Source organism: Eptesicus fuscus, chromosome 18 (assembly GCF_027574615.1).
Source record: "Eptesicus fuscus isolate TK198812 chromosome 18, DD_ASM_mEF_20220401, whole genome shotgun sequence".
Taxonomy (NCBI): Eukaryota; Metazoa; Chordata; class Mammalia; order Chiroptera; family Vespertilionidae; genus Eptesicus; species Eptesicus fuscus.
This window is the reverse complement of record NC_072490.1, coordinates 52,295,762-53,449,194: the sequence shown is the minus strand read 5'-3', so window position 1 is coordinate 53,449,194 and position 1,153,433 is coordinate 52,295,762. Positions and strand designations below refer to the sequence as shown.

The window sequence follows — 1,153,433 nt, the reverse complement described above, 5'->3', positions numbered from 1 at the left end:
CACAATGAAGAGATTTTCCATCAGATTTCATTTGACCTTGAACACTGTGTTAGCAATGAATAATTAATAGTTCCTAGTACAGTAATGCCCATTTAACTGACATTATCAGGGAATTAGATGCCCTAAATAAGTGAATTTGCCAGATACTGAAACTTGCTTCCTTTACACACAAAAAAAAATTTATTATAACCATTTCTGATGCTTATTTTTCTAAAATGTGTGGCAATATTTTGTGACTTATTGGCATTTATAAAACATAAACATTTTATTCATTGAATAAATACTTACTGAAGCCTATTATGTACCAGGCACGATGGCTGCTGTGGGCAATATAGCAATGAATGAAAGAGAGGCAGAGACCGATCCTTAATAAACCTTGTTTTGGTGGAGAAGAGAGATAAGCAACGGGTCATACTGAAGTGCTAAGAGAAGCATAGACGGTTGTGAGCTACACTGAACTGAGTTAGCAAACAGTTGAATTCAAACTTGCTGAGTTCTCCAGACTGCTTGCCTCTCCACTAAATGTCCTCTGCTCACCATGTCTTGAGTTCTTGTGATTGATCTTGGTCACTTATCTTCTCCTTTAAAGTCAGCCATTTTCTTGCTCCTTCCTGAGTGTGTGGTGCTGCTCCCACTATTTATTTATTTTTTTGTTACACAATAATGTGCATAAAGTGATTAAACTAAGGATGGCGAATACCTGGTGTATTAGTTATCTATTGCTGCATAACCAATTACTCCAAAGCTTGCCAGCTTAAAAGAACACACATCTATTATTGTACAGTTTCTGTGGGTCAGGAATCTAGCTTGTTTCGCTGGGTCCTCTAGCTCAGGGTCTCTCACAGAGCTGCATGCAATCAAGGGGTCAGCCAGGATGGGGTCACATCTGAAGGCAGGACCTCGTTCCTCAAGGACTATGGACTGACAGCCTCCATTTTTTGCAGGTTGTTGTCTGAAGGCCACCTCAGTTCCTTGTTATATGAGCCTCTCCAACAAAACCGGCAAGAGAGCACCTGCTAGCAAGATGGAAGCCACAGTCTCCTGTAGCTTACTCACAGAAGTGACCTTCTGTCACCTTTGCTGTATTCTAGTGATTCCAATCAAGTCATTGGGTCCTACCCACACTCAAGGGGAAGAATACCAGGAGGGGGATCATTGGAGCCACCATAGAGGCTGCTTACCCCACATACCAAGCATATCATCATTTTCCATGGCAAGCATCACTAATCACTCCTAGTGCTTTCTCCCACTGAATCCAGAAAGAACTTCAAAATCCCACCTAGTGGAGGGCTTCAGGAGGCCTATTACCAATCAGTTGGTGGGATAAAGGTAATTTGGTTTCTCTTATTTAAACAGTAACTATTCCAAACAATTGCTAAGGGGGAAATATTTAGTCTAGAATATGGACAGAAACAGGTGACTCTAGCTGGTAACAGAACCACAACATGGCCATCATGTACCAAGTCAATGGAAGGAAGCTCAGCCTATAGCAGATATCAATTGATAAAGCCTCAAAGACAACTATCTCCTTGTAAGGACCAAGAACCTAGAAGTGCACGTTACAGCATGCAAGAGCCCATATGAGATCAGACACACGCTAGAAGAATCCAGTCCTAGTGAGTCATTAATTCATGCTGTGTGTGAAGACACTCTGAGGCTCCAGAACTGTCCTGTTCCTCATCAGACTTTCCCCAACCAGGTCCAGCCTCCGCTAACGATTCCTGCCTACATCTGTTGTTATTCTGGGAGTTGCCACAAAGATTTTCAAGGGCAACTTTGGCATGAATGGTTTTAAAGGAGTAATTTCCAGATTGTCAACTCCTCACTAGATGCTTCTAAAACTGTTCTCAGAGCATGCTGGCTCTCCCTCCAAGATCTGCAGGGGACACCCCCTGCAGGATACCCCAAAGTGAAGGATGCCCCTGGGGTTGTACCATGGACCACAGCTGGTCCCTCTCCACGGCCCCTTTCATGGCTGCCTTGTCCCCCTTTACCAAAGAAAGACCCACCTCGCACCCATCTGAGTTTTACTGTGGCGCGTTCTGCCAGGTGAAAAAGCCAGGACTCTGAACAAAGGAGGGATTCAGAACGGAGCAGTTAGTGTTGAGAAAGTGAATTGTCCTAATGATTGGGTTACAAATCCTTTTCAATTCTCTGCTTTCAACAAAACTGAAGAATGATCTGATGGAGTTGGTAGATCATTAAAAATAATTTTTGATGATAGATCACCATATGATTTTTGGTAAATAACTTGAAAAAGTATAAAGACTTGAGTGATGTTGCTATAACAAAATTCTTTTCATTCCCATCAACTTATGTGAACAAAGTTTTTCAGTTCTTAAACACGACTGAAAGAAAAAGAGGGGGAATAGCATTTGGACAACAAGAAATGTTCAGGAGTAAGTGGGGGAAGGTCTCATCCATCTCATCCAATACAATTTTACTTCTCATGTCTCATAATTATTTACAAAAATTGATAATGTATTTGTTGTTTAGAGCAATTAAGTACAGATAAAAATAATTGATAACAACATATAAAAATTGTTTAACATTTAACATCAAATTCACAGAAAATATGAAAGATTTTAGAGTTTAACTTTGTGTAGAATCTTGATCCAAAAAAGGGTAACAGAGGGATCAATAAAAAGCCTTTCAAACATTAAACTATATCCCATTGTGGTAAAGTCTGTGCAGAGAGTGTCATGGAAACAGAACGAGGAGCAATATTTAGCTTCCCTGGGATGAATTTAAAAGAGTGCTGGCTGTTCGCCTGCAACGCTCCAGGAGCTGTGGAAGCACCGAGCTCCCTGCTGCCGGCCCGCTGCCCACAGCCATGCCCTTCTCCAACCCACAACGTGCCATGCCCTTCTCCCACCCACAATGCGTCATGCCCTTCTCCAGCAGCCACAATAACCACATGGCCAAGGTGCTGACCCCCAAGCTATACGCCTGCCGATTGGCTTCACGTTGGATGATGTCATCCAGACCAGAGTGGACAACCTGGGCCACCCCTTCATCATGACCGTGAGCTCCATGGTGGGCGATGAGGAGTCCTGCGAAGTGTTCAAGGAGCTCTTAGACCCCATCATCAAGGACCGGCGTAGCGTTTACAAGCTGGGGGATGAGCACAAGACCGACCTCAACCCTGACAACCTGCAGGGCAGTGACGATCTGGACCCCAAGTATGTGCTGAGCTCTCGGGTGTGCACGGGCCACAGCCACAGCATCCACGGCTTCTGCCTCCCCGCACCCAGTCCCCACATACTCCCCCCTTCCCTGCAGCCACAGGGAGCACCGCACCAGTGAGAAGCTCACGGTGGAAGCACTGTCAAGCCTGGATGGCGACCTGGCAGGCAAGTATGACTCGCTCAAGAGCGTGATGGACCAGAGCAGCAGCAGCTCCTTGATGACCACTTCCTCTTCAACAAGCCTGTGACGCCGCTGCTGCTGGCCTCAGGCATGGCCCAAGAGTAGCCCGACGCCCATGGCATCTGTCACAATGTCAATAAGACCTTCCTGGTGTGGATCAACACCTGCGGGTCATCTCCATGCAGAAGGGGGCAACATGAAGGAGGTGTTCACCCAGTTCTGCAATGGCCTCACCCAGATTGAAGCACTCTTCAAGTCTAAGAACTACGAGTTCCTGTGGAACCCTCACCTGGGCTACATCCTCACCTGCCCATCCAACCTGGGCACAGGGCTGCGGGCAGGTGTGCACATCAAGCTGCCCCACTGGGCAAGCACGAGAAGTTCACGGAGGTGCTCAAGCGTCTGCGGCTTCAGAAGTGAGGCACAGGTGGTATGGACACAGCCGCGGTGGGGGTTCTTTGACATCTCCAATGCAGACCACCTGGGCTTCTTGGAGGTGGAGCTGGTGCAGATGGTGGTGGACAGCGTGAAGCTGCTCATTGAGATGGAGCAGGGGCTGGGGCAGGGCCAGGCCATGGATGACCTCATTCCCGCCCAGAAGTGAAGCTGTCCAGCACCTGCCACTGCTACCAGCCCTGCTGCTTCCTAATGTATCGCCTGGGCAGTGCCCACCACGCATCCTAAGCTCACCAACATGGCCGAGCCTTAGCCTCACTATAAAGACTCCAGTTGCCCCAGGTAGAGTTTGCTTTTGTGATGGCTAAGATGTTGCTGATGCTGAAATAAACTAGGGTTTTGGCCTGCCCTGAGCCTGCCCCCCAAAAAATAAAAATAATAATCCTATCTAATAAAGAGGGAATATGCAAATTTACTGTCACTCCATCACAAAGATGGCGGCACCCATAGCCACAAGATGGTGACACCCAGTCCCCTCAGCCCCCCGGAGTCCCCCAGTCCTTTTAGCCCTTGCCGCAGTGAGGGGCAAGCAGGACCCTACAGAGAGCAGACAGCAGGGCCTATGGCGGCGTTAAGCAGGCAGGTCCGCAGAGAGTAGAGAACCATGGGGAGTGGGCCTAAGCCATCAGTAGGGCATCCCCTGAAGGCTCCCAGATTGGAGAGGGTGCAGGTCAGGCTGAGGGACCCACCCCCCACCCGCACCCCCCATGCACCAATTTCGTGCACCGGGACTCTAGTAATAATAACAATAATAAAAGAGTGATATTTTGCAGCATCAACTTTTTCACATATGCTAGGAATTGCACAACTATTTAACCTTATGATGAAATATTTTAGCCCTCACTTTTAAAATGTGAGGGATAAGTGATTTTTCAAAATGCTTTAGGGGCCACAGGAACAACAGTATTTGAAGAGCATTGCAAACAAGGGCACTTACCCTCTGAATGTATTACTCACAGTATTTCTCTGTGGCTTCACCTGTTTTCATTGCACGCCTTTTTCTTGTCTGTCTCCACCTTGCTTTATGAGCACCCACACCCATCAAACCCCACTCCTACCCCAACCCCCAGCGAGGCTGCACCCCCAAGTCAAAGACCAGCCTGTCCATTGGCAGCAAAGGCATCCAGTTCATCTTTATAGATTCTCAAATTAAAGATCAGCCTCCAGGTATTGTATTTATTATACCCATATTCCTAGGACATAGGACTTCTCTCTGAGTCAAGATCTCATATCCAAAGAGGAAAACCTTGCCCTTGTGACAAGTTCCCCTCGTTACGATTCTGATTGGATAAGGGCCATCTTGTGGGGACATGCACACCATGTCAGGCCCACTAGACTGTGGCTAAAGCACAGAGTCAGCAGGAAGAAGAAAGTCAATAGCGATGCCCACATTGCAGGATCCCAGTCAAAATGCAGATTCCCAGGCCTCACCAAAAAGATAACCTAATTGTGTGTGTGGGATAAGACCCAATACCCTAAGCACAACACCACCCAGGTGTCTCTGTTGGGTTTTGTCCTTGGACTATCCCTGGAGGATCCCTGTCTTAGGGTGTGGTCTTTGATCCTAATTTAGGCTTCTCAAATCCATTCTTTTGAATCTCACTAGGTACTCAATATTCCAAAGAGTTAGAATGGATTAGTAAATCAGCCAAGAGAAAGTGAGCTGTTAATGTACAACATTTTTTTGTCATTTATTCCAGCCTGATTATTTACATCAAATGTCCCTGTATGTTATATTTAAAATATTATTTTTAATTGGAAGTACAATCAAGCTCATCACATAGATTATATCAATAATTACATAAGTTTAATTGAACTTTAGAATATTCAAGCTCCATAAGTAGTACATGGATTAGGAAAAACAAATTTCTAGTGAAAGAAATATCTGATAAACATATTTTAATTGATCCTTTTTAATTAAATATAAAAGTATTATGTGATATTGGTGAAAGCCCTGATGAGGGTGTGGAAAAATAGGTACAAATAGGGTTAGGAACATGGATCTATACTTCTACACAGTTAATATAGCCACACCTATAAACAATATCTTAAAATTCTATACTCTTTTAGCCAATAATGCCACCTTAATGAATCTACTTAAAGGAAATTCAGTTACCTAATTTCTTCATTGTAGAATTGTATATTAGTTGTAGAATGATAGTAGCTATGAAGAGAAACAAACTAATAAAAGGAATTGGGGTAAACGCATTGGAACAGTATAGTACAGTTCTTTACAATCTTGTCAAAACACATTTAATGTTAAGAGATAATGTTTAGGATAAAATGCTAAATGGGTCCCAAATGTGTTAAAGAGGAAGAAATAAAAGGAAGAAAGAAAGGGAGGGAGAGAGAGAATCTAAAAAACATACAGAGGAGAAAGAAATAACCATGATGGTTATTTCTTATTTACATTTTCTAGTTTTTAAATTCTTTGCAATGCATGCACTGATTACATAATCCAAAAGAGTATTGCTTTAAAAATCATATTCAATAAGTATTCCAACTTCTGAACTGCTGGCTTTGAGGAAACACAGATTTTACAGTCCACTGGCAGCAGATTTTCACGAACTAGTTCAACCCCTGTTCACCTACTCTGTGGACAGCACCTTGATTTAGAGTTAGGCCTAGACTGATGTCTCTCTCTCTCTCTCTCTCTCTCTCTCTCTCTCTCTCTCTCCCTCTCTCTCTCTCTCTCTCTTTCTCGCTCTCTCTTTCACACACACACACACACACACACACACACACACAATCAGAGAAGGATATTCTAGCATGTCCCTCGAGAGCCTACTTCCTTTCCCTTATCCTGAATAATTTAAATGCAGCTGAAGGAAGCTATTCTTTTCCATGAGCTGATATTAATGGGTGGGGAGAACCATGCCATTTCATTTATCAGTATTATCATGATTAAATGTCTTCTCTTACATTATTAATTCAACAAATAGTTTGAAGTGCCTGTTAGACACTCAGGTAGTCACTCTGATGAAGACAAAGATGTGTTCATTCATTCATCAGATTAGCCAGTCGGTCGTGTTTCCTACGGTATGTACCTGTGAGAGACTTTAAGACGCTGCACACACAGTGGGAAACTAGACAGCTCCCTGCCCTCAAGGAGCTCCTGGCCTACTAGGAGAGAGAGCCAGTTCCACAATAAATAAGAATGATCTCAGTGTGCAGTGTGTGCCATGCAGGACTATCCGAGCTGCCTCTTGGGATTACAGTAAGCAGCCAGACACCTCCTCTCTAAGCCAGACTTGGGGTGTGAGGAGGAGAAGACACCAGCCAGGGAAGAGCTGAGCTCCAGACAGAGAGGGACAGCAACTCCAGCCTGAGACAGGGCAGGGGCGCGGGAATAGGAAGGGGTGCATGGACGACACTCAGCACGCCCTGAAGATGGGGAGGCAGCCTTTTTGCAGGGTAAAGAGTTTGGCTGGATCCAACACAGAGTTTGTGTCCTAATGAGCAGAATAGTCGTAGTTATAATTTTGACATAAATCAGAGGTCAAGAGCTTTTTCTCCAAGGGCAGGAAGTAAATATGTTGGCCTTGCGGGGCCGTTAAGGTCTCTGTTGGGACTGACTACTCAACTCTGCCTTTTTCGAGGGAGAACTGCCCCAAGTGCTACTAGTATGTAAACGAGCGGGCATCTTCACGTACAGAACAGGCATGGGTCTGCTGTAAAGGGAACAGAACTAAAAGCCCTGGGGATTGCTGTACATAGCAGAGGAGAAGATGGCCTCCTGAGATGAGAGCTGAGCTGGAGACAAGGAGACCCAAACCTGAGATAATGGGGGGAGAGGAAATGCAGGAGGAAACAGTGGGGCCAAGGCCAGAGGCAGGGAGGGCCAGAGTGCCGGGAGGCAGTCACTAGGGCGGTCCGGCTGGGGAGTGATGAGGACCTTGGGGTTTTATCCTCATTTGGGGGGCCTTTGAAGTAGCGGGCATTGTGCTAGACAGTGGGGGACAGGGATGCGGGGTGAATAAGGGGGAACCCTGTTTTCCAGTACTTCATGGAGGAGAGGGGTTGACAGATACACACAGGGACACAAACAATGCAGCCTGCGAGCCAGGGGCTCAATAGCTTTAGAAAACACTACATCCCTTGCTATACAAAATCAATATTTTCAATCTCATAACTGATTAATTAAGCTTTGGCTTAAGTAGGGAAACTTTTTGTTGTTACTGTTTCTTCTCAAAACTGAGAAGAGAGTCTTTTTCTATCCCCATCTTTCAGACGAGGATTCTGAGTGTAACTTGCCCAATTCCAGGTGCCTCTCAAATATGGAATTCACCACAAATGTGAAACGCCCATCGGTGCATCTACCATGGGTTGTAGATACAGATCCCTAAGTCGAGTCACACTTGAGTCAATAATGCCCATTTTACAGCACAGGCAGTGGTGCTGCTCTTTAAAATCCTGTTAAAAGATGCTCTTACAGCGCAATTCCTCTATCATCGCAGTGGTTCCGACTGGTCACAGAACAGCAAGCACCTGGGAATGTGCTCGAATGCAGCTCCCCGGCCGCCCCTGACAGACAGCCGGGAACAGCAGAGGCCGCCAGCCTGAGTTTGACCACTCCTCCAGGTGATTCCATGTGCCCTCCACACTGAAAAACTGCCGAATTGATGACAAGGCCATCGGCCTCTCCAGTGAGTCTTCAGTAAGAACCAGAACATATGGGTGCCAAAATACTGGTGTCTGACTGCCATAAGCTCTGCCTAATGCTCTTCTTGTCCTTCATTCATTCACTCATTCATTCATTCATCTAACAAATACGTGCTGAGCCCCTCCCTGGGCCAGGGACTAAGCCAGGCACTGGGGACATGTAGGGAAAAAGACAAATACAGCCTCGTCCCCTTCGGGTTTACAAGCCATTGTGGGTGACAGAACAGCACAGTACAGCCCGTCAAAGCCATGGGAGGTCAACATGGGCTGCTGGAGGCGGGCTGCCCTCGCGTAGCCCTTCGAGTCGGGCAGGACTTCCAGGACTGGCAGCTGCAGGGGGAAGGGCTGGCCGAGGAGCAGGGGGTGGGGTGGGGAGGCGGCTTTGTCTCCCCTTGAGACCGAATAAGGAGGGAAACACTCAACCTGCTGCCCCCAACTTGTTGGCACACTTCTCTCCGACGGCACTGGAAGCACATGGCAGGCCAGCGGGCCTGTGCTCCTTGGTCGGGGAGCAGAGCACTGGGAGAGCAAGCACGCAGGCCTCCGGGCCCACTGCTGGACTCTTGTTGCCATTCACGTGATTTCCTGTGCTTATTCCAGATCGCCGCGGGGGCAGGAGACACTGCGGACGCCATAAGGAGGCCACTGGGGCCGGCAGCTGCTGCCACGGCCCCCTCTTTCTTGATTAAAAAAACTCCAGGCAGAGCTCAGTGGCTGACCTCAGGAGGTCACGGTTTGATTCCCCGTCAGGGCACATGCCCAGTTGCAGGCTCCATCCCCAGAGGGGGATTGAGGGGGGAAGTGCAGGAGGCAGCTGATTGATTTTTCTCTCTCATCGATGTTTCTAACTCTTTATTCCTCTCCCTTCCTCTCTGTAAAAATCAATAAAAATATATTATATATATTAAAAAAAAAAAAAACTCCTGGGGAATTTGAGGGGAAAGCATCTTTGGGGAAAGAATAGTCGCTTCTCAACAGCAATCAGTTTAGAGTCGACAAGCTCCCTGAGAAACAAAGTCCACCTGCTCCCAGCAGACATGCCTGTGTACCTACTGTGTGCTGACACGGAGCCAGGTGCTAGCCAGGCGACAAGTGCAAGTCGGTACCTGACTTCAAGGACATTAGAGGACAGACATTGAACTCACGTCAGCCGCTGAGGGGTTCACCGGGCCACCTGGGGGCCTGGCGCCCACCGGGATGCTCCACTGGAAGGGCAGGTAGCGCCCCTCCTGAAACAAGCTACCGGGGCCTCGAGACTGTCAATTTCATGGGGAAGTTGTTGGAAAATGTTGATACCGTTTCCTGTGTCAAAGCATGACCCAGAAGGACACATGTAGCCTGTGGCACCAACTATTTTTAAAATTAAGGTTACATATTGTGCGGTTTAAATACAGGTCACGTACTATATGATTCCACTGACACTGCACTTTCAAAATGACATTACTAAGATGGGGACAAAATAGTGCTCACAAGGGTGGGAACGGCCAGGAGGTGGACGAGTCTCACTGTAAAGGGAGGCACAGGGACCTTGTGGTGACAAACAGTCCTATGCGTGACCGTGGTGGTTACACGGATCTACACATGTGATATAATTGTGATACAATTGTAGAGCTACACACACACACCATATACACCACACCACCCACATATACACACACTCATATATACCACACTCACATATACAACACATACCATATACACCACATGTACACATAGCACACACACATATATACCACACACACATATATACTACACGCCATATACACCATACACACACATATACCACAGACATACATCACACACACATACACACACCACACTCACCTATACACACCACACTCACATATATACACACCACACACACACATACACCACACACATATACACACACCACACTCACATATACACTATACCACACACACACACATACACCACAAACATATACACAACACACCATGTACACACACCACACACACACTGCAAACATGTACAACACACATATACAACACACACATATACAACACACACATATATACACACCACACACACACATATACCATACACACACACACACACACACACACACACCACCACCACCACCACCACATACAAATGTAAAGTACATGTGAAATCCAAATAAGATCCGTGGGTTCTATCAATACCAAGGTCCTGGTTTTGCTATTGTCTGTGGTTACATAAAATGTTACTATTGGAAGAAACTTAGTGAAGGGGACATGGGGATTCTCTGCATTACTTTTGCAACTTTCCATGAGTCTATAATTATTTCACAATAAATAGGTTTTGTAAAGTCATTTGGAAATTATTATTCTGATTTGATGGACAATTTACACTGCAATATACCACTCATTGAGCAGATTTATTGAACATTAACTTATGTAGAGAATTAAAGGGATCTAGGGTCTGACCTATGACCCCCTCAAAATTCACATGTTGAACCCCCAACCCCCGATGTGAGGGTATTTGGAGGTGGGGCCTTCAGGAGGAAACCAGGTTTAGATGAGGCCAGGGTGGAGCCCTGGTCATGGGATTAGTGCCCTTGTGAGAAGAGACCAGAGAGCTTGCTCCCACTTTCTCCACCGCCTGAGGGCACAGCGAGAAGGCAGCCGTCTGCAAGCCAGGAAGAGGGTCCTCACAAGAGCCCAGCCACGTGGCACCTGAGCTCAGACGTCCAGCCTCCGGAGCTGGGAAAATACATGTGTGGCCTACGTCACCCCGGGTGCTATTTTGTTCTGGCAGCACCCACTGACTAAGACAAGGGAGAGGATTATTCATTCATTCGTCCACTTGTTCGTTCATTCAGAGTCCACAGCAGTGATTGCATGTGTTGGCTCTCTCCCCTGGTCCTGGGGACCCTGAGACAAGGCGGCCCAGCATGGCGGTGGGAGCCAGGAGAGCTTCCCTGGGCAGAGCGGCCTCCAGGGAGACAGTCACTGGCCAGGCGCGACGGACCAGGAAGAGCGCGTTGGCAGGATGGACCAGGCCCTGAGGTGGGCCAGGGCACAGCAGCAGTGTGGATGGAGAGGGCAGCGGGCAGCGGGCACCGGGAGACGGGGAGAGGCTGCAGTGCCGCTGCTGGGTGAGTGACGGGCAGATCTGCACACATCCATTGCTTGCGCCTTCCCTTGCAGAGACGCCTTCTCTGGGTGGTAACTGACAGCCCGCCATGTGCGCCATGCTGAGGACTGCACCTTACCAAGGACGGTGGGCAGTCCTTGGCAGCATCTGAGCGAATGTTAGGTTCTCGTTTTTTACTTTACAAGCACCTCGCTAGCTTTAGGGATTAGAACTCTTGCTGGAAGGGGAAGGCCGGCCTGAAGGGAGTGGGTTTCAGGAGAGCCCCGCCAAGGACTTCAAAACCTGCCGGCATCGGCATCGTTGTGCACAATTCCAGGCCATCACACTAAGCTTTCGGGGTAGCGTGGCTGCACCAGCCACCTCAGTCCTTTGTTACTTCACACCCCGCCCCTCCAGCCCTTCTCCTCACCTCTCCGGGCCTCCCCACCTCCCACACTCACCCCTCCTTAAAAGCCCAGCGAACAAAGGAGGGCCACGGGAGGGCGGGCAGCTCACAGCGGGCAGGGCAGGCCGGATCCTTTGCCCTCGGAAGCTGGCTCAGTGCTCAGACCTGGAACCGGTGACCCACAGTCTGCAGCGCACAGACACCCCCTGCATCCAGGCAGCTCTGGGCACCGAGCCGGAATCTCCCTGCGTGGGACATAGGCATTTTGAGCAGAGATTTCCTACAGGGTCCGCAGACCAGACCTCCTCGCAGTTTGTCCTGGGCGCTCAACCCACCTGCTGCCTCAGAGACTAGCTGCTCTGTTTGCTTCAGAACTTTCCAAAGATCAGCGAGCTTTCCCTAAGACAGTCTCCCGTCTCTTCTTTATCTTCTGACCTCCACCCCGCCCCCGTTATCCTTTGTACTTGACAACCATACGATGTGTTATCTATTGGTGATTTTTTAACTTTCCCCCAAATTGCTCTCTGTAACCATAGCCACAAATTCTTCAGCATTTGTTACAGTGCAATCAATTTCATTGTTAATTCAAGCACTGTTAGGAAGGAAACAATACTCATTTTCTCTCTTTAATTTAATTTTAAAATTAAATCTTTTTTTTTTTTAAGTGTAAAACCAAAGTGGTATCTGTCCCTTTAAGTCAGATCATCCCAAATGTGAACCGGAGTTTGTATTGGCGTGATCTTGAAAAGAGTATTATTCCCCGACCTCGCTGGAGACAAAAACGTCCTGGCTATTCGTTAGAGAAGGCAGTTTTGATGTAAACTGACATTTCTCAGACGCCCTTCTTGGGAATATTCAATTGAAACCCAAAATTTCTGGCAGCTGAAGCCCCAGCCCCACTGCCAGGCCCTGGGCACAGATAAAAGAATGTGGATGAGCAGCAGGCAGATGGGGTTACAACAAGAAGCCTTTTCTCTGCGCCCAGCGAGATGAGCTGGGGAAGGGGCTGGAGAGGAAGGGGGCGCAGCCCTTCGCAGTGAGGGGACCAACAAAAAGGCACTTTCCCGCTTTCACTGAGGGCGCCTGCCCCCTGTGCTCCAGTCCATGTGGAGCACCACTCATGGAGGGGCCTTTCTTCTCAAGCCTTTCATCCGGGTGCTGAAGGCGGGTGGGGGCGGGGGAGGGCCTCCCCAGCCAGCCCAGCAGCTGCCACCCAGCCTTTCACCTCCGCTTCCTATCGCTCCGAAAGCACTTCTGCCTTGGTTTCCCCTTCTCCCATCCCCAAGACGAGGAATTTAAAAGTTTGAAAAGATCATCTCAAAAAGTAGGGACAAGTAAAGAGCTGTTCCCCTTCTCTTTCTTCCTTCTTTTGCTCTTTGGGAGAGGATATGTTTTAAATCGCTCTTGATTTGTTTGCTCTTCTTATGTCATCCAAAGAATCTAAGAATTATACGTATCTATTTTTTAATACGAAAACTCAGAAAGAACGCCATAACTTTCCCTTGCTATTAGGTTTGCAGAATTTCAAATACTGAGATATGGATTTCTTTACATTTGGGCTTGACTAACAAGCCCAGGGCCAGTGATGGCAACATAGAGGAGTGCTCAGACTCCTCCCCTGAAGCCAGTCCTCTAGGTCCAAATCCTAGTTCTGCTGCCTCCTAGCTGTGCGACCTGGGGCAAGTTACTTAACCTCTCTGTACATCAGTTTTCTCCCTCAATAAAGTTAGGATAAGAATCACACATATTTCATAGAATTGTCATGAAAATTAATAGGGTGTGGTGCTTCTAGATACTCAAGTAATATAAGTAAACTTGCCTTTAATATGTAACTATACATTTACTATATCTATATACACTGAGTGGCCAGATTATTATGATCTCTGAATGCATAATAATCTGGCCACTCAGTGTATATCCTACCTAATAATAGACAAATATGCAAATTTACCATACCTCTGACACACCCACAAGCCACGCCCACCATCTAATCAGAGTGAGTATGCAAATTAACCCAACCAAGATGGCTACAGCCACAGAGAGCAAGGTTTCCTAGGTAACAGAGGAAGCCAAGCTTTCCGCCTGCCCTTGCCAGGCCTAAGCCTCCACTCAAGCTACAAAGTTTCAATTATAGAAGGTAAACAAATTCAAACAGAAATGGCAGCAGAATGGAGCTTGAGAGAGCAGGCCAGCGTTGCCCCCGGCAACAGGAGAGGCAAAGCTTTCCGCACACCCTGGCGGGGCTCACCCGCTTAAGGCTACAAAGTTTCAATTATAACCCCAATAGAAATGGCTGCTGGCCACGGAGGGAGCCCCAGGCTTGGCTCCGCTCCAGGCTACAAAGTTTCAATTGTAGAAGGAAAATAAATTCCAGATTCCAGGGCCTCTGCTTGGGTTGCCAGGGAGCGTGGCCGGCCTGCAAACCACCACAGGCCCCTCTCTCAGGCTGCCCCACGCTCTGAGGAAACCCCACCCTGATCAGGGACACCCTTCAGGGCAAACCAGCTGGCTCCCACCCCTGTACCAGGCCTCTATCCTATCTAATAAAAGACTAATATGCAGATTGATCATCACTGCAACACACAATATAGCTGCCCCCATGTGGTCAAAGATCCTGCCCCCATGTGGATACAAGATGGTCAGCAGGAGAGGGCAGTTGGGAGGCACCCAGCCTGCAAGGGAGGCAATTGAGAAGGACCAGGCCTGCAAGGGAGGGCAGTTAGAGGTGATCAACCCTGCAGGAGAGGGAAGTTAGGGGTGACCAGGCTGGCAGAGGAGGGAAGTTGGAGTCAAACAGGCTGGCAGCAGAGTGGTTAGGGGGTGATCAGGCTGGCAGGCAGAAGCTGTTAGGGGCAATCAGGAAGGCAGGCAGGCAAACAGTTGGGAGCCAGCAGTCCTGGATTATGAGAGGGATGTCCCAGATTGGAGAGGGTACAGGCTGGGCTGAGGGACAACCCCCCTCCGTGCACGAATTTCATGCACCGGACCTCTAGTCCTATATAATAAAAGGCTAATATGCAAATTGTCCCCTCAACCAGGAGTTTGACCAGCAGGCAGGCCGGCCAACCGCCCATGTCCCCTCCCCCTGGTCAGGCTGGCCAGACCCCACCCATGCATGAATTCATGCACCGGGCCTCTAATACACACACACACACACACACACACACACACACACACACACTGAGTGGCCATATTATTATGCATTCAGAGATCATAATAATCTGGCCACTCAGTGTATATAAAAGCCTAAGTGACCTTTACGACCAGACGACTGGACAACTGGACGACCGGATGGTAGCTATGACACACACTGACTACCAATGGGCAGACACTCAATGCAGGATCTGCCCCCTGGGGTCAGTGCACTCCCACAGCCAACTTCCCACTACTGGCCAACCTCCCATGGTCCCTCCCCCTAGCCCCAATTGGGACTGTGCAAGAAGGCCCTAATTGGCCGGGAGGGACCCCACCTGTGCATGAATCGTGCACCATGCCTCTATAATCTATGTGTATTGACTGACGTATTTCCTTCTGGGCAAAGCCTGATCACCCCTCATTTTCCTAACAAACAGAAAGCTGGATGGCCTTGCTTTCAAGGACAGTTCACATCTTTATTTAATTGTCTGCCCCACCTTAGACCCTTTGACAAGAATAGGCCCAGACTGCATGGCTCAGGGACCAAATCCCAAGGCAATGGGTTTTGGGAATTGGTCACTTAAATAAATTTGAGTCTCTGGATTATTTTTATTTTTCTTCCAAAGAAATTTCCAGAGTGAAAACAGGACATCTTGGCTGAAAGGAAAGTCCCAAAGTCCTTGCCTACACTTCCGTCATTGCACTGAAGAGTGGTTGGGTGGGAGGTCCCAGCCATCGCGCCCCTTCCCTCAGGATCCCAAAGTCATTCAAGGTTAGGTGGGCCCCCAAGAAGCTCATGGTCCTCCCACTTGTCCTGAGGGAGAATGGATTTTCCAAAGCCCTGCCCCTGAGTTTGCCAATGTCCCACGTGTATGCTTGTTGTTCTGAGTTTTGAAAGCTTGCTGGGTTTGTTTTGAAAACCAGGGAAAAAATAACATTATGCTATTTTAAATGCCTGAAAATATTTCAAGTATGATCCAAGGCAGTAAAAATGCCATATTTCCCAAACCACAAACCCACTCCTTGTTAAAATCCAATTGGCACCTGAGTGTGGGATGGAATCCTGAGGCCCAGTCTTGAGAGTCTTCTTTGGGTGACCATGAAACTTCCTCCGCTACTCAAATCTGTGGATAAAACTGTTGAAAAACCATAGTTCATAAAACTGTTGAAAAACCATACTCCCAATGGACAGTTTCCAGCTGCCATTACAGCTTGATTTGGAGGAACAGAGCTTGGTTAGAGAATGAAAAGGAATGCAAACTATTTCGGATATCTCTTTTTTGAGATGTTAGAGATGGAAAAGCATGGATCAGTGTAAAAGTGGCTCCCACCTTTTCCTACTGCTTCCCTATGATGCCCAGAGCACAAGAACTGTTTCTGGTTCCTTTTAGGGTATACCATGCCAAGCACGGGGTCTGACACTGAGCACTCAACAGACATTTGTTGAATGAATGATCTATTTAAAGAATGAGGCCTTCAAGAGAAACAAAATTGGCATACCTAGCTTGATTTTTACTATATTTAAGTAAGTGGACTGGTTTATGTTAACTGTATAGTTTAAAATTTAAACACAATATTTGTGCTGACATAAATAGTTGGAAAAGGTAAAATGTCATAACATTGGGTGTTTGTTATTAAAGTTGGAGCTTGCTTTAGGATTATGACAACTTGATTTAAAACAAGGAATGAATTGTTCCTTTCTCCGCTTACTCTAAGTTTCAGTGTTTTGCAACATCAAATCTATCTTTGAGATATAAACAGATGGTGACAAAGGGTGGGTGCCTTGTTGAATCATTGCATCTGACCATTGACGGGTCTGGGTGATTGAAGGTAGGGCAGAGAAAGCTGACCCAGACCTAGGAGAGTGGAACTCTGCTAGCAAACCCTCCCAACCTACAGTGTCCCAGAGAAAAACCAGCCACTCCTCTCAAAGTTCCAGTGGTACGAGACTTGAACTTAGCTAGGCAGTTACAGGGAGAGAGGGGTGACTGTTCCGCCCTGACTTTTTAATTAAACACTCAAGAAGATGTGTACAGGAGTTGTGTGACCTTTACCCAAACATGAGAGAATATTTTTCTCTTCCAGCCTCAGCACCCTACCAACACACACACACACACACACACACACACACACACACACACACACACTCATGTGACCTGATCTGTCTAGTATCAGCCTCTGTAACATCATTGAGCAATAAGGTTTGGGTGTGACGAAAGTTGTACTCCACTCCAGAGGTCTTGGGAGACAAAGGTAGACCACACTGTGCTTATGGTCACATTCTACCTCATCTTGGGCCTCTAGTTCACATGCTGTTTCTGTCTGTGTTACTGCCTATTGGCCAATGTCTCTGAGATATGCTGAAAAATTAAGAAAGTTCTATTGAAGGAATAGAATAGAGAGCCCAGAAATAAACCCACACTTATATGGTCAATTAACCTATGATAAAGGAGGCAAGAATATACAATGGAAAAAAGACAGTCTCTTCAATAAATGGTGTTGGGGAAACTGGACAGATAGCATGCAAAAGAAAATGCAACTGGATCACTTTCTTACACCATATACAAGAATAAACTCAAAATGGACTAAAGACTTAAATGTAAAACCTGAAACCATAAAACTTCTTGAAGAAAACTAAGCAGTAAACTTTTTGACATCAGTCTAAGAAATATATTTTTTTATTTTTTTTAAATTCTTTATTGTTTAAAGTATTACATACATCTCCTTTTCCCTCCATTGACCTCTCCCTGGCAACCCCCAAAGAAATATATTTTTATATATCTTTCCAGGCAAAGAAAACAAAAGCAAAAATAAACAAATGGGATGATATCAAACTAAAAACTTTTGCATAGTGAAGGAAATCAACAAAATGAAAAGGCAACCACTGAATGGGAAAAGATATTCGCAAATGATATAGCCGATAAAGGGTTGATATTCAATGATATATCCAATAAAGGGCTGATATATAAAGAACTCATACTACTCAACATCAAAAAATAAACTATTTAATTTAAAAATGGACAGAATATGCATATATGCATAACCCATGGACATAGACAATAGGGTGGTGAAGGCCTGGGGTGGAGGGCAGAGGCAGGATAGAAGAGGTCAATGGAGGAGGAAGGGGACATATGTAATACTTTCAACAATACATACTTAAAAAAAAATGGACAGAAGACCATTATAGACATTTTTCCAAAGAAAACATACAGGTGGCCAAGAGACACATGAAAAGATGATAACATCATTAATCACCAGGGAACACCACAATGAGGTATCACCTCATACCTGTCAGATTAGCTATTATCAAAAAGACAACAAATAACAAGTGTTAGGAAGGATATAGAGAAAAAAGAACCCTTGTGCACTATTGGTGGGAATGCAAACTGATGCAGCCACTATGGAAAGCAGTATGGAGGTTCCTCAAAAAACTAAAAATAGAGCTAGCTTGTGACACAGCAATTCCACTTCTGGGTATCTATCTGAAAAAAAAAAAAAAAAACACACACACAAACAAACAAACAATAATTCAAAAAGATACATGCATCCCTATATACACTGCTGCATTATTCACAATAGCCAAGATATGGAAGCAACTACGTGTTCATCAGTAGATGAGTGGATAAAGAAGATGTTTGTGAGATATATATAATGGAATACTACTCCACCATAAAAAATAAAGTCTTGATCCTTGTGGCAGCATGGATGGACCTAGAGAGTATTGGCTAAATAAAATAAGTCAAAAGAAGGACAAATACCATATGGATTTGCTTAATGTGGAATCTAAGAAACAAAACAAATGAACAAACAAAACAGAAATAGACTCAGATTTAGAAAACAAGTTAATGGTTGCCAGAGGGGAGGGGACGGAAGTGAGAGGATGGATGAAAAAGGTGAAGGGAAATAAGAGATACAAACTTCCAATTATAAAACACATAATAAGTCTCAGGGATGTAATGTATAGCCTAGGATATATAGTTAATAGAATTGTCATGACTCTGTATGGCAACAGATAATTACTAGATTTATTGCATTAATCACTTTGTAAGGTATGTAAATTTTGACTACCTATGTCATACTAGAGTCCCAGTACAAGAATTCGTGCACCAGTGGGGTCCCTTGGCCTGGCCTGTGGAATCAGGCCGAAACTGGCTCCCCGACATCCCCTGAGGGGTCCGATTGCAAGAGGGCACAGGCCAGGCTGAGGGACCCCACGGGTGCACGATTGGGCCAGGGAGAGAGGTGGGAGCTTGGCCAGCGGGGGGTGGGGGACCAAGGGAGTGCTCCAGGGTGTGTCCAGCCCATCTCACTCTGTCCCAATCAGCTGGACCCCAGCAGCAAGCTAACCTACTAGTCAGAGCATCTGCCCCCTGGTGGTCAGTGCACATCTTAGTGAGCGGTTGAGCGGCCTTAGCATATCATTAGCATATTGCGCTTTGATTAGTTGAACGGCCAACCAGACACTTAGCATATTAGGCTTTTATAATATAGGATGCCTGAAGCTCACATAATATTGTACATCAACTATAATCAAGAAAAAGGAAGATTGGAAAAATAAAATAAAATATTAGTGGTCAACATGCCTAACTCTAGAAGGGATCCTAGTTTTTTTCTCAGTGGGCAGTGTTCTTCCTGGTTATTTGCCTGAGAAAATTCTTCCTTCTAAGGAAAGATAAGCTGATAAAATATCATTGACTAGAGGCCCAGTACATGATTGAATCATGCACGTGTAGGGTCCCCTACACGCTTTCGCTTTTCACGGTGGAGCTGGGTGCCTGTCCGCTGGTGCACAGGGCTTTCAGAAGCCTCCGGCTCGGTGGAGGCTTCTGCAAGGCCTGGTGCCGGAGCAGACAGGCACCCAGCTCCCACGCTTTTGATGGTCCGCGGCCACTGAGGGGGGCTACCCTGCTGTTGAGAGGCGCAGGGGGCGGGAGTCGCACCTCTCAACGGCCACTGAGGGGGGCTGCCGCGGACACCTGGCTACCCTGCCATTGAGAGGTGCAGCTGGGTGTCCGCGGCAGGCCCCCTCAGTGGCCGGCCACGGATATGACCGTTGAGAGGCGCAGGGGGCGGAAGTCCCGCCCCCTGCGCCTCTCAACAGCAGAGTAGCCCCCCTCAGTGGCAGCGGATCCGTGCCTCTCAATGGCCAGATAGGCCACCCCAAGTCCTGCCCCCCAGCCTCCCACCGCCCAATCGTGGGCGTAGCGGAGTGATGGTAATTTACATGTTACTCTATTATTAGATAGGATGTTCTTTGAGCTGAAACAGCAAGTCATACATACAGGATAACTCCTTCAGGGCACAAAGGAATAGGAAACAAACACATGAAATGATCTGTATCACTTTAAACCTTGCCCTTTGTTTCGGGAAACCACGCATGGTCATGCTTCTGTAACACCAACTGAGGGGGAGAAAGCCCAACTCTCAGAGCCACAATTTAGAATGGAAAGTTTAAGCTAGATTTCATCTTTACCGATCATTTCATTGGCTAAGGAGCGGGCCAGGCCCTCTTGACCCTGGAGCAGCAGGAACCACAAGGCAGGGTGCTACAGGTCTACTAGTAAGCATCCCTCCTGAGGAGACAGGTTTTCCAGGGACAGAGACCTCACCAGCAGAGAGCTGAGAAACCAGTATGGCCACTATCTGGTTTTTATTTAATATTATATTACATAGAAAATAAAGTGGCTTACTAACAAAACAAAAAAAAATTCTATTGAATAAAAACAATTACCCAAAAGTTTAAAGAGAAGAGACTTTCTGAGGAGTCTGACCAAGTTCAGGTCCCAGCCCATCACTGGCTGCCTGTATGGATTTAAGGAGGGTACTTGCTCTTTTGAGCCTCTCTCTGTTGCCTCAGACCTAAAAACAGATATGATGAGTACCTTCCCTGTGGAGTTCTTGTGAGGCTCGAATGAGATGATGTATGTAGAGCGCTTAGCAAACTGCATGGCTCACAAGAAGTGCTCAAGGAAGGTTTAAAACAAGCAAGAAATGAGACACATTGAACTAAGTCAGGGTGTCCTCCAGGGCCACAGCGTGGAATTTTCTGCAGAAGAAGCTTGGCAAAGGGAGGCACTCAGTCTGCTTGCAGCCAGGAGGAAGGGTTAATGATGATCTGTCAACAGCCAAACCACAGGAAAAACGCCCAGTGCAACCTGCCTGGGCTTCCTCTCCAGCTCAGCTGGCTCCCAATTAACACCTCATTAGGCTGCACACCTGGGGTGTGACGTCACCTCTGCCAGTCCCTCTTTAACCCTGTCCTGGACTTCTCTCAGGTGGGCACGCTGAGCAGGAGGGTCCTCACGGCGTGGAGGGCTGGAGCTAAGGACAGGACCGGATTCGTGAACCCAACACGTGCAGCGCAGCGTGCTTCGCCTTTGTGTCGACGTGGACCCTTTGTGCTGACGCCTGAGAACCACTCCTCAGAAGGCGGCTTTGAAATGCATAAAACAAAATACGTAAGATTATAAAAGAAAGAGCGTATACTAAAACTATTCAAAATTTAAATTTGTGATGTAACAGGTAAGCTTATTTAGTAACACATTAAGTAGCATGGTCTAGTGGCTGGTCTAATAACCACCACAGTTTTGAAGAAGTGATGCGGGGAGATGCTATTTCAAGACGTTTGTCAGAAATATAATGTAACCTCAAAACACCTGTGATTTCTACTGCTGTCAACGGAGCTGGCGCTGCCGGCGGGGTGGTGTGCTGCCCAGTCGTAATGGAAGGACATGCTGAGCTGCCGATGGAGGCTGTTGGAATTAAGGCACGTTTTTTCCCATCCCAGTGGATCCAGGTGAGGAAACCCTGGCCTCTTCTCCCCGCGCCTGCCAAGCCCTGCAACCAGGGCCACTTGCCCGTTAGGCACAGTGGGCACAAGGCCTCGGACCAATGGATACTTGTAAGGGCTCATAAAAATGTTTTAATTTCTTTTAAAATCAATAGAAAAAAGAATGTAATAATAATGAATGGATAATAACTGCAGGTACATCATATTTGTACAAACGCAGTCTTAAATATAATTTTAGGGTTTTTTGGGTTTTTTTGGAGGAAGGGGCCCACAAAGGCAAAGGTGCCTAAAGCCCGTGGAGGCCATGCCGCAGCCCTGCCTGGGACTGCCGGTCCTCCTGGCGCCTGTCTCTGAAACAAAGCATGAAACAAGCAGTGTGGGGAGATAGATGCCTGTCCGGAGATCCGCATGCCCTGGGTCTGGCAGCCCGCCTCCGCCTGAAGAGTGGCCTGCTGGGACTGTCTCTTCCTCCCCTCCCCTCGCTCCCCCCCCCCCGCCCCCAGCTATGTGGGTCTCCAAAGAGGGCTCTTGCAGGGAGGGTTTAACCGACTCGGTTTGCCCAGGACTTTCCCCACCAGCAGTGAAAGTCCATGTCCCAGGAAAGCCCCAGTCCTGGGCAGACGGGCACAGTGTGTCCCCCCACCCCCAGGTCCCAGTCCAGGAACCTGCTGTGCAACCCACTGTGGCCTCACGCACAAAGTGGCCTTTCTTCATCCTAAAATAATTTGGTGCCTTTAATACAGAAGTTTTGGGTTTTTTTTGTTTTTATTTTTTTAATTAAAAAGACCACAACCCAACAGCAAGATAAGCCCTGTTTTTTTCCTTAACTAAAAACTATGCATGTACTGCCCTAGCCAGTTTGGCTCAGTGGATAGAGTGTCGGCCTGGGACTGAAGGGTCCTGGGTTCGATTCTGATCAAGGGCACATGCCAGGGTTGCAGGCTCAATCCCCAATAGGGGGCTTGCAGGAGGCAGCCAATCAAGGATTCTCTTCATCATTGATGTTTCTATCTCTCTCTCCCTCTCCCTTCCTCTCTGAAATCAATAAGAATATATATATATTTTTAACTATGCGTGTACTGGTAAATTTTTTTATATGATACAGATATAAATACAGAAAGAGGGACAAAGCTCCTCTGCCCAACCTCAGCCCCAGGCCTTCTTTGCAGAAGAGCCAACATTACGCTTTCTTGTAGTTCCCTTCCCAGAGTGATGCGGTCTCACATTAAGTAGCCTAATCCCTAAGCCTACATTTCCAACCACTTAGGTGGACGGGTTGGGTGGCTTTGGTAACTTCTCAGACCCCCAGTTTCTGCCTGGGTAAGCCAGGGATGATGCCTAGACCTCGCCAGCGAGCGATGGTCCATGTGAAATGCTTAGGGCAGTACTGGGCGTACCCTGAGGGCCCGTTAATGTTGCTAATTACCAGAACCGTCATCCCTGTTGTTTTTGCCTCTGTCTCTCTCCCCTCACGCCAGGCTCCTGTGGCCGAGGATGAAACGGGCCACAGAGGGCCGTGTGCCGCCGGCCTGGCAGGTGGATACAGGCGGGGTCATAGCCGCGTACGCGCCTCCCCTCCCCATTGCGCGTAGGGAGCCCGCATCGCCCAGCGAGTCCTTGGAGAGGCTCCTGCGCCCTCCAACCGGTGGGCACTGGCCACAAGTGGCTATTCAATTTCATTTGCATTTTATTTCCTCGGCCACACGAGCCATGATTCAAGTTCTCTGGAGCGACATGTGACTAGGGACCGCCACATTGGACATGGGGGTCGGAAGCGTTCCCATCACCGCAAAGCTCAGGCGGGCGGTGCTCCAGGCCCCCTGCCCTGCCCTCCGAGGGGGCGCTACTGGGCCGCGCCAGGCCTGGTCCCCTCCCTGGGTGGTCCGGCCCCGACCTGCGGGGCTCTAGCCCAGCCCATGAATGAACTCCGGGAGTCCTGTGAATGGAGGAGGAAATAATACGCTGGTGGCCACACTTCAGTGCTTCCCGAGGAGCTTGGCGTCTTCCTCTGGCTAGAAGGGGTCCTCAACCTTTTTAAACAGGGGCCAGTTCACTGTCCCTCAGACCGTTGGAGGGCCGGACTACAGTTTTAAAAAAAACTATGAACAAATTCCTATGCACACTGCACATATCTTATTTTGAAGTAAAAAAACAAAACGGCAAAAACACCCGCATGTGGCCCGCGAGCCGTAGTTTGAGGACGCCTGGGCTACAGCCTCGCTGCTCAGCAGAGGGCCCGCCTGCCGCCGCCCTGAGAGGTTTGGGCAGACAAGGCTCTGCGGCCCACTGTGAAGTTTGGGTTAAATCCCTTTCCACATGGCCGGTGGCCGCGTGGAATCTCTCCCGTGCCCTCTTCCACCCGAGGCTCTGGTGGGAAACTGAGGGCTCCAGCCCCCACTCCCGGCTGCCCAGGGCGGCTCTTCATCCTCCTCACCTCCTCCTTCACCTGGAAGTTCCCCTCCGAGCGCATCTTTCCTTCTTCCCCACCTTCCTCCTTCCTTCCTGAATTCAGGCTCTGTCAGCTGCTGGGCTAAACATCGTGAATGCAACGTAAGGAGGCCTGGACTCTGCACTCAAAGAGTTTACAGTCTCGGAGGAAAAAAGGAAAAACCCAGAGTGCTGCTGATGGTAATAACCGCTTCCGGTGATTGGGAGATTGCTATGCACCAGAGCATGCTAAATACTTACATACATGCAGACAGCAACTTACTTCATCTTCACGATAACTCCACCAGGTAGGTGCTAGCATTATCTCCACTGTACAGAAGAGGAAACTGAGGCCCGGAGAGGTTAGACAATGCGCCTGAAGTTGCAAAGCATGTCAACCGTGGAGCCAGAATCCAGAATCCGGACACAGCCCGCTGGCTGGCCGCCTGTGCTTCCCGCAGCACCTCCCGCTGCCCCTTCTCACAGCTGGGGGCGCTTCTGCGGCTGTTTCACCGCAGGGACACGGCACTGTCTGGGCGTAGTGCTGGTTGTCACATCTGGGAGGAGAAAGGAGCTACTGGCATCTGGCAGTAGAGGCCAGGACGCTGCTAACATCCCTCCAAGGGCAGGACAGAACCCGCACAGGTTCGGCAGCCCCGCGCCGTGTGCTGAGCCCAGCGACCCTGACGTGGACAGATCATCGAATATAAAAATCTGACGAAAGGTTGTACGTGTACACCCTTCAACAAAGAATTCAGAAATGGACACTCTATTCTTACTATTTTCATGAGTCCCATTTTTACTAAACAAGAGAAGGATAAAATTCTCAAGCATTTCGCTCAAATTTATGTAACCTGAACCCCCAAACCCCAGAACCCAAGTGCTGTTGCTTAAAGGCCAGCCTTTGAGAGGAAAGTGGCTCGGCTGCTGGTCACCCCGGCCCTCCCACCAGCCTGCCCCTCTGGGAGCTGCCAAGCCAGGCTCCGGCTGCCTCTCCCACCCTCCTGACCCGCGATCCTGGGCCTGCTGAGTGCCCTTCCGGGCCACACGATAGGAAATAATTAGCCCCTCTGGACTCGTGCCAATCACATTCTCCCAGGGCCGCCTGCTAGTGCGGGAGGCGGCTGGTTGGCATGCATTTCCTGCCCATCGCGCCCAGGCTCCTGCGTCACCACAGAGCTTTCTCAGGGCGGCCACAGCTGTATTCCCAGCCGGTCAGCCCAACGCTCCTGCCCCAGCAGGCTGGCGGCCGTTCATAAGGAACCGGGGGGGGGGGGGGGGGGGGGGCAGGATGGCTTCCGGGGGCCTTGCCCGGCGCTGAGAGAGCCCTCTGTGCGGCTGCTGGCTCCCTGCCAGGGAGTGGCAGCTGAGGCCACTGGATCCACCTGTCAGCACAGCGAGGAGAACTGGGGGGCGGGGGGGGGAGAGTAAGGGGCCTGGAGACTAACAGACCAGCATTTCTCAGAGCATCGTCCACAGACACTGGTCCTGGGGAAGCTTAAACGATCTGAAGCGTAAAACCTGCCGTGGGCCATGAGTTTGGGAGGCTTGGGGTTGAAGGGGGGGGGGGGGGGTTCCCCTGCGGCAGGGCTTCCCAGAGCTTTGAGTAGGTGACGTGTATCCCGGATGTCTGAGAGGAGAAACACAGCGTGTGGTGTTTTCTCAAGTTATGTGGCCATATGTCTTGGTTCGGATTTTCCCAAAAGCAGAGACAAAGACTTGGGTTCAGGTGAGGTGCCTGTGGGAGCTGACCCAGGGGTCAGGACGGAGTGGGCAGGGAGACCAGGAGGAAGGAGACACCAAAGAGCATGAATGAGCTGCATTGCAAATGCGAGCAATTGGAGCTCAACATCGTGGAGGAGCTGAGTCACCCTCCCACGTGCGCCTCAAAGCTGTCCCAGGAGAGACGGGAGCTGCGGGGGCTCCCTCCCCAGGGGCTGAGGGCGGCCCCGGATGGGGTGGGGGAAGGGGGAGGGGGTGGCAGGTGCCTGCACTTCCCAGTCGGTCACGCCCCCGCCCCCTCCCCCCCCCCCCCCCAGCTTTGGAGGAAGCTCTGAGGCAGCAAAGCAGGAGACGTGAGGGAAGCACGTGACAAGGACTCTGCAGGGCGGGCGGCGTCCCCGGCCCCCGGAGCTGAGTGCTGAGTGGGCCGCAGGGTGTGGCCGGCAGAGGGTCTGCTCCCCACCGCCGTATTTTCCTCTAGAACATCTCGGAACTCTGAGGAGGAAAGCCTTCTCTGAGCTGACCCCTTGGTTTTACGAATGAGGGACAGGGGTTCAGAGGGAGTGCGAGCTGCCCAGAGTCCCAAGGAGGCTCCTGTATTTCCGATGTCTCGTCTGTGCAATGGGACTCCTCCCCGTGCCCCCCTGCACAGTGAGGGGGCGCCGCGTGTGCTCAGGGCAGGGCCCGGCACATGCGATGGCTCAATAAAGCACACCTGTTACTATTGGCCCCCAAATGTGAGGGCGTGCACGCAGGTGAAGTTCACACCACACCGTGCAAAGAGCTAGCCCTGCCGTTCAAGAAGCTTACGCTCTTAAAATGACCAAGGTCAGGGTCCACTCCCTTGCCAAAACCTCGCCAAAGTGATGTGAGCACCCCCTGGGGTGGGTGGCGAGGGTAAGTGGTGAGTAGAGTAGAGGCGCACCTGCCTCCGTGGACCGCACAGCCTAGTGGAGCAGAGAGAAATGAAACCGACACTCCAGCAGCTAGCCACTGACTTCGCGTGGGATGAGAGGTTTCCAAGAAAGTGGCCTGTGACCTAAATCTACCTCTGGACTCCGGGCAGCAAGCCTCTCTCTTTGCTCCCCCTGCAGACCTCCATGCCAGTCCAGCTGCACCCCCAAGGCTGCGAGGGTGGCACAGAGCTAACAAATGAAGAGCCTGGGGCTGTGTCTCCGAAGCACCACAATCCCAAGTCAGTTTGGTAAGAAAAGGAATTAGTTAGGCTTGTACCTGATGTTATTGCCAGCCCTCTGCCCCCATAACATGCCCAGAGGAAAGTTACTGTCTTTTTCTCCTTTTGTGGACAATACTGGCAGGAAAAATAACAGAAGAGCTGAGGGGGAAAATCTTGACTCTGGCATAAAAATATTTAACATTATCATTATACTAGCTACCATTAGTTAAACTTCATAGGGTTCTTTATAGGTTAGCCTTTTAACACTCAACAAGTATTTATCAAACATTTACCATCTGCCTGACTCTGTTCTAGACACAGGACATCACTCTGAACAAAACAGATAAAGATCCCTACCCTTTTGGGACTCCTGTCTAGATGGGGGAGAGATAGCACACCCAGCAAGTAAGTAAACGAATGGATGTCAGGGCATCGGTAGCTTTTGCTGCATCACCACCCACTCCGGATCTCAGCTGCGTGGAACGAGGACAGTTTCTTAGATCCTGGTCTGCAGGTCAGCGTGGACGCGGGTGGTTCCTCTGGTCTCAGCTGGGCTTACTCACAGCTTTGGTTGCCGCGGAGTCAGTCACCCAGGGTCACCTGCAGCAGCAGGCCATCTGGCCCGGGGGGGACTGACTAGCAGTCACGCAGAAGACGAGTCTAGGCACGCTCTCAGGCTGGGCAGACACAGATGTGAGCAGTCCACTCCTGCCAAGCGGCAGATGAAAATGCATATACTGCTCGCATCATAGTGACCAATATCTCATGGACCAAAGGAAGTCCGTGATGGAGCCCAGACTCAGTGAACTCCACACACTATAAATGACTGCTCCAGAGGGAGAAATCGAAGCTCAGAGTGGTTCAGTGACCCCAAGATCTCATAACCAGTAACAGGACTCTTTCTAGTACAAGACATAGAAAACCCAACCCAAACCAACATAGAAAAATAGAAAAGAAAAGGCTCACAAAATTAAAAAGCTCATCAATAGAAAGACGCGTTGACAGAAAGCGTGGCTTTCATAGACTCTTGGACTCAGGCCCCGACCCTGTCACCAGGCCCTCTTTCCTCTCTCTGTTCCGGAGCCAGCTTCCTCTGCCTGGGCTCCACTCCGGGCAGCCTCCCCTGCGTGGCAGGATGGCCACCTGCAGCTGCTTCCGATGCTAAGTCCAGGAGGACACAGTGAGCTCTTTCTGGCAGCTTCCGCCGAAGTTTAGAGATTCTCTCCAGTTGGACCAGTTTTGATCCTACGCATCTCCGACCATTCACAGGGGCCAGAAAGCGAATGCGAAACCTGCCTGCGCCCACCAGGGGCAAACCATCTTACTGCTAAGTAGGAGCTTAGGAGATGCTTGAGCATGTAAAATAAATGAGTCCACGAGCAGAGCCCAGTGAGGGCTTAGAAACTTGACCTGCAAGAGTAGCACAGTCTACCCAAGCCTGACTTCTTACCAAGTAACGTCTCAGACCCCTCACGTCTTTATGACGAATGATAGTCACTTTAACAGTGCCTCCCCCACCCCAGCACATGCCTACCGCCTTTATGGGTATCGAGCAACTTTACAAGCATTGTTGACTTAACTCTGGCTGATGGAGCACTCGTGGCACAGAGAGAGCAATCACTTTATCTGGAGTCACACCGCAGGCCAGTCCTAGAATAAGGAACCAGACAAGTCTGCTTTCCAAAGGCCACCAGGCCATGGCAAAAGCTCAATTTGTTCTTCTGTGGAGGAAAACGCAGTGAGCTGTCCAGGAGCTCTTTCAGAAGAGCAGGGTGCATCCTGGAAAGTACATAGTGCCTGTGGAGGTTTTACGTGACCGCCTGATGAAAGGCCTCCGGCTGGGGGAATGGACGTCCTCACCTGCTTTTCCGTGTGTCGTTGCTAACGGTTTGGTAGGATGTAGCCTTTGAACAATTGCTTTGCATTGCATTTCAAGATATGCAATAAAATTTGAGATCACAGAGGGAAATACATTACTGGGATTCACTCAGTCCAATGAGCATGCGCTGGACTCCATTGGGGGGCGCTGTGCTGGTCCATGGTGACACAGCGCTATCTCAGGGCAGGTGATTCCTGAGCCAGACCCGCAAGGACCTAACCAGTGGCAGCAGCATCCTCACAGCTCCTCCAGGCACGGTGCTAAGCACCTGACAGCCTCTATCTCAGGTAACTCCCAGAGCAGCGCGCAGGTGGGCATTGCAATCCCTGTGGTCCAGGCTGGGGCACTGAAGCACAGCGGGTTAGATAGCTTCCAGGGCCCCTCAGATGGGACGGGGCAGAGCAGTGACTCAAACCCGGGCAGTCTGACTCCAGAGCCCGTCCTCCCTCCCACCTACAGAGCACCGCTTCCTCCTCATTCGGACCTGGAGATGGCAGTCACCCAGTGCTCTCTGCACCCCTACTCCAACGGGGGCCCCTCCTCCGGGCCAGCACTGCCATGCTATCCGGGTAGTTCTGTACACCAGCCCACTTCCTCCGAGAAGCAACTCTGAACTTAGTATTATTAGCCCCATTTTTCCGTTAAAGAAACGGAGGTTCAGACCAGTTACATAATGACTGAGTGACTAAACCTTGACTAGGTGATCAGAGGAAGGGAAATTGGAGCAGGGCCTCTCCCCATGACCCCCCCCCAAAAAAAAGAGACACGCTGCCCTTTTGGGTGCCCTTCTCACTTGCCAGCCCTTGTGCTAAATGCTTTATATAAAATTCCTCTCCCACCGCCGCTAAGGAAAGAGTCACAGCATTTCACTGAGTGGCCCAAAGGCCACCCGGCAGGAAGGGTCAGGCCTGGAATTCAATCTGGTGTCCAGCTGACCCCAGAGCCTCTACCCAGCCACTGAGAGAGCAGCTTTTCCACACCAGGAGAGATGAGCACATCCGGAGTCCCGAGCAGGGGGTGGATAAACCCACGGGTGCGGCCACACGTGGAGCACAACTCAGCAACCAACCGGGAGGAACGAATGAATGATAGAGCACCACGCGCCGCCAGGGCATTGTGCTGAGTGAGCAAGGACCAGGGTCAAAGGCTCTGCTACTACAGGGCACAGTCAGATCAGTGGCTGCCAGAGGCAGGGGGAGGGGTGGGGTAGGTGGGGGTGGGGCCGGGTAGGGTTAACTACTAAGCAGCAAGCAAGGGGATTTTGGGGGGTGATAAAGCCGTTCCACATATAGACTATGTCAAGTGGTTACATGACTATAGGCATTTGTCAAAACTTGCACACTTGTACCTTAAGAAAGATACATTTTACTGTTTGTAATTTATACCTTAATTTTTTTAAAGGAAAAGAAGAAAGAAGAGGTGAGGGGTGGAACATCATTCAAAAAGCTCAGCTGGTGTGGAGCCTTCAGGGAGCCCTGACTTCCCTCCTAGAACGTGTGTCAGATAGAAACGTGTCGATTTATTCAGCAAATGTTTACTGAGCACCTGCTATGTGTCAGATGCTATATTCAGCATAGAGAATACTACATGGAGCAGAACAGAGGCCCTCATGAACCTCTCAGCGGATGTTCTGGTTTAAGTAAAAAAAAAAAATTTTTTTTTCATTAAATAAGGTAAGTTCAGCTAGTAGTAATAAAATAAAATAAGAAGTAAAACAGGCCGAAACCGGTTTGGCTCAATGGATAGAGCGTCGGCCTGCGGACTGAAAGGTACCAGGTTCGATTCCGGTCAAGGGCATGTACATTGGCTGCGGGCACATCCCTGGTAGGGGGTGTGCAGGAGGCAGCTGGTCGATGATTCTCTCTCATCGATGTTTCTAGCTCTCTATCCCTCTCCCTTCCTCTCTGTAAAAAAAAAATCAATAAAATGTTTAAAAAATAAAATAAGAAGTAAAACAGGTGACAAGAGATCGGGAATGTACTCTAGATCAGAGAGTGCACCTGTGAGCACCTGCAGGATGCAGGGCATGGAATCTCCACACCAAAATATCGATGGACAATAGTGGATCCAAGGGTTTTTAACTCAAAAAAAGTCCCGACGAGAACATCCTGTCACCTCTCACGGATGCTGGGTGAATTATCTGCAGGAGAGTTCTGACCCCGGGGAGGTGTTCTACCTGCTGCCCAACATACAGGTCTCCATACGTCACAGGACAGTTCGGGGCAGGACACCACCTTACTCATTCCAGGACTCGGAGCAGTGCTTCCTGGACTTTCCAGGCTGCTCCTGTTCCCATCCATAACCTGCACAGAATTAAAACACGACAATTCCTTGCCGACCTGCCTGTTGGCTTAGCTTTATCATTTATGAACAAAGCACTGTGCCCCTCCCTGGACTGTTTCCTGCGCCTGTGCCCGGGAAACCAGGCGACCTTAAATGCTTTGGGTTGGTGGCTTCTTCCTGCATCTCAGCACCTTATGTCCTGGGAGCATGATCCCAGAGTCCCTCCCACATTTATAAGGCATGTTCCTTGTCTGACCAGAACACGTCCTCACTTCCGTGTCCTCACCTGGAGAATGCTGTAAGTTCAAAGTGACAACACAGAGTCAAGCAGCTGTCAGAGTGGGACTGATTTGGGTATCTTTACAAATATACCATGTTATTTCCAACACCTTCATTCCCACCCTGGCTTTCTCCCCACCAGCCCCCCGATTCTAACCTGGCGTGGGTTGACTCCATGGCCATCTGTGGCTTTCAGGCCAAAGAACCTGGTCATTGGTTCTGAGACTGTCCGGGAGTAAAATGTTGTGATACCCAAACTCACGTGAAGGTTGCAAAATCTGACATAAGCTGTTCCCGAACATTCAGCGCTCAGAAGAGAAAAGCCTCCTCCTTTGTCTCTGTGCGCTGTTTACTTAGGGCTCTGCCCTGCCCCCGCCCCCTTTCACACACGGGAAGGACGACTTCCCGCCCGTTGGCGTTTGCTGTTTGAATTTGTCTGCAAGCACGTCTTTTTCTTCTTTAAGATGCTTATGTCAAGTGCCCCGCGGGGAACCCAGGGAGCAGTGGAGAACTGCTGGAAGCCTCCGGCTGAAGTCACTCACTGCCAAAGGCTGGCCTGCCCCAGCAGGTTCAGACACTGGAGCACCAGGTCTTCCTCAGGAACCGGCTGCCCTGCCTCCTTCCCTTACCCCCAGGCTCTCCCACCGGGTTAGGAGGAGAGAGCCAACACTTGAAATGTGTGTAGGTTTGCTGTTGGTCATGTGATCTCACTTCAAGTCAGTGACACAAGGTGATTTCCAAGGGAGTGAGGGCCCAACTGATTCTGAAGAAATCATCAGGGACGTGTGTAAAGACTAGGTCCCAAATATGTTCAGGATGGTGTTGTTTATGATAGCAAAGAGAAAAGGAAAAGGGGGATAAGGAGCCATCTAAATGTCCAAAAATAGAGTCTTGGTTGGATAAATTACGGCACAGCCATTTGATGTTAACGATGTGCAGTCATTAAAACACAATGCTGTGGAAAGATATGTGAGGGCATGAAATTATTTTGCCTCTCCTGTGTGTACCTGAACACTGGAAGGAAACAAGTAATGTGAGGTAGAAGAATAAATAAACCCTGAGAGATGATTTTTAATTTACAAAAGCTATATGTATAATGTGATCTCATTTTTACTTTAAAAACACAGGGTGTCCCAAAGAAATATATATGCACTTTGAATGATTATAAAGTTGGTACTTCTTATTTATTTATGTATTTATGTATTTATTTATTTATTTAATACTAGAGGCCCAGTGCATGAAATTCGTGCATGGGGAGGGGGGGATGTCCCTCAGCCCAGCCTGCACCCTCTCAATCTGGGATCCCTCTCACAATCCAGGACTGCTGGCACCCAACCGCTCACCTGCCTGCCTGCCTGATTGCCCCTAACCACTACTGCCTGCCAGCCTGATCAACGCCTAACTGCTCTCCTGCCAGCCCAATTGCCCCTAACTTCCCTCCCCTGCTGGCCTGGTCACCCCTAACTGCCCTCCCCTGCCGGCCTGGTTGCCCCTAACTATCCTGCCCTGTAGGCCCAATCACCCCCAAATGCCCTCCCCTGCTGGCCTGGTCACCCCTAATTGCCCTCCCTTGCCAGTCTGGTTGCCCCTAACTGTCCTCCCCTGCCAGCCTGGTTGCCCCCAACTGCCCTCCCCTGCAGGTCTGGTCCCCCCTGACTGCCCTCCCCTGCAGGCCTGGTCGCTCCTAACTGCCCTCCCCTGCCAGCCTAGTCACCCCCCAATTACCTCCCCTGCTGGCCTGGTCGCCCCCAACTGCCCTCCCTTGCAGGCCTGGTCCCTTCCAACTTCCCTCCCCTGCCGGCCATCTTGTGGCAGCCATCTTGTGTCCACATGGGGGTGGCCATCTTTGACCACATGGGGGCGGCCATCTTATGTGTTGGAGTGATGGTCAATTTGCATATTACCTCTTTATTATATAGAATATTTTTAATAAGAAATTATCCATTCATATATATATATATATATATATATATATATATATATATATATATATTATTGATTTTTTTACAGAGAGGAAGGGAGAGGGATAGAGAGTTAGGAACATCAATGAGAGAGAAACATCAATCAGCTGCCTCCTGCACACTCCCTACTGGGTATGTGCCCACAACCAAGGTACATGCCCTTGACCGAAATCGAACCTGGGACCCTTGAGTCCGCAGGCCGACGCTCTATCCACTGAGCCAAACCGGTTAGGGCTAGAATTTTTTTTATTGTTGATAATACTGCAGATATCTGAGTAGCATGGTGAAATCTTGTGCTGTCCCACTGTGTCGTACCCAGGACATGAATCACCCCTTCGTCCAGAGTATCCACAGTGTATACATACCTGCCCTTCAGTCACTTAGTAGTCGTCTCAGGAATCAAATGGAATATCAGAGAGAGAGAGACCACATCACAGAACTTTTATTACCATCCATTGCTATAATTGTTCTATTTTATTAGTTATTGTTGTTCATCTCTCACTGTGTCTAATTTATAAATTAGACTTTATCATAGGAATGTACAGGAAAAAACATAGAGTATATAGGATTCAGTAGTACTTCAGGTTCCAGACATCCATTGCGGGGAGGAAGGGTCTTGGAATGTATCCCCCCGCTGGTAAGGGAGACTATTGTATACACAGGGGACTCTTGGGGGCCATCTCAGAGTTCTGCCTGCCACACCTTAGTCCTGTTGTTAAACAGTGGCTGCTGAGGCTGTGTTTCCAGATCTAACACCGCTCTCTGAAAGGCCTCGCCTTTGACAGGCCTCCTTCCCCGCGGAGCTCAGGGCCCGTGCAGGCCTGAGGGAGTTCTCCGGCTTCCCTGGTGCCCAGGTTTGTGCTGCTCCGCGGCTGCAGTCTCCATCAACAGTGTGAGCTTCCCTCTGGTTCTTTCCTCCTTGTTCTCTGTCAGAGAACCAGGTAATTCCCACTGTGAAGAGGGGGAGTCTGTGCTCTTGGGGAAGGAAGCAGGGCGCCATTGCCAAGGGTGACCAGGACTGATTCCACTTCAGCTGGGCACTGCCATTTTGTGGGATCCAAGACTTTTCTCTGACTTCGCGGCCACAGCTTGCACTACCTCACCTAGTCCCCTCCCGACTGTGTTCTCTGGTTCCCTGAAAACCCCTGTGTTCTCACAAGCTGCCAAGAAACTGCACTCAAACGAGTAATCCCAGCATGGAAATTATCTTGGTGCTTGGACTTCCCAAACAAAAAAGATTTTGGTTTGAGTCATTCACAGACACACACCCTAAAACAGCCTTATTCTTCCTAGGAGGGAAATGACATCTTCAGGGAAAGGCAGCATCCGGCCTGGAAACTTCCACCTTGCCATAGATTTCTCTGCATCTCATCTCTGCAAAATATTCCACTGAGTTTTCAAAAGTAACAAGAAGAATGTGAAGGGCGGGATGGGAGATTTGTGGTATCAAGAATGATTATTAGTTTAAAAGTTCACAGATAAAGTCCTTCAGAAATAGTCAAATGAAGTAATAGTTTTGTTCCAACCAGACTCTTTGGCATGTGTTATTTGGCTCTTGATGGTTTCATGAATGTTGGTAGTGGTGCAGTTCGGAGAACCTCAGAAGAGTATAACTCGACCATTTCTACAAGTAGCAGTTCGTTGGTCATCTTGATAGAAAGTGGAAACCAATACAATTTTTAAATGAGTGTCTGTGATTATATTTAGTTAGATTAAAGATCAAAGAAATATTAGCTGTGTTCTTTTTTTTAATATATTTTATTGATTTTTTTACACAGAGGAAGGGCGAGGGATAGAAACATCAATGAGAGAGAAACATCCATCAGCTGCCTCCTGCACACCCCCTACTGAGGATGTGCCCACAACCAAGGTACATGCCCTTGACCAGAATCGAACCTGGAACCCTTCAGTCTACAGACCGACCAACGCTCTATCCACTGAGCAAAAATGGTTAGGGCTTAGTGTTCTTGAAAAGAAAATGTGACAATCAGTACTTGCTCCTCTGATGAGACCTGGCCTTGGAGGTCGAAAGATCATAATCAAGTCCAAATTCATCAAAGCCAACTCTCCCAAGTTCCCACTGAGGAAAAGGAGGATGGCCTGGAAGAGCCAAAGTGGACCAGCTGGGGTATGAATGTCTCAACTCTCACCAGTCGTTGGTTGAGGGTGCTCTCCAGGGACATCAACTCTTTGGGGCATCCATCTGCCTGCCTCCCTGGGCAAAGAGGACCCCGGCCTCCAGAGAAAGCTCTCAGGCAAAGGAAGGCAAGCCCTGGCCCGGAAAGGTCAGGCCAGTGTGCTCTGAGGGGGGAAGGACATGTTGATGTGAGCATCTGATGTGTTGTGAGATTTCCTGAGATACTTCATTTCTCCTGGGAAGAGTTATAACAAGTTCTGCCTCGATGTCCTCTTAGAACTCGTGAAAAAAAAATTTGCAGAGACAGCCCGACTGGTGTGACTCAGTGGTTGAGCCAGCAGGTCACGGTTCAATTCCCGATCAGGGCACTTGTCTAGGTTGCAGGCTCGATCCCCAGTGGGGATGCGCAGGAGGCAGCCAATCAATGATTCTCTCTCATCGTTGATGTTTTTATCTCTTTCTCCCTCTCCCTTCTTCTCTGAAATCAATAAAAAATATATTTTAAAAATTTTGCAGATACAGAAAGAAAAAAACGTGTACCTTGACATACAGAAGATGATCAGAATGCAAGTTATGATGTTAAATAACGGCTAAAGATCAATGTCCTGAACACTTGGCCCCCTCTGGTATCCCCTCATCCCACCTCAGGCCAGCCCTATGTGCTCTCTGTGACCTGCCCCCCTTCCTGGCCTTCTTCCAAGACACTTGGAACCGCCATGCTCCCTCCCTGCCCAGATCCCTCCACAATCCACACCACCCACCCAGAGCACGTGCACCTGGCCTTCAATTAGGCCCACCAGTCAGTAAGCTCCATGTGGGCAAGGACCAGCTCTGCCTTTTGTTCCTTACCCTAACTCCGGGTCTGGCACAGTGCCTGGCATACAGAGATTAGTGAACATAGGATGATTAAGTGGATGTTAAAAAAATAAATCCCAAGTGTCAGCCATGCAAAAGAAATCTGTTGTAGATATTTGAGAGGACTCAGACATATATCCTTGTTCTTGTTTTTTTATTTTGTAATCCATTCACACATACAAAATTCAACGGTATGCAATGATTTACCTTATGATTTAAAATATGCCTCATACCTGCCTTTCCTCTATGGCTCACGAGCCACATGCAGCTCTTTTGCCCCTTGAGTGTGGCTCTTCCACAAAATACCACGTGCGGGCGTGCACATACAGTGCGATTGAAACTTCGTGGCCCATGCGCAGAAGTCGGTTTTCGGCTCTCAAAAGAAATTTCAATCGTTGTACTGTTGATATTTGGCTCTGTTGACTAATGAGTTTGCCAACCACTGCTCTAAGGTAATTGTTTCTCGAGTTATTACCTGTATGGAATCCACTTCTAGGGCCTCCCTCCAGAGTGCAATATGCACAGTAACAAATACTCACATGCATTCGTTCTTTATCCGACAACTGGTAGCATACCATGAATACTCTTCCTTTTCACTTAACAATAAAACTGGAGATAAGTCCATATCAGGACATGAAAATCTTCCTCATTCTTTTCCCCCCAGCACTTTATGAGCATTTTAAAATAAAGCAAAGTTTAAATAGTTTTAATATGAACACTTACCAGCAAGGCCTCACCACTGACATTGTACTGTGTTGGCTTTATTAAAGATACCCACCCTTCTATCCATCCATCAAACTTATTACTTTTGGCGCATTTCAAGGTAAATTGAAGACATCAATACACATTTATCTGAACACTTCAGCAAGTGTGTCATTAGCTGGACTTCAATATTGTTTACAGTTTTTCTTTTTATGTAACATCTATATATATAAAACCCTAATATGCAAATAGACTGAATGGCGGAACAACCAAACAACCGGTCGCTATGACATGCACTGACCACCAAGGGGCATGTGAGGAACATGGCAGGCATTGGCCACAGTGGGATGGTGGAGCAGATGAGCGGGGGCACCAGACCAAGGTGGGGCGCCAGTCACTGTCATTGGGGCAAGCCTCTGGTGGTTACTGAAAATTCTTTGCTTCCATGCACCACGGTCCTGCCAGGTGCTCGCACCCACTGCTGATGCCAGCCCCCCTTGCACCCACAGCCAGCACCGGAGCAGCCGCTCACACCTGCTGCTGGCGCCCGGCACCAGTTTCAATCGCTCACCACCATCAGCGGGTGCAAGTGGTGGCTGCCGACCCCAATCACCCCTGAGGGCTTCTCCACCTCCCCCTGCTCCTGAGGGGCTATCAGGGCAGCAGCCACCACTCACATCCACTGACAGCGCCGGCACTGCTCACACCTGCTGCTGGTGCTGGCCCCAATTGCTCTGTGCCATCAGCAGGTGTGAGCAGGGCTGGCACCGTCAGTGCATGGGAGCAGCGGTGACAGGGATGGGGCTGCCGGCAGACAGGGGACTGGGGGCCGCAGCAGGAGGGGCCAGGCGGAGGCACGGAGGATGGGCTGAGACCAGGCCCTGTGCCCACCACAGCCTCATGGCCCACAGTTCCTTTCAAGGTGCACAAATTCTTGCACTGGGCCCCTAGTCTATTTACATAAAAGCCCAGAGATCCTTATGACAAAACAACCAGAACGACTGGTTGCTATGACACACACTAACCATGAGGGGGCAGATGCTCAATGCAGGAGCTGTCCCCTGGTGTTCAGTGTGCTCCTGCAGCAGGAGCACTGCTCAGCCAGAAGCCAGGCTCACAGCTGGCGAGTGCAGCAGCAATGGTGGGAGCCTCTTCCGCCTCCACAGCAGTGCTAAGGAGCTGTGAGCCAAGCGGTAAGGAGCAAGCAGGCAGGCGGTAAGGAGCGAGGGGTCCCAGATTGTGAGAGTGTACAGGCGTGGCTGAGGGACCCCTACCCCTGTACAAATTTCATGCATCAGGCCTCTATAACATGTAAGAAAATACATACATCTTAAGTATATATTCTGAGTTTCAACAAATGCACAAATTGTAGGTATACATTCATGAGTTTTGACAAATGAATACATTTGTGTAACCCAAACTTCTGTCAAGATACGGAATATTAACATCACCCTAAGAACTCCCCTCTGCCCTTTGCCAGTCAGTCTGACTCTTGCACCCTCAGAGACAACTACTGGTCTTTTCCTGCCATAGAGTAGCTTTGCCTGTTCTAAAGTTTCCTGTAAATGGGATCATATAGCGTGTGCTGTTCGTTTTGAGATCCACTCATTTCGGTGCAAATACCAGTGTAGTGTGGGTTTTTTTTCCCTTTTGATGCTGAGTATTCCCACAATGTGGCATATATCCCATGGTATTCCCACAGTTCGTGTACCCTCCTCATTCTTCTTAATAACTACGTATTGTGCCATCATCGTTGTACATTTAGACTGCTTCCCCCTTCTCCTGTCACAAAGAGCTTCCGTCCTCCTCGTGGCATTTCCCATGCTTATAAATACATAGCCTGAACTCCTTGAAGTGAAATCACTGCTTTTTGGTCCTCAGATCTTTCAGCAAAACTTGGTGCATCACTGAGACCCTCATCAGCGTGTTTAAATGGCAGGCGATATGCATAGCCCATGGACATGGGTAATAGGGTGGTGAAGACCTGGCGGGGTAGGTAGGGGAGGGGAAGACGGGAGTACAGGGGGAGTAAATGGGAGACATCTGTAATGCTATCGACAATAAAAAAAAAAATACATGAAAGAAAGGAAGGAAGAAAGAAAGAAAGAAAGAAGAAAGAAAGAAAGAAAGAAAGAAAGAAAAAGAAAGAAAGAAAGAATAAAAAATAATGCAGTCAAAAATAATAAATGAATAAATAAATAGCAGATGAAACAATATAAAGATAATAACAGTAAAAAATACATACATACATACATACATACATACATAAATGGCAGGCGACTTCAAGGCCTCTCATGAACGTGGACTGTGAATTGCCAGCCCGTGGTTTCCAGGCTACCAGCAAGGGCGCGGGGTCAAATGTTTGCTTCCCTCCCGCAAGGCGGTCCTGCACAGCTGAGAGCTCGGGACTGGCCCAGAGAAGGCGTCGCTGCCACACTTGCAGGCGTTACACTCCTCTCCTCTGGTGCGGCCGCATTCTGTGCACATTCCTGCACTTCCCCACGCCCCTGTGTGCCTGCGGGCTCTGTCCCGCCTTTCTTGCAGACCGTGCTGGCCTTGCCCTCAGGTTTACCCGTGATCCTTTGTCGGGAACTCTGTCCTAGGCGGGCTCTGGGTTTCATTAGATAAGCTCACCCTCCACCCTTTTTTCACACCCATTATCCCAGCCTGGAACGCGCTGATGTGTTTTCCTTACTTTCCCCCTTTCTCTTTTATTTCCCACTGATAAATGGCAAAAGCAGCTGTGGGCTTTGCTTTGAAGGCTCTGCCGGAAGGGCATGAGGAATCGGTGATGGATTAGAGCAAATGAATCACACCACGCGGAGGGGACCGGGAGGGCGCGAAGCCGCTCCCAGCCTCGCGTTTTTCAAACTCGCCTTAAAAGCCAGCACTTCTTTTCATCTGGTTCCAGTTTCTGCGGTGATTCTGCATATGTTTAAAAGAAGGAGAGGAGAGAAGTCTGGTGGATGTAAACAAGGAATTCCATTCTTCAGGGGGCTCTAAGGGCGCATTGTCATTCAGGGGGAGTGTAAATAGTTAAGAAACCACTTCAAGGCCCCTGAGAAACAACTGGGCAGCTCGGGAAGAGGAACAGTTGGCCAACCAAGTGACAGAATTCAGACTGTAAATCTTTAACATGAGGACTGACGAGCAGAATACAGCTGCTGCCGCTGGTAGCCATACCCTGTTTGGAAGGAAAGTGCATGCTGGAGCTGATGATCATAAAGTGCTCGCTTACTGTGACATGGCGAGCAATAGCAGGTTGGAATCTGGTCCTCTTTTGAACCCAAGAAAAATCAGAGCAGTTATTTCATCGCCTGTAGTGTGTTCTGGTCTTAAAGGGACAAAAGAAATCAGCCGCGGCTCTGGAGCTGCGGTTAAGACTGGGACAGAAATTCCAAGTCTGCCTTTGAAATTCAAGAGATACTTCGCGGGGAAGAAAGGTCTTAGGGGATGGATGGTTCCTTTGTATTAGGACAAGAGGGGCCCTCGTCCTCCCCAGATGGAAAGTCATTCACAGGAAGCCATTAAAGGACATCCCTTTTTGCACAGCTGAGACTCTGGGAAGCGTAGAATTGATGCAATTACTCCAACCAGGAGGGCTGGGATGGGAAGGAGGGGAAATCTAGGCTTAGCTAGTTAGCTAATTGCTAGGGTCTGACAATTCACCCAACTCTCTTTGACATAGTCGTCATTAAATAATTACGTATTACTTTCTAAGTTCATTTTTTCAAGAAAAGTAGAGGAAATATTAAGAGATACAAAAGACTGTTGGATAATAGAGAGGGGGGTTAGATTTGATTTACCAAAAACTGGCCACCAGCATTCTAAGCTGATCAGTACAGTTTCCAACACTAGGTACTGGAAAGTGCTCTGGGGGCCTCCCTGATGCTAAGAATGCTTGCCTACAGGCTGAGCACTTGCTGTACGTGACGCGCACTTGCTAAGTCCTTTCCATGATTATCTGGTTTAATCTTCACCTCATCAGCATTTCTTTTGGAGAGCGATGAGAATGAAGTGGGTCATTTTTTAGAGCAGTTCTGGCTGCCTGGCTCAAGGTGGGACTAAGAGCATGAAGCAACGGTTAGAAGGACCATCAGCCTCTGTCTGTGCTGCTGGCTTGGGTTGACTTACGTGAGAGCCAGGCTCTGGTGGGAGTTTGCAGGGATTCATGTCACTCGTTGCTTATGTCCTCACTGCATTCCCACACCTCCTGTTGCCCAATACTGCGCTGATTCCTGGTCACGATGAGTTGAAGGAGAATAAAAGCAGGAAAAGGGGGAAATGACGGAACTGCTTTGTTGCATTTTGACTGCAAATTTTATAAATCTATTTACAAGGCTGGCATGGTTCCCCATCTGTTCGGAAAAGTCATATTAAATACAAATGAAGGTTAAATGATTAATCCAATTTCCCCTCATTGTCATGATTTTAGAATTTAATGAGGTGTCTGGATACTAATAAAACTAGCTCAGAATCCTAAAAAATGCACATGGTTTTTTTAATGAGATGGCTCCACCTACATCTTCTTTTAAAATATATATTTTTATTGATTTCAGAAAGGATGGGGGAGAGAGAGATAGAAACATCAATGATGAGAGAGAATCCTTGATCGGCTGCCTCCTGCACAACCCCTACTGGGGATCAAGCCCATAACCCGGGCATGTGCCCTGACTGGGAATTGAACCGTGACCTCCTGGTTCATAGGTTGATGCTCAACCACTGAGCAACACCGCCAGGCTGTCGCTATATCTTCAACAGAGACCACAGGCAGTGACAAACACACTCACAGCAGCTTTAGTCACAATAGCTAAAAGATGGAAACAACTATTAGCACTTATATAGTTTTTTATGGGAAGGATTTCCTAAATTATACTGATTAGCTGTTCTCATTACTTTTTATCTCTACAGTGATGATGATTGGCAGACAGTAGCTTTCTCACTGTTGACACAGCACTGAGAAGTCATAAACTGAATCAAAGGTTAGCACATTGCTCCTTCTGTTGAATTATTGAAGAAGACTGTACAAGTACCCCATGTAAGAGGGTAGAGACCCTGTGAGTTCATTTATCTTCCATGTAGTAGAGAGTACTTACTAGAATTCACCATAGCTTTATTATCCCTTCCAGTACTCTCACCAGGACATAATTTTTATCCTGCTCGAGTGGGATCCTTCCCTTTGTGAACCAGAGGCCACTCCTTCATTCCAGAGGCATGAAGCTTGTCTTCTGAACATCATGGTTCATGATGGATTTGGTCGTCATGCACAGTAAATTCTGTTGCGTGATCCAAATTAATTACATGGTGTCCATATCTGGTTACATACGTTGAACTGAGCTCTTAAAAACTTGACTCATCCTCTATAGGATTGAACATTATTTTATGTAACGTTTGTCTTTGTTCAAATCAACTTGTGGCTATAACCTACAAGTGGCTCTTTCAGTTGAGTTGTCAAGGGCTCATCATTTTGGAGGTCAAGGTTGCCTGTTCTGTTTCTAATAACATATGCCTGGGTTGAGCCAATAACTGGGGTGCCTATATTTATAATGAGCCATTATAATACCCACCAAAGTCACAGCAACACTGAGGTAACCACCCAGTACAAGAATTAGAGGGAACATAGACATTTGATGGATTTCAGTGATGTGTCTCTGAAGTTACCCCAGCTGAGTGTATGCACACATTGAAATAGATAATGATGAAGACAATTATCTGGATAAAATGCCAAGAGCTGAGATGAGAATCAGAATCAAATCCAAAGTCCCTTTGCCTCACTATCTCTTCTCATTTGGCTGGTGATCTCCCTTTTCCTTTTTTTTTTTTTTAATGTGGTAAAGTATCCATAATATAAAGTTTAGCCATTTTTAAGTGTACACTTTAATGTGCAGTGATATTGAGTATATTCACAACATGAGCCACCATCACCACTGTCTATATTTCCAGAACTCTTCATCATCCCATACAGAAAGTCTACACCTTTTAACAATAATTTCCCATTATCCTCATCCCCTGCCCAAGCTCCTTTTTGCCTCCCTGAATTTGCCTATTCTAAATACCTCGTGTAAGTGGGATCATACAATATTAGTCCTTTTGTGCCTGATTATTTAACTTAGCATGTTTTCAAAGTTTATTCATGTTTTGCATGTGTCAGCACTTCCTTTTTCATTTTGTGACGGAATAATATTTCATTGTTTAGGTATGCCACCTTTAGTTTATCTATTCATCCATTGATGGACATTTGAGTTGTGTCCGCCTATTAGCTATCCTATATAATAAAAGCCTAGTATGCAAATCTACCGAACAGCAGAACTGGTGGGACGACCGGTCGCTATGATGCACACTGGCCACCAGGGAGCAGATGCTCAACGCAGGAGCTGCCTGCAGGCTTCAGGCCAGCCAAGGAGGGAGGCGACTGGCGGTGGCCCAGGCGATCAGGGGGCAGGGCCAGAGAGCAGGCGGTGCCAGGCCGGCCAAGGTGGGTGCCAGCGGGCCCACCCCCCCTCCCCCCCTCCCCCCCTCCTCCCCTCCCCCCCCACCCAATCACCCCACCGGTTGCCCCTCAGATTGGCCCAGATTGCCAGCCAGGCCTAGGGACCCTACCTGTGCATGAATTTCAGGCACTGGGCCTCTAGTTGTGAATAAAGCGGCTGTGACTGTGCTTGTCACTGCTTTTGGTTCTTTTGTATGTAGACCTGCAGCAGGATTGCTGGATCACAAGGCAATTCTACGTTTAACTTCCTGAGGAACTGCCACGCTGTTTTCCATGGCGGCCACACCATTTTACATTCCCACCAGCAACGCACCAGGGTTCCAGTTTCTCCACATCCTCACCAACACTGATTATTGCCATCCTGTGGGGTATGTTCATTTATGTTTAAGTGGCCCTAGACCTATATGCCCGGCCATCTTGGTAACCAACTGAATGCTCTATTCAACAAGGCTGAAGTAGTCGCACAGACAAATACAAATTTCCATTCACATAAAAAGTAGAAAACTATTATCCAGATTTAGATGTTGATCTTCCGCACACTAGTGTTTGACAACCCCTCCTCTAACCCACAGCCAGTGGGTATCACCTTTGGGCTTCATCTGACCTTCAAAAAGACCAAGTCACTAGAAGAAATCTCATTTATGTCTAAAGTTGCAAGACTACAACCAGGATGTTAAGTTATTAGAACCAATAGACTATAAAGATTATAAGATTGTTCCATGAAGAAAACTTGTTTTAAAATGTTTCACCCTGTTAATCTGGTTATAGCACTTTCTGCTTTCCAGAGCAAAAAGATAGATTTCTTTTTTCTCCAACTAAAATGACAATTCTGGTACAAGCCATTTAAAAAATTTAAGAAGTTGCCCTTTATTTTTATGAAACAATTCAAACACTCCAGAAAAAGCCAGAGCACTCATGGGAACGTCACCTGGCCAATCCCAAGTATCCAGATGTATGGCATTTGATAGACAAAACACAGTAATTGAAGACACAATTTCTATTTTGGCCTAAAAGGACCAAAGAAATGTTCCATTTCCCAAAAGCTTTTTAAATAGCCAGGGATAAGAGCTCTTGTGAAATGCTTTGCACGTTTCGCATTGCAGACGTTGTTTCAGCAACCTGGGACTTTCAGATTTCACATGTGCAGCCCACACTTTCACCAAGTCCCCACGGGAACGCCATCAGAATGCCCAGCCACGGCCTAAGGCAGTGGGGCTGAAAAGCCTGTGAAGATTTGCCTCGAGGAAAGCTGGGGTTACTCAACTGCATGTAGGAGAAAAGAAACAAGAACCTTCCAAAGACAGAGCCCAGAACCATTCGGAAAGGAGCCTCGCTCAGAATAATTGCAAAGAGTGGAAATATTTTTCACTAAAAACAAGGACAGACACATCACATCAACAGTTGACCAAGACTTCTCCAGGCCCCATAATTTTAGGGGATGGCTGTTCTGAGATACAGAGGTTAATGGAGAAATGGTGGCTCTACCTGCCAGAGCATTGACAAAGCCCCTAAGTGCTCCCCATCCTCACACCAGCATCACCAAGACCTGGGTTATGCCCCTAGAATAGGAAAATTAGCAGTCACCACGTTTGAGCTTATCAGAGGCCATACTCTTGGCAAGCCCTTCCCACATGTTACCATCATGAACCCTCATAACTCAAAAAGTAGACCCATTTTACATATTAGGATAACTTATGGCTCATTCATTTGTTCACTACCTAAATACTTACTGGGCACTTCTTATGTCAGGGACTCTGGAATTCAGTGGTTAAAAATCAGGTGGGGGAAGAATTGCTAAGTGGAAGAAGCCAGCCTGAAAAGGCTGCGTACTTTATGATTCCACCAAATGACCTTCTGAAAAAGGCAAACCCATGGAGACAGTAAGAAGACCAGTAGTTGCCAGGTGTTCAAGGGATGGAGGGATGAAGAGGTGGAGCCACAGGTGATTTTTAGGGCAGTGAAATTACTCTGTATGACACTGTAATGGAATGTGCAGCTCCAAGAGTGAACCCTCATGTAACTATAAACTTGAGTTTAAAATGTATCAACATTGGTCCATCCTATCTAATAAAAGAGTAATATGCAAATTAACCATCACTCCGTCACAAAGATGGTGGTGCCCATAGCCACAAGATGGTGGTGCCCAGTCCTCTCAGCCCCGCTGGAGTCCCCCAGTCCCAGGGGGGCAGCCACTGAGAGTGGGCAATGTGAGCGGCCTGGCGGAATGCTTGTTTTGTTGCCATGGTGATGAGGCAAGTGTTCCGCACCCGGCCACAGATGGGCCTCTGGGTCTCGGAGAGCCTCTGGGCAGCAGGCGCAGAGCGGCCAGGCTCCACAGAGAGCTATTGGCACACGGAATCGTGCGCAGGGCTATTAGTCAATTATAACAAACTAGGGGCCCAGTGAACAAATTTGTGCACCTAGAAAGGAACTGTGGGCCACGAGGCTGCGGTGGGCACAGGGGCGGGTCTCAGCCCATCCTCCATGCCCCCAGCCCCCTCTCTGCTGGCAACCCCACTCCCACCACCACCACTTCCACATGTTAACGGTGCCAGCCCCGCTCGCACCTGCTGACAGCACGGAGCCATTGGGGCTGGCCCCAACAGCAGGTGTGAGCAGAGCCAGCACCGTCAGCGGGTGCAAGCAGTGGTTGTTGCCCAGATTGCCCCTCAGGGGGAGGTGGAGAAGCCCTGAGGGGCTATCAGGGCTGACAGCACTGGCGCCAGGTGCTAGCATTGGGTGCTGGCAGTGGGTGCAAGCACCGGGCAGGACCATGGCGTGCGGGAGCAAAGAATTTTCAGTAACCACCAGAGGCTCACCCTGATGACAGTGACCAGCACCCTGCCTCGGTTTGGCGCCCCCGCTCATCTGCTCCACCATCCCACCGCTGCCGACACCCGCCATGTTCCACATGTCCTCCCTCCCCCGCCTGGTGGGTGGTCAGCGCATGTCATAGCAACCAGTTGTTCGGCCGTTCGGTCTATTTGCATATTAGGGTTTTATCTATATAGATGTACCACTTTAGTGCAAGATGTTAATACTAGGGGAATTGGGGAGGAGTCGGCCTAATGGTGTATATGGCAGGTGGAAAGTGCCACTCAATTTTTCTGTAAACTTAAAGCTGCTACAAAATATAGTCCACTAATTAAAAAATGAGTAAATAAATGGGAGAGGAGGACCACAGCCATCATGAAAACTTACAGAGGGCAAAACAGATAGAAAACAGGAGAAAAAGACAGAACAAGAGCTGGTGCTCCGTGCACTGAGGGAACAAACAAGGCACATGGCCTCTCTGAGGAGGTTGCCATCAAAGCAGAGACCTGGAGGAACCACCATGCAAAATGGAGGAAGAGTGTTGCACGGGAAGGGAACAGCATGTGCAAAGGCTCTGGGAAGGAAGGGAAATCTGGGGACAAAAAGATTGCAAAGCTGACAAAGTGGACTCAGGATTCGGCTCTCCTTCTGATCCCAGCCTCTCATTTAATCAGACACTGTCTTGAGTATTGAATCCAGTCTTTCTCCGATTTCCCCTGTACTCTGTTCCCTGCGGTGTGGCTGGACGGTGTATACATTACTTAAAATGGGAATAAATTCCTCCATCGCTGATGGCAACGTGTTCCACCCCACCCTGCAGTCAGCAGAGAGAATCCCGGGCTTTGCTTTCTCGGCAGCTTTAAAATCCGGGGCGGGGGTGGGGGGCCTTTTATAAAAGCTCATCCATTCTTCATTTTCCAAAAACATTCAACCCATACTGCTCAGCTCTTATTAGGCACATCTCTGCATTGTGCGAGAGGTTCCTTCGGCCTTTATAAATATTTAGGACACATGACTGGCCGTGTAATATATACTGCGCTTTGCTAATATTAGTCACAGCTTAAAGTCTTCCCGTGCACAGAGCACAGCGATTGTGGATATGCGGATGGCATGCCGGCCGGGAGCGAAGACACTCTTGCGATTGTTCTGTGGGTCTGCGAACAGGACCCGCACGTACTCAAACCAACTGCAGAGCCTTCTTTTCTGAAGAAGAAGGGGGACAAACCAATCCGTTTCAGTCCATATGAAAAAGCATTTCCAAACCGAAAACAAGTCATGTAAAGAAGAAAGAGGTAAGTGTGTTACTTTAAATGGAAAAAACAGCTGCTTGGGTCGGATAGAAACCAGATGGGAGAGACAGAATCAGAAGAGCGGAGCTGAACCGCATTCAGGAAAGACATCAGAGGCTCGCGAGTCGGGGCATGGCGACTCCCAGACTCCCCTTCCTGCGCTGCTGGGCCATGTGGCGCGCAGGAGCGTGGACGGAAAGAGGTGGGCGCACCAAGTCATCCAAGGAACGGGTCCAAAGACGAGCCGTCCGGCCCACGTGGCCGTGTCTTCATTGGGGAGGGGCAGGGCGCGGCATGCTCTCTGAGGGGATGGACAGCAGACACTCCAGAAGGACAAGTCTGTGTCCTTGTCCAGCCCCGACGCTGGGGAGGCAAACCAGAAGGGAGTCAGGCCTCTCAGCCTGTTTGCAGGAGCTCCTCTGCACAGCCACCTGCCTTTCCAGCTTCCCGGGCACGCGCAGTGGGACCACAGCGTTGCCCAGTTCCCAGCCGCAGGGCTTCCCCACGCTGGGCTGTGGCTTTCACACACTGGCCAGCGTATTGTTGGGGTTGCCACATGCTGACCGCACAGGAGAGCGGCTCTGGGCTGTGCTGCCCGCGGGCTTGCCAGGCTGGAGGGGCAGCTGGCCAGGGAGCACCCCACGGAGCTGGAGGCCACCTGCCTCTGCTGAGTGTGCAGACCACGGAGATCAGCAGTTCAAATAGTTCAAATAACCCACATGTGGCCGTAGCCAAGTGTGGCTGTCTCACCCACTAGCGTAATCTTAGCCGCTAAGGAGTGGACACGCCGGCTTAGGCTTAGGAAGAACAGTCTGCAAGGAGGACGCAGCCCCTCACCGGCCACAGAAGGAAACGCTGGTGTCCAGGCCTCTCAGCCCAAATCCTTGAACAGCAAGGGTGTCACAGGTGAAAAAGAAAGGGTCTGCCCTAGCCAGTCGGGCTCAGTGGGTAGAGCGTCAACCTGCAGACCAAAGGGTCCCAGGTTTGATTCCGGTCAACGGCACGTACCTTGGTTGCAGGCTCCTCCTTGGCCTGGGCCCTGGTCTGAACATGTGCAGGAGGCAACCAATCGATGTGTTTCTCTCACATAGATGTTTCTCTCTGTTTTTCCCTCTCTCTTCCACTCTCTCTAAAAATCAATGGAAAAATATCCTCAGGCGAGGATTAACAAAAGAAAAAGAAAAAGAAAAAGAAAGGGTCTTATAACGAGTAGCACAGGCTGCTTTCTTAAAGCTCTATAACCTTGAGCCAATCACTAAACATCCCTGAGCCTCAGTTTCCACATCCGTAAAATGGTGATCTTAATAATATCTCTCTCACAGTGTACTTGAGAAAATCAAGTGGGGTAATTTATATAAAAAGCTTATTATAAACAGGATCTTTACAGCTAAAAGTAGTAGAACCTCAACCTAAACTAGTTTAAACAGAAAAAAAAAAATGTACTTACCAGCTTCCATAAACTGAGAAGTCTTGGAGTGCATCTGGCTTCAGGCACGGCTGGATCCAGTTACTCAAATTATTTCTTCCAGATGTTTGCTTGCTCTTGTATTCTCTGCCTCAATCTCTTAATCTCTTTTTCAATCTGCTTCTCCCTCCTCCTTCTCTCCCTACGCACGTTCTTCCCATTCTTGCTGTTCTGTCTTGTTTTGGGTTGGGCTTTATGCTCGGGTAAGCCCTCTAATGTCAGGAGAAAGATGGCCGCTTGCAGTTAGTTCTAGGCCAAATAGTCTTTACAGATGGAGTGAGACTTCCATAGATCCAATTTCATGGAGGGACTCTGACTGGAAATGGAACCCGCCCCTGGCTTGTACCAATACCTACAAAATAGGCTCGGAGAACCGTAACTGACCAGGCGTGGCCACGCAGGCTGGGAGGACGGGGAGACCAAGGCTCGGTGACTGATGGTTCCACCCAGAATCATGCCGGGTGGATAAAGGATAATTCTCCACAGACACAACATACCTTCACAAAAACGGTACAGATCTCCATAGCCAATTCCACATTCTATTGGTCTCTCCTCTCTTTTCGTATCAAAACCTGCTCACTCTGGATCTCAAGTTTTCTTTCATGTGGCAGTTACCTTAGAAAGGATTTGGATGTAAACTGACCTCTAAACACGGGATATGGAAAGAGCTTCTACTGGGGGCCAGACACCTACCTGCCTTCGAATCCAGGTGACTTGGATCTGATTAGGTTAACCTCCCTGCGGTTAAGGTCCCCAGATATCACACACATGCGGGTTGCCCTCAATTGTCTCCAAGATCCCTTTCAACTCAGAAGCCCAGGTTTCTGTGATCTCCCCCCTGTTGTGTGACGGACGCATGGGGACTCCCATTTTGGCAGAGACTTCCTGAAATGGCAATGACTTGATACAGTGAATGAACCACCAACGCTGGAAACGTAATAAAAATATTTGCACAAGAGAAAGGGGGAATCTCTTTCCAAGCCTTTTTAACATCAGTCCAGGTGGGCAAGCACCCACGTGTGCTATTTTGAGATTGTTATTCACGTCAGTTAAAAGTGGAGCTTGGTTGTCCTGCCTCAGCACAATGGCAGAAACAGGCTGAACAGCACACTCAAGCCCACTCTCCCCGGACCAGACTTCTGGCTTGCCACTTCTCCTGCCGATGACGCTCGTCCTCCTGCAGGGTGACCTGGCCAGTCCTTCCGTGGCCTCCCACTAAGGCTTGTCCTGGGGCCACTTCACAAAGCTCTAGCCTCCAAAGTACGCCTAGCCTCCAAGTCGCCACCCAAACCTCCCTGTTCGATTTCCCATCCCTCCCAAGTTCTACACTCTGCTGAGTGGCAGACATTATACTCAATAAACTAATTGCTTCTGACTTAGGAGTAAGTGCAGAGAGTTACCCTCTAAAGCAGTATATGCATGCCTTTCAAGGGTTTTGTGAAGATGGTGCCCTAACATAAAAGAGTGGGTCCATTGGGGGAATTTTAGGACCTGTAACAGGTGAGGAAAGAGTTGGTTTAGAAGCTACACCCTGTGACCTCATTCTCAAATGAACAATTTGTATTTAATATCTTTTTTTTTTTATTGATTTCAGAGAGGAAGGGAGAGGGAGAGAGATAGAAGCATCAATGATGGGAGAGAATCATTGATCTGCTGCCTCCTGCACGCCCCAATGGGGGATCGAGCCCTGACCAGGAATCAAACTGTGACCTCCACGTTCATAGGTCGATGCTCAACCACTGAGACACACCGGCCAGGCTGTATTTATTATCTTTATACACCACTTCTTCCTAATAGTATTGGAGGCCACTTATGACTCTAAGAAAGACATGTGTATAAAATGATAGAAATTACATTTTAAAAGGGGAAAACGTATAGCTCAAGTCCCCAGGCTAATATATTTATTATGAGTATAAAAATTCACCCTGAACTTCTCAATATCCTAGGAAAAAGTAAAACATGGTGGATAAAATCACTTTCAAACACCAGTTAAAAGGAAAAACAGTAAATCCTGGTTATAAATTGGCAGAGGAATTCATACGAGGGACATTAAAAACAGAATAAAGAACAATGCCAAAGTCTATGACACAGATGTAGCTATGTTCTTCAGACCAACGTTGGTTGGGCCTTTGGGGAAAGAGAGCCTCACAGGGCCGAGGGTTCCCTAGTGCTTGCATGTGTAACCCTGTCCACACAGCTATCACAGGCAGCCACGGTTATTAGGTCTCCTGCCTGATTTGAAGAATGGAGACCTGAATTATCACCCAGTCTTGTAATTTCTCCATCCTCAATGCTATCAAACCAACACACTGGTCTTTTTCACCATTGCCCCCAGCCTCAAGTGAGACACCATCACCCCTCCCTTGGACCTGATTCATCTCTGCCTCCAGCGCTCCAGTCCGGTCTGTGCGCAGAGCAGTTAGACATGACATTTCCAAGGCATGATCTGGCACTGCTACTTCAGGGCCCTCCCATTACCAGCAGGACACACAGGTCCAGCCTGGCCTCCCAGACCTTCACGATCTGGCCTCCTGGTCACCCTGCCAGACTCACCTCCCATTCCTCTCTTTCCCATTCCTCCCTCATCTGAGATGCTAGTATTTTTAGTGCTTCCTAATGCCTCATAATCTTTGCCTGGCAATTTTTTCTCACCCTTCAGATCTCAGCTTAGACATCTCTCCTAACACAAATCCTTCCTCAGCCTGTCCAGCCAGCCCTATCTCTGCTTCTGTTTTCTCACTTCTCAAACCACTTTAATGACCTACTTGCTCTACTAGACTCTAAACTCCATTGCTCAAGAGCTCAGCCTCGGGAGCCATCCCTGCTGCTGCACTGTCCAATCATGTGGTCCTGAACAACTCATTTCATTCCCTTGTGCCTCAGTTTTCCCTTCTCTAAAATTGGACTCATGCCCTAGCTGTTTTGGCTCAGTGGATTGGCCTGCGGACTGAAGGGTCCTGGGTTCAATTCTGGTCAAGGTCACATGCCCGGGTTGTGGGCTTGAACCCCAGTAGGGGGCATGCAGGAGGCAGCTGATCAATGATTCTCTCTCATCATTGATGTTTCTATCTTTCTCTCCCTCTCCCTTTCTCTCTGAAATCAATAAAAAAAATTTTAAAAAATAAAATAAAATTGAACTCATAATAGTGCCTGCTTCATAAAGGTATTATAAGGACTACTAGTATATGAGAAAATTCATTAAAAGCACTTATATTATGTCAAGCACATGGTAAGTATGAATAACAATTATTACAGTCAAACCTCAGTTCCCAAACATCTCCCATTTTGAACAATTTGATTCCTGGCTCAAGTTGTTCACAGAAAAAAATGTCTTGGTTGTTAAACAAAACTTCGGTTCTCAACCTGCCAGACCTTTCATGCTGATACCTGTATGATCAGTCACTCATCTCTCAGGCAACAAACAGAGGAGAGAATGCGGGAGTATGAGTCAGTTTACCACTAACCATCAAATTGTTAACATCTCAGGAAACTGTGCCGTGAATATTTTAAGGTTTGTTTTTCTTTTGCTTTTATTGCTGCTTATTGTTATTAAATATGTATAGCAAGTCACCATGGGTCCTAAGAAGGTTAGTGATAGCAGCAGAGTAAAGGGAAAGCTGTGAGAACAATGATAGAGCTTTAAAAAGAAATAATTGCAAAGAATGATAGAGGCGCTCATGTGTCTAATCTGGCTACCGAGTATGGCATGGTGAAATCTGATGATTAGCACAATTTTAAAACAAAGAGGCCATTACGAGTGCTGATGTTGCTAAGGGTGTGAAATGGCTCACAAAACAATGATCACAGGCAATTGAGAAAGGTTAACACAGGGAACCATTTGGGGGTCTGGAATGGATTAATTCAATTTACATTATTTCTAATGGGGAAAAATTCTGTTTCCAAATAAATCGCTTCTCAAACAGCCTTCTGAAATGAATTAAGTTTGAGAACCGGAGTTCCACTGTGTGTACTATTATCATGAATAGTAAGTACTATTTTATTAGGATAGGAATTTTACATGTCTTATTCACTATTTTATTCCCATGCCCAGCCCAAAGTCTGGCACAGAATAGGTGATCAATAAACATGTGTTGGTGAAAGAATGAATGCATATTGAATTGTCTGGTTTTATCACGTCTATCGTTCAGTCTTCACTTTCTTTGGGTCTGCCTGGACCAAAAGGTCCAATTGGGCTAGCGCCTCCTTCCGTTGGTTTGCTCTGGTGTTTTTCCTATTTACTCTGTTAGGAGAAGGATCCCCTTTTACAAGGAGGAGAGGAGGGGGAGCCTGGTTCCAAAGGCCTGTTTGTTCTCATTATTAATTTTCATCTCCTCTTCCAAGTCGAGTTTGAATGATTCTGAATGTGCACTCAGCTGGAACGGCACCCTCACGCTCTCGTTTCATGCCTGGCTGCAATTAAAGTCAAAAGCAAAATTTAAAAATACAGCTTCATTACAGAGTGGAAGAATTGTTGATTCAGGAACGGGCCTGTAATCTCAAAACATTACCGAAAGAAAAAGAAAGAAAGAAAAAAAGAAGACCAAGCTGCAGCCTTGGTCGGCAGCAGAGACTCGAAACTCCAGAATCAATACCTCAGCTAACGTTGCCGGTTTCTGGGACAATTACAAGAATTGGAAAATTGCCCAAAAGCTCAAAAAGGGAATTCAGGTTCTACTAGAACATTCCCACCCCCTTTTCTAAAGAAGTATTCCCGTGATAAAGGCAGAATAACTGAATGGGGTGGGGCTGGGCAGTCTCCAATGTCAGATCAGAAAGCTGTGGAATGTCAGGGCCCAAAGGAAGCTCACAGGTCATCTGGAGGCCATTTCACAGATGAGATCACTGAGACCCAGAGAGGGAAGGAATTCACCCAGGCTCACCCGGGGGCATGAATCTTGAAGGATCTCCATCTTAATTTGTTCGTTTGTGCAAGAAATATTTACTGAGAGTCTGTGTGGAACGAGGCACTGTGCTAAGCATGGGCGAGGGGTTCGCAAACAAGCCAAACAGACATTGTCTCTGCCTTATAGAGCCTCCCTCTCCTGGGGAGACAGGCAGGCAGCAAGCACACCCACGAATGATGAGTGGTAACTGGCCAGGACTCAGCAGACGCAGTGGCGGAAGCTGCTTCTCTGGAGGGTCAGGAAAGGCGACTTCTTTTGTTTTCCAGAGAGGAAGGGAGAGGGAGAGAGAGATAGAAACATCAATGATGAGAGAGAATCATTGATCGGCTGCCTCCTGCACCTCCCCTGCTGGGGATCGAGCCCAAAACCCAGGCATGTGCCCTTGACCGGAATCGAAACCGGGACCTTCAGTCCTCAGGCCGACACTCTATCCACTGAGCCAAACCAGCTGGGGCAGGAAAGGCGACTTTGAGGACGGGACAGGCAGAGAGAGGCAGCCCCAAGGGCCTGAGGCAGGGAAGAACTTGGCAAGTTGGAGAACTCAGAGGGAGGAGAGTGTGAGCACCGTGAGGTCCACTTCCTGAGAACGGAAGGGGGTGGCCCTTGCTGCCCACTCCAACCAGATGCCCTGGCCTTGGGCAGTGAGGACGGCTGGAGCCCACCCCACCTCCCCCTCCTCCCTGAGAGCCGCGGCCTGGACGGCACCGCACCGAGGCCTGCTGGTGTCACTGGTGAGAGTCGCCTCCCTTCACAAAGGAGAAGAGCTGGACCAGACGTAGCAGGCAGGCGTAGCCGTCAGCCTCCCAGGCAGGAGAAAGCCGCGCCGAGGAGAGCCAGGGGAGGACGGGCCAGGACAGCAAGGGCAGAGGCCAGGCTCTGCCACCGCAGCGCTGGGCAAGCGGTGTAACTTCTCTGACCCTCAGCTTGCAGCTCTGTAGAGGGAAACCTGGGGGCGCTGGCAGGGACGGAGAGATCCTGCTGTAAGTGCCGGCACCTCTCAGCCCGACCTCCAGCTGCGCTCGCAGTATGTCCCGGGTGCATAGTCACAGGCACGCCTGATTTCTCTGCCCAGCCCCAAGCCACACCCCACCGCCAGCAGTGGCCCCGGGGACCCACCTGAACAAGAAGCCAAAACTTTGACCCCTGACCTTGCAGGCACATGACCCTGTAGGCTGCCTGCCCATCCCCACCCTCTGAACCCCACAGCAGATGACCTGGCAGAATTAATACGATGAATGGCTGTTTGAAAACCAAGGAGGGGATGTCTGGGCTTTACTAAATATCGTAAGTAAATTATAAATTCACACCAGAAAGAAAGTATAGAACACAAAAGAAAAAGTGAAGAGGTCTTTTTGTTTCTTTCTTTCACTCTGGTTTTTAAAAGAACAAGTCCAACATGACCTTATTATAAACACGGGTACTGCCACGGCCTGCGCTTCTCGCAAGGGTCCCGATGGCCACGCTCTCTGACCTTCAGCTGCGCAGCAGGAGGCCCTGCGGCAGGGACATCCCAGCAGGGGCGCCCGGAAGGCAGGGAAGAGATGCCCACCTCTCCACACAGCCACCGCCTGCAGGAGGTCCTGGTGCCCTGACTCAACGCTGAACAACAATGGTGATGATGACGATGACAGCCATTCTTACAACGCACGGCTTATGGGCAGGCCCACCTGGCCACTAGGACAGCCCCTAGCCAGGTGTGGCGATTCAATCCCTAAAATGCAGCTAACCAAACGTGAGATGTGTTATATTGGAGTGACCACTTCATCAGTTATATAAATGTCTAATCACTATGCTGCACACCTGAAACTTATATAATATGGTTCTCTGTCAACTGTAATTGAAAATTTTTTTAATTTTTTAAAATAAATTTTTGAGATGTGCTGTAAGTATAACTATATACACTAGATTCTAAATAAATAATATGAAAAAATAATGTAAAGTAGCCCATTAATAATTTTCATATGCATTACATGTTGAAATATTATTTTAGATATATTAGGTCAGATAAATATATTAAAAAATTAATTTTTTAAATGTGGTTACTAGAAATGTTAAATTACTTATGTGGTTCTCAGGGTAACTATTTGGACCTCAGCTGCCCAGTCCCGCCATTGGGAGAGGCCATCCAGAGCAGCCCAGATCTCTCTAAGAGGCTGGGCTCCCCACACGGGGCAGGTCTTCCCAGGCACTAGCTTTACCTGACAAAGGGTGAGGGGCTTTTGGTAAGCCGCTCAAAAGGACAAAAAGGTGTTCTTTATTCCCTTTTCCAAGACAATCAAAGCCCATTTAGGCTTTCATTTGCTTTTTAAGAGCCTTTTTCTGACCCTGTGGATCTGCTCCAGAGGCTTGGAGCTTGAGCCAACCTCCACCTTTCACTTCTGCTTTGTGGACAGTAAACCGCCTTCAGTCTGCACCTGTAAAGGGCAACATGCACTAGAGAGTTCCCCTAGACACGCCCAGAGAGTTCCCCACTGAAAAGCCCACCTAGTTCTTTAAAGCCTCTGACGCCCCATCCCTGGGGGGCTGGTACCATGTGGGGGCTCAGTCCATCTTTTTAATGAATTTAAGTGTGGTTCAAAGTCAAAAGCTTGGAATCCCCTGCTCTCTGCAAAAGGTCTTTTTGTTACTGAGACAGCCCTCCTTTTTGGTGTTCTCTGCTTTATTTATTTATTTATTTGTTTGTTTGTTTGTTTATTTTACAAGGAAAAGGTCATCTAGAAAGTGGCAGAGGTAGAAGTGAGTCATGGAAGAAATGGGCTCAGGAAACAAGTTGCAGAGGCAAAGGAAGGGCCCTTGGAGTTTAGGAGAAAGGGGCAAGGAAAATGCACCTGGAGGAAGGGGGTGGGAAAAGGTGTGGCTGTGCTCCAAACAGAGCACATTCTCGGCATTCTTTAGGCTAAACTCCTAGAAGTCTACTTGAAGAGCCTGGCTGCCAAGCTTCCAGAAGGTTCTGTGGGTTGTTAGGTCTGATCGAATAATTGCATCGATACCCCTTCCCCTGGGAACTGATCTTTAGACCACTTCATAACCAACATTCCACTTGCTAAGACAACATTCCACTTGCTAAGACCATTATCTTTTCCCTCCTGATTTTCCCAGGATCTAGACATGCCCAGAGAGTTCCCCACCGAAAAAGCCCACCTAGAGTTCTTTAAAACCTCTGACTCCCCATCCCTGGGGGCTGGTGCCATTTTGAGGCTCAACCCATCTGGGTTTCCAGATGACCTAATAAATGTATAATCCCTTACCACTTCTGGCCTCATGCGTTCCTTCTTCAGTGACCCTAACATTTGGTGCCAAAACCCGGGAGGGTTCCACCAGGAATGGAAGCCATCACCCCGGATGCGGTCACCCTGAGTTTGCTACTCGGAGAGCAGTAGGCAGTGGCAGCTTGTCCTGAACTTACCTCCGAATCCTACTTGGGGGACTCAATCGCTGGCTTCAATTGGGCTTCCCTCCTTTGTGGGCCCTCCTGAACCAGCCAAGGAGGACACCGGATCAGGGACCTCTCCTTCTCCATTGCTGACCCTCTATCCCACTCCCCCATCTTCTCTAGGTGAGTGATGGTCCACAGTTTCCCTTGTCTCAAGTCTTCTGCCCACTCACTCTCACTGACTCCGCAAAAGTCCTCTCGTCGAGAAAGTCCTACGTCAGGTCAGGAGACTCCTCGGCCATTCGGCCTCGGGTCCTTCTGGACTGGGAATGTCCGGTCCGGAGGGTCACCCCTCGTTTCTCATGGTAATTTGTTTAGCAGTGGGGACGCCTGCCCTAAACAGTCACCTTTGGATTGTGGTCTGTCACTCACCCTTTCTCTCATGTGGGCCACACTACACTCCCTCTGCACACTCATGGGGGAGTTCAGGCACAAGTGCCTCCACAATATAAACTAGATAATACGTCTCAATGGTCTGAAAACAGCACTTTTGATTTTAACACATTGTGCGATTTAAACAGTTGCTGTCACTGCAATGAAAAATGGTTTGAGATTCCCTACATCCAGGCCTTTTTCACCCTTCAGTCTCACCCTTCTCTCTGTCAGTCCTGTTCTACCCATCAGATCCTTCTCCTTCACACAAAACATCATACCCCTAACACTTCTGGTTCTGAATCTACGTATGACCCAGTAGGCCACCAACCTTCATCCCCTTATGCGCCCCCTCCCTCACCTGCAAAACCCAACAACCACCTTCTCCCAGGCCCCTGAGAGCCCAAATCTGGAGAATGTGAGCTCCAATACCGCCTTTTCCCCACTCGCTCTCGGGCCACCAAAGACCACCCTCCTCAACAGCTGCTTCTATTCCCATGCCCATTGGAGGGAGGTAGCAGGAACCGAGGGCATAGTCTGAGTCCACACCCCATTCTCTATGTCTGACCTTTCCCAGATTGAAAAAAGACTAGGTTCTTTTTCCACTGACCCAGCCACCTTTAAGTGTGGTTCAAAGTCAAGGAATTTCAGTACCTGACCCAGTCCTATGACCTGACCTGGCACAACATCTATGTCATCCTGTTTTCCTCTCTCACCCCAAAGGAGAAGGAGCACTAGCAGCTTAGGACCATGCCGATGCCCTCCATAGACAGAACGCGGTGGCCAACCCAATGGGCCCTAACATGATCCCCCAAAACTGACCTGAGAAGGGACTACCAGGTTAATTCTCCAGGGCACCGGCTCCATAGCCATATAATCACCTGTCTCATTGCCAGGCTCAAAAAGGCTGCCCATATGGTAGTCAACTATGACAAACTTAATAAAATCACCCATGGCCCTGATGAAAACCCAGCTCTCTTCCTCTCCCGCCTCACAGAGGCCTTACAGAAATTTGCCACCTTAGACCCCACCTCCCCAGAGGGAACCCTTCTCCTGAACAGCCTTTTTATATCCAAATCAGCCCCCAACATATGCCATAAACTCCGAAAATAGACACAGGTTCACAAACCCCTCAAAAAGACCTCGTTAACCTAGCCTTTAAGGTCTTAAATAGAGACGAGGAGACCCAAATGCAAAAACAAAAGTGAGATCAGGCCAAGGCTGAGGCCCAAACGAAGGACTGGCCCTCCAACCAAGGGTAAGTCAGGGGCTAAGCCTCCTCCGGGCCCATGCTTCACATGCAACAAGGAAGGACATGGGCCAAGTCCTGCCCAAACCCGAGACCCCCACCTGGGCCTCGCCCAAGGTGCGGAAGGGAAGGCCACTGGAAATCAGACTGTAGTCTGGCCCCTCCAGGTCGGACCTCAGCAAGGCCACCCTCTGGATCTGGTCTGGAGCTTCCAGACCTCCTGGGACTGGCCACCAAAGACTGAAGCTGCCCAGGCCCTGACAGGGCCCCACAGACTTACATCACCAGGACAGAGCTTCAGGTAACGATTTTGGTGGCAGGTAAGCTGATCCCCCTTTTAATTGACACTAGGGCCAGTTATTCTGCCCTCCTCGAATTCACTGGGACTCTTGTCCCCTTCTCAGCCTCTATTATGGAGGTTGACGGATTAGTCTCACAGCCATTAGCCGCCTCACCTCTACACTGCATCTTACTAGACACCTCCTCTATCCACTCTTTTGTCATTCTACCTCGGTGCCAGACGAGGGCTACTGCACATCCCCTCATAACGCCCAGTTTTCCCAAACCACAGTCACCTACCTCGGTTTCACTCTCACCTCACAAAGTCAAGCCACTACCTTAGATCGTAGATGCCTTATCTCCTCCATGACTGTCCCCTCTTCTAGACAAGAAATTCTCTCCTTTCTCAGGCTCAATGGGTACTTTCACTTCTGGGTTCCCAAGTTTCGTCTTCTCGCAAAGCCCCTCTCTGACTCTGCCAAGGAACCCCTCACTGAGCTCTTAGATCCCAAGGCCAGCGTTCTCACCCCCTTTTACGTTCTGAAAACTGCTCTCACCTCAGCGCTTTCTCACCGCCGCCCTCCCAAAGAACAACTTTCTTTACTGCAGAACTGCAAACAATTACTTAACTGTCCTGCTACTATCAGAGCTGAACTCATCACCCAAACCTTAGCAGTTTTAAATCCAAGCGGCTGGAGGCCTGGGACTGCAGTCCTAGAACAGGCTGCGGGGCCTGCTCCCCGGCCCCCCATCCACCTTTTCTCGAGCCTCGTATGCCCATGTATAATTTTCAAAGTCTTTGGTAACTTAAAAGCTTTGGATCATTGCTGGGTTAAATGACAAACATCTAAATATTTTAAAATAACATAAAATACTGAAGCATTGATTGCTAGACAAGTTTTAAATTCACTTGCTCTTAGCTTTTATTACAGAATATCTTTTGTACTTCGTTAAAGGTTTATTTTCTTGAAAGAAAAATGTGTTTAAAGTGTGCTTATAAATGTCAATCTAAGAAATGCTGGTTGTTTACTTTTTGGTTATCATTGGAAATTAAGGTTTCTGAATGAGTATGAAGGTTTGTGAAAGTTGTAGAAAAGTCTGTCCAGTGAGTCAGGACCTGATCACCCTGGTGTCCAAAGGGACCCCTTCTCTCCTAGCAAGCTAAAACAACCCCGTCCAGACTCTCTCCTATTTCTTACGTGTTTAGATTGGAGCCTTTCCTTATTTCCACTGCTCATCCCCAGTCCTTGACACTGCCATTGAAAGCCTCACAGGTCTACCTGCTTGGTGTTTAAGAACTTCTCTCCCCTTTTCTAGCCTTCTTAAAAGTCATACACTGCAAAGGACACCAAGTCGGGAATGATCCCGTCACACAGGGAGATAACAAAGCAGACCAGGAGGCCAGGGCAGCGGCTCAGAGGAAGCCGCCCCCCCCCCTGCCCCCCTGTCTCCCCAGCTCTTAGCTATACCCCATATAACACCCTAATACACTCCAGAGGAATTCAGTCCCTATTAGCTCTTGGGGCCACTCAGGAAGATCCATGGTTAAAATTTCAGGGAAAATATATCCTTCCCCAGGGACAGGCCCGCGATATCTTACAGCTATTCACAATTCCTACATATAAGATACAAACGGCTTCTACAACTCCTAAAACCCCTCACCGCATGTCCTAGTGTAGACTCCCCACTGCAAGATATCCCCAAAACCTGTTCTCCTTGTTACTCAGTATCTCCCCAAGGACCTCCTTCTTTCCCCACTCATCAGGCAAGGGGCCAAACCCCTGACAAGACTGGCAAATTGCCACGATCAGGGATTCTTCTTCCTCTGTGGGGAAAACGCATACATCTGCCTCTCAACCAGCTGGACAGGAACCTGTTCTCTCATCTATCTCTCACCCAATGTAGGTGTAGCCCCCAATAATCAGCCTTTACCTGTCCCTGTAACCCATCAGATCCGACACAAAAGGGCAGTCCAGATAATCCTCTCCTCATAACCCTCGGCATCACAGCAGGGGTTGGAACTAGCGTAGGAGGCTTAACCACTGCTCTGTCATATTTTAAAATCCTGTCTCAGGACCTACAAGAAAGCCCAGATGCATTGCCAAAAGTTTAGTTCAAATTCAGGATCAGATAGACTCACTAGCCGCAGTCAGCCTCCAAAATCGGAGAGGACTAGACCTTGCAACTGCAGAGAAAGGGGGTCTATGCCTCTTTCCAGAGGAAGAAGGCTGTTTTTATGTCAATCAGTCTGGCCTTTCATGGGACTACTGGCTAAAGAATATAAATTGGTATACCTGGCTGCTTCATAGGGCCATTAACATTCCTAGTCCCCATCCTTGTTTTTGGCCCATGTATTCTGTGTCATGTTTCATCTTTCCTTCAGGACTGCTTTTGAGCCTTCACCAACCAGTCTCTCGGGAAATCATGCAGCTGTGACCCCTCGATCCAACCAGGAGGAATCTATACAGTGTTCCAGCCGACTGCAATCAAAGTCCATCCTTCTGTGATCTCAACGTCCCTCCCCTCAGCAGGAAGTAACTACAGAAGATATGACCTCCATCCCTGGTCCATAAAACAAAAAGGCTGGAATGTTAGGTCTGATCAAATAATTGAATTGATATCCCTCCCCTGTGAACTGACCTTTAGACCACTTCACAACTGACTTTCATCTTGCTAAGACCATTATCTTTCCCCTCTAGACTTTCCCAAGATCTGGACACCTCCAGAGAGTCCCTGCCAAAAAAAAAGCCCATCTAGAGTCCTTAAAAACTTCTGACTCACAATCCCTGGAGCTGGTGCCATTTGGGGGCTCAGCCCTTCTGGGTTTCCAGATGACCTCATAAATGTATAATCCCTTACCACTTTTGGCCTCATGCATTCCTCCTTCGGCGACCCTAACATGGGTGTCTCCAAGTACAAGTTGTTTTTGCAGTGATTTGTCAGAGACCCTACCCCTTGAGCCTTTCACCCGATAGACCTGGAGCTCAGGCAAAGTCTGTGTCTTAATCTCCATTGTATCCCCAATGATGGTACATGGCACTTGGCACAGTAAATATTTGTTCAATGTCCCAACCTGCCTTCTTGAGGTGTTGCCTTTGGCACCCTTCAGCTATCACCTTGCATTTGGTAAATGTGTACACATTTTTATAGCTTATCTGTTGCTGTTGGTAGAAGTGAAACTCCCTGAGGGCAGAGAACATCTGTTCTTTGCATCTGGAGCCGGCAGAGGGAAGGAAAGGAAATGTGGCGCCCTGCTGACCCGGGTTGCCAGGGAAAGCTATGCTGAGCCGAGGACAAAGGTTAGGCTGATCTGACTTGCTCTCTGTAATTATATCTCACCGTGTTCCAGAAAGTAGGAGTGCTCAACAGGATACATTAAATAAAGCAGGTAACACTGAGAAGCCGATGAGAACTTATACGAATTTTAACTGAAAGAAAGATCAATACATGCATAAAGATTCAGCTACAAGACTTTATCAAGACATGTCTTTTTATAAAAGGGAACATTTAGAAGTAGCCTAAAATTCAACTTTCCTGCATTTGTCAGATAAATTATGGGACATCTATAAGACTGAAGATGTGCTTAATGTAATAAGTAGGGGTAAGGGGAAGGACTGTTATAAAACACTACAGCAGGCCCTCAAATAACATCATTTCATTCAAGGCAGTTTTGTTATAATGTCGATTCCCAGTGGGGCCATTGTCTGCACATTCCTCCCAGGTCTGCAGGGGTTTTCTTTGGACTTCAGTTCCCTCCGCATCCTGAAGCTGTGCACCTGAGGTGCATGGGTGTGTCTGAACCATCCCATCAGAGTGCATGAGTGTGAGTGGCCCTGTGTGGAAGGGCGTCGGTCCGTCCTGTCCAGGGCTGGTTCTATTGTAGGCGACAGGAATGGTACCAGATGTCTAACCGGTGGGGTCAGACCAAACCTGAGTTCAGCAGCCTTGGTATTTGGGTTCTGGCTAGGAAAGAATTCAAAGTCCAGACCCAAACTGTAAGAGAACATTTCTTTGGTAAATAAATTACAGAGGTAGAAAAAGTAGTTCCTAGAAGAAACGGGCTTAGCAAGCATGTTCTAGACCAGTGGTCGGCAAACTGCGGCTCGCGAACCACATGTGGCTCTTTGGCCCCTTGAGTTTTTAGCAAAGGCCAGCTTAGGAGTACCCTAATTAAGTTAATAACAATGTACCTACCTATATAGTTTAAGTTTAAAAAATGTGGCTCTCAAAAGAAATTTTAATCGTCGTACTGTTGATATTTGGCTCTGTTGACTAATGAGTTTGCCGACCACTGCTCTAGACTCTAAAATCTAGAATCTAGAGGTAAAGGAGCTTGGGAGTAAGGAAATTAATGGTAACATGCCTGGTGCTGGGAGCGGGAGAGCGAGGTAGAGAGGGAGGGGAAAGGGAAGGGGGAAAGCACTGGCGTGCTCGGAGGGAGAGCGCACTGGGTCCTCCTTCCTAAGGGTTTTAAAGGTGGGGATTTTAGGGCAGATCCCAGAGAAAGATCCTTATAGAATATTCAGCAGCTTCTCAGGTGTGTCTATTCAGAGTTGTCGTCTCCATTGATTGATTGATCGGCACCGGGGCAGGGGGTCATTATTCAATGCAGCTGGTCCTGACGTCATTTTGTTGTTTATCTGGGCCTGGAGCTGAAACACAACTGGGGCCTAGATGTTATGCCTAGGGAGGAAAGGTCAGGGGGTCCAAGCCGCATGACCAGCGATACGCTAGGGGAGGAAGAGTCAGCCTGGGGCGCGGTCCCATTGCCAGGCACCTGGGGCTTCCCACCTGGTGACCTTCTGTACCTGGCCCATTGCCCTTGCTCTGCGTGTGTCTGTCTAACTGCCTACAACAGCTCCCGAGACCATGAACTGGAATAAGGGGTAGGAAAATAATTACCTTACTTGGTTTCATTCATCTTTCTTAAATGTATGTACAGCTCACATTTGTTTCAATGTTTAATACTGGAAGTGTTTAGGGTCTTTATTTGAAAGTTTGTAGTGTTTTTGTGAGCAGAAATACACCATAGAAACTTACTCTTGTTTATATCAATTAGCCTATGGTAAAATTGGTTCTGCTATACATCATTTCACTTAAAGTCAGTTTCCAAGAACCTATCAACATTAAATCACCATTTTGTAGAATAGATGTGCATACCATGGGTGGGAGGAGGGGGAAGCAGAAGATAATACACCAAAACTTAAATGATAGTTCTAATGATGGTTCTTTCCAGGTTTGACTGTGAGTGATTTTTACTAATTTCATGTCTCTTTTTTTTTACGTTTCCAACATTTTCTAAAAATGAATTTATATTACTTTTGTAAAAGGGCAGGGTAGGAACGTTTTGTGTGTGTTTTTTTATAAGTAGGTAGACCAAAAGACTGGAAAATAAGAGTAAGGAGCTAAGAATGAAGCTTATTCAAAAAAAATCAGGATTATAAGGATGAAAACAGGCAAGTTACAAAGTCAACTCTGAGCTCTCCAGCAATTCACACAAAAAGGGAAGTGGGATTCGCCTCATGACACACATTGTCCGGGAAAAACACCATCTCCTGGTCCACAGAAACCTAGCCGTGGAGCCTGGAAGGACTTTGTAAAAAAGACCGTGGGCCGCCAGTCCTGTCCGGTGAGTTTCTGGAGTTGGCCTGCATTAGGCAGTCTCTGAGTGAGTCTACCCCGCTCCCTGTCTCTGTGCACAGGATGGCCTTAAGGGAGGTATTAATTCCACACTAAGTACCTCTACTTATTAGTGGAGATTAATTACTTCCTCTCTAAAATAACTGCAATGGGCATTTATAGTTACTAACCCATCCGAGCCTCGGGCTGGCATCTCTGAATTGGTTCCCTCCCCAAACTGCCTGGGGCACCTTCCCTGGGCCCTGGTCTTCTCATCCTTGTGGTGAGGTAGGCCAAGAGGTGAGGCCGTGACTCACCTACATTCCCACCTCCACATCATCCAGGTGTGCAAAGGTAAAAAGCCAGAGAGAGTTGATGTTAAAGATGATCTCCTCCGTGAAGCCAAACTCGTGATATTTATCTGGACAGCCAGGGCTTCTTGGGATGGACCCGCAGAGAAAATGAGAACAAGGCTCTAGAAGGGGTTTAAACTCCAGGAGCCCCCCAGGCTGAGATTCCCAGGCCTTCTCCATTGGAGGCATTTCGGCTCAGGGTCTTCAATGGATGTCTATGACACCGTCCTTCAGGGTGCCTGGCCCTGCACTAGGTTAAGGTATGCAAAAGTGAATATGATAAGGGAGCCTCCACCCTGGGGAGGCAGCTGGACAAGCAAATCATCTCAGCATCAGAGGTTAGAAGGAGCACAAACTAGAGGAACGTAAAGAGATCCTTATCCAACCTCAAGCAGGGAGGGCCTCCTGGAGGAGATGGCATCTGAACTGGGACTCGAAGGATGAATGTGGCTTTGCAGGAAAGGGTGAAGGGCATTCCCAGGAAGCAGTGGCATGCTGCATTCTGGGAAATTTCAATCATCTCATTGCCAGAGTATGAAGTTCAGAATAGGAAAGAGGCAGAAGTGAGTTGATCCTTTAGGCCCAAGTTTGTGTACATAAATGCCAAGACCAGGCAGTGATGTGAACTATTGCAGTGGCCCAGGGACAAGAGAGAGTGATGGGGACTGTGGCAAATAGGAGTGCGCTTGAGTCGCTGAAAAAGGCCAATCACCACTCCAGCCAGTTGTTACCATGGGACAACACAGGGCTAACACTGCCAGATCTTCCCACGCACAAGAGGAACCAAGTCCAGATTCCACTGTACTCCTCGCCCTATTTGTAAATGTTGGTGACTGATTCAAACGAAGGACCACCACCGGGGAGGGCCCCCAGACTGTGGCAGTGAGCGTGATGTCACCTGAGGGCTGGATTTGGCCTGTTGCCACTTAGAGAGGAGGAAGCCATTGGCAGCTCAGAGGTAATACAGGTCTGCACTTTTTTGACCCCATGTGCAGTTGTATGAAATATTGGTTAAAAAGGAGTAAGGCAGGTAGCCTGAAACATCTGACGGAAAGGATTCTAAGAATGGGTTATTATGAAATGTCCAATAGGCAATTCCTTCTTATCGCCCTGGTGTTCTCACCATTAGCATGCACTATCAGACCCGTCTGGCAGAACCCAGCAACCACTCGTGAAGGCAAAGAATCAGGGTTGGGTTGTGGAAGAACACAGGGCCCTGCGGGTCTGTAACACCCTACCCTGTGTTTTCGTGTGTGCAGAGCCACTGGGGTGAAGTACGCGAGGGCAAGGACTGTCTTCCTCACCTTGCACCCTCAGCCTTCACTATGATAGAAGCACACGGAACCATTTTAAATCATACTTTAGAGAGCAATCATTTTGCAAGAATTTACTAATTTACTGAGCATTTTAATGAACTGAACAGTTTGTAATGATTTGGTGACTAGAGGCTAAGCTCAAGTCCTGGCTTGGCCACCCATTAACTGGGTGACTCTGATCAGGAAGCTTGATGTTTCGGATCCTCAGTTCCCTGCTTTGTAAAGTGGGGATATGCTGCCCACTGTGTCTACTGTGTAGGCTCAAAACCAAAATGCAGAAATGTTTGTGAGATAGAACTCTATAGACCCACAAATGCTCTATTGGTTGGGCTGGGATGCTTCCATTACTCTGCCAAACCTGAGTATCTTTATGGGCAATAGGTTTAGGTGCACAGAAAAACATACAGCATCCGATCCTTGCAGGCAGGCCTTCCAGACCTTGGCGGTACCTCACCTCCTTGTAAGAGTCCTGAAGATCAGTCTCCAGGCTCCCCCTGTGCCAATGGGAGACTGAGGCAGGCACCTCCCCCACACACACACACATTCCAGGCTGTGCTCTCCCCATGTGCAGAGAACTGTCCGTTGTCACACAAAACCCCTTTCAGTCAGACCTCCATCCACACAGCACCCCTCACCCCACACACTCCTTTCTTAGCGTTAGCAGCCCCTTGGCATTGCTATAAAAAGACTTTTGGACTCACAAACCACTTGAAAGATCTCAGGGACCCCAGAGGTTTCAGATCTCTACTGATTTAGCGACTGCATCTTTCTTATGAGAGTCTCTCTCTCTCTCTCTCTCTCTCTCTCTCTCTCTCTCTCTCTCTCTCGTTCACTCTAAGTAATAACAACTATGGAGCATAATTGAGCAAAACTCCCTTTTTAGCTCCAAAAGTACTTTAGAGAGCAATCATTTTGAAAGAATTTACTACTAATTTTAGTCAAACAACTAATTTTCAGTTTTTACCAGTCCTCTCTTTTTTTTCTTTTTCTTTCTGTAAAACTTTAAAACAAATCCCCGGTGACATGTCACTCACCCTTTAACACGTCTTCTATAGGCGTCTCTAAAACATAAGGACGTTTTCCTACAGAACTGCAATACCATGACCACACGTCATAAAGCCACAGCAATTACTTACTACCACTGACTAGCCAGTTGGTATTCACATGTCCCCAGTTGTCTCAAAAGGGTCTTTTTGCAGTTGGTTCCTCTGCCTGTTGCCCTGGACTGCTGCGTCCTCCCGTGTCCTATTCTAGAGCAGGCAGGCCCCTTCCCTTCCCTTTTCCACGCCCTGGACTCACTGTAGAGAAAGTCGCTGTCCTGCTTCCTGGCTTTGGGCCTGGAGCTGTGAGACGCGTTCCTCTCCCGCCCCTGGTTGGCTCAGGGCCTTCACCAGCCTTCACCTTTTTTGGCGATAATATGTTCCCCGCGGGCTGTCTGTCTCACGTGCTGCAGCGCATCAGGAGTCCGCGCGTGTCTGCTTGTCCCAGGAAAGATTTGTGCTTCTGAATCATCACATGGGTTGTCGCACTTAATCCTCACCGCCACTCAGAGGTGTGCTGCCCAGGAGTCCCGTCCCAGGGCCCAGCAGCCTGAGCCAGGCAGCGGCGCTCGCACCTAGAGGTGGCGCTCCTATGGGAAGCCCCGAGGTTCCTTGAAAATGGACAAGATGGCAGTTCTCCTGGCCACTCTCCAAGAACCCTGGTCCTTCCTGGCCTCCCTGCTTCTTTACCTTTTACAGCCTTGCTTTCAACCAGAGAGCATGCATGCATGCATTTCACCCATCAAACACAATGTGTGTGTGTGTGTGTGTGTGTGTGTGTGTGTGTGTGTGTGTGTGTGTGTAGGTGTGTGTGCGCATCTACACACGTGCGCACACAGGGCCAGCCCTGGTTAACACATCCGTGTGTCCCCTCACTCGCTAACGTGCACCTGCGCCCACACAGCCCCTCGCAGCCCTCTGACGGTCCCTCGCAGACGGAGCAGAGCGGCGAAGGCATGGGGTCGCCACCTTGCACAGGCCCCTCCGAGGTCCAGGGCGACTCTGCCTTCTCCTCCGGCTCTTGCGTTCCAAACCAGGGTCCTTTTCGCAGTCTCTGCAGCACCCCTTTCCCACATGTCGAGCTCTCACTGGTGATTTTGCTGTTCGTGGTGGCCCCGCCAGGCTGAAGAGCCATCGCTGTTCCTCCGCACACAGAGGGAGCCGGGAGGTGCCCAGGGGAAGTGTGCGCTACACCAGCTTCCTGCGGACTTGCTCATGTTACGGGAACCCCGGTTGCGCTCGGGCTGCCTGTCGCTGTGTCCAATAACGAAGGCAGGGTTGGATCATGTGAGGCGTCTATTGAGAAGGCCAGCCAACCAAGAAGACAGGGCGCTTACAAGCATCAAATCCTGTCTTCCAGCGAGGCGCAGGGGACAGGACTATAAAGGGGAAGGGGCTGGGGTGAGGAATGCAGCTACGTGCAGGCCTGGGGGTCTGCAGACGGCAGCTATTGTAATTAGTCATCAGGCGATGAGATGATGTTGACGAGATGATGTTTTGACTCCTGGTGGGACGGCCTGACCATGCTTATCAGTCCTGCTTGCTGGATTCCCAGCTGAGTCACCTCCCCGATCGCTTTGTACAAGCCTTGAAAAGGAAACTTCAATAAAAACGTAACTCCCTATCTAATCTAATAATAGACGAATATGCAAATTGACCGCACCTTCGCTACACCTAAGCCACGCCCACCAGCCAAGCCACACCCACCAACCAATCAGGACGAGTATGCAAATTACCCCAACAAAGATGGTGGCTAATTTGCATATCAAGACAGCGTCCAAAGAAGCCAAGAGCTGCAGAAGGGAGTAAAGCTTCAAAGAAGCAAGCAAGCCTGGGGGGGGGGGTGGAGGAGAAGGGCGGGGCGGAGGCGGGGCCGGGGGCAAAGGGAAACGCGGGCGGGCTGGAGGAGAAGGCAGGGCGGGGGACAAGGGCGGGGTGGAGGCGGGGCCGGGGGCGAAGGGAAACGCGGGCGGGCTGGAGGAGAAGGTGAGGCAGGGGACAAGGGAGGAACGGAGGCGGGGTAGAGTGCAGCAGGAAATCCTATTGCAGGATTTTTCCTGCAACGGGAAAGCTAGTTCATACATAAGAAACTTAACCCTCTATGCACATGAGTATATGTGTTCTAAGATTTAAAATAATATGATTACTTTTCAGATTAATACTCTCTATCAGATTATTAGTCCCCCTATCACTCACAGCGCTGCTGGCCATAAGTTCAATGTAATGAACAACACAATATTTGAAACTAGATGTCTTTAAACAGGGACACACATTAAACAGGTTGTATTGATCAGTTAACCAAACGCTATGGCCGAAGGCTCGCAGGAACCCAGGCCTGTGTGTGCCCTGGGGGTTCACTGACTGAGTTTGCTGTCGCTGTGCAGAACAGAACTCCCGCCAAGACGTGAGAACAGGCTGCATGTGCGTCCACACTCACAGCAGAGATCCTCTTGATTTAGTCCTACAAAACCTGATTAACCTTGTTTTCCATTTAAATATTTTGAATCCGATATTTGCAAGATTGCAATGAGGTTCGAGATGCTCTGAGCACATGATGAGGAATAGGAGCTTTCAAATATGTGGATCAGGTCTTGTTGTATCTGCTCCAATCAATTCAGGATAAACTTTCCCACTGAAGCGTGTCCTGACACGGCCGACTCCCGAGGCGCCGGCTGTGGGGCGGAGGTAGGTTCAAATCTGCTCCCAATTTCACGTTACTCAGGGCTGAAGTATTTATAACCTTGTTTTGCTGAATCATTATAAAGTATCTGAGTAAAAGAAAATTAATCAATTCCTGAAGCGTTTCTGCCTCCAGGGTTTTGGGAGGATTAACTAACAGATTTTTCTTTTATTACAATTAATTTTCAGCCTTCCTTTGAGGGTATAGCCCTTAATGTAAGTAGTGCATATTGATTCTGGGTTTCCCCTTCTATAGTGAAATTTGGGTTCCGTTGAGACTTCCCAATATTGTTTCATTCTTTCTGCTAAAGAATAATGAAAAAAAAAATTTTTAAGCAATAAAGAAAAGTCTCCCTTGCCTAAGATACACAGTGTAGACTTTTTAATTAGTGTTTTCATAAGCGAGAGCCTTTAAAGCATAACATTCATCCCAGTGTTTCCATATTTAGAACAATCCTTCATATTGTTTTTGCTATTTGAATTTTTTCTTATTAAACATGTTTACAAAAATGTAGAAAATGACTTTGATGAAAACCATGATCTGAAGAGCTGCTCTTTGAAACCTAGAGAAGTCTGCCTGTGGCCCTTTAAATCCAGGCAGTGTCTTCCAGCTGCAAGTTCTAAATTCTACCTTCCACATGAGACTGATTAAAAGTTCAGAAATAGGCAGTGAAAAATGGAAATGACCTTGGGCACCCAACCTGACAGAATTTACCAATGGTTTTCAAACAAACAATTTGAAAAGTGTGGCCCTAACTGGTTTGGCTCAGTGGATAGAGCGTCAGCCTGCAGACTGAAGGGTCCCAGGTTCGATTCCGGTCAAGGGCATGTACCTTGGTTGTGGGCACATTTGCAGTGGGGGGTGTGCAGGAGGCAGCTGATCAATGTTTCTCTCTCATTGATGTTTCTAAAACTATATCCCTCTCCCTTCCTCTCTGTAAAAAATTAATAAAAATATATTTTTTAAAAAAGAAAGAAAAGTGTGAAGTGGTTTTTGCTTGGGGTATGTGTGTGTGTTCGTATAATCCTATCTAATAAAAGAGTAATATGCAAATTAACCATCACTCCGCTACACCCACAAGCCACGCCCACCCGCCAATCAGGAGCAAATATGCAAATTAACCCAACCAAGATGGCTGCTGGCCACGGAGTGAGCAGGAGGCTTGGGTTTCCCCGGCAATGGAGGAAGCCAAGCTTTCAGCACACCCTGGCCAGCCCAGGCCTCTGCTCAAGGCTACAAAATTTCAATTATAGAAGATAAATAAATCCCAGATACCAGGGCCTCCACTTGGGTCGCCAGGGGGCGTGACCGGCCTGCAAACCACCACAGGCCCCTCAACCAGGCCGCTCCACACCCCAAGGGAACCCCCATCCTGATCCGGGACACCCTTCAGGGCAAACCAGCTGGCCCCCACCCGTGCACCAGGCCTCTATCCTCCTATCTAATAAAAGAGTAATATGAAAATTGACCATCACTCCAACACACAAGATGGCTGCCCCCATGTGGACACAAGATGGCTGCCACAAGATGGTCAGCAGGGGAGGGCAGTTACGGGTGACAAGGCCGGCAGAGGAGGGAAGTTGGGGGTGACCAGGCCTACAGGGAAGGGCAGTTGGGGGGGACCAGGCCTGCAGGGGAGGGCAGTTAGGAGTGACCAGGCCTGCAGGGGAGGGCAGTTAGGGGCAAACAGGCTGGCAGGGGAGCAGTTAGGCATCAATCATGCTGGCAGGGGAGCGGTTAGGGGGTGATCAGGCTGGCAGGCAGAAGTGGTTAGGGGCAATCAGGAAGGCAAGCAGGTGAGAAGTTGGGAGCCAGCAGTCCTGGATCAGGCCTAAATGGGCAGTCAGACATCCCTCAAGGGGTCCCAGATTGGAGAGGGTGCAGGCTGGACTGAGGGACGCACACACCCCATGCACGAATTTCATGCACCGGGCCTCTAGTCATAAAATAATAAACTAGATTTTTTTGGCATTGACCTGATAAAATCATAATCTTTATTTTGAACGTGGCTTTGAAACAACAAAGGGTGTGATAGAAGCTCTCTGAGTCCAGAGCTCAGCCCCTTTTTTTACCGGCTGTGCCGCTTGGGCAAGTCCCTGAACTTCCAAGTCTCCTCCTCTGTGACGTGGAGCCCTGCCACCTACTTCACAGCTTTAGTCTATGTCCTGAAGGTTATCTGAGCTCAACGCAAGTTGGCTGTTCTAAAAACTTATACCCTCCAATAATCATATTACAATGACATTAGGAATGAAATCACCAATTATACTTTAACCAGCAGGTATTTTAAAATGCCCAATGCATGTAATTGAGAAGCAGATACAGGAATTTCCACTCAAAGTCCTTGTTTCCAAAATATCCCTGGAAATACAGGTTTGTCCTTTTTTTAAGGGGGATAGGGCAAGAAGAAAAGAAAGGATTGCCTCCAAAGAAAAGCAGCTGGGTATAGATTTTCTAAATTAAGAAGGTTGCTTACCCTCACTCCTCATTGTTTTCCTGTGGCCACCAAAGCTGCAGATGGGAAGTCATTTTTTCTGAGCAGGGTTCTTCCTGAATCATGCCTCATGAATGCTTGGATGTGAGAAGAGAGAAAGCCCCCTTCTCAACTTCCAACAAGAGCTTTTTCTTTAACAACAAAAAAGCAGCATGGGGAATGATTGCGAAATGCACAACCATCACACCTTCTCCTTTAAACAGAACCCTTTCCGGGCAGCAGTGTGCATAGCCTCAGGGGATGGACCAGGATTTGTCTAAGCCAATGTTGATGATCCCATTACTCTTCACCAGTCATTGGTCCAGGGCCAGGATTCTCAACCCAGGCAATTTTACATGCACACATGCACACACACAAATGCACACATGCACAGGCCATTAGCAATTTTGGGTTGTGGGTTGAGCTCAGGGATGCACTAAGCATCCTGCAATGTCCAGGACAGCCCCCACAATAGAAAATTATCTGGCCTGCAGTTTCAACAAGACTGAGGTTTAGAAACGCTGGTTTAGGAATTGATACACCACACAGTTCTAGACAATGAAATGTCACAGGAAAGAGGTAGGGAAAATTCTGGAAAATAATTTTCCTCCTTAAAAAGTAGAAATATTTTCTGCCCCTGCCTCCTTTCTATCTTTTTGGAATGCTGGGGTGTGACGGTGTGATGCTTGGAACTATTGCAACCATCTTGGGATTGTGAGGGGGCGATGGCACCAACACGCCAAGGACCTTGGAGCCATTGTACCAACCAAGAACTACTTGTCTCCAGACTTCGTGATATAGAAAATTTTTAATTGCCTTTACTTCTAAAGCTACTGTTAGTTGGTATATTTGTTACTTGTAGTCCAAAAGCATCATAATGATCATATCTACTGTGGCATATAATTTTCCCATAAAAGGTTAGCAATAGGTTAACTAGAAACCAGCAAAACTTTTCTGGGATTTGGATGTTGCTCAATGAGCTGGGTTCAGTCACTAGCTAAGCGCCTTGCTTCTTGCACAAAGCCCCTCGTGGCAAGTGACGTGAACTCATGCATCACCCCTGAAGAATGACAAATGATGCTGAACGATGAATCTTCAGAGTGACTCATGAAGGCTGAAAACTGGGAAGGCTAGTTTAAATTCAAGCTCTGTCGCCTAGCAGACGTGTGATCCCGGACATGGTTACTTCTCTGCTTCTTCATCTGTAAAATGGGGATGATCACGGTCTCCTCAGAGGTTAAATGAGTTATCACATGATAAAATGCTTAGAATAGTGTCTGGCACATGCTAAGCACTATGTTCATATCATTGTCATTATTATCAAACTAGTGGCCCGGTGCACAAAATTCGTGCACATTAAAAGGGGATTAATTAGAGGAAATAATTTAATATTGCTATTTGCCCTTTCTCTATAATAGAAGTGTCAGAGATGAAAGAAAATTAGTAAAATGTATATGAAAATCTTCCTCCTGTCAGAATCTGGGGCTCACCACGGGACCCAGAGTCAAGTCCCCACCCACCCACATGTGCCTCAAAATCACATGAGACCCAGACCTGGCTGGCACCCCCCCCCCCCAATTGGGCTAGATCCAGACCCAGCCAGTCCCACCCTTGTCAAGCCCCACCAGGCAGGGTACGTAGCCTCAGGTCCCCTGGCCTGGCCTCAGGTTGGGGGGGTGTGGCCTGAGGTCCCCAGCCCAGACCGGGACGGGGGGCATGCCTTGAGGTCCTCTGTCAAGCCCCGCCAGGTGGGGGACATGGCCTGAGGTCCCCTGTCAAACCCCGCTAGGTGGGGGGCATGGCCTGAGGTCCCCCGGCCTGGGACCAAGGCGGGAGGCATGGCTTGAGATCCCCTGTCAAGCCCTGCCAGGTGGGGGGTGCAGTCTGAGGCCCCCCGGCCTGGTGCCTGGGTGGGGGGTATGGCCTGAAGTCCCCTGTCAAGCTCCACCTGGTGGGGGGTGCAGCCTGAGGTCCCCTAGCCCAGCACCAGGACGGGAAGTGCACCTTGAGGTCCCCTGTTAAGCCCTGCCAGGTGGGGGGTGCAGCCTGAGAACCCCTGTCAAGCTCTGCCAGGTGGGGGACATGGCCTGAGGTCCCCTGTCAAGCCCCACGGGGGCGGGGGAGGGCGTAGCCTCAGGTCCCTGCTGATTGCTCCTTAAGGCTTCTTATGGGAACGTGGCCTCAGCTGTGGGTGCAGCCATCTTTGTGATGGAGTGATGGTCAATTAGCATATTCCCTCTTTATTAGATAGGATGTCCCATCTGAGCATGCCAAGGGGCTGCTGAATGATTTTCATATCTGAATCTTACCTGATCACATGACCACACTTCAAAGCTGAAATTGACATCCAAGTGGGCATTTTGTGTGAGCTACTGATAAGAAAATGGATTCACAATACTCTATCCAGTCTTACCAAATTCCACCTGTGTGCAGGGGCACAGCCAGGTGGCTTGGCAAACTCTTCCCAAGACAACAGTGGCATGATGCTAGCAGGTATGTCACTGGCTGGCAGAGGAGCTCATTCCAAGAGACTTGCCTCCTTGTCTTCCAGTATTAACGGCTCTGCAGAGTGTGGACCCAGATGGATGGTTGAGTATTGTGCACAGTTCTTCTGTTTTACCAATACCAGGACAGCTACCGTTAAATTCCCAGTTTCTACATATTCCATGAGTAGAGTAGCCTTCCTTAGAGCCTGGCTGTCTGCCTCTCTGTCCTTAAAACCCTGTCTGTCATCAGAACATCTACAGGATGGGGCTTTGGCATGAGGCATGCTGGGATTTGAATACAGCTCTGCGGCTAAGTTGCCATATGACTTCAGGCAAGTCACATCACCTCATTAAATGGGCTGAATGAGACCCCTGTTATAGAGTCGCTGTGTATAAACTAACAGGAAAAAGTCTCCAGCAAGACTCATGGCATAAGGCAGGTGCTTGATGAGTGGTTGGGGCTGGGAGTAATTCTGTTTGGTTCTCTCCAACCCCTGTTTACTCATTGAATAACAAAATCAGTATCCCAGCGTATTGAGGGCTTGGGGCAGGTTGACCACACTGAACTATGCAGGACCTCAGCCAAATTTTATGTTTCTTTTTCATAAATATTTGAGTGCTGCTTTAACCCAAGAAGGCAGACAAAAAGCAAGGAGACCCAGGAGGAGTCAGCCAAGAGTTCCTGTGAGTTGTGTATTCGGAGTGGCGCTCCTATAGTCCGAGAGCATAAATCTGAACCTCTGCAGGCCTGCTCTTTTTTGTGGACTGCAAGTCCCACAGCTTGACAACCACTTTAATTGGTTGCCAGGCCTCCCTGGGCAAAAGTAGTCCTATGCACCGTGAAGTTTCCTGTCTTGTGTAAACGTTCCAGAGCTTGGCACCAACATGTCTGCTCTCAGCCTCCCTGGAAGGAATCCGCCCCTTTCTCCATCTGCCCCCGGCAACAGGTTAAGGACTGGCCCCAGCCTTGAGACAAAAGCACCAGCAAGGGACACGATCCTAATATTACTCCTTGTCATCCCTGCTGCATTCCTCCTTCTAGTGAATCTGCAGGATGACTTTGGAGGTTACCTAGATAATAATTTCTATATGAAGTTCCTTTTCACCTAAATGTTGATTTTTTAAGTGAAAAAAATAATCAAAGTAATGCAAATGAATTTTATTATTTGTGGTGAGTTAATTTTAAGTACAAACAATGCAATTTTAAGAACCTTTTTCTGTAGTTAACATGATGGGTGTTTAGTGCATTCCAGGTGGGGCTGAGCAGGCATCATCCCACTACCCTCAGTGGTAGATGATATTATTATTCTCACCTTACAGATGAGAAAACTGAGGCTTGGAGAGGTTAAGTAACTTACTCAGTTATTGTATTGGAACCACCTTAACCTCTATGCTGTTCTGTTCTGTTGATACATTCATTTAGGTTGTTAATCTTTGAAATTAGGCTCCTTTGAAACAGAATTTGGGTTTCAGTAGGTTTGGCATTGTCCCAGGAATCCATATATTTACCCCAACATGTGTTTATGCAGCTCTCCAAAGACTATCTCTGAAATCCTCAGAGCTGGATGATCTCTACAGCCCCTTACTGGTGGAAAAGGTAGCAATAAAGTTATTTATTGATTACAATGTGTGCTGGACACTAAACTAGGCATTTCTATTCTTTCTTTTTTTCCAATCCTTTCTCCCAGTAGCGTTATTTTCTCCTTTGCAGAGACAGGGAAACCAAGTTTGACTCTTGCACAAAGTCCTGGTTCTCATGTGGCTGAGTCAGGATTCGAACCCAGATCTGGTTTTCTCCAAAGACTATGCTGTCATTTTCTATGATGTAACCCTTTGAAAATGTGGCCAATAACACCTGCTTCTTTTACCTCTTACGGTGGTTATAAAGATCAATGGTAAACATGTACGTTAAAGTAATTTATAGTGTGTATGGTGCCATATTTAATCATTCATTCAATATTTAGTCTGATCATATCATTCCCCTACCTACATAAAACTTTTCACTAGCTCCTCTCTCACTCAGAATTAAAGCCAAAGTCCTCACAATGAGAGACCCATAGCCCACCACCTGTTGGATCTCATGTGTTACTACCCTTCTCTCACTCTCTTCTTACCAACTACTCCAGGCTCCTCGACATTCTCAAAAGCACAAGGCATGCTCTTGCCTCATGGCCTTTGCACTTGCTGATCCCTCTGCCTAGAAGGCTTTCCCCTCACATACCCACATGGTTTACTTCTTCATCATCTTGGGTCTTTTCTCAAATTTTCAGCAAGGCCTTCCTTAACCTCCTCAGGTAAAACTGCAGGCCTTATCAACCCTCCAACCGGTTATTCTTTCTCTTTGGTTTATTTTTCTCCAAAGTACTTACCACTATTAAACATAATCTATATATGTGATTGATTGGTTGATCTCCCTCCACTTAGAACATGAGCTTCTTGAGGTGAGGGACTTCTGTCTGTTTTGTCTCAACTACTTAGAGTGGTAGATACTCAATAAATAGATGCAGAGTAGATATTCAATAAATAGATGCAGAGTAGATATTCAATAAATAGATGTTGAATGCATGAATGAATTTATTGAGTATTCTTATAAGTCAGGCAGGTGCCAGGTGCTAGGAGTCAATGATGAAGCTCATAGATACAGTCTTGGCCTTCCTGTAGCTTATTAAAGGATTCATTCCTGGTTTTTCTTTGACATTTGATTTCTGGATTGTTAAATGCAAGAGCACAATATGTAAATAAATGTAACCTGAATAAAACTCTTAGCTTCAGCTTTCTCACAATGACAAACACAAAGCTTGGACCTGCGGCTCCCAAAATGTCTACAGCACCGGTCTTTCCCTGTCCTCCTCAGTCACAGAATCCCCCCTTTTTCCTTCCAGGAAAGGCCCGGACTCTTTCAGCCTTACCCAGCGCTCCTTCCCCAGGGTAATCAGAATTCAGCTGAGAGTCAGCAGCGGTGAACACTTGACTTTTCCCCTGGGGACATGGTGTCTTGGTCACCCCATAAACATTTAATTTTATGTAGCCATATTTTATAAGCTGGCACATTATCAGAGCTGTCTCATTCTGTTGCCTCAAGTGCCACTGTTTGAACGGACCCATAATGCTTTTTAATTGTATATCACCCTTTGCTTCTAGTAAAATGTGGGAATATACAGGAGAATCTAGGAAAGGCAGATGCTGGCTAGGTTAGCCAAGAGCACTTGCAGAATCCCTTGGAGGAGGAAATGTGTGCTTATTCAAGTGCAGTGTCTTTCTCAAAAGGGGATTCCTCCAAGACTTGCATCGGTAATCCTAGGGACCTCATCCACAACCATCGCCCAACCCAGTCCCATGCCAGAGAGTGACTCTGTTCATCTAGATTGGGGCCTGGAGTAAGCATTTTCATTCTTCTTTGAGATATCTATACTAATAAAAGGCTAGTATGCTAATTAGACCAGACATCTTCCGGACGTCCTTCCGGACAAAGCTGCAGCGGCTGCCTGCGGCTCAGGCAAGCCGCGATGGCAGCTGCCATTGCCCAGGGCTGGCCTGAGGTTTAGGCAACGAGGGCTGGCTGAGGTTTGCGTGGCTGGCAGTGGCAGCAGCAGAGGCGTGATGGGGGCATTGCCTTCCCCTGATCGCCAGGTTGCCTCCCACAGAGAAAGGCCAGAGGCAGCAGCAGTGAGTGGGTGATAGGGGTGGTGCCTTTCCCTGATAGGCCCGTCGCCTCCCGCAGAGGGAGGCCAGACTGCGGCTTAGGCCTGCTCCACCGGGGCGGGGGTGGGGGGGGGATGAACCTAAACCATCAGTAGTCCATCCCCAGAGGGCTCCTGGACTGTGAGAGGGGGAAGGCCAGGCTGAGGGACCCCCTCCCCCCAGTGCATGAATTTTCGTGCACCGGGCCTCTAGTTAATGTATAAAAAAGTACAAATAAGTGTCCCACTTAATGAATTTCATACACCCATGCAACTGTCAATATTGGTAGCACCCGGAAGTACCTTGTGTTCCCTTTTGTCACTACCCATCTCTAATAGTAACTGTTATCCTGACTTATAGCCCCTGGGTTAAGTTTTGCCAGTTTCTGTGTTTATATAAATGGAAACATGTGCTATATACTCTTTGGTGTCTGGCTTCTTTTGCTCAACATAATTATTTGTGAGATTTATCCAAGTTGTTACACATAGTTGGAATTTATTCACTTTCATTGTTGTATAAGTTTTTATTATGAATATATGACAATTAAAGATTTTTATTTTGAGACTGATAATGGACATTTGATAGATTTTAGTTTTCAGCCATTATGAATAGTGCTGCTATGAACATTTTAGTGCATGTCTAGTACATGTACCCACAATTCTGTTGGGTATATATCTAGGAAAGGAACTGCTGGGCAAGCCAGCATTTTTAACAAGAAACTCAGATGATGCTGAAGTTTAAGAACCATATGGCAAGCAAGTACCATTTACCAAGATGATTGATCAGGCTTGAATTGTACTTCAATACAAAGATGTGCCCTCAAAAACCTTACAGTCTTATTGAGAAAACAAAACAGACTCACAAACACTGTAGAGACAATAACTCAGCAGCCCAATCCAGATGCCTGCTCTGGTCTGGAACAATATACACATACATGGAGGAGAGTTGTAAGTTGGCTTCTTATTGGAAAGACTCTGGGTTTTGTTGGGGATAAACTGTGTTTCAAAAATCAAGAAATATCATAAGAAGTCTGTATTTCTGACTTCTGTTTGAAAATTCAGCTCCAGAAACACTAGGTGCTCATTCCCACATGGCAACATTTAGCTGGAGCTGAGCCATAGCTGTCCCCTTTAGGTGGGACAGGTGGTCTCCAGGCACCACGGTCCTCACTACTTCCTGTGGCCTCACTCTGGCCTCATATACATTAGCAGCCTGACCCCAGGCATTTGGCTTCCCAGTAACGAATATAGAAAATTACAATAAACATTTTCTATACAAGATTTGAATTAATCTTCACAAGAACCCATATGATCATGCCCCTTTGGAGGCAGAGGAAATCGAGGCTCCAAGAGTGGTTGAAAAAACATTAAATTAATTAGAAGGAGAAAAGAAGAGTGAACAAAGCTGCACTACCAGCAAGTGATGGTCCCTGTTTCCTAGCAGCCAGGGGGCTATCTTGAAATTTAAAAATTGAGTGTATGCTTTTTAAAAAATGTTCAGTGGCAACTTAAATAAATCGAGATACTGTGTAGGTAATTGTATGTTTATAATAAAGTTCAGAGAATTTTTTAAAGGTATCAGCGGAGGGGGAAAGTGCTTTAGAATAAGTAGCCGCAGACATGTTTATCCCAAGGATGTGGGGTCTCAGCTGAGCCTCAACCAATGACGGTGAAGAGGAGCAATGGCATTCTGAGCAGGGGTGCGGGCCGAGTGAAGAGGAGGGCTAGGTTGATGGGGCTGAGGGAGAGATGGACAAGAGAGAGGCCCTAATGGATCCCTTCTCAGGACAATGTCTGAATTGCATACAACGGGATGTCGGTACAGGTACTTGTTCCAGGATGCTGAGGGCTTAGGAAGGAGGGGTGGTTGAGAGCCTCTCAGGGGAATTTCTGCTCCATATGAGTTCGGACTTTTAAAGCCCCTCCAGTGGGTTTCTTTTTTTTTTTTTTAAATTTTATTTATTGGTTTTTAGAGAGAAAGAGGAAGGCAGAGAGAGGGAGAGACATCGATTTGTTGTTCCACTTACTTATACATTCACTGGCTGCTTCTTGTCTGGGCCCTGATGAGGGCTTGAACCAACAACCTTGGGGTATTGGGATGATGTTCTAACCAACTGAGCTAGCTGGCCAGGGTTGATTTCTTTTAATTTTTATTTTTCTGGTTATAAAACTAATATACACTGATTGAAATGTTCAATTTCAGTTAGAATCAGTGAGCGTAAAGAGGCAGTCTTTTTCCACCCTAGTAAAATGTGAGAATATACAAGAGAATCTAGGAAAGGCAGGTGAGGCCTATGTGCCCGGAGACCATCTGCCCCCTCTAATGGGGACAGTTGTGGCTCAGCTCCAATCAGATGCTGCCATGCAGGAATGAGGACCTAGTGTTGCTAGAGTTTAATTTTCAAACAGAAATCAGAAATGCAGACTTCTTATGATATTTCTTGATTTTTGAAACACAGTTTATGCCAAACAAAACCCAGAGTCTTTCCAAAAGAATGAGAGAATATAAAAAAGTATAAAAAAAAAAATACTGTTCCCATTCCCATCACCCAGAAATAATCACTGTTGACATTTTAGTAGGTCCTTCACACTTGTGTCTTTATATACATACACATATATGAACAGAGACATACAAAGAGAAACATTTACCATCAAAAGGGAACTCTGCATAATTATTTATAATCTGCTTTTTTTTTTTTTTTTTTTCATTTAGCAACTCAGGAGCACTTTTCTTTGTAAGAAAATAGTATTTTATTTATTAAATAAATACAAAATTATTAACCACAAATTATGGTCCACAAGCTAAATCAGATCCTTTGCCTGTTTGAGTAAATAAAGTTTTATTGGAGCACAACCACACCCATTTGTTTCCATGTTGTCTGTGGCTACTTTCTCACCACAATGGAAGAACTGAGTAGTTTTGACAGAGAAAATATGGCCCATGAGCCTAAAATATTTATGGCCTGGCCCTTTACAGAAAAATTTGGGTGACCATTGGTTTTAAACCTGAGGGTTTATAAATTTGGGTTGAGAAAGAGATTGCATCTTTATTTTCACTGATTCTAACTGAAATTTAACATCTCTCCCAGTTATAGGCAACAAATCACAGTCATGTTAGTTGTGTCTATAAATTTGTCTCAATCTCTAACAGGTGTTTTATTTTATTTTATTTTATTTCATGTTATTTTATTTTATTTTAGAGGATGTTTATTAAAGCTGGGGGCAGTGAAACAAGGAAGAGCTGGGGAAAGGAGCCTGGGCTGTGCTGCTTTGGCTCACGATGAAGTCAGAGAAAAGGGGGCCTAGGGGACAGGCTCAAGGCTTTGCCCGGGATGAGCTGCCACTGCCCATTGCTGCCCTGGTTGCAAGCCTTGTGGGGTCCCTTAGAGCTTAGGAGATGCACGCCTTTGGGAAAGAAGGGGGGACGCAAGGGCGTGCTCCTGGAGAGGTGGAGGGAGGGAGAGGGAGAGAGAGCCTGGAACAGATGTCTTGATGTATTTATGTTTACCACTACATCAAAATTACAACTATTAGACCTTCTACTAGATCTCTTTATTTTAAGACTTTAAAAAGAAAAATTACATTTACTAATACATTATATTTTAAACTTATTTTGGTAACTTTATTTCCATGCAGTCTGTTTCCTTTGTAACCCTATGTATTCTGTTTCATAACCCAGTGCATTCTGTGAATAATGTTAAAAACACTATTCTGAGAAGGGATCAGTTAGGTTCCTGCTGCTAAAGGAGTCCATGAAACAAGAAAATGTTAAGAATTTCTAAGCTAGGTCATTTTTAATGGCTGTATACTATTCCACTATTATTGCTACTTGATCAGCATGTAAGCTATTTCAAATTTTTCACTCTTACTAAAAATAATTTTTAATCCCATGATATCCACAAATCCTTCTGTGTGTGTCCAGTAAACATACTTAGAATAAAGTTCCTTGATACCTGTTGCTGAATATCTATGTACTAGAGGCCCGGTGAATGGGATTCGTGCACTGGTGGGGGGCGTGGCCTACAGGGATTGGCCCACTGTGGGAGCGCCACTCATCCCAGTCAGCCCTCTGAGCAGCTGCTCCTTGGTCGGGCATCTTCTGTGGAGCCAGAGCACTCGCCTCTGCAGGGGATCCAGTCAGGGCCGGGCCCAGGGACAATAGCACTGAGAAGCAGCAGAATAAGCCTCAGTCCCGCGGCAGCCACGAACCCACCTCCCAGCCTCCAGGGTCAGCTCTGTGAGCCTGGTGGCGGCACTGCACACCTGTGGGCATCGGAGGAGGTGGCAGGGAGTGAGGAGGTGAGCCTGGCAAGGAGGCAACGATCGCAGCCTGGGTTCCTGCCCATGGGCCCGGGGTTCGCAGTGGGAGCAGCTGCTCATCCTGGTCAGCGGAGTGGCACTCCCACTGTGGTAGCACACTGACCACCAGGGGGCAGCTCCTGCATTGAGTGTCTGCCCCCTGGGGGTCAGTGCACATCATAGCGACTGGTTGACTGGTCGTTCTGGTCGTTCCGCTGTTTGGTCACTGGGCTTTTATTATATAGGATATAAAAGCCTAAGCTAGCCCTAACCAGTTTGGCTCAGTAAGTAGAGCATTGGCCTGCAGACTGAAAGGTCCCGGGTTCAATTCCAGTCAAGGGTATGTACCTTGGTTGCAGGCACATCCCCAGTAGGAGGTATGCAGGAAGCAGCTGATCAATGTTTTTCTCTCATCAATGTTTCTATCTATCCCTCTCCCTTCCTCTCTGTAAAAAATCAATAAAATATATTTAAAATTAAAAAAAGCCTAAGTGACCAAATGACCGAATGCCTTGTTGACTGGTTGCTATGACGTGCACTGACCACCAGGGGGGCAGACACTCAATGCAGAAGCTACTCCCTGGTGGTGAGTGTGCTCCCACAGCCAACCTTCCTTGGTCCCTCTCCCTGGCCACTGCCCGCCCCCCCCCCCCCCCCCCCATCGGTCCCAATCACTGGCCAGGCCAAGGGACCCCACCCATGCACGAATTCATGCACCAGGCCTCTAGTTTAATAATAATGATGATAGTGGTGGTGGTGATAATGATGATATGAACATAGTGCTTACTATGTGCCAGACATTGTTCTAAGCATTTTTCACATAATAACTCAATCCTCTGAGGACAGAGGATTGTTCCCTTTTATAGAACAACCTAAAAGAAAGCTGTAAACTCTCCCAGAGTCACGCACTGCCTGGTGACAGAGCTTGGACTGAAACTCAGGCAGGATGGCTTCATAGTTTTTGTCTTCATGAGACACTCAGAAAACCCGCTGCCAAGGAAGCTGAGATATGGATGACAAGAAGGAGCCAGCCCAAGACCAGGCCAGGAGAGTGTCCCAGGAAGAAGGGCACAAGTAGGAAAGACGGTGAGTCAGGGCCGAGGGAGTGAAGGCGAGAGGAAAGGGGAGGAGAGGAGAGGCAAAAGCCTAGAAGCCATTGATGTAGCTGAGCAGGAAGTGATGTACTCTGGTTAGCTTCGGAAACACCACTCTGATTGGTGGCAAGCATGTCAAACTCGCTGCTGGTGGGTTTGTAGGACTATTTTCTGGGGGAGACTGATTGCAAGGCCGTTGTGTTGGTCCAGGCTGGGTAGGTATTGGCAGGTGATGCCTAGTTGTCAGAGTTGTGATTCCTTTGAACATGAAGCCAAACACTACATCTGTGATGTATCCTCAGTTTTTTCCTGTCATGGATCTTCCTCTACTGCCTTTAAAATATTTTTCTTCTTGACGGATTGTAATATATTGGCCACAAAATACAAAATGAAGTACACACTTTAAACTCATCAGATATGCAAGAACATATGTAATTTTAAATGTTCTAGCAGCCAATTTAAACAAAGAGACACGGTGACATTAATTTTAATAAGTTTATCCTTAAATCTTACTTAGATATATAACCCAATATAGTATCATTTCAATATGTAATCAATATTAAAACTACCAATGGGTTATTTTACATCCATTTTCCATTTTTGTATTAACCTTTCAATATATGGTGTGTATTTTACCTGTAAAGCACATCTCAGTTCTCTCTGAGAGGTTTAATATTCTTCACTACAAAACACAAAGTGGAAAACATACTTTAAACTCTTCTGATAAATTTTTCCTGTCTAGAACATCATTGTTCAGTAGAAACAGAGTAAGAATCATATGTGTCATTTTAAATTTTCTAGTAGCCACTTTAAACAAAATTAAAAGAAACAGGATAGCCACGTGTCAAGTCCTCACAAGCCACACGTGATGATCGGCTACTACAGTGGACAGAGCTGCTCTTGCAAAATAAATTCCACTTGAAATAACAGCAAAAACAAACTATCTAGAAGTAATTTCAACAAGTAATTTTAGAACTTACATATTTTTAAAAAACAGTAATTGGAAAATCTACTAGGACTTCAAGCAGATTAGTAATTGCCTGGGACTGACTGGCAGGAGGCAGGAATGGAGATGTATCACCTAAGCAGGGTGGGGAACGCCCCACCCAGGGGCCGGGTGAGGCCCGAGAAACCATTTGGCCTGGCCCTGCCAAGGCATCAGGGGTGAGTTAATTAAATGTTTGACCAAATATAGCAGGCTAATTTTTAAGATGATAATTTTGTATGGCCCACAAATGATGTTATAAATATCCAAATGGCCCTGGGCAGAATAAAGTTTCCCCACCCCTGACCTAAAGGATATGGAGTTTCTTTTCAGGGCGATAAAACTATTCTAAAATTGATTGTGGTGATGATTGCTCAACTCTGAATGTACTAAAAGCCATTGAATTCCACACTTTAAGCCATTTCCTTCCTCCAAACATATTTTTCTAATCCGAGACAAGAACCTGAGTCATAAAGAGTGTGATTTCTGACACTGGAGAGAGTGTGAGATGAGAAATCGGAAGCCCTTTTCTATGGCCGTGTAAGTTACTGACCCCTCATCTATTAATATGGGTTAATTGAGATGATCACATGATAACTCACACTTTCATGTAATAATTTATTGATCACCTACTATGCACCAGGTATTACTCTATGCAGGGATACAACAGTGCACCAAACATTTGAGGTCTCTACTCGCAGAAATGCTTTCCTAGCGCCCTGGCCAGTGTTGCTCAGTGATTAGAAGTGTTGGCCTGCACACCAAAGAGTCGTGGGTTCAATTCCTGGTCAAGGGCATATACCTGGGTTTCAGGTTCAATCCCTGGCCTGATCGGGGTGCATGCAGGAGGCAAGCAATCAATGTGTCTCTCTATCTCGCATCAATATTTCTCTCTCTCTCTCGCTCTCTCCCTTTTACCTCCTCCTCCTCTTCCCTCCCTCCCACTATCTCTAAAATACAATGGAAAGAATATCCTCAGGTGAGGATTAACAAGAAAGAAATGCTTTCCTAGATAACTACCTAAATAAATACATGTAGTGGGTGATTATAACTGAAAGACATAGGTTCAGCTGCTTACTGTAAGGAAAGCCAAACTCGTGAGACAGGTACTGGGGCAAAAAGAAAGAGGTTTATTCAGGTGTCACGTGACCTGAAAGATTGGTGAACTCCCATCTCAAAGACGATCTCCCCTTCCAACTTAAACCCTCAGTTCTTATAGGAATAGGGAGGGGAGGGCTTTTTCTATCCAATTATCTTGCTAGCTTTCAGTATGCTTAGGCCCTGTCCATTCATACGTCTAGCTTTTGGCACGCTCAGTGTAAGAACCTCCCTGGCACCATAGTGGCCGATGGGGGAAACTCATCAGCACTCTGACTGTCTGCAGTGACAATTCCCCCCTTCAAAACTCTGGACCCTGGTAACCTGATTTCAGAGAGGAAAGGAGAGTGAGAGAGGGATAGAAAAGCATCAATGATGAGAGAGAATCCTTGATTGGCTGCCTCCTACACGCCTTCGACTGGGGACCAAGCCCACAACCCAGGCATGTGCCCTGACTGGGAATCGAACCATGACCTCCTGGTTCATAGGTCGACACTCATCCACTGAGCCACACCAACCAGGCTGGACTCTTGTCATCTTACAAGGGTAAATCGATGGAGGTGTCATCTTCTGTGGCTTATTCCTGCTGTCAAGGGCCATAGTCTTTCCTATCCCTGGGTCAGAGATTCTTGCTGTCCACTAAAGGAAGAAGGGGGTCAAGAATGAAGGGAAGCCCTTACGTGGGGGAGAAGGATTGCTGTCTTCAGAAGGCAGCAGATGTGGTGTCTAGAGGACGGCACTGCTGCACACGCGAAGCTGGTAGACTGCTTCATCTTCAGGAGGTGGTGCTGCAGAGGGCGTCCATAGTGAGGACTGTGATGTGTTTAGTGAGGGCTGTGCCAGGCAGTGAAGGGGGAATTGTGACTGGATCAGAGGCCGGAGAGACTGAGGGGTCCCCATGATCTAATCCTGAGCAGGGCTCTGGGTGGCACACCCAACAGTGTGAGAACTTCGCCGAGGAAGCCACCGCCTGGGAAACGCGAACAAAGGCATTATCAATCCCGGCCTGGGCATGAAGCATGGCGATTGTCTGAAAGTAACACTGTCACTGAGCTTCAGGCGGTGCTGCGCTTTTCCAAAGGAGAAACTCTAAGTCTCTTTCAGGAGTGCAGGTCCAGTTTTCCCTTGCCGTTTCACCAGCAGCAGCAAGATCTGCGTTCTCCGCAGGTGGCGCCCACCTGATCAGTGTGTGCTGTGGATCCAAGGCTTGATTCCTGGGAGCTTTAGGGGAGATGTGCTGTCAGCAGGACATCACAGGGCCTGGCCCATTGCTCCGCTAACTGCTGGTCAGGACCTGAGCCTTCCAAGTCTGAGGAAGACGCACTCTCCTGGCTGGAACGGGTGTGCGGGCTCATCAGACAGGCAGATAGACCGGCGATGAGCAAACTTGTGCAAAATTGTTAGAGCCCAAGTTGAGTGGCTGCACAGGGAAGCTTTTGTGTTGGCCCTTTAAGAGGATGCCTGCATTTCCAGCCATCTCTCGCTGGCACACGGCAGCCCCGATGCTTTTCACAACCAGATGTTCTGTGGGCACCTCTCAGTTCTGGTGCTCTGGGCTGGGGATCTCAGCTTGGAGATTAGACCCCAGAGTTCTCAGTGGGAACCCTCACAGCTGAGATATCCCTCTGGGACTTCAGCTGCTGTCTGTGGGAGCCGGCCAGCCCTTTGGCACCTCTGCCCCTCCTACCAGTCTCTATGCAGTCTCTGCTTTCCATCCTCGGGTATCAGGGTTCTCTCCAGTGAGTCCTCAGTTGATTACTCAGGGTGGTTCTTCTGTAGGTTAGTTGTATTTCCAGTTTGTTCCTGGGAGCGTGTCAGTGTAAGATCCATTTTGGAATCTTCTCTCTCTTATTTATTTCTAATTTTATTTCACTATGTTCAAGATATTTGACCTGTAGATTTTCAGTTGGGGAAGTTACTTAATGTGCTAACACATAGTTGATCTTCATAAACATTAATAGATACCCAAGGGAAGAATATAATGTGTATATACAAATATACATGTTAAATCTTATTAACTTTGTAGTTCCAATTATCTCCTCTAGCTACTTATATTTTTCAACTGTCAGATTTGTAAAAGCTTATGAAGAATGTTTTGCAATATCCCACAATTCCTCCTATGCATTTCTCCTTTTTTCCTGAGCTGAGATAAATGAAGCGCTAGAGTTACTGCCTCTTCTGTCTTTGCTGCGGATTCTAACTTCTATCAAATAAAATTATCTCTCTTGGCCTGTTAGGCTTTTTGCCTCAGATTCTAAATTGTCAGAAAATAATTGTGACACCTCTGTATTCCTTTGTTTGCATTTATCAGAAAAATCTAACTCATCCTTTTATGTCTAGCCTTCATTCTTTAATTTCTTTTAGGTGTATATTTCATTTTTGTTTTTTAAGCCTTTGTTAATTAATTGTGAAGAAAGTGTAGTTTACTTTTTTTTTTTTTTGGAAGCGAGCTGCACTGTTTCGTGTGAACTGGGAATGGTCTTTGTCATGCTGCACTATGTCACTCAGAGTTGGGGATATTCCTCTGAGAAGCTGCACTTGCTCACCTAGCAGGGCTGGTTTCTATCTTTTCCTTAGTTTTCATAAGGATTTGAATGAGAGTTGGCAGATACAGTGCCAGGGCCTGCAGGCAGATGCCACTTTAAATTAGAGTCCACATGGCTAAATGTTCATGTTTTGTGAGATAACAATATAATAACTTCACTCAAAAATAACTTACCACTTCACATAAGAATCAAGTCACTGCTGGGACTGAATTCATACCATGCACTCACCTTTATGTTGCTCACTCATAAGCCAGACACAGAACTAACACTAATTCAGTCCAGCCTAACAAATGTTTATTGGCCTACCAAGCACTGGACTAGTTTTCACTTACTTACTCACTTAACAAAAGAGTATTGAGCGCTTGCTTAGGCTGGGCACTGTTCTAGACCCTGGAGATAAAGTGGGGGAAAGAAGGAATGTTTGTATCCTCGTGGAAAATACATTTTAGTGGAGAAAAAAAAGACAATTTAAAAATAAACATAGACTTCTAGGTAGTGATGTGTGCCACATAGAAAAATGCAAGTATAAACAAATAGACGAGGTAGCTATTTTACAAGTGACGTTTGAACGGAGACCTACAGGAGGTAAAGGAGCGGCGGAGAGAGCCGGAGCAAACGAGCAGGAAGGGGGCAGCGCCAGTACCATGGCCCTAAGAAGTGAACAGCCGCCGCCACGACGGAACACTAACATTCCTCGTGTGGCGCTCAATCAAGATTCACAGCCATGGGCAGAAGTAGCTGAGTGGCTGCTCCTGGCTCCCAGGCTCCCAGGGCATCCACAGGAAACAAAGGGGACATCGGTCATCTTCCTCTGGCTTCTGTAGTAGGAGGTGCAGCACACGTAGCTGGCAATCCCCCCAAGTTAGAAAGGGAGTGAGCTGCTAAACATGTAACAGTGTCTACTACAGTTTGCCTTTCCATACTTACATTTAATACATATAGACACATGTACGTATTTCCAGCTAAGATTATGCAACCACAGAGCTATGAACATATTCACCCACTTCCCAGAGGAAGGCAGCACAAAGTTTCTTCAGTTCCTGCATCCAAAGCTCCAAGTCCAGGATTTGTACACAATCCCCATTCTCCTCACTCTTTAGATCCCATCTCAATGTTATGAAACTTTGGAGTCAATTGCAAAGCTAACCACCATAATACATCCTACATATAAGTGGTATGGGAAAGAAAGAGAAGGAAATTAACAAACACATGAAAGTAAGCATACATTCAATTTAGAAAGGACATTAAAAGACACCATTTTTAAAAGTAATTGAACTATTTTACATTCCCACAGGCAACGTATGGGAGTTTCTCCACATCCTTGTCAACACTTATTATTATCTATTTTACTACAGCCACTCTCGTGAGTGTGAGGTGGTATCTCATTGGGGTTTTACTCATGTCTAATGACATGAAGGTCTTATCCTGTGTTCTCAGTACTCTTCTTTGGCTAAATGTCTATTCATATCTTTTATCCATTATTTAATTGAGTTATTTTTTTAGTTGTAAGGACACAACTTCTTTATCAGATGATTTGCTAATATTTCATTTTAGTATGTGGCTCATCTGTTCACTTTTTTTCACTTTCTTTTTAAAAACATATTTTTATTGATCTTTAGAGAGAGAGGAAGGGTGAAGGACAGAGAGAGAGAAACATGGATGAGAGGGCAGATCTTCGATCGGCTGCTTCCTGCATGCCCCCTAACAGGAAACTGATCCCGCATCCCGGGCATGTGCTCTGACCAGGAATCAAACCTTCCAGTGCACAGGACAACACCCAGCCAGCTGAGCCACACCGGCCAGGGCTGTTCACTTTCTTAATAGAGCCATTTGAAGTGTATGAAGTTTTTAATTTTGTTCAAGTCCAACTTATCAATTATTTTTCTTTTATAAATGTGCTTTTTTTTTCCTTACATCCTCACCAATTTTGAATAAGCCTCTTATGGTGATAACATGCTTCTAAACTAGTATCTGCTGTGCAGGTTAAAAAATAAGTCACTAGCGGAAACACATGCTAACAGGTCATTATCGGTTGAGTTTTGCCTGTGTATCCCTCACTGTCTGTCCTTTCCCTCCATCTGATTTCATGAATAACTTTACACCATGGGCTTAGTTTGTAGCACAAGGAACATGCTCCTTGTTGAAAGCATGCTTGGTCCTACTAACCCTAAAATCACACAATGGAAAATGAGGCAGTAAGGTTTAAGAGCCCACCTATGGAGCCAGATAGTGCTGGAGTTACTGCTCTGACACTTACCAGCAGTAAGACCTTGGGCAAGTTCTGTAGTGTCTCTAAACCACAGGTTCTTTTATAAGATGACAACTGTCATAGTTAGGCCAGGCTTGCCCTGCACATTCTAAGCCTTCCATAAATGTCAGTCACCACTGTTATTATAATTATTACTAGAGGCCCGGAGCACGAAATTTGTCCCTCGGCCCAGCCTGCACCCTCTCCCAGTCTGGGAACCCTCGGGGGATATCTGACATCCCCTGCGGGGAGTGGGCCTAAGCCGTCAGTCAGACATCCTTAGTGCTGCCGCGGAGGTGGGAAAGGCTCCCGCCACCGCCACTGCACTCACCAGCCGTGAGCCCAGCTTCTGGCTGAGTGGTGTTCCCATTGTGGGAGCGCACTTACCACCAGGGGGCAGCTCCTGCATTGAGCATCTGCCCCCTGGTGGTCAGGGTGCATCATAGCAACCGGTTGTTCCTCCGTTTGGTCAATTTGCATATTAGCCTTTTATTTTATAGGATTGCTATCATTAATATTTAACTAGGACCCCAAAGTGTTAACTTTTAGAAACTTTTTTTGAATCTAGGTTTTTAAGATCCTTGGGATATCAGAGATATTCCTGGACCAGAAGTATCACCATCACCTGAATGCTTGTTAGAAATGCAGAGTTCCAGGCTCCACTCAGATCTGCTGAAATGGAATCTGCATTTTAACAAGGTGTCCAGGTGATCTGTGTGTACTTATAGTTGGAAAAGCCCCAGAATCTTCCTGGCTTGTCGGGGACAGTGGACCCCCTAGCCTACTCCTTCACCTCCTTCACCTCCACCACCATTTGACTACTAACAATTTAGCAGGGGCTCTTCCAGGAGACCATGGTTTGCCTGTGGCTTTCTTTCCTGAATAAAGGAGGCTGGCAAGAGTCCTGTCTTATCTTAAAAGGACCATTACAGCCAGTCAGTGTTTCCAGGAGGCTCAGTCGTGAGGGGGGCTTGCTGTACCCTTTCAAGAAAAAAGATAACGAGCAATTAGCACAGACAAGATATGGACAGATAAATAGAAGTAGGAGAGCTGGTTCTCCCCTCCCCAGGGAACCAATTAACAGGCGAGGGGAACCAGCTATCAAAGCTCTCAGTTAATCTCTTCAAGAGTCAACATCTGCTTAAACCGCTGAAACATGCAGCATGGCCTTTCAGATGGGTGTTTGTGGATTGGGCTCTTTCCAAAGCCAGGGGCCCTTCATGAGAAAAAGTGGTCCTTCCAGTACAAATTAATAGGAAAGAGAAAACTTGGACCTCGCTCTGCTGCCAAACTCATCTGTCCCCAAATCTCTGAAAAGCGGTGCCTCTGACTAGAAAACAAAGAGTTCCTTCTCTCATTTTTTGATGTGGAAGCCCCAGGGAAACTGTGGGAAAAGTCACCCCAGAGAATCACACATTCCGGACTCTGTTTTGCTGAAGTCAAACCAGGACTTGCCCAGGGACTTCTCAGATCAAGGGGGACAGGGGAGGCAGGGAAGGGTGTTCAAGGGCAAGTTCTACAAGCAGTAGAACAGGGTCTCCCAAAGGGTTTCTTTTTGTAACCCCCCTTCCCCCCATAAAACAAGTATCTGATATGCAGCGGGGAGACCTAGAGCAACAGGCAGTGCACACGAAGGCTGTATGGGAGGAGGAGGCATCTGAACTGAATCCTGCAGGACAAATATGAGGGAACTATGAAAGAGAGAAAAAGTGGTCAAGAGGGCAATTTTTAAGATTGAGCTATAGGTTACATACCATAAAAGTAACCCTTTGAAAATGTACAGTCCAGCGGTTGTCAGTATATTTATAAAGTTGTGCAACCATCACCACTATCTAATTCCACAACATTCATCACCCCAGAAAGAATCCCAGTACCCATTAGCAGTCACTCCCATTCCCCTCCCCCAGCCCCTGGCAACCCACCGACTTTCTGGAACAGGGCAATTTTTTTAAGACACAGAAAGAGCCAGACTTCAGGGTGATGAGGTAAAAGTTCTTCAGCAGTAGTCAGAGTAGACCAAAGGAATCCTTTCATCATGTTTTAAAATGTACTGGGATGTTGTCTTTACTCAGGTATGGTGATGTTACTGTCCAAAGTCTGTGTGCCTGACGTTTTGAAAGGTCCAAACTCAAAACATCAGTTTGGAGTAAGGAAAGATTTATTGACGGAGAAGGCACCAACCCAAAATATGGGAGAGCTGATTCTCAAATCCATCTTAAGAAAGTACAGAATTCAGGCTTCTTTTATGTCAAGGGAAGGGAAAATGGGAGGGGATGCTTTTGTAAAACTCAAGCCACAAGCAGAAATCCTCTAATGATTAGCGTGCCAATATGCAAGACAAAGCAGGAGCTAACGGGCCCAGGGAGGGGGGGGGGGGACATGGGGGAAGGGCACGGGGTCAACACAGGCTTGAAGAGATGGGGGGCCAAGCATTTCACTTTGTTATGGTGAGGTCAACAGGTCAGGAGACAACTGCCATTAAAAATAAAGTTTGTTGCTGACAGTTCCCAAGAGGTGGGGCATGCCATGCCATGCAGGATCACATGGGGACCCCAAGGTGGGTCCGGAGGGAAGATGGGCCAGAGCCTTTATTGTTTTTCTCCAGAAGAAATGGGAAGTCGGGGTAGGAAGCTGCACAGGTGTAGGGCTGAATAGTCTGAAAGATTCCAGTGGGTTCTGGGCTTTAGTGATGGTCCCTAGTCGTCCAGGACCTGGCCCTGGGTAATTTAGGTCAGGGGAGGTAAACTTGCCCAAAGTCAGAGCCACAGTAAATGGTGGAACTGGGGTCTGACCCCACGACCTTAACCATGCTATTTCACTGCCCCTGTGCAAGGACTTCCCCCACCCAATAGGGAAGTTCTAGGAACTCATGTGCTTTGTGTCAGGACTCCAACTCAAATTAAACTGCCTTGAAAATATTGAAATATTCCGATTTAGTGCTATTCCTGGCACAGCTGTTCAACAGGAAACAGCTCCCGGATCATTAGACTGCAACTCAGGTGGGCCTCTTGTCGATATTGATCTGTTTCCTTGTTACCCTTTTCTGCTCTTTCTGGCTCAATAGCAAGCTCATTAAGAGTTATTAGGAGACCCTTGGCCCTTACTCCCACCACAAAGTTGGGATTAAATGTTGTGTGTCATTTCCTAATGAAAAAAATTACAAGTATTATAATCTATTATCATATTAAGGGTTTGTTCAGCTTGTTTGTTCAGGGGGTGGGGGTGGAGAGGTGTCTTAGGAGAGACCGTTTTGTTTTTTTTAAGGTTTAGAAAACATTTTCCCCCTTCACCTTCTTTCCACCTTCCCAGCTGCAAGCGACTCACCCTTAACTAACTCAGACTATTCTTCAATTCCTAAACTGTTCAAATCCAGTACTAGGAAGAAGGTTGCCAATATCTAGTTTAGCATTTTCACTACGAGTGTTGCTACACTAATACTAATAATTCATTGTGGATATTTACAATATATGCTATATTTCTTGTTATGAATTATGTTAATGAAATTCCTTGTCACTTTTTAAAATATTAGGACATATATACATACATTTTCAAACCCTGCATCTACGCTCAATAAATTGGAGTAAAGATAAGGTTAACTCTATCAAAACATTACTTACATCCTGAAATTATTTCTTGATGAGGAGAGAAAAGAATGCTATTGCTAGAACCTTGGCAATTTCTCCAAACCTAGATGATGCCCATCAATGCCTGGCACATGGGAACATTCTCCATCAAGCATGTCATGATGAAAAAACAATAAAGCTTACAGCCACCGTTCTTGCTCAATTCCCTTAGGTAACAGATGAAGAAACTAAAGCTCAGAGAGGTTAAGCAACTTGACCAAGGTCACCCAGCTGGGTAGAGACCATACCAGGACAAAAAGCCAACATTTCCATGTAGCATGAAAATAGAAGCACGGTCCCAGGGGGAGGAGGCTCAGGAGCGACCGTCCAGCCCTGGCTTCCAGGGCACCGAGAGCGCTGCCCAGTCAATCCCAGGCCCCATGGACACCTGTGCTCACCTTCTATTGCTGCCATAACCAATCGCCACACGTGTGGCAGCTCAAATAACAAGTGTATTCCCTACGGTTCTGGAGAGCAGCAGTCTGACGGGGAGGCTCACTGGGCTGCACCCTGGTGTGGGCAGGGCTGCGTTCCTTCCTGCAGGTTCTAGGGGAAGATCTGTTTCCTTGATGGTTCGGGTTGTTGGCAAAATTCAGTTCCTCCGTCTTAGGACTGAGATTCCAGGTTTTTCACTGACGGTACACGGGGTGTCCTCTCCAGCTTCGCTCACACCCCGTCCTCTGTCTGCAAAGCAATAGCCAGCCAAGTCCGTGTCCTGTCGCATCGCTCAGACCCTTTTCCACGGACACATCTCTCTCCACCACACCTGGGAACGGGTCTGCATTCCAAGGGATCATGCGATTACGTTGGGACCATCTGGATAATCCAGGATAACCTTCCATCTCACGGTCCTTGCGGTTCATTGAATCCGCGAAGTCTCTTTTGCCCCGTAAAGCAGCGTGCTCACAGGCTCAGGGGCTGGGACATGGACGGGCAGGGCGGTGACCCTGCCTGCTGGCCCAGTGCCCCTCCTGCCCGGAGGTGACAGCGTGAACGCCAGCTCTCCAGCTGCTCGGCCCTCGGCACGGCTTCTTCCTCACATCCACTCCCACTTTCAGCCCCGCTGCCCACTTCCTTCGAGCCCAGGGTTAGCCACATCGTTTCTCTGGTCAAAATAATGAACGGCGCCTCGCTGTCCACTCACTGGCACCCAGCTCCTGGCCCGGCGCTCCTGGCCTTCTGCGCCATGAATGTGGGGCCTGGCTTTCTTTCGTTCATGTCGCCACAGTTCTCCCTCACAAACCATTTCCTCTGCCAAATGGGCTCTCGGTCTTCCGTGTGCATGCCATACTTTCTCACCTCTGTCCCTGCACCCACGTGTTTCTCCTGCCTGCGCCCACGTGTTCCTTATCTTCTCATCTCGAATCTCCCAGCTCTAAAGTTTTCCAAACTCAGTGTCACCACTTCCTTAACACTGTGCGTTTCCTGCACCATCCTTGAGGCTAGCAATCCGTTTTCTTCTGATTTCTCGTGGCTCTCACACCTCCCTTCCCGTTAACACTAAGCGTGCGCTAGTCATCTGTTGCTACAGAACAAACTCCACTAAGACTTAGTGGCTTGAAGCTACAACCTATTATTCTATTTCATGATTCTCTGGGCCAAAACTTTGGTCAGGGCCCAGCAGGGATGGCGCATCTTTGTTCCGTGACCCCGGGAGCCTCGGCGAATTTGGCCGGAGCATTTTTCTCGCTGTCTCCACAGAGCTTTCCCCGTGCCTGGCCTAGGCTTCCTGCAGCATGGGGGCCTCCGGGTAGCGGATGTTTCCATGGCAGCTCAGGGCCACAAAACACCAACAGGGGAGCTGCCGGTCCCTTCAAAGGCAGGCCCGGACCGTGCATAGCACCACTTCAGCCCTGCTTCATTGCCCAGAGCAGTCTTACACCGGGGTCAAGGGAAGAAGCAGACCCCCTAATTCTATGGGAAGAGTATCCAAGAATTTGACAGCATCTTAAAAAATAATTTTTATTGATTTGAGAAAGAGGGGGGAGAGAGAGAGATTTGTTGTTCTACTTATTGATGCATTCATTAGTTGATACTTTTTAAAATATATTTTTATTGATTTCAGAGAGGGAGAGGAAGAGAGAGATAGAAACATCAATGATGAGAGAGAATCATTGATTGGCTGCCTCTTGGATGCCCCCTACTGGGGATCATGCCCACAACCCGGGCATGTGCCCTTGACCAGAATCAAACCCGGGACCCTTAAGTCCCCAGGCCAACAGTCTATCCACTGAGCCAAACCAGCTAGGGCCATTGGTTGATTCTTATATGTACTCTGATTGAACCTGCAACCCTGTTGTACGGGGATGATCCTCTAACCAACTGAGCTACCTGCCCAGGGCAATGTCTTTTAAATAACACTAATCATTTTCTAGGTACTTCGATATGTGCCTGTTAATTTCTCCAAGACCGTGAGCTCTGGTATATAATTAATTTAGTAGCTCCCATAGTAGTTCCATAACTGGAACTCAATGATGTTTTAAAAACTTTTTATTGCTTGATTTGAGAGAGGCGGCGGGGGGGGGGCGGGGGGGGGAGATACATCAATTTGTTGAGCCACTTATTTTTGCACTCATGGGTTTCTTCTTGTCTGTGCCCTGACCGGGGATCGAACACACAGCCTCGGCATAGCAGGACAACGCTCTAACCAGCTATCAGGCCAAGGCGATTTTTGTTGTATTCATGAATAAGCATGTTTAGCAGGTTCTACTTGCCAAAGATAACCACATCGGATTTTAATTCTCTAGAAAACAAGTGGCAGGGGAGGGGCTAGAATTTTTTTTTTTTTTTAGGCCATCTATGATGTTTTCAAGATGTACATGTGTACAATAGATGACCATGTTCTATAGAGGGCAGACTGTGGGCATGACTCTATAGCGTTTATAATGGGAATTATGGCTAATCAATTTGGGGTTGTATTGAACCAATCTTTCTAATTGGATTCCAATAAGACATCTGCTTTGTGTCAAACTCCAGCTCATGAGCAGCAAATCACACAAAAACCCATTTCACATCGATTTTCAATGCTGCCTAATAGTTTGTTTTGCTGATTCAATCAAAATTTAAATCTGTAATAACCAAATAGTTCAAGTCCTTGCCATTAAATTGGTCTTTATCAACTCTCTGCTCTGAGGTTACATAGTATCAGCTTTAGAAATGAAAACCTCTTCTTTAAGTATCCAATCTTCCTCCCAAAATGCATTTAACAGCATCTCGTCCCATTTTAACTATTTGTATCATGAAGACAACCTTTCTTTTTTGTAAGAAGAGCATTGAAAGATATTTTCAGAAAAAAATATATTTAGTAATAGTAAAAAGATAATCACAATAAGGCAAGTATCCTATATAATAAAAGCCTAATATGCTAAAGGTCCGGTCATCCAGCCGTTCAACCAATCAAAGCGTAATATGCTAATGATATGCTAAGGCCACTCAACCAGTCGCTATGACGTGCACTGACCACCAGGATGAAGATGCTCCAACTGGTAGGTCAGCTGGCTGCTGGGATCCGGCCAATCGGGACTGAGTGAGATGGGCCGGACATGCCTTGGAGCCCTCCCATGGTCCCTCCCTGGCTGGCCAACCTCCTGTGTCTCTCCTCAGCCCTGATCATGCACCAGTAGGGTCTCTCGGCCTGGCCTGCACCCTCTCGCAATTGGGGACCCCTCAGTGGATGTTGGAGAGCCGGTTTCGGCCTGATCCCACAGGCCAGGCCAAGGGACCTCACTGGTGCACGAATTCGTGCACTGGGCCTCTAGTAGTTTTATAAAGAGGAAATGACTGATGGCAGTGTGAAGAATAAGAGAGCAGGGTGGAAAGAGTGCACTCCTAGGTACAGATCCTGGCTCTTCCACTTTCTAGCAAATTGCCTAATTGCTCTGAGTTTTTTCTCTTTATCTGCAAACCAGCTCCATGCCCTGTGGGACTTACATCCTAGCAGAGGGAGACCCTCAACCTGCAGACAAACTCGTGTATGAACAAGAACATTTCAAATAGGGACCGCGTTGTTGAGGGAGCTTAGAAGGCGATGCAGGAGGAGGCAGGGACCCCCAAGAAGCAGAGCCCAGCCCGAGGCTCAGGAAAGTGTGCCCCAGAGGATGAAGGGGGTAGCATCCCGGTCCTCGCCATCCCACCCGACGTCAGTTTGCGTGCGACGTCAGCTAAGAATGGGTCTTCCGTTTTTAAATGGCTGAAAGCAAATCTAGGTGGAACATATTTTGTGGCACAAAAAAAGCAGTGTGAAACTCTAATGTCAGGGTCCGTCAGGGCTCCTGGGACAGAAGCCAGGTGCGCCCACCTCCACACTGTCTGCAGTGCTTTCTGGCTGCAGCCACAGAGCAGAAGGTGCAACAGAGACCTTGTGGCGCCCACGGCCTGGACTATTTCCCACCCAGCCAGTTAGGAGGAAGTGCGCGGACCCTGGTCTAGGAGAAGGGCATTCAGACAGAGGGACATGTTATGTCTCAGTATGAAGACCCGTAGGACAGAAGGGAGCTGAAATAAGGGGACAAAGATGACATTGGGAAGCTAAGCAGAGGCCAGATCCTATGGACGCAGGATATTTTTGTCATCTACTCACATGCTACCATATGGGTATGCTTTTGTCTATTCTCTACCCCAAACAGTTCAAGTTACTAAAACCAAGGCCAGTGTTTTCTCATTGTAATGGACAAAATTCTACCTCACCCTCCTTGACCTGCTTGGCCTGGGAGCTCATGAGTCTTCCTTTTGCTCAGAGCAGTGATTTGCCAACTAGAACAGATGATCAGAATCCCAGCTCTGCTACTTACTGTGTGACCTAGAGCAATTTACTTAACTTCTCTGTGCTGCTGTTTCCTCATTTGTAAAGTAGGGCTACTGCTACCCAACTTAGGGATTTCAGTGAAGATTAAATGAGATGATACATATAAACCCCAGTAAGTGCTGCAACTACCTGCGGCTGTTATTATTACTGAGTACAAACGTTACTTGGCAAATGTGCACACCTGGCCCCACCCCCAGAGGGCCAGATTCGGAGTCTAGGGTGGCGCTCAGGAGTCTGCAACAAGGTGTATGAGACACATTGAGAAACACTGCTCCAGGAAGGCAGGTGTGGGGCCATCTGGCCTGGCAACTGTGACCTGGCCTAGCATCAATAACCGGTAACTATGTAACTATGTATTTTCAAATAGCTACAGAGTCTGGGGGTGGGACTTTTTGTTTTCTTAATGCAAGCCACGGCGGAGGGTGAACAAAGAAATGGAGGTGAAGCCCTGGCTAGGTGATTGTCCTGTGCACCAAAAGGTTTCGGGTTTGATTCCCTGTCAGGGCACATACCTTTTCGGGTTTGGTCCCCAGTTGGGGTGCATGCAAGAGGCAACCAATCATGTTTCTCTCCCCTCTCTCTCTCTCTCTCTCTCTCTCTCTCTTTCTCTCTCCCCTTTCCTCTCTCTCTAAAATCAATAAAAACATATCATTGGGGGAGGATAAAAAACAAACAAGCAAACAAAAGAAATTGAGGTCAAGGTAAGGATGGGGATGGGGTAGGACTCAAACTTACGCCACTCCTCTAGAATAATTTTCAGCACTCTCCCATCGTAGGCAGGGTCCTCTGCAGATGAAGCTGTGTATAGAAAAAAATTATCTTCTTGCTTCTCTGTGAATCCAGGAATCTGTGTGTTCATTTCCACCCTTATCCAGTGGATTACTGCTAGAGTCCTTGTATTGCACTTCATTGGGGAGATATTACGGAGGGAGGCAGGACTTCTCCCCCTTTCCTCACCCCTCCCCCTTTAGTCAGAGCCACAGGGACCAGGAAGGTGAGTGAGTGAGGCAATAGAGAGTGGTGGGGACTGCGGTGAACCAGAGAGCACATGCTGCACCTGAGGGCTAGCTGCTCCTCCTCTCCAGCCCATGGTGGCGCACAGGAATGCAGATGGAGAATGACCAGGTGTTCCTATTTTTCAAAAGAAGCCAGATATTCAAATTTTTATGTAATATAATCCCATTAATATATGTTGGCAAGTAATTCCATTTTTTTAAACCCTATTTGAGCCAAACAAAACACATCTGCTGGCTGGATCCAGTCTGTGGGTGGGCCTCCAGTTTGCAAACTCTGATTGAGGCTGAATATTTCAAGCTTTGGGACCTGTGCCCCCTACTCCCACCTGGCCCTGTGGCCTGGTGGATGGACAGGATCTACCCTAAGGCAGTAGTTCTCAACTTTAGCTGCACATTAAAATCATGCCCTGGGGAGAGAGAGTATAAATGGACGCACAGCTCTGTATCGGAGCTTCTGAATTAACTGGTCCAGGTGAGCTCCCAGGGGATAAGCAGGCCAAGTTGAGCTCCATTGTGCAAGGTCAAGACCAGACAGGCGTGTTTGGAGCCGGGAACGGGTCTGGGGAAGAGGCTGCCCTGGTGTCTGACAGACAGGGCCCGAGGAGAACTGCTCTCCAGGTGTTACCTTTCTGTGCTTTCTCCTGTTCCGCAGGGAACAGCCAGGTAAACAGAGTTTGCCATTATTGACAGTTTTGTTTTCCAGTTTCCATCAGACACCTCCAGCCTATCCCTAAGCTTTCACAGCCAAGTGCAGCTTTATGCAGTGGTGGTGATGGTTTGGTGGGGGAATGAGGGACAAGGTCACGGCTCCTCCTGTCCCCCTCAAAGCTCAAGCAGAGAAACTGTTGCCCCTGACAGGGCTGGAGTCTGGACCCTGGGACCCACAGCAGCCCGGCCGGAAGGGTCTGCACAGAAGCTGGCAGGCAGCCTCAGCGGCAGCTACTGTTCCAGAGGAGCGGGGCGGGGGCTTGATGCTGGGTGATGAATTCTTTTATAATCTTTAATACTTACCCCAGTGCTTGGCCTATGGTGAGCTATAGATTCGTGATGATGGAACTGAGAGAGAGAGTGAGAGAGAGAGAGAGAACGAGAACCAATGGTTGTCATTACGGCCCTTCTGCCTTTTGAGACCAATTCTTACTCTTCTGGCTCCTTCCAGTGAGCAAATGGTGAGGTCTGTATTGGAACTAGAACTGGGTCGATAACCTTTCTTTTCCATCAGGTGCTGGGCTTTCCAGCAAGTTCTGGCATTCCCAGGTGCCTTTGTCCAAGGCTTCACGCACACATGTTAACTGGCCCTTCACACACAGGAGGGCAGTGAGTTTCCATAGTGTGTGGAGGGTTTTGAGCCTGGAACCAGATTCCTACTTTTTCTGCACCATGATCCTCCCTTTGAAGTCAACAGGAGCCCACTCGGGGTGGCTAGAGAAACCACCACCTGGTCTAAGGAGCTGCTAGCAAAACATAGTCAAGTGCTGAAGTGACAGTAAGTCGCCCGAGAAAATACACCTTGGCCGGAAGAAACTGCTGCCGGGCCCATCGGAAGGGGGTCCCGTAGTCAAAGAAAAGAAGAAAACATATCTGAAAAATGCAAGTAATGTATTCAGTGGCCTCGGAGGAATAAAGAACCCACTGTCTTTCACATGTTTAAAATGTGAATTGCCAATTAATGATGTGATTGGCAAATTGCTCTACAATTAAAAACATAGAAATGTTGTCTGAGGCAATTAGAATAACTGTCATATGTTAATTAAGGGTTGATGGATTTTGCAGGCTGCCAGCAATTACCTTTTGAGTCTGAGCTTTTCTGAACCGAATCCAAACCCATAAAGACATTGATATAATAAGAATGTCTTCCCTGTTGGTGCGCCTGGCATACTTTTAGTGTCTTTTAAGGCATGTAATTATTTTTAATTAGGTCTTCAGGAGACATTTTCTTTATACATGTTTTACTAGGTCATCATTAAAGAACCTTAGAACCAATCTGAGAGGAGAGGGGAGTGGAAGGAGCACAGACTTGGGAGTCAGGCAAATGGGTTCCCTTAGCAATGGGCTGGAGGTGTTGAAGGAAACTTGGGAGTTAGGTATTACCAGCTGGGTGCTTTGGGAAAATTGCTTAGCCTTTCGGGACCTTGCTAGGAAGATTATATAAGACTAGAGGCCCGGTGCACAAAATTCGTGCACAGGGGGTGTGTCCCTCAGTCCAGCCTGCACCCTCTCCAATCTGGGACCCCTTGAAGGATGTCCAACTACAGGGATCGGGCCTAAACCGGCAGTCGGACATCCCTCTCACAATCTAGGACTGCTGGCGCCTGATTGCCCCTAACCGCTTCTGCCTGCCAGCCTGATCACCCCCTAATCACTCCCCTGCCAGCCTGATTGATGCCTATCTGCTCCCCTGCCAGCCTGATTGCCCCTAACTGCCCTTCCCTGCAGGCCTGGTCACCCCTAACTGCCCTCCCCTGCAGGCCTGGTCCCCCCAACTGCTCTCCCCTGCAGGCCTGGGTCCTCCCCCCCCCCCCAACTGCCCTTCCCTGCAGGTCCGATCCCTCCCAATTTCCCTTCTCTGCCAGCCTTGTCACCCCTAACTGCCCTCCCCTGCAGGCTTGATCACCTCCAACTTCCCTCCCTTGCAGGCCTGGTCCCTCCCAACTGCCCTCCCCTGCTGGCCATCTTATGACAGCCATCTTGTGTCCACATGGGGACAGGATCTTTGACCACATGGGGGCAGCCATCTTGTGAGTTGGAGTGACAGTCAATTTGCATATTACTCTTTTATTAGATAGGATAATACTTATATATGGCTAGATATTGTGTATGATGCATAGCAGATGCTCAGTAAAAGTAGTTATGACTTTTCTAGAAATAGCAGGGACGTTCTCTCAAGCTGGGATATCCTCTCAACAATATCCTTTCATTATAGCCACATGGGTAGTAATGGATATTAAATCCTTGTACCCAGGACTGTCACAGGTGGCCACCCAGCTTATGCTCTAGGTCCGTGGTCGGCAAACTGCGCTCGCGAGCCACATGCGGCTCTTTGGCCCCCTTGAGTGTGGCTCTTCCACAAAATACCACAGCCTGGGCAAGTCTATTTTAAAGAAGTGGCATTAGAAGAAGTTTAAGTTTAAAAAATTTGACTCTCAAAAGAAATTTCAATCGTTGTACTGTTGATATTTGGCTCTGTTGACTAATGAGTTTGCCGACCACTGCTCTAAGCAGCTTCTAGGTTACCTATTGGCATTGAGGTCAGTGTGAATGGTGCCCCCTGGGGTTGTGCAGTGTACAACCTTCATAACCACAGGGCTGCTCTGCTTGCAACCAGGATCCTAAATGTCAGTCCTTTTTCATCTTTGTCCTCAGATGAGCATGTCCTAGTTTTGTTCATTTTACCTTCTCCTAGCTGGGCTTTTTCATCAGTATCGATCAGGGCTTAGCAGATTTCTACCTGCAGATCGAATCTGGCCTGTAGCCTGTTTTTACAAATCAAGTTTTATTGGAATGCAGTCATACCCGTTCACTTGCTATCGTCTACGGCTCCTCTTGCAGCTACTGCGACAGAGCAGAGTGGTTGCAACAAAGACTGTACGGCCCCAGAAGCTGAAAATATTTACTACCTGGTCCTTTACCAAGAAAGTTTGTTGAACCCTGGTATTGACGACTGTCTAGCCAAATATCTGTTTTTCTTAATTCCAGAGAAGGTTAATGGCTGATGCCTGTTTTTTGTTTTGTCTTTCCCTCGCCCCTCTCATATCACTGGGCCAGGAGGTGGGGGAGATGTTTTTTCTGATTCTCATCACCAATTCCAGACTATTCTCCCTCCTTGCTCTGCCAAATCCTGTTTCCCAATTTACAAGCTTGTGACCTTGGCCAGGTTACCTATACTTTCCAAGCCTCAGTGTTGTGTGTGTGTGTGTGTGTGTGTTTTAATTTAAGTATAAATAGGAATGCCTACCACATGCGCTTGTGATAAAGGACAAAATGAATTAATGTTAGAGAAATCCTGAAATCATAGTTGCAAACTCAATGCGTGCCAGGGTGGGGAGGCAGGAAATAGAAATTAAGACAGGTAACAGATGCCTACTTCCTAAAAGTAGGTCAAGTTCAATTTTTGAAAATAAACACACCAGGCCAAATGAATCCCACCTGAAGGCCAAGTTTGACCCACCTTTTTACCTAGAGGGTGGCTGAAACATGGTAGGCATTTGGTTAATATTAGATTTCTTTGGAAGCCCACCACACTCAGTCCGTCAGTCAGTGACTCCTGCTGTCATGCCTATGGCATTCACTCAGCACGTCTGTCCTGAGCCCTCCATCCAGGCGCTGTGTGAGACGGGATGGACCCTGCGCCCAGGCTGTTTTACAAAACAGGCAGACAAACGATGGGATTAACTGCAAACTGGGAAATGTGGTATGAAGACAAAGAAAGGAATGAGATTTTTTCTTAGTGGACAAGGAGCTGGGAATTCACTCTAGTAAAGAGGAGGTATATGAGAGTGATGGTTAAGAGCTGGTTCTGGAGCCTAATTTCCTGGCTGTGTGACCTGAAGACAGTATTGCTCCTACCCCACAGGGCTACTGAGAGGGTTAACGGAGTTAATGCATTGAAAGCACTGGGGTCATTCCCCAGCACGGGGTCTGTGCTCCGGAGGGGAGCAGTGTGGCAGGCCAGGGCTCTACATGTGAATTTGGTATCTAATGTTCCAATGGAGGTGACCAACTTTTCCCAGTCTGCCCAGAACTTCCCCTAGATTGGTTGCTGGAAGTCCTGGGACCTGGGAAATGTGCCCGCTCTGGGCAAATCTGTAGTCACCCCAGTGCTACTTCCAGCTGTTAAGTAGCTGTGTGACTTCGAGGCCACCTTATTCCTTCTCGGGATCTGTAAACTGAGGGCGGCTCTGAAACAGGCGCTGTGGACACGTGCTGGGCCTCGCCCCAGGGTTTCTGGCCCAGCAGGCCTGGGGTGGGGCTGACCACTGCACTAGAGGAGCACGAAGGTCCATTTGTCTTCTAAGTGTCTGTGATTTTAGTCTGCTTCCTGTGAGCTGCTTTGGTCCTTATAGAAAAATGGGATATATATAGGTATATATCCACATATTCATTCAATCATGGGTTCATTTGATACTATTTATTGAACACCTGCTATTTGCCAGGTACTCTTCTAGATGCCTGGTAGCTAGCAGTCAACAAAAGCACGAGATTGCAAACTCCCTGATGGCTGGGACACAGCTGACTGGGCTCTGAACCCTACCACACCCCTCCCCATTGTCATGCATATTGGAGGCACTTAACAAATTGGAGCTGGAAAAGAGTGGGAGCTAAGGCCTAGGGAAGCAGGGAGCTGTGCCCGCAGCCCTGACACCCAGAGGGCTCCTGGGTAGGTAGGTGAGTCAGTCTGTGCCCAAGAGATACAATGCCTACCACCCTCACCCCCTTCCAAAGGCACGCACCCAAACTCCATATCCCAATGCCAGTTTTATGGCTGGGATTCCACTTTCTGAGATTCATCCACTTGTCTCTTGTGAAAAATAATGTGAACAATCTGAGCCCCGCCTGACCATTTCAGGAAGAAAGCAATAGGACTTCAATTGTGTTGTTCTTCCAGCTATTCCTTTCCTGCCAGCTACGTGGGAGAACCTGCCTGGTATAACTAAGCAGATGCTGTGCACATCTCAGACCTGTGCCCTCGGGAGGAGAGAGGCAGCTCATTTTCTGGTCTGCAGAAGAACCAGGATGTTTGTAACACAGGAGGTTCTGTTCAGAACACCACACCGCCAGTTGGCATGTTGCATTCAATCAAGGGTCCTGACGAGCATGTCAGGAAGGTCAACTGATAACATTATTTTTTGACATCCCTAACGACAGGCGTATTTGATTAGACTTCATTCCCCCTCCCATATCTACTCATGCTTTCCTGCATGTCCGCGGAACCACACTTGTCTCAGTTATCCATGGCTGCATAACAAATCACCCCAAAACTGAGTGGCTTGAAACGAAGTTCATTTTTGCTGGTCACCGTTTTGTGGGTTAAGGAATTTGGGCAAGGCTCGGTGGGGATGGCTTATCTCTGCCCGTGTGGCACTGGCGAGGCTCACCCAGGCAGTTGCAGTTAGCTGGTGGCTGAGCTGGGCTGACAGGCCACAATGGCTTCAGGCTGGTGCTTGGGGTTAAGGTGCTGGCTGCTGGCCGAGCTGCCCAGCTTTCTTCCACACAGCCTCTCTCTCCTCGTGGTCTCCTCCTCCGGGGCCTGCATGTCTGAGAGACCCTGGACTTCTTTACATGCAGCTCGGGAAGGAAGAGAGTGAGAGTTGAAGCTGCCAGGCTCAGAACTGGCACAGTGTCACTTCCACCACTTTCTATTGATCCAAGCAAGTCACAGGCCATCCCTGATTCAAGGAGGGAGGGGACATACAGGGAGAAATTAGTGGTGGCCTCCTCTGCAGGCAATTCACCTACACACTTGCCTCCTCTGGATGTTTGCCAACGCACTTCCCATAAGAAAGAATCGTGTTGTTTTAGGGGGGATCTGCAGGCAAGGCAAAGATTTTTCTTTGATTTAGAGCACCTAAGTCCAAGAAGAGTGTCCGAACTCACAGGGAAATATGGCCAGCCAAATGATTATCTAAAGCTCATGGGTAAGAATGACAGTGGACAGCACGTAGTGTATCTCTATATGTTTATGATAAATTTGAAATGTGTCAAAAACCCAACTGTTCTTTTGGAAACAAATACGACAGGCAATAAATTCCCAAATGCTTTTCTTACTAGTCTGAATGCCTCTCAAAGAAAAAGCTCAACAGCAAGAGAGGATTTTACCAAAATCTCATGGGCAGTAGATGTTTTGGATGCTCTTCAGTTAAGGGGCAATAATGCCAACCACATGTTTGCTTATATTTTTGAAATTATTATACTAAGGGCTTGTGAGAATATGGACAATGTACATAAAAATACACAGAGCGCAGAGTATGGGCTCTCTTGGCAGTGACGGGGGGGGGGTAGTCACAGGAGGGGTGTTCACGGGGCACATAGGGTGGCACATAGGGTGACACGGTGCTTCTTAACATCTCACTCTACAAGCAAATCACCCATGGGCCTTACCAAGGGCCAGATCCCAGTCCAGTGGGGTGGGGGGTGTGTGGGGGGGGAGCGGAGGCTGAGATTCACATTCTAACAACCTTCAGGTGACGTTGATGCTGCAGGTGCACAGATTTGAAGAGCCAGCTTGTAAAAGATGGGGGAGGGGTGCTTGAGCAGCAAATGTTGCCTCTGTGCCTACCACGTGCCTCAGACTGTGCTCGACAACAGGGATATCGAGATAGGCTGAGACTCAGACTCTGAACGAGTTTAGAAGGAGAGAGCAACACAAACATCATTCAGTTAGAGTGATGAGAGAGGTTCGGGTTATGGTGCCTGTGGTGGCTTCCCTGTTAGCACAGCTTTGGGTTCCTGACTCAATCCCTAACGAGGACTGAGTTGGGTAAGTGGACTGACCAGGTCTCAGGAACTCCACCTAGAAGGTGAGCTAGGTGCCTGTCTCATAGAATTCTTATGCGACTTCAGTGAAATTAAGCCATCCTGTGAAACAGTGCCTCGCACCTAGTAAGTGCTCAGTAATCATGAACCGTTATTATTACATAAATGCTGCTGTGCGTGGTGGAGGGAAAGGCTAATATATGTACCTTAAATCCAGAAGGGAATTCTGGAAAGCTATTAGCAAATATGGAAAAGGAAATAAATTATGTCCATTCTCACGTTATCCTTGAGAAACAAGCATCATGACACATCTCGTAAGACGTGTACTGGACATCAAGGGTGTGACAGGGGTTGAGATGGAACTTTGATTTAAGGTTGCATTTATTCTTGACCCTGTAATCTTGACACATCACTTACCCTCAGCTTTTCCATCTATAAAGTGGGGATAATCACAATGATCATTGTGCTGCTCCAAGTGACAGTGGCAAAGGCAGCAGGTTGGGGGTGAGAGCTGCAGTCACTGGAGCGAAGTGGCTGCCTCCACCACGGACAATCACTCCAGAATCTCAGAAACTTTAAATGCTGAAAGAACAAAGAGAAATTTTAAACCCTTCTTGATTCTTTTAGCGAACCAGTTAAAACTGCAGATTCACAAGGCAAGGGCTGGCGTGCAGGTCCTCGGCTGTGTTAGAAGGTGGGCTCTGGTGAGTGTTGGCCTCTGGTTGGTGATGCTGAGAAGCAGAGGCCAGGGCCGCAGCTGGGCTGCAGGCACCAGCCCGTCTTGCTGCAGAAATGCAGCAGCTGCACTTGGCATTGTTGGGCATTAACCATATTCCCAGTAGCCAGAGATTGCACAACAAGACACACCTCTTCCCACATCCACCAAAAAAAAAAAAAAAAAAAAAATCTTGGAATGGGGAACAGAGAAATCTCGAAATGATCTCTTATGTTCCATCCACGGCCTCATTAGCTCCCCCTTACCTCCCTCACCAATCCATCTCTTTGACAAGATTGTGCAAGGAAGGAGTTAATGAGTACACAGCTTTATTTTCCTTGGACAAGAGATACAAAACAGGCTTAGGGCAGGGCTGTCATCACCCAGCCAGTCTCCAGGGGTTTTACAGGTAATTATTAACTCTTTGTGGCATTCCTTGGGGGGCGGGGGGCTCCATGCTGCAAGCACCTACCAAGATTTTCCATCTGTAGTGTGTATGTGGGCGCTAACATTTTCAGTGTTCACATTCACGAATACCTTAAAAGGACCCTGAGAAGTGTGTCCCCCGAAGAGTTTGTAAAGCCCCTTGCATCTGAGGTCACAGTGGATCCTCCCTTAACCGTCTTAGCACTCGGGTCAGAAGCACCCCTCTCTTTGCTTCCCTGTGAGGAAACGGGGGCTTAGAGAACGGAGATGAGTGGGCCGAGGTTTCCCGAGGAAGAAGACCTGGCTAGACCTGGGCCTTCTGAGCCTTCCGAGCGCTGCCTGGTGCTCTTCTTGTGCCCCGAGCACAATGTAGACCTCTACCCGCGGGCAAGCCCCCTCAGGCCCGCATTCTGTGACGCCACCAGCAGTCGCCACCATTCAGTCCCCTGGAATTGGTGTTTTCTAAAAAATACCTGTGATCAACCTGCTTCCTTGATATTTTGTCATTGGGTTCTCTCCCCACTTGATCATTTGCGGCCATTTAAATGCTGGGTTCCTCTCTTATAATGGGTTTAAGATGGTTAACTGCTAGGGCTTCTGCATTTCAGACAGACCTGCAGTCACTTTCATCAGGGGTTTAATTTGATGCTGGCCCTGGAGTTTGGTCTCTGGTAGGTTAAAACACACCAGAAAACTGAGAGTGCCTGGATAACCCCTTTAAGGAATAAGTATTCAAAATTACGAAAAGGTCAGTGGAGGAAAGCGAGGCCCTGGAGTGCCCAGATCGAAAAGGTCAGTGGAGGAAAGCGAGGCCCTGGAGTGCCCAGATCGACGAGACCAGGCCCCTTCCCGTAAGCAGGGCCACAGCCGTCCTAGGAACTGGCCGTTGTTCAGGTGCCTCTGATCCTAGGCGGTTGCGACAAGTGAATTCTCCCCTGAGCTTGACATCGCTGCGCGAAGCCCGCACTCCTCTCCGTCACAAGCAGGTTGCTAGCGTGCGGGCAAACTTCCATACGTGGTGTGGGGAGCAGACATGACGTCATGGACAGAGGAACTGCCAAGGCTCAGGCGCCCGGGGCCCCCCAGAGTTCCTGGGTTTTGGAATCCTCTTCTCCGGCTACGTGGTAACCAGACCACAGGGGATGCCTGAGACTGTGGGCACAGCCTGACCTCGCAGGCTCTCAGTCCTGTCCTCCAGCACCCTCGCGTCCCTAAAGAGCATCATACGGGCACACCCACAGCAGCTGGAACACATTTGACAAGAAATATCCATTTTACAATACTAAGAGTGGAACAAACCTGAAAGGTGATTGTAAGTCAGCAGCTCAAGTTCAATGAGTTAAATTTCTTTTTTGCTGCATATGCTGTTTCATTGGGGGGGAGGGGCGAAGAGAATGACAGTTTTGTTTAGGGAGAAGTTTCTGGCTATTTGGCATTAAATAAATTACTGTTTGTTGTTCTTTGGCCTGGGAAAATTTAAGAACCACTGATATAGAGGACTTCATAAATTTGGAGTCCTTTAAACTGCATTCCTCTGCTTATTATTATTTTACCAAAAGGCATTACAACAAAGAGATATACTTCTTGTCCAGTTGGAAGGTTTATGTTTATGTGGATTACAAATGAAACACCAAAGCTGGTTAAAGCCCTAGGTAGTCTGGGTCAGGTGCAGTATTTTTCAGATAATGCTTCTTGGGAATCATGTTTGGATTTATTTACACACATATTTGAGCATTGCTTTGGGCATGAATGCTGAGATGATGTGAGAGAGAGAGAGAGAGAGAGAGAGAGAAGAGAGAGAGAGAGAGAGGAAGGAGGAGGAGAAAGGAGGGAGAGAGGGGAGGGAAGGGAAAAGAGAGGGGGGGAGGGAGAGAGAGAGAGGGAGAGGGAGATGATGCACCATTATCTGATAGCATAATGAATCAGAAGAAAGGAAAGGAGTAAAAAGAAAGGGAGGAAGAATAAAAAGAAAACAGCAACCTCTTGACTATCAAGCCCAAACCCGAGTTTGGTTAAAGAAAAGAGGGAAAGTTTGACATCTCAATTAAAGCACCCCCGCTCCTTGGAATGTGTCAAAAATGGAACAAAACCCTTTAAACACTTTGTGCTTTCTCTTCCTGAGAAACGTCTCCTCCCCCTTTGTTTTCATAAAACAGAAGTCAGATTTTATTTGCTGGAGCAAATGTTTTTCAACAGACTCAACTTGCTTAATTTTCCTGACAGTGTGTGCAGTTATGTTAGAAATTTGCATTCTCCTGGGAAGGGACGTGAGACACCAGTAAACCAAAACGGCCAGAGGGGCAGTTATATATATTTCTGTGCTAATCCCCCCCAACCCCCTTTCACTGTGTATGCCTGCCCCTCAGCAGGTGCCTGCCTTGCTGTTTCAATGCACTGTCATAACACTTGGTTACTATGTTCCAACCTTACTGTAAACCTCAAAGTTAGAAGCTTTGTAACAATTATTATTTCTCTTTTTACTCTCTTATGAGTACTCCATCTATAGCTTCTTGAAAACTGGCTTTAAAGAAAGCTTTGATTTAAACAAACAAGTAACCCCAGAACTGCCCTACAACTAACTGGGGCGGCGTGGTGGGGTGAGGTGGAGGCGAGGGTGGGAGCGCAGTACACATTCATTTTGGAAATCAAGGACATGGTGCTGGATTTAAGAGGTCAAGTACAAGTCAGGAGCGGAAAGGAGGAAGGCTGTCGCTCCTAATGAAATAATGAAAGATGCTCCAGTCAGCAGGACATTTGTCAAGTTTTAAATCTGTGCCTTTGCTCTTAGAAGACACCAGGAACACTGGTGCGGATTTGCTCTAAATCTAAATCTTTGGCCTTGTTTCCAGCCCGGGGAGGAGGAAAGGAACCTTGGGATCTGTAGGCTCCAAAGGGTGGTGGGGTGGGGGGTGGGGAGCCCGTTACGCTCTTAACCCATTTTCTTTTCTCCCCTAGACCCAGAGGGCAGGCAAACCTTTACCACTCTGCCCGCTTTCTCCTGCTCCACCACGGCCCGCACGTCCCCTTTAAGAGCCGGAGGGCGGCTCTCCCTTTCCCCGCCCCGTCCCCCCGCCCTTCACACCTAGGGTGGGAAAAGACAGTGGGGCGGGCGGCCCGAGAGGCGGGAGGGGCGGGATCACGGCGAGCGCTCCAACGGTCGCCCAGGCTGGCCGCCGAGGGCTCGGGCAGCCAATGGGCAGGAGGCGGGGCGTGGCGGGGCGCCGCGGCCAAGCATCCAACGTGGGCCGGCCGGGGGCCGCGGGGCGCCCAGCCCGGGTGTGAGGAGGCGAGCGGCGGGGGCGGGGCCTCGGGGCCCGCGGGGCTGGGTCGGCGGGAGGCGAGCGGCGAGCGGCTGATTGTTCGGCGCGAGGGCGGCCAGGCTCTCGCAGCGCAGCGCGGAGGAGCCGTGCGCGGTCCGGGACTGCGCGCTCTGCCCCGAGCCCGGGACAGCGGGGCGCACCGGCGCCCGGAGGAGAGCAGGGGCTGCTGCGCGTCCGGACCGAGTTGCTGCGGGAGTCGGAGCCTCGAGGAAGATGCCCACGGGCGCAGAGCCCGGGCTGCGCGGCTGAGCGCCGTCCTCGCAGCGGCGGCGGCACCTGGCGTGCGCGGGAGCCGGGAGCCGGGAGCCGGGAGCCGGCAGCGCGGCGAGAGGACCGGAGCGTCTGCCGAGCGCCCCTGGCCCGGACCCGTGGGGTTCGCAGCGAGCGCGGGCGCGTCGGCCCGTATGGGCGCGGGGTTCGCGGCCCCCTCCGGGCGCTGCCGGGCAGCCCGGGCGCCGGGGGCCCGCTGAGCGCGGAGTCGCCGCTGAGAGAACTTGCGCCGGCGGCCATGCCCCGGCGCGGAGCCTAGTGCCGAGCGGAGCCCGCGGGCCGCCTGCGCCGCGGCCGTCCCGACCTCGCAGCCCCGCGCCGGAGTCCGCGCTCCAGACAAGATGGCGCAGCCGGTCCGGGGAGCGCTCGGAGCCCCGCGCCGCTCGCCTCGCCTGCTCCCCTGGCTGCTGCTGCTGCTGCTGCTCCGGCCGGAGCCCGCCAGGGCCGCGGGCCGGGCGCCCTGCCCCGCCGCCTGCACTTGCGCCGGGGACTCGCTGGACTGCGGCGGGCGCGGGCTGGCGGCGCTGCCCGGGGACCTGCCCGCCTGGACGCAGAGCCTGTGAGTGCCGCGCACCGCGCTGCCCGCGTCCCGGGCGCTGTCACTCGGGGCTGGGGCGGCGGGAGGCTTCTCCGGGGAGGCTGTGCGGGGTCTGTTGGGTGCGTGTGAAGTCGGATGGCCTGGAAAACTTAGCGTGGGTTGCAGTGGGGAGATGGTGCTCAGGGGTTCGGAGGAGAGGCGGGCGGGCGGGCGTGAGAAGCCTGCAGGAGAAGAGTGTGAGCGAGGGTCTGGAGGAGAGAAGAGGGTGCTTGCGGGGTCTGGAGGAGAGCGAGCGTGGGTCGGGAGGGCGATCTGGGAGTGAGCGAGCGTGTCTGGTGTCTGGGGGTGAGAGTGTGAATGAGAGTCCGGAGGTGGGTGTTGCTCGTGTGTGTGTGTGTGTGTGTGTGTGTGTGTGTGTGTGTGTGTGTGGAGAGTGGGAAACATCTGGAGGGGCGCGTGTGAGGAAGTCTGTCTGTGGGTCGCTGGGTCTGTTTCTTTTTCCCACTCCTGTAACCCAACTCTTTGGTGTCTGAGCTCCTTGGCCTTCCAGTGGGTAATGAATGAAGGTGACTCCTGGCTCCAGTCTTGCATTTACATTATTTATTAGTGACTTGGCTCACTCCAGGGCAGAAAGCAGCCTTCTCTGGGGGACCCCCCAAGTAAGAGGACCTTGAGAGTTCCTGGAAATCTGTGACTGCTGGGAGTTTGTCTTTTTCTGCTTGGTTGGCATTTTAGGGAACTGTGTTCCAGACCCTTCCTGCCTGTTCCCTGGGGCCCCCTTGGGCTTGGTGATCCAGTGGGGGAGGCCCACCCTAGCATTTCTGCTTTATAAATGGTGCCAGCTACTTCAGGAGAGGGTGTCAGGGATTTGGTTGATTTAAGCAGCTTGTTTCACCCGAAAGCTTTTTCTTCTGTGTTGTCAGGATTTTGGCCTGTAGGACTGAGTGGGACACTTCTTAAAGGAGATTTGACAGGGGGAAAAACAGACATTTGTAAACATGGTAGAGTATAACTTTTTAAACGTTTAAGCAGTCTGGTCCATGAGTCAAAATCCTGTTCGGTTATCAGTAACTCGCATCTCTGTAGAACTGAGTGCCTTCCAGAAAAGCTGGGCTTGAGCAATCTGCTTTTCAGTTGAGTAATTGGAAATCTTTCCTAGAGCATGGAAGAGGCACAGTGGTAACCTCCGGCATGGCATTCGCCGTGTAAAAAAGAGAAACTGGTGACACAAGTTTTAACCAACACCCGTGGCCTGACCTAAGAAGATGTGGCTGGATATCGGCTGCTGTGATGGGGAGCAAGAGGGGTTAATTCCTTCTCTGTGTGAAGATCTTGTAGCTCTGAAGATGGGCCCAGGTTTACCATGGACCACACTCCACACTTGTTGGGCGAGCAAGTACTACAGAGTTCTGAAGCTGGGCCCTGCAGTTAGGATTAGATTTCCTCTTCCATATTCTGCAGCTGCTGTGGAGTTCAGTGGCTTAGTGAAAACCAGTGGTCACCGTGTGGGTTTTCACTCAGGCAGTGGCCCTGTCAAGTACTGTGAGTACATTGCACTTAGGGAGCCTTTTATTTAGTCGGGCCGTCTGGGGTATTGTGGCTTTTTTCTGTACATGCTCTTCAGGTGGTTTTTTGAAAAGGTCATGAGGGCAGAATGAGAAGAACTCTTCAGTGTCCACCTGTTGGAAGAGTGATTCCCAGTGCCATGTGCCAGTGGCATTGTGGGAAGGCGCTTCGTTCACCAGTGGTGACTTCCCTGAGAGAGGACAGGGTGTCCTCTCATTTGCACTTTTCCTGTGGTCACAAGGTCCACTTTACCTTGCCTTTTAACTTTTTGAGTACATCTACTGGTTGTTTTTTTAAGCATCCTGCTGCCTAGGATGTTTTTACATGGCATAAATACCTCTAAAACTGCAGTCTTTTCTCTTTTTTATAAAAAAATGTTTATTGATTTCAGAGAGGGAGGGAGAGATCAAAACATCATTGATGAGAGAGAATCATTGATTGGCTGCCTCCTACATGCCCACAACTGGAGATCAAGCCGGCACCCATGCATGTGCCCTTGACGGGACTCGAACCTGGGACCCTTCAGTCCACAGGCTGATGCTCTGTCTACTGAGCCAAACTAGCTAGGGCTGCAGTCTTTTCTCTTTTATTCACACGTGATGATCCGTGAATACCAAACGGGGTGTTTGGAGCTTCAGTAGACTTGATTGCACTGATGATAGTGTTAACTGATGAGATTTTAAGATGAGTGTGACTTCTGGCTATACAATTTCAGTACCAAAATGGGGATCCTTTGAAAATTTGGGAAGTTAATATTATTTTTTCTGATTAAAATAATCAGGCTAATATTTTTGTTTCTTTTTTTCTATATACTTCTGATTTCCCATTTAAATCATTAGTCTTACTCTGAATTTTCCATCAGATATATATATGGTTTATATTACTGGCTGTGATTCAGCAAGACTTCAGGGAGAAAGTTTCTGTATATATTATAATAAAATATGTTGTAGTTCACCAAGTTTATATCCTTTGAGTCTATATTGTATCTAGAAAATGCTTTGACCTAATTTATAACCCCATGAACAAGATTTACTGCAGCTAGTTCAATCAGTTTCAGGCTGTGGGTTTGAGACAGAAGGGACCTGTGGCTTTATAGGACTTTTTTGAGGGGGGAGGGTTGGAGCTTTTATAAACAGTGCACCTACTTTGGAGTTGTTCTTAGGCCTAGCATAAGGAAAGTAAAACTTTTTAATAGTGAAGGTAAGTGCAGTTTGAATAGAAGGAATGGAGTTGTCCTGAGCCTGAGGACAACTTACTCAGCACAATAACTTATAGTTATAGCAGTCGAGCTGTAACTGAGTCTGCCATCCCATTACGTAGGTGAGATTGGCATAGTCCAACCAGCACATTCATAAATGGCACCAAGCACTGCCAAGCCTTATTCTAACTTCCCAGAAACTTAGAAGTTTAACTTCTTAGAATTCAGATATTTGCTTTCTTTGAAATTATTTTTGAGAGCATGGCTTCAGAAACTGTTGAAGAAGTATTAAATACAACATGCCTTAGACTCTTATCTGTGGCACCCCACAGCACAGGGTTGCGAGCTTAACTGCTCTCGGAGCTACACGATGGCCCGGGAGGAGGTGACAGAAGGGAAGGGGGCTCTGGAGAAGCACAATTCCCGATTCTCAGTGTGGCAGGAAGACAACCTGGCGTTCAGAAGCCAGGACATTCAGTACGGACACCAGATTGATTATCCTCTGCCACATGAAGAGGAATGTGTTGGTTTGCCTTTATATTATGTCTCCTTATGTGTTTGTGGTACCAAACCCGGGTGCCTTAAATCGTGGGTTTGGGTATGTAAGTGGCGATTACTTTAGAAAAAACACACAAGCCATGGTCGCCTTTGTAGTTGTGAAGCAAAGAGGGCCTTTGTCTTTCAAATTGTACAGCTGTGCTCCAAGGCCCAGGTGTGCAGGGTGCTGTGAATTAAAACTTTGGAAAATACTTCCCATCCTGTTTATGCAAATTAGATTGAAAATGCAGATGACCAAGTTGTTCAGGGACCCAAACTGAGGTTCCTGTGTGTGTGCTTTTTAAGAAGTAGATCATTGTCCTGAGGTCTTCATTTCCTCCGGCTTGTTTCGGTTTTATGTCTCTGTATCATTTAACAAGGACTCAGGAGACAATGAACATCTGCCTCCCTGTCGGATGGGCAAAGGGTGGTTTGGAGCAGCTCATGGGGAAGTGGCAGAGGACCTCTGAAAGGTGAGAGGGCTCGCACTGTTCTGCTTTAGCTGGAGCTCCGAGGCCTGTGGCGCCAATGTCAGAAGCATGGCCTTGCTTCTCCGGGAACACCTGTGGGTAGCTAGTTCCCCGACACCTTTTTTCTGAGGAAGGGGAAGCCTCTGGCAAACGAAATTGGTTGCCTTGAGAGAAAGTCCCCCTGACATGAAATCACAGCCATAAAATCTAATCTTTGAGTGCTCCGAGACCCCCCCCCCCCCCCCCCCGCTGTGCTGGCAGTGTCCCTCTTGCCTTTAGGGTGTCGGAGCTGTTCTTGCCTCCTTTTCAAGCGACGGTTTTAAACAGAAGTGTGTTCATCTCTTTCCATAATTACATTTGGTTTTTTAATGTATTGTTGGCAGTAATCTTCACCTTGAGAAAGATGAAGACAGCTGGTTCCTAGGGGCCGTCCCAGTGTGGGGCGTCCCAGCTCTTCTCCCCAGGCGGGAGGGTCCCCCTGCAGTGTTAATGCCTTTGCCTGGTTCCCCACGCAGCCTTCCCTGAGCAGTGGAATGGCCTCTGGCTGACCTTTCTCTCCCTCAGACACATGCTCACAATGAAAGCCCCCCCACCCCATTCTGCAGAGGTGTCTCCTTGGTGCAAAGTCTTTTCAGCACCCTCTCTCTCAGGGTGGACAGGAATGCGAGAGAGCCAGGAGGGTTTTGTGTGACTTAACATTGCACCTGGACCAATTTTGTGCACCTGCTAAAGCCCTGCAGATCTGTTAGCAGGAAGGCGGAAGGAGGTTGTTTAAAATAGCCTCTGGTTATTTTAAAAGTGATATTCACAGGCAAAGGCATCTAGAAAAGGGACTCGTTGAATTGAAAGTCACTATAAGCAATAAGGAATATTGGTTGTCCCAGGACTTTTTAATTCTTTTTGTTTGTTTGTTTGTTTAAAACTCAGAGATTCCTCTGACATACCCCATAAGTTGAACTGCTTTAAGCTTCACGAGCAAGCCTGATTTTCAATTCTTTGAATGAGCTTGGTGACATTTACTCACTGGGGACTTCCCCCTCCTCAATTTGAAACCCTGCAATTTGAAACCCTGGGGGTCTTTTAAAAGCAACAGGACTCTGGGCTGTGTTAATATTCAGAGCTGTTTACAATGGATGCAGTTTCAAAGGCAGAAGGCGGTGCCTTGAGACAAGAGGGAGGAGGGGTGGAGGAAACATTCCCAGCCAGAGGAGGAGAAGTATCTAAAAATCCCCAATGTTCCCTGTCCTGTGGGAAATTCAGGAACTGTTAGTGGGTTTTTTTATGACTTAAGCATGACATTGAGGCAGTGGGGTCCAGTCAGTCTACCTCCTGGCTTCTGTCCCTGTTGCGTGTCAGTAATGTGCTGGTCTCCTACTTTTATTTCGGGGGGGGCGGGGGGGGGGGGGAGTGTGGGAGTTGGTAAGCAGCTCAGATCTGCTGTCATCTCTCCATGCAGAGAAGTAGGACTTGGATTACCAGAGGTTAAAATTTCCACAATAGTTGACTTGCTTGGAACCTGCACTTATTTCTTGTATAACTGCAGAGTGTAGCATAGCTGTCCAGGCTTACCAATTAATTGGCCAATTCTATGACAGGCTGAGAAATGTTCTAGTGAAGAACTTAGTACATCTATTCCTTGTCATTAAGCAAAATGCATGGATAAAGACTGTATAAAAAATGGAAATTGTGGTTTGTATAAGGTCCATTTGGGATTGCCAATTTATATCTTGTTTTTTGTTTGTTTGTTTCTTTGGAGGGCTATGCTTATTTATTTTTCTTATCCAAAAGCTTTATGGTTTATATGTTGATATACTGTTAATTTTTTTTATAATTTAATACTTTATATGTGGTTTCTATCCAAATACCTTATACATTGTCTTCTGAAACACAAGCCATAAACCTAGTCTGTTTATAAAAGTCACCATATTTTCTAAAACACCTGTTACCCATTTCCCTGTGTCCTTCCTCCTGTTCTTGTCAGTGTCCTCTACATGGGCATTTGCTGCCCACCTGTACCCACGTCTTGCTTTGGGTTACTGATGGGCAAAGAATGGGTGAGGGTGAGGTTTTCTTCACCTTTATTCTGTTAAATCGGGGATGTTCTCATCCAGTGATCACACGGAGTGCACACCCTTCACTAGCAGTAGTGATGAAGAATTGAAAATTATTTCTAGGGCCCATTCCTGGCCCCACCACCCTGCAGCGATGTGTGTGATTTGGGGCAGAACCCTTTCCTTTGTTTCTTAAAAGGGAATCATAATATTCTGTCTTAACAGCTGCTGGGAGGACAAAGTTAGAATGACACATGTTTAGCCCAGTTCCACAGTGTGGGTTGGTCACTTTGCTGATGACTCCAGAGCACAGTTTGAAAGTTAAGGCCTCAGTAGATCAAATTATGCATCCTCTCTCATGGCCAGTCTCTCCGAGACTTCCTGGTGACAAAGGCTTTCCTGGGGAAAGTTTACTTTCCTGATATGAAGGCTTCTTTTGGGTTGGGCAGGGTGGCAGGGCTTACACCCACAAGCAGCCTTCTTGAACCATATGGCTTTTGGTGATATGTATAGAGAGAAACAGTAAGACTTCCTGTGCCCTTGGGAGGCTCAGATGGACATGTGGGAAGCTATCAACAGTTGCAACCAATTACACAATTAGCAAAAATTATGGAGGTGGTTTATAAATGTATTCCAGTTGCACAAATACTTTTATTAGCATTATCCTTTTGGGAGGTGGGTGTAGGAAGGAGGCAGGGAAGTGAGAGGCCCTTAAACTAATAATTTTATCCTATTATTTCCCAGGGGTTCATTGAAACTGAGCCTGACCGAGATGCAAGTAACTCCTCTCTGTCAATAGCTCCGAAAAATGCAGGTGTGCTCCTCCAAACCTGGGTTAGGTTACAGGCTGTGGCCGGCTAAACCCTGCGCTGTGCCCACTTCTCTTTGGAAATATTTGAGGGAGGAGGAGGTGCGAGCCGAGGCCACTGTTGGCTTGTATGCAGAGAGCTGGAGAGCTCTGACATTTTTCTTTTGTTTTGGTTTTCTTGCAGTCCCAAGGTAACTTTTAGGGGACCACGGCAGTGAGCACAGAGTCATTTGAGGAATTGGGCCAGGGTGCCACCTGAAGAGCCATGTGCCCTGGCTCCTCTGAGTCCCTTCCTCAGAGCATGGCCACAGCTCACAGCCCTGCCCACATGAACAGCTCCGATTGTTAGCGTCTTTCCTGTTTAATTGAGCACAACCGGTAAAGCTCATTGTGTGAACAACCAACCCGTTCATCCCTGAAAGTCTAGTACATCTTGGTTTCCTTATGAACCAGGATGCAGGTTCCAATCACTGCCTGTTCAGTTTGTTTTGGCAAAAGGTGCCAGTCAGAGAGTTTAAAGAAAGCATGGCCTGTCTCTTTTTAAGCACTCTGCATTGATTAGTCTACATTTTTATCGTGAACAGATCTCTAATCTTTCAAGATGTGCAAGTATTTTTTTTCTCAAGGTTTCACATTATTAGTAAGAAATGAATGAAATGAGGGTCTAACCTGCAAGCAGAATTAGCTGGTTATTGAGAAACAAAGTGGAGATAATAGGTTTTTTTATCTGATTAAAAAAAAGAATCTCGCAACTTCATCTTCTAAGGCTCCATCGTGTAGCATTTAGCAAGTGTCCCCTCATCCCCTTCCTTTCCATTGCTTCTTCCACCAAATTACAATTTGCCCTTCAAATAATTTGCCCCTAACTCGGACAGAATATACATTGCACTGACAATTCCTTCTCACTGGGTTACCTACTTGATGGTAGCCTGTTAGACACCTGAGAAGGATTGAGCCTTTGAACTGGGGGACAGATAACCTCGCTTTAGTTCCAGATCTTGTATTTGCAGTGCTCTGCATGTGGAAGCATTCGCACTTCGAGTCTTAGCACTTTGGGGGGAATGAAAAGAAAACCGCGGGCTGGGCTCTGCCTGGGCTGTGACAGCTGCCGCTGCTGGGAGGCCAGCTGTTGGGGATAGAGCATCTTTCTCTGGTGAGAAGATATGGAAAATCTGATTTAAAACAAAATTCTAAATTAAGGACCATTAATTAGATGTGCAGCCAGCTACTTGAGTAAACTCACTCTGTTAATATGGGACGTTGCTTCGTTTCTTATCTTTTACTATGGGGATAACAGACATCTACACAAGTGGACAGAATAATGAACTCTGTACCATCCCCCAGCTTTTAGGAATCAACCCTCGGCTCCTCTTGTTTGATCTACACCCCAATACACCTACACCTCCATTTTTCTGGACTTCCAAGCATATAGTTTTATTTGTAAATGTATATGGTTTTTAAAAAATAAATTAACAGCTTTATGAGTTATAAATCATTTATCATACAGTTCACTAAAGGATGTTTTAAGAAATGTGAATTTGAACTTTTTGAAAAAAAATCAGCTTCTAAATGTTTTTTGCAAAGGGAATTTTGGTAAGCAATACACTTACAGAATGTTTCTTGAGCACCTATGGCGTGCACTCTTGATTTATGTTCTCAGAGTACAGTTTTTTTCACTTTGGGAGGGGCTGAGAGAGTTCTTTTGTTCTGGAGCCTTTGCACAGACCCTGTGGTTCTGATGGACTCTCTCCCCACAGCTCTTAATTGGGAGACTTCTGCTATGCTATTAATCTTTGATTGGAATCCATTAGTGAACACACATAATTACGAAGGGGTCATTTAAAAGCTGATTTTTCAGATATTGTTACTTACTAGAGGGATAATTAGCCATTGGTTGTAGTTAAGTCCTGAGTCTGAATTGAGTTAACTATTGTTTACTTTGCAAGGCCGAGCCTCCAGCTGTGGCTCCTTGAGGCAGCTTTAAATAGAGTCTGAGGCGCTCTGTAAGAAAGTCCTCAAAGAGCAAAGAACTGGGTTCCTGGAACCCTCTGTGCTTGAGTTAAACTTCACACAGATTTGAAAATGCTTTTCTTCAAGTAGCTGCAGGATGGTTTTGTCTGTTTTGTTTAATTTCTCCACAGCCTGTTACTTTGTTGGTTAGGACCCCTTTTAGAATAGATTTCATGATGGCTCCAGCTTAATGAGGAATGAGTCACGTGTCATCCAAGTTCCATTCACTTGAGCCTAGTTTATAGAATGATTTCCATATTCTATTTGTGAAAATCTAATTTCACATAGATTATTGAGTGTCCAGTGGTTTTAAAAGCTGCCCAACATGGTCAAGTTCAACTTATGGCTATATTAAGCTTAATTATGTTTATGTGATATTTAATTAGATACCATCTTACAGTAGATTCTATGTTTAGAAAAGTGGAAGCACATGCCAAAGGGCTTAAAAAAATTTATGGGGGGGAAAACTTCCAATTGAGAAATTCCAGCTAGGAATTTAAGTTCTGTTTTGCAAATTGGGAGAACTTCATTCTTCATTTCATTTCAGCAGTGAGGTCAGTCAGCTCCATGCATCTTACCTACATTTTAGTTTTCATTAAAACATTTTTTTGTGTCGATTTTCTCCCTCCACCTGGGCTGGCGCGTTCCTGGCACACGAGCCCCCAGTGCTGGCAGAGCCCGCAAGCAGCAGAGGAGCTCGTGGCTCCCTGGGAGGGGGTTGTCGATGCAAGAAATGATGGATGCTGCCGCTGCAGCCAGAGTGGGACGGGGTTTCCTTCCCAGCTGAGTTTGGAGGAGAGGAGATCCAGAAAGCAAACTAAAATGTTTTGCAGCTATTAAGGTTTGCCCCATCCCAGATTCCTCTGGATGTTTTCTCAGATTTGGTGTCTGTGTAGGACTCGGCCACGGTGGTTTGGCATCATCTAGGGTTGTGCTTTGCCCAAGAGAAAAATCAGGAACTCTTCTATGGAGATTTTTGGATTCTTTCACAAGTTCACTTGAAACAGTACTTAGAAATGATTAAATTATATTGAATTCCAGACTGTCTTAAAATAAAGACTGGTAAATATTATTTATTTTTGGGGGGGTGTCGAGGGAACTTGATTATATGTGAGGTCTTAGAGCTCAGTTCATCCTTCTGGGCAGAAAGGAGCCCACATTTTCATTACATTTTTAAAGAGTTCTTGACCAAACAGGAATAAAACTACTGGCTTAAAAAGGAAAAAGTATTTTCTTTAAGCTACGAAGGGGAGAATGTGGTAGGATGGGAAAATAGCCCATGGCTAGGTCAGGAGACCTTGGGGTTTTGTTTGGCAATGTGACTTTGGGTTAAGCAGTTAATTTCCTTTCTGTAAAGGGCTGTGTGACTTCCAAGACTCCTCGTGTTCAGGTTTTATGGTTTTATCCCAATTGAAGCAAAGAAGGAATACACTTACTACTCATTGGATGGTAGGAATTAGTAAATGGGTCTGTGTGTGTAGAATACTTACTTAAAAATAACTTGAGTGGTCAGTGCTTCTGAGTGGAATCCTCAGGTGAATGCCCTGGGCAGCACAGGGGCAGAGGGGGTGTGGGGGACTCTCAGGGAGGGGTCGTCGGGGAGAAGCACTCCATGGATTTCTTTCTTTGATGGTGCCTCCTTTCCCCTCTGGCCCAAAGAGCACTGTGAAAACTGCTGCAAACCTACTTTAGAGCCTTGACTTCCTTTGTAAGGATTGACAAAGGGCACATTTTCCCAAAGAGTCGCCTATCTCTGCCTTTCTCAGGGCCACTGCCGGCAGCATCCCTCCAGCAGGCCTGAGTGCATGGTCGGGATGAGGGCAGTTGTAGGTGATGCCGATAAACTGCCTTGAGTGACTGGGTGGGCCCCATAACAGATTCAGTAGTGATCCCCGAAGGAAGGGCAGCTGCACACCTTGCTGTGTGTCCTCCCTGAGCTGGCTCTCGCCATTGACTGTGTGCAGGAACATGGCAGATTTCAGAGTAGCTTGCAGCCCTTTACCCCGGAGATCTTTCGTGTCTACCTTTCATGGTGGCAACTCTACAGCTTAATGTGTGCAGTCCAGTGGCTTGATTGATCCAATTTTGGTCTTTTTGGGGTGTCAAATTTTTACCACATCTGTCCTTCTGCCTGGGTTTTCATTGGTTTCCTCTTGGTCAAACACTGTTTTAGTGAAAATCATGCTCCCTATCATAACTGGACTCCTTAAAAGACTTGATCTATCCTGCTGACTAGAAGCCATTATTTTGTGTTCTGAATAGCCACCTTTCTCTTTCTCCCACGTGGAGTTTGTTCACGCCTTCTGTGGGATTTATTGGGCTTTTCTCTTCCTTCCACATTCTTTGTCATGTAAATTTCCATAAGGTGGAACCTTTGGATTTTTTCTCTCTTTTTTTTTTTTAGAACAAATTCTTGGAATTTGGAGCCTGGTTTGGGGATACAGCTAGAATGCAGTAAAATAAGAGGCACACTTAGTGGTTTGGAATTTCTTGACAGGAAGTTTAACAGGAATTAGAAACTAATTTAGGACTAAAGCAAATAGTCCAAAGAACTAGACTTTTTTTCTTTTTTAAAATTCTCCCTTCAAGACCTAAAGATGGCCTTTTCCCATGTGCTTTCCCAGATCAAAATAGGCCCAACAGCCCTCCGCCCTCCTAGAGCCTCTGTCAGTGTCAGGCACTCTCTCTGTTACGCACTTGCCCCATTCTGTGGATTGTTTTTTTAATCTAATCCTCTCCTGGAGGATTGTCAGTCTGTCTGGTTAGGTAACTTTTCACAGATCTGTCTTTTCTCTCCACTTAGACTTGAAAGCAGCAGGATTGTTCAGTTTCATGTACCTGAGAATCCCTTGCTAATGATTTGTTTATTGCCTGTGACTTTGCTTCCTGGTACTTTTTTTCTGTGTTAGAAACGATCCCACACTTTTCTTCCTTTCCCTAAGGGGTTCTGAGGTTTGCTCCTCAAGTGTGATTCCCTCTATGGACCCGTGTGGAGGACTTAAACGTGTTTTGGAACTTACATATCAGGAGTAAAGGGGCATTTTCTTTGTGCTGAGGACCTGTGTTGCCGTGACGAGCCAGGGATGGTGAAGGGATGCCTTCAGAGGCTTTCTTCAGTCCCCGGTGCTCCGTGCAGGGCTGGCCTTCCTGAGAGGGTTAGCTGCTGGATTGTCTGAGGTTATATGTCAAAGAGAACTTCTGCAGAGAATATTTTACCCAGAACAGAAATTATGGATGGTCTTCCCTTCCTTTCCCTTTTCTCTCCTTATTTTCTACTTTCTGCTTGAGAACCACTTCAAAGAGTCAGATGTGTTGGTGCCAGACGCCAGGCAGTTATTGTTAAAAGAACTTGGAAATATAATTGAAAACAAACTTTGTTGAGAAAAGCCGATCGAGGCGAGCTCTTACTTTGAGGGAGTGGAGGGTTCCAAGTCTTCCCTCTATTTGGAGCTGATGTCTCTGAACACTTGTTCTGTGAGATGAATCATCTGTGAATTCTGCATCTGGGAGTTATAGATTGGGAAATGACATTCTTTTAAATGTAGCAGAAACACAAAAGCTTAAAGTTACAGTGTAGTTGGAAAATTCTAGTCAGACTTTTAAAATATGAGCAGTAAGGTAAAATTGGCCGAATAATTGGATTGAGATTATGATACTGAAAATAGACATGTCTGTGTATGGGAAGCAGTGTGACGGCCACTCTTACCTGGTGAGGCCCCTCCCCTTTGTTCTGGGACAGATTACATTTAAACACTTCATACGTATTAAATAATCAGAAGCATTAGAACTTGGTTAAAGCAAGTCGGACTTGCGAGTCTGAATTTATTTTAGAGTTTGTCTTGAACTCTTCAACTAAGTTCAAGTTGTTAACAGGGAAGAGCCCAGAAGAGTGCAGTGTGCAAGGGTCTCCTGGGAAGGGAAGCCGTGTCCCTGACCTCGGCCGAGCCCCACTTCCTTCTGCGGCGTGGTGACGGGGTCGCGGTGGGCATGAAGCAGTCATACTTGAGGTGGCACAGTGGCTCTGGAGCCTGGTTTCCTGGGTGACCTTGGGCAATTGAATCAGCTTCCCCCCGACTCAGTTTCCTCTTATGTTCAAAGGATAATTGAAGTGTCCACCTCGCTAAACTTGTTATGAGGACAACATTGAAATACTTTTTAATATTTAGAAGAGGGCCCAATACCCAGAGAAGCCTGAGGAAGGTTAGTTATTATGATAAGTTTAGCGGTAATGGCAGTTCCTCTTTTTGCAGCAGGGCCCATGTACATTAACTAATTTAATGATCATCTTAACTCTATGAACTATATCACTTCCATATTGCACATGAGGCCAGAGGGGTGACTAGCTTGCACAGGCTCTAGCACGTGTCAGCGTTAACCCTCCAACCTGACTCGGCAGGATGTGTTCGGAAAGAACGCTGCAGACTAGTACTGTCTGCCTTCTGTGTCTGACTTGCCTCCTGCAAGTTTGTGAGCTCTCCGGTGGGCGCAGTACCTGCTCGTGGGGCAGCTCCCAACGGCGTCCTCGTGGCAGGCTGGTGTGTCAGAACCCATTTTTGGTGTGCCCCTTTGGCGAAGGGGGTGATGGCATATGTCTCTCCATCTGTTGTTTATTGTTTCTGTTAGGTTGTGGTTTGTGTTCCTGCTCCATGTTTCTTTGGTTTCTGGAGCAACTGCGAATATTATATGCTTGGGGATCAGGAAAAGTAAACTATTTATAAACAGTAAAGTATCCTTGGGTTTGGAAAGTGTTTTTCTCAAATGCCTGTGTATTTGGTGGCTTTATTATAATCTTATCCATGTAGCCTTAGTTTGAGGATTGAGGCACATTTAAAAGATGGGCGAGTCCTAGGCTGGCCTTGTGTAACCCGCTTACAGACAGCCTTGGCGATAAGGCCTGGTGTTAACGCTGACCTGACTTGGTGTATTTTTAACTCCAGAACATATAAACAGTTTAGCCTGCTGATGGAGTTTATGCTGCCTGAAATCCTGGACATGCCTTGGGCTGTGTGGCCCTGTGAGGTGGATGTGGTCCTGGGAGACTGCTATGGCAAGTGACCCATTGCCCCCACCTTTCATTTAAAAAAGGACCACAGCAGAGATAGATGAAAGGAAGAACAGTGAAATTCATCAGTGATTCTGCATGGTAAATTGATGTTCAGTTTTTCTTCCACACTATTTCTGTTTGTTCTGTAGACTTTAAGGGGAATGCAGAGCTTTTTACTCACATCTGTTCTGCTTCCCTTTTAGCCTCAGGGGTCTTTGCAGAGTCACTAGTTGAACACATGACTCCCATTGCCCAAAGTTCTGGCTGCCCAGCCACCTCTCCACCTTCATCATTCCTTCCTGGCTGGCTCCGTGTGCCCTGGCCACAATGCGGGACCTTTTTCTAGGTGCTCATAACACTGTGCAGGTCACATGTCCCTTACATCCTGTCCCCTCTGCCTGAAGCAATGCTCTTCCTCTGTGCCTTGCAGACTCCTACTCATCCCCCTTCAAGGTCTCTTCCCCTGGAACCTGTGCTGACCTTCCTGGGTTAGATTCTTGCCTGAGGACTGCAGTCCTTTATACAAGTTTCATATGATATTTGGTTATTGTCTGTTGCCTGGTTAGTCCGTAAGCTCCCTGAAGGCAGGGACTGGCTATGTTTCTGATCCACCATTGTATTCCCAGAATCTAGCACAAAGCCTTCGTTGCCAGTATAGATACCGAAGTAGATAGAGCTATTGGTATTCATTCTGTGTGTTCCTATAAATCCTATAGAAATACCTTTCCATGACATTTTGGATAATTTGGGCCTCCCAGGGGCTCACCTGTTTGTAAATTTCCTAAATGTGCCTCCTCTGTTTGATAGTTTCCTCCACTCCCCACCAAATACTCGTGTTGAGAAAGGTAGAAGAAGGGAAAGGCAGGAAGAAGCAGCAAATAGAATGGGTGGTCTTTTTAGTCCCTCTGTTGTGGGAAGGTGGCTTTTAAATCCCGCATCCAAGTATTGTGTTGTAACTGACTCTCCTTTCCAGCTGAAGCACGTGACCTGTATCCCACAGGGTCCCGGCATCGCTTCCCTCCTGGACCTCGGAGGCCGTCCCTGGCAGGTGGGCGGCCGGACAGCTCTCCTCTGTGTTGTGTTGGGTGGGGGGAGCCCACCGTGCGTTTCCCAACTGTGACATGGCTCTCATCTGCTCTTTGCTGGAGCCGGTGTTTGGAGTCTGCTTTTCCAGAGTTGACACTGCAGGGGAGAGTTGCTTCTTGCACAGACTGAGGCTGTCTAGACACCCTTCCCTTGTGGTTATTCTGCTCAGTTTATGCTGAGCTCTGGCCAGGCAGCTGGTTTGGGTTGCTTGGCTCTTGGTTATTTTGCTTAGTCCTCTACTGTGACAAGGAGGGTGACCAGGCACGGTTGTTTTTCTCCCTCGATGCTGGCAGAGCACGCTGTGAGAACACCACGGGCAGGTTACCATGCCCGCGGTGGTGCAGTCCCAACCAGCAGCTCAGATTCACAGAAACTTCCACAGCAGGAGACTTTGGGCAGCTGGATTTCTGAACCTGGCTCCTTTTGGCGTGGACTTTAGGCATAGACCTCACGTGTGGGCAGTCTCCTGGAGATGCTATGCTAGCGAGAGGCAGTGGGAAGGCCGCCTTCTGCCCAGGGAGCTCTGCCTCCTGGTATTTTAATGGTGTTGAGGTCTTGGGCTGTGTTCTGTAGGGAGGCCCTCCCTTGTGTACCCAGTAAGCTGTGATGGTTGAGGAGGTTGACTTTATGTTAAAGGGGTTTTGCGTTGTTGACCTGTTTGCCTAGTAACCATGCCTTTATTTTAATTACTTTTAATTTTCTGGTAGACATGTTTATTGAATAAAGAGGAAACCACAAAAGAAGAAAGAATAATTGATCTCATTATTCAGTGATAAACATTATTACTTTGTTGTGTAAATTTCCAGTAATGTCTGTCGTTGAATACCTGTTTCGAGTTAATATTGTTTAAACAAAATTAAGGTTGCTATTCATTTGTAATTTTGCTTGTAAAAGTTCTTAATTGAGGCATAATTAATATACAACATTATATTAGTTTCAGGTATACAATATAATATCTGCTTTTTTATAAACTGTTAAAGCATGAGTATTTTCTTCAACTTTAAACATTTTTAAAAAATACAGTGTAAGTCATAATTAAACTTCCTCTGATACTGGGCATTTAAGTTTTTATAAACTGAGGTAAAGATCCTTATACATACATGTTTATACATTTGTTTCCTTAGGATGAGTTACTGAATCCACATTGCTTTGGGTGTGCAAGTTCTTAAGATTTGACCCCACTGCTCCTAAGGGGCACTAATTTCTGTTGAAATTGTGCCCGTTTCCTCCACACCCTCACAAACATTAGATCCTTTTTTTTTTTTTTTCTGTAACGGTACACCAATTTAATACATGAAAATTGCATTGAATTATTGTAATCTGCATTTCATTTTTTAATTTATTTTTCTGATGCTTAGTTAGGCACATAAATTATCTTAGTGCCCTCAACTGTGAACTGCGGGCTTGAACACAAGTATGTATCCCTAATACAAGAGAGGGTGTATTTCTGAGAGGAGGGGTCGGAGCCGGCCTGTGTACCCCAGCGCCCCTGCCTACAGCTGGTAGGCATCAGAGCCGATGAGCGTGGTGGAACCCCTCAGGAACAGCTTCCAGCAAATGGAAATTATTTTAATACAAATTGATGTGGTTTTTCTGTCAAACCTTCTTGGAGCATAAACAGAGTTGGACTGGAAGCTGCTTCCCTTCTAAGAAGGAGTGTGTTTGGAATGTGGCTTTCAGCAAAGTAAACATGGTCTTGAAAGTAAGTTGTCACTGTGGGTCTGATCTGGAAAGTAAGAGGAGTGAACTCTCCAGGCTCAGACCCCCTGGCTCAGGCCTTCCTTCATTTGTCTCCCTGCCTGCTGCCAGGACACTCCTTCCTGTAAAGGTTTTAAAGTTGACGATGAACTTGGGGTGGAAAGAGTTAAAGGGAAAGAAGTGCCCAGTCAATTTCTGTGGTAAGATAAACATTTTAATCTTAACCTCTTTGCCACGGAGGAATATCAAAAACATCTTGTGAAATACTTAACTCTGTGTGTGTGGACTTGTACAGACTGTCTGATCTCTGCATCTTGGAATTCTTTGTCAGTTGCAAGGTGGTTCCCCACCCTAGGGACAATGTCAGCTTTATTAAATTGGTCGCAGCCCCCCCCCCCCCCCAGGCAAAACAATGCTTTTAATGTTCTGATTATATATTAACGAACAACCAGGCCAAGGAACACTTGCCAAGAAAGCTACAAAGTGAGAAAGCCACCAATATCAGAGTGAACTTTGCACTCTGAAAGTGTGAATGATGTTGGGTAAAAGAAGTTTATTGCATAAGGGGAGCAGCTGGAATCCCTTTGATGTTGGTTAGCATCCTGGCCCCATTAGACTTTCGGACTTCCCAGTTAACTGCGTCTTTGCTGGTGAAGGTAGCACCTGGTACCTGGGTGGGGGGTGGAGGGTGGGGGGGGGAAGCACCTGCTCTGGTGCAGGAAGGACCCACATACCTGTGGGGGAGGGTGGGGTGCATTGGCCAGTTATACCTGCTTTTGATCCACCTCAACCAACTTTAATCTAAAAGGGAAACCACTCTCCCAGTTTTTCCTCAGGAGGGACTTTTCCAGAAATAGCTTGCTATTCTAAAATCTGCCTGCCCCAACCACAGAAAGGGGTTAGATCTTAATCAGTTGACCTTACTCTTAATGTAACTAATTTATTCTCTCGCCATTGTGGTGACATTGCCGCCTGCCTTTTGGCTTGTTCTTAATTTTTGAATGGCTAGCCATTGGGAAGCCTGCTTTCCACAGCCTTATTAAATAATCACTCAAAAGAAGAAAAAAACTACTCTTTCGAAATCCTGAGAATTTTGTTTTCTGCAAGAGGATCAACCCCAGCTGAGGTTTTCCCCTGCGGATGGGTTGGTGGGCAGAGCGAGTGGAGGAGTTAGGAAGCCGGAGGAGTGGATTGCCAGCGCGGCATTTTTGAAGGTGGGATCATGGCTTTAGCATCCGAAATGTGGGTATTTTGTCTGCTCCCCACTTCATTTATCTACTAGCAGAGAAAAAAGGTTATTTTTGCATTTTTATGATACAGAAATAGCTAGGTGGCCCTTTTAAAGCAGCAGGTTTTTGTTTTTGTTTGTTTTTACATAGTAAAAGCTTTATTGAAGTGTAACTTAAATACCATAAAAGTTATCTCTTTAAACTGTATGATTCAGGGTTTTTAGCACATTCAGAGTTGTACAAACATTATTTTCATCACCCATTAGCAGTCCCTCCCCACTCTCCCTTCCTCCCACCCCCTGGCAACGTCTATTTGCTGGCTCTCTGGATTTGCCTATTCTGGAAATTTTATGTAAAGGGAATCATAGAGATGGGCTTTTTGTGTCTGGTTTCTTTCACTTAGCATAACGTTTTTAGGGAGCTTGCATAGTATAGCTGGAATGAGCAATTCTTTCCTTTGGTGACTGAATAGTATTTCATTGTATGGCTAGATCGCATTTTGTTTATCCATTTATTAGTCGATGGACTTTTTGGGTTGTTTCCACTTTTTGGCAATTATGAATAATGCTGCTGTGAACATTGGTGAACACCTTTTTGTATACGTGTGTGTCTTTCTTTCTCTGGGGCAGATACCCAGGAGTGGGAGTGCTGGGTCATGTATAACTCCACGGGTAGCTTTCTGAAGAACCGCCAGGTGGTTTTCCACGAGGTTGCATGCACCCTTTTGATTTCCATCAGAAGGTTCTCACCAATACTTACTGTCTGACTGTGGTTTTTTGTTGTTGTTAATCCTCACCTGAGGATATTTTTCCCAGTGATTTTTTTTTAGAGAGAGTGAAAAGAAGAGAGGGATTGGGGGAAGGGAGGTAGAGAAACATATAGAGAAAACATTGATTGGTTGCCTCCTGCAGTCACCCCAACTGGGGCTGGGGATCCAACCTGCAACCCAGGTATGTGCCCTTGACTGGGAACTGAACCCACAACCCGCAGTGCTCCGGCCGACACTGAGCAACACCGGCCAGGGCTGGTCTGTCTTTTTATTATATCCATCCTCGTGAGTGTGGAGTGGTATCTCATTATGGCTTTCTATTTGAATTCCCTTAAGGACTTGTGATGCTTTTGTGTGTTTGTTGGCCATTTATATGTCTTTAGGGAAATGTCTATTCCGTTTCTTTGCTCATTTTTTAATCGGGTCCTTTGTCCTTTTATTGAGTTATCTGCAGAGCATGTTTTGAAAAGAGAGAGGTAGTACAGTTTTCAGTGGTTTGGGGTTTTGCCCAGGTAGAGACACTTTTCTCTGCCTTACCTTGTTAGGTACACAGAATTGTATGTTTAAGATTCCTAGGACTTTGAAGATCCTCAGGTAGAAATATAACGGGCAGTGCTTGCCTGGTTTCTTTGTTGGTTGTCGCCCTGTTTGTAACCCCACGCGAAGGAGGAAATGTTGCGGAAGAGAACATGGTTGTTCTCGCGGTGAGTCCAGCTCCAGACCCTTGGGGGGCTCATCGCAGTGTTCTCTGCTGGGATAGGAGGGTTTGCCCTCTTGTACCTTAAGGACGGTTGCTGGGCACAGACATTCACAGCCAGGCCTGCCTTTGCCGCTGAGCTGCCGCTATAAGTGAGGCAGAAATGCAGTACTGAGGCCGCCCGCCCAGGCCTGGTGATTGCTCTGGACAGGTTTACAATAGGAGGTGTGAAGAGTTTGGTGGAGACCGGAAGCGGAGTGGGGAGATGGGGGAGGGGAGGCACATTGAACTTGGCTGCTTCAGGGTGTGGGCTGACACAGCTAATCGAAAAGTATCGCCCTGGTGGCTTTTAATGGGCAAGGAAGCCGAGGCTTTGCAGTGGTTTTCTTTACAGCAAGAAACCAGAGGGAGAGAGGCCCGTTGAGCATCTAGAACCCCGGACCTGGTGTGGAGGGACAGGCCTGCTGCTTCTGTTTTTACTTCTTGCTCTGTAGTCCCATTCTAGATGAGCTAAGTGCATGGAGGCAGGGATTCTGGGTGGTGGGTGCTTGGGAGAGGCCTGCAGGTGCACTCTTGCCGATTTAGTTAGAGTGGGCGCAGGCAGATCTCTCGGCACATGAAGTAGCAACTAGCAGGTGGCTGTGGAGCTGCGTTTGTGGGGCCAGAGCCTGGGAGTCTGCATGCTCATCAGCTCCGGGGGGCACTGCTTTGGAGGCATAAGTGTGAGACCCACAGCCCCGGACAGGGGACTCCTGTACGCTCAGCTCTAAGTTCTGTGGCTCCAAGTCCCTGTTCTCCTGCCTCCCACCGTCCTGTGGCCGCCTGATAGCTGGGCTTCCGGAACTGGGATGACGCCGGACGGGGTCTCCCTTTGCCAGCCGCGCCTTTCCCTCCCGCAGGGCCTTTGCCTGTGCTCTTGCCCTGGGCCTCTTCTTGGTGACTTGATCCTTCCGGCCTCGGGTTAAACATTCCTCGAGGGCTTTTCCCAGAGCACCAAGGCAGTGGTTGGTCGCTGCCTTCTTCCAGGCGAGGCTTGGGGACACGCTGTGGTTCCTTGCTCCGCGTCTTCTCCCCTTCCTGCTGTAAAGTCGGTGAGAGTAGAGATACCTTATTGCAGTGTGGTCCTGGATGGAGTCCCACGCCATTCCTGGCACATATGAGGTGTTCAGTAAGCATTTTGTGTTCATTAATTTCCTAACGAAACGTGAGTGGCTGCTGGCTTTTCTGTTGTGTTGTGTTATCCCAGGCACTGTTCCTGTGTCCCCGATACATCTGTCCACACACCTGTAGAAACAGCCATAGGTTGGCCTCCAAATGTCTGCCTTCTGGGACTGCTTATTTTCCGCTCCATGGGGGTTAATTAGATGCCTTTTTAAAATCCTCACCCGAGAATATTTTCTCCATTGATTTTCAGAGAGAGTGGAAAGGAGAGGGAGGGGGAAGAGAATGTGGGAGGGCTGAGAGAGATCCATGGATTGGGGCAAACCTGCAACCCAGGTATGTGACCTTGACCGGAGTCGAACCTGAGACCCTTTGGTGAGCAGGCTAACGCTCTAACCACTGAACACACCAGCCAGGGCTAGATGCCCTTTAAGGGCCAGTTGCATACACTGAAATTAGTTGTTTATTAAAAACAAAAACTAAAAAATGGACCCATTTGCATTTATTTTAAATAGCAACTTCCAGAAAGCCCTGCCAATGGCGGGATGTAGAAGGTGCGGCGATGGTGGAGGTGACAGCGTCTTCCTTGAGATGTGTGGTGGTTAATGTGTAACCTCTTTAATGAGGCTTCTATCTCGGGTTCATAAACCGTGCTGTGGAGCATGTGTTTGTAGTAAGTCCGTGGCGTTTCAGATAACTCATACCCCAAGGTTTAATTTCCTTTGGTTGAAAACAAGTACCACCACCAACTGGCAATCCTTCTATCTTGGAACAGGTTGGACACACCCAAATAGTGGCTGGAGAAGACTTCCTTAGATTCCCTCTTCCTTAGCCCACTCTCAGCACGTAGACAGTTTTAGAGAGTGAACTCAAGTGAGATAAAGAGAGGTGGGGCCCTGGCCAGTGTGGCTCGGCTGTGGAGCGTCAGCCCATGTACCGAAAGGTTGTGGATTCAATTCCAGGTCAGAGCACATACCTAGGTTGTGGGTTCAATGTCTCTCTCTCTCACCCACCCACCCTCCTTCCCTCCTTCCCTCCCTCCCTCCTCTCTCTCTCCCTCCCTCCCTCCCTCCCTCCCTCTCTCCCTCCTTCCCTCCCTCCCTCCCTCTCTCTCTCCCTTCTTCCCTCTTTCTTAAAAATAATAAGCATATCCTCTATTGAGGAAGGAAGGAAGGAAGGGAGGGAGGGAGGGAGGGAGGGAGGGAGGGAGAGGTGGAGAGTGGAAGGTCGGCGTGGAGAGAAGGAGAGGCCTGTCTCCCTCACGTGGACAGGACGGTCAGGACTGGGGTCCGACCGCCGGCCTCTTGGGTGAGCGCTGCCTCAGTGGTACCTATTGCTCCTCTGTGCGTTGGTGTCTGGGGATTGTCCCCTTGGAGGGGCCGGGTTAGAGACGAGAGCACATGGCTGCAATAAAAGCTTAGCAGCAAATGAGGGTGAGTTTGCCACCCTAGAATTGCCTACCTGTTCCATAGGAGAGGAAAATAATTGCTGGAATTCGGATAACATAAAACCCAGAGGCTAGGTGACTCGGTAGTGGTGTATCTGCCTTCACGAATAACATTTTGAAGTGCTATCTGCCCCTAATGGCAACAGAAGCCATCAGTTAAATAAACCAGCTGTTAAGAGCAAGAACAGGAGTGTTTGCACAAACCACCTTTAAATTTTCTGATCCTCGTTGAATGTCAGTTGGTTTGTGAATTATTAACTTAAGTGTGCGTGAGGAAATACTGGTGCTTAAGTGTCGTGTATATTTTTATGTAAGAAAAAATAAAACCGACCACACCCTCAGCTGCTGCCATTTCACTCAGCAGGCATATTTAAAGCAGAGGTCGGAATGCTGGCCCCTCAGCCACACGTGCACCATCTATCACCGCTCATCCCGTGCCGCTGCGTTCTGCCCAGGAAGGCAGGCAAGTGATTTGCACTCAGCCTGTTGGCAGATACAAGTGTGATGGTCCTTACTGAGCTGATGGAGTGTCCAGGTCTGCGTGAGGGTTTGGTAGGGCTGCCTGTCTCGTTGGGAAGAACGACGGGTCAGCATCGTGGGGTTAGTGAGCACAGGAGGCTGGCTTAGGAAGTCTGTCTAATGTCACTTCCCTTCAGCTTCGCCAGAGGGCTTTGAGGTGGGTCCTTGAATTTGTCACTGGAGAGAGGCCCATCTTTTTTCTGTCTTGATTTCCTTGGCATGAAAACCTGAAGTTGGCATTTCAGCACCCACAGCACCCACGGCAGGAGGGACTGGGGACTTGAGTGATGGCGAGCGTCTCGGAGAAATCCACTGGGGCCCCTGCTTTACTCTGACCTCTCTTCAGAGGTCCCAAGGGCTTCCTAAGGGTTATAGTAATGGACTGGTTACCTCTCAGGACTTACCTGGGGAGCGGGGTTGAGCAGCAGCCTTTATTTGGAGGGAGGGACGGGCTGAGGGAGGAAGACTCCCTAAAGGATGAGGGAGGAGGGAGGGAGTTTAGACGTGGAATAGCAGGTCTTCCTCTGAGCTGGGTTCACGCTGGGAGAATAAGTCGCACTTGGAAATGCCTGGGCGAGGTGCTCGGGGCTCCGTTACTCGAGCTTTGCTCATTTCCAGGGCAGGCAGCATTTGTGCCACGGGAAGGGCGAGGGCAGCCGCCTCGTTTCCTTCCCCATCTTGTCGTCCTCGGGTGCAGCGCCACCTGATCCTGGCAGTTCTGCATTTCATGGGCGCCTTCTTCTCAAGCTGCCGGGATTATTGCTGATGTAGACCAGGGGCCCCACAGCCAGCCTCCTGCAGGGGAATGGGAGAAAAGAAGTCCAGGCTGTAAATAATTCTGTTTTGGGACTTTGTAGTGGCAAATTATGTGAATGAGTGGATTCAAAGTGCCTGGTTTAGAGCATTGTGATGCCCAGGCCTTAGATAAATATTGACACCAGCAGGGTGACAGGCTACCATTTGTGGCATTCCCCTGGGAATAGAAGAGCTTTTCTGAGGTGCTTGTGACCTTACAAACCGCCTGGCGAGTTGGTGCAGGTGCCTCCCCAGTAGCTGTTTGGGTTTGAGAGTGGGCGGTGTTCTCTGTGCTTGTGCAAGCTCAGCCTACCTGAGCCGAACCTGCGTTGGCATATCGATCTGGTTCAGTGTGCTGCGAGTGAACGTAGTTGCCAGCACGGTTTTGCAGAGTCATGCTTGTGTGGTCATGCAGACCAGCGCTGGGATTGGAGCGGCTTTGCTTGTTTGCTCCAACAGCCATTCAGGGCCAAGTGTGGGGAGTGGGAGACAGGAAAGCCGGCCCCACTGAACCATACTTTGATCCCCTATAGCTCTGGGCTCAGAATTCGTCTGCCCTCTAATTGAGGAGGGTTTAAGATGCAAGTTTTGTTAGTGCGAAGTATGAGGAGCAAGACCCCAAGGTAGTGTGCTATTAGGAGGAAGTCCTGATGCAGTAACTTGATTCGGGCAAACTGAAAGGAGACTTTAACCAACTTGGGTTTGATTACATCATCTTTCAAAAAGGAATTCTGGGGGGAGCTGGGGAGGGGTGTGTGTTCATCAGATAACAAGTGTTAGGCAAAGAAGTGCTAGCTCCTTATAGGGAAGCTGCCTTGATGTAGCTGAGCTCATCTGATGTCTAAGGTTTGGTGTGACCCAGGGGCCTTGATTTCCTGCTGAGGCGGGAACTGAGTGCCTCTCGTCTCTCCCAGCACACGGAGAGGATGTGGCGTATCCAGAAGCCACATGGTGTTTCTGCAGCCTGTAACGAGGACTCCAGTCACTTACGTTGAGTTTTGTAGAGATTTTATTAAACTTTTGCTGGTGATTTACTTTAAAACCAGACTGACATCCCATAGGTACCTGTACTCATTATTTGGTTAAGGCATAGTTTAGAAAGTGGGATTACTGCTGGGATCCACCCTTTAAGACATATCTTTGGGAGTAAATGACCTGGAACTTCAAACTCAAGAGATGGCTGTGTGTGTGTGTATGTATGAGAGAGAGAGAGAGAGAGAGAGAGAGAGAGAGAGAGAGAGGGGGGGGGGGAGGTGAATGAGCTCTTGGCTTTGGGGTGCCCTGGGCCTGGATGAAGGCAGTGGACTATGTGGTATATTGTTGCTCAGTCATTTTCACGGCCAGTTATCCGTTTGACATAGTGACCTTTCATCATGTTCAAGAATAGAGGACACATGTTGGTGCTTACAGTCTCCGTGAGAGGAAGTCCCATATGGTAACAGCGGAAAGCTGCCTGTGTAAGATGACGCCTGCAGAGACTGTGCTTGTGCCGTGACTGAGTATCTTCGCGGTCACTTCCACGACCAGAGAGTGACTGTGGCCCCGAGAAAACAGTGGGACCAGCTTTTAAGTTGACAGCGTTTCATGACGTCTTAGTCGCTTGGCTTCAGGGATGTTTCATGGCACATAAACGTTAAAAACCTGATGGAAAAGTTGACAGAACGAGATCCCACATCGATAAGCTAGTGAATAAAGCCAGCGAATTAACTGTTAACCAGAAGGCTGACCATCTAAAACTGCACATTTTCTCTTTCTTGTCCTCCACCTGAGGATATGTTTATTGATTTGAGAGAGAGAGAGAAACATCGACTGGCTGCCTTCTGTACGTGCCATGACTGGAGATCAAACCCACAACCTGGGTGTGTGTCCTGACCTGGAATCGAACTCACAACCTTTTGGTGCATAAGAAGATGCTCAACCTACCGAGTCACCCCGCCGGGCAGAGGACTAGTAAATCTTCATTTTCAAGTGTTGAGGTAGCTGGGAAAGGAAGAGAGGGTAAACCTAGGAGATAATATTTAATGTTTGAAAGAAGATGGTATTGAAAACCTAGAAGAGAAGATAGTGTTGAGAATGTCTGATAATGTTTGAAGCAGTCTTGCACTTAATCCGTTTGTAATGCAGAGGATCGTGGCAAATGCAAGGATACCTGGACTTGTGTGTGATCATAGGTTTCTGATGCCTGGGCTGTGCACAGGCACAAGGTGTCAGAGAGAAGTGAGTAGTGGGTGTGACTTCAGCCGGAGAAATGAAAGATGCCCGAGAGTGCCTGGAAGCTGACGGGGCCTCCAGCCACACCCCGAGGACCCTGGGCTCCCCAGAAAGGATCTTCCTTCGAGTAGCTCTCTCCTGGGCAGGGAGTTAAACCATGTGTGTCAGTTGTCCCTTAAACTCTTTCCATGTGGGTGGGGGAGGAAAGAGATGCTGATAACACTAAGGTAAGCTGTTGTTTGTACAGATGTATTTGCTTAAAAAAAAAGCACTTTCATTTCCTTCTTCCTATGTATTGCTCTTTCGTAACCCAAAGTGTTGCCTAAAATTGCCCTCTAAACACGTGCTTTAACACAACAAACCAGGATGACCAAGCCTTGAGCTAACATTTAAAAAAATCTTTTGGTACACATTTCTGTAAGTTGAGGTTTGCGTACTATTATTTTCATTAATTGGATTATATTAGAGTCTGAACGGTCAGATATGAGGGTTAAAAGAGCCACAAAATGTCTTGATCCTTCCCTGCTTCTGGGGAACAACTAGACAGGTGTTTAGAATGGCGTGTAATGACGTGGGGTGTGTGTTTGTTCTTAACCCTTTGCACTCGCTTGCTTTTTTCTCGATTCCTTTATTCTACTCGGGATTTAATTTTTTAAACACCCCAGATTTTACAAAGCGCGGCAGTAGAAAAAACTGGAGTTTCTTTTCATACAAACTTATTTATTTGGACTTTTTTATATTTCAAATTATTGATACATTCAAAGAGTAATTTTAATCTCGACATCCGAGTGCAAAAGGTTAATATTTTAATGTGTGTCTTTTGTGGTCAGGGGAGTGATATGCTATTGGAGGTTTCCTTTCTGAGGAATCCAGCATCAGTGATATAGTTTCCTTACTTATCCTTTTATCCCAGTGAAATTCCTGGCTTTACCTTCTGCCAGAAAGACAGACTTGGGATGTGGCCATCAGTACATTTTATGGGGCTGTGTTAAAGTATGTATTTTCTTTTTTAAAAAATATTTTTATTTCAGAGAGGAAGGGAGAAGGAGAGAGAGATAAAAACATCAAAGATGAGAGAGAATCATTGATTGGCTGCCTCCTGCACGCCCAAGACTGGGGATCAAGCCTGCAACCCAGGCATGTGCCCCTGACCAGAATCGAACCCGGGACCCTTCAGTCTGCAGGCCGACGCTCTATCCACTGAGCCAAACCAGCTAGAGCAAAATATGTATTTTCTTCTCTGATGGCGACGTTCCCCTCAGGGCTTTAGGTGGGGGCACGCGTGTGTGAAATCAGTGTGCAGTGCAAAAGCATTTCGGTGGCGGGTAGGGAATTGACCACCGCGTTCCTGCTGGTTGGCGATTGTGCCAGTTTCGAAACACATTCTGGTGGGTGACACATTCGGTCAAGAGGTGTTCATAAGACATTGCTAGTTTGCAGCTTTAATATGTAACCCCAAAGTTAATGAATTTTAAAGCTGCATCGTGCTTTTAATAAACACCTTTTATTTACAGGGGTGGTTTTACAGGAAGCTCATTCCACGGTGACATTTGTGGGGCAGAGGGTGCAGGTGGAGGTGTTAGGAAATCGAACATTATTCTGTGACCAGAGGGGCACTGGTGGACCTTACAAAGCACCTGGTGAACCCAGGATTCAAAATTTATCCACTCGATTAATGTGTCCTTACTTCCTGTCCCTTTGCCCGGCTGTTTTACCTGCTACAGAAGCAAGCGTCTCAGTTCCTGCTTCAGTAGAGCAAGGTTCCAGTTAGGAGACTCCTCCTCCATCCTGTCCCTGAGGAAACTCCAGCCTCGGAGTGTCCCCAGAGGTGAGCACAGGGGCACTGTCTGCCCCTGGAGGTCAGGACTGATAAGCCCTCTGCTCTCAAGCTCCTTGTGCCTCAGGATGTTGATTGATTGACAGGGAGGGAGGCCTGGCTCCCAGCACCGCCTGCACTCTGTTCCACAGATGCCGGCTCTGGGTCAAGTGGGAGCTGTGTGCTGGCTGGTGTCTGCCATGGTGAAGGGGCCGGTGTGGAGGTGATGAGTTGGAAAGTCCTGTAGAGTTTGAGGACTGAAAGGGCAGGTTTGTGACCTCTTCAGAGGCGATAAGTAGAGAATAGGGGACCAGACTGCTGACCCCTCTCTTCTCCTCCCCTGCTCCTTCCCTGTGGCCAGACCACCTGGTGGCTGTAGGCGTCTTCCCTGCTGGGCGGTCCTGGTGGTGGCCCCCCTGTGGCAGCCGTGGGAGGGTCAGCCTGTGGCCAGCCGCTATTCCCCTGCAGACCCCCTTTGTGGAGTACCTGCCCCCTGCAGAGCTGGTGGGGCTCCAGTGCCGCCTCCTAATTTAATTAATTCATCTTCAGGGGTTAACGGTGCACGTACCACCTTTAACAAGAGACTGTATGGGAGATCTGTGGGCTCCCCCTAGGACCCCCCACAACTAAGCATGAAAGTGCTTAAATAACGAAATCACATCACACCCAATTACTTTTCTTTCTTTAGCCAAAATCTTAGTTTGGTAGGAAAAACAGATCCTAGAATCTCCTGTTTTAGGGGATGTTCCAGAAAGCAAATGTTGGTTGCTTTCAGTGGTGGTGGGCCTCTGACTGTTACAAACTCGCAGTAGCTGAACCAGGGCATATTCTGCTTCTGTGGAAATCAGCCTTCAGGGCCTGAAGATGGAGGCTCACGAGGGACCTGGCACCGAGGCTCGCGAAGGTTTATATGCCCCTTGACGTCCCGGCTGGCAGGCACGCGACTGGCTGCGCTTCTCCGTGTTGCCCTGAAACTGCTTGTGTCTTTGTGTCTTGCCCTCTCCTTTCCAGGAGGTCCTGCCTTCTTGTTTTGTTTTTTTTTGTTGTTTTTTTTTAAGGTTCATACCCTCTGCGCCCTATTTAACATTTCTGGTACTCTTTCTCAAAATTGTGTTCTTCTTCCAGGTTTTAGCTAAGGTTTTGTGTTTTTCTGATAAACCTTTCTTATCACAACTGACTTTCCCTGCTCTGAACGCCATCTGGACTCAGTGGTGTCCATAGCAGGGGTGGTACCCTCAGATGCTCCCAGGGACAGGCAGGTGCTGAGCTGAGGGAAGGGGGCCGTGTGGGTCAGTACAGCGGAGGGGCCCTGGGCCCCTGGAGGACTTGCTAACCAAAGGGTTGCTACTGTCAGGAGTGTTCGCCCAGTGGTTGTTTCAAGGGAAACAAACTATTACTTTGTGTGTGAAAACCTTAGGTTTCTCCCAACACTGTTCAGCCACAAACAAACCATTTTCCCTGACGCCCAGCTTTGGTGAAGAGCCACCAGTAGGCAGCTGCTGCCTGCCATCCCCAGAGGCCTGCCACGCCAGGGCCTTTGGCTGTCCTTGTTCGGTCCAGAGTCTCACCTGACCAGTAGGTTGTAAACTCCTTAAGGTTATGGGCTAGATCTTATCCTAATTTGTATCAGATCTTAGCACAGAAGACATTGTAGAAAAACACTCAATTACTGTTTGTTAAATTTGTCATCTGTCGGGTGCTAAGGGACAAAACTTAGACCTGCATTCAAACTAGCCATGGGCCGGGGTGAGGTGTGTGACTGGCCACGGTGGAGGGGTGCATCCCAGGGGACTCCTCTCAGTTGTCTGCAGCAGCAGAATTCAGAGGCCGCACTGATTTCCATCGCGGTTTTAGCTGATTTTAAGGAGTCAAAGTCGTTGGTGCCTCTGGGGTCCTTACATGGCTGGTGTGTAGTATTTAGACTCGTTTGCATACCTCGTTTACGTAGAGAACTATCTATGTAACATTTTCAAATAATGAAGTAACTGTGATTTATTACCGACTTTCTTAAATATAATTGACCCAAAGCTTACAGGATGAGCTGTATGTATCGTATCGAGTTAATATCTCAGTGACTTTTGCCTTTAATCGTTTGCAGAAAGTGTTTCTTTCTCCGAGTCTCAGTCTAGGGTGTCTTGCTGAGCTTACTGAAGAGCGATGGCCGCACATTCCGGGCCTTCTCCTGGTGGGGATTTTGGAGCGAGGAGGCCAGAGGGGTGATTCTAGTTTAAGATGCAATTTCATTCTAAATGTAAGCCTTCAACCGTTTGTACGCCATAAGCGTCTATAGACGCAAGCGGCGGACTTTTTAAAATTAAACTCAAAATATCGTGGCAGTTAACTGGTTAATGTGGATTATCAGGCTGTTTAGTAGTGGCACTTGGTTAATGAGGGGAAACATCACAGTAGAAAAGATAAGGACATCTGATATTCTAGATTTTAAATAAATCTCTTTTCTCATACAACCTTATACTGTGGGTCTGGGGAACATAATGTGGTGATTTCAGTGGGCCTAGATGTGTACTGTGCATAATTCCTCAGAGGGTAAAAATGCAGCAGAAATAGCCTTCGGAGCATAAGGGATTGAATAACTTACAAAGTTGCATGCTCTCCTCGCTCACTCGCAGCCTTGACATTTGAAAGCACTGCTCTCTGTCCTAGGAACGCAGGCGACTCCTTTTAAAATGGCGGCAAAGATGCATTTCCTGAGGGTAAGGAGCAATGTCCACCGGAGTCCACAGTTTCCGAGAAACACGAGGCTCGCGGCAAGGCCTGGGCCCTCAGTAGCGCTCCATAGTTGGGTCATTGGATTGCATCTGAAAGCTTAAAATATGCAAAGTGCGGTGCCGCTCAGGAGTCCAGGCAAGGTTGAGTAATGGGAAATAGCCTGGCCTGGCCACCCAAATGAGTATGAAAACCTCCTCCTTCCTCAGGGAGTGCTGGCCACAAAGTGAGGACCAGTTCCTTCCACAGTGAATTATGATTCCTATTAACGTTGAAATACAACCAGAGCCGTGCTGTGCTTCCCGAGAGAGGTTTGTCTGCATCGGGGGCCTGTGAGCAGTGCCTGCTGTGAGGACAGTGCGAATTATGTTGTCCAGGGATGCGGGCCCCTTCCTCACTGGACCCACTCCACGCAGACGGAACCTTCCATCCCTCGGCTTCCCAGGAGCCAATTCATAATTCTCACCGCCAGTTTCTTTCGTGGTTCTGGGTGTAGGAAGGTGCTGGCCAGATTCTGTAAATACTGATGAAGCCTCCAGAGTTACACTCAGGGGGCCTTTGTTTCAGGAGTGTCTTCCTGGTGAACTGAGTTTCCCAAGCCGTTCCTCTGTGGGATGGTTAGAACTTTGTGCGCCTAAAAGACGTGGGCTAATATCCGTGTCCATCGCCCACCACGTTTTTTAACAAAGGTCTTGAGTTATTGGGAAATGCAAATTTATTGTTAAAATCCACGTTTCTCATCCAGGTGCCATTTCACTTTAAGTATTTGTTGATTTCATGGTTTAGAAGTATTGGTGCCCTCTCCGTGACTTAGATTCGGCACAGCGGGGCGGGCATTTCGGTGATGGTGGAAGCCTCTGTCCACAGGGTGTGGTGTGGCCCACGTGCGGCTGAGGAATCCTCGCACGAGTGCGACTGAGGAACTGAATCCTTAATTCGTCCAAATAGTAACAGTGTTGGCCGCGTGGCTAGTGGCCACTGACTTGGACAGCACAGGGCTGCGTCATGGGGGGCGGGTGTGTGTGTTTCTCAGCGGCTCGAAGCCTTCACTCTTCTGGTTCGGTGGTTCCGGTAGGGGGTTTGTTAGGAAAAATGCTCAGCAGGCCGATTGTGTCACGCACTGTTAAACAGTTTGCTTTTCAGACAGATAAAACCCGGATAAAACTTGAACTGTTCTCGCCAGAGGTGCCTCTTGCGTGAGCTGCAAAGGGTGGGCCAACGGTCATCTTTCAGCAGATTAGCGGGAAGAAGATCCTTGGCCGGGCTCAATTGTTCAAAGATTTGTGCACCCTTTTTACAAGAACAGGGACAATTTGTGTTATGACAGTGGCTGACAAAATGTTTAATGAAAGCTGCAATTGGCAGTAACTAAATTCCCTGAGGTTTCTTTCCGCTCCTCTTGCTACTGGAAGGTGCAGAAATGCTTTTGACAGCATCTGTCCTGCTGACAGATGACTTGTTTTGACAGGAGAATCTGAAACCTTCAACTTCAGGCACATTCAGATGTCCAGCTGGGTGAGGGCTGCTCATGTTTGTAGAAATAAGTGAGGGCTTTAGATTTGTGTGCATGGCAGCTGCCACCTAAAGGAAAGTCCTCATTAAAGGGTTTTCACTGATTAACTCTTTGTTCTTGAGAACTAAGATGAGAATTCACATCCCTCTTGTACAGTTCTTGGGCTGAATAAATGTAGTTCATTAATCACTGAAAAATGAGTGTCAGTCAGCATAGTAGTCAAAGGGTTAAGAAAACTTTATTTAAAAATTGTTCTGAAAAAAGTAAGCCATTGTTGATAACATTATTTACAATAGCCAAAAGATGGAAACAGTTCAAATGCTCATCCACTATTAAAATGATAAAATGTGTTACACACACACACACACACACACACACACGAGTATTATTCAGCCCTGAAAAGGAAAGAAATTCTCACATATGCTACAACGTGGGTACACCTTAAGGATATCATGTGAAGTGAAATAAGCCAGAAACAAGGACAGATACTGTATGGTTTCACTTTCAGGAAGTACCTAGAGTTGTCACATTTCATAGAGTCAGTCCAATGGAGATTGCCAGGCCCAGGTGGGGCATAGGGGAGGGTGGGGAGTTAGTGTTTAAGAGGTACTAAATTTCAGGGACAAGATGAAGAAGTTCTAGGGATGGCTGATGCTGATGGTTACACAACAGTGTGGATGTGCATTGGACTGTACACTTAAAAATGGTTAAGATGGTGCATTTTATGTTATCTGTATTTTACCACAATAAAACAACATCATGCTAGCAGTTTGTCTCCCTGGAATGAGTAAACAAGAAAATGCCTCTGAGGATTTTATTTCAGATTATAGTCCTCAGGGAGCATCTATAATAATAAAAGCGTATATGCTAATTAGACTGGACGTCCTTCCGGGCGAAGCTGGGGCTGCAAGGGAAGCCTGGGTCCTGGGTGCCGGAGGGAAGCCGGTGCTGGCAGCTGGGGGAAGGAAGGCCTACTCTTGCATGAATTTTGTGCATCGGCCTCCAGTACAGTAAATATTCCCCCATGTCCTTGTTGACCAACAGTTTGTCCAAGTGGCAGGACTAGTCCCTCCTCAGACTGAAAGCTCAGGCTCACAAGTGGGAGCCGCCCCGGGGTCTGCGCTGCATTAGCTGTCGCCTCTGCAGTCGCTGCGGGCCTCCCAGAGGATGCCCGTTAGCCAGTCTGCTCCACTCCCATTGGCTGGTGCACAGCTTCCCTACTGCATCGGAAGGCGAAGGCCTCACCTCCAGGCTGACCAGTGAGAGCTTAAGCTCCACGGACAAATCCGTTCATCTTCCTCACTGCTCACTGGCTCTCAGGGCTCGGGCCCGATGCTGTTTGGCTTTGTGATAGACCAGCTTATGGAAGACCCTTTTCACGTCGCCTTAGTGACTTCAGTCCAGATAGTGTAAAGTGAGGCTGCCAGTGGATTGCCCAAGACCCAGCTCCTGTGACCCAGCTCCACCCCTGGCTACACACACAAGCCAGGAACAGCCACTCGTTTTGAACCCGATAGCCCCAAGAGCTGTGGGTAGGTGAGAGCTTGGAAACTGGTGGCCTCAAGCCAGATGTCGTTTGCAGATATATTTGTTTGGCTCATCTAGGGTTACTTTCTTTATTTTTTTGAGAATTGAAAAGACTTCATGTGAGAATTCAGAGTTTGAGCTTCTCTTAACCATGGAGGAGCCTAGTCTGCACTGGCTTTGGGCAGGCAGGTGGGCACTGCCGTGTCCCTCAGTCCACGCCTCGGGGTGGCCGTCCACATGGCTTGTCTGCACCCCCCGGCTCTTGCCTTTGTGGTTTCTGAGTCTCTCTCTGATGTCTCCTCCAGCTCAACACCTTCCATCACCTGTGCTAATGTCAACTCATTCCAGTCACTGTAAACTCACGGATCTCTAGACACAGACACGATATTTTACGTGCCCCCACCTCCCCTTTATGATAACGTGCTGAAAGCAGAAGACAGTTTCAGTCCGTCTGGTCCTTTTTCTGATGTGGGCGAAGTCTCTCCATTTGTGGATTTTCTTTTCCGAGTCTAACCAAGTGCAGACAAGCTCACACTTGACTTTGGTATGTGGTTTTAAAAATTACCACCTTCAATTTTTTTATAGTAACATAATATCTAGACAAATTGCTTTTCATTCAGGCCATGCCCCAAACACAGATGTGCCATTATTGCACGTGTGGTTTGACTTTCATTTAGATGAATGTCTTGGGTTGGCAGTGAAATGGCTATCAGCTCTAGGCTAGTATTGATAGGGATGTCGCTGGCGTAAGTTTAAAAGGTAGTTGCCCCTTTTGTGACATTGTGCCCCTTAAGAGCTAGACTTTAAACCCGTGATTAGTAGCACTGTTAGTTGGCAGCAATGCCAGTGAACTGATGGCTGAGATGAAAACGTTGGCCTCGCTGGCTTCCGCAGGACGGCATGTGCTGTGGCCGGAGCAGGGTGCGCTGTGCAGGAAGGACCCGACGGGACCACATCTCTGTGGCTTCTGTTCCCGTGGATTAATTAACCTCCTCTGGGGGAGGGTGTGCTCTGAGGAGCTCACCTGACCACACACTTCCCAGCTTGTTGCGTGTCTGCCTCTGTGGGTACAGCTGGGAGTGCGGGGGAGAGCGATGTGACTCTGAATGATTGTGACGGTGCCATCATTTCGAGAAGGCCGGACACGTGTGGCTTTCCTGCCTTTGGTTAGCACCAGCCACACATTTCTGTGCCCGTGGCTCCTCTCTCCTGTGTGACTTGGTCACTCCGGTATGTATTCATTGGTAGGAGGAGCGCCGCTTTGTGATTACGATCTTACAGTGTTCACTTTCTCGGGTGCCTTCAGCTCTGACTAGACACGTGAGCGATTTCCACTCTGAAGTTGTGCAGACAGAATTTCTCAGCCTCTGAATATAACTGTTGACTTAGGGCTGGATAGTTGATTGTTGTTAAGGGCTGTTCTGCTCATTGTGGGATGTTAGCACCCTTGCCTTCCATCCTCAGTGCCATAGCCGCCTTCCCTTCCTTGCAGTTGTGACAACTCAAACTTACTCCAGACATTGCTTATGTCCTCCCTGAGTGAGAACCAGCGCTTTTAGACAACAAAGGGTCAGCCCTCCACCCCATCTTTTTCTTTGCTATTGCTTGATGGTGTTTGATGCATTAGAAAGACATTGATTAAAATGCGCCCTTTAATTTTTTTATGTTTTTTTTTAGGTAGGTATGTTTTAAAATTTTTTTCTTTATTGATTAAGGTTATTACATATGTGTCCTTATCCTCCCATTGCTCCCCTATCCCCCCACTCATGCCCTCACCCCCCTGGTGTCTGGGTCCATTGGTTAGACTTATATGCATGCATACAAGTCCTTTGGTTGATCTCTCCCCCTTTAAAACAGCCCTGGCCTTGATAGGGTACAAAGCATGTAGACCAGCACACTTGAATGTAGGCAGCAGGCTGGCTTACTTTAGAATTTCTTTCATGTTGCTAAGTGACTAAATGGTATTGATTAAAATTCATTTTAGTTTAGCCAAGCTCAGATGATTTGAGATTTTCACAGGGACTTGTTTATGGATGCAAGTGGCAGGAGGTACAGCTATAAAGATCGGTGTCAGTAAGGTTATTTAAAATAATGTGTGCGATAAGGCAATCATTATTTTGTTTGGGGGTGGAGTAGAAGATTCCTGAATTTTGGGTGTGTTGAAATTTTGATTCAGCTGTTTTGTTTTTTTTCTTTCTTTCTTTTCCTCTCCCTTTACCAGAAACCTGAGTTACAACAAACTTTCCGAGATTGATCCTGCAGGTTTTGAGGACTTGCCAAATCTACAGGAAGTGTGAGTGTTTTCCCCAAACCTCTCGGGGGTTGGAGGGATGGAGAGCTCCTCGGGAAAACCCTCTCCTGCACGGGTCTGAGCTTCTGAGAAGGAGCGTCGTGGTAAGGTTGTGGGAGGCAGGTGTACTGCTCCCCCAGTGCTCCCTCGCTGCAGCCATCTCTTCCTCCTAGGCTGTCAGTGATGGTGTCAGAGGCCCGTAGGTACGGTTTCCTGGAAATCACAGAACATGTGGGTCTAGGGGAGGCCCCTCCCTTGTGGGAAGCCCTGGGGCCAGCTGGGTTAGCACACCTGGCTGGTACTTCCCCACAGTTCCCAGGAAACAAAGGACAGAAGAGTGGACAGTAGAGGCTTACCTTTTCTGTCTCCTCCAGACAGAGCTGGGCATGCTGCCCGCGGGGCTCAGGCCGCTACCTCTTGCAGTGTCCTTTAAAGCAAGCCACAGTATTTTTTCTTCTTTATAATGTAAAGAATTCTGCTTTAAAAATGGGTGTTAGGATTATTAGGAATTTTAGTTCCACAGGGACTTTAGGACACTTTCACATAAATCATGCATGCCCACTGCAGAAAATTGGAAGCTGTAGAAATATGTGAAGACTGATGAATTAAAGTCACCAGTATTCTTACCCAGACATAACCATGGTGAGCACTTAGTGAAAACATGCACCCCTGCACATGGAAGTTTGGAATCAGGCTGTAGACACAGCAGTCATGGCAGCACCCAGCTATACCTTTGGTGATGCTATCCTCACACGGACACTATGATGATATAAATAATTTCTTTACAACAATTTCCCCCACTTTACAGAAGAGCTAAGTACACTGGGAGAAGCTAAGTACACTTGTGCAGTGTTACATGGTTGGTATACCTGAGAGCTGAACTCAAATCCATTTGATTCCAAATGTTCTGCATTTAACCCTACAGTGGCACCACCTACCGTAAATTCCCATGTCCCTCACTAACCCGCAGCATTCAACTGAAGGTTTTCCAGACAGAAAATCCAGTGTTTGACAGCTTGCATCATTGCATCTTTCTACACCATCTTCTCATTCTAGGCCCAAGCATTTCCTCCTCCTCCTCCAGACCCACGCTGGCCTCCAAGTTCAGCCTCTCTCCTCCCCTGCAGGTGGCTCTTCCCTCCCCTGAGGTCCCAGTGCATTTGTAGGCATTTGTAAGCAGGACGGCAGGTGAGACCGCCCCTCCTGTGCTCCCTCGGGGCTGTGCCTCCTCCCCTGCCTCTGCTGACACTCGGGAAGGTGGGCCGTGCTGGTCACTGTGCTGAGCACTACACTCCTCACGGTCACTCATACTTTCTCCAGACACCTCTGGGCAGCACCACCTTCCCGCGTGTGGGAGTCGTAAAGGCAGGGTTGCATCATATGGATGCAATACGGTAGAGCGGGAGAAACACCCTTCGTGGGAGCAGACAGACCTGGGTTGAGGCCTGGTCCTGTCCCTCAGCGGACTGTGCCCTGGACAAGACACAGTGCCTCAGCGCCTCCTTTTGCCCTTCCGCAGTGTGGACATAGCTGCGCATTATTGCAGTTGTTACTGCTAATTGGACATGACATCCACGGCCTTGCACGTGGGAAGGACTCACTGAAAGTTATTTCTCTTCTGCTTCCTTCTAATCCCATAGCCACTCAAGCTGGGTGCATTGTTACAAACAAACCCTTGAGGGCCCATAGGTTGAACTGGGACCACCTCCGTCCCTGGTGTCACCCTGGGGTGGGTGAGACAAATTCCCCAGTGCCCAGAGCGGTGTAACTTCCCACGGAGGGCTAATGCCTGGTGGGGGCAGAAAGAGGCTGTCGGGAGTGAGGCGGGGGGAAGGATATTGAAGAAAAAAATCGGCTGCTTCTAAGTGGACTGGCTCAGGGTTTCCCAGGAGCTGTCAGCTCTTCCAGCCCTGCGAGCCCTCGAGTGGAAACCTCGGGGAGGGGACGCTGGCTGGCGCTGCAGGCGGTGGTGTCTTAGCGGTGGTTTTATTTTGGAGGCCGGGACCACAGAACACCGCGGCCGGGTTGAGAGAAGCGAGCCTGCTGGAGGCCCCTGGGGGCCATGAGGACATTTGTGCAGCTGCTGCGGGCCCCACGGCTTCCCCGCCCACAGCTCAGAGGAAAGCCCACCAGGAGGGCCTCCGCCAGGGTCGCGGTGGCCCGGCTCCTCTGTTAATAAGGGGCTATTTATACCGTCCCCTAAAACTGCGCTGGGATCACATTACTGCCACCTCCCGAGAAGGCTGCATGCGGGTGCTGCCTGGCTTTCCCGGCCCTTGACCTGCTAGTAAAATGTTCCCGTGGGCCCCGCCTGCAGGTGTTTGCTCCCCAGTGTGTGGGCGCTGAAGGGAGGGCTGGAATAATGAGGGTGTCATTTTGAGGCACTGCTTTTTGGCTGTGAACCACCGCCACCTAGTAAGCATTTACTCTGTGTCTGGCTCTGTCCTAAGGTGTTAGGTGTAATTATTTCGGCTGGATCCTGCCCAAAACCTATGCAGTTGGTAAAACCCCCTCCTAATAATCCTGCTGCTCTCACAGTGGCTGGGCCCCTGCCTGAAGGCAGGGTGATCCTGCAGCTCCTGCCTCGGTGGCGGGACTTTCATGGGCCCAGCAGGTGACGTGCCGGCCCAGAGCCCGCACAGGGAGCGCCCGCCTGACGGGAGCTTCACAGTGAGGTTTCACGGTGCTGACGCGTCTTTCTGGCCCTGTGGTGCACAAACTGCATGCCATACAGTCTTGCCAGTTATAGTAAGTATGCGTATTCTCAAGGGCCTAAAAGCACTAATAATGATGGCTATTGATTAAGTGACCCTGATCCCCAAACCTATGCTCCTACCTATTATTTATGACTTTGAAGAAATAAGACTAACCCAAGTCCCAACTCCCTGCCCAATTTTGACTATTATTAATTGCAGCTCTCTTTGTGTTTGGAAACAACTGAAGTGTCTGAATAGCGGAATGGCTAAATAAATTATGGGTCATCCATGCTGCTCCTGCCAGCAGAGGAGTGCTCTGCAGCATGTTAAAGGAGTGATGGAGGTTTTAAGATCCATGACTGAGGGAGAAACTGGGTCAGAACCGCCTCTGTGAGACACGAGCATCTGTGCACAAGAAAAGCATGTGCTCCTGGTGGTGGGCAGCGGAGCTTCCGAGAGGCACACCAGAGGACCAACGTGCAAGGGAGCTTTATTTTTAACTGTGTATTCCTGGCATTCCCTTTTGAAAGGGGTGGAAAATTTTATTGTGTGCTTCTGTCAGCTATTCAGTAAATAAATAAATTAATTAATTAAACAGAAAACAAGAAAAGCTCCCAAGCTCTAGAACCCAAACTGTTCCTTGGGTGTTTTTTATTGTTGGTTGCAGTCTAGTTTGATTGGGTGATAAGGTGCTCTAGGTGGCTCTTCCCCAAGCACTGGACTAGTAAGAACTCCTTTAACCACGTCAAGCAAAGGGCCGTTCTGGACACAGCTGAGGAGCTGAAGGCTGGAACTAGGAAAGGCCCACGTGTTGGTGCTGCCCGGGGCCGGGCGGCCCCTGCTACCCATTTGCCTAGTCACACTCTCCCAGCTCAGGGTGGGCCACGGTGCTGAGTCATGGTCCGGGATCATTAGGAAAAGATTCCGTTATAGAAGCCAGACATTGTAGGGGATTGTTAGGGCCTGGATGGCAGCGGATTGGAGGGTGGGGGTAAAGGGCAGAAGACCACAGTTCTAGAGTTCAGAAGATTTTGTTAAACAGTCTTCAATCTCTGCAGTCTCCTTCCTGGCAGAGACCGTGCGGGCCTCCCCAGGGCCCTTTCCCGGCGGGCCTGACGGGGCTATTTTTGACCAGTCTCTATTTCAGTCTGGCAAGCGGGTCGTGTCACAGAGCCAGTTTGGCCTCCACTGCCTTCTGCGGATAGTATTCTTGTTTCAACAGGGAACAGGGCGGACAAAGAAAGCCCCACTGGGGAGCTGACAGACGTACATTTAGCTAGAGGTTCTTTTTCAGAGACGTGATCGAGAGGGAAGCTGGCCACCACCTGTCCTTCTAAATCAGGCAGCCTTGTAGATGAGAGCTGGGAGTCCTGCTCCGCCTGTTGGCTCTGGGCTGCCCCCCCCCCCCCGCCCCACCCAGATGCCCTGTTTATCTTTAGTACTGCACCTGTGCACTCCGCTTCCAGCAGTTTTGTCAAGACTCGAACTTTTATCATGATGTCCCTTTTCCTTGTTCACTTATGTCTATGAACTTGGGTGGAGCAGCTGATTGTGTGCAGGAGGCTGCCCGAGACCAGGCTCGGTCAGCAGAAGTTCCTCTGCAGGGAAGTCCACCCTGTTTGGTTCAGGTTTAAAGTCAAGTCAGACCCTGAGCTGAAACAACTACCATGTCCGCTAAGGGAGTAGGAGCTCTCAGCTCGCTGGCCTTTTCGCTGTTGGTCTCCTCCGATTTGAAACTGCACTTGGGTTCAGCTCCTGTCTATGACCCTGGGGTAGTGACTTGAACTGAAACCCGAGCTGGAGAACTTACCTATGAGGCAGGACTAGTAATAGAACCTGGTACCTCACTCAGGGTTGTGATGATGAAGTTACCTGATGCATGTGGAGTGGTTGCTCTAGTTATAAAGAAATAGAGGGTGATGCTTAGGAATCTAGAGTTTGGGGTTAGATTCTCAGGGCCACTGGCACTTACTGCTCATGCCCATCCTCAAATTATTTATTATCTCAGTGTTTCAGTGTCCTCATTGGAACAATAAAAATGTCCCTGGGAACTACCCTCTAGGGGTCTAAAGATGAGTTAATGCATTGGCGAGCTCTCAGAGCTATGTCTGGCACATAGTAAGCCCTCAATAAGTTGGCTGCTGCTATTAAATTGCTATTATCACCATCATCTGTGTCTTAGAATAAATTCTAAGAGAAGTGAAGAGTTCTTAAGCAGGCTTGCTCTGACAAGATCTGAGGGTCTCCTTTAGTAATAAGTGCATTGATGGTACTATAACATTTATTAGTAGATTCAGATGATGGAGACTGTTCAGTATCCCTATACCAAGATGTGAAATGGAGGAGAGAAAGGGGAAGCAGAAACCATTTGATTTAGAGGAGTCAGATAAGAAACTGTTAAAGTGATGGGTTGTCCACTTCAGCACACAGACAAGGGCCCTTTAATTGGAGAAAGGATTTTCCACATGATACGGATCTGCTTTCTCTCTCCCACCCAGATGCTTCAGTCGTGAAGCTATTGAAACAGACATGCTGTGTCCCATGGCCCAGTAACTGCCAGGCTTCCTCTCTAACTGGCTTTGGCACCGAAGAAAGCCAATAGGACAGTTCAAGGCCTTTTTCTTCCTTTTTTTTTCTTCTATTCATTTCTATACAAGATGGCACACAGTCAGATTATTCCATTCAAGCAAATGCTAGCTGTATACTTGTCTAACTACAGCTGGATTTTAGTGCCCTCGTCTTCAAACAGTGACAAGATGGACTATAATATAGGACAAACTCCCTTAAAAAAATGAGACTAAGATAACCCAGCTTTACCCCCCTTGATTCTGCATCTCAGATACAATTTCTTTTCAGCCTGTCACTGGCAGGAAGCCTGACCACTGGGCTTTGGCTTTCTCAAGGATTTTGGGCTCACTTCACAAGTGTGATTTTGGATGCTCTTCCCAGATTTGGAAATACATGTCCATGTAAGGAGGCCAGATTGCAGCCTCTGGGGGCAGCCTGGGTGAGCTGTGTTTTGGTTTGCAGGCTTCCCCTTCCATTGAAAGATGTGAACTCTGGAAATACAGATTTAGATGTTCCAGCAGAAAAGGGAGGTTGGGAAGAGAGCAGCTCTGGTCTGTGGAGAATTTTCAAAATGTCCGCATGTACATATGTGTCTATGCATGTACTCCTGGGAAATGTCCGTGTGCACAGATGTGTGTTTGTACTCCTGGGAAATGTCCGTGTGCACAGATGTGTGTTTGTGTATGTACTCCTGGGAAATGTGTCTGTATGTATGTACTGGGAAATGTCTATGTGCACAGATATGTCAGTGTGTACATACTCCTGGGAAATGTGTCTGTATATATGTACTCCTGGGAAATGTCCGCATGCACAGATGTGTCAGTGTGTACATACTCCTGGGAAATGTGTCTGTGTGTAAGTACTCCTGGGAAATGTCCGCATGCACAGATGTGTCAGTGTGTACATACTCCTGGGAAATGTGTCTGTGTGTATGTACTCCTGGGAAATGTCCGCATGCACAGATATGTCAGTGTGTACGTACTCCTGGGAAATGTGTCTGTGTGTAAGTACTCCTGGGAAATGTCCGCATGCACAGATGTGTCAGTGTGTACATACTCCTGGGAAATGTGTCTGTGTGTAAGTACTCCTGGGAAATGTCCGCATGCACAGATGTGTCAGTGTGTACATACTCCTGGGAAATGTGTATGTATGTATGTACTCCTGGGAAATGTCCGCATGCACAGATATGTCAGTGTGTACATACTCCTGGGAAATGTGTCTGTGTGTAAGTACTCCTGGGAAATGTCCGCATGCACAGATGTGTCAGTGTGTACATACCCCTGGGAAATGTGTCTGTGTGTATGTACTCCTGGGAAATGTCCGCATGCACAGATGTGTCAGTGTGTACATACTCCCGGGAAATGTGTCTGTGTGTAAGTACTCCTGGGAAATGTCCGCATGCACAGATGTGTCAGTGTGTACATACTCCTGGGAAATGTGTCTGTGTGTATGTACTCCTGGGAAATGTCCGCATGCACAGATGTGTCAGTGTGTACATACCCCTGGGAAATGTGTATGTATGTAAGTACTCCTGGGAATGTGCTTGGAGGCTTCATCAGAGTTCAGAGAAGCTGGGATCGTAACTAGATGAGAGTCTCCAAGCCCAGCACCCTCATTATTGCACAGATGAGGCATCAGAATCATGCCCATGTCCAAGCCGCTGCGAACTTCACACGCGTGTGTCTCTGGCTCTGGGTCTCAGTGTGTTGCCCTCGCCAGAGGGCAAAGCAGCAGTTCGCAGACAACCGTGTCCCAGATCTGTGAAAGCACCCAAGAGGGGGTGCTCTTTCCTCCTCAGACCCTCCCTGACTGTCCCGGTCCACAAGGATCATGGTCCCTGGTGGTCGTGGGCACCTCTCTCTGTAGCATGCATCTGGCCCGAGTCACTATTTCTTTCTGCTGGTCTTGATTTCTGAGTTAGATTGGCAGCTCCTAGAATAAAAGAGACACCCCTGAGTGTTACTTCTAAACCGTGGACGTGATAGGTAGTATTTGTGACCTCACGGACTTCTCTCCCTCTAAGAACTCGCTTTAAAATTTTTCATCTAATATTCAGAATTTCCATGGCTAACTGAGCACTGTTTTCTGATTTCCCTTGTTAGTACATGATTTGAAACTACTAATTTGAACAATATAAGTGATTATTTTTGTGTGTGTTGTTACAGGTATCTCAATAACAACGAGTTGACAGCCATACCGTCTCTAGGTGCTGCTTCATCGCACATCGTGTCTCTCTTTCTGTAAGTGGTGCATTGGGGCTGGCTGGGTGGTAAGGCTGTGGTGTTAGCCAGCTGACACTTGGTGGTGGGACAGTGCACTTGCTGGTAAAGAACAGCTTTTCTTCTTGGAGCCCTGATGATCATGACAAATGCCTTGCTTGCTGTTTGGGGATTTATAAGAATTAAAACCCGAGTTTTACCTCATCTCTAATTTGGGGAGAAATTAGTCTCTTTAATGCCCAGAGGGACATGGCATTAAACTTTTTGGTCCTAGAGGTGAAGCCCCTGTTGGGTGAGTACACTGGTTAGAGGAAGCTCTGTGGATCACATACTGCAGCTCATCTTGGTGCAGTGCACTGGGAACGTGGCTCAGCTCACCTTTATGGCTTCAGAAAAGAAAGTACCCAGACCCCGAATCAACAGAAAAGTAAGGAATTAGCTGTTGTCAGTGTGGGAGAGCAGGCAGCCTGCCGATTATTGTAGACAGCACACTGGGAATGAACCGCTCCAAAGGGACCTGAAGGAGGAGGGAAGGAAGGAGGCCCTGGGGCTGCTGTTGGAGCAGCTGAGACCTCTGCTCCCCTTCAGCAGTCAGGGGGTGGGGCTGGTTTTGAACACACCCAGAAATCTTTCCAGATAAACCCCACATGACCCAACAACCTTCTTCACCAGATCACGGGCAGGTTCTGCAGCAGCACCTCGCTCTGCAGGATGCGTTTCCTGTTTCCTTCTAGCCCTGCATGTTTTTATTTGATTTTGATTTTGCTGGCGTTGTAATTCATTTGCTCACCTGTATGTGTCTTCACACCGAGGCGCGGCAGATTGAGCAGGGACTTGGCAGGAAGGCACCCTCGCGCGATGCGGGTGTAGCGTGCACATCTCTGGCTTCTGCTGGCAGCCGGCCCTGTGTTCAGGAGGTGCCCCATCCTTGCGTAACACTGCGTTGGGCTTAACTCTTTCAAGACCCTGGGGTTGTGGAACAGGGTTAGAGTTTTGCCCCAGCTCTGTGTCCCGGACAACGTCATCTCTTTGAACCTCGTTTACGGAATGTGTCCTTGATCTGTTTTACACACCGGGCACATGAGGCCAGGTCTGAGGAGAACACCTGGCATTGTGAACAACACATAGTAGGTCTGACAGATGGCGGCTGCTGCTTCTGGCTGGTGGCTAGTTGTCACATGGCCCCGTGTCTGGCAGGAACTCACCTTTGGGCCACAGGATGTGTGGGCCAGTCCTGTTCCTGGAAAGGGCTGGAGTGAAGGCTGTGGCCCTTTGCCCCTGACAAAGGTCTGACTTTTCTTTTTGTCCCATTTAGCCTGTGTGCCCAGCGTCTGGAAGGCATTTCATTGCTGGCTGAAATGAAATGAGTTTCTCCTACCTGTGGCTCTTCTGTTCATAGAGCAGAGAGTGGAAGATGCTGCTTACAGTATGGTTTCTCTCCCTGGCTGATATGGCACAGCTGGTTGAGCATCATTCCATGTACTAAAAGGTCACTGGTTTGATTTCGGTTAGAGCACATGCTGGGGTTGTGGGCTTGATCCCCAGTAGGGGGTGTGCAAGAGGCAGCTGATGAATGTTTCTAACATCAGTGTTTCTCTCTCTCCCTGTCCTTGTCTCTCTTAAAAAAAATGTATGGTTTCTGGACCAACAGTGTCATCAGTGCCAAGCTCCTTAGAAACCCAGAGCCTCAGGCCTCATCCCAGCCCTACTGGGTCAGAAGCCACTTTGACAAGGTCCCCTGGTCTTTTGCCCACTCATTCAAGGTCAGAAGCACTGCCTCCACTCCCCTGCTCCTGACTTGGTGGGAAGCCAGGGCCACAGGGAACACCTTTGTGCTACCAACAGGAAACAGGCTCCCTGAGTTCCCAAAAGTTGCAAAACTGAGCGGTGGAACTGAGACTGCCCTCCAGTGCCTGTTCTGCCCCCATGCACTGGGCGCAGGAGTGTGGTGGCAGGTGACTCTGAACCACCTCGGGCCAGAGACGGGCAGGACCCTCCCACTCCCAGCCGGGCCTGTGCATCACGCCTTGCTCGGCCGACTGAAAGTACATTTCTGTTTCTTGGCCCAAGTGCCCGGAGCAGTGGGGCTGGTTGGCCTTGTTCCTGCTATTCCATTAGACGGCGTTAAAATATGTAAAGGGGGGTGCGTGAGGAGAGTCTCTGGTTTTGATTGAGTTTGGAAAATGCAGGTTAGCGTTGGCAGCCACCTCCCTGGCCCGAAGCTGTTGTCCATCGGACTGGACCAGTGATTTCTCCGAAACTGCAGAATTGGAGGGTCTCTACCCGCTTTTCTCTTGAGGGTCTTGTGTCCCCTGCTCTTGGACCGGGTGCCTGGATGTTGTCCTGCAAAGTTAGGTTAGCCGCATGGCGCCTGGGGAGCAGGATCATCCGTAGTTTTGCTGGTGGGCGTTCCTTTCGCCCTGACGCGGGAAGGCGAAGCGCTGGGCATCTCCGGCCACATGGTGACTCCAGCCGTAGGCTTCGAAGACCATGTTTTACTGACGTGTCTGGTTTTTCAGAACCGTAGAAGCAAAAGGTGTTACGTGTTCAACAGTCATTTAGTCTGCACTTCTGTGCCTCTGCATGGGGCCCAGGGGCCGTCAAAGGGTGACTTGGAGGGGATTCAGCGCCATCCCATTTGGGCAGCCCCGGTACATCTGAAAATGTGTGGGTCAGTGAGCTCAGTCAGCGTTCGCACTGACAGTCCTTAATCTCCAGATTCTCATTCCTGTCTCCTCTCCCCGTGGTGGGCAGGCAGAAGGTGAGAATAGTAATAACCTTGTACAAAGGGACTAGATGGTCGAGGCCATCACAGTCAGAGGGACCAGGACAACGTATTAGGACAGGTGTACAGCTGACCCTTAAACTGCAGGCCCACTCATATGTAGATTCTTTTCAGTGAGCAGTCAGCCCTCCATATCTGCGCGTTTTCCATCTATGGGTTCAACCAACTGCAGATCAAAGACAATACTTCTGGTCTGCAGTTGGGGAGAATGTGGAAGGCTGACTCAGCATTGATCTCTGATTTCATATCAGGGACTTGAGCACCTTTGGGTTTTGGTGTCTGTGGGGAGTCCTGGAACCAGTTCTCGTGGATCCCTAGGGGACTGTAGCTCTACGTGGATTTTCAGCTGCACGGTGGCGGGGTTTGGCGCTCCCTAACCCCTGCGTTGTTCAAGGGTCGACAGGCAGGTGCATTGGGGAAAAGGGTGGACTGGGCACATACCCAGCTCTGCTTCCGATGATGTGACCTGGGACAAACAGCTTTTGTCTCGTTTGCTGAATGAAGGATGAAACACAGTTTTCAAATTTCTTCTGTGACTTGGAAACAGAGTCAGGCAGTAATGTCACAAAAGCAATACTCCGGAGCTGCTGATTGTAGCCGCCTTCGCTGCTTCCTGTGTTTGGCTCCAACACCTGTCAGGACCTTAGCCTGTGGGAGTCTGCTCTTCACTCTGTGCTCAGTGTCCTGTCCCCGAGTCTGAGTGCTCTGCTCCCTGCTCCTGCTCTGCTCCTGGCACCAGGGTCCTCTTCGCCGGGTCAGAGTCGGGAGGGCCTCGTGGGAATAGGGTGTGTTTTGCCTCTGGCTTTACTCTCAGGGCTTCAAGTCATTTTTACACTCTCTGGGGGAAATGGAGTCCTTCAGTAAAATTTCAGGTGGTTACTACGTTCTGATTAAAGGAATCTAATGCAGTTAAAGTGTTTGTCACAGAGCAGATTTATTTCCTGTGTTCTGAGGACAATCCGAAGCTATTTGTCCTTAAGGACAGAAAAGCACTGAACTCAAGGACAGCTTTTCATAGGATTGGGTTGGAGTAGGGAGATAGTTCTCAGAAAAAGCAACAGGCTTTTGTTAAATGGGGGCAGAATCTGCCATTAAATTTTCACATTTGAGAGTTGTTTTTTAATTTGAAGTCCAGGAAACTCAAGTTACGATTCCCAAGGCAACAGACATTTTGTGTGATGCATGACTGACATTTCCGGGGAAGGAAAGTGTCCGCTTTTCCTGTGGCGTTGCTGCGCGTGCATCGTTGAGAAGATGGTCACAGTGGAGAGGGTTGGTTTTCAGTCCTGGGAGTCAGAAGCTGCTGAGACGGGACTTCAGCCTGCACGCAGCAGCTCTTGGTCCCCACATGGCGCTGGAGCGTTTTTCCATGCGGCACTTGGCCGCGTCCGTGAACTTGCAGGTGCTGGTGTGTTTCAGGCCTGTCTTCACCGTGGCCTGTTCACTGTCTCAGACCAACTAGGGATCTAGCCAGAGACTCTTTGCACACAAATACTTGTAACTTTGCAATAGTACTATTAAAATTCCGCAGGTTTATGTTGTATATGAAAGCACATCAAAATACCTCTTCTAATCTTGAGCGGGAAAATTGAAAACCATTTTTTATTGAGATAAAACATAACATAAAACACCATTTTAAACATTTTAAAGTGCATAGTTCAATGACTTTTAGTAATTCTCCAGGTTGTGCAACCATCACTGCTATCTAATTCCAGAATGTTGTCATCGCCCCAAAACCAAGCCCATGCGCTGTGAGCAATCACTCCCCCCCCCCCCCCCAGTCCCCTGGAAACCACTAACCAGAAACTATTTTTTTTAAAGGGAAGTATTTTTCTCTTGTGTTAGCAAATAGACCTGGAAGACTTAGAATATGCATAATTTAAATAAAAGTATCAGAGGTAGATTTGACCACACAGTTATATGTTTTCTTGTGACCTCTTAGCTGAAGAAAAACTGATTAAATAAAAGTGATGGAATATCTAACATCTCGTTATTGTAACTTCTGGAGAGTAGAGTCTAGAAGGAATGAAACCTGGTGTCCTGTCTGTGACCCCACTCGGAGCTGCGGGTGGGGTTGACGGGGCTGGAGGCCGTGAAGGATGGAGGCTCTTCCTGGCTGGCTCTGCTGGGAAGTAAAATCAATACAACCCTTAACTCCCCTTGGGCCTCGCAAGACTCTGAAAAAGTGCGGCCAAATCAGTCTTCTTTACAGCTCATTAATACGAAGATCAATTCACATCAAAGCGTAATTAAAGAGCGGGCACCGAGGACTCGCCGCCACTGCTCACCGGCCCTCCCCCCAAGTACGAGAGCGAGGGGGGACCCAGAATCAAATGCCAAAAACTAGGATTGGCTCAGGACCCGGCTGAGGCCTTTAGTAATCAGGAGTAAGCGCAGGTGGAATTACACAGAGCAATAAAGAGTTGCTGGGCATCCCTGAAACTGCATGAGTGTGTGTGCGTGTGTGTGTGTGTGGGGGGGGGGGGGGGCGTGTAGGGCAGATGCAGTCTCCCCGAGGAGCTGGGGTGAGGCCTCTTGTCTGTCTCTTCACTAAGCTCCCCTTACAACTTGCTCTGTGTTATCTCTCCTGGAGGAATGTCATCATTTGCAGACAAAATAGAGAATTGAAATGTTTTTTACACACAATGTTTATTCCCAGAAGTATGAAATAATGTGTCCAAAAATGGTGAGTGTGATCTTGGATGGTGAAGCTCTTTGCAAATGGAAACATAGCTGCACCCATGGGGCCTGTAGGTGTGTGTACACGGTGAGCTGGACAGAGCAGCTCTCCCCCAGGGGACAGGGGACTCGTTTTTCCTGGGGGCAGTTTGCTGGACCAGCCACTAATCATCAGTGCAGTTGTGGACAGAGTCATTTTGGTGGTAGACAGTGTGGAAATGGGCAGCCCTCACCCCATTCTGCTTTAGAGGCGTCTTCAGCTCAGAAGCCAGGTTAGCCTGTGTTTGAGTGTGGCTCTCAGAGCCCTCGCTGGGCCCTTGGTGCCTTATCGTCTCTGGGACATTGAACGCACGCGCGTCAGGAGTGTGGCGCTCACAGTGACTGGCACATTCAGGAAGAAGTTGAACAAAGTTGTGTTTCAGAAGCCCAAGTCACGTTCACGGAATGCCCTTGTTCCTTGAGCGCCCGTACCCTGTCCGCCCCCAGACACCGACGGGCAGCGTGGCCGTGTGAGCCGGCAGCACATCAGCGAGCAGATGGGAGTGGGATGCGGCTGCTCTCCCGGTCTTCACTGCTGTGCTTGCTTTGGCCTCGTTTGCCCAGATTTTTGTTGGTTTGAACAGATTCTTTCCTCTGGATAAAACATGCCACCCATTCTCTTGCGAGACCGTGGCTTCGTCACCTGTGTGGTTCTCACACTGAGCCACCCATCAAAAGCAACTGGAAGTCTTGCTGGGACACAGATGGTTGGGCCCAACCCCAGTTTCAAAACTGGGGTGCAACTGGAGAATTTTCTTTGTCCACAAGTTCCCAGGCGATGCTGCTGCTGCTGATTTGGGCACCCCCCCTCCCCCTCGCCTTGAGAACCAGTGTCTGGGCTCATGTCGGGCTGGGGCCAAGGCTCATGTGTCAAGTTCTTACCAAGCCGGTGAGTGTTGGGGGACAGTAAATTATGTGGCCAGATTTGCAGTGTCACTGGTGTGGCAATAGGCATTTGTTTGGGCCGGTGGGGCTCACGGGTGGGTGGTGGGCAGTGAGTGTGTGAAGGAACAGATGTGGCTGTGGCTGTGAGGCTCAGGGTTGTTATAAACTTGTCTCTGCTTAATTTGCTCTTTATTGGTGATCATGACATCTCCCCCACAGTCCCTCACCAGCTCTTATGGAGGAGGGAGCCGTGGGGAGCAGCCTCCCGGCAGGAGGCCTGCTGTTATCTGGGGGTATTAGTGGCTCTCCCCTTACCTTCCTCCTGCAGATCAGTCCCTTTATCAGATACATCTTGGTCTCGCCTAAGACTTGAATGGTCCCACTCTGTTCCGGGTGGGAGTTCAAAGGAGTGGCCGAAAGGTGCGCAGCTCTCGCGTCCTGTGCCGGAGTTAAAATTCAGGGCCACACCTGCCCCAACCTTCACTATTTAAGACACCCCCCCCTCGACCCCCTGCACCCCCCCAGCCTTCTGCCCCTGGGATGCTGACGTCCTGCTCTTAGAGGGTGAAGGGATGAAGGGAAAGGGGCTGAAGCCCAGGTGTTCATGGTGGGGACCGGGCTCTGCAGCACTGAGGCTGTGGGAGGTTTTCCAGCTTGTCCTGTGAAGCCACGTGAACAGACATGCCTGGGACTGGAGTCCCTGCCCTCAAGGAACTCGTCTAGAGAAAAGCCAGTAGGCGGCCTCGGTAGGCAGGCACCAGAGGAAGAGGGGCAGGCGGCCTCGGTAGGCAGGCACCAGAGGAAGAGGGGCAGGCGGCCTCGGTAGGCAGGCACCAGAGGAAGAGGGGCAGGCGGCCTCGGTAGGCAGGCACCAGAGGAAGAGGGGCAGGCGGGCCTTGGTAGGCAGGCACCAGAGGAAGAGGGGCAGGCGGCCTCGGTAGGCAGGCACCAGAGGAAGAGGGGCAGGCGGCCTTGGTAGGCAGGCACCAGAGAAAGGAGCAGGCGGCCTCGGTAGGCAGGCACCAGAGGAAGAGGGGCAGGCGGCCTCGGTAGGCAGGCACCAGAGGAAGGGGCAGGCGGCCTCGGTAGGCAGGCACCAGAGAAAGGGGCAGGCGGCCTCGGTAGGCAGGCACCAGAGGAAGGGGCAGGCGGCCTCGGTAGGCAGGCACGGGTGGGGAGTGGTGTCCGAGGGGCGCTCACCACTGTCAGGGGGAGTGAGGCGGGAGGTTCTCAGCTGCAGTGCCTTTCAGCTGAGTCTCCTTCCCAGACCTCTTTTCAAGACCCGCTTGGCCGCAAGCTGGGTGCTGGAGGGCTCCTGTGCGGGTGCTGAGGGAACACGCTGCTTCACCTTCAGCTCAGCACCCTCCACCCGGTCTCTCCCTTCTCAGGGAGCAGCACCCCTGGCTCCTCGCACTGCAGCCTCACCCAATGCTGGGCACCACCATGCGCCTCAAAGTAGAACATGGGACACGCAGTTTACCAAGTGAGCGGCTCTCTCAGGCCCTCCGCAGGGTTCAGGGTGCAGCCTGCCTCTGCCGTTTGGTGAGGTGCTCGCCTCTGGGCCGCTGCTGCGAGCGGGCCAAGGTACACAGTCCTGACTTGTCATTTCCTCCCCTTTTCTTTCCCGTCTCCCTTCTTGGAGAGTGGGGGTGGTGAGTCGGCCGAGGAGCAGCACATCTGCAAGTCATTGCTGCGAAAGTGAGGCGCACACCAGCTGAGGGCCAGGGAGCCGAGGGGGAGGGCGGGGGAAGAGGAGGTTGGCGTGGAGGTCAGGGCCTCTTTTGGAACTTGTAGTTCAGGTTCTGTTGCTGAGAGTTGGTTTTTGTCGTGTGTTTGGTTCCCCCACCTAATTTTTTTGGTGACCGTGTAAACTTTAAATAGAATCCAGATCCAGTGGGAATAGGATGCTGGTGAACCCCGCGTGGTCTGGTCTGGGAGGGCGGTGCCTCCGTGCAGCAGGATGGGGGCAGGCAGAGCTGCTGCTCAGTGCACAGTCCCTGTGAAAGGAGCTGGCCCTGCCCCATCAGCAGTCTCCTTCCCACTGGGACCACTTCCTCCCTCCCCGCCTACTTCCTGCAGGTGGCTTCTCTAATCCACTTACCTCTGGGGAAGCCTCCTGAGCGTGTGCACCTAATCCGAAAATGGCTGGCTTGACTTTGACCCGCACGGTGACCTTGGAAGAAGGCAGGGCCTGTTAAGTCTGCTCACACCTGGGAGCCATTTTCAGCTTTTATAGCCCAAGTGGAAGAAATGTGTTTGCGTTTATGCTGGGCCTTCCTCCTGTCATTGTTGGCCATCGGAGGGAGTATTAGATTCACCCTGCTTGTTCAAAGGCAAGGGTTTTCAAGGATAGAATAGTCTACTCTGTGTACTAAGTCAAGTCATAGAAAATTGCCCCTTTTTTTGTAGTTCAAAAAGGGTCAAAACATTGGTAGTCTCATATGGTTCGGTCTTTTGCTCTGAAAAATTGCGGTGGTCAGCTTGTGTGATAGATACACTGACGTGACAGGCATTGGTCCACGTGCCTCCCCGGGCCTCACTGTATCACCTCTGCAATCCCAGGAGAGACAGGTCTGTCGTTGAACACCTTTTACACAAGAGGCACCTGAGGCACAGAGAGGGCAAGAAACTTGCTGGCGGTCACACAGGAAGTGGCAGAGGTGAGTCTGGATCTCATTTCTCTGAATACTTGGAAGAATATGGTCTGGGAGTCTAGGAGGGTCTTGTTATTTCAAGTGATGAATATCAAATTGTGTTGTGGGGGTGGGAGCCTCAGGATTGTGGCCAAAAGGCTGCAGGTTGCCCTGGGCAGGGCTGAGAGGCCTAAAGGCAGCACGTGTCTCTTAAAGTTGTATGCAGCTCTGTAGGGTTGGCCTCTCGGGAACCTGCTGTGGGCGGCCTCGGTAGGGTTTCCATGAACTGATGCAGAGTGGCAGGAGGTCCTGGAGCCCCTGAGCCCTGAGCTGAGGGTTGACTGGCTGCTCCCCTCGCTCCGAATCTCACCCCCTAAGTTATTCTGAGCCGATCGTGACTGTCTCTCCAGGCACAGTGAGGAAGGTTGTCTTGCTGCGGTCTCTGCAGAGCCCAGACGGTTCGACGGTGCCCTCAGCTTTCACATGGCTACGTGCCCTGGAGACCCCGCTTCACGGGGAATTTCTCCACGTTTCCTCACTTCCTGATGTCACCCAAAGAGCTGGGGTGAAGGTGCCAATTTGTGGGCTCTTTTTTCTTCCCAACTTCTTTAACCAGTAGGGTGGCAGGGGTGTGGGACACTCTGCTCCCACTGTCTCCGTTCACCTGGCTCCTTGGAGAGTCTCTGGGGCTAAGGAATGTCCTGTGATTGGCGGGCTGCTGTGAAATTAGTTTGTGAAGAACAAGGAGCTGTAGGAAAAAGTAAGTACAAAGGAGTCTTCGCCTTACTCATTTCTACGTCATTGGTTGTATAGGGAGGGGGCGGTTCTGCAGAGTGGCTAAGAGAAGGTTCTGGATCAGACGGATCTGGGGTTGGGCTCTGCCTTCATCGCCCTTGCTGAACGCTCTTACTTGCCGATGACAGCAGACTGAGGGTTCGCTAAGTACTCTGCGCCCTCACTACAGTGTTGGTGTCTAATTAACGTGCTCCAAGCGCTAGACACTTTATTTTATCCCTGACGACTCCCGTCCCAGCACCTTCGGGGGTGGCGGGCTGGCCCTGCCGTGGCTGCTGTGTCCTGAGGGGTTTGGTGTCTCCACATGGAAGCAAGAGGCTATTGACCTCCCCTGGACATGGCCCTTCCCTGCAGACACCCCTATGGCTGGTGTGTGAGCCAGGGGAAGTTGCTAGGTGATCCCGGGGGTATGTGCACAACTCATGTTGTGGGAGCTTTGCCCAGAGCAGCGGGGTTCATTTCTCCCCTCTTTTCTCATCACCTCTACCTGGGGTAGGTGCAGCAGCAGCAAAACACCGAGCAAGTGGCTCTCATCCTTGGCTGCATCATAGAGTGACCTGGGGGTTTAAAAAACCTAGATGCCCAGGCAAATCCCATGCCAATTAGATCAAATCGGGGGGCAGGGGGGCTTTTGCAGGAGGGGCACTGGGCACCGGTCATTTCAGTGTGTAGCCAACAGTTGTATTGAGCCACAGTTGGGTGATTGCAGGTGCGAAGTGTTGTCCTCCAGTTCTTCCCTTTCCTTTCATACCTGTCACTCAGCGACCTGGCTCACCCCCTCTTCTCTCCACTGGAGGGAAGTAAACACTGAAGCTGGTCTTCTCAGCCCTGATGGGTCTGAGGGCCGCTGTAGAGGTGGTAGCTGCCTCATTCACCACTGATTTAATTGGAAGACCCCGTGAAGTTAGCCACTTAAAATGCTAGGACATCTGTAATACTATCAGCAATAAAAAGTATATATATTAAAATTTTTTTAAATCTCAAGGAGTACTGTAAAAAAATACAAGGAAACTGCTTTTGCCTTCATGGTGTTTGGTCTGATAGGACACAACCACCTCATTGGGCGATCATAGACGTGACTGTGGGTTTGTCGTCCAATCCGGGTCTTTTCTTCCCCCTGAAAGTCAGGCCCAGCTCCCCCACGCACAGTCAGTCTCCTGGGAACCAGAGAAGTCCCATCACAGTGAAACGACACAGTGAAATGACAGGCAAAACTAACTTCAGGCTCTTTAAAAAGCTTTTAAAAAAACAACTCCAAACGTGAGGTTTAGCTCTTTGAAAAAAAGAGAGTATATGTAAATATATGCTGTGGAGAGTGAAAGTCCCCTCTAATCTCACCCAAAAGTTGCATTGTAATATAGCAAAAGTCTAGTGCTAACATCGATTTAGGTAATATTGTGAGGTTTATGTTTGGAATTAGACCTTAGATGAGTCACAAAGAGTAACTAGCATTTTGGAAATGAGTAATAAAAATGCCTTTGGAAAAAAAATGCCTTTGAATGTTTTAGAATGTGACTTCTCGAAATTCAATGTGTTCTTTTTATAAGTGGAAGCACAGTGCTTACCAGCATCCATGCTGACGTTCTGCCTGGTAACTGTTGCTTGGTTCTGGCATCAGTGAGGCCGCCCTTGCCGACAGCAGGTGATAAGCCCTTTCACCACGTGGGGCTCCTTGTGGGTCAGGCTGGCCGTCCCCTGCTCCATCCTCTAGTGTTAACAAGAGCCCTGACTTGGTGATTCTCCGGCAATTACGAGGTTCCGAGGAAGAGTCTGATGCCTGTCTTCACTTCCCCTGGTCCATGAAATAAAGCTCTAGCTCCTGAGAGGTCCGGTCTGTTGTCCAGGGAAACAGATCCAGGAAACAGGGCTGCTGTACACCGGACATCATCGGGTCCATTTCCCAGATGAGGTCACGGCTCCTGCCTCGTGGCCTCGTGGGTCCCCGCTGGGAAGGCGGGAGCCTGCCTGCCTCTCACATGGCCGCTCCCTGGTGGGGTTTTAGCAGAGAATCGTGCTCCATCCTTTGCCCATGTCAAGCTGGCTGTTGGTGTGTGTAGGGGTGACTCACCGTTCTCCTCTCAGGACATCGCCCCACAAGTGCATCTACTTGTTGATCCCAGAATGTGGGTGGCTCTGAAGGGAGGAGGTGGTGCCGGGAGTGGGAGGAACCCCTGCTCCCCAGTGCGCGTGGCCTCCCCTCTCCGCACAGCAGTGTCCAGAGCGGAGCCAGGTCCGCCTCTCAGCTTCCGCCTGACACACACCCAGCGTCGGACTCTCTCCATCGCCTCTCCTGTCGCTTCTGTCTCAGCGGGAAGGACAGGGCTGGTGCCCTTCGGCCACACTTAACCAGGGTCGAGAATACCCCGGGCCCTGCCCCTCCTGTGGACCGGCAGGGCCGGGTGTTCCTTGTAACAAATTGTCCATCTCTGGCGGAGAACGCTGTTGTGGGGGACCCACTGGCTGTGAGCCCTGGGTTCCTGGTAGAGGCTTAGATGCTTGTGAGTTCTGTCTCGTGGGCCCGCTGCCCTGTGTGCACAGAGGTGAGAAGTTGGCTTACGTGACCTAAGAGTTAGCATCCTGGCAGCTCTTCTGGTTCATGACAGCCTGGGGCATGCACCCCCTCGCTAAAGGGTCCTCATGGCCTCCGCTCCGATGACGCCCCGGCTTGGCCCTGCTCTTCCTCCCCTGTGTCTCCTGGAAAACTCTGACGTCATTCCTCCACATCCAGCCCCCAGGGAAGTCCTGCCTCGTGTGGCCCCCAGCCAGTGCTTGGTGAGGAGGTGAGTGGAGGACTCCTCGGTGGCTTCCCAGCACCTGTGAGAGGAAGTCTCGGCCCTTTCAGAGGTGACTTCCATTTCCTCTTGGCCTCTCTCACCTCCTGCTTGAACTTGACATCAAACACCCAGAATGAAAGCCCATGCCTACTTGTCTCTCCATCCCAGTGCCGCTGCCTTGGTGTGGTATGGCTGTCCTAACCTGCTTCCCCACAGCATTGCCCCATCTGTCCATGTGCCCATCACATCTGTCTTTTCCTGTCTCCTTGACTCGAGCGTGCGTTTTGGGGCGTGGGGGATGAGGTGAGGGGAACGAGCGCACTGCAGAAAGTTTACTTTTCCTTACAGCAGCTGCACGTGACAGACATCCCATCCATGTTTGAATGAATAAACAAAAGCACTAAAGGAATGAATGGGTCAACCCAAGAATACGTGATAGTGGAGGAGAGGGCAGGTATTGGATAGTTTTGGACATTAATTGTCAAGGTCAGTGGACAGACTTGGGACAAGTAATAGCAGAAATGGTCTGTGGGGGGCTCCTAGAGGGCATGGCTCTTCAGACAAGAGACGGGACTTGCTTTCCTTGATTTGTTGAAAAGCTGGGCAGGTGTTTCTAGGAGAGAAAGCAGTAGAAGCTGCCCCATGTGGCTTGGGGAGGAGTGTGAGCCCTGGGGCCCCATTATCCGGGTTTGAATCCTATCCTGCTGCTTCCTCCTAGCTGCTTCCTAAGCCCTCCCCCTGGCAGAGAGGGGGAGTCGGGGAGGGGGTCCTCTGCTCGCCTGTGAGGGGCCAGCAGGTGGTTTGCAGAAGGTTTTCTTTGAAGTGAAGATGAGTAGTCATTGCAGCTCCCTCACTGAGCCCAGCTTGTTCTGACTCCTTCTCAAATGTGGTCAGACAGTTGAGAAAGCCCGGAGTTAGAGATGAGCAACCTTCTTGGTTACAGGACGTACCAGCGCCTTTAGTCATCAGGGTGAAGTCTGGTGTCCCCACGTAAAGTGAGCCTCCTGGAGCGCTCGTCTGTGCGACGTTAACCGTCTCTTCATGGAAAGGGGGCCTTGTGGTCGCGTGAGCGTGGCCAGTGCAGAGCCGAGCAGGAGGAAAGGCATTGTTACGAGTCCTCACGTTCTTTGGCTGACCTGCTTGGGCGTCCTCACGGCCCACGGGGAGGATATAGCTCTGTTGCAGAGCCTTCCCATGAACTCTGCCCGCGGCTCGTGTTCCAGGGACGGCGCTTCGGGAACCTCGTGCCCGGCAGTGCAAGCTGACCTGTGTCTGCACCATCTGTGCTTGGATGCCCCCTGCTTGGCCAGCTGCTGCTGGGCTCGGCTCCTGACCCACCAGGCGGGGCCACACCCGTCTAATAAGCTTTATCTGCAACACCGTTCTCACTTCCTGAAGGGGAGGGAAGTAGTTAAACGAGGCATGCACACCCCTAGATGGAGAACCCTCACAGAGCCCAGGGTGTTTGGTGCTCGGCCCCAACGCGGAGTCACACTGTGGCGGTGGCGGGGGCGGGGGGCGTCTGCACGTTTGAAGGAAAAGCTGGAAACCAAATGAGGCAGCAGGTTGGCTGTCCGAGTCCACGTGAATTCCACCAGGTCCTTTATTTGAGTCCACTGTGATTTCTTTGTTGTTTTAATTAAACTTTTCATTTTGAGATAATCGTAGATTCACATGCAATTATAAAAAATAATGCAGAGACCCCTGTACACTCTTAACCCAGTTTCCACAGGGAAGCATCTTGCAGAACTTTTCGTAACCAGGATATTGACGTTGATACACTCAAGATGCAGACCATTCTCTCCCCCCCCCCCCACAGAGCCCTCCTGTGGCCTTTTCCTAGCCACACCCACTTCCCCTGCCTGCACCCTTGGCAATCTCTAACGTGCTCTCCATTTATTCTTCATTTAAAGAATCTATAATAATAAAAGCCTAAGCAACCATCACAACTGAACGGACAACAAAACAGGCTGCGTGGGGCTACTAGGCTGGCAGGGGGTTAGTGAGGGATGACCAAAAGACTGAACAGCAGGCTGTGTGGGGCGATCAGGCCAGCAGGGGGGTTAGTGATGGGCGACCAAAAGACTGAACAGCAGCAGGCTGCGTGGGGCAACCAGGCCCGCAGGGGGGTTAATGATGGGCGACCAAAAGACTGAACAGCAGGCTACGTGGGGCGACCAGGCCCGTAGGGGCGGGCAATTGGGGGCAACCAGGCCAGCAGGGGGGGCAGTAAGGGGCGACCAGGCCGGCGGGGGGCAGTTAGGGGCGACCAGGCTGGCAGGGGGGCAGTAAGGGGTGACCAGGCCGGTGGGGGGGTCAGTTGGGGGTGACTAGGTCGGCAGGGGGGGCAGTTGGGGGTGACCAGGCCAGCAGGGGGGACAGTTAGGGGCGATCAGGCAGGCAGGCAGGTGAGCAATTAGGAGCCAGTGGGCCTGGATTGTGAGAGGGTGCAGGCTGGGCTGAGGGGACCAGCCCTCCCCCCACCCCTGGTGCACGAATTTCGTGCACTGGGCCTCTACTGTTATATAAATGGAGTCATATAGCATGTAACCTTTGGGGACTGGTTTTTAGGGTTGGCTTTTGGGATTGTGGTATGTATACCATTGGTTTAATCATTTGCCTGTTGACATCTGGGGTGTTTCTAGATTTTGGCTGTTACGAATAAAGCTGCTGTGAGCGATCATGTATGGGTTTTTGTGTGAATGTAAATTTTCATTTCTCTGGGATTAATGCTCTAGAGCAGTGGTCGGCAAACTCATTAGTCAACAGAGCCAAATATCAACAGTACAACGATTGAAATTTCTTTTGAGAGACAAATTTTTTAAACTTAAACTTCTCCTAAGGCCACTTCTTCAAAATAGACTCGCCCAGGCCGTGGCATTTTGTGGAAGAGCCACACTCAAGGGGCCAAAGAGCCGCATGTGGCTCGCGAGCCGCAGTTTGCCGACCATGGCTCTAGAGTGTCGTTGCTGCATTGTTGGCAGTTGTGTGTTTAGTTCTTTAAGAAACGGCCACACGTTTCCATGTGCTGTGCAGCCTCAGGTTCCCGGCGGCACTGGGTGTGTGCCTGGCTCTGGCGTCCGCAGCGCGGGTGTGGTCGGGGTTTTGCTCTTGGCCTCCCGGGAGGTGTGCATTGATGTTGCTGTGGTTTAGTCGGCCTTCCCTCGTGGCTGGTGATGCAGAGCATCTTTTTATGCCCTTTCTTGCCATTTGCATATTCTTTTTGATGAAATGTCTGTTTATGTCTTTTGCCCATTTTCTAATTGGATTGTTCCGTTTTGTAAGTCTTGAGAGTTCTCTCTTTGTATATTCTAGATACGGTTCAGTGTGGGGCATGCCATTTGAAAGTGCTGTCTTCCTGTCGGCAGCTGCTTTTTATCTTCACAGCATCTCCCACAGAGGAGGTGTTTTGAATTCATGAAGTCTGTCAAGTCTGGGACCTGGGCCTCACTTTAGAGCCCCTAAGTTTCTCCTTTGTTTTTTCTGAAAGTATGTAGTTTACATTTTATGCTTAGGCTCATGATAATATGTTTTTAAAAATCCAAAATCAAGAAAGAAGTGGAAGCTTGTTAGTTTTGAGAAACAAAGCAAGTGTTGGGTCCTTAGGAACCCAGAAAGGGCAAGCTGAGGGGAGGGTGTGGCTCTGGTGTGGGCTGGGTGCGGAGAGGGGCCCCTGGGATGTGCTAGCAGGTCTTACCCTCTTCAGGACGGATAAGAAGGACCCACTAAAGGGCCGACTCCTTAATCCCAATCATACACGTCCTCAGCTCCCAAAGTGCAGGCCGAGCGTGTGCTGCAGGCTTGGGAAGTTGCGTGGTTAAGAGATATCCTAAATCATGTGATCAGATCAAAAGTCTTCCAGATGGGACAGGAAGCAGGCCGGTTTTATTTTTAAAGGCACATCAGTGTATCTCTCCCCAGAGGGGGAGGATCTTGTCTGGGAGGCTGCAGCCAAATGCGAGCAGCTTTGTCCTCTGCTGGCATCGGAGCTGCCGGGAAACTGACCTGGGAGGTGCAGGGAGTGTGCCAGGCCCCTCCTCCCCCGGGAATATCAGGGGCACCCTGCACCCACTGTCTCGTCTCTGTCTTCGTAGCCAGTGGCCATCGGATACAGCCTCTTATGTCTCTGTCCTTCCAGAGAGGCACAGCCTAGAGTCAGGGTACCTGGGCTTGCATCCAGGTTAGCTGGGTGACCCCAGATCGGGCCTTACCCTCTGATTGTGGGTTGGCAGTGCCTTCTCTGGCTGGTAGGCAGTGAGGGGTGAACAGAGTCTTTGCTCCCTGGAGAAAGCCCAGTTCTGTTCTGTCGTACTCACGCTCTCATTCCCCTATTTGGAGACCACGCCAGTCATCTTAAATATGCGTAGGGGCGGGCAGTCTGGCTGAGCTCTGCAGCCACTGTCCGACTCCAAGAGCGTTGCTGGGCGGGGGGGGGGGGGGGGAGGGGGGCGGGGGGGGGCGGGGAGGTGCTGTCCAGAGAAGCCCTCTTTCCCAGGGGTTCTTCCTGCACTTCCGTGATGAGGCATTCCACGTCCCAAGTAGGTGTGGGGTAAGGGTTCACAGCTGGGTTCCAGCCCCAGCTGCTGCTTGCTGCTGCGTTAGCCTGCCTGGCCTCGGCGTCCCCCTCTGTGAAATGGGATGATAAGGATGCCCTCCTTGCTGGCTGTCATGAGGACCAATGAGCTGAGCCAGAGCCTGGTTGCTGGTGCACAGTGACATGTTAGATGTGAGACCACTGTTCCTGCTGTTATGGCTCCTGCTACTCCAGCTACCGTTTCTGCTAAGAGGGAAGGGGTGTGTCTCCTTGGTGGCCGAGTGGCAAGTAGAGCTTCTTGGGAGGGTCCACAGCCCATGCCACCGACTCTGGCGTGAAACTGTTCAGGCTGCGCCAGAGGCCCGGCCTCCCTTCTAGGCTCCAGCCGCGCAGGCCTCTATGTGCTCACACCTGGAGCTGGCTGTGCGGGTGCCGGGGCCCAGGAGCTTCTGGAAGCCAGCTGTCCCTGCTGTGAAGGAGTGCAGGGACTGTGGTGGCCCCGGGCCCACCTTGCGGGCAGCCCTGGAAGAAAGGCCCCTTCAGCCTTGCGACTGAACACAAGGATCCGGGCCCACAGTTCAGTATCCAAGGTTGTGCTAACTGCTTTGTAAAATAACTATTCAACGTATTTACCTAATTAACAAGCACATTAAAATAATATGCCAGACAAGGGGGGGGAAATTCCCTCTCATCGCACTGTGTCGGAGAGCTATGTTCTTGTTGTGAGCTAAGCCAGCTGGCTGCTGGTGGGCAGTGACAGCTTAGACTTGAGACCTCAGCATACCTACCTTTTCCCGCCGACGTCTGAGAGGGGCAGTCAGGTGGGCCGACCAGCCCCGCCTCCTGCCTGCGGGGGACACTCCGAGCACCCGAGTCCGAGGCTGGCCGGGGAGGAGGTTATGCTGCACAGGGAAATTTTGAGTAAGGTGGTTCCATTTATTCAAGTCCTGGTGGTTGGTCAATGAGGGGCAGGCTCCACTGGCCCTGGCGAGCCTGTTGGCCTTGGATTCCTGGGTGACCCTGCCCCACCCCGCCCTGCTCAGCTTGCCAAGAGCGTGTGGACTGGGGGAGAGAGGGTGCCTGCTGTCCTCTCTCGGTGGGGTGGGGCTCTCCCACCTGACCTGCCTGTGCAGAGTGAGGAGAACCACCCATTGCAGCTCCCTCACGCCCGCCGGAGGGCTGTGCGCACACCTGCTGACAGTGTCTGGGGGTGGAGCCAGGCCATAGGGGCTCTCCTACCCCCTGTTCCTATGGCCGCCTTCCCTCCACCTGGCCTTCCGTTCTCTGCTTGCCAGGAACAGCAGTTCAGCTCCGAGTCTGGGGCGATCTTTGCGCTAGATTGGGGTTAGGTGGGTGGGCTCTCCTTCTTGCCTCGCCTCAGAGCGGAGCGAGCAGACACAGGGCCTTGCAGACGGTCACTGAGGAGGAATCGGGAGAGTCCAGGTCAGCTGTGGGGCACCCACGGGCTGCACTGGGGCTGGGGCTCTGCTCCCCGTGATGGCCTCACAGCCTGGTGCTCTGACTCTCGGGGCCCTGAAGCGTCCGGTCTGGGTGTGCAGCCACAGGGTGCTGGGCGGCGAGGGAGGGAGGCGACAGGGATGTGCTGACGCTTCCAGGAGGAGGTCAGGGCAGGCAGCCTGCACAGGCTCTTCTGACCCCGGGCGCCCGTGGTGGGTGGAAGTTCAGGGGCAGGGGCCCCTTGCTCTGGCTTCCTATCTTCTGGTCAGACGTGGTAGCCCTCTGTCCTGCCCAGATAGATGCCAGGACAAGTTACCTCTGCCCGGTCACAGAACTGCCCCCCCCCCGACGTCCCTGCCAGTGTTACAGGGACAGCCTTCTCCCTGGAGTGTGGTCAGGCCGCCTCTGGTCCACGGTGGGGGATGGGAATGCTCCCAGCTGAGTCCTTGCGACCCTTCTCTGCCGGCCCAGCAGGAGTTGGGAGGTATCTGTGCAGATGGAGACTGGCCGAGTGCCCCGAGCTGTCGGAGGCGGGCGGGATGGAGGGACTGGGCCCACTGCCTGACCTGAGAGCTGTCGCCTTTGCCAGCCCTGGCTGATCAATGGCTGTCTGTGTTTGGGGTTAAATTGAACTTGGGAAATGTACAATTAACTTGAAAATCCATTTTATTTGACATTTTCTTTTAAACATGCAGCACTTTTTCTACCTAAAAAGTGAATTACATTACGCCTTTAGAAAAGTTAATGGGAGGTTGGTCTTGTGTCCGTGTTCCCCTGCATATCATTCTGTTTGGGTTGGTGGTAGTGAAGGTAGGAGACTGAGCTAAAGTTGTAATTCATTTGTTTAATCGGCAAATATTTATTGAGTGCCTTTTTAAGTTCTAAGCGTAATCCTAGGTGCTAAGAATATAGCAGAAAAGAAGATTGACTAAAAATCCCAGCCCTTGTGCCGTTTACATTCTGATGGTGTAATGACCTCAGGAGGTTTTGTTTTGTTCTGTTTATACTTAATAGACTTTGAGAGCAGTTTGGGGTTTACAGAAAGATGGAGTGGGAAGTACAGAGACTTCCCATACCCTTCCTAAGGCTCCACTCTCACTGACATTTTGCATAAGGGGGGTGCATTTGTCACAATTGGTGGGCCAATAGCACATTATTATTAACTAAGCCCACAGTTTACATTAGGGTTCACTGTTTGTGTTGTGCATTCTGTGGGCTTCCGCAGTGTTTACTGCCATGTGCCCTCGCTCAGGGTGTCACCCAGAGTAATGTCACTGTTCGCAGTCCCTGTGCTCTCCATCCTCTCTGTCCCCAAACCGCGGGCAGTCACTGGTCTTATGCCCCATAGTTCCGCCGCTTCCAGAATGTCACTGGTTTGGGGTCAGACAGTAGCAGCCTTTGCTGATTGCTTTCTTCACTCAGCAGTGTGCACTCTGTAAGAGGTTTGGCTGTGTTTGTTGTTTGTGCATCTGAAAACGGAATGCAGACACCGCTGGTTTGGATTGGACGCTGAGGACTTGTAGCCATTCCCAGGTTGGGTCACTCTAGACCAGGGGTCCTCAAACGTTTTAAACTGGGGGCCAGTTCACTGTCCCTCAGACTGTTGGAGGGCCGGACTATAGTTTAAAAAAAACTATGAACAAATTCCTATGCACACTGCACATATCTTATTTTGAAGTAAAAAAACAAAACGGCAAAAACACCCGCATGTGGCCGGCGGGCCGTAGTTTGAGGACGCCGGTCTAGGCTTCCAGAGCCCTGGGGCTGACCTTCCGCACACAGGTGTCCTCACTCAGGGCCTTGGGCCCAGTGGACGTGCATAAGCCGACGGTGGGAGGGCCAAGCGGGGTCTGCTGCCTGGGCTTGTGACGTCACGTTTCCCCTGCAAGGAGTTAATCAGGGCGGTTCATTGAAGACCCTCAGGGGAGGGGAGGCTAAAGGAAGGAATGGCTGGGAGGCTGGTTGACACAGCTCAGTCCTGACTTTGGAGGGGTTGACCCCGCCTGGCGCAGGCTGTTTATCCCGCCACTGGCCACTGTTGTTTTTTATCGGATCTCCACCTGAATAAACAGATCCCGACCGACCATCATCTGCAGCCAGGCTGAGAATCTGCCAGGATTCCTCAGGGAGCCAGTGATTCACCAGCAGAGTGTGTGTGTATGTGTGTGTGTGTGTGTGTGTGTGTGTGTGTGTATTGGGGGGGGGGGTTGGGAGGGCGGCGGCGCAGCAGAGTCAGAGAGAGAGAAAGAGAGAGAGACCTGCTCATTCCAATTCCCACTTCCTGTCCAGCAAATAACCCAGGCTGGGCCGGTCCTGCGAGGCACTGGTTTCTTGGAGCAAATGATGGATTTGTGCAGTAGAACAGATGGTTTTGCTTTCCTTTTTTTAAGAAGATGAATGTAAAGCAAGCTAGTGAGAGGATGATACTCTCACCTGTCATTTGGAGGAGAAACTTTTCTTGAGGTTGGCCGAGGAAAGCTCTTCTTTTTAAAACCTCCTTCCCTTCATCTTCAAGGTGCATGCGGGCACTGGTCTTCACGCCGGTACATGCACCTTATTTTTTGCCAATTTGGGACTTAGAATTCTTAATTATATATATTTCCCCCTTTTTGTCGCTCTTTAGGTCCCCAGTTATATAAAATGATTCCATTTGACAATGAACAAGATTAGGTTGAGCTTGGCCTTGCTCAGTGGCCCAGGCTTGTTCCTCATGCTCTTTGTGGGGAGGAGTGAAGGAAGAGAATGCGGTTGAATGAAGTAGCATGAGACATGGCACTTGGGTCAGATGGCTTTCGGACTCCTTTCAACTGCGGGGAATTGGCTTAAAGGAAAACAGCCAGTGTGTGCTCGGGCCGCACAGCTGCTCAGCGGCTGGGGAGCAAGGCCACGCAGCACGTTCACGCCACCAGAGTGCGTGCACATGTGCACCAAGGGCAGTGCGAGCATGTCTGTGTGCATAGCTCTGGCTTCTCCAGAAACCCGGCCTGGCACCAGCTCAGCGTCCATCCAGAGTAAAATGAAAACGAATTGCGGTGTATTCCCTCCATAAATATCACAGAACAGTGAAAAAGAAGTAACTACTGCGAATGCAGCCTCGTGGATGGATCTCACACACATCCTGTTCAATGACAGCAGGCTGGTGCAGAAGTTTATATGAACGATGCCACACGTGTAAAGTACAAAGTAGGCAGAATTAATCATTGGTGGTTAAATTAGAGGGCCCCTTAGGAATAACAATAGGGAAATGACAGGTGGGCTGCCGGGCTGCTGTACATTTTCTGTGTCTTGATCTGAGACCGTGGTCGGCAAACTGCGGCTCGCGAGCCACATTTGGCTCTTTGGACCCTTGAGTGTGGCTCTTGCACCAAATACCACGGCCTGGGTGAGTCTATTTTGAAGAAGTGGCATTAGAAGAAGTTTAAGTTTAAAAAATTTGTCTCTCAAAAGAAATTTCAATCATTGTTGATATTTGGCTCTGTTGACTAATGAGTTTGCCGACCACTGATCTGAAAGGTGGTTACATGGGGGCAAACATAGTGTAAAAATGCATGGTCTCTACTTACGATTTACACACTTCTCAGTTTGCCTGTGATACTTCAGTAGAAACGTACAGACAGAACCGCTGCCCCACTGACCATGTGGCCTGCTTGGTAGGACTTTCTTTTTTAAGGAAGGAGAAGTCATGTCTTCATGTGCTTTTGAAACGATGAACAGCTTTCGGCACTGGCAGTCGCACAGAAACGCTAGGTGGGCACCAGGGCCATTCTGCCCTGCACCGAGTTTCACACAAAATCACTCATTTCAGGGTCACAAATGGTCTTGCATTATGTGGACTCCACGCACGGGGTGTAAGTTACACTGTAGCCCCACGTGGCCTCAGGAGGCGTGTGTCCCCATTCGCTCAGGTCAGACTGTGGGCAGCCTGCTTGGCAGCGCGTGAGACCCTGTGCCACCGTAGTGAGAGCCAGGCGGCTCCAGGAGGGCGTGGGAATCGGAGCGGGAGGGGAGGGGGTGGTGGCAGGGGTGTGACCACATTGCTCAGTTCAGGGCTAGATTGAGTGACACCATTTCTTAGCCAGGGTTCCCGCAGGGGAAGAGCTGTAAGCTGAATTGTGTGGCTTTGTTAAGGAAGACGTCTTACACGTGTGATGTTGCGGTAACGTTATGGGAGATGGGTTGTTCCTGGTAAGAGTCCGTGGTTGGGGCTGACCGGACTGCGGGGCCTGCAGGCTGCGACGTTGGGTTGTGCACAGGCTCCGTGTCTGCCGGGGGGAGAGCCTGAGCGAGCAGGGCCAGCAGCCAGTGTCTCCCTGCAGGAGGCCGCTGCCGGCCATGTGGGGGCTGTGCGGAGCCTGGGTCCTCTTACGAGGAGGCTGATGGACATAAAAACAACCTTCTTCTTCCAGGAAGAGGCATGGACCCCAGGAGGACTACACTCATACCCATTTCACTGCCCGAGGGGGGAGGGACGCCAGGGGGGAGTGTGGATTGGGTGTCGGACGCGGGAACTGCAGGGAGGACGAGGGGCGGTGCGCTCTGCGATAGGAGGCGTTAAACCAGAGGCGGAAAGTGGTTCCCACACGAGTCCAAAGCTGCATCGGCCCTGGAATTGGAATCCAGGTCCCTGCCCCAGAAGTCCAAACGGGTCGCTACAGTGTGGTCCAGGGGCCAAATCTACTAGTAGCTTTTGTCAATGAAGTTTTACTGGAGCACAGCCACGCTCATTTAGGTGTTGTCTGTGGCGCTTTTTTCCTCCAACGTCAGGGGAGTAGTTGGGGTGGATACTGCAGTGACCCACAAAGCCTGGCCCACTGGAGGCTACACCTGCCGATTTCAGGAGCCAAGTACAAGCCACGTGACCCTGACCCTGCCTGCTTTGGCCCCCTCACTCTTGCTTCCTGGCTGTTGTCTGTGACCTGAGATCTCTTCCACGCTAAGGGAATATCTTGAAAAGTGGGGAACAATCACTCATGATAAAAAGTTTTAAAAGTTGGTTTTAAATGCCTCTGCCTGTCTTGCCGTCTAATTTAACGTCGGCCCAGAAAATGTAGCCAAGTGGCCAGAGCTTCCGTCTTTGAAGACTGATTTTATTTTTGAAGCCATGAGCAGGTGTTGGCTTAATAGCTTCTGCTCTATTCAGTTCTCCTCGCCCAGAGGGCAGCCCGAGGGTAAGCCTACACGAGGCAGCGTGAAGGCCATGTGCTCTGGCCACACGCTCCCCTGCCCATCACTACAGAGCCCTCGTGGTGTTGGGTGGGGGAGGCTTCTGCTCCCCGCTCCTCCCCTCCCCTCCCCCTCTTTTTTGTAAGCCTAGGCCCTCACTCTGTCCCCCTTCAGGTACAGGCGTGTGAGGACACGGTCTCGGTGGGACTGTGCTCCGTTCCCACCAGAGTGTCCGTGAAGGAGAACTGGAGCCTCACCTGCCTACGGCTGCGCAGAGCTCTGCGGACTGGCCGCTCACAGGCCTGGCGCGGGCACAGAGGCGAGGCCTGGCGGAGGCCAGTTGTGCGGACCAGTCTGGGTTGACCGGGAAGCAGTCAGCTGGCGTCCAGATCTAGGCAAGCTTTTTGGAAGGTTTAGGGGCTGGGAGCCTCTCGGATGGGCTGTGGGTGGGCCTGCTGCCCTGGCCTTGCGTGCTGGCTCCTTCACTTCCCAGCTGTGACTCCGGAAAATTCCAGCAGCCCTTGAGCCTGTTTCTCCAACGGCGAGGCTAGGGATGAGACTAGGACCCACCTCACGCGTGCGTTCGCTGGGGTTGGCCCGGGCCCGCTGCCTGCAGGGGTTCAGTTATTGGCCAGCTTTGCTGAAAGAACATGGACAAGGATTCAGAGGTTTGAAAGATGAGTGTGCACCTTCTTTGGAGCTGAGCTGTTTAGTTACAGGCGTGATGGCCTGACCCCTGTGTTGCACATGCCCAGTTTTGGAAAGTGAGTGTGGGATGAACAGGGCAGCAAACACGTCTTCACAGCCATCTACTCTGGAGCGGGGGGAGGGGAGGGGGTGGCGGAGAGGGGGTGGTCCCCTGAATACTGGCTGTTGGCTCTAACCCAGGTGGAGGGATATGGGGCCTGCCTCTCTGGGGGCAGGGTGGGGTTGGGTGGGTGGTCCGGGCGGGGCTGAGTCCTGCTGCAGGCGTGGGAAGGAAGGAGTCGGCCACCCTGAGTCCTGCAGAAGTTTTGGTCTGGGATCTGCTTTGCAGCCCTTTGTCCCGTGGCTGGTTTGACACGTGCCTTGCTTCGTGCATGAAGCTAAGAGTGAGAACTGCGCCTGCCCTTCGTTCCTCAGAGAGGCGCCAGGCCTGCCTGCTTGCATAGACGTGGCAGAGGGATAGACAGGGACCAGGCATTCATTAATTTTCTTCATTCTTTTCCCAAAGCACCTCCAACAAACTAGGTCCTGAGCCTGGCTCTGAAGCTGATACAAACGAGAGCACGTTTAATTGAGCAGCTGCTACATGCCGGTCACCTCAGCCCCGGGGGCGTAGGAGCTTCCACCCCACTTTACAGATGGGCTCTCCCGAGGTTCCCACCTGGAGGTGGTGAGCCTGGGATTTGAACGTAGGCAGGTATTGCCTGTGGCGTGTTCTTCAGCTGTGCCACGTTACAGCCCGGGAAGAACACGGGACCATGGGTCCACAGTGTGGTTCCTGCTCTGGGAGAGAAGGGAGGCAGAGTTCTGCAGGAGCACAGGGCTGTGTGCTCGGCTTTCCTCAGCCCGAGGAGTTCAGGAAGAGTTTGATCCGGGCTCTAGTCTAGAGTGTAGAGAGACCGGCTGTGAGGGAGAAGATGGCACATGTGTCCTCGGCAGCGGGAGCAGCAGTGCTCGAGCCCGAGGAACTCGGGAGCCGCGTGGGCTGGGTGGTTGGCCTCTGGGCAGCGCTGCCCCAGACCGTTGGCAGCTCCCTTCATCCTTCATGCTCCTTGATGGAATTCATCTGCTCGCGTCATTCTCTTCGGCTTAAGTGCTAGTGAGCCCTGAGCTTGTACCCAGCCTTAGTCTCTGAGTTCACTCGTCTTCTTTCTTTGTGGTTCATTCAACAAATATTCATTGAGCATCTGTTGTGTGCCTCACACTGTTCCCGTGGTTAGAGAGAGAGCAGTGGACAAAACAGACTAACACATCTGCCTTCATGGAGGCACATCTGTGGGAGATGTGTTAAACTAGAAATAAGCAAAATCCCAGGTGTCTTAGAGGGTAATTAGAGTCATAAAGTAGGTAAAGAAGTGGAGAGAGAGAGAGAGAGGAGTGTGTGTGTGAGAGAGAGGGGAGGGGGGAAGCTTGCATGTGCTGTGGTTTTAGACTGTGTGGCCAGGGAAGCCCATTGAGAAGGGGACTTGAATAAAAAGGATATGCAGGAAGTAAGGGCTGAGACCTGGGGGTCTTCGGGGGAAGAGCTGTCACGCAGTGGGACAGGTAAGTGCACAGGCCTGAGGCAGGACGGCCTGCAGTGTCTGAGGCCGTGTGGTGCGTGCAGGGGTGGAGGACTGAGGCAGCAGGGTGGGTGTGTGGCCGTCCCATGGGCCTTGGAGAACATGGTAAGGACTTGGTCCAAAATGAGACACGTGAGCCATTGTTGGAGTTCTAGGCATGGATTAACTTGTTTTTTGCTTTGTTTTGTTTTTAAATTGTGGTAAAATATACATAATATAAAATTTGCCATCTTATTCATTTTAAGTGTACGGTTCAGTACACACGTGTGTGCAAAACTCGAGCTCTTCCCATCTTGCAGACGAGCACTACACCTTTGACCAGCTCCCCATTCCTGCCCCTGGGCCTGGAGCCACAGTGGGCTTGCTGCTTCTCGACCTAATGCAAGTGGAGCCATACAGGTGTCTTTCTGTGACTGCTTATGTCACTTCGCATAGTGTCCTGAAGATCCATCTACGTCATAGCAGGGGTCAGAATTTGCCTCCCAAGGCGGAATAACGGTCCCTTGTATGTACACACCACGTTGTGCGTCTCCACCGTCCACCCACCATCCGTCCATGCACACTTGGGTTGCTTCACTGTTGACTGTTGTGAATACTGCTAGGAATACGAGTGTCAGATATCTTTCAGGTCTGCTTCCAGGTTTTTGGATATATTCCCAGAAGTAGGACTGTTGGGTCAGATGGTAATTTTGTTTGTGATTTTGAGGCCCCACCATACCACTTTCTGCAGCAGTCGCACCGGGTTTCAGTTTCTCCACGGCCCTAACGATCGTGGTGTTGATCATCTTTTCATGTGCTATTGGCCATGCTTTTCTGGGGGAAAGCATCGATTCAAGTTCTCTGCTCATTTTTTAATCAGGCTGCCTGGGTGGTGGTGAGGGCGGGGCTGTCTGTATATTCTAGCTGCAGCCACTCCGGGATAGATCGCAAGTGGGCGAAGACCCACGGGTAGCCTTCTGGCCTGCTCACCGGGTTATCTTGACGTCTGCAGACAAGCACACGGCGTCCCATTCAGTGCCCCTCTGCTGCCATCGTCTGTGGGCCCTCCCCTCCTCTCGTCTCATGTCTGCGTCTGTGTTGCCACCACCCTCACCTGGCCCTGTGACACACACGACTCCTGCTCATCAGCCTGGCCCGGGAGGCATTGCCCCGCCTGCCCTGCCAGCTCCAGGACCCCATCTGCTCTGCGCTGCTGCGTCCCTGTCTCCCCGGCGTCTGCATCCTGCCCTCACGTAGGGCTCCAGCACCCCGGTCCCCAAGCTCATCCTCCCTGCCTCTATCTCCCAGGCTCCTCTGCCCTCTCATCTCCATGGCGCCTCGCTGTTCCATGGTCAGGAGCTCTCCCAGCTCCCAGCTAGTCCACCCCAGAGCCCCTCCCGCAGCAGGCCTGGCGCGGCAGGGACGTTGGTTCGGTTCAGTGACCGGACGGGAGCTGTGTGTAAGATGAAAGGCAGAGGCAGGGACAAGTGGGGGTTCCAGCAGCTGCCCGTGGCCCCTCCACTGTGTGCGGCCCCTCTGTTCCCCTTCAGGCCCTGGCGCCCCTTCCCGTCCTTTCAGACGCGTCCTGGCTCCCACAGCTCCTAGTAAGGCTGGCTCTGCTGCCGTTTTTCCCTGCTCTTTTTTCCCATACTTTACATAATAAAGGTTCCCTTTTGTTTTATTTTACCCTTTCTTTTTCTTTTTGAGTCAGAAAACTGAAGAGACTATCTTCACTAAGACCTTAATAAAGAGCTCAAAGAGCTGGGCGGGGGCGGGCGGGGGCGGAGGGAGGGGAAGAAGCGTCTTTCATTCTAGAGGCTCCCTGTGTGTGGAGCTGTGCCTAAGCGGGCCCTGGGTTCAGAGCCTGGGAGAGCTGCGAGAAGACAAAGGAGGGGTGAGAGGCCCCGCGCTTCTGGGAAGAGGGCCTTGTTCACGCTGCTGGAGCGGACTTGGTCCAGGGTTTGTTTAAAGGAGATGCCACTTGGTAAGCAGCGCCTGGCTCGTGTGTGTTGGAGAATGTCTGATGGCTGCGCCCCGGACACTGCTGACTCCGAGCCTGGTGGGGGGCGCCGGGACTCAGAGCGGGGCTGCCCCGCCACACGGGTGTCTGAACCTCGATGAGGCTGCGGTGGTGACTGCCAGGCCGGGCCGGGCCAGGCCACGCACGGGCCGCTCCCTCCAGCCTTGCTTACCACGGGCTGTCTTTCTGCTGATTAGTAACACTGGCTCGTTGATTAGACTGTAGCTTTGTCAGAAACAGGATTAAAGGTAGTTTAAACCACTGCGGTAAGACGCCTTTCTCAGAGGGGGTGCAACACGGAATCCTTACGCTAACATCTGCGCATGCTTCCTGTGGGTCAGGGTGGATCACCGTGTCCCCAGAATGAGTAGGGGATTGGGTCACGGGCCAGGTGAGTGGTGGCGGCAACAGAGAGGCAGACAGGAGGAGAACAGGGAAGGCCCGGGTGCGAGGTGGCAGCTGCAGGGGCATCACAGGGCCCAGTGCTCTGGGCTGAGGTGCGGAGCTCACATTTCCGCATGGAAGCAGGAGCAGAGTGACCAGGGCTGGAGGCAGAGGGCGGGGAGTCAATCTCTTAGATCCAGCGCTGAGTTCCTGATCTCCCTGGGGAGATTCTGTCTTTTTTAAAAATCCCTTGTGCCTATCTCCACGCCGGGCACATGGTAGGTGTTGGTAAAACGTGAGGAGTGTAACGACGTGTTTGGGATGGATTACACTGGCTGTGGGCTGTGGTGCCTGCAGCCCTGTAAGTGGGGGACGGGGGGGAGGGTTGGACGAGGGCCTGAAGGTTCGAGGTGAGAAGCACTGGGACACTGGGAACTGGCTGGTCGCAGGGGCACTCGCTGATGGGAGGGCATGGGCGAGCCCCGGGTTCTGGTCATGCCGTGCGTTCCGCGCGTGTCTGAAGTGCCCCCGTGTTCTTGCCCTGGGGGGAGCAGCCTGGGCTCGGAACTCGGACAGACCTGCCCAGACAGACGTGGTGCTCTGTCTAGCACCCACCCAGCCGGTGACAGCTCCAGGGAAGGGAGAAGAGGGGATCGCACTTGGAGTGTCACTGCATTTGTAATTTTCTGAAAGCAAAACAGGAAAAAATGTGTCTAAACGAAGTGGTGGGGAAAGTAATTGTTTCTGTGCAAAAAGACACGCTCGAGTCACCTCCCTCTGTGTGTTTCAGGCAGCACAACCAGATCCGCAGTGTGGAGGGGCGCCAGCTGAGGGCCTACCTGGCGCTGGAGGTGCTGGACCTGAGCTGGAACAACCTCACGGAGGTGCACAGCGCCTGCTTCCTGCAGGGACCGCCCTTAAAGGAGCTGTAAGTGCCTCCGCGCTGCGGGCGCCAGGGCTGGTGGCAGGGAGGGCGCTTCCTCTTCTCAGCCGAGGCCGTGCCGAGGCCATGGGCCTGGGCACACAGCTCCTTGTGCGGCCTCTGCAGGGCCCAGGGCCGGGCGCCCAGGGCTGTGTCCTCTATGGCAGAGTGTTAAAGACGGACAGGCAGCTGAGGCCGGGGAGTGTACGGGTGAGCTCAGTAGACTCACCACTAAGAGGAGATTTGAGCCTCAAATACAGGCCCGTCCTGGCTACAAAGCCTGCTCTCTTTCCCGCTTACGGGGCTGCCTCCCAGGAAGGCGGAGAGGAAAGATGCCAGCACTCGAGGAAGGACGGTGGACCTCTGCGCGGCGGGCCTGTCCTGTCCTGCGTGTCTGTCTAGCATCACGCACTATTGAAATGCGCACTTGGTGCACTTGAGAGAGCTGTGGGGTCTCAGAACCGTCTGGATTTTGCTGTCGGTCTGTTTTGCTTTTACCCACCTTGGCGTGCTCTCATACCCATCGGACGGCAGATGGGAGCAAAGTTAAAACCTGTTTAACCCACTGCCTGTTGGTGGGAAAAGGCTGCTTTGGGGAAGAAACTGAAGGCCCTGTCGGAGGAGACACGTTCTGATGACGTGTGAGTGTACTCCCGCCTGACGCCGTCCTGACGCACTGGAGACCGTCTGCCCGCGAGGCTGGATGGGGCCACGGCGGCCCAGGCTCGGCACGAGCCTTTTCCAGGGCCCGCAGGGAGATGAGAGGCTTCTCAGGCTGCACCGAGGCCCAGCAGAGCCCAGGCCCGGGCGGGCTCTGCAGAGCTGCCCCCACCTGGCACCTCCTTGCGTGGAACCAGGACACCACCCCCTGCTGAGCGGAGTGGCAGCGCCCTTCTCTCTGCGCCTGAGCGCAGGGGCGCTTCCCCGTGCACACAGCGGCAGTGTCTATCCCGGACCTCCTTTAACCCGGAGTGCTGGGAAGAGCGGTCCAGCCCCGTTGGCACAGGATCCTCCTGTGCCCTGTCCTGGCTGCTGCCTGGTGGAGCGACGAAGATGCCTGTCCCCTCCCTCCCTGTAGAAAGTTCTAAGCTTTCTCCTTTTGGCTTAAGCCACCCCAACCCGCATTTGTTTGGGGAATAGGAGAGGTATTGGTAGCGTCTCATGGGAATGTCAGTGTTACCCCTTTTCTGTCCTTTCTCCTCTCTTACTGCTCTGTCAGTGCGCACAGTGGGACCACAGAGGCGGGCTGTGGGCTGCCGTGCGCTGGGAGGGGAGGTGTCCTTACTGCGGAATCCTGGCCGTGGGTCCCATCGCTGTGCGGCTTGTGTTCTGAAGGGATTCTGGGCCAGTCTCTCTAACTGGAGTGTGTCTTTGATAGATTTAAAATGGCGACCATGAATGGGTTTGTGCACATTTATTACAGAAGCCATCCAACGAGACCCACTTCAAAATGAAAGGCTGTTTCCCCAAATGGTGACATCCACTTGGGCCTTGCCTCACAGTGACTTTCTGCTTCCTAGGGCTTCTCTCCCCTGAACCCTCACCTTGGGTTGTGGGTGCTGTGAAGGAATCCTGCAGGTGGCTCTGGAGGTGGCAGCACCCAGCAGGGCTGGAGTGTGGGGGTGTCAGGGGTGGTTGTGCTTATTTCCACTGTCACCTCGTCGGGTCACCCACTGGCCGCAGTGCTTGGGCTCCAGGCAGACACAGCTCCGTCCTGCGAGGGTGGTGCTGTCACCTCCGCACCTGGCTGTCCCGTGGGGAGTGCTGTCACCTCCTCCCCTGGCTGTCCTGTGGGGAGTGCTGTCACCTCCTCCCCTGGCTGTCCCGTGGGGAGTGCTGTCTCCTCCTCCCCTGGCTGTCCCGTGGGCGGTGCTGCCTCCTCCTCCCCTGGCTGTCCCGTGGGCAGTGCTGTCACCTCCTCACCTGGCTGTCCCGTGGGGAGTGCTGTCACCTCCTCCCCTGGCTGTCCCGTGGGCGGTGCTGTCACCTCCTCCCCTGGCTGTCCCGTGGGCGGTGCTGTCACCTCCTCCCCTGGCTGTCCCATGGGCGGTGCTGTCACCTCCTCACCTGGCTGTCCCGTGGGGAGTGCTGTCACCTCCTCCCCTGGCTGTCCCGTGGGCGGTGCTGTCACCTCCTCCCCTGGCTGTCCCGTGGGCGGTGCTGTCACCTCCTCCCCTGGCTGTCCCATGGGCGGTGCTGTCACCTCCTCACCTGCTGTCCCGTGGGCGGTGCTGTCACCTCCTCACCTGGCTGTCCTGTGGGGAGTGCTGTCACCTACTCCCCTGGCTTCCTGTGGGGAGTGCATGGGTGACAGTGTCTCAGGACACCTGTGTCTCTGGGGTGGTGGCTTCTTTTCCCAAGTTGGCAGGTCTGGTGTCCGTAACAGAAGGAGGAAGGCCTCCTGCTGACCGCTGTGTTTTCTCTCCCGGATCATTCCAGCAACCTGGCAAGCAACCGGATCGGCACCCTGGAGTCCGGAGCTTTTGATGGTCTGTCACGGTCGCTGCTGACGCTTCGCCTGAGCAAGAACAGGATCACCCAGCTTCCTGTGAAAGCATTCAAGCTGCCTAGGTTGACACAACTGTGAGTGTAGAAACCTGCATGTTAATTCAGGTCACCAAACCTGAAGGAGGCCAAACCTCCCCAAGGACCCCTCACCAAATGCAGCTCCTTCCTCGCTCCGGGCCAAGCCCTGCGTGAACGATCCGCAGTGACCCAGTGGCGACACCCATCAGCAGACTAGACGCTGGTCTGGTGCCTTCGGCCTTCAGGCTGCCGAGACCCACTGAGGATGGCGGGTGCGACCTGTGGCCACGCTCCAGAGCGCAAGGAGGACTCCTGCTCGCTAGCCACGGGCGGAGCTCAGGCCGCGTGGGCTCCTTATTGGTCGTGGAGGTTGTCTTTTTAAAGGGACTGTACAGTCTGTGCCGCGGCGTCATGGTGCCCAGCGTGTGCGCAGTGAGAGGAAGTGTAGCTGGGGGGAGTCCTGAGGAAGAGGGGCCATCGTCTTCATCTCCTAGTTTGTGGATTGATTTATCTTTTCTGAAGAAAGGATTTCTTTGTTAGTTTTTGATGACCAAGGCCCGTACCCTCTGGGAATGGTCCAGAGTTTGGAGTCCAGAAAACCTCTATTTTCAGAACCCGATGGAGTATTTGTTCCGGGTTTATTTCCTGTATCTTCTTTGCAGCAAAAGAATATATCTCAGGAAAAGAAGCCGCTATTGGGATTTGGTTTAAACAGAACAAGACGGGTGTTCAGAGCTAGGTGTGACAGTAAGATGGGGTGTACCCAGCGCTGCTTCTGCCTGGCTTCACACACGCACCCCGCCAGTGCCCGGCTTCTGCTCCCTGCATCCCAGGTCCTGTCGCTCGGCAGGTCTGTGTGAGGCAGGCCATGAGGTTCTGCCCAAGTATTTGGGGAAAACCAAGGGCTTTCTGATGAGCCTGTGTTCCCCGTCCCTCCCCCCGGTGCTGCTGATGGACCCAGCCCCCCAGATTCCTGAAATCTTCTGGTTAACTGAGGTTTATCACACGGGCCAGAAGCCAAACGCGTGCTCCGTGGCGTGTCCAGTCCCCTCGCTCCCCGTGGGCAGTGACTGCTCTCCGTGACTGGAGATGCTGCGAGAGCCTCCAGTGGGAAGTGTCCCTTCCGTTTGGTCTCGGTGGTTAGATTTTTCCTGGGTGAGGCGTCTGGTGTGGGTTTCTGTTGCCGAGCCGAGGCATCTCACCTGGGGCGTTTGCATCCTGAGTCCTGCCCCCTCCTCGCTGCAGACGGCCATCCCGGAGGAATGGGCGCCCTCGCTCAGGAGCTCGCCCCTCCTCTTTGTTCCTTAGCTGGGGCCGGGCAGTGCCCGGGGCTGCCTGGTGGGCGCCCTGCAAACCAGCTCCACCGGGACCCCCACCCGGATTTTCCCTGCTGCCTGGAAACCCAGCAGGGACTGTGTGGGAATGGCTGCAGGTGAGGGGTGCATGCCAGACGCTCTGAACCCACCGGCTTTGTCTCTTTAGGGACCTCAATCGGAATCGGATCCGGCTGATCGAGGGCCTGACGTTCCAGGGGCTGGACAGCTTGGAGGTGCTGAAGCTGCAGCGGAACAACATCAGCCGGCTGACGGACGGGGCCTTCTGGGGGCTGTCCAGGATGCACGCGCTGTGAGTGCGCGGGCCGCGCCAGGGGCCTGTGTGGTGTTTGCATCGCCCTCTGCCCAAGGGCCGCTAGGACTTCGCCGGGGCCTCACTCCGTGTTTTTGGGGACTCCAGATAAGGGTGTTTCCCTGGAAGGTTAGGACAATCTCGGGGCAGTTTAGTGGATTTGGTGAGAACATTAGGTAGTGAAGACAGGGGCCATCCTTCTGGGGCTCCCCCTACTTCGCGGCTCCCCTCCCCCACCCCACCCCACCCCCTACAGAACGTTCCTTCCCCGTTTGGGCTCTGACATCTGATGTGCGTGTGGGCCAACGTGTCCAGCTCATCCTGGGAGAGGGCTCGTTGGTGAGCTCGTCGGGCTTTGGTGCAGCTGCCCCTTTGTCCAGGGAACAGACGTGCACATCGCTGCCCGTGCCGCCGCCGCCGAGTCACGCAAAACCGCAGGAACACGCAGAGAGGGCAGAGAAGGCAGCTGCCCGCTTCTGTTTTCAGACATTTACGTTTGTGTACTGTTCGTCAGAAGGAACCTGCCTCGCAGTTGCACACGTGCTCAGACTGGGAGGAAAGCGTGGTGTCCACCTCCTGCCCGTGTCCCCTCCCCGACTTGTGCTCCCAGAGGCGGTCACGTCTCATTTCTCTGCTTGCGTTTCCCTGGCTGTCGTCCTGTGGTGGCTGTGCCACGTTAGACACTTGACCGCTGTCCGTTTGTCAGTCTGAGATGTCTTGCTTTATGGTCAGTGGTTTCACTTGTTCAAGACACTGTCCCGCTCCCTCCAGTCTCCACACACGATGTTACTGTGTTTTTTTATTAGTTTTCTTTGCAACTAAAACAACAACAATTCTAGTTCCTATTCCATCGTGCTGTCTCTCGACCATGCCTTTTACATTCATACACACATAGTCTTACACACATTCGCTTACACACACACACACACATACATACTGACACATTCACACATACACATACACTCATACATACACATACACATATACTCACACGTTCATATACACACATATACTCACATTCACATACACAGGCTGACACACTCACATACACTCAGATATACACATTCTAACATTCACACACACATAACAATTACTCTTACACACATTCCCATACATACACTAACACACATACATACTGACATACGCTCACATACATACACATACACTCATACATATACATACACATATACACATACACTCACACACATACTGACACACATATACACACACACTTATGCTCACACATTCACATACATGTGCTGACATACACTCAGATACACACACAAATACATACACATAACACACACACACATAGAAACATACACTCAGTCACATACACACATATGCCCACACACATGTTGCCTCACGCTCAATATTATAAGAACTTTGGGCAACCACATACACACACATACACTTACCCACATACATATACTTACACATACACATACACTCACACATACATGCTCACACATACACATCCACACACATACATGCACTCACACACATACATGCTCTCACATACACAGATGCACATTCACACACATACATAAACACACACATACATGCACTCACACACACTGAGGAGTGATGGCGTTAGCACTGTGGTTTTGCTTCTCCCTCTCTACCCGCCCTGGACCGGGTGTACCTGTTCTTACATATTTAAGTGCACTTTCACTTGACATCTTAAAACTGTCATTTTAGACTTTGACATGCAGGTGGTTGTGTGCTGGGTGGGCTGAGCTGAAAAGAGGATTTGACGCACACGTGGTTTTCATGTTGAACAAATCCACACACGTTGGGCGATCAGCTGCCTGAGTTAGTTGTAAGCGTCGTGCTTCCTTTTGTGCAGCAGCAGAAAGTGGGTGGTAACAGCGGAAGGTGGCTGCCCAGAGTCCTGGTAACACGAGGTGGGGCAACCTGTGGGTGACGGGCTTCTGTTCTGGGGTCAGGCCGCGCGTGGCCAGGCTGCAGGGCCAGGAAGCCGGGGCAGTGTCCTGGCTTCCTCTTGGCAGAAGCGCGAGCCCCCAGCGCCATGCTGAATTCTGACGTGTTTTCTCGTGTCCCTCTCGGCAGCCCTGTCGAGTAGGACTCTTGGGTACCTCCGTTTTCCAGACGTCCAGGTCATGCAGCTCACAGAGGAGCAAAACGGGGATTTAAATCCAAGGGGTCTGACGCCAGAGCTAAAGCTGTGTCTCTGGCGGTTTCCTCCTCTGTAAGGTTTTTCTTTCATGGGCTCTGCCCTCCGTGTGCAACTCATCTGCCCCTTTGTGTGCTTGCTTCTGAACGTGGCCTGGACACTCACCATCATCTGTTTGGGTTTGCCTGTCTTGTCCAACACGCGTGCGTACACACGCGCGCCCTCGTGTACTGTTATTGGGTCCTTGGTGCCGACCAGGGGCTCTGCGGTGTCGGGTCCTGGGCGCCACCCCTGCTCTGGCCGTGGGGCGTGGCCGGGGCCGCCGCCTCCATCACTCATGTGGCTGTCGTTGCAGGCACCTGGAGCACAACAGCCTGGTGGAGGTGAACAGCGGCTCGCTCTATGGCCTCACGGCCCTGCACCAGCTCCACCTCGGCAACAACTCCATCTCCCGCATCAACCGCGATGGCTGGAGCTTCTGCCAGAAGCTGCACGAGCTGTGAGTGTCGCCCGCTGTGCGCTGTGCCGATGAGACACTGCCTGCCTGGCGTGGCTGGAGGCCTGGCGCGTCCGCAGCTCAGTGGGCGGGGTGGGCTCAGGCGGGCAGGGCTCAGAGGAGGCACTGGCCTGTCAGCAGGGAGGCCAGGGCCCAGCACCAGGCCCGGAGCAGGACCCCGAGGCTGCAGACCTCAGAGGTTTGAGCTGGACCCTTCCTGCTCCCCTCCCTCTGTTCCCCAGGGGTAGCCTCGGCCGCCTGGGCTTGGACAGGGTCCGGGCAGCTGTTCACAGAGCTGCTGCACATTAATGGCTACAAGGAACACGGACTTCTTTCGGGAAGGGGTTACTTGGGCTCAAACATGGAAAGGATTGTGGGCCTGAGAGATGGCGACGATTTACATGCCCTCGCGGTCTCTGCTTTCCTGCGTGTAGCCAGGTCGCCGCACCGGCTCCTCCCCTTCCCCCCAGGTCCCCTGCCCCGGCCTGGCGGCGAGGCGCCTGTGCCTGTGACTGCGTTTTACTGAGACAGACGGCCCCGCGTCCCTTTGGGAGACGCCCCGACAGGCCCTGCTGGGCCCGGGAGCCCACGCTGGCGTCCAAGGTCCCTGAGACGGCGCGAGGCTTCTCTGGGCGGGCGGCTGCGGCCAAGGCGGGCGGCCGGGTGGACATGCCCCTGCCCTGCTCCTGCCCCAGCTCTGAAAGATGGTTGTCCTGGAGGAAGAAAGTGGATCCTCATTGCGTCTGTTACTTCAGCTTAATAAGTGCAAGGTTTCTCAGTTCCAGTCTTGGTTGAGGCCCCTTTCACCGGCTGCCATGGCTGATGCCCAGGAGGGGAGAGGGAACCTGGGCAACCTCAGTGACATTGCTACCGCCCCCCCCCCCCCCCCCCCCGGTCTCTCCCTCCACAGGACTCTGTCCTTCAACAACCTCACCCGGCTGGACGAGGGGAGCCTGGCCGACCTCAGTAGCTTGAGCATCCTGCGCCTCAACCACAATTCCATCAGCCACATTGCGGAAGGCGCCTTCAAGGGACTCAGAAACCTGCGTGTCTTGTACGTCTCACTGCACTGTGGGGGGTGGGTGGAGGGGCCCCCACTGGGAGGCAGGTGGGCAGCCAGCTGCTTCGTTGAGGCCCCTTTCACCAGCTGCCAGTCAGAATTGGACCCAGAACGGACCTGTTCAGTGCGCAGTCTCACACCTTTATATAATCAGCTGGAAAAGAACTGGTGGGAGTGTCGACCCATGTACTGAAAGGTTGTGGGTTCGATTCCCGGTCAGGGCAAGTACAGAAGGCAGCCAGTCGATGCTCTCTCACATAGGTGGTGCTTCTCTCTCTCAACCTTCCCCTCTCTCTAAAAGTCAATTAGCATGTCTTGGTGAGGACTAAAGAGAAAGGAAAAAGAAAAGTGTCTCTGGTTGGTGAGAGAGCAGATGGAAACCTGACTCAGTACCGGGCCAGGTGTCCGCTCTCTGGGGTGGACACAAACCAGGCTTGTCTGCAACCCTCCTTCCCGGCCCCGGCCCCGGCCCACGGGGAGATGAGGTGGGGGAGCTGCTTGCTTAACACGAGTCAGGCCTGCGGGAAGCTGGGAAAGCTGGGCCTCACCGCACGGCTCAGCGGCCGCTTCTCCCTCGAGTGTCGCAGCTGGGCGCCCAGCATACACTTCGATGTTTCAGCCTCACGGTGGCAGCTGGGGTGTCAGTCTGTCCTCCACTTCATGTGAAGACCGAGTTGAGAACTGGGTGGTGAGCTGTCTGTCTGTCTTCCCCAGGGACCTGGGCCATAACGAGATCTCGGGCACAATAGAGGACACGAGTGGCGCGTTCACGGGGCTCGACAGCCTCAGCAAGCTGTGAGTATCGCGTCCGCCGTCTCCTGGGTCCCGGCGCAGCCAGGGCGAGCTGGCCGGCGTTGGTTTGGGAAGAGAAATCTGAGGAGAGAGGGAGAAGTACTCCGTTTCTCTGGCCAGCGCTCTCCTGTGGCCCTGGGCGTGGTTTCTTTAGGGCCTGTCAGAGCGTCTCCCCCACCCCATTTAGAACTGATGTGAAAACAGCCAAGTTTTCCATTGTTCTCTGCACAAAGGAGTCTTAACCTCTTCCTCAGTTTCTAGAAATTGTGTGAAATGTGTAAAGCGAGTCTTGAATCAGTATTTTTGTTGTCGATCATAATTTTTAACAGAGCCATTTACAAGGGTAATGTAGTAGCTGTTTTTCATTCGAGGTGTCTGCTGTTTTGCTTTGTTCTTCTGAGTTCCTAGACTTGGCCAGTCATTCTGTAAGGCCGTGCGTGTTGCATCTAACAGTCCACGAGGGCAGGCAGGCTGTCGTGCGGCCTTTCTGTAGTTGAGGAAACAACTGGAGGGATTTGCCCAAGACCACGCGGCTGGTGGGTGGCAGGGTGGCACTCACCCACGTGTCTCCCCAGCACTCTCTGCAGGAGTGGGGACCGGAGCAGTTACCACTGTTCACCTGCCTCTCCGAGGGGTGTTTGGAGGAGGACAGACCGGGAGACACGCCTGCGGCCCCGAGCCTGCCCCTGACCGCAGGCGGGGGGTGGGAAGTAACATCTGGGAGCCGCGGTGCGGGCCCGGGAGCCGGGGCGGGGAGAGTGTGCAGTGAATGTTGTTTCTGATGTGTTTTGAGAAGCGGTTGTCTTACCTTCTGTCCTCAGAAGCTGTGTGGGCTGAGGACTGTGTCTCTCCTTGTATTCTGACAGCTCTTCACAAATGCCAGTCAGTCCTTTCCCCTGAAAACGCTCCCCCCACCCACAGCACAGTGGGGGGTCTGCCACATGGGCGCAGGAGCGTCCTCCTCCACAGCAGCCTTGCCTAGGGCTGTCCTCGGCCAGCCGAGCCCCGCCCCCGCCCCAGATGTCTGCGGGGAGAATGTGGGCCTTGTTTCCATCCACCAGCTGGGTGATCAGCCCTGCGTAATTGAGAACTTGAGAATTTGTTTTATTGCTATTGTCACCATTAGAAACAACAGCCTGCCCTCGCTGTAAAAGAGGTCAGTGTGCCTGGTAGTTAGTGGATGAAATAAGCACAGATTTCACCAGTCAGAACATTTGCTGGGACCTGGAGCTGAGTAATGCGAGGTGGGCGGTGCTTCGGGGCGCGGGGTTTATGCCCAGGGTGCTGTTACTGCTCCGCTGCGGGGAGGGGTGGGGTGGGGAGGGAGGCCACTGGTTAGCGTGGCCACCTGCATCTGTGTGCGTGGTTATTTGGTGTAAATTATAAGCTGCAGACTGAGAGGTGGTGGACATCGGATGAGACTTCACATCCACACAGACTGCCTCCGGGAGAAAGGAGGGCAGCGGGGTCTTGGCCTCCGTGCCCCATCACCTCGGAGGCGGCCAGCAGCTGGCTTTGTCTGAAGGCCACACTCAGTTGCTGGGGGGGAGGGGTTCTTAAGCAGAGGCCCCAGAGGAGCGTGTGTTCCTGGCAGGGCCTCGGGAAGCCCCGACAGACGCGGCTCGTGGTGGCCAGGCAGCAGGCGGAGGCAGTGCCGCCTCCGGGCTGGCGGCTGCATCTATCTCGTCTTTCTGAAGGAGCACCCTGGGGCTTGCCACGTCCCCAGGGCCCTTGCAGTTCAGCTGGAGCTGGGCCCATCAGGCTGCCCACGTCCTTGGATTTCTTCAAGGCTGTGTTTTCTGCCTTTTGTCCTTTCAGGGAGGTCTGGGCTGCGTTTTTCTTGTGGGTCCCAGTCTTCACGTAGGTTGGCAGGAGGCGCTGGCCTGAGTTGAGATCTGGCTCCTGATTCTCAGTGGACCCTGGATGAGGAACCTCCCCTTTCCCCCTGCACGAGCCAGGCCGGCTTTTGCCTTCCCCGCCCGCCCGCCCAGGCGTCGTCCCCCAGGTCGAAACTCAGATCTCTAGGGGTCGACTCCCAGCGGTCCCTCTGTAACGGGCCTGGGGCTCCCAGGTGCTCAGCAGGACCCCGTGTTCGGCAGCCAGCTCCCTGTGCGACAGGCTCTCATCAGAGCGCCTGGTGATGAGGAGGGAACCCTGAGATTGGTTCTTTTTGTCCCCTGTCCAGCATCTTCCAGGTGCTGGCCCCCCGCCCCCACCCCAGAAACAAGCTTTCCTGTGCATTGCACAGCCTTCCTGTGTCACATCGTGATTCCTAAGAAAACTCAGCCGTCACTGCTGAGTTTGGGAGGGAATTGGCTGGAAGCAGGAGCCCCCCAGCGGGTGGGCGGCCCAGGTCCGGGCAGGAGACAGGAGGCTGACCTTCGAGAACACCTCTGCTGGGACGTGGTGAGCCTGGTCCATGGGCGCCATTGACAATCTGGGTTCTTGCTCAAGAGGCCAAGGCGCTGCACCTGCAGGCCCCGAGGGCTCCGAGGCAGGTCCCAGCTCCCTGGGGCCCAGGTGCGCACTAGGGCGCCATCTCCGTGACCCTCCCCTGCCTCCTTGGGGAACCTCCATCCAGAATGCGGTTTTCGGAAGTCGGTGGCATTTGGTTCTGAGTTCATTTCCGTCTCTGACGGCTTCCTCGCTCCTCTGTGGCCACGGCTAACCTTCAGCCCCACCCTCGGGTGGTCCGTGGAGAGAGGCAGGCAGGACCAGGTGATTTCCACTTAATGTTGCGAGGGGCCTTTCTGGCAATTCCAGCCTGTCATCACCGCTGAGTTCTAATGAAGATAAAGTCTTTCCTTTCACAAAGGGGAAGCCCCGTGAGCTCAGCGCAGGTCAGGTTTCCACCTGCCTCTCCCGGACACACTTATCAGGCAGCACTGCCCTAATTGTGTTCTCTTTCTCCCGCCCCTCCTTTGTCTCCCCCCCCCCCCCCTCCCCCGTTTTGGATGTTTGGAAACTGCAGATCTCTGTCTGGAAACAAGATCAAGTCGGTGGCTAAGAGAGCATTCTCCGGGCTGGACAACCTGGAACACCTGTGAGTACCTGGACAGACCTTCCCTACCCGGCCACCAAGTGCGGCTCAGGAGCCGCTGGCCACTTAACCACAGTTATAAGCCGAGACGCAGGCGATCAGAAACGCCAGCTGCTTCCTTCTCGTTAAAAGTCAGCTTCAGCTCTGGCCTTTATTTGCCTGTGCCAGGAGCAGTTGCACTGCACACGGCCCGGGGTGAGCTCCCAGTTAATACAGTCGGCGATGGATAAGTCCCCTCCATCTCCTGCCCTGCCCCAGCCCGGCCCGGCCCCTCCACACTCCAGGGCCGGGCCCGGCCCAGCCTGGCATCTCCGCTGCAGTGGCTTCAGAGAGCTTCGCGGGAGGTTTTCTCCTCGTGGTTCCGAGGAGGGTGGCTCCAGGGCTGGATTCTCAGTGCGTCTTGCCTGTGGTCCAGGCTGACCTGTTGGAGAGGTCTGCCTGTTGGGTGGTGAGCAGGCCTCTCCTGGCTCTCGCTCCCCTGAAGGCTGGCTTGGTTCCAGAGTTAGTCCCCGTGCTCCTGCCCATCTCTGTGAAAAGAGCACGGACAGTGGAATCGGGGCCGGACACGGGTCTGCTCCCACCGAGGCTCCCTGCACAGCCAGGCTGTCCTGAAACCCCGAGCCCCTGGCTCAGATGCCTAGAAGGTGCCCGGCGCTCTCTGCCTCACTAAAGAGTGTTCTTTTGCAGGAACCTTGGCGAGAATGCGATCAGGTCTGTCCAGTTTGATGCCTTTGTGAAGATGAAGAACCTCAAAGAGCTGTGAGTACCTGGGGTTCTGGGCCCCCGTTAGCACCAGCAGTTTCAGAGCAAGAAATGCCTTATTTGGATTGTGCCTCATCTTATGTAATAGTTGTTATCACTTACCGTTGTGTTTAAGTTAAATTTCCTTTTACAAAGATTCCCTGTGGGGTTACTCTGGACCAGGGGTAAGCACACCACATTCCAGCGGTTTCCGTCTCTGGGTGCCATGGGGTCTGTCTGGGCGGTGCAGACTGGCTGTAGCGGGCGGCGGCCGTAAATAGTGTGTGAGATGGGCGGGGCCGGGTGCCAGGCAGCTGGGTTTAGAAGAGATGGCCCGGCTGTGCGTGACCAGCGCTGCTCTAAGTCACGGGACACGAGCTCTCTAGACCATGCAGTCAGCCCTTAATTAGGACAGGGACATGATTTCAACTTCTGGGTTTGCTTAAAACGAAGGGTCTGTGTCGAGCGGCTGCTTAAAGGATGTGGGCTGTGAGCAGGGCAGAGGTTACTGTGGGACGTCCGGGTCCAAGGCCCCTGGAGTTCACGGTGTGGTGCTGCGCTGTGGGCTGTCGTCGTAGGCCCATGGGTGACGGCGAGAGCTCACCTGTGTCCTGTCTGTGGCAAAGGAGCTGGTCTCGGGATCTGGGCGGCGGTTCCCACGTTCGTTCCTTCTTCCTGCGCAGAAATCTGGTGCTGTGGCCAGTAAGTCCTGGCCGCCACGTTGGTTCCCTGAGGTGTGGCTGTGGTTCTCACAGGAGGACCGCTGGGGGCCTAGATTGCAGGCGGGCAGGCAGGGGCGTAGGGAACAGAGCGGGAGCAGGCCCTGGCGACACCCTCGTGGTGTGACTTGACTGTGAGGTTCCAGTCCGTCCAGTAGGCGCTTTTCAGAGTGTCCTATGTTCGAGCGGGAGTGCGTGGGAGGATGGGCACACGGACAGAGGTGTGACGTGGCACATAGAGCCGGGCGTTGATTGTAAAGTCTAAGCCAGTGATGGCGAACCTATGACACGCGTGTCAGCACTGACACGCGTAGCCATTTCTGATGACACGCGGCCGCATGCCGAGGATGAAACATTTGCTGCTCCTGAGGATGAAACACTTGCGACTAGAGTCTTGGAGTTAGTTTTTTTCCTCAAAGTGACACACTACCCGAGTTATGCTCAGTTTTTTGGCAAAGTTTGACACACCAAGCTCAAAAGGTTGCCCATCACTGGTCTAAGCGGTGAGTACGTGAGTGTTTATGTTACATTTCTTCTAACCTTTCTGTTTTTGAAACTTTTCAACTATAATATTAAAAATATCTAAGTAAGTGGGAAGAGGATATTTGAGAGAAAGGGAAGGACAGGGAGATAAGATGTCCCTTTTGGCCTTCTAAACATCCCGGTTTCCTGAGACAGTGTTCTCGTTGGAAGCAGCTAGACCCTTCCAGGTGCGGGACGCGGCCTTCCCACCCCCGCATCTGCGGGCCGGAGGCACAGCTTGGCCCTCTGCCTGCGTTCCCATCAGTCGCTGTGTGGACCAGCTGTGCCTGGCCCTGGGCCCAGCCTTCTGCTGGGGAAACGAATTCCACTTGGTCATTTTCTTCCCCATCAGATGAAGGCAGGTTGTACTGTGCGCTTAGTCATCCTCTGGGTAAATTTCCACAGTGATGATGAGAAACACACTGAGCTGGAGTCAGGAAATGCACGAGGGAGCCGCGGAACAGAGCGTTGGGCCGGCTGGCGGCGGCCGCCGAGGACGCTGGCGAGGCTGCGCTTGGAGTTGGGGCGGTAGGCGTTCAGTGTGCAGGGCCTCGGGTCGCTGGCAGGGTCCTTGTCCAGTCTCAGCCCAGCCTTTCTTTGCAGCAACTCGTGTGTGTGGACGGAGGCCAGGGCCCAGCGCCCCGCCCCCGTCCTGTCGGTCCTTCGGAAAGCTCTCTCTCCGCCGAGCGCGGTGGTTTTTGCGGCCTGGGCTCCCGAGGGGGCTTCATTGTGGAGGATGGGGAAATCCTCGGGATGGGATGCAGGGCCAGCAAAGATGCTGAGTGTGTGGTGTGAGGCTTGACCCTTTCCACACACGTCTCTCACCCAGGACGATGTCCCAGTTCGTTCCTGTGGCTCAGATGGAATCTGTCCCGTCCCCCACGGGTGCCGAGCGCCGCACAGGGAAGGCCCAGAGTCTGGCTGGACGTTCGTGTCCGAGCACCAGGCTTTCCTGCTGCTTGAGAGGAAGGGGCGGCACCCAGATTCCCGCCCTGGGGTGACCCCTGAGCTTCTGTCAGGGAGCGCTTCCCTCTGCTCAATGCCAGGCCGTTGACTCTTCAGCAGAACAGCCCCCCGAGGTCTAAGCACAGAGCCACCTGCCCACCAAGTAAAGATCAAAGCTAATGCTGATTTGAAGGTTTGACCCGGGCAAGCGTCGCACTTATAATGGCTTTGAGGCAATTGTTCTGTCTTTAAAAAGATACTTCCCCATGTCAGCTTAGTCAGCGAAGATGCCCAGCTAACCGGGGGAGGCAGGAGCGGGCGGGAAGCGAAGGTGTAACGTGGCTTACCGGCTTCAGCGTCGCTCCCTGGCTGTGACCAGGCCCCGACTCCTCGCAGCCAGAGGGAAACAAGGGAGCACCGGCGCTGGCCTGGCTGCTTCGTGTGGCATCTGAGGAAGATGGTGGGTGAGACGGAGGCTGATGGCATGATGTTGGCCCATGTGACGCTTGGAGTTTCCAGGCACGCGTGTCCTGGGGACGGTGTGTGACCAGGAGCCCCGGCGTCTCCTGGGCCCCTGAGACCCTGGGTTGGCTTATCTTCGAGTGACTCCTCAGGAAGGAATGTCCAGAGATGGCGATTCCGATTTCTGTTTAAAAGCGGATCCTCAATTGCTGAGAAATGAAAATGAAAATATTCTCTGTTTTGGTTGGAGCCTCACAAAACCAAAGTGGCGCATTCCCATGCCCCGGCAGCGCGGTGAGCTCAGCCCTTTGGGCGCGGGGCCGGGGGCCTCCCTGGTGCTGGTGCAGAGGCGCAGGCGGACGGGAGCGTGGGCCAGGCCGCCCTCCGAGGAAACACGCAGCCCTGCCACCGACAAGGAACAGGCGTGTAGGGGTGGCGCCTCCGCAGAGTCGGTGCAGCACCGAGACCGCGGTCCCAGGCCCCCTGGCGGCTCCCTCGTTCACCAGGAGCCCTGCTCTCTGAGGCCGGAGCGTGAGCGTGGCTGTCGGGGGACGTGTCTGAACGCGGCTGGTGCTGTGCACGTGGCCCTCGGGCCCGCGTGTCAGCGTCACCCCGAGCGTGTTAGGTGCCGGGTCATGGGTCCACCCAGCCTCCGCAGCCGGAAGCTGCGTTTTATCGGCATCTCCAGGTAGATGGCCTGTGGCTGCAGAGGGACCGGGAGGGAACGGCAGAAGCTGACCAGGCGACGGGTCGCGGTTGCGCTGAGAGCATTTCTGTTTCTCTTGCAGCCGCATCAGCAGCGAGAGCTTCCTGTGTGACTGCCAGCTGCGGTGGTTGCCCCCATGGCTGCTGGGCCGGACGCTGCAGGCCTCCGTGGCCGCCACCTGCGCCCACCCGGAGGCGCTGCGGGGCCGGAGCATCTTCTCGGTGCCCCCGGAGAGTTTCGTGTGCGGTAAGCGCGGCTGCGGTCGTCTCCCGTGCCGGGCGCGGAGCCAGGAGCTCGTCAGGGCTGGTTCCTGTGACCAGAGCGAAGCCCAGCGTGGTTCCCATCGCCGCCGGGTGCTGCTTGCCTCCCACTGAAACCACACGTGGTATTTACGGCCAGGCCGCCTCCTGATGTGGTTCTTGGAGTCCACGCTTGAGGCGGAAGGGAGTGGGGTGGTTCAGTTACAAACCAGAGGAATCAGTTACAGGAAGATGGGCTGTTATTTCAGGAGGGCTCTGGTGCCCGGTGTGCTGTGGATTTGCTGTGTCTGGGGCTGGGTTTTAATGTGTTTCTTTCCAACCCCAAGAATGAAAGGTTAAATGCAGGAAGAACGAGTCCCAGGAGAACACGCGCTGTAGTAAAAATAATTCCTTAATGTTGACTTGCCCTCTTGCTGTTTCTCAAACCACTGAATCTGCACTTGTAGCTTGAAATTCTTTTTCCTTCTGATTGTTGGAACGCAGCTCTTGCCTTTGGCCCAGGGGTGGTTGGGCTCCAGCGCAGATAGGAATAATGCAGTGGCCAGGGAGACGTGGTCCGAGAATGACCACTTGTGAGCTGTTCCTGGTCTGTGCTCTGAGCAGGAGCGAGGCGAGGGGGAGGGGGGGCATCTTGGGGGGTCCCCCAGGCCTGCTTGGATCAGCTGGGCCAGCATGAGTCCAGCTGCCTCCATCGGTCCTCCCCGTCTGCCTGAGCTCTGGTCTCTGCTCTGGTGATCATAACCAGGAGCACCCCTAGTGATATGGGGGCCCCTGTGGGCTACTTCTTGGTCCTACTTTGTGCGCACAGCCATAGCCGTGTGCCTCCCCCCACCTTTCTCCCCATCAGTCCAGTACAGCCTTAAAGACCCTGCCAGCTTGGTAGCAGCTTCTCTTCCTCAGTCTTCCGAGAGCTCCCTGCAGAAGGTGGGGTGCACGTCGCTCCCTCCCCGGGGGCAGGTGGCTGTGTGCCTAGTGCTCCTCAGGGTCTGGTCCTTAGGACACCAGAATGGTCAGAGCTCTCTGCCCTCTCCCTTTCCTTTCCCTTTGTATGTCACATGTTCTGGGTTGTAGCACCTCTTACCCCTTGGGCTCCCACCCAGGCGTCATCAGGTGTGGGTGGGAGCCATGGAAACACTGGCAGGGAGCAAAGGTGCAAGCTCTGTGCTAGTCTCCCATTCCTTTTTTATACAATTGAGATGTGAGCATCACACCCACTAGAGGCATCGCAGGAATCAGTTCAGATAACAAGTGAGGGTGCGGGTGAGGAGAGGGAGCCCCCTGCATGCAGGTGGGAGGGAAGTGGTGCAGCCGCTTGGAGACGGTCTGTCGGTTCCTCAAACAACCGAACAGCAATTCTACTCTTAGCTCCCTGCTCGGGAGAGATGGAAACGGACGTCCGCACGAACACCTGTGCACGCAGGTTCACAGCAACAGTACTCGGAACAGCCGAAAAGCGGAACCAACCAGTGCCCGCCCGGGGATGGGTGGGTAGATACAATGCAGCGTAGCCACGCAGGGGAATGGCATTGGGCCATGAAAGGGAGCCACTCATACAACACAGATGAACCTCACAAAAGACCATGTGTAGGACTGTAGGATTGCAGTCACATAAATAGGAAAACCAGTACAGGTGGCAAGCAGATTAGTGGTTGCGAAGACTGGGAGGGACGGTGGGAGAAGGGATGGTAGCCAACAGGTGTGGGGTTTCTTTTGGAGGTGGTGAAAATGTGTTTAAAATGGACTGTGATGACGGTTGTACATATTTGTGAATGTACTGAAAACCATGGAATTATATACTTTAAACAGGTGAATTCCATTTCAATAAAGCTGTTTTTTAAAAGATAAATAGAATTTTTATACCATAAAGTTCACCCCTGTAAAGTGTACAATTCAGTGGTTTTTAGAATATTGAGAAGTTGTGTAACCCTCACTATTCATTCTAAAAGGTGTTCATCACCCCTAACTGTGCTCCATGTCCCCGGCCCCGCAGCCGCCGCTCTGCTTCCAGCTCTGAGTTTTATGTGTTCTTGATGTTTCATGTCAATGGAGCCTTACAACATGTGGTCTTTTGTGCCTGGCTTTTTTCATAGCATAATTTTTTAGCATGTATCAGTTCTTCATTCTTACAAATGGCTGAATAATCCATTGTATGGATATACATGTCATTTACCCATTATCAATGATGGACATTTAGGATGTTCCTCTTTTTGGTTATTGTAAATAATGCTGCTATGAATGTTTGTGTCCAAGTTTTGTGTGAATTCTTTTGGGCACGTAAGTAGGAGTGGGATTTCTGGGGCATATGGCAACTCTGTTTACTTTTTGAGGAACTGCCAGCTGTTTTCCAAAGTGGCTGCATCATTTCATAGCCACCAACAATGTGTGAGGGTTTCGATTTTTCCACATCCTTGTCAGCATTTGTTACATCTTAATTTATCTATAACTAGAGGCCCAGTGCATGATTGAATCGTGCACGTGTAGGGTCCCCTACACGCTTTCGCTTTCGATCACGGGGGAGCTGGGTGCCTATCCGCTGGTGCACCAGGCCTTTCAGAAGCCTCCGGCATGGCGAAGGCTTCTGAAAGTCCTGGTGCCTGAGCGGACAGGCACCCAGCTCCCCCGCTTTTGATGGTCCGCGGTGGGACGTGAGCTTGCTGCCCCAGAGGCCCCTTCTGTGCCGCAGCACAGCCATGGCGCAGACGCTGAGCTCGAGCCGCCGCTGGCGACGCGAGCTCAGCGTCCCACCGGCCCAATTGGCCACCCCGAGTACCGCCCCTCCCCCCCCCCGTGCCTCCTGGCCAAACATGGGCATAGCGAAGGTACGGTCAATTTGCATATTTGTCTATTATTAGGTAGGATAGTTGATGTGAAGTGAATTCTCAGTGTGGGTTTTCTTTTTTTTTTTTTTTTTGCACTATATATTTTTTTAATTCTCACTCGAGGATATGTTTTTCATTGATTTTAGAGAGGTGGGGGGTGGGGAGAAAGAAACACCGATGAGTTGCCTCCTGCACATGCCTCAACGGGGGATTGAACCCACAACCTGAGTATGTGCCCTGACCAGGAATCGAACCCACCCCCTTTCAGTGTACAGGACGATACTCCAACCAACAACCACACTGGCCAGAGCTCATTGTGGTTTTGATTTGCATTTCCCTAATGACTGATGTTGATCATGTTTTCATATGCTTATTGAACACACACATATAATCTGCTTTGGAATAATGGCTATTCAGATCCTAGGCTTATGTTTTAATTGGGCCATTTGTCTTTTTATTGAAAAGTTCTTTATATATCAAGATACTAGACCCTCATCAGATATATGATTTGCCAATATTTTATCCCAACCTGTGCATTATTTTTCATTTTTTGATGGGTGAGGCACAAAAGTTTTAAATTTTGATAAAGTCCAGTTTCTCTATTTTTTCTTCTGTCATTTCTACTTTTGATGTCATATCTAAGAAACTATTGCCTAAGACAAGGTCACAAAGACCTAAAGACTTTTATGATTTTAGTTGCCACACAGACCTCCACTTTGGTTTTTTTGAAGACTATTTTGACTATTGTGGTTCTCTTGCATTTCCCTATAAAGTTTTGGATCAGCTTGTCAATCTGCAATCGACACAACTGGCAGTTTGAAATAGGGATTCCATTGAACCTGTACATTAATTTGGGGAGTATTGCTGTCTTAATATTAATTCATGAAGATGGGATGGCTTTTCGTGTGTGGTTTTGTTGTTGTTTTGTAGCTCTTCTGTAATTTCTTCCAGTGGTGTTTTGTGGTTTTCATTGTACACTTTATAAAAATTCTTTCTGGAGCTATTTTAAATGGTATTCTTGATTTCATTTTTAAAGTTTCATTGTTAGAGCATAGAAATGCAATTGAATTTGATATGTTGATCTTGTATCCTGCAACTGTGTTGAAATAATTTATTAGTTCCAATAGTTTTTCAGTAAATTCCTTAGGTTTTCTTTATATGTGATCATCATGCCATTTGGAAAAATATAGTTTTATTTCTTTTCCAATCTGGAAGAGAAGTATTTTATTTATTTATTTTTGCCTAATTGCTCTGGCTAGAACCTCCAGTACATTACTGAGTAGAAGTGGTGAGGGTAGACATCCTTGTCTTTTTTTCTGCTCTTAGGGGAAAACATTCAGTCTTTCATCATTAAGTCTGATGTTAGCTGTGGATTTTTCTTAGATGACCTTTATCAAGTTGTGGACATTCCCTTCTAATTATAATTTGTTCATAAAAACATTTCAGCTTTTCTCATGAGAGGGTGTTGGGTTTTGCAAGATGCTTTTTTTTTTTTTTGCACCTGTTGATGCGATCAGGTGGGTTTGACCTTTATTTTTTTTGAAATGGTGTAATACCTTGATTTGTGGATGTTAAACCAACCTTGTATTTCTGGGATAAATCCAGCTTGTTCATGCTGTATGATTCTTTTTACATGTTGTGGGATTTGTTTTGCTAGTATATTTGTTGAGGATTTTGTTGTTTTCACTTGTAAAGGTCTATAGTTTTTTGTTTTTAGTGATGTTTTTGTCTGGTTTGTTAACAGATAAAATACTTGCCTCGGAGAATGGCGTTGGGAAGTGTTCCCTCCTAATACATTTCTGGGGAAGAGTTTATAAAGATCGGTGCTAATTCGCCTTTAAATGTTTGGTAAAGCTCAATAGCAGTGCCTTTTAGGCCTGGGCTTTTCTTTGTGGGAAGTTTGTAAATTATTAATCCAGTCTGTTTACTTGTTAGAACGATTCAAATTATACATTTCTTCTCCAGTCACTTTTGGTAGCTTGTGTCTTTCTCAGAATTTGTGCATTTCAAACTGGTTGTCTAATTTGTGAGCAGTTATTCATAGTAGCCCCCTGTATTCTTGTTCATTGCTGTGAAGGTGGTAGTAATGTCCCTTCTTTAATTCCAAATTCTGAGTCTTCTCTTTTCTGCTCCTACCCTTTCATCTCAGCCTGAATGATTTCCTTTTGTATTTCTTGTAAAGTAGGTCTGGTAGCAATGAATTGTCTCAGGTTTTTTGTTTTTTTCTAAACCTGAGAATGCTTTACTTTCGCCTTCATTTTTGAAAGGATGGTTTTGCCGGATGTAGGATTCTTATTTGGCATTCTCTCTTTCAGTACTTTGGCTATTCTTTCCGCTGCCTTTGACCTCCGTGGTTCTGGTGAGAGATTAGCTGTCACTGTTACTGAGGTCCCTTGTGTGTGATGAGTTGCTGTTCTTGCTGCTTTCAAGATTCTCTGTTGGCAGCTTGACTGTGATGCACCTGGGTGTGGTCTCTGAATTTATTCTATTTGGAATTTGCTGAGCTTCTTGGATGTGTAGATGCATGTTTTTCACCAACTATGGAAAGTTTGGGGCCATTATTTCTTCAAATACTCTTTCCGTTCCTTTTCTTTCTTCTTCATAAACTCCCATCATTTGCATGTTATTATGCTTCATGCTATCCCACAGGCCTCTGTGGCTCTCTTCATTCTTCCTTTGTTTACATTTCTCAGACTGGATTATCTCAATTGACCTGTTTCAAGTTTACTGACTCTTCTGCCCACTTAGCTTGGCTCTTGAGCCCTTCTAGTGAGTTTTCCATTTCAGTTATTGTACTTTTAAACTCCACACTTAGATTTGGTTCATGTTTGCAATCTATATGTCTTTATTGGTATTCTTTATTTGGTGGGAAAGTATTTGCATACTTTCCTTTAATTTTCTTAGACCTGGTTTCCTTTAGTTCTTTGAACATATTTACAAAGCCCATTTAACCCTTTGCACTCGCTTGCTTTTTTCTCGATTCCTTTATTCTACTCGGGATTTAATTTTTTAAATACCTCAAATTTTACAAAGCGCGGCAGTAGAATAAAAAACGAGTTTCTTTTCATACAAACTTATTTATTTGGATTTTTTTTATATTTCAAATTATTGATACATTCAAAGAGTAATTTTAATCTCTATACTTTTTCATGGTGTGATATTTTTTGAAACATTCACCCACATGAAGACCTGGTTTACATTCACATGTTTCGCAAATATAAATCGTCTCTCTTCTTCCTCCTTTGATTTTTCTGTTAGAACAAACAACACAATCTTTGTGTTTTTTGTTAGGGTGAGGTGTGATTATATGGAGCTTTCCATCTAAACGTTGCTCTAAGTTAGTGGATAATAATCTACCCCTGGAAGTTAGTGTACTGGTCTAACCTTTTCCACGTGACTGATGTGTCTTAGAAACAAATAGCCTTTGAAGATGCCACTGGTGAAGCTTAGGTGGTGGCATCAGTTGAGACGGCATTTACATTTTACTTGTCCTTTCATGCTAATGAAAACAAGAAAAGATACTGGAAAAATAGACAAAAACCCCCTCCCCCCCCCCCCCCCCGCGGTGAAGCTATGTGTCGAGTGTGGCTCGACATACGAGCTGTTACCGATGCTAACCGTGTCGAGTCACACTCGACATCCGAGTGCAAAAGGTTAAGGTCTTTCTTTACTAAAGCCAAGAGCTTCCTTGAGGACATTGTCTGTTGACTTTTTTCTCCTGTTTCTTTGTGTGTTTTGTAGTTTTTTGTTGAAAACCGAACATTTAAAATAATGTGAATCCGTGTTCCTCTCTCCCCCCAGGGTTTACTGTTGTCCTGTTAATTAGTTTCTTTGTTCAGTGACTTTCTGGACGGACGTTATAAAGCCTGTTCCGCAGCCACTGGAGTCTCTCCCTGGTTACATCCTTGTCACGTCAGCCAGGAAGTCTCCGCCCTTTGCGCAGCATCACTCCCTGTTTGCACGGATCCTGTTAGGGCCGGCTGCAGGCGAGGAACTGGGCCTCCAGGCACATGCGTTCTCGGTCCTCAGGAACATGGCGGGCCTCTGCAAAGCCCTGCAGCACTGCAGTCACCTGGTTTTCCATTTCCATTTCTGGCCAGCCTCTTGTTGCCCCAATGGTGTCACTGCCAGCCGGGCTGCTGCTTTCATCAGATGCCCTCAGGGTGGGGCTCCCCCTGCTGAGCACAGGGCCTCCGCCAGATAAACACACCCTGAGGGTGGGCCTAGGGGAGGCTGCAAACCATCCTGCCTCAGTGATTGCTAAGAGGCTGGGCTTCCAAGATGCCACAGGGCTGGAGAGCGGGAGAAAATGCCACAAAGCTCACTTTTCTTCTAGAGATTCATGCATTTCCTGGATCCACACCCCGTGGGTTGTTGTAGCCTCTGGTGGAGTCTTTGGGGATAAAATAACTTTTTCCCAGAATTCTGAAGCAGTTGACCTGTTGGCTAGTGCTGTCCTTGCTTTGACGCAGGTGCACATCTTCACAGGTCTGGGTTCTGACACTAACAGTGCTTTAGAGGAGAGCTTGTGGGTGAGGTCTGTGCAGTCTCACCCAGTAGTTCCTGACTCTGGTAAGTGTGTTAAATAAGGAGCCCGCTGGTTGCTTTGCGAGTGGAGCACCAGTGGACTGAGCTGTGACCAAGGCGTGCGTGATCTTGGAGGCGATCGCTGCTCGTGGATATAAAACTGGACGCGGCAGGCTCTCCAGGTGGGAGTCCCTCCGTGTCGGTGGAGCTGAGGACTTGCTGTCCCTGCTGGAAAGGCAGCTGGTGCCTCTGGGTCCTAAGTGCCTGGTGACTTACAGTGGCTCTTCTCTCCCCAGAGGACTTGCCAAAGCCACAGATCATCACCCAGCCGGAGACGACGGTGGCTGTGGTGGGCAGGGACGTCCGGCTCACATGCTCAGCAGCCAGCAGCAGCAGCTCCCCCATGACCTTTGCCTGGAAGAAGGACAGCGAGGTTCTGGCCGACGCCGACATGGAGAACTTTGCCCACGTGCGGGCACAGGACGGGGAAGTGATGGAGTACACCACCATCCTGCACCTCCGCCGAGTCACCTTCGGGCACGAGGGCCGCTACCAGTGTATCATCACCAACCACTTCGGCTCCACCTACTCACACAAGGCCAGGCTCACTGTGAACGGTACGCAGGCACCCTCTGGCCGCCCTGGTGCTCGGCTCCTGCACATCCACACGCGGCGGTTCTGTTACCGTGCGGAGGGACTGAGACGGCCTGCACGGTGTCACTGTTGCCTGGGTGGGCCTCAGGGCAAGCTTTGAAGATTCTCAGTGGAGTCTTTGTTTTGGGGATAAAATAACTTTTATCCACTCATGTTAAGTGAAATTGTGGGCCCAAGCCTTGTATTTTTATCCATTTATTATCCTCCATAAAGCAAGATGTCTGGTATCCAGATCCAAGATACCTGATTCTGGGGAAGTGGCCGCCCTCTGAGTAGATGGCACAGCCTTGGAGCCAGAGGCCAGCCCGGGACAGGTCAGCCAGCGGTGGGGCAGCCGCGCCCGCCTCCGAGGCTGTGGAGTGCAAGGCTGGTGTGAGTGCGGCCTGAGGGCAAGCGGTCCTGGGGTGTTTGACAGGGGTTTTTCACTTGGGACACAGTCTCAGAGCCTGTCAGGTTGGCTTCTTCACCACTGTTTGTTGTCGTGAGTTTAGGGCAGAGGAGGAGTTAGCCACCCAACCCCCCTTAGCCTAACGAGATGTTCCTGATGATTAAACTTCCAATTAAAAAGTGCTGGAACCAATGTGTTCTCAGGCCCTTGCAGACCACAGGAAAACATACCGTCACCACACTGGCTGCTTCTCTTGGCTCTTCTGGGGACTCTTCATTGTTTCTCAAAAACTCAGTGACCTGTTAGCCTCTCCAGCAAATAACCTTGACAGGCCCGTGGCTGGATGCTGACCGTGGGGGGGGTATTAGGGTCAACATGTGGGACAAGTGCTTTCAGCTTTGTGTGCAGGGCCTTGGCCCACACCCTCCAGACAGGACTTCAGGAGGGAGCTCTCCCCCTTCTCCAGGGGCAGGCACCTCCCCTCCCCGCATCAGCGCCTCCTGCTGGAGTAGCAGTTTGGTTTCCCAGGCTCTCCTGCCGGTACTTAAGGTGGGCAGGCACCAGGCCTGCGTTCACGGGGTGTCCTGGGACGGACTGATTACCATGCGAGCCTCGGGGTACCAGAGAGACTGATGGAAGTGCTCTGCTGTGGCCACGAGCAGCTGGCAGCCTGGGGGACCTGCGGCTGCTCATTCTGAAGCGGCCGTCCTGGGGGTGGGCAAACGTTGGCACACAGGGTGGTAAGGGGGCGAGTGACACGCAGACGGGAGGGCTGTTGCCAGAGGGTTATCCTGGCCGTGGTTCTGGCTTTGCCGTGACCTGACCTGACCTGACTGTGTTACAGTGTTGCCATCGTTCACCAAAATGCCGCACGACATCGCCATCCGGACTGGCACCACGGCCCGCCTCGAGTGCGCTGCCACCGGCCACCCGAACCCCCAGATCGCCTGGCAGAAGGACGGAGGCACCGACTTCCCCGCCGCTCGTGAGCGACGCATGCATGTCATGCCTGACGATGACGTGTTCTTCATCACGGACGTGAAGCTCGATGACATGGGGGTTTACAGCTGCACCGCCCAGAACTTGGCCGGCTCCATCTCGGCCAACGCCACCCTGACTGTCCTAGGTTCGTTTGCGGCTACGCTTGGTTGTATACGTGTGGGTGTGGGTGTGGGTGACACGTTTTCTTAAACTTCACAGATACCTAGCATCGACGTTCTTCAACCATCTGTGGAGCCTGGTGTGGGGCAGTGTGGTGGCTGTTTGTACTTTAATATTTTAGGCTGCTTTCTAAGATTTCTTTTTGAATAAGTGGTTCCATCTCTTTAAAAAAATAGGGCTTTGGTATAAAACAGTATAAAACACTCTAGGTGAGAACTGCTCTGGAAGGGACAGGGAGACACGGGCCGTCACGGGACAGCGGGGGACAGTAGATGGAGACACGGGCTGTCACAGGAGAGCTGCGGACAGTAGATGGAGACATGGGCCGTCACGGGACAGCGGGGGACAGTAGATGGAGACACGGGCTGTCACAGGAGCTGCGGACAGTAGATGGAGACACGGGCCGTCACGGGACAGCTGGGGACAGTAGATGGAGACACGGGCTGTCACGGGACAGCGGGGGACAGTAGATGGAGACACGGGCTGTCACAGGAGCTGCGGACAGTAGATGGAGACATGGGCCGTCACGGGACAGCGGGAGACAGTAGATGGAGACATGGGCCGTCACGGGACAGCGGGGGACAGTAGATGGAGACACGGGCTGTCACGGGACAGCTGGGGACAGTAGATGGAGACACGGGCTGTCACAGGAGCTGCGGACAGTAGATGGAGACACGGGCCGTCACGGGACAGCTGGGGCCAGTAGATGGAGACACGGGCCGTCACGGGACAGCGGGGGACAGTAGATGGAGACACGGGCTGTCACGGGACAGCGGGGGACAGTAGATGGAGGCATGGGCTGTCACGGGACAGCGGGGGACAGTAGATGGAGACACGGGCTGTCACGGGACAGCGGGGGACAGTAGGTGGGAGCTCGTTCTTGCTGCAGCAACCCCACCTGGGAAAGACTTGGCCACGTCAGCAGGGCCTGGAAAGTTCGCCCTGTGATGAAAGATCTGGTGCGGCCTTTGCTGATGTGTTGGATTGTCTGTCCAGGAGACCAAGACCCTCAGAGTAATGGTCCTGTCTCTGCCTTGCAGAGACCCCGTCCCTGGCGGTGCCCTTGGAAGACCGCGTGGTGTCCGCGGGGGAGACGGTGGCGCTCCAATGCAAGGCGGCGGGAAGCCCTCCGCCCCGCATCACCTGGTTCAAAGGGGACCGCCTTCTGAGCCTCACTGAGCGTCACCACTTCACCCCCGGCAACCAGCTGCTCGTTGTGCAGAACGTTGGGGCTGAGGATGCAGGCCGGTACACCTGCGAGATGTCCAATGCCCTGGGCACCGAGCGGGCGCACAGCCAGCTGAGTGTGTTGCCCAGCCCTGGCTGCAGGAAGGACGGGACTACCGTGGGCATCTTCACCATCGCTGTGGTGTGCAGCGTGGTCCTGACGTCCTTAGTCTGGGTGTGCATCATCTACCAAACCAGGCGGAAGAGGGAGGAGTACAGCGTCACCAACACAGGTACTGCTGGCGGCTGGCTTCCGGGGAGGAAAGCAGTGGCCCTGGGGAGGCCAGTGCAGGGCTTTCTGTACATGTAAACTCTAGGACCTTGGGGAACCTGGAGCCATTCTGGACAGTGAGCTTTAGTGCGCCTGGCACTGTCTTAACTCCCAGGAATGGGACGTTAGATGGGAAGACTGTCAAATGCAGCACCGTGAGCTCTGCAGGTGGCTACCTGGGGTGGCAGAGGCGTCCTGGGCGTGTGCCTCGTTGCCGTGGGGGGCCGTTACTGCGCAACTCGGTGTCTGTCAGCTCTCCCATCACTGCTTTCTCTGTGCACTCGGATATGATGGCCACACCTTTCACACCTGGGTGAGAAGTGCACTGGGGAGGCCTCCTGAGCAGGACTCCAGGTTCTGCATGGCCGGGACTGCTGCCATGGGGGGTCCTGTGTCTGTGTCCTTGTCACCACAAGGACTGGGACCTGGGGGTGACTGTCCTGTCTCCTTGCAGATGAGACCGTTGTGCCGCCGGATGTTCCGAGCTACCTGTCTTCTCAGGGGACCCTTTCTGACAGACAGGACACTGTGCTCAGGACTGAGAGTGGCCATCAGGCCAACGGGCACGTCGAGAGCAATGGTAAAGCCACAAAGTCTGATGCAACTGTTCCCATGGCGTTACCTTGAGCATGTTTGACCTGGAAGGCAGGTGACTCGAGCCTGTTGGGTTTTTGGACCTCCCTGTGCAAGTTCTGCAAAGTTTAAAACCCCGCCGCCCAGGAAGTCCCTCTGTTGGGCTCAGTGTCTCTTGCTAAGAGCCTTAGCTCCTCTCAGCAGCTCTCCCGGGTGACCGCAAGCCGCTCGTGGGGGACAGCGTGTGCTCGGCACGCTTGGCCCCCAGGGCCTCCTGTGCGGCTGTGGCAGGCCTGCTGCTGGGAAGGAGTCTCAGGATCGGGCCTGGGCCACCCCTCGAGGGGCGTTTCAGAAACACCTGTCTTCTAGCAGCAACGCCCACTCTTTTCCTCAGTGTGCCTGTGAAGTGCTGAGCCCGGCGCTTCCAACAGTGTGGGACTCTGTTGCAGGTGTCTGTCCCAGAGACGCAGGCCTCTTCCCGGAGGCCGATGGTCCCGGCATCACGTGCAGGCAGCCCCGGCTCTGTGTTGGGTACAGCAAGGAGCCATGGAGAGCGACAGAGAAAGCCGGTGGCACACCTGGTCCACAGAAGATGGGTGAGATGCTTTCTCAGGAAAAGTGTTGTGTTCTTCAGATCCCAATCAGGGTTGACCTCAGAGTGCGGCATTATGGGTCTAAGGCCATCCCAGGATTGGGTTTTCATATCTAAACAGGAAGTGGTGTGGGGCCTGGCTCTCTGAGTGTGAGTAGGATGTCTCTAAAATACTCCTGTGGCACGGACTTTCCAGATTTGTCAGCAACATCAGTAGAGCGCCAGGCCCGACCTTTCAGCAGGGCCCTGTGGAGGCTCCTTGCTGATGGGTCAGAAGCTCCTGATGCTGCGAGGAGCCATTCAGATAGGATTTCTTCCTGTGATCCCAGTTGTCTGATGAAATTAAATCTGAAATAAACACGGAAGACCCCATCCTTAGCCCCAGGGGGTTGTAGTGATCTCAGTGGGCGCTGGTGCTGAGTGTGTCCACTGTGTCTTGCAGAGCCCGGTGGCCCAGCTGTATGCAGTGACAGCCACACTGATGTGGACAGTTACTCCAAGGACCACGCCTTCTGTCCTCAGCCGATGTCCAGGGACAGTGCACAGTCAGATACACCGAGCAGCCAGGAGCCTCACAGGAGTGACCGAGAACATTCTCCACGTCCGAACAGTCTCCACAGTGGGACTGGTGATGGGTCTCGCCCCGACTGCAGGGAGTCCCTCTACCCCAGTAACCACGACAGAATGCTGCCGCCCTGGAAGAGAAAGCCAGGGGCGCCTCCAGAGGGCAAAGGTAAGCCTTCACTGCCTTCCCGTCCCCAGCAGGGGACAGCACGGAAACGCCAGGCCAGGTCTGATGGGCCCTCTCCTTTCTTGCAGGGGCCCCTCCATGGATGTTCGCAGGGGTGTGTGAGCCGGACTCCATAGACCCTCAGCCCTCAACACTGACCCCGGGCAGTTCTGAGCTCACACGAGCCGCCCTGGACTCTCCCGATGCCCCCAGTGAAGGTCGGCACTTGCTCCTGCTGAATGGACACATCCCCAAAGCAGGTGACTCTGGTCCCGAGTCCACGCCGCGGACAGGACAGCTGCCCGGGAGGCGGAGCGGGCCGCTGCTGTTTGCCCCGCGGGCCTAGGCGCTGTCTGTCTCCTGGGAGGGAGGGAGGCGTGCTGTGAGGAAGCTTGGGTTCAAGCGTCACTCTGTACAGTTTTAACTTCCATGGGGAGTGTCTGTAGTTTAAAGGACTTGCAGCTGAAGCACAGAATGCAAGAGGCTATTGTGTACATAAGAGTTTTCAGAGATTTCATATATATTATATATCTTTTACAAAGGATATTTTAATCTTCATTGCATGGTTAACAGAAAAAATCGTACAGTTTTGACAATATTATTTTTCATATCAGGTTGCTGTTTCATTTTGGAATGTGGGGATAGTTCTGGTGCCTTAATGCATGGATGGAATTTATAGACGCTAAAAACCACATTTGCTTCTGGGGTGGTGTTGGGGAGGAGGAAGCCCTCGGACTCCGTCACACATGGCAGGGCAGACCCGGATGCTTCACAGGCAGAGCTGGGTTTGCATCGGAAGTAACTTCACGTCAGTTACAGGAGCTCAGTGGGTGCTCCTCGCAGTCCTCCTCCCTGCACCCAGACCTGCGCACGTCACACACTCTGCACTGAGGGACTTTTCCTCATAGGTTCGAGCTCTTTCTTAACAAGCACGGTGGGGGCTGTTAATCACCACAGCCTTTGGTCTGAACAATGAGCCTGCCTGCCTTCTGTGATAAAAGCGAGTGTCAGGATCACTTGATTGTCATTTGAGGCTTTCTAATAAGATAGAGGTTGCTGCTGTTGGTACCTGTGGATTTTTCAATAGTGATGCTTTAGTTCTGCCAATGTAATTAGTATTATGTTGGTGTTAGGGGAGAATGAGGATCAAGTCCTTACTTTCAGGGCGAGCGGGCTTATCTCCACGGAGGATCCGGGCGCCCTGTGCGTGTCCCTCCCTTGCACAGACGAGCCCGTGCCTTGGGTTCTGGGGGATTTGCACTTGTGAGGCCTGGAGCTAACCACCTGGGAGTGCCAATGGGCATTTGAGGGAAAACTGCAAACTAACAAGGTCCTTCAGCCGGTGCGCTGAAGCACTAGTGGGTATTGACAAATGGTTACTATGTTAATTTACTGTCAGATAATCACTGTTCCAAAGGTAAGCACATTTAGAATTTTGTTCTCAACAGTTAACTGATGTTACTTCCACAACATGTGAATTTGCTGCTTCTGAGAGGCAATGTGAAAGAGGAAGTATTACTTTTATGTACAAAGTTATTTATTTATAGAAATTTTGGTACAATGTACATTGAAAAACGTGTAAAATACTGAAGTGTCTAACAAGCAGCAGTGAAGTGTCTTTAATAAAGTTCACTTATAAAGTTAAGTGTGCGGCTCGGGTCATGTGTACATTAACCAGCACTGCCTCGCCCACTGAATCCGAGAAGCGCCCTGACAAGTGCAGTCCTTGTGCCTTGACTACCTTTGGAATCAGTGCATGACGTAGCAAAGCAGGTCGCACACCGTGGCCCCCGGCAGGCGGCGCGAGGTTCCTGGGACTCCGATTTTCTGGAGCTTATCAGTCACGCTCTAAAACGGGGACTTTCCCCATCCATCCCTCTCTCCCGTGGTGAGCTCAAAACTCCAGGCAAAGCTGACTGATTGGGAACTAAGAAATGACACTGCAAAGCCAGCCCAGCTGCCTCCAGGCCCCAGCATGCCCTCCACCTTCCAGCCCTGGGGCCCACCAGTCACTGAGCTGCTACTGCTCGCTCGCTCGCTCACTTTCATAGGTCACCTGGGCCACTGGACACTTCTGTCAAATTCAACTGTATTTTCATGGGTTAAATCTGCGGGTCATCGAGAACAGCCGGGTTACCAGCTCTTAGGCACCTGTAGTCACTCTTTCTAAACAAAGCTGTGAGTCACTACCTCACATGACAGGCTCCTCCTGTCCTTGTCTAGCCATTCCTCCGAAGGTACACCCTCTGCCTGCCTGCCTTCAGTCTGCTGCCAGGTGGCAGGGAAGGAGGGGCAGACACAGTCAAATGAAAGCTCGGAGGGGCCGGCCTCAGATCACCAAACTTATTTATTAAGGGGTTCTGAGAAAATCGTTCAAAGTACTGCTCTAGGCATCGTTTTTCTCTCTTAACTTTCTGGCAAATACGTAGATGACATCATCCCAGCCGCCTGTAGCCTGGAAGTCGTGCTCCGTGTGGACCTGCGGGGACTGGGCTTCACTGCCTGCATGTTCAGAGGGCCCAGCGGCTGTGGGAGGGGGAGCTCTCACCTTGGCCCCCTGAAGGCGTGGCTGCAGGAGAGGGAGCGCTCACAGTGACCCCCTGTAGGCATGGCTGCGGGCGTGTGGTTCACGGGCTCTCTCTGCCAAGCTCCAACAGCAAGCTATGCGTTTGGTCATAAGCACCAAGAAAGATGAAACCTCCCAGGCTGATGGCTGCCATTCGTGGGAAGACCCCTGCAAATAATCTGGGGGAAAAGCAAAGGAGAGATTTTTTCTTGATTGTGTGTGTGTAAAGAAGGTGAAATTCCAATACCCACAGCTTGTTCAACTCAACACACTATGCTCATTAAACCCCACACAGTACTTAGAATGTGTGTTTTTCCTTTTAGAATAGCACCAAGTACATTCCCAAGTAGACTTGTTGATGTCTGAGCCCAGCTGTTTGTTGGTGAAAGTGGCTACATACCAAACAGCTTACTTGTGAGTGCTCACAATTAAGTCAAATAATTAGTCAAGAAATAGTAGCCCTGTCCCCACAAGAGTCCTGTTTAAACCTCCAGACCATTTTTGCCTTTTAGAGATGATGAAATTGACTTTGATAAAGGAGTCAAAGGACACACTACCCTGGAAGGCCAGGTGGTCTTGAGGGTTAGAGGAGGTTTCGGACGACTCTGTTGCTCCTCCCAGTGACTCAGGCACATTGGGTCCTGAGAGACCACAAGGAGGATGCACAGCAGGAGGCAGGAGACGCCTGCCTTTGGTGAAGGAGAAGAAAGGAAGGGGCTGGGAAGGGAGTAGAAGGTCAGCCCCCAAGCACCTCAGAAAGAGTCACTGGGACAGTTGCAACTTTGGAATAATTAAGGAAATGCAAGGTAAAAAAAACAATGTTATTAGGGATGTACACTGGGAGTAAGGGGAAGCTAACAGACATGCTCCCAAGATCAAACTGGAATTACAACTAAAATACAGAAGAACCACCCTGAAAAATCAACTGAGGACTAGGCTTGAGAGAACCCTGATAACTGAGGATGGAAAGCGGAGACTGCATAGAGACTGGTAGGAGGGGTAGAGGCGCCAAAGGGCTGGAGGGTTCCCACAGACAGCAGCTGAAGTCCCAGAGGGATATGTCAGCTGTAGGGGGTTCCCACTGAGAACTCTGGGGTCTAATCCCCAACTTGGGCTTCCCAGCAGAAGAGCACCAGAACTGAGAAGGGTACCCACATAACATCTGGCTGTGAAAAGCAGGAGGGTTGCTGCCTGCCAGGGAGAGAGGGCAGGAAATACAGGCACCCTGTATTTAGTAAAGGGCCAATGCACAAAATTCCATGTGCAGCCACTCACCTTGTGCTCCAGCAGAGGGAGAGCAGAGTGGACTGAAGCTGTATAAACATAAGCAAGGGTTGGGGGATCCTGGTATAGAGCTCTGAAGGCAGACACCTCAGTTTCCTGTGCTGAGTCATTCCCTCACACTGTGGAGGTTATACCTTTCTCAGGCAAACTTTTGTTATCCTGCTGTTGTTGCCTGGGGGGAAGACAGTTGACCCACCCTATTGGAAAGTCCCTTGTCCCACATTGTGGAGTTTCTGAGGCCTATTAAGAGACTGAGACGTCTTCCAAGGGGCTGCCTAACCGGGCAGTCCTAGACAGCGGAGCCCCGCGCACAAAGCGGACACATCTCCGCGGCTGTTGCGGACGCGGAGACCACGCCATCTTGAGAAACAGAGCTGCCTGAGACTCGGATCCTGGCTTCTGACACAAACCAGGACCCTGCAGCCACTGGGGACAGAGAACTGCTACCACAGCTTCAGACCAACAAACAACAAGAATCCAGACGTCCCGGCAGAATTCCGTGAGTCAAAGAACCTACCCCCTCCCCGCAGGCGCGCAGACAGCGCCATTTTAACTGATAGATCCGCCTCTCGCCCAAGCCGCAGAGCTTTGCGCAGGGACTCGCTCCCCCTCAGGGAATTTGGCGCGCACACAAGCGCACAGGAGAGAATCAGCTCCCTGTTGGGGAAATCTGTCAGTGCGCACAGAGGGCTCCCCTTCGGAGAATTTGGGGGAATTTGGCTTGCGGGTCACAGCTCTCCCTTCAGGGAATCTTAGTGCTTGCACAGAGGGGCTTTCCCTTTGGGGAATTTGGCGCGCAGGACAGACTCCGCCCCCCTTCCGGGACTCCGGTAGAGTGCACGGAGCCAGCTCACCTTCAGGAAATCAAGAGTGTGCGCCCTAGCCGGTTTGGCTCAGTAGAGAGAGCACACACAGGTCGCAGCTCCACTTCAGGGAATTTGGCACGCCGGACACAGCTGCCTGGGATCCCTGACTCACAGCGCATTCACACTAAGAGCCAGCGACCCCAATTGTTGGTGCATGCACACACAGGGACCCTGAGTCTCAACGAGAAACCGCACAAGGCAACAGAGACTCTGACACTCTAGTCTTGGTGCAGACACAGGGAAACTCTGACTCCTGGCACATGCTAAGGATCTCATTTTCGGCACATACCAACAGTGTGGTGCAGACAGGGCCCCTGAATCTAAGTGTGCACACGAGACCACACGGAACACTGGGGACACTGACCCTGGGCAAGTCTGGTTCCAACCAACCAAAGGCAGCCACACGTCCTAGTGTCAGAGCACTTCAGTGAAACTCGGGTGGAGCGAAGTCCCCACAGCACACGGCCCAGGTCCACGCAAACGGAAGCTTGAGCTTTCTGGTGATAGCCAGAATGGGGAAACGAAATAACTCACAGAGGAAAGAAAATGTGGAGTCGCCAAGAAAGGAAATCAGTGAAACTGAAGCTTGCAACATGACCGAAAAGGAGTTTAGAGTAATGGTCGTGGAATTTATACATCGGATGGATGAGAAAATAAACAACTTATGCAAGAATCAGGAAGAAATGAAAAGTGATATAGCTACAATCAAAAACACCATGGAAAGTTTCAACAGTAGACTACAAGAAGCAGAAGACCGAATTAGTGAGTTAGAAGATCAGGTACAGAAACAAGCTCAATCTCAACAGCAATTGGAGAAAAAAATTAAAAAGCAGGAGGAAAGCCTAAGGGAGCTTCGGGACAACATGAAACGAAGTAACATGCGTATAATAGGGCTGCCAGAAGGACAAGAAGAGCAGCAGGGATTAGAAAATCTATTTGAAGAAATAATGACAGAAAACTTCCCAGATATGGGAAAGATAAAAGTTACGCAAGTACAGAGAGTCCCAAGCAGGATCAACCCCAAAAGACCCACACCAAGACATGTCATAATTTCAATGGCAAATATAAATGATAAAGAGAGAATCTTAAAGGCGGCAAGAGAGAGACAGAGAGTTACCTACAAAGGAACACCCATCAGATTGTCAAATGATTACTCAACAGAAACACAACAAGCTAGAAGTGAATGGACGGAGGTATACAAAGTGTTGCAAAGCAAAGGACTGAATCCAAGAATACTATATCCAGCAAGACTATCAATCAAAATTGAAGGGGAAATCAGGAGCTTTGCAGATAAAAAAAGGCTTAAGGAGTTTATCACCACCAAACCAGCAATGCAAGAATTGCTAAAGGGAATACTGTAAAAGGAAGAAATAAACAGGTAAGAAGGAATATAGACACAAAAATAGATATGACCACAAACAAATACCTTTCAGTAATATCTTTAAATGTAAATGGACTAAATGCTCCAATCAAAAGATATCGAGTAGCTGAATGGATAAAAAAACACGACCCATATATATGCTGTCTACAAGAGACCCACCTCAGAATAAGAGACTCACACAGATTGAAAGTGAAGGGATGGAAAAATATCTTTCAGGCAAATGGAAATGAAAAAAAAGCTGGGGTAGCAATACTTATATCTGACAAAATAGACCTCAAAGTAAATGCCATAACAAGAGATAAAGAAGGCCACTTCATAGTACTAAAGGGAGAAATCCAACAAGAAGAAATAATTCTGGTAAACATATACGCTCCCAATATAGGAGCACCCAAATACATAAAAAAACTCCTGGAAGATTTCAAGGGAGAGATTAATAGCAATACAATCATAGTAGGAGACTTTAATACCCCACTATCACCACTGGACAAATCCTCCAAACAAAAAATCAGCAAAGAAACAGCAATCCTAAATGAATCACTAGACCAGATGGAATTAATTGACATCTTTAGAACATTTCACCCCAAAGCCACAGAATATACATTCTTCTCAAGTGCACATGGGTCATTTTCAAAGATAGACCATATGCTGGGTCACAGGCAAAGTCTCTTCAAATTCAAGAAGATAGAAATTATATCAAGCGTCTTCTCAGATCACAGTGGCATAAAACTGGAAATCAACTACAATAAATACAATCCAAAGAAATCAAACACTTGGAGACTAAACAGCATGCTATTAAACCATGACTGGGTCACCAGAGAGATCAAGGAAGAAATAAAAAACATCATGGCAACAAATGACAATGAAAACACAACAATCCAAAATCTATGGGACACAGTGAAAGCAGTCTTGAGAGGGAAGTTCATAGCTCTACAAGCCTATTGCAAAAAACAAGAATCAATGGTAATAAATTACTTAACCCTACAACTCAAAGAGCTAGAAAAAGAGCAGCAAGAAAAGCCCAGTGTAACCAGAAGGAAGGAAATAACAAAGATCAGAGCGGAGATAAATGACATAGAGACCAAAGAAACAATACAAAAGATCAACAAAACCAAGAGCTGGTTCTTTGAAAGGATAAACAAGATTGATGGACCTCTAGCCAGGCTCACCAAGAAGCAAAGAGAGAGGACCCAAATAAACAAAATCAGAAATGAAAGAGGTGAAATAACAACAGACCCCGCTGAGATACAAAGGATTGTTACAAAATACTACGAACAACTCTATTCCAACAAACTGGACAACCTGGAGGAAATGGACATATTCCTAGAAAAATATAACCTTCCAAAAATCAATCAAGAAGAATCTAAAGAGCTCAATAGGCCAATAACTATGGACGAAATTGAAGCAGTCATCAAGAAGCTTCCGGCAAACAAAAGCCCGGGGCCTGATGGCTTCACAGGAGAGTTTTACCAAACATTCAAGGAAGAACTAAAACCTATCCTCCTCAGACTATTACAAAAAATTCAAGAGGAAGGAACACTTCCAAGCTCCTTCTATGAAGCCAGCATCACCCTAATACCAAAACCAGATAAAGACAACACAATGAAAGAGAATTACAGACCAATATCCCTCATGAACATAGATGCCAAAATCCTCAACAAAATTCTAGCAAATCGGCTCCAGCAGTACATCAGAAAGATCATACACCATGACCAAGTAGGATTTATCCCAGGAATGCAAGGATGGTATAATATCCGCAAATCAATAAACGTGATACATCACATAAACAAATTGAGAGATAAAAATCACATAGTCATATCAATTGATGCAGAAAAAGCATTTGACAAAATCCAACACCCTTTCTTGATAAAAACTCTCAACAAGGTGGGAATAGAAGGCTCATACCTCAACATAATAAAAGCTATATATGATAAACCCACAGCAAACATCATACTCAATGGACAAAAACTAAAAACATTTCACCTAAGAACAGGAACAAGACAGGGATGCCCACTCTCACCACTCCTGTTTGACATAGTACTGGAAGTATTAGCCATTGCAATTAGACAAGAAGAAGAAATAAAAGGCATCCAAATTGGAAAAGAACAAGTAAAGCTGTCTTTATTTGCAGACGACATGATATTGTACATAAAAAATCCGAAAGACTCCGTCAAAAAACTAATAGACTTAATAAATGAATTTGGCAATGTAGCAGGATACAAAATTAACGCCAAGAAATCTATGGCCTTTCTATACACCAATAGTGAACTTACAGACAGAGAGACTAAAAAGGCAATTCCATTTACCATCGCACCAAAAAAATTAAGATACCTAGGAATAAACTTAACTAAGGAGGTAAAAGACCTATACACGGAAAACTACAGGACACTGAAAAAAGAGATAGAGGAAGACGTAAACAGATGGAAGAACATACCATGTTCATGGATTGGTAGAATCAACATCATTAAAATGTCCATACTACCCAAAGCAATCTATAGATTCAATGCACTCCCCATTAAAATACCAATGGCATATTTCACCGACCTTGAAAGAACTCTCCAAAAATTCATCTGAAATAAAAAAAGACCCCGAATAGCCACAGCAATCCTGCGAAAGAAGAATAAAGTAGGAGGGATCTCAATACCAGATTTCAAGCTGTATTACAAAGCCACTGTTCTCAAAACAGCCTGGTACTGGCACAAGAACAGACATATAGATCAGTGGAACAGAACAGAGAATCCAGATATTGACCCAAACCACTATGCTCAATTAATATTTGACAAAGGAGGCATGAACATACAATGGAGTCAAGACAGTCTCTTCAATAAATGGTGTTGGGAAAATTGGACAGATACATGCAAAAAAATGAAGCTTGATCACCAACTTACGCCATACACAAAAATAAACTCAAAATGGATACAGGACTTAAACATAAGACGGGAAACCATAAAAATACTAGAGCAATCCACAGGCAGCAAAATCTCAGACATATGCCAAAAGAAATTCTTCACTGACACTGCCCCTAGGGCAATGGAAGCTAAAGAGAAAATTAACAAATGGGACTACATCAAAATAAAAAGCTTTTTCACAGCAAAAGAAACCATTAACAAAACAACAAGAAGGCCTACTGCATGGGAGAACATATTTGCAAATGGCATCACCGATAAAGGTTTGATCTCCAACATCTACATGCAGCTTATACAACTTAATAAAAGGAAGATAAATGATCCAATAAAGAAATGGGCAACAGACCTAAATAGAAGCTTTTCAAAAGAAGACAGAAGGAAGGCCAAGAGACACATGAAAACATGCTCAACGTCACTAATTATCCGAGAGATGCAAATCAAAACAACAATGCGGTACCATCTCACACCTGTCAGAATGGCTATCATCAACAAATCAACAAACGACAAGTGTTGGCGAGGATGCGGAGAAAAAGGAACCCTCGTGCACTGCTTGTGGGAATGCAGACTGGTGCAGCCACTGTGGAGAACAGTATGGAGCTTCCTCAAAAAACTGAAAATGGAACTCCCATTTGACCCAGTAATCCCACTCCTGGGAATATATCCGAAGAAACTAGAAACACCAATCAGAAAGGATATATGCACCCCTATGTTCATAGCAGCACAATTCACCATAGCTAAGATTTGGAAACAGCCTAGGTGCCCGTCAGCAGATGACTGGATCAGAAAACTGTGGTACATCTACACAATGGAATACTATGCTGCCATAAAAAAGAAGGAATTCTCATCATTTGCAGCAACCTGGATGGAATTGGAGAACATTATGTTAAGTGAAATAAGTCAGTCAATGAAAGAAAAATACCACATGATCTCACTCATTTATGGGTAATAAAGAACATTATAAACTTGAACAAAAAGACAGATACAGAGACAGTAAAGCATCAAACAGACTGTCAAATTACAGGGGGAAAGTTAGGGAGAGGTGGGGGAGATACGAGATCAATCAAAGGACTTGTATGCATGCATATAAGCATAACCAATGGATGTAAAACTCTGGGGGGTGAGGGCATATATGGGTGTGGGGTGAGGGGTGGCAATGGTAATATATGTACACATATAATACCTTAATAAAAAAAATTGGAAAAAAAAAGAGACTGAGAATAACAACTAGCCTCCAGGCAGAAGCAATTGCCCCACCCTGTTGGAAAACCTCTCACCCCACCTGTGGACAATTGCATGAGGATACTCAAGACTTACTCCAATCTGTCTCCAGGCAGAGGCGAGTCTCTGGAGGCTTTGAGTCTTTGCCTGATCTAATTAGTAACAGCTATTGGGTCCCCACTGCAGACACCATCCCAGACTGTTCAGGCAGACAAAAGCCAGCAGGACCCTAAGCACCTGCAGCTGACACCTGTTGAACCAGCTCTTTGGAGGAAAGAAGCACAGAACAGGGTCAATCAAGGTGTGAGACTCAAGGCAGACCCAGGCTATGGACTAAGGAGTCCCCGAACACTGGACAGCTGGCATAACGACATTGGGGTTGAACCTCTGGCGGCAAGTTGGAGGGGAGATCCCTCCCACAAATGGGACATCAATAATCAAGTCCCAATTACAACAAGAGAACACAACACACACAAGAGGCATTCCTAGAGCATCCAGCTCAGGAGAACAAAGAAACTATACTTCTGAACCCCTCAAGACACTTTCTACATATGACCATCCCACAAAGACTTGGAGGCATAGCAGTTCTATGTAATAAATAGGAGCAAATACAAAGAGAGCTAATATAGGGAGACAGAAATCCCCAAATGAGAGAAAAGAGAGAATCTCCAGAAAAAGAACTAAATGAGATGGAGACAACCTATCAGACATAAAGTTCAAAGCCATGGTTATAAAGAACTTAAAGAACTTAGCACAAATTACAACAGCATGAAAAAGGAAATAGAGGCCATGAACAAGAACAAGACAGAAATGAGGAGTGATCCATCTGATGTGAAGAACACACTGGGATTAAAAGTAGATTGGAGGAAGCAGAGGGCCGAGTCAGCAATTTGGAAGACAAGGCAGAAATACCCAATTAGAGAAGCCAATAGAAAAAAAATATTAAATTTATATTATAGGGAAGATAGCTTAAGGGAGCTCTGGGACAACATGAAATGTAACATCCACATGACACAAATACCAGAAGGGAAAGAGGATGAGCAAGGAACAGAGAACCTGTATAAAGAAATAATGATAGAAAACTACCCCAAACAGTGAAGGAAAATGTCACACAAGTTCAGGAGGCACAGAGTCCCAATGAAGATGAAACCAAAGAGATCCACACCTAGACACATTGTAATTAAAATGGCAAATGTTGAAGACAAGGATCTTAAAGGCAGCAAGAGAGAGAAAAAATTACATAAAAAGGAGTCCCCATTAGAATGTCAACTGACTTCTCAAGAGAAACACTTGAGACCAGAGGGAGTGGCATGAAGTACTCAAAGTAATGACAAGCAAGGGCCTAAATCCAAGACCACTGTTTCCAGCGAGGCCATCATGTAAAATCTAAGGTGAAATAAAAAGCATTCCCTGCCTCTATTTCTGGGATAATTTAACTTTTTTAACCAAGAGTATTACTTTTGTAAGCAGAAAAACAAAATTACAAAATCAGCAGAAGTAAAATTACTAGTGAAAAGATCAGGTCTAGGGAAGAAAATGGACAATAGCAAAGTTATGCCAACAGCAGTTTCTCTTTCCAGAGACGGGGAAGCCACCGTGGAAAGCTAGGCGGTAGCCCCCCACACAACAGCAGAACGAGCCCTCCTGCCCGGCCACGGCTGCCCAGCTGTTTCCTGTGTGCACTGTGTTGCAGGAGGGCAACTTGCCTCCCCTTGTATGCAGAAAGTGGACTTCAGGGTAGTGTGAGCAGGTCCTTATTTTATTTCATTTATTATTTTGTTAATCCTCACCAGAGGATTCTTTTCCATTGATTTTTAGAGAGAGTGAAAGAGAGGGGGAGAGCCAGAGAGAGACATCTATGTGAGAGAGACACATCGAATGGTTACCTCCCACATGTGTCCTGACCAGGGCCAGGGATCGAGCCTGCAACCCAGGTACGTGTCCTTGACTGGAACTGAATCCAGGTCCTTAACTTTTGCACTCGGATGTCAAGATTAAAATTACTCTTTGAATGTATCAATAATTTGAAATATAAAAAAATCCAAATAAATAAGTTTGTATGAAAAGAAACTCAGTTTTTTATTCTACTGCCGCGCTTTGTAAAATCTGGGGTATTTAAAAAATTAAATCCCGAGTAGAATAAAGGAATCGAGAAAAAAGCAAGCGAGTGCAAAGGGTTAATAAGTTCTCAGGTCAATGCGCTATCCACTGAGCCAAACTGGCTAGGGCAATGGTTCCTTATTTTAATTATCTAAGTTAGGATTTAAATCATAAATTAAAATACTACAGATAAAATTAGACCTCTTTTTCTTACTTAGAAATAACCATGAAAACTCTATATGAGACCAAAATACACTTGTAAGAAAAAAGTTGTTCATCTCAGCATCATGCAAATTGTTTTTTACATGAGGTGATTGGCGAGGACAGAAACTCATAAATTACCACTTTGAGGCCACTGTGTCCCTGTGGCCTGAGCAGAGTCCCTCCCTGCCCTGCCTGCAGACACAGGTTTGAGGCCACTGTGTTCCTCTGGCCCGAGCAGAGCTACTGCCTGCAGAGGCACAGGTGGGGCAGGAAGACTGGCCGCGAGGTCTCCTCTGCTCCATTATACCTGACTCCCCTCTAACGCCAGTGTCTGGGTTCAGCTGTTGCTGCTAGTGAGCTCAGCAGCCCCTGGCCAGAGGCAGATGGAAGCAGTTCATGGTTTCTTCAGATGACATTCGAATCGTTGAACATAATTACTGCCTTAAGAGTAATTTGTCCAGTGAGTGCCCCAACCAGATTCGGAGGCAAAGACTTCAACAGGCAGGGCTGTTGGAGTGAGCAGTCGAAGGAGAGAGCAGACCTACGCTGTTCAGCAGGGAGCCGGCGGGCGAAGAAGCAGGTGATGGACAGAGGGAAGCCAGGAAGGCGCGGCGGGCTGAGCAGCTCCCAGCGCTTTCCACTGCTGGGCCAGATGAGCACGCAGTGCGGCACTTTTATTTTGGAGAAAGCACATGTGAGCCAGGACTTGGAATGAACTAACACGAGAGACCAAAGTGTCACCCTTCCCGCTTCCTGAGGTCAGCACCACGCCAGCTCGACACCAAGTCCACAGAGCTCAGGGCAAGAGGAGAGGTCTGACCGCGACTTGCATAGAATCCGATAGGAACTATATTGAAATGAATGAGTGGGATTCGGCAGCTTGACTTGATCTAGCACTGCTGCATGCCACGCCTCGGGCCCACGACCACCTGGGCCAGTGAGAATCTTACCTGCTACTAACCAAGCTGCTTCACACCTCACTTTCTCACACCAGCTGTTCAGTGTGGAACTGGTGTCCAAATGAGCCTCAGCGCTGAGCACCCAGGCCCTAATTCCCTCCCAGGGTGGTGGCCGTCGGTGGCTGAGCATGGCACAGGGCCACCGCTCTGCCCTTCCCCCTTCTGAGGGGTCCTTTCTGCTAAGCCCAGTTCTTGTCTGAAAGTCCTTGCATCCTCAGAGCTGCCACTCCACACCCATCCATCCATCCATCCATCCATCCATCCATCCATCCATCCCTGCCAGCTTGCCAGACTCCCAGCTGGGAATTCTGAGCAGAGGATGGGCCATTCTGCTGCAACCGTCTTACCTGGGACCTGGCCAGCAGGCAAATGGTCCCCGAACTACCCACTGGCTGAAACACACACCTGCCGAGTGCTCATGAACCGCAATCCAGTGGACAGTCAACACGGCCCCACCACCCTCTGCGTCTGTCCTCACCAGCCGGCCCTGTCACTAGGCTCAGTCCCGACCCTGCTCCAGACGGGACTGCTGCTTTGCTCTCAGGAAAATTCCTGCTGATGATTCCAGAGAGAAATGGCAACTTTGTATCTGTGCAGACCCCAGCGCTTGGTAACCTTGTGTGGTATGAGCAATGCTGAAACAGCACTCTGGAGAGAGAGCGCCTAAGGCTGTGATGCTGAAGGTCTGGGGTGCTCAGCTGATAGCAGCCCGGTGTGTCTCCAACGAGGGGTCAGCACGGCGGGATGCTGAAGGTACCTTGTGCAGGATCAGTTAAAGTGCCCAGACCACAGAGGCTCCCTCTGAGTGCTATGCTCGCCCCCTGGGGTCCCTGCATCACGTAGCTGGGCGCCTGTCTCCCCAGGGCACCCAGAGCGGGCAGGGCGCACGTGGCCCGCATCTCAAGTCAGGGTGGACAGGGCTGGGCCTCACCTGGCTGGGACACCGCATCCCTGGATTGAGCAACATTGTCTGACACAAGCCAAAGCAAACGCCATGTTTTGTCCAATATAAATAAAGAGACCCTGACCAGGGCATAAGCAGAAGACGGACAGGTGTGTGTCCGACGTCAGGCTGCAGGGGGACCAGCTGGTGGAGAGGAAGCCGCCGCGCACCCCTCGTGCTTACCCTGGCAGCCCCTGGGTGCGCCAGACCCCGTGCAGGGCAGAGAGGACGTTCCCGCCAGCCGCGCTGGACCCGGCCTGCATGGAAGCACAGAGAGGAGGCCGTTATCTTGTGCAAGTCCCCACCTGACGGACTTGCCTCAGAGGCAGGCACCCTGCTACCCTCATCTAGGGCGGTTCCAAACTGAGGGAGGGCTCGGGGGAGTCAGGACCCCGAGTCTCGCTCACCAGAAGGGCTCACATTAAGCCCATGGGCAGCGCTGGTGGTCCCGCTGCTCTGCTGGCGTCTCATGGCCACAGGAGGGGCAGAGCACACCAGGCAGTTCCCGTGCCACCCGAGCAGGAAGGTCTCCGAGAGCCGCGTCAGGTCTGAGAAGAATGGTCTGCTTAGGAAACGTACCTGAGGAGCTATCAGACACACTTACTACAGAGCCCACGCCCAGCGTGAAGCCTGGTACGTTCCTGAGTAGCTAACAGACACACTTACTACAGAGCGCCACGCCCAGCGTGAAGCCTGGTACGCTCCTGAGTAGCTAACAGACACACTTACTACAGAGCGCCACGCCCAGCGTGAAGCCTGGCACGTACCTGAGTAGCTAACAGACACACTTACTACAGAGCGCCACGCCCAGCGTGAAACCTGGTACGTACCTGAGTAGCTAACAGACACACTTACTACAGAGCGCCACGCCCAGCGTGAAACCTGGTACGTTCCTGAGTAGCTAACAGACACACTTACTACAGAGCGCCACGCCCAGCGTGAAGCCTGGTACGTTCCTGAGTAGCTAACAGACACACTTACTACAGAGCGCCACGCCCAGCGTGAAGCCTGGTACGCTCCTGAGTAGCTAACAGACACACACACTACAGAGCGCCACGCCCAGCGTGAAGCCTGGTACGCTCCTGAGTAGCTAACAGACACACTTACTACAGAGCGCCACGCCCAGCGTGAAGCCTGGCACGTTCCTGAGTAGCTAACAGACACACTTACTACAGAGCGCCACGCCCAGCGTGAAGCCTGGCACGTTCCTGAGTAGCTAACAGACACACTTACTACAGAGCGCCACGCCCAGCGTGAAGCCTGGTACGCTCCTGAGTAGCTAACAGACACACACACTACAGAGCGCCACGCCCAGCGTGAAGCCTGGTACGCTCCTGAGTAGCTAACAGACACACTTACTACAGAGCGCCACGCCCAGCGTGAAGCCTGGCACGTTCCTGAGTAGCTAACAGACACACTTACTACAGAGCGCCACGCCCAGCGTGAAGCCTGGCACGTACCTGAGTAGCTAACAGACACACTTACTACAGAGCGCCACGCCCAGCGTGAAACTTGGCACGTTCTTGAGTAGCTAACAGACACACACACTACAGAGCGCCACGCCCAGCGTGAAGCCTGGTACGCTCCTGAGTAGCTAACAGACACACTTACTACAGAGCGCCACGCCCAGCGTGAAGCCTGGTACGCTCCTGAGTAGCTAACAGACACACTTACTACAGAGCGCCACGCCCAGCGTGAAGCCTGGTACGCTCCTGAGTAGCTAACAGACACACACACTACAGAGCGCCACGCCCAGCGTGAAGCCTGGTACGCTCCTGAGTAGCTAACAGGCACACTTACTACAGAGCGCCACGCCCAGCGTGAAGCCTGGTACGCTCCTGAGTAGCTAACAGACACACACACTACAGAGCGCCACGCCCAGCGTGAAGCCTGGTACGCTCCTGAGTAGCTAACAGGCACACTTACTACAGAGCCCACGCCCAGCGTGAAGCCTGGTACGTTCCTGAGTAGCTAACAGGCACACTTACTACAGAGCGCCACGCCCAGCGTGAAACCTGGTACGTACCTGAGTAGCTAACAGACACACTTACTACAGAGCGCCACGCCCAGCGTGAAGCCTGGTACGCTCCTGAGTAGCTAACAGACACACTTACTACAGAGCGCCACGCCCAGCGTGAAGCCTGGTACGCTCCTGAGTAGCTAACAGACACACTTACTACAGAGCGCCACGCCCAGCGTGAAGCCTGGTATGTTCCTGAGTAGCTAACAGACACACTTACTACAGAGCGCCACGCCCAGCGTGAAGCCTGGTACGCTCTTGAGTAGCTAACAGACACACACACTACAGAGCGCCACGCCCAGTGTGAAGCCTGGTACGCTCCTGAGTAGCTAACAGACACACTTACTACAGAGCGCCACGCCCAGCGTGAAGCCTGGCACGTTCCTGAGTAGCTAACAGACACACTTACTACAGAGCGCCACGCCCAGCGTGAAACCTGGTACGCTCCTGAGTAGCTAACAGACACACTTACTACAGAGCGCCACGCCCAGCGTGAAGCCTGGTACGCTCCTGAGTAGCTAACAGACACACTTACTACAGAGCGCCACGCCCAGCGTGAAGCCTGGCACGTACCTGAGTAGCTAACAGACACACTTACTACAGAGCGCCACGCCCAGTGTGAAGCCTGGTACGCTCCTGAGTAGCTAACAGACACACACACTACAGAGCGCCACGCCCAGCGTGAAGCCTGGTACGTTCCTGAGTAGCTAACAGACACACTTACTACAGAGCGCCACGCCCAGCGTGAAGCCTGGTACGCTCCTGAGTAGCTAACAGACACACTTACTACAGAGCGCCACGCCCAGCGTGAAGCCTGGTACGTTCCTGAGTAGCTAACAGACACACTTACTACAGAGCGCCACGCCCAGTGTGAAGCCTGGTACGTTCCTGAGTAGCTAACAGACACACTTACTACAGAGTGCCACGCCCCGTGTGAAACCTGGTACGTTCCTGAGTAGCTAACAGACACACACACTACAGAGCGCCACGCCCAGCGTGAAGCCTGGTACGCGCCTGAGTAGCTAACAGACACACACACTACAGAGCGCCACGCCCAGCGTGAAGCCTGGTACACTCCTGAGTAGCTAACAGACACACTTACTACAGAGCGCCACGCCCAGCGTGAAGCCTGGTACGTTCCTGAGTAGCTAACAGACACACTTACTACAGAGCGCCACGCCCAGCGTGAAACCTGGTACGTTCCTGAGTAGCTAACAGACACACTTACTACAGAGCGCCACGCCCAGCGTGAAACCTGGTACGCTCTTGAGTAGCTAACAGACACACACACTACAGAGCGCCACGCCCAGCGTGAAGCCTGGTACGCTCCTGAGTAGCTAACAGACACACACACTACAGAGCGCCACGCCCAGCGTGAAGCCTGGTACGCTCCTGAGTAGCTAACAGACACACTTACTACAGAGCGCCACGCCCAGCGTGAAGCCTGGTACGCTCCTGAGTAGCTAACAGACACACTTACTACAGAGCGCCACGCCCAGCGTGAAGCCTGGTACGCTCCTGAGTAGCTAACAGACACACTTACTACAGAGCGCCACGCCCAGCGTGAAGCCTGGTACGCTCCTGAGTAGCTAACAGACACACTTACTACAGAGCGCCACGCCCAGCGTGAAGCCTGGCACGCTCCTGAGTAGCTAACAGACACACTTACTACAGAGCGCCACGCCCAGCGTGAAACCTGGTACGCTCCTGAGTAGCTAACAGACACACTTACTACAGAGCGCCACGCCCAGCGTGAAACCTGGTACGTTCCTGAGTAGCTAACAGACACACTTACTACAGAGCGCCACGCCCAGCGTGAAGCCTGGTACGTTCCTGAGTAGCTAACAGACACACTTACTACAGAGCGCCACGCCCAGCGTGAAGCCTGGTACGCTCCTGAGTAGCTAACAGACACACACACTACAGAGCGCCACGCCCAGCGTGAAGCCTGGCACGTACCTGAGTAGCTAACAGACACACACACTACAGAGCGCCACGCCCTGCGTGAAGCCTGGCACGTTCCTGAGTAGCTAACAGACACACTTACTACAGAGCGCCACGCCCAGCGTGATGCCTGGCACGTTCCTGAGTAGCTAACAGACACACTTACTACAGAGCGCCACGCCCAGCGTGAAGCCTGGTATGTTCCTGAGTAGCTAACAGACACACTTACTACAGAGCGCCACGCCCAGCGTGAAGCCTGGCACGTTCCTGAGTAGCTAACAGACACACTTACTACAGAGCGCCACGCCCAGCGTGATACCTGGCACGTTCCTGAGTAGCTAACAGACACACTTACTACAGAGCGCCACGCCCAGCGTGAAGCCTGGCACGTTCCTGAGTAGCTAACAGACACACTTACTACAGAGCGCCACGCCCAGCGTGAAGCCTGGTACGCTCCTGAGTAGCTAACAGACACACTTACTACAGAGCGCCACGCCCAGCGTGAAGCCTGGTACGCTCCTGAGTAGCTAACAGACACACTTACTACAGAGCCCACGCCCAGCGTGAAGCCTGGCTGCGCTCTCAGGTTGGCCGTCGGCCCACATGCTAGAATTCTGCTCTTGTTCATTTTTCCACAAGGGAATGACTTTATTTTTTATTGTTTTGGTCCAGATATGTTATATGTGTGGCATCCCCTGAAGTCTGTAGCTTTCTTTTTCCTGAAAAAATTTTAAGTTCTGACAACAGTCCTAATTCGCCCAGTGAAGGCCGAGCCTGGCTGCGCGCAGCCACTCACCTGCCGACGGCACGAGCAGGTCCAGGCGCTGGGCTCAGAGACCTGAGTGCGCTCACAGCAGAGGCCCGCCAGCCCTGCCTGCTCACGGGACATGGTCGGAAATGACCAGAAAGGTGGAAGGCTGTGGGCAGTGGCCGTGTGACAATGATGGACACTGTTTTGCCGGCGGCTCCCCAGGCAGCACAGCTGCTGGTACAGGGCAGTGTTCCACTTCGGTCACTCTGTGTCCATACGAGCCCTAGCGCCAGCAGGAGCAGCGGTTGTGCCTTCATTACCTCCTTCCTACCTCCTCTCCCATGCCACCCGGGACTGTCTAAAACCCACACATTTTAAATGGGGTCCAATCTTTGGACAGTTAAAAAACAACAAACAGAACCCACAGTATACGGTGCCAATATTCTATTTTACCACTTACCTTCGCCAACATGATTCTTGTCTTTGCCACGTCCAGGGGCGTGGTGACCACAGCTGCAAATCCACCTGTGCACATAAAACCCGAGCACAGGGCTGTTTATTACATGGTGCTGTATAGATTTTATTTTATATTCCCCATAACTCTGGCCAAATCAGTCCTTTATCACTACGTCCACTTGATTGGTTCAAGAACAGGACGCCACATGAAAACATGTACCCACACGCCACTGCTTCTGTGGTGAACCCGCATTGCATGGCCAGGTGACCAGGTCATGCTTTCCCTGCTCAGGCCCACGAGGCCCCAGCACAGCCTGGCTCTTCTGCGGAGCAGGAAACAGCCGTGTCCACATGGTCGCGTCTGCAGCAGACACCTGCTCGCAGTGAGACGGCCTCTCCCAGGGACCCGAGGCCAGGCCTCCTGCGGCCACTGTTCTTTATCTGACTCCAAAACGCTCCCATCGCTTCTGCTCTCAGGCAAGGTGGGCAAACATGTCTATCGCGGTGGGGATTTCTGGTATAAACTGGCTGGATGCTTTGAGGTAAAAACGTTTAAAGAGTAAAGCTTTCCGTGCGTCAGGCTTCTGGTGGCAGGCAGTGGGGGATCGATGCTGCTCAGCCCACTCTGCATCTGGGCAGAGCCAGTGTTGCCCTAATAGCCGCTACCTCGTGGCTCCTTCCTACCTCCTCTCCCATGCCACCCGGGACTGTCTAAAACCCACACATTTTAAATGGGTCCAATCTTTGGACAGTTAAAAAACAACAACAAACAGAACCCACAGTACATGGTGCCAATATTCTAATTAAGCTGATACAAAGATAGGTTTGAAACCCCGGGAGGCCCTCAGGAGGTAGGAATAATAAACTCGAAGGACTTTTACAGACGCAGCACCCATGAACTCGAGTGAAGTGGGCAGTTTTGTAAGAGGCTGCACAGAGCACACGTGTGGAGGATGCTCCAGAAATAGCACCTCTCCCTCCAGCTCTGTGGCATGTGGGCAAGAAGGGCATGTGATCTCTGCCCAATATCTTTCTAAATAAGCTGCTGAAGAGCAATCATTACATGAACCTCCTCCATCTGGTAACTTGGAGATGACAACTTTTTAAAGACGTACCCACTTATGCTTCTATGTTCCACTTTTGGTTACCCACAAATGACACACATTTAGGGCTAACGAGGACCAATAACATGAATATGAGTCTCCCTTTTTAAGCCACTTTTGTATGAGTATGTGAAACATTTTTCTGCAGATTCAAAAGTTGCCTGATAACTGAAAGTCTTGGCTACATTTCAAGTATTTTAAAATTTTGTGGACCCAGTCCTGAAATCCTACAATTTTAATATTTTAAACCACATATTCTTTACTATAATTTTAATATTTTAAACCACATATTCTTTAATATTTTAAACCACATATTCTTTAATATTTTAAACCACATATTCTTCACTAAAGAGTATATATACTTTAAGTACAGGAAAGGGTCCGGGAAGGCTTCACATCCATTTAGACAAAAATCTTAAGGAAGGAGGCGGCACTGACGCTGGGCCCCACCCCTGACTGTCTTGTTTCCCACACTGGCTGCAGGGCCTGGCTGAGAACCCTCCTTCAGGCCAGAAAGAGCCTGGCTCCCCCGCTCTCCGGGGGGCTCCCCTGCTCTCCGGGTGGCTCTCTGCTCTCCGGGTGGCTCCCTGCTCTCCGGGGGGCTCCCCTGCTCTCCGGGCTCCCCGCTCTCCGGGCTCCCCGCTCTCAGGGGGGCTCCCCTGCTCTCCGGGCTCCCTGCTCTCCGGGGGGCTCCCCTGCTCTCCGGGGGGCTCCCCTGCTCTCCGGGCTCCCTGCTCTCCGGGGGGCTCCCCTGCTCTCCGGGGGGCTCCCCTGCTCTCCGGGGGGCTCCCCTGCTCTCCGGGCTCCCCGCTCTCCGGGGGGCTCCCCTGCTCTCCGGGCTCCCTGCTCTCCGGGCTCCCCGCTCTCCGGGGGGCTCCCCTGCTCTCCGGGCGGCTCCCTGCTCTCCGGGCGGCTCCCTGCTCTCAGGGCTCCCCTGCTCTCCGGGCTCCCCGCTCTCCGGGCTCCCCGCTCTCCAGGCTCCCCGCTCTCTGGGCGGACTGGCCATGGGAAGGAGCCCTGTGGGCAGACAGGCATCTGGCTGCCCCAGACACAGGAGGGAAGCGAAGCGCGGAGAGCGTAAGTCACCGAGTTTTCCTCCTCGCAGAGCTGAGACACGGGCTTTTCTGTCTGACTCCAGATCTCAGCTCTGGCCACTGGGACTTCCAGTAGCGCCATTTTTCATCCGGGACATGCAGACAGCAAGGTGACACATGTTAAATGAGTCCACGCATGTGTCTAGAGTGGTACCTGTCGCACACTGGTGCTCAACGTAATGAGCTCTTGTCTGGGTGGGCAGAGGTTCTTCATGTCTCAGCCAGCACACATAGTAGGGCCTCAAAATGCTTCCTGGGTGCCCTGGACAAGTGTCTGTAGTTTTCACAACTGAAGATTTCAACGTGTCCTCTGAAAAGGAGGTACGGGGGAGCTCCAAGCTGCTAGCTGTGCCGGCTCTGTGCCTGGAACGCGGCCTGGCGAGGCGCTGCCGTGGAGGGTTTGAGCTTGCGGACAGCTGGCCCCGGGACCACAGATAATGGAGAGTGGGGCCTCACAGCCACGTGTGCCTCAGCTTTCTCACTACATAGACTTTGATACTGGACATTAAAATTGATCCACTTGTTAAAACTCAGAAGAGCATACACCGTTTTTTCTTGTTTGAAAATGTTCACAATCTGTCCTCAACCAACCAAGATGACTTAAAGGTTGGCAAGGACACTCCAGCTGACCGCTCAGCTTGATGAGTGGCCTGCAGTGAAGTGTCTGCTTCTAATGAAGTTGGATACTGCAAGTCAAACGGGCTTTGGCCATGAGCAAAGTTCCCGTGCCTTTACTGTGGATGCCTGCGGATTTTCTTAGAGATTTCTGTCTCATCAAGTAATGTGAAGAGATGTTAAAGACAAACGCACATATGCTTAAATAGGTCTTACTTTACTACCATGAGGAAAGCTATTTTATGGAAGTTGCTAATCAATTTGAATATCTTCAAATATCAAAGATTCTCCAAGTCACAGGCCTCGCCATTTTTTATGAGGTGGCAGGAAGGACGTGTGAAGGTCACGTACTAAAGTAACTGGTCATATGGGGGGTGGGGGGAGGACTGGCACTTTAGTTAAAACGTCCTGCTCTCCAAAGGTGAAGTGCTGGTAACAACTGAGGACACGCTAGCACGCTGGCCAGGACAGCCGTCCGCTATGGCAACCGTGGCTGCTTCAGTGCTCAGACCCCAAGGAAACCGTGTTCTCTGGGCCGCTCTGCATCGGGCTCTTTGGAAGGTCAGAACTGCTTCCAGGGGCAGATGCAGGGAACCAGATGTCGTGCGTGTGACTGCTGAGCTCTCCAGACCAAGGGGCCAGGTCCCAGGGCAGGTCTGCAGCTGCCCCTCGAGCAGCAGCTGCCAGCATGGTCCCTGCCGGCCCCTCCCTCCAAACAGGCCCAGGGCAGGGCTAGGGCTTCACCATCCAATGTGTTTGTTTTAAAGATTGTGCTGGGCCTTCCATTCACCCAGGTAAACCTTCACCCTATTCTAGAATTTCAAACCATGGGAAGACCTGTCTGTCTGTCTATATCTACATCTCTGTCACTCTCCTCTCTTAGAGAATGTAAATCGGTGTTAATTATAAGAAACTGATCAGAATACTAGAATAACAACTACCACTCTAATAGCAAATGTCACCATTACTTACGCTGAATTACGAATTTATGTTTAGATGTTAACTTGAAGCGTGGAAGTTGGCAAAGTCCTTTTTCTTCCTAGTTTAACCCCAAGGGACCTGCTGAGCATGACAAGCCATCAACACCTCCAATCTCAGGGGCCACTTCTGGATATTTATGCCAAGCAGTGCACGGGCACAGAGTGCCAGGGAGGCCCAGATGGACCAGGCACACAGGAACGAGAAACCTGGCTTCTGATTTGAGGGCCAGCTTGCCCGCTGCTTTATGGCCACGTACCACTGCAGAGTCCGAAAGTGCGCCGGCCAGCCTGTGCGATCTCAGAGGGCGGCCCGGACAGCGAGCCCTCTGCGGCTGGGAGGCAGTGCTGCAGTAACCCTTACGGAAGGTCAGCCTCACCATCGGGAGTGTTTCCTAATGCCGGTGATCTTTCAGAAAGGTCTAAAGTAGTAACTAATTCCTCAGGGTCAACACTGTACCAAGGAAACTTTCAGAACAAAAGGGGTATAAACAAGAAATGTATTTTATCTTTTGCTAAGGTGTCCTGACAATGGATTTTTGCAGACCTTGGATAAACTCCTTCACTTATCAGAACCTCAGCTGAAAAAGTAAGATGACTGTATTAGAGGAGATGACTGTGTACAGTAACTTTGTTAATACTCTTCTTTCAACGCAAGTGAAATTATTGTGACAGTTTTCATTTCCTGGGTGCTGGTTGTTCTTATTGAAATAGGAACAATTCCTTAGGTCTGTTCAGTTTTACCAATTACAAAGTATTAACACATGCTAGAGTACTGGAATCCCTGAGGGAGGGAGGGAGGGAGGAGGGAGGGAGGGAGGGCTGCTTCTACGTCACAGGTAAGAGAGCTGGAGCCCAGGACGGCCCCAAAGCCTCAATCCTTAGTCAGAGGCAGAATGGAGACTTGACAAAATTTTGTTAAGTCCTACCAGCTGGCCTGCAGGGCTGTGTGGTTCTGAGCAAGCCCTTCCTGCTCAGGTGGCGGCTTCTCTGCTGTCACTGGACACAGTGAGCCACCTTCCTCCAAGGGCCTCGCCCCCAGGATCCAAGATCAGTGGGCATCTCGTAGGTTCTTCCCCTTTCTGACTAATCTAAGTGCTTAGTGCCTGTTAGAGAGCATTATTCCGAAAAAAGGAATGGTAATGAATGCCATTTCCTTAACAGAAACAAGGCATTGTAAGCAAATACCTGAATCAGTTACTTAAGGAATGGGGCCGGAGAATAGATACTTCCTATTGGACATGAGGAGGGTTTATAGTATTGTTAACTAAAAAGTGGCCTTTCCTTATCCAGGCAACCACATTCTCAACTGCTCCCTGTGTCCCCAGGCCCAGAGGGAGTCACGCTGCCCACCCAGGGAGGGGAATGACACCTGCCTGCCCTCCAGAAAGCCAGTCCAGACCACTGACCCACTTGGCATAGCTGATGACTGTGTCACATGGAAACAAACCCCCTTCATCTCAATGTGAGCTGGCTTCATGTCTACAGGCAACATTCTTATTTTTGATGACCAATTCTACAAGTCAAGTGGGCCCAATTATTAATAAAGAATCCTATAAAATGTATGTTCCCTATTTTCCTAATCACTACAACAAAAAACCCAATCCAACAACCATTAAACAAATTGAAAAAATAATTCTTTTCTAATAAAGTTGACATCTAAACTTCATATCTATCAACGTACTACTGGCTTCACATCTACACTAGCAATTCACAGCTTTCTGGCAAACCTCCACTTTGATTTATATCAACTACAATTCTAATTTCTCTCTTAGAATGTTAAAGCTGTCACTTACTAAATTCCATACAGCCTCTGAGTTCTCATTAGAACCTCACTGGAAAAGGCCTATGACGTAGTGATGGATGACACAGGATTGCATATTGTCACTTTGCTCTTTGGTTAATGTCTAGAAAATGCCCAGATGTTTCGATGTCCCTATTTTCTACACAGCAGTTTAGCCTTCAGTACACCGGGGAACAGCCCCCCTCCTGATACCAGTTAATCTGCGGTGCTGTCAAACATGTCACGGCCGTGAGTCACTGCCTGCTGCAGGGTTCGCTTAACCCCCAGCACTGCTCAGGGCAGGCAGCTGCACAGGCAGCCCTGCCCCACAGCCAGCCTCGTCCCACACAGGACTTTATAAATCATCTTCAAGATGATCCCAGGGCCTGAGTGAAGGCTTTAATAAAGATAAAAGAAAACGAAAAATTTGTCAAAAACAAATTGGTTGTCTTTCAAGGAGACACCTTTTTAGGTTTTTCATTTTCCTAAGACACTTTCTTTTCTCAAACAACTAGTGGAACTCTCTTCATCTGAACAATCTGGAATTTCTAAAGAATGTTGTTTTTGCATAGTTAATATTTTCACATTTCCCCCCTCTTTGGTCTTTCCCAGTATAATATAATCCTTTGCACCTGCAAAAGCTCCACAGACTGCTGACTGCCAAGATTCCACCACATGATCCTGCCTCCAGGACCAGAGGGCCTGTGTTAAAGAGAAAGAAAAAGACAAGTTATTAAATATTTGAATTTATCGCAACCTCCTGTGGGTGAGCCCTAGGGATGGGAACTTAAGTGAGAAGCTATTTTGGTGGCATTCCTCACTGATGACATAAGTGATTTTCCCAAGGACTTAACTGCATTCTAAAATAAGACAAAGAAACAGGGGTGGTAGCTACATTAGAGAGCTCAAAGGAAACACTTTTGGGGGAGTATGTATGATATACAACACATATACTCACACACTGTGCACATGTGTATAAATAAAAATATATATTTTAAAAAATTTTTTTCTAAAATACATTTTTATTTATTTCAGAGAGGAAGGAAGAGGGAGAGAGATAGAAACATCGATGATGAGAGAGAGTCATTGATAAGCTGCCTCCTGCACGTCCCACATTGGGGATCAAGCCCACAACCCGAGCATGTGCCCTGACCGGGAATTGAACCATGACCTCCATGAACCACAGGTCGACGCTAAACCACTAAGCCATGCTGGCCAGGCCAAGACAATATAACATTGTAAATATTTCCCATATAATTCTGAACATATAAATGTCATAATTCACAAATTAGTCCAGAGCAGCGTATGCCAAAATTCTTCAGTTGTTTTTTTCAATCTTTATCCATGTTGCATGTTTAAGGCTGCTAATTCTGTTAATTAAGTATTAAAGTTTGTCAAAAAATTGTTTGTATTGTTCATGAAGTTGAGGATTATACAATTAAAAACCATGCCAAGTTTGAAATTAGGCGAAGTGGTGGCCGAGGCACGGTGCCTGGCTCACCAAGCATTTACAGTGTGATAGCTGAGGCAGCCTGGCCCAATCTCTGAGCGCTGACAACACCCGCGTCCTGGAAGCACAGTCAGGGAGGAGATGGGGGCAGAATAGGCAGACCTTTCTGGCACCTCCTTCCAGGGCCAGACTGGAAACAAAGCTAAAATGGGGAACATTCACCCAGAATCACCAACTGAGGAGGAGGCTTGTATCCAGGAAGGACAGAAAACACCTGGCGCCCAGTAGGCAGGGCGAGGTGGAAAGGGGCTGGCCCAGCTTCCGCGGCAGCAGGCCAAGAGTGAAGAGAGATCGCTCGGCTATGGGAGGGCTTCTTCCCTGAGAAGACTCAGGCCTGGAACCCAGGCCGGCCACCACGGCCCGGAGCACCAGCGCAGAGAACAGCAGCCCAGTAACATCCCGGTGAAGCAGCAGGGCTTCCGGCTGCTGGGGAAAGCAGAGCAGGTCTGAGATAAAGCCTCCGGCTTTTTGTTGTTGTTGATTTTTTAGCCCAGAGCACAGGATTTTCACTTGCAGCTCCTCACCCGAGGGAGGGAGGGCAGTGCGGACTCAGGGTGCCTAAGGAGAGGCTGGGGTGGGAAGCATTGGGGGGAGACATGGAATAGCAGCAGCTGGGAGTCCTGCATTCGGAAGTACGCCCCCAAAACGAAATACACATTTTTCCTGAGAGGTGCAGGCCCCTCCCAGAAGCCATAGCTCAGGAAAAGGAAGTAACTCCACCCTAGTGATACAGCCCGGCCTGCCACACCCTGCACCTCGACCTTCGCAGAGGAGACAGCAGCGGAGGCCAGGTCTACCGGTTTGAACAGTCTCCGGGAGCATCAGTGACTGGCTTGGGGGTGGTGCCATCCACCCCACTATCCCGGGAACCAGACTGGTACTTTCCCCTCACAGGAGAGCTGATAGAAACTCCCGGTAGCCAGCTGATCCCACTGGACTGAATACGAGGATCTCCACCCCGAGGGCAGGGAAATATTCTGGGTCACTCTCATAGGATTAGCTCTGGGACTCGAAACACACCCACCACTTTCCCTGAAATCTGAATGGCACCTCCCCCTCACGGGAAACCCAGAGGTCTATAATCCTCATTCTGCCTAAAGCCCTTTGCGGAAACAGACTTTTGAGTGATTAAGATGGACAGCTGGCTGCTATGCAAAAGCAGGTGTAGGCAGAGACCAGGAAGCCAGGAGAAATGTGCTGACCCATCCCTGGCCCCATGCTGCTAACAAACCGGCCTTAGAGTGCAGCTTGGGCCCTCCTGCTGCTGCCACATCCTATGGAGACAGACACAAACTGTGGAGCCCTTAAAGCTTCAAAGAGGTTGCTGAGAGTCAAGGGAAGACAGTCTCTGACAGTGGCTAGCACCTAAGGACCTCCCAGGGAAGCCCAGACTGGCAGACACAACAGTCAGCTCCAGACACCAGAGAGCAGGATCCAAGGGAGCTCCCATGAGACACTGAACTCTAAGATGACCACTTCACCGTTCTTTTCCTTAATCTTCTTTATCTTTCTTCTTTATTGATTTTCTATTCTTTTAGTCTTTATTTTTCTTTCATATATCTAATTTTTCTCTTCCCTTTTTCTTACTCTATTTTTCCTTCTGTCTCATGTTTTCCCCCCATTTCTTATTTATTCTTCCTCTATTTGTACACTGTTTTCCTTCCCCTATTCTTTATTCTTATTTTCTTTATTTCGTTTCTGCCATTTCAAATTGCTTTTTCTTTCCCCTTTTTTTCTTATACTTTTTTTCTTTCTTTTCTTCTATCATTCTTGTTCTCTTTTCTCTTTCCTAATTCTTCTTTTATGGTTGCTTTTGTTGTCATTGTAGGGTGTTTTTTGTTTGTTTGTTTGTTTTGGTGTTTTTGTTTTGTTTCTTTTGCTTCTTATTTTGATTTGTTCTGTCAGCACCTGCACAACTGCTTGCATTATATGGTCGGTGGTGAGCCTCAGTCAAGCCAGACTAAGAGGCGATTCCATCCACAAATGGGGCAACAACATTCAAAACCCAATTACAACAGAGAGCACAAATAGTTCACAATAGGGACACTCCTAGTGCACCCAGCTTGGGAGATCTAAGAGACTGCACCACTGGGTCCCACAAAACACATACTACATAAGGCCACCCCACGAAGACTGGGAGGCATAGCAGTTTGATCTAATATGTAGTAACAAATACAAAGGGACAGCAAAAATGGGGAGACAAAGAAACTCCCAAATGAAAGAAAAAGGGATCACCAGAAAATGGACTAAAAATGGAAACAAGCAATTTGTCAGATAAAGAATTCACAGTAATGGTTATAAGGTTATTCAAACAACTTAGTGAGAAATCTAAGCAACTTAATTAGAACTATGTGGGACTGAGTAAGAACTACACCAGTATGAAAAAGGGATAGTATGAATAAGAATCCACCAGAAATGAAGAATGACATAGCTGAAATAAAGAATACCCTAGAAGGAATCAACACTAGACTAGAAGAAATGGAGGACCCAATCAGCGAGTTAGAAGACAAGGTAGAAAAAACAAAAACAAAAACCCACCCATTCAGAGCAATTCAGAAAAAAAATTAAAAAGGAGGAGGAGAGTTTAAAAAAGCTTTGGGAGAATATAAAACATAACAACATCTGCATCATAGGGGTACCAGAAAAGAAGAATCTGAGCAAGGAATAGAGAATCTGTTTGAAGAAATAATGACAGAAAATTTCCCTGACTGGGTGAAGAAAAAGTCAAACAAGTCCAGGAAACAGAGAGTCCCAATCAAAAGCAACCCAAAAAGACTCCCTCACACTCACACACACACACACACACACACAAATCATAATTAAAATGTCAAATGTTAAAGACAAAGAAAGAATCTTAAAGGCTGCAAGAGACAGAGTTCCTCACAAGGGGCGCTCCCACTAGATTTCTCAACAGAAACCCATAAATACTCAAACACAAGGAGGCTAAATAGCATGTTATTAAACAATGAATGGGTTACCTATAAGATCTAAGGGAGATTAAAAAACTTTCAGGAAACAAATGAAAATGAACATACAACAATTCCAAAACTGTGGTACACAATGAAAGCAGTCCTAAGAGGGAAGTTCATAGCACTACAGGCCTACATAAAAAAACAAAAACAAAAAACAAACAAACCACAAAAAATAACAAGAAAAATTTCTAGTAAACTATATAACCCTACAACTTAAAAAAATATATAGGTGGGAGGGGGGTAAGGGGGACACAAGAAAAGCCCAGAGTAAATAAAAGGAAGGAAATAATAAAGATCAGAGTGGAAATAAATTACACAGAGACTCAAAAAGCAACACAAAAGATCAATGAAACCGTTGATAAGATAAACAGGATTTATAAAAAGATAAACAAGACTGATGAACATTTAGCTAGACTCATCAAGAAACAAAGAGAGAGGATCCAACTAAATAAGATCAGAAACAAAAGAGGTGAAGTAACAACAGACACCACAGAAATACAAAGGGTGGTAAGAAAATACTATGAACAATTATATGCCAACAAGCTGGACAATGTGGATGAAATGGACAAATTCCTAGAAAAATACAATCTCCCGAAACTGAATCAGGAAGAATCAGAAAACCAGAATAGGCCAATAACAACATATGAAATAGGAGCAGTAATCGAAAAACTCCCAGCAACCAAAAACCCTGGTCCAGATGGCTTCATAGGGGAGTTTTACCAAACACTCACAGAAGAACGAACACTTATACTCTTCAAACTATTCCAAACAATCCAAGAGGAAGGAACAATTTCAAACCCTTTATGAGGCCAGCATTATCCTAATTCCAAAACCAGATAAAGGCACTACAAAGAAAGAGAAGTATAGGCCAATACCCCTGATGATCATAGATGCTAAAATCCTCAACAAAGTATTAGCAAATCAGATCCAGCAATATATTAAAAAGATCATACACCATGACCAAGTGAAATTTATTCTGGAGATGCAAGGTTGGTACAATATTCACAAATTAATAAACATAAACAGATTGAAACAAAAATTCACATAAACAGATTGAAACAAAAATCACAATATCATATCAATAGATGCATAAAAAGCATTTGACAAAACCCAACACCCATTTTTGATAAAAATTTTCAGCAAAGTGGGAATAGAGGAATCATGCTTCAACATAATCAAGGCCATATATGACAAACCTACAGCCAACATCATACTCAATGAGCAAAAACTAAAACCATTTCCCCCAAGAACAGGAACAAGACAGGGCTGTCTGCTTTCAACACTCTCATTCAACATTAGAGGCCCGGTGCACAAAATTCGTGCACTAGGGTGGGGAGCTCCCTCAGCCCGGCCTGTGCTGTCTCACAGTCCAGGACCCCTTGGGGGATGTCCGCCTGCTGGCTTAGGCTCACTCCCCCGGGGATCAGGCCTAAGCCGGCAGTCAGACATCCTTCTCACAGTCCGGGACCACTCGCTCCTTACCGCCCGCCTACAGTGGAGGCGTGAGAGGCTCCCGCCACTGCCGTTGTGCTCGCCAGCCATGAGCCCAGCTACTGGCTGAGAGGCATTTCTCCTGTGGGAGCGCACTGACCACCAGGGGGCAGCTCCTGCTTGAGTGTGCATCATAGCGACTGGTTGTTCCTCTGTATGGTCGATTTGCATATTAGTCTTTTATTATATAGGAGAGTACTAGAAGTGCTAGCCACAGTGATCAGACAAGAAGAAATAAAAGGCATCCAAATTGGAAAGGAGGACTTAATACTGTCATTATTCACAGCTGACATGATATTGAACATAGAAAAACCTAAAGCCTTTGGCAAAAAACTACTAGATTTTGTAAATGAATTCAGCAATATAGCTGGATACAAAATTAACACTCAGAAATAGATGGCATTTTTATACACCAATAATGAAATATCAGAAAGAGAAACTAAAAAAGCAATCTCATTTATCACTGCAACAAAAAAAAATTAAGATACTTAAGAATAAACTTAACCAATGTAGTAAAAGACCTGTACTTGGCAAACTACAGAATGTTGAAAAAAGGGATAGAAGAAGATATAAACAAGTTGAAGAATATACCATGTTCATGGATCAGTAGAATTCATATCATTAAAATGGCCCCATACCGCTCAAAGCAGTCTACAAATTTAATGCAATCCCTATTAAAATACCAACAGCATATTTCACAGATTTAGAACAAATACTCCAAAAATTTATATGGAACCAAAAAAGACCCTGGATAGCCACAGCGATCTTGAGAAAGAAAAACAAAGTTGGAGGGATCACAATACTGGATATAAAACTATACTACAAAGCCACTGTAATAAAAACACTCTGGTACTGGCACAAAAACAGGCATTCAGAGCAAAGGAAGAGAACAGAGAACCCAGAAATCAACGCAAGGCATATGCTCAATTAACATTTGATAAAAGATGCAAGAGCATACAGTGGAGTAAAGACAATCTCTTCAATAAATTGTATTGAGATATTTGGACAGGTACATGGAAAAAAATGATAGAACTTACACCATACACAAAAATAAACTCAAAATGGGTAAAAGACTTAAATGTAAGCCTTGAATTCAGGAAGAAAACGTAGGCAGCAAAATATTAGACATCTCACATAGCATAATTTTCACTGATACAATGCCTAGGTCAAGAGAAACCAAGGAAAAAATAAACAAATGGGACGACATCAAACTAAAAAGTTTCTTCACAGCAAAAGAAACCATCACAAAATGAAAAAGGAACCTGCTGTATGGGAGAACATAGTTGTCAATGATATATCTGATAAGGGGTTAATTTACAAAATATATAAAGTACTCATACAACTCAACAAAAGGAAGACAATTCAATTTAAAAATGGGCAGAGGACCTAAACAGACACTTCTCTAAAGAGGACATACCAATCGCCAAGAGACATGAAAAAATGCTCAACATAGCTAATCATCAGAGAGATACAAATTAAAATTACAATGAGGTACCACTTCACACCTGCCAGAATGGCTACCACCAATAAATCAACAAATAGCAAGTGCTGACGAGGATCCACCTAATGGAGAAAAAGGAACCCTAATACACTGCTGGTGGGAATGCAGATCGGTACAATCACTATGGAAAACAGGGTGGCATTTCCTAAAAAAATTAAAAGTGGAACTGCCTATGCCCAGTAGGAGGGCGTGCAGGAGGCAGCCTATCGATGATTCTCTCTCATCATTGATGTTTCTATCTCTCTCTCCCTCTTCCTTCCTCTCTGAAATCAATAAAAATATATTTTAAAAAATGGAACTGCCATTTTACCCAATGATCCCACTTTTTGGAATATACCCTAAGAAGCCTGAAACACCAATCAGAAAGAAAATATGTACCCCAATGTTCATAGGAGCATTGTTTACAACTAGAGGCCTGGTGCACGGATTCATGCACATTGAAGTTAATTAGAAGGTGGCCGGTGGGGCGGGATTGGGCGAGACAGGCTCGACATGCCCTGGAGCCAACCTCCCGCAGTCCCTCCCTGGCTGGCCACACCTGGGCCGGCACCGGAGCTCGAAGGGCGTCTGCGGAGTGAGTGAGATCCCTCTGGCAGGTGGGGGTTCCTCGGCCTGGCCTGCGGGGATCAGGCCGAAACTGGCAGTCTGACATCCCCCAAGGAGTCCCGGAGTGCAAGAGGGCACTCTGCAAAGTTGCTGTGGATCGGCAGCTCCTGCGTTGAACATCTGCCCCCTGGTGGTCAGTGTGCATCATACCTACTGGCCAGTTGCTTAGCCTTTTATATACATAGACTAGAGGCCAGGTGCACAAAATTCGTGCATGGGGGGCCGGGGGGGTATCCCTCAGCCCAGCCTGCACCCTCTCCAATCTGGGACCCCTCAAGGTATGTCCGATTGCCCGTTTAGGCCCAATCCCACTGGGACATCCCTCTCACAATCCAGCACTGCTGGCTCCCAACTGCTTGCCTGCCTGCCTTCCTGATTGCCCCTAACCGCTTCTGCCTGCCAGCCTGATCACACCCTAACCACTCCCCTGCCAGCCTGATTGATGCCTAACTGCTCCCCTGCCAGCCTGTTTGCCCCTAACTTCCCTTCCCTGCAGGCCTGGTCACCCCTAACTGCCCTCTCCTGCAGGCCTGGTCCCCCCCAACTGCTCTCCCCTGCAGGCCTGGGTCCCCCTCAACTGCCCTTCCCTGCAGGCCCAGTTGCCCCCAACTTCCCTCCTCTGCCGGCCTGGTCACCCCTAACTGCCCTCCCCTGCAGGCTTGATCGCCCCCAACTTCCCTCCCTTACAAATCTGGTCCCTCCCAACTACCCTCCCCTGCTGGCCTGATCGCCCACAACTGCCCTCCCTTGCAGGCCTGGTTCCTCCCAACTGCCCTCCCCTGCTGGCCATCTTGTAGTGGCCATCTTGTGTCCACATGGGGGCAGTCATCTTTGACCACATGGGGGCAGTCATCTTGTGTGTTGGAGTGATGGTCAATTTGCATATTATTCTTTTATTAGACAGGATTAGATAGGATAGAGGTCTGGTGCATGTGTGGGAGCCAGCTGGTTTGCCCTGAAGGGTGTCCCAGATCAGGGTGGGGGTTCCCTTGGGGCATGGGGTGGCCTGGGCGAGGAGCCTGTAGTGGTTTGCAGGCCGGCCACGCCCCCCGGCGACCCAAGCAGAGGCCCTGGTATCTGGGGTTTATTTATCTTCTATAATTGAAACTTTGTAGCCTTGAGTGGAGCCAAGCCTCCTGCTTGCTCTGTGGCTGCAGCCATTTTTTGTTGGGATTTATTTATCTTCTATAATTGAAACTTTGTAGCCTGGAGTGGAGGCCTGGGCGGGCCAGGGCAGGCGGAAACCTTGGCTTCCTCCATCTCCAGGGGCAACTCAAGCCTCCTGCTCTCTCTAGCTCTGTGGCTGCCACCATTTTTGTTGGGATTTATTTATCTCCTACCATTGAAACTTTGTAGCATTGAGTGGAGGCCTGGGCCAGCAAGGGCAGGCGGAAAGCTTGGCTTCCTCCATTGCCGGGAAAACCCAAGCCTCCCTCTTGCTCTCTGTGGCCTCAGCCATCTTGGTTGGGTTTATTTGCATATTCGCTCCTGATTGGCTTGTGGGCATGGCTTGTGGGTGTAGCGGAGTTACGGTCTTTTTCATATTACTCTTTTATTAGATAGGATAGTTAAGATCTGGAAACAGCCCTAGTGCCCATCAGTCGATGAGTGGATAAAAAAGAATGTTACGCAGATGTAAAAAAGAAGGATCTCTTATCCTTTGAGACAACATTGAAGGTCTGGAGAGTATTATGCTAAGTGAAATAAACCAGTCAGAGAAAGACAAATATTACATGTTCTCATTTATATGTGGAATCTAATGAACAAAATTAACTGACAAACAAAATAGATCTGGAGACTTGGAAGCATACAACAGACTGATGATTCTCAGAAGAAAGGTGTGGGCGGGGGTGGTGGAGGGTGGGAAGAGATTATCTAAAGATATTATATGCATAACTCATTGACAAAGACAATAATGTGGTGAAGGCCATGGGAGGGGGAGGGAGCCGGGTGGAAGGAGTCAAAGGGGGAGAAAAAAAGGACAGATCTGTAATACTTTCAATAATAAAGATAATTTTTTTAAAATCCCACACTCCTCACAATGACCCTAAGAGTTGGGTCCTGATATTATCTATCTTTCACCTGGTCTTTCTAACAGCAGAGACTGTTCTCACTCTTCCTTTTTAGTTTTACTGAGATATAAGTGATGTCCAATAAACTACACATATTTAAAGTGTGCCACCTGACAAGTTCTGACAAATCCATACATGTGAAGTCATTGCCACAATCAAGAAAGTGAACCTATTCATCACCCCAGAGTTTTCTGTGACCCTGTCATTCCTTGCCAGCCCCTAAACAATCAGATCTGTCACTCTTGATTAGTTTGCTTTATCTAGAATTTTATATGAATGATTCATACATTCATTTTTGAAAAACTGGATTCTTTCCTTCAGAATTGTTGTATGAATTGTCTACATTATTGTGGATATCAATAGTTCATTCCCTTTTAGTTAGTAATGTTCCATGGTGTAGATGTATCATTTGTTTATGTATTCATCTGTTGATGGGCATTTAGATTTTTCCAGTTTTTTGCTATTACAAATAAAGCTGCTATGAACATTTAGACACATGTCTTTATATGGACACATTCCTTCATTTCCCTGTGGAAAAGGTAAGTGGGAAATAGCTGGATCACATGGTATGCATATGTTTAACTTGAGAAACTACCAAACTGTTTTTCAAAGCGGTTGTACCGGTTTACATTCTAACCAGATCCAGTTACTCCACATCCTTACAAACACTTGGCATTGTCAGTATTTTTTAATTTTTATCATTCTAATTGGTGTGTAGTAGTATTTCATTGAGCTTTTAATTTGTATTTACCTACTGACTAAGGATGTTGAGGTTTTCTTCCATATACTTTTTTCTATCCATGTATTTTCTTAAATCTCTATTCAAATGTTTTGCACATTTTTATTGGGTTCTCTGTTTTCTTAATTATTGAGTTTTGAGAGTTTTTATATATTCTAGATAAAAATCACTTGCAAATATTGCTTCCTATTTGTGGCTGGCCTTTTCATTCTCTTAACAACATCTATCAAAAAACAAAATTATTTAATTTTGGTGAAGACCAAATTATCCTTTTACATATTTTGCTTTTGGTAACATATCCAAGAATCTTTGCCTAACTCAGGCCACAAAGATTTTTTCACCGGTTTTTTTCTAGAAATGTTCTGTCTTTAGGTTTTACATTTAGATCTATCACCTATTTTGAGTTATTTTTTCTGTATGCTGCAACATATGGACTGAAGTTCTTTTGTTTTACATATGGGTATTTACTTGTTCCAGTAAATGGAAAAGACTCCTTTCTCCAATGAACTGCCTTCTCACTTTTATAAAAAAATCAATTGTTTGGGTCTATTTCTGGACACTCTATTTTGCTGTAATCCACATATCCATCTTGATACCAATGTGATACTTTCTTGACTACTACAGCTCTATAATAAATCTTAAGATCAGTTGTGTTAGTTCTCCAACTCCATTCTTTTTCAAAGTTGCTCTGACTATTCTAGGTTCTTTGTACATTCGTATGAATTTTAGAATCAGGTTTATCAGTTTCTACAAAACATCCTGCTGATATTTTCATCTGACTTGCACTGGACCTGTAAATCATTTTGGAGAATATGGAGGTGTTAACAATATTAAACTTTCTGACCCAAAAACATGGTAGTTTTCTCCACTTACTTAAGCCTCCATCATTTTCTCTCAACAGGATTTTATAGTTTTCAGTATATAGGTCTTGGGTTGGTTTTGTCAGATTTATCTTTTAAGTATTTCATGTTTTGATGAGACTGCAGTAGTTTTTTAATTTTAGTTTCTGTTTGTTGCTAATACCTTGTATCCAGCAACACTGCTAAAATTACCAGCTCTCATAGCTCTTTATAGATTCCATCAAATTTTCTGTATCAATGATCATATTGTCTATGAATAAAGATAGCTTTTCTTTCCAATTGGATTATTGCCTTTTATTTCTTTTTCTTACCTTTCTGCACTGGGTGGTATGAATTGCAATAATTAAGCCAATTATCATAAAAAGACTCTTAAATATATTAATTATAATGGATAGAATAGTGTAATGACCTACTGATGATGGCATAATATTTTTATGAATGATCAAATATACCACAACTGAAAGAAGAAAAGCAAAGTTGGTACTAATTTCCTACTCTCAATAATTCCCTACTGAAAATATACCTGTAAAGTTGAGAGGGTTGCTACAGAAATGGACATGTTTATTTTGTCAACTTGAACAACTTTTTTTTTGCGTGTAATTTACTGGTTCTATTTTATTTATTTTCTTTTTACTCTTGGACCCCTTTCACCAATTACTCCCATCCCCCATCCCATGCCTCTGGCAACCACCAATCTCTTCTCTGTATTTATGAGCTTCAGTTTTGTTTTGTTTTTAAGATTTACACATATAAGAGAGATCATACAGTATTTGTCTGACTTACTTCACTTAGCATAATGCCCTCAAGGTCCATCCATGTTATCACAAAAGCCAAGATTTCATTCTATTTAATGGCTGAATAATATTCAATCATCATACACACACACCACAACTTCTTTATCCATTCATCCACAGATGGACACTTAGGTTGTTTCCATATCTTAGATATTGTAAATAAAGCTGCAATGAACACAGGTGCAGATATCCTTTTGAGTTAGGTTTTTTCGTTTATTTGTTTTTCTTTTGTATAAATACCCAGAAAGGGAATTGCTGGATCGCATGGTAGTTCTATTTTGAATTTTTGAACTTCCAGACCATTTTCCACAGTGGCTACACCAATTTATACTCTCACCAACAGTGCACAAGGGCACCCTTTTCTCCATATACTTGCCAGCACAAGTTATTTCTTGTCTTTTTATATTTCTTGTATCTATACTTATAATAGGGTGATATGCAAATTAGTCAGGATGCCGTCACATAAAAACCAATCAGCAGGAGGGCGGGGCATGGAGCTATAGTGGCAAAGAGCTACAGGAGGGCGGGACATCGAGTTACCTGTGGCAGAGAGCTACAGGAGGGCGGGGCAGGGGCGGAGAGCTACAGGAGGGCGGGGCATCGAGTTACCTGTGGCAGAGAGCTACAGGAGGGTGGGGCAGGGGCGGAGAGCTACAGGAGGGCGGGGCAGGGGCGGAGAGCTACAGGAGGGCGGGGCAGGGGCGGAGAGCTACAGGAGGGCGGGGCAGGGGCGGAGAGCTACAGGAGGGTGGGGCAGGGGTGGAGAGCTACAGGAGGGCGGGGCAGGGGTGGAGAGCTACAGGAGGGCGGGGCAAGGGAGGAGAGCTACAGGAGGGCGGGGCAGGGGTGGAGAGCTACAGGAGGGCGGGGCAGGGGTGGAGAGCTACAGGAGGGCGGGGCAGGGGTGGAGAGCTACAGGAGGGTGGGGCAGGGGCGGAGAGCTACAGGAGGGCGGGGCAGGGGTGGAGAGCTACAGGAAGGTGGGGCAGTGAGCTACCTGCAGTGGAGAGCTACGAGTGGCGGTGGGCCAGGCGGCCAGCTGAGGCAAGCAGCAGCGAGCTACTCGCACACAGATTCGTGCGCAGGGCCACTAGTTGTTTATAATAGTTGTTCTAACCAGTGTGAGGTGACATCTCATTGTGGGTTTGATTTGCATTCCCCTGGTTAATGATGTTGAGCATCTTTTCATGTAAATGTTGGCCATCTGTGTGTCTTTGGAAAAATGTCTCTAAAGATCTTTTGCCCAATATTAAATTGGATTGTTGGGGGTTTTTTGCTATTGAGATGTGTGAGTTATGTATTTTGGATATTAGTCCCTTATCAGATATATGACTTGCAAACACTTTCCCCATTCAGGACGCTGTCTTTCCATTTTGTTGGTTCCCTTTGCTGTGCAGAATCTTAGTGTGATGCAGTCTCACTTATTTACTATTGCTTTTGCTTCTGGTGTGAGAGTCAATATATCATTACCAAGACCAATGCCAAGGAGATGACTGCCTATTTTCTTCTGGGAGTTTTATGGTTTTCGATCTTACTTCAAGTCTTTTAATCCATTTTAGTTCCTTTTTGTGTATTGTGTAAGACAGTGGTCAAGTTTCAGTCTTCTGCATGTGGCTGTCCAGTTATCTCAGCACCATTTATAGAAAAGCCTGTCCTTTCCCAATTGCAATGTCTCAGCTCCTTTGTCATAATAACTGACTACATATGTGTGGGTTTATTTATGGGCTGTCCGTTCTGTTCCACTGACCTATGTGTCTGTTTTTACACCAATACCAGGAACCACTTTTCTGAAGTACTAGACACCTAGCTATATACTACCTAACAAATCAGGTATACAACAATGTGTGGTGTCAGCCTCGAGCATTTTCTTCCACCTAACTAATGAGAATGGTTGCTTGAAAAGCGTATTTATTAAATTGACTGAACGAAGAGTGCAGCTATAAAATAGATATTTTTTAAATTAAAAACAGCTTTCTAAAGATAGTCTTGCCATTAAGTGTAATACTTGGTATTTCTTTAGTAAATGCGTATATTGGTGCTTCCATAGCAAACATTTTCTCCAGAGGTCTATAAGCATTGGAGACAGCACGAGAAACGAGACATGGAGCAGCCTCCGTCTACGTTTAAGGTGGCAGAATATACACTTTACCGGGAAAATTAATGCCAGTTATAACAACATTACTTACTTTGCAAGCTTTTCAGAAAAGAAATACAAAACACAAACTGGATCTTTGATGATGACTAACAGTCATCTTCAGTTCACCTAGTGGTATCTTTCAGGGTTCCAAAGAGCAGAACTTTCCTCCAAACAGACTTAACCTACCACTACTAATGCTGAGTTTATAAGCAATGATAAAGACTGAAAAATAAGATGTGAATTACATGTCATACAAGAGGAAACAATCCAAGATACTATGTAATTCACAAACTCAATACTTACTGAGTACCTACTAGGTGTCAGACACTATAGAGTCCAGGGAAAAACCACAGTCCCTACATCTACTATCTGATGGGGCACAGAGGGAGCAGAGGAGGGTTACAGCAGAGAGAAGGGAGATGACGGAGAAGGCTTCACAGAGGTGCCTACTATAATCGAGGAGAAAAACAAATTGGTTGCCAGGGGGGAAAAGTACTTCATTGAAACAGACTCAGATGGCCGAAGACAAAGTTCAAAAACAGAATCTCTATAGGTAAGCTTAATTTTCCACTATCACCTGCCAGAATAACTTAGTCTAAGAACATTAAAAAAAATCATTTTATATTTGAAAAGGTTACTAATAAATATCTTAAAAACAAAACCCAAAAAACTCTCTACAACAATATGGTTTAGAATCAAGTGAGAAACTTCAGTGGCAAACACAGAACTTGATAAAAATAACGACTATAACAGTAACCACAATAAGAACTTACATAGAACTAAACACTTTATATACATTGACTCATGCATTCCTAACCACAATCTTCTGAGGTCTGTGCCATTTTATCCTTATTTTACAGACAGGAAAGTTGAGGCTTAGAGAAGTTAAACCATAGTGAATAGCAGAACTGGGGTCTGAATGAGATAGCTTATAAAAACATTTAGACTTGAATCTGTAAGTTATAGTTGTCTTGATTGCAAATAAAATAGCATTTATGAGACACTTTACTTACACACACAGACCATAATTTTCACATGAATATTACTAAAATATTCGAGTGGGTGAACCAATTATGTAAATGCCCAAAACAACTTGCTTTAAATAGTATGAGTTTACTTGTGTTGCTGTTTTTCTCTTGTAATTCACAAACTCAAGTACAGAAACTCTGGAAAATACATTGAGACCAAGCTAAAAAGATGAATGTTATGTACAAATTATTCATTTGGGAACAACTTTAAATTCACTGAACACCACCACCAATAACAACAAGATAAAAAGTACTATATACGAATTCTGTATTTTGAAGTCACACATTTGCCCACATATGTGGAGGGTCCAGAGGATTGTGATCAACAAAAAATGGCTTGGAAGACAAGAAAGGTTACTCACTGGAACTGTAAATATTGTTTATGACTTCAAATAATTTAAGACTAGATTGGAAAATGGAATAAAAAATATAGTGTAGGCAACGGTATTAGTGATTACTATTGACAATATTAGTTACCACTTGCCGAGTAACGAGCACATGCCAGGCACTATGCTAAAGAATTTACATTTCTCATTTAATTGTTGAAAGTGTGTACCATTACCCACAAACACAGGTGTGGGCAGGTGCTAAGAGGTGTTAAGAAGCTGCCTGAGGTCACAGAGAGTAAGTAGGGGAGCTGGAGCTGGTGTTCGGTTCCCCCCAAAGCCATGGGCCTTGTAGACAGAATGGTATACATGCCACATTCTAAGATTCCTCGCGACCATACCCAGCTCCCCCGCAGTGCAGCTCCATTATAATGCAGGTTAGTAAACAGAATATTTTGATGTCAATAAAAGTTGTTTAAATAAGGTGGGTTTGTATTGGAGGATTTTTAAAGGCCTATCTGAACACCAGAGATTTTTAAATTGCCATAATTTCTCAACCTAAGTATTTCCATTGCCAAAGAGGTCTAGTGACCATCCGTGTAGAGGCAGATAAATGACCAGGGGACTTGGAGGTGAGGCATGGAGAGTGTGTCCATCTGTGAAGAATCATATGATGGAAGTTAGCACCAAAAAAAGTAAGAATAAAAAAAACAGGTGGCCATATTTGCTTATTTATCCCAATTCAATGCCCTGTTCCCTTTCTCTTTTCAACTAAAAAATAAAGTTTTGGGTGAGCCCATGAGCGTGTGCTTATATCTCATGTTAATGAGAAATGTCAAGTGCAGTAATGAGGCCGGCAGTTGGTTCTTAATTTTGCTTCTGGGTTGTTTTTTGTTTATTTGATTTTTTCTCTCTTGCCTGGGAATGTCAACTACTAAGTGACAACAGTCAAGGATGACGCTGGCTGAGCTGCAAGCCCCATCCCTGAGACCCCGCTCCGTGCTCACCTGTCCAGTGCTGCCTGGTGTCTGGTTCATAGCTTAATTCCTACGGTTTTTCTTAAGTTTCCTTAGCATAGGTTGACTGGAAAATATTCCTAAGAGCTCATAAATACAGAAAATTTCATTTCAAAATAAGTTTAAACTTGTGCAAAAATACTACAGTCCCATGGACCTTTCACACAGCTGCCCCTAATGTTGACATCTTATATAACCACTAGAGGCCCGATGCACGCAATTCGTGCAAGAAGCTCAGCCCTCACAGCCCTGGCTTCGTCCGGAAGGTCGTTCGGCTGTCCAGACTAATTAGCATATTATGCTTTTGTTATTATAGACAGTACTGTACAGTTATCAAAATAGGAGATTAAAGTGGGTACTGTTCTAAGCTACAGACCTCAGGTGAATTTCACCACACCACTGTTTTAAGCCTTTAAGGTATGGGATTTTGAAACACCAGCCTGTTTTTTTCAATTAAGGATATTCCTATTATCCATGAGGATACTGTGAGACCAACTCCTGACGACTCCGTGGTCTCACCACAAAAACAACCAGGGCATTCTAATTTCTGCACTCACTGCTCAGGCCTATCAGAGGGAGAACGGCAGGATGCAATTAGGCTGCCCTGACTCCCAGGTAACAGCTGTTAGCCCAGCATTCACTCAGAGGACGGAGAGCATACCCCAGGCACAATGCCATGAAACAGCCAGGAGCCCAAGGCTGGGTTGGGTGTTTTCTATTAAAGTACAGCATAAAGAAAAGGCTCCGTCTTCATTTTAAAAGACCCACTCAAATGTGGATTATTATCTTATCTGCAAATAACTTGTTTGGGCGGAAATACATGTTTGCAGGAAAACTTAAATTTAGGACTTCTTCACCTGCTGTATTCAGAAGTAGTTATGTATTCCCGTCTTCAAGACGATGAAGCTTACCAATGCTTTTCATGGGACAAGGAGAGGTGCAGGTACAGAATCATCTACTCAATTCCAAATGCATGACATCAGATGATACTTTAGTTAAGACAACAGAAGAGAATGTCCTGTGGAGGTCTCCCTGCTGTCGCCTACCACAGAAACTCATAGCACGCTGCAGACAGCAGGCAATGCCATGCGCACACACCCCACACACCGGGGCCCTGTCCTGTGGCTGCTGCACAGACTTTGAAAGGCAAAGCAACATCTGCCTAAGCTTTATCTTCAATTCAGTGGACGCTCTCTCTGTGAAGTGCTCATATACTAATATATTTTAAAAAGAGATTTCTGAAGCAAAGTTTTAAGCTGAAAAGAATATAAAATATAATTGGGAACCACAATTAAACTGTCATTTGTGCCATACAGTGGCTCTAGCAATATAATCAAGTGCTGAAAGGCTAAAATCGATTCTACTATTGAAATCATTTCCGTAATTAAAATCGGATATACTTAACTGATAACTACAGATCATTTAAAATACACAGGCTTATTTTGGTTATAATGGCAACTGGATCGAAACTATTCTGAGATATAAATATAGAAAATTTCATTTCAACTGCAAGTTACATAACAGCACTTGTGTGGGTTGATTTGTACCTCTTTTTTTGTTGTTGTTAAACTGCATGTTGGTTTAATACTTGCCTTCTAAGTAAGTAAGGTAGAAACGATAATGAGAATTTATAAGAAAGTCTTAATGAATGACTGCTGGTAATTAAAGGAAATTTCATTTATTATTCTTGAGAAAAAGCAAGATGAGCTCAAATGCTGAGTCTGCTCAGTAATATTTAGGTTTTATAGTTAGAAAGCAGTATTTGGGGGGACGTGTGGCCAGGTTTTACAGGAGGGGTATTTATTCTGATTAGGGGTTCTCTGAGTTTCCTGGATCTATGGTTTGATGTCTTACTAGTTTGGGTTAGGGACAAAAGGTCCCATTCATGTTAACAATATAAATATTTCACAGAGTAACAGTTACAATGAAATAGATTATCGTAATTGATATTCATGATGTTGGTTGTGAATCAACAACAAAAAGGTGTGATTACATTTAATACTTCTGCCTGCAAAGGCATACCTAGCTTGCTAAGTTTAAGTACGAAACAATCTTCTTAAGAGTTTTAATAAAAAATGGTTAAAATGAAAGAACTGAGGGACTTACACTGACAACCCCCATTTATCTAGAAACACTGACAAGCCTCTATCCTCAACGGCACTGAAACGTAAACAGTGAGCCCCTTGTTCTCGCTGACCTTCACAAGCTCTCTCCTCCTGACTCCAGGACAGACCCTCCTCCCCCAGGCCTTGCAGCGTCTCCTACACGAAGAGGGCAGCCCAGCCTCGGTGCCCACCTGAACCCTGCAATGCACGGGTGCTGATAATTTCACCCCGTGTGAACAAGGAGGGAAGACAGGCCTGGCCAAACGTCATGATCCCAGCGTTCGCTCTTGGCTCCACAGAGTGGCAAATGGGCTCCCTCCAGGACTCCGCTCAGGGGACAGCAGGGCCCTGGTGAGCTGTGCCGAGATGCCAGGTTGCATTCGGCTGGGCTGCAGCGAGTGAGGGCTGCGATCACGGTGCTGTCTGCCAAGACAGTGAGCCAGAGCCGCACCAACGCTGTCACGCCGCATACTTAAACAAAACATGTTAAACAAACACCAAAATGCTCATGAATAACCAGGAAGCAAGTCTAAAGGACAAGTAAAAATAAAGCTAAATCCTCTTCCCCATTTTTCAAAGGAGGTTACATAATATGAATAAAAAAATGAGTCCCTTGAAATAAAATACCAGCAGGATTTTAAATCAACAAAGGAACTGGGAATCAATATAGGCTTTCAAGGTGCCTTTCAATATACACTTAAGCTTCATAATCGAATTAAACTTAGGTGCCCAGCTCCCTCTTCTGTCACACTTTGTTTCACCAAAAAGTCAGTATGACTCATCTCGGGAATCCTCTGATTGATCACATTTATCTCATTTAGACACAAACTTGCATAAGTGGGAAAGAAATGCTTAAAAGAAAGAAGACAAAAACAAAAACGTGCTTTTCAGTGCTTTGTGACAGGGACCCTAACCCACTGCCCTCCAAGCGGCGGCATCCTTCAGCTGAAAGTAACAGAACCTGCAAGGAAAGGATGGGCGTCCTGGCTGGCTGCACCCCGAGGCTCCACGCAGGTGCCCTGGCGGGCTCACAGGTGTGAATGCGGAGCTGGAGAGGAAGCAGCAGAAGCCACCCGCTCTCCATGCGTCCCCTCAGGCCTTGGCTCTCATGATGCTCCCCCTTCGTTTTCACCACCTGTCTTTTCCTTTTTTAATCAGCAAAACTATCAAATGCAAGCATACTCTCAACATTTTGCTTACTGATTGAGTCTGACCTAAAAGGAGGAATTTCATATCCTTCCAGTTCTCACATTTCTTATATGGATCTCTCTCTTTCAACAGCCTTGGAAACAGGAAAATTTTACCTATTACTTTTATAAATTGAATGAAAGGACACTGTGGGACTCTAATTCCTTTTCCTTTTGCATGAAGTGTCCCATATTTTCCAGAATGCAAATTAAGAAGTCAAATGTTCTTGCAGTTTTTGAATTGTTAAAAGATGCTGGCTTCATTATGTGATTTTGCTAAAACCTTAAGCGGCATCTGAGACTCTCACTGGCGATCTGGACACATAATAAATACTTTTCTCCTATTTTCAATTGTTTTCAACAAGTTATATTTCATTTAGGGCACAGCTTAGTGAGGTGGAAATCACACACACATTTTTGCTCATTTCCTTCTCAATCTTCCATACACCTTTACAGGGACCTGTGCCCTGACCGAACTTGTCCGTGCAGACACCAGATTCTCTCAGCCTCCTGATGTGTGTGTGTCTCCGGAGGCTGAGCACCCAGCAACTTCTAAGCTGGCACTATATTATCTTGTTCATATTAGTAAAGGTTGGGAGAATTTTGTTGTGGATGGGATGGTGAGTGACATTTTAACAATTAATAAAATAGGAATCAACAATAAACAAGCTATTTACTCTTCAACTTGAAAACATAGCTTTTATAAGGTATTGGCCTTTAAAAATATTTGTAAAATGTAAATGAAAAATCTAATTATTTTATGCACTGTACTATAATTGAAATGATAACCCACCAGTCCCTGGTTTCTGTTACAAAACTATGATTTTTATCTTAGGAAATCATCAGCACAGTATTAGGCTTACATGACCAAACTGGTTTTATTTTCATTTTGCTTCAAAGTTGCATCTGAGCTTGAAGCCTGCATTTCTACTAGTCTCTGCTTTGCAAACTTGTAACACCTCGTGGCTAGAAGAAAAACTATTTAGACCTATCAGCATCCTTATCAACCCTTTCCACTGTACTGTCCACTGATTTTGAATACCTAGCCTAGACAATAGAAAAAAATGACATTCTACAAGAAATTTTATATCCATTCAAAATATGCTTATTGTTTATGTAAAGCTCAGTAAGAGTAAACCTCTATATTATAGTTTTAAATATACTTCTAAAAGAAACTAATTAGAAATAAAACAGTGTCTACACTTACCCAACTTTGCATTGAACTTGAAAAAGAATGTAACCTTCAAACAATGAGTAAGTAGTTATAAACCCTGCTGTGTAGAAGAAAGACGTAAGGAATGTAATCATAAATATAAACATTCAGAAGACAAAGCTCCTTCCTCCAATAAGCAAAGACCCCTGAGGAATTAAACAAAACACGTGGAAGAATGTGGTCTGGCTCCACTCAGGCCATAAACTCTCCGCTGCCCGTGGCAGGTCAGGAGAGCCGGCTCGCGCAGCGAACACTCCAGTCCCTGCCCACGTGCCGCAGGACCAGGCGGTTTGGGAGAGCCCATCTGAGAAATTGTGGCACGGTTTTTAAGCTTTAAATCATCAAGTTAAGAAATCAACACAATTTGCAGAAACACCTTAAATAAGCTAACGTGATATAATATGAGCTCAACTTTTTAGCAAAATTTCGGCACATGAAACAGCAAAAACATTATTAAAGACATCATGCGTGCCCTAACCGGTTTGGCTCAGTGGATAGAGCATCGGCCTGCGGACTGAAAGGTCCCAGGTTCGATTCCGGTCAAGGGCATGTACCTTGGTTGTGGGCACATCCCCAGTAGGAGGCGTGCAAGAGGCAGCTGATCGATGTTTCTCTCTCATTGATGTTTCTAGCTCTCTATCCCTCTCCCTTCCTCTCTCTAAAAAATCAAAAAAATATATTAAAAAAAAAGACATTATACCCTGTGTGCAGAATTAGGAGTAAATGATTAAGAACATCAACTCTGGAGTCAGACTGCCTGGGTTCAAATCTTGGCTGTACCCCTTAATATTTAATATCCTTCAGCCTTGGGCAAGGCACTCAGATTCTTCCTCCGTTTCAGCTACAACATGAAGACCCAATAGCACCTGCCTCACAGAGCTGCCGTGAGGATGAATAGGAGCTGACCCATGGAAAGTGCTTATCACAGTATGGCACACGGCAACGCTGAGAAACGTTAGATATTCTAGCTGTTTTCATGACTACGGTTATCACTGACGACGTATGCCTAGTAAAAGGGTGCTGGACAGGAAACCGAGGACTTCGGCTACTGGATGAAAGACAAGCTCTCTGGACCCGGTTTCCTTGTTTAGTGGGGATAACAGCAAGGCTGCGCTCCCTGGGTTGTGTGTGATGTGAATGAGGTGCTAATGAATGTACAATTGATCCTTGAACAACATGGGTTTGGACTGTGCAGGACCACTGATACGGGGATTTTTGTTAAAAGAAATATATTTTTATTGATTTCAGAGAGGAAGGGAGAGGGAGAGAGAGGTAGAAACATCAATGATGAGAGAAAATCATTGATCAACTGCCTCCTGCAAGCCCCCTACTGAGGACAAAGCCCGCAATCCAGGCATGTGCCCTGACTGGGAATCGAACCGTGACCTCCTGGTTCACAGGTCAATGTTCAACCACTGAGCCACACCAGCCGGGCTACGTGGATTGTTATAATATACAGTTGACCCTCTGTACCCCTGGATTTCCTATTCATGGATTCAACCAACCATAGATCAAAAACAGTATTTGCAATCGATGTACACGAAGGGTCAACTTAAGTTATATGCAGATATTCAACTCTCCGGGGCCGGGGCCTCTGACCCCATGCTGTTCACGGGTTAGCTGTACAGTGCTTCGCCCAGTGCCTGGCATATACTAGTAACATCTACTCAAGACACGGCTGATTTCTTAAAGTAAGTATTCAGGTGATGATACATGCATAACTAAGCTTTTATTAAAATGCTAGGCATTGTGATTATTGAGGAGGGAAGGTCCTACTCTGAAGAGGGGTGGACAAAAAATGCCTTCTGAGGTGATCTGATCTAAGGTCTGGGTAACAACAAAGAGCAGGACATGAGAAAATCTGGGGAAAGAGCTGGAATGAAAGCTCATTGAGGGGAGGGAGTTTTGTAAGTCCTCTTCATCACTGTATCTCTGGACCCTAGAACACGCCTGGCCCATAGAAGGCACTCCGTGATGAAATGCAGCAGGAATGAATAAAGTGTATTTCTGGCAGAGGGCACAACAAGTGCAAAGGCCCTGGGGTAAGTACCAGTCTGGCGTGCTCGAAAAGAAGAGAGAGGAGAGGCCCACAGGGCGTAGTGCAGTAAGTGGACACACATGGCTAGAGTGTGGCAGGTGCGTGGCCTGGGACAGTCAGTGAGGCAGGAGGGGCCAGAGGACAGAGGACCCTGTCAGTCATAGTTTAAATTCGATTTTACTCGTCTTTCACAGAGATGGCACTGAAGGGTTTTAGCAGAGAGTGGCAGACCTGGCTTATTTCCTTTAAAGATCACTGCGGCTGCTGTGAAGAGATGTTTCAGGGAAGCAGGAACGGAATCAGGCGGCCATCCGAGAGGCGATGTATAGACGCGTGGATCCGAGCGGGGGACGTCCTGAGGGCTGGGTGGTGAGGGAGAGGAGAACTGAGCAGCACTGCTCGGTTTCTACGTGGGCACGCACAGCTGTCTGTGCCGTTCACTGACAGGGGCACTGGGAGGAGCAGGGTGCGGAGGAGAACCAGCGCCAGGAGCTCTGGTTGCCTAGGCATCTGGGGGAGGATGGCTGCTAGGAAGCTGGTCAAGGCGGGCTGTAACTCCGAGGAGGGGTCCACACTAGTCCCCCGCAGGAGGTGGCGTCCAAAGTCCCGGGACGAGATCAAATAAGAAGCGACGTATGGGTCTTTATCTGCTTGTTGGGCTCCCAGAAAGGTACAAACTCAACATAAATCGAAGCAGACATTATCTTCTCGGAAGTTCTGGATACGATTATCTCCTGACGGCCCCTCCTCTTTATGGCATCTAGCATTCTGTCACCTGCAATATTTCTGAAAGTATACGTGCTATAAAAATGTCTGAGAAATGAGGAGCCTGGCGATGGCGTGTCTGTGGGTGCGAGCCCCTGGCAGACAAGAAGCTCCCAGGGCATCGCTGTGCCGTGGATGGAACAGCGTCTGGCTCAGAGCAGGCAGCACGTGGGTATGGACGGCGTGTGTCGCTCATCTGTAAATGGAAGGAGTGGAAGCCCTGTTCGAATACGCTAAGACTTCATTCTAAGATGTTTTAAACAAATTTAGTGCCTGGTTAAATACCAATCAGCAGTACAGACCAATGCTGGTTAGTAAGGGTAAGTCTTCAGATCCTGGATTCAAGGACTTCAAGCGGCAGGAAAAAGAACTGCAGAGGCTTTAAAGATGCATGATGTTTGGGCCCGCGGAAGCGATTCAGAAAGGAGGTGGCAGTGAGGCCCAGGAAAATGACTGCAGAACAATGCACAGGGGAGGGAGTTGGGGGGTGGGGGGAGGCAGGGAGAAGTGTGGACATCCTTGAAGGCAGCATCTTCACGGCTTAGAGTTCTAGAAAGTTACACATTTCAGAGAACTTCAAAGATGTTCAAGAAAGTGACCCAAATTCAATGTGTAGAATGGATGAGAAGGCAGAGCAACTGCTAACTTAGTCCAGGCACAAGGTAATAAGAATCTGATAAAAAGGAGGCCACAGGTTCCAAAAAGTCTGAGTCGACCTAACTTGGTGAGTGATACGTGGAGAAAGGTACAGATGAGACTCAGATTTTAAGTTGGGGCCTGAGACCAAGCATTCAGTATGACTGGAGGCCGTCTGGGAGAGCAGCAGAAAGGACTGGAGAGGAAAGATGGGGCCTTGGATTCCATGCCGAGTAGTCTAAGCTGAAGGTGGCCTTCCACCTCCCGACGCTACTCCTTATCGCACACCGTGCATGCAGCCGCTCAAGTCCTGGCCCAGAACAACGTGTCTGGGCGCTATTTCACATAAACATAACAGAGAAACCCTTCATATAATACAACCTCTCCATGGCTGCAAAGGCAAACTGAAATGGCTAAAATCATAAACAAAAATAAAACAAGTGCCAAAAGTTGTCTACTTCTAAAAAGCACTATGATTTCACATTTGGATGTTTTGTAAAAAAAATTACTATATGAAAAGATGCTCAACATTCTTTAGCTATGAAAGAACTGCAAATTAAACCACAATGAGATACCGGTACACAACTACTAGGATGGCTAAACGTTTTAAAGACTCTAATAAGAAGCGGTGGCATGGGCGCAGAGCAACTGGAATGCTCATGCATTGTTGCAGAATGGCACAGCCACTGCCAAACAGTTCACAGTTTCCTACAAAACAAAACTTACACTTTCCCTATGACCCAACATCCCTACTCTTGGCACTTACCCAAGAGAAACGAAAACATATGTCCATACAGATACCTACATGCAAATATTTATTGCAGCTTTATTCATAATCATCAAAAACAGGAAAACTCAAGTGTGCATAAACTAGTGAACAGATAAACAAACTACTACATCCACACCACAGAGCACTACTTAGGAACAGACTGCTGGTCCAGGCAAAACATGAATGAATTTCAACAGCTTCATTACATGGAAGAAGCCAGGCACAAAATGCAAAGTAGTGTGTAGTTCTCTTTATATGGTACTCTGGAAAAGGGAAAACTACAAATATTCTATACATATTTTGGTTATGGTGGCAGTAATAAACATTTATCAAAACTCAGAAAAATGTGGCTCAGTGGTTGAGTGCCGACCCATGATCCAGGAGGTTACAGTTCAATTCCCAATTCGTCAGGGCACATGCCCAGGTTGAGAGCTTGATCCCCAGTAAGGGACGTGCAGGAGGCAGCCCATCAATGTTTCTCTCTCATCGATGTTTTCATCTCTCTATTACTCTCCCTTCCTCTCTCTCTCAAAAAAAATAAATAAAAAATCAATAAAAACATATTGAAAAAAATGTACATTTATAAAGGTTGAATCTTGCTATCTGAAAATTATTCTTCAATAAACTCAACTTAAAAAACAACTACAGCATCTTAACATTTGCTCAAAGAAAACTGTTAAAGCTCAACATTGTTATCTATGATTACTCTGAAAAATTCTAGATATTTCTTAACTAACAAGAATACTACAAATGTCCTTAATACTGAAAAGAAATAAATCCCATGCTTCCCCTCTTTGGGCATCAAAGCATTCCTATGCAGAGACAGGGAATAGGAAGTTAGAGTGCAGCGAGGGGTGAATGCCAGTTATTGAGACACTAATGAAGCGAGTCTTGTTTCTGGACAGCTGCTGGCTCCATTGTTCCTTTGTCACACGCAAAAAGGGGAGCTGTATGCTCACGGAATGCGGCCTTCTCCTGGGAGCGCTGCTACATCGTGCCCGGAAACCCCGCCTGTACTACTCCTTAAAATCAGAACTACTTCTAAATACATAATATTCCAGGGTTTATTTCTCATGATTAATGCTTTGTCTCATTTTATTGTCCTCACATTCTGAACTCCACAGAATATTTTTAAAGTCCAGATAAGTCTGCTGTTCTTCAGGGGAAGCGGCAGGAGCACGCCATGGTGACTGGCTCCCTCAGCCATAGAATAATGCCTTTACTTTCTGTGTTACCAAAGGCCTGCCTAGACACTTTGCCACTTTACAGCTTGGTCATTTATCAACCATTTTCACTTGAACAAGGGCTTTTAAAGTCTTTTCATCATTATCCACAGTGAGAAATACATGGTATCGTGCAGCCAGGACAGAGATGTGTGTGCATGCATGCACCACACCGAAGTCTTACAAAGCAGGACTCACCCTTACCCCATTGGGCGTTCTCTGTTAATAACGTCCCTCTTATCACAGTCTTCAAAAGGCTGGCAGACACCCACACAGTTCATAGCATGACCCACAATTTTTAAAATCACCGCATCAGAAGATGAAAAACACGTCTCTGCATATTTGAAAACAGGTTTTTAAAAATTTCTGTTTTTAAACAAATGAGTGACCTTCCCTGAGGCTAACTCACAACTCAGCAGACTGCTCCTTCTCAGGGGGTTCTTAGGCCTATTGGGTGACAGCAGAGGGAAGGTGATGGTCAGAGCGGCACGCCCCCTGCTGCCCACCCTCAGATGTGGGGGTGAGGGGGCTGGCCTAACAGTCAGGGCCTTGCTTCTTTCCCTTTGTTTTCCCTCATCGTCATTCCTTAACTTCTATACACACACACACAGGGAAGTGAAATAAAAGTCTATGGGTAGAGAAGACATACAAAAGAAAGTAAAGCACAGTTTCCCTTAACACCTGAGGATTCAGTTACGCCGTTATGATGATCTCTCAGTACCACAGACACTGAACAAGTTTAAAAGACTGAATTGGCATGTAAACCACATGTAAAAAATATTTTCAACTCTTTTTCTTAAAAAATATATTTTATTGATTTTTCACAGAGAGGAAGAGAGAGGGACAGAGAGTTAGAAACATTGATGAGAGAGAAACATCGATCAGCTGCCTCCTGCACACCCCCCACTGGGGACGTGCCCGCAACAAAGGTACATGCCCTTGACCGGAATCGAACCTGGGACCTTTCAGTCCGCAGGCCGACGCTCTATCCACTGAGCCAAACCGGTTTTGGCTATTTTCAACTCTTAAAAATGTTGAGCCCTAGCCAGTTTGGCTCAGTGGATAGAGTGTTGGCCTGCAGACTAAAGGGTCCTGGGATCAATTCCAGTCAGGGCACATGCCCAGGTTGTGGGCTTGATCCCCAGTGGGGGGTGTGCACAAGGCAGCCAATCAATAATTCTCTCTCATGATTGATGTTTCCATTTCTCTCTCCCTCTCCCTTCCTCTCTGAAATCAATAAAAATATATTTAAAATTTTTTTTTTGAGTTTTTAAATTACTAGTCAATATTGTATTCTACTATTACAAACTGAAACAATTGGGTATTTATGATAATTAGAAAGCAATTTTATATGAAGATTGGAAAACTTACTTTTAAGGATTCCCACAAGGGAAACTGGACCAATGAGAAGGGAATCTGAAAAGAGAAAAAAAGAATCAAATAAATTAGGCAGGAAGCTTAGACTTTGCCTAGCATGACTATACAACCCCATAATTATTACTGAGAACATTATTTCATCTTAACTATGTATATAATAAAGCTAACATTAAACAAATGCATATATTACTACATACAATATATAGGTTTAGAAAACAAGTTAACTGTAACTGCCTTTAGCGTTCCACTAACTTTCTGAGCCCATGTGAGTCAGATGATGCTGTGGTGCCCTTTGCAAGAGGAAGGGAAGCACAATATGAAGAAGCCCTGGCTACTAAAATGGCAAAATGAATATTTCTCATCACAAGTAATAAAGGCTTTAAAGACTTGGCACACTTCTGCTTAAGAGCTAGAGCTGTCTGCTCCTTAGCAGACCAAGTGTTAGAATTAAAAGAGAGGAAGGGATGGGGGGCAGTGGGAAGAGAGCTAGAGGGGGAGAAAGAGCTGGGCGTGGGGAGGCAGCAGAGAGGGAAAGTCCAAAAAATGTGGAAGAAAAGAAGGGGAAGGGGAGAAGAAAGGGGAGAGGGGCAGAGAGAGGAGAAAGGGAAAAGGAAGAGGAGGAAAGAGGAGAGAAGTTGGAGAGAGAGAAGAGTGGGGGAGGACAGAGGGTGGAGAGAGGAGGGGAGAGAGAAGGAAAGGAGAGGGAGACCAGAGGGAGATGAGTGAGGAAAGGCAGAGAGGGCAAGGCAGGTGGAGGGGAGGGAAGAGGGAAGAGGAGACAGAGCCACTGGAGGAGTAAGCTGAGGCAAGGGACCAGAGGAGCGGAGCGTGGACTGGGAGGCTGCACCCCTCAAGGAAGGAGCAGCCTATCGATGTTGGAGGAGTGGAGGGCTCCTGGATGCCCGATGTGCACACAAGAGCAGCAGGAGAAGAGTGATCTGCAGAATGACGCATGAGCGGTGGGCATAACCACCACACGTACCTAACAGGTACTGACAATTGGTTGTGTAACAAGAATTACCAGGCACTTTTCATGTGTCAGGCACTGTGCTAATAAGCACTTCATAGGTTTTATTTCACTGAATCCTCACAACCCTGTAAGACAGGTATAATTACCAACCTCGTCTTATAGATGAGGAAACGGAAGTCCAGAGAAGCTGTGTAACTCGCCTAAATCCAGGCTAGAATGAAGAAGCCAGACAATCTGACTCCAGAGCCCTGTCTACTACTCTACCTAAAAACATCTAAGTGCATTTATCTGTACAGAGTACATTCACCCTCAGTATAATCTATTTGCTTTAAATTAAACGTTCCAAAATTCTAAAAATAGAACCCACCTCCATATATCCTAAAATAAAAGTACCAGAATTCCAGTGACCCACCCACCAACCTCTTCAGATCCACTCGCAGACCCATGGGCCTGTGCCAGGGATGCTCAAGCAGACCAGGGCCCGTGTCATTATTCTGTATTCAGCTCGCCGGCAAGTGAAGAGTAAATGTGGACTTTGAACATTAACAATATGAGTGTATGTGTGTGAGTATGTGTGTGTATGTGAGTGTGTGAGACCACAGTTTTGAAGGAATTAACGGCCCATGAATTAAGGGCATTAAGTCACTTCTAAAATACTTATTCAGAAATTAAGAGTCTGACATAAGCTCTCTTATTCTGCTGGAACAAATGATGGCCTTGGGCTTGACAGTGGCCACAGAAAGAAAAATCTGTCTTCCATTCAGACAGAAAATGGCAGTGAGAAAAAAAAAAATCAATGTCAATAGATTAGTTTAAGCTGATAAACTAGAATCTCAGAGAAGTTTGTCATCTTCACCCCACCCCATACAGAGAAGTGCTACAAATAGGAGTCCAATTTAGTTTAGTTTTGTCATGAAAGCATCTGACACTGTCCATTCTGAAACTAAAGTACTCCCAATTAAATTAATTATCAAAATCCTAATTTTTTTAAGTACACAATATGTAATAAAATACCAAGAGGACAGCAGGCAGAGGGATTACAGATGATTTTAATGTTCTTTTTTGTACTCTTTCCTCCCACATGTAAATGTATCACATTTTAACAAGAATGTAAATAGTTCACATTTATAAGATGAAAAAGGTCTTATAACTTATCGTTACTGGTCATGCTAACATTCTTCCCTTGATAAAAATAACCCATTAAGTTGGTACTTAATACATAATAGAGGGTAGAGCAAACATAGGTTTACAGTTGTGAGTACACAAAATGCAGTTTAATCTTGTATTATTATTAATCATTGTATATTTTCCATATAACCAACTTTAAACCTACATTTGCCTCACCCCGTATTAGATTTTGAATTCTGAAGATGAACATTTTGCCCATTTTCCTCTGTTCAACACTATTCGTTAAACTGTTCCTTTATTTTAAAGAAGTTATTTAAAAATCACACATTTGAAACAGCCCAACTATTTCTTTGGGCATGTATTTGTAAAAGTGGGCAGATAATACACCCCAACTTTATTCTCTAAAACAAGATTAATTGACAGCCTAAAGTAATTAAATGTCCTATATGTTTAAATAATTACATTTATTTCTGGTTTCTGGTAGTGAAATAATTTCAGGTAACTTATTTAAACAATTACCTATCACCAAGTATTGGACTAGAATCATCCTTGAAGCCATTAAATCCCTTATAGGATAAACTCCCGATGAGTGAAAATTTTTCAAATATTCTTCAAGCCAGAATCTCACTGAATGCATCTTGTGGTTTAGCATGTGAAGAAACAGCAGTGAAGCGTGCTCCCACCTGGGGAAGGACGCCAGCAAACTTGGCTGCAGCGAAAACAAACACTTGTCCAGCTTCCACGGTCCCCGCACGCACGGCCTGTCAGAAAGCCAGCGAGCTCCCCAGGTCTGATGTGGAGTTACCTAACAGTGATGTTTCTTCAAAACATAAAATTTAAAACCCCAAACAGAAGTAAGCTGTTATTCTAGAGTGTGTTATAGATGAAGAAAATGCATAGCTGCACTCAGAGATCTTACATTCCAAATACAACATAACCATTTTATTGCACCAAAAGTTACAAAATGGCTCACTGTTGTGACCCTTTTAATGCCTCCATTTAAGGTGTTTTGTTTGAATATGGTTGTCAAGACCCAGGGCACTAATAGGTGAGCAGCGGTAAATCCGGCTCCATCGAAGAGGCAGATATAGAAGGGAAAAACCTGCTAAAATTGATCCTGGATTCCACTAGTAATAAACAGAGCAACAATTCTATGCAAAAGCGCATGGGCGGATAAAATGAGATCTGTGTGTGGTAAACAGAAAAGTAAGTGCTGGGTGCTGCTGAAGAAATAAGGAATGTACAGACTTGCATTATGCGCACACTTTACCTATCACCAAGTATTGGACTAGAATCATCCGTGAAGCCATTAAATCCTTATAAAGCTGTGATCTTAAAATAAATGCTGTCACCTTATAAGTTTTTTAACAAATAATGATGTGGTTGATAATATAACCAGGGGGATATGAAGATAAGACTTCTAAGGTATCATTTAGCCCTAAAATTCTGTTTGTCACTGGAAAGGTCAAGTTAAAACACCAATACACTTAAAAAAAAAAGGTTTGCCCTGGCCAGGTGGCTCAGTTTGTTGGAGCACCATCCCATACACCAAAGGGTTGTGGGTTTGATTTCCGGTCAAGGAGCATGTGGGAGGTGGATGGTCAGTTTCTCTCCCTCTCGCTGCCACCCTCCCCTTCCTCTCTCTCTCAAATCAATGAACATGCCCTTGGGTGAGGACTGAAAAGATAATAAACAAATAAACAGGACTTAATTGGAAGCTGCAACGAACACACTATGAGTGATCAAGGAAGCCTGAGGAACAAGAGAGGACATTTTAAAAGCTGTGAAAGCTACCACACTTTCAGAAATAACCCCCAAAGTTCACATTAACTGCTAAGACCTCAAATCAGAAGGGGGTGGAGGAACAGCATGGATACTGGGGTGGGCCCATGGACTGGCCCATTCCAAATTTTAAGAGGTCCCACAGGGAGTTTCCTTTTTGTTGGAGGACAGTGTCCAAATTTCTGTGCTTGGCTGAGGATTTCCCCTTCAACCCAGTGGCAACCAAGGACAAATGAAGTGGAAGAATTAAAAATCTTTTATCCCAACGTGACTTGTTATTAAATTTTTTTTAAATGAGAACCGTTCAAATCTGGTCTGCTAACATATGACATACCAAGAAAACAATAACTTTTAATATACATCATTTCAAAATGTAACACTATAATCCACTTATCTAATCTAATAATAGACAAATATGCAAATGGACCGCACCTTTGCTACACCTAAGCCACGCCCACCAGCCAAGCCACACCTACCAACCAATCAGGACGAGTATGCAAATTACCCCAACAAAGATGGCGGCTAATTTGCATATCAAGACAGCGTCGAAAGAAGCCAAGAGCTGCAGAAGGGAGTAAAGCTTCGAAGAAGCAAGCAAGCCGGGGGATGGGGGAGGGAGGGAGGAGAAGGGAGGAGCGAAGTCAGGGCCGGGGGCGAAGGGAAAAGCAGGCGGGCTGGTGGAGAAGGCGGGACGGGTGACAAAGGCGGAGTGGAGGCGGGGCGGGGGGGGGGGGGGGACGAGGGCGGGAGAGAGGCTTGAGAGAACAAAGGCTTTATAGGGGATCCAAAGCAATGGGCAGGGGGAACGTTCGTGGCCTCCATGGATTGGTCAGGGGGCAGGATCAGGGGTCTGGTTACGCAGGGGTACTGTGCAGTTTGCCTAATTTGGACTGAGTCCACTTCTCTGCATTCCTATTGGCAGATTTGTGCAACTGTTACATTCTCGCGATTTACAGGGAAGGGTAGCAGGAAGAGTTGCAGAACGGCGGGTACAGAACAAAAGAAACATTATAAAAGTAACAAAAAGAACTTCATGGAGTCAACCTAGTTTAGCTCTATCACAAACAACCTAAATTTTTAAATGGGCAAAGAATCTGAATAGACATTTCTCCTAAAAAGATATACAAGTAGCCAGCAAGCATATGAGAAGATACCCAAAATTACTAATCATTAGGGAAATACAACTCAAACCACAATGAGATATCACCCATTAGGAAACTACCATAAACCCAAACCAAAACAAAACGAAACAGAAAATAACAAGTATGGGTGGGGATGTGAAGAAATTGGTGGGAATATAAAAGGGTGCGGCCACTTGGAAAACAGCATGGAAGTTCTCAAAAAATTAAAAACAGAATTACCATATGATTCAACAGAGAGATACTTGGACATTCATGTGCATAGTACCATTATTTACAATTGCCCGAAGGTGGAAGTAACCCAAGTATCCACTGATGGATGAATGGATACACAAAATGTGGTATATGTACAATGGAAGATTATTCAGCCTTAAAAAGAAGGAAATTTTGACACGCTGCAGAATGGATGAACCTTGAATACCTTATGGTAAGCGAAACAGGTTAGTCACAAAAAGACAAATACTGTATGATTATACTTATGTGAGGTATCTAGAGTAATCAAATTCATAGAAACAAAGTAGAATGGGGACTGGGAGAAGAGGGAAATGTGGAGTTACTGTTTAATGGATAGTTTCAGTTTTGCAAAATGGAAGAGAGCTTGGGAAACTGGTTGCACAATAATGTAAAAACGCTTAATGCAACTGAATTGTACACTTAAAAATGGTTAAGTGTATTTTAGCACCATTTAAAATATTTTTTAATTTTTAAAAATATACTCTTAGTAAAAAAGCAAGCTACAGACTGGAAGTAAATATTTACAAAACTCATCTGACAAAGAATTTCTATTCAAAATATATAAAGAATGTTAGAAACTTAATAAAAAGAAAGAAAAACTAATAACTCGCTTTTTAAATGCATAAAAGACTGAACAAACATTTCATCAAAAAAGATAGACAAATCACTAATATAAACACATGAAAAAATATTCAACCTCACTAGCCATGAGGGAAATGTTAGTTAAAACACACTGAGAAAACAGTGTGGTTCTTCAAAAAGTTAAACTTGGAATAACCATATGACCTAGCTATTCCACTCCTTGTTATACAGCCAAAATAATTAAACACAGGGACTCAAAGATATACTGTACACAAATCTTCATTGCATCATTATCCACAATAACCAAACAACCCCTGTGTTCATCAGTAAGTTAATGGATAAACAAAAATGTGGTATATCCATACAATGGAATATGATTCAGCCATAAAAAGCAATGAAACTCTGATGTATGCTACAATATGGATGAACCCTGAACACATTAAACCAGAGAGAAAAGGACAAACGTTGTATGATTCCACTTATATGAAATAGCTCATTGGGGAAGAGAAACCAGCCTGAAGGCTCCTTGGGGCTCAGGGAGAGGGGAGGAAGGAGTATCGCTGAATGAGTGCAGACTTTCCGCTTGGGGTGATGAAATCGTTTCAGGAGTAGTGATGGTTGCCTTACATTGTCACTGATACTGATTACACGTAAAGTGATTAAAATGGCAAACTTTATGTTATATCTATTTTACCACTATTTCAAAATATATTTTTTTAAAAGCACACATTGAGGTGCCATTATACCAGAAGGCTGAAATGAACAAGTCTGACAAAACCAAATAACGATAAGCATGTGGAGCAACCACAACTCTCATATTTTGCTGACAGGAATTTAAAACAGAACAATTACTTTCAAAGTGGGTTTGCGAAGGCTTTATTTGATCCAGAAATTCCACCCCAGGTATGCATTCAAAAGCAATGACAATATATGTCAACGATAAGACTTGTGCATGAATGCCACAGCAGCTTTAATCACAATAGTTAGTGTCCATCAACACAAGAAGGCTATACAAGCGGTGGCATATTCACACAGTGGAATAATAGGAACAAACGGAAAAGAACTACTGATACTTGCTATACCACTGACGATTCGCACACACATTATGTAGAGCAAAAAAGTCAGACACAAAAAGAGTCTATACTGTATGGATTCCATTTCTATAGTTCTAAGAGTGGGCAGGCAGATTGGGATAAGACACCATATAGCACGTCCTAGGGATATGGAAATATTCAATATCATAATGGGGTATGGATTACATGACCATATTCATTCTTCAAAAGGGGACATCTATGACTTGTGATTCAGTGTATACAGATTTTATCTACAAATATAATTATGAAAAATACAATAGTACTCAAGGTGAAGAGTGAGTGGAGATACAGATGATAAAATGGCAGAATATTGGTAACAGCTGAAGCTCAGTGGTGGGTACTCTGGGGTGCGTTATACTATTGCTTACCTTGTTTATATTCTTATTTTTTTAATAAAAAATAAGTGTACAAGTAAAGCATGACTACATTCGCATTAAAATTCATATATAGAAGCCTGGAACTAAAGGTCAAAGTGAGCTCCCTAACTCCAGTTAACCAAAATTAATTGACGTTAATAGTTTGGGATATATCTTCTCATTTATCTCAACATATTTAGTTTTTGTAAAAATTAGGCATGAGTTAGTATACATATAGTTCCAAAATTTAATTTCCCCCCTAAATAATGTCTTGGAGATATTTCCATGTTGATTAATATAGATCTGTCTTTCTGACCACTGCATAGCATTTCATAATATTTAACTACCCCTTGAAGGTTTATTTCCAATTTTTCCTCATAAAATATTTCTTTGTTTAATTGATCATTTATAATAAATAGGAGATTCTAGATATAGCATAACGATTATAAATACATAATTCCTGAACATACCTAATAACATGGAAGGCTAAGGCCCAATATTAACCCTTCATTAGCATAATTGTCCTTAGAAATGCCCAGTGCTAACATTTAGCAATATCAGAGCATTCAATAAAATTGAAGATCAGAAAGTCACACTGGCTTTCATCTGTCAAGTGAGTGATCCTAAAACACCATTCAATGTTACCTGACTCCTAGCAAATGTTTGCATTAGTCCTATTTACACAGATCTGTAAACATTACTTATGCAGTGGAATTATGTTATCAAGAATTATCAACCTAGGCCTGACTTAGCAGAATGTAAAAATGAGCTACAAGTACATACAATTGGGGCCCTACCAAAACAACAACAACAATAACAAAAAACTATTTTTGGTAGTTGAGATTCTTAAGAAATAAAATTAGAAATATATATTTTTTAATTTTTTTATTTATTGATTTTAGAGAGAGAGAGGAAAGGAGGGAGAGAGATGTGGATTTGGTATTCCACTTATTTATGCATTCATTGGTTGATTCTTATAAGTGCCCTGACCGGGGGGTGAGGGGGCGGATAGGGGGAGCTCAAACCTGCAACCACGGTGTATCAGGGTGACACTTTAACCACCTGAGCTACCTGGCCAGGGCCAAAATTTGAAATACTTTTAAAAGTTTTCCATTTACTTTAGGAAAGGTGGGGAGGGGGGGGGGGGGAGAGACAAAAAAAACCCTATATATTTTTTTTTCCAATTACAGTTGACATACAGTATTAGTTTCAGGTGTACAACCCAGCAATTAGACATTATATAACTTACTAAATGATCACCCTGATAAATCTACTACCGATCTGACACCATGCATACTTATGACAATATTCTTGACTATATTCCCTATGCTGTACTTTACAGCCCCATGACTGTTCTGTAACAACCAATTTGTACTTCTTAATTCCTTCACCATTTTCACCCAGTCTCACCAACCATCGAGCCATCTGGCAACAGTCAAAATGTTCTCTGTAGCTATGAGTCTGAAAAAAAAAAAACACAAACCCTATCTTTATATAAATACTAGAGGCCTAGTGCACAGATTCGTGCACCTGTGGGGTCCCTCGACCTGGCCTGTGGGGATTGGGCCAAAACCAGCAGTCCTACATCCCCCAAGGCGTCCCAGATTGCAAGAGGATGCAGGCCAGGCCAAGGGACCCCACTGGTGCATGAATCTGAGCACTGGGCCTCTAGTATGCATATAAGATCTTTGGTTAATCTCTTCCCACCCTTCCCCCTAACCCCTACCCTTTGAGATTCATCAGTCTGTGCCATGTTTCCATGCCTGTGGGTTGTGCATCACAAAGCTACCAGTCGAACAGTCACTTAGGCTTTTAGATAGATAGATAGATAGATAGATAGATAGATAGATAGATAGATAGATAGATAGATACGCTCATATACATACATACACATATACATTGGCCCCTTCAGTGATCCATTTATTTTCATTGGATTCTTTTTAAATTTTTATCTTTCAATTCCAGTTTACTAAAAGAACAAAATAAACAAATAAAACAGAAACAGATTCATAGACACAGAGAACGAATGATGGTTCGTTCCTTGGCTTCTTTAATGAACTGTGGGTCGCCCCACAATTCTTACAATAACTACTCACACAATTGGGATGATTCTTGCTAATGAAATCTGAAATTTTCCTTTTGTGTATAAGAAGAAAATGAAGAAGTTCATTTTCAATCCTTCAGAGTCATTTCCAAAATGTTAAGCAGTGTTGCCTTAAGCCGTCTAAGCAAACAGCCACAGAGTAAGAGGGAGGTGCCTGAAACTCAGAAACATCAAAACCAGAATTCCTGCAAGATGTTAGAACTCTGGCACCGGGTCAGGAAACAGATGTTTTCAGTTGGAATCTGCATGCAAACTTTAATCCCTTATAAAATACAATCAGGTTGTTCTTAAGATTTTCGTCTGTAGCTGAGGAAGACATTAGCATGTATAGTTCAGTTGTCTTTCCATCTACAACACCTTCCTTCCCTTCCAGCCAGCACTTTAGCTCTTTACTCAGAAAGCAAAAAAGGGGGGCGAGGAAAAATGAGTGACCAACCTCTCAAGGAGTCCTACAATAGAAAGTAGATTATGTAACTTATTTTTTGTCCCAATTGCTCTTGTAAACTAAGGCACATGCTTATTTCCAGGTTTTTCCCATTTCTGAAGCAACTGGTTTTTTAGTAACAAAGATATTCTAATTGATGGCTTCCCAAACTCTAAAACATAAAATAAATTCATTAAATTTGGAAGACTAGCCAGGAGCAATAAACATATCACCTAATATTCAAATCATTTGTATAGATACGTCCTTTGAGAATATTTGCAAAATTACAACTTGAAAAGAATCATGAAAAATAAAAATAGGTTTGTATAGTGGTTAGGCCACCTGGGTAGCTCACCTGTTTTCTCTCTCCCTCACACCTACTTACCTTTCTCTCAGTATCACCCCCAACCTCCCCACAATAATCCTGTGGAAGACAAATAAGGAGGAGGCTGAGCAGTGATGGCAGCAGCCGATTAGAGCATGGTCAGAAGGAAGAGGGCCCGGTCAGAAGAGAAGACAGTGAGCTGATGAGGGCAGGAAGGCAGCGGTGTTTGGCTTGCATATCACTACATCCCAGTGTGTGGCACAGGAGAGTGCTCAGCAGCTATTTAGTACATGAATGAATGAACGAAAGGAATAAAAAAAGAGAAGCTCAGGAAGAAGAGAAGGCTGGCAGAAGAATTAGGGAAGAACCCAGGTCTTTTGGCTTACAGTCCAATGAATCCTCTTTCCATTCATCAACTATTGACTTATAAATACTTGTCAGAACAATGTCCTGAGAGTTTAATAAGAAAAGAAAAAGTGAATATCAACTATATAGAAAAGAGATAAAACACAAATATAGATCTCATTTCTTATGTTTGCTAGTCAGTCAAGTCAACAAGTCAGACAAGTGTGTGTGTGTGTGTGTGTGTGTGTGTGTGTGTGTATGTGTGTGTGTGTGTGTTTTCCAGGAAATAGAAGCTTTGGAAAGCTACTTGGTAAATGCTTCTCCAATGAACTCTTTTTCATTTATGATCATAAAAAATAGCATTAAAGCCCAGGTGTTGAGAACTGTAAGTAATTTACTTTGTACAATTAAATAGAAGTCATGCTTTCAGAAGAATAATTTTGGGTACAGTTTAGGGCATTAGATAATGAGTGTAATAAATTGTCACCTTTCCCTCATTTCTGTTACATAGGTTTGGTCTTGTTATATAATTTGTGAACACTCTACCACAGCTAATTAGTGTTTGACTATAACAACAATAGTAGTTTGTGCCTATCAGTCAGTTAGAAGAGAAAGGAAATAAACTTCAGGGTCTGATACAGATTTTAAAAGGCAATGCAATGGGAAAAACGTTCACTGATAAAAGAAGGAACAAGAAATCAAGCCAGATTTCATCAGTCAACCCAGCTGCACTACCCTGGCAACCCTGAGCCCAGTGGTGGGAACAAACTTGTTTTCCCACTCACAGGACATCAGCCACAGGTCGGCATGGTGCCCTCGGGCTGTGGCTGGTGCTCCAGTGCCTTCTCTTTCCCAGACCCAATCAGAAGGAACAGACCTTATCTGAGACATGCCATTCCCAGCACAAAAGGCAGAGGCAAGAGGACTGATGGAAACTTGTCTCAGCTCCTAAAGCTGCATACACCCAACTTGCCAAAACAAGTCATGAGGCCAAGCCTGACCATGGGACAGGGAGGAACTGCAAATCAGTTAACAGCAGGCAGGGAAGTACAGTCAGCCTCTGGCAGGGAAAGAAGCAAGGAGTTGAAAACTATATCATTTATCCCGCAGATCATCCAACTTCCATACCCAGTGCTTTTCTCCCCACTGTTGGTAAGTCTAGGCAACATCCCTAACCACGAGGGAATAAAAAAGAGACAGATCCAGGCCTAAAAATGATCCTGGGAAGATGATGCCATAAACTCATCCCCCTTTACCTCCACCATGATTTTCAATCTGTCTACTGTAGCAGACACAGGCCTGGAGCCTGCAGACAGCTACAAGGAATTGAAGGCTTGGGCTGTGGGATATAGAGGAGGGAACTGGGGTGTGTGTGGGTTTCATTTTTCTCGGAGCTGGTCAAGTGCCTCAAGACCAGCTTCTTGGAACCCTGAAATAAAGGACTTGAAATTATTGGTTCTAGAAAAAACCTGGTGTGTGGAGATCAGATGACCCTTGGGTGAGGGGCTTGTCTCCCTGAATCACTAGATACCAAGACCAGAACTAATAAGCTAACAAGGAAACTATGACAACATATAAGGATGCTGCGCATCCAAAATGACAGTGACCAGTCAGGACAAAGGGAGCAAACCCACAACCAAACAGAGATGCTTGAAGACAGAGAGGTCAACATGGGACAGGAAAGTAACAAGGGAACTTAGGGAGATTTAACTACAGCAGAGAGAAGTTTTCATGGATCAAAAACACAATTTTCCAAATAAACCACGCAGTAGATTAACTGAAGGAAAGAATGGGTCATGGCAAAGGTCCAAATTTGTGGTAAGATCAAATGGAAAAAATGGCGCAAAGCAGCAAAACAGAAATAATGACAGAAAAGATAAGAGACTTGGAGGATGTGATAGCAGATAACAGACTACTGAGAGAAAGCCAATAGTCATACATTATACCTGGCACCTGGCAGGGAAAGAAATGATACATGGATACTCACAAAATGCACCACTCACATACCTCACACGGCAAAATACCTGTGAAAGAATTCTGACTAAAGTACAAAAGAATTAAGAATAGAGACCCTCTGGCGAAGAATGGGAGAGAGAATAGTAGTAAGAAATAAACTTTGTATTTGCATTTGCTTACCCTCCACATATAGTTTCATCTATTATATCAATTCCACTGACCCTACTAAATATTAAAAAAAAAAAAGCTACCAATTCAACTGTAAATGTAATTCTAAGAAACAATTATAAGGCACTTCTTAATTTCAGAAGTGTTAACATGTTAAAAAGTACTTTTTAGAATCATGAAATATGATAGTTTTATAAAGCACATAATAAATTCTAAATCAGAAGTCCTGAAACAAAACAGATGTAAAGCAAAGCAATATCTAGTAAGAGTTGAACTAACAGCATCCAACTGCCTCAGGACAATCTAGAAGTTGAGAGAAGGCTAAAGATAGTAGGAGTGCCCTTGCTGGTTTGATCAGTGGATCAAGTGTCGGCATGCGGACTGAAAGGGGTTTAATTCTGGTCAAGGGCACATGTCCGGGTTGTGGGCTCGATCCCCAGCAGGGGGCATGCGGGAGGCAGCTGACCAATGATTATCTCTCATCATTGATGTTTCTGTCTCTCTCCCTCTCCCTCTCTGAATTAAATTCAGTCCTGATACTAACTGGAGTTAGTGCGGACCCCACAGGTTAAGGGCTCAGTCCCACAAGACTGCCAACTACCAGAAGTAGGTCCCCAGGTTACCTTCAACTTTGGTTCCAACTTGGCTACAAATTGGAGGGTTCCCAGGACCTCCCTCCTTGAATTTGATCATTTGCTAGAACAGCTCACAGGGCTCAGGAAAACACTTTTGTTTATAGAGATGACAGCCAATGAAGAAATACATAAGGCCAGGGCTGGAAGAGTCTCTAGCTTTGGTTCCCCTGGTGTTGGGGTGCAGCACCCTCCTGGTACGTGGATATGTTCACCAACCTGAAAGCACCCCAAACCCTGCACTTGGAATTTTTATGGAGGCTTCATCAGTAGGAATGACTGACATTAACTCAGTCTCCAGTCCCTCTCCACTCCCCAGAGGGCGGAGGGTTAGGGGGAAAGTTCCAAGCTGTAATTATGGCTTGGTCTTTCTAGTGACCCGCTCGCATCCTCAAGCTATCCAGGGCCACCAAGAGTGGCCCCATTAGAACAAAAGACATTCTTTTTACCCAGGAAATTCCAAGGGATTTAGGAGCTCTGTGTCAGGAACTAGAGTCAATGACAAAACATTAGAACAAGAGATGTTCTTAGTGCTCTTACTACTTAGGAATTCATGCAAGTGTTAGGAGTTTTGTGCCAGGAACCAGAGACAGAGACCAACATACACATTCTCTATTATTTCAGACCTGCCTGCTCAATATTTCCATTTAGATGTCTGATAGACATCTTAAACTGATCTTGTCCCAAGTTAACTCCTGATCTTCAAACCTACTCTATATACAATTTCTCCCATCTTAGTTAGAGGCAACCATGTAAGTCCAATAGTATAGGCCAACTGGACCCTGGCGTCATCTTAGCTCTATTCCTTTCACAAACCACATCCTATCTATCAGGCCAACTCATTGGAAGCTCCTGAATCAGGAGTGCAGTAGAAGATTAGGAGGAAGTAGGGAAGTTAAGACGGTGTGGGGGTGTTCTGTCTTAATGAATCAAAGTCCCTAGAAGAGCATCTGTATATAAGAAGATTCTTAATATTTCTTAAATGAATGGATCTCAGAAAAAAACAAACACTATAAGAATAAAATGCCATAACTATTAATTGTAAAAGCTGACATACTCTCCATCTAAATCAATAGTAAAATAGAGGAGGAAAAAGAATAGAACAATCTGCCACAAAATATAAAACTAATTGTCTTTTACTGGTTTTCTTCTTTCAATTTACTTATATTTTAAAATGTAATAAATATCCAATTCCTTTATAATAAAACATTCCTTTAAAAACCCTAATGGACTGACATGTACACATAAGGAACTGTTGGACATTGAAATTGGGTCTCAAAAGAACTGTTGGCCCAGAAAGAAACTCACTACAGACCGATTCATTTGCCTGTCAGCATAACCATTATTGCTTGTCTCATTTTCGGTTCTTATAAGTGTATTTCTAATAGCACATGATCTCACTCATCTAGGGGAAATAATGAACAACATAGACTGATGAACAAGAACAGACCCAGAAACAAGGAGGCATGGATCAGACTGTCGGGCCTCGGGGGGAGGGTAGGGAAGGGTGGGGATAAAGGGGGAGATCAACCAAAGGATTTGTGTGCAGACATATGAGCCGAACCGGCGGTTAAAGACAACAGGGGGGTGGGAGCATGTGTGGGGAGGGGGGTGGGATGGGAATGGGGGGACGAGGACAAATATGTGATACCTTAATCAATAAAGAAATAAAAAAATAAATAAAAATAAAAAAATAAAAAACCCTAATGGAAACTCATCTCAATTTTGTCTAACACTATTCACTCCTGAGAGGGGGAAATGGGATAAAAAGAGGGAAAGTTTTAAAAGCAAATTTACTGCAATGTTCTTCACTGTTAAATAGACAACTACAGCTTGCTCCTGGAGAAAATAATCCTTTGCTTTTTAAATTGAGTGCCATTTAGATGTATAAAATTTAAGTGCTTTCTAAATTATTTGATTAATGGAAGGATACAGAATTTTAAAGAAATGAAGAGATCCTTAAGTATGACATGTTTAAAAAAATCTACAGAGAAATCCCAAACGGAGGAAATGTGGAAAAACAAAATACGGCATACATGCAAATTAAATGTAAAGATAGAAAATCTTCTGTAGAGAGCTTTAGAGTAAACTATAATTTTTTAATGACCACTGACAATATGGAATTTCAATGTAAAATTAAGAATCATTTTATTTCCATTTTTCCATGTTGAACATCAAGATAGTAATAATGGCAAACCCTTAGTGCGCACCTATGTGCCCAGCCCTGTCTGAGCACTTCACACACCTCACAAATAGCTTATAACAGATAACTAATTCTAATTCAACTTACAAAAAGAGTAACTACATGTATTTTGGATTTTAACAGAGGTTAGCCAAGAGAAAACACACTACTGTAAATCACCTGCTCATAGGGTAACTCTTCCTTAAAGATACTGTTTTCTCAAAATCCAACAGGAAATGTCAATGTTTTCACAAAAACATTTTAAATGGTGTCATTTAGAAAACAAATGCAAAACTAAGGATTCAAATCTAAATGCAAATAATTATAAAAGAAGAAGAAACATAATGGTGTTTTATTGACACCAATTTATTGTAAAGAGAAACATAATGGTGTTTTATTGATATAATTTTTATTGAGTAAAGAACGCATAATCCTATATAATAAAAGGCCAGCGACCTTTATAAGCGGAACGACCAGAATGACCACTCGTCCAGTAGCTATGAGGTGGGGGCCGGTGAGGGGAACTGGCTGGCTGGCAGCGGCGGCGGGGTTGGATGAGGGCCAGCAAGGGGAACCGGGTGGCTGGCAGCAGCGACAAGGTGGGACAAGGGCTGGCGAGGGGAACTGGCTGGCTGGTGGTGGGGGGGGACCCAGGGCCGGCAAGGGGAACCGGGTGGCTGGCAGCAGCGACAGGGTGGGACAAGGGCTGGCGAGGGGAACTGGGTGGCTGGCAGGGGCGGCGGGGTGGGACTGGTGAGCAGGCGGAAGATGGGCCTGATCGCAGGCTAGGCCTAGGGACCCTACCTGTGCACTATTTCGTGCACTGGGCCTCTAGTACTCTTATAATACTGAAGCCACTCCTTGAACACTGCGTTTTCTCTAAGGCAAAAATATTGTAATATAGATTACTTGAGCATGAGCAGATGAATGGAGGGCTTGTTAAATAGGAAACAGAAGTATGTCTGATGACAAAATCATTTAGTCTCATTGTTAAAGAAAACAAAATAACAATGAACCATCTGAAAGTGTTAATAAGAGACAAGTAGACCAAATACTACAAAGAATAAAATATACTTTCATAAAATATTTACTAAGTGTTTCAATCAAATTCCTAATAAAACACATACACACACACACACACACACACACACACACACACACACACACACACCACAGCTGATCTGCTACTTATTAGTAGGTAAGAGGTAGACCACATGCACAAAGTTTGAGACCATGAAGGTTTCACACTTATTCTCATGAGGAGTGCCTCCTACAAGTAGTTTTTCATATTAAATTAAACTTCAGAGAAAGAAGGACTGAAGTCTAACTATAAAGAAAAACCTATGAGCCTGGCCAGTGTTGCCAAGTGGTTAGAGCGTCAGCCCACGCACTGAAGGGTTACAGGTTTGATTCCTGGTCAAGGGCACATACCTCCTGGTCGGGCTTTGTACAGGAGGCAACAGGTTGATGTGTCTCTCTCACATCAATGTTTCTCTCTCTCTCTCTCTGTTCCCCTCCCTCCCTTTCTTCCCCTCTCTCTGAAAAGCAATGGAAAAAAAATATCCTTGGGTGAAGATTAACCAAAAAAAAAAAAAAGAAAAAGAAAAACCTTTGCTATGAAGCAACTCATTCTTTGAATTTGCATGTTAACAGGACTTTTATTCTTTTCATATCCTTATGGAAAGACTGCGACATCATTACAATACAGTACTAAGAAAGATCAATATAATTAAAAAATATGTGAAGGCCTTCTCTTCCTAATTAGAATTGATAATAAGAGACAAGGAGTGACCAAATATCACAAAGAATAAAATATACTTTTATAAAATATTACTGAGTGTTTCAATCAAATTCTTAATAAAACACAGTGTATTTACTAATTTTCATCCAAGGCATATTACTTTTACTATATATTTTTTCAAAAGATTTTATTACATGTTAATACCTTTACTTTCTTGGTGACTAAGTCATTACTTGCCTTTCCATCATTAAGTTAGATGAGAAAGAAATTAATGGAAAGAACTATCATGACAGAATGAAAAAAAAACAAACCCTGAAGACCTTTAAAAAGTACAAGTTTTTATGGAAAAAAATTTTAAGTAAAACTCAATATGAAAATTCAAAAAGTCTTAGTTTAATTCAATCTCCATTAACAGTATGAACATTTACTGAAGGCCATTAAGTGACCAGCACTAAGGTGAACCCTGGGGTAAAGGATGATTAAAGCAAGGGCTTGGCCTCAAGGGGCCTATAATCAATGGCATTTAAAACTTTTGTAAGAACTAACTCTAAAACTAGCTCTAACAGATGCTACTCCACTAAATAAATAAAAACTAGCTCTAACAGATGTTACTCCACTAAACAAATGAGCTACTGGCTCCATAACCATGACAATCAGAGGGCCTGGCCCTGTGGGCTCGTCCTGAATGATCACCAAAGCCGCTGAAGGGCATGAGAGCACAACGGGAGTTCACCTGCACAAGAGAGAGGCTAACTGATGTCCGGCCGTAAGAGTTCATCCTTCTCCCCTTCCCACGTGAGGAAACAGGAAGCTGGGTGCTGAAGTTTTGTGCACCCGCTTCACCCCCCACCTCCACATAGCTGCATAAGCAACTCCTCATCTCAACGAGGCTAAGCGCCGGATTCTGGACCATGGGAAGAACTAGTCTAACCAGCCTAGTCCAGCCACCAGTGTAACAACAAAGATGAGAACTGGTCTTCCTTCATGTTTGCAATTGTTAACCTGTAACGAGGAAAATAAGTTGGGCAGATGGTGCTGTAGGTTTGCTAAGTAAGTCTACTTCAATTGTGGAAAAAAACAGAAAAAAAAATTGCTAACAAGTAACTTTACAAAAAATTTACAGAAACAGAGAGGGGGTAAATGTATGTAGGGGGATACATATAGATTGGGGTATGTGTGCATATATACACAAACATATACAAACATATATGCCAAAGACATATAATTCTTTAAGTAAGAATAATAGTTTTAACTGCTGCAAGTTCAAAACTTTCACACACGTTGCTGTAATGCAGGCAGAATGACATACCCTTTTTCTACTTCTACAAGCTACAAAGCTGTGCTTAATGTGCAGACTAACCATGAATTTGCTTGTTTTATTTTCTAAATTAAAAAAAAAACATTCAGTGGAACCCTTTTGTAATTGATCTTTTCAGTTTAAAGAAATATATATATATATTTTCCTGATTGTTTAAGAAACACACAGGGACATAAACCCAAGGGTCCACATAACATCAGCAGGAACTCTGGTACCTACAAGAAGAAGTGGTAAAAATAAGCCGGAGAGAAGTGAGAAGCTCCACACCTTACGTATTCTAGAATGTTAGGCCGTCTGACCCACCCGGGCCATCACAACTCGGGTGGCGGTGGGAGAGAAAGGGAGAGAGGTTTACTAGTACTATTGGGCCTTTAACAGTTGTCGATCTACTCTTGTGTTCTAACCAAAACTCTGACTAGATGTGTTTGTTCGTTTTTCCAACACTGGCAGGACAACACCCTCCTTCTCTGGGGATGTTCACAGTGAAAAGATGCCCGATGGGATGTGCACACACATTTACAGCGGTCTCTGACAGAGAGAGGGGGAGGAAGCCTGACTAAGCTCAGTAAAGCCTCCGCTCACCGTTTCAGGCGGGCTGCTGTGCTCAGTCCAACAGTGTGCAATGGAGACCGCCGGGCAACAGAGCCAGGAAAGGTTCCTATTTAATTAATGGGCTCTCTAGTATAGGTTAGATAGTAATATTTTAAGTCCTTGCCATAGCTACGTCTGTAACGTAGACTCGATCGGGGTCCTTCAAATGCAAACTATTATTTTCAGGTATTTCAAAAGTCAACCATCCTCCAGTGTGATGACAGTTAACTCGTACATACATGCATATATTTTCCTGTATTTAGAAGTACTTTACAATAAATTACACATAATGTTACTCTACGTAGTGGGACATCTCATCAGAACCAAGGCAAGTGAACGCAGAAGGGGACGGGCAACGCTGGATCAGGGACAAGGGCACACACAGCACCTGCTACGGGCCAGTGCCGTGAGGACACCATGAAGCTGTGATGGAGGGCTTGCCCCTTGCTATTCTTGCACTTCACCTGGTAGGCAGTCAAGGCCAACATGCCAAGGGCAGGAAAGGGGAAAATGAGAAATTCCCCCACAAAATGTCTTTATGAATACAGGGGGAAAGGCACAGAAGCCATGAGTAAAATGAGGAACCAGGGGCTGGCCCCCTGTTGAGTAAATTACTTAAGAGTGTAAGCCAGGCTGAAAACACCCCCAGGTTAGTAAGTAACAGAGACAGTGACCCCATCTTTGTGATACTTGACTTTGAAGATGCCCTAAGCACTTCAACTATTCTACAAATGATAACGTCCAAACCCCTTTGCCTGGGGCAGCACCATTTGCCTGACTATTCTCTGCAATCATACCATTTCACTTATCAAGCTAGGCATAAATGATGTGAGCACTCTTCCGAGGGGTCAGAAGACTCAAGTACAAAAAAAAAATTTTGAGGGTCTCAAATACATTAAGGATGTGGTTTCTGGATTTCCATGTTAAACTTAGAGACTATAGACCACTGTTCTCGCATATCCCTTAAAGAAAGGGTAAACCTTTTTTTGTTTTTTCACTTAAATATAACTAAATTAAGATACACAAAGAAGTCTCCTCTATGCCAGGACACTAATAAAGTCACAACAAAAATTTAACCTGACAATACCCTCTACTCACCTAAAGAGTTTACATGAGCTGAAATGAAGTTGTTTAAGAAATGTACTGACCTGGAAATAGAATAACTGCTTTACCTAAATAATAATATTTTTTAAATACTGGGATATGCTAGGGATAGTAGGCCTTGACCCACTGTCATATTCCACAGAGCTGTGTTTTGTCACACAATTATACAAAATAATATTTCTCACACTGGATGTTATAGTTTGCAAATGAACTACAATAGAATTTTTGCTAAAAGTATATAAAACAAAAAGGATCTCTCTAACAAGGGAAGACTAATGAATGCATGTCTTTGGTGGGAGTTTTAAGTTGGTTCAACCTTAAGCTATACTGACCAAGAAGAAAAAAAGAGAAGATATAAATCGCCAAAACTGGAAATGAAAGGGGGACATCACATTTAAAGGATAAGACCGAGAAACAACTTTGATGAAATGGACAGAATTCCTTACAAAGTACAACTTGCAAAACTCACACAAGATAAAGAGACTACCTCAATAGTTCTATATCTGTCAAATGTATTGAATATAATCATCACAAGCCTTCTCACAAGAAAACCCAGGCCCAGGTGAGTTCCCTGGTGAACTCTACCAAATAAGAAGGAAGAATTATTCCCAATCTTACACAAACTCCTTTAGAAAATAAGAGAATATTTCCTAACACAGTTTATGAGGATGGTATTACCCTGATACCAAAGCAAAACAAAGCTACTCCAAGAAAAATCTACAGATCAATATTCCTCATAAACATAAACATAAAAAACCTTAAGAAATTTTGAGTAAGTTGAATCCAGAAAAATATAAAAATGATAGTATAGTATGAGAAAGCGAGGTTTGCCACAGAAATACAAGGTTGTTTCATCATTCTAAAATCAATATAAATTAAACAGATTAAATACCACATAATTATTTCAATAAATGCTAGAAAAGCATTTGAAAAAAATTAAACACCCAGTATAATAAGCAAACTAGGAAGAGTAGGGAACTGTCCCAAACTCATAAAGAATTCTCACTAGTACAAGAAGCATACAGGGGACACCAAATTTAATGGCAAAAGATCGCAAGCTTTCCCCACGGCTGGGAAAATGACAAGGATGTCCACTGTTGCCACCTCTACTAGTATGTAACCAGTAACAGCAAGGCAAGAAAAAGAAGAAAAAAGAATAAATTTTGGAACAGAAAAGTAAGAAGACAGACAATACTGAGTATTGGCAAAGATATGAAGCAACTAGAACTCACTCATAGCTCATTGGTAGAAAAGTATGAATCGTACTTTGGAAAAAGTTTGGCAGTTTCTCAAAAAGATACAGAGAGGCCATAAGGCTCATCACTCCACTTCTAGGTATGGCCCACAAAGTCTAGAATATTTATTATCTGGCCCTTTATGTAAAGTTTGTTGACACCTGTTCTTTATCTCTGTCTTACTTGGGATGATGCAGTTACAAGGTTGCACGAATATCTCAAAGCTTATTGACTGATATCTTTTAAAATGATAAATTGTAGGTAAACTATACCTCAATAAAACTGATCTAAAAGAAACAAATACTTTGAAGAGGATAAATCATGATGCAAAAAACAAAATATGAGTCCAATTAGTTAAAAGAGAAAAAGCTAAGACACAAAATATAGAGCAAAATAAATAAAATTGGGCTTTAAATGACCTTTAACAATTGAAACCATCTTCATTAGATATAAAGCATTATTTCTTATTTTTAGTTTCTAGAATATTATTTTTATTGTTGTAAAGTTGGTTGGAAAATACGGTTTTAGATTAGGAAATGCCCATGAAAGGCAAGACAACTCCATGTGGCCTCTATTAACTCTCTTTTTCTCATCATCCCTCTCAAACCCTCTCAACACCCTCCCAAGACCCATCTGAGGGACAGACACATTTACACAGCCTCATGCTGCTCCACAGAGAGAGGGAAGAGAAGGAATCTCCACTTGCGCCTAATCCTAATGCCGAAGCAGCCAGTAAATTCCTGCTTCAAGAGACTTATTTGCAATAGAAACTTTGCAAAGAAGTGAGTTTTATAATATGAAATAATTTGTCATTTTTATATAATACTAGAGGCTTGGTGCACGAATTTGTGCACCAGTGGGGTCCCTTGGCCTGGCCTGTGGGATCGGGCTGAAACTGGCTCTCTGACATCCCTTGAGGGGTCCCGGATTGCGAGAGGGTACAGGCCAGGCCGAGGGACCCCACCAATGCATGATCGGGGGTGGGGAGGGACACTGGAGGTTGGCCAGCCGGGGAGGGACCATGGGAGAGCTCCAGGGCATGTCTGGCCCATGTCGCTCAATCCCGGTCAGCTGGAACCCAGCAGCAAGCTAACTTAATGGTCGGAGCGTCTGCCCTCCCTGGTGGTCAGTGGACATCATAACAACTGGTCGACTGGTCGACTGTCTGCCCCTTGGTGGTCAGTGCAAGTTATAACAACTGGTCAACTGGTCAATTGTCTGCCCCCTGGTGGTCAGTGCATGTCATAGCGAGCGGTTGAGTGACAGTAGCATATGATTAGCATATTACATTTTGATTGGTGGAACGGCTGACTTGACGACTGGACACTTAGCATATTAGGCTTTTATTATATAGGATAAACCATAATATTTAAAAACCAGTAAGGTAAAAAAGAGTTCTGGGGGAAAGTTGTTCCTACTTAATCATAAAGCCTGACTAGAAATGTACTATAAAAACTTGCCGAAAATGGTTTATCAATAAATGTTTGATTTTCAATCATTAATAGACACCCCAAATAATTGATGCACAGAATGAAAACTTTAGGATAGTAACTGATAAATTACTTAACACTGACTGAGTGCTAAGCTATCAACTGACTTATAAGCTAAAGTCACGCAGTATGTATAAAACTTCAGGTTCTAATTCAACATTCATTTGCGCATGCTTATTTCTTATTAAAACCACATGTCGGCACTGAATCATTTTATGGTTCATTTGAGACAAACATGCAGAAAATTGTGGGAAATAAACAGAGCACCAGAAGTCTGTTAAAGGCAGGATAACTCCAGTGCAGCCTCAGTTATGAGGCTTCATAAAGCCTACATTAAAAAGTGTATCTGTGGTTGAGAAGAGGTTTGTCTTAAGAAAACTCCACTGCAGCTCTATTGAGATTAAAACTGTAGCAACCACTAAGCAAGTTTTAATTTTTATCCCAGAAATTGGAAAACATGGATCTGTCCCCAAATGTGCCACTCTGGCAAGTAGACAGGTTTTGAGCTAAAGACAATCGTGGCCCAAAAGGACGCAGAAGAGCTTACTGCCTCCCCTTTAAGTGCCTACAGAATTAGACGAGGGCCTGGCCCAGAAGAAGACTATCACCAGAGAGAACTACAAAGACTATGGGCCAGGTGTGGGGGCTGGGAGGACCCAGCAGGGCCTGGAGAGCCGAGTCCCTGTGTCCTCTGTCTCTGCAGGGCATGGCAAAACGAACATTGGTCACCAAACGCTTGCTCCCCTCAACTTCCTGTGAATTGCCTTCCTTCCCTTTGAGGTCCCTCCCACCTTTTCCTTACCAAGGATGGCACAGAAGCCTTTCTTGGCCTGAATATCGGTGGGTCTTATATTCTTACTAGAGGCCCGGTGCACGAAATTCGTGCATGGAGGGGGGTTGTCCCTCAGCCCAGCCTGTACCCTCTCCAATATGGGACCCCTCGAGGGATGTCCGACTGCCCGTTTAGGCCCGATCCCGGTGGGCAGTCGGACATCCCTCTCACAATCCAGGACTGCTGGCTCCCAACTGCTTGCCTGCCTTCCTTCCTGATTGCCCCTAACCGCTTCTGCCTGCCAGCCTGATCACCCCCTAACCACTCTGCTGCCAGCCTGTTTGCCCCCAACTTCCCTCCTCTGCCGGCCTGGTCACCCCTAACTGCCCTCTCCTGCAGGGTTGATCACCTCCAACTGCCCTCCCTTGCAGGCTTGGTCCCTCTCAATTGCCCTCCCTTGCAGGCTGGGTGCCTCCCAATTGCCCTCTCCTGCTGGCCATCTTGTGGTGGCCATCTTGTGTCCACATGGGGACAGGATCTTTGACCACATGGGGGCAGCTATATTGTGTGTTGCAGTGATGGTCAATCTGCATATTACTCTTTTATTAGATAGGATAGAGGCCTGGTACAGGGGTGGGGGCCAGCTGGTTTGCCCTGAAGGGCGTCCCGGATCAGGTGGGGGTTCCCTTGGGGTGTGGGGCGGCCTGAGCGAGGGGCCTGTGGTGGTTTGCAGGCCGGCCACGCCCCCTGGCAACCCAAGCAGAGGCCCTGGTATCTGGAATTTATTTTCCTTCTACAATTGAAACTTTGTAGCCTGGAGCGGAGCCAAGCCTGGGCTCCCCTCCGAGGCCAGCAGCCATTTGTGTTGGGGTTATAATTGAAACTTTGTTGCCTTAAGCAGGTGGGCCCGGCCAGGGTGTGCGGAAAGCTTTGCTTCCCCTGTTGCCGGCGGCAACCCTGGCCTGCTCTCTCAAGCTCCATTCTGCCGCCATTTGTTTGAATTTGTTTACTTTCTATAATTGTAGCTTGAGTGGACGCTTAGGCCTGGCAAGGGCAGGCAGAAAGCTTGGCTTCCTCTGTTACCTAGGAAACCTTGCTCTCTGTGGCTGTAGCCATCTTGGTTTGGGTTAATTTGCATACTCGCTCTGATTGGATGGTGGGCGTGGTTTGTGGGTGTGTCGGAGGTATGGTCAATTTGCATATTTGTCTATTATTAGATAGGATGGGGCCCTGTATGTATGTATTTAAATTTGTTTTATTTTTTCTCCTGTTAATCTGTGAGGTACAAATGTGATTTTTAGACCAGCCAAAGAACCTAGAGCAGTGGTTCTCAACCTGTGGGCTAGCGGGGTCACCTAAGACCATCGGAAAACACAGATATTTACATTACGATTTCTAATAGTATCAAAATTACAGTTATGAAGTAGCAACGAAAATAATTTTATGGTTGGGGGTCACCACAACATGAGGAACTGTATTAAAGGGTCACGGCATTAGAAAGGTTGAGAACCACTGACCTAGAGGGTAGAAGTAAAATTTTTCCTCCCCAACAGACCCCATTACTTGTTTAACAACTGAATGTGTGCCAAAACTTAGATGGTATCTTCAACTATGGTATATTTAAATTTTGTGGGTTAAAAGTGTCCAATTAAAAAAATATCTAAAGCGTGTATGGAACTAGGGAATCCTATATAGTAAAAGGGTAATATGCAAATCAGCCTAATGACGGAACAACCGGTCGCTATGACGTGCACTGACCACCAGGGGGCAGATGCTTAACACAGGAGCTGCCCCCTGGTGGTCAGTGTGCTCCCACAGGGGGAGCGAGCCACAAGCAGAGCTGACAGCTGGCGAGCACAGCGGTGGTGGCGGGAGCCTCTCCTGCCTCCGTGGCAGTGCTAAGGATGTCAGACACTGCCCAAGGGCTCCCGAACTGCTAAAGGGCGCAGGCCGGACTGAGGGACCCACCCCTCAACCCGCCCGCCGAGTGCACAAATGTCGTGCACTGGGCCTCTAGTAGTGAAATAATACAAAAGATTCCTTCCACGAAAGACCTCTGTTGTACCCTAAATGGAATAATTTCAGATTCTGCCTCCCATACAACTATCTTCAAAAAGTTCAATTCAGACAACCTTGTATTTTAAAGCAAGTTCCTCTGATAGTTCTGAATCTTAATAGCATATCACTGTTCAAATACGGCAAAAGCAATGAAGTAGACAGAAAGCTAACAAGAAAGTGTACAGAATATCCCATAATAAAAACAATTTTTTAAAAAAAATTTAAAACCACCTTTGCCATGGTTTCTCCTACCCCACAGGTTAAATAACAGCTGGCTTCCTCTCCTTCCCTGTGATTACTCATGTACCCTGTCCCTACCCACTGGGAACCCAGCTCAAATTAGCAAGCCTTAAAGGAATCTCTATAATGTGGTAAGCACTATGGCAGATGAAGAAGTGGGAGATGGAAATCACACACAGAGGCTTCGAACTGGAGGGGATACACAACCAAGTATCAGCACTCCACAGCACAGCTCTCGGGGAGCCTGGCAGGAAGTGGCTTTCGGGGAGCCCAGCAGGAGGTGGCTGGGGTAGGGGAGGGAAGCCATCCTGGAAGTGGCAGCAGGACTGCCGGGCCACAACACGCTCTCCCACCATGCTGTCAAGGACAGGGAATGCGCGAATAGAGAGAATGGCATGAACTTGGGTACGCGTCATCCGAGGGCTTTTTAAAACATAGACTCTGGGGGAGAAACCAAGATGGCGGCATAGGTAAGCACCTAAACTGCTGCCTCGCACAACAATTTCAAAACTACAACTAAAAGACAGAACAGACAGCATCCAGAACCACAGGAAAGCTGGCTGAGTGGAAATTCTACAACTAGAAGGTAAGAGAAAAGCTCACGGAGAATCAGAGGAGCTGCAAAGGGCTGAGGTACGGAGACACGTGTGCAGAGAGGAAGGGCGGCTGAGTGCCTGGCTGGCTTTCTCTGGCGGGAAGAGGAAGGAAGCCCCCAACTGCACTGAACCCCAGTTCCGACTGCACTGAACCCCAGTTCCAGGTGAAACCCCGTGGACCCAGGCTCATATGGGGGAGTCTGAACTGTCAGGTAGAGAGAAAGGCACACAGAGACTCGGAGACTCGGGGGAGCCACGGCAGGTAGGGGTCTGGATGCGCAAGTGACCACAGTCAAGACTGTGGAGATTCCCGCTGGCTTTCCCTAGTGGAAGGGAGTTGGAAGCTCCCGAATGCACTGAACCCCAGTTCCGACTGCACTGAACCCCAGTTCTGGGCGAACCCCTGGGGACCCGCGCTTTTACGGGGGGAATCTAGACTGTCAGGCAGAAACTCAGGGGAGCCGCGGAAGGCAGAGGTCTGGAGGCACGCATGCAAGGGCAGGGCTGACGGAAAGCCAAGACTGTCTGCTCAGCCCTGAGACTCCGCCCCATCCAAGCTGAGCAAAGAGGCTTTTGCAATTTTGCAAGTCTGGTCCTATAAGGCTGTCTCCAGCACAGAAGGTCTCCTGGCGTAGACACAGCTGATACTCACAGCCAATTGGCCTGGAGGTCAATTCCTCCCAGTGATACCAACAACAATCAAGACTTAACTACTACAAGGCTGTACACACAGTCCACAAAGGGGTGTACCAAGAGTGTCCACCTCAGGTAATTGGGGAGGCCGAGCCACTGGGCCATATAGGACACCTAGCACACAAAGCTACCCTACCTTTCAGGGAAGCAGTGAAAATGCGGAGACAAAGAAACAGATCATAAATGAAAGAAATGGAGGAAAACAAACGACTGGATATAGAATTCAAAACCACGGTTATAAGGTTTTTCAAGAATTTCCTAGAAAAGGCCGATAAATTTAGCAAGACCCTCGAGGATATGAAAAAGGACCAACTAGAAATTAACCCTTTGCACTCGCTTGCTTTTTTCTCGATTCCTTTATTCTAATGCTAACCGTGTCGAGTCATACTCGACATCCGAGTGCAAAAGGTTAAACATACACTGACTGAAATAAAAAATATTATACAGAGACCCAATAGCAGACTAGAGGAACGCAAGGATCAAGTCAAAGATTTGAAATACAAAGAAGCAAAAAACACTCAACCAGAAAAGCAAAAAGATAAAAGAATCCTCTGACTTTGGTAGGGTCTGAGAATTTGCATTTGTATCCAATCCCAGGGAATGCTGAAGCTGATGTACTTTGACAGTGATGTACATGACCTGTTTGGAGAATCCAAATTAGTTTCCCATGATTGGAATACAGGTTGGCGTTAATTTGTAAGAAGTTCGTTCTTTTTTCCCAAAAAAAAGTGTTTACCTTTTTTTTATTTTTTAAAAATATATTTTGTTCATTTTTTACAGAGAGGAAGGAAGAAGGGTAAAGAGTCAGGATCATCAATCAGCTGCTTCCTGCACCCACCCCCTCACCCCCCGCCACTGGGGATGTGCCCACAACCAAGGTACATGCCCTTGACTGGAATCGAACCTGGGACCCTTCAGTCCACAGGCCGACGCTCTATCCACTGAGCAAACCAGCCAGGGTTTTTTTTTAAGATAGGCTACACACACTTTAAAGATCATTACAATTGGGATAAAAATAGCCAATTCTATCTAATAAAGAGGGAATATGCTAATTGACTGCCCCACCCTCCAAGATGGCAGCGCCCACAGCCAATAAGGAGGCAATATGCTAATTGACTGTCACGCCCTCAAAGATGGCGGTGCCCACAGCCACAAGATGATGGCGCCCAGTCCGCTCAGCCCTGCCGCGTGCCTGCCTCTGGAGTCCCCCAGTCCCCTCAGCCCCCAAGCCGCCCAGGGCCGGCCCGAGGCACAGGCAAGCCTCAGATGGCGGCTGCCCAGCCGCCCAAAGCCGCCCAAGGCTCAGGTAACCACGGCCAGCCGAGGCTTGCGCTGCCGGCAGTGGCGGCAACAACAGAGGTGTGATGGGGCGTCGCCTTCCCCTGATCGCCGGGTTGCCTCCCGCCCCTGAGGATTCCCGGACTGTGAGAGGGGGCAGGCTGGGCTGAAGGACCCCCCCCCCCTCCAGTGCATGAATTTTCATGCACCGGGCCTCTAGTGTTAACATATAAAAGAATTAGAGGGTCTAATAATATTTTATGTAAAGTATTTTAATATACAACAATTTTTTTAAATCATTGAACTTGGGCATTTTAAAACAAAGTTAAAGTTTCATAAACTATCTTTAATTTAATTTTAAACATTCAAGCAGTTTATAGCATTTCACACCTACTAGGATGGCTATAATCAAAAATGGAAAATAAGCATTAGAGAGAAATCAGAACCCACATACGGTTTTGGTGGGAATGCAAAATGATGCGGCCACTGTGGCCGTCTGTTAGTTCTTCAAAAAGCTAAACACAGAATTACTGTATGACCGGGCAATCTCTCTTCTAGGTATATACCCCAAAGAATGGAAAGCAGAGTCTCACACAGACTTCAACCAACGTTCAGTGCGTGCTATAGGCAGAATGCTTGTGTCCCTCAAAATTCTAATGCCCACTGTGATGGTGTGAGAAGGTGGGGCCTTTGGAAGGTCATTAGGTAATGAGTGGAGCCCTTATGAATGGGATTAGTGCTTTTTTTCTTTTCTTTTTTAATATTTGTATTGATTACAGAGGAGGAAGGGGGAGAAAGAATGAGAGACGGAAACATCAATGAGAGAGAATCATTGATTGGCTGCCTCCTGCACGCCTCCCACTGGGGATCAAGCCTGCAACCTGAGCATGTGCCCTGACCAGGAATCGAACCAATGACCTCCTGGTTCATAGGCCAATGCTCAACCACTGAGCAATACCAGCCGAGCGGGATCAGTGCTCTCTATAAAAGACCCTACAGAGCTCCCTAGCTGCTTCTGCCAGGTGAAGATACAATGAGACATCTGCAGCCCAGCAGAGGGCCCTCGCCTGACCGTGCTGGCCCCCTGATCTTGGATTTCCAGACCCCACAACTGTCAGCAATAAATCTCTGCTGTCTGTAATCCACCCATCTGTGGTGTTTTGCTATGGAGCCCAAATGGACTTCGACATTGCAGCATTATTCATAACAGCAAGAGGTGGAAACAACCCAAGTGTTCATCAACAGATGCGTAGATAAACAAAATGTGGCATATACATACAATAGAATGTTATTCAGCCATAAAAATAAATGAAGCTCTGATACAAGTTGCAACATAGATAAACCTTGGAAAAAAACATTGTATTAAGTGAAATAAGCAAAGCACAGAAGGACAGATATTGTATAATTCTCTTCTAGAATAAGCAAACTCATAGAGACAGAAGGAAATAGATTAGAGGTTATGAGGGCTTGGAGTGAGGGGGATGGAGAGTTATTGCTTAATGGTTACAGAGTTTATATTTGGTGTGACAAAAGAGTTTTTGAAACAGTTTTTGTTGTGAGGGTTGCACAACACTATGAATGTAATTAATGCTACTGAATTATTCTTAAAAATGGTTAAAATGGCAAACTGTATATTACATACATTTTACCACCCAAAAAAAGTTCAAATGGTTTAATCTCAATTATTTGTTCTAAAAGTCCACTAGAGATTAAACTGCTGATATTAGTACTTTGATTTCAGTTTAACTAAGCCCTTATATTATAAAGACATGTCATATTGGTCCTGATTTTATCTACATTATTTATTTTTTTGTTTTTTTTTATTTATCTTTATAGTTGAAAGTACTACATATGTCCCCTTTTATTCCCCACTGACACCTTCTACCCCGCCCCGGCCACCACCCCAGGCCTTTACTACAGTATTTATTTGCTCACAAAGAAAACCCACTTATGAAAGACTAGTAGCCCTGTGCACGAATCCGTGCGCCAGTAGCTTGCTGCCACCCACCAGTAGCTCTCTGCCCGCTGCCCTGCCCTCTTGTAGCTCTCCCCCCTCCCGCCGCCCCCCTCATAGCTTGCTGCCCTGCCCCCTCCTGTAGCTCTCCGCACCCGCTTGTAGCTAGCTGCCCCACCCTCCTGCTGATCTGTGACCCAGTCATTACGCTTCATGGCATAACGACCATTTGCATATTACATCTTTATTATATAGGATTAGGCAACAGTTTTAACCCAATTTAGTCAGCTGTGAAAGTTAGCACTGTGACACTTAGCACTGACACTTAGCACTGTGACACTTAGCACTGTGACCCTTAGCACTGTGACACTTAGCACTGGGATACTTAGCACTGTGACCCTTAGCACTGTGACAATTAGCACTGTGACAATTAGCACTGTGACCCTTAGCACTGTGACCCTTAGCACTGTGACACTTAGCACTGTGACCCTTAGCACTGTGACCCTTAGCACTGTGACACTTAGCACTGTGACACTTAGCACTGTGACACTTAGCACTGGGATACTTAGCACTGACACTTAGCACTGTGACACTTAGCACTGTGACACTTAGCACTGTGACACTTAGCACTGGGACACTTAGCACTGACACTTAGCACTGGGACACTTAGCACTGTGACCCTTAGCACTGTGACCCTTAGCACTGGGACACTTAGCACTGGGACACTTAGCACTGTGACACTTAGCACTGGGACACTTAGCACTGGGACACTTAGCACTGTGACACTTAGCACTGTGACACTTAGCACTGTGACCCTTAGCACTGGGACACTTAGCACTGGGACACTTAGCACTGGGACACTTAGCACTGTGACCCTTAGCACTGGGACACTTAGCACTGGGATACTTAGCACTGGGACACTTAGCACTGTGACCCTTAGCACTGGGACACTTAGCACTGTGACACTTAGCACTGTGACACTTAGCACTGTGACACTTAGCACTGGGACACTTAGCACTGGGACACTTAGCACTGTGACCCTTAGCACTGTGACACTTAGCATTGTGACACTTAGCACTGTGACCCTTAGCACTGTGACACTTAGCATTGTGACACTTAGCACTGTGACCCTTAGCACTGTGACACTTAGCACTGGGATACTTAGCACTGACACTTAGCACTGTGACACTTAGCACTGTGACACTTAGCACTGACACTTAGCACTGGGATACTTAGCACTGTGACACTTAGCACTGGGACACTTAGCACTGACACTTAGCACTGACACTTAGCACTGTGACACTTAGCACTGTGACACTTAGCACTGACACTTAGCACTGGGACACTTAGCACTGTGACACTTAGCACTGTGACACTTAGCACTGTGACACTTAGCACTGTGACACTTAGCACTGACACTTAGCACTGGGACACTTAGCACTGTGACACTTAGCACTGACACTTAGCACTGGGACACTTAGCACTGACACTTGGCACTGTGACACTTGGCACTGTGATACCTGGTACTGTGATTTGCACCAACTGTGGTCTCTTACACACTCAGAAGGCAAAGCTCTCCCATATCCCACTTTTCTTTGACTTGAGCTTTAAACAAGGCTAAAATTTTCACCATTTATTTTCAGCAAATTGCATCCTGGTCAGACAGCACAGACCCATCTGCACAGCTCACTGTTTCTTCTGATAGACAAAAGCAAAACACTACTGTGTATACTAGATTTTAACAAATGTATGTTTTATACACAGCTCAAAATAGGCCTACAGGGAAGGACTAGTGGAATAGCACACAGCTGAGAACCACTGCTTAGTCTAAACTGCTGCCCCAAACACCCGATACAAACAGCTGGCCTGCGGAAGGTGTCAAAACAACGCAGGAGCAGAGTCTCTGTGGTTTAGAGTACAGCCTCTGACTAAACTGTGCAGGCAGGAATGTGCACTCACTACTGCCTGATTTCCCAAGAAAACTTGAATATCTGGACCTATGTTCAGAACCACTCAATCTTAACATGTTTACTTAAAGTTTTAAAAAACTTTATGGGCCCAACATTCTACACCACCGCTTTGAAATTTATGGTCTGGAAATTATAAAGGTAATGAAGAGGCTCCATCCAAAGACGGAATTCAGGGTGTGCCCAGCACATCAGATGGAGTATTAGGGACAGAGAATGAAGCTAAATGATAAGGCTCTTGGGTGAGGCCAGCAAGTTCCAGGGCAGCTCTCCTACTGATGATGACTTCGTGACAACAATCAACCCTAACGAGCAGCCTCTAGGACAGTGGTCGGCAAACTCATTAGTCAACAGAGCCAAATATCAACAGTACAACGATTGAAATTTCTTTTGAGCCAAATTTTTTAAACTTAAACTTCTTCTAACGCCACTTCTTCAAAATAGACTCGCCCAGGCGTGGTATTTTGTGGAAGAGCCACACTCAAGGGGCCAAAGAGCTGCATGTGGCTCGCGAGCCGCAGTTTGCTCTAGGACTTCAGTTGCGGACTATCAGGGCACTTTGTACACAGGGGCGGGCAGAAGTAGGTTCACAACCTTCCCAACAACCTATGAAACCCTCATCACAGATGAAGAAATGAGATCAGCGAGATTAAATACCTTGCCTAAGGACACAGGACTAGTAAGCACTGGCACGAAGATCTGAAACCAGAGGGCGAGGCTCCCTTCAGAGGCCACGCTGCTCACCTCGCACCAGCGCTCAGGTCATGTCTGCAGGTGTTAAGTTCCTAGCTCCCACCATCTGTAACCACAGATAAAGTATGTCCCATCAATCTCAGTTCTTAATGGCAACACTTGGATAAGAAAAGGCTAATACTCAGTGTAGTCTGTCTAAACATGTATGGAATTGAAAGCATTTTGTTCTAAATGAAAATGTTAACCCTCTGTTCTCTAAAATTATCCTGGCCTAGAAGGCTTCAGTCCTTCTTGTTAGCTGAAGTTTTACTTTCCTAATGATAGTTTGGGCATCGGCTTATGTAAGAATACTGACACCCAGGTATATGTGTCACACTCCCTTACATTTAAATCAAAACACAAACAAGAATTGGCCGAGCCTTCTGACCATAGTGGGAAGAACTATGGCAAAAATTCTAAGACCCACCATCGATTTTTAGTGTGAAGCTGTCCTACACGTGGCAGCTGCAGAGACATTCCACATGGCAGCATCCTTACCAACACTCTTTAAATGTATGTATTCAAAGTCCATAGCGTTAGCAAACAAAATTATACTTCAGATTCCACTTCATTTTAAAACAAGAGCCCCTGCTGTAATAAATACAGGGAAACTGGCAGTTTTGACTTAAATTTAAAAAAGAAAATACACTTTTTTCCTTTAATAGGAGCTCTATTTGCTGTTCTTCATGAACCCTTTTTCCATTTCAGAATCAAAGGCTCTGAGGAAAGATGGACTTCTGTATGCCATTCTTACAGAAAAGAATTGGTCCAATATTATAAAAATATATAGGCTTTAGAGACGAAAAGAAGCTTCAAGTATTTTAAATGTCATTATTCCCAAATCTTCTTAGAAAACCAAACAAAATCTCATTTTAAAAATAGAAACATACTGTTTGGGAAAAGAACTGTGCACACACAGAAGGTTAACAAGTGAGTTTAACAATATGCTAACATACGTATGTTAGCAATCGTTTTGAAGAAAGTGCTAAAAATATCAGTACTAGTCCACCTTCCTTTAACACATGCTGCAGTCTAAAAGGTTTATATTTCCCATATTTTCTACTTTCTCTCCACTGTTCAAATATGGTTTTTGTGTACGCGTGCGCATGCGTGCGTGCATGCGTGTGTGTTTAATGAAGCAAAAGGAAAAGAACACTCTCAGAACACCAGGCAAACAGGCATCAACCACCATGGTGATGCCCCCAGGAGGGCATACTGAAATGCCCGCTAAGTCTTGGATCTTCAAAACAAACAAAAACAAGAATCAGCAACAACAAAACTCAAGGATTCTTTAAGAAAGTAGTATGTGGAATTTAATTGTTCAAACTGTTAAAGATGAGCCCTAGCTGGTATGGCTCCATGGATAGAGCATCAGTCCGCAGACTGAAGGGTCCTGGGTTTGGTCAAGGGCATGTATGTACCTCGGTTGCAGGCTCGGTCCCCGGCCCTGGTCAGGGCTCATGCGGGAGGCAATCAATCAATGTGTCTCTCTTACATCGATGTTTCTATCTCTCTGTCTCTCCCCGTCCCTTCTACTCTCTCTAAAAATCAATGGAAAAATATCCTCAGGTGAGGATTAACAAAACAAAAAAAACAACACACCACAAAACAGTTAAAGATGAATCAGAAAACATTACTTGAAATATATGCGAATAAAGAGAAATTTTATTTAAGACTAATTCAGTATTTCCTTTGGAAAAGAATAAAGTTCAAATCATATTTACCAATGTCCACATAAGAAAAATTTGAGCATTACAAAAGATCTCCCCAACTGCAGTCAATGGCCCACTCACGCCAAGTACTATTGGTAATGGCTGAACTCCAGTATAACAACAACAAAAAAAACAGCCTAGAAGTCTACCGGAGTTCACAGTAACAGGATTTGAGCTATAATTAAATTTGATTAGTTTGGTTCAAACCTCAAGTTCAAAAGAATTATCAGCATGAATGGATGAAAAGCCCTTTTACACGGGCATTTTGAAAATATGAAAAGGGCTGACACAGCAAGCATCAAAGACTTAAAAGCAATTGACCCTCCCCAGAGCAAAGGAGAAAAGCTAACAGCTGAAACTCAGATGCTGCGTGCAAAGAAAATAAAATTCCAGATGGTTCAAGAAGCCTGGTCACTTATTAAATATTAAATACTATTACTTTTAACTGGTTTTTGCCCAGGGATAGCCAAATATGTCATCTGTAAAATGTAAAAACTGAAGCAACTACATATTCCCTTTATGAAAAATTGCTAGCATGAGGAAGATGGTCATCAAGGAGTTATAAGACATTCAAACAAGCCTGATGTTTAATAAAAAACAAAAACAAAAACCACCTATAATCTAAAAAGCCAAAACTGTTTATCTGAAGAAAAGGAGACCTCACAAAATGTATCATACTATTATTTGGAGATATTTAACTATTTATTATAAAGGGTGACTTCTTACACATACTTGTGTGCACACACACATTTTTGTTCCCTTTGAATTACATTATATTTTGGGTGCATTTAAAAAAAGAAAATGCAAAAAATATTTTTAAAAATTAGAAAAGAAAAAAAGTAAAAGTAACCAGCACAATATATTCGGCCTATAGAACTCTGTGGCTGAGAGTTAACACAGATTTCAGAAGCAGTTTAAAATATAGTACTACAGGATTTTATACATATTAAAGTTTACTGTATGCATTTTAAAATATAAAATATCAAAAACGTGCCTATACATATTCACACACATATCAAATGAACTGTTTATATAAATGTATACGTGTATATATAACAATGTACATGTGTACATGTGTATACACACACACACACACACAACCAAGAGTCCCTTTTCAACAAAATGAAGTTAGTTAATTCCGTTTATATACACTGCGTTTTTACATTAAAAACTGAGTTTTTATGTTAAAACTTCCATTCCTACGCTGCATCTATACTTTGGGTCAGGGGAAGGGCAAAGACTCTTCTCCAAGCGATGGGAACTGTGTGCCAAATGAAGCAGGTGTGAGATCTCTCAAGGATGAAAGCAATTCTCCAAATAGCCTGCCCTCCTCCCGCACTGCTTTCCTGACAGGTACAGCTCTCTCGTCCTCTCTGAGATTTACTACAAAGCACTCCGCTTGTGATCTCCCCTAACAGATGAGTAGTCTCACTGGTGCTTCATTCTAGGGGTTTTCAGCATGGAAAACAGTCAAGTCAACACAGACCTCACTTCAATGGGTAAGAAAGGCAGCCACAGCAGACAAGCTACTGTGCCCCCTAAATGCTCTTTTCTTAAAGTATTCATTTTATAAGCAAAATAATTGTTGATGGGATTCTTTTATTCTGAAAACTATTTCAAATTATTAGTTTTAAAATAACTCAAAGTAATCCTCCACCAAGAAAATCACATGAAAAAAATCAATCGTATTACTTTTCTTTTTTGTCCATTAATAAACACTATGCTGAAAGTGACATAAATGTATCTTTCAAGAATTTCTCATTATATTAAAAAATTATACAATTTATAAAAGGTTTTACTGGCGAAGAAAAAATATTAATTTCTCTGTTTTTTGTAATAATATCAAACATTTTTCTCCAGTTGTAGAATTTAAGTTTGTTCTTCATTTCAAATTAAAATAGAAAAAAGATCTTTTAATTGAACTTGATAGCATCTAGTCCCATGGTCCTCACACTTCGGGAGCATCAGAATCACTGGGGTGCTCTGAAGCACAGTGCTGGGTACCACGCCCCCCCCCTTTCCGATTCAGAGGTCTGGGGTGGGGCCTGTGAGTCTGCATTTTTAAATGGTTCCCAGGTAATGCTGCTGCTGCTGGTCCAGGGACCACTCTTAGAGAACCATGATCTGGTCAATGTTGTCTTTCTCTTTATAATTAGCAAAGCTGGCACTGGGGGAAATGAACACTGCAACATGTATATGGTATATGGTAATAAAGACTTTTGATCCTTAGAATCAGAGCAAGTCAAGTATCACATGATCTCACTCACAGGTGGAATCTAATGAACAAAATAAACTGATGAACAAAATAGATTCAAAGACATAGAAGCATAGAACAGACTTTCGAGTCTCAGAGGGAAGGTGGGGGAGGATGGGTGGGTGGGAAGAGGTCAACCAAGGAACTTGTATGCATTTATGCATAACCCAGGAACACAGACAATAGGGTGGGGAAGGCCTGGGGCAAGGGGCTGGGACTGGCTAGAAGAAGTCAAAGGGAGGAGGGGCGGGGAAGGGACATGCCTAATCATTCAACAATAAAGATTTAAAATAATAAAATAATAATAATAATGATAAATAAATAGATGTGCACATAAAGAAGACCTAGGGCAGGCAAAGCAGGGCCTTCGATTGATTTAGTCCAAGAGTCAGCAGACTTTCTGTGAAGAGGCTTTGCAGGCCACAGCGTCTGTCAGGGCCACAGTCAGCGAGCAGTCGGAGAGGAGGCGGACAGAAGTGAGAGTGGCTGTGCGCCAATACTAGTAAAACGTTATTGTAAATCAGGCTGTGGTTTAGCAAGGCCACAAGTCTACCAACCCTTTTAAAAATAAGAGAACCGAAGCCCAGGGAGATTCAACAACTCTCACAGGCGAAAGATACGAAGTGACATAATTACAACCAGAACTTGGGTATCCTAACGCGTGATTGAGTGAAGAAGCTTCCGTTATGGTAGTACAGTATTTTCATAAAGGAAAGCCACAAAATGAAATGTGTTGTAAAACCTCATGTAGTTTAATGCCACCCCCCAAAAGAGTTTACTAAAAGAGTATATTAAGTATTCTCTAATTAATGCAAGACATTATGACTTAACAGTTCTAATTCTAAACAGGAGGCCTGCACAGTGCAGGACTCTGGCTGGACTCCTGTCCCACGGTGTCCCTGCATCTTGCACTTGGTTGAAGCAGGGCCTGCGATGGAGCCCGCTGATCAGGGAATGTGGAGAGCAGGATTCAAGGGTTTCTCAGTCCCTACTCTCCTGGTCCTTCACCTCTCTCACCCAGTCCACCATCCATCCGAGGCCTCTCCTCACCAAAAGATTCCCAATGATACTCAAGTTTTCCTACACGAAAACCAGAAGAGGTAGTAAACTGGGAAACTAGTGCACACTACTAGGTTTGCTCTTAAATCTAGTTATTAGATAATTATTAAAGTTAACAGAATATCCAGTTAATTAAAAAAAAAAAGCAAATATATTATCTCTACCAAACATATGGTTAAAAATGTGATTATATGTATATACATATATACACATAAGCAATTATACGTGTGTGTATGCATGCATACATATGTAAACACATAATTTTTATGCTTTCATAGTTGCCTAAGCTTTTACTCTTAAAACTGACATTTAAATAAGTGAATCTATTTTAGCAGCTAATAAAGTAAAACTGGTTTGCCTTATAACTAACTATGCCAGTTTATAAAAAGTAATAAACCTATGGATACATATTATGGAAAATAAAATATCCTAGCTTTAACTATCAACCACAAAAACGTTTTCTCTAAAATTACTACACAGTTACAAGTATGTATATCCAATTCAGGTTAAGAGTGATGGGCCCTAAGTCTGAGACCAAGTTTTAGACATGTTTGAAGTATCCTGAGCCATGCATGAAAAGCATCTGTTATTTACAGATCAAAGTAACCCTGAGCATCCTAAAACAAGCAGAGTGAAAAATGCCCAAATCTAATTTCATCCCTGTCCACACTCTCCTTTGAACTAATAATTCAGAGAATTGGTCAGTATGTTGAACTAATTAGCATGCTTAACGCTTGCCAACTTTGATGGCTCTGATTCTTTAAGAAACAATTTTAAAAGTTTTAAACACACACACAAGCAAATCTGAGAAAATACAAAAACTTGTCCAAGTTGACAAAGTCACATATGTTGAATAACACCTTAAAAAGCCCTAAGTATGAATGATACCTACTTGATGCTCTCTAAGCTATAAAATGGGTCATAAATGATTTGGGGTTTTGCTTTGTATAAAATGAATTCAACAATACTTATCTTCTCCATCCAGTCATTTTTTCATGAGATTTAGCATACATCTAACTTTACTTCAGCTTGAGGAATCACTGTTCCTGATAACAGATTAACACTTTGGTTTTTAGTTGCAATGAAAGTAAGTTCATTCAGACCTTTTAAGTGAAATCCCACGCGTAGGAACAAGAGCAAAGTGTGTGCCTTTACTATTGCCGCAGTAGAGCCTTGTGGGCACATTTGCTATAAAGGTTTTCCTAACATTTACTTGCAGTAATCAATGAAAACCCATCATAAATAGGTTATTAAGTACTCAATGGAGAATGTTAATTAGCTAACGTCTCCATAATCTTTTTTGGCCTACTACCAGATGGATTTTTAAAAAGCTCTTCTATTTAATGTTGATATTCTAAGAAGACCCATTCCAATAATTTACATAAGAACATTACACAGAACCTTCCAAGAAAATTTCACCTTGGCTTGCAATTTTATTTTCCCTTCTAATTTGAGGCAAGAGTTGGGCACTTAAAAAAAGGCTAATAAAAGTCCCAACCCCAAAGGGGGTTCGGTGCAGGGATTACAGGCAGGAAGTCCAAGCTCAGTGTTCCAGTACCACTGGAAGTACAAGGTAAAAATATTCCTTAAAAAGCAGTTAGCATGGTGGGGTTTTTTTTAGAACACTTCCCAAGATTGACACACCAATTCCATTAATCGTCACTGCCTTTTTCTATTTTGTAAAAGGATTACCGAAAACTCAACTCATCCAGCGACAAGGAGTTACCCCAGACTCACTAATTATTCCGATACTTGCCAGCACTTTAGCACTTTCCCTATTATTTCGGCTACTGATGACCTGCCTCACAAATGCAATAGGTGCCCTTCCAACCACAAATTACAGAAGCTCTCTGAGGATGGAGCTTTGGTCTCTGCTCATCCACACACTAACTCCGTAGCTCTGTACTACACTCCATGCGGGTTTGGGGTGTGCTAAAAATAACTGGGCTATCACCTCACGTACAGTATTTTTCTCACAAGCACAGTGAACTTCTTTTGGGCTGTAGGATGTAAAGAAAATTTCCTTAACCTGTCTTTTGCATTAAAAGATTCACATTAATTCTGTGGTTTGCAGACTTTCCGTTCTAGGAAGGCAGTGTTAGATTAAAGAGTCAAACAATCTGAGTTCTTGGTTTACCTGCTCCACAAATTAGCAGAGTGAGCTTGGTAATCATTTCAGATCTTGTGTTTTAAAGAATACTTGTGGCCCGGTGCACGGATTCATGCACAATGAAAGAAAATTAATTAGAAAAAATATTTTAATATCACTATTTGCCCTTTGTCTATATTAGAAGTGTCAGAGATGAAAGAAAATTAGTAAAATGTATATGAAAATAATATATAAATTGATTAACAAATAAACAATAACATGATATAACAACAAAGACATGACATAAAAACAAAAACATGATATAAAAACAACATTGATAAAAACAATGACTGACAAATGGATTAAACTTATTCTAATATCTCCCTGTATACCACATTAAGAGTAAAAATACCTTCAGAGTGCTTGACTAATTTCCCTTGTGATGAAGTATTTACAATTTTAACTTTAACGTCACACACTCTTCGAACTCAAGAGAAAGCAACATATAGCTGACCATGTCCGAAAACGGGTTCAGGTAGGAATATTCCTACTCTGTCTAGAGTTTGTCCTCGTGATTTATTAATAGTCATCGCAAATGCTGGCATCACGGGAAACTCTCTTTGAATTAATTTAAATAGGAGGCCAGTGTCAGATGGGGACAAATCAATTCTTGGAATCAGAACAACCTCTCCTTCCGCAGATCCTGTTAATACTTCAGCTTCGATTATGTTAGGTCACACTCTTTTGATAATAAATCTAGTACCATTACAAAGATCGCATTTACTATTAAGATTTCTCAGTAGCATGATGATTGCACCTACTTTCAATTTTAATTTATGACACAGCATTCCTGAAGGAGTAATACTATTAAGAAATCCGATGGGGACAACCCAAGATGGCGGCATAGGTAAACACACTTAAACTCCGGCCGTGCACAACAATTTCAAAACTACAACTAGAAGACAAAACGTCTATCACCCAGAGCCACGAGAGGGCTGGCTGAGTGGAAGTTCTACAACTAGACGGAAAGAGAAAAGCACTCAGTGCACAAACGCTGAAAAGCTGAGGTACGGGGGCACGTGCGCGCGATATGGGCTAGCAGCGGATCCTGGCTGGCGACAGGCGTTGCTTTCTTCAACCTGAAGGGGAGACACGCGAGACCCAAACTCCTACGGGGAGAAGCTGGACTGTCTGCCATCGGGTCAGAAAGTGAGGGTGGCTTGTGTGCAGAGCTGCGCGGAGGAATAACTGTTTGCTGCACTGGGGCACGAGACACGGGGACACGGTCGGAGGCGCGGGACGGCTGGTGGCCAGCCATTGCTGTTTGCCATGCCCTAGCCTAGTGATGCCCTGAGACCCCGCCCTGCACAACCTACAAACTCACCCAAGCTCCAAGCAGCGGCTTTTGCATATGAATGGCCCTCACTATCGCTGCTAACTTGCAAACCGGTTCAGACAGCTCCATAATCTACAAATCCCAAGCAGGGAGGAGAGGACTGTAGTTCTTGCTGTAGCTCCTGCAGGGTGACCTCAGACAGTAGCTGACCTGCACCCCATTAGAGATCCAGAAGCCAGTGTACCTAGTGGTCAGTGTGAGACACAGATTTCAACTCCTCACATCCATAAGTGACACATTCAAGAGGCAGACTCAGTGAGCACCAAAGCCCCACTGAAACAAGTCCTGCACCATAAGCGTGTCTCCAGCACAGCAGTTCTTCCATTATAAACACAGCGGGTCCCCACAGCCAATTGGCCTGGAAGACAATTCCTCCCAGGGTACCAACAGCAATCAAGGCTTAACTACCCCAAGACTTTGCACTCAGCCCACAAAGGGGTGTACAAAGACCGTCCACCTCAGGTGATTGGGGAGGCTGAGCTACTGGCCCCTGTGGATCACCTACCACACAAAGCCACTCCATCAACACAGGGAAGCAGCCAAAATGCAGAGACACAGAGGCATATCGCGAAAGGGGGCAATGGAGGAAAGCAAAGTACGGGACGACATGGAGTTCAGGACCACATTTATAAGGTTACTCAAGAATCTTCTAAAAACTGCTGAAAAACTTGATGAGACCTTCAAGGACCTTAATGAGAATGCCAAAAAAAATGGAAAAGGACCAGTCAGAAATTAAGCATACACTGTCTGAAATAAAGAATATACAGAAACTCAACTGTAGATCAACATACCTCAAGAATCAAACCAAAGATCTGAAATATGAGGAAACAAAAAACACCCAACTAGAAAAACAAAAAGAAAAAAAGGATCCAAAAATATGAAGATAATGTAAGGAGCCTCTGGGACAACCTTAAGCGTACCAACATCCGAATTTTTGGGGTGCCAGAAGAAGAGAGAGAGCAAAATACTGAAAACCTATTAGAAGAAATAATGACTGAAAACTTCCCCCACCTGGTGAAAGAAATAGGCTTACAAGTTCAGGAAGCGCACAGAACCCCAAACAAGAGTAATTCAAAGAGGACCACACCAAGACACATCATAATTAAAATGCCAAGGGCAAAAGACAAAGAGAGAATCTTGAAAGCAGCAAGAGAAAAACAGTTAGTTACCTACAAGGGAGTACCCATACGAATGTCAGCAGATTTCTCAACAGAAACTATGCAGGCCAGAAGGAAGTGGCAAGAAATATTCAAAGTGATGAACAGCAAGAATCTACAACCAAGATTACTCTACCCAACAAAGCTATCATTCAGAATTGAAGGTCAGACAAAGAGCTTCACAGACAAGAAAAAGCTAAAGGAGTTCATCACCACCAAACCAGGATTACATGAAATGCTGAAGGGTATTCTTTAAGAAGAGGAAGAAGAAGAAAAAGGTAAAGATAAAAATTATGATCAACAAAAAGACATCAAATACATACCTACCAACAAGTGAATCTAAAAATCAAGTGAATAAAAAGTCTGAAGAACAGAAGGGAATGGTGAATATAATGGAATCAGGGACATAGAAAGGGAGTGGACTGACAATTCTCAGGGGGAAAGGGGTCTGAGGGATGTGGGAAGAGATTGGACAAAAGTCTTACACCTATGGATGAAGACAGTAGTGGGGGGTAAGGGCATGGGGTGGGGTGGGGAATCAGGTGGAGGGGAGCTATGGGGGAAAAAAAAAGAGGAACACCTGTAATAATCTGAACAATAAAGATTTATTAAAAAAAAAAAAAAAGAAATCCAATGGGAAATTTTTCCTTTTCAGCACTATCCATTGAATCGATGGAATCATCACTCAAATAGGTGTGAAAATCTCCATCGAGTATATCCAAAATTTCTTCATTTAATTTATGAACATGCTCATTTTTTGGAAAAAGAATCACACATTTAGATATATTTTTAATATTATCTATAGATATACTATTTCCAAAGGTAGCTTTAATAATAGATATGTTACAAACCATTTCAACAAAAACAACCAAATTCATGATCGACAATGACAGATGGAAACACACACGTGCAATTGGTGCCAGTGAGAGCTTTATATGTATTGCACATGCACGAGTCAATGTTTATTTTTAAATTGCCAATGCATATCATATGTACTGGCCTGACGGTTGGATGGATGTATGGTCAGTCACTTAGCCTTTTATATATACAGTATAGATAGATTGTGACGAGGATAACTCTCAAAGCAAACATGCTTCATGCTTGGGTAAAATAAAAGACTAATAATAGCACCTTTTCCTTTTTCAAATGAGTGAATGTCAAAATTACTTTACTATATTGCAATGAAACAGCAATAACAAAATATCAAGTGGCACAATCTAGCTAAGAAAATAATATTAACTATATACTGAATCAAAGTTAGATGAAGAACTAAGCTTTTAACATTGGATTCATTGATGTATACTTACTAAAGGTAGATTAGTTCAAGAGAAAATAGGTCATTCTTACAAAAACAGAAGGAAAAAAGTACAAGAGACATTAGTTTTGAGATGTTTTCAGTCAGTCCTTCCTATCAGCTCTTTTTTTTTTTTTTTTAAGAGATGATTTAGGAAAAAAAAGATGAAGACATAAACTTGGGGGTCTTATTAAACAGCCTTCCTATCAATTAAAAATGAAAACCAAAAGGAAATGTCTTAGAAAATCAAAACACCATCTCTCAAGACTGGGATGTTCAAAAATATGAACACAAATACCTGAGTAGGAAAAGAAAACCAAACACGCTGCTTGGCACATAACCATACAAATTTCTTCCAGATACAAAACCACACAAATATGGCCAATGATTTATACCAAAGGGATAAAGCACTTTAACGGAAAAAGACAATCTTTTTTTAAAATATATTTTTACTAGAGGCCCAGTGCATGAAAATTCATGCACTGGAGGGGGGGGGCGTCCCTCAGCCCGGCTTGCCCCCTCTCACAGTCCGGGAGCCCTCAGGGGCGGGAGGCGACCCGGAGATCAGGGGAAGGCGATGCCCCATCACACCTCTGCTGCTGCCACTGCCGGCAGCACAAGCCTCGGCCGGCCCTGTTTACTTGAGCCTCTGGAGGCCCTGGGTGGCTGGGCAGCTGCCATCCGAGGCTTGCCTGCACCTCAGACCGGCCCTGGGCAGCTGGGGGGCTGAGGCGACAGGGGGACTCCTGAGGCAGGTGCACGGGGCGGGCCCGGCCTTGCCACGCGCCTGCTGCCCCAGTGGGTCTGAGGGGACTGGGCGCCACCATCTTGTGGCTGTGGGCACCACCATCTTTTGTGACGGCATGAGGGTCAATTAGCATATTCCCTCTTTATTAGATAGGATTAATTTCAGAGAGGAAGGGAGAGGGAGAGAGAGATAGAAACATCAATCATGAGAGAGAATCATTGATTGGCTGCCTCCTACACACACCACACTGGGGATCGAGCTCACAATCCGGCATGTGCCCTGACCAGAATCGAGCCAGGGACCCTTCAGTCTGCAGGCCGATGCTCTATCCACTGAGCCAAACTGGCTAGGGCGAAAAGACAATCTTGGAACAACTAGCCATTCATATGCAAAACAAACCTAAACCTAAACCTTACACTTTAAATAAAAATAAACTCAAATGAATCATAGATGTAATTGTCAAACATAAAATGATAAAAGTATCAGGAAAATGCCTTAATGACTTGGAGTTAAGTGGAGTTCTTAAACATGACACTCAAAGTACAATTCATAAAAGAAAAAGTTGATAAATTGGGCTTTGCCAAAGTTAAAACTTTTATTGTACAATTAATACTATTCAGAGAATGAAAATGCAAGCTATAGATTTTCAGAAATTATCTGCAAATCAAAAACATGCCAAAGGACTAGCATTCTAAACATATAAAGAACTTTCAAAAACACTAGCGCAGTGGTCGGCAAACTCATTAGTCAACAGAGCCAAATATCAACAGTACAACGATTGAAATTTCTTTTGAGAGCCAAATTTTTTAAACTTAAACTTCTTCTAACGCCACTTCTTCAAAATAGACTCACCCAGGCCGTGGTATTTTGTGGAAGAGACACACTCAAGGGGCCAAAGAGCCGCATGTGGCTCGCAAGCCGCAGTTTGCTGACCACTGCACTAGAGTAAGGAACAAACAACCCAACTGAAAATGGGCAAAAAGCCCTGGTTGTGTAGCTCAGTTGGTTAGAGCATCAGCCTGATAAGCCAGGGGTGGGGAACCTTTCTCTGCCCAGGGCCATTTGGATATTTGTAACATCACTCGCAAGCTATACAAAGTTATCAACTTAAAAACTAGCCTGCTATATTTGGTCAAACATTTAATTAACTCACCCCTAATGCCTTGGCAGGGCCAGACCAAATGATTTTGCTGTTCAGATGTTCCCCAGCCCTGCCATAAGCCAAGGCTGCAGGGCACATACAAGAAGCAACCAATGAATGCATTAATAACTTAAACAACAAATCGATGTTTCATTCTCTCTCTCTCTCTCTCTCTCTCTCTCTCTCTCTCTCAAATAATTTTTTTAAGTGGGCAAAGACACTTCATCAAAGAATACCTAAGGAAGGCGAATAAACACACAAAAAGACGTTCATCTTATTAACCATTAGGGAAATGAAAATGAAAACCACTATAGGATATCATTACACACCTATTAGAATGACTAAAATAAAAAATTCTGCCAAATCCAAGTGCTGCTGAGGATTCAGTACCTACATTGCTACTGGAAATACAAAATTGTACAGCCACTATAGAAAAGAGTTTGACAGTTTTTTTATAAAGTTAACATACACTTGCCATATGACCTAGCAATCACATTCCTTAATATCTACTTTAGAGAAATGAAAATATATGTTCAAACAAAAACCTGTACATGAATATTGATACCAATTCTCTTCACAATGGCTCCAAACTGGAAAGAATCAAGCATCCTTCAATCAGTAAAAGTGTAAAGGAACAATGGTATGGCAAAACAGTGACGACTCTCAAAGGCATTATAACAGAAACAAGTCTCAGTAGGTGGCACTGGGTATGATCCCATTTAAATAGCATTCTCAAAAAGAAAAAACTATAGTGATGGAGACATGTAGGTCATTGCCTGCGGTTAGAAATAGGGAAATGGATATGACTACAAAGGGAGAGCATAGGGAGTTTGGGGATGATGGAAATGTTTTGTACCAATTGTGCTGCAGGTTAACAAATTTGCATGAGTTAAAATTTATAGCTCTGTAAAAGAAGTCAATTTTACAGTATGACACCTTAAAAATAAATAAACAGTATTTCTTATTCTTGCCTGAGATAAATATGGCAATAGGAAAATGGAAAGGAGAGATAAAAACAATCACTTATTTTAAAAACCTTTTCTACCCAATAAAAGAGCCTAGAAGCAAGAATACACTGAGACTTCAGAGCCAGGCTTCTAGCCACCACTCCCCAAAAGGAATCCGGGGCTCGGTGGACAGGTGGCTGATGACAGGACTGGTGCAGGGAGAGCACAAAGTCGGACTGGGGCACCTTGTCACACCAGCAGGGAAGCTCTCAAAGACCAATGAAGAAATGTAAGAACAGAGGAATAGGCTTGGAAAGGCTCCCACTGGCCAAATTTGGGGCAGTTTGAACGTCAAAAAGAATAACAACAGTGACAGTCTTCGCGGAGAGTGGCCGTGGTTTCCTGCTTCAAGTGCTTAGAGGGATCCTGGTGTTTGCACCGCAGCTGCCGCCAGGCCAGCCTCCTGCCTCCTCACAGCGCCTCAGACCCCCCACCCCCAACCCAAAGCCCCCGCTTCCGCTCCCCAGCCGAGCAGCACCTCTCCTCAGCCGCCTGCCATGACATCCACCCCCCAGGACTCACAGGCCGCCATCAACCGCCAGATCAACCTGGAGCTACGCTTCCTGCGTCTTCCTGCCCATGTCTTATTACTTTGACTGTGATAATGTGGCTTTGGAGAACTTTGCCAAATATTTTCTTCACCAATCTCGTGAGGAAAAGGGAATATGCCGAGAAACTGATGAAGCTGCAGAACCAGCAAAGTGGCTGAATCTTCCTTCAGGTTATCAAGAAACCAGACCGTGACGACTGGGAGAATGGGCTGAATGCAATGGAGTGTGCATTGCACTTGGAAATAAAGTGTGAATCAGTCACTACTGGACTTGCACAAACTGGCCACTGACAAAAATGACCCTGATCTGTGTGACTTCATTGAGACTCACTACCTGAATGAGCAGGTGAAATCCATCAAAGAACTGGGTGACCACATAACCAGCTTGCACAGGTTGGGGGCCCCTGAAACTGACATGGCCGAGTATCTCTTTGACAAGCACACCCTGGGACACAGCATGAGAGATAAGCCTTAGGCTGCTTCCCGTAGCCTCGGGGGTGACTTCCTGATCACCAAAGCAGTATGCATGTTGGAGTTACCTTTACCTTTTCTATAACTTCTACCAATTCATCCACTCATGTCTTTCATTTGTACCATTCCTTCAAATAAGGTAATTTGGTACCAAATAATAATAATAATAATAATAATAATAATAATGGTAATGAATTATAATCCTATATAATAAAAGCCTAATATGCAAATCAACAGAATGGCAGAAGGACCAGACACTATGACGCACACTGACCACCAGGGGGCAGACACTCAATGCAGGAGCTGCCCCCAGCCCGCAGACCCCAGGCCAGCCAAGGCGGGTGCCAGCGGGGGCCTCCCCGATTGCTCCGCCAGTCGCCCTGCAGAGGGAGGCGACAGTGGCGACAGGGGGCAGAGCCGGGCGAGCGGGCGGTGCCAGGCCGGCCAAGATGGGTGCCAGTGGGGGGGCGCCCCCCATCGCCCTGCCGGTCGCTCAGCAGATCAGCCCTGATCACCGGCCAGGCCTAAGGACCCTACCCATGCACGAATTTCGTGCATCAGGCCTCTAGTTATTGAATAAAAAAGTCCACAACTGTGGTGATAGTTGCACATATCTGTGAACATACTAAAACCCATTGAACTGTCATTTTAAATGAGTAAATTGTATGGCATACAAATTATATCTCAATGCAGCTCTTAAAAAAGGAACCATGAATCCATAGGGATACTAAAAAAAAGGAGTTGGGTGGATGGAAGAGGAGAAAACCTCTTCTTTACCAAAGAATTCCAGCTAATAAATTCAGAGAAAAATAACAGTATTAGGAAAAATCAACATTTTGCAATCACCAATGTAATAAATGCTTCAGGCACAAAGCATCCACAGATGTTAAAACTATTGGGTGAAAGATTATTGGGGAATAGGATAATCACATGGTCTCAGAATATTACCCCATAGATTACTTCTCTATAATAAAGGAGAACTGAACCGTTGGAGTATAGAAAACCAGAGAACACCAGCTTAATCAAATGATGAAACTGAACTTCACCAAGAATGGGACATATGTGCCTTCTAGTAAAATACAAGAAAAGCACCCAACATCATCCATGTAATAATCATGCACATACAAACACACAAATTTAATGTGAATATAATCATAAAGAGATCAGACGATCTAGATTATGGAACTGTTTTCAGAACAACTAGCTTGGACTACAAAAATGTCAATGTCATGGGGAAAAAGGTTGGGGAAAACCAAACTAAATGCCATGGCTGATCCTTTACTGAATCCTGCAGAGAGAAAAAAAGTTAAAAAGCTTTTATTGGGACAATAGGAAGATGATAAAAGATGACCACATATTAGATAATATTAATGTGTCAATTTCTTGGGCATGATAATGGTATTGTTATGAGAAGCATGACTCTAGTCTTAGGAGACATATGCTGAATATTTAATGATGAAATGTCAGGATGTCTGCTACCTACCTAGAAAGTTTCAGGAAACACACACACACACACACACACACACACACACACACACACACACACTCTCACATGGAGAAAGCAAATAAAGCAAAATATTAAGCACTGAATCTTCGGAAAAGAATGTATGTTTTAACTTTTCAAAATAAAAAGTTGGAGAGGAGAAGAAAGAAAAAGAAGGTGCTTACTATTCATTTTAAAATCTATTCACACCCCCAACAAATAAAGGAAATATAGACATTGTTTTGAAAAGAGCTTAAGAGTTCAAAGAATTCAGAGCCCAACTCTGCCCTCCATTAACTGTTACTCTGTTACCAAGTTGCAGCACTGTCAGTCTTCTCATTGGAAGACAGATAAACATTATAGGTTGACTGAGAATCATGACTGGATGTGAAGGGGGTGCATACTTTCCAAGCACTCAGTTGGCAATAATGATTCTTTTAGGATTACTATAAAGATTAAGTCGCCCTAGCTGGTTTGGCTCAGTGGATAGAGCATCGGCCTGCGGACTGAAGATTCGATTCCGGTCAAGGGCACATGCCTGGGTTGCGGGCTCAGTTCCCAGTAGGGGCATGCAGGAGGGAGCCAATCAATGATTTTCTCTCATCATTAATGTTTCTATCCCTCTCTCCCTCTCCCTTCTTCTTCTCTGTAATCAATACATATATATGTATGTGTGTGTGTATGTGTGTGTGTGTGTGTGTGTGTGTGTGTGTGTGTGTATAGATTAAGTGAAAAACATGGAAAGTACCTCATTTGGCAAAGAGCAGGTGCTGGATAAGTTCAATTAACTCACTCCTTCAAATAAGAAATACAGAAAAACAATGTGATGAGAACTTACCACATAGATTACTACCTTATGTCTAGTGTTTTCACTCAGTCAAAACTAGCCCAAAACTTAATGATTAAGATCAATTAACAATTGTGTGAACCAACAGGTAAGTCAGCAAGCGAGTGTAACTTCCACGAGATCTTGGTTGCTCAAGTAAGACATATCATAGTCTCTTCTGAACACACATATTATTGATACCTTCTATGGGGCAAAAGACATAATTTACCCTTTGAAGAAGATAAACTTCCTCCCAAAGTGATTTTTAACTTGGTCATGATTCCATTTTTCAAAGAGAAGTATGAAATAATTCATGAATAAACAACAGGGAAGACCTAACCTGTGGATCAGAGTATGGGAGCATTTTATTAGAAAATTTGGATCAGTTTAAAAGGCTCCTACACACAAGTTTAATCACTTATTTCCCAAATATAATTAGGAGTGCACTAAACTGATAAAATCAAACTGCCTAAGAACCATAACTTATTAACATAATTCCTTCCTACTTTAAAAAAACAACAACAAAAAACAATGAAACAGTTGAGGCCAAAGAATCATTATAAATGGCTGTCATCAAGTGTTATTAGTAAGAACCTTTGTAAATTATATTAGGTACTAGAGAATGATAATTACCTGACCAAAATATCAGGATACAATAAAGGCCTTCGAACAAATCAGCCACATACTTATATCTGTTATGCATTATCATGACTTCCTTACATGAGGACAGTAAGGCACCAAACGTGTAAGTTTGTCAGAGGTGGAGCTGTGGTCACACCCAGGCAGGGTGGCCAAAAAGCCATGCTCTGAACCATTAAGCTCCAGGACACCCAAGACACAGCAAATCCAACCCAGGAAGGCAGGGAGGAGAAGTCCAGTCACAGTGAATGACCACTCCGGCGTAGAACAGGAAGATGGAAGGTCCCAGGACTCCCAAGGGAAAAGAAACTCAGTATAAAAACAGTATGATTTTGAAATTGTCACACTTAAATGTATGAAAAAGGCAAATAATGCACCTCAAAAAAGGGCAAGTAGAAACTCCAGGGGGAAAAAATATATAAGAAAGTTCATTCCCCATATATCCAGCAAATTAAAATATCGGGTACCTTTTAGCAACTGATGGAGTACAAGAAGCCAGTCGATTTAATTCTGATGCTGGAAAAGTCTCTTTCAGGGTGACGTGGGACCAATACAAAAGGAAGTATAACCCTAGCACACTACTTGGCCTGCTGATCATTCATAAAGTCTCAAAATAATAAAACACTAGTTACTGGTGTTCAACTTTTAGAATCAACCCAGAAAAATCAGGGAAGAAGTGATTGTGGGTGAAGAACAGGATAAAACTGTCAGCCATCTTGACAATCCAGGACCAAAGTGCAACTGAGAGAGTCATTCCAGAAAGTGGGATTTGAAAGTTAAGGATGGGAGGGTGGCAAAAAGGAAGTAACAGCCTTAACTTATAAAGAGCAAGTTGTAAGTGAGATATGAAATAAAAGACACGGATATATAACAAAGCTTCTAAAATAATCCGAGACATGACATTTATATAACTGGAATGCTAAGATGACACAGGATTGGGAGGAGCATACCAGTAATGTGAGCTAAACCACATCTTCCATTCCAAAGACTCAATAGATGATATCTAAAACTGACAAATTAAGAAACAGATGTTTACAGATGCATATTATCCAGCAATACGGATGTAATAAGAGCTAAAAATAGAAGCAGTTAAAATAGGTTACCGCTAGAGAATGGGACTAGAATGGAGAAAGATGGGACAAGAGACTGTTACTTTTCATCATAAATTCTTCTTTGTTACTTGAATTGTTACCAATTGCATGTATTACTTCGATTTTTAAAAATTTTAAGAAATTACATTTTTTAAATTATTATCTTAGATCTTTTAAAAAATAAATTATTTCACACAATGTCCAAATCTGACATTTTTTTCAGGTTTTTAATATTTGAAACAATTTATAGACTTTTAAGTGCTGCTTATAGGGAGTTCACATACACTCTACAACCAGCTTCCAGAGTGTTAATAACTTAATGACCAGAGTATGATTATCAAAACAGCTATCAGTACTGCTGAAAACTACCTAACAGCTAAACTACAGAGCAGTTGCCCCCCAATATCTCTTTTCCTTTCCAGGTCCCTCACTGTGTTTACTTGCTGTGTCTCCTTAGCCCCCTCTATATGTGACCACTTTTACCTTTATTTTTCATGAACTTGGCTATTTTGTACAATGTCTCTCCATTTTGGTTTGTCTAACGTTTTTCTGATGATCGGACTGAGATTATGTACTTTTTGGCAAGAAGACTAAAGAAATGATTTGTGTCCTTCTAGGTGCATCCTATTGGGGGTGTAAGATGTCAATAGATCTTATTACTGGTGATGTTAACCTTCATCACTTGAGTAAAGTAGTGTCTGCCAGTTTCTGCAACTGAAAAATTATCAGTTTCCCACTTGTGCTTGAAAAATAGCTTGGGGGACATACTTTGACAGTGACATTCATTTTTTGATAGTTACATATAACTTAGCAGTTCTTATTTTTTAGAGATGCATATGAAGTTATTTCTGCATTAAATAGGATAATTTTTATTCAGAAATCTTGGATTGGAAAACACTACTTATTATGGTTGGATTTCCATTTCTTAATTTGAACCATTTTTAAAGGTTTTTAAATCAACTCAAGAGCGACCAGATTCTTGTATACTGACTTTTCTGACATTTAAAACACAGGCATTGTGCGCCCTCTAGTGTCTAATGCTGTAACACAACTTTTGCATCAAGTTCAGTAACAAAAAGCAGCATTTTTACAAAAGAAAAGAAATATCTTCTCTCTCACCAAATTCTGCTTTTTCACTAGCTAATAAATTAACTGTTAATTACTTGGTTAAGTACCAAAATCATTTCAATGCCAAAGATTATCAACTTTTTCCCACCCAGTGTGCTGTTTCTCAGAACATAAGCTGACACCATAGAAGAAAAGAGGGTAGCAGGCTAAAATCAGCAAAAGTATTTTTAAGAACTTCAACAAAGGCTTGATGAAGGAGAGTCAATATTACTGCCCAATCAGAAGCATCTCATTGTGCTTTGTCAAATTAGATGGCCCCATCTTCTTGAATCCTCTAATGCTCAGAAATCGGGCTCCACTTTAAGTTACCATATTTAGTCCAAGTTTTACAAACATACTACCACTTTATTTTCCTATGATTTACTGAAATATTCTGAGAGAAATGGACAGTGAATTTATCTGCAAGACACAAGCAGGAAGCAAAGTGCAATAAGCAACACAGACTGGAATCTTACAAGCTTAGCTGCTGCTCTCAGTCCTACCACTAGCTGTCTGCTTAACTGTTATAAGCTTCAGCCTACTGAGTTGTAAAAAAGTTTTATCAAAGGATTAGAAAAAATATATGCAAAGTACATGATCAGAATTCAAATTGTAACTATTATCATTATACTAGTGGCCCGGTGCACGAAATTTGTGCACAGAGGGGTGGGGGTTCCTTCAGCCCAGCCTGCACCCTCTCCAATTGGGGACCCCTTGGGGGATATCTGACTGCTGGTTTAGGCCCAATCCCTAAACTGGCAGTCGGACATCACTCTCACAATCTAGGACCGCTGGCTCCTAACCGCTCACCTGCCTGCCTGCCTCATTGCTCCTAACTGCCTCTGCCTGCCTGCCTGTCTGATTGCCCCTAACCCCTCTGCCTGCCTGCCTGCCTGATCACCTCTAACTGCCATCCCCTGCCGGCCTGATCTCGCCCCCAACTGCTCTCCCCTGCCAGCCTGATCTTGCCCTCAACTGCCTCTGCCTGCCTGATCTTGCCAACTGCCCTCCTCTGCCGGCCTGATCTCACCCCAACTACCCTCCCCTGCCGGCCTGATCTCGCCCCTAACTGCCCTCCCCTGCCGGCCTGATCTTGCCCCCAACTGCCCTCCTCTGCCTGCCTGATCTTGCCCCCAACTGCCCTCCTCTGCCAGCCAATTTGGTTCTGATTGGTCGGTTTCTATGCCAGACAGCGTCAAAAGCTCCGCCTCCTAGGCAGTCATTGGTTCCTCACACTTCACCCAGATTTGGTTCTGATTGGTCAGTTTCTATGCCAGTTAGCGTCTCTGGGCCTATCAACAGGGCCTGATCAGAAAGGCGGGGTTGATCAGCAGCCCTGGTGGAGGCCTGGAGAGAAATGGAGGCACGGCTGCTGGCCAGACTGGGAGAGAAAGAGAGAGGCAAGTCCTGATCAAAAGCTGCCACAGAGGCAACAGATCAGTCCCTGCTTCTCTCTTCAGGCCTCTCTCTGGCCCTGATTCACAGCCCCCTCAGCAGTCACCACGCCTGAGAGGGGGCACCACGCCTGCAGCGGAAACAGTCAGCTCTGGGTTGCCGTGTGCAGGACTGGTCAAGCCTTGGTCGTTACTGGATATTATGATGATCCCAGGTTAATATGCATCCAGGTAGTCAAACCCACAGGTAAACATTTTCAATAGTTCCTTTAAATGATTCCATTCAACCACAATCCTCGAATTGCACATGAAAAGTCTAGATTTCACCTTCATACTTGGTTTTCTTAATACATAAATATAGTTTCTTTTTAAAAAATATTTTTTATTGATTTCAGAGAGGAAAGGAGAGAGATAGAAACATCAATGATGAGAGAGAATCATTGATCAGCTGCTTCCTGTACACCCGCCACTGGGGATGAAGCCCACAACCTGGGCATGTACCCTGACCAAGAATCAAACTGTGACCTCTTGCTTCATAGGTTGACGCTCAACCATTGAGCCATGCTGGCTGGGCTAGATTCTTAATACTCCTTATGAGATAGTATATATAGTCCTGAGAATCTCAAGAGTAATTTTTGACCCACACAGAATTCACTGTACGTAATTTGCATATATTTGATGAAGGATATTCATCATGAATAGTTGTTTACTATTTACATATGCCACTCAAAAAATGTTTTTATATATAAAATACTAATAGGAGCAAACTTTAACTAGAAATGACAAAATTAAAATAAGGGCTATTTGTGGAAGGCACAAGAACAGCAGGAAACATTTTCTTGTTATAAGAAAAAACAAGCGGAAAACCTCACTGGAAGTATGGAAAGCTTATATGGCAGAAAAGCACTAACTTGCCGGAGAATTAAGTGAGGAAGCCATAATTCTTGCCAAATGAATCTTAGCTTGAGCATGCGTTGGAGATTTGAAATATCTAAATCCTTAAAACTAGTCTACTTCTGAGAAGAAAGTATGATTAAGACCTTGGGTTGGTCATCAAATATTTCCTGACTGTGCTATGTGTCAAGTACTCTTCTAGGTAGTGGGTTATAGGTTAATTATAGAGAACAAAACAGAGAGTAGGTGCCTCACAATGTGGGGGGGTGGGGGGGGGCAGGCAGGATAAGTTTGTAAAGAAGAAATGAAGATAATTTTAGATAACGGTGCAGGTGAGTGACAGGGTTGGGGCAGGTCTATTTTGGCTAGAGTCAGACCCCTCAGAGAAGGGATGCTGGATTAACACCTGGATAATAAGAGCAAATCAAGCAAACGTGGGATGAGGTGCACTGACAAGCCACTCTTTTTCATGAACATCTTAAAACTGATTCTCTCACGTTTGCTTGTCCTCTGATTACTTTTATTTACTGTCATGGAGATGACTTCTAAGAACTTACTTTCCCCAAACTCATGGCACTAATGCCATCTGAAAGGTTGAAGACCGAAGAAAGATATCAACATGGACTATTAATTTTAAATATATATATTCCCTCCTCCCAGGAAAACTTATCTGCATGTAAAGTGCAAAATGTCCAACTCACCACAGGGTTAAGATCACAGGCTCTGGAATCCTCGGTTCTCCCCCTTACTGGATGTGAGACTTTGGGGAACCCCAACCTCACTAAGCCTGTTTCCATAAAGCAAGGATTATGGTTTAGGTTACTGTGCGGATTTAGTAAGCTAATCATGCAGAGAACTTAGCACAGTGACTAGAACATTGTAAGTACTTAGTAAGCATTACTATTACTTCAATTGCGATTTACATATTTTTCAAGGAAAGTGTCTACATATGAATATACCAACATAGGTATTCTGAAATCTTAATTTTAAAATCAAAACTGTATAAAAAATTAGCAACTTTGGAGTGAACTCATGTTTTTGAAATAACTGCAGAGAGAACACCAAATAATTTTTCGAAGAAGAGCTTCCGCATGTGCCCAAAAGAACAAAGATGGCAGAAAAAGAATAAAAACAGACATTACAGTTCACAGAGTAGAATTAAATGTTCAAAACCTATGATCCAGACAAGTGTTCCGGATGTGAACAACAGGGTACCAAATACGCGGCTGAAGCCAGAGGTGTGAGAAATGGTGCGAGGGATGGACCTTGAGCTGGGACTTACACAGACAGACATGACACACACTGCAGGGGACTCAGTCACAGTAGTCCCAGCCCTCTCTTTGCCTGCCTTCACCCACAACACTGAAAAGCTGGAATTTTACATACATGCTCACCTTCCAATCCCCACGCAACCCAGGGAGGCCCTGAGACACCTGATCCAAACAAAGCTTCTGTTTCCCAGGTAAACAGTGACAAGCAAGGCTATCATCGCCTCCTGCCCTTCCCACCTCTTCACGCTTGGAAAGAGCCACAGTGCCTGAAAGTGAGGCAGCCATCATGTGACCAGGAGTAAACTAAGCCAGAGCATTCAAGTGAGCCAAGCAAGTGAAAGAGCTGGGTTCTCAGTGCCTCATTGACTAGCACCCCCGCCTGAAGGTAACCATGCCCAGAATTTTTGTTTAGAAGGAAAAACCCTCCTATTGGTGCAGCCATGGCAGTCAGATCTTCTGTTATTTTCAGCCTAAATGCAATTCAAACTGAAACACAAAGATGAAGGAAGAGGGTATTTCATATGGAATGAAAACCACAAACAAAGGAACACCACAGACAGAGCTACTTCAACACTTTGGTTTACTGACACTAACATTTAAAATGAAGAATTAACTTCCACCGTTACCAACAGCTGTCTCATCTGTTGACACCAGCGTCACATTATTGCATTCACATCCCTGCACACAGGAACTGGCACGCCCTCGGGATGACGTGGCCAACAGGCAGCGAGGGGAACTCACAGCCTTTCCAAACTGCACAGTGCAACTGAGATCGTCCAAAGAATGAGGAGAGTGGAGAGCAGCTGGTCTCATGTAAACAAACATGAGAAAATATGCACAAAAGGGCTACAGTAATTTTTCTACATGAAGATAATTTTACTAAATTGTTCTAAAAATGTTTGTTTATTTAAGAGATGATAAAAAACTGTAGGCTAAGATCCATATTTGAGGAGTAATAATTTTTGGTTCTTGAATTAAAGAATGAATTAAGTGAACTATAGTTCATTCTTCATAGAATAGCTCTACAGTAAAGTTACAATGTAAATGCAATTAAGTGACTCACTTTATAAACCTGTGATTAAAGGGGATATTTCATCTTCTTTGTTTAATATTCATTTTAATAAGAATGTCTCATTACTGACTAAAACCCAGAACAATAAAACAATGGACAAATTCCAAGAGTAAACGGATTTTTTTTTCTTTTCCCATGAAGCTAACAGTATGGAATTTTAACAGATGTTCTATTTGGTCATAGTTAATAAAATGAATTATGTAGGATTAAAATAGGGTTCAGTATGTTTGCACTGGATTTTAACTGAAAAACAATTTCACATTAAAAGTCTGGAAAGAGGCCCTGGTCGGTGTGGCTCAGTTGGTTGGAGCATCATCCAGTGCACCAACAGGCTGCGGGCTAGATTCCTGGTTGGGGCACATACCCAGGTTTCAGATTCAATCCCTAGTCAGGGTGCGTGTGGGAGGCAACCAATCTATGTTTCTCTCTCCCATCAATGTCCCTCTCTCTGTGTCCCTCTCTCTTCTTCTCTTTCTAAAATAAAAAAGTAAAATAAAAGTTTGAAAAGATTTATAATCACTGTTTCCTTTTGGAGTGGAATTACTAAGATGTGAACTCTACGTAAACTAATTGCAGTGCTTACTTCTCTCCTAATAAAATCAGGCTTATAAAAACTATCGTTTCAGGGTTTAAGAAAACTGAAATCTTAGAAAATTACACTCTCGTTGGTATTTCATCACCTAACTAATGCAAAGACCTTTTAATGTAGAGCAGCCAAGGGCTGAACCACCACCCTGCACAATTCCAAGCTCCCTGAGAGCTCCCTCCGCATTCTGATATGGCCATGGTGACTGGCAGCAACTGAACAAAAGATAATCAAACTTAAAGGAATCAAAAAACCACAAATATTTACTGAGTGCTGGCTTTGAGGAAGGCGTTATGCTAGAGGCTGTGCATTGCTACAAAGAGGTAAAAATCCACTGCTGTTTGGGAGAGGAACTTACATGCTATCGGAGAAGATAGGCAGAATTATATGTAGCAGAAAGAACTGAAATGTAAAGACAAAACAAGAAGAAGGGAAAAGGTAAATCAAAGAAAATTTCATACAAACAGAGGCAGATCCTCAGGGCTCTGACACAAGGAGAAAACATTCCTACCAGAGAGCTGCCATTTTTGGTTTGCCTTTTCACTATTTTGGGAGTAGGCACTAGTACACAGGCTTAAGGACAGTAAGTACTAGAAGTTCTAGCTGAAGTTGCTTCAAAACATTTTCCAATGGAAAGCATTCAAGTGTTTCATTCTCAGTAAGAAAGCCCCTTCTAAATGGGTAATATTATGGGGGGAGGATGGAATTCTAGTAAATTACCGATTTTCCAACCCATTTGCATTAGTGACTTTGATCTGCTCAACCATCAGCACTCTCCAATTGCAGCTGACAAGCTTTACAAGTGAACTAGCTGGCCTCTAGTTCAAACACAACTACTGTTACCATCATCATGAGACGGCACTCACATGTTTAAATGCACACAGTCGAGGGTGCATCCCTGCTCAAGAACCTAAGAACCTAGAGGCAGGTGTCTTCATGTCCCAGTCTCCTCGCAGACCACACCCATGCCATACCTCCTTCCTGAGCATGCTGTGAGAAGTCTAGGAAAAGTTCCTCCGGCTCGGATGGGCAAACCTGACCTCAGAAAAGCTTAGCACCTTGCCAGGAGCAGAACTGCTTTTCACACTCAAGTGTCATTTTCTGCCAAAAACCCTTTCAATTACCAAGAATGCTAATAATCATAGTTAACATTCCCTGAATGCCTATTCTGTGACAGGCTCTGTAGAAAGCACTTCATATGCATCTCCTCATTTAATTCTAACTAAAACTTTGGCATAACTTAAATAATCAGTATACAAGAAAGGAATAAAATAGTTCTCAGATGTATGTTTAATTTTAACACTTAAAATTAAAACTCCAATGAGATCATTTTTCACCTCAGATGGCTGGTACCCTTAGTGAGGCAGTAGGAAACAGATAGCTCTCACATGGCTGGCAAAAGTGTGAACTGGTACTTCCGTGGAGGACAATTTGGTAATATGTATCAAAATTACAAATGCCCATATACCTTTAATCAAGTAATTGGCATATAACCAACAAACATCATCAACCATGCACAAAATGACATAGGAACCATATTATTCATTGCAGCATGTTGGTGATAGCCACCAATGAGGAACTGGTAAAATAATGGCTCATTTGTACAATGGCGTACTATGCAGTGATAAAAACAAGAGGGTCCTCTTTTTTTTATTGTTCATGCTATTACAGATTTCCCCATTCCCCTTTACCCATCTCCACCCAGCCCTCAACCCCCCTTCCTCTGGCCATCACCACACTGCTGTCTGGGTCTACGGGTTATGCACACATGTTGTTTGGCTAATCCCTTTGCCTTCTTTCATCCAGTTCTCCCCTTCCCTCTGATAGCTCTCAGTCTGTTCCCTGTATCCATGCCTCTGTTTCTATTTTGTTCATCAATTCATTAGATTCCACATAATAGTGAGACCACATGGTATTTGCCTTTCTCTGATTGGCTTATTTTGCTTAGCATAATAACCTCCAGGTCCATCCATGCTATCTCAAAAGGCAAAAAATCCTTTTTTACAACTGCATAGTATTACACTGGGTAAACGTACTAGAGCTTTTTTGTCAGCTTATCTACTGATGGGCACCTGGGCTGTTTCCAGATCTTGGTTATCCTACATAATAAAAACCCAGCAACCAAACAGCAGAATGACCAGAATGACCGCTCAACCAGTCGCTATGACAGGCACTGACCACCAGGGGGCAGACGCTCAATGCAGGAGCAGCCCCCTGGTGGTCAGTGCGCTCCCACAGTGGGAGCGCCACTGGGCTGACTGGGACGAGCGGCGCTCCCACAGCAGGCCAATCCCCGCAGGCCATGCCCCCACCCCCACCCCAGTGCATGAATCTCGTGCACCAGGCCCCTAGCTGTAAATAACACTGCATATATCCTTTCAAAATGGTGTTCTGGGAGTCTTAGGATATATTCTCAGAAGAGGAATTGCTGGGTCAAAAGGGAATTCCATTTTTAATTTTTTGAGGGAACTTCATACTGTTTTCCACAGTGGCTGCACCCAGTCTGCATTCCCACCAATAGTGCACTAGTGTTCCCTTTTCCCCACATCCTCCCTAGCTCTTGTTTGTTGATTTACTGATGGTAGCCATTCTGAAGGGTGTGAGGTGATACCTCATTATAGTTTTAATTTGCATCTCTCTGATGATTAGTGACACTGAGCATTTTTTCATGTCTACTGGTCATCTGTATATCTGCTTTGGAGAAGGATCTATTCAGGTCCTTTGCTCATTTTTTATTTTTTTATTTCTTTATTGATTAAGGTGTCACATATTTGTCCTCATCCCCCCATTCCCATCCCCCACCCCACGCCCCTGTTGTCCTTAACCATTGGTTAGGCTCATATGCATGCACACAAGTCCTTTGGTTGATCTCTCTCCCCTACCCCACCCCCCCCCCCTACCCTCCCACTGAGGCCCGACAGTTCGATCGATGCCTCCTTGTTTCTGGGTCTGTTCTTGTTCCTAAGTCTATGTTGTTCATCATTTCCCCTAGATGAGTGAGATCATGTGTTACTAGAAATATACTTATAAGAACCGAATGTGAGACGAGCAATAATAGTTATGCTGACAGGCAAATGAATCAGTCTGTAGTAAGTTTCTTTCTGGACCAACAGTTCTTTTGAGACCCAATTTCAATGTCCACCAGTTCCTTATGTGTACATGTCGGCACTGACTTTTCAGCTCTGGGTGGTGGACCAATGGTGGTAATGCAGGTCCGACTCCCTCTGGTTTGGTCTCGCCCGGACCCAGGGGCGCGGCTTCACCCGGACTCAGGGGCGTGCGGCCTCACCCTGACCCAGGGGCACGCGGCCTCGCCCGGACCCGGGACCCAGCCTCACCCGGACCTGGGATCCAGCTACACCCGGACCCAGGGGCGCGTGGTCTCACCCGGACCCAGGGGCGCACGGCCTCACCCGGACCTGGGATCCAGCTACACCTGGACCCAGGGGTGTGTGGCCTCTACCGGACCCAGGGGCACGTGGCCTCTCCCGGACCCAGGGGCGCGGCCTCACCCGGACCCGGGACCCAGCCTCACCCAGATCCAGGGGTGCACGGCCTCACCCAGACCCGGGATCCAGCTTCACCCGGACCCAGGGGCGCGTGGCCTCACCCGGACCCGGGGGCGCGTGCCTCACCCAGACCCAGGGGCGCGGCCTCACCCGGACCCGGGACCCAGCCTCACCCGGATCCAGGGGCGCATGGCCTCACCCGGACCCAGGGGCGCGTGGCCACTCCCAGACCCAGGGGCGCGGCCTCACCTGGACCCGGGACCCAGCCTCACCCAGATCCAGGGGTGCACGGCCTCACCCGGACCCGGGTTCCAGCTTCACCTGGACCCAGGGGTGCGCGGCCTCCCCCGGACCCAGGGGCGCGTGGCCTCACCCTGACCTAGGACCTAGCCTCACCCGGACCTGGGGGAGCACGGCCTCACCCGGACCCGGGATCCAGCCTCACCCGGACCCAGGGGCGCGCAGCCTCACCCGGACTCAGGGGCGCATGGCCTCACCTGGACCCGGGACCCAGCCTCACCCGGATCCAGGGGCGCACGGCCTCACCCAGACCCAGGGGCGCGCGGCCACGCCTGGACCCAGGGGCGCGGCCTCACCCAGACCCGGGACCCCGCCTCACCTGGACCCAGGGGCGCGTGGCCTCACCCGGACCCGGATCCAGCCTCACCTGGACCCAGGGGCACGGCCTCACCCGGACCCGGGACCCAGCCTCACCCGGGCCCAGGGGCGCGTGGCCTCCCCCAGACCCAGGGGCGCATGGCCTCACCCGGACCCAGGGGCACACAGCCTCGCCCGGACTCGGGACCCAGCCTCACCTGGACCCAGGGGCGTGCGGCCTCACCCAGATCCAGGGGCGCGTGGCCTCACCCGGAACCAGGGACGCACGGCCACACCCGGACCCGGGACCCAGCGGGGCCTCGTCTTCTCGATCCCAATTCCTGTCGGTCAATTCCCTCTCAGCAATTCCTTCAGCCATCCTCTCAAAGCTCTGGGGCGGCTGCCGCGGAACTCGCCAGGCGGCGGGCTCGGTGAAGCTCCGGTGCGCCCGGTGCATGGCGGCGGGCCGGTCCAAGGTCGCTGCGGTGGCACACCACTGCAGCACTATCACACTGAACCGGACCCTGTCCTGTGTCTGGTGTATACACAGCACTGCGGCACTATCACACTGTACCCGGTCCTGTGTCTGGTGTATTGGTATACACACCACTGCGGCACTATCACACTGCACCGAACCCTGTCCTGTGTCTGGTGTGTACACAGCACGGCGGCACTATCACACTGTACCCTGTCCTGTGTCTGGTGTGTACACACCACTGCAGCACTATCACACTGCACCGGACCCTGTCCTGTGTCTGGTGTGTACACACCATGGCGGCACTATCACACTGCACCGGACCCTGTCCTGTGTCTGGTGTGTACACACCACTGCGGCCCTATCACACTGTGCCCTGTCCTGTGTCTGGTGTATACACACCACTGCGGCCCTATCACACTGTGCCCTGTCCTGTGTCTGGTGTATTGGTATACACAACACTGCGGCACTATCACACTGCACCGGACCCTGTCCTGTGTCTGGTGTATACACACCACGGCGGCACTATCACACTGTACCCTGTCCTGTGTCTGGTGTGTACACACCACGGCGGCACTATCACACTGCACCGGACCCTGTCCTGTGTCTGGTGTGTACACACCACTGCGGCACTATCACACTGCACCGGACCCTGTCCTGTGTCTGGTGTGTACACACCACTGCGGCACTATCACACTGTACCCTGTCCTGTGTCTGGTGTGTACACACCACGGCGGCACTATCACACTGCACCGGACCCTGTCCTGTGTCTGGTGTGTACACACCACTGCGGCACTATCACACTGCACCGGACCCTGTCCTGTGTCTGGTGTATACACACCACGGCGGCACTATCACACTGTACCCTGTCCTGTGTCTGGTGTGTACACACCACGGCAGCACTATCACACTGTACCCTGTCCTGTGTCTGGTGTATACACACCACGGCGGCACTATCACACTGGACCCTGTCCTGTGTCTGGTGTATACACACCACGGCAGCACTATCACACTGTACCCTGTCCTGTGTCTGGTGTGTACACACCACGGCGGCACTATCACACTGGACCCTGTCCTGTGTCTGGTGTGTACACACCACTGCGGCACTATCACACTGTACCCTGTCCTGTGTCTGGTGTGTACACACCACTGCGGCACTATCACACTGCACCGGACCCTGTCCTGTGTCTGGTGTGTACACACCACTGCGGCACAATCACACTGCACCGGACCCTGTCCTGTGTCTGGTGTGTACACACCACGGCGGCACTATCACACTGTACCCTGTCCTGTGTCTGGTGTATACACACCACGGCGGCACTATCACACTGCACCGGACCCTGTCCTGTGTCTGGTGTATACACACCACGGCAGCACTATCACACTGTACCCTGTCCTGTGTCTGGTGTGTACACACCACGGCGGCACTATCACAATGCACCGGACCCTGTCCTGTGTCTGGTGTGTACACACCACGGCGGCACTATCACACTGTACCCTGTCCTGTGTCTGGTGTATACACACCACGGCGGCACTATCACACTGCACCGGACCCTGTCCTGTGTCTGGTGTATACACACCACTGCAGCACTATCACACTGTACCCTGTCCTGTGTCTGGTGTGTACACACCACGGCGGCACTATCACATTGCACCGGACCCTGTCCTGTGTCTGGTGTGTACACACCACTGCGGCACTATCACACTGCACCGGACCCTGTCCTGTGTCTGGTGTGTACACACCACTGCGGCACTATCACACTGTACCCTGTCCTGTGTCTGGTGTGTACACACCACTGCGGCACTATCACACTGTACCCTGTCCTGTGTCTGGTGTGTACACACCACGGCAGCACTATCACACTGCACCGGACCCTGTCCGTTGCCCTAATTATTTCCCCATCAGAACACGAATCCTTCTATGTGGTACCCAACACACAGAGTACACTTTTTAAATGATTGTTAAATAGAACTTGTGGATAAAACAGCTTTGCTGAGCTTAATTTATTCTTACTTATCTTTTTTTTATAATCCTCATCTGAGGATTTTTCCATTGATTTTTAGAGACTAAAAGGGAGGGGGAGAGGCAGAGAGAAACATCAATGTGAGAGGCAAACATCAATGTGATTGGTTGCCTCCCGCACATATCCTGACCAAGGCCAGGGAGTGAGCTTACAACCGAGGTAATGTGTCCTTGACTGGAATCAAACCCAGGACCCTTTAGTCTGTGGGCCGACGCTCTATCCACTGAGCCAAATTCCTACTTATTTTGAAGCAACTTGCATTTCTCTGCTTCCTTCCTCTTTCAAGTCCTTCTACTTCACATGCGAGACCCTGAGGCATCTCTCCCCAGCACTCTCAGGCCGTGGGCCCTCGGACCTCAGCCTGGCTGTGAAGGCAGCTGTGACTCGCTCCCACTCCCATCTCACAGCCATGCCACCAGGCACCACGGTGCCTGGCCACAGCTAATCTGGCCAAGATCATGAGGAAAACAACTACTGAAAGGGTGAGGGAAGTGGCATAATTTGTTGACCTTGCTTAGACTCAGTCTAAAATTCACAGTAACTAAAATAATTTAGGAGAACATAAAGGATAAGCCAGCAATCTCCACAAACATCAAATGTAGTAAAAAAACAGGTGACAGCATTCACAAAACCTAAAGAACACACAATCTATTTAATAATGCACAGGTTCAAACTTCCATCTCCTTCTAACGGGCTACTGCTAGGGAGATAAACTATTTTCAAGGAGAAGTTGTACACAGAATGAATGTGTAAGTTTCTTGGTGATTCTCACTAAGGCTTCAATGTATTTTCTTACTGAAACAATCAACTGCATTCTTGGCAAAAAAGATATGATTTTGGTGTCAGAACAATGTAAGCACTGAAACTATCTATCATGCATAAATTCTGCTTAATGCAGGTGTCACTTACTTTTCTCATTTTGAAAAGAAGCTATGTTTCATTCAATAATAATTCTCTAGTTCTATCAGGGAATCTGTTCTAACGCGATGCTTCACCTAAAATCAGTTCTGAAGGCTCTTTCATGAACACGCATAATGCAAAGACCCCAATTACATTTCCAGCAAAGCACTGCCATTTGAGTAAACAGAGTTATCTCAGTAGGTCACATTATTTGCAAGAATTGCAGCTTAGAAATTAATTACTAGTGTGGCGTATGTCAAAACAAGTTTTTAAAAGAACAGAATGCAGTTGTAACCATGTGTTCTATCTATTTGTTTGAATATGAAACCAGTATTCTCTGGCATGTAAATATATTTATTTATTCAGCATCTCTCAGAAAAATAAAAAAGATTCACTCCCCCCACCCAGCCCCCACCTTTCCCCTGCACCGGTGGAACCTGAGTAACTAGCTCATGTTTACTAAGTCAGAGCCTAAGAGCAGAAGGAAGATATGGTGCAGGGGATATTTTTGAAAGGCAGAAAGAAGTCATCTTCACACAAACGACTAATTTTGAAACATTCAGTTTGCCTTCAAAAGAAGTTTTTCAAAGATACACATCACCTACAACAAAGCTTTAAATAACAGTACAGGTGTTTCATAAAGAAGACTAATCTGTAGCAGCGACTTTTAACCTGTGTGCCGTGAGAATGTTTAAAACATGCAATACCTAACTCTTTAGTCAGGGGCACTGACCTTTTTCCCTTAGATTGTCAAATTTAAAAATGACAACAGCCAACACAACAACAGCTGTCTGGTGAATGAATCAAAATTATACCTGGTTTTTCTTTTTGTTTTTTGTCTGATTGGCAAAAAATATATTTTGGTGTGCTGCAGAATTTTAGTAATTAGTTTATGTGTGCCATGAGATAAAAATCGCTACCTATAGTATTAAAAAAAAATCACGTACCTGGGTATTAAATTAGGGCTTTGAAGGAATTTCAGTATTCTGCTGATGATGACAATATTTATTTAAATTAAAAACCATTTCAGAGGTGAAAGTGTTTTAGCATCTAAGGAACACCAAACAGAAAACAAGAACACGGAGCAGATATAGGCAGATGCTCTTCTGTGTTTTCCTTAATGGAAATTATGTCCCAATCCTGTTCATAGTTATACAAACATCAAATCATTATGTTGTACACTTTAAATACCTTACAATCCTATTTGTCAATTCTATCTCAATAAAGCTGAGGGGAAACCATAAGATTTAAGCTCATTTAAAAAGAAAACAAAATTATGTCCGAAACCAAAGACTTATATCTCACATATCTGTAAATCAACTTTTAAACTTGAAACAGCCCCTTTATATGAGGCAAAAATTAAAACATGCCTCCAGCAGTGATATATTGAAATCACTCGGCTTTAAAAAAAACAAACAAAAAACCGGGGTAGGGGATAGGGGTGGGTGTGGGCGGGAAGAGGTACAAGAAATTGACCACATTGAATCATGGGATTTTAGAGTTAGAAGGCACAGGGGATAAAATGGTTTGTGGGTCAGGACTCCAGGCCAGAGTACACTTCCCAGCTCATCAGATTGTTACCAGGAAAATAAGAACTAACTGTATGAAAAGAGATCTTAGCCCTGGCTGGTTTGGCTCAGTGGATAGAGTGTCAGCCTGTGGACTGAAGGGTTCCGGGTTCAATTCCAGTAAAGGGCACATGCCCAGGTTGCAGGCTTCATTCCCAGTAGGGGGCGTGCAGAAGGCAGCCAACCAATGATTCTCTTTCATCATTGATGTTTCTCTCTCTCTCTCCCTCTCCCTTTCTCTCTGAAATCAATAAAAATATACCTATCTATATAATAGAGGAATATGTAAATTATAACATCACGACTGAACAGCAGGAACCTGAGGCTGCATGGCACCTGGTCAGGGCGAGGGACCTTCAGGCCGTGCCCCTCACCCAGCGGAGCTTGACAGGGACCTCTGGCAGCGCCCCTTGCCCAACAGAGCTTGACGGAGTCCCTCAGGCTGCGCCCCCCGCCCCGGCAGGGCTTGACAGGGGAACCTCAGGCCGCGCCCACTGCCCCACAGGGCTTGATGGTGACCTCAGGCTGCACCCCTCACCCAGTGGGGCTTGATGGGGGACCTCAGGCTGCACCCCTCACCCAGTGGGGCTTGATGGGGGACCTGAGGCTGCGCCCCCACCCAGTGGGGCTTGATGGTGACCTCAGGCTGCACCCCTCACCCAGTGGGGCTTGATGGGGGACCTCAGGCTGCGCCCCTCACCTGGCAGGGCTTGACAGGGGACCTCAGGCCACAGCCCCTGCCCCGGCGCCAAGCTGAGAGACCTCATGCTGCGCCCAGCACCCTGGCGCTGGGCCGGGGAACCTCAGGCCACGCCCCCTGCCCAGCAGGGCTTGACGGGGGACCTCAGGCCACGCCCCCCCACCCCAGTGCCGGGCCAGGGGACCTCAGGCCGCGGCCCCCACCCTGCGGGGCTTGACGGGGGACCTGAGACTGCGTCCCCCACCCAGTGCTGGGCTGGGGGACCTGAGGCTATGCCCCCTGCCGGTGCCAGGCTGGGGGATCTGAGGCTGCGGCCCACACCCGGAGGGGCTTGACAGGGGAGGGGGGGCCAGCTGGGTCTGGGTCTCCTGTGTTTTCGAAGCGCATGCGGGTGGTGGGCGGGGACTTGACTCTAGCTCCCGTGGCACGCCCCAGACTCTGACAGGAGGGAGATTTTCATACACATTTTACTAATTTTCTTTCATCTCTGACACTTCTATTATAGAGAAAGGGCAAATAGCAATATTAAAATACTTCCTGTAATTAATTCCCTTTTAATGTGTACAAATTTTGTGCACCGGGCCACTAGTATTTAAATAAAAGAGAAAAAATAAGAGATCTTAATTTAACTTTTTAAACCAGTTTCTCCAAGTAAACTCACAGAACAAAGCATATTGTTTTTTCTGTACTTCAATACTGGAAATTAAGTTAGTTACCTCTCTTAAAACTGTGCTTTTGTAGCCTCGATACAATCCTGGGATGCCCTGAAACAAAAGGAAAGATGGGATGGCAGAAATTTTAGGATGACATTCTGAATAAAGGACAGTAACCTTTCCTAAAGTTTGAGTTTTAAAACGTCCACAATGACCACAGTTCTGCAAGAAGTTAAAGGTTCTAACTACTACACTCCTTTAAAATTGAAATATCTCTAATAATAAAACTGACTACATATTAATTTAGCTTTAGTTGCTTTCAGTATTTCTTCTGTTGAGAATATTTGAGCTTCAAATAAATAGATTCCCAAAAGTAAATGCACATAAAATGTTGATTATCTTTTCATATGAAAACAGAATATATTTCATGGTTTCAATCAGAAGACATTCAGTTCATTAATAACCTCTGGACAAGCCTTCGCTTATCTATTTCACGTCCACATGATTTTTCAGGAACCCTCTACCGGGTTGATGTCACTCATACAATTAAACACTCGCATCTCCTCGAGGAAACACAGGGACCATTCAGAATAACTTTTCTACAACCTAGACTCATTGAAATTTCCATGTCATTGACTTTGGTAAAAAAAAAAAATTTTTTTAAGTTAACTTTTTTAAAGGCTTCTGTAGGAACTATGAAGGAAAGCAGCTCAACGGCTCCTAGTCCCATAGCCAACAGGATGACTTCTGATCCACAGCTTAACACTAACCAGTAAAAGGGGATTACAGTTGATGTAAACACTATGATGTTGGTGACAGTCCATTACCACACTTCTCTTCCATGAGCCCTCAGATTCTGTAGTGATGTTTTCATATATCTTCATCCGGTCTACATATTTACTATTTATTCCATGTCTGGTTCCAAAAGAACTATGGATGATTACAATGTAGGACTCATACAGTAGGGGCACTCAATATGTGTTTGTTTAGAATTTTTTTAAAAAAATTCAAAAACAAATACAGGAAAGAAAACTATAATCTTAGCACAGAAAGTTACTGCAATTGGACATTAAATTCAACTGTAAGGTCTCTTCTAGGACTCCTGATACAAGACTCACAGTGCTCACACTAGCTGCTATAAAATCTCAATAAAGAAAAAAAAGAACTTAAAAACATATCTCACCTCTTGATATAAGATGTTAGAGAAAATCTGAAATGTTCTTGAAGAAGCAGAAACCTGTGCCCTCTGCTTAACTACTTCAGAAGGAACTCGAATCAGGCAGGCCACCTAAAATATATAAATTTAAGTACATCTAAAAATGAAGTAACTGGAATAAAAATTGAAATTTTTTCATAACCAAAAATTACCTATATATATATATAAAAGGCTAATATGCTAAGTGTCCCTCCCTTCATCTGACCAGTCACTATGACGTGCACTGACCACCAGGGGGCAGACATTCAATGCGGGAGCTGCCAAGCTGCAGTGACTTGGCAGCGGTGGTTCTCGGGTGACACACCCCAAAACCAGAGAGGAGGGAGCCCGATTCCTCGTGGGGTCACGCAATTCCAACTTTGGCCATGGGTTATGTTGTTGCTGGGACACTGTCTGCCCCGAATCTGGTTTACTGCACACTTGTGTTTGCATTCCACACAGCAACTTTGCAGAGTGCCCTCTCGCACTCCAGGAGCCCTTGGGGGATGTCAGAGAGCCGGTTTCTGCCTGATCCCCATAGGCCAGGCTGAAGGACCCCACCTGCCGGAGGGATCCCACTCACTCAGCAGACACCTTTCAAGTTACAGCACGACCCCAGGTGCTGTAGCGGCCGGCCAGGGAGGGACTGCGGGAGGTTGGCTCCAGGACATGTCCAGCCTGTCTCGCCCAGTCCCACCCTGCCAGCCACCTTCTAATTAATTTCCTTTCAACATGCACGACTCCATGCACCAGGTCACTAGTAGTATAAGAAAGTATAATGTACAGGTTTAGTGCAAGATGTCAAAAGGTTTGTGTTTCTTTTATCCTAAAACACTGGGAACCCTTAGTGGACATGCATTGTTTTATCAGCCCCAAACCTTCCCTCTCTTGTTCTGTACAGACCTCCCAGCTCCCGCCACACTGTTCCAAGCACATCTATCTACAGGCCCCTGGACAGCAAGAAGCACATTTACTCATGTTGAACCCGACACCTACTGTACAACATCCTGGTGTTCACACAACAGCCATGTCTGACAAAGGAATGAACCAATTGATAGTGCCTTTGCTTCACTGGAAGTAATAATGCACAAGTTGGTAGAGGCAAGACTACTCATAAGCGGGTTACCCCAACCTTCCATCTCACCCCCATGCAGCCTCCACCAGCTCCCAGCCCCAGAACCCCAGATCCCCACCACACGACATCTGAGGAGTGACATCGGCACTCTCAGACCCTGCTGCAGCATTCAAGGTGACACAGGCTCCGGTTGGTCCATACTCACACCTGACTGACTTTAACATCCTCCTTCATGATACGGCCATGAGAGGGGATGCCACCTCTCATACACACTTGTCACACAACTGGGCAAGAAGGACAGGTCTCCTTTTTTTCTTTGATGCCCCCCAGAAGTGTCCACTTGCACGTGTGACATGGCCAACCCATTAGGACCGCTGAGAGTATGTATATCTAAGTCAGGGTTAGAGACACTGCCAACAAACCCAAATCACCCTTCTGTTGGCAAGTGAGAAGGGAAGGCAACTTAACAGTGTCTGTCAACCTTCCTGCAAAGAAAATCTGTTTTCCATAGTTACCCAAAATCGATTCCAACTGCAAGCAACCAAGAACTGTACTTGATATTCAAGGGTGACAGAATATCAAATGGAGATTGGCAGAACAATGGATCAAGAGTCCCAAGCATGTTAGCACATGAGGGTGAACAGAATTCACCAGAATTGTTTCAATGGAGGGTTGGGGCAGGAGACCCATTGCAGAGAATTCATAGAGAATTTCAAAATAGAGACTATAACAGGAAGTAAGGGAATGTTTCATAGTCAAAGGCAGTTCTTGGTCTTGTTTTAAGATGCTAAATACCTGCACCATAGGAGGGGGAAAGTGAGTGATAACAGCAAGGCAGAAGTTAACAATCTCGGAAAGAGATGGAATAATATATGAAGACCTGAGAAGCGATGAGAAAAGGCAGTCAGGGGTCCCTGGCACATGCCTACATTGCTGGAACCATCTCCCTTTGCCCAGGCTGGCCGTCAGCCAAAGGTGCCATTTCCTGCATCTAACCTGGACCTCTCCTTTAGGAATCACCTGCAGGAGGGATGAGCAGTGGTCTGGTTGAGCATCCTCAGACCTAGATTGTGGCCCCAGCTCTGGAAGTGAACGCTCAAGCATTTCCTTTGCCCTTCTGGGTTTAATTTTTCTTACTTGACTTGATCCAGAAATCTTTATAGGATGCTTTTAAGTCTTGATTTCTATAATTCTTAACTTCCCCCCATCATAACTTTTCTTAAGTTCAAAAGATTCCTTCTGTAGTCTCCAAACAATTTCTTTACTTACTTCCCAAAATAAATACCTTACCTGACATTTTTTACCTATTAACTTATATCACAGTTTTTCATATATATTTTCTCTTCTACTAAACCACACACATGAGGGCAAGAAGAAAATAGGCCTCAATAGTACTAAACCACCAGGGGGTAGTGGTGGTGGATCTCTCTACTGTAATTCCCCCTGGCTTTATTTAGGTGTAACTGACAAATAAAACTGTATCCATTATTTTTGTATTATTTTATGTGAAAGCAAATGAAACTACCCAAGTGGAAGAATAACACCAAAAATCAATCATTTCCACAGAGATGACCTTACAATACTCCAGAATATTTAAGATGTTTTTTCTTTGTATTGAATAGATTGCCTGTGTATACAGTTATAGAAAGACTAGGAAAAACAGAGTGGGATAGAGGTGATGCCTCTCCGTCTTTTCTGCCTACCCGCATGTTCTAAATTCTCTACAATGAACATGTATTACTACTTCCTAAGTTCTTTCAACATAATTTCAAAGGGCAAAAATATTTGCTATGGACCAAAGAGTCTAAGTGGGCAAGAAAACAAAATAAAAGGTCTACTTTAAAATATGCTTTTATATGCAATCCTACTTGTTTGCCTTGACAAAATAACATTTATTTTTAATTCAATGACAACAGCGCGCACACACACACACACACACACACACACACACACATTAACAGCTAACCACTAAAGCCTAAACTTGAGTATAAATTATGTTACTTTTGATACCAGTGAACTTTTAAACCCATCCTTACAAAATTAGAGTAGAAAATAAAGTGCTGTGAAACTTACATGAACCTAACAGGAAAGCGCCCAGCTTCTAAAACTCATTTAAAAAATGAAATAAATAAAAAGAAAAGAAAAAAAATAAAGGAAAGGGTACACTAACTCCTTGTACTTTTCAATTCAAGAGGTCAAGAGTGAAAAATGACCCCAATATGTCAAGAAAATAGGAATTGTCTACTTTTGTGAGTGGGCATAAATATTTATGGAACTTCATGCTTCATAACCCTCCAGGTTCTTACATTATTCGTTTTATTTCTTAAAAGTACAGAAGCAGAGGGGAAACTCTGAAAAGGTTCTCAGATGAAAAACAATCTTAGGACTACAAGGGGTACAGAGCACCCAGCGAGGCTGGCTTCCGTGGCGTGGCAGCTGTGGCGTGAGAGCGAGGCCACCCAGCAGTGCCTCGTCTGTTTCCTCTAGGAACTCCGCTGCCTTCCATTTGCTTTTCTATTAACTCTGATCTTCCTAAGATTTGAATTTGAGCTACAAGTGAGTATTTCACTGCACAAGAACAAAACCAGCGTACACTATGTGGTGCTGTGAAAGGAAATGCAGGTCACGCCATCCACACGCTCCTGGTCAGTGCATTCTTTAGAGCATTCCTTCCTCATAAATCTGGGGTTCGGTATGAACCTCATCACATGGAATGGTGGCATTTCATTAAGCCCAAGAATGTTCAAGTTCTATCAAAGGAAAAGAAAACTAAGGTTTTCCATAAAGAAAATACGTGTGCCCATCTTTTATTAACACTAAAATGCAATGCTGGTTTCATTAGATTTAAGCTACCAAAAACTTAATGAACTTTAGATTAAAAATTGATCATAATAATGAATCTGCTATCAAGATTTTTCTTTCTTTGATATAAGTAAAAACTTTTCTGATATGATTTTATTTATTTTTTCAATAGAGATCTGAACATCTTTAGAATTTATTAAACACCAAAAATGCAAAACTATAAGTCATAACACTGTTTGAAAGGGAAAAGGTTACAGCGAACTTCAACCTCACACTAGGTAAGTGAGGGAAGGCATAGAGAGAGAGAAAGGAGCAAGAACTACAGTCTGTTCCCCCGCACATCACCCACCGGCGTCTTGCAGCCTCACCTCCAGCCTCTTGCTCTTGACATGCCGTCAAAGGTCCTAGGCATCACACAGTACTTTATATTAGCATTATTATCTTTTTCCCAACTTTCAATGTAGTTCAAAAAAATTACCTGACTTAAGCTTTTTCTTTATGAAACTTTACAGCCTATACATATCCCTTTGATTTGAGAAGCTAATTATGTCAGCATTTTATATATAAATCAATCTGAGATTGTAGAAGCTACTGAAGGTCAGAGAGTTCCTTGGCTTAGGGAGCAAGGATGGAAATGAAATCTTTGATTATCATCTCCAGAACTGTTTTTCAGAAAAGGTATATCATATTTACTATACACATCTAATAAACTTAAACATTCAAGGTTTAATATCAGCCAATTCTTAATGATTACACAGGTAAAACTATAATAAGGTCAACAGAAACTTAGGTTTCAGGGTGAAAAGCTGCTTTAGACTTTGCAGAGTAAACTCAATGTGGCAAATTATTGAAAGAGAGAGACCTCAGACACTCTGAAGATTTTTTGAAATGCACAGTTTATTTACTGGAATTTTATTTCACATTTCTTGTGTAATTCCCAAAATTCTTTCTAGAAAGCAGGCTACCAAATTAAGAATACCTAATATATTTTTCTACACCACCATTTAAAACTGAAACCATGTAACTGAGCAGTTCATATGTGTGCCAATTCTGCCATCTTCTGGTTACAAATGGAATCACAGTTGCTGATAAAACTAAAAACAGCATTTATCAATCCTAATATACCTTCCTTAGAGCTTAAATTTTATCTACTGATATTGAGACATAAGTTCATCACACCTTTCTTCCTTATAAGAGTCTTTCCATGTATACAAGTAGCCAATAGGCATAAGAAAAAATTAAATTTGTAGGTATTAGTCTCTTGCCTGACAAGACAATGTCTTGATAATCCAAACAGAAAGTTAGTATCTTCTCAAGAAAAACAATTACATTGTCTATTAGGCTCTGTGTCTAAAAGTTGTTCACATAATTTTACATATCCCAAGACGTAAGCCTCAGATGGCTTTTTTTTTTTCACTTTTGTATCCTTCCTTAACAGAAATGAGCCATGAATTTGACCCCAAACACAAGGGAAAAGCAAAAATAAACAGAATTACACCAAACTAAAAAGCTTCTGCACAGCAAAAAGAAACCATCAACAAAACAAAAAGGCAACCAACTGAATGAGAGAGGATACTTGCAAATGATACATCTGATAAAGGGCTAATATCCAAAATATACAAGGAATTCATACAACTCAACAACAAAACATCCAATTAAAAAATGGGCAGAAGACCTGGACACTTTTCCCAAGAAGACATACCGTCACCCAACAGATATATGAAAAGATGCTCAATCTCACTAGCTATAAGAAAAATGCAAATCAAAACCACAATGTGATACCACCTCACAGCTGTTAGAATGGCTATTATCGAATAAGACAAGAAATAACAAGTATGGGAGAGGGTGTGGAGAAAAGGGAACCTTCGTACACTGCTGGTAGGATTGTAAATTGGTACAGCCTTGATGGAAAACAGTATGGAAGTTCCTGAAAAAATTTAGAACTACCATATGACCCAGCAATCCCTCTTCTGGGTATCCTATATAATAAAAGGCTAATATGCAAATCGACCGAACAGCAAAATGACCAGTCGCTATGATGTGCACTGACCACCAGGGGGCAGACGCTCAATGCAGGAGCTGCCCCCTGGTGGTCAGTGTACTCCCACTGGGGGAGCGCTGCTCAGCCAAAAACCCTGAGCCGGGCTCATGGCTGGTGAGCGCAGTAGTGGTGGCGGGAGCCTCTCCTGCCTCCGTGACAGCACTAAGGATGTCCACCTAGGGGTCCCAGACTGCAAGAGGGCACAAGCCAGGGTGAGGGGAAACCATCCTCCCCCCTCAAGTGCACGAATGTCATGCACCAGGCCTATACTCTAAACAGAAAATTTGAAAACACTTACTCATAAAGATATATGTAGCCCTATGTTCACTGAAGAATTATTCACAATAACCAAGACATGGAAACAACCTAAGTGTCCTTTGATGGATGATTGGATAAAGATGTGGAACATATACACAATGGAATACTAATCAGTCATAAAAAATGATCAAATACCAACATTTGTGACAACATGGTTGGATCTTGAACAGTATCATGTTAAGTGAAGTAAGTCAGATGGAAAAGGACAAACACTATATGGTTTCACTCATATGTGGGATATAAAACAGAAAGCAACACATAAACAAACAAACTCATCAACAGACAACAGCATGGTGGTTACCAGGGAAGGGAAGAGAGTAAAGGGAGTCAAATACATGGTAATGTAATAGTCAGATGATGCATTATAGAGTTGTACACCTGAAACTTATGTAATGTTGTTAACCAATGTTACTTCATTTAATTAAACTTCAAATGGAAAAAAAAAAAAAAACACTTCCCAATTTCCTCCTAGAACCCAATATATGCTGACCACGCCACTGAATCTTCGGAATTGCCTATGGTTCACCATAGCTTTCATGTCCTGAAATTGCAATTCCTCAGCTATTCCCAAACAATCTCATTTGCTGCTCGATAACCTTCGTTGTTTAATTTTAAGGGTGATAGTATATAATCACAAATCAAAGCACTCTGTGACAGTGACATTCAATTCATTATGCTACCAAGACCCCTAATCTTAAAAAACAAAGGTTTGTCACTGACCAAGTGCAGACACACACAAAGGTAGGCGATCCTAACTTCAGTAGTTGGTCCTTGGAGAGAAGTAGTCAGGTTTTCCGTTTACAATGCGGTGGCAGTAACTGACCAAGAAACACTCCTGTGGCTTGAACTGGTTTCTTCACCTTCATCATCTCAGATGAAAATCACCTTCATTGTTTTTATGAAAGCTGAACTTCATGTGGCCCATAAGCTGATACTGCTCTTAAACAAGAAGCCAGTGCAGAGTGTCCTTTGCCTCTAGTCCACTAACTTACTAGGACCATCAGTGAAATGCACCTTCCTAGCTCACGAATCACCACCATCTGAACGAATGCTGCATACTCCCTCACAGAAAGACAGAAAGCCCAAGAACAGACCACCATCTGAAATGCGTCAGAGGATCCTCAAGAAACTAAGGAACTGGAGGGATGGGGGACGGCAGGGTGCGCCCCCTGCCCCTTCATCAGACCTCCCTGCTTGGACTTTACTGAACGGTCAAGTCATCTGCACCCAGGGTCATGTTGGCCCGACCTCTCCCAGGCCCTGCCTTCTCCCCGCCTGTCTGCATGCTCACTCAGGCTCAGACGGCTGGACAGCCGGCTAGCTGGGGGACTGACTGAACTTTAAGACCTGCTGGAGTTTAAGCATGAGCACGACGCATAGCATTCTAACACAGCATCCGCAATGAAATACGCACTGAAGCAATGCTGCTGAAGGCTGTGGAAAGAAAACGACCATCTTTTTTGCCAACTCTACCTCCTTAACATCTCCTGAACTCACCTCCTCCCTCTGCACAGCCCTGCCCCTGCCTTGGCGGAGGCTCTGGCCCTCTGATGGTTCTGGGGATTTCTGGAACAGCCTCCTTTCCACACCACGTCCACCTCCACTCCCACTCAGCTGCCAGAGGATGCTCCGAAACGCCAACAAATGGTGCTCTTCTGCTCAGCCCTTCAAGGGTAACAGCCAAACTCTTCACCATAGCAGCCAGGGGCCTCCAGCTGTCCCCAACCACCCCTCCCACCTCATTTCATGATGACCCAGCCACACCTGGGCTCCACTTAGAACAGGAAGCGCCAACACCGAACAGTCATGTTCTAAGTGCAGTTCAAGGATCAGCGGCTCCACGAGGCTCACCTATCCAGCTGGCCGCTCCTTTCCCTTTGGGCTCTCACTGTACCTTGTCCTTACTTTTCTCAAAATAACCAGAACACGCTGGTGTCCTTACACGCTACATGTCCATCTCCACCACTAGACTACAAGCCTCTTAAAGGTGTGTCTTCTCTTGTCCTTTTTCCTCAATGCCTGGAACATCTGAAGGATTTGGGTCTAAATCCGCACCACTGGTGCAGGCACAGAAGGGGGGGAGGAAACTATGGAGCTGAACAAAGCAACCCCCGGAAAAGGAATCAAAGAGGCCGTGAGGAAAGGGTCTAAAAAGCAAAGGCTGTGAAGATTGCAATGGAAAGAGGGTTATTTTTTTCTTTCTGAGATAAAGTTTTGTATAATTCTTAGTTTAGGGTTTTTAATAAAAAATTTAAAAGTCTGTCTGCCTTATGTACTTAATGTCCTGAAGTGGAAAAGGTCCCCAGGCACACTGACAAGCAAACAGGAGACCAGGCAAAGGCCCTCCACACAGGCACGTCCTGAGAGGCATCACAAGGAAGTGCCTATGGGAGTGCGTTTGGGTGTCTGAAGGGTCACTCTCAGCTTCTAACTGAACAACAAATCCTGAGTACAATCTGCAACTCTGCTCCCATCCATCTTCCAACACCAGCAGTTCCGCTGCCGCATGCCGTGAGCATCATGAGCGAATAGCCACACTGCACCGCAGGGCAGCCAGCACAGCCTCACCTAACCGCCTAGGACCCAACTACAACCAAACAAGAGTCTGGCCAAGCATCACCACCACTGCAAGTCCTCCAGGCAGCCTCCAGGCAGCACCAATGCAGCCAGCCCTCCAGGCAGCATCCTGACAGAAGCACCAATGCAGCCAGGCCTCCTGGCAGACAGCACCAATGCAGCCAGGCCTCCTGACAGACAGCACCAATGCAGCCAGGCCTCCTGACAGATAGCACCAATGCAGCCAGTCCTCCTGACAGACAGCACCAATGCAGCCAGTCCTCCCGACAGACAGCACCAATGCAGCCAGTCCTCCTGACAGTCAGCACCAATGCAGCCAGTCCTCCTGGCAGACAGCACCAATGCAGCCAGTCCTCCTGACAGACAGCACCAATGCAGCCAGTCCTCCTGACAGACAGCACCAATGCAGCCAGTCCTCCTGACAGACAGAACCAATGCAGCCAGTCCTCCTGACAGACAGCACCAATGCAGCCAGTCCTCCTGACAGACAACACCAATGCAGCCAGTCCTCCTGACAGACAGAACCAATGCAGCCAGTCCTCCTGACAGACAGCACCAATGCAGCCAGTCCTCCTGACAGCACCAATGCAGCCAGTCCTCCAGACAGACAGCACCAATGCAGCCAGGCCTCCTGACAGACAGCACCAATGCAGCCAGTCCTCCTGACAGACAGCACCAATGCAGCCAGTCCTGCGGGCAGCCTCCTGACAGACAGCACCAATGCAGCCAGTCCTCCTGACAGCACCAATGCAGCCAGTCCTCCTGACAGACAGCACCAATGCAGCCAGTCCTCCTGACAGACAGCACCAATGCAGCCAGTCCTCCTGACAGACAGCACCAATGCAGCCAGTCCTCCTGACAGACAGCACCAATGCAGCCAGGCCTCCTGACAGACAGCACCAATGCAGCCAGTCCTCCTGACAGACAGCACCAATGCAGCCAGTCCTCCTGACAGACAGCACCAATGCAGCCAGTCCTCCAGACAGACAGCACCAATGCAGTCAGTCCTCCTGACAGACAGCACCAATGCAGCCAGTCCTCCTGACAGACAGCACCAATGCAGCCAGGCCTCCTGACAGACAGCACCAATGCAGCCAGTCCTTCAGACAGACAGCACCAATGCAGCCAGGCCTCCTGACAGACAGCACCAATGCAGCCAGTCCTCCTGACAGACAGCACCAATGCAGCCAGTCCTCCTGACAGAAGCACCAATGCAGCCAGTCCTCCAGAAAGAACCAATGCAGCCAGTCCTCCTGACAGAAGCACCAATGCAGCCAGTCCTGCGGGCAGCCTCCTGACAGACAGCACCAATGCAGCCAGGCCTCCTGACAGACAGCACCAATGCAGCCAGGCCTCCTGACAGACAGCACCAATGCAGCCAGGCCTTCAGGCAGCCTCCTGACAGACAGCACCAATGCAGCCAGGCCTCCTGACAGACAGCACCAATGCAGCCAGGCCTCCTGGCAGACAGCACCAATGCAGCCAGTCCTTCAGACAGACAGCACCAATGCAGCCAGGCCTCCTGACAGACAGCACCAATGCAGCCAGGCCTCCTGACAGATAGCACCAATGCAGCCAGTCCTCCTGACAGACAGCACCAATGCAGCCAGGCCTCCTGACAGCACCAATGCAGCCAGTCCTCCTGACAGACAGCACCAATGCAGCCAGTCCTGCGGGCAGCCTCCTAACAGACAGCACCAATGCAGCCAGGCCTCCTGACAGACAGAACCAATGCAGCCAGTCCTCCTGACAGACAGCACCAATGCAGCCAGTCCTCCTGGCAGACAGCACCAATGCAGCCAGTCCTCCCGACAGACAGCACCAATGCAGCCAGTCCTCCTGACAGACAGCACCAATGCAGCCAGTCCTCCTGACAGACAGCACCAATGCAGCCAGGCCTTCAGGCAGCCTCCTGACAGACAGCACCAATGCAGCCAGTCCTCCTGACAGTCAGCACCAATGCAGCCAGTCCTCCTGGCAGACAGCACCAATGCAGCCAGGCCTCCAGACAGACAGCACCAATGCAGCCAGGCCTCCTGACAGACAGCACCAATGCAGCCAGGCCTCCTGACAGACAGCACCAATGCAGCCAGGCCTCCTGACAGACAGCACCAATGCAGCCAGGCCTCCTGACAGACAGCACCAATGCAGCCAGTCCTCAGGCAGCCAATTCTGCGATGAGCCGGAGCAAAAACGACATGCTGATACTCATTAAGCCCCGATCGATTGTGAACAAAGGCGGTCCACACCTTCAGTCCTAGAGCAGCTAAACGGTAGCATAAGTTGCCTTCGGTCTCCGGCTCTTCTAGGCATGGCCTTGAAGAAAACGTCAGAGCTGGTCCAACAACATGCACTTCATGTCTGAATATACTGCCACCCTCAAAACCAGCCAGGTTATCTGTCACACTAGATGTTTGTAGGCCTCCTCATGTCCTGCACTACTGAAATAATTGACCGCCGAGCCAATTCTGTGAAAATAGTTACTATGGGGTTATAAATTAAATTGTTCTATAATACTGAATCAATGGTGCTAAAGTACCAGTGAGCACCAAAATCACCTCAGAATCTTGTTTAAAATTGCAGGGCCCCTGGTGCCATCTCCAAAAATCCTCACTTGTAACCAGCTGTGCACACAATTGATTCTAAAGTAGGTGCTCCTTGGGTCACACCTGCAGAAGTCCTGTGAGAGGCTGGCAGAGAAGCATTTGCAAAACATGGTATAATGTACTTCCTACTTCCTCATACCCCAATCAGAATGGGCCGGGAAACAATCACCTACCAGCAACTACGTGTGTGAGGATATCCACCCACGTCACCCACACACACATTAAATTCACAAAGGCTGCTTTTGGCTGCAAAGAAATTTCAATATTCTTTCATTTCTCCAAACAACATGAACTAAGGCCAAAAGCTGGATAAGACCAGGGAAAAGTCAAATTCTAAAGCCTTAAAAAAAAAATCACTAACACGTAATGTTAGAGCACCTGTTATATTAGAGTAAACCTGCCTGACCATTCTGGTCTAATTAGATTCTGCTTTGTACAGGGCTTTTTCTGTGTCTGATGAAAACTGAGCTGTAAAATAATTGAGGTGGGGATTTAGAGATTTGGTATAGCAAACTTCTTAATAAAAATGGCACAAACGGTTCGTGGGGAACCTGGTGCTAAACCATTCGTAGACGACCTGCTTCTGGGTTGGAGTTTCGTACATAGCAGAGCAGCTCCCTCACTGCGATCTATTGAAAGTCAGCCCTCGACACAAGGGTTTGGAAAAAAACAAAGAAAAAAATAGAAAAATGGCACATACGGGACTCTTCTTACTGTTGTTACATATTAAATCTTATTTGATCCATTTTACTGTATTCCAAATTACAAACATCAGGTAGAAGGTTGTAATTATAGTTTTACTGATTTTGTCATTAAGTTGTGTGTGGGGTGTGTGTGTTTTTTTTTTTTGTCATTCAGTTTTAATCAAGCTGCTGCTACAGAGAAATAGGAGGGCAGGGCTCTTCTGCTTCTAAGTCTCCTTCACACACTTATAGTTACTACATCAGAATAAAAGTGGACACACTCGTAAGATCTTGTTTCTAAGAAATGTGTAACAGACAATCCTATATCCAAGTAAGTGGGCTACACAGCAATGACCGAACATCTCTATACCTCTCTGACCACTGACACTACATGTTTTTCTTTTCTAGTCCATTTTATTTTACCTATGAAAATTTGTTTCTCCTAAATTCACCCATTTCTTTCTCTTGCTTTTAGCAACACTTGTATGAATCTGAAACAAAAAGTTTATGCTCTGTGAAACTAAAATAAGTTATTGAAACAAGAAAGTAGTACATACATTCCTCAAGTATTTACTGAGAAAATTGTTTATTGAATGGCTTTGAGAAGTTTTTAAAGGAAGTTCAAAGATAATTAGAGCCTCAGAACCAACATTTCCACAAAATTCCTGCACTTGACAATCTTTTCAGCATACTAAACCATAACTAAATTTAAAATCATTCAAAAGTCAACATCAAGACATGTTTCACCACAACATGAACTGATGGACAAAAACAGACCCGGAGATAGGGAAGCATCGATAAGACTGTCAAACCTCAGAGGGAAGGTAGGGGAGGGTGGAGGTAAGGGGGAGAGATCAACCAAAGGACTTGTGTGCATGCATATAAGCCTAACCAGTGGTCATGGACAACAGGGGGGTGGGGGCATACATGGGGAAGGGTTTGGGATGGGACTAGGGGGATGAGGATAAATATGTGATACCTTAATCAATAAATAAATTTAAAAAAGAGAGAGATGTTTCATCTATGAAGTTAATCTATATACCCACTGCTGATAAATTCTCCACTTAAATTTCTCCAGGCATCACAAAAACTATCAAAAGGTATCTGACATCAGGCCTCACTACCAAAGGAACTATGGAAAGCTTAAAAGACCTAACAAAGATAAGAATGTCCTAGGATTGTATATTTCCATTCTAATAATACTTGTCTCCCAACTAAAGTCTACTTACAGCACCTCCTTTGTCCAGCGGTTCACATTCAGAATATTACAAGAGCTTCCATACTTTTTTTCTTCTTTATTGATTAAGGTATTACATATGTGTCCTTATGCCTCCATTGTCCCCCCCCAACTCATGCCCTCACCCCGCTGGTGTCTGTGTCCATTGGTTAGGCTTATATGCATGCATACAAGTCCTTGGGTTGATCTCTCCCCTTACCCCCACCCTCCCCTGCCTTCCCTCTGAGGTTTGATGGTCTGATCTATGCTTCTCTGTCTCTGGATCTGTTTCTGTTCATCAGTTTATGTTGTTCATTATATTCCACAAATGAGTGAGATCATGTGATATTTATCTTTCTCTGACTGGCTTATTTCACTTAGTATAATGCTCTCCAGTTCCATCCATGCTGTTGCAAATGGTAAGAACTCCTTCTTTTTTACCGCAGCATAGTATTCCATTGTGTAGATGTACCACAGTCTTTTTAATCCACTCATCTGTTGATGGGCTGTTTCCAAATCTTAGCTATGGTGAATTGTGCTGCTATGAATATAGGGGTGCATATATCCTTTCTGATTGGTGTTTCTAGTATCTTGGGATAGATTCCTAGCAGTGGGATCACTGGGTCAAATGGAAGTTCCATTTTTAGTTTTTTGAGGAAACTCCGTACTGTTCTCCACAGTGGCTGCACCAGTCTGCATTCCCATCAGCAGTGCACGAGAGTTCCTTTTTCTCCGCATCCTCGCCAGCACTTGTTGTTTGTTGATTTGTTGATGATAGCCATTCTGACAGGTGTGAGATGGTACCGCATTGTTGTTTTGATTTGCATCTCTCGAATGATTAGTGACTTTGAGCATGTTTTCATGTCTCTTGGCCTTCCTTATGTCTTCTTCCGAAAAGTATCTATTTAGGTCCGTTGCCCATTTTTTGATTGGGTTGTTTATCTTTCTTTTGTTAAGTTGTATGAGTGAGCTTCCATATTTTAAAGAAGTCAGTTACAGCCCTGGCCGGTGTGGATCAATGATTAAGAGTGTCGGCCCATGCACCAACACTCCATCAAGGGCACAAACCTGGGGTGCGGGTTCAATCCCCATCCCCAGCATTTGGGGCGAGTGAGGGAGGCAACCATTCGATGTGTCTCTCTCACATAGCTGTTTCTCTCTCTCTTCCCCTCTCTCCCTCCCTTCCCCTCCAAAAACCAATGGAAAAAAATATCCTCAGGTGAGGATTTAAAAAAAAAATAGTTACAGATATTAAAGTATTAGAACAGTGGTCGGCAAACTGCGGCTCGCGCGAGCCACATGCGGCTCTTTGGTCCCTTGAGTATGGCTCTTCCACAAAATACCACGGCCTGGGCGAGTCTATTTTGAAGAAGTGGCGTTAGAAGAAGTTTAAGTTTAAAAAATTTGTCTCTCAAAAGAAATTTCAATCGTTGTACTGTTGATATTTGGCTCTGTTGACTAATGAGTTTGCCGACCACTGTATTAGAATATACAGCATTGTCTACAAGTGAAAAGATGTATCATTAACATGAGTAATCTAACAGTTCTCATTTGACCTACCTCATCATATCAGTTTAAATACTTTTTTTCTAATTCTAAGAGAGAGGCAGGAAAGCCTGTCCTTCAACAAGGCAAACTAGCTTTCAGGCAAGATGGCCCTACATGAAATGAAGTAAGTGGCCAAGTTCTTTTTGCTGCTTGCTCTCAGCAACATATTAAAATGTAAGCCAAATACTGAATTTATGAAAATATATTTAATCTTAATCAAAGCAGCATGCAATTCTAAAACAGAGGCAAAAGGTGACATAAGTAAAGAATTTTCACGACCTAAGACACTGAAATGCTTATATATGATTTGCTATTCTTTAGAACGTACATGCACTCAAAAAAAAATAACTGCATGTAATGAGATTCTAATTTCCGAACAAGAGTACAAAAAATTTAAACCAACGATAATAGGTTAAAAGATTTTAAATTAAGTATAAATTGCTTTCAAATTACAGTTTAAGCTAATTTTCAGATAGCATTCGAGCAATGCAGTGCTTACTTTGAGTAAAAATATGAAGAACTGAAAATCCCCAGAAATTTTATGCAAATGTCCACATGTCCACTTTACTGGAAGAACAGCCATAGGTTTCATTAGATTCCTAAAGGGGTCTCCAGTTCATAAAAGGAACTACTACTTTATGTTATTTGCTATTAAAAAATCAATATATGTTAGTCCATCACTTTTATAACTGCAGTTAATTATGAAGGCAATTATTTTTAATCCAGGGTTAACTTGAGTTCTACAAAATCATTTTTAAACCAGTGGCAAAAGGAAATTTTATTTAAAGCACTTCAGTTATTTTAATGTCTCTCAGGCTAATTTCTTTCAACATTCTCTTCAAGAACCCATACAACTGATTTCTTAGATCAAGAGATTTTATAACTATTAACAAAAAGACAAGAAATAACAAGTATTGGTGAGGATGTGGGGAAAAGAGAACCCTTGTGCATACTGTAGGATTCCATTTCTATGAAATGGCCAGAATAGGCAAATCCACAAAGACAGAAAGTAGATGAGTGGCTGCCTCGGGCTGGGAAGGCTGGGGAAAGGAGAGTGACTGTTAATGGGAACAGGGTTTCCATTTGGAGTGATGAAAATGTTCCAAAACTGTGAAGATGGTTGCACAATTCTGCAAATATACTAAAAACCACTGAATTAAACTTTAAATGGGTAAATCATAGGGTATGTGAACTGTACCTCAATAAAGCTGTTACTTTTTAAATTGTCTTCTTAAAGTTAGTATTTACTTTGACTTTTCTGTCAGGACCTCTCTCTTTTCATCATCCCTATTCTCTATATTCTCAAGTGAAAAAAGTTATATTACAAAAGTTTATAGATTTTCATCCAAATTTTCTAAAAGAAAATAATGCATAGAAAACAAAACTATAATGTATAATTACTTTTCATGTAAATGTTATAAAAACTGATTCGCTTTCCAAATTTCCTAACGTTAATATACACTGAGTGGCCAGATTATTATGATCTCTGAACGCATAATAATCTGGCCACTCAGTATATATGTATATATATATTTATCTAATATATATATATTAGAGGCCTGGTGCATGAATTCGTGCATGGGTGGGGTCCGGCCAGCCTGGCCAGGGGAAGGGGACATGGGCGGTTGGCCGGCCTGCCTGTTGGTCGAACTCCTGGTTGAGGGGACAATTTGCATATTAGCCTTTTATTATATAGAAAGGATATACACTGAGTGGCCAGATTATTATGCGTTCAGAGATCATAATAATTTGGCCACTCAGTGTATACCACTACTGTCCAAAACAGGAAAAGAAAAAAGTTACTTGATAAAATAACAAAAAGTTCATAAACAAGACCCTTTCTCTCCACTTTGTTGTCCACTCCTGCCCACAACAAGGCTGGGAGAGCTTAGTGAGACTGCATAAACACCAGACTGTGTGATTTAAAGACAACAATAGTAAAGAACAGACATTTATGAACAGAGATAATTCTAACAGAGGTTGTCCCTTAGTACTGGGCAGCAGGGCTGAGAAGAAGGGAAGTGGGAAAACGTTACTGGCTCCCTTCTCCTCTGTGTTAGTTTAGGAAAAAATAACCCTGTATATTTTGTAATTATAAATATTTTATCACTTACATTATTTCTTTTTTGGCTCGTGAATTATTTATAAGAGAGAAGGTCAGATAGTTTTTTAAGCCCATGGTAGGGATGGACAGATTATCTTTTTGTCATTGCTTTCCAATTTTACTTCATTATAATCAGCAACCAAATGATTGCATGATATTGTCTCTACACTATTTGTTTTAAGTTGCTTGTAGACTACTGGGTTATACATTTTCACTAATATTCCAAGTATATGTCATAAATATTAATAATCTTTGTTAGGTACAGAGCTCAATACATAGCTATTAGATCAATCTTGCTGTTGTGTTGATAGGTAGATTACATTTTTAATCATTTCTCCTTATAATTCTGGAAATTCTTGTTTTATATTTTGAGCCTGGGCTGTTTAGTCGAGGTTCTGGTTCATTACATCTCTCAGGAGAACTGTTCCTTGTATCATTATATAATGTTCTCTTTGGTTTTTGCTTTCAGCCTTTTTTGTCTGATATTAACATTATTCTATCAGCGCTTCCAGTTAGTATCTCAGTATCAGGCAGGGTGGATCGGAAGTAGAACCACTATGACTGATAAGAATGGAGGTTATAGGAATGTGAACAGTAACTGTGGGAGCTGGGTAAGCAGTTTATGTAGAACTATAACTCCTGTGTCTAGTGTTGGGACAGAAGTCACAGGGCAGGGGATCAGGAAGGAAAAAGGGATGTGATATGGGGAAATCCAGGACAAACGCACGTTGTCTCTGAGTTGGTGAGGGTGACCTGCAGTACAGGCTGCCACCCACACCACAGCGCCCACACCTCTGGACTCAGATTGCAGAGAAGCTGAAGGGAGCTGCAGCAGCTGCCTGAGTCCCCAGGTCAGGGAGGAGGTGTATGAAGTACAAGCACGCCTGACCCTACACCAACCTTCCGAGCATAAACACAACTGCGTCACTTCCACCTTCCACCTCTTGTACAAATGCTTCCTGTGGTCAGCCTCACCTGGACCCGTCCTGGAAAGGGAGTTCTGGGAAAAAGAGTTTCAGCCCAGTTCTATGTGGACATAATACAAAGCCACCACAATTTGCACTGATAGTTTCTTCCCTCTTTAATTTTATTCTTTCTGTTTCAGGTCTGTCTCTTGCATATAGCACACAGCTGGATTTTTCTTTCATCCTATCTAGAATCTGTCTTTTAATTATCATGTTTAACCCATTTACATTTATTAAAATTTGTAACTTTCATAACTTAAAAATACTGTCTTTTTATTTCATTAAAAAATAAAGTAATATCTGTACAGAGACTGTGCATATATGAAGATACATGCGTAATTATATTTTGGAAGTATTTCATATACATGTTACTTACCACTTCTCCAGCAGAGGCAGCCAACATGTGCTTCACAGGCATCAAATGTGAAGACGAATCAGTGTGCAAAAGCCATTTCACATAATCATAGGTGATAAAAAAGGCAGCAGCTGAAATTTAAACAAGCCAGTGTTTCACAGAGAAATACATTTGTCAAAAAAATTACAACTTTAGTTAATAAATTATGACATAAAAGATAAAGGTAATAAACATATACTCTTTCCCCACTCCCCTCACTTTATTGCAGAATTTACCAAACCCATATTATATCCCTGACCCTGGACTTAACAAAAATGCAGAAGACATGATACCTGCCCCAAAGGAGCCTAATAGATAACCTAGTACAGTGGTCGGCAAACTCATTAGTCAACAGAGCCAAATATCAACAGGACAACGATTGAAATTTCTTTTGAGAGCCAAATTTTTTAAACTTAAACTTCTTCTAACGCCACTTCATCAAAATAGACTCACCCAGGCCGTGGTATTTTGTGGAAGAGCCACACTCAAGGGGACCAAAGAGCCGCATGTGGCTCGCGAGCCGCAGTTTGCCAACCACGGACCTAGTATTTACCATTTTGTACTAACATCACTTGGCATTTTTAGTAAGCTTTCTAGAAAGGGATATAAATATCCCTATACAAACATAAAATAACCAGTATAGACAGGTTAAAATTGCAAATGTAAACCTTAACTAAATAAAACATCTAATGATATTTTATTGCTATTTATTCAAAATAACCATGGATACTTTTTACTACATCAACCCACTTTACATCAAGGAAACAAAACTGCAAATCAAAACCTCCAACAGGTACTCCTATCACCATGCACTGATCTTCGCTGCACAGAGGGCTTTACGGCCTGCCATGTATCGTGAATCAAAAAATGTTTATCACTTCCACAAAAGATAAGGCACAGAAAATAAATGAAAGACAAATTCGCCTTTTGAAAGACATCTGAACATGTCACGTTAAAGTCTGAAACACACAGGAAAGGAGTTTGATAGTGAAGCTTTATTGTTGTCAACACTCCTCGGGCTGCGAACAGACGCACATCCATGGAAGCACCTGTCCCCAGAAGAGCAAAGACCCATGTAAGCAGTTTTATACAGTCACCACAGGTCCCTGTTCCATCTGTGGTTCCTACCGAGGCCCGCGCACTCACTCCTTTAGCCACTCCTTAAAATACAACTGGAGCCGCTCCACCTGCATTCAGCTGAGCTCCACCTGCTACACAATCCGCCCTCCCACCCCGCCGGGAGAAGGGAGAAAGACTGCTAAAAGTTCTAGGTTTTCATGGCTAACCACCTCAACCTGGTCAGACCATATTGCTACTTTTATGATAGACAAAGTCCTTCAGAAATGTAAGCCCAAAGTCTCCTGGGTGACACCCAAGAAAGCCCTTGCTAATTGGAAATGATGGCAAAATAAGGTGCCAGAGGAGGCTCTAGGCAAGTTACAACCAAAAAAGAGGGGTGGGCTATCAGATATCTATAGGCTCTTGTAGCTCTTAAAAAAACAAAACAACAAACAAAAAAAAAAAACACACGCTGCTATGGCTTTTCTACATTCCCTTCTAAAGGGAGTAGGGATCCGTAATACAGGTCTTTTTGTCTCCTCTTTCGACCTTCAGTCCCCTCCATCCCCAACAACTCACCCCTGCAGAATACATTCTCAAAAAAAGTCTACAGCCACTTGTGGGGGCCCCGACCAGAGTACGTGGAGGTTCAAGGCCTACTCACCATACGCATGCGAGCAGCCAAGGACACAGCACATGCACGAGGGCAATGACTCAGCAGTAGCAATATACTACTGCGCAAGCGCCCCCTTATATAACCAGCTTATGTTAATGTAGCACGAGCTTCACTAATTAATTGGCAGGAGGCCTCTTTTGTTTGAGCGTGTATATAAGCTGCCACTGATGAGCCAGTTTTGGGCTACTTTGTTCGTAATTACGCATGTCCCACTTACCTACTGTCACCCATATATAGAGGGGTCAGGTCCCTGCTGAGGAACTTGCCCCCAACGCCACTGAATGTTACAGACTAGGACTTGAACCAAAAGCAACAGGGGAAAAAAAAAATTGTGCCACATAGAAAATTTCAATTCGCCAACAATTTACAGAAAACCAGAAAGACCATTTCTGAAACTCTGACACTATGTAGCCACTTCTCCCATCCAGTGATGTTCTGTGGATGGAAAAAATTAAAAAATAAAGGGCCGGCAAGAGCACCACTTTCTCTCTCTCTCTCTCTCTCTCTCTCTCTCTCTCTCTCTCTCTCTCTCACACACACACATACACACACACACACACACACGAGACCACAATGTGTATGTAAACTCCTGATGGCAAGAACCTAAACCATGTTGTGAGATGAATGGAGCCCCACGCGCCCTGCAGACTGGGCCCACACTACACCTCCCAACAGTAATTCCTAGGTGCAATCTACAAGGAAAGGACATCTTTAGGACGATGATGGAGATACCATAAAAAACGGCTCAGTTGGTTGGAGCATCATCCCATGCACTAAAAGGTTTCAGGTCTGATTCCCAGTCAAGGCACATGCCTAGATTTGGGACTAGATCCCCAGTCAGGGTGCATACGGGAGGACGGGAGGCAGCCCATGGATGTTTTTCTCTCACATGTTTCTCTCTCTCCCTCTCCCTTCCTCTCTCTAAACATATCCTCCGGTGAGGATTAAAAACAAAAACTGATGAACAAAAAATAGGGACCTAGTAATAGGTATCTAGTAACGTTCGCCTTTCAATTCCCTTGTTCAATGATTCCCAAATTTGTCTGCTTATTAAACCACCTGGAGATTTTTTTTTTTAATTTAAACTTCCAACTCCCAGCTCACAGCCCATCAGTTAAATCACGATCACTGGAAGCGGGACACAGGCAACAGGACTTCACAAAATCTACTCAGGCGACCACGGGGCTGCAATGTGGTCAAATTTAGGGACCTGCCCCTCGCCCACACACACAGCTATCTTGGCATTGGGTGGGTGCTCAGCAATGACATGCTATAACCAATTACTGAATGCATTGAGACAAATAAAAACTCAAGGATAATCTCTAAACAGTTAGCTGTTCTCAGGACGGATGGAGCAAGGGGAAGAGGAAAGAAACAAAGGGACCAAACACTGTTTTGTCCGTGCACCACAAATCTCTGTGAATGCTGTGCTCACGTGTGGACACAGGCGGACAGTTAAGTGTCAAGTGAACATGAAAGAATTTCTCATAAATTACCTTGAGAAAAAAGAAATCGAGCCCCGGGGTTTAAGAATCTCCTACAGCAGAGGCTCTATAATTGTGTGTGTGGTGGGGGTGGTGGCTATTTTTTTGTTTGCTTGGTTGCTTTCCAATGCCACACAAAACATCAGCAAACAATTAAAATGAGGTAAATATCTGAAAAAAGTATACCAACAAGTGGACTAAATAAGACAGATGATATGGATTCTAGAATAAGAGGCCATACATCATATAATGTGACTTTAAACCCCAAACAAAAGCAAGACACTGGAAGGAGAGTATCGAGGAGGCTAGTAGAATTGGTTGCATCAGCTAAAAGCAATTTCGTGAAGCCAAAAAAGGTGTAATGCCTCTTAGATTCATCTGCTTCAGAAGACTCTCCGAGGCAGTAGCTATTAAACTCACCTTCACATTGGAATCACCTGGGAAGCTACTAAAACCTTGCAAAGCCCAGACCAATTAAACTTCTGGGTGTGACACAGGCATCAGTAATTCTTAAAACTTCTCAGGAGATTTCAATGTGCAGGCAAGGTTGAGAAACTGCTCTAAGGCATCACAATCAATGTTAGAACACTTTAAGGATTCTAACTGTAAATGTTAACAACAAAAACCATTTTTAAAAGATTGTTCATATTTTTTCTATTACAAATACAGTGGAATGGGATCTACAGCTGATTAAAATAATTGGTTAATGAATGGAAAACAAATTCAGAAGATAAGCCACAACATGTAAGAAATTCTATATGTAGTACCACCACACACCATTCTGAAAATAATCCTATTATCTTGGCTTTATAGCAGGAGAATACCAATACAATTTTTACCATTAGGAAAGGATCCAATAGCAGCAGAAGGAACGCCAGCATATATTCCATGAAAACCACCAGCCTTATTAAATCCTTGGGGACTCTGCAGCCTCGTTTTAATGGTATCCAGAGGAAATAATATCAAATCAACAGAGACACCTGCTACCCCACCAGCCTTTAAAAAAAGACGGTGGGGGAAGAAAAGGGAAAATAGGTTACAATAAAATAAGCTCTCTGTCATTTGGGGGTAGGGATAAGAAGGTAGTCTTTAAGCATATTTCTCATAACTGTCAGTTCATGGACTATTTGGCACAGTCAAAAGACCTGCTCCCTAAATCTAGAGATTTTCCAGGGGAAACAGCCATTATTGTGCTATATTTTTAATACTTTCACGTGGTTCAAAGTCTCCTTCCCTGTTCCTACTTTGATTGTTTTCTTACTGCATCCTTCCCAAGTGACTTTAGACATGCAAGCAAATATGAATATGTATTTTATTTTCCTTTTTAAAAAATAAAAGGTGCATACAATATACACTCTGCTGAACCTTATTTTTTTCACATAACTTATCTTGGTGATATTTCCATATCAGATCAAATGTTATATTTTTGTCTTCTTAACTAATGAATGGTGAATCTGAAGTAAGACTTTTTTTTTTTTTGAGACTTCTATTTTTAAACAGGTAATGAGTCTTGTGAATCTAGATCCCTATTTTAAGAATCACATATCTAAGGGTTGCTATTTTGTGTACATTTGAAAATTCCTTGATAAATGTTTTAATTAAGTGGATAAATGGGGGAAATAGAACTAAATTCCTAGAGGACATTAAAACCTGGCCCAGACTATCGCCACCTCCCGAGAGGCACCATGTTGCTTAGGGATGGAAAGCTGCACTTCAAAAAGTTTAACCCTCATGAGGACTTGGAGCATACGGAGAGTATTTAAAAACTAGTTACACCTCAGTCAAATCTAAAAGATACTCAAAAAAATATAAACTCAAACACAGTGTCAAAGAAAGGTCAACACACACGGTCTAAAAGCATGACATGAGATGTGAATGGAAACCAGCTTATGCAGATGGAAGAGGGTGGAGAGGAAACTCACTGTGGCTCCCACATAGGAATTCTTACACTGAATTGTCAACTTTTGCTATCTTGTGAAGTGTGAACCATGGGACTGTATTACCTATTCAAAGGGTTAAAATATCCACTAAAAACCTATATATTCCAAAACGTAGACTAAGAAGAATTTGTATTATTCAAACATACAGGCAAAGTTCGAAATGATCAGCTGTTTCCTCCTTTTGGGTTACAAAATGCTCAGGAGCTTGCACCCAGCAAACACTCTGCTCTACTTACCACTCACAACAAAACCACTGCAAGAGATCATTGGAAAAAAGAAATTGCTCTGATGAGAAATCCAATCATTAACTAGCACAGGTAAATATTCAAAATCAGTTTATACTAGAAAAGCACATTACCAGAAACATTAATACTATCCTCTAAGATGGGCCTGAAAGACACAACAGAACCTCAAAGACCATGAAAGTCTACTCTGTGAAGGACCTAAAAGGATGTCACCCAAAGAGCAGAGATGTGCTAGTAGAGAATCACATGTGGTAGTAAAAGAATGACAAATGACATGGGATTTCTCTCTGGATAAAAGGTAGACTTTTCTAAGTCATGGGGAAAGGTTCATAAGTACCATAGAAAAGTTTAAAAAAAAAAAAAGTCAACCTTCTTCTCATTTATTTTTGAAACATTTTACAAAATTCAGTATGTAAATAAAATATTTTGCCTGCCTCTTTATTTTCTCAAAGCTCAAGAACTAATTCTGCTGAGAATATATGATATGACTGGATTTCTTAAGGATATTCTGCACTTCATTATAATTTTCTCTTTAATCTTAGGAGAAGGTTCAGAAAGTGCTTGCTATCTACACCTCCACTGTAATCAATAAGTTAATTACACTTTTGCTCTCTTAGACTACTTTGCATGCATTGAATCTCTGATCCTCCTTCATCAGAATTCTCATCTGCTGAGAATAAAATGACCAGATTCAATCTACTTACTAGTGAAACATAAATCAAAAGTTATTAACTGCTTCTGCAGATTTTAAACTTCTGAGACTCAAATGTCATTTAAATTCATGAAACTGAAAAACAACAACACAAACAAACAGGTAACAGAGAGCAGGAAGAATACCTATATATTTATCCACACTGCAACATCTTTAAGATTTAAACAAAAACTTTAGTAGTGCTTATAATTTTATATCAGTGTTGTTTTGTTCATAACTATATACAAAATATACATGCCAACATCAGTTAAATTACAAGAAACTCTACCAAATTATTTTATTTTTTTATCCTGAGAATTTTGTTTTATTTATGATCATTTATCATAAAGGTTCTCAGGCAAATGATTAGTTTCAAGATTTATGGTGGCTTAACTGAAAATGGTAACTTAAGAACTAAACAAAAATCCAAAGATATAGAACAAAACTCAGGCAACCATAAAGCCTTAGTACAGCATAACAATTTATTGTGACCTTAATATCATACAGATAAAATACACAACTCTACCTCAAGTTAAAAAACATAAAAAGTGCTGGCAGGCTGTAGAGAGGAAGTGTCTAATTAGTGCTTTGAAATTACTCTGGGAGTTGATAAAAGTCAAGATTACTTGCTATAAAACCTTTATTTCTCAAAAGGAGGCTGCGCAACAACCAAAAAGAAAAATCAGTGCTAAAACCAAATCAGGATAAAACCAAACCACTTGTCTAATTTAACTAAGCAAACCAGCATAGGCCACTGGCCTAAACCTCAGCTAAGAAGAGCCACCCCCCCCCCCGCCCCCACCGCCCCAAATATTAACATGGCTTCTCTGGGAAACACCTCTCCTTGACCTTCTGGGGTTTTCTTCCACAAGGACTTGAAGCTTGTTAGTTCACTGCTGCTGCTTCCTGGTATTTGTCTCCTCCCCATTCCCCATTCATCCGCCCCGCAGTGCTCCTGCCACTTCTACACTGATGGCAGTCACTTTTGTAAAAGGCAAACTTCAATTCCATCTGGCCACTGGCCTGCCTGTAAGTCCTCCAAACTTTCCCCAGCCTCAGGACAAAGAACAAAACCCTATAAGGCTCTGGAAGTTCTGCCTCTCCACCCCAACTCCACCTTGAGTTCTTTTCCTCCAAGTCATCTGATGTTCCTCATTGCTTGGACTTTGCACAACTGTTCTCTAGTCTCCAAGTCTAGGATTAGACCCCCTTGTTTCCAAATACTGATCACAATTTTAATTCTGTAACTGAGCATCCCACTATTGTCTGTATGTCCCACTGTAAGATCCATACCTGGGATGTTCATCAATATGTTCCCAGCACCAGTACACAGCAGGCACTCAATTATTTGAAGAATGTCTGAATTAATGATTATAAGGAAGGGTTCCTACCCATATTTTAAAGGGTACAAGTCAACCTTTAAAAAGTACAGCAGATTTTTTTTTAAATTGCAAAACTCAGGATCAAGCAATTCCCAAAAGAAAAAGATAAATGGCCAACAAACTTATGAAAAGATGCTTCCCCATCATTAATGACGCAATAAGAACAAATTAAAACATTTTCCCAATTAAACTAGAAAAGATTAAAAATATAAATAGTTATGGGCATTGTAAAGGGAAACAAATTATTATAGCCTACTGAAGGGCAATTTGGTAAAATGGCCATTTTAATTTATAAAACCCTTGACCCAGCTATTTTATTTCTACATATTTCTCTCACTCACAGAAATTCATAAATATACAAGAATATTTACTGCAGCATCGTAACTAAAAAGCAAGAAATAACCTAAATCCAGGGATCTTGTTAGATCAATTCATGTATCCGAGTAATGTACTGCCACACAGCCTTGAAGAGAATGAGGTCAATTGGACTCACTGGCACAGAAACATGTTAGATTATTAAGTTAATCAACTTAGCTGTGCAGCAATATGTTAATCATCCTGCCTTTCCAAGAATGTGTAACTCTTTGTGTATGCATAGTTAGAAGTCTAGAAGCAGACACACTAAATTGCTAAAAGTTATTACCTCTGTGGAAAGAAACTCAGGATGAAGAGAATTTTTCCTATCTTGTTAATTTTTGTATTGTTCAAATTTGGTTATGAGTATTGCAGACATATAAAAGTAAAGCTATTCAAAATCCCTCGTAAAATAAACCCTAATTCACTGGTTGCATTTGGTATGGAATAGGGACTCAGTAAGGGGAACTAAGAACCTCGACCTACGGGCCGAGGTAATTTTTGTAAACTACCTGCCGGGCTTCATTTCACTCTAATGCACCTGAGCCTCTCGTGACGTCTTGACATTTCTCATTTCTGTGTTCCTGCTTAGACCTCTCTCTCCACCTGGAATGCCCTTCCTATGGCCGCTGTCTCCTGAAGCCAGCAGACCACCTGTTCCCCCGCCACCACACACACACACACACACACACACTCCCCTGCCAAAGCATAAAAAAGATATTTGTTCTGAATTATGCTATATGACTAGACAATAAGTACTGCTCAAATTATTTTTGATACATTTTTTACAAAGAAACAAAATCTTTTTTTTTAAATTTTATTGTTGAGAGTATTACATGTTTTAAATTACAGCATCCCAATAGTTTTACTATTTTTCATTTCTCAATTACAGTTGACAAGAGTTTTTAACTTTTAACACTGACAAGAAGTGTTAAAAGTCATTAAATTAACATAATTTTTCTCATCACTAAGACCACTTCGCATGATTTCCACTTGCATTTCATTTTTACAGCATTACACTACCATGCTTTTCACTGCAGAGCACCAACACTGCCACAGTCCTTTCACCTGCAACCCAGGACTGGTTAAAAGTAACTGTGGCTGGGTTGTTTTTGGTTTCATTGTAGAACAAGCCAGGTGAGGAGATGAACTACAAAGTCAATGAAATAGTGAGGTACTGAAGAGGAGAGAAAGAAGAGGCAGGCAGGAAAAAATAAACAAGTGGGACTACATCAAACTAAAAGCTTCTGCCCAGCAAAAGAAACCATCCTCAAAATGAAAAGGGAACCCTGTATGGGAGAACATATTTGCCAATGATAGATCTGATAAGGTCTTAATTTCAAAAATATAGAAAGTACTCATACAACTCAACAAAAGGAAGACAAACAATCCAATTTTTTTTAAAAAGGGCAAAAGACTTGAATAGACATTTCTCTAAAGAGGACATACAAATGGCCAAGAGATATATGAAAAATTGCTCGTCACTAATCATCAGAGAGATGCAAATTAAAACAATGAGATACCACCTCACATCTGCCAGAATGGCTGCCATCAATAAATTAACAAGTGCTGGTGAGGATGTGGAGAAAAAGGAACCCTCGTGCACTGCTGATGGGAATGCAGACTGGAGTATCTACTGTGGGAAACAGTGTGGCGTTTCCTCAAAAAATTGAAAATGGAACTGCTATTTGACCCAGTGACCCCACTTCTAGGAATATATCCTAAGAATCCTGAAACACCAATCACAAAGAATATATGCACCCCTATGTTCATAGCAGCACAATTTACAATAGCTAAGATCTGGAAACAGCCCAAGTGCCCATCAATACATGAGTGGATAAAAAAGCTGTGGTACATTTACGAAATGGAATACTAGGCAGCTGTAAAATAACAAAAACACAAGGATCTCTTACCCTTTGAGACAGCATGGAGGGACCTGGAGATAATTATGCTAGGTGGGAAAAGCCAGTCAGAGAAAGACAAGTATCACATTATCTCACTTATATGTGGAATCTAATGAACACAAGTTTATGAATAAAGTAGAGCCAGAGGCATGAAAACATGAAACATACTGACAAATCTCAGATGAAAGGGGGGTAGGATTAACCAAAGAAAGTATATGCATATATGATATATGTATTGCTCATGAACACAGACAATAGCATGGAGAAGGCCTGGGGCAGGGCAGGAACCAGATGGTCGGGGACAAGGGGGTAGGAAAAGGGAGGACATCTGTGATACTCTCAACAATAAAGATTTTTTAAAAATGAATGAATGAAAAAATATAAATATAAAAAATAAAGTAGGTTCACCAATATTTTTCCATCTCTATCCCACCTCAGTTTCTTTCTTTCAGAATACTTATCTTTTGGGTTTGGTCTGTTTGCCCTGGTATCTCTAAGGGTAATCACAGTGCCCAGAACACATGGCGGATAAACTGTGTGCTGAATGAATAAAATGATTTGTCTTTAGTTGGAATAAAATCTAACTTCCTTGAAACTTGTTCCCCTTGACCCAAATTTCAACCTCTGTAACTACATTAAAAAATAAACGTATACCTTCCAACATGTGTACTACACTTTAATAAATTTTAAAACCATTGTTCTTCTGCTAACTTGGGCACTCGCCTGTTTTTAGCAGCTGCTACTAACTTCAGAGTATCAAGGAGCAGCGAAGGGCATGGAATCCCAGGTTACATTGCTAGGACCGGAATCTGTTCTCCAACACTTACCTACATGAAATGGATTTCCTCTGTGTGATTTTGGACAAGTCACCTAACCTCTCTGCATCTCAGTTCTGCCATTTGGAAAATTCGAATAAGACTTCAACTACGACAGAATTAATTGAGACGATGTAGGTAAAAGGCCCACCCCAGTTCCTAGAACAATGCTATGTGTCAAAACTACTACTGCTGCCCTGGCAGGTGTGGCTTAGTCGGCCTGTGCACCCAAGGGTCGTGGTTCAATTCCCAGTCACGGCACAAACCTAGGCTGCGGGTTCAATCCCCATATGGGAAGCAACCAATTGATGTTTCTCTCTCCCTGTCCCTTCCTCTCTCTCCGGAATCAATGAAAAACATATCCTCAGGTGAGGATTAAAAAAAAAAAAAAAAAAAGCACCACTACTGATATCTCACTGGCTGGACAGGAAAACTCCTTGAAAGTGGTAACATATTCCTTTGTCTGCATCTCTAAAACCTAGCTCACACAGTCTCAACTGGTCTAGATGGAGAACCATCATCCCGCAGGTCTGGCCTAGGCGCCCCTCCCTCCATCCACCTCTCGGGTAACACTGAACCTGCCCGCGTCATCTTCACCCCAGTCCTTCCTCGGTCCGCCTCCACCCCGGACCCACGCGGGGGTTGACCTTGCTCACCGGGTTATCTCCAACACCTGCAGCAACAGACATTCCATAACTCAGTGAAACTCCGCTGGGCCTCCATTTTTGGTGAGAAGCTTTTTAAAAGTTTTTTTTTCTTCTTCTCACAACAAGCCGATCTCCGTCTTATTCACTGCCATATCTAGAATCCCCTACTGGACCTGCCCTGAGAGGTTTCCAAATATTTATTAAAGGACTGTTCCTTTTTTATGTTAGTAAGTGTTGATTCTAGTTGTTTTCTAAGGAATGAAGCACTACTGTCTTACAGGAAGCAGAATAACCAGGTTCATTATACAATGAATGAATGAATGAATGGGAGTGTCATTTTTCCGAGACTGAGAAAAAATACAGAAAATGACAACATGGTCCTGGACAGAGGGCTCTGAGCGACCCGGGTAAGCGTGTTTGGTTCTGTTACTACATTCCTATACAGGACGCCAAGTTCTCCCGTGTACTTATATTAATTGGAGCTTTTAAGTAGGGAAACGGTCTCCGTGCGGAAAACGAGGGGTCAGGCGGCCCCTCCCCCGTCTCATCCCCGCAGCGGGTGTGAAGGACTCGGTCCCGACAGAGGCGGCGGCGGCCCGCGGCCCGCGCTCGCTCCCAGGCTCGGTGACCTGGGACTAGAGGGCAGTTCGCGCCCAACCGGAAGACATCCCAGTGCGGGGGGCCCCGACCAGCGCCACGCCGGACTCCGGCCCTCCGAGCACCCCTCTACCGCCCGCACTCACCACCAGCGAGGCCGTGAACCCGGGCCGGTCCATGGCCCGAAGACACCGCCCACGCTATAACCCGCTGTTGGGCCGAAGCGTGTCGCGGCCCCGAGCACTGGGCGCCGCCATCTTGAAGGCGGGGCCTGAGGGGCCGGTACTTCCGCAGTCACGTGAGGGCGAATCACAACAAATACATGTGCAACCAAGTCAGCTGGGCGGGGAGCTCGGAGGAGGGCGGGGCCTGGGAGTAGGATTGAGCGGAAAGTCCCACTCTCCTCCGCCTCCTTTCCCTGCAGCAGCCTGTGATTCCGCGAGAAGACGGAGAAACTCTCGCGAGCAAATAAGCCTGGGCTGGGATCCCTGAGAGGGAACACCTCCAAGGGCAGCGTGGAGCAAAGTGCAGGGCGGAGGCTAGAGAGGAGGGACCTTAGGGAGCGGAACTAGTTTCAGGGGACGAGGTTTCTCTTTTTAATCGGTTATTTTTGTCTTATTTCATCTCTTGGTTTTATCTGTACAAATGTCCGAATTACTATAAAACACACGCAACATCAGAAGATTATGATACAGAAAAACACTTCAAAATTAGCATCCTCCACTTGTTACTGGCTCTTATTACACTTATTTTACTTGTTCAATTATTTGCTTGCTCACCTTGACCACTCTGAGACAGGCTGAGCACTCCTGAGGTTACTTAGTAGCTTACTACTGTGTTAGCAGTACCTGACACTTTGTAGACACTCAACATAACTTGTGAATGAATGAATGAATGAATGAATGAATGGTACAGAGCCTGGCGTGTAGTAGACATTTAAATGTTTCCTTCCTAGAGCTCTATTGGGGCATTGAAGGGCTGTAGAGTTGAATAAGGGGAGAGCCTCTGGGAAGTTAGTTTTCATTTGTAGCATAGAGCAGGCTATTCAGAAAAAAACCCTGAGAGTTCATTGACCAGGTGCATGCTTTAGGAAAGTAGTTTGGAACTAAGTATTAGCAACCTACCAATGTCCATAACATTTAACTCAGCAAAGATAACAGGAAGCCACTTACACATTAAACAGAAGAGGAATGGTTAGGTAAACTTTGTTAGATGCACTTCATTGACTATTTCCTTGGCAATAGTGCTTGTGAAGAGCATGTGCTATAATAACATGCAAAATGCTTATGAGATTAAAATAAAAAATATAGCACAGTACATATGTACATATGTTCATGCCTAATTAAAACTACTATTAAAAATAGTATTCCTAATTAAAAATACTATTCCATTCATTTTCTTAAAAGCTGCATTATTCTTCAAGACAATACAAAATAATTTTGATAGTAGCATTACAGGCATACCTCAGATATATGAGGGGTCTGATTCCAGACCGCTGTAATAAAGTGAATGTTGCAATCAAGTGAGTCTTAATCTTTTTGCTGGTGGGGGATCTTGCCTTCCATTTGTAACAAAACAAACAAAAAAAAAAAGCAACACCCAAGATCAATAAAGCACAGCACAAAATAAGGTATGCCTGTACTTTTTCTCCTATTTTTTATAATATAAAAAAGTACTTTAGATTTTTTAAAATAGCACACCCTTTATCACATTCTTCAAGTCAAGGTATGATAAAGACTTCTCACTGTTGTGAGACCTGACTGCCTCTTCATACCTCATTCATTTTCCTAACATTGCCCACAGTTTTCTTCAAAATCCCAGTTAAGTGTCCTCTATTTGCTGCTAGAACTCTAACAAAAGACACTATAATTCAACATTAGTACATATATACCTACTAGTTATGACCTGGCATGACTTGACAGCTTAAAACAACAAACATTTACCATCTCAGGGTTCCTGTGGTCTGAAATCTGGAGGTGGCCTGCAAGTGCAGTCATGCTGAAGGCCAGGCTGCAGTTCCATCTGATGGCTCAAATGGGGGAAGACCCATTTCCAAGACCACTCACATAGTTGTTGGCAGGTGTCAGTCCTAGAGGGTGTTGACTGAGTGGCTCAATGTTTCCTTGTCTGTTGACCAGGGTCCTTCTACAGTTCCTTGCCAGATGGGCTTCTCCATACAGGAGCTTGCAACATGGCCCCCAGCTTCACCTGAGTAAGCAAACAAGAAAAAGTGAGAGAGAACACCCAAGATGGGAGCCACAGGATTTTGCAACCTAGTCTCTGAGGTGACATCCCATCACTTCTGCCAGCCACACTCAGGGGCAGGGATGACACCGGGCATGAGTACATGGCAGCAGGACTCAATAAGGGCAATTTTTGAGGCAACATATACATTTTTTTAATTTAAATTCTTTATTGTTGAAAGTATTACATATGTCTCTTTTTTCCCCCATTGACCTCTCCCCAGCCGTTCCCGGCCCCCAGCATATGTCCCTGCCCCCCTACTGGCTGTGTCCATTGGTTATGCTTATATGCATGCATACACCTTTAGGTGATCTATTACACTCCCCTCCCACCCGAGGCAACATATAATTTACGATGCACCCCAAAACACTGCATGATGACTGGGCACATTAAAAAGGATCTTTCCATTTTCTTATTTATTTGTTTGTTTGTTTGTTTGTTTTTGTTAATCCTCATCCCAGGATGTGTTTCCATTGATTTTCAATAGAGTGGGAGGGAGGGAAGGAGGGAGGGAGAAATAGAGAGAGAGAAGCATTGATGTGAGAGATACATGTCATTGACCAAAAATGAAACCTGAGACCTTTGGTGTGCAGACCAATCCTCTAACCACTTAGCAACACTGACCAGGGCCATTTGTTTTTCGTATTATTGGCCATTACTAAGGAATAATTATTATTGCTATGCCTATTATCATCGTATGAATCTTTTGTTTCTGAACTGTCTCTAACTGAGCAAGTTGATGTTGACCTGCCTAGATTTGACAAAGAATGATTCAATTCTTTGATGAATCAGTATCTGCCAATATTTTATTAAATATTTGACCAAAGAAAAAGCTGAGCTGTGGCTTGGTTTCCAAGATATCCTATATAATAAAACCCTAATATGCAAATCGACCAAACAGCAGAACAACCAGCCGAACAACCAGTCGCTATGATGCGCACTGATCACCAGGGGGCAGACGCTCAATGCAGGAGCTGCCCCCAGCCCATAGGCCCCAGGCCAACCAAGGCGAGTGTCAGCAGGGGATCCCTGATTGTCCCACTGGTCACCCCGTGGAAGGAGGCAACCAGCAGTGGCAGCAGGGGGCAGGGCCAGCGAGCCAGCAGTATCAGGTTGGCCAAGGAGGGTGCCAACAGGGACCCTGATCGCCCTGCTGGTAGCCTCACGTATTGGCCCTGATCACCGGCCAGGCCTAGGGACCCTACCTGTGCACAGATTTCTTGCATCGGGCCTCTAGTATATAAATAACCAGGATGAAATTTGCTCAGTTAATTTTTATTTTTTTTTTTACAAAGATCTCTGCTCTATTAATTGTACAAATTACCCTAAAACATTGTGGCTTGTGCACTTATTGCCCATCAGTTTGGCAAGCCTGTCACGTTGAAATACAACACAGAGATGCCTTGCTGTAATTGCTATCCTCTGCTGAAGTGGCCACAGATTATTATGAGTCACCCTGCGACAGTTCCCTGACATAGATGACGACAGCAAGTGGTTTTTCTCAGCCACCGACCATTGTTATATCCAAGGGCAAAAATGAACAGATTTTTTCTTTGTAGTACAGGAAATAATGAAAAAACATAATTAGGGCTCAGGATCTTCTCATTATAGGAAATTTAAACAAAAGTGTCCACCATTTAGCCATAGTCTTCTGGATAAGCACAAATAAGAACTCTTTATACTTCTTCAAATTCCAGCAGCAAGTGCTCATCACCTATTACATGTCTACAAGAGCCTTTTTTCTGTATAAACATCTTACCCTCCCAACTTTATTTTATCACTAGAGGCCTGGTGCACAAAATCGTGCACTGGGGGGGGGGATCCCTTAGCCCAGCCTGCACCCTCTCACAGTCCAGGACCCCTTGGGGGATGTCTGCCTGCCCTGGGGTGATTGGGCCTAAGCCGGCAGTCAGACATCCCTCTGGCAGTCCGGGGCTCTCACAGTCCGGGACCCCTCACTCCTTACCGCCTGCCTGTAGCAGCGGCGGGAGAAGCTCCTGTCACGGTTACAGAGCTCGCCAGCCGTGAGCCTGACTTCTGGCTCCTTAGTGCTGCCGTGGAGGCAGGAGAGGCTCCCACCATCACCACTGCACTCACCAGCCATGAGCCCTGATGGTCAGTGCACATCATAGTGACCGGTCGTTCTGCTGGTCATTCTGGTCGTTCCATCATTCGGTCAATTTGCATATTAGGGTCTTATTATATAGGATGGTTAGAAGGCCTACCTCTGGTCCAATTTCTTATTTATCCTTGATGCCCAAACCATTGCCTAACTCCTCAGAGACATCACTCCTTTCTTTCTGTAAAATGCCTTGGTTTAGACCTTTAAAAATCATAACAGAATGGTTATGAATGTTATATAATAAAATCCTAATATGCTGAGTGTCTGGTCATACAGTCATCTGTTCAACCAATCAAAGCATAATATGCTAATGATATGCTAAGGCCACTCAACTGCTCGCTATGACATACACTGACCACCAGAGGGCAGACAGTTGACCAGTCAACCAGACACTATGATGTGCACTGACCACCAGGGGGCAGACACTAGGACCAGTAGGTTAGCTAGCTGCTGGGGTCTGGCCGATCAGGACTGAGGGAGACAGGCCGGACACTCCCTTGAGTCCTCCCGCAGTCCCTCCCCAGCTGGCCAACCTCCTGCATCCCTTCCCTGTCCCAATCGTGCACCAGTGGGGACCCTCAACCTAGCCTGCACCCTCTTGCAATCCGGGACCCCTTGGGGGATGTCAGAGAGCTGGTTTCAGCCTGATCCCGCAGGCCAGGGTGAGGGACCCCACTGGGTGCACGAATTCGTGCACTGGGCCTCTAGTTATGTCATAAAAACCTTCTCCTGACTCCATATCCCCATTTCCAGTTCACCAGTCAGCTCTGCAGGAGTAGAAGAAACTGCAACCATTTTATGTCAGGCCGCTGTGGACAACTGGCCCATTTTCCTATTTACTTTCTCACTGGACCAGCTGCCACTTGTGTCTTAGTTATTCTAATCAAGCCTGGACCCCTGGTTTATGAACAGAAAACAGTAAAACCCAAAAGGAAAGCATTGCCACTTTAGAAGACAGTGAAGAAAGCTAAACATAGTCTTCACATATGATCTGGGAATTGTGCTCCTTGGTACTGAAATTAGTTGAAAACTTATGTCCACACAAAAACCTGCACATGGATGGATGTTTATAGCAGCTTTATTCATAATTTCCAAAACGTGGAAGCAATCAAGATTTCCTTCACTAAGTGAAGGGTAAATAAACTGTGGTCTATCCAGACAGTGGAAGAGTATTCAGTGTTAGAAAGAAATGAGCTATCGCCCGGCCTGAGTGGCTCCAGTGGTTGAGTGTCATCCTGTGCACCTAAAGGTTGCCTGCCAGTTCGATTCCCATCAGGTTTGATCCCAGTCAGGGCAGGCATGGAAGGCAACTGATCAATGTTTCTCTCTCCCATAGATGTCTCTCTCTCTCTCTCTCTCTCTCTCTCTCTCTCTCTCTCTCTTCCACTCTCTCAGCATGTCCTTGGGGTGAGGATTAAAAAAAGAAAGAAATGAGCCACCAATCCATGAAAAGGCATGAAGGAACCTTAAATACATATTGCTAAGTGAAGAAGCCAATCTACAAAGGCTATATACTGTACAATTCCAACTACACAACATTCGGGAAAAGGCAAAACTATGGAGACAGCAAAATGGTCAGTGGTCCCCAATGTTTCAGGGAGTTGGGGATTGAGGGGTGAACAGGCAAAGCATAGAGGATTTTTAGGGCAGTGAAATTTCATGATGCTATAATGGTGAATACATATCATTATACATTTATCAATACCCATAGAATGTACAATACTGAGTGATTTACCTAAACTATAGATTTGGAATGATAATGATGTTTTAATGTAGGTTTGTCAGCTGTAACACATGTACCACTCTGGTGGAGGAAGCCAATATTTGAGGAGGTTGTGTGTGTGTGTGTGTGTGTGTGTGTGTGTGTGTGTGTGTGTGTTGGGGGTTGGGGGTTGGGGGTGGCAAGGAGTATATGGGAATTTCCTGTACTTTCTTCTGAATTTTGCTGTGAACCTAAAACTGTTCTAAAAAATGAAGTCTATTATAATAAAAAAGGAAGTAATTGTACTGTTCCTTGAGATTCGAAATGATAACATCCTTCAGTCAAATTCTATCCTCCTTCTACGCAGGGAGAAAGAAAGGGAGGGATGAGGAAGACAGGAAAAGTGAAAAAGTAAGTTTATGTAAGAAAAGAAGAAGATCCATGTTTAAAAGACACTTTTTCTCCAATCCAAATGTCCATCGGCAGATGAATGGATAAACCAAATGTGGTGCATGCACGCAATGGGACATTACTGAGCCTTAAAAGGGAAGGAGATTCTGACACATGCTACAGCATGGGCGGACCTTGAAGACATTCTGCCAAATGGAATAGGCCAGACACAGAAGGACAAATACTATAGGGTTTTCTCATAAACAGAAGTACCTGGAGTAGTCAAATTTGCAGAGAAAGCATAATCGTGAATACCAGGGCCCTAAGACAGGGGAAATAGTTAATGTTTAAGCAGGGGTGGGGAATCTTTGTTTCCCAAGGACCATTTGGATATTCATAACATCATTCATGGGCCATACAAAACTATCAGCTTAGCCCTAACTGGTTTGACTCAGTGGATAGAGTGCCGGCCTGTGGACTGAAAAGTCCCAGGTTCGATTCCGGTCAAGGGCATGTACCTTGGTTGCGGGTACATCCCCAGTAGGAGGTGTGCAGGAGGCAGCTGATCGATGTTTCTCTCTCATCGATGTTTCTAATTCTCTATCCCTCTCTCTTCCTCTCTGTAAAAAAATCAATAAAATATATAAAAAAAAAAAGATCAGCCTGCTATATTTGGTCAAACATTTAATTAACTCACCCCTAGTGCCTTGGCAGGGCCAGACCAAATGGTTTCTCGGGCCTCACACAGCCCGCGGGCTGGCAGTTCCCCGCCCCTGGTTTAAGGGTGCAGAGTTTCAGCTGGGGAAGGTGAAGAGGTTCTGGGATGAATGGTAGTAACAGTCGCACAGCAATGTGAATGTACTTAATCCCACCCAACTGTACGCTTAAAATGGTCGTTTTTATGTTATGTATACTTTGTCACCATAAACAAAAGACATTTTTTCGTCATAAGAGGTGGAACACATTTAACTCATTTCAAAGATGAAATGTTTCTCATTCTAAAGAATGCTGCACAGCATTCTTTAATCTGCTTTAAGTTCTCCTTGCCCTTCAAGGCCACTCTGCTTCATAAATCAGAGTAGCTGGAGGGGAGCAAGAGGGAGTCAGTGTCAGCGGGGTCTGTTGCAATCATTCACTGATAATTCATGATGCGGGAAAGTGGGAAGGAAGGCTCGGTATCAACCAGGATCTCCCTCACCGCTCCCTCATCATTGTGGGCCTCTCCCTGCTCCACGTGCCAATTCCTGCCCTCCTCACTGTGCCCCTTGCAAACAGTTCTGTGGCCCTGTGGCCTTTTGATTGATTACCCTCCATCAGCCCATCATTCAAAAGGGCACAGTCTTTTATTCTTCCGAGCTACCACTGTACCCTAAATGAACGCGTTAGGCTTAGTGCTGCAGACGCATCATTAATCTCCTGGATCTTTCCCAGGGGAATGCCCTCACAGTTCAAAGAATCACTTGAGAAAGGTGAGCTAATACCCTCCTTTTGTCATTTCTCTGATTCAATGTTGCTGACATGAAAATGGCCACTGTTCCCCCAAATAATGACAAGACAGCACGTTACACTGTAGGGTAATGTGTCGCTCAGCCACATTCTCGGTTCATCGTTGGTTTCGGTACTTTTGCCAGCTTCATTTCTCAACAGGCGTTTTCTATTTTTTCCTTTGGCCAGAGTGAGCTGGCCCTGGCTATCGCTTCAGTTTCTTGGCCGAGCAGCCCTCCTGCTTTGCTAACGAAGCTTTAGCAACACTCGCTTTTTGGTCCCTCAGAGGCGTCTGTCTTGTTCGTCCTTTAGTCTCAGGGCCTTCCCAACCTCCACTCCCACGTTTCTCCTCACTCGAGGGCTCAGCTTAACGTGGTTTCCTCCGATGCTGTCTTCTCCTTCACATCACCCCTTCCCACTCGTTTCCTCCCATGGTGTCATACTCTTCCCGGTTGTGTCAAAATCCCCCTCCCCCCTCCCCAGCACTGACTGCAATTTGTAATTCTCTATTTCTGTGCTCATTTTTTAAATATCTGCCTCCGCCACTGGATTATAAAATCTATGAAGAAGGGGACAACGTCTGTCAAGTTCACCACTATGTATGCAGGGCCAGGCACACAGCGTGGGCTCAGTTGTTGGACCAAAGAAAAGAAGGGGAGGAGAGAGAAAGAGAGGAAGGGAGTGAAGGAGGCCATGGGACATAGTTGCATCTTCAGTTCCGTAGCTAAGCTGACGTGCATGGGAAGGTTCGATAGGCATCGAGACTCCGAGGGCATGGGATGTGACTTAAATCTTCAGGGTGTCTTTTCCCTAGAAAACTGCTCCTTCTGTATATCTGATAGCTGGGAAACAAAGCATGTCAATTCACAGTGTGTTCCCGGGAAAGAGCACGTGGAATCAATATCACAATCTCTATCCTAATTTCTCTGCTCTCTGATTTCTATTCTAATTTCACTTCACGCTCCCGGGTACCTGGGGCCTGGCCAGGTGGTTTAAGCAGACCCGTGTTGGCGGTAGCGCTTGTAATCTGCAGGAGGGAGGGAAGCATTCCTCATCCCAGGGCTGCTGGCTGGCTGTGCTCCCTGGGAGCTCGAGTGTGCTTCCTTGTAATGCCGCTGAAGGGCCAGGCATGGCCCTCTGTCTCCCGGACAGAAGTCCCCACTCCCCCCCTCCCCCCCCCTCCGCCAGACAGAAACCCACGGGAGACAGCGTTGCCTCAGCTCCGTCTGGCTTCCTGGCAGTCCCTTGCTGCCACTCAGAGTAGGAGAGGGTACAAAAGACAAAACAAAACCCAAAAAAAGCAAATACAAAAATCAGCCCCTCTTGGCACTCCACTCTTTCTGCACAGCCGGCTGCTCCTGGGCAGGCCTTCTGCCCAGGCTCCAGCTGGGCACCTGCTCATGTCCACCGCACCTTCAGACTGAGCCTTAGGGGTGCAGATTTCTAGCCTTCTGCGACTTCCTGTGGCTTGGGTCTCAGAGAACAGGGCGGATCTAGCAGGTCTGCAGGGTTGGGGCAGGGTGCCTGCAGTGCACCTGAAGTGGAAGTGATGTAGGGAAGTCTGATCTCTCTTTTTCCCTAGGCGCACAGACCACCCGCAGGGGGCTCTCTGCCCAGCGTTCTACCAGGGGCTGGAGGCTCTCTGAGAGCCTCTGCTGGGCGTGTGGGTCGGCGCCCTCTGCTGCCGAGGGCTTTGGTGTGGAGCCATTGTCCCTGGTGCTGAAACAGAGACGGCTCTTTGCCTGGAATGTTGCGGGTTTGTCCCCCAAAGTAGGACCACATCTCCACTGCTTCCAGCGCCCGGTGCCACACGGGTTCCCCGTCCCATCTCTGTTTTCCTGAGTGGGGATCCCTGTGTGATCTCGGGGGGCAGGGGCTCCGCTGCCAGTATCTCTCTCCAGCTTCCAGGCTGCGCACCTGCCAGAGCTGACTCACCCTCTCCCCGGCTCCTCCTGTCTTTCTCTCGCCTCCCCAGCATTTTTCCTTAATATGAGATAATGCTCATAAAAAATTACCCGGACGGTTTTTAACTTTCTGTCCTCTAGGTGTCACTTATGTCTACAGAAAAAGAAAGGAAAAGAAAACTTCAAGTTGAAGATAATAATGTAGATAGTTGATTATACTGGGTACACAATTACAGAGAGAGCACCCTACACGATTTTCTATGTTTATTTTAAACAGTTATTGCAGTTCACTCACATAATAAATTCAATATGATATATGTTGTTTTATTTGACACACTGACAATTAAATTATATTTTAAATTTATAGTTAAACACTTTAAATTATTACCTAATGATGTGTTTGGTATCCACAAAGTACCCAATCATAGAACTGGCCCCACTTTCTAACAGAACCCAAATTAGAGCAAACCCTCATTTCCTCAGATCGTCCCCAAATCATCCCACAAAAGGCCTAATTCTATAGCAGCTACTTGTTAAACACCCTCTTACTCACACACCCTGTGGTTCCCAGAGGTGTGCGTTCTCTTTCAATGCAACCAGTAATAAGCCAAAATTATCCAGTCACAGGTACGTTCTTGGGGGACTTTGACTCAATGGCATTGACAAGTTGAATGTGCATATGGGCACAGGAGCCATGGAGTCAGTGGTCAGGGTTAGGGTACCATTTTTTTCCCTTTTCAAATTTTTTAAATAATAGGATATTAATGTTTTATGTCTAGAGAAAGAACTGATTACTGTAATTAAAGATACTAACTAATATAAATGTTGATTATACTAGATATAAGGATTTCAGAAATATAAAGGTCTAAGTACAGGATAATTGTATTTTAAAGCTATAGTCATAAATTTTAAATTATCATCACCAAATGTTTGTATATCTATGAGTGCTTAAATACATATAAATAAAAACATATATCAATATCAAAGGATATCAAAAGATACTTTACTACAATTTGTTACATAAGTAATGAGTCAAAGGAGTATATTAGGATTTAGGCCTTCCACGTAAAACTTAGTTATTTTATACCCAAGTCAATTGAAATTTCTTTTGTCACCCAATAATTGTTAATTTTCAGTGTTTTTGCATGCCCTTCAACTATTTTTTAAGACTCTCTTGGATAATCCTGACCTAATTTTATTTGTTCATATTTTATTGTATTTTATTAATATGTTTTTATTGATTTTCAGAGAAAGGAAGGGAGAGGGAGAGATAGAAAACATTGATGAGAGAGAAACACTGCTTGGCTGCCTCCTGCATGACCCCTCCTGGGAATCAGCCTGCAACCGGTGCCTGTGCCCTGATTAGGAACGGAATGGAACAAGCATGGGACCCGCTCAACCAACTGAGCCACACCAGCCCGGCTTGTTCATATTTTAAAATGCCATCGCAGACTTTAATTCACCCCAAAAATACTGACTACATCACCAGCAGGTGGAGACACCAAGTGCTTATGCTCAGAGCTGCGCATAAGCTCACCTGCAGACTTGCCCAGTGCAAGCACACATTCTTGAAGGAATAGGTGGTTGGAATCCCATGTTTATTTGAGCACCTACCTGCCCTCCTGTGGATCTTTCTTTTGAGAAAAGAGATTGGGGATGCAACAAATCTCTCTGGTAACCCCCATCCTCACCCAACCTGGGGCTGCCTTGCACTCACCCCTTGAGTACAACCATTTAGCTGCCAAGGCACCTGGAATAAATCCAAGCATGGTCAGTAGTCAGACAGGGAGCTTTTATCCAAAGGTCGGTAGTATTCAGCAGGGCCCAGAGGGTCTCAGAAGGAGTTTACCAGCCCCAGTGACCCCTGACTGCCCCAGGTTCTGTGTAGAGTGTCCAAGGGCAGGGGCTCCTCTCTACAAACACTGTCAAGAGTGGCATGCCACCTGCCTGTGAGCATGCATTGAGGAGCAGTGGGAGGGTGATCTATGCCAAAAGGACACTGGGTAGTATAAAACCTGCAGTCCGTCACCGGGTCATGGGTAAAGGAGGTAAGATCTGTTGCAACTCTCTCCTTTCAGGAAGGTGCAGGAGGCAGGGTGGGGACCCCAGGTACACCACGGGGTCCAACCACATGTCCTTTTAAGAAATATTCACCCTTGGAGAATAAGGAGAAAATGTGTAGGACCAAGAAAGGATACAGATTTGAAAGCCAATGATAGTTCGGGTGCCAGACATTCAAGGGTTTCTGAAAATTTTGTTAATTTTAGTTTTATTTACTTATTTATTTATTCATTTATTTATTTTTCCATCACCTTCCTCTCCCCAAGATATAGGTATAGTTCTCCAGCAAGGAAACACTTCAATGTGCCCTGAGAATAATTACACCATAAATTGAACATGTTTCTAATTCAATGCAAAATGTATTTGAATAGTCTGTTTGGAGGTGTTTAAAGAGCCCTAGGGAACAAGACAAGGATGTCCACTCTCACCACTTTTATTCAACATAGTTCTGGAAGTCCTAGCCAGAGCAATAAGGCAAGAGAAAGAAATAAAAGGCATCCAAATTGGGAAGGAAGAAGTAAAAGTGTCACTTTTTGCAGACGACATGATTCTGTACATAGAAAACCCTAAAGACTCCACCCAAAAAAACTATTAGAAGCAATAAACAAATACAGTAAAGTTGCAGGAATAAAAAATAAATATACAAAATTCCACTGCCTTACTGTATACTAACAACAAAATTTCAGAAAAAAAAAATGAGAAAAAAAATTTTTGGTTGCAATTGCAACCAAAAGAAAAAAATCCCTAGGAATAAACTTAGCAAAGAACATGAAAGACATATATACTAAAAAATCTAAAGCATTATTAAAAGAGATAGAAAAAGATACAACAAAATGGAAAAATATCCCATGTTCATGGATTGGAAGAATCGACATAGTTAAAATGGCCACATAACCCAAAGAAATATACAGATATAATATAATCCCCATCAAAATCCCAGTGTCATTCTTTAAATAAATAGAACCCCCAAAAAATCATCAGATTTGTATGGAACCACAAAAGACCCCCGAATAGCCAAAACAATCCTGAGAAAAAAGAATGAAGCCTGAGGTATCACACTATCTGACTTCAAATACTGCAAAACTACAATAATTAAAACAGCATGGTAGAGTTTCCAGTCAAGATGGCAGAACAGAAAAATGAAGTAGTCACTTCCTCCCACAACCACATAAAAATTACAAATAAACTATAGAATAACCATCATTCAGAACCACCTGAAATCTGGTTGAATGGAAGTCCTTCCATTGAAGTCCCTTCAATGAGGGGATTAAAGAAGAAGCCACCTGGAAACTGGTAGGAGGGGCAGAGGCTCAGAAGAGCTGGTCCCAGTCATAAATGAAGGATATACTAACTTAAATGAAAAATAATTTAGAGGGAATCAATGGTACAGTAGAGGATGCCAATAATCAAATCAATGACTTGGAATATGAGGAAGTAAAAAACACCCACTCAAAACACCAAAATAAAAAAATAATCCAAAAGAGTGAGGATAGAGTAAGGAGCCTCTGGGACAACTTCAAGTGTACCAACATTCACATCATGGGGGTGCCAGAAGGAGAAGAGAGAGAGCAAAAAGTTGAAAACCTATTTTTAAAAATAACAGAAAACTTCCCTAACCTGGTGAAAGAAATAGACATACAAATCCAGGAAGTGCAAAGAGTCCCAAACAGGATGAATCCAAAAAGGCCTACATCAAGACACGCCATAATTAAAATGCAAAGATTAAAGACAGAGAGAGAATCTTAAAAGCAGAAAGAGAAAAGCAGTTTGTTACCTACAGAGGGTGCCCATAGACTGTCAGCTAATTTCTCAACAGAAACTTTGCAGGCCAGAAGGGAGTGGCAAGAAATAATCAGAGTGATGAAAATCAAGGACTTACAACCAAGATTACTCTACCCAGCAAAGCTCTCATTTAGAATTAAAAATCAGATAAAGAGCTTCCTAGACAAAAAAAAAATCTAAAGGAGTTCATTACCACCACACCAGTATTATATAAAATGTTAAAGGATCTTCAAAGAAGAAGGAGGAGGAGGAAGAGGAAGAAGAAGAAGAAGAAGAAGAAGAAGAAGAAGAAGAAGAAGAAGAAGAAGAAGAAGAAGAAGAAGAAATAAAAAATATGGACAATAAAATGGCAATAAATATATAGCTATCAACAATTAAATCAAAAAAACAAAATAAATGAGCAAGCAGAACTGAAACAGACTCATAGATACAGAGAAAATTTTGATGGTTGCCAGATGGGAGATGGGTTGGGGAATGGGTGAAAAAGGTGAAGAGATTTAGAAGTACAAATTATTAGTTATGGGTGTGTAAAGTACAGCACAGGGAATATAATCAATAATATTCTAATAACTATGTATGCTGTTAGATGGGTATGAGATTTGGGGGGGGGGGGATGATCACTTAAGTTTTATAATATCCAATCACTGGAGTGAATACCTGAAACTAATATAATAATGTTTGTCAACTGTAATTGAAAAAATAAAAAATGATTTTAAAAAGGCACAGCATGGTATTGGTAGAAAAACAGACACATAAATCAATGGAACATCATTTAGAGCCCAGATATAAAACCATTTGTATGTGGGCAGATAATGTTAAACAAAAGAGACAGAAACACACAATGGAACAAAGAAAGCCTCTTCAATAATTGGTGCTGGGAAAATTGGAAAGACACCTACAAAAGAATGGAACTGGATTATAATTTGTCCTCATGTACAAAAATTAACTCAAAATGGATCAAAAGGCCTAAATGTAAGATCTGAAGCAATAAATTACATATAAGAAAGCATAGGTACTAAACTTGTGGACCTTTGTCATAGAGAGTTCTCACTCCAAAGGCAAAGGAAATAAAGGCAAAAATGAATGGGACTATATCAAACTAAAAAGCTTCTGTACAGCAAAAAAAAACTGACAACAAAACAGAGCCAGCCAACCAAATGGGAGATGGTATTTGCAAACAATAGCTCCAATAAGTTTTAATATCCAAAATATAGAAAGAGCTCATAAAACTAAGCACCTAATAAACAGCCCAATTAAAACATGGGCAGAGAACCGGAACAGACACTTCTCCCAAGAAGACATACAAACAGCCAACAGATCTATGAAAAGATGTTCAACCTCACTAGCAATTAGGGAAATCAAAATTACAATGAGATATCACCTCACATCTGTTAGAATGGCCGTTATCAACAAAACAAGTAAAAACAAGTGTTGGAGAGGTTGTGGAGAAAAGGGGACCCTCATTCACTGCTGGTGGGAATGTTAGACTGGTATAGCCACTATGAAAAAGAAGTCTGGCCCAGCCCGCATGGCTCAGTGGTTGAGTGTCGACCTATGAACCAGGAGGTGAGGGTTCAATTCCTGGTCAGGGCACATGCCCGAGTTTTGGGCTTGATACCCCATATGGAGCATGCAGAAGGCAGCCAAACAATGATTTTCTCTCATCATTGATGATGATTTCTCAAAAAATTAAGAATAGAGCTACCATATAACCCAGCAATCCCTCTCTGAAAAACTTGAAAGCATGTATTCACAAAGATATATGCACCCCTATGTTCATGGCAGCATTATTCATGGTGGCCAAGACATGGAGACAACCAATATGTCCTTCAATAGAGAATTGGATAAAGAAGATGTGATACATATACACAGTGGAATACTACTCAGCCACAGTAAAGACAAAATACTGCCATTTGTGACAATATGGATGGACCTTGAGAATATTATGCTAAGTGAAATAAGTCAGTCAAAAAATGCTAAGAACTATGATTTCACTCATATATGGGATATAAAACTGAGACTCGTGGATACGAACAGCAGTGTGGTGGCTGCCAGAGGGAAGGAGTTGGGGGTGTGAGGGTTGAAGGGGGCCTAATATATGGTGATGAAAAATGATGTGACTTTGAATGGTGAGCACACTGTGCAATAGAAATCCACACCTGAAACCTATATGACCCTATTAACCAATGTCACCCCTTTAAATTTAATATTAAAAAATAAAAAGGAGCCTAGCCAGTTTTGCTCAGTGGATAGAGCATTAGCCTGTGGACTAAAGGGCCCCAGGTTCAATTCCGGTCAAGGGCACATGCCCAGGTTGCGTGCTCGATCCCCAGTTGGGGGAGCGCAGGAGGCAGCAGATGAATGATTCTCTCTCATCATTGATGTTTCTATCTCTCTCTCCTCTTCCTTCCTCTCTGAAATCAATAAAAATATTTTTTAAAATAAATAAATAAAAAGGAAAGCTAAAACCAAACAATAAAAGCCCTAGGGCCCTTGGTTCCCATCTATGACCCACTTTGACCATTTTATCAGTATTGTGTGGCTGGCAGATAAGACTTGCTTGGAAAACATCCTTGGCATGTACATTTAAAATTAGGCCACCACCAGTGTTGGTTTAATATTATTACTGGTTTATCTTTGCTTCGTGGGTAAATGAAGAATTTTTGTTAAAATCATTTTAGAGATGTGGTTCTGACAGTTAATAACAGCCTCTTTGAATTTCTCCAAGACTTTCCTCGTTTCTATAATTCTAAGAGTATTTATCTAAGACTAGGTTAACATTGTTTGTTTAACATAGCCAAAGCATTACTGTGGGATTCTAGGTCTTCATCTTTGACCTTTTATTTTTATTATAGCTATGTTCTTAAGTTATAGCAAAACATCTAAAATTTCTTTAATGTGCTGTCCAGTTTGTATAGATTTTTCAAATGATTCTAAATGATTCTGAATTTGTGGACTACTCCCAAAGCACATTTACTATCAGCATAAATATTTGCACTTATTTTTTTTTATTAGTTGACAAGCATATATGAGGAAAATTATGCTACTCAACTGAACTGATTTAATTTCTGGAAGTTGTCTGTGTCTAAAGTGTGAATTTAACTCGGTGTTAGCATTTTTTACATTAAGCAACAACAACAAAAATAGGTCAAGGCTATCCTTGGAATCGCTAAGAATATGGTTGAATAGTATGCAAAAAGCATAAGCATTTATAATTAACCAACTGTTAACTGTGACAAAAAGGAACTTCTATTGAGCTGGGTATAAAATAACAAGTCATTTTACACAAATGGCCCCAATTCTAATTTTAAATCCTAATTTAACTCTTTTGGTATATATGTAACAAATTGTGATGAAGGGTATATATGGTTTTGTAGCTATAAAATATATGTATAGGTAATAATTTAAGATTTAAACTATAGCTTTAAAATACAGTTGTCAGTATCCTATCTAATAATAGACAAATATGCAAATTGACCATACCTCCAACACACCAACAAGCCACGCCCACAAGCCATGCCCACAAGCCAATCAGAGCGAGTATGCAAATTAACCCAAACCAAGATGGCTACAGCCACAGAGAGCAAGGTTTCCTAGGTAACAGAGGAAGCCAAGCTTTCTGCCAGCCGTTGCAGGCCTAAGCCTCCACCCAAGCTACAAAGTTTCAATTATAGAAGGTAAACAAATCCAAACAAATGGCGGCAGAATGGAGCTTGAGAGAGCAGGCCAGGGTTGCCGCCGGCAACAGGGGAAGCAAAGCTTTCTGCACACCCTGGCCGGGCCCACCCGCTTAAGGCAACAAAGTTTCAATTATAACCCCAACACAAATGGCTGCGGGCCTCAGAGGGAGCCCCAGGTTTGGCTCTGCTCCAGGCTACAAAGTTTCAATTGTAGAAGGAAAATAAATTCCAGATACCAGGACCTCCGCTTGCGTTGCCAGGGGGCATGGCCCGCCTGCAAACCACCACAGACCCCTTGCTCAGGCTGCCCCACGCCCCAAGGGAACCCCACCGTGATCAGGGACACCCTTCAGGGCAAACCAGCTGGCCCCACCCCTGTACCAGGCCTCTATCCTATCTAATAAAAGAGTACTATGCAGATTGATCATCACTGCAACACACAATATAGCTGCCCCCATGTGGTCAAAAATCCTGCCCCCATGTGGACACAAGATGGTCACCACAAGATGGCCAGCAGGAGAGGGCAGTTGGGAGGCACTCGGCCTGCAAGGGAGGGCCGTTGAGAAGGACCAGGCCTGCAAGGAAGGGCAGTTGGAGTTGAGCAACACTGCAGGAGAGGGCAGTTAGGGGTGACCAGGCTGGCAGAGGAGGGAAGTTGGGGGCAAACAGGCTGGCAGCAGAATGGTTAGGGGGTGATCAGGCTGGCAGGCAGAAGCGGTTAGGGGCAATCAGGAAGGCAAGCAGGCAAGCAGTTGGGAGCCAGCAGTCCTGGATTGTGAGAGGGATGTCCTACTGCCCGTTTAGGCCCGATCCTTGTGGGATCGGGCCTAAACGGGCAGTTGGACATTCCTTGAGGGGTCCCAGATTGGAGAGGGTACAGGCTGGGCTGAGGGACAACCCCCCTCCATGCACGAATTTCGTGCACCGGGCCTCTAGTACTAAATAAAACAATAGATCATCTTAAATTTATTATGTGAATGAACTGTACAATTTTATAAATAAACAAACAAAATCATATCCCTGTATCTCTCTGCAATGCTTGTAATCAACTATCTGCACCAAATACTATCTTCAATTTTTTTCTCTAGACATAACAGACACCTAAATGACAGAAAGTTAAAAACTACCCAGTTAATATTTTATGAGCATTTATCTCATATTAATTAAAGCTTTGATAAGGCAAATACAAACATGTATGTATTACTATCCAAAGACATTTGCATATTTTGTTAACTCATGAACATGTATGGTTAAGGGTCAAGGTTAGAGACATGGTGAGAATAAGGGTGAAGTTAAGGGAGAGGGTCATGATCAGAGTCAACATAAGAGTCATAGTAAGGTAAGGTCAAGTTACAGTTAGAGAGAGGTACGTGGTAAAGGTGAAGGCTAGTTTGATGGTCAAGGTCAAGGTCAGTTTGAGGGACATAATGATAGTCAGGATAAAGATTAGGATCAGGTAAGATTCAGGGTCAAGCTAAGGATGGGTGTCAGTGTGAGAGTAGTGTCTGGGTCAGGGTCTTGGTCAGGATCAGAGTCAAGATTTTCAAGGTAAGGTTATAATCAGAGTCAGGTTAAAGGTAAGGGCAAGTTGAGAATCAAGTTCAGGTGAGGCTCGTGAGTGGGAAAGTCAATGCCAGTGTTAGAGTGACATCAGAATCAGTTTGGGGAGATGGTCATGGAGAATGTGAGAGTCATGATATGGATCCAGTTGAAGGTCAGTGTCAGAACAGCTCTTGGGACAAGGTCAATGTGAGGTTCAGGATTAGAGTGAGAGTAAGAGTAAGGTTCAGTATGCATTCAGAAAAGGATAAGGGTGGGGTCATGGTGCTGGCAATATAAGGGTAAGGAACAGGGTAAAGGTCAATCAAGTTATGTGAAAGGATGAAGGTCAGTGACAGTGTCATTGTTACAGTTAGGGTCAAAACCAGGGACATGGTGAGATATAGAGTCTATGTCATGGCTAGGGTAATGGTAATGGTTAGGGTCAGGGTCATGGTGAGGATCAGTTTCAGGTGAAGGATCAGGTTGATGGGGTGAAGAAAGTGTCAGGTAAGTATCAGGGTCTGAGTCAGTATCAGGGTTATTGTGTGGGTGAGAAACAGAGTCAGTGTTAAGATGAGCATCAGGGTCAGAGTCATGGATGAGGTTATTGTGAGAGTCATAGTTATGCTCTATGAGAATCAGGGTCAGCCTTAGATTCAGAATCAGGTTTAGGGTTAGAGTGAGTGTCACTGTCAGGTGAATGTGCAGTTGAAAGTCATGTTCAGGTTAAGGTCAAGTTGGGGTCAAGTTCAGGGTGGGGGTCTGAAGAGGGTCAAAGTAAAAGTCCTGTTCAAGTTTAGGCATAGTGTAAAGGTAAACTTCAGGGTCTAAGTCATGGTCAGAGGCAGGTAAAAGTCAGGGTGAATGTAAGGGTATGTGTGAGATTCAGAGTCAGGGTCAGTGTGAGGTTAATGATCAGGCTCTGGATACAGTTATGGACATGGTGAAAGTCAATAACATTGTCATAGTTAGAGTCAGTGTGATGGGCAGATTTAAGGTGAAATTCAGTCTAAGGACCAGGTTGAGGATTAGTTTTAAAGTAAAGATAAAGACATGGTATGATAAAAAAGTTCATGTTTAGGGTAAATGTAGAATTAGTTGATGGTCACCATGAATGCCAGGGCCTTTGTCATAGTCAGGGTCACGGTAAGGGTGAAGATCATGACCAGAATAAGGATGGGTGTCAAGACTGAGCTGAGGTTCAGGGGTGAATATGAGGTTCAGGTCATTGTAATAGGGTGATTGTCAGGATTAGGGTTGAGTTGTGTTCATGTTAGGATGATGGTCAGGGATAGGGTCTCGGTCATATGTTTATTAGGGTAATGGTCAGGATCATGGTCAGGGTGGAATAGTCTACATGACAGAGTTAGGGTAAGGTTTAAGGTGAGATTGTCCAGGTCAGCTTAAGTGTCAGAGAGTAAGAGTCAAGGTAAGCATCAGAGTTGTGGTGAGAGTGAGGATGAGGATTGAATTCAGGATGAGCATTAGATTTAGTGTTTTAGTCATGGCCAGGGTGTGGTTCAGAGTCTTGTGAAGGGTAAAGTTCAGGATCAATGTTAGGGTCAGAGTGTGGGTAAGATTCAGGGTCAGGTTCGAGGTCAGTGAGAAAGTTAGAATGAGGGTTATGATAAGGGTATGGGTCAAAATGAAGGACAAGGTGAAGATGAAGGTCAGTGTCAGAGTTAAGGTGAGTGTAAGGATTTGAGTCATGATAAGAGTTGAGGCAGGACATGGGTAAGGGTTAGGATCCAAATAAAGGGCAGGGTCAAGGTTAGATTAGTGTGGGATTCAAAGTAAGGTTCAGGGACAGAGTGAAGGTAAGGGTCAGATAAAGGTCAGGGTAAAGGTCAGGATGAAGGTAGGGTCAGGGTGAGAATTAGTCAGGGTGAGGAGCTTATTCAGTGTTGAGTTCAGTGTCAGGCTGAGCATTATGGTGAGAGTCAGTGTGAGGTTCAAGGTAAGGGTCAGAGTTCAGTCAAGAAGAGAGTCATGTTGAGTGTCTGGGTCAAGATGAGGATCAGGATCTTGGTAAGGGTCAGGTTCAGTATTGAGACTTTGTGAGCATCAGGAAGGATTAGTATCAGATTCGGACCTACCTGAAGAACCGTGGACTCTTGGATCACCTGTAATAGCAGGAGGAATACACTTTTGTGCTTTTGCAGCTCTCCCAGTCTCTTGCTTCAGGCCTGTTGAACCAGGGTCCTGGGACTGGTCGCAGCCTCTTAAAGACTCCTTTTATTCTCTAACTGTGCAAGGCACATCCAGCTCTAACCATTATGCTCATGCAGTGAATTCTCTCTGTGTATCACTTGCCTCACAGGGCAGTTGGATTTTTAAAAATATATATTTCATTGATTTCAGAGAGGAAGGGAGAGGGAGAAATAAATAGAAACATCAATGATAAGAGAGAATCATTGATTGGCTGCCTACTGCATACCCCCAATGGGGGTCGTGTCCACAACCCGGGTATGTGCCCTGACTGGGAATTGAACCATGACCTCCTTGTTCATAGGTCGATGCTCAACCATTGAGCCACACTGGCTGGGCAGGGCAGTTGGATTTGATGGTCTTTTCAAACTCTGTGGGAACCTTTCAGGTATTCATGCTTCCAACTGTTAGGTCCTGCTTCTCATGTAAGTTGCGGAATAGTGTTTCTCAGCTTTTAAAATTCATGTCCCAAGTGGCCCAAAATGTAGGTATGATCTCACCTCACAATTCAGAATGCACCTCCTGTTCTGCTGGAACCCATTTCAACTCCTGCACAGCTTCTAGGGTCAAGGAAATTCCGCAGGGCTTTAATTTCTGTGGTTTGTACTCTGAGAATAGAAGAGACTTCTGACATTTTTCCAAATATAAAAGTTGTAATGTCTGCTTTTTCCAACCCCCTACCACTCACTCCCTAGAAGAGCCCAGCCAGCTCTCGGCTGTCACTTCAGCTCACCTCGCACCTCTCTTTTGAGAGTCTCTGCTCTCACATCATTTAAAGATACCGATTATCTACCCCACCACTGACCCTCGTCTCTTTCTTTTTGTTCTGGTTGCCTGTGGTTGTTGCCAGTTTTCAGATGAGAAAGACAGTTGCTGTTAAGGCTCTATTTATAATACGTCCTTGAAAGCGGAATGCTGACTTCTTGAGCTAAAGAAACTGGCAGGTAAGGAGAAGAGACACAAGGCAGAGGGTCATCCTCAGTGAGAGGGACCCAGCACCAGACGCATGAGTGTGGGCACACAGGAACGTGCACACACGCACACACACAGCACACACATGCACACACATGCAGGCACGCACATACATAGCATCCAAGTCAAAACAAATAAAAAGAAAAGAAACCAGAGGTCCAGGGAAAAGAACATGATAGAAACTTGACACACGTTTGGTGGAAAAAGAAGACAGGAAGGGAGGGAATGATGGGGAAAGCACTGGACTTGGAGTCAGGGACCTTCATTTTAAGCCTGACTCTGCTTGATTTATTTGATTTAGAAGAAATTCGAGCTCGGGCAAGTTTCTTGGCCTCTCTGGATTTTGGTTTCTTCTTCCCTTGAGTGGGTGTAATATTTCCTTCCCAACTAATCTCATAAGATTGTTATAAAAATCAAGTGAAATGATGGTTATGGAAGTACTTTGTAAACTGAAAATACTATAAGCAATGAGGCCCAGCATCACTGTGAGAGTGAGCATTTTGTGGAGTGCCATTTACCAGCCACTATGACGTTTTCTGCCTACATCCAATCATTCATTCTCACAACAATCTTGCAGATATAAACTATTATTCCTGTTGTCTGGATGAAGAAACATACAGGGGTGGGCAAAGTAGGTTTACAGTTGTGAGTAGCTGAAACAGAATTTCTTTTTCTTTATTATTATTGATTAATTTTTGTATTATTTTCCATATGAACAACTGTACACGTACTTTGCCCACCCCTCTATAGAGGTATGGTAATTTGAGGCAGGTCACACACCTAGTAAGTGGTCAATTTGGACTTGAGCAAGGCTTCCTGGAGTCCAACAGCCATTTCCTTAGCCACTCTGAATATGTGTCCAGTGCCTTTACACATATGCAAATAAAAGGAAATCTTCCTCCCAGTGTTAAACAACATTCTCTCAGTCGCTTGGGCTACCATAACAGAACACCACAGCCTTAAACAGCAGGCATTTATTTTCTCACAGTTCTGGAGGCTAGAAGTTTGAGGTCCAGGTGCCCACAGGGTTGGTTTCTGGTGAGGACTCTCTTCCTGGCTTGCAGATGGCTGCCTTCTCACTGTGACCTCACAAGGCTCTTTCTCTGCACATGTGCACTCCTGATGTCTCTTCCTCTTCTTAAAGGACACAAATCCAGTCCGATTAGGGCCCCACCCTTATGACCTCATTTAACCTCAGCCACTTCCTTCATGGCCCTATCTCCAAATATATCACATCAGGATTAGGATTTCAACATATGAATTGAGGGAGGGAGGGGCACAACTCACTTCATAATAGACATGTAGTAAACAAATATTCCAAAAAATAGGAATTGTCCGCTTTTTCCCTCAAAGAGGGTTTTCTAATGTCCAATCAGCTTAACAGCAGCCACTGCAGCAAAATTCCTCAGCTCTGAAACCTGTCCAGATAACTGCTCTCCATTCACGCCAAACTCGAAAGGAATGAGCATTCTCACCCCGGTGCTTGAGAGCATTCTGAAGAAGGGAAAGGCCTGTCCCTTCTCCCCCTCTTGCCACGCATTCCTATTATAGTTTCTGGCGCTTTGGGGTCTGAGGCGTCAAGAGTTCTCAAATCACTTCCAAGGCTTTGCAGCATGCTTTCCCGACCCCCAACCCTCACAGCTATTAGAAACTGTTATTCCTGCTTCCCATGGGGGTGGGGATGGGGAGAGAAGGGAAACAGAGAAAGATTTTCAGCATGCAAAGCTGCAGGGTTTAAAAAAAAATCCTCAGAGGAAAATAAATTGTAGTGTTTTCTGCTGAGGTCTGCCCTCTCGGTCTGCTCCTGAAAACTTAGCCAAAAAGTTTCATATTGACCTTCATCCTTGAACCCTACTTCACAGAGGTGCTGATTAGTCCAAGGGCAAGGCGAGAAAGGCCAGAAAGATTTGTTGCCTGTATGCCAGAAACCATTAAAGGGTTTTACAATTCATCTCTCTAGTCCTAGCAATACATGACAAATTGCCAGCATCCATCTATCTAACAGTATCAGGCTTCAGAGCTTGGGAGCCATATGTTCACGACATTGCTTGGTGCAAATAGACACTCTAAGTATGCATCGATCTGGCAAACTTCGCGAGCATTTATCACAATGTTCTTTTGTCTCCCAACATGCATATTAATAAAAATAATACTGAATAATACCAAGTTGCAGCCATGCACAAGATTCCAAACTGTAGGCTTAGTTTGCAAAGTTAATAAAGGCTATTTGTAATCATAAAAAGAAAAGAAAACTAGCCCAGTAACGAAAAGTTCTACGGAAGATTGAATAAAGCTTGTATTTCAGTTTTTATAGGTGGATGGTAGAGGAAAGATAAAAATATGGTTGAACTTGATTTATTTCCAGTAAAAGTTCTGGATTGGGTGTTCAGCCATGTGGGGCAAGAACAAACATTCTTCACTTTGTAACTGTGAAATAAGTCACACTCCATATTTATTCACAGTGGTAATTTCACATTTTCTGGAAAAGAAATTAATATATATTTTTAAAATATATTTTTATTGATTTCAGAGAGGAAGGGAGAGGGAGAGAGAGATAGAAACATCAATGATGAGAGAGAATCATTGACCAGCTGCCTTCAGCATGCCCCCTACTGGGGATCGAACCCGCAACCCGGGCGTGAGCCCTGACCTGGGATATGTTGGTGCTCAACCACTGAGCCACACTGAAGTTCTGAGCTTCTAAAGACAGCAAGACCAAGAGTTAAATTTCAAGTCAATAAATACTAAGGTAGCCCTAGCCAGTTTGGCTCAGTGGACAGAGTGTCGGCCTGCGGACCAAAGGGTCCTGGGTTTGATTCCGGTCAAGGGCAGGTATCTTGGTTGCAGGCTCCTCTCCGGCCTGGGCCCTGGTCAGGGTGTGTGCAGGAGACAACCAATCAATGTGTTTCTCTCACATTGATATTTCTCTCTTTCTTCCCCTCTCTCTAAAAAATCAATGGAAAAATATCCTCCAGTGAGGATTAAAAAAAAAAATACTAAGGTAGAAAAAACAGCTGGAGGGATATACATCAAACTGGTGATGTGGGTTATTGCTGGGGTTGAGTTTGTATAAGTCATCATAATTCCCTTTCAAAGCTTAACAGAGAAAAATATAGCGAATGCATGCATCCTTGGCAACCAAAATGAACACATGTTAACATTTAGTCAACTTTTCCTCAAATCTTTTCTATCAAATACATGACAAAAGTTGAAGATAAATTTGAAATTGCCTTTCTATCCCTTGCAAGCCCCATTTTCCTGTCTGCTCCCCCCACGCCCCAGGGGTGACTACTGCTGTGAACTTGGAATGTATCCTTCAGCCGCAAATATATGTAGCCATCAATTATATAAAGGTGCTGCTCTGAATGTCTTTAAACAGGTATATAAACATCTTAACGTGTAATTCTTCAACTTAAGTTTTTCATTCTCATTTCATGCTTCCTTGCTGGCTTTCCTCCTATGTTACTTGCCAGCATTTAAAAAAATGTATTAGTTTTTAACAATTTTCATAACTTTAGTAAGTCAAAGTCATTGAGAGATACCTATAGTCCCTACACCTTACAGATTATTATCAGAGAAAGCCACCCTCTTGATGTCTCTGTGTGGAACCAGTCAACCGTCTTTCCACTCAACCAGGGGCATTTCCTTTGGTTAAACATGCCAGGCTCCCAACGCCCGAGCTGAGCTGAGGACTGATTGGATAGCGCTGGCCATACTCTCACTGTTGCCTAAGTGGGATCCTTCCTTAATTACCTTAATAGCCAGAGAGAGACTGTATTCTTGGAATTCCAAAATTATAGGACTAGGAAGAGGCCTAAGAAGATCAGTTATCATCAGGATAATAGGCTCAATTATCTGGTACAACAAGGGGGCAGACACCTCTAAGTTTTCATGTTTTGTGGGTAGGGAGTGAACTTCTCAGTATCGTTCCCCTCTCTCCACTTACCACTTTCACTCTTTCCACAATGAAGGCGACCAAAAAGAAAACCCTCATCAGATCCTACAGAATTAGGAAGGGTTCCTTCAGAAAAAACACACAATATAAAGTGCCTTTGAGTTCTGTCTGCCATAATACCATTTGTTTCATTTAGGTAGAATCTGATGACTTTAGACTTCAAGTAAATACAGAAGCCTGAGATCTTCTCAACTTTAACACTCTGTTTTTGGCTGGCAATTTTGCCTCAATACTCTAAAATTTCAGGTAATAGTCTGTAACTACAAGTAGGTTTCAGGAGAAGATTGATTTGATTTTTTTATTTATCAATAAGGTTCTAATGTACTTTTGATTTAGTAGGCTCTAAGGCGTCTCCTGGATTATATTAGAGCAGCGTGTCACAGGAAGCAAGGACTGTCACTTATAGGATGCCACCATCTGCCGACTCCCTCCATGTCCCTCCTCTGGCTGTAAAAATGTCCGTCATTCCTAGTCGGTTATGCTCATATATCATCTCAACACTTTTCTCAGGTTCAATGGAAGACACCAGAATATTTGCTCATTTTTTCCTGAAAAGACTTTGTACTGTATGTATGCATGGATGGATTTCTAACACAATCACACAGAGGTGTGACTCAGTCTTACACAACAGTAAATACACGATGAAACACTCCTTTTGCAACTTGATTGGTATCTCTTTCAAGATTAAAAATATATCCAGGTGTGGTTTGTCAAAGATTCCCTTTATCTAAACACCATGTTCAAGCAAAAGGATCAAGGGCACTCATGTTTTTCTGATTATTCAAGATTGAAGGTGTGTGTGTGTGTTTAACTTTGCAATGGCTTCCATTTTGCTAAATGCTGTCTATAGATAGGTTCTAAGCCATATAAGGTCATAGGTTAACCTATATAATCCTCAAAACTACTTTATGAGCCAGGTTCCTTTATTTCTATACTAGAGGCCCAGTGCATGAAATTCGGGCACGGGGTGGGGTGGGATGTCCCTCAGCCCAGCCTGCAGCTTTTCCAATCTGGGACCCCTCGAGGGATGTCCGACTGCCCTTTTAGGCCCAATCCCAGTAGGATCGTGCCTAAAAGGGCAGTCGGACATCCCTCTCACAATCCAGGACTGCTGGCTCCCAACTGCGCGCCTGCCTGCTTTCCTGATTGCCCCTAACCACTTCTGCCTGCCAGCCTGATCACCCTCTAACCACTTTCCTGCCAGCCTGATTGATGCCTAACTGCTCCCCTGTTTGCCCCTAACTGCCCTCCCCTGCAGGCCTGGTCACCCCTAACTGCCCTCCCCTGCAGGCCTGGTCACCCCCAACTGCCCTCCCTTGCAGGCCTGGTCCCTCCCAACTGCCCTCCCCTGCTGGCCTGATCGCCCACAACTGCTCTCCCCTGCTAGCCATCTTGTGGTGGCCATCTTGTGTCCACATGGGGCAGCCACCTTTGACCACATGGGGGCAGCCATCTTGTGTATTGGAGTGATGGTCAATTTGCATATTACTCTTTTATTAGATAGGATAGAGGCCTGGTGCACGGGTGGGGGCCAGCTGGTTTGCCCTGAAGGGTGTTCCAGATCAGGGTGGGGGTTCCCTTGGGGAATGGGGCAGCCTGGGCAAGGGGCCTGTGGTGGTTTGCAGGCTGGCCACGCCCCCCAGCAACCCAAATGGAGGCCCTGGTATCTGGGATTTATTTATCTTCTTCTATAATTGAAACTTTGTAGCCTTGAGCGGAGGCCTGGGCCGGCCAGGGTGTGTGGAAAGCTTGGCTTCCTCCATTGCCGGGGAAACCCAAGTCTCCTGCTCTCGCCATGGCCGCAGCCATCTTGGTTGGGTTAATTTGCATACTCGCTCTTGATTGGCTGGTGGGCATGGCTTGTGGGTATAACAGAGTGATGGTTAATTTGCATATTGCTCTTTTATTAGATAGGATTGTAGATGAGGAAACTGATGCTGGGAGCAATTCAGTTACCTACCGAGGGAGTGAACGGGGCTGGAGTTTGGATTAGAACCAGGTCTATTCTGCTTCAAAAGCCAGGTTTACAAGTAATGTTTGTGCCCAGTGTATCAATTGTGCTTCATTTAACATATGAACCCACATGCAAATCCCCTCCCTCTCTGGGTTAGCTACAGTGTGATCGGAGATAGACCGAGATGTACCAGTGCATCTTTAAAGCTTTAAGTGCCATCCTCTGCATAGCAATACTTAGTGACTTTTCATAATGCATTTTCATAAGCCTGACATTATCTCATTTTGGTCTTCATTTAGAAGTAATGATGAATATTAATAAGTGCCCAAGGCACAGTGTCTTCTCTGAGAGCCTTGTCACTTGAACGAGTGAGCTCCTAGAAAGTCTGACTCGAAGTGGAAATGTGGGTATAAATGCTATAGTGGGGATATGTGGGTACTCGGGGCCCTGAAACTTAGGTACACCTTCCCATACTACTGCTTATCTTTAATGAGAGTTTTGAGAGACTCGGAATTTTCTGGGGAGAGCCATTCATCATTCAGGAACTTCCTATCATAGAAGGATTAAATGTCTCATTTGTGACCAGGGGCATCCTATCTGTTCTCTGCTACTTAATATGTAAGCAGATTTACCCCAGGGAATGCCAAAGATGGCCGGCAAACCAGCAGAAGCCAGGAGAGAGGCAGGAACAGATTCTCCATCAGCTCAGAAGGCACCGACCCTGCCCACACCTTGATCTTGGACTTCCGGCCTCCGAAACGGTGACATTGAGCGCCTGCTGTCTAAGCTCTCTGTGGTGCTGTGCTAAGGCACACGCACACAGAGCCACTGACCAGTCCTGCCTTAAGGTGACTCGGCCTAGAATTTCCAGTTTCATGAACCAATACTTTTTTTCTTTTACTTAATTCAATTTGATTGAGTTTCTATTACTTGCTACGCAACACTCCTCACCGATACTCCATCAACCCACGGAGCACCAGATGAGAGGCCCAAAATGGTGATGGGAACGAAGCTGTGCACCTAGGAGAGGGTGAGGGAGCTGGGACACTTAGCCAGCTGCATGGCAGCTCACAGGAGGGAGGCAGAGCAGGGTGAGGCTATTTTCACATGCGCTCCATGCCAGCAGGAGCATGTCTATGTGGCTCCCTGCTATGTTTCCCGTGCCTAGCATGTGGTAGCTGCTCTGTAAATGTCTGAGAAACAAACGAAATGAAAATCCCAGAGTCCTTAGTTGCAAGCAATAGAGCGTGTTTAACAAAAATGTGGGGGCGTATTAAAAAGATGTGGACTACACCAGATAATTGCAGAGGTGACTAGAGAACTTGACTAGGACATACAGCCAGGACCATCATCAAAATCACAGCAGGATCCCAAGAAATCAGAAACATCAATCATAAAGAATATAGGCACCCCTATGTTCATAGCAGCCCAATTTACCATAGCTAAGATTTGGAAACAGCCTAAGTACCCATCAGCAGATGAATGGATTAAAAACTGTGGTACATCTACACAATGGAATACTATGCTGCTGTAAAAACAGAAAGAACTCTTAGCATTTGCAACAGCATGGATGGACCTGGAGAGCATTATGCTAAGCAAAATAAGCCAGTCAGAGAAAGATAAATATCACATGATCTCACTCATATGTGAAATATAATGAATAACATAAACTGATGAACAAAAGTAGATCCAGCAACGTAGAAGCATCAAACAGACTGTCAAACTTCAGAGGGAGGTGGGGGGAGGGTGGTGGTGGAGGTGAGAGATGAGCCAAAGGACTTGTATGCATGCATATAAGCCTAACCAATGGACACATACAGTAGGGGGGTGAGGGCATGTACTGGGTGGGGGGTGGGGGTGAAGAGGCTGGAGAGGCCAGGAAGAGGTCAATGGGTGAAAAAGGAGACATATGTAATACTTTCAACAATAAAGAATTTAAATTAAAAATTTTTTTAAAAAATTTCACGCCAGGAAACCAGTGGTGGAGACTCCACGCCACTGCCCCGAACATGGCAATTACAGTGTGGGCTGCATTTGCCAACGTCACCGAGACAGAGAAATGTTTTACAAACACTTTATAGACCAAGCTTGGTTTACCTGTCACGACATTCTGGCACAAAAATAAAACATTCACATCTTCTGGGATTAGGCCACGTTGGGGGTAGCTCTGCCACCAACTGTTCCGACATGAGGACTTTATTGTGCCCCTGCGTTAATGTACGTGAAGTGGCTAGGACGGTGCTCCACGCTCAGTGCCACATGCCCCTCACCCCAGTCCCCCAGGCCAGTGCCCCTGGGCAGTACTGGGGCGGTGACCACAGCCCATGCTTGGCACAGAGGTTGGGCCTGTATGGGAGCAGGAATTCATCTGACTTCAGAGCCTGGAGTCTCGAACACCGCGAGGTTGGCAACCTGTGTTGAAATGCTGCAGTCACACCTGAGGGTAAAACCACAGACAGCCTGGGCAATGGACTACCAAAGTTTGCAAAGTCTTTTTTCTGCTCTATTTTTGTATGTCCTTACTCAAATGTCTTAGGAACTTCAGTAGTTTTAAATATCTCTTTCCTATATGATCAATTACAAAAACCATAAAGCCAGATAAAAGCACTTGCTTGGCACCTTGTTCAGAACCTGGATGCAGGTGCCCAGGCGGAGAGGGGAAGTGTGGTCGCCAGGGTGTGTGCTTCAGAGCAGCGGAGTCGGCCTCGGCCAGTGCTGCCCATCCCACTGGGAACGTGAGGAATATTACTGCCCTTCTCCCCAGAAAAATATGCATAAAATTCCAGAGGCTTCATGGGCCCCTGGAACCCATGTATGAACTTCCGGTGAAGAGCCTTCTCCTTGATTAGTGACTGAAACTGTTGGAAAGCCTGCAATCAGGTTTTAGTGCTGCAAAAGCACCACAGTCAACCGATGCCGCGTGCTCCCAGTGGCCAAGAGGAATCTATTATGTGCCGGCCAGTGTGTACCAGTACCGGGAGACTCGATTCTTTTCATCCAGCAAATTTATATTGCGTGTCCACTACCCATGTGGTGTACTTTCAAGAAGCTGGTGCTATAGATGTGAATGAGATAAACAAGGCCCTTGTTCTCCTGGAGTGGAAATTCCAGGGGCAAGACCGATACTCAACACAAAAAGCAATGACAAAACAAAATACGACACGGTCACATTTCATATGTGGCTGGCGGGAGGCTATGTCAGTGAGGTGGGTAGGGCAAGCCTCCCTGAGGAGTCATTTGAGCTGAGACCTAAGGGGCAACATGGAGCCAAATGTGTGAAGAAATAAGAAACTGCATCCTGAGGTAGAGGAAGCAGCGTGTGCAAAGGCCTAATGCGGGTAATGAACTTGGTCTCGCTGAGGAGTAGTGACAGGACCTGCCTAGATGGCATGTAGGAAATTACTGCCGAATGTGAAGCCTCAGGAGCTCTAATCACGCACTAAGTTTAGTTTCTGGACATCACATTTGAATAAGCATTAAAACTACTTAGTAACTATTTAATAGGCTTTTAGGACTAGATTCTGTGTATCATGGAAAACTAGGACACCAAAAATCCTTGAAAAAAATCAAGAAAGGACCAGCACTTTTCCATTTGTTAGACCTATGGACTACAGATCAATTTTTTAGGAATTGCTGAGTTAGAAGGCTTTTTGTTAAAAATCCTCAGGACAGGATTATGTTTTTATTGATTTTAGAGATAGAGGAAGGGAGAGAGAAACATTGATGTGAGAGAGAAATATTGATCAGTTGCCTCCCCCATGTGTCCCAACGGGAGATTGAACACTCAACCTTCTGGTGTATGGGACGATGCTCCAACCAACCGAGCCACGTGGTCTTTTGATGGCTCAAAGGGCTAGATGGCCTTTTGCTGCTCAAAACCACCTCTATCGGCTAGAGGCTCAGATCCACCAAGCTTTTCCACCCCGCTTCAGCCCCTGCTTTCACTTTAACCATCAGATCCTCAACATCTCTACAGTGTATTCCAACCACGTGCCTACTTTGGGAGGAAAAGCAAAATCCCATGTTTCCAGCAGAGATATTTCAAGTTTGGGGGAAAAAATAAGACTAATTACAGTTTTGACTATAAGTCACAGCTCCAAAAAGAGTTCCTAAAAATGCTTCAAAAAGGTAAGGTTTTCTAAAGGAACACCACGCTCCCTCCCCCCTCTCCCCTGCAAAAAAGAGAAATAGAAAAAAATAACTTGAAAAAACATCTGCAAATATTTTTTCCTGCCTCAGAATTTCAGGAATGTCACTGTAATGGATTCATCTTAGTGCAGATAAAATCAGGGGCAGTGAATGTTGAGCGAGTGTCTATCACCCCAAACTGTAGCCCTTAAGGTTCTTGATACACAGTAATGCAGAAAGCTGGTCACACTTAACTTCGAGTAGCGATGCATTTTAACCCATACTGAAAGAACACAGAGATCTTTCAGGGTATTATTTAGTTCACTGAGAAATTTAATGAATGAAACACGTTATCTTAACATCAAAGGAAGAAAAATTGAAGGTTTTCTCCATCATCAAGGCTGCAATTGAGAACTGAATGGATTAATTTAGTGACATATGGAGAGATTAAAGGGTTAGCTCCAAAGAACAGTTAGTACAGTTCCTCCCCCCGCCATTTTTTTAATTTAATTTTTTTTTTTAACTCAGAGGTGCTGAGTGACAAATTGATTTTCAAGAGAGAGAGGGAAAGAGACACCCAGAGAGAAACATTGACTTGTAGTTCCTTACTCATTCACTGGTTGATTCTTATATGTGCCCTGACCACGGATCAAACCTGAAACCTTGGCATATTGGGATGACACTGTAGCCAACTGAGCTACCCAGCTAGGGGGTAGTGCAGCTTTTTATATTGAGTGTTTGTCAAAGGAGTTTCAAATATTTTACTCGGACCTCATAACAGCTCTTATAGTTATCACTAGTAGCCCTGTGCATGAATCTGTGCGCCAGTAGCTCTCTGCTGCCCTCCTGTAGCTCTCCACCCTCTGCCCCGCCCCCCATAGCTTGCTGCCCTGCCCCCTCCTGTAGCTCTCTGCCGCCCACTTGTAATTTGCTGCCCCACCCTCCTGCAGATCCGTGATCCAGTTGTTACAGTCGGTTGTTACGCCTCACATCATAATGGATAATTAGCATATTCCTCTCTTATTGTATAGGATATTAATCAGGAGTTTCTGACTTGCAAATATAAGATATGAAACATGTCTTAAGCATGTATAAGCATAAAAAGGAATGTGTTGGATTATATTAAACTAGAGGCCCGATGCATGAAGATTCGTGCAAGAATGGGCCTTCCTTCCCCTGGCTGCCAGCACCGCCTTGGCTCTGGCCAGAGCCGCCTTTTCACTCCGCCTGGAGCCGCCTTTCTGCCTTCCCACGCTGTCCAGAGGCCCGGAGCAGCTGGGGTGGTGCGGAATGCCTGCATCGTCACCATGGCGATGATGCAAGCATCCCACCCTACCCCCGGCCACTCGGTGCCTGTGTATGCAAATTAACCCGCTATCTTTGTTGAGTTAATTTGCATACTCACTTCTGATTGGCTGGTGGGCATCGCGAAGGTACAGTCAATTAGCATGTTACTCTTTTATTAGTGTAGATGTGCTACATTCAGGCCTGGCTAGATTCAGAGGCTACCACTGTACCTCATTCTCTCTTATTCTGTCTTTCTCCTATCTTCTCTGTATCTTAGCTTAATTTTTTATTATGTTAGTGTCATCTTTTCTGATTGTAGATGGCTTGTAGATTTCATGTCCAGATGAAGTTGAAATCAGGTTGTGTGGAGAGATTCTAATGGCCCTGCTGGCTGTGCACCCATTCCTTGAGCCAATCTCTGTGAACAATGGAACAGCTTAACCTCAATGGCCAGGCTCAAGTCTGTGGCCAGACAGTGGTCAGGTAGGGGATGTGATTGACAGCCCAAGCCCAGCCACATGGAATTTGAGCCGGGGGTACTATTTCAGCAATGGAAAGAGAGGTGCTGAGTGACAAAAGCTGAAATAGGCAATGCCAATATTATTAGTCCCATTTTTCAGGTGAAGAACTTTTAATGGCAGACTTGACCAAATTACAAAATGTCGGCTAACGATGGCCTCAAATTTCTTTAACAGAAGATGAAACATCCCATTCCCTAAGATAGACAAGGTTTAAAGTCCATAGTAACACAATGAAGTAAACTGACATCAAGGTAACAACCTCTGTTATAAGGTACTCCTCTGAGAGTCGGCCTGATACAGGGACACGAGTGCAGTGTATGTAAAGGAGGAAGGATGTAGGCAGCAAGGAGCGTACTTGAACCCTTGCCATTCCCCTCTAGACTGCAGACTTTTTAAAGAAAGAAGCTGTGACTTCCCTCCTTATCCTCTGCAGAGCTTGGCAGGGAGAGCAAACAGCAGCAAATGGGAGCCGAGCAGAGAGAAGTCTGCAAGCCCCGTGCTTGTCCTCTTTTCCTTGGTAAGTGGGTGGAGCTCAGCATATCACCTTCGGTGCTGTGTCCCATGACGGACAAGGCTGGCTTCTGCACTGGCAGAAGCTGAAGGTGTTTGACAGGGATTTGAGAGCAGCGCAGATAAGCTGGAGTCGCGGATTTACAGATTAGAGCGGAGTTTTAAATAGCATGTGCTTCCGCTCCTCTAATTTTATATATCGGAGAATGGATGCCAGAAAATGCATATCAAGCCCCACGTTTTCTGTGGGGGGACGTGGTAGAGGTATGCAGGCTACTGTCCTTGGTTCTGAACCACTCCACCATCAGAGTTGCTTTTTTTAATATCAGATACTTGTACTCCTTCCTGCCCAGACTCTCCTGGTGCTATGGCTTTTTCTGTATTTTGTTTTCAAGATGAATGGGGTTGGGGGTGGTGTGGTATACGTTATTTACTACCTCTGAGGAAAGAGAACTGAGCCTTGTATCATGATATATAGGTTATTCCTCAAACTTTTGATAGTGCCTGCACTTTTCTGACAATTATTCAGTCTCGTCTTCCCAGGATTTGCTGATGCCATCCAAAGATGCCCTGAGTTCACAAATGAACTAGAGGCCCCAGGATCCCTGAACCCTCTGTTGGGTTACCTCCCACTCACTGCCACTGTCTCATTAATATCTGAAAAGTCCATTCCAAACGTCTTCTTAGACACCTGTGCTAGTTACCTATGGCTGCCTAACACATCACCCCAAAACTAACGACTTAAGACAACCAGTGTGTATAATATCATAGTTCCTGTGGGTCAGTCATTCAGAAGCAACTTGAGGCTAGCTGAGATGTTCTGGCAGCCAAGATAAGACTCCGAGCTTCAGTGAGCTGAAGGCTTGGTCTGGGGCTGGACAAGCTGCTTCCTCAGTGGTTCATTCTCTTGGCTGGCGAGCTGGTGGGTGGAAAGCCCCAGCTGCTCACTGTGTGAGCCTCTCAATTGCTTTTGAGTGTTATCCAATGGAGCAGCTGGCTTCCCCCAGAATGGGCGGCACTCAAGCGACTGAGGTGGAAGTGACCATGTCTCTAAAGTCATATACTGTCACTTCCACTAGCCCAACAAACGAACCCGATACAGGGCATGAACACAGCAGGAAGGGGTCATTTGGGGCCCGCCTGGAGGCTGGCCACCACTGCTTCTCACATGCATTTTTATCATAGCATGTATCTGCCTGTATTGTGATTACCTTTCCCTTACACACCCTTCTGTGGCTGACACAGTTGTCTGCCTACCAACAGCCATTCTCCCCATTCTCCTTGGTAACAGAACTTGGCTTTGTTCAGGTATTGATAGTGCTTTTTCCCAGAGACCAACAAACTATGGCCTGTGGCCTGTTTTTTTGTACAACCCATGAGCTAAGTCTAGTTTTAATATTTTTAAAGGTTGTAAAAATTAGAAGGATAATAATGTGAAACACAGAACATAGAGTGCACATAAAGCCTAGAATATTAGTTGCATGTCCCTTTATAGACAAAGTCTGCTCATTCCCTGAAGGGTTTAAGAATAGGCAGGTGTCCCGATTTTGGCATAAAGTATATAAGAGAAAGCCTACTGGACACTGAGGAGCTCCTAGAGAGTTTTCTACCCCATTAAACATTGGATATGGCAGAGGCTATTCCTTAGGCCTCTCACCCACAAGCTCCTTATCCTCTGCAGAGCTTGGCAGGGAGAGCAAACAGCAGCAAATGGGAGCCGAGCAGAGAGAAGTCTGCAAGCCCCATGCTTGTCCTCTTTTCCTTGGTAACTGGGTGGAGCTCAGCATATCACCTTCGGGTTGTTGGTGGGACTGGAACTGTGGAAGCTGCTTTGCATCCATGAGGGGAAAGCCAACTATACTCTGGAGAAGCAGCCCCAGATACCTGACATTAACTTGCTCAGTTAACCAATCCTAAAACAACCTACTTCTAGATTTTTGTTATATGAGAAAATTAAAACTATCTTTAAGCCATTATATGGAAACTAGAGGCCAGGTGCACAAAATTCGTGCATGGGGGGGGGGTGGCCCTCAGCTCGGCCTGCACCCTCTCCAATCTGGGACCACTTGGGGGATATCAGACTGCCAGTTTAGGCCTGATCCCGCAGGAATCCCTGCAAGATTGGGCCTAAACTGGCAGTTCGACATCCCTCTCCCAATCCGGGACCACTGGCTCCTAACCGGTCACTTGCCTGCCTGCCTGATAACCCCTAACCACTCTGCCTGCCTGCCTGATTGCCCCTAACTGCTCTCCCCTGCTGGCCTGATCACCCCTAACCTCCTCTGCCTCGGCCCCACCACTGTGGCTTTGTCCGGAAGGACGTCTGGATGGTCGTCCAGAAGATGTCAGTCTAATTAGCATATTACCCTTTTATTAGTATAGATGTTGTTGCTTGCGACTGAAAATATTCTAAGTGATATATACCCCCTTGTAGACAGTGAACTCTAGAGGGTAAATATGTATTTTATCACAGAATCCCTATTCCTACAATAAGGCCTGGCATAGAATAAGGTGTTAAGTATTAGTTGTCTGAATCGTGGTTTCTCCACCTCAGCACTATTGACATCTGGGGCTGGATAATTCTCAGTGTGGGCTGTCCTGTGCTCCTGTGCATTGTAGACGCAGCAGCTTCTCTGGCACCATGACCAGGTGCTACGAACACCTCTTCCCCAAGTCGTAACAAACAAAAATGTTCCCAGACATTTCCAAATGTCCCTGAGACGGGCCAGTGAGCTAGGAGAAGTGGAGTAAGGAAACTGAGGCAGAGAGCTGAACAAACTGGCCAAGCAATTTACAGCAGACACAGAAGTCACCTCCCTAGAGATAACACCTGGGCCTCAGCTGTATTTCAGCTCCAGGCCCAGAAAAGCCGCAAAACCAGGGAGGCAATCAGCTGCAGTGACTAAAAACCCCCTGCCCTGACACTGACCAAGCAGTGGAGACCAAGACCCTGAAAAAGCCCACCCGGAAAACTGATGAATATTCTGCTGAAACCCTCCCCTGAGACCTCCCCTAAGAGTTCTGCTTGCAAGAAAGAGATAAAAGCCTCAAGACAAAGGACCCAGCTCGCCCTCTCTCTCTGGGGAGCATCCTGCAACATTCCTTTTTTCCTCTTCACCCCCCTCCCCTTCCCCCACAGGGCTGCATCTCCTAAACTCTAACGGTCCCACAAGACTTGCAACCAGGGAAGCAACGGGCAGCGGCCACTCATCCCAGGCTAGTCCCCTGAACCTGTCCCCAAGGCCCCCGTTTCTTTGACTTCCCAATGAGATAAGGCAGCCCAGCCTAGGCTCTCCCGTTGCTTCTTCTATGCTAGGCCCTTCCTTGTTTCACTGTCCTCAGCTTTAAAAAAACGTTCCCTTACAGTCACCTGGACCTGTGTTGTGAAATTTTTCCTACATGAAGTAAAAAAAACCCACACCCTATGGGCTGGCTCAGGCAGACCCGCTCAGGGCTCGGGCCCCTGTCCAGTAACATCCCCTAGGGGTGTGGGGGGTGGGGGGAATCATTCCTGGTTGAGAACCACTGGTCTAAATGAATGATTCTTAGGATATTAATTTCTAGCATAAGTTATTATGCAAAACTTCAGATTGAACACGGGTTCTAATCAGACTCCGCTGAAGGCATAGAGGCCTTGGAGACAGGGCTACAGTGGAGAGGGCACTTTGAGATCATGGAGGCCCAGGAAGGGTGGGAGGGGCACATAGACGTCTCAGCCGTGTCTCTGCTGGCAGGGCTCTGAGAACCACTGTGAAGTCCTCTTCTGGTCCATTCTGGAGGGTGGAAGGTGCTGCAGCATCATGAGAAAAGTTTCTTGGTCCAGCTCTTAGACAAGCGAGTCCTGGGGACCACAAAGGGCCAGGTGAAAGGTAAGAGATGTGATCTTACTTATGGTACCCAGAGAGTTCAGGAAGGCTGTGGCCCTTTGGGACAAAGGTTTTGATAAAGGATGGGTGAGGCAGAGGAAGATTAGAAGGTAGTACACAAAAATGGTTGGAAAAACACAACCCAATAATGAGAAAGATATAGCAATGTATCAGTGTGGTTCCCTGCAATGTGTCTGTCTCTTTTGAAACTACAACAGAAAAGTTTCCATCAAACTGTTTTCTGTCAATTCTGGCCCCTGACAGATTGTGGCATATGGAGTGTGGTTTATCTTGTAAGTCATTGGGGTTTTCTCACTCAGCTTCACCAAATGGTGGCTGTAATTATGGCAGTAAATGCCTCTCAAACAACAGCTTTTTTTCCGCCTTAAAAGAGTGAACATTTTAACAAGGAGCAGACCACCAAGGAACATGTGCTGCAGGGCTCCTTGGGAGAGAAGTCAGAATGCAGCTCACCCTTAGGAGGCTGATTTTCTAGAAAGAGCCTGGGGCAAAGAGGTTGGAGTCCTGATTCAGAGCCCCCAAATCCCTCCCTCAGTCTGAGCCTTGGTGTTCTGAGCTGGGAATTAGGAGGACTGAACAAGAATGCCTACCTGGAGAAGCTTTTGAACTGCACCTACAAATGCAAGGAGGCCCATTGCCTCATCACCTCCACAACTTCCCTCTGTGAAAGGTGAACAGTGTCCTGAATGCTTATGCAAGGCTCATGCTGTGTGTTCACGAACCATCAGCAGCCTTTACATATTGGGTTAATATAAATCTAACCCTCCGTCTCTTACTAAAAATTCTTCCTCGTGCCCCATTGGCCCGCTCTTAACTTGGATGGCAAGGGCCTCCACAATCCAGCCCTGCTCGTGCTCCAGCCTCAACTCTTGCTGCTTTCCATGTCACATCTAGGCTCTCACCCTCCCAAAGTGCTTGCACTTTCCTGCAGGGGCCACGTTCTCTTCCTTCTAGGCTTTGATGCAGGTGCCTTTGGCACAGAATGTTCTCCCTTGTCAACCTAAAATTATCTGGAGGCAGTAATCTAGCAAAAGTGTTTACTTGGGAATAAGAATTGCAATTCTGGATACGCAGATTTGGGTAGCATGTGACAAAATCTAGCACCTATTTATGATTAAAAACTCTGAGCAAAGTGGGTATAGAGGGATCATACCTCAACATAATAAAGGTCATATATGACAAACCTACAGCCAACATCATACTCCATGGGCAAAAATTAAAAGCATTTCTCTTAAAATCAGGAAAAAGACAGGGATGTCCGCTTTTACCAGTCTTATTCAACATAGTACTGAAAGTCTTAGCCATAGCAATCAGACAAGAAGAAAACATAAAAGGCATCCACATTGGAAAGGGAGAAGTAAAACTGTCATTATTTGCATATGACATGATATTGTACATAGAGCACCCTAAAGACTCCACCAAAAAAGTCCTAAATATACTAAATAAATTTGGCAAAGTAGCAGGATACAAAATGAACACCTGGAAATCAATGGCATTTTTGTACACCAATAATGAACTCTCAGAAAGAGAAACTAAAAAAAAAAAAAAATCCCATTTACCATTGCAACAAAAAAATAAGATACCTTAGAATACCTTAACCAAAGAAATAAAAGATTTGTACAATAAAAATTCTAGAAGAAAACATAGGCAGTAAAATCTCAGACGTCTCATGCAGCAGCATTTTCACTAATACATCACTTAGGGCAAGGGAAACAAAGAAAAAATAAACAAATGGGACTATATCAAAATAAAAAGCTTCTGCACCAGAAAGGAAACCATCAACAAAATGAAATGGGAACCTACTGTCTGGGAGAACATTAGCCAATGATATATCTGGTAAGGGGTTAATTTCCAAAATATGCAAAGAACTCATACAACTCAACACCAGAAAGGCAAATAATCCAATAAAAAAAATAGGCAAAGGACCTGAATAGACACTTCTTCAAAGAGGACATACAGAAGGCCAACAGACATATGAAAAAATTCTCAATGTTACTAATCATCAAAGAGATGCAAATTAAAACTACAATGAGGTACCACCTCACACATGCCAGAATGGCTACCAACAATAAATCAACAAATGACAAGTGCTGGCAAGGATGTGGAGAAAAAGGAACCCTAGTGCACTGCTGGTGGGAATGCAGAATGGTGCAGCCAGTGTGGAAAGCAATATGGAGGTTCCCTTGCCCTAAGTGATGTATTAGTGAAAATGCTGCTGCAAAAATTAAAAATGGAGCTGCCATTTAACCCAGTGTTCCCACTTTGGGAATATATCCTAAGAATCACAAAACACCAATCAGAAAGAATATAACTCTGTGTTCATAGGAGCATAATTTACAATAGCTAAGACCTGGAAACAGCCCAAATGCCCATTAGTAGATGAGTGGATAAAAAAGCTGTGGTACATTTACACAATGAAATACTATGTGGCTGTGAAAAAGAGGGCTCTCTTACCCTTTGAGGCAGCATGGATGGACCTGGAGACTATTATGCTAAGCAAAATAATCCAGTTAGAGAAAAGCAAATATGACATGAACTCACTTATTTGTGGAATCTAACGAACAAAATAAACTGACCAACAAAATATGTCCAGAGGTATGGATGCATGGAACAGAATAGCAGATCTCATTGGGGAGGTAGGGGTGAGAGGGGACAGAAAGAGATTAACCAAAGAACATATATGCATATATGCACAACCAATGGACACAGATAATAATATGAATAAGGCCTGGGGTGGGATGTGGGTTGGGTGGAGTGAGGCAAAAAGGAAGAACATGGATGACATCTGTAATACTGTCAACAATTAAAACTTTTTTTTTTGTTTGGGCATAACTTTATTTTATTTTAATGGAATTGATCAGTCATCCTGACAGTGTTTTGGCTCCAAGCACCTTGGCTTTTTGGGGTGGTGGTGAAATGAAAGACAGACTGATTTGATAAATCAGTTCCATACAGCACCTTTATGAGTTTCATCAGTAATATTTAATAAATGCAGCACAGGACTGTGTAGAGTTGAGAGAATCGGCATCAAGACTCAATTTTTGCCACTACGAGCCTTTTCTTGCCTCAGTTTCCCCATGAGTTCAAATGAGGCTTCATGACACCCTCCTCATCCTACCTTTCTGAGCTGTGCAGAGCCTAAATGGGATCGTGGAAGGGCTTCTAATGTTTAAAGCACACAAAACGCTAAGACTCATCTACAGGCTTCCTTGTTTACCAAAAGGTATCATTAAATTTAAGACAGTAAAGGACGCAGAAGCCTCTTAGTATAAATGTCTGGAACTAGAATCTTCTAGGATTTACCAACCCTGGCTGATAAAGGAGAAATTAAACCCCCATTACCCCAGGAGTGGCTCCAATGAACGTGGAGGCTCTTTCCCGGAATGTTGATTAGGAATCAGGCGATTTGTTAGGAGGCTCAGGCAGGGCGTGCTTTATTGCTTCATCAGTAAGGCACTCGTGCTAATGGACTGGCATAAACCTTCCTCCGAGGAATCAGCCCTGGCTTCTACTCTGGAGACCATAAACTCAAAATAATTTACACAGCACAAAACCCATTTCTTCCAGTCTGTAAAAAAGTAATGAGAAACACCAGGCTGGGTAGAAAAATGGGGATTGGAACGGGATGCAGGATTGCAAGGGCCTCTGAGGTTGGCTGTATGTGCAGGGTCACAGTGTTTGCTGGCCTGCAGGTCAGAGGTTCACTCCCAAACTGTGCTGATCTAAAGCAGGACTTGCAGCTCACCATGCCACAGAATACTCTTGCGCCCTGGCCTCTCTGTAGGAGCCACTGTGCTCCCCCCAGTGCCCTCAGCGAACATGGGCAGCAGTGCCACGCAGTGCTCAGGTCCCTGAGTGCCCCCTCCATGCTAACCGCATACCAGCACCAGGATGAGGAGGAGCATCCTGCTGGTGCATTCTTCCTGGGTCTTTCAGGAGCTTCTTGGGCTCTTAAGTACCTCCTGTCTTCCCTGAGACTCGAGATAAATTCACTAGACAAGGGTGGGTGGCAAAACTGTTGTCCCTACCTCACCCTTCTCCTCCTGCCTCACCACATATACATAAACAAATGCTTACTTTCCTTTAGCCAATAAAACAAAAGCCACCTTATAGAACAATTGTGAACCAACGAATCAACAGGCTGTAACCAAAAAGAGGAGTAATACCACATAGGTATGTACTTAAGGGAATTAAAAGCAAACGTCTACACAAAAACTTGTACATACACATTGAGGACAATCCTATATAATAAAGCCTAATATGCTGAGTGTCTGGTCATCTGGTCATTCGTTCAACCAATCAAAGCATTATATTCTAATGATATGCTAAGGCTGCTCAACCAGTCACTATGATGTTCACTGACCACCAGGGGCCAGATGCTCAATGCAGGAGCTGGCCCCTGGTGGTCAGTGCATTCCCACAGGGAGAGTGCCGCTCAGCCAGAAGCCAGGCTCATGACTGGCGCAGAAGCAGTGGCGGGACATCCCCTGAAGGATCCTGGACTGCGAGAGGGTGCAGGCCAGGCTGAGGGACACCCAACCCCCAAGTGCATGAATTTCAGGTACTGGGCCTCTAATATTAGTAATAATAGCCAAAAAATGAAAGGAACCTGAATGCCCTTCAACTGATGAATGGATAAATAAAATGAGGTATATCCATACAATGGAATATTATTAAGCTGTAAAAAGGAAGAAGTGTAGATACATGCCACAGCATGAATGAACCTTCAACATAGTGTGCTAAGTGAAAAAAGCCAGATGCAACGACCACATACTGTCTGACTCCATTTGTATGAAGTGTCCAGAAAAGGTAAACCCATAGAGACAGAAAGTAGACTGGTAGTTTGCCAGGGGAAGTGGGGGATGGGGAGTGACTGCTAATGTGGTATCTTGAGTGAAAAGAATGTTCTGGAATTAGATAGTGATTCCAGTTGTACAACTCTGTGAATATACCAGACTTAACCTTTAAAAGATCAATTATATGGTAGATGAATTAGATCTCATTAAAATAATATTTAACTGAAAAATGGGAAAAAGAATCACCAGCTCTCCAATTTCTCAGAGAGAGATCTCTCCAATTTCTCGTAGCAAAAACAGACATAAGCTCCACCAGCCCATTGAATCCGAGGACTGCAGTGATGCTGGAGGCATCAAAAAGGCTGCTGCCCCAACACTCCCCACCTACTTGCTGATGCCAGGAATTCTACTGTGGAACACATTCTGGTCTAAGTGTCTTAACAGTTTGCTCTTAGTCTCCACATTTCAGTGTCTGGGACCAAGCACATCATGAAGACAAGTACAATACAACACTTTCTCCCCTCAGTGGTGTCAGATTATCATAGTTTGGTGGAAGGGTTGCAAACAAACAAACAAACAAACAAAAACAAAAAACATTCTGCATTTGACCTGAAATTTAAGGTTTTCACTTTCCTTTTATGTGTTTGAATAGGAGCTTTGAAAGATACTGGACATGCATACAGCAGTCATTTAGCGGAATGTTCAATGGACATAGAAAGCACGATGCAGTCATTTAGTGGTTTAATACTTACTTTGAGGGAAGCCAGAGACAGGGTCTGAGTCAGCTGGGATCATTCATAAAAACCATGCATTTGGAGCCAGAATGCCTAGATTTCTAGTCCAGTTTTATCATATGACTTTAAGCAAGTTATAAACTTGCTATGCCTTGATTTCCTCAATTGTAAAATGGGGATAATAACAGCACCTACCTAATAGCATAATTAGAGAAATTAAATAAGTTAATACATAGTATAATTGCATATGTTAAATTAAATAACAATACGGGCAGAAATTTTAGGCCTGTGTTAGCATCAGTCAGCCTTGGCTGTGGCTACTTCTGAGGATGGCTAGAGAAAGGCCTACCCTTCGCTGCACCTTTCTGTGGAAGGCTGTTGGGGAAAATCCAGGAGGCCTGAAGTTGAGGTGAACAGGTGACCCCCCATCCCATGGTATTTCCTCTATTTTGCCTGAAGCCTGCCTGCATTAGGCAGGCCCCCAAATCAAGCAGAGGCAGGTGGCCCCTGGACAGTGGTATGCCCTGGGCCCCGTGAAGCTGCTTTAATAGGTTCCAAAAGAGGATTGGAGAAGGTGGCTCCAGGGCCTGGTTGCCCCTAATCCAGCCCAAGCTAGATGCTCTGCCCCCAATTGTCCCCCACATCACGAAAAGCAAAGGGAGAATTGCAAAGAACATTCTGAGCTCTTACCATATTTTATTTCATTGGTTTTTAGAGAGAGATAGGAAGGGATGAAGAGAGAGCGAGACATTGATTTGTTGTTCCACTCATTTATGCATCCACTGGTTGGCTCTTATATGTGTCCTGACCAGAAATCGAACCTGAAAACTTGGCTTATCAAGATGTTGCTACAACCAACTGAGCTATCCGGCCAGGGCCTACTTTTACTACCTTTCTTTTCTCGTTATATTTTTAAATCCTCAGCTGAGGATATGTTTCTATTGATTTTAGAGAGAGGGGGAGGGAGAGAGAGAGAGAGAGAAACATCGATAGGTTGTCTCCTACTCCCGCCCCAACCGAGGATGGAACTCCTAACCTAGGTATGTGCCTGACCAGGAATCAAACCCGCAACCCTTTGGTGTACAGAATGACACTCCAACCAACTGAGCCACCTGGCCAGGGCTTACTATCTTTATTTATTAACCGAACAATCAGATTATGGCACTATAGTTGGTATTTTGGGGAGTATGACAGAATAGGACACTCGATGTGGCAACTGAAAATAACCTTCCCACCCCTTATCCCATCATCCTCTATCATGTTGCCATTTCTCTGTGCACTTGCCACTACCTGAAATTCTCTTCCTCATGTTCTTGTTTGCTGTAATGTAGAGTTGTTGGCATTGCAGATCAAGGGCTCCAGGAGGGCATGGCTCTTGTCTGTCTGCCCTGTCACTGAGCTAGCCCAGCACCTGGAGCAGTGCCTGGCACAAAGTAGGCATCCAGTGAATATTTCTGGAATGAATGGAATGGGACTCACCCCAGCGCTCAGCCCCACATCTGTGCTCTAGACAGGCCTCTACCAATGATCACCTCTCAGAACCTCCCCATCCCATCTCTTTGAGCCTCTGCACTTCAGGGGGCCGGTCAGAAGCTCTCCCACACACATACCACAGCCTAATGACATCACAGCTGATTGGACCTGCAGTGGACTCCTTCCCTAAACCAAGATATTCATAATTTCTTTCTTGGAAGTTTAGGTTTGGCACTCAGAGACTGTGGTTAATAAGAACTGATGCTTAAAATAGGCTACGGTGGTCTGGTCTCAAGTCGGAGCAAAGCAGAAAGAGCCAGTATGCAGCTAAAGAGAGTAAACGTAATTGCAAAGAGGAAGTGAGGAGATGAGAGAGGAGGGAGGGGGAGAGAGGGAGACAGAGTCGGCCAAGCTTTCAGTCCTTCACCTAGTCCCTCAGGAGCTGGCTGTGCCTCCAGCCTCACTCATTCCTGCCAGTTCACATTCGTTTGCTGAAGTTTCTATTTCCTGCACACAAATAATTCCTGACTACAAATCCCTGGCACATAGGAGGCATCCGCAAAACCTTCATTGACTTGAATTCATTTTTCATTCATTAATTTGTTCACTTATTCAGCAAATATTTATTGAGCTGGGCACTGAGTGAGGAAGTAGAGGTGAACAGGTATGCACAAAGTAGACACCATCCCTGCCCTTGTGGCATTCTGGCAGGGAGGTAGTCATTAATCAAATAAAGACAAGAACAGGTAGAGTACATTTAACTTTGCATCCCACTCTGCCTGCTGTGTTCCAAGAATGGTGGTGGGCTACGCACAGACATCTAACTCATCATCAATGTTAAGGTGGCCACAGTCTGCTCAGAATGGGAACCCTTATATCGTTCTTTACTGATACATATTTTATCGGATTTTCCCCTCAGACTGATTCCATGAGATTGGTCTTAGAAGATTCCATTGTATAGGCAAGTGTTACGTGACTTATCTAAAGTCATCGAGGCTGGTCAGAGGCAGAGCCAGAACTTAGCTGCTATCTCCTACTCCAAAACCCATAGTTTTTCATTTTCCTCCTCCTACAAAATGTTGCCTCTTCAAAATGCAATTTAAAACCACAACGAGATATCACCTCACGCTTGTCAGAATGGCTATCATCAATAAATCAACAAACAACAAATGCTGGTGAAGATGTGGAGAAATGGGATCCCAGTGCACCGCTGGTGGGAATGCAGACTGGTGCAGCCACTGTGGAAGGCAGTATGGAGGTATGTCAAAAAATTAAAAAATGGAACTGCCTTATGACCCAGCAATTCCACTTCTGGTGATTTATCTGAAGAAACTCAAAACACTAATTCGAAAGAATGTATGCACTATGTTAATTGCAGGGCTATTTACAGTAGCCAAGATTTGGAATCAGCCCACGTGCCCATCAGTAGATGAGTGGATAAAAAAGCTGTGGCACATTTACACAATGGAATACTACTCAGCCATAAAATAGAAGGAAATCTTACCTATTGCCAAAGCATGAATGGACCTGGGGAGTATTCTGCTAAGTGAAATAAGCCAGTCAAAGAGAGACAAATACCATATGATTTCACTTATATGTGGACTCTAATGAATAAAATAAAATAGAAACAGACTCATAGCTGTCAGAGGAGAAGGGGGGAGAGGGACTAGGTGAAAAAGATGAAGGGATTAAGCAAAAACAAATAAACAAACAAACAAAAAATCCCAGACTAAACCAAACAAACAAAAACACCTCATAGACAACAATATGGGCATTACCAGAGGAAAATGGGGTTGGGTGGAGGCAGGAGAACGTAAAGTGGGGTGAAATACAACACAATATACAGATGATGTATTATAGAATTGTCAGCTTAAATCTGTATGATTTTATTAACCAATGTCACCCCGATAAATTTAATTTATACAAATATTGCCTCTTCTGTGAGACTGCAAGTGTGTAAAAACTATGCACACTGTACCCTGCAGAACCACAGCCAGAAGGCGTCCAGGCAGGACTTGGCTGTGCTATTTTTAGGATAAACTCTGCCTAAATAATGCAAGCAGCAAAGGGAAGAGACGCTCAGCGCAGCCTCAGCAGGTCTCTGCAGTGCTGGAGCTTTGATCGAGGCCCAGGGTCTCCGGGGGGCGGGGGCTGAAGTTTGCCAGGCTGCCACCCCTTCCTCAAATCTCCCAGGAAGCCAGGCTCTGGGACCACAGTGAAACAATAAACAACCTGGTCACGGAGCTTCCCAGAGGCTCAGAGCAGGCTCATCACAATTGCGTTACAATGCTCCACAAAATTGTGCACTCCTGGGGGATCTCATTTTCCTCCCTGCTTATCTCACATTACGGACAAAAAGCATAAAAATAACCTCCTCAGAGCTATAAAAACGAATGTCGATAAAACCCCCAGAGCTCAGTTGGTGCATTGGAAGCCGTAGCCCTGTCTTCAGACAATCTTTCCTGAAAGGAAGATGGTATCATGAACTAGCTGGGTTTTCATTTGACTTGACAAGTCCAAGCCCGTCACAGAAGAATGAGAGCTGCTGCTGGGAGCTCCCCAAGACCTCCCATCCACCCTGTGCCTGAACTCTCACCAGGAGGTGCATTCAGCCCCCAATGCCACCTTTTTAAACATTTAAATCATTTTTTATTTTCAATTACAGTTGACATACAATACTACATTAGTTTCAGGTGTACACCCCAGTGATTGGACATTATATAACTTACTAAGTGATCATCTCGATAAATCTAGTACCCATCTGACGCCATGCATAGTTATTAGAATAGTATTGACTATATTCCCTATGCTGTACTTTATATCCTTAACTATCAATTTGTACTTCTAATCCCTTCACCTTTTTCACACATCCTCCCAATCCCCTCCCATCTAGGAAACATCAAAATGTTCTCTGTATCTATGAGTTTGGTTCTGTTCTGCTTCTTTGTTTATTTTGTGTGTTTTTTTTAATTCATTTGTTGATAGATGTGTGTTTATTGCCATTTTATTGCTTATATTTTTTATCTTTATTTCTTTCTTCGTCTCAAAGAAGACCACTTAACATTTCATGTAATACTGGTTTGGTGGTGATGAACTCCTTTAGATTTTTCTTGTCTGGGAAGCTATTTATATGTCCGTCGATTCTAAATGATAGCTTTGTTGGGTAGCATAATCTTGGTTGTAGGTCCTTGCTTTGCATCACTTTGAATATTTCTTGCCCATCCCTTCTGGCCTGCAAAGTTCCTATTGAGAAATCAGCTGACAGTCTTATGGGAACTCCCTTGCAGGTAACTAACTGCTTTTTTCTTGCTGCTTTTAAGATTCTCTCTTTGTCTTTAATCTTTGGCATCTTATTATGATGTGTCTTGGTGTGGGACTCTTTGGGTTCATCTTGTTTGGAAATCTCTGCACTTCCTGGACTTGTAGGCTATTTCCTTCACCAGGTTAGGGAAGTTTTCTATTATTATTTTCTCAAATAGGTTTTCAATTTCTTGCTCTCTCTCTTCTCCTTCTGGTATCCCCATGATATGAATATTGGTACATTTGAAGTTGTGCCAAAGGCTACTTAAATTGTCTTCATTTTTTTTGGATTCTTTTTTCTTTTTGCTCTTCTGATTAGTTGTTTCTTGCTTCCTTATGTGGATGAAAAAGGGTCACATACTAAACCTGGCAAATTCAGGAAAGGCCTGCATGGCAGCCTTACAAAGACAAAGACCTAAAGTAACCACATAAGATGATCTAAAATAGAAACTTTTTAACTAAAAGCAGTTCATGGCAGGTAGTCCTCTCCTAAGGCAGTATTTTTCCCTAACAAAAAATAAATATTTATTTTAATTAAGCCTGACTATTGTGTTTTTGCATCTATGATAACATACCTTAGGAATGTCAAAGTAATTTCCCTATTTCTGGACCCCTCAAAGCATAGGCACCACTCTGGAGTGACAAATCTCCTCATCGTTATTGTTATCATATTAATTGTTGACTGTTAACTATCCTGTATTTATCTGTGTAAAAGAAGTATGTGTACATCATTTTACCTTTTATCCTATCCCAGCGATTTACCCACTTTGTTTTCTCCTGGCTCCCTAATCCATCACCAGTGGATTTCATGTAACCCACTTACATAGTCTCTTTTGATTGTAATGTATAAAATAAGGTGCACAGCTGCCATTCTCTGGAGCATGATCTCAATCTGTTGAGGTTTTGCTTCCCAGCAATTGTCAGTTTGGCACGAGTAAAATCATAAAAATTCTCTACAGGTTTGAATGTTCCTTATGTTGATACTTATATTCCAAATCACTGATTTTATTCCCAGCTTCACCTACTCTATTGCTGATTCCCTCTTAATTATTCTTCATTTCAGTTAGTGTATCCTTCATTTCTAACTGGCTGGTTCTTTTTTATGGTTTCCATATCCTTTTTTAAAACATTGTTTCTTTTTAAAAATTATTTTACTTATTGATTTTAGAGATGTAAGGAGAAAAAGAAACATTGATTTGTTATTCCACCCATCTATGCATTCATTGGTTGATTCTTGTATATGTGCTGGCTAGGGATCAAACCTGTAATTTTGGTGTTTGGGGATGATGCTCTAACCAATTGAGCTACCCAGCTAGGGCTTCATGTCCTTTCTTATGCTGTTGAAGTTCTCTCTAAGTTCAACTACTCTTCCCCTGAGTTCACTGAGCATCCTTATAATTAGTGTTTTGAACTCTGCATCTAGTAGATTGCTTGTCTCTGTTTTGTTTAGTTCTTTTTCTGGAGTTTTATCCTGTACTTTCACTTGGGACATGTTTATTTCTCTCCTTACTTGGTAGCCTCCCTGTGTTTGCTTCTATATATTAGGTAGAGCTGCTACATCTTCTGGGCTTGGTAGAGTGGCCTAATGTAGTAGGTGTCCTGTAGGGTCCAGTGGCACAGCCTCCCTGATCACTAAGGCTGGACACTCCAGTTGTGCCCCCCCATGCAATGTGGGCTGTGTACACTCTCCTATTGTAGTTGAGCTTTGATTGCTGTTGGCACGTCAATAGGAGGGATTTACCCCCAGGAGGATCTGCTGCAAGGACTGGATGCAACTATCAACTACCTTGGAGGATCAGTTGTGCAGTGGCCCACCCGACAAGGCAGGACTTACTTCAGCAGTACTCAGATGCCTGCTGAGTCCATGCCTTGAATGTGTCACTGGCAAGTGGTTGGGTGGTGTTTTGACATTGTCTGAAGCTATCCACTAGGTGTGCTGGCTCTGGGGCCTCCCAGAAAGTACAGGCCAAGGACATCTACCACCTGTTTTCTGCCATGGCCACCTGGTTTGAGCTACAAAGCTGGCTGCCACTTGTGCTGGGCTTGAAGGTGCCCAGGAGAGGCCAAGCTGTCAGCCACAGCCAGCTGTTGCTAGTGCTGGGCTTGGAGCCACCTAGTGAGAGGAACAGGGCCTGCTGAGGCCAGATGCTGTTTGTTTGAGAGATTTTAGGAAAGTCTGATGCCCGAGCCAAGACATGCCATTCTTATGAAAAAGACACAGAAACAGCTTGGGTGAGCCCACAAGTTTGGTGGGGCAAGGTCTCAGGGAAATCACCAAGGTGGGACAAATAATGTTAGCCAGGTTGATGGAGACTGAGAAATGGCACCCACCTGTTGGCTTTAGATGGGGGAGGAACAATGGCCTCTGCCAGCACTTTTGTCTGAGAAAATACTGCTCCCTCCCTCGCCCCGCCCCCCCTTAGCTTTCCTCTGGTACCAGACACTTCAGTTCATCCCTGTATGTCCCTGGAGCCTTTTGAGCTACTGTCCCAGCGCTGGAGCTCAGAGCCAGTTAGTTTGAATAAGTCTGCATGGGCCCTTGAAGAGCAACACCTGGGTTTTCAGCAGCCCTCCATCTCACTCAGCCTCAATCTCCACTGGTTTTTATAGCCAGAAGTTATGGGGACTTCTGTTCCTGGGACTGTGTGGGGTTGACCTGGCTCCTCAGGGTGGACGTCTGCAGCTAAAGTATCCCTCCCTATTTTTGTCTGCCACACGTGGGTGTGAGACCAGCTCATTCAGCACCTCCACCCCTCCTATCAGTCTCAATGTGGCTCTTCTTTAAATTCCTAGTTATGTGAATTCTATTCAGCTAGATTTCAGATGGTTCTGAATGATGGTTGTTCTATAGTTTAGTTATAATTTTGATATTGTTAGGGGAGGGTACCAGTACCGTGTTTATCTACACCTCCATCTTGACCAGAAGTCCTCGATGCCACTTCTGGGCTCAGCCTGGGCTTGTCCCTGAGTGCTTCCTGTGAAATGTAAGTTACAATCTGTAACTGGTTCTCAGTGTGTGGTCTGTGGAATACCTGCATCCAAGTCAACTTTATCAGAATAAATGTTACAATGACTGGATAAATCAATATTTCAGGGCATAGGCCCCAGGAACCTTCATTTTAAACACACACACTTCTGCTAATTCTTAAGTACAATAAACCTTGAAATCTACTACTCTGCACTCTATGTTCCCCTACTAGTGTGCCAGAATATGGCACAAAAAAGTCATTGGCTCTAACATCTGTCCTTCTAGGTCAATGGTTCTCCACCTTGATACTGTCAACATTTAGTTCAGGTAATTTTTATTTGGGGAAGGTGGGGTTGTCCTGTGCATAAGATGTTTAGCGCCATCCCACAAAATACCAGTAGTAACTCCCTTTTAGTTGTGACAACCAAAAATGGCTCCAATGACAAATGTCCCCTGGGAGCAAATTACCCGCTGCTCCCCATGGAGAAGCACTACTCTAGGTAAGCAGTTTCCAACCCTGGCTGCGCATTAGAATCACTCAGGAATATTTGTAAAACTTGGATTATTGGACCTTATCCCAAGAAACTCGTATTTGTTTAAGAACAGAAGCCAGCCAAAACCGGTTTGGCTCAGTGGGTAGAGCGTCGGCTTGCGGACTCAAGGGTCCCAGGTTCGATTCCGGTCAAGGGCATGTACCTTGGTTGCGGGCACATCTCTCTCATCGATGTTTCTAACTCTCTATCCCGCTCTCTTCCTCTCTGTAAAAAATCAATAAAATAAAAAATAAAAATAAAAAGAACAGAAGCCAGGCACCTGTATTTGCCAGAGTTGAGAACCACTTCTCTAGGTCGACACTTGGAGGCAAGGGTCGATGTATGTTTGTGACTTCACGGAAAGTAAAACCCTCGAGCCACATAGGTGGAATTACTTGAAGACCTATGTACCATCAGGACCAGGTGTGTAATTAGGACAATATGAGCCACCTCTTCTGATGCTAGCAAATGGACAACTTCAGCCAAATACATTATAAATTCTTCCCTCCTGACCCCACATATAAATGAACATGGTCAAAATAGAGTCAAAAATAGAATTTGCCTTGATGCTAGAAAAATAGATAGCCTCTTTTCTACTAGATGGTACAGAAAAGAGATATGGCAGCTGAAAAGGCTGCAGTCATTTTCCCACCATCAAGGAAGGCAGCCAAAGGATGGAAAGGGCACTTGGAGGAGGGCAGCACCAACAGAGTCACAGGGAAACAGAGTTGGAGCATTGGTCCCCTTGTGCCTGAATTGTATCCTGTCACCGGCCTCCTTGGTTACATGACAAAATCAATCATCTTTATTTTTCAAATAAGCCAGTTTCAGCTGGGTTTTCTGTTACAACCAAAGCATCCTAACTTGTGCACCTTTCTGAAACAATAGCCTCTTGCAACATGATCTTGCTGAGAGCCTTGCTACTCAATGAGTGGCCCTTGCTAGCAATGCAGAATCTCAGGCTCCTCTCCAGATCTACTGACTCAGAAGCTGCATGGTAACAAGATGCCTGAGTGACTCGTGTGAACATCAAAGTTTTAGAAGCAGCGGCTTAGATAGCCTAGCTCTCAAGCACTCAGCCAGGTGATCAGGAGACAATGATAAGGAAAAACAGACGTGATTACTTGGCTTCTCTGACTTGGTTAGATGCCCCGTTTTATACTTGGCAACACCTCATCTTCATCAATTCATTCATTCTTTTACTCATTCAACCAATATGTAATTAGTACTACATTTATAAATGTAATAAAAATAATGAAAAGTAAGCAAAAAAGAGACAGGGAGCAGGGTCTGCCTTTAAGAAGCTCACTCTCCATTTGAAAAAACAAATAGTACTTAATCACAAACAAATGTCAAGGTGTCAATTATATAAGTGCTACCCGGGAGAGGTATATGGGGCCATGTGGGAGATTTTATCTGATCAGGGTCAGGCAAGGCTGCCCCGATGAGATCTGAAGGGCAAGTAGCGAACGCTAGGACAGGGGAGAGAATACCCAAGGCAGAAGGAAAGGACAACACGTAACCCTTCCCATTGCGGGAGAAGTGGGGTGAACTCAGCGAGCTGTGAGAGGTCAGGTAGTCCTGGATGCAGAGAGCGGGGTTGGGGGTGGGGAGGTTCCTGATGAGTTTGGAGGAGTGGCCAAGGGCCAGGCTTTATAACACTTTAAAATCCATGTTAGGGAGTTTCCCCTTTTTAATCCCCAAACTATCAGGAAGCTACTGATTCATTTTATTTTAAATTTTATTTTATTGTGGTAAGAACACAGCATCAGATCTACTCTCTCCACAAGTGTTGGAGTGTAAAATGTACTACTGTTGACTCTAGATTGACAACATTGTACAGTGGATCTGTAGAGTTTATTCAACTTGATGGAAACTTCATGCCTATTGATTAGTAATTCCCCTTTTCCCTTCCGCAGTTCCTAGAAACCACCATTCCACTCTATGATCCTATGAATTTGCCTGTTGAGACACCTATCCACATCTCAGTTTCTCAGGGAGCATGAGTTAAGGTAGAAGAGTAAAGAGATAGATGAACCCCAGTTGGCCTGGGACAGTCCTAGTTTGTGTGTATTCTTCAGCATCACTATAAATGTGTCCTAGCCTAGCAGGTAAATTACATATTTATTTTATAAGAACACTAGAGGCACCAGTGGGGTCCCTTGGCCTGGTCTGCATGGACTGGGCTGAAACCGGCTCTCCGACATCCCCCAAGGGGTCCTGGATTGCGAGAGGGCACAGGCCAGGCCAAGGGACCACACCGGTACACAATCGAGGCGGGGAGGGACTGTGGGAGGGCTCCAGGGCTCCAGGGCAGGTCTGACCCATCTAGCCCAGTCCCCATCAGCCAGACCCCAGCAGCAAGCTAATCTACTGGTCAGAGCATCTGCCCCATGATGGTCAGTGTACATCATAGAGACTGGTCAAATGAACGGTTAGACACTTAGCATATTAGGCTTTTATTATATAAAAGGATAAGTTTTGCAGTTGAGCCATCCAAGATTTGTGTGGGTTTTTTTCTTTATTGATTAAGGTATTACACATGTGTCCTTATCCCCATTGCTCCCCCCCACACTCATGCCCTCACCCCCCTGTTGTCTGTGCCCGTTGGTTAGGCTTATATGCATGCATACAAGTCCTTTGGTTGATAAGCCATCCAAGATTTGAATGGAATTTAGTCCCTTGGTGTTGTTAGCAACTTACTTAACATCTCTTACCTCGGTTTGTTTAGCTGGAAAATGTCAATAACAATATTTTCCTCAAGGGGTTATTATTGAATAAATGAAAACAATATGGGTAAGAGAACAGTGAATGGTAGTTGTTACCACTCTCATCCTCCCATTGGAGACGCTATTACTCAAGACTCTTTCAGCTTAAGTGTGAGAAATACACCTCAAAGTCACATACACAGAAAAGACACTTAAACATAAAGCTGAGATGGCCAGGGCTTTTCAGACTTTAGGTGTTGTGGGGCTCAGGTGATAAGTGATGTCAACAGGATCTTGTGTTCTTCCTCCATCGTTTAGTTCTCCTTTCTTACATGTTGGCGGCATTCACCAAAGGCTTGCAAGGTGATGAAGAAGGTAGCCTCTGAGAGCTCCTGGATTAGTGTTTAGAGTTCCTGATTTTAGAAGGAGGAACAGCCTTTATTTCCCAAGGTCTATACCAGTCCTTGGAAAAGGGCTCTGTGTACCCCCATGGGGTCCTGTATTCACTTAACCCCACATCCAGGGGCACAGAGCATGCTGATTGGTCAGCCTGGATCATGTGCCACCACATGGCAAAAGAAACAGATACCCTTGATTAATTCTTCCATCATGCAGAGTTGGGGAGACAATGTTCCATAGAAGGAATGAAAGATAGACAGAGATCTACACACATATCCTTAACAAAGGATTGTTAAATTGCACTCATCCCTCATGCTCCTATGTTGAGAGAATGGTCTCTGATATAGATACATAGAATTGGCTTCAATTCATGAAGAGCCAAAAGGAGAAAATCATGTATTTTTATAAAAGTAGTTTTTTTTTCAAAATGGTGGAAACACACATGATATGTGGCCCATAGTAGATAATGTATCTGATAACATGGTTGCTCTTGCTGCTGCTTCTCCATTTGCCAAGTGCACCCACTCTCCCATGTTCTCTGCCCTGCTCTGTGTCATGTGCACCCACTCTCCCATGCTCTCTGCCCTGCTCTGTGTCAAGTGCACCCACTCTCCCATGCTCTCTGCCCTGCTTTGTCTTGAGACCAACCTCTCAGGAGTGCCTAACCCAGCTCTCACTGGGTTCAGAGCAGGGGCAAGAAAGCGAGGCTAGGTCATGTCTCCACATGCTCAGTCTGAAGATTTCTCGAGGCTCTGGAATCATGTCCCCACCCCTTTGGCCTTTTGTGAGAGTGGTAACAGCTTCCCACTGTGCTAGGGTACTTACTTCATCATGCCCTGCTGGTTCCTTAACCCTGACTGCTCCTCTCCACAATGGTTAACTCAGTTCGAGTCTCCTTGCTTAAACTCTTGAATATGCCATCTGTGTATTGCCAAGATTCAGACCCATAATTTGCCTACATTCGTTTTCTCTTTTCCCCCTATTATACAAGTAATACATATCATGAAAATAAAAAAAAGATGAAAAATTATACTAATCTTACCCCTAGATGTGATGAATACTTACATTTTGGGCTATAGCTTTCCATATTTTATTCTTTACATGTAAATATATACAGGGTAGAGCAAAAGTAGGTTTATAGTTATGAGTATGTAAAAGACAGAGTTTATTCTTATATTACTATTTATTAATTATTGTATTCTTTTCCATACAAACAACTGGAAACCTACTTTTGCCCACCATCATACAGGTTTATTTAAAGAACAAACATGGAATAATCATTAGATTTTTAAATGGAAAGTTCTCTTCTGTCAAACATCAGAGGGAAGGCAGGCAAGGTGTGTAAGAGATCAACCAAAGGACTTGTATGCATGCATATAAGCATAACCCAAGGACACAGGCAGTAGGTGGGTGAGGGCATGTGCTGGGGGGCAGGAGTAGGTGGGGACAGGTCAATGGGGAGAAAAGGAGATATATGTAATACTTTCAACAATAAAGAATTTAAATTTAAAAAAAGTTCTCAAAGGAAAAAATGTATAAAAATAGTCTAACTTCCTGTTCAAAAAGGTAATAGGAAGCTAATGTTTTCAGATTCAACTTCAATCATATAAAATTACCTTTATGTTTGTAGAACATTATTATTAGCATTATTATAACTTTGCCTTTTTCAAAACAATTATTTTCCATGTTCTCTCATAAAGAAGTGACTTACCTTTCAAATTTTACTTAGGTCAGAAAAAATAAATGTGGGGGATATTTTTTTACTTGACTGACTTTCTGTGAACTTCTACTATTATCATAGTAGAGAAGGAAAAAAAAGGAATTGAAATGAGATGGAACATTTTATAATTTCTATTTCCATCTAGAGGTGTTATATTTAGCTCTAAATGAGAATATAACATTTTCTCTAGGTATTTCACTTCGAAAGAATTAAAAAAATTACCAAGTGACGACGAGTATTTTAGAAAACACAAACGTTATATGCTGCACACTAAATGGACTGCTGAATCAGCGATGCCTGTTAACAAGGAAAAAGGATTTGGGACTCTGTATCCTGCCAAGAATTGTCTTCTAACTACCCCTTCTCCCTGCTCCCCAAGCATGGCTGGAACCACTCACAATTGTTCAAAAATCAGTCGTTCCACAAAGTCAGTGAACATGAAAGCCACTTCAGACCCTGATGTGGACTGAATGCTTGTGTCCCCCAGTTTACATAGTGAAGTTTTCCCCCAGTCTGATGGGGGGAGGTAATTAATTGATGAGGTGGAGCATTAATTAATGGGATTAGTGCCCTAATAAAAAGAGGCCTCAGAATTCTCTCCCACTCTCTTTCAGCCATGTGAGAAGTTGGCTGTCTGCAACCCGGAAGAGGGTCCTCACCAGAAGCTGACCATGTGGCACCCTGATGGAGGTTTGTTACAGCAGCCCCAAGGGACTAAGACAGTGTCCTTTAAAATGAACGTGACCACATTTACAGGTCCAAGTTATTCAGAGTGACCTAAGATAACAAAGATTTACTCATGAAAAGCTGTGGAGCATTCAGACTCCCACTCAATCAATTCTGTGATCCGTTATCTTCACTATCTCCTTTCAGATGATATCCATTGCTCCTCTCTCAGAGTTCCTAATACTGCCTAAGGAAGACATGGAAAACATAGATTCCCTCACCCCCTTACTGTCTCCAGCTCCATTAGTTCAGTTTTCTAAACCATTGATTTTACAGTAATTCCTAAGAGATCCTTCTGGATTGCATCATCTCTCTGACTCATCCACCTCTGAACTCTTGGCCCCAGAAAAGTCTTGGCCTGGGTGTAAAACCCACTTCTTGGACTGGACCTTGCCCTGTTGCAAAGAGAATTGCTAGGTCAGCCAGATATCTTGTCAGTGTTGTCTGGAGCTGTGTTCTCCACATTGTTCTGGTTCCCAGAACTTGATGAATAGTAGAGCTTTGGAAGGCATGCTTAAAGATATGGAAAGACCTTGAAGCATCGGCAGTGATTGCAACACAGTGTCCACTCCACCTTAACAATGCCTGGTGGTATCTATGAGAGTGTGCCCATACTTCCGGGCAAGATGGCAGCATAGGTAAATGTGGTACTTGTCTCCTTCCCACAATCACATCAAAATTACAACTAAACTACAGAACAACCATCATTCAGAACTGCCTGAAATCTGGCTGAATGGAAGTCCTACAACTAGTGAATTAAAGAAGCCATATTGAAACTGGTAAGGAAGGGTAGAGACACGAGACAGTCTGGTCCCATACACAAGTGTGGAGAATAAAATCGGGAGGAATATTGCAGTTGCAGAAGTCCTGTGGAAGGAGTAAAAGATCCTAGCCCCACATCAGGCCCCCCAACCCAGGTTCCAGAGCCAGGAAGAGAAGTCCCCATAACTTCTAGCTGTAAAAACGAGCAGGGAATACAGAAAACCATAGGACATTGAAAAAAGAAATAGAGGAAGATACAAACAAGTGGAAGCACATACTGTGTTCATGGACTGGAAGAATTAACATCATTAAAATGTCCATCTACCCAAGCAATCTGCAAATTCAACACAATCACTATTAAAATATCAATGGCATATTTCACTGATCTAGAACAAATATTCCAAAAATTTAAAACTGACCCCGAACAGCCACAGCAATCTTGAGAAAGAAGAACAAAATCAAAGGGATCACAATTCTGGATATCAAACTATACTACAAAGCCATTTTAATCAAAACGGCCTGGTATTGGCATAAGAACAGGCATATAGACCAATGGAACAGAACAGAGACCCCAGAAATTTACCAATGCCATTATGGTCAATTAATATATGACAAAGGAGGCACGAGCATACAGTGGTGTAGACAGTCTCTTCAACAAATGGTGTTGGGAAAATTGGGCAGGCACATGCAGAAAAGTGAAACTAGATCACCAACTTACACCATACACAAGAATATACTCAAAATGCATAAAAGACTTAAATGTAAGTGGAGAAACCATAAAAATCCTAGAAGAAAACATAGGCAGCAAAATCTCAAACATCTCACATAGCAGAATTTTTGCCAATATATCTCCTAGAACAAGAGAAACAAAGGGAAAAAATAAATAAATAGGACTACATCAAACTAAAAAGCTTCTGCACAGCAAAAGAAACCACCATCAAAATGAAATGGAATCCACTGTTTGAGAGAACATATTTGTCAATGTTATAGCTGATAAAAGATTAATTTCCAAAATATATATAAAAAAACTCATACAACTCAACAAATGGATGACAAAAAATCCAATTGAAAAATGGGCAAAGAGGACGTATAGAAGGCCAAGAGACATGAAAAAATGCTCAATGTCATTAATCATTAGAGAGATGCAAATTAAAACTACAATGAGGTATCACCTCACACCTGCCAGAATGGCTACCATCAGTAAATCAACAAACAACAAGTGCTGGCTAAGATGTGGAGAAAAGGGAACCCTAGTACACTGTTGGTGGAAATGCAGACTGGTGCAGACACTATGGAAAACAGTAGGGAGTTTCTTTAGAAAATTAAAAGTAGGAACTGCCCATTAAACCCAGTGATTCCACTTCTAGGAATATATCCTAAGAAACCTGAAGCACCAATCAGAAAGAATATGTGCACCCCTTTGTTCAGAGCAGGATTGTTTACAATAGCTAAGATATGGAAACAGCCCAAGTGCTCATCAGTACATGAGTGGGTAAAAAAGCTGTGGTACATTTACACAAAGAAATACTATGGGCTATAAAAAAGAAGAATCTCTTACCCTTTGAGACAGCATGGAGGGACCTGAGAGTATTATGCTAAGTGAAATAAGCCAGTCAGAGAAAGACAAATATCACATGATCTCAAAAGTACAGAGGCATGGAACAGACTGATAAATCTCAGAGGGGGAGGCAGTGTGGGATGGGAAGAGATTAACCAAAGAACTTATATACTTACTAGAGGCCCAGTGCATGACATTGGTGCCCTGAGGGTTTCGGGGGGGTCCCTCAGCCAGGCCTGTGTCTTATTGCAGTCCTGGACCTGTTAGACACCCTTAGCACTGCTGCGGAGGTAAAAGAAGCTCCTGCCACCACTGCTGTGCTCATCAGCCATGATTCTGGCTTTTGGGTGAGCAATGCTCCCCCTGTGGGAGCGCACTGACCACCAGGGGGCAGCTCCTGCATTGAGCGTCTGGCCCCTGGTGGTCAGTGCGCATCATAGCGACTGGTCGTTATGCTGTTCGGTCAATTTGCATATTAGGTTTTTATTATATAGGACTAGGGGCCCAGTGCACAAATTCGTGCACCTTGAAAGGAACTGTGGACTGTGAGGCTGTGGTGGGCACAGGGGCGGATCTCAGCCCATCCTCCATGCCCCAGCCTGGCCCCTCCCACTGTGACCCCCGGTCCCCTCTCCGCTGGAAGCCCTGCTCCCACTGCCCCTGCTACCGCTGCTTCCACACACTGATGGCGCCCGCCTCACTTGCACCCGCTGATGGCACAAAGCAATTGGGGCTGGCAACATCAGCAGGTATGAGTGGGGCCGGCACTGTCAGTGGGTGTGAGCGGTGGCTGAGAGCAGCAGCTGCTGCCCTGATTGCCCCTCAGGAGCAGGGGGAGGTGAAAAAGCCCTCAGGGGGCATTGGGGCTGGCAGCTGATGCTCACACCCACTGGTGGTGCTGAGCGATTGGACTGGCACCGGGTGCCAGCAGTGGGTGCGAGCAGCGGCTCTGGTGCCAGCAGTGGGTGGGAGTGGGGCCATTGCCAGCAGCAGGTATGAGCGGTGGCTGCCGGCCCTGATCGCCCCTCAGGAGCAGGGGGAGGTGGAGAGGCCCTGAGGGGTGATCACATCTGGCAGCCATTGCTCGCACCTGCTGATGGTGCCAAGCAATTGGGTCCATCGCTGGGCACCAGAAGCAGGTGCAAGTGGCGACTCCAGCGCCGGCAGTGAGTGCAAGCACTGGCGGGACCACGGCACATAGGAGCAAAGAATTTTCAGTAACCACCAGAGGCTCGCCCAGAAGACAGTGACTAGCGCCCCACCTTGGTCTGGCACCCCCCTCACCTGCTCCACCATCCCGCCATGGCCAACGCCTGCCATGTTCTGCACTCTGCTGCTTGCTACCAATGCCCACCATGTTCCACACACGCCCACTGGTGGTCAGCGCACATCATAGCGACTGGTTGTTTGGTTGTTCCACCGTTCAGTCTATTTGCATATTAGGGTTTTATATATAGATATATGCATAGCCCATGGACACAGACAATAGTGTGGTGAAGGCCAGGGGTGGGATAGGAATGGTTTGGAAAGGGGCAAAAGGGAGCAAATGGGGGACATCTGTAATACTGTTAACAATAAAAATATATTTATTTTTTTTTAAATGCCAGTTTTGCAAATGGGTTATACATATTTATATTTCTCCCAACAATATAAAAGAGTTTTGGTAATTCCACATCCAACTTGTAATTTTCACTTTCTTTTCTCATATATTAGTATCTCATGATGGATTTAATTTTCATTTTAATGATAACTGATTTAGAGCACTTTTTCATGTGCTTATCAGACCCTTATATAGCTTCTTTCTGAAGTGTTCATTCAAATAGTGTTGGGTTGTTTTTCTTTTTAATGTGGATTTGTAAGTGTTCTTTATATGAATGCAGTCCTTTGCCAGATATATATGCACAGAATTTTTCTCCCAAATTATCTTAACTATTTATGTTGCCAATCACATATTTTGATGAACTGAAGATGTCATTATATTGTACATTGTCTCAATTTTTCCTTTAAGAAATATTGGCCAACCAAAACAAACAAACAAGCAAACAAACAAACAGCAGAGATTGAGGCTGACTGAAAGCTTCTGGAGTCCCAGGTATTCCTCTTAAAGGGCCAGTGCATGAACTTACTCAGACTCACTCCCTCTGAGCTCCAGCACTGGAGCAGCAGCTTGAAAAGAACCAGGGACTTACGGGGAGGAACTGAATTGTCCAGCATTAGAGAGAGAACTGGGGGATAGCTTTCTCCCAGACAGAAGTGCTGGCAGAGACCATTGTTCCTTTTCTGAGACCTCCCCCAACAAAGCCAGCAGGTGGGTGCCATATCAGAGATTACATCAACCTGGCTAACACTGTTCACATTGCCCTGGTGATTCCTTGAGACCCTGCCCCACCAAACTTATAGGCTCACCCAAGCTGTTTCCAGTGGCTTTTCCATAAGAATGGCCTGTCTTGGCTCATGATTAAGATAGTCCTAAATTCTCTCAAACAAGCAGCAACTGGCCTCAGCATGTCCCACACCTCTCACTAATTGGCTCTAGCCCTCGCACTAGAAGCAGCCAGTCTTGATTTGCAGCTTGACCTTGCCTAGGCACCTTCAATCACAGCACAAGTAGCAGCCATGGGCATATTGCTTTGTAGCTCATGCATGTGGCCCCAGGCTGAAAACAGGCAGTGGCTGACCTTGGCCTGTACTTCCCAGAGCAAGCAAACCTGGTAGACAGCTTCAGACCATGTTGAAGCATCACTACCCAAGCACCTCCACACTCAAGGGGCAGATTCAGCAGGCACCAGAGCCTACTGAAGTAAGTCCTGTTCTATGGGGTAGGCCCCTGCACAGCTGATCCTTTATGATGGTCAGAGGTTGGAGGTTGAAGGTCAGAGGTCGGTGGTCTGTAGTAGAAGCCAGTCTTTGCAGCTGATTGGCCTTGGGGTGAATCTTGCCTATTGATGTGCCAACAGCAATCAAGGCTCAACTACAACAGAAGGGTGTATAAAGCCCACATAGGGGTCATACCTCAAGTGCCCAGCTCCAGTTATCAGGGAGGCTGTGCCACCAGACACCTACTACTTAAGGCCACTCTACCAAGCCTGGGATTTGTAGAAGCTCTACCTAATGCATAGAAACAAACACAGGGAGGCTGCCAAAATGAGGAAAGAAATAAACTTGCCCCCCCAAATAAAACAACACACACACACAAATAAAATAAATAAAATAAAAAAGAACTAAACTGAAAAACAACTAAACAAAATGGAGACAAGCAATCTACTAGATGAAGAGTTCAAAACACTGGTTATAAGGATGCTCAATGAAATTAGTGAGAACTTCAACAACATAAAAAAGGACCAGTCAGAAATGAAGGATATACTAACTTAAATGAAGAATAATTTACAGGAAATCAACAGTAGAGTAGATGAAGACAAGAATCACATTAGCAATTTGGAATATAAGGAAGCCAACAAAAAAACAACAACAACCAATCAGAACAGCAAAAAGAAAAAAAATCCCAAAAAATGAGGAAAGTTTAAGTAGCCTTTGGTACAACTTCAAGTGTACCAACATTCACATCATGAGGGTGCCAGAAGGAGAAGAGAGAGAGCAAGAAATTGAAAACCTATTTGAAAAAATAATGACAGAAAACTTCCTTAACCTGGTGAAGGAAATAGATATATAAGTCCAGGAAGTACAGAAAGTCCCAAACAAGATGAACCTAAAGAGGCCCACACCAAGACACATCATAATTAAAAGGCCAAAGGTTAAAGACAAAGAGAGAATCTTAAAAGCAGCAAGAAAAAAGCAGTTAGTTATCTACAAGGGAGTTCCCATAAGACCATCAGCTGATTTTTCAATAGAAACTTTGCAGGCCAAAAGGGATAGGCAAGAAATATTCAAAGTGATGAAAACCAGCTGGGCTGCATCAGGGCAGAATGGGGTGTGTCAGGTGAACAGTGCTCCCTCCCATTCTTCAGTTGGATCCACAAACCCCGCAGCTGGTGTGGAATTCCTGTGCTGCCATTGCTTTCCACCGTTCAGGCTCAGCACCTGGTTCCCAGCCTACACCTGGGCTTCACTGGCACCTAAAGGGAAATGGGCCACTCTACTGCAAAAGAGGCCACTGTTGTGTAGCCCGGGTCTGCAGTGTTGTTTTGGTCTCCGATTTCTGGGCTCTCTGCCTTCTCAGGTGGCAACATATTCCTCAAACCTTTGTTCCCCATCAGGAGCAGATTCTCCCAGCTCCTAAGCAGCTGCATGACAAAAAAGTGTGCTGGCGAGACTTGTTTTAATGGCCAGGATTTTGTAGGAGATGCTCCTGATGAGATTCGAAAAGATCCACTAGGAACCACTAAGGAGGTAGAGTTTTGTATCTAGACATGACATGGAGACAATAAGATTACAAACAAGCACCAGGAAGTGGAGTCTAAAATCCTGGGCAGGACTGGAGCTGCCCAGCCTCAGGAAGGAGAATTTAAGCCAAGTTTCTTAAACCTTTAAGGATAAAGAAAAGAAGGCCTAGGAGAGGGGAAAATGGCAGCGGAATAGACAGACGTGTCCGAGCCTTGTCCTGGAGCAGATAGAAAGAACAGCTGAGGGTCACATGGGAAGTGTTTGTTGGAGAGAGAGAACTACATAACCAGACACCCAGAGAAGAGAAACCATAGGGAGACAAAGAAACAGCTCGCATATGAAAGAAAAGCAGGCATCATCAGAAAAGGAAGTAAACGAAATGGAGGCAAGCAACCTGTCAGAGAAAGAATTCAGAGAAATCGTCATAAGGTGGCTGAAAAGAATGGAAGACAAATTCGACAATATGTGTAAGAACCAAGAGGAAATGAAGAAGAACCAAGAAGAAATGAAAAATGACATCGCTGCTGTAAAGAACTCAATAGAAAGCATCAAGAGTAGACTAGAAGCAGAGGACCACATCAGTGAGCTAGAAGACAGGGTAGGAAAAAATACCCAAGTAGAGCAGCTTCTAGAAAAAAAATTTAAAAAGCAGGAGGAGAGCCTAAGGGAACTTTGGGACAACACGAAACAAAACAACATCTGCATAATAGGGGTTCCATAAGGAGAGGAAACTGAGCAAGGAATAGAAAACCTGTTTGAAGAAATAATGACAGAAAACTTCCCTGATATAGGGAAGAAAAAACCCACACAAATCCAAGAAGCTCACATAGTCCCAAGCAAAATGAACCCCAAAAGACCGATGCCAAGACACATTATAATTAAATTGGCAAACACCAACAACAAAGTAAGAATCTTAAAAGCAGCCAGAGAGAGACAGAAAGTTACCTACAAAGGAACCCCCATCAGACTAGCGACTGATTTCTCAACAGAAACTCATCAGGCCAGAAGGAATGGAATGAAATATACAAAGTCATGCAAAGGAAGGTTCTGAATCCAAGAATACTGTACCCAGCAAGGCTATCAATCAAAATTGAAGGTGAAATCAGGAGCTTCACAGGCAAAAAAGGACTAAGGGAATTTATTACCACCAAACCAGCAATGCAAGAAATGCTAAAGGGTCTGCTGAAAACCAACCAAGATTATGCTATCCAACAAAGCTATCATTTAGAATTGAAAGACATATAAATAGCTTCCCAGACAAGAAAAACCTAAAGGAGTTCATCACCATCAAACCAGTGTTACATGAAATGTTAAAGAATCTTCTTTAAGAAGATAAAAAATATAAACAATAAAATGGCAATATATATATCAACCATTGAATCTAAAAACAAGCAGAAAAGAAACAGACTCATAGATACAGAGAATGTTTTGACGGTTGCCAGTGGTGAGGGGGGTTAGGGAGATGAGTGAAAAAGGTGAAGGGTTTAAGAAGTACAAATTGGTTGTTACAGATTAGTCACGGGGATGTGAAGTACAGCATAGGAAATATAGACAATAATCTATATATATAAAAGGCTAAGTGTCTGTCTGTCTGACTGGTAGCTATGACACACACTGACCACCAGGGGGCAGACGCTCAACTCTGGAGCTGCCATGATGCACACTGGCCATTTAAAAATAAACGGCACCACGGACCTGGTGCCAACAAACCAACACTTGGCTTCCCCCAAGTGGGACACAGGCCCCACCACCACCCCAGAGCAACAACCACCAAATCGCAGCCAATGCTGCTGAGACTCCATGGTGCAAAATGTGGCCCCCAGCCCAGCCCAGAAACGGTCGCTGTGGGTGCCGGGTAATAACGTCATGTAATAACACCCAGCTTCCTCTCCCTAGCAACTAGCCTCCTTGCAGTTTCTTCAGCCCAGCAACATGACTTGCTTTATAGCCAGGTACAAACATTTTACACTTTAACCAAATGTTTGTGAAGCGTTTTCCTGTGCCTCATCTCATTTGATCCTCACAGAAGTCCTGGAGTAGGTAGATAGGAGACTCAGTAGAATCCTATTTTCTTTTCATTAGCCAGAAAACAGAAATTTAGAAAGTTTAGAAACTTGACCTGACTGAAAAGAAGTAAGAAATGGTAGACCTTGAAAATGACTTCAGGTTTTCTCACTGCACAGAATATAGTCAAACACTGCTGCAGTTAAGTATTTTACCCTTTGTTCTCCCCGCGTGATCTACAATAATAATCTGCTTCATGGTGATATTTACTGCTGTGTTGCTGACAATTACCTGAAAGAGAAGTTGGGGTGCTTCACTGGGCTGGAAAAACTTTAGCTAAATCAGAAAGCAGGTCTAATTAAGCAAGCTTATTCTATATATATAAAAGGCTAAGTTGACTTGCACATGCACGATACATATAAAGTTCTTGCTGGTGCCAATCGCACGTGTGTGTTTCAATCTGTCATTGTCAATTGTGAATTTGGTTGACACTTCTATTATAGAGAAAGGGTGAATAGAGATATTAAAATATTTCTTCTAATTAATTTCCATTCAATGTGTACAAATCCATGCACCAGGACACTAGTATTCTAATAACTATGTTTGGTGTGAGATGGGTATGAGATTTATTGGGATGATCACTTAGTAAATGATGTAGTATCTAATCACAGGGTTGTACACCTGAAGTTAATGTAATAATGTATGTCAACTGCAATTGAAAAATAAAATTTATTTTAAAATGAAAAGAGAGAGAGCCCAAAACTTACTCTGTTCTCTTGGCCTCAGTTCAACCTCCTTTACTTCAATACTTCCAGAAACCCACATTCTCCATACATCCCAGTAGACCGCCTTTGGCGCTGTGCTGACATCATAGTGTCCTTCTTAGCATTTACCAGCATCTCATATTGTACTTCACACACACCACCTCCAGCCATCCCTCAGCTGAGCTTTGCTAAGATACTAGGCATTCTCAGTTGAAGCAGAATAAATTTTGCTCATTAAGCAAAATGTAGGACCCACATGGAAAGTACCTGGCAGGAAGCTGCTTAATGGGTATGGGGTTTTATTTTTTGGTAATGAGAATTTTTTGCACCTGGATAGAGATGGTGGTTGTGCAATATTCTGAATGTACTAAATGCTGCTGAATTGTTTACTTTAAATGGTTAATGTTATGTTGCAAAATAATTAATTTTATGTTATGTGAACTTTGCCTTGACTTTTTTTAAAAAAATATTTTTATTGATTTTAGAGAGGGAGAGGGAGAAAGAGATAGAAACATCAATGATGAGAGAGAATCATTGATCAGCTGCCTCCTGCACGACCCCTACTGGGGATAGAGCCCTCAACCCAGTCATGTGCCCTGAACGGGAATTGAACCGTGACCTCCTGGTTCATAGGTCGATGCGCAACCACTGAGCTACACCAGCCAGGCTTACCTCAACTTTAAAAAAATAAATATGTGTTGAATGAGTACTTACTTAGACCTTATTTCAGAACTCTTCCCACAGCCAAGTGCAGACTGCTCTTCACCCAGCCCAGCACTTCAACAACTTCGGTACAAAGTTTCCGAGTCTGCGTGAAGATGAGAGCACATTCAACCATTATTTGGAAAAACATTTCAAATATTTGCCTCCATCAAGATGACACAGGACATGGTTATCAGCATAAGGCCAACCCTACAACTAAGTTTTTGTTTGTTTGTCTTAGGCTATTTTACAATAAAATTTGAGATAATTTAGATGCATATGCAGTTATAAAGAGTTATAGAGAGATCCTGTGACCCCTTCACTCAACCATCACAATGGTCACATCTTGAAAAACTATAGAATAATATCATAGCCAGGAAATAGACATTGATATCATCATCTATCTCATTCAGCTGCTTTATATGTACGTGTGTGTGTGTGTGTGTGTGTGTGTGTGTGTGTCCTGTTTCTATATGGAAGTGTAACGACAATTCCTTTCAGTACATACCATCGTCTGTTGACTAGTGAGAAATTCCAGAGGGAGGAGGGATGGTGGCACCACCAGAGTAACCACAGTAAATGGCCGAAGTGCAGCCTAAAAGAAAGAGATGTTTCTAAAGTTGTGAGCGGGGCTCAGCAGCCTGGAACCTGTTAGTTAACCTTTCCTCTTACATTCACTTGACCCTTTCAGCGTGGCGTTCTCAGGTTGGCTGCCACACATTTTGTTTAATACAACATGCTGAAGGGTGTGATACAGTGAGACTTTCTTCTGTCATTTGAGAAAATGGGAAACTTGCGGTTTGATAGCATTGAAAGGTACCTGTGAGACTGGGTTTACTTACAAAGAACACTTGCTAGTTCAGCCTCCTAATACATTTAGCCTCAGGTGAAGAAACAGACGTGAGGACCTTGTCCAGGGTTTAGTGGGGTCCGTCCTATATGTTAAGTGAATTCATCTAAAGGTTGTAGGGATTGCTCTTTTCTACATTGCAGTCACTGAAGGATTAAGTATCTCTTACCTATTTGGCCTGCATCCCACCATCTGCTGCGAATAGCATGTAGATTTTAGTCTTAGCTGTTTCGGTAGTGCTATCCACAAACCCCCTCATCTCCCCCTACCCCACCCCCACACAGAATTGCACATGATTCAATCAACACCTTCCATTCTTCTAGACACAATGATTGGTTCAGAAAATGCACATGTCTGAACGTAGCCAAAGAGATGCAATCCCTGATCTTTTGCTAGAATGATAAGGGCAAAGAATCTCTTTCACTGGGATAATGTGTAGACAGAGCACCAGTGAGCACCGGCAGAGACAGCGCGCTGTAAATGAAGCCAGCAAGGACGAAAGAGACGTGCCAATCCTACCTGAGTATTGTTGAAAAAAAGACAACGGCCCCAAAATGGAGTCACGGGTGCTAAGCCCATGTCATCAAACCAAGACTTACTAGCTAACCCAACTGCAGTTCTAGCCTCTCCTAGGAATGTCACCTGCAGCCAGTCAAGCTGGAATCACCTGGTCAGCACTGGAGAGGTAATCAGCCTGATGGGCCCCTGCCTGAAACAGCCCACCGTTGCCTGGAAACTCCCTTTTCCCTCCCTCTTTCATTACATACATGTCCTGGGAGCTCTTTCTTACTGCTGCATGGGCTGCTGCGCGATCCAGGGTTTGTGGAATAAAGCCCAGTTGAATTCTGTTTGTTTAACAACTTCTAGAACCAGCTATACCTGAAGCTCTAACTTTTGTTACACTAACCAATAAGATAATAACCTACCTTTTTGTGTGTGCTTAAATACACATAAATTGATTTTATTACTATTTTTTTTATCACTAGCAACTCAGTGAGAAGGATCAGTGGCAAATAACATTTATTAGGTTGAGCTTGGGGCCATCCATCCTTAAGTTAATTTAGTATTTGTCCTCTCATCGTTCAACAATCCCCTTATCTTGTCATCTGTCTGCATTACCGCCCGCAGTAGTTTGCCTGACCTGCAGCTTTGGTGCGTGGTGTAAAAGAAGTAGAGTCACCGAGTGGCACCGGGGGTACATTAGAGCTTCTGACCCCACACTGTCGTTTTTTAAACAGATTAGGCATGTGTGGATGGCAGCTGACCATCTGGCCTGCTTATGTAAGTTCTGTACTGAAATGGCCCAGGCCTCATTGTTTATTGATGTGATGCAGGCAGCCTCTCTAAATCCTAATTCAATCTTCAGTCCCAGTTTTGTAGGCTAGGAGCTCTAATGACTGCAAGAGAAATATGTGCTGCTTCAGATGGCACTATTAAAAGAAAATTGTTCCCAAAGAAATTCTTATCTCCTGGTGGGGGGAGCTAAGTCACTATAAATGATAGGAAAGGAAATTACGAATGTGTCTTGTTTTCTCCTTATTGGAGGCATTGTTTTATCACAACTGTCAAGTCAAGCACACACCTATTTTGAAAAGCTCTTTACGGCTTTGAATTAAAGCACAAATGGAGAAATAAGAGGCTGCATAATTACAGGAGCTAATGGAGCTCTGCTTTGCAAGGCAAAGGCAGGGTTTTGCTGTTACTTTTTCATTCACAAGTGGCACCGGCAAGGGGGTGAGGCGTGGCAAAGACGCTGGAAAAGAAGAGAAAAGCTACAACAAAATGCAGTTAAGAGAAACAACCAACAAGATCAGCAGAGGCGGAGCAGGAGACTAAGAATCTTGAAAAGGAAAGCTGAGGCCTTTCTAATTGTGGTCCCGGAGGCAGAGAAAAAGAGAAAGGGACAGGGAAGGGGACGGGGCCTCAGATTCTAACTTGTTTCCACTGAATAAGCACAGTCAGCCAATCCATCAGTGTTGATGTAATCTTTGATGTTAAAAAATTTCATTAAGCTGGTTGTTTCTGTTTGCTCTCCATCACAGGTGATTTCAATGGACTGGGCTCCTGCTTAGTCACGGCTCCTGTTCATCACCCAGTGGATGTGTTTGAGAGGCCAGCAGAGGGAGCCCAAGATTAATGGGTGGGTTCCAAGGTTAGCCAAGGCTACCATCTTCCCTGTTCAGGACTCCCCAATCCAGCTTATGACCAGGAAGCTCTTTCCACATGCCTCCTCTTCCCACCTCTCTTTATCTCCCCCTAGCTTCTCTCCAAAACAGCCATGATCCCCAAACCCAAATAGTCTGAGTGCTCCCACCTTTTACCAAAGAGGTCACACAGGTTGACATTCTGATGGTAGGTCCCTTGATGGATGGTAAAGAAAGGCCCCAGTGTGGGTCTAACATTAAAAATCATGTTGAATGAAAGAATGTTAAATGTCAAATAAAAAAGCCTATGATCTGCCCTGGCCAGTGTGGCTCAGTTGGTTGAGTGTCCTCCTGTGCACCAAGAGGTTGCAAGTTCGATTCCTGGTCAGGGCACATGCCCCGGTTACATTGCAGGCTCAATTCCCAGTAGAGGGCGTGCAGGAGGCAGCCAATCTATGTTTCTCTTCTCTCTCACATTGATGTTTCCCTCTCTCTTTCTCTCCCTTCCTCTCTCTCTAAAATCCATTTAAAAAAACATCCTTTTTAAACAAAGCCTATGATCTACTGTTAAGTGAAAATTACAGGTTACAAAACTGGCAATGATAGCAACTCAGTTGTGTAAAGATTTTTTTTTATTATAGAACAAAATAGAAGTTTGTCAAATTAAGAGTGGTTGATTTTGAGGTGTGATGTGTGTATGGGGGAGTATTTCAGAAATTTTTTTCTTGCTTCATTACGTATTTATAACTTTCATATGTATAGTGTTATGCAGTCAGTGTATACAGCTTTGATAATCACAGGGGAAAAATACAAGATTATACATGCTTGTGTATGTTTCATGTGTTCTTATACAATACTCTGCTTTATAACACCACAGGAATGTTCACGTGACCATACTAAGGAGCAACACAGAAGGAAAGAAAGAAAATGAGCTCTTATTAGTCCAATGTGCTAAGGACTGTATTAGAAGCTAAGGAGTGAGAAGATAAATCAGTTACACTCCATGGCCTCGGGAAACCTATAGTCATCTACATTATCTCATTTCCTTGTCACTGGCTCTGAAGTGGATGGCACAGTCATGCAGTGCTAATGATGGGATACAGCCTGCATCGTTAGACAGTTTTGTTCTGTGTGAACAGCTTAGGGTCCACCTCCAGAAACCTAAATGGGATAGCCCACTACTCTGATCGTATGGGCTGTCCTTTGGCACGGCTGGTAGAGCAGAGGGCTGTTTACACCAGCATCACCACGGACACGTGGGCAATGCCTCGCGCTGTGGCTACTATGCCCCTGGGTGGTAGGAATTTTTCAGCTGCATTACCATCTTATGGGACCACTGTCGTATATGTGATTCCTCGTGGTCCACAATGTCATTATGTGGTGCTGACTACAGTAGCCTCAGTTTGACAGGCAGGTTCCTATAAGCAAGTGACCCAGGGCCACTTAACTATTGCATGGCTGACTGGATCTTCACCTCCAAAGACTCTCCTCCTTCCCAAATTGGAGTCATCATAAGAGTCATAATTCCTGCCACTTCCTACCTGAATTATTTAATTGTTGTTTTTTTTTTAAATATACTTTATTGATTTTCCACAGAGAGGAAGGAAGAGGGATAGAGAGTTAGAATCATTGATGAGAGAGAAACATCGATCAGCTGCCTCCTGCACGCCCCCCACTGGGGATGTGCCCGCAACCAAGGTACATGCCCTTGACCGGAATCGAACCCTGGGACCCTTCAGTCCGCAGGCCGATGCTCCATCCATGGAGCCACACCGGTTTCAGCTATTTAATTGTTTTTTATTTCAACCTATTTTAACAAAAATTATTTTTAAAGGAGTTTTATACTACTAATGTAAATGCAAAACAGAGTATGTTCCATAAATAAAGGATAGCCATTAAATAAGCACAATAAAAACAAATAAAAATGTACACTAAGCCTTCTGGGAGGCTCTGAAGCTCTCTCTCTTTTTTAAAAAAAAATATATTTTATTGATTTCAGAGAGGAAGGGAGCGGGAGAGGGAGAGAGAGAGAGAGAGAGATAGAAACATCAATGATGAGAGAGAATCCTGTAACTCAGGCATGTGCCCTTGACCAGAATCAAACCCGGGACCCTTCCGTAGGCAGGCCAACACTCTTTCCACCGAGCCAAACAAGCCAGGGCTGAAGCTCTCTCTTTGCCATAAAGAAGAGAATACCACATCTGAGAGAGATGGTCACGACACACTGGCCCTCGCTGAGGCTTTCTCCTGGACATCGCCAGCGGGTCGGAACAAGTACTGAAAGGGAGTAGCTTTGTATGCAACTTGTTGCAGAACTTCTTCACTGATCCCAACGTGGCTTTGAGAAATATGGCATTTGATGCAAAGCCAAGAAAAACATCCCAGCCAGAGCAGAACAGAGAAACCTAGCCGTTAGAAAGACAAGACTGAGTTCAAAGACTGTGTAAATCAAATTTCACTACCATGAGTCTCGAGATTATGGGAGTATCTATTTTTTATAACAAATAAATACCTTGAAACATCAGCATTAAATGGAACATGAAACTGAAAGCAGTTTTTGAAAGAATAAAAATGTATGTCTCATGTTTGAGAGGGCATTCCATGAGAAGACAGTGCATTGCGATAGGAAGAACATACATTTACGAACTGAATAGACGTGTATTCAGATCCACTCAGCAATTTATTACACATATACCTACACTTCTCTGAGCATTTTGTTCCCATCTATAAGCCTGGGAGAGGGGTGGATAGTTTTCTCTCCTGCGAAGGTCATTTGCATAATTCCTTAGATTAAAGGATAATTTTCCCAAAAAGGTAAAATCGTGGTTCTTATATAAAAATGAATACCTATTGAATATTTTATTTAACTTATTATTAGTGAAATGTTACAACTCATTCAAAGGAGAATTCAAAGAAGAGAGACAGAGATAGATGGGAGGGCTGAAATAAATTTACAAATGGACAAATACTGTCTTCTTCCACGTGGGAGAGGGAAACTGACCATCCACAGGACAGACTTTCTTTGAATATCTGTAGACTAGACTTACTTACATTACTCTAGTTTTCTCAGCAACTGCTGAACTATTGTGGTCAATACAGGAATTTTAGGAAAACAGTTTTCAAGTTAACTTTTATTTCAATCTTGTGAAGAGCTTAGTGAGAGGCTAAGATGTGTATTAGAACTACATGCCCCCCAGAGACCTGTGCGCCACTGAAAAATATCCAGTCATCCCTTTTGTTTTTTTTTCCAAAGTCTTATTGTTCCTCGAATTTATATCAAGACCTGATCGGCAGAAGGTAACACTATTTTTGAAAATAACAGATTTATAATACAAAGCAAATCAACTAGAAAAAAAACTGTTCTCCTTTAAAATATCACCAGTGCTGATGATCCTGTAGTGACCAGCTTTACTAGTGGAAAAGGTGGGACAGGAAGGTCCCTTCCATCTAAAAGCGTAGGATTCTATCATCTAGACGATTATGACGCTTTATTTCTATTTTACTAAATCTAAGTTTCAAAAGGTTAGAGGTAAATTAAAAATCAGCCTGTAATAAAAAAATAAGTAATTTCTGAAATTAAAGTGAAAATTAAGGAAAAAAATGAGTCAATAATAGAAAAAAATTAAACCAATTTGCAGTAAAATTTGAATGATATAATCCCAGGTTTTCCTTATTTAAGAAATACTGACAAAGAATGACACTATCAAAGATGAGTGATGACAAAAGCTCTAACTCGATGTCCTGATCAATACAGAAATTTATGGTAAAGCAATTTCCAAGACTTTCAAAGTGGCCTACATAATGATTTTTAACTCCTTTGCAAGTTCTCAAACAAAGAATGTCACTTTATACAGTAAAGAAGGTAATTCAAAGTGCATTTTCTAAGCAATAAAGGAAGCTTGTGAGTGTTTGGAAGTTGATTTAATTTCATTAATTTCTTAATTTCCTTTTGCGCTCAGATTTCGAATAGAGCTCTCTAATTCTCTCCACAGGCCTGCACCGCCCTACACTGGCTGGTTCGTATTGTCCCTGGAGGGCCTTTCTCACTGACAGACCAACAACTCAGTGATTCTCTCTCAACCATTTAAGCTGTCCAAGTCCTCCAATAAACTTAGCAAACAAAGCAAAGGAATCCAAATAACATTTCCTTCTATTCACAGAAACTTCAACTTTTATGTGCAGCAATTAATGCCACTGTTTAACCAGGAGTGACATTTAAAAAATGGGGCAGTTGTTATTTACCATAGCCATGTAATGAGGTGTCAAAGGTTATCACAACAGCATATCTGTGTTTAAGTGGGAAGAGATACAGAGCCAAAGTCAAGCTAGCTATCCCTGTTTTGTTTCCCAACGGGAGGCAAGTCTGCTAACATAGACTCCGAGTACCTAACGCAGCAATGGGCACAATGGTCCTTTTCAGTTTCTAGCCCTGCTTTCCTTTCTATTGTGGGTGACAGAAGCAACATTAGAATAGAACAATTCTAACTGAGTACCTGCAATGTGTGATATTTTACTGGCATCTTCTCTTGGTCATGCTACATGTATGCATTTTCTTTCCCGTCGTGTAGAAAAAGGGTAGCTAGCTTCTAGAAGTGATCTCTCTGGACACAGGAGTGGTGAGCCCGCGCTGATGGTTGTCTGGGGAACGTGAATGTCGTCAGGACCTCCCTTTGACCACCACCTCTACGTGTCCCATCTCATGACCTTGCTTTCTCCCAGATTCCTCTAGCACGTTCTCGCTATGACTAACACTGTCATTTTGTGGCAGGCAGTTACACAGAAATGAGCAGAGCAAGGATGATGGGGCAGGTACAGAAGGTCCCCAGGCTGGAAAGCCCCAGGGGCCTAGCAATGCACAATCAACTGTAGGGTGGGACCTCGCCCCAGGATGACTTTTCCTCCCCTAGCACGTGCTGGCCATGTGGTTTGCATCCCTGACCTTTCCTCCCTAGAGATAACATCTAGGCCTCCCTTGTATTTCAGCTCCAGGCCCAAATAAGCAACAAAACCAGCCAGGCTGACCTGACCTCAGGACGTACGACCCCCTGCCCTGGTGCAGGCCAATCAACCAGTGCAGACTACAACCCTGAATGGACACACCTAAAAAGCTGCTGAATATTCTATAAAGATCTTTCCCTGGGACCTCCCCTAAAATCTCCGCCCTTAAAACCCTTAGTAAGGAGGACCCAGGGCACTCTCCCTCCTGGGAGCACCCCAGTGCCTTTCCCTTTCCCCCCTGCCTCTCCCTCCCCCCACCCCACCCCCAGCCTCACTCTCCCTCCCTGCCCCAGGCACATTACCATCAGCTTCCTCACTTCCAAATTCCGAAGGCCCTTCCTTTGCCTCCATAACTTGTTTCCTCAGCCCATTCCTTCTAGGAATGACTGCTTCTACCTCTGTGATTTACCAAGTAAATGTTCTCTTACAGTTTGGGTCTTGGCTCTGCATTCTCTCCTGGCCAGAACCCAAGAACCGAGGTTGCTGAACCCAGGTTTGGTCTGACCCCACCGGTCAGGCACCTGGTGCCATTCCTCCGCCTACACAATTTCAAACCTTCGTCTTCGTATTTGTTGAAAAAGGCCTGGCTGTAGAGACCCAGTCGCCCCTGGCTCTGGGCTTACAGGTGAAAGACACTGAGGCTTGGAGTGGGTGAGGTCGCACGTGTACTAAATGGTCCATAAATTTTAACCCAGGATTTTCCGTTTCCATGCCAGTGTTCTTTCTTATGCATGGTCCCCTCACTGCGAGTAAAGTTGTATTCCTTTTAAAACTGATTTCCCTGCTCTTTGTAACAATAATGCAAACTATGCAGGAAAATGCAAAATAAGAAAATAAAAATTACTCGAATTCCCACCATACAATGATTAATACTTAGAGGTATTATTTTCCAGTTGTTTTAATGCATCTTACAAAATTGGAATCATCCAGTAATTACATTAGTCTATATCTTTTTTTTATTTTTAATCAACATATTAACACCATTTTCTTATTTAAAAATATTTTAAGAACATGGTTGCTAATCATTGCAAATAATTTCTTCATATTAATGTACCAGTTCATTTCAACCACTCCAGTGTCATTTTAAAACGATCTTGGTTATCAAACTCTTTCATCTTAGATGTTTTTTCCATAAGTGGAATTATTACATGAACAAGGTATGGAATTCAAATTAAGGACATTGGCTTTTATTATCAGCAGTTGCAGATGGAACAGGATAAATAGCAGGGACACCCTACACAGAGAAGATAATTACAAAAAAGTTACATGTGATAGACATGAGCATGTCTGAGTCCGTTATAAGACAGGTTTCTCACAATTAAAAAGAAACCCCTTCCCCGTAGGCAGCATTTACACAGCACCAGGCATTCAGATCAAGAACAAAAAGTGGTCCCCCTGCGAGTGGCAGTCTGTCAAGCGCTGCGTCATCTGTGCAAGCTCCGGTGGCCTCTGGGCTCACAGGGCACTGCATCTTTTTAAAAAATATGTTTTTATTGATTTTGGAGAAAGAGGAAGGGAGGAGAGGAAGAGAGAATAGAAACATCGATGAGAGAGAAACTATGGGCTACCTCCTGCATGCCCCCCACAGGGGATTGAGCCCTCATGTGCCCTACGGGAATCAAACAGGCCACATCGTGGTGCACGGGATGACGCCCAACCCACTGAGCCACACTGGCCAGGGCCAGAGCACTGCATTTTTCAACTGAGAGGGGAAAACAGTCCGACAACACTGCAACCTGACAGTGCTGTGCGAGGGACGGTGTCTTAAACGTTTCTGTGGGAAGCATGAAAGGTCACACGCTTACACTGCTTTCTTGTCCCGCATAAAATGATAAACAGCTAAGGATCCGTAAACTCGCTATTGCCTGGGCAAGGTGGCCTATTTCTTCATCCAGAACCGGCAGCAGCGCCACTTCCTCACGGGCGGCCTCCGACTCGTAGGCAGAACGTAGAAGAGTTACTCTCACCGCTCCCCTCCTCGCACTGCCTCGCACAGCTCCGTGGCTCTGCCTCGCACCGCTCCGTGGCACTGCCTCGCACAGCTCCGTGGCCCTGCCTCGCACCGCTCCGTGGCCCTGCCTTGCACAGCTCCGTGGCACTGGGCGCTTGTGCAGGTGGGTCTGCATATGTGTGGGGGAGGCTGCCTGCCCCCCAGTGACAGCTTCCAGGGAGCAGGTTCCTAACTCACGGTGGTGGCTATTGCCAGCGGCTCACTCAGGGGTGCGTTGAACTGCGCTCTCCTTCCCACTAAAGAAAACAAACTAATCACAGAAACGCACCACTGCTGAGCTCCCTTGCTGCCAGGTGGCCAGGAGATGGGTAAGAAGATCCAAGCAGGAATGTTGGGTGGAATTTTCAGGAAAGCAGATCAGAGGGTGAGGAATCTTCTGGAATACACATTTCCCCTTCCTGCCTGGAATGCAGACACCGCTGGAGTGGGAGCAGTGAGCCTGGGACCCCAAGGAGAGAGTAGAAGCAGACAGGGTCCCCGAAGGCCCCTGGGAGTCCCTGTGTGTGCACAAGGCTGCCTGCGAATAGACTTCTCCTACATGAGAAAAATAAAACCCTTACTTGGTTTAAGCCAGTGGTCAGTGGTCGGCAAACTCATTAGTCAATAGAGCCAAATATCAACAGTACAACGATTGAAATTTCTCTTGAGAGCCAAATTTTTTAAACTTAAACTTTCTCTAACGCCACTTCTTCAAAATAGACTCGCCCAGGCCATGGTATTTTGTGGAAGAGCCACACTCAAGGGGCCAAAGAGCCGCATGTGGCTCGCGAGCCACAGTTTGCCGACCACGGGTTTAAGCCATTGCTTTTGGTGTTTCTGTCACTTGCTGCCCAGCCATTTCTAGCCGGTAGAGCAGCATCCCTAGCCCTTGGAGCAGTGCCGGGCACGCGCAGACGTTCAGCATCGATGGAGGAGGAGAGCCGCGGAAGGCATTCAGAATCAGGTCCCCATAGGTACATGCTGGTGTTCGTGGACGCCAATCATATTTTTCATCTCTAAGATTACACTCTAAATCAATTGACAAAGACACAGGAGAAAAATAGAAAGGTCTATTTTTTAAATGAGCTTCGAGTCATTCATTTAATATTTATTGACCTCCTCCCATGTACCAGACACCGTGCCAGGCGGTGGAGGGAAAGCAACACACACGCAGGCCAAGCTTCCTCCGCTCACGGCGCCTCTGTCTGTGGGGAGGAAAGGCAGTGAACAAGGTCCCGTGTGTTAGAAGGCCGCGGCATTGAAAGAAGGTGATCTGAGGAGCCATCTGAGCACAGACCTGAGAGGGTGACGTGCGAGTATCACAGGGAAGGGTGTTCTAGGCAGAGGGAACAGCAAATGCGCTGGCCTGGGCCTGGCCGGTGGCTCAGTTGGTTGGAGCATCATCCTGTTCACCAAAAGGTGGCAGGTTTGTTTCCAGGTCAGGGCACATACCTAGGTTATGGGTTCGATCCCTGGTCAGGACACATACAGGAGGCAACCGATCTATGTTTCTCTCTCTCTTCCTCTCTCTTAAATAAATTTTTAAAAACGCAAGGACTTGCAGTGAACACTCTCATGGTCTTGCCCATGTGCCTCAGTGACCACTTTAAGGACAGCCTGAAGTCAAAGTGTCAGCACCCACATCCTTTGTGCCTCGCTTCCCAGTGTCCTAGGGGCACTTCCTTCACCTTCCAAATAAATGATTTGCACTCAGCTGCTTGTCTCCAAGTCTGCTCCTGAGCGGACAAACCGACAAAGGCCCACGTTTGGGCATGTAAAGAGGCCAGCACTGCTGTAGCTGCGGGGAGGAGTGGGGGGGTGGTGGAGGGAGTTGGGAGAGGGTGGTCAGAGAGGAAGTCAGAGAGGAACTAGGTCACAGGGCACAGGCCTGCGGGAGGCTCAGATTGGACACCAAGTGGGATGGGAAGCGAGTGCAGGTTTGCAGTGACACGTTCTGACCTACGTGGTAAAGGCTCACTGTCGCTGCTGTGCTGGGAACAGTTTGAAAAGGGTGGTGATCCTGGAAGCAGGAAGACTTCTAAGGAAATTACAACGCAGACAGGTAACAGGTGATGAGAGCTTGCGCCAGAGTGGTAGCCTATGGCTGCTGAAGCCACAGAGAGCTCTGCCTACACACGAAGCCACAATGATCGCCCTGTCCCTCCTCACCTCAGATGAGTTTATCCTCCGAGGAGAGCCGCCGAATCGTGGTGCATTCTTCTGTAAAGTATATTAAACGTCAGTCAAATTCAGTATGTATTGTTCCAACAACAGGCAGAAGGTCGTTGAAGCTACAGTTCTGAACAGAGATGACCATGTAAACAGTTTTGCAAGGCAAAGCAGCTACTCCGTGGGCCATCAGGAAGGCGTGCTCATGTGTGCTAAGCGCGCACTGAAATGTTCACAGGGCCCCAAACTGGACTTCCACGTGCCCCTCGGCGGCGGAATGGGTGATGTTAGTATGTGCAAACCATGGAACACACGGCAGTGAGATTGACTAAACCATAAGCAATAACGTATATAAACTCACAGACAACGTGCAGGAAAAGAAGCCAGATACAAAACATAATTCTACTTATAGGAGCTTCAAGACGCAGCAGACCTCATCTGTGCTGTTCTAAGTCAGGGGACTTCTCGCTTGGGTGGGGCAGGGTAACTGGATTGGAGCGGGAGGGGAGTGCCCAGGTGCTGGGTACGTCCTAGTTCTCGGGAGAAGTGCTGAGTACCGGGGTATAGGCGCTTTATGAAAATGAAAATTTGCTGAGCTGTACACTTTTGAATTGTGCAATTTTCTGCAATATAGGATATATCGAACAAGTTTAAAATTCTGAAGCTCTAGAACATTTACACACACACATAAGTGTGCATATGTAAATGCAAAACTGACCTTTCTTATTAGGCAAAAAAAGAATGCTGTATTTATCACAAAATTTTGTCTATTAACACTTTATGCCAAAGCAAAACAATAAACAGGTGAATTATTCTTTGCCTCCTGCGTGTAGTTGCAATCAGAAATAACATTGAGTAAGAAACAATTATTTTATCTTCATTTTCTTTCAAGGTTAATTCCCGTTAAAGCTGGCCTCACCCGAAACACAGGCCCACTCTACGCACGGGAAGTGTGCTCCTCAGACAGAGAGGCCTGCCTGCTGTGGGCGCCAAACCCGCAGGAGCAGGGCAGGAGAAACAGCCGCTCTGCCGGGGGAGCCTGGAGAGTTCCCTGTGAACTGTGGGGTGCGGAGGTTCCAGCGCCAGGACCAGAGTTCAGGGCCTGTTACCAGGTGAAGTGAGGGGGATGAGCTGGAGGAGAGCCCATTCCCTGGGGGGATTCTGGTGCCTCTGAACACCAGTACAGTTGTCTCCTCTTATTTATGCGGCGATTTGCCGAACGCCTGGTCATTTCCCAGCTCCGTAACAGCCCTAGGGGCTGAGAGGACTGAATCTCCAGGAATGCCAGTCCTCTCTTCCTGCACCACATAGTAACCTCTTTTCTTTTTTTTAAATATGTGTTTATTGATTTCAGAGAGGAAGGGAGAGGGAGAGAGATAGAAACATCAGTGATGACAGAGAATCATTGACCAGCTGCCTCCTGCTCGCCCCACACTGGGGACCGAGCCCACAACCCGGGCATGTGCCCTGACCAGGAATCGAACTGTGACCTCCTGGTTCATAGGTTGACGCTCAACCACTGAGCCACGCCTTTTCTTCAGCTCTTGCATGCCTGGCTGCAGGCGTCAGCCTCCATCGCTCCTCACTGCTGCATCAGCTCACCCACCCACTGACCACCATCAACAGCCACCTCCAGCTCCTCCAAAGGGATCGAAGCCTCACCCAGCGCGCCCCCCCCCCCCCCACCCCCCGCCCACATTCTCTACCCACACGGTCAGGAGATAGAATAGCAAGTTGGTGTTTCACGTCCTTATGTTGTGGTGAACGATAACAATTTGATTTAAATGATGAATAACTGAAAGGAAATACACTGAATTTGTAGATTTGGGAAAATGCTGAGAAACGTATTAGCCTCTTGAGGATTGTGGAGTAAGATAATGGAAATGAACCTTAGAGAACCATTGGGACAAAGCTTTAACATTAAAGTCTGGCGATCTTGGGGCTCAGTCCTGGGTCCTGTCCTTGGTCCCCTGCTCTTCTCTAAGTACTCACTCCCTTGGTGACTGTTTTTCCGTTTCACGGCTTTAAACATCCATATGCCAATAACTCCCAAATTGTACCTCTAGCACAGACCTTTCTCCCAATGTCCAGGCTCACTTACTCAACTACCTCCACAATTTCCTGTCGGGTGTCTAATAGAAATGTTGAAATTAACAAGGCCAAAGCTTCGCTCCTGTTCCTCTACTCACTCCGCCCTGGCCGGTTCCACAGGCGGCCTTCCGTGTGTCAGCAAATTTCCACCTCCTCTCGCCAGCTGCTCCAGCCAAAAACCTTGGGTTCATCCTTGCCTGCTCGCTTTGTCTCCCTCTCTATATCCTATTGACCAGGAAATCCTGTTGGGTCTACCCCCAAAATGTACCCATGGTCTGTGTTCTTTTATGTGATGGTCAGTCAGGGGTGGCCACAAAAGGAGACACAGGAAAGGCTAGAAAAGCAAGGTTAGTACAGTCACAGGTCCTGGGAGCACAAGGCCAGTGAGGAGCGCCAGGCCCTGCCAGGAGGCTGAAGACAGGAGGGAGGCCCACTTAGAACCTTTGTTAGGGTTTCTGCAGGAGCTGAAAGGCAGGGAAGGGTAAACAGTTCGAATAATTTTTCAGGCTTCAAACTATACAGGTGGTCCCTCGTTCCCAGGTACCTGGCCATGGGGCGATTAAGGCAGAGAAATATTGCCTCCTGAGCTTCAAGAGCCTGTTGGGTGAGGAGGTGTGGCTCTGGATCAGTTCACACCTGAGGCACACCTGGCCCTTTCCTATCTCGAAGGATTCATTACCCTAAGACAAGCATGTCAAACTCGTGGCCGGTGGGCCATGAGTTTGACATGCTTGTGAGATGAGCAATAACTCTCCAACCAGAAAGGTGTGGGTTGTTTTTTTTTTTTTTTTTTTTAACTTTTTAAAAATTCTCATCAGGTGATATGTTTTTATTGATTCTAAAGGGAGAGGAAGGGTGAGGGAGAGAAAGAGAGAGAAATATTGATTTGCTGCCTGCTATATGCACACTGACCAGGGATCGAACCCACAACCTAGGCATGGGAACTGAACACGCAACCCTTCCAGGTACAGGGCAATGCTCCAACCAACTGCGCCTCACCGGCCAGAACCAGAAAGGTGCTTTTTGTTGTTGTTGTTGTTGTTATTTTAATATAAGATGTCAAACCATCATAGCCTACAGAAAGTAAAATTATATAAACAATAGAATCCAGAATCTAATCACTTCTAACACTTCCACTGACAATGCCCTGGTCCAAGTCATCATCGGCCCTCACCTGGATTAAGCCAGCACTCGCAGGCCCTGGAGGATGGACGCCCCTCTCAGTACGTGAGAACTGGGCAGGGCACCAACAGCACCACCTGTGGTGACTTCAACAACGTTCACCTCTCACCCACTCGCCTGGCTATGCACGTTCAAGTGCTTTGCCTTGCAGCACAGACTCCCCACTCATTCAACAAACATACCTCAGACAGTGAGCACCCGCCCATGCCATGCACTTTCCCTGCACTGTGGGCACGGCGGTGAGCAAGGCAGGCGAGGGGGCTCCTGAATATGCCCCTCCTAATCTAGAGTTGGCAGTGACGAGCCCAGAGTTGGCAGTGACCAGGTCGACTCTTTCCCTATCCAAGTGTGACTCAAAATTATTTTAAATTCTTTCTTCTTACTTTAAAATATTCACTCACTCTCCAAATGCATAGGAAAATACACACACAGAGAGAGTGTAGGTTCTGGCACCAATCCCAGTGTTGGGGGACATTTGGCAATGTCTGGAGACAGGTTTCATCCTTTCAACAGGAGGGGAGGTGTCATTGGCATCTCGTGGGCAAGAGGCCAATGATGCTGCTGAGAATCCGACAATGCACAGGACAGCACCCACTAACAAAGGGTTAAACTGGCCCCCAATGTCAAGAATGTTGAGGTTGAAAAACCCTGGGCCAGGGCTAAGTAAGTACCTTCTCTCCTTTCCTCAACGCCCTCCATCACACAGTGGAGTTCGCATCCCTTCAATAATCTTCTAAATTACATAGTCATGACGTTAGTAGCTTAGACAACTAGCTTTCACGGTCTGGGTCTCAGTTTCTGTAGGAGGTAATCTGCAAAGATTGCCCCCCCCGCCGCAATAGAGCGTACCATCTGATATTCACACCTTCGTATAGCCCTCTGCTCTTGAATCTACTAGTAAATGGCCCCATGCCACAGTTGAACTGATATAACGTACAAACGTGAAATTCTGCCTGATTCAGGCCTAACCTTTAGGAAGGCCTGGTGGTTCTGCTTCTCTGGCCTGAGGTGCCATGTAAGAATCCAGACCCCTGGCTAAGGAACCAGATGGAGAAGCTTACACAGAGAGGCCACGGGGGCTCTGCAATGGCAGGGAGGGACAGAGACATCAGACAAGGGGGCCTGTTGAGCCCCCAGGTGTCACAGAGAAGAAGATCTTCCCAGCTGAGCCCAATCCGCTCACAGATTGTAAGAGATTTTTTTAAAAGGTTGTTGTTTAAGCCGCTAAGTTTTGAGGTAGTTTGTTATGTGACAATAGACAATTAAAACTGTTTCTTTATCTTTGAAATGAGAAGATGGGACAAGATCCTAATATCTCAAATCCTTGAGCTAAACAAAACCTTATCTTGAAGCACAATCTGTGGATAGCTGTTAAAAAGGCTGTTTTGTGGGGGTTTTGAATGCAGGTAAAAACGAACAGTGGAAGTAATTAGACAATAATGGGTTCCCTTCCTCACATGGCAAGAAGTCTGGAGCCAGATGGTCATTGGAATTAGTTCCGTGGCCTCATGGAGTCAAATTCAGTTGCAGTGATTCCAGGCATTCATAGCATGCCACGTGGCCAGAAGCTTACTGCTGTACAGTAGTGGCCCACATGAGGATGCTGTGATAGGAGGAGGGAGGAAGAAGGGGAAGGCCAGTACCAGCCACATGTGTCCCTTTTTAATAAGGAAGTCAACGTTACACAAAACTTTAGCATCAAGGACTTCTCATGTTTCATGGCCCAACACTGGGTCATATGCCAACCCATAGCTGCCAGCAAGACTGAGGGATAGAATTGTCAATGAATGAGCATACTTGATAGCTTGAAGGTGGGCCCATTGCCACTATACACAAAATCAAGGTGCCGGAAGGAAGAATTGGGGGATGAATTTGGAGCAATAAATCACCTGCTTCTGAAGCAATGTGAAAAGCACAAAAATGGAGTTAATCAGACTGAATTACAGGAGGAGGGGCATGATCCCTGTTCATTCAGCCTCCCCTTTCTTCGCTGTGGCCCCTACCAAAATGAGACTCCAAGGGGGCCTCCAAGAAGATGGCAGGACTTCAGACAGTCAAGTCTAAAAGTCACTTGACTGTCCCTTGACAGACTTTCCTGTTCTTACCATCTAGAATCTGTACAGTCAATTAATGTGGTTTCTTGAGGTATTAAGTTCCTTACTTTTCTTTTTTTGTGGGGTGGGCATCTTAAATCTTATCTGTTTCAAATGGTAAGTTCCCCAGTATCATGAAATTTCATTCATTAATTTGCTTATCAAGGTCTGTTAGGAAACCCAGGCATCTCTCTCATCCGATCTAATAAAAGAGTAATATGCAAATTAACCATCACTCAGCTACACCACAAGCCATACCCACCAACCAATCAGGAGCAAGTATGCAAATTAACCCAACCAAGATGGCTGCGGCCACAGAACGAGCATGAGGCTTGGGTTTCCCCGGCAATGAAGGAAGCCAAGCTTTCCACACACCCTGGTGGCCCCAGGCCTTCACTCAGGCTACAAAGTTTCAATTATAGAAGATAAATAAGTCTCAACAAAAATGGCGGCAGCCATGGAGCTGGAGAGAGCAGGAGGCTTGAGTTGCCCCCAGCGATGGAGGAAACCAAGCTTCAGCAGCCCTGGCCTGCCTTGGCCTTTGCTTAAGGCTACAAAGTTTCAATTATAGAAGATAAATAAATCCAGATACCAGGGCCTCAGCTTGGTTCGCTGGGGGCATGGCCAGCCTGAAAACCACCACAGGCCCCTCCCCCAGGCCGCCCCACGCCCTAAGGGAACCCCCACCCTGATCCAAGACACCCTTCAGGTCAAACCAGCTGGCCCCCCACCCATGCACCAGGCCTCTATCCTATCTAATAAAAGAGTAATATGCAAATTGACCATCACTCCAACACACAAGATGGCTGCCCCCATGTGGTCAAAGATGGCTGCCCCATGTGGACACAAGATGGTTGCCACAAGATGGCCAGCAGGGGAGGGCAGTTGGGAGGGACCAGGCCTGCAAGGGAGGGCAGTTGTGGGCAATCAGGCAGCAGGGGAGGGCAGTTGGGAGGGACCAGGCCTGGAGGGCAGTTGGGGGCGATCAAGCCTGCAAGGGAGGGCAGTTAGGGGTGACCAGGCAGGCAGAGGAGGGAAGTTGGAGGCAACTGGGCCTGCAGGGAAGGGCAGTTGGGGGGGACCCAGGCCTGCAGTGGAGAGCAGTTGGGGGGGACCAGGCCTGCAGGGGAGGGCAGTTAAGTGTGACCAGGCCTGCAGGGGAGGGCAGTTAGGGGCAAACAGGCTGGCAGGGGAGCAGTTAGGCATCTATCAGGCCCTAACCACTGGCAGGCGAGTGGTTAGGTATGATCAGGCTGGCAGGCAGAAGCGGTTAGGGGCAATCAGGAAGTCAGGCAGGCGAGCAGTTGAGAGCCAGCCTGGATTGTGAGAGGGATGTCCGACTGCCTGTTTAGGCCCAATCCCTCAAGGGGTTCCAGATTGGAGAGGTTGCAGGCTGGGCTGAGGGACACCCCCTGCCCCCGTGCACGAATTTCATGCACCAGGCCTCTAGTATGTAATAATCAATTAACATGCTAAAAAATTTTCAAGATCATTGTTGCAATGATCCTCACAAATGCTCTGTGAGGTAGGTATTATTACTCTCATTTTACAGATCAGGGAATAAGGCTCAAAAGATAAGTGAAAATGCCAAGGTCACATAATGCTAGAAATGCCACCCAAATCATCTGACCCCACTAACTACCAGAGTTTCTTCCAGGAGCTGGGAATAGATTGGTGAGCAAGTCAAAAGAGATTCTTACCATCATGGGCCATATGTTCTAGATGGAAATTTATTTGAGGAATTGTAAGGAGACCAGTGTGGTTGGATTGGAGGGAGGGAGAGGAGGCATCAGAGATATAATTTGGTCATTTGTCCACAACTGCCTACTTCTCAAACCTCATCTTCCCCCTTCCCATGATCTTTTTTGCACAGGAGTCACTCTGGTTTCACTTTTGTCTTTTTTGAGTTAAGAGTTAAAAGGGTTAAATCCAATGATGCTAACTCTGGATCCCAGTAGTTTTATAAAAGTAGGCTTGTTGGAGAAACGGTAAAGGAGATTCTATGGATGAATCTTCCTAACACTGTTTTCTTTTTTCCTTCTCATTTGGAAGTCAATTGACCAGATGAATCATTGTCTTTGCAGTTAAGAATTGCTGAGTCAAGAAAATACGCTGTTGTACTTTGTGGAACACCCACTCATTCTGTAACACATCTATCCTGAAATGGGGGGGGGGGCACGGGAGAGGAAAGGGTGTTTAAAAGCCATGGCAGTGATCTGTGCTCCAAAATTTAAAGGGAGAGCCCTGATGTTCTTAGTTCCACGGCTGCAGAATTTATGGGATAAGCCTTGGTTTCTGTTAAAACCAATGAACGAACAGACTTTGTATCTGACAAATCCCCTAGGCCCAATGTAAACAAATAGATTAATGATGTCTTCCAGCAATTAGCAATCCCACAGGATTATTGTCCTGACAAACTCTGTTAACACGAGAAGAGAGGTTTGTTTGTTTGTTTTTGTTTTAAGTAAAGTGAAGAGTGGAATTTGAATGTTAGATGTAATCCTTTTGAACCAGAGCATCAGAAAGTTTCAATGGACAAGGAATATTTCAGTGTGCAGGTGAGACCTAGAGTCCAACAACCCCAAGCACTATTCATAAGGCCTCCTAACAGGACACTGGGAAGTACACTTGAGGCAACCACACTTGCCCTTTGCTGTAAGAGCCAAGGTGACACTTAAAGGAAGTGGCAAACCAAGGACTGAAGGGTTGACAGGGCAAGTGCCACCCTTGAAAGACCTCATACCTTAAACTGCCATTATCCCTTTGCTGAAATGCAGGGTCACTGAATGTCAACACTATGGAACAATATGTCAACAAATGGAACAAGAGTGAGCCGTACAGTAAGATAGCAATGATAACGACAACAACAGACAGCTTCTGCCACTTAGTGAGTGTATTATGAGCCAGGAGCTTGACACTTTTTATCTAATTTCACGCTCACATCATCCCTGTGAGGTAGATACTAGTATAATAACAGATGCTTTTAGAACACTAGATGCTGGTATAATCCCCATCACACAGAAAACAAAACTCAGAGTCTAAGTCATAGGTAACATGCCCAAGGTCACTGGGATACTGAATTTCAGGCCTTCAAATTCTAGAAGAAGTGAGCTTAAGCACTAAGCCCCTTTCAGAGCATTTGTGTGAATCTGATCATATTTCTGTTTTTAAAGACTCTTTGAAAGCAGAGTTAGATGTTTTGAAATCCACTGAGCCTGTTTTTCATTGGAGATAAGTCTTTTAGTTATGATTTGATTTGGTTGTATTTCTAAATTCACACATTCACAGTAAACAAACATGTCAAGCTCAGTCAAAGACAATCTAAATTATGTATTAACTAGAGGCCCGGTGCACGGATTTGTGCACGGGTGGGGTCCCTCAGCCTGGCCTTTGCCATCTCCCAATCTGAGACCCCTTGGGGAATGTCTGACTGCCAGTTTCAGCCCAATCCCCGAATCCCTGCAGGCCAACCTGGCCTGAGGGGATCGGCCAAAATGGGCAATCAGCCAGAGAGGAGTCCCAGCCAGGGCTGGGCACAGCTCTGCTGCCATTCATCCGGGCCCTGCTGTGCCTGCCGCTGCCTGGTAGCACTACCACAGAGGCGGGAGAGTCTCCTGCCACTGCAGCTGCACTCGCCAGCCATGAGCCCGGCTTCTGGCTGAGCATCGCTCCCGCTGTGAGAGCACACTGACCACCAGGGGGCAGCTCCTGCATTGTCCCCTGGTGGTCAGTGCACATCATAGCGACCGGTCGACCAGTCATTCCGGTTGTTTGGTCGTAACTGTCACTTAGGCTTTTATATATATACTAGAGGCCCAGTGCACGAAATTTGTGCACTGGGGAGGGTGTCCCTCAGCCCAGCTTGCACCCTCTCTAATATGGGACCCCTCGGGGGATGTCCAACTGCAGGTTTAGGCCCAATCCCTGTGGAATCGGGCCTAAACCTGCAGTTAGACATCCCTCTCACAATCCGGGACCGCTGGCTCCTAACCGCTCACCTACCTGCCTGATTGCCCCCTAACTGCTCCCTTGCTGGCCTGATTGCCCCCTAACTGCTCCTCTGTGGGCCTGATTGCCCCCAAATACCCTCCCCTGCTGGCCTGATCACCCCCAAGGCTTTTATTAGTATAGATATGACCCTGCACAGAAAATTTTACTAACCCTGCTTTACAATAAGGGCTTGACGATTGAATCATTAGGACCAGACACCAAGATTTCCTTTCTTTGAATAGTGGAGGGAATACTTATCTTGTCTTTAAGTTGCCCGGAAATTAAAATGAGATAATGACTTAGAAAAGTATAAAAGCACCATATAAAGACAACTGTCTTTTTAATGAAGTGGTAAAATGAAAAACACTTTTTATTCTCCCCTTCCTTCCTTTACAGCTTTTATTTAAACTTTGAAATTTATAAAAATTTCACTCCAATTTTCATTTCTTTACATTCAACATTATTTTGTATTGGTTTCAGGTTTTATATTAGTTACAGAATAGTGGTTAGACAGTCATATACTTTACAAAGTGTTCCCCGATATTTCTAGTACCCACCTGGCATCATACCATCATTACAACACTATTGACTATATTCCCTATTTAAGTGACAATGGGTTTACAGGTTCCTTTCAGTCTTTCTTTTGTGTTGCTCGTCCTTCCTTTTCTTTCTCACTTCTTCCCTCATTTTCTTTATATAGTATCTCAATTGGCCATCAAAGCTCAGTGAAGGCACTGGGACACGCTTCATCCATTTTACAGACCAGGAAACTGAGGCCAATTCCAGTTGGCTGTGGAACTTGACTCAGCACACAGGAAGCCCTCAGAGCCATGCTCTTTGTGCTTCCTAAGGGGCAGCCGCCCAGCAAACAGAACAAACCTTCCAGTCAGGCTTCCGAGCCTCTTTCTCAAGCACCTCTTCATTGCGGATGCTCCACATTCTTTCCTCTCCCCCCATTCTTTACTGCCCCCCCTTCTCCAAAGCAGGTGGAAGGCTTCCCACTCACTGCCTAGGCATGCTCTGCCATGGGGCAGGGTGTCGCGAGCTTGCTTTTGGGTCAAGGCAGGAGCAGTAGTCACTGCCTCTGAAGTGTGAAGGCCGCCTGAGTGTGGCCGGTTAGCACTGGGAGCTTCTCTGAATCACATCAGTCAGTCCAGTACCCTGCAGTGCAGCACCCCTCCACTGAGGTGGCACCACCCCTCAACCCCCGCCTCAGGGGTGAGGGTCCTGGCCCCTCTGCCAGGAGTCCTTCCATGCCCCTTGATTCCTGGCTGGGCCCACCCACGTCTTGGGGGCACTGCAGAACCTCTGTCTCTCTGCAGATGAGGCAGATCCCTGCCCTAGGTCTCCGGGAAGCTATGAATCTGTGGCCAGAGGCCTGGTCTGGGTCTCAGCAACCCCATGCCTGCAATGTTCCCAGGGACCCCGGGAGCGGCTGGGCGGGTCTGGCCACACACCCCCGGTTGCCGATCTCTGGGAGCGGCTGGGCAGGCCCGGCCACGCCCCCCCAGGTTGCTGATCTCCCCAGGGACCCCCGGGAGGGGCTGGGCTGCCCGGCCATGCCCCCGTTTTGCTGATCTCCCCAGGGACCCCCAGGAGCGGCTGGGCAGCCTGGCCACACACCCCCAGGTTGACGATCTCCCCAGGGACCCCCAGGAGCGGCTGGGCGGCCTGGCCATGCCCCCCCGGGTTGCTGATCTCCCCAGGGACCCCAGGGAGAGGCTGGATGGGCCCGGCCATGCCCCCCCCAGGTTGCCGATCTCCCCAGGGACCCCCTGGAGCAGCTGGGCAGCCAGGTCTCGCCTCCCCGGGGCAGCGATCTCCCCAGGGACCCCCAGAACTAAGAGGATTGGGTGCCGCCATCTTGATCTTCTCAACGGCCGGATAGGCCCCTCGGAGTCCCGCCCCCCAGCCTCCCCCCGGCCCAATCGTGGGTGTAGCGGAGGTGCAGTCAATTTGCATGTTTTTCTATTATAAGGTAGGATATAGATAGATAGATAGATAGATAGATAGATAGATAGATAGATAGATAGATTTGGTTGCCTAGCTGTCCATGTTCTATGCCATTTGGAACAGACGATTTGCACATCGCTTGTTTGTTTGTTTGATTTTTAAATGCCATGACAGAGTTTACCCTTTTTAACAAAACAAAAATAAATCACACATAAATCTCCTTTTGGATGGATAAAAGGGAAGAAGGGAGAGAGGGAGGGTGGGAGGAAGAGAGGAAAGTTGATGGATAGGAGAAAGAACAACCTTTCATAGCATCCTAACTGACATCCAGTGAGGAGAGAGCAGGAAGAGGAAATCATCCTTTAGGTTTCTGAGATGCCTGACAAAAGCATCCTTATGTTAGGAGAGTTCTTGGCCACAGGTAAAGAGAGGCTTCCTTCCCTCTACCAGCTTCTGATCAAATAGCTCATTTTGTAAGGTACCAGGCAACAGGCTCAGAACTTGGAGAGACAGACTTTGGTTAGAGCAGTTTACAACAATGTCTCTTGTATTTTCTTCTCAAAAGTACATTAAGTAATGTGTTAAAACATAGGTCTTATACACCTTCTCAGATTACCCTAACGGCCCTTGCTCTCTCCTGGTTAGTGCCTCATTCACACAGGGTCCTTCTTTCACTTCCAGAGAGGGGATCGCTTCTGAGAAGATGCCAAGGAGTTGGATTCTACAAAAGGTGAGAGGAGAATTCGGTCCCCATGAGGATAAACCTTGGCCAGTGGGAAATGGGGCTGGGCGGGAAGAGGAACATAACTTCCCCTTCCTCTCCCTCATCCATGGACTGTTTCCAGGCACGTTGCCTCCTGTAACTCCTTACAGAAAAGTGCTGTGTGCAAAGCCAACAAGCCTGGTACGTGGTTCACATGGCTCTTCATGGCTGGCTCATAATGCAAAGCATCCCAGTGCTTCTTTCCTTCCTTGCCCGGCTTTTCCCCTCACCACAACCTCCTAAGTCAACGTTTTAGTGCCTTACACGTGGCTGCACAGCTAGAGACCAAACCCTGGGAGCCGGGTGTAGCTATTCCACTAAGTTCTTGCCAATGGGATGTGAGCAGACATGGTATATACAAACTCCAAGGTCTTTTCCTTAAAAAACAAGTTAGTTTACGCCTCCATCTCACCCTCCTGACGCCCTTCTTTTTCTCTATCTCCATCACCCAGTTCCCCACTGGCTGGGAAGTAGTAGCAAGTCAAACAATTTGGGAGTCTACAAATCATTGATGGCTGAACTGCCATGCCAGTACTGGACCATGCATCATGGGTTCTTAAGTGAGAGGGAAATAAGCTTATGTATTTAAAATGAAAATGTATTAGGTGCCTCAATCTTTGCCTCTTTCTAAAGAATTCAAGCCAAGACCAGTAATAATCAGGTATCACCTGCATTTTGTTTGTGAGCTTTCTTCTGGTGAGCACTCTTCCCTTGAGTGATACTAAGTGCCCTGGCTTACGGGAAGGGGCTACTCTAACTTAGAAGGGCAGATACTGCTGAAAACCAGTGCTTCTCTGGTCAGGTTACAGTGGTGACTCCACCCAGCTTTCCCCTTCCTTTATATCTGAGACAACCAACAGACGACATCCAAATGCAAGCATTGATTTCTGGAGCCCTGAGGAGGTGGTTTTCTTTATTTTCAAATAAAACTATGAGAAAGATAGGATGCATGCTCAAATTCTCATGTTAGAGAGGACACAGACTTAAGAAGCTCTCAGGCATCCATCCACTTCCCCTATTAAAGTGACTAAATGAACTCTTAGGAATGGACTAGCCTTGGCCTTTTGTGCTCAACTCAATATGAAAGAAAAACCACCACAAGGCCAATGGCCAAGGCCATGGCCTGCTGAGCAGGGTCAACCAAAAGTCCTCTGGCAAAATACTGAAACCTAAGGACAATGTGTCTGGGGATAGAGATTAGAGGGATTATAGAGATAAATACAAGACAGAAAAAAATCCAAGTATCCCCATCTGATTAGCAATTCTGCTGCTAGACTTTTACCTTAGGGAAATTACTGAAGAGTCAGGCTTACTAGAAAGTGATATTATGGCAGGATTATTCATATTAATGTAATAATACAAATCCCCAAAATAACAGAAGTTCTACTGTTAGTAATATGTTTTGCAAATTCTGGTATATTCACACAATATAATACTAAATAGTCACTCAAAATGGTGATAAAGATTTGTAGCCATCAACATGAAAATGAAGTCCATACAATATATGAGGGTTTTTTTTGTGTGTTTTTTAAATTATTTTTTAATTGTTTAAAGTATTACATATAGTAGTACATATATCTCCTTTTTCCCCCCATTGAATATATGAGTTTTTTTAAAGCATGTTGGTAAGTACAATAAGACAGTGTCTATATTCTAGAACACTGGTTTTCCAAATATGGCCCCTGGGCCAGCAGCATCAGCATCACTTGGGGAAATGCAAATTCTTGGCCCTAATCCAGATCTATTGAATCCGAAACTCTTGTAATAGATTCCACTAACCCAGTGGTCGGCAAACCGCGGCTCGCGAGCCCCATGCGGCTCTTTGGCTCCTTGAGTGTGGCTCTTCCACAAAATACCACGGCCTGGGCAAGTCTATTTTGAAGAAGTGACGTTAGAAGAAGTTTAAGTTTAAAAAATTTGGCTCTCAAAAGAAATTTCAATCGTTGTACTGTTGATATTTGGCTCTGTTGACTAATGAGTTTGCTGACCACTGCACTAACCTGTTGTAATTAGCCTTCCAGGTGATCCTAATGCATGCTAAAGATTGAGAACCACTGGTCTAGAACAAGCAGGAGGTTGCTCTACATATTTATAAGGCATGAGTAAGAGCAATGTTTCCCCTTTGTCGTTCTAACACAGTCCCGGGTTATTAGTTTACAGTGGCCAGTGATAGAACAACCAGCTCCAATGGTCTTAAGCAATTAGTGACTATTATCTTCAGAAACTTGGGCAGGACAGGTTCCGGGACCTCCAGTGAAGGCTCCACCACCATATCATGTGATTCTTTCATGTCTGTGCTTCATTTTCAGCCTGGAGTCAGATGGCTGCTGCCGTTCCATGCATCACATCCAGACATACCACATCAGAGGCGACAAGGACCATTTCCTCTGGACTCTCATTCCTAAGGAAGCCTTTCCCAGGAGCGCTCCTCTCCCCACAGTCCTTCCCTCATTTCTCATTGGCTAGACCTGGGTCACAAGCTCATCCCTCAGCTAACTGCTTTCGACAGGAACAGGAAACCATGATTAACTTAAATTAATCAGGATCCCCCTGAGCTGGAGATAGGCTCACCATCCTTGAACAGAACTGAGGTCCTGCTAGTAAAGAAGAGAGGAAATGGCTTATGAATAGGCAATAAACTGCTACACTGAATCTAGGCTAATAACCACGTTTTCACACTTTTCTATAAAACTGAATTATTCATAACTGTCATCAGTAAATTGTTCGGTGTTGGAAATGGGGCCTACTGTGGTTTGTTTGTTTGTTTTCTTTCAGGGGTGTTCCTTACTTTGGAAATGGCTCCGGAGTCTCAAGAGGAAGAAAAATATATGTCATTCAAGGTTTTCCTTTTTCTTTCTTTTCTTTTAAAACAATTTAAAAGGCTGACAATATCAAGCACTGATAAAACTGTGGAGCAACTGGAGATCTCATACATTGCTGGTAGGAGCATAAATTGGTACAAACACTTTGAAACACCATTTGGTAGTATGTACTGAAGCTAAGCATGCGCTTATCCTATGATCAGCTCAAACTGGAAGCCACCCATGTATCTAACAATGGAAGAATGAATAAAGAAGGTGTGGCGTATGCATACAAAAGCATACTACACAGCAATGAAGATAAACAAGCTACTGATACCTCCTTCCTATACATGGATGTACCTCACAGATAAAAGATTGAATGAAAAAAGTCAGACACAAAATATAGTTCCATTTATATGAAGATCAAAGACAGCCAAAATTAGTCTACAGTGACAGAAGTCAAAATAGTTTTTCTCCACACTGATAAAGAAAATCTTTATTGTTTTACCAAACAAATAGCCTTTATTATTAAAACAGTATAGTACTTGCAAGAGAAAAGAAAAACAGATGTATAGAATAGAATAGAGCCTTAAAATAGACTCAAGCTTATATGAAAATTTAGCACATGATAAAGGTGGCATCTCAAATCACTAGTGCAAATGAAAGATTTTTTTAATCAAAGATGTTGAGGTAGATGGCTGAGATGAGTAGCCAATTGTAAAAGACAAAATTAAATGCATACTTCATACATTCATACCGCATACTTCATACAGTGAGAATAAGCTCCAATGGATTAGGCAGCCAAATGGAAAAATGAAACCATACAGGTACTAGAAGAAAACATGGTTGAATCCTTCATTAACCCTAGTGTAAGGAAAGGCTTTCTAACAATGACTCAAAATCCAGAGGCAATAAAAGCAACATCAGTAAATACAAATGTATTTGACTATATATAAACATTTAAAAATGTTCGTGACCAAAAAAACACTATAAACAAATTCAAAAGACAACTGACAAAACATTTGCAACATATATCACAAAGCCCAGTACCACTAAAACATAAAGAACATTTTAAAATTGGCTTTAAAAAAATCTAACAAGAGCCCTGGCCGGCATAGCTCAGTGGTTGAGCATCGACCTATGAACCAGGAGGTCACGGTTCCATTCCCAGTCAGAGCACATGCCTGGGTTGTGGGCTCGATCCCAAGTGTGGGGGCTGTGCAGGAGGCAGCCAGTCGATGATTCATCATTGATGTTTCTCTCTCTTTCTCCCTCTCCCTTCATCTCTAAAATCAGTAAAAACATATTTTAAAAAATTTAATAACAGGGGCCGGTTTCCGTTTAGGGGAAGGCCCTTTAGAAGCTGCCCCACCCTGACTGTGCCCACACGGAGATGGGCAGCGCTGCTGGAGGAGTCCCTGCGCGAGGGACTCTGCCACACCCTTTGTGGTCCCTGAGTTCTCCACCAGGGTATTTGAATAGAAAATGGTCATTAGGACGCTGCGGCGAGTTGTGGGCCAGATGCTGCAGAGCCCAGCCTGTGGCTGTGGGACAGCTGCCCTGCCCGGCCTGACCCTGGGCACCTCCCTTTGGCACATTCAAGGAGATGCCAACTTCCACCCTGCCTCTTTCTCTGAAACAGATCGGCCACGGGTCTTAATTACAGGGGGTCTTGGCCAGCTTGGAGTGGGGCTTGCAAACTTGCTAACTTGTTAAGGAAACAATTTGGGAAGGACAATGTAATTTTGTCTGACATAAGAAAAACCCCCGATCACGCGTTCCATAGTGGACCATTTATTTATTCTGACATTCTGAATTACAAGAATCTTCAAGAGATCGTGGTAAACCACTGCATCACCTGGTTGATTCATTATAGCGCTTTGCTCAGTGCGTTGGAGAAGCAGACGTGTCCTTGGCAAAAGCCGTAAGCATCACTGGATTGCATAATGTTCTGGACGTTGCCTTGGAACACAATTTGCGATTGTTTGTGCCTAGCACAATTGGAGCTTCCGGACCTACTTCTCCTCGGAATCTCTGCGCTCAGAGACCCAGGACGATATACGGGGTGTCCAAGGTCCATGCCGAGCTCATGGGAGAAAATTATTATTACCGGTATGGCTTAGATTTCCCATGCCTGAGCTATCCTGGCATCATTTTGGCTAACTCCCAACCTGGAGGAGGAACAACCGACTGTGCAGTCCAGATTTTCCACGATGCCATAAAGAATGGCAAACTTGAGCTACCTGAAACCTAGCACGAGGCTCCCGATGATGTACATTGATGACGGCCTCAGGGCCACCCTGGAAGTCATGGAGGCCCCGGCAGAGCCCCTCTCTATGCGGACCTACAACATCAATGCCACGAGCTTCTGCTCTGAAGAGCTGGCCCAGGAGGTTCTCAAGCACATACCGGAATTCCAGATCACCTACAACGTGGATTCTGTTTGACAGGCCACAGCGGACAGTTGGCCAATGAACTTGGACAGCAATGCTCGGAAGGACTGGGGATGGAAGCATCATTTTGACCTTCCAGAGCTGGTGACGACAATGTTGGACTTCCATGGCCCCGATAGTAGAGTTGCCCAAGCTAAGTGAAGGAGGGCTATCCTGGACGTCCATTAGGGAAGACTGTAATGACCCCAAGGTCATAGACACCAGGGACCTAGAGTATCCAGGGTGGAGGCCTTGTTAACCTGATTTTAGCAGCTCATATTGAACTTCTGGATGGAGAATCGCGGGGCTTTCACATTTTCAAAATGCTGTTGATCTGGTGGTAGAACTTCTAAATCTTTGCTGTTTGCCTAAACTTGTCCAAACACCCATGTCACAGAATGAAGACTTAAGTCATAATAATTTCCATTTCCTTAAATAAGATGAAGTGACTATTTCTGGGAAGGTGGAAGTATGTGACTTTTGTGTTTAAATTCAATTTAAATGCATATATAAAAAATCTAACAAAAGAAGGGGAAAGACACATGAACAGACCACACACACACACACACACACACACACACACACACACACACAAGAACTTATGAAAAAATGTTCAAACTCCTCCTAATTAGGTAATTAGATAAATGTAAATTAAAACAACATTTAAATACTATTTCTTACTTGTCAATTTGTGAACATTAAAAATGGTGATGCCCTAGCTGGTTTGGCTCAGTGGCTAGAATGTCAGCCTGCGGACTGAAGCGTCCCAGGTTCGATTCCAGTCAAGGGCACATGCCCGGATTGCGGGCTCGATCCCCAGTAGGGGGTGTGCAGGAGGCAACTGATCAATGATTCTCATCATTGGTGTTTCTATCTCTCTTCCTCTCTGAAATCAATAGAAATGTTTTTTTTTTTTTAAATGGTAACAACTCATTCTGTTAGCAAGACTGTGGGAAATGGCCTCTCTCAGATATTGCTGGTGGAAGTGCACTCTGGTGGGCAGGCCCTGGGGAGGGGACTGTAGAAACAGCTAATAAAACTGCATGTGCACTTACCTTTTGACCCAGCAATCCCCTTTCTAGGAATATATGCTGAAGATAAGCTTCAGAAATATGAAAATATACACATGTTATTCTTTATAACATTGTTTGTAGTTGCAAAATGTTGGAAAATTACTTCTATGCCCAAATATAGGAGAATGGTTGAGTAACTAGGGCACATCACACAGTGAAGTGCTATGTTGCTGTGTTGTTGTTTTTATAAAGAATAAGGAAAGTCTTAAATGATAAAATGTGATTTCCAGAGTATGTTTTCAGCGAAAAGAGCAAAGTGCAAAGGAGTATCTGCATGTGCCGCCTTTCATATAAGGAAGAAACATAGCCCAGCTGGTGTGGTTCAGTGGTTAAGCATTCACCTATGAACCAGGAGATCATGGTTGAATTCCTGGTCAGGGCACATGCTTGGCTTGTGGGCTCAATCCCCAGTGTGGGGTTCAAACAGCCAATGAATGATTCTCATCATTTATGTTTCTCTCTCTCTCTCTCTCTCTCTCTCTCTCTCTCTCTCTCTCTCTCTCCATCTCTCTTCCTCTCCAAAGTCAATAAAAATATATTTATTTTAAAAAGGAAGAAACACAGGACAGGAAAAATGGAAACTATGAGAATGGCGCCCCGAAGGAGAAGGTGGGAATGGGCCAGAAAGATGGGGAAATGGGTTTGGGGTGGAAGAAAGGCGGGGAGAATGACCTTGAACAGGATGCTGGAATTTAGAACCATGTTTATGTTTGCATTCGCAAAATATAAACGCATAATTTGAAATCAGCCAGGACATGGGGGAAGCCAAACAGAATAGAAACAGTAACAAATGAACCTGTGTTACACCTGAGTAACAGAGTGACCACAGGCGAGCGGTGCAACAACTTTTGAAGTAACGGAAAACAGTGTTTTTGCTATACGTTATAACACTAAAGAACTGTTTTAAACATGCGTATGGATTAGCAATCCTGAGGCTATCCTATATGTCTTCAAGGACTGAGCAAGTTAGTAAATATATTATAGATGAGATATAGGTTTCTCACTGACAGAGAAAAGAGATAGAAATAAGAAAAGGAGAAAGAATAGAATAAACCCTGTGGTGTTGGATTGGCATTAGAGGTATCAGTAGGAAACCATGATGTGTATTACACTTACACACACACACACACACACACACACACACACACATAGCCATACACACAGATAGATGTAGATGTGTGTTAGTATACACATATCTATTTCCTAGTGTTTTGCTCAGAGAATCCAGAGCAATGAAAACAATGACAAAAGGACAGCATAGGGAATACAGTCAATAATCTATAATAATAAAAGCATAATATGCTAATTAGACCAGACGCCCTTCCGGATGTCCTTCTGGACGACCTTCCGGACAAAGCCAGGGCTGCTCAGGCTGAGGCAAGGCACCGTGTCTGCGAGGGTCGAGCCCCTTGCACGAATTTCGTGCATCGGGCCTATAGTCTTACCTAATAATAGACAAACATGTAAATTGACTGTACCTCTGCTACGCCGCCAGCCAATCAGGAGTGTTATGCAAATTAACCCAACAAAGATGGTGGTTAATTTGCATGCACAGGCACCGAGTGATGGGGGCAGACGCAGGCATTCTGCCCCACCCCCATCTCTCAGGGCCTTTGGGCAGCGTGGGAAGGCGGGGCAAGAGCAGAAAGAGGCAGCTCTGGGGCCAGAGTGGAAAGGTGGTGCCAGCAGCCAGGGAAAGGAAAGCCCATTCTAGCACGAATTTTCGTGCATCGGGCTTCTAGTACTGTAATAACGATGCACATGTCAGGTGGCTACTAGATTTATCAGGGAGAACACTTTTTAGGTTATACAAATTGTCTAATCACTATGCTGTACACCTGGAACTAATACAATATTGTGAGTCAACTGTAATTTTAAAAAAGAGAAAAGAAAGAAAACAGTGATATGCCAGTGGTAACAAGAGTATGTAATTCCCCAATAAAGAACCAGTACTTCTTGAAGAAATGGTTGATTCCAAGACTGAAACTGGGAAGCACAAGATGAGCTTGAACTTCTTATGGTTCCAGAAAGTAAGAAACTGCTCACAAAGGTGAGGGGGCCTGTTCGAAGGACACAGGAGCCAACATGAAGGCATTCCAATGGCCAAGCAGGGGCAGTTTGAGCAGTAAAAGAAATACCGATAGTCATGCATTGTAACACGTAGAATAGAGTAAATCTCCATGAGTATACAGGCTGATATTAATAGTTAATAAAGAAATAAATGGACCCCTCTTCCTTATAGCAAGAATTCCAATTCATAATGTAGAAGGGATGATAAAAATAGAAAACCACCTTTGTCATACAGTAACAATGGATGCTAAAATAAGCGGGAAAATACACGATGAGTAACAAGATATTGGCATGGTCTCAAAATATCTCCCAACAAGATATTTATTAATTAGAAGGGAGAAAATAATAGCTTTACAATTGAGGAAATCTGGCAGACAGCCCTTCATCATGTGCTCAAGGCTAATATCACTAATTACCACGTGTCTGCGGATAGGTAGCACAAAGAAGGACATAAGCTTATTCTGTGGCATTCTGTGGCATGACCTTGTCAAAAATCATGAGGGAACATCACACAACCTAAATTGAGGAACATTATACACAACAATGGACCAGTCTCTTAAAATGTCGTGGGGGGCAGGAAAGACAGAGGGACTGTCCCAGGTGGAGGAAGACTAAAGAGATACGACAACAGGATACAGTATGTGAACCTGGCTTGGATCCTGAGCCAGAAAAAGAACATTGGTGAATAACTGAGATAAGGTCTGTAGAAGAGTTAGTAGTATTGTATCAATGTTCGTTTCCGGGTTTTGACAATTGTTCTGTGATGAGAAGATATGTTAACACTTAGGAAAAGTGGGTGAAGTTGGTAAGCAGGAATTCTTTGTTCAACTTTTTCAGTTTTTTGGTAAGGCTGATATTATTTAAAAATGAGAAGTGACAAAAAACAGAAAAGAATACTGGTTCCCCTTGGGTACCAGCTGGGAGGGGTGTGAAGAAACCTGGAAAATAGTCTCTATCTTGATCTAGCTTGGGGTACAAGCTAGATCAAGTGGGAGTAGCAGTAGCAGTACTAGTGGTAGCAGTAGCAGTACTAGTGGTAGCAGTAGCAGTATGAATACTCCACTAGTTTGCTGTAGGCATACTATTCCTCAATTTTTAAAAAATTATTTATTTAAATATGTTTTTATTGATTTTTTTAGAGAGAGAGGAGGGGAAAGGGAATGAGAGAGAGAAATGTCAATGAGAAAGAAATATTGATTAACTGCCTCCTGCATACCCCCTACTGGGACCCAGCTCACAACCTGGGCATGTGCCCCTACTGGGAATTGAACTGGTGCTGGAATTAGCCTCCAGCATAATATGTATATGTAACTGGAATCCTCTCAGTGCATGGGACAACACTCAACCAATGGATCCACACCGGTCAGGGCTTCTCGATTTTTAAAAAGTGTTTTAAAAAAGAACCAAATCAACTTTGACTAAGAAAAACTAGTGAACAAGCTCAGTGATTTGCATTGGCTAGGCTTCTAATAAAAGCCCAGAAACGAACTATGTATCATCATGGTGCTATCAGGAATATTGCAGTTCCCCAGCCCGAGTCAGCTTTTCAAGGGTGCCTGTAACGGGCAGACACTGTGCGAAGTGATCTTTCCTTTGATTTTTCATGACAGAACAGTGGAGGAGATTTTAGTACCCACCTAACCCCCCCGCCCCTTTTGTTTAAGTTGAGGAAACCAAGTCTCAGAGAGGTGCGGAGACATTGACTACCCAGGCAGGAAGAGGCAAAGCCAGCATTTCAAAGTCAGACGTATCTGCTTCTAGGTCCCAGACGTCTCCTGCTACCCCACACTGCCTCCAACAGGAGGATTTTGACTTGTATATTTTTAAAAATGAATTCCAAATGATTTTATGGTTATAGTTGTTCAACCAGTCCTATGGTCATGATTTCATGATTTTTATCTGCACTATATCCCCCCCAATTAACTAATTAAAGAAAAGTTTGGGCACTTGGCTCTTTATAAAGAAATGTGATTTCAAACGTTTGGAAAAAGTCTTTAAGTTTAGCTTTCTACCAGCTTGATTTATTTTTCTTCCTTTGCTAACCATTAAACTTCACTTCATTAACTTTCCTTTGAATTTGAGTTGAATGCCTATCACTAATCATAATAAAATAATAGAGCAAGTTCAGACAGACTCACTGTCAAGTCAATGGGTGATGACAAAGTAATGCCTTTGCAGAGTGCTGCTTAGTATTTCTTTGCCACGCATATTAAAGACCGGGCTACTGCACCTCAAACATCTCTTATTCTAATTAGTCCAGGAATCCTGAAATCACCTCATTCTATCCACCTCGTTTAGCGGGGTCCTTTGTGGGCAATACAGTCTGGTGTTTAAGACTACAGACCTTAAAATCTGATACACCTGGGTCAGTCAAGTCCTGGTTTTACCCTTCTTTCAGAGGTATGACCTTGAGCGAGTTATTTAAGTTCCCTGAAGTCTAGTTTTCTTATCATTAAAATGAGATGACTGTTGCTGCTACTGCTGCTACTCCCACTAGTGCTGCTACTACTAGTACTGCTACTGCTCTACCACTAGGGCTGCTACTCCCACTAGTACTGCTAATTCTACCACTCATACTGCTACTCTACCACTAGTACTGCTACTGCTACTCCCACTAGTGCTGCTACTACCACTTGTACTGCTACTGCTGCTACTACCACTAGTACTATTACAGCTACCACTAATACAACTACTGCTACCACTAGTACTGCTACTACCACAGGTACTGCTACTGCTGCTACCCCCACTAGTGCTGCTACTACTAGTACTGCTACTGCTCTACCACTAGGGCTACTAGTACTATCACCACGACTATTGCCACTAATACTTCCACTTGTACTGCTACTATCTCTAGTACTGCTACCACTAGCACTGCTGCCACTACTGTAAACCTATCCCACTTTTCTTTTGTCATTGTTTCTGTAAATATTATCTCTGACTAATATGTAGCTTGTAGATTATAAATATTTCTCTCTTTTCCGCATCCAGTGCAGCTAGAGAGCAATCCGGTTCCTGAGTAAAGGTGACTGGGGATTGAGAAAATGAAAGAGACAGACACAGAGATAGAAGGAAAAAGCTGGGGCCAGGTGGGACAGTTGTCCTCTGATGGAGAGACAGTGACCCAGAGCTGATACAACACATTTATTTTATACAGCAAAATACCAGGAAGTTTTACTAAAGCCCAAGACAAAGGAGATTATGTGCATTGTTGTGGCTTCATTGTAATCGTCACTTCTGAGTGGGCCCGAATAATCACGTTTGTTCCTGGTGCTTGGCTGGATTTAGATAACGAAATCCACCTCCTGGCACCTGAGATGAAGGTCAGGCTGACAACACACCTGCCTCTGGCAAGGTATGTTTCCAGGGCATGGCTCTGCCGGGCACCACTGGATTCAGTTGACAATCAGCTCAGGGGCCTTTCCCAGGCACTCTCTACAGTAGATAAACAGCATGTTTGTATAAGAATCCTAACTAACCTCAGAAGATGCAGACTGCGACCTTCAGTCATCCCAGTTTCAGAATATTTGCTGACCTTTAACCATAGAATCAGGATAATGAAGACCAGGATGGCGCACACCATACCATCACTTGACCACTTTAGAAGTCCTTATTGGAATGGACTGAGCTGGTCTGCACATAGATAGCTTTTCAAACCCCTCCCCTACATTTCTTTGTTCTGGTCTCCTTCTGCCTCCTTATAAAAGCTCTGCCTGCACTGAGAGGGGAGTTTGGCTTTGCAACAAGAATCTCCCATCTTCTCAGGTAACCAGCACTTGAATAAACCTCTTTCCTTTTTCACCAGCATCTGTCTCAGGAGTTTGGCTTTCATGATAGCAGGCAGACGAACCTTGGTTTTGGTTGCACTACCACTAGAACTGCTACCACTAGTACTAGTACTGTTACTACTAGTAGTAATCTATTTATATAAAACCCTAATGCAAATCGACCAAATGGTGGAATGACCAGTCATTATGAAGCACACTGACCACCAGGGAGCAGACACTCAACACAGGAGCTTCCCCAGCCCACAGGCCCTGACCGGCAGTGGTGATGGGGGGTGGGGCCAGTGAGCGGGCGGCACCAAGCCAGCCAAAGTGAGTACAAGTGGGGCCCCGATCACCCCACCGGTCACCCCAAAGAGGGAGGTGACCAGCAGCAGTGACGGGGGCAGGGCCGGTGAGCGGGTGGCCCCAGGCCAGCCAAGGCAGGTGTGAGCGGGGGCCCTGATCACCCCTCTTGTCTCCCCACAGATTGGCCCTGATCACTGGCCAGGCCTAGGGACCTACCCATGCACGAATTTCATGCACCGGGCCTCTAGTATTGCTATAAACTATTATCCTTGGGTTGTAGAAGGGTAAACGAGGTAAAGCATGTAAAACACTTTGCATATTCGTTAGCATGTAATTATAGTTAATTATTATTGTTTCCTGGCACTAATCCAAGCTGACTGATATTCTGCTCATTGTTCCAGTGTTCACCAGGTATTTGTATTGAGAATCTACTGTGCACAGAGCACTCTGAAGGATACAGAGTTAATCCTTTCAGTATATCCATGTGAAATGACTTTACTCTGGAATTCATTCTAAACACTCTTTTTAAAAAAAATATATTTTATTGATTTTTTACAGAGAGGAAGAGAGAGGGATAGAGAGTTAGAAACATCGATGAGAGAGAAACATCGATCAGCTGCCTCTTGCACACCCCCTACTGGGGATGTGCCCGCAACCAAGGTACATGCCCTTGACCGGAATCAAACCTGGGACCCTTGAGTCTGCAGGGCGACGCTCTATCCACTGAGCCAAACCAGTTTCGGCCCTAAACACTCTTGATGTGCACCTCAACATGCCAGTTTGAGGGAAACAGTGGCAAATAAAACAAAGTCTCTGAACTCCTGAAGCTTATATTCTATTGAAGGAAATAGACAATAAGCAAGTAAACAGAGACACAAGGAGATTGCAGTGACCGTAGAAGGTAAAGCAGGTTTGTGTGTCAGAGAGCATCAGAAGGAGCCACCGGTTGATTTGGCAAAGCCTCCTCCTCCTCACCCTTTCTGGCTGACCTTTCTAATTGCTTACCTGCCACAGAGCCAGAGCAGCCACTTTGGACAAAATGTGGATGTGAGAGGTGCAGGATGGAAGGGGCCCCATCCAGGCACCATGCTGCCCAGCTTCTCTGGTCTAAGCCACTGTTATCTTGTGTTTTGTCACTCGGAGCCAAGCTCAACCATGCCCAAAACAATTATGTATTCTCATCGTAGGACTTCCCTGCTTCCAACCTTATCAAATATGGAAGCCTGGGAGAAAAACTCATAACAGTAGAGAGAATGCCAGAGACCACTAACTAGTAGTAACAATTTAGACTTATTTGTTATGTTTTTTAGTACTTACTGAATAGTAACTGGTGAAGCTTCATTCCTATTCATAAACATCACAATAACTTTATGGAATATTTACCTAAGCCTCATTCAAAGGATGAACAAGCACAATCCCAGTAGTCAAGCAGCTTCTTAAATAAGTGGTTGAGCCGAGATTTAACCCAGGTGTGAATGAGCCCTGAGCCCACTCTTCCCCCAGTGTCTCTAGGGTCAGCAGGAACGTTGAGAAAGTGAACTGAAAAGATCAGAGACCCATGGCACATGATAGAAAAAGTATTACACAAATAGCTTATGACTAAAAGGAGACAAGCCCTGGCCAGTTTCTCAGTGGTTAGAGCATTGGCCTGTGGACTGAAGGGGCATGGGTTTGATTCCCCAGGGCCCATACCGGTCAGGGCTCTTGCGGGAGGCAGACAATCGATGTGTCTCTCTTGCATCAGTGTTTCTCTCTCTTTCTCTGTCCTTCCTCCTCCCTCCCCATCCCTTCCCTCTATCTGAAAATCTATGGGAAAATATCCTTAGGTGAAGATTAAAAAATGATAATAAAAAATAGAAGGAGACAAGAGCAAAAAGAATGATGAAATAAAGAACTGGAGGAAGACCCACCCCCTAGTCCTTTTGGTGGTGTCTAGCTCTATTTTTGTGGCTGGAGGCAACCATATTTGGAAATTTTTATAGAGGGCACTGCCCAGAGCAGGATTTCCTACCTCGGGAGGAAAGCACTCATGCTTTGCTGCATGGCTCTGGCCATATCCTGTCCACTGCCTGTTATTTTTTCAAATAAAGTTTTATTGGCACAAAGCCATTGCCATTCATTTATGTGTTGGCTCTGTCTGCTTTTGCACTATAATCGATGGCAGAGGTGAGTACTTGTGACAGAAACCTTAAAGCCATGTTATTTACTATCTGCCCTTTACAGAAACGTTTGCCACGCTCTGCTCTGTGGTGTGGCTACAGCTCCGAAAGGTTCCTGGTTAGACGCACCAGCTCACCTCTGCCGTCAATGCTAAAAATCCATTTCCAGGGGGTTTTCTACCTCTGAACATACACATCCAAGGGAAATGCTGAACCTCTGTGTCCTAATGAAAACTTTAATTAAATGCTCAGCAACACCAAGCCTGTCTGCACTCCCCTCCTGTGCGTGATCAGGATGCACCACCGGATCTTGTTAGCACACGCTTCTGAACACGCCTGCTACCTCGCTTGCTTTACTACTTTACTGAGTCACAATAAACTAAAGTGAAAGAAAATGGGAGACCTGCAGCGAGGAAGATGGCTTTTAGAACATAACTGGTGCAAAGCGTGAGAAGGGCATCTTGGCTATACTTTTAAACTGGCAGGAAATTGCAGCGGTTCCATTACTGGGGAGTCTGTTCTCACACTCTCCGAGGGGAAACCCAGGGTCTTAATCATCTGGTAATGCACTTGCGTCGAATCTTGCAGATTTGTCAAACGCCAAAAATGAGCCACAGTTTTATCTCTTTTTCTCTTTGGAGCCAGCTCTATTTTTCATCCACAGCACAAGCAACTTCAAACAGAGATGACAGCTGAGAGAGGGAATGATCCTTCCTAAGAACTGAGCTCTGAGTGCGGGCCATGCTGTTTGAGGAAGAACCTGGTGAGACTGCAGGAGCAGAAGGAGCAGCAATATTTAATATTTTTCTGGGCTCCTAACGGGAAGCCACTATGGGGTAAAGTTTGGTTCTGTGTTGGCTCACAGTGGCCACACACACTCTTTGATGCCTGACTCAGTGTAGTCCTTTTCCTGTGTAATTTCAGCCACTTGTCATTTCTGTTTCCTCTTGGCTTCAGCTTCAGGGGGGAAGCTTTCCTGGGGGATGTACAATCAATCTCCTGTGGATTATTCACTGGGTGGATTAGGCAAGGCATGTTTCTAATCTCAGCGGGGCGTCCGCATGCCACCCAGCTTGATCTCAGCAAAACCCTGTTCTGTCATATTTGCTTGGGACTTGAAAGCCACTCTGAATTCCTCCATTCTGGTCTCTGCCTAAGAAAAACAGTGATGTTGGGTGATTAAGAAAAAGGCATTAGGAATAAGACAACTTTGCATCTGAACATCAGTTTTGCCTCTTACTGGCTGTGTGGCCTATAGCCAGCTACCTAACTACTCTGAGTCTCAGTTTTCTCATTGTTAAAAGGGGGTGGCCATACCCAACCCCAGTCTTGCTGTAAGGTTTTTTTTTTTTTTTTTTTTTTTTTTTTTTTTTTTTACAGAGAGGAAGAGAGAGGGATAGAGAGTTAGAAACATCGATGATAGAGAGAGAAACATCGATCAGCTGCTTCTTGCATACCCCCTACTGGGGATGTGCCCGCAACCAAGGTACATGCCCTTTACCGGAATCGAACCTGGGACCCTTGAGTCCGCAGGCCGACGCTCTATCCACTGAGCCAAACCAGTTTCGGCTTGCTGTAGGTTTAAACAAATGCACATATAAAAAGGACTTATCTCAGGTCTTTAGAATAAATGTTCATAAATGAAGAGTAAAGTTTCCACCTAGAAGCTGTGTAGAAAATAATATCAAAAAAGCAATAGAAATATGATCAAGAAACAGTAACAGGTCACAGAAAAATAAGTAGGTCTCTTTACCCATATGAAAAGGTGTTTGAGCTCACTTATAACAAGAACTAGGGGCCCAGCACACAAAATCATGCGCTACCCGGGACCCAGAGTCCTGTGGCTGGGTGGGACCCAGAAAGAGTCCCACGGCCACTGCCGCTGCCACAGGAGGCGGGACCCAGAATCCCGCCCACTGCCCTGGAAGGACCCAGAAATCCACCTGTGCCTCCGGTCAAGTCCTCCAGAGTCAAGTCCCCGCCCACCCACATGTGCCTCGCCATGCACGCAGCCCTGCCCACCCCACACAGGCAGCCTCCTGCTGATCAGTCATTACGGCATGATGGCATGATGACCAATGGCTTTTTATATAATAGATTAGAGGCCTAGTGCATGAAAATCATGCACGGGGGAGGGGGGTCCCCCTCAGCCCAGCCTGCACCCTCTACAATCCAGGACCCCTCAGGGGATGTCCAACTGCCGGGGATCGGTCCTAAACTGGCAGTCAGACATCCCTCTCACAATCCAGGACCACTCACTCCTAACTGCTCACCTGCCTGCCTGCCTGATCACCCCCAACTGCCCCTCTCTGCTGGTGTGGTCGCCCCTAACTGCGCGCCCCCCCTGCCAGCCTGGTCGCCCCCAACTGCCCCCCCTGCCAGCCTCGTCGCCCCACGCAGCCTGCTGTTCAGTCGTTTGGTCGTCCCTCACTAACCCCCCTGCTGGCCTGGTCGCCCCATGCAGCCTGCTGTTCAGTCGTTTGGTCGTCCCTCACTAACCCCCCTGCCGGCCTGGTCGCCCCACGCAGACTGCTGTTCAGTTGTTTGGTTGTCCCTCACTAACCCCCCTGCCGGCCTTGTCGTTCCACACAGCCTGTGTTTGGTCGTCCGTCCAGTTGGCTTTTTTTTTTTTTTTTTTTTTTTTTTAAATATATTTTATTGATTTTTTACAGAGAGGAAGAGAGAGGGATAGAGAGTTAGAAACATCGATGAGAGAGAAACATCGATCAGCTGCCTCTTGCACACCCCCTGCTGGGGATGTGCCTGCAACCAAGGTACATGCTCTTGACCGGAATCGAACCTGGGACCCTTCAGTCCGCAGGCCGACGCTCTATCCACTGAGCCAAACCGGTCAGGGCCAGTTGGCTTTTTATATATTAGGATAATGCAAGTCAAAACTATACAAGGATATCATTTTCACCTATCAAGTTGGCAAAAATCCAGTCCAAAAATTTTACAACATGTTCTGTAATAAATAGCGGAAGTAAGCTCTTTCCTGCATTGCTGCCAAGAAAGCAAAATGGTAAGATCCTTTGGGGAGCTAGTTGGCAAATCCTATCAAAATTAAAAATGCATTTACTTTTTTACTCAGCAATTTCACCCCTGAGAATTTTTTTACAGCTACTCTTAAACCAGCATGAAGTCAAGTGACAGGTAAATCCCATTACTGTTTGCAGAGTGGTGCGCATGTGTGAGCGAGAGGCCGGAAACACCCATGTCCATGTGGACGGGCGGATAAATAAACCATGGTGTATTTACATAATATTACACAGCTGTGAAAAAGAGAATGCAGTTCTCCATGCCCTCTGAAAATATCTCAGGACAGCTAGTACATGAAAATGGCAGGATGCAAAAATAATCTGTACAGTACCCCAATTTCTATGTAAAAGTGTGGGGGGGAGATAAGAATATATTCATGATGGAAAAAAAGTATGGAGTTTCCTCAAAAAATTAAAAATGGAACTTCCTTTTGACCCAGTGATCCCACTTCTAGGAATGTATCCTAAGAAACTAGAAACACCATTCAGAAAGGATATATGCACCCCTATGTTCATAGCTGCACAATTTACAATAGCTAAGATTTGGAAACAGCCTAAGTGCCCATCAGCAGATGAGTGAATAAAAAAGCTGTGGTACAGCTACACAATGGAATGCTACAGGGCATTACAAGAGAAAGAACTCTTATCGTTTGCAACAGCAAGGATGGACCTGGAGAGTATTATGCTAAGTGAAATAAGTCAGTTGGAGAAAGTTAAGTATCACATAATCTCACTCATATGTGGAATCCAATGAGCCAAATAAATTGATGATCAAAAATAGACTCAGAGTCATAGAAGCATGAACAGACTGTTGAACCTCAGAGGAAATGCAGGGGAAGGTGGGTAGGAAGAGATCAACCAATGAACTTGTATGCATATATGCATAATCCGTGGACATGGACAATAGGGTGGTGAGGGCCTGGGGGTGGGGCAGTGGGGGACAGGAGCAAGCTGGAAGAGGTTAATGGGGGAAAAGGAGGACCTATGTAATACTTTCAACAATAAAGATTTTTTTAAAAATTTAAAAAGGGAATATATTTATGTTTGTTTATATCTGCACAAAAATTAATGCTAGAAGGCTATACAAAGAACAAGAGTGGTTTCTGTATAAGAGGCTGAAGATGGGAGATTGGGTAGGTGGGGTCAGGAGTTAGAATAAAACTTCTTTTTTTTATTTCTGAATCATGTGAATATATGACCAACTCAAATACCACAATCAGAATAAAGAGAATATTTAGCATTGTCTAAAATGCATGAATCTCAGAGCAAGCGAGCAGGATGGATGCCAGGCCCTGCAGCTTGGAGCGCCCCTCCATCCCCTTGTCTCTGGGCTCCGGGGCGCGAGGCACCAGCAGCTTGCCCTCCAGATGCTGCACGTGGTGAGCTGGACCATTAGTGTGGTCCAGAGCCCTCAGCAAGCACTGGTATACGAGGAGCCACTGCTGTACTGCCAGGCCACGGCACGCATTTTGGGCACGCTGGGTGTGGCCATCGGGACAGCAAGGTGACCAGGGACAGGGCCCAGCCTACACCTCCTATTTCAGCTTCAGCTGCAAGCATAGCAGCTATTGGGGTGTAGCCACCTTGGGTAAGGACAGCACAACTACCCACATGGCTGCTGAATTAGGCCTGAGTGCCTACTTGCCACTCAAAATGGGGACTGGGTTGCTATGGAAACAAGAGGAGCTTCGGGCTCTGGATACTGAGGGTTGGGCCCTCCTCATGCCGCACAAGATCTGCACATGGGAAGGGAAGGAGATCTTGACCCTAGTCCACGTGTGCTGTCCCCACGCTGGGCCCTGGGAAGCCTGAGCGCTGGCCTTTAAGGTGTGCATCCATCCCTTGCTGTGATCCTGGCCAGAGCCCTCCAGCGGCTTGCAGCCACGTGATCATTCTGAGGACCCAAACACAGCCCCATGTGATCATTCTGTGTGACCCAAACACAGCCCCATGTGATCATTCTGTGTGACCCAAACACAGCCCCCATGTGATCATTCTGTGTGACCCAAACACAGCCCCATGTGATCATTCTGTGTGACCCAAACACAGCCCCATGTGATCATTCTGTGTGACCCAAACACAGCCCCATGTGATCATTCTGTGGGACCCAAACACAGCCCCCATGTGATCATTCTGTGTGACCCAAACACAGCCCCACATGATCATTCTATGTGACCCAAACACAGCCCCATGTGATCATTCTGGGGACCCAAACACAGCCCCATGTGATCATTCTGTGTGACCCAAACACAGCCCCATGTGATCATTCTGTGTGACCCAAACACAGCCCCATGTGATCATTCTGGGGACCCAAACACAGCCCCTGCCCCACTGATCACTGGGATGCAGGCGACCTGGAGGGGGCCCCTGACCTCACTCCTGACTGTGGTTGGGTTCAGCCACCCAACCAATGCTGTTTTGTTTGTTTGTTTGCCCAGGGGCAGCTTCCTTCATGGAGAAACAGAGCTTAGTAGGAAATACTATTCTCAAAGCACTGAGGATTGGTTATTCATTCAATAGACATCACTGACCCTACCTTTGGCCTGGCCCTGCGTCACAGACTGGGGACCAGTCACCACCCAGTTCTGGCTCTGGGCTCCTCAGAGCTCTCTGCATGGTGGGCTATGGACACATGACAGCCCCTCATAGAACAGTGTCTTCAGGGCTGAGGCAGAGGTGGCAGCGCCAGCAGCTGGGGAGTCAGAAGTGGCACTCCTGGGCCCACTGGACTTCAGAAGAGGCATCTGGAATGTGTGAATCTTCAAAGGTGAGTGGAATAGAGCTTCGGGGCGAGGGGAGCAAAGCACTCTAGCATGAGAAAAGGCTGCAGGTGGAGAGTTCACCTGATGTGCATAGCGAGCTGCAAGTCCTGTTCTTATTAGGGGTGACCTGGGAAGGGAGGTGAGGGGCCGGAGATGGCTGCTTTGGGAGCCAGATTTCAAAGGCCTTGAACATCACATTGCCTTGCTCACTTCCTAACACACTATGTCTCCTGCTCACGAACCTTCAATGCCTCCCTCTTACCTCTGGCTTTCCAGGCCTGGCTTTCCAGGCTCTTTCTGGTCTGTGCCCAGCCTCTGTTTTAGTCCTCAGTCCCTCTAGACACTGTCCACTCTTGCCAGGTCATCTTCTCTCTGCCATTGAAAAGTAATTTTGATTTTGGCTTTTCTCACTATATCCTGAATTGATGGGCATCCCCTCCCTTCTGTCTTTTTTCTTGCATGAACCTCTCATTTCTGAGTCCCTCTAGGCCAATGGTTCTCAAAACCCGACAGCACATTAGAACAAGGAGCTTTTGCAAAATATCAATACCTTGACCAATTAAATCAGAAACCGTTGGGTGTGGGCCAGGGTAGCAGTAAGTTTCAAAAGCTCCCAGGCTGATTTTATTGTACAGTCAGGTTTGAGAGCCGCTGCCCTGCAGGCCAGTTCCCCTCCTGGGGTGGGGGGGATGTCAGTAACTTATGCTGGCACAGCTCAGCGCTGGGCTTGGCTCAAGAAGGGCCTCTAGGAAGATGCCTTGATTAGTTTGCGGAAGAGCCACGTAACACATAAGCTCCCACCTAGAAAATGAGCAGAAATGAGATAACGGTGGAGGGGAAGGGGGTGTACACTGCAAAGTATGAGCTTTCTGTCCCTCCCGACCTTGTTCCTCGGCAGATATTCATTCAGACTGTTCTCTCTGCTTCCGGTGACAGTGTCACGTACCTTTCTGCCTTCTCTCCTAGGTTCAGCACTATCCTAGATCTAAGTGCACCTCCTACCTCCTTTCTTCCAGGAAAAGAGAACTGATAGTACCGGGTCACATGACAAACACTGTCCAAAGTAGCAGGATATGCCCACTTCCCACAAGACCAGCTTTTCTAGTCTTCTCATCTCCCAAAATGGCACCATCATCCTCTGGGTTGCTCTTCCCAGAGCCTAGAAATAGTTCGTATTGTCCTTCTTCCCTTCCCACCCTTCCCACATTCAATTGCTCAGGAAGTCCTGTAGAGTCTAGCTCCACATCACCTCTTCATTCCATTTTTCTCTGTCTCCTCTGGTACTCCCCTAGCCTAAGCGGCCATCTTCTCCTTGCATGAACTACAGTGGTCATCTCCTGCTGCTACTCTGGCCCCCAGTTTGGCCTCCCCACAGGGTTCCCTCCCTCCACAGGCCCATCACAGCCTCTGCCTGGGTTACTGCTGCTCAGCCTTTACTTTTCAGCTCCCGATCACTTCCTAAAAGTCTCATCGATCCCAAGAACAAGCTCAGGTCCCCATGTTGTCCCTAGCATCCTATCTGGCCTGTCATCAGTGTTCTTTGAACATTCGTTGCATTGAGTCAGTGGGATGGTCAGTGAGGGCTTTGACACAAGATAAGCCAAATAGCCAGCAGTCTTCTTAATGCTAGGCCCGGCCCTGCTTTCTAGAGGCAGCCACCTTTAGCTTCCTATTTCACATGCTTTTGGTGAGCAATTCTAAGAACTGCTTTGATTACACAAACAACAAAGCAGGAAGGATGGACATGGAATCCCAGCTCTGCCAGAGCTGGGCTGTGTGACCTTGAGCAGTAGTTTTTGGAGCAAACACATTTTCTTGTCTAAAATGAAGCAGCTGGTCTAAGTCCCTTCCTGTTCCTGGCTTCTAGCTCTGCCTCTCCCTTCACCACCACCCCAGGAATGCTTTCCAGAGGACCCAGGATGCAAGTGGATGACGGCCTGCTCAGTAACCTGGATTGCCGGGCTGGGTCCCACACAGGCCTCTAGTGATACCTACGGCTGCCTCCACCCACAGCAGGAGGGGCCTTCACCGTTGGCACCTGCCATCTGAACTATGGCTCCCGGATTACCTGTGTGCTGGGGACAGGACCCTGGTCCTAGATACCGCCCAGGCCTTCTTCCTGCTGCCAGAGGTGATGGGCTCTGACCATTGCCCCGTGGGTGCAGTCTTGAGTGTGTCGACACCTCTGTGCCAGCAAACAGTGCCCACCTCTTTGCCCCCACTTCCTCCCTGAGTTGTCAGGCACCCAGCTGGAGGTCCTGCACTTCCAGTTCATCTCCAACAAGAGCCTTTGTCCAAGCAGTCAGCGCTGAGCTCAGCAATAAACCCAGGGACAGATGTGCCAAAACAAAGCCCGTGTGTGCTCAACCAGGCCTCCGCCTAGTCAGGCTGGCTCCAGCAGAGGCCAAAACCCAGATGAGCTACTTCCAGCCATCCCCAAGCTTCTCCCAATTTGGAGCTTCCAAGCCTGTGTGCCCTTGTCACTCCAAAGACCCCAGAAGATGAGGTGGTGGGCAAAGACGTGGAGGGGCAGGCCAAGCCTTCAGAGGCCAAGGGTGAGAAGGAGGCAAGGACCTCACTCTGGAAGTCTTTGCTGGGGTCCCCTTGCCCATGACCCTCTGCAGGGGCCACAAGGAGCCATGTGTGATATGAACTGTGAAGAAGCCAGGACCCAACCAAGGCCGCCACTTGTACATGTGTTCCAGGCCTGGGGTCCTTCCACAGACCCCTCGTCCCGCGGCAACTTCTTCCTCTGGAGCAGGCCCAGCTGGGCCCACCCAGTGCAGGGAGGTCTGCCTGGTCAGCGCTGTACGCGAGCTGAGGCCAGCACCTCCCTACACTGCCACATCCTCCCCCAAGGCTTCTTCCTTCCCCTCCCCACCCCTTCTCCTTCACCTTCCTCAGGACCCTTCTGTTTCCTCCTTCTCTTCCTCCTCTAGGGCCTCCCTCCCCTCTCTTCCTGCCTAGCTCCTCCTTGGGGAGCTGCTTCCGCCTTAGTGCTGCAGCCAGTCCCCCCCACTTCCCACCTTCCTGTGAGAAGTACACAGGAACCAGTTGCTCCAGGCACTGTAAACCCTTTCCTTCCTTGCTGGGAAGTGTATCTGTGCCTCAATGAAGTCTGTGTTTTTGTTTTAGTGCAAAATAAAATAATAAAAAAACCTCTTTCGTTTTGAACATATTTCTGGTGTCATGCTGGGTTATAAACCTTGAGGACAGGGCGTGGCCTATGTGGCACTGTAAGCAGGGAGCCAGGCGTGTATCCTACTTTCAACCAGGGAATTAAATGCATACTTTTTACTGAACCAGCGATTAAAGGAATGAGCTTGTTGCTTTCAAGTACAAAGGGAATGATCATTAGCTGACTATCAAAAACTATCGAAGAACCAAGCGATGATGAAAACAGTGACATTTTCCTTTTTAAAATGGGAAATAGTAAGTCAACCACTGAATTAAGAGCTCAATGACCTAAAAGGGGAAAAGGAAAACTGAATGTCTTCCTTCTGTGAACTCTATGGGATACTTTAATCCAGCTTCCTTTGAGGGATTTACATGTGAAACTGAAGCCCAGTGGTGCTCCCTCAATGGGCTGAGAAGGAGCCACTCCCCCATCCCATCAAACCAGGTTTCTCCACAGCATGGTCCACTCATGACCAAGCAATCCCTGGAGAATGGGGGGAAATCTCCCAGACAGATGACTGGTGAAATGACTTCTATGTGTTCATCCACGATATCACTTCCCGGATCCACAACAATTTACACAAAAATGCCACCTTCCTCATGGCGGCGTGCCTGATTTAGAGATTGGCATCTGTTTCAGATAAAGGGTCCGAGTGGAACAACCATCTATGTTCTGACCAAACAGAGGAATCATTTCATAAATCACTGTCAACCTGTCAGACATCTCACACGGAATTTCTTTTAAATCCAGGCAGTTTTCTTTTCCTCAGAGCTTGTCCTGCATGTTGTTATCAAGACCGCGAAAATAAATGCATACTTCAAGCTTTTAAAAGACTCCAAAATAGCAATACTAATCAGTCTTCTTCTCTCTCATTTTACCCTATCATAAGACCCTTTTAGCCCTGGCCACGGTGGCTCAGTTGGCTGGAGCATCGTCCCAGACGCATGCGGGAGCAACTGATCGATGTTTCTCTTTCATATCGACATGTCTCCCTCTCTTTCTTCCTCTTTCTAAAATCAATTTTATAAGTGTTTTCAGGAGGAAATATTTAATAGCCAATGTCCTCAGAGAGCCTCGAGCTCAGGAATTTGCAAACGAATGGAACTGACTTGGTCACTCCCTGTTCGCTTGCCCAGAGCAGACATTACTCACTGACCAGTTCCTTCCCACTGAGCTTGCGTGGGTTCCGGTTGTTTGTCTCAGCCCAGGTCCCAGGTGAGCTCTAAAAGGAGCAGCGATGAACATGCAGGATGGCAGAGCCCGATCCGATCACTTTTAAGACAACAGAGCTGAGCCGCAGCGGGAAAGAGACGTGGCCGTGGTCACACAGTGCGACAGGGATGCTCCTGAGCATATCCCTAAGCACAGATCATCAGTCCTGTCCTTTCTCTCCACCAACACATGGCTTTCGTTCAGAAAGCCAAGTATGAGTTGTTGAGTATGTGTGGTTTTTCTTGTGTTTTTCAACAGTTATTTCTTTTTCCTTAAAAAAAAAAAAAAATCCTTGCATACCAAAATAATCCCAATTAACTGTTTTTCAAATAAAGAATTTACTAATCATTCCAATATAAATGATTCAGAAGTTCCTAGCAGGCTGCTGCTCTAAATATCATTTTGTTTTAGTAATAATCTCCTTTTTCCATAAAATATGCACCCTCCTGAGTGAAGAAGGGGTAATTGTTATTAAGCAGGAAATTACTTTTCATCTGGGCTGACACAGAGCTGTGGGATGAGCTTGGATGCATGGACAAGGTAAAGCCCCAAGCTGCACAAGGCAAAGCCGCTGTGGCACTTTAATCAATCCATTACCGTGTTTATTAAATTTCAACTGGGCTTTATTTTTTCTTTTGCTTCAGCAAAGTTTCTGAGAATTATAGGACGTCAGAACCAGACGGGCCCTTCCTTTCATCCCGTTAGACAAGTATGAGAAAGCAGAGGAGTCCTGGACATGATTTGCCCAGGGTAACACAGCGAGGGCCCAGCTCTCATAATTCTAAGCTCCTTCCAGCTCCGCACCCCACAACCCCAACATCAAAATGAGCAGCATCCAAAACATCCTGAGCTCACTAATCAATGCTTCACACACCTTTATGTGCATGTGAATCAACCTGGGATCCCACGAAAACAGATCCACATTACGAAGGTCTGGGGGTGGGGGGACCTGCAGTGCTGCATCTCTAACTGCTCCCCAGAGGCGCCAGGCGCTGATGCCTGGACAGTGTGTTTAGTGCAGAGAACCGGCTGCGTCTAGTAGAGAATCTTCACTGGATCCCAGACTACCCAGCCTCACGTGGTTACGGTGTCATTCGGGTCATCTCATGTTGTTAAACGCTGGGATGCAGGTTCCTCGATAAGGAAGGCTTACACTCACGGGAGAAGCTGGCCCGTTAACCGAATTAATGAGATACAGGAGGAAGCAAATTCATCTCCCACTGCTGTCTTCAGATCTTCTCTCCTGTGTTTTCTCTCCTGCCCAGGTCAATGCCGAGGGTGGATCCCATGGCGTGTTCGGGAGCATTCCAGTATTCACCATCTCATTTGGAGGTACTGAAATAGCCAGTGCAGTTTTAATGTCAGAACTTCCATTTCTCGTCCAATTCCAGCTTTTCTCCCCAGGAGTGTAGACATAACCTCAGGTGGGAAAGCAGAGTGATTTTATTTCTTTCCTTGCCGGGCCTCCAGTTCTAACCAGTCTTGGCTACTTCTGGACGGCACAGAGTTGGGGCGGGGAGAAGGAGAGTTTAAGGAGGGGACCATGGCCAGTGAACTGGTGACACAAAATCTGCAACACTGGCTCCTTCGCTTTGGGGCAGTTTTATGTTCTTTAGAGACTCTTCCTCCCTCACTCCCCAGAGGCGGGTTCTTTAAAGAGGTTCAGGCAAGGCTATCAGCGCCAGTGGCACCCACTGTCATGACTCACAGCCCACTCTCTATCTTTGCAGGAGGGACGGCCTCTCACCTTAGGGCTCTTTCCTGCCTCTGCCCCCCAACTCCAGGAAAAACCAGTCTGCCCTTCCAAAAACATTTTCATTATGCTCCACTAGGTGACATTTTACCTTTTTAAAATCTCATGGCCCTGGTCAGTTTGGCTCGGACAGCACGTCGGCATGCGGACTGAAGGGTCCCGGGTTCAATTCCAGTCAAGGGCACATGCCCGGGTTGCAGACTCGATCCCCAGTAGTGGGGCCTGCAGAAGGCAGCCGATCAATGATTCTCTCTCATCATTGATTTTTCTATCTCTCTCTCCCTTTCCCTTCCACTCTGAAATCAATAAAAGTATATTTTTAAAAAAATTTCATGAAGAACTGTATAATATAGAATATTAATCTATTGGTCTTAAATCCCTAGAGGTGTATGTTTTAGGCAAAGCATGTTTCCTGAGTACAGAATGGTTATATGTATATTTCTAATAAATGGCTGCTAATCCTCCTGGCATACAGGTTGGATAGATAGAATTGAATGTTTCGTCAATTCCGTTCATTATAGCAAGTGAGCACCTACCAATTTCTAGACACATTGCTTGAAGAGTTAACACCTTAAAATTCCTATGAATTAATGATAAAAGCACTATTGGAATCTCAGTAACATTTTAATTTTTTCCATGAAAAATGTATTATATAGAACATTAATCTCATGGTCCATTCATGTCATAGAATACTGACTTATATATTATTATAGAAAGAAGTCTGTAATACATTTAGCAAAAAAAGTTTGTAGAACAGACTATATACAGTATGTATATATATATCGTTTGTAAAAGTACAAGCTATACTGTTAAAAAAATAATGATTCTGATTATGGAAGAGTTTTGCTTACTAATTTATTCTTTCCTTTATTCCTGATTTTTAAAAAACTATATAAACATTTATAATCAGAAAAAAATGTTAAGAAACAAATAATGATGCCATGGAATTAAACCCCCAGTTTTTTCCTTCATGGGTCTCTTTGTGACAACCTGTAGCATGCTACATTAGCCTCCCCAATGAAAATCATATATGAGCTGCAGGTAAAGTTTTATTATAGTAATAATATTTTACTCAGTCTTTTACATCCAAAAGATTATCATTTACATTCTTCCCCCTCCCCCAAGTCTTTGAAATCCTCTGTGTATTTTACACAACACATATCAATGTAGCTATTGGCTAGTGTATTGGACAATGTGGTTTTACATAATTTGCTGTTGTTCTGATAAATAAGAGGATAGATAGCCAGTTCTATTTTGGGTACCTTTCTACTTGCTTCTATAGTTCAAGCAATAGTAAAATCACTAAAACACAAACAAAATCGAAAGAAAGACATGCCCAAGAGTTAACAGCAGTTATTTTTGGAGAGCCTTTGGTTTACTGGTTTTTAATTTCTAAAGTTGGTTGATTCTATTAAAATGGTTGTGTATTATATCAATAATCTTGAAAAGACAGTTGTTGTTGTGTTGTTGGGTTTTTGTTTTTTTTAAAGACACTGTGGCTCTAAGGGTTCCTTTCCCTAAAAAACACACATTTTGGCCGAAACCAGTTTGGCTCAGTGAATAGAGCATCGGCCTGCGGACTCAAGGGTCCCAGGTTCGATTCCGGTCAAGGGCATGTACCTTGGTTGTGGGCACATCCCCAGTAGGGGGTGTGCAAGAGGCAGCTGATCAATGTTTCTCTCATCAATGTTTCTAACTCTCTCTCTCTCTCTCTGTAAAAAATCAATAAAATATATTTTAAAAAAAACACACATTTTGGGTGAACCCCTACCTCTCACCCTTATCTCTACTTTCATTCTCTCGTGTTGACAGGAGGGGTCAAAGTCAGCATCTGCGGGAACTACAGTCTGGCTGTTCCTGGAAGGAGTGGCACTGAGGCTGCGATAAAAGGTCACAGGTATCAGAGCTCACGGACTGCGCCCCGAGACCATGACCAGGATTATTATCAAGCTCCTCTGAATAATCAGCCACAGATCTCAAACGTCTGATTCATCCTAAAGAGCTACTCCTCTTATTTATTTATTTATTTATTTATTTTCCTGTGGTAGTACCACACAGGAGACATTTTTATTGACCGACCAGCAGCTAGAGGGACAGACTACAAGGCAGATCTCACAGCACAGTGTAACAGGTGAGCCTGGGTTCCCGTCTCTGGGCTTCCATTTCCTCAGCTGTAAAGTAGAGATAATAATATGCAACTTACTTCATAAGATTGTATTATCCTATGTAATAAAAGCCTAATATGCAAATCGACCAGTTGCTATGATGCACACTGACCACCAGGGGGCAGATGCTCAATGCAGGAGCTGCCCCCAGCCCGCAGGCCCCAGACCAGCCAAAGCAGGTACCAGCAGGAGGTTCTCCACACCCTCTCCCACCTCCCAACCGATCACCCCGCTGGTCGCCCCGCAGAGGGAGGCAACTGGCGGCGGCAGCAGGGGGCAGGGCTGGCGAGCAGGCAGTGCCAGGCTGGTCAAGGTGGGTGCCAGCGGAGGCACCCCCCCAATCACCCCACTGGTTGCCCCACAGATCGGCCCTGATCACCAGCCAGGCCTAGGGGCCCTACCCATGCACAAATTTCGTGCACTGGGCCTCTAGTAATTTTACAAATACGTTGTATTATTGTATTGCTGTTTTGTATCAAGTATCTATACACAGAGAAAAGTGCACCCATCCTAAGTGCAAAGCACAGTAAATCTCCACAAATTAAAAATATACTGTTATCATCACCTAGATCAGGAAACAACACTTCAGTGTGCCAGCCCCCTCCAGTCTCTGCCCCCTGTATTAGTTGTCTCTTGCTGTATTACAAACAAGCTGAGTGGCTTGGAACAGCACAAATTTGTTATCTCAGTTTCCACAGGTCGGGATCCTGGCCCTGGCTTACCTGGATCCTCTGCTCGGGTCTCAGAAGATGGCAACCAAGGTGTCAGCCAAGGTTCGGGTCTCCTTTGAGGATAGAGCTCATTCGGGTTGTGGGCAGGATTCAATCCCGTATGTCTGTGTAACTAAGTCCCCATTTTCTTGCTACCTGCTGGCTGGAGACGGCTCTCAGTCCCCACAGGCTGCCCTGAAGTGCTTGCCACGTGACCTGCGTACTCAGTTCACACTGAAGCTTCCTCCCAGGCCAGCAGTAGCTTGTCTCTCTGACTTCTATTTCTGGCTTTAAATGTTCTTTTAAGAACCTGCCTGATTAGGTCAGGCCCACTGAGGACAATCTCAGTGGTCGGCAAACTCATTAGTCAACAGAGCCAAATATCAACAGTACAATGATTGAAATTTCTTTTGAGAGCCAAATTTTTTAAACTTAAACTTCTTCTAACGCTACTTCTTCAAAATAGACTCGCCCAGGCCGTGGTATTTTGTGGAAGAGCCACACTCAAGGGGCCAAAGAGCCGCATGTGGCTCGAGAGCCGCAGTTTGCCAACCACGGTCCTAGGTGATTAGGGATCTTAATTAACAGAGTGACATCCCATCAAACCACAGGTTCTACCCGTATGCAAAGGGCAGGGATGATAGCAGTGAGTAACACTGCTGGCCACCTTAGGATTCTGCCTAACATTCCTTCCTCTAGAGCAGGGGTGGGGAACCTTTTACTGCCAAGGGCCATTTGGATATTTGTAACATCATTCGAGGGCCACACAAAATTATCCACTTAAAAGTTAGCCTGCTGTGTTTGGTCAACATTTAATTAGCTCGCCCCTAATGCCTGGGCAGCACAGGACCAAATGATTTTCCCGGCCTTATACGGCTCTCGGGCCGGACTTTCCCACCCCTGCCTAAAGTTAATCACTCTCTGATGGCTAACACAGGAGTTTTACCTATTTTTGAACTTTATAAAAATGGAATTGAAAGGTTAACATGGTGGTACGCAGGCAGGCTAAATAGCCATCTCAGATGGTGGATAAAGAAAAGTTGAATTTATTTAAGGAAAGGAGATGGGGGATGGGATATCCAAAGGGAAGGGCTGCCCAGCCCCGAGCCAAGGGGACACTGGGCGATGCTGGCAGCCCCAGGAGCTGGAGTTTCATCCTCATATGCAGTCACTGGCGGGAAGCTCTTGTCCTCAGTGGGTGGGGGCTGAGCTGGGCTTGGAACCGGGTGGAATGCAGGTGTGCGGTCAGGGATCTTCAGGACAGTTCCCATTCCTCGTATGGCCTGAGTCCTGGTGGCCAGAGAGCTTTTCCTGGCCTTCGTTCTCCTGTGGCGGGAAGCTTACAGATGGCCGTTAAGGATTGCATTGCCCTAGAGTCCGAACAGGAATCATGCAGTTTGCCTCTTGTCTGGCTTCTTTGGTTTAGCATCATACATGTTTATGAAATGCACTCATTCTTCTGTACTGCAGACGCTGCCAGTGTGAACATGCCACAATTGACTTACTCCTATAAAAGGTGGTAGTTCCTATCACTACCACGCTGCTGTTCTTTTGGTAAACACATGCACACATCTCTGTTGGGTATACATAAAGGCGTGGAATTGCTGGGTCATAAGCTATGCATATGTGCAGCTTGGAAACTGCCAAATAGTTTTCCAAAGTGGATTTAGCAAGCTGTACCTCCACCAACAGTGTTAGCGTATTCCATGAGGCTGTTTTGAGGGTTACAAAATAAGATCATGATAAAGAACACAGGACAGGACCCAGGATATAGTATGGAAGTGAAAGTTTGTATTCTCAATACAAATGACTTAATGCTGAGTGTTCTCTTCTGTTACACTATTCAAGTCTTTGGGTTGTGTGTGTCCAGCGTATTGATATACCCTGGTGCCTAGCCAAATGTATTAAATAGCCAAAGGAACACATCGATGTTGAGTAGCTTCCTGATCAAGAACAACTTCCTCAGACTTGCATTCTCTTTCCATTTCCCTGGCCCTGCACTGAGGCATGTAATAACACGGCACTGAGGATCCCCATTGCTCGGAGCTAACTTAGTCTACATCAGCCTCACTGAGGAGCTGGCTTCTTCTACAAGCAAGCTAGCAAGATTAAAACAGCATCACCGTGCTGTTGCATACAGTAGCTATTTCTAAAACAAAAACACTCAGGTCGTATCTGTAGCAGGAGATTTAAAGACAGGTAATTCAGTTGGTAGGATCATCAGATCACAAGAAACACTTTGCTTTAAAACCTTGCCTACAATAAGATTTTTCACAATTAAGACCTTCAACTCAGGCCACTTAGCAGCAAGGTAGTGCTCATCTTTTCTGATTTTGATTTTTCTAATCATTATTAGTTTATCTTTGATTAAATCCAATATTAACGTGCATAATATACCAGATGTCAGTGAATAAATACATAAAAGCGTGCTTAGATGGATTTTTTTAATGTAGAAAAAAGCACTGCAAGAAAGCCAACCAGCCTGACCACTGTGGCTCGGTGGCTGAGTGTTGACCCATAAACCAGGAGGTCACTGGTTTGATTCCTGGTCAAGGGCACATTCCCAGGTTTCAACTCAATCCCCAGTAGGGCGGGTGCACGAGGCAGCTGATCAATGATTCTCTCTCATCAATGTTCCTATCTCTATCTATCTCCCTCTCCTTTCCTTTCTCTGAAATCAATAAAGACATATTTTTAAAAAATCCTCAGGTGAGGATTTTTAAAGTGTTTTTTGTTGTTGTTTTGTTTTGTTTTTGTGTTGTTGGTTTTGTTTTTTTTTTTTTTTTAGGAAAAATGTTTTCTTTTGTGCTTGGTTATCTTTTTATCCAAGGCCTTGGGCATGCTAATTGACTCTTTCTAATAGTTTGTCATTTCTCTTCATACAGGTGATAAGTCACCAGGTTCAGCTACTTGCTGCAAGTTCTGCAGAGGCCACGTCAAATCAAGGGGAGCATAATGGGGAGCTCTGTCAAACCATCCATTTGGTAAACCCAAGTTTTTGCCTAGACCACAAGCTCTTCAGAAATTGGCTAGACTTTAATCCAGGGTCACTTAAGCCCCTCTAAACTTTCAGTTTCTCCTTTGTAAAATAGGATAAATAAAGGTATCTATCTTAGAGGTATTAACATTCACTGATTTAAAAAATATTTAATTCCATTATCTGCCAGGCTCTGTGTCAGGCAATTAATAAATAATTGTTACATGTTAATCATGTACCAGCTAATGTTATTCTCAACACTTAACACATTGTGGACCAGTAGTTTTATTGCTAGCTTTACCCAGTGGCCAGATAAGTTTCTATTGAACGAGTACAAAAAAACGTTATACATAAATGTTAAAGGCATGCTTTAAAATTAAATATCCATTGCATTTGAAGTTGTTACACATTCTTACAAGCTAATATCTTTTTAAAGTATGATACTTTGTAAAACACTGTGTAATATGAAGCGAGAATTCTCGTGATCCGTCTGCAACGTGTTAATTGTTTGCATATCAACTATCTACTTTGTGGGAGAGTATTTGAAAGGTTTGGAGTCTTAGGCTGGCTTCATACTCCCCCTCTCAAGCTCATACCCACCTACACGCATAATCATATGCCTACTGCCTATCTCATGTGCATCCAACTGCTCAGGCCTGTGTTCTCGATTATTGTGGTCGGAGAATGCAAACTAATTTTACTATTAGCCCAAGTGCTTCATAATTAGAAAGGCAAATATGTCTCATTTCAAAATCAGAAGAATGTTTTGGGGTTAACTGTCATTTTGATTATCTGCCCTGCATCTCCCCTTCCATTAGCTAAGAACGTCAGGGGGCTCTGGCCAGTGTGGCTCAGATGGTTGGAGCGTGGGCCTATGCAACGGAGGGTCTCTGAGTTAAATTCCTGGTCAGTGCACAAGCCTGGGTTGTGGGTTCGGTCTCACTCAGGGCTGGTGTAGGAGGGGACCGATGGATGTTTCTCTCTCCTCTCTGTCCTCTCTTTCTCTTTCTCTTTCTCTTTCTCTTTCTCTTTCTCTTTCTCTTTCTCTTTCTCTTTCTCTTTCTCTTTCTCTTTCTCTTCCTCTCTCTTCTCTTTCTCTTTCTCTCTCTCCCCCTTCCCTCACTCCCTCCTTTCCTCCCTCTCTAAAATCAATTTAAAAATGAGAACATTAGGGGGAAGGTCACTAGACAGATTCATTTTTATAGCTGAGACTCTCCTTCCCTCCTATTCTCCTACTCCCCCTACCTCCTGTCCCCACCCACCCCCAGTCCCTAGGACTCTAATGAAGCTGTCAGTGAGGAAACCTCCCAGAATGCTTTCCTGCCTTTGATGGAGAAGTCTTCAAATTCGCTTTCACCCTCATTCATATGGTTAAGGAACAGCTATTAAATCAGCATTGACAGAGGAACCACAGAAAGTCACAGAAGCAGGAGAAGGTCCGAAACAGAGTATTCATCTCTGGAGCCGGAGCACGTAGGTCCAGGCTCTGACAGCTCCATTTGAGAGTCGCCAGATAAAACACAGACACCCAGTTCAAGTTGAATTTCATGTGAACCACAAATACATTTGTAACAGAAATATACCCCAAATCTGCATATGAGATATATTTATATTGAAAATTGGTTAGTTGTTTATCTGAAACTCAAATTTCACTGGGCGTTTTGCATTTTTATTTGCTAAATCTGGTAACCTTCTTCCATTTGCTGGTTTTGTGACCTTGAGCAAGTTACATAAACTCTGTGTTTAAGTTCCCTCATCTGTAAAAAAATAAATAAATGAATAAAAAAGGAATAGTAAAAGAACATTCTTCATAGGACAGAGTATTAGTCATCTGTACTGTTCAGTAGAATGTCTGCTTGTCTTCCTTCCACAAACCTGGTCGTGTAGCCCTTCCTTGTCCTCCTGCAGTGAGGTGAGGCCTATGACTTGCTTCAGCCAACGGAAACGTAGGAGGAATGTGTCACTTCTAGGTCGATGTGCTGCAGAACTAGTCACAGTGTGCTGCTCTCTCTGCCCCTGCTGCAGTGGCCTGGTGTGGTCAGAGTTCCTGAGAGTAGACAACATGGAGAGGAAGCCCCCATCACACACACACACACACACACACTCACACACACACACACACACACACACACAGGCATGCACACACACCAAAGGAAGACATAAGTGTGAAGGAGAAATTTTAAACACTGAAATTTGGGGATTGTTTCTTACTGCAGCACAACGTAACCCACCCTGATTGAGAGTTGTTATAAAGATTTCATGAGCCAATAATTGCTTTTCTTTTAAGGTTAGAGAAACTTGTTATTAAATTTAATTTTCTTTAAACACATACTTTCCCCCACCCTCACCCACTCTGGGGAGTAAGGGAACTCCCCACTCCCCCACCCCCTATAGAAACCCTGAGATGGTGAGGATGAAGTATGAAAATACTACCATACCCTCAGACCCCCATCCCAGGCCCCTTTTGCTCCTTTAGAAAAAGCCCCTGGAAATCCACTTGAGTGTAAAACAGCCCTTCCTCTGGAAGGGCCCTCAGACCCCCACACGGAGCAGGACGCTCTGAGATGAACTGAGGGAGTGAATGGACCTCAGACCCTAGTGGGGGAGGGGATGGCCCTCCAGGACACACTGGCAACCAGCCTTTGTTTCCATAGGCCCCAGGTAAACATTGGCTTTGCTTGTGTATGTCCCTGCTCTTCCTAATTGCCTCCCTAGCCTCCCTCACTTCACTGGAGGCCTTGGCTCCTGGGTCTTTCCTCCCCTCCCGCCCTCCTACAGGAGGAGTGGGAAGCGGGGCCAGAGCCCACCTCACCCCTTCTCCCAGGCATGAGCCAGTAGGTGTTAAGCATGGAGAACATGCCTGACACATAGTAGGCACCACGTAAGTACTTACTATGTAAGAAAAAGTCGGCAACACTCTTTTGGTACTAAAAAGGGAGGAAGACAGGCCTTGCTTGCTGTCCAAGTGATGGTAATAAACATTTATTGTCCAGCCTTCTTTCTCCCGGCCTGAGAAATCAAATCTCCCCCTCCTCCTCCACAGTGTTGGGTAATAAACTTTGTAAAGTCAGCAGCATTTAGTTCAGGGAGTTTCTTTAATCATTAAACAGGATTTTTATGTCCAAAACACTCTTGATATGGGTCTGCTCCGTTTGCAGTGTGGGCTGGGAGGGAGCAGGGGTTTGCAGCCGACCGGCTGCACACCGCGGGAGCCAGCCCTGTGCACAGAGATTCAGAAAGGGCCGAGAAGCCCGGCCCACGGAGACCCGGGTTAATGAGAATCAGATGCATGTCACGCAGTGCTCGTCCTGCTCTCTGGGCACCGGGACTCACATCCATAAACAGCCCGGGCTTCATTGTAGGCAGCCTTTCATCCCCGAAAGAATTCCAAAGCGTCCCAGGAGCGCTCTCCCTGGCAGCCTGGCGATGGCGAGACAGACAGGGGAAGGTCGGTGCATAGCTCAGCTCCGGAGCTTCCTGCGACCCGCCGCCCAGAAAGGGCCGCCGGCCTGGAATGCCAGGTGACTCCCTCCTGCTACAAACAATATCATTACTTTTCCTTTCATGCTCATAAAAGAAATCCAAACATGCACTAGTGAGGCTTTCAAACTCCCTTTCAAAAGAAGGACAGGGTTCCTGTCAGACGCGCAACACTGCCATCGATGTGTATGTGTACGTACAGTTACTTTCACATACAACTGAAACAAAACCTCAGAAACGGTCACTTACCCTTATCTACGCAATGTCACTTGTTTTAAAAAGCTGATCACTATCCAAATGTGGATCTTACAACCAACGTATGTGTAGGGTTTTGCATGTTGAAGCACAGCTCACTCACAGACGGTGAAAGGGAAGGAAGGCCTCAGACCCAGGGCACTGGGATTAGACCTCACCTGACGGCCCTGGGACAGCCTCTTCACCTTTCCAGGTCACAAGCCTGGGATTCTTCCCGTTTTAACTTGCTGGGATGTTGATGGCCGATACCTGTGTGCGGGTAAACAAAGAGATGCCGAAGCCGCCCTCACGTGCTGAGGCTATTTGCAGTTCCTCTGTTGATTCAGAGTTGGGGTTAAAGGTAGGGAGAAAGTCCACGTTCCTTCAGTACTAAACACAGCTTTGCGTGGACCCTAAACCAATCAGATTTTTATTTTACTGTATGTAACAGAACCCTCCCTCCACACACACACACACACACACACACACACACACACACACGAAATTACTGGTCCAAACAGTGGGCGGGCCCACGGGCGTGCTGGGCTTCAGTGTAGTTGGCTCAGAATGCTTGGATGAAGCCACAGTAACTGTCTTCTTCCACCGCTGGGCTCCACTCTCCTCTCTCAGGGCTGCATTCTCTTCTGTCATAGATAGGACCCTCCTGCTGGCCAGAGAAGATGCTCAGCAGCAGCTCTCAGCTTACATGCTTCCAGCCTGACCACCCAGAAGAATAAGGCACCTTTCCTGATGTTTCAGCCAGAGCTCCAGGCTTCTAGCTATCCCAGCGCAGATCACGCGCTTATTCCCGAAACAATCACAGTGACCAGGGAAGGACATCGCCGCCGCTGGTCAAGTATGGGTTCCGTGCCAACCCCGGGGACACAGCAATCATGTCAGGTCCACCAAACTGCATGAACTTGAGAATGGGATTGTATCACAAAGGAAAATCAAGGGGCCATTTCCAAAAGTTAGGGGCAAGAACTTTAAGCAGATCATTTTTTTTTAAATGGCCACTGCTGACCTCTATCTACAGACAGTGCCAATCTCTACCTCCTGCTCCTCCTGAAAGCAGAGACAGAAAGTTGGCCTTCTATCCCTTGGAGAAGACTTTTCATCACGAGAAATCCTGACACGTTCTCTCTCCAATCTCTGTCAGAAGTTAGACGCTGTGGCAAGAGATTCGCTTAGCTTTGAGATGGAAAACTTAATGTGCCATGAACTTCTGGCCATTGGCCTAAGAAGTAAACACTCTCTTCGGGCCTTTTAGAAATCCTCTCTCCCACGTTGTGCCCATGGTTTGTAACGTCGGAATTGCCTTCACGGTTGCATCACCACGGCCTTTGCAAACAAAGTGTAAACCTGCAGGTCACCTTGGGTTAGCCAGTGAATTGTACGCTCACCTGATTGGCTGAGCTGCTGGAGCAGGAACCTTGCTCTGCCTTGCACTGCCAAGCGCGCATAAGGAAAAGCGTGGGCACACGAAGTGACGCTGACTAAATCTGACAAAGGAAGAAAGCACGCTGGAGAAAGATGGCTCGAGGATGAATTTTTTCTGCGTTTTGCTGAATACCGTTTGTCTTCTGGGAAGCAATGCCAACAGAGCTGTGGCTTCTGGATTCTGCAAATATCATCGCTGTGCATGCCAGGAGATCACCTTGCTGAAACACAGAAAGAGACAAACTGAGGAGGAGCATAGACTCTTTCTTTGCCATGTTCCCTTCCAGGCCAGATCACCAGGCCCAGGGTTTTGGCTTTTGTTTGCTTGCTTGCTTTGTTTTCAGTTAGTGGGGGTGTGGTTATGGGTTGTTTTGTTCTTAGTGATTTTTCATAGATTAATTCAATTCAAACTGAGAAAAGGCAACGTGCTGTGATGCAGGCACATTTATCACCTTCAGGAAATTGACAGTTTTGATTTGATAATTTTATTTTGCCTTGGAGTTAAGAGACCAAAGACAGTAATTATTACTTTACAGGTGCCACGTATGAAGCAAAAACCTGGGGCTTTTTCCACGGCGAGGACATTGCCCCTCCCGCTCTGGTGGCTCTTCCTTTTTCAGCTTTCAGATCTTGGCTTATACGCCAGGCCATAGCTTCTTAAAAGTTTCACATAAGCAAAAGTAGACAAAGTTACCATACAACCAAGCAATTCCATTTTCAAGCATGTGCCAAGAGAAATGAAAACACATGTCCACACAAAACCTTTTACATGAAAGTTCATAGCAACATTATTCATAAGAGCCCAAACTGGAAACCATCCAAAGATTTGTCAACTGGTAAATGGATGGACAAAATGTGGTAGAGCCATATAATGGAATATTATTCAGCCATAAAAAGGAAAGAAGTACATTTAGATGCTGTCATAGGAAGTTAGATATGCATGGCCAGAGCAGGAACGATGGGCCAGGTGCAGAGGGTCACCAGGGCCGAGATCCCTGGGTGCCTAGCAACGGGCAAAACCCACAAGCCCTTGCACCACCACTCCCCTAAGTATTAACCCCTGGAGATGGCATCTAGGCCTCAGCTGTGTTTCAGCTCCAGACCCAGAGACGCAGCAAAACCAGGGGGAGGGAGCCATGGCTGACCTCAGGACCAGCTGCAATAACAAATGACCCCTCCCCTGGAGCCAACCAATCAGTGGAGACCACGACCGTGAGGGGCACACCTGGAAAGCTGATGAATATTCTTTTGAGATTCTCCCCTGAGACCTCAGATAAAAACCCTCAGGACAGAGGAGCAAGGACTGCTTGCTCTCTATGGAACACACCTTACTTAGCCTTTCCCCCATCCATCCTCCTCTCCCTCCTCCTCCCTCTCTCCTCCCTCTTTCTCTCTCCCTCTCTCTCTTCCCCTTTCCACTTCTCCATCGCCCTCCTTCACTCCCCACTAAGCTCCTAGGGCCCTTCTTTTGCTGTAACTTATTTCCTGAGCCCGTTTCTTCTAGGGCTCACTTCTTCTATCTCTGTGACTTCCTAAATAAACTTTCTCTTATAGTTTGAGCCTTGACTAAATTCTTCTCTCAGTCCAAACTCAAGAACTGAGGTCACTGGACCAAGGTTAACACCTGGTGCCGCTTTTCCACTGCTAACACTACAACACGAATGAACAAAAAAACACATTCTGCTAATGAAAAAAGCCAACACAAAAGCTCACATGTATATGAAATGTCCAGGAAAAGCAAATCTATGGAGACAAAAAGTAGATGAGTGGTTGCATATGGCTGGAGGTAGATGGGAATGGGAGATCTTATTGGAGTGAGGAGAATGTTCTAAAATTGGATTTCAGTGGTGGTTATTCAACTCAGTAAATTTAATAACAATCACTAAATTTTATAATAATAATAATAATGCCAGGTCTTTCTCAGCCCAAGATTAAATAAAAGGCCCTTGGCACCTACTTTACAAGCCTCATCACACTTCAAAGGACTTGGATTTGGTCTCAGACACACATGGATTCTAGCCTCAGCTGTGCCATTTACTAGCACAGTCTTAGGCAAGTCACCTGCCCTCCGTATGTTCTTAAGACTTCAGGGAACAAGTCTATTTGTACTAAGTTATTTGTCATGGTCCAAATGTTGTCTATGTTTGTCTTCTTCCTGTGTGACTGCACCATGCCTTCGGGACTAGGCCTTCATCTCTCCTGCCCAGCGAGAACACAGTTCTGTGTGGAGTGCAGCGTGATGGGTGAGCACTCCAGCCAGGGTGCTCAGATTTGCCTCTCCTCCTCAGCAGTGTGACCATGGGCAAGTTACTTAACCACACTGTTTCCTCCATGGAACATAATTTTTTGTGTGAGAGACTAAGGTTCTTGTGAAAATTAAATGAGATGATACACATGTGTGCCAGTATATACACAGCATTTAGAACAGTGTCTCCCCCACATCTCCCCTATAGTAGGTGTCAGCTACTATGTGTAAACCCCACATCTAGACAGATACAAATAACATACATCTGTTTGGCTTTTCACTTCCCAGAAGTGCGTGTCCTGTCTGAACATGCATCAGCACCAACCAGCACTGGTGCCTCTGCAAGAGCAGGTAGATGCTCACCTTGACCTCTGGACAGCCTGGCTGACTAAACTTCTCCTACAGGTCCTTTCATCGCCGCCTCAGGTTCGCATCAAAGTGGGTTTTCTTTCAGAACCAACCCAACAAACTCTTCTACACTAGCATTAGTTCTATTAACGTATTCATTAATTTACTGAGTCCTTCATTTAGTATACACTTGAGCCTGGAACAGCATGGACCTGCACGGATCCACTTCTATGTGGGATTTTTTTCAATAAACACTATAATGTATTTTCTCTCCCTAATGGTTTTCTTAATACCACCTTCTTTCCTATCTATAGCTTACTTTATTGTAAGAATCCTACCTAATAAAAGAGTAATATGCAAATTGATCGCACCTTCGCCACGCCCAAGCCAATCAGGGTGAGTATGCAAATTAACCCAACCAAGATGGTGGTTAATTTGCATACATAGGCGCCCTGAGCAGACCCCCTGCAATCGATCGCAGGGAGCTGGGGATTGCTTCGGCCTGGTGCACGAGTGGACCCCCTGCGATTGATCCGCCAGAGGCTTTCGGCCTGGTTCACGAGCAGACCCCCTCCGTGATCAATCGCAGGGAGCTGGGGGTTGCTTCGGCCTGGTGCAGGAGCAGACCCCCTGCGATCAATCGCCTGGACAAGGAGCTGGGGGTCTGCTTTTGGCGTGGGCAGGAGCTGACCCCCTGTGATCAGGGAGCTGGAGATCCGCTCCTGCCCAATTGGCTTTCGGTCTGGGCAGGCCTGGGTAGGGGCTGAGCCAGTGATCACAGGGAGCTGGAGGAGCCTGCCCAGGCCTAAAGCTTTGGCCAGAGGCTTTAGGCCTGGGCAGGGCCCAGCCCTCGATTGGTGTGAACTATAGAGGAAACACCTTTTCTGACTGCACATTGGCTAAACTTCCTGTATGCCACTGGTAATATTCTTAGTAACTTGGATAATAAGAATCCAAAAAGGTGATCTAGGATTTTTCCACCACACTTCTGGAGAAAAAAATGAAGGTCCACTGCTGGAGGGCTAAGAAATGTCAGATTCTGCCCTAGCCGGTTTGACTCAGTGGATAATGCCTCGGCCTGCCGACAGCAGGGTCTGGGTTCAATTCTGATCAAGGGCATGTACCTAGGTTGCAGGCTCCTCCCTGGCCGGGGCCCAGATCAGGGCTCATTCAGGAGACAACCAATCAAAGTGTTCCTCTCACTTTGATGTTTCTCTCTGTCTTTCCCTTTCTCTTCCACATTCTCTAAAAGTCAATGGAAACATATCCTCAGGTGAGGATAAAAAATAAATAAAGAAATCCATATTCTATGAAAGACACATCTTGAAAATTCCTAAAGAAAGTTGTCATTTTTTTCTTGGTGAAGGGACTGGAGTCCATGCTGATGAAAACACCTTGGTGGCTGCGGTGACTGGCAGTGGCTGCAGCAGCGGGGTGATGGGGCTGGTGCCTTCCCCTGATCAGCCCGGTTGCCTCCCACAAAGGGAGGCCAGACTGCAGCTTAGGCCCACTCCCCGTGGGGTGTGGGCCTAAGCCATCAGTAGGACATCCCCTGAGGGCTCCCAGTATGTGAGAGGGGGCAGGTTGGGCTGAATGACCCCTAACCCCCAGTGCATGAATTTCGTGCACCGGGCCCCTAGTACAGTATATAATAGATATAACCTACAAAATACAAGTTAATGGACTGTTTATGTTATCAGTAAAGTTTCTGGTCAACAGTAGGTATTAGTAGTTAAGTTTTGGGGGAGTCAAAAGTTACATGCAGATTTTCAACTGAACCCCAAATTGTTCAAGGGTCAACTGTACATTAATTGTCAAATGGGGTCCTGTGTCCTAGAAGGTGGGGGTTAAATACAGAGCAAGATACAGTCCTTGTCCTCAAGAAGCTTCGAATCAGAATCAGAGGTTCCCAAACTCAGTAGGCATCAGAATGGTCTGGACAAGCAGTAGGGTGAGGAGGGGCATGGAGAAGAGAGGGTTTTTTTGTGTATGTGTGTGTGTTTTTTTTAAATATATTTTTATTTATTTCAGAGAGGAAGGGATAGGGAGAGAGAGATAGAAACATCAATGATGAGAGAGAATCATTGATCAGCTGCCTCCTGCATGCCCCCTACTGGGGACCAAGCCCACAACTGGGGCATGTGCCCTTGACTGGAATCGAACCTGGGACCCTTTAGTCCGCAGGCCAAAGCTCTATCCAAACAGGAGGAGAGAGGTTTTAGCGTCATTCCCCTGCTCTTTAACTTCCATCAACCCCAGAAAACTACTTTTAATTTAAAAACAATTTTTAAAAAACTAATATAGTATCTGCATACATCTTTAGAAAACTGCTATTTCCACTGATCTGTGCAAAAGCAGTGTGCTTGCCATGCAAACAGTCTCAGCTAAGTCCCGCAGGGGAGGGAGCCAAACACACTTCTATCCTGTCTCCCTCTTTAGAAATTGTGGCGTTGTCATCAAAATGCAAGGCTTCCTCTGATCATTTACTTATATAACCAGCCTGGGGTGGGCTCCTAAACAGAGCCCCACTAGACTTTCTGAGTGGGAATCCCCAGGGGCAGAGCCCAGGCATCTATATCTTTAATAACCTGCCCAGGGTTCAATCTATGAACCTGCTTTTGGGGACCACTGCTCTAGGCCCCATTTGGCAGGAGGGAGGATGGGTTGAACTGAAGGCAGGGAGACACGCTAGGAGGTAAAGCACAAGGACAGAGCACGGCCAGGAGTGTGTGGTGGGCGGAAAGACAGCCCCCAAGATGTCCGTGTCCTGATCCCTTGAACTTGTAGGGTTACCTGGCATGACATAAAGGTCCCTGCAGGTGTGATTAAGGATCTTGAGAGGTGGAGACTGTCCTGGATTATCTAAGTGGGTCCTAATTGTAATCACAGTATCCTTATCAGAGAAAAGGAGAGGGAGATGTAAGTGCCGAAGAGGAAGGAGACCATGTGACTAGAGATGCGGTTGGGGGTGAGGTGTGGGGAGAAAAGGTGATGTGGTTGGAGGAAGCAGCATAAGCCAGGAAATGCCGACAGCTTCCAGAAGCTCCAGGGGATGAAGAAATGGATTCTACCCTCGGGTCTACAGAAGGACCCAGCCCCACCGACACCTTGATTTCAGACCTACAAGACTCAGTTTAGGTCTCTGGCTTCTAGAATTACAAGAGAATAAATGTGTGTTGTTTAAAGTCATTTCATTTTCGGTTATTTGCTATAGCAAGCATAAGACAGTAATACAGAGGATTTTTAAAAACTAGCACAAAAATATGTAGTGGTGCAACCATTAAGTTTTAGCAGTTGATTAGCTATGCGAGGTAGAAGAAAGAGAGTAAGAGAAAAAGGAGGAATCGGGAATGAGTGCGGGTGTCTAACCACGGGTGAGTGCTGCTGATGCCATACAGTGTTAAAACCATCACCAACACCAGCGCCTCCACTGACCACAGAGGAAGCCGCCAGCGCAGCCGTCACTGTTTCCAAGGAGGGAAGCCTCAGTAACTGGGACATAGGTTCCGCCCGAAGTGTACGCTTTCCTCTTTCAAAGAGAAAGAGTTGGGGAAGCAAGTGAAGAGTTTAACAAGATTTCTAGAGGGAATATTTAAACAGCTTAGAAAAACAAACTACTTTTAATCACCTTCCAACACTTGACAAGCACCATTTGGGGGCCAACCGACTTGAGAATTGCAAACCATTTCTAATTCTTGATTAAACAAGTGCGAGGGTAGACCGGGGGATACTGGTATAGCCTGGTTCTATTTCCTGGAAATAACAAAACTGTTTCCCTTAAAATGGTTCATCATTCTGACCTTCCACTAATTCTGGCTGGCTGTCCTCTAACATTAAGGCCTTGACGACCAGGCTTTGCTGGGTCTTTTTCTCCAGGGCTGCTCCTCCACCACCACCCCTTGTCATGTATTTTGGGGTTCCCGGACCCAATTCCAAAGTATGGGTGTATGTGTGCCAGGAGGGGTCTTCCGCACACCACCAAGCAGTTCTCAGGACACCAGCGGGGCGTCCCGCAATTCAACGCAATCCTGACGCTGTCTACCTGGAGAGAGAGCATCAGGTCCTGCGGGTTAAGGGTTCAGTCTCACAAGCTTGCCCCGCCCCCTTCAGAGACCAGTCGCAAGCCCAGGTTGTTGCCCGTGCTTCTTACTGACCAGCTGTAAGTCCGTTTCCCACATCCTCCTCCGTGGTCTGATTAATTTGTTGGAACAGCTCACAGAATCCAGAGAAACGTGTTTCTCACTAGATCACTGGTTTGTTATAAGAGGATGTCACTCAGGAGCACCCAGTGGACAAGATGCGTAGGGCAAGCCATGGGGAAAGGCCCGGCGCTCCCAGGTCCTCTCCAGGCGGTCCCTCTCCCAGTACCCCCACGTTTTACCAACCTGGAGGCTCTCCAGAGCCTGTCCTTTTGGGGTTTGTGTGTGTGTGTGTGTGTGTGTGTGTGTGTGTGTGTGTTTTATGGAAGCTCTCTTGCACAGGCATGGTTGATTAAATCACTGGCCAGTGGCAAACATTTCACCTCCAGCCCCTAGCCCTCTGCCCTCCCCTAGAAAGGTAGAAAGTTCTACCTTTCTAATCTCATGGTTGGTTCCACTACCAACCAGCCTCCATCCTTAGGCGAAGCCTCCAAATCGCCTTATTAACAGAACAAATGAAACCTTTGTTGCTTCATCACTAAGGAAATTTCAAAAGTGTTAGAAGTTCTGTGCCAGAAAGAAGGACTAAGACTAAATATGTGTTTCATACCATATCAGAGAAAAACCCAGGGCTGATCCTCCAAACTACCCTCTCTCCCATGTCCCAATCACATCCATCACCAAGGCCTGACTGTCTCCACCCGCTTCCCTCTAAGGTCACCCTCAGAATTCTAGTCCAAGTGTTGTGGAGCAGATGCGAGTGAATGACCACTGGAGCCCAGACCAAATTAAATTCAGGGAGCCTTTATTAGCCCGGCGGCCGGATGACCCAGCAACTGCTCTGCCATTCTCCACGCAGGGAGACCAGAGAGCAGCAGCGACCCTTTGTGTAGGACCGCTTTTAAGCCCATTAACCACATCTGGTTTTTGCAGAACAAGTAACCCAAGACAAAACAGTTTTTCCCAAGCAATGTCAGGATCATGCCAATGATGACCATGTTATTCACAGGGTCATCCTGTTCTTCAGAAAGCTGGCAGTGTTCTGTGAAAGAAGGCTACGTGCTGGGAAGGGGCCATGAGACCATATCTCAAGGCCTGGCCTAGTGTCAGCACTGACATCTCTATCTGGGGCATAGTCCATGGCCTCAGTAGTGCTCAAAAATTCCCACTCTCCAACACAAGCTGCCATCACCCCTTACCTGGACCGGTAACAGGTGAAGGAATTATACCAGTAACAGTTCCTTCTCTGGTTTCCTGAATCCATTCAATGACCTCGAAATTCACCCTTCTGACAACTGCCAGAGAGGTTTATCCAAACAACCTGGACCTTCTAAAGTCAGATTGAATGGGACCGTTAGCTGTGGGGGCTTTCACTCAGCCATAGTCTACTGTCTTCACATACAAAACTGATAGTGACAGCCACTGCCTCTGAGGTTTCAGGTGAGGATTACGTGAAAGTGAAGTGCTTCCCTTGGTGCCAGCCAATAGCAGCTGCTCAGTAAATATTAGGTGTGGTTACTATTATTACTTGGTTTGTCTGTCAGCCGGTGAATTAGGACACTCTAACCCCCAGCGATGATAAATATGCGCATATTTAGTGTACAACACTCATTCATCTGTTTCTATAGGTAAAATGCAAAGGGAGGGTCATGTCTTCTTTTCTTTCCCATAATTTTTGAGGCCAGCACAATTATGAGAAAATGCCTCTAACTTAGATGAAGCCAAGAATACTACAAACAGTCTAAATCACACATATACAAGGAGCATTTACAATATGGGTAGAGGAACCATTTCAAGATTCTTTCTTTAAGGAAGTTAATGAAATTCCTTTCATACATCTAACATACTCTTCCCACTTATTCCCCTATGGTGCCTAGTAAGAAAACAAACAAACAAAAATATTTAAAGAAATAAATATTCAACTGTGCATAGAGTGGGCTATTAACTATTCAGAAGAGCCTTTTATCAGAATGTGAAGAATTTAATCCTTAGCTGACCAGATGTAAACAATGAAAAGGCAAAAAGTAATGTAATCCTGAAATGCACCATGTAACTCTCTGTAAACACAGATGTATGTGCTTTCTATCAAATAAGGCCTTTAATTAAGAGCTGTTCTAATTTCTCAAAATGTGCTTCAAATTGGGTAACTCAAAAGCAAGTCTCTCACAACTGTGTTTTGCAGGAAAAGCTCATTAATTCAATGTGATGGAAGTTTTCTCCAAAGTAAAGAATATTTTTTAATGACATGCCTTTTTGTTACTTTTAAAGGACCCAGGGCTAGAGGTAGAATTTTAAAAAGCTCAAATGACCCTGGCCAGTGTGGCTCAGTTGGGAGTCGTCCTGTGCACCAAAATATTGTGGGTTCCATTCCCAGTCTGGGTACATGCCTGGGTTCTGGGCTTGATCCCCAGGAGGGAGCACGCAGGAGGCAGCTGATGGATTTTCTCTCTCTCCCTTTCCCTTCCTCTCTCTCTAAAAAAGAAATCAATTACAGAGACCAAGATGGCAGCATAGGTAAATGCCAGTACTTGCCGCCTCCCACAACCACATCAAAATTACAACTAAAATATAGAACAACCATCATTCAGAACCACCTGAAATCTGGCTGAACAGAAGTCCTACAACTAGAGATATAAAGAAGAAAGCACATCGAGACTGGTAGGAGGGGTGGAGGCATGGGACACGCTCCTCTGGTACCCACATGTGGCGTGTTTTTAATAGGGAGGGACATCTAGGCTGGAGGCCTCCCATGAGGAGCAAGGGGTCCCAGCTCCACACCAGACCACTCAGCTCAGGCTTCCAATGCTTGGAGGAGAAGTCCTCATAACTTCCCCTTGAGTGTGTTGCTAATGGCAATCAAGGCTCAACTACAACAAGATGGTGCACACAGCCCACAAAGAGGCACAACTAGAATAAGTACCCAGCTGAGGTGCCTGGGGAGGCTGAGCCACTGGGCCCTACAAGACACCTACCACACAAGGCCACTCTATCAATTCCAAGAGACATAGCAGTTCTACCTAATACATAGAAACAACTACAGGGAAGCAGCCAAAATGCAGAGACAAAGAAACATATGAAATGTGTCCTTTCACAAATGAAAGAACAAAAGAAATCTCCAGAAAAATAACTTAATGAAATGAAAGCAAGCAAACTACTAGATACAAAGTTCAAAATCATGGTTATAAGGTTGCTCAAGGAATTAATGAGAGTTTCAAGGGACTTAGTGAGACTTTCAAGGATCTTAGTGAGAACATTAAAGACATGAAAAAGGACCAGTCAGAAATGAAGGATACACTAACTAAGAATGAAGAATAATTTATAGGGAATCAACAGTAAAGTAGAGGACACCAAGAATCAAATAAGCAATCTGGAATATAAGGAAGCAAAAAACACCCAATCAGAAGAGCAAAAAGAATCCAAAAATATGAAGATAGTGTAAGGAGCCTCTGGGACAACTTCAAGCATATCAACATTCACATTCTGGGAAGGCCCAAAGGAGAAGAAAGAGAGCAATATAATGAAAACCTATTTGAATAATAATGACAGAAAACTTTCCCTATTTGGTGAAAGAAATAGACATATAAATTTAGGAAGTGCAGAGATTCCCAAACAAGTGAACCCAAAGAGGCCCACACAAAGACACATCATAATTAAAATGTAAAGATAAAGACAAAGAGAGAATCTTAAAAGCAGCAAGAGAAAAGCAGTTAGTTACCTACAAGGGAGTTCCCATAAGACTGTCAGCTGATTTCTGAATAGAAACTTTGCAGGCCAGAAGGGATGGGCAAGAAATATTCAAAGTGATGAAGCAAGGACCTACAACCAAGATTACTCTACCCAGAAAAGCTATCATTTAGAATTGAAGGTCAGATAAAGAGCTTCACAGATAAGAAAAAGCTAAACAGTTCATCACCACCAAACCAGTATTACATAAAATGCTGAAGGGTATTTTTAGAAGGAGGAGGAGGAGAAGAAGGAGGAGGAGGAGGAGGAGGAGGAGATATGAACAATAAAATGGCAATTAATGCATAGCTACTAACAATTGAATCTAAAAATCAAAATAAACTAACAAGGAATCTAATGAACAACATATATTGATGAATAAAAATAGAACCAGAGGCAAGGAGACATGGAACAGACTGACAAATCTCAGAGGGAAGGGTGGGGTGGGAAGAGATTAACTAAAGGATATATGCATATATGCATTACCTATGGACACAAACAATAGGGTGGTGAAGGCCTAGGGCAAGGTGGGAACAGGATGGAAGAGGGTAATGGGGGAAAAAAGGGTGACATCTGTAATACTCTCAATACTAAAGATTTTAAAAATATATAAATAAAATTTCAAAATACTTTTTTTAAAAAACAGAGAAATGACTTTGAACTATTCCAAGGGGCCCTGGAATACCTCAAGGATTCATTCTCTCTCCTACGTTTTTAAACTAATTAGGCCTATTTAATATGCTTGAAAAATTACATGGGAAGCTTTGACAAATAAGAATACACATACAGCCTGCCTGGTGTGGCTCAGTGGTTAAGCATCGACATATGAACCAGGAAGTCGTGGTTCAATTCCCAGTCAGGGCACATATCCGAGTTTCAGGCTTGATCCCCACTGGGGAGCATGCAGGAGGCAGATGACCAATGATTCTCTCTCATCATTGATGTTTCTATATCTCCCTTCCTCTCCCTTCTTCTCTGAAATCACTAAAAATATATTTTAAAAAAGAATACCATTATTTTTAGTAAAGAGCCAAATTAAAACCAGTTATTTACTGTATTAAGTTTAGTTTCAATTTATTCTGATTATTTGCATGAACACAATAAAAGTAACAACCTATTATATAGACTTTTTCAAAGCCTGGTATGCTGGAATGTCATATTTCCCTGCCAGCAGCATCAGGGCGGGGGCGGGGCAGGGCGGGGGCGGGGGGGGGGCGGGGGGGGGGCCTTGTTCCTTAGGATGACTGACAGAAGATAGAGACCTTCTCCCCGATTCCATAAGAATAATTACTAACAAATAGAAAGAGGAGGGAAATGCTAGGACCCTAGGCCATACAATCCTTAACGGCCATCTGTAAGCTTCCCACCACAGGAGAACGAAGGCCAGGAAAAGCTCTCTGGCCACCAGGACTCAGGCCATACGAGGAATGGGAACTGTCCTGAAGACCCCTGATGGCACACCTGCATTCCACCCGGTTCCAAGCCCAGCTCAGCCCCCACCCACTGAGGACAAGAGCTTCCCGCCAGTGACTGCATATGAGGATGAAACTCCAGCTCCTGGGGCTGCCAGCATCACCCCAACGTCCCCTTCCCTTTGGGTATTCTATTCCCCACCCCCTTTCCTTAAATAAATTCAATTTTCCTTAAACAAATAAAAATAATAAAAAATAAATCAATATAAAATCTTAAAAAGAACTCAAAGGCTACTTTCCATACTCTATCTTGTATTTCAAAATAAAAACAAGTAAAGTAAAAGAAATAAGTAAAAAGAAGACCAAAGTCCTACTTTTCCCATAAATGCTACATTATTGATTTTCTTCTTCAAATAGTACACATTTAATTCTTTTTCAAGAAAGATTTTTAGTGAAACTGCTTTGCTAGTGCCTGAGCACCTGTGGTCTGCCTACCAGGGATTCACAAATGTCAGGAGCTCCAGCACCCAACAGGTCTGTCCCAGGCTAGGGCAGCCAGCTGGGCATTTAGAGACCCGGATTCAAATCCCAGCTAAGGCATTTGCTCGCGGTGTAATTCTGGCCTACTTCCCAATCTCTGGATGTCAATCACCTTATCTGTGGCTGAAATGTGTTGTGTGGGGATTAGAGTGAGTAATCAGAAATACAGTAAGTGTCCCCTAAATTTGGTACATATACAACTGTTCACAATTGTATACAACTGTTCACAATTAATCCATCACCTGTATGCAAATGGTGCCTAAGCAAAGTACTATTGTTACCTTAAGCAGATGAAACAGGCACCTTACAGCTGTTTATTTTGTAAATATGTGCTTAGCATGTTCTGATGACAGAGAACGTTTCAAAAACTCCACAAATTTCAATTCAGCAGAATTTGAGGTCATGAGTGTTTGGTATCCCAAAGCATGGAGAGGAGGAATGAATAAAGAAGAAACTCCTATATGACACAGTTAGAGATAATGGAACATCACACCATGTCAGTGCATTTTCAGCATTTGGGAAATAAGCATGTTCTTTCCAGGAGTATGCTTGATGCCTGCTGGGAAACCCTACTTTCCTGAGAAGATGAGCTGTCAACTTTGAATCCTGCTCAGTGACTTCATGTCTTGCCATTACAGCAAGGTGATTAAAAGAAAACAAAGGAAATGCTGCCATTTAACATACCTGAGTACACTTCCTCTCCCCTGTGGTAATCATTGACTTAACAAACGTCACTCATCTGCTGCATACCAGTCCATCGTGTTAGATGATGAGGATAAATGACCAGACTCACCCAGGGCCCTCACTCACATGGCACCAGCTATGCTCGGAGGGGCAGAACGGTCCTTCTGAGGCCATTTCCTGGGCAGCAGCTAGGTCCGGGCGCTGCTTTTACACACATTACATGTGAAGGACATGTAACGGACTTCAAGACAGGGCTGAATTAGATGCCATGCTGTTCTCATTTCTCCTTTACCCCCTTTACTAACAAAAATTGTTCATTGTAAAACAATAACAACAACCATAAAGCCTACATTTCTCAAAAAAACGTTATCTATGTAACCTATTTAAACATGAACCCATGTTCACCAAAAATGTCATTGTCATGAAAGACGGAAAGGCTGAAGGATTGATCAAAATTAAAGGAGACATAATAACAAAATGTAATATGCAATCTTGGTCTGAATCCCGGACTGGAGAAAAAAATTGCAATAAAGGTCCTTTTTGGATCAGTCAACAAAACTGGAATACAGACAATAGATTGAATTAAAGTATTGATCAATGTTTAATTACCTGAAGTAGGTGACTGTGCAGCAGTCCTGTGAGAGGATGTCCTGGTTTTTAGGGGATAAAAATCTGAAGAATTCAAGGGTAAGGTGGCATGAACGCAACTTAATTGCAAATGGTTTGGGGGAAATTTTTATATCTGACAAATGAAACGGGCAAGATGTTAGCAATTGGTGAATTAGGTAAAGGCTGTATGGAGCTTTTGGTACTATCCTTGTGCTTTTTCTTGATACTTGTAATGTTTTATGAAAAAAAGTTAGAATTTTGTAAATCTAAAATGTAGGATTCCTTATAGCACAAAGGGAGGGCTAAAAATTCCAAGCACACACTCTGCAGCTGGGTATCATTAAGAATGATGTCCTGTTGTGACCAGATATTAAAAGTTTGCTCTGCCATGGTGCATTTCTATGGATTTGGGCAATAAAAGGAAGCATTCTTCCAGTCTAGGATTTTATTATCATTCCTCTGAGAATGTATGCTTGGTCAGATATTCTTTATTTTGGCTCCAGGTCACCTGTAATTTCAGAATGTGTTTTGAAGTCAATTCATCTCTTAGCCCATCCAAATATTGAAAATGTCATTAAATTATGAAGTAGAACTGAAAAGATTTTTGTCTGGAAATTCTTTTAGTCCATTCCCATTTCCATTCATCACTGGGTAATTTTTACTTGAAATCTGAAATCCCTAATGAGCTTAGTCTCTTGATAGCTCAAACATGACTGCTCTGATTTAAAGTTTTTTCTTTAACGATGTGATTTATGTGCTAACTTACACATATCTCAGCAGGTAGGGAATTCAAAGAGCATTCATGACTTGGGGCTTTGGGAGAAATTATTTTATGTAGGCTCCGTTATAAGTGGGGAAAATAAGTCTTACCTCAGAGGGGATGATGTAAGAGATAGTTATCATTTGTGAAATGCCTCAAGGTCTTGAGATGAAAAGAGCCCTTTTGATGCATCTGACTGCCATTTGTATTATGGGCTTACATTTCTTTTACATTATGTAGAGCACAGTCATTTTATTTTATTTTATTTTATTGATTGGGTTTGAGAGATAGAGAGATACAGATAGAAATAGAGAGACAGAGAGAGAGGGAGAGAGAGAGAGAGAGAGAGAGAGAGAGAGAGAGAGAGAGAGAGAGAAATATATAGAGAGAAATATCAATTTGTTTTCCCACCCATTCATGCAGTCATGCATTGGTTGATTTCTGTATGTGCCCTAGCCAGGGATCAAACCCCCAACCTTGTGCATCAGAATGATGCTCTAACCAACCGAGCTTTCTGGCTAGGGATCAGTTTAAATGAATTGTTTCCTCAGCAGCCTGTGAAGGTGGTTGCCTTGTTTTCGCAGATTAAACAAATTCACTTGCCTTTGGCACAGGCAGTGTTTCTATGGGTAGAAGGAAGACATTTCTAGCCATGTTGCTTCTCCTTCCTACTCCCTGGCTGACTAAATGAGCTATTTTATTTTCACTTTATTACTTTACTTCTATTTTCATGTTATTATTATTTTTTAAATATATTTTATTGATTTTTTACAGAGAGGAAGAGAGAGGGATAGAGAGTTAGAAACATCAATCAGCTGCCTCTTGCACAACCTCCACAAGGTACATGCCCTTGACCGGAATCGAACCTGGGACCTTTCAGTCCGAAGGCCGACGCTCTATCCACTGAGCCAAACCGGTTTCGGCTCATGTTATTATTTTAATTTTATTATACAAACTACTCTTGCCTTAGTACATCTTATATAATAAAAGCCCAGAGACCAGAATGACCAGAGACCAGAACCACCTTGGTACCTCTCGGGGCTGGCCCCGCCCCCAGCAAGTGGTTAGGGATGATCAGGTAGGCAGGCGAGTGGTTAGGGACGATCAGGTAGGCAGGCCAGCAATTAGGGGTGATCAGGTAGGCAGGCCAGAGGTTAGGGACAATGAGGCAGGCAGGCAGGCAGAGCCCTGCGATCAGTTGCCTCAAGGAGGGAGACCCAGGCCACAGCCTGCAGGAGGGATGCTCGGCAGCTTTGACGGGAGGTGCTGGCAGTGGTGGACGCTGCAGGGCAGGGCTGGTGCCACGGAGGCTCCTGAGCGGGCACGGCGCCTGCAGCCTGGCCCAGGTCCCAGGGTCGCAGCCTCCCCTCGCAGCTTCTGCAGGGCTGGACTGCTACTCCTCCTGCTATGATGCCTGGGCAGATCCCGGACCCTTCCATGACTGCGGGCTCTCTGCCAGGGCTCGGCCCCCTGACCAGACTCCCCAGCTCAGCCCTGACTGCAGAGGAGCTGAAATGCGCTGACATCCACAACATTGGGGCCATGATCGCCCCTTTGCACTTCCTGGAGGTGAAACTGGGCAAGAGGCCTCAACCTGTGAAAAGTGAGCTAGACGAGGAAGAGGAGCAGAGGAAAAGGCACTGGGGAAAGAACAAAGTGGCGGCAGCCCCATGCCAGAACAAGAAGAAGGAGAGGAAGGAGAAAAGGAATTGTCTGAGACTCCCACAGGAGAACAGGTGATTTTCATTTGCGCAGAGTTAAGCCCCTGGGTTTCCCAAATCCCATTTCCTTTGTCAAGTCACGGAAAAGTGTAGCTGGGGTTCCAGTAGAGCTAAAACCAGAGCCAGTGTCCAGGTTTCCCTCTGTGTTGGGGCTGGGTCCATCCAGCGTCAGGCTAGTTCCAGTCCATTAGTCCATGGTGTGTGGGACCCACGTGGCTGTGGGCAATGGGGGCAAATGCAGGAAAGCAGGAGCAAAAGATCCCCACAAGCCCAGGGTCACAAGAATCCCAAGAGAGCCAGGAGAGTGAATGTCTTTGGTTAGGCCCGTTAGGGTGTTATGTGTCCCAAATCTTGCAACCCTTGCAGTGGCCACGCCCATTCTGGCCAACCATCTGTGTCCACAGGTGTGATTGACAGCAAGCACTTTCAATAGTTCCCTCACCTTTACTGGGCATGTGTCTGTCTTCCCTTTGCTGGACCTCTGGGTCAGGTAAAGTTGCAGCTTCCTGGTGAAGCTGCCCAAATGACATGCCTAGAATGTCTGGCCTTCCCTGTGCTCTTTCCCATTATTAATGACTAATTACAATGGCATCACTGTTGCATATTTATTTTGTTAATTCAATGTATTGGGATGACCTGCTGTATTTCCAGAGAACAGAACAGTGTTTCTGAATTGTCATCACCCTTACCGTCTATGATGATTTGACCAATTACAGAAGGCTCCATGTAAACAATGAGCAGAATGTAGGGACTTATTAATGAAAGAGTCCAGTGCCCAGCAGATGTGGCTCAGTTGGTTGAGCATCGACCTATGAACAGGAGGCCATGGGCATCGACCTATGAACAGGAGGCCATGGTTCGATTCTCAGCCAGGGCACATGCCTGGGTTGTGGGCTGGTTCCCAGTGGGGGGCGTGCAGGAGGCAACCAATCAATGATTCTCTCTCATCGTTGATGTTTCTATCTCTCTCTCCCTCTCTCTTCTCTCTGAAATCAATAAATACATATATATATTTTAAAAAACACTGCTTTTAAAAAAAAAGAAAGAGTCCAGAGCAGGGCAGGGTTCAGGTGTGATTTGATTCTGAGGTTCACAATGTTTTGGGGGTTCACTGCTCTTTCCCTTCAATTCTTTCAACTCTGGCCTCTTTTGAATTCGTACTGGCCCTGGGCTGGCCTCCGGCATCGGTGACAAAAATGGCCATCTCTGCTGCAGGCCCTGTAACTGCAGCCTCACTACAGTCCAGAATGAAGGGAGCATTTGTCCCAGCATTCCGAGTGCAATCACTGAGGCTCATGCCAATGAGCCCGCCTGGGTGACCCGGGCAGCGCTGAATCAGGGGCTGGGACCCGGTGTGTGAACCAGTGTATCCGCTCACCTCTGGGCAGGACAGAGCGCTTCCCCGGAACCACAGGTGTCTTCAGTGGGAGGCGAGGGCTGTTGGGCAGGAGGAGGGGGGAAGGGAGGTGTGAAAATAAGGATTAAGTCTGTTACCCCAGGCCCAACAGACACAGATGAGGAATGGGGCCCAAAAGGCTGGTCTTTCGTCTTACACAAATGAGGACTTGGCTAGGGCTCTGCCTTTGTCTCGGAGTAATGCTACACCTCCTTTCTCTCTCCCCGTGAGGTGCCCTGGCAATCAGTCTGCTGGTGGACAGCAGGTCTCTTAGTCACACACATGTGTTCTCGAAAGGAAAGAACTGTTTTCACCTGACGGTCTCACTCCTTACTGCTGTGCCCATGAGCACCCGCCCACGAGGGCCCTGTCGCCAGGGGACGGGGAGAAGCTGCTCCGTGTCAGCCTGGCCAAGCTTCCAAGGTGCCACGTGGACTCTGCTTCAGCGGGAGGAGCTCCCCACGGCCACCGGCAGCTTTCGTCTACGGGTTTGAAAGAGAAATCACAGCTTTAAATACTGCCTAGTCTACTGGCCTTTTCTAAACCCAGAATTTGGCAGAGTCGGTCGGCTATGCACAAAACACAAGTGGAAGCCTCCCTATTGGGGCTGTCAGATGCTTGAGTTGCTAGCCAGCCGGCCGGCCGGCCGATAACTACAAGCGGTGCCCTTGCTGCGGGCCTCACTCTGGGCAGGAGCGAGGGGTGCAGCAGTGGGCCCCACAGGGCCCCAGACCCTGGGGGCTGGCTCCAGCGAAGAAGACAGACTGGAGACACATTTACTTAAACAGTTATAGTAGGAACTGCGCAGACCTGGTGGGATGTGTCCCTGCTCATAGCTTCCGGCTGATCAAGGATGCTTCCCCCTCATTCTCTGCAAACAGGATGCCTGGACCGTTTATTTCTTAGAACTGGCGCTGTCTCTCTCCACCCCTTTGGACACACACTGACCCCATTACAGCAAATGCCCCCCAATACCCCCCAGTCTCATTCCCCTTCACCAGGTTAACCTCCCCTTCTTCTTTGGATTTCATTTTAAACTGTTTCCTAAGATTCGACCAGGTGTCTTTGTTGGGGCTTCAGCCCCATCTGTGTTTCCCTCTTGGCACCTGGACCGCTCAGCACTAGCCATCTCTCTGGGAGATGCTTGATTACCATCTGAACGGTCTGTGAAGGAGACAGCCCTGTCTATCCTTTCCAGCTCTGTGTTCCCATCACACCAAGCACACTCTGACCTCAGGGCTCCGCCTTTGCCCTCCCCTCCGCCTGGAGCCCTGTCTCCCCGGGAGCCACTGGGTCCCGTCTCACTGCCCTTCCGTCTCAGCTCAGACATGGCCTTCTTCATGAGGCTTTCCCTGACCTTACACATACAGCAAATCCCACTGTGGGCAGCACGAGTCCCTGTTCCCCGCCATACCACCTCTGCCCCTTAAAGACTGTATTGCTCCACGAAAATGTAAGCTCTGTGAGAATGAAGCTCTCCATTTATTAGACTGTTTTTTCCCCCTAGTAGCTCAAATGCCTGACAGGCATCGGAAGTTAAGTCAATTTTTATTCAATGAAAGGTGGAATCAGTACCTAGTGCTTAGCAAATTGTTAGCACATAGCAGGCACTCAGTGAATATTTCTGAATGGATAAGTGCCTGAACGCAGCAGTACAGATACTACTAACACAAATACAGGAGCTTTACCCGCTTTGGTGGAGTCAGAAGAACAAGGGGATCTGAGCCATCTGGTTGTGTTAATACAACAGGTCAAACTTTGTTACAGCTGTGGTCAGACTAGAATGTACGGCAGCGATGGGACCTCCTGTTACACCCTTCACTCCCCAGATCCCCCTCTGACCCACTCTGCTGCTCTTCACCACACACCTACTCACTCAGCGGCAGCTTTTGTCGTCTTGCAGTTTGTTGCCAAGAACAGAGATTAAAGGTGTCCCAGGTGCTGCCCGGTTGGTGAGAGTGTTGTCCTGAAACTGCAAGGTTTCAGGTTCAATCTCCAGTCAGGGGTCAGGGCACATACAAGAGGCAACCAATGAATGGGTAAGTGCAACAACAAGTCTCTCTCTTTCCCCCCCTCCCTCCCTCTCTCTCTTGGACACACACACTTTTCAATTTTTAAAAAGTGTCAGAGAAATTAGCCCACTGGAAGCCAAACCCTGAAGCTATTCCCAGCATTCCTCCACTCCCAGGAGAGCAGAGCGGGGACAAGCAGAGGTAGAGGGCAGGGTTCTAGAAGTATGTTCTCTTCCTAAGGCTAATTGTGTGGGCGGAGGAGCTGTGCATGGTACAGAGCAGGGAGTCCTGTGGACCTTCGGGGAGATGAATTTCACCTGCCTCTTTAAACGGTGTGGCCTTTCAGTTGCTAATGCAGCTACAGAGTTTCTTTTGGAGCTGTTTTAGGATTTGCTCCATAAATTACCTGGGAGGGTGCCAAATGCAAATACAAGGAGAAAGAGCAGCCCTGATATCCGTGGTGACAGCTTAGTTATCCTCAAGGGAAAGGGAAGAATAGGTATCTTTTTCCTTAATAAAGTCTTTCCTATCAACTCCTAGATTCCATAACTGCTCTTACTTGGTAACAGGTTGGAACCAGCCTAGAAATTTCAGTAATAGCAGTGAAACAAAGTTTATTATAAACTCCTATAATAGGCATAGTGGATTGCTATTCTCCTGTGGAGACTATTTGAAAGACCTGTTCACAGTATCTTCCTCTTGGGATGTAGAAAGCCAAATATGGAGAGAAAAATCTGATTATCTCCCTAAACCCAGATCACGTTGCTTTTGTTGTTGTTGTTGTTAATCCTCATCCGAGGATATATTCCCATTGATTTTTTAGGGAGAATGGGAAAGAGAGAGAAACATTGATGTGAGAGAAACAAATCGATTGGTTGCCTCCTGCATGAGCCCTGACTGGGGTGGAGCCTGCAACCATGGTATGTGCCCTTGACCAGAATCAAACTCGGGACCATTTGGTCTGCAGGCCAACGCTCTATCCATTGAGCCAAACTGGCTAGGGCAGTACACCTGTTTTCAATGCTTATGGGTATATATCCAGGAGTGGAACTGCTGGGTCATACAGTTATTCTATGTTTACTTATTGAGGAACCACCAAACTATTTTCTACAGTGTTGGCATCACTTTATAGTCCCACCAGCAATGTGTAAGGGTTCCAATTTCTTCATATCTGCACCAACATTTGTAAATTTCCATTAGGAAAATTATACCCATCCTAGTGGGTATGAAGGGGTATCTTATTGTGGTTTTGATTTGTGTTTCCCTAATGGCTAATGACGTTAAACAACTTTCCATGTGCTTCAGAGTGTTTTAGTTTTAGAATAGTTTTAGATGAACAGAAAACCAGCAAAGATTATATAACAACATTTTAAGAGCATAATCTCTACATCAAATACAGTGGAAGGCATCTCTAGCCCTCCTCTACTTCTTCCAAAGGTTTGGAAAATTTTGATAGAGAAATACGTCATTGGGGAACATTATAGTTATTGACAAAGGCTCTGATACATTGCTTATTTTGCCTACAAAATGGGGTAGATAGTATTACAGTGACATTAGAAATTAACAAATCAAGGTACATAGTACAGTGATTAAGAACATGGTCTTAATCACACAGGTTTGAATACTGGTTGTGTCATCTCAGACAAGGTACTTTATATCTTTGACCCTCAGTCTCTCCTTCTGTAAAATAAGGATAGCATCTACCTCATAGTATCATTATGAGGGTCAAATGAGAAAACTTTTTGAAAGTACTTACCTGCAGTATTTGGTACTCAATAAATGAGACATATACTTTGTTTGCCTGCTTTTAAAAAAATATGTTTTTATTGATTTCAGAGAGAGGAAGGGAGAGGGAGAGAGAGATAGAAACATCAATGATGAGAGAGAATCACTGATCTGCTGCCTCCTGCACGCCCCCTACCAGGGACAGCTCACAACCAGGGCATGAACTCCGACGGGGAATTGAACCGTGACCTCCTGGTTGATGGGTTGACCCTCAACCACTGAGCAACACAGGCTGGGCTGCTTGTTTGCTTTTTAAAGCAAGAGCAATCACCTAATTTGTCTGTGGTCCTGTGTTTGGTCAGGATCCATGAGAGGCCATCATTCATTCATGCATGTATTCATTCATTCTTCAATATGCACTGGGCCCATGATATGTGTCAAGTGGTGGACAAGAGGCTACAAAGCTGAATAGTAGTCAAAATCAGAGGTTTAAAAACAGAGAACCTAGGATCAAATCCCAACTGCCACTTCTTATGTGTGCGACCTGTCCAAGTTACATAGTCTTGTCAAGTCTCCATTTCCTCATCTGTAAAATTGGAAATAGTAATGTTCCCAGCCTTATAGAGAGGATTAAATAAATGCAACATCTAAGTTTTAGATGCACCAAAGCATCTGGCACAATGACCACTCACCTAAAAAATGTTAACCACCATTCTATTATGATCATCATTTTGATTAAGACAAAGATAAATTATTGTGAAGATTTAATGAGACAATAACGGAAAGATTTAAGAGTGCATGACATAACTGTAAATAAATGTTATAATATAAATATTATCCTTTTTTTGATTTGTTTTTCAACCATTTAAAAATGTCAAATCACTCTTAGCTCACTGATCATAAAGACAAAGGTTAAGGAATGGACTTGGCTGTGGGCCATAACCCTGGTGCAATGCATCCATGCAGAAAGGACAAGTATGGTTCCATGAAACTTTCATTTCAATAATGTGTATACACTAGAGGCCTGGTGCACGAAATTCGTGCATGGGGCGGGGGGTCCCTCAGCCCAGCCTGAGCCCTCTCACAATCTGGGACCCCTTGGGGGATGTCCGACTGCTGTTTTAGGACCAATCTCACTGGGATTCCTGCGGGATCGGGCCTAAACCGGCAGTTGGACATCCCCCTCGCAATCTGGGACTGCTGGCTCCTAACCCCTCACCTGCCTGCCTGCCTGATCACCCCTAACTGCCTTTCCTGCCTGCCTGATCGCTCCTAACCACCTCTGCCTTGGCCCTCGCCATGGCATCTTCGTCCAGAAGGACGTACAGAATGATGTCTGGAAGGTCGTTTGGCTGTCCGGTCTAATTAGCATATTACGTTTTTATTATTATAGATGTGTATGTGTGCTAGGTAGAGAAACAAAATGCATTTCTTATTCTAACTGCAATAAAAGAAGTTTGAAAACAGTAACCTGGAGAAGGCTCTCACTATCTGGGAGCAGCCAGGAAATTCCCGCTGTCTTAGCAAAGGAAGTGCACAGCTTTGGCAGTTTCAGGCCTCAGTGGTGTCAGTTCAAAAGGGAAAGTCATAACAAGGTAATATGTTAAAATAAAATGGATAACTCAAGGGGAAATCGAGTCTAGTCTAAAACAGAGCAGTCTGGGATTTAAGTTAAAAAAAGAAAAGAAAAAAAAGAATTGCTATCTTTCTAGGTTTTGCTCCATCTCTCAGCTGTGAGTATTCCCAGCACTCTCAGGATTCTAGAGGAAAGGTCAAAAGAACAAGGTCAAATATCTGAAAAATGCAGATGCTGTGAGTTTGGGAGCAGAAACATTCCCAAGCGTATGCCAGCTTGTGCATTCAATAAAGCAGAGGGCTAACTTAATAATTAAAACTGCAGCGTCTTCCAGTATTTAGCTTAATTCGGCGGTTCCCTGCTGCACGTAAAACCCTTGGGGTCCCGAGACTCACACGCTGCGTTTCTCAGCCGGAGTGTCTGGAGTGCAGAACACAAACACTACATTTGGGCACTGACTCCCTCGGGGAGGTTGCTCTTACCCACTCTGGGTTTGGCTGAGCCTCCCCTCACCTGGGCAAAGGTCCATAAAAATAAGTTTAAAATTCTAGGAACGTGCTGAATCTGGAAAGTGAGTAATATATTTTTTTGGGGGGGGCCCTCATTCATCTGGCTACAAGATTTTGTGGGGAACAATTTCCCAAAGATGGCACAGGTCAAGGATTAAGGTTGCTCAGATTCCAGATTGCTTAATCATCCTGAGTCACTTTCCAAATCCACCTCGTGTTTGCTGGATCAGCTTTGTGGAAGGCAGTGCTGTGCTTCATGGAGCCATATATTCACCCTGCGGGTGACTGTACCCGGCTGAGAACTCTGTGAACGGCTCCAGTAAAACACACCTTTGAGTACCATAATGTGATCGTGAAACTGGACTTTGTCTTTCACTTCTTAAAATCCTAGTAAAATAAATTAGAGTGGGCGGGTGCAAGACTTTCTCCTCACAGTGGCCCCTTTAGTTTCTGAGGCCGTGTTTACAGGCCACCACCCTCCCTAATGAGCTGTCCCCCAGGATCACCCCGGCTCCCTGTTATTGAACTTAACAAACACAATTGTTTTCTTGTCAGAGGATCCAATTAGGAGGTAAACTTCCTCCAGGAAAAAAGAAAAAAGAAAAAAGAAAAAGCGTGCCTTTTAGTTTTGTACTATCAGTGCCTAGTAGGAATTGACAAAATAAGTATTTAATCAACATTTGTTGAAGGAATGAAAATAATATACCAACTGTCATGTGCCATCTTGGAACATTTAATTCTCTTCTCCAGTGTAGCATCAGAGAAAGTAAGGTTCATTTCGGGACATTTGAAATGGGCCTTATGTATTTAACAAGGCATTCGTATTCATGAAGTAAAACCCTTGACTGGCTTCCTTTGTAGAGGGTTTGATCCCGCACAGTTGCCAGCTTCAGCATATCTAACTAAAATGTGGGCCAGCCCTTGCAGCTTTGATTGGAGTCAAACTCTCACCACACTTGAATTCTTGGAACTCTTAACCACAGGAAAGGCGACCCCGATAAGAGCCTGCAGAGGACACACCTTGCTGAGGTTTCCCGGCGTGGCCCCAAGTCCACACACGCTCCGCCAGGCCTCATCAGGCAGCTGACGGTGCCAGCGACTCACTTGTGTTTACTGTCAAAGCCACCGAAAAGCAGGAGTTTCTACCTCTACTCTCAACAACTGAAACTGAAAGCAGTAATACCGATGGAAATTTCTCGAACCGCTAGTGAGAATCTCCTTTCTCCTGACATTGCTAAACCTGGATGATGCCAGCTGCCCTGGCTTCCCTTCCTGGCTGTCTGGAGAAGGCCGATCTGGATGGAGTAGGAGAGGATGAGGGCGACAGAGCAAAGCAAAGCTGAGAGATGCCGAGAAATCGGAGGACAGAGCCTGAGCCTCTTCACCTGGTGATGCTGAGAATTAGTTCACTCCCGTCTTGCCAGTCACATGGGGGAATACATTGCCTTTTTCACTTAAGCTACTTCAACTGGGTTTCTGTCACTGGCAACCAAAATATCCTAATGCAAATAATTACTTTAGCCCCATTCTAAATGATCATTAATAGGACCTTGGCTAAACGCATTTTGAAACATTCAAAGAATGGAATATTGTTGAGCTATTTTTTAAAAATATATTTTTATTGATTTCAGAGAAGAAGGGAGAAGGAGATTGAAACATCAATGATGGGAGAGAATCATTGATTAGCTGCCTCCTGCATGCCCCCTACTGGAAATTGAGCCCGCAATTTGCCCTTGTATTTGTATCTCCAATGGGTACCAAAAGTATTCTAGACTTTTGCTGGAGATCAGCCACCTATTTGCCCTGAGCTTTCTATCAGCCAGGGCATGTGCCCTTGATCAGAATCAAACCTGGGATCCTTCAGTCCACAGGCCAACACTCTATCCACTGAGCCAAACCAGCTAGGGCTTGTTGAGCTATTGAAAGTGATAAATGTAGGCTCATGTTTACAAATAGGAAACTAATGATATATTGGTGAGTGAAAAAGGATAAGAGAGAAACTCTATGTGTACATATTTATATTGACCAAAATCCAGGCGATATATCCAAATGTAAAAAGTAGTTATCTCTAGGTAATAGAATTTTTAATATCTTATGATCCAAGAACATAAGTATTTTGAGATTTATTTTTAATAATTTAATTCTGCCTTTTTACTTTAAAAGTTGTTCGAAAAAAACATATCAGCAGGGTTATTTTTAAAAAATGTTTTTATTGATTTCAGAGAGGAAGGGAGAGGGAGAGAATCATTGATTGGCTGCCTCCTGCACGCTCCCTACTGGGGATCGAGCCTGCAACCTGGGCATGTGCCCTGACCGGGCATTGAATGATGACCTTCAGGTTCATAGGTTGACGCTCCACCATTGAGCCACACCAGCCAGGCAGTAGGGGTATTTTTAAAATATGGGCATTCCACCCTTAACTTCAGTCTGAATCTTCTTCTTCTTCTCTCATTCGGTTCTGTTTTGGTGGAGTAAATTGTTAAAGATACTCAGTGAGGAAGAAGAGAGGGAACACCTTCAATAATAAAATCCTGTATTGTTTAAGCACCTGCCATGTTTAAGCACCTGCCATGTTCAAATTATTATATTGTCATAGAGTTGGTGGGAGATGGAATAAAAGAGATACAAACATCTGTAATCAAGAAAAAGCAAATGTCCTGTTCTTAAGAAAATTAACAATATCAACAGACATATTTTCAGTAGAATTATGCAGGATAAAATGCTAATTTTGGGAAACGTAGTGTTTTATGCAGCGGAATCATTTGGGAAGTTTTAGGAGAGATTCTCATAATATGTCCGTGGGTTTCTGCAACTATCATCGAATCTCAAGTCTTCCAGTTGCCAATACTCATTTCTCCCATGGAAGTGAGCCAGCACATTGGCCAGGGCTAAACTCTTCCCGGAGCCCCTTCTCTGGGATATTAAAATAATAGTTTACATGTGATGCTGGAAAGGTCACAAGAACGAACACTTTATTTGCTCTTGCCTAGCAGAAAGTACTGGAAGGAGAAAGACTATGGTCAGAGAACGCTACCCCTCTGTCTCCCTGTGAGGAATCCAACAAGTGTCAAGTGCCCTCCCCGCCTGCCTTGACCTTGGCTCCAGCCACCAAATCTAACTAGCTCTGCATCGGCACGATGGCATCAGCCTCCTCCTTTGCTCTAACTCACCAGTTTGAAGTCAGTTCCGTACTGAATATGCACAATGTACTTACACTGAGTGGCCAGATTATTATGATCTCTGAACGCGTAATAATCTGACCACTCAGTGTACTTCTCTTGAGTACCTCATTTATTTGATATCAAAGATACTATAAATCGTGCACCTGATCCGTTTTCCCCTTTGCACTGGCTGACAGAAAGCTCAGGGCAAATAGGTGGTTGATCTCCAGCAAAAACCTAGAATGCTTTTGGTGCCCATTTGAGATACAAATACACTGAGTGGCCTGATTATTATGCGTTCAGAGATCATAATAATCTGGCCACTCAGTGTATATTGATATCTATAATATATGTATCTGCTGGCATTTTTCAGAAATTAAAAGCTAACCAATTTATATGTTTTTCTTTGCCCCACAGCTCACCAACTTATTTCCCATCCTCACATTTTCAGAAAAATGAGGTAAAATGGCACTTTAGAGTGTAAGTACAAATTTGTTTAATCACATATGGAAAACTTCGGGAAGAAATGTTTTTGGGAAAAAGAAAAGAAATGCACATTTAATAATTGTGGGTTTTTCCCCTCCCCTTAGTGGAGTTAGCTATATGAAAATAAGGTCTTAATCTCTGCAGCGGTATCCTTTGCTTCTCACCTGAATCCGCTGTGCTTATTAAGAGTTCACTGTTGAAATGCTAATGCAATAGCAGTATAAGGATGTTCGGCATGTCACCTGCACCACAGCCCATAGATCTCCAAACACTTCAGAAATGTTTGCAAATTAATCCCCCTTACATTTCAGCAAATTATTCACTCTTCAGAGCCCACAGATGGGGAACAGGAGATTGGATTCCTGAGTGGAACACTGTATTCGTTCAGATGAAAGGGAAGAGATAGGAGGGTGACTTAATTAGTGTGCCCACACTTTGTGGTAGTAGGCTCAAGAGCCAATAAAATGCTGCTAGCCAAACATGCTAAGTGGTAGGTGGCCACATCCGACTCTCTCCTAGCACAGTGTTCTGAGCAGGGTTTGGGGCATGCCTCTGGGCTTACCCCCGAGCTTTGTTATTTCCAAGCTCATGAGCAAGTTTCTTTACTGCCTTAGCTTCACTTTCCTCAACTGTAAAATCAAGGTCATACCTGCTTTACATGGTTGTTGCGATGATTAAACAAAATGATGCACATAATTATCCTGGCATCCAGGCCAAGCCTCAAAGTTAGGTATTTTATGGCATTATTTTCCCACTGGGATGTATTACCAAAGGCACAGCCTAAGTGAGAGAAGCCAGAACACTAGGATCCCACTTTACATCTCTTCGAGAAAAATCAACTTCACAATGAGATAACTATAAACTCTTTCAAGAAAACAGTCTATAAGTACCTTGGTTTTAGCCCCCACACTAACTAGGCTTTGTATCCAAGGTCCCATATTAGGCAGTTTAATGTCACACGTCAACCATGTCCTCATGTATTCATTCAGCCAATGTGCATGGTGCACACTGCACACAGGGCGTGGGTTTAGGTGCTGAGAATTCAAAGGTTGGATCAGATAGATAGTTCCTGAAGTTGCTTCCGGTCCAGGACACAGGACGTGGACCAGGTGAAGGAGAGTAGACAGAAAGGGTCAGAGGAGGGGAGTTTTCAAAAACTTAGTGCCTGAAAATTGGCAGTCTTAGCTGCTTGGAAGCTCAAAATACTTATGTTCTTGGATTATGTCTCTCTATACGTCTCTCCATCCTGCCCTCTGTACCCTCAGTTATCCCTTCTTGGCGTTATTCCAAATCTAAAATCTGAAGTGGGCTAAATTCCCCAGTCTTTACCTTTCTCAGCTGCAGGACACCTGGAATCCTAGAGGGAAGACGGTGTTATACAGTAGGAAGAATCACATAACGCTTGGTCCCGTCCATCCTTTGGACTCCTCCCGGTGAGAGTGAGAGTCAACTGGGAAACAGAGAGGAGATGCTGATTCTAGGCAGGCGCGGGAACCCTTGGCAAGCAGTCGCGACTACTAGAATATGAAGTGGAGAAGTAAGCTTTACCCACAAGTTAAAGCTGACTAGTGATTTGTAGGGGAGTCTGTGACTCTAAGGGGGTATACAAAAATGTGCATTTTTGTGGGGGATCCATTCAACACACTTGTGCATTAACTAGGTACCAGACACAGTTCCAGTAACCGGGAACGTTAGTAAAGCATACTGCCGAAGTTCCCTGCCTTCCCGGAGCTTACACTTTAGAGCAGTGGTTCCCAACTGTTTTGGTCATGCCCCACCTAAGCATCTCTAAAATCCTGAGGCCCCCCTGTGACATATAATTCTGACTAGAGGCTTGGTGCATGAAATTCATGCATGGGTAGGGTCCCTAGGCCTGGCTGGCGATCAGGGCCAATCTGTGGGGCAACCAGCAGGGTGGTGGGGGGCGGGGGATCTAGCACCCACTTTGGCTGGCCTGGCGCCACCCGCTCCCCGGCCCCACTCCCCGTCGCCATAGGTTGGGGCTTGAGGGCTGGGGGCAGCTCCTGCATTGAGCATCTGCCCCCTGGTGGTCAGTGTGCATCATAGCAACTGGTCATTCTGCTGTTTGGTCAATTTGCATATTAGGGTTTTATTATATAGAAGTATTCAAAAAGTGAACTCCTATTTACGTGGAGGAAGCCTAAAAGGCCATTAACTTGGTCTAAACAAGCTTCCAAAGAACATAGCATCCATGAAAGAGAAAAATAAAAGAACAAAAGGACAGTTGAAGTACTGAGGAAGAAAACACTAAGAAATTGTTAATAATAATAATAATAATAATAATATGAAGTGATATGAAAAAATAGCAAATAAAGTTTCAAAACATGTAACAGAGAACTGAAATGCACAAATATGTCACAATACATATTTATATGCTGTATATGAGGCCCCTGGAACCACAAGAAATGCAAAAAATTCACTGTGAATAACTCATTCTCGAATTGCCCCCCTTAAAAGTCCAAGTGCTCCTCTGTGGGGCATGTCCCACGTTGGGAACCACTGCTCTAGAGGAAGATGTGGGCCACAGGTTTATTCTGGAAAAGGGTCTGTGATGTAAACAATGCTCAGGAATCAAGATGCTTCCTCAGCGTTGTGTATCAGTATCACTTAAGGGGAACCTTAAAAGTCCTGAGATTCTGATGGGCTGGCTGGCTGTTGTGTTTGGGAAGGACCGTTTTGAAGTTCCCACTCATTGGATCCAGTCAAGTGTGCGAGAACTGATTGCTTCTGAGCAAAGAGCATGGAGACCAAGTTCTCCTCGCCAAGATGAGCCAAGGAACATGGGCCACTTCCTTCTTCCACAAGTTCTACCAGGCGTTGGGGGTTTCAGTTCCGGATATCTCAAGAGAGAAGCATCCATGTTCTTCCCGAGTTTTATAAGCTTACATAGCACCCTCCAAACAGTGCTTTAAAACTAGTTAAATGTATTCCTATATCCTAGTTCAAGCTTTAGAAAGGAGAGGAATATTATCATCAGCTAACTTGAAACCCCAAATTATTTCCCAATTCTCTTTCCACATACTACTACTACTACTACTATACGTTTTTATTAGTCACCAATTTCACTTTACAAGCTGGGCACTTTACAAGTGTCCGTCCATGTACTATCCTAAAAATCTCGTGCAGTATTGTTATACCCACTTAACAACTTTCGAGGGGTCACAGAGCTTGCTCAAGGTCACACAGAGATTGGGCCGATGGGCGCCTACCCCCAGATCTCAAGCCGGGCCCTTCCGCTCACCTCCCTTATTTAGCACTTGGCCTCTCTCCTGTGACCAAAGAGGAACAAGCCAGTTATAAATCACCGAGGAAAAAATTGGCTTGGGAGACTCTACCGCCCAGGCCGACGTGGGGAGTGTCGGGAGGGCGGCCTTCCCGGCGCGGGGTCTTCTTTGTCCGCGGCTCCGGGGCCGGGGACCTCGCTCGCTCCACCTCCACCACCACCCGGCCGCGGGCGGCGGATTCCGCGGTGGCTGCCGCGCCCGTGCCCACGCCCCCGCGGGCGCCGGGACGCGGTGCGAATCCCAGACCCGGGTGATCCTTATCTCCCGGCCGGGGGTGGGTCCACAGGCTTCCCGCTCAGCCGGGACCTGAGCCCGGGGCAGATGCCTGACTCCAGAAAGCTGTGCTGGAAGGGCAGTTAAAAAGCCCCCAACCTCCTCTGACCATCTGGCTCCTTCCCCTCGTCTATAGTTTCCCTGAGTCTTAAAAAAGTTGGCCCCAAAGTTTAAGGGTTCGGGTATATGTGTGTGTGGGTGTGTGACATTCACAGAGTCCCCGTTTGGGGGTTCTGCGGGCCCCCCTCTCCCCCAGTCTCCCTTTGCCAGAGACACTGGCAAGACCCGCTCCAGGACCCGACCCCGCGGGTGCAGTGCAGGCGGGAGCAGGCGCCCATCCCGGGGTCGGCACAGGGGATCGGAGGGAAATGTGGGGGGTGGGGTGCATGGGGCCGGCGGACAAGCCGGCTGGGTGACCCACAGCGTGGCCAGCCGCTGGCCAAAGGCGATTAGAAGGCTTAGGCCGGCGTGAAAGTGTGAGTGAGCGCGAGGGTGTGTGTGAGCTTCCCCAACCCCCACCTGTTTGAAATGGTTTCAGAATGCCAAAGCCAGATTAACCGCGTCTCCAAAGTTGCAAACAGTTGGAGTAAAACACGTGCGCGTCCCCCTAGCTCCCAGGGGCTGTGCGTCCAAGGCCCTGAAAGAAAAGGAGGAATAGGAGGGGTGTATGAAAGGGGGTAATTTGCCTCCTCCTGGAAGGTCGGTTTTAGGACCCAAAGGGAAGCACATTGGAATCTCTCCCTTCGGGAGGGAGGGATGGGGCGGGCGGGCGGCCGCGGGGCGCATGCGCGCGCGTCTCCTCTCGCCGGCCGCTGCGCTCGGCGGCGCGGAATAGAATGAACTGTAACAAAACAAGCCGAGCCTTTGTATCTGCTTAAAGGGGCCGCGGACGCTTCCCTCCGGCTCCCCCCACCCCCTGGCGCCCAACCCCCGCTCTGCGACGGCGTCTCCAGGGCTCCCAGCAACTGGCCGGACGGGCTGCCCTCGCCTTCGGGAACAGCCCGCCGGCGAGGAAGGCAGAGCCGGGCGGGAGGTGAAGAGGAGACTCCGCGTTTCCAAGAGGCAAGAAAGAAAGGCAGGAAGGCAAACAGAACCGGCGCGGCGGAGTGGACTCTGGTCCCGGGGAGCGCGGCCGGGCGCCGGAACGTGGACCGAGCAGCGCCGGAATGCAAACAAAGCTCGCGGGCGCCGGTGCGGAGCTCGCGGGGAAGCCCGGAAAGTTTGTTTTATGATGGCTTGAGTCGGAGTGTGTGCAGGGAGCGAGGCTGCCAAGTTCTCTCTCCCGCGGCGTCCTTTGGAGGGAGATGTCTCTCCCATGAGCCGGCGGGGGCTCGGGGGCTGTGCTGTGGGGGCACCTGTCTCTCACGTTATTATTTTTGTTTTGGGGGGGGAGGAGGGGTGTAACTCGTCATGTCGAAAGTGATCCAGAAGAAGAACCACTGGACTAGCAAGGTTCATGAATGCACCGTGAAGCGGGGACCCCAGGGGGAGCTGGGGGTGACGGTGCTGGGGGGCGCGGAGAACGGGGAGTTTCCGTATGTCGGAGCGGTGGCCGCGGCCGAGGCGGCGGAGCTTCCTGGCGGCGGCGAGGGCCCCAGGCTGGGCGCAGGGGAGCTACTTCTGGAGGTGCAGGGGATCCGGGTGTCCGGCTTGCCCCGCTACGACGTGCTGGGAGTCCTCGACAGCTGCAAGGAGGCCGTCACCTTCAAAGCCGTCAGACCAGGTGAGACGGGACGCGCCTCCGGGAGGCTTCCAGAGACGGGCAGCGGCCTGCGGAGCGTCTCCGCTCCCCTTCTCCCCCCCCCCCCGCCCCCCCGGCCTCCCCGGGCATCTCGATTTCCCGCTTTCCCCCTCCGAGCGCAGCTTAGAGGGGAAATTGAGGCCGTGCGCCCTGTCGTGGAGAAAGACACAAAGTTGTGTAGAGGTTGCGGGTTGTTTGCTCACCTGCCTTGGGGAGAGGGGGTTGGGTTTGCGCCTGTTTGCCAACCTGTTATCTTGGCCACTTAGTGCGGCGCAGTTTCGCCTGAGCCTGGAGGACAGTCGCCTGAGCCTGCGGGACAGTTGGGGGAGCTGAGGCTGGGGCAAAGGGGAGGCTCTCCTGGCTCCTTGGGGGAGCGTTGCCGCAGGCGCAGTGCTGCGTGCTTTTGCCACTTGTCTGTCCAGACCCGGAGAGTGGGTATGAGCGAGGGCAGGGCCTATTGGACCTTCTCCGTTAGGAAATCACCTTTACCCCCTTTACCCCATAACCTGCAGGGGGTTGGGGTGCCGATGTTCCGGAGCCAGCCGCCTGAAGATCCTGCGTTCACTCTTCAGCTGGATGACGCACACACGTGTCTCCTCCGTGTGGCTCAGCCCCAAGTCTTGGGGGGCGGGGACCGGGAGGAGGGAAAGGAGGGGTATTTCCCACTTAGGGCCAGTCAAGCCCAAGTGGATGCTGCCACTACCATCCCACCATCACTGCCACCCTCACCCTCAGTGCTGATGAGGATAGCTGTTACTTATTAACTTACTATGTGCCAGACTCTGTAAAATGCTTTCCTTGCATTATCTTGTTCTGAGTCACAAGAATCCTTATAAACCCCATGCTACAGATAAGGAAACTGGGATTGACATCCCTTAAGTTACTTGCCCGAGGTCACACAGTTACCAAAATCCTGGAGGGTTTGAGTAGAGCCTTAAGCACTGAGGAGGGAGAGAGAGGTGGGGAGCTGACCGGTGGGGAGGGGAGAAGCTGACTTGTGAGGAGGGGTGGAAGCGAATCCCTCTCAGAGTCTGTAGAGGATGATGTCCTGCTGGTGGTGGGGAGTCCCTTGCCTGCTGGAGTTGGTGAGGGCGAGGGGTTGTCCGACAGAGTGCTTCCCCAAGGCACCCTGGTACTACCCGTGCCTGACGCGGTTCCTCTGCCATGAAAGCCCTGGGGGAAGTGGCAGAGTTGCGTGTGGTGAACATTCCCGTGTGTGCCTGCTGGTCTGGAGGGGCAGCAGCAGCTGGAGCAGCATGTCAAGGGAAGAAGGGCTGCTGTCCTGCCTGGTTAACAGGCCTGTTCCCGATGAGACAGGAGGGGGCCAGGCGGGGTAGAGCGTTGGGGGGCCTTGAGACAGGAGGGGGCCAGGCGGGGTAGAGCGTTGGGGGGCCTTGAGACAGGAGGGGGCCAGGTGGAGTAGAGGGGGGCCTTGAGACAGGAGCGGGTCGGGGGGAGTAGACCCGGCCTTTTAGCTTTGGGAGCTGAGGGGTGACAGTCCTGGAAAGCGCCTTCCATTATGTCCTCTCCTTCTTGGACACCTTCTCCAAGAAGCCCTCCAACAACCATCCAGGATGAACAGATCCTTCCTCCTCTGAGGTCCCCTGAGCCTGTACCTCGTAGTTTTTTCTTTATTCTAAAGCGTGAGTTAGATCTCTTGCCTCATTTCCATACAAGGGAGTAAGTGCATTAAAGGAGAGAGTGCTTAGTTCATTGCTTATCACCCCAGGCTTTGCTTGAGGGCCAATTCCTGGCCTCACCAGAGAATGTGTCCTTATCTGTAAACTGGCTTTTTTGAGGATATTCCATAAGCTAAGAAGCAAAAAGTATGCAGAACAGTGCTTTGCACATTGTAAGTGTTCAGTAAAAATTAGCAATTATTGTTATATTTAAATTGAATCTGAGCAGCTATTTATTTCTAAGTTTAGCTGTTAGTGTTAGTTACCTGGATTGTGAGTTTCTTGGTAGAACTGTAGAGGAAATACTGTGAGAAAGCATTTGATGGGAGCAGCTACAGGTCTCAGTTCAGGGGCATTTTGGGGAAAGGGGTGCCATCTATCTTGTTGGGGACCTGCAGGTGTCCGTTGGGTTCTGTATGGGAGCTCGTTTTCTGTATCATGATGCTGTGTTTGGCTGAACCTCTTCCACGAGTTATCAGAGATCCTGGAGGCATTGTCCCAGGGCTGCCTCATCATGGAACTCAGGAAGGGTTGGTCAGATAATCAAGTGTGTTTGGGATCAGACATCTCTGGGTTAGAAGAAGGTGGTCGTGTCTCCAAGTGTTATGTTATTCCCTTCCCCCAGAACCATCCCACGTGCAGCACAGGAATGTCCACAAGCAGGTGTGTGTGTAAATATACTTGTCCTCCTTGTGTTGGGATAGAGGCAGGATGTGGATGGGGACACTCGAATGGCCTGGAATCCGCTACAAAATGAAAGCTACTTCATGTGATAATTACACGGGCATAGTTAGCTCTTTAACATCTTCATTTCAGAAACATTTCCCTGGTCTTCTGATCCCTCTTTTATATTGAGAATATGATTTAAATTATGCCGGGATTGCTCTTACTGGGCCTTTATTACTGTGTTTTAATCATATTAGGTAGGCTCATAGTTGGTACATGGAAAGGAAAATGTTACTTTTGTGTTGTCTGCACCCTGAGCTAGCCACTCCCAGGGACATGGGCCACTGTGGGTGCTGTCTGTATGGAAATGTCACGGTCTTCTTGTGGAAGAAAATTCTGCTGCTTCTATTTCATGGCAGGTCTCTGGAAACATGCACAGACCAAAATAGGCTGTAGCAAATGGTATTATATGAAGCAAGACTGGATTGTGAAGGAATCAATCTAAATGGATCTACTAGGTTGGAGTTAATTCATTTTAAAGGGAGAAATACCTAAAAAAATTTTACATCTATATGCTATGGGAATCTTATTGTTATTTTTTAATGTGTGTATGTATTTATGTTTTTAATGATTTTAGAGAGTGAGAGAGGGAGGGAGAGGGGGAGAAGGAAAAACAGATCGGCTGCTTCCTGCATGCCCCTTACTGGGGATCTAGCCAGCAACCTGGGCATGTGCCCTGAATGGGAATCGAACCAGCAACCTCTCAGTGCATGGGACAGTGTTCAGCCAAATGAGTGACACTGGCCAGGGTTAGATAAATGTTACTATATACATATACATATATATATATATATATATATACACATATATATTATATATATATATATACATATAAATATATATATATATAATATATATGTATGTGTGTGTGTGTGTATATATATATATATATATATACACACACACATATAATGACCTGGTGCGCGAAGTCGTGCGAGTCCCGGAATCCCTCCCCGCGTGCGCCTCCCTGAGCGTGCCTCCCCAAGCATGCAGTCCTGTCCTCCCACCCAGAAAGAGTCCTGCAGCCGCCGCCCCACCACCGCCCCGGGAGGCGGGACCCAGAAACCCGCCTGCCTTGCTGGTGGGACTCAGAAACCCACCTGTGCCTCCGGTCAAGTCCTCCAGAGTCAAATCCCCACCCACCCGTGCTCGCATGCTGCGCACACAGCCTCCTGCTGATCAGTCGTTACTGTGAGAGGGCGTCACTACCATTAGCATATTAGCTCTTTATTATATAGGAAATACACTGAGTGGCCAGATTATTATGATCTCTGAATGCATAATAATCTAGCCACTCTCTCTCTATATATATTAGAGGCCTGGTGCATGAATTTGTGCATGGGTGGGGTCCAGCCAGCCTGGCCAGGGGGAGGGGACATGGGCGGTTGGCTGGCCTGCCTGCTGGTCGAACTTCTGGTCGAGGGGACAATTTGCATATTAGCCTTTTATTATATAGGATATACATTGCGTGGCCAGATTATTATGTGTTCAGAGATCGTAATAATCTGGCCACTCAGTGTATATAATAAAGCATATATGAATACTTCATGAGTATATATTTACCTATAGTAAAATGCACACTCTTAATTATATTGTTTGCTGAGTTTTGACCATTGTATATGCTCATGTTATCTTCACCCAGATCAAGATATAGAACCCCAGAAATTTCTGTCATGTCTCCTTCCAGTCAGTTCCCCCCACCCTCCAGAGGCAAAGGCTGTTTAATTTCTTTCACCAGGAATTACTTTTGTTTATTATTGAAATTCACACAAGTGAAATAATGCAGTATGTCCTCTTTGTCTGGCTTTTTTCACGCAGCAAAATAATTTGGAGAGTTCATATTGTTGTGTGCATCATTGTTCCTTTTTATTGTTGAGTAGTATTTCATTGTATACACATACCAGTTTGTTTATATTTTTGTTCATCTATGGACATTTGGACCATTTATCATTTTTTGACTACTGAATAATAAAATAGCTAGATGAATAAAGCTGTTCTACATGTTCTAGTTGCTCCACATTTTTGCTAATCTTTGATCTTGTCTGTTTTTTTGAAGTTTAGCCATTCTTATGTATGTGGAAAAAGAAAAAAGTAATTAAGGAAACTTTGCTATCGGATGTAGCTGTCTTTATTAAGCTAGTTTTTATGAAGCACTTGCATTAGAATGTGCCAGGCCCTTGGCTAAGCTAGTGCTTGATGGGGATTTTGTTTTTTATTCCTCATAACTTAGATGTCAGAAACTGAGGGCCAGAGAGTTTGGGTGGCTTTTCCAAGGGTCATACAAGTGGCAGAAGTAGAGCTGGAACTCAGCTGTGTTGGATTCCAAAACCTATACTCCTGGTCCTGGGGGAGTGGGTCTCAGTAGGGACCCCTGACCAGTGGCATTGGTATCACCTGGGAAACTGGTCAGATTGCACATTCCCGTCCCCACTGATGCTGAAGCTCATGGGGGTGCAGCCTGTGGGGTGTTTGTAACAAGCCCCCCCCCCCCCTCCCGTGATTCTGATGCCTGCTCAGTATGGAGTACCACTGCTCTAGGGTATGGACCTACAGTGAGGAAATGGCAGCAGGCGAGGCAGGTGACCTGGGCTCCAGGTCAGCCAGCTAGGCACCCTCGTTGGGCCCAAGTTTCTTCTGCCAGAAAAGAGTGGGTGTGCCCTGCAAGTCTTTCGTACTCAAAATGCGGCAATTCCACGAATAACTTAGACTTCAAAAGTTTAAAATGGTGTGATTGTAGTTTCCCAAACTGGTAATATTATAGGCTCTGCGTACATATTTTTGTAGGTGAATTTTGTGGTTTTTGCAAATTACCCAGGAACCGAAACAGTCTCTCCACTTTTTGTTGTGTTTTTTTTTGAGACAAAATAGAGACAATAAATAAGACACAATTTAGAAACCACAACACCACCACCTGGCCAGCCCTTCCTTCCCCCGAATGAGGGGATTATGACCACATGCAATTGAATGTAGCTCTCTGTGCCTTCCTTTGTTTTGTTTTGATGTTATGTGTTTATTTTGAACAATTGGAATATATTACAGTAGTTCTATAACAAAATTCTGTTCTCATCTTAAAACACAGTGCCTCGTCTTTCTTGGTTTCCCACAATTTCTGCTTCAGGGTCTCAGGGCTTGCTTTGTCTTTCCCCCATAAAGTCACAGGATTGACTCCTCCCCTGGTGTCCCTTCAGGGAGACCTTCAGTGAACTCCTCACCTGTGCTGTGCTGCTCCATGCCTGCACCCAGCTCCAGGAATGGGAGGCCCTGGTTTGGAGCATCACTGGAGATGGGAAGAGCTGCATGTGATCAGTTTTCCAGAGTCAGGGTGAGCTGGCCTTGCATTCCACTGACCTGCCGAGGACAGTTCCCGGGCCCCTCGCCACCCTTACTTACTCTTGTTTGTGTCTTCACAGCCTTGTCACATTTTCATAGTCTTGTTGCTTCTTTATTTGTCAATAGGTTGGCCCCTATTTTTTGTCTGTCTCCCCTCCCACTGGAATGTAAGATCCATGAAGACAGGTAGCTTTACTCACTTAATTCGCCCCTCCATTTGTCAGGGCCTCAAGTAGTACCCGGCAAATCATAGACGCTCACTAAAATATTTTGGATGCGTGGATGAATTTTCCAGTGTCGCTTCTTACGTAAGTGCAGACTAGACCACCTACAACGTATGTCCCTCTTATCTCCCTATTCATCTTTTATTTCTTCTCATTTAGGATCATAATATGTTCACTTCCTCATCACCAGATCTTTCATTTAGCTGGTTCCCTATGTCTAATAATTTAGACTGAGCTATAAATACACAAATGTCTGACAGATTTAATGAATTATGTTTAAGTATTTCTGCCTGTTGACTCTTGGAGTTTGCGAAGTGAAAATTCAGATGTTCAGCAGGCAGGATGATGGGGCGGGGGGGGTTGTTCTGTTTTCGGTTGATGTGGGACCTGCTCCCTGTTGAGATCTATAAGAATGACCCTAAACCTCCGTTTTCTTGTAGTATTGTCTCTCTGTACAATTTTCCCAACCACTAGCAAATCAGATCTTTGCTACAGAAAGTCTGATTTTTGTCCTTTCTTGCTCTTAAATTGTGTTTTGTGTTTATATTTCTTTTTTAACTTAAACTTTCAAAAATCAACCTGTTTTTGTTTTTGGTGCCTAAAGACCATTCTCTGAAGGGTATTTTTAGGTTATACTGTGGAACATTCCATAGTTTTTACAAAAAATAATGCAAGGACAGGCAACCCAACTCATGCGTTGTTTCCAGTGGCCACCCTTTGCCAATGGCTGTGATATTTAAAAATAGACTAACTTGACTTTATGATGCAATGCATACAGTTGGCTCACTACATTTGCTGGCATCCATTCCCCAGCTGGTTTTAGAGGGCCAAATTGATGATATCCACCAAAGGGAATTAAGTGGTTTATAAGCGAAAACATTCTGACATCTCCGTACCACAAGGGTTTATAGGAAGGATGTTGCTTTATAAACGATGGTTATTTAATGCAAAACACCCGTCTCTGATGTTAGTGGTCTCTTCCTTGAGTTTGTATATATGTGTAACAGGATATACTGATTTTGTGTACACTGAGAATAAAGGCTGTCAAATTTGTTAAGGACTGACATTCACATCCTAAGAAAGTAGGTTAGTGTGTTCCTGTCTGTCTTCATGCGGCTCAGATGATGAGTCCATAACCTTGAAACATCCCTAGTCAATACTGGAGCTTTGCTGTGTGCATCCCCATGGCTGTCAGCATCCCCATGTAGTATTTCTTATGGATTTGTATTGGTGTTTCCATAGCTGCACCCCCATGATGTCAAGGACATGCCTGTCCTAGTAACTTCTGCTTCATAGTCAGGTGTCCTGGGGAGCGTCCACTGTGTTCTGGATGTCATCTTTTCAGGAGGCATGTTGCGAAATTAGAAAATGTAATTTGAACAGAGTCTTCTGTGATTAAATAAGCTTCTCTCTTTAAAGCTAAGTAATTCAATAATGGAGTAACCCATTATTTATGATAATTTCCATAGTCTCTACCCCAGAGTGAAAGCCGGGTCCTTACAGTGACTGGCAGGACCGCCAGGATATGGCCCAGGACATTCCTTCTCTGCCCTGTCCGTGGCCTGCTGGTCTCCACATGGGCGTCTGGAAGGATTGCTTCCTCATGAACTTCAAGTCTCTTCCAAATGTCACCTTCTCAATGACACCTTCTCTGACCTCATTCTTTAAAACCATAACTCCACTGCCACTTGTCATCCCCTCTTCTCCTTCTCCGCTTTATTGTACTCTGTAGTATATAAATAATTTCAGAATAAGTAAGTTCCTTGTTTTGTCTCTTCTTTCTAGAACATAAGCTCCGAGAGGGCAGGGATGTGTTTGATCCTGTTCCCTACTGCCTCCCCAGCCCCGGGAAGAGTGCCTGGTACAGAGTAGTTGTTCAAGTATTTCTTGACATCCACTGTCAAATTCAGAATAAATCTCTGTCGAGCTCAGTTGCCTCTAAAAATTGTGGTGTTTAAAAGTCTCTGGCAACTTAGGTATTTTGTGATGGATCATGTTAAACTTGCTAAGGGTTTAACATTTGCAGTCTCTGGTTGGGGATAAGTAGAGCTTAGCTGATTGATGTAGGAATATTTTCAAAGACAGGAAGCATTGCGAGCCTGCTTCAGTTGGTCTTCATGTTACAGATTTAGGGCAGCACGTGCTGCGTGTCAGGGGACTTTGCAAACTCTCAGCCTCACATGGAGTAGGAGAGGTTCTTGTGGGCACCGTCAGCTGTGTGTATAGACTCTCTCTGTTACCATCTCCAGTGTCGGGAGAACGAGTTATGTAAGAGAATTAAATTCTCACGGCTAAGGTGGCAACCCCAGCATCACTGCCTACGGAGGCATTTGGTGGGCCTTTAATGGGACACAGTTATGTTTTCCACAGCAAGGCTAATCTTTCAGCCCATTATGAGATAAGATTCGAAGCTCTCTTTATGGACAGTGGGTTGATGGTGCAATTAAAAGGCAATTATGCCCTGATTGTAAGCCATGTTTCAAAATTATTGCAATATACAGTGTTAACAGGACTGCAGCACCGCTTGTAAAACTATCCACAAATACCAGTTTCTCAGTGCTGTAGATTCTCAGGTTTTGGACTCAGGCTGGCTGGGGTAGAAGGCAGGCTCACCCTTAGCTGGGTGACCCAGGGCGAGAGACCATCTCTTTACGCCAGGATGTCTCCCTCTGAAAATAGGGATAGTAATGACACCTCCTTCCTAGGGCTGATGGAAGACTAACGTGCGATTTAAGTAAACCTCACGGCACAGGGCCACTGTTATTTGAATGTTCCCAGTCTGAACTCACTTGGAAGAGAAGAATCTCTTGAGAGGTGGAGATTGTGGTACACAGGCCCCTGGAGAGCTTTTCAAGTCTGAAAAAACCCCTCACTTTGCTGCATGATTCAGATGCTGCTTTTTAAAAAGGTTGGGATTAGTTCAGACAAATTGAAGGAAACCTTTAGATCTCACCAAGCGTAGGTGGAGGTCTACGTTGCTTGAACTTCTCCACATTGTCACTGGTGACAATTGGTTCCAGTGCTTGTCATCCGGCTGCAGGCTGCGGTAAGGCAGGAAGGAAGGACAAGTCCTCTCCCTGTCTCCTGGGCGTCCTGGGCAGCAGGGATGAGCCTTGAGAACATTACACTGAGGACCTCTGATCTTCCCGGCACCATACCTGGGCTCCCAGATCGGGAACGGCTGGGGAGAAAGTGGAACTTGGTGTTTTAAGGGTTTGCAGTCAGACTGGTTGTGTTCAATCCCAGGCTCTGCCAGTTCCCAGCTGAGCCACTATGGGCACATTAACCTCCCAGAACCTTGGTTGAAAATGAGAATAATACTTACTCATAGGGTGGTTGTGAGGATGAAATGAGAAAATGTATGCAAAACACTCATTTCTTTGCTTGGCACCTAAGTGCTTACAGAAATACCTTCATGGTAGCAGCTGTGATAATTTTCATTGGAGAAATGGAGACTCCTCAGTGAGTTCCTCTAAAGGAGTGGTTCTTCCGGGGAAATTTGCCCCAGGGGACACCTGGCAATGTCTGGAAACATTTCTGGTTAACAGCTGAGGGTAGGACGTGCTACTGGCATTTAGGGAGTAGAGGCCAGGGATGCTGCGGAACATGCAAAGCATAGCCTGCACCAGAGAATTCATAGCCCCAAATAGCAATAAGGCTGAGGTTGAGAAATGTGCTGCAAGGAAAAACTTCATGGTTCAGACTGGGAATCTGAATTCAGAGTGGTAAACTAATAATCATAACTATTATTGCTATATTTTTAATTTTTGTAATTAAAACGTTAATTCTTTTTTTTCAATTACAGTTTACATTCAATATTATTTGGTATTGGTTTCAAGTGTACAGCATAGTGGTAAGACAATCATACTTTACAAAGTGTTCCCCCTGATATTTCCAGTACTCACCTGGAACCATACATACTTATTACGATTTTATTGATAATATTTCTTATGTTGTAGTTTTACATCCCCATGAATGTTTTGTAACCACCAATCTGTTCTTAATCTCTTCACCTTTTACACCCAGTCTCCCTCCCCACTCCCCTCTGGCCTCCATCTGCCTGTTCTCTGTTGATCTTCTGACATGTCACTGACATAGGGTTGGGTTTCACCTGGGTAGATGATGTCATTCTATTTTAGCCATGAGAGAATTAGCTGGGGAGGTCAGGTAATTTATCCTGGCCCCCAGGCAGCTGACGTGGATGAGATTCAAGCTAGGATTCTGGTTCCAACATTCTTTTTTTTTTTTTTTAAATATATTTTATTGATTTTTTACAGAGAGGAAGAGAGAGGGATAGAGAGCCAGAAACATCGATGAGAGAGAAACATCGATCAGCTGCCTCTTGCACACCCCCTACTGGGGATGTGCCCGCAACCAAGGTACATGCCCTTGACCGGAATCGAACCTGGGACCCTTCAGTCCGCAGGCCAATGCTCTATCCACTGAGCCAAACCGGTTTCGGCTCTGGTTCCAACATTCTTATCCTTGGTTTTGTCCAGAAAAAGGACCAGGTCCTGGGCATCCAGTCTGAACCACCAGCAGCTGGGCTAGATGGGGAAGACACGCATGTCTGACATCCCGGGCTTGATGGGGCTCTTCTATATCATGAGTTTGGAGGAGGAAGGTGTAAATTGATTTGAAAGAATTTACATTGGCTGTAGATCCAGGGGGTGGGAGAAGGTGAAGCCCAGAAAGTTCTGGGACAGGGGCATAGTAATGAAGAAGTATTTGATGCTTCTAGGTTGGTTGTGGGTTAACGTTGGGAAAGTTCATGCATAAGCAAGTCGTGGTGGCATGTGGTGGTCAGCTACCCCTGTTAGGTAAGAACTGAAATAGCTGCCTGGAAGTTGATTTGGTTTTGATACACAGTCAGGTGTGTGAGCAGTATTTTGTTGGTTTTGGCCCATGGCTGATAACTGATGAACTCTCCCTGTCTCCTCTCCCCCCTCTCCGGTCTGCTGTAATTTAATACATTCAGAATTTTTCTCTTGTCAGTTTCTACATTAGAAAAGTCTTGACTCTGCGCCCTTTCTCTGTGGGAGTCAGTGTGGATGCACCTCTCAGAGGCTGTTCCTTTGCTGCCTGAGACAGCACTACAGGCCAGGTCCCCCCCCCCCCCCGCCCCCCCCCCCGCATCGCCCCCAAGACAGTCCTAGAAATACACCAATGACTCCAGCGTGTTTACCTGCCGAACACAGAGCCGGCTGCCATATTTCTCAAGCAGTTCTGCTCGTCCGCCTTCTGTTTTCTCTGATCTCCCTTACAACCCTGCCGATCCCTTCCTCTCTGCTCTCCTTTTTCTCCCACGAACACCAGGATTTCAAGAGTCACAACAGTCTTGTCATTCCGATTTGCCGCTCCGGGTTATGTACTTCCTGAATTTTTGAAGCCAGCATCCCTGTTTTTGAGCTTTCGTAATCTCTGTCTTCTGTCGCTGTTCAACGAATATTTGTCGCATTGAATTCTTTTGAGGGTAACGAGTAGGCATAACTTTAAAAAAAAAAAAAATTCTTGCCTAAGATCTTGTTGGCTAGAAAACCCATGGCTTATTTTTAAGGCGTATTAAATATACTTATCCATATGTCTGGCTTTTCCGTGATGATTTAACATGGTTGTCTGCCAGTTGTTGTAGCATTTTGAACTGTAGAGAAAATATTGAATTAATTGTGTTGAAGGTCGCAGAGGGCCTTTATTCTGACCAGATGTGTTCAGTGATTGAACCTATTGCTTATGTAATGTGGCCACGGAAGGCATCACTTGGGCTTGATTTAAATAGAGTCAGTTTTTTACCACCTGGATTCTTGGCCCAGCGTTAGAATGTACATCTGAGAGGGAAAGCCTGTTCATTTCCTCCTCCAGCTACCATCAGCCTGCTGAAGTCTGTGCGACTTGGTTAGAAATTCAAAACTCAAGGTCAAGTTGTTAAGAAAGAACTTTGGTTTGGAGCACGTGGGTTTTTTTATTTTTACTGATTTTTTTTACTTTTAAAGCATAGGCATCTAGATTTTGGTTTCTGATCTTTTAAAAACTCAAGTAGTATTGTGACTGTGTATGGCTGTCAATCACTGTCCATAGTTGGTCTGTGCTTTTACAGCTTGTTTTTCCTGGTGAAATTTAGTTTTGTTCCCCTCATTTAAACAGCGTGTGCAATACAGAAAGATGTGAATATAAAAGAAAAATGTATCCACATTGCTTATTCACTGCAGAGAAATACACATTGTTAACCGGTGCACGAAATTTGTGCATGGGAGGGGGTTGTGTGTGTCCCTCAGCCCAGCCTGCACCCTCTCCAATCTGGGACCCCTTGAGGAATGTCCGACTGCCCGTTTAGGTGGGATCGGGCCTAAAGGGACAGTCGGACATCCCTCTCATAATCCAGGACTGCTGGCTCCCAACTGCTCACATGCCTGCCTGCCTGCCTGATTGCCCCTAACTGCTTCTGCCTGCCAGCCTGATCACCCCCTAACCACTCCCCTGCCAGCCTGATCAAAGCTTAACTGCTCCCTTGCCAGCCCGATTGCCCCTAACTGCCCTCCCCTGCCAGCCTGGTCGTCCCCAACAGCCCTTCCCTGCAGGCCTGGTCACTCCTAACTGTCCTCCTCTGCAAGCCTGGTGCCCCCCCAACTGCCCTCCCCTGCCGGCCCGGTCACCCCCAACTACCCTCCCCTGCAGGCCTGGGTCCCCACAACTGCCCTCCCCTGCAGGCCTGGGTCCCCCCAAACTGCTCTCCCCTGCAGGCCTGGGTCCCCCCAACTTCCCTCCCCTGTAGGCCTGTGTCCCCCCAAACTTCCCTCCCCTGCAGGTCTGGCTCCCCCCCCAACTGTCCTCCTCTGCAGGCCTGGTTGCCCCCAACTGCCCTCTCCTGCATGCCTGGTTCCTCCCAACTGCCCTCCCCTGCTGGCCATCTTGTGTCCACATGGGAATGGCCATCTTTGACCACATGGAGGCGGCCATCTTGTGTGTTGGAGTGATGGCCAATTTGCATATTACCTCTTTTTTATATAGGATATATATTTATACACACACATATATACATATATATAAAATATACACAAACATGTATGGTTTTTATAGACTTTTTTAGGGTCTTTTTCTTATGAAAATTGGAACATACAATACATACTTTGTGCCTAACAATATATCATGGATATTTTTTCTTCACTATCTATATATCTACTTTATCATTACAATTTTTTGGTTGTATTATAATGTATTAAACCATGCTTCGGTTGTATTATAATATATTAAACCATTATAATCTATTTAATAAATTATATTAAAGGGTGAACTGTTAGGCTGCTTTCAGTTTTCTGTTTTTCACACACATTGATGAATATTCTCATACATATATTTTAGTGAACTTCTTCAGATCGGTGTCTACAATTCTTGGCAGACGTGAATTTTATCTTTTTAAGACTTAATAGCTACCACTGTGGTGCTCTTCAGAGAGCATGTCAACTTCTATCCGTGCAACTTATATGTGAGAGGCTTGTATTTCTTCACTTATCTCAGTTATAACAGATACTGCCTAGCACTGGAATTGTTTATTTATGATAGTCGTCACAAACTCAATACTGAGTAGGTATTTGAAAAAACATTAGGGAGCGGTGGGGACTGGGGTGAACGGGAAGAGCATGTCTTGCTCAGAGGGAGCAGTTGACACTCAGCTTCAGCTTCCTGCTGTCACGTGCAAACATTGGCCCAGTGTTGCCAGGTGGTACACGTTTTCAAGAGACCCCAGAAGCTTGAATTTGTTAAAAAAACACCCCACCAACCTTGCTATTTTAAAAACGTTGGTTCAAAGTCATCTCAAAAGCATGGATGAACCAAACAAAACACATCTGGGAGCCATATTGGGTCCTCAGGCGACAAGCTTGCAACCTCTTATTTATGCATTTGTCTCTCACTTGATGTCTCTCACACTCCATCTCTTCAATTACAGTGATCACATTTCTTACCCCGTCTGTATTCTCAGGGCCCAGGGACTGGCCAACGCACAGGGAGGGTCCGTAAGTGAGCGTCAGAGTGAATAGTAAGTTCCGGAAGTGGTCTAGTTTGTCACTTTAGTCCAGGTTAGTTCATTTGGGACCCACCTGGTCACAGCGCCTCCATTCTAATTGTGAGGAGCTGGGGAGAGGGTATATTTTGACAGCTGATCATAATTCATGGTTCTGGTCTGCTGACTCTTAGAACTGGGTATAAGATAGCATCTTGATGATGACATTTATATGAATAAGTACTGGAAATATTATATATATATGTATATTCTCTGCTTTTAACTGATTATACTGTGAAATATGTGGCCTTCCAAATAAAAGAATGAATGAACTTTATGTAAATCTTTTAGGGAGGTTTAGTTTTACATATAGCTGGGAAGTTCCTAATACCACGACTTGTTTGGGCATTCTACAGGTAAATAAGGACCCTAACCTTTATTCCAAGAGTGGACGCTTTCTGAACATGATTAACCTCTAAGACCAGTGGGCATCTGTTTTTCAGGGACAGTGTAAAAGGTTTTTTTGGAAAACCAATGCAGCCCTTCTGGCTTTCCTGCCCATCATGGATTGCTCTGCATATTCATGTCGGGTGCTGGGCCTGCAGCAGCAGGGTGGGGGAAGGGACTCCGGTGATTCAGAGAAGGTAAGTCAGTGCGTTTTTCTATCAGGGAGCCAGGCAAGGAAGGGCCTCAATAAAATGAAGACTATGCACTTGGCAGTAAAAGCTCAGCATGGAGTTCATGTTTTGCTAGGTTTGGATTTGGACTGTGTTTCTGTTCTCCTTAAGAACAGTTCAGTAGGCTGTCTAGGAACTCAGAGCTTAGATAGGATATTCTATATGTAATTAGGACTTTGGATGTGAGATAAGACTCAGGACAGTTTTCAAGTTTCGACAACTATATGCCCTGATCCACTTCCTTCTTTATTATAATCACTTCTGGGGCACCCACAATTCCCCTGAGTTGGCATGAACTTTGGCTTCTGTTTCTTTAAAATGCTTAAGGATAAGATGTAGCAGGAAAAGCCTATATTCCATGGTGTTTTAGTACCGGCGATCCTTGATAAAATTGGTAAAGAGAAGAGCGCACAGTGAGCCATGCCGAGTGCAAAGCCCCGGTTAAGCATCTCCATGGTGTATATGAAAATTCTTTAGAAAGCACAGAGTGTTCTCTCTATATTCACATAGTGTACATATCTCATTATCCAGAAGAGAGAAGTCAGAGAGAGAGGATGCCCAGCAAGGAAAAAATTCATGTAGCTGTTGTCTATTTTTGTCTCTCTAAATCTGTGGGGAAATACTGCCATCAGTAAGAAAAGGCCTGGCGTTCGTAAGCAGTGTGAATCTTCCTGAGGTTCATTTTAGCTAAAAGTGGAAGCTCAAGCAATTCTGTGTGAAGTAATTATCTCATGGGAAGGTGACTGTGGGAAGGCATTAATGGGAATGTGATAGCTGGTTACTATTGGAGTCCTTTTTGGTGGAAGGAGCCTGCCTGGTTTAATAAAACATGGTGGTGAGTCATCCTATTGCCAGAATTCCCGAGGGGAAGAGATGTTCTGAAAAGGCCGCAGCATCTTTGGGGCCTGGTGCACCTGTTACCAGGCACTTACCCTCACCTGATGGCTGCCGGCAGCTTGCAGGCAGAGCTGCTCGGAGAAAATGATCAGCTTTGGTAGACACATCTACCAGATTGAACAGCACAGGAGACAATGCCATTACACGTGGTGAGGACAGTCTCAGCTCTTTGGTGTCACATTTACCTGCTCCATGAAGAAGAGGATGGAGTGACACTTTAGGTTGATCCTTGTTAAATGTGAAAGCTTGGGATTAGTAGTTTTTAAGTATCCTTTTTACCTTTTTTATAGGGGCCCACAAATTAAGTTTGCATGAAAGGAAAGTGCATCAGAATTACCCGGGAGAATTTTCAAGATGTGGGCGTCTGGGGGTGACTTCATTAGTGGTGCTGACTCATGTCTCCCTGCCCAGCACAGCCCGATGCCCCAACCCCAGAGAATGGTCCACAAACAGCCACTGATTCAGAATCACCGAGGTGTTTATGAAATACGGGGCTCACGAGGCCCCAGTCCAGATCTCGGGATCAGAATCCTGGGCGGTAGGCCCTGTGACCCCACCAGTGTTTAAAAAAGTTCTGGCTGATTGTGGGAAGTCCTAAAATATCGGCCTTTTCAATTCTAGTTACCTAATAAATGATGGTAACAGACCCCACTCTATATTTGAATGAACACTGATTGCAGGAGGGAGTAAAGGACAGAAAGATTATCTGGTAATTGATTTGAGCTACTCGTTCTAGGGCGGCAAATACTGGGTGTGTGCATACGTGCAGGTGGAAGGTCAGGTTCTTGCTTCCGGATCCTGGCATTAGTCTGATAATCCTGAGGGACCGTGTCCTCAGCACCGCACTTGCCTTTTTAAAATAGCAAAGGAGCTCTGGGGGAAAGACAGTACTATGCAACAGAACACCCTGCAATAACGGGAGTGTTCTTCAGCTACTTTGTTCATTATTTTATCCACTAGCTACACGTGGAGACTGTGTACTTTTATTGTGGCTTGTGTGGCCACATTTTGTTCGCCACACTATGAAAATGGAAATTTTCCTTTTATTTAGTTTTAGTTAATTTAAATGTAACTCTTAAGTAGACACATCTACCAGATTGAACAGCACAGGAGACAATGCCATTACACGTGAGAGGACAGTCACAGTTCTTTGGTGTCATATTTACCTGCTCCATGAAGAAGAGGATGGCCGAAACCGGTTTGGCTCAGTGGATAGAGCGTCGGTCTGCGGACTGAAGGGTCCCAGGTTCGATTCCGGTCAAGGGCATGTACCTTGGTTGTGGGCACATCCCCGGTGGGGGGTGTGCAGGAGGCAGCTGGTGGATGTTTCTCTCTCATCATTGATGTTTCTGGCTCTCTATCCCTCTCCCTTCCTCTCTGTAAAAAATCAATAAAATATATTTTAAAAAAATTTTTTAAAGAAGAGGATGGAGTGACACTTTGGGTTGATCCTTGTTAAACGTGAAAGCTTGGGGTCAGTAGTTTTTAAGTATCCTTTTTACCTTTTTTATTAATATGTTCCCTGGTGACAGTTTTCTTAAAGAAGCTCAGTGAATGGAAGTAGGCTGATTCTCCCAAAATAGAGTAGCTTATATGGAACATATATATTTCATGAGACTAGGCATGGCACTGTTCCTGTGGCTTGCTCTGTCTCCAGCAGTTGATATAATGGATGATGGAATAAATGATTTCATTTTGAGTATTTTGTACAGAGAGGGAGAGTCTAAGTTACCTTTGTGCTGCATAAACTATTTACCTTGATGTTTTCGGTTACAAGTAATAAAAAACAACTTAAATGGCTAAAACAACTAAGGGGATTAGCTGATGCATGTAACTAAGACTGGGAGAAGAAAGAGGGGGCTTCAGGTAGGGTTTGCTCAGGACACGGGTCACGTTTCTCTGATTTGCTTCAGAACTGCTATTAGCCCATATGATGCCTTTGTTCAAACCAGAAAGTATGTATTTTCTGGGCAGACCGACCCAGCGTGGCCTGGAGAGCAGAGTCTGGGCAGGATTTTGGCTCCTATTCGCCACCTGTAAGAACATAACCTAGGGACAGTCTTGTTAGGTCCTCTCAGGGCTCCGCTCTTCACTTTGCTGGCTTTGGCCTCAGGTTGGCTTCTGTTGTTTGTAGGTGGGCAACTGGCAAAAGGGGGGGAAGTGCCTGCTTATTCCACAGGGAGGCCTGGAAGAGGAATGTCTCAGGCTGTGCGCTGAGTGGCGGAGGCCTGCAGCCCCTAAACCAATCAGGGAAGCTTATGCAAATCAGCACTCACTTGCAGTTGTGGGGATGTGGGGGGAGTCAGTCCTCATCTGGGCCATGTCACTGTTACAGTGGGGGAGACACGTAGGTGCTGTTAGGGGAGAAGCCATGGGTTGGATGCTAGTGAATGAGGCCTAATTCTTGCACCTGCCCCCAATGTGATGGTGAATTTAGAGGGAGTCAGACTGGACAAAAGCCATGGGAATTTCAATCGTGACTGCGTATAGATGAGGTCAGAACAGTCTTTGGGCATGAGTTTAGTAGTTGATGGATTCAAGAACAGTAACAGCTCCATTTTCGGTCCCTTTGTTATTGTAGCCCTGCTTGGGCTGCCATAACAAAATGCCGCAGGCTGAAACAACAGACATGTTTTCACAGTTCTGGCCTAGAAGTTCATGATCCAGGTGATGGCAGATCTCAGTTTTTGGTGAGGGCTCTCTTTCTGGCTTGCAGATGGCTGCTTTTTTTATCGTTGGTGTTTCTTATACGACCCTGCTAGCGGTTCTCAACCTTAGGCTGCTGTAGAGCCTAAGACCATCGGAAAACACAGATATTTACATTACGATTCATTAACAGTAGCAAAATTACAGTTATGAAGTAGCAACGAAAATAATTTTATGGTTGGGGGTCACCACAGCATGAGGAGCTGTATTAAAGGGTCGAGGCATTAGAAAGGTTGAGAACCACTGGCTTAAGAGTTTTAGAAATGCATTTTGGGTTCAGACCCTGACTAGAATACCCTGCTTGGGGGGGTGGAGAGGGGCATGGATGCCATCTTTAGGAAAAGAGCCACATGCTGTTGCCCAGATATATAGTCTATGGAGGAAAATCGTCTGCTTTGGTACAGCCATCTCCACCATCCATTCGCCAAAACTTTTTCATCATCACAAATTCTCTACACATTAAATACTAACTCCCCTCCCCCCTGTTCCTGGCAACCACCATCCTCCTTCCTGCCTGGAATTCAGACTGTAAGTGCCCATGTAAGTGGATCAGACAGTATTTGTCCTTTTCTGGCCATTATGTCACTTAATATAATGTCTTCAAGGTTCATCCATGTTGTGGCACGTGTCAGATTTTCTTCATTGTAAAGGCTGAACCGTATTTTGTTTATCTGTTCGTTCGCTGATGGACGTTGGGGTCTCCACCTTCTCTGTTTGAGTTTTGTCTTCCTTCTCCCTCAGAAGCAGGTGCAGCTAAGCTTTCTTGCTGTCTTGGCCTCCTCCCTTCAGCTTTGCTGCTTTTCTCGTTGCTTTGCCTGCCCTTCCCAGGCCTCCCAGGAGCCCCACCTGCCCAATGGCTGCAGCTCCGAGGATGGGGAATGTTTCCTCGTCATCTCTTTGGCACTTAGAGCGGTTTGCTAAGGGTGTGCATGCCAGTCATCTGGTCTTAGGGGCTTCAGTTGTACCATCAGCTTTGACCTGGCCAACATTCCACCTTTCTAGGTTCAAGGCCATATGACCAGTAGTTATGCTCACCGGCTTTGCATTTCAAGTAGTCCGGGCTCAAATCCAGTCCCACTGCTCACCTGCTCTGTGACCTTGGGTGTGTGACCTTCTGTGACACAGTGATAAGAATACGCTCCTTGTATGGTTTAAGGAAATGTTGCAGCGAGACTCTCAGCATGGGACGTAGAGCAGAGGCAGTGATGAATCAATGATGGCTATTGTTGCATTAGATTTGTCGGTTTTCCTCTTTTGAATCTGATAACTTTTGATTTTAGGTTAGTGGCGGTGCTGAGTTGGCTGTGTAAATGGCTCAAAAACACTTCTGTGTAGTACTCTGGGTTTTATCTTCCATCCTGGCACTACCACTTTCTCTTAGATATTATGGAGTTGAATTTCTTGGATCAAATTATATGGAGCAGATTTGATAGAAACACATTCTAAGTATCTGTATCTGTTCATGTTATTTTCGTTAGATCTCTTACTTGAGGTCTCAATTTAATCACCGCCGTGTAGGAAGCTACAGATGTTGATAGCACAATTAAATGACTCTGGAGTCTGTGGAATTCTAGAACGATCGGTGTAAAGACAGGAGGGGCAATGCACACAGGCATTCTGCAACAACCTCTGTGCCAGGGCAGGGGCATGGTTGGTCAGCCTTTTTCAGTTGATTGTTCCAGCTGTGAATGAGGTCAAAAAGGAGCTGCTAGACCTTTATTGCTTATAAAAGTTATGTATGCTTTTCTCTCATTTACTCCTTCCTGTGTGCTCTACTTTGCTGAAAGTGCTCTGTTATCTTGTTTACTCCTCAAACAACTCTGTGAAGTGGAGATACTATTCTTGTCCATTTTGCAGAAGAAATTGAGGCTCAGAGAAGTTATTTCCTGCCCCTGCGGTTAACAGCAGAGCCGGGACACCGTCAGGTGCTGCCAGCGCGGGGAGTGGTTGGTGTGTCTGCACCTATTGGTGAGCGAATGGCCGTCCCTGGGGTCAGCAGAGCCAGAGCTCTGTGTCCAGGTCTTGGATGCCACGTCCCGCGCTGCTGGTGACTTACCACGGCTGTCTTCGTGTGTCAGTTAGTCCATGTCCACTACGTCTTCCTCTTACACTTTCCCTAACCAGTTAGGAGAAGCTCTGCAAGTGATGTGACACAGCAGGGTGGCTGTCGTGGGGAGACGTGATGCTTACTGGCAGTCCCATATGTTTAAAAATTTATTTTTATTTTTTAAAAATACATTTTTATTGATTTCACAGAGGAAGGGAGAGGGAAAGAGAGATAGAAACATCAAGGATGAGAGAGAATCATTGATAGGCTGTCTCCTGCACGCCCCACACTGGGGATCAAGCCTACAACCTGGGCACGTGCCCTGACCGGGAATCGAACCATGACCTCCTGGTTCACAGGTGGAAGCTCAACCACTGAGCCACGCCAGCTGGGCTGAGAGTCCCATTTTATTTCTACTTTCTTTTTCCACTTTTTTTTTATTTATTTAGGTATTATATGTGTACATATCTTACCATTGTCCCCCCCACCCCATTTATTTCTACTTTCAAGTCATCCAGGACTCTGCCATTTTGTGATGCCCGTGCCTCAGTTTCTCCCTCTGTAGAAAGAAGCTGTGCCATGTTTACAGATGGGAGACAAACTGTAGGAATGCAGTGAGGTTGCTCACTGCAGCCCCCTGAGGACATGGTCTGTGCTGGCTGGGAGCCAGCGGTGTGCCCGGGGACTGAGTTTGCAGCATGGCTCTGGGGCTGGAAGTTCCCGACTTGTGGGCATGTGCGAGGCTCACTTTGAACCATTCCCCAAGTTGTCAGAGTGCCCAGTCGTGTTTCCTGTCTTGGGCAGCATGCTGCTGTAGGACTATGATTTTGGCCCTGAAGGCTACAGTGTGGGTCAAGTCCAGGATCCACTGGACCGGAAGGACCTTGGTGGAGCCGGCCTTGGGGACCTGGACTTGTACCTCTATAGGATTGTTTCATCTGACTCTGCCCTCAGTACTCATATTTTTAAAGTAAATACGGGGTGGGCAAAAACAGGTTTACAATTCATATGGACAGTGATACAATAATTAAATAATAATACAAGAATAAAGTCTGTGTTTCACCTACCCACAACTACTTGGTTTCATTGGTGGGAGCTGTGAGGGTGGGGTGAGCAAGGGGCAGCATCCCTGCATAGCCATTGCATCGAGTCGCAGCATTTTCACCTCTGAACTCCAGTCTGCACCCATATAAAGGCATTTATATTTTTAAAAAGAGTCTGTATGTGAGTAAGACTAGGTTTGGGGACTCTGTCGACTTCTTTCTCTGTAGTATCTGATGCAGTGTAAGACCCCGGCTCTGGAATGTGCTCCGAGTCAGGCAAGCGTGGATCTGGACCCCTCTGTACCCAGCAAACACGAGCCGAGACCTAGAGGCGGGAGAATTGCTGGTACACTCACGACTCAGACTGAATGGAGTTGAGGAGGGGACACGCAGGCGGGACCGGAATGAGATAGCATGCCCCTTTATCAGCCTGGCAGAAACTCCGAAGTGTTCATTACCCATCGGTCTTGATAAGGCTTGTAAAACCTTTTTGGAGAGCATTTGGGAAGAATCCATCAAAAATGGTAACATTTTCGCCTGGCGTTCCCACCATTAGGAACCTATTCTCTGCAAATACTCCAGCCTATACAAGATGGATGTAGAGCTGTGTTCTCTATAGCATTGCTCATAATGACAAAAATATAAACTTGACATATTGGCTATGGGTAGTGGGAAAATTATGGCAGCTCCCTACAGTGGCACATTGTGCAGTCAGTCAGAAAGAATGAGGTTGATCACTCTGCCTTGACATGTAAGCATCTCATGAAATAGGTATTAAATTAAAAAAGCGAGAGGCAGAACAGCAGCTGGATGCTGACCTGGGTGTGTGCGTTTGTGCGGCAAGGAACTGTTCCCCTCTGAGGAGGGTGGCCGGATGTTCCAGTTTATTGGAGAAATACCTGGTCACACCTGCTGTCCTGGCCTAATAATTAATAGTGCCCCTTTCAGGCTTCCGTGTCCTACTTTGGACGATGGATTATGTGGTTACCTTACCGTCCTCTGAGGACTGGAATTGGGGCAAGAGTAATGGGAACCTGCTATTACACATGTGACTTGCTGGTGTCGCTTACAGCAGGTACACGTTATTTTTACAAGGTAAGTTGAGTATTGGAGCCCTGCTGCATTATGTGGTGGCTCACCGCTGGGTCACCCACATGGTCATCACTAAGGAAGAAGTTACCGTTTTTTGATTTTATGGGGTCAGATATCTAAGCATGTACTTTGTTCTACTTAAATAAGTCTTCAGTTAACTCATTTATTAAGATACTTACTGTCTGAGAAAACTACTTAGCATTCAATACTAACATGCTTTTTTAAAGATCTAGTGGGGATTTTTGTATTTCCTTCTTTCATTTGGCTCCCAGATCACTGAATTGAAATTCCCCTTTAGAAAAACAACACACCTTTTAAAAAATGTAGAAATTGTGGCCTGCCCCACCCCCGGTTCCTCAAACATAAATTTAGACACAATAGGAGTCAAAATTATTAAGTGAGCTACATGCAAACTGTTGACCTAGAGTGGGCTTTAGAGTTGGCTGGGTTCCTCTTTTCTTTGCTTCCCAGTAAATCCTGGAGGAAATGGGGTGGGGGAGGGGTGGGACAGAGCGGCAGTTAAAAAATAGCGGTGATTCAGACTTACGAGACATCAGACACCTTTGCTGTGCCAGGCACTGTGTAGGCGATTTCTCATCTGTCAGCTCATTTATTCTTCACTTAAACTCTTGAAGAGTATTATCAGTCCCATTTTATACATGTGGAAACCGAGGCTCAGAAAAGCTAAGTTCCGTCCCCAGGAATTTGGGATTCAAATCAAGTTTCTTTGATTTGGAATTTTAATGCCCAGTTGAGGCCACTAGCGTTTCTCAATAACAGCACTGTTGACATTTTGTGCTGGGTAATTCTTTATCGTTGGGGCTGTGGTGGGTGTTGTATGATATTTGGTTACATCCTTGGCCTCTGCCCATGAGATGCCAGTCCCCCTCCCCGCAAGTTGTAACAGCCCAAAACTGTTTAGACGTTGCTAGAAGTCCCCAGGGCAGGGGGACAGACAGTCCCTGGTTAAGGATGACCTTACCAAAATTGAAGAATATCGTAGAATCCAGGCAAGTCAAGATTTAAGAGTAGCCAGGCCGACGCAGACAGACTTGCACCTGATAGCTTGTGTTTCCTTCCAGGTCTAATTTTCTTTGCTTTTCATTTTTGTTCATTACCTTGGGAAGTAGGAAAAAGTAATTGGAAATTCCATTAGTCAATTAATGGCTCTGGTCAAAATGTTGAGGAGGTTGAAAACATTGAACTAAGAAGACACTTATTGGCTTGTTAATCTTGCCCACCCTTCGTCAGATATGTTTCTCTTTGCCCTGGTCAATCAGGGATGTGCTATAACCATGAAGGCGCATATTCCGAATTCCATGTGACTCCATTCAGAGCTATAGCAAGAGGCTTCAGAAGTGCTGCTTAGAACATTTGGTGATATATTTAGTGGTATTTGGCCATTATCGTCTATTTCTCAGCCACTTCATGGCTCATTCCTGGGAAATCCTTTGTAAGTGAATTAAACTAGTTAACAAAGGCTCACCATCTGCTTTTTATCATGCATCATTAGCTGGTTATTACTGAGCCTTAATATCTTTTCTTTGTGTTTTGAGGAAAGGCTGGTGATAGGGGACTTCTAATACTATCTCTTCCCATATTTATATTTGTGAGAACAACTTAAAATAGTTTCTCGTATATTACTTGATTACTTGCCCAAGAAAAGTTTCAGTTAAGTTTTTGGGAGATTACGGCCTGCATGCATTTTAAGGTGGGTGTTTCATCTTAGCTGATTATAGATGGTTTCAGTAGCTGTCATTCTTTTTTTAATTTAAAAAATAGGACTTTCAAACACCCGCTTTGCTCTTCATCCTAACTAAAACAAACAAAAGCACGTCCAGTGTAGGTCAGGCTGTGTGATGGAGGGAGTGTCAGAGCCAAGCAGAAGCAAAGGTCCAGTGTCTGTTGGGTATCACATCAGCTCTTCGAAGAGTTAACGCAGGTCTTTCCAGTTTCCCATTTTATTTGACCTTGGAAACGTGACAGGTCACGTGGTACAGGGCTGTCTCTCCCGGTGTTTTGGAGAAGCACATGGTTTGGCTGTCCGGAAAACAGCCCGAGATGGAGATTTCCAGACAGGACATTTGTTAGGGAATGCCTGGGAGCCAACCTGTAGGAGGGATGGAAGAAGTTGGGGGGCGAGGGAGTCGCAGCCGAAGCCCAGGCTCGGAAGTTGAGATGTTTCTGCAGCGTTGTCCTGAGCTGGGACAAGATGGCAGGCTTGTCACGTCAACTGACCCTTGGGTGCGGGCACTTCTGGGACGGGATGTGACCCAGGGAAAGGAGCTCTCTGCAGTCACGACAGTCCCTAAGGGGATCCTGGAGCGAGGGCCTAGCACAGTGCGCATTGCACCTGAGCACAGGATGCAGGTGTGTGTGTGTGTGTGTGTGTGTGTGTGTGTGTGTGTGTTAATTTAACTGACACTTTCTTCAGCAACTTGACCAAGAACACACATCTGGGAAGAGGATGTGTTTTGCACTCACGTTTGACTAGTTCCTAAACCTCTGCCTTTGCTGCTGTACAACTACTGCAATGTTATAAAAAGAATACCCTGGGCAGGCCCTTTCCCTTTCCCATTCCCTGTCGCTTTAGGTCCCTGCAGTGCGGGGACACCCTTGAAGTTTGCTGAATTGGCTTTCTCCAATCTGCCCTTTGTCACAGGGGTATGAAAGGAAAGGTAACATCATTTGTCCTAAATGAATCATCACCTGGAAGGAAAGTTTGAACTCGAGTCCTCTATTATATTCCCCAGCCAGGGTGACTTTGAGCAAATGGATGTCCCTCCAGTTCCCCGGGGAAGCACTTTACTCACAGGCCTCTTATCGTTGAAACACACAGGTAACACTTGGCTTCCTCTGACCCGGCTGGCGAGCCGGGGCTGTGCTCACAGCTGCCCGGCTCCTGCACGCCCCGCAGCCCTGGAGTGGGACCAGCACAGCTGTTTCCTCTGTGCCTTCCTCATCGCTGCCTGGAAATCTCGAGGGCAGTGATGTTTTGTAAATACCAAGTTAGTGGTGGCCGTGGTGTGCAGAAGTTTGGGGATAAAAGCAGTTCAGTTCATGATTGAATAAAGCAGGGATTCGGCTGTTCTTCCAAAGAGCCCAAACAGGAAATTTGGAAGAGGAAGCTACATTTTATCAAAACTCAGTCCGTGGGGATTTTAAGGCAGGTGGCCTGTGACGGACACTCCCGTCCAGCCAGCCAGCGCAAGCCTCTCCTCACTAGGCGGTGTCCGTGGGCACCTGCACGAAGTCCACCCGCTTTCAGCCTTTCTCCCCCCCCCCTCACCTGCTGGTCTAGGGGTGGGCTCCTTCATTCAAGCCTGAACTCAGGGAGGATTTGAGTGCCCCAGGCCTTGTTGGGCATCAGTGAACATCAGCATGAGATTCCCATGTTTCAAAGAGCTGGAAGGCGAGTGGGGAGCCATCTGTGAATTGCCAGCCGGCTGCGTGGGGCCCTGGGGAGGCAGAGCTGCTTAGAGCAGACCCCACCGAGGGCCTGAGCAAGTGCAGAGCCTCTTGTGCTTTGTTGTGAACTGGAGTTAACAGCAGCACCCACTGCGCGGAGTTAGTGTGAGGACTTAACGAAACGGCCTGAGGTGAGGGCTTAGCGTTGTTACAATGATTATTCTTTTTTTTTAAATAAAAAAAGTACATATTTCTAGCTCCAAGGGTTAATATGCTCATGAGGACAGGTTGAGAACTACAGTGTGTGTAAAGTTCATATGTCTTTTATTGAAGCATAATTACTTGTGTGACTTTATGAAACGTTTTAAGACTTTAAAACTCCAAATAAAATCCTTGGCAAAAGGATCTTAGCTTCATATCTGGTAGTGATGGTGATCCTGGTTAAGGATGGAACTCGAAACCCTGAAAAATGGGCCTGTTACATCCTTAAAATAGAAGGCGAGGCTGGAACATGGTTTTCAGGCTGAAGGAGGAGAGGAAAGATGCTGAAAATGAAGGCATGGGCTGCTCAGTGTCCCCTTCCGTCCTGTCCCCGAGAGCAGGACTGCCGTGAGATGCTGCGTCATTGGAGACCGAGGTCTCTCCTGCAGCATGTCCAAGGAGCGTAGGTCACTCCAGCTGTGACTTAACCCTAACCCATGGCTTTGCATGTGGGGTTGCTTTAGAAACAGCTGCTCTCTGTATTCCATTAAAAATAAAAAAATCTAGTTAACACGATGAATTCATAGTTTCATAGATTTCATCTCAATGTCTTTGAGCTCTGGAACGATGAGCCAGCAGATGTTTTAATTCTCGTGTGCACTTACATTAGATGCCAGCGGGGTACAGGAGGAGCCGAGCTGCAAGGAAACAGCAAAGGTATGCAAGTTGAGGACTCTTTCAGTTGTTACCAGGCCGAGTGTTTGTAATCATGGCTTCAGAGGCAACTTGTTGGGCCGACTCCCATTTCTCTAGCTCTTGGCCATGATCGTTTGCCTGTTGAAGTGTTTGCAATAGTCAGAGATGCCTGGGACCAGGTTTTTGTACTCATCTTGTTTGTGGGGTTCTTCAGTCAGTGGCGGTGCAGCACGGCAGATGGCATTTCCCAGAGACGGCTGTGAGACTGTCCCCCGTCCCACATGCTCATCTGACAACACGACCTTGACTGTCCTCCCCAGATATCCCTCCTCTTGAACCTGGGCAGGCCTTTGTGATGGTCCCTACCCGCAGAGCGTGACAGAAGTCAGTCACACTATATAACATTTGAGGCAAGGCCGTAACAATGCCAGGTGCGTCTGCTTTGCTGCCTTGGGTGCTGACTCCTGGAGCCCAGCCACCGTGCTGTGAGGGAGCCCTCACTTGCCATGCAGAGACCATGTGTAGAGTCCATGTGTAGGTGTCCCAGGGACAGCCAGTTCCAGCCTCCAGACTGTGAGTCTGGACGCCCACATGGCAGGTCACCCCCACTGTGGAGCCCAACCATTTCCACGGGACTCCACCTGAATTCCTGAACCCAGGACAACAAAATGCTGGTTTTATACCCCAAAGGTTTGGGGTGGTTTGTCTTGGAGCATTAATAGTGACGGGGAGAAAGAGAGAGAGCGAGAGCGAGAGCGAGAGTGAGAGAGAGAGAGAGAGAGAGATCTGAGTGGGATCTCCCTCCACCTTTGTTTTTTGGGAGCATGAAGCATGACCTTATGAGTTGTTTTAGCTTGTCTCCCAGGTAGAAAGGAAGTGGCATTGTCAGCTTAAAGAGAGGGTAGAGGAAGATTATTGTGTTGGACTTACCTTCTCTTGGTACTGAACTATTATTAGAAACAAACAAAAAAGTGAGAATTTGCTCCAGGCAGTTACCAGGCTAGCCTTAAAAACAGGAGGCGTTTGGTTTCCTGACATCCCATAGACATGTGTGTGCCTGGTTCTTTCATAGCTTCCTACCCACGATGCAGTCTCTAAGCCCGATTTAATGCGTATTCGGTAAAGAACACTTTGTGCTCAAGCGTCTTGGGCTAGAAGGGAGCTTAGCGGTCCCTCACCTGTTGGGTTTATCGTGCAGAAACCCACGGCCAGAACCGAGTGACTTGCTGAGCTCCCACCGCTCGGAAGTGGCTGGGCTCAGGCTGGGCTCCGGCTCCTGGCTCCTGGCTCCCAGCCGGCGCTTTCCCGGCACCACACTGTCCTTCAGGAAGGCGTGGCCAAAGCTGGGCTTGTGTCAATAAAGGCTCTACGTCCACAGGACTCCTGGGAACGTGCATATTCCTTTCTTTCCCAGCACATTAAAAAAGTTGTATCTGTCTGTGAGTGACAGAAACAAATAATAGGACAGGAGATTCCCCCTTCTTCTGTAATGAAAGCTTTCTCTCATGCGGGCCCCTTTAACCTTAGGAACCCACCAGGCAGACCTGCACTCTCCGTCACACGGAGGCTGGATTGCCATTGCTGTCCTGTGTCCTGTGTTCAGGCACAGAGGGGGACGGTGGGGAAGGGAGGGAGGAAGGAAGAGTCCGGGTGCATGGCCTGCCTGCGATGCTGGGGTCCCGGGAAGGCCTTTGCCATTTTGCATCGACTGTCCTGTTCATCTTCAGTTTACGGATATCAAAGCTATCCTTTCTTCTTTCATTTGTCCATGGCGGACAGGTCAAAGTAGTTCAAGGGGACGTTGTCCCTAATAATGAAGATGGAGCTAATACCTCTCTCTCTCTCTCTCTCTCTCTCTCTCTCTCTCTCTCTCTCTCTCCCGTTAATCCCAGCCCTGTACTGATTCTCCTATTAGTGTCAGTCATTAGATGTAATTCACCTGCCTGGGCAAATGGCCCTTCCCAAGCCATGTGTCAGAGAGGCCAGCTTTGAAGTGTGGGGAGTCGGAGGCGACACTTTTAAAAAACAGTCCACATTGGGACAGGGAGGAGGACCAGTCATGTTGGAGAATACCCAGCTCTTTCCCTCTTCCAAATGGTCTTAAAAACAGGCCCTCATTCTTGCCTAAGACCTGAATCCTTACAAATAAAATGGGAGATGTACTATTGTCTTCTGCATATTTGCATCCAAAGGAAACAAAATGTCAAGTGACTGAAATATTTAACTGAGTGGATCTCGCCTCCCCCAGGCTAACATTTTTTTTCTGCCAATTTGCCCTTTGTTTCCAAAAATACAAATTACAAATGCTTTCTTTCTAAGGTAATTATTATTATTTTTTAATATTTTATTGACTTTTTACAGAGAGGAAGGGAGAGGAGTAGAGAGTTAGAAACATCGATGAGAGAGAAACATCGATCAGCTGCCTCCTGCACACACCCCACCGGGGATGTGCCCGCAACCAAGGTACATGCCCTTGACCTGGAATCGAACCTGGGACCCTTCAGTCCGCATGCCGATGCTCTATCCACTGAGCCAAACCGGTTAGGGCAGTGGTCGGCAAACTGCGGCTCATGAGCCGAGGTTTGTCGCTCTGTTGACTAATGTGTTTGCCGACCACTGGCTTAGGGGCTTAATCACAAGGAACAAGAGCAGCCTGTAATTATTGGAATCGAGCGCCTAGGTCAGTGGTCGGCAAACTCATTAGTCAACAGAGGGGCAAACCGCGGCTCGCGAGCCATGTGACTTTCGAGCCGCAGTTTGCCGACCACTGGTTAGGGCATCTTTCTAAGCTAATTATTGCAGGCCTATGTTTTGTCTGAGGAGAACTAATACGAGACCCTGTCCTGTCCTGGCAGCTGTCTCTGTGGTCTGTGTGCCGGCCTTTTGTTCTTTTGTTTGTTTTGTATTTTTAAATATATTTTTTAATTATTTCAGAGAGAAAGGGAGAAGGAGAGAGAGACAGAAACATCAATGATGAGAGAATCATTGATCGGCTGCCTCCTGCACGCCCCCTACTCGGGATCGAGCCTGCAACCTGGGCCTGTGCCCTTGACCGGAATCAAACCCCGGACCCTTCAGTCCATAGGCCGATGCTCTATCCACTGAGCCAAACCAGCTAGGGCTCTTGTGTTGTTGTTTTTTTTTTAATCCTTACCCAAGAATATTTTTTTTTCTTTGATTTTTACAGATAGTGGAAGGGAGAGGGGGAGACAGAGAGAAACACTTATGTGAGAGAGAGACACACATCAGTTGGTTGCCTCCCATATGCCCTTGACCAGGGCTGGGAGCCTGCAACTGAGGCACGAGTCCTTGACCCGAATCGAACCCGGGATCCTTCAGACCACAGGCCTACGCTCTACCCACTGAGCCGAATCGGCCTTTTGTTCTTACTCCTGAGCCCCTCTCTGTGCCACAGGCGGCAGGCCTGGCAGGGGCTTCCGAGGGCTGAGCGCGGGGGGACTCGCAGGACCTGAGGCAGGAAGCTGCTCACCACCCCGCGCTTGCTGCTGGGAAGAGTACAGAGGCCCAGGGAAGGCTCGGACCCTGACAGCCCTCATACAGCTCGCGCTTTGTTTTATATGCACGAGAGCCTTCGATGTCCATCTTTTTCTAAGGGCTTTCACAGCTTGGCCTGTGGGCAAGCAATTATTTTATTAAAATGGGCACAGATGTCCAGAATCCCCCATCGTTCTGCAGACTCCTTGTGTTTGATGAGCAGACACACTGCTATGAACTGGGCAGGAGCAGAAGCTGAAGGGCGGGTAGGAGCAGCCCTGTAGGCGCTGATTAGAGAAGTCGCCGGTCTCCAGCACCGGGGCGGGTCACCTTCCTAGCGCCTCACCCAGGCTGCCTGCAGCTGCGCAGCCGCGACTCCTTCTGTCCACGGGATCCCTGGGATGGTTACACGAAACGGTGGGTGTGAAGCCCTTTAGGCAGGGCCTAGCACGTACCGGATTCCCATTGAGGCTGGTGGACTGAGAGAATGAAGAGTTGCTGACCGTTTATAACAGCCTCATGTGGAAGGGTTAGCCCACGAGACAGGGTGTTGCCCCGTCGCTGGCAGAGAATGAACGTTTACGAGGAGCCCTCCACAGGCCCGGCCCCTGGTGCCCTCCCCCCCAGGAGGCTGGAGGGGAGCCTGCGTCAGCCACCTGCCCCCTCACTGCGGTGCTGCGCTCCAGTTTGCACACCTTGCGTGCGTCTCTCTCGTCCGGTACCCTTGGATGGTCTTAGGTTTTATTCCCCGCAAGGCCCATCCCGTGCCATTATTAAAGTATCCGCGTGTGGGTACTGGGGGTATTTTTGTCTCAGTCAGTTTAGATGGGCTCTATTTTTAACCCACTTTTATTTCAGTGAGAAAGTTTAGTCGGGGTAGGAAAAAGAAAAGGGGAGCCGAAACCGGTTTGGCTCAGTGGATAGAGCGTCGGCCTGCGGACTGAAGGGTCCCAGGTTCGATTCCGGTCAAGGGCATGTACCTTGGTTGCAGGCACATCCCCAGTAGGGGGTGTGCAAGAGGCAGCTGATCGATGATTCTCTCTCATCGATGTTTCTAACTCTCTATCCCTCTCTCTTCCTCTCTGTAAAAATATCAATAAAATATATTTAAAAAAAGAAAACAAAAAGAAAAGGGGAAATAGGGATTAAAACCGAACATGACCTCCCACCCTGCTTCCCGGACTCTCCTTGGAGTCCTTAAAAGGCTCTTGGGGAAGGAATTTCAAGCCACTGGACAAGAGCACATTGTCTAAAGGTACGGGTTAACCAAAAAGTCAAGTTTCTTTCCTTTTAGACGGAATTGTCGCAGCTCGTTGGTTACACTGGCTGTCTCCGGGCCAGACAAGTTACTCATTAGTTCGGCCGTCAGTGGGGGAGCGCCGACTTCTCAGGACTGGGCTGCATGTGCAAAACATGATGCAATTAGTTCCTGACATAAGAGGATTGTGGACCGCTGGCGTATGCTGTCATACCTTAAAGAGAAACTTAAAAACTTGATAATAAACAAGGGAATGCGCCGACATGACTGCATGCATCAAAAATTGATTGGAGCTTTCTGACATAGAAAAAATGATGGCCTTTCCAGCTGGCCTGGAGAACATTTTGAGGTAATCTGAATTTTAGGTCATTAAAATATATATTAAAATAGACTTGCTTTACTCACTGAATAGTTCACCATAAGGCTCTGGGTACTTTCATGTTTTCTCACACTCGGAGAAGGGGAAGGCATTGATAGATTTCAACCATCTGCCTATAGGAAATTTTGGTATTTCATATGCTTAGCACATTCAGATGAAGGATATCAATATGTTAGATGGGAAACATATTGTTCTTCCATGTATTGGTCCTCTCCCCTTTCCGTCTGTCAATCCACCCCTCTCCCCGACTTGTAATTTCATTAAGAAGGGAGTCTTTTATAGCCATTACCTTGAGGGATAAAGGGTAAGAATGAAGAGATATTTATGAGCTGTAACTTGGTTTTTCTCCATTTAGATGTGATTGTGTTCTCCACTAAGAAATGAAGCAATTGTAAATACCATATGTAAGTGAGCTGGAGACCTGCTTCCATGAAATGTTTCAAGTAATGGAAACACATCAACAGTAACCCTACAAAGCTATATGCCTTCAAAGTTTACAGCCTCCTTTTTATGAGCTTCAAGGTTTTTTGCACTAGATTAAAAAAAGTTGGTATCTTACAAGTTTAAAACTTTCATCAGCATTTTAGCAAAGAGGGTAACAAAAACCAAACAAACCATCAATGGTTTGAGTATAAGCTACAAATGGGAGAAGTCCTTATCTCTTGGCTTCAGTTAAAAACAGATCAGCTTTGGTCTCTTAAGTCTCAGTTTCTGAATAACACAAAGGAGTGGATTCCAAAGCAAAACCAGGCTTAAAACTTGATAAGTTACGGAATTGTCACAATTAATGGATTTTGGAAGTACTAAGTAGAGTGAAAATTTTTTCATTGTTAATTCCTTTGTTAATTTGTGAATGACAAGTTGAATTTTTTAATTTGTTAGGCAGATATTTATTGAGGGCCCGCTGTAGGCTGTATCCATCATCTATTGGCATAAGAATGTTTTGTAACAAATCACCTGAAACTCCGTGACATTGAGCATTAAGTAGTTATTCTCACACTCCCGGGTCTACAAATTCATTGGGGAGCTATGTTCTGTCTCATTCTGGGTCCCAGGCTGGACAGGGCAGTGGGAACTGGGGCAGGTGCTTCTCCGGCCAAAAATGGAAGCTCCCTCGAGGGGCAAGCAGGCACAGGTGTAGACAGTGAAGCTGGCCTGGGAGTGAACGTGACTGCCATTTCAGCACATCTCCAAAGCCCATATTAAGAGCGGCATATTCCTTCCGCAGAGGCTAGAGGGGGAGGGGGAGGGGGAGGGGGAGGGGGAGGGGAGGGGAGGGGAGGGGGAGGAGGAGGGAGAGAACATTTGCCAAAAATAATCTAAGTCCACCACACGAGTATTTACCATTTCCTGGGAGACTAGAGTTATCGTGGTGAGCAAGATCAATAAAGTCCTTCCTCTCATTCTCTTTTGGAGGGTCGGGTGGAGGGAAAGGAAGACAGTAAGCACATTAGCAAAAGCAATCAGTTGAACAAGGTAATTTCAGATAGTGGGCAGGGTGATGTGGTAGAGCATGACTGGATGGAATGTAGTCATGTATGTCATATTTTTCATTTTTATTGAGTTCTTTAGGGCTGATGTTCTTTCCTTGCTAGTATAACATCGCTATAGTTACATATTACGTTGGCAGATCTGAACTTCCGTCTGTGGATAGTTGGTGGAGATTTTGGTGGTTTGGATCTTCTATGAAGTTTTACACACACGGTAGTTAGTGTAAGTGAGGACGTCTCATGTCCATCAAGGGGGAGGTCTGTACAAATGCACATTTTTTAGGTGCCCCCTAGATCAGACACTGAGGTATAGGGTGTGTAAAGTGCTGGCGGCTACATACTCTGCAGAAGAAAATCTAAGGAACCATTATACCCCAATTAAATTTCTGCCTCCACTGAGCCGATTGAGGAGCCAATAGGCTGATGGGTTTCAAAGCTGCGAGAAATTGGGACTAGAACACCTAACAAGGTGTGTGTTGAGGATGACATCATTGGAACTGTGTATGTTAAAACAGGAGTTGCTTGTTAAGTTGTAGGCAAGCTAGGATGTGTAAACCTTCACCCTGGCAGGCTGGGGCCCTCTCAAAGTTCAAGATGCTGATACCATCGGAAATCACGCAGAAGGCGTGGGAGAAAGCTTCCTGAGTTCCCAGCCCTCCGTCTGTCCCAGGTGTCCAACCCAAGCTGGAGTGTGTCTTGCTTTACCTGGCAGCGTGCGGCTGGCTCAGAACCGGAAATGTGGGCGTTCTCCACCCAACCTGGACAGCAGGAGTGGAAGCAAAGCTGGAGGAGGCTGACTTCGCTTTTGGTTTTCAGACGGTCAGACTGGGAGGCTAACTGTAAGGTGGGGAGTTTTTTCCCCTCCGTTTTTCATTTATAGTTATCACTAAATATATTCCAACGATGGAAAATTATGGCTTTTTACTTGCCATTTGGCAGCTGTGCCTGTATCTCTTTTTTAGTGTTTGGTGTATATTTTAAATTCAGTTAGATTTGAATGGAGGGAAATTATGAGCCTTAAAGTTGTCTCACTGTTAATTTAGGTTAGCTGCAGTATAAAAAGACGAGTTATAATAGTAGCTAGCAATTATTGGGAGCTTATTGGGTGCCTTGTCCCAGAGGAAGCACTTGACAGATGTGGTATCTTTTAATTTTATCCTTCTAACCACCCTGTGAGGTGGTGCTATTATTATCCCATCATATAGATGAGGAAGCTGAGGCTCGGAGAAGTTCAACAATTGCCCCAGGTTACCTCGCTAATGATGGCAGGTCCTGGATTCCAATCCACCCCTGCATGCTCCGGGGCCCAAATATTTAAGAGCTCTAGTTATTTATTTTAGTTTTTTTAGAAGAAGAGCCTTTTGAATTGGTGCACAAACTTTTGTCTGAAAGAATCTATTCCCAGGATTCCCAGAGCATGAGCTTAGGTAGACACTGAGTGCCATGGAAACGATCGCACCTGAATAATTACAAATGGGACTAGAAGGCCCCACGGAGCCGTGCACGCTCAGCTGGAAGAGATTATGGGAGGTTGTTAAGTTTGCTGTTTTAGGAATGTGCTTGCTGGTCTTTTATTTTCCCTCCTTTCCTGACTCTAGCTGGAGTCGGATTTGAATTAATTGTTTGGGGCTGGTAACTAACTTTGGATCCGATCCCATCTCTGTGGAACCTTAGGGAGGCTGTAAACCCCTCCAGGGACAGTGGATGAAGAGATGTCTTCTTGTTTCTATCAGTAGTTCTGTTTAAAAGGTATTTTTAATTTCTAATTAACTTGAGCTTTCAGTGGGACCAGATCTGGATTTTATTTTCTCGGTTGCGCTGTGTTGGGACAGCTCCCGCCACTTACCTACTAACGACTCATTGTAATTATTGGCTCTCGCTGGACCCCTCTGGACAGGCACTGTCGGGGAGCCAGTCCGCAGCGTTTGTTATTTATGTGGCTGCTTATCTCAGGGCCTTTGTGCAATGCTGCCTGTCTGCACCGTGGAGAAGCCAGAGCTCAGTGACTCATCAGAGGGGCATGGGTTCTTCTGTGCCTGCCTGGGGCCTGCAGAGTGTAAGCGTTGGGGATCCTTGGGGCAATATTCCTGCCCCCAGAAACTTACACCATAGTCCCCCCTTGTCCACGGGGATACGCTCCAAGACCCGCAGTGGATGCTTGAAACTGAACCCTATGTAATGCTTTTCCCTATACGTACAGACATATCTATTTTAACGTTTAATTTGTAAGTTAGGCACAGTAAAAGATTAACAACAATAATGACAAAACAGTTGTAACAATACACTATAATAAAAGTTATGTGAACGTGGTCTCTCAAACACCTTATTTTACTGTCCTCAGGCTTCTTGTGATGATGTGAGATGATGCAATGCCTGTGTGATGAGAGGAAGTGAGAGACTCAAAAAGGCACACAATTTAAAATGTATGAATTGTTTATTTCTGGAGTTTTCCATTGAATGTTTTCGGACCATGGTTGACCATAAGTAGCTGAAACCGTGGATAAGTGGGGACTACTGTTGGTCGGCAAAGGAGCTTCCCATTCTAGAACTGCGTGCCCCTCACATTTAGCACTTGACTTTGTAAGCATTCCTGATCAGCTGTGAAAGCCATTCTAGCTGGGACCCAGGCCTGTGAGTGTAGAGGCCTGGTGCTTGGGTGCTGCAGCCCAGGCAGATACCATCGGGAGTCAGGACAGCATCCTGCTGCGTGCTGTCCAAATTCCGAATCGAGAATTGGGGGAAATAATGAAATGGTGGTGGTTTGTTCTAAGCCACTAAGCTTGGGTAGTTTGGTATAAATTAAGATAATAAAAATAAATGCATTTGGGACATGTTTAGGCAGCACCAAGTGGGTGACCAGCACTGGGCTGGTCTCTCCCGCAGGGATCTTAGTGTATGGGTAGGAAGAAAGATATTGGATACATTTTTCAAAGGTAAAAGTACTTTTCACTGGATGCTGAGTTCTAGAGCATTTTGTGTTGAAAGTGTTTGTTTAATGGCCTCCCAGCTGTGGGTTGTTCTGTTTCTTTCCTGAGGTGATACACTTCTTCAGGATGGACAGGGAATCGCCTTTGTCCTGTGAGGAGGGGGCACAACTGGGGACTGAGCATGGATCTTGCAGCCAGAGGGGATTTGGTTGGGGCTTACTAGCCGTGTGACATGGGGGAATTTTACTTGTCTACCTGAAGAGGGGTGTGTGTGTGTGTGTGTGTGTGTGTGTGTGTGTGTCTGAGAATATGTGATCTCTCAACTGCAGGTGACATTTACCTCGTGGAGTCTGAACATTATGTAAGATGATGCAGCATAGGATCTGATGAGATGATATTTGAACTTCCTAACTCACAGGCTTGCTGTGGTCAAATTTCATTCAGTGTGATCAGAATAATGAAGTGTCTCCCAGGAGTGAAAGTGCTGCTGTGGTGAACAACTGCTTGGGTCCAAGTGTGCTTGGCACCCGGCTAATGCCCGGCAAGCGTGTGTTGACTGAATGACTGATGTGTGGTCTATTTGGACGTAAGTCATTCTTGGCCAGTAGGTGTTCAGCAGGGCTTCTTGGTGCTAATTGCCTGTGGATTCCTACAGTGACTCACCAGCCTCTAGCTAACCGGGTTCTTGTTCTATCAATGTGCGGCCACACCCTGTGGAATAGCAGGCAGAACTGTCAGTTGGAAGCGTCAGTGGGGAAACTGACATCAGATGGGTTGCTGGTAAAATCGTGTGAAGTAATAACCAAATTAGTAATGTGTCATCATGACCAACTCCATAGGGTCTGTCGTAGTTGTGCTCCATTAAATGGGATGTTTGGTCAGATGTTCACTTGCCTCCTGGGCCATCTGGGATGAAAGCTGAGATGATGGCCAAACTCTTGGAAAGAGAAGGGAATTTGTGAAAAACTGATAAGGACTATGCCCTTCCTTCGGTTGGTCTACTCGCTGGCCTGGAAGGTGTTGATATTGTTTAGGGTTTTGCTACTTGAAATGTAGTCCATGGACTGACCAGCATTGGCCTCTCCTGAGAGCTTATTAAATACAGAATCTCCGTCCCTTTCCCAGACATACTAGATGAGGATTTTCATTTTATCAAGGTCCCCCGGTGATGTCTTGACGCAGTAAACCTGTGCTTGGGAGGATGCTTGGAAAGCTATGGTTAGATGGTCCTTGTATAATGAGGTGATGACTGTTAAAGGAGAAGTGTTACTTTTAGGCAGGCAAGACACAACTAGTACTACACAATGAACTTTGATCACAAAGCTGCTCACTGTTCTGGCTCAGGTTTTCTTCAGGACTCAGTCCATGCTGCTTCATTGCAGATACTGAAATATGGTACTCAGGGACCTGGGAAAGGAGAGCAGATCCTTGTTCTAAGTTATTCATGGGGTGAATGTCTCCATCAGGACATAAGTGAGGCAGTGTTTGCTTTAATTTTTTTTTAAATTGAATTTTAACTGCCTCCCAGCTGTGCGTTGTTAGAGAGAGGAAAGGGAGAGGGAGAGAGAAGCATTGATGTGAGAACATAACATCAATCAGCTGCCTCCTGCACTCCCCCTACCGAAACCTGGGCCTGTACTCTGACTGGGAATTGAACTGGAAACCCTTCGGTGCACCTGATGATGCCCATCCAACTGAGCCACACTGGCCAGGGTGAGGCAGTGTTTTCTTAACTGTGTCGCTGGCTGTGTTATTCAAGAAATGGAAAGAGCCGACCTTTACGAAGTGCCTATTATACGTCAGTTAGTGCATAAGGAAGGCACATCTGTACATTATTTCCTTCAGTCCTCTTACACCTTCGTGAGGCTGTGGAGGTTTCGTGAGGTTAACTTGCGGATCGAAGTCCACATCTCCATGGCACCTACCCCTACTGCCATCACTGCACACATCTTCTTTCTCATAGCATTGGGATTGGTTTTTAAAACTGATATCAACGTGCAATATAGGGGAGAATTCAGCTAAGAGAAGAGTCTGCAACCAAACTCATATTGATTGGTCAGAGCAAAGTCTGAGAGGTAGTGGTTGGTAAGTATTTGAATTTTATTGCACCAGAAGCAGGCCAGGAGGCAGTCTGCTAGGATGAGCTCATCCAAGCTATTGCTTCATTTTCCTGGGAACGAGAGAAAGTGATGTCTCATTCTGCGTTTCCAACACCTGCATTTCATAAATATACCGAAGCCGCAGAGAAACACGTTTCTAATGCCAGTGACACATGGCATCTCAAGCAAAGGCCTCCATTGTGAGTCGCTTGTAAAGCACCTTCACAACTTTGCCACACTCATATTATCACTATGTATACCACTGACCTGTTTCCTCTGGCTGATTCACTTAAAAAGTTAAATGTATTTTACATCATAGTCGTAAGTGGAAACCTGCACTATTTGCCATGATTATAATAACACATATGAATCCAGGCTTCTGAGCCTGAGTCCTGTCATCCCTTCATTAAAGTGGACAGTTGAGCAACCAATGCTAGGTGGAAAAATCCTCCAGTTCCAACCTGTGACCTCAGATCCAAAATTGGAAGGGTTGAAAGAGAATTGCAAAGGAAGTAATTTTCTCAGAATGTAACTCACTGTTACTTATTTCTGGGTCTGTGTACCACCTAAGTTCCTCTGCACGTCGGCAGATATGACTGAAGAGAAGTAAGTTTTCATAGTTGGAATTCTCTTTGCAGAGCCACCTCTGAGCAAGTTGTCGTTTACAGCACTTGGGGTTCGGAGAGCTTACTGTGCTGAGCGGATGCCGACCGGGCCTGTGGTAGAGGCAGACTGGCTCACAGATCATAGCATCCTGGCAGGCTGAACCTGAAGAGTGAAACGTGACGCACATGCCGAGAATGGCCTGACAGCTACGCTCCTGGGGTTGAGAAGCTTCAGCTAAGAGAGGAGAGGCTTCCTTACCAGGTGGCCTTTCTTTGCTGGGCAACCTTAGTAGGTGGCACCATTATCAAGGGATTTGTAGATCTTTCTAAAGCAGGGGTGGGGAACATCAGGCCTCGGGCTGTGTAAGGCCTGAGAAATCATTTGGTCTGGGCCTGCCAAGGCATTAGGGGTGAGTTAATTAAATGTTAAAACTGTAGCAGGCTAATTTTGTGTGGCCCTCGAATGATGCTATAAATATGCAAATGGCCCCTGGCAGAAAAAAGGTTCCCCACCCTTGTTCTAAAGGGACAAGCCTGAGCAGTTGATTTTGATGTTGGTCTTCCACCAGTAACCTCCTCCATCTTTAACTTTTCTATTTCTGCCCGTGGTGCAGTGCCTGTTGCCCACCTACCAGGTGTTGATAGTACTTGGAACAAAAGGCAGAATTGGCTTTGTCACAGTTGGTTCTGGCTCTTTCTTCTCTTCCCTGCCTCACTCGGGTCACTGCAAGTCCTTCCTGAAGGGTCCTCCTCTGCGTCTGCTTCTTCCTCCCCACCCCGATCAGAGCCCCCTACAGTGTTCATCATTAGGTAGCTAGAATTTGCTCATCCTTGAACTGCCTTTATAATGTCTTCATATCTGTGGGCCACCTGTCCTAGGTTTTACTTATATATTTTTCCAATCAAATGCTTTTTACACTTCATGTAAAAATCTGTAAAATGATCAGATTTATATGACAGCTAACTTTTCCCAGTTACTCATGAAAATGAACACACAACTGTACACATTTTAAAAAATTGTATCTTGCCCATATGCTATTGGGACAACCTTTGACCCACAGCAGTGGTTCTCAGCTGAAGCATAACCTTAGATTCTTGGGGGTGGGGGAGATAGTAAAAAAGCCCGATGTTCAAAGCTTCTCCAATTAGGTCAAAATTTCTGGGGGTGGGATACAGGCATAGAGAGTTTTTCTAAAAAATTTCTCTAAAGAGTGTAGTGTGCAGCCAAAATGGAAAACACTGAGCTCAGAATATGGCCAAACAGTCCTACCATCTTTACTCTCCCCCCATTTTAACCCATGCGTGACTCTGTTTCTATATTAATCCTCTTAAAAGTGTCTTTTTTTGAGACTTAATGATTAGACAGAAATCATCACGGTGCTCTGAATAGTGCCAGCATCGGGACATTTTAGTTGCATAATTTTGTGATAGGGCATTGGATGGAAGTGAGCAGACTTGCGTTCCAGGCTCGGTTCCGCCACATAGTGCCTTGGGAAGTACAGGTAATTGACTACGTCTTTCTGAGGCGTGGTTCAGTTTGTTGTCTACCATTGATATTTCCCAGAGTTAAGTTAGGGTCAAATGAGAAAATGTATTTTTAAAATTGTTTGCCCTAACCGGTTTGGCTCAGTGGATAGAGCGTCGGCCTATGGACTGAAGGGTCCCAGATTCGATTCCAGTCAAGGGCATGTACCTTGGTTGCGGGCACATCTCATCAATGTTTCTAATTCTCTCTCACTCTCCCTTCCTCTCTGTAAAAAGTCAATAAAGTATATTAAAAAAGAATTAAAAAAATAAAATTGTTGTCAACTTTCTGCAGGATACCATGACATAACTATTATTATTAAGTAAGTCTGGGAAGATTTAAAAATAGGGAAGAATTTGAGACTCTATTTCACATTCGTGGTGGTGATTTAAACAACGACTTCTTGCTAATGATAATTATGGAACATAGCCCACAGTGCCACTCTGGGCCTGCTCATCGTCCTCAGACTGGGACAGCTGGGCTCGTCCTGATGTTTGCAGACAGCACCTGCCAGCTACACCTAAGCAAAAGCACGGTCTGATGGTGGTGCCTAGAGGTAGGGGCCCTGTCACTGTCTCTCCGTGTGCTTTTGCCAGTGTGGGTTAGTCAGCTCTGGACTTGCCCTCATTGTGGGCGGAGTCCTTGGAGGTTGCACGTTTCCACATCATTGGTAGAAACCTTTGCAGCCGACGCTGGCTCAGGAGTGATGTGGGTGAAGGGACATCGCACTCCCCATCTCCCACTAGAGTTAGGGGCTACCTGGATCCCCCCTTTATTATAGTCAGTTGCAAACATTGTCCAGAACATAATTATGCCTGATTTAACCTTCAACTCGAAACTAGCTGGGGACTCTGGCTTTTGGGAGCCATAGGCTGAAAAAAAGGGATCTCACAGGCATAAACAAGTACCTTGAATTTGAAGACAAGCGTAGACTTGAGTGACTTGGATATGTTCCTGAATATTTCCATTACTTACCAACTTAGGATTTTTATTTGACTGGGATGTCATAAGTTCTCAGTAATAAGCTGAAAAGTTGAGAATTTTTTTTTCCTTTCAAACTTTAAAATAAGTGTCCAGATAAAAACTTACACCTGCCTTATGTCTTCAGTGCATTTTCAGATCCATGATCTCATTTCATTATAACAATATGAGGTCATAGGGAAAGGAATTTTCCTCATTTGATACCAGTAAATGGTGACGGCAGCTAAGGTTTAGCTTTGAGGGAGTTGGAAGATTAACGTTTTGAGTCCTGGGTCCTATCACTTACTAGCTGTGTGACATGCGCAAATTACTTAGCTCCTCTGAGCCACAGTTTCGTGGACTGTAATAACACAGTTCGTGGGGACATGGAGAATAAAAGGTAACGTGGGAAACATGGGGACTTAGTGCAGAGTTGCTAATTCACAGCTGAGGTTCCGCCTGGCTCAGTGATGGTGAGAACCGGCACACGGGCCCCTGCTGGACGCCGAGGACGAGCAGCGGCCGGGGAGCCCTAGTGCTCGCTCGCTTGCCCATCATTGCTGGCCCTGCCAAGGAATACCGTGTGCTCTAAGCTTACCTTCTCTTATGTGTGTGGTACTTACATGTAAATAATAAGTCACATGAAATAAAATAATACATTTAATTTCATAGTCACGTTAGCCACCTTTCCAGAGCTCGGTGGCCGCGCGTGGCTGGTGGCTAGCGTTGGACAGCCCGGCTGGGAAACGTTCCGGGCGCTGCTGAAAGCGCTACCCGATGGGGCTGCTCTGGCAGACAGGTGAGCCATGCGGCCCATTGTGTGCCTTTTGGGGGCTTTGGTAAAATAGGCCAGGAAGAGGATGATCTTGGAGTTACGCTCACTTCCGGCTCTAGTCTTTACTTCTCCACCAATTATCTGATTGACATTGGGCAACTGACTTAGCCTCTTTAAGCCTCAAATGGATCATCTGTAAAATTGGGATAGTAATAGCCCACTTACAAACTTGCAACTGTTATATGAGACATGTCCTAAATGCTCAAAAGATGGGGTACATCTTTTACGTGTAGCTTAGCACTTGCCCCAGTCTTGAAGGCGTGGCCTCTATCTGCCTTTAGAGTCCAGGTCTTTAAACTCTACTGCATTGCAGCACCTCCTGACCTCCCAGGAATGGCGAGCTTGACTGTGGCATTTGGAACAAGCAGCTACAGGGATCTTTTCCTGCAGTGCTGCTTTGGCGGAGCTGTATTTACTCTGCAGAGCAGTGCCTGCACCTCTGGGCCCAGCTCCCTGGGCACCTGGCCTTTCCTAGTGGCTCTGGGAAGAGGGCTTGGCTTAGAGAAGTTCCATGAGCTTTCAGCCTGAGGCCAGCCTGAGGGTTCGTTCCCACCCTCTGCTTATCGCTAGGGCTACCCTTGGGTCTTGTGTGAGATTTCATGTGCGAGGTGCAGCTTCAGAAAAAAGGCAGGCTTCTGTTCTGTCACCTTTCTCTGCCTTGCTAGTGAGAAAGGTCACGGGCAGAGTTTGAGGCACTTGGGAGATTTCCATGGTGCCTTTGTGAAGGGGAGAAATGCTGAAACACGGCTATAGAAAGTGATGTTATATTTTAAATATTTATGCCTAATAAATTAGTGCTTTCAATGCACACATCATATGCCATGTGGAGTGGCCACCATTACTGGATAGTTATGGTTTCATAAACAGTCGTCATTATCCATGTCTTGGAGCATGGTTGGTCCGGTAATGGGGCCCGTGTGTGGAGGTGTAGTGAGTGTAGTGTAACTTCAGTCTAGTCAGTAGGTTATAGTCACTGTATCTAAACTCAGAACAGGAATCTTCCAGAAGCCTGAGGTTGAAGCCCCGGGACTAAAAGCCCTCAGGATAGGCCCTGAGAGTACAAGGTTTATCATGTAAATATGTTTTTAAATTTTTTATCAGCCAGGAACATGGGTATTTTAATGCACGGAGTTTTATAAAGAAGTGGAGAAATCAGGAAACATCATAAAGAATAAGTTGCTTGCTTTCTAACACAAATACACGTGGGCAGAAGGAGGCGTTCAGTTGTGAGTAGGGGAAGCAGCTTATTCTTTTGAGTTAATAAAGCTATTGTAACAACCAGAACCTGCAGGTCTTTTTCCAGACGAACACTGTAAGCCTGCCTTCGCCCACCCCCGCATTTGCGTTTCTCTCTCACGTGGACTTGTGATTTATTTCTCTCGTCTTGCTTTCAGCTTCAGTAGTTACTATGGACCACTGTCCGCTTTGAAGCTGTGAAAATTAAATGAGGTCCTTTTATCCAAAGAATGTGGAGTATCATGCCGTCTCCAAGGTCTCTGAAATGCCTTTCAAATCACTTGCAGCTCGGGACTTTTCTGTCTTTTAAAATTTGCTCACATAATTTGGATGAAAATAATTTGAGCAGACGAGATTTAGGTAGCATAATTCCAAATTTGAATCCTCTTCTAAATACAGTTTCTTTTAGGTAAATATTGTGTGTGTGTGTGTGTGTGTGTGTGTGTTTTAATCAAGCTGAACTCTTTGATGGGCAGTCTTTTTTTTTTCTTCTTTTTTTCTATTTTTAAATCCTCACCTGAGGGTGGATGGATGGAGAGAGACAGAGAGGCTTCTATGTGAGAGAGAAACATAGATTGGTTGTCTTCTGTGTGCACCCCAACCAGGGAATCAAACCCATAACCTGTCGGTGTATGGGACAAAGCTCCAACCAATTGGGCTATCCAGCCAGGGCTAGTGAGCAGTTTTAAATAAATAATTTCTCTGTCCCTCCGTCTTCATTATTCACTCAGGCCCTCACTCATACAATTCCTAGTGTGGACGGAAACAGTAGTTGGGAGCAGCCACTTCCTACGTGGGTACCTTTACCAGGTTACTTAACCTCTCTGTGTCTCAGGTTTTGGATTTGTAAAATGGGCGTATTGGTTGGTACTAAGCTGAGAAGGTAAGTACCCCAGGTACAGTTTAGAAGGTGGGAGATTTAAATGTGCTAATGCATAGAAAGTGCTTTGAGTAGTACCTGGTACCCAGGAAGTACTTCATATGTTGTCATTTATTTTTGTTGTTATTATTATCATCCTCATTCTTTCATCCACTTGCTCCCTCATTCAACAAATAGGAATTAAATGCCTTTCTAAAAGGCAGTGTGCTGGGTACTGGGAATCTAGTGGTTAACAGAAACATGTGGTTTTGCATTCATGGATACTGAACCTAGCAGCATTCACTTATTTTTTTAAATGTTTTCTTTACTTTTTAAAAGTTTTCTTTACGCAGAGGGAAGTGCTTAATGAAACTGTGATGGCCAATTTTCATGTTTATATCTCCCTTACCTCCTTTTTAAAAGCTTTAAAACATTGTGGTCTCAGGATAATGTAGTGTTGTGGAGAGGAGGGGAGGTTTGACCTGTGTTTTGCAGATGGAGCAACTTTAGGACAGATAGCAGAAATTATTTTTATTTTTTAAAAGATGGAGCTATTTTATTTTACTTTAAAAATTTTTTTTTAGTGATTTCAGAGAGAGGAAGGGAGAGAGAGATAGAAACACTGATGAGAGAGAATCATTGATCAGTTGCCTCTTGTACGCCTCCTACTGGGGATCAAGCCCGAAACCCGGGCATGTGCCCTGACCAGGAATTGAACCAGGCGACCTCCTGGTGCATGGGAGGTTGCTCAACCAACTGAGCCACACCAACCCGGCAGATAGCGGAAATTCTTGTTTATGGTTAGGGTCAGAGTGGGGCTGAGGCCCAGGCCTCTTACCTCTGAGTCCTGTTCTCTGCAGTAGCCCTTCCAACCCCACTTTTGGTGCTGATGGCAACCACAGTGTTTCCTCATTTACTGAGCATGTCCCTTCGAAAGGCTTTGCGAGTCTCTTGAGTTCCGTGATGAATTAGATCGCCATGCTCTCACCCTGAGCATGTAACTAGAAGCATGCTGAGAGTGTTTCAGGAGCATGTGACAGACAGGTATTCTTAACATCATTGACACAGCAGGTGGCAGGTCAAGGAGGGTTTCCTGCAGGGGATGGCATTCAAGCCGACACTGTTCATGAACTTAATCTCTCTAAGAATGGTCAAAATGCCCATAGTTGGCAACTTGGTAAGGGATCATTCGGTCACATACAGGTGGCTGCTTGGAGCTAATTGGTGTACAGGCACCTCCTCGTTGGAAATGTACATGATATGCAGTTGGGTAAAGTTGGAAATGGCATGTCTTTCTCAGATCTCTGAGAATTCATGTAGATAGCACATTCCAAAGGGGTCAGTGGGATCAAAGATTATTGAAGTGAGTTTTAGACTAATAAACTGTTTTCAGTAGGACTCTCTCGCCTTTCCCTCCCTGGTACGTGAGAGGCTAAAATAAACTTCATTTCCAGTATTTGATTGTTTATTTACTAACTACCTGTTTGGAGGAAATGTCATTTTGTCTCAGAACAATGGGGGCTATGGTCACAAGAGGGCGGTGAGTTCAGACAGTGAGTTAGTAGAGACCCAGTTCGGCTCACATGTTTGGCATCTCTGAGTTCAGGTGAAAAGGATAGTGACATTGTGGGGAAAACCAAGAGGACGGAAAACAGAAAATTGACACGTTAAAACTAAAAGAGTTAAAATCGTGCCCATTTGAACATGCTCTGTGACTTGACCTAGAACCATAGTCAAGAAGAATGTAATAAATGTTGCAGATATTTGTAAAGACCCTAGTTCATAGATTCACAATTCTTCATTGACTTTCGGGTAATCAACTTAAGAGCAAGGGTATAGGGGAGGGAGGCAGATCGGTTAGATGTGCATACATCATTGGCCATTGACTCCCCATGTCCCTGGCAGACATGCTGATCAGTCATGGCACCTTTTCCCACCAGAGGTAGATGTGTTTGCAAAGTTATTCTTAATTTATTGGAATTGGCACATGAAATGCAACCTGTATGCTATTTATGACATGTTTTTTTGAGTGATGTGGTCCAGATTTTACCCATATTAAATTAACTTAAAAAATTATTGCCTTAGTAGAAGAATTAATATTTGAAGAGATCCTTAGGTTCAACTGAAAAGATTCTATAAATACTTTCACAACCTATGCTAATTTTATCCGTAATGTGTTGGGGTGTGCACCCAAATTTGTCTCTTGCATCTGAGTCTGGGCCAGTCTCAAAGCTCTGTTATCAGAAGTATGTAATTAAGGTAAAGATATTCGAACAGGCCAGCCAGTCCCAAATTTAGCTCTTGCTTTGATGTTCCCCAGGTGCAAATGCGCACATCCTTGGTCCTTCCGCCTTCCCTGTGGTTCCTCTTTCGGAGGCTTTCAGCAAGTTTGCTTTTGGCTCAGGTTCCGGAGTTAATACTGTTTTCTCCTGTGGTTCATTAACCATATTTGAGACGGCAATTGGAACCTGAGAAGCTTGTTTGTTTCAATATCCTTTTAAGGGTAGTGTGACACTACTTACGTTTAGCTCGTGATAGCGCAACAAGCTGCTTTGGGTTTATACTTTGAGTGTTATGTTGTATTCATTGGCTGCCCTTTCTGTAGGTGAAGGTAGGCAATGCACTTAAGGGGTTGTGACCTTACCTGCCAAGGAATTCCAGCACAGCTACAAATTCCACTCGGGGTGCTTCGGGGTGGAGCCCTCAGAGGCCCTGCCGTTACTCATGTACAACCTGGGGCAAGTTATGCAACCTGCCTGTGCTTTAGTGTCCTGAGTAAAGCAGAGGTAATAGCAAGTACCTACCTCATAAGGTTGTCATGGGGATTAAATTGCATGACATAACAGAGATGAGTAAATCAACTCACACACAAAGTCTAAGATGTGAGCAGTTAATCCAAAGAGATAGGATGTCAGGGCAGGTGCTTGCTTTGGGCGCAAAAGTTGAGGGGCACCAACAACTCCAATAATTAAGGTAATATTAAAAAAAAAAAAGGGAATTAATGAAAAAGTTTATGATGAACAAAATATCAAGTGTTTAATGCAATCAGGATTCTACCCTGCCCTTGTACGCCCCTGCCTTACTCTTTGCTGGTGTTTGCTCAGGGATGCTCTTGCCCAGGGCCAAAGACTTGGCAGCTCTCTTAGGAATGGCGATCAGTGTGTACTGACCCACTTTGGAGGCCTGGTAATCTTGAGTCACCAGCACATACTTTCAAGATGACTCCCTGGGACCAAGAGTGCAGGTGAACCCTGGGATGTTGCTGAGCTCACCGTTTGTGAGGAGGCTGCTTCTGTATCCTTGTCTCATGGCCTGGTGCTAGGATCACCTCAGCTGGGCTGCCGCAGACCGGAGTACTTGGCTTGTCCTGCTAACACACAAGCTATTCACTACTGAGAACTCCTTTGGACCCCATATCATTAAGTTTATTTTTCAAAAATTTTAAGGTTTTTTAAAACAATTTTTATGTATTGATTGATTTTAGAGGAGAGGAAGAGAGAGAAACATCAATTTGTTGTTCCACTTATTTATGCATTCCCTGGTTGATTCTTGTCTGTGTCCTGATTGGGGATCGAACATGCAACCTTGGCGTATCTGAAAGATGCTCCAACCAACTGAGCTACCCGGCCAGGACTCATCAAGTTTGTTAATGTAGCTGTTCTTTAGAGAGGTGAGGTATAATGTCCAGTTCTTACGTTGACCTGCATTCTGAAAACAGAATAAGAACCAGGGACAAAGAAAGAATATTCCAGAAGCACCGAGTTTTGCTCATATTTCTGTGGGTGTTTTAAGACTGTTGTGAAACAGAGGTGCACCATTAAAATTCCCTGAAGCGAAGAGAGCTATGAGTTTATAAGCACGTCCCCAAAGAAGTTAATCAGGTTTCCATGGGGTTGCCGGGCTACGCTGCTCGGAGGAAAATTAGTGCTGCCCTGAGAGCAAGAATAGCTGAAACCACTCGCCCCAGTGAGCTCTCAGCCAGCTGCTCCCGAAGGAAACGAGGAAACGAGCTCGGCCGCAAGAAAGGTTTTTGTTGGAGAGCGTTTTGATTAGGCAACAGGCTGCTTCCAGCCTTGGGAATGTGATCTCTTGAAGATAGAAATGTTATGGCCCAAATGGGAGCTGGGATAGCAGGAAGGGCTTGGAGGCTGAGGTTGTGCCTTGTTGGATAAATTACTGTAAGGAAATTGGACTGGGCTTATTGTTCAATTCTTATTTATTGTTCCAGAGGCCTGCAGATTTTTGTGTATAGCTGTGGCAAAACAAAACAAAACAAAAAAAAACAACACAAACAAACTGGCTGTTTTCTCTAATTTGATTCCTTTTTCTGGAATTAAAAAGAAAATGAGTGAGTCAGTGAAGTGGGTATTTGAATGGAGAGATGCTTTCTGAATCCTTCCCATCATTGCTCTGGGAGTGAAGTAATGTAGGGCTGAGTCACCGTGCTGTGTGATTTCAGATACACTTGCAGCGAGCACTGGTGGGGTGGAGGGTAGATCCCTGAGCTGGAAGGATTTGGGGCCAAGAGGAGGGAAGGAAGTGGAGCTGTGAGTAGGAGGTGGGTGAGCTCCCTCCCCTCCCCAGCACTGGGCTCTGGCAGACTCAGCCCCAGCAGACAGAGAGGGTCCTGCTTGCTGGGAAGGCAGTGGGCGGGATGGGCAGGACCTCGGGTTCTGGAGTCACCCACCTAGGATCTGCATCCCAGCTTTGCCACCGAGTGGCTGTGTGATTGGCCACATTACTTACCCTCTGTGTGCTTTGGTGCTCTCATCTGTAAGATGAGGGTAATGCTACCTGCCTTGTCAGGTTGTTGTGAGAACTAAGGTGCTTGAACTGTTCTTGGCACCTAATGTCTTATATAAAATATAAATCTTAGTTTTTATTAACTGCTGTTGCTATAGCGCTTACCTTCTCAGGTGTACCCATGTGGCGGATAACAGGCATGTTGATGAGTCCATGCAGACAAAAATCACAGCTAGCGATGGGGATAGGTGGGGTGCAGTGTGAGACAGGCTGGTCAGGAAGGCCCCGGGGAGGGAGGAGCGGGTATCTGAGCAGAACCTGGATTCCCAGGAGTTGCCCTATGGCGATCTGGGTGCAGAGGGAGAAGCACCAGCAAAGTCCCTGAGGCAGAAAAGAACGCTGAGTGTGAGGAAGAGCTAGAGGACCGGTGTGGCTGCAAGTGGCACAAAAATGGAATATGGAACACGGCTCAAAGACATGCTCTGCTGGGTCATGCTGGGCTTCGTGGATCTTGGCCATGAGCCTGGCGTTGATTGTAAAGGTGTTGGGCCTTCCGCTGAGCAGTGACATGATGCAGTCAGGTAGAGCGCCTGCAGGCTGAGGTGACAGCCCTGGAGACCATGCTGACAACCTTCCCTGCGTGGTGTGGGGGAGGGGTGTCAGCGGACCACAGGGTTAGACTCTGGGGTGGCCTGTGGTCTCCTTTCCAATGCCGAGCCGCCAGAAGCTCAGCGTGAATGGAAGCCACCGTCGTTTCTAAGTCGACTCGGAGCATCACTGAAGAGGCCCAGGGTTAAGTGCTTTAGTTGACATGTTGGTTCCTAGAACTGGAACTGGAGAGATGGTTGCTGGAGCAGTTTCCACTTCTTGTTAACTTGAGATATTCAAACACTTTCTACTTGGAAATACCTGTAAGAGATACCACGAAGAATGTTTGAGGATGTCTATGCCTGCTGTTTGTTTTGAACAAACACGAGTGAAAGTGTGCAATTTGAATGAGACAGGTGGCAAAGCTTCTGCTAATTTAGGGTCATGCTGCGCAGCTTCTAATGCCTCTTCATGGTTCTGTCCTTTAAGCTAAGTGTGTTTCGATGGGTTCTTGTATGTAATTAAGTTTGGTTCAAAAGAGTAACAAAGTCAAGTGCAAGAGTAATGAACTGTAGATCATGATACAAATTTTTTTTAGCATCAATAAACTCATCCTTGAGAAAGGCCTTTTAAATAAATTTTGCAGGGCCTACATTTTACGCCCCCCCCCCCCCTCCCCCCTTTTAGTAGTCATGTACAGTAAATGCCATCATTTGAAGGTGTTAGTGGTGATTGTTTCCACTGTGAGTACCTTCTGACGCAGCGACTCATCCAGGGTCACAGGGGCTGGCGAGGGAGGGGCAGCCGGGCAGACAGCCACACAGAGAGACACAGTGAGGTCACCAGGGCTCAGGCTTCTTAGCACTCAGGGAACTATGGTGAGACACTTGCAAAGGGCAGTTTTGAAGGAAGCCGGGTAGGAAGCAGCCAGAAACAAAGTCCGCCCTTTGCGTGGAGACCCTCTCATTCAGCGGCAACCGTGTTTAGCCTGACATTTGTTTCTCCTTAATTCCAGCTCAAAGATATAATTTAAAGTACTTTGCATGAACCCATGCTGGCCATTGTCACCATCCTCTGGAAACAGTTAAAATGAAGAAGAATTTGCCAAGTAAGGTGACCCGCGGGCTTGGTCTAGTCCTGGAAGAGTTTGGAATCGGAGAGTCAGTGTCTGTCAGTTAGGACTTAAGTTTAGTCCAAGGCTGAGTGACACTTGATTACGAAGGAAGGAGCGGAGAGAAATCAGTGCAAAGCTTTTCATGATGCAAAATCCACCTTCCACTTCACACTTGGGTAATAAGGTGTTTCCGAAAAGTGTTTCCTTATTTAGAACGTTGTTGCCTGTAGGGGCTGGAGGTAACAGACCATTTTGTGGTCTAAACTCTCTCTCTCTGTCCATATATATATATTTTCATTTAGGTCTAACATGTGCTTTAGAAAAAGAGAAATGCCATTTTTGACATTTACCTTCTAGGCAGTGATGTGTTTGCTGTGCCAAGTCCTGAATTTTTAGGATGGAAATCAAGATTGCCATGAGTTGAAAACTACGTAGGTAGCAAGAGCATTTCAGTCATTTTTGGAATAGGAAGAAAATCAAAGTTGAAATTTCTCCTGGATAATGTAGGTATATATTCTTTTATAGATATTACTCTTTTTATCTTTGTAAAGAGTAGTGGTTCATATACGTTTTTGCAACTGAGCAAAAATAACTCTACCTGTGGTGCTGTGTCAGTTTTTCGTGGTCTTAGTTTGGCTCCAGGATTTAGAAGATTTGATGGTTTCTGACTTTACAGCCTCCAAGATGTCCCCCCATGATTCCTGCGGCCTGTTGTTCATACCCACATACAGTCTTCTCACACTCCGAGTTGATTTGTGTGAACAATAGCACAGTGATGGCAGAAGTGATGGCATGCCACTTCTGAGGTAGTTATAAAACACTTCCTTCTGGGCATGTTTTCTCTCTCCACTCCCCCGAGTCCCTCACTTTGGAGGAAGCCATGTTGTGAGCATCCCTGTGGAGAGGGATGCCGAACGGCAGCCCTGGCAGCAGCCGTGGGAGTGAGCCTGGAAAAGCATCCTCCAGATCCTGTCCCCTGGGGAGGGCTGCGGCGAAGCTCCGAGAGATCCGGACCCAGAACCACCCCCCTGAGCCTCTGGGATTCCTGACCCACAGAAACTGTGAGATACAATTAACATACAACGTTATGATAGTTTCAAGTATACGACATAAGGATTCAGTATTTGTATATATTGCAAAATGATCACCATGTGTAGTTAACATCTGTCACCATTATAATTCTTTCTTGTTGAGGACTTTTTTTTTTTAAGTATTGAGGACTTTTAAGATTTACTCTCTTAGCAACTTTCAAATATGCAACAGAGTATTATTAACTATACTCACCATGCTGTACATTACATCCCCAGGACTTCATTATTTTATAACTGGAAGTTTTTCACCTTTTGACCACCTTTACCCATTTTGCCCACCCTCCTAAAATTTTGTTGTTTGAAGCCAATAAGTCTTTGTTACACAGCAGTAGCTAACTACTACAACTTATAGCATAAGATTGGTTAGTTTATCTACACACACACCCTACCATCTGTCCATCCACCCATCCCATTCTGCATGCTTTCAACAAACATTTGAGGACCTACTCTGTCCTAGGACACTGAATAAATGCCACAATCCATGTTCTGAAGGAGCAAAATACCTAGTTTTCTCCAGTAAAACTATACTTGAATTCTACCTTGTCACTTTCCTAGAGTTAAGTTTGAGTTTTAAAAGTCAATAAATATTTAAAGAAAGTTTTATATTTTTGAATCTTTTATAGGACAGGGAATGGGAAATATTTTATTTAAACCATATTTGGCTTATAGCATAAACATGAATTTTAGATTAAATTAATGCAAAATCTATTTTATGTCATCAGTATTTGTAAATTCTTTAATGCTTTAAGTGGATTACTTATGTTCACTGTTTACATTTTTTATTGATTATATGAATTTTTTCAAAAAATAAAAAGATACTAAGGAATTTGAGAAAAAAATCAGACTTGAGCCAAACCAATACATAAAATAGTAAATATACATATAGATGGAGTGCTTTCTCTGTGCCAAATTGTGAACATTTTTGTATGTTTTGTCTGTTAATTCTCACAAGGTCTTATAATTATCATCTCTGTTTTACTTATAATGAAACTAAGATTTAGCATAGTTAATTAGCACAAAGTCTAAAAAATAATGAGGTGGAGGTGAGATTCAAATCTAGATCTCAATGTCTTAGTTACTTTGCTATACAGAAATGTATGTGCTTGTGTATTGATGCATAATATGTTGCATGTTTCCAGAGTTTTATAGTTTTCCCGGAGGCTTTAGTTTTTCTGTTTGCTACGTGCAAACTGAGCCCTTAAAGCATGGTTTGGCCAAATTGTTATCAAAATATCATGGAGGCTATAATAGTCAGAACTTTAAATGGTGTATATTATCAAATTCTGTGCAACATAAAGGAACTTATTGGTACTGTCTTTAGAAGGTGCTGAAGATGAAAATAAAAGGGGGAGGATGGGGAGGAGGTGAAGAAGGAAGTGAAGTAGAGGGGGAGAGAAAATAGCAGATTAGAGGCCTCATGAAAACGTGCTTTATCTCTTTAAATTTTGAGCAGTGTTAAAATGGGGCTGAGGTGAGTGGACTGATGTCTCTTGGGAGTATTCCAAGTCGCACTACCTTTTGTCTTCATAAAGGTATTTATTTGGCACCCACCTGGAGGGCAGGGCACAGTGACGTTGTTCGGAGAACCGGACTTTAATTGAGCACCGTTTACCAGATGTGTCACTCCAGTCAAGATGTCTAAGCACTTGCAGTTTATTTTCCCACATAGGAAATTAGAATAATATCAACCTCGTTTTATCCAGTTCTGAGGCTTGAGTATATGCATATTGTACTTAATAAATGTTGAATATAAGATCTTTCTTCTTGTCTGATTTTCCCTTCTCTTCCACTATCATTGCCATCATTAGCAGCCTCTTTCTCCCAAACCGAACCCTGCAGAGGGATCATCCAGTTTTAGCAGGCATACATGAAGTGTCAGGCTGAATAGGAACGTTAAGTAAAAGTCAGGGAATAAAATGATTCAAGGTACTAAGTAAAGGTCAGATAATGCTGACTGCCCAGGAGGTTACATAAAAAGAAACTAAGTTAAAAGGAATACCTACCTAATTAAATTACAATTCAAATAAAAGAAGAAACCAATGTGTATATCATATGTATATGACATACATATTAGACCAGGCGTCCTCAAACTACGGCCCGCGGGCCACATGCGGGTGTTTTTGCCGTTTTGTTTTTTTACTTCAAAATAAGATATGTGCAGTGTGCATAGGAATTTGTTCATAGTTTTTTTTAAACTATAGTCCGGCCCTCCAACGGTCTGAGAGACAGTGAACTGGCCCCCTGTTTAAAAAGTTTGAGGACCCCTGCATTAGATAGTGGGACGTTACTGCATCGTGAAATGTTTAAAATTACTAAGGTGTAATCAGCAAAATTTCATCATCTGGTGAACATCTTTCTAACAATAGTTAGGCAATTTGAATTGTTTTTTTACATTGTTTATATTTACAACTAGAGGCCCGATGCACGAAATTCTTACAAGGGGCTCGGTCCTCGCAGCCGTGGCGACTGCCTTGGCCCTCGCAGCCCCAGCTTCTTCTGGAAGGTCATCTGGCTGTCCGGTCTAATTAGCATATTATGCTTTCATTATTATAGATTATTACAGATAGATGGCTTTGTCATAAATCTATCTTTTAATGGTCTTCTTCCTTACACTCCTTTCTCCTCTGCTATTGTAAGTGTTCCCTCCTCTGCTGCCTTATGTACTGTCAATTTTCCCAACAAGTGATGGGAGCCACTTTGCCATGCGATCTGGCAGAATTGGGGATTGGCTGAGCTTTGCCACGCGATGTGGCAGAATTGGGGATTGGCTGAGCTTTGCCACGCGATGTGGCAGAATTGGGGATTGGCTGAGCTTTGCCACGCGATGTGGCAGAATTGGGGATTGGCTGAGCTTTGCCACGCGATGTGGCAGAATTGGGGATTGGCTGAGCTTTTCCACGCGATGTGGCAGAATTGGAGATTGGCTGAGCTTTGCCACGTGATGTGGCAGAATTGGGGATTGGCTGAGCTTTGCCATGTGATGTGGCAGAATTGGGGATTGGCTGAGCTTTGCCACGTGATGTGGCAGAATTGGAGATTGGCTGAGCTTTGCCACGTGATGTGGCAGAATTGGGGATTGGCTGAGCTTTGCCACGTGATGTGGCAGAATTGGGGATTGGTTGAGCTGCTGGGAGAAAGCAATGGGACTGAGAAAGCCTTGACTAGCCCCGTGCCCTTATTCCCTGAACCAGTGTTTTCCCACGTGCTATCCCTTCAGCCGCAGAGGATCTTTTCCCATTTGCCTCTGGATTTTCCTTCTGCTCCTTCTTGCTGGGTACAGCATGGTTAGTGAGTGTGCCCAAGAGGAAGCTATGTTGCGCTTCATAGCAGGGTAAGAAGTTCGTTCCCTGGGGGGTGAAATTCCAAACCATCTGCCTCCTTGGCCACTTGGTGCAGAGGTGAAGGGAAGCTGGGTGTGGAGCTGGGCCAAGCCCAGGGAAGCACATGGCGGGATGCTGGGCAGGGCCCCCCCCAAGCAGGATGCAGGGAGGCCAGGCCGCCTGTCTGGTGGAAGCAAGGCTGCGCCTGAGTCAGCCTCACGGCTCTGTGCATGATGACGGGCTCCTGTGAGCCCACTGAGCTTTCACGGTTCGGCTTTTTGAATTGCATAAAAGCATTTGCTTGACTTGGATGCGGATTTAATATCCTTTCTGGGTGAAGGGTCTCAGATAGTAGAGTCTGTTGGCTGCCAGCTCAGAGTGCCTGCCAGGGGCTGCTGAAAGGAGAAATTTTAAAAGGAGAATGTGGAGTGAGGCCTGAAGTGCTCCAGGGAGCATTTCAAATTGGATCCTTTTACAATTAGATGGTCTCCAGTGATGACACTGAGTTCTGAGAGGTGCCAGGATTTGTTTTCTCAGGTTCAGCACCACTTAAAACCATAAGCCACAGGTCCTCAAGAAGGAAGCACAATTCCTCATTGGGCCCACCTTCTCTAAGGCTCTGAGGCCTGGTGGGCCTTCTAAATAACGATTCGTAAACGTGCATAATTCAGGGCATATTTAGAAAACGGATGTGTTTATAAATCTAGAATGAAGCTGATTCTTAAGCAACCTTATGGCAAGTATTCATTATTCTTTGACCATTCTCCAGGTGGCAAAGTCATGCCCCTGGAAACTCACTGTATCAGGTAGCTCTTGCTACAAACCCGCTGTGTAACAAACTGCTTCCAAAGCCACAGCCCACAAGGATGTCTTTCTCTCAGTCATAGGTTTGTGGGTGGCTTTTGTCAGGATGGTCTTGGCTCCAGAGTATGGGGGTTGGGTTGGGGTTTGCCGTATCTCTTTCCTCTTTCTTCTCTGACTAGCAGCTACTCTGACATATTCTGCTCATGGTGGATCACCAGAGTGCCAGCGGGCTAGCTGGACTGCAAAAGCACATTTGAAGCCTCCGCTTGTCATGCCTGGGGACGTTCATTGGCCAAAGCAGACTGTGTGGTCCAACGCGGCACTCCTGGTGCAGAGAAGCACACTCCATCCAAATCAGACCTTAACCTCCCTTCTTTCCTTTTATGGTATAATGTACATAACATTAAAATTGCCATTTTAACCATTTCTAAATGTACAGGCCTTTTTGTGGCATTAATTACATTCACATTGTTGTGCAAGCATCACCATCATCCACCTACAGAACTTTTTCATCTTTTCAAACACTAACTCCCTACTTCCTGCACCCCCAGCCCCAGGCAACTGCCATTCTGGTTTATATCTCAATGAATTTGACTGCTTTGCATATCACATATAAATAGAACCATACAATATTTATCTTTTGACTCGCTTACATCACTTAACATAATGTCTTCAAGATTCATTCATGTCTCAAAATTTCCTTCCCTTTTGGGCTGAATAATATTCCATTATAAGTCTGTATCAAATTTGTTTATTCATTCATCTATCAATAGACACTTGGGTTACTTCCATTTTCCTGATTTTTTTTTTAAATAAATTTTTATTTTTTAGTTACAGTTGACATACAATTTTATATTAATTTTAGGTGTACAACATAGTGATTAGACATTTATATAATTTATAAAGTGGTCACCTCGATAAATCCAGTACCTTTCTGACACCATACATAGTTATTACAGTATTATTGACTATATTCTCTATGCCATACTTTATATTCCCTGTGACTGTTTTGTAACTACCAGTTTGTACTTCTTAATCCCTTTACTTTTTTCACCCACCCCTTCAACCTCCCCTCCCATCTGGCAACCATCAAAATGTTCTCTGTATCTATGAGTTGGTCCCTTCATTTTGTTTTTTAGATTTCACATGTAAGTAAATTATATGGCATTTGTCTTTCTCTGTCTGACTTATTTCACTCAGCACAATACCTTCTAGGTCCATGTTGTTGCAGATGGCAAGGTTTCATTCTTTTTATGGCCTAGTACTGTTCCATTGTATGTATGCAATACTTCTTTTTCTATTCATCTATTGATGAACACTTAAATTGCTTCCATATCCTGGCTGTTGTAAATAATGTTGCAGTGAACATATGGATGCCTATGTCTTTTGGAATTAGTGTTTTCAGTTTCTTCAGTTAAATATGTACCCAGAAATGGAATTGCTGGGTCCTTCTTTGTCTCTTATTATAGGCTTTGTTGTAAAGTCTGTTTTATCTGTTTTAAGTATTGTTACCCCAGCTTTTTTTTTTTTTCCTCACTTCCATTTTTATGAAATGTCTTTTTCCATTCCTTTACATTCAATCTGTGTGTGTCTTTTCATCTGGAGTCCCTTGTAGACAACATATGTAAGGGTCTTCCTTTCTTACCCTTTTTGCCAATCCTATCTTTGGATTGGAGCATTTAATCCATTTACATTTAAAGTACTTATTGTTAGGTATATAGTTACTGCCATTTCATTATTCATTATTTTAATCTTCCCCCCTCTCCTTCTTAAATAAGTCCCTTTAACGTTCCTTGTAATAATGGTTTGGTGGTAATGAACTCCTTTATCTTTTTCTTGTCTGGGAAGCCCTTTAACTGTTCTTCTATTCTAAATGATAGCTTTGCTGGGTAGAGTTATCTTGGTTGTAGGTCTTGCCTTTTATCACTTTGAATATTTCTTGCAGTCCTTTCAGGACTCCAAAGTTTCTGTTGAGAAATCAACTTACAGTGTCATGAGTGCGCCTTTGTAAATAACTGTCTTTCTCATGCTGCTTCTAAGATTTTCTTTGTCTTTAACCTTTAGCATTTTAATTATGAGAGTTTTCTGCTACCTTATCTTCAAATCCCTGATTTGATCCTCTACTTAATTAATCTGCTGCTGATTTCCTCTAATGTATTTTCATTTCTGACTGTTTTTTATAAATGATTTTTATCTCCATTTTTATGTTTCCTATGTTTTTGTTGAAGTTCTCACTGAAATCATTGAGCATCCTCATAACCAGTGTTCTGAACTCTGCAGCTGGTAGATTGCTTGTTTCCATTTTTTGTTGTTCTTTTTCTGGAGTTTCATTTGGGACATGTTATTTGTCTCCTCATTTTGGCTGCCTCCCTGTGCTTGTTTCTATATATCAGGTGGAGCTGTTACATTTCCTGGGCTTGGTGGAGTGGCCTTATGTAGTAGGTGTCCTGTGGGTCCCAGGAGTGCAGTCTCCCTGGCCACCTGAGCTGGGTGCTCAGGGTTGTCCCTTGTATGGATTGTGTGTTGCCTCCATTATAGTTGAGCTTTGATTGCTGTTGGCACGTTATCACGGCTGATTGGCTGTGAGGACTGACCATGACTACAGCTTTTGTGCAGGTGTTGACCCTATGAAGCAGAATTTGCTTTAAGAGGGCTCTGGTGCCTGCTGACTGCACCTTTGAGTGTGTCTTTTGGATGAGGTGGTTGGGTGGTGCTCTGGCATGGTGTGAAGCTGGCCACTGGGTGTGTTGGTTCTGGGGCCTCTTGGGAGAGTTTCTGGTATAAGCCATGGTCAACCAATGCTGATGCCCTGGCACAGGGCGACCTTGTATGAGCTACAAAGTGATCTTCAGATGGTTGCCACTTCTGCTGGGCTTGAAGGTGCCTGGGAGAGGCTAAGCTACCAAGTGAGGCTGGCTGTTGCTAGTTTTGAGCCACTTACCTGAGGTATGTGGCACGCTAAGGCTAGGTGCTTCTTGTTTGGGGTTTGGGAACCTTTGAGAAGCTTAAGTCCACACCATGAGCCAAGACAGGACATTTGTATAGAAAAGCCACTGGAGGTGACTTGGGTGCACCTATAAGTTGGATGGGGTGGGGTCTTAGGGAATCACCAGGGCAGGATTAAGGGTGTTAGGCAGGTTGATAGACACTCAAATGTGGCCCTGGCTTGCACCTGCAGGGGGAGGGCTCAGCAAAGGAACAGTGGCCTCTGCCAGGTCTTCTGTCTGGGAGAGAGCTGCCCCTCCAGTCCTCGTTCTGAAGCCAGACAGGTCAGTTCCTTCTCATATGACACTGGTGCCTCTGGACCTGCTGGCTCTGTGCTGGAGCTCAGAGCAACTGAGTCCCCGTAATTCTGTGTGTGGGCCCTTTAAGAGGAACTACTGGGACTCCAGTAGCCTCTGTCTCACCCAGCCTCTATCCTCGCTGGTTTTCACAGACAGAGGTATGGGGATTTCTCTTCCCAGCACAGGAACCCTGGGCTGGGGGACCTCGCTTCTTAGGGAGGACGTCTGTAGCTGCCACATGTGGGTGTGGGACCAGCTTGTTCTGCGTTTCTGCCCTTCATACCAGTGACAGTCTCGTGTTGGCTTCTGTATGTCTGTCTTTGTTATAGAATTCTGTTCAGCTGGCAGTTCTCAGTGACGGGGGTTCTGTGGTTTAGTTGTAATTTTGCTGTAGCTGTGGGAGGAGGCAAGCACAGCATTTACCTTCTCCACCTTCTTGACCAGCCACTTTCCTGGTTCTTCGTTGCTGAGTTCCCATTCTCCCTAGACTGGAGCCATCTGACTTTGTCTAATAATCTTTTCCTTTCCAGATTCGGGGTCCAGCTTTGTCCATTCATTCATTCATTCAACAAATACCTATTTAGCACTTTTTATGTCCCAGCAGCTGTTCTAAAGAAACCTGAAATTTCTCAATACTTAGAATTGTGCTGTCCTATTTGGTAGCCATAAGTTACATGTGGTTATTTAAATATAACTTAATTAAAGTGAAATAAAATTTTAAATGCAGTTCTTCAAATTTCAAATATAGCTGCATTTCAAGTGATTCATTGCCACGAGTGCCTTCCGTATTAGACAGCGCTGACGGGAGAGGTCCAGGGAAAGCAGGATAGCAGTGGTAGAGTGAGAGCTCTCTACTTCTGGAAACTGTCCCCTTACACCACAAGTCTATCAGGTGTCATCTTGTGCGTGCAATCAGTTGCGGTTTATTTGTCTAGGTTTGAGCAACAAGCCAGCCAATCAGAGCCCTCCCTCAGCACTTGGAAAAGCAGACTGAACAAGTGATTCAGCTCCTCTAGGTCACCGACAGCTTTACTTTGTGGAGGCATTTGGCAGTGTCAGGAGACAGTTTGATTTTCACAGCCGGGGGAAGCGGGAGGTGCTGCAGGCATGTCATCGGAAGACTCCACAATGCTCAGGACGGCCCCCCACAGCCAAGATGGCCCCAGTGCTCCCAATTCCAAACATGAGATATGTCCCTGCTGCTGCTGACATTGTCACAGATAAGCACAGGGACGGAGAGCCATGTTTTTGGCATGTAGAAGAAGCTGGTGTGCAATGAGAGAACATGAAGCTCCAGTCCCCACTTCCTTTCCCTGAGACCAACCCTCTTTTCTTCGCTTGGGTTCTGGAAAGGACCTCAGTGTTACACAACTTGACTGTTTCACTTGAATTATTTTGAATTGGGTTTTAGCCTTTTGCCCAACGTTGCTAATACAGCAAGTTATTTAGCAGCTCCTTCCTTTAGTTACACCCTAAATTGGGTGTGAGCTTTAAGGGAGCCCTACGAAGTGTCTAACACATACTAGTAGTAGGCATTCAGTTGGAGCAAGCTCATAGAAATGTTTTGATTAAGTTCCAAATAAACTGTTACATTCCGTATGAATCAACTATTACCGGTATTTTACACAAACAATAGGGCCTCATCGTATTTTACCAGTGGCCTCTTGGCTGGTGATGATCTTAGTCCTACATGTTTTTACTGGCAACTAAAGGGCATCATTGAAATGCCTCTTCAAAATCTTACCAGCTCCGCGGGCAGGTGCAGTATCTGAGGATTTTCTGCATTGCATCCTATGTACTTAAAGGGAGGCCTACGATTTTAAAGAAGACTATGTTATAATTATTTGGAAACCTTATCAATAAACTTGATTTCCAAAAATCAACAGCCTGAGGCTTTGCTTTTTAATAACTCAAGAGATCCTTGATAGAATGTCCATGGAAGTGACACATTTTTATCTTGGAGATTTTAATCAAGAGTAGTTATGTATATGAAAATGAGCTTCGACATCCTACACACCTGTACAGTATTTGAAGGTTTGCCACTAATTGTCACTATTCCTTACAAAATAATTCAAACAATACAATAAATACATTGTGAAGCTACATAAAATACCCTTTTGGTCGTCTAATTTGGTGTATCCATATATAATTACTTAAAGTAATAAGGGAGTAGAGATACAGAATAAAAAAAATTCCAAGGCTGCAAAGGGTACAGAATGAAAAGTCTGATTCCCAGACTCCCGCACTTCTAGATGGAATCACCTTTAATGGCTTCTCATCTAAACATTGTTTATACTGTTAAAAGTATATTCTTGTTCCTCTTCCCTTTCCCTCCTTCCTTTAAAAAATACACAGAAAAAATAGGAAACAGAGTAATTATATGTGTGTGTGTGTGTGTGTGTGTGTGTGCGTGCTGTATGTATTTTTTGACGATATGTATATATCAGTTTCTGCTCCTCATTATTTTCAGTTAATATTTACAACTCTGTTTTGGAGCCCCTTTCCATTAGCACTGAGATTGGCTTCATTCTTCTCAGTGACTTGGAGTTCACCTTCATGTCATTGTTCCATGCATAATTCATTTAACCAGCCCCTCTGATGAGCATACGGTTCTTGCAGCCTTTGTTTTTACAGATACTGCTGCCATGAGTAATGTATCCTTGGACCTCCATCTTTATGCACATATCATTGTACTTATAAAGTAAAATTCCAGTACTAGCCTTTTTGGTTCAAAATGTAAATACATTTTACGTTTTTATTACATTGCCCAATTGCCCTTCCAAAATGATGCACCGTTTTCTGCTTTTACCCACTCTATATGGACACGCCTAAAATTCCATCCCCTTACTCCTTATCAGCCTTTCCTTCCCATTTCTCTCTTCCCTGCCTAGCACCAGGCCCAGTCTAGAAGGTGGGAGGCCTTCCGTTGAAGTGTTTATCTCATCCAAGTATGTAGAACACAAATCACGGGTGCATTCTGGGAAGACACAAACCTGTCCCCTCCCCCCACCCACCTCCACCCCTGTTAATTGCTGGCCCAGCTCCCTCTGGGTGAAACCCCTCCTCACCCGTTCCTCCCTTTCATTCTCTGGGAGGCTTTTAAGAGCTGGTTCTCATCCGTGGTGCCTGAGAAGTTGAAGTCTTTCCACTTGTCTTGGTGTTTGCCAGCACTTAGAGATAGGCATGGTCGGAACATTGCATCCTGGGCCGTTTCAGGAGAGGCAGAATCTGTTTGCATGTACCGTGTCAGAAACAGTTTCCAGATCACTGCTCTGCCTGGCATCTCCATTCCTGCTTCCACCGGGGAGATGGGTAGGACCCAGGTTTCCAGCCAGGTGCTTCTCTCTCTTTCCTAGCCTTCGGCCCCAATTGGAGTCACCTGTAACTTGATTCTGTGGCCTGTGGAGTTTATAGTAAGTGCGTTTTTTAAATCCTCTCACCATGACATTATTGGCAGATCCTCATTTGAGGGGTCTACCGTTTTGGAGCAGGAATTGATATTCTGGCCTCTTCCTCACTCTCCTCCCAACATTTTATTGTGAAAAATGTTAAACATACAGCAAAGTTGAAACACCCATATGCCTGCTAACAGGTTCGCCGTAAATATTTTACTGTGCTTGTTTTAGTGTGGAACTATCCCTCATTCATTATTTTGGGCTCTTTTGGCGACTTCTCTCTGGCATTTTAGAGGCAGCACAGCAGAGGGTTAGGAGTGTGAGCTCTGGAGCCAGACCGCCTAGGTTTCATTCCTGACTCTGCTGTTTAACCCTGTGACCCTGGGCAAGCTACTAAACCTCCTTGTGCCTCCATGTTCTCATCTGAGCTGACTCCATGGGTTCTGTGAGATGAAATGAGTCGGTACGTCTATAGCACTCAGAGCAGAGTCTACCCATACTAACCATGTAGTACATGCCATATAGTAAGTGCTAAATTAATATTAATTTCATGGATTTTTGTGGCTTTTTAAAACCAATATTGTTCATGGATTTTAGGGTCTAAGCCACTGTGAACCTGGTACTGTGCCAGACATTTTAAGTTCATTGCCTCATTTGATCCTTCAGCAGATTATCCCCACTTTCAGAGATGAGCAAACTGAGGCCTAGTAAGTGACAGCATTGAGATTTAATCACAAATCTATTGCACTTCAGTGGTCACAATCTCCAGGTGTTGCCCTTTCTTTTTAAATCTCAAAATGAAGAAATTTCAGGATTCTATAAGGTGACAGTGTTTCTGTGGTTGGAAAACAAACTTTTCAACTGAACTCTGGGAAACGGGTGCAAGCACCTCAGGTTTGATCACTCTGGTGTGACCTTGAGCTCTTGAAGGTCAATATTGCAGCGGAAAGAACACCTTGCTGTTTTCGGATTTGCTAACATACTTTCCCTCCCATTAGCATGTCCAGGCCCAGGCCCTCCTGCTGTCCGGGGTTCTGGCCGACCTGGCCGGGCCAGAATTTCCTCGGGTGTTTTGGCAGTGCCATCATCTGTCAGCTGGGTAATATCTCAGATGCTAGAAGATTACTGCTGGTTTGCTGTCCAAAATCTTTTGTTGAAAATAGAAAATAGAAAAATAATGTGGCCACTGACTCTCTCATAGACCTGGATGTTTTTTGAAGAGAAGCCTTGCCCCAGTTGATTGCTTTAGGGTGAAACTTTGGCCTTGATAACACCCATATCTCTGAGGAATAGCTATGTTATGAGGATTCCTCAGGCAGTGAAGAGGAGATTGAAATAAAGCCGTCAGCTTTTGTTTTGTCACTCTAGTTCCTGCCTTAATTTAGATTCAGCCCTTTTCCCCTTTCCCATTCATTCCAGGTGGCAATGTGAGTCTCACACCCTTAACATTGGCTCATCTCCCTTTACAATTGAGAGGCCATAGCCAGTAATGTTACTTGGCTTTCATTGTATTTGCTTGTAGAGTTACCTTATTTTTATGGCAGCTAATTCTGTATGTCTCATTATAGAGGTGATATCAAGTTTTCATTTAAAGAACGTTTAATTACACAAAAGAAATTTCTTTTTTTGAAAAAGCTAAGATGGGAGAGTAGAATTGGCACTCGGATGTGGCAAAAGTCACGAGGATGGAATGCAAAGGATGGAAGTTTTTAAAATACTCAGTGACCTCAGAGTTGTCTGTCTAGTCTCCACTGACTGTTGTTTTGGGCAGAGGGAGCATTTATCAGATAGTTGCATCTGTTTTGAAGATGCTCAGTGGAAAGTCATTTCATCTGCATCTGTTTCTTGGCTAAGAAAAATATAGGCAGTAGGTTCTGCCGCTTTGGACGGCTTTAGAGCAAGGCTAATCATGCCCTGCGGCTTTGGCCCAGCACACGTGTTTTCATGAAACAGCCTTTGGTACCATCAGCACCCAGATCGGTGAGTTGGGTGCAGATATTTCCAACTTCTTATTGAAATTCTCTGCATTTATTTCTTGGCTGTCCATCCAAAAAGTGGGTACTGTAAATCTGCTAGACTTGGGGTGGCTTCAGAAGGCAGACACATCAAAAGTGGCATCCCCAGGGAGTCCCCTGAAAGAGAATCCAGGGTAAGCCTGAGTGAGGATTTGCATGATTCTTAGGGATTCTGTTTAGGAAGATAAAGATGTGCAGCTGCTCAGAGAATCTGCCTGCGCTGAGTTAGCGCTAAATAACCTGGAGTTTGGAAGGGAGAGAAGGTGAGGGCAAGATCCTTACCTGGAAAGGAGAGTCAGGTAGTCTCTGGTATGAACCTGCTGGCTATTCATGGAGCCTTAAGAGTGGGAGCAAATGGGAGAGTGGGGTGGGGGTTTTGAAATTGATTGATGTGTGTGTGTGTGTGTGTGTGTTTGTGTGTGTGTGTGTTTGTGTGTGTGTGTGTGTGTGTGTTAGAGAGAGAGAGAGAGGGGGAAGAGAGAGAGAGAGAGGAGAGAGAAGAGAGATTTATTGATTTTGGGGGGACGTAAGGAGACTCCTTTCTTTGCGTCTCTTGGTAAGAGAGGAGCAGGTGACTTGGGCGACAGCTCTGTGAAGTTCTCTTTCTCAGACTGGCTCCCTGCCCTAGAGATCTGAGGCCTGTGTGGAGGTCAAGGTGATTCCCCTGGGTCTGCTCCTAGGGTCTGCCTTTGCTATCAGTGGAGGCCACTTCCTCCGACAGTGTAGGCTGTGCTACTAGAAGGTCAAAGGTTTGGCTTCTCTCAAGTCTTGAAGTACTTTTGATTCCTGCCTCTCCACCCCTCCCCGCTGGGTCTCGATGCCAAGGTATTTACTGGGGACAGAGTTTCACTGTAAAGGAGACAGGACAGTGAGAGCCAGGTCAGGGCAGTTACTGGTCAGTGGGTGAAACGTGTTTGTTTCTGTCTGCAAGGTGGTGTGTTGTAACTGCTTTGCAGAGATACGATGTGATAAGGGCTCATGTTAACACTCTTAAAAGTGACATTAGAAGGACCAGGCTTGCAAAGTGGTTATATGCCAGGATTCAGCAATCCTGCTGTCTTTCATTAGCCTCTGGCAGCCTTGTGTCTCAGACAAGTTGCTTAAGTTTTATGAGCTTCATTCATCTAACATATAAAAAATGTTGACCTTTGCCCTAGCTAGTTTGCTCAGTGGTTAGAGCATTGGCTCGAGGACTGAAGCTTCGTGGGTTCAGTTCTGGTCAAGGGTGTGTGCTTTTTTAGCGGGCTTGATCCCGGGCCCCGGTCAGGGCCTGTGCGGGAAGCAACCAATTGATGTGTCTCTCTCACATTGATATTTCTCACTGTTTCTCCCTCTCCCTCCCACTGTCTCTGGAGATCAATGGAGAAAATATCCTCGGGTGAGGATTAAAAAAAAAAAGTTGACCTTTAGTCAAATTTTATTAGGTACCTACTGTATGCATGGCATTGTACCAGATCTTGAGATAAATGGGTGAAAAAGGCAGGCAAAGCTCCCGCCCTCATGGAATTTTCCTCCTTTCATTTAGGAGCTGTGTGAGATCTAAATAACATAGCCTGTAAGCGGCTTGGCATGGGGCTCTTCTTAAATTAGGAAATAATTACTATGGAGAAGTTATGAACTGCCCAGTCTACCTTGGGTTGCCATTATTTTAACAACAGAACTTGGAAGAAATTATTTCATTCTTTTATACACAGAATTAAAAAAAAAAGGATATTCTTTTAATGTTCTTTCTTGCCTGTTCCTAAGATGAAACCTAATTTCTCTGCCCATTGTGTCATGATTCTTTTTTTTTTTTAAACCTCACCAGAGGATAATTTTCCATTGATTTCAAAGAGAGGAAGTGGGAGAGAGAGAAACATCAATCGGTTCCCTTATCGTACGTGCCCCCACTGGGGATCGAACCTGCATTCTAGGTATATGCTCTGACGGGAATCGAACCCACTACCTTTAGGTGCACAGGATGAAATTCAACCAACTGAGCCACACGGCCAGGGCTGTGTCATGATTTTTTAACCGATGTTTTGATGTAACAAAGCTCACCTTTCTAAATAACTGATTTGGAAAGTATATTTGGTGTGTGTGTGTGTGTGTGTGTGTGTGTGTGTGTCCGTGCGTGCATGCGCGTGTGCATGTGCACGAGAGTGTGTAACTCCTGGAAAAGCTTGAGTACACTTGAATAATGTAGTTCAGCGTAGTGTCCATAAGAACAAACAAGCCAAATGTGCTTATTTCTTATCCTGAAACTACTGATGGGCGGGGGCGGGGGGAGAGTAAAGAAAAACCACCGTTTGGTTAAGTCAGATCCTGGAAGCTGACCCCACTGGAGGAATAACCTTTACCAAGTAACTCAGCGGATTGCTCAGGTGGCCACCCAGCGCCTGGCTCTCACCAAGCCCCTTGATGTCAGCGCCCTTCTCCTGGCTCAGTGGAGCACTCATGGTGTTTATCAGCACTCCGTCCAAGGAAGCCTGACGGGAAGGTCTGGGGGAAGAGGAATGGAGTCTGTCCTAACTGGAAAGTTTGTTTTCTAAAACATGTACCACGACATGGTTAGATGTAGTCCTGGATGATCAGTTCACCTCCCGACTGTATTGGCGCTGAGGATAGCTGAGCTCCACCGAGTGCCTTTTGAGGCGCTGTCTGGGCACTTGGCCTTCTTATCTCACTGACATCTCTGAAAGGCCTCCTTTTAAATATTATGTCCCAAGATACCCAGCATAGCACATATACAGAGGTATTTCTGCTGTTACAGCCAGCCATGCAGAATGCACAAAGTAGTGTTCAGTGGCTTTATCTGTTTTGTATTTTCTCTTAACTGACATCAGGAATCTTCAAGGTCCTGCCATTTATTCAGGGCAGTCGGTGTGCATACAGTTCAGTGTGCATGGTCAGTGTTGCTGGAGGACCTGGACTTGAGAGGAACAACACTAGTAGCTGCCACCCTGGGAGGGATGGGCTGAATCACTGAGTTAATTCAGAGAGGTAAAGGGAGATGCTTGCTGGGTAAGTAGTACCACGCTCAAGGTGACTTTCCTTTCTATGGATCTGTGTTGAATCCTTTTTTGACTGGACAGAGACCACTCAGTTTTCTGTGTGTGTCCTTTCCAGTGTATCTCACCAGAGGAGCTAGCCCGGTGCTGGGTGTGCGGGATGGAAACAGGAGTAACCCCTCTCCTTGTCCCTGGAAGCATGGTGTCATGGAAGGTCAAAAGGTTATTCTGGGGTTTCATGTTATTTCAAAGCATAACAGGAACGGAATTCATCCCTCTAGCCCAGTGGTCGGCAAACCGCGGCTTGCGAGCCACATGTGGCTCTTTGGCCCCTTGAGTGTGGCTCTTCCACAAAATACCACGTGCGGGCGCGCACTTACAGTGCGATTGAAACTTCGTGGCCCATGCGCAGAAGTCGGTTTTCGGCTCTCAAAAGAAATTTCAATCATTGTACTGTTGATATTTGGCTCTGTTGACTAATGAGTTTGCCGACCACTGCTCTAGCCTATCGATGTTTGCCTGCCTGCCACATCAGGCTGGCTGTGCTCTGAGCTGCCATGGGACAGACAGACGAGTCCCTGTCCACGGGAGCTTATAGTGTAGAGACGAGGCATAGAGAGTCAGCCACAGTGATGGGTTATGAACAGGAAACGAAGGAGTGCACGCAACTGGAGCATTTAAACTCATTTGTCAGAGTTTTTCCTTGCCACATCGGAGGAAGGATAGGGAAATTACACTGAGTGGCCAGATTATTATGATCTCTGAATGCATAATAATCTGGCCACTCAGTGTATATCCTATATAATAAAAGGCTAATATGCAAATTGTCCCCTCGACCAGGAGTTCGACCAGCAGACAGGTCGGCCAACTGCCCATGTCCCCTCCCCCTGGCCAGGCTGGCCAGACCCCACCCATGCACGAATTCATGCACTGGGCCTCTAACACACACACACACACACACACACACACACACACACACACACTGAGTGGCCAGATTATGTGTTCAGAGATCATAATAATCTGGCCACTCAGTGTATATGGAAACGAGGTGGGGAATTACACGGAAAAGGAGAATGGAAATGGGTGCAGGATACCAAGAGCCACCTCCCTGCACAGCTCTGCTCAAGGGCAATCTTTTGTATTTTGTGTGGACAATGAGACCCATAATTCCAGCTTCAAACCTGGGCAATTTTCTCCGGTGTGATTTCCAGATAAAACATTGTAATTAAATCATGATTAGGCACTTTTCACTCCTTTGGCATCATTCCATTGGCCAGACCTGCTTTTTGTTTGGCGACCACAGACTTGATAAAAGAACCAGCGACATCCTAGTTGTCCTAGAATTGTTTGTACTCATCACTTGGTTAGAATCCACTCTGAAGACAGATGTCTGCCCGCCCCCCGCTCCCCCCGGCCCCCCAGTTCTCCTCTCCAAAGATGCCAAAACCCTTGTGAGGAATCTGTGAAATGTAAACTATGACTTGGTTATATGAGGTTCAGTGAAGTAGCTGGAGGTTTTCCCAGAAGAAGGCTGAGGCAGAATTGTCTAGACATCACTTTCTCCTTATCTAGGCAGGCCTTTCTGGGCGCTTTTCCACACGGGAAATGAGGCTCCCAGGCAAGTCAGCTTGAGCGTCTAAAACCCCATCGGGGCTGCGTCCGGATCCCTCCTGAAACACACGGGGCTGCGGCTGTTGGTTTGGGAAGGACAGAAAGAGCTTTGCCTCTGTTGTTTTTGTTGGTATAAGAGAGGACTTATTCACTTGTCTGTGAAGATTTTATCAAGCACCTACCATGCACAGACATGGCCTTTCTTCCTAGAGAATCAAAGATGGGCAGAAAGGTGATTTTTTTTTTTTTTTTTTGTGGTGAATCAAATGATTGTGCAGATTAGCCTAGGACCGTGGTCGGCAAACTACGGCTCGCGAGCCACATGCAGCTCTTTGGCCCCTTGAGTGTGGCTCTTCCACAAAATACCACGGCCTGGGCGAGTCTATTTTGAAGAAGTGGCGTTAGAAGAAGTTTAAGTTTAAAAAATTTGGCTCTCAAAAGAAATTTCAATCGTTGTACTGTTGATATTTGGCTCTGCTGACTAATGAGTTTGCTGACCATGGGCCTAGGATGACAATTTGAGTAAAGAGCGAATAGGAGAGGAGCAACAGTCTAAAGGAGCAGAAGATGAAGGGACCTAACAGAGGGGAAGGGAGGGCAGGGGAGGCGCAGAAGCAGTGAGTGTGGGGTGAGTGTGAAGTCGTCTGACAGTTACCCCAATGAAGGGGCTGGAGAAGAAGCAAGCTCGCTCAGTCAGGCTGTGTACCTTCCGGAGCTGCCTTGCCCTCAGGGGCGCTGGCGAGTTCTGTTTGGGCAGATGTAAGAACACCAGAGTCCCTTCTGGCTGGCCAAGGGACACAAGGGTGGACATTGGCTTTTTGCCGCAAATACATGGGCCATGTTACGTAGAGCCCTGTTATCTCCCGTACAGCTATCAGAAGTAACGCTGAGATGGACATAGAATGCTCAGTTTTTATACAGGCTCAGTGTATTTTGTGCCAAAATACCAAATGACTTAATTTCAAACCCTAGGCACTGCATGTACACCTGTTCTTTTTTTTATTTTTAAACGCAGTTTTTATTTATTTTAAATCCTCACCTGCTACATTTTCCCATTGATTTTTTAGAGAGTGGAAGAGAGAGAGAAACATTGATGTGAGAGAGACACATCGATTGGGTGCCTCCTGCACGTGCCCTGACCAGGGCCCAGGCCAGGGAGGAGCCTGCAACTGATGTACGTGCCCTTGACTGGAATTGAACCTGGGACCTTTCGGTCTGCAGGCCGACGCTCTATCCACTCAGCCAAACCAGCTCGGGCTGTACACCTGTGCTTGAGCTGGATGGCAAGTGTGTCTCTTTGATACCACAATACAGAGGTGTTTATTGAATACAAACATTGTTTAAAATAATGTTGAAGCAGTTTCTCTGCAGAATTGTTTCCGCATGTTAAGAATATTGAGCTAGTGTAAGAATGTCTTATATTGTACCAATTTTTTCTTGTTCAAGCCTTAAAAACTTGGTTTAGATTCACAAGTTTCAGGAATTTCTTCTTTTTCAGAGAGAGGGAGACAGAGGTACAATCATCCCCTCTCATCCATGGGGGATACATTTCAGGACTGCCAGTGGATGCCTGAAACTCCCAATAGTACCAAACCCTATAAATGCCATGTGGTTTTTTTTTTCCTATTCATACATACTTATGATAAAGTTTAGTCTATACACTAGTCACAGTAAGAGAGTAACAATAATCTATACTAATAAAAGGGTAATATGCTAATTAGACCGGGTGATCGGACATCTTCCAGATGTCCGACTTCCTTCCGGATAGTTAGGGGCGACCAGGCCGGCAGGGGGGCAGTTAGGGGGTGAGCAGGCCAGTAGGGGGGCAGTTGGGGGGCAACCAGGCCTGCAGGGGGGCAGTTGGGGGCGGCCAGGCCAACAGGGGGGCAGTTGGGGGGTGACCAGGCTGGCAGGGGGGCATTTGAGGGGCGACCAGGCAGGCCAGGAGGGGGGCAGTTGGGGAGTGGCCAGGCAAGCAGGCAGGTGAGTGGTTAGGAGTCAGCAGTCCCGGATTGCGAGAGGGATGTCCGACTGCCGGTTTAGGCCCCATCCCTTGATTGGGCCTAAACCGGCAGTCTGACATCCCCCAAGGGGTCCCTGATTGGAGAAGGTGCAGGCCAGGCTGAGGGAGTCGTCCCCCCACACACACCCCCTCCCCCCGTGCACGAATTTTGTGCACTGGGCCTCTAGTAATTAATAATAAAATAAAACAATTATAATAATATATTGTGATAAAAGTTCTGAGAGTGTGGCCTCTTTCTCTCAAATACCTTACTGTCCCGTACTCACCTTTTCACGTAAAGGAAGAACTTTAGGGTTTTTCTGTGGCATATGTGAGTTGCCAGCCTCACTACTCTTGCGCTTTGGGACCATTACTAAGTAAAATAAGGGTGACACGGACACAGCACTGCAGTACCCAGTACCTGCGACATGATGTGATAACCGAGACGGCTACTAAGTGACAAATGGTTGGGTGGCTTATGCGGCGTGGAGGCGCTGGACAGAGGGAGGATTTATTTCCCTGGTGGCACAGAGCGGGATGATGTGGGATGTCATCACACTGCTCATAATGGCACACAATTTTAAACCTATGAATTGTTTATTTCTGGAATCTTCTATTTCATGTTTTCGGATTGTGGTTTGACCAAGGGAAACTGAAACTACTGATAGTGAAGCCCTGGGTAAAGGGATGCTGCTGGCATCTGAGAGAGCCACATAATCATAAGTGTACAGCAAATGCGATGTCAGGTCCGCCCACTGGGGAGCACTGGCTCAATCCAGAACTAGAACGTGACAGCACCAAGAAGACCCCCGGGCTCATGCCCCTCCCCAAAGTAACTGCTACCCTGACCTCTGTCTCTACTGATGAGTTTTACTTGTTTTGGATTCATTCATTCATTATGTATTATTTTATACCTGGTTTCATTTCCTCAACTTTATGCTTGACACAGTTTTGTCCATATTGCATGTAACGATAGTTCACTTATTTTAAAGGTTTTATAGTATTACTAGAGGCCCAGTGCACGAAATTTGTGCATGGGTAGGTTCCCTAGGCCTGACTGGCAATCAGGGCCAATCGGGGCCTTCCGGCTGCTAGCCAGGGCCTTCCTTCCCTGGCTGCTGGCTGCCAGCCGGGCCTTCCTTTGTTCCATGCCGCCCCCTGGTGGTCAGTGCATGTCATAGCGAGTGATCAAACTCCCGGTCTCCCGGTTGAACTCCCAAGGGGACACTTTGCATATTAGCCTTTTATATATATAGATAGCATAAAGATAGCAACATGTACTCACATGTTTTACTTTATTTTCTTTTTAATCCTCATCTGAGGATATTTTCCATTGATTTTAGAGAGAGGGGGAGGGGTGGGGAAAAGAAAGTTAGAGATAGACAGACAGACAGACAGACAGAGAGACAGAAACATTGATGTGAGAGAGAAACAGAGACCAGTTGCCTTATAGTACATGCCCCGACTGGGGATAGAACCTGCAACGTAGGTATGTGTCTGACTGTCAATCAAACCTACAACCTTTTGGTGTACAGGACAACACTCTAACCAACTGCCACACTGGCCAGGGCTCACATGTTTTACTTTTGGTGATATTTGCTTTTCTTGGAGTTTGGTACTATTATGAATAATGCTACTATCATTATGGCCTTATACATGAAATACGTTTGCATTTCTGTGGGGATTGGGCCATATTGTATGCATTTATCTAATTCCAGGAGATAATTCCACACAGTGTTCCAAGGTGGTGGTTCTAACATTCCCACCAGTAGGATAGGAGTGTCCATTGTTTAACATTCTCACCAGCATGTAGTATTGCTAATCTTTTAATTGTTTAAAAGCGTACCTACTGTAAATTTTTAGAATTGATCACAGTGGCCCTGACCGGTTTGGCTCAGTGGGTGGAGCGTCGGCCTGCGGACTGGGGGGTCCCAGATTCGATTCCGGTCAAGGGCATGTACCTTGGTTGCGGGCACATCCCCAGTGGCGGGTGTGCAGAAGTCAGCTGATCGATGTTTCTCTCTCATCGATGTTTCCAACTCTATCCCTCTCTCTCTCTCTCTAAAAATATCAATAAAATATATTTTAAAAAGAATTGATCACAGTGGTGTCTGGATATTTGTTGGAAAGAAATGAGGCTGAGGTTTGCAGCCCAGAAACCTTGAATGAATTTTGCTTGTACCTTGGTTGAAGGGCCCTTAGAGCGACATTTGAGACCTGAACTGACTGGGCAGTCAGCCTTCATTGACTTTAGCCTCTAGACCAGGCGTCCTCTAACTATGGCCCGAGGGCCACATGCGGGTGTTTTTGCTGTTTTGTTTTTTTACTTCAAAATAAGATATGTGCAGTGTGCATAGGAATTTGTTCATAGGTTTTTTTTAAACTATAGTCCGGCCCTCCAACGGTCTGAGGGACAGTGAACTGGCCCCTGTTTAAAAACTTTGAGGACCCCTTCTAGACTCTCAGCAGGGTCCGAAAGCCAGTGGCAGACTATGTGAACCCTCATAGTTTTTTAACCTTTGGGAGTCTGTCTCCTCATCTGCAAAATGGGAATAATTTTAAATTCCTCACAGAGTTGGTATAAAGAGTATATCCACCAAAACAGCACATAGTTCCTGCCCCATCGTCATCCTAAAAAAGTTATGAGGTCGCTGTGAGTCACAGGAAGAAGTGGCTGGCTACATTGCTTTGGGACACTTCAGTATTTATTTGAGTTTATCTATTTTTAGGGGAAACAGCGTTAGTTCACTCAGAGCATTTGACATCAGCCCCCATAATATCCCTGGCGGACCTGCTTTGTTTGTTTGCTGTGCGGGTGGCGCTGTGCTGTCAGAGGAGGCTCAGCGGGACCATAACACTCCGGAGCCCAGGGCCGCTCTGGGCTGTGAGCGGTGACACAGGAAATCCTCTTCAGCTCGTGTTTGGACGTGGAGGAGTTTTGTTTTCCCTTTGTCAACTCTCTGCATCCTCCACGGACACAAACAAACGTTCCAGCCCCGGGAAGTACTGTGATTGGCAGCAGCCCTACGTCCTGCCTTTTTCCTTTTCTGCCATGGCATGGTGACTGGGGGTGACACTTGAAAAGACCAGTGCTTCTCATCCTGGTGTTGGAAAGAGCCGTAATGATTCCAGAAATGAAAGCGTGAGGTCCAGAGAAATAAGAACCATGAGATCAAGTTGTGAGGCATTTTCAAGGAGGAGAAAGCAGAGTCATAGGGGTTGTTTGCATCTCCTCCACCCAGAACCAGGTTTATCATGCCACCTCCCCTGAGGACAGGTTTATCATGCCACCTCCCCTAAGCACAGGTTTATCATGCCACCTCCCCTAGCACAGGTTTATCATGCCACCTCCCCAAGCACAGGTTTATCATGCTACCTCCCCTAGCACAGGCTTATCATGCCACCTCCCCCGAGCACAGGCTTATCATGCCACCTCCCCCGAGGACAGGTTTATCATGCCACCTCCCCCAGCACAGGTTTATCATGCCACCTCCCCCAGCACAGGTTTATCATGCCACCTCCCCCAGCACAGGTTTATCATGCCACCTCCCCCAAGCACAGGTTTATCATGCCACCTCCCCCGAGCACAGGTTTATCATGCCACCTCCCCAGCACAGGTTTATCATGCCACCTCCCCAGCACAGGTTTATCATGCCACCTCCCCCGAGCACAGGTTTATCATGCCATCTCCCCAGCACAGGTTTATCATGCCACCTCCCCAGCACAGGTTTATCATGCCACCTCCCCAGCACAGGTTTATCATGCCACCTCCCCCAGCACAGGTTTATCATGCCACCTCCCCTAAGCACAGGTTTATCATGCCACCTCCCCCAGCACAGGTTTATCATGCCACCTCCCCTAAGCACAGGTTTATCATGCCACCTCCCCCGAGCACAGGTTTATCATGCCACCTCCCCGAGCACAGGTTTATCATGCCACCTCCCCCAGCACAGGTTTATCATGCCACCTCCCCCGAGGACAGGTTTATCATGCCACCTCCCCTGAGGACAGGTTTATCATGCCACCTCCCCTAAGCACAGGTTTATCATGCCACCTCCCCCAGCACAGGTTTATCATGCCACCTCCCCTGAGCACAGGTTTATCATGCCACCTCCCCTGAGCACAGGTTTATCATGCCACCTCCCCCGCCACCTCCCCCAGCACAGGTTTATCATGCCACCTCCCCTGAGGACAGGCTTATCATGCCACCTCCCCTGAGGACAGGTTTATCATGCCACCTCCCCCGAGGACAGGTTTATCATGCCACCTCCCCCCAGCACAGGTTTATCATGCCACCTCCCCCGAGGACAGGCTTATCATGCCACCTCCCCCCAGCACAGGTTTATCATGCCACCTCCCCCAGCACAGGTTTATCATGCCACCTCCCCCAGCACAGGCTTATCATGCCACCTCCCCCGAGGACAGGTTTATCATGCCACCTCCCCAGCACAGGTTTATCATGCCACCTCCCCCGAGCACAGGCTTATCATGCCACCTCCCCTGAGCACAGGTTTATCATGCCCCCTCCCCCAGCACAGGTTTATCATGCCACCTCCCCCAGCACAGGCTTATCATGCCACCTCCCCTGAGGACAGGTTTATCATGCCACCTCCCCCAGCACAGGTTTATCATGCCACCTCCCCCGAGCACAGGTTTATCATGCCACCTCCCCCAAGCACAGGTTTATCATGCCACCTCCCCCGAGCACAGGTTTATCATGCCACCTCCCCTGAGCACAGGTTTATCATGCCACCTCCCCCGAGGACAGGTTTATCATGCCACCTCCCCCGAGCACAGGTTTATCATGCCACCTCCCCCGAGGACAGGTTTATCATGCCACCTCCCCCGAGCACAGGTTTATCATGCCACCTCCCCCGAGCACAGGTTTATCATGCCACCTCCCCCGAGCACAGGTTTATCATGCCACCTCCCCCAGCACAGGTTTATCATGCCACCTCCCCCAGCACAGGTTTATCATGCCACCTCCCCTAAGCACAGGTTTATCATGCCACCTCCCCTAAGCACAGGTTTATCATGCCACCTCCCCCAGCACAGGTTTATCATGCCACCTCCCCTAAGCACAGGTTTATCATGCCACCTCCGCCGAGGACAGGTTTATCATGCCACCTCCCCCGAGGACAGGTTTATCATGCCACCTCCCCCGAGGACAGGTTTATCATGCCACCTCCCCCGAGGACAGGTTTATCATGCCACCTCCCCCGAGGACAGGTTTATCATGCCACCTCCCCCGAGCACAGGTTTATCATGCCACCTCCCCCGAGCACAGGTTTATCATGCCACCTCCCCCAGCACAGGTTTATCATGCCACCTCCCCCGAGGACAGGTTTATCATGCCACCTACCTTGAGCTTCAGCAGAGACTCTTCAAAGACACTGGAGCTTCCGGTCAGATGGGTTATTTCGTGGCTTCCCTCTGCCTGCTGGCCTCACTGGCCTTCATCTGCTCTGCCAGGAGACTCAGCTGGAATTGAGGTGCAGGCCAGGGGGCGGAGGAGAGGGCTAGCCCTCAGCGTGCAGCCTCCCAGAGTTTGACCAGCGGACTTCCATTTCTAACAGCTAAGGTTACTTTTATTAGATTAAAAAAGTATATACCTAATATGCTTTCTTTACTCAGATCTTGCCATTCTTTAAGAGAAAGTAAGTTAAGGAAGGAAGGCAGACAGGAGTCAAGAAGTTGGTACTGTGGGCATTTGAATTTACACTGGGGTGTGTATCTTCCGTGTATCTCTCATTAGCCACAGGATTGGGGCAAGTTCCTTGATTTTGCTCAGCCTCATTTTTTCATCTCATCACGGAATCTCCGACCCTACCGTTTGTTATGAAGTTTATGTTAAAAATGGCAAATGTTAGGCAGCAGCACGTGACAATTGCAAAAGTAATTAGAGCTGCACTTACCTAAAGGACCTGCAAGCATCCGTTATTTTAATCCTCACAACAACCGGGGGTTGTGTGCTCCAGTGGTCAGGTGAGGAAACTGAGGCAGAGTGCTTACGCAACTTGACTAAGATTACTCAGGTAAGAAGTGGCAGAGCTGGGATTTGAATGGGAGGCAGCTGAGTTGGAGAATCTGTCCTTAATCAGGATACTGCTGTTCTCCACTGCCCTTCCCAACAGCCCCCACCCCCTCGCTCTCTGGAGATAACCATTTCACAGTTGGCCAGAAGTCTTCCCATGTAATTTGAAACAAACCAGGATCCTGCCATCCACGCCATATGTGACCTGCCCGTTTCATGATACGCCGTGTCACAGCCACGTTTCCATGGCAGTAGGTAAGCTTTCCCAAGGTGCAGCGTTAACCTCCGTGGCGGGAGCTGGCCCCTGGGCCCCGCCTTGGCGGGGCTGGCTCCCTCGGAGCAGCCCAGTTCCGCTGGCTGCCTGCCTAGGACTGGCTCCCTTTCCCACAAAGGAGCTTCTGAGAAAAGCTGTGGGAAACAAATGACTTCAGAGGTTTTCAGAAACAAAAGTGCAAACTCTAACGAATTTCATCTGGCCCAAAAATGTTACTACCCCAAATCTTTAAAATATTTTCTTATAGGATTATTCCCCAAAGGTTGTTAATCTGAGAACCATCCAGGCCTATGAGGCCTGACTTTTTGCCCCGTGATATTGGAGTTCTGTGTATTTGAGTGCTGGGGTGTGGGGGTTGAGGTGAAAAGATTTCTCTGGGGGAAATGAGGTGATTTTATTGAATATTGTAGTGGCCACTGGGACCCTATCATTCCAGCAAGGATATGGCATTTCACACAGCCAAGATGAGGCTTTTGAATTAGTCCAGAAGACCTCTCAAAAGGTAGTAGTAGATTTTCAGAGCCACAAATATTGACTGACTGGATCTGCCCTAAAGATTCTCACTGTAGTTCAATTTTACCTAACGGCATCGTCTTTCTCGATAAATGTTATTGTAACGTTATCGGCCTCTTTCTTTTAGTGGTTGGCATTTCAGGCCATTTTACTTTGGGTGTTAGAGTGGCCGCCAGTGAAAATGTTTCTGTGCTGAGATTCCTGTGTGAGGGAGAGGCTTATCTGGCCCTGGGAGCCCGGAGCAGCGTGGAGACAAACCTTCACTTGTTCCCCGGAGGAAAGAATGTGGCCTTGTGTACCTGCCTCCCTGGACACACCTGTAGGGCTGGTTTCGATGATGAAACCTCAGCTTCTCAGCATCTGACACAGGCAGTTGACTGGGCCCTGGCGACGGAGTGTCAACAGCAACTGGACCGAGGAGCCGAGGTTTCTGTGTCCTCCTGCTGGTTAAGTCCCAAATCTGTGTGTAATCTCTCCCAAGCTGGTGCGGTGAAGTCGAAACTTGGCTTATCACTGGGCTTAGAGTCTCCTGGAACATATTTTAGATAAGAGTGGAAACCATGCCAGGCTCCGCCTTCGCTGCCCTAAAATACAGAGGAGCTTTTATTTCCCCGCAGACAGAGGAAGGCATTTGGTTTAATTCTGAAAGCTGCTTGCGAATAGGCCAGGAGTATAAAGGTGGACCTTCCTTACCTCCTTTAGGTTGAATTTTTCAGCCGGTGGTTTAGAAAAGGGAATGAGGGTGCTAATAACCTTTGCTCACGTGTAATGAGTTAGCCTTGAAGTTCCATTGTTGAAAACACCATAGCTGGCGGTCTTTGTTGGGAGTCCACCTTGACCTTGGGCAAGTTACGTAACTTTTCTCTGAGCCTCAGTTTTCTCACCTGTAAAATGGGGATAATAATAAAATGTAGTGAACTCAAAGGGTTGTATGAACACTTAAGATTGTAATATTTATAATTCTTAGAACAGTACCTAGCACTGAGTAAGTGTTGTAAAAATGTTTGTAAATGAAAATAAATGGGAAATACTTTGTACAGTTACATGAAATTTATGTGGCCTTTCTGGTTGCTGATCATTCTGACCCAGAAATTAATCATTAGATCAAAATAATTGTGTTTTGTTTTTTTTTGGAACGTCATTAAGACTTTGCTTTTAAACACACATACCGTACTGCTCTTCCTGCCCCCTTGGAGAGCAAAAGTATCGGAAAAACACAAGTGCAGGCGCTTCCTCATAGTATTGGTTTGGTTGTGGTCAAAAACAGGAATTGTGAGTCATGAACTCAAAAGGAACAGGAATGAGCCAAGGTGAAATGACATCCCAAGGACAGGGTCATCTTTGACAAACAGACTCCGGAACTCCTCAGGTGTTACAACAGCCCTCTTCACCTGGAATGCATGGGTCCCCGGGGGGCTCTGAGGATGGAAATCAGGGCATCAGACATTTGGGTGGGGTGAAAATTACGTCTCCATTTCCCCTCACCCCTAGCTGACCTTGAGCATTTCCTTCAATTATGAATGTAGGCAACAAACCACAGCAGCATAAACAGTGTCCAGGAGTTGGTCATCAATAGAAATCTCAGATGTCTTAGTACGACTTGCAGTTGGCCTGGGCGGATCAGTACTTAGAAATTATACTGGTTGTTAGACTCACCACTATTAATGCTAGTCAGTGCCGTAACTTAGATCAGTACTTAGAAATTATACTGGTTGTTAGACTCACCACTATTAATGCTAGTCAGTGCCGTAACTTAGAAAATGCATAGCTACATTATAATTTCGTTTTACATATTTTAAACTATATTTCAGTATAATTGGTTTCCTTTGTACTCTCACATATTTTATTTTATTCATGTGTAAACATCATTCTGAAGGGCCCATAGATTTCATACAACTGCCAAATGAGTCCAGGCACAAAAAACACGGAGGCAGTTGTAAAGGTGGGAGTTCAAGCTGATGAAATGGTGCTGTCCCACGGAAATACAATGTGAGCGGCACATTTTTAAACTTTTTCTAGTAACTACTTTAGGATGAATAAATGGAACAAGTTGAATGAATATGAATAACAATTTTATTTTTATTAACGTAATTTAATAATTCAACTGAATCTATTCAAAATGTCATTTAACAGATAGTCAGCGTTAAGCTACTAATGAGATATTTTGCATTTTTTCTTCATACCACGTCTTTGAAGCTAGATGTGTCCTTAGAAACATCTCATTTTGGATGCTACAGTTTCATTGGAAGTACTTGATCTGTATTCACACTTAACAGAATTTAGTTGGAAAAGTAGATTCAGGTCCCAGTGCAATGACAAGTTTTCCATTAACTGCATTGAGTCTTTTAAATTTAAATCAATGAAGATGAAATACAATTCAAAATTCAGCTCCTCAGTCATCCTGGCGCCTGCAAGTGGCCCGCAGTTACGGGGTCAGACAGCGACCTCTGAGTGGGAGGGGCAGACCCCTGGGGAGGAGAAGCCGGGCATTTGGGGGTGTCATTAAGGCTGCACAGGCTCTTCTGTTGCCTCGGTGAGTGAGGCAGGTGCCTGTTGAGATCCTCCCCTCAGTTGTCCCCAGCACTCTGCCTGGCCCCAGTAGACCCTCACTTGCAATAGTGACAACAGAATAGACTCTGGCTGGGGCTTTGTGTGCTCAAATGAAGCTTTTGCAGATCAGTAGGGGGTAGAAATTTGTAATTTCCATTTCAACCTTTGAAGAGGGATTTACAAATTCTTGGAGAAGAAAGTTTCTAGTATTTTTCCTTGGGCATAATGCGATTTAATTCACACACGAATTTTGAGGGCTTTATTTGTTTTTCGCCCCACCCCAACCCCTTGGGGTCCTGTTGGGCTTGATTTACTCTTGTACCCTAGTCCCTTCCTTCCTGGATTCCCAGTTGACCTTCCTTGACTGTCTGTCATTCACATGCCAGGCTGGGTGCGGGCCTGGTCTTTTAGTGTTTGGGGGGCTAGAGAGGCTTTGCAGATCCACATGGGGGCTTTGCCACGAAGGTTCAGCGAGGCTTCATGCTTCCCACTGGCTGGTTGTTAGAAGCGCCCTCCAGGGCTGTTTCCAAAGGCAGGCTCAGTGATTTCAGCCAGCGGCCAGTTAGCCACTTGTACAGTGGGCTCACTTTCATCGCTGACGTGGGCCTCTGATTTGGATGCTGGGTGTGGCCTTTTCATTTCCTTTAATTCACATTGACAAGCTCTGAAAAAATGACGAACCAATAAAGTTGCTATTCCTGATCCAGTTTACTCTTTCCTAGATATCAACGTCTAAAAGCATGGGGGTGAGGTAGACATGGAGGGCGTTCTGATACAATAAGTGAATTCTGCCCAGGAGTAATCAGGCGTATTTCCCACTGGGGAGAGAATGTTAGACTCGTTGGGCCCTGAGAAACCTGGATGCATGTCTCATTCCTCAGCTGAGCATTATTCGGTGCTAGGGCTTCTGAGAGAGAAAAAAAGGCGCATTTCCTGCTCTTGAGGAGTTGTGGTCTTGGTAAAATGGAGCAGTAATCTTGGACAAGTCTAAATGCTGACTCAGATGGAAGGCTGGTGTGCCAGTGGATTCTGTTTTTTTTTTTTTTTTTTTTTTAATGGTACACCTAGCAGAAACTTAGCAATTTCCAGCCAAGTAGTAGCAATAAGCACAGAAATGGAATTTATGTATTCCTTGCACAGATGTTTAGTGGATGCTTACTGTGTATGAAGCACTATTCTAGACTTTAGCAACCAACACAATGGACACAGAGTTTGCTCAGGTTTATGCTGCAGGTGTGGAGTGGATTCATATGCACAATCGCACTTGCATGTTAATGAGTTGAGGGAATAAATGTTAGAGCCAAATGTTATCCGGGCCCTTGGAAGTGTCGTTGGAGGAGTACACCCGTGGGATTCCCCCGTGCCTCCTGGGAGTGGTGTTCGTAGGCACCACTGAAGTACGCATTTCAGAAGCCCCCACGGGGGAATGATTCATGGACTGTATTTGTGTGGAGTTACATTCCTCGGCTTCCAAAGTCCCATGTCTCTTAATCCTGTCTTGGGAAAGGTGCCGCTGTGGCTCCAGTAGAGCCAAAAGCAGGGCCGGTGTCTAGCGCTTCCGTTCCATGTTGCAGGGGGTCCACAGAGCATCAGGCTGGTTACAGTCCTTCAGTCCATTGTGTGGAGCCCTCAGGGCCGTGGGCCATGTGGGCAAATGCAGGGGGATGGGCCCCCTGCAGCCGGAGTCCCACGAAGGCCAAGAGCCAAGAGCCAAGTGAGCAAACCCCCTTTATCAGGGAGTTGAAATATTCAGGTTTCGTGCCCTTGCAGAGGCCACGTCTATTTAGGCCACTGACTCACTTCCAGGTGTGACTGACAGCTAAGCACCTTCCCCCTGTCACTCAGACCTTACTGGCCATGCGTCCAAACTACCTTTGTCCGGTCCCTTCCCCCACTGACCAGCGGGGAACAGACTTGAAGAGTGTTGACACAGTTGTACAGATGGCATGCCTCTATTACCTATTCTTCCCTTTGCTCCTTTCCTGTTAAATGATAACCAGATTATTACAAGGGCAGCAGCAGTGCACTCAGGAGGGGATCCATGCTTGAAGAATGCAGATAGGGCGGGTGAGGACAAACCTGAAGGAGTGTCCGTTGCCTTCTTTGCTTGTCTTGTACTCCGTGCTTCATTCACTCTGGTTTTGCCATCTTCTTGGGATGGTTATGGGGCCAATAGAGGAGACTGGGTGATCCAGTTCAGTCATTGGCTTTGGACATAAACTTTCAGTGGCATGATTCATGGTTAGTTATCTCTACCATCATCTTCATGCCCCAAAGACTTTGGATTTTAAATGGCTGCTACGAGATTTTATGATGTTAAAATCAAAACAGATTTTAAATTGTTAAAACAGTTTAAAGCAACTTAAATTTAAGCAATTAATATAATTGCTTAAGTGTTATTTGTAGGCATTGTTAACGTAAGAAATGTCCAAACCTGTAAGAATTTTTATGAGTTTATTTGAACTAAACTGACAACAGTTGTCGGGAAGCAAATTATCAAGGGATTGCCCAAGCCGGGTTGGCTGGCTCAGTGGATAGAGCATCAGCCAGCAGACTGAAGGGTTCTGGGTTCGGTTCCAGTCAAGGGCATGTGCCTTGGTTGCAGGCTTGATTCCCCAGCCCTGGTTGGGACACGTGTGGGAGGCAGCCAACCAATTGATGTGTCTCTCTCACATCGATGTTTTCTCTGTCTCTCCCCTCTCTTCCACTCTCTCTAAAAATTAATGGAAAAATGTCCTTGGATGAAGATTAAAAAAAAAATCTCAAGGGATTAAGGAAATGGTCCAGGAAAGGGTGGTTTTGCACCTTATTTTATACATGACAGTCAAAAGAGGAGGCATACAAGGTTACATGAAATCCATTGGTGATAGATTAGTGAGGCAGGAAAAAAGTAAAGCAGGGAAATCTCTGGGGTTGGATAAACAGTAAAAGGAATAGACACATGCTTATTTTACATTGGTGGGTCAGGATAATTAAGAGTCAACAAGTAACTCAATAACAATGAGGATTTGTGGTCTCTGTTCTGGTGTCCCGAGAGCTCCAGAAAACAAAGGGAATGGCCCTGAGCTTCCAAAGGTCTGTTTTCATGAACATTAAAAAGCAAGAACAGAAAAACGACAGACAGGCTCAGGTAAGCAAGGATGCCCTCCCAGGCCAGGATGGCCGCCTGGGCCTGCTTCCGGGGAGGAAGGTTTCACCTGAGACCGTCTCCCGTGAGCACTGGGGTCTGTGAGGCCATCGCAGGCCCCCGGAGCTGCTCAGGGTGAGTCCGGGCCCTTTCCTCACGCACACAGGGCTCTGCAACTCTGTGGGCTGAAGATAAGTGGCTTGTGATTTGTTTTTCAAATATATTGAGTAAGCCAAGTCAGTTTGAAGAGTGTCTTATTTTTTAAAGGAAAGGTTTCCAGAAATCAAACATTGATTTTTTTTTTTTCTTTTTGAGATAGCCCTAACTGAACTTTCTAAGAATTTTCAGGCTCTTGGGTCTAACACGGACTCTAGTTTAGAAAGACTGGCCAAGTGACTTCTAACCCCATTTCAAAGCTGCCATAAACTTTACTTTGGCAGTTTATTATTATCATTATTGTTTTTTATCCTTACCTGAGGGCATTTGCATTGATATTATGAGAGAGCGAGAGCAAGAGCGAGAGTGCACGTGTCTTGAACAGACTCCTTTTCCAGAGCACAGGGGCTCAGGTCAAGTCCAGCCCGGTCCAGAACTCATTGCCAAGGATTTAAAAAAATGTTTTGCTGATTAAAGCTTTTACTTAAAAACGTCCTTAGTCAGAAATGTGCATTTATAATTAATGTAATTTGAGCATCATAATTCTGTGATAGCTTGTCTCAATGTGTTCATTTGATGGTTTTAAGATATAAATACAGGATTATTAATCCTTACAAATTACCTTATGCCAGGATTTAGAGAAATGCTGCTGCTTATTCACCCCTTGGCCCCGCCTTAGGTTGCAGATCTGTTGGGGTTTAGGAATTCTGACCCCCAGACTCTATGATGCTGGCAGGAAGGTGCAGGGACAGAGCGCCATCTTGGTGGTGTTCCTGGGCTCAGGGGCTGTTCGCTGTGGCTTATAGCTCCAATTCTCCTGCAACATTAGGATTCGGGGTTTTTTAGGGACTCAAGACAGCACAAGCTGGGGAATTATTTTACATTACAATCAGGATAAAATGGTATTTGATAAGTTACTCAGGGCCTAAAGGTCTTAGGGCACCAAACAACACAATATAGAAAGGAGCCAATTTCCTTGACATTTAGTTGTAAATTGAAATTAATTCAAGTGAAATACTTGAGATGAAACACGTTAGTGGTGGAATTTTGGATATCGTTTAGCTTTCATGGTTTTGTCACTTTAACTCCTAAAGTGTGCTGTATAAACCCATTGGCTAGATAAAATTCTTGATCTATTCTCTCTTTCTCTTTCTTACTCTGCAGGTGAAACACACGTTTAGTATTTAAAAGTGTTACTTGTTTTGTTCCATGTAGCTGCATCTTTTGTTTTTCATTTGCTTGTGCCTGGCCCTGTTTCTTCTGGAGTCAGTGCTGACTGAGACGGGGGTGGTGTGCTGCTGTGTGTGTCTCTGTGTGCGTGCATGTGTGTGTTTGTATGTATCTGTGTCTAAGTGTGCATGCATGTGTGTATAAGTGCGTGCGTGCATATGTGTATGTGTCTGTCTCCGTGTGTATGCATGTGCATTTGTCTGTCTGTATGTGTGTATATGCGTGTTTGTGTGTTCAGGACACCATTTTTGAGAAATGGATGACTGCAGAGCAGCAAGGCCTGCCTGCTTGTGGGCAGGTGGCGTAACCAACAGCTCCCCGAAGGCCTCGCCAGGACAAATAAGATGGCGCTGCCCCGTAGCTGCTACTCACACCCATGCTGCATTTCATTCCACCCCTGGCTCTGCCTTTCTCTAACCTGGAGAAGCTGAAATTTGTGTCCAAAGGAAAACAAACAAACAAAAGGCCAAAACAGGGTGTGGTGAAGTTTCAATATTCCACATCAGGACATAAATGATAAAATGCAGGAAAGGCAGGGACAAATTCCACCGGGCACCGAGTTCAGAGGTCAGTGGCCGCAGCCAGAGGAGCAGAGGAGGAGCTGCGGTTCTAAATGTTCCTTCACTTGTGCTTTTTGAGGGGTGAGCTAACACATTCTCTGTTCTCTGTCCCCACCCTTCTGATTTCCAGTTGTTGCCCTTATTGCTGGGAGGGCAGGCGGCCTGGCAGGAAATGCCAGGGCCTGTCCAGGTGGCTGCCCGCCCTCAGGGCCAGCTCACTCACACCCTCCCAGCGCCCTGCAGGCTGACCTCAGGGGCCGCCCCGAGGGCTGTCTCCTGTGTTTTCTTTCTTAGGTGGAAAATAATTAGACAGCAGGGACAGTTGGGCTCTTGAATTATTTTTTTCAAATATATGTGAAAAACCATATTTTAATTTAAAAGAATTAATAAAAAAACTGTTGCCACCCCACGCGTGGCTTTATTCCCTGCTCTGTTTTAGCACCTAGAGCAGGACTGGATACACCCCGGTACCCAGTAAATTTCCCCTGAATGACTGGATGGTGCACAGTCCACCAGCTCAGAAGCTTCTGGGTGGTCATTCCAAATGCAGATTCTCGGGTACCTCCTGGGCCTTCAGAATCAGAATGTGGAGGAGAGAGGCCAGCGAACCAGTATTAGTCCACAGTCTTCCCAGTTAGATATGTTTGTGTCTCCAAATTTGAGAACAGATTTGTTGCTTTTCATACATATTGTAACGTGAAGATTTTAGTTCCTACTTTCTATTACACTTTCCTCAGCCCAGTAATATTATGTAATGAATATACCTAATGGAATGAATGGATGCCAATACTGGGAATATTTACCCAGTTATTATATACTTTTCTGTTATCCAGCAAAATTGGCACTCTATATTTAACCAATTCTCTATTGTTGAATAAACTACCCCTCCCCAACTTTTGGTTATTATTTTTTTTTAATGCTACAAAGAATAAGTAATTCAGGCATATAGTTTTTCTTTTGTGAACTGAAAGGTTTTTTTTTTTTAGAAGTTTCTTGCATACAGGAGATATAATATCCAAAGGGCTTCCTTTATGGCTTTAAAATGTGTATTTACTTATTTAAAAGACTTTATTTATTGAAAAAATTTCTACATGAGATAATGAATGTTAATTTATTGTGGTGATTATTTTGCAATATATACATGTATCAAATCATTGTGCTGTATATCCTAAAGAATACAATTTATATGTAAATTATATCTCAATAAAATTAGGGGGAGGGGAGAAATGCCAAATACCCTACCACCCCCAAATACACACACACACACACACACACACACACACACACACACACACTCTTACTTGGCATCTAGTGCAGTGTCTGGCACACAGTAGGTAGTAAATAAATATTTATAGAACACGTCACTGAATAAATGGATGGATGAAGCAAAACCACAAAAGACTAAAAGCTGTTAGCCTTTATATAGCACTTTCAATGTCTGCTATCTGGCTTGTTTAACTGGTACATTTCTTGTGAAGGAAAGTCATTTGGGGCCACTTTTTGATAACTTTAACTAAGAAATTGAGAGACTGCTTAATGGAGTTGAACCAGGCTTCCTAAGCACTTCCCTGGAGGTAGGCCCAGGGTTAGGTACTTTGAGACCAGAACAGTGCTTCTCCCTGACACTCTTTTTTCTTTTTTCATTTGAGAAATAAAATTTAGCTACAGTTCCTCACCTAAGTGATGCTAACCTGTTACAATGGAAGAAAAATGTTCCCAGTTCACAGATAAGTTTAGGGCCCTTGGAGTTCTACAAAATGAATAGATTTCTTAATTGCAGAATTTCCTAAGGCTTGTATTGTTGTTGGGGTATATGAAGAAAGCTGTTACCCAATGGAATCCTTTCTGTGATATCTCCTGATGTCACTTCTCTACCCAACAGTCTTTGGGGGAATACTAAAGTGCTATTTTCCCAATTGTAGGACAGGTTCATGATTATCCGTAGAGACATCCATGCAGCAGAATTTACACATATGTAAACACACACACACACACACACACACACACACACACACACACGTGCGCGCGCCTCCAGTATGCTAGGGCATCGTTTCTGGAGGGTTCTTTTCTAGGTGTGTGCGTGTTCTGAGAGTCAGTGACAGTGGAGGACATTTCAAAGACTGTTTCTGCATCTCCTCCCATCAAGAGAAAACAAAAAACACGAAAGTACAGCCAATTAGACATGAAGAACGCGAGCATGAACATTATAATTTCTTCTTCAAATATCAGAGCAATATTCACTTTATTTATTTAACGAACCCTTATGTAGAGTACTACATAAGGGTTCGTTAAATAAATAAACTTGTAAAAAGCTCACATGTGCCAAACCTAACCCTTTGCACTCGGATGTCGAGTGTGACTCGACATGGTTAGCAGTAGAATAAAGGAATCGAAAAAAGCAAGCGAGTGCAAAGGGCTAATGTGAGTTTTTTACATCTATCAACTAATCCTCATAACAACCCTGTAGGGTGTGTGTGCTACTAGCATTGTCCCCGTTTTATGGGTGATAGAATTAACTATAAAACCAGAAAGCCACAGTAATAATTACACTAGTAAGTATAGCTTTGACCTTATTTAATAGGGGTAATTAATAATGATTAAGAGAAGCCTACCATATTATGGTCTTCCTGCCCCATAGTAATGGGGCTGGGGGGTGAGGATGTTATGTTTAGACCCTAGAAGGGAGAGAATGTTTTCCTCCCACAGAAGAAAGTGGCATTCTCTGAGAAAGTGAATGCTGTTCCTTTAACGCCCCACAGCCACTGGAAATCACTGGCGATTCCTGAAGAGGTGATCTCATTGGCTTATGAGAGAAGCCACGCCCACGGGCTGCAGCTGTAGAGCTGGGGTTCTTGTGTCCTGGTGTTAGAGCAGCAGTGCCTCTCCATGGGGTCTGTGTTGGTCCCCAGGTGATGGCTAGACACACTTTCATTGTCACAATGTGGAGCGTGCTCCTGGCACCTAGAGGTAGAGACCAGGGATTCGGCCCGAACATCCCACAAGGCCCAGCACAGCTCCCCCAACAGAGAATTTTCCAGCCACAATATAACATAACTTGCAGAAGGTTGGGAAAGCTGCTTCAGGGCAAGTCGATGTCATTCTGTGATAGCGACCTGTCTCGCTTTCTCACTAGGAGCCACCGTGTTCTCAATATTTGCTCCTTGGTGCCATTAAGCTTATTTTTCTTGGCTACTGTTTCATGTCCATTTGCAAATTATTTGGGGCAGATGCCGCTGTGGTGGAGAGAAGAGGTGAGAGATGGTGTCCATTGACAGGAAAATTGTTGAACTTGGAGGGGGCCTTTTCGGGTTTGGAGTTTGTGAGATGTTCAGAGATCTCCTGCCGAAACGTACTATGAACAAACCCAATCCTGGGTAACATTTCAGGTTGTCCCAGGTTGGGCATTGTGATGAGTGCTTTGCATATATTTTTGCTTACTCGTAATATCCAATAACATTAAAAAGGAAGGTTACCGATCTTAAAGATGAGGAAAGAATCCCAGGAGACTCCCAATTCTTTGTTGAAGCATGGCATAAAGAGAACATTCTTCCAGTGGGCATGCCTGGGGTCGCTTTCCTTGGGAGCTGTGCTTTGTTTGGGATAAAGGGAAGTGAGGTTGGAAGAATTGCTTCCTGGTTGGTGTGTGCGGTTGCCTCGCCCGGCTCTTGGCATTGGGTTGCCAATGCTGTGTATTCTGTTACAGCCAAACGGGTAGGACAGACAACAGGCGACCTGCAGCCTTTCCCACTGACACTCAGAGACTCTGTTCTGACTTTTTTTGTTTTGTTTTAATCACTTAAGATTCTTCTCTCTTATTTTATGCTTTCTTTATGCCCAGAGACTATAAAGGGATCCAGAAACTTAGTAATATTATAAGCAACCATTTATCAGTTGGCCACAGTGTGTTCGCTGATGTTCACAGAGTATGAGGAATGTCAGCTTTGCTTCCAAATCCTCATTAGCCCCAAACTACTTGATCCATCATTGCATAAATGCTTTTACTCCCCAAATCAATCACCCTCCTTTCTTGTAGGTTCTTAGATGCAGATGACACATTCCAAGGAAGATCAGAGGAACTGCTCTGAGTGATGGAGGAGTAAGAGTCGGCATTTTATATAGCCCAGGTCACTCCTACTTAATAATTTAGATGGGCTCTTAATTGAACATTCCCCATTGAAATATTTTCTCTGAGGTTAGAAAACGAACCATCTTTCAGACCATTTGACAGTGTTTTTCTTTGGAATACCTTGAAATGATTCAGTCTGTCTGTCAGGAATTCAAGATTGTCTATAGCTGTCTACTAGTACAATTAGCTGTTCGTAATTTGTCCAGAATTAGAATTGCTGATCTTTCTGATTATTGATTTCCCTCCCTCACAGTGTAAACGTGAGAGAGTATGAAATAATCTTGGTAGTAAAATGTAGTTTGTATGTTTACAAATAATAAAGGTAGTACATTTGCTATTGATCTTCCAGCCCATAGTAATAGCAATGTGGAAATATACAGGACTTGCAAGAGGCAATTAAAAAAAATAGAAATAAATAAAACGACTCTTTATGTCCAAATGAGGGTCCACAATAAATTAAAAGGAGTGTGTTTTGTTGATGATCTGAATAGCCCATTCCATGCACGATCTGTGTTAGTTTAAACTTAAGTATAAGTAGATGGGTCTGTGTTGTTCTCTAGCTACAGAGTCATAATGAAATAATTTGAGGGGCAGTCACAAAAGAGTTCCTAGTGCCAGCAGCCAAGAGTCTCCTAAATTGATGAGTTAAACAGGACAGGATGTAACAGAGGGAGAGATGCTTGCTGTTTACCTACAATGGCTGCATCCTCAGTAAAAACGTGTCCCGCCCTTGGCTGCAAAGACCCAGACAGATCCTTCTGTCTTTGAGGACTGGTGCCCCTTTGTGCCCTGCCATCATACAACAATAAAATGACTTCAGCGATGTGGTCTCATTTCAGGAAATGTTTAATGAGTCTCCGGAAACCTATAAATAAATCTTATGTCACAGTTACACCGACGAACAAGTGCACCTTGAGGCCTCAGATGTTAGACTGTCCTAGCATGTTCGTTATGAGCAGTCTCTTCAAGGATGCATGCTTGATGCTTTATTGTAATTTATTTTATTCTGGGCTTTAAATTGTCTTGTCTAAATGCAGAAAGGCAAGGAGCATCCAGTGTCACCGAATGTGACTGGTGGGGAGGTTGTCATTTTAACGATGTCATCATAGGACTGAAGGAGGCTTCCCAGGTTGCTCACCGTGTCACAGGCTCTATGCAATACTTGACTCACCTTGAGCAGATGAGTGGGGACAGAGCCTTTAGTACAGGTGCTTAAAGAAGCACGTTTCAGAATGCCACCCCATCCCGTAACACTTGACTCAGCTAAGGAAAATGGAAAGAAATTATCCTTTTCACAGATCAAGTTCTTGATTTCTCATGGCAGCAGTGTTTTATTTTTAACTTGGATGATTGAGAAAACTTCTTAGGAGCTTGGAGTTTATCTTCCTTGTATATATGTGAACTTGAGAGAGGAAGGGGCTTAGAATGACATTAATATAGAATATGCTTCTTTTTTTAATATATTTTATTGATTTTCCACAGAGAGGAAGGGAGAGGGATAGAGAGCTAGAAACATCGATGAGAGAGAAACATCGACCAGCTGCCTCCTGCATACCCCCCACCGGGGATGTGCCCGCAACCAATGTACATGCCCTTGACCGGAATCGAACCTGGGACCCTTCAGTCCGCAGACCGACGCTCTATCCACTGAGCCAAACCGGTTTCGGCTAGAATATGCTTCTTAAGTCAGGATATATAGTTACATATTTTATTATTAGAAGAGTATTATTTTGTTCATGTTCCTTTGTTCATGTACTTCTTTTTTTCTGAAAAAAAATTTTTTTTAATTGCCATATTCTGTTTTTTTTATTAAATTTACTGAGCCTGATTTCAGTAAAATAGCTTCTGGGCTAAAGTAGCCATCTAACAGAATAATGTCCTTCAGATAAAATTCTTATTTAATTTTATGTAATTTTGTTATTTGTCTCTTCCCCCTTCTTTGAATAAAACCTAATCCCTTTCAATAGCTGTCCTGTTTGTTAGAAGCTGGTTAAGTTGGATGTAAAAAATAAATAAAATCAAATAAAAGGTGTGGCTTAAAAATTGTTATCGAGCAGGTGAGGGACAGTGAATTGTGGGTGTGCCATATACAAACATGGGCACACAGTTGCCGCTGGCTGCCTGTAGCTGTCCATGGCCACATGTGCAGCCTGTCATTCACAAACCTGCCTGCCAGGGGTGTGTTCTCAACTCCCTCTCCCGTGGGCAATCGGGCCACCTCCCGGCAAACACTGACTTCCAAACAATTTCCTGGTGAGCCAGCTGGGGAAGGAGGGGACTTCCTTAGCTGAATACTGTGCACTGTCATTCAAAACAGACAAAGCCAGCAAGCCTTGGACATTTTGGGAAAAGAGCAAGGGAGTGTGACCAGAAGGAGCATTTTCAAGTATTTGGCTGCCATTCTTTTGACAGCTCTTTGAAATCTCAGGCAGTAATACCTTGCTATTGGAATTTAGGATTCAGAATATAGACCTTTCTCTCCTTTATTGCTTTACTTTTTTTTTTTTTTTAATCCTCACCCTAGGATATGTTTATTGATTTTAGAGAAAGAGGAAGGAAGAGTGTGAGAGAGAAACAGTGATGAGAGTGAGAAACATTGATTGGTTGCCTCTTGTACACGCCCCAACTGGGGATTGAACCCACAACCTAGGTATATGCCCTGACTAGGAATTGAACCTGCAACCTTTTGGTGTACAGAACAATGCTCCAAGCAACTGAGCCATTGGGCCAGTGCTGCTGGTGTACTTTCTTGATGAGGTTCTCTCTCTGGTATCACTACATTGGTCGGCAAACTGCGGCTCTCAAGCCACATGCGGCTCTTTGGCCCCTTTAGTTTTTAGCAAAGGCCAGCTTAGGAGTACCCTAATTAAGTTAATAACAATGTACCTACCTATATAGTTTAAGTTTAAAAAAATTGGCTCTCAAAAGAAATCTCAATCGTTGTACTGTTGATATTTGGCTCTGTTGACTAATGAGTTTGCTGACCACTGGTGTAGGCTGTGCTTTTGGTAAGCTGTACAAGCTTGTTTATCTCTAGGATGAAAGATACTGTCCACCGAGAAAATTAGATTCATATTTTTTAGCAGTTTGATTCAAATTTTGCTGAATTTTATTTATTTTATTTTTGGTTGGCAAGATAAATATAATTCTTCTTTGTTTTATTGATGGCCCAGCCTTTGCTTTATTGGTATGGTAAGCCTTTATGTACCCTCACTTCAGAGTCCTTTTCTCTGTTTCCATCTTTGCCATTTAAAGATACAAGGAACAGGGTACTTTGGAGAGTCCTCCTTCCATTACTAGTCAAAATTAATTGAAATGTACTCACTTCTCAGATGAAAGAATGATTTGCAGTTGACTTACTATGTATTGCAGACATCTATTGAAATACGGATGAATTCTGACTGCCATATTTTGTATTGTGGTCAGTGCCCTGCCTCTGACCACATTATAAGATTTGTAGGCCCTTGGAAAGCTCATTGGCCTAGGCACTAGGTCTGTGGTGCTAATGGATGATGATATTCTGTTCTTAAAACCTTTCCATGGCTCTCCATTGATTTCGGAATGAAGGTCAACATCCTTAACCTGGTTCTGAATGATCTGGCCTCTTTCTGTTTGCTGCCTAACAAGACCACCAAAGCTCAGTGGCTTAAAAAACAAACAAAACTCAAACATTCGTTATTTCTCATGATTATTTGGGTTGGCCAGATAGTTCCTCGGCTTGTTTCACTGGGGCTGACTCACCTTTTATGTTTAACAGGAAAGGTGATTGTGCTAGAGGGTCAAGGTGGTTTCCCTCACTGTCTGGCCTTTGGTCCTTGCTGTCCTGAGGTTGTCTTGGTTCTTGTCAACACGTTCTCTTCACCTCCATTAGGCTAGACTGGCTTCCTTACTTGGTGGTGTCAGGGCAGCATTTCAAAATTGTGAAGTTCTGTAGAAGCAAGGTCCCTGGAGGCCCATGCTGTAGCGGTCACACAGTGTCACCTTCTCCACATTCTATTGGTCAAAGCAAGTCATCCCCCTCTCTCCCTCCCCTGCCATCAGCCAAAATTCAAAGGGTGAAAAACAGACTCCACCTCTTGACAGATTTGCTGCAGAGAATTCTGCCTGCCAAACGCTCCTCTTTACTCTTTCCATTGTCCCCTTTCACTTTACAGTCTAACCACAGAGCTTCTCTCAGTTCCTTAAACTCACCTTGTTCTCCAGCTTTTGTCCTGAAAACATGTATTTCTCTCTACTTGGAATATTTTCTTGCCTCTTCTTCCAGCTAACTGCTACACATACTAGCGATTTCAGTGTCATTGTCATTCAGTAAGGGTGTTCTTCCCGGCCAATACCCTAAGCCCTCCTCTGTGATTTAATGAATGCCTTTGCTTTCCTTGTCATACTATCACTCATCACTCCTTTATCAGAACTTCTGAAACTGTAGGAGGCAGGACTGGTGTCTGTCTTGTTCTTACTATGTGTCTAGTACCCAGCCCGGTGACGGGCCTTCAGTGGTGGTGTTAAAGAAGTACTTGTGCAATGCAGATCAGATTGGTGCAGATTCAGTACTGGCATTTGCTCCCAAGATGATTTTGATGTTCCCTTTTGGAATGTCGTCCTCACTCTTCCACTCTTCCCCCATTTAATCCTTCTGCTCAGCCAAGCAATCTGGCCTCAAAGAAACAGCCCAATAGAAGAGGGTCCTGGTGATACCATTAGTTTGGAAGCCTTTTTCTTAGACTTACTGAGCCACTAGAACTGTTAAATCACTTGTTAACATCAAGTGGTTTTTAGGAAAAGTCTTACCTGTAGTCTATAAAATAGTTGGTTACAGATGCTAACTTAAAAACTTTCCCCTAGCTCATCCACCCTATTATTTCTTCCTTTTCTGAGCCTATATTGCAGTTAGAATCAATTTGTCACCCTAATTGCTCTCTAATTATTTCATGTGCAAGTCTCAGCTTCTCACTTAGGTTCAACTTTGTGAAGGAATAGGAACGTGTTTTATACCCATTTATTCCCTTCTTCACAGTGCATACTACCATAAACAATAAACACTGGCTCATCCAAGATGTCTTTCTCTCCTTTTACTCCAAACAAGTTTACGTAAAACTTAAGTGTTTTGAGTTTCAGAGAGTCTATGTGCTAATCTAGCTCGTTGTGGTAGTCATACTTCAAGAGCTCCCCGCTGCCCCAAACCATTGTTTTAGTATTCATGCTTGTGTAGTACACTCCCACATTGAGGATCACCGACTTTTTTTTTTTAAGTCTATTTTAATTGACTTTAGAGAGAGAGGAAGGGAGAGGGATAGAGAAATAGAAACATTGATGAGAGAGACACGTCTGTCGGCTGCCTCCTACATGCCCCCTACTGGCGATTGAGCATGAAACCTGGGCATGTGCCCAGATCAGAAATCGAACCCGGGACCTCTTGGATCATGGGTCAACACTCAACCACTGAGCAATACCAGCCAGGTGTCTTTTTAAAAAATATATTTGTATTGATTTCAGAGAGGAAGGGAGAGGGAGAGATAGCAATATCAATGATGAGAGAATCATTGATCGGTTGCCTCCTGCATGCCCCCCACTTGGGATCGAGCCCGCAACCCAGACATGTGCCCTTGACCAGAATCGAACCCTGGACCCTTCAGTCCGCAGGCTGACACTCTAACCACTGAGCCAAACTGGCTAGGTTTTTTTTTTTTTTTAAATAAAACTACATCTTCTGTATTTTGCATACTTTAATTTCAGAACAAAATAAACATCAAAATCTCCAATATAGAGGACCAACATTTGAGCCAATAACATATGGTGGAAATGATGGCATGTCACTCCCAAGGCTAGCTCATTAAAGATATTGTGGATTCTGCTTTGCTTTTTTGGAGTCACTTGCTCTGGGGTAAGCCAGTTGCCATATTAAGAGGACATGAAAGCAGCCTTTTTGACTGGTCCACAGGGTGAGGAACCAGGTCTCTTGCCAACAGCCATATGAGTGAGCGTCTGAAAGATGAAATCCTCCAGCCCCAATCGAGCCTTCAGATGACTGCAGTCCTGGCCACCATTTTTCAAAAAATGTTTTTATTGATTTTTAGAGAGAGAGGGAAAAGGAGAGAGGGAGAGGGAGAGGCAGAGAGAGAGAGAGAGAGAGGGGGAGGAGAGAGAGAGAGAGAAACATCAATGTGTGAGAGAGAAACATCAATCAGTTGCCTTCCATAGGCACCCAACTGCAACCTGGGTAGTGACCTGACTGGGAACTGAACCCGAAACCTTTTTGGTGTACGGGACAGATGATGCTCCATCCAATTGAGCCACCCAGCTGGGGTGGGCAGGGTGCATTTTAAAACACATGGTTTAATTTGTGTCATAAGGCTTTTCTATGAGTATACACATCTACACTAACTCTAATTATAGTGCAATGGGAAGTTGATTGTAAGAGAATATATGTGGAGATTTTTGCTGTGCTATACCCAGAACTGGGTTTCAGTTCACACATAATAGTAGGTTTCCTTGTGCCCAGGAGAAGATGTGAAAGTTTTTACCCTGTAATATAACGTGAAAAGAAGTTGAAGAGAACACCAGAATGGAAGTGGTCTTTTGATAAATACTCCATCTGATTAGGAGAAGCTAGTAGTAAGGGCCAAAATGCAATTGGAAGAACCTGATGCTTACTTTAGACAGAAGTATAGTTTCTGTTGTACAGAGTTTGTTTATAACAAACTTACCTTTACACACTCTAAGTGATTTGCCCTTTCAGGGAAGTGAGGGAAGTGTGAGGTACACAAGAGAAACCTTTTTCCCTTTTGCTGATGAAGGAAACGACCGCTTGGTCTGATTGCTTGCCCCGTCACATCACCATGAGTGCATCAGAGGGTGGACTAGATCCCAGGACTTCTGACCCAGCCCGTTGCCCACTGACAGCCTGTGGTGCCCCTCAGCTTCTTGTCCTAAATTATCACCCTGAGTAGGTTTGCCCTGAGGCCTCGTGTTTGTGGTCTTTTGTTTGTGGGTTTTGTTTTATAGCTTTTGTAGTATGAAGGGGTCTCAGTTACCGAGGTAGAATTATCCAGTGTCTTACATGGATTGCACTGAATTCTTGTAATAAATCTTAGGATTCCATCCTCGTTCTCTGTGTGATGGCCGAGTTTTTGTCAGTCTGGGAGAGGATACTGTATGAAATGAATTATGAGCTAGATTAAGGACAGAGCACGAACAAGGTCTAGATAGGTTGGAGGGCAGGTGCTCAACAAACATGTACACTGTCACATGGCTTTTTCATTGAAAGCATTGAAAGGCATCAGTGATAACTTCTTGTGTGACCCCCCCCCAACTCCCCACCCCCCCCCACCCCCCCACCCCCGTCTGTGTATCCCTGAAAACTCACGCTGACTAACTCTTCATTTCCAGGGACCTTTTGAAGAACAAAATGATTTCACTGTTTTGCCTGGAGGCTGGAACAAGAACCATAGTTTTCCTTAGGTAACAGCTCCTACTGTCCTTGCATTTTTACTTGAAAGCTAGATTTTTCAAAGGAGAAACTGCACTTTTCACATTTAAAAGAAGACATTGACCCATTTTCCTCTAGAGATTAGAACCTGGGGATTAGACTTAATGTGGTTTGATGGGTCTAGCAGAATTTTGGAGTCTTGAGGCGGAAGGAAACAGTTGAACAACCACATATGCAGAGTGCTTGCCACATGGATTAACTCATGTGCTTCCGTAAACTGATGCCCTCTAAATGTCTCTCTCACTTGTCAATTTGTCCTTATGTTGCTGTTGCCCCTAATTCTGTTCTCAATTGTGGCCCGCTGTACTGGTTAATGGTTAACAACCTGCCCTGGGCAGGGAGTGCTGATTTGTAGTTTGCCCATTTCCATTGTGTAAACACTCCCACCAAGGCCAATATGAAGTGACTAATGTGCAGGCACTGAACACAGAGCTGGGAAGAGTTGCACACAATTGGCTCTTTGGTGTTAATCCAGGCAGCTCCTGCCTCCACTGAGTTCCATACATAGTAAGGTCATCACTGATAAGATAGTAACTGTAAATGAGGGTGGATAATGGTTCATTGGGGTTAGGAGTTTTAAAAGCTCTCTTACACACGCTATTTAAGGAGCACAGTCTGAAATAAGTGTTGTTACTCATACCATTTTATTTTTTTATTTTTTTATTATTATTTAAAAAAAATATTTTATTGATTTTTTTTACAGGGAGGAAGGGAGAGGGATAGAGAGCTAGAAACATCGATGAGAGAGAAACATCGACCAGCTGCCTCCTGCACACCCCCTACCGGGGATGTGCCCACAACCAATGTACATGCCCTTGCCCGGAATCGAACCTGGGACCTTTCAGTCCGCAGGCCGACGCTCTATCCACTGAGCCAAACCGGTTTCGGCTACTCATACCATTTTAATACAGCCTTTATTTCCATATACTTGGGTTCTCATTCTCTTTGGTCATCTCGGTGAGATCCGAGGTTACCCAAAACCTGAGTGGAGTTGCTTCTAAGTGGCAGATCTGAGATTCAAACGGGTCTTTCTGATTTTAGGGCATGCATTTGTAATCGCTGTAAGGCATAAAGAATTATTCAGAGGTTTAAAGGTTGATGGCATTTCCCCTAAGCCAGTGGTCGGCAAACTGTGGCTCATGAGCCACATGCGGCTCGCGAGCCGCGGTTTGCTGCTCTGTTGACTAATGAGTTTGCTGACCACTGCCCTAAGCTTTCTCTCTTCCAGTTGTAAATATCCACAATTCTTAGGAAATAATTCATTACTTTATTCAGGTATGTTATGTGTTAGGCATTGTTCTCCGCATTGTGCATCAGGGAACAAAACAGTAAAATATTCTCATCCTAGTGGGGGGAGAGAGACAACAGATTCATGTAAAAGCAATGAATGTTGCATGTTAGGATGTGAACATGTTTTAAACAAGGTGATACTACCGCCTGGGACCACTTACTTTGCAGACCTTCGGCCTTTGCTGATTGCCTCCCCGGGCAGGGACCTGCTGTGTTAAGCACTTGCGTTTCCTGAGCACCAGGTGTGGTCTGCCTGGCCCACTGCAGACCGGCTCCCTTCCTTCCCTTGATTTGTCCTTCCTGGGTTAGGGACACAGCCTCAGAGGCCCTCCCCTGTCCTCGGACCCATGTCCCGTCTGGGCTGGTGTTGATCTGTGCTCAGCCTAAACCACACGTCCTTTCCACAGGGACACCTGCCAGCCAGGCCTGGTTTTCCTCCTCAGATCATTTTGCCATTGATCGAGTGGACCTAGAATCAGTCCTTCAGATTTACCTTTGTGGTTTCTCATAATGTAAAAACCCTGCAGGGATAACTTGATTTATTGGCAAATAAATCTACATTTGCCATCTTTGTTCCTTAATGTTCCTTACAGCAGTGTTTTCTAAAGTGTGGGACTACCCATGGCACTCGGGATTGGCAGTAATGCCATGGAATCTGGCAGTCGCTCCCCGTGTAGGTCACCCTCCTGGTGTGATGATGTCACGAGGCCTTATGGGCGCCCGTGAGCCTTACTGTCTTTCGGCCTTGCTGACCTTCCTGTTCCGAAGAGAGAAGCAGTGAGAGGGAGAGAACCAGGTGTGGACCCTCTGCAGATGACAGCTTTTAGCTAGAAATTTAATAGCATTCTTTTATTTATGATGTATTTCTTTTTAGGGCTACCTTTTAGTGAGAGTAGATGATACTGATTTTTGTCTCACAGTAATGAAATAAATTTAAATTTATTCAGGTTAGAAATGAGTTCATTTAAACATGTGAATAAATAACAGGTGTTTTCAAGTATGACACGTATCAGTGGCTGAAGTTTGGTTAATATTTGTCTAGATAATGCTGCAGGGTCAGAAGTAGACATAAATCCTTTTAATAGACTAGGTTGTAAAATAAGTAACAACATTTTAAAACCTAAAAATATCTCACCATAATCATGCATGTGAATAGCGGTTAAGAGCATAAACTTGGGACCCAAACTCTTGATTCGAATCCCTCTTTACTAGTTGAATGAGGTAAGGTACTTAATACTTGGTGTCTGGGTTTCCTCATCTGAAAAACGGGGATATAAGTATTTCCCTTAAAGGCTAGTTGTGAGGATTAAATGAGTTAATGCATTAAGGATAGTTACAGCTATGTAAGTGTGTGCTCATTATTATTTTATTATTATATTATTTTAAGAGGTTGAGGTTCTTCATTTTTACCACTTTAACCAACATGTCCTAGTTGTTAAAGGCGTGTCAGTCAGTGTTCTAGGTCATGTAACTGGAAAAGGGATGAACCGTATTGTGTTAATACTGTGAACAAAGTTCCCCTCGTCCTTCTCCCAGATTCACATTGGGGAATTGTTTTCACTGGCCCTCGCTTTTTATAATGGTTCTTGTTGGGAAAAGGTGGGCTTTTCACACCAAGTCTGGGCGTGGTGCCCTTTATTGTCATTTCATTTGACCTTCCAGCCAGTTTCTTATGTATAAATAACACACGAAACACCACCTGGACTGAGGCCTTTTATTGCGCTGGGATTAAATTATTGCTTTGGGATTAAATTTTACAGAAATATCAAGGGTGATTCCATAGCTGAGGGACTGCAGAGTGAAGGTGGCTTTCATATGGATCTGCTTTTTCTGGGGCGGCCTGGCCTGTGGTGAGTCGTGCAGGACCTGAGCTCCCAGCGACAGGAAGTGTTGCATGGGGCAGGGAAGGGATGGGGGTGGGGGGCGGGCAGGATTGGGAAAGACTGGAATACAGAAAGCTCAATAGTTTATCTATTTGCATGTCTTCTCAAAGGATTTTATATATGAAAATTCATCATGATGCCCTAAATGGAAAATAATAAGATAACTTTTATTTAGCACTTCCTATGTGTCGGGCATGGTTCTAAGCACTTGACAGTATTAAGTCATAAATCCTCACAACAGCCCAGTGAGGTGGGCACGTCTGTTTATTGTCATCTGAGGAACAGAGGCGTGGGGTGTAGGATGTGGGTTTCTTGAGCTTACCTGATCAGAGACAGGCTCTGTGATGCGTCCTGTGAGAGTAGAGGCCAGGAAACTGGCCCTGATGGTCCAGCAAACGGGCTCACACGTAGATATTTTGGGTGTAAGGTGGCCTCACTTCGACCTCACGTTACTAGGCCTCCTGGCTTCTGCCAGGAAATGATAGCTTCTCTTAGAATCCCCACACTGTATAGATTTGTCTCCCAATGATATTCTTGCTTGATCTGATGCTAGAAATTCCTGAAGTGGGACTCATATATCTTCAAGTGACAGGCTTAATTTTTCAACTTTACCATCTCCTGGATGGGGAGAACAGACCCAACCCTTTGTCATTTGAGAACTTCAGTAGCACCTCTTGAAGGTGAGAACTTGGTATGTGGAAAGGGAAGACAGGTTTGAATAGGGCCGGTGGTTCTACTTTGGTTAATTGAAAGAGCATTTGATTAATGAACCATTTACATTTTTCTAAAGTTAAAAGAATAAAAAAAGCGGCAGGTTGTATAAGGTTTTAAATGTACGTTACTTCTTCAGGAGTCAAAATGAGATTTTTACAGATGGTTTTAGCTTCATTTGTTTATACATTTCCTTGAATTATTTAAGTATTACACAAGTGATGAAATGATGTTGGGTAAGTCACTCCTCTGCTCCCCTCGACCGCTGAGTTGAATATAAAAATCTTTTCGATTACTTCCTATTACTCTCAGTGCAAAATCCAAATTCACTGATGCTCTCTGCAATATCTGCTCCCCGTCCCTGTGGCTTCAGGGCGACACTAGTTCAGACTGCTTCTTTGTGGCAATGAGAAAATAACACTCTTGGTCAGGCTGTACACATGGAGAGGGCTGCACGTTAGCCCCACATGTTCCTGGCCCGGTGCCTGTGTGCAGCACAGCCTGGCCAGCCTCAGCTCATAGCCCTCACAACGTTCTCCATGTCCCTGGTCATTCTCATCTCACTTAAAATGACTTGTTGAATGTCTCCCATTCTTGCTGGAGGGTAAACGCCCTAAGGAATGGTCCTATATTGGTCATCTTTACCACTGTATCTCCAAGAACAGGCACAATACCAGGCAACCTAGTAGGTTCTTTATCATGTTTATTGTTTATGATGTGTATTGCATGCAGGCTTGACAGTTGTATGCATGGGTGGGCGGATAGATACGATTGGAATGGATGGACCAAGCATAGGTCTTGCACTGAAGAATTAGAGATCCTTTGCCTGGGGCACATGGATCTGGGATCTTAGAACCAAACTTGCAGACTCGTATGGAATAACCCAGTTTTGTCTAAGTGCTCTCAGCCCTCAGGGAGGCTATCTTTTGCAAATCTCTTCTGTTGTGAATCTCTCACATTCCACATAACCAGATGTTCCTGCTATGAAGGAAAAACATGTTATGTTTTACTGTTATGTGCAATGCCACCAGAGCTCATCAGAGACATTTGCAAACGGGGGTTATCTGACGCACCAGCGGTTATCTGACACTGACCTGGTGATCTTCTGACTTGTTGGTCCCTATACTGTCCCGCTGTTTATAGATTTTCTTCAGGCTGAAATGCCATGGAATCATCACATTCTCTTCCCTGGTGTTTTGGTTTCCTAGGATTACTATAACAAAGTACCACAATCAGGGTGGCTTAAACCAACAGAGATTTATTTTCTCACAGTTCTGGAAGCTGCAAGACTGAGAGCAAGGTGTCGGCCGGGCCACGCCCTCTCTGAAGGCTCGGGAAGAACCTTCTTGTCTCCTGGCTGCTGCTGGTTGCTGGCAGTCCTTGCATTCCTTGGTTGGATGCCTCATCATTCCAATTTCTGTCTCCCTCTGCACATGGTTGTCTTCCCTCCGAGTCTCTTGAGTTTCTCTTGTCTTACAAGGACAACAGTTATTGAATGTAGAGCTGACCCTAATCCAGCGTGACCTCATCTTAACTAATAATATCTACAAAGATCCTATTTCTAAATAAGGTCACCTGGGGTTCCAGGTGGACATGATTTTTAGGGGTAAGGGGACACTATTCAACTCAGTAGACCAGGTTCCAACCCTTTTCCTTAGTGGCTCATCCATGAGTTTAGGTCAAGGCTCTGTTGTTCTTTGTGTGACTGTGTATGTGATGTCTTCTCTTATAGTCTCTGTTTCTATAAAAGGGGGCTAGTAATATTACCTATATGTTAGGAAGTGGTTTTTTGGTTTTAAATTGAATTTTAGAGAGGAAGGGAGAGAGAAAGAGAGAGAGAAACATCGATTGGTTGACGAGTACATGTCCTGACCCTGACTGGGAATCGAACCTGTAACAGGATGTACAGGATGACGCTCCAACCAACTGAGCCACCCAGGCAGGAGGAGGTTTTGAGGATTAAATGAGGTGATGAAGACAATCATGTAAACATGGCCAGTACCTGGGGAAAGCATTGAATATATTCTCGTTATTATTCCTTTCCTTCCTCCGAACCTGAACCTACAGATATTTTCTGAGTTTCTTTTCACTGATTTTTCAAGTCAAGTCTTGTTTTCATTTCTGCTCTTTTAACTTTTATTAGTAGGTTACAGCCAATTGTCAATCATTTTTGACTGATTCTTCTTGGACTGATTGGATGGTTTGATCACTCCTTGAGGAAGATTACAAGAGAGTTAAGAGCTCTGTGTTGATTAGAGATTATTCTAATATGCTGGTAAAATTTTTAAGAAAATTGCAGGTCGGTGCTAAAATACAGGCTGACTTAGGAAATTGTCTTTTCAAATCAATTTTTGTCTGATTTTGCATTGGCTTGAGAAAGAGGTCATGTGGCTGGGTTTTTCCAATTTGCCAAAACCATGTTAAGTAATTCTGCTGTGGGTTGAAATGGTAATAAAAGTCAAAGAAATGTGTTTGCATTTTCTGTGCAGTTATAATTTTGCAGTGGAGTAGAGTAAAAGTGTAAATAAAAATGCAGACGAATTCCATTTTGTTCTTAAGTATAATATAAATTAAAGCATGTATTATGGGATAATTCAATTTAACGTTAATTTTTGTGGGTTTTCCCCCCCCCAAAATGTGAAATTGAATAAATGTTAAGAATCTCTTTAAGAAGAGACAAAACGGACTAAAATTACTTATACTGTATTGTTTTAAAAATATTTTTAACTCCCAGGAGAGAATGATGTTTCAGATTAGAAATTCATGTGGTGTTTCTGTGTGACTAACAGAATGTGATTGAAGATCCAGTATGACTTGTAATGATTATGGTTCAAACTCAGAAGAAGGTAGCTGTAGAACCCCTTGTTCTCGAATATCGCTGCGTCTTTGAAGACTATCACAGAGGTCTTAGAGAACTTAGGGGCACAGTCTGAAGTGTTGAGTTAGAAGAAAATAATACAGCAGAATGGAGTTGAGTAGAGGACTGACGTTAAATGAGTGCAGCTCTATTAAGTGTAAATGGAGCTCAGTTTGTTCTAGTGGCCCTAAGGGATGTAAACAGAATTATGGGGAGTCATGGTGACATGCAGAGCTCTCTAAAATGAGACGTGGTCATCTAGACATGTAGCTCCTTCACTGACAACTGAGCTTGCCAAGCCCAGGCTGGGTCATGCCAAGCAGAAGTTCAGAGGGGACTCATAGACTGGATGTGAAGTTGGAACAGGTGACCACTGAGATCCTGTGTTTCCAAGATGATATCCAATGGGATAAGACCGAAGACAGTTAAAAGAGCACGCTGATTGAATGAAGACCTGGGGTATTTGGCTAAGAAGTAGAATTTTGATACTCAGAGCAATAGCTGGGTATGATGGAGGAGACCAAGAATATGGGGAAAATTATTCCCGCAGTATTGAATGGTCATTGTTAACAAAGACACAGATGGGAGAAAGTTGCATTTTTTTTTAACTTGGCACAATGAGAGAGAAAAACATGGAAGGCGAAGAGAAAGAGAGAGGGAGAGAGAGAATGAATGAATGAGAATATGTACATGTTACCTCCTACATGCCTTCCCTTGTATAAGCATTTTGGGGGTTAAGAAATGGAAAACCAAGTTCTGCTTACATATATAATTTCAGAATGAGAAGTCAGCATTTTATCTCCTGGGACAAAAAAAAAAAACACACAAAAAAACCTCCCTTAAATTCACTGAAATTAATTCATTTTTCTCCAAAGGAAAAGCTGATGAAAAGCAAGGGTCATGAAAACTGATAGTTTTCCCAATCAATGTTCATCATATTGCTTGGTTTCCTGTGCAGTGAAGAGCCTCAGTAGATACTCTAATGTCTGCCAGAATGACAGGGGACTCAAATTTTATGCCCTTTAAGCTAGTTTTCATTGTGTTTTGTTTTATGTTTTTTTTGTTTGTTTGTTTTTGGGAAATGAGGAGCATTATCCTTCCTAAAGAAAAACAGATCTCCCTGTGATACAATTTAATATTTCAACATTTTTTAGGTGCATTCTCCTTACCTTACATTTGTTTGTAGGTGGGACATTTTGAAGAGGAGAATAATATGTTAAATATTCTGATTTTAAGCAATTAAGTTTAAATTGACCTGTTTAGCCACCAAGTTTCAGGATGAAAACAGTTCACTTGTAGCCAAAGAGATTAGTTGCAGAATGTTCTGGAGCTATTTTATAGATCCTCAAAGGGAGCGATGTGCAGGCGAAGGTTCTCAGCCCCAGATTTTAATCAAGATAAGCAAAAGTGAAGGGTGCAGACGTTGACTTGGGTGGTGAACGCACAATAAATACAATACAATACACAGATGGTGCATGGTAGAATTGTACACCTGAAGCCTATGTAATTTCATTAACCAGTAGTCACTCCAATAAATCCAATTTAAAAAGAAGAATGCAGAAAGCTAACCTGATATAATCATTTAAGTTCCCATTTAAATTGCAGGAGTCTTTCTGGGCATTTACTAAAAATGCTTAAGTATAGGAATTTACTTGTAATGATTCTGGTGTTGTCAGAATTATGGGGAGTAATGGTGACTGGATTTGGCCATTCTAATAGATGTATAGTGGTATCTCATTGTTGTTCCTCTGTGTAGCTTTTTCTTTTTAAAATTGAAAAGTGACAATATTGCAGAAAAATAGAAGAAAAAAAAAAAGCAAAACCTCTAGTCCTAGGTAATTCCTCATTCTTTGAGTTAGTGGTCTGATGTATATCTTTCTAAGTATTTTTCTATTTATGTATAAAAAAGAAATATCTTTGGATAAGTTTATGAAATAAAAACAGATTAATTTAAACATTCTTGACATTAGTAATTTGAAATGTAAGAAAACACTTGGCAGTCCAGATAAATTTTTAAAGTCAAAGGTATAATTGTAGTACCATTGATGTCGAATGGTAACAGATACATAATTTTGCATCTAGCCTTTTTTACCCACTGACAGGACACTTTGAGTCAATGTAAATCAACACTTGCTTTACTGAGCTCCGAGGCTCTTGCTTCAAGGTTGCTTAATTATTTTTAGAATTGAGGAAACACAAGTGAACTGGGCTGTCCATAGGGAGGGAAGGCAGGAAGCAGAACCACCATTAGTTACCTGATCGTCATCAATTTACCAAGCGAGGGGCAGGCAGTTTTCAGGAAAGCATATGGAATATGGCTCTTGCTGGAGCTACGTGCCACTTGAAGGATACACGTGGGTAACCCACCGGGATGATTCATGGCCAGTTCAGCTGTGAACTTCTCTTTTAATTAGGTAGGAAGCACCTGTGTGTTCTTACTTCATCATTTTTTTCCTTCCCAATCCAGTTTCTTCAGGGATTAAAAAATAAAAAAGACCCAACAAGTTGGAATTTAAATTTTCTGTAGGGGAGAGCGTTCAGTATCTTAAAAAGGGTGAGTATCCAGATGATCTGCTGGAAGATGAGGTGAGAATTAACAGGTGGGAATTATGGAGGGCAAACATCTGTACACATTGCGAGGTGTTTGGCAGGGAGCTATGTCTTAGCATCCTGTGTGTTTGTATTTCCACCTTTAAAAAAATACGTTTTTATTGATTTCAGAGAGAGGAAGGAAGAGGGAGGGAGAGATACAAACATCAATGTTGAGAGAGAATAATCAATTGGCTGCCTCCTGCACGCCCCCTGCTGGAAGCCCGCAACCCAGGCATGTGCCCTGACTGGGAATTGAACCTGACCTCCTGGTTTATGGGTCGATGCTCAACCATTGAGCAATACCAGCCAGGCTGGAATTCCACTTTTGATTTGAGTATTTATTTTACAGAATTAACGCTAAATGTTTGTAAGCTGTTTTTCAAATTTGAATGGTACCAGTGGTTTTTTTTTTTAAAATATTTATTTTGGTTCGATGCTGCTTTTCAAATTTGAATGGTACCAGTGGTATTTTTTTTAAAAAAAATTATTTATTTTTATCTCCTTTGGGCTTTGAGCATGTCCCTGAGATGACACCAGCATCTTTTCATGACTTGTGGAAAGTGGCTCGGATTAGGAGCTCTTCCCAAGGGAGTTATCAGCATCATTTACCTAATAGTTTGCCTGTGAAATTCTCTCTGCCCTCACCTGAATTGTTTTAAATATCGCTTTTAATAGTAACTGGGATACTCCTTGTGAAAACAACGACTAACTGCTATTTAATGGCGTGCCTTCTATACGCTGAATGTGACAAATGCATTCCTTCACTACTTCCCAGAGGGCCTGGCTGTTGTTATCATTTTCGTTTTTAAATGGAGAAATGGAGGCTCAGAGAGGTGCCACACCTGGCCCAGCGTCATTGGGCAGCACTCAGCTTAGTTATGCAGCGTTGAGAGCCTACGATGTTTGTGCATACCCCTTGCAAAGGTTCACCCACTATAAGCAAATTTACCTTACACATCTGGGCTCACTCTCTCTTTACAGCTGGTGGTTTGTAAATTTAATGTGCTCATCAGGCATTGGTAGAAAAGTAGGTTCAAATCCTCTTAAAGAAGGTGGCTCTCCCAGAGTCTCAAACTAGCATCCTGTGGGCAGAATTTGGACTGCACCTGTCTGGTTTTGTTGTGGCGGTGGGGTGGGGAGGGAAGCACTGTGTTTTAATTGAATTGAGCATGAATGCCTCAAGGCTTGGCTTGTACTCTCAAGCTCCCCTTTAGTCCCCATAAGTCCCCATTTTCTTAGGCCCTACCTGCTTCACTTACTAAGTTTATCTGCATGGCCCCTGAATTTGTGGTGGCAGAAACCATTACACCAGGAAGTATGCCAGCGAGGAGACCTGTTCATTTGTTGGTTCAGATTAACATTAACACATCAGTTTTTTGCCCTGAAGTAAACATTGCTGGTATAGCCTTACTCATTAGAGAACAATGGGTTGACTCTATTACCAATTCACTTTTAACATTTTCCACAGAGGCCCTTTGTTGGGAGAATTTCCTGCCTTCTTTGTCTGTCTGCAGACCTGTGGATAGTCCTATGGTGCATGCCCTGAAGGCTGATGTTTGGTTCAGTCTAATAATATGCCCTGAGGTGACGTTTATCATCAGGCTGAATCTATTGAAGGAAAAAATGAAAGCAAGTTAGCTGTTTGTTCATAAGCATTAGTAGAAAAAGGAGGGTCTATGATTCCTTTTTCTTTTCCTTTCTCCTCTCTTCCTTGCTGATTGACTGTCCAGCTTAGATAAACTGCATTCTGGCCCCATGTGAAAGTCTTATGAATTGTCGAGATTACTCAAGGGCTTGAGAACTCTGAGTAGAAGTAGAGAACCTGCGATCTGGGTCAGTGGTAGAACTCCCCACGCCACTGTGGACATTGCTTCTCTAAATGCGGTATGTTCTGAAGGAATTTCTCTTCCATGTATTTTCATCTTTAAGTATCTCCTGCCACATTTTTGGTATGTTTCCCATGGAATAGGATGCTATATCAAGTAAGTTTGGGAAGTACTTCTTATTCCAACACCTATTTAGGGATTTCTGTATAACAGTGACATATTTACTGAGCAGTAACATATTTAAGGGGCATACTTTGTATTTCCTAGCACTGTGTTACTCAACTTACTAGAACCGAGACCCCCCTCTAGAATCTGTACTGTCTGTGCACCACCTCCCAGCTTCCAAAACAGCCTGCACCGACGAGCTTTCTCCCGCACACACTCTGAGATCGCCTCTCGGTAGAAATTGCCCCAAGCATGAAACCATGTCTTGATATTTTGGCGGTGGGCATAATTCCAGTTTCATTTCAATGGAGTTAATTTGTGAAATGCAAGTTTGTCAAATATGAACAACTTTAAAAAAAATTTGCAGCTAAGAAAGTAAAGGTTTATTTTTAAGGAAATTGTGTCATGCCTGGAGTCACAGGTGAGCCCCTGCTCAAAACCTGGCTCCCCGATGGCTTCCAGGGGCTGGGTTGTGTAGGGGAAAAACCATTAATCATGGCGGCTAAAGGAGTTGAGGTCGTGGGCTCTACTGATTGGTTAGGCTGAGGTAGGAAGGGGTTGATCCCCTTGTCAGTCCTGATGTCAGCCCGGGTTCTGCTCCACTCTCATGGTACGTGAGTTCAGTGAATTAGGTTTTTCAGCTGCAGGTGCCCATTCCCCAAACTAACTCAATTTGGTGTGTGACTTGAAAATACATTTATGTTACCTAATTTTTAAAAAGCCCAAAGTCAGAATTTCTTATTTTTTGACACTTGTTTATTAGACAAAACAGGGAGCTTAACTAAAACCAGATGCTAGTTATTTTTAAGCATATCCAAATACACTTATAGGTAGTTTTTTTCAATCCTCACAGGAGGATATGTTTTTATTGATTTTAAAGATAGAGATAGATATAGATAGAGGAGAGAGAGAGAGAGAGACAGAGAGAGAGACAGACAGACAGACATCGGTGTGAGAGAGAAACATCAATCGGTTGCCTCCTATACTTGGGGATTGAACCTGTATCCTAGGTATATTCCCTGACTGGGAATCGAACCTGCAACCTTTTGGCATATGGGATGACTCTCCAACTGACTGAGCCACCAGCATGAGTGCAGGTGGCTTTTGGTCCCTGCTTGCTGGGCTCTTCCCGTCCTGGGCCTGCTGCTGTCTGTCTGGCTCTGCCTTGGCCTTGTCAGGGCAGCTTATAACCCAGCCCCCACGTCTGGGAACATGGTGTGCATAATTTAGGCAGCAGGACTTTTTTTTTTTTTTTTTTTAAGAGGACTGGGTTTATTTTTGCTTTTGTTTAGCTGAAGTAATGGACTGTTCCATTTAACTCTAAATAGTTTTTAGGCACCATTCATGGGAATTCAAATAGGCAGTTTTATAACCAGACCCAAGAGAAGATATGAGCTTGGTTATTAGTAGCCAGTTAACAAAATAAAAATTCCCAAGATACAATTACTTTCAGCTCCCCACCCCCTATTAAGTATTATCATCATAGTGGTTGGGAGTTTAAATCCTGGTTTGTTCATTTAGTAGCTGTGTATACATGCCATTGGGTAACTAATGTTATTTCAGCCTTGGTGTGCTCATCTGTGAAATGGGACAACTCTACCTATCTTGTGTGCCATTTAGCACAGAGTCTTACATATGGTAAGTACTTAGTACATATTTTTTTATCACCTTCCAGGTGGCAATTTCAGTGCTGGAAAGTCACAAGTCAGTGGGCTATAAAACAAAATTATGCTTTTGTATTTTATTTGAAAAAGCAAGGTAAATGAAAGTAAGAGTTCATGATCGGACTTAGAAAAGTTTGAGGAGAGAGGGTCTTGGTGTTGGAGTAATAGCTGTGAGGAGCTTGAAAATGATCAGGGACTGGCATTTTGTACCAACGTACAAGAATGGCCTTGGCAAGCATGTAGTTTCGATACTTTGGTTGCAAGCAGCAGAAAATCTACCCTGACTCTACTTTAAGCAAAAAAAAAAAAAAAAAAAAAAAAGTGTTAAAAACAAATAATAGGACATTGGAGTAGCTTACAGAACCTGAAGGACACCTGAAAAATGGGAACCGAAAGATAGAGACTGGGCAGCTCCAGGCTCCTAGATGGAGGGAACTGATGAGCTGTCAAGCGCCCCCTGGAGGATGAATCGACCCCAGCCATTTTCAGCTTGAGATCCAAAATCCATGAACAGATGCCCAATTGCCCAGCCTGAGTAAAATGTCCGTGTAGAGCAGCTAGGCTGCGGACCCACTGAACCACAGCTAGTGGAGAAAGCGTATATATCCTTTCAACAGAACTGACTTTCTCCTGCAGGAGAAGGGAAGTGGATGTTGGGTAGCAGAGTCCACCATGTCTGAGACCTTAGAGTAGAAGTTCATCCATGAGGTTGGGGAGATGATGCACAGATGTTTCACTTGATTGAGACCTTTGTGTCGAGGGGGTTAGGAAGGCAGTTTGGGCTTATGCCCTGGGGGTAACGGGAAGTCATTGTAGGATTTTGGTGGGTGGAGTTGAGGGTCATTTTCTGTTGTTATAGCAAGGTATTTTAAATACTTCTTTAATAAGCAGTACTCTTTTCTTAGATAATTTTATCATTTTTCCTAGCTACCTGAATATCTGTATGTCCCCCATTATATTAGTTGCTGGTGACTTACCTATTCATTGTTTCTCATGGTTCCTTTTTAATGATGTTTGTTTTTACTCTGGAATGTACAATTGACAGATTTGTATATTGTCAGCACAGTAATTATTGTCATATTTTACAGATTTGTTTTGAAATAACTGGTATGTTCTCTTCATAGGGATAAAAATCTCCTTCCAGCTTTGACATTCCAGTTCTGTCTCTTAACAAAGGTACTCCTTAAGTTTTTAGAGTGGTAGCCAAAACTGTTTTGAAGTGTTCATTGTTTCATATTGTTATTCAGTATAACTCTCTCCACACGCAGACCTGTGGCTAGGAGCTTGCATCGTGCAGGTGTTATCTGGTTTGCTTATCTTGTTTGGAATCCCCGGGCCTCTGAAATAGAGCTGACAGAGCTACTCTGAGGAGAGTGGGCTGTAGGACATAATTTCAACACTAGCACTTCATTGCAAGGAGAGGTTTTGTACATGTGAATGCAGTTTGAGGTGGTCTCACGGGGAGGGTGGGCACGGTGAGCAGAAAACATCCCACGGTCAGAATTCACACACTCTCCTTGGAGACAGTCGCACTTGAACGTGATTTCCCATGGTGCATGGGGTTGGCATGGTAGAGGGCCATCTCTAGAAAATGAGGAAATGGGTCATTTTGTCATAGCTGGAAGTTGCCCTCTATATTTTAAAATCATAAAGTAACCACTTTTATTGAAACATTGACCTGCATCAGCACAACATGCTGGGGAGGAGCAGACTTGCGCTTCAGCCCGTGTTACAGACGGGAGGGGCCTCTGAGTGGTCACTGGGGATGACCACGTGGATGTAGTGACACGGCACCCTGGGAAGTGACCCGAGGAGCCTGCTGGGAAGACTGATCCCGGGTTTCTGAAGGAGAACTTGGCCAGGGAGTCCTAATATTATATTTTAATGTTGGAGACATAGTGACCAGTTTTTTCGTGCCTGATTTTTGTAACCCAACCTACTTCACAGAGCGGGCTGCACTGGAGATAATCTGTAGCCACAACTCAGAAGTTGTTCTTTTTAGAAACATCGAGGTTTGCCGGGGACAGTAGTGGGGGAACGGGTAAAACAGCAGGAAGGAGAGGTTGGTGTTCGCTGCTTGGAGGACGCGGTCTGTGTGTACTGCCTCCGAGTGCTTCTCTGTGCGGGCCAGCAGAACAGTCAACGCTTGGTCTCTTTTGTTAGGTTAAATGTATTTCCTTCAGGGCGTGTTTGTTTATGATATGTGTGGCATCTGGCTTATTTATTGTGTTAACTTTGATTCTGTCTCTCTTTTACATTGTGCTCACGTGGAGTTTGTATGTCTAGTGAATAAGAGTCCCCGGTGGTGGGACACACTAGAGAGTAAAACAGGGGGTGACAAGGTGAGGGTAACATGTGACAATATAGGTACAACCCAGGCTCCAGGCACCCGGGCACTGGGGAAAGCTTGAGTGCAGGGCAAATGACACGTGTCAAGGCCTTGAGGCAGGGGCACATCTGAAAAAAGCCGCTGCGTGTTTGAGGAAAGTAATAGGGGTGGAGAAGGAATAGCTGGGGACAGACTCGAAGGACAGTGAAGTGAAGTTACCCATAAGGATGAGGGGTGGTGCTGAGTGAGCATTCAGGGCTGGGCCACACGAACCACCAGGTCTGCTGAGGACTTCAACCTGAACAATGTAAGCCTTTTGGTTGGCCATTTCCAGAGAGCAGAGTAGTCTCGATTTTAAAACAATATTTGCTGTCTGTATGTTTTTCAATCCTCACCTGAGCACATGCTTAGAGAGAGGAGGGAAGAGAGAGAAACCTTGATGGGAGAGAGACGCATCTATTGGTTACCAACTGGGGATCAAACCTACAACCCAACCCAGGTGTGTGCCCTGACCCGGAACCGAACTGCCAACCTTTTGGTATGCAGGGCAGCACTCAACCAGCTGAGCCACTCTGTCCGGCTGGGTTGCTTTTGCTTTTAATATGTCCTCTTTACTTTAACATTTGCTTATGTTTCATTAGCCAAAGCTTGACTGTCCGAGCTGCTACATGGTCTAGGAAGGAAGTGGAACCTTCAAAGGATTTGGCACCTGAGACCTGAGTGGAGTCTTACTCATGTCATGACAATCTGTAGGACTTTTGACAAGTAATTTTACCTCCACGCCTCAGTCTGTAAACAGATAGTGATAGCCATCCACCCACTCTGGTTATCTGAAGGAGCAACAGGAATTATACACACACACACACACACACACACACACACACACACACTCTGAGTGGCCAGATTATTATGATCTCTGAACGCATAATAATCTGGCCACTCAGTGTATATCCTATATAATAAAAGGCTAATATACAAATTGTCCCCTCGACCAGGAGTTCGACCAGCAGGCAGGCCAGCCAACCGTCCATGTCCCTAGCCAGGCTGGCCAGACTACACCCATGCACGAATTCATGCACCGGGCCTCTAACACACACACACACACACACACACACACACACACACACACACACTTAGTGGCCAGATTATTATGCATTCAGAGATCATAATAATTTGGCCACTCAGTGTATATAATGTTTATTATTTATAATATTACTTCTCATGTCATATTGGAAACCAAAGGGAGCTAAATAGTAGTATTCTTAGCAATTTGAAAAATCAGATTAAGGGCTGTCCTTAGAATTAATGTTATTTGCAATTGAGCGGCTTTTTTTTTTGTTTGTTTTTAATCCCTAACCTTCACCAAGTGGAGATTGTCCCAGTGGTTTGGTTTTGAAAGCAAGCAGCAGGGCTCAGCCCACTGACTTTGTGGGTCGGTGCTAGAGACAGCAGGGCATCTCATTTTTCTCACCGTGGTTCAAGCGTGGAAATTCATGATCAAGTTCTCCTTTTCCAAACTTCCGAGGAAGTCCAGGGCCTTTGCTTAGATCACTTTTAAGCTTCTCTTTGGTTTTGGTCTTTCCCTTGAGAGCTCAGTGAAAGCATTGACTCCTGTGGAGCCTGGGGAGGCAGGACGGGCCGAGCCTGGGGAAGGATCCCTCTGCCCACCATGTCTCCCCCCGGCTGTGCAGAGCTCCGCGCCCCCACCAGCTGGTCTCGCTGTCCTTCGGACGGGCTGACCGTTTCCTTGCTCCCACGTCTAATCTAATGCCTCGTTAAGCCCACCCGTGGCACTTCCTTCACGAGCCCTCTGACCCACCTTGACCACTCCCATCCTGAACTCATTTTAGGCTCTGCGTCTCCCCTTCCTACTCAGTCCTACATCAAGTAGTATTTCCTCCGCATTGTTAGAGCTATCATTTTAAACATGTCTTCAGGTTCAGAGTGTATTTTCAGGGAGAATAATGACACACCTGTGCACTGTCAGGTAATGCCAGACACATGGTCCAGTACAGTGACCTTAACAAAACCAAGCGAACACAAATAAGGGTATGTCTTTAACAGGGAAATACTTTAATCGTGCAGAAACCATTCCAGAAATCCGTCACTTCAGCATTCTAAGAACGCTCCGAGCTCTCCCTGGCACCCAGAGGCAGCAGGAGTTGGTAGGCTACCTCTAGAGCGTTTCCCTGAACCCTCTGGGCAGTGCTACTCTGAGCATGCTCTGTAGATCCCTGCACACTGTTCTTGTTACCCATGCACAATGCTGTCAACACAAAAGAACTTGATCATGTATTTCCATGCTTGAACCACGGTGAGAAAAATGAGATGCCCTGCTGTCTCTAGCACCGACCCACAAAGAAATTGAGTGTAAGCGTTTAGAAATTTAATAATAATTTTACGGAGCAATTGTGCATCTGTTGACTTTAATAATAAAAATAATTAGGAGCTTGTGTTCCTCTTCTAGTAATTAGTTTTTGTTGTATTTTTATACTTTCTGGAAACGAGAAACAACTGGTCCTTCCCACAAATAGTCTGAGAAGCAGTGTTGTGAAACGGTGGTTTTCAACCCTGGCTGCCCCTGGGCTCACCTGGGGGAGCTTGTAAGGAACTTCCCTGGCCAGGGCCACACACACGTCATAAATCAGATCCTGGGGATGTGTAACCCAGGCATCAGTATTTTTTTTTTTCTTTTAGAATACTTTTTAAAGCTCCCCTCTTACAGTACTGTGGGGTCAAGGTTGAGGTTCTCTGAATAGTGTGCCTGCCATACTGCTCGGGTGTTGTGAATTCTTCTTGCTTTCTAGAACAGATGGAAAGTTTTCAGCTCTGTCTCAGAATGCTGTCAGAGAGGAGCTGGGCAGCCCTGGAGATGGTTAGCACCTTCCCTGCCTGTTCTCCCGTGTTGTGTGCCACGTGCTTCCTGTCCACAGGAGCCAGCTCATGGCTCTCCCCTCCTGGGGTTCCCGGTGTTTGGGGAGAGGGAGATGGGCTGTAAACTCACTCGCTGTGCACCAAGTGGGCGGGGCCTATGTGAGGCAGGTGGGCTAAGACCTGGAGAATGGGAAATAGGTGGAGATGGAATAAGAGAAAAAGGACATCCTGGGCTGGGGGATGGTGGGAACACATCCGAGACATGGGCGGAGCTTGGAATGTTGTCCCAGGTGGTGGGCCCAGGAGAGTGGTGGGAACGATTGGGAAGAGCAGCAGAGGACAGGCTCCAGGGCCTCGGAGGCCATGGTAAGGGGTTGGATTTGTCCAAAGGGCAGTGGCCACGCCTTGGAGGATGTTGAGCAGGCAGTGAGCTTCCTGTCACCAGCGTGACATCTCAGAGGCTGATAACCCTTTGCAGGCATGGTAGGTGAGAAGGGCCTTGACATTGGTGGTTTTGCTGCCCCTTCTAATCCTGAGAACCATTTCCGGCCAAGCAGCTGAATGGGAGGTAAGGCAGTGGCCAGTGCAGGCCACGCCGGTCTCCCCAGCTCCGGGGCTGCATGTCTTGTGGAGCTCACAGCCGCCAGCCTGCCGGTGTTCGGCGCTGTCGGGGATTAGTTGGAAAGGCGAGAGCGGAACCCAACAGGTATTGCACAATCTAGATGCCTTCCCAAAGACGGCGCTCCTTTCTAATTTGCTAGATACACGTGGTTTCACGGAATTTCAAATGATTTTCTGTGCCTGATTTTAGGCAAATTAAAAACTAGGCCATTTGTAAAAGGCACTTAGGAACTTTGATTAAGGCAAACCTACTGGCAAGAGATAAAAACAAAAACCTTTCAGAAGTACCTGATCTCCAGGGAAGGCGTGTGTGTGTGTGTGTGTGTGTGTGTGTGTGTGTACACTGTCCTGGGTTGTATTACACTTGATAATGACCTTTCATGACTACTTCTGGTGCTGGGAATTTAATTCTTACTCCGCCCTATGAGGTAGGCACTGCTATGGTCCCTATTTTGTAGATGAGGAAACTGCACCCTAGAGAGGAGAAGTGGCTTGCCCAAGGTCACACCCAGCTAGGAAATGCGTCGTCAGGGAAGAAGCGCAGGTTCCACAGCCTGAACTCTCCATCCACTGCCCTGCACTGTCTTTAGACTTCAAGCAAAGAGCCCGTGGCTGAACGTGGACAGACTCCAGGGGCCTTTTTACCCGATGGGCCCTGTGGCCTTGTTGGACCCTTTGTGACCCTGAAGACCCCGTTGGCTCCCTTCCTTTGGTCTCTAATTTCTGATTCTCTTACAGCTCCTCAGAGCAACTTTAGTTTTCACTCATGTTCCCTTAGCGTGTGTTAGAAGGTGCACACTGCTGGCCTGGTCTGTTCCTCACCTAGAGCTGAGGGTGGGTCTCCCAGGTGGGGAGCAGGCTCAGCTGGCTCCCTCAGGGGCCAGGAGCACCCGGCAGCCCCGCCCCTTCGCAGAGCTGCCGGAGGAGCCGGCCGCCTCTCCCAAATTGCGATGGGGGCGGGAGCCGCAGGCAGGTACAGGTAAGAGCTCCGGAGCTCCGGCTCCCTGTTTGTTCACAGTGAAATCCAGCCTTTCTCCTACAGCCCCTCAGGGCCTGGTGCTTCCTGCAGGAATGAGACCCCACAGGGTGCAGCTTACAATCCAGGGGCCTGGGCGGCTCCTGGCGCCTGAAGTCAGGGTCCGGACTGCTGTCTGCCTTCAGTGCTTGGCATCTCACTGTGAAGGAGCCATCTTGGCTCTTCCTGTTCTTATTCCTTTGAAGCTGGGCTTCCATTTAGAGGGTGGCAGTGTGTGGCTCCTTCCTTGTTGGCACCGGAGGTGGAGCTCAGAGGGGAGAGCTCTCCTTCCGCTCTGCGCGCGCCGCCCTCACTCCTGTGTGTGCGATGCCGCCGTCCAGCCTGTGCGGTTGTTCGGTAACAGAAGCAGGTGGAGGTACTCATTCTCTCCTCTTGCTGCATTAGAAGTCCTCATTCATTCGTACCATCCTCACAGAGGTTGATTGTGGTGTTCCTTTGTGGTTAGTGTCCTGGTGAAAACTTACGGAGACGTGCGTTGTCCTTTTGGGGAGAGCCGTCTTGAGCTCTTTGTGGGTGGGGGGTGGTGTTTTAATAAGATGACTTTTTAACCCAGTGGGTGCCTCCAGGAGAGTGATGACGGTTGGAGCTCCGCGGGGAGCGGTGTTGGGGCGTTTTCAGGCATTTGGATGGATGAATGCAGATTCAGGGAGGTCGCGGAGGAAATGAGAACAGTCGAATTAGTCTCTACTAACTGTGCCAGTTTCCCAGAAACTGAGGATTGGACCCGAGCCCTGGTGTAGCTTGAGCAGCAGTTATTTGTGTACGTAGATAAACGATTTTCCCCATTCTGAAGCTGAGCAGAAATATTTTTCAAGAGGAAGAAAACCTCCCGATTGCAGTTCTTTATTTTCCCTGGTGGTAGCAAGCGGCGAGAGAGAGAATGTTTTTCATTGAAATCACAGAACTTCATCTCAGCCAACTTTCAATTGCTTCCCTGTGCAGCCTTTGCCAGAGTTTCAAACAAGACTGTGCAAGAAAGGAAAGGAATGTGGTGTTCACAGATACGGAAGCACTGAGAACAACTGGTGCTCTCGCCGGTTAGTCAGCCGCTCTCTCCCCATCCCACAGGGGAAGCAGGACTGGCCCTCAGCACGTTCTCTGATCTCCACATCTCCCTCGGGCCCTGCATGCTGGGTTCCTCATCTGGTCAGGGCCAGCCTGCGTTATCTGTCCTTTCTCTTCCTCTGGCCTCATCCTTTTTCTTTCTTTCTTTTTTTTAATTCTCTTGTCTGTTGATTATTTTTATTAGAATCCTTTGTGTAGGACCCTGAGTTGCAAGTTGTGTGATGCTCTTGAACCCAAATAGGAAGAGGGTGCCTATTTGATGGATAAAAGGTACCCAAGGAATACCCCAGCTAAGGGCTGTAGTCAAGCCTTAGGAACAGCCTGGGACCTGGGACGTTAGCCGTACAAGGTTTTCTGTAGGTATCTGTCTTTCCCCCCTGAATTAGCCCTTGCTTCATTCTTCTATTCTTCTCTTAAAATAGAGTAATCTACCTACCATAACAGCGCATGGCTGCCCACGGCTCCGAGCATACATTCCTCTCATGGTCTCAGCTACACTGAAGCGGGAATCTCTGGTCTTCGTTGTAAATTCCAGGGGAGTGACTCTGATTGGTTCCTAAGGGCCCGGATCAATAAACTGGCCAATACAGTGGAGCTCCATGCAAAAACGGTGGCAAGGGTGTGTGTGTTGTAACCAGGAAATAGGAGTGCGACAATAGCTGGAAAAGTGGGGGATCGTGCTGTTTGCCCGGCAGCGTGGGGCGCTCCACAGTTGGGTTTTATACTTGTTTGTTGGACCTCTTATTAAGTTCCTTCCCGTCCCAACTCCAACTTCAGTAGAACCTAGCCAGATACTAGTGAATGTTTATGTGCATGGTATTGCACAGTCAGATATGGCAAATTAATTGTGTCCAGTATACTAAGTGAGCATTTATTGAGTGCCTACTGTATGCTAGGCCCTGTGTCACATCTAATACTAGACATCCAATACATGCTGCATTTTATTCTCATCCGCCCCTTTATAACCTCTTCCCAATTATAACCCTGTGTTTCCTGTCTACCTCTCACCCATCATGCTCATGTAGTGAGTGAGGAGTCAGTTTGCAGGTTGGCTATTGATGTTTGATTTATACCTTTCATGTCCTGGGTGGTGAGTGTGATTTTTAAATAGTTAATGAATTCAAAGAGGCCTGATTAGATATGTAAGGAACTGCATGTGTCCCTGCAGTAACATCCAAGGTCTGATGACTGAATACATATTGCCCATCACTTGCCCCAAAGACACGCAAAGAAGCATGTTTTCCCAGTAGGATAGAAAGCTCTTAATATTTTGGCCCAGGTCATTATAATCATGGTACACATGATAATGGGAAAGCTGCTCTGAAATTCTTTTGGAACTTTATTTAATTATTCTCTTTGATCTAAGCATACAAGTGATTAACGGCAAGCGATGTGAAAAACCTGCCTTTCCCTTTTTTCTTTGAAAGCAAGATGCGGATTTCTCTGGACTCAAGACCGGTTCAGGACTCTCACTTTGGATTTGACCATGACATATGGTATCTGGGAAACTCACGCATCAGGGAGAGTTTGATTTCATTTGCATTTCTTAATCCAGTCTTAACTTTAATCCGCCTTTGCAGGTCTAATTAAAAATGTAAACAAGTTGGCTGAAGTTTACTATAAGTTGTATTAAAAATCTCTGTGGGTCATTGGTGTGTAAGGAGAATTAACACTGATGCCAAGGTCCTTGCTATAAATTAATTTTTCTTCCTAAAAAACAAAGATGGCTTGTAATGTCTCCTTCTCTTCCCAGCCCTCTTCCTTTTATTCCTCTGGTGCTGTGGTCTGTGAGGGGCTTAACCGGTCACGTCGGGTGTGGTGGTGGGTGACATTCCCATGACTCGTCAGCACCCCTGGAAGGATGGCATTTTTCCTGAGGTTGACATTCCTCCTCGGCCTTCCTGGGATCTGCTTTGTTCAGATGAAGCATCAGAAAGGAACACATTTTTAGTAAGAATTATTGAGAGAAATGGACCTAATAATTGGGCACTCCCTGCCGCCGAGGGCTGCTCGCCTGGAGCTGAGTCTTCTCAGTGGGGCTTCACGGTGTGAATGCATTTTCTGTGTCTGAAGGATGCCTGTTGACAATGTGTGGCTTTGCCATTGGCTGCTGCTGTCTTTATTTGTTGGTCCAGGTCTGTATATTTTGAGGGACTATGTAATAAGCGCTTCGAAATAGCAGTAGGAAGGAGGCATCCACGTACTCCTGTTTTCTGTACTCACCAACAGTTTGAATTTCAGGTTATCTTTTTTATTTTTTGTTGTATGTGTATATACATGCGAACATGTGTATTTAATTTTTACAAGTAAATGCCTAAATTATATGATGCCACACCTCTTCTGTATTACGGCTTTTCCTTAGGTGTGGTAAAATAAGACTATCATCACCTTTTCTCCCCATATCCTTTTTTATGAAGTTTTCAATGGACTGTTATTTGGGATGAGTAGGGTATGATTTTGTATGGCATGGTCAATCCATCCATTTGGATTTCTGGGTGAAAACATGTGGCAAAATAGATATGTTTAAGGAGTCCTTTTGAACGGGGATTATAGAATCATTGAACTGACTGCATGTCAAACTCCCTGGCTCCTGGTCAGTCTTATCTGAGCATTCATCCCAAGAGTTCTACACAGAGAAAGAGCTACTGATGACTTCATATGGAATTACATATTTGGATTTGGGCTTCTCCGAAAACAGTAAGCCTTGACAAGTGCTCCATGTGATAGCATGTTGGTGAAATGATTAAATGCTTTTTATAAATTTTCTAATGCAAAAGAGTAGTAAGTACATTTTAATACATAAATATTAGAAAGAACTGATAAAATCACATATAATTGCACCAATCAGATATAACCAGTGTTACCCTTTTGGGATATGCTCTTCTAGATGTATTATGTGCGTGTGTGTGAAATTACAATCTATGTCAAAGTGTGTACATGTTGCTCCTTGAATTTCCATTCCCTAATAAATCATGAACATGTGCCTCTTCAAAAAGAAGCCCGCTGCCATTTTTAAGAGTTGCTTAGTGTGCCATTGTATGCACATATTCAATTAACTATTTTCTTAACGTTGGGTACCTCAGTTGTTTCAGTTTTTCACATTTTTCACAACTCTGTGGTGAACATCCTTATAGCTAACTCTTTGCCCGAACACATTAATAATTTTCCTGGAAGAGCTTCCCAGACGCAGAGTTGCTGAGTCCAGGATTTGGATGACTCTAAGGCTTTTTCTTTGAATCACATGTAACCAAATTCTCCTGTCGGTAACCTTCCCGTCGGCACTGGGCATGGTTGTGCTCTTGCTGTTGTGACTACTGTTGTTGTTGTCATTGTTTAATTCCCTGGTGCTTTCACTTTTGTGATGGGAGCCTCAGTTTTCTTCCATGCCCACGTCTGTTCCTCATGTCTGAATCTGAGGGCTATTGTTGCCTTTTGGCCAGTGCCTGGAGGGAGAAAAATGCCACAGCGGGTAGAGATGCGGTCTGTGTGCAGCTTCCTACTCAGCCAGGCCGCTGGGTGACTGACCTGATCCTCCGTGAGCCTCCTGTCCCAGTGGTTGCAGGCGGGGAGGCTGCGGTCCTCTCCACGCCGGAGGGGTCCTGAGCGAGTGTTTCCATCGCCAAACAACCTGAGCATCTATCTCTGGGTTTCTGGGCAGCTGGGGAAAGCTGACTAATTAACTGTTCCCAGGGAGATAGCCAGTGTTATGTAGTAATATTCTTTTGGGCTTAATGCCAACTATAGTTTGATTACTGAAGAGCCCTTTCAGAGGATGAACGTGTTCAGTGCTTTGATGGCATAGATGGGCATTATTTTTCAATGCTAATATGAAGGGCGATTTGGCAGAATTTTGGAAGAGGCTTCACCATCTAGGTGACTTTGTTTTGATTTTAGTCATTAACTGTGCACTTGGCACTTCAGACTGTAATTAATTTAGGTTAAGTTGTTCATAAAGAAAACTGCAGGATAGGTGATTGTTAGTCATATATCAAGATTGTTAGTAGGGACTTGAGTTTGGAAAGAAAGAAGTCTGATTACTGTTTGAAGACAAAGCTAGTATCTACTGTGCCTTGCCTTCTGGAATGAATGGTAGTGATTTCGAGAATTCTGGTCTCTGACTCTGAGGTGACAGTTTGCTTCTGAACCCTCAAGATGTCACTTGATCTAACCCAGACCAGCAAGTGCTGTGTGTAGTTCACATGTTGTGTTCTTTAATATGTTGGCCAAGCAAGGCATTGGTGGAGAGAAAAGGGATGGGAAAGAGGCTCTGGGGTTTTAAAGACGTCCTTCTGCCTCTTGGACTTGCTGGGATCCCATGGAGGGAGCCAGTTGTGAGACACATTTGCTGTGGAGGCACAGTCACAGCTACCCTGGCTGTACTCAACCCGGTGGTGAAATAAAGCACCGATGGACTTAAGTCAAATCATGCAAGAGCTTGTTCACATTGCTGAGTTCGCCAGGCACAGCACAGCTATCAGGAAAAGAGACGTCTTGATTTGTTATAATAAGTAACATTATTAAACGTCTCCATTTCCCATCATTGGGACCATGTCCTATTTGGAAATGTCACAACGATGGGCGTGTGTTATTGTGACCTCATGTGAAGGATCCATAACAACAGTAAACAGTTCACATTGCAGGTCTTCATAAGGCAATAAATCCGGGTGATGCAAGCGGCCTTGGCCTGCAGTGCAGCGATGTTGTGAAATTCCCCACGCCAGCAGCGACACTCAGAGATGGGATTGGCCCTTTCAAGGCTCTCGGTGGTGCTGGCTGGGAACACCCCTTTGCACTTGTCAACAGATGCAGTTGGCCCATGGGGTTGCCTGCGTGTGTCCTACTTAGGCTCATCGGATGGTTGCACCACTGCCCTAGGTGGTTCCTGTTCGTTTCCAGGACTTCATTTGCAGAACACTCTAGTTATTTATTTCTCTTTTCTTACACTAATCCTCAGTTAAAAACAAATAAACCCTAGTATTGATAAGGCTAAGTACACAGTAGAATTTCCAATTGCTCCCTTTACAAAATCAGATAATTTGGATACTCCTTAGCATATTTTTCGTGGAATGGCCTGTTGCTAAAAAGCACACGTGTCTGGACTTTTGCCGAAGGGACACATTCCCCACAGCATGCTGACAAGAGCGCCGCGGTGGAAGCTGCACGGGGTTGGGAGCCACCCAGGCCTGGGCTGAGTATCTTGGTGTCATCGCTTATCCTCTCTGAAACGAATCTTCCACTGTTAGCTGGAGTCATAATATCCATTGTCTTTTGGGGGTTATGGCAGACCTGAGTGCAGCTGTGGCCTGCTCTTCTTGCAGAATCAGGGGTTTGTGATTATGCAGAAGTGGTGCTGTGAGAATTCTGAGGCGGGACTGTTCAAAGTGGCACATCTTCCACCTGGTGGTCCTGGGACGTTTGATTTGGAATCCAGCCAGCAGGCTGTGAGGAAGCCTGAGCACCCTCAGGGCCCACATAGCCGCTAGTGTTCCACTGGGTGCCCTGCTGAGGGAGGCCCCGTCATTCCAGCCCCTGGCTGCTGAGCCGCCCTCAGTCTGTTCAATGGAAGCTCCAGGCATTGGGGGCTGACATTTCCACGGTGCTCAGTACAAAAATCCCGACTCACAGAAATTGTGAAAGATAAACTTACTGTCTTTTAACAGAATCAATGTGTAATTGATGTGTACAGCATAATGATTCCGTATTTGAATATGTTGTGAAATGATCACAATAAGTCTCTATATATGCATATTGTTACCATATATTTTTTTATAAACAGCATGAGAGGGGCATTAAGATTCCTGCCTGTTGAAGGCTCTAAAGCTTATTTCCACATGTGGCTTTTATAAGGAACACTGCGGTGCACATCCATATGCATGTGAGCATCCTCATACCCATCCCTGTGATCATATGCCAAGAGATTTATATTCTACTCCTGCTTTTGGCTTCAGTTCAGGTGGCACCTCCTCCAGGCAGCCTTATCTGACAACCTGCTCCAAATCCTCCCACCTCTCCTTTCTTCCAGGTTAAGTGACTCCTTTTTTTTCCTCCCTTTGTACCACATATCTTTATTTTCCTCCCCACACCGTGAGTTCTTTGAGAGTAAATATGGCTTCCTTTATATTTTTGGCCCCACATAACACAGTATAGATGCTCGGTACTATTAGTACATAGTGATTCATATGCATATAATTCATATGGTTTATACATCCTACATATGAATGTATAGATAAATGGACTGATGGACATTAGCTAAAACTGAAGTCTCTGTGTCTGACTTTACCTCCTATTCCTTCTCTTGCATAATACAAATTTTAATCAGAATATGAATATTTCATCTTGAGGGTTGTTTTGTGTTGTTAATAATTCTTTATTATTCTCCTTGGGTTTTATATTTCGTTTTTTTCTGGCTTTATTTTCCTCAACTTGGTTGAAATTCAGGGAGGTATTTCTCATACCCTTTCACTAAGTTACCAGAAAATGTAAATGTGATGTTTTGAATTGTTCAAAGTTGTATTGTTTTATTGATAGTGTGTTACTAAGAAAGCGAGTAATAAGATATTTTAATGTCAGTTTATTAACTTCTCACACATTTTATTGTACTTAGCCATTTGTGATACCTTTTGGTATATATTCAGAACTGTATGGTTATTTCATTACCAGTTAGCGAGATGGACTTCAGAAGGGGTGGTACTCCAATAATCGCTGTCCAGTGACTTTTGAATATTCTACACCTTTGTTTCTGTGATTGCAGAGGAGACAGAACATTGCCTATTCTTTTGGCTTCAAAGGATGCATTTAAAACATAAAAAAAGAGGAGCCCAGCGTGGTTTTCTCGGTCTTCGGAGCCTATAGCCCTATTGCGTTAATAATGCACATGTATTCATTACCTTGGCTCCTAACAGATGGTGACAGCCATTACTATTTCCCTTTCCCTTACCACGACTAATTTTGCGTTGTTGTTTCAGTTATGGTTATTTGAAGGCCTCTCAAGCTAAATTCTTACGTCTTCCTGACATTGCAATACGACGCTACTCTCAAGTGGCAGCTCACTGGTGTTCTCTGCATCACTTGTGTTTAAAAATGGCGTGAACTTAGGATTTGTTGAAAGTCACTGATGGTATTAAATATAGTCATCACTGTGGCTCATTATGTGTGGGAATAGCTGAGAGGACAGAGAATTCTGACTTGGGGCGGGAAGTGTTGCATGTGTCACTAAGCCCAGATGAGAAGGAATGGTTTGTGCTGATCCAAAATCTGCAGCAGAAACTGCGCCTCTGGGAGACCTGCCTTTTCAGTTGACGGAGCTTTCCCTTCTCCTCTCACACACTTCCCAGTACATGTCAGACTGCGTTCTGTGCTTCGTTCATTCAGCATCTCCTTCCGACCCACGGCTCAGTCGGTTACTCTCCTCACCTACCAAGCATGATGTTACCTAAGTCAGTGGAAAGATCGCTCTGGATAGGGTGGTGGTTTCCAGTCTTTTAGCAACTATAGAGTGTATACTAAAGAAACTTCAGATGCTCCCTTCATGTTAGTTGTACTTTCAGAATCTGTTAGTTTTATAAAACTACAAGGAATCCAGTAAATGCCTATTATATATTACATCCATATAATACTATGTCTATGACATATGTATGTGTGTGTAATATTTATATGTTAATTACATTATTTATTTAGCATACAGATCACTCTTGATGTGCATATAGAATCCCGTACCCCTTGGAATAACTTTTCTGTCAGTTTTGTGACCCTGTTTATGGGAGCATTGGCTGTTAATGTCTTGTGCGTCTTGGGCAGATGTTATGCTTTCTCGTGTTATTTTTTTAGCACGGGGGAGCTAAAGGCTTCAGTAGCATTTTAAAATTAAATGTGTGTGTATTTAAGACTTGTGAATTAATTTTTGCATTTTAGTAGGTTCTAAAAGTGCTTTCATTGATATTAGAAATTTCATCCCATTTACTGCTTGAGTAATTCTATTTTCTTAGCTTCTGCAGGAGTAACGCGCAGTGTACGCCAGCATTCCTTGTCCTTCTCGTTTGGACCTTGGGAGTTACCATGGGTCTCTGAGTTCTCTGGCTGCCCGCATTAGACGGCACGAAGTCCCTGTTACATGCTCAACACCTTCCTTGGTTCTGGCCCCGGAGATGAAAGATAAAGTCCTTCCTCTCTCCACCTCTCTTTGAATGCCCTGGGGCTTTTCTAAGTTTGTTGAAATGGATTCTAGGTGCCTAATATGTCTCCTTCGATTCTAAGTCCCATGAAGATTAGGGGAACTCTTTTCTAGGAATACTTAAAGTTGTTGATTTCGTGTAGTTATGTGACTGCTCTTTGACCCTGAGACCTAGTGGTGGGAATTGTTTACTCAATAGTGAGAATGTGATTTAGCCATTCAGCTGGGCTATCTTTTTTTTAAAATATATTTTTATTTTATTTAATTTTTAAAAAATTTTTAATTGATTTCAGAGAGGAAGGGAGAGGGAGAGAGAGAGAGAAGAAACATCAATGATGAGAGAGAATCATTGATCGACTGCTTCCTGCACACCCCCTATTGGGGATCGAGCCCGCAACCCAGGCATGTGCCCTGACCGGAATCGAACCTGGGACCCTTAGTCCACAGGCTGACACTCTGTCCACTGAGCCAAACCAGCCAGGGCTCAGCTGGGCTATCTTTTATAAAGATTGAGTATTGTTGACCTAGAGAAGTGTTAGTTTGACGGTATGTTCTTCATGAAATACAATAATATACTATATTGAACTAATGGCAGCTTGAAAGATAAGTCAGTTATTGACATTGTATTATACAAGCTCTCAGAGTGGCTAACATTCAGTGAATACAGCATTAATGTTTGTTTGATGTGCATTATCATTCAGTGCAGTGTAGCTGTGCAGTTCTCCTGTGGCAGTAAGTCCTTTGCAGTGAATACCATTTCAATGCGTATGTGTGATGAGGGGCTGCTTGCCGCATCCCAATAAGGCCTTGGTGGCCATCAGAACTTGGTTGAGGTTACAGATGGGCTGACTTAACATCCTAATAGAAGACACTGTCCTTAGGTGCCAGTGGTGTCTGTGATTGTATTTACCATCTTAACCAGACAGGAAGGAATGTTTATTTTTCTGTCCCTTTAATTTTTCCTGAGTTTTCTTTTTTTTTTTTTTTTTTCTGTTTACCGTCTCTAAGAGGAATTTTTATATAGATATCTGTTAAAGTTAAGGAAGTTGAAGAACTAGATTTAAGCTTTATGGTGTGTTATAGTTTTTTTATGTATAGTAAAAGTTGCAAGTTTATGAATTTATTTCATTGAATTCAGGAGTTGGTGGTTTTATTTGCAGATGGAAATGTCATTGCCTTCCCTGCCCCTGTCATTTTAATTTCAGTGTAACTTACAGAGTTTTGAAATATGCTCTTTTGGTAGTGTTTTATTTTATTCAAGTAATACATGTTTATTGCAAAAATTCTAGTAAACTATAGTTATATATAGAAGAAAAGTACATTTCCCCCATTACCTCCTCTGTCCCCAACCCAAAATTCTAATGCTCCAGAGGTAAACAATTTCAGATATATTTTTTTAGTTTTTCTATACATATAACATATACATATGATTTTCGGAAAATTTTTTTCTAGGTGGCAGATATTTTACTCTTGTCCAAAAATGTTGCTTTCAATTTAAGACTATCAACATTTTATTGTAACTATGCCTAGTATTTTTATGTGTTTGCATAGAAGCCCTTTTAACATTAACTGGGTACTCTATTAAATGATTACGTGACAACCCATTTTGAGATTTTCTTTTTTAAGGAAGAGATGTATAAGATCAGATTGGAGAAATAAAGTAGCTGGCTGGTTCCATTGCATTCAAGTTTTCTGTGTATCAGCCAAAATACAGGCTTGGCTGCATTAGCAGATGACCCCAGATCACAGTGGGCTCAATATTATGGAAGCTCCTTTCTGTTTTATATGGTGGCCCAGCCCTCCAGTGTCCAGGGCTAGGATGGTGGCTCTGTGGGATGGGAACGTGGGTTCCAGCCCATTTCTGCTCTGCATTAGGAGAGTATTACTGTCTCTTTTTAGTATTCACGCCGTGGGAAGGGAACAGGGTGGGCAGGTCTCTTCACAGACGTGTCTTGGAAATTCCACACTTCACTCCTGCTCACATCTCATTAGCCAGACCCTGTGCCTATGGCCATTACCAGGTGCAATGGAAGGCTTTTAGTCAGGGCGGCTATGTGCTCAGCTGAGGATTTGGGGGAGGGGAGAATACATTTTAGTAGGCAGCTCGTCGTCTTTGCTGACGCGTATGACTTTATAATTGTGTTCAAAAGGGATCTTGAGATATTAACATTTTGAGATTAAGTGAAAATTCCATTGGTGTACCAAATGTAAGTTTAAAAACTAGTTTTCTATTTAAAAATTTTCCTTGTTTTCATCAATTTATTTAGTTTGTCAAAACATATAACATAAATTTGCTAATTATGAGACCTTCACATATGAATATTTGTTGCAGACTAGATGTGAAGTAAGATTTTTATTAGGAAATGAAACCATGTAAAATAGGGAGGTTTGGAATATAGCAGTTTATTTCTTAATCTGATTAAAGGATGGCCGGTTACTGTTCTAACCTTTATGTAAATATCCTTGTAAAGTTATTATTTTTTTCTTTATTGATTAAGGCATTATATATGTGTCCTTATACTCCCATTGCCCCCCCCCCCCGCCCCCAGTCATGTCCTCACCCCCCTGTTGTCTGTGTCCATTAGTTAGGCTTATATGCATTCATACAAGTCCTTTGGTTGATCTCTCCCTTTTACCCCCACCCCACCATCTCTACCTTCCCTCTGAGGTTTGACAGTCTGATCGATGCTTCTTTGTCTCTGGATCTGTTTTTGTTCATCAGTTTATGTTGTTCATTATATTCCATAAATGAGTGAGATCATGTGATATTTATCTTTCTCTGACTGGCTTATTTTGCTTAGCATAAGGCTCTCCAGTTCCATCCATGCTGTTGCAAATGGTAAGAATTCTTCTTTTTTTTTTTTTTACTGCAGCGTAGTATTCCATTGTGTAGATGTACCACAATATTTTAATCCGCTCATCTGCTGATGGGCACTTAGGCTATTTCCAAATCTTAGCTATGGTGAATTGTGCTGCTATGAACATAGGGGTGCATATATCCTTTCTGATTGGTATTTCTAGCTTCTTGGGATATATTCCTAGAAGTGGGATCACTGGGTCAAATGGGAGTTCCATTTTTAGTTTTTTGAGGAAACTCCTTACTGTTCTCCACAGTGGCCACACCAGTCTGTATTCCCACCAGCAGTGCATGAGGATGTTTTTTTCTCCGCATCCTCATCAGCACCTGTCATTTATTGATTTGTTGATGGTAGCCATTCTCACAGGTGTGAGATGGTACCTTATTGTTGTTTTGATTTGCATCTCTTGGATGATTAGTGACTTTGAGCAGGTTTTCATATGTCTCTTGGCTTTCCTTCTGACTTCTTTTGAAAAGTATCTATTTAGGTCCGTTGCCCATTTTTTGATTGGGTTGTTTATCTTCCTTTTGTTAAGTTGTATGAGTTCCCTGTAAATGTTGGAGATTAAACCCTTATCAGTGATAACATTGGTAAATATGTTCTCCCATGCAGTGGGCTTTCTTGTTGTTTTGTTGATGGTTTCTTTTGCTGTGCAAAAGCTTTTTTTTTATGTAGTCCCATTTGTTTATTTTCTCTTTAGTTTTCATTGCCCTAAGAGCAGTATCAGTGAAGAAATTGCTTCGGCATATGTCTGAGATTTTGCTGCCTGTGGACATCATTAAAATGTCCATACTACCCAAAGCAATCTACAGATTCAATGCACTCCCCATTAAAATACCAACGGCATATCTCACAGACCTAGAACGAACTCTCCAAAAATTCATCTGGAATAAAAAAAGACCCCTGAATAGCTGCAGCAATCCTGAGAAAGAATAACAAAGTAGGTGGAATCTCAATACCAGATATCAAGCTGTATTACAAAGCCACTGTTCTCAAAACTGCCTGGTACTGGCACAAGAACAGACATATAGATCAATGGAATAGAATAGAGAACCCAGAAATCGACCCAAACCACTATACTCAATTACTATTTGACAAAGGAGGCAAGAACATACAATGGAGTCAAGACAGTCTCTTCAATAAATGGTGTTGGGAAAATTGGACAGAAACATGCAAAGAAATGAAACTAGACCACCAACTTACACCATACACCAAAATAAACTCAAAATGGATAAAGGACTTAAACATAAGATGGGAAACCATAAAAATACTACAGTAAAGTTATTTTTGACTTAGTTTATTGAATTTGTTTGCTATAGTTAGAAAATATAAACAAAACTATGATATCTCTACGCAAGATAACCACCATGCAACATTTGTTTTTTAAGTAATATATGTATATATGAATTTATAGATATATGAATGCATATGTAAATGTGTGTGTGTATATATGCATACATATACATATCTTACCTACAATTGCATGAACATTTGTCCCATAGATTTTAACTATTCACAGCCTGAATGTTTTAACCACATGACCCATATTTGATAAGGATTGATGCTCACAGTACATGTAAATCATCATTTTTTGCATCACTATTCAGATACTTGTTTTACTGATGTTTTATAATTTATTTAATGAGTTCTATTTGGTGAATATTTAGGTTGTCTCTGAACTTTTGCTTTTATAAACAATATTATGATGAATATCTTTGTATATGCAATGTTGCATATTTGCCTAAATATTTCCTTAAGACAACTATAACATGTAGAATTGCTTGGTGATAGAATTTATACTTTTTAAAGGTTTTTGTTACATATCATATTTATAGAGTTTTCTTTATATTCTGTCCAGCTCTGGAGGTTTATCTTTTATTTAAATCTTTGTTAATTTGATAGCAAAATTAGTTTTTTGATAGTTCAGTATTTTCAGAGTCAAGGAATTTATTCAAGTTGTCTTAAATCTATTCTTTAATTTTATCTGATACTTTGAGACTATGTCCTTCTGTATTTGAGGGAAGTACTTTTGTTCATTGTTCGCTTTTGTGTGTGTTCCTAGATGGTGGTGGGGTCAAGTTCTCCCTTGTTTATCCTTCCATGTGGGTGATGAGGCTGCCCTGAGGTGCCTCCTGTTCGTATGTCAGTCACTAGTTCCCTGTGGTGTGTAAGCGTAGGCAGCAAATGGCAGGGCGCTGAGGAGATGAGGTGGGCAGGCTTCATTTGGGCATTTACTTCTTTCTGTTATATTGTGAATTCAGGAATCGCATTAGTTGACCATCAACTTTAGATCCTTTTAATATAGCCTTTGGTTGGTGCCTGCTCTAGTTACCTTCCTCTTTCCATTCTCATCCTTTTCCTATCTTTTAAAGAATCTCATTGTCTTTCTTTTTTTCTTCTTCTTCTGTTTAGGAGATGATTTTGAAAGATTCCTTTCTTCTTACTTTTTGGTAGTTGGGGAAATTAAGTCTGAAGGCCTTGTTTCTTCTTGGTATCAGGCCATGTACTGGCTCTGCTAGTTTCCTCGGAGGAGTCATCTTTTACCAAATGCCAATAGGCAATTCACTTATACAAAACAACCCAAGATCAAATGGTGTTATAATTGCAGGCATCCTTTCTCCTGTGTGAGGGCAGGAGAGAGGGAACGTAAGACCGTGGAAAGGGTTAGAACAGTGCAGTCATGGTATGTATCATGTGCTTTTACAATGGGAATTCTGATCCTAGTGTTTAAAGCAACAAATCTCTACCAAAGAATATCTTTTGAAAAATATTAATATTAGTAATTAAGTTACTGACCCATTCTGTTCAAACTGGGTGGTCTTTCAGCAGTAGAAATCATAGGGAAAATTGCCAATTTCAGCAAAATTCCAGAAATAAGTCTTTGTTATAATTTTTGCAAAGAATTGTTTGTCTAACAAACACTAAATGTTTTATGACCTACCTGGCTTGTGAAGGAACTAGTCTTGCTCATTCCCGAGGGTCTCATTTCAGAATTACTTGATTTTACTTCCTTTAGACAAGTGCAACTTCTGCATGAGTGTGTCTTCTGGCCAACTTGTTTAGGTCTCACAAAATCCATCTTCAATAAAGATAATGGAATGAAATTGAACAACTGAATCCTTTTTTTACGACTCATTGACTTTTTGGCCCATTTTTAATACATGCATTTTAACTATGCTTGTCTCATGAGAGGCCATTGTATTTTCAGACCTGGATTTCAACCTTTTCTGTATAAATCGAACCACTAAATAACTGGGATGTTAAAGAAATTGGGAGGATAAACAGTTGTGTAAGTTGCTGTTGTGGGCTCCCTGAATGCTTCCAAGATGAACATGTGCATTTTCCACATGGAGGAGTCAGTGCACTTATCTATCCTTCCTCCCTCCCTGCCCCCTCCCTACCTCCTCTCCCCTGCCTCCTTTCCTCCCTCTCTTTCCTTCCTTCGCTGCTGTGGTGGTTTAGTCGGGACCACCTCCCAGGGTCCTGTGGTTGTCAGCTGTCCGTTAGCTCCTCAGATGGGAGGGATGTGGTGTGTAATGCCTCCTTCTATGACATGGACATTTGCTATGCTGGTCCTCCTTCCCCATCTGTCACAAAGGCACTTGTTTTGGGACCATTCAGCATTATTTCTTGTTTATAATTGTCCTGCCAACATGTATCTCCTTCTGTGCTGCTGCTTCCAAATATGGCATGCCAGGGGACAGTACTATACTGATACTACTACAACGACAACGACCACCGCTACTACTACTACTATTATTACTACTATGTGAGTTTTTTTTTTTTAATTTTTTTAAAAAAAATATATTTTATTGATTTTTTACAGAGAGGAAGGGAGAGGGATAGAGAGCTAGAAACATCGATGAGAGAGAAACATCGACCAGCTGCCCCCTGCACATCCCCCACCGGGGATGTGCCCGCAACCAATGTACATGCCCTTGACCGGAATCGAACCTGGGACCTTTCAGTTCGCAGACCTACGCTCTATCCACTGAGCCAAACCGGTTTCGGCTACTATGTGAGTTTTTAAGAGAATGTTTTTATTGATTTCAGAGAGAGGAAGGAAGAGGGAGAGATAGAAACATAAATGATGAGAGAGAATCATTGATTGGTTGCCTTCTGCACACTCCCTAATGGGGATTGAGCCAGAGTCATTGATTGGTTGCCTTCTGCACACTCCCTAATGAGGATTGAGCCTGCAACCCAGACATGTGCCCTGACCGGGAATCGAACCATGACCTCCTGGTTCATGAGTCATTGCTCAACCACTGAGCCACACCTGCCAGGCCCAAGATTTTTTTTGTATCACATAGACAAGCTAATAGATTTCATGTATCCCTTAAGGATGGTAACAGGAAGAGTAGAGGGGAGAGAGGAGACTGTAATAGTAATAAAAATGTGATCTCTGGAATCAATCAAACTCATTTCTGCCACTCAGGTTCTATGTATCTGAGGCAAATTTCACTGGCTGGTTTCCTTATCTGTAAAAGGGGAATAATGATGTTCAGTCCTTAGTATGTAACAGGCATTTGCCCAGGCTGTCTACTTCAAACCTTTTAACTCTCCTTTGGGTCTTACTATTCTCAATTTACAGATGATTCTGAGCACAGAGAGGTAAGAACTTTGCCTGTGGACACACAGCCATTGTGAGGGGAGCTGGGACTGGGACATAGGTGGTCAGGTTGCCCCAGGTTGTTATAACACATGACACTGAGCATGCCACTTAGCACATTGTAACGTTTAGTCAGGGTGTAATAACATGATCCACTTTATTCCCATCTTGACCTTGTCTGCTGTAGGTGGAGGTGGGCCTGGTCTAACATGATCCTTAAAGCAAATGTAGAATGATTGCCTTTTAGGAGTTTAACTGTTTATCCTGGGGCTCCCAGCGAACTTCAGTTGCTTCTATTCACTCTCTGCTTCCACCTCAGTTTCTGGCTTTGCATCAACAAGTTGAGAAATGTTCAAGGAGGTTTCAGCCAAAGTCTCTGGTGCGTTGATGAGCTGACTCACCCCAATTAGGCTGCAGGCCTGCCTGTGGGGATACTCTTGTTTACTGAGGAGCCTTTTTTTTTTTGGGGGGGTGGATTGATGGCATCAAAGCCATCCAAAGTGAAGTGCGGCCTTCATTGCCTTCCATCACCCCAGCTCCCAGCTGGGGGAGCTCTGGCTGCAGGGGGCAGCTCAGACAGGGTGAAAGGTGACGCTCTGGAGGGAGAAACTGCCAAATGCAAAAGCCAGTTCCCACCTTTAGCTCATCCGTCCGCCCCCACTTGTTGCACAGATAAATTGGAGGCAGCTTCTGGTCAGAGCTGGTCATTAAATCAAACCAGGCTGCCTTCCTTTGGGCTAGGTGTGAGCAGGCTGGCAGGTGGGAGCTATTTAAATAGTCACAAATGCAGTGTGCGGTCATGGTGGGAAGACTCCATTTGTGTCTGGTGTCACTTGCCTGGTACAGTTATTTCTTCCTTCTAATCATGGGTATAATAAACACTTATTTGAGAACTGGAGAGAATAATAATTTATTTTGTTTTTATTTGGGCAACTAAGGAATGGACCTACCTTGTTACATCCAAATGTTGATGTTCAGCCCGAACACCCTGTCAGGTGAGGATTTCGCCCCAAGATGTGTGGTTTTGTGATGTACTGTGGCTCTGTTTCTGTCAGGGGCTATTCTGTTCTTGCAGGTGATCAGGTTCTTTTCTGATGACTACAGAGCTTCTGAACAGTAGTTACTGAAGTACCTAGGGGGCTGTTTCGGTGGGAAATACTTCCCCACCTTTTTCTTACATTACTGCATCTGTGCGTGAGAGGTAGGACACCTTCTCCGGGGATTCGACTTGCGCTCTTCAGCTGGATGCGAGCTGAGATCATCTCTGGGGAACCTGTCCCCATGGGTGGAAGTGGGAAAAAACACATTAAAATATCTGTGGGATTTTGTCAGCTGCTCATACTTATAGGGAGGCTGCAGTGTTTATGGCTCTGCCTTAATTATGAGTGTTACTCATGGCAGTTAGTGTTGGTAGAGAGAGTTGAGCTGTGTAGGGTTTCATCCCTGATGTGGAATGAAGTACCTCATATTGGTGATTATGTGAAAAAATGACCTGATTTGTTTAAAGATGTTTTCTAAGACATTTCCAAGAGCATTTTATGTAAACTTCTTAGGGATAAAGATCCCATGGCATGGATTTTGGACTCAGACCTGTATTTGAATCCCAGCTTGAACTTGGACAAGTTTTTAAATTTTGTTTTAACTTAATTTTATCAAAGTAATAGATGTAGATAATTTTAAGAAGCTCAAAAGTATTTTTAAGATTTATAACAAAAGTGTGAGTCCCCAACATCACCCCTCTGAACCCTTCAATGGGACCCCTCAGAGAATACCATGTTCAACTCTGTAAGCTGTTTCTTTGACATTTCCCTCCAGATTCACAAACCATATGTTTGCATTTCTATTTCTTGTAGTTTGAAATGTAGGTATTATCTGCTATTATCCCTAGTAAGAAGTTGAGGGTTCATCTTTACATTCCATTTGTTGAAAGGACTTTTCTTTTCTCACTGAATTGTCTAGGCACCCTTGTTGAAAATTAAGTCCATAGGGGCTTTGACATGCTGTCACACTATCTTTCTGTCCCTTGAAGTGTGGGTGACTGGTAATAAAATGAATGGGTTCCAACAGTCTCTTGTGTGAAACCTTTGTGACCAGAAGGGACAAGCATTTTGGGGGGATGCATCCCAAGTCAGATAATGGGAGGCTAGAGAACCAAAGTATAAGATTATGCCAACTGAAAAATGTCAAATGTGCCAGAAGATATGAAATAGGAATTAATTTTGAGAGTTACCAAAAGAATATGACATAGCATAAGCAGGCTTAGGCCAGCTTTGGATGAGCTGTGCTTTAGCCTTTGCCGCAGACCGCTGCAGGCCCAAGAGTTGCTGTGGGGCTAAGAGGTGCAGAGCAGCAGATGCACTTGGCTGTGAGTCCATTGGATGTGTCCTGACCTACACTGTTCCCATTCCCCGCATACAAGGTTGCCTCAGGTCTTAGCAAGGGACAAGTCAGCACTTTGTCTGTGGACAGCACCAAAGCCTGCCATCTTGGCTACTGCCCAGAACCTTGGATACCTCTGCAGTGAAATGGATTTAGATATTTTTATTGACTTTGTTCTTTTCTTTTTTTATTGAAGTACACTGATATTAAATACTACTTGGTGACCTTCTGTTGCCATAGCCCAGATCAAGGTATGGAATACTGCAGGCACCTCCCAAGCCTCCTTCCTACTCAAAGCTCCCTTCTCAAAGAGGTCACTTGTTGGCCTGTTTTTGAATTTCCAATAAATAAAAACTGTAGTATGTGCCCTTTTATGCCCAGTTTACCTTCTTTAATATAATGTTTGAGACACATCCATTTTATTGTGTCTATCAGTAGATAATTTATTACTGCTTTTATATCATTCAGTGTAGCATTCCACTGTATGAACATAGTATAATACACTTGTTCTATTCATAGGAATCTGGGTAGTTGTACTTTGGGGCTATTTTCAGTTAAAGTGCTATATTTATTCTTGTCTGGGTACATTGATAGACACAAGAACTCATTTCTTTTATGTTTTTACACAGGTGTGGGAGAGCTGGGTTGGATGGTAGGTATGCATTTGGCTTCAGAAGACACTCCTAAATGAATTCTGATTTTTTTGTCCTCTTCTCCTGTTTACATCTCTTTAAGCTCTGGCTAGAGCATGAGTTTGCAGCCTCCATGGACAGGTCATGGATGGGAAAGAAGAAGAGAATCCCATAGGCAGAAAGGGGTGGAAGGTGGGATAATACTGAAGGAACATTGTGAATGTTCAAATGTTAAGTGGTGTAATGTTAAGGGAAGAAAGTGAAGAGAATGACTTGGAGACAGTATTATTATGAGTTGAGAAAACAAGTTTTCAATCTGGATTCAAATTCTAGCTCTGCTGTTGACTAGTTATTTAACTTAAGGACACTTCACCTCTGAGGCACATTTGTCTCACCTGTGAAGTGGAGGAAAGAGTAAGAACTTGCGTGGTGGGGTGACTGTGACCTGTAGGGGGAGCATTGCCTAGAAGCCGCAGCTCACGTTTACTGAGAGCTTCCTGTGTGCTGGTCACTAAGCTAATGCAAATAGCTAATTTTTCTTTACAACAACCTGTGAGTTATGTCCTCTTATTTTCCCGGTTAGGAAGCTGAAGGTCTGAGAGGCTCAGTTACGTGCCCCTGGTTCACAGACCTGGTAGGTGAGTAGAGGGGAACTCAGATAGGTGGACATCAAGGGATAGACTGCAGAGACCGTGGGAAGCAGACGGACATGAAAGAGATGGTTCTTGCTTTTAGACATGAACAAGTGAAGAACTGTTGTTGGTACAGGCGGATAACCACCACCAAGTGGTTCATCCAGGGTTTTCTGGAGTCCAGGAAGGAACAGGGGCTGTTGGACTCCAGAAAAGGGAGAAAGGAAAGTTGGCAAATCTCTTTCCACAACATGTGGCCTCATCTCTATGGCAAGGCTTCGAGTTTCTTTCCCAGCATTCCTTCCCTGTGCGCCCTGTTTTGGTCTGCGCTGGCCTCACACAAGCCCCTAAGACCTAGGACTGGCCTCCTGGGAAGTACCCAGGATTCCACAGTTGTTGTTCTCCCTTTCCCTGCACAGTTCCCCACGTCTCTTCTCTCAGTGCTGTGCTCTTACTAGTAGTGGGATGGACCTACTACTAGTAGTGGGATGGTCACACGGTCCCAGTGCTGGAGCCAGGCGAACATTACCGACCTGCATCTCACCCCCTCCAATCTCACTCCCTCAGTCCCACTCCAGGTGTTATCAGGTGACTGTATCTTTTCACACCTATAGAAATATATAAAAACCATAATGTCTTCGTTTCGTTAAAAAGCCTTTTTAAAAAAACACTTAAAATGGGACTCTCATTATGCACACAGCCCTATCTCCCCTTCCCTCCTCTCTCCTCTTCCCCGCCTCCCTCCCCCTTTTGCCTGGCTTCCCGGCTTGTTCTTACTCTCTCCTGGTTCCCTTCCTTCTTCCCTTCCCTGCCCCCTTCCTCATTTCAGTGAATTGCTACCTTTGTCCAGCCAGGGATATAAAGATGCCTCAGACACTGCCCTGACCCCCTAGGCCGGGGAGGGGCAACCTTTTGAGCTCGGTGTGTCAGACTTCGCCAAAAAACTGAGCATAACTTGGGTAGTGTCACTTTGAGGAAAAAACATTATTTCGCAAATGTTTCATCCTCAGGAGCAGCAAATGTTTCATCCTCGGCATGCGGCCGCCTCAGTGGCCGCGTGTCATCAGAAATGGCTCCGCGTGTCAGTGCAGACACGCGTGTCATAGGTTCGCCATCACTGCCCTAGGAGATCAAGGTCTTGTGTGGAAGTCAGATGTGAGTAGTTAATTACCACAAAGGTGTGTTCTTTGGTTTGTTAGTTTTTTTAAATCATCTGGACAAGCTTCCTCATTCACTTAGAATGAAATGGGAGGGTTGCTGAGGGCCAGGCCTGCTGAGCTGAATTGACTGTGGCTCCTGGGAGTTAAAGAAAAATGTACTCAGTGCTCAGGCAACCGACTAAGTGCAGTTCCTCCCCTCCCGTGTTTGTTTACCGATCACTGCAGACATTTCTCACCTTTCTAGGCTCCTGTCTGCGGAAGAAATAAGTGCTCAGCACCCTGATAGAATAAACCGCTCCCTCTAAGAGGAATTGCATCTAATGAGGAATGGCTTTCCCAGCCTCAGAAACAACTGGATCCATTGAAAGGGTAGCAATCTGTGGCTCAATCTGGGAAGCCAGGCGTAGGCTACAAGGTGGATTTCACTTTCTGAGATAAGGAATAGGGAAGGTGACTGAACGCTTTCTCTGTGCCAGGCATCGTACACGTGCTCCGCATTGCCTGGCCCTCGCATTCTCACAGCCACGTGTGCAACAGGCAGCACGAGAACCGCTGATTGCAGACAAGGAACAAGGGACACCGAGCAGTGAGCATTTCAGTTCAGTTCCGTTCCGTTGGAAATGCTTGTGCCAGGCTCTCTGGTAGGCACTTGGAATGCCTCAGCTAAAAGCAGAGAGTCTTGCCCTTGGGTAGTGTGCATTCTAGTGGGGTGGCAGGTAGGGCAGGATTGACGCTAAACTGTGAACACAATCAGTGAGTAGATTGTGAAGTAGATTAGAAGTTGGTAAGGGCTCTGGAATCAAGAAAAGTAGAGCAACGTCAGGAGAGTGACAATGCCCAGGGCTTAGTAGATTATAATATTCAATGGAATAGTCACGGGGAAGTGAAGAATTCAGTAAAATGTGCAAAATATTAAAAAGACCACTGTGTCCTATAGTCTAGCTAAAAGGTTTTAAGAACTCATTTGACAAGTCTTTGTTGAGCTGGATAACATATAGGAATGGCTTATCCGTCCCCAGGCCCCGTATGCCTTGCCGTGTTTCAAGGGAGACCAGTTCACTCCTAGGAAATAACTATCGCTTCAGGAAATGGCGCGGACAGATTTGGCATGAAGTTCAAGGTGGAGAGATGACGTCAGTCAGCACTCTCCTAGATGCATGCTGAGCACACGCTGTGTGGAGCTGGGTGGTGCACGGATTCTGAGGCGTTTTCCCGGAGCACCCGAATCTCTGCAGAGGTGGACGGAAGCGATTAAGGCCTTGTCTCCAGAGTCAAGCTGCCTTTTGGATGTGAGCTCTGCCATTCGACAGTTGCTGTGCTCGTTCACTTCTTTGAGATTTGCTTTTCTCCTCTGTAAAATGGGAATAGTCGTGTTTGCTCAGAGGGTGATTGGAACACGATGAAAGGGTTGTTGACAGTGTTGGTTGTGGGGTGTGACACGCCCTCACACGGTGATCATTGTTATCCGTCTCGTCTGCAGGATCATTTGAGGTTTTCCTCCTGGCAAGACGGCCCAGGTAACGGTCTCACAAAGTCTGGGCACCGAGGCCAGGCGAGAGGCGTGTGGTGGGGACGCGCTGGCATGTCTCCCTTCCTCCTCCCAACACGGGCCCACTTTCCAGAACAGCATATGGACCAGAAGGAGTCCCAGGGACTTTTCTCAGCAGGTGGATGGGTAAACAAACGACAGGGCGGGAGGAGTGGCTTGTGGATTCCTGACAGATCAGCAGTGAAGGTGTCACCCCTGGGACTGCCATCTGTTCCCAGCCTCCCCAGCCTTGCCATATCTCGTGTCTCCAACCCAGAGTGGAATTCAGAAAGTAAGTGAAGGGCAGAGGCCAGGGGCTGGGGGAGGGCCGTCTTCCCAGGACGCTGCCTTCTGTGCAGCCACTCACACCCTTTGAGGTCACATGGGTCTGGGCTGGTGATGCCAGAGGCCTTCATGGACCTCCCTCGTTAGGAATTGCGGCTCGATGCATCCATATATTCACAGACGCTGCTGCCAGCAGTGCGCCCGCACCGCGCAGTGGTCAGGCGAACGAAGCTGGCGGAGGCCCTGCCCTCAGGTTGCTCCCGCCGTCAGGCAGGGGTGGTGCTCATGGTGAGCAGTGATTGCTTACCGAGGGCCAGGCAACTTTCTAAGCACTTTGTATGGATTCAGTCATTTAAACATCAGACCCGCCCTTTGAGATAGATATTATCTCCAGTTTACAGAGGAGAACTAAGGCAGAGAGAGGTTAGGCAGCTCACCCGAGGGCACACCCCTATAGTAACGAACACTTAAAATATCAGGAAATTTCACAGACATCTGGGTTTTCAGCTTCTCCTTAAAAGGATCTGATGGGAGAGTGTGGAATTGGGCTTGGGCAGTCATTGGGGCTGGATTAGGAGAGACCTTGAATGCTAAGCCAGGAAAGGGGGGTTTTATCCGCCTGTGGTGAGAGAATGATTTCATCAGATTGAGTGTGTTAGGGGGATGTTAGCCACTGTGACCGACAAAATGCAGAACCTCTGTGACTTCACATCATGGAAATCCACCTGGTCTTCACAGGGTGTCCAGAGGGGGTTTCTGATTGGAAGGTGGCTCTGCTCCAGCTGGTGACTCAGGGCCCAGGCTCCTTTGTTTTTGGCTCTGCCACCTTCAGCGTGTGGCTTTCATGTCCCTGCAAGAAGCTGGTGGAAGAGGAAAGGACAGGGTGTCGTGAAGTTTTTCGTAAGCAGGTTCTGGAAGTGGCCTCATGTCACTGTGCACATTCCACTGGCTGGCACTCTGTTCCGCGTCCTCAGCCAGCTGCCTGGGCACTGGGGAGTGTGTCTAGGTGCTTTGCACAGATGTAGAGGAATAGAATAGCAGATCTGCTACATGTCTGTTCTTGACAGTTGAGTTGTGATGTGATGTTGGGAAGAATCGGGAGGAGGGGAGCAGAGACAGAGGAAAGCCTTATCGTGAGGGCAGGGATAAAGAAGGCTAACGTTTACTGAGGACTCACCATGCAGGAGCCTCAGAAGAGTCAACCCTACGTGACAGGTGCTGCCGTGTCCCCATTTTACAGAAGACAACTTGAGCCTGGGGGTCGTTTGCTGAGGGCTGGAAACGCCAGGGCTCCGACCCTGGCTGATCTTCGCCAAGCTCCTGAGCCCGGGACCACCGCCTGCTGCTCGCTCACCAGCTGCTGTTATTCTGGGGATGCAGAGGGGAGGGAAGGGAGGACAGAACCACATTTGAAATGAGGTGAAAGTGCTGCTGTCAAGGGACATGCTGCTGAAGGAAGGACCTTCGAGAAGGGACAGCCTTAGATGTGAGCAGGAGAGGAGTCAAAGAAGAAGAAGAAGCTTCATGCTTGGGCGCCTGGTGGTGCCTGAGGGAGGGGCAGGGCATGCTCTGTGCTCCTCTGTGCTCCAGGCCTCCCCAGCTCCAGACCTGCCACCCGCCATCCAGGGCCACACACGCCTGGTAGCAGCCGGACGGGTTGCTCTGTGCGGGTTTCACTGCTGCTCTGTATGGGCTGCTGCAGGAGAGTTAGATGCACATTGGAGGCGGACAGTGGAGGCACAGTGCCTGTGACTCAGCCATTGCGTCACGTCACTCCTCATGTGTGACCGTCTTTGTCTGGGACGCCCCTCCCCTCTGCAAGCTCCCACCCACCTGGCAGACCAGGCCAAATGCTCCTCCACAAGACACTTCCCCGGACTTGTTGGCAGAGGTAGTTTTTCCTGTTCGTGGTTCACGCTGTGCAGTTAACTCTGTGGATTTATTACGACCTGATTGGGGTCTGTTTCCACAGTTAGAGTGCGAACACCCCCAGTTTCTGAGGTTTCTGTATGAGAGGTAAGGATGGGGGCAGAATCTTTGGAGAGATGAGTTGTCTGTCATTTATACAAAGCTGGGTTTGCAAACACAAAGAGTTTTGGGGCCAGGGTGGTGACACCAGAGTGACACTGGCCTGGCTGAGTCAGGATGGGTCAGAATTAGTGGGGTGGTGGCTGACAAGAGTCCACACCTGGTCTGAGAAAGTGCTGACTCCATTGTGTTGGCAAACGAAACATTTACAAGGGCTGCGTGCTGTGCCCATGTCTCTGCTGTTGCCCGGCCGCTGACAGGAATGTGGCACGTTGGAGAAATCCCTGAAAACCAGGAGCAGCATGGAGAGGATGTAGGCATCCCCCATGTGCCCCCAGCCGAGACATTAGAGTGAGGAGAGCTTGCTTTCTGTCACTCCTTTTTAAAGGAATAATATATTTGTATTGATTTCAGAGAGGAAGGGAGAGGGAGAGAGAGATGGAAGCATCAGTGATGAGAGGGAATCATCGATTGGCTGTCTCCTGCACACCCCATACTGAGGATCGAGCCTGCAACTCAGGCATGTGCCCTGACCGGGAATCATACATAGGTCAATGCTTAACCACTGAGCCATGCGGCTGGGCTTCCTGTCACTCTTAAATCCGAGGGTGAAGCTGGCCCTGTGGTCACAGTGCTGTGGTCACAGTGCTATGGCCAGCTTCTCACCGGCTTGGACATGCTGCTGAAGGAAGGACCTTCGAGAAGGGACAGCCTGCGCCCTCGGGCTGAATTCTGTTCGCTACTTTGGAGGTAATGAGAAAGTGAGGGGACATATGATTATTGTTTGTTTCTTTGAAATCGCTCTAACAATATATTTGTCATGTTAGACCCCGTTTAAATCTATGAAGGACAGTCCCCTTCTCAGAGCAGCTGATGTTAATGGAAGAGGAGAGAAAATCCCCCATTAGCCTGCCCCACACCCTGCTTTTCTCCCCCAGCCATTCCCTTGAATGGCACCAGCTGCCTTAGGGACCAAACTTGGAGCACAGCCCTGCCAGGGGCACCTGGCTGAGGATGCTGCCACCCTGGAAATCCCCCTCCCCCCGCTCCTGCTGGAAATGGGCCCTGATCCCTGCGGCCTCCCCAGGACCTCTCCCTCCTTGGGGTTAGTGTGGAAGGAAGGAAAGCGTGAGGGCTGCAGACCTGGACACACCGGCAGCCCCATGACCCAGCTCCACGACTTCTGGCTCCTCCCGCCCGTTGTCCCCACCTAAAGGTGGCTTTGTCTACAATTATATGGCCTAGGACAAGGAAGAGCACATATTTAAAGTACATAGCAAACAGCTGGCACATGGCAGGCGTTCAACATGTAACTGATCTCTTCTCGCCCTTTCCAGCCCATGGTATGAATTTCTTGCTCTGTAAGTTTGAAGAGTTCAGTTGCATTTGTGGTGGATGCAGAGAAACTTGGTGTTTGCTCATTCAGAAGTGAAAATGGATTAACTCTGAAATAATACAAGTCAATGAGAACATAGGATTTGATGTATTACTATTTCAATGTAGATGCAATTGGCGACTATATATTTGCATAAAATTATTCTTGAAAATGGTTCCCCCCCCCCCTCCCATCCCGTCTTCACAGATGAGGAATTTCTTGTAGAGATGAGAAGAGTAGGCAGGCCTTTGGTCGTTTTAAAAAGCAAAGCTTTAGGGTCACAATGTTATCGTCCTCCTCTTTCCTTTTCTCAAACATGCCCGTGGAGAGAGAGAGTTCAGTAGAGTTAAAGGTAAAGGCGTTTTTGATTCCTGTTGGGAAGAAGCAATGATTTAATTATCTCTTATAAGAACTTTGAAAACCCTGGTTCCCATCTTTCCAAGTTTATTAGTAGCATTATCCAGCCAAGTGGACTCACAAATCAACAAGATTAAACTTTAGTTGCAGGCAGCAGGACTCATTGTGTATCGTCTCCTCAGCAGCTGGCCTGTGTCATCGATGTGAGCCAGGCCATTTCTCCTCATCACACTGATTAGGTCCATAAATTATGGCAGCATGTCTTCTCATGGCAACGTGGAGCAATGAGTTCTTTCTGAAGTCATCTAGAAGCCTTTGTCATGAATTTCTGTTTGGTGGTAATGATCACATTTATGCTTAGGCCACTGTTAAAATATTGTACTTGTTATCACCATCTTAGAATGAACACTGTTGAAAACACTATGTTTTCATGAGCCTTTATTTAAATCACCAAATGTGTGTAGCTATGCCGATTTGTTCCCTCCCTCCATCCCTTTCTGTCCCCTTTTGAAATGCCTAAGGGATGCTGTCCATGCTTCCCTTGTGGACAGAATCCAGTACAGGTAAAGCAGGACCTACCTGTGTTTGTCCGTGGTGGCAGACTGTAGCACCACCTGTCTGGGTTCCTGGTGCATAGCAGTTTGCAGGATTTCATGAAAGGCAGCATCTCAGGTTTATGCCTTTTTGGGTTTGTAGGGGAAGAAAATTAATTTCCCCTCTACCCTTTCATGTTCTTGGCTGGGATCTGTAATAAAAGACAGATTAATGGGAAAGAAACAAACAAGTTTAATACTTGCATACACATGGGTGATATCCAGGAAGACTGAGTAACTCCATGAAATGTCCCAGCCATCACCTTACATACCATCTCCAGCTGAAGACAAAGGCGAGACTGAGCTGAGGGGGTTGGGGGAGGTCAGGTGGGGGAGGTGACCAGGAGAAGCCCGGGGAACAAGGTTGGGCACATTTCAGCCCAGCCTCATTCATTGACGGAGTGTCAGAGTTTTAGTCACATTTCTCTTTCTGGTTCAGAGAGGGAGATGTCCTTATTAATGTAAATGTCTCTTGCAAAAGGGCAACTTTACGCAGCTCAGAGCGTCTCGTGTGTCTGCCATTTCTTGAAAATAACCAGCTCAAGCTAGCCCTGTGCCAGGAGGCGTCTGATGTGGCACTGCTGCCCCCTCAGGTTCTTCCTTGATGGAAATACTGGACCCACAGCCTTGCTGACCAGCTCCCTGCAGTAGGACCCATCGGATAGCCCTGCCAGGAAGTGGAGCCGCTAGCTCTGAAGTCCCGTGTGAATGGGGCGGTGATACCCGCTGTGGCTGGAGGCATGCGAGGATTAACAGGTGTAAATTAGGAAACAGCCATGAGAGCATCCTGATTTGCAAACAGTCTTACGGTGATAATGACACGATGGCATCAATTTTTAACTTGTTAAATGTGAACAACAGGACATATCTGAAATCATAACTTGCTTGGCATCATTTTTGTGTTTTGATGGTTTGTAAAATCTTAAAAGTCTTAGATTCCTGTTTCTCCCTCCAGGAAACTGCTTGCCAGTCCTTCTGGAAAGACTGGTACTGTTTCCTGTTCAGAACGCTGCTGACCTGCTGACCGTGACCTTGGCTCCCTTTGAGAGACAAAGGCCGCATTTCTGGGAACCCGCGGAGGCCCATTGCCTCTGCTGTGGCTCATTGCTTCCTCTCGGTGAGCAGGGCCGTCCGGTTATATTGCATTCCAGGTGACCCCGGTGGTTTTGGAAGACTAGCTGTCAGTTTCTAATATGCCATTTGGTTTCACAAGGAGGAAGGCTGGCCCTTTGAGCATTTGCGTGCCCCCTCCGTTAGGCATCCTGGACGGTGAGCACGGAGCTCCCTGGAGAGAGAAGGTCTGCTGCTCCAGGCTGCCTTCTGCTGCGAGACAGACCAGTTCAGCCTTGCGGAGGGTTTAGGTCGTCAGCCCCCTGCCCTGTGTCCCAGGCATCAGTCTGGTGGGGACCAGTTGATCTTGAGAAAGTGCTGTGCATGTTTAACACATGGCATCCTCACTTATTCATCAGCTCTGTCGGAGTGGAGGGGGCCACGCCCGGTGTGGTGTTCCAGAGCACTGCAGCATTCTTGCCACCTGATGGGGAAGTGCCCTGTCATTCTCAGGGGAGGGGGAGGGGGAGGGGGCATCGCCGGGCAGCACACAGTTAGGACCCAGTTGGATGCGGCGCTGAGTTCCTTGACTCGGCCCTCTGGTCAGCACGCCAGCGAACAGGAGCACCTTCAGTGTTTACCACCACCTGCCAATCATGTGTAGCTTCTACCTGGGAAGGCATGTTTCAAGGTTGGGGGAGCGGGGAATGGAAAAGCTGAACACGAGGTAGAGAAGGTGATGAGTAAGTGAGGGCTGTTGGGGTCAGACCGGCATTGCATCCCTCTGGGGGCAGTTCTCACTGCTTTGCCTGCTCCCTAGGCTGAGGGCTCTTCCTACACACTCTGCCTAGACCTGCACTGTCCACTGTGGCAGCATTAGCCACATGTGGCTGTTTAAACTGAAATATCAATGGATGAAAATGAAGTACAGTAAAAACATCAATCTCAGTCACGATAGCCGTGTCTCAGTGCTCGTAGCCACGTGGCTGCATAAAGGACAATGACTGCAGATCTCAGATATGTCTGTCATATCAGGGACATATATGTCTGTATGCATTAGAGACAGAGAGCTCAGGGATAGCAGAACGTGTGTGTGTGTGTGTGTGTGTGTGTACGCGTGCGCGCACCTGTGCTCACTATCAAGCCTTCAGTGCCTGACCCCTGAGAAGCTCCCAGTGACTACCAGTATCTGTGCAGGAGCCAGTGCAACCCTGAGCGAGTGGATACCATGCGTGAGGGATGAAGGGGTTGCTGCATGTACGTGGCTTAGCACTGTCCTTTCCCTTGCCCAAGCCCGTGGACCCTGTGGCGGTCATGACTGTCCAGGCCTGGTTTTTACAAGTTTACATGTGCCGTCTGCCTCCTCCTGACTTCATTTATTTGATTACGTTTCCCTGTGTTTTTCAATGATGTGAATCTCTTGCTGGCAGAGCTCAAGGCAGACATTTCATAAGTCTTTTCCCTCTCAAAGACACATGGGTTTCTGCTCCTATGGCATCTTTTACTGAGCGCCTCCTGCAACGGGGTGGATTACTGGCTGGCTAGGTGGAAAGTGCTTCAGGTAAACATTTCAGCGCAAGCCTGGTGTTCCTCCTGGAGGCGGTGCTAACCAAGGCCCTGTGCGAAGGCTGAGGCCTGCAGGGTTAAGACGTTTGTCCAAGGGAACCAGCTCCCAAGAAGGCCGCGGAGACCATGGCCACGTCCTTATCACAGACCTCAAAGCCACGAGGCTGGCTCCCTCTCGCTGTGCCCTCATGGCTGCTGTGAACCAATGTTCTGTTGACCTTAGGCGCCCCTAGGACCCTGGTCAGTTAGGAATTATACTGGGATGGTACTGCAAAGCCTCTACAATAGCAGCCTAAACAAGATGGACTTTTCTCCCAGGAAATGAAAAGTCGGGGGATGTGGTCCAGAATGTCCGGGGCCTGATAGGATCCCCAGTTGCTTTCTGTCCTGCCACCCTCAGGCCAGGCCCTTGTCCTTACCTCATGGAGGCTCCTGAACTGAGTGCGAGGCAGGAGGGAAGGAGAAGGAGATAAGCCCAAGAGGAAGTGGCCTGTCCTCTTTGAAGGAACTTTTCTGGGCGTTTCACCCAGCAGCTGTACCGACACCTCGTAGCCGGACAGGTTGCCTCCCATGAAATTGGGCTCCCTCCGCTGGCCCTGAGAGAAGTGTAGGGTGCGGTCAGCGCCTGCAGCCTGTCACAGTCGCCTGATCTATTTCCATTCTGAGGTCGGGAGCTCCCACCCCCATGGATTTGGGCAGGCTTTGCTGGATCAGCCCAGAGTTTAACTATTAAATTTATCCTCAGGTGCGGCATGTCCTCTCTGTTACCCGGCCCCCCCATATCCTTTTATTTTTCTTGAGTCCTCCTGCCTGTGCACAATGGCAGAAAGAAATGCACAACCAGGAATGTGCAGAATACAAAGAAAAATAGTTTAATGTTGAATTGGCCAATATGGAGGCAAAGCTAATGCTCAGCAGCCCGAACTCCCCAGTGGTGTGTAAGTTACAGGTCACATAGGGCAGAATCACAAGACTCTGTGGGTTAGGGATTCGGGATGTGCTGGGAGCTGACTGCTTGGAGGTGAGGTGAGGGTGATGAATCTTCAGGTGGTGAGGACAGCTCTGAGGTCTGTCCCCTTGTCTCTCTGTCTGTTTCATGGGGAAGCAGCCAGCAGGCCGTTCTACCTTAGGACTGAAATCTAGCCCAGGTCAGGATGTTATCTCTATCCTGCCGGAGGTCCAGGCCCATGACCATTAGGTCCCGGATCCTGTCTTCTGCCTTAGGGGTTGCTGATTACCGGGGGGAAAGGCTGGGTCTCTGAGGGGTATAGACACAGAGTGATTTCTAGCACTAGGATTTCAAACTAAATTTAATCACAGTCATAGGCCCTGGTGTCATCTCCCACTGCAGTCAGCACGTCCCTCTCGTGTGAGACCCAGCAGATATGCCCATGTGTTACCTTCCTGGCCCCTGGACACATTTGAGTCTCCAGCCCCTGATCAGAGGATGCTGTTCACACCGCTGAGATGCCAACTCCTCGCTCAGTGCGGGCTTTGGGTAGGTGCTTCCCTTCTCAGGAGCGGGGTCCCGCGGTGTGTGTGGGGACCGGGTTGTGGTGAGGCCAGCCAGGCCCAATGACACAGCGACACGTTGAGCCACAGAGCCTGGCTTGTTTTTAGGTGCCGGTCTCATTGGTGAGCCACTTCTCTGAGCTCCTGGGGGCATGCTTTATGCAAATCCCCCCAAGCAGGACCTCCTGGAGGGTCTTGTAAGGCCAGCTTGGACTGTTTTTTTTTTTTTTTTTTATGAATATATTTGAATATTACCCATTCTCTGGAAAGGGTGGTTCTTCTAAGCCTGGTCTTTGAAACCACTTTTATTGACCTGGTGGGCTCTTCATTGAGATTATATAGAAATCGTGAGTGTGAAGCTGCTGGCATAGGAATTCCGAGCTTTTTGAGAACAGAGAGATAAATGCTTATCACTCACTCACTCATTCATGCTTTCATAAATTAGGTGTTTTTTTTTATATACAAAGCACTAAGTTACTGGGGTGGCTTACCTTTTGAATGAAAAGAGAAGGTATATTGCATTTGTTTATGTTTCTTTGTTTCTGTGTGCTTAAAAATACATATTTTTTAAAAGGTTAGAATTTTCACACAACTAAACTGTTTTGGGCAGGGGCATCTGGGAGGGAGGGCTCTTGATTCAGAAGACCATTTCTCCTAGGAAGGTTTCCCTTTTAGTTTAACTACAGAATGCATCAATCAGAGCATTTTAATACCACAGTTACACGAAATATGGTCTTGTGTAGACAGAGGCTGCTTTTGTTTCCTGGACACCCAACCACCCTTTTTGGGTGCCCTTTTTGGGTGCATCTGACCAGAAATGCATCCTGGGCTTCTCTGTTCCGTCGAGGGGGCGGGTGGTGTGGGCCGAGCAGAGAAATGAATGATCTATGTCAGAACTTGCCAGCAGCTGAGAAGTGTGGTGTACGTTCACGTTTGGTCTCGGTATTTGAGGGGTGGAGCTTGTGCTAAGAATTCTGTCAGCACAGGGTCTGCAAACAAGAAGGACCCAGGGTCCTGCCCTGCCTGGAACTCACTCATCAATGTGTTAAACGTGCGCTGGTGAAACTATTCCTACCAGGCGGGGGCGCCGATGTTTGCAGGTTCCATCCATCTGGCTGCTGCACGTGTGTGAGGTGGGGCTGTCTAGAGATTGCAATACATCTCAGAGTCCTTTTGGAATCTTGAGTTATGAATCAAAGGATGTTGGTGATGTGTCTCAAAATAGCAACCACAAATGTTTTCTAATACTTTGCCAATAATTGTAAATATGTGTGTCAGACATGTCTTCTAACATTTTAAAAATGGCAAGTTTGATTTACCTGTCAGGTAGAGCCTCCCAGTCAATCCACAGTCCCAAACATAATGTGGGGCAGAGGCAAAGGGCAGTGTGCTTCTCACTGCCTCCCCTTCCCCTCTGGGCGGGCTCACGTCTGATGCTGGCGGGGCCGGGGCACCGTCCCGGGCAGCATGCTGCTCCTGTTACCAGGCTGTCACCTCGTGGAAGCCACCAGGAGAATGACCTTGGCCAGGATTTCTTCCCTGAACAGGGACAGAAAGGAAGGCAGGTGCGGGAGCACTGGCCCATGAACACCTGGTGTTCAGGCTGGGCCTCGCCGCCTGGCGGTGGCAATCTTGCCCTGGGCCCACGCCCTCCTGCGCCCTCCCACCTGGCTCCCCGAGTTCTCTGTGTCCCTGCTTAGCCTTCCTCACGCCGCAGTCTCAGCTTTTGGCCCTTTGGAGGTCAAAGGTAATTTTCTTCCCACCTTTCTAAGTTCTTCTGTCTGGGCCAATAATCAAATGCTAACAGGAGACAGGTTAACAGGAGAAAATGTACAAAATTATGACATTTTCTGAGACAGCCACTCGGTGTGGACAGTGGGGGAGCACAAACAGTGTGGAGGTGCTGGATAAGGGGTGATTCAAGGGCGCGGATGTCGCGAGATGTCACTGCACTACTCAATAATGGTGTGCAATTTAAAATTTATGAGTTGTTTCTTTCTGGAACAAGAAAGAAACATTTTCTTGTTTCTTTCATTTACTATTTTTGGAGTGTGGTGTGAAATGGCGGATAAGGAGTGATTACTGTGATGGTTAGCTTAGCAAAGCCTTAGTCCAATGGATTCTCCCCAACTGAAGTTTGCAAATTCACGTTCCATCAGAATCCAAGCATAGCAATAGCATGATACCCATAAGCCGCTGAGTGGGAGACAAGAAGATGATGAAGAGCTTTGTAGAAAGAATAGCAATTGCTTTCCCACAGCCCTATTGCTGTGCCAAGCACTTCCGCATACAGTCTCCTTTGAGATGTCACTGACCCTCCCGTGGGTTAGCTGTATCCCCGATGTGGACAGTTAGCCACCCATTTACCGAAACGCCACAGAGTGAGCGTCCCCTTTGTGCGAGGCCTGCTTCTCGGTCCCAGGCACACGGGAGCGGACAAGGCCCCGCCCCTGCCTTCCTGTGGGCAGTGCTTCGAAATAAAGGAATCGTGATTGAGGCCCAGGGAGACGGAATGACGGGCTAAGGTCGTGCCGCCAATGAAGGCGGGAGAGGACTTTGCACCGTAGGCGTTTCTGTGTGCCTTTTCTTCTCCAGTCCTGCTTATCAGTCTTTCCCACCGTGTGCCCCTGTGAAAACAGGCCAAAAAGCTCAGCCTTACCTTGACTGCCTGAGTTTTTTTCCTAAAAGGTCGCCCAGAAGTTATGGGGTATTGTGTTTCATAGCTTTGTTTCAATGAAAACCCTTTTAGGTGATGTAATGCCCTCCCTGTATCTACACCGCAGGAGGGTGTGTCTCGGATGAGGGTGAGCACCGCACTGGCGTGTCCTGGTGGACGTGCTCCTGGGATGCGATCTCCTCCACACAGAGGCTCTCCGGGACGCCTGGCCTGCCTGGGCCTGTGGGTTCCCTGGGCCTGCAGAGCTCTCAGTGTTAAAGCTGAGTCCCAGGGCAAAGGGGGTGAGTTGGTCACCCTCGATGGCACACTGGCAGTGCCTGAGAGCAGGACAGAACACTGGTGCTGCGTCTTAGAACACGCCCCACGCTGTTACATTTAGACTAGCATTCTTTTTATAAAGGAAAGGTATCCAAATGAGTTTGGCTGGTGACATTTTACTTCACTTGTACCCGTTATTTAGTAGGAAAATGTGATATGGCCCTCAACCATAATAGAGTATAGTTGATCATTAATTTCTGGCGTGCATTCTTGCTTTGTGCCCGCTGGTAAAGTAACTTATTTTTCTGCATTTGAAACTGAGTCCCGAGAGGGAGAGCTGGTTCCCTCAGAGCTAAATTTTTATAATTTCCGAACATCAACATCAAACCTTCAGTGGAAAAGGAGGAAAGGAGAAAATGTTTATTGATTTATGTTTTGGTTCAGTTCAGTTCCTTCTCTGTTAGATGTAAATAAAAATATACCTCCCATAAACCACTGCAGTACTAACCATATCGTCCTGTCCAGAGAAATGCTTGTTCCATACCAAGGAAGGAAGGAGGGAGAGAGGGAGGATTAATGAGCATCACGGTCAAGGTGAAGCAAATCAAAGCACAGCCAGGAGGATTATGGGAACAGACAAAACTGCATTTAAGTGCCAGCTCTGCTACTTACTACTCCTGGCTAGTTCTGGGGCAGGTTCCAAGTTCAGGCTGAGCCTCAGTGTCCTCATCTGTAAAATGGGCAGAGCTCAGTCTCCAGTGGAGTTGCATATCGAAAGTACACTGAACGTGTATGGAATTGACCTTCCATCCTCAGCCTGAACAACGAACGATGTAGGTGGTTCCCCAGGCTGTTAGCTCAGGAGCATTCAAACTCTGCTGGGTGAGAGTGTTGGGATTTTGAACTCATGTATTTTGATACATCTTTTATTTTTAAGAGAATACTCTAGAGATGAGAATGTCTCCATATAGATGAAAACTAAATTCAACACTCTAGTTAGAATTACATGAGTAAATTACAAGTTAATATAATAATTTACATAAGGTCAGTTTCTTGGACAGCAAGAATATTGTTCAGATCTTAGTTTTTTTTTGGCTCATGGAGACTTGGATTTTAGAGAAAAAAGAACCACCAGGTGGTGCCAGCCATTTTCTGATCCAGGGAGAAGGAATACAAACCCAGCTACCTGGTTTCCATCGGGATACCCTTAACAATTGGGGATTCCTTAAGGCATCCCGCCATCGGCCTTACTTTTCGCACTAAGTACATTGAAATCCTTGAGCTTTAAATCCTCCTGTCAAAGCTCGGTCTCTGATTTGTGGTTTGTCATGCTACACTCCTAGCCGGTAGGGCTTTTGTGTCTACAAAGAAAACATTTGCCCGTAGTGATCAGCTGTTGCCTTTTGGACGCTCATTTCATTAAGTAGGAGTGTTCAAGTAAGTACCCACCCGCAGGGTAGAAGAATGTGGCTCAGGAAATCATTGTCTTAAAATCAGTGTAAACAGATGTGCTTGGTGTTCAGAAGCTGCTGCCGCTCTGTGTGACCTACAAGGAGAACAAATGAATGTTTCCTTCCCTCGGAGCAAAGAGAGGGCCAGAGGATACTAACAGCAGGTACTTGCACTTGTCGATCCACCCTTCCTTTCCCAAATACGAGTGAGACGCTTCCTCAGGGGGGCAGTGCGGTCCAGTGGCTAGGACCTTGGATTGGAATCCTAGCTCCCGCATTTCCTAGCTGCCTTGAGTAAAGTTGCTTAACCTCTCAGGCCTGCAGTTATCCCATCTGTTGTGGGAATCATAACAGAACCTACTTCAGGGTTGTGATGAGGCCAAAAGCACGGCTCACGTGTTTTTACAGAATAAATGCTCAGAACATGTTGGTGACCACGAATGTTGGCATTTTAAGCCAGTGGCCACGTAGGGTTAATGTAAGGAACCGCATGGAGCTGGCAGCCCCACCCCAGTTCGCTGTCCTAGGTGCCATTGGTGGTAGAGCATCATTTAGCTCTGAAAACCTGGAGGACCCAGACCGTGCCCCCAGCTTTGCCAAGGAGGGAATGGTGCTGTGAGGCTTAAGTACCTTGTTAAGCAAGCTGCACAGGGCATCAGCCTTGCTGTAGATTTGCCATGTTGTTGAGTCTAGGGTGAAATGTCCCTTTTCAGCTGTTACTCGAAGCCGTGTTACGTCATGGCTTGCACCCCAGAATGACACTCATTTCAGACACCCTGTGGTCCGCTTTAGAGATTCCAGTGAGCACCTTGAAAACAGCACTTTATATAACCAGCTGCTTTTGGGGCGCTCATTTCATTAAGTGGGAGTGAAGCCTCCTGTCAGTGTTAGGGTGGGGCTGGCGGGTGCTGCGTGTGGAGCTGCCCAATTTCTGTTCCTTTGCTGTGTGTGCGCGCCCTCAGTTTCCATGGGTTCTCTACTGGCCAGACGTGGTACCATTTGGCATTTTTACTACTGGTTTGTAGCTCTGATACCCAAATTTTGTGAAAGAAACAATGAAGATTTTTAAGCCTATTCATCTACCTACTTTTCATCTCTGGGCCAGATAAGGACAAAAGGTCTGTTAGGCTTTGCAGGTTATTGACTGCTAGGCCACAGTAAAATATCGGAGGCATCACGAATGACATTGGAAGGAAAACAGCAAAGCTTACCTTTTGTAAATGACTGGAACTTCTAAAATTTGGGTGGTTAGTCTGGCACCCCTTGCAGTTCGAACGTAGAGAAGGTCTAGACAGGTATGTGGGACAGGTGAGGGTGAAAAGCTCAGAGCTGCCATGTGAGAGTGAAGTTGAAGTGTCTGGCGTCACAACAAGGACATGGCCCCTGCACCATTGTGAGTGGTGTGGCTGAGCATGTTGAGAAATTGGGACTCTGCGTTGTGAGTGGTGTGGCTGAGCATGTTGAGAAATTGGGACTCTGTGTTGTGAGTGGTGTGGCTGAGCATGTTGAGATGTTGGGACATTGAGCTGTTGTGAGTGGTGTGGCTGAGCATGTTGAGATGTTGGGACTCTGTGTTGTGAGTGGTGTGGCTGAGCATGTTGAGATGTTGGGACATTGAGCTGTTGTGAGTGGTGTGGCTGAGCATGTTGAGGTGTTGGGACATTGAGCTGTTGTGAGTGGTGTGGCTGAGCATGTTGAGGTGTTGGGACTCTGTGTTGTGAGTGGTGTGGCTGAGCATGTTGAGATGTTGGGACATTGAGCTGTTGTGAGTGGTGTGGCTGAGCATGTTGAGGTGTTGGGACATTGAGCTGTTGTGAGTGGTGTGGCTGAGCATGTTGAGGTGTTGGGACTCTGTGTTGTGAGTGGTGTGGCTAAGCATGTTGAGGTGTTGGGACTCTGTGTTGTGAGTGGTGTGACTGAGCATGTTGAAGTGTTGGGACTCTGTTGTGAATGGTGTGACTGAGCATGTTGAGGTGTTGGGACTCTGTGTTGTGAGTGGTGTGGCTGTGACATGTTGAGATGTTTGGACTCCTTTAGACACTTAAATTGGTTAATTTAAGGTCTGATGCATTAGGTGGTCATAACAGTACCTAACAGGTGACATTTGTTGAGAGCCTACTGTGTGCCAGACATCATGCCAAAATTAAATATAAATTACCTCATGTGATCTGGCGAGGTAGGTCTTATTACCCCAGTTTTATAGATACAAATGGTGACACTCAGCAAGGTTAATCATCTTCCCAAGGATTTCCATTGGCTGATGTCTCCTTAACTGTGAAATCTGAAGAAAGAATGTACTCATGGCCCTGGCGTGTCCTGTAGATGGCCAATGATCAGTATCACCTAATTCAGAATTTGATTTCCATGCGTTTAGAATAGGCTGTGATCTGCTCTAGGATGCACACTGTCAGATAAGGCCCAGACCTGTGTGACCTGGGTTTTCACTCACGTTCCAAGCTGCACTTGGAGAACTGCTGCCTTTGACCTCTGATCCCCAGAATATGGCACTCATGAGTTCAGCAGCACCTTGAGAGGAGAAACTTGGGGTGTGCAGAGTGGCCTGAAGGTTACAGAGCTCCTCTGCACGGTGTTCTCCAGGAAGAGTGCAGAGCGTGTCAAAATATTTGGCCTGAAACTCTCTTACAGAGCTTCTCTGAGATGAGGGTTGCAAACACATGAAAAATGTGAACTTTACTTCCCCCTACTTCCATTGTGTTTTGGTTGCTTTAATATGAAAAACATTCCACGGGATGAAGTCATCAGGACCCCGCTGAGAGCTGGAGTGAAGGGATCCCTGGAAACAGGCTGTGTGGAAACGAGGGGGTTAAATGCAGGTGACTAAGTCTGATTCTGGTTGTAGAGGTGCCTGGCTGGGAAGGTATATTAGTCATCTACTGCTGTGTAACATCTATCAGCTGACAACAGTACACGTTGTGTATTCCATGGTTTCTGTGGGTCACTAATGTGAGCAGGGCTTCCCTTGGCCCAGGGTTTCTGATGAGATTGGGGGCACGCTGTGCACTGGGGCTGCAGTGTGAGCCGAGGCTCGATGGTGGGCGGGGGACTCTCCTTCCAAGATCCCTCTTGTGGTTGGCATGCCTTGGCCCCTCACCACATGGACCTCTCAGCACAGCGGCTGCATAATGTGGCACCTGGCTTCACCCGGGAGGAAGGGTCGGGGAGCGGGAGGAAGACACAGTCTTTTTGTGACGGACCACAGAAGTGAGAGGAGGGTGGAGATCTCTTGGTAGGGAGATACACTTCAGTTTTCATTTGTGGTTAGGAGACAGGGAACAGTGGAACAAAATGCTACCATCCCTCGCTGTGAGTGTCACATTCCCGATCCCTAGGTACTCAGAGCCAGTAAGGAATGGATGGATATCAGTCAGGAACAGTGGGCCCCATGATTTGCCCCTGGGAGCCCTGTGGGCTCTGAAGTTTGCTGGAAGGAAGGAAGGAATTACAGAGAGCATTTTACTGTAGTCCAAATATTTCTTTCAGCAGGAAACACTATTAGGTTAAAACTACACATCTATAAAATTCAAGGGAGACGGAACTAAGGAAAAAAGAGAGAACAGCTGTGAATTTGTTTGCTTGATGAAATAACCGTTTCTGCCGCCTCCCTTACTAGAGCGTGAATTAGGGTGTTGCAGAAAGGCGGCCTTGTTTACTCGCTATCTCTTAAGACCTTGGAGGGAAACCAACACTTCTTCCTGTTCTCCAGAAACTGCCCCCTAGCTCAGGGCTGTGACATCTGTTTCCATGTTAGCGAAATGGCAGTAACGTTTGATTGAGGCCAATCATTTCCTTGGAGGGAGGTCTGGAGCAGGAAGTGGGAAGGTGGAATGATAAAAATGCTCACACTGATATTTAGATATTTAGTTTTTTAAATATTGCATTACTGGGATTGGCTTCCCTTGTGACTATATTATCAAAATCGATGATGATCCAGGATTTGAAATGAACCCCTGATGTCCCTCATGCTCGCTTCAGGCCAGTGGTGATATGGGCCATTTGTTCTTCAAATGTGAGGACTCCCCTCCCTCATCCCCGGGCATATTGTGAAATGTCTGGAGAAAATTGTGATGCTGCTAAATGCCCTACAGTACACAGCTAAGCCACCAGTTTAGAGAATTATTCAGCTCAAAATGTCAGTAGGTTGAGTTTGAGAAACCCTGGGACAGGTGAGATTTGGGATGACAGCCCCAAGGCATCCAATAATAGTATCAGAGAGGACGATAGATGAGCATAGTAGACCAGCAGAGATGAGAAAGCTGACAAAGACCTGCCTGTGAATCTAAAGGCGAGAACGTGTTGCATAAGAAGGAATGGCAGATGTGAGTTACTTGGTGCTATATGTTTGGACGTGGCATTTATACCACAGGGAACGCGCTCACTGTCCCTGGGAAGCAGGCACCTGCTGGAGCTGGGCGTCCCGGGTGAGTGGCTGTGCGTCTGATACAGCAGAGGACAGAGCACCTGCTGGCTGCAGTAGTGCCTTTGGTGAGCTGGAGGGATCGGTGAAGGTGTGGCATTGTAGGTGCGTGGGCGTGGAGACATCCAGGAGCCCTGTCCTCCTCTGAGGGTGTGTTCCTCCCCCCTCCCTGTTGCAGCTTGTGCCCTGCGTTGCCTTCAGGGCAGCTACATCGGGTGTTGACCTGCAGGCTGTCCAGCTGCTGCAGGGACAACAGACAGGCCCAGCGTGGAGTGCAGGCCCGGGAGGCACACACCACCCTTGAAACTACACTTTGCCTGGGACTCTTTCTAGCAGGAGTGGCTCCCAGATGCCACCTGTGTCTCCATGGAGTACGCCATCATAGTGCTTCCGAGGGAGCGTGCCTGATCTGTCTTTGCCCTGCACTCCCCCATCTGTGTCATGTCTTTGCCACCCCTGTGCCCCAGCCAGGGGTGCTGAACCTCTGTGTGTTTTGAGATCCTTTAGAAACTGTCAGAACTGCAGGCGCCTCACACTGAGCAGCTGAATGAGGTCAGTGTCCTTGTGACTGTCAGCCTGTCCCTGAGTGGGGCTGATTCACGGAGTAAAGTTTACAGACTTTCCAATTAAACATCATCTTTGTTGGGCTCTGTGCTGCTGTGTGCTGCATCCTTTACCCCTTGCTCGGGACCAGGCATGCCTCCCTCCTATCGGGTCACAGACCCTGCTCCAGGCATATGGAATTTGGCAACTACAGAAGTATAGTGAATAATGGTGACATGGCAGAGCCACCATATCAGAAAGAATATGTGCACCCCTCTGTTCATAGCAGCATTATTATAATAGACTAGAGGCCCGATGCACAGATTTGTGTACTGTTGGGGTTCCTTGGCCTGGCCTGCGCCTTCTCGCAATCCAGGACCCCTTGGGGGATGTTGTACTGCCAGTTTTGGCCTGATCCCCGCAGGCCAGGCAAGGGACCCCATTGGTGCAAGAATCCATGCAATGGGCCTCTAGTATGCATATAAGATCTTTGGTTAATCTCTTCCCACCCTCCCCTCTTCCCTCTGAGATTCATCAGTCTGTTCCATGTTTCTGTGCCTGTGCATTGAGCATCTGCCCCCTGGTGGTCAGTGTGTGTCTTAGCTACTGGTCGAACAGTGGCTTAGGCTTTTATATATATAGACGAGGGGCCCAGTGCACGAATTCGTGCACCTTGAAAGGAACTGTGGGCCGTGAGGCTGTGGTGGGCACAGGGGCAGGTCTTGGCCCATCCTCCTTGCCCCTGTCCAGCCCCTCCTGCTGCGGCCCCTGGTCCCCTGTCTGCCAGCAGCCCAGCTCCTGCCGCCCCAGCCAGGGGTGCTGAACCTCTGCGTGTTTTGAGAGCCCAGCTCGAGCGGGGCCAGCACCATCAGTGGGTGCGAGTGGTGGCTGCTGCCCTGATCACCCCTCAGGAGCAGGAGGAGGTAGAGAAGCCCTCAGGGGTGATCGGGGCCGGCAGCTGCAACTTGCACCCGTTGATGGCACCAAGTGATCACGGCCGGTACCAGGCTCTGGCAGTGGGTGTGAGCAGTGGCTCCAGCGCTGGCCGTGGATGCATGCAGGGTCAGCACCAGCAGCAGGTGCAAGTGCCCGGTGGGACCGTGACATGCAGGAGCAAAGAATTTTCAGTAACCACCAGAGACTTGCCCCCATGACAGTGGCTGGTGCCACGCCTTGGTCTGGCGCCCCCACTCACCTGCTCCACCATCCTGCCACGGTTGATGCCTGCCATGTTCCGTGCTCTGCTGCCTGCTGTCGACGCCCGCCATGTTCCGTGAATGTCCCCTGGTGGTCAGCGCACGTCATAGCAACTGGTTGTTTGGTTGTTCCACCGTTTGGTCTATTTGCATATAGGGTTTTATATATATACTAGAGGCCTGGTGCACGAATTTGTACACGGGTGGGGTCGCTAGGCCTGGCTGGTGATCAGGGCCAATAGGGGCCATCTCGCCAAGTCCTGATCGGGGCCTGCTGGCCGGGGAGATGAACAGGTGGAGGGACCATGGGAGGTTGGCCAACCAGCCCCAACCGGGACAATCAGGTCGGCTGGCCGGGGGAGGGATTGTGGGAGGTTGGATGGCTGGGGGACCCCAGGAGGTTGGCCAGCTGTGGAGAGGAACCGGAGGAAATTGGCCGGCCGCAGGAGGTTGGCTGTGAGAATGCACTGACCACCAGGGGGCAGCTCCTGCGTTGAGCATTTTGCCCCCTGGTGGTCAGTGCGCGTCATGACGACTGGTCGACTGGTTGTTCCAGTCGTTCTGGTCGTTCGGTTGTAATGGACGCTTAGGCTTTTATATCGATAGATAGATAAGATCTGGAAATAGCCCAAGTGCCCATCGTTAGATGAGTGGATAAAGAAGCTGTGGTACATTTATACAATGGAATACTAAAAAGATCTTACCCTTTGAGACCTGGAGACTATTATGCTATTATGCTAGACAAAATAAGCTAGTCAGAGAAAGACAAGTATCACATGATCTCACTTATATGTGGAATCTAATGAACAATAAACTGACGAACACAGTAGGTTCAGGGGCATGGATGCATGGAACAGAATGACAGATCTCAGAGGGGATGGGAAGAAGTTAACCAGAGAACTTACACATATATATGCATGACCCATGGACCCAGACAATAATGTGGTGAAGCCCTGGGGTGGGGCTGGGACTGGTCAAAGGTGGGCAAAGGCAGGGAAAATGGCATACATCTGTGACACTGTCAACAACCACAAAATAATAATTCTAGCACTCATCAATAATGTGTTGTTGTTGATTAAACATTTTGGTGCAAATTTGTCCAGATGTGTGTGTGTGTGTATGTGTGTGTGTGTGTGTGTGTGTGAATTACTAAAACACAATCATATATATAAAATACTTTTATGTATATACTAGAGGCCCGGTGCACGAAATTCATGCATGGGGGGGGGGGGGGGGTGTGTGTGTGTGTCCCTCAGCCCAGCCTGCACCCTCTCCAATCTGGGATCCCTCTCACAATCCAGGACTGCTGGCTCCCAACTACTTGACTGACTGTCTGCCTGATTGCCCCTAACCGCTTCTGCCTGCCAGCCTGATAGCCCCCTAACCACTCCCCTGCCAGCCTGATCGACGCCTAACTGCTCCCCTGCCAACCCGATTGCCCCTAACTGCCCTCCCCTGCAGGCCTGGTCACCCCACTACTGCCTTCCTCTGCTGGCCTGGTCACCCCTAACTTCCCTCCCTTGCCAGCATGGTCACCCCTAACTGCCCTCCCCTGCTGGCCTGGTTGCCCCTAACTGTCCTCCCCTGCAGGCCCAGTCACCCCAACTGCCCTCCCCTGCAGGCCTGGTCCCCCCACAACTGCCCTTCCCTGCAGGCCTGGTCCCTCCCAACTGCCCTCCCCTGCTGGCCATCTTGTGGTGGCCATCTTGTGTCCACATGGGGCGACCATCTTGTGTGTTGGAGTGATGGTCAATTTGCATATTACCTCTTTATTTTTATATATATATATATGTATATATATATATATATACATATATATATATATATATGTATATATAATTTAAAAATTATATGTAATTTTAACTTTAAAATACAGGTAGACATCTTGTATTGATAAATATATAGTTCTATATTACCTTTCCAAGTGTTTCAGAAGTTCACTGTGTTAATGTGCCATAATTTCTTTTTTAACAGTTCATTTTTGATGGACATTTAGCTTCAGTAGTGTGCTGATAAGTATTTAACAACTGGTTTTCCGGGTATAAAAGAGCCCTGATGTGTGGCAGCCTGCTTTCCAAGGTGTGAATATATCCACCATGGCTGACTGCAGGCACTAGTGTGAAGTCACTTAACAGGGAGCTGTGAAGAGATGTGACTCTGAACCAGGGCACACCAGCATCGGAACCACACTGCTGAGGTTAAAGCTTTAAACAATTGATTTTAAGGATAGTTTGTCAGCAGAAGTGTTGTTTAGATATTTAGATGCTTGACAGATTCTAAATGTGATAAGAGCGTCACTCAGCTGGGGCGGGAGGAGGGGAAGGAGTGGGGAGAACATGCCTGCCATTGCCAAAATGTTTAATTGGTAAGTTATCAACCTTTTTCTTTTCACTGCTCCTATTCTCTTAGTTTTTCAAAACTAACGTTGGGCTTCCGTTTTCTAAGATAATCTTTTACAACATCTTGAATCAATATGCTGTTTAACGTGATTTAATGCATTTTCTGTGTCTGTGCCTTTTGAAGATGTTACTCTGCCCGCGACTTCATGGATACTTACCTTGGGCTGTCAGTGTGTGCTACCTGGTGGCCTGGGGTAGGGAGTGCAGGCCATGCTTCTCCGGGAGCATCTGAGAACATCGAGTGTCCATTTAATTGGAAAGGATGTTTTTTAATGTCCATGGATGCTTTGGTGTCCGGGAACAGAGGGGTCAGGATGGACAGAAACATGGCATTTTTCAGTAAGCAGATGTTTCCTGTAACTTTCAAAGAGGTTAAATTATAGATAGGCCAGGAAAAACAAACAAACATGGCTCATAGAAGTATTGCCTTTCTGATGAAAAGCCCTAAGCTCTAAATGCAGTATTAGATGTGTATGGTATTTAGGTGACCACTTTCAGGAGGAAATGGAGGGCTGTTGTGTCCATTTCTTTGTTCATGAAACTATTAATGGTGGAAAGACTTGGTCAGGTGAGAGCAGATTTATTTTTGAAGAGAGTGGTCCTTATGCAAAACCCTTTCAACAATCCATTCGGCTTGTACATGTGGCTTTCTTGGGGTCTCCACTGCCATTCATTTGTTTTTTAGCATCTCAGAGCCTAGGGATTAACCATGGGCCTCTGGGCCTGCCCGCTCTTCGTTTTCTTCCATCCACGCAGCAGATGCATTCATTTTCCTCTTGCAACAGGTGCACAAATAAGACGTATCGCTTCGGTACTTGCAAAGAGTCCTTGGGCAGCAAGAATTGGAAAGGTGTCCAGATGTCATGTGCAAACAGTACGCACTATTTGCACACCCCCAGGTCTGACAGTTAATTATGTCTCTCCTTCAAGATCCCACAAGGGCTTAGAGTGAAGGTAGGGCAGGGATTCTCAAAATCAAGTCATGCTCCAAATTTTCAGTGGTTGTGAACAGGCATGGGTGGTTTGGCAAACTAACTTTTAATCCTCTTTCAATGAAAACAAATCCATTCTTTAAAAATTGCCAGGAAAAAAAATGGTACAATAGTCAGTAACATTTTGATTCTTTTGTACTGGGCTTGGTGAAAAGTACTTTATGTTTAATTCTAATGCCAACTCTAGGAATCATTCATATGCTCTCCTTTACCAGCGAAAACACAGAGTGAAGAGGGTTGAACCAGCTCATCTGGTGCCCACCATCTGGTAGGTGGCAAAACCAAATTCATGCCCAGTCTTGGGAATTCTGGAGCCCAGCGAGCATGTCTGTCTCTCACATGGTGATGCTGGAGAAGGGGCAGGTCAGGCATGTGTCCACCCTTAAAAATGTAAGCACCACAAGGCTTCCTCAGTACCCAGGTCAGCTCTGGCATATAGTACACATAAAAAATATGTGTTTACATGGAGGATGAGTATATATGTCGATCGCTCTGGGTAGGGGGTTTCTCACTTCTGTTGCATTCCCATAATAAAGGAGATTCTGTGCTAAGCTGTCAGTACTGGGGGAGAAGCCACCTGGAGGCCTGATCGTAGTGACAGAGAGGACGAGACAAAAAGATGCTCCTGGCAGCAGCAGGGTGTGCAGTGTGGTTCAGTAGCAGCAGCTGCCAAGATTTTATTTAGCTGATATGACCCTCCACAAAGCTGCCACTGGCCTCGGACTAGAGAAATTAATAATATGAACCAGTGGGAATGTCCTGCCTTCATTTAACAAATACTTATGGGGCCCTCTTGGTCAGGAACCATGCGGGGACTGGGAATCTAACAGACAACAAGATGGCTAAGAGCCCCGCTTTTGTGGGCCCCACTTTCTGTCTTGTCTCCAGAAAAGAACTGGGACATGAGAAGAGTGGACAGGACAGTTCAGTGACCCTCCCCGTGTGCCCCGTCCACCCAAGTCCTCACGCATGTCCTTCCTCGTTGAAGCACTTGGTAGATGTTCTCTCACTTCCTGCATCTTTCAGTGTGTGCTTCCAAGAGAGAAGGGTTGTAAAATGTCAAGTTAAAAAATTAACTTCATACCTTAGTCATCAAATATCCAGTCCGTGTTCAAATGACTAATTATCAACTGTCACAAAGTAGGCTGGTGTTCTCTTTGATTGAATAAGGATCAAAATAAGGTCCCCGGTCTGTGACTGATTGATTGTTCCTCTATGCTACTGGTTATCTGTTCAATTCCCTCTCCACCTCCCCGGCTCCCCACCCGTCTCCCTTTAGCTGTGGTTTAGCCTGGGAGAACGTGGGTTGTTTTCTCCTCCGGTTTCCTGCAGTGGATGGCCCCACCCTCTGCTCTCAGTTCCATGCTCCTCGAGTCTGGATTCCCTGTGAGTTGGGAGGTGCAGATAGACACCTGCTCTCTTCCTTCCCTGGATGATGGACAGTGGAGCCATGTGGTCAGGTTGAGCTGATTCCCTTGAAATGCAAAAATGAAATTCCCTAAACAAATACTTGTCTCAGGGTTTGTTAGCTTATCTTGGCCATCATTCCCTGGAGCATGCCCTCTTTGGACTTGAGTCTCTTCATCATGATGCACCATCAACTCTCTCCTCTGACAGGTCTTAACTTTCCCCCAGTCTGAATATGCTAAGTCACAGGGGCACCAGGAAAGCCCTTTGCCCAAGTAAATTGATGACTGTTTGTATTATGCTTGTGTTGTAGTGATAATCTGTTTTAGCCCCATGTAAGAATCAGGCTTCTCATTGTAGAACATCTTTGACCTCTGAGAAGGCTGGTGTGGAGTAAACAGTGGGGAGTGGTGCCCCCATGAATATTACCTTATTGAGCTTATAGGTAAGGGTAAAGGGCACCGATCGTATACACGTACTGGTATATACTCTGGCCAGAGTGCAGGAGCCCCCGTGCCTGAAACTGGGCAGGGAAACGACCCCATCCTGACGCGTCCACAGGTCTCCGGATCCCCCAGGGGCCCTGCTCCACACTGAGAACCGCTGGCCTAGATCCTGTTGTTTCCTTGACCTCTGAGATTCTGTGGTTCTAAGATCCTACTGCAAAAGCTGAGGCTACTCAAGTTCAGTGTGTGGGTCAGGAGTGTGTAACCAGCACCCACTTCCTTGTCTTCCAGCAAAAGCCTCTTAGATTTATGTGGAACCACCGTGACCCCTTCCTCTGCTGATTTGACCCCCAACTCTGGCACAAAATTGGGCAGAGAATCATGTCTCCTTGGTGGGCTCTATCACATTGATGGAATCAACATTGTAAAAAAATGAGACCTCGGTTCTGGGGATCTCTAATTCCGACCTGCCACCGCGCAGGTCATCCATTGACCACTAGAATGAAGGATGTGAGGGTGATGGGCAGGAGGGAGAGTGCAAACACTTCCGGGCAAGATCATTCAGCAACAGCTCCAAACCATGTTCTCTTGTTGGGGAGCTTATGCATTGTTAGTGAAGAATGATAGAAGTAAATATGTATTTGAGTGAATTGGTAAATGGGTAAGTTTTCCAGAATGAATTATGTTGAATCATTGTTACTGGTTTTGTGTTGAGCCCGTTACACTGCATTCTGAGAGGCCGTCTGCAGGGTCTTCTGCCCTCTGGCTTCCTCCACACCCCAGTTTCCTCTCTCCAAGGCTGACAGAACAGGTGTCCCGTGAAACTCAAGGCTGGTTCCACAACCCTGTCAAGATAGAACCAACACATCTTAACAGGAAGCACGGCCTTCAGCGGTCCCCTCTGCTCACATTGAACACACTCCTCTCCCGTCCAGCTCGCTGCACATCGCCTTCTCCTCTCGGTGCTGTGCCCACTGCCACGCTGTGGTGCATGCCACTTCTCAGGCCAGTGGTGCACATAGCTTTCTTACTCTCCGCCCTCTGCTGCTGGGATTCATGCTTTGGGTCTCATCTTCTGGAAGGCTACTACTTGCTCCCACATGGGGTTGGACCTCCCCCTCCCCGAATGTCCTGACAGCACCCTGTACTTCCTTCCTTAATTGCCTTTATCAGCCCTTATTCAGCCATAAATCTATGTATTGTTCCATCAGCCATGGCCCTTACCAAGTTCATTGTCAGACCTGCTGCATCTGGATGGTACTTGGCAAATGATCCCTCAGTAAATATTTGTGGAATTAAATGTTGGAGAGAGATGTACAAAGTAACTACAAAATAATGCAGTAAATTCTTTGGTAGAAAAATTTATAAGAGAACCCATGGAGGAGAAATTAACCCACATTTTCTAGACCAGGGCAGTGTTTGAATAGTATATTGTGTTAACAAAATAAAAGTCTCCAGTTCTTTTTATATTCTATTTAGGAAAGGAGAAGGGTAGGGTGGGGGGAAGGCACTCATAATTTCACTTAGTTGTTCTTTGATCGCAGTTAATGTTATGTGTTTTGGCTTTCACTGTGTAACTAGAAAGGAGCAATTAGAAGATATGGTCTCCTGAGTTGGAAATGACTATTTCAGGCCATTATCACAGTCCAAATTTCTTTTAGGATTTGCTTTTCTTTTTTATTACACCATTGTGTCTGGTTCTAATACATTTGCTATGTCATTAGCTTAAAAACACAGGCAAACTTTTTCTTTCATTACTGTCATAAAAACGGTGCTTCTGAGGCCAGAGCAGTCACGGGTGCTTGGAGGACTCAGAGGTAGGCGGGCCAGAGGCGTGTCCCCAGAGCTGCTACTGAACGGAGGCCTGCGACCCCTGCTCAGGGCACGGGTCACTCTCCCTCTCGCTTTCTCATGCCACCCAGTGGGTCACCTGCCTCGTTTTGAAAAATGGGAGGACGTTCAAAGGTATTACTGAGCTAATGAGAAGTATATCAATACCTTTTTTTGCCTTTTATCTCCAGATACTTTAATTTACCAGGTGAAGCTCTTGCTGGCTTCTAGCCTGGTACCATGCCCAGGTTTTATCGTGATTGTGCCGTAAAGGTAAATGTAGATCATAGGTGATGTTTCCTTTTTGAATGGGCCATTCAGAATATAATAAGTCATTTTAATTATGGGGGCTTTCCCATGTGCAATTAACAAAGTGTAATTCACTGCAAGGTATTTCTAAATCAAATTTAGAGGTGAGATATGTCAACGTCTGATGTAAAATTCAGTAAAACTGAGGCTTTTTAAAAAAGCATGGCATCTTATGGCAAAAGTCAGGAAGACATACACATCTCTGGAATGAGTCCACAAACATGTAGTCTTGTAGCCCAAACGAAGGGCAGAGCTTGGCACACAGGCATGTAATTTACCTGAGAATGTGAAACATTCTTATTTTAGTAAAAGTGAGCTATATTGGTAACTTTCTTAGACTGTAACTTACATCTAAGCCCTTATAGTCTTCAAGTATGATTAGCTACAGTATTCAAGATATTGGATAAATAAATGTATTCGTAATTGCTCTATTATTAAGTTATTAAGTAATCCAGCGCTTTTTATCCTTTTTCATCACATGGCACACATAAACTAATTACTAAAATTCTGTGGCACACCAAAAATATATATTTTGCCAATCTGACAAAAAAATAGGTATACTTTTGATTGTGTTACAAAAATAATAGTAATTACCTACCTGTTTTGCTCCAAAGTGACTTTTTAAAAAAATCAGATGTCTATACCAGTACTTGTATATACAGATTTCTGGTACCAAGAATTAACCCATCAGACACAACCTTTTTATGTGATGTGACCAGTACGATGCAACTCTTATGTGACCTATGTATTTATGGTTCAAGACAGAGCATTCAAACTAATGGCTATTGTTGTGTTGCTGTTGTCTTTTTTTAAATTTGACAATCTAAGGGAAAAGAGGTTAGTGCTGCTGACTAAATAGTCATTTATTGCATGTTTTAAAAATTCTTGCAGCACACCAGTTGAAAATCACCGAATTAATCCATTGAATATATATTTAGAGCATTGGAGTAGTAGATATGAATGCACCTATCTAATTTCTCACGTCCTAAATTCACTTCATTTCTTTGCATTGCCGTTATGAAACAGTATATATGATGGCCATGCTAGCAGTTGGTACCAAATCTGAATAATTTGCTTTATACAGAACAAATTAAGAATGATCCTGAAGAGCTCTGTCATCAGAGCATATTTGGTTGAACACATTTGACAAGTTTTCAACGACATCGATCATTTTTTTCCTATTAGCTACTCAGAACATCTGAATCATTAAAAAAGGCCCATTTGGGAAAAGCAGTTTTGTTGACTAATAACAGTAAGAGTCCATCTGCTTTGCTTCTCTGCTTACGTCAGCATCTCTCCTCACCCATTTCCAACCAGTGAAGCCGAGGCAGACTGATGTCCAGTGCAATAGGCGCTCTGATCGTGTGGCTATTTAAATTTGTTAATGACGATTTAATAAAATTTGAAATTCAGTGCCTCAGGCACACTAGCCAGTGAAGTTAACGACTTCCAGTTTGGACAGTGCAGACGATTGAATATTTCCATCACTCAAGAAGGTGCTTTTGGATGGAGCTGCTCTAGAGATTTCCCAAACCTCCTTTGGTCCCTTAGCTGCTTCTGTTAACATTGAAGTCCTACCCCTAATCCTTCCAGGTGGTGGTTTCTCACTTGGACTCCACACAGGAATCAGCTGGGGAGTGTTCAGAAATTCCTGTGCTCAGGCCAATGGAAATCAGAATGGTGTATGGGGGCGGGGGGTGAGGCTCAGGCACCATCATTTAAAAATATTCCCTGAGTGATTCCAGTCACTGCTAACATTGAGCACTACCATTGTAGCCAATATGTTTCATTTTTTAATGTACCGATCAGTGTCCCTTGAACTTGGTACACCTGCCTTTTTTTGACCAACCTCCTTCAGAACCTGCGTAGAGAGAGACAGTAGAATACAATGTCTTGTGCCTCACGTGAACTTGGGTCTGCCCCACACTAGCTGAGTGACTTTGGGCCAGTTACTCGGCCATTCTGAGCCTTTGTTACTTCACGTGTAAAATGCAGATAATAGTAGTACTTGGGTTGGAGCCTGTGAAGATTAATTAACATGAGGGATATAAAACAGTTGTGACAGTTCCTGGCACATAAGCCTTTAATAATTATTAATCTATTTTAGAATAAAATATATTTTAATATGTATGAAATAAAATATATTAAAATGTACTTCATAATAGAATTTTATATAATAAAATTCTTGCTAAGATCATTCTACATGATTTGTGTTCGTGAATTTTTCCTCTCTGCCAGGGAATGTTTAAATATCTCCTTACGGTATCCAGTGGGAAATCAAGATGGGGATTTGGGCATCCTGTTAATGAGTGGGGAGATATTTGGGGGCAGGAAGGCTTCTATAGAGTCTGCTATTTCTACCACAAGTTGCTTGCTCTGCTTTCTTAGTTCACATGGTGAAATTGCTGAGCAGGATTGAATTGAATGCGCTTAGCATTGTTCTCTCTTGAGAAATGACTGGGCTGGTACCCCCTCCATACTTAGAGGAATCAATAACCTTTATTGGCCGTGGCCTGAATTAGGCAAGACCATCTTATTCCCAGACCAGTGGGCCCAGCCTTAACAGATTGTGAAGGAACTCCTTTCCAGTCCTTAGAATCAGTGAGACTTCCATGAGGTTGGACGGAGAGGTCGGGATGGAGGGCAGAGGTCAGCGCTTGCAGTTCGGTGCTGGCTCACTGAACCCTTCAGACAAAGGGCTCTCATGACAGCAGTTGGCTGGGAACTGGACCAGTAGGACTTGGCAGTCTATCAGCGGATTTGTGGATCGATTTCCCCAAGTCAAAACTAAAATGCAGTTAACTTTTATGGGCTTCATCCATCCTTTTCCTCTCTGTAGACACTAGTATTTTCTTTCAAAAGGTATGTCTTTAGAAGCTGCCTATTAAAATGCCAAGACTCTTAGCAACTGGTTATATAAATGGACCATTTTATGTCTGTGTTTTAAAATAATCAAATCAAATTACTATAGAAATGAAATCTGAATTATGGCCATTTCTCAAAGACATGAAAACAGGCCAGCTCTACTCTTCTCCATAAAGGCATCTGTAACGTTCTGGGTGTTGTTTGAGTAGTTCGGAGGTGGTAGGCAAAGGTGGCCTGTTGGGATTGTTAGTGAGTATGTGCAGTTGCTTAAGAAACAAAGAGCTTGCTTCCTTAGCTACACAAACAAACAAACAAAAACAAAACAAAATAGGAAGCCTGTACATTTCCAAGATGGAGTCCTTCAGGCGAGAAGCAGTTTTTAGCTTTATAAAGGTCTTGGTTTCATGATGCCTTCCAGTATGCCAGGTGATGCTGGCGTCAGTAGTGACATCATGCATGTGAGGGATAAATACTGGCTACATTTTTGTAGGCTGTTCTAGGCTTTAGGCTGATGTATATCAAAGGCACTTCTATTATGGGATATTGTGTATCAGACACTGAGTTAAAACACTTTTACAGCCGATAAAATTAAGAGAAGGTTACACCATCTTTGAGAGTTTATTAGGGATGAAAGCCCAGTGTATGTCAGGAAAATCTGTGCCTTTATGTATTAGGTACTAAAGACCCACCCTCACGGGAACCTGTTTGGCATTTGGGGAGCTAACTACCCTTTCAGTCATCTTTATAGTACACTAGGGGCCCAGTGCACGAATTCATGCACCTTGAAAGGAACTGTGGGCTACGAGGCTGCAGTGGGCACAGGGGCCGGTCTTGGATCATCCTCCACGCCCCCTCCCGCCACAGCCCCTGGTCCCCTGTCTGCTGGCAGCCCCACTCCCACCACCGCCGCTCCCAGGTACTGACTGCGCTGCCCCTGCTCACACATGCTGACAGCACAGAGAAATTGGGGCCGGGTGGTGCTGTCAGTGGGTGCAAGCATCGGCTGCTGCCCCAATTACCCCTCAGGAGCAGGGGGGAGGTGGAGAAGCCCTCAGGGGCTATCGGGGCCAGCAACTGCTGCTCGCACCCACTGTCTGTGCCGAGTGATTGGGACCGGCAGCGGGTGCAAGCAGGGCCAGCGCTGGCAGCAGGGGGAGGGCGCCCCCGCTCACCTGCTCCACCATCCTGTTGTGGCCAACACCTGCCATGTTCCACGTGCACCCCCTAGTGGTGGTCAGCGCATGTCATAGCGACCGGTTGTTCGGTTGTTCCACTGTTCCTTCTATTTGCATATTAGCCTTTTATTATATAGGATGGTTTATAATGGCTGCATAGTAGTATTTTGTACCTAACCATTTTTTGTTTGTTTGTTTCTAAAGCAGTAGATTCATTTTATTACACACTAGAGGCCCGGTGCACGAGATTCCTGCACTCGGGGGCGGGGTGGGGGGGGGATAGGGGTCCCTCAGTCCGCCTGAGTCCTCTCGAAGTCTGGGACCCCTCGGGGGATGTCTGACTGACAGCTTAGGCCCCCTTGGACATCCTTAGCGCTGTTGCGGAGGCAGGAGAGGCTCCCGCCACCGCCACTGCGCTCGCCATCCGTGAGAGTGCACTGACCACCAGGGGACAGCTCCTGCATTGAACGTCTGCCTTTTGGTGGTCAGTGTGCGTCATAGTGACCGGTTATTTCACTGTTTGTTCGATTTGCATATTAACCTTTTATTATATAGGATGATTTTAGGTGGGTGCTTCAAATGTAATGCAGGTTAAGTCTAGGGTGAATGGAGAAGAGACCCCTCACTGGAATTCCCTGCTCTCTGCTGCAGGGGCCTTTAGCTCAGCAACTCCTTGGGCCTTTCAGACAAAGTTGGAAGAACCCTGGCCTTGGATGCATGTGTATATTTCTGGGCACCACTCCACCATTGTGGGGTCATTAGCTGGGGCCCTTTTCTCCCTGTGTAAGCCCATGTGTGGTTTCATGGTTTGGAGCAGCACTCTGCGTCTCTCTCTGCTCACAGCTGTAGGAAATGCTGGGTCCAGGATGCTGCATATTTTAACCAAGGGCAGTAGAATGTTTAAAGCAAGTTTCCTTCCACCAGTCAACTTAGAGCCTATCCTTTCTCTGCATCCTCACTATCACTGTGCCCTATACATTCTTTCCCGAATAAACTGCCCATTTGATAGGCCCCAGATAGAACCTCATGGTTTCCGTTTGAATTGTCGATTACTAGTGAAGGTGATCGTGAGACCCTATCACCTTCCTATTTCCCTTTTTCTCTCTCTTACTCTCAAGTTGCCTCTGTCAGCCTCTGCTAGAGGGTAGTCATGCTTTATGGTCGAATTTCCTGGGGCAGGAAGGCAGCGAACATTGGGCGCATGCTGGATCCTGGGTCCGTGAAAGGGAGGGAGCCAGTGCAGGGGTAAGGTGTGGTCAGAGAGAGAGCAGAGCTTGGAAGGTGGCCCCAGATAGGCTGCTGACACCTCCCTCCTGGATTCTTTCAGGAGAATGAAAGTGCTCTTACCTTATGTCCTCAAAAGGCACTGAGACTTTGAATGTTTTCTCTTTAATAAATATAAATTGACTTTTTTTCTTTAAAATCATGTAAATCACTTTTAACCAGTCATTTTGTGCCATTAATTTAATGTTATCTGCAATGTTTTTTGGAACACAGAATGCCAAGTGTCATTGTTAACTCATAATTATCCTGTAATTGTATTCAGTTTTCACTCACAGAAAATGTTTTTATGGATTTTGGGTCACAGCAACGGGTACCCTCACCTCGCTGGCCCTAGTTGGAAGCACTGGGTCAGGACCAGGTAAATGATAATATTTTAATAGCAACAACACAGCAATTAGCATTTCTAGAACACCTACTTTGTGCTTCCTTTTATACTTCACATACGCTGAGTCAGAAACATGAAGAGATTGGCCAGCTTGGTGGGACACTGTTTTTTCCCCCCTGGCACTTAAAAAATATTTGTCATTTGTCTAGGAAAATGTGTTTTCTGAAAGCTCTTTAGAGAGCTTGGCTTAGAGTCACAGAGATGTGAGTTTCAGGCCTGATTACTTCAGAGACCATGCGATTACCTCCCTCAGAGTTTCTGTGGGCGTTTGCACAGAAAGAAAATAGTTCCAGCCCAGCTGCTGTGGCTCAGCCTTTGAGCGTGGACCTATGAACTAGGAGGTCATGGTTCGATTCCCAGACAGGGCACATGCCCAGGTTGCAGCCTTGATCCCCAGTAAGGGGGCAGGCAGGAGGCAGCTGATCCATGATTCTCTCTCATCATTGATGTTTCTATCTCTCTCTCCCTCTGCCCTTCTCTCTGAAATCAATAAAAATATATTTTAAAAAAAGAAATAGTTCTGTGTTTATAGCTCTCTGGGCATGTATGTGTACATACATACACATGCATATGTAAACATACGAAAGATCTTCATAGTCTCAGGAATTCAGAACATACATATTAGGTGATAATGAATGAACTAGCTAGCAATGAAGCTAGCGTAAATAAAGCCCGCAAACGAGGGGGATCTTCATTATATAGGGGTGTCTCGTGCCACTGAGGGTCAGGAATAGACTGGACACTGAACCTGAAAGGCCCCAAGGACCTTCTCCCTCTGGTCTCCGCTTTTTGTTTTTGCTGCTGCTTCTCCGTCTCCGCAGCGCGGCTTCCGTGGGGAAGAAAACCTGAGTAAGCCTTGGCTCCCCACGGCTCCAGCCACCCACGGAGCCTGCGGAGCTGGCGCAGGCTCAGTGCCGCGTTCCCTGGAAAGAGGTGCCGCTCCGCCAAGCCGGTCAGCTGACTGCACTTGGCCGTGCGGAGCGCAGCTTCCCAGGCCACACAGGGCTGTCTCCAGCTCCCCATGGAGATCTGGCAGGAAGCTTCCCAAGCAGAGGGCTGGCTCTGGGCTTGGCAGACAGGCCCAAGGATGTCCAATATAATAAGAAGAAAGCAACCCAGCACTTAGACAGGAACATCCCAGACTCTGAGCGGGAAAGGTGAGCCAGTATTGCCTCCATTGTTTGTTCAGGTCAGCGGGGGCCGAATGATAAGACTCGGGGAGAAAGTTCCCCTGACAATAGATGCCCAATAGATACGAGGCCAAGATGCAAAGGTTGTTTGCGAAACTGTGTGAAGGTAAATAATGAAGTATGGATGGCAACGTTTTGCTTTCCTGCATATGCAGTTTGGTATTGTAGAGCATCTTCTGTAGTTAGTTTGCAGTGGCTAAACATTGATTATCCATTGAGAAGTAAAGCTTTCTTGTCCTTGTCTGTATGTGGTATGGCCTGAATGTTCGTGTCCCCTCCAAATCCGTGTGCTGAAGCCCTCACCCGATGTGGTGGTGTTTGTGGGGGGCGGCCTTTGGGAGGTAATTAGGTTGAGGTGAGGCCATGAGAATGGGCCCCCTTGGAGGGATTAGTGTCCTTGCGGGAGGAGAAAGACACAGTGAGAAGGCAACTGGCTGCAAGCCCGGAAGAGAGCTCTCTCCTGGAATCCAATCCGTTGGCACCTTGATCTTGTACTTCTCAGCCTCCAGATCAAGAGACACAAACTCCTGTTGTTTAAGCCACCTGGTCTGTGGAGTTTTGTTATGACAGCTATAGCTGACTAAGACAATATGTAGCTGTTCATTAAGTTATTCATCAATTCTTTGTTTAAAACCAGTGGATTAATGATCGCAGCCAGTATGTATTAAGTGCCTACTCTGTGCCAGGTCTTTGCAAGGTAATAAGGATACTGCCCGGAGCCCTCCTGAAATACAGAGCCTCATGGAGGAGAAAGGGTAGGACGACCAAACACATTCACCAAGAACAAAACAAACGGGATAGTAGGATGTGCAGGCGCCATGCAGGACACAAAGAGGTTGTGAGTCAGGTGACCTGGGGAGGGAGCAGGGCTGGTTTCCATACCACTATTTACAGCTCACGACAAAGACCTCTCTGATGAGGTGACATGGATTGAGGCGGGAAGAAGGGAAGGAACTGGGCAGAGACCATTCCAGGTAGAGGGAAGGGCAGGTGTATTGCTGAGTCCTAGTGAGCAAGGCCGGCTGTGGTGTGAATGAGCCTGGGTCACGAGAGATGAGCCTGGGTCAGGAGAGATGGTGAGTTGTTATTTTTAAGAAATCCACACGGTTCATAGTCCATTTTGTAATACAAGGCAGATTTGGCAACAGGAAATGCCTCTGGGATGAGAGGTGCAGGGGCTGAGGGGTCACAGCGAAGGCAGCATCTGACTTCCCGGAGGGAGGGCGCCGTGCGCCTGTCCCAGGCTGGCTGAGGTGTGTGTCCCCGGAGGTGTGATGCTTGAGGTTTGAGTGTCATCGGAAGCATCTGGGCAGATGGGTGTCTTGTCACCAAATTCAGAGGATGGGCCGAGAAGTCCCTGTGCAGGACGTTCACTGGAACTGCTAGACAGATCCCCAGGTTGACAGTGAAAGCGTGGATGCTGTAAGAAAACAACTAGCAGCTATCCAGTGAAATTACTGAGAAGGCAACATGTCCTTCCGGTGGTAACGTATTTGTGAGTTATTCTGAGTTGGTGTAACCACATTGTTGGGTGTATGTGTGCATGTTGTGTAGGGAGCAGAGTGGTGGGATTTGGGGGTGCATCGCCGATGTTCCTTGGAAGTGGAGACATCTGCCATGTGACTGAGGAATGCTCGTGCTCCAACAGGGGCTGCCGCCATCTCCCCGAAACCGCTCCTTCCCATCACAGCACAGCACAGGAGCCTCTGCGGGTCCTCGGGGACCAGGGAAGGAAACCCCCATCAGTTCATTCGATTCTCTCCGGGGAGCCAAGCTGGAGCTCATTTCCGCCGCTGCGGTGACTGGTTTCTTGTCTGGAGCAGTGTCTGCCGTGAGCTCCTCATCAGCACTAATGGGATTACTCAGGTTTCATTTAGCGGTCTGTCTGGAAATCACCTTCTGGCAGGATTCCTTGCCTGGGAAGAGGTGCTACGGGCACTACTTGTCCTTTTCGGTGAATGGGGTAGACATTGGGTAAAGGAGAGAGGCCCCCTGCTGGCTAGACGTCAGAGCAGACCATCTCCACCCCCCCGATTGAAGGCCACTAGGAAGAAAGATCCTCGTGGTCTCCCCAAAAGTGCCCCAGGTCCTGCCATCCCCATCATCAGCACGCACGCCTCCTGGTTGAAATGACTTACCCAGTGTGACGTGACAGGCAAGCATGATGCTAGGAGCCACTTTGATGAATGAGTTCGTGCGCTGGCTCCTGTTTCTGGCAGAGATGAAATCACGAGATACTGGGGAAAGGAGGAGATACTGGAATGCCGGAGAATGAAGATGGTGTGTGGGGGAGGGAACGCGGATGTGCACCCAGGACAAGTGGGAGGGGGAGGGGCACTCAGGATGGGTGTGCGGAGCGCCCTGGAGGGAAAGGGACCAGGGGAGTCCTGAAGACTGGCTGAGCCTTCCTACCAAGCAGACTGCATTCACCATGGTACACGCACAGGACGGGACTGGCCTCAGTGTGCAGTGTGTCTGCCTGACTGCGCCCATCCCCCTGACTGTGCCAACGGGGCCCCACGTGCCCCTGGGTCCGAGCCTGTTCGGGCCGGCAGCCTCTCCCCGGCCTCCAGGCTGGGCTGTGACCAGGTCAGCAGGGAAAGTGTCCCGCCTTCAGCTTGAGAGCGGTTTTCCGTCAGAGCTGAGAAGGGTTTTGGTTGTCCAGGATTCCTGCAGGGTTTGGGCTGAGCAGAACAAAGCGAACCCCCCGGTGCATAGCGTTTCGGAGAGACGCCTGGCCTGATTGTCCTTACTTCCCCACCCGTGTCTCTTCTCTGCCCCCTGGCTGCCCCCCGGTCCCTGTCTGACTTGCGGAAGCGCTATATTGTCATATTGCTGGGAGCTGGAAATGGATGACATCTGAGAACTGATGACATCTGTGGTCCTGGTGAAGGTTTATGTAAAATCTTTCTCCCACTTGTTTAACATCCCCTTGAAAATGGTAACAATTGTGACTGTGGCCTAATGGCCTTAAATTGACATTTATCTTCTCCATTTGAGCTGCAGAAGGGCCCGGAAAGAGGCTTAGGGTCCCAGCGTGCTCAATTATCCCAGCTGTTAGAGCGTGTCATCGCTGTCTGTGGCGGGAGCACCTCGTGAAACGCCCCCCGCGTTTTACAACACTCCGCTGGGCGCACGTGTGTATGCGGCCCAGCGATTCACTACACGTGCATTTCCTAATAACAGCCAGCGGCCCTCCTTCTGGGCCCTAACCGTGGGCTCGGGTCTCCTTTGGAATTCCCAGCATCCAGATATTTCCCTCAGATTGAATGTCTGTGCTTCACATGATTCCCATCCTGGGAACTCGCCTTTTCCCACCGTAAATCCCCCTTTGTTTCTGTCCTCTCCGCTGGGGTTCCCATGTCCCAGAGCAGTGTCAGCTCTGAAGGTAACACTTTTGTGGAGGGAGAACTCACTTATTCACTCCCCCCCCCAAATCTGGTTCTGTTTAAAATGAGATTTGAAAAACCCAAGAGCCATTCAGGGCCCCTGGGAGTCCCGAGTGACAGGCGACGGGCACAGTCTGTGTGTGAGGTGGTTGGAGGTGAGGCTGGGATCCTTAGGACGGTCTCGCCACGAAGTGGGGCCCAAGGGTATCGAACCGTCTCAGTTACTGGTAGTATGTGCCAGCTGTTTACATTATTTCTGGGTTCTTCAACCCAGAAAACCATTGTATCCAAAGCAGTGGAGGCTCAGTCATCAGAGCAATGGCGTGTTAAATCTTGGCTCCATCAGAAAGCCTCCAATAATTTCCTCGATCTCTCTAGACAAGGTTTTCTTACTGTAACATGGGAATACTGGTATCTATCGCGAAAGTTGCTCTGAGGATATGAGATCATGTGAACATATGAAGCATGTGTTGTTACCAGAAGCCACATGGGAGTTCCCTGTCCAGCGTGGCTGCTTCCCCTGCCGCTGCACCCCAGTTACTGTGCCTTTGTGCGCCAGGCTCCACAGTTAACCCCGTGCTGTGTTTAAAGGGCGCTCGCTTCATTCTCTGCGTGGAGATGGCAACATGCAGCATGATGGTTACACTTCCGGCTTTAAAAGTCAGATTTAACCCCCGGGGCAGCCTCTCACTAACCAGGCGATCTTGGATAGGCCTAGGGCAGGTCACTTCTTGAGCCTTAGTTCCTTCAGCTGTAAAATATGGGAAGTTATTGTACCTACCTCATTGGGTCGTTTTACAGAATAAAGTTTATATCGAGTCCTCAACACAACCCCTGATGTCCAATACTGAATAGGTGGAAATTGTTATGTTTTATTCTTTTTATTGCTATTGTTCCTGTCATCATTGTCATCATGATTATCATCATCATAAATCAGAGGATCTCAACCAAGGGCTGAGTTACCTTCCAGGGGGCGTCTGGAATGTCGGGAGATGCTTTTTGTTGTCACACGTGGTGGGTGCTGCTGGCATGTAGTGGGCAGAGACCAGGGATGCTGCTGCACGTCCTCCCGCGCACAGGACCGCTCCCCATCCAAGAACGATCTGGTCCCAGGTGTCGGTAGCGTGGAGGCTGAGAAACCCTGGTGCGAGGAGACTGTTCTCACCGATCACTGATGCCGCCCGGAAGTCTTTTCTTCGTTTTGATGTTTTGGCATTACCGTGTTTCTTTTGCCAAGCCGTCTGAAAACTGCTGTTCTGCAAAATGATGAATTCTTCAGAACTTTCTGCCTTTCTTATCTGTGTTCTGTGCCAAGCAGAGCCTGTGCCAGACTGTGCTGAGGAGCTAATGGGCTGATACTTCTCCGGGCTTCCACATGATAAGACAGATGTTTGTTTTTCAAACTTCCTGAATGTTATAAATGAGGCGTGAAGTTCTTGGAGTTGTCCCAGGGAGGGATGGAGAGTGGGTTTTAGAGAGGCCTCAAGCGTTGCTCCAGATTCGTGTTAATTTAGCATTATTATCTTAATGGTTTAAGTAGTCTTTATGGACCTCAGTTAGGCATTGTTTTTGAAGCTCTCATTATCATTCCTGTGTAAAAGAAGATACAAGGTATTTTGTTATTTGCAAAATTTATTTACAAATTACTTGGCCTTCTGACATTCTGAGTGATGGAGTAATAAATAAGGTTTCATAAGTGGAAGTTTTAAGATGAGAATTTTGAGGTTGTGTACTGTGTCTCGAGTATTTCCTTAGTGTATCTTCTATTTATAGTCAATACACATGCAAATAAAAATTATTTAAGCATTGACTATTGAGGATAAATGTATCACAATGAGAAATCTTCGGTACATTTTCATGCTCATGATGCCCTTTAGGATAAATGTCACCGACGTGATTGTAGCTCAGCGCTACATTTCCATGTCCTGACAGAGCCCTCACGCTATTCATAGTTTATATCGCGATGCCAGATCGGGGAGGCAGCTCTCTCTAATAAAGAAAATCAGCTTATGTAAACATTGTCTTATTCGAAACCTCTTTCCCTTTGCAAGTAGCAGAAAACAAAGAAACGAACAAAAAATGGATGAAGATGTTACTAAAAGGATGAAGGAGGCGCTGTCCAGGGAGTCTGCCAGGGGTGCTGAAGTGCAGTCTCCGTCTCCCCTGAGTGGTGCGTCCGAGCAGAACACACCCAGGTGTGGGCGTGGCATGTGTGTGTCGCACCCTGGGGGAGTTAGATGTCAACAGAGGCTCAGGTGCTTCGGAGGCTATCCTCTGAGGGGAGTGGTGAAGATGCGTTAGGGTCACCAAGGAAGAAAAAATGGTCCGACATTCAGTGCTGGTCTTCCGTTACCCATTCTTTCGGTCGGCCATTCAGTAGCTGCTGAGTTGAGTGCTGGTCGTATGCCAGGCTTTGTGCCCTGATGGAGGTTCCAGGATGAGCCGAAGGAAGGGGGTCCTTGCCTCAGCCTTGCCACCAGTTTATTTATTTGCAATGATAGGAACACCGCAGTGTGCAGGGTGTGGGTGAGTGGTGCCCCGTATTCTTAGGACGCCTGAAAGTCACTGCAAAGGTCTTTTTTATTTTTCTAAACATCTCTCACACAAATGCTTTAGTCCCTTCCTTTTCCTTTTAGTTACATGAGTAGTTCATTAATGTGTTCATGTGTCCAAAAATTAAAGCCCCCAAGACAAAGGGGAAATTGCCTGCATCCTCCTCCCCTTTCCTCCCTCTTTCCCTCAACCAACGAGGAGGAAGGTTTCCCTTCTCAGAAGTACTGAGTGAGGGGAGGGGTTGGGGAGGAAGGGGGAGAGGGTTTGAATCTCAAGTTCTGCAAACAATGCGTAGCACATAGGGAGAGCTCAAATAAGTTAGAATTGAATGAAAAAATTTAAATTAATGCAGCTGCTTTGAGGGTTAATAAAATAGGAACCCTGTGAATTTCTGGGTGTTTTTTTGTTTATATGTATTTTCTTAACCAACTGATAATAAAAGTAGAATTACTGTCATGTTAAGATCCACTAACCTTTAAATGCATCCTGGGTGAGTTAGATGTCAACAGAGGCTCAGGTGCAGGGGAGGCGATCCTTTGAGGGGTGTGGTGAAGATGGTTAGGGTCACCAAGGAAGAAAAAATGGTCTTCCATTTTTTTTTTTTGAAAAGTTAGGTGCTACTGAGCTGGAGGGTAGAACAAGTGGTGGGTGCGGGGAGGTCGGTGCAGGGAGAGAATACTGACAGGGCTTAGGGCAGGCCACCCCAAAATGTGCCACTTTGGTATTTAAGTATTTTGAATTAAAGTTCCTTGAGAAACAGCTGGTGTAAGAAAGAACACTATAATGCCCCCCCCCCCCCCCCCCGGCCCCTTCCTGTTAGAAGCAGGAATTAAATCCCCATGTGAAAGCATCCTCTCCTCCCAGGAGGATGGCAGGCATCCCTGTCTGTGGTTAGGGAATTCAAGGCTGAGAAACCTGTATAAATAAACGCCTCTCGTTCTTCATTAACTTGCTACCCTAAGCAAAACCCCAAGTTTTGTCATATCTTCACAAGTAATTGTTGCTTTGTCTGAAAACGTAGATAAACAGCCTGCCTCGGTCACTTCTTAGATCCCATTTCTATGAGACATTCATATGGATAAATACATTTCCCCCATTAATCTGTCTTGTGTCCATTTCATAGTTAGATCGGCCATTAAGAAAGGCAGGGAAATTCGGCCCCCCCCCCCCACCCCCACCCAATACCCAGATTTATAGAGATCTTCCTCAGACCTTGACAATGTAGAGCTTTCTCCAGCCAAGTTTGCCTACGAGGCTGCTCCAGCTAAGTGATCCAACTGCAAAGATTTTTCTCCGAATTTATTAGTCATCTGGATGGAATCTAAGATCTCAGCAACCTGGCATTTTTCTAGAATGTTATGACTTTGCATCTGATCTCAAGACGTAGCTCCTTTTATCAACACTTCCTGCTTTTTTATATTAATTTTAAACCATTCCTGGGAATGTACGAATTAGGTCTGGAAGCACTCAAGCTGTTTGTATTGACTGCATCAGTGTTTTGTATAGCTGGAAGCTAAACACCTGCTCTTTTTGAAGTCTGTTTTTCCCTTGAATTTCTGCCATGGTTTCTTGCCATTTCAAAAATGAAATTTTCATTGGAAGCTTCAGATCTATGGGGTTAGCCCAGAAGAGCTTTACCCAGAGTCATTCTTTATCTGTTATTTTTCATAAACATCTAAAATAGAAACCCGTGTTGTTGGCAGTTTGCAGATAACTGTAAGGTGACGGAGAGGAAGAGTTGAGGAAGAGCTTCCAGAGAAATTTGCCTGGCTGTTGCCTTTGGCCATTCCAGGTCTTTGGCCAGTGGCTGCCATCGCATCTTTTACTTGTGTTGGTATCTTCTAGCCTTCGGGTGTGGTCCAGGAAGGGAAGGACTCGGGGGTCAAGTCATGATTTGTGTTGTGGAATGCAGTTCATCCCAGATACTGTGGTCATTTTCTCCAAAGAGAAAGGAAAGGAATGGGTTTGAGCAGGGTGCGGGGTTCAGGGAGTGCACCATCAGTCCGAGGAGAAGGTTGGTACCATTGTGTCACAAGAGAAGAAAATGGAATGGGTTTTGTCCACGTGGTAACGGTAGAGAAATATTTCCGGGTACCGGACGTAATCTCTTCGTGGCCGGATTCCCGGGGTGTAGTGAAGGCACACTGAGAGGAGGGCCTCCCGGACAGAGAGCGGACAGGTCTCAGCTCCTCACCCAGCCCGCGGGGGGCGGGTATTTGTGCTAGTATCTTCACTGTTACCTTTTCTAGGCAGCACCCAGCTTCTTAGGCTGACACCTTGAAGTTTGCTCAGCGGCTCTAATCCCCCAACCCAGCGATTTTTAACTGGTGTGCCACAAGAATTTTTAAACATGTAATACCTGACTATTTAGTCAGGGGCACTGACCTCTTTTCCCTTAGATTTCTAAATAAAAAGATGACAACAGCTAGCCGAAACCAGTTTGGCTCAGTGGATAGAGCATCGGTCTGCAGACTCAAGGGTCCCGGGTTCAATTCCGGTCAAGGGCATGTGCCTTGGTTGCGGGCACATCCCCAGTGGGGGGTGTGCAGGAGGCAGCTGATCGATGTTTCTCTCTCATCGATGTTTCTAGCTCTCTATCCCTCTCTCTTCCTCTCTGTAAAAAATCAATAAAATATATTAAAAAAAAAAAAGATGACAACAGCCAACACAACAATGGCCAGCTGGTGTGAATGCCCTGTCTTGAACCATAAATATATAGGTCATGTAATAGAGTTGCATCTTATTGGTCACTTCCCATAAGAAGGTTGTGTCTGATTGGTTAATTTTTGGTACCAGAAATCCTTATATACAAGTACTAGAGGCCCAGTGCATGAAAATTTATGCACTGGAGGGGAAGGGTCCCTCAGCATGGCATGCCCCCTCTCACAGTCTGGGAGTCCTCAGGGGTGGAAGGCAACCCAGTGATCAGGGGAAGGCGATGCCCCATCACACCTCTGCTGCTGCCACTGCCGGCAGTGCAAACCTCAGCCAGCCCTGGTTACTGGAGCCTCGGGCGGCCCTGGGCGGCTGGGCAGCCGCCATCTGAGGCTTGCCTATGCCTCAGGCCGGCCCTGGGGGGCTGGGCAGTTGCCATCCAAGGCTTGCCCCTGGGCGGCTAGGCAGCCACCATCAGAGGCTTGCCTGTGCCTCGGGCATCGGCTGGGCAGCCGCCATCCGAGGCTTGCCTGTGCCTCGGGCCGGCCCTGGGCGGCTGGGGGGTTTAGGGGACTGGGGCACTCTGGCCTTGCCGTGCACCTGCCTCCCCGGCAGGGCTCAGGGGACTGGGTGCTGCCACCTTGTGGCTGTTTGCACAGCCATCTTTGAGGTCGTGGCAGTCAATTAGCATATTCCCTCCTTATTGGCTGTGGGTGCCACCATCTTCGAGGGTGGGACAGTCAATTAGCATATTCCAGCCTTATTGGCTCGAGTACTACCATCTTTGTGATGGTGTGAGGGTCAATTAACATATTCCTTTTCATTAGATAGGATAGGCACCTGACTTTTTAAAAAAAGTAACTTTGGAGAAAAATGGGTAGGGGGAAAAAAGCATGGTTAATTACTATATATATATTTTGTACAATTAAAATTGTACCCTTTTTTTGTCAGGTAGCCAGAAAATATATGTTGGTGTGCTGTAGAATGTTAGTGATTGGTTGATGTGTGCCGTGAGGTGAAAAAAGGTGAAATCGCTGCCCTACCCTATCACCAGGCTCTCCACTGCGGATGGACTGGGAGTAATGCCTCCGTCAGAGGCGAGGTTTGGCTCATTGCTCCTTCTGTGCCCGTAGCATTCTGAGACTCCGGGGCTCCTAGTGGATGGCGATTGGTGCAATGACCTCAGGCTCTTTGGCGAGAGCTCTTGTCATTGCCACCAGTGTGTGCAATTAACCCATTTATGAATCAGTCACCTTCTCCCTTGCCAGGGCTGAGTCACTTTAGTAGGTGGTCACAGACAGATCCAGCCCTTATTCCATCTGTCCTAGCTAAACGGCGTCTCCCTGCAGGTAGCACACAGGCTGCCTGGATGGTGTCTGTCCACTTGGAAATGACCAGACCCTGCGAACCAGCGCCACTCTGCGTCCCTGTGCCCCTTCCAAAGCCCCCGTCTCCTTGAACTTGGCTTCCTTAGAGACGGTCTTCAGAGGGTTTCTTAGCAAGAAGAGAAACCGATTCCACCCAGCTGGTTTCCTGAACAAGCCTTTAGGGTCAGAATTTCACCGTATAGTTAACCAGTTTTCAAACTCAAGCGCAGTGGTAGTCCTCCTCTGTGGTGTGCTTGAGGGTCACAGAGACGGAGAATCCAAGTTCCAGGGCCTCACCTCCGAGGTTCTGGCTGAAGAGATCGGAGTGGAGCTGACCCACTTTTGGAGAGGTGTCCATAGGCAGTCGTGTTGACTAGACCCCGCTCAGACTGCACCGTTATTATAAAGGTCTTAAAGAAACACCACTGGGGCGGGGTGTGTGTGTGTGTGTGTGTGTGTGTGTGTGTGTGTGTGTGAATATATCCATGTCTAAACCTGTGGATATGTATAAATAAAAATAAGTGGTTTTCCTACCATGAAAGTAACATATCTTCCTTGTAGACAACTTGGCAAGTGGAGAAGCATGAGAAGAGAGTAAACACTACCCATAAGCTACCAGTAAAAACGTTTATCTTATTGTTAATTTGGAGGGAAGGATGGTAAATCCTCCATCGCTTCCTGTCCCCTTTCCCATTTCTTGCTTTCTCTTTATTGTCTCCTCCCTCTGCCCTTGTATGTTAAAGATAATGTAATTATATAGCTACTGATAATTGGACAATTTTTAGAAAGTCTTATTTGTGTTTAGCATTTTTTATTCTATAGCCAATTTAACAGGACCAGCAAAATGTTATTCTATCAAGTTCCAAACCTATGTGTTTGGGGAAAAATAGACTGATTTTTTGTCTGACAGTCATGTCTTCTGCTTAATCAATGAAATGACAACCCAATTTGGCTTCCAGTCAAAAGAAGGGCCGTTACTGGACTTCAGAGGGGTTGGATCAAAAGCTTGAAGAGTCTGGGTTGATGAAAGACTAATTTAGGTAGAGCTGTTCTAGGCAAATATTTCTAAAGGAGACCACAGTGGCTTCCTTCTCCTTTTTCTTCTTTCCTCCTCAATTATGTGAACTGCTGTAATTAAGAAGGCAGTACGTTTTTGTTTTTCCTTTTTATGGTCCAGAGGCACTATAGTTTTTATTAATTTTGAATATTGCATCTTGATTATTAATGTTGGGTTTGTTTGGCAAAAATGAGTGAGCATAAGCTTGCTTTGGCTCTTGGGAAAGTCAGAACTACTGGTCTGGAATAAAACAGACCAGAGCTGGAGTCCGGGTCCTGCTACTGAGTTCATGACCTTGGCTCTTTCGTTCTCCTGTTTCAACCTCAGTAACATTATTTTTAAGATTGGCATGAGACACTGGGGGCGGCGGTTGTATGATTGCCAGGACAATCTGCATCTGAAAACTCTTGTAAAACTTTAAAGTGCTTTTAACATATATGTGTCTTGTGAATCCTCCCCAAATGGGCTTTGGAGAATTTCTCACAGTTATTACTTGGGCATAGTGACAACATGTGTTAATTATTTTTTAAGGTTTCTGGTTTGACCTCAAGTAAATTTAGAAGGGTCTAGAAAATGGGGGTGGGGGATGCAACCTCCAAACTTGCAGAGGTGGTTCCCTAAGGGTCATAATGTTTATTCTATTTTTTTGTGATTAGCTCACCTCCTTAACCTCTGTTAGTCTTTACTCCATACTCAGTTTTACCTTTTGCTTAGAGTGATCTTCCTACTTACTGTAATGACTAGCTCCTCCCCCTAGCTTTCAGCTGTATTCTCACATCCACTTGTAGTTATTATTACCCACCTAAGGTTCAATTAGGATTTCAACGTCTGTATTCCTACAGCACTGCATGCTCACCCTGACATTCCATCCTCCTTTGTTGTTGCCCACCTGTTTGTCCATCTGGTCTACTAGGCTGTGAGCTCCTAGAGGGCAGGAAAAGGGCCCTGTTTGCTGTACTATCTCCCAGCACCTAGTTCCATGGAACAGTTTTTAGGCTCATGCATGAATGATGTGTGAGAGTTAGTTCCCTTGTTGCTCAGGTACAACGTGTTTTTGGCATTGTATTTCTGGGAGGCCTAGAACCAGCTAAGCATGGCACCTTTGTTTGACAGCAGACTGTTCACTAAGGAAGTGGCAGAGGAAGAGATTTCAAGTTGTTTATCATTCGCTGCTCTGGTTTCTTATACAGTGAGTGGCTGTGAACATGCTGTGTCTGCAACAGCTCATCCTTCTGTGTCTGCAACAGCTCATCCTCCACCTATTTGTTCATCCCAAATGCAAAATATCTCTAAAAAATTATGCCTAATTTTTGTGTGACTGAGCTGGAAGTTAAGTACAATTTTTGCAATTGTACATGGCTGTGTGGAGGAAGTAGGGCCAGTATTATTATTGCCTCCAGACATTATTCTGATGTCAGACCATTTGAAATATGAGGTGAATGGAGAGGACTCCTGTTTCCCTAATGAAATTTTCTATGCTTGTGGTTTACTAAGAGGTGCATTGATTGAAGGACGCTACGTAGGAAGACGAAACTTCACTCACTGAGAGAGGTATGTCGGTCAATATTAAGGGATTTCTGGCCAAGGAATTCTATTTCACACCACAGAATGTCTCTAGGAACTTGTTTGAGAGATATTTATTCAGTGGAATGACTGTGATGTTTTATTCATTTGTTGTATGGATGAAGGGAAATATTTTGATGTGGTCCCCAAGGCATAGTAGATACATTTTTTTTCCTGAAATATAAGAAATGTGGATATCATTCATTTTTTAAAATGTATCTCATCCATTTAATAAATATTTACCAAGTGCCAGTTACACCAGGCATTGTTCCCGGGGTTGGAAATAGAGAGCAGAGAACCAGAGATCAAGTATTTATGACATGTTTCATATCTTATAATGATTTGTATTATTTGAACACGTTTTATGCTAAATAAATAACTTTGTATAATCTGTCGTATGACTAGAAGGAAAAGAAATAAGCTCAATCCAATGCTATCTACAGTTCCTCTATTATTGAAGTGTAAACATTTACTTTCTGCCTGTGTATGTCATGATGTTTTTCAACCCATCGTCGACTTTGGCCACACTGTTGGCTTAAATGTATTAGATGAAACATACTTATAATATACCCTCCATACCCCTCCCCACCCATACACACACTCGGAGCTGGGAATGAGGTTAAACTGGTAAATATTATATTTCCCAGGTAATTTAGAACCTCCTCATTCTGTAGCTATGGAGAAAGTGCCCTCTTGTGGTTGACTGGTTGTTTTACAAGTCTTTCTCAAATATCGGCCTTCTTATATGAAAACTATATAGTAATTCATGGATACACATGGAATACAGAAGTTAAATCACATTTTTTAAATATGAAGTGAATGAAGGCAATAATAATACTGGCCCTATTTCCTCCACACAGCCTTGTGCAATTGCAAAAATTGTACTTGACTCCAAGCTCAGTCACACAAAAATTAGGCATTTTTAAATTATATTAAGATATAATTAATATACTATATAATTTATCCACGTAACATGTACAATAAGTATTTTTAGGACATTCACAGGGTTGTGCAACCATTGCCACAATCAGATTTTAGAACATTTTATCCCTTCCGTAAGAAATCCTACGCTCATTAGTAGTTACTCCTTGCTTCACTCACCCCCTCCTCCCACAAGCCCTAGGAATCCACAAATCCACTTCCTGTCTGCATCAGTTTGCCTCTTCTGGACAAATGGACACAGAATCACGCCACACCAACACGTGGTCTTCAGTGACTGGCTGCTTTCACCTGGCTTGTTTTCAGGTTCATCCATGTTGAAACATGTATCAGTACTTCATTCCTTTTTATTGCAAAACACAGGCAGTCCTCGGGTTACGTCGGACTCGACGTACGTCGTTTCATGGTTACATCGCCATCTCCCACTTACAGTATTTATAAAAAAAAAGTTCTGTCATTTCGATGAATGTACATATGTGCTTTATTTTTTTTATTATTTATTTACCACAAGTAAAGGTCAGGAATTGTTATCTTTCTTTTTTTTTTTTTTATTTTTTTATTTTAATGAATCTTTATTGTTCAGATTACAATTGTTTCTCCTTTTTCCCCACATATCTCCCCACCACCCAGTTCCCACCCCCCCCCTACCACTACCTCCCCCCCGCTGTCCTTATCCATAGGTGTATGATTTTTGTCCAGTCTCTTCCCATATTCCCCACACAGACACCCCTTTCCCCCTGAGAATTATCAATCCACTCCCATTCTATGCCTCTGATTCTATTAAGTTCACCAGTTTATTCTGTTCCTCAGATTTTTAATTCACTTGACTTTTAGATTCACTTGTTGATAGATATGTATTTGTTGTTCATAATTTTTATCTTTCTTCTTCTTTTTCCTCTTTTTAAAGAATACCTTTCAGCATTTCATATAATGCTGGTTTGGTGGTGATGAACGCCTTTAGCTTTTTCTTATCTGTGAAGCTCTTTATCTGCCCTTCAATTCTGAATGATAACTTTGCTGGGTAGAGTAGTCTTGGTTGTAGGTTCCTGCTATTCATCACTTTGAATATTTCTTACCACTCCCGTCTGGCCTGCATGGTTTCTGTTGAGAAATTAGCTGATAATCGTATGGGAGCTCCCTTGTAGGTAACTAACTGTTTTTCTCTTGCTGCTCGTAAGATTCTCTCTTTGTCTTTTGCTCTTGGCATTTTAATTATGATGTGTCTTGGTGTGGTCCTCTTTGGATTCCTTTTGTTTGGGGTTCTGTGCACTTCCTGGACTCGTAAGTCTATTTCTTTCATCAGGTGGGGGAAGTTTTCGTTCATTATTTCTTCAAATAGGTTTTCAGCATCTTGCTCTCTCTCTTCTTCTGGCACCCCCATAATTCTGATGTTGGTTCGCTTGAAGTTGTCCCAGAGGCTTCTTACACTATCTTCAACTTTCTGAATTCTCTTCTCTTCATGCTTCTCTGGAGGAGTGTCCTTGGCCTCTTTGTATTCCAAATCTTTGAGTTGATTCTTGCAATCCTCTAGTCTGCTTTTGGGTCTCTGTATAATATTTTTTATCTCAGTCAGTGTATGTTTAATTTCTAGTTGGTCCTTTTTCATATCCTCAAGGGTCTCATTGAATTTATCGGCCTTTTCCATGAAATTCTTGAAAAACCTTATAACCGTGGTTTTGAACTCTATGTCCAGTCGCTTGTTCTCCTCCATTTCTTTGGTTTGTGATCTGTTTCCTTGCCTTCTCATATTCTCTGCTTCCCTAAGTTGGTAGGGTAGTTTTGTGTACTAGGTGTCCTATTGGTTCAACGGGTCAGCCTCCCAGTTACTTGAGGTGGACACTCTTGGTGTACCCTTGTGTACTGTGTGTCCCCCAGCAGGAGCTACAGCAAGGGCTAGTTTTCTCCTCCTTTGCTTGGGCGGTTTTGGAGCAGTCTGGAGCTGTAGTTGGTTAAGCTGCCACAGAACAGGCCATTTATATGCAAAAGCCGCTGTGTGGAGCCTGGGCGGGTTTGTAGAATGTGCGGGGCGGGGCCTCAGGGCGGGGCGGGGTCTCAGGGCGTCACTAGGCTCGGGCGTGGCCAACGGCGATGGCTGCCATCAGCCGTCTCTGCCTTTCCCGTTTCCAAGTCCCTGCGCCCCGCGCTCCAGCGCAGTAAACAATGATTGCTGGGCGCACCTCTGCAAAAAAGTCACTCTCACTTTCCGACCCGATGGCCGAGAGTCCAGCTTCTCCCCGTAGGCGTCTGGGTCCCCCGAGTGTCCCCAGAAACTGGATTTCAGAGTGATTGGGAGCTTGTCTCCCTGCGGGTTGAAGAAAAGCCGTGCACCCAGCCGCCCGCCGCCGCCGGCCCGATTCGCGCGCCTCCGTACCTCAGCTTTTCAGCGATTGTGCTCCTTTCTCTTCTTAGCTGTAAATCTTCCACTCAGCCAGCTTTCCCGTGGTTCTGGGTGGTAGATGTTTTTGTCTTTTAGTTGTGTTTTTGAAATTGTTGTGTGAGGCAGCAGATTAGTTGTTTAACTATGCCGCCATCTTGGTTCCTCTCTGTTATCTTTCTTTTAAACTTCTTTTACTGTTTTACTTCATTACTGCTGTGTCTGTGCTCCATGTGAGTGATGTAGGTGCTCATGTAGGTGGGTTCTGACTTACGGCGAAAATCGCATTACATCGCGCCGTAGGAACGGATCTCCGACGTAACCCGAGGACCTACTGTAGTTCCTTTTCAAATAGTTGATATTCATCCCCTTCTAAGAGGTTGAGAGAGAGACTCAGTACCTACTTCCTGTATCTGTTTCCGTTTTAGTGCTGAAACACATTTCTACAAAGCGACTTAAAACATGCAGATGTATCATCCTGCAGTTCTGTAGATTAGAAGTCCTGACAGGCGTCTTTCTGCTGAAACCGAGCTGCTGCAGGGCTGCGTCCGTTTCCAAGGCCTTATGGGCGAATCTGCTTCCTGGACTTTTCCACTGGTAGAGGCTTTCTTCCGTCTTCAAAGCCAGCAGGGTTGTATCTTTCTCCCGTGGCCACCCCGTTGGCTGATTCTTCGCTTCTACGTTTCAGGCCCTGTGATTAGGGTTGGCCTGCCTAGGTAATCCAGGGTCATCTCACTGTTTATTTAAGGTCACTGTAGTTAGCATCTTTACCTCTCCTTTGCCATGTGACACATTCACGGGTCTGGGGCGTCGGGCATGGACATCTTTGGGGGCCGTTATTTTGTCTGCTGTGCTGCTTAATTATAATTTCGGCCAGCTGTGATTGCAGGGTTTTGATGACCAGGGCTTATGTAGACTAGACATGTGATGAACTGACATGAAATGCATCCCATTCCAAACTCTAGGAGACAGTGAAATCTACAAATCCGCCCTGAGAAGGTTCTTTTCAAGGTGTCTCTGTTTTTGCAGAACTGTCTTCGGTGAGGGTTTCCATTCAGCTAGCTCAGCCCCCTCCCCCGACCCTGTGACTGACCTGATTTGCAGCCTCAGACGGGGCGGGGTGACAGAGAATTAATCAGAATTGAGGGATTCTGATTCAGCCACTGTCAGCTGAAGCGGTTATGATCCTGTAACAGCTTCCCAGTCATGAGATGAAACTGAATTATCTATAAGATGAGTTTAATGTCAAGTCAATTTCATTATATCCTTGGTGTTTGAAAAGCTACAATTGCTATACAATTTGGATAAGAATTATTTTAATGAACCTGTTTCTGTGAAAAAACCTTTTAGTTAAGAAGACTTTGTACAGTCCCTGCTCAGGCAGATAAGGCAGCGGTGAAGCTGGAAGCCCAGGGCCTGGAACTGAAAGTGCTCAGTAGGTGCAGTGCTCAGTGGGTGCAGTGCTCAGTGGATGCAGTGCTCAGTGGGTGTAATGCTTAGAGGGTGCTGTGTTCAGTGGGTGCTGTGCTCAGTGGGTGCTGTGCTCAGTGGGTGCTGTGCTCAGTGGGTGCTGTGCTCAGTGGGCGCTGTGTTTAGTGGGTGCTGTGCTCACTGGGTTTGTGTTCACTGGGTGCTGTGTTCAGTGGGTGCTGTGTTCAGTGGGTGCTGTGCTCAGTGGGCGCTGTGTTTAGTGGGTGCTGTGCTCACTGGGTTTGTGCTCACTGGGTGCTGTGCTCAGTGGGTGCTGTGTTCAGTGGGTGCTGTGTTCACTGGGTGCTGTGCTCAGTGGATGCTGTGCTCAGTGGGTGCTGTGCTCAGTGGGCGCTGTGTTTAGTGGGTGCTGTGCTCACTGGGTTTGTGCTCACTGGGTGCTGTGCTCAGTGGGCGCTGTGTTTAGTGGGTGCTGTGCTCACTGGGTTTGTGCTCACTGGGTGCTGTGTTCAGTGGGTGCTGTGTTCAGTGGGTGCTGTGTTCGGTGGGTGCTGTGTTCAGTTGGTGCAGTTCTCAGTGGGTGCTGTGAAACAGCTTACAGTGCATCAACATGGGTTCTTGAGGATGCTGTTTGAAGGCACTGTTCTGTTCTGTTTTCCTTCCAAACTTAAAAACAGGAAGTACTAAAATGTAAAAACTAAAAAATACTAAAAAGCATAAATCACTCACAGCCACAGACTTTGCAAAGTATAAATAAGCAATGTTTCCACTACCTCCCGTGCCACACGGGCCAGCGTCTTTCCTCCTGTCTTCTGCAAAGCGCTGTTCACAGCTTGGTACCCATCCTTCCTTAATTTTTCTAAGTTTTATAAGCAACCCCCACTTGCTCTCAACATATAAAGTGTTTTCTTTCATCCAATTGATCAAAATAATGATTTCTTTTACATGTTAGAATCTTTAAAAATTTTTTTTTAAATTTTGTTTACTGATGAGAGAGAGAGAGGGGGAGGGGAAGAGAGAGAGACTTGTTGTTCCACTTATTGATTAATTCATTGGTTGATTCTCGTTTGTGCCCTGACCGGAGATCAAATCCACAACCTTGGCATATCAGGGTGGTGCTCTAACCAACTGAGCTACTTGGCCAGGGCCAATGTTAGAATCTTTTTTTTTTTAAATGGATTCTTCCCTCAAAGTGCACGTTTGAGTTCAGCTGTGAGCAGCTTGCAGCCCTGTGCACCCCGAGCGTGAGCACTAACACTTTCCGTGAGAAAATGCGAGTGAGCCTCCAGGACTCTGCCTTCCTTAGCTCAGGGCTGGCTGTTGGTCCTGTCGGTTCCTTGGTGTTGTGGTAGAACGTTTGCTTTACATCGTCTTGGGTGCTTTCACACTTCTTTAGGGCAAGTTAGTAATTTTAGAATTAAGTGTTGACTTAAATTAACCTGTATGTGTTTGATAGGGGGAATAATTTTGCTTGCGTATTTGGTGGCGATCACATGGAATAAACCGCCTTTCCTCCTCCTGCCTGTAGTTACACATTAACATGATGGCACAGGCTCCAACAGCGAGCCACCCTTCTTCAAGTGTGTGGACTGTTACAGCTGCCATTCCCCCTTAAACGCTATGATTTGCATGAAAATTCATGCTCCCTTCACATGTGATAGGTAACAGAGCCAGCTGGTAAGAAAAGGTTAGGGTTACTTGTTACTGCTCGGCTTAACAACATACTCGTGTCACTTTCAACAGATAGATGGCTTTTGGAGACCTTCAGGAATCAAAAGCTTTTCCTCCGTGGTGTGAGTCAAATTCATTTGCCTGGGACTTTCAGAGACCCGTGTTCCTGCCGGGGAACTGGGTATCCCAGTAGATCCATAAATCTTATGCTGAAATTTTCTGGGAAGGGACAGAAGCTATCAAATTAGGGGATAAATCTATCAAGTGACTGCAATTCCTGCTCATGGCAGATTCAACTTTACTTTCCAAAGTTCCTTTTAAATCATCTACCATTTGTTTCTGCCAGAGAACACGGGCAACATAGACCACAGTCCTGGAAAGTGTTGAATGCAAATGCATGGCACCAGAAAGAGCCCTCCTGACTGCCCTCAGCCCGGGCTGAGCCCTTTCAGAAGCCAGTTGGGGACCATCTGTGTCAACTTGACACTATTGTTGGTCCATTTGCCCACATCAATATGGAGAAGAGAGGGCTGCGGACGTGAATGCTGGCCATGCCAGGCTGTGATGGACGTGGTCACATTGGCAGTAATGTGTGGGGAACATGAGCAGCCTGACTGGTCATTCCTGTGGGTTCTAGAGCATGGCCAAGCGCTGTACAGCTCTTTGCAAAGTCAAAGGTTTTTGTTTCATTGGTGAATGCAGGGTTTTGGAACATCCACACTGTTGATATTTGGACATTGCTGTCTGGGGCTGTGCCGTGCATTGTGGGGTTTTAGCTGCATCCAGGCTCCACCCCTGGATGCCAGTAGCTCCTCCCTAGCTGTGGCAACATGACTGTCTTTAGACATTGACTGTCCCCTGGGGGCATAGTCAACCCTGGTAGAAAAGCTGGTGAATCTTTGTAAACCTCTTAGATCAACTTGAGCTGAACGAGAGTCTGTATTTTCAAAAGATGCTAAAAGTGAAGATGAATTTTGACTTGTGTATTCATCTTTATATTTTTCTGCTTAGCAAATTTTAAAGTTATGGGCAATAAAGTCTGCAGATCTGAGCTTGAATTCCGGCTCTGGGACTTGTGTGGTCTCGACCAATGGCTGCCTGCCGTGTGTCCTCACCTGTGCACGTTAAGTAACAGCAGAAATCTTCTTGGTATTTAGTGAGGATAAAATTAGATCATTTATGGAAAGGGCCTTGTATGGGGCCTGGAATATGTTGGGTCTTTAATCAGTACTACCTTTCTTTTCATCCTCTCCTGCATTTCTCAAAAGGTTTTTATTTTTAAATTACTGGTGGTTTTGTTGTTGTTGTTCCTAATGCAGTTAGTCTCATGTGGCTGTTGTAGGGCTTCGCAGAATATGATATTTGGAATTGCCTGATACGATGTAAGTGCTTAATGAGTATTAGATGCAGGAAGAAATGATGCACAACATTAATTATTATGCAGTACGTGTTTCATCATGAGTTAACAGATCCTCAAATAACACTATAGCAGTGTTAGCTAAAATATATTGGTTACTAACTATGTGCCAGGCATCTTGCTAAATTTTTTTAAATTGATTTTTAGAGAGAGAAAAAGGGAGAGAGAGACAGACATTGATGTGCGAGAGAAACATAGGTAGGCTGCCTCCTGTACACCCCCTACTGGGGATTGAGCCTGCAGCCCAGGCATGTGCCCTGATCTGGAATCAAACCTTATGGTGCAGCGGACCGTGCCCCACCAACCAAGCCACACAGGCCAGGGCCTTGCTCAATTCTTCATGCATATCATTAATTTAATCCTCACAGAATCCCTATGAGAAGGGAACTATTGTTATCATCTCTGTTTGGTAGTGGCTGAGCGTCCCGGAGATTCTGCACCCCAATCAAACAGGCAGGATTGAAGCCAGTGTGTACATTTGTTCCCCATCTTTTAGGAGACTGAACATATTTTTGAAGTCCATTTGGTATTTATGCCAAGTATGGCCCCTGTGTTTTTATAAAATAGTGATAACGAACATGCTGTTCCTTTGCTTTTATTACTTTTTTTTCTTGACTTGTAGCATTTATTCTGTCCCAGTCGATCTGGGCAGTATGTTACAAGCAGAAACGAATCTCACCCTTTCAGCAATGCCGAGGCAGGTGCTGTCACTACCTGTATTTTACAGGTGAGGAAACTGAAGCTCAAGGGGAAGGGATTTCCCTAGAGGCACACAGCTGTGCATAGTGTGTGTGTGTGCTTCTGAGAAGTGGAATATTTGCTTTTATAAATGAAGTTATTTTAGAACCAAGGAAAGTTTTTAGTTTTTGACGTTTGCTTTTTGTTCAAACGTTAAATTTTTTAAATATATATATATGATATATATAGAGAGAGATTGAGAGAGAGAGAGAGATCAGTTTTGTTGTTCTACTTGTTTTTTGAAAATGTTTTTTATTAATTTCAGAGAGGAAGGGAGAGGTAGAGAGAGATAGAAACATCAATGATTGGCTGCCTCTTGCACGCCTCCTACTGGGGATCGAGCCTGCAACCCGAGCATGTGCCCCTTAACTAGAATCAAACCCAGGACCCTTCAGTCCTCAGGCCGAAGCTCTATCCACTGAGCCAAACCAGCTAGGGCTGTTCTACTTCTTTATACATTCACTAGAGGCCCAGTGCATGAAATTTGTGCACTGGGGGAGGGGTCCCTCAGCCCATCCTGTGCCTTCTCGCAGTCTGGGAGCCCTCAGGGGATTTCCACCTGCTGGCTTAGGCCCGATCCCCGCAGGCAGGGATCAGGCCTAAGCTGGCAGTCAAGACATCCCTCTCACAGTCTGGAGCCCTCACTCCTTACTGCTCGGCTCGCTGCTCCTTAGCGCTGCTGTGGCATGAGAGGCTCCTGCCACCGCCACTGTGCTCACCACCATGAGCCCAGCTTCTGGCTGAGTGGTGCTCCTCCTGTGGGAGCACACTGACCACAAGGGGGCAGCTCCTGCGTTGAGTGTCTGCCCCCCGGTGGTCCGTGCACATTATAGCAACTGGTCGTTCCGTAGTTTGGTTGATTTTCATATTAGCCTTTTATTATATAAGATTGGTTGTTTCTTGTATGTGCCTTGACCAGAGATCGAACCTGCACCTTTGTGTATCTGGTTAACCTTTTGCACTCGGATGTCGAGTGTGACTCAACACGGTTAGCATTAGAATAAAGGAATCGAGAAAAAAGCAAGCGAGTGCAAAGGGTTAAGGCTCTAGCCAACTGAGCTACTGGCCCAGGGCTTTGTTTAAACCTGTGGTTGGCAAAATGAGGCTCGCGAGCCACATGCGGCTCTTTGGCCCCTTGAGTGTGGCTCTTCCACAAAATACCACGGCCTGGGCGAGTCTATTTTGAAGAAGTGGCGTTAGAAGAAGTTTAAGTTTAAAAAATTTGGCTCTCAAAAGAAATTTCAATCGTGTACTGTTGATATTTGGCTCTGTTGACTAATGAGTTTGCCGACCACTGGTTTAAACCATCTTGATCCAGTCACACTCATTCACCCTCGGTCCACCTGCCCTGCCTCTGGTGGATTATCTACTCTGTGCAGGCGCTCTGCTGGCTCTGGGTGCCCTTCAGGGACTCTGCGAGATTGGGAGCAAGGAGCAGGCAAAGGCCCTGTTGGGCCAGTGGTTCAGCACCGGGAAAGCCAGGGTATGAATGAAGCAGCCAGGACAGGGCGTAAACAAATGGCTGGAATGCAGAAAAGCTCTGATGGAAGCGATCGAATGACTCTTTGTTCATGAATCACACAAATGTCTTTCAGCTGCTCTAGGCTGAAGGCCGCGAGGATTCATGTTTTACATTAAATTCGTGGTTATTTTTTTTTTTTTGGGGGGGGGACACCATTTTTTGTTGCTGTCATGAATTTTTTCATCACGGTGCCTGAAAGCTGGCATTAATTATTGTAGCAGCGTGTCTGCCCAGAGATTTCCTGTAGTTGCCAAGAAAACCAAATATTCGAGGAGAGTCAGAAAATCACCCCAGATGTGTTCTATTACGATGTAGAAATCAGCCTTTACAAAAATGATGTCCAATTTATAATTTAATGTTTGACAAGATCTTTTTTCTCTCTCTGTGTGTGTGTGTGTGTGTGTGTGTGTGTGTGTGTGCGCGCCCGCTTAAATAAGGGTTACCATTTTAAACATTGTGTTTTCTGGAACTCAAGAGACCTTGAAGAATTTTTGGAAATATATCTTCCATTCTTTCACTTCATCACTTTTTTGATATGAATGTTTCTGTAGCTCTTTAAAAATAATTGTGAGTAGGATTTAATGAATGGGAGGCAGACACTCAGAAGGCCTAAAGCCCCAGCTGTCTGAGGGTGGGTTTCCTGCAGCAAGTGGTCCAGAATGCTGCCTGGCTGCCTTTGAAGCTTTGTGCCTACGGAGAGGCAATGCAGATTCATATTTCAAGAGACTAGTGAAAATTGCAGATGTACAGTAAGAGCATCAAAAAGCTGTACTGTATTCATGCAATTTATTCTGTTAGATTTGGGGCACAATGTAAGTTGGGGGTTTATGGTTTATTTCTTTTTCAAAACATTTTGTTTAATTTATTTCAGAAATAATTGTGTTTCTCAAAGAACAATTAGAAAATGCCCTAAAAAGACCTGTAGACTTGCCAATCATGATAATCACAATGTACACTTGGGTGTATGTGACTGCAGATTTTCCCTATGTCCAATGTACACTTGGGTGTATGTGACTGCAGATTTTCCCTATGCATATCCATTCATTTATAGACTGTGCGGTCTTTATTATAAGACACTGTCTATTGTGATGTTTATCATTGTTCACCAGAGTAGTCAGCGGTAGTTTGGAAGGGTGGAGGAGAAGGCGAAGGAAACTTTATTAAATCACAGATTTCATAAAATTTAGAGTGAAAAAATGTGCTTCGGATCAATAAATCTGTATTTATGCTATATGAATGTGACTCTTTTGGATGATGATAAGAATTGTAATGATAGAAAATTTATGGCTAATATTATTGAGCTCTTGCTATATGCTAGGCACTATGAACTTTATATATGTTGTCTCATTAAATTTTCACTACTGTCTGATGCTGATAATATTTTTAGTAATTGACTCATAGATAATCAATAGCAGAGGCAGAAATCAAACTCAAGCTTATCTGCTTTCAAAGGCTGACTTCTTACTAGTGTCTCCCTGCTGCCTAAGCAAGTGCTGGGTCTCAGGACCTGGTTAGGTAAGAACACGGGCTCCGTCAGCACCAGTTGGCTCTTTGGTTGAATCCCTGGGCTGTTTCTTACTTCACATCACTGTGCTCTCTGGGTTGGGTGTACTTGTTCATCCCCGGCTGGGAGTATTTTGAGCATGCTATTTCTCTTGGTGGAGCAGGCTAATGGCAAGGTAAGGAATGGATGCACAGCGTATCCACAGACCATGGAAACAAAAACTTGATGGACTCTGGGTTTTCAGGGGACACAGGGCTCTGCGGAAAGTATGTGAGCACTTAGTAGGAGTCCATTTCCACCAAAAGCAGGGATTTCAGAATAAGAAGGAACTCTTTGCTGCGAGATTTTAAATGTCGGACAGAGTTGGACCTCAGAAAACAATGATCCCAGAAGTGATGCAGGAAAAAAAATGAGGCTCATTTCAAACACATTTTCAATAAATTTATGGGTGAGAAAAAAATCACAGGCAAATCATACAGGCCACAACGATATTGTGATAAATATAGTCCACCTTTGAAAGCAACCTCAAAGGCGATAGCCACCGTTTCACCCTGCTTAGGACGTCTGTGTTTGTCAAAAACGGAATTTTGGCTCGGCCAGAATTACATGTTGTAAGTAGACATCTTTAACAATGGCAAGTTAATTCCAATGTTAGACGAAGCCTTTATTACATACCAGTTTTCTACTTTTGTGTATTAGCTAGAGAATCTGGGCTCTGAAAACAAATGTCTGTGTGCCGCTTGGTCACTGGGCGGGCACATCCTGGGGTCCGGTATGTCGTTTCTGTATCAGAATCCTTTGGCGTTTTCTCTCTCCCTGCGAATTCTTCTTCCTCTTTGCTCTTTGGGAGAAATTATTTTAATTTGTAACTCATTCAGCAACCACAAGTAATTTGTATTAAAATGAAAGTACAATGGGATATAAAAATTCTAATCTGGGTATCTAATTACAAAAATGTCATTAAAATTAATGACTTAAGTATAATTAAGGCTATCCAGCCTAGCCAAGCAATCTGAAACCTGAGAAGGGCAAATTAGATTGCAATTATATTTTCCTTCGGAATCCCTCGTCTTCTCCAGAAGGCAGTCTCGTGCGCTTTTAGATCCTAGAGCAAACTCAAGGTGACGCAAGGTAGCATTCCAAGGCCTGTCTGTGAACATCACCACCCGTGGAACTTTCCAAGCCAGGAGCCGACTGCAGACAGTCCGGGGGAGGTGGCCGGCCTGGGGCCCGTGTCTGCCAGGGATTCCCTCCCCCTCATTCAGGTCATTTGTCTTTGGAGGTGTTGGTTGTTGTTTTAATATCTTATTCCTTGATCATAGTGATTCAGGATTGGTGAGAACTTAGGGGTTTATATGTAGTTTTTAACTTTACATGTCATAGGGATAAAACTAGTAATAGCTGACATTAATGGAGAATCACTCTAGGCCAGTACTTTCCTGAAAACTTCATACATAGGGTTTCATCTGTTTCTTACAACAGCACTGCCGGCCTGGTAGCTTCCCCATTTCACACACGAGGGACTAGGCCCTGCAAGGTGCAGTCCTGCTGCGGAGGGAGGAGGCCGTGCTGGTCCGGGGAGTCTGGGTCCCGACGCAGCTGTACCCGGTCCCAGGGAGTCCCATGGAGAGAGGGCAGAGAGGCGGGAAGAGTTAGGCACAAACTCGTGGTGAGCACAGCGAGCACTTGGCCCTGTAATGTATTTTCTCCTCTCTCCCTCATGCCCCCCCATCCCAATAACAAGGTGTGTGGGAGCTGTAACCGCGTCACGGGCCCAGCCAGCACGCGTGGGCCCCGAGTGTTCCATAAATCTTCCACTTGAGACTTCAGTGGTGCATTTTGGACATGAACATCTTTGCCCAAGGACCCTGTTGGAGACAGGTTGTGACAGCAGAGGCCATCTCATGGATGATGTTGGAGCGACATTAGCGAAGGGAGGCCACTTGGGGAAGCTGTCCCAAGGCCCTCCACCCTCTAGAGCCTGAACTCGAAGGCCCCTTCATTCTCATTCTGCTGCAGTGTCCTCAGCGATCAGAGCAGGATACGAAACCCACTGCACCAAGATCCAGTCGGAGGGATGATGAGGTTCGATCGGTGCTGACAGTGGCTCAGCACTCAGTTTCCTTGCTGTGTTTTTGTTTTCACAACCGTTCAGAGGTAAACAGGGCACATTATCATCTTCCATGAATGTGCTCTTAAAAAAAAGAGGAGCATGCTACTTCGGGAGGCACTGTGTTACAGAGACAGTAACTACCCCTTCCTTGGTGTCCAAAGATACAAGCCATCACATCTGTACTTGTATCTTCTCGTCTAAGGAGAATCGGAGCGGGGCTTTATAATCATTCTGCACGCAGGGCTTTGCAGCTTTATTTGCATTCAAATCCCCTCGGAAGGTGGTTACAGTGCAGTGTGCCCTGAGGTGGGGCCCAGATGGCACATGTGTAACAAACCCTGTGAGGCCGATGGGCTTGGAGCAGCAAAGCCAAGGGCACCTGCCGTGTGAGCCCGTTTTGTAAGATGATCAGCGGCCTCTACACACACCCGGATCTGAGGATTATATCCACCTAAGTAATTGCCTGGCCTTGCTTGTACTGCTGTTGTTAAAAAAGACAACTTTTAAAGCATGTGTTCTAGTTCTTTTCTTCGATGGTAAAGCAAATGTTGAGTTCAAGTTTTGCCATTTTTTTCAAGGCACTTTTTGTTAAGGAGTTGTGGGCTTTAAACTGGAATACACTGATGTCAGTACTAAGAGCTGTTCGCTGGTTTAAGTTTCCAGGTGTTCTTAGTCCTGGGATCGCTTTGGTGTGCGCTCTCCGAACCCCCCTGCTTCCTGCAAACTCCGCAAAACCTGCCTCGGCCGTGGAGTTTAAATGAGAAAATATTATTCTCTGTGCAGCACGGTTTTTATCTTTTTAAAACATGTCTCTCACAGTTTCCAGATAATAATGATTTTTTAAAAAAGAAGTAATGCGTGTAGAGTGGTCTAAAGTAGAGGTATTAAAAATTAAACTCTAGAAAGGTTCAAACACACGCTCCTACGCGCTGTACGTGAACTGGGAACATGGGCCTCATCGCTGCATTTCATCTTTGTCCTGTGCTTGATGGGGGTGGCTAAAGTCACTGTGCCCCCAGCTGGCTTGGTGAGGGGAACCCTGCAGGAGGACTCGCTTTTCAGAAGGCACTCTAGCTTTCTGCTGCTTGGTTTCAGTAGAGCTGCGTGTGTGTGTGTGTGTGTGTGTGTGTGTGTGTGTGTGTGTGCAGGTGCGTGTGCTTGCTTGCTTGCTTTAGTAAAGCAAAAAAAAGTTACAATTAAAAAACTTGATGGTGGCTCTTGACCTTTCTTTTGCCGGTTCTTGAGTTTCATTCCGTGGAGCCAGTGTTCCCGTAATTTTTCCTGCGGTTGCTTAAAGGCTGTCCGGTAGGAGGGGCGTCTGCCTCGTTCTGTTGTCAGAGCTTCTTTCTGGGCTGTGCTTCCCCTGGAGGGAGGCGTGGGTGGCTTTGGGCCTCCTGAAAGATATGAAAATATTACTCAGTTTAGGATGATGGGGATTTTGAAAACATTTTGAGGAAAGTCTTTATTAAAAAAACAAACGAAAGTGTGGATGACTCAGAAAGAGAAAGCGCATACACTTTGGGATCTGGAAAAATAGTATAGAACTTGGGGATCGCACAGGAGCCAGCAGGAAGGGGAATGCGTGACGGGTGATTATGATACGATGGAGCGGCAGCCGCGGTGGGGTCTGAGGAGCTCCTGCTGGCCAGGCCGGGCACGCCTGCCACTGGGTTTTGCACGCCGTGGTTCTGCCATCCCTGCAACATAAGCCACCAAACACTGGGCAAGAGACAGACTGACACTCCCAGAGGGGACTGACTGTCCGGGATGGTGGTCTGTTACCACGGGGAGCTGGACTGGAGCCCAGGCTTCGTTACCCCCAGGCTGCTGTGTTTTCTGCTGCTTCATCACAGGCGGAGGGTGATGGCTTTCCTTTCACTTCCCCAGGCCACACTCCCCATTCTTTGCATGTTTTCAAGAGACCTCACTTGTCATTCTCGGGTGCCTGGAAGCTCTTGCTGGTGAGCAGTGGTTGCCAACTGTGGTGTAACTGGGATTAGGTCAGAGAAGTAGGCCACGTAAAAGACCACACAAAACTTGAGCATCTATTCCCTGAGCACATTCATTAGAATATTAGTGCTTTTTAAACCCAGGAGGAAGATATGATGTGTGACGTGTCAATTTCAGCTGTTGGACTATAGACTCCCCACCACGCCGGCCTTTGTTTGGGTGTATCTCATTAAACTTAGGTTTTGAACTAATTTAAGGAACGTTGTTTTAGATATATACCTAACAATCTGCTGCTTGAATCCCTTCTAACTATTGCCCACAGACAGGACACCTCCTCCCTTCTTCTAGGGAATATACTACACTGAATGCGGACAGAACTTACTAAAATCCCACTTCGGAGTTGAAGCGGGTATTCTCCACTTACCCGGATGAAGTTTTCTGAGGATTAACTTGTCAATCTGGGCTGTGTCTTTGGAAAGAGCTGTGCTGAATGTGTGAGGTTTAATAAGTACTCAATATATGTTAGGAAGACAAATGCAAATGTCCATCGCTGTTAATTGTACAAGCAGGAAAATGCCAGGCATACTTCAGCCCGACATGTTCATCTCAATTTAATAAGTAGCAAGAATAAAGCCACCGGCCAGTCAACGATTCTCTCTCATCATTGATGTTTCCATCTCTCTCTCCCTCTCCCTTCCTCCCTGAAATCATTTTTTTAAAAAAAGAATAAAGCCACAGATGGGATTGAGGATTGCAAATGTCGCATCAAATTATTTAGTTAAGGGTAGTAGATATTTTGGTTATATTGTCAAGGTCATGTATTTATCAACAATGGAGGCAGATGTTGTAGAAATGTGAGTATTTTGTATAGGAATCGCCTTGCCTAGAAACAAGATTGAGAAGGATAGAAATTCTAAAAATGTTGAAGATTGCCCATTGATTTGCAAAAGGAAAAACCAAATTGATTTCATAGGGAAGGAATTACTGACATTCCCCAGCCAGCGATTAAATTCGCTACAAAATTAATTTCAAAAGGCTATCCAGCCTCTGGTTGAGTATTTCTAAAGACCAGTCTCAATACTTGTTCAGGCAACTTTTTTTTTTTTTTTAAATACCTGTCCTGACCAGGGATCAACCTGCACCTAGTTATGTACCCCGACTGGGGATCGAACCTGCGACCCTTCAGTGCACAGGCAGATGCTCCAACCACATTGGCCAGAGCCAGGCAACTTAAAGATGGTGCAAAGATGCTGTAGCTTAGTGGGTTTGGTGTTAGGCTGATCTAGGCTTGAATCTTGACACTTCCAATTCTAGCTGAATGACTCTGGGTAAAGTACTTAAGTATTTTAAAATTCAATTTTCTGTATTTTATTATGTAAAATAGATTATAAATATACACTTTCTAAGGTTGTTAAGAGCACTAATGAGACTCGAGCTTAGTGAGCACTCACGTATGGGCAGATTCATAGTTGTCACCATCACCAATCGTTGTGATAAAGTCAAATACTTGGCACTGTCTCAAATGAAAACCAAGCCCCCTAACAGCAATCCTGTGGTGGTTGGGTAGCCTTGCCCTGTGGTGTCTGTCCATTTCTAACATCAGAGCTGTCCATGAGATTCATGCATTTGTCAGAGATTTCATTCTACTGGAGTTGATGCCATATATTAGACTTTTTAAAGGGAACGGGTAAGTCAGATAATGTTAGTTACTAAATTCTTCCATTGGGCTGTGTGTTGCCCTCCGTGATGGAAAGGATGCATTGTGGACCTAGGGACACAGCCCCTTTATGAAAACCAACCTCACTGTTTTGTTGACTTAAGTTCATATAATTTCTTGACGATTAAATAGCCATTTTCCGGCCATACTCTTGGCTCAGTGGTGGAATCCCAAGGAAACAGTTCCCATGTCACTTTGTGAGCCACATTAAAACACGCACATAAAAAGGGCCAGAACAAGCAGTGAGCTTTTTAAATGTCTAGAAGAAATCAGCAGGCCCCAGGCATATTCTGAATCTGTTTGCGCACTTAGGATGATCCCAGAAACAAATTAATTTCTGAAATTCCTTAAAAAATTTGTACGTCTTCCTATGATTTTTTTTCTCTAAGTGTTCTATCAAGTTAGGTGATCTTTCCCACAGGCCTCAGTTTCCAGGCCTTCTTTAATACTTCAAGGTAAATTGAACTTTGATTTAGTGTGTTGACCTTAAAGAAATAGATGTCAAATTGTTCTCTAGCAAAATGCCTTCATTCAGGAACACAAAGAATTGCCACTGAGGACATGTGGTCTAATAGTGAGCCAGGGCACGTCTGGAGAAAGAGAGGAGAGGAACCTCTTTCCTGGACTTGGGCGGGGCTGATGTAAACAGTCAGTTGGAGGAAAGGTTCCCAGGGTAGTGACTTTGGCTGGTTGCGCCAGCCTCCCATTGGCTGAGCTTGTGCTGGGCTGGAGGCTCCGTTCTTCCTCCCACCGAGGGAGTCAAGTATTATCTCTTCCTGTTGGAGAGGCAAGGTAGTCTCTTCCTGCTGGGTCAGTAGTCTGCGTTCAGTGACACATGCGTGAAGTTCTACTCATTAATTTTTATGAGGATAAAGAGTGAAAACAAAATTAGACAAAACTGACATCCCCTTCTTTAAAATGTTTGTTGTTTTGAAAACATAGCAAACATAGTAAAGTAGAATACGGCAGCCCTTGCAATGAATGTCAAAGCTAGACATTCAGATTTCCCTTCCCTTTTGAATAGTGAGGGGGAGAGGAGGGGGAAGAAGCAGAGAGAGAATGAACACAGCAGAAAGTAATGCTTTGCTGGCTGTGCCAACCGTTTAGCTAAGATCTTGGTGATTCAGCATCATACCATTTTGACATCTACATCCTTTTTTTTTTTTTTGGGGGGGGGGGGGGGGAGGGTGTAGAAAATTGGTAACTGCACTAAGTGTTTCATGTTTATTATAAAAGGAAAGAGAAAGATCATCTTACTACCCAACTATAACCCTTGTTCACAATCAGTTCTTTTTTTTCTTAAAAATTACATATATAATTATAATTTTTATTATAATCTGTGTGCACACTTTTATTATAAACTAGAGGCCCGGTGCATGAAATTCGTGCATGGGGCGGGGGAGGGGGGGGGCTCAGCCCGGCATGCACCCTCTCCAATCCGGGACCCCTCAGAGGATGTCCAACTGCCAGTTTAGGCCTGATCCCGCCAGCAGTCGGACATCCCTCTCGCAATCCAGGACCACTGGCTCCTAACTGCTCACCTGCCTGCCTGATCACTCCTAACTGCTCCCCTGCCTGCCTGATTGCCCCTAACTGCCCTCCACTGATGGCCTGGTCGCCCCTAACTGCCTCTACCTCGGCCCCCGCCATCATGGCTTTGTCCGGAAGGACGTCAGGATGGATGTCCAGAAGATGTCCATTCTAATTAGCATATTACCCTTTTATTATTAGTGTGTGTGTGTGTGTGTGTGTGTGTGTGTGTGTGTGTATGTAAAATTTGGGAATATGCATACACTCCCAACAAGGACACTGTGCAGTCTTGCTCCTTTATTCAGGGTCAGGCAGCCTGGGTTGGAATTTCGGCTCTTGCCCTTGGAGGCTACATGGCTGGGCAAGGTACTTCGTTTCTCTGTGCCTCCGTTTTCTGGGGTTGATGTGAGGATTGAGTGAACTAATATGAGGAAAGTGCCTGACAAGTAGTGAGTACCAGGTAAATACTGTCGCCGTCTTCACGTGGTCACCTCCCTTAGCTCTGTTTTCCTTTGCAATGACTGCGTATCTCCCGTTGTATGGCTTTCCTGCCATTTATGGAAGCACCCCTACCTTTGGGTTCCAAATTCTGCTGCCATGAGTATCCTTGTGCGTGTACTTACGATGCCACAGTCCGGAGGTGGTAGCGTGATGCGTCTGTTAATACCATACAGAGACGCTGCTGTTTATTTTTCTTCATGCAAGACAAGAGTTAAGTCCTACCTCAGCTGCTTACTGGCTGTGCGGCCTTGGGTGAGGTATTTAGTCTCCTAAGAACTCAGTTTCCTTTTCTAGAAAATGGAAGGAAACAGCAGTGCCTACTTCAGTCGGTGCTTAAATGGGTTACATGAGAAAGGCACTTATCGGGGTGTCTGACCCATCACAAGTACTGCGGACATGGGGACCCACAGCCGTCAGTGAGAGAGAGCCGTGCTGCTGCTGATGGCACTGCTGCGTCCCCAGAGCCCTGCGCCTGGTTCTCCAGTGAGTGGATAAATGCACAGGGTGACTCTCTCCTCTTGGATCATCAGGAAATAAAACAATGGTGGCGCCCTGAGAACTGCACATTTGCTCCCTGGCTTTCTCCCTCCCGCTCTCTGGACCTCTGTCCATCTGCTGTGGGAAGTGAGAGTCCTAAGGGAGGCTGGTTTTGGAGCATGAACAGGTGCCCCGGGAGTCACCTCCGCTGCCTGTGTCTCTTCTCCATCATCAGAGGCCACAGCCACGTACAGAATCTCCCACTCGGAGAAGAGGGACCGATGTGCCAGGAGCTGCCGATGGGAACCCTCCTGGGACACATTGGTGGTTCCTGTGGGGGAGGGAAAGTGGAACCACTGATTGCTCCTGGGTTCCTTGCCTGAACAGCCTGGTATTTGCAGTGGTTTTACCTGTGGAAATGCAGTCATTCTGGGCGTAACAGAGAATTACTATCAACCTCCCCTGGTTGACCTCCCGAAACGTTCTGGGCTCACGTCCCAATCTGCTCTGGAGCGCGGGTCCTGAGGGTGAAGCAGTCTTCGGGTTGTGCCCACCGAGGCCCCTTTGCAGCAAGATGGAAAACACAGCTCTCCGTCGCAGCAAGACCCTTCCTCATTTCTGCAGCACTGTCCGCGCCCCTGACTGGTTTCCACAAGCACGGGGCTCCAGGCAATCCTGAAGGAAGGGGTGGAGATGAAACAGGCCACGGAGGCTCTGCAGGCTGTGCGTGGGCGTGTGGCCGAGGACAAATGGCTCTCTCCTTTGACCTCTGCTTTGCCCTAGGAAGACAGACCTGAGAGCGTTTGAGCGGTTAGAAATGAAGCCTCACGTAGTTACTATGGGAAACGGCTTGCCAGCGCTAGGATGTGGTATTTTGTAGTTCTGTAGGTCCTTTCTTGACAGGACTCTCCTGGTTTATTGGAGAAGTGATGGAGTCTTCATAAAAATGTCTAACCGGTTCATTCGACTCCATTTGCCTTCTCTCGCGTACGGGAGTCTCGGTTGGCATCTCGGTTGGCAGCTAGTAAGTATTCCTCTGAGTTCCGTTGGTGACCAGATGGTGAAGTGATGGCATTGAAGCTGTTTTTCCACAAATATGCCGTCAGGTGCCTTCTGCATCTCAGGGCACTCTGGAAATAGGACGCAGCCCAGTGATGGTCAGGTAAGTTGAGGGTTCAAATCCCATACGTTACTCCTCTGCGTCTCTCCTGTGGAAAAGCTTCGTCTTTTCATCTTCAAATATCTGCCTGTTTCAGCGATGGGCACCCAGATTACAAGAAATTCTCAGCCCCTCTCTTCCTTTGCTCCACATGAGGCAGTACCGCCTGGTAGCCCAGCCTCACAGCCTGGGCTCCCATGCCGACTCTCAGCTTGGTGCTGTGGGACCTTGAGGAAGTTCCTTCATCTCTCTGGTGTTCAGTTTCTTTTAAAAATATATAAATAATAATGACCGCACAGAACATTGTTTGACACACAGTAAACAGTGATCACATGTTAGCAGTGAGTCGTCAGCAGACAGTTATTGTGAGTCTGCTGTGGGCTGGGCATAGAGCTGGGCATAGAGCTGGGCTTTCTGGATGATGATGATGGTGATGGTGACCATAGCAGCAGCAACAGTAGTGACGGATCAAGGTTACTCTCCAGGCCGGATCCTGTGTGAAGCGTTTGACCTGCATTATGTCATCTGAATTCCAACAGTTCTACGGAGGAGGTGCTGTTGTAATCTCAGATTTGCCCTGGAAGCTGGGGTTAGAAGGGTGTGTAGCTTTTTACTGGCCAGAGCCACTGAGTGGTAGAGCCAAGATTCGAATCCAGCTGTTATTTCTAGGACCTTGAGTTTTAATTTTGTTGCCACATCTCTCACGTGAGAAGGAGCCATTTCCAGTCTCTTTCACCTGCTCGTGTCCCTCAGTAAAGAGACGCGCTCCCAGTTTCCTGGAACAGAGGCCACACATTTGTCAGCCACAGCTTTGCCCCGACTGTGTCTTTAGTAGCAGAAAAGGATAGAAGACGAATGCCAAGAATGTTTGTGTGACCCTGTGCCCATCTCACCGGAAAGCAGCCCCCCCACACACACCCCTGCACACCCCCGGGACTGCTCCCTTCAGATTTTGCAGTAGGTGTTTCTTCTGGTGGCTTTCCTCTCCAACATGTTGCTTGTTCTGCTGGAATCCCACACATCGGCCTGAGGTCTCACTAGCAGCAGCAGCAGCCGCCGCTGCATGTTCGCGAGAGCGCATTGTGTGCAAGCACAGACCTAGGAGCCCTGTTATCCCCGCTGCTCAGGTCAGGACACAGGCTTGCAGTTACATGAGGGCGTTGAGGAGGATGGCTCACTGAGCAGCTCACTTCCACATTACACACCATCCTGGGGCACATCGTTGTGGCAGGGAAAGCACCAGGGGCAAGGTCCAGGTCCCTGCTCTCCTGTGCGCACACGGGGCAATCAGGTAAATTGCTTCCCTTCCCATGAGCTGCGTCCTTCTCTCCACGCTGGGCTAACAGTCTCCCTGCGGGGGCTGTGCTGACGTATATGAACTAACAGGCAGGGAAGCTTGCAAGCATTTGATGGTTTAAAGTGTGAACTCTGCTAACGTGCACACGCATATGTGTTCATTGTCTTATTTTGAAGTGTGGGAAATAAGTAAATATTTGCCCATTTGTCAGGCTTCTTGAAGGGATGTGTTGAAGTCCATTGAGTTTTGAGTGAGAAAGTTTACTCTTGAGAAACACTGCGCTCAGTGAGCGAAGGCAACACAATGCCTTTGATGCCCCCCGGGCAGAGTGTCTCACCCTGGACACTACAGGCATTGTGGGTCGTGCACTTCCTGCCGTGGGAGGTCTGTGATCGTAGGGTTTGCGTATCCTGGGCCCGTATCCACTAGATGCCAGCAGCACCCCCTTGTGTGACAACCAGAAATGTCTCCAGACACTGCCAAGCGTCCCCTGGGGGCGAGAGTAACCCCAGTTGAGGCCATTGGTCTGGGAGTCTGTACTGAAGAGTAAATCTCCGGTAGACTGGGTACCTGTGCTGATGGGCCCACGTGGGCAGCTTGTGAAATCAGGCCACCGTGGACAGAAGGGGGCTCCTTCTCAGGTACCCAGAGTGCCTGCCTTTTGTGGGGATGGGCACCACGTGACTGCAAGAAAAAAGCGGTGAGCCAGCCTGGCGGTCTAAGTGGGAAGTGTTGAGTATAATAAAACCAGTAGCCGGAAGCATCTTTGAAAAGGATGAGTAATCTTCCTTTCTCTCCCTTCCCTTAGTTTGGTTTATGCCTCATTCTGCCCCCTCCCTTCCGTGCTCCGTCTTATTTTCTTTTCTTAAAATAACTTTCGTACAACATTCGTTTCAGGTGTACAGCCCAGTGATTAGACATTTATGTAACGTACGAAGTGGTCCCCCTGATAAATCGGGTACCCACCTGGCACCATACACAGTTATTACAATATTATTGGCTGTATTCCCTGTGCTGTACTTTTCACCTCCATGAAGATTTCGTAACAACCAATCTATGCTTTTTAATCTTTTCACCATTTCACCCAGGTGCCCCTTTGGCAACCATCGGTGTGTTCTCTGTATCTGTGGGTCTGATTCTCTTTTGTTTGTTGGTTTATTTTGTTCTTTAGGCTTCCCACATCAGGGAAATCGTCTGGTATTTGTCTTTCTCGGTCTGACTTATTTCACTCAAAGTAATCCTCCAGGTCCACCCATGTTCTTGCAAATGGTAAGATTTCATTCTTTTTTTATGGCCGAGTAATATTCTGTTGTATACATATGTACCACATCTTCTTTATCCATTCATTCATCTATTGATGGGCACTTAGGTGGCTTCCATATGCTGGTTATTGTAAATAATGCTGCAGTGAACATATGGATGCATATGTCTTCTTTATTTAGTGTTTTGAGTTTCTTTGGATAAATTACCCCAAAGTGGAATTACTGGGTCCTTCTTTGTCTCTTAGTATAGACTTTGTTTTAAAGTCTATTTTGCTGGTATAAGAATTGCAACCCTAGTTGTTGTTGTTTTTCCATTTTTATGAAAAATCTTTTTTCCACCCGGTTTTCTTAACTTGGGAAGGTGATTGGTTCAACAGTTCCATGCTAGGTGGTTCTTTCTGTGCCTCTGGGAGATCCATCTCCTTGGGAATCGATATACTCTTGAAGTCAGCAAGTGGCCTTGTATGGGCTGGAACCCACTTAATTAGGCGCGAGGATTTCAGGTGCCATCCAGCTCTGTGTACGGTGCTGAGATAGTGACAAAACGGGCCTCTCCAGTCAGCTTTTCCTGAGAGAAGCTTCTGGCAAGAGAAGAAGTGCTCTGAAGTGTCTCCCTGGAACAGAATGTTTACCTCTATTTTTCAAAGGAATTAGCTGGTTCTTTTACTGAGGATTCAAGAGTTTCTTGTTTCCATATCAAAGATGAAAAATTCAACTTATGATCCAGAGAAAGTAGAAATGAGTGTTTTTTTCCTTGTTCCCACCTCTTTTTAGTTTCATAAATAATTTATTCAGGAGTTCCTTTTTATGGATCATATGGCAGAGAAACCTAAAGCACAAGTAGTGAGCTGCCCCTGCATCTTCTGAGAAGATGGGTTAAGTCACCAGGAGGGTATGGTTTTATTTATGGGAACTTAATCTATACTGCATTCAAAAACCAACTGCTCACGTTGTTCAGTGCAGTCTCTTTGTTTTCATGGTTCCAACACTCTCTTCTCTGTAAATGCCCTCTCTCTCATCCCCAGCGCGGTCCTCTAAAATGCTTAGGAATTAGTGCTTGTCATGAGCTCACAGACAGTGAAGATGAAAAGAGTTAACATAGATAATCAAATGTGTTTTTGTTTCCAAATTACTGTTAAAAAATAGCAAATGGAAAGCTACAAAATTTGAGAAGGGCTTTTACATCATTTTATAAACTTTGCATTCAAATAGGATACCCAAAGCTCTGATACATTAAGAAATTTAAGTATATCTTTTTAAGTGTCTAAAATAAAATTATTTCATTATAGCTTAAGAGTTATTTTCTTGAACGGAAATGCTTTCAAATGTGGCCTTCCATGTAACATCAGATATAAGGTCCTCCTCACCACAGGAATTCTCCTTTCCATCCAGGTTAGGTGATAGAGCGAAGTATCCCGTGTGTATGACCGTGTGTTTGTGAATGTGGGTATTATTTTGTTTTAGCTAAGACTGAAGTGTAGATGTTGTGTATAGTTTTTATTTTAGCTCTGTTCTCTGAGTACTCTGTATTGCTGGTAATATCTACCAATGGCCTCAGAATGTGTCACTTGGGAACATGACCAGAATTATTTCATAAATGCCGTGAATAGGAAGAGATTGTGCCACCATAATGCACTTTGGAGGGTTTGCAGCGGGCAAAGGCCGCGCCTCAGGATGCACAGAGATGCTTGTGGGAGGCCTGGCAGCAGGTGCGGAGGCTGGGTGGGCGCCTCGTGTTCACAGACTGTGCTCATGCCGTCCAGTCCTGGAGCAGCGTTGCCTTTAAGAAGACAGTCCCAACAGGAATTTTGACCTTTGCTCGTGTTTTTATGAGATACCGAAGGTGGTCCAGAGTGACTGACTCCGTGACGATGCGTACTGAAATCTTCTGGCCTCAGTTCTCTCACTCCCAGCACTCCAGGACTTTGCTGTCAGCCACATCCCAGCGCCACCATCTCTGGTCCCGTCCTGAGCTGTGCTGCACAGGTGGGCACAGTCTCTGCCTCGTGTTGTGTGCCCCGGAGGTCAGCCTCCACTCACCTCCTTCTCCCTCCAGGGTCCCACAGTGAAAAACTGTCAGGTTGTCCTTTTTCCTTCCAGCAAGTGGGGACCGGGGAAGCCCAGCCGAGAAAGAGGCGGAAGTCTCTACACCTCCCCATACGAATGTTCTTACTGCATGAATATCATGCGGCTGTTCCCGGATTTAGAATGTCTTTCATTGTGAAAGTTGAAAGTATTTGAAAGATTTAAGAGGAGAGCTTATTCACAAGTGGAGAAGTGATAATGATAAAATTACATGAATTTTAAATGTAAGAGATTAGAAATGACAGATTTTGAATTATCCACGTTCAGCTTATTCATTATTACAGCATAATAATGCACAGAGTTGCCTTTGGGATAACATTTTTCTCAAATTGGTCCTATCTGAAATAAGTTGGCACAGGGTTAATGAGATTTTATTTTAATAATTATGATAACTTTGAAGAATAGCTATCGCCTTAATTTTTAAAAGACTTACTTGATTGTGGTGAGTTAATTTTATTATTCACACGAACAAATACTAAAGCATCATGATAACCTTCCTGTAGGTCATACATATACATAGTCGTATCCTTGGGTCTCAATTACATTTTCATTAAAGACATTGATTTTCTTATGCCTCTCTGTAAATTCCCACCACCTAATGCTGAATCCCATCACACACTGGAACAAATTAATTCTAATACCACCCATGCTCTTTCCCTTTTTCCTGTATGACTCTACATCAAGTGGTGATTTTTATTTCACAAAAACTCCCACATGTTTGTGCAAATGTGCCAATATCAGAAACCACAAATATAGGGGGAGGTATGGGCTGGACCTGGTCAGAAATGACCATGAACCCCACCAAAGTACTTAATCTTTGTAGCTCTTTCTTTTTAATTGTCTAAAGGAGATAACTACCTCCTTAGGTGAGTTATTGTATGCATTAATTGAGATTAATGCATACAATATGTAAATTGGTGCAGCCACTGTGGAAAGCAGTATGGAGGTTCCTCAACAAATTAAAAAAAGAGCTATCATATGACACAGCAATCCCACTTCTGGGTCTATACCTGAAGGAAATGAATCACTATCCCCAAGAGGCATCCATGCCCCATGTTCATTGCAGTATTAGTCAAAATTGCCAAGACATAGGAGCAACCTTAGTGTTTATTACTGGATGAACTGATAAAAAAAAAAAGGGGATTTTACTAGAGTCTCAATGCACAAAGATTCGTGCAAGAATGGGCCTTCCTTCCCCTGACTGCTGGCACTGCCTTCGCTCCGGCCCAGAGCTGCCTTTCCACCTTTCCACACTGCCCAGAGGCCCGGAGTGGCTAGGGTGGTGTGGCATGCCTGCCCCCGGCTGCTTGGCGCCTGCATATGCAAATTAACCCACCATCTTTGTTGGGTTAATTTGCATACTCACTCCTGATTGGCTGGTGGGCGTCATGAAGGTATGGTCAATTAGCATGTTACTCTTTTATTAGGTGGATGTATATAAATTATATATATATATATACGTGTGTGTGTGTGTGTGTGTGTATACATACATATATATATGTGTGTGTGTATGTGTGTGTGTGTGTATATATATATATATATATATATATATATATATATATATATAATTTCTCCATAAAAAGAACAGCATCCTGACATTTGTGATAGCATGGATGGATTTTGAGGGCATTATGCTAAGTGAAATAAGTCAAACATAGAAAGACAAATACTGTATGATCTCACTTATATATGGAATTTAAAAATACTGAATCCATAGAGACAGAATGCAACTTGGTGGCTCCCAGAAGCTGGGGATGGAGGCTGGGGGAAATGGGTTTAAAAAGAGAGAGAGAATATGAATGCACTGTGTTTTGGTGCATAATAGGTGTTTAACTGGTGTCCATCCCCCCCCCCCCTTTTTTTTTTACATGGAAGATACTTTCTCTTAAACATGAAAAACAGCAATCAATTTATATGTGCTCCAAATTGGCTTAGCCTCCAAAATACTGTTCAAATTGATTGATTAGGAATGTGTCATATGTTTATCTGTAAGTTGGCATCCTTGGTTTCAAATAATAATGAGAATAAATAATTTGAAAACCAGTGGGGCTTCTCTCAAGTTTAACTTCTTTCAGATGCTTGGAACTAACACTGCCTTGGGGTGGGGGCGGGGGGCCTGGTTTACACAAGCTGTTTCCCTTAAAGCAGTGCCTTTTCCAGGGGCCCTGATAAAAGCAGACTGACAACATCAAAGAGTACATCATGGCATACAGCTTATAAAGTGCCTGCTTCGGAAGCTTGTGAAGTCACTTCCTTGCTCTTGAAAATGATGCAGAGGCCCTAGCCGGTTTGGCTCAGTGGATAGAGCGCCGGCCTGTGGACTGAAGTGTCCCGGGTTCCATTCCGGTCAAGGGCACATGTGCGGGTTGAGGGATCGTCCCCAGTAGAGGGTGTGCAGGAAGCAGCCAATCAATGATTCTCTCTCATCATTGATGTTTCTATCTTCCCCTCTCCCTTCCTCTTTGAAATCAATAAAAAAATATTTTTTAAAAATGATGAGGAGGATAAAAATCTGAGGACCAAAGCAAGTGAGTGACCACAAAATTGGGTGACTGTTTTCATGTGCCCTGAATATATAGTTTTTCATTAATGGATTTGAGAGGAAGAGACTTCGATTTGTTGCGCCACCTATGTATGCATTCATTGGTTGCTTCTTGTATGTGCCTGACGAGATCGAACCCACAACCTGGGCCTATTGGGATGACACTAACCAACTGAGCTACCCGATCAGGGCTGCGTGCTCTGAATATTAATGTCTTTGACAGATGTCTTAAATAGTTATTTTTAAAAATTTCTTCACAAATTAGCTTCTTATTTTTTTCCTCCTGAAACTGTCACTTGAATGGGGTTTGGCATTAATTTTTAATCTGCCATTGTTTTTACATCAGATCCTGGCATATTTGCTGATTCATTCTTTGCTGTGGTGATCAAAATTGTCTCTCAACCATAAGTAGGAAATGTGTTTTGCTTTTATGCTTTAAAATAATTGGTAAATAAAAAAGTTACTGTATTGCAGCAGTAGCCATCATGTGATAGATTTCACGTGAATGGTAAATGGGGCAGGGAGGAGCAGAACCTTCTGGGGGGAATATTTGAAGAATAACGAGAAAGATTTTGTGTGATTATAATGAACTAGAGGCCTGGTGCACGAAATTCGTGCATGGGAAGGTTCCCTAGGCCTGGCTGGCAATCAGGGCCGATCTGTGGGGCGACCGGCGGGGCGATTGGGGGGGCCCTCGCTGGCACCCACCTTGGCTGGCCTGGGGCCTGAGGGCTGGGGGTATCTCCTGCATTGAGCATATGCCCCCTGGTGGTCAGTGCGTGCCATAGCAACCAGTTGTTCCACCGGTCATTCCGTTGTTCGGTCAATTTGCATATTAGGCTTTTATTGTATAGGATGAGGAGGGAAAACTAACTTATTCCTTCTGTTAGACATTAAGCATCCATTCCATTCAAAAAGTGCCTGAACCCATGTTGGGATTGTGGGGTTCTGTGGGTTTGGCTCTTACTTACCCTGGAATTTCAGTGTTCCTTTTCCTCTTTTCTCCTGGATATCGCTCCCAGGGAGTCAGCTTTGTGTGGTGGTGAAAAGAATCAAGCTGCTGCCTGGGTTTGATCCAGGCTCTGCCACTTCCTAGCTGTATAACTTGGCACAAATTACTTTACTTTTCTAATTATTAGTTATTTTACAAATAAAATGGGCATAATGATTATACCTATGTTAAAGATGAACTGAGGCACATTAACAATTTTAAGAGTTTATTTGAGCAAAAATCAATTCAATTTGGGCATAGCCGACCTGGAAGTGGCTGGGAGTGCACCCCCCACTGGAGAGGGGAGGGACTTGTATAGAGAAGAGGTTGAAGCCAAGCCAGGAAACTGATTGGCTGTAACTTCAGCAGTTGCATTATTGAGGAAAGTCTCCTGAACTGTTTGCATTGCTGTCCTTTGGTTTTGCTTTCTTAATCTAGAGTGTTCCAGGCTTAGGTTTTGAGTAGCTTATGTAGGCTAAGACTTTAAAGCCACCTGTCCAATGACTTCCATGTTTAATTAACTTAACACCTACTTCTGTGACGTTTCAGTGGGATAATAGACGTGAGGGCTTCACCTTAGTATTTTTTCTTGGTTTTTCTCATTGGGTGATAATGGGGGTATGTCTGGACCATACCACAGGTTTCAACGACCCTGGGCAGTTTAGAGAGGGAGGGAGGGAGGGAGAAAGAAAGGAGAGGGGGAAGGGAGAAGAGAGAGAGAGAGAGAGAGAGAGCGAGAGAGAGAGTGAGAGAGAGAGAGAGAGAGAGAGAGAGAGAGAGAGAGAGAGGTTGCAAATGCATCCCTATAGTTCTCAGACACTACATTTCAATTCAGGATATATGGGCTTTTCCTGATTTTCTTGTCCGTTTCTGTCATCTTTGTGGCTGTCCTGTGACATGAACTCATGCTCGTTCTCCCTATTTTTCTTTTACAGACTGTTAAAAAGAAAACATTATTCGGACACTTGTTAAAATGGCACAAAAGACTTCAGTTTGATTACAGTGAGGGTTTACAATAGGGGAGAGAGATTGGGCTCAATTCTGAATACTGAGCAGAGTGGGGGCGGTCAGTGGATGGAAAATTACTCAGGGGAGACCTCAAGGAGGGGCTTCATGATAAGCAGACTTCCTTCTGGCTGAAGGCAGGTCAAGGTGATCAGACTTCAAGGGTGGAGGGATGGCAGGATTCTTTGCTAAAATCGGGCTGGGAGGGCAAAGACAAGAAGGGGATCAAGGTCAAGACCAAGTGAAAAAGGAGGGATCAATGGGAGTCAGTCAATACACAGGGACACAGCAAGGCTTGTCCTGAACCAAAAATAGATGCCTGCTGGCACCGTCCTTAGTAGCTTCGTTCCCTACACTTAAGAATCATACCTCTGGGCTTGCAGCTGTAACTATGCCAGATTATTTCCAAAATTTGTGGAGAGCATCCATTTTGGATTACTTACATGATTTAATTTTAACTTTCAGTTACATTTCTGTAATTGGTTGCCATTTGTAAAGCACTTTACCGTGCATTGTTTCACTTACTCCTCACAAGAAGCCTCAGTGAGCATTTCCCATCTTCGAGAAGAAAACTGAAGCTTCCAGAGGGTAGGTGGTGCCTAAAATCACATGGAAATAAGTGACTAGATAGACCCACGTTTTAACCCCAGGCGTTAAAGATACCTTTAAGTCGGTAAAGGCATATCCTACAGATAAGCACCTTTTAAAAATTCTTCCATAAGGAATTCTGTATTTGTAAAAGACTGAACAGAATAAAGAAGGAAATAAAAGATTGGTTATCAATCAGGTCTTTTGACCCTAAATATTATCCATCTTCTTCTAAACTGTAAGAGTGTTACGTGAACTCGAGTGTAGAGTTGTTAGGTATTTCAATTAGGGAGGGAACAATAAGGCATATGCAGTTGCATATGAGGACGCACATACGCGCATTCTCATACCACGCCGGCCACCCTGGGCTCAGCGATTCTCACAAAGACATTTTTCAGCGACCTTTGGAAATGGCTTTTGTCTTCATCTCTCTTTCCTAAGGCCGCTATTAAATGACGCGACCATCCTCTCTTGTCCTCTGGTAGGAAGGACCGCAGGCATCTGGGAAGTGTTTTTCAGAAGCAGCTTATCAGAGCTGTGTAGAACAGTGCCCTTCCCTCCGAAGGTCAGCGCGACATCATCTCTTAGATTGAGAAGGGACATCAAAGTAGACAAAGGAGACTTGTTTGTTCTTTGCAGCGTCCCCGCCACATAATGAAAACACTGTGGCCTGGTTCCGATGCTACAGACATTGGTAACTTTCTCCTTCTGCTGTTACTCTATTGCCCAGCAGGGGGCAGGGCAGTTTGTTTCTTTCTTCATGAGCCCTTGCCCCCCTGAAGATCCGCCCTGCTAGTTCAGAGGCCTCAGCTGGTTAGGGCAAATGCAGAACTAGTGGCACCGCTTTAACCAGATGTTGTATAATTACTGCTTATCCTGGATAGCTCAGAGCTTTCTGTGTGCCTGGCACTGTTCACCTAGTAAATGCATTAGCTGGGTCAATCCTCAGAACAGGTTTATGATGTTATTTTTAATCCCCATTTTAAAGACTCAGAGCGGTTAAATTAACTTGCCCACTGCATCTTATTTAAAGGAAGGTTCAGAATTTTTTTTATAAGCTTCTTTGATAAGTCATTTTGATGTTCATTAACACCTCCTGTTGTAAAATTCTGTCTTTGGCCACACAAGTTCCAAGGAGTGTTTTAGTTCTGTGTTCATTGAGATCAACTGAGAGCCCTTCCTTCAGGGTCTCCGTGCTTCCCCTGGGGATGCTCAAATTCCAGTGTAAACACCTTAGGGCTTGAGCCAAGGCATTTGTGACCCAAAGATTCTAACGGAGTGGATCTGAATTTGGGCCCGAAAATGTGCATTTTCCACAAATACCTCAAGTGAGAGAGATAGAGACAGTCCATTGACTACATTTGGAGAAATTCTGATCTATATAACAAATTTTGAACTAATTCTGATTTTCAGAATCACTAATGGAATTGCATAGGTTTATACAATGTTTATAAACCAGTATTTGTTAAATTAATCACAATTTAGAAGACCCATGTTGTGTTTTTTTATAAATTTTATGAACTCACCTCGTTTGTTGACTTGATTGCTAATACCAGATTTCATCTTGATGATGCATCTCCACATGAGAAGCAGTGTTGAAGATTCCTTTCTCACCTCTCTGTTTCAAAATCCCAGTTCCTCAATCCCCTTTAAAGTATGTCTTTATAGACTTTAGAGCGAGAGGAAAGGCGAGATAGAAACATCAATCAGCTGTCTCCTTCACGCCTCCTACTGGGGGATCTAGCCCACAACTTGGGCATGTGCCCTGACCTGGAATCAACCCGGTGACCTCTTTGTTCATGGGTCAGTGCTCAGCCACTGGGCCACACCGGCCGGGCTCAATCCCATTTGAAAAGCCCCTTTTCCTGAGTTGCACGTGTACCTTCCTTTTGAACTTGTCTCAGGTTTCCTGGTTTCTGTCCCTGCCTCCAACAGGGACACTTTGCACACTTACAGGATGGTTGCTGTACGTCCCATTCCCCACTCATCATGCTGGGTGCTTGCCTTCGGCATTGCCTTCTGATTGTAATTTGGGGCACATGTCCCGGCTTCAGCAACCGCTGGGCCCCTTCCCGCTCTGCCTGCCCTTAATCAGAGCCGGGGCCTGCGGAGGCTGCCCCTCCCTGTACACACAGCCCTCCTGACCCTGTCTGCCCTCCATCATCATTTTGACTTTAAATGCTCCCCCCAAGGTTATGGAGCAGGTGGCAAGAGTATGCTCTGTCTATAGTGGCTGGATCTTGCCTGAGGGGCACAAAACAAACCATACATTTTAAAGTAAAGACTTGCAAGATGACTTGAGGCCTCCCCTTTGCTTGCTGGGCCAGCATTTGATTCAGTAATTTCAGCTCTTCCTGGATCCAACCTCCAGCCCCACTCAACATAGTAGGTGATTGGCAAGAGCACAGTTGTGCAGCGGACTTTCTCATGGTTATGCAGAATAGAGTCAGAGTCGTCTTATTTAGTTGGCCTGGTGCTCAGTTACTAGGACGGCGATGGTAATAGTAGCAATGGCTCTGTTTCATTGCAGGGATCTGGCACGGATAGGCGCTGGGCGTGCTTTCACTTAATCTTTACCACCCCTTTGCCAGGTTTGCTGGCCACCAGCGAGACCTTCCACTCTCGTGTGACTGAGCTGTAGAAGCCATCGGCTCTTCCACTTAGATGTCTGGCAGTTTGTGCTGTGGTCCCCTCGTTCACTCCCTGCATCCAGTTCTTCCCAGAGCCCATCAGTGCTCCTCCAAGTTAGCTCTGACCCATCCACCTCTCCCAGCGCTGCTGCTGGCCTCGCTGAGGATGCCTCTGGACCGTCATCACCCTCCTGCCCACTCGCCTGCTCTGCTCTCGTCCTTTTCCCCGGGCTCCTGTGAGATCCTGGTTGCTTCTGCCCCTCTGCACACGTGGCCCCCTAGCCTCAATGCCGTTGTGCATTCCATCCTTCTGCTGATAATCCGGACAGATTCTACTTGGCAACCAGGCCACAGTTTTGACAGCAGCTCCTCTAGAAATACATGTTCCTCACGGCCTTCCATTGGGCACCTTTAGTATCTTCTGTGTCTGACATGTCAAACTCACCCAAAGATATGATTTTTTTCCTTTTATTTTTTTTGGGGGGGGGGGTAGTTGGAGTCGGGGGAGAGATACATGGAAGTGAGAGAGAAGCATTGATCTGTTGCCTCCTGTATGCATCCCAATTAGGGTACGTGCCCTGAATGGGAATTGAACCCGCAACCTTTTTGGTGAACAGGACAACACTCCAACCAACAGAGCCACCCAGCCAGGGCTCTGTTTCTTTTTAATTAGTTTTTCCAACTTGATCACCAGATCCTTGATGTCAGGTCTGGCACACAGTAGGGGCTTAATAAATATCATTTGAAAGAGCAAACGGACAGCGAACCTAGCCTGCCAGTCTATGTAGCAGTACAAAGCGGCAGGTAGAGCCCTAGCCGGTTTGGTTCGGTAGATGGAGCGTCTGCCTGTGGACTGTAGGGTCCCAGGTTTGATTCTGGTCAAGGGCACATGCCTGGTTGCGGGCTTGATCCCTAGTGGGGTGCGTGCAGGAGGCAGCCGATCAGTGATTCTCTCTCATCATTGATGTTTCTATCTCTCTCTCCCTCTTCCTTCCTCTCTGAAATAAATAAAAATATATTAAAATTTTTTTAAATTAAAAAAGAAGTGGCAGATAGAAATTTATATCACCCTGTGTCTGAAAGGGCACATCATTACATTTCCCTTGCGTCCTGCACTCTCTGGGGGGTGACTGCTCAGCTTTTCAAACCCTAACCCAGAAGAGAGAGATCTAAAGGCTCACGCCCTGCTCTGGGCTGAGCCTCAGTCATCTCCAGAAGACTTGAACTTGAGAATCGAAACGTCTCACCGCTCATGGCCTCAGTTTCCGTCTCCTGGCCACCAGAGCAAGTAACCTCAGTGGACATGAGCTGGCTTCGTGCTGCTCCTCTCTGATTCTTTGAGGACGCTTTTCCAGTGACCTGGTGTTTATTAGATCAGCATCTTAATTCTGCTGATGCTCAGAGCAAACCTGGAAAGACGGAAGGTCTGACTTCTCTCCAAGGTGCAGGCAGACCCTGCTCGCAGGCTTGATTGCCTCTGAGACTTTCGGGCTTGCTCTGCCCTCGGAGCTGTTGTTATGTGAGGAGAGAGGCGTCCTGTGTCTGGCAGTGGTGCTGGGAAACAGCATGTTGTTGAAAGCTTTCGTTCAGCCACACCTGAGTTCTACTCCGTGGCCTCTCCTTGTGAGAGGACATGCTCCCTGGTTCTCCGCCCGCCTCCTCCACCAGCTTCAGCTCGGCGCTTCTGCAGGTCGGGGGCCTCAGACCTGTCATCTCAGCGCTTTGTACTCTGTCTCTCTTCAAGAGACTTCACTGTTCAGAGCGGTTTTATGTTGACAGAAAAATTGCACAAAGTACAGAGAGTTCCCACACGTCTCCCCTCACCCAACAGTTTTGTGTTAGTGCAGCAAGTTTCAACTTTTTTCATCTCATGGCACACGTAAACTAATTACTAAGATTCTGCAGCAAATCATAGATATGTTTGGCTCTGTTCAGGTGGCTCGGTTGGTTGGGCGTTGTCCTGTACACCAGAAGGTTGAGGGTGCAATTTCTGGTCAGGGAACATACCTAGGTTGTGGGTTTGAGCCCTAGTCAAGCCACATACAGGGCAGCTGATCAATGTTTCTCTCCCTCCCTCTCTCTCCCCCTTCTTCTCTCTCTGAAATCTGTAAACATATCCTCGGTGCGGTTAAAAAATATATGTATTCTTTGGACCAAAAAATAGGTATAATTATGATTAATTCACACTGGATGGCTATTGTTATGTTGGTTGTTGTTATTTTAAAAATTTGACAATATAAGGGAAAAGAGGTCAGTGCCCCTGACTGAATAGTCAGGTATTGCATGTTTTAAAAATTCTTGTGGCATGTCGTTTGAAAATTGCTGTTAGTGTATACATTCGTTACAATTGATAAATCAATATCAATATATTATTTAAAGTCCATAGTTTAATCCCTTACATTTATAAACATATTTGAGAACATAAAAGGGCTTTTGTTTCTTGCATACCTTTTTGAAAATTGAAACTGAGAAATTAAAAAACAATTATAAATGGCATTTTTAAAAATTTTTGCCAATCTTTATGGTCTGGTATAATAGAAAACAGTTGGCGTCTCATAATTGCTTCTTTTTTTCAGTCTGTTGTGATGCCACTGGTCTCATAGCTTCTGGAAGACAGCGCTGGATATTTGTGAGACAGTGAGGGTGAAATGGCATGTACATGGTAGTATCACTAGGAAACATATTTGAGCTTGTGAATCCCCTGAAAGGGTCTTGGGAACCCTCTGACCCCACTTTGAGAACCACTTCCACACACCCAGATGACGCCTCCTTTACTCCCATTCGTCCTTTAGACCGCAGTTTAGGGGTGTGTGGCCAAGGAGGCCTCTCTCCTGCAGGCCAGACCTCCTGTTCGCCTCCCAGCACACACACTCATATCAGACTGTCTGGATGCGCCGCTAGACTGTGCGTCCGGAGGGCAGGACTGCTCGCTGCTGGGTGGCGTAGTCTTAGCACCAATGTCCTGCATGTAGTGGTTGAAGCAATGATTGATTAGGCAGAAAAAATGGAAACGAATTGAATTGTTGTCCAGGAATTTACCAGTAAAGGGGGAAGACGAGCTTGAACATGACTTATTTCTGCATGAGACTGAAGTCCTTGATGGCGGGAATGATGCTTTTTTCTGTGCCTCATCAACAGGCAGACTTGTGCTCAGACATGGCTATTCAGCTAGTGAGTGAATGGGATCAGGGGTAGATGGGATGGCAGGGGCAGTTGAGGGTCCATCTGACTATGTGATTTTTGTGCCCTGGAATGACTGATTACACTGTGAGTCACTGCTGTCAGCTCCGAGTTAATGTTTGGCACAGTGATTTCACATATGTGCATCGGGAGTTCTTACCAGGTATGCATCTTAGATGGGATGTTCCCAGGAAGCAGGCTTGCCTTGGGGATACACGGCCTTGAACCAGGAATTCAGTCTCCACATGCCATTGCCAGCCTGCCATGAGGAGAAGCCATCGATTAAACATGTGGCATAGGCTACTAAGAAAGACATAACATTATGCCAATCGAGGTCTAATCTGTGTTGTTTGTTTATGTTTTTCAGGTAAGGAATTGCATTTGGTTCTGCCCGGTTTCCTCAGGAACTTGACAGATGCTGTCTTCTTGCATTTGTTTGTAACCTGCCAAACCTGCAAATGTGCTCACCTGCCAAATTAGGGCTTCGCTTGTAAGTAATACGCTCTGAGCTTTTGTCAGTGGAGGGGATCTTGAGGTAAGAGCTATGGATACCTGGGCTCTGTATATTCTCTGTCAGGCTGACACCGGAGCAGCGGCCTGACTATTGACCACTGCTCCCGAGCACACCCCTACCCCCATCGCTCGTGCAGGCTCAGTGCTACCCCCCACCTGCCCTCTGCACCTTTGTCCACTCTGTTCACCCTATGGGGATGCCTTCCCTTTTATCTGACTCCTTATCTCAAGCACAAAGCCTAATGATTTCCCATAGGTAACATTTTCATTATGAAAACATCACCTATACAAAAACATAGATGAACCTTGAAAACATCATGCCAATTGAAATAAGCCAGACCAATAATATGATTCTACTTATATGAAATCTCCAGAATGGACACTTTCATAGAGACAGGTTGCTAGGAGCTGGGAGGAGCAAGGGAATGTGGGATTATTGCTTAATAATTACAGAATTTCTGTTTGAGGTGATGTAAAAGGGTCCCCCCCCCCAAGTTTTATTGAGATATTATTGAAAAAATTTTGGAAATAGTGGTGATGGTTGCAAAATTTTGTGACTGTACTAGTAACTGTTGTCACTCAGTTGTATACTAGTACTTAAATGGCTAATTTTATGTTATAAATATTTTATCACAATTTTTAAAAATATTTTTATTGATTTCAGAGAGGAAGGGAGAGGGAGAGATAGAAACATCAGTGATGAGAATCATTGATCAGCTGCTACCCTCATGCCCCCTACTGGGGATCAAGCCTGCAACCCAGGCATGTGTCCTGACCAGGAATTGAATCATGACCTTCTGGTTCATAGGTTGATGCTCAACCACTGAGCCACACCATCCAGGCTATCACAATTTTTAAAAAATAAAAAAATAAATGAGCCATAATCTCATCCTTCAAAGATTTCACAGTTAATACTTGGGCGCATCATCCTTACTCTAAAATTTTTTAACATATCGCCTGATAATCTTTCTTATTATTGAAGTTAAGGTCCTATGGCACAATAATTTCTACATCTTCCTTTCTTTAATCCAACCGTTTTTCATAAGTATTTTTCTATACCATTGAAACCTTTGCATCGATACCCTCAGCTACGTGAGAGTTCATTCTGATCAGACACATTCATTCAAGACCAAGTGCCACCATGGTCCTTCCCAGCCTAACCCTGTTAGTGCTGATGTCTCCACTTCATTCATTAGCAGGTAGCTCTCCGGCACTGCATGTTTGGGGTGTGTTGGATATTTGCCACTCGGCCTCTGGCCCTGTAGGCGTGGGGAAGCTAGGATCACCTGACCTCTGCAGACCAGTTTGTGGGGTGTATTTGGTAAACACTGGGTGAATGGTCTATGATTCTGTATAGAATCTTAGTGGACACTCAAGATGTTTTTGACCTCTGCTAAAAACTGATTTGTAATATAATGAACAATTTCAAAGAGGTGTTAAAAAACATACAGCAAAAAACCCAGTGCCTCTCCTTACCAGACTTCTGGAGAAGAAGTGTGAAGTCTCATTACTTTTTTTTTTTTAAGAAGTAGAAGAACAAAGCCCACACACTGAGTTTTCTGAATATATATCTTTCTTATGTGTAAATTAATTCTCCCCAGTCTTTCTTTTCTTTGTCTTAAGATTTGAGAACCAACGTAAGAAAATGAATATATACTAAATATAGATACAGAAAATTGCTTTAAGGAAACCTTAATGAGACCAGTGGAAATGTTTTTTAGATTTAGGGCTGCTTCTGAAACATTTTTCTTGGTTGACTTAGAAGGGGGATGGTGGAATATGAACTGGGTGGACAGCCTCGTAAGAATTTTCTAGACTTACCTCCTCATTGCAGAGTACCAGGCACATAGTGGAAACTTGATATGCAAGTTCAATGAATACATAGATTTTGAAAGAGCATTACACTAGGATGTGAATATTATCACCACAGGAATAAACATATATTACGTATTTTAATACAGGATCTCAAGAACCTTGGAGTGGTGATAATGGGATGGTATGAGTCATGCTTGTATGTGCCTGGCACCCAGGAGTATGTGCAGATACCTTTGCATGTAGAAAGCAGATAGGGTTCTTTCAGTGATAAAATAGGGCTTATTTTACTAGTACACTCCCTCCCATTTACTCCCTGTCTTCAAAAGCTAATCTTTTTCAGATGTTTATGTGGGCAGATGTTTCAGAGTTTGTTTACAAACATTTTGCAGACATACTGTCAGCAGGTTTCAATTACCAGCAGCTTCGTAAGCCTGTTTCCTGCGTTCCGATTGTATGACAAGTGCTGTTAGGTTTTCAGAGACGCAGGGACAGAGAAGCTTCTCAGCTCAGCAGAACCCAGTGGAGATCTGATTGTGAGTCTTAGGACAGTTCGCACAGAAGGAATTCCCGAAAAGGGGGAGAGCAGGCAAAGCAGCCTCGTTGTGGGGCTTGCCTTGAATAAGATGATGCCCAGCCATTGTGCACGTACCATTGTGCGGTTACATTCCAAGTCCTTGCAATGCACTCGCTCACTCACTCACCCACACGTGGCATCTGGTGTAAACCTCTGAAGAGTCCTGGGGGAAGACAACAGAATCTTCATTACCTAGATGAGAGCAGAGAGTCTCAGAGACCATAGAACTTGCCAAAGTCTACTCGCAAAATTTATGGTGCAGTCACAATTCACACCCTCATTCATCATGCTCCAAAGCTCTTACTTGCTCTCTCTCTCGCCCACAAAAGAAAAAGAAAAAGAGAGAGAGAGAGAGAAAGAGAAAGAGAGAGAGATATTTATTGAAATGAGAAGCATGTTTGGGGTGTGTTTGATTTTTCCATAAGGAAAAAAATACATGCGCTGTCTCAGAACATGCGCACAAGGGTTCTTAGAATCATCTCTTTATATTAAATGCAATGATGTGGACTGTTTGACATGGCCTCTGATGCACCGAAGGGCTCCTGTGGTAAGGCCTGATGCTGTTGCTATTGTTTTGTCATTGATACACGACTACAGAAGCCATTGAAGAACCTTTGTTGTTCTTGCACTTGATGTAGTGGGTGTGGCATTTCAAAAGGGGTTGGCTTGGGGCTCTCCAGGGTCTGATCTTGGCATTACAGTGGGTGTGTGACCTTTGGTAAGCTCATTACCACTCAGAGCATTGGTCTCCGCACCTGGGCAATGGGGTAGTAATTGCACTAACCTCTTAGGATCCATGCAAGCATTAAATTGAATGTTATGGTAATGTACATAATGCACCTTGCACAATATCTAGCACTTAGAAAATGTTTTTAGTGTCAGTTGATATCAGTTGATCGTTATAAAAACCTTAAAGGCACCCCCAGTGGAAGCTGATTCATGGTGTTCCCTGGCAGAAGTACAATTATGGGCTGCTGGTTGGTTGTGTGTGTGAGTACGAGTGGGAGTACCTGTGTGTGCCGCGTGAACATTACTATCAAGGCTTTGGATAAACATGGAAACCATTACAAGTCTTGGAGGATGTCAGGCTGAGCGCTAGTTTCAACGTAAACCTGTGATTTAAACACTCTGGTACTATAGAGCGAAGATGTGGCCTGAATCCATTGGCACAAAGAAGAAAGAAAACTTTGGAGCTTTTGAAAACACGATTGCTTGCAGTGAGTTTTTCTTATTAACTTAGAAAATTGTAAGGGAATACAGAACCTACTTTTAGGAGGCCTAATGAGGCTGGTTCCATGGGTTGGTGTGTGTGTGTGGTGTGTGTTTTCAGTAACTGGTTAAAGGAAACTTAGACTTTCCTTCACCCTTCCCAACCCATTTGTCACGTGGAGCTAGAGTGATGTTCATAAGTGGAATCCCATGACCTCACTTCCTTTCATTGTTGCTGATTTGACATGACTGACCCCAGGCACCTACTCATCTGAAACCTTCACCTCCTGCCATCCAGAGGAGTTGGGAGGCCTGGCCACATGTGGCAGCAAGTGGTCCTGAGTGTTGTTACTCATCTGGTGCTGCAGACATTTGCCAGCAATCCTGGTCTCCAGGACAGGGTTACAGCGCCCCCTGCCATGTCCCACACCACTCTGCTCACCCCTGTTGGAGCTGCTGCCCAATGGGAGCGCATTGCTTCATTGTCTTGGGCCTTTTGGTTCCCCAGCACATTGCTGGGTTCTAACTCAAGGAGTGCTTGCTGAAGAAGTGAATTAGTCCCAAGATTGCCTTGTCCCTTACCTGAAGAAATTGCTTTTGTTATTAATTTTGGGGCAATCTGTCCATCCACCCACCCACTCCTGCATTTTAAAAGGATTGAAGGAAACAATATTAATAATCAGTTCTGGCTGGTGAGAACACAGGTGTTTATAATAGTAGGTGAATGACATCGTCTTTGAAATGATAGCACCCTATTAAATGGGGGCTTTGCTCTTGTCACCTTGGGCTCTAGGATCTAAAAATCACCACCTGCCATTCCCAGATGGGTGAGGCTTCTCCTGTTCCTGGGACTTTCCTCATGGGTTTGAGACCGAATGGTAGAAGTGAAAGTCCCCTGTGGTAAGAATTCACTTTTGAAAAGATCAGTGTTGTCCTTGAGACTTCTGTTTGAGAGTTCTAATTGTTGGAGCATCTTAGGTAAGACGTGGGTTTGGTTGCAGCTTGCGTCCTCACTGGTGGTGTAACCTTGATCTGCAAACTAAGCTTGAGGCCTCCATGAAATCTGACTGTGGGGATAAGAACAGCACGAGACGTCTGGACAGTTTGTTGACTTGGTGCTTGTAGTGTCTGGCACAGTGCCTTTCACACTGGATGTGAGTGATGGTTAAATATTATCTTTGTTAACATTACTTATTTGTATCCAAATGTGTAATTTATTTTATCATGAATGGGAATTAGCAGAGGAGGGCTCTTTAATTGTGATTCTCCTTGGTCAGTATTTATTGTCTTTTTTTTGGTCTGCAGGTGGCTGTTGACAATAATGACCATGGATTTGTTGCTCTAGGGCTAGGGGTTACATTTTAGACCAGCTCAGGGAGTTCCACTGGGTCAGAAGGATCCCTGGCAAGAGCTGTGGATACCAGGTTCATTGCTGTCAGAGCATCAGATTGCCCTTGACCAACTTTACTGATTCTTCTGATTTATTCTTTCTACATGATAGAGCAAGTCCATGGAGTCCCAATGCCCCACACTTCTTATTGGCCTGTTTGCTCTCACTGCTCTACATAACCTTAGGTATTATTTCCAATATTAACATTTTCTATTGACCTCCTGTCCTTAAAAAATTTAAACAGAAATTTAAAAAACTGCGCTTTATCCAAAACACGAGACACAAACAATACATAAATTCTGCTTCCATTTGCCTATTAGAATACTTCCAGACAGCAGTCCATATGTATGGCTCTCATTCACTCATTTTCAAGGGGGTTAAAGAAATGCTGGGAATATAGCACAGTTCCAGTAGGGATCTGAAGGAATCTTTGGAGGTTAAATGATATCCATAGGACTTTAAATTTTACTTTGTATCTCCTTCAGGAGCAAATAATTGGCCAGATTTTCAAATAAATTGTATGCACATGTTTTTTAATATTTAGCCCAGGCTGAGTGGCTAAGCTGGTTGGAGTGTCAACCCATATACCAAAAGGTTGCAGGTTCCATTCCAGGTCAGGGCACATAGCTAAGTTGTAGATTTGATCACCAATCAGGGCTTATACAGGAAGCAACCAATCTCAATATCTCTCTTCTCTCTCTCTCTCTTCTCTCTCTTCTCTCTCTCTCTCTCTCCTCTCTCTCCTCTCCTCTCCTCTCTCTCCTCTCTCTCTCTCCTCTCTCTCTCTCCTCTCCTCTCCTCTCCTCTCCTCTCCTCTCCTCTCCTCTCCTCTCCTCTCCTCTCCTCTCCTCTCTTCTCTCTCTCTCTCTCTCTTTCTCTCTCTCTCTCTCTCTCTTCCTCCCTCCCTCTCTCCCTTTCCCCCCCTCTCCCTGTCCCTCTCCCTGTCCCTCTCCCTGTCCCTGTCCCTGTCCCTCTCCCTCTCCCTCTCCCTCTCCCTCTCCCTCTCTCTCCCTTCCTCCCTTCCTCCTCCTCCCTCCCTCCCTCCCTCCCTCCCTCTCTTCTCCTTTCTTCCTCTTTCTCTCAAGTCAATGAATATATCTATCTGTGTGTGTGTGTGTGTGTGTGTGTGTACATATATATATATATATATATATATATATATATATATATATAGAGAGAGAGAGAGAGAGAGAGAGAGAGAGAGAGAGGATCTTATGTGAATTGCAGTGATCAGTAGGATAATTTTAGGATTTGTTCTCTCTCTATTACTTGGTTTCTCTGTCTCCTTTAGAGCTGTTAATCCAGATTTGATACTGGATTTAGCATCCCAGGAATTTCTAATAAATGCATAATATATTGAAAGGGATTGGGTCCTTTTATTAGATTTAGGAGATCTGTTTCCTTCAGGAATCTTCAGAGGTCACGCATTTGATGTGGAACCGTCAGTAAGGAGATTTAGTGCTGCCGAAACAGATTTCTGACTAATGATAGCAAAGGCCGTGTAGATAAGACAATCCATTTATCTGCAAATGAAAACGAGTTGGCATCTTGTCAGCTTGTCCTCTTTTGCTGAATTTATTCCACAGCCCATGGTCTGTCGGCTACAGAGATGATGCACTAAGAGTAGGCACTTATTTTTGAAAAAGATAAATGGGTGTAAGGAAGGGCCATTATGCAGATAGGAGAGTAGATTGAAGTTTAATTAACCCAAGATGGGGAAAGTAACAGTAGGAATTAAGTAGGAATTAAGACCTGCATTGGTCGCCCTTCCCTGGGAGAGGATCAGTAAGGGCAGTGGTGCCGTGGCTCCAGCAAATGGAAATGCATCGCTCCTTGTCCTCCTTGGGAATGCCCATCTGATGGTCTGTCTGCTGAGATTTTGGATTGAGCCAGCAGGGAAGGAAATAGCCCAGAAGATCTCTTCCCCTGTGGGAGTGGTTAATTTATGCTTTAATATGTCTTAGAAAGCCACTTTGTTTCAAAAATTAAGATGAAACACCCAACGAAGGGACTGTGTTGAGATGTAAGCTCTCTTCAGATGACCACATCTGCTGCCTGTCCCTGTTAACCAGATGTCTTAGGAAGAGAGATGGATGAGTTTTCCTTCTCTGGTTTTCCTCTTGGCTTGGAGTTGCCATCAGTAGGTAATCTTTTGGTAGACGTGTCTGCTCTGGTGGGCTAAATTCAGTTTGTTGTCGCAATTTCTTTTTCCCAGTACAGTGTTTTGAGGTAATTTAAACACCTAGGCCCTGACCAGGTAGCTCACTTGGTTAGAGCGTTGTCCCCATACACGAAGGTTGTGTGTTTAATCCCCGGTCAGGGCCCATTCAAGAATCAAAGAGTGAATACATAAGTAAGTGGAACAGCCCTAACCGGTTTGGCTCAGTGGATAGAGTGTTGGCCTGCGGACTCAAAGGTCCCAGGTTCGATTCCGGTCAAGGGCATGTACCTTGGTTGCGGGCACATCCCCAGTAGGAGGTGTGCAGGAGGCAGCTGATCGATGTTTCTCTTCCATCGATGTTTCTAACTTTCTCTCTCTCTCTCTCCTTCTCTCTGTAAAAAATCAATAAATATATTTAAAAAATAAAAAAATAAGTGGAACAACAAATTGATGTCCCCCCTCAAATCAATAAATAATTGTTAAAAATAAATAAACCTATAAAATATGATATTTTATGTAATTTTTTTTTTACTTTTCTTTTTAAAAAAAATCAGATGATATTCCACCGCCTAATCATAAGAACGTCTTTCATGGGCATGAGATCTCCAGTTTGCCACAGTCCTCACCATTCCCTAATGTTTTATACCTAGTTTATTTCTCTCATTTGAGTTTCTGATCAATGAATTTAAGAATCACAAAGTCGTAGTTTTTAGAACTTAGAGACACTTTTTAGAGAGTTGTCAGTCTAGTACCTTCAGATAGTGGATGTGTAAACTCCAGGAAGTGTATCAAACCTCGGGGGATGTGGCTTTGGGCTAATTATGCTTACTTGTGATGTACACTCTGTGGCAAGAGTTTTGTATGACTACCTTATGATAGTTGAAATGTAAAAACCTACGTCTCAAGAGATCTGAATTTTATATGCCAGAAGTTCCCATTTTAAATCAATTTCACATTCCTGTTTGCTAAGTCATCCGAAGTAAGTGAGTAAGAAGTGTGCAGTGATGTGCAAATTGTGGTCCTTTTTCTATTCCTGCTGTAATATTGATACCCTCTAGAGGGCAATAGAGAGCAGCTTGAGATTTGAGTCTGGGGCGGGCTACTGGTTTGGAGTAATTCAGAAATCTTTTCTTCTGCCTGTCTTCCTGGCATGGTAATCTTGGCCGTACAGAGAGTTCTTGGAATATGTGGGAAAAGAGATGAAAATTGGACTCTCTGCTAGGTATTGTTTATTAGTATCCCTAGGAATCAATCAGATAAGAGGTGTGTGTGTATACAAGGAATTTTTGCAAATCTTTGTGTCTTAAATCAGTAGCCAAAGGCAGCCTGCAGGTGTGTTTGCGTGGCTGCTAGGTGTCTGTAACCTTAGCACAGAGACACTGCCTGAGAGGCGGTGCCTTTTCCGCCCGGTTCTGTGGTCTCACCGAGGTTTGCGGCCTTTGAGGCCAAGTCTGAGTTAATTTTATTCCTGAACAGGTTAGCAAGAGCTAATTTGCTTAATTGATTGACATGATTTCTTTCTACTAGGAAGCAATGTAATTTAAAGGGGTAGAGTTTTCACAAGACTTAGAATTGTTTAATTGTGACATTTAATTATCATCTTAATATTATATCTCAACCCCAAATAACCACTGCCAATAGTATTTCCTTGGCTATTTGTGAAATTTGAAGACTCATTCTGTCCCATGCTTGTAAACTTTAGCAAGAAGGGAGATTATACATTACATTCCAGTTTTGGCTACAACCAGCATTTAATGTTCATCTTAGTATCTGTCTTTGCTTTCTGGGGATAAATATGTACCGTTTGCTTGATACCTGAGTTATAAGAAGTAGTGTTTACTATTTAAAGCACTAAAATTGCCAATTTCTGCATGATAATGTAAATTTCTGTATATGCTACTAGAATTTAATTTTAGCCAGATGCAGCCGAATGTTAAGTTGGCTGTGCAATGGCATTTGCAGCTGTAACGTGGAGGTGACGTGTTTGTGTCTCTGACTTGGCAGACAGACACCGCATGTCTGCTTTGGAGGTGACACTCTGAGGAGAGGCTTCATTCCTGGGTGTTGGTAAGCTTCGCCTTTTCTTTATATGCCCCACATGTCAGTGAGGTGTGTGCTGCACATTCTAAGTGGACCTTTCCGTCACCTCGCAGGAAAACGGGGTGACATACCCTGTTGCACTTCGGTTAACTTGGAGTTATCCAAGCAGTGAATGCTGGAGTTGGAAGACTTTGCAGAGGTGATTTGATTCATTCTGATCTTTGCAGTGAATATGGTAAAACGTGCTGTGGAGATGACCATCTCCCTCATTAAAACAATGAGCAAGAAGTCTGAGGAGGAGAGTTGACGATGACACATTCTGTTCTACAGCCTGATGCGTCAGCTCCCAGTCTCTTGTCGTACAGGGAACAGAGGAGGTGAGGTTCCTTACCTCTTTCCTGGCCATGTGTTTGTTTGCTCATAGATGCTTCCATTCTGGGAAATACTTGTGGGCTCCACTGCCTCCTGGATCCCCAGCAGCTTGCTCCCCTTCTTCCTATGAAGAGAACCCAGACTTGTTTTTAGTCAGCACAGTGACTGGGTCTCAGCAAAGCAGGCCTGGCCCCAGTGGTGCTTGCTGCGTTGTGATTGGTCTTAGCCAGTCTGTTGCTCATTCTGCTTCCACAGTGATTGGTCCAGAGTTGTCCATGTGACCCAGCTCTGGACAGTGACACCTAAGGGGAAGTGGGAGCTATCTCCTTCCTGAAAAAACGACAGGCACCCATGAAGATGAATTCTTTTGCTTCTCTTGTTTCTCATTTTGAAGAAGACATGTTGCTTTGAGACACAGCAGCCCTCTTGGAACAGTGAGGTGGCAGGCTTGATGGAGAAAAGGAACATGCCGAGGACAGTGGGACAGGAGCGAGAGCATTGCCGAAGAGCTGCACCACCCGGGAACCACCTCCCGCCCTCCAGATGCCTATGAGAAAAATAAACCACTAATTATGTAAGCCCCTGTTACTCAGGGATTCTCTTACTTGCAGCCCAAAGCATTCCTCATTGCTGCACCACCTACAAGGCAAAGTGTGTCATGGAGATGTTCACCAGTTCAACGACATAAGGAGACAGCAGTGTATTTTGTCTCAATATGCTGTTGTGTAAATATTATTTTCTTTTGGCTTGGAATGAAAGACAGATGTTAAGAAATGTAATTAGGCTGTTAGTATATGTGGCCAAGTTTTAATTTTTAATTGAACATGAGGCCCTAAAATATTTGACAACAGAAAAAAAAAATAATCCGGCTCTTTCTTATTAAATTAAATCATCCTATACTGCTGTGTACCCGAAGATCAGAGCTAGCACGATTGCATTACATGGTGATTGTGGCTGCTGCCTTTTGTTGCTAAGCGCTTGTTTTAAAATCCAGTCCAGCCTGCTGCTTAGACTGTATACTGTATTTACAGTCAGCTGGTGCAGAGGCTCTCACAGGGGACTGGCGATGGCTGGATTCCCGGAGCAGCTGAAAAGATCAGGAGGGAGAGTTCACTGTTGTTTGTGATGGGAGGAGCCTCAAGGACGGGTTCCAGAGGCGGCCAGCATAGGGCTGCTCGAGGACATCGGCCTTGGCGTGGTAGTGGGTCCTCTCTGCCTTAGATTCAGCCTCATTTTTTAACCTGAATGGCTGGAGCTTAATCCACTTACAAGCTTAGAAAGAAAGGAATCTGTAAGTGACTGGATAAAGTGTCTGTTCTATATGTCTGTTGTACAGTGTTATACCCATGTGTTAAAGCATACTGGCTTTATGTGATTTGAGCCAACTTCAAACTTTTGTACGAACTATATTCTAAAGCTAGTTAGAATTACTGAAAACTTTCAACTGGGAAATATTTTTATTTTTAAAAATATGTTTTTATTGACTTTGGAGAATGGAGAAGGAGAGGGAAACATGGATGTGAGAGAGAAACATCCCTGGGCCCCCCTACTGGGGGTTGAACCGGCAACCCAGGCATGTGCCCTGACCGGGAATCAAACCAGCAACCTTTGATGCATCGGACGATGCTCAGTTAACTAAGCCACACCAGCCAAGGCTAGGAAATATTTTTAAATGAAGACATTAATTTACTAAGATGTGGGGGTAGGCAACGTCACAGTAGAGCAGACCGCAGTGCCTGCTATAATGAATAGATGAGCACTTTGTAATCAGTGTGTTGGTTCTGTACAAATGTATTTCTTTATAGTTCGTTGCTTCAGATTGAATATGCCCCACCCCCAATTGTTTTTTAATTGCTAATTTATAAATCGGAATTTTTTATTGGGTAAATTAGAATATAGATTCAGATTACCAGATCCAAATTTTTACAAACTCTGGTTTAATAGGGTCAGAATTAATTAGGGTTTACTCTATGTTGTTTCTTTTTACTCTCAAGAGTTTTTAAACACAGTGAGTTATCATTCTACGAGGAGCTGTCGTGTGGGTATTGATTAAGAATCAAGGTAAAGCCTTATTATTTTACAAAATAATTGGCTTCCATACACACTTGAGTTCTACCAGAGGAATAGTGCTTACGAAGTTAAAATTTTAAGTTTTATCCTCAAGTTTTTTTTTCTTTCTTTAAGATTCAAAAGAAGGTTGTTAAGAATAATGCCACCTTGCCCTGGGCAGGTAGTTCCGTTGGTTAGAGCATCATCCCGATATGCCAAGGTTGCAGGTTCAATCCCTGGTCAGGGCACATGCAAGGGGCAACTGGTGGATGCCTGCTGGGTGTAGCAGCAGGTCAATGCTTCTTTCTCTCTCTCTTTTCTTCCTTTCTCTAAAATCAATAAATAAAATTTAAAAAATATGTAGTTTTAAAAAAGAATAGCGGTGCCCTGGACAAAGCACTATTAAAGCCAACCTGTTTTATGGGCATCATTTGTTTGGATGCCTGTATCTCCTCTGACAACACTGTGTGAGGGTGGAGTGCAGCGGGTGACGGAGCTTCTGCTCAGTCCTTGGCTGGTGCGTTTCCAGTTCCCCTCCTCCCTCCCGGATTTGGGCTTCTGGGCCCGAGGTTTGAGGAGGCACCTGCGTGGTTTGGTGTGAGTTACACTCACTTCTGTAGCCCTCCTCCTGCTTTTCCCACTCAGCAGCCCTTCCTAGCAGCAGAAGTCTCATCATGGCCTTTTCCTGCTGGAACCTGCCCAGCAGCTCCCCTCAGCTTATCTGAGCATCCAGGCTCCCCACCGCTGGCTGTGGGGCCGGGTGATCTGCCCGCCCAGTCTCGGGCTCAGCTCCTGCCACTTCCCTCGCAGGGCGCTCCCTGCAGCGGCCCTGGCCTCGGCTCCCTGCGCTCATGTCCATCTGAAGCGTCTGCGTGTTTGCTGGTAAGGCATCTCTTTTCCCAGGTCTCTGCTTCGCTGGCTTTGCCTCATGTTCTCGGACAGGCTCCTGGGTCACCTCCTCAGAGGAGCCTCCTCCTCTCGATCACATCACCCAGGCGGATATATCACACTTGAAAGCATACCCTAATTGTAATTCTGAATTTATCTTATACATCAGCATTTCGGTTGTCCGTCTCCCTCTGTGGAAATGGAAGTTCCACCTCACCCCCTTGTTTATTCATCTCGTCTGTCTGCAAGGGAGCCTGGCTCCCAGTGCCTGGGGCACTCAGTAGATGCCCACAGTACTTCTCGAATGAGAGGAAGTGAACGGAAGCAAACAGTGTACACATATACCTGGGCGTGTAGAGGGAGATGGGAGAATTGGCGTAGGCCATCCAAACCTGTGATCACTCACTTCTCCCAGGTCCCGTTCGGTTCGTTCTGTCATAAAGCATCTGCCTCATTAGGAACTCCATCTGGAATAACTCCCCCTTTCTTTTAAAATTTATATTTAACATAATAATTCAAGTGCTCATTGAAGCCCCTTCATCAGGTAACACAAGTTCAATGCTTACAGCAGCTGCTCCCAAACTGTTCTGTGCTTTATTAATCCCGATGAAACTCTGTGAAAAGGGGTGTGCTGTCAAATAAGTTGGTGAAATATAGGGGAATCCTATTCGTTAGTGTATCCATTAGCGTATTAAAGACATTTTCAGAGTTCTGTGGTGATGAAATCTGTCACGTGTGTCTCACTATTTACATATTTAATTTGGCCGCAGAATCTCCTCTGTCCCATGTATTTTGTTTTCTTCCAAACTCCTGTTCACTGTGTGGGACTAACTAGATCCTCTCCATGTGCCTCCCTCCTGCATGTGGTGGCTGACCTAGGCCCCGGTGATACCGCATGGCCCCGGGGAGGGAATTTAGAGCCCTGACCAGAGGCACCTAGGGTGAGACCGTTCCAAGGCCCACAGCTGCCCAGGACCCCAGGGCTGAGGGGTCAGTTTTCCTAGGACTCTGGTCGACAAGCTGTGCCTGTCGCACACTGATGGCTGGTGGCCTCTGGATCTCTGCCTTCTTCCACATTAGCGTGAACAGAAGACTCTATTCTCTCTGACCACTTCCGAGATGTCATCTGTGAACTGAGAATTGCATTATTCAGATATTTCTAGGCTTTGCGAATGCTGCAGAAACTTGGAGCCTTATAAGAAAAAAAGATACTTTATGCCTGCCCTATGGTCATCCGCTATCGGGAAATTGGACATGGCAATGGGTATCCAGTTCCAGTCAGTGTCTTCACCAGATGGAATGGCTAGCATCCCAACACACGGAGTATTCTGTCTTAACTCCCATTTTGGCAAAATTTAATCCAAAGGCAAGTCTTCTCATTGTGAAATATTATGCTAAGGTGTTTTATATAAAAAGCATTGAATTATTTTATTCTCTGGGTGGCATAGTCTAAATAAGATGGAAGTATGAATCTAATCAGCTGCAAGGCTGTGTCTATGTTATACTGTGTAGCTTCTTTTAAAATGACTGATTCATAGGCTACAGTCATTCATGTAATCTCAACAAGTCTTTGCATAATTTTATATTTCTGTTCTCTACTCTCTTTGCCAAGAATATGTTCATATAAATCACTTTCCCCCTGCTAAACTAGCTTCAGGAAATATTTGAAAAGTAACTAGTCTCTTCACCCTTTCAATAATAGTGTTTCTTTTCCTTTTTTATATTACTAATTAAACCACCTGGAATCAAGGTTTTTGAGATGTGTCTCCACATTTCCCCCGTTATGCACAGGCTTCTAATGTTGCAGCAACTGGGAGAGTCTTGGAGTCCTAAGAGCCGATCTCCTGTCTGTGATCATTGGCTAAGGCTGTGCTGCGTCTGCTTTTAAGTTGGAATACATGGGCTGCACTCATTCCAGGGTCTGGGCAGAGAGAGAGGGGGTCGCTCATTCTTGTCTTCCCACTCCTGTAGCTTGTCTCACTGACCTCCTTGTGTTCCCTCCTTTCCATGCTATGCCAGCAGATCAAAAGCTAGCCCGCATGTTTGCTTTGCAGCCTTTCTTTCTGAAGAGCTAACAAGGTAAATGTAATCACTGTGGTAGGATCTTCAAAGTTTGGTAGAGTTTAAAATCCTCTTCCCAACGCAGGGAAATTTATACCAGCTTTTGCTGAGTTGAGGCAATGGAAGGCAAACAGCAAGATATCTAATGCCATGTCTGTGGTGCTGTATAAAACCCCCGGGTATTTCATTTATCTTGTTATCTATGATTTGAGCTCCATTGCAATAGCTGACATTGAGGTAGGTCCTGTCACTGTTTCAGGTGGAGACACGGAAGATAAGTGACCACTTTAAGGTCACACACTGATAGAACCGGCTTCAGGCCCAGGCATTGTGGTTCCAGAGCTCACACACTTAACCGTGTACTATCTTGTCTCCGTTGAATGACTCGATTATTGGAAGGGATACAGAATCGTATTTGGAGGTGTTTTTGGTTTTTGTTTTGAGTAGATTGAAAAACTGAGTTCTTTTGACCCAAATTCTGGGCTTTGAGATTTTAAAATAAAGTATGGAGATTTGAGCTGTGGGTTTCCATAGAGATCACTTACTTAACAAATATTTATCGAGCACCTGGCATGTGCCCGGCATTACCTAGATAGTGGAGATGCAGCAAAGAACAAAGACGGGGGAATTCCTCCTCTCAGGTAGCATACACTCGCGGCAGTACTGCTTGATCTTCTGAGCCAGGTGTGCAGTACATTCCCTACCCAAAGACTAGCTATGACCACACTCGGATGATCCAGAACAGTCAGTCCTGTGCCTAACGGACTTTCCTTGTGACTGCTGAAGAATAACTTGAGCAAGTCATCCTGGCAGGAACCTCAGAGATGAGACAGAATCACTCAGACATCCCCAGTGTGGTAGCGATTTTTGTTGTTGCTATGGTAACCACTTTTCTTAGCATCCCTCTCCACCACTACATCATAATTTTGACAGGACAGTGTGAGTTTATGTACAAACACATGTGATTTTATAGAGCCTGGTTGGGGTGGAAGAAAGCTCTAATGTGTGTTTTGCCTTTTTTAAGATCCACAGCGTTCAGGCTACGCAACCCTGTCTGTATAGGCTCCTAATTGCCTGTGCTTCGCTTGTAGTCTCCAGATTGCTTTGTTTGAAATGATTGTGTGTCTGCAAGTGATGGGGTTTTAAAAATATATATGTTCACGGATACACCTAGCAAGTTCTCTAATCCGAAAACATGAGAGTTTTCACACAGTTCTCCGACACACTGCAGCTCACTGGAGATGAAATGCTTGAAGCCTCCCATGCCATTAAGATGCCATTACTCTCACTTTAGCTTAAGTTCTCCACCAAAACTGCGACTATGGTGTGCACTGTACATGCCAGAATCACTGATTTTGTCATCTTTTGCTGTTGTTACCTTCCAACCCGGATGAGAAGTCACTGCTCTTTAAGAGGTCTGTGCTGGAGAGGCACAAATCCCAGCTTATTATGAAGGGACCGGTGTGTCCCAAATGCAGCGTCTGTGGTATCCGTCCCTGAGCAGCACTGGTTTGAAGAGCACAGCGGGGGCCTGAAACTTGGAGAGCTGCTGTGCGGGAGCTTCCACAGCCGGAGGTGTCAGGATGCACCCCGGCTATGGTTTCTGCCCTGCAGGTTCTCAGCTTCCTTTGCAGCCCCATTGGGGCGGGGAGAGGGGGCACCAGATGCTGGATGTTCTGCACGAAAGCTCCAGTGTTGAAGTTTTTGGTGATGTAGCTCTTTGTTACACACACACACGTGCACACATGCACACTCTTCTTCCCCAGGGTGTACTCACAGCGCCACAGGGGGTTCACTATAGCACACTCTACCCTGGACGGCCTCCTCTCGGTGCACTGGGGCTTTGTTGGGTCACTCACTAGTCCAAACTCTGAGGTCCTTTTTCGCTCGGGCCTCCCTGACATCCTTTTCGGACCTGTGACCGCACTCAGCCTCGGTCTTTCGGGGATGTCCTAGTAATCACCCTGCTCAGGGGTCTGGGAGCTCCAACTTCTCCTGGACAACCTTTCTTCAGCACATGGACACCTGCTTCCTGTATCTATAAACGTCAAAGACACCATTGACCACACACACACACACACACACACACACACACACACGGTCCAATTCTAGGCACAGGAGTGGCAGGAAACTCACATGGTGATGCTCATGTTTCTTTCAGAAATGCAGCCCCATGGAGGGCCAATTGTGTCTGCGCACGTGACACTTCTGCTAGCATTTATTAAGAATTTAGTGAGGCTTTTCATGTCATGTTGTTGTTGTGGAATTGAGATAAAATCTAGCTTTTATTACCCAAGAGTTCCACATCCTGGTGGAAAGAAGATGGGCCTCAAGTCATTGGTGGTTTGCTCAGCTCCTCAGCTCTTCCCAGGAGCTCTCACACCCAATGGGCCATTTCACCTTAACCCCACACAACAGCAAGAGACCAGATGAGGTGGGCAATGGTGAGTAAACCTTGGTGAGAGCACTTGTACCACAAATTGCCAAACTCAGTTTCCTCATCTGCAGAGTGGGTACTCTCCCTGCCTCTGTTGCACAAATAGGTTGAGAGTACTGTGGAGGGAGCCGGTGATGAGAGTAGGAAGGAGTGGGAAGAAGGGCGGATGGTCAGTAAACTTCACCCTGAGGGGTAGGTGGATGTGGGAGGGCGCTCCGGGAAGAAGCAAGAGCCCCCAGGGGAGAGGCACTGTGATAAGCTGGGCATGAGAAGTTGTTGAGTGGGCTTCCCGCATGTTTCCCCCCACAAGCCTCCTTGGCAAGGATCATGTCTTTGTAAGCCCACTTCCTTAAAAAAAGCATAAGCAAACCACGGAGCCAGTGTGCAAAGGTTGGATTCCATGTGTGTCCTCTGCTGCATTGTTTAGAACAACATGAGTAAGAGGACCGTATTTTCCGGCGTATAAGACGACTGGGCATATAGAAGATTTTCCTGGGTTAAAAAGTCGTCTTATACGCCGGAAAATACGGTATATTCATACGTTTCCACATTTATGTACAAACACGTGATTTTATAGAGCCTGGTTGTGAGTATATTCATGTTTCCACATTTCTGTGCATGGGACCACTTTCCTTGTCACTCCAAGTGCCCATTTACCTCAACAGATGAGGCTTCTTAGAGCAGGAGGCAGGAAAGAACCAGTGTTCAGCTTTTGTTGACCAAAGCAAGGCTCTCCACATCCCGTGAGCCTCCAGGACCGTTATCGAGAGCCAGTGGCTGCGTGTCAGGGTCAGTAGAACCAGCCTGCCTGGACAGCTCAGCTCAGCACGCTGTCCTGGCCTGGTATCCAAGCACCCCGACTCTCAGCTGCGTTCCTGTTTGGATAAGTTACAGGGTCATCCCTGCCACCGAGGACGGAGGGTGAGAGAGCCGATGTGTTCATTTGTTGCTCTTTCTCCAAGGTCAGGCATTTCCATGACTGTTTGGGTGCTGGTGGGCATCTTAGCTATAAGCCATAGGATTTTTGCCCCCACAGTCCTTGAACCCTGGTAAGACTGCAGTGCCTGGTCTCCATGGAGACAGGCTGGCAGGGGCATGGTAAGAAGAGTGTAATGGGCTTAGGCAGAGAAGGCCCGAGAGATCCTGTCTGTCCTGAGTGTCCTGGCTCCCGCCTGGTGTGAAAGGGAAGTTGGCACATTCCTTGGGAGGAGTCTAGGTCCTGAGGAGAAAGCCAGAGGACTTGCCGTGGGGGAGATCACAGCCCACAGGCTGCACGGGTTGGTTGGAAGGTAGGAGCAAGGCCCAGAGCGTTCACCAGAGTTTGGAAGAGCTCAGGTAGGAGGGGGTTGGGAAGGGAGAACACAGGGCTCAGTCTGAGCCTGGAGAGCAGAGCATGTCCCCTGGGGTCTCCTTCAGAACCCAGCCCTGGGTAAGCCTAGGAGATCCGGTGCCTCAGGGCGGAGAGCAGAGGACCGGGTGGCCAGCACAGCCCCACTCCCCACTGCCATCGCGTAAGCCTGCGGGCAGCTGGTTGTCTTCCAGGGACCAGCAGGGTTAGAGGGAATGCAGGGTGTGGAGTTTGCATTCTCATGAGTGAGATGGCTTCTTTCTTTTAAGCCCTAGCCGTCTTGGCTCAGTGGATAGAGCGTTAGCCTGCGGACTGAGGGGTCCAAGGACCTCACTTAGGCGATAAGAAATTAAAATGTTGTTAACAATAAAATAATACTAGTCAGCCATGGGCGGGGACGGAAAGGAGAACTAAGGCTAAGGAAACTGTAGAAAGTTACGAAGCTGCATTCAGGCTTGCACTCGGCATAGTAACATTTAAAAATTTGCCACTGCAATTATAGAATTAGCAAAAAACTAAACATGTAAGAATAAGGGATGAGTAGGTAAATTATGGTATATCTTTCATAAAATACTATGTGTTAATGATGTCATAGATTAATATTAATTAGAATAGAACATTACTCACAATGTGTAGTGTAAGTCATAAAAAGCTAGTTATAAAATAGCCCATAGTATTCTATGGCTTATTAAAATGTTTAATGTATATTACATATAGTATGTTTTACAAAAATGGAATTATATATTGTAAGTGTAGACATGTATATGTATGTATACATTGTATGTGTGTTATGTAATAAACAGGAAAACCCACACATACCTGTATGCAGTGTGTTTAGACAGGTTAGCTTTGTGTGGGTTCTCCACTCTCTCTGGATCTCTGTGGATCTAGCTGTCTTCTGATATTTCTCTTATGAATATGGGATGTGTTAGTTTAAAGGATTTTATAAACATTTCTAGTGCACAGCACTTTTGTGTGGTGTGTGGTGCTGGAGGAATTCTGGAAGGGAGGGTAGAGCATGGGGCAAGGATCAGAGAGAGGGGCAGGGAGGAATGGGCTGTGTCTCCGTGGTTTGGGCGGAGGGAAGGAAAGAGAAAGGACAGAGAAGCAGACAGAGGGGGGAAATGTGTGGCCCGTGTGAAAGAGCAGGTGGGAGTCTGTGAAGGGTGCCTAGCGACACCCGGCCTGGGAAACGTGAGTCCTGAAATGACCAATATATTGTCTCTGGCAGGCTCATGTGAAAAAGAGGGTTTCACTTGCTATGTTCTCCTCCTTAGTGCCATGTCAGTTCCCAGGTTCATCTGCCATGTGTGTATGTGGATCCCATAGTAATTTGACCTCAGTATGTACACAGATCATCCTGATCACAGGCCACTCTGACTGGTTATACCAGACTTAGGAGAAGGTGAGGAAATGGGAAGTCAAGGCTCATTGCTGGCACTTACCCAGGCGAACTGCCCAGAGACCTGCGATAGGAGAAGTGGTTTGAAAGGATAAAGAAAATACTCAACATTGCAACCGATCAGAGACCCGTTCATCTCTCTCTCCTCTGGACTCGTGCATTGCACAGAGAATTGTACCAGGTCCTCAGAGTAATCCTTCTCTCCCCCATTTTGGGGAGCTGTCTATTGGATCCAGCCCCAGTGCTCCTGGCAGCCCTGGGAGTTTGTTCTATTGTTTGAGTGCCTGGGCACAGCATTCTTTGAAAAATATATATTTTATTGATTTTTTACAGAGAGGAAGGGAGAGGGATAGAGTTAGAAACATTGATGAGAGAGAAACAGAGTGTGCAGCTGCCTCCTGCACACTCCCTACTAGACATGTGCCTGCAACCAAGGTACATGCCTTTGACCGGAATCAAACCTGGGACCCTTTAGTCCGCAGGCCGACACTCTATCCCAGGGGTCCTCAAACTTTTTAAACAGGGGGCCAGTTCACTGTCCCTCAGACCGTTGGAGGGCCGGACTATAGTTTAAAAAAAACTATGAACAAATTCCTATGCACACTGCACATATCTTATTTTGAAGTAAAAAAACAAAATGGCAAAAACACCCACATGTGGCCCACGGGCCGTAGTTTGAGGACGCCTGCCCTATCCACTGAGCCAAACCGATTAGGGCTGGGCACAGCATTCTTAAAGTAAAGTGCACCGACCAAATTCATGCCACATTTACACACAGCCTATCAGTTATATTTTATCGTGACCTCTTGAAAAACACCTCGATGGAGTGTTAGGTTCATAGGCTGCTAAGTCAGAGTTCCATGTGGAGGTACAGAGACTGTGCGGGAAGGTGTCATACAGTGTTCACAAAACCCCCAGAATACCTCCTTGTCCACTTGGTTAGACGGAATCTACTGCTGTAGCCGACACTTTGAAAATCTTCTGGCATAGTTTCTTTTCAGTGATTGCCTTCTGCCATTGCATTGTGGTGTGTGTGGAGCTGGAGCTGACTCAGCCCGGGGTGGGCATGTGACCAAGCTTGGCCAATCAGGGTAGAGCTCCATCCTCAGGGCCACTGCGATTGGCCCAGGAGTCAGGGTGGGATCTAGGCTGGCCATCAGAATCAGTACAATGACTTTTGCCAGACATATTAATATTAAAATAATTTCTGAGATGGAAAGTTGTTGCTTGAAGCTGTGTGAAGCCACATTGCTACCATATAGAGAGTGCTTAACTGAGAATAAAGCCAAGCAAAGCCAAGACGGAGAGAAAAGGTGTCAGTATTATATTGTGTAAAACCGAGCACAGTTGATACTTGGGGTTGGATGATTTCTTGTTGTAGGGAGGTGTCTTAGGCAATGTGGGTTGCTTAGCAACATCCCTGGCCTCTACCAACTATATGCCAATGGCAGCACCCCCATGGCACCAGAGGAGATAACCAGACACGTTTCCAGGCATTGCCAGTGTCCCTTGATGGACAGAATTGCCTGTAGTTGTGAACTACTGATTGAAGCAACCGGGTGTGATTGGGCTTGAAGACAAGTCGAACTTTTGAGTTATTTGTACAGGTGTTTAGTTTCTGTCCTCGCCATCTGTACGACTGCTTCTGCCTTGAGGTCTGCGACCAGAGCCAGGAAAGGTTCTCCTCTTTGAGGATGTATGTGACCCAGACAATTCAGCATCATCTCCCCATCATCTCCCTCCGGGTCCTCTGCCGAGTCCCTGCCCCCTGTGAGGGAACATGGAGAGGAGGACAGGGACGCCTGTGGGGCGTTGTTCTGCCGCCACATCACTGATACGTTTATGTTTTGCTTGAACTAGTTTGACTTGACTTTCAGTTACTGCAACTGAGAGTTAACAGCAAAATGTTTGAAACCTGGTATTCGAAACCTCCTTCTAAGTCCTGTTGCAGTTTTCAGAATCAGATTTTTTTCTTACCCCCCAGCCCTTGACAGGAAGCCTGTACACCGTATCCCTCCAAGTGGACTCCTTGAACGTGGGTTTATTCTTCCCATTTGTCTCGGGTCCCAGGAGAAGAGTTACCAGAAACTCTGCCTCCTGCGCAGGTAGGCAGGCCTCCGGGCGGGAGAGGCAGAGAAAGGAAGCGGGCACCCGGCACAGAGAAGCAGCGAGTGATCTTGGAGAGCTGGGGTTTTGGAGCAGGCGGCAGGGAACCGTGCGCTCCACTGCGCAGCCTGTGACACGAGAGAGGCTGCCTGTGTTGGCCAAATCGCTGCTCTCGGTCCCTTTGTGTTTCGTGCATTGCACACGGAGGTAAGTGGCTGACCAGTCAACCCTGGGTGGAGGAGAGTTTGTTTTTATTTCCTTCTCAGAAGGAACTGTTTTTGTGCTTCCGCCTGTGTGCTCTGGAGACTGGGTGTTCTGACAGGAGGTGGCACTAATCCCTTTGGGATGACCGTTCACTGGCCTGGGGTGTATCTGGCCATTCCTCCTTCCCTGTCCCAGAGCCCTCCCGGATTCTCAGCTGGTCCTGCGGCCATCAGCGCCTCCCTCCAGGGTGGCGTCTGCTACCACAGCCCCGAAGGCCAGTGCCAGGGGATGCCGTCCATTTAGAACCGTCCGAGGGAGCCTGGCCGGCTTAGTGCAGCGAGCGCCCCCTTGGAACTCACTAGGGAACAGAGAGGCCTGAATCTCACATACATGTAACTGGAACTCGGAACTTTCTGGAAGCTCTGCTCTCACTAACTGCTTCCAGCGCCTGGCTCGCCAAAGGGCACCTCAGCTGACATGGAGCGGCCCTGGCTTTAGTTTATGAAACGTACAGTCCAAACCAGAATGAATTCTGCAGCCTAAACTTTTCCTGCTTTTTTATTTAAGCAGCGCAAAGTCTTGGTTATAAAACAGTGTTTGCCTGTAATGAGCACATAAATATTTCATCGATGCAATTATCTTTGACGTGATATTACTCCACAGCATGGGTCGTGCCTGGGAGAAGTGACACATTCTCCCCCTTGCTCCAGGTGATTTCTTTTTTAAACCAAAATGTGTGTCTGAAACTGGTTCGTGTGTACGTGACTCTGTACCTGCCGTGTTTTTCCCTGGAGTGAGCACATGGTCCCGGAGGAAGTGGCAGTGAGAGGAGGCAGGGCTGCTTTTTGCTGTCAAGATGAAACAGACAAATGCTGGTCCAGTAGGAATTTCCCAATTCCCAGCAGACAATTAAAAATGAATTTCAAATTCTGAGCTTTCGCCATATGTAACGAGTTAGCAAATTCAACTTACACCTCTGCTCTTTAAAAAAACTGGCTGGGAGAGAAGGGAGAAAATACTATAAGGAATCAGGAAATCCTTTATGACCTGGCAAGTACTGTACCTGCTGCCTGGGCACTTTTAACTCGGGTTACACAACATTTTTATTATCTGATAAAAGTGATATGTCCTTGACAAAGTGTCTTTTTGCAGAGCATTGCTGATTAAAACGTACTAGTATGAGATGATTTTTCTTTCTAGAGAAGTCTGCATGTTCAGCGTGAATCTACGCACAATACCGTATTTGCAGATTTGCCAACCTCTTTGGTTTTATGGTTCTTTGGCTCTCGTGTCTCTCTCTCTCTCTCTCTCTCTCTCTCTCTCTCTCTCTCTCTCTCTCATCCTCCTCTTCCTTATCTTTTATCTTTTTCACCATTCTGTGTGCTGATTCTAAACCTGAGTCTATGGTCACAGTTCTTTCTGGATTTGTGGGAAAACAAAGCATTATAAATACCTTTAATCTCCAGTGGTGAAAAACAAGATAAATTTTCAGGCTCGGTGTAATCGTGAACAGAAATCTGGCATGATTTAGATTGATGGTGTGTGTGTGTGTGTGTGTGTGTGTGTGTGAGTGTGTGTGTGTGTGTGTGTGTGTGAGTGTGTGTGTGTGTGTGTATGTGAATCTCATGGTGAGGGTACCGACAAACTGTCATTAAGAGATTACTCTCAGGGAGGAAGAGCCTGAAGACTCACCTGTAGAAGTCTAAGTTAAGGGTCACTGGTTCTCGAAGGACACTCAGGATCTGGGATTTTATTCTACTTACGAGCTAATAAGTTCGCCTTCTGTGTTTTATGCTGACAGAAAACATGAGGCGTTTGGGTCAGAGAGAAAAGACTAAGCACTCCCCGCACAGAAGGCAGGATGAGCATCACTGTGTGTCTGCTTTCAGGCTCCCTCAATCCCAAGGGGAGATGCAGAGGGGCCCTGGGGGTACTGTGCACACTGGGTGCGCTGTGAGGCTGAGGAACGCTGAGCTTGGGGAACCCACTTATTTGATGGCAAACCTGCTCTTTGCCCCGGAGGGAACCTTCACCTTATCCCTCAAGATTGCTCACTGCAGACACAATTCTGGGTGATGGCCCAGGCAAAGAGCAGTCAGGCTTAGCTTCCTCCCTCCCTCCCTCCCTCCCTCCCTCCCTCCCTCCCTCCCTCCCTCCCTCCCTCCCTCCCTCCCTCCCTTCCTTCCTTTTATAGAGAATAGTTTACTGATTTTTAGAAAGAGAGGGAGAGAGAGAGAGAGAGGAGAGAGAGAGAGAGAGAGAGAGAGAGAAACACATGTGAGAGCATAACATTGATGGGCTGCCTCCTGCACGCCCCTCCCCCACCCCCCCACTACCACCACCACCAGGGATCAAGCCCGAAACTGGGGCATGTGCCCTTGACCGGGAATTGAACTGATGACCTTTGGGTGCACAGGACAACGCCCAACTAAGTTAGCCACACCGGCCAGGGCAGGCTTAGTGTTCTTCACTGGGGCACTTGGGGCTCAGGGCCCATGGTTGATGGCCATTCCCGAGTCCCCCTAGGTACTTCCATGTTTCATATCAGTAACACCACCTGCCAGTTACTGCACATCCCTGCACGCCCAGCACAGGGCACTCACTGCTCTTCATGGGTCAGTTGGCAAGAGCGCAGTGTAGGAGGCCCGTGTGTGGGTGGGCAAGCTTAGACCTAACGAGTATAAACATAGCCTGTTCTGACCACTGCCCTAGAGCGAGGCTCTTTCTATTTTTTCTGTTTTTATAGCCCCTTGTTTCTTATAATGATATGTTGTTTTGTTTAATTTTTCTCCTGTCTCCACCACTGAAATGAAAGCCCTTGAAAGGCACGGCCTGTGTGTTGCTCACCTTGGTTTGTTATCTGCAGCTACATCAGGGCCTAAGGTGTGGGAGCCTGGGGTAAATATCTCAGGACTGTGTGTGTTTTGTACCTTAGGGTTTTCTCAGTGTTTAGCAAAGTGCCTGTGACCTAGTAGATGCATGAAAAAAACCTGTTGAATGAATATATAACCGAGTGAAAGGATTTGGCCAGAGACTGAGGAATGGAATCAGGACGTGCACTGAGGTCTGTCTGGCTCTGAAGCCTCGTCCTTAACTATTGTTAATCTCTGCCCTCTTCAGTTGTAGGGGGATCGGCCCAGTGCTCAGACATGCTTGGGGCTCAGGATTCTGCATGGGTTGTTTTAGGGGTGCCCATAAGGCAGGCGGTTGATATTATTTTGGAGGTCAGAAATGAAGAGCTTCATTTATTAGTATTATTTGTCATCTCTCTTGCAGCTTGATCGGGAGGAGACAGTATGGAGAAGCAAGGGGTGCCTCTCAGAATAAACAACAACCACTCTCACTTCAGTACAGGCCTCTCTCTCTAGTGTTCCCTGTGGGTGACGGCACAGAGGGTCTGACCAAGAGTGTTGAGTTTCTCCCAGGCTGGTTTCCATGGTGATGGTTGCAGCTTTCATAGGGCCGGTGTGGCAGCGAGAGGAAGCGTGAGACAGGGATGTTGCATCATGAGTAACGAGACCCTTGATGCCCACACCGGTCGGGCCTGCAGTCGGTGACAATAGACAGAAGTGGCTCCCGAGTGGAAGGACTGGGTCCGGAAGGCTGTTTTGTCTGTGAAGCTCTGTCTCCTGATTGCATTTTTGAGAGGTTTGCCTGTATTAGGGGTCAGGAGTTAACAGGAGGATTAATTCTCTAATTTTGACTTTCCTGGATACATATGCAGTGAGAGAACGGAGTAGCATGAGGCTCACTGCTACGTTCCCAGGGGCATCCCCAAGCACTTATGGGCAGCATTTGTAGAAACATTCGAGAAAGAATTTCATCCAACAGATAGTTTTAGAGTGCTGGGTAGGTAATATATTGTTGCATAACAACCCATCCCAAAACATGTGGCTTAAAACAACCATTTTATTATTATCTCATGATTCAGGGGCAGTTAGTCTTGCTGTGGTCTCTCGCATGCTTGCAAGTTCAGAGGGTGGCTGCGGCTAGATCACCCTGCGTTTCCCTAACTCACACCCGTGCTGTTGATCTGCTCTTGGGACTGTCAGCCAGAGCACCTGCTCCTGGTTTCCCCATGTGGCCGGGCCAGCAGTGCGTGCAGGAGAGCGACCGGAAGTCCCTGTGCCCTCAGCCTGGAAGCAGCACAGCCCACAGTAAAGGGGAGGTGATGCAGACACTCACTGCTTCGATGGAGAATGTGCCAAAGACTTTTTGGGTTGTGTTTTTAAATATATTTTTTATTTATTTCAGAGAGTAAGGAAGAGGGAGAGAGAAATAAAAACATCAATGATAAGAGAGAATCATTGATCGGCTGCTTCCTGCATGCCGTCTACTGGGGATAGAGCCCGCAACCTGGGCATGTGCCCTTGACTGGAATCGAACCTGGGACACTACAGTCCGCAGGCCGACGCTCTACCCACTGAGCCAGGGCTGGGTTGTATTTTTAAACCACCACAAATACCAACTCTGTGTGGGGCACTTGAAGGAACATGCCCGCTCCCTGTCCTCATGGAGTTTATAGCCTCGGAGCTAGGCTTCAGTAAAAACATGCAAATAAAAGGTAAACTGCAGTGTAGTAAGGGCCATGCTGGGGACATTCTCTGAGAGCCTACAGTTGGGGACCGGCTTAGTTTGCTCAGGCTGCCATAACAGAACACCACAGACTGGGGTCTTAAGCAACAGGGATGCATTTTCTTACAGTAGGTTTCTTCTGAGGCCTCTCTCCTCTGTTCACAGGTGCTGCCTTCTCATTGTGTCCTTACATGGTTTGTATTCAATGCATGCGTGAATGTGTCCTCATCTCCTCTTTTTATTGATTGATTGATTTTAATCCTCACCCAAGGGCATGCTTAGAGAGAGGAAGAGAGAGAGAGAGAGAGAGAGAGAGAGAGAGAGAGAGAGAGAGAGACATTGATGTGAGAAAGAAACATCTATTAGTTGTCTTCCATATGTGCCCCAACAGGGTATCAAACCCACAACCCAGGTATGTGCATGTGCCCTGACCAGGAATCTAACCAGCAAGCTTTCCATGCACAGGCCCACGTCCCCACGTGAGTCACTCGGGCCGGCCTAAGCTCCTCTATTTATAAAGATATCGGTCATATCGGGTCAGGCCTCACCCACATGACTTCCTTTCACTTTAGTTATCTCTTAAAGACCCTCGCTCCAAGTGCAGTCGCATTCTGAGGCCCTGCGAATTAGGACCTCAACATAGGAATTTTGAAGGGATCAGTTAAGCTCAAAATAGGGATTTGACTAAAGTTTTATTGCAGGTCCTTTTTGTCTGCAGATACATCCTGCTATAGACATACATTCCAATGACCCAGTTTTAAATCATTTGGGACTGTCTCTGCTTTTAGGGGTTGCTTTTAAAGTTAATTTTGTTTCATGTTTAAATAAAATGTTTACATGGTTTCCAAGTAAAATCTACCAAGTATATTCAAAGACTTCTGGCTGCCACCACATTTCCTTGGAAGCTGTGACCTGATTGCTCCCATCCCTCCACTCATAAAGAATTTGTTATGTTGATCGTGGCATTATGCAGTTTATAGTAATTATTTCTCACTATGAGTTATTTCTCCTCTGCTAGACTGCAGGCTCCATGAAGGCAGGAACTGGCCTCCTCTCACTCATTGTATCCCCGAAATCTGTTACCATACCAAGAACATAGTTGGCATTTGTTGAATGAATGTATGTACTGGGTGCAGGGTATAGCCTGGAACCAAAATATTTGAAAATCATGTACATAGAGGTCATGAATTAGATGGGGCCATCAGTTGGAATGTGTATAAAAAGAAAGTGCAGAAGGTCCATTTATATTACAGAGAGAATGAATGAATGAATGAATGACTAGAAATTGGCTCACATGGCTATGGAGGCCATGATCTGCTGTCTGCAAGTTGGACAACCGGGAAAGCTGGTGGTGTAGTTCAGCCTGAGTTCAAAGGTCTGAGAACTAGGTATAACCTTTGGTGTAACTCCCAGTCTGAAGGCCTGAGAAGCACTGGTATAAGTCCTGGAGTCCAAAGGCTCAAGAACCAGGAGTGTGGATGCCCAAGGGCGGGAGAAAGTAGACATCCCAGCTCAGGAAGAGAGAGGTACCAGTTCCCCTTGCCCCTGCCTTTTTGTTCTCTTGGGCCCTCAACAGATTGGATGATGCCACCCACACTGAGGAAGGCAGGTCCTCCTTATCCAGGGTACTGAATCAAATGCTAAGTCCTCCAGAAACACCATCATCGATACACCCAGAAGTAATGCTTTACCAGCACTCCGGGTGTCGCTTCGCCCAGTCAAGTTGACATATAAATTAACCATCACCCATACTCAGGGGATGCAGCAAGGAGAGTGAGCAAAGAGGAGAAGTAGCAGTTGGACTTCAGGCACCGCCATGTCTCTGGACATCTGGGAACAACCTAGTCATTAGTCAAGAAGTGCATGGTTGAAAGAAGTGCATGGCGGGAAATGAGAAAACATTACTTCAAGTTTGCTTCTACTCTTGCTTAGTTATGTGATCTTGGGCAAACTCGTCTCTACAAGTCATTTCTTCATCGTTGACATGAGAGTAATGGTGTCTTAGTAACTGTACCTCCCAGGTTGTGGGGGCTTGGGAAGAGGTCATGTTGAGGCAAAGCTGGAAACTCCTCAGTGCTCTCGAAATGGAAGGGGGACAGTGATACTCAGAATCAGAGCACTCTAACTGTGCCTGCGGAAGCCTGTGTCTTTTAGATCATGCCTGGAACGTCTCCCTCCTGTTCCGCCATATAGTATTTTGCTTTTCTAAGCCAAGACCCAAAGGGCTTGTGGAATCCTGAGGGATAACTCCTTAACTTTTTAGTGATGAGGTGATCTACAAAGAGAATTCTCAGAAGTTACAGACGGAGGCTTTTATTTGCCACAGTTTGCTGTTTTCCCATCAAGTAGGCTTTTTGGGTGAGCTTCAATCATAAGGACACTAGTTTTGAACACAGTTATTTTTAATAACAAAGCACACCAGATACTTCTAGGCAAGTGTTACACGAGTTATGGTGTGTGCTTCAAGTATTATAGAGGCTCGAGCCATTCAAACTTTAAAAAAAAAATAGCTTGACAAAAGCAGATCTTGAATTTTTAACCTGTTACATGCAACATGTGAAATGAGCACTCTATGCCCAGTGAGGTGCCGGAACCCGGCGTCAGCATGCTTACACTCGTCTCTAATGGAGGAGACGCTGAGAAACGATGCTAAATGCATCTGGTCTTACTAAAAGCCCACGTGGCAAAGCAACGCAGCAAGTCTGCTAATGCTTTACTTTGTTTCTAATTTGCATCTTTATTTTACCAAAACTCATCTATAATGTTTCTAAAGGCTTACCTCTTCTGTCCTCTGTCTGTCCTTTTCAGTGGCTCTTAATGTATTCATAAACGGGTGGGCCAACCCACTTGCAGAGGCAGAGACTTGGCGAAAGGCGCAGCTTCAAAGGGAAGTTTTCTAAAACTTCTGAGGGCTCTGTGACCCAGTGTGCTGAGCGCTGGGCTGGAAACAGAGAGATAGCAGCTTTTCATTTTCTGCTCTGTCACTGCCGCCTCTGCCGCTGCCTGAGATTGGCTTGAGAAATACGCCAGGCTGCTCATTTTTTCCTCACGGTGTTCTTTACTTGGAAAGAACTGAGATAATTATGTGATTGCAGAACGGATTTCTGTCACACACAAGGGAACAGAGACCATGTATTTAATATGTTACATATACCCATCTCTGCTTGGACATTATTGACTGGTTTTAAGTTTAGTTTCTGTCATGCCAACGCTGGGGTGTGGGGTCTGTCTGATCCTCTGGGTCCTTTTAAATCAGAACGATTTGTTAACTCCTAGCAAACCGCTGACACCCCCTCCAAGGCCGCAGAGCCTGTGGAGCATTGAGAGAGAGAGAGGGCGTTGGACATGATCCTCCCCTGCTTGGCGGGCTTCCCCCTCCCTCCTTCTCTTCACACCCTTCAGACTCCTTGGCCTCTGGTGGGAAGAGGAGGAAATAAGGGATAACCAATTGCGAAGAATGGCCAGCTCCCTGTGGAAGCCGCCAGCAGAAACGGAATGCATCTCCTGTCCACTCTTTCCCTCTCCTTCCTCGTTCTCTCTTTTCTCTTCTTTTGCCTCCTTCTCTGCTCTGCACCTTCTACTCGTCTCTCCTCTTTCCTCTTTCTCCAGTCATCTTTTTCCTTTTTTTCTCCTCTCCCCCCCTGCCAGCCTCCCTGTTACTGAAGCTCCAATTAGAAGAAGTAACTGATGGACCATATTAACCAATGGCTTCTCTCAGCCAGCCTCTTAGCCCACCCATGTTAGGGCTCTACCCCCCCCCCCACCCCCCATGGGCAACCATGCACCCCTCGGGCACAGTCTCTCTCTTTCCACAGAGACTCGGAGCTCTGCCCACACTCCTCTCTGTTCATTACAAGTGGCCAGAGGATGCTCATGTCAACGAAAGCTGGCCTTCCTCCCCTCCTAGCCTCATTAGCTTCTCTTCGTTGGCTTCGTTCATTTTCAGACCATTCCCATATTTAATTGGGATTGATTTCGTATAAGCGGGGAGGAAAGCTGGGCTCAGTCTCATCTGTAAAGGTTGGAGCAATGTTGAAACTCAGGTGGGAGAAAGTTTAGTTGTGAGGGAGGGATCAATTTTATCAGGCTGGTTCTAAAGATTCCTTTTTAAAAAAAATATATTTTTATTGATTTCAGAGAGAGGAAGGAAGAGGGATAGAGAAATAGAGACATCGATCGGCTGCCTCATGTACACCCTATACTGGGGATCGAGCCTGCAACCCAGGCAAGTGCCTTGACCGGGAATTGAACTGTGACCTCCTGGTTCATGGGCCAACACTCAACTACTGAGACACACCAGCCGGGTTAAAGATTATTCTTCAACTTACAGAAAGTGGGTTACATTTATAGGGTTGATTAGTTAGGTAAATAGGAGATGTGCAGAGTATATCCTAATCCATACTCCGATAATGAAATGCTTTTAAAAGGTGTATCCACTGATGCTCTGTTGAACGATGCTTAACTCTGGTACCTATTCGGTTGTGTATTCTTCACACAAGCACAGCCCCAGTTGGACCGGCATGACCATGCTGTGCGTTTTCACAAACCTTCTAATCGTCAATATTTTATTGTCTTGCCCTCCTCTGGTTTGGCTATTGGTGTAGTTTAAAGGCTTTGCTGAGAAAGAAACTTGAGAGGGAAGTTTGAAATCCATGGCTGGTGAAATGACTTTTATCTAAGAGTTTATCTTAGTAACTCTCTTCTCCAGGGAATCTTTTGCCAACTTGATTGCGTGTGTGTGTGTGTGTGTGTGTGTGTGTGTGTGTGTGTGTTTTAATTTACATAATGCTTCCATGTGGCATAGCATCAACCCTGCAGCACCTGAGTAATGGCATTTTAATTTGGAAGTTACTCTCCGGAGCCCTGCAGGTCGGCACTGAAGAAACATTTCCTTCAGCGAAGGCCCAGTGGCCTTTGCGGGTAGACGTTCCCGCACCGTCTACAGGAACTGCAGCAAACACAGTCATGTTCGACAGGAGCAGTCCTCTCCGAACGCGTGGCCAGGTCTTCACTTCGTCCCACCGCCCTATCGAGACAGCGGTGCCCTTGAAATGATGAGTGAAAGCCACAGCGGTTTGGGCATGGGAGTTTTTTGTGTATGCCGTGCCAAGGTGGAATTATAGGACTGGACTTAAAGCAAATTGAGCGTCTTGAATAAAGGCCCTCAGTGTCTTCCGGTTGAAATTACAGTCAGATGCAGACACCTGTCACCATGGCCCTCAAGCCCCTGTGGTGTCCGGCCATTTCTTGTTTTTCAGCCCCATCCCCTGCGAGGCCCCAGCACCCATCACACTGTGGTCCACAGAAAGGCCTGGTGTGTCAGACTGACGGGCAGACCCTTGCATTTCCATTTCCCTCTGCCTGAGTCTGTCTTCTCCTTGTGCCTGGATCCCCCTTTCCCTCCACTCCGGCTGCACCAGCTTCTCTCCCAACCCCCAGGCTCCCCTCTGCCCATTGAACGTGGCTGATTCTATTGAAGCTAACACTTCCCGGCTCATTGAAGCAGGCGTCTCGGCTCCTTTGGGGCAGTTCCCCCGTTTGTAGCTCTCCGCTTGTCGCAGAGGAAGTGCTCAGTGGCCATTTGCTGAGTCGGTGGATGGAGCCTGGGTAAACCGGGGAGCACAGAGGTTTCTATGGCTCCTTGCTCTTTCTGGAATGTTCTGCTCTTTCTGCTAAGCATTCCACTGAGGCTTTGGCAAATTCTGCTCAGATTTGCTCATTCATGTCAACAGTTGCCATGGTTTGCTATTTCAGAGCTTTTTTCTTTTTTTTTGACAACAGAAATGTTGTGCTTTTAGACAGAGGCACCAGATTGATATAAAGTTAAGATTATTTTGTTTTAAATCCCACCTGCAAAGCAAGGTGAGATTTAAACTTGCCTGTGTATCATCCACAAATGGACTTCCCAACAAAGCATAACAGAATGCTAGTACTTTCATGATATCCAGGGGACAGAAATAATGGGAGAACCTAGTTTGGACCTAGGAACTGCTTGTTGACTAGAAAGTACTGAAAGGTACATCCTTACAAACACGGTTCTAGTCTGTACTCTTGAGAAGAATTGGTCCCACATGGACTTGGGGTGGGTTTTATGCTGAAACTACAATTCAAGCAGAAATATGCTGCAGTAAGGGAGTAACCCCTCCACCAGGAGCATTTTCCTTTGTTATTTAATAAGCACATCTGTGCCAACTTCCCACGGGGTGCCTTCGGGAGAGGACATAGCCCGAACCTCTCCGGTAGCCCTGTCTGGACAAGAAAGCAGTCATTTGATTTGAAATTATTTCTCCACATTCACGTAATCTTTGCAGTGGACAGGTAAGGTCTGATCACCCAGGAGGGTGTGAGGATGTCCAGGATCTATCATTCAAAGCGATACCTGGGAGGTTCTGCGATGGCGTATGATAGTCACAGGCTGGCCCCCTGGGAATGAGGAGGCAGCATCGCCAGACGTCGCTTAGTCTGTCTGGGCACCTTGCACAACTGCTGCTTTAAATATTGAGCTAAATTTCATATAAAATTAACATAAAATTAACCATTTTGAAGTGTATGCACATGGTTGCGTTTTAAGGGATTGTGTGTACAGTTGGCATTGGTGCTCTCGGGTTCCCAGGACAGCTGGCTGGCCGTGGTACGCCACTGAATGCTAAGGGCTTCGTGAAATTTCGTAGAGCAGGCAAAATACTCAGTTAAGCTAACACACTCCAAAAACATTGAATTACTTAAAATAACACTTCATTACCCAAATGTAAGCGTAGAAATCGTTTTCTCTTCCTTCAAATAGACCTTGATAAGAACATAGCTCGACTTAACACCATGAGGATGAGAACGTGTATAACATCCCCTGAAATTCTCTGCGTCAGCGTCCTACCCGCTATCTGTGTGAAGGTAATCTGAGATGAATTGTGGCTGATCTTCACCTCCGCGGAGGTCTCCACCCGTTCAGCCAGGCAGGGCCCTTTTTAATTGAGCGGGGATTTGGGAGAGCCCCGAGGAGTCTGTGCTGCAGTGGGAAGCCGTGTTTCGAGTTTAGAAGGAAAATAACAGGGGTTATAGGGGAGGGAAGGTAAATATGAGAAAGAGCTCACAGCGCCCATCTCCTGCAGAATGGAATGAGTGAGGGCTCGTGCGTGACTAACACCGAGGCGTCTCCTCACCCCATGGGAGCGTCTCTACCTCGTGTTAACACTGCAGTGCCACGCATGGCATTAAAAATGAATCAAAAAAAAAAGAGAGAGAGAGAAAGAATCCTTACGGGGTCATGCATTCAGAGGCACAGAAATTCTCAGGAACCGGTTAAAGTAACGGTTGAGAACATCGAAACGGACCTACCAGAGCATCGCTAAACCTACAAAGCACAGCCGCCCCGCTGACTCGTTTGTCAAGCGTGCACAGTCTTGGTGCCAAGTCAGATGAGAAAAAAATTCCAGTCCAAATAGCCTGTCTGTGCAAAGAGAATTGGAAACAGATCAAGGGCCGGAGACGCCTGGCGAGTGGTGATGTCCCCGCAGTCCTGAGCGGCACGTGGCCGCGAGGCCCTGGGGCTGCCAGTCTGCTCCCAGCCTCTCACTGGGGAGCTTAGGTGGTTTCCTGCTGAATCGAATCCTGGGGCTGATGCTCATTTGGTAACAACTGTGTCCAAGAAAACTGGGAAGAGTTGGAGCTTGCAAGCCAACTGCAAAGAGATCCCAGAGTTCCGTTCAGGGAGGGAAGGACGTAGCCTATGCTTGTTGGAGAGCTAAAACATGACAGGAACGAGGCCGGACACATAGCCTGCTGCACTTGCAGAATGTTGCTCAAGAAATGGTATTTTCCTATGAGGGTTATGAGAAGAGGACAGTGGGTGGTGACCCCCTTCCTTCCTCCACACCTCTTCACCGCCCCCCCACCTCCCCCACCCAGGGAGGCGCTTCATTAACTGAGACTCTTAAAAAGCAAAGGCAGCAATAAAAGGCTGTTCAGGTTGTTCCAAAACCCACTGAATTCTAGGCAAGTGAATTTCTTGAAACAACTCGAAGCCCATCATTGTGTAGGAAATCCCTAGCTACCCTGAAGTTGACAATTTCCTGGTTAGTTGGAGTTTGGGTAGCATTTTATTGACAGCCTTCACCAATCTGGAACTCATTTCCCTGAGGGTCACTTACCCAAGCAAACCAGTGCAGTCGCCCCGCCCACTGTCCTGCAGGCATCCCCATCAATGAGGGGAAAGATGATGTGTATTCTTTCGTGTCAGGAAACCTGAAACCTGAAACCTGCCACTTTCTGTCAGTGTGACCTTAGGCCAGTTTTGCACAATTTTGAGTTTGAGATCCTGCAGGACATCCAAGTGGCAGTGCCCCAGCGCAGTGGGGTGTGAGCTTGGCTGAGAAGAAAGGCCGGTCTGGAAGACTCCTCAGCATAGATAGCGAGTGAAGCCTTGGGCTGGGATAGAATCGCTTAAGGGCAGTGCATAGAGCAAAATGAGAAAGCGCACTGGGAGTGTACTTAAATTTTCTTGGGGAAATTTTTATTGAGTCTATTCTAATCGGTGAGAAAAATTGACCAGGGCAGACTTGCTAGCATTTGAATAATCGCCTCACAGTCTTGGGTCCTCACTCACACACCTACTCCTCCTGGAGTCAGCGAATGCCCGCCTGGTGTTCTTTCCTCTAGTTAGACTCACTCGACATTAGAGCAGCTCTCAGATTTGCTCACCTCCTGGCTCCGTAGTGCAGCAGCCAAGACTGTGAGCCAGCCCCCTCTGCTGAGCAGTCTGGAGCACCTGGTGCCTGGAAGCTGGAATGAGGCGATGTCAGGTGCAGGATGGAGCTCCTGAACTTGGAGCCTTTCCTAGGCCCCACCTCCGGATTCTTTCTCCGAGGACGTGTGCGTCCATGAGCCTTAGCGGGGGCAGCTCTGCATCTCAGAGATCTGAGGGAGACCGTTCCTTACCGCCATATGCTGAGCCCAAGCTTTGAGGAGTGGAAATTAAAAAAAAAAAAAAGGAGCTGCTAATTTATTCATTTATTTGACAAGCATGCAGCAAAGACCGAGGCTTTAGAGAGTCCCTGGTTGCCAGTGCAGACATGGTGCTTGCTTTCAAGGCGTTCAGATCTGGAAGAGATAAATAGATAAAATAATTACCGGTGATGAAGTATTCTGATAGGAAATAATCCGATAGTGTTTAGCCGAGAAGGCTTCTCAGAGGAGGGGCCTGTTAAGCTGAGTCCTGAAGGATGCAGAGGGAGTCGATGTAGGAGGATAATCAAGAAGATATTAAGCTCAACTGGCGTGGCTCAGTGGTTGAGTCTTTGACTATGAACCTGGAGGTCGTGGTTCGATTCCTGGTCAGGGCACATGCCCAGGTTTTGGGCTCAATCCCCAGTGTGGGGCATGCAGGAGGCAGTCAATCAATGATTCTCTCGCATCTTGATGTTTCTATCTCTCTCTCCCTCTCCCTTCCTTCTAAAATCAATAAAAATATATATTTGTTAAAAAAAAAGATTAAAAATAAAGGGAAAAGGCCAAGGCGGAGAGGGTTTGGTGATTCTAAAAAGAGAGGAGTGCCATGTGAGGGGTCTCCTGGGGCAGTCTGCAGGACCCTGTGATAAATGACAGCAGTAACCGAAAGGCCATGTTGCACTGGACTTTCCTTCTTTCCATTATAGTCCTATTTCACAGGCCTGACGAGCACTGCCCAAGAGTGGCTGTGTGTGTGCATTGATTTTTTAAAGAAGCAGGGGGGTAAGAGTCTGCCCACAAAGGGCTGAGGCCTTTTAAACTGACACTTGAAAAATATTTGCATGCAAATCCTTCCTGACATTTGGATTTAGAAGACCAGTGGGCTTGCTCGAATGTACTGAATACCCACCAGAAACCTCCCTGAGGTTTGTCATTTCCAGCACAGCCAGCGTTCCAGCCAGAGCCCTGAGCCCTGAGGGAGGCTGGTCACTGCTCTGGTGTTGGCACTTGGACTTCCCAAGGGCCACATGCTGAGGAGACGAGAGAGGGAGAGGGGAGAGAGAGAGAGAGAGAGAGAGAGAGAGAGAGGAGAGAGAGAGAGAGAGGGATAACAGGCATGGGGAATATATGCAGGCAGTGATTTGCATATGATTTGCATACCACTTGATAAGCTGAAATCTGGTCTCAGAGAATGTTCAAATTAAAATCATACCACAGCGACTTGTGTAGCCATTTCTTAATATTCTCCCCTCTATTTTATTATTTTGCTCCTAGTGATTGTAATTCATGTATTTCTTTTTGTTGGAAATTTGCAGTTGTGATTCAGAGCATCAGTGGGGAAAAAAAGGATTGCCTGGGTCCACCAGAGACCGTTTCTTGGCAAATGAGGTTTGCATTCCAGCCCTTCTTGTCACATCTGTCTTACTCCTGTTGTGAAAGTGCCTTTATTGGGGCCCGTCTTGGGAGCTCCAGGGAGCTATAATTGAGATAGGAAAAAAAAAAAAAAGTGAATCTTGCATGGATAGCTACTTGGATTCAGGCATTATTCTTAGGAATTGTGCATTTTTAGGTAAGTTACTTTGTCTGTTGGGATCTCCTTTTTTTCATTCGTAACTGGAAATAAATATATAAACTTCATAGGCTATTGTGAAAATTAGACCCTATGTACCCGGTGCTTAGCACAAGGCCAGCCATTACTCTTGCCAACCTGTTTCTGTGAACTGTCCTCAAGCCTATTGTGGGCATAACGTTGTCTCTGGAGTTTGGTAGTGAGCACGTTGATGGTAGCTCAGGGGACTAGGGGGCCGTTGACTGTGATTGGGGACTTTGCCCCGGCTGTGGACGTGGGGAGTGGCCCCAGCAGTGCGGGGACCTGAGGAGCTGACCTTTGCACTTAATATTTAATTAACACGTGCACTGACTTCATTAGAAGCAATTAGAGAAGCAGCTTCAAGTAACGACTTTTTGAAATCTCTGTACCTGGGGCTGTTAGACACTCGCATTTTCCACCCTTCAAGGGTTTCTTATACAACGTTTTCTTGTCATTTTTTAATTTGCTGACTCCTGCTAATGATCAGAACGGCTACCTGTAACCGTCGCAACGTGAGGATGAGATGGGAGGTGGTTGCTCAGCTTCATTTGTAAGTAGGCCCAGGGCAGCCATGGAACACAAAGCTTGATTTAAAAACATATTTAAAACATTAGATCCCTTTGAGGGTTGTTGCTAAAATTTGCTGTTTATTATTTAACGACTGTCTCACCCACCTTATAAACCTGTTTTTAATTTTTAAGTCAAAAGAGTAAATTTGTGTCTCGTTAACATAAACGTGTAAGACCTCACAGTGTCCTTCAGGGTAGCGGCTCTGGAACCTGAGTGCACAGCAGAAGCCCCCCGGCCCCGCCCGGAGCTTTGGTCCGGAGCTTCGGGAGGAGGTCCAGGAATGTGCGTTTCTAGCAGGTGCCCGGGGTCATTATAATGCTGAGCGCAGGGGCCACGTGGGGGGAGGGGGAGTCCGGCTTTGGGGAGCATGTATCGGGGCCACACGGGAGAGCCTTGCCCAGTCTTGTTTCTTTATTACATGTGTTTCATGGTGGGATCCATTGCTTTTTGCTCAGAATCCAAATGTGTATTTCTGTTTGGCTTTTCAAATTGGGAAGCTGGGTTTACGGTATCTGGCAGGAGGGTAGCAAGGTCTTAGGGTCAAATAGACACGTTTTAATGGATGGATAAGCTGCTCTTTAGGTTAAAGTAGGCCTTAATCGTTTTCATCATCAGTGGGAATTCATTAATTTAACACATTTATTGGGGACTCCTATGCACATAGTATTGTTCTAAGAGTTCCAGATACTCCATGAGTGAAGAAGGTAAGATTGCTTCTTCCCTAATGCTGTCTGGGTATTGCATGGGGCACAGGACGGGTGGAGGGAGGGAGCCTACAATAGATCCAATACATGCCAAATAGAAAGTGTTATGGAGAATAAAGCTGGATGACATGACCGGAAGTGATAGTGAGGAGGGCTGTTTTACATCAGTGAGAGTTCTGCAGGCAGTACGAGGTCGTGCTCACGGGTGTTTGGTGACGGAGGATGTTTCTGATGGAGGAAGATGCTTTCAGGACAGGTAGGCAGGAGTGTCCTCGCTGTGTTTGGAGAAGAGCCGGGAGGCCAGTGTGATTGGAACCCTTTGGTGGAGGGAAGGGGGTGCTGAATGGCCCCTGGATTCCACTCTGAGTGAGAAGGGTGTCCTGGTGCGGGGGGGGGGGGGGGGGGGGCGGTGAGATGTGCAGTGATGGGTTCTGCCTTGCCTTTAGAAGGAGGAGCAGTGGCTGATGGTGGAGAAGGGAATGAAAGCGTCCAAGGTGATACAGGATGAGTAAAGGGAAGTCAGACTTGTTGCCTCACACATGGCAGACATCACAAATCAATCACAGAGTCCTTTCCTGGGGGACATAGCTGGGGATGACTTCTCAACACAGCACGCAGGCAGCACCGAGGCTGGAGTGTGCGCACGAAATAAGATCTCTTTCCACCTGTCCCAGCGGTTCAGATAGCGAATGGCTTGTGAATACATTATTTAGCCTTAGAAGAGGTCCAGGCATCTGCTCCAGGTTCATTCAGTCACCCACAGTGTACGTTGAGCATTGTGAGGCGGACAGTACAAAGGTCCAGAAGCCAATGGCCTTGATAAGTTCAGATCGTAAGTACTGTGAGGAAAAGTGACAAGTGATGTGCCTGCGATCCGAGAAGGGAGCCGTTGGCCGCCTAAGTACCAGGGAAGGGCATTGGGCGCCGGGAGCGGCAAGTAGGAGGTCCCCGGACAAGCTGGCTGGAGGACAGCGTGTCTGGCACATTCCCTTTTTCTCCTAGTTCACACGCACCCTTCGGTCCAGGCAGAGTGTGAGCTCTGAGCGCTCTCCCTGTGACGTGATGGGCCGGTCTCAGAATTATTTGATGGGGTGACGCCTGCATCAGGTCTGGACCTCCTAATACTCTCCCACCCCAAACACCACTCTTCCTCTGCACTCATTTCCACTCTGTCTTCCCCCCTTAGTCAGTTCGTTCTTATCCCTTTTTTCATCTTACCAGTTACCTATGTTGACAAGGATTGTCTGGGGGAATATATGAGGGTTGGTTTTCTCGTGGCATTTATGTAGTAATACGTTTATTAGTTTGGGGAACGAGCCCCCACTTCCCTCTATGATTATGTTTTGTAATAAATACCCACCTAATTTACTAAGTTTTTCCCTTGAGCACAAGCGACCTTTTATGCAAAAGAAATTTCTCATGTTGTGCCCTGAGAGAGTAGTTGCTAAAATACACACACAGAAAAAGTCATTCAATAGGAAAAATAAAATAGGAAGGAAACCAATTATTTCATGTTTAGGGAGTCAGCCAGCCAGAGGAATGAGTAGGAATTGCAGTGCTTTGTCATGGATGTTTCGATGGTATGTAATAGATTTCTGCTTTTTAGGACACTCATTTTATTGGGCATCGCTTTGAGAAGGGCAGCTGAGGGGTTAGTGCCTGGAGCAGGAGTCAGGGGGAAGTGTCAGGGCATCTGCCATTTCAAGGTAAGAATTCCCAGGTATGATTGGGCAAGAGCCGAAAACACCGCCAGAATCAGTGGTCAGTGGTGTGTGCCGCTGTCTGAATTAAAGAGGCGTTCAGGTTAGACCCTCCTGCTCTCCGCCCCTGCGCAAGGCTCCCCAAGCTTTGCTTACTCATCTGTACAATGGAGTTGATTGGATCCGCCCGCGGGGTTGCTGTGAGGAGGAACCCAGGGTGGTGGTGGTGAGGACAGTTCCCATCTGAGCCCTTACTCCCTGCCTGGGCGTTTTCCAAGGCACTTTACACCCGTCACTTCGGTTCCTCCTCACAACGGCCTGGGGAGTGGACACTGGTGTCCCACGCCCCCACTGAGGAATCGGGACACAGAAAAGTTGAGTGAGTTGCTTCGTCCAGTGCCTCACAGACATCAGTGTTTATATAAAGGAAATAACTGCAGTCGCTACTGTTTAGATTTAACTTTAAAAAAAAAAAAGACATAGTTTGAACATACTGCAGAGTATAGGAGGTCAGATACTTAATCCCGCTTGGTTTTTGTTTGTTTAGTTATCTGGCTCCTTTTCATGGCACTCATTTTCATCTCTGTTTTTCCATTGATAAAAATAGCCTGTTTTTAACTTTTTAACCTATTTTTTCCTCCTGTAAGTCCCAAATACGGGCACCCAGTTAGACCCTGACACCTGCTGGTGCTTCCAGCGTGACATCTTCTCCGGTCCCTCCAGGAAGACTCTTTCCATGACAGGGAAGTAGACATTTCAGATAAATGAAAAGATCCCCCAGGAAGTCACGGTTATTGGCTTTCTTGGAAACATGGCCCATGTGTGTTGTTTCCTGTGCTCCAGGTGCCTTGGAGCCAGCAGTGTGCGGAGTAAGGACAAGGGCCTAGGTGTTGGCTTTGTATGTGAAGGTTGCCTGGTCTCCGACAGCCTCTCCATGTTTCAGTCTCAGCCCCCACGTCTGCCACAAGGGGGTGGTGGTGATGCTGTTGATGGATCCTAGGGTAGAATACGGTTATACAGATCTCATATAATCTATGTAGGGTAAGTCACATCCTCTCACATAATAGAATTCATGTTCTGTGTGTTCTCCTTTCCCCTCAATATCCAGTTGCCCTCACAATGTTCATTCTTACCCCTCTTCTTCCCCTTTGTCTTCCATTTATCCAACATTCCGCCCACCTACCTACCCATCCTTCCATCTGTTCATCCGTCCATCCATCCCTCCTTCTCAGCCGTGAGTACCATTTTTACCAAATGCCCTTTGAACCCTGAGCACACAACGGTGAACAGAACAGAGACAGTCCCTGCCTTCAATGAGCTTACTTCCTTCCCAGCTCGACCCCCTTGTACCTAGTAATTTAAATAAGGTTTTCATCCTGTAGGTTGGGGATCAGCATTTGGGGAATGATGTCCCACTGGGTGGTTTTCCTGGCACAGTGTGCTGATTGCAGATGGAGCTATCTGCCTTGCCCCTTCGAAGGAGGTGCTGACGTTTGCTTGGCTAGGAGGGTGAAAAGAGAGGAGGAATTTGTCCAAAGAACACCAAGCACACACAAAAATATTAGCCGAAGAGGGAAAATGGAAGAAATAGAGACGAGGCATCTCTGTCAGAGGGCATTTAAAATAAAGATAGGTTAGACCCGTGGTCGGCAAACTGCGGCTCGCGAGCCACATGTGGCTCTTTGGCCCCTTGAGTGTGGCTCTTCCACAAAATACCATGGCCTGGGCGAGTCTATTTTGAAGAAGTGGTGTTAGAAGAAGTTTAAGTTTAAAAAATTTGGCTCTCAAAAGACATTTCAATCGTTGTACTGTTGATATTTGGCTCTGTTGACTAATGAGTTTGCCAACCACTGGGTTAGACAAATGGTGGTGTTCATTGAGGAAATAAAAAAGCAGTGAAGTTACAATAAACGAGAAGAACATTAGGTGTATATTCAAGGAGGAGGTCTAGAGTGCCATCACTATCAGGCTGTGATGCCAAGAAGTGGCATATGCTTGTCACTATTTACCATGGTATGGCCATATGGGTATTAATCCACATAATGACAATATACAGACAGATATATTTCTCTTATTTAATTTGTTTATTTTCTGTCTTATCTGTACTCTAGATTTTTCACTCCATGCTCTCAGTGCATCTGTAATCTCAGTGTCTAGAACAGTGCCTGCCTGGCACAGGGTAGCACTCCACAAATACTTTTGAATAAATGAATTAATCTCCATTGCAATTTAACATGCAGATAAATTAAAAATGGATGATCCTACAGTTTGCAAGAACCTTGGGTTATTTCACAGTTTAGGCAGTTCCAGAATTTTCCAATCAGAAGATAACTATGAACAGTTTTCAAATTATGGTCTTTGTGGATTCAGGAGTTTCTTATTAATACATCAGAATGGATTTTCTGAGAGCAGAGAAATGCTGCGTGAGGGGACTGGGCTTCCACGCCCAACTTTGATCCTCCGCTTTTATGTGATTTAGATATCTGGCTTCTAATTAGATCTGATTTGAAGAACAGTTTTCTCTACTTAAAAGTGTAGATTAGATTAGAAAATTCTCATCTGCTCTAGCCTTTTGCACTCGGATGTCCAGTGTGACTCGACACGGTTAGCATCGGTTAGCAGCTATTTTTATACTCTTTGAATGTATCAATAATTTGAAATATAAAAAAATCCAAAGAAATAAGTTTGTATGAAAAGAAACTCCAGTTTTTTATTCTACTGCCGCCCTTTGTAAAATCTGGGGTTTTTAAAAAATTAAATCCTGAGTAGAATAAAGGAATCGAGAAAAAAGCAAGCGAGTGCAAAGGGCTAGGAGTCTCCTTTCTTGGTCTCCTCTCTGACCCACTTCAGGCTCCTCTACTTGGGAGCTATAATGATCTTTCACAGTTGAAATCTGGTTGTCATGCCCCTCCCTCTCCCTAAAACACCTCAGTGGGTTCTCATCAATAATAAAACCAGTATCTACCATTTATTAAACATTACTAAGTCCCAGCATCATTTTAAGCACTTTATGTGTATTAACTCATTTGATCATCTATATTGGATAGAGAGTGTTATAAATCCCCATTTTACAGATGAGGAAACCCAGGCTCAGAGATGTTAAAAAACTTTTCCAAATGATACATCTAGTAATCAATCTCAGAATAAAGACAAAATAAAGATCTTAAGGGTTCCAAGTCATTTTGTCTAGACCCTTCTGGCAGTTTGGTAAAACCTATGGAAAGCATCTCAGAATACTATTTTTAACTACGTAACTATATAATAAAAGCCTAAGCGACCATTACGGTGGAACGACTGGAATGAGTGGTCACTATGATGCGCACTAACCACCAGGGGCAGATGCTCAACGCAGGAGCTGCCCTGGGTGGTCAGTGAGCTCCCACAGAGGGAGCGCCGCTCAGCCAGAAGCTGGGCTCATGGCTGGCAAGTGCATCTGCCACGGCAGGAGCCTCTCCCACCTCTGCAGCAGCAGGCGCAGTGGGCTGGGATGAGCGCAAGTGGTGCGGCGCCCACCCCGATGATTTGGGCTCCTCCCTGGCTGCCTGCCACTTGGTGCACTGCTACATCCCCCGAGGGGTCCTGGACTGCGAGAGAGATGTCCGATTGCCAGCTTAGGCCCGATCCCGCGGAGATTGGGCCTAGGCCGGCAGTCGGACATCCCCTGAGGGGTCCTGGACTGCGAGAGGGTGCAGGCCGGGCTGAGGGACACCCCCACTCCCCAGTGCATGAATTTCGTGCACTGGGCCTCTAGTAATCCTATATAATAAAACCCTAATATCCAAATCAACCAAACAGTGGAACGACCGGTCGCTATAATGTGCACTGACCACCAGGGGGCAGACACTCAATGCAGGAGCTGCTCCCTGTTGGTCAGTGCGCTCCCACGGGGGAGCGTTGCTCAGCCAGAAGCTGGGCTTACAGCTGGCAAGTGCAGCGGCAGTACTAAGGACTCCTCGGGGGATGTTCGCCTGCTGGCTTAGGTCTGTACAGCCATCAGTCGGACATCCCCCGAGGGGTCCTGGACTGCAAGAGGGTGCAGGTGGACTGAGGGACACCCCCCCTAGAGCACAAATGTCGTGCACCGGGCCCCTAGTAACATAATATTACAAAGAAAATAATTATATTTCAATACAGTTAGCATATTTCTTTAGTTAATCCTCACCAGAGGATATTTTTTCCATCGATTCTTTAGAGAGAATGGAAGGGAGAGGGAGAAACAGACAGAGAGAAACATTGATGTGAGAGCGACACATTGGCTGGTTACCTCCTGCATGCACCCTGACTGGGGCTGGGGATCGAGCCTGCAAACAAATTACGCGCTCTTGAGTAGAGTTAAACCCCCGACCCTTCACTTTGCAGGCAGACACTCTAACCACTGAGAAAACCCAGCTAGAGCATTAGCAAAATATTTTAAGTATATTTGTAGCAGATGGATCATAGAAGTAATATATGAGCTTCTTTAAATACCATTAAGTAACCAGATCTCAAGCCAGGCATAATAGCTCTGTAATTTGAAAGTTGTAATGAACACAAATGAATTTCAGGGTGTCTGCAAGATCCCCAACATGATATAAAAATACTACCAATTTCTATTGGTGCAAAAGTTGCAGATATGGCTATAACATTACCATGACTTTTCGTATACATTCATAATAGAAGGCAATGCTGAATTTCAGTTAAGGGTTAGTGAAAATAATGTGATTTTTTTTTCTATCCAGGTTCTCAGACCTTGGAATATGATCTTAGTAATAACTCCTTCCTTGTTTTACACACTACTCAGCTTGGCCTCCGATTACCTTGCCAGCCACACACCTCCTATCTCACTCCCTTGCTTTTGCTCCGCGACCACACAGCTTACCTCTGGTCACTCCTGTTCTTCTCCACAGGGCCTTTGCACACACTGCTTCCCCTGCCTTGAATATCCTTCCCATCCCTCCTGTCATTCCCATCTCAGTTCATGTGTCACTTTCGCAGGGAAGACCCTGGTCTCCCCCGCCAGGTCACCCTCCTCTGTGAGAGGACCTGTCACGGAATCTCATGCTCCAAGTCAGAGCTACAGGCTGGGCTGGTTTGTGTGAATAGTTGATCCAGGTCCGTCTCTCCAAACAGAGTGTAAGCTTCATGAGTGTAATAGTTTATAAGGGTTGTCATAACGAAGTATCACAGCCTGGATGGCTGAAACAACAGAAATGTTTTTCCTCACGGTTCTGGAGGCCGGAAGTCCAAGACCAGGTGTCAGCAGAGTGGATTTCTTCGAAGTCTCCATCTGTTGGCTTGTAGATGGCCATCGTCTTTTTGTGTCTTCACATGGTCTTTCCGCTGTGCGTGTCTGTGTCCATTTCTTATAAGGACCCTAGTCCTATTGGATTAGGGCCCACCCTGCTGATGTCACTTTAATTTAATCACCTCAGGAAAGACCCTATCTCCAAGTGCAGTCACATTTTGTGATACTGGGGTTAGGGCTTCAATATACGAATCTGGCAAGGTTGGGGCTGGGGGGGTCACAATTTAGGGGAGAGAAGAAGTCTGATTTTGCTAACAGTTATACCCCCATCAGCTGGCATAGCACTTAGCCAAACCAGGCCATCACTCAGTATCTGTTACCTTAATGAGTACGCATGCAGGCACACATGTATGATGCCGTACTGTGTTGACTGTTGAAATATTTAAAACATGTATTTGTATCACATGTTCTAACATTGAGCTTGTTCCTTGAGTTCTCTTTTTCACTGTTCTTAAGTTATGTGATCTATGAATGTCCACGTTACATTTTTAAAAAGAAATCTCATGTACCTATACTTGTCTGCTTGGAATTAAATCACAAATACAGAATATTTAAATTTCAACTCTGGCGTGATTAGTTGCAACCTGAATTTTATTCTGTTCTGACATGCAACACTTGGATTTAATAACAGCTATTTGGTTGTATAAAGTAGGTTTTCATCTCTATGAGAAACTAATCAGATTGGAGTTGGTTTAAGCACCTATTTTCTGGGTTGGTTTCAGAACAGAAATCTACGCAGATGAAAATTTTCTAATCTCCGCATACCTTTTTCTTTTTGCTCATGTCAGCACAAGTAGCCACAGCATTCTCAAGTACAAAATTGAGGATTGCCACACAATGCTGACACTTAACTTCTGGAAGTACATTATCTTGGGACATGCTGGGATGGTAGGATTCAGATTCTGTTGGATCTTGAAGGTCAAGGTGCTTACATTTTTAGCGCCACAGCCCCAGACAGGGGAGCAAGAGCAGAAACGTGCCTCGGACGGAGGCGGTGGCCCTGCCTGGGTGCGCTTCCCTGGTGAGATGCTACTGGGGATTGTTAGAATAAATAGATAACAATTATAATAAAAGAGAGTTACGCGTCAGGGGGCACTGGCAAGCAGGATTCTTCAACGCAGGCCGTCACAGGGCCCTTAGTCTGCTGGTGTACGGTCCCGGGGGGTCTGCAGGGTGCAGCCTTACCCACACATTTGCCCAGACTTGTTACTAAGGTTTGAGATCCTGAGAAAGGCTCTCTGAGTGGTCTCTCCGGACAATCTCAATAGCTCACGCCTTTTGTTGGTTTGGTTAGTCGGGTATTTTTATCAGATTTTTGTCTTCTACCATTCGGGACATCATTGTGTGATATCTTGGTATTTCACAGGCATCATTCCAAATGTCAAATTTGAACACAGCCCACTCTAGTGGTTAAAGCTTTCTACACCTGGTGTAAGCTTTTACTAAACTCAGCAATTAAAAAAATAAAACACCTATCTTTTTGTTGTTGTTGTTACAAGTGTCAGAAAGCCAACTCCAGCTGGGTTTAGCGAAAAACAGTGCGGAAGCGTCCGGAGGGAGATTGGTTAACGGAGAGTGTGCCATCAGGATTCAGCCCCGCGGCATCTGCTTCTTCCTCCACCGTCATGTGATTCTTCGCAGAGAGCTTTGCCTGTGAAGCAAATGGGCTCCAGCAGGTCTCCTCACCGGCATGTGCAGTGCAAATCGAGCTTTTCTCTACCTTCCAACAAAGTCCCAGACTTAAAGGTCGCTGGTCTGATTTGGGTCCCATCTCTCTCCCTCCCACCCCCTCTCAGCCTGTGATGGGCAAAGCTGGGTTGTGTGCTCTCTCTTATTCCAAGAGGTAGCATCAGCCCCATTGAGACCACATGAGCCGGGAAGGGACATGGGGGATGGACGCACAGGAGTAAGTGGAGGTGCTGTGGCCCACGGGATATATGCTCGGCAAGTAGAAATAACAGGTATTCCACTCACCCCTTTGTGGTTTGTTAACTTGTGCAAACCTCTTTTCCCGTTTGCCGAATGAAAAAGATTTCAGTTAATCGAGCTTCTAGTTAGTTAAGCTGCAGCTAATTAAGTTTGTTAGATAATTAGGTGCTGATGGCATCAACAAGTAGAAGGGATGTCACAGAAATGAAATAAAAGGTCCTGACATGGATTCACTGTGGGGACACGTGAGAGGGAGGGTTGGAGGCCGCCTTACACTGTCCCAGAGGACACGCTGACTGGGAGCCCTAGCCCACGAGCTTTTCCGAGGTGGGGCGGGGGGCGATGTCTTCTTCCTCCTGGTGTCACCGTGGCCTGGCCGGGTTACTGCTCAGTGCTGCTGTTCTCATTGTTGTAGAACTAGGAGACTGGGTGGTTTTTTGGAGCAAAGAGCAGATTTGGGAGAGAAGAATGCTGAGTGTGAATTTCAAGTGAAATGCATTGGAGCTGCTGGTGGGACAGGGAGGCGGTTGGGAATGTGGACCCCCGGCCCCATTCGATCGTATCAGGGTAAACCTTACCCAGTTCAAGACAGAACTTCCCCTGGGCAGGTGTGGGCACCTCTCCTCACCAGGCGCAGGAGGCGGGGTGCTCTGTCCCGTAATGACACTGCTGAGAGGGGTTTAGGGACCATTTGCTTCCTCCTGAGGCGCTGGCATTGGGTCTCAGAGGGATGCTGATTCCATATTTCCCCTGTGAGTGGCCAGCTGCATCCGATGCCACACTTTAGTGACGGGCATCACATTGCCTCAGCGAGGGTGAATTGGGTCGCCCAAGTCACACTCCAGGAAAAGGCACATTTGTTTTTGCAGTTCAGCTGTTTTCCAGGGCGGGGGATAATGTAGAAAAAGAAAACTACAAGCAGAGCGGACACTGCGTGAGCAGCTTCTTACTCAGTAGTTCTCACCTCAGTGCCTCCCTGCTTTAAGATAAATATTTTTAGTGTTTCTTTTATTATCCTAAAATGAAATTAATAGATAATACATCCGTTAACGGACCTCATTCTTAAACTAGAGAAAATAAAGGAAAGTAATTTATAATAAATGATGCATATGTAGTGCGTGTTCAGCCCAGGTTCAGAGGAATCGTGGTGAAATGCAGATTAAGATGTGGCAGCTGGGGTGGGGGGGGTGGGGGGGGGGCGAGATTCTGCATCTAATGGACTCCACGCCGCATAGCCAGGCTCTGGGAGACGGTGAAGTGCCAGCTGCTTGTACCTCCCTGTGGCTTCCCTCCAAGAACTTCCGCCATAAAACCACTGCTGTGGTGCAGGAATGGGCCACCGACAGCGAGAGCAGCGTTGCTGGTGGTGATGTGATTCTCTGCAGCGGTGACCCGACCTGATGAAGTCCCCGCGAAGCAGAGCGCCGGTCCGCTCGTGTTGCACAGTTTTGTGTGCGTTGTATGGTGAAACTGTAAAAACATGCTTCATTTATGTGAGCCACAGGAAGGCTCTAGGCTCAGATGCTTGGCGGTTTGGTGCAATGCCGTAGCTCGGTGCTTTGAGACACCCCGCCCCCCGAATCCTCCCCACTGCTGAGGCGGCTCCCTTCCTCTCTGTGTTCAGAAAACACCCCACAGATTCCCACAATGCCTCGCAGGTAAAGACCAATACAAGCGAATACAAAGAACCCCCCACCGGGGCGTTCATGGGGTCATGTGACACCTACAGTTAATTTAGTCAAAGTGCCCAAAGGAAATAGGGCCCCAGTCCCTGCCCGGGACAAGCGGGGTGGTGCATTCTTTTGGAGGTGTTTTCCCTGCTGCTCACTGTTTCCCTAGGAATTGGGGAGATGCTGCTGTGGCCTAGCAGCTGGCAGGGTGTCACGTGGAGGCCTGTGAAGCGTCTGGAGCAAATGGAGATACCTTTTGGGGGAAAGTGAGTGTTACCTTCCTAGTAACTGAAGGCTGCTTTGTGTTTTTCCAGCTGAGTCGCCACCTGTCCCAGCGGCTGGATTCCCAGCGCAGGGACCGGCGAGGGCAGTGCTCAGGGCTGCGTGACCCGAGGTCTGCCTGGGGCAGGGCAGGCTACTGAAGCTTGTTTCTAAAGTAGAAAGCACGAAGCACGGGGTGACTGAATGAGAACAGGGAGATGGAAATGGGTTTTATTAGTTGCATCGCATGAGGTATTTATAGTCAAGGGATGATCATTCCTAAATTCAACTTGCTGCCTCAACTGGTTTCTAAAATGCTCTAACCCTCAGACAAGCTGCATTCTTTGACATTGTGCTGGATAAGAAATATATGCAGTATATTCCCCACCACCACCCTTTTTAATATATTTATTGATTTCAGAGAGGAAGGGAGTGGGAGAGAGAGAGATAGAAACATCAATGATGAGAGAGAATCATTGATCGGTTGCCTCCTGCACGCTCCCCACTGGTGATCGAGCCTGCAACCTGGGCATGTGCCCTTGACCAGAATCGAACCTGGGACCCTTCAGTCCACAGGCCGACTCTCTATCCACTGAGCCAAACTGGGTAGGGTTATTTTCCCCTTTTGATGTTAGCGCTTTTAATACCACTGACATATAAAAATGATATATTCATTATAGACTATTTTAAAATTAGAAATTTGAGGGAAAAAGTTAAAAAACAATAACGGTATATATAATGCCACCACCTGGAAAGGGCAGCTGCTAACCAGTAAGGTGTTTCCTCTTAATCTTATTTTTAATGCATAAATATGCAAGCACACAATCACATTTTAACAAAGTCAGCATAGGTCACTAGTTTTGTATGTTAGTATTTTTACTTAATATTGTAAAGTCTGCATCTTAATGATGCTTTATTTTTAGCAGTTATTTTTTATTAGTTGAAAAACTTGGGGTACTTTTAGATTCACATGTAGTTTTATGAAATAGTACAGCAAGATCCCTTATATACTTTGCCCAGTTTCCACCAGTGTAACATTTTACAGAGCTGTAGTATGGTATAGCATCCAGGCCATCGGCACTGACCACTCTAGCAGTCTCATGCAGATTGCTCAGTTTTGCTTGCACTCGTGGGTGGGTGTGTGGATTCCATTCTTCACAGCTGCATCGCCGGTGTGGCCTCCTGTGTCCGCCTCCGCAGTCAAGATACTCAACTGTCCCGTCTCCATAGGACCCCGTTCCCCTTCGCAGCCTCACCGCCTCCCTCCTGCCTCCGTCCAACCCCTACAACCACTAACCTGCCCTCAATTTCTAAAATCTTGTCATTTCACAAATTTTAAATCAATGGAGTCATTAATACATATTAACCTTTTGTGATTGCCTTTTTTTCACTCAGTATAACTATTTAGATATTCATCTAGGTTGTTGCGAGTATCAGTAGTCTGTCCCTTTTTATTATATATATGTGTGTACATATGTGTGTGTGTGTGTGTGTGTGTGTGTGTGTAACATTGAATAGCTTGTCATGTGTTTGCCATCTACATATTCTCTTCAGTGAAGTGTCCAAGTGTCTTGCCCATTTTCTTTCTTTTTAAAACATTTTTAGTTATTAACTTTTGGAGAGAGAATTTGTTGTTCCAATCAATCATTTATGCTTTTGTTGGTTGTTTCTTGCATGTGCCCTGACTGGGGATTGAACCTGCAACCTTGGCAGGTCATTTAGAAGGAGATGAAATTTAAATCTTAAAAAAAATTTTATTGGCATAGATAAGGACTAGGTGGGAATTGCACATTTTAGTTATACATTCACACACTTCTCTCTTCACTCAAGGAGACGTATTAGAACGCGGATCTGAGAGTACCTTTTCATAAACATGCCCCCAATGCATTCTAGTTTATGGAAAAATAGAAAAGAATTTGCAAACCTGAACTTTATTACAAGTTTCTGGTGACATTCTTCCTGCCCTTGTGGGCAGACTGAGGGTTTGGGAGGCGCTGCCCGAGGGTGGGGTGTTGCGGGCGTGGTCCTCAGTGCAGGCCCGGCCGGGGGCCTCGGAGGGGCGCTCCCTCCTCTGGGCCTGCACTTTCGGCTTGTTGTCCTTTTTGGTGATGGATGTTTTGGTTGGTCCAGGGGAGGTTTTCACTAGGCGGTGGGAATGCTGTTAAGGAAATGGTAAGATTTATCAAGGAATCCCCAGGGGAACCTCAACAGCAGTTCTTATCACCACGGATGCCTGTAAAAGATGGTCCTACGATGAAATAACCACCTCGCATTCGACTTTAAGACTTGCTTTGCTCCATGGAACCCACGTGTCAATCACGGTGCAAGTGCAGGATGTCCGCGGCAGTTAGGTCTAGCTCATCCGTGTTTTTGAACTCAAGGATGTAGGCAGGTAAACAGAAAACGTTCCCTGCAGAAGTGGCATGCCATAGGGGAAAATTGCTTTATTAGTCCAAAGCTATGCTCAGCTGACGAGAAATTAAGCAACATGATTGAGGAGGAAAAGCTGAGCAGATCAAACACGGACATAAAAAATGCCTTCTCCACTGAGACCATCATTCATGTTGAAAGATTGGATGGCTCTTAATTACTCATCGGGTGTCAATGCGGGTAGAAGACAACTATCTCCGAAGTAAAAAGGGAAATTGAAATCGGTAAAAGATTCTCTAAGTTCCTAGGATGAGTATGTGTGGAATTGTGCAGATTTTCTGAAGCCTGTTGGTTTCAGTGTTGGAGAGAAATTTTGCACCGATTGACATTTTTCTTGTTCAGCGGGTGTTGGCACAACTGGCCGACAGAAGCCGAGACCAGCGCTGATGAGCAGATGAAAACGCCGCCGCCCAGCTTCCTCCTGCCAGCAGGGCAAGCCGCGAGCTCTTGTCAGGGTACCCAGATCGGGGTCCCCGCGTCTGCAGAAAGCCGAGAGCAGTGAGGACGTGAGCAAGTGGCCCTTCTCGGTCCCCTCCGCTCAGGACCAAAGGACGTGTGCGTGTTACGTTGCTACATGATCTCGAGTAATGCTCGCTTTCCTTTTGTCAGCAAGGACATTTGATTTCGTTTCTGGGTCCACAAGGTGGATAATTGAAGAAAATGCAGGTGCTGGCCGGGTAGCTCAGTTGATGAGACCGTTGTCTGGATACACCAAGGTTGTGGGTTCAGTTCCTGGTCAGGGCACATACATGAATCAACCAATGAATGAATGCATAAGTGGAACAACAAATCGGTGGTTTTCTCTCTCTCTTTCTCCCTCCCTCTCTCTCTAAAATAAATTAAAAATGCACTATGAGTTGCTATTTTTTAATGGGTAGCAGGCACACACAGCCTCCCGCTGATTGAGGTGTCTGCTCTCGAGTGCGTTCCTCTGTCAGTCCGAGGCGGCTGCTGGGCACGTGGAGGGTGCCACCTTTGGATGTGGGAACAGAGGAGAGAATGGAGCTGCCACCCCCTCCTGCTGGCTGCGGGGAGGGATGCGTAGGAACTGAGAGGCAGCGCAGAGCGGCGGTCCTTCTACATCGTGAATCCGGTCCAGTGCTGACGTGAGCCCTCCTGCTTCCCCGCACTGACAGTTCTCCTGCACCACCGCCAGCCCCCTCCAAGCCGCATTCTTCCCTGTGTGTGTCAGTCACAGGAGCAGCCCCTGTGGCCTTGTGGCCCAGCCTGGCTTGTCCGTCATCAAGCCCCGTCAGGCCCTGCCTCACAGTGTCCCCCGGCTGCCCTGTCCCAGTCCTCCATCCACTGTCGCCCCGGCCCGCAGCTCGCCCGGCCCTGCTGGCAAACGTAAATATCAGAACGATTTAAGAAGGAAGACAAAATAAAATGGTAAATTTAAAAAGGTCATAAAAGTTCTCTCTCCTACCCTGTTTAGCCCAGCCTCCAAGCTGAAGATCTTGTTTATGCTTCAATAATAATAATAACTACAGCAATAACAAATGAGGGCGCGTAGTCAGTCGTCTACTAGCCTGAATCATTTATCTCCTTCTTGTCATCTTTCCCCTCCCACCATGAAATGTTAAGTTTCTAAAGGGTCCTCCACAGCTCACAGGGAAACACCAAGTGCACGGGAGACCCTGGGTTAATACCTGGTGAATACCTCCCCTGGTAGGTCCCTTTCAGTGGCTCGTTAGTAATGAAGTCGGTAAGTCTCCGTGTGAGGGCCAAACTGGGAAGAAATGTCACTCTGTGTTGTCCCTCCAGAAGAAAGCTGCTGCTTTCGTGTGATTCATTGACACATTCAAAGGGTGGCGTGGCCACCTGTTTTCGTGGCTCCTGAGCGGGAGTGAGCAGGGGTGAAGGGAAGACTTGCCCCGTTCCGGCTGTGACCAGGACGGGACTGTGGGAGGCTGCGCGCCTCCCCGGCGCTGGGAACAGCAGCGCCATCTTGGATGGGAGCTGGGCTGGCCTCCCCAGGTGGCCTCGCCGGCTGCTTCCAATTCCGTGTTTTTAATTCCAGGTGTTTTTTCTTATCTCCCGGTGTTGTTGTTGTTTTTAAATTACAAAAGAAATGTTTGTTGGAAAAAAATCTGAGTTTTCAGAAAATTATAAAGTAGAAAATGAAGGCCTCTGCTCCGGTATCTTTTCCCAGAGGCCACACTGCTAGTGATCTGATGTGTGTCTTTTCATCCTTTTAAATTAGGAAATTTAAAAAGGTCATAGAAGTGCTGACCTTTGCTTTCAGGGTAGAGGCGGGGCGTTGGCGTGGCTTTTATGAAGATGCACCCCAGTTCCCGTCCTTCCCTTAGTTTGCAGCTTTCCTCTCAGAACTGTGTGTGTGAATGTCTCGTTAATAGTCAGTCAGCATTTCTTTGTAGACATTTACCATAATTTTGCTCTCATGAGTATGTGTTGTTGGGCTGTTCCTAAAATTTACTATTAAATAATAATGCTACAAATTTCCTTGTGCTTTACTAAAAGTGTATCAAGAATACATGCTCGATTTTATCAGAGGCTTTCTTTACACTATATGCTGAAGGAGTGAAATGGTTTTCCCCTCTAAACGGCTAGGATTTTAAAGTTTTAAGTCATCAAACAAGGTGGAACTTGAGTACTGCCATGATACTTTTGAACACCGTGAAATCGCCCCCATTTCTGCCCTAGTGTCCCTCCTGAGAGCAGCTCACCAGACTGCCCTCCAGCCTTGGGGCTGGTTACTGCTTCTCCGATCGAACCCTGTGAAATGGGTGGCTTGTGCTGTAGAAACATCCTTCAGCAAAGACGATTGTTCTCGGTGATGTTATTGTTGTTGTTTTATCTTGTTTTGTTTTTATCTCAGCTATGCAGTTGAAATTCCTAAGTTAGACACGTGTCTGATGCTGTACCATTGCCATGAGCTACCTCCATAGCTCTTCCCATGGTCTTGCCTTGAACGTGTGGATTACCCCTGCTTGGTCCATGGCGGGTTGCTTTTGTTTTTAGCATGCTGTTGAATTCACTGTGCTCCATTTTTACATGCTTTCATATGAGTTTATCTTTGTGTATTCTTCACATGCTCCTCAACATATATGTGTTCTATAGTATACTGTTAATAAACATGCAACTAATATTTTTCTGCACTTCCCCTGTGTCCGAATTGTCATTTATGCTTTGGTAGAGATTACTTTGAGACGGATGAGTACTGCTTTCCAAATTGATTTATTCTAAGCAAGCATCTTCCAATATCCTTGAAGGTTAGAGGCCATGCGGGTCCCATTTTTAAGGCTGATATGTTGCTGCTTTAAATTCTACTGAAAACTCTAAATGTGGAGCTTTTCACCAACCCACACACAGCAAGGACTGTCATCATTTTATTTTCTCTGCCTCCTGAGTCCCAGTGCCCACATGGTGAGGTGAGACCGACGGTGTGGCTGAAGGTTCCGTGGGGAGATCCGAGGGCGTCAGGTCCTCTGGTTGCGGATTCTTCTACCTCCCGGGGCACAGCAGAGCCGCTGGGATCCCAGGGCGGTGCGCTCAGCACCTCCATGCTTGCTCCCCCCTCTCTGTTGGAACCCGCATAGAGCTAATTGGGAATTCACTTCACAGAGCCAGCAGGAGGTTTCAAGTTTATTTATTAACACTAAACACATCTGTTGGGCTGCAGTGATGAGATTAATCTGCAGTTTTAATATTTGATTTGCAACTGATTAATCGCCTGCAGCTTTCATTGTGGTGCAGATCCAGGCCATCCACGTGTCTGGGAAGGGCGCCGGGTCTGAAGTGGAGGCAGCGGTGTGAGGGCAGGGGAGGGGTGGGGACGGGGAAGAGGCTCAGGCACAGGGAGGTGTATTTCCTTTCCTTTTGGTCGCGGTGGCTCTCGGGAAAGGCCCTGTGGGAACTTGCCTGCGAGCGGGAACAAACCAGGGAAAGCTGGCCGGCGTCGGGAAAGGAGAGGGAAGGGCTGTTTTTTTGTTTGTTTTTTTTTTATTTTATCAGCATAATAATGTTAGCCTTTTATTTATTTATTTATTTATTTATTTATTTTAAATATTTTTTTATTGAGGTATTAATGTGTACATATCTTACCATTACCCCCCCCACCCCACACCCACACATGCCCTCCCCCCCCCAGAGGGAAGGGCTGTTTTGACCTCAGCCTCCAGCACTGTGGCCTTTTCCCTGAAAATCTCATTCCCACGTGCCAACTTTCACAGGCACCTCGCCGGATGCAGAATGTCTGTGGCTGAGGGGAGAAACAAGGGGGCTGGTCCTGCTCTTGAAAATTCATTTGAGAGTTTGCATCCTCTGTGTTCTAGGAGTCCGCACAGATGTCCCGTGCCGATGGGGCTGTGCTGGCTCTGTGCTGGTCCGTTACCTGCTGGCCTGGAACCTAAGGGGTGGCGGGCCCTAAGCTACTTAACATATTCTACCTGATGTAGGTACCAGTACATATAAAAGGAAAATATATACTTGGGAGACTTAATTCCTTTTTTAAAACGGTTTTAGGTTCCCAGCAAAATTGAGAGGAAGATCAAGTTTCTGTATATACTCCGTCCCCCCAGCCTCGTCTAGTGTCAACACCCCCCACCAGAGTGGCCCGTTTCTTATAACTGGTGACCTGCACTGACACGCGTTATCACCAGAGTCCGTAGTTTGCCTTAGGGTTCACTCTTGGTGTTGTACATCCTGTGGGTTTGGGCAAATGTGTAATGACACGCATTTGTCATTATATGTCATACAGAGTATTTTCACTGCCTTAAAATCCTCTGTGCACCACCTGTTCCTCCCTCCCCGCTCCAACCCCAGGTCTTTTTACTGAGTCCATGGTTTTGCCTTTTCCAGAATGTCCTATAGTTATTATCGTACATAATGTAGCTTTTCAAATTGACTTCACTTAGTAATACGCATGCAAGGTTCCCCCATGTCTTTTCATGGCCTGATGGTTCATTTCGGTTTAGTGCTGACCAGTATTCTGTGGTTGGGATGTATCACAGTTTATCCACTCATCTACTCTGGGACATCTTAGTTGCTTCCATGATTTGGCAATTACTAGTATGAATAAAGCTGCTATGAACATCCATGTGCAGGTTTTTGTGTGAACATGTTTTTATAGCTCCTTTAGGTAAATACCGAGGAGCGTCATTGCTGGATTGTATGGTAAAGGGTACGTTTAGTTTTGTAACCAACCGTCTTCCCAAGTGGCTGCATCACTTGTCATTCCAATCAGCAATGAATGAGGGCTTCTGATGCTGTACATCCTCACCAGCATTTGTTTTTGTCAGTGTTCTGGGTTTTGGCCATTCTAATAGGTGTGTGGTTGTATCTTGCTTGTTTTAATTTGCATTTCCCTGATGACATTGTATGGATAATCTTTTCATAGGCTTATTTTGCATCTGTACATCTTCTTTTATGAGGTGTCTCTTCAGGTCTTTGGCCCATTTTTAATTAGGTTTTCTTATTGTTGAGTTTTAAGAGTTCTTTGTATATTTTGGATCTTAACATCGTTTTTGATGCTTCTTTGATATGGTCACTGCTTATGTCTTTAGTGTCACCTTTGCTCCACTCTTGAACTCTAAATCTCGCCTCACCGAGTTCCTGTGTTTGCCAAAATATGAGGTGACCCCACGTGGAAAGTTTTTTCCCATTTTGCTAATGAGAAGAGTGGGGGAGGAACTTTTATTTTGACAACTTGTGTACAAAAGCTTTTAGGAATACAGATGAAATAGGAAATGTCTATAACACTTAGTAAGCCAGTTGTATATTATATAAAATAATAGAATTAGTACATTTTTCTGTGTCCACTTTTTATAAGAATGCGCACCTGTGACTCACCAATAGAGAGAGGAGCGAGACTTATGTCTGGAGGTCTGATGGCCATTGTTGCAGGAGCTGCCAGGGCTGGGAGCACCTTCCCCATCCTGCCCAAGGTCCTTGCCTTACCTCTAAGGAAACGGAGGCTCAGGTGGGCACAGCAGGCTTGAGTTCACGCTGGGGCAAGACTATTTCTGGAGATTATAAGTATCCAGGGTTACATGAAACCAGATATTAACTGTGGTACCCAAATGACTCATCAATTTGACCTGAACATTTGGTGATAAAATATAAAACTGTAAATAATCTTAAATGTCTTTGCAGAGAACTAGACATGACTTACTCTGGTGCACAGCACAAAATTCAGATAAAATTATAAGCTAAAATACTAGATATCAGGGAATTTGAGGCATTTACTTTAAACATTTTCTCCAGATCACTACAGGGAATCCATTCAGGATCATAAGAAGTACACATATTGGGAGAAATTTAAGAATTTCTGCACTACACCATAGTGAATAGTAGAAAGACACCTCTCCACATGTAAAACATGAATGATGGGACCTTGATCCAACATGGACAAAGAAATGTGCAAACCCCAGTAAAAGTGCAACTCTGACTACCACCAACAGGTGGCGGTAGGTATCACTAGGTGATGCCCCATTGGGCTTGGGCATTTCAGAACCTGTCAAATCCATCAATTAAGAAGATGAGCTAGAGAAAGCCGTTTTTTTCATTCTTGATAATGGCATATCATTTAAGATCAGTTGATTCCTTTCTTCTGTAATTCCATACTCACCAAGAAAGTGGGAATAATTTCTTTAATGTTTTAATATTTTAATGTTGAGTAAGGTCTGCCCTTGATAGAGTCTACTGGTAATGCATGTTCACAGGAATGGATTTGAAATTACAGCTACTAATCGGTTTCCTTTGAGATCAGTTTTACTAAATTGATTTAGTGGTATCTGATCATCTCTTAATTACTTGATAACATACAGAATACTGTATCATGGAAATCTCCCCCTCCTCTCTCCCTCCTGCAGGGATTTTTTCCCCTCCCACTTAAAGAATGGCTGTTGTCATTTTTACTTTCACAACCTTGGACATTTTCATGTTTAACCATTGTATTCCATTCTACACATGGGCATATAAAATAAAAGTGACATAAACTAATGTAACCTGCAGATTATCTACAAATTAGTAAAAGCAAAGAAAAATGCCTTCTTCTAAGCTCCATGTACAGCTTTGTCATGTGGAGCTTAGCTAGTACATGCAGGGATAGTGATTGTGGTTTGACTCGCTAACGTGCTTTCTTGCCATAGAGTGAGTTTTGTCCGGTTGGGGACAGGCCCTGGGGTCTTTGGGCTGCAGCCAGCGCATCCGCAGTGTAGCTTGCACCCCACTTGTTTCCTCGGGTTTTCCTTACAGAAAGGACGGGAAGGTGCTTGCACCCACCAGCATGGGCACGCTTCCCGTCACGCCACACTCCAGTCGCAGGTGAGGACAGTTGATGGCAATCCCAGTTGGTCTGCTTTCTTCAGAGATGGCGCAGGCACTTTGCATAGTGGAACGATGCATTTCTAACTCGGGATTACATTTTACAGCCCTCAGAAGTGAAGTGGAAACCAGCCTTTTTCTGGCATGGATTCTGCTCCGGTTTTGTGTCTTTGATGAAGAGGTTGCATTTCTGTCAAGGAGTCTGTGTTTGGCAGGTGGTCTCAGCTACGTGATGGCTGGAGTTGCACCAACCATTTTCCCCCAGGGACGGGAGCCGCTGTGTGCAGTGTGGGGTGGAAGCCGTGCAGGAGGAACGCGTGGGCACCAGGGGTCCTCACAGATGGGTGTGCACAGAAAGGCCTCAATCACAGCCTGGCTCTGTCCCCTCAGCTTGTAGATAAGGGCTGAGGCACAGAGAGGGCAGGTAGTTTCCCAAGGTGGCAACTCACTGGTAGCAGATGTCCCCTCTAATGGTTTTCCTGGACCATTATGCTGGACCACTCGAAATTCTGATGCCCTGCAGCAGGAGTAGGGCCTGGCACCTCCATTTTAAACCTTATTTTTAAAAGTATCCCCAAGGGTCCTGGCTGGGTAACTCAGTTGGTTAGAGCGTCATACCAGTATGCCAAGGTTGTGTGTTTAATCCCTGGTCAGGGCACACACAAGAATCAACCAATGAGTGCATAACTAAGTGGAACAACACATTGAGGTTTCTCTCTCTCCCACCCCCCCCCCCCGTCTCTATTTCTCTTTCTCTCCCTCCCTGAAAGCAATCAATAAAATAACAGTGATTTTTTTAGAAGTCTCCCCATGCCATTTCTGACATCCAGCCAGGTTTAGGAATTCCTCTCGTCTGCTTCCTTCATTTACCGCAGTGGTTCTCAACCTGGGGACATTGTTGGTCCAGAGGGAAGATTTGGCAAACGCCTTTGGGTGAGTTTGCTTCTTATGGGTGACACATTCGCTGTCACAGATGGGACTTGCTCCCGGGATCTTGTCAGTAGAGGCCAGAGGTGCTGCTGAACGTCTGCCTTGCAGGAGGATGCACAGCGAGGAAGGGCCCGCCCGGGCCGTAGTGCAGCTTTGGGAAGCACCGAGGCACAGCTCTGCAGTTGCCAAGCTCAGATGCATCTCAGTCCCTCCTGGCTCTGTGGCCCGAGGCAGGTGACTTGATCTCTTGAAGCCCTTGATGTTTCCCATCTGTAAAGTGGGGGTGGTCACAGGATACTTCACGGGGTGGGTGGAGTGATGGAAAGTGCTTAGGACAGTGGTCGGCAAACTGCGGCTCGCCAGTTTGGGGCTCTGTTGACTAATGAGTTTGCCGACCACTGGCTTAGGAGACCGGCTGCCAGGAAACTCGCAGCAAACACTAGGTGTTATAATTGACCATCATCGCAGTGCATGCCTTTTCGTTTCAATACCACATCGTAAGACTCAGCTAAAACAGTGAAAGAATAGCCCCTAAGCGTAGAAAGGTACATTCTAAGGACTTAATATAGGTTTGCTGATTTAGATGGAAAATCTGACTGCGTTGGGCTTTTTTTGGTATATACCTAGTAAAAGGGATGAGCAGCAAACGTGGGGCCTCGAGGCGGTGGCTGTATTTATCCCAATTAACTGTGGCGATAGGGAGGTTCTGGGGGCAGCAGTACAGGCAGGTGAGCCGGGTGGGGCTCAGCATGATCGAAGGAGAGCAGTGCCCGCCAGGTGCAGACTCCCAGCTGGTCTTCCTGTCCCCTGTGAGAGGTGAATGTGGGGTGAGGGGGCTTAGACTGGGATTATCTCAGTGAGGTTGTAAACTGCTGTCACGCAAGGGCCTAGCTATGTCTGTGCTGCAGGCCACAGTGGCTCGGCCTGGGCCACACACGTTGCTGCCACGCCATCATTTTTTGGTGGGTTGAGGATTTGGGGGCAACCTCAGAATTTTCTCGTAACCTGTATAAAAGCCAGGAGTTCAAAAGACCCAGTCTCTACTTGAGTCACGTTAAACAAATATTAGTAATCCTATATAATAAAAGCGTAATAGGCAAATTGTCCCCTCAACCAGGAGTTGGACCGGGAGTTCAACCGCTCGCTATGATGTGCACTGACCATCAGGGGGCGGCGCGGAACTTGATGGGCATCGGCGATGCGGCACTGGCAGCGGGCAGCAGTGGAGGCATTGCCAGCTTCGATGGGCCCCGACAAGAGTTGGACCACGGCGGGATGGTGGAGATAGTGAACGGGTGGTGCCAGGCCAAGGCAGGTGTGAGCAGGGGCCCAATCGCCCCACCTATCACCCCCACAGACGGTGATCAGCGGGGCAGCTGGGGCGAGGCTGCCACCTGGCTCCTAGGCGTTGAGGAAGCCGGGCAGGGGCCTGGCCCCAATCTATCACCTTGCAGAAGGTGACCAGCAGCCAGCAGGCCCTGATCGCCGGATCGGGGCTGGGCCCTAGCTGGGATCGGGAACTGGGGGTGGGTGGCGGCGACTAACCTCCCACGGTGCCCAGGCAGGGGGCTGCAACCTCTTGCCTGCTACCTGGCAGTAGGGGTGACAGGGACAGAGGTGTGGTGAGAATGCGGGGTGTCCGCCGAACTCGCTCTCACTCCCTCTTCTACCCTCCCCCGGGATGCCAGGGCTTACACACTGGGGAAGCCCCCATGCTCAGGTGCCGGGCCCCCGCGAGGAGCCCACCCCACACGCGTTTGGCCTCTTCCGGGTGAGCTGGGCCAGAGCCGCTGGGATGGCAGGGGCCGGTCGGGCTCCCCCTGGGTTTGCGCAGGAGCCGGTCTGCGAGGCCAGCCTGGAGAGAGCGCACTGCCCGCCCAGCTTCCATGCGGTGATGCTGGGCGGCCCAGAGGCCCACGCTGTGCCCTGGCCCGCAGTGTCCAGCCGCACTCATCCCATCTCCACATGGGGACTCGGACACTGTGACTCAGGCGGAGGGGGGCGCGCAGGGGCCCAGGGCCCAGGTGCTGCCCAGGGCCCAGAGGTCAGCTGGGACCTGCCCTTTCACACCAGACGTGCAGGCTTTGATCACCGGCCAGGCCTAGGGACTACACCTGTGTATGAATTTCATGCACCAGGCCTCTAATGTTATAATAACGATGGCACTTATACATGAGCATGTGTATGTATATGCGGGGAGACATGCATGTGTATGTATGTATGTATGTATGTATAGCATGCACATGTACATACATAGAGATACACATGTATGTATATATAGCATGTGCACATAGAGGCATGCATGACAATAATGCATTCATATGTGTAGCATGTTTGTATTTACAGACACACATGTTCACATGCATATCATGTATATGCATATAGAGACATGTATGTGTGTACATGTATACACACAGACACATGTGAATGCATGTACAGAGAGGCATGCATGTGTGTGTATCATCTGCACACATATGCACATATGCATGCATGCATGTGCATGCATGTATGTATGATATGCTGGTGAGTGTTTAATGGCTGACTCTGGCTTTGGTGAGTCTGACGTCCCTGCTGAGCATAAAGTTGGGCAGAGATTGGCTCGCTTAGCCCTGTGGGTGCCAGGCACTGCGGGCTTTAAGTGGGAAGCTCATTTACCTCGTGTCAGCCCTTTGGAGGTGGATGTACTATGTTCACCTTCATTTTGCAGGTGCACGAGTTGAAGCAACCAGCCCAAGGCCCCAGCTGGTCCCTGGCAGGGCTGGGGTGGGCTGCTCTGCACCTCAGCATTTACTGCCATCGCTCAGGAAGCTCCAATGTTACTCACTTAGTGTCCCTTAAGCCTGGGTTCTGAAAGGACGCGCCCTCCTCCCGGCCCCTGTGTCTCGCACATGTGGTCCTTCCTTCCCGGCCCTGCCAAGCCCATGGAGCACAGCCCCACCCTCTCCCAGGCTCCTCCCCAGTGGCCTGGGGAAGCTAATTAAGTTTTACCTTCTGGCTGTTTTCCCACGAGAGTCAGCTGCTGAGGGATTCTGATGACCCAGGCTCTTCTCCGCGTCACATGTGTCCTTCTCCTAAACCACTTTGACACCATCCCCCTCCCCGCCACCCTCACACAGACCGCTAGGCCCACCCTCCTCCCTCAGGGACAACAGCCATTGCTCCCTTCCTCGCGGAATCCCTGCTGAGGTCACCAGATCATTTGGACAAAGGCCCTTGGAAGTGAAAGGTCTGTTCCCGGCAGAAGGAAGCCGCTTCGCTCCTGGGGACAGATGGACGCCTCCATTTCCCTGCCTGAGAACAGGCTTCCTCTTGCTGGTCTCTCCCAGGGCGGTGGTGGGAGGTATTTCTAAACGCCTCACCTGGGCGTATGGCCTGGTTTGGGATGATACTGTCGTGAGGAAGGGGCGTGAGGCCAGCGCTCAGCTCCTCCTCGTGGGGCCTTCCCTGTGGCCAGGCACACGTGGCTGTCGCTGTGGCGTTTCTGAAGGGGCCCGAGGCTGTGCGGCCATGGATCTGCCCTGAGCCCTTACATGGGCGGGAGGAGAGGGAGGAGTCACGGAGGGTCCGTCAGAACATAGAAGGCGCCACAGTGCTGGTGCTGTCATCCTTCTCTGTGGCCTCTGCACCAAGACATTCACACGGCATGTCTCCCCCTCGCTCCCTGGGGCTTCAGGTGTCCAGGCCTGGGCCCTGCGGGAACCGCGCTTCCGGTACGTCCCATCCTCGCCTCCCCTTCAGGGCTCTCAGCTTTCATCACACCAGTGAGGGATGGAGTGCGCCAGGGTTCCCCAGCGCTGTCCTGCCGTCCCTGCCGTGGGATTCTTCCTTCCCCGAGACTCTGTGTGGCCCGTGTTCCCCAGAGCAGCCTCGGGAATTCTGTTACAATTGCTGGGCGCTTGGGGTGACCCTTAGGGCCACCCTGAACAGGGTTCCGTCTGTGTTCTCTGAAGAAAGTACACGTCCAGCTCTGATGATCTTGTAATGCCGTGTGTCGCTCTGGTCACTGATGTCATAGCACGTGGTAAACAAGCGCACAAGTGCAGCCTGTAAAGGGCGGGGAAGTGGACGTGCTGAGAGTGACAGGGCGTCGATGACCCGCCCTGTGTGTCGACCAGCACCAGTCGGTGTAGCCGTGCTTAGTACACAACACCTTCTGCCTCGGCAGGTAGACTTCTCGCTACCGTATTGGGTGGGTGGCTTTTTAAATGTCCATATAGAATAGGGGTCCTCAACCTTTTTAAACAGGGGGCCAGTTCACTGTCCCTCAGACCGCTGGAGGGCCGGACTATAGTTTAAAAAAAACTATGAACAAATTCCTATGCACACTGCACATATCTTATTTTGAAGTAAAAAAACAAAACAACAAAAACTCCCGCCTGTGGCCCCCGGGCCGTAGTTTGAGGACGCCTGATATAGAGCAGTGGTTCTCAACCTTCCTAATGCCGCGACCCTTTAATACAGTTCCTCACGTTGTGGTGACCCCCAACCATAAAATTATTTTCGTTGCTACTTCATAACTGTGATTTTGCTACTGTTATGAATCCGATGGTCTTAGGCTCTACAGGTCGACCCACAGGTTGAGAACCGCTAGCAGGGTCACCTAACACCATCGGAAAACATAGATATTTACATTACGATTCATAACAGTAGCAAAATTACAGTTATGAAGTAGCAACGAAAATAGTTTTATGGTTGGGGGTCACCACAACATGAGGAACTGTATTAAAGGGTCGTGGCATTAGAAAAGTTGAGAACCACTGATATAGAAGGTGGTTGAAAATGTTTTCGTAAAGGTTTAAGGAAATAGTTGCCTAGAAGGAAGGATACAAGCCAAATAGTTTCACAGCCTGAGCCTGGGTGACGGTGGGCAACTCTCTGTCATACGGACCAAGTTCAGGGTGATGCCAAAAGCTAGGGTGAGCCAGGTATCAGAGGTTCATAAACACAGGCCTATGGACAAGAGAGCCTAAAACATTCCGATTTCTGGCCCCACTGCTAAAAATGTTAATTCAGGAGCTGTGAGGGAAAGCCCAGAAATATGTAATTTCTAAAAGGGGCCACATAGAATTGATGCTTTTTTTTTTTTTTTAAGTCGTTGAGTTCCATAGAGTTGCCAGGACACTGAATTAGCAAATCCTGAGCCATGGCTCCTGGAGAAACACGGGGTTAGGTTCCTGCGAGCTTCTGGCCACCTTTTCTCATTGCTTTATACATATCCTTGTTTCATTTGTGATTCTGTGTAAAGATACGGTATGTAAACTACACTTCTCAAAAATCACAGTACAGACTTCTTTATCATAAAACGGGGATGAGAAAGATTGGCCCTTTTCCTGAGCCTGGATAACGTGGCTGTAAATGTCTTCGGCTTTCAGTCTCATGACGCTGTCTACTCTGCTCCCCTTGCTTTTTTTAAATTGGTTTTCACCTCAGAATCCACAATCTAACCACTTTTCCATGGATTCATCACTCTCTATCGATGTTGCTTTCTGCACTTCTGGAGCAGCCCCGGGCAGGTTGGCAGACTTTCTCTTCCTCATTCTGGATGCACTTTTCTGTTGGAGACATGGGCCTCGTGGCCGACACAGCAGACATAACGCATGTCCGAAGGAAGGTCATCCACTGCTGATTCCTCTGTGAGGCGCGTCACGGCTCCTCACACTCGGGAACTCTAGATGCACTCCCGAGCCATTTGAAGCGACAAGTAGCAAGCAAAGCACAAAATGTGAGGATTTAGCGCTTCAGGGTTAAAACCCCTTCTGCACCCCTTGGCATGTTCTAGTTCTCGTTAACTGTGATGGATATTCCTTTGCTTTAGGCCAGGGGTGCACAGTGGCCGTGATTTTGATGCTTGGGGTGCACATGGCGATGTCTGCAGACATTGTTGGTCAGGACTGGGGGAGGTGCTACTGGCATCCAGTGGGTGGAGCCCAGGACGCTGCTCAGCACCCCGCAAGGCACGGTCAGCGCCCTCACAGAGAGCTGTCCATCCCGCAAGGCACAGCCGTCCACACAGAGAGCTGTCCATCCCTCAAGGCACAGCCGTCCACACAGAGAGCTGTCCATCCCGCAAGGCACAGCCGTCCACACAGAGAACTGTCCATCCCGCAAGGCACAGCCGTCCACACACAGAGAGCTGTCCATCCCGTAAGGCACAGCCGTCCACACACAGAGAACTGTCCATCCCGTAAGGCACAGCCGTCCACACAGAGAACTGTCCATCCCGCAAGGCACAGCCGTCCACACAGAGAGCTGTCCATCCCGTAAGGCACAGCCGTCCACACACAGAGCTGTCCATCCCGTAAGGCACAGCCGTCCACACAGAGAGCTGTCCACCCTGCAAGGCACAGCCGTCCACACAGAGAGCTGTCCATCCCGCAAGGCACAGCCGTCCACACAGAGAGCTGTCCATCCCGCAAGGCACAGCCGTCCACACAGAGAGCTGTCCATCCCGCAAGGCACAGCCGTCCACACAGAGAGCTGTCCATCCCGCAAGGCACAGCCGTCCACACAGAGAGCTGTCCATCCACAAGGCACAGCCGTCCACACAGAGAGCTGTCCATCCACAAGGCACAGCCGTCCACACAGAGAGCTGTCCATCCCGCAAGGCACAGCCGTCCACACAGAGAGCTGTCCAACCCGCAAGGCACAGCCGTCCACACAGAGAGCTGTCCATCCCGTAAGGCACAGCCGTCCACACAGAGAGCTGTCCAACCCGCAAGGCACAGCCGTCCACACAGAGAGCTGTCCATCCCGCAAGGCACAGCCGTCCACACAGAGAGCTGTCCATCCCGCAAGGCACAGCCGTCCACACACAGAGCTGTCCATCCCGCAAGGCACAGCCGTCCACACACAGAGAGCTGTCCATCCCACAAGGCACAGCCGTCCACACAGAGAGCTGTCCATCCCGTGAGGCACAGCCGTCCACACACAGAGCTGTCCATCCCGTAAGGCACAGCCGTCCACACAGAGAGCTGTCCAACCCGCAGGGCACAGCCGTCCACACAGAGAGCTGTCCATCCCGCAAGGCACAGCCGTCCACACAGAGAGCTGTCCATCCCGCAAGGCACAGCCGTCCACACAGAGAGCTGTCCATCCCGCAAGGCACAGCCGTCCACACACAGAGCTGTCCATCCCGCAGGGCAGAGCCGTCCACACAGAGAACTGTCCATCCCGCAAGGCACAGCCGTCCACACAGAGAGCTGTCCATCCGCAAGGCACAGCCGTCCACACACAGAGCTGTCCATCCCGTGAGGCACAGCCGTCCACACAGAGAGCTGTCCATCCGCAAGGCACAGCCGTCCACACAGAGAGCTGTCCATCCCGCAAGGCACAGCCGTCCACACAGAGAGCTGTCCATCCCGCAAGGCACAGCCGTCCACACACAGAGCTGTCCATCCCGCAAGGCACAGCCGTCCACACACAGAGAGCTGTCCATCCCGCAAGGCACAGCCGTCCACACAGAGAGCTGTCCATCCCGTGAGGCACAGCCGTCCACACAGAGAGCTGTCCATCCCTCACGGCACAGCCGTCCACACAGAGAGCTGTCCATCCTGCGAGGCACAGCCATCTACACAGAGAACTGTCCATCCCGCAAGGCACAGCCGCCCACACAGAGAGCTGTCCATCCCGCAGGGCACAGCCGTCCACACAGAGAACTGTCCATCCCGCAAGGCACAGCCGTCCACACACAGAGCTGTCCATCCCGAGGCACAGGCAGCGTCCACACAGAGCTGTCAGGCTCACAGCGGCAGGAGTTCCAAGGGTGAAAACCCCCAACCTGAGCAGAAGGCTCCCCGAGGGCAGGCACTGTGACTCACTCACCTCCTGTGGCCTGGCCCAGGTGTGGGGACCCCGTGGGCCTCAGTGGATCAGCCCCTGGAGGGGACCTGCCGCACACAGCCCTTCGGGGTGGCCTGTCTGCATGACCTCCGCATCCTAAGATTCAGTCTTGGACTAGCCTCCTTTCTGACTTCATCATTTTAAAGATCTCAGCTCCGCCGTATTTCGTACATGAGGAGAACACAGAACATAGTATGAGCAGAGCTGTAGGTGTGGCCGGGCGTCCGCAGGAGCCTGTGGGAGTGAGAGCTGCGATGTTTGTGTAGCAGTCGCACGGCTGCGATGTGTCTGTTGTGTATACAGAGCAGCGGCGGGCACAGCGTGGGCATTAAGCCCTGGCCCTTCCCCTCTGGTGGTTTGGGACACACAGTAACCAGCTCGTGGGACTCCCACCTCCACATTTCACAGATGTTGCCATTTTCTTGTATTAAATTCATACTCGGATCTCTGTTTCGATCTCACTCTATCACCTTTTGCCTGTTTTATTTTAAGAAACGTTAAACTTGTATTTATTGAGCCCCAATATGTGCTGAGCTCAGGCAGGTGCCCTGCCGTGGCCCAGGTTGCTCGGTGTCCTGCCAGCCCCCTCTCTGCTCTCCCTGCCTCCTTGTCCCCCCCACCCCCAGGTGGTAGGATCTCAGGACCTGGACAGAAGCAATAGCTAGAACAGCTACAGCTGGGACATAGCTGCCACACTGACCTCTGGGTGTCCATTTAGATGGGGGTGAGCGGCCTTGGCTGCGGTCAGCTTTGTGGGAACACAGCCATGCCCATGTGCACCTGCTCCTGGCCGCCCTCAGCCTGAGCAGCTCAGCTGGACTTCCCCATGGTCTGCAGGGCCTGACCTAACGACTGCCTGGCCTTTCCCTGACAGCGTGTGTGGACCCCTAATGTACCAGGTGTACCAGTTACTAATGCGGATTTTGTAATCAAAGAAAACACAATCATTTCAAGAGAAACACCAAAAGTGCTTTATTCAAAGTAATGTCCATCGCTAGCTACACATTCCCCCATCTTTCAGGTAATTTGTGGATACCGTCCCAATAGAACTTTTCTTGTTTTGGGGCAAATCATTCAGAGACCCAATTTTCCACTTCTTTGTACGTTTTGAAGTGTTGCTCAGAAAGTGTGTGTGCCATCGATCAGAACAAGTGGTCATCTGAAGGAGCAAGGTCTGGTGAATACGGTGGGTGGGTTAACACTTCCCAGGCAAGATCTTTTAACGTGTCTTTAACTGGTTTTGAAGTGTGTGATGGTGCGTCATCATGAAGCAAAATTACTTTGCCGTGTCTTCTGGCACATTCTGGTCGTTTCACGATCAAAGTGTGGTTCAAATTGATTATTTGTTGTCGGTAGCGATCAGTATTAACGGTTTCACCTGGTTTTAGAAGCTCATAATACACCACACTTCCTGATCCCACCAAACACAGAGCATTGTCTTCTTTCCGAAGCAATTTGGCCTTGCGGTCGATGTTGATGGTTGACCTGGATCAATCCATGATTCTGTGCATTTGGGATTCTCAAAATAAATCCACTTTTCATGGCCAGTCACAATTCGATGCAAAAAAGACTTTCTTTCGTGCCATTGAAGCAACATTTTACTGATGACTTTTCGGTTTTCCATTTGTCTTTCGTTCAGTTGATGTGGCACCCAATTTCCTTCCTTTCAAATCTTGCCCATTGCTTGTAAATGATTGGAAATTGTTTGCTGAGCAACGTTTAATCTTTCTGCAAGTTGTCTTTGAGTTTGACATGCATCTTCATCCAATAATGCTTGCAATTGTTGGTCTTCAAACTTTTTTGGTTGACCTGGACGTTCTTTGTCTTTCACATAGAAATCATCACTTTTAATGCGTTTAAACCAGCGTTCACAAGTATCTTGAGATGAAGCATGTTCACTATAAGCTTCCCAAAGTATTCAGCAGCACTTTTCTTCAAAATAAAGTAATGAATTAAAACTTCCCACAAATGCTTTTTTTTTTTTGGCACAAAATTCGACATTTTTAAGTGTAAAAATATCTATGATGTTAACACCTTCAGCAAATTTGACATATGAAGTTTTGAAGCTTGTTGTCAATACAACAAAATAGCATACAAATCAAATTGCATATATATCAATATATGTGTAGCTCTATCTATTGAAAAACATCTGCATTATTAGCCGGTACACCTGGTAGAAGAGGACTTTTCCATGTAAGGCAGGGCCAGGCTGCTTGTCTGCATGGCTGTGTAAACAAGCTGGCTTCTTGGAGGTCCTGCTTGCTAGGCTGGGGGTGGGGGTGGGGCGGGTCCAATCTTTTGATTACAATTTTTTCTCCTTTAATTCACCTTTCAGTTTGATCTGATGGAGTGTCTATCCTGAACTTGTTAGAAAAGTTATTGGTGATGCCTGCTTTTCCAGAATGTTAGTGGCCTCCCTCCCTTTTCTGGTGGCGAAAACAAAGAAACACAGAGGTGATTGTAAGAATAGCAGTAACAGGTAAAAATGACAAGTGTCAGACGCCAGGGTATGAACTTTCTAGGCTTCACATCATAGCAGATCTACCATCCCCTGTTTCAAATGGGGAAACTGAGGCTCGGAGAGGAGAGGCAGCTTGGCAAGCCTCCCAGCCCAGCGCGGCAGAGTGGGAATTCTGAGCACAGGTCCTGCGTGAATCCAGTGTGAACTCTATGCAGCAGGACCTGTGGGCTGTTGATGTGTTGATGTGGCGTATGTTTTCACCATCTATTTTAAAATGTTAACATGCAGGCTTTTTCCCCTGAAGAACCAAGATGTCATTTCAAATGGCAGTTTTCCGGTGAATTTATCCTTGTTTAATTATGAAAATGACTTGTGTGTTTAATAAGATGCCACATCCACAACAACATACCGACTGTTCCTTTTGTTGACAGGAAATCACTTAACTGTGATTTACATATGGTAATGGCGGTGCCCTGACATTTGCTTCTCTCCCTGCTCATTCTTGCTTCTAGACTGGGGATCCATCCACCCGGGAGGGAGGGCGACTTCTGCCCCTGGGGCTACATACCCACAATGCATCTAGTTGCGAATGTGCATAAGAATGTGCACTTGGTTTTTCAGTTTGTTTTTATTTTCTCAGGCCCTAAGCCGATGGCAGCAAAGGGCTCTGTGTCCTGAAGGGTGTCTGCAGGCTGGAGTCCTGGGGGTTTGCTGTGCCCGTGAGGTGCCACTGTGATGAGTGTTGTTTGAATTTGATGCTTTTCTCCCTGGTAATCTTATTCCCAGAATGGCATCCTAGCAATATTGGTCCTTTGGCCTCGAGGTGTGGTACTCCGGAAGACTAGACACGTGGCCTCCGTGGTGGTGGTGGTCCCCGTTTGTCATATGTCATTAGAGCGGAATTGGTTTAATCTGGAAGGGAGAAGTGTCATTAGAAGGCAGGTGTCCGAATGCTTTTCGATGGCCTAGCTGCCCGTGGTTTCCAGCGGGTTTGATGTGATCGTGCGATGAAGAGCAGAAATCTGGCTCATTTTCCCCTGATGACAGCGGAATCTTTTTCAAGACAGTAATGTTCTTTATTCCCGATGAGGGTGTTGATTTCAGAGTTGTGAAGGGACAGTCACACTGTGCAACTAGACAAACAAGTGAATGGATGCGGTGCTTGAGTATTCATCTTCCCCTGGTCTGCGTTTTCAGGGCGTCTTGTCTGTGGCCCTGGACCAAGCCCAAGGCTTCCCTCGCACCTTGTACTTGAGCCTGCTTGTATTGATCACCATTGTGACCATTTGTGTAATTGTCCATTTAATGTCTAGCTCATCTGCTTGACTGTGACCTCAGAGGGGGTGAAGCCCTCACCTGACACTTTTACCTTCCTGGCCCGCCTACCCGCAGAGCGGGTGACACGGGCCAGCACTTAGTGAGGATTTGTGAAATGAATGAATCAGGGAAGTCATACCCCAACATACTGCATGCCCTTGGAGGCTAAAAGCCCGTCCTCCCTCCTTCCCACCCTCCCTCCCTTTCTTGCTTTCTTTTTAAAATTTATTATTTAATTAGAGTTGACGTATAATATTATATCCGTGTCAGGTAGACAACGTGGTGATTAGACATTTATATAACTTACAGAGTGGGCACCATGAGTTTGTTCTCTGTGCCTATGAGTTTGTTTCTGTTTCGTCTTACAGTTGCTGTGTTTATTAGATTCCACATATAAGGGAAGCCATACAGTATTTGTCTTTCTCTGTCTGACCACCTTCTCTTTCTCGTGTTTACGTCACAATGCAGCATAGAGGAGTCATTGTATCAATACCAGCCCCATAGGATAGGTGAGTGGTTTCTATGTGGTCAGTGTATAATTGGTGTCTTTTCAGCCTTGCTCTGGCAGGCTGTAAACCATGGGCTCCAGGCAGCACGTGGAGGGAACACAGCCAAGCCTGGGGACCTGCATCCTTCACCATCGGCTCATTCAGAGGTTCAGGACATGAGAACCACGGGCCTGGGACTGATGCCACTCTGACACAGGGAGTGAATGGTTTGGTGCCTTTTACTCCTGAAGCAGAATGGAGGATCTGGGATCATTGTACCTCATAACTTGGCAGTCAGACAGACTGTGCTTTCTGTCCAGATGACAGTGAGCAAGTTATTTCATCTGGCTGGGCCTCACTTTTCTCTTCTGCAAAATGGGGATAAAAACAGGACCTCCCTGGTGGGTGTTGGGATTAGATAAACATGAGGGCCTGTCATGAACAGGTACAAAAGAGCAATTATCATCAATCCTTAAAGAAAGGAGGTGTGGACATAAATCCTGGTTGATTGCTAATCTTTATTATGTCTTTATCCTGATGTAGTTACATCAAGGTGCAGGGCAGGAAAACCTTCCGATTTAGCCCCCTCACACACAATTTCATGTTTTATAGGTATTGTGTTTGGTTTTGGCGGTGGACTGAAACTTCCTCTAGGTAGGAGGACAAAAATGGCTCCTGAGTGGATTAAAAATGGAAAGCTAGATGGGAGGGAGAGAGAAAGAGAGAGAGAGAGAGAGGAGAGAGAGAGAGAGAGAGAGAGAGAGAGAGAGAGAGAGGCCAGACCAGAGAGAGAGAGAGAGAGAGAGAGAGAGAGAGAGAGAGAGAGAGAGGCTGTATCTCACACCCATGCTCCTGAAAGTGTGGGCCGCGGACCAGCAGTGCTGGCCTCAGGGGAGCAGTTAGGAATGCAGGACCCCAGCTCACCCAGCCCTTCCAGAACCAGAATCAGCAGTTCAACCAAACCCCTACATGATCAAGAGGCACACTGACACTTAAGTCAGGCACACTGAGAAGATCTGTCCTAAAGAAGTCATCCCTTCATTTTATCAGTTTGCTTACTATCATGCTGGAATCTTGGTGCTCATAGATGGTGTCAGAGGACAGGGAAGGTACAGATCTTCTAAAAATTAATCTTGATTATTAAAGAATAGCATTTTACCTGCCCACTGGGTTTTGTAACTGAATTTCAAGCTGCAGCTTTTATTCCTACACTGACATTTTGATATTTGGTTCCTCACGTTCTTATTAAAAGTCAACAGTGATATTTACAAAGAGAACTGCACAATTCTCTAGCGCCCAACAGAAAGGTTTTATAAGTGATTTTGAGCCAAAACACAGAATCAGTTCATTTTAATGAGCCTCATTTCATCCTCTTAATACAGATTGTCTTTGGAGCATTGAATCTCTTTCCCCAGTGAACTTGTGGTCAAGTCAGTGATTTTCCTTGATGTGGCCACGTCATTTTAAAGTCCTAGCCTGTTGGATTAACGTCAACCCCAGTCGTCTCCTGTGTGTACACTTCAGGATGCACCGGTACAGACGCCGTACGTGGCGCTAAGCATTTTACATGCATCATCTCAGTTGGCAGTGACCTCTGAGGAAGGCACCGGCAGGCTCCTTAGATAGACGAGGAAGTTACTCTCAGAGAGTCTGTGACCTTCCCAGCAGCGCCTGCTGCTTCGGTGGCAGAGTCAAGATTTAACCAAGGTCTCCGTGCTGCTCTCACTTCCCTGGGGGCATGTGCCCGGCGGTGTGGATTTTGCTCCAGACTCGGGAGCTAGTGTCTTTGCCACCAGATTTGGGCTGCACAGAGCTCAGGCTGAGGAGGGTGCAGCAGGGAGAGGTGTTAATGGAAACCAGAGTTCAGCCAGGCCTTGGCGCCAGGTGGGTTTCGCTGCTCTCTCATTCCCCAGTTGCTCTGGGATCCAGCTTACTCCTTCCTTTAGCAGAGGTGTTCTTTTGGGAAATTCGTACGTTTTGCTCCCTAAAGAACCAGCAGCACAAGGCTGCCACATCGCTTGCTCTCGTGTATAGAACATAGAGGACACTTTCCCTGCCCCGTTGTACTGGCTTCTATTCCTTCTACCTGGGAGGCAGGCGGCACCAGCTCCACACTTACTGTACATCTTTGCCAAGATTCTTAGCCCACCTCTGCCGAGGCCTCTGTTTCCTTCTCTTTAAATTAGGGATGACGATAGCTAAGATTTGGAAACAGCCTAGGTGCCCGTCAGCAGATGACTGGATCGGAAAACTGTGGTACATCTACACGATGGAATACTATGCTGCCATAAAAAAGAAGGAATTCTCATCATTTGCAGCAACCTGGATGGAATTGGAGAACATTATGTTAAGTGAAATAAGCCAGTCAATGAAAGAAAAATACCACATGATCTCACTCATTTATGGATAATAAAGAACATTATAAACTTGAACAAAAAGACAGATACAGAGACAGTAAAGCATCAAACAGACTGTCAGATTTCAGGGGGAAAGTTAGGGAGAGGTGGGGGAGATAAGAGATCAATCAAAGGACTTGTATGCATGCATATAAGCATAACCAACGGATGCAAAACTCTGGGGGGTGAGGGCATATATGGGAGTGGGGTGGGGGGTGGCAATGGTAAGATATGTACACATATAATACCTTAATAAAAAAATAAACATGGTTAAAAATAAATAAATAAATTAATTAATTAATTAGGGATGACGGTAGTATTAATCTCCTAGGGATGTTGTGCTTTGAAGGCAGGGATGCATATATAGTTCTTAACCTAATACTTGGCAGGCAATAGGCATTCCATATAATACAGCATAGAGGAGTCATTGTATAAATTGAGATCATTGTCCTTATCCTCATTAGCATGGTGTTTGCTATTGTATTACTTTTTTTTTTTAATACTTCCTGATGTTTCCTTTTTTGTTGTGGGACACATTGTCATTCTTTCATTGATTCCCACATTTTATCGGATAGCCCTGCTTCATTTTTCTCCCCTGGAATAAGACGTTTGCACTAAAAGATTCCAGCGTCCTTTTACCTTTGATGGTTATCTTAATCCTGTTAGCTGCTTTCATATTCTATAACATGGTGTATGCATGAGATTTGGAAATGAAAGTTGTTTGAGAGATGTACATCGCTCTGTGTTTAATGATGTTTTTGCGTACAGGATTTAACTCCTTTGAATGTGAAGTATGCTTTGCGAACTTACATCAGACTTCACCTGGTTTCCAATATTAAGCCCTCTGGGCGGACAGCTGGGCACAGAGCAGACGCTGCCGTGTGGTGTCACATGTGGTTTATGAGACGGTGGAATTCACCAGAGGCAAAGGGGCTTTGAGATGGATGCGTGTTTTCTAGCGTTTGATTAGAAGAATGAATTTTCTCAATGTGTGGCCTGGAATTGCCTTGATAATATTGAGGGCTTTTTAAAATTAGCACTCATTAAACTTCATTCCTCTTCCCCCGATGCAGACTTGATGACATTAGAGTTGTATATTTGTTACAACCTTATGAATGATCGTCCCAGTATCTTTGACACCCAAGCTCTGGGTTGCCAGGGAAGCCCCAGCTTTGAGGAGAGGCTTAGGAAAAAGAACCCCAAACCTAAGAAGATTCTTTCTTTGTTAAATAACAAAACTTCTCACACAGAGTGTGGGAGAGTCAGAACACTAGAATTGAACTGCCTGAATTCAGACACAATTTCTACCTCTTACTAGGCGGTGTGAACTTGGGCAAATTCCTCCACTTGTCCGGGCCTTATTTCTAAAACAGATAATGACCGTTCCCTCTGCAGGGAGTGAGAGGATTGAATTAAATGCTGTATGTAAGTGCTAGCGTGGTCCCCTAGTAAATTGTAGTCTTCGTGGTAATGGATGATAGCAACTCAGAACTCCCCTTTGCACGGCCAAGCGCGCGGCCAGGAGAGCTCTCTGGACTGATAAGTCTGCGTGAATCCCGTGGAGCCTCCGTGGGCCGAGGGCCGAAGCGCTCTTTCCTTTCTCATCTCTCTTGCTGGAGTTGGACGCGGTGCGGCGCCAGAAGTCACGGTGGCTTGTGTGTCACAGTCTACACTGACTCTAGGGCTGGATGGAGATCCTGGCTTCTAATTCGTGTGTTGCTTTTTTTTTTTTTTTTTAAGCCTTTATGGGTGTTCAGTGAAGTGTTTTTCAATGCCAGCTGGGACTACGGGTGGTGAGTGCTCCCTGCAATCTCCTTCTCTGTGGGTGTGCCCCCAGGGGTCACAGTGCTAGAATGCCAGGGAGCTGAATGAGATTCCCTCCACACACACACACACACACACACACACACTCACTCACACTCACCAGCCTTCACACTGCGAGGAGAACACAGCACGCATGTCATGAAGGGAATTTATAAAGGCCCCTGTAATGATTGCAACTGGGCTTGCTGTTCCAAGGCAGGAGACAATTTCATCTTTTGAAATTGATATGAAAGGAATGAGGTAAAATAGCAAGAGGCATTTTCATGTTTAAATTTATTTGACAATTGCAAATACATATAATCACTCTACATGCAATCTATGCTTAATATTTTACGTTTCTAAAGCCGGGCAGTAAAGCCAGTGGTAGTCTATTTATATTCTTATACTTGACACCCATAAACTTAGGAAAAGAATTCACCGGGCAGAAGACTCAGCCCCGGGTCTCTACCCAAGCGATCACTTCACATCATGATCAAGACTCATGTGTGGCTCCTGGGTAAGTAGAGGTCTGAGTAGGTAAAATTTGGCACTTGGATACATCACCATACCCACAATGAGAAAACGACATTCTTCAGGCCAAAAAATAGACAGTCAACTACGCATGTCACTAGCACACAGAAAGAGCCTCAATTGTGTGTCCGATGAAGCTCTGAATTTGAAGCTTTTCATATGCATGGAAGTTTGATTTGAAAGTGGCAGGTAAACCTTTTCACAGATTATTACAAGGTGGCCAGACTTCAAAACTGTGCTCCCTTTGTGTATTTCCTCCTCCACCCTGTGGAAATAGAACACATATGTGCATGTATGTTTTGAACATAGCTGGAATTGTGTTTTACATACTGGAGTCACAGTGTAAGTAAAGTTTACCACCAGTGTAACTTCCCCAACCTCCACTCCTGCTAGATTGGAACGAACCTAAGCCTGGCACCCCTCGCTGTGTCGAGGGAAGGAAAGGCACAGTAGGAACCAGAGAGGTTGATCCTCGGGCTTTGTGATCCCAAAAGTTCAGGCGCTGGTGGTGTAGAGTGATTTTCAGGTGTGATTTGGGTTGTCAGTGATTCTGGCTTCGTAATAAACTCTTCTAGTACCAAATCCTGCCGAAGGTGTGATTGCATTGCACGTGACATTGTTCCTGTGTCCCTCCCACGCCCTATCCTGGTTCAGAGACACAGAAGCTTGAAGGTGTTTGCATTCCATTTAAGCACATTGGGAAGCCCACGAAGGAATACAAGCTGGAGAAGGCCAATCAGATTCAAGCTTTTGAAAGATCGCTTTATGTCCCATGGCAGAGGCTACAGCAGGAAGTGAGGTGACCGTTTAGGAGGCTTTTGCAATCGTCCAGAAATGAAAGGTGTGATGGGCAGAGGGGCCTGTTCAAGAGAAACACAGGAATGGGGTCGGGAGAACTGGGCAATGGATGTGATGTGGGGATATGGAGATGGACGGAGTCAGAGATGACGTCAGGTACAAGAAGATACTCTGCCCTCTCTCCCAAGTTATGAGTTTAGTGTAAGTTTCCTTTGGGAAAGAAATAAAACAATAACATACAGGGTTGCTTATCCCCATTGAGGTTATTTTGAAACCACAGGTGACCTGGATGCTTGTTGGGTGAGTTGCTTACCTGGCAGACTTCTTCTGACTGCTCAGATTTCCTGATTCCAGCAATTTATGCTCATCGGGGGTCATCTATTTTGATGCTACCTTAGGCCGGGGCTACAACATGTTTTCCACATTTGGGGCAGAGTGGCTTTCTCAGGTATTCCTCATAGTAGCTTTGGTTGTTGGCCTTATGCTTCAGAATTATACCTCAGTCTCTAGCAAACCAGTGACCGTTATTATTTCGGTCCCTCTGTAGCTGAGGCCTCTACATGAATGGCCTTGCACTGCATGCAGTATGCTAATCCCTGTACGATTCCTAAAAGGTGGTCATAGGAAGCTGAATGGTGATACTCACTCTACTGGGTGGGGAAACCACTAAACCCACCGTGGCCAAGGGAGAGTTCAGTTACTTCCAGAATTCAGCGAGGCTGCCCTGGTGCTGAAGGTGAGGACAGTGTATTCCTCGGGATTTGTTTGGCAATGTCTGGAGGTGCTTTTGGTTTTCTCAAGTGGCAGGAAATAAGTATTGGCATCGGGTATCTAGTAGGAAGAGACCAGTGATACTGCTAAATCTCCTACAAGCAGCATAGCCCCACAACAAGGAGTTATCTGGCCCCATATGTCAACAATGCTAAGGTTGAGAGCTCTGAATGAAAGCAATATTTTACTTTTCCCAGGTGTCATGGGGTTATTTCTCTTTTCTATTACTCACTTTGAATGACCATGAATCCTACTTTCTTCTTGAAGTCTTAAATAATTGCAATGACTTCATATTTAGAAGTGAAAATAGTTTTCTTCGAAGAGTGTTTACTTATCTACCCTTTGATAATCATGTTTTTACAATCCTAATATATAAAAACCCAGGGTCCATAATATCCAAAACGACTGAAGGCTCGACCAACCGGAAGTCAGTGCTGGGTCGCTACAGCTGCGGGAGCCCAGACCCAGCACTGACTGCCGAAGGCGCTGCAAATCAGGCCTGGAGAGAGGCCCGGGGAGAGAGAAGCAGGGTCTGATCCGTAGCCTCCGTGGCAGCTGTTGATCAGCACTTGCCTCTCTCTTTTGCTCCAGGCCTTTCCAAAAGCAGCTGTGCCTCTCTTTCTCTCAGGCCTCTGCTGGGGCTGCTGATCAGCCCCACCTCTCTGATCATGCCTGTTGATAGGCCCAGCGACGCTGAGTGGCATAGAAACCAACCAATCAGAACCAAATCTGGGTGAAGTGTGAGGAGCCAATGGCTGCCTAGGAGGCGGAGCTTTTGACATTGACTGGCATAGAAACTGACCATTCAGAACCTAATCTGGGTGAACTGCAAAGGCAGAACCTTAGGTGGGGGCTGAGGAGAGGTTTTAAGGGCAACAGCTGTTTGGTGTAAGGTGTAAGAAAGCGGTTCAATTTTTTAAAGACCGGTTTAGCAGTATAGTGCATATGGCTGTCTATCAGTCCAGATGTAGGGCTTATGTATTTTTGTCTGCCAAGAGCATCTCCTCCTGATGAAAAAGGCTTTTCCCCCCATTTAAGCAATCCTATCCTATATAATCTATCTATACTACTAAAAGGATAATATGCTAATTAGACTGGGTCAACGGGCCATCTTCTGGATGTCCAGCTTCCTTCCAGACAAAGCCATGGTGGTGGGGGCCGAGGCAGAGGCTGTTAGGGGTGATCAGGCTGGCAGGGAAGGGCAGTTAGGGGCAAGATGAGGTCGGTAGGGGAGGGCAGTTCGGGGTGAGATCGGGCTGGCAGGGGAGGGCAGTTGGGGGCGAGATCAGGCTGACAGGGGAGGGCAGTAGGGGGTGATATCAGGTTGGCAGGCAGAGGCAGTTAGGGACTATGAGGCAGGTAGGCAGAGAGGTTAGGGGCGATCAGGCAGGCAGGCAAAGGGGTTAGGGGCAATTAGGCAGGCAGGCAGGCAGAGGCAGTTAAGGGCAATCAGGCAGGCAGGCAGGTGAGCGGTTAGGAGCCAGGGGTCCCAGATTGCGAGGGGGATGTCTGACCACTGGTTTAGGCCTTATCCCTGTGGGATTGGGCCTAAACCAGCGGTTGGACATCCCCCAAGGGGTCCCTGATTGGAGAGGGTGCAGGCTGGGCTGAGGGAACTCCCTCCTCCCCATGCACAAATTTCATGCACCAGGCCGCTAGTATTTAAATAATGATTTCATAGCATGAGTGTGGCTAGTATAGAAATAATAATGAAACTCATTCATTTTCATTTGGGATGGCATGTATATAAATAATTGTTGGAGTTTGGAAGTAGATATTATTCTGTTCAGCCAACTTAGCATTATCTCTTTAATTAAATTTTTTTGCCTCCCTTGGTGTAATACTTAAAGAAGATAGGTTTTTAGATATTTATGTATAAATAACCCCAGAACGTATTTGAACTAGTGCATTACTTGCTCTAAAGATTAGCTGAAAAGTTCATCTAAAATATAGTCGTTTTAAGATGAGGAGTGGGAGAGTTGGCTTTTAGGATAAATCATTTGGAAAATTAACTTTGGGGTTGATTGAAACATATTGTTGCTTTCAAATATGTGAAAAAAAAAATATCTTGGATCCTCTGAAAATCTGTTGGTGTTTTCTTGGTGCTGTCTGCGAGGTTGGCATGCCTGGGATGTCTGCCTGCAGTGAGGAAAAGAAAGAAGCAAAGGTTTAAAAATTGACTGGCTGATAACAATGAATTGATTTTATTGTTGGTGTTGCCGATTCCATGTGGCTGGAAAAGAAGGTTTAATGTACAAATCCATAGGCCACAGTGTCCAGGCACACAGCTAACCCCCCCTCACTGTTGGCACTGGGCACTTCCAGTGGGCACTGGGCTCTCACTGCCAGACCCACATTCTGGAGCAAACGAACCCAACTGTGGACATGCAGGGAGTGTGACTATATTGACCACTTGGACCCCTCACCTCCAGAGGCTTGGACTCACCTCCAGAGCCGTGGACTTCTCCTCCAGAGCCTTGGACTTCATCTCCAGATCCTTGCACTCACCTCCAGAGCCTTGGACCTGATATCCAGAGCCTTGGCCTCACCTCCAGAGCCTTGGACTTCATCTCCAGAGCCTTGGACTTCACCTCCAGAGCCTTGGACTCACCTCCAGAGCCTTGGACTTCATCTCCGGAGCCTTGGACTTCATCTCCGGAGCCTTGCACTCACCTCCAGAGCCTTGGACTTCACCTCCAGAGCTTTGGACTTCACCTCCAGAGCCTTGGGCTCACCTCCAGAGCCTTGGGATCACCTCCAGAGCCTTGGACTTCATATCCAGAGCCTTGGACTCACCTCCAGAGCCTTGGACTTCACCTCCAGAGCCTTGGTCTTCATATCCAGAGCCTTGCACTCACCTTCAGAGCCTTGAACTCACCTCCAGAGCGTTGGGCTCACCTCTAGAGCCTTGGACTCACCTCCAGAGCCTTGGGATCACCTCCAGAGCCTTGGGATCACCTCCAGAGCCTTGGACTCACCTCCAGAGCCTTGGACTTCATATCCAGAGCCTTGGGCTCACCTCCAGAGCCTTGGACTCACCTCCAGAGCCTTGGGCTCACCTCCAGAGCCTTGGGATCACCTCCAGAACCTTGGACTTCATATCCAGAGCCTTGGACTTCACCTCCAGAGCCTTGGACTTCACCTCCAGAGCCTTGGACTTCACCTCCAGAGCCTTGGACTTCACCTCCAGAGCCTTGGACTCACCTCCAGAGCCTTGGGATCACCTCCAGAGCCTTGGACTTCATATCCAGAGCCTTGGACTTCACCTCCAGAGCCTTGGACTCACCTCCAGAGCCTTGGGATCACCTCCAGAGCCTTGGACCTCATATCCAGAGCCTTGGACTCACCTCCAGAGCCTTGGACTCACCTCCAGAGCCTTGGACTTCACCTCCAGAGCCTTGGGCTCACCTCCAGAGCCTTGGACTTCATATCCAGAGCCTTGGACTTCACCTCCAGAGCCTTGGACTTCACCTCCAGAGCCTTGGACTTCACCTCCAGAGCCTTGGTCTTCAATATCCAGAGCCTTGCACTCACTTTCAGAGCCTTGAACTCATCTCCAGAGCGTTGGGCTCACCTCTAGAGCCTTGGACTCACCTCCAGAACCTTAGACTCACTTCCATAGCCTTTGAGGTTGCTTTGGGTGTTCCTTCAAATGAGAATGTTTTGGACCATGATTTTGTTTTGTTCTTTAGGCATGCCAACCTTGCAGACGGCACCAAGAAAACACCAACAGATTTTCAGAGGATCCAAGAGATATTCTTTTTCACATATTTGAAAGCAACAATATGCTTCACTCAACCCCAAAGTAACCATTTGGGGTTGGTATTTTTCACTCAATCTCTGGAGATTCTGTTAGGTTGTTGCTAAGTTTATTTACCCACTCACCCAATGAAGGATATCTGGGTTGTTCATTTTTTGGCTATTACAAGTGAAGCTGCTATAAAACATTCAGGCATGTATTTTTGTTTTGGGGAGCAAAGGGATTTTGGCTCCTCCCTCCCAAACCCCCACTGTGTTCTCTGTGCTTATTTCCATCCAGGCCTTGACTGGATGCACACACAAAAAATCACATGAGCCATATGGAATTTCAAGTATGTTTTCTACTTATTTTACATACGTTGTTATCATAAATGCTTTCCACGCTGGTACAAGGTCATCTCCACGACAAAGTCCGAACTGTGGGGTGGCTTATAGCAGTGCCTCCAAGCTTTAACCCTTCTCATCACCTGGGAACACTGTTCACTGCTGCTGTGGTTCACTGCGCCTGGGTCAGGGCCTGAGAAGCTGGATTCCCTGGACGCCCCGTCACCTGCTTATGTGGCGGGTGTATTCGTCTCCCATGGCTGCTGTAACAACTACTGTAGAAGCTGACTCTCTCTCAGTTTTGGAGCAAGAGTTTAATCACGGTGTTGGCAGGGTGTGCTCCCCAGAGGGTGTAGGGAGAACCTCTTAGCCTCTTCCTGCCTCTCGTCACTTCAAGACTGTTCTATAAATGGAAAGTAACCATTTGGGGGTGGCATTTTTCACTCAATCTCTGGAGAGTCTGCTAGGTTGTGGCTGAGTTTATTTAACCACTCACCCACTGAAGGACATCTGGGTTGTTCATTTTTTTGGGTATTACAAGTAAAGCTGCTATAAACATTCATGCACAGATTTTGTGAGCATGATTTTTTACTTTTCTGGGATAAATGTCCAGGAGTACAGTTGCTGAGTCATATGGTAGTTGCCTGTGTAGATATTTAAGAAGCTGACACACTTTTCCAGAGTAGCTATATCAGTCTGCATTCCCACCAACAGTGTATGCGTGATCCAGCATCATTATTTTAGAGCTTCTGACAGGTGTGTAAGGATAGCTCATGGTTTTTCTTTGCATTTCCCTATTCGCTAATGATGAATATCTTTTCATATGCTAATTTCCATCTGTATATCTTCTTTGGTAAAATGTTCATATATGTATTTTAAAATATATTATTATTGATTTTAGAGAAAGAGGAAGGAGGAGGAAGAGAGAAACACTGGTATGAGAGAGAAACATCCATCCGTTGCCTCCTGTACACATGCCAACCAAGGTCTAACTTGCAACCTGAATATGTGCCCTGACCAGGAATCGAACTTGTGGCTTTCAAAATGCAAGGGAGATAGATTTCCAACCAACTGAGCCACCCTGGCCAGGGAAAAATGTTCAGATTTGATGTCTGGCATCTGATCATATCTTTTGCTTGTTTTCTACTTAGGTTGTTTGTTATTGTTGTATTTACTATTGAGTATAGGGAATTATTTTCCTGTTCTAGATACTAGGCCTTTTCTGAGATATGGTTTGCAAATATTTTCTCCTAGTCTTTTCATCCTCTTTATGGTCTTTTGCAGAAAAAAAGTTGTTAATTTTTATGAAGCCCAATTTATTGTTTTCCTTTTGTGGAACATGGTTTTGGCTTCAAGAATAAAAACTTCCGAAACCGGTTTGGCTCAGTGGATAGAGCGTCGGCCTGCAGACTGAAAGGTCCCAGGTTCGATTCCGGTCAGGGGCATGTACCTTGGTTGCGGGCACATCCCCAGTAGGGGGTGTACAGGAGGCAGCTGATCGATGTTTCTCTCTCATCGATGTTTCTAACTCTCTGTCCCTCTCCCTTCCTCTCTGTAAAATACCAATAAAATATATTAAAAAAAAAAAGAATAAAAACTTTTTGCCTTGCTCTCAATACCAAAGATTTTCTTCATTTTTCTTTAAATATTTTATAGTTTTACATTTTACTTTTATGTCCATCATCTACTTGGAGTTAATTTTTATATAAGATAGGAAGTTTAAGTCAGGGTTCATCTTTTTTTCTTTGGTGGTTCCTTGTTCTAGCACCATTTGTTGAATGGTTATCCTTTTTCCACGGGATTGCTTTTGTTGCTTTGTGAAGAATGAGTTGGGCATATTTGTGTGTGTCTGTTTCGGGGTTCTGTACTCTGTCCCAATAATCGCAGTGTCTGGCCCAACACAAAAACTATCCAGACTTGAATACTTAGCTTTATAATAAGTTTGAAATTAAGTAAACTGATACTTCCAACTTTCTTCTTTTTCAAAAAGGTTTTGCTCTTCCAATTTCTTTGCATTTCCATATGAATTTTAGAGTACTCTTGTATATATCTACAAAATACTTTCCTGGGATCTTGAGATAGGCATTGTATTAAAACTGTATGGCAGTTTGAGGAGCAATTGATGTCTTCACTATGGTGACACTTCCAATCCATGAGTAACACACACGTCTTCTGCATTTATTTAGGTCTTCTTTGATTTAGTCCATCACTGTTTTCTAGTTTTCAACAAACAAATCCTGTAAGTTCAGATTGCATTGTGTTCATTGCTAGTCTACAGAAATATAATTGATTTTTGGATGTGTTTCTTGTGTCCTGTGACCTTTCTGAAGTCACTTACTAGTACCAGGAGGTTGTTTTTACTTTTTAATAGATCCCTTGGGACTTTCTCTATAGGTAATTATGTCACCTGCAAATAAGGGCCATTTTATTTCCTCCTTTCTGATTTGTACGCCTTCCATTTATTTCCCTTTCTGGCCATTTTTGCCACACTCTTGCCAGACTTCCTCACTTTGTTGAATAAGAATGAAGGCCTGTGCTGTTTCCAGTCTTGGGGGCAAGGGGTTAGGCTTCCACCATCCTATCTAATAAAAGAGTAATATGTAAATTGACCATCACCCCAACACACAAGATGGATGCCCCCATGTGGACACAAGATGGCCGCCACAAGATGGCCAGCAGGGGAGGGCAGTTGGGAGGGACCAGGCCTGCAAGGGAAGGCAGTTGGGGGCAATCAAGCCTGCAGGGGAGGTCAGTTAGGGGTGAACAGGCCAGCAGAGGAGGGAAGTTGGGGGCGACCGGGCCTGCAGGGAAGGGCAGTTGGGGGGGGACTCAAGCCTGCAGGGGAGAGCAGTTGTGGGGAACCAGGCCTGCAGGGGAGGGCAGTTAGGGGTGACCAGGCCTGCAGAGGAGGGCCGTTAGGGGCAAACAGGCTGGCAGGGGAGCAGTTAGGCATCAATCAGGCTGGCAGGGGAGTGGTTAGGGGGTGATCAGGCTGGCAGGCAGAAGTGGTTAGGGGCAATCAGGAAGGCAGGCAGGCAAGCAGTTGGGAGCCAGCAGTCCTGGATTGTGAGAGGGATCTCAGATTGGAGAGTGTGCAGGCTGGGCTGAGGGACACACACCCCCGTGCATGAATTTCATGCACCGGGCCTCTAGTTAAGTATAAAGTGATTGTGGGATTTTGTACATGTTCTTTATCAACTTAAAGAAGTTTCTTTCTATTCATATTTTTCTGAGAGTTTTTTTTTTTTATCATGAATGGATATTGAATTTTATCAGAGACTTCTGAATTTATTGATATGATCATGTGAGGTTTTTTCCTTAGCATGTTAATATTGTGGATTGATTTTCAAATATATAGCCAGCCTTCATCCCTGAGACCTCATTTGGTCATGATGTGGAATTCTCTTTATATATTGATGGATCGTTACTGGCAATTTCTCTGTCGGTCTTGCTTAAAATGTTTCCATTGTTTGATCTTTTCAAAGAACTAGCTTTTTATTTCATTAATTTTTCTCTTTTTTTTTCCTGTTTTTAATTTCTGTTCTTTATGTTTTTGTTTTCTTTGGGCTTATTTTTCTTTGCTCTTTGTAGGTTCTTAAGGTAATAACTGAGATTTTGATTTGAACTGTTTCTTTTCTAATATAATCTTTTAGTGTTATACATTTCACTCTCTGCACTGCTGTAGGTGTAGTCTCACAAATTTATTATGTTGTATTTTTCTTTTTCATTCAGTCCACTATATTTAATTTCCCTTGAGACTTTTTCTCTTTGACCCATTTTTTAAAACATAAGTGTATTGTTGGGTTTTTGTATTTAGAGGTTTCTTTATCTTTTGATTTCAGGTTTGTTTTCCTTGTGCATAGAGAACACACTCTGTGTGTCTGATTTCAATTCTTAAAAGTGTGGTGAGGTTTGTTTCATCCTTCACAGTCCGATCTGTGATGGTTTGTGCTCAGTGGACGCTTGAGAAGGATTTCATTCTGCTCTTGTTGGGTGGAGTGTTTTATAAACACTTGGTCCTATTGCTTGAAGGTGACTTTCTACATCTCGCTGATTTCCTGTTTAATTCTATCAATTGTGGAGAGAGCGAGGTTGAAGTCTCCAACTATAATTGTGCCTCTGGTTCTCTTTCAGTGCTCTCGGTTGTGTGTTATGTATTCGCAGCATTCTTGTTGGCTGCGTACACACTTAGGATTGTGATGTCTTCTTGGTGGTTTGACCCTTTTATCATTACATAGTGTTTTTCCTGTCATGTTAACTTTTTTTTTCTTGCTCTGAAGTCTGTTTTATCTGATATTAATGTAGCAGTCGGCTTTCTTTTCATTAATGTTTACATGACACATCTTTCTCCATTCTTTTGCTCTCAACATACTTATAACATTATGTTTGAGGTGTTGAACAATTTCCATTTCATGTACTTACTGACAATTTAGAGCTCACTAGTAAGTCTGACGCTTTGTTTTCATGTGTGTTGCGTCTTTGGTCTCTCCTTACTTTCTTTTCCTTGCCTGCCTGTGCGTTATTGTAACCTTTTTTAGCACTTCATGTTGATTTGTCTGTAATGTTTTTGAGTTTATCTCTTTTATGGCATTGGATTGCTTTAGATATAGACTTTTTCACAGTGCACTGCTGTCATTTACCAGTTCTATGAGTGAACTGTTGAAGCTTTGCCTCCTTCACGTCCTTGTTTATAACATCATTGTCTTAAACATTTCCTTCCTGTACGTGTAGGACCACAGGAGCCAGTGTTTGACCTACTCTGACCATCAAGTCTAACTTAGAAAACTCAAGGGGAGTAGGAAAATATATTGTATTTACCTATATTTTTGGTATTTCCATTGTTTTTTTCTTCTTTCCTCTTATTCTAAAATTCCTTTTATAACTTTTTTGTTTGTTTAGATAACTTCTTCAGTCATCCATTAAGAGTAGGTCTGCTGTCAACTGAGTCTTTTAATTCTCTTTCATCTGAGAAAGTCTTGATTTCCACTTCATTTCTGAAGGAGATTTTTATCTGATGTAGAATTCTCACTTGAGGGTTCTTTTTTCCCAGCACTTGAAAAATGTGCCTTTTTCTTTATGTCTCCATAATGTCCTATGGAAAATCCACTGTCATTTTAATTTTTTCTCTTCTCTAGGTAGGTATCATTTATTTCAATGCTCTCAAAATTGTCCTTTTCCTTTAGTTTTCAAAAATTTGATTATGATGTGCTCTAGTGTATATTTTTAAAAATTTATTTTGTCTGGGGATTCTGCTCATCTTGTATCTGTACGTTTATGTCTCTTGCTCAATTTGGAAAGTTTTCAGTCAAGTAAGTTTTTAGCTCCACCCTCCCCGCCGCCCCCCCTCCCCCATTTCCTTCCACTCCAGTGACACAAATGTTAGATTTTTCGTTATATTCCCACAGAGAACCTGCTTATTTCCCCCGTCATCTTCTCTCTTTCAGATGGATAATTTCTAAAGTTTTATCTTCAAGTTGACTGACTGTTTCCTCTGCCCCCCTCCATTAGTCATTGATTTTGATTTATAGTTTTAAAATTTCTATTTGTTTTACCTTTATATCTTCTGTTGTTTTGTTGAGACTTCATACTTTTTCATTTGTTTCAGCTATGTTTGTAATTGCTCCTGGAATGATTTTTACAATTAATGCTTTTAAATATTTGTCAGATAATTCCAATACCACTGATTATCTTCATTCTGGTTGAGCGTTTCCTGGATCTTATGATGAGTGGTGTTCAGTTAAAGTCTGGATAGTTTGGATCGTATGTTATGAAACCCAGAATCTTACTTTAACTTTGTTTTACATGGTTTGACAGAGGAAGGGGGTTGCTACTTGTTACTTACTCTTCTTTCATTGACACTTGATTGGGGGAGGGGCTTCTCATACTTCCGGGTGGGGTAGGAGCTGTGACTTCCCATTGGACACATGGGGAATGAGGGTGAGAGAGGAGAAAGGGCTCATTAGCCCAGTGGGGTTGAAAAGTCTGTCTCTCTACCCTGTGCTCTCTGACATCAGCCTGCCATGGGCGGGGAGATTGTATGCCCCATTACAGCCTGGAGAGGACGGATGTCTAGGCTCCCTGCTCTGCCGTTTCTGGGTTGGGTCGCTCTGCTATTGGATATTGTGGTATTTGGCTGCAGTAGAGCAGTTATGGTCTAAAAGTTTTCTGTGTTGTTCGTCTACCTCTTTGCTGGTTCTTCAGCCCGGGAGAGCAGAGCTTTTCTCGTTCTTTCTGTTTGATCCATTGGCGTTTCCCACTCACTGGCTCTTCACTCTCATTCCGGGATGAACAAGGCACAAAAAAAACTCAGGGACTCATGTCCAAGCGAGGTCTGTCCCGAGGTCCCCCGCTTGTCTGCTCTCCTGTTACCTGTCAGACTTCTCATTGCCTGGTGCTCGGCGTCCACGGCTGCTGTTGCACTCAGTGGGAGGAACAGGGAAACAAGCCTCTGCCCACCTTCCCAGAGGGGAGTGTTAGCCCTGCACTTCCCTAGGCAGCAGGTGAGACCTGACTGGGCTCTGTGATCCAGAACATTTAGTGATGAGAGCTGTGGACATGGCCTGAGCTATTTGCTAGCAGCATGGTTTAAAGGAGACAATTACTAAGGAAATGGTTATCTGCATTTTTCCAGTTCTCTTCTTCCCAGCCCTTCTAAGGCATTCCAAACTGGAAGTTATCCCTGGTGGTCTTGATCCGGCATCCAGAAGGGTTCAGGAATCTGGAGAAGTGGCTGTGCGTAAATTAAATAAGAGTCCAGAGATGAAACATAATTTTGAAAGGCATTTGGGGGGGCAGAGGAGCCTGGCTGAAGTTCTCCTTGTCTCAGGACCCATTGCTTTTTATTGTCTTAAGGCGAGGTGGAGAAATACACATCAAAGTAGGGTTTGGTACAGAATCCATTGTCAGATTGGGGAATTGCCTTCGGCTATTCAGGTGTTTGGCCAATAGGAGGCAATAACATGTAGATTGAGATGCCCTGAGCTGTCTAACAGCAAACAATCAATTTATGCATCCTTTTCAGGTTTGGGGAAATGCCTTTAGCCATTCCCAACAGGCCTGTGGTTGGCAAACTGCAGCACGTGAGCCACATGCGGCTCTTTGGCCCCTTGAGTGTGGCTCTTCCACAAAATACCACAGCCTGGGCAAGACTATTTTGAAGAAGTCACGTTAGAAGAAGTTTAAGTTTAAAAAATTTGGCTCTCAAAAGAAATTTCAATCGTTGTACTGTTGATATTTGGCTCTGTTGACTAATGAGTTTACCAACCACTACAACAGGCCATAACATATGTGACTCAACCCTTGTTGAGTCCCCAAGTTTCATCAACCTTTCAATGAAACTCTTGCAATTATGACATGCTGGAACTGGCTTCCGGCAAGAAGTCACTAATGGAAGGGCAAAGAACCTTCCCCACCGTGGGGCCTGCCGCAGTGCAGAAAGCTCATGACATCTCCAGGTTCCTTCTTCTTCTCCGTGTTTATCCAGGTGCCAAATGCTGTATTTCAGCCAAGAACTGATTTTGAAAAGATTTTCTACTTCCGTTGTAGAACGTGTCCGTGGCATGTCATGCTAGGGCCTGTGCTGCCCCAGCTCTTCTGGGGGCAGGACTCCAACACGAGAGCCTCGTGCCTGTTTGGGGCCCGAAGCATCCAGAGACGGCACAGGGCATGTTTCCCCTCCCGGCAGGTCGCTCACGGGAGGTGGCGCTCTCGTTCTTTGAATGCTATGCTTTTATATATAAGACTTGGTTTTTAGCTCTTTTCCGCTCGGGCCTGGTTGACTACATTTTCTTTCCAGAATCTTCCTAATTATGAGGAGAAAAGCAAATGTTAAGCTAGTCTCCTTTCAACAGGAAAAAAAGACGAGAAGCGTAGCAGCTTTATTTTCATCTTTGGACTTTGCTTGAACTTTTAGGTTGCAGTGTGCTCCCGTGCATGTAAATAAAGCACAGGCGTCAAGGGGGTAGGATACGGGGGTGTCTAGGTAAGCCCGCATAGAAACATGTTTTGGAAAATTCTGGTATCTGGATGAAGAAAGGGTATTTGGGGGGCTTAAGTATTTTAAGTTTGTGGATGGAAAAAATGTTACACTTTTCACTCGTTGCCTTGGAGCCTTTGGAGAGAGGGCTGGGACAGCTCGGGTCTGGCCAGTGCTGAATGGCATCTCCTTAAAGGAAATGGATTGCCCTGTGCACACTGAGGGGCTGATCTGCATCTGGGAGTGGCCAGAGGCATTAGCCGGTGTTGGACCTTGAAGAAACCTTTGAGGGAGCACATGTGTTAGCTCGGTGTTAGCTTGGTGTCAGTCCATCAGCAGAACGGCTTGGTTCCCCGCAGGCGCCTTGGAGGTGTTTCATGTGGGGCGCCTCTGTGAGTTCCTCCAGCTTCAGAGGCCAACGGCGCCACCTGAGGACAGGAGCTGTGTCCAGGTGGGGCCCGCCCCTGCCCTCCATGGCCCTCTCACCTTGCTGTTTGTCACCCATCACAGCCAGGGGGACACCTTGGGCCCAGTGCCGCCCCTGCCCTCCATGGCCCTCTCACCTTGCTGTTTGTCACCCATCACAGCCAGGGGGACACCTTGGGCCCAGTGCCTACTCCACCCTTTACATTTGATGTGTGCTCTTCAAACTAAATGTAAGTCATTTATGGCTTTTCTCAGGAATTGGTGTGAAAGCGGAAAGTGTGGCTGAGCCTCAGGGAGAGACATCGAAGTCCAGGTCACCCAGAGTCCCCCGTCCTTGGAGATGGTCCTGCCAGCTAGTGTGAGTTCCCTTCCGCAGTCAGGGCTGGCAGAAGGCCAGTGTGACCCCGGGCTGTGACTCTCAGGGCGCCTTAGGGGATCTTCTTCACTCCCGTCCCTCCCACCTGCTCCTGGGGCTTTGATTTCAGGGCACTTTGTCCTAGGAGACCCTGCAGGATGCTCTGGACACAAAGGTTCTGTGTGGATATTCTCAGAGTTAGTGGACCCACTGAGAATTCAGGGTCAGAGAAGAAGGCTAGGCTTAGAACCCTGCTGTACCCTGGAATCACTAGGGAATATGCAAAAATAAAAGAAAGAAAAAGAAAAAAGTAAAGAGCAAAAAGCCTGTTTCCTCCCCACAGATTCCTGATTGCTCGGAGGTCCGGACCTCAGCACTGGAGTTCTTGCAGGTGCTCCCCAGCGCGTCTAGCTTTCAGCAGGTTCAGGGCCCTGGCTGCTAGGAAGCGCCCAGCTACCCCGTGAATTCTGCCTGAGCCTGGCTGCTTCCCTGTGGTGAGAACACCCCAGGCCGAAGGAGAGAGCTGCTCGCTGCTGTTGTTAGGGCCAGGTGGGGGATCCAGTGAATGTCATTCCTTCCGGTTCTCACCTTAGCTCATCACCATCATCTGATTTACGCTTCTCATACGGATTTATTAAAAGTGGGAAGTCTCAATTGTGGTTGGTATCTCCCTAGGGTTTAGGCTGGTCTCAAAGGGCATTGCAAAATGTATTTAATTTTGTGAAATAAAGTTTATTTAATTCTGTTAAATTTATTTCACTTCTAAGGATACCTTTCTCCCTGGAGTGTCAGTGCTGGTCTGAAATCAAGCAGTGGGGAGAGGTGTCCCAGGTTCCCCGGGCTGAGGTGTTGACCTGTTTGTTTGTTCCTCTGACACGTTTCGGACCCCCTTCTATGTTTTGGTGACTGAGTGTCAGGGACTTGCTTGCCCCACAGGGGGTCGGTAATTGGGTTTATTGGCTCATCTGGCACCTTTGTTGCAGTTTTAAAAATGTTATTTTACAAGTGGGGTGAGTATGTCTGCATATGAGCAATGTATTCAGAGGAGAGGTTCACAATAGAAGTTTACCACCCCCTATTGTGAGTAAACACTCCGCCCACCCTGCTTGCAGGGTTTAACTTGGTTGCCCACGTGGGAGAGGAGCTGGATGAGATGCTACAGACCAGGGGCCTGTTGGAATGACTGCTGACCTGATGAGCCAGGAAGGAGCTTTGTCACTTTTTCTGAGAGGCACAGCCCTATTAATTTTGGAAGAGGACACTGGGGGAGAAGGCATTGCAGGGATGGAAAGGTGAAGCCAAAATAAGTATCACATTTTCAGAATGGGAGAGACCTCTGGGATTTTCGAATCCGGCTCATTCGTTTACAGATATGTGAACTAGGCCAGTTTATGAGGGATTTCAGTGACATTCATTAAGCACCTATTAAAATGCCCCATGCTGTGCTAGAGCTAGAAGAGGCAGATGATGGATTCGTCGGGGTTCCCGAGAAACAGAGATAATAGAATGCTTGTATGTGTGTGTATGTGTACTTAAATTTAAGAAGAGATTTATTGTGAGAATTTTGCTTATGCAATTGTAGAGGCTGACAAGTCCCCAAACCTGCAGTTGGAAAGCTAGATCCTCAGGAGAGTTCAAAGGCAGGAAAAGCCAGCTTGGCGGCCCAGTGGGAGGAACTCCCTCCCGCTCCTGGAAGGGCCCACCCCTTTGTGCTTCTCAGGCCTTCAACTGATTGGGTGAGACCCACCCACGCCGGGGAGGGCAGTCGGCTTTAATCAGTGTCTACACGTCATTGTTAAACTACCCACAAGCATACTCACAGAAACATGCAGAATACTATTTGATCAAATATCTGGGCACCGGTTAACTTGACACATAAAATTAACCTCACAAATGACTTCCCCAGCACAAATATGACACAGATTTAGGTGTCAAATCCAGGTATCCTAACCCTTGTCCACAGTTTTGTGTGTTGTTGTTTTTTTAATCAATTTCATTATGCTATTTGCTGACTCATCTGTAATAATGAATACATACAAAACTCATCAGACTTGATAAATTAGATTTAATCAACAATCAAAACTTCCACTTATCAAAAGACATCATCAGGAAAGTAAATAGACAAGACACGGGCTAGGAGAGATATTTGCAAAGTACATTGCTAACAAAGAGCTAGTATCCAGGACGCATGTTTAACAGCATTAGTGGTCAGGGTAATCCAAATTTAAATAACGAATAAACAACATGATGCATAAGAAGAATATACAAATAAATGGTGAATAGAGAATGCATCCTACGGGGAGGAGTGCAGTGGATTGCTACTCCGCACTGTTGGCACAGCTCCCTCGAGCCTTCGTCTGCACGCCTCTGCCATACAGTGTTCCATGAACAGAGGCTGTGTGAAAGCAACCTGGGGATAGCATTTAGGTTTTCCTTAGTTTGCAGTCTGGCGATATGGAAAAACTGGCTTGTTTAACTTGTTTGTTTTTTATACTTAGTCGTAATCACAAATCTTGAAAACATTTCTCTCCTTGAGAACAAACCAAATTCCATGAAAGGTGTTTTGAAATATGTTACTTTCCAGTCAGATGCTGAAGGGGGAGGGCAGCTAGGATTTATTGAGCATGGTGTTGTGTGTGCTCATTTATTCCTCAGGATGGCCACGTGGTACCTGCTCTCATGACCCCCGTTGTCCTGACCGAGGCTCCCAGTGGTTAAGGAACTTGCTAATGCAGAGGCAGCAAATGGCAGCGTGAGGATGAGAACATAGGTCCACCTGCTTTGGTTTAGCCACTGCTTGGATTGTTTTAATTAGTATTGTCATTATTTATTCATTCACCCAGTCAGTCATTAAGTGTATACAGGCTCCTCCTCCACGCGGAGAGGGTCTCAGCTCTCTTATGAAAACCTCCTGGTGGGGAAGTGACAGGTAACAAACAAGAGAAAGGAAAGTAAATTATTTCAAAGCATGATCAGGACTCTGAGCACAGTGAGCCAGAGCAATGGGCCAGGCCCTGGGGAGGCCTCCTGGGAGCCTTGTCCAGGGGCCTCTGCAGAGCCGCAGTGAAAGCAACCGACCTGTGACCCAGCCCTGAGCTCTGCAGCCTCGCATCCCCCTCGGCTCCTGTGTCCTCCTCCCCCCTCCCCCCACCCCCCACCGCCCCCCAAGAAGCCTGGACCAGAGAGGCGTGCGCTTCTGAGCAAGGCAAGTAGAATCCTAGCCGTTTGGAATCATCACCAGCATGGGCCTTTTGCAATATTCTTCTCTAATAAGCTCTTGGATCTAAATGAAAAATTTTTTTAAATCAACAGTTAAGCAATGACTGTCCCTGACTGCTCTTCATTTGCCTGCCTCGCAGGGTGGGGCTCTCCCCGGGTTGTCTCAGTGATGGGGAGCCCTTCAGGTCTGTCTTGGAGGGCAGCCAGCAACAAGGATGCTGATGTCCAGAGGGCCGCCCCTGAAGCGACACAGGAACCGTCCTGCAGGGACTCACCGGGCGTCCTGTGAGGGCTCAGCGTGTGCCGGCGCCTTGCGCGCAGGGTGCGAGGGGCTGGGCTGGGCTGGCAGGTCGGAGTTGCCCTCCACCTTCACTTGGGGCTCTCCCCCTCTGTGACTCCGTTCATTCTGTTCTGTGCTTTCCCTCCTGTTGTCCGCATGTGTGAAATGGCCAGGCAGAACATGGTCGAGTTTGTTTTCTTTCCTTGCATGTAGGGTTTAAAAAGCTGTGGCACCTTGGCTTGCTGGTCTCTTTTCTAGTCAAAAAAACAAAAAAAACAAAAGACACTGATAAGAGCAATGCTGATGAGCAACTGGACAGAGCCTAGTGCGCCCTGATAGCGGGCCTCGCGCACATCACTCCCGTCAAGGTGGGCGCCTGGCCCTGCGTGTCTAATTCCTGAGTGGCCTCTGTGGCCCCTTCCCTTAGACTCCCTTGTGAATGGCAGCTGGAAGCCTTCAGGGAGATGGAAGGAAGAGAGTGGAAATGACAACACGCGGATGGGATGGTGGAGATTAGGACTATGGGATGATCGGTCTGTGAGGTGAGAATTCTCTCCCCCAGGGATTTTTCAGCCAGGTACCCTGTGCACCACACTCTAACAGCGAGAGCCGTGGCCAGGCCAGAGACGCATCTCTAAGCATTCTTACCTTAGTGGGTTTGCAACACACCGAATAGCCCAAGAGCCCGCGCCCAGGCCCGCCCACGCTGCGGTGCGGGACATACGTCTTTAAATAAGCGAACTCTGCTTCGGAACATGGAAGAGGCAAACAGGTTTCAGAGCTGGCACAGACCTGCTGAACCTCCGTAGCCTGACCTTTCCTGACCCTGACATCGTGCGTGACTGCGGTGCCGCTGTGAAGAGTAAGACGCTAACGTGGCTACGTTTCTGTTCCCTCGGTCTTAACTCGATTTCACCCGTTTTCGACACTAATGTCCCTTTCCCGCCCCCGACCCAGCGCAGGGCTCCACGTCCCGCTGTGGGTCCTCACCGGGAGGCTGAGCACCGGGAGCCTCGGTCAGAAGGGTTTTCGGTCAGAAGGTGGGAATGTCTTTCCCCGTCGGGTTCGAGGCTGGAAGAAGGCCGCCATTCTCACTTGCTTTTGTAAGGTTTCAGTGAGATGATGTTCAAAAACGTGATTTATGATAAAGCGTCCAGTTTGCAATCCTCAGAGGGCAAGGTGTGTGTATAATGGAGGAGAGCGCTCCTCCTCTGCCTCTGTGAACTGGAGGCTGACCCCAGTAGGCTTTACCCCAGGAGTCACGGCTAACTGTCTCTGAGGCTCGCCAGGCCTTTCTGCATGTACACGTGTCCTGCTTTCCAGCACGGGGTGGAAAGAGTGCTTTCACCCTGTGCATATTCCTGCGCAGTGTCATCAGTGAGACCCACGGCTCACTCCCCACCCTTTTCTCAGGGAGTGGCTTCCTGCACACACACACACTCACACACACACACACACACACACACACACACTCACACACTCACACACTCACACACACACACTCACTCTCACACACACACACACTCTCACACACACTCACACACACACACACTCACACACACACTCACACACTCACACACTCTCACACACACACACTCTCACACACACACTCTCACACACACACACACACTCACACACACTCACACACTCTCACACACACACACACACTCACACACACTCACACACACTCACACACACACTCACACACACACACTCTCACACACACTCACACACACACACTCACACACACACACTCTCACACACACACACTCTCACACACACACTCTCACACACACACACACTCACACACACACACACACACTCACACACACACTCACACACATACACACTCACTCTCACACACTCACACACTCACACACACACTCACACACTCACACACACTCACACACACACACACTCACACACACAAACTCACACACACTCACACACACACACACACACACACACACTCACACACACACTCACACTCACTCACACACACACACACACTCACACACACACACACACACTCACACACACACACACACTCACACACACACACTCACACACACACACACACACACTCACACACTCACTCACACACACACACACAAGTGCACGCGCGCGCCCTGACAATACTGGGGAACTCTATCCTGTTTTTGAGAGAGACAATCCCCCAGAGCAGGGGGTGGCGAAGTACAGCGTGTGGCCAGCTCTGTGACTGCCCGTGTTTGCAATACCATGTTATGAGAACCCAGCCATGCAGTCTTGTACACGTTGTGTGGGACCGGTTTCCTGCTAAAGAGGCAGAGCTGCGTGCTTGGCCCTGGATCTCAGCCTGCAGTGCTCACCGCCTGCCTCGGAACCCTGCGTGCCTCTGCTCTGGAGCCCTCCTGCTGCCGGAGAGGTTTTCCCTTCCATCCTTGCCTGTCTGGGGCCGTGGGTTCTCTCTCGTTTCCATCTTTGAAAGATGTTTAAAGAGGGGTGCTGTGCAGAGCAGATTCCGAGGATGCTCTGCCCAGGGGAAGCGGCTCTCCTTTTCCAGGCCCTCACATGGCGTGGACAGTGCTGGTCCCTGTTGTCTGATGCAGCAGGAGTTGGAGGGGCATTTGCTGTAGTAACCCTGCTTGTGTGAGGTCCCCAGTGGGTCAGAGTGCCCGGAACCTGGTCCCAGCCTGCGGCTGTGTGAGTGGCAGACACATCCGGACAGTTTGTGACCCAGATGATCCACTCCTGCCCGAGAATAGATTAGGGTGAGGCTGGGCAGTAGGGCAACGGCTGCCTTAATTATTGGACGTTCCAGACTCTGGAAGGTCGGCGGACTCGGCCTGCGTGTGCATAACGCGTTTAAAACACGCTATTTGTCAGCTCCGTCCACAGGCCCCACAGCCCAGGCGCTGGTCCTGGGGAGGAGCCTTGCTCATGTGACATCCCGGGCTGCGCGTTCTCCGGAGGCCGGTGCGGGGTCAGATGTCACCGTCTTGGTGTCTGCCGGAAGGCTGTGGGGACAGTTTTGCAGTGGGACAGTGAGCTGGGAAGTCAGTCTTTGCTTTTCATACTGAGATTCCCGTGGATGTCTCCCAGAGCCATGGTGTATATAGAACTATCTTGTGTTACTTTCTTACTTTACAGACGGTCAAACCCACACCGCTGTTGAAAGAACAGCATAATGTGCACCCCTCCCCAAGACTACCAGCTGTTCACCGCTGGACACGCCCGTGCCGTCTCTCGGTGTTCATACACTCTTGCATGTAGACAAACCGCCTGAGTGGTGGGGCCATCTGCCAGCTGCAGTTCATTCTTCCGTAAAATGAGCCAGCCCCCCGGGTGGAGTGAGGATTGTAAAGTTCGGACCCAGCACAGAGTCTGCCCTGGAGTCCAGCACACCGCCGGGGCAGTGTTTCTAGATCCCCATGGAATGTCGTCTTAAACACTTCATGTTTTCTTGAAGGGCAAGCAGACGTGCACACGCAGGCACACATACATGCTCACACACATGTCTTCAGATGCCACTCCAGGTCTAAGTGGAGAGAGAGATACCTGACAGCCCTGGGTGAGGCTGTGCAGCTGCCTGTGGGTCAGGGCGGGGCATGTGTTACTTTCTGCTTTCTCTGTGTACATCTTATATTTATTTACTTTGAACCGGTATTATTCTACCACCCTACTTTAACTGGAATAAATATAAAAAAGCACAAAAGGCTGGAAATAATGAAAAAAATTGAGATGATGGAATTTAAACCTTGCCTTTCTTTCTGTGCTTAATTCCAGTTCCTTCTCCCTGTGGGATGCAGTTTGTTATAAAAAGATTCTCCTGGAGAAAAAGAACAGAGAAGGCAGCCAGGAAATAATGATAAAGCGGGTGTCCTGAAGTGCTAGCAAAATGTTTTGAGCTTGTTCATGTGGGGGGTTCAAGGTCAATAGTAGTTTCCAGAGCTCCATCCGCACACACACACATCTGTTCTGCAGCCTCTATTTTACATCACAGACTCGCCACACACTTTTCTTTCTCATTTTAAGTTCTATGGGAACATGACTGAAAGGCTAACTGCCTCTGTACCACGAGGGGCATGGATTTAATCTCCGCGTGGCTGACGAGGTGCCACCTGCCTGGAGTCGTTTCCACGGGACCTGTTGTTATAAGGGTTATTCTTAGCCCAGTGGTGGAGGGGCAGCGCTGAGGTTTGCCCGAGATGGAGACCATTGTGAGGAATTGGGAATAGGCTCCTTCTCAGAGCCTCGCTGCCCACGTACTGTTAGGGATTCGCTGCGGCTCAGCCCGCGGGCTCCCAAACTTCAGCATCTGTCAGTAGCACCTGGAAGGCTGTGAAAACGTAGACTGCTGAACCTGACCCTCAGAGTAAGTGTGGGATGGAGCCCCCACATTTGCACTTACCAGGTTTCTGGGTAATGCTGCTGAGGCCAAGCTTGGAAACAATGACGACCTTCCACCCCCACCCCAAGTGTCACTTACCTGGAGAATTGCTCACCTGGAAATGCAGGGCCAGCATCTAGGCCAGGAATTAGTAGACTGTGGCCTGAGCCAAATACACATTTCTTTGTAAATCAAGTTTTATTGGGAAACAACCTTGTTTACAGATAATCCTCGCTGCTTTTGTGCTGCGAAGGCAGAGCTTAGTGGTTGGGCAGTGTCCAGATGTGCTCCCAACGCTGGGAACTGTGCACCTGGCCCTTCGGAGAGGAACGCTGCTGACTGCGGATCTCGGCCAGGGCGTCCCTGGCATTGGGGAGAAGGGGGCTTGGAAGGAATTCTGCGGGGCAGTGGCACTCGGGTGTTCCAATTTGTGTGTTTTTAGAAGCAAGGGCTTTTTTCTTTATTTGCCTTTATTTTTCTACTTAAATATGTATGATCATGGAATTTCATTCATTACTTCTCCACAGGCCATTCTCTAAATTAATTTTCTTTATTGGAAACAGCGGTTTCTCAAAGTGAACAGAAACACAGTGTACCTTGAGCCTTACTAATACAGCGCTGGCATCTGTTTGAAGCCTGGGTGGGGAGTTTTAAAAACCACACAATTAACAGGGGGAAATCATTCCTATTTTGACACTGTAATTGTCAGATTAGTGATACTGTACTTCTTTTAGACTGTAGGAGGAACTGGCGCAACCTCTCTGGCAAGCAGGGTGTCACTCTGTAGCAAGAGTCTTTAAAATAATGTTCATACTTTTTACTCCAGTAATTCCTCTTTTAGGAAATTTCAGCGAAACTTCATATTCAAGGTTTTTCATTACAGCATTGCTTGTAGTATTTTTTAAAGGAAAGAGCTAAATATCTGTGAACACGGAACTGCTGCTATTATGATGAATCCACACTGCTACCTTGGAGCCGTTTAGAATCAAGCTGGATGAAGGGAAGCTGATAAAATCTTTTTGGAGAGAATTTGTATCAAAAGCCTTAAACATTTTTATGCTTTCGGCTCCAATATTTTCATTTCAGGAATCATGAGAAAACAATCAGAGATACAGACAGCTTTTATACAAGGAGAATGATCACAGGGAAGGCATTGGATATGCTTAGTAATTAGTAATCGTTAAATAGATTGTGATGGAATGAGACGATAAAATACTGGATAGCTAATGAAGTGTATTTTTGAGCACTAGTCGTGTATTGGGAATGTCACGGATTACGTGTTAGATTTGGGTATAAATCCACATGTACGGCACACACCTGCATATCTCAAATGGATAGGAACTCTGTGTTCCGCCCAAACCTTTTCAGCACCAGGTGCGCCCAGACACTGGACAGATTTAGGCTCCTCCCTTGCCTTTGCTGTCTTCCTCCATCACATCAGCAAACCCTGTCAGTTCCCGCATTAAGTGACATCCCTCTGTCTCCGCTGCCCCCTTCCCGCAGGGCCTTCCTGTCCACGCCTCTTCAGGTCTCCTGTGATCCGCTCCACGGTCATCGCATCACCTGTTTCTCTGTCTGGCCCACTGCAAGCTGCAGAGGTCATCTCAGGATTTAGACCAAGCCTTCCCACCTTCTGACTGAAATCCCTGCAGTGGATTCCTACTGAGCTTAGACTAAAATGCACTCTTTATCGGCCCTGGGAGGCACAGAATTCTCTGGCTTCCACATCTGTGCCACATGTGACCTAACACGTGACCTCTTTTCTACTTCCGAGCCATTTGCCCATGCTGCTCCCTCTGCCTAAAAAGCTCTTTCCCCACATGTTGCAGAGCCAACTAGCCTCTCATCTTCCTTCAGTTCGCATCTTAACGGTTGTCTGTCAGAGGCCAGCCCTGTCCCCTTCCTAAAGCCTGCCAGTCCCTGCTCAGGAACTCTGGGCTGTCCTGGTGGGACCTAAGGGCCCACAGAGCATGTGGCTGTAGGCTCTTTTTTAAAAACTGTGTGTGTGTGTGTGTGTGTGTGTGTGTGTGTATATATACGTATACGTATACGTATATATACACACACACACACACACACTCACTAGAGGCCCTGTGCATGAAAATTCATGCACTGGAGTGGGGGGTCCCTCGGCCCGGCCTGCCCCCTCTCACAGTCCGGGAGCCCTCAGGGGTGGGAGGTGACCCAGCGATCAGGGAAGGCGACGCCCCATCACACCTCTGCTGCTGCCACTGTCAGCAGCACAAGCCTTGGCCGACCCTCGTTACCTGAGCCTTGGGCAGCCCTGTGTGGCTGGGGGCCGAGGGGACTCGGGGACTCCAGAGCCAGGCATGCGGAGCGGCCGGGCCCGCCTGCTGCCCCGGCGGGGTTGAGGGGACTGGGCGCCACCATCTTGTGGCTGTGGGTGCCACCATCTTTGAGGGCATGGCAGTCAATTAGCATATTCCCTCCTTATTGGCTGTGGGCGCCGCCATATTTGCGATGGCATGAGGGTCAATTAGCATATTCCCTCTTTATTAGATAGGATATAAAAGATAGAAACATCAACAATGAGAATCATTAACCCTTTGCACTCGCTTGCTTTTTTCTCAATTCCTTTATTCTACTCGGGATTTAATTTTTTAAATACCCCAGATTTTACAAAGCGCAGCAGTAGAATAAAAAACTGGAGTTTCTTTTCATATAAACTTATTTATTTGGATTTTTTTATATTTCAAATTATTGATACATGCAAAGAGCTGCTACCGATGCTAACCATGTCGAGTCACACTCAACATCCGAGTGCAAAAGGTTAATCTGCTGCCTCCTGCATGGCCCTTACTGGGGATTGAGCCTACAGTCCAAGCATGTGCCCTGACTGGGAATCGAACTGTGACCTCCTGGTTCATAGGTCAATGCTCAACCACTGAGCCATGCTAGCCGGGTGCTCTATGCTCTTAATAAAGATTTGTTGAATACGTGAATGGATCTCTTCAAATGACTAATTGTATTGTAAGTGTGTAGGTGTGTATATGTAAGTGTGCGCACACACACAATCAGAATGTTATTGGTTATGCAAAGCAAGTTGTTTTTAACTTTTTTTGTTGTACTTTGGTGTACTTTCCAAATATTGTAATTAATCTCTATTACTTTTTATTGCGGTAAAATAGACATAACAAGAAATTTATCACTTTACCCATTTTTAAGTTTCAGTTCTGTGGCAGTAAGTGCACTGCTATGCAGCCTCACCACCCCCACCCTAGACCTTTTTCATTTTCTCTGTGGAAACTCTACCCATTAAACACTGACTCCTCAAAAATTTATATTCTTTTCACAATTAGAAAATTGTACTAGAAAGAAACAAATAGCAAACATCTTTTCAAACAAAGCTCATATCAATATATTTTGGATTGTGAGTTTGAGTGACTGTAAAACTAGTTAATTTGTATTCTAATATCTAATTTTGGTTTTAGAAAATTATTCTTTCTAGATCTAAACTGCTGAACTTACGGATTTCTCTTCTGCTGCAATAGCTCCCCCGCAGTGCAAACCATTTGTGCTGCCTAATAAACATGTCCTTCCTACCGCTCTCATCATTTCTGGGAGACACTGTGTGCCAGAGCAGAATCCCCTGCAAGTGCGATTAGTTTAATACTCACATACAAGTTTTTCTCAACGGTGAAATTAATTTAATAAAGTCTACATTCTAATGGTGACGAAACACTGTGCGTGGACCTGAGAGAGGTGGACATGCAGGAGCTCACGACGGAAGAGTCGGTTGTGCCTCGTTGGCTGGAAGCAGATGGCGTAAGGAGGCTGACAGGGTGCACTGGAGACCTGGGTTCCTGACCATGAGGATCAGTTCTCCTGCCTAGCATTTGCCCTGAGGATCTGGGGGCCAGGAGGCAGGCCAGACCAAGCAGACACCCTCAGATCCATCACCTTGGAAGTGATGCTCCGGTTGAGTTGGCAGAAAACTGACTCGCACAGGAGAGGAAAGTTAGAGACGGCACCCCGCCATTATGTGAGGGGGTCACTTCATGTTTAAGTGACGACAAGCAAAATCTGCAGCATGAATAACTGATAAAGGAATCATATCCAGAATATATAAAAAAACATCTTACTTAGAATAACAGAACAACCCATTTGGAAAATGCACAAACATGAACAGGAAGTCACAGGAGAGGAAACATAGACCAAAAAATAAAAAAAAACAGATTCAGTCGGTTTCATTAGTAATCAATAATTTAAGTTAGCATAACCCCGAAATGTCATTTTATTTGTTAGATTAGGGAGGTTTCAAATCGAAACTCTGGGCCTGGAGTGTGTAGTGAGCATCCCGAGTGCCCAGTGGGCAGCACTTCACAGGTGTTGCTACAGCTCGTTGTCTGGGAGTGAAATGTGTGCTGCACTGGGGAGGACTCAGGAGCTGGACCTGATCCCCTTTGGACTTTGTTGCCCCCAAAGCCGTTCCCTTTGCTGGTTTTGCTCTGCACCCTTTTGCTAGAATAAATCACAGCGATGAGCTCAGCTCTATCCTGAGTGCTGTGGATCCTGACAGAGAACCATCGAGCCTGGGGGTGGTGCCAGGGACCCTGGTACATTGGTGACAGCACATGTTGCCCTGAGTGTGGGACGCAGGACCTCTAAAATTGTTGGTGGAAGGTAAATTGGCACCACCATTTGGGAGAAAAATTTACCAGTAGCTAGGTAAGCTGAAGATGTCTTTGTCCATTTCCAGATTTAGAGAATCGAGAGAAAAAAATTAACAGATATGTTTAAAAAAAGGCATTATAGCGACATTGTAGCATGGGTGTGTTGTCACAAACAAAGGAGATAGCCTAATGTTCTATGAAGGAGAAATATATTTTGATATATTTTTAAATAAAATATACAACATTTAAAAATAATAGAAATTACATCAATCAATATGGTTAAATTTTTGTAAACTAATGTGAATTTAAAAAGCAGCAATACATTGTTTTAAATGTAAAAGACCGAATTCCAGATATGTAGATAAAATATCCTATATAATAAAAGGGTAATATGTAAATTGACCCTAATGGCGGAACGACCTGGGAATGACCGGTCGCTATGATGTGCACTGACCACCAGGGGGCAGATGCTCAATGCAGGAGCTGCCCCCTGGTGGTCAGTGTGCTCCCACAGGGGGAGCTCCGCTCAGCCACAAGCCAGGCTGATGGCTGCAAGTGCAGCCGTGATGGCAGGAACCTCTCCTGCCTCCTCAGCAGTGCTAAGGATGTCCAACTGGCGGCTTAGGCCCAATCCCCATGGGGAGCGGGCCTAAGCCGTCAGTTGGACATCCCCCAAGGGTTCCCAGGCTGCCAGAGGGATATCTGACTGCCAGCTTAGGCCCGATCCCCTGGGAAGTGGGCCTAAGCTGGCAAGTGGACATCCCCCGAGGGGTCTCGACTGTGAGAGGGCACAGGCCAGGCCGAGGGACCCCCTCTCCCCCCAGTGCACAAATGTTCATGCACTGGGCCTCTAATGAAAATATAAAGGGAATGGCAAATTTAGGGCTGTCTAAGCCCCCTTTTGCCCATGTGTATTATTAAATCATCTTAAATCATCTGAATCCTTTTCTTGGAAAAAGTTCCGCATATTTCTGACCTATGTTTTCTTTTCCCTTTTAAAACAAATCTTGAATTTCAAAGGAAGTGCAGATGCTATGACAAACTCTGTCTTTCAATATATTATTTCATTGGCTCACTGCCCTTGGCTATTAGGAGAAGATTTATAGACATGTCCCCTAAATAATTGGCAATTAATTTGAGATTAGATGCCCAAAAGTACAGTATTCTTAATGTAATGTGAAGGTTGAGGCTTTTCGCCTACAAATGTCACGGAACGCAGAGTAAATGTTAACGGGCAGCACAGTTAGCCCTGCCCTTTTGCACATTCGCAGTGGAGAGGAATTTGAGTTTGATGACCACAAACTGGGTTGGCTAGTTTGAATGTAAAGCTATGTAAACCGAGAGTGCCTCTATGTCCTAATGCCTTCCCGTCTGTTAGTCCCTTGTTTATCTCGATAGGGACTGATAGGAACCTACGGTCTACAAGGGATAGAGAGATACTGTATCCCAAACCTTCTTTGGAATTGTGCTTACATTTGGGTCCCATGGACATCTTTGGTGTCCATGGATCAAATGATAACTGTCAATATTTTTTTTAATGTCTAGGACTCTGGTCTCCTAGGGCCGTGGTCGGCAAACCGCGGCTCACAAGCCACATGCGGCTCTTTGGCCCCTTGAGTGTGGCTCTTCCACAAAATACCACGGCCTGGGCGAGTTAGTTTTGAAGAAGTGGCGTTAGAAGTTTAAGTTTAAAAAATTTGGCTCTCAAAAGAAATTTCAATCGTTGTGCTGTTGATATTTGGCTCTATTGACTAATGAGTTTGCCGACCACTGTCCTAGGGGAAGGTAAACCATAGATTCCAGGTAAGAGATTTCGCTGGTGAACATGGTTATCCTTTTGGTCAAATTCCGAAGTGCCTTATATCCGGAGGTAGAGTTGGCAGGTGTCATCATCAAATATCAGTGATTTACCTGTTGGTTTCATTCCCTGAACTTAACTCGCGCGCAGAGCCTGGAATCCATCATGCGCTGGACATTTGTTAACCAGTGTGCACATGTCCAGGCCATTTGAGACCAAGGAGAATTTTAGTCCCTTCCACAAACTCGAGAAACATCCTGTGATCCAGTTTCCCTAGGCCTGTATTTCGTTTCTCACTATTTCTAAGCCAGTGGGATGGGTTTTAAGTTTAGCTGCATTTAAAAAAAAAAAAAAGTAACTGTTCACCTTTGGACTGATCCCAGCTCTTTCATTCTTGCCTCGAACCCTTGTCCACTCTGTATTCCCACAATGGTAATTTCCAGGTCTCATCGCGTGCTTTCTCGTTGCCATGCTCTGTCTTTGTCTCACGAATCCTCCCAGCAATCTGGTGCGGGGGCTGTGTGGTGTCCGTGCTCTGTGTTCGCATATGAGAACAGTCAGAGGTTACACAGTGCCCGTGGGCTCACCAGCTAAGACCCGGCGCAGACAGGATTAAACCCAGGCCTGTCTGTCTTAACTACCAAGATTTAGTCTATTTTTCTTTTAGTTCAATTTTCTAGTGGGATTTTGAGAACTAAGCCGACCACATAGTCATTCTATAGTTGTGTTTATTTTAAATGTTTGAAATACACTGTATTACAGAATAATTTGCATACTATATACTACACTTGTTTACAGATATAGATAGCTCTGTAAGTTTTGACAGATGTATAAACCTGTGATGTCACGGTCATAACCAAATATATTTTACTGACAGCTCCCCCAAAAAGCTTCCTTGTGCTTCCCCTTTTAAAACATTTTATTTGGGAATCATTGCAGATGCCCAGGAAGTTGTAAAAATCGTGCAGACGTTTCCTGTACCCTTCGCCCAGTTTCCCCCAGTGGTAGCTCCTACCTACGGGTAGCTGTAGTGCAGTCACAAAGCCAAGAAGGGGGCACTGTTACTCTCCACAGACCTGAAGTCCCTGCCCACCTGCATCAGTCTTTGTCTACTCGCGGGTAGCCACGTAACTGCCTTCTGCGCTATAAATTTGGTTAGCCTTTATAACACTTTCTGTAAAGACAGAGCGGTGCAGTATGTTCTCTCTGTGTCTAGCCTCTTTTGCCTGGCATTATGTGTTTGAGAGTGACCAATATTATGTATGTGCTCCTTCTAATTGTGGTGCGGCATCCCGTTGTTGGACTATAATGCAGTCTGCTTTTCCATCCTCCTGCTGATGGACATTTGGGTTGTTTTTCACTTGGGCCTATTATATAATGAGTAAAGTTGCTATGAAGATTTACCTACAAGTGTGTGTGTATGGGGGGGGGGACATAAGAGTGGAAATGTTGGGCTATTTGGTTAGTGAAGGCTTAGCGTTATAATACACTGCTAAATTGTTTTCCCAAGAGAACGAACCATTTTATACACAATCGTGCTAACACTTGAGATGGTCAGCCTTTAATCTTTGCCATTCTAGTGGGTATGTAGTAGGTCCTTATTGTGGTTTTAATTTGCTTTTCTCTGATAATTAATGATATTGAATACCTTTTCATGTACTTGATGGCCAGTCATATATATGCTTTTGTCTGATCAAACCCAGTGTTCATTTTAGGGGCGAGTGGGTGGGGATTTGTCTTCTTCATACAGTAAATACTTGATGAGTAATTGTATGTTTATTGAATGACCTAAGATTGACTTGAATATGTGTATTTTCTTTTTGGCCACTTGAAACTGTAGGTATAATACAACTCAAATAAAATAGTTCAGGTTGGTTGTTAGTATATTCTAAAATGATAAGCTGTAGCAGGGAATCTTGTTCTGAACGTGACATTGGGATATAGATCAGTAGTTGCCCGCCCTGGCAGGACATATCACCCTGACTACTCCTGTCATCCGCATGGCCTACTCTTCCTGGCCATGGGGAAGTTTCCATCTGGAGACATGACTACTGTGGTCACACGGGTGCTGAGTTGCTGCCTTGTTTCTCTAAGGCTAGAAATGCTCTTACCTGGTTTTTGTCTTGTCTGAAAATGGAAAGGCAAGCCGAGCCTTGTTATTTTTAGCTGTCACTGTCGCGTCTTTCTCCATTAAGAATGAACGTTCGCTAGGCTGATAAGCAGGCCTCTCTGGATCCTGTGGACTATAATTTCTTTTTATTATTTTTAAAAATTGTTACCTTTTTTTCTGTGGCACATATTTGTAAGAACATATATATTTTTAGCTTTGTTTTTGTTCTGTTACGTGTAGAGAATTACCAAGAAGTAAACACATAGCACCTCCCAGTTAACTATTGCTTAAACAACAACAATGATAAAAAAGAAATATGTAGATAGTGTTTGTAAATCAACACAAGGGCGTGAGATCTCCATATTTCCACCTGTCTATATAAAGAGTGATATCTCCTTTAGTTCCCACGTTCAAGATCTTCTTCCTAGAGGACACTGTTTGAAAAGGACGTCCGCATGATTCCCTCCACTCATACATGGTGTCTCCTTCTCTTCCCATTCTTTTCCCCCGGAGGGACCAGGCAGCGTGCTCTGCTCCGCGTATCCCCACAGTATCAACACGCAGACCCGCTTCCGCACAGGGGCCACTGTTTGGATGAACTATGCTTTACTTAGTTGATCCCTGGTGGTTGTTTCTAGGTTTTTTTGTTTTTTTTTATTTTTATTTATTTGCCATTATAAAAGCTGTGCGATAAATACCAATAGAGATTTCAGCAGACCTTTGCAGGTATATCCACAGGGCACATTTCCACCAGTTGGATCCCTGGTCCAAGAACATTTTATAATTTGTCAGCTCTTGTGAGGTTGTCCTGCTGAAGGCTTCAGCATGCTCTCTCATATAGTGTTTGCAAATGTCTAGGGTACATGTTTTTGCTGTAAAGGCTTAATTTAAATTCTTTGTGGTTTTAGCCTTCTAGTATGAGGTGAAGTGGGACCCCCAAATCAGTGCTGTTTGATCATTGTTGCATCCTTGCTTGCCTGCACCCTTGGGGAGGACACCCTAAAGTGAGCCCTGCCGGTGCCTGAGGGGTGGCGGGAGGGCCTCCTGCGGTCCCCGCGCCCCACAGCCCGCGGCTCAGCGGCGGAGGCCGGGGGTTGATGTGCTGTCTGTTTTACACGTTTCCTGCAGGAGGAAAGCTGAGCAAGGACCTGCGGCACTTTCTCAGCCAGCGCTTCCAGAAGGGCTCTCCTGACCACGAGCTGCAGCAGACCATCAGGGACAACCTGTACCGCCACGCTGTGCCTTGTGAGTAGCCGGTGCCCATGGGCGGCTGTGTGGGAAGTGGAGGGGAGAGGAGAGCGGCTGGCCCCGTGGCTCCTAGGCCCTGGGAACCACAGTGAACAGTGGGACGCACAGCACGGCACGGGGTGATTTCCTGGCTTTCGGGCATTGGCTCTGCAGCCCGCTAGCTCCTAATGCCGGCAAATGATCTGTCGCTGTCGGTTCAGTTTTCTCATCAGTGAGAGGACATGCCACTCACACGAACACCTTCAGAGCCCTGTTCTGAGGAGTGAATGGGATGAGGTACACCAGTTCCATGTGGCATGGGCAGGGCATGAGCCTCTGTAAATGCTAACCGAGGTTGTATCAATGGCGTGGACCAGGCCAGAGGCCCTCGGGATGGCCACTGATGGGGGGAGGCTGTGAGGCAGGCGACTGGCAGCTCAGGGGTCCTGCAGTGTCCCAGACGCTGCCACACTGCACCCCCTGTGGCCAGTCCTGAGGCGGGGGCCCTAGAAGACAGGCGACTAGCTGATTTCATGCAAAGCAAGAAAGAATGATTCTGGGTTTATTGCTGGGAAGTTTTCTTGGCTCCTCTCTGTTACCCCATACTTCACAGTTTGAAATGCCCTTTTAGAAATACTATATTTTAATCAGGGAAAGAAAGGAAAAACAAATTGAAGTTCAAGGTACCTGCTTATTGTTTGATTAGTTTGCTATAAATGGCTTTCTTTAATAAATTATATTTCACAGGTAATGTGTGAGAGTTGTGAACGTTTCCTGATACAATTGCAAAAAAAATACATGTAATCTAATGGGAGGCGTGCCATCGCTCCGCAAGAACGCAGACCGTCAATCTAGACCGGGACCCTCTAAGGGACCCTTAGAGAGCAGCTTCTAGAACAGTCCCCCTATCCCCTGCCCCCATTTTACCTCTTAATAAAACCTGGGCTCCAGGGGGAAAAGAGCTGGACTTCAAGGAACCTGGGTCGGTCACAAAGTGGCCTCTTCCTGCTGCGAGGCAGAGCTCTGGACAGAGAGGGTGTGGTCATAAGGTGTCCATGGGATTTCTGGCCCTCAGTTCTCTTGGGCTTTCAGCATTGGAATTGAAACTAGAATCCTACTGACATCCTAATAATTCCTTACACTTGGATTAGTAATAATTTCTAGTGTTAATCACATGGATTAAGCATGGATTCTCATTCTATTTTTATATATCAAGAAACCAAGGCACTAAGGTAAACCAATAAAAACAGGTTTAAAGGTGACCAGGGCCTCGGATCTCCTGATTCACCATTGCCCTGCCTCTGAGATACTGTCCAGTTTTACTCTTAGAAAAACCTTTTGAGGCTGGAATTTTATACCCATTTTACAGATGAGGAAACAGAGTCGGGCAGATCAAGTAACTGCTAAGTGGCATCTCTTAAGCCATCAGGGCTTGTGGCTGGAGCACAGCTGCCGCTGAGGTTCTAGCACAGCAGGTTGAATGCAGTTTTGCAGAATTTAGTAATTGCAGAATCATGATTGTTCTCTGTGTAATCTTCCCCCTGCTTAGATTCCAATTTAAGAAATGGGGAATGAGGCACACCATTTCTGGATGCATCTGTGGTGTTACCATGGTTACATTTTTGGCATGCTTTCCCGTTTATGTTTTCCACTGATTTTATTGCACCTGACTGTGAGCTAAATGGCTTGGTTTTAAGCCTACCGTCACGTAGGAACTGGGGCAGAAGTGGCCTCCGCCGTCACGCACAGTGGAGAACCATGTTTCATCTTTGCTTGTGTACAGGCCTGGGGTTGCATTCCTGCGAAACCAGTAAATTAGGGATTTGGAACGTGCAAATGGTCTTCCTACTGAAAAAGAAAACAAGTAACATTTCATTTTATGTTTCCTTCATAAAATGGGAAGGAAATTCAGCGGAGGCCTGTTTCCGAAGCCGGCGGAGTGTGTGCCTTTGAACAGGAGAGGCCGTGTGGCGCGGATTCTGTTCCAGGCTCGCACACCTCCGGCCACGGCTGTGTTTACTTTGGTTCATTGACCCACGTGACAGGTGAAGCAGGACCTCTCGACCACCTGTCCTGCCAGCCGCTCAGGAAGCCCTGCGGCCCTGGGCTTGGAGGACGGATCCTCCTGGCTCTGTGGTAACTGCCCTGGGAACAAGCTCGTGTAATCTGCATTTTCCAGAACTTCCTGCTGCTGCTATTTCAGTGACTTCAGTATTTTGAGAAGGGATGACCTCATGAGCAGGTGCTTGTGCGTTGGGCTAGCCTTCTTTTCCTGTACATTTTAGGAGGCTCCGCGGCCTGAGACATTAGTAAGTAAAGCCCTTTGTTCTCAGGTTCTTCTCCTAGTGCAGCCTAGCTTCACACGCACCACAAGGGCTTTCACCATCCAGGGTCCCTTTTATCCAGTCCCCTGGGCAGCAGCCCTCCCATTGCACAGCTTTATTGAGATACTGGAGGCCCGGTGCACGACGTTCTTGCACTGTGGGGGTGGGGAGGGTCCTCAGCCTGCACCCTCTCACAGTCTGGGACCCCCAAGGGGTCCTTAGCGCTGTCATGGAGGCGAGAGAGGCTCCCGCCCCTGCGCTCGCCAGCTGTGAGCCCGGCTTCTGGATGAGCAGCGCTCATCACCTGCGTTGAGTGTCTGCCCCCTGGAGGTCAGTACGCATCATAGCGACTGGTCATTCTGCCGTTCAGTCGATTTGCATATTAGGGTTTTATTATATAGGATGATTCACCTACCATACAACTCGCCTGTTTAAAGTGCTCATCCGGTGCTATTTTTGCTTGTTGTTATTCTCCCACTTTATTCAAAAACTTTTATTTCAATAGTATGAGCAAGGTCATCACAATTAAAATTTAATTATATTTGCCATTGAAAATCACCCCCCCAAGAAAACAAACAAACATAAATTATGGCAGAAAAGAGAGCTCGATGCAGAGTGACTTGCAGTCCTGGTGTGAAGCCTGAGGACGTGGTGTAGCTGTGTGGCCTTTTGCAACCTCCCTGACCTCCTTATGCTTCAGTAAAATGGAAATAGAAACACCCACCTCCGCCACTGTCTCCCCAGACCTCTGGCACCCTGGGAGAGGGGTCCGTCACAGGAAACAGGCCCAGAGAGGTGACTAGCTTGCCTGGAGTCACACAGCGAGCACGTGGGGCCAGGGTTAAGCCAGCCTGTGTACCTCCCGGGGGGGGGGGGTAATTAATCACACTGTGATTAGAGCAGTGTGACAGGGACCGTTGAGAGTGGGATAAAAGGGAAGCTTCTCATTGTTGAGCTGTATGGCGTTAGCTGTTTAAAACCATGGGGATTTATGTTTTGGGGGTGGGGACTATGTAAAAAGAAGTATCTTCTCTATGAATTGCAAGTAACTCACTAATACATACAATAGAAATTTAATAATCATTTAATGGTTATTCAGCTTTAAAAAATCATTACAGGATTCTCTTGGGATATCTAGATTTATCTTAGATTTTGTTAGAACTCTTCTTAGTATACCAATGGAAAATCACCTTTAAATAATGGATTTGAAATGCATGTAAATGGCATCCATGCTGCTCACTTCTCTCATTCCTCAGAACCATCTGGATAACATTCCTGTCTCCTGCCCCTGAAATTCTGTTGAATTTCCCAACCTCCTTCCCCTCAGTGCTTCAGTCACGGGAACTTCATCCATTCCCCAAACACACCTGCTGCCTTTTAATAACCGGGTAGATACTATTTCCCTACATTTCCATGTGACCAGTTTTAAGCTTTAATCTAGATGCCACTTCCACCATGAGGGCCTCCAAGGATTGTGCCCACTGCCCTCACTGCTCCCAGACCACCCTCTGTGACTCTCTTCAAGCACATATTTGCCTGCTGCATGTCTGTCTGTCCTGTCAGAATCTAACTCTGCTGAGGTTGGGCGCTGTCGGCCTCAGTGACCAGCCCATGCCTAGAATATTGCCTGGGCCATAGGATAAATATTTGTTGAATGAGTGAACAAAATGAAGAAGTGGAGAAGATGCTCTTTGTGTTCCTTGTTTTATTTTTTCCTCGGTTACTGCGCATTAGGGAGAAACAGCAGAGCTGCTTTTGCCATGAAGGTTTTAGAATAAAAGGCAGCTCAGAGGTGTGAGGTCCTAGAAGGCTGCTAGGACTCCCTTGATGACGTGGCTGGCCAGCCAGGCCCAGGGGAAGGTCAGGCTCCGGGGAGCGGGGAGCTGGAGTGCCATCCCCCCTCCTCCCGACTGCAGCCTGGACCTCTGGACCTGCTGCACTGACAGTTTTCCTGCGTTGTGACCTCCCGTCCCAACTGACGTGACATCTGAAGATGCATGCGATACCTGACCGGGCTTGTCATTCACTACACGGCTGCTGTCACCAGGAGATACGGCTCATCGCCAAGGACTGGTTCCCTGGAGGGCTGCACCACCCCGCCCGCTCCTGTCTTCCCTGGGCTCCCCTCTGGGGAGCTCGTAGTCCTTCCAGGCAGAGGTCCCCTGGGACAGGGGATGGGTGCTTTGCTCTGTAGCTTCCTTCCACTTGTCGATCAGGGCGCTGCCTGATGCTGAGACCCTGGCCCCCGTGGAAGAGGCATAGGTCATTGACGAAGCAGTTTACAAAGGGGTGGAATTGCTTCGATCTACAAGATAATTTAAATTGGATGTGATAGTAAACATAAGTGATCCTAATCGTTATTCGTGCCATTTTTCAAACCTATTTGAACCTATTGGTTTCTCTAAGTATAGCTGGGCCAGCTCCACTGGCCGAAAGCCAGCCCGGTCTGCATTAGAGCTGAGGGTACGAACTGCCCAGCTGGTCAGCGAGCGGCCGGATGAGAACTGGGCGCTGGAACACGCTGCTCTCCTGGGACGCGCATCCCTGGGTGTTTGACACGAGGGCGAAGCTCAGGTCGCGCTTCCTGAGCTGGACAGTGCCACGAGCATCCCCGGGACTGATGGCATGGAAGTCACCAGGACCTCCTTGCTGTGCTCACTGCCTGGTCCTCTAATAAGCGCTGTCTAAAACGGTGTCGCTTTAGCCTTTACAAAACCTCGCCTGTGTGAAATGGTGGCTGGTAACGGTAGTAATAGCTTCAGTTTGGGCCTCCTTTGCTGTGTATTAGGTATTTGCCGTGATCCTTACACATCTGTCAACTCTAACTCCAGCCTCACCGAGGACGCAGAGATTAGGAAAAGTCTGAGCTCAAGCCATTAGACTCTTAATCCCTGCCTCTTTTCTATTCAATCCAATCTTCATGAATTCTCCATCTAGTCTCACCTCTTCCCTCCCCGTCCCTTTACCACCAATACTGTATTTTCTCATGTGCTCTGGTTGGTCTGTGGTCTGGAGACTCCACCTAGCCACTGACTTCCCCCGCCACTCCCCCTACCTATCCTTTCCTTCCTTCTCCATCAAAACCTACTTCTACATCCATTTCCTATTGGCTGTCCTCAAAGAGGCCAAGAATTAGAGCACAAGTGAATGGTTCATGCTGTGGTACAGGGTTCTCCATCCTACAAAATACTAGGTATACCGGTTAATAATGCGGATTTTGTAATCAAAGAAAACAATAATTTCAAGAGAAACATCAAAAGTGCTTTATTCAAAGTAATGTCCATTGCTAGCTACACATTCCCCCATCTTTCAGGTAATTTGTGGATACCGTCCCAATAGAACTTTTCTTGTTTTGAGGCAAACCATTCAGAGACCCAATTTTCTACTTCTTTGTATGTTTTGAAGTGCTGCTCAGAAAGTGCGTGTGCCATTGATTGGAACAAGTGGTCATCTGAAGGAGCAAGGTCTGGTGAATACGGTGGGTGGGTTAACACTTCCCAGGCAAGATCTTTTAACGTATCTTAAACTGGTTTTGAAGTGTGTGATGGTGCATCATCATGAAGCAAAATTACTTTGCCGTGTCTTCCGGCCCATTCTAGTCGTTTCACCATCAAAGCATGGTTCAAATTGATTATTTGTTGTCGGTAGCGATCAGTATTAATGGTTTCACCTGGTTTTAGAAGCTCATCATACACCACACCTTCCTGATCCCACCAAACGCAGAGCACTGTCTTCTTTCCGAAGCAATTTGACCTTGCAGTCGATGTTGATGGTTGACCTGGATCAACCCATGATTCTGTGCATTTGGGATTCTCAAAATAAATCCACTTTTCATCACCAGTCACAATTCGATGCAAAAGAGACTTTCTTTGAAGCAACATTTTACTGATGACTTTTCAGTTTTCCATTTGTCATTCATTCAGTTGATGTGGCACCCATTTTCCTTCCTTTAAGATCTTTCCCATTGCTTGTAAATGATCAGAAATTGTTTGCTGAGCAACGTTTAATCTTTCTGCAAGTTGTTTTTGAGTTTTGCATGCATCTTCATCCAATAATGCTTGTAATTGTTAAGCTTCAAACTTTTCGGTTGACCTGGACGTTCTTTGTCTTTCACATAGAAATCATCACTTTTAATGCATTTAAATCAGCTTTCACAAGTATCTTGAGATAGAGCATGTTTACCATAAGCTTCCCAAAGTATTCAGCAACACTTTTCTTCAAAATGAAGTAATGAATTGAAACTTCCCGCAAATGCTCTTTTTTTGGCATGAAATTCGACATTTTTAAGCGTAAAAAATATCTATGATGTTAACACCTTCAGCAAATTTGACATATGAAGTTTTGAAGCTTGTTGTCAATACAACAAAATAGCATACATATCAAATCACATATATATAAACATATGTGTAACTCCATCTATTGGGAAAAAATCCGCATGGTTAACCGGTACACCCTGTAATGTGGTATGTTCACCGCTGCCCTTGCACTCTTCCTCTGTCTGGCAAGCAGTCTTAAAATCTGTGACATGTTCTGCTGCTGTGAGACCTTGCGACAAAATACTGTGCTTTCACAAATTAAAATGAAGTAGCTGCAGCCCATTATCAACCTATGTGTAACTCCATCTATTGAAAAAATCTGCATTATTTATATTTTAACAGATGACTTTAAATGTGGTGCTGCTAAAAACACCCTATATAACTATATAATGGGATTTTGGGTGGGTTTTTTGTTTTCCTTTTTATATTTTTATTAATTTCAGAGAGGAAGGAAGGGGAAGAGAGAGATAGAAACATTAGTGATGAGAGAGAATCATTGATCAGCTGCCTCCTGCACGCCCCACACTGGGGATCAAGCCCACAACCCAGGCACATGCCCCGACTGGGAGTCGAATCATGATCTTCTGGTTCATAGGTTGATGCTCAACCACTGAGACACGCCAGCTGGGCTAATGGGATGTTTTGCCAACAAAGCGGCCTCCTGGGTAGGGATGAATTCTTATGCTTTTGATTTGTTGTACTTTTTACATTGCTTACTAGTAGCTTAGCATTGCATACATGGAAAACACCTTAAACACAGGATGCCCTCTGTTGCTGGACCACTTCTCACAGTTTCCTGTTCCACCAGCTGAGGTGTGGCTCGTGTTTCTCAAAGTAATGCTATAGTCTAGGTAAGGAGTGTTATGCCCAATTAAAAAACCATGGCTTTTATGCCCATGGCTTAGAAAAAATACCTTTTATTTAGATACTAGAGGCCTGGTGCACAAAATTTGTGCATGGGGGGGTCCCCTCAGCCCAGCCTGCATCCTCTCCAATCTGGAACTCCTTGGGGGATGTCCAACTGCTGGTTTAGGCCCGATCCCAGCAGTCGGACATCCCTCTCACAATCCTGGACCACTGGCTCCTAATCGCTCGCCTGCCTGCCTGATTGCCCCTAACTGCCCCCCCGCCAGCCTGGTTGCTCCCGACTGCCTCCCCACTGGCCTAGTCGTCCCTCACTGCCCCCCCTGCCAGTCTAATTGCCCCCAACTGCCCCCTCCCCTGCTGGCCTGGTTGCCCCTAACTGTCCCCCCCCCCCCCCTGCTGGCCTGGTCACCCCACACAGCCTGCTTGTTCAGTCGTTTGTTCATCCCTCACTAACCCCCCTGCCGGCTTGGTCGTAGGCAGCCATCTTGTGTGGGTGTGAGGGTTAATTTGTATATTACCTCTTTATTATATAGGATTATGTGGATAATAGTTACTATTAACAAATGTTCATCCACATGACTGCTTGGAAGGGCACTGAAGATTGTGAGGGATGTGAGAATGTTCTCTGTTATTCTGATAACACCCACCCGATAGATGCCAGCACGCACCCACTTTGTGACAACCCAGAACAAAATGGCCATCCTCATTCCCACAGCCTCCCACCCCAGTGGGGCTGTGTGGAGCTATCCCAGCAGCGAGCCCCTGAGGAGGTCTGGGACCTTTCCTCTCCTCCCAGGGGGTGGGGGGGGGGTAGTGCTCAGGTGTGACAGGCTTCCTGGGGGGCTGGGTCAGAGCAGCTGGCAGGTTCTCCCACTCACGGATTTTGTTGACTTGAACAGGTGACCCAGGCTTTCTGGGCCTCTATTCTCCCTTTAGCATCGCTGTTTCTGAGAAGTCCAGAGCCCAGCAGTGAGCCAGACACCTCACAGTCCTCTCTCCAGTCAGACTCTCTCCCCTGCCTCCTCCCTCCTCTCTCCAGTCAGACTCTCTCTCACCCGCTCCTTCCCTCCTTGCCAGCATGAATCCTCAAGCCACATTCTCCCTTTTCTCTTTTCAAGTTCTCATTAGGCTTTGGGCCTTATTTATATGACTATCTTTTTTTTAATGATTTATATGATTCTTTTGGGGACGCTAAGTTAAAATCATTTCCTAACATTTGTTGAGTAACAGCCTCACACTAGCAGCGAGGCGAGAACACAGGGAAGATTAATAATTGGATGATTTAGCCAATAATAGGCCTGCTTGAAGCAGCGCTTTCTCTGCATATTCCCAGCATCAGCTAATTCCCCAATGTTCTTTTTCTTTGTGTTTCTTATTCTATGTTGTTACCCTAATTGCCATTGTATATTTGCTGAGTAGATGAAGTCATTGGAAAAAAATAAAAGAAAAGCTACAAACGTAAGAGCCCCTAACACTGGACTTGATTTATGTGTGTCTTTTAATAGACTCATATAAACATGGCTAGTGCTCTTTTTTCCAGGGTTCTCGGGAGTGTAGAAAAAGGGAAAGCCATAGGAGTCTAGATTTAAGTTTAATTAGAGTTGATGTAATTTATAATCTTCTTATGAAAACATGTTAGACCAGCCTCACTGCCTAACAATAAATCTCTCCTTAACTGAGTGGTTACTACATGTACCAGGCACTGTGCTAAGTGATTTACAAGTTTTGGCTCTTTTAACCCTCTCTAAACCCTGCGAGGCATAGCATTATCATCCCTGTATGATGAGTGCAATGTCGGTGTGGGGACTTAGGTAAGAGGCTTGTTCAAGGATGCACAGTTTAACAATGATGGAACCCAGACTCATATCCAGTTCTCACTGCCTGCAGGAGTCCACGCTCTTGCTATATTTTTCTGGGCACAGTCACCTTGCAGCACATTTTTTAAATTAATGTATTGAATTTAAAAGGAAAAGAATATTTTCTTAATAACATATGGATTAATCCTTGGCTGGATATAGGATACTAAAATATCTATTTCACAGTCTTGTTAATTTATTTAATTGCTTTATAAATTTAGCTGACATTTTCATCCAGATTTGTTGCAATTATAAAGCAATTTCCACAGCAATTTATACAGGAACATAGAAGTTTCACAGTGTCCTTACTGTCTATTATTTAAGAGATGGTTTTACCAAGTTTGAGTTTCCTAAGAAGCATTCAAATAAAGTACAATATATTTTATTTCATTTATTTATTTTTATTGATAAAGGAAGGGAGAGGGAGAGGGAGAGGGAAACATCCATGTGAGAGAGAAACATCTATTGGTTGTCTCCTGCACACACCCCAACCTGGGACCAAACTTTTAACCCAGCATGTGCCCTGAGCAGAAATCCAACCGGTGACCCCTCGGTGCACAGGACAGAGCTCAACCAACTGAGCCACACCAGCCAATATATTTTAAAAGAAATCTCCTTATATCAAATATGTTCAATAAAATATTACAAGTAATTTCCAGCTTCTGTAATGGATTATGTGCATTTATGCTAAGATCCAAATAAGGATACTTACCAGTTATCCTCTGACGAGCTTACTTAAAGTCCTAATGAAATGAGCTACCTCAAAGGATTACCTTACGTTTAAAGAAGTAGACATCACTCAATGACATATTTTCCTATTGTATTGAAAAGTAACCATTTATGTATCCCTATTTTAGGAAATACTCTCATGTTTTCAGGGGTAATGGGCTATGGTAAATGCATCTTACTCTCGAATGACGACAAAACATTGTCAGTGGTTAAAAATGTATTATGTGTGGGGAGAAAGAAAGAGAGGACAAATGACAAGCCAATAGGTTGAAATGTTATTATTAGATAAATCTGGGTATACAGTGTTCATTGTACTATTCTTATTCTTGAAACTTTCTGGAAATTTGAAGTTATTTCTAAAGAAAGTATTTTAAGACTTAATCCATACAAAAAATTAAAAAGCAACAAATATAGTTTTTGGGATGAGAATTATATGTGTTATGTTTTCATATCCCCCGTTATTAATTATCAGTGCTTTTAGCCTATAATTGATATTTATCATTAAAGTATGGAGAGACTAGCCTGAAAGACATTGTACATATAATAAAACAAAAATCAACCACTTATGGGATAGCAAGTATACGCGGAGAATTTTAATGATAGTTTCTCACTTACGGGGAGGAAGCTGAGGCATGGTGATGCTAAGTGACTCGCCCCACAGCTATGGAATGGATGGAACCAGGCAGTCAGGATTGATACCAGCCCTCCCTCTAGTAACCACCACATTTTATTCGCTCAGACTATGTATGTGTATGTCTATATATACAGATACATATGCATATACTGAATATTTTTAGAAAATAAGTAAGGAAAATTATTTTAAATGGATCCGAAATACCTGCCAATGAGATTCTAGGTGACTATGAAAGTATAATGATAATTATTATTAACACTGAGCACTTGCCATGTGCCAGGTTTTATTCTATGTTCGCATAATAACTCATTCAATCCTCACAGTGGCCCTGGAATGCAGATGCTGTTACGCTCCATATTCCAGGAACTGAGGAACAGAAAGGTTAAAACAACTTGGTCAAGATGTCACAGCTACTAAGTGGTAGAGCTGTGGAGTGTTGTTCTAGAAGTTTTGCTCTTAACCGGGAGCTCATATTGCCTATTTTGTAGCTCTAGAAAAGACCTGAGAAAAACAGGAAAAAGAATCAGTAACTAAACACATTCCTTTTCTTTGGGGTGGTGTCTTTTATTATTCGTTCTGTGCTAGTTACTTGCTCTCCTTAGGTCCCATCAAAGCCACTACATCATTTAACTCCAGGGGGCACTATTTCGTTTGTAATCTGTGTGAATGGTGCCTCCTTGGTGGGCAGCCCTCTGACTATGGTTTTTGCAGTGGCTGAGTTCTCCTCAGAGAAGATACTCAGCTAGACTTAAAGCCTGAGGGATAGAATCAAATTTCCATTCATTCAGGAGGTATGTGCCTCAACCATGCTCTCCAGGTATGGTGAAGTGGTGCCTTACCCCAGTAAGGATAATATCCCCTGGATCCTTGAACACCAGAGGCCTAATCTAATCCAGTTACAAGGTCTCTCTATTCTTAGTTCAGCTAATTAAAGGCTGGAGACAGTATTAGAATTGGATCTTATTGGGTAGTAACTATTATTTGTTTTCTTTTTTCATCAATCAGTTGACCTATCTACTTACCCAACCATTCTCCATTTATGCCATTTATCTGTGCATTCAACCAACATGTAGTAAATACTACTGTGAGCAGGTAACATTTCCTGCTCTAGGGGAGTTCACAGTGTAGTGGGGAAGACAGACAATAGCAGCTATCCTAGAGTAAAGTAAGTCCCATGATAGGTAAGTCCAGGACTGAATAACATACAAGAATGGGCACCAACCTCAGTCTTGAGACCAGCGAATCAGTGTGACCAGGAAGTGAAACAAATACCAAAGGAGAGGCGAAATGAAAGCAGTGGGACCTCTTTCCCAGGGAGCGTCAGGAAAGATCTACCCACGGGACCGTGGGCAAGTGACTTTCCTTAACCTCTCTAGGCTTACTTTGACTTTAAAAGGAGTCTGTCTACTAGGGGTGTAATAGATACAGAAATCATCCTGATCGCCAGGCCCAGTCTCAAGATCATGAAGTCCTTTGGATGGTGCTTGCTCCTGTGTCCCTCCTAAGGACTGAGAGGTCTGACTCTTATGAAATATTTGAAAACACAACAACAAAGACTAATGCAACAGCAAGAAGTTAGGACATGGTCTTAATGTTTGCATTTATTTAATGTTTTTAACATTCACATAGCAATGTGGTATAATCGCACTATTCACTAATTGCAAGATGTATAAAACATTAATTCAAGGTACATGAAAGTCAGTGTAGTCTGAAAATAGACCCCACGTTTAAATATATTTTCTTCTTTTTAGTGTGTCTTTATAACTGTAGGTATCACTTTATTTGAAGAGAACAAAGTCTAAATTTGAGGCACTTCATGAGTAGGAGGCCTGGGTTAAATGACTTTTTTGCCCTTTCCCTTCCTTGGCAACCTTGGGGGTATGGGGTGCTGTGGGGGACACCTCTGAGCCCAAGGCATGGCTGTTTCACACTCAGCTGTAGTTGCTTATTATGGAAGAAGCCTGAGCAGGGTAGGTGACAGTTGTCAAGAACTGTGTAAATGAGCGAGATGGGTGCTAACGGAACCCCAGTTTTACCAGGGCACAGCCTCCTCATCCATTTCTCACCACTCCTGTCATCAGAAGAAAACTATTGCTGGACCACATCTTCGAGGATGCCGTATTTCTGGTTGGGGCTTATAAGAAGTGGGCCGTACGAGTGTCTTAAGTGCTTTGCTTCGGTTATGCTAGAAGGGATGTAATCTTCAAGGTCAACAAGCTGATGCCCTGTAAATGATTTATTACATTGGCTTTCTAATTGCAGTTGCTCTATGTAAATGAACTTGACATTTTTCTCCTTTCCCATCTCCTAAGATGAACATCGTCACAAACAGACCCTATAGGGTTGTTAGGAGTTACAGCGTCAGTACCCTATTTTTCATCTTCAGTTGATTCGAGGGATGCACATTTCTTATTTCCATCTCTAAGTGGTTTTGCACAGTCTCAGCTTCACTTAATTAGAGATTTGGGGGAAAAAGATATCTATTTCAGTGGAATTTTGAAAAAATGCTGCCCAACTTGTAGATAAAATATTCTTCATGTGTGATATGACTTGAAAATGAGATATCCTGTGGAGGCATCAGGGAGACTGAAAGTCGGCCGGGTTCCAACAGTGTTGCCTGCTGGACTACAGCTCATTCTGGGAATCTACAAGAAAGTCCTTTGACCCAGGACTCCCTTGTTTTCCCCAGGGAATAGAAATGTGTGGCCAATACAAGTTGGATTGAATTTCCTGTTGGTTGCTGAATGTATCCTTCCGTAGGCCATGTGCTGAATGGTGGGTATTCAGACCCCTTCATTTCGCTAGAATGAGACACCCAGGCAAATCTCCTCAGCTCACTGTGGATATGGCTCATGTACTAATTGAGAAACACTGTCAGATATAATTAAACAAATATGGTCTCTCTAAAGAACATTGACTAGATGGAAAAAATAACTTGTTGATATGGCACTTGCTGTTTTTTCTGAATTCATAGTATTTGCTTTAGGGGCCTGGCCTCCCTGCCGAATCATCCTTCTCTCTCCCTCCCTCTGTTCTCCCCTGCCCACCCACCCCCCACCCCCACCGCTCCTCTTCCTTCTCTCTATTTCCTTCCCCTTCTCTCTTTCCTATCCTTCTACCACAAACTGGTCTGTTTCTCCCCCTTGTTCCAAACTTGGTGGAGTAGCATGCCAGTTATGCCAGTTACTGGAGCTAGGCATTTCTGGATTCTAACAGAGAGTGCATTTGTTTTGCTTTTTGATTTGAGGTATTACATACATATAGTAAGCTCTATAAATCTTAAGCGCAGAGCTTGAAGTGTTTTTACACACACACACAGACACACACACACACACATACACACATGTCTGCACCCACGTGTCCATTTACACACACATCCATCCCTGTAACCATTACTCAGATCAATATATAGAACATGTGAACTTCCCAGCAGGTTCCTCCTGCTCCTTCCCACTGAACACTTCTCTCTCCCAGAGGTAAGTAACCTCGGTTCTGAATTATCACCCTAGATTAATTTTGCCTGTTCTAGAAGTCCATATAAGTGGAGTCATGCAACATGTATTCTTTTGTTCTAACTTCTTAGGCTAATGTTACTTCTGTGAGATTCCTCCATATTGTTCGCATGTAACAGCAGTTTGATTTTTTTTTTATTGCTATATAGTCTTGCATTGTAGGAATATACCATGATCTATTTGTCCATTATTCTGTTCATTAGAATTGTCAGCACCTGTTAGCTCCTGCTGGCAACATCCTACATTATAATAGAGAAACATGCAAATTGACCGCACCTCCGCTATGCCCATGATTGGGCCTGCCAGAGGCTGGGGGCGGGACTCCGGGTGGCCTAACTGGCCATTGAGAAAACCAAGATGGCGGCGCCAAATCCTCTTAGTTCCGGGGGTCCTGGTGAGTGATGGCAACCCTAGAGGGGCGTGGTATGCACAGCCAGCAGCCTCCCGGGGGTCCCGGGACCCATCGCGACCCGGGGGGGCGTGGCCGGGCACGGCCAGCAGCCTCCCGGGGGGTCCCAGGTTCAATGGCTACCCGAGGGGCGTGGCCAGGCACGGCCAGCAGCCTCCGCGGGGTCCCGGGACCCATCGCGACCCGAGGGGCGTGGCCGGGCACGGCCAGCAGCCTCCCGGGGATCCCGGGACCCATCGCGACCCGGGGGGGGCGTGGCCGGGCACGGCCAGCAGCCTCCCGGGACCGGGACCCATCGCGACCGGCGGGGCGTGGCTGGGCTCGGCCAGCAGCCTCCGCGGGGTCCCGGGACCCATCGCGACCCGGGGGGGCGTGGCCGGGCTCGGCCAGCAGCCTCCCGGGGGTCCCGGGACCCATCGCGACCCGGGGGGGCGTGGCCGGCACGGCCAGCAGCCTCCGGGGGGCCCGGGACCCATCGCGACCCGGGGGGGCGTGGCCGGGCACGGCCAGCAGCCTCCCGGGGGGCCCGGGACCCATCGCGACCCGGGGGGGCTTGGCCGGGCACGGCCAGCCGCTCCAGGGGTGATGTCCCTGGGCAATCGCCACCCTCGCCTAAATGGCTGGTGCTGAGAGGGATCAATGGGGCCAGTGGAAGGAGCAGGTGGTAGTTGACCACCGAGGCCATCTGCAGCAGCCGGATGCAGAGCTGGGGTCCACGTTCTCCAGGTTGGCCTCCGTGGGGCCCGAGTCGCACCCATAGTAGCCGAGTGGGCATGCTGGCATCGTAGCCCCAGCATGAGGCCAGCTTCCCAAGCCAGGCTGCGGAGGGAGGGAGGGCCTCTGGGCTGGGAGCACTCCCCCACCCCAGTGGACAGGGCACAGAGAGCAAGCAGCAGAGAGCTACTAGAGGTGGTGGGTGTGGTGGCCTGGCTTCCAAGAGGCTGGCTTCAGCTGCTGTAGCCTGCGCTGAGGTGGCTGGTGGTGGGGGCAACTGCATGGGCGCATCCGAGGCTGGGGCACTGGGAGACGTGGGACTGCAGCCCAGAAAGTGAGGCTCCGGAGGACCTGGTCACTGACCCGGGGCATTAAAGCCGCCTCCTACAAGATGTATCCTAGCCTAGGTGTGTGGGAAGCAGATTCAGGAACCTCTCCCTTGGCGGCGCCAGAGCCCAGGCCTGCCAGCACCCCAGAGGAGACCCCCACCAGGATCGGGGGCGTGACCAGTCTCTAAACCAGGGTGGCCATTAGCCTAGGCCTGCCAGCACCCCAGAGAAGACCCCCACCAGGATCGGGGGCGTGACCGGCCTCCAAACCGCCAGTGACCCTAACCTAGGCCTGCCAGCCCCCCAGAGGAGATCCCCACCAGGATCGGGGGCGTGACCAGCCTCTAAACCTCCCGCAACCCTAGCCCAGGCCTGCCAGCACCCCAGAGGAGACCCCTGCCAGGATTGGGGTCATGGCCAGCCTTCAAACTGTGGCGGCCCCTAGCCCAAGGAGGCCTCCTGGCCAAGGACGCCTGAGTCTGTTCTTGACCTAGGGCCGGACTCTCCCCACAAGGGACTCAGAAGCCACCAGAGTCTAACTGCCAGTCTCTGGGAGTGCATCCACTGTCCACCAAAAAGTAGGGCCATCAAAGCATTCAGTCTCAGTGCAGGCACAGGTCTGTGGCTGACGGGGTGGAGGCCAGACCAAAACAAAACAGCAGAAACACCCTGCCCACCTGGGCGGGTACTGCTGTAGTCCACGTGGCCTGGGCAGTGTAGAAAGCGCTACCGTCTCCCAGGTCCTGTGCTGGCACCGCCGCCTCGCTCACCCTCAAGCCCCCCTGAGTCCTGACAGCAAAGTGTGTGGGGCATTCTGCAGGAGTTGTGCCGTTCTGGGTGCTTTTGCCCAAAGACACACTTTGGGATGAATTCAGAGCCACATCTCATTTCCCATGAAACTGGAAGAACCATGTAAAGGATTTTGACAAAAGCTTTCCACATCTCTGTTTATTCTTTTGAATCCATAAAATGACCTTAAAAAAAGCATCCGGGCCACCTAAGAAAGAATGCACTTTCTGGCCAGAGCACGCAGGATTCTTTTGCCCAACAGGTTAAAGGGAGCAGAGCTGGCACAGTGGGAATGGCCCTGGTGCCCTATGAGGAGACCGGGGGAATGGGGTTGCCGAAATTCCATAAGCCTCTTGCCACCTTCTCCTTTGCAAACCACACCATCCAGATCCACCAGGACTGGAGGCAACTGGGAATCACAGCCGTGATTTGGGACATGGTGAGCAAATCTTGAGGGGCCTCTGTAAACATCTGCAATTGATTATAAGACTGGTCTTTATTTAAAAAGAAATAAAAGAACAGCTTTGTTGAGAAATATCCATATACTGTACATGTCACCTAAAGTGTACAATGAACTGGTTTTTTAAAGTAAATTCAGAGTGGTACAACCATCACCATGCTCAATTTTTAAATATCTTCATGACCCATCCCCTCCAAAAAAAACTTCTACCCATTGGAATCACTTTCCTGATCATCTTCCCCAAAATAGATTGCACTTTAAAGGTGGGTAAAGGAAAGTTGAGGGAAGTTAAAACACTGCACAAAGGATATTGTAAGATGACAAAGCCCAAAGTGAAGCTCATGTGTTTTCTTTAAAAAATATATATTTTTAAAATGTCAGAAAGGGAGAGGGAGAGAGAGATAGAAACATCAATGATAAGAATCACTGATCAGCCGAAACCGGTTTGGCTCAGTGGATAGAGCGTCGGTCTGTGGACTGGAAGGTCCCAGGTTCGATTCCGGTTAAGGGCATGTACATTGGTTGCTGGCACATATCCTGGTGGGGGGTGTGCAGGAAGCAGCTGGTCGATGTTTCTCTCTCATCGATGTTTCTAGCTCTCTATCCCTCTCCCTTCCTCTCTGTGAAAAATCAATAAAATATATTAAAAAAAAAAAAAAAGAATCACTGATCAGCTGCCGCCCACAGGCCCCCTACTGGGGATTGAGCCCAAAACCCAGGCATGTGTGCCCCTGATCAGAATCAAACCTGGACTCTTCAGTCCACAGGCCGATGCTCTCTCCATTAAGCCAAACTGACCAGGGCCATGTGTTTTCTTCAAGTTCTGCGTGGTTTTAATGGTCCCCAAATCTATACTAATAAAAGGATAATATGCTAATTAGAGTGGTTGTCTTCCGGACATCTTTCCAGACAAAGCCGCAGTGGCTACAAAGGCCAAAGCTCAGGCAGCCATAACCAGCTGCAGTGGCAGCAGCATTGGGGTTATGGGGGTGGTGCCTCCAGAGGGAGGCCAGACTGGGGGCCAAGGCACAGGCAGTTTGGGGTGATCAGGCTGATAGGGGAGGACAAGGTAGGGGCAATCAGGCTGGCAGGAGATCAAGGTAGGGGCGAGCAGGCAGGCAGGCAGTGGGGTTAGGGACAATCACGCAGGCAGGCAGGTGAGTGGTTAGGAGCCAGCGGTTCCGGATTGTGAGAGGGATGTCCGACTGCTGGAAGTTGGACATCCCCTGAGGGGTCCCAGATTGAAGAGGGTGCAGATTGGGCTGAGGGGCACACCCCCCCACCCCCACCCCCAGTGCACGAATTTCGTGCACCGGGCCTCTAGTTCTCATATAAGAATGGTATGCTTGCTGTTGGCCTTTTTTTCAAACCTATAGATAGATGTGCGTACCTCTTAACTACATCCAACAGTGTATGTACGTGATATGTGCTCAGCAAATACTTGTGGGAAGTCGTGTAGAGCAAGCTTTGTGAGGAATGCACACCTGTGTCAGCAGTGATTGGACGGCAGCAAACACTGACACAGCACTTTTCCCTGTGCCAGGCGCTCAGTCTTTGTAACAAACCTGTGGGGCGGGAACCCTGTATCCCACATTCCAGGTGGGAAGGGGAGGTGCATGGTAGTCTCTTACCCAATGATTCGTACTGAGAAAGAGCCCCAGGTGGGTTTTGAAGGAGCCTCATAGGTGGTCACATTTCCACAACATTTAATTAGTCCACTCCTGATCACTTCCCTAATTGTTTTCAAATTGTTCAATGAGGGAAACTCTTGGCCCTTTTCTCACAGTCGTTTGTTAAAAATTGCTAGTGAAGAAGTGTCTGCACTCTGCTGCCACTCTAAACTGTGCCCCGAGGACACCGCATGCTCGCCCTGAAGGTTGAGGAGCCAGGCCCTGAGGGAAGGCTGGCCCAGGGCTAGGCTGTTAACTTTGTGTGGGACAAAGGAGTTCAGAAGAAATGCAGTTAAGCATCTCTGCTGGCCTAGTTGGAGACCACACAGGCTCAGGGAGGCTCAGCCTTGAGATCTGTATGTACTCTGATAAGAAGCAAGTCGATTTTCATGAAATCTCCTACTCCTGCTTTACTTATGCGTGGAAACCTGGTCTTTGGAGCTCCGGGTGAAAATAATTTGTTATTGTCAAGGCTATTTCCAAACCAAATGAGAGCTGTTTTTCTCCCCCTATTGAAGACTGGAAAGCCACATCCTGAATACTTCCTGAATAAAACTTTCCTTCTTTCTTCCAGGGAGAGAATGGAGTTTGTGTTTTTGTCCCTTTCCATGCAGTTTCAATGCAGCTTCCTTGTGAAACGGCAATGTAATTTATCCTGCACAATCATTTCCTTGTGGAAAGTTAATAAAATGAAAATTTCATTTTTCAGTATTAGGTTGTGGCTAAAGCTTTTCAAAAGTGTTAAATAGAATCTGCTTTTCTTTTCTTTTTTTATGATGATTAAAAGGGCCACGATCTGACTGTCCACATGTATTACATTTATGGTTGATAAAGAAATGATTCCCTTAAGTTTATTTTTTTCTCTCAGACCAAATATATACGCTGACACTTCACCTTCCGCTCCCAGGGCGTGCGCCTTCCTGGGTAGGAGTTAAGCAAGCAGGCAGCGAAGGCCATGGCTTCTCTCCCGAGGCCTCGCCCACTTTTCCCACCGGCGGAGTGACGTCCAGGGCTGGGCCCTGCCTCCTAAGGGGGCCAGAGGACGGCTTGCATTTTGTGGAGACACGTTACACAGAGACAATTTAGTGAGCACTTGGCGCGGTGAGCGGTGCCAGGCCCTTGGTACACATTATCCTCCCAGCAAGCGGGTAGATTTTGTTCCATTTTTTATACAGAGGAACGGGCCCCGCCTGGCAGGGACTTATCCGTGGTCACATGGCAGGAAAGTGGAGCCATGTGAGCCTGACTCGAGCTGAGGCTTTGACCACCATGTGTGACCAGAAGGACAGGGAGCGTTGAAATGCATTCCTTCCACACGCTGGATGTTCAGGGGACGGACAGTCAGACGTCCGTGCACACGGGGCTGCTGGCCGAGTCACACTGGGAAGGGACAGACCTGTTTTCTCATCTGTGATGTGAAGGCCCCACCCCCGCACTGCATCCCATCCAGGAACGGATGTTACCTTGTCACTCCGCTGGCCCATCGCCTCCGCCATTCATTCTTTTTTTTTTTTTTTTTTTTTAATTTCTTTATTGATTAAGGTGTCACATATTTGTCCTCATCCCCCCATTCCCATCCCACCCCTCTCCCCACGCATGCCCCAATCCCCTGTTGAACTTAACCGTTGGATAGGCTTATATGCATGCATACAGGTCCTTTGGTTGAACTCTCCCCCTCCCCCCCACCCTCCCCCTACCCTCCCCTATCCTCCCTCTGAGGCCCGATAGTCCATCACATGGGCCTCCGCCCATTCTGAATGGAGGTTCTGACTCCCTTCTCCTCCCACCCCCCAGGGGGAGGGAGGTTCCTTGCTTCTGCCTCCCTTTCCTATTTTCCTACCATTCTCCACTCAGAGCCTCTCCAGCCCCTTCCTTTCCTTCTCCTGGAGCTGTGGAGTGAATTCTGGGGGATGGTCGTGCCTGGCTCCAACACCTGGCTGAGCGAGGCAGGCCCAGGGCCGACTTCCTGCTTGACAGTCTGGGCGTCCTCTGTCCGTGACCAGGAGTGGCATCAGCAGCTGCCAAGGACTGACCACCTGGCACCAGAGAGAGCTTCCCTCTCCGAAGGCAGAGGTCCCGGTCAAGCTTGCTCACCAGGGGCAGGGGCGGGTGTCTCTCAGACACGGAATGGAGATAACGCCGGGGCTCCTCCAGATGCTTTCGAAGGGCTTGAGTGACAGAGATAAGCAGCAAAGCAACAGCTTGGTGCTGAGCCAGGTTCTGCCCTTAATTCTTGAAGTGCCTGTTCCTTGAAAGTGGATTCTTCCCATTAATATTCTAAGCCTCTCCGTCCACCTTTATCGTAACTCCAAGGAAAACTGTGATTTCAAGCATGAGCGTTGTTATCTTTGAAATTCCCTCCAGAGGTGGGGGAGAGGCAGCGAGATGGAAAAGGCGGGGGTCCCACCCCAAGCAGCAGAGCCTAGTGCCCCATCTCCTGAAGTCAGTGTTGCACCCCTAACCAAGAGTCTCCACCTCCCCCCGCCCTCAGCCACCCAGGGAGCAGCCCCATTCCCCGCCCTCCCTTGGCCTGGGGCTCCCGCAGGACCTAGCGGGCACCGGGGACCTGGCTGCCCGGCCAGAGAGATGCCCGCCCGCTCTGCTCGGCCCGCCCCGCAGGTGCGCCCTCACCCCCTGGCCTAGATAGCCGGCGGCCTCCCGGAGCCGGGCTGTGATGTAATGCTCTTTTTTTCACACTCCGGCTTAAATACAGATGGAAATTGTTGTCATGTGTTAGAAATGTCGCCGGTAATATAAAAGGCGCAAGCTTGGGCATCTTCTCTCCCTTCCCGCACCGTCAGCTGCTCCTGCCGCCTGCACCTTCTTCCCTCGCAAACCGCCCTGTGGTCAGGTGGCCACGGCGCCCCGGCTCGCTGAGGAAGGGGTTCGGATCCCACCCCCACCCCGCCTCTCTCTACAGCCGCCGCAGAGCCGAGCACCGGCCTGGTAGGAGGCTCTTTCAGGCTCACAAAGGGAAGGATTAATCTTGGCGATCAGGCTGGGGTTTGCAGGCAAGTACCAGTGGCCCAGGATCGCCCCTCGCTGCCCCCGCCGCCCTGCCCATCTCTGGACGCTCCGCTCCGCCGCTGGAGGAACCTGGGGACCGGCGGGCGGGCGCCTCTGCCGCCGTGGGGTTTGCGCTCGGGCTGTGGGAACATCCATGGAGGTGAAGATGCCGCGTGTGGTGTGTGGACCAGGGAGGAGGGGCGGGGAGAAACGCGGCCAGCTTGGGCGGCCAGATGGCTGCGGCGGCGGTTTAATTCACCGGCAGGCCCGTTCGGCCGGACAGGGGGGAGGGGGAGGGGAAGCGGGAGAGAAACACCAGGGGTCAGCGGGTAGGGAGAGGCGGGTTCTGGAGCAGATGCCTGGCGAACAATGGGGCTTTTGAAGGGGATGCTGGAGGAAGTGTGGCCCGCGCTTTGTATCGCCTCCTCCGCATTGCAGGTCGGAACCGGGCGGCTACATTTTAATGAAGTGCATTCCAAAGTGTGCTAGTCAGCCCGGCTCGGCGAGGGGCTCGGCTGAATGGGGACCGGGCGTGGGAGGGGGAGGGGGCCGGCGCAATGAGTTCCTGATGGATGGTCGAGGAGGAGATGAAAGCCGGCTCAGTGTGGAGGGCAGGGAAGGGAGGGGGAAATCAATACGTCCCCGCGCATCTTAATCGGCTCCAGCAGGTGTTGGGAACTGTGTTGCTGCATTGTTCCGGCGGCTGGGAAGGCGGGAGCCGGGAGCCCAGAGCCGCTGCTTGGGGCGGGCGCGGTGGGCAAATGCCTTTGCACTTTGGAGGGCTTTGCAAGCTCCCGGGAATTAATCCAGGAGGAAGGGCCTGCATCCGCACCCCCTCCCGTTCTCCCCATTTCCCCCATTTTTAAAAGAAAGACTTGTACTTGCAGAAGGCTTTTTAAGTCCGCTTCCTGGAAATTAACATGTGTGTGTGTGACAGCAGCCTTAACTAGGTAAGGTACGCATGTCTGGGGGCTTCCAGAAAATAGAAAGCGGAATCTAGAGTCGGGCTTGCCGGAGCTTGGAGCAGCAAGGCCAGGCTCCCTGTCCTTGGAAGTGAACGGCCAAGCCAGGAAGGCTGGGGATTGTTAAGTCTTAAGTTGCATTGCGCTGGTACCCGCGAGAAGCAAGCTGTCATGTCCATGGTGTTGGAACATACACTTGGCCTCACAAGCACAGGGGGTGGGTTTGTGCCTGAGCCGAATTATCTGAGGGCAGGTGTGACACTGTGTGAGGATTGGCTGTGTGTGCCCCTGGCTCTTCCCTAGAGTTTACCGTGCTCAGGGCGCTGCCTGTTGAGAAGCATTTGGGAGACGACTCACGAGTGTGTGTGTCTGGATAGCCTCGCTGGCTTTGTTGTCTGTTTGTTGACTTCCTCGCGAACAAGTACTCATTGCTTTCGGAAGGTTCAGACATATTTGTTGCAGGTTCAGATAAAACTGGAAGCTTTGACATGAGGGCATTAGGATGTTTTCTAAGTGTATATATTCCACGTACATGAACACATGTATGTGAACTTGGTAACCTCCAGAATAGCCTACTGTCTTTCTGGTCCTGGGGAAATAAATGCATTTGTTAGTTGAGAAAACCTTGTGTTTTATCATCTGTAGGGCTATTAACCTCTGAAAACTGGTGTTTTTGTGATAACTTCGGAAGCCCTCAGTACTGATCGCTATCAGCTCTCCGGTTCTTTTCATGATTTTACTTCTCTAGCCCCTGGCCCCCACCCCGAGGTAAAGACTGAAGGTCACTTGTGTGCATTTCTGTGTGGTTTCTTCCTCACACTGCATCTTTCAGGCTGTATTTATGTGGCAGCATTTTTTAAAAATTGGGGGGTTTGGTGTTTGGATTTGTTGTGCTTGTAATAAAGAGGTGTGGGGTCAGTTCGTTGTTCTTTGCCCTCAACTGTGGCTCTTGACTGTGTCTATTATTACCTGTAGGTCTTGCTGAGCAAAAGGCATGGGTGGTTGTGTTTATTATGACACGCCTCTCCCACCCCTGCATCCCACCCCACCCCCACCCCCATCCCAGAGACCAGAGCTCCCGGCCTGTTGAGTTAACAGTGGCTGGAAGAAGCAGGTTGTCAATGCGGCCCAGGTATGTCTGCTGGACCCAGGTCTCCAAAAACTTGCAGATAACAGCTTCATTAACAGAGAGGACCTCCTTGAACCACTGTATACCTAGGACTGTTTTGTGATAAATGCCAGTAGGCTTTTCACGCCCTCATGTAAAAGAGCAGAATGTACCCATGTGTTAAAGGCACCATAAGCAGTGACTGGAGCTGATATTACTAAGACACGTCCCGCACACACTGCTAATGAGGCGCCCCTCCTCTTGGCAGATGGCTGTGGGTAGAGGAGAGGAAAAAGAGGTGAGGAAAAAGAGGTGAGGAGGAGAGATTTCCATGTTCATAAGGGAGCCAACCACCATGTTTCATTGACACCAGTTATTAAAAGGTTGAAGGCTAACTTCTGTTTCTATGTCATATAGAGCAAGTAATGTGATGCCAATTGTGATCACATATTTAATGAGCCAAATAACTATGTAGACCTAAGTTGGAGTTGCTGTAGGGAAAAGAATTGGTGAGACACCTATAACTCAAGGCAAAAGGATTTCTAAAGTTAAAAGTCAATGTGGAAATGATATAAGGAAAAGTTAAATCAAAAGATTCCCTCCACCCTGCTCAAAACACTCCCAATTTTTCTTTCCAACTATATTTTTATGGCAAAATCCAGTTGGTTTGGTAGTCACCATTTTGTCAGCATGTTTGTTTCTTCTTTAGAAAAATGTTTCTTATGATGATCATCAGACCCCAAATATTTGCATGTAAACACATCCCTTGCAGTCATACTGGCACCCTCTGGCGCCAGGAAAGCTGCCCTGGGATTTCTTCCCTGGAGGAGCCGGTGGGCAGAAAGGCAGTGATGCCAACCAGGAAGTCAGTGGCTCTGCTGGTGTCTGTGTCGGCACGCAGGTCGGCCCTGGGCAGTGTTTAGGCTTTGGAAGTGTCATAAGTACTAAGCGCAAAGGGCTTGCCTGCCTTCCTTTGCTGCCCGGGTCTTGATGACATGTTTCCCCCACTATCAGCCTCTCGCACATCTGTGTGGTTAATTTAGGGTGCAGGGTGCCCTCAGCCAGGAACAGGACGGGCAGACGGGGCTCGGGAGGAGTGTGGGGGGCCATTTTGCATTGGTAACCCCATTTGATGTGTGGTTGGTTCCACGCTGACCACAACACTAAGGGTGTTCAGTCCCCAGTAGTCTAGTGCTTGATGCCTAAACGCTATCTGGGCATCTGTTGAGTTGCTGTTTTTCCCGATACAGTCCTTGCTCTTGTTGATTTTTATTTCTCCTCCTAGTGAGATTGACATCCCTTAAATGTTCAGTAGGCGGTTGGATTCAAGAGAAAAAACAGAATGGGGAAAATAGTACCTAATTTTTACAGGTACTGAGCTTGGAAATGAATCAGTGGGTTGAGCTCTCAAATGAGAAGATTTTTATAGTTCTAATGTTTGTAAAAAGGGCAGCAGAAAAGCATTGTTCATTTAACTCTATTTTGTTTTTGTCCATGGGGATTTTTGTTATTTTTCTTTCTATATCCTAGTTCTAAGCACAATGCTTAGCATATAATATGTGTTCAATAAATACTTGAATGAGTGGATGAACCGAGAAGTTTGACCAGCCATCAAGAAGCTTGAGCTGGTTCCTACAGTGAAGTTGCTATTACCAAAACAGTGCAAAAAGTGTAATTCCATGAAAAGTCAGTTTAAAATAGAAAAGGAAACAGAGCTTTCCCCTATTTAATAACACATATTCTTTTCCATAAACTACATAGTTTATCCAGTAGTTCTACTGGAAATAAAAAAGCATTTAGACTTCTACTCACTGTTTAATTGATCTTAAAAGTTGGACTGTTCTGATTAAAGAACCGCCTTTTCTCGCCGCTTTTCCTGCTTTATTGGTCGTGGTTCTGAATTATCGCACTTGGTACATTTCTTTGCTGCAATAAAGATTAGATCAATGGGAATCCACAAATTTAATAACAACCATATGAAATAACTTGCCTATAAGACAGTAAGTGCCATAATTTTCTAATTAATTGTGGCTCAGTGCCAAAGAGAGTTGCTTTAAAAATAAGTAATTATTATAGACAGATACCTGGAAGGGAAGCAAGAGAGTCTAAAACGCTTAACTCCTTTCCATGAGGCTTAACACTCCAGCTTGCTGAGGCCTTTGCTATTCACTACTTACATTTTTACCTGGAGGTGACCTCTGACAAGAATAACTTATTTTATAAATATGAGGGCCTTCTATGTGCCAGGCACTTTTTAGGTATTGGGGATAATGCAGGGAACAAAACAGACACCCTGCCCCCCCAACCCCCCCACACACACCCTCCTAGAACTTGTAGTAAAATGCATGTTAATTTAATCCTGATAAGATCAGGGAATAGGGAATAAGGTTGAAGTGATTAGCTAAAGTGAAATCTTTCAGCTGTAAGAATTTTGTTCCTAAAAATTACTGTGGTTGGCAAAACTGAAGTTTGCTTGATTGCTTGCAAAAAACCCTAAAACAAAAAAACAGTCAAGCACAGTGGAATGATACAGTATAAGCTCTCCTCAAAAAAAAAAAAAAAAAAATTTATATATATATATATATATATATATATATATATTCTCTGTGTGTAAATATATATTGCATATGTCATTTGGTTTCCCTCCAAACCTTTTTGCACTAATATGTACACAGACAGATTTTTTTTTTCTTTCAAAGAAAATGGTATCACACCCTACAGCCTGTTCAACCAACGTCACTTTTCTTTCCCTCCTAAAATTGTTATCTTCATAGGATAATGCAAACATTTTTGCCTAATTCTTGGTAATAGCTACCTGGTGTCCAAAGTGTGGAGTAGAGTTGGTATAATCCAATTAAGGATTTCCCGAATGGAGGGATTCAGATTGTTCCCGTGTTTCCAGCATCGCTCACAGTGCTGGGAACTTCGCACTCTGGGCCTTATTTGCTGTCCTCATTGCCGTTACCAGGGGCAGCTTCCCACATTAGCACATGTCTTCCTGCTTTATTCTTTCTAATAATAACTGGAGTCTACATAGATTAGATGGCTGTTTGCTAGGGCTGGTTCACTTTGTTTTCACAAAAACTCTAAGATATATTTTTTCATTCAGCAAATATTTATTTAGCAACCTTTATGTAGGATAGTGTCACACAAAACAAAAATCCCTCATAAGGTTTGTTCTAGTCAGAGAGACAGGCAGTGAACAGCAGATGTAATAATAAATAGATACATGCATACCTTATTTTGTACATTAGAAACTGGTAAGTGATATTGTGGGGGGAGCAGAGCAGAATAAGGTGGCGAAGCCTGTGGAGATGGGGCACAATGCCCTGTGACAGAAGTGGTCCGTGCATTGTCCGAGGAACCGCAGGGAGGCCAGAGTGGCTGGCAGAGAGAGAGAGTGCTGGTGGGCATGTGGAAGGAGAGGTCTGGGTGTAAGAGCGAGCAGAAAGAGTACCAAGCACTTTGGACCATGTAACCCAGTGATGGGACAACCTTTTGAGCTTGGTGTGTCAAACTTCGCCAAAAAACTAAGCATAACTCGGGTAGTGTGTCACTTTGAGGAAAAAACATTATTTTGCAAATGTTTCATCCTCAGGAGCAGCAAATGTTTCATCCTCGGCATGCGGCCACCTCAGCGGCCACGTGTCATCAGAAATGGCTACGCGTGTCAGTGCTGACACGCGTGTCATAGGTTCGCCATCACTGATGTAACCACTTCACTCAGAGAGAAATGGGAGCCCTTGTGGGGTCTTGACTGGGATAATGACATGCCTCAGCTACCATTGGGAAAGTCTCGCTTGATGTAAGGTGTTAAGGATGTACAGAGGGGTAGAAGCAAAGGACACAGTTAGGGTGCTGTTACTGAGATCCTGGTGCAAGAAGATGGTGGTTAGGCCAGAGCAGGAGTGGTGGAGGTGGTGGAGGAAGAGGTGGGATGTATTTTGAAAGTCTACCCTCTAAAAATTGTCTGATGGATAAGATGAGGGGTATGAAAAGAGAGGAGTTGGAAATGACTCCAAGATGTTTTTAAACCTGGACAACTGGAAGGATGGGGAAAGCAGGGGCTCTGTCATCTTTTGGTTGAAGATGGGGAATTCCATTTGGCCTCAGTGAGTTGAAGATGTCTATTCGACATGGAAGTGGACTGTCAGGCAGGCAGTGGGCGTAGAGTGTGCAGTTCATGGAGGACATCCCTGCACCTGGTTTTGGAGATCACGTCCCAGTTTTGGAATGCTAGAAGCCATGCTGAAAGGGCATCCTCACACAGAGAGCTGGTGCCCATGTGCGAACCTTTCCAGAGGTTAAAGTCCTGAACGTGGCATAACTGGGTTTAAGAGGATGCGAATTATGCCCTCGCCGGTTTTGCACAGTGGTTGGAGCAGAGGCCCGAAGACTGAAGAGTCCCAGGTTCGATTCAGGTCAAGGGCATGTACCTCTGTTGCAGGCTCAATCCCCAGCCCTGGTTGGGGCACATGTGGGAGGCAACCAATTGATGTGTCTCTCTCACATCAATGTTTCTCTCTCTCTGTCTCTCGCTTCCCCTCCCACTCTCTCCAAACATCAATGGAAAAGTATCCTCAGCTGAGGATTAACAACAAAATAAAAAGAGGGTGTGAGTTTTAGAAGTAGAAAGTACTTCCACATTACTCTCTGCAAAGAATTGTATAATTTACATTCCCATAATGTGTACAAGTATTCATTTCCCTTCATCTTTGCCAAAACTGAATATAATCTTTCAAAGTTTTGCCAGCTTGACAGGCGAGAGATTTTTTTTATATTTCCAATCTTTACTCCGAGCTCATGTGTCCTCTGGACTCAGGCTCTGGAAGCTTCTAGAAGCCATAGGAATTTCCCTGCTCTGTGCAGGTTTGCTCGTGTGGGAACACTCAGAGATGCCGTAGGCTCCGTGCCAGAACACTGCAGGAGAGCTAATATCTCAATAAAGTGAGTCACACCAAGTTTTTAGTTCCCCAGTGCATGTAAAAGTTATGTTTACACTGTCCAGTAGTTGACTAGGTGTGCAATAGCATGGCCTAAAAAATGTACAAAAATACTTGATTGCTAACAAATGCTAATCATCACCCGAACCTTCATTGAGTCGCCATCTTTTTGCTGGTGGAGGGTCTTCCCTTCACTTTGTAAGAGTTTGGCACGCGATAAAACGAGGGATGCCGGTATTAGGTAGGCCAAACTAATTGCTTGAGGACCTCAGCCTTCTGCAAGAGAGTGTAGCATCCAGCATTGTTCAAGCAGCTCATTAAAGATTAATGGGGAGACAGCTAAGTAGCAGTTTTAAAGTACATCTCATTTGAAAGAGGAAATTTTGAATTATACCATCCTGAGAAAGAACAGTTCATCCTGACATTTGGACACGTTTGAATAGCAAGTGTTGAATTTAAATCATTGGCATATCCACAGTAGTTAGAATAGTGAGAGAGTTCAGATTTCTTTTAAGTTATATGAGGTCAAATGAGCCCCAAGTTGGAATATTAGTGATTTTTTTTTTATAAAACAAATAGTTGCTATGACCCAGCAATATGCTAGATACCTTGCTAGATCCAGAGGATGCAAAGTTGTGCAAAACACAGCCTTTACCCTCATTTAGGGTCCGGTGGAGTTGGTGGTGGTGGGAGACACATACCTGGCAATGACAGCCCAATGTCACATGGGCTGTGGAAGAATGTCAAGTCCTTGGCCTGGTTTTGTTCAGGATTCAGATCTGGAAAGGTTTCATGGAAGAGACATGGTTGTGGGTTTGGAGGACAGACAAGAGTTTGCCAGACGGGCAGGTGGAGACATTCCAGGAACAGACCCCTGGCATGTGCAAATTAGGGCACCAGAGGCTGGCATTTCTGGGAGGCATCAAGCCATGGCTTGTTGAATGTGCAGTGGTGAGAGTTGGAGGGAAAGGCGGCAGGACAGACACAGAGGTCCTTGTATGCCCTGCCCGGACCGTGGAACTTATCCCAGGGGCAGTGGGAGTCTTGGAAGAGTTTAGGCAGGAGAATAGTAGGGTCTTATTTGTATTTTTGTAAACCAGTATGGTAGTCATCTAAGGCGGGATCCCCAAACGGTGGTCCTTGGGCAGAATTCTGCTCACTGCCTGCTTTTGTTTAAAACCTTCTATTGGAACACAGTGCTTTGTTTCTGTATTGTTCATGGCTGCTTTTGTGCTGCAAAGCCAAGTTGTTGAGACAGAGACGCCTGAACTATTCATTGTCCGGTCCTTCCCAGAAAAAGTTTCTTGACCCTTGCTGTAGGGGATGGAATCAGTGCCCGAGGGACAAGAGGGAACCTAAGGTCAAAATGAGAGCCCACGTTAAGGCAAAGGAGGAAGGGAGGAGCCCAAGAAGTACTTGGGAGAGAGAACTTAGTGATGGAGTTGGCGATAAGGAAGGAGGCAGAGAGCACAGAGTCCTGGGAGGAGTGGCCAGGTGCACTGGATGGTCATAGGGGCGTCGAAGTGGAGATGTTCATTGGTGTGGGATCAGTGAAACTGGGAGTGGCAGAGGTGGTGTTCCAAACATCAAGTTTAAGTTTGGACCTGTTTTCATAGTATCTTATTAATACCTAAAAGTCCAGAAGCACCTTAGCCAATGTCCCATCTAGTAGCCTGTTCTTGAAATGAACCCACATCTTTGCCATTTTTAATTGTGAATGTTTATTTCTTGATAATCAAATCATAGAGTAAAGCAAACTTATTCTGCCTCTTATGTCATTCATTCCGTCATTCAACACTCTGCTGCGTACCAAGGGTCCCAGGATTGTTCTCATGGAGCGTCTGTTTCAATAGAGGAAGGCAGACAGTGTATTGCCCTCTATCCTTCTCCAATTCCTAAAGCTGTGGAGCATAGCATTGCGGGATAACTGAGGTTCTATTCTTGCTCAGCCTCTTATTTTGCAGATGTTTAAACTGCAGACATAGAACTTGCTTGCCCATCTCTCCAGGACAGTGGCCCGGCTTTCATCTGGGTCCTCCACATTGAGCAATGTGATTGGATTCCCAGTCAAGAGGATAGTCATTATTTTAATACACCTTTACGTGGAATTGCTTTTCATCTTTACCTGGGGAGCGTTGACTCGGAAGTGTTTCTTTTTGCTATGAATACAATCCTACCAGACGTGTCCTTTACTGCAAGAGCTCTGCTTTCAGGGGGTCAAATTTAGGGAGGAACACTTAGCCCCATCCACGTTCTTATCTCATGTAACATGCTGGTAACTGTTATTGAAAACTGACATGGAAAATGAAGGGACACAGGCTCTGGCAGCTTCCTGTCTTCATTTCTCCAGGAGCTGAAAGCATCAATTTTCATTTCATGCTTTGAATTGCTTGTAATAAGGGTTTTTAGCGACTCTTTGGGAGGCAGATGAGCCAGAGCTTGGGCCCTTCTGGACAGGAGACTCTGAGGACAGCAGAACAGCCCGCAGAACCACGTGTGTGCTGGAGAGTGGAGGTCCCGCAGTCCCGCTCTCCCTGCCCGACTGCCACGGTGAGCTCCCTGCAGCTGGCCAGGTGCTCCGCGAAACGATGCGCTGACTGCATGCTTCTGTTCGGTGTCCTTGTGGTATAATATGTCCTGCAAAGAAGTGGGGCATATCCTAAGGAATCCGAAACACTCATCAGAAAGGATATATGCACCCCTATGTTCATAGCCGTGCAATTTACAATAGCTCAGATTTGGAAACAGCCTAGTGCCCATCAGCAGATGAGTGGATTAAAAACTGTGGTACATCTACACAATGGAATACCATGTGGCAATAAAAAAAGAAAACTCTTACCATTTGCAACAGCATGAAATCACCTGGAGAGTATTATGCTAAGTGAAATAAGCCAGTCAGAGAAAGGTAAGTATCACATGATCTCACTCAGATATGGAATCTAAGGAACCAAATAAACTGATGATCAAAAATAGACCCAGATATATAGAAGCATGAACAGACTGTTGAACCTCAGAGGGACCGCAAGGGAGGGTGGGCGGGAAGAGATCAGCCAGTGAACTTGTATGCGTATCTCATAACCCCATTACCCGCGGATACAGACCATAGGATGGTGAGAGCCTGGAGGGGGTGGCACAGGAGCAGGCGGGAAGAGGTTAATGGGGGGAAAAGAGGACCTATGTAATACTTTCAACAATAAAGATTAAAAAAAAAAAAGAAGAAGGAGAAGGGTGGAGTGCCTGGTTAATGTCCCAGTGACCGTAAGAAAGCATCCTGGTAAGGCTTTCCTTACCAGGGATAAGGTAAGATTCCGGGCACAGGGTATGTGATTGGAGAGTAACAAAGGATGTCCGAAGGACCGTAACCAGGACCTTGATGCAGAGCACTTACCCAGCAGTGGGTCAGGATAGAAACTCCCAGGGCAGTTGACCAGGTGATTCTTACGGGGTGTCTTCCTCCCTGGGAAGCCAGCAAGCCTTTGGGAAGTTATAGCTTCTTGGCAGTTTCTCCTGGGAAACACACATTCGCTCCAGCAGATTGTGTGACTGATTCCCGGCTGAGGAGGAGCCTGCGTCCCATCCAGAAGCGCCTGCCCGGTGTTTGCACTCCCCGGCGCGCAGAGAAGGTGTTGGAGCAGATTGCGCTGCTTGCCAACCAGGGAGAAGGTGTTAGAAAAAGTCAGTTACTTGCCAGTTTGAAAATATGTGTGCTTCCACATTTTGTCATTAAGAAAACTTCTTGTAGTTTGAGATGGCTTTCATCTAGATGAGTTTTCAGTATTTTAATGTATTTATGAGAGGTGTTTGATTTCTCATGTGAAAATCTCGATTTTTACATTTTTATTCTTGTTTTGAATTTAATCACAATAAGATTTGCTCATTTTGCTACACAGTACAGCGTTTTGACAAGTGCTTGCAGTTACGGGAGCACCGCTTCACTGAAGGCACAGGCCAGGCCAGTTCCATCCCCGGCTTCTCTCCTACCACCTTCTGTTTGCCAAGCCCACCCCATCCCCCACCCCCAGGCAACCATATCTGCTTTCTGTTCCTAATAATTTTGCCTTTTTCTGAATGTCATATAATTGGGATCAGATCGTATGAAGTTTCTGGATTTAGCTTCTTTCACTTAATAAGATAGATTTCAGATTTATCCATGTCCTTGTGTCATTAGCTTGTTCCTTTGTGTTGCATGGTGTCCCATTGTGTAACTGGATCACAGTAGGTATGTCTGTTCAGGACAGCTGAGTTATTTCCGTATAAATTAAGTCACTAAAGGCGCTCCCAAAGAAAGCAAGAGAAGAGGCTCAGAGCCCCAAAGAGAGAGACTCGACGTGCACTGGAGAGGTTTGTGTGTAAACACACGTTTGCCTTGTGCTGGGGTAAATGCCTGGGAGTGGGGTTGTATGTTTAACTTTATAAGAAATGTCAACTCTTTCCCAAGCTGGTTACCATTCTGCATTCTCCCTTAGCAATGCAGGAGTTCCAGTTGCTCTGCATCTTCACAGCACTCGGTGTTGTCAAGTTTTTAAAAATTTCCCCTAGCCTTTCTAATAGTTTGGTGGTATTTCATTGTGACTTTAAATTACATTTTCCAAATGATTAAAGATGTTGAACATGTTTGCATGTGCTTATTTGCCACCCATATGTCTTCTTTGGTGAAGTGTCTGTTCAATTCTTCATGCATGTTTTAAATTGGTTTTCCTTCAATTACAGATTTTAATGGCATGCACAAACCACTCAATCTTGCTAACCATTGATTGCCTAATTTGTTTAAAATATCAGGATGATATTTTCCAGCATGATTTATAAACATCTTATTTTCAAACATTAAGCTCATGGTAGAAGTCACACAAGTCAGGGCTTACATCCTGGCTCTGTCCTTTATTATCTGGATAACCTTGGTCAGTCAGAAGGCTCATTTACCTCATCTGTGAAACGGTCTTAATGTTTAATTGCTGATCGTTAGATTAGTGCCTTGCAGAGATTCCAACGCGGGCACTCACAATGACGATTCTTATTACAAATATTATCAGTATTACTGACTCGGGTGAACTTATGTAGCTGTGTCTGCCTTCCCTCTGTGGATACGTAGGGCCCATGAGGGCAGCGCAGGTTTAGTCTGTTGTGAATCCAGGGTTGAGCACAGCACCCAGTGTGAAAGGCTTGGATGACCTGGATGACCGGATGCGTGAGTGACAGAAGCATGAGTACTGGTTGTGGTTGTCTCACCACAAACACCGTGAATACAGTGTTGTGAGGCGTGCTCTTGAGTCCTGGAGTATTTGTTGAGCTGCACCTCCATTACATGTTCCTTTTATTTTAGTGCTGTAGCCGTTGCTATCTTTTTATTAACACACTTCAAGTTTATTTCAGGGAGGTTGAAGTTACCCTTGTGCATGTTCAAAGGCCAGAAGGGCCATGGCCCGTGACTGGTTCTGAGGTCTCTCTTCCACTTGCTTGTGCTATCTCTGCATGTAATAGCAGAGGGAACCAAGCTTCCCAGCTCTGTGCCAAACTGCTTATCACTCTCTTCTCCCGAGGCGGCTGCCAACGATTTCTTGGCTCTTTTGAGCATAGTGGCTGTGTGGTGGGCTGGTCTTTGCCTTTCTCCAAGAAACCAGCCTGTAGAAATAGCATCTGGGTTCCTATAACGGGGCCCCATTTTTAAGCAATCAGACTTGGGCAGGGGGCTTTCCGAGTGCCACTGATTTCAGCCTGGCTCTCCTGAAAACCCTTGCTGCCGCTGCTAAGTCAGCTGTGGGAGTAGCCCATTCTGTAGGCTGAGCAACTCTTCAAACCGACCTTGCACTGAAAGAAAGTGGACTTGAATCCAGTTTGCTTTCTTTTGCAGAAGTCGCTTTTTGAGGCCAGGGAAAATGGGAATAGGGATTGAGAATGTCATTCTGGATACTCTGTGATGTGGTCATTATTTCATGTTCCATCTAGCACCAACTTCTCACTCTGTCGCTGTGGGAAGTCCTCCAAATTGAACTGCCTTCATATGTAATGCACTTCACCTTTGAGAGGCTAGTAGAAGCAATAATCTCTTCTTCAAGGGAAAAAAGTGACAGAGGGCTTCTTGGTACAGATCTTCAAAGCAACGCTCTCACCTGGTTAGTTACCACCTAACCTGAATGTGCTTTTAGTTCCTCCTCATTAAAAACTTGGTTAGAACATTACACTGAGTCCTTAAAGCGCCCTCTTCTCCTCAAGCCCCGCCTTGGTTGTACCTCTCAGACCACCGAGAGCTGGACTGAAACGGTGCAATTGCACTTGAACTTGCTCCTGCCTCCAGCCTCCAGCCTCCTTTCTGTTGCTGCTCAGTTTCCCTTTTGTTGTTGGTACAGTCAGCACACATTTGCCCTGTTGTCAGCCACCATAAAAAAATCCAAGGAAGTCACTGGGATTCAGTGAGATGGGTTCTATTTAGAGGTCAGAGAAACACACATTATTTGGGAATAAGAGACGCAGGCTGGCTCTGCCACTCTGCGCAGCCCCTGTGACACTGCCTCACTTCACTGCCTTGCAAGGTGTTTTGAAGCTGAGGAGGAAAGCAATGCCGGAACAGCTTAGAAGACTTTTTAAAACAGTTCTCAGAGCTGTCAGTGGTATGACTCCGAGAGCAACAGAGCGCCTGAGAAGAGAGCCTGTGCTGTGCAGTGTGGCCGCCACCAGCCCTGTGCCTGCGGGAGCTCCCGGATGGGGCCCGTCTGAACCGAGACACAGGGTCGGTGTAATATGAATATATACCACATCTTTATAACTTAGTGTGAAAAAAAATTAATAATTTTTACTGATTTCATATTGAAAGTATAGCAGTTTGGATATATTGAGTCAGAGCAGATATACTATGGAATTAATTTCACTTGTCGCTTTTTACATATTGCAATGTTCGGTGTGTAATGTAAACTTACACCCGTTGCTCACATGTTGCGTGTGTGTGTGTGTGTGTGTGTGTGTGTGTGTGTGTTGGGCAGTGCTGGAGCGCTGCATGGACCGTGGCTGTAGAGTTGACGCCGTAGCTCGGGCTGTTGTCCACTTGCTAGTGAGGCCCGTCCGTCTTCGGGAAATTCACATCCAAGACGCAAGGCCTCTGAGTTCTGGCGGGCGGGGGCCCTGGGTAGATGACGGCTGCGGCTTCCTCCCTGGATGTTTGGGCTCCGGGTGACTTTGGTTTGAAGTTTCAGATGAAGAAATGAGGTGACAAGGTCAGAAAACAAAGGAAACGCCTGCCATTTCTCTGAAGAAGCTTGCTTTCCAGGCGTGTGGTTATTTGACCTCGTTTTCATGCTCAGAATCCATGGCAACATCGTGAGCCTCTGTTGCGATGCGCCACAGAGGACTAAGGTCCCTGAAGTTAGGAGTGGTCCTGTCACGTGTTCCCAGGGGCGCCGAGGGGAGTCCGTGCACTGTGGCCCCTGGACACCTGTGACCTGGCCCTGAGGATGCTGCAGGGCTGACCGTGCCCTGCGCCTGCCGGGCCTCGTCTGTGCCGGGAGAGCCCGAACCGCAGAGCAGCAGGACCTATATGTCCTGTCTGCAGGGAGCTTACTGGCTCACCAGACAGTGAGCGCTTGCCGTGCGCCACACCCGTTCTGGCTGGAGAAACAGCGAGAAGGCAGACCAAGACCCCTGTCCTCGGGAGCTGACGTTCCGCTGGAGCCTGTCTATAAGTTAACACAGGCGTTGGGAACGAATGTGTGAGCGAAGGGCGGACTTGGGGGTTTTGTAGCCCACCCATTTTTAAAAACAAGAATAAGTGTCATTTTGTGTTTTGAGCCTACAGTAGGGGCCTCGTGCAATGCCACACATGTGGTAGGCACCTTTCGTGTCTGCTCAAGGTGCTGATTTCCCACCTGGAGTGGGTAATGGGGAGTCAGACAACGGCCACAAAATGTAAGTAGGTTAGTTATATGGTATGTATGAACTTGACAAAAGCTACGAAAGATGGCAGTTAGAGCAAGGTAAGAGGTATTGGGGTGCTGATGGGAGATGCGTGGCACCTTTGAATAGAGCGCCCCTGGGCAGGTGAGGTCAGTTCAGGAGGTGGAGTGGAGGGTGTTAACCTTGCAAGTGTCTGGGAGGCAGGGGGGCGGGAGGCGGGAGGGGGTGGTAGGTGTGGGGGCAGCGGGGGGGACACATTTCAGGGGAGGGGAACTGCCTGTGCAAAGTCACATTTTTGAGGAGCAGGTGGGGGAGGGGGGGGCAGTGTGCCTGGACCAGAGCGGGTAAAGAGGAGGAAGGGTATAGAGATGAAGTCAAAACCATCATAGGGCATTTCACACTTGACGTTTACGATAGAGGTTTTAACAGAGAACTTCTGTGGTCTGATTTATGGTTTTGCTTTCATTTTTTAAACATACAGTGAAATGTCCCCTTATTGGTATACAGTTCTCTGAGCTTTAACAAATGCACACAGTTATGTAATCACGATCCTAGTCAAGATACAGAGCCAGCTGTCATTTTATTACTTAAAAACCACGCCCTGTGCTGCCCCCTTGTTGCCTCGCGTCATAAAGGCAGTCTGGAGGGCCTGTGGGCGTTGGACCGTAAGGAGACAAGCGTGGATGCAGAGACAGGGAGGAAGGGCCGCGCTGTCAGGTGAGCAGTGATGGCGCCTCCCCAGGGAGCGGAGGAAGTGGTCACATCTGGGTCGGTTCCAGGCAGAGGTTTGGTGGGAGGTGGGAGAGAGGGGAAAGGGATGACATCACGTTCTTGCCCTGAGACAGAAGGAAACTGAGAGTCGTTGTTTACTGAGATGGGGCAGGCGGGTTGCAGGTTTGAAGGGGAAGATCTTCCGTGAGCCTTGGAATTGGGTCTCACTGTGGAGATACCCAAGCGGAGATATGGGCAGGGAAGTCTGCTGAGCTGAAAGGCACAATGCATAATTAGAAGCCAGTGTGCACAGTGAGACCGTTGGGGAAATCTGTGATTCTTACAGGAACCACTTGTCGGTCTTTAGGATTCACAGGTGCTTGAGCGATCGCATACCCTCGATGGTTACTGTCCCTGAGCTCCATTCTTACCTGGCTGTTGATAGAAAGATGCGTCCCTTTTCTGTGCAGAGAAGACTACATGTTTTGGTGAGGGTGTCGTGTCCTGGCGTTTGCTCCACTTGGTAACCGAAGGAGCGGCCTGTGCTGGGAGTGAGGGAGAACTGCTCCGAAGGACCCTTCACTCCGCCCGAGTTGTTTACTCCAGCAGCTCTGGTGTTTGACTGTGGGTCGCTGTGTACTGACTTATTTCTGTGCCTGTAGCTGCCACCCCACTTGAGTTGAAGAAGAGGGAACCAAATGGAAGGCTAAAATTTAAGGCAAGATCAGACGATGCTTGGCAAAAACAGGATACAAATTCTATATATAGCCTAATCTCAAATTAGGCTGGTTACATTCCAAACAGAATATCCTAAAATATAATTGTCAATGTACCTAAAATGTAAATCGCTGTGCTATGAAATGACAGGAGAGTTTTGTTGCATTTAAAATATTTTTCCATGTTTTGGAGATTTTCTCAATGAATATATGTATGTAATCTTCTCATTCAGGAAATGTTTATTCAGTGTCAGACCTGGATGGGGACTAGACCTGTGAATAGACAGAAAGAAAGAAGGTTTTATAACTTCAGGGAGCAAATAGCCTTGTGTCAGTCTAGTTTCATAATGAGAAAAAGACACACTAATTCGTGGAGAAAGAATGCCATTGAACTTGTCTTGTGCCGTTGGCTTCTTTATGACCAGTCCTGGGTGAGTTTTGATGAGTCGCGCTGCATCCACGTTTCTCCCTGTCATGGTCCCAGAGGCGTGGCACCTGTGGCTCGGTGACTCCCGCTGCATGCCTGGAGCCACTCGTATAAGGTGGCCCCTTGTCGAGTGGTTCCTTGGCAGAAGCTTTGGTGGGGGTCGCACCTGCTGTCGGGGTGACCTAAGACATGTCCCCTGGAAAGTCCCTGGGACAGCTTGTGGAGGCCTGTACTCCGCCCCCTGACTGTAGGACTGTGGGACAGTGATGAACAGAACTCCCGGACCTAATGGACTTGTACAAGAGACAGTTCTCGAACCTGCCTTCTGTCGTGGCAGGCCCCACGCCAAGTCCACGTGCTGTGTCAGGGACCCAAAGGATGAAGCTGACTTCGGAGAGCTTGCAGGAATCTCTGTTCTCACTGCGAGATGTGGACCAGAGAGATTTCATTTCCCCCATGACTGGCTCTCCATTTAGGTTTAAATTCGCTTAATGGAGCTGGCATCCAGCTCTTCTGTTAGTTGCTGCCTGGCTAGATGCCATGAGTGGGAACAAAGACACATACGGGAGAATATTTCATACCTCCAGATCTGGAACCTGGAAGAGACGCTTCCTCATATCTTCCCTGTACTGGATCTCATAGTTGGTTGAGTTTTACTTTCCTCTTTTTTTCCCCTTTCTTCTTGTGTGAAAATGTTGGTATGGTGACTTCCTTTTAATTTTATCAAATACAATATGTCCAGAAGCAAAATGAAATCATGTTTCCATGTGTGATTCCTGGCAGAAATGGTGTGATTTCATCTCAGGATAAAACTGTGAATTTATGGGAAGCAATGTGGTCCTTGGGGGAGGCAAAAGGAATGGGTACAGACCCTGCCTGCCGGAGGCGCCTGTGTCTTGGCGGCTGGAGGAAAAGTTCCAGCGATTTGTGGGAGGCTTGGGGGAGCCCAGGCTCCTGAGGACAGAGGAAAGTTGGTCCCAACAAGCATGCATGCTTCCAAATCGCACAGGTCGTGTGTGTGTGTGTGTGTGTGTGTGTGTGTGTGTGAGAGAGAGAGAGAGGGAGAGAGAGAGAGAGAGAGAGAGAGAGAGAGAGAGGCAGAGTAATAACACAAGCAAGAACGAGCATAGATAAAATAGTGTAGTGGGTCGGCCTGCCTCGGAGGCTGTGCGGGGAGTGAGGGTGGGTGCCAGCGACCAGGAGACCTTGCACCGCCCTGCACTGAGCGTGACTGCTGGTTACAGCACACATTTTGTGAGTAGCCTGACTCCTTCCGTGTAAGGCAGCTTCTCTACCGAGGGCCACCTGGAGAAGCCACGAGATGGCCCAGCTGTGGGTGGACACAGCAGACAGAGCTGAATTGATCAAGAGCAGGATACTGTCTCAGGGCCAGTCTGAGGGATTTCCCAAGGCAGTTTGGACTGTTGTGCAGAGCTGGCATTAGGGGAAGAAAGTGAGACTCTCACTGGGGCACATAATTTAAGGGGGTGCTAGAAACTTAGTAGTCAAGAGAGATAATATTTTAATGCAGTGTTAAAAATCTAATGATTTTATATATGACTAGAGGCCCGGTGCACGAAATTCGTGCACTGGAGGAGGGTGTCCCTCAGCCCAGCCTGCACAGTCTCCAATCTGGGACCCCTCGGGGGATGTCTGACTGCCTCTTTAGGCCCGACAGGGATCGGGCCTAAAGAGGCAGTCAGACATCCCTTTCACAATCCGGGACTGCTGGCTCCCAACTGCTCGCCTGCCAGCCTGATCACCCCCTAACCCAGTGATGGGCAACCTTTAGAGCTTAGTGTGTCAAACTTCGCCAAAAAACTGAGCATAACTCGGGTAGTGTGTCACTTTGAGGAAAAAACTAACTCCAAGACTCTAGTCGCAAATGTTTCATCCTCGGCATGCTGCCGCGTGTCATCAGAAATGGCTATGTGTGTCAGTGCTGACACGCGTGTCATAGGTTCACCATCACTGCCCTAACCACTCCCCTGCCAGCCTGATCGACGCCTAACTGCTCCCCTGCCAGCCAGATCATCTCCAACTGTTCTCCCCTGACAGCCCGGTCACCCCCAAATGCCCTCTCCTGCATATTCTCTCTTTATTAGATAGGGTTTTTTCTTTAACATATTGGACAGCTTTAACTGGTTTGGCTCAGTGGATGGAGTGTCGGTCTGCAGACTCAGGGTCCCAGGTTCAATTCTGGTCAAGGGCATGTACCTTGGTTGGGGGCACATACTGCAGGAGGCAGCTGATCGATGTTTCTCTCTCCATAGATGTTTCTAGCCTCTATCCTTTTCCCTTCCTCTCTGTAAAAAAATCAATAAAATTTATTTAAAAAAAACATATTGGACAGTGTACCTGCTGTGGTCTTGACAAAACAGTAAAAATGTAAACCCAAACTAAAAGAATCATAAAATAAACTCCTTAAACAGGAATTTCATGAGACTTGGAAAGGTGATATCCTGTGGTTGTTTCTTCCTTTTTTTCTTCTCTTTCTTTTGCTTGATGTTTCATCTTTTGTCCTTTCTTACTTTTCTCCTTCTATTCCTTTTCTATCCTCTCTTTCTCTAAACTTTTCCTTTGGTAGAATCATCAGTACTTGACTCGCTCCCTGGGGGGTGCGGGTGCCTCCCAGCCAGATACCTAGGGCTGCCTCTGGGAGGGGTTGGCGGCGTGGGGTTGAGGGCGCCTCCCATCCAGACACCCCGGGTTGCCTCCAGGAGGGGATGGCAGTGTGGGGTCCTGGGTGCCTCCTATCCAGACACCCCGTGCTGCCTCTGGGAGGGGATGGCAGTGTGGGGTCCTGGGCGCCTCCCATCCAGACACCCCGGGCTGCCTCTGGGAGGGGATGGCAGCGTGGGGTCATGGGCGCCTGCCATCCAGACACCCCGGGCTGCCTCTGGGAGGCATTGGAGGCGTGGGGTCGGGACGCCTCCCAGCCAGACACCACGGGCTGCCTCCAGGAGGGGATGGCAGTGTGGGGTCCGGGGCGCCTCCTATCCGGACACCCCGGGCTGCCTATGGGAGGCATTGGAGGCGTGGGGTCGGGAAGCCTCCCAGCCAGACACCCCGGGCTGCCTCCAGGAGGGGATGGCGGTGTGGGGTCCTGGGCACCTCCCAGCCGGACACCCCAGGCTGCCTCCGGGAGGGGATGGCGGCGTGGGGTCCTGGGCGACTCCCAGCCGGACACCCCGGGCTGCCTCCGGGAGGGGATGGCGGCGTGGGGTCCTGGGCGCCTCCCAGCCGGACACCCCGGGCTGCCTCCGGGAGGGGATGGCGGCGTGGGGTCCTGGGCGCCTCCCAGCCGGACACCCCGGGCTGCCTCCGGGAGGGGATGGCAGTGTGGGGTCCTGGGCGCCTCCCAGCCGGACACCCCGGGCGGCCTCCGGGCGCTGATGGCGGCGTGGGGGCGCGGACGCCTCCCAGCCGGACACCCCGGGCGGCCTCCGGGCGGCGATGGCGGCGTGGGGGCGCGGACACCTCCCAGCCGGACACCCCGGGGCGGCGATGGCGCCGTGGGGGCGCCGACGCCTCCCAGCCGGACACCCCGAGCTGCCCGGCTCTCAGCGGCAGTCCTCCCTGGGACTGGGGAACTCCGGCGGGGCTGAGTGTACTGGTCGCCGCCATCTTGTGGCTATGGGGGCCGCCATTTTTGTCGCGGAGGTATGGTTAATTTGCATACTACTCTATTATTAGGTAGGATAGGATCGGTGTTACTGCTTTCCCCCTTCGCCTCAGGCTTCAGTATGGCTCAGTCTGGCACTATTAACTGACCTTGTCTTTATTTTAAACTGATTTTGTTCACCATGGATTTTTTATATTAATTTTGATTTTAAAAAAATATTCCATGAAAATACTATTTCTTTTGATTGCTGTGTTTTCTGGCACTTCTTTAAATTTGCACACCAGGTTTGGGCCTCATTTGCTTCACTCTAGTCTGGCTCTGTTTGTGATATTTGCCTTAATTTCTTTTTAACAATTTTTTTATTGATTTTAGAGAGAGGTGGGAGAGAGAGACATTGATTTGTGGTTCCACTTATTTATGTATTCATTGGTTGATTCTTGTATGTGCCCTGACCTGGGATTGAGCCCTCATCCTTGGTGTATCAGGGCCAGGGTTGCCTTAATTTTTTTAAATTAAATTTATATTTTTATCTTTTTTGAGAGTATTACAGCTGCTCTCCTTTTCATTCACCCTCCAACCAGTTCCCACCCCGCCCCAGGCCTTCACCACCCTATTGTCTGTGTCCATTGGTAATGCATATAAGCATATAAGTTTTGTGGTTAATCTCTTCCCGCCCCCTCCCTTCTTCCCTCTGAGATTCGTCAGTCTGTTCCATGTTTCCATGCCTCTGGTTCTATTTTATTCATCAGCATATTTTGTTCATTAGAGTCCTTGTTCATTTATTTTGATTTTTAGATTCAATTGTTGATAGATATGTATTTAATGCCATTTTATTGTGTTTTTTTTTTTTTTCTTCTCTTCTTCTTCTCCTCCTCCTCCTTCTTTTTCTTCTAAAAGTATACCCTTCAGCATTTCATATAATACTGGTTTGGTGGTGATGAACTCCTTTAGCTTTTTCTAGTCTATGAAGCTCTTCATCTGACCTTCAATTCTGAATGATAGCTTTGCTGGGTAGAGTAATCCTGGTTGTAGGTCCTTGCCATTCATCACTTTGAATATTTCTTGCCACTCCCTTCTGGCCACAAAGTTTCTATTGAGAAATCAGCTGACAGTCATATAGGTGCTCCCTTGTAGGTAACTAACTGCTTTTCTCTTGCTGCTTTTAAGATTCTCTCTTTGTCTTTAACGTTTGGCATCTTAATTATGCTTTAAAGTGTCTTGGTGTGGGCCTCTTTGGGTTCCTCTTTTTTGGGACTCTCTGTGCTTCCTGTACTTGTAAGTCTGTTTCTTTCACCAGGTAGGGGAAGTTTTCTGTCATTATTTCTTCAAATAGGTTTTCAATATTTTGCTCTCTCTCTCTTCTCCTTCTGGCACCCCCATAATGCAAATGTTGGTACACTTGAAGTTGTTCCAGAGGCTCCTTACACTATCTTCATATTTTGGAATTCTTTTTTCTTTTTGCTCTTCTGATTGGGTGTTTTTTGCTTTCTTATATCCCAAATTATTGATGTGATTCTCAGAATCCTCTACTTTACTATTGAATCCCTGTAAATTATTCTTTATTTCAGTTAGTATATGCTTAATTTCTAACTGGTCCTTTTTCATGTCTTTGATGTTTTCACTAAGATCCTTGAAAGTCTCAGTAAGTCCTTTGAAGCTCTCATTAAGATCCTTGAGAAGCCTTATAACCATTATTTTGAACCTTGTATCTAGTAGTTTGCTTGCTTCCATTTCATGTAATTATTTTCCTGGAGATTTCTTCTGTTATTTCATTTGTGACATGTTTCTTTGTCCCACATTTTGGCTGTTTCCCTTTGTTTGTTTCTATGTATTAGGTAGAGCTGCTATGTCTCCTGGAGTTGGTAGAGAGGTCTTGTGTAGTAGGTGTCCAGAGGGCCCACTGGCTTAGCCTCCCTAGTCATCTGAGCTGGGCACTCTAGGTGCACCCCTGTGTGGGCTATGTGCACAGTCTTGTTGTAGTTGAACCTTGATTGCTGTTGGCATTACTGGGGGAAGTTGACTTTCAGGCCAATTGGCTGTGAGGACCAGCTGCGACTATAGCAGAAGAGCTGCTATGCAGGAGACACCCCTTTGGACCAGGACTTACTTCAGTGGGGCTTTGGCGCTCACTGAGTCTGCCCCTTGAATGTGTTGCTTGTGGATGTGTAGAGTTGTAATCTGGTATGTTCTGACGCTGATCACTGGGTGCACTGGTTCTGTGGCCTCCTGGGAGGTGCAAAGTCAGCCACTGCCTGGGGCCACCCAGCAGGAGCTACAGAGCTATCTGCAGATGGCTGCTACTTGTGTTGGGCTAGGAAGTGCCCAGGCAAAGCCCAGCAGTGAAGCAAGGCAGGCTGGTGCTAGTGCCAGATCTTGGCCTCTTATTGGTAGGTATGGGGCATGCTGACACCAGCTGCTGCTTGTTTGAGAGATTTTAGGGAAGTCTGAAGCCTGAGCCAGGACAGGCCATTCATATGGAAAAGCTGCTGCAAACAGCTTGGGTGGGGCTGCAAATTGGATGGGGCAAGATATCAGGGAATCACCAGGGCAGAGCAAACATTATGAGCCATGCTGATGGAAACTCAGATATGGCACCTGTCAGTCAGCTCTGAGATGGGGGAGGTCTCAGTATAGGAACAATGACCCCTGCTAGCACCCCTGTCTGGGAGAAAACCGCCCCTGAGGTCTTGCTCTGATGCCAGACAATCCAGTTCCTCCCCTGACTGGAGCTCAGAGGAAACTAGTCCAAGTAAGTTTATGTGCCGTCCCTTTAAGAGGAACTGCTTGGGTCTCCAGCAGCCTCTATGTCACTCAGCCACAATCCCTGCTGGTTTTTACAGCCCAAAGTTATGGGGACTTCTCTTCCCAGCTCTGGAACCCTGGGCTGGGGGGGCTGGTGTGGCGCTGGGACCCCTTGTTCCTCACAGAAGGCCTCCACAGCCAAGATATCCTTCCCAATTAAAAGAATTGTCACACATGGGTGTCAGACTAGCCTGTTTCTCACCTCTACCCCCTTTACCAGTCTTGATGCACTTTCTTCTTTACTTCTCTAGTTGTAGGATTTCTATTCAGCCAGATTTCAGGCAGTTCTGAATGATGGTTATTCTGTATTTCAGTTGTAATTTTGATGTGGTTGTGGGAGGCAGAGTAATGTGTTTACCTACACCTCCATCTTGGTTCTCCTTGCCTTAATTTTTAACTTTAGAAGCTCTGAGTAAACTATGATTCCAAGAGACAAAAAGAGCATCCAGAGTGATCACCTACAAGCAATTCAATTCTTACAGAACAGCAATTGTCAACCTGTGTGCCACAAGAATTTTGAAAACATGCAATACCTGACCATTTAGTCTGGAGCATTAACATCTTTTCTCTTAGATTGTCAAATAAAAAAATGACAATAGCCAATACAATAGCCGTTCATTATAAATGAATAAAAATTATACCTATTTTTTTGTCAGATTGGCAAAAAATAGGATATATATTTGTTGTGCCACAGAATTTTAGTATAGAATGAAATGAAAAACACTGGGATATCACTGTTATAAAATATTAACTATGCATGAATTGAACTTGTTTTTATGTGCCCTGATATGAAAAAAGGATGTTTACCTATCCATTTAATAGCTATTTATAGAACAACTAGAGGCCCGGTGCATGAATTCGTGCACCAATGGGGTCTCTCAGCCTGGTCTGTGGGATCGAGCTAAAACCAGCTCTCCAACATCCCCCAGGGATCCCAGATTGCAAGAGGGTGCAGGCCAGGCCAAGGGACCCCACCGGTGCACGATCGGGGCTGGGGAGGGACGAGGGAGGTTGCTCAGCTGGGGAGGGACTACAGGAGGGCTCCAGGGCATGTCCAGCCCTTCTCACTCAGTCCCGATTGGCCGGACCCCAGCAGCAAGCTAACCTACTGGTTGGAGCATCCCCCTGGTAGTCAGTGCACATCATAGTGACTGGTCAACTGGTCAACTGTATGTCCCCTAGTGGTCAGTGCACATCATAGTGATTGTTCGCTTGGTCAACTGTCTGCCCCCTCGTGGTCAGTGTACATCAGAGTGAGCGGTTGAGCGGCCTTAGCATATCATTAGCATATTATGCTTTGATTGGTTGAACAGACTACTGGATGACTGGACACTTAGCATATTAGGCTTTTATTATATAGGATCACTCTGTACTTAGCACTCTACTAAGTACTTGGGGTTAAAGTGATACATAAATTAGGCAAAATCCAAGTATCTATAGAGCTGACATCCAGTGGTAAGCACACATCATCTCTAGTCCTCACAATAACTCTGCAAATGGATATCAGTTTCACCAGTTTACAGGTGAGAAAGGTGAGGCTCAGAAAATAACCCTAGCAGCAGAGAACTAAATACAGTGTTATCAGCACAGAATAGAGTGTTGAAAGGATTCAGAGAAAGTCAAACTTATTATGATATGGGCTTAGTCAGTAGGAAGCTCCCTGCAATATATGAATTGTATATTGGTTCTTAAAGGAGAACACTATCCTATATAATAAAAGGCTAATATGCAAATAGACCAAACAGTGGAACAACCAAACAGCCAGTCACTATGACATGCACTGACCACCAGGGACTGTGCATGGAACATGGCAGGTGTCTTCAGCAGGCAGCAGAGCATGGAACATGGCGAGTGCTGGCCATGGCGGGACGGTGGAACAGGTGAGTGGGGGTGCCAGACCAAGACCGGGTGCTGGTTGCTGTCATCGGGGTGAGCCTCTGGTGATTATTGAAAATTCTTAGCTCCCTCGCGCTGCGGTCCCGCCCAGCACTCGCACCTGCTGCTGGTGCCAGAGCCGCTGCTTGCACCTGCTGCTGGCGCCGGCCTCAATTGCTCCACTCCGTCAGCAGGTGCAAGTGGGGCCGGTGCTGTCAGCGCATGGGAGCAGCGGGGGCAGGAGCGGGGCTGTGGACAGACGGGACCGGGGGCCGCGGAGGCAGGGGCCAGGTGGGGGCACAGAGGATGGGCGGAGACCCGCCCCTGTGCCCACCACAGCCTCACGGCCCACAGTTCCTTTCAACGTGCATGATTTCATGCACTGGGCCCCTAGTGTAATCATATTTAAATGCAAGACTAAATATAGGCAGCAATACAGAACCCATTTTCCTTGATTTTGGCAAAGCAATAAAAAGGCAGAGAAGGCTGGGCAAAAAAAAATGAAGATAGAGAAAAATATTTACCTACCTCAGTCAGAGGCATCTGCCAGACCTCTGAAATGGCAAAGAGGGTACTAGCTCCAAGCTGTCATAAGTAGAACCCTTTATCCAGGCTCATTGATGAAGAACTGGTGATCAATAGCAACATCTGCATGGGCTTGCCATGGAATGTCACCAGTGTCATGCTACCATGTCACATACATCATGATATTGGTGTCACTGTGTTGACCGTCCTAGTGCCCTTCCCTGCATTTCCAGAAGGCCAGTGTTAGGATGTGCAAACATTATTGCTAAAGAGTTGTTAATAATTGTTACTTGATTGATGGGGAGTGTATCCATTTCTACAAAGCAGTATGGTGGGATTTTGATTAGGAGAGAATCAACATTTAAAAAATATTAACCATAAATAGAGTACATGCTTTTAAACCTTTACAGTTTTCATGCAGTTCATTCACATCTTTAGTCAGATTTCCTCTGAGTATTTTTTAGAATTTGGTGCTATTATACATGGTATTTAAAATGTTAATTTCTGATTACAAATTGTAAGTATATAGAAATGTAACTGATTTTTATATATCGATCTTGTATTCTGAAATACTGCTAAAGTTGCCTATTAGTTCTCTCTTGCAGATTTTATCAAATTTCCTGCGTAGATCAGGAATTCGCAAACTGTGTTGTTTTTTTAAAGCCAGGTTGTAAATATTTTTGGTTTAAATATTTTTGGTTTGTGAATCTTCATGGCAACTCTTCAACTTTTCCCCATTGTTGGAGTGGGAGGCAGGGGAGGGGGCAGACATAGGCAGTACATAAGTGAATTGAGTGTGACTGCATTTCAATAAAACTTTATTTACAGTCTGCCACTGTTGTCAGTCCTTGACATAAATAAATGTGCTCTCTGAGGAAAAAAAATACAGTTGTACATCTTTTATTTTTTTTCAATCTGTATGCTTTTATTTTCTAGCTTTATTGCACTGGCTAGAATCTTTAGAAAATGTTGAATGGAGATGGGGAGAGCAGATATCCTTGTCTTGTTCATTCTTTCACCATTAAGTATGACGGTTGGTTTCTCATAGTTTCCCTTTTCAGGTCGAGGAAGTTTCCTGCTATTTATAGTTTGCCAAGACTTTTAAAAAATCAGTAATCAGTGTCAGAGTTTGTCAAATGCTTTTTTTGTATCTATTTAGATGATCATATGGCTTGTCTTTTTAAGTTTATTACTGTGGCAAATTATATTAATCGATTTTTTTATGTTAAACCAACCTTGCATTCCTGAGATAACTCCCTTTGCCACATTATTATCCTTTTTCTTATTGTTGGATATTATTTCTTAATACTTTATCTATAATTTTTATATAAATATTCATGTGAGATATTATTGGGCATTAATGTTCTCTTTGTGTCTATTTTGATGGAAATAATGAAAAAAGACTATGTTCATATGGTTTTGTATGAAAAGAGTAAATATAAATACCAGCATATGTACATTGGTTATTTTGGGCATGCGATTGAGTTAATTTTGCCTTCATATATCTGTAGTTTGAGTTTTTCTTTTTATTTGTAAAAAATGTGCAAGTCTACATTGAAATTCATGGGTAGGCTAAAATTCTGGGAACTGTGTAAGTTGGAGAGAAACAGTCTGCTTTTTGGCCAGAGTCTGATCCTTCCTAAAACTGTTGGACAAATGAAATGTTCCGACTGGGTCTCCTGTGAAAGGAGAGCAGTGGAGTGGGCATGGGCTTTTGTATCTCGTCACATCTGACCTTGCGTCCTGACTTGCCATGAGTCTTTGATATTTTTGCTCTTAAAATGGGCATAAGAAGACCTAATGGACAATATTATCATAAGCATAAAGGATAATATAAAGAAATTAGCATATAGAACACCTTCTAAAAAGTGATCATCTCTACTATTACTATTACTACTGCTGCTGCTACTACTGTTTCTAGAATCAAAGAAACTCCAGGTCTCTAGTTCAACTTCACATTTAATGCCAAAGTCCAGCCTCCGTAGTTGACAGGTGATCTCTTGCCTCTGCTTAACCACTTGGAAAGACAAATGTTTATGAACTTGAAGTTTTCACTCTTCCACTGGCGTGCTTGGTCAGCAGTGGCTCCCCAGCTGTTTGTCCAGCTTCCCCTCATTTTGTCTCATGCACGCACTAGCTACATTGGCTTTTTTTCCTTCCCTCTAACACCTTTAGCTTGTTCTTAACGTCCTGTGTTTCATTAACTGCTTTCTTTGCCTGGGAAGCAAACCCAGCTCTCCTCAACTAAATTCATGTAACTTTAGACCATCCTTTACCCCTTTGAGTCTTAATTTACTTATCCATAAAAATGGGGATAATAATGGTACCCCCTTGCAGGGTGGAATGGATGAGATAATACTTGTGAAATACTGAGGACGGTGCCTGGCGCATAATAAGTGCTCAGTGTTGTAAATCTATCTGATCTGCCTCATCCTCATTAGTCAAGATTAAGTAGGATCAATGCCTTCTTTGCTTTGTACATTACTTCTCTGTTACAGGATAATTTCTTTCTGTCCCCCTGTCCCTAAATGTCTTTTCTTTCCATTTGGGCATATGTGCTGTATTTTTTATTGTTACTTACCCAAGAATAGGGCTTTTGTTTTTTAATCTTTTCTTGTAAGGTTCGGTATATTTGTCTAAACTGCCAAAATGATTTAATCACCAGTGGCTCCTCTCTTATTGAGGATTTCATGAGAAAACCCTACCAAATGCCTTTTGAAGGCTAGACACTCTTTGCTATATTCTCGGACCTATGATCTATAATAAAGAAGCCTAAGAATTAAAGAAGATGATTGGTTATAGTTTTTTTTCTTGACAATTCCATGGAATATCCTAATAATAATTACTTGCTTTTGAAGGGTACATTTCATAAGCTTATTAGGTAATAAGTTCTATTTAATAAAGCCTCTGACATATAAGCTTACAGATTCAGTTGAAGGTCATCTGGAGCGCTTATCAATCACACTATACAATTTTCTTTGAATGATAGGCCTTCAATATATATATTTATGATAAAAAAAATTAAAGAACACTTATTTTCTTCTTACATTCTCCAGAATACAGAATTTGAGGGAAAATTTCTACTCTATATTTGTATTGCCTTGATCGAAATTATGTGAAACGGTACACATGCAATTGAGTAAAGGCTGAAAAATAAAATAGTGCCCCTTAGTTTCAAACTCTGTGATTTCTGAAATGGAGTTTTCCAAGCAATTAATCCCTAAAGTGGTCAGGTGCATTGGGTTTTTCATTTGCTGGAATGTATTTCATGTTTGAAATTTTAATGAAAAACAATAAAAAGCAAACTGTTTTATAAGTCACCAGAAAAAGAGATGACTGCTCTCTTCAAGGAAACAAAATTAGTAAATGCACCTAATTTTTAAAAACATTTAAACCCACTTCTTACAAATACAGTTGGCAAAATTGAATTTGTTATTCAGTAGTTGACAGTTTGGTTAGCATGCTTTTTTTTTTTTTTTTTTTAACCATCGATTCTAAAAGAGACCCCCAACAACTAGACAGCTAGAAATGGAGTGTGATGGTGGGAAAAGTGGTTTAGCCCTATTCCTTGATTATTCTGTTTTCTGTTTTTAACTTGATCTGTTCAAGTTAATCGATGTAGATGTGCCATTCACCTATTTAACAGTCATCCACTCTTGGCCACTGGGTTCCTCTGTGCGTCCTCTCCAGTTTACTCCCCGGCCACAGGTTTACTGTGAAGCAAATCCTGGACCTCATCTCATTCCATTTGTAAACATTTCAGGGTGTTTGGCCTGGTTTATAAGTGTTATAGACAGAAGACCTTAACTAATGTTTTGTGTGCTGTACTTTTTAGTACAGCTTTTAATTTCGATTCAGTGTGTGAAGTCTTTCTTTCATTGCTGTATTTGTAAGCTGACCTGATTAAGGGAGTCCCTTACAAGTTTTGTGGAAATGAAGGAGCTCACCTCCCTGCCCAGAGGGCGTGGCCTCTCACCTTCCTTCTCCCACTGGGAGGCCCTCCTTGCCTTGAACCATTTCAGTAAAAATAGTGCAAGTCAGTATTCACCACATAATGTTTTCTTGAACATTTTTAATCTTAAAGAATCTTAAAAGGAAATATCCTGAGATGATATAAAGCAAAATAATGAGTGTGATTATTTCTGAGTTGTGGAAGGATTATATTTTTTTCCTTATCTGTACTTTCTGATTCTACAGTGCTCATATATTCATTTTTGTAAACGGGAAAAGTTTTCTGTAAACTTTTTTATTGTGTTTAAATATAAATAACACAACTAACAAATAACAGAATTAATCATTTTAAGTGTACAATTAATCATTTTAAGTGTACAATTCATTTAATTGTCCAGTTTAATCATTTTAAGTATACAATTCATTTACATTAAAGTGCATTCATACTGTTGTGTAACCACTACCAGCATCTATCTGTAGGATTTTTTCATCTTCCTAAACTGACACTATGCGCTCATTCAGCAGTAATTCCCTACCCACCTCCTTTCCATCTCTCTGAATTTGACTCTTCAAGGTACCTCATATAAGTGGAATTAAATAATAATTATCCTTATTGAGGGTTATTGAACTTAGGATAATGTCTTCAACATTAATCCTTTGTAGCACGTGTCAGAATTTCCTTCCTTTTGGGGGATGAATAATATTCCAATATATACATATTTTACCACATTTTTAATTCATTCATCCATTGATGGACATTTGCATTATTTCCCTATTTTGTTTTTGTTTTTTTAAGTTCTCCTTTAAATGTGTCCTTTGCTTCATAATTAAAAACCTTTTGATAGCCATGTTTTATCTGAACCTCCAGAAAGCCTTGAAGGTGGGCCGGGGTCACTGGCCTCCTCTTATGGTTCTGGAAACTGCGATTCAGAAGTTCGAGGCTTGCGAGTAGACACAAGGCCCTCAGGTCTGCAGCCGCCGGGGGACAGCAGCTCCCGTCAGTCCCGTCGGTGCACAGCTCTGTGTCCTGGTCACATGCTGGAGGCCTGTGGATGCCGGCGTGGTTTTCTCTTTCTTTAATTGAAGGATCTTATTGGCCATTTGGGTGGGACAGCTCCTTTGTGTGACACTGTCACAAGTATCAGAGATCATTCATCCTGTGACAATGAAAATCATTTCCGCACATTTTCTAAATGCTTCGTGGCCGGGGCGGTGAGGAGGGAGAAGGGGCAGGGTGGGTAGGCACCACCATTCCATCCGATGTATAGGGTCTTCAAACCATGTTATATTCACTCCCCACAATTACATGTGAAATAATATGGAAACTGCCTCGAAGTAGCCTTTTCAAATAACTTCTGTTATTGCAGAGTTATCCAGTACAACTGAAGATTGTCTAATAAAATGAATCTACCTAGATGAAATCTTCCTACATGCACACCACACATGGTCCTTGTTTGGGGGTGGGGTGAGCAGGCTGTGGGCCAGTATCGCGGATGGGCGTCTGCAGTGGTCATTGGTCACCATGGAGGAGGAGAAGGGCGTTGTGCTGCTAGTCACCCTGGGACCGTCACAGTGAGCGGGCTCTGATATGCCCTCTGGACAGAGCAAGGCGCCGAACCTCTGCCCAGAGGCTGGACCTGCCGTGTTAGGAGAACGGAGGGCCGCACTCCCGCCGCGGTGTGAGCCGGTGTCACTGGGCGGTGACGGCTCGGGCTTTTCATCCTTAGTGAGGCCCCCCGTGCTGCTCTTGGTTACAGCTGGGCACGGCCTGGCTCTCTGACTGCCATCCATCCGGTGTTAGCCTTCAGGTGTTCACAAACCAGGCAGCTGCCATACCCTGGTCCTCAGAGGGTGGGCGCCCTTCCCTGGCCCACGCGGCTCTCCTGGGTGTGGGTCAGGTGCTCTGGCTGCACTGGGACTCGGTCATAATTCACACAGCCCCCTGCACCCTCCTGCTGGGCACGCCTGACGGAGAAATGCAGTGTGCTGGGCAGCGGCAGCAGGGCTGGTGGGGACCTGGGAGCGCTGGGCACCTGGCTGCAGCGTCCCTGCCCCTCTCCAGCCCTCCCTGCCAGGCTTCCATGCAGGCCTGTGCTGCCAGATCTTCCCCACTCTTTAAAAGCTTGATTTTAGAGAAAGGGGAAGGGTTGCGGGAGAGAGAGACAGACTGACATCAACGTGTTCACTTATTTATGCATTCATTTCATTGGTTGATTCTTGTATGTGCCCTGACCGGGGATCAAAACTACAGCCCTAGCATATGGGGCCGACATTCCAACCACCTGAGCCCCCAGCCAGGGTGTGATGTTCCCCACTTTTTCAAGGCAAGCTGGAAATCTGAATTGTGTGTGTGTGTGTGTGTGTGTGTGTGTGTGTGTGTGACTTATCCCAGTTTTTAAATACTGGCAACTAATTATTTTAATTGCATTAAAATACATAGAACATAAAATTCGCCACCACAACCACGTTTAAGTGGACACCTCAGTGGCGTTACATTCACACTGAATGTACAACAATGTGAAATACATTTACACTATTTTACCACCCATCTCCCAAACGCTTCTCATCTTGCAAAACTGGAACTCTCTACCATTCACTGTGCAGCTGTCCATTTCCTGCCCCCGGCGCCTGGCACCGCCATTCTACTTTCTGTCTTTGGCTTTGGCCACTCCGGGTGCCTCCTGTGAATGGAACCAGACAGCGTTTGTCTTTTTGTGACGGATTCACTTTACTTAGCACAGCATCCTCAGGGTTCATCCACCTGTGTCACCATCTCCTTCCTTGTGCCGAATAGTATCCCGTTGTATGTATATTCAGCATTTAATGTATCCGTTTATCCACTGATGGGCACGTGGGTTCCTTGGCAACTCTGTGTTTTAAAAGAATTGAAAGCACTGTGTAAGCCAGACAGTTTCTCAGCTGGCTGGATTGAGCACGTGAGCTGCGATGTTGTGCCAGCTGCCCTATATGATGATGACATGTCACATCCACATTGTGGTCAACTCGTCACTATCCTACATTATAATAGAGAAACATGCAAATTGACCGCACCTCCGCTATGCCCATGATTGGGCCTGCCAGAGGCTGGGGGCGGGACTCCGGGTGGCCTATCTGGCCATTGAGAAAACCAAGATGGCGGCGCCAAATCCTCTTAGTTCCGGGGGTCCTGGTGAGTGATGGCAACCCTAGAGGGGCGTGGTATGCACAGCCAGCAGCCTCCCGGGGGTCCCGGGACCCATCGCGACCCGGGGGGGCGTGGCCAGTCACGGCCAGCAGCCTCCCGGGGGTCCCAGGTTCAATCGCGACGGGGGGGCGTGGCCAGGCACGGCCAGCAGCCTCCCGGGGGTCCCAGGTTCAATCGCGACCCAGGGGGGCATGGCCGGGCACAGCCAGCAGCCTCCCGGGGGTCCCGGGACCCATCGCGACCCGGGGGGGCGTTGCCGGGCACGGCCAGCAGCCTCCCGGGGGTCCCGGGACCCATCGCGACCCGGGGGGGCGTGGCCGGGCACGGCCTGCAGCCTCCCGTGGGTCCCGGGACCCATCGCGACCCGGGGTGGCGTGGCCGGGCACGGCCAGCAGCCTCCCTGGGGTACCGGGACCCATCGCGACCCGGAGGGCGTGGCCGGGCCCAGCCAGCCGCTCCAGGGGTGATGTCCCTGGGCAATCGCCACCCTCGCCTAAATGGCTGGTGCTGAGAGGGATCAATGGGGCCAGTGGAAGGAGCAGGTGGTAGTTGACCACCGAGGCCATCTGCAGCAGCCGGATGCAGAGCTGGGGTCCATGTTCTCCAGGTTGGCCTCCGTGGGGCCCGAGTCGCACCCATAGTAGCCGAGTGGGCATGCTGGCATAGTAGCCCCAGCATGAGGCCAGCTTCCCAAGCCAGGCTGCGGAGGGAGGGAGGGCCTCTGGGCTGGGAGCACTCCCCCACCCCAGTGGACAGGGCACAGAGAGCAAGCAGCAGAGAGCTACTAGAGGTGGTGGGTGTGGTGGCCTGGCTTCCAAGAGGCTGGCTTCAGCTGCTGTGGCCTGCGCTGAAGTGGCTGGTGGTGGGGGCAACTGCATGGGCGCATCCGAGGCTGGGGCACTGGGAGACGTGGGACTGCAGTCCAGAAAGCGAGGCTCCGGAGGATCTGGTCACCGACCCCCGGCATTGAAGCCGCCTCCTACAAGATGTATCCTAGCCTAGGTGTGTGGGAAGCAGATTCAGGAACCTCTCCCTTTGCGGCGCCAGAGCCCAGGCCTGCCAACACCCCAGAGGAGACCCCCACCAGGATCGGGGGCGTGACCAGTCTCTAAACCAGGGTGGCCATTAGCCTAGGCCTGCCAGCACCCCAGAGAAGACCCCCACCAGGATCGGGGGCGTGACCGGCCTCCAAACCGCCAGTGACCCTAACCCAGGCCTGCCAGCCCCCCAGAGGAGATCCCCACCAGGATCGGGGGCGTGACCAGCCTCTAAACCTCCCGCAGCCCTAGCCCAGGCCTGCCAGCACCCCAGAGGAGACCCCTGCCAGGATTGGGGTCATGGCCAGCCTTCAAACTGTGGCGGCCCCTAGCCCAAGGAGGCCTCCTGGCCGAGGACGCCTGAGTCTGTTCTTGACCTAGGGCCGGACTCTCCCCACAAGGGACTCGGAAGCCACCAGAGTCTAACTGCCAGTCTCTGGGAGTGCATCCACTGTCCACCAAAAAGTAGGGCCATCAAAGCATTCAGTCTCAGTGCAGGCACAGGTCTGTGGCTGACGGGGTGGAGGCCAGACCAAAACAAAACAGCAGAAACACCCTGCCCACCTGGGCGGGTACTGCTGTAGTCCACGTGGCCTGGGCAGTGTAGAAAGCGCTACCTTCTCCCAGGTCCTGTGCTGGCACCGCCGCCTCGCTCACCCTCAAGTCCCCCTGAGTCCTGACAGCAAAGTGTGTGGGGCATTCTGCAGGAGTTGTGCCGTTCTGGGTGCTTTTGCCCAAAGACACACTTTGGGATGAATTCAGAGCCACATCTCATTTCCCATGAGACTGGAAGAACCATGTAAAAGGATTTTGACAAAAGTTTTCCACATCTCTGTTTATTCTTTTGAATCCATAAAACGACCTTAAAAAAAGCATCCGGGCCACCTAAGAAAGAATGCACTTTCTGGCCAGAGCACGCAGGATTCTTTTGCCCAACAGGTTAAAGGGAGCAGAGCTGGCACAGTGGGAATGGCCCTGATGCCCTATGAGGAGACCGGGGGAATGGGGTTGCCGAAATTCCATAAGCCTCTTGCCACCTTCTCCTTTGCAAACCACACCATCCAGATCCACCAGGACTGGAGGCAACTGGGAATCACAGCCGTGATTTGGGACATGGTGAGCAAATCTTGAGGGGCCTCTGTAAACATCTGCAATTGATTATAAGACTGGTCTTTATTTAAAAAGAAATAAAAGAACAGCTTTGTTGAGAAATATCCATATACTGTACATGTCACCTAAAGTGTACAATGAACTGGTTTTTTAAAGTAAATTCAGAGTGGTATAACCATCACCATGCTCAATTTTTAAATATCTTCATGACCCATCCCCTCCAAAAAAAACTTCTACCCATTGGAATCACTTTCCTGATCATCTTCCCCAAAATAGATTGCACTTTAAAGGTGGGTAAAGGAAAGTTGAGGGAAGTTAAAACACTGCACAAAGGATATTGTAAGATGACAAAGCCCAAAGTGAAGCTCATGTGTTTTCTTTAAAATATATATATATTTTTAAAATGTCAGAAAGGGAGAGGGAGAGAGAGATAGAAACATCAATGATAAGAATCACTGATCAGCCGAAACCGGTTTGGCTCAGTGGATAGAGCGTCGGTCTGCGGACTGGAAGGTCCCAGGTTCGATTCCGATTAAGGGCATGTACATTGGTTGCTGGCACATATCCTGGTGGGGGGTGTGCAGGAAGCAGCTGGTCGATGTTTCTCTCTCATCGATGTTTCTAGCTCTCTATCCCTCTCCCTTCCTCTCTGTGAAAAATCAATAAAATATATTAAAAAAAAAAAAAGAATCACTGATCAGCTGCCGCCCACAGGCCCCCTACTGGGGATTGAGCCCAAAACCCAGGCATGTGTGCCCCTGATCAGAATCAAACCTGGACTCTTCAGTCCACAGGCCGATGCTCTCTCCATTAAGCCAAACTGACCAGGGCCATGTGTTTTCTTCAAGTTCTGCGTGGTTTTAATGGTCCCCAAATCTATACTAATAAAAGGATAATATGCTAATTAGAGTGGTTGTCTTCCGGACATCTTTCCAGACAAAGCCGCAGTGGCTACAAAGGCCAAGGCTCAGGCAGCCATAACCAGCTGCAGTGGCAGCAGCATTGGGGTTATGGGGGTGGTGCCTCCAGAGGGAGGCCAGACTGGGGGCCAAGGCACAGGCAGTTTGGGGTGATCAGGCTGATAGGGGAGGACAAGGTAGGGGCAATCAGGCTGGCAGGAGATCAAGGTAGGGGCGAGCAGGCAGGCAGGCAGTGGGGTTAGAGACAATCATGCAGGCAGGCAGGTGAGTGGTTAGGAGCCAGCGGTTCCGGATTGTGAGAGGGATGTCCGACTGCTGGAAGTTGGACATCCCCTGAGGGGTCCCAGATTGAAGAGGGTGCAGATTGGGCTGAGGGGCACACCCCCCCACCCCCACCCCCAGTGCACGAATTTCGTGCACCGGGCCTCTAGTAGATCATAGGAACCTCGGAATCACAGAGCGTGCAGTAACGCTGGACATCACAGCGATGGGACAGGCCGCCTCCTACCTGAAGGCTGGCTCATTCTCCAGGTTCCCGAGACTCCCAGCACTCACATTTCATGCTCACTGTGCTCTGAATTCTGGAGTAAACTGGGCAGCGGTGCTCCTGTGGGGACCAACATACAGGACGTGCACCGGGCTCTGCCCACAGCGGCGTGAAGCAGGCCCCGATGAGTGAATGAGGACATGCAGCCTGAGCGTGCAGGCCTGTGATCGGGCACTGTGGGCGAATCACCAGCCCGAGGGGGCGCGGCGGGAGGGGCGTGGTCGCGCCACAGCAGCGTGATCATGTCACAGCGGTTCCCCGGCTGTGATTCCCAAAGACAGCTCCGTTCTGTGCCCTCGTTTGATCACAGTTAAGGGCTGGCCTGAGAAACCACAAGCAGGGCATTGGAGGTAACAAGGCCTCTCTAAGCTCCTGCGAACAACCAAAAGGAACAAAAAATCCGTGTTTTCCTGGTCAAAAGTTATTTTGTTCTCATTGCCTCAGAGCTTGGGATCTGCACTGGGGAAAGGAAGGGAATGGGATGAGGAACTAATTCCTGTGTCACTGCGTCACTACCAGTAGGAACCCTGCCTGCTACTTACCCAGAGCGGGAGGGACTCCGGAGGAGCTGGTCTAAGTGGGGGTGCAGCCCCTCAGGCTTCCACGCCTCTGCCTGTGTCCCTCTCTCCCCGCCCCCTGCCCCCAGAAGGTTCTGTGCTGGTGTTGACATGGAGGCTGATGCCAGCACTTACTCCTGACATCCCCTGACGGGAACACTCAGCGGCTGGAGTGGAGTTCAGCCCAAATGAAATGTAAACGTGACCCCGGTGGCCATGCCCCGCAGGGTGTGCCGTCCCAGCCGCCGGAGCTTCCCCCTCCTCTTCCTTCTTTTCTTACATTCGACGAAATGTAAGAACCCGATTTTAGGGCTGCCATCGAATGCTCTTGGTATTCGGACAGTTCCAATTATTTTTTAATTATAGTAGCAGTTTTTGGTGGGAAGGCATTTCTTTCCACAGAATCAGGGTGGCTGTGGAGGGACCAATGATGGCCTCACATTCAGACTTTTGACATTATCTCCAAATGCAGTGGACATAGAGCCACATAGATATATTCACAGTATTTTCATTAATTCGCCTAAAGGTAAACCGTACTTTCTATAAACTGTACGGGTGTTACGTACTGAAGGGTCCCAGGCCTCTCTGACCGCTCAGAGGCCCCGTGGCTGTGCTGCTTTGAGAGAAACACTACTGATTAAAACCTTCTTTATGGTACTTTGGGTTGCTTTTTGCTGAATTCCTAAACTCATGTGCACAAGCATATGATCCACATTCCAAAACAAACAAAACCTGGTAACATTCGCTTGTGAAAATTGACCTGTGAGTTAACAAGTCACGTTAGCCAAACATGAAGACGCGTGGAAAACAAGTTACCCCCGGCTGTTAGTATAAGGTGACCAGATTTTAACATTGGTAAAGCGGGACACCATTGACCAGGGGGGGAGGGGGGGGGGGGGGTGTCTTGATTAAAAATTTGGTCTATATGGAGCAACAAAAATTTTCATAGAATGCAAAAATAGTATTGTAATATATTTTTTAAAATTTCAACATAAGTACAATTTAAAAATATAATAAATAAAAAATTATGTATAGTATTATTTTATTCTTTGGCATATTTCTCATTTGAGTGATTTTTTTTAGTAGATTGCTGTCGTTGTTTAAAAGGTCATGAATTTGCCGTAACGTAAGTCGTGTCACTTTCAAGGCCGGCGCTAGACTTTTTGCCGCCACTATAAACTATAAATAATACGAGTACTGTCTGCTAAATTCAAGAAAATTTATGTATTTATGAAATAAATACATAAATTACTTACCTAAATTATCTGAATAGCTGATTTGTAATGACATCACTTGTTGAACTAGCTTACTAGCACACAGGCAGTACGATGTGTATCGTCTGAGAGACAGTTACAAAATGTTTTCGTCGTTGCCAATCCCAAAAAATGCCATTGTTCATTAAGTCCAAACAATGGTGGTCGAATTCTAACAACTGATCAACAATGCGAACTTTGATAAGAGTTCTCGATAATCAGTTCTCAACAATTATTTGTTATTATTAAAGTTTAACATAAAATTAACAAAAATAATATAAAACTCATATCCTGGATAAATAGCCACATGGCCGCCGAAAACCGTGTATTCCCTTCCCGTTCTCCCGCCGTTCCCTAGCTTGTGCATTCTTTCCAAAAATCGGGACTTTTTTAAAACGCCGCGGGACGTCGGACAAATTGTTAAAATCGGGACTGTCCCGCCAAAAGCGGGACGTCTGGTCACCTTATGTTAGTATGAAGTGTGTACTTTTTGCTTTGATATCATTTGCAGTTAATGTGACTATCAAAGATCATTTGTGTTAATCGTGGAGAGAAATTGCAGATAAGCAAAACGGGAGAAATCAAAATCACCTCGAATCCCACCACTTAGCCACCGTTAAGGGTCTGAAGAGGGTATCCTTCCTGTCTTTCTTCTGGGCGTACAGATGACATGTACGTATGTCACATGTGTGCCTACATTAACCCGAAGTGCTTTATGCCCTTCCTTTCTATGTAAAATGTTGTGGCATTTTTCTCTCCCGGTTCCTGTAACTGCCACATGTTGGGAAGGGCTCCCTGCCCATCCATTGTGTGCTTAGGTTTTTTCACTTCCCTGCCTGCCCTGCTGGAGGGCGTGCAGGCTCCTCCATACATGTTTCTTAACGACAGTATGTTGGCCGAACCACATTGTCAAGCCGAAGAGGAGAGGATCCGGAATGTTAAATCAACCCAGACTCTTGTACCTAACAACCACGAGTGAGTGCAGATGGCACGGTGGGCCTTTTCTCATTTAAACGGCTCCATCCTGGGGAATACTTGTTGCCTGAGCATGTTCCCACCTATTTGCTAATTAGCATTGGCATGCTAGATCTGGCTGCACAGCGTGGGTTAACAGCAAGGAATCTGATAGGCCATTGATAAGATATTTACTTTCTATTGGCATTAGCCTGCATCTGATGTAGGTCCCAGCACCTGATAATGAGAACAAAGGGAAGAGGTGTGCCTTAAATCATGCTCAGGTTCCCTCTTGCTCTTTGTCACTTAGAGCTGTGTTTAACTCTAACAGATTGTGCACACGTGTGTACACGTGCATGTTTGCATGGGGGCTGTGTCGGGGCCTGTTGGTGAGTATCCAGGTTTAGGAAGAGTAGCCGACCTCCACGGTGTCCAGGCGGTCCGCTGGCCTGGCCTGGCGCTCTGTGGCGATGTTCTCGGGAGCCAGTACTCCGCGTGTGGAGCCTTCTGGCTCATCTCTGTTTTTAAGTTGTCATCCCAGTTGGTCTGAAGCCTCTGGAAACATACTGTGTTTATGCCATTGATGAGTTGGTGGCACTGAGGGGCCAGGAAATGTGTTCTCTCACAGGCGTCCAATGATCAAACATCAGTGATGCCGTTTCGGAGCATTTCTGACAAGCAGTCTCCCTGCTAAAGACCCTGGCTGCAGGTTAGAATCTGCTCGGCCATCACATGTTAAGCAAATAAATCTTGAGGTGGCTGTTGAACATAGGAGAAGGCTGTGCTCGTGGTTAATTTCCCAGGGGACTTGGTATAGCCGTTACTTAGCCCACCACTTCTTTTTCCTTTTCTCTTTTTGGTCTTTACATTCGTTTTGTAAATTGGATGACATGTCTTGTCCACAGTTACTTCAAGATTTCTGCAGGGAGTTATTTATACGGGATTAAAAAATAAATAAATCTCATTCATTCTTATGCCATCTAGTCGCCTCTGCCTTGGCTAGATCTATTCAGCGAACGAAAAAAAATCAGAATTAGATGTGGAAGGCGGCCAAATGCAAGGGCAGAGATAGCAGGGGAAATATCAAAATCAGGGCACTTGCGAAGCACATTGTGATTGCAAAAGGAAGGAAAGAACCTTTAAAATAGATTTGTTCTGCTCTCTTTTTTTTTTTCCCCCTTAAAAGAGTTGTTATCTATTTTTGTCGTCTTGTGTAAGGTAGCCCAGCTGGTCCAGGATACATGAGGTCACTTGCCAGCCCTGCATCTATTCCTATTGGTCTTTAATGCCCTGGCCCTGAGGCTGGCTTTGGTGGGAGAAGGAATGGAAAAGGGAGGTGCAGCGGTTGAGCCAGGCCATTTGGCCAGTCAGGCTGGGTCTTGTTCCTCAGGAGCCCCGCCTCCTGTGGCGGGAGCCCCGCCTCCTGTGGCAGGAGCCCCGCCTCCCGTGGCAGGAGCCCCGCCTCCTATGGCAGGAGCCCCGCCTCCTGTGGCAGGAGCCCCGCCTCCTGTGGCAGGAGCCCCGCCTCCCGTGGCAGGAGCCCCGCCTCCCGTGGCAGGAGCCCCGCCTCCCATGCTGCTGCTGGAGGCTGTGTTTACTAAGCACTTCCTGAGTGTTGTGCAGGAAGCACTTACCTTAGTAGGTGGGAAGACAAGGACTATGAAGGTTTATCACCGTGATAATGATTATGAATATAAAGGCTTGGCACAGTGGTCTGACGCAAGTGTGCGTTGAACAAGCATTCCTTGTTAGCAATATTCGTAGTGAATTTTAACAGCTCATGACAACCTAATCAGTGGGCACAACGGCCAGCCCCATTTTACTGATGAGAATGTTGATTCTTAGGGAAGTGAAATACCTCACCCGGCTCATACGAGTCTGGATTTGGACCCAGGTTGGAATGATTACATAAGCACTGATAATATTAGCGATCAGTACTGTTTGTCAGTGGGGCTTGTTGTTTGCAACTATTTTATAGACGTTTTCATCGAACCTTTATGAGCCTGGTGATGTTAGCCTTGCTGACTTAGCCCTTCTCACACAGCTTCCGAGAGGTGGGGTTAGGTTTGAATCCCGTTCTCACGCTCCCTTCAGCGCTGCCTTAGTCAGTTCAGTCCCAGAGGCCCAGGAAGTGAAGGGTGCATTATGTGTATTTTTACCAAAATCAGGCTCCTAATTTTGAAGTGGAGTTCAACTGTGATTTTCCTCTTCAGTTCTCCCTGCAATCTTTCTCCCCTCCTTACACCTGGCGAAATGGGTGGATAGTTAGAGGGAATTCGCCACCATCCCAGAGAGGGAGCAGCTGATGCCCCAGCGCCTGAGGGAGAAAGGACAGGAGAAGCGTCCACATATCAGTTGCTCCTTCTTCATGTGCAGCAGAAATATGTGCGGCAATCAGTTTGGGTAAATTCTTTATCCGTGACCTGTTTTCTTGTCTGTAAAGTTGGGATGGTAATATTGCCTTTAGAGGGTAATTGTAGGAATTAAAATATATTCAGGACACCTGAGACCATGGCATCTATTTCTGTACTGCCAATCAAAACCCATCCTGTCCTGTGAATTTGGAGGTCTGCGTCCCTCGCACATGCCTTGACCTCCGGGAGCCTGCTTTAGTATTTCACAGAGCAGGCTCACGTAGCTCAGCCTTGACCCTGGGATCTGAATAGGAGGACAGTTGTTTCTGTTGCCTGATTTTCTTTGCGCGCAGATATGGACTGGAGAGCATATTTGGAAATGTGGGTATATTCTGGATCACTTTGTTCTTGTTTCTGCTGCCCTTGATTTTGTTTTGTTATGAAACAGATTTGTATGTGGGCTTCAGAGACCTCCTCTGAGCCTGACTGTTCCCAGGGTGGCTGTCCCGGATGTAGACCTTTGCAGGTGCGATGCCATCGGTGCAAGGGAGCAGGAAGCGAGGGCACTGAGGTGCGTGCCTGGGCGCCACGTGGAGGTGTGGGGATGGGGTGCCTGGTGTGGGCCTGGTTTGCTGTCACAAAGGCTGCAAAGACCGGGAAGGCTCGGTGTTCTGGTACCTTTTTCTTCCCAGCTTCTTTTTGTGTACAGGGCTTGCTCATCTTTACCCCCCCCCCCCCCCCCCCGGGGCTTACTGTTATCAGACTTCCTTGATTTACTGCTCCATTTGTAGTGGTAAGAGTGGTGGTATTACTCAGAATCCCCCAGTACCTTGCTGGGGAATTAGGGAAGGACCCAAGAGCCTCGCCTAGGAGCGGATAGTTGGTAGCCTCCATGAGTCCAGGGGTCCAGCGAACCTCTCAAGGGAACAACGTGCTGTTCACCCTAAGGCACCCACAGCCTGCTGGCCGCCCGAGTCGGCTGGTAGACGCTGTCCTAGTTGTCATTTCCATGCGGCAAGCTGCTGGTGGCTCATCGCAGCAAGTATGTCGCCTCCTGCAGGTTCTGTAGATGGGAATCTGGGGTGGCTCCGCTCCGGGTCCTGCCTGGGCGGGGTCCCAGGAGGTTGCAGGCTGGAGGCCAGCCTGAGTGCCGGGCTCTTTAAAGGCCGACTGGGCTGATGACCCACCTCCAAGGGGCCTCACTGCCGGCACCCGTGAGTTCACGCTGGGTGTTGGCAGGGGGACACATGGACTTCTCCATGGGGTGCTTGAGGGATCTCATGACACACCAGCTGGCTTCCCTCTGGTGGGAGACCAAAGAGAGCGAGTTGCAAGTTTGATGACCTGGCCTCAGAAATCACACTTCATGTCTGCGTGATCAGGGTAGCCCTGTTCAGTGTGGGAGGGCACCACAGGGGCCTGGCTACCTGGGCGGCATCGTGGGCGCCCCTCGCCAGTCAGTACCTGATGCACACTGCTCTTCCCCTGTGAGCCGCATGCTCTCCCGTGGTCTTGTTTATTCCCGAACCTGTGTAGACCAGAGTCACATTGAACTAAGTGTTACCGAACCCAGTGAAATAGAAGGGGGAGGCGGAGAAAGATGCTGTGTTCCTGAAAACTTACTTGAATCCTTGAGGAAGACTTGACAAAGGTTGGTTGCTTAAAAATTGTTACTAAATTAAGTTTAGGGAGGACTATAAAATATAAAGAGAAGTCATAAAAATTATCTAAAGCACTCAAATTGCTTTGCAAGTGTCTTTACATTATCACTTCATTTCAAATGAGCCCAAATTGGAAATCAGAGGCTCTAAATTATAACGATGCTAGTTTATATCAAGAAAGAGTCTGTAGAAATCCAAACAGGGAACCTGGGTCCAAAAAGAGTTCTCAATCTAATTTAAATGAGGGATGAAAGAGTAAATGCTGTGCTTGTGAAAATAAGATACTGTGTGTGTGTGTAGGAGTAATCATGTATGATTTCTTTTGTGGAATCTTGTGATTAACTTCTTACCTGCTGGTCTCACGCCTGTTGGAAAGAAGGCTTTTAACATGAGATGTCCTCAAGGCTTTCTTACCTATTATCGCGAAAGGAAGTTCCCCACATTCTTCTTTGAAGAGCCGTACAGATCAAGGCATTGCTTCCTTGCGACATCACATTTCATCAATTCTCAGAAACGGAAATGCATTCCTCCTTCATGCCATGTTGCCATTTAATTGGCAGTGTTCTCTCTGCCTTACTGCTTCATAAATATGATCATATGATCGTTGTCCTTAGATTTGATTAAACATGGTATGCTTTATGATTTTATTTTCTAGAAAATATGTTAGAGACACGTGAATTGCTTGTTAGAGTTGAGGTGGGCATGCCTGCCCAGATGTGGTTTGAATAACTGAGTCTGTCTACATTTATTAATGAAGTTTTCTAAAGCAGTGGCTTGATTTAAAAAGCAAGAAACTCTCTCTCTTTACCTTTTTTAAGTGGAGGTAATAAATATCGCATCTGAGTGTCTAAGTTTCCTCGTGTGTAAATGAGAACGTTGACATGGGTTATGTGCAAAGGCCTGGCAGCTTGAATGGCCTGGCCTGGGTCTGCGCTAGAGGAAGCAGAACGTAATCTGTGGGGGCTGCCAGATGTCTTTTATGATCCATCAACCCTCCAACGAACAGTGCCCATGAGGGCATGTTCCCAAAGTTTGCCTGTGGTTTCAGGGGTTCAGGGACCACCCAAAGCTTCGTCCTGAGCATCTCTGGGGCCTTTGATGTCAAGCTAATAAGCCCGGGCTTGAATTTTGCTGCTTACGTTTGGATTTTTCTGTGTTACGGCTTTTTTCTTCATTAAAAGTATGTACAGTAGAACTTTTTGAATTCTCCTGAGTTTATGGATTGTTCCTTTAGGCTCAGACCTTTGCTAGAATCCTTCCTCCACCGTAGTCCAGCCAGCGTTCTGACTGTCACGTCCCAGCCATAGATGTTCTGTGCCAGGCGGCTGCGGAAGGATAGAGGAGCTCAGAATACTTTAATAGATGACCTCTGTAGCTCAGGGCACTGCCAAGGAGGGAAGAGTTATTGATAGAAAAAATCACTGTTGTATTTTGAGTTTTCTTAGCAGCATTTGAACATTTATAAAAGCTTTCCTACTTGAGGTGCAAAGTCTCAACGAAACCCCGTTACAGAGTCCATTGAAAGGAGGGACAGCTCCGGGTCTGGCACTTAAATGCTTCCAACAGCTCGTTTTTATCTTTTCCGCACTTACCGGCCAGACCGGTTGTGCTGTGTCGATAAGAGTTACTGGAGGAAGGCTGTCCTGGCATGAACATTTTCCAAAAATGGGCTGAATCTGTACTGATGCAAACACTTACCTCTTTGAAGCTCAAATCTGCAACTTTAGCTGTTCCCACCTGGATTAACCACCAGCCAGCATTCACCCACACTCCCAGTGCTGAGTGAGTGTCCAGGGTCTGCTTGGCTGTAGTGGGCACCGTGGCGGAAGCCCGCTGCGTGGGCAACCTCAGCTGTGTGGCTCTGTATTGCTGGCTTTCCTGTTTCCTTGGCGGTGTCATTTCTTCCTGAGTCCATCTTCCCAGGTCTCATAACGTAGAGAATAGAAGCAGCTTGCATTTCCTCTGATCCCGTTATATTAATTGCATGTGGCTGGCTTATCTTAGACTCCAAAACTGTTTTAGAATTTGGTCTAGCAGTGTAGTCTCTCCTTATTAAAGGACAGAGTAATACGGGTCCATTTTTCATTTGCTCCATCCTAGTGGCTAATTTTAATGGCAATGTGGTACCCCTTTCTCTGGAGAAAGAAGATCAACACTGATATGTGCCAGGGAATCCCCTATTGACTCATCTTAAGCCAATTTATAGACATTTTAAACAATTTTTAAAATTAATTTTAGAGAGAGGAAGAGAAACATTGATGTGAGAGAGAAACATCAATCAGTTGCCTCCCCCAAATACCCCCACTGGAGATTGAACCCCAACCTAGGTATGTGCCCTGACCAGGAATTAGACCAGCAACCTTTTGGTGCAGGGGAAAATGGTCAACCAACTGAGCCACACTGCCCAGGGCTTCAATTTTTAATATGTTTTTATTGATTTCATAGAGGAAGGGAGGGGAGAGAGAGATAGAAATATCAATAATGAGAATCATTAATCAGCTGCCTCCAGCACGCCCCCTAATGGGGATCAAGCCCAAAACCCAGGCATGTCCACTGACCAGGAACCAAACGGTGACCTCCCGGTTTAGGTGTCAACGCTCAAGCAGAGCCACACTGGCCGGGCTCAACCAGTATTTTTAATATCACAATGGGACGATATTAGTTATTTTTGTTCTATGTATGGAGTTGGTATCTTATCAAGAAAACTAGCTTTGAAGTCAGATTTGTTTTATTTTAATTTTTCCCAGCTTTATTCAGGTATAATTAACAAATAAAATGATATATATTTAAGATATACAATGTGATAATATGATACACTACATTGTGAAATATTGCTACAACAAGGTTAACTCATCCAGCACCTCACATAGTCTGTGTGTGTGTGGTGAGAATACTTCAGAAAGATTTACTTTCTCACAAATTTCAAGTCTATAAGACAGTATTGTTACCTTGCTGTGCATTAGACCCCCAGAACTTACTCATCTTATAACTTAAAGTTGGTAGCCTTTGACCAGCCTCTCCCCATCCCCCCTATTCTTCAAGCCCCTGCCAACTGCCATGCTGCTCTCTGGTTCTAGGAATTGTGCTTTTTTAGATTCCACGTGTAAGTGCCCATACAACAGTTATCTTTCCGTGTCTGGCTTGTTTCACTCAGCCTGGTGTCTTCTGGTTTATCCATGTTTGTCACAAATGGGAGGATTTCCTTCCTTTTTTTATGGCTAAATAATATTTATATAATAACTAGAGGCCCGGTGCACGAAATTCGTGCACTGGGGAGGGTGTCCCTCAGCCCAGCTTGCACCCTCTCTAATATGGGACCCCTCGGGGAATGTCCAACTGCAGGATTAGGCCCGATTATCGGGCCTAATCCTGCAGTTGGACATCCCTCTCACAATCCGGGACTGCTGGCTCCTAACCGCTCACCTACCTGCCTGATTGCCCCCTAACTGCTTCCTTGCTGGCCTGATTGACCCCTAACTGCTCCTCTGCGGGCCTTATTGCCCCCAAATACCCTCCCCTGCTGGCCTGATCACCCCCAAGGCTTTTATTAGTATAGATATGACCCTGCACAGAAAATTTTACTAACCCTGCTTTACAATAAGGGCTTGACGATTGAATCATTAGGACCAGACACCAAGATTTCCTTTCTTTGAATAGTCGAGGGAATACTTATCTTGTCTTTAAGTTGCCCGGAAATTAAAATGAGATAATGACTTAGAAAAGTATAAAAGCATCACATAAAGACAACTGTCTTTTTAATGAAGTGGCAAAATGAAAAACACTTTTTATTCTCCCCTTCCTCCCTTTACAGCTTTTATTTAAACTTTGAAATTTATAAAAATTTCACTCCAATTTTCATTTCTTTATATTCAACATTATTTTGTATTGGTTTCAGGTTTTATATTAGTTACAGAATAGTGGTTAGACAATCATATACTTTACAAAGTGTTCCCGATATTTCTAGTACCCACCTGCATCATACCATCATTACAACACTACTGACTATATTCCCTATTTAAGTGACAATGGGTTTACAGGTTCCTTTCAATCTTTCTTTTGTGTTTTTTTGTCCTTACTTTTCTTTCTCACTTCTTCCCTCATTTTCTTTATATAGTATCTCAATTGGCCATCAAAGATCAGTGAAGGCACTGGGACACGCTTCATCCATTTTACAGACCAGGAAACTGAGGCCAATTCCAGTTGGCTGTGGAACTTGACTCAGGAAGCCCTCAGAGCACACAGGAAGCCCTCAGAGCCATGCTCTTTGCGCTTCCTAAGGGGCAGCGGCCCAGCAAACAGAACAAACCTTCCAGTCAGGCTTCCCAGCCTCTTTCTCAAGCACCTCTTCATTGCGGATGCTCCACATTCTTTCCTCTCCCCCCATTCTTTACTGCCCCCCCTTCTCCGAAGCAGGTGGAAGGCGTCCCACTCACTGCCTAGGCATGCTCTGCTATGGGGCAGGGTGTAGCGAGCTTGCTTTTGGGTGAAGGCAGGAGCAGTAGTCACTGCCTCTGAAGTGTGAAGGCCGCCTGAGCGAGGCCCATTAGCACTGGGAGCTTCTCTGAATCACGTCAGTCAGTCCAGTACCCTGCAGTGCAGTACCCCTTCACTGAGGTGGCTCCATCCCTCAACCCCCGCCTCAGGGGTGAGGGTCCTTGCCCCTCTGCCAGGAGTCCTTCCATGCCCCTTGACCCCTGGCTGGGCCCATCCACGTCTTGTGGGCACTGCAGAACCTCTGTCTCTCTGCAGATGAAGCAGATCCCTGCCCTAGGTCTCCGCAAAGCTATGAATCTGTGGCCAGAGGCCTGGTCTGGGTCTCAGCAACCACATGCCTGCAATGTTCCCAGGGACCCTGGGAGGGGCTGGGCGAGTCCTGCCACGCCCCACCCAGGGTGGCGATGGCCCCCGGATCCCCCGGCAGCACCTGGCTAGGACCAGACACGTCCCCCCGGGTGGCGATCGCCTGGCTCGGACCCTTGGCAGCGCCTGGCTCGGACCGGACACGCCCCCCAGGGTGGCGATCGCTGCCCCGGACCCCCGGCAGCGCCTGGCTCGAACCGGACACGCCCCCCAGGGTGGCGATCACCTGGCTTGGACCCTCGGCAGCGCCTGGCTCGGACCGGACACGCCCCCCCCCCTCCCCCCCCCCCCCCCCCCCCCCCCCCCGGTGGCGATCGCCTGGCTCAGACCCCCGGCAGCGCCTGGCTCGGACCGGACACACCCCCCAGGGTGGCGATCGCCGCCCCAGACCCCCGCCAGCGCCTGGCTCGCACCGGACACGCCCCCCAGGGTGGCGATCGCCGCCCCAGACCCCCGGCAGTGCCTGGCTCGGACCAGACACGCCCCCCGTGGCGATCGCCGCCCCAGACCCCCGGCAGCGCCTGGCTTGGACCGGACACGCCCCCCAGGGTGGCGATCGCAGCCCCAGACCTCCGGCAGCGCCTGGCTCACACCGGACACGCCCCCCAGGGTGGCGATCGCCGCCCCAGACCCCCGGCAGCGCCTGGCTCGGACCGGACACGCCCCCCAGGGTGGCGATCGCTGCCCCAGACCCCCGGCAGCGCCTGGCTCGGACCGGACACGCCCCCCAGGGTGGCGATCGCCGCCCGGGATCCCCGGCAGCGCCTGGCTTGGACCTGACATGCCCCCCAGGGTGGCGATTGCCGCCCCAGACCCCCGGCAGCGCCTAGCTCGGACCGGACACGCCCCCTCAGGGTGGCGATCACCTGGCTGGGACCCCCGGCAGCGCCTGGCTCGGACCGGACACGCCCCCCCGGGTGGCGATCGCCTGGCTCAGACCCCTGGAACTAAGAGGATTGGGCGCCGCCATCTTGCTCTTCTCAATGGCCGGATAGGCCACCCGGAGTCCCGCCCCCAGCCTCTCGCAGGCCCAATCATGGGCATAGCGGAGGTGCGGTCAATTTGCATATTTCTCTATTATAAGGTAGGATTACTAGTATAATATATTAACATATAAATATATATTTCCTTTATCCATTCATCCGTGGATATATACTTACTTAGGTTGTTTCCATAGCTTGGCTGTTGTGAAGAATGCTGCAGTAAACATGGGAGTGAGTACAAATATCTCTTTGAGATACTGATTTCACTTTCTTTGGATATATGCTCATAAATAGGATTGTGGGATCATTCTAATTTGTTTTAAATCTTGGTTTATTACCCATGAGCCACGTGAACTTTTGTAACCTCTCTGAGGCTCCATTTTCTGATGTATAAAAGGGAAAAACACTTTTTTCGTAAGGGTTTCCGGCAGGTTAAAATGAGTAATGGGTTAAATAACATAGTGTAACACCTGATATACACTAAGCAAGCACCCCAAAACATCAGCGATGTTTCAACAGAGAGCAAAGGGAAAAGTTAAGAAAATTTAAAAATTTAACTAGTATGTAGGCAAATATTTTCATATAGCTAATTGGTATTTTGGAAACTGAAAGTATTACAAAATCAGCCAATTGCATGGAAATGTCCCTCAAATTTTTAGCTAGGGTTGTTTAGGTTGGAAGTTGGGGTCAAAAACAGCCCCTTCTTCATGATCGCTGGTAGGATAAGAAAGAGTGGCTAAGAAAAATGTAAAGAGGTGACATCCTCTGCTTTGGAACACAGTTTATTTTTCCAGGGATAAGTGACATAGCAAAACCTTTCTGGTAATTTCTCTCAAATGGTCACCTTCTGAAGGAGGTGTTCTCAAGAAGACATTAAAGTTGGTTCCTTAGTTGTGAGTTCATTAAGGAATGTGAACTCCAAGGAGAGAACTATTATATTATTTTCACTGTGGTATGACTTTTTCTACCCCTACCTCTTCTGAAAAGGATCGGAGCCATCCACTGTGCAGTGTGTGTATAAATGGATGCTTTCTGTTCCTTTGCAAGAAGCCCTATTTGGAAGAGGAGTTTCACTTGAGAATGAAGTTCCTAAAGTTTATTGCTATAGAAGGTTCATTGTTCTCCTTAGTTTTCTGTCATCTGTATTAGAGCAAATACACACATCTGTGGGACCATAGCCCTTACAGTAGAAGTGATTTTAGGGCTCATGAACTTTTATGCCTGGTAATATAGTCCATGTCTTTAATTATTGGTTAAAATGCAGATTCATAGGCTCCTCCTCTGGAAATTCTGACTGAATAGATCAGGATGGGGTCCTCTATCTGTATTTTTTTCACGCAAGCACCACAGTTGAAAATGTACATTTGAGGAAGGCTGGACGACCCTGTAGAGACAGTCAGTCCAGTGGAAGCGCTGGCCAAACCCCTAGTTCTTGGAAGTGAACTGCGGGCTCTCTCGAACCCCAAGACCTGGATTTGGAGGAGTGGCTGAGAGGGAAGGGGGCCAGAAAGCACACAGTCCATCACTAGCTTTGAGGAAACGTTGTGTGTGGATCCGGGCCTGTCAGATCTCTCCATGGTCCTGCTGGCCGTGTATTATTTAGAAAATGATTCCACTTGTGACCAACAGTCTTCATGTTGCAGCAGGAAGGCCAGCGGAGTGGTTGTCAGCTGTGAGGAAGGAAAATCAACCAGTTAAAAATAGAATTGGGGCACTTAGCCTCCTGGTTGGGTGTTGATAGCATCAGCCTCTAGTCCCTAGCAAGATCCTGTACTTAACATGGAGAATGATGATAATTACCCTGCCAAAGGGAGAGGGCCTGGTAGTGCCTTAGCTTTCCATAGGTCTGCAAGGCGGTGACAGCAGCGAGACTCCAATCTGGCCAGACCTCAATCCAGTGCTATTTTATGGTTATTGATAGACTCTTAGAACTCCTGTTCCCTCTTGAAGCGTGAGGCTGTGGTTGGGGGCTTGTCCACATGGATATCGCACATTCATTACTGACCCAGTTTAAGGTGACTCCCTACCAAGAGCAAATTTAGCAAGGTGATTATGTTATTGAAGGGGTGTCTTCCAGGTGCCACGCTAGGAAAATTGAACCACTAATGTTTTTTAGGATCCACGTTGTGGCTGGTGCAAAGTTGTGGAAATACCATGGTGAGCTGGAGAGTCAAAAGGGACAAGGAGATAGACACTGATCAGTTTACTTCAATAAATATATTATTACCAAATGGGATAGTCACGAGCAAGGAGAAGAATAAGGTTCTGTGACTGAATATGACAGTGGCATCTAACCAATATGTTCACGATCTATTCCTGTGTAAGAAATCACCCCAAAACATATCAATTTAAAACAACATACACGGCCCAGATGGTGTGGCTCAGTGGTTGAGCACCAAGAGGTCACCAGTTCAATTCCCAGTCAGGTTGAGGGCTTGATCCCCGGCGAGGGGCGTGCAGGAGGCAGCCAATCAATGTTCTCGCTCATCGATGTTTCTATCTCTCAAAAAAAAAAAATCAATAACAATATGTTTTAAAACAAACAAACATGTCACGCTTCAAGGGATGATACAACTGGGTGAACTTAGCACCAGGATCCTCCTGAGGAAAAAGCCAAGCTGCTGGTTGGGGCCACAGTCACCTGAAAGCTTGACTGGGTTGCAGGGTGGTTTGAAGATCTCTTCTGTGGCTCTGGGCAGGAGGCTTCAGCCCTGGGCTCCTACATGAGAGCTGGCTTCCCCCAGAGCAAATAGTCCAAGAGAGACAGAGCGTGTGCGCATGACCAAGGTGGAAGTGGTGGTGTCTTAAAACCTAACCTGGGCGTGACATACACCATCACTTCTCCTGCGTTCTTTTGGTCACACCACCAACCCTGTACACTGCGGGTGGAGAATACACACGAATCTGAATGCCAGGAAACAGGCACCCATAGGTCTGTCTTGGAGGTCACCCACTTACTGAGTCTGGGGGACAGGTCTCGGGATGAGTATGTGATTGGGGGGTGGGGAGATAGATAGCCTTCCCTGGGTGATCAGAGCATGTTTTTACAATGAATGAAAACAGGCATGCATAGAGCAGAAATCGCTGAAAATCTTGTGCTGAAAGATGCTGCTGAAGTGGTTACCAGGGGCCAGACTACACGTGTCCTTTTAAGTCAAATTAACAATCAAATGTGCCCATTTAAAACAAACAAACAAACAAAAACATTTCTTCCTACAATGAGCCAGTTTGGAATCTATTATAGTTGTTCAGGCTAAAGGTCATGGTGGATGAGAACATTGGCAGTGGAGATGGTAGTGGATGGACATGAAATATATTTCAGAGGAAAATTGGTCAGAACTTAGAGATGCAACTCAGGGGTCATCCAGGATGGCTGCAGAGGTTCTCACGTAGAGAATGGGGTGGGTGGGGGAGACAGTCCCGATAGCGTGAACCGGAAGAGGCTTGACGGAACCGGTCCAACACCGAGTGCCACCATTGCATGCTTGAGTCAGTGTCTCAGGTGTTCAGGTATGGAGATAAGCAGGGAGGTCTTTGCCAAGAAAAATGTAATCCCATTGGGATTCACAAAAGCTTGCTGCACGTTTAGAACCATATGACAGGTGTTGTTTTTTGTTTTAACTTACGTGTGAGTCGCTAAAGTCTGGCAACATACAGGGAATTCTTGGCATTTCTCTTTAGATTATCATTCTTGTCCTTTAAGGCACGTTGTTGAAATCTTGAATCCCAGCCTAATTTATTTTTTGAAGTAATTCTTAAGGTCCACTAGGATATATTAGTTCAGGTCTCCATTCCTCTTGCCCTCTACCTCCAAAATGAATTAACTCTCTCACACAGCCTCTCCACACACAAACACACATACACTCCCCTTTGTCAAATAATTATGACGTCATAAAATTATAACATTTTAGAGTCTCAGGATCAACAGCTGATCATTCTTATTTTCTAAGCAAGAAATATCTTAACTAAACACCTACTTTGTTCCAGGCTCTGTGTCAAGGGCTTTTAGTTTTAAAAAAAGGCACCTTCTCTCACCCATTAAAAATTTACTCTAGAAAAGATTGTTCTATGAACCTGCTATATGCCAGGAACTGGATTTGTAAAAAATATGTTTTTATTGATTTCAGAGAAGAAGGGGGAGAGAGAGAAAAAGAAAGAGAGAAAGAGAGAGAGAGAGAGAGAGAGAGAGAGAGAGAGAGAGAGAGAGAGAGAGAGATATCAGTGATGAGAGAGAATCATTGATCGGCTGCCTCCTGCATGCCCCACATTGGGGATTAAGCCTGCAACCCAGGCATGTGCTGTCAATCAAACTGTGACCTCCTGGTGTTGCTCAGCCACTGAGCCATGCTGGCTGGGCTGGAACTGGATTTTAAGAGCTGTCGTCTCCCATCCATTCCCTTGAGTGGCAGAGGACAACAGCCATACCCTGCACACAAGCAGCTTACACTCCCACCATGGGGACATGAACGTGGCATGGCCACAGTAGACAAGGTAAGGCCCATAGGTATTGCCCCATAGCTTTTGTTGTCTTGTGTGGTTCATTGTTGATCCCCAAGCCTCTGAAAGGTCCTATAGGGCATGGGATAGGCCCGCAGGAGACAATTGAAAGAATTGTTGAAAGAAAGAATGAGCAAATCACCATATTCTTTATTTAATTTTTTGTTTAGAAATCACTTAGACTTGGAGATAAGTTGCAAAAATAGTATAGGGAGTTCCCATATATCCTCTATCCAGTTTCCCCAGATATTAACATCTTACATAACCATGGTACAATGATCAGAACCAGAAAACTAACATTGGCTCAACACTGGTAAGCTAAGGACTACTTCGATTTCACTGTTTTTTTCCACTTGTGTCCTTCTTGGTTTCAGGACCCAGTCCAGGGTCCCACGTTGCCTGGGTGGTCATGTCTCCTGCAATCTGGGACCTTCCTCAGTCTCTTCTTGTCTTTCACGACCTTGACGCTTTTGAGGAAGAGCTGTAGTCAGTTATTTTGTAAAATGTCCTTCCATCTGGGGTTATCTGATGGCGGAGGGCCGCACAGACTTCGTGCTGGAAACTTCGTGAAGGAAGGGGCTCTTTGGGTGGGCCTGTCGGAAGGGGACTTGACGGACAGAGATGGAAGGAGGAGCCTTCCTGCCAGGAGAACGGGGTGCAGGCACATCTGTCCCGGAGCCCGCTGCTGTGCTCCTCCTCCTTTGCATGGACAAGGAGTGGGAGCCTGAGCTGACGGGTTACACTGTGGCCCCTCCGTGTCCAGCACCTGCTGCTTTGGGCCTTGCCTGCCTCCCAGCAGCAAGAACGTCCCCTTCACGGGGCTCCAGCCCAGCCGCCAGGTGCTCCCTGCTGTGCTGTTGGATTCAGGCTCTGGCTTCCTGGTGTTCGAGCTGCTGTGCTTCCGGTCAGCTTTTCCCCAGCCTTCCCGCCCTTTTTCAGTCTGGAGACATAGGGTCTTACACTTGTTTTACTTCTCTTATTATGACTGTTGTGTTTGCTAAGGCTTAGCAAGCACTATGGGCAGGCTTCAGGCCAGGCCTTCTCAGTGGGAGGGAGATTACCCTCGGGGGTGGGGGCAGTGAAAGAACCTTACTCTTTTTATGTGTAAGTACAGATAGATCTTAATACCTAAACAGACATGCAGGACATCGGTAGCATTACAGTTTCCCTGGAGGGCGGCAGTGACTAGGGAAAGTAAGTTTAAAAGGCTTGTTGGTGGGATTGATAGTGAAAAAAAGGTTGAGAAATGCTGATCTAGGCCAAATGATTTGCCTATATTATCTCATTTAATTTTACAACATTACTCAAGTATTCATATTATCCCCATCCTATATAATAAAAGGGTAATATGCAAATTGACCCTAAAGGAGGAATGACCAGGAACGACTGGTCGCTTTGATGTGGGTTGACCACCAGGGGGCAGATGCTCAACGCAGGAGCTGCCCCCTGGTGGTCAGTGCTCTCCCTCAGGGGGAGCACCGCTCAGCCACAAGCCGGGCTGATAGCTGTGAGCGCAACGGTGGTGACAGGAGCTTCTCCTGCCTCCTCAGCAGCACTAAGGGTGTCCGACTGCGGCTTAGGTCTGCTCCCCACAGGGAGCGGGCCTAAGGCATCAGTCGGATATCCCCGAGGGCTCCCGGCTGTCAGAGGGATGTCTGACTGCCAGCTTAGGCCTGATCCCCCAGGGAGTGGGCCTAAGCCAGCAGGTAGACATCCCACAGGGGTCCCGGACTGTGAGAGGGCACAGGACGGGTTGAGGGGACCCTCCCCCCCCCCCCCCCAAGTGCACGAATTTTCGTGCACCAGGCCTCTAGTTAAAAAATACAAATAAGGAAAGTAGAGAGTAGAGGAATTGAGTAGCTTGCTCAAGGTCACAGAGCTCAGGGTAGACTGGGGATTCCTAGACTCCCAAGATCAAGGACTAAACACTCGACATCCCTGTCAGTGTGTGGACTTATTCATATTAAAAATGAGTTAGAAAGTCAACTTTAAAAAATGCATAGTGTACCCTAAGGCCAAAGAAAACTTTTCTAGGCTCGTTCATTGGAACTTCCTGTTACATTGCCCTATGATTAGGGTTAATAATTGTGGGTCTGCTCTGTGTACATTTGTAATGATGCTAGGATTCTACTCAGGGACAGGTATATAATTACATGAAAGCAGGGCCTTTTGTCTGTTCCCTGTGGCACTCTCAGTGCCCAGAACAATGCAGCACATAGGAAATGCTAAAAAAAAAAAAAAAATGTGTTGAATGACTAAAGAGGAAAGGATGTTATACTTTAAGAAAAAATATTCAAAGCCAAAATGAATTAATTCGCTTTTGATGTTCGGGCCATGATGTTTGCACTTAAAAAAATAAACACCAACCACCAAAATGCAGAAGACTCATACCTACCACAGAGAAATAAGTTCTGGGTGGTCAATTGAGTTTAATGTAGAAACCACCTCTAGCTACTCAAATTCCACATGGCTGACTTAATGTCCTTATACCGTGTTTGGCTGATGGAGAGATTAAATCAGACTTAATTTTTCCATCCATTTTGAGGGGCTTGAAAACCCCCACAATATTATTGTTTGAGACAAAGTGCTGATAATACAACTGAGTGAAATATAGAGCCTCTTCTCTTCTTTCTCCGTTGAGTATTAGGAGAGCTACTATGTTTGAGGTGGGGACTCAAACCTCCCTGAGATTTCTCCTGCACTGGAAGGATGAGCTAAAGCCCTAAGGTGGATAAGGATGTACAAGGAAGTCTGAAATTTCCTCTCCCTAAGAAATTTTACTTTTATCATCTGTGAACTGGAAACTTAACTCTGTTAGCATGTGACACAACATTGAAATTCACTTTATCCTTTTTGCGACGTAATGTGCATCTCTGTGAGCCAGTGGAAGCTTCAGGAGTTACATTTGCCAAACTGCCCTCTATAAAGGCAAATGCAGATTTCAGTCCTCACAGGCCCTTCCCAAAGTCAGCAATTCAGAGGATCAGGGCCCAAGAAAGGATCACGTGGCTCAAAGGAAGCCCATTTTAAGATACATGAGTAGAGAGAGACAAAGGGTGGTGACATCACCGCTGTCCCCCACTTTCTAGTTCCCGGTGGCATTTCCCAGCAGCACTGAGAGGGCTTCTAAGAAAACCTACCACAAGGGCAGCTGAAACCAAAGTTGTGTAGCTCAGAATCCCAGTGGTTGGGAATTTTGCTTGCTGCTTCAAAGGATAACCTCCCCTTTCCCCTGCCCCCGTGTCAGACCAAGCTTCTTTTGGATGTGGGTTCAAATGTTTCTTTCTTTAAATCACATTTCTTAGAGTCCTATAAAGTGGTCTTTCTGTTTCCCTCTGCATTTAATTCTTCTTGTCTCATGCTCTTGAAAGGTCTAAGGCTTGGCATAGCTAGATGGTAATGTTGGGAAATAGGGATGGACACATACACACACCTGGACACATACACACACACACACACACACACACACACACACTGGGATACATACACACCTGAACATACACACACACACACACACACACACTGGGATACACACACACACACACACACACACACACACACACACACACACCTGGACGGACACACACTGCGATACATACACACCTGAACACATGTACACGCACACACACTGGGATACATACACACCTGAACACACACACACACACACACACACACACACACACACACCTGGAAGGCTGTACTCCAGTCCTCTTGCTTCAGGGCTTCTGTTACCACCTAACAGCCTGAGAACTCTCTCAGCAGGACGCCCTGTGCTACAGACACTCCATCCCACACACTGAACGACCTAATATGATTATTCAAAATCGAAAACCACTTTCACTGTCTCAACCCCACCCTCTCTTTTGAAGTTACTTAGACATTCCTTTACTGCATCTTATCAGAATCGGGCTTATCTAGCCCTCTGGTGAGCTACACACAGGGAAATTGTACCAGCTTCGCTTTAGGCACCCCCATGTGTCAAATCCTTCCCCTGTGGCTGCTTAAAAAAAAAACAAAAAAAAAAAAACAGACACAAGTGAATGTGGTATTACTCACTCATTTGGCTAATGCATTTCCACACCCTTGAGAGAGGAGGCCTGTTTCAGACTTACCTTGTGGATTTTATTGTCCTGCTTCCATAATTCACGAGGAGAAATCATTTTAGCATTACACAAAGTATATAAAACAATTCCTCTTTGGCTCCTCGCCCCCCCCCCCCCGCCCCCTAGATGATTTGCTGTCCCCGGCAGTGATGTGAGCATGTGAGCACCCCGGGGGCCAATGTAGTCAATCGATTATTTCCCATGAATGCCCACTCACTATTGCCACGGTCCACCTGGAACTAGAACTGAAAGTCTGTATGCAGCAAAGGGATGAGCTGGTCTGAGGTGGCAGGTTCCGAGGGGCTCTCTGAGGCTTTTTCATGGCCCAGGGTGCCCAGGGTTGTTGTTTTTATCCTTGCCAAAGAAGAGATGAAAAATCTTACAAAATTCAAAAGGCATGCTCCTTGGCCTTAAAGTTTATAAAAGGCAGTAGCATGAGGAGACCAAGACCCAGGACTTTGAACTTGGATTGACCTGAGACATTGCTCCAAGCTGAGTAACCTTTGGGAGTTACTTAAACTCTCTGAACCTCATCTTTCAAAGGGAAGACACATAGTTAACCTTTCTAGGGTTGTGGGAGGTGAGATGCATCCATATTGGGGCTGGAAATTAGTGCCAGGGCAGATTTTTAAGGGGCTAGAATGTGACGCTAAGGTGGTTAGCTTGTATTTCATGGACTGGGGCCAGTGTAAGTTTCCAGGGGAGTTAAGAGATTGGATTTGTATTAAGGAAAGTGGGGTGGTAGACAGGAATACCAGTGTGGTGCTTTCAAAATGGTCTGCACCAAGTAGAGAGTATTTGGGGCTCATAATAATCACTTAATAAAACAGCAGGCACTATTTAATAATTGTTATAAATAATACTAGAGGTTCGGTGCACAAAATTCTTGCACTTGGGGCAGAGGGGTTCCTCAGGCAAAGGGACCCCACCGGTGCACGATCAGGGCGGGGGAGGGACACGGGAGGTTGGCCAGCCTGGGAGGGACCTCAGGAGGGCTCCAGGGTGTGTCTGGCCCATCTTGCTCAGTCCTGATCAGCCAGACTCCAGCAGCAAACTAACCTACTGGTCAGAGCGTTTGCCCCCCTAGTGGTCAGTGCACTTCATAGCTACTGGTTGACTGGTTGACTGTCTGCCCCCTGGTGGTCAGTGCATGTCGTAGTGAGCAGTTGAGCTGCAATAGTATATCACTCGCATATTACACTTTGATTGGTTCAACTGCCCACCAGACGACTGGACACAGCATGTTAGGCTTTTATTACATAGGAAGGATGATGCCGGTGGTGAGGACGGAAGGCTCATCTTTATTCCTGCATTATATTAACGTATAAAATGCCTGTCCTGTTTGACCCACATCCCTGCATCCATTTCCCAGGTTGGGCCCATTTTTCCCTGACTACCCTGGGCCGAACCACGTGGCCTCCCTCCCCAGCTGGGTGCCCTACGAGCACTGTTTACACCCCTCCCCCCCACACAACACACACACACACACACACACACACACACACACACACACAGACCCTGCTGATGGGGCGGGGTGGGGGAAGCCGAGCTCCCGGGGCCGGCAGGCCCGGAGGGTGAATAGCGCGCCTTGAGCCGCCGCACCCGCCAGGCGAGCGGGGCCGGGACGCGGGGCAGTGGCCCTGCCTGCGGGCCCATAAAAGGAGCAGCTGCGCGGGCCGCTCAGACGCGGGGATGCGGCCGGCGGCGGGGTGCGCGCCTGGGCTCCGGCGGTGACCGAGCGGAGGGCCTGCAGGTGAGGGCGGCCGTGGGTGCTGTCCTGGGGCTCGGGAGTGACAGCGGGGGAGGGCGGGGCGGGGGCCAGGCCTGCGGGAGGGGGCCGAAGGGGGGGGGGGCTGGAGGGAAGGATGGAGGGAGGGAAGAGGGCGGCAGGGAAGGAGGGAGGGTGGAGGGGAAGGAGCCACGCCAGAGCAGCTGGGCTGCACTTGCCTCCAGCTCACACGTTCAAGTTCTCCACCTCCGACCTCTGCCCGCGGGGGGCCGCTTCCCTCCCGGAACCGCTCCCCGAAAGGCTGGGCGGCGGCGCGGGCTACACGGCACGTTCCCGGCGCTTCGCGGGCGGCGGGCGTGGGGCCGCGGGGACGGCCTCGCTGAGACGGGGGCGCCGGGGCAGGTGGAAGGGATGCGGGGCCGGTCTCCTGCGGGTGGAGTCGCGGGGACGCTCCGTTGGCCCCCGTGGGCTGAGAGCCGGGCCTCCCCTCGCTGCCTCCCTCTCCCGCGTCCCCCCTGGACCGGCTGCAGCCTCTCAATGAATGTTGGCTTCCTCCCCCACCCCCACCCAGCCTGTATGTCAGCCGCTTTCAGAGTGCTGTTTGCATAGATGGGGCTCGGCGGGAGAAGATGGGAGGCTCTGGGAAGAGGCCCTGTGTGCAGAGCCCCATCTAGAGCCGGCTCCCCGCCCCCACCCCAGGGCCCCTGCGGGTCCCAACATGGAAAGACGATGGTAGGGCACCCAGACCTCCTGGGCTTGCTGTCCCTGGGCTCCCCCAGCTCCTCCCCTGTTGGGGTCCTTCCTCTGTGCCAGAGGTGGCTCAAGCTGAGGGCTCCATTTCACCTGGGGGGTCCCCACATACCCTAGGGCTCCAGGCTCCTTGGCTCCCCTGCCCCTCAGGAAATGCAGCTCTTCTCTTGGAAATCATGGCTTGAGCAGAATTTCTCCCTCCAAACCAAAGCCGCCGGTCAGTGAGTTGCATGAGTTCTGGCCTGGACTGGGGGTTCACTGGAGACCTTGGCTTGGGGGGCCTTAGCTAGGAGTTTGGGAATTCCTCGGTTACCCCAGCCACTTCTCAGTTGAACATTATCCTTAATTTCCTTCTAATAAGGAAGCTTCGTAGTTGGGCTTTCTACAAGTGGGAGGTCACAACCCCAGGCTCTGCCTAGAAGTTGCACAGCAGCGGTTTGTTTTGGGGGAGAACGTGTGATTGTCACTTGTGGGGAGCGGCCACAGTGTTTGGACAGGTTCAAGCCTCGGACTAATGAGAGGGCACAGTCCTCTCATGGCAAAGTCACCTGCAAGTCCCCGCTTGGAGGGCAGAGCCCTCCCAGCACAATTATAGCCAACAGCTCTAGCTGTAAGCTTGAACCTATGGTCCGAACACCTGGTCCCACGTGGCTGAGTGATGTGGGCTTGATGGAGTTCAGGTGCATGTAATTGAGTAGATTAGAACATTGTTAACATCTTGACCACGCCCTTACTTTACCTCGTGGAATCCGGCTATAAAATAAAGATTTGGCTTGTGGGCGCTGCCCCCTCTCTCCATCCGAGAAGCATCGTCCCGCCGAGACCCAGCTTTCATGCTCTTGTCTGTCTTTTCTCAATCCTTCACTGCCCCCCAGCCCCCCTCAGGTTCACCCTTGGCCTAGCTGGCTCGGCACAGTCACTTTGTTGTAGAATGAATGTGGGCAACGTAGCCACCATAGCCAGCCCGGTGGAGCGTCCAAACACCGGCCAGACTCTGTTCTAGGCTCTTTACACCGGCTCTCTCTGGTCCATGCATACATTCATCGAGTCCCCAGTTAACAGCTCAGGAGAAGCGCAGGCAGGTGAGCGTATCCAGTGTCCACAGCAACCACTTGGCTGCGCTGGGACTTGAATCTAGGCAGTGGCCCTCCAGAGTCAAAAAGATTCGGAATTTGCAAGTTAACCTGTATAAATCCTACCTGGCATATTACTCAATAATGAGTATAAAATGCCTAGCACGTGATTTTTAGAGTTATTATTAGGTGTATTTTGTAGTTGCAAGAGCACAGTGCCATAACCAGTTATGCGTTTTAAAGCCGAGGATGTCTGCTCTTACGTTTCACTCCTTCACTTCGGCAAAACACCTAACCCTCCCCTAAGACTCAGTTTTCACATCTGTAATGTGGGTGGTTCTGCAACCACATGCGAAGATGTGCCTAAAACAAGGAGCACATGGCCTGGCACACACGGTGCTCAGGAAGTGTTGCTGTTGGCCTCGTTGTTGCTTTTTGTGAATCGTTATAGGCTTCCGCATTGGGTTTGCGTTTGTTTTGTAATATCTGGGTTAACATGGCTCTGCGTTACTCCTTGGGCCAGGGCACGGTATAACCTCTACACGTCTGAGCTTGAAGAGGTGCTTGCACACATGTACACCCACACTCACGTTCTGAGTGTGTGCATGCACACCCCGAGAACATCAGCATTGGAAACTGTAAGAGCTTAGTGAGTTCAGAGGTGCTCAGTAAGAGCTGTTTCTCCTGGCAAAGCCATCACTCTGCTTTCTTAGGGCCAGGGAAACTTCAAAGCTAATTTTAAGCTGTCTGAAATCCAGCTGGAGGAATTAGCACCACATTTAACAGTTGCAAGGGGGGGAAAACGGGTTACCTACAACATTTACTTTCTTCCTAGGCTCTTAAAATCTGTAACCTATTTCACTAAACTGTTACAAGTAACCACCTGGAATCTTAACTCCGTTAAACAATTCTAGAATGAATTTCTTCTCAGGTATGGTTTTATAGATGTTGGTAAGTGAAAAGAAGTCTTTGAATGAAACCGCTTCAAAATGCATGGTTGACATAGATTAATGTGTGTTGAGCAGCTGCTTGTTTAAGTTTGGCCACGCAATTTGTTCATAAATGTAGAGGATACCATCAGATCATTGTTTATAAAACAGATGTGTTGGCTAGAAAACGACCCAGATGCCCATCCGTGCGGGACTGGTTAAAGGAATTGTAGTGTATGTTTACAGTGAGGTGACGATGCCCTCACTGAAAGAACCAGGTGTTTGTGTGATGGCATGGAAGGGACCGCTGCCGTACCAACTCCATGTGGTCAAGAATTTTGTCCACTTTCATCACCTCGTTAGCACCTCCTGGAACAGTGCTTGCTACTTAATGGTTGCTCCACAAATAATTAAATGAGTGAATATTGTTCAGTGAGACAAAGCAAGGTGTTGAACAGTGTCTCTAGTTCATTGCCATGCATGTTTTTCAATGAGTGCCTTTCTGTGTGTGCGCGAGCAGAGAAGACAATGGTTATTTCTAGGGAGGGACTGGAGGCCTGAGGCAGGAGCAGTTGTGTTGTTGGTTGGCTGGTTGGCTGGTGGTTGGTTTTTTTGTAACACACACCACTATGTGCGTGTACTAATTAAAACCAAACAACTTTCAGAGGACCTGTGCATGTCCTTCATTTTTATTCTAGGTAATGCACCCTTCTTATTACTACTTTACTACAGGTTATTTAAATGCCTGTGTGCCTTGTTTAAATGCATGCAGCCCTTTGATAGGATGATAAGCATGGATTTGGGGGAGGGAGGGTGTGTGTCTACTAGATGGAATTCCTACCTAAGTGGTGCATTGTCCTGCCTGTGAGATTGCCCAGGAGGCTCACCTTCCTGTTGTCCTTGCAGTCTTCATGGACCGCCCCCCTCAACCTCCCCCCACCCCACCCCTGTGCCTTAGACAGAGCCTGGTCCCTCTCAGGAACTCCTTAGATATTTCTTAGTGAATGGGTGGCTAGAGTTTGAGTCACCTAAGAATTTATAATTTCATAGCAAAAAGGCCGAGTCTCAAAGTAAAGCATCTTTCGCTTCCAGGTGGGTGCTTCCTGGTCTCGGAGAAGTGTTTTACCAGCGCCTCTGGAATCCTGACCTCTTGCCTAGGTCCTCCACGGTGCAAGGTGGCCCGTGAGGATGCCAGAAGAAACGGATTCTGTGTCTGTACATTTTTAAAATGTTTGTTGCTCAAAAAATATCCTATAGAGCCCAAATGTTAATAGTATGTGGTATTTGCTTTCTCTTGTTTGGTTTGTTTTGGCTGAACCGTTGACAGTTTATGCCACTTCACCTTTGCCAATGTTTTTCTCAAATTCTTAAACTTCTTTTAAGATACTGTATTTTGAGATAGGTGTGACACTTTCTTCTTTCTTATGAATTTTTAAAGAATGACATTAGAGTTTGGAAGAAACTATTTTACATTGTCCATTCCTAAGGTTTGGTTATTTATTTCCATTATCCTTGACCACCTTGGGAAATGAAAACTAAGGCACACGTGTCTATTGCAGCCCTCTGAGAAGAGATGCTGATCCTTGTCCTAGGAGGGATCAGTATAGACGCTAGCAACATGCTAACATGTTATGGCAGTGAGTAATTTCTAAGTCACATTCACATGTATTGCTTAATCCATAAAGTAACCTCATCAGGTTTGCATTATGTGTGTTACCAGAGGAAACACTGATCACACTGCCTTTTCTTCGACATTTCCAGCAGCACGTGTATTCCTTGATATTCTGGATCTGGCCTGCTACTTTCAATTAGGCTTTGGTGATGCATCAGGACAAGACCACTGTAATCATGTCATAACACAGACAAAAACTTAAAAATTGTCTAGACCACAAAAATGACCAAACACCCTCCCCTGCTAACTGATATCACTGACTTCTGCTTCTTTGTTTTTGCATTTATAGTTGTAACATTGCTCATTCCTCCTGTGTTCTAGGTATGATTCATTAGAATACACAAGCATAGAATTACCTGCACTTCTTTTTCTATTATTTTTTTTTTTTAATTTTGAGAGAGAGAGGGACATTGATTGGCTGCATCCTACACGCCCCTTCCTGGGGATCCAGCCTGCAACCAGGACATGTGCCCTGACTGGGAATCAAACCAGCGACCTTTCGGTGCATGGGGTGATGCCCAACCAACTGAGCTACACCAGCCAAGGCTACCTCCATTTCCTTTTTCTTTTTATATTATATATTTATATTAAATATATATATGTTTTTTTAATATATTTTATTGATTTTTTACAGAGAGGAAGAGAGAGGGATAGAGAGTTAGAAACATCAATGAGAGAGAAACATCAATCAGCTGCCTCTTGCACACCCCCTACTGGGGATGTGCCCGCAACCCATGCCCTTGAGAATCGAACCTGGGACCCTTCACTCCACAGCCCGACGCTTTATCCACTGAGCCAAACCGGTTTCCGCTAAAAATGTATTTTATTGATTTTTTACAGAGATAGAAACATTGATGAGAGAGAAACATCGATCAGCCGCCTCCTGCACACCCCCCTGGGGATGTGCCCACAACCAAGGTACAGCCCTTGACCAGAATCGAACCTGGGACCCTTCAGTCCCCACGCTCTATCCACTGAGCCACACCGGCCAGGGCTACCTCCATTTCTTAAGAGCAGTGCAGAAGGACGCCTGCTTCCTTGAACCCTTCCTCCAATCGCCTGAAGCCACTGGACACCTGCCCCGGCCCTATCAAAGCCCTAGCAATCCCTTCCTTCCCCTCATGAGTCCTAAGTCCACTCTTCAGCTCTCCGTATGCTCCTGGTGATCTTTAAAGCATTTGCATTGAGTTTAGAAACAGAAGAACTTTCCAGAATTCTTTAAGTAATATTTTAAAGTGAAACACAGTATTGTGTATGTAAAATAGTAATTATGCATTATAGAGAATCTGAAGAGTGCAAAAAGATTCCAAGACTGAAATAAAAGTGTACATAAATTCCATAATTCAGGAATAATCATGATGAACAGTCAGCTGTGTTTCCTTTACATCGATACCTATGTCTACTTCTACCACCCTCTCTCCATAGATACACTCACACACATTCTGAAATCATTCTAAAATCATCAGCTTTTCCTTCTTTACTGTGGTAAACATCTTCATGTTTTCATGTATGTTTAGATTTTGTTTATTTCTTTAGGATACATTTCCTTAGAAATGTAGGTACTTATAAAACGTTCTCCATACGCACTGTGTAATTATTTTCAAACAAAGATGTTGGTCCTTCCATCACCCGGAGACTTGACCACAGTTGGGAATCAGGCCTGTGGCACCGTGGGGCGCTCTGGACTCCCAGCCTCGCTGCTGCTCCGGCATCTGATTCCTCCTTCCCGCTCTCACCGGCTGGTCTGCACAGGGTACCAGCATAGCTGCACGTGCTGTCACCCTGTGGAAAAGGGCGAGGGACAGGTCCTAGGGAAGCAGCACTGTGCAACCATGCACCCAGTGTGTACGGACTGTGTCTCCTAATTGTGTCTTCTGCCGCTTTAAGGCAGAATCTGATTGATCATTATCTCTTACTCAGCACCTAGCAGGCAGCTTGGTAAAATAAGCCATCTTTGTAAATATTTGTTGCCTAAGTAGATGAGAATCCTGTTGCAGAGTCAAAGCAACCTTCAATATTAAAAATTATTTTAACAAAATACAGCTCCCTTCAAAAACCAAATAGAGAAGTTTATAACCCCATGAATTTTTGGAGCTATATTCACTCGGCCATCCTGCTGATGCTTGCTGAGGGCCTCCTTTTGCCAGGCACTGCCTAGGGCACTGGGTGTAGCAGGGTGCTCAGCCAAGCTCTGGGGACACTGAGAGTAAACCCCAGGAAATGTGGGAGGTGTGGAGTGCTGCATGCTGGGATGTAAAAGAGCCAAACAGTGGGGAGATAGAGAGGCAATGGAGAGTGGTGAGTTTGCATAGAGCGGTCCAGGAAGGCAAATAAAAATTAAGAAGTCTCTATTCTACTTCTTGGTGGCAGGTGTTGATCCAGAATATTCATTATAGCTTCAATGTTAGTGAACATCTTACCATCTGATGTCATTGTGTGTGGTTGGTGACTCTCCCTCTGATGGCAACCGCTTTCCATATATTATTTAATCTCATATTCCCACTGCTTTTATGAGATGATTACTATGCCTCTTCTATAGAGCTAAGTGTATGGGGAGTGAGAGAGTTCAGTTACTGTCCTAAGTTCACACAGCTGCTAAGTAGCAGAGCTGATATTCAAATCCAGACTTTGTTTGAAGCCCTTCAGAGGCATCCTTGGCCCAGACTTAGAAGTCTAGAGTTAGTCCTTCCCAGGCAAGCTCCGGCGGCTAGGAAGGAACAAGCCCTTGTCAAAACTCCTGGTGATAGGTCATTAGAAACCATTGCTATGTAAACCGTATTTGCATTGATGACTGGAGGGGCCAGCTCCTCTGTGCCTCAGAGTGGCCTGGGAAGCTCTGCTTGTGACCCCAGGTGGGCTGTAGTGAGCTACTTAACATATGTTTCCTTACGCCCCTTAGTGAGCGCGTATGCTTTGGCCCAGGGTCACACATGCGGATCCAGGTTAAAAGGACGCAGGCACCGTTTCTTGTTGTGCTAGTTCCCTAGAGCCTGGGCATATCCACCTCAGACGCCCCTGGGAGTGCCGTGGGGAAGTTTTCTGTGTCTGACGGGAGTTGGTGTGCGTGTCTTGTTTCATAAAAGAAAAATATTGAGGATCGAAAGGAGAGAAAGTGGCCTGGGTCTGACTGCTGCCCTCGACGTCCCTGTGGTTCTGATTCGAATCTCGCTCTACAAAAGTTAGATGACACACAGCATCTGGCGACTCGTGGCAGATGTAGAGAATTACTCTGAGACTGTAATTAATTTTTCAGCTCAATAGCGTGCTACTTTTGACTCATAATGTTTTATTTTCCAGATTTCAAAGAGCTTTTGTGATATTTTAGGAAAACCCAGCCTAACTTGGTATGAATTTACCTGTAGGGGATTTCTGGACATGTGTATTTCTTTCAGAAAATGCATAACATATTTTTGGATGAGAGGGGGAAGGGCAGGGACAGAGAGAGAGGGAGAGAGAGATTGGTGTTTTGCTACACTGAGAGTGGTGTGCACCTTTTACTCTGGCGAGGGTAACCCATTGACTTTATCCCAGTTGAAGCATCGTGCTCAGCTAAGCCATTTTGTTGATTGTATTAAAATTTGGAGGTCTTGAGGCTTTCCTGATTCCTGTAATTCTGCCCTCTGGTTTCATCCTTATGTTCCAACCTGCAGGTCAAGGGAAGGAGAGGAAGAGAGACAATTGTGACTACATTTAAAAGATCAGTAACTCATTCTCTGTCTCTTTAAATGTATAATTTTCAAGGTTTGGGGGAGACTATGGAATCCTAATTTGAGTATTAGTTTCACAGTGATTGTTTCCTTTGTATTTGCTTAATAATCTAGTGATTCCTCAGTGTAAATTGAAAGATGAGAAGACTATTTTGGAAATATGTGAATCCAATACTGGTTTTCTGATTTTTGCTTTAATTTCAAGGTATGTTCAGGTCCTAAAAACTCGTGTTCAGAAAGCATCCTTTTTTCTCTGCCCCCCATTTGGTTCATTGTTTCCTTCCCACAGTTATTTATTGAACATTAAATTATGAGGAGACAAAAGAGAATAAGATAGATAGACAGACAGACAGACAGACAGACGGTTAACAAGGGGGACAAATAAATGAAGAAATAACAATAACCCAGTGTGGTAAATGCCATGAGATACCCTAAATCATGGAGAATATGCAAAGGGAGCATGGAGAAAGGAGTGGTTGTCTCTGCTTGTGAATGTTGATAATGGCTAACAGGAAAGTGGGCTTTGTAGCATCAGTAGGAGTTTGCCTGGCAGAGAAAGGAAGAAAGATCTCATAAGGAGAGGTAATATTATGAGCAAAGGCATGTTGGCATAAATGTGCATGGCCTATTCATGGGCAATGTATAGTGCAGTGCATCTGGTATTTAAATGCATGGAATGAATGGTGATGATGATAGATGAGGTTAGAGAAAGTAGGTTAGGGTATAGGATCTGAGTGTTGCAAACCTAATCCTCAGTAACACCCTTGTTTCACTTAGAACCCTTTGCATGAACATAGACAGACTCTGAACTCAAGTTGACTCAAATAGAAAAGAGAATTTATTGGCTTATGCAATGAAAAAGCCCAAAGATATATAACTGCCTTCAGGCATGGCTGGATCCAGGTACCCAAAGTTGCTGTCGTGGATATTTCCCCATACCTCAGCTCTGCCCACTGCTGTGTGGGTTTCATCTACAGGCTCATCCCTTGTGAGGACAGGATTATTCCTGCCGTTTTAGATTCCCATCCTTGCCACTTGCCACCCTCCATGAAAATGAGTTTCCTTTTCTTTTTTATTGGTTTGAGAGGGAAGAAGGGAGAGAGAGAAAGATAGAGAAACATTGATGGGTTGCCTTCTGCATGCACCCCAAGTGCGGATCAAAAACACAACTGGGCCATGTGCCCTGACTGGGAATTGAACCTGCCACTTTTGGGTGTACAGGAGGACACTCCAGTCAACTGAGATAGGGCCAGTTTCTTTTTTGTAATGGTTCCAACCAAAGTCTGAGATTGAGTCCAATTGGATTAACTTGGGTCATATGACCACCCCTGGGCATGATGGTGGAGAAAGGACTGTGGATCAGCCAGGTCAGTGTCACGTGCTGATCCCTGGAGCTGGTTGGAGAAAAATGGGGAATGGAGACTAATTAGACCAAAATAGCACGTGTCCAATACTATAAATTCTACTCCACACAATTAAAAGGATTGATGCCTGTGGAAATACGCGGGAATCCTTTCTGATTTATTTTACCTTCATAACTGTGGTAGGGGGGCCAGGCAGAGGCTCATTCTTTCGTAGAAATTTTTAGGAAGGGTAATCTGTAGCAATACTTTCACAGCATTTTTTAAAACTCATATTAGCAGATCACTTTTTTTTTTTTTATTCATATTACCCAATACAGGGCTCTTGAGAAGTTAGAATGCAGGAAGCACTTGAAGCTAGGAATTTAGGATGTGCTAGGAATTATTATATAAAGGATGAAACCTGCATTCACGAACTCACAGCTTGGTAGAAGAGATAAGATTAGAACAGAGGTAACAATACATAGTGAAATGTGAGTATATATAACACAGAATCAACAATCGATAAGGAAAAACTCTAAGTAACTCAGTCTGTGCCAGCTGCCTTTCAACACAGTGGGTAAAGCCCGCCAGGGAGGAGGAGCTGGGCATGCATCGGCCTGTCTCACCTGTTGTCAGTGCCATGTGCCCCTCATAGTGTGAGCACCTCACCAAATGGGTGTGATTCTAGTGCTTATTGTGGATTTTTTTATTATTATTCAATGTGGTCCTTAAATCCAAGCCAGCTTCCTCAGCTGCTACTCAGCTAGAGAAGCAGCGATCAATGTGATTTTGACTATAAGCTGTCAAGACAAAAAAATTGAGGTGTCATAATTAAGATAGAAATTACCTAACTGATCTCTATTTTAAGAAGTATTAATTTTACCTTTGCCAAATTCAAGCCTTAGCTGTTTTTCTTTGAATCATTCCTCGTAGTCAAATGCATAAATAGCTTTCAGCTGAATGAATGGTGGTATTTGAATGTCATTGACAGTTTTATTCCACTAAAAGCGAAAAGAAGCTGAACATTTGGGTGACTTTAAGAGATTCCCATGTTCATTGTTTTCCTGGTGTGAAACAAACCTATATACTGATAGGAATATTGTTGAGGTCTTAACACATCCTCATGGACGCTGTTTCAGTGGTCCCTGCCCTTCGCCTTTGAACATAAACTTCACTCAGAGGAACTGGTAGGATGACCTGGACAGCTTCCTTCCTCCTCTCCCTGTTGCTGTCGCCAGCAGATTGACGGCATCAGGAGCTTATGTCAGAGCTGCAAGAGACAAGGCATCGCATCTGGTTCACCTGCCTCGTCTCCTCTGGTTCACGTCTCTCACAGGAGAGGAGAGTGAGCTCGTTAAGCTTCCCCAACGTGAACAGTGAGCTCTTGAATCAGATCTTCCCTTTGAAGAGCTGGTCATGCGAGGCTTTGAGGAAAGGGGAACATTGTTTTAATGACCTGACCTTCGAAATACCCACGACCATCAGACTTCCTTTTCATCTTTCGAGTCCTTTTCAAATCCATAGCAAGGGGTGACAGTGAAATCTCTTGGGGGACAAGAGCAGCACCAAGAAGGGCTGGCATCTCCTACCAGCCGCAGCGGGCTTGCCAGGGTTATTTTTGCCCTTGGCAGTCTCTTCCTCCCTAATTGCAGGCCATATGGTGCCTTGTCCCCCACATGGAGAGTTGGCACTTTTTCTCCATTCAATCTCTGTTCTTTCTGCTGCACAAATTACCTGCCATGGTGATGTGGTTGAACAAACTCGCCCCCCCAGAGGCTCTGGAGCCTCTGCGCCATAAAAATCCGAGCTGAAGCTTCCTCGACGTGCGCTAGATTGGCGACTAGCCATGGAACCCTGAACGGGGGGTGGAATGCGATGGAGTTTGGGAGGCAGTCAGACCTGGGTTCAGACTCCGGCTATTCTTGCTATTATGTCGTTCTCACTGACAGACCCAGTGAGCATCATGCCGGGCACTGTGGTGCTTTTCTCATCCTATTTATGTGTGATATCAGCTCTGGTGGAACTGAGGCTTGGAATGGTCAGTAAGACACTCGCTTGCCAGAGTCACGTGACACAGGCCACTTTCAGACTCTGGCCTCTGTGTTTATGAATCCCCATCTCCTAACCAATAGTACCTTTTCTCTCTAAACTGGGACCTGACTGGGTTCCTGCTGTGTCCTTGCTTTGCCCTCCATGGCTTTCGGCTCCTTCTGTCTGGTTGCTTTGCATGTTTCCAAACTCCTGCTCCAAAGCGGCCCTCCGAGCTGGGCTGCAATGTCTGCAAGCTGCCGTCTGACCCAGGACGTGCTCAGGGGAGCCGTGCTTTCTGGGCTTCGGGTCCTCTCCTGAACGTCACACACACCATCTCTGCTTAGATCCCATTGGCCGGAATGCAGCCCCCTCTCCATCTGACCACAGACAGGCTGGAGGTGCGCTCTCAATTCTAGGGTGCCATGCGGCCCTGAGAAATTGGGAGTTCCTTTACGGGGAAGAATGGGAGAGTGGAGGTCGGAGGTCAGGTTGAGTAGCAATCCTGGCCACAAACAGCAAGTGCAAAAGCTTTGCCACGTTCAAAGCCATTGTAGCTGGAGATTAGTGAAAAGAGTGGAGTCCATTGAGGTCAGAGAGGAAAGTGGGACTTCTTAGGCTATCATTAGGATTTTTTTTTTTTTTAATTATTCTCCATGGAAAACCATTGGAGCATTGAATGGAAACCAGTGGTGTGGAAGATCAGATGGTTTGATTCCGGTTTGATTCTGACTACCATGGGAAGTTAACTGTCTGTAGGAGGCCAGGAGTGGGAACGAGGCAGGAGAGGAAGCCATGCATTGTGGGAACGGATGCTGGCGGTGGTCATACTGGAGCTGTTGGCCATTGGGAGGGCTACAAGTGGTGAGGTTTAGAATACATGCTGGTATGTGTATGAGGCAAAGGCAAACTAAGGGCTAATTACTGAAACCTGGAATGTTCTGTGCACCATTTGAAGCACTTTAGTATACTAACTCACTAATTTTCATAACGCCTCCATCCCTGGGTCCTACTTATTCTCATTCTACAGATGAGGAGTGTGGGAAAGTCAGTAACTTGCTCAAGGTCCCTTGACTGGAAACTCCAGGACCATGGTTCAAACCCAGCAATCCGACCCCAGGGCCTGTGCTCTTACTGTCTCTCTAGGCCAGGGGTCCTCAGACTTTTTAAACAGGGGCCAGTTCACTGTCCCTCAGACCGTTGGAGGGCCGGACTAGAGTTTAAAAAAAAACTATGAACAAATTCCTATGCACACTGCACATAACTTATTTTGAAGTAAAAAAACAAAACGGCAGAAACACCCGCATGTGGCCGGCGGGCCGTAGTTTGAGGACGCCTGCTCTAGGCCTTCAGGATGCTGCTGAGTGCTTCACCTGCGTGGCCCGGTGCCCGGTGGTTCATTGACTGCAATGGATGGGCAAATGGGGGCTAGGGAGCAAATCTGTGGTAGTTCAGTTTGGGCCGTGTTAATTTTAGTGTCATTATTAATCACTTACTTTTGAAATAGTTTAAGGCTCATATAAAGTTGCAAACATCATACAGAGAGTTCCCGTGTGCACTCCCCTCAATAATACTATCTTCATCAGGATCTATATTAATTCTGAGAAGGTCAGAGATGTGCGTGGAGATTTCATCAGGCAGTTGGATAACAGGCAAGTCTGCAGCTCTAGTTCTCACCTTGAGCTATATATTTGAGATTCATCATCATGTAGATGTAGAACCAGGAGTCTGGATTGGAGCAACTGGCATTGAATTTCCCACAGATTTTGACACGCCCTACGAGAGATTTAGTTCATGCTTGGAGACTACTTAATGGTAAGAGGCACCTTTGATTGCACTACCTATGTGCCAGGCACTTCACAGGAATTATGTCATTCAATTCCCACAGTAGCTCAAAGACAAGGGATTATCGTCCTTATTTTTAGACAGATAAATAGAAGAAGCATATGGGAACTGCAAACAGTAATATGAGCTCTTGAGATGCCAACACTGGGATGTCTGTCTTCAAACCTAAGTTTGCAGCCACTCTGCTGTACCATTTGGAGGAGTTTTATGATGAAGAGAGACACCAAGGTCAGTCCTGGCATTTGCTAATTCAACAGCAAGGGTGACCCTGGTGATGGGTGTTCATGTCACTCAAGGCAGCTCTCTGAACGCTGGAGGATGCCCATCTTTATTTTAACCTTGGATGATCGTGGGGCGGATTTTCCTTCAAGTGCTCTCGTTATCTTTGCTGGATCCATTAGCAAACATTTACTAATCACCTGCTATGAGCAAGGCACTCCCCTGGATTCATAAGTGGTGTAGTGTGGCGAGGACATAAGGTCAGTTCACAGATTACAGATGTGCAGGTGCGAGGGGCCAAAATCAGCTAATGATGGAAAAGGGGTCAGAAAGGGCCTTACCAAACACGTTCAGGGAAGGCTTGCTGCAGAAGTTGCCTGCTGTGTGCATGCGTGTGTTTAGTGTAACTGCCTATTAATGATATCTATGTAGAGCCAGCCCTCCACCACCCCTGTGCTGTCCAAAATCCATGTGTAATTTATGATTCTCCAAAAACTTACCTACTAATAGTCTACTGTTGACTGGAAGCCTTACCAATAGCATAAACAGTTGACTAACAGTTTGTGTGTTATATGTATTATATAGTTTGTATTATATGTAATATATAGTACATATATTCTTACAATAACATAAGCTGGAGAAAATATGTTATTAAGATCATAAGGAAGAGAAGATATCTTTATAGTATTATCCTGTGTAATTTTACATCATCTGATTACAAGATGAATTGTCAGTTAGTACCTATATCAACACTGTCTTTTATGATATGAAACACTGTAGATACTATATGTGTTGCTAACACTAGACATCAAAAATGAAAGAATAAGCCCTAGCTGGAGTGGCTCAGTGGTTGGAGTGTCGCCCCGTGCACCTAAGAGTCACGGGTTCGATTCCCATCAGGGCACATGCCCAGGTTGCAGATCTGATAACCAGTCAGGACAAGTGCAGGAGGCAGCCACTTGATGTTTCTCACATCAATGTGTGTTTTTTTCTCTCTCCCCCTCTCCCTTCCTCTCTCTCTTAAATAAATAGAGGCATATCCTCAGGTGAGGATTAAAAAAAAAATAAGAAAGAAAGAAATTATAGTCTCCCTGATCTGTGTGGCTCAGTTGGTTGGGTGTAGTCATGTAGGTTGCAGGTTCGATTCCTGGTCAAGGGCATATGCCTTGTTGTGGAGGCGGCCGATGGATGTTGTGCTCTCACATTGATGTTTCTCTCTCTCCATCTCCCTTCTTTTCTATCTAAAAATCAATAAAATATTCTTTAAAAAATGAAAAAATACTATGAAAAAGAAATTGTTTATTTACTGGTATTGATAACGAAGCAGCAGTAATATGATTGCTTTTTGGTAGCCTAATGTAATAGATTTGATTGCTTCATAGTAGTAAGAAAAATCTCTAAAAAATTTTGACAAGTCCACGTAGACATAGATCTGCACATGTCAAAACCTGTGTTGCTCAAGGGTCAACTGTATATATTCTGTATGTAGATTATGTGTCTGTATATCATGTGTGTGCTTATATTTTTATGTATGTATCTATGTATTATATGTGTGTATATGTTTAACATATTTAAAACCTGCCGTAGCTCAGTTGGTCAGAGCATCATCCAGATACACCAACGTAGTGGGTTTGATCTCTGGTCAGGGCACATGCAAGAAGCAACCAATGAATGCGGAAATAAGTGGAACAACCAATCCATTTCCCTCCCTCCCTCCTCTCCTCTCCCTCTCTTTCTCTAAAAAAAAACCAAAACCAATACGTAAACCCCCCTCCCACCCACCCCCACGTAAAATTTTAAAACAATTCCACTCCTTAGGTATATACTCAAATTGAAAACAGATGTTCAACAAAAACTTGTACGTGAATGTTCATGGCAGCACATTATTCACAGTAGCCAAAGGTGGAAGCAGCCCAGATGTGTGCCAGCTGATGAATGAGTAAGCACACTGTCGTGTAGTCCCATAAGCGCATATTATTCAGCCATGGGAAGGCAGGAAGCACTGCATGCTGCCACATGAGCGAACCTTGACAACACTTCACCAAGTGAAAGAAGCCAGGCGCAAAGGCCACGCACTGTATGGTGTCACTGATAGGAGATGTCCAGAATGGGCAAGTCCAGAGCCGTTGCCAGGAGTTGTGGGGAGATGGGAAGAGGAGAGCATGCTTGTTGGGTATGGAGTTTTCACCTGAGGTAATGAGAATGTTTGGAACTAGCTCATGATCGCGGCTGTACATTGTGAATGTACTAAATGCCACTGAATTGTACAGTGTGAAATGGTTCAGATGGTGAAATTTATGTTTTTATATTTTACACTATAAAATCTTTTGCTTTAAAAGTGGAAACAGAAATTCCTGGATTTCCTTTTTATTTTTAGAAAAGAGAGCATTCTGATGAGACCGTTAATGGCGGTATTTTGAAGCTGAAGGTAATGTGCCGGCTGGGGGGGGGGGGGGGGGGCACTTTCACCTCCGAAGGAGGAAGTGCGAGTTGACATTTGCTGCCCAGAGAGAAGCACGGAACCAGGTTATCAGGTTTAAATAATCAGACAGCCTTTGTGGGGGCGCTTCCTCCACATCACAGACTCAGAGGTCGAGGTGCGGGGGGTCCTGGAACCTCCCGGGCCTCACAGAAAGAGGCGCTGTCCCTGGGAGTGCCAGGTCCCTTGGACGGTCCCCTCCATGGGACAGGCAGCGCTTGTTGTTCACCAGCGGGGACCTCAGGCCCTGGCCCCTGGCCTGCCTGGTGTATGCATTGAATCTGGTCAATGAATGGACAACGCCTTCAGCCACATAAAGTAACGCCATGTTTCCTGGCAGCGGGACCACTTGGAAAAAATCAATTTTGGAGAAACAGATGCAGTTTGCGCCATTCGATAAAATCAGTAGCAGTTAACATAGAGTAAAAGAAAAGTGAGGAGCCCTAGCCAGTTTGGCTCAGTGGATAGAGCATCAGCCTGTGGACTGAAGGGTCCCAGGTTCATTTCCAGTCAAGGGCACATACCTTGGTTGCAGGCTCAAAAGTATCCTCAGATGAGGATTAACAACAAAAGAAATTAAAAAAAGAAAAGTGAGGAGAAAATGTGGTATTCTGTTAGTTTTTAAAAGTCTGTTTCAAGCCACCTTTTCCAAGGTGTTTCAGTCCTTCTATGATAGGGAGACTATATAAACAGTTTGAGACTAATGTATGGTGCTCTTATTATTTTTTTATTTTTATTATTTGTTGTTAATCCTCATCAGAGGATTTTTCCCCATTGATTTTTAGAGAGAGCAAAAGGGAGAGAGAAACACAGATGTGAGAGAGACACATCCATTGGTTGCCTCCTACAAGTGCTCCAGCTGGGGCCGGGGATGAACCTGCAACCCAGGTGCATGCCCTTGACCAGGAATTGAACCCAGGACCCCTCGAATCATGGCCTGATGCTCTAACCACTCGGCAACACTGGCCAGGACAACGTATGGTTCTTCTAAAGTTTTTGTATTCTTTCAGTCAACCGAAACGGGCAGCTTGTAAAAACTGTGTAATGGAAAGATCAGTCCTCCCCACTTTCTGTAAAATGGCCAGTTGCTGCTGGCCGTCTCTCAGCTTTGAAAGCCACACTGCAGGTGTGCAGCTGTGAGACTCGGGGTCTTCACGGACACGGCTGAGCACAGCCCGCGGGGGAGCTGGGACTCGCTCCCGGGCGGGAAGGCTGCTGTGTGACCAGCAGTGGTCACTTTGCCTGCGGCTTCAGCCTCAGGCAGGGATTTGGGGCAGCTGCTTGAGAAGGCTGGGCAATGACCAGAGGAAGGCAGCGTGTGTGCGTGTTAGCCGTCCTGTAATAACTGTAATGACCATTCTAAGTGGTTTAGCGCCTGCACGCTTAGCTTTATGATTGTGTTTCAGGCCTGGAATTGAGAACTGGATGCTTTTTTCCCTCTCTTCCTCCTGCCTACTGGTGGCCTTTGGAAGTTCCAGGACTGAATGCTGATGATCAATGACAAAGCTAGGGGCTAACAGCTGTGGGTTTGATGGCCATTTAATTCTTAACCTTTAGAGGATTATGGGAATATTTAATAGCCCAATTACCCATGTTGTCAGTTGAGGGAGCACTCCCATCACAGCGCTGAAATTCAAGTCTGTAAAAGGTAGCCCTGAAACACCCCTCCTGGCCCTTCTCGCATTTATTTCCCGCTACGAGGCGATGGGTCAGACGCAGGGGCCTGCGTGTGAGCGGGAATTAGGCTCTTCGGCGGGTGAGCGATTGCAGGTAGATGCACTGTGTTATTAGGGTAATTGAACTGTGTTTTCATAAAGAGGACAGTTTCATTACCAAGTTCTTGTTTTAATATTGTCATAATAGCAGCTGGAGCACATGTGAACTAATTTGCATGCGGATAGGAATTCTGGACAGCTTGGTGGCATAATTACTGCATAACATGCGTTGCTGCTAGGAGCGGCAGCTTTCACTGGAGGTGTGCTCCCGGGACCCATCTCCCGACTGTGTTAAGTTTCAAATGATATTCAAGCAAGAAGTTGCGTTTCAGTGACGCCCCATTTGTTTTACAGGCAATAACTTCCCCAGTTACCTGAATGTGTGCGGCCATTTTAGCAAAATATAGCAATGATCTCAACACCTTCACAGTTAACTGAACGTCCAGGAGGGCAGGAAAAGGAGAAACAACCAAATACCCTGTTGTGCTGTCCGAGTGCCACACACAATGGACGTTAACTTGCGGGTCTGCACATGATGATGAAAATGGAAAATGTGAGATTAGTTCTTTGAGAAACTCATTATGTGTAACAAAAGATTTTTTTTTGGTTGCTTTTGCAAAGATTAGGAAACCTCTTTTCTAAACACAGTTTGTCATCTCCCCCTGGCTGTGACTTAGTCAAGCCCTCCGGTAGGAGCGTGGTGAGGGCCGTTTCTTCGTGCTCTGACCCCATTCCGTCCAGCGTGGCCCACCGTGACAGTGAAGGCTGTCTGCTGGCATCACTTACACCAGGCGCAGTGAGTGAGCGTAGTAGATCCTCAGTAAGTATCTGTGTAATGAAGAAGTAGGTTATCATCATCGGACCTGAGGATACTAAGAATTAGGCACATTCTGTATTAGTGACTAGATCGTTGTTTTGTTCTTTTGCTTTTTCATAAATTTTCATACATCAGAGTTTCGATGTAGCTGTGGAATACTCCAGGACATGAATCTCAAAAGACAATACGGCGGAGCACGGAGATTTATTTCAGGCAGGAGTCCATGTCGGAAGTTCCGATGGCATTGTTCTTAAAGCTCTTGGAGTGTTCTAAACTTCGTCTTTCCATTTCTCAGGTTGCTGTTGAGGCTTCAGTGACAATGCAGTATTTGATATCACAAGTTTATCTTGGTTCCAGGGGTTTTCAAATCGTTTGCAGGGTGAGCTGACTGACCTGTGCCGACCTCGGGGCAGCAGGGCCTGCGCTTGCTCATAAATACTGAGGGGGAGGGAGCAAGCGACCGAGCGCCCGAGCGCCCATGGAGCTGCCGGGGCCATCGATGGGAGCTGCCCATTTGAGGAAGGTGTTCTGTTCAGCGCGTGTTGGAGCTTCCGCTGAAAGGTCGTCCCCAAATGAGGCTCTGTGCCCTGAGGGCGGAGGGCTGGCCGCATCTGGGGAACTTGCTGGCTGAGGGGCGTGAGCTGGGAAGGGGCATGGACTTGTATGGAGATGGGAATGTTTCCGTTTGAGCCTAGAGATGCAGCTCTAAGTAGATGCTTCAGATGATGGCTGAGGGAGAGGAAACCACATCTAGCAAACAGCACAAATGAACCTCTGTTTTCAAACACTTGTTTCTGGAAGACCTATGTGAGGCCGCACCTCCAAGACCCGTGGCCTCCGTGCAGGGTCTAAAGGTCTCAGTAGCAGACTTTGATGGGCTGGGCTGGGCGCTTGGCCAGTTTTCCTCTTACGTTTTCTGGATCCCTGCCAAACCTGCGGCTGAGTGCTCACCTCCAGGGAGTCCCCGGAGCTGAGAGGCTTGGAGAAGGAGGAACCCAGGAACCCTGCGAGGCCTCAGTTTCCCAGCATTCACCTGTCGTCGGCTGTTGTTCAGCTCCGTTTGGTTGTACTTGGGTGTTGTGTACCTGTTCCCACACTCACGCGCAGGACAAGGCAGGATGTGGTGACACGCTGTGGAGTGGCTGCATTGCTCAGTCTTTCCGCATCCCTGTGGTACTTAATCCCAGCCCCTGCTAGCCTGGCCAACTGGGGACTGAACGATGCCCTGAAACGTCTCAGCATTGGCCCTGGAAATTGGACAGAGAAACAGCCACGTGCCTGTCGCTTTTCTGTAAGCAGAAACGGAGGCTAGAAGCAGAGGCTACCGTTCATCACGCTCTGTGCTACGGAAGCTCTCCTATCTCAGAATTCTCAGAGCAGTCTTAGGAGCTGCTGATTAAAATGAGGACCCTGTCTTACCTGTAGCATCTTGTTTTTCTTCTTAGGGAACCTGTAAGAAATTCCGTTGTTTCCGAATAAAGCACAGCTGATGTTTTCCACTGGGTAGAATTATCTCTTTTCATTGTATACCATGCTCCGTGGTTTGAGTGTCGATTAAAATTTTAATTATAAAATGTTGCTGTGGAATAACGAAGCTACGCCAGAGACCAAAACCAGGGTTCCTTGTTCTTTTCCCTTTTTTCCTTTCCTTCCCCTTTCTTTCCTTCTCTCTTTTCTCCTCCTTGCCTTCACTCCTGTTCTGATTTCCTTCCTTCCTTCCTCAAAGCTCATTGAGCATTTGCTTTGTAGCAGCCCCTGTAGTAAGTTGCAGGCTGGGTTTTATGTGATTTTGAAATTTGATTTCTGTTAGTGTCAGGAATAAGAAGACACCGTCGACTCTTCTGTGGGGAGATCTCCCGGGATGTGCATTCTGGAAATATTTATGCTTGTTATCTTGAATGACAAAATTATGGGAGGAATATGTTAGCCCTTGTGGCTAATTTATATTTGCATTTTAGTTCTAGCCACTATTTCTAGTTCTTGCCAGCACTGAGTCCCAACTTACAAATGAGTCAGTCCATTTCCAAGCACATAGGAAAACAAAATTGCTGAAGGTCAAGGTTGCCCTTGAAATTCTCTTACTTTGTGTGGTACCTGACACTCCCGGGAGCAAGGTGATCGCTTTGAGATACACAAGGAGCAGAGACCAGGGAGAGCAGCCTCTCACCTCCTGGTCAGTCAGGACAGAAGTTCATTGAAATGGAGAAACAACAGCACTCTTTTTTAAAAATAGGTTTTTATTGATTTTTTTTTTATTTTTTTTGAGAGAGAGAGAGAGCCATCAATGAGAGAGAAACATCTATTGACTGTCTCCTGCATGCCCCCTACTGGGGATCGAGCTTGCCGCCAGGGCATGTGCCGTGGCCAGCATCTAACCGCTGGCCTCTCGGTGCACAGGATGCTGAGCCGGCTAAGCCTCACAGGCCAGGGCAACAGCACTCTTTACCTTGTTTTTCTGCCTGGTGTCTTTTCCTTTTCTTTCCCTCCCTCCTCATTTCCTGACTCTGTTCATGAAGTTGGCACACATTGAATGGCATTTATGGTGACTGCCCTCTAACCCTTTCTCGGACCTTTGCAATGGTGGGACTAGAGCCTTGTCTCATTAAACTTGCAGAGCCTCTAAAGAGAACTTTCTGCTCTTGAGATAAAACAGCAGCGCTGGGTCAACAGCAATCTGTGTAGTGACTTCTATGGGCTATCATGCATTCTGAGTGACTATGTATATATGAATAATTGATGGTGGTGTGAAAACTCAACTAGAAATGATGTGTGTGCCGAGACCCCATAGTTAGCCCCCAGGGATATGCATCCTGGTTGAAAAAAGTAAACAGGTCTTTCAGTGGAGAAAGCCCTGGGGTGTGGGGAAGGCGTGGATGCTGGGAGAACCTGCAGTGTTGATACCAGCCCAGACTTTGTGTATCAGGCAAGGTTTCCTGGAAGAAGTACTGTCTAAGCTGAACCTAAAGCCAAAAGGTCATATGGAAGTCCTGCAGGAATTGGTGGCATAGTGTTTTCTGATGAAGGAATAACAGGTGTAAGGTCCTAAAGTGTAGAAAACCATGGCAGGTGCCACACTGAGCTAAATTAGCCGAGACTTCTCTGCCTTTGGAGCGTTTACTTGGGAGGGAGCGCAGGGAGCCAGGACTCCAGCACTGAGGTCTGCATGCTGACTGATATGACTGGGTTTGAAAGCAGTTCATGGAAAACTTTTAAGAACTCTGCAGAATTGGGGTTTTCTCTTGTAGTTTTGGAAAGCCTTTGGAGGACTTCAAATGAGAATCATCTATATACTAGAAGCCCAGTGCATGAAATTTGTTCAAGCGTAGGCCTTCCTTTCCCCAGTTGCTGGCACCAGCTTCCCTCTGGCATCCGGGACCTGGGTTTCCTTACGGCCACCAGCAGGCACCCGGGACCCGGGCTTCCCTTGCAGCTCCAGCTTTGTCTAGAAGGACATCCGGGAGGACGTCTGGTCTAATTAGCATATTACGCTTTTATTATCTACACTAATAAAAGAGAAACATGCAAGTTAACCATCACTCTGCTACGCCCACCAGCCAATCAGAGCCTGTATACAAATTAACCCAACTAAGATGGCGGCCGCCACAGAGCTGGAGCAAGCCAGAGGCTTGGGTTGCCCCCGGCGATGGAGGAAGCCAAGCTTCCTGCCCGCCCTAGCCTGCCCTGGCCTCTGCTCAAGGCTACAAAGTTTCAATTATAGAAGATAAATAAATCCAAGATACCTGCTTCCAGCCGGCCCTGGCCTCTGCTTGGGTCGCTAGGGGGCATGGCCAGCCTGCAAACCACCACAGGCCCCTCGCCCAGGCCACCCCACGCCCCAAGGGAACCCCCACCCTGATCTGGGACACCCTTCAGGGCAAACCAGCCGGCCCCCACCCATGCACCAGGCCTCTATCATCATCCTATCTAATAATAGACAAATATGCAAATTGACCATACCTTCGCCATGCCCGCGATTGGACAGGAGGCGCGGGGGGGCAGGACTCAGGGTGGCCGGGGTGGCCGATTGGGCTGGTGGGACGCTGAACTTGCTTCGCCGGTTGGACGCTGAGCTTGCGTCGCCAGCCGCGGCTCGAGCTCAGCGTCTGCGCCATGGCTGTGCTGCGGCACAGAAGGGGCCTCTGGGGCAGCAAGCTCACGTCCCACTGCAGACCATCAAAAGTGGGGGAGCTGGGTGCCTATCCGCTCAGGCACCAGGCCTTTCAGAAGCCTCCACCCCGCCGGAGGCTTCTGAAAGGCCTGGTGCACCAGCGGACAGGCACCCAGCTCTCCCCCTAAATGTGCATGATTCAATCATGCACTGGGCCTCTAGTCTAATCTAATAAAAGACAAATATGCAAATTGACCATACCTCCAACACACCCACAAGACACGCCCACAAGCCACGCCCACCACCCAATCAGAGCGAGTATGCAAATTAACCCAAACCAAGATGGCTACAGCCACAGAGAGCAAGGTTTCCTAGGTAACAGAGGAAGCCAAGCTTTCTGCCAGCCGTTGCAGGCCTAAGCCTCCACTCAAGCTACAAAGTTTCAATTATAGAAGGTAAACAAATTCAAACAAATGGCGGCAGAATGGAGCTTGAGAGAGCAGGCCAGGGTTGCCGCAGGCAACAGGGGAAGCAAAACTTTTCGCACACCCTGGCTGGGCCCACCCGCTTAAGGCAACAAAGTTTCAATTATAACCCCAACACTAATGGCTTCGGGCCTCGGAGGGAGCCCCAGGCTTGGCTCTGCTCCAGGCTACAAAGTTTCAATTGTAGAAGGAAAATAAATTCCAGATACCAGGGCCTTTGCTTGCGTTGGCAGGGGGCGTGGCCAGCCTGCAAACCACCACAGGCCCCTCACTCAGGCCGCCCCACACCCCAAGGGAACCCCCACCTGATCAGGGACACCCTTCAGGGCAAACCAGCTGGCCCCCACCCCTGTACCAGGCCTCTATTCTATCTAATAAAAGAGCACTATGCAGATTGATCATCACTGCAACACACAATATAGCTGCCCCCATGTGGTCAAAGATCCTGCCCCCATGTGGACACAAGATGGCCACCACAAGATGGCCAGCAGGAGAGGGCAGTTGGGAGGCACCCGGCCTGCAAGGGAGGGCAGTTGAGAGGGACCAAGCCTGCAAGGGAGGGCAGTTGGAGGTGATCAACCCTGCAGGAGAGGGCAGTTAGGGGTGACCAGGCCGGCAGAGGAGGGAAGTTAGGGGCAAACAGGCTGGCAGCAGAGTGGTTAGGGGGTGATCAGGCTGGCAGGCAGAAGCGGTTAGGGGCAATCAGGAAGGCAGGCAGGCAAACAGTTGGGAGCCAGCAGTCCTGGATTGTGAGAGGGATGTCCGACTGCCCGTTTAGGCCCGATCCCTGGGATCGGGCCTAAACGGGCAGTCGGACATCCCTTGAGGGGTCCCAGATTGGAGAGGGTACAGGCTGGGCTAAGGGACAACCCCCCTCCGTGCACGAATTTCGTGCACCGGGCCTCTAGTATCTAATAAAAGAGTAATATGCAAATTGACCATCACTCCAACACACAAGATGGCTGCCACAAGATGGCCAGCAGGGGAGGGCAGTTGGGAGGGACCAGGCCTGCAAGGGAGGGCAGTTAGGGGTGATCAAGCATGCAGGGGAGGGCAGTTAGGGGTGAGCAGGCCAGCAGAGGAGGGAAGTTGGGGGCGACTGGGCCTTTAGGGAAGGGCAGTTGGGTGGGGACCCAGGCCTGGAGGGGAGAGCAGTTGGGGGGGACCAGGCCTGCAGGGGAGGGCAGTTGGGGGCGGGGGAGGGACCAGACCAGCAAGGGAGGACAGTTAGGGGCAATGAGGCTGGCAAGGGAAGGCAGTTAGGGGTGATCAGGTCAGCAGGGGAGGGCAGTTCGGGGGGACCAGGCCTACAGGGGAGGGCAGTTGGGGGTGACCAGGCCTGCAGAGGAGGGCAGTTGGGGGCAACCAGGCTGGCAGGGGAGGGCAGTTTAGGGGTGACCAGGCTGGCAGGGGAGGGCAGTTAGGGGTGACCAGGCCTGCAGGGGAGGGCAATTAGGGGCAAACAGGCTGGCAGGGGAGCAGTTAGGCATCAATCAGGCTGGCAGAGGAGTGGTTAGGGGGTGATCAGGCTGGCAGGCAGAAGCGGTTAGGGGCAATCAGGAAGGCAGGCAGGTGAGCAGTTGGGAACCAGCATTTCCAGATTGTGAGAGGGATGTCCGACTGCCCATTTAGGTCGGACATCCCTTGAGGGGTCCCAGGTTGGAGATGTTGCAGGCTGGGCTGAGGGACACACACCCCGTGCACGAATTTCGTGCACCAGGCCTCTAGTTATAGATATAAAAGCCTAAGCGACCAAAAGACTGGTCGACTGGTCACTATGATGTGCACTGACCACCGGGGACAAACGCTCAACACAGGAGCTACCCCCTGGTGGTCAGTGTGCTCCCACAGCGGGCGTGCCACTCAACTGACCATCCCATCCCAGCAGCCCACCAGCCCAGCGGCAGCCACTCACTCCCTCAGTAGTCCTGCGGGTCCAATCTCCGGAGAATGGGCCAGGCATTTACAGATTGGTGCCGCCTGCACGATCCCGACAGCACCACTGGGCTCCTGAAAGTCGACCTCAGGCACTGTGGCCGCTTCCCCTCCCTAGACACTCCACAAGGAAGAAATGATACAAAAGCGGCCTCCAGGTGGCTCCTGACAACTGGCATGAATGTCAGCTGGACGGATCCGGATCTCCGGCTAGCAAGGGCATCCCACCACCTGCCCAGAGGGCCGATCACATCCTGGCCCCTCCCCTCCACCCCCCTCAGCATGGGTGCCAGACGCAGGGCTCATGGCTGGTGAGTGCCGCTGCAGTGGCGCCAGCCTCTCCCGATCAGGACTGGCTGGGCACAAGCCCGCAGCAGGCACAGCGAGGCCGGGGTGAGCGAGCAGGTGGCATTGGACTGCCAGTTTCAGCCCCATCCCTGCAGGCCACGCTGAGAGACCCCACCCGTGCACAAATGCGTGCACCGGGCTACTAGTGTAATTAGGTTTGTATTTGCTGTTCTTTTGTCTCCTGGGTCTAGAATGTGTTCCCTCTCTCATAAATCATTGTGAGGTTTCATCCTCATCCTGGCTTCTATGGGGGAGAAAATAACTTCTTGATTCTAAACACATGAGTGAGCTGCCTGTGGGATTAAGGAGAGTGGTGTTCCGAGCCCGTGTTGTTTCCCAGAGTGTACACCGGGGAGCACTGGTTCTGAAGGTGCCCAGGGAAGACAGCTGGATCAGTGCAGCATAGTGTGTCCTTTGTGAGTATCCGCACAGGAAGGATTCCAAGTCTTCCAGTGGAGAGCTTAATGGGATTAAGCCTAGCGCTTCCCAAAATTATTGGACTCTGATGTGTTTATGGCTGAACATATGTGAACGTTTGCAGGCCATGCTGTGGGAGAAAGTGTAGGCGACCTGAGACTGTTTGGGGTTTTTCCTCTGTGATAGTGTGTCCTCTTCATTACTGCCTCTCGTAGCAATGAAGAGGGCTCAGGAACTCATTATTACCTTAAGCTTATCCTATATAATAAAGAGCTGTTATGCTAATTAGAATAAATAGCACAACGACCGTCCAGATGACCTTCTGGACAAAGCCAGGGCTGCGAGGGACTGTGGGGGCTGCGAGGGGCTGTGACGGCCGGCTGGGGCTGCGAGGGGCTGTGGGGGCTGTGGGGGCTGTGGGGGCTGTGGGGGCCAGCCGGGGATGCGAGGGGCTGTGGGGGCTGTGAGGGGCTGTGAGGGCTGTGAGGGCCAGTCGGGGCTGTGGGGACCAGCGGGGGCTGCGAGGGGCTGTGGGGGCTGTGAGGGCCAGCCGGGGCTGCGAGGGGCTGTGGGGGCTGTGGGGGCTGCGGGGGCTGCAAGGCCGGCTGGGCCTGCAAGGGCTGAGCCCCTTGCATGAATTTCGTGCATCGGGCCTCTAGTATAACTATAACGAAGAAGAATGGAAATGATAGAACATATCCAGGATACATTAAATTCTGTTGAAATAAGCAATAAGTTTAATAGCCAATACAAGTTTTTTAAAATGACAAAACTCTCGTTTATGCTTCAGCAGATAAATGGTGGCTTTTTTTAAAAATGACGTTTCGTGACTGCTGGTTTGTAATCAGTTTCTTATGCGCTTCAACATTTTGTAGTTTAACGTGAAAACTTGACTCTTTATACTGCTCTCGTGCTTTAAATCACTCATTAACTGTGGGAAGGAATGTAATATTTGTCATAATCTAACAGCTACCAAGTAGCTCAATTATCAGGCGCTCAGGTGCGCATATTTACATTGGAATGTAAGTTTCCATTGTTCATGAATATTCATTGTACTTGGTGTTTACTCAGTAATACAGGCCTCAAGTCAATATTTTCTGAAATCTGTATTTTACAAACTAATGGCATGTTGGCATACATATTTAAATATTTATTAAACCAATTCTAAACATCTGTTGTACTTGCTCCTAAATTGTGGGATATTGATATTTTTAAGAAACATTCCTTTTCATCTCCTCCCAGTGATGTATCTTGAAGGCTGGCTGTTATATGGAGAAATATGTGTCAGTGGGTTATGCTGTTTTGTTAAAGCTGTTAGGTCGGAATTTGATTGCTTCTGATGAAATGCCACAGAGAGACTTCTGTGACGTCAGCTCTGTCTAGTGTGATCGCGGCAATAAAGTGGAGGTGGACGCGAGTGTGCAGTGACCTGGTATGGAGCCCAGGTTGATGGGGTCGTAAAGCAGTCCCCCCGTTTGCCTCTCTTGCACTCTGGGGTCCAGGGTTCAGCTCACATCTAGCATTTTGTAATGCAGTGTGCCCTAATTTTCTGCAGCAAGTTTTTGATGGAAGGATAAAATTAGGTCCTGTCTTTTATGAATTTACAGTTTCATAAACTGGTACCATGACAGTAGGATTTCCACCGAGTTGACTGAAATCTTTGCTTAAGTCGATGGGATGGTCTTAACGTCGGGCAGAGATGTGCTGAGAGCTGGGCCTAGTTAGCTCCTTCCCGTCCCACCCAGCTTCCCAGTCACAGGGACTTCGGAAAGGCAGTTTGGCGGCTCATCCTACATCTTCAGCGCTGTCCTTGCTGAGAAGGTGTGCTGTCACCCGTGTTTGCTGATTTCCCTGGAATCGATTCTTTTTGCTCCTGGGCTCTTCATGTGATGAAATCAGGGCGACCTGCCCCAGAAGCTTCCATTTTGCCTATATCCAGGGCGATGGGGCCATTTTTAAGAAGGTGAAAAACCGATCCCTTTGCTAGCTCACTGTTTTAAAGAGTACTCATTATGTATCAGGTGCCGGCAAAACATTTTACATACATGATCTCTGGGTAACCTCACCACATCTCAAGGAACTGGGCATTTTACATAATGCATTTTACATACATGATCGCAGTGTAACCTCACCATGTCTCAAAGAACCAGGCCCTTTTTTGAATTCTGTTTACTGAAGAGGGACCTGAAATTCAGAAATATCAATTAATTTGCCCAGAGTTTGGTAATGACCCTAATCTTTCTGATTCCAGAGCCTGAGTTCTTAACCATATTGTAGAATGCCTCCCAAATTAGTGCTTAGGAACGTCTCTTTTCCCCGGGGCTGGTCCAGGCCCCGTGAATTCTGTTGGGGTTATCTGTCCTGGTCACAAACCACGCCAGCACTTGCTGACCTGAAACAATAACAGACACTTACCTTGTTCCTGCACCCGCACGTAGGCCGGGCTCTGCGCGGTGGCTCCTGTCTGCTGCACCAAGAGGAGGCTGGCTGGGTCACCTGGACGGCCCACTTCTCAGGCGGGTGGCTGCTGTGCCTGCAGCGGTGCCGGCCGCTGCCTGGGAGCCCAGCTGGCTCTGGTGGGGGCTCCAGTTCCTCCCGCAGGGGTCTCTGTGGCTTCCGCCCAGCGCGCAGTCGCTCCCAGCAGCACGTGTTCCGAGAGGCTGCAGCCTGCTCTGACTGGCCTTGGAGAGAAGTCACTCCTCTGCTTTCTCTGGGTCAAACCAGTCACTCTGCAGATCCAGGTTCCAGGGAGGGGCCAGGGGCCTCACTATCACAGTCTGTCACTCAGTTACTCTACCATCCTCTTAACGCTGGTTCCTCTTTCTGTAGTGCTGTATGGAGCGTGTCCCCAACCCAGCATGTGCAGTGACCTCTTTAAATCAGTCTCTAAAATCTCACGACCCTCCTCGGTGCAAACCCTTCAGGGTCTTTCCCCCTTCTTCAGCGTGAACCCTGCAGCCTTCCGGCGAAGGCAGCCCCTTTGTGATCAAGTCCCCGCATCTCTGCTCCGAAGCTTCCTCTTACCCCGCCTTTTGCTCCTTGCGGTGGCTCCCACCCGAGCACCTTCCTGCCTCCGGGCATCGCGCTTGCCCCCTCTGGGCTTCTGCGTGGCTCCCATGGCTTCTCAGGGAGCATTCTCTGGCCAGAGAACCCGGTAATTCCACTTCCGTTGCCCAGGATTCCCCATCACTCTTACTCTGCTTTTCTCCTTTACACTAAGTGACATATTACATAGTTATTAGCTTGTTTATTGCATGTCTCCGCCCTTAGAATATAACCTCCATGAGGACAGAAACTTGGCTGTGTTTTTGTTTTGTTTTGCTGTATCCCCAACACCTTGAACCTGGCACATAGTAGGTGTTTAGTAAATATTCTTGAATGCACAGAGGAACTTGATATCAACACAGGTTTTAATTTTTCTTGGCACAGATGTTTATGAAGCCTTTTAATTTGTGACCGTAACTTACCGTCTCAGGATGCCGTGGGCTCATCACATCTGGCCCAGCAAGCAGCCATTCGGGATTAGGCCACACTGAGGCGTGCTGGGGTGGATCCCTCTAATTTCCATCTCCTACGTTTTCTTTCTGGAAACATTTCCTGTCAACGAGTAATTGTGCAGCTACTGCACCTGGCTGTGCCAGTGACTGAGGACACAGTGGGGCAGGCCTCACCAAGTCCGTGCCGTGTTGATGTCGTGGAGAAAGAGGAAGGTAGCCAACAGGTGTGCAGGTGCATCCAGCCCTGGCCGAGCGTGTACGTGCTGCCGGGGAAACGCACGTGGGCCGCGCAGCACAGGTGGGGACCTGCTTCCGCAGGGCGGGGAAGGCCTCAGCAAGGCGCTCTAGGCCTGTAGTCGGCAAACTCGTTAGTCCACAGAGCCAAATATCAACAGGACAACGATTGAAATTTCTTTGGAGAGCCAAATTTTTTAAACTTAAACTTCTTCTAACGCCACTTCTTCAAAATAGACTCGCCCAGGCCGTGGTATTTTGTGGAAGAGCCACACTCAAGGGGCCAAAGCGCCGCATGTGGCTCGCGAGCCGCAGTTTGCCGACCACGGCTCTAGGCTGAAAGCTAGACAGTGGTTTCTGGTTCGTTTTAAGCTGCTAACTACAGGGATACGTGCATTCAGCTAATGTTTACTCAGCACCCACCACATGCCAGATCCCATTCCCAGATCCAGGGATTTGGCAAGAACAGGGCAGACGAAACCCCGTTGTCCTGGAGCTTCCATTCTAGTGTGAGAAGGTGTGTTCTAAATGCCATTTATAATCTAAAATTAAAGTACAGTCGTCTTTTATAATATGTCAGTCAGGGGTCGGTCAGGGAAACAAAAACAGTGCTTGGTATTTCAACAGGCCCTGCCATTTGGGAGAGCTGGTGTTGGAGATCTCAGAAAATAGCGCTGGGGAGCAGCCTGCACTCTTCGGGGGGCCATAGTGAGTCTTTGGGGTTCACCTCAGGAGGCTCAGAGAAGGACGTGGCTGACGGGGGGCCCTGACCACAGACGTGGCCCTGCCCACCGGCCCCACAGTGCTGGTGCCACTCGGCTGGCTGAGCTGTGGCCTGGGAGCTGGGCCTGGAAGCTGTGGCCTGGAAGCTGTGGCCTGGAAGCTGTGGCATGGGAGCTGGGCCTGGGACCTGTGGCCTGGAAGCTGTGGCCTGGGACCTGTGGCCTGGGAGCTGGGCCTGGGAGCTGGGCCTGGGACCTGTGACCTGGGAGCTGGGCCTGGGAGCTGTGCCTGGGAGCTGTGGCCTGGGAGCTGTGGCCTGGGAGCTGGGCCTGGGACCTGTGGCCTGGGAGCTGGGCCTGGGAGCTGTGGCCTGGGAGCTGGGCCTGGGACCTGTGGCCTGGGACCTGTGGCCTGGAAGCTGTGGCCTGGGACCTGTGGCCTGGAAGCTGTGGCCTGGGACCTGTGGCCTGGGACCTGTGGCCTGGGAGTTGGGAGCTGTGGCCTGGGAGCTGGGCCTGGGACCTGTGGCCTGGGACCTGTGGCCTGGGACCTGTGGCCTGGAAGCTGTGGCCTGGGAGCTGTGCCTGGGAGCTGTGGCCTGGGAGCTGGGCCTGGGAGCTGTGGCCTGGAAGCTGGGCCTGGAAGCTGGGCCTGGGAGCTGTGGCCTCGGAGCTGTGGCCTGGGAGTGGCCTGGACCCACTGCTGCCGGGGGCCGCCCTGCTGGGCCTCAGGGCAGCAGCAGCAGGAAGAAGCAGGCTCTCCTCCCTCTGCCTCCTAATCTTCCTCCCTGGCCTTTGGCCGCTGTAGCACAGGAACCTGGGAGACACTTTGCAGACTCCTAGCCCAGCGTCAGGGCGCGGAGCAGGGAAGGCAGGTGGAGTGGAGGGCACGTTAGTAACAGAAGAGGTGGTGCTGTGCTGTGCAGGAAGGCAAGCGGGCTGAGGGGAGTGGGCAAGGCTGTTGCAATTTAAAATCGGGACTCGGGGATCTCCTCTCTCAGAGGATGGCCGGTGTGCTTGGGCAGCCAAAGCTGGACTCCCGACACTGGTGGCTCACACGGCAGAAACACATTTTCTCACAGTCTGTGAGGATGGACATCCACGGTCAAGGTCCCAGCACGGTGGGTCGGGGTGAGAGCCCCCCTCCCGGCTGGCAGATGGCCCACTTTCTTGCTGTGTCCTCACATAGCAGATGGGGTGGGGGACATAGAGAGAAGAGGGAGACAGAGGGGGGGGAGAGAATAGGAGCGAGGGAGGCAAGAGCTCTCTCTGGTGTTTCTTTTTATAAGGACACTAATCCCATAGTGGGGCCCCATCCTTAGGACCTCATCTAACCCTAATCGCCTCTCAAAATCCCCACCTATAAATACCATTGCATTGGGGTTAGGGCTTCGACATGTGAATTGGGGGCCGGGGAGCAGCGAGGAGGGTGGCATTTAGTCAACAGCAGTAACAGTTGAGCAAATACTTGAAGGAGGTTTGGGAGCAGGCGTGAGGCCATCTGTGGAAGGAGTGGTCCCCTGGCAAGAGTGTGCAAAGGCCCCGAGGCAGGAACCTGCTTCGGGTGTTCTAGGAATAAGGAGACCAGCATGGCTGACACGGGGTGACACATGAAGTCACATGCTAATAAACTTGAGTGCTCAGGCTCCAGTCAGAAAATACTGGGTTTTAATCTCCCATCAGCCCCTCTTTAACGAAGTGGTGGCCTTAGGCAAGTTAATGTATCCTTTCCAGTGCTCAGTTGAGAAGTGAGGATCTGAAAACTCTGCTCATGGTGTGATAAGGGGGCAAAGAATGTAAAAGTACTTGCACTGTGCCTGACATACAGTAAGTGCTTAATAAAATGTGGCTGTGGTGCTGATAACAGTAGACCTAATAACCGTAGACCTGTATTATTAATTGATCACCTGCTGTTATTATTGCTGCTCCACTTCTCCTCCTCCTCATCACTACAATGATTACAATGACTACTACTAATAATAATACTTAATATCTAGGGCAAGAAATCTCTTCTGATAAGTTTTGGGATTTTTTATCATTCCAATCCCTCAACCCCATGTAAAGATTTATGAATTGTGCATCAGTAAATTTGGGGGGGGGGGTGTTTTCTCACCCTCATTTTCAGTATTCGTGTTACCTGAAGCACGTGAGTGGCAGGTGTGCCTATGTGGTTATTTTAAAAAAGGCAATGCATTCTCCTTGCAAAGTATCGGCTGTCAGTTGCGCGCTGATGGTAAGGAAGCCTGCAGGGGTTGGTGGCTTTCTGGACTGAGAATCCTGAGGATCGGACTTCCCCTGGGCCTGGAGCCCGCTGGGCTCAGACCCTTCTCTCTCCACGGCGCTCCTTTCTGGCCGGGGAGATGCTTGTCTTCCTTGTGCTCTCCTGTGGCACCAAGGAGGTGTTTAGTGAATAGTTATGTACAGCATGCAGGCTTTATATCTGAAGAGAAAAATAAGAGATTAAGTAATATTCGTTTTAAAGCTAGCCACTTCGACCTAAAATTTGATCAGGCCCGATTTTGTGAATTTCTTTTCTACTGCTGTTTATTTTGGTGTAAATGTCATAAATTGGCATTAGCTGGTGTTCATTTAAGGGTTTAGAAAAACAATTATTTCCTCTTAAATGTTTCCTGTATAAAACCAATTTTTTCTACAAAACTTTGTGAAGTCACTAACTTTAAAAATGAATAGCTCTCATCTCTTACTGTCCGTTTCGAATGTAACATGTATTACATATTAACATGGGAAGGAGCTTTCTGGACCTTGGCCAGGACCTCAGTTGGTTAGAGCGTTGTCCCAATATGCTCAGGTTTCGGGCTAGATCCCCCTTCAGGGCACATGCAAGAATCAACCAACAAATGCATAAAGAAGTGGAACAACAAATCAATGTGTGTTTGTTTTTCTCTCTCATAAATCAATAAATACAATTTTTGTAAAATAAATACCCTATTGTTTTGTCTCTTTATTTTGGTTTTATTTGGAGAAGCCAGGCCTAGAGCAGGCATCGTAGGCAGCTCCTGGATTTAGGGAAAACTTTGATTCTTTGTTCCCCCCTGGGAAAAAATGTGGGTTTCCCAGAAGATGGGAGGGTAACTGCTGGGTGAACAGGTTAAGAGGCAGGTATCTGGTGAAAATGGCTGTAAGAGCTCTGGGAGCCTCTATCGCATCCCCTGCTGACAGGGAGCTAATGACAGTCAGACCCACGGCCACGGCCAGGAATAAAGACTTCCTCCCCCCTCTCCTCGCCCTTGACCGGCAGGCCCTGTTGGCAGGGATGACAAATTTAGATGAAGCCCAGGAGAGAGAGCAGTGCGCAGTGTGTGGTAGGACATTTAATTACTATATATCAAATAAAGCAAAACAAAAACAAATATGGAACCAGTCATTTTTTTTTCTTTTAAGAACAGGTTGTTCCTATGTCACAACTGTGATGCCATTATCTTTTAAAGAATCGTTCTTGACATTTCTGTCTCTAATACAAAGTCATTGATTTGAGCCCTGGCTGCATGGCTTAGTTGGTTGGGGCATCATCCCCTAGATTTTGGGTTCGATTCCCCAGTTGGGGTGTATACAGGAGGCAGCTGATGGATGTTTCTCTCTCACATTGATATTTTTCTTTCTCTCTCTCTCTCTCTCTCTCTCTCTCTCTCTCTCTTCCTGTCTCTCTGAAATCAATAAATACATCCTCTGGTGATTTTATTCTTGATTCGATTTTGTTTGGACTCACTTTGTAGAGAGGACAAGTGTGTAATTTGCGTTCTTGGGTTATGGAGAATTCTGGAGGCTTAAGCCGATGTGGCTCTCAGAAGGCAGTGAGCTCACCACCTGACGTCTCTGAAGTAGGGCTTCTTTGAAAGTGCCAATTTCTATTAAGTACAGGTATAGAATAATTATTGTTCTTAGTAACATAATAATAAAGATTTCCACTTGATTTTGCATTTTAAAAACTGGCCACTCATTTTCTAATAATACATTTAATACTTCATGTAGTATTCCAATGGAATAATTTTTTAAAGTGAGTGTGGGTGAAGACCAGGTTTTTTAATTGTTTACATCAGCACAGACTTCTATTCAGTGTTGTTATCATTTTCCAAACATTAGTCATTGTCTCTAATTTCACCTCTGAAAACTACCTAATTTGGCTTAACAGTCAAAGTGAAAAATAATAATTTATAGGACTCATCTATCTAGAAAGTGTAGTCTGTAACATAAAATGAACTGGAGTGTGGCAAGAGAAATACTACATAATGAGAGACTATAATTGCTCGCTGAGAAGTGAACTAATAGAAACGAAGGCAGTAACAGTTCATCAACAGGGCCTACATCGTGTTGCAATTGCTCCAAGTTCATACTTTTTTGGATTCTGACTTACAGTGACAGAGATGTTTGGCAGCCATTCGATAAGGCAATGGATGGTCCCAGGGTCAGGGGGGGCAGGCAGTAATTCAGTTTTCTAGGAATGTCCTGATGTCATCATTTAAGGGGAACAAACATAAGTAGCTAATGAGCAATCTAGTCTCGAGTGAATTCAGCTGCCTGGGAACATCACCCTTAATGATGTTCAGACACTCAAGTTTTTGTCTTTGCTCATAAGATATTTTTTAAATGTTAGTTTTTGGTGCCAATAGAGCTTTTTCAGGGTGAATGCTGTATTTAAAAAAAAGAAAGAAAAAGCACATGTTTAAAAATGGAAAAAATATCCAGTTTTTAATACACTTCACTCAGTAACCCTTTAACACTATACTGAACTATAACCCTAGAAATTCTGTTCCCGCTGGTTTCTTTTATACTATAAAAGCAATAGTACTCAGTAAGGAAACACAAGTAACACAGTAGAATAACTTTCCTTAGTGTAGGCTTAATATACACATCACACAACATTCCTTTTGTTTACTTTGGGCAGCGCATGTACATGATGGGAACCAAAATTAAATCTACCCGGTGTTGCATGTTTGGCCCGATGCCTGAGAAGGCTTTAAGAGCTATCGTGCCCAGGCCAGCTAGAACCAGCGTCTGCGTCGAATCAACACAAACTCCCTTTTTCTTGTATTCATCTTGACTCATTCTTGTGATTACATTGTCTTAGTGCTAGATGTAAATTGATTTCTCCCTTTGTGTCCAGCCACATAGTGATTGTTGAATAAGTATGTATCACATCCATTCCTTCAGAAGGTAATCATGAAGAATCACATGATCACATGAAATTAGGGGACTTGAAATCCTCAAATTCGGGCACTGTATTCCAGCAGACAGTCATTTTCTCATAGGTAGATGCTAGTGCTTAATAACAAATGGTCAAGTAAAGTTATGGTAATCACAGCATGTGTTGACTTTGTGATTTCTTATCAAATGATAACCCAAAGAATTGTGGTTTGGAGTTGCGCACATTTGCGTGAAAAGCTTTTAAAAATGGTGATTAAGAAGAGAAATTTTTGTGATGGTATAGAAAAAAAATGCCTCTCCTGGGAGCATTGAATGAGGCAATAAATATGGAAAACCTGCACATTACGGTAGCAATATAATAAATGATGCTAGCTTCTTTTCTTTCTTTAGCAACCATTTCCTTTTTAAAAGCAGAGTGTGTGTGCTGGTGGTAATGCTGACAGCTAATGTTTATTGAATGCATATCATGACGAGGCTAAGCATGTTATGTGTGTTGTTTTTACAATCCTTGTACAACCTTATGAGGCAGGTGTCACTGTTACTCCCATTTTAGAGATGAGGAACCGGTGCCTAAAATGTTCCACTTGGCTACGGTTGCACAGTTTGCAAACATCAGAGCTGGAATTGGAACTCAACAAATCTGATTTTAGATTCTTACAATGATTTCATTCTAGGAGAACTCCAGTACCTTGCGATTTTTAGGAGAATAACAACGTGGCCAGTAATTTCTGTTCTTGGGTCACATACTGTATTGGGAGAACTAATGGAGTCAGCTACTAAATTGGTGAAGAATGAATCATATCATGAACATGGACTATTCATAGAAATGTAACAATTTCTCTATTAAATTATGACAGACTTGAAGACAGAGACTTTTTTCTGTTTATCTCTGCATTTCTGTAGTTTGATGTTATTTTTAACAGCTTTATTGACATATAGTGCCCATTCCATAAAATTCACCCCTTTAGCATGCACAGATCAGTATTTGTGTTATATTCCTGGAGCAGTGCAACCACTGCAACTGTCTAATTTCAGAACATGCTCAGAACCCCAGGAGAAGCTACGGACCCATTTATAGTCACTGCTGATTTTTTTTAAAATATATTTTTATTGATTTCAGAGAAGAAGGGAGAGGGAGAGAGAAATAGAAACATCAGTGATGAGAGAGAATCACTGATTGGCTGCCTCCTGCATGCTCCACACTCGGGATCGAGCCCACAACCTGGGCACGTGCCCTGACTGGGAATTGAACCCTGACCTCCTGGTTCATAGGTCAACGTTCAACCACTGAGCCACGTCGGCTGGTCCACTCTTGATTTTTTTAAGCTAAAGACAGAGAGCTGCCTTAGAAACATTCAACATTGGATTTACAGTCACCTAATTTGTGGAAACTTGATTTTCTTAATTAATTATAGCTTCTCACCAAAATAATTATTTAGGTTCACACGCTTTTGGAATTATCTAGTTGAAATCATTGGAATCAGTTTTATATAATCAATTACTGTCTTGAACTCAGGAAGAGTGGAAAGGATTACCTGTCCAACTGGAGAAGTCGGTCTGACCTAGCGCCGCTTTATCAGGGCAGCCGGTGGTACTGAACACGGCATTGCTGGTTTCCAGAATTCCTTTCTAAGCAAAAATGCTTCAAGATAACCCTCCTCGGAAGTTGATTGTTGATAAGCTTGTCTCTAGTGTTGGAGACTTTTATCCTTTTTTTCTTGAATGCTGAATGTTTGAAATGAATCAATGACAGCTTGAGAATTTTCACTTTCCTGTTTTCCATGAATGCAGGGTGTCCATGAGTTTGTGTGCGCCAGGGTTTGCTCCCCCACATACAAGAGGAAGAGTGGTTAACAGTCAAGTGCAAGAGATTCCTTGACTTTCCTGGTCAATGGATTCTGGCCTAATTCACCTCTTTATTCCAGTTGAGAGGTGGTGGGACAGCTCCTGAGCGCTCAGCTTCATCCTTCTTTGATGAGGACAGGTGATGACTTACTCACTCTCAGGTGCAGAGCTGTAGAGACTCAGCTGCCCCCCCCCCCCCCACCACACACACCACTTTGTTCCTCCATTCCAGTATCTTCTTTGGGTACAGGAGCTTTCGCTGCTATGTGGCAATGAAATCCTGGGTTCAAATCCTAGCTCTGCCACTTACCAGCTTAGTAATCTTGGGCAAGTCACCTAATCTCTCTGCATGTTTCTTATCTGGGAAGTGGAGGTAGTAAAGGTACCTACTTTATAGGCTTATTACAAGGACTAAATGAATAACAGCTAAAGTATAAATGTTGGCCTAGATACAGATTTTTTTTGTTATGAACAAATTTTCACATGGCCTAAATTGACCAAGTAATTTGCATCCTTCTGGGGGAGTCCATTTGTTATCTCATGATCGTTCTGTGATATAATTGGGGCAGTGGTTACTCTTTCCGTTTCACGATAAGGACTTTGAGTACCTAAAAAAGAGACTGTCCAAGGTCGGTGGCATCATGAACTTGGTGCAGAGTTGAAACTGGAACCTGATTCTTCCTCTGCCAGTCCCTGCCCTTTGAGTTGCTGCCTTTGTTCATCTTGGGGAGCTATTTGCTCGACAAAGACTTTCACAGGAAATATACACCCTCGCTTTGTATCGTAACGTGATTCACTCAGCACTCATTGGGTGGATCCCCTACAAGGTAACATGTTCAAGTGTCTTGTAATAACAGAGGACAATGGGCCTCCAGGAAAAGGATGTGTGGCCAGTTTGAGCAGTTCCTATTGAGCCACCTTGGCAGTTCACTGGGATCTGCCACTCAGAGCTGCTGTCTCTTCACCCTAAGTCGCCGCCGTTCGGAGAGAAGCTGAGCACCAGGTCAGATGCTTGCCGTCTCTGATATCGAGGGCACTTTGCCGAATCATCAGCGCAATGGAGTACATGCCAAGCCCGTCCCTATTTCAAGTGATGTAGATGTGATTGGTTAGTGAGATTTCTGTGCCTCCGTCACGTAGTGGTCCTCCAGGCAAGGTGGAACCCGAAAGGGTCCCATGATCCCAAGCATGTGAGTTGTAGCTGGAGTGAAATGACTGTCTTTACACACCCGCTGTTGAGCAGCTTGGTAGTATTCCACTCACGACACGCGTAACTACTGAGTATTCTGTGTGAGTGTCCAGGACACAAGGCTACGGGTACTGCTCCTGACCTTGGTTATGAGGGTTGGCGGTTTGGAGAGAGGGAATGCCAAGTTAGTCAAGTGGTGTTTCTCTAAAGGATCAATTTATGTTGCTTGTGGATTAGCCAAGGTTCTCCAGAGAAACGGGACCAGGAGGGTGTGTGCGCGCACATATGTAGAGAGAGAGCGATTGAGTGACTGAGTGATTGCTTGATTACAGGGTTTGGCTCCCATGGTTATGGAGGCCTAAGGCCCTACAGCCTGCCCTCCCTACTGGAGACGCGGGAGAGCAATGGTGCAAGTCGTGGTCTGAGTCCGAAAGCCCAGACCCAGGAGCCAGGCCGCCTGAGGGCAGGAGGCTGGGCCTCGGCGCAGGCAGAGAGCAGAGCCCTCCTCTGCCTCCTCCTGTGGAAGCTGACGGGTTGGTTGGTGCCCATCCTCACCGGGAGGGTGAACTCCTCTCCGTGGACTTCATCTAATGTTTTCGGAAACACTGTCACGGACACACTGAGAACGAGTGTCACCGGGTACCAGGCATCTGTAACCCAGTCAGGCTGACACACGGGATGAGCCTCCATCCGGTGCCCAGCCCTTGGAAGTGAAGAAGGGAGGCCACTGGTGGGTCAGCGTGTTTGGAGCAGCCAAGAACAGCTTCAAAGCCTTGGTTCCAGCGCCCCTGGGATTAGGCCCCCCTTCTTGTTTCTTTTTACTTTAATCAGTCATGCCCCCTTAGTTGCTTTTCCGTTTATAACGAGGCATCCGTTCTGATTGGACACAGGCCCAGTAGATGCCAAGCTCTTTGAAGACAAGGACCTTACCTTCTCGGCTTTGTTCTGCTGGAAACAGCACAGCTGGTGTGTGTGCGCGTGTGTGTGATGCTCAGCGACACTGCCAGTTTGAAGAACGTTCATTCCTGTGGCCATCCTGAGTAACACAGCGGTCGCATCTGAGCAGCAGTGATTGGGGCTTCACCGCCTCCCCGTTGTCACCCCTCCAGCCCCCACCCCCACACTCGGTTTGAGCCACAGCAAATCCCCAGCCCTTTCTGTGGCTCCCTGACCGCCTTGCCCAGCCCTCTCCTGTTGTCACAGTGAAGTGTTCTTTGCGCTCTTTCACCTTTTCCTCTCATGCCTGCATCTTCTCACATTCAGGTCCCTTCGATAAGAGCCCGAGAGCCTTCTGGAGTTTCTACGCCATATCACTTGTTGTTCGTTATTGTGATCACCTGCTTTTATCCTCCCCACAAAAACGGTCAGCTTTCTCAGAGAGGGGCCTGCCTCTGTCTTGCTCGCCCCCCCCCCCTTACACAGTATGTGACACATGCATGGTAGGCACTTGAGATGTAGTGTTAGAAGAAGAGAGGGAGCATGCACTGGGAAGTGGGTAATTCTAAAGACCTTAACTCTTGCCAGGCATCAGGATACTGTCATCTGAGGATTACTTAGCCGTTGCACATAGTAAATGCTCAGTCAATAGTAGCTATTAATAAGAGTGTTGTTCTGTGTTCTTTAATGAGGGGATACTTTCAACAGTCATATTAGGGCTGAGCCTCGTGCTTCCTCTGTCTTTAGCTCTTCTCACCCTCGCCTTGAATGCCTTCCAAGGGTTCCTGTTATGCCTCACAATTATAGACAGTCAGTCCCAATCCCCCACCCCCCTTTTTAAATCCTCACCTGAGGATATGTTTCCATTGATGTGTTTCCATTTTAAAGAGAAAGGAAGAGAGAGACAGAGACATTGGCATCAATGTGAGAAACATCGATCAGCTGCCTCCCATACACGCCCGACAGGGAACGGAAGCCGAGACGTTTCGGTGTGTGGGATGTTGCTCCAACCAACTGAGCCACACGGGCCAGGGCCCAATCCCCCTTTCCAAGAAATGTGGACGTGTATAAGCACAGGCACCTTCTCTTAGGAGACAAGGTCTGTGGGGCTCCCCTCCTCGGTTCCCTTTGGGCACTTCATGTTAGCACAGAGGCTTCGGTGAGAGTGAGCGCATTCTGTTGAAAATCCAGGAAGATGACACGCAGGGCACATGCTCGCAGCTCCATCTGCTGCCACAGTGAGGCCACCGGAGAAAAGCCGCTCGTGTTCTGAGTCCCTACCGTGCACAAGGCTGTGGTCAGTATCTGTGGGTACATTGTTCCCACATCTGTTTGGGGAATAAGGAGATTTACATCCTTATCTTGATTGATGATCAGGCTCCCTGGGGAAAAGGCACCTGTTCGCGGAGAGGAGTTTGCGGGGGCACGTGCTATGAGGTTTGCACTCCTGGAAGGATGAGAAGAGGACAAGATCCTTCATGACTTGGGAGCCAAGGAGTCAGGGCTTCCGCTTTGGGAAATGATTGCTTAGCTGTAGCGTGTATGTCCCCTCCTTTCTCCTCGGAAACAGCGAGGATTGAAATAGTACACAGGCAGGAAAACTAGCCAGAGAACAGAAGTTTGGTTAACTGAAGGCCAGAATCCAAAGAACGATGCAGGTTTGGCTTTGAGGATATCTTGCATGAATATCATAAGCATAGAGGCTTTTCTCCAGGAGCATATCTCCAAGAGTGTTGTGGAAATTCACATCCCAGTTTCCAAGGCAACCAAATCAAAGCCAGATGAACATCAGTTACCTGTTTGTTTCGGATGCTGACCTACATGCTGGACCCTGATGGGGTCTGCATCGCTGGGGCCTGATTGGACGTTTGCACACAACCCTGAGCTGTAGATGTTTTTATTATTTCCATCTTCACCTGTCTGTGAAGAAACTGAGACAGAAAATCTAGTGACCTACATTCCTTACGGAGGTCAGTGGTGGAGTTGGACTTGGAAAGTAGGTTTATCCAGCTCCACAGCTGAAGTCCTCTTCTCCCCCCGCCCCCTCCGCCACTCTGCCCTGTTTTCCCAAGAGGCAGAGCCCAGCTGGCGTGGTGCTCACCGTGGCGTTGGGAGGAGTGAGGTGACGAGGCCGCGTTTGAGATGCTGCTTGAGCGTTCAGTCCAATAGCGAGTAGCTGGTTTCCCTGGTAATTTCTAAAATCCTGATAACTGTGTTACGGAGAAAGTCTCAGTTGGCACTAAGAGGAATCAACACCTTTCTGATATTTGTCAGTTTCCCTTTGTCATAAGAGAACGCAGTTCTCAGGCTCAGAGCCTTAGGCTCCAGGCAGAGTGGAATAGCTTTATTTTATTGTTATTGTATTTCTGTTCAGTTACTGTTTGTGGCAAGCCAAAACTGACTCCTCGCTTCACGTAATGCTAAGTGTTTCCTTACAAAAAAATTATAAGCCGTGAAATTCACCCTTCGGTGTCCAGTTCTGGGGGTTTCTAGAAATGACAGCCCTTCAGCCTCCAGGGCAGTCAGGACACAGCACAGCCGCCTCCCAGTCCCCGCACGCTGCCCCTCCAAGGTCACCTCTAGCCCACAGCTGGCGGCACCTTTACTCGCCGTCCGGGCTCTCTCCGTGTGCAGCCTCTTGGCTTTCCTTTCCCTTAGCGCAGTTCACCGCTCTGTTGACTAATGAGTTTACCGACCACTCTCTTAGCGCGTTGTGTTCGAGCTTCGCCGTGTGCTGTGCGGCTGCCATTTGCTGAGGGGTGTTCGTTGTAGGGATGCACCATTCACCGACGGGGGAGCATTTGGGCTGTTTTTCAGTTTTGAGTGATGATGCATAACGTCGCTATAAACATTGGTATGCAGGTTTTTGTGTAAACTTAAGTTTTCATCTTTCCAGGATAAACATCTAGGAGTGTGATTGTTGGGTCATTTGGTAAAATGATGTTGAACTTTTTAGCAAACTGCCCAACTTTTCTCCCAGTGGCTGTACCATTTTGCATTTTTGCCAACATGTCTATACGGGAGTTCCAGTTACCTCATACTTTTGCTAGCATCTGGTATATGTAAGACTTTTTCAAAATCCATCCTGCCCAGGCTGGTATGGTCCAGTTGTTGGGTGTGGTCCCGTGCACCGAAAGTGAGCCTTTTGGGTTCCCAGTCAGGTCACATGCCTGGATTGTGGGCTCCATCCCCAGTAGGGAGCATGCAGGAGGCAGCCAATACATGTTTCTCACATTGATGTTTCTCCCTCTCCCTTCCGCTCTCTTTAAAAATCAATTTTTAAAAAAAATCCATACTAATAGGTGTGTGGCATTTAAGTATCTCCTCTTTGCATGACTGTATATGTTTTAAAAAGCAGCTTGTTTTGAAGGGAGGATATGGAACAAATATGACTGCTGGTCCTGCGATACAGCAGTAGTTGTCCAAGTAGGTAACTGAGTGAATGCCATGTTTTACGTGCTTCCTCTCCATCAATAAAGGGTGAACAGCAGGCTCTCCTGGGTATCTGACCAATTTCAGGCAATGCAAGCACTTGTTTTATTAGAGAAAACGATGACTTTTTATTCACCTGGAGATAGCCGAGGTAACCAGAATTGTCGAAGGCTATTGTTGGATTTTGATCAGCAGGGCCCAGATTAATGAAGCATCTGGAGATATTAGTGAGCGCTAGCAGTTTCATCTCAGTAGGGTAGCGGCTCCTCTGTTAGCAGCAGTCTGGCCTTGACGCAGTTTGGTCAGGCCCTTGCCTGGAAACCGGGTGGTGTCAGACGTGTGGCTGTAGGCATGGCGTGCCGGTGTCTCACCTCAGGATGTTTTTGTTTCCTGACCTGGATATTTCTAGAAGAAGAGATCAGATGAGCCCTGTACCTGGTTTCCGTTCTGTAGCCGTGGTTGTAGAGTTGGATGACAAGGAAGGTCGCGTCTGGTTTCCTCTCCGTCTGTCACTCGATCCCTCCTGTATTCCTGGGCGCTCGGATGTTCTGTTTGGGAGGCTGCTTTCGTTGTCTGTCTTGTTGTTGTTTTCTGCAAACAGTGCTGTCACACATATCTAAGGAGGTTTTTCCCAAGAGACCATGGTCAGTAGGAGCCAAATAGCATTTTTAGCACAAAGCAGAGTCAGCCTAGATCATTTCTCAGTGCATCTAAGAGTTTTTTAAAGGAAGGTTTTCCTGTGTGCGTAGGAGATGTCTGCTGTTTAATGCAAGTGTGGTCCTTGCTGTTATTCTGAGAGCAGAAGTGCTTTGGGGGCAGTGAACCAGACCCAGCGCAGTGCGGGCAGCTCAGATGCTCTTAGGGTTTCCAGCTGCGCTGGCCAATCCGGTTGCCCCTAGCCACGTGTGCTCTTTAAATGTAAAGTTCTTAAAGGTCAGTTCCTCAGTCACACCGGCACTTACCCATGGCCACGTGTGGCTAGCGGCTACCATGTTAGGGGGCGCAGATAGAGGGAGCGTTTCTGTCGCGGCGGAAAGTTCCACTGGACAGCGATGGTTTGGAATGAGGGACGCCAAAGTCGGAATGTCTGCGCTCGGGTCATCATGCTGCCCTGCCTGCTTGTCGTGTGACCTTGGGCAGGTGACTCCTCTGACTCAGCTTCTTCACCTGTAAAATGAGCATAATGGAACCCTTACCTGGTACTTCTGTCTGTCTTGTGAAGATTAAGTACAATAGCCCTGATTAAGTGCTACCACCTCGCCTAGGAGAGACACGAGGAAGCATCCAATAAAGGGAAGTTCTTCTTTTCCTAGTGCTTGATAGTCTCTCTGTTTTTGAAAGTGGGCGGTGGGCACTGTGTTTATTTAAAGCTAATAACAACCAGATACCATGGGCCAGTGTCTCGCTAGATGAGCAGAAGGCAGTGTTGTAGGCTGCAGAAAACCCGTTTGTCAGCCTGGTGATTTTTTTTTTTTTTAATATGCTGTCCCTGAGAAACATGATAGAATTTGTTTTACTTCTCTTCTGCCAGGAAATAACCCTTCTGGCTTTGTTAGAAGCATGGTTTGCAATAATTGTACCCACCCCAGATGGCTCCTGAAAACCCTTTGAAATGCCATCTGCCAGGCGTGTGTCCAGCAGCAGCCTGTCATTCTGCTGGAAGAAAAGAGGAGGCGGAGTCCCCGCCCGCCCTTTCTCCCGCGTCACTGAATGGAGCCGGTCCTGCTGGCGCAGACCCAGGGCTCGCTCAGAGGGTGACCGGGAGGACACCTCCTGCTCCCCGCAGAGGGGAAAGGTTTTGTCTGGGCGATAAACCTTGAAGGTTTTGTGGGTGGAGACTGCCCTGCCCAGCACTCCCTTCCTCTGGCTGGGCATATTGATTTACATGGGGGAAAGGGAACCTGCCAGTTTCATTTTTCCTCTAAAATGTGGCATTTGTCAAGTTTGTCATTTTTTTGAGTCCTTTCAGGAAATTAAGACCCAAGGGTGATTGTTGTCTTTAAAGTAAACCTGACAGGTTGTTTCTGAAAACATGGCTGAAAGAAACGGCAAAGATAAGATAGCTGCAGGAGGAGGAAAAACAGCCACCACCTTGTCTGGGTTTGGGAGACTTTCAAAATCCCAGGAATATTTTGTTTGGTTTTATTTATGCTCCTCTTTGGCGGGGGTGGGGTGGGCGGATGGCTTAAATTAATGGCAACATGCAGAACATATTTGGGACAGATCCCTCCACAGCAAGTTTCAGAGAGTCTATTCTCACACTGCCTGGCATGTCCCCCGGCGATGTCGGCTGTTCGTGCTTCCCAAGTAGCTGGCTGAACAAGTCCTTCTCTTGGCTCCAGCATCACACCCTCATCCTGTGCTGACTGCTGCCTCGGAGTCCCCACTGAGGACCGTCCTTCTCTCCCAGTCACTTCGTCACGGGGTGCTAGCGCTCCACCCAAACTCCCTGGCTGCTTTGTCTGTACACTCTCTCCCTAGATCAGCCCGTTCTGGCTCTTGCCTTTCAATATCGCTCCCACGTTTATGTCCCAACCTTCAGTCTGATACTGAGATCTCTCTAAGAGTAAACTCTCCAATTCTTTTTCCCTAAAAATAATTTCCCCCATCTTCTTGGTCTCCATAAATGGCACCACCCATGTGCCCAGGTCAAAACATTAGATGTTGGTCTTTATTCTGTTTTTCTGACACACTTCATCTGTTGCTGGTGGAAGTGTGGGGGCCAGGGGGCCCCTACTAACCTGTTGCTCATGGGAGTGGAATTCTTGCAATATTCTGAGGAAAGAATTTTCTAAGACTCGCACAGCAGGATGGGTGATTTTTATTTGCGTAGGTTTAATCCCTGAGTTTCCAAAATCCCATTTCCCTTTGTCCAGTCAGAGAAGAAGTGCAGCTGGGGCTTCAGTAGGGATAAAGTCAACGTTGTGTCCAGAGCTTCTGTTCCGTATCGGAGCAGCGTCCCATCCTGCATCAGGCTAGCTCAGCTGTGCTCCCTGCTGCGGTCCATCACCCATTGCATGTGGGGTCCACAGGGCCACATGGCTGTGGAGGAATCATGGGTGAACACAAGGGAGTGGGAGCCAAAGGACCTCACGAGCCAAGAGTCCAGTGCAACAGGAGAGAGGATTCCTTTGTTTAGGGCAGTGGTCGGCAAACTCATTAGTCAACAGAGCCAAATATCAACAGTACAACGACTGAAATTTCTTTTGAGAGCCAAATTTTTTAAACTTAAACTTCTTCTAATGCCACTTCTTCAAAATAGACTCGCCCAGGCCGTGGTATTTTGTGAAAGAGCCACACTCAAGGGGCCAAAGAGCTGAGCCGCAGTTTGCCGACCACGGGTTTAGGGGATTATGTATCCCCAGATGCATGTATCAAGCATCTCTTTCCCCAGGTTTGACTGACAGACAAGTACTTTTCCTGTCACCCCAACTTCACGGGGCATGAGTCTCTCTCCCCTTTGTGGACCCCTTTCCGCAGTGATCTGCAGGGAATGGGTGGGTGTTCCCTGGGGAGTGCAGAATTGTAACTTCCTGGTGAAGCTGCCCAAATGACATGCCTATAATATCTGGCCTTCCCTTTGCTCCTTTCCTATTGTTAATAACTGGCTAATTACAGCAGTATCATGTCCACTCCATCAGCAAGTTGTGTCTTAAAAAAATAGACCTAGCATGGCCCAGTGAGTTGACATACTTTTAATACATCTGTGCTGTGGACTAAATGCAGCTACTTACGATACTCAACCATGTCCAGCTGGAGTGGCTCAGTGGCTTGAGCATTGTCCTGTTGCTGGTTTGATTCCCAGTCAAGGGCACATGCCCAGCTTGTGGGTTGGATCCCCAGTCAGGATACGCATGGGGGGCAACCAAACCATGTTTCTCTCTGACATCGATGCTTCCCCTCTCTCTCCCTTCCTCTCTAAGCATGTCCTCAGGTGAGGATTTAAGAAAGAAAAAAACAAGATGCTCAACGATTTGTGATCAAAATCTTACTGCTTCTTTCCACCTTCTTCCTGGTGTTCTTATCCTTGCCCTGAGTTCTCTCACTTGGACACTGTAACGGCACCTGTTTGGGACCCCTGCTACTCTGTTCATGGCCTGTTCAACTCTGTAAAGCCAGATGATCCTTTAAAAATGAATCATGGCATCACTCGTCTTCCCACACCCTTAGAATACAGCAGGCAGTGTTTTCTGTGGCTTACGGAACCTGGCCCACACTTTCATTTTCATTTCCAACCTCTTTTTCACTGCTCTGCTGCAGTTTCTCCGGCCTTCTTGCCCTACCCACAGCATGCCACCCCTATTGCCACATCAAAGACCTGAACCTGAACCCCTCCAGGAATGCTCTTCCCACCATCACCTTCGCAGGGCTTCAGTTTTGATGGCACCTCCTTAGCCAGCTTTCCTCATCACCAATCTAAAGTAGCTTCTCTCCTCTCCACCCTCCCTCCTTCCTCCAAGACACTTCCAAGCCCTTTCACTTATGTTGCTCTGAGACCTTTCTAATGCTTTAACCTATGTTTCCTACGAAACACTTATTCCCTCTTGAAATTAAATCCATTGTTGTTTCCTATCTTTCATAGTAAAATATAAGTTCCATTAGAGTAGGGGCTTTGTCTTGTTCATGAGTGTTTCCCAGGCCCTAATTTAGTGCCTGGCATCTGTTGGGACCTCAGTAAATATCCTATATAATAAAAGCCTGATATGCTAAGTGTCCAGTTGTCCAGTCAGCCGTTCAACCAATCAAAGCGTAATATGCTAATGATATGCTAAGGCCACTCAACCACTCGCTATGACGTGCACTGACCACCAGGGGGCAGATACTCTGACTGGTAGGTTAGCGTGCTGCTGGGGTCCGGCTGATCAGGGCTGAGCAAGGTGGGCTGGACATGCATTATTCTGTCCCTGGGAGATATCCATGGTCCCGTGGTCCCTCCCTGGCTGGCCAACCTCCCATGTCCTTCCCCAGCCCCAGTTGTGCACCGGTGAGGTCCCTCTGCCTGGCCTGCACCCTCTCGCAATCTGGGACCCCTTGGGGGATGTCAGAGAGCCGGTTTAGGCCAGATCCCGCAGGCCAGGCAGAGGGGCTCCACAGGTGCACAAATTCCTGCCTGGGGCCTCTAGTTTATTAAATAAATGGAATGTAAGAATCTATGTAATGGTAAATGTATAAATCATTTGAACTACAAGATTTTATTAACTCATTTCATTGTAACAATAATTATGTTACTGTTTATAAACTATAATATCTGCTAAGAATTATTGAGCTAAGTCCTCTAAAAGGATCATCCCATGCAATACACACAACAAACCTATGGTGGAGGTACTATTGTGACCGCTACTTTGCAGATGAGGAAACTGAAAAATAACAGAAGCTAAGGAACGTGCCCAACACCACAACCTGGGGAGCCCGATCATGAGCCAGCCAATCCATTGCTCACTCCAGACCCCTCCTCGTCAACACCAGGTGATATTCTTGGTGTTTCTGGAGTGCCTGCTGTGGGCCTGACACGAGATATAAATGGAAAAGTAGCGAGCTCCCTCAAGGCACTTGTCATCATATGCCAGGGGAGCCAGAAATGGAACAAACTAGGAAACAGTACAAGAGTGGACTTCTGGGTACTCCACAAGCAGGCTGTTCTACCGGACAGCCGCAGCATGCTGGGTGATAAGCAAAGATTTGTAATATAATCATCCTATGGAAAATTCGCAGCTATTCAAAACACACAGATTTATTAGGAAAACTGGGCTCATATAAAAATGCACTTATCTTGAGTAAAACATGCAGACGTGTGGTTTTTTTAAATGAAGGACATTCTGGATAGCACTGCATGCGTGTGGATATGATCAGTCACGTGTGATCAGAGACTATACTGTGCTGGGAACATGCGAACCACTAGGTGCATGCAGTTGGTTATTTAGTTTGCTTTCGCATTCCTAGGACTAGGGGATAATCCCTGCTCATGGTATAAGAAAACACTGATCTGTTAAGCAGCGTGAGTGACAGGGCCTTTCAGAATGAGCTATGTCAGCTACGTCCCCTAACTTGAACGTGGGAGCCGAAATCATGTGATTTCCTTTTTTTGGTTTTTCATAATACTTAGTGTGGGTTCCTGGTACACACTACATAATTGCATCTTGGTTTATTTTCTTCTCCTGGCTTATGTATAAGCCACACATCTCCACGTTGCTTTGTTGAGCTTCAACTAAGATGATAGGCCCACAGCCAGCATCTGAGCTGGTGACTCGCTTACGCTAGTGTCTCGATGTGGTTACTTCATAAGAGGCATTGGTCTATTCGTTAGTTATTGTGAGAATAACCAGCTTAAGTCAGGGGGAGAATTTTTTAGCAAAATGCAGTGTCCTTTCTCTCTAGTCAGAACTCTGGATGGTCTCTTTTTACCCAACATATTAATTACATGGAGAGCAGCCGCATTATTCTGTCCCTGGGAGATAGCCAAGTGCAGACCCTGGGCAATCGTATGTCCCCAGAGTTGTGTTTATGTGGTGGGTGTCATTTCCTGCAAAGGGCTCATTACATTGGAACTTGCCGGATGTACTAAGGAACACAAGAATCTCAAGGCCTGTGATAAAAATATAAACCTCTGAGGCTTTGCGCTTAAGGTGGACGGACAACGTGTTAGTATTGACCCGAATCCTCAAAGCTGCTGATGATGACTGCTTTCTGTATAAAACCCAGTTCCCCTTCTTCATGCCGTGCATTTTTCACAGGATAAGACTCTCCATGGGCTACCTGGCTGTGCTGGTTTCTCTCCTGCTCCTGTTTGCGAGTCCCGGGCAGGGTGGGTGGAGGTGGGGCCGCTCCTCGGTTAGAAAGAAGTTGTCTTCGCCAGGTCCCTGTCTGGGCAGATCAGCCTCGAAGTCTTGGGCACGCCGGCTGACTGAACAGGTTATTTTAATTACACCTGGATGTGGCGCTTCCTGTCCTCGTTGAGTGATGGTTTCTTGTGCCTTTGTCTTGTCTGCTGCAGGCACAACCCGCTCTCCCAGGGAAGGAGAAGTGCCCGGCGTGGACTACAGCTTCCTGACCGTGAAGGAGTTCTTGGACCTCGAGCAGAGCGGGACTCTCCTGGAGGTCGGCACCTATGAAGGTGAGCTGCTCCCGGCAGCGAGGACGCCTCTCTCCCGGCCCCGGGGACCCGGCCATCGGGCAGAAGTGCTGTGTGGACTAGTGAGTCTACACAACCCCAGGAGGTTGCAGGTCACCCTCATATGAACAATAAAATACATGGAATAGGCTTTGTGTAGCTCTTTAAAAGTAGTTTTTGTGGCATTTTCTTCTTCTACAAGAAGGTTTAATTTATTAATTTATTAATTCCGGTTTAATTTATTAATTTAAATATGTGTGTTTTGTTTATCAATATGGGCCTGTGTGATATTAGAAGGAAGGGGAAGAAGACTCAATCAGTCACAAAATGGGATCTTTAGGGAGTGTTGTTTTCATCTTGATGGAAAGGAATGGAATGTCATTTTTACTATTACTTAATTTTAATGTATTTTTCAAGTAGATAATACATTTACATGGTTCATAAAGAAAAATATTTAAAATATCTATTAACTAATCTCTTCCATATACCGATTACCACCTGCCTAATTTTCATTTTTTTCCTTCCAATACTACAACGAATGTTATTAGTTTCTGATTACTGTTCTGAAATTTCTTTATGTAAATATGTGTGTGTGTGATACATGTGTGTGTTTTATGTGTGCGTTATTTCTTCCCTGTTTTACACAACAGGTAGTCAATAATGCACACATGCTATTTTATTGAACAGTGTGTCTTACAGTCTTTGCAGTTCAATAACAGAGCACTTATTGTTTTCTTTTTTAAGTGGCTGTATACTCTTTTTGTGTGGGCATACCATAACTATTTAACTAGCTCCGTTTGATAAATATTTTTAATATTTCAGAATACTATTGCATTGAATAGCATGGAGATAAATCATTTCACTCAAGTGGAATCATATCTGTAGGATGAGATACCACGAGTGAGATTGCAAGGTCAAAACCAAATGTGGGGAAAAATTAAACTTACATTTTCTGAAAGCAATATTACAGCTTGATGGCTCTTCTGAGTGTTACTGTTTGAGACAGGAGGATATAATATGCTATTAACTAGGTCAGATTATTAATTTGGTCAAATTATTATGGTATGTCTTTATGAACTCTGAACATTTGAATTTATTGGACAATTACTGGGGTGTTTTCAAGATTAGACTTAAAAACAAAGGGTCAGTACGAAGCTGACTTTTGTTAGGGACATTGTGGCTTTGCTGTGAGAGTAGCCTCTGTTCCAGGCTCTGTTAAGGGGTGATCATGAGTCTGGGTGCTGATCCTGCCCTTATATTCTTTGTACCTGCTGCTCATTTCAAAATTGTGAGTATACACTGGATAGTGTATAGATGATAATCAAATTCCTGATGGTGAACTCAGGAATATTTCCTTTGAGTATTGCTAATGATCAATTGTCTTACTTTCCTGGTGGTTTGGGGGTGGGGGAGGAATCTCAGAAAGCCTGAAGCAAGAAGGGTTCATTAAGGACTCGGAGTGAGGCGAGGGCGGGAGAAGTACCGGAGCCTCTTCAACACGCTGTCTTAGAGACGTGAGTCTAGTTAAAAATTCAAGGCTGAGGACAGAGCAAATGTGACTCCGCCTTGGTTAGCAGCCAGTGAACAGTCCTTTTCTGCAATCAGCCATTATGCCCTCCTGGGGAGCTAGGGTCCCCTAAAATAAAAACTAGAAACATCCACTTGCATTTTTGGAGAGGTTAAGGGTGAGAGAGTGGTTGTGCAAAGCCAGAGAGTTGAGTTGAAAAGGAAAAGCATGTGGGTTGGACAACTGGTCTGGGAAGAAGGGAAAATAAACTCATTTTATTGGGATGTTTCTGTTGGGGGTACACAGGTGGAATCACTGTGTTTTCCCATTTAATTTGACTGTTTGGCCGAAGTCGCTATTAACACCACGCTGTAGATGGGATGCTGAGGCCAAGTAGCCCCTAGGAACTTCTCCAAGGTTGAGCTTTGGAAGGTTGTAGAGCTGGTTCCAGATACTAGAGCCAGGAACCAAACCCAACTCGGTGTGACTTTCACACCCCACACTCTTTCCTGGAAACCTCCAAAGGAATATCCTAGATAGAACTAAAAAATTGTTAGCACAACCTGTTGGTATGTGGCAACAGAGAAAGTTTTTTCAAAAAATACCTAATCACCTGACATGACCTGGTCTTTCTGTGAATATTGCTTAGCTGTTTTGGAGTTGAAATTTTCTTATGCCCAAGATTAATCCGTTCCATTTTTGAAGGCATTTGACGGCAGTGTTCTTTAGTGTTTGACCTTTTGGCTGTGTAATTTCCTTACCATGTGAGATGGCTCATAATTTTTTGGAACTGACTGGAGTCTATGATGTTGACTCTTATAAGCTGAAAGCACAGCGCAGTTTTTATTAAACGCCAGGTGGTGTGATAAGAATGGGGCTGGATAGATTTTTGAGAGCCTCCCCTGCCTTTGCGCCCCCTGGACCACCCCTCATGGCACCTACTGCCTGCTGCACGTACAGGCGCGCAAGCTGCGCTGTGGCTCTGCTGGGTTTGAATCTCAGCCCCTCTGTGGTTGAGCCCTGCGCCCTCCTGTGAGTTGCCTAATGCTCACATCTCCATCTCTCTTTGGGAAAATGAGGATAATCACCGTGCCTCCTCATAGGTAGGATGAAATGAGATACCAATTGGAAAGGCTGAGCATGGTGTCTGACACGTGTAAGTTCTCCATCAGCATTGGCTCGGATTCTATTTACACACATGACTGATCCTCAGTGGCCACCTCAGTGAACTAGTAGATTTGCTGGTAAAACCGCTTTACTTCCTTCCCGGGTGCTCACCATCGCTTTCCCTGCTCAAATGGTTTTTCTCGCAGCTTGTCCTGGTTCCAGAGAGGAAAACTGTACTGCAACAACACAAAACACTGAACTGTTTATGAGTAAAAGTGATAAATGTACATGATGGGATACTGCCTATGGTAAAGAACTTAAAAATGTTTAAGTCCAGGTTGCTTCCTTTCCTCCCTGTAGGTAACCACTGTTACAGATTCTAGTACACAGTTTCAGAGAACTCAAATAAATGACATATGCATGTGGATTCTTGTTCATTTCACTCTGTTCTTGCCCTTCACACTTAGGTATCTTAGAGATCTTTCCACATTACCCCATACCGTGCCACTTTATTCTTTATAAATGCTGCACGGTGTCCCAGTGTATGAATATATGTAATTTATTTAACCAGTTGCCCTGTAGTAGATGGACACTTAGGTGTTTTTGTACACAATATTACGGCGAGCATCCCTGCATAAATATCTCACTGCACTGTTTTGACTATGTCTATCACCTGAGTGTCTGGCAATCTAGTTTTAAAGAAGCCCTTTTATACATGTACAGTTTGTTTCAACCATTATCTATTGAGCATTTACTTTGGGTCACTGTCCTGAGCCCCAGGGTGTGATGTCCGGGTCAGAAGACCAAAGCAGCTCTATCTTCGAAGGTGCTTATGCTTTTCAGTTATTTATTACACACCCAGTGTGTACTGTGTGCTGGGTGCTCTTCAAAATGTGTTACGTTCCCTAACTCGCTCAATTGCCCAACAATCCCAGAGGTAGTTATAATTTACCCCCACTTTACAGAAGAATGTCAGGCTCAGAGATGCCAGTTATCATTTTTAGAATAATTTTTTTTATTTTTCCATTACAGTTAACATACAATGGTATATTAGTTTCAGGTGTACAACATAGTTATTAGCCATTTACATAACTTACACAGTGATCACCCTGATAAATCCAGTACCCATCTGACACCATAAATAACTAGTACAATATCACTGACTGTATTCCCTATGCTGCAGTCTACATGCCCGTGACTATTTTATAACCACCAATTTGTACTTTTTAATCCCTTTGCCTACTTCACCCAGCCCTTCTATCTCCCACCCACCCCCAGTCTATCAAACATCGAATGTCGGCTGCCCAGCCGCCCAGGGCCGCCTGAAGCGCAGGTAACCAGGGCCGGCCGAGGCTTGCACTGCTGGCAGTGGCAGCAGCAGAGGTGTGATGGGGGCGTCGCCTTCCCCTAATCGCAGGATCGCCTCCTGCCCCTGAGGGCTCCCGAACTGTGAGAAGGGGCAGGCCCGGCTGAGGGACCCATCTCCAGTGCATGAATTTTCATGCCCTGAGCCTTTAGTTGTAAATAATGCAGTGAACATAGGCGTGCATACATCTTTTCAAATTAATGCTTTGGCTTTCTTCAGATAAATACCTAAAAGTAGAATTGGTGGGTCTGTCTTTATCTCTTTTTATAGCCTTTGTTTTAAATCCTGTTTTGTCTGATATAAGTATTACTCCCAGCTTTTTTGTTTGTTTACATTCTCATGAAATATCTTTTTCCATCCCTTTACTTTCAGACTGTGTCTTTGAATCTGAAGTGAGTCTCTTATAGGCAGCATATGTAAAGATCTTGTTTTCTTATCCATTCAGACACCTGTCTTCAGATTGGAGCATTTGATCAATTTACATTTAAAGGCATTGTTGATAGCTATGTCGCTTTTGACATTTTATTATCTGTTTTTTGTATCTTCTTTCCTTCTTCTTAAAGAAGACCCTTTAACATTTCATATAATACTGGTTGGTGGTGACGAACTCCTTTAGCCTTTTCTTGTTGGAAAGCTCTTTATCTCTCCCTCAATTCTAAATGAGAGCTTTGCTGGGTGGAGTAATGTATTTCATGCCATTCCCTTCTGTCCTGCTAAGTTTCTGTTGAGAAATCAGCTGACAGTTTTATGATAGCTCCTTTTTAGGTAAATAACTGCTTTTTAAGTTTTTCTCTGTCTTTAACCTTTGGCATTTTAATTATGAAGTGCCTTGGTATGGGCCTCTTTGGATTCATCTTGTTTGGGACTCTGCACTTCTTGGGCTTATATGTGTATTTCATTTGTCAGGTTAAGGAAGTTTTCCGTCATTATTCCTTCAAATGGGTGTTCAATTCCTTGCTCTCTCTTCTGGTACCCAATGTTGAGAATGTTGATATGCTTGATGTTGTCCCAGAGGCCCCTTACACTGTTCTCCTTGCAGCGGCGGGGGGGAGGGAGGGTTGTTTATTTTGTTGTTGTTTTTCTGTTGTGATTGGGTGTTTTCTGCTTCTTTATCTTCCAGATTGCTGATTCTAATCCTCTGCTATATCTACTCTGGTGTTGATTTCCTATAATGTATTCTTCATTTCAGTTATTATACTCTTCATTTCTGACTAGTTATTTTTATGTTTTCTATCTTCATATTTATGTTGCGTATCTCTTTATTGAAGTTCTCACTCTCTAAGTTCTTCTACTTTTCCCCTAAGAGCGTTGAGCATCCTTATAAGCAGTGTTTTGAACTCTGCATCTGGTAGACTGCTTGTCTCCATTTTGTTTTGTTCTTTTTTTTTTTTAAGTTTGTTCTCTTCTTTCATTTGGAACATGTTTCTTTGTCTCCTCATTTTGGCTGCCTCCGTGGTTTGTTTCTATGTGTTGGGTAGGGCTGCTCTGTCTCCCAGTCTTGGGAGAGTGGCCTTACGTAGTCGGTGCCCTGTGGGGTCCAGGAGGGCAGTCTCCCTGGCCACCTGGGCCTGGTGCTCCAGGAGTGTCCCTTGTGTGGGTTGCATGGGCCTGCCTGTTGCTCTATCCACTGATTCGGCCCGGCTAGGGCTCCCCACGTAGTTCAGGCACCTTTCTAGCTGCTGCCCCATTGCTGGAGCCCAGAGCTAGTAAGTCCGCCAACTAGTAAGTCTGTGTGCAGGCCCATTAAGAGGAATGCCTGGGGGTCCCGCAGCCTTCTGTCTCAGCCACCATTTCCCCTGGATTTCACAGCAGGGAGTTATGGTGAATTCCCTTGCTGGCACTTTATCTCACATTTTATCTGGAAACCCTAGTTGTTAGTATTGGACTACATTGGTATTGGTAATGAGTCCTTAAATACAGAGGTACTTATGTGATTGAAAAGCTGGACTTGGTGAAGTACTGGTTATCATAATAAGGAGGGAAAGACGCAGGTGATGATAACCCTCCTAGCATGACTTCTCGTTTCTTTCTTACATACCTGGATATGCTGCTACCATTTGCTGAAATCAGAAACACTGAAGAAGGCCAGGTGTGGTGAGGCGGGGCTCCTGGATGAAACTGTCCAGCGCTCCCCGCCCCCCCCCCAACTATAGTGCCGGCACTTATGTAGACCCCAAAAGAGTCAAGGCCCTTCCCAACTATCACCCCTCACAAGTCATAGAGCTCAAAATTGATCTCCACTTTGCAATTGGGACCAACTTCTCTTTCTGTCACTAGACAGAATCAACATCAAGCAAGGCAAAGAGGACGAGGGTAACTGTGTCTGTTCCTTTGGTCCGACTTCCTTGTTACGCACTGAGCTCATTTATTGGATATGGTGGTTGGGATAAATCGGTTACACCATCTCCCTTTTGTCTTATTTCCTGTTTGTTTTTTTCCTGGTGCCATTTTTGCTCAGCAAGACAGGTTGCTGCTCAGCCCGCCCGTGGACTTCTCTGGGAGAAAGTTTCCAAGGGGTGGACTGTTCCGTGGGGGAGGTTCCCAACATGCCTGTTGTACAAATACCTCTGGGCAGCGGAGGCCGGTTTACAGCGTGAGCAGCGCAGAGGGCTTCCCTCGGCGTGAAGTGCGGTGCTGCCAGGGCGACATTTCAAACTGGCGTTAAGGGGTGCATGTTTCTGCATGTTAATTAGGAAGGGGGGTGTCAGCATTCAATAGTGTTATTGTTTTGCTTCCTAGAAGGTCTGCAAAAAAGCAGCTGCCATGGGCATACTTTGGGGGGACACAGAGATAAAAGCAGGGGCGAAGAGAGTTCTTGTTTGCCATTGAGGAAAATGAGGCGGCGGGAGCCCTGCTCTTGGCAGGCCTCGGCAGCCTTCTGCCTCGACAGCTCTGTTGGCAAACTCTGCCATGAATGTTCTCTGTTGGTGATGAAAGGAACCGAAGGGCATCTGTGTTGCTGTTGGCTGCTCCTCTGCATCGGAGGACGGGAGGCCGGGGGCCAGAGAAGTTCGCTCGCTTCCTGCTCAGAGAGCCCCCGGACTTGTGGAGTTGAGAGCAGAGACGCTGGAGAAGCACAGACCTGTGTGTAACTACCAGTCATCGCTCATGCATTGTGTGACTTCCAGCTTCTTTTTAGGGAAATGGGCATATGAACGCCTTTTCCTGTGGGATTGCTAATAAAGATGGCAGTAAGTGACCATGTGGCTAGTGACATGTGGTAGGTGCACAGCAAATGCAGCTTTGGTTAATGTCCTTTGAATATGTATTTGGGCCACAATACCCTCTTCTACTGTGTAAAGCTTTCATCTGCCTACAACATCAGGCACGTTTAAGAATACGGAGTTTATCACATGCTAACCCTGAGCCAAGCACATCGCTGAGTCCTTTCACAGAAAACGTATTAGATGGGCGCTATTCCTATCTTCAGTTTACACCATGGGAACTGAGGCCGGAACGAGGGAGGCCTTACCTGCTCAGGGTCACAAAACGAGTAATTGCTGGTGCCCTCTTCTGTCTTTTATTTCAAGCCAAAGGACTCTGGCAAGAGCAAACATCTAATTATAGGATGTTGGCTATTGTCCCGAGCACATAGGTCATAGTCCTGTAGGGCGGAGCAGGTAGGACAAGGAAGAGTGAAAAGAAAGTGATGCGGATTTTGTGAATGATGCCAGCAAGTGCTGAGCGAGCGAGTGGCGAAGTGAAGTGAAGCGGCTCTGAGGTGATGCACATGGAATTGGACTGGAAGGCAGCCGCCCTGAGTCACGCTAGTAAGAACCAGATCCGCAGCACAGCGATGCACGCTGCAACCCATGGGCGCTGTCCCACGGCCAGTAACTCAGCTGCAAGGAACTCCCAAGTGACAGGCCGCGCCGGGCACCACGGTGGGTGTGGGGATGCGGTGGCGCCTAAGAACAGATGCGGTCCCTGCCTTCACCGACTTCAAGTCTAGAGGTGAGGACCGGGACTGATGAATCGAGCAGCTGGATAAATACAGCAAAGGGCGTTGGGAAGGACAGGTTCAGGGTTCCCCGAGAACATGTAAGAGCCTGGGAGGGCGGCTTTGGTGCAGTGTGTGGGGTCAGATGCTGTCCCTGAGGATGAGTGGGTGGTGGCGGCACCGGAAACAGAGGGGAGGGCGCTAACCAGAGAGGAGCAGGTGCCCAGCCCGGAGAAGCGGCGGGCACAGCTTGCACGTGAGGCTGAAGGAAAACGAGTGGGATTAGAGCCGAAAGAGCAGCAAAGAGCAACCTCGAGCTCGAGCGGTGCCTGCAGGGCCTGCGGGGCCAGCAAGGCCAGGCGTGCGTGGCCTGGGGCCAGGGCCAAAAAGGAGTTCCATCAGCGTCTGTGGCTTTATGTTCTGTGTGTGGAGCCAGGCTTTACACATCAGAAGAATAGTTTTTGCCTCCCTCTCCCCCAAAATAGTTTTTGCCCCCTTGGGGCTGACGCTGCCCCGTGGAAAATGTCTGCTCCAGGTTCCCAGCTGCAGGCGGTCACTGCCATGCTGTTCTACTTCGTCCTGTAGGAAGAAGGGAGACAAGTCTCCCCCTCCCCCACCCCGTACGAAATGATAAAAGGAACAGGGGACCAGGGGACCAAGGGCCCTAGAGCTGTGGACCCCGGACCAGCCAGGCTGATGCCAAGAAAGGCATTTCCACTGCTTTGGGTCTGGCTGGTCTTCACCTACGAAAGAGGAATAAATCCCCAGTGCCAAGCGCCTGGCATTAAACGCTTCTCCGTGAGGAAATACATGAGTGAATACTAAATTTGTGCAAAGTGAGAGGCAGTATAGATTTGATTCATCCTCGCTTAAAACTCAGGGAGCGGTTCTCCTTAAATATTTTATCAAGCTCTAAAAATTATTTGCAGCCCCCATGAATTTTTAAACGCATGTCAGAAGGAAATGTTTTCTTTGGCTTGGTGGTGGCCAGAGACTGCCTGTTAATTAAGGCGGCAGAGGCTCCCCGCTGCAAAGGGCCTGCCCCCCTCCAGCCGCCATCCCTGTAGAGCTCTATTGTAGAGCCAGTTCTGAAAATAGCTGCAGAGACGCACACATCCCCGCTTGGGAGGGCGCCCGGCCACCTCAGGAAGTGTGTGTTGGCCAAGGTGGAGGCTGGGGGGAGCTGTCTCCCGTCCCCTAGACACTGTGCAGCCTGCCAAGTGATGACCCAAATTAATTTTTTAATCACTTATAATTCTTCCCATGATTTTTATTTAATACCATTAAGTGATCCATATATTCTTCCCAGGGAGTCCCTGGTGCGTGCTGTGGGGTTTGTCTCTGTGCCACGGCTCGGCCGGGCTGGTTATTTATGACCAGAGTGCGAACTATTGACAAGGTGGAGAGTTGGCTGGGAGGGAGGGGATGTGCGCACACGGGGGAGGGAGGGGGGAGGCAGGGGAGGGAGAGAGGGAAGGGGGTGCCTGAGGCCCTGGAGCGGCCAGTAACTGGCAAATGGGGGAGATCGTGATATGAAACATGCCGTTTTTAAATGTTGGTCCCTAACTCAAATTGTTTTTTTAAATATGTGAAAAAAATATCTGGAAAGGAAAGTTGGGCCTCTGCCATGAGAAAACCACTAGGTAGAGCTTTTCTGTAAAGGTCGCAGCCCTGTGGACAGTGAGGGCTGCTGGAGCGATCAGAGGAATAACACCTCTGCTTACCACACCTTCTAGCTCATGGGCACCTTCGAGAAAGTCATTTGAGCTTCTCGAGAGTCCTGGGAGGCCGCTAGGGCCGGTGCTGGGTCAGAGAGAAGCTTCCCTATCACAGAGGATGTATTAGATTAAGTATCAAAACTTGCCCGCGGTTATCTGGTCCTTGGCAGGCTCACTTGCTTATTCCTTTGTATCAGGGAATAACACCCGGTTGCCAGTGACAAGCACTTGAGACACACTGTCATTAATCCTCCCAACAAGGTGTGACCAGCCTCAGTTTAAAGATTAGAAACGTGCACTATGGACATTAATAAGCATGTATCAGGCCTCACTCTAGCGGTTTGGCATGGACAGAGGCATCCAATGGACCACCTCATCTTACCCTCATAGCAGGTGTGCTGGGTGGAAACTAGATACTCCGAGGATCCGGTTTTACGGAAGAGAACAAGACTTTTTACAGGATGGTGGAATAACTTGCCCAGGGTCGCAAGCCAGTGGAGAAGCTGGGACTTGAACCAGGGGCTGCCTCTTCTAATTCTTTACCACCGTCGTGTGCTGAGCACCGAGAATGCCCAGCCATTAGATCAACCCAAATGGCATTGCTGGTAATTGACAGTTTGTCTTCTACAACAGCACTTGCATGTGGTTCCACCTAATGAGATGCACCTTCCTGTCTCCAATCATCGTAAACTAGTTTCCAGAAACAGGAAACAACTATGGACGAGTGGATTCTGGGGCGGGTGCTTTTTGTTGTGTTTTAGAAATCTGCTCATCATTTATTACCTTAAGAACCTAAACTTGAAAACTGAGGAAAATCCACATTTGTCAAATTTAGGTACAAGTTTTACTTTCTAAACATTTATTTCTGTCATGAACAAGATTTCTAAGTTTTTACTGATTCTTAAATAACGGTGGTTTTACGAATATTACTTCGGTCTAATAGCCCTGAAAAAGTGATATGATTGTAAAAATATATTCCACACCTTTCGGTGGAAGAATTACATACACATTGCCTTAGTTTAACCTGTAAGTCGGAAATACACATGATGATGTTTTGATGTGATTGGAAGGAATTGGAATTAAATTCAATAAAAGCTCTACCTTTTGTTCACTGTAAAAAATATTTTTACAAAGTTAGCTTTCTTCCCTGAACCTTTCTGATAGATAGTCTTCGGTTAGTGGGAAAGTCAGCCCGTGGCTGTGGGACGGTGCAAGCTGAGTGGGGGCCCTTGTGTGTGCTCCTTCCTCACACACCGGGCAGCCCCTGAAACACACATGGGGCCTTTCCTCCGGCTGGTTCTGCTGGTCCCTGTGCCTTTAAGTTGGAACCTGGAAGGACTTTGGGAAGAGACGGAAACATCTGTCACCTTCCATGAAAGGCCACAGAATGTGCGTCTGTGATCTCTGCCTATGGCCTCATGTTCAAGCCTGGTGCCATCAGCCGCGGCCCTTTCCAGTTGGAAGGATCAGAGTTCCCCCGATGACCGCTTGCACCCTCTCAAAGAGAGTGGGTGTGTATATGCATAAATTTGGTGACTCAGAAACTATTTTAAATAGATAATACTCATTGAAAAAGTTTTAATTATAAAGATCAAGCTTAAAGGAAACAAATTCCTCATCACTTGTGTCTCATGCACAAGTTACTGCCTCCTTATCCTTTGTGCTTATATAATAAAATGTATGTTTAAAAAAATTTTTTTATGTAATTGTGATCTGAGGTTAGACAGTAGGATGAGACCCTTGGAAAGAAATGGAGTTTCTTGTGATTTACAGGTTTTTTTGCTAAGCCAGAACAGCAAGCCTGGCTTAGGACGCGTCTTATAGGGCTCAGTACACCTGGCCCTCCCGGCTTCCGCTGAAGCCCAGAGATGGGGACTGAATCAAGGGCTTCTTAATGTTGATGTTTTTTATCATCCACTCACGGAATAGTATTGGTTATAAGCTCTATTTTTCCAACTTTGACCATTTATGAATCACCTTCATGATTTTGTTCGTATCTGAACATAATGTCTATTTACAGGTTTTTTTTAAAGCATACTTTTTAACTTAAATTTTCAAAAGGAAACTCCTCACTACTATTGCTGTGCTTTATTTAGTTGATTAATTTCTTATTCTATATAGAGGCCTGGTGCACAAAATTTGTGCACTGGTGGGTCGGGGGGATTCCTCAGTCCGGGAGCCCTCAGGGGATGTCCGACTGACAGCTTAGGCCTGCTCCCCCCAGGCCTAAGAGAGGCTCTCACCACCGCTGCTGCACTCACCAGCCGTGAGCCCAGCTTCTGGCTGAGTGGCACTCCCCCTGTGGGAGCACACTGACCACCAGGGGGCAGCTCCTGTGTTGTGCGTCTGCCTCCTGGTGGTCAATGCACATTATAGCAACCAGTCATTCTGCTGTTTGGTCAATTTGCATATTAGCCTTTTATTATATAGGATAGTTGCCTTTTTAAACTGTAAGCTAAAAAAGTCAATTTCAAAAATATTTTTTATTAATTTTTTATTTGTTATTTTTTTATCACCATTTATCCTCTCTATGCCCTCTTCCTCCTCCACCCCACACCCCCCACAATCACCACACTGTTGTCCCTGTCCATAATTTTAAAAGTAACCTTTAGGCCTTAGCTGGTTTGGCTCAGTAGATAGAGCATCGGCCCAAGGACTGAAGGTTCCCAGGTTTGATTCTGGTCAAGGCCATGTACCTCGGTTGCAGGGTCAATACCCAGCCCTGGTCAGGGTGCGTGTGGGAGGCAACCAATCAGTGTTTCTCTCTCTCTCTGTGTCTCTCCCCCCTCCCTTCCACTTTCTCTAAAATCAGTGGAAAAAATGTCAAGTGAGGATTAACAATAATAACAAAAAAAGTAAGCTTTGTATTACTACCATAACTTACTAATTTTATTTTTTCTAGTGCACATTAAAAATGTACACACTTATTCAAATTAAAAAGTCCATCCATGTACCCCCCCAGGAACACATTCTGGTTGGATCTTAACCAGACTTTGGGGAAACGTGGCTGAGAAAAGATGGGTAATTACTAAAAGAATGACTCATACGGGTTTCCACCGTTGACACAGTTTCTGCTAAAACTTGGCAAGGTTGTTCCACGGAGGATGACCCTGAGAGCTAAGCTGCCACTCAGTTAAAGAGGCGCCACGTGGTGGTCACTGCCCTGCCTTTTAAAACCCGCCCTCGTGAGGAGCCCCTTCTGAAGGGAAGGTGACCTCCGCTTGGTCGGCCGTGAGGGTGCAGCCGGTAATGAATGTTTTATGTTCCTGTGAGGCTCGCTCTCAATTGGATTCAGCATTCTGCTAGTGCATATATGTAAACGGGTGACCAATTGAAATTCCGATGTAATGAGGGTGAAGTGTTGCTATTCAGCACAGCCGCCTTTGTTTTGAGTCTAGTAAGTTCTTTGCACCAAAACAATGCAGCTTTCCTTCCAGCTTCTAAAATGCCTCGCTGGGTACCAACGACATCTTTTCCAACCCATTTCAGAAGCCAAATACAGTCTGTTCTGGGTTTTGTTGTGTTGTGTTTTTTTTCCAGCTTAAATACATTTTCAAAAATGTGCTGAAACAGTTGGATGTGAAGTCTTGAAAAGAACAACAACAAAGTATTCTTTCTGAAACATGCAAATGTGTCTCTCCATCACCTAGGAAACTATTATGGGACACCCAAACCTCCCAGCCAGCCGGTCAGTGGGAAAGTGATCACGACGGATGCCTTGCAAAGCCTTCACTCCGGCTCCAAGCAGGCGACCCCCAAGCGAACCAAGTCCTACAATGACATGCAAAATGCTGGCCTAGTGCATGCGGAGCTGGAGGAGGATGACGGTCCTGAAATGAACAGCAGCTTCACAGGTAAAGCCCGGGTGGTGGGCCCTGTCCCCGGACTTGGGGGAAGCGGGTGGTGGGAGGCTTTTTGCAAAGAACTGGAAGGTCTGTTCTCAAGAGGAATTAGGAAGGGTCCCCAGGATTCATACTGACCCCACAATGCTTGGGAGAGGTGTCTTTTCCCGTCTATTTATCATGTTGCTTCGCAAGACTGTTCTGACGTCACCCAAATATCTGAAAGGGGCTGGAGGGACAGGTTTGTAGAAGGGACAGGGAGTCGAGAAAAACCAGCGTTGTTTCTGCCTCTTCAATACTATGTGCAGAAGGCTATCTGCATATTGTCTATTAATTTTTTGGTGTGACACTGCTCCATTATTATGGCTGATGGCTGACAAAGGGAAATATGAGAATTTGTTTAACAGTTCAGTAACAAGTGATGCCCTTTGGAAGGCTCGCATCATTTGCATCATACCTTGGAGAGTAGAGCTAGAGTGGAACTATATCACATGTCTATTAACATGGGGAGATTTTACCATATGCCCTATACGATGGGAAATAATAAATGCCCTGCTTACCTGTTGCATATGCGCTCTGTATTAGATGGCACACATTACTCATTGCATTACCTATTTGTATAGATTCAGGCTGCCAGCCCCCACACTTAGGAAGGCGTCTTCAAGGGCAGGCCTCTGGATATGGCTATACTGTTGGTCTTGCACATTTCCAGGAAGCACCGTTCACAGAAGCTGTGATGGATGTTCCCTGGGTTGGTGCAGTGACCTAGAGCTGTCCAAAAATATTTCTCACTCTATGGGGGTTTAACCTTATACAGTAACTCAGAACGTAACAACTGCATGATGGGTGAGTTACTGCCATCTATGATGCTGCGACTTTGAAGAATATCTTGTTTCTTCTATTTTTCCTCTACTTGAATATTTTCTTTTAATATTTTAGGGTTATAGTTCTTAAGGAGTTACCCTTTTGCAACACATGAATCTTCCTCTCTCGTAATGACCTATTCTGACTTCACCACATTTAGGCATTACTTGGTTAGACTTAATTCCAGGGAAGGGGAGATTCCTGAAACTGTATTTCCTTCCTTGTGCTACCAAGTGTAATGGAATATTTAGGGGAAAGTTTGTGTTATGTGAATGTTTTCTACAGCCTATTTGGGCCTCTTGAGGTTTTCTCATTTTTTTTTAAGCTCAAAAACCTAAAATTCCTCAACATGGCAATTAAAAACATTTTTGATGACTTTCTTGTCTAACAGTAGCCCGATCCCTCTGTAAGAATCACTGGAAAAAGCAGGAGGGGACCTGGTTTGCTATCCTAGCTTGGTTCTTAGTAGTTTCTCATTATGAACATAGTATCTACTTCTCACGTTTGCAAAATAACCAGTTAGGATTAAATCATGTCTGTGTCCCCTTGCAGCTCTAAGAGTTTGATTCCATGAAAATTGCCATTTTCACTATTAGAATGGGCTAGGCCAGTGGCTAACTTACAGCTGCAATAGCTAGGAGAAATTTGCCATCCTTTACATATTGAAAGCAGGTGATTTCAACCAGTTAGAAATACAGAGTGGCCAGATTATTATGACCTCTGAATGCATAATAATCTGGCCACTCAGTGTATATCCTATATAATAAAAGGCTAATATGCAAATTGTCAATTGTCCCCTCAACCAGGAGTTCGACCAGCAGGCAGGCTCACCAACCGCCCATGTCCCCTCCCCCTGGCCAGGCTGGCCGGACCCCACCCATGCACAAATTCATGCACTGGGCCTCTAATATATATATACACGGAGTGGCCAGATTATTATGCATTCAGAGATCATAATAATCTGGCCACTCTGTAAATATTTTATGGATTTATAGTTAGTAGCTCTCATTGAAATGAAAGCAGATTTAAAAAGTCAGTATTTCATTTGAAAATAGCTAATATTTTAATGTCTTCATCTTTCAACAAATAAGAAGAGCAAATCATGATATAACCCAAAACACAGATGTAGACACCGAAACAGAAGCCCTACGGCATCACGTGCTGTGAAGCCGTCCTGCCAAGTCTCTGAGTGGGCCCCAGGGAGCATGCGCCTTTATTTGTCCTTCATTTATTAAGTAGATTTCTTGGTAGAAAGCGCATAGGGGTAGTTGACTCTAGGTCTTGATGCTCTTCCTCTTTCTAATACTAAAATCTCGGTCTCTAGAAGCCATGCCTCAGAAAATCTGTCCCCATAAAATCTCCACTTGAAATCCTGGCATCAAAGGAAAACTTCTGGGCCCAGATCATCTTTGCTAAAGTCAGTCTGATCATTAGTTTCTGCACAAAACAGTTGCACCTGATTGTCTTATTCGGATGCCTGTCTTAATGCCAAGAAAGCCAATAGGATGCACAGAGAACTGGTCTCAGTATGTACATTGATGGGACATCCTCAACACATATGTAAGGAATGTGTTGAATGAATGTCCCCTCACTTACCAAACTACAACTGTGACGGCTGGTAACCTGTCATAGACTAACTCATGTAAATTCTTTCAAATAATTGACACTACCCCGTCTAGGATATGTGTAGCAAACCAGCTGTGTCAAAGCATCTTGCACTCTGAACCCCTTTAAGTAGCAACCCACCAGCCACTTTTAGAGTGGCAATAGCATAATGATTGCATGTTAACAATCTCTCCTGGTGATTCTTCTGTACGTGTAAGTGGGAAAAGTGTACCTTCCAAAGGCATACCAGAAATGAATACATGTTGGCTCCTAGCAAAGTAAGAGTGAATCTTTCCATCCTTGCCAAGTTTTGAATTTATTCTTTATGGATTAGTAATTTCAAAATGTTTCTTCTCTCTTCACCTAACTTCCTTTCTTCCTTCAAACGTATAATTGTTAAAGGGAATGTAGGCCGTTGAGTTGTTAAGGAGGCCAAGGGCAGCCTTGATTTCAGGCATGAAAATCAGAGGCTCAGTCACGGGTATTAGGTGACTTTCTGTGTCTTTCATCTCTGCTTTCCTCTGTGTAGGCCTAAGTGTCAGGCAGGATTGGCAAGCTCTGTCAAGAGGGTCACCTGCACCTGCAGTATGAGAACCTATCAGCTTAATGTCTTCAGCATCAGGGCCCACCTCTTGATTAATAAGAGCAAAATTTTCATGCCTGATGTTCATTGGTTTGCCTTGGATCATATGCCTGATCCAATCACAAATACAAGAGAGAGAGGAGTGTGACTTGGGCCCACCGTGTGAGCTGCAGTGAATTTGAGGCAGTGCCCGGAGCCCTGGAATAAAGGAGATGGTTTTTAAAGGGAGGTCTAAGCGGTGGTAGCAGAAGAGGGGAGAGATGCAGAGGGAGGAAAGACCACAGACAGCCTCTCAGTGTGCAGAGGTTTTGGTGGCTGTGGTGGTGTCATAGGCTCATCCTCCATCCAGCTTTTGGATTACCTTTGTTCTCACGTGTGTCATTGGAGCTGCTGATCAGAGAAAGATTCGAATTACAGCCTTTCATTATTCCTCAGTCTGCGTTCAGTAAGTCAGAAATGTCTACAGTACAATCACTACGGGAGAGAGAAAGTAACTCCATCACTGATTATATGTTTTCCATTCCCATAGAGATTGACATTGGCCTCTATAAAAATTCAACCAGAATGTCAGCATTGCATTTGTGGATACTTGGATGACATCACCTCGTGATGTTTCTGGTTAATAAGTCTCAACTACTAGAGGCTTCTTTTTAAGACCCAAGTCAAATCCATCCACCTACATAATACTGTTCGGGGGGGAACTGTCTTGGATTTCACAGGAACATTCTCTTCACTTTTGCAAAAGAGACTCAAATCTGACTCACTGGTGTAACTCTCTGCATTGTAAACTTTTATATACTTTCCAGCTTGATTGGTGAATCCTTGACCTTTGCCACTGTCTACCAAAAAATGCTTTAAATAATTTATGCAAAATGAACAAGAATGCCACTGTTTTCATCATGGACTTCTTTCTCACCTTCAAAAGCCTTTTGAGCCATGAAACCAGATGATTCCCCCGGACTGACAGTTGGGCTCATCTGTGTTTTGATGACCTTCTCTTCCTCTTTTCTTTTTTTATGGCCTTTGTAGTTTAAAAAACTTGAGGGTTTGAGTCATGATTTGTTTCTTCTTTGACACTTCCACGATTGTGAGCAATGTATCATTTGAGCATGTTTTTCTCTTCTTTATTTTTAGGTAAAATAAATGAGGTCTATCATTTTGATGTTTCTGTTTAAAAACCTTTATCTAAATAAAACAGAATAATCAATGGTCAGAAAGGAGGAGAGGATGAGGGCTTTGAGGTGCAGACAGTACTGGGTGCCGTGCCTCCGTTTGGGGTCTGATGGATGATTGTTTCCTCTGTCTCTCTCTCCCACGATTGCACAGCCGATTCTGCTGATCAAGAAGAGCACAGCCTCCCAGAAGCAACGCTCCCGCCTGTGAATAGTAGCCTCATCGCTGCTCCCATCACGGACCCTTCTCAGAAGTTCCCTCAATACCTACCTCTTTCCACAGAGGATAATCTAGGTCCTCTACCTGAGAACTGGGAGATGGCCTACACCGAAAATGGAGAAGTCTATTTTATAGAGTAAAGTATACCGTTATTTCTTCCTGGCTCTGTCCCTGTCTTTCATGCCCTTTCCTCCCTCTCTCTAGCAGCTACAGATGCAGAATAAATCTGAAAGGACTGATCACAGGCTGGAGGAATTCTTTATACAATTTAATAAGCTTTGCACAAAAAAAGCAATTGGCGTATCATCCTAGTCATTGAGCCTGAATAGTTTGAGGAAACATACGGTCAATAATTTCTTTAAAGAGTTAGACAACTAAATTATGGTGTATATTTAAATTATGGTCTAATATACTAAGAATATATTTAGCCATTAAAAATAGGTAACTCATTTGCTTATTTTCTCTTAGTTGGGTTGCAGTTTTTCGTTTGTTGAGTTTTAAGAGTTCTTTATGTATCCTGGATACAATGCCCTTATTATATTTGTGATTTCAAACGTTTTCTCCAAGTCAGGATTTTCTTTTTATTGTCTTAACTGTGTCTTGTGAAGAGCAGGAAGTTCTTGATTTTGATGAATTAAGAACTTAATAATTTCTAATTTATGAATTTTTTTCCCTGTGGCTTGTGCTTTTAGTGTACTAGTTAAGAAATATTTGCTTAACTCAAAGTCATCAGGCAGTCACTTTCTGCCGTATTTCTTTGAGAAGTTTTATAGCAAATAAATTAACGTCAACCTCCACCTTACACCTCATACAAAAAATAACTCAAAATAGATCACTGTAGACGTAAGTGTAAAATGTAAAGCAATAAACTTAGGAAGAAAACACTAAAAAATATACAGATTTTTCCTAGATTGGGATCTAGGAATAGGCAAAGAATTCTTAGATTTGACATCATATACATGACCCCCTAAAAGGAACAAATGATAAATTCAGCTTCATCAAAATGGAAAACTTTGGCTTAAGAAAGTTTATCTGAGAAGAGGATAAAGAGACAAACAATAGACTGGGAAAAATATTTGCAAACCCCGCATCGGAAACTTGACAGGCATTTAGAATATATAAATAACCCTCAAAACTCAGCAGTATAAAAAATAAAAGCCCTATTAGAAAATGAGTTAAATACACGGACGTACATCTCACCGAAGCGGGCGTACAGGTGGCAGGTAAGCACCTGAGGAAACATTCAACACCGTTAGCCGCTAGGGAAATGCACATTAAAGCCACGAAGGTATCATCACGCACCTATCAGGATGGCTAACATAAAAAACAGTAACAACACTACATGATGGCAAAGATGCAGAGAAACTAGATCATGCACGCATGGCCAGTGGCATGTAAAATTGTATGGCATTCTAGAAAACAGTCTGGCAGTTTGTAAAAAACTAAAGCTGCGACTATAACGTCACCCAGAGAAGTGAACACCTACATTCACAGGAAAACCCGTACATGGATGTTTAAGTAGATTTATTCCAAATAGCCTCAAACTGGAAACAACCCAGATGTCCTTCACTGGTAAATTGTGACCCGTTCATGCCAGGGAATGCTATTCAGCAATAAAGAGAATCACTGATATGTGCAAGGATCTCAGCGAGGATTATGCTGAATGAAAAATGCCAATGCCAAAAGCTTACATAATGTGTGGTCCCATTTATATAACATTTTTTAATGACAAAACTATAGAATGGCGGGCAGATTACTGGTCTCCACGGTTTAAAAATGGCTCTTTTGTCGAGGAATTCGAAGGAAACCAGGTGTGGTGTAACAGGCAGCAAGAGGATCTTGTGTTGGAGGAAATGTTTTCAGGGTCCTGAATGTGACATTGAACTACAGTTTTGCAAGATGTTACTGATAGAATTTTAGAGACAGGACAGGCAGTCAGAGATAAGGGGGGGTCCATGGGAGAGGAATGCATAGGTGAGAGCTTGGAGCTGCCAGAATGCTAATCTTGCTTTTACAGAAGCTAGAAAAGAGAAGGGGAAGGGGAAGGCATACATTCACAGAGAATGGAGAAATGTTAAAAGATAAGGCGGAGGAAGGTATACATTCACAGAGGATAGAGGAATATTGCAAAATCAGGGGGAGATAGAGAGGAGGGCACCAGGTGGACTTTGACCTTTGAAACTGATACTATGCAGGAGAATGACCAATTAGGAAAGCACAGGGGACATAAATTAAGGAAGAATCCAATTAGAAAGGGTCATGTGCAGACAAACAGCCACAGCATATATAAACTGGAGACAGACTCAGAACAAGATTTAGATTTTTTCCCCATTTTAGAGAGAGAGAGAAAACAGGCTTTTCCCAGTTGGGGACCCCTCCCCAGGGGGAGTTTGTATAGGCTTCCAGTAAACTTCCACATTTTTATTTAAAACTAGAGGCTTGATGCATGAAATTCGTGCAAGGGTAGGACTTTGCAGCCCCGGCTGCCTTGCGGCCCCACCCCCCGCCCGCACCCACCTTGGCCTGGCGCTGCCCGCATCCGCTACCACAACCTTCAGTTCCCTGGTTCTGCAGAGCCCCCCAATCGCTCTCCCCACAGAGGGTGGCCTGGGCCTCCATCTGCAGGGCAATCGTGGGGCAATGGCAGGGCCTGCATCACATCTACCGTGGCTGGCCTGGCACCAGTGTGTGTCATAGTGTGGTCATCTGGAAGGTTGTCCAGATGGTCGTTCTGCTGTTCGGTCGATTTGTATATTACGCTTTTATTATTATAGATCTTTTAGGCCAAATGAAATAGCAGCCTCCTGTGTGAATTCCACCATTCAGTATTTAAGTCTGGGATTTATTTCTTCGAACTTTGTAGGACAAAAACCCACAAGGAAGAGTCCACACCCCCAATTCCACGTATCATTACCATGGTGGTGTTTGAGTGAAGGCAGTATGGGATCTCTCTGTGCTTTTCTTTTTTTTTAACTGCATGTGAATCTGCAATTTTATCACACAAAAATTTTTAAGGTTTTTTTAAACATCATGCATAGTCTTCCTTGCCAGCACTGAGCATTTTTACTGTCTTACTGTGTAGGGATAGTGTAGACCATGATCTCTAACTTAGACTCCCTGGGTTCAATTCCCGGTTCTGCCAGGTATCAGCCGAGTGTCCTGGGGCAAATTTCTTCACCTCTTTGTTTTCAGTTTTCTTATCTGTAAAAGGAGGAGTGATCATTTTAATACTAATAATGCTCCTCTCATAGGGTTATTGTAAAATGAAAAAAATGGTAACATGTAATAGTAAAAGCACAGATCTGGTAGTTGAGTAGACAAACCAGTAGCATCAATGGTGACACTTGTTACTATCATACCTTTCTTTCCTTTATCCCAGCTGAGGTGATGTGTTAGATATATTTTCACATTCTGTTCTTCACTGGAGGCATACTTATTTTCCAATATTTAATAAGATTTGAATCTAAGATAAAGACGGGTGTCAATTTTTAAAAACATATTTACAAACTACACTTCAGATTTCAAAAAAATTTAGGTTACCACCTAAACTTCCCCCCAAAATTATTTTTACTTTTTAATTTCCGTCTCTGGTTTGCAGCATGAGCTCCTGGACTTGCAGCCCCTGCGCCCCTCTTGAGCTTGCACGCAGTGCCCAAGTATTGATCTGTGCGGGTCAGTTCTGCCAGTCATTCCGGGATGTTTCTAACAGGATGAAGGGCACTGGCCTTGGAAATGTTCCTGCAGTTTCAGGCCTTCAGGGCCCCACTTGGTGTCTGTTGAAACACTTCGTCTAGAGTTATACCCTCCAGAGGGCAGTTGGGCAGCGTGTTAACTTCTCCGAGTTTTTCGGGGCCCGGGTGTATTTATGTCAGGTGATTTGGGGTGATTTTTTTTTTTTTAATTTCTTTATTGATTAAGGTGTCACATATTTGTCCTCATCCCCCCATTCCCATCCCCCCCCTCCCCACGCATGCCCCAACCCCCTGTTGAACTTAACCGTTGGATAGGCTCATATGCATGCACACAAGTCCTTTGGTTGAACTCTCCCCCTCCCCCCACCCACCCCTATCCTCCCTCTGAGGCCCGATAGTCCGATCGATGCCTCCTTGCTTCTGGTTCTGTTCTTGTTCCTCAGTCTATGTTGTTCATCATTTCCCCTAGATGAGCGAGATCATATGTCACTAGATATATACTTATGAGAACTGAATGTGAGACGGGCAATAATAGTTATGCTGACAGGCAGATGGATCAGTCTGTAGTGAGTTTATTTCTGGACCAACAGTTCTTTTGAGAACCAATTTCAATGTCCACCAGTTCCTTATGTGTACATGTCAGCACTGACCCCTCAGCTCTGAATGGTGGACAAATGGTGGTAACGGAGGTCCGACTCCCTCTGGTTTGGTCTCGGCCGGACCCAGGGGCATGGTTTCATCCGGACTAAGGGGCACGTGGCCTCACCCGGATCTAGGGACACATGGTCAGCACGTCTGAATCACAACTTGGGACGCTGCCGTTAATGAAATGTATTAGCCGCCTTGAGCCACTTGCATGAATTGAGGTAGTTTCCCATGGTCATGAGAAGTCTTATGTAATGGTGTGAATGAAATAGCAGCCTCCTGTGCGAATCCCAGCGTTCAAGATTTAAGTCATAGCAAATTTAAAATACATTGGGGTTTGCTCTTCAGCAAGTGTGAAGACTAAAATAAGTCTAGTCAGCCAGGGACAGTATAGACGAGGGGTGTCATTTGGAACTCATTTTTCAAAAATAAAACTGGGATTACCGTTTCAGCTCTCAATACTGGGATGACTATATCTTCCGTTGAGTAAAACACCCACCAGTCTTTCCCTCGGCCACCTCCTAATTCCCGACGGGGCTCTCTGGTCCGGGTTTGCTGTCGCAAAGAATCTGTAGTTGAAGAGCAACTGTTCAAGAACGTAAAATTTTTTTGTCACTGAGCTCTTTGCTTTTCCTTTTTAAATCTATTTCTTGTTTTTGTTTCTGGATTTCAGCCATAACACAAAAACAACATCTTGGTTAGACCCTCGGTGCCTGAACAAGCAGCAGAAGCCTCTGGAAGAGTGTGAGGATGATGGTAAGGGGCGTGGCAGCTCTCCATTTAAATGAGTTCCTTGTTTGTTCACATTCTAGAGGGTTGTAGCAAAGTCAACCAGTTTTCACAGTGAGTTTTCAAAAGGGAACCCAGTTTCTAGCGAGTGCACTCAGGTCTCCAAAAGCAGAAGGGAAGTCAGTAGACTTGTTCAAAAGAGTGATTTGTGTCCACATGAAGGCAGAGGCGCAGCTCTGCTCTCATTGAAAACAGAACTTGACACAGTCAGGCAGCATTCAAATGAAGATACAACCTCTGCCTCCAGGAGCTTGGAGAAAACTCTAGAAGCATAGAGAATTGCCTATTGAACCCTAATCTCATATTATAAAATTATTAGGGGGGGAAATCAGTAGCTTTTCTTAAACTGTCCGTGTTTTATGACTATTATTTCCCCAGATTTTGGTGTCAGAAAAGCAGATCTTGCCTTGTTTGGGAATCTCTGTGTAACTCAGAATATATCCTAAATACCTAAAAAGTGTATTTTTCTAAGAAAGAGGCTGAGGTGTTACCCTAGCCCACTCTCCTCGATATCTCAACAAAGAATCAACTGGCTATAAAGGTTACTGTTTTAGAAAGTCTATTTCAAGGCTGTGGGATTTCTAACTACTTTCCCAAAATGAAAAAAAGTTTAAGACAGAACAAACATGTTCCTTTTCAATACACCAGAGTCTTTCCCAAGCTCTACCAAAATTACTTCTTGGCATGGACGAATTTAAAGGGAAAGGGTTTGCTTTGCTACTTATTATTCATTTCTGGCATTTGAATTTGTGTAGTTATTGAATTAGTATAATTATGTTACTATAAGATAGTGAACCTTTATTAATGTATGCTGTGAGGCAGAATTGTTACATATAATACATGTGTTTGAAAAGGTAAGCAGTGAAGTATAACCTATCAGACTAGCATTGTACTCCAGGACACCTCCACTGCACACGGGCTGCAGGTGACATGGCATGAACGTAGACTTACATGTTCATCTTTATCTGGTTGGCTTCGAGTAGAAATACAGATCCTTTGGCTGAGAAGGCATGACTGAGATGCCCATTTTATTTGATGCTTAGTCCGTTCCTGAAGAAGGAATGGAGCAGGTGTGGTCGCTGCAATATTTCGCATGTGTAAGGGCTAATGGACTGTCCTGACTATTCACATGTTCTGAGTGACATGTAATACCGAGGTGACAGATTTTCAAAGATCAGGACATATACATTCAACCGTAAAATGTCATGGAACAAAATTTAAACTTTATTTGAAGCCTGACGATTCTGAAGGCACTTCAGGCGCTGGTATTACCATAGGGTCTTTCATGTCAGAATGTGTGGAAATGCCTGTGAACATAGATTCAGAGGTTGTAGAGAACTCCAATAGTTTTTATTGAGAAAAAAAGTGTTAATGCAGTAAAAGTATTGACTAGAATTACTGAATGGTTTTGTTACCAAGTCTAGTAAGTTTTAATTCTCAGGTTTCTTATCATTGGTGTTAATGTTACTTCCTTTGGAGTAAGTATGTATTCAGACCAAAAGCATTTGGTTTAGTAATTATCCCTCAACACTTCACATATTCTTTTTCTAGCAGAAATTGTATTAATGCCTATGCTCCTATATACACTAACAGTATAAATATATAGCCAGATTATAGCACCGTGACTAATATAGGTTCCTATCCCTGCATTGTCTGCTGCCAGGTAACACAACGCCGCCTTGTACCGTGTATGTCCTAACACAAAGCAGAATAACATTGTTGGTCACAATATTGTTTCTGTATTTCTTTCGAGTCTTTGTAGACATGCTGCATGCTGGTTAGATGTGCAGTTTCCTCATAGAATACTCTGACATTTCATATCTATCCATTGAGTGCCTTCTATCTGTCAGGTGCATTCTGGGAACTTCAGATAGATCAATGAACGCAATAAACAAAAAGCCCTGCTCTTGGAGAACCTCAATTCTAGTCATTTTTCACTCTAAGTCTTTTTTGTTAAATGTTGTGCATCCTCCAGATTATAGCTCAGAATCCGTTCCCACGACCTTGCCCACAGATGCGATTAGGTCGCTCTATTATATGTCTTACCTAGAGGACTTACCCCAGTTTCCCTTTAACTTTTATTTGGTGAGCTTGGACTTGTCTCCCCCTCCGGAAGGATGGAGGTGATTTGCTCGCTTTGCCACCTCCGTCACCTGGCATAGTGACTGGCACAGAGTCAGTCGCATTAAATAATTATTGAAGCAATAAATGAATGCCCCAAAGACATTATAAATTAATATCCAAAAGGGCATTCTCATGAAAGGTTTATGTAAATCATATTCTCTCTTTGAGAAACAATGCCAGCATCAAAACGTATTGTTGGCAGTTGTATAGTCTTTAAATAAAAAGTGTATAAGGTGCTTAGGGCCATGTTGAAGTCAGTAATCGATTTGAGAAATGTTTAGTCCCTGTCATGTACCCAAACCACACTGGGCACTGAGCCAATTGCACCAGTGTAAGCAGCATGATCCCTGGTTTGGGGGGCTCACTGTGGAGGGACAGCCCCCCACTTGGGCGCCGGAGGGACTTTATGTATGAAATGTGTGTGCTGTCCTGTGTTCTCACCGCAGGTAATAAAATGTTTGGCTGACAGCAAGGAGGGGGTGGGGGGGGGGGTCCAAGAATGGAAAGCACCTGCACTTGCTTTGCTCACAGAAATTATCAGGAACATTTTCATTCTAATACTTCCGAGCTCTTTGACTTCGAAGACTCACGTGAATTAACAGCCTCCTTCAGGGCAGCCTTCAGGCTTTGCTTGCCAATGTGCATCATCGTGACGTAATCCATCTTTCTAACCCCTCGTTGTCCGTGTGCATGCTCCGTGTGCTCCCCGCCTCTCAGGCAGCGGTGTCGCTGGGAAGTGAAGTGATGCTGCAGAGTGAGTGTGGCTGCCTCGCTGATGGGAGGATTGCTGAAGGGTTAGAAGGACCCTGTGGAAAGGTCTAGCAGCATAGTTGGTCAGTAGTGAGTGACTTTTTTCACTTAAGAGCATTGAAACCACAAAGCTATTTTCGTCTTTTACAACCAATCAAGCTCCACTTTGCAGTGCAAGGAAATGAGCCACATAATTATGGTCAATATCAGCTCTTGCCGTTGGGTGATTTACACTGAGGCCTCCAGTTTCTTAGCCACAATGCAGGTAAGGACCAAATCACGTAATGTGTTTGCTGCTATTTTGCCGAGGGGAGTGCCTTTCTTGGTGCTGGTGTCTGAATTTCTTCTCTTTTCTGTCTCATTCCTGCTCTTCCTTTGGAGAAGAAGGGGTCCACACAGAGGAGCTGGACAGCGAACTAGGTAAACCCGCAGCGGCGGCTGCTGCATGCCTCACGCCATGGTTTGGTCGCCAGGGAATTGCTGAAGGCCCGGGTTCTGTAGTTTGCATCATCCAACTAGGATTTTCATGCCAGTTTACCCACCAGGGGTCAGTCTTACAGCCCACATGTGTGACTGCAGATCAGGCGGCGCTGTGATAAGTTCCGTCTACAGAGAGGAAGTCCGAGTGCAGGAGACTACAGGGAGAGCTCGCAGCGGGTGCTGGGAGTGCCCTGAGGTTTAAGAAAAAACAGGGATAGAGGCTTGCCACCCCCCTTGAACTCCCTCATGTAACCTTTCTCAGCCTGGTTTCTTATTTGTTTGGTGTGGATAATACATAAAAAGCAAAGCAAAACAAATAAAAACCTATCAGACTAAGTCAAGGATCATTACAAGAGCAACACTAATACAATAATTACAGTGAGTATTAGCTGAATAGTTGCTGTCGTCAGTATTGTGTTGTTATTAAGTCATTGGCCACATGTATGGGGACCCTTTCCTTGGGGTGTGTGTATCTATGTAAATCAGGTCTTGACTACCGTGGCTGTGATAATTTAGAAATTATTCACATTAGCAGAAAATGCCAAACTCTGTTATCCCCCTTTGCTGTCGGACTGTATGATACTGTTCCCTGCTCAGTTACCTGTTCAGTGTTATTCACATCAGTTTGCATTCCATCTGCTCCCTCCACGGAAGGATCGACAGCAAAGCTCCAGTTCGGCTAAATTGCACAAGAAGCCTTGGCTGATTGAGAATTGACCATAGTATATTTTTAAAATGGAAAATTGTTTAACATCAATGGGAAAGGAACTGTACTGAGCTCATTGGACCAGCCTAGCATTTAAAGATTGCCTTAACTGAAAATAATGAATATTTCATACAGAATATTATTTTTTGTTTGATAGATAAAGACTGGAGTTACGATATACTAGAATTTAGTTCTGTTTTTCTTAATGTTTGGACATATCCTCTTATAACTGATGGATATGCCAGAGGTGGTCGATAATCATTATAGATCTATTTTAAACATGATTAATAAGTTTCCTTTGTGGTCATGGTGGTAGGAAAAACTTGAAATTCTACCTGTGTAACAGAACAATTTTAAAAACTAATTTTTTTTTTAATTTATCAGTCCCGTGATGTTAGATAAAGTAATTGAAAGAGGCAGAACTAGGTTTTCTGGACATAAAATGAGTGCCCTAATCACTTGATGAACCAATGCCAACCACTCTTGCTGCCCAGCTAATAGGTGTGAGTGGCCACTGTCTGTGCGTAGCTGGTGGACATGATACGGCCGAGTGCAGGGCACACATTGATTTGCTTCTCTGCAAGTTCGAACATGGACATTTTTAGGAAAGAGGTATTTTTTCCCCACGTAATGTAACAGGGTGGGAATTTCCCTCTCCGGCCACAGACTCTAACAGAAGCTTTAGCGGCTGCGTAGTGTCCCTTCTTACGGTCCTGGCCACGTCCTGGGCGGTGGTTTGGAAGTGGAGGAACTGTCTCAGGTCAGATCAGGCTGCCTGACCTCTGATTGCCCACTTACTGGCCTTAGGACCTCGGGCGAGTCATTCGCCTTCTCTCGGCTTCCCTTTCCTTCTGGGCAGGGGCTGACTGAGGCTCCCGGGTGCTTGCTGGGGAGACTTAATGAGACTGTGTCTGTCTTAATGTTTGTCCCTGGGATCAGCTCCTGTTGTTTTTGCCAGTTTTATTATTGATTACCTAAGTCCCTCTTATGGACTTTTCAGCACTTCCTTCTGGTACTTTTTGCCTTTAATATGGAACAGGAGAGGAACATGTGTACTATAGAAATGGCCCAAATGTGTCTTTGAAGGTGTAATGGGATCAGGGCTCCTGATTTTTGCCTGTATGTGTCACTGCAAAGAGTGGTGTACATCCACGTACACACACACACATATACACACACTGTTTGCTTTGCATTCACTCCAGATTCTATTGACAAGCCATTGACCATTTTTCAAACAAGCGGGACCTAATCTTAAACAATAGCAACTGTCAGGTTTCCTGTGAACAATGCAATTCCAGAGGCGACCAGGACAGCCGCTCTGAAATCCGCCTCTGGGGCGGGGGCTGCTGGCACGGGTTGGACACAGATCCTTGGATGATAGAGTTGTCATTTCTGAACGGTGTTGTGTGATCGGGTCATTAGCTTCATTACGCACGTTTGGTTTGCAGAATGGGGCACATCCTCTGGGATAACATCTCCCCAGAATTGAAAAGCACTTGCAAACCTTTTGGAATCACAGGGTATTCACGTGCTGAGAGCAACTAGGAGAGGAGAGAGGAGGTCTCCTCCAACCCAAACTAAGTCACAGCTTAGAAATGGATCTCTGAGGGTGAACGTGACTTTCTGTCTGTGTGCTGACAAATCCCTTAGTGAAGAACTTAGAACATTTGACTGCTCCGTATTTGCTTCTGTGGTGGCAGTTAGTACAATGGGAGGTTTTCAGAGGCAGAGCAGCAAGCAGGCCGGCCATACAAAGCTGTCCATTCCTCGTGTGCCATCCGGTGCTGTGCAAAGTGTTTTTACAAACACCCTCATTTAATCTGCCGCGGCCTTTGAGGTCAATCCAGGAGAAAGATCTGCTCCCAGGATGTTGAATAACTAGACCAGGTCCAGCTCTCTGCGGGGGAGCACGGTCCATCCAGGACTGGGAACCCCCAGTGGGTCCTGGTGCCTGAAATCTCGGCGCAGGCTGTGCAGACTGGTCGGGTGATGCCATTTTTTTCTGAACTTCAATATTTTATGCTATTTTCAGTTTTTTAGAACCAAATTGGCAAATTTGAGGACAAACATCTTCCTTTTATAAATCGATGACCCATTTCTATTTTAAGCAGTAGGGGGGACTAATTCCTATTATTAAGCTAATCACCACTTTGGAAGTGAGAAATCAAAATCTATCTTTTCTATTTTAAATGAATTTTACTTGAAAAACTAGAACATTTTTAGAGTTTGCTAATCTGTCCCACAAGCTGTGTCTAGATTTGCAACTGTCCAGAAATCCTAGTTGAGCGACCTCATTCTCTGTTGACTGGGTAGCTAGGCAGGCAGAGTGGCCCTTTCCTCGAACCCTCCAACCCCCAGCAGAGCACTTACCTGCAGTGCTTGAACTGTCCGCTCAGATAGGGCACTCGTAGTGAAGTGTGTCCGGGTGCCTAGCACACTCTCAGGCAAATAGCAGGCACTCACTAAATGTTTGAGAAATTAATGATGGGATGAATTGAATTCTTAATGTTTTCCCTATTTTATCTGAAGATAATAGGGCCAAATATTTAAGGTTGCAGATTCTGAAAAGAAATTTGGCTCATTAAACATAATGCGGCCCTCTCCCACTCACCAGTTCCCCTGCCCCATGCCGGAACAAATACAGGACTGTGCACCAATTTGCATTTTTTTAATCTTTGATTTCCCAACTCCTTGGCAATATCTTCCTGGTTCTTTTTAATTTAAATGGTAATTTCCAGTTTTGTAAGGGGAAACCATTTCCCCAGCATGTGATTTGCATTAGTCCACAAGACTCTGCATATAAAAAATGCCAAGTTTTATCAACATCTGCAAATTGGACCTGTCTAGCCTTTTAGTAGCTTACATCTTTGAATTTTTTAAAGGAATTCAAAGACTTCTTTAAAACCTGCTCAGTGTGTGTGTTTTTAAATTAGAAGAAAGGGGGTGGGGAGGGGGGAACCTTGTCTTTTTGTTTGCAAACATACTGTGGAGCAAAAACCATGAAATTAATGTGTCTTGATGTGCAGCCAAATTTGAGGAAAACGTGAACTTGAAGCAATTAACCTGTGTGTTTGAGTGCACTTCAGCATGGACCCGTTGGTGGCATATGTAAGCCCTGATGAAACGGTCACTATTTAAAAGTAATGGTCACGTGATTCCATGAATTTTTAAAAATCTAGCATTTCAAAATATTTTCAGGGTTTTTGCAAATTCCACTTAAGTTGGTTTATTTAATGGCTACTTCTAGGAATGATGACTCACTTTGGAGCCCTGTATTATACAACCTTGCCTCCGCTACGTACCCATGTATCTATCAGGTGGCTTTCAAGTTAAGTCGAATAATTGTTCTCTTCCTAGACTTTGTTTAATGACACAAAACACAACCCAGTTGCTTTTGTCACCACGTCAGCTTATCTGGTGCAGTGGGCTTTCTCGCACTAGATTGTTGTAGCAGCACTCGCTGTGACCTCGTTAATAAAGGGCAGCCTTTGATATGAAACCTTACCAAGTCAAGTCCAGCAGAGCACAGTCGAATTTCCCGAAAGGCACACACAGGGGTGGGCAAAGTGGGTGCACAGCGGCACGTGACATTCTTTTGACTTAATAAAGCTATAGCAGTAGCCATAACCTGCATGTCCATTTCCACGAGGACAACCTGTAAGCCTACTTTTGCCCACCCCTGTGTGTGGACCCCCCGATGCCATTTACATTTGAAGGAAATGTAGGCTAGTGAGACCCGTGTTTCTGCCTTCGTAGGCAAACTGGTGGTGCAGACAGGCCGGTCCAGACAGAGCGGTGAGGGATGGGCGCGTGCATTTCAGAAACACTGTGGGCGTGTTTATTTGGTAGCCTTTTTATCAGGAACAAGGAGAAAACAAGATGTGCATCTTACCTTATTCCAGGAAGTGAAAAATAGCACGATGAAAAGAGCATGAAAAGTAACACATTTTTATCTAATTTCGCTTTTGTGTTAAGGTAGTCTAGAAATAAAATGAGAAAACTGTAAATCTATAAGATAGGAACTGGGCAGATTTTAACTACATTTTTATTAAAGCCTAATTTAATAGTTGGTTTAGAATGAAGGCACCCGGGACTGCATTTTATTATGTTTCATTTGCTTGTGCAAAATATCAGTAAATAATTGTTCTTCGTGTAGAAAAAATACACTGATAACATAAAAATAATACTGGCTTTTCTTTTAGGATACACAATTTTAATTGGCCTTAAGGCATTTTTATGAACTTCTTTTTGCCTAACTTGTTGAAAATCCCTAGGCTCTTTAAGAATATGCTCTTCTCTCTCTAAATGTCCTTTTATTTTTCAGAACTGCCTGCCGGTTGGGAAAAGATTGAAGACCCTGTCTATGGTATCTACTATGTAGAGTAAGTGTCCACTAATCCATACTGTAACTTGTACCCTCTGTCATCATGCACATTTATGCTGAACAGAGTTTGCCATCATTATATGGTATAAACTACAAAATAATAATAATAACAACAACATAATTTTATAGTGAAAATATATGTCTATTTTAATGAATGAGTAAATATTGATCAAATCTGAAGACAACAAGTCTATACTAATAATAGAGGAATATGCAAATTGTCCGGGACGCTGTCACAGTAACAGTAATGACCGGCAGGCTTCCTGGGGCGACAAGGCCGTCAGGGGGGTGAGGGACGACCAAACAACTGAACAGCAGGCTGTGTGGGGTGACCAGGCCAGCAGGGGGGGGGGCAGTAAGGGGCGACCAGGCTGGTGGGGGGGGGGGACAGTTGGGGGCAACTAGACCAGCAGAGGGGGGCAGTTAGGGGCAACCAGGCTGGCTGTGGGGGGGCAGTAAGGGGCAACCAGGCCGGCAGGGTGGGGGCAATTGGGAGCAACCAGGCCAGCAGGTGGGGGGCTGTTGGGGTGACCAGGCCCGCAGGGGGGGCAGTTAGGGGCAATCAGGCCAGCAGGCAGAGTCGGTTAGGGTTGACCAGACTGGCGGGAGGGGCAGTTAGGGGCGATTAGGCAGGCAGACAGGTGAGCAGTTAGGAGCCAGCAGTCCCGGATTGGAGAGGGTGCAGGCTGGGCTGAGCGGACCCCTACCCCCGTGCACGAATTCCATGCACCGGGCCTCTAGTTATATTATAAAAGTCATGAGGGCCAACGCTGTGTGTTTTGTTTGCCACTACACTGCCAAGGCCCAGCAGTCCTAGTGTAGGGCAGGCACTTAGTATTACTTGAGTGAATGAATGAATGAATGAATCTCAGACAAGCAACCATTCACTAGACCAAGTGAGGAGGGCCATCTTCAGGAGGAGGACCTGTTTTCCCACTTTTTTCCCTGCCCAAGTCTGAACTGCTCAGTAATTACTTGCTAATTCATTCAGACTTTCTAAAAGGGTCAGACAAGTCTTAATAATGTAGGAAATGTTGCCAAGATTAAGAAGGGATTGAGAACTAGCCTAACCTGCAAGATCCTGGTGCCTCTGTGCCTCTCCCTGGCCTAAGGACGATACACGTGGCTCCTGGTTTTCGTTTCTAAGAGTCTCCCGCCCTCACCATGACCTCTTTACTGTGCGCCGTTGTCTAGCAGTGCGCGTGCACTCGCCTTCCCATCAAACCCATCAGCTAGTAGGATGACACCCAAGAAAGTAAAAGAAACCCAAGTGATTAAACATAGAATAAATATACTTGATGTCATTTTCTCTGAGAAAGACGAGAGGTAACTAATAAAAGATCCTTTGAAAGAAACAAACACCATATGAATGTTCTGTCATAATCCTTCCTGCCTTGACCAGGACACCTGGCAAGCTCTGTCCCTCCTGCTGCCGCTAGGAGGGTCATTTGTATAAAACCTGGTGACAAGAACATGAGGCAACCATGCCAAGTCATAAACTGCACGGCACCTTATTGTGAAGAATCCTGAGTTCAGTAGAGCAAGTGTCCTTGGGCCTTACTCCTGTCGCCACCTCTTTTCCTAACAAGAGGATGGGTGACTTGGGGCCTCAGAAAGGAAAATCTCTGACCTTCATAAAACAAAATTCCTTTGTGTGCCCGGCGGATCGTCTTTCTCACACATGTGCAGTGGGGGATTGCCTGTGTGGGCTCGTTTCGAGTTCTCCCTCAACGAGCTTGTGTATTAAAAGGAGCAGGTACCGCAGCTTTGATGCAGAGGCGTGGTGGAGCAGCAGTTTGCTTTCTTACTGTGCAATTTTCCTCCTTGTGCCGTCTCAAATCCAATGCCCATTAATGTTAGACTCTGATCTTAGCATGAAATTGCCTACAGGGATTAGGAAATAAATAAGCAGTCCGACAATAAAAATTAAGGGGAATTAGTCTATCCACCCTATTTGACAAGCCTGCCTTTGAAAAAGAAATCCTGGCTTTAAAAATAATTTTGATTCTAAATAATCATATGATCGATATGTTCCCAAACTTCTAGTGAAGTGTGATTTTGATGAAGAAAAAATATGAATATGTTTATGCTTCTGTATATTTATAGAACATGTGTGTATGTACATAGGTAGATACTAAATAAGACAATGGCAAAAAAAACAACCTGTGTATTCATGTGTATGTGTGTATATGTACATGTGTGTGTCATGGCCTTATTCATTTTGGGACCATCTGGGTCTTTGTCACTTTGAACACATCCCATTGGCTTATGTTAGCTGCCTTTGGAGTCTCTCTGATGTGTGCATTTTGACCTATACTTTTAATCCTGACTCCATGTCTGTTGTTGCAAATAGTTGACAGATGTTGGCACAGTCCTTTTAACTTTATCATTGAGGTGAACTCTATCATGGACAGCCACACGGTATTTCTGGCATTATATGTTACTAGAGGCCTGGTGCACAAAACTCGTGCACGGGGGTTGTGGCCCTCAGCCCAGCCTGCACCCTCTCCAATCTGGGACCCCTCGGGGGATATCCGACTGCCAGTTTAGGCCCGATCCTGCTAAACCGACAGTTGGACATCCCTCTCACAATCTGAGACTGCTGGCTCCTAACCACTCGCCTGCCAGCCTGATGGACACCTAACTGCTCCCCTGCTGGCATGATCATCCCCAACTGCCCTCCCCTGCTGGCCCAATTGCCTCCACCTGCCCTCCCCTGCAGGCCCAATTGCCCCCAACTGCCTTCCCCTGAGGGGCTGAGGGCCTGAGGGGACTGAGCGACTCCAACTGGATGAGGCACGTGGCGCCTGCCACCCCCCGGCGGGGCTGAGGGGACTGGGGGACTGAGGCTGGATGAGGCGGGGCTGAGGGGACTGGGCGCTGCCATCAATTAGCATATTCCCTCTTTATTAGATAGTATAGACATCGCCACACCTCCATTTTAATTTCTTTTTTTAATACTTCTGTAATCTATTTCTTGTTGAATTAAAGCCATTCACCCAGCAGGTAATTCCTTGAACACTTGAGAGTCTGGGGTTTGGAAGCAGCCTCTTCACTAGCTGTTATGTTAGGCGAGTTGTTGCTTAACTGCTCAGAAATTCACTGTTTTTAATCCATAAAATATAAATGAAAACAGGGCCTAACTCCTGGCATTTATTGAAGATTGTAAAATACAGTGCACGTAAATCTCACAACATGATGCGGGGTACGTACAAGCAGTCAGCACGGAGCCCGTTTCCTTCCTCCTACCTGCACGTGACAGGAGACACTCAGGGCCTCAGGCACCTGCTCTGCTCAGTTCTAATCATGGGACTTGGCCCGACGGGCATTGGACTTAGGAGATGAAATGTTTCCTAACTGGGTGCTCTCTGCTTCTGCTCCAGCCACATCAACAGGAAGACACAGTATGAGAACCCAGTTCTAGAAGCCAAACGGAAGAAGCAGCTGGAGCAGCCGCCGCCGCAGCCGCAGCCGCAGCCACAGCCGCCATCGGAAGGTTGGCTTTCTCTGTGTGGTCCCGGAGCGCAGGGCAGAGCCTGGGCGCCGACACCCCCGTGTGGTCAGGACTGGCCGGTGACCAAGTCCTGTGGCCTGAGGACTTGATGTGCAGGGAGCAACACCGAGCTGCCAGAGTTCCCTGCCCTGGACCCGAGGAGGGGGGCCCGATTCCGAGGCACCGATTGCATTTAATTTAGAAAGGGGCTGTCCTTAGGCTGGAGCTGAGGGTTTGAGAGTTATTTATTTATTTATTAATATATTTTGATTGATTTCAGAGAGGAAGGAAGAAGGAGAGAGAGATAGAAACATCAATCATGATAGAGAATTATTGGTTGGCTGCCTCCTGCACACCCCCTACTGGGAATGGAGCCCACAACCTGGGCATGTGCTCTTGACCGGAATCGAACCCAGGACCCTTCAGTGCTCAGGCTGATGCTCTATCCACTGAGCCAAGTCAGCTAGGGTTTGAGAGCTTTTTAAAATTACAAGTCAATTCATGCTCTTTGGAAAATTATGAACAATTCAGCAGTGTGGAGCATTAAATTCTCCCCTGCTCACTCCTAACTCATTCTCAGTAATAAGTGCTGCACAGAAGTTTACTAGGGATGTACAAATATGCATATTTTAACACAGATTATATCTTACATATATGTTTAAATTTAATATATTTTTTATTGATTTCAGAGAGGATGGGAGAGAGAGAGAGACATCAATGATGAGAGAGAATCGTTGATCAACTGCCTCCTGCACGCCCCCTCCTAGGGATTGAGCCTGCAACCTGGGCATGTGCCCTGACCAGGAATCAAACCGTGACCTCCTGGTTCATAAGTCAACACTCAATCACCTGCCACACTGGCCAGGCTTAAATATATTTCTTGTGCATATTTCAAAGCTGGTTAATAGAGATTTACCTTGTAATTTTTATATTCTATTTTATAAATATTTATTTTATATTCTACTTTCATTTAGTCACCTGCTTATTAATAGATGCTTAGGCTTTTCCCAGTTTTTCATTAGACTCTTAAAATAATAGACCTTTAATACACCCTCATTGTAACATGTGAATATCAAATATATGAATGTCAAATATAACACTTCTCTTATTATAACACTGTATGTAGTAAATTAGATCATAGAGTGGAAACTGGCACACTTTTTCTGAAAATGGGCATATGGTAAATGTCATGGGCTCGGGTTCATGCAGTCTCTACTGCAACTACACACACTGTCTGGAGCTTGTGAAACAGGTATCCACATGTGTGAGCAAGTGGGCGTGCCTGTTCCAATGCAGCACCACAGGTGGGCTGAAATTTAAACGTCAGGTAATTTTCATGTCATGAAATCTCTTCTCCATAAAATATAAATGAAAACAGGACCTAACTCTGGCATTTATTGAAGGAGTTTGTTTCAACCATTTAAATGTGTAAAAGCCATTTTTGACTCACAAGTTGTATAAAAACAGGCACTGGGCCCAATTTGGCCTTTTGGCCATAATTTGCTAACCACTCCCATAGACTGTATGAGAGAGAGAGGGGGAGAGAGAGAGAGATCACCTACTGAAAAGTTCTCCTTTCTACCTCAGTTTCTTTCCCATCCTATCTAATAATAGACAAATATGCAAATTGACCATACCTCTGACACCCCACAAGCCACGCCCACCATCCAATCAGAACGAGTATGCAAATTAACCCAAACCAAGATGGCTACAGCCGCAGAGAGCAAGGTTTCCTAGGTAACAGAGGAAGCCAAGCTTTCCACCTGCCCTTGCCAGGCCTAAGCCTCCACTCAAGCTACAAAGTTTCAGTTATAGAAGGTAAACAAATTCAAACAAATGGCGGCAGAATGGAGCTTGAGAGAGCAGGCCAGGGTTGCCGCCAGCAACAGGGGAAGCAAAGCTTTCCACATACCCTGGCCGGGCCCACCCGCTTAAGGCAACAAAGTTTCAATTATAACTCCAACACAAATGGCTGCCAGGCCTTGGAGGGAGCCCCAGGCTTGGCTCCGCTCCAGGCTACAAAGTTTCAATTGTAGAAGGAAAATAAATTCCAGATACCAGGGCCTCCACTTGCGTTGCCAGGGGGCGTGGCCGCCTGCAAACCACCACAGGCCCCTCGCTCAGGCCGCCCCACGCCCCAAGGGAACCCCCACCTGATCCGGGACGCCCTTCAGGGCAAACTAGCTGGCCCCCACCCCTGTACCAGGCCTCTATCCTATCTAATAAAAGAGTAATATGCAGATTGATCATCACGGCAACACACAATATAGCTGCCCCCATGTGGACACAAGATGGCCACTACAAGATGGCCAGCAGGAGAGGGCAGTTGGGAGGCACCCAGCCTGCAAGGGAGGGCAGTTGAGAGGGACCAGGCCTGCAAGGGAGGGCAGTTGAGAGGCACCCGGCCTGCAAGGGAGGACAGTTGAGAGGGACCAGGCCTGCAAGGGAGGGCAGTTGGAGGTGATCAACCCTGCAGGAGAGGGCAGTTAGGAGTGACCAGGCCGGCAGAGGAGGGAAGTTGGGGGCAAACAGGCTGGCAGGGGAGTGGTTAGGGGGTGATCAGGCTGGCAGGCAGAAGCGGTTAGGGGCAATCAGGAAGGCAGGCAGGCAAGCAGTTGGGAGCCAGCAGTCCTGGATTGTGAGAGGGATCCCAGATTGGAGAGGGTACAGGCTGAGCTGAGGGACAACCCCCCCACTCTGTGCACGAATTTCGTGCACCAGGCCTCTAGTTTAAAAATAATCTTTTTGAACATTTTCCCTGAGCGGGTGAAACTTGGTTGTGTTGGTGGATTTTGGGGAACGGGAGTGTACACTTGAGTGTGTGAGCCTAGCTGAAAGGACTCTAGGCAAATGTCCAGGGTCACTCACTGAGTTACCCCTGGACCTCCAGGGGCAATAGGACTAGAGTTAGGCCCCAACTGCTGCAACCCCTTCCCTCCCTGAGACAAGCTGGCTTAGCAGCCCACCCATGTCTCTGTCGCATTGGGCTGGCTGAGTTCACTTGGTTTTGTCTTTCCTGATGTGTTTTGTTTTGTCTGGTCTCCCTTTGGACTCTCCAGCCAGAGAGAACTGGGGATTTATTGGTTATACCACAATATTTCTATCCCCAAAGGTCTTAGGAAAGAGAGAGACAGAGAGAGCGGTATCTTGGTATTATTAATAGAGAGTGGGATCAAATACCTTTTTTTTTTAAGTCTTGGCCCCTGGTTTTATTGGTTTGGGCAGCTTTATATGAAGAAGAAGGTGAGTCCTAAGTGAGCACTGGATTCCCTTTCTTGCAGAATGGACAGAAGAACGGTCATCGCTCGTGCCTCCTGCTATTCCCAGCCACCCCCCAAGCAACCCGGAGCCGGCCAGAGACACTACCCTTCAGGGTAAGGCTTTATATCATTGCACCATTGATTTAGCTCAAAAACCTGATTTTTAAAAGGTACGTTAAGAAGTGGAATCTTTTAACTCCCAACTCATTCCTTTAATAGTAAAAATCATAATGATTAAAATTCTAAATGTATCAATGATCAGAAGTGTCAAAAATATTAAAAACGTTTTTGTGCGAATTCCTTCAGCTCTTTGTAATGTTCTGAAAGTGACCACTACTTGTCACTTTCAGACAAGTACTGCCGTCAGGGGCAGATGCCTCTGTGCTGTGGGCCGTCCTGTGCATGGTAGGGTGTGAGCAGCTTCCCTGGCCTCACCCACTAGCAGCCTCCTGTTGTGGCAACCAAAGGTGTCCCTGCTGGGGCGGGGAGTGAGGGGCAAAAGCATTCCAGGGTCGTGAACCACTGGGATTTAGAGACCACAGATATTTAGCAATTGTGTTACATAACTTGAAAACTAAGCATTAGATATTTCAAGATTCTAGTCAGCCGTATTTGGTTTTAACTAAAGTTTTTCTGCAACTGTAAAATGGTGGGACATGTTGTTTTAAATTCTCGTCTCTGATTCTGGCTGCGGTTTTGGCATTTACCCACATTTTACATCGTTTTGTTGGGTCTCACTTGTTTGCATTCACAGAAAGTTTGAGCCCCCTGGAGAGGTTCCTTCTGAAAATTGAAAGCTCCAGAATCTTGCTACTTCAGGCCTCATAACCCTTAAATTATAGAAAAGGTTTTCGGGTTTGTTTGTTTGTTTAATTTTTTTCTTTTAAATAAGAAAAATAAGACAAGCATCATATTTGGTAGAGTTGGGGAATGTTTGTGGTACAGAACTATTAAAATACTATAAAATTTGTTCTCTCCATTTTAAGAGAGATGTAAATAGATAAGTAGAATAATTATTTTCTATGATTTTGATTCCTCCTTTATAATTTTCGTAAGAAAGAAATTGTTTCCCTGCTAGCTGATATTGTCATGAGATTAGTATTAATATCAATTTATGTAAAATAATGTCTGCTGCCTTGGGTGTACTTTTTAGGATGATAATGACTTTAATAAAGATAGCACGTAGATAATAGCATTAATTGATATCAACACGCTGTGCCTCCTTCATATTTTTTAAATATAATACTCCTTCAGCAGCCTCATGTCGTCATATTTCCCCTCTCCTGGTAAGTCAGCTACCCTAACTTTTACGTATCTTGAACCTCTTTTCTGTTCCTTAAACCAGCGAAACTTGGACCATGTCAAATTGGCCTTTGCATATGCTGTTCCCTCTGCAGCGGTCTTTTCCTGCCAGTGTTTGCTTTGTTAACTTCTACTCATCCCAGGCTATGGCTAGATCCCCTGTTACATTCACTCTTTCCATCTTATGCTTCTCACTTTTAGAACCTAACAGTTACAATTAGTGTTTCTGTGTGTTCAGCTACTTAACGGTTGTTCCTCTTTAGACTTCAGATCGCAGAAGCAGGAGGCTGCTCTCTCGCTGGAGGGCCCCCCAAACCAGGCAGCATTCCTTGGGTATCTAGCATCTGCTAAAATGTATTGTGGAGTGAAAGAATATACATATGTGTAAACATACATACACGCATGCACATACAGTATGCATGCACAATAAGCAGCACAGCTTCCTTACAGAATTGTCTTAGAGATGAAGTCAATGAACACTTGAACGGGTCAGGTGCTGGTGCCATAACCTTAGTGCCCGGCTGATGCGGGTCCAGAGGCATTGATCTGTGCTAGGAGCTTCCTTCTCGTTTCTAGGCCTCTTCCTTTTCTTTTCTTCTTTGAGTCTCTGGCCCCCGCATTGGTTTGGGATTTGGGAGAGCTCACTGCACTCTCCCTGGGGCCCTCATGATTCAGCCGCCTTCTGCTTCTCGGCCTCCGTGCTGAGCCTGCCTCCAGTTACACCCTCACCGCAGGCGTGTGGGGAGCAGTGGTCTGTGCCTTTACACAGTAGTGCCCAGAGCAGTACCGACCTGACAGGGAAGCAGGCACCTCAGGGTTGTTCAGAAGTAGATTTGGGGCCAAGACCCAGAAGGTCCAGGTTCAGTGAGTCTAGGGCAGGCCCTAAACTTAGTCGCTTCCCAAAGCTACCCAGGTGATGCCCTTCCACCACCGACAGCACCACTGGCACCAGTCGGGAGACGAGGCTCTCTGAGGAAGTGGCGTGTGCACAGGCTGAGCAGAGAGACCCAGACCCACAGCCGTGGGTAGAGAGTGGTGTGTGCACGGGCTGAGCAGAGCCCCAGACCCACAGCTGTGGGTAGAGAGTGGTGTGTGCACGGGCTGAGCAGAGCCCCAGACCCACAGCTGTGGGTAGAGAGTGGTGTGTGCACAGGCTGAGCAGAGCCCCAGACCCACAGCTGTGGGTAGAGAGTGGTGTGTGCACAGGCTGAGCAGAGCCCCAGACCCACAGCTGTGGGTAGAGAGTGGCGTGTGCACAAACTGAGCAGAGCCCCAGACCCACAGCTGTGGGTAGAGAGTGGCGTGTGCACAGGCTGAGCAGAGAGACCCAGACCCACAGCTGTGGGTAGAGAGTGGTGTGTGCACAGGCTGAGCAGAGAGACCCAGACCCACAGCTGTGGGTAGAGAGTGGTGTGTGCACAGGCTGAGCAGAGAGACCCAGACCCACAGCCGTGGGTAGAGAGTGGCGTGTGCACAGGCTGAGCAGAGAGACCCAGACCCACAGCTGTGGGTAGAGAGTGGTGTGTGCACAGGCTGAGCAGAGCCCCAGACCCACAGCCGTGGGTAGAGAGTGGTGTGTGCACAGGCTGAGCAGAGCCCCAGACCCACAGCTGTGGGTAGAGAGTGGTGTGTGCACAGGCTGAGCAGAGCCCCAGACCCACAGCTGTGGGTAGAGAGTGGCGTGTGCACGGGCTGAGCAGAGAGACCCAGACCCACAGCTATGGGTAGAAAGGCATTTCTTCCCAAAGCCCCACGAACTGATGACCATCCCATACAAACACAATAAGAGGGGGTGAATGTGACGCCCTCTGGTCTGCCTCCCTAGGTGCGCCTTGGAAAAGGACAGCAGTGCTCTGCTCATGCTGCATTACGTTGAATATTTTTTAAGCTCAAAATATGCTGATAGCTTAAACTCATTCAGATAAACTAACACAGGTTCACATTTGTAACTGCACCTGTAATAAGGGTAAAAAGCTTGAACACCTGCTCGGATCGCCTTCAGCCTTCTGAAAGACAGTTAAATCTCATTTCTTTGAGCTGTTCATTCAGTCCCTCACTCGCTGAGCCTGTGTTTTGGAGCAGGTAGATGAAAGGGGCAGTGTGCTCCACGCTGGGGTACAAACAGGCGCACAGAGCTCACAGCTGCCCGGTGGCTGTGTGTGTGCGTGTGCGCTGCCTCTCGTGTGGGTTGGGGACGGTGAGCCAAAGCACCAGATCAGTAGTGAGAGGGAGACAGTTGGGCAGTGCTGGCCCGTTTTGCTCAGAGGTTAGAGCGTTGGCCTGCAGACTGAAGGGTGTTGGGTTCGATTCTGGTCAAGGGCACATACCTCCGTTGCAGGCTCAATCCTCAGTCCTGGTGAGGCATGTGCAGGAGGCAGCCAATCAATGTGTCTCACACACTGATGTTTCTCTCTGTCTCTCCCCCTCCCTTCCACTCTCTCTGAAAATCAGTGGAGAAATAAATTCTCTGGTGAGCACAAACAAAAAAAAAATAAAGCTGGGAAGGGGTTGGGAATGTTGGAGGAGGTCCTGCCGTTTCTCCTAAGGAGGTCAGGAAGCCTCACTGAGGAGGTGGCGGCCCCTGGGGTCCCTGCAGGGCGTTCCCTTTAAGCTCTAAGGCCTCTGAGCTCCCTAGCAGCCTCTGCCTCTGCCTCCAGGGTGCCAGCTGTTCACCAGGGCGGCCTCCCTTGTCCTCAGCTCCCAGGGATGATTGCCATGGCAGCTGTCTCCCCACAGCCCTGACTGCACGGACACCCTCCTGGGGGCCTGGCAGGGATCTTACATGGGGAGTCCTGCTACGGGGAGTCCTGCTGTACCTTCACTTCCTTTAGCCGTGGTGACAGAGCCAGCCAGCCAGGGACAGATCCAGAGAGGAGGTCGAGGAGCACTCCTATGACTCTAGGCAGTTTGAAAGAGCCTTTTTAAGAGCCAGAAACTTTTGAAATATGCAGTTATAAATTGTATGTATGTACAGAGACCTTTTGAAAAAGGCCTTTTCGATATAGCTAACCAAAACTAGCTTTCCTTCCAGGCGCCCGGCTCTCCCGTGCCGGTCTAGGGAGACATTCCCCCGTTGTGATTTTGGTTTTGTTTTGTTTTTTTAAATAACATTTTTGATAGAAGAGGAATAGGGCACATGGGGCAGCCGTAGCCAGGACTGGAGACGGGAATTAGAATTAGGAGAGTTGAAGAGCCTGAGCCTTGAATTATAACCACTATTTGGGAAAACCAGAGAAATTCCAGTAAATCTTTAAATTACAGTGAACTGCCCAACTAATGAAACACAAAACTTCTGGTTACTCTACAAGATGTTATTTATGAATGCTATCAAGAAAATTCAGACCATTAAGCTTTTAAAACCTTAGGTAGCATATCTGGAAGTTATTTAGCTACATATCTATATATTCTAAATAAGACAACTGAATTTGGAGCTATATGACTCTTTTAGTAACTATTTTGCTTAGTTTAGGTTTTTAAATTTTGTTTCATTTTTAAAAATATTCCAAGCCACTTCTAAACGTTGTTTATTTATTCATGCCGGGAGTCAAGCCCGGGGCCTCATGCATGCAAACCATGTGCTCTGCCACTGAGCTCACCCCCCACCCCTAAACTTTTTTTAAAAAACAGTGGATTTTAGCAGTGGGCATGTCCAGACTACTTAAAGTGTGAAAAGATGCCAATTAACAGGAAAAATCTGTTTAATTTAGAATTTAAATCAAAGTAAAATTATAACTCTTTTTATTTTGAAATCAGTGATGGTACTTTTTTATCAAATTATTCGTAACAAAACACAAGACAGAAAGCAAAGTCCGCTCCGCCTCCTGTGAAGGGCCACGTGGCCGCGCGACCGCGGTCACACCACAGGAACCGCAACCGTGCGCCGGGGTCGGGTGGCGGGCCCCTCTCTCCTGCTCTTGCGTTTCCCTTCAGAGCTTCCTGCTGACGTGTGCATGTGCCCGTGCCCCCCTCCAGCCGGGAGAGACTTCCTAAGACACCTGTGTACCCCAGTGCCCGGCACAGGAGCGTGGAGATGACCTAGACGTTGTGTCATTTCCTGTTTCACTCACCTTTTCACTCCTCCTGACATTCCTTCACTTTTCTTCTTTTAATCCAGGCAAACCCTTTTTTACACGAAACCCTTCTGAACTGAAAGGCAAGTTCATTCACACGAAGCTGCGGAAAAGCAGCCGTGGCTTTGGCTTCACGGTCGTCGGAGGGGACGAACCTGACGAGTTTCTGCAGATCAAGAGCCTCGTCCTGGACGGTCCCGCTGCGCTGGACGGCAAGATGGAAACAGGTGGGCAGCACGGCCGGAGCTGCCGGCCCCACACAAGCCCACACAGCAGCGTGGTTTCTGGGTTTAATCACCTCCTCTGGGTCGGCTCCTCCACTCCGTACATGCATTCCCCGGTGGAGATGGAAACCTGTGAGGCCATGTCACCTTCAGGGAGCTCTCAGGGTGCCACTGAGGGGAGTAGAGCGGGATTTGTGAGAGTGTAGGTCTGTTTGAATAGATGGGCTCTGAGCTTGGGTTTCTGCAGTGAGGGTTTGGGTTGAAGAAAGCTCTAATGCACTTTCATTGACCGTATCTTCTCACGGGCCGGGACCACGCTGGGTGCTAAACGAATGCCTTGTTAGCCATTAAAATAAGTGATAGACATAGTCCCTTTGTGTCCTACGATACCATCCCCAAATCCAGTTTCAGATCAGCTTCCTGTTGGTAGGTGTTTATATCATAACCAGTAGCCCTGCGCACGAATCCGTGCGCCAGTAGCTCGCTGCCGCCCTCCAGTAGCTGTCTGCCCGCTGCCCCGCCCTCCTGTAGCTCCCCCCCCCCCAACCCCCTCATAGCTTGCTGCCCTGCCCCTTCCTGTAGCTTTTTGCCACCCGCTTGTAGCCAGTAGCTCGCTGCCACCCTAGCTCTCTGCCCGCTGCCCCGCCCTCCTTTAGCTCTTCCCCCTCCCGATGCCCCCCCCCCCCCCTCATAGCTTGCTGCCCTTCCCGCTCCTGTAGCTCTCCACCGCCCACTTGTAGCTCACTGCCCCACCCTCATGCTGATCCGTGATCCGGTCGTTACGTGGTTGGTCATTATGCTTCACGGCGTAACGACCATTTGCATATTACATCTTTATTATATAGGATATTGAGGTAGGTTTCCTTCGTACTGTTTTTATTAATTCCCAAACTCTTACCTTTTGCAGGAGATGTAATTGTCAGTGTGAACGACACCTGTGTTTTGGGACACACACATGCGCAAGTTGTGAAAATCTTCCAGTCCATTCCCATTGGTGCCAGTGTGGACCTTGAACTCTGCCGAGGTTATCCATTGCCTTTTGACCCAGATGACCCCAATACGAGTTTAGTGACCTCAGTGGCCATTTTGGATAAAGAACCAATTATCGTGAACGGGCAAGAGACCTACGATTCGCCAGCTAGTCACAGCAGTAAAACGGGCAAAGTCAACGGCATGAAGGACGCCAGGCCGAGCAGCCCAGCCGACGTGGCTTCAAACGGTTCCCATGGTTACCCCAATGACACTGTCTCTTTGGCTTCCTCCATAGCCACTCAGCCAGAACTCATAACTGTTCATATAGTCAAAGGGCCAATGGGCTTTGGCTTCACTATCGCAGACAGTCCTGGAGGGGGCGGCCAAAGAGTGAAACAGATTGTGGACAGCCCAAGGTGCCGCGGCCTGAAGGAAGGGGACCTCATCGTGGAAGTGAACAAGAAGAATGTGCAGGCTCTCACTCACAACCAGGTCGTGGACATGCTGATCGAATGTCCAAAGGGGAGTGAGGTCACCTTGTTGGTGCAACGAGGAGGTATGTGTGTTTAGTTTGTTCTTTTATTTTTATTTATTTTTTAACCCATAATCCATTGTTTAACTTACTGGTCTTCGGGTGGCTCTTTGGGGCTTTTTAAATGTCTGCTTTTCTAAGATTACTTTTATTTAAATGTTTAGAAATGCATTCAAAATGTTTTCTGATTTCTTTAAATGCTAGCATCTTGAGAATAAAGGTTGTGTTTACACATATGTTACACATACGCAGCTAGAGCGATACCCTTCAATGTAAGTCAGATTGTGCCTCTAAATGACCATTAAGCTTTTAAAACCTTTCTCCTTTAATTCTCCTGAACCTGGCCTGCACAGCGTGCGTGCAGATGGGGCTCCTGGCCTCTCTCCTGACCTCAGCTCACACTCCTCTCCCCTGCTCACTGCTCTGGAGCCACCTGGCTGCTTTTCTGAAGTGCCTTTAGCTCTAAGCCCTTCCTGCCCCAGGCCCTTTGCATGTCCTGTTCCCTCCGCTTGGCATGCCTCATTCCCACCTCTTCCCCTGGCTGGCTCCGTCTCATTGGTTTCCTCCTGAGAGAAGGCTTCCCTGGTCACTTATTAAAGTAGCCCTCCAACACCTCCACGTGACCTCTACTGCATTATTACCCCGTTTCTTCATAGCCTTTATCCTGAGTATCACAAGCCGTTCATTTGTATATTTATTTTTTTGCTGCTCTCTCTTTTTTACTAGAATGTAAGATCCATAAAGCCAGGGCCCATGTCTACATATTGACATCTGTATCCATAGCATTTAACACAGTTCCTGACTCCGGCTAGGTATCCATGAGTGAATAGGTATTGGATGAAGGAGTGGATGGATGGATGGATGGATGGATGGATGGATGGATGGATGGATGAGTATGCGATTATTTATACTTGTCAGGAACAAGAGCTCCACCAATTGTCTTAAAAACATCTCAGCAGACCCACAATTTAATGGCGGGATTAAAGACCCCAGGGAAGTGGGGTCTTCTGGGTCTTGAGGAGTTAGACGTCCTGCTTCCCCCTGCCTGCGTGCCTCACCGGAACCCCCAGGACATCAGCCTGAGAAATATTTTCCACGATGTTGGAATGTCGTTGCTGAATCTGTGTCTGTGACTAGTGATGGATCACCCACACAGAGTGCCTGACGCCAGTTGTTTCCTCGGCCCTTGCCAACGTGATTTGTCCCATGCAGGGCCTATTCCGACCCTCTGAGCCGAGACGAGGAGCCAGACTCTTCATTTTCTCTCGGCTCCGTTGCAACCGTGGCGCGCGTGTATGTCGCAGCCGCCTGTTCTCACGCTCTCGTGGCGCTGTGCGTTCTGTGATCCAAACCATGGGTGTCGTTGGAAGGAAACCCAACATTCAGGGCAGCCGTGTGTGTGAATAGAAATGCTCAATCTTTCTTGAACAGTTTCAAAAGCCACTGTGCAGGTTTCCTTCTTAAAAACGGTGTTTCCACCGATGCGGCTTTGATGTCTCTTGTACCTAGATCACTTGACGGGATGGATAATGGTTTTTTAAACAGTGACTGAGACGTAGTAGGAAGTGACCTGCGTGTGAGGGTGATGATAATACCTGGCACTTAGACATAAGCTGGCAATTTACAAAGCACTTTCCTGCTGCACACGCCTCTCCTCTCACTGTCACCACGTCCCTGACAGGTGGGAGGTGCCAGCCCACGAGGCGACGGAGAAGTTCACCCAGGAGCTTGTAATCTAGTCCTCGGCCTCACTTCTGAGGAGCGCTGGTTTCTGCAGAAGCGCTGGTTTCGGTAGTCAGCAGCTGGAGACTCGCCAGTAGTCTTTGGTTCGTCAGGGGCATCTCTGATTCAGCCACTGCTCCTTCGACAGTCACAAACCACTCTGCTCTCCTACCTAATTTATTTGCCCCTTCATTATTTGCTCCTTCGTTCCTTTTGTCAGTGTGTTTAGTTTTCCTTTGTTATTAGAGTCACTTTTAAGAGGACCAAAAAAGTGAGTCTCATTACAATCTACCAACTGACAGTGGTTGCTGGTATCATCATATAATGAATGTGCCCACACTAGCAAATAATTGATTATGGAAATAGACCTCTTGATTTCAAATATGTTTGCATTCCCTGTTCTTAATTTCTGAGACCTTTTTTGTGAATGCCATTACATTGTATAACATGAAATTGACGTGGAGAGATCCAGAGCATATTGCCACATTAGTCAACATCTCCATAGTTTAATCCGGAACCTGAGTAATTTAAGATCGCTGTAACATCAGCACTTCTTTACAATACGCCATATGCCTCGTGTTTGATTTACATGTGGGAGAGGAAGTTTGTACACGTGCAGTTTGGCAGGCTAGCAGCAGCTACTATTAATCTTTATAGGAAGCATATAAATATATCTGTGTCTGCCACACGTTAGTTATTTGAATCGGCACTGGCATTTCGATCATCTGTCCTGCACGGTGGAGTGGAACTGTGAGTAGGTTTGATGAGACAACAAAGACAGAAGCTCAGTTAAATGAGAACATAAAATGGCCACTTCACTGATTCTTTAATAAATAAATGATAAAGCTTTATTCAAAGGTCCTAGTGTTTGCAAACTGGAAACACAACTAAGCAATAGCCAGAGTTTTCCAAAGAAGAAATACAAGCTGAGGGTTCTGAGTAAAAAGTGCGTCTTGAGCACAGTCAGTCCTGCAATAGCAGCTTCTGTATTGGTGCGAAATGCTATTCCTCTAGGTCAGCGGTCGCCAACCGGTGGCCCGTGAGGTCCGAAAGGTTGGCGACCGCTGCTCTGGGTGGCCCGTGGTCTGCATGCAGGAACGGTCCTTCCTGAGTCCTTCGGGGGTAAGCAGAGGGCTGGCTCTCTGGAGGTTACATATCGGCACTGACGCAGGGCTGGACAGCTCAGAAATGTTCAAGTTCAGGCTACTTGGAACAAGAACAGAATAGTCACCTCATGCCTCGTCCTCCTTAGTGATTTAGCAGTTTGACTATAGTGCTCCCTTTTATGTCTTCACTCTATTCCTCATTTCCCCCCTTAGAACAGGATTTTTTTCTCTCTCTGAAAACATCAGAGATCAAATAAAATATGCTGAAGTCACTCGATGCCAAGGTGGCAATGCCTTCATTGGTTTCCTATGTCCCTGGGAAGGGGGTATATGGATTAGCGACAGGCTTGCTATGTGGGAATTTATAGTCAGCTCAATATTTGTGTCCGTTGAGACATTATTATTACATATCCGGTTTGGAAACCAGTCTGTCTTGAGGATAGGTCAGCCAGTGGAGGAGATTCCTAGATATCAGGTGATTCTCTCTAATGAAGCTCATTTCTGTCATAGCTCCAAGTAAGCAGACTGATAACCCGAGAGGTCTGCACTGACTGATTCTCAGGAATTCAGATCTTGGGGGTGAGGCTTTCTGTGCCTTAAAGATCTTTTTCTGCTTCGGGGCATAACTGGCTGTTTGTATTTTATTTTAATTGTTAATCTCACAGGCCCATTTTTGCTTTTTTTGTTCTTTTCAAGATCGGGTACATTTTGGGTTTTAGTGTTTTTTGTCTCTCCTTCCCCTCCCACCTGGAAATCACGCAGAGGTTGAAATACCGTTTGTTAATTTCTGGGGTCAGGCCGTTTCCTGGGTCAGGCCTGGAGTTGCTGGGAGTGCCCGTCCATACGCCCTGGCGCCTGGGACCACCAGGGATTTGTTTATAAGTCTCTTCTCTGTAAACCTGGCCCTGCCTGCTGTCCATCCGGCAAGTTCCCTAAGGGCCAGCGCCTTCCTTCTGGGCCTGTCCTTCCTCTGTCGCCCTCTGCTGTCCAGTCAGGAGAATGCTCCTATTGATTTATTTTGACAGCTTTTGCATTCAGATGGCCTGTCCTCTGACACCAGTGTGAGGCTAGAGACGTTTTTGTTTTGTTTTGTTTTGTTTTTTTGGGGGGTAATCTGGAAAATCATGCTAGAAGGTGATTACTATTTTTTACATATAGGATTTTTTTTAATTCACAAAAGATACAGAATTTGTTGCATAAAGATGTTTTACTTTTTAAAAGAAGGATTGTTTTATATGAAGCATATAACTACCTGTGCCCCTCTGTATAAGATATTTTGGCTAATTCACACCAATTAGTAGGTGGGTCATCATTAAGATATAATTTTGGGTTGAGTCAGAAAACTCTATTTCAAGAGAAGATTTGGCAGTGCGTTACGGGAAAGGGGAACTCATGCTCTGGTTTTGAGAGAAAGTATGTGTTGGGTGTGTCAGGAGCCAACCTCTAGTTCAAACTCTGCTCTTTCCTGCCCTTACCTGTGACCAGCTTACTACTCCTGCCTCAAGACTCATTTTTTAATTAAAAAAAAAAATGGATGGTTTGAACCAGATCACCTTTAGGATGACCCCTTTGGCTCTAATTTTATGCAAAGAATGACCTCATAATGTGTGGAAAAACAAAATTCACTGAGTGAAATGTAAAGCTCTGATTGGCTGTTGGTCAGCGACTGGTGCATCGGGCAGCCCCCCTGTCTACCAGACGGAAAGGAGCTCCAGGGAGCTGAGCACAGTGGGAGACAGGCAGAGGGAGCGGGCAGGACGTCCCCTGGTAAAAACCAGAGTGGCCGTGCCAGGTCCCCTCCCTTCGGGGCAGCAGGTCTGTGAGGCAGGTCACCTCGCTGACGGGGTAATTCCAGATGGACGGGTTTAAGATTCCATTCCTGGGAGAGGCCAAAACCGGAACTAAGTTATTGATGTCTGGGTCTGCTGGTGTGGGACTCCGCATAAGTGACTCCCTTTGGGGAGAAAAGAGCACATGATTCTAGAGCAGGGGGTGCAAGTGTAAATCCCAGCCCCACCTTTGCTGGCTTTGTGGCCCTGGGCAAGTCATCGGAAAAAATGGGAAGACTTTGCACATGTCGGCACATGATGGAGATAAAATAAGGCAGTGTTTGTGCTAATTTCTGACATAGGACAAATCAGTGGTATTTTATTGATGTTGCCTAATAATAGGAGCAACTGACTAGGGGTGGCTTTTTATTTATTTACTGGACCTACAGTATCTTAATCCCAGTGCTTGACTGGCAGGTATCTGTATTCTTTTAGAAGCTCCGCCAGCGATTCTGAGGTATAGCCAGTGTCAGGCTCCTGCCCTCAGGGATCCTGCTAGTTTTGATTCTATGACATACAGCTTGGGAAGAAGTGAGTGTATAAAACTAAACAGTAGCTTTCATTTCTGGGTAGTATCCTTCCTTTAAAGCCTGCTTCATAAGCAGCACATTCCTCCGTCTTCGCTCAGGTCCGTTTCAGCTCCCAAATGCCACCTTTCCTACTTCTGAGAACAGAGGGAGGGCTGATCTCGGTCCTCGTTTGGGGCACAGTCTCCAGTGGCTGTTGCTGATCACAACCAGAATGGAAGTGATGTTTGCTTTCGGTGTGCACACACTACGCCGAATGCTTTTGTGAGGTGCTGAGATGGTACGCTCCCTGCAGGGCAGGTCTGTGTCCACCTTGGACTTACCTCCCTGGTGCCTCGCAGGAAATCCTAGCTGAAAAAATTAAACGCGCTCCACAAGTCACAACAGAACTTTATTCACAGAACTTTGTAGCCTCACCTCATAACTTTAGAAAGATGATAAAGAGGCGCTAGAAGGCAAAAATTAGATATGAAAAGGGTGTGGTGATGGTAATGATAACTTACCACTATCACCAGTGAGTACTTACTGTGTGCCAGGCTTGTTGTCATAGTAGCAACACACACACACACACACACACACACACACACACACACAGCACACACAGGCAGGTAACACCTCGCAGCACCTCGTTGTGTAACTGCATTGGAACTGTGACCAATTAGCGGTGTGATTCTGAGTAGGCTCCTCTGGGCGGTGAAGGCCGTGATTGTCATCCCCGATGCTGGGGGGGGGGGGGGAGGAGATTGAAGGTTTTTCGTGTTGAAAATCACGGCTACATTTGCTTAGATAGAGCAAAGGGAAATTTCTGGTTTGGTTGGGAAAGCATGTATAGCCTCCTCCTTGCTTAAACCACTGGCAATAAAAACAATAAACAGTTTTACAACACGCCAGGCATCGTTGGTTCTGAACACTTTTTATCTCATAATTCAGAAGCAGCCTCTCAGGCCAGCACAATGTTGACTCCATTTATTTTATTCTTTTATGTTCTATTTTTTTTATTTGTTTTAATCTTTATTGTTGAGATTATTACAGATGTCCCTCGTTTTTCCCCCCGTAGCTCCCCTCCACCCGGTTCTCGCCCCACCCCAGGCCTTCACCACTCTATTGTCTGTGTCCATTGGTAATGCATACATGCATACAAGATCTTTTTTTAATCTCTTCCCATCCTCCCACTCCCCCTTTCCCTCAGAATCGTCAGTCTGTTCCATTTCCATGTCTCTGATTCTATTTTATTTACCACTTCTGTTCATTAGATTTCTTATTCATTTGATTTTTAGATTCAATTGTTGATAGATATATATTTTTTGCCATTTTGTTGTTCATATTTTTTTTATCTTTTTATTTCTTCTTCTTCTTCTTCCTCCTCCTCCTCCTCTCTCCTCCTCCTCCACCTCCTCCCTTCAGCATTTCATATAATACTGCTTTGGTGGTAATGAACTCCTTTAGCTTTTTCTTGTCTGTGAAGCTCTTTATCTGATCTTCAATTCTAAATGATAGCTTTGCTGGGTAGAGTAATCTTGGTTGTAGACCCTTGCTATTCATCACTTTAAATATTTCTTGCCACTCCCTTGTGACTTGCATAGTTGCTGTTGAAAAATCAGCTGACAGTTGTATGGGCACTCCCTTGTAGGTAACTAACTGCTTTTCTCTTGCTGCTTTTAAGATTTTCTCTTTGCACTAGCTGGTTTGGCTCAATGGATAGAGTGTTGGCCTGTGGACTGAAGGGTCTCAGGTTCAATTCCGGCCAAGGGCACATGCCTGGGTTGTGGGCTCAATCCCCAGTAGGGGGCGTGCAGGAGGCAGCCAATCAATGATTCTCTCTTATCATTGATGTTTCTATCTCTCTCCCCCTCTCCCTTCCTCTCTAAAAATCAATAAAATACATATATATTTTTTTAAAAAGATTCTTTCTTTGTCTTTAGCCCTTGGCATTTTAATTATGATGTGTCTTGGTGTGGTCCTCTTTGGGTTCCTCTTGTTTGGGGTTCTCTGTGCTTCCTGGACTTATAAGTCTATTTCTTTCACCAGGTAGAGAAAGTTTTCTGTCATTATTTCTTCAAATAGGTTTTCAGTATCTTGCTTTCTCTCTTCTTCTGGCACCCCTATACTTAGGATATTGGTACACATGAAGTTGTCCCAGAGACTCCTTACTTTATCTTCATATTTTTGGATTCTTTTTTCTTTTTGTTCTTCTGGTTTGGTATTTTTTGCTTCCTCATATTTCAAATCATTGATTTGATTCTCGGGATCCTCTAGTCTACTGTTGAATCCCTGTATATTATTCTTTATTTCAGTCAGTGGATGCTTAATATCTGACTGGTCCTTTTCCATTTTTTGGCATACTCACTAAGCTCCTTGAAAGTCTCACTAAGTCCCTTGGAGGTTTCTAGAAGATTCTTGAGTAGCCTTATAGCCGTAGTTTTGAACTTTATATCCAGTAGTTTGCTTTCTTCCATTTCTTTCATTTGAGACATGTTTCTTTGTCTCTGCATTTTGGCTGCTTCCCTGTGTTTGTTTCCATGTATTGGGTAGAGCTGCTAAGTTTCCTCGAATTGATAGAATGGCCTTGTATAGTAGGTGTCCTATAGGGCCCAGTGGCTGGGCTGTGTGTACAGCCTTGTTGTAGTTGAGCCTTGATTGCTGTTGGTATCACTGGAAGCAATTGACCTCCAGGCCAATTGGCTGTGGCGACCAGCTGCCACTACAGTGGGAGAGCTGCTGTGCAGGAGACAGCCCTGTGGAGCAAGACTTGCTTCAGTGGGGCTTTGGTGCTCGCTGAGTCTGCCCCTTGAGTGTGTGCTTATGGATGTGTAGAGTTGTAATCTATAATCTGACACTGACCACTGGGTACACTGGGTACACTGGCTCTTGGTCTCCAGGGAGGTGCAAAGTCAGCTACTGCCTGGGGCCACCCAGCAGGAGCTACAGAGAGATCTGCAGATTCCTCCTCTTTGTATCGGTTTGGAAGTGTCCAGAAGAGGCCCAGCTGTGAAGCAAGGTAGGCTTGTGCTATTGCCAGGTCTTGGGCCTTTTACTGATAGGTTTGGGGCTCCCTGACCCAGCTTCAGCTTGTTTGACAAGTTTTAGCCTGAGCAAGGACAGGCCATTCATATCCAAAAGCCACTACACACAGCTTGGGTGAGGTTGTAAATTGGATGAGGCGGGGTCTTAGAGAATCATCAGGGCGGAGTAAACAGAAATGGCCACCAGTCAGCCCTGAGACCAGGAAGGTCCCAGCACGGGAACAATGTGAGCACCTCCATCTGGAAGAAAGCCGCCCCCAAATTCCTGCCCCCCATGCCAGACAGTACAGTTTCTCCTCATATGTGCCTGTGTCCCCCAGAGCCTCGCCCAGCACTGGAGCTCAGAGGAAGCAGGAGCTTGTAAGTTCAGTTCATGGTGCTGGCCTTTTAAGAGGAGCAGCTGGGTCTCCAGCAGCCACTGTGTCACTGAGCCCTGACCTACACTGGTTTTTACAGCCCATACTTCTTACTACCAGTAGAGACTTCTGATCCCAGATCTGGGACCCTGGGCTGGGGGGCTGGTGTGGGGCTGGGACCCCTTGCTCCTCCGGGCAGCCTCCACAGAGATGATCTCCGTCCCGATTAAAAAAGCGGCCCACGTGGGTGCTGGACCAGCCCGTTCCATGCCTTTGCACCTCACCTCCTACCAGTCTCAGTGTGCTTTCTTCTTTATTTCTCTAGTCGTAGGACTTCCATTCAGCCAGCTTTCCAGTGGTTCTAGATGATGGTTGTTCTATATTTTAGTTGTAATTTTGATGTGGTTGTGGGAGGTGGCGCGTAGAGGCGTTGCTTGTTGGTTCTCCCTGTTGACTCCATTGTAGAGAAGAGGATGATGGGACCAGAGCGGTTCAGTGACTCACCCAGAACCATATAGCTGGCAAAGTCAGAATTTGAACCCAGAACTTAGGTTTAGAGCTGGGTTCTTAACTACTGTGGTAGGCAGTCTCACGCATTATAGGGAAGGAACTGCAGGACCCGAGCTGTTGAGCAGCACGTCTCACACATAAAGGAGTGGATTCGGTCGGAAGTCCATGGGCAAGTTGATGCCACTTAATTTTCATCCAAGTTTACTGATGTGTGACTAGTTCATGAAATCATCATCGATCCAAATGGGAAAGCAATATCTGATCTCATTGCCTACGCCCCTCATTAGCATTAGGTCGTCTTCGTGTTTTCCCTTCTGAAATGATGCAGAGCCGTCATAATCAGATCCGCAGTGAACTGTGCACCAGAGATCTAAGCCGGGTGAGCAGGTGCCTCTCCCACTCTGCCCTTGGTCTTGGACTGGAGAATGAATTGCAAATTGCACCACTGAAGTGTTTGACTGCCAGAGTCTCTCAGATTGCACAGCAGGGCCTCCGAAGGGGGATTCAGTGCTTGCAGAGTGATCTCCTAATAGTCCTGTGTACTCACACCAGCAGACTGTGTCAGCTCTCCATCGTGCACCCGGACTCTGCCGTCCATCGTTGGCACCTGGCCTTGCAGGGCCTTGCAGCAGGTCTCGTGCTTCCTGCAGTTCATTCTCTGACCAGAGCGACTGAACGTCAGCTGATCAAGCCCCTCCTGGTCAGACAGGCTTCCCTGAAGCCTTGCGCCAGGGCCTGAGTGCTGGCTCCTCCGTCGCTCTGTATTTTCCTCTCCCGGGAGTCTCGGGGCCCACACACATCAGTCAGGCTTCTGCTCAAAGGTCTTTCTTGTGAGAAGCCAGCTCTGCACCATAGACAATAAAGCAGCATCCACCACCATCACTTGCTTCTCCCTCCTTTCTCCTGGCACTCAAACTTCCTGTGATCTGGGAGCCTGGCTTGGCCTCAGCCATTTCTTCACCTGTGCCACCTGTGTACCTGGCACGTTGTAGGTATTCAGAAAGTCATATATGTTGATCGAAAATAGGAATGAATGCCAGGCCCTTTGTTTCCCCAAACACTCCCCCGCAAGAGCTCTTTCTGAGGGGAGCACTATCATTGCAGCTGAGGAAAGGGGCAGGAGAGGGTGACCCCTGAAATCACACGCTGGAAAGGTGACTGCCGTTTGCCGGCGAAGCCTAGGCTCTGGGCACAGGCTGCTGTCCAAGGAAGGGCATCGGAGAATCGCACCCGGGAATCCTATTCTCAGGCACCCAGCGCTGCCGCCACTGGCCTCCCATGGCTGTGTAATCGAAATTAAATGCCAGGTCTTTGGCCAGTGGCCACCGCGGAAGAGCTCAGTGTGGCTTGTGGCACTGTGTGCCCGTTCAGTCAGGGAACATCCCTGTTCTCACAGGAAGCGCTGTCGCCCAGCACTGCACTCGAGATGCCATTATTTTACCCTAGAAAGGAGAGGTTGAGGATCTATTGTTACCCTTTCTCTTATTTGTATAACCTTGAGGATAAGGGAAATACGGAATGGAAGGCAGCGTCGTGGTGAACGGACTTCTTTATACAGATAACATTGATAGGGCCTGTGTACTCATATCTTTCATGTGTAGCGCGGCTCTGAGCTCTTTACATGTGTTAAGTAGATGTTTGGGGGTCACAGGAGTCGAGTCTCAGAAAACATAAAAGACTTATCAAGTGTTAGCACTTGGGCATCTGCTCTACTGCAAGGAGGGAGCTCGTCTAGTTTTAATGGGAATCATAGGGTCTTCATGAATACTGACTGGCACGGCTTAGGAAGCTTAATGTAGATGATTTTATTGTGTAAACTATCTTTAATCCAAAAAGGGGAAGAAACTTTAAAACACGAGGAAAATTCGCCTTAAATTCTTATATAAAATCATGTAGAGTTTGTCCCCGGAGCTTCAGCAACATGAAAAGACACTGAAGTCTCCGTGGGGTAGGTATCTGATTCGGTGTCCCAGACTGATTGGCCTTCCTGCTCGCCTGCTTACTAACCCGTCAGTTTTCTAATCCTTTTAGAAGTCGAGTCCTATAGTCAGAGCCACTGCTGCCTAATATCTTCCTAGCTATTAAAAGTTGTTCAGCCCTGGCCGGTGGCTCAGTTGGTTGGAGCATCGTCTCATACACCACAAGGTTGCAGGTTCAATTCCCAGTCAGGGCATGTATGTAGGTTGCAGGTTCGATCCCTGGTCAGGGTGCATATAGGAGGCAGCTAATCGATGTTTCTCTCCCTCTCTCCCGTCTTCTCTCTCAAAATCAGTAAAAACATATCCTTGGGTGAGGATTAAAAGATAAATAAATAAAGTTAAAAAAAAAAGTTGTCCACGTTAAATTAGCAAAGTTCCTAGCACTTTGCTGTGCTGACCCAGCAGTCACCGCTGCTAGTAAGGCGCCTTCTGGCCTTTACCACTAATGCGGTTTTAAGCTGCTGTTTTTATTTACTGCATGGCTCAAAGTGATCAAGGGTTTTATTTGAGAATTTTTTATAGAATGTTAGGTCATATTTATATTTGTATTTGAGATGACTTATAGCAAGAGATGAGTCAAATATGGGGTGTCCCCCAAAAATGTACACACACTCTGCCGAAACCGGTTTGGCTCAGTGGATAGAGCGTCGGCCTGCGGAATCAAGGGTCCCAGGTTCGATTCCGGTCAAGGGCATGTACCTTGGTTGCGGGCACATCCCCCAGTAGGGGGTGTGCAAGAGGCAGCTGATCGATGTTCCTCTCTCATCGATGTTTCTAACTCTCTATCCCTCACTCTTCCTCTCTGTAAAAAATCAATAAAATATATTTTAAAAAATGTACACACACTTTGAATAACTATAAAGGCAATGTTTATCAAAGTGCATTTCATTTTCAAAATTGAGTTGTCAGCTATTAAATTGTGTATACTATACATTTTTGGGGACACCCAAAATGTCTGTATTTTGGGTCTGTCTTTCATTACATAACACACAAAACCCCCTCGCTTTCAGCATCGTAAGGACTCTGGGTTTTGAGCTCCTAGTTTGTAACTGCAGACAGCAGTGTGGACGCACTAGGGAGACGCGAGGACCTGCTGTGGACCGTTTCCTAGGAGTTCCTTTTTACCACGACCTCAAAACTCCAGCAACTGGCTTTTTTGGTTTCATTTGTACATTTTTTTAACAGGAGAAACAAGGTATCTCTAGACATTTTTGTGAGTTTATTTTCTGCCTTTCCCTTGGTTCCATATAAAGTTTATTTTGTAGTCGTCACCTCCCTCCGATGGTGTCTCTGCTGTGAAAAGTCTGCCTTGCACGCAGGCAGCATCTCCCTTTCTGATACTGTGGCACCTTATTCGCCGAGTTTCTCTTTCTTGCCAGAGGTATCTTCCCCGTTCTGAACATTTTAAACACTGTTATCCGAGGCAGAGAGTTTACTCCATTTAACGTTTTCCCAGCTTCCCTCATTGCCCTCAAATGCATCACGCATTCTGTACCGCGGCTGGAGTGAAGTATTTGCCACGGTTCTTATGGAAGCTGTGTGCATTGCCACCTGCGGAGTTTTTAAAAGTTCCCCAACCTATACCACACCTGGTATTCCCCCTGTTGTGTTCCTGCTCAGATAGTAACCCTGTCCCCTATTCGTGAACTTACTCTTTTTTGGTTCAGAAATCTTGCGGTAGAATCTTAAGGTGTGAAAATAGCGCTGGGTCCTTAGGATGCAACGTGCAACATGCCTTTTTTTTTGGTGCCAACTTGTTACCTGGGTTTATTTCACACTCGTGTTTCTTTTTATGTTTCTAATGTTCTCAACTTTTTTTTCCTCACCATTTACAGTAAACATTATCCACCCTTTCATTCAACAAACGTCAGCACTGTGTTCATCTCCCGTGATAGGTGAATCGCATGCAGGTGAAGTAAACATCTGTAAAAACACAGTGTGACTGATCACACCCTCCACATTTTTTCGAGCTTAATTCTTTTTTCTAGAAATCTCACCTGGTATATTACCTGTGCCACAAAAAATTCTAATACACTAGTTTTGTAATTTTAACATCTGAGGCAACGTTGTTTGAAGGATCCTTTTGCCTGGTATCAGAGTAGCAGTCCTACTAGCCGGGAGACTGGCCAATGATCAGACTGGAATGGGTGGATCCCCTCCATCCCTGTTGCTGGCTATCGGCTCACTTCACTCAGCAACCTGCTCTTTATTAGACTTACGTTGGCAGTTGCTGTGGTCAGGGGCTTGTCATGATGTACCCATCTCAACAGCTGTATTTAAAAAGACTTTCTTAGAGTCGCATAAACACTTACCCATTTGTTGTTTTATCATCTTTGGGAGATAGTTGGAATTAGGTCTGTGCTTCCTGAGATATTTATGTTGATTCTAAATTTTAAAATGTTCTCCATGGTTACCTTTGCCATAGAGACCATTTACCAACGTGGGAAATGACCACATTAAGACATAGCACTGCCCGTGCATTGATGGGACTCTGTGTGTGTGGTTTGCCCCTGCACAGCAGCTGTCACTTGACTTTGGTGATTGGAGGAGGAAGAGGCAGCTGTTTTTATCAGAGCCTCAGATGGGGCAGTGTGACAGCCTGGACTGATGTTCTCTGCTGGGGGCCATCTGTGCATCGTGGGATGTTTAGCAGCCTCCTGGCCTCTTCCCCCCCCCCCCAGATGCCAGTGACACCCTGTCCTCCTCCGGTGGCTTCCAAGGAGGCAGACGTCCCCTGAAGGGCAGCTTCGATCTTGATTGGGAACCGCTGCTTTAACCCCTTTGACACCCATCTGCTTTGCTTATTGAAAATGCTTTGTCCTAGCCCTGGCCGGTGTGGCTCAGTTGGTTGGGCATCACCCCAGGCACCGAAGGGTTGCAGGCTCGGTCCCCAGTGCAGGACGAGACAGCCGGTGGATGTTTCACTGTTTCTTACTTCTCCCTTCCTCTCTCTTTCAAAATCAATACAATTCTTTTTTTTCTTTTTTTTAAAAAGAAGATGCTATGTTCTGTTTTTTGTAGGTGTAAATGGAGTCAGTTGTGGATTATTGTTTGTAGAACCTGGATGGAAGAAAATTCATGTGTGAGAATTTCCCCGTTTCTTCTCGGTCATTGCCTCTCTGCCTCTGCCCCTGCCTCTGCCTCTGCCCCTGCCTCTGCCTCTGCCTCTGCCTCTGCCTCTGCCTCTGCCCCTGCCCCTGCCCCTGCCCCTGCCTCTGCCTCTGCCTCTGCCCAACCAGTTGTCGCCATCCCCCTTCCGACCTGCTCTCTGCCGCCGGGAGCAGTGCCTGGCCGGGTCACTCTGGCAGTGCCCGAGCCTGTGCGCTGTCGTCTGAAACGTGGGTGGGCTGTGCCTTCCTGGCACTGCAGGGAGCCCGGCCTGAGGGAGGGCCGTGTCCTGCGGAGTGGATGAGGCTCGGAGGAAGGCGGAGCGGGTTCCTCTGGCTCCTGCTGTTCCAGTGACTGTCTGGACTCCAGAAAGACCAGGGGAGGCAAGAGGGAGCAGGTCCCAGGAGATGTGTTCCTTGGGTCTGTGATGACATGGCTTCCGGTAAACAGTGAAATGGGGAAATCAGAGCAGAATAGGTTTTTGGAGAAGTGGGGTTTTTCCGGGGTGAAGAGGCTCCTGTGTAGGTGATACCCTTCCTGTCCTTTTTCGCTGAAACAGGCTCATCCTCATAGAAAGAGGGTTGATATCCCCCCCCCCCCCTTTTAATATTCCTAGTTTGTGAAGTAATGAATTGGCAGATTGTGGCCAGTTGCTTAAATCTGTTTTTACAAAAATGTGCTGGTCTGTGAAACCTGAAATCTAGGAGGTGGTGAAAGCAGGATGGGAGAGGGGTGCATGGGAGTAACATGTGAGTGGGGCTGGGATCCAGGCAGGGGGAGGCAATGGGACCCCCACCCTTTCTCTGACCATCTCCCATGGCCTCGTCAGTCAGGGAGAAGCTGAGTCTGGGGTCAGGTCCAGGGCTAGATCGCATCCCTCTCCTCTGTATTGCCCTTCCATAATGTGACCTTATGGGTCACACTCTGCCACGATTTCTTCGTTCTGAGAGTGTAAAATTCCAAAGCAAGAGAAAACTGGGCGAGCTGTGCACATTCACTGTGCACTGGGTACCCCGAAATACCCATGGCTGATTTCTTACATATACAAAGCAGTCTCAAAACTTTATGGTAGTTTTTAAAAAAATACATTTCCAGTGTATTGTTTTCATTGATTCCCCGGGTACCTGGACTCTAAGCTTGATTAGAGCCTCATTTGCCTAGAAAAAGCTGCAGGGAACAGCCCAAACCAGGAGAGGAAGCGAAAGGACCCTGGCCCTCGGTCTCCGCTGTGGGAAGCTTGCTGAGCGTCTCCTCGCTGTCCATGCTTGCTGGGGGAGCATGCATCTCAGCGCCAGTGTGAATTTCTGTTCCTTTCCCTTCCCCGCCCCAAACGCAGAGGGCTCCTCCAAGTGCCTGTGATCCATCTTGTTCCCGGATAAAAAATGTCATTAAATAGCCTTGCCGTTCTGAGTGTCCCCTGCACCTTAAATGTACTTGACCTATAAAAGTTCTTTTTAATTGAGATTCACCCTGAGCGGGACAGTGTATGTGCTGGGGTGTGTGTGAGTGAAACTGATTCCCATATTCTGCCTCGAGGCAAATCCAATTGGCAGAATGAGTATTGACTCAGTGAGACCTGAAATCTAATAGTGGGCAGAGCATAGCGTCTGCTGCTTCCCAGGCTCTGAGGCAGCCATTCATTAGGGATCGGCAGTCAGGGAAAGCTTGCCCCTCGGTGACGTGATCGTCACGTAGGCCAGGGCAGATATTGTTTCAGCAAGAGGTGTTTGGAGCCATTCACTGTCTCCATGGGAGATGAATGGGGCTGCTCATCACACGTCCTTTGCTCTGAGGAAAAACCTGAGTCTTCAGTAAATGGCTCTTCAGGTCTGACCGGCAGACACTGATCAGCGCGGCGCTGCAGGCTCCCACATCGGTCGCCTGGCCTTCGTTAGCCGTGGCCAGGGCTTTCTAAGGCCACTGTGCTTTCCCAGATGTAAGAGGTTGGAATACAGGTTTATATGGTGCCAGGGATGGCTTCGGTCACAGTGAAGCAGTTTGGTGATAAAGTTCATTGAAATGGCTAAATCACAGACGCCGTTATGGAGAGAACAGGAAAATGTCCCCCCTACTTTGCAACAGTGCATTGCAACAGGAAGGCGATGGTGACGCCGAAGCAGTTGTCAAAACTGCTCCGGAGTGTCCGTCTCCTGGCCGGGGAACAGGATCTGAAATGTTCTTTTTCGTCAGGTTTGCTTCTGGGGGGACGGGTGAGGCCTTCGGAGCCTTTAGCCCTGTTTGGCCATAAAAGTGCTTTTCTAAGGAAAGACACGAAGGTGCCCTTCACTGGAGCACTATCGACCCCGAGGAACCCCGGGGAACATACCCGCTTGCTGGGGCTCGGAGCTGTGAGGCTGGGCTTCTCTGTGAGCCTTCGTTACCTCTGGGCGTGAGCCTGGCTGTGACAGGATTCTAGAACACAAGGTGGCACAGCGGACCTTCTCTCCGGGAGGGCCCGGCGGGCGTGGAGCCGAGCTGGCAGCTCACCAGCACATCAAGGAGCAGCGCGGGTCGGGAGCCGTGAGCAGTCACAGAGCGGTTCACTGCTTAAGCTCAACACCTTCACACGTTTATTCAAAAGGTGCTGCTGAACTGGGGACTAGATACTGTTCCAGGGCTGGGGACTAGCCTCGCATAAGAGACTAGGTCCCCGAAATAGACAATAAACAAGTACATGATAACAATCAACAATATAAACAATGATTTTAGAGCGTCCTCAGATGTGTGCAAACGGAAAAACCGGGCTGTGTGAATAAAGAGTGACGAGCAGCGTCACTTCGGAGCTGCTGGTGCCTGTACCCCTGGATGGTGTCTCTGAAGAGACATTTGAGGAGAGCCCTGCGTGGGGAGATGCTACCCGCTCACCGATCTGCAGGCGCAGTGTCCCGGGCAGAGGGCACAGCCAGTGGAAGTGTCCGGGGGAATGAAGGGCATTGGCCGGAAGTGGAGGGTGCCAGGCGGGCTGGAGCACATGGGCAAGGAGAGAGGAGTGGGACATGAGATTGAAGAGGTGGGCAGGGTCAGATCAAGGCGGCTTTGTGGGGCGGGGAAAAGAGGTTGCGGTTCACCGAGACGGTGCTCAGAAGCCGCAGGGACTTGTCACCGGGAGACCATCTGATCTGATTTGTGCTGTAAAGGCTGTCTGGCCTCCCGGTGGATAATGCACTGAGCGGGTGAGAGTAGGGCAGAGAACGGTTTCAGGCTCTTGGGCTCGCTGAGGAAAGGAGAGTCCGTGGCGGTGGAGACGGACAGAGTGGATGGATTCAGGATACGTGTCGGAGACCTTCGCTGTGGGAGATGAGGAAGCCTGGAGAAGGGCTTCTACTTCCGGCTTTGGGGTCCTATAAGGATCAACGTTGGGGTACCGTGCTTGGCCCTGTGCCTGACTTACATTGCTAAAAATAAGCAGGCAGGATGAGAACCAGCCTCTAGGCAGTGATCCTGCCATAAGGATCCTGAACGGTGTTTTTCTTAACCTAGAAACATCTCGGCCTCAATTTCAGTGATGGGTTTTCCTTAGGGGCCAGTGACCTTAAAATAGGGGCTCACATGGCACCCTGTTTTACCAACCCCAGAAAGGAATGCTTAGGGGTGTTTCTTTCAGCGATCTATGTTGAGCTGTTGTTTCCTATTCACCACCCCCACCCGCCCACAACCCAGGCAGCTCAAGTTAAACTCTCCACTTTAGAGGAACTGCCTGGGAGCCTCCAGGCTGCAGGTCATGCTTCCCAGCCCAGGGAGACCTCAGTGAACTGTGGGTAAGGGGAATGGACAGCAGGGCCAACCCCAAGCACTTGCATAAGAAAAGCAACTCACATTTAAAATATAGATGGGGGGAAAGGCAAGCTGTCCGTCTGGCAGCTGGGAGTCTTTCTCAGAAGTGAAGCATTTCTGGACAGAGGTGAGACCCTGCGCTTTAACGGCCTCGTGGTGAATGATTTCAGCCCACACAGAGCTAGAGAGCTTTCCTGGAGCCACTGGGAAGCTGGCCCGACTCCGCTCCGAAAAAAGGAGATCTTGGGGCGAAAATTCCCTGGAGAGGAAGATGGGCCTCCTGTAGGTACATCTTGACAAATGAGTGGTCTTTTCAAGTTGACAGTTCTCTTCCTTCCCCGTCCAGAGAGAAGATGCCACACCTCACTCCTGTCACTCCATCTTGTCCCTCCCCTAGTTTTTAAAATAACCCTGTTATCAAGGAGTGTCAGAATACGTTTACAAGCTAGATAAAGTTCTTACCCACTTCTGAAAGTACTTCACACAGATTGGTGACCAGCCAACCTGCCGGTTCCATAGCGTTAAAGTCTTGCTTCATTGCCCCCAAATGAGAGGCCCGTCTTGTTATATTTGAGCGTGTGCAGCCTTGAACAGTCAATGATTTGGGGCTGCCGCTCGGAGTAAAGTACTAGTATCAGCGACATAGAAGAACTTGCCTGACTGTGCATAGATTTCCATGCTCTCTGTAGAAAGGAAACTTTCTAAATTCACATCCCCATTATGGGTTCAATTACAGGTTGATGTCCATGTATTCTATGAAGCTGTATGGAAAGTTTTCTAAGAATACACTTGACCTATACAAACACTGTTGTGTTAATTCCCTCTTAGAGGGTTATGATCCAAAGCAGATTAAGCACCTTTGAAGGAGATTGTACAGTTCAGTGTTTAAAAGCCAAGGTCTGGCTTTAGACCAAGTCTCCTCTTAGCTGCTCACCTGACCAGGTGACCTTGGCCGTGCTATGTAACCATCCGGGCCTCAGTGTTCTCGTCTGTAAAATAGGGATGATATTAACACTTAACTCAAACAGCAGTTGTGAAGTATATATGTGTGTAAGCGCTCCTAGTTCTAGCTAGTTATTTTTGTGCTCAGCCCTTGCTCTTGAAGACCTTTTTTTTTCTAAAGAAATGCTAGAGAAGCCAAGTTTTCAACCCTTCAAGGTTTACCTTACATGTTTTTGAGAGTCCACAACAATAGGACTGTCTGTGTCATTTCAATGACACCTTTTCACTTCAGGCCATTTATCTCTCGGGAATCGCATGATGACAGTTCATCCATCTCGCCGAGGGGTCTGAGCAGCCCAAGTGTTAATGACTTCAGGTCTCTCCTCACCTGTGCCAGTCCAAGGCGTATGACTTTGAGGTGAAAGGCTCTGTAAACCATTAGCAATCACCAGCTTCGCCAAGCATTTACTGCTCTTCGGGACATATTTATGAGGCTATCGGTGCTGTGTAATTGAAGCAGACCTCTCCGTAGCTGTAAAGCTGCACAACTATATTCTTAATCTTCTTAACAAAATGCCAACTGACACAGCTTTGGGAGCTACTTATTCCAGGCATCTGAAGCCCGACCATCTCTCTGAATTATGATGGCCATAATATATCATAATGACCATTACGAGATCCCCAAGGGAAAGAATGTTTTCATCTTTTTGGAGACATTGGGTCTGCTGCTTCTGCTCTTGGCAGCTGGTATCATATTTACATTGAAAAATTGTACCACAGGGTTGATGATGATATTTGGCCAGAGGAAGGAGAAAAAAAATAAAATATGTTTAAACTAGAGCCATTTTTTCATTTGGTTTTCTGAATTCAATTTTGTGATAACGTTTGTAAGGTCCTTCAGTGAAAATGAACTCGCATTTAAACTTGGCCGTGAGCTTATGCTGGCACACTGATTTAGCTTTAATTTAAAAAAATAATAATAAAATAAGCTGGGAAAGCATCATCACCATTATGCAATCAGGCATCAATCACTGCCTGTGGCTGCCGTCCCGGCCATGACTCAGTGCTGGCCTCGCTCAGGGTCCAGCTCCTCCCTCTGACCCTTCTTCACGCCGGATGAGCTTCCCTTCGCCCTGCTCCCAGGAGCAAAGTGCTTCCTTCTGTGCACTGAACACCGACCACGCTGAGTCCTAACTGACTTCGCTTCTTTCTCCTTTAAGAGGATAGACTCTGAAGGTGTCCGGGCCAGGGCCATGTCCGGCTCACCTTTCTCTCGGTGATGCTTCACTCGGCCCATGGCAGAGCTCAGTGGATGAATAATCTTGGGGTTGGTGCCTTCTCAGGATTCAGGTCTTAGCTCAGATGTGTCTCTTCCAGAAAGACGTGCTTGCACACCCGGTGCCGAGTAGCTCTGCCTCCGGCACAGCCTGTTCCCTGCCCCTTCATTTCCTCACACGTTACCACCTGGGAGTATTGGCTGCGTTGAGTGTGCTCTGTGTCCCCACAGAAGGTGAGCCCTGTGAAGGCAGGCTCTCGTAGGTCCCGGCCATTGCTCCATTTCGTGCCAACTCCTGGCACACGGAAGGCGCTTAGCACAGTTTGCTTAAATAGGGAGTGAATTTTCCCCATTTTCCTTCTTGCCCTCAGTGGGAAAAGTTAGGACTGATTGTACCTGCCTTTTCTGGTTTTCTGGACGGTCCTTAGCATTTGATGGTAAGGTCGGGGCAGCTTGCATTCATTTCATGGTTTATCTATTATGTATGAAGCAAACAAAACGGAAAACTAGTTGGCAGAGGGTGGTGTGGATGACTTTCTTAGAAGGGTTACCGGTCATTAATATTCATTGGTTAGAGCCACTGGTTTGTAGTCAAGTAGCCATCAATTCTGCATTTCTGGGGAAATCATAGATTTTCTCACTATTTTTCCTGCACACCCTCTACATCTCTGTCTCACTGAATTCTTAGTATTTTGCTCTGTCATCAGACTACCCCTCCTTTCCAGTAAAAGCATTACCTAGAAGGTTCATTATGTTTTCCTGCAATAGCATTTTCGCTGATGAATATTAGTGTTCTGGTGTATTCTTTTTTAAAAATATGTTTTTATTGATTTTTAGAGAAAGGGGAAGGTAGAGGGATGGAGAGATAGAAACATCGATGAGATGAGAGAAAAACATCATCAATCGGCTGCCTCCTGCATGCCCCACTACTGGGGATCGAGCCCTCAACCCGGGCATGTGCCCTGACCAGGAATCGAACTGTGACCTCCTGGTTCCTAGGTTGACTCTCAACCGCTGAGCCACACCGAGCTCTCCCAGTTCTAGCTAGTTATTTTTGTTATTGGCTGTTCCCTGGTATATTCTTTAATGCAATGTTTCCCCTCAGAAATGTTTTAGATGTGCCCTTTAGATCTTCCCAGGAAAGAAGGAAGAGAAGCAAAGAATGAAACTTACTTTCTGCTCGGTCCTTCTCACTGTCCCTTCCATTTGCGGTTCCAGTGTTTTACTTGTGCTGCCCGTACTGGAGGCACAAACTTAGGCGGTATGAATCTCACCCTAGGAACCGCATCTAACGCCATGGCGATGTGCTTGGACAGGGACGATTTAACCTGAGGGTTCTAGGACCCAACAGAATGGGCTTCCCAAGGCTGGTCAAGGTTTCAGAGACTGCTTGCAATTATATGCAAAATTGTGTACCTCTGAGCAGCTTTTCTGTTGTAGAAAATACTGAAACAGGTAATGAAGCCATCCTTGATGCCATGAGTCCAAGAACCAACTTGCTGTTTTGGTGTTTAACCTTCTAGCCTTTGTTTCCAAAATGCATATATATTCTGTTACATTTTTACTTTTTTTATATAAATTGTGTTACCGCCATTATAAAATTTCACCAAGAATAACATTTGCCATTTAGTTATATGAGCACATGTTCAATAGCATAGTTTATGGCCTTGACATTTAAAAGGAACGAGATTCCTCCTCCTCATGTTAATTGGTCAGATCCCATCACTGGCAGAGAATTTGCCATTTGTTCCTCCAAAGGGACGCCTTTCTCATGGGGACCTCCGTTCCCAGGCTTTTCTCACTTCTGTGGCTCGCACTTAGACTCACACTGTGAAGGTCCACTTCCCAGTAAAAGTTTTCTGGGATCCCTTTGAAGCCGCATTTGCCACCTTCCAGGCTCTCAGAGCCGCAGATGGTGCCATCCAGGAGCCCTTTCTTCTGCCTGCTCTCAGCATCCCCTCCCTCTCCCGGAGGGAGCAGATGCGCCCATTAAGACAAGGGCTGTTCCTCCTCACACGCCTCCTATGGAATATGGTTTACACAACACAAGCTTCCCACTGGGAACGCGAAGTGCGCGTCTGTCCTAAGGAAACCACCTGCCTGTGACGTGTGGGCTGTGCTGCGCCTGTCCCAGCCAGGTCGGGCGGCCTGCAGTCCCTCCAGCCAGACCAGAGCCATGTCCTGAGATGTCTCGGTCTTGGAGGACTCTGCTGAACGGTAACCGTTTTTGAGTTTTCCACTAGGTCTCCCACTGTTTCAATCCATCTGAATAGTTTAGGCTAAAATAAATGGTAACTTGTGTCAGGAGCTTTGCTCCAGCATTCATTAGATTTTAAGATTTAATGATATATGGACCTAAAACAAATCGTTGTTGTTGTTGTTGTTGTTGTTGCTGCTGCTGCTGCTTTAAAGCTGTTAAGTGGAATCTCTTGATTTTTGACTTTTTAAGTGCTGATTTGTGCTCCTGTTAAAGGTGTGGCTCTTTTAAAATGAGGGTTTTCAACAACTAGCTAGGAAACAGGAACAAATGCCTCTTTAAATTAAATAAGTTTGTTGTTGTTGTAAAATACAACTTGTGTCAATGGAGCTGGGCCACTGGACTGTTCCCTGGACTGTTCCTTGGACTGTTCCATGGATACTCCCTGGACTGACTGTTCCCTGGGCTGACTGTTCCCTGGGCTGACTGTTCCCTGGACTACTCCCTGGACTGGCTGTTCCCTGGACTGACTGTTCCCTGGACTGACTGTTCCCTGGACTGTTCCCTGAACTGGCTGTTCCCTGGACTGTTCCTTGGACTGTTCCCTGGACTGTTCCCTGGACTGACTGCTCCCTGGACTGACTGTTCCTTGGGCTGTTCTTTTGTCTGTTCTCTGGACTGTTCCCTGGACTGACTGTTCCCTGGACTGTTCCTTGGACTGTTTTCTGGTCTGTTCCCTGGACTGACTGTTCCCTGGTCTGTTCCATGGACTGACTATTCCCTGGACTGTTCCTTGGACTGTTCCCTGGACTGTTCCCTGGACTATTTCCTGGATTGGCTGTTCCCTGGTCTGTTCCTGGTCTGTTCCCTGGACTGACTGTTCCCTGGACTGACTGTTCCCTGGACTGTTCCCTGGACTGTTCCCTGGACTGACTGTTCCCTGGACTGTTCCCTGGTCTGTTCCCTGGACTGTTCCCTGGACTGTTCCCTGGTCAGTTCCCTGAACTGCTCCCTGGACTGACTGCCTCCTCATAGGAGACAGACCCTCAGCATCACCCCTTTAGGCTTCAGGCTGGTTGGTTTCATGCAGTTAATGGAAGGGCCATTAATTAATGTTTATTTTTAAATTAATGTGTCATTGTCTCAGCAAGATGTGAATATGGTGTTCCTGATAAAGAATTCTGGATTAAGGCTACATTCTGCCTAAACTAGTCCCCGGAACCCTGCCCTTCCTTGTCCCGCAGAAGTGTCCCTGCTACTAGTGTGTGTGTGGCGGGGGGAGCCGTGGACGGCGACCCTGGGCCTGTGCCTGTGTGTGCGTGTGGTCAGCACTGCCCTGCTGCTCCCCCAGCCCCCCGCCAGCTGCAGCCGGCCGTCCTCACTCCACGTCATGTTTTGGAAACCATCCATGGTGTTGCCCTCAGAGATGGCGCGTGTCTTCTGACCTCGCTTACTGCTTAACGGTTGGCTGGCCCACGGCTTCTCTAGAGCGTCCACTGCTCCCGGGTTTCCTTGTACCGGCCGCGAGCACCTGCTGCAGACCCCGACCGTGCGGGTTTCTCTGTGAGGGACATGGAAATGCCCTTTATTTATGTGTGCAGATTTAGAGGCAGGACATGTACGGTGGCCGTCGTCATGAACGATGGCAGAGTGAGGGTTGAGGCCATGTGCCCGGGCTCCTCTGACCCAGCTGGAGATGTTTTATACATTTTTTGTAGAGTCATGGGGACCCTGGGTAAGGCCAAGTCTAGTTAACTGTGGTGAAACCTATTCATTCCAGTTCACTGAGAAGGTTAGCCTGAATTAGGGAAAAATCTGAATGTTGACAAGTAATATTAGGTAATTTTGAAGTCTACACAGTGACCCACACTAATATAACTTGATAAAATTCATTAAGGGGATCATATTCATGAACAAATAAAAGCACCTAATGATTATTTTTAAGAATAATGACATACCTAAATCGCCCAGTGTTATTCTCATCCATAGGTAGAATATTTCCCCTACAATATTTTTTCTACTTTACAAGCTAGGCAGGTGATTTTGCCTCGTTCAAGTAAGATAAGCAGAACCACTTCCTTCCTGAATGGTGTCAAGTAGCAAAGGAAGAGGAAAGGGGAGGGCGTTTGAGGGCCACCCCTTAGCAAGTACAAGGCTTTTAAACCTTTGGTCCATTTAATGGCCGTGGCAGTCTTGTGAGGCGAGTCTTTCTCCATTTCATAGATTGAGAAACTGAGGCCTCCAGGGCTCTAAAGCAGCTCCCTGAGAGTGTCCTCGCTGATTCTCCCTGACCAGAACAGTAGCACTCTTCACAGTGTAGTTTCCTTAGATGTGGTCCTCAGACCCCTGCATCAGAATCTTCTGGAATATTTGTTCATATGCAGATTCCTGGGCCCCTGCCAGGCAGGGCCTGGGATCTTGCATTTTTAACAAGTGGCCCGGGGCTCCTTAGCACCCTGGAGTCTGAGACCCACTCTCCCCACCACGGTGACCCCATTTTGGTGATGTGCTGAGCCCTGCCACAGAGAGCCGCGGGCCTGAGGATGGGGTCCCTCTCAGCCCTGACTGCAGGGGACGGTCCGGTGCTCCCAGGGGGCCTCCTGCTCACCCCTTCCACGGCCCTGGTCACTTGCACCGAGCCTGGCACGGCGCGTGGTTTGACGAGTCACTTCCACGGGAGTAGAAATCCTCACACTCTGTGGACATCCTTGTCTCTAAAATGCTGACATTTCCGAGGCAGAATCACCAGATCCCAGTGTGCCTTTGGTGTCTAATGCAGATGGAATCTGCATTTTACCTTCTACCCTTTGCTGAAACCAGAAAAAAAAATTTTTTAAAAAGAGAGAGGACAACTTGCAGAAATGATTACCTTGGAAACACTGTTAGATGCTTGCTTCGCTCCTGCTTTCCAGCCCTCCTTTGCTGCGCTCCCCTGGGGCACATTCCCATGCGCCCCCTACCCCCTCTGACTGGCCTAGAGGTGAGGAGATGAAGGTGCCTTCCTCCCAGCTGTCTCACCCCCACTGAGGACCGGGCAGGGAAGAGCCAGCAGGCCCCCTGACTGTCTTCTTGGTTCCTCTGCCTGCCTCTTTCTCCATGGTTCTCTCTCCCTCAGCTCTGTGAGCCTTCTCTCATTCCCCATCCACCTGCCTCCCCCTGAGGGACTAGTCCCCGCTGAGCTGAGTCCCTTCCAGCAGGCTGAGTAGGAGTTTGCTGGGGTGACTGACACGTGGAGGGGTGTGTCCACGATCCGTAGGGGTCCCAGACCAACTTGCATTTGTGTTCTGTGCTGGCAGAGCATCCGTCTTTGTTTTGGTGTTCTGCTCATCCAAATAAAGAAGGCATTCCTCTCCTGGCAGACAGACAAAAAAGAAAGAGAGAAAGAAAAAAAACACCCCCCCTCCCCCCCAAAAAAAAGAAAAAAATTAAATTTTAACCATGTACTCCAGTGAAATTCAATATATACCCCATCCTCTGTCCTGATTGGTCCGCTTAAATTGACAAGTGGATCGGGTAGAAAGGAAATATCCTGGACTTAATTGTAAGTTAAGTCCTTCTTAATCCAGAAGAGCATTTCAGATTCTGTCCAAGTGTTCAATTTCCCAGGCCGCGGAGGTCTGTGAATTTCTTTTCCCAGCCTCCAGGCTGCTGCAGTACAAGTCAGCATAGCTAATGCAGATAGATCTGCCTCTGCTTCCTCCTCCCTCCGCTTTGATTCGATATGAACAGCCTGGTAACTCGGGTGCCGGGGAGAAATCTGACATAACTCTGCAGATGGCTAGGTTGCCATGAAGCGCCTGGGGATTGTTCTTTAAGGAAAAGGTAACATTTATGTGCTAATGATTTCTCCCCCCCTCCCCTCCTTGTTGCATTTTTTTCCAGGGCTGCCAGTTCCCAAGAAGAGCCCCAAGTCGGTAAGGACTTGCCAGTTACTTGGCGCTTATTTGGGGGGCGGGGGGCCGGGGGTTGGTGGTGGGAGGGGACGCTGTCTGGCTTGACTTCACTAAATGTGCTTTGGAGTGGATGGGGGACCGGAGCCCGGCTCCCCATCTGAAGTTCTGGGGATCTGTTTGGTATGGAAGGTATGTGGGTTTGTCTTTAACTGCCTAGTGATTTGTGGGCTGGCTGCGGGAGCCAGGCTGAAGGAAGCAGGACTGGGATTTTCTCTGTATGAATGCATCCCAGCTCTCTTTCAAATGGATGACTTTTCCTTAGATGTTTTAACCTGAGACAGATGCTGTTGTTTCTTTTGGGAGGAGAATTAAAAAGGAAGGCTCCACCTGCTTCCCCGGTAGCCTGCTCTCAACTGGTGTTCCCAGCTGTTCACGTGGGCACACTCTCCCCGGGGCTTTCCGAGGCGCTGAATGACGAATGATTTACAAAATTAAAAACCTGTGGGTTTGGGGAAGGACCACTCTGCCCTGTATGCACCCCATGCTCACACGGAAGGCTGTTCCCCGCCCCAGCACTGAGGACAGACATTTCCTTGCTGTGGAAACGTCCTTTGTTGTTTTGCTGGCTTTAGCAGCATTATGCTGCAGGTGTGGGATTCTTTAAAAAAAAAAAAAATCAATGTGTTGCTGTCCTTTCTAGTCTGCTTTCCCTGAAGATGCATTACCTGGTTGACGCGTTAGTAATAGCCTCGAGGCTGTAGTGTTTTGATTGGTGGTGTGAGCTTCTGCCCCTGGGGCACGGACAACAAATTAGAATGCTGTACGAAGTCCGAGTCTGGACCGCGTGCCTGTGAAATTGATCCAAGAGGCTCCCCAATTCACTGCCGATGGGATCAAGAGGAGCCATTTCCATGTGGCTTAGGACATTTGGGGGAGGGACATCTTACAGCTCTCTGTCACCTGGGAAAGGAGAACCTTAAAACTTTGCGGCACCTGGCGCTGCAGCTGGATTCCTCCCACCGCCTCCAGCCTGGCAGCAGGAGGCAGAAGTTCACTAAGGAGCTGAGAGAGGGGCTTTCTGCGTTTCAAAGCCCCACTCCCAGCTTCTCCAAATACTGATAGATGCTCCTGACGACGACCTAGGGATGATTGATAATTGATGTGATTGCAATAATTGATGTGATTGCAGTGGCTTCGTGCCGTGACGCTGGGCACCTGTGACTTCAGGGCTGCTTCCCTTGTCAGTTTGTGTTAATGTCCAGGCACAAAAGTGCTGGTAGGCGCCCACCAAGATGCCAGAGCCTGTGTGTGTGTGTGTGTGTGTGTGTGTGTGTGTGTGTGTGTGTGTACGTACGTGTGTATACATATGCGTGCATATGTGTCTCCTCATCCCTGGGTCGTAGTCAGAAACCTGTGCAGCCTGCAGCAAAACAGAAGCAAATCTGGAAGATGTGTCACATGAGCTTGAGTTAGCGGAGCCATCCTTTTCTCCCCCATCGGAGCCACGCTACACGATGGACTTTTTCACACACCCACATGGAACGAAGTCCTGACAAGGAGCTTCCTGGGGGAGACGCATCGGTTTTGCAGAGGCAGCAAGACCTCGGGCGGTGCGGCGTTCCTTCTTGTGCAAACTTCACTGTGCAAGAGGCTCACTTGCGTCTCTTCTCCCCCAAGTGTTTTGGAATTCCCTGCTGCACCGGAGGGCATCAGGCAGCTCTAGAGCCTGCATTCACCGAGGCAGCTGAAAGACTTCCCTGTGACAGTTTGTTTTTGCAGAAGCTGTGTCATTAGCGAGCAGCAAGCCAATTACTCAGGCTGCATTCCCAGGAAAAAAGAGCTCTTAACTGCTTTGCCCACAGTCTGCCGGCTCTTAATTACACAAGCCAGGAGACCGTGTGCGGCTGGTTAGAGAGGAACGAGCCCCAGCTTGGGGCTTGTCCTCCCGATGCCTGTGCCCCGACAGGGATGTGGTTCTCACAGCGTGCTGGCACACCGGCAGCCGCTGGTCAGGATCGGGGGCCATCAGCCGGGGTCTGCTGCCGCCAGCGGCGCGGCGCGAACACCTGTGATCAGTGGGTGCTCTGCACAGGTGGGTGGAGAGCTGTTTCCCTTTCCCGGTGTGAATTTCAGGGCTGTCGGGCCAGAGACAGATGATTGTGGGGTTTTCCTGGTGAGGTCGGAGGGCACCCCTGGGGTGCTGCATGTCATGGTTCAGAAAGCCATTCCCCTGTGGCAGGCAGGGCCGGGGACGCAGCTGTGGAGTGAAACGCTGGGTTGTGATACACTTGGATTTCCCATCAGTCCATGATGGCCTGTCTTAACCCAGTTCTTTTTTCTTAAAAGCTCCTGGCATTGTTGACGTGTTCATGTGACTGACCGCTTCTTTTTGCCCTCCTGCCTTTTTAAAAAAAACACTGTTTTCAGTAATTGAGTAGTTGGGTTTTTATGAGGACGGAGGGACTTATCTTTCTGGTCCTGTTTCCCGTCCTGGATGGTCTCGATAGCTCACTCCCAATACGCAGTGCCACCCGCTAGTTTAAATGCTAACTTTATGGTTCATCTACGCACTGGAGACAGTGGCAGCATCTTGACGAAGTTTCATTGATTGAATGCCGGGACGTCCGTAACATCAGAGATTCCTCTGCCAAGTGCCAGGAACAAAAATAAGACCTGCTTGCGGTCAGGTTTTAGACCTCTCTGGGAAACTGGTTCTGCCCGGTGTGATCACCCTGACTGGAAACGCATTCAACTGGGACTGTTGGTCTAGACCACACGCAAGGATTTAGAATTTAAAGCTCTAAGTATCATGCCAAATCCTGAATGTTACGTTAATATCCATTTAGGTTTTCTCACTTGTTCATTTCTCGCTGTGCTTCTGTTTCTCCCTTCCTTCATGTGTCCATCTGATCATTTGTCCATCTGTCCCCCCGCCATCTACCCATTTATCCGCCGATGCATTTGCCTTTCCTTCATTAGTCCATCCGCCCATTTGTTTGGGTGGAGGCCTAAGTGCCGGGCTTGTGTGGCGCTGGGAGCGCTGTGATAAGGAAGACGTCGTGGCGCCTGTCTTTTGGAGCTTACAAGCTCGCAATTTATTGATTGCTACTTTCAAAAGACAGACTCGCTGTCACAAATCACCTGAAATGTGTAATGTGCCTGTTCCAACAGTAAGGGTTAGCCGGGTGTCTTCTATGTCAGACCAGTGCCGGGTACCCCAGGACTGCACCGGAAGACGCTCCTGCCTCGTGCAACCAGGAGAGACCCCCAGCAGGCAGCTCTGCACCCTCCTCGGGGGGCTTACCGTCTGAGGAACATGCACTCTCCAAAGCTAACCAAGCCAAACCAAGTACACACTTAGTGAAAACCGTTCAGCTCTAAGTTCCAGTAATCTGTGAAGCAGCCAGACACAGCCACGGAAACAGGCGCGGCTGAGTTAGGTGCCGCGGTGGAGCTGAGGAACACTCCGGGTTCCCTAGCAGCCTGGGCGACGTAGGAAACCACACTCCTTATTTCCTGTGTCAGGTCGAAGCAGGGGGCACAGTGTTCCCAGTTACTAACAACTCCTCACGCACGGTTTCCGTAAGGGGGACACTGAGTGATGGGCAAGGGAGTCTCCTCCAAACGCCCCAGGATGAAAGGCAGCACCGCTGACGGGTTTCTGTTCCATTGTCTGCCGTTCCTGTCCCCTGGACGGGACGCTGAGGACACGGCTGACCACTAGTCATTAAGAGACGTGAGGGCCGAAACCGGTTATGGCTCAGTGGATAGAGCGTCGGCCTGCAGGACTGAAGGGTCCCAGGTTCGATTCCGGTCAAGGGCATGTACCTTGGTTGCGGGCACATCCCCAGTAGGGAGTGTGCAGGAGGCAGCTGATGGATGTTTCTCTCTCATTGATGTTTCTAGCTCTCTATTCCTCTCCCTTCCTCTCTGTTAAAAAAAAAAAAAAAAAGATGTGAGGGAGAGGTCTCGGAGAAGGTGCACAGTGAGGGACCCGGGCCGGACCATCTCTTTTATGTGTCCTGCCTCTTTCTGAAACTCCCGGGGGTCGCAGGACCCCGATACCGCTGGTCCTTCAACCGGGGCAGAGCTACAAGCGGGCAGAGCCCCGCAGCTGCAAGGAGAGGAGACGCTGGGAGAAGGACTAGGGTGGCTCAGATACGCTCCTCGCCTCTCACTTCCCACAGCCACTCGGACCCTCACCGCTTTGGAGCCCGAACACGTGCCTGTGAACTAAAATTCGTCTTCGTGTCCAGTCGTTAACTCCCTTTTCTTCTCCATTAACTCCTCTTGCCTGCCTTTTCGGAAGAGACCGTTTGACTTAGGCCCATCAATGACCAGAAAGAGGCCAAGAGGAGAAGCATCTTCTGCCGCGCCGGGTGCGAGTCGGTGTCCGCACCGCCCGTGAGGCCGCCCGGGCCGGCAGCGCCGGGGTCCCGCTGTCCGTGGAGATCGCTGCAGGGCCTCCAGTCTGGCAGGCGCGTGAACTGTAAATAATTTTGCTTTAAAATGGATCGATTTGTCATTTTTAAGCCACAGGAATTCTTTTCATCATTAAAGCGCCTAAGTGCTGTCTGTATTCATTTGCTCTTCCAAGCAAATATTTCCAGCTCACTTTATAAGTACCTTCATGTTGAAAGGATTCTGTGAAAGACTGATGCGCTGGGTTTTCCCCCATTCCGTTTATAAAAACCGGCGCACCTCCCCGATCTCCCTGGCCTGTCGGTGTAAGGAAATCCTTCATTCCAGGGAGGTGGGTACAGTTTTATTTTAAAAAGTCTTATGGCACAGGCTAGGGTGAGGCCAAGGACTTCTATGGAGTTCTCAAAATTAAGCCCATTTTTTTTCTTCCTGGTTGGTTCTGATTTGATATTCAGAAATTTTAAAATCTTGATTTAAAAATATCAGCCCAGTGACAACAGCTGGCATTGGAAGTATTCGTCTCAATACTCCAACCAGTTGCTCAAGGTGGGACCTGGGGGCAGGGGGGCGGGGTAAGGGGGGCTGCCCACGTTTTTGAGAGCTCCTCCTCCTCCTGCTCTGTCCCTGGTGCCGTCTGTGAGCAGTGCCTGTTGACTTGGCACCAAATGCCTTCTAAGTTCACTGTCCCTCTGCTTGGTCACTAGTAGTCCCCAGCTAAACCCTCCTTGGGTTCCTCCCCAGACTCAGATGTTTCCTGACTGGCTCTCTGCTTTCATCCCATTTCACACACACACCCCATCCCCGCCCCCACCCCAGGAGACAGACCAAACTTGCTGGAAGCAACTCGGCTTCTGATGCATCCCAGCTTTTCCTTCACTAATATATCCCTCCTCCCCTGAACTAAGAATGAAACCCAAACTCCCTAACGCAGCCCAGAGGCCCTTACGTTAGCCTCCCAGGTCACCGAAGACCCCTTGCGCCACACTCGCCTCCTCTCCGTTCTCTTAACAGCCCCAACTCAGTTTTGCTTGGAAGACTGAGCACATGCTGCTTCCATTCATGGGTTGTTCTTCCAGGGCCTCTCCTTAGCCGGCCACAGGGCAGTGCGGTCTGTTGGCATCAGCCTGCCATGGTTATTTCCATCTGCACACACACACGCACCCAACCTAGATACACCCGGGATGTGAGTTCTGAGAGCTCAGCTGCCATCCCTTTCTCACTTACACACCACAGCCCTGGAGTCTGACTCGCAGCAGGCGGTCAGGACGTGTGACTCATCTACTGGGGAGGCGAGAAGCGTGTTGGGAATCAGTGGACTTCATTGCCCCTCGGGACGGCAGCAGGGGCTCAGGAGGACCTCGCGGGCAGCTCTGTCCTGGGTGCTCGGGGCGCTCCCTCCAGCCGTGTCCTTAGTGTGCCTGGATTGCGTTAACAAGACTTGAAGGTGTCTCTTTAACTGCAGATACGTGACTGTGGGCCAGTTTTTCACCAGAAAATGAGGTGAAGGACAGTCACATTAGATGCACATCTGATCCTGGCCTTGTATTTGGTTGAGACCTGAATTTGTTCTCCTGCCCCAGCTCTTCCGGGAGGGAACGTAGCCTGCGGGTGAGGCACCCAGGCTGACGGTAACCTGGGAGAGAAACATGGCTTTCCTCGGGGACAACGGTGGGCTCCCGCCGGATGGAAGCACTGCGGAGCTGATTAGCATCTCCCAGAAAAGAAAAGGCTTATTTGGGGCTTTTTCACATGTAGAGAGAGCGAAGCCTCAGAAAGCTCAGAGTGCCAACCGACTATTCAATACAGAGTGCATCTTCCAATTAAGTGCTTTTCAAAGCTGAACTTGAGAAGAAACATCAAGTGAGGCTGAGTCTTACCGGGGGATCCCACGAGCTCCCCTTCAGTGTGCAGGTAGCCCTGGGTGTGGGAGCGTGCCAGGCAGCCAGCCCGGCCCCGGCACAGTCTGCAGCACGTCCGCAGGGTGCAGCCTTCCTGATATTTCCCAAATTGGGAACCACGTGTGGATGGCATTTAAAAGGGCTGCAGAAGTGCAGTTTGATTGAGAGGCAGTTTTGCCAGCTTGTTCCATTTTGTGTTAAATTGGACCTACATGACTCATCCATTGGGGAGGTGAGAAGGGTGTTTGGATTTGAAAAATGGCTCAAACCATCTCCAGGGGACTTCGTTGCCCCTCTGTTTATGGCACATCCATATCTTCTGTTAAGTGGGGAGGTCCGTTCCTCCACGCCAGAGGTCTGTTGCACCGGACAGCCATCGCAGGGTCTTGGGACCCCGGGAGGCGGCACCCCAGCTCTGCGCATTGTGTGCGCACCTGTGGGAGCTCCGGGCTCTGCAGGGAAGGTCCGGGGTAGAGTGCTCCTCAGTGGGCAGCGTCACAGGTGACGGTTTTCTCCCGGTCAGGAGCGGGAGCAGAGGTTAAGTTTGGGTTTCCAGAGACCACAGAGGGACCCCTCTTAGGAGGAAGTGGTACATGAGCCTCGCTCGGGCCCCGTGAGGCTTTGTGAACAGCGGTGTGGACACGAAGGAGACTGGGCTTCGAGCGCCGGAGACCTCCCCGTGGAGCGATTGTAGTGTCCGGGGACAGACCCCACAATCTGACATTTGCTACTTATTTGAGGGACCGAGAGAAAGAGCGGGCATTTGAAGGGAGGAATGCAACTCTCACGGTAACTGGGAGGCCCTTTATTGAATTATTTGCTTTTATATTTTAAAAAATCTCTCCTTCCCCACTCCCAGAGGTGAACAAAAACAAAGGATCGCCAAAATGTAAAAAATAGGATAACAGTCCCCATTGATGCTTTTTACCAAGGTTAATCTCAAAATGAAAATAGCTTTACATCTTGTCAGCTGCTGAGAAGCCTTCGCCGTGCACCCTAATAAAACCAGCAGCACAGGGAAGGGGAAAGAGGGGTGCCCACCCGGGCCCCTGCTCTTCGCTTTATGCGAATGTGTGCACCCCCGGGGGCTGTGCTGCCCCTGCTGGTGCGGCAAGGCCACCCTGTGAAGATCGCAGCCGGGAGAAAAACAGGTCCCAGGTGCAAAGGGGAAGGGGGTCCCCTCTGTCGTTCATGCTTCCTGACTCTGGAATCCTTTACATGCCGTCCAAACGTGGTTCCTAATTTGGAAAATACCAGGAAGGCAGCGCCCGGAGAACGTGCTCCAAACTGGGCCGTGGCCGGGCTGCGGCTGCCAGGCGCGTTCCCACACCGCGGGCTTCTTGTCTCCAGGGGAGGCGAGAGGGCAGCATTGACCTTCTGGGGCAGAAATGAGAGCGCTGGCCCTGAGAGCCATGTTCCCTGTGGGGGCGGGCGCTGCTGGAAGTTGGCAGAACCCGTTCTGTTCCAAGTGGTTGGAATGCTGACCCACGCAGGTCTGAGCTGAGCGCTTTATCCTCAGAAGAGAATGATGCTAATGTGGGTTTCTGATGGTGTTTGTCACCACCCAAACACTGCCTTCCCCAGAGCTGCTGTCCTTGACGCTGCGTGAATTAAACCCCTCCTACAGTGTTACCAATACCTCTTCGCTAGTTTAGAATATGGTCCTCAAATGTCTCCCACGGACACACCAAATACAATTTTAAATGGTCTGTCTTACCTTCATTAAATGCATGTCCAATTTTCTTCAACTTTGAATCTTTGCCAGAACCTGATTTCAGATTGGAATCTGTAATTGTCAAGGGCAAATGAAGCTTTTGTCCTCCTTGGACTTTCTTCAGATGCTTTTTTCAAATTAAGGACCGGAAGGAGAGGGGCAGAGAGACCTGAGATTTAAATGAAAGGGACCCTGGAAATTTCCATTGATATGGGAATGAAACATGGAGGATATCTAGGGAGGAAGCAAGAGTAAGCTGTTGGTAGAATTCCTTGTAAGACCAAGGGGAAGATTTTGATTCTACATAGAACTTTAGAAACCCAGACTGCTCTGAGTCAAAGATCTTATAAAGTGCTTGGGAAGCGTAAGCTCTACAAGATCTTTAAGAGAAGACAGAGACAGCCCTTCCTGTCCTCTGTCCCTTTAGAGTGCTCTTCAGCAGGTAAGTGTAGGACATAGCACCTGTCATGTGAGAGGCAGGGTTCCAGGGTTTTATTTTGAATGGGGGAAACTAAACACCTGGGCTTACCACAGTCTTTTACTGGAGAAAATAAGAACTGAAATTATTTCATTGCCCACCCAGTATTTTTCCTCCCCCTAATTTTTGCTCTCTGTTCAAAGAACATTTCATAAAATGGGAAGGGTCATTTGCTGGGCAGGTTTTAAGGAACACCTGCTTATTCTGTTGAAATGTAAATGCAGTTCTTTCCCTTTGAATACTACTTTGATGTTGGACAGGGTGCAAATCGGAGAAGGCTGACCCCTGAGGACAGCCCATATATAAAGTTTGATGTCAGTTTTCAACCAACAGTAGTGTGAGGCGATCAAGAAGTGACATGTGATGTCTGTAAAATTGATGACCTAAGAATTATGAAAGTTCTTCATATAATAGTTATTTATCTACTTCTAAGTTCAAGTGCACACATAATGGTTTCTAAAAGCTCTGATCCCCACCCCAGCTGGTTTGGCTCTGTGGATAGAGCTTGGGCCTATGAACTGAAGGGTCCCGGGTTCGATTCTGGTCAAGGGCACATGCCTGGGTTGCGGGCTCAGTCCCCAGTGGGGGTGGGGGTGGAGGGCGTGCAGGAGGCAGCTGATCAGTGATTCTCTCTCATCATTGATGTTTCTATCTCTCTCCTTCTCCTTTCCTCTCTGAAATCAATAAAACTATTTTTTAAAAAAAATAATGAACAACATAAACTGATGAACAAAAATAGAACCAGAGTCATAGAAGTTGAACAGACTGTCCAACCTATGAGGGAAGGCAGGGGGTGAGGGGGTAAGAGATCAACCAAAGGACTTGTATGCATGCATATGAGCATAACCAATGGACACAGACGGGGCGGGGGTAGGGGGGCGCGTGCGGGGGAGGGGAGGGCATGTGCTAGGGGGTGGAGGCGGCTGGTGAGAGGTCATTGGGGGAAAAAGGAGACTTATGTAATACTTTAAACAATAAAGAATTTAAATTTTAAAAAAATAACATGATAAAGGAAAAAATTAAATAAAATAAAAGCTCTGATCCCCTTTCCTTGGAGTCCAGAAGTTTTGATGGCAAACCCTTAAATAGGAGTCAGGTATTTTATTATTGAAAGAATAATCAAAGATGTGGATTCAAAAAAAAAACATTTTTATCGCTGATTATATTTCTTAAGGATATCATAGCTTTACATTTAAACCACTCGTGGTATTTTGTGTCACACAATTTGTCCAAAAAAGGGGGATGTTAAAACTTGTCATAAATGCGCCCGGTGTCTTCGCCCGGAACCCATGAGGAAACTGGATTCGTTTTCTGCCACAGCCCCAAGAGCAGTGTGGTCTGTGATCATGTGTTCGCTCCTGGCCCCCTCCTCTCTCTGTCTGCCCATCACTCGGGGATTTATCTGCCTTCAGCATTAGCTGGAGGAAGGTGGGAGCCAAAATATTGCTGATATATTTGTGTATGTGTGTGCACAGAAGTGCTGAACAAAGACAAGCTGATAGGAAACACCCACTCAGAACCAATAATAACCCTCTCGTCTTGCCCCTCTCACTCGCTTCCTCTCAGCAACCACTGGAGAGAAAAGACAGCCAGAACAGCTCCCAGCACAGCGTCGCCAGCCACCGCAGCCTGCACACGGCCTCGCCCAGCCACAGCACACAGGTGCTCCCCGAGTACCCGCCTGCAGAGGCCCCCGCCGCAGAGCAGACCGACAGCTGTGGGCAGAAAAAGCCAGATCCTTTTAAAATCTGGGCCCAGTCCAGGAGCATGTATGAAAGCCGACGTGAGTAGACCCCGGCTGCTGTCTTCGCGCAGCCCACCTCCAGGGCCTCAGCTTGCTCTGGGGCTTATTAGCAGTAGGGTTTCCGTGTGGAGACTGCAGAGCGGTGAGCCGAGGTGACGGGGGAGAGCGTGTCAGCAGTGATCCAATCTGCCGGCTATTCCTGGAGGCTCCCTCGGGTCGGCAGCTTGGGGAGGGTGGATGCGGGTGGTCATCAGACACAGGGCCCGGGTGAGCACGGGTTATTGTTCCTTGCAGTTAAAGGAAGTGGCAGGTGAGAGCTGCCGTCCCGTTAACTCCTCCCCGCGTGGAGATGGCGCACGCTCTTGGGAAGCTGCTCTGATGTACAGGAGGACACCAAGTGACTGGTTTGGGTTGCAGGAGTAATGAGAAAAAATTAAATTCTTCCTTAGTGGTCTCTAAGTTTTTAAGAATACTGGTAGTTTTTTTAACCAATATTAGCAGTCTTTCTAAACAACCACCTTGAGTGGGGTGTGCATTAGTTATTTATTCTGTGGTTAAATGTGTTCCCTGGCTTTGCCTTTTCGATAAATAGGAACTGGTGGCGGCCTACACCGTGACTTTGTGGCTCCTATGAACAAAACATTGCCTTCATGTTTAATTTCTTACTTTTATTATGAAGTGACTGCCAAAGACTGTTCACCATAAGTAATGTTCACGTATCTTATCATTACCGCCAATGCAAGTTCCTAAAAGGCGTTCATCTTAGCACATACAATTGGCTCTTTTTTGGCTGTGGCTGTTACTAGCTGTTCCTCCTGAGTCTGATTGGTCAGGATGAAGCAGCTGGAGGTCATGGACCTCCTTTTCTCCTGTTGGCCTGGGGCAGGAGAGAGCGTGCAGTGATGGAGGCTGCATTTGGTGAGGGGTCTGATTAAGAGTGGAAGGAGAAGAGAATCATTTTGCCCATCTGCCCGCCCCCCGCCCCTCAGCACAGGTGTGGTCAGCTGTCAGGCCAAGCCCCCTGGGGAGTGGAGGCGCCCCGCCTCGACCACCCACTCAGGGGGGCGCGGGGGGCAGGAGGCATGGCCTTGGCTGAAACAGCTCCTCTGTGGCCCAAACAAAACAGGGAGTGAGGCCAGATCCCTGTCTGAACTGCTACCGGGTGCAGCTCAGCGGGCAGGCCCAGGGCAAGTTGGAGTCTAGCTGATTATCAGATGGTGGAAGGCACTCGGGAGAGCATCGTTGCCTTATCACAGCAGTGCGTGGAATGAAGCAGGCGTGTGGCTGAGGGCTCACGATGCTGACAAAAGGCACGTCATTGGGGAAGGGATTTATTTAGTGCCTGGATGAGAAAGACCCCTGGGAAACCTGACACGGGCCGCAGGAAATGAAGGTCCATTTGGAACGTCTCCTAAGCAGTAGTCCCTGCGTGTGAACCTGGAGTCTGTCCTCCCGGTCTGCCACCAACTGTAGCGACTTCATTGACGAAGTGTTTCCAAGGAGGAACGTTTCGCATTCTCTTCGCATTTCCGTCACCGGCGGCTTCTCCGCTGCCCGGCCCGCCCTCCGCTTCCTGGACTGTGCCTGCTTTCTCCGTGTGGCACATGTGGGACTGCGATGCCCACGTCTGGATCTTTTCATGATAATATAAGTCGTATTCTGAAGCACTGGTGGGACGTCGTGATCGACAGGCAGCACTAATGCATTTTTTACTTTGATAGAAGCAAAATGTCTTCAGAATTTATCCAATTTTTTAAAAAAGTTTTCACCACCCCCCCTCCCCAATAAGAAAAGCATGCAATCTTCCCCCCGCCAGCTGTGTGAGCATCAGAGGGCTCAGTGGCCGGCGGGCGGGAGGCCTTGGGCCGGGCCGGTCTGTCCTCGCTCTTTCCCATCTGCAGGGTTAGGGTCCAGGGCACAAGTGAGGGTCAGTGTCTTTGTGGTGCAGCCTAATTGATGTTGAGATTTACTTGGATTCCTCCATGCTACTAAATGAGGATAATGATGAGACCGCCCCCCTCCCCCACCCAGTGGTAATTATCCTGAATCTGTCGCAGATTTTCTTCTTTTCACAGAACCTATGAGTGAACCTACATTGATCTTGTCTTTTAACTAGTATTTTGCTTTTCCTCTGATCAGTTTCTGCCGTCCCCTAGGTGGTTTTTTATCTTGTCTTTTGAAGAGAAACACAGTGTGTAGCCTAAGATGTGATTCGCTGCCCCCTCCCCGCAAGATATTACACTGAGCAAAGTACTCCAGGAAAATTGAAGTCAGCTATAGTACCTTAATGGTACCCTTAATCTGTGCCTCCCTTTGTGGAGAAATATGTTTTCCTTATATTTCATTTTATTGAGAAGGGCGATGTGATGGTGAGCACCGTCTCTGATTCAGGGCCTTCACATGGTCGCAGTGCTGTGCAAACTCCCATAGCCTCGACATGGCGTCTGTCACAACAGCAGTGTCAGATGAATCATCTGAAGTGCAGACGTGTTGGTGAAGCCCTTTGAAGGGCTTACAAGTTTAATTAAATACAAAGGCAAGCATGGAAGTCCTTTAAAAGCCATATTGCCTGTTTTGTTTTTTCTAGGTAACATACGTATTGTGCAGGTGTTTTTAAAAATGACACTGATACAGTCTTACTGTATCGGGGACCAGCTGTACCCACTGGTGTTGGCTATACAAGGAAGTCTAAAACTTCCCGCTGGCGTTTTGCCCGTTCACAAATAGTTTGGGAAGAAAGCCTGTCAAAGCTGCCCCCTTACCCAGCGTAAGCCGGGCTTTTGGGGAGACGCGCTTACACAGTTGGAAGTGGTGAACGGGCTGCGTTACCAGAGTCTGTTTCGGGAGCTTGGTTATCGTTCTAGACACTTCTTGTGTGTGTGTGTGTGTGTGTGTTCAGACCTCGGCAGATCTGATGCTTTGTGCCTCTACGTGGAAGGCTGTTCTGTTGAAGTGCCTAAAATTCATCTGAACAGGTATTAGCACAGGATGAATTCCATCAGGAACCTGATGCTCTTAAATAAGTGCTATAGTGTGGCAGTTACAAAAGTATACTTAATTTTTTTCCAAAGATAAATATGGGTTTAGACAAATATGAAGTTCATGACATAGTTAGGACAAGGCCATACAAGAATGTGTACTTTGGGGTTCAATTAAATATGAGGAGTCTAATATGGTCATGGGAGGTCTATGAAATGCTCAACGGTACAATTGTAAATTCTAGCTTTTTTACAAGAAAAGCACCATGAAAAAAAAAAATTTAAATAAAGCAGAATCAAACTGCAATCTTTTAAAATCCAGAGCAGCCATGACCTTTACTGTGAAAGCTTAACTGCACGCTCCTTATCAATCAAAACGAAATTAACATGAACTGAGAGAATGCACATACATTAAGCTTTGCAAATTGTGAAATTAATATTCCAGCTATGTCACCTTCGCCTGCGTCGGGATTGAGCAAGGGTGAAAGAGAGAGAGAAAGCAATTCCACGAATTTTGGAGAATGTCAGAGTAAGGATTCGCTGAAAACTTTTATTTCTCCATTATATTCATTCTGTTTGATGTTCCCATTGGTCTGGGGGGCTGGGAGGGGGGACACAGAAAGGGAATTGCCATGAGCCACGTGTTTTGGTAATTCTTGTTAACCAGGCATAGACCAAAGACCAGATAAAGAAATAAAAAGTGATGGCATGGGCTTGCTAAGTCTGGAAACGTGTGTCTGCAGGAATGGAGACACCAGGAGGTTTCTTCGCAAACCTGGTGATTCCATCCGTCTAATTAGCAAAGGAAGTCTTTTGAGCACTTTATTGAGCTGTCACTTCCGTCACCAAAGGAGATGAACTGCTGAGGCTGTCTCCTATGCCAGGGCTTACCAGTGAAGAAAGCTGGACCAGGTTCTCCTAGCTCCTTTGATTTAGCCTCACTCAAAAGAAAACAAAGGGCCATAAACATCAGAAAGAGGGTTGTACCCTGCTGTCTCCTACAAATGTAATTGAAGTAGAATCTGCCTGGAATAAAGAAGAGAGCTAACCATTTGGGAGGAGCAGTTGAGGCACCTCAGTGCCGCTGGCAGCAGAGGACACAGAGGGGAGGAAGCCTGTGACCCGTGTGTCACCCAAGTGGACGGGCTGTGTGCATTTGGCGGGGGAAGGGAAGCATCAGTAATGTTTAAGGAGCCGAAAGACTTCCTTTGCAGCATCCCTACGTGTTGGTGCTCTGTGTTTGTGTCTGTTTTCCTGGCTCATCGTTGCAGTCCTCAACATTCTTGGTGTCATTGGGCATCTTGTTTTTAAATAAATTTGCCATTTTCCCATTGATTCTAAGGGAGAAACAAATGCTTTTTTCCTGTGGACTAACCTGTATGATAAGCCTAAGCCTGCTGGCCACACCCCCCACACCCTGATAGCTTACACCTCAATGAGCATCATGAGGCAGAACTGGCTCCGTTTGGTGTCATCGCAGGATGGGCATGTGCTGCTGAGAAATGGGTCTGGCTGGAGGTCTCTGCAGAGGCTGTTCACAGAGAGGCTCAGCAGACTCTGCCAGGAACCCAGTGCGCTGGGAAGCACCCAGGGTCCATTTTGGTAATAATCCTGCTTGAGTGAACCAACGACGGAGACCCAAGTTGATTTAATTTGTTGTTTCCATGAGTCTATTACACTAAATACCCTGTAGCCAGACACTCAAACGGAAGGAAAATATTGTTACCTTAGCATGCTTAAGAAAATATAATTCTCAAATCATGTCTGTGGGAGTCCTCCGCTGTAGCTCCACTCCATGTTCCGTGGCTCTGGGAGCTTAGCTCGGCGAGTATAATAAAAAAGCGCGGGGTGAAAAGCACTGCTCAGAGCCACGGCATTAAGATAGCTCCAGCAAAATCATCAGAGTCAGGCCTCTCTGACTTGCTCTTCCCGGCTTATTTGGCTGCTTCTCTCTGGGCACATTCACTCGCTGTACATTTGGAGCCTGTGGGTGAGTCACTAAGAAGGGCCCTCTCTCCAACTTGAAGCGTAAACACCGCCTCCTCCTCCCTGCCCCATTGGACAGAATTGGAGAAGAGAATTAAATGCTCGGATCTGCACCCCACTCCAGCCCCAATCCAATTACTTAAACCAGAAAGTCGGCAGAACAATCTTTGAAAATCTCATTTAAGACTCACTGCCACTAAACTACATTTTTTCTCTTTAAATAAAAGATATGTCATTTATAGACTATAAAACAGTATCTATTAAATAAAAATTAAGTAGAAATAACCCTTCTTTATTGCCATAGTTAGGTAACAGGGTGGTATATAGAACAATTTCATGTGCAGTAAGCATGTTTCCATGGAAATTACTTTTCTTTTAAAAAATGAGATTTTTTTTATTTTAAAACCCTGAAATATTGAATTTTAAAAGTAAAATATCAAGTTATTGGATAATTAATACTTTTAATGATGAAATATAGGCAAATTCTGGAGTAAAACAGTCACGCTTTAAATGAAATATGGTTCATTGATACAGAACAGTTTTGTTGTCACCATTAATCTTAAAGATATGGAAGGCTGGAGACTTGGGTAAAGTACTGAAATCTTAGTGAACTGCCAATTGGGAAATATTTGGATGTTTAAGACGAACTTACTTTGGCAAAAATGATCTAACAAGTTAAGTTATTGGCATTGCTGGCCTTGATTGCCTTAAAGAAGAAAGAAGTGTTTTGGTTTGGTTGGTTTTTTAATGGAACATTCTTTACGCCAAGCTCTCTCTTCTTTTAGTGATGGAGCATCAGGTGCCTTCCCTGAGTGGCTGTGACTTCACCTCTCTCTCCCAGGCACCGTGGCGGCCGTGGTGGTTGTAATTCAGGCCCCTGCAGCAGTTCTGAGGAGAGGAGCCCCTGCTGGTCACGGGCTCGGTCAGGGATGATGGCTCGGGCTTGGTCAGGAATTATCAAACAGTGATTGGTCCTTGGAAAAAACTTGGTGCTCAGTGACTGCTGCCACTGCCCACCCTTGCCCAGCGTCCTGTTGTTTTGTCGCCTTGTCTGTGTTAGAAGCTGTCATCTGCTCAAGCACCGCGAGTGTTGGTCCTGTAACTGTGTACCTTAGGGGTGTGCTTCCTTGTCTCAGAGAAATAACCTCTCTCCCTTCTCCCCCTCTAGTTCCAGATTACCAAGAGCAGGACATCTTCCTCTGGAGGAAAGAGACTGGATTTGGATTTAGGATTCTGGGTGGAAATGAACCAGGGGAACCTGTGAGTCTTTTGTGTCCCTCCCCCTCCCCCCCCCCCCCCCCCCACACACACACACACACAGTGCTGGCAGCAGTAACAAATCCCAAGGCTCAAATCCAGCCAGGTGCCACACTGACCGCTTCGTCCAGGCAGAGGGGCCTTTCCTTGGGTTTTGTGGAGTTTTTGTCTCGAGGGAAAAGGGACTAGAGAACAGAAAGAGTTCACCCACCCGGCGCTGGCAGAGCCCGGCACGGACACAGACTGGCTATTTTATTAGGAGTGCACCACCCAGGAGAACCGGCAGCTAATGCCCGAAGCCGGAGGCTTGGGGTTGTGCTAGGAGCTGAGGTGAGGGTGAGGAATTATCTTTTCAGGTCTCGAGGACAGTGTCCCTCTGTCTGGTCTCATGGGGAAGTAGCTAGGGGGTCGTTCCACCTTAGGGCTCAGGAGCTGAAACCTAGCCTGCCGAGGTCCAGGCCCATGACCATTGGTCAGGCCCCGGCTCCTGTCTGCTGCTGCCTCGGGGTGGCTGCTTATCCGGGGGAAAGGCTAGGTCTCTGAGGGTTAGAAAGAGAGACATTATTTCTAGACTAGGATTATAGCTGAATTAATCACAGTCATAAGGACCCTTGGTTTCACTATAAAAGTTTGTGTTCATGTTTGTGAAAAGTGGGAGCTGCCATCAAAGAATATGAAGCAAAAAAAAGCAAAAGGAATTGGTATCCAGTAAGAAAACAATGGCCCGATGCTCTGGCCAGTTCTGTATTTTGAGGAGCACCTGGTTGAGAGATTAGAAAAAGTTGGACCCAACTGTCTTTACAAAAGAAAGAACCCCAAACAAGAGTTAGGAGACACTTCACCTCTCTGGGCCTCATCTTTAGAATAAACTTAGTGTTTCATCACAGAATCCTTTTGAAGGGGGAAAAGAGAACTAAAGAAATGTATTATTAATTCCTTCATCAGAGTAAAAATAACTATTACTTATTGAGTGCTTACTCTGTGCCAGATGCTATGCCAAAGGCTTTAACATACACTCTCATTTATCCTTCAAGTCCATGAGTGTTTCCCTATTTTTCAAATCATCCAACGAAGACACAAAAGGTTAATTGACTTGCCCAAGATCACAGAGTTAGTAATGGAAGGACTGGAAAGGGTCTGATTCCAGAGTCCATATTCTTAACCACTCACCTGGCGGAGCTTTTTGTAAACTGCATGTCATGCAAAGGTAGCGGTAGCATTGGTACCTAAGGAGAAGGCAGGGAGAGCACCACTATTTTAACTAAAGCTTAGTGGACGGTAAACATAAGGCACTAAATAAAGGCTGCTTGGATGCGGGTGCTGAGAGGACAGAAATGCAGATGTCAGACCAGACTTGCTTGTTGGTTCACTCCTTCACTTAATAGTGTCTACTGTGCATTCACTATTGGGAGGCACAGTGCTGTGTTTTAAAGAAAAGTAGTACCACTCTTACAATTAGCAGAGTTTTCTGAAAGGAGGTTCATAAGTAGATAGAAAAGGAGAAAGGGTTTTGCAAAGGAAAGGAATAAAGTGTTTTATTTCTGCAAAGGAAAAACAGAATCATCACCACAGATAAGTGTCAGGGAACCAAACAAGAAAAAGTTCTTTGTCCCCCATGTAAGAACTGTTGTAGCACCTAGCACAGCGCCTGGCATCCCGTGGGCACCAGAAAGTGCTTGTGGCATGGATACAGACATGAATGAATTAAATGTTCCCAGAGATGTGAAGTCTTTGAGTATAATAGCAAAGGAAAAGGTCGCTGTTTTATCCATCATCCAATTACTCACTCAACAGATTTATATCGGTCACATTGTACCACTGGGTGCTGCTGATACGGATGGCCGCCTGAGGTCTGGGGATGAATTAATCTGTGTGGATGGGACACCAGTCATTGGAAAGTCACACCAGCTTGTGGTCCAGCTTATGCAACAAGCTGCCAAGCAAGGCCATGTCAACCTCACGGTGCGGCGCAAAGTGGTATTTTCAGGTATGTTCCCCATTCATTCCTTCGACCGTGCATTGTCTCTGTGCACAGACAAGGACCCCTTCCTGTGTCTGCCTGCCTCCTCAGGCATCTGCTTTCGCAAATGTTTGCAAATGTGTCTAAGCTCAGAATTTCCAGATGGTTTGCTTCCCTCAAACCCTGCAAGACTGTCGTTCAAAAGTCCTTCAGTGTGCCATGCGTACCTGTTCAGCAAAGACTTCTAGAAGGTCAGGTGAAAATATGTTACCTCCCCAACACCTTGCCAACTAGAACTTTATCATCCGCTTCATCTGATGATAACTCTCAACAAAAGAGGTCATTAAGACAGTCAGGAGAATCAGACTTTCAAGTTAAGAGAGCAACAATTAGGTTGTGCTCTATTGTTGATAGGAAAAAAGCGAGATATTTTTCTCTCTCCAAGAAAGTGGAAGAGTTGCCCAGTTCTAAGTCATATTTGATTCTGTCCCCTGCAAGCTTCAAAATACTACATATCCTTTCAGGCCCAACGCAGGTATACCTTCTCTGTGACGGCCTCAGACAGTCCCTCCTCCCTCCCCGCCTCCAGATTTTAGCTTCCCTCCATGCCATTCTTGTGAATCAGGGTTTCCGTCTGTGGCAGACCCGCCGCTCAGTGACAGCTCACCATGTGTCTGCCCTCGCCCTTCCCTCACCAGCTGCCTGGGAGCACACTCTAGGTCAGTGGTCGGCAAACTCATTAGTCAACAGAGCCAAATATCAACAGTACAACAATTGAAATTTCTTTTGAGAGCCAAATTTTTTAAACTTCTTCTAACGCCACTTCTTCAAAATAGACTCGCCCAGGCTGTGGTATTTTGTGGAAGAGCCATACTCAAGGGGCCAAAGAGCCACAGGTGGCTCGCAAGCCGCCGCAGTTTGCCGACCACTGCTCTAGGTGGTTCACCTTTGTCTGCAGCCCCCCCGCCACCCCCACGTGTTTAAGACAGAACCCAGATGCAGTAGAAGCACATTCAGTGCTGTATCAGTTGAATTACTGAAGAAGTGTGATGTCACATAGTAGTTCTCCATAGTTTTAATATTAGTGAAATATATACTTAAAATCAACTGGCACCTTGTTTAAAAAAAAGTGGTGTAACTCATTTAAGTCATATATAATTAATTACAGGTGTCAGATTCTAGTGTGGGAGAGTCCTGCCTACTGCAGCCCTGGAGACCACTGGTAATCAGTTAGGTTCCGAGGCCGCCAGGGCAGGCCAGCCAGTCTTTCTTCACACAGTATTCCCTGCAGCCAACACCAAGGTCAGAGTGGCTTTTGAGATGTGCTGAACGCTTTCTTACTTCACTGGCCAAATAAAAGTAGTAGAGCAATGAGATTTTTATTTCAGAATTATTTTTAAATCCTTAAGTATTTGGGGTTTTTAGCTCTGGGTCAAAGATATATTAAATCTATTAAAAGACAATTAAATCAGTCACAGAAGGACAAATATCATATGAGTCTACTTCCATGAGGCACTAGGCAGACAGGGTTATAGTCAGGAAGTAGACTGGTGGTTGCCAGGGGCTGCAGAGAGGGAAATGGTTCGGTGGCCTTTAATGGTAGAGTTTCCATTTGGGAAGGTGATAAAGTTGTGGAGATGATGGTTGACAACAGTGTGACTACTTAATGCCACTAAACTGTACACTTAAAAATAGTTAAAAATGTTATGGTCTCTGTATTTTACTACAATAAGATAGAAATCTATGAGAGGAGGAGCTTTCCAGAATAAATATAGTCTTACCCAAAAGCTGAACACACATTTTGCTTCTGGCATGAAACCTAAGTTGGTTTCACCAACTACTGTGGCTCTTTAGGAGTGTTTTACCCTGTCACCTGACCAAGCAATCCAACTGGAATTGCATAGCACGGGAATTCTGAGGGTATTCGGTTGTGATGTGCTCAGAGTGGATCCGTGAGCCTGGCCGCCAGGAGGAATCCCCCAGCAGGGCAGCCTGCGGTGGTGTCTGTGTATCTTCTTGCCTGATGGGAAATTCACAGCAAACCCTGGAAAGCTGAGTAGAACTGAGACTTGAGGGTAATGGCACTCAGAATGTGGGCCAAGGTCAGACCTCGGCAAGGACGGTCATCGTGGTGTGGGCCAACCTGCACTTCTGCATGGCCTGTGGTTCGCGCAGGGATCCCTCCGAGTGCGGAACCGGGTGTTGAGTGTGGGTGTGGGTGTGGGTGCTGCTTAAAACCCTTGAGCCTGGGTTCTGTGCGGCCAGGCTCATCTCCTGGCTTCGAGCACGCGTGAAGCTGGGAGGGGTGCGAGTGGCGGGCGCTGGGGGGAGAGGGTGGCGGCGCTGGGGGCCAGATCGGGGCCTGAGAGCGCACCTTCTGCACAGCCCCCAAAGCGGAGCCGGAGGTGCCCTCGCCGGCCTCGTCGCACCACAGCAGCACGCAGCCCGCCTCGCTGACCGAGGAGAAGCGCACCCCGCAGGGCAGCCAGAACTCGCTGAACACGGTGAGCTCCGGCAGCGGCAGCACCAGCGGCATCGGCAGCGGCGGGGGCGGCGGCAGCGGCGTGGGCAGCGCCCTGCAGCCCTACGACGTGGAGATCCGGCGCGGGGACAGCGAGGGCTTCGGCTTCGTCATCGTGTCGTCCGTGAGCCGGCCCGAGGCGGGCACGACCTTCGGTGAGTGGCAGTGCCCTTCCCCGGGTTTCCGAGGCCGCCAGGCCCGCCGGTCAATATCTCATTAACAGAAACGCCTCCCTGCTCTTCGCTGCAGGTGATCAAAGTCTTAATTGGGATGCAGTTTGTTTGGTACTTTTCCCTCCTGAAGGTTGGGTGTTTTTTTAACCGTTCAGCTTCCATTCTGAATGCGTGTTCACACACCCTAAGCATCCTGACATCTGCACGCAATTCGCAGAACAACCCCTTGATGTCAGAAATTCTCGCCGGGGAAATAGTGGCATCTGAAGGTCTGGGAGATTTTTAAGGAGCGAGTGGCTGTAAAAATGCTTAGGAAAAGTAGAGGTGTAAGGAGTAAAAATAGTACATGAAATGCCCTTTCCACCTGATCTGTGTCCTTTCTCCCTCTGTCCCCATCTGAAATGTTTTAATTTAAAATAATTTTTGCTTTTGCCTGATTAACAATCTAATTAAAACCTGAGAGTCGTATGTCTTCCTTGCCCTTGAATTCCAGCAGGGGTGATTTCCCGTCTAGTCCAGGTGTGGGGGTTTCAGCAGAGTATTTTCACCCTCTCAGGAGGTTAACTCTCAGCAGAGACAAATAGGAACCCATTGGATTCCAGGAACTAGTAATCTATGAATCTGTTTCCGATTGAATGGATTATAAATATGTGCTCCAAGAATGACCCACCTTCTTCATCGGATAAAGTAATTTGTTATTCCCCACGCACATTTGCCGATGAGTATGGAATGTGATGGGAAGCAGGAAGGGCTGTGCAGGCTTTGAAATGTACCTCAGCTCTGTCCCCAAATGCCTTACTCACAAGGAGTCTGAGGACCTTGCTGGCTAAGATCAGCGAGGTGGCCCATCCCTTTAGCTTCCTGCTTCCGAGGAACCCCTTTGCCTCCATGTAGTCTCTGCCCCTTCCATCCTGCTAAAGCCGGTTCCACTGAGGTTTGGCCACGAGGAGACAGTCAGCGGGTCTGTGCATGTGTGGCTGCAGTAACAAGCACCCATTACTAACTGCTTTTGTGAGCTACTTTAATAATCCATGTCATGGATGGGTGACATGACATCAAGGCAAGGCGTTTTTCTACTTTTAAAATTAGTTTTGGAGACTTTTCTGCTTAATTTAATAAAAAGAAAGGCAGGGGAGTGAGGACTCCCAAGTTATTTTCTTCAGATCCATATTGTGACTGTCCCCATGCACCCTTTGATGGTCTCAGGATTTCAGAATTCTGTTCCACTTTCTAGAAAGAAGTAGCAGATATGTCCGGTGGGAGGCTATGTTACTTAATGAATATTGAATGTCTTCACTCACAATTGGTCTTTGATTGTTTTCCTCTGGTTCTTGCAATGAATGTACTAAACTGTCCCTAATACTTTGCATGACACTTCTGTTCTGAACTGTGCGAGCTTTCCTCACACCTGCTGTTTGATACCTTTCTCATGCGAGTTGTCCTTGGAGATGGGCAAAACTTAACCAAAACCTTGAATTAAGTGTGGAAGCTTTCACCACATCTGCCTGTTGGATTCCAAAAAAAACTGTTTAACTTCCTTTTAAAAAATTCTTTTGCCATAATGTTACATCCAATAAAACAAACTCCGGCAAATACTCTGAGATTCAAAGGACGTACAGCTCCTTCCCCACGTTACCCTCAGGGTCCCACTGGTGCCGGGAGAGCCCACTCAGTTTCCAGGTCTCCCATGCTCGTTTTGTCACCCTCTCCAAAAGGTGGCTCAACTGCTTACCTGTCTTCAGAGTCCCCAGAAAGACAAATTCCCAAAACAGGTGAATGTGCATAAGAAACTTTGAAACTAAAATATGATTAGCTGAGAACTCTGTCAGGCTTCGAAGCCAATTTCCCACCTCTCTCTAGAAGTTCGCAATACTCTTGGCTGAGACATGGAATCCCTCAAAGTGCACAATAAACCTTCCTCTTCAAATGCACTCTTTCTGGTTTTTCATGTTGCAAATGGGTAGTAACTGACGAGGAGAGAGGAAATGATTGAAGAAACAGGGTTGAGGAATGGTTTGAACCCAGCTTTGTGTGGGTCACCGTCCTCAGCCTCAGTAGGTACTAGGTTTTCATAGTCCCTTGAGGGGGTTTTCGTGAGGATGGAGGAGGATTCAGAGCTCGTGAGCCATTTGGGCCCTATCCTGAAAACACAGATAGGATGGTTGAGCAAAGGTCATGACAGCAAAAATAGATGTCAAGGTTGGGGACTGTCTTGGCTCATCTCTTGCTTTTCTAAAGCTTTCACCATTCTGGAGAGAAGGCAGGAGGTTGAAGTGTTTGTCCAGGAGGCGTTCTCAGATTGAATCTTGGGTGCTAGCAGATCTCATGCCTCACCAGACTCCCAGTGATTATTCTTCTAAATGGAGAAAGAACAAAACATTGGCAGAAGCTTAAAGAACAGCTGGCAAAGTGATGTGGCATATACACAGAACGTGTAGAAGCACCCTTCCCAGCCCTGGGGTCACATGTGAAGTCCCAAAGTCAGTCAATGGCAAGTTATTTGGGGGGCTCTTGAGAATCTTCCAAGTTGTGAAATATCCCAGATTTTATAATTGATTTAAGGCGGGGAGCGGGGATTTCCCCGCATTTTGGACCAGGAAAGGACTGCAGGTCAGGGCAGTGGCTTCTTCCACGGATGCCCTGAGTGTTGCCAATGTTTTGACCATCGGCGCAGAGCTCTCCTTTAATAACATTTGCTTAATGCTTTAATTAATTAACACTTAACCTTCTCTTTCCCTTTTCAACCCTTTTTCTCCTCCCTGTACTATATTCCCACGTAACTTAAAAAAAAATTAAAACTCACTATCAAAGCAGGCAATGCATGTGTGGCTATGCCTCACAAAATAGGTCGGATTATTGAGGGGAGCCCTGCTGACCGATGTGGCAAGCTGAAAGTAGGAGACCGGATCTTGGCAGTAAATGGATGTTCCATCACCAACAAGTCCCATTCAGACATTGTCAACCTAATCAAGGAAGCGGGAAACACAGTTACCCTCCGCATCATTCCCGGGGATGGTAAAGTATACTATTGTCTCTCTCTCTCTCTCTCCCTCTTTCTCTATCTCTGTCTCTCGACCTCTGTGTCATTGGTGTTCATGTAATTGGACAGTGTTGATTTAGAGGCAGCCTTATCCATCCCTAACTGAACAGAGCCTTCAAACAAATGTGAGCCATTGTTACTAACCCTTTACCTCCCCTTCTTAATTAATCCTCTAGCCTTTAATACCTATCTTGCTGCAGATATAAAAACATTTCAGAAAACCTTCAAGTTTTCCCGATTTATTTTGGTTTTGGTGCCCTTGTCTTTAAAACAATAGAATCGTTTGAATACAGGTGGTAAAGGTCTCCTGATGTTCTATCTGGACATCACTGGGGATTTTTTTTTTAAACAATCACTAAATATATGTGTAATATGTGACATCACAAAGTCTACATAATGCCAGTGCAGAGCCAGGAGTGTCTTTTCTGAATAAGTGAATGTATCAAATGTTTTATTTCATTGGGAGAGTCTTAGGGTTTGTGCATCCTTGATTTGTTGCTAATTTTTACATGTGACTGAAGATATAATTAAATCTCTATATTTTTTATTTAATTGTAGGTTATATGTACATTAAGCTAGGCCTATTCTTGTTTGGTTGGTTGGTTAAATTCAAATCTTTGGTTCTTTTATGGCAGTGGTGATCCCCACCCCCTGCATCCCCCACCCCAGGACATGTGGCACTGTCTGGAGTGAGTGCTAATGGCATATAATGGGCAGACCTAGGGATGCTTCTGAACATCCTACAGTGCACACAGCCCCCCACAATGAAAAGTTATCCAGCTAAAATAACAATACCCATTGTGCTAGTCATATTTAATAATAATGAAGCTGATACCTAATGTCACTAAGTATAGATTCATCAGAGAATTAAGTCCTATATATTGAACTCATTCTAAGCAGATTTGGTTCTTGGGAGAAAACTGATACCTGTCCCAAAATGTTCCAATCCTTTTTTTTTTTTTTTTTCATTTTTGCTCTGCATGTGATAAGATAAAATATGCAGGGCATCCCCAAAAATGTATGCACACTTAACAGTTGATAGCTCAACTGATGTTTCTTTCTTTTCAGATTTAACCCATTGAATTAATAATTATTCAAAGTATATATACATTTTTGGGGATACCATGTATATTCTAAAAGTCAGTGAGTACTTCTCAAGAGGAAATGTGGTTTTATGGAACTAGTGTCATAAAAATCTATGCCATTGATGTGTAAAAGAAAATAATTGGAGATTTTTATCTAAAGGTAATTCACCAAATGAATATCTGTATATACGAATCGTTAGAACGTGAGCTTTATAGTTTAAAATTCGAGTAGTATAGACTGTGCCTTTCAGAAAAAGTAAGTCCAAAATTGAACAGTAAAACTAAAAATTGTTGGTTCCACGAACAAAGAATTTTCTCGGCACCAAAAATTACCTCATCCAAAATGTGGAGGGAAATTAGCTCCTTCAGTGTTGGTGTCCTTCAGCCTGCCTCCCAGGCATGGTTAGGAGAGGAGCCGCTGGTCTGTAGTCAGTCCCCAGTCACCATGCTGGGAAGCTGTTACAGTGTAGGAGGGTGACCACAAGATGATAGAACAGAGGTTCCTAATGGAAAGGATGAAGGAAACCAGAGAAATGAAGGAAGAAATGGTTGAGTGAGCCCAATGGAGTATATACACGGAGTGACCAGATTATTATGCGTTCAGAGATCATAATAATCTGGCCACTTAATGTAAATTCAGACACATGGACAAATTTCAAAAACTAATCCAAAAGAACTGGACATAGGAATTGACTTGCTGGATCTACATTAGTCGTAATGTAGAAATGAGGATGTCAAATAAGGAAGAACTTAGCAAAAGAGTTTGAAATCAGTCAGGAAAGAGAAATATGCAGAAACACCTTATACTGTGCACATACTAGGTGTTGACTTAATTTTTTAAAAATACAGTGAAAAATATTTTGGGAAATCTGAACCAAAAAATGTAATACAAGGTGAATTATCAATAACAGTTGTCAATAAAAAACTTCTTTCTAAACTTGAATACTTCAAAGGTATAAAATTCAGATAGACGTATCTACAGGCTATCATGGTTAAAAGAAAGCAAACATTGAAGTTGATACAATATAGTTAAGGGCTGATGCCCTGCGGAGGCTGCCATTTCATTGAAGACACTATAGGAATTTGTTGCCATGGTGATAAAACTCTCCATCAGTTACTTTGTAAGTTTTGGAGGCCAGGAGAAGGCAGTGGAATCCAGCAGAGGGTGGATTTGTGATACTCAACTTTTAACTGAGGCAAAAAAATCACCTTCTTGGAAATTACAGTTGAGGCAGGGGAGTTCGATTTGTGGGGAGATGCTGGAGCAATCCAGGAGGATTTTGCAAACACCTAGAAGACAGAGAGTGAAATTCATGGAGGTTCCTTCTCTGTGAAAGTGTGCTGGCCATGGCAGGTGGTGGGAAAGGGACGTGTTCTCTGTGTCAGGGACCGCTGGTCTCCTTCAGATCTTTCACTCTAATGCTTCATTCTTCAGGGAGCCCACAGACAGCTTGTTTCATGATCCCCGTGAGGAGACTGAAGTTCTTAATCAGCGTGCTTTCTTAAGCTCCAAGAAATCCATCTTGTCCAGAGAACTGTTCTCAGAAACCCTAGGAGGCACTTGAGGAGGATGCATTCTTGGTTGGACAGTACTTGGAACCCACTCTGAATCCACTTCTTTATCGTCCTTATGTTGCCTAAGTCTTTTTTCTTATCATCATTTGCCTTTATTTTTTTCTCCAACTTCACTAGTTTTCCTCACTCTGTTTCTTCTCAGTTCTTCTTCTCCCCTCCTCCTCTTCCTTCTCCTCCCTCCTCTCTCTGTCTTTCTCTCTGCCAGCCCCCTCCAATAAAAGCTCTGTGGCACTGTGTTGTTAGAAGGCCTGCCTTCACGGATGATGGTGGGCAGACCTAGATCAGGGGAGTCCTCACCATCTCTGCTTTCACTAGCTCTGGGACCAGGGCAGGGCAGAACATTTTCTCCTATGAGATAAGGGTAAGGGATAGGAAATAAAAGGTGACATCACAGAATGGCCCAGAGAATAGCTGGACATACTGAATCTGAACTTGCAATCTGACAAGTCAACCATACCTGCTTCCTACCACTTGTGTCGTATAGGGATACCCTGTGAAATCTGGATACCCTGACTGCGCCAGGCTAGCATGGACCCATCAAACTGAATACAGTTTAAGATAATGAGAATATTTATGAGCTTAAAAAAAATATGATCATAAATTTCCTCACTCTGCTTCTCCCAATTCCCCTTCCCCTTCCTCCTCCTCCTCCACCACCACCTCTCTCTCTCTCTCTCTCTCTCTCTCTCTCTCTCTCTCTCTCTCTCTGTCCTCTCCACAGTGATGATCACATTGTCTCAGATCACCTTTGTTTCATAGGAGGTAGGGCTTGGACACAGGTATTGCTGTCTCCTTGGAAAAGGCACAGAACAGTGTAAGTTTATCTTAATAGCAGGCTCTATGGATGCGATGCTAACAGAGACTCAGTCAAAAGGAACAGCTTCCAATCATACACATTTTAAGTCTCCCAAAGCTTTTCAATTATTGCCAGGACTCACGTTTTCAAAGGCCTTCTTCAGCTCTTTATTGCATGTGTGTTTGTGCAATACGGTGCTTAAGAAAGGAGTTGTTATCCTTTGTTGATCTGTGTGGCTTTGTAAGGCGGATTCCGGCAGGGTGGCTGAGGCAGTGCCAGGGAAGCAGGATAGAACTGTAATCTGGTGGCGGAGCTCTGTTGAAGCCTCAGAGAGACGCGCCTGTCAGGAGTCGGGGCCTGGTTGGGCCCAGCGCCCTGACGGCGCCTCCAGAGCTCCCCTGTGCTTTTCTTGGTGCACGACTGCCATGCAGAGGATGGCGATAGCCCTGTTCACTGCTCCGAGCGAGCTGCAGGAGGGGTAAACACTGTTTAATGAAGGCTGTAGGGTACTTTCTGGAATTTGTCATAAAAACAGCCAGTCTGGCTGTCTGCCGTGGAGTTTTAAAAGCCAAATACATTGCCACCCCTTCGCAGTACTGCTGCTGGAACCTGCTCTTATATCAGAGCCCTGGGTTTAAAGGTTTTTCTATTACCGGGCAAATTGTGCTTTGGACCAGAGCTATAAATTGATGACCGTGGGCTTCATCTCTGTATTTTAAAAAGCTAGAGAGAATCTCAGCACTTCACGTCTTGGTCTAATCCTAACTGAAGACTTTAAGCTGCCAGTGCCTCCACTTGCTCTCTGGATGACCTTGGACATACTGCCTGTCTTTTCTAAGGCCCCATGTCTCCATCTGTAAAATGGGGGTGCTAATGGCACCTGTTTCATTGCACCGTAAGAATTAAATGAATTTAATGCACTTAGCACAGTTCTTGACACATTGTAAATGATTAGGAAATGGTGGTTGTTTATAGGTTAACAAAAACAAGACAATTTAGGAAGTTCAAATAGCTATTTGCATATTACCGTAAATGTTAATTTTTAAATTGCTTAAAGTTTAGCTTCAACCCCAGATTTGCATTTAAGTAGGTGAAAATAGCAAATGAAGGTTAAGAGGAAAATTAATAAAATAGTTCTGTTTATATGCGTTTTGGGTAATCTTCTGTTGTATCTCAGCAAACACGAAAGCACAGAAATATAAAAATTGTGAGATGAGATCTGATCTGCCTGGGAGACTGGTCACTGAGGCCACACATGCACCTGTGAGGCCTCACAACTCGTTGCTGTATTCACTTTAATTACAAGGAAACATCCATATTGGTTTCCTGATTATGATTTCCCCAGGGCCCGAACAATCTTCTGACTTCCCAGAGAGTCTCCATAAAGTTAATTACAATGAGTGATACCAGGTTTTTTAAAAGGACCAATACACGTGCTTGGAAACTCCTGGTGAGTCAGAACGAGAGGCTGTGGCCCTACTGCTCTGTGCTCACACAGCAGCGGGCTTGATCAAAGATCTCACACTTACCACCTTGGCTGTACCAGGCAACTGCAGTTATAAAAATATGCTTTCAATAGTAATAAACACATGCTACCACAAAAAATATGCTCATCATTTTGGGGGCAGTTTTCATCTTCCAGGCGCAATCACACTTTTCTTTCAGATAATCTTTGCACCAGTTCCCTAAGACACATCCGTTATCCCGCATGTGCAGTGGAGGAAGCTGAAGCATGAAAAGTTTAACTTTGCTTAAGCCCCAGCCGGCACATTGCAGAGTTGGGATACAAAGCCAGATAGTGTGACTCGAGAATCTGTCCTGGCTACCATTATGCTAAGCTGCCTCCCAATAACTTGAGAAGCCCCACCTCCCCAACTCAGAGGGTTGCAAGGCATGCTGACATAATAAAAGGCTTCAAGGAGCCTGGCTCAGTTGGTTTGGTGTCATTCTGTACACCAAAAGGTTGCCAGTTTGATTCCCGGTCAGGGCACATACCTGGATTGTGGGTTCCATCCCGGGTCAGGGCAGGTATGGCAGGCCAACCGATCAATGCTTCTCTCTCACATCTTTCTCTCTCTCTCTCTCTCTCTCTCTCTCTCTCTCTCTCTCTCTCTCTCTCTCTCTTTCTCTCCTTCCCTCTCTCTAAACATGTTCTCAGGTGAGGATTTTTTTTAAAAAGGCTCTGGGGGTTGGGGGAGGCTCTGAGGAGTCCACGAGAAAAAATGCAGACATGCAGAAACATTTCTATTATTTCTCACTCTTAACTGACCACATGTTCCTTTTCCCTCAGAATCTGTAGAAATACTTAGCGAACTAGGTTGTGAGAAATATTGTCCTAACCCATGAACAAGATACACATTTCAGTTCATTTGATCTAGTTACATTTTCCTTTTCTCCTCACCCAAGTATATGCTTTTTTATTAATCTTTTTAGAGAGAGGGGGAGGGGGGAGAGAGAGAGAAACATCAATCACTTGCCTCCTGTATGCACCCAGATGGGGGATTGAACCTGCCAATTAGGTATGTGCCCTGACTGGGAATTGAACCCACAACCTTTTGGGATGGTTCTCCAACCAGCTGAGCCACCGGCCAAGGCAAATTACATTTCTTATTAATCTTGTGTCTTAGCTGTAAGAATTGTGGGCTTTATGGCAAACTATTAACATCAGATTTCAACTTTCTCATTTTGCTAAGAATTTAATTTATACAAGTTCCACAGCAGTAAACAAAAAGGAGAAGCATGGCAAGGGCCATAACTTAGTAAATGTGTGCTGAGTGCTTACTGTAGGGCAGGTACTGCACTAAACATTTCATCTGCTTTTATCCCAGAGAAGGGAATTACTAGCATCATCCCCTTCTGGCAGATGAGGTAAAGCAGTCACACAGCTAAGGAGTGGGGAAAGGAGGATTTGAACCTGGGTTTAAATCTCAAGCCCATGCTTTTAACAAGTATGTGTAACAACAGTAACACAGAATGGCAGATAGGCCACAGTGGTTGGGATTTGAGGGATGTCTTCTCACCCGTGACTGCAGTGAAAAAAAATGCAGTCCTGATATCCCAGTTGGTGAGACTTGACATATTTTCTCATAGGAACTTTGTTAGACATGCTGGGTAAGATACATGTATTTGACAAACATTGAAGTGCCTCCGATTCTAGACTTCCTGGCACACTGTGAACTAAACAGGCATTTATAGGCAAATCTTAGACTCTACCCACCATAGTTAGCATTTTCTAAAATGGAAAATTTATGCCAAGTTCCAAATAGTTAACCTAAAAATAAATATTTAAAGTGCATCTTGCTCATAGTCGCTTGCTATCTGCCTTGATCATAATGGAGAAACAATTCATAAAAGAATATATAAGCATTACTGTATGAATGATTAAATTTGATTGTGTGTGTGTGTAGCGTATAAGCATGCTCATGTCTTCAACATCGGCATCTCCATACTTTAGAGACTAATGAAGTTGCTTAGGTATGTGGTTAGTGAAGAAGAAAATCAATTTACATAGGAATATAATCATAGTTATTACGTTAGGGCGGCTTCATGATTTATACAGCTTGTATTTACAAGCTCCAGCTCTAACAAATGCAAGTTTTTAAATTAATTTCTCATAAGAGATACCAGACGAGATCTGTCAGGAACTCCACATTTTCAATTACACTTCATTAAAAGCAATGGGCAGGAAGGTAGACGGTGTATGTGTGTTTAACAAGATGTTAGCACACTTCTAATTTTAATATTCACGTGAGGAAATTAAACACAGTCACTAAATATTGCTAATACATTGCAGGAAATGTTAAGAAAGAGGTATATAATGAGTCTGTCCAATTCTGGGGAATAATTCTGGTGACACAGTGTTTTGATGGGACTGTCACTTTTAAGTGGCGGGGGCAGAGTGAGAGATACCCGCCTTGGCTGCAATTTTAGGTTAGTGTTTTCTTGGACAAACTTTTTATTTGTGGGGGTGTCTTGTTGGGAGAAGGGTTAACGGGGTATACATGGCTCACATCATAGAATATCTTTAAATGATTCTTCAAACTCTTAATTATTTAGAAATTGAAGTCAGAGCTGCTTGAAATGGTTACAGAGAAGCCCACCTTGTCACTCAGATACAGGGCTACGCACCCTCCCTTAGTATGGGGGTGTCTTCTCCAGGGCCCTCATTTTGTCATGCTCTGTCTCATCCTGCAGAGTCTTCGAACGCCACTTTGCTGACCAACGCGGAGAAGATCGCAACCATCACCACCACACACACCCCCTCTCAGCAGGGGGCCCAGGAGACCAGGTCAGACCCGGCTTTGTTAGTTTAAAGGCAAAAAGTAGCTCCTGGCATGACGACACTCCTCCTGGGGTCTTCCTCAGTTTCCCCACAGGTTGTTTTTATATGTATTTCTCTCTCTTTGGCAGGAATACCACCAAACCAAAGCCGGAATCTCAGTTTGAGTTCAAAGCACCCCAGGCAACACAGGTGAGGCCGTTTCTCTGTTGCTTTGCTTTGCACGTTTCCTTCCGGCTTTCTGAAGCTATTTTTATGAGATATCTTTTACAAGGTACCTCAATTAAAATAAATAACCTTTTGTGAGGGGAAGTACTGAATATGTGCTCACATTTGGTTGTCTAGGAAATGACATTTTATTTTACTACCTTTGAAAAATATTCCCAGATATCCTTTTCCGGGGAGGGGGGAGAATTGGGGAGGAACAAACAAAATAAGAAGCTATAATTGGTGACCAATAGAAGAGCAGAACAGCTGACATCTACTCATGGTATTCATAACTGCATTTATGCCAAGATAATACCTTTTTCTAAGGTGTTTCTCAGACTCGTGAATTTCAGGGGGGACCCACAGACCTAATACCTGTACCATACAGGGTAATGGAGGGTGCGCAAATAATGGCAGGTGAAGCAAATGTGGGAAATACTATGTGTTGCAAAGTTAAACAGGTTCCTTTTCGACTGGCCTTCTGATACCCTAACAGTGGACACTATGGCATTTTGGGGTTATTGGGCGGGGAGGTTGAACTTCCAACAATGTGCAGGGTATCATGTAATGAATTTTCCTGCCGTAAATGGCGAATTGCAGCCTCACTGGTTAAATTTTAATATATACATATTGGTGTGCAGTCTACAGGCACACTCATGAATGTTTTCAAAGTATGGATCTCCAAACTTCTCAGGTTAATGGATATTAATAAACAATTGAGGATCTGCAAGAGGGGGTAGTGATGGTGCCTTTTGGTCAAATCGGCATAATAGAGGACGTTTGCGAAGAGATGGAGAGAAAAGGGGCGGGTGTAAGTTCTCCCGGAATGATTCCATTTCATGTCTTGAACCAGGAGCAGGATTTTTACACTGTGGACCTGGAAAGAGGAGCCAAGGGCTTTGGCTTCAGTCTCCGAGGGGGCCGAGAGTACAACATGGACCTCTATGTTCTGCGCTTGGCAGAGGATGGTCCTGCCGAAAGGTGTGGAAAGATGAGGGTAAGTCGGAAGAGGAATCTGGAGTAGATGTAAACACGTCATCGGCAGTGACCTTTTGACGTTATGTGGCTAGAACCTTCTTTATGAGAACTACATTGTCTACAGCTTTCGGGAGACTTGAAATGACTCCCACCCCAGCGTAAATCTCCTCCTGAAGCATAGTTAGCTGGAGCTGCTGAAGTTAGGTGAGCCCCTTCTACTCTTTGAGGTTGAATGGAGGATTGAAATTACTTACAAAATTATTAAAGGGGATGTTTCTGAATCCCATTTCCACCATTGTTATACTTAGTCTCCTGAGGCACACACATCACCGCAGGAATTCCTGGCTGGACCAGGATGCTTAGAGAGCAGGAAGGCCTGCGGTCCTGCAGGCTGAGTGGTGGCTCCATTCCGTCTCTGGCTGGTCACCCGCCATCTCACCTCAGCCTCAGGAGCCTGCGGACTCTGCCTCAGCAAAGGCACGGCTGCTCCGTGGGATGGCTATTCGGGGTCACTCTGTAGTAGTCAGAGCTACAAAATTTAAATACACAAATGCAAGGATCCACTCTGCTCTGTTTAGATAGTTCGTGTCTGCTATTGTATATGAATGCGTTGCTCTCCTGGGCAGATTAGATGACTAAAGAAAAATCATCACGTTATAGATAAGTCACATAGATTGAGACACACACATAGGAAATAATTGGCAGCGAATTAAAAAAATCACAAGTCAGGTCAGGAAAAGAAAAAAGTGAATAAAATTGGGCCTGAGCAGAAAAAGGAAAAAAGGGACTAAAGGTAGGGAACTTAATACTTGTACTTAAGACACAATCTTGATTTTTAAGTTTCTTCAGATTGAATTTTTTAACGAGTTTCCCCCACATTGGAAAGTAGATGATGTAGCTTGTTTTAAAAAATTAAACAGTGAAAAATGGTACATAGTAAAAATACAGCTTCCAGGATCAAACTGCTTATCAGTTTCTTATATATCCCTCCTTTATGCATATAGTATATGCACAATGTGTGCCTATGCAAGTTTAGAGTGTACATATACTTTTTAAGTTCCAAACACATTGGATATGCTTTTCCATGTCTTTACTCACTTAAAAAGAGTTTCTGATTGAATGAAATACCATTGTCCTGCCATTTTGTATAATGCTGTATAGATCACAACACATTTGTCCAGTCTGACACCTTCAACTTGGTAGGCATGGGGTATTATCATCTCCTTTCACCGTTAAAAGGACTTGAGCAAGGTCATGTAGCTAACTAGTGATGGGTCCAAAGCCAGTGCTTCTCTTCTGCCTTCTGGATGTACAAGTTCATGCACAAGAATCTGGTCTGTCTTGTTTACTCCTTTGCTCTAGTGTCCGGAATAGCAGCTGATACATAGTAAATGCTGCGGTCAGTTACCAACCAGACTGGATTGCGGTTGCATGGAAGGCTCAGCTGGGGAAGGATTTGCTTCACTCACAGAGTAATTGGCAAGATACAGCGGGCTGCTGGGCTGAGCGCTCCGTGTCCTTAGCATGGACTCCATAGGGCAGCTCACAGCATGCCTCAGTGAGAAAGTGAGCGAACAGAAGAGGGCAAGTAAGACAGAAGCCAGAATCATTTTGTAACCTTATCTCTGAACTGACCTCTCATCGCATTTGCCATATACTGTTTGTTAGAAGCAAGTCACCAATTTCAGCCCACATTCACAGGGCAGGAGATGACATGGGGTGTGAATACAAGAAGGTGGGAATCACTGGGGGCATCCTGGAAGCTGCTTACCACCTCCTCCTTCCTTCAATAATTAACATTCCCCTCGATAGCTTTATTAGTTTTTCTTTTGCACTTACAGCCCCCTTTCTGATAATCAGAGAAAACATTATATCTAGTCCGACCAAGGAGCGAAGGAATGATTATTCGAAATGTGCCAAACTGGTTCTCAGATACTATCTAACATAGATGTACTTTTCTAATTTTCTTGTTAATTGTATTTCCCTCATTAGAATGTCATCTCCATCTGGGCGGGAATTTTTGTGGAGTTTTTTGTTGTTTTCACTGCTGCATCCTGAGCAATAGACGATTTTCTGGCAAACACTCAATAAATATTTGGGAAATCAATAAATGAAAGAATTTCAACCATAAAGCACCTCAATAGCCAGTGAAACCCTTTTGTGGTCTTCTCACTTTGCTCTCTCTTGCTTTGGACAGATCGGTGACGAAATTTTAGAGATCAATGGTGAAACCACCAAAAACATGAAGCATTCTCGGGCTATAGAACTGATTAAGAACGGTGGCCGCAGAGTGCGTCTGTCTCTGAAGCGGGGCGACGGCTCGGTACCGGAATATGGTGGGTCAAACTATGAAAACCTCCCCTCCTTCCCTGGCATGACTCCATGACTTTGTCTCCAGAACTGCAGCAGGAAAGTTTTTGTTTCCCCTCTTCACCAGTGTCTTACCAGCCTTCCGCACCATGTGATTATTTGCCTCGCTTGTTCTGAAACCTCTACACATTTCATCCTTTTGCTTGCTTCCATGGACTGGGGCATGGCCTAAGACAAGATCTTTATAGCCCCCTTTCTGATAATCAGAGAAAACATTTTGTCTAGTCCGACCAAGAGCGAAGGAATGATTGTTTGAACTGTGCCAAACTGTTTCTCAGATCCGATTGTTAGCACAAAATGACTCTACTCCTTTTAAGAAGCAGGAAAGCAGGTTTCCTGAGTGATATGTTGAGGCACAATTCTTTTTCTTTTTTTTTCTTTTGTGGTTACTTGATGTCTTATTTCTGAGACGTGAAATTCTGAGATGATTTGGGAGCTTGCTCACCTCCTTTATGCTCTGTATACAACACTTCTGCGTCCCCACTCCGGTTGCTGCCCCAAATGAGACTACTTGAGCCCACTAGTATAAAACAAACAAAACTGTTGCTACGTTAGCCATATGTTTTTAAATGATAAAGAATGGAATCGATTCCCAGTGCTCATCATGAGGGAAACACGTGACTATTCCTTTCCTATGGGGAAAGCCAGATTATGCATAAAGTTCTTTTGTCATATCTATAGACATGATTTGACTGAACAGCAAGGATCTTTAAATAGCTTAGTGTCCTCATGGCAAAATATTGTATATTATAATAATTATGTCCTATTTATTTGAGATTCTTGTTTAAAATTTAAAAAAAAAAAAAGCTATGCCCTAGATGTAGGGCTTTTCTTCCCAACCAAAGGTCTACAAAAGTTTCTATAGAAACTGTGATTGAATGGTCCCTATGCGTCAGTCCCCTTTATTAGGGATTTTATCTGTTATCACCCTCTTTTCTCAAAGTCATTCTGCACAATTCCCAGTTGCACTTTGGACTTGAAGAGATCTTTAATTCAAATACAGCTCAAGGACAAGGTTAACTCCTTTGAAGGGTAGCCTTCCCAGGTGTTGGACATCGAGGTGCAAAATACGAGGGACCCAAGGTGTGGGGGTGGCATATGAGATGAGGCCCTCTCAGACATGGCCAACCACACACAGGGAGGGTAGCCTAACAACCCTGAGATGTTACAGCTGTGCTGGGTATGGAACCCTGATAGGTGTATGGATGCCCTGAAACTGTGTAACGCTGTCTCCCTTTTCTGTCTTCCCTATGCTTCTGTTGGATGTGATATTTCATTTCAGAGTCACCGTCAGTAACCTCTGTACCCTCTCAAAACCTGTGTCTGTTGCACTGAGGATGAAAATCCAACACTAATAAATGTTCTTTGGGCTAAAAATAAAGATCATTTAAATGCTCGGCTTTCCAAGAAGGGTTGAACATGCCAGGGTTGTGCTGCTGTAATGTCTCCATGTGTCATTTGGACTGAATCTCTAATTCTAGTGATTAGAGTCACAAATGGGTTATAATATGTTAAGTTCCAATATTTTTCTGACTTGATTGGAACCTGCTTCTCTGTGAGGCTATTTTTGTAATGAGTTTTTTGTACTTAATTTAACAGCCGTGGTCTTCAGGGGGGAGGGAGGGCACTTCGTTCTTTTGTTGTTTATTGTTAAATGCTCTCCTATGCCAGCCTGTCATTGTCCCAGTTGTTTGAAAAAAGAAAGAAAAAAAGGATGCATCTATTGTCTGGGTCCTGAGTCACCTTCTATGGCTGTCTAAAACGTCACTGTTCTGATTTCTGCAGCCTTATTTGAGTGTTGCCTTAGACTGTCTGACTGGACAAATAAACTCTCTTTGCCCTATGTTAACAAATGCAGATTTTTTTTCTTTCCTCTTTGTTACAGGGAATCTAAATGTTCAACTTTTTTGTCTTTCTCTCTCTCTCTCTCTCTCTCTCTGACTGTTCTTGGTGCTGGGCCCTCCCTTCTACAGCAATGATACCTCCTAATATCGCTGCATGTATGAGAAATGAAAAGCTCGGGGAGGCTTGCTTCTACCTTATGGGCCATAATCAAACTACGGTTTGTAGCTCAATCAATACTAGGTGTTTCTGTGCTGTGGCCTAATTTCCTCATTGCTTCTGCTTAGCTCTATTTTGATATGTTTGGCAATTCATTCTGAGCACCCTGCGTTCTCTGAATTGTAAGTACACCGCTGACCCTGTTGAAGTCTTGCTCTCCCTTATCTTAAAAGTAGGAGTAAGGAGCCCCCAGGTTAGTCTTGCTCTCCCAAATCTTAAAGTGACTTTGTGTTATTCTAATAGCCTACCCAGCATTTAGAACAAGCATGTCAAACTCGCGGCCGGCGGGCAGGGTGCCACGTTTATTTAAACAAACGAAGGGCCGCGAGTTTGACATGCTTGTTTTAGAATGAACAAACCTCATACCACAGAACTCTCACCTGGGTAGACAGGGCTTTGCTATTCGGGAAGACATTTCCTGCTTATCTCTTGGGAAAGGGCAGCCCGTGGGCCAAGCCTGTCCACAGCCTGTTTTTGTACGTAAAGCGTAGCAACACGGCCCATTTTATGTGTTGTCTAAGGCGGCTTTGACACTACAGTGCCAGAGCTGAGTAACTAACAAACTCTGTGGCCCACAAAGCCAAAAATAACGATTCTCTGCCCCTTGACAGAAAAGGTTTGCCAGAAAAGGTTTGCCAACCCCCGCTCAAGGCTCTATGCCTGCTTTTGTTAACACCTACCCAGGGGGTGGGGAGATCATTCATGAGACAGATTGCTTACACTTGACCCTGTTGCTTCATGCAAGATCCTTAAAGAGTTTCCACTTCATCTCCGTGACCGTCCCCGGCCCGCCCTCCACACGGCAGCGCCCCATTCCTGGTGCTCTGCCTACAATGGTATAACGTGTGTGACCTGTTGGGGTTATTTGTAAACAAAGCTCTCATAACTTCGGGATGCCACCTACCACATCTGCGGTGTTACTTCACGTAGTTTCATAGTAAACAAACGCCCTTGTGTGCGGCCCTGCTTTTAAGGCCAGAGATATCTTGATGTTGTGAGCAGCAGTCCAGTGGCTCCCGGCTGAGCATAAAGAAAAGTGCCTCTGAACGTCAAGTTTATCTGGACGCCATCTGATGTCACCTGTGTTCCCGACAACCTCCCTTCCACTCCCTTTTGTCTGTCAGGAGAGTCCACATTTTCAAAACAATAGTTCCCTAAGTTTACACAAAAGGGAAGAAACTACTTGAATAACATGTACAAAGGCAGAGGATGTCTAACGGACCCTCACTTCATGTCCCATTTGCCAGTCGCCAATCTCTGGCCATGCTGCCCCTGGGACCATCCCCTGTGCCCGTCCCCCCCAGGGGGGGCATCCGGCTGGAGTAGATGCACAGGCTGTGCCACAGCAAACGCAGAAAGCCCCAGGGCACCGGCCGCCATTTCTACCTCCGCACCCCTTTCATCCCCACCCAGATCCAAAGCAGGCTGTTGGCATTCCCCAGGAAGTTCCCTCACGCCCAGGCTTTTTTTTTATTTTTCCTCAGCAAGTTCAAACAAGTATTGTTTTAAAGAAATGTGTCCTTTCATGGGGGCTGGGGGCGGTGGGCAAGGGAGAAGGGCTGGGGGTGGGAAGAGCAAGGGCCGTGGTGGGCCGTCTGGCTGCTGCCAGCCACTTGCGGGGGGGCCCCTCTGTGGAGGGCCGGAAGGGTCAGTCTGGTAGAGCCGCCAGCACTAGTTGTTAGCCTAACTAGTTGCCGCTACCCTAACCAGGCCTGGCTGGCTGTGACCGGTGCATACGTGTGTGCGGGTTGTGACCATGGGCGCTCACGGGGGCGGGGCCGGCGCCCAGGGCTGCTCACCGACTGTCGCTCTGCTTCCTTCCCCCGCAGACCCCGGCAGCGAGCGGACCGGCGGCTCCGCCGGTGCACACCACGGCTTCCCGGAAGTGAGGCCTGGCGTCCCGGAAGTGAGGCCCGGCGCCCCGGAAACGAGGGGCCGCCGGCTGCCCCCACCATCGGAGTCCAGTCACCCACCCGACCTTCACAGATCACCGCCGCACGGGGACCAGCGGGCGCACGGGGGAGCCCCGAGGGGCAGCAGGGAGCCCGGCCGGGCGCCCAGTGAGCACCACACGTGGAACGGGACTCCCAGGACCCCCGGCGGCGGGGCCTGCCGCCCCCAGGACCGGGCGCCCGAGGGGCGAAGGGAGGCGCCCCCCGAGCGGCTGGCGGCCGATGGCCCAGGCAGGCGGGCCCCCGAGAGGCGCCGGGAGGGCACCCGAAGCGCTGACAACACGCTGGAGCGGAGGGAGAAGCCCGAGCGCAGACGCGAGGCCTCTCCCGGGAGGAGGCGCGAGCGCTCGCCCGGCCGCCGGAGGGAAGGCTCGCCCGGCCGCCGGAGGAGGTCCCTGGAGCGGCTCCTGGAGCAGAGAAGGTCTCCGGAGCGCAGGAGGCCGGGCTCGCCCGAGAGGAGGGCCAAGTCCACCGACCGCAGGCGTGCGAGGTCCCCGGAGCGCAGGCGGGAGCGGTCCCTGGAGAAAAGGAACCGAGAGGACCGAGCCGGCCACCGAGAGAGGGAAGAGGGGAGCCTGAAGCCCGAGGGCGGCCGCGGCTGCAGACACCCCCCGGAGCAGAGAAGGCGGCCTTACAAAGAATGCAGCACCGACCTCAGTATCTGAGCCAGTCACCGCCGGCCGTTCCCCTGTCCCAGGTTCAAGAGGAAGCTCACACACCTGAAATAATTTCCTCACCTTGTGAAGCATCTGACACCTGAAGACCCTATGAATAGCAACAAACATTTTATGCATTTGAATTTATAAGAAAAAAATATATATGTGAAAAGTGTTGTGCCTGATGTATAATATTAAAGAAAGTATTTTTAAATGCATACTTTTTTGGAAATTATTTGCCAAATGTTGCCCCAAAGGGGGATACATTTTGTTTCTACATATACTGTAGAATTGTCAAGAAGTGTTCCCATCTTTGGGCAATCTTGTTCTCTCTCCTGGTTAAATAGGGCTTTTGATCATTTTCTCTAAGTAAGGGAAGTTACTGATTAATTTGATATAGACTTATGTAATGATGTAGTGTTACACTATAGTTAGGAGTTTTTCTTTAAAAAAAAAAAAAGCCAAGAGGCAAAAGTTATATTTGTAAATGCTGAGGACTCTGGGATTGCCGGTGATCCTAAAATCAAGCAAACTATATGAAGAGACGACTACTGCAAATGAAGGATATTTATAGCAAATCTACACAGCACACAGAAATGTTACGTTCTTGCGTCATAGTTGGTTCAGAAAACAGTTCTACTCTCCCTGGCCATAACGGTTGGCCGCCATGACCCAAACGCAGCCCAGGTGCAGATGGGCAGCTTCATTAGCATTTATCAACATCTAAGAGCTCATTAAGGCAGTGCCATCATGGCCTCACTCATCGACTGGGAGAAACGGACAAAAAAACACCTTCTGTATTGTCTGGTTGCGGCTGCAGAGGAGATGGAGTGGGGGACAATGGGCCCCAGGTGAAGGAATCAAAAATCCCCAATAGAGAAGGTATGGTCCCCCTGTTAGCATAAGCCCAGGGTGCTCTTTCCCAAATTGGGGAGGAGGGGATGAGTCTTGGTGGAGTTAGCTCCCTATTGATATGTAGGGTTTAGAGGTGCTTATTAGAAATGCCAGTTTCCCTTTTGAAGCTGTTAACAGTCTCCAGAATAATTGAAGGGGAAAGGTCATGATCCCAGTGGCTCTCCATCTCAGATCTCATTGGCAAAGCACGTTCTGCCCTCATGACCCTGTCCTTTGAATTTAGGGACAGCAAAACAAAACATGATTTTTCTTTAAAAAACAATTAACACATTCTTTTGCAATCCGCTCCCACATGAGGTGTGATTGGGTTGGCCAGAGCCCAGGGAAGTGGTTGAAATGGGAAAGGGATTACTGCCTAGCTGAGCCAAATGTTTGCTTGTACCTGTTGGACCACGATAGCAAACTGCTGCTTACAATACATTGTATATTTCCGGAGTACTGTTTAGCATTTTCCATACAGACACAAACTTTGCAAGTCAATCACTGTTGTTCTCATGGTACTGTTTAAAAAAAAAAAAAAAGGACCAAAAAAAAAAAAAAAAGAGAAAACCAGCCAATCATTGTGTGTACAGAGTTAAAAATTGTAATTAATAGAGCCTGTTTAAAAACAACAACTGTTGCCTTTTTTCTTGTATAAAAGAGAATTTATGACAAAAACTTTAGCAGTGAGGAATGTGATATGTGTTTATATTTCTGAATATGGAACAAATTGATTCATTGGGATATATTTTAATGTAAACTAAATCAGGTATGTAAAGCTGTTTTAAAATGGGAGACTATATAAGTAATTCTTTAAAGCTTTAGTTGGTTTGAATATTATCATTTCCTCCATGGTGAGCCTGCTTGTGAACTATTAGGCACTTGTTTGCATTCTGTTCTTCACTCATTTTTTGCAGTGTGCTATGGACTTAATGCTGTTTCTGTACTGATGAAAAGCAGTGTGTGGGCCAATCTTTTTATAAAACACTATGCATATATAATATTACATTGTTCAGAGCTTTATTTGACTTATGGGTTTATACATAGCACTAGGGTGAGTAGCTATAGTTGAATGGGCATTCACAAAACAACTTCCTCAGAGAGAAAAGTCTGCAGCTGCTATTTTTATCAACGTTTTCCATACAAAATATACATCGAGCTATAGTAGTATGGCTTAGGGAGAATACAACTGAATAATGATGTTCTTTTTCATCCATTTCCTAGGAGCCAACTTGTAGATTTTATTCCTAGGGTTCCACTGCTAGGAATTTTCTCACTATTTCTAGCAAAATCTGTGATGTTAAATGATTGATGCTCTCAGTTGTGGTCCAGAGTTTTAAATAAATGAAATCAAGGTAGATTTTTGGAGTACATCAAAGTTGATATTTTGATGTCTTTTTTATTGTCATAGATAACATTTGACATTCTAAAATCTATGTGCTACCCACCTGGGCTTGTCTCAATCTGAAGACTTTGCTGTGGCTATTTCCTCAGAATTCCACACAGATTCACTTTGGAAATATTGTACTGTACAGGGACTATGCACTAAACAAAGATATAGTTTTCTCTGAACTACTGTAACCTTAAATTGGAGACTGATTCTTGTGAGCCTACTTTCCTTAATCCCCCACTTCATGTAAATGTCTTGATGAGAGATGATGGATGTGTATTTTGTACGATGAAATCAAACCATTTAGAAATTTCCTTCCCACCCACATTACACAGCTGATGCCTAGAAGAATGTGGGGGAGGGAGGACTCAACACCCTACTTGTATTTTTTAAGTTTCTTTTGTGAAAGATTTTTAATGCATTTTTACTGTAAAAATACATGGAAATGTATGCATTCCATAACCACTATTGCTTCTGGATTGATATCTTTCTTGTCTCCATGTTGTCTCAAATGTATCCATGTCAGGTAACCAAGTGAGAGTGTCTGGCTCCAGCTCCATGAAATATACCATTGTGTTGAAAGAAGGAATTATACCTTTGCAATGGTATAGGGCCTTTCTATTCAAAGTATGGTCCATGGGCCAGCTGCCTCATCACCACTGCAGAACCTATTAGAAATGCAGAATCTTAGGTTCCACCTTGGAGTCTGTGAACTTTACAAGGTCCCCAGTTAATACATGTGCTCATGGAAGTTTGAGCAGCCTGGTGGCTCATGGAACACTGGAAATAAAGCAAACCCCACCAAAGAGCTTCATCGCCTCCTACCTGTGATCTTGGACAAATTCCTTAATCTCTTTTTAAGCCTCGGTTTCCTCATCTTGAAAAGACCACACCTCATAGAGTTGGGAAGAATAACTGCAGTGTTTAGCACACCTCTGACAAGCAGAAGAATCCTCAGTAAAATACTTTTTTTTTTTGAGGAGGAGGAGGAATTATCTGTATGGCAATGGGTATTCTATTTTCATTGTCCTGGTTTATTTTCCAATCAAAATGAAGAAATGCTTTCTCTATTAAAATGGGGAAGAAGGCCTTCTACTTTAATGATAAAGTTCACAAACAGTGTGGCTCATATACATACTCACCAGTGTTTTGAAATATGAAACCTTAAGGCTGTGCTGTGAAAGTTAAGACAAAAATAGTCTCAGAGCATAAGTCTTAGAGACAGATGTATGTGGAGTTAGACATACTCCTAACTAGTCATACTAGATGAAAAATTCAACCCGTGAGTGAGTGAGTTAATATCTGTCCTGGTTGAGCATGTGGTTTCTAATGAGGTTCCAGGCTCCCACACAGTTTATGGATTATACCTTCCATGGATAGGGTTTCCCTAGAGGACCTCAGTTCCTGGACACTCAAAATGTACTGTGTTTCATAGCCTTCCTAGCCCTGGCCAGCGTGCTCAGTGGTTAGAGAGCCAAGCTTAGAAGGGTCTTAAGTCTGAGTCTAGGTCAAGGACATGTACCTGGGTTGCAGGCTCCATTCCCAGCCTGATCACGCGCTCACTCTCGCGCTCTCACTCTCTCTCTCTCCACCCTGCCCCTTCCACTCTTTGAAAAGCAATGGAAAAATATCATCTGGTGAGGATTAACAAAAAAAGTAAGCCATCCTACGATTTCTCTCTTTTGCTGTATATTGCTTTATTTTGTCACCAACGTGGTAATTATGGACACTGCTCACTTCCCTAGCTTCTTTTTGTTAAAGATGGCATCTGGAAATGGTCCCTGGCTTAACTGACAATGGGAGCTATTTGTGAAGCCCTTAGTCACACAAGTTCTTTGCCTGCCATAAATAGCCACACTAAAAAGAATGTGATGTGACTCAGTTATAGCTCTCAGAGATTTTTCCTGCTGGTGGGCAGTCGGAGACCACCTTTGATGGTCTGCATTCATGTTAAAGGACGAGGCCTTTCAAGTTCCTCCAGGTGGTTTTTCTCACAATCTGGCAACATGGTCAGCTGTAGCGGGGAGGAGGGGTGTTGAGCACAATAAGATCCTAGTGCGTTTGGAATACACCTCATTATATGCTTTGAAGAAGGGAAATGACAAAGCTGGGCCCTCTCCAACTCAGGTACTTTTTTTGTGTGTGTGTGGAAATGGGCTTTCTATGAAAACTTTTTGACTAGTTTCACCCAGTGAGGTCTTTATGCATTGTGCTCATCGTCAAGAGTAGGAGTATGGTTTTAATTCTCTAATGGGAGATTGCTGGATCAACAGGTCATTTTGAAAGAAGATGGATTGAAGCAAGGTGATATTAACAGTAAATACTCAAGTGTTGACTGCTACCCTCTGTCACTTTCCACTTCATTGTCATGTCCCTCCAGGTCCACTTGGTCTTCACTGCCTAGAACTCTAAACACCAACCAAGAAGCACTGTCCTTTTAAGTAGATCCCTCAGGGAATAAAGTCTCTTTGATCTCAGAGAATCAGAGTTGAGGGGAAAATAGCTCAGAAAGGCTACTAATCCCTACCTGCAGAATGGGAGAAGCTTGTGACTAGAGTACTTGTTTTTTCACTACATATTGCAGACTGACTCTGCTAGGTACTTGGTGGTGATACAGGATTCCAGGGCAGGGGGAATAGGGAAACTGAGACAGGAAAGTGAAAACAAGGCCCAACAGTGTGGGCAATTTCAGCCAGCTTGTAACTAACATGCCACTATCTTCCCCAGCCCAGGACCCAGAGCAAATGGTTAAAAACACAACTCCCTTATAAGAAAATGCAGAGAGAGGGGGGGAAAGGGAAAAAAGGGCAGTTTTACCCCCTAAGCAAAGAAGCCAGCAGCCTCAAAGCTTGACAAGATAAAGTTGGCAGGTGCTTCTGAATTCTGGGAAGGCCACAACAAAGTAAAAAAAGGGACCTTGTGAATTAATCTGTACCAACATAGTCAGCAGAGGCATTTAGAAGCCTATAGACAGGAAGGTATATAACACCTCAGACCCCCACCCATCTTGCTCTGCAAATTAGCTAAGAACCCGTCTGTGCTTCATTAGCCAGTGGTATAGGTTTGCTTGCTTTGCTTTTGCTTTTTTCAATAAAGGTGCACACTTTAATTGCTTTAATAAACAGACTTTTCACAACACAGTCAAGGTCTCTAGTCTAAATTCATTGATATGAGAAGACAAGGATCGAGGTTGGGGACAGCCCTATCCCACTGGCTCAGAGTGCTGTCCTGTCCAGTAACACCTCTCTGGTGTCAGTAGGAGGTGCCTGTAACATTTGGTGCCATGACTCGGATCAAAGGGTGTGATTGGGATCAGAGGTGGGTTACTCCCAGTTAACTCTTGGCTGCACAATTGTCCTTGATTCCCTCCAATGGATGGCAATGAGTTCAGTCCCTTTGGGAATTTCTTTTTCTGTTTTGCCACTGGGGGTTAGAGGGTTGCAGCATAATAAAAATTTGCAAAATATACAAGGCCTGTGCTCGGGGGCAGAAAATTGAAAATAAAACCACATGAGTGCTTGGGTCCTTGCCCAAGCTCCAAAGATCAAAGAGGCAAATTGTTCCCTTTGGTTCAAGACTCTTGAAGGTGCTACTGGTATAAGGGCCTTGCAGAGGTGTCTGGGATTGAACCCTAAGATGCAGAGGTGTAGGAAATGGACCTCTGTGATCCATCTCCAGCATGGTCAGCTTTTGATGGAATTTGCTGAATTCTCCCCAGGGCAAACAGATGTAGGGAGGAGAGAAGAGGAACAAAGACCTGTGCACATGGGCCAGCATCCTGGTGGAAACCTCCGAGGCGTCTGCCTCAGCTAGACGGGGGAGATGGAGGCAGCTAGAAAGGTCTCAGCCCATTTTTTTTTAAATGGCCCAATGGGAGACAGCAAGACCTAGGTGATGTATGAGGAAACAGGTGACCCCATAGTACTCAGCCAACGAGGAACCGGAGGAGGGACTAAATAAATAGGCTATGCTCGCTGCCCCACATGTACCTGTAAAATGAAATGGAAGCTCGCTCTGGAGAGTGTATTAAAAGTCTCATTTTCGCCATACTTATGTCTCAGAGTCCATCATTTGAATTCGGACAGGTGAGCAATTTCTCACAATTTGAGGGCTGTCTGGGATCTCTGTGCAGGTGGAGAGGGAGGAGCCGGTTTAAGAGGAGATACATCCCACCCGATTTTGGGTGGCCCCTTTGCCTGAGCTCCATCTCTTCGCAGACGCCATAAAATAGGCCCAAGACTGTTTTACTTGAGAAAATGGCAAAAATGCCATAATGGGGGTACACACACGGTAACCAGGCAAACCTCATGCATGGGCCAAGGTGGGAAATTAGACTTTAGTACTCCCTTGGTGGTCAGGTATCCTCCAAGGTCGGGTGTATGTGATGGGACATAAAGTGAGTACACAGTCTTGATCTGCTGCTCTGCTTCTCCTGTGAGGGAAAGTGCCAGAGAAGGACAAAGCGGATCTCAGGGAGTTCAAGAAATCTCCAGTGTGGGGGATTGAGCACACAGAATAGTCACCAGGGACTTTCCGAGGACGGGAAACAAAAATCCTAGCGCTAGGGAATACACTCCCCAGGACAGTCCATTGGGGAGAATGCTGATGTTCTGGGAAGGGGCAGTTCCAGAATCAGGGACAGGAGACGTTGTTTTGCTTTGATGGTTTTTTTATGCAGGGCATTCTGTGGTGTCTGTGGCAGGACAATGAGATTTTATCTGTGGGTTGTGCACACCTGTAAATACTGTATGTAAGAGTGTTTCTGTTGATGTTTTGTGTCTCTTTGTTATTTGGTTTAATTTAAAGATGGGGCACATCACACTTTGGGGGCCCCAGCCATTTGTGGCGAGACTGAACACATGGCAGAGATTGTAGGAACGTCCCAGCAGCTGCTGAGAAGTCTTAATCTTGGGGACTCTTCCTGCTTTCCCTCTCAAGGCATCAGCCATCTGAAACTCTTAGCTAGTGAGAGCTTTTGTCTATGTGTCTGTAATGTAATTTTGGCTTTCTATCTTTTGGGCACTTAGTTTGCTCTTGGCTGGTTTATGAACATAGGGAATTCTTTGTCTCTGCTCTGCTGGGTTAGTGTAAGATAAGATCCTAGTATAACTAGACAATCAATGGGTTCATGCTGCTGCCAATACTTGAGCCAGTTGAGTGGAGACAGGGTTGAATCATGTATGTGTGTTTGCCCCATACTGACAGCGGTATAGAAGAGCAGGGGTCATCCACAAAACTATGCCTACAGCCAACCCCCTGCCCCTGCCCCCAAGCCAGCTGCTTGTATAGGGTGGGACAGAGATTAAGTGGGGAAGTAGGGATTACAGGCTGGGGTGGGACTCCATTGTTTGGGCAACAGGGTTAATGTTTCCATAATAATAGGCAGTTCTTGAATGAGAATAGACCAAATTTCAAGATTGATTCCCAGGTCCCAGGGGCATACAACTCCCAGCCAGGTCAGTATGTCCTTTCCTTGACCAACACAGGGTAGTCATGTTTGGCAGAGGATCATTAATATTTCCCGTAACCATAGCTGGTCCCCAATATTCTATTTTTGCTCCTAACACTGGGAGGAGCAGATCTGCAGAAGTGCCCTCCAGATAGCAGCGGTGGTGGTGGTGTGTTGGTGGTTGGGGGTACATGCGTTTTTATAAAGAAAAATAGAATAAAATAGTACTTTCACATTAAAGCCACTAAAGGCCAGTGAGTTATCCCTGTTACAAAAATTGACAGGAAAATGCCTTGGGTAATAGTAATAATTAGCTTTAAAATCTCAAAGTTGTTATAAATATAACAAAAAATAAAGAGTATATGATAAAGCTTTTTCAGTGATAGTTATATATGCCTAAACATAGTTTTCCAAAGTCTTTAGTAACTTAAATCTTTGAGTTTTCTGGGTTAAATAATACAAATCATTAAATATCTAGGTATTTTGAAGTAACAGGTTACTGAAATATTAATTAATCTGAGTTTGCCTACTTTGGGATTTTTTATTACAGAGAATGTAGAGGATAGATTTGAATCTACCAATGAATATGTCTTGTATTTTATTTGAAATATACCTCTTAAAAATGTGAATGTATTGCTAATCTGAGAAGTGCTAAGTACTTAACTTGCCGCCTAAAATTTAAGGATTCTGAGTTAAAAATTCTAATTAATTGGAAAGAAGTGATATGATTTTGGTAATAGAAGGCATAAGGTATAGAGATGCATTTTTGAAAGGAAGAAAATTAAGTTGTTCTAAAGCTAAATGAATAAGAATATTTGTGAAAATTATCAAAGCATTGTGAAGAGAAATCTTAAAAGGAAATTATAGGAAATCTGAATAATTTAATTAAATAAGTGAATCTAAAATAAGCTAATATACACCAAGTGGCCAGATTATTATGATCTCTGAATGCATAACAATCTAGCCACTCTCTCTCTCTCTCTATATATATATATTAGAGGCCCGTGCATAAATTTGTGCATGAGTGGGGTCCGGCTAGCCTGGCCAGGGAGAGGGGACATGGGCGGTTGGCCGGCCTGCCTGCTGGTCGAACTCCTGGTCGAGGGGACAATTTGCATGTTAGCCTTTTATTATATAGTATATACACTGAGTGGCCATATTATTATGCGTTCAGAGATCATAATAATCTGCCCACTCAGTGTAGAATTTGTTTAGTCCTTTTCCAGGGAAAACATTTTTTGTTAAAGGGGAAAAAGCTTTTCCTGTATTTGCCTAGGAAGCAAAAGTTCTATAAATTATTGAAATAATTATATATTGTTGTTATTTTAATCAGCTACTTAATTACTTAAAAAAGTGATCTTAATTGTGGGACTGAAGTTTTGCTAGCTCATGTTTGCTAGCTCTCTTTGAATGAATAAATAATCTAATACTGTTTCATAATAATAATGATAATACTAGTATATAATCTTTTGGTAAAGTTAAGTTTGACAACCTTCCTAGGGTTTGAATTTTAAGAAACTTTTTGACCTAGAATTGGTTTTAGGTCATTCCAATAGGCCCTGGCATGCCGCACAGATTTGTTTTCTCTATGAAGGAAAATTTTATAGTGAAGGTACATGGGAAGCTTTGTCAAACAAAGAAATAATAACTACAGTCTATTTATAGATGCTGTCAGTTATAATTAATTGTTATCCTATATAATAAAAGGGTAATATGCAAATTGACCAAATAGCAGAACAGCCAGTCAGTTATGACGTGCACTGACCACCAGGGGGCAGACACTCAAAGCAGTAGCTGCCCCAGCCCACAGGCTCTGATTGCCTGATCAGGGCCTGCTGGCCAACCTCTCAGTCCCTTCCCCCAGCTGGCAGGCTCCAATTGCCTGATGGGGAACAGGGAACTGGGGGTGGGTGGCAGCAGACACAGCCTCTGCCAGGCCAAGGCCCCCACCCTGCCAGTTGCCCCAAACACAGAGGGTGACCCGTGGCGGGGGGCAGGGCTGGGGAGCGGGCAGGAACAGCCAACCTCTTGGTCCCTCCCCCGACTGGCAGGCTCTGATCACCCGATGGAGGGACTGTACCCGTGAATGAATTCCATTCACTGGGCCTCTAGTTAGTTATAGTATTGTAGAGTACTGTGTTTCCAGAAAGGACAAGATTACATGTCATTTGCATTATAATGAAATCCATAACTGTGTCATTTTAAAATTTCCCTTGTCATTTAAAGACAGTCACTGTTTTGTTATAATGCATTTGACAAGGAAAATCAGAAGATCTTAAAGCAAGTTGGTACATTTTTCTGCCTACATGATCCCTCCAGAATTTGCCAATTCTTAATGAGTGAATCATGGCAATACATTTCTTTGCATAAATTCAATAAGATAGGTTTCCAATGAAGGTTTTATTAACCAAAAACTTTGACTGAGTGTCATGTTTAAAAGTCATGTCTGGACTCTGGAGACTTGAAGCCAATAAGAGTGACATGGAGAAAGCCTGGTACCTTATTTGGTCATGTGGTAGCCCTGAAAATGGATGACACTGAAGCATCAGGCCCATACCTGGCCGTCACTAGTTGTTGAGTGTGAGTGGTGCAGTAAGGGTGCCTCTGCATCCTTGCCCAATCCTTCCCCCACCTCTCTCCCCAACCTTGTGCTGGCTATGCTGCAATGAGTAGGAGGGCTGCTGGGCTGAGCCTTGAATCCTAGGGTGTGGGCCTGGTGGAGCCAGCACAAGTACAGATCTTGGTGAAGAATTTCTCTAACCCTGCAGATATTGCCAGCAGGCCTGAGGGCAGCTGGATGGCTTGGCTTCTCTGCCCTGAGGGGCACATTGAGACTCAATCATGAAATTCTAGCCAAGGCTGTCAATTGCTATTCTTATTGTGTTTATGCAAATGATCAGACTGAATTGAAACTATCCTATCTGATAAAAGAGTGATGTGCAAATTGACCATACCTCCACTACACCCACAAACCATGCCCACCAGCCAATCAGGAGCGAGTATGCAAATTAACCCAACCAAGATGGCTGTGGCCACAGAGAGAGCAGGAGGTTTGGGTTGCCCCCAGCAATGGAGAAAGCCAAGCTTTCCGCCTACCCTGGCAGGCCCAGGCCTCCGCTCAAAGCTACAAAGTTTCTATTATAGAAGATAAATAAATCCCAACAAAAATGGCGGCAGCCATGGAGCTGGAGAGAGCAGAAGGCTTGGGTTGCCCCCAGCAATGGAGGAAGCCAAGCTTTCCACCTGCCCTGGTGGGCCCAGGCTTCTGCTCAAGGCTATAAAGTTTCAATTATAAAAGATAAATAAATCCCAGATACCAGGGCCTCCACTTGGGTTGTCAGGGGGTGTGGCCGGCCTGCAAACCACCACAGGCCCCTCGCCCAGGCTGGCCCATGCCCCAAGGGAACCCCCACCCTGATCTGGGACACCCTTCAGGGCAAACCAGCCGGCTCCCACCCTTGCACCAGGCCTCTATCCTATCTAATAAAAGGATAATATGCAAATCAACCATCACTCCAACACACAAGATGGCTGCCCCCATGTGGTCAAAGATGACTGCCCCAATGTGGACACGAGATGGCCTCCACAAGATGGCCAGCAGGGGAGGGCAGTTGGGAGGGACCAGGCCTGCAGGGGAGATCAGTTGGGGGGGACCATGTCTGCAGGGAAGGGCAGTTAGGGGTGACCAGGCCTGCAGGGGAGGGCAGTTAGGGGTAACCAGCCCTGCAGGGGAGGACATTTAGGGGCAATCAGGCTGGCAGGGGAGTGGTTAGGGGTGATCAGGCTGGCAAGCAGAAGCAGTTAGGGGCAATCAGGAAGGCAGGCAGGCAAGCAGTTGGGAGCCAGCAGTCCTGGATTGTGAGAAGGATGTCCAACTGCCCGTTTAGGCCCAGTAGGATTGGGCCTAAACGGGCAGTCGGACATCCTTTGAGGGGTGCAGGCTGGGCTGAGAAACACACACCCCCATGCACGAATTTCGTGCATTGGGCCTCTAGTCTATATATATAAAAGCCTAAGCAATCAGCCGACCAGTAGCTATGATGTGCACTGACACCAGGGGGCAGACATTCAATGCAGGAATGGAAACCACAGGCATAAAAACATGGAACAAACTGATGAATCTCAGAGGGAAGGGGGAAGGGTGAGGATGGGAAGAGATTAACCAAAGATCTTATATGCATTATAGAGGCCTGGTGCACGGATTCGTGCACCAGTGAGGTCCCTCGGCCTGGCCTGCGGGGATTGGGCCAAAACCATCTCCCGACATCCCCTGAGGGGTCCTGAATTGCAAGAGGACGCAGGCCAGGCCGAGGGACCCCACTGGTGCACGAATCTATGCACTGGGCTTCTAGTACTTAATGAAATAGATAAATTGGTCTTAATTAGGCTCTTTAATAAAAATAAGGATGATTAGCCCTAGCTGGTTTGGCTCAGTGGATACAGCGTCGGCCTGTGGACTGAAGGGTCTCAGGTTCGATTCTGGCCAAGGGCATATGCCTGGGTTACAGGCTTGATCTCCAGTTGAGGGGAATGCTGGAGGCAGCCAATCAATGATTCTCTCTCATCATTGATGTTTCTATCTCTCTATCCCTCTCCCTTCCTCTCTGAAATCAATAAAAATAATATTTTAAAAAAATAAGGATGATTTTAGGGAGAAAGGTTATATTTCAACTAGAGGCCCAGTGCACAAATTTGAGCATGGGTGGGGTTCCTTGGCCTGGCCAGCAATTGAGGCCTATTGTGGGGCCAGCCAGCCAGGGGGAGGGACCCTGGGAGGTTGGCCAGCCGGGAGAAAGGGACACGGGAGGTGGGCCGGCCAGCCAGGGGGAGGAGCTGCAGGAGGTTGGCCAGCTGGGGGGAGGCTCCGTGGGAGGCTGGCTGTGGGAGCACACTGACCACCAGGGGGCAGCTCCTGCATTGAGCGTCTGCCTCCTAGTGGTCAGTGCGCATCATAGCAACTGGTCGACCAGTCATTCTGGTCATTTGGTCATAACAGTCGCTTAGGCTTTTATATATATAAATTATAGATGATAGATAGATAGGTAGATAGATAGATTATAGATAGGGAATTATTAGAATTGTTTTTTTTTTCCTTCCACCAGACCATTTGTCATAATTCTTGCTGTTCTTACTTTTGAAATTTTATAACAGAGTTTGTCTCCACCAAGTTACAAGCCCTACTCATACTCAGGGAATACCACTTCTAGACATCTCCTTCCATGCCCAGGCATCATCCCTCTGAAAGAGAACAAGGGCCTCCTAGCTCTGAAAGAGAACCTCTACCCCTCCTCAGTCAGAAGAGAATCTATGACCCTTTTCCCTGAATTAATTCAGAGCCAAGATCATTGAATTAGGCAGTTAGAGAGACAGAAGCAGAGCAAGGATGATGGGCCAACTGGAGGAGAAATAGAAGGTACTCTGAGATGATCCTCTCACCAGTCCAACTGCTCTGAAGCCAGCAATGGAGGAATCTGTGTAGACTCTCTCTCCCTCTCCCTTCCTCTAAGAAAGCCAAGAGGTTTTAGAATAGCTAGTGAAGGTAGGATCAATTAGTGTAAAAAGAAGAGGGGAATTTGTAGGAAATGGATCTCTATGATCCATCTCCAGCATGGTCAGCTTTTGATGGAATTTGCTGAATTCTCCCCAGGGCTAACAGATGTAGGGAGGAGGGAAGAGGAACAAAGACCTGTGCAAATGGGACAGCATCGTGGTGGAACCCCCCAAGGCATCTGCCTCAGCTAGACAGGGGAGATGGAGGCAGCTAGAAAGGTCTCAGCCCAATTTTTTTTTTTTTAATAGCCCAATGGGACACAGCCCGACTTAGGAGATGTATGAGGAAACAGGTGACCCCATAGTACTCAGCCAATGAGGAATCGGAGGAGAGACTAAATAAATAGGCTATGCTCGCTGCTCCATGTGTACTTATACAATGTAATGATCACCTGCTCTGGAGAGTGTATTAAAAGTCTCATTTTCGCCATACTTAAGTCTCAGAGTCCATCATTTGAATTCAGACAGGCAAGCAATGTCTCACACAGGGGCCTCATAGGGACCCCCGAATACAACTGTAATTAAACATTGACCCGTCCAGGGGGTGCACATAGGGCTTGTCACCCAGCACTCGGGGTCCTCATGGTTGTTCTAGACAGCCAGAGAGAGAAACCAGGGCACGTGAAAGGAATGGAGAAGACGAGTGGTTTCACCGCCTCTGGGCGCTCCCTCCACAGCAGCACACTTGGACCCACTGCATGAAATCCTCAGCTGTTCTGCCTCTGGAGGATGGCCAGGAGAAAAATAAATTCAAAGCACCAATCACCTGTCAGTCTGCTGCACCTCTCTTCCCCTCTTGGCTGTTAGAAGGTCTATTCACAGCTATATCCCCCTGATAGAAAATACAGACAGGCGAGTGTTGCATCAATTGGGGACCTCTCAAGTTTCAGTGACATCATCTAAAAACCTAGAGAAGGTTCCTTCCTTAGTTTGCCTTTATACACATTGTCAGCAAGGGGCACTGGCTGAAGACTATTAAAGTACAGACTACTAATACATAAACAAAGGCTTTGGCGAGACACTCTAGTTAATCAAATGAAGGCTAAGATATCCAAACTGTTTGCCAAGCTGATTAGGGCTCTTTACGAATTAGGGGACTAGCTCCATGCCAGTTGTGGAGTGGGTGAGATCAAGGGACCTTCTTCATGCATGCACTGCGGACTCTGATACCTAACTTGGAGACGCAAAGACAATTTATTAAGTATCTTAAAAAAATGGATAGGCACAGCAGAGAATGTTGGCTTTGTCCTGCTGAGCCTTACCAAAACTTAAGGGATGTCTGTAAACTACCTACTTCGACACGAAGAAAGTATTACCCACCCTAATCAGGCACCTGTTACACATAGATCTACAGGACCCATGAGTGTGCCGCACCAGCACAGCCAAGGGTTCAGCAAGCCTGAGGGGGGCCGGCGAAGGATGAAGAAAAGACAAAGAGAATAAGCTGGGTTTAGGTGGATCTTCTGTGCCTGGCTGAGACCACAGAAAAGATTCAGACTGCAAGCTGAGCCTTTATTTTATAGTCAGAGGTAAACAAGGTAATTTACAATGTTCTTGTAAGTTTCACTTGTTTTGACAGCACTTGCTGCACCTCCCACAGCCCGTTAGCTACCCAGGAAAGATCTAGGGAGCATCATAAGATCAAGCTTAATTATGCTAAGAGGACTGTGCCCTCTAAGCTGGGACTTGTTTTTGGCTTTGCCAACAGGTCAGTACGAGGCTTAACCCTATAACTGCTCTCTACACATGAAACAGGGGGAGTAGTCAGGAATGGCACATTTTCAGCCACTTCAGTGGACATGTGTATTGGATTGCAAATTTTTTTGAGAAAATGAAAATAATACAAGAAGTTAGAGATGGTTCATATTTACAATGGCTGGCAGGGCTAGAAATATTACAATTCTTCCTCCAGCAGGGCCTTTGGCAGGAAGGAAGGGTCAGTAATTGGTAGCATTGCCACTTAAATAAAATAGGAATACACCCATTTACCATTGCACCAAAAAAATTAAGATACCTAGGAATAAACTTAACTAAGAAGGTAAAAGACCTATACGCGGAAAACTACAGGTCACTGAAAAAAGAGATAGAGGAAGACGTAAACAGATGGAAGAACATACCATGTTCATGGATTGGTAGAATCAACATCATTAAAATGTCCTACTACCCAAAGCAATCTACAGATTCAATGCACTCCCCATCAAAATACCAATAGCATATTTCACAGACCTAGAAAGAACTCTCCAAAAATTCATCTGGAATAAAAAAAGACCCCGAATAGCCTCAGCAATCCTGAGAAGGAAGAATAAAGTAGGAGGGATCTCAATACCAGACCTCAAGCTGTATTACAAAGCCACTGTTCTCAAAACAGCCTGGTACTGGCACAAGAACAGACATATAGATCAATGGAACAGAATAGAGAATCCAGAGATCGACCCAAACCACTATGCTCAATTAAAATTTGACAAAGGAGGCACGAACATACAATGGAGTCAAGACAGTATCTTCAGTAAATGGTGTTGGGAAAATTGGACAGACACATGCAAAAAAATGAAACTAGATAACCAACTTATACCATACACAAAAATAAACTCAAAATGGATACAGTACTTAAACATAAGACGGGAAACCATAAAAATACTAGAGGAATCCACAGGCAAAAAAATCTCAGACATATGCCAAAAGAACTTCTTCACTGACACTGCCCCTAGGGCAATGGAAGCTAAAGAGAAAATTAACAAATGGGACTACATCAAAATAAAAAGCTTTTTTACAGCAAAAGAAACCATCAACAAAACAACAACAAAGCCCACTCTATGGGAGAACATATTTGCAAATGCTATCACTGATAAAGGCTTACTCTCCAACATCTACAGGCAGCTTATGCAACTTAATAAAAGGAAGATAAATGATCCAATAAAAAAATGGGCAACGGACCTAAATAGAATCTTTTCAAAAGAAGACAGAAGGAAGGCCAAGAGACACATGAAAACAAGCTCAAAGTCACTAATTATCCGAGAGATGAAAATCAAAATGACAATGCGGTACCATCTCACACCTGTCAGAATGGCTATCATCAACAAATCAACAAACGACAAGTGTTGGCGAGGATGCGGAGAAAAAGGAACCCTCGTGCACTGCTGGTGGGAATGCAGACTAGTGCAGCCACTGTGGAGAACAGTATGGAGTTTCCTCAAAAAACTGAAAATGGAACTCCCATTTGACCCAGTAATCCCACTTCTAGGAATATATCCTAAGAAACTGGAAACACCAATAAGAAAGGATATATGCACCCCTATGTTCATAGCAGCACAATTTACAATAGCTAAGATTTGGAAACAGCCTAGGTGCCCATCAGCAGATGACTGGATCAGAAAACTGTGGTACATCCACACAATGGAATACTATGCTGCCATAAAAAGAAGGAATTATCATCATTTGCAGCAACCTGGATGGAATTGGAGAACATTATGCTAAGTGAAATAAGCCAGTCAATGAAAGAAAAATATCACATGACCTCACTCATTTATGGATAGTAAAGAACATTATAAACGGATGAACAAAAAGATAGATACAGAGACAGTAAAGCATCAAACAGACTGTCAAATTACAGGGGGAAGGTTAGGGAGAGGTGGGGGAGATAAGAGATCAATCGAAGGACTTGTATGCATGCATATAAGCATAACAAATGGACGAAAAACTCTGGGGGGTGAGGGCAAGTATGGGTGTGGGGTGAGGTGGGGGACAATAGTAAGATATGTACACATATAATACCTTAATTAAAAAAATAAATTAAAGAAAAAAAAATAGGAATACACCCAAAAGGTATGAGGCCACCCCCGGCAGAACAGGGAAGAAGGGGAAGAAGACAAAGGAGATTTTAAATCAATTAAAAATAGGAATGCAAGGGGGCTACACAATAAACACTAGATAAGCTTGGAAACCCAGGGGGTTACACAGTAAGGATTGGTTAAGTCTGGAAACCTGCACCTGAGATGGGACGCCTTCTCCAGGGATAACATAGGAAATGTAACGGGGACGCCATTCTCTCCTATGATCTCTTCTATTCTCTTTCAGATGGGAAACCAAAAATTAGGACCACAAGATTCACCTTTGGAACGCATTTAAAGAACTGAGACAGCTTTGACCCTCAGAACCTAAAGAAAAAAAGATTGATTTTTCTTTTTTTTTTTTTGTAATACAACTTGGCCCCAGTATCAATTAAGACATGGGGAAGTTTGGCCTGGGAATGGGAGCCTAAATTATAGCACAATCTTACAATTAGACTCATTCTGTCAAAGCAGGGTAAGTGGACTAAACCACCTTATGTCCAGGTCTTTCTGGCCTTGAGAAATAACTCCAAATTATACCAAAGCTGTAAAATAAGTCCTGAACTCTTAACAGCCAGAGCAAAGAAGGAATTAAATCTTAAGAGTAAATGCCTGATTTCACCCATAGTGCCCCAACAACCAACTGCCCCAGAACTAGCACCATCCTACACTGAATCAACTGGGTGGGAGGAGGATAAAGCAGGAAATACAAAAGGAAAACAAAAAGTACCACCTCAACTTTTCCCTTTGAGGGAAGCCCGAGGACAGAGGGAAATAATAATTCAAATTCCATTTAACACGCAAGATTTTATAGGTGTAAAGGACAGGTTGGGAGTTTTACAGATGACCCTGGCAAATTTATCCAAGAATGGAGGAAGCTCACCTTAACATATGATTTATCTTGGAGGGATATTAATCTAATCCTCCAAGAAGCCCTGACTACCTCAGAAAGTAATAACATTAAGGGAAAAACATTAGTCTATGCAAATGCAATCCACATACAGAATAACTACCCATCAGGAGTGGAGGCCATCCCTCCTTCTAATCCTAATTGGGACTATGATTTGGAGGATGGGCGGTGGGCCAGAGGGCACATGCTTTTTGCCTCCTGCAGGGAATGAAAGCCTCCCAAAAGAGACCTGTTAATTACAATAGATTAGCAGCCATTGGCCAAGGTCCCCAAGAAAATCCCACCTCCTTCATACAAAGGCTGAGGGCAGCTTTGATCAAACACGCTCATTCAGATCCTGATGACCCAGCTGGAGCAACTATCCTAAGAGATGAATTCATAGCCCAGCTGGCCCCAGATATTAGGAGGAAACTACAGAAATTAGGAATGGGACCAGCTACCTCCATGGAAAGATGTTGAAAATAACATCTCGGTATTTTACAACAGGGATTGAGGGAGAACAAACAGGGCTTCCGAAAAGGGGAAACACGAGGAGAAAAGGCAGGCCCAGCTATGGCTGCTGGCAGGGGCAGAAGCTGATGATGCTACAGAGAGGGGAACCTAAAAGTACTCCTCCCAGCACTTGCTATAAATGCCAGTGGAAAAGGACTGCCCTAGAGGGGGCTGCCTTGAAAACCACGCCTCTTTTGCAACAAGCCCGGCCACTGAGTAAGGGACTGCCTCCAGGGCTGGAGGGCCCCCAGAACAGAACCTGTCCGCACAGCGGCCTTAAACTGAAGGGGCCCTACGCTCCAGCCGGCTCCTGCTAAGAACATCAGCGTTGGGGGGACGGAGCCAAGGATAACCCTTGAAGTGGCAGGAAGGCCCATTAACTTTCTTTTAGACACGGGAGCCGCCTTCTCTGTGCCAACCTCCTACTGAGGATCTCTCTTCTGTCAGCAGCATTATACCAGGGGCAGATGGAAAACCCAAAGCAACGTACTTTACACCACCTTTAGATTGCCTGGAAGGAGCGACTACTTTTGTAACCTAATTCCTAGTTATGACAGAATGTCGTCCCCCCCCTCCCCCCATTGTAAGGGAGAGATATTCTAAGCAAAGTCAATTAATGACTTTTTCAACAGAAACTGGGAGTCCCATTCCAACTATAACTTTACTTATTAAAAAAGGGGTAACTTGTGGAAAGTGGCTACAGCGTTTGGACAGGATGAAGCCTTGGACTGATGAGAGGGCATGGTCCTCTTGTGGCAAAGCCACATACAAGTCCCAGCTTGGAGGGCAAAGCCCTCCCAGCACAATTATAGCCAAAGGCTGTGGTTGTATGTAAGCTTGACCTTATAGTCTGACCTTTTAGTCCTAGGTAACTGAGGGATGTGGGCTGCGGGAGGTACAGCAAGTGCTGCCAAAAAAAAAAAAAGCTTGATAGAGTTCAGAGAACTGCAATAACAGGAAAGAAGCAGATTTGAAACTCACAAGAACACTGTAAATATCTTGACCACTCCCTTGTTTTGCTTTGTGTGATCTGACTATAAAACAAAGATTCAGCTTACAGGTGGGGTCACTTTGTCCTCATCCAGGTGCAGAGATTCACCTGGCCCCAACTATATTCTCTTGTATGTTTTCTTTAACCCTTTGCACTCGCTTGCTTTTTTTCTCGATTCCTTTATTCTAATGCTAACCATGTCAAGTCACACTCGACATCCAAGTGCAAAAGGTTAATCCTTTACTGCCCCTCCTCAGGTTCACCACTGGCCGTGCTGAATGTGATTCAGTAACTAAAATAAATATAAATGTAAACCAGGAACTTAACCCCGAGGTCTGGCCACAGGAACTCCAGGATAAGCCCATAGAGCGAAAACCAGCTATGATCAAGTTAAAGGACTCAAATAAATTTCCAAACAAATGGCAATCTATATATATAAAAGCCTAAGCGACCATCACAACTGAAACAACCAAACAAATGACTGAACAGGCTGCGTGGGGTGACCAGGTTGGCAGGGGGGTTAGTGAGGGACGACCAAATGACTGAGCAACAAACTGTGTGGGGTGACCAGGCTGGGAGGGGGGTTAGTGAGGGATGACCAAACGACTGAGCAGCGGGCTGCGTGGGGCATATTGGGGATCGGGCCTAAACCAGCAGTCAGACATCCCTCTAGGGATCCCGGATTGGAGAGGGTTCAGGCTGGGCTGAGGGGACAACCCCCCCACCCCATGCACGAATTTTGTGCACCGGGCCTCTAGTATCCTATAAATCTAGAAGCAAGGGAAGGCCTACAAAAGGTTATTACAACCTTCTTGGTCATGGGCTGCTGTTTCATTGTAATTCCCCCTGTAACACCCTATCATACCCATCAAAAGAAAAGGACAAAACATATAAATTAGTCCACGATTTACAAGCCATCAACAAGGCTGTAATTCCTATACATCCTGTTGTACCAAATCCATATATAATTTTAGGGGAAATTCCCTCTCAAACTCAATGGTTTTCAGTATTAGATTTGAAAGGTGCTTTCTTTTGTATCCCATTAGACCCAAACTGTCCATTTTTGTTTACCTTTGAATGGGTATACTTCCAGGGGCACTTTCCTCTCTGTCCCCTCAAACTTCCTGCCTCTCACAAAGGCAGAGCAGCCTGCTTTCTCAGCTTAGGACCCCCCTAAACCCCCACCCCCACCCCAGAGAAGTTGCCAGTTTAACCCGTTCTTTGCTACATGACTACAGACACTTGTTTACAGAACTGCAGGCACTAGCTTAACAGTCCTACCAGCAGTAAATCCCAGCATGTTATCTCTAAGGAAAGTAATAAATAGGAAGCCTAGTAAAGAAATTGTTCAGGTCTGTTAAGGGCCCAGCATTTCATCCAACAGACAGCCTCAGGCATTAGGAAAAAGTTACCAAAATCTAGCCTTCGATCCCAGACCCACAATGAGCAACTGGTAGAAATAACTTTCAGTGTTTTTTACAAGATGGGACAGGAAAAAAAGCCATCCCATAAAAACAGACAGCTCAGCTTTAAGCCATATGTCACCTCAAGGGCACCCAACGCCTGGAATACAAGGAACATAAAGGGGCCAATGTTACTTCTACGGACAAGAGGGACAGCGAGAAAGGGAAGGCCCTGGGAAGGGGCTTCCTCAAGGGCCACACCCACTCTGTCAAAAGTTTGGCCACTGGAAGAAGGACTGTTGCCGGCGGCTGCAGGGTCCCCAGACCAGAACCTACTGACTGGGCCCAGCACTCCAGTCAGCCCCCACTCGGAGCATCATCTATAAAGGGATGGAGCCAAGGGTTTCCTTGATAGCACAGGCAAGCCCATGGCAGGGGACTACATGCTCTACTCTGACTCACTCACCAGGGCCTCTATTTCCCCCCAAAACCTGCTTGATCACTGGTGGAATGCACATCCTCAACGCTGCCATCTCACTCTACCGCTCAGCTGCAGCCTTGGGAATCTATTTCAGTCAGGCCTTCCTTACAGATCCAAGGTGCCCCATTCCCTTATTAGGGAGGACACCGTGCCTAGTCTAAATGGGGGTGTGGGGCACTCCTCCTTCTCCCCTTGTAAAAAGAAAAAAAAAAGACTTTAAACTAAAGCCTCTAAAATGCCCAAGCCAAATATTTAAAAAAAAAAAAACACAAAAAAAAAACTAAAAGGGACTATAAAAGTCACAAAAAAATCCATGTAAGTCACAAAAGGTCTATACAAATTTAAAAAGGAATAAATAAAAATACCAAAAAAACTTTAATTTTTTTTCTTTTTCAAAACCCAAAAGTTATTATGCCACCAAAGCCCCAGGTATTATGGCTCTTTGCAAAAACAAAACAAAACAAAACTTAATTGGTTTTTCTGAGGACTCTAGCAGATTCACACAGGAGTTTTAGTCACTTGACATTGACTTATAGCTTAAAGTAATTTACAAATTGTTCTCCTCCACTACTACACTATAAATAAAAATCAACACATAATAAAAATTACAAAGACTTATACTAATAAATTAACCGGTCCTCATAGTCGATACCACATATTCAGACCAGGGGAAAATACAATCCCAAGTCAGAACCCTAATTAAATATATCAAGCTAAAACAAATAAGGACAAAAAAAGAAAGGGCGGATCAGTATAGCTAAGAAAATAAGACTCTAGCCCAGTGATGGGCAACCTTTTGAGCTTGGTGTTTCAAACTTCACCAAAAAACTGAGCATAACTCGGGTAGTGTGTCCCTTTGAGGAAAAAACATTATTTCGCGATGTTTATAGTTTAAATAACATAAATGTTTCATCCTCGGCATTCGGCCACCTCAGCGGCCGCGTGTCATCAGAAATGGCACTGACACGCGTGTCATCAGAAATGGCACTGACACGTGTGTCAGAGGTTCGCCATCACTGCTCTAGCCAAACTAAGCCAAAAACCTCAAAGTCCTAAGTGTCTATGTTACCCATAGGTCTTATGAAAATAAAAACTACACCTAAAGAAAGAATTATAAGATTACTTCTCTCAAATTAAACCTATTTCTTATAAGTCCCCACAGGACCCTCAACCTGAGACCTACCCTTGTGAACCCATCAAGGACCTCAAGCTCCTTTTCAAGAAACAAAAACCTATTACAAATAAATAATCGAATGACTTGCCATCCTCTTATCACAGGAACTTATTTCCTTCCGACCTAACCCCTTCCTGCTTTTCACTACACCTCTGTTAATACTCGCAGGGCACTTTGTACCGAGTTCTTGTGTTAGATAGAAAGCCAGTCATTTAATTTACTATGCTTCCTGGTTTTCTCCAGGTTTACAAATTCCCAACTTTTTTTTTCAGATCCTGGTTTCAAATCTTGTAATCTTGTTTTCACTTTTTTTTTTTTTTTTTTTTTTTGTAGTTTAACCACATCTTTCTCAATCTGTAGAAGCCCAATTCAGTATTTTGTAGTCTTTGTCAGATATTCCCGTATTTGAGAGAGGAGCCACTCCATGATATCCAATTTGAAAAGCAGTTTTTTTTAAATTTATAAAACTATACTTACGGTAAAATATACAAGCACATCAGGAGAGTATAAAATAAAAAGAGGCGCTGTTCCTTAACCACCTTTCAATCCCGAGCCACAGAAGTAACTATTGCTAATAGCCTGGCTCGTAACATTTATGATCTTTTTCTACTTCTATGTGAATGTGGTCCTTATCCATCATTTCACTCTCCACTGTTTCAGTTATCAACTACGGTCTGAAAATATTAACTGGAAAATTCCAGAAATATACAATTCATAAGGTTTTAAATTGCAGACCATTCTGAGTACTGTGATGACAGCTTATCCACTGCACACAAACCATCCCTTTGTCCGCGTCTGCACGCTGTGGCCGCTCGCTGTCCCTGAGCCACCATTAGTGGCTGTCCTGGTGCTGAGGTCCACTATCATGGTGTCACAGTGCTTGTGCTCAGGTCACCCCTATTTTACTTCACAATGGCCCCCAATCACGAGTCCTGATGCTGGCCATGTGGATATGCACAGAGGAGCGAAGAGCTCCCTCTAAGCGGTGAAAGGTGCGGTTAAGGAGGGAAGGGAAAAGCCGAGTGCCAAAGTTGCTGAGCTCTGAGGTAGAATGGATCTTCTGTGAAATTGTGAAGAGGGAAAAAGAAATTTGGGCAAATTTTGCTTTTGCACCGCAAACTGCAAATGTTCTGGCCACTGTGCATAAGTGCTTAGTTCAGATGGAAAAGGCATTACATTAGTGGGTGGAAGCAAACAGACCACATCCACGTAACCTTTATAACTAGTATCTTGTTAGAGTTGTTCCACTCTACTGTTAGTTATTGCTGTTATGTCTTACTGTGCCTGGTTTACAAATTAAACCTTACCCAGGGATGAATGCATGTACAGGCGAGAATATAGTATGTATAAGAGTAAGGACTATCTGCAGTTTCAGGTATCCACTGGGGGCCTTGGGGACGTATCCCATGCAGTCAGAGGGGGCTACTGTATATAGTTTGGGGCTTTGTTTTCATACAAAAAGAATGGGCCTTTAAGTACAGTCTATTTTATGCACTGCACCTTTATCATATTTTGTGGATGCTTTTCCATGTCACAGTATGCCTATGCATGAATACACACACACACACACACACACACATACACACACACATATATGTATACTGTACATACCGCGTGTGTTCTTCTGTCGTCCTGTCTCCGCGCTCCCAGATGACTGCAGAGGCTCCCTTGCTGCTCCACTTCCTCCTCCGTGGCCCATCCACCGACAGGCTCGGCACCCAGCAGCCAGAGCGATTCTTTAAAAATGTCAAGCGAAAGGCCAGCGTCCTCAAGGTAGACTAGAAGGCCCCACGGGATGGGATCCCACCTCGCCTGCCTCTGAGCCTTCCTCACCAGCTCTGCTCCAGCCGCAGGCCGCCCACTCCCAGCCTGCCCTGGGGCCTGTGCTTTAGCCAATCACCCTGCCTGGAAAGCTCTTTTCCCAAATATTCCCGTCTGACCCCCTTGCTTCCTTAAAATCTTTGCTCAAATCTGACTCTTCCAATGTGGCCCACCCTGACTGACCACCTTAAAATTGATACTTGATTTCCCTTCTTTGTTCTACACGTTCCCCCTCCATAGCACTTGGCACCTTCTCCACGCTGGATAATGGACGTGCTTACGATCTTTATTTGCTATCACCTGTCTCCCTAGAATCTGGGCTGGCTTAAAGGCATGCACCTGTGCAGTCACGGGAGGCCACGCTCAGAAGGGCCCGGGCTTGGCTTAATGCTCTGCTGTCCCCCATCTTGAAATGTTAGTAATTTTTGAATGAGGAGCACTACCTTACCTATTTGCACGGGCCCCAGACTATGAAGCTGACCTTACCTACAAGATAAGCTTCACAAAGGCGAGGATCGGTGTCCTGAACTCTGGTGAATTCCGAGTTCCTGGAACAAGATCACATGCATAGCAGGCGCTCAGTAAACAGAAGCATTGCTCTCTCCCAGCAGCTCATAGTCTGAAGTGGACCATCACTTATTAGCCAGCCCTTTGTGGATTACAGAAACATGCTGTGGTGAACAACCTTACCTATAAAACTTGGTGCCCTTGAGTGGTTTGGCTTAAATGCTTTTGAAGGGATGCATTGTGACTCCTAGTTCTTATTTATTTCTGGTGACACTGCTATTATCGAGGTTTCACATGCTTTCATTGGAAACAGCTGTTTGTAGCAAAGTCCTTGCAGGCTTCAGACTTGTATCTCATGGGATGAGAGTTACCAGCACAGCAAAGCTGCTAAACCCACATGAGTGCACCAGAACCACCCGAGGGCTTCAAAATGCGGGTGTTTAGGCCCTTCATCCAGAGATCAGTGTGGGTGTAGCCTGGGTCTTTAAAGGTCACAGGTGATTGTGATAGTCAGCCACTATGTTCATCATCTGCGTGAACCTCATAGTCTGGGATTGGATGGGTCTGCTTTGCTTCTTTCTCTCTTTATATTGCCTACTGTGGTCTTGCTTTAGTAGCAGCCCCAAGGAAAAATGGTTAGAAATTATTTTTCCAAAGTAAACAGTCTTCTGGATTCAAGAAGTTATTAGCCAAATATAAACATAATGGGCACATGTGTCAATTGTGAATTCTGTTATATATTCCTGTCACCACTAAACTTATTCATTAGTAAGGATAATTGAGAGGCTTCTACATTCCCAGCAAGAGATCAAAGCACTATCATGTATCCAAGATTTAGCCAGAGTACTTCTGTAGTAGGCAGTTAGGCATGGGCAGAGCAGGAATAATGGGCAGGCGCAGAGGGTCACCAGGGCAGAGATCCCTGGTGCCTAGCAATGGGCAAGACTACAAGCCCTTGCACCACCACTTTCTTTTTTTTTTTTTTTTAAATCTATTTTATTGATTTTTTACAGAGAGGAAGGGAGAGGGACAGAGAGCTAGAAACATCGATGAGAGAGAAACATTGACCAGCTGCCTCCTGCACACCGCCTACTGGGGATGTGCCCGCAACCAATGTACATGCCCTTGGCCGGAATAGAACCTGGGACCTTTTAGTCCGCAGACAGATGCTCTATCCACTGAGCCAAACCGGTTTCGGCCACCACCACTTTCTTAAGCATTAACCCCTGGAGATGGCTTTTAGGCCTCAGCTGTGTTACAACTCCAAACCCAGGGAAGCAACAAAATCAGATGGCTGACATCAGGAGCAGCTGCCTTGACTACTGACTCCCTGCCCTGGTGCAGACCAATCAGTGGAGACCATGAGGGGGCACACCCTGAAAGCTGATGAATATTCTATTGAGATTCTCCCCTGAGACCTCAGATAAAAGCCCTCAGGACTGAGGACCCAGCAGGAGCCACACTGCACCTTTCCCCACCCCCTTCTTTCCCCAGGGCTGCCTCATGCTCTCTCTCCTCCCCTTCCCCTCTCTCCCTCTTCCTCCCTTCCTTTTGTCCCCTCCCTCCCCCTTACCCCTTCCTTTTCTGTCTCCCCTCCCCCCCCCTCTTCTCTCTCTCTCTCTCCCTTTCTCTTTTCCAGTGCATGCTGGAACCTCTCCTCCCTCTTTTTCCCTCAAGGCACATCTCTCTCCCTCTACTATCTAAATAACTTGCCCTTTAAATTTGAGTTCCTTGGCTCTGAATTCTTTCAAGCCGAACTCAAGTACCAAGGTTGCTGAATGGAGGTTAACACCTGGTGTTGTTTTGCCATGCCAGCACTTTCACTTGAGTTCCTTTGAGAAATATTTTAGTGCTATTGTAAAATGGGACACGCGCTATGTTAAAATCTACTGAGAAAGAGAGAATATTGAATAATTAGTGATTAGCAATCATGCATGTGGATGAAGGATACTGCCTAAGGATTTCTTCTGGAGTAGTTATGATGCTGCCCCCTGCCCCCAATTACTTCAGCAGCAGACAACTGTGGGCTGAAAGTAATCATGTCATGGCTGAATAAGTGGAATGTGACTATCCTATGACCAAAACAACATATATGCCTTAAAATTTAAGGGGAACAAAAGTCTTGGGAAAATGCTGCTGGGAATAAAGGCAACTTACCTAGAAACTCCTTTGTTAACAAAAGAGACACTAACATTGATCCTGATATGACTAGCCCCAACCCTGGACCAAAAGAAAACTCAGAAATAAGCTTGAAATAGTCTTGAAATAGAGAACTAGTATTATCCCTCTTTCATTAGCTGCTAACTGTGGCAAGCCCAGTGAAAATTTCATCCATCTCTAACCTATCAATTTTGCAGCCCTCCCTTTAGCCACTCCATCTAAAAGGAATTTTTTTGAGGCAGGCTCTTCACTTATCCTTGGAAATTATATCCTAATTTCCTTTAACCCCTTCCATTATCTCCTGGAATGTGTAGTTAAGTTCAAAGCAGTTTGTTATAAATGCAGGCATGGTGCTTGGACACTAGGTCTCAAACAAAAACAGCAACCCAGTCTTCCTGAAGATTAGTATAGCAGGACAGGCAGACATTAGATAATTGAGTGAAATGTGGTAAGAGCTATGGTGTATGTGGTGCTCATGATTGTCTAAAAGAGGTGCTTAGTCTGGATGGTGCAAAGAAAGGAAGAGGAAGGGCTTACTGAGGAGAAAGCTCAACCTGGTCAAAGACCTCCTGGCTGAGTCCTGGCAGGAAGTGAAACTGATGGGGCTGAAGATCCACTATGGCAGAGAAAAGAGAAACCAGACCTGAAATGTGTCTGTGAGTCTCAGGGAGAGAGGCTCACTGCCCATTCCCAACAGAGAGAGGAGAGACCAAAGGAAAATTTACAGGGAACCACCTGTAAATTTACACTCTGTCCAATGCTAAAGTAACTCCTACGACAAGACTAAAAGCAATGAGAACAGCCCACATTCTACATCGCTATAATCCTAAAATCTACTACAATAACCATAAACACATGAAGGGAAATCATGTGTTGGTCTCCTTTTTACAAAAGAACAAATATAGGGTGTCTCAAAAATATTACACGCTTTGAATCATTATAAAGGCAGTATTTCTTAAAGTTCATTTCATTTTCAAAATGTAATAGAAATCAGCTGTTAAAGTGTGTATACATTCTTTGGGTCGCCCTGCAAGAGCCAAAATGTGGGTCATAGAAAGCATACTTAGGCCAGGATTGCCTTGGCTGCCTGTCACTCTCTTTTACTAGCAAGTCTTATTGTAAACTGGTACCACAGGGAAACATTTCCTGTGGATAGATGGGCAGCATTACTGAGCAATGTCATGAATCCCATGAAGTCATCCAGTCTGGCTTCTGATGTCTGTTCCTCTCAACCAGTTCTGGTTTTATTTTATAATATATTTCACTAGAGCTTGATGCATGAAATTCATGCAAGAGTAGGCCTTCCTTCCCCCGGCTGCCGGCACCGGCTTCCCTCTGGCACCCGGGACCTGGACTTCCCTCCGGCCTCGGCTTCGTCCAGAAGGACGTCTGGAATCATGTCCGGAATGATGTCCAGTCTAATTAGCATATTATGCTTTTATTATTATAGATGAGGGTTATCTTTATTACTTTGATGTATTTTGTCTGGATTGTCTGTTTCATTCTTCATTTTTATTACCAATTGTTCTCTCTGGAGATTAAAAATCATGGCAGAATAAGTGGAAGCTCACAGACATGCTCCCAGGACCAAATTGGGATTACAACTAAAATACAAAAAAACAAACCACCCTAAATAATCAACTGAAGACCAGCTGGAGAGAACCCTGATAACCAAGGACTGAAAGTGGAGACCTCATAGAGACTGATAGGAATGGCAGAGGTGCAAAAGGGCTGGCCAGGCTCCCACAGACAGCAGCTGAAGCTTTGAAGAGATATCTCAACTGTGGGGGTTGCCACTGAGAACTCTGGGATCTAATTCCCAAGCTGGGTCCCCAGCAGAGAGCACCAGAACTGGTAAAGCTGCCCATATAACATTTGGCTGTGAAAAACAGCAGGGTTGCTATCTGCCAGGGAGAGATGGCTGGAAATGCAGGCACCCTCTTAAAGGGCCAACACACAAAATTTGGAGTGCAGCCGCTCACCTTGGGCATCAGCAGAGGGAGGGCAGAGTGGACTGGAGCTGTATAAACATAAGCCAGGGTTGGAGGATCTGGGGTTAGACCTCAGAAGGCAGACACCCCAGTTTCCTGTGCTGAGTCATTCCCTCACACTGCAGAGGTCATCTTTCTCTGGCAAACCTTTGCTATCTTGCTTATTTTGCCTGGGGGGAAGACAGTTGACCCACCCCAGTGGTTGGCAAACTGCGGCTCGAGAGCCACATGTGGCTCTTTGGCCCCTTGAGTGTGGCTCTTCCACAAAATACCACGGCTTGGGCGAGTCTATTTTGAAGAAGTGGCATTAGAAGAAGTTTAAGTTTAAAAAATTTGGCTCTCAAAAGAAATTTCAATGGTTGTACTGTTGATATTTGGCTCTGTTGACTAATGAGTTTGCCAACCACTGACCCACCCTATTGGAAAATCCCTGGCCCCACGTTGTGGAGTGTCTGAAGCCCATTAGAAACTGAGAATAACAACTAGCTTCCAGGCAGAAGCAATTGTCCCACCATGTTGAAAAACCTCTCACCCCACCTGTGGACAATTGCTTGAGGCTACTCCAAACTGAATCCAATCAGTCTGTAGGCAGAGGCAGTTCTCTGGAGGCTTTGAATCTTTGCCTGATCTAATTAGTCAGAAACAGCCATTGGAGTCCCTGCCCCAGACACCATCCTAGACTGCTCAGCAAGGCAAAAGCCAGCAGACCCAAAATGCCTGCAGCTGATACCTGCAGGACCAGCTCCGTGGGGGAAGGAAGTACAGCTTAGAACAGAATCAATCAGGGTGTGAGACTCAAGGCAGACCCAGCCTCTGGGTAAGGAGTCCCTGACCACTGGGTAGCTGGCATGATGACATAGGGGTTGAACCTCACTGGCAGCAAGTCGGAGGGGAGATCTGTCCCACAAAAGGACATCAACAACCAAGTTACAATTACAATAGGAGAGCCCAAACAATGCACACAAGGGGCATCCTAGAGCATCCAACTAATGGTGAACAAAGATATTACACCACTGGACCCCTCAAGACACTTTCTACATAAGGCCATCCCACGAGGACTGGGAGGCATAGCAGTTCTATCTACTACATAGAAGCAAATACAAAGAGACAGCTAAAATGGGGAGACAAAAAACAACAACTCCCAAATGAGAAAAAAGAAGAAATCTCCAGAAAAAGAACTAAATGATATGGAGGCAAGCAACCTAACAAACATAGAGTTCAAAGCAATGGTTATAAAGATGTATAAGGAACTTAGTGCAAATTACAACAGCATAAAAAGGGAAATAGAGGACATGAACAAGAACCAGAGAGAAATGAAGAATAATCTACCTGACATTAAGAACACACTGGAAGGGATTAAAAGTAGACTGGATGAAGCAGAGGACTGAATTAGTGATTTGGAAGACAAAGTAGAAATAAATACTCAAATAGAGCAGCAAATAGAAAAAATAATTAAAAAGCAGGAAGATAGCTTATAAGGGAGCTCTGGGACAACATGAAATGTAACAACATCTGCATTATAGGAATACCAGAAGGGGCAGAGGATGAGCAAGGAACAGAGAACCTGTATTAAGAAATAACGACAGAAAACTTCTCCAACCTGATGAAGGAAAATGTGACACAAGTTCAGGAGGCACAGAGAGTCCTAATCAAGATGAACTCAAAGAGACCACACCTAGACACACCATAATTAAAATGGCAAATGTTAAAGACAAGGAAAGAATTTTAAAGGCTGCAAGAGAAAGAGAGAGAGAAAATTACATACAAAGGAGTTCCCATTAGAATGTCAACTGACTTCTCAAGAGAAACACTTCAGGCCAGAAGGGAGTTGCATGAAGTACTCAAAGTAGTGAAAAGCAAGGGCCCAAATCCAAGACTACTTTATCCAGTCAGGCTAGCATTTAAAATTGAAGTGAAATAAAAAGCTTTTCAGACAAAAAAAAAAAAAAAGGTTAAAGGAATACATTACCACCAAACCAGCAATGCAAGGAATGTTAAAGGAACTCATGAAACATTCTCAAAGATAGACCACATATTAGGGCACAAAAGTCTATACAAATTCAAGAAGATTGATATAATACCAAACATCTTCTTGGATCACAATGGCATGAAGTTGATAAAAAAAAAAAAACCTCAAAAACACACAAATATATTGAGGCTAAACAGCATGATATTAAACAATGAATGGGTTACCAATAAGATCAAGAAACAAATTAAAAATTTCCTGAAAACAAATTAAAATGAACACACAACCACCAAAAACCTATAGGACATGGCGAAAGCAATCCTGAGGGGGAAGTTCATAGCACTTCAGGTCTACCTCAAGAAACAAGAAAAAGGACTAACGAGCTATCTAAACCTACAACTAAATGAATTAGAAAGAGAATAGCAAGAAAAGCCCAGAGGAAGTAGAAGGTAGGAAATAATAAAGATCAGAGCAGAAATAAATGACAAAGAGACTAAAAAAAGTACAAAAGATCCATAAATCCAAGAGCTGGCTTTTTGAAGAGATAAACAAGATTGATGAACCCTTAGCCAGACACATCAAGAAATATAGAACTATGGATCAGAACAGAGACCCTGGAAATTACCCCACACCATTATGGCCAATTAATATTTGACAAATGAGGCAAGAACATACAATAGGAGTAAAGACAGTGTCTTCAACAAATGGTGCTTGGAAAACTGGACAGACACATGCAAAAAGATTAAACTAGACCACCAACTTATACCATACACAAGAATAAACTCAAGGTGGATAAAAGACTTAAATGTAAGTCATGAAACCTTAAAAATCTTGAGGAGAACATAGGCAGTGAAATCTCAGACATCTCATGTAGCAATATGTTTATGGATACACCTCCTGGGCAGTGGTCAGCAAACTCAACAGAGCCAAATATTAACAGTACAATGATTGAAATTTCTTTTGAGAGCCAAATTTTTTAAACTTAAACTTCTTCTAATGCCACTTCTTCAAAATAGACTCGCCCAAGTCATGGTATTTTGTGGAAGAGCCATACTCAAGGGGCCAAATAGCCGCATGTGGCTCGCAAGCCGCAGTTTGCCAACCACGGTCCTAGGGCAAAGGAATCTAAGGAGAAAATAAACAAATGGGAATAAATATAAATAAAAAGCTTCTGCACAGCAAAAGAAATCACCATTAAATTGATAAGGGAACCCACTAAATGGGAGAACATATTTGCCAAAGATACATCTGTTCAGGGGTTAATATCCAAAATATATAATGTACTTATACAACTCAACTAAAGGAAGACCAACAATCCAATTAAAAAATGGGCAGAAGACCTGAATAGACATTTCTCCAAAGAGGACATACAAATGGCCAATAAACACATGAAAATATGCTCAAAGTCACTAATTATCAGAGAAATGCAAATTAAAACCACAATGAGATATCATCTCACACCTGTCAGAATGGCTATCATAAGTCAACAAACAACAAGTGCCAGCGAGGATGTGGAGAAAGCAGATTGGTGCAGCCACTATAGAAAACAGTATGGAGTTTCCTCAAAAAATTAAAAATGGAACTTCTGTTTGACCCAGTGATCCCATTTCTGGGAATATATCCTAACCCCCTCCCCACAACCCCCGCAAAAAAAAAAAAAAAGTAACCAGAAAGAATATATGCACCCCTTTGTTCATAGCAATGTTATTTACAATAGCTAAAATTTGGAAACAGCCCAAGTGCCCATTAGTAGATGAGTGGATAAAAAAAAAACTGTGATACATTTACACTATGGAATACTATGCTCTGAAAAAGAGGGATCTACTACCATTTGGGACAGCATGGATGGACCTGGGAAATATTATGCTAAGTGAAATAAGCCAAACTGAGAAAGACAAATATCACACGATCTCACTTATTTGTGGAATCTAATGAACAAAAGGAATTGACCCACAAAATAAGACCCAAAGCAGGGAGGCATGGAACAGACTGACATACCTTGATGTGGGGTTAGGGAGACAAGAAGAGATAAATCAAAGAACTTATATATGTACTAGAGACCCGGTGCATGAATTTGTGCACAGTTGGGGTCCCTCAGCCTGGCTGGCAATTGGGGCCAATCAGGGGGCTGGCCTGCTCGGGGGAGGGACCGCAGAAGGTTGGCCCCAGCAGCAAGCTAACCAACGGCCGATTCTGTGAGGAATCGGGCTCCCTTCTCCCTCCTGTCTGGGTCCAGGGTGCGGGTGAACCAGATTCTGGGCTGTCAGGGCCCCAGCAGCAAGGTCTGGGTCAGTGTGCGTCATAGCTACTCACCGGTCATCCAGTCGTTCTGGTTGTTTTGTTGTAAAGGTCACTTAGGTTTTTATATAGAGAGATATGCATAGCCCACGGACATGGGCAATAGGGTGGTGAAGACATTGGGTGGGTATGGGTTGGGAGGAAGGGAGGAAAGAGGGGGAGTGGGAGATATCTGTAATACTATCAACAACAAAAATATATTTTAAAAAATTTTTGAGTGAGAAATCCCTAGGGTTCCCTTTTCTCCATAGGCCTTGAGAATGAAAAGGTCTTAATTTTCCTTCCTAGTAAACATTAATTGGTATTTTGAGGAAGGGGTTATTCGTTTGTGCCCTCCTACATAGGAAATGACGTTCAAATAATGGGAAATTGGTTCATTTATAGAAGTTAAGTCAGAATAATTCCATATCCTCTATGGTTTTATGCTACTTTTAGGAGGGGTCAGATGTGGGCATCACTGAGAACAAAATTCAGGCTTTGAAAAGACTGGAAAGAGCAGGTGAGACTCAAAAACAGCTTAATTTTTTAAAATTTGTTTTATGAAATAATTAGGGGCCCAGTGCATGAATTTGTGCCCCTTGAAAGAAACTGTAGGCCGTGAAGCTGTGGTGGGCACAGGGGCAGGTCTTGACCCATCCTCCACATACCTGCCGGGCCCCTCCTGACGCGGCCCCCAGTCCCCTGTCTGACAGCAGCCCCACTCCCGCTGCCACTGCTCCCAGGTGCTGACGGCCCAGGCCCCACTCATACCCGCTGATGGCGTGGAGCGATTGGGGCTGGTGCCAGCAGCGGGTGCAAGTGGTGGCTGCTGCCCTGATCACCCCTCAGGAGCAGGGGGAGGTGGAGAAGCCCCCAGGGGCAATTGGGGCTGGCAGCAGCCACTTGCATCCACTGACGGCGTGGAGCGATCAGGGCCCTCACCAGGTGCCCACAGCGGGTGCAAGCGGCAGCTCCAGTGCTGGCAGCAGGTGCAAGCGCCAGGCAGGACTGTGGCGCACAGGAGCAAAGAATTTTCAGTAACCACCAGAGGCTTGCCCCAATGACAGCGACTGGCACCCTGCCTTGGTCTGGTGCTCCTGCTCACCTGCTCCACCATCCTGCTGCAGCCGACACCTGCCAAGTTCCATGCTCTGCTGCCTGCTGTTGACACCTGCCATGTTCCGCGTGCACCCCCTGCTGGTCATTGCACGTCATAGCAACCGGTTGTTTGATTGTTCGGTTGTTCTGCCATTCAGTCTATTTGCATATTAGGGTTTTATATATAGATTAATACATACTATCTTAGCTTTGTGTTTTTTTTTTTAAGTCCAAATAGTATAAAAGCTCCTCGTGACTACACTCCCCCTCTCCCCCAAACCTCAGCTTCCCCAGAATCGCTGCTGTCAGATGGGGCTCTTGTCCCAGACCCGTTCCCCTGCCTGTACATGTGCACAAAATCAGACGTGCATGGTTTTGTCTGCGGGTCCGCAGCTGCCAAGTGCACGATGATGTGCATATGGTTTGGTGGTGTATTTGCTTTCTCTCACTTATACAACTTGTAGATCTTTCCAGGTTAGTAAGAATTCTCATGCCTTTTTTTTTTTAATAACCTCTGAATAATCCTATCTAATAATAGACAAATATGGCAAATTGACCATACCTCCGACACACCCACAAGCCACGCCCACAAGCCACGCCCACCATCCAATCAGAGCGAGTATGCAAATTAACCCAAACCAAGATGGCTACAGCCACAGAGAGCAAGGTTTCCTAGGTAACAGAGGAAGCCAAGCTTTCTGCCTGCCCTTGCCAGACCTAAGCCTCCACTCAAGCTACAAAGTTTCAATTATAGAAGGTAAACTAATTCAAACAAATGGCGGCAGAATGGAGCTTGAGAGAGCAGGCCAGGGTTGCCGCTGGCAACAGGGGAAGCAAAGCTTTCCGCACACCCTGGCTGGGCCCACCTGCTGAAGGCAACAAAGTTTCAATTATAACCCCAACACAAATGGCTACAGGCCTCGGAGGGAGCCCCAGGCTTGGCTCCGCTCCAGGCTACAAAGTTTCAACTGTAGAAGGAAAATAAATTCCAGATACCAGGGCCTCCGCTTGCGTTGCCAGGGGGCGTGGCCCACCTGCAAACCACCACAGGCCCCTCGCTCAGGCTGCCCCACACCCCAAGGGAACCCCCACCTGATCCAGGACACCCTTCAGGGCAAACCAGCTGGCCCCCACCCCCCCACCCCTGTACCAGGCCTCTATTCTTTCTAATAAAAGAGTACTATGCAGATTGACCATCACTGCAACACACAATATAGCTGCCCCCATGTGGTCAAAGATCCTGCCCCCATGTGGACACAAGATGGCCACCACAAGATGGCCAGCAGGAGAGGGCAGTTGGGAGGCATCCAGCCTGCAAGGGAGGACAGTTGGTGGTGATCAACCCTGCAGGAGAGGGCAGTTAGGGGTAACCAGGCCGGCAGAGGAGGGAAGTTGGGGGCAAACAGGCTGGCAGCAGAGTGGTTAGGGGGTGATCAGGCTGGCAGGCAGAAGCGGTTAAGGGCAATCAGGAAGGCAGGCAGGCAAGCAGTTCGGAGCCAGCAGTCCTGGATTTTGAGAGGGATGTCCGACTGCCTGTTTAGGCCCGATCCCCGAGATCGGGCCTAAACAGGCAGTCGGACATCCCTCGAGGGGTCCCAGATTGGAGAGGGTACAGGCTGGGCTGAGGGACAACCCCCTCTGTGCATGAATTTCATGCACCGGGCCTCTAGTCTATACTAATAAAAGGGTAATATGCTAATTACACCAGACATCTTCCAGACGTCCTTCTGGACAAAGCCACGGTGGTGGGGCAGTGGGAGAAGCGGTTAGGGGTGATCAGGCTGGCAGGGGAGGGCAGTTACGGGCGATCAGGCCGGCAGGCAGAGTGGTTAGGGGTGATCAGGCAGGCAGGCAGGTGAGCGGTTAGGAGCCAGCAGTCCCAGATTTTGAGAGGGATGTCCAACTGCCAGTTTAGGCCCAATCCTAGCTGGCAGTCGGACACCTGCCGAGGGGTCCCAGATTGGAGAGAGTGCAGGCCGGGCTGAGAGACCCCCCCTCCTAATGTGCACAAATTTCATGCACCGGGCCTCTAGTTTTCTATAATGTCCCAGTCTGTTCAGGCCGCCATAACAGAATACTATAAACTATGTGGCTAAAACAACAGCAATTTATTTTGTGGACAGAAAAAAAAAAAAAAAAAAAAAAAGGCCACATGCTAACCTGAAAGCTCAGGGAAGGGCTACAAGGCGGTCTTGCAAACTCAGAGACCTAAAGTGAACAAAAGGATGGTCTGAAATTAAAACTTTAACTAAAAGCAATTTATAGTGGTAGTCATGTCCTAGGCCAGTATCTTCCCTGACAAAGGCCAATCTTGACCTTAACTGAGCCTATTGACTTTTTCATTTAAGATAACATACCTCTGAAGAAATGTCAAGGTAACTTGTAACTTCCCTTTTTCTGGACCCCTCAGGGCACAACCAAATGCGCCTGGGCACAGAACAGAGACCATAAATCCCTTCATTGTTATTATCATGTTAATCGTTGACTGTTAACTATCCTGTACCCACCTAAGTAAAAGAAGTATGTCTATCATTTTACTTTTTATCCAATCCCAGGTGCCCCCCCGCCCCCGCCTTTGCTTTCTCCCGCCTCCCTAATCTATCACCACGTAACCCACTTAAGACTCCTCCTTTGATTGTAACGTGTAAAACAAGGTAAAGAATTGCCATTCTCTGGAGCATTATCCCAATCCGTTGAGATTCTGCTTCCCAGCAACTGTTGACAGTTGGGCTCAAATAAACTCACAAAAAATCCTTACAGGTTTGAATGTTTTTATGTTAATTTTCTTGTTTGGAGGCTGGAAGTCCAAGATCAAGGTGAAGGGTTGGTTCCTGGTGAGGACTCTCCTCCTGGCTTCTGCCTTCTCACTGTGTGTGCAGGCGCACTCCTGGCGCCTCCTGCTCTTCATGTAAGGACACCAGTCCTTTCCGATTATGCCCTGCTCTTACAAGCTCATTTAACTTTCTCCAAACACAGTCACGTGGGGAATAAGGGCTTTACCATATGAGTTTTGGAGGCACACAATTCAGTCCATCCCTTTAACTTTATCTGCCATGGGATAAATTCCTTTACATTTTTAAAGCTTAACTATAGAATGATTTTGTCTGATTGGTCAGAGAGACACAAAGATTTCCTTCACCTCTGAGGTGTGGGAAGGCCAGAGGGAGGGGATGGAGATGAGGAGGGATCCAGAAGCAAGAGCTGATTTCTAAAAAGCTGATGCCCGAATTACTCATTCTCCCTCGCCTGATGAGTTTGGGGCTTCTTCTCTCCTGCTAAGAAAGTGGGAGAATCTGGCATTTGAAGATGCAAAGTTGGAGGAGGCAGGCAAGGCCAGAAATGTCCTGTGTGGGCTGCATGCCTTGAAAATTAGCACTGCCCCTGAGAAGTCGGAAAAAGCTCCAGCCACGGGGAGACACCCAGCTCAGCTTCCAGCCCCTCCCCAGAGCTGTCCAGGGCTATTTGCATCCACTTACCAAAAAGCAAAGCCGGTTCTGTGCACCTTCTGGGAAGCCTCTGTGTGCCTGCACTGCCACCTAAGGCCGTGGGAAAATCTGGAATTCTTCCTTCATTGAGATCAAAGAGCAATGACTCAGGGAAGAAACAGAAGTTTTCTTTCCTGGCAAATGCAGAGCCCTCTGGAGGTGTGCAGTCCTGGAGAGCAATACTGTGACTTCTCTAAGCCAGTGGTTCTCACCCAGGGCAATTGCCCCCCAGGGCACAGTGAGCACTGTCTGGAGACATTGTGATGGTCAGAGCTGGGGGAGGGGAGTGGGTGCTACTGGCGTCTAGTAAGTAGATGTCAGGGGTGCTGCTGAACATTTTACAAAGCACAGGACAGTCCCCCAAACAAAGAATTATCCAGCCCCAAATGTCAGTAGTGCCAAGGCTGAGAAAAACTGCTTTAAGCCGAGTGATAGAGATTTGCCGGGGCCTTGCACTGGGCAAATAATTTCAAACAATATGGACCTCTTAATTTTGTAAAAGATGTAGTTCTTAGATAAGCCTGCATTCCTCCAAAGTTGCCGATTTGAATGTTTCTTTGAAAGAGATATCTCGGTAAACAGTTTCCTTTTATTGTTTTCCCACTGCTTCTGAGGCAGGCTGGTGAATTCCTTGGTTGTAACACACAGGATCCTTGGAGAAGAGTTTGTGACATCTCCAGCCAACCTGAATTTGGTGGCGTTTTCAGTTTTATTACCTCTCACTATCAAGTGGCCTTGATTTAAATTTCAGTCACCAACTGAAGCTTCACCTTGGGTCAAAAATAATAAAAAACCCATGCTTCAGAGGTGTTATGGGGATTAATTAGGTAACTTTGGTAAGGGGCTTTAAAGATAAAAAATTCTCTTTGAATTTTAACTATTATAATTAGGCAAATTAGGCACTTTTTAGCCATTACGGAAGGCTTTGATCCTGCCGGCCTTCTCACTTGCCTGAGCAGTTAGTTCACTGGGAGGAAGGATATTGGAATAAGCAGTGGCCTCAAGGTGGAAAAATGCAAACCTCCTGGTGATGGCTGTTTTCAGATTCTCTTTTAGTGGTGAGATGAAGAGAAACCCACCCTCAGGGGAAATCAATGCCTCAGTAGTGATGGGAGACTTGGGGGTATTACCTCTGAAATACCAACAGTAAATTAGAGAAAGGGTGTGTTCTCTTATTCATACCCATTCATGCACTGCCCCTTCCCTCCTCCTCCCTTCCCACCCCGTCCCTGCCCCACCCTGAAGAGGAACACATGATTATGAGATGGTAAAAATGTCTCAAGAAGACCACACCGATGTTGGGGAAATCCTTATTTTCTCTGCAGACTCCATCTCTTAACCCCTTTGCAGTCTGCTTCCTTCTTCCCTTACAACTGTCACCATTGCCCTGTCATCGTCATCTTATATTGGCATTGCCTTTTATAGTTTGGGAAAAAACAATGGAAGCCAAATTATTCCAGGCACTGTTCTGGGGGCTGAATAGCTTCTCATCCTCACAGCACCATGGAGACAGGTGCAATCATCCCCAGTGTACAGCCTGAAGCGGTGGAGGCCGCTCTCTCCAGGGTCACGGTCGGAGAGCTGGGAAGCCTGACCCTGGGACTGACTGTTTCAGAGTCAGTGTTGAATTCTTCCCTGAGCCTCATCTAAAGACATTCCACTGTGCCTTTTTTTTACATCCAGCTTCTGTCCAATGGGAATCTAGTAGAAAAGGTGGCATTTTCTCTGTTCTTCAGATACAGAGACCTGAGATAAGAAATTGGCCTACGAATCCCACCAAGTCCATTGGTGAGCCCACTTTGCTCATCTCTCACACACTCCTCAGCCTTGCACTTTGGCTTCCACACGGACCCCCTGGGACCCCGAGCCCACAAAAGCTGCCTGTCCTCATAGGCCCAATGCACCATGCCTGCGGCCCTCCCTGCCCTCCCCCAGCACGGAGCACCACCCACCACCCCTCCACTCTCCCCTTTCCTTTGCCGTTTCCTCCCTCCTCCTCTGCCCTGTACCCTCAACACGCCCCCCCCCCCCCCCCCCCCCCGCCTACTCCCCCACCCATTGTGGTCTGTCCCTAAGTACCTTTAGACACGCAGGCTCCTCAGAGAACCATCTTGTGCATTCTTTTCTAGTTTGGGGATTTTACCTATTTCCGAGGCTTAGATCAGAGGTTCCTAAAGTTGCCGCGTATGAGGATCACCTGCGGGAGCTTTAAAACATCCCAGTGCCCAGAGTGCAGCAGAGCCTAATTAACAAGCACATCTGACATTAGTGTTTGTTTTTTAAGTTCTCTAAGTGATTCCAAATTGCAGCCACGTATGAGAACCAGAGGCGTGAAACTTCTGTGTGAGTCTTCGGTGTGAACCGTTAGCTGAGCCCTCTCCCGTCAGCGTGAGACATGCCCCACCGACTCCGTCAATTCAGCTCCTCCAAAGAGCAGGGTTGACAAATGTAGCAAGTCAAGATACAGAAAGCTCCACTGCATTTTAGATAAACGACGAGTAACTTTTTAGCAAGAGTATGTTCCAAGGGTTGTATGGGGCATACTTATCCTAAACAATGATTTGTTGTTCATCTCAAATGCAGACATGACCGGCCTCCTGCATTTTACCTGGTGACCCTGCAGAAGACTGGTCTCTGAGTGCCCCTCTGCCTGCGTGTCCCTTTGCTCAGGGAAGAGCTTCGCCAGCTTCCTGTGGACCGGCGCCAGGCCTCAGAGCTGTCTGTGACTCAGGTCTTTCTCTTCCGGCCCCACATCCAATCCCCAGCTCTTTTGACTTGTCCTCAATCCTGAAATGCTCCTCAAATCTTTCCTTCTCACCTCTTTGCTGACGCTTCCGCCTCATATCTGCTCTGGTCATTTTGGAGAAATGATAGATGGCTGTTGTTTTAAGCAACTAAGTTTTGCAGTGTTTTTTATATCTCCCCATAGTAATAGGTAGACAGAGCGAGGAGGCTACCAAATATTTTTTTCTATTGGAATTACAAGTGCTTAAGTTCCTAACATAAAACTTGAAAGGAAAAGATATTATAGTTCTGTCTATATGCATTACTATAGATTTAAACAGTGTCAGAGGCTATATTCCAAATGATGGTCTTAATAAGGGTTATATAATATACGAGGAAGTCACCTACAGATGGCTTGGCTGTTATCTGAAAGAGATTAATCCTGCAGAGCAGAGTGTGGCAAACTAGTTCCATGGGCCAAATCCCACCTGTGGCCAGTCTTGGGAAGGAAAGTTTTATTGGATCACAGTCACCCGCATTTGTTTACATATGATGGTTGCTTTGCCACAATGGTGGAGTTGTATAATTTTGACAGAGACTATAAGGCCTGCAATGTCTACAATCAATACTACCTGGCCCTTGATAAGAAAAAGTTTGCTGCCCTGACCGGTTTGGCTCAGTGGATAGAGCCTTGGCCTGTGGACTGAGAGGTCCCAGGCTCGATTCCGGTCAAGGGCATGTACCTTGGTTGCGGGCACATCCCCAGTAGGAGGTATGCAGGAAGCAGCCGATTGATGTTTCTCTCTCATCGATGTTTCTAACTCTCTATCCCTCTCCCTTCCTTTCTGTAAAAAAATCAATAACATATACTTAAAAAAAAAAAAAAGAAAAAAAGAAAGAAAAAGTTTGCCAATCCCAGCTTTAGAAAATCTAAAATGAAGGTTCCATGTGCTAATAATTGGAAGAGATGTACCATCTGGACGAGGAAGGCAAGGGCAGAGGAAACAGCAATTTCAAAGAAGCAGCCGAAACCTGACATTGCAGAGGTAGATGCTCCAAATGGCAGCCACCCACCTGGGGTTCAAATGCTTTTCACAGGGGCACATGCTCGGGGGAGAAACAGCAGGGGCTTACTTAATTAACGGCCGATCGCAATGTCTCTACTCAACAACAGGGAACCTAGGTTTCTCTAAATATACACGTCACCCTTAAACTCCTTGAAAAATCACTTTTCTCTGTAGTCAATATCTCCCCGTCTGAAATCCTTCTCTCTGGAGTGCAACTTTGTTGGAATGTAACAAACCATAGAGGAAAATATTATAAAGAGATTGGGTCCAATGAACTCTGCCACTGATTTACTGTCTAATAAATAAATAGGAGAGACAGGAAGATTAACCAAGGTTTTTACTGACGATGGATCCTAGGTACTCAAATACTTCCTATCAACTATCCCATGTTAGCATGAAAATAATGGAAACAAAAAGCTATGGGTAAATGACATGGATAAAATTTTCTTCCCAGAGTTGTTTTAGTTGAAATGCGTGAGGGAAATGCATAATTTAAGGGAATAGTTTATAAGTTTTTGTAAAGTAAATAATTCTACGCTGTGATTGTCTGGGTGTGTCTGTGCGCCCCCCTCCCCCCATCTTCTTGCTGCATTGATTGAACTCTTGCTACGAGCCAAGCATTGTGCAAACCCCCCACCTGAATGCTAGAGAAACATGTTAAAGTCAACACGTCCAAGTCGGTGCTCTTGGTTCCTCCACCCCAGGCGTCCTCAAACTACGGCCTGCGGGCCACATGCGGGTGTTTTTGCCGTTTTGTTTTTTTACTTCAAAATAAGGTATGTGCAGTGTGCATAGGAATTTGTTCATAGTTTTGTTTAAACTATAGTCTGGCCCTCCAACGGTCTGAGGGACAGTGAACTGGCCCCCTGTTTAAAAAGTTTGAGGACCCCTGCTCCACCCCAATCTGCTTCTTCCCAGCCTTTCCCAGCCCAGCCCACCCAGGTGTTCACACCTCACACTGGCACTTCTTTGGCTTCTGTTCTCCTTATTTCTCCCACCCGATATATCATCAAATTCTGTCAGTCCTTCCATCACAACACAACCTGAATCTGACAGCTTCTGCACAGCCCCACGCCATTACATCGTCTTCAGCACCAGCACCTCTCCTTAGATGCCTGAGCTTCTGCCACTGGTTCTACCCTCCGGGGTCCATTCTCCCACAGCAGCCAGAGTGATCTTTACAAGATGAAAATCAGGTCAAATCCTTTTTCTGCTGAAACCTTCCAATGGCTTCTCTTGGCACTCAAATTCTAACCCTCTTCCCACCATTGCTTAGGCACTGCGCCATCTAGTCCCTTACTGCTTCTCTGACTTCCCCTTCCACCTCTTTCTTCCTTCCTGACTTCAGCTGTCTAGCTATGGAGGCTTCTTCCTGTTCTTTCAAACCACCGGCTCATTTCCACCCCTTCGGTGCCTTTGCACTTGCCCTGCCTCCACCTGGAAGGCTTGACCCTTGAACAACCGCATTGCTCTCCTCCCTCTTCTCCAGTGGCTCTCTGGGGGCAGTTTTGCCCGGTTGAGGTGCCTCAGTGGATTGAGCATCATCCCCTGGACCAAAAGGTCCCCGGGTTCGATTCCCAGTCAGGGCATATGCCTGGGTTGCGGGCTTGATCTCCAGTAGGGGGCGTGCAAGAGGTAGCCGATCAAAGATTCTCTCTCATCATTGATGTCTCTCTCTCTCTCTCCCTCTCCCTTCCTCTCTGAAATTAATATAAAATATATTTAAAAAGGGGGGGGGGGTGCAGTTCTGCCCTGCAGAGGACATTTGGCAAGTGTCTGGAGACATAGTTGATTGGCACACCGAGGAAGGGTCCTACAGGCATCTAGTGGGAAGAAGCAGGTAAACACCCTGGATCACCAAGGACTGATCGCCCCGAGTGTCAGCAGAACAATGACGAGAAATGGTCCTACTCAGGTCTCTGCATAATTGTTTTCTCTTCAGAGAAAACCTTGGACAGTCTTTAGGAAACAGCTTTCCCCCTCTTCTCACCCCACTCATTCCTTATTCCCTTATCCAGCTTAACACTACCTGGAATTAGAGTGGATATTTATGCTTTTCGTCTCTCACTCCACTTAAATGTAAGCTTTCTGAGGTCAGGAGCTTCGTCTGGGTCACCAGCAGTTCTTCAGTGTCTGGGCCACTGCCTGGCACATAGTAGGCCTTCAATAAAATGTTCATAGAACTCTGAGGTCTGGATAGGTTAAAGAACTTGCCACCTATCGCATATGGCTAGTAAGAGGCAAAGGTGCCCACGTGTCCACCAGCCCCTTTAAACACTGCACAGACACATACAATCCAAGGAACAGCTTCGTGCTGGTTACATAAATGCAGGTTTAAGACCCTTTTCTCAGCTTTCCCCTTCTAATTTTCCACATTCTCCCCACGCCTTATTTCAAGTCTTTCTTGTGTAGAAATTCTAGATCCATTTAAACCCCGATCCTCTGACCCCTTGACAAATGCGTATTTCTTGTTCCTTTCTGACTTCCCTTCCCAATCAAAAGCTGGCTCATACGAGGGAGGTGGGAATGGCAGTCAGGCAGCCAGGCAGCCAGGAGCCAGCTCGCACTCCGGCTGTCAGGCTGTCAGCAAACCCCACTGTCTGTGTTTGATTAATTGCTTGCTTAACCTCGAGTTCTCTGTAGCTTTTCCCTCCCAGACAAGATTATGTCTCCTTTAGCACCAACTGGGCAATAACAGAGGAAGGCTTGAAATGATTATCCAATTTTAAAGACAGTATGAATTTCTGGATCTTTTTTTATGATCAGAAAATAGTGAGTGTCCTCTGTTCTTGTAAAAGCATGACACTTCTCCAAAGAGGACATACAGAAGCCAATAGACATGTGAAAAGATGCTCAATGTCACTGATCATCAGAGAAATGCAAACTAAAACTACAATGAGATACCACCTCACATCTGTCAGAATGGCCACCATCATTAAATCAACAAGCTTTCCCTGAAATGCTCCTATTGAAGGAGTCTAAGGTGTCTTTGTAACATGTGCACTAATGTGGGCCCCATCAGCCTGGTGGCCTTGTGTGTGCTGAATCACTTGAGTGATTGACCAGGTTTCTCATCTGCTTCTCTGAGTGCTCTGGTCCTGCTGGTGGTTGAATTCCCTCAGCCCAGCCTTCAGCTGGACCTGAGGAAGAGCAGCTACAACTGACTTTGAAAACCAACAGCCCCCACATCTGTATTGAATTCTAAAGCTTTGAAAAGTGATGTCAAGAAAATGTCGTTACCCATAGCCCTAAGAGGTGGATATGATAATGTTGTGCTCATTTTATTGGTGAGGAAATAGACCTAAAAGCAATTTGCTCAAAGTTTGGTGGATGGAGGATTAAAGCTGGATTCCTCACCCCCACTGGCCTCCCCACTGTGGTCTGAGGGATGCCCGTTGTCAGAGCCTCTGAAAGTCTGACATCCTGCTGCTGGTGAGCCTATTAAAGCAGCGCCACACAGCTTGTGCTAGAGAATATCACCAGGCAAATCCCTTCAAATCGAGGTAGTTTTCTCTGGCTCTCTTCCAACTTAGAGTCAGTAATGGCTTTTCAACAGAGGACCAGAATGCCTTTTAGCAGGGTATGAATGGATAATAATGATTGTGATGGTGGGAATAATAGCAGCTAATATTTATTTAGGTCTCACAAAGGCCCTGGGTAAGTGCTTAGTGGAGGTGATATTATTTTACCCTCATTTAATGAACTTCATAATAATGCTATGCAGAACTTGGTGTGTCTATCCCCTTGTGACAGATGAGGAAACTGAGGTGGAAAGGCAGGGAAACATGTGCGGAAAAGCCAGGATGGGAACTTAGCTTTATCTGATTCCAGAGCCCATACACTTAACAATGTTATGCTGCCCTTGAAATAACAGCCTAAACTTTCAGTGGACAAACACATTTAGCAAAAGTTTTCTGTGTGTCTGCTAGATGCCCAGTACTCTATCAGGTGCTGGACAGATGTCACCATTGACTGGAGAAGCAATGCATTTGTGGGGAAGACAAACGGATAAGCAGGTCAGTCCAACTTTACTAATGGTGTGTTATAGTAGACAAAGCACAAAGCATTGCAAGGACTTAGAAGAGGGAACAAGTAACTGTTTCTGAGAATGTCAGGGACAATGTCCTAGAGACACTTGAGAATGAGAAGTTTATGTGGAGGAGAAGCAAAATGTGTTCCAAGGAAGAACAATAGCATGCATAAAGGCATTACAAAATCATTGGAAATATTGGTGTGTGTGTGTGTGTGTGTGTGTGTGTGTGTGTGTGTGTGTGTGTAAGGAATAGGGAAGGAAGAGGAAAGAAAAATAAAATGGAGAAAAATAACCTGAAGCAAGACAAAGAATGACATTATACCCCAATCTAGAAAGCTGGACTGTCACTTAAAGAAATAAGGGCACACAATGTTTTGGGCAAGGACGTGCCAGGACAAGATACAATTGTTGGGAGATCGCTCTATTGACTGGAAGGTGGGAAGCAGAGGGGAGTGATGGTAGAGAGCCTGGTCAACAGGCTATTGTCAAAGTTCAGCAAAAAAGGACGTGGGCCAGATCTGAGATGGTAGGAATTAGGGTGCAAAGGAAAGAGGATTGTGGGACACCCTGGGCAGAGTTTGTTGGCATGGAAGTCAGGTGGGGGAGGAGAAGAAGCTGAGGCAAGAATCATGAGTCAAGTTGGGGAGAATGGCTGATGGTTTTACTATTTGTTAAGAGAGCAAGCAATCTACTTCTGGGTACCTATCTGAAGAACAGAAAAACATTGACTCAAAAAGGTATCTGCACCCCCACATTCATCTCAGCATTATTTACAATAGTCAAGACATGGAAACAACCTAAATTTCCACTGATGGGTGGTTGGGTAAAGATATGGTATATATAATAGAATACTATTCAGCCATAAGAAAGAAGGAAAACTTGCCGTTGCAACAACATGGATGAACCTTGAGGGCATTATGCTAAATGAAATAAATCAGACAGAATAAGACAAATACCATATGATTTTACTTATATGTTTACTGTAAAAGAAGCAAAAGAAATGAACAACAAAAAAAATAAAACAGAAACAAACTTATAGATACAGAGATTAGTGGTTACCAGAGGGGCAGGGGGTAGGGACCTGGCAAAATGGGCAAAGGGGGTGGACTGTATGGTGAAGGATAGGAACTAGACTTGTAGTGTTGATTAATTTGTAGAGTATTCAGATGTTGAATTATAATGCTGTACACCTGAAACATATAAGGAAAAAATAAAAAAAAATCTGGGAAAAGAATCTGAGGTGGAGGACTCTTATCAAATTACAGGGATTTTTTATTCTATTCAGTAGGAAAATATTCTGATTTCAAATTAAAACTTAATTTTCCCAATGGTTATCATTCATCTTTTCAAGTGATTTAAATGAAAATTCTATTAGATGGCTAATCGAAACAGTGGCATGTTAACTCCTCACTTCTTTGTAGAAAACATTAATTATACTAAAATTATCACTACAATGATATATAATATTAAAAATAGCAAATACAAGTGAAGAAACAGATTCAAGAGGAAATACTGCATTTGTCTTTGATTTTTAGAATATCTAGATGAAGTTGTCCAGAGATAGCTGGGGGAAGAGTTTGAAGTTCAAGGGAGAAATCTTTTGAGTAGACATAAACTAGAAATGGCTGTCTAGCTTTTCCCAAACCTCCTGGTAACCAAGTTGGTGTTATCTGATCCTAGTCAGAGCTAATCAGCCCAAGGCAGTGGTCTCAGCCAGGGATACTTTTGCATTGCAGGGGACATTGGTCAATGTCTGGAGTGAGTGCTACTGCACGTAGTGGGTAGAGGCCATGGATGCTGCTAAACATCCTACAATGCACGGGGCAGGCCGCACAGTGAGGAGTTACCCTGACCAAAATGCCAGTAACGTTGAGGTTGAAAACATGTGGAAGTGCAGAGGTGTTTTCCCAAGTAGGACCAATTAGATTCTTTCTCCAAGGAATTGGAAAACCCAAACGGTGCTAGTTATAGAGCGAAGCCTGCTGAGCCACGTCAGAAAGGAGGTGAGTGTGCACCTGGCGATGCTCTCCTCTAAGCCTCTCTGGTTGTTTGGTTCTTCCTTTGCCTCCAGGAATTACTCTTTTTAAAAAAATATATATTTTATTGATTTTTTACAGAGAGGAAGGGAGAGGGCTAGAGAGTCAGAAACATTGATGAGAGAGAAACACAGATCAACTGCCTCCTGCACCCCCCCCCCCACTGGGGACATGCCCGCAACCAAGGTACATGCCCTGACCTGGAATCGAACCCAGAACCCCTCAGTCCGCAGGCCAACGCTCTATCCACTGAGCCAAACCAGCCGGGGCTGGAGATTATTCTTAAGACCCTTCCAATACATTTATTTTATGTTCAAGTTATGCTTTTGTTAGTCCAAGTTTGCTAATTACCAAAGA

General features: G+C 46.4%; 3 protein-coding genes and 3 pseudogenes across 8 annotated transcripts; 5 read left to right on the top strand and 1 right to left on the bottom strand.

Annotated features, from left to right (window-relative positions):
• Window positions 1-2,887: 2,887 nt before the first annotated feature.
• LOC103290434 (creatine kinase B-type-like) lies at window positions 2,888-3,973 on the top strand (annotated as a pseudogene).
• Window positions 3,974-112,941: 108,968 nt separating this feature from the next.
• Window positions 112,942-239,417, top strand: LRIG1 (leucine rich repeats and immunoglobulin like domains 1). 2 transcript variants are annotated; one of them, XM_054708185.1, is made up of 21 exons: window positions 112,942-113,730; window positions 148,807-148,878; window positions 156,305-156,379; window positions 185,544-185,681; window positions 188,115-188,258; window positions 189,684-189,827; window positions 192,320-192,463; window positions 193,371-193,514; window positions 194,235-194,315; window positions 197,284-197,355; window positions 198,040-198,111; window positions 201,530-201,693; window positions 209,350-209,670; window positions 210,940-211,221; window positions 212,297-212,716; window positions 213,209-213,334; window positions 213,777-213,923; window positions 214,362-214,652; window positions 214,739-214,909; window positions 238,554-238,622; window positions 239,362-239,417. In XM_054708185.1, exons 1-20 carry the CDS (start codon window positions 113,513-113,515, stop codon window positions 238,616-238,618), a joined length of 3,291 nt encoding a protein of 1,096 aa, XP_054564160.1. In that variant the 5' UTR covers window positions 112,942-113,512; the 3' UTR covers window positions 238,619-238,622; window positions 239,362-239,417. The 2 variants fall into 2 exon arrangements, with proteins under 2 accessions (XP_054564160.1, XP_054564159.1); XM_054708184.1 differs by lacking the exons at window positions 238,554-238,622; window positions 239,362-239,417 and having other exon boundaries at window positions 214,739-216,294.
• SLC25A26 (solute carrier family 25 member 26) lies at window positions 216,979-368,626 on the bottom strand. Of its 5 annotated transcripts, XM_054708190.1 has the most exons (11): window positions 368,503-368,534; window positions 367,769-367,785; window positions 360,621-360,777; window positions 356,545-356,654; window positions 338,222-338,326; window positions 337,102-337,149; window positions 268,176-268,220; window positions 240,449-240,518; window positions 234,249-234,313; window positions 229,257-229,330; window positions 216,979-217,394 (listed from the first exon to the last, which is right to left on the bottom strand). In XM_054708190.1, exons 4-11 carry the CDS (start codon window positions 356,584-356,586, stop codon window positions 217,277-217,279), a joined length of 567 nt encoding a protein of 188 aa, XP_054564165.1. In that variant the 5' UTR covers window positions 356,587-356,654; window positions 360,621-360,777; window positions 367,769-367,785; window positions 368,503-368,534; the 3' UTR covers window positions 216,979-217,276. The 5 variants fall into 5 exon arrangements, with proteins under 5 accessions (XP_054564165.1, XP_054564161.1, XP_054564164.1 ...); XM_054708186.1 differs by lacking the exon at window positions 367,769-367,785 and having other exon boundaries at window positions 368,503-368,626; XM_054708189.1 differs by lacking the exons at window positions 360,621-360,777; window positions 367,769-367,785 and having other exon boundaries at window positions 368,503-368,626.
• A 96,061-nt stretch (window positions 368,627-464,687) lies between these two features.
• LOC114233318 (L-threonine 3-dehydrogenase, mitochondrial-like) lies at window positions 464,688-465,796 on the top strand (annotated as a pseudogene).
• Window positions 465,797-479,411: 13,615 nt separating this feature from the next.
• Window positions 479,412-483,745, top strand: LOC129147074 (DNA-(apurinic or apyrimidinic site) endonuclease 2-like; annotated as a pseudogene).
• A 46,235-nt stretch (window positions 483,746-529,980) lies between these two features.
• MAGI1 (membrane associated guanylate kinase, WW and PDZ domain containing 1) lies at window positions 529,981-1,105,568 on the top strand. Its single transcript, XM_008146348.3, has 23 exons — window positions 529,981-530,302; window positions 862,647-862,763; window positions 993,515-993,634; window positions 1,006,920-1,007,123; window positions 1,011,490-1,011,691; window positions 1,016,566-1,016,648; window positions 1,019,940-1,019,975; window positions 1,025,066-1,025,123; window positions 1,028,509-1,028,621; window positions 1,031,900-1,031,992; window positions 1,037,295-1,037,477; window positions 1,038,382-1,039,002; window positions 1,065,210-1,065,241; window positions 1,075,299-1,075,515; window positions 1,081,609-1,081,700; window positions 1,083,492-1,083,684; window positions 1,086,043-1,086,333; window positions 1,089,166-1,089,366; window positions 1,097,042-1,097,135; window positions 1,097,258-1,097,318; window positions 1,098,187-1,098,330; window positions 1,100,509-1,100,647; window positions 1,104,572-1,105,568. The coding sequence occupies exons 1-23, from the start codon at window positions 529,990-529,992 to the stop codon at window positions 1,105,357-1,105,359; spliced, it is 4,395 nt and encodes a 1,464-aa protein (XP_008144570.2). The 5' UTR covers window positions 529,981-529,989; the 3' UTR covers window positions 1,105,360-1,105,568.
• Window positions 1,105,569-1,153,433: the final 47,865 nt, after the last annotated feature.

Bases quoted from the DNA above. Each gene is read 5' to 3' on its own strand.
- MAGI1 (XM_008146348.3), top strand. From the start codon at position 529,990: ATGTCGAAAGTGATCCAGAAGAAGAACCACTGGACTAGCAAGGTTCAT. The intron at 1,075,516-1,081,608 runs GTGAGTAGACCC...CTCCCCCTCTAG, and splicing joins GAGCATGTATGAAAGCCGAC to TTCCAGATTACCAAGAGCAG. The intron at 1,086,334-1,089,165 runs GTGAGTGGCAGT...CTATCAAAGCAG, and splicing joins CGAGGCGGGCACGACCTTCG to GCAATGCATGTGTGGCTATG.
- LRIG1 (XM_054708184.1), top strand. From the start codon at position 113,513: ATGGCGCAGCCGGTCCGGGGAGCGCTCGGAGCCCCGCGCCGCTCGCCT. The intron at 209,671-210,939 runs GTACGCAGGCAC...ACTGTGTTACAG, and splicing joins GGCCAGGCTCACTGTGAACG to TGTTGCCATCGTTCACCAAA. The intron at 213,924-214,361 runs GTGAGATGCTTT...TGTGTCTTGCAG, and splicing joins ACCTGGTCCACAGAAGATGG to AGCCCGGTGGCCCAGCTGTA.
- SLC25A26 (XM_054708186.1), bottom strand. From the start codon at position 368,535: ATGGACCGGCCCGGGTTCACGGCCTCGCTGGTG. The intron at 234,314-240,448 runs GTGCAAAGGATT...TTATGTGCACAG, and splicing joins AGTCTGTGGAGCTTTTGCAG to GTGGATTTGCAGCTGTGGTC. The intron at 229,331-234,248 runs GTAAGTGGTAAA...GCTTCCATGCAG, and splicing joins CAAGAATCATGTTGGCGAAG to GCCGGGTCCAGCGCGGCTGG.